The 1,088,800-nt window shown below is 42.0% G+C and overlaps 40 protein-coding genes, 7 long non-coding RNA genes and 5 other non-coding genes across 99 annotated transcripts in view; 14 read left to right on the top strand and 38 right to left on the bottom strand.

Annotated features, from left to right (window-relative positions):
- Nucleotides 1-3,926, bottom strand: part of ptgfr (prostaglandin F receptor (FP)) — a 7,779-nt gene extending 3,853 nt beyond the window's left edge. The window contains exons 1-2 of the mRNA XM_085150836.1: nt 2,073-3,926; nt 941-1,749 (exon numbers count right to left, since the gene is read on the bottom strand). Of these exons, the coding sequence (XP_085006962.1) occupies nt 941-1,735 (795 nt within the window). The 5' untranslated portion in view covers nt 1,736-1,749; nt 2,073-3,926. The remainder of the gene's footprint in view (nt 1-940; nt 1,750-2,072) is intronic.
- A 1,190-nt stretch (nt 3,927-5,116) lies between these two features.
- On the bottom strand, nt 5,117-68,746 carry LOC146490673 (uncharacterized). Of its 2 annotated transcripts, XR_014872351.1 has the most exons (4): nt 68,022-68,746; nt 10,287-17,396; nt 6,679-6,847; nt 5,117-6,289 (listed from the first exon to the last, which is right to left on the bottom strand). It is a non-coding gene; the product is annotated as an uncharacterized LOC146490673 (long non-coding RNA). The 2 variants fall into 2 exon arrangements; XR_014872350.1 differs by having other exon boundaries at nt 5,117-6,847.
- Nucleotides 20,762-36,375, bottom strand: st6galnac5b (ST6 (alpha-N-acetyl-neuraminyl-2,3-beta-galactosyl-1,3)-N-acetylgalactosaminide alpha-2,6-sialyltransferase 5b). Of its 2 annotated transcripts, XM_085151823.1 has the most exons (5): nt 36,096-36,375; nt 35,314-35,535; nt 25,434-25,843; nt 23,839-23,946; nt 20,762-21,253 (listed from the first exon to the last, which is right to left on the bottom strand). In XM_085151823.1, the coding sequence occupies exons 1-5, from the start codon at nt 36,114-36,116 to the stop codon at nt 21,010-21,012; spliced, it is 1,005 nt and encodes a 334-aa protein (XP_085007949.1). In that variant the 5' UTR covers nt 36,117-36,375; the 3' UTR covers nt 20,762-21,009. The 2 variants fall into 2 exon arrangements, with proteins under 2 accessions (XP_085007949.1, XP_085007948.1); XM_085151822.1 differs by lacking the exon at nt 36,096-36,375 and having other exon boundaries at nt 35,314-36,085.
- On the top strand, nt 48,841-106,744 carry slc44a5b (solute carrier family 44 member 5b). 4 transcript variants are annotated; one of them, XM_085151290.1, is made up of 23 exons: nt 48,841-49,244; nt 74,107-74,155; nt 81,288-81,361; nt 85,290-85,374; nt 85,656-85,740; nt 85,876-85,989; nt 88,082-88,142; nt 88,240-88,363; nt 88,536-88,580; nt 90,134-90,217; nt 92,113-92,225; nt 92,527-92,658; nt 94,263-94,362; nt 94,447-94,539; nt 95,776-95,863; nt 96,953-97,215; nt 97,323-97,417; nt 97,506-97,609; nt 97,725-97,798; nt 98,276-98,346; nt 98,767-98,855; nt 100,784-100,868; nt 101,085-102,356. In XM_085151290.1, the coding sequence occupies exons 1-23, from the start codon at nt 49,208-49,210 to the stop codon at nt 101,198-101,200; spliced, it is 2,181 nt and encodes a 726-aa protein (XP_085007416.1). In that variant the 5' UTR covers nt 48,841-49,207; the 3' UTR covers nt 101,201-102,356. The 4 variants fall into 4 exon arrangements, with proteins under 4 accessions (XP_085007416.1, XP_085007414.1, XP_085007415.1 ...); XM_085151288.1 differs by lacking the exons at nt 88,536-88,580; nt 101,085-102,356 and adding an exon at nt 102,451-106,744; XM_085151287.1 differs by lacking the exon at nt 88,536-88,580 and having other exon boundaries at nt 48,844-49,244.
- Nucleotides 104,624-111,960, bottom strand: LOC146490671 (LIM/homeobox protein Lhx8). The gene is made up of 9 exons (XM_085151309.1): nt 111,728-111,960; nt 110,987-111,064; nt 110,233-110,358; nt 109,895-110,016; nt 109,070-109,290; nt 108,822-108,925; nt 108,006-108,101; nt 107,326-107,515; nt 104,624-106,455 (listed from the first exon to the last, which is right to left on the bottom strand). The coding sequence occupies exons 1-9, from the start codon at nt 111,806-111,808 to the stop codon at nt 106,379-106,381; spliced, it is 1,095 nt and encodes a 364-aa protein (XP_085007435.1). The 5' UTR covers nt 111,809-111,960; the 3' UTR covers nt 104,624-106,378.
- Nucleotides 111,961-121,511: 9,551 nt separating this feature from the next.
- erich3 (glutamate-rich 3) lies at nt 121,512-141,857 on the top strand. 3 transcript variants are annotated; one of them, XM_085151271.1, is made up of 15 exons: nt 121,514-121,961; nt 123,877-123,970; nt 124,063-124,188; nt 124,306-124,377; nt 125,352-125,480; nt 128,980-129,138; nt 129,418-129,618; nt 131,813-131,993; nt 132,630-132,816; nt 134,802-135,031; nt 135,117-135,245; nt 135,437-135,781; nt 137,792-137,926; nt 138,008-140,394; nt 140,425-141,857. In XM_085151271.1, exons 1-15 carry the CDS (start codon nt 121,942-121,944, stop codon nt 141,031-141,033), a joined length of 5,004 nt encoding a protein of 1,667 aa, XP_085007397.1. In that variant the 5' UTR covers nt 121,514-121,941; the 3' UTR covers nt 141,034-141,857. The 3 variants fall into 3 exon arrangements, with proteins under 3 accessions (XP_085007395.1, XP_085007397.1, XP_085007394.1); XM_085151269.1 differs by having other exon boundaries at nt 121,512-121,961; nt 135,455-135,781; nt 138,008-141,857; XM_085151268.1 differs by having other exon boundaries at nt 138,008-141,857.
- A 49-nt stretch (nt 141,858-141,906) lies between these two features.
- On the bottom strand, nt 141,907-158,917 carry tnni3k (TNNI3 interacting kinase). Its single transcript, XM_085151284.1, has 25 exons — nt 158,399-158,917; nt 158,069-158,177; nt 157,808-157,893; nt 155,479-155,576; nt 155,098-155,208; nt 154,926-155,024; nt 154,691-154,829; nt 153,507-153,651; nt 153,321-153,425; nt 153,134-153,228; nt 152,898-153,047; nt 152,740-152,823; nt 152,598-152,654; nt 151,193-151,285; nt 151,058-151,115; nt 150,779-150,973; nt 149,970-150,074; nt 149,831-149,883; nt 148,192-148,244; nt 147,577-147,709; nt 146,747-146,856; nt 145,566-145,625; nt 145,319-145,488; nt 144,237-144,316; nt 141,907-142,240 (listed from the first exon to the last, which is right to left on the bottom strand). The coding sequence occupies exons 1-25, from the start codon at nt 158,436-158,438 to the stop codon at nt 142,161-142,163; spliced, it is 2,508 nt and encodes an 835-aa protein (XP_085007410.1). The 5' UTR covers nt 158,439-158,917; the 3' UTR covers nt 141,907-142,160.
- A 110-nt stretch (nt 158,918-159,027) lies between these two features.
- On the bottom strand, nt 159,028-167,930 carry fpgt (fucose-1-phosphate guanylyltransferase). Of its 2 annotated transcripts, none has more exons than XM_085151298.1 (4): nt 167,444-167,930; nt 167,029-167,196; nt 165,029-165,121; nt 159,028-164,643 (listed from the first exon to the last, which is right to left on the bottom strand). In XM_085151298.1, the coding sequence occupies exons 1-4, from the start codon at nt 167,523-167,525 to the stop codon at nt 163,235-163,237; spliced, it is 1,752 nt and encodes a 583-aa protein (XP_085007424.1). In that variant the 5' UTR covers nt 167,526-167,930; the 3' UTR covers nt 159,028-163,234. The 2 variants fall into 2 exon arrangements, with proteins under 2 accessions (XP_085007424.1, XP_085007425.1); XM_085151299.1 differs by lacking the exon at nt 167,444-167,930 and adding an exon at nt 167,285-167,437.
- A 983-nt stretch (nt 167,931-168,913) lies between these two features.
- On the bottom strand, nt 168,914-179,535 carry acot11b (acyl-CoA thioesterase 11b). Of its 3 annotated transcripts, XM_085151296.1 has the most exons (17): nt 179,196-179,535; nt 179,008-179,050; nt 178,318-178,516; nt 177,203-177,272; nt 176,725-176,785; nt 176,529-176,630; nt 176,287-176,443; nt 176,042-176,195; nt 174,210-174,329; nt 173,947-174,085; nt 173,752-173,807; nt 172,733-172,799; nt 172,534-172,617; nt 172,187-172,320; nt 170,183-170,314; nt 169,843-169,969; nt 168,914-169,694 (listed from the first exon to the last, which is right to left on the bottom strand). In XM_085151296.1, exons 3-17 carry the CDS (start codon nt 178,505-178,507, stop codon nt 169,536-169,538), a joined length of 1,752 nt encoding a protein of 583 aa, XP_085007422.1. In that variant the 5' UTR covers nt 178,508-178,516; nt 179,008-179,050; nt 179,196-179,535; the 3' UTR covers nt 168,914-169,535. The 3 variants fall into 3 exon arrangements, with proteins under 3 accessions (XP_085007422.1, XP_085007421.1, XP_085007423.1); XM_085151295.1 differs by lacking the exon at nt 179,008-179,050 and having other exon boundaries at nt 179,196-179,534; XM_085151297.1 differs by lacking the exon at nt 179,008-179,050 and having other exon boundaries at nt 176,287-176,422; nt 179,196-179,526.
- Nucleotides 179,536-180,045: 510 nt separating this feature from the next.
- Nucleotides 180,046-199,997, top strand: ssbp3b (single stranded DNA binding protein 3b). Of its 2 annotated transcripts, XM_085151305.1 has the most exons (18): nt 180,046-180,233; nt 180,955-181,027; nt 181,162-181,223; nt 181,311-181,395; nt 190,329-190,418; nt 191,497-191,571; nt 191,808-191,870; nt 193,115-193,178; nt 193,288-193,361; nt 193,581-193,645; nt 193,729-193,777; nt 194,052-194,087; nt 194,189-194,243; nt 194,333-194,397; nt 196,384-196,462; nt 196,623-196,651; nt 196,739-196,840; nt 197,978-199,997. In XM_085151305.1, exons 1-18 carry the CDS (start codon nt 180,178-180,180, stop codon nt 198,005-198,007), a joined length of 1,152 nt encoding a protein of 383 aa, XP_085007431.1. In that variant the 5' UTR covers nt 180,046-180,177; the 3' UTR covers nt 198,008-199,997. The 2 variants fall into 2 exon arrangements, with proteins under 2 accessions (XP_085007431.1, XP_085007432.1); XM_085151306.1 differs by lacking the exon at nt 191,497-191,571.
- A 2,333-nt stretch (nt 199,998-202,330) lies between these two features.
- On the bottom strand, nt 202,331-208,232 carry dio1 (iodothyronine deiodinase 1). 3 transcript variants are annotated; one of them, XM_085151315.1, is made up of 5 exons: nt 208,125-208,232; nt 204,376-204,459; nt 204,158-204,301; nt 203,672-203,871; nt 202,331-203,304 (listed from the first exon to the last, which is right to left on the bottom strand). In XM_085151315.1, the coding sequence occupies exons 2-5, from the start codon at nt 204,413-204,415 to the stop codon at nt 203,239-203,241; spliced, it is 450 nt and encodes a 149-aa protein (XP_085007441.1). In that variant the 5' UTR covers nt 204,416-204,459; nt 208,125-208,232; the 3' UTR covers nt 202,331-203,238. The 3 variants fall into 3 exon arrangements, with proteins under 3 accessions (XP_085007441.1, XP_085007440.1, XP_085007439.1); XM_085151314.1 differs by lacking the exon at nt 208,125-208,232 and adding an exon at nt 204,673-205,101; XM_085151313.1 differs by lacking the exon at nt 208,125-208,232 and having other exon boundaries at nt 204,376-205,102.
- A 481-nt stretch (nt 208,233-208,713) lies between these two features.
- Nucleotides 208,714-308,151, top strand: glis1b (GLIS family zinc finger 1b). Its single transcript, XM_085151283.1, has 11 exons — nt 208,714-210,971; nt 211,073-211,381; nt 250,772-250,964; nt 252,195-253,701; nt 279,664-279,825; nt 283,855-283,965; nt 290,382-290,523; nt 295,844-296,018; nt 305,504-305,634; nt 306,402-306,557; nt 306,655-308,151. The coding sequence occupies exons 2-11, from the start codon at nt 211,105-211,107 to the stop codon at nt 306,789-306,791; spliced, it is 2,991 nt and encodes a 996-aa protein (XP_085007409.1). The 5' UTR covers nt 208,714-210,971; nt 211,073-211,104; the 3' UTR covers nt 306,792-308,151.
- Nucleotides 218,217-233,240, bottom strand: LOC146490664 (uncharacterized). The gene is made up of 2 exons (XR_014872353.1): nt 231,630-233,240; nt 218,217-218,603 (listed from the first exon to the last, which is right to left on the bottom strand). It is a non-coding gene; the product is annotated as an uncharacterized LOC146490664 (long non-coding RNA).
- elovl8b (ELOVL fatty acid elongase 8b) lies at nt 307,058-315,232 on the bottom strand. 2 transcript variants are annotated; one of them, XM_085151310.1, is made up of 7 exons: nt 314,734-315,231; nt 313,369-313,556; nt 311,412-311,492; nt 311,224-311,280; nt 308,878-308,992; nt 308,528-308,655; nt 307,058-308,433 (listed from the first exon to the last, which is right to left on the bottom strand). In XM_085151310.1, the coding sequence occupies exons 1-7, from the start codon at nt 314,789-314,791 to the stop codon at nt 308,266-308,268; spliced, it is 795 nt and encodes a 264-aa protein (XP_085007436.1). In that variant the 5' UTR covers nt 314,792-315,231; the 3' UTR covers nt 307,058-308,265. The 2 variants fall into 2 exon arrangements, with proteins under 2 accessions (XP_085007436.1, XP_085007438.1); XM_085151312.1 differs by lacking the exon at nt 311,224-311,280 and having other exon boundaries at nt 314,734-315,232.
- A 1,519-nt stretch (nt 315,233-316,751) lies between these two features.
- mutyh (mutY DNA glycosylase) lies at nt 316,752-325,481 on the bottom strand. Its single transcript, XM_085151301.1, has 15 exons — nt 325,255-325,481; nt 324,775-324,905; nt 324,547-324,586; nt 324,398-324,471; nt 324,270-324,311; nt 324,110-324,181; nt 323,902-324,015; nt 323,713-323,810; nt 323,493-323,637; nt 322,836-322,923; nt 320,638-320,820; nt 320,254-320,399; nt 320,025-320,174; nt 317,671-317,721; nt 316,752-317,517 (listed from the first exon to the last, which is right to left on the bottom strand). The coding sequence occupies exons 1-15, from the start codon at nt 325,424-325,426 to the stop codon at nt 317,374-317,376; spliced, it is 1,650 nt and encodes a 549-aa protein (XP_085007427.1). The 5' UTR covers nt 325,427-325,481; the 3' UTR covers nt 316,752-317,373.
- Nucleotides 325,482-329,420: 3,939 nt separating this feature from the next.
- cdkn2c (cyclin-dependent kinase inhibitor 2C (p18, inhibits CDK4)) lies at nt 329,421-343,548 on the top strand. The gene is made up of 5 exons (XM_085151316.1): nt 329,421-330,231; nt 331,236-331,369; nt 334,169-334,349; nt 334,427-334,595; nt 338,281-343,548. The coding sequence occupies exons 2-5, from the start codon at nt 331,247-331,249 to the stop codon at nt 338,282-338,284; spliced, it is 477 nt and encodes a 158-aa protein (XP_085007442.1). The 5' UTR covers nt 329,421-330,231; nt 331,236-331,246; the 3' UTR covers nt 338,285-343,548.
- On the bottom strand, nt 341,829-359,812 carry rnf11b (ring finger protein 11b). The gene is made up of 4 exons (XM_085151317.1): nt 359,231-359,812; nt 347,840-348,009; nt 343,732-343,945; nt 341,829-343,524 (listed from the first exon to the last, which is right to left on the bottom strand). The coding sequence occupies exons 1-3, from the start codon at nt 359,351-359,353 to the stop codon at nt 343,774-343,776; spliced, it is 465 nt and encodes a 154-aa protein (XP_085007443.1). The 5' UTR covers nt 359,354-359,812; the 3' UTR covers nt 341,829-343,524; nt 343,732-343,773.
- A 496-nt stretch (nt 359,813-360,308) lies between these two features.
- On the bottom strand, nt 360,309-395,340 carry ttc39a (tetratricopeptide repeat domain 39A). Of its 3 annotated transcripts, XM_085151291.1 has the most exons (21): nt 395,049-395,339; nt 393,838-393,888; nt 393,636-393,686; nt 393,309-393,362; nt 383,160-383,264; nt 372,889-373,020; nt 372,322-372,362; nt 371,880-371,947; nt 371,725-371,789; nt 370,471-370,570; nt 370,180-370,245; nt 369,435-369,543; nt 369,280-369,347; nt 369,127-369,186; nt 368,513-368,674; nt 366,382-366,473; nt 365,921-366,041; nt 365,116-365,227; nt 364,854-364,968; nt 364,629-364,745; nt 360,309-362,186 (listed from the first exon to the last, which is right to left on the bottom strand). In XM_085151291.1, exons 1-21 carry the CDS (start codon nt 395,099-395,101, stop codon nt 362,072-362,074), a joined length of 1,857 nt encoding a protein of 618 aa, XP_085007417.1. In that variant the 5' UTR covers nt 395,102-395,339; the 3' UTR covers nt 360,309-362,071. The 3 variants fall into 3 exon arrangements, with proteins under 3 accessions (XP_085007417.1, XP_085007418.1, XP_085007420.1); XM_085151292.1 differs by lacking the exon at nt 393,309-393,362 and having other exon boundaries at nt 395,049-395,340; XM_085151294.1 differs by lacking the exons at nt 393,838-393,888; nt 395,049-395,339 and having other exon boundaries at nt 388,887-393,362.
- Nucleotides 395,341-396,284: 944 nt separating this feature from the next.
- On the bottom strand, nt 396,285-425,296 carry eps15 (epidermal growth factor receptor pathway substrate 15). Of its 6 annotated transcripts, none has more exons than XM_085151276.1 (25): nt 425,138-425,296; nt 421,745-421,786; nt 421,154-421,243; nt 421,025-421,072; nt 420,837-420,932; nt 420,552-420,614; nt 417,630-417,755; nt 416,479-416,538; nt 416,017-416,277; nt 415,663-415,808; nt 414,901-415,057; nt 411,688-411,770; nt 408,202-408,274; nt 406,821-406,982; nt 406,531-406,728; nt 405,857-406,219; nt 405,469-405,549; nt 404,201-404,363; nt 404,054-404,110; nt 403,538-403,932; nt 402,281-402,350; nt 402,055-402,125; nt 401,536-401,671; nt 401,181-401,386; nt 396,285-398,467 (listed from the first exon to the last, which is right to left on the bottom strand). In XM_085151276.1, the coding sequence occupies exons 1-25, from the start codon at nt 425,162-425,164 to the stop codon at nt 398,327-398,329; spliced, it is 3,315 nt and encodes a 1,104-aa protein (XP_085007402.1). In that variant the 5' UTR covers nt 425,165-425,296; the 3' UTR covers nt 396,285-398,326. The 6 variants fall into 6 exon arrangements, with proteins under 6 accessions (XP_085007402.1, XP_085007405.1, XP_085007404.1 ...); XM_085151279.1 differs by having other exon boundaries at nt 406,561-406,728; XM_085151278.1 differs by having other exon boundaries at nt 416,041-416,277.
- Nucleotides 425,297-426,284: 988 nt separating this feature from the next.
- calr (calreticulin) lies at nt 426,285-430,497 on the bottom strand. The gene is made up of 9 exons (XM_085151303.1): nt 430,200-430,497; nt 429,570-429,671; nt 429,136-429,339; nt 428,937-429,031; nt 428,578-428,787; nt 428,334-428,447; nt 428,025-428,168; nt 427,697-427,789; nt 426,285-427,568 (listed from the first exon to the last, which is right to left on the bottom strand). The coding sequence occupies exons 1-9, from the start codon at nt 430,291-430,293 to the stop codon at nt 427,338-427,340; spliced, it is 1,287 nt and encodes a 428-aa protein (XP_085007429.1). The 5' UTR covers nt 430,294-430,497; the 3' UTR covers nt 426,285-427,337.
- A 491-nt stretch (nt 430,498-430,988) lies between these two features.
- tor3a (torsin family 3, member A) lies at nt 430,989-437,167 on the bottom strand. Its single transcript, XM_085151308.1, has 6 exons — nt 436,941-437,167; nt 436,647-436,769; nt 436,108-436,373; nt 434,953-435,128; nt 433,391-433,515; nt 430,989-432,884 (listed from the first exon to the last, which is right to left on the bottom strand). The coding sequence occupies exons 1-6, from the start codon at nt 437,104-437,106 to the stop codon at nt 432,637-432,639; spliced, it is 1,104 nt and encodes a 367-aa protein (XP_085007434.1). The 5' UTR covers nt 437,107-437,167; the 3' UTR covers nt 430,989-432,636.
- Nucleotides 437,168-437,680: 513 nt separating this feature from the next.
- osbpl9 (oxysterol binding protein-like 9) lies at nt 437,681-484,465 on the bottom strand. Its single transcript, XM_085151286.1, has 31 exons — nt 484,318-484,465; nt 481,963-482,013; nt 475,468-475,546; nt 466,913-466,989; nt 463,605-463,700; nt 463,188-463,235; nt 462,156-462,185; nt 462,016-462,066; nt 461,489-461,527; nt 456,475-456,565; nt 455,710-455,814; nt 452,114-452,273; nt 451,829-451,938; nt 451,583-451,701; nt 451,384-451,469; nt 451,116-451,296; nt 450,898-450,982; nt 449,621-449,731; nt 449,478-449,541; nt 449,248-449,388; nt 449,075-449,153; nt 448,889-448,980; nt 448,666-448,801; nt 441,589-446,339; nt 441,017-441,113; nt 440,774-440,821; nt 440,160-440,191; nt 439,923-439,969; nt 439,697-439,725; nt 439,473-439,512; nt 437,681-438,696 (listed from the first exon to the last, which is right to left on the bottom strand). Exons 1-24 carry the CDS (start codon nt 484,426-484,428, stop codon nt 446,265-446,267), a joined length of 2,217 nt encoding a protein of 738 aa, XP_085007412.1. The 5' UTR covers nt 484,429-484,465; the 3' UTR covers nt 437,681-438,696; nt 439,473-439,512; nt 439,697-439,725; nt 439,923-439,969; nt 440,160-440,191; nt 440,774-440,821; nt 441,017-441,113; nt 441,589-446,264.
- LOC146490654 (small nucleolar RNA SNORD47) lies at nt 437,979-438,053 on the bottom strand. Its single transcript, XR_014872652.1, has one exon. It is a non-coding gene; the product is annotated as a small nucleolar RNA SNORD47 (small nucleolar RNA).
- LOC146490653 (small nucleolar RNA snR60/Z15/Z230/Z193/J17) lies at nt 439,577-439,659 on the bottom strand. The gene has a single exon (XR_014872640.1). It is a non-coding gene; the product is annotated as a small nucleolar RNA snR60/Z15/Z230/Z193/J17 (small nucleolar RNA).
- Nucleotides 439,796-439,877, bottom strand: LOC146490652 (small nucleolar RNA snR60/Z15/Z230/Z193/J17). The gene has a single exon (XR_014872642.1). It is a non-coding gene; the product is annotated as a small nucleolar RNA snR60/Z15/Z230/Z193/J17 (small nucleolar RNA).
- LOC146490651 (small nucleolar RNA SNORD79) lies at nt 440,038-440,120 on the bottom strand. The gene has a single exon (XR_014872606.1). It is a non-coding gene; the product is annotated as a small nucleolar RNA SNORD79 (small nucleolar RNA).
- On the bottom strand, nt 440,891-440,960 carry LOC146490650 (small nucleolar RNA SNORD75). Its single transcript, XR_014872644.1, has one exon. It is a non-coding gene; the product is annotated as a small nucleolar RNA SNORD75 (small nucleolar RNA).
- Nucleotides 469,286-474,200, bottom strand: LOC146490649 (uncharacterized). The gene is made up of 2 exons (XR_014872354.1): nt 471,449-474,200; nt 469,286-471,406 (listed from the first exon to the last, which is right to left on the bottom strand). It is a non-coding gene; the product is annotated as an uncharacterized LOC146490649 (long non-coding RNA).
- A 1,711-nt stretch (nt 484,466-486,176) lies between the features above and the next one.
- abl2 (c-abl oncogene 2, non-receptor tyrosine kinase) lies at nt 486,177-512,094 on the bottom strand. Of its 4 annotated transcripts, none has more exons than XM_085151272.1 (11): nt 511,367-512,094; nt 499,013-499,144; nt 496,471-496,766; nt 496,092-496,364; nt 495,769-495,853; nt 495,488-495,665; nt 495,216-495,400; nt 494,970-495,122; nt 494,624-494,713; nt 494,134-494,316; nt 486,177-491,109 (listed from the first exon to the last, which is right to left on the bottom strand). In XM_085151272.1, the coding sequence occupies exons 1-11, from the start codon at nt 511,581-511,583 to the stop codon at nt 489,287-489,289; spliced, it is 3,615 nt and encodes a 1,204-aa protein (XP_085007398.1). In that variant the 5' UTR covers nt 511,584-512,094; the 3' UTR covers nt 486,177-489,286. The 4 variants fall into 4 exon arrangements, with proteins under 4 accessions (XP_085007398.1, XP_085007399.1, XP_085007400.1 ...); XM_085151273.1 differs by having other exon boundaries at nt 499,013-499,141; XM_085151274.1 differs by lacking the exon at nt 511,367-512,094 and adding an exon at nt 499,391-503,148.
- A 976-nt stretch (nt 512,095-513,070) lies between these two features.
- Nucleotides 513,071-520,546, bottom strand: soat1 (sterol O-acyltransferase 1). Its single transcript, XM_085151300.1, is given in 17 exon segments — nt 513,071-514,102; nt 514,104-514,147; nt 514,264-514,409; nt 514,560-514,695; nt 515,989-516,087; nt 516,167-516,264; nt 516,388-516,517; nt 516,618-516,663; nt 516,764-516,848; nt 516,973-517,051; nt 517,212-517,497; nt 517,596-517,703; nt 517,803-517,862; nt 517,992-518,140; nt 518,800-518,858; nt 519,763-519,914; nt 520,395-520,546. Coding segments are annotated over 16 exon segments (1,707 nt in total). The 5' UTR covers nt 519,914; nt 520,395-520,546; the 3' UTR covers nt 513,071-514,071.
- Nucleotides 520,547-527,196: 6,650 nt separating this feature from the next.
- On the bottom strand, nt 527,197-667,590 carry cacna1ea (calcium channel, voltage-dependent, R type, alpha 1E subunit a). 5 transcript variants are annotated; one of them, XM_085151266.1, is made up of 52 exons: nt 667,317-667,590; nt 666,902-667,014; nt 653,280-653,830; nt 614,242-614,508; nt 605,074-605,179; nt 604,781-604,920; nt 584,488-584,591; nt 583,152-583,310; nt 582,296-582,486; nt 581,202-581,305; nt 580,558-580,673; nt 580,275-580,328; nt 577,540-577,581; nt 576,298-576,393; nt 575,917-576,126; nt 575,400-575,512; nt 575,081-575,193; nt 573,304-573,435; nt 570,944-571,013; nt 570,671-570,788; nt 569,084-569,151; nt 568,824-568,915; nt 565,507-566,391; nt 563,474-563,718; nt 562,882-562,993; nt 560,382-560,511; nt 559,874-559,933; nt 559,477-559,583; nt 558,987-559,083; nt 556,280-556,440; nt 554,845-554,982; nt 553,296-553,497; nt 552,883-553,047; nt 552,048-552,158; nt 551,879-551,959; nt 551,605-551,790; nt 551,422-551,513; nt 549,496-549,664; nt 549,246-549,373; nt 545,172-545,268; nt 544,071-544,176; nt 543,872-543,979; nt 543,631-543,731; nt 542,482-542,588; nt 542,193-542,358; nt 541,913-542,041; nt 541,499-541,646; nt 539,795-539,976; nt 529,557-539,652; nt 529,257-529,322; nt 528,977-529,186; nt 527,197-528,477 (listed from the first exon to the last, which is right to left on the bottom strand). In XM_085151266.1, exons 3-49 carry the CDS (start codon nt 653,795-653,797, stop codon nt 539,089-539,091), a joined length of 7,590 nt encoding a protein of 2,529 aa, XP_085007392.1. In that variant the 5' UTR covers nt 653,798-653,830; nt 666,902-667,014; nt 667,317-667,590; the 3' UTR covers nt 527,197-528,477; nt 528,977-529,186; nt 529,257-529,322; nt 529,557-539,088. The 5 variants fall into 5 exon arrangements, with proteins under 5 accessions (XP_085007392.1, XP_085007390.1, XP_085007389.1 ...); XM_085151264.1 differs by lacking the exons at nt 545,172-545,268; nt 614,242-614,508; nt 653,280-653,830; nt 666,902-667,014; nt 667,317-667,590 and adding an exon at nt 545,987-546,083 and having other exon boundaries at nt 605,074-606,001; XM_085151263.1 differs by lacking the exons at nt 614,242-614,508; nt 653,280-653,830; nt 666,902-667,014; nt 667,317-667,590 and having other exon boundaries at nt 605,074-606,001.
- LOC146490645 (uncharacterized) lies at nt 579,157-580,268 on the bottom strand. Its single transcript, XR_014872355.1, has 2 exons — nt 580,113-580,268; nt 579,157-580,052 (listed from the first exon to the last, which is right to left on the bottom strand). It is a non-coding gene; the product is annotated as an uncharacterized LOC146490645 (long non-coding RNA).
- Nucleotides 667,591-668,761: 1,171 nt separating the features above from the next.
- On the top strand, nt 668,762-704,551 carry cep350 (centrosomal protein 350). Of its 4 annotated transcripts, XM_085151259.1 has the most exons (39): nt 668,762-669,128; nt 670,695-670,769; nt 671,608-671,696; nt 671,832-671,875; nt 672,012-672,117; nt 672,268-672,433; nt 673,571-674,175; nt 674,286-674,399; nt 674,623-674,751; nt 676,621-676,740; nt 677,713-678,431; nt 678,561-678,679; nt 679,166-680,178; nt 680,301-680,454; nt 680,910-681,079; nt 681,229-681,415; nt 683,684-683,799; nt 683,882-684,045; nt 684,649-684,759; nt 684,902-685,042; nt 685,197-685,336; nt 686,454-686,558; nt 686,673-686,893; nt 687,069-687,286; nt 687,428-687,706; nt 687,814-687,963; nt 688,160-688,320; nt 689,720-689,842; nt 691,494-691,750; nt 692,902-693,077; nt 693,351-693,495; nt 694,018-694,178; nt 695,187-695,311; nt 695,393-695,454; nt 695,583-697,468; nt 697,864-698,388; nt 698,542-698,688; nt 698,896-699,018; nt 701,338-704,551. In XM_085151259.1, exons 3-39 carry the CDS (start codon nt 671,621-671,623, stop codon nt 701,503-701,505), a joined length of 9,426 nt encoding a protein of 3,141 aa, XP_085007385.1. In that variant the 5' UTR covers nt 668,762-669,128; nt 670,695-670,769; nt 671,608-671,620; the 3' UTR covers nt 701,506-704,551. The 4 variants fall into 4 exon arrangements, with proteins under 4 accessions (XP_085007385.1, XP_085007384.1, XP_085007388.1 ...); XM_085151258.1 differs by lacking the exon at nt 670,695-670,769; XM_085151261.1 differs by lacking the exons at nt 668,762-669,128; nt 670,695-670,769 and adding an exon at nt 670,782-671,410.
- LOC146490643 (uncharacterized) lies at nt 691,789-692,751 on the bottom strand. Its single transcript, XR_014872352.1, has 2 exons — nt 692,440-692,751; nt 691,789-692,321 (listed from the first exon to the last, which is right to left on the bottom strand). It is a non-coding gene; the product is annotated as an uncharacterized LOC146490643 (long non-coding RNA).
- A 2,325-nt stretch (nt 704,552-706,876) lies between the features above and the next one.
- qsox1 (quiescin Q6 sulfhydryl oxidase 1) lies at nt 706,877-735,584 on the top strand. The gene is made up of 13 exons (XM_085151285.1): nt 706,877-707,378; nt 708,180-708,280; nt 710,023-710,071; nt 710,380-710,482; nt 711,799-711,889; nt 712,018-712,163; nt 714,327-714,461; nt 714,540-714,669; nt 722,512-722,634; nt 725,273-725,408; nt 726,410-726,586; nt 732,608-732,769; nt 733,188-735,584. The coding sequence occupies exons 1-13, from the start codon at nt 707,093-707,095 to the stop codon at nt 734,021-734,023; spliced, it is 2,475 nt and encodes an 824-aa protein (XP_085007411.1). The 5' UTR covers nt 706,877-707,092; the 3' UTR covers nt 734,024-735,584.
- A 6,863-nt stretch (nt 735,585-742,447) lies between these two features.
- On the top strand, nt 742,448-755,254 carry lhx4 (LIM homeobox 4). The gene is made up of 6 exons (XM_085151304.1): nt 742,448-745,509; nt 748,985-749,156; nt 750,431-750,633; nt 751,090-751,244; nt 751,751-751,922; nt 752,731-755,254. Exons 1-6 carry the CDS (start codon nt 745,431-745,433, stop codon nt 753,111-753,113), a joined length of 1,164 nt encoding a protein of 387 aa, XP_085007430.1. The 5' UTR covers nt 742,448-745,430; the 3' UTR covers nt 753,114-755,254.
- Nucleotides 755,255-763,740: 8,486 nt separating this feature from the next.
- On the bottom strand, nt 763,741-797,182 carry acbd6 (acyl-CoA binding domain containing 6). The gene is made up of 8 exons (XM_085151541.1): nt 796,698-797,182; nt 796,430-796,494; nt 795,908-796,004; nt 789,192-789,265; nt 785,113-785,218; nt 781,778-781,867; nt 766,418-766,448; nt 763,741-764,651 (listed from the first exon to the last, which is right to left on the bottom strand). The coding sequence occupies exons 1-8, from the start codon at nt 796,974-796,976 to the stop codon at nt 764,497-764,499; spliced, it is 897 nt and encodes a 298-aa protein (XP_085007667.1). The 5' UTR covers nt 796,977-797,182; the 3' UTR covers nt 763,741-764,496.
- Nucleotides 797,183-800,182: 3,000 nt separating this feature from the next.
- On the top strand, nt 800,183-900,326 carry xpr1a (xenotropic and polytropic retrovirus receptor 1a). The gene is made up of 15 exons (XM_085150217.1): nt 800,183-800,797; nt 807,448-807,499; nt 860,712-860,813; nt 865,093-865,313; nt 865,420-865,569; nt 865,653-865,736; nt 868,629-868,710; nt 868,787-868,974; nt 869,091-869,270; nt 874,200-874,368; nt 874,883-875,083; nt 882,947-883,113; nt 883,183-883,322; nt 883,412-883,636; nt 885,649-900,326. The coding sequence occupies exons 1-15, from the start codon at nt 800,729-800,731 to the stop codon at nt 885,704-885,706; spliced, it is 2,088 nt and encodes a 695-aa protein (XP_085006343.1). The 5' UTR covers nt 800,183-800,728; the 3' UTR covers nt 885,707-900,326.
- Nucleotides 807,611-860,054, top strand: LOC146490638 (uncharacterized). Its single transcript, XR_014872214.1, has 2 exons — nt 807,611-810,452; nt 859,606-860,054. It is a non-coding gene; the product is annotated as an uncharacterized LOC146490638 (long non-coding RNA).
- On the bottom strand, nt 887,321-913,668 carry sin3b (SIN3 transcription regulator family member B). Of its 2 annotated transcripts, none has more exons than XM_085150215.1 (19): nt 913,545-913,668; nt 912,301-912,407; nt 911,577-911,730; nt 910,261-910,623; nt 909,975-910,130; nt 909,521-909,649; nt 908,789-908,878; nt 908,504-908,622; nt 908,028-908,241; nt 905,067-905,183; nt 904,681-904,919; nt 904,082-904,265; nt 901,608-902,466; nt 899,433-899,602; nt 899,166-899,339; nt 897,262-897,354; nt 897,063-897,157; nt 896,388-896,586; nt 887,321-896,229 (listed from the first exon to the last, which is right to left on the bottom strand). In XM_085150215.1, the coding sequence occupies exons 1-19, from the start codon at nt 913,653-913,655 to the stop codon at nt 895,993-895,995; spliced, it is 3,810 nt and encodes a 1,269-aa protein (XP_085006341.1). In that variant the 5' UTR covers nt 913,656-913,668; the 3' UTR covers nt 887,321-895,992. The 2 variants fall into 2 exon arrangements, with proteins under 2 accessions (XP_085006341.1, XP_085006342.1); XM_085150216.1 differs by lacking the exon at nt 913,545-913,668 and adding an exon at nt 912,992-913,153.
- A 725-nt stretch (nt 913,669-914,393) lies between these two features.
- haus5 (HAUS augmin-like complex, subunit 5) lies at nt 914,394-923,804 on the bottom strand. 3 transcript variants are annotated; one of them, XM_085150218.1, is made up of 21 exons: nt 923,211-923,804; nt 922,201-923,124; nt 921,978-922,113; nt 921,833-921,895; nt 921,604-921,636; nt 921,447-921,471; nt 921,198-921,330; nt 920,474-920,633; nt 920,291-920,384; nt 919,906-919,997; nt 919,768-919,822; nt 919,538-919,665; nt 919,365-919,446; nt 918,330-918,484; nt 917,930-918,092; nt 917,698-917,778; nt 917,420-917,565; nt 917,171-917,267; nt 915,857-915,995; nt 915,557-915,689; nt 914,394-914,668 (listed from the first exon to the last, which is right to left on the bottom strand). In XM_085150218.1, the coding sequence occupies exons 3-21, from the start codon at nt 922,073-922,075 to the stop codon at nt 914,566-914,568; spliced, it is 1,980 nt and encodes a 659-aa protein (XP_085006344.1). In that variant the 5' UTR covers nt 922,076-922,113; nt 922,201-923,124; nt 923,211-923,804; the 3' UTR covers nt 914,394-914,565. The 3 variants fall into 3 exon arrangements, with proteins under 3 accessions (XP_085006344.1, XP_085006345.1, XP_085006346.1); XM_085150219.1 differs by having other exon boundaries at nt 921,978-922,107; nt 922,197-923,804; XM_085150220.1 differs by having other exon boundaries at nt 921,978-922,107; nt 922,201-923,804.
- A 112-nt stretch (nt 923,805-923,916) lies between these two features.
- Nucleotides 923,917-933,694, bottom strand: LOC146490634 (fizzy-related protein homolog). Of its 4 annotated transcripts, none has more exons than XM_085150225.1 (15): nt 933,619-933,694; nt 933,255-933,499; nt 931,279-931,379; nt 930,854-930,973; nt 929,336-929,399; nt 929,113-929,240; nt 928,925-929,007; nt 928,660-928,843; nt 928,521-928,586; nt 928,335-928,437; nt 927,085-927,269; nt 926,774-927,007; nt 924,223-924,327; nt 924,048-924,140; nt 923,917-923,965 (listed from the first exon to the last, which is right to left on the bottom strand). In XM_085150225.1, the coding sequence occupies exons 3-15, from the start codon at nt 931,336-931,338 to the stop codon at nt 923,924-923,926; spliced, it is 1,467 nt and encodes a 488-aa protein (XP_085006351.1). In that variant the 5' UTR covers nt 931,339-931,379; nt 933,255-933,499; nt 933,619-933,694; the 3' UTR covers nt 923,917-923,923. The 4 variants fall into 4 exon arrangements, with proteins under 4 accessions (XP_085006351.1, XP_085006347.1, XP_085006350.1 ...); XM_085150221.1 differs by having other exon boundaries at nt 929,113-929,243; nt 933,619-933,693; XM_085150224.1 differs by lacking the exon at nt 933,255-933,499 and having other exon boundaries at nt 929,113-929,243; nt 933,619-933,691.
- A 4,849-nt stretch (nt 933,695-938,543) lies between these two features.
- rx1 (retinal homeobox gene 1) lies at nt 938,544-953,935 on the bottom strand. Its single transcript, XM_085150929.1, has 4 exons — nt 947,788-953,935; nt 947,056-947,391; nt 942,581-942,834; nt 938,544-942,330 (listed from the first exon to the last, which is right to left on the bottom strand). The coding sequence occupies exons 2-4, from the start codon at nt 947,363-947,365 to the stop codon at nt 941,827-941,829; spliced, it is 1,068 nt and encodes a 355-aa protein (XP_085007055.1). The 5' UTR covers nt 947,366-947,391; nt 947,788-953,935; the 3' UTR covers nt 938,544-941,826.
- Nucleotides 953,936-954,963: 1,028 nt separating this feature from the next.
- matk (megakaryocyte-associated tyrosine kinase) lies at nt 954,964-971,100 on the bottom strand. Its single transcript, XM_085150928.1, has 12 exons — nt 971,004-971,100; nt 967,657-967,770; nt 967,439-967,554; nt 966,873-967,092; nt 965,473-965,566; nt 965,265-965,330; nt 965,062-965,161; nt 964,803-964,887; nt 963,976-964,049; nt 963,632-963,827; nt 963,384-963,470; nt 954,964-957,785 (listed from the first exon to the last, which is right to left on the bottom strand). Exons 1-12 carry the CDS (start codon nt 971,010-971,012, stop codon nt 957,570-957,572), a joined length of 1,377 nt encoding a protein of 458 aa, XP_085007054.1. The 5' UTR covers nt 971,013-971,100; the 3' UTR covers nt 954,964-957,569.
- Nucleotides 969,276-1,001,563, bottom strand: zfr2 (zinc finger RNA binding protein 2). 7 transcript variants are annotated; one of them, XR_014872311.1, is made up of 20 exons: nt 1,001,434-1,001,562; nt 996,549-996,795; nt 996,232-996,349; nt 993,808-994,035; nt 991,928-992,274; nt 990,553-990,741; nt 990,059-990,305; nt 987,071-987,264; nt 986,657-986,776; nt 985,077-985,222; nt 984,539-984,665; nt 984,237-984,439; nt 983,954-984,122; nt 981,299-981,473; nt 976,923-977,011; nt 975,508-975,603; nt 975,153-975,264; nt 974,932-975,029; nt 971,249-972,923; nt 969,276-971,106 (listed from the first exon to the last, which is right to left on the bottom strand). XR_014872311.1 is itself a non-coding variant. In XM_085150922.1 (19 exons), exons 1-19 carry the CDS (start codon nt 1,001,484-1,001,486, stop codon nt 972,750-972,752), a joined length of 3,132 nt encoding a protein of 1,043 aa, XP_085007048.1. In that variant the 5' UTR covers nt 1,001,487-1,001,562; the 3' UTR covers nt 969,276-972,749. The 7 variants fall into 7 exon arrangements, 6 of the variants coding, with proteins under 6 accessions (XP_085007048.1, XP_085007049.1, XP_085007050.1 ...); XM_085150922.1 differs by having other exon boundaries at nt 969,276-972,923; XM_085150923.1 differs by having other exon boundaries at nt 969,276-972,923; nt 993,808-994,032.
- A 1,186-nt stretch (nt 1,001,564-1,002,749) lies between these two features.
- On the top strand, nt 1,002,750-1,017,583 carry atcaya (ATCAY kinesin light chain interacting caytaxin a). 3 transcript variants are annotated; one of them, XR_014872575.1, is made up of 14 exons: nt 1,002,750-1,003,719; nt 1,004,732-1,004,831; nt 1,007,033-1,007,091; nt 1,007,188-1,007,442; nt 1,007,774-1,007,947; nt 1,009,234-1,009,336; nt 1,009,441-1,009,572; nt 1,009,924-1,010,010; nt 1,010,482-1,010,580; nt 1,010,806-1,010,841; nt 1,010,946-1,011,014; nt 1,011,119-1,011,171; nt 1,013,749-1,014,777; nt 1,014,808-1,017,583. XR_014872575.1 is itself a non-coding variant. In XM_085152717.1 (13 exons), the coding sequence occupies exons 2-12, from the start codon at nt 1,004,755-1,004,757 to the stop codon at nt 1,011,150-1,011,152; spliced, it is 1,125 nt and encodes a 374-aa protein (XP_085008843.1). In that variant the 5' UTR covers nt 1,002,750-1,003,719; nt 1,004,732-1,004,754; the 3' UTR covers nt 1,011,153-1,011,171; nt 1,013,749-1,017,583. The 3 variants fall into 3 exon arrangements, 2 of the variants coding, with proteins under 2 accessions (XP_085008843.1, XP_085008844.1); XM_085152717.1 differs by having other exon boundaries at nt 1,013,749-1,017,583; XM_085152718.1 differs by lacking the exons at nt 1,002,750-1,003,719; nt 1,004,732-1,004,831 and adding an exon at nt 1,004,859-1,005,423 and having other exon boundaries at nt 1,013,749-1,017,583.
- On the bottom strand, nt 1,010,479-1,018,202 carry LOC146490629 (uncharacterized). Its single transcript, XR_014872576.1, has 2 exons — nt 1,015,549-1,018,202; nt 1,010,479-1,015,408 (listed from the first exon to the last, which is right to left on the bottom strand). It is a non-coding gene; the product is annotated as an uncharacterized LOC146490629 (long non-coding RNA).
- A 1,933-nt stretch (nt 1,018,203-1,020,135) lies between these two features.
- mibp (muscle-specific beta 1 integrin binding protein) lies at nt 1,020,136-1,023,553 on the top strand. Its single transcript, XM_085152721.1, has 8 exons — nt 1,020,136-1,020,335; nt 1,021,041-1,021,131; nt 1,021,696-1,021,744; nt 1,022,001-1,022,175; nt 1,022,597-1,022,668; nt 1,022,755-1,022,861; nt 1,022,947-1,023,032; nt 1,023,253-1,023,553. Exons 1-7 carry the CDS (start codon nt 1,020,310-1,020,312, stop codon nt 1,023,030-1,023,032), a joined length of 606 nt encoding a protein of 201 aa, XP_085008847.1. The 5' UTR covers nt 1,020,136-1,020,309; the 3' UTR covers nt 1,023,253-1,023,553.
- A 7,823-nt stretch (nt 1,023,554-1,031,376) lies between these two features.
- Nucleotides 1,031,377-1,038,235, top strand: loxl5a (lysyl oxidase-like 5a). The gene is made up of 7 exons (XM_085152715.1): nt 1,031,377-1,032,831; nt 1,033,561-1,033,669; nt 1,034,219-1,034,356; nt 1,034,627-1,034,783; nt 1,034,907-1,035,002; nt 1,035,094-1,035,209; nt 1,035,293-1,038,235. The coding sequence occupies exons 1-7, from the start codon at nt 1,031,847-1,031,849 to the stop codon at nt 1,035,297-1,035,299; spliced, it is 1,608 nt and encodes a 535-aa protein (XP_085008841.1). The 5' UTR covers nt 1,031,377-1,031,846; the 3' UTR covers nt 1,035,300-1,038,235.
- A 4,746-nt stretch (nt 1,038,236-1,042,981) lies between these two features.
- mydgf (myeloid-derived growth factor) lies at nt 1,042,982-1,053,815 on the top strand. The gene is made up of 6 exons (XM_085152723.1): nt 1,042,982-1,043,210; nt 1,045,345-1,045,395; nt 1,045,495-1,045,556; nt 1,045,961-1,046,042; nt 1,050,905-1,050,977; nt 1,052,313-1,053,815. The coding sequence occupies exons 1-6, from the start codon at nt 1,043,049-1,043,051 to the stop codon at nt 1,052,390-1,052,392; spliced, it is 510 nt and encodes a 169-aa protein (XP_085008849.1). The 5' UTR covers nt 1,042,982-1,043,048; the 3' UTR covers nt 1,052,393-1,053,815.
- LOC146490625 (uncharacterized) lies at nt 1,044,840-1,072,892 on the bottom strand. Of its 3 annotated transcripts, none has more exons than XM_085152710.1 (4): nt 1,063,907-1,072,892; nt 1,059,649-1,060,708; nt 1,050,706-1,053,680; nt 1,044,840-1,050,614 (listed from the first exon to the last, which is right to left on the bottom strand). In XM_085152710.1, the coding sequence occupies exons 1-2, from the start codon at nt 1,064,990-1,064,992 to the stop codon at nt 1,059,788-1,059,790; spliced, it is 2,007 nt and encodes a 668-aa protein (XP_085008836.1). In that variant the 5' UTR covers nt 1,064,993-1,072,892; the 3' UTR covers nt 1,044,840-1,050,614; nt 1,050,706-1,053,680; nt 1,059,649-1,059,787. The 3 variants fall into 3 exon arrangements, with proteins under 3 accessions (XP_085008836.1, XP_085008837.1, XP_085008835.1); XM_085152711.1 differs by having other exon boundaries at nt 1,050,735-1,053,680; XM_085152709.1 differs by having other exon boundaries at nt 1,053,522-1,053,680.
- A 1,248-nt stretch (nt 1,072,893-1,074,140) lies between these two features.
- Nucleotides 1,074,141-1,088,800, bottom strand: part of tnfaip8l1 (tumor necrosis factor, alpha-induced protein 8-like 1) — a 19,997-nt gene continuing 5,337 nt past the window's right edge. Inside the window, exons 2-3 of the mRNA XM_085152722.1 lie at nt 1,079,445-1,079,724; nt 1,074,141-1,077,250 (exon numbers count right to left, since the gene is read on the bottom strand). Of these exons, the coding sequence (XP_085008848.1) occupies nt 1,076,962-1,077,250; nt 1,079,445-1,079,716 (561 nt within the window). The 5' untranslated portion in view covers nt 1,079,717-1,079,724 and the 3' untranslated portion in view covers nt 1,074,141-1,076,961. The remainder of the gene's footprint in view (nt 1,077,251-1,079,444; nt 1,079,725-1,088,800) is intronic.

Raw genomic sequence — 1,088,800 nt, 5'->3', positions numbered from 1 at the left:
GTTTAAGCACCGGCACCGTTTCAAAAGTACCGGTTTGGCACCGGTATCGGATAAAACCTAAACGATACCCATCCCTAGTTATAAGTGTATATATATGTCAGAAGCAAGATTTATGGAAATCAATGTAGGTGCTAAAATAAAAACACAGTTTGAAAGCCGCTGACTCACAGTCAGTAAACAAATCTATCAACGTCTCATCAGGGAAGCTGAAATATTTGTATTCTTTTTTCAGTATAAGGCAGTTTTAACAATCTGGTTTTTATTTTTTATTTAACTCACTAAAATGTTTGCTCACATCTGTTTTTGGTTTTAGCATTTAGTTTTAGTTAACTATGACAACACTGTTATTAAACTACTGTGAAAATGCAAACATCACTTAAATTTGTGTGTTTAATCTAATTGACATGAACCTTTTAATCTTACTTAGTTACATTGACTTTAATGTCATTTAATTTATTGTTTTATTTGGGAATTTTTAATTAAATAAATACTAATGCTGCAAAGAATCAGATGACTGGTAATATTTAATCTCAATTTAATTTAATCTCATTCATTTAGTATTGCTGTCATTAATATTTCAGCTATGCTCAGTTAGGCTTTTATTGTTGTGGGAGTGTGATGTGGTTTCTGACCTCCAGTAAGCAGCTGTTAAGTTTGCTAACAATTCTAGTATTTAAAAATAAAAAAAACTCCCATTATTGCTGTCGATACGATGTATTTACTCATCTTCAAAATGCATCATGGACACACTGACCAACAGCAGTAGTTTAATGACCAGAAATGCAACATAACACTGCTTTAACAAAGATATATGGAAAGACTTTAGGTAGCAGGGAACAAATCCAGCTTAGCTTCCTCAGTGTCACTCTACGCTATGTAATTTTTCATTTTTCCCTGTAATTTTTAACTGTCTGTTAAAGATGTGCTGAGGAGGTCTTACCAGTAACGGGCCCCAGCATATGCAGGACACCAGCATGATAGCCAGGAGCTGGCAGATCATCTCTATGTGATAAGGCATGCTTCTGCAGTGATGCTTGTGGCGCAGTTTGGCCTGTATTAGAACACAGCTTGTTAGCGTGTTGCAGACAATGGAGATCAGCAGTGCCAGCAGCCCCAGCAATGAAAACAGCAGCGGCAGGAGCACATCCAGCCAGTCTTTGGTTTGCTCGATAAGGAAAAAGCACCAGCTCCTGGAGCTTTGAACCTTGTAGGGCTTCGACAGCATTACAGGCAGCGCAGCCACCAGTGCAGCAAGCAGCCAGGTGACCCCGAGGAGCCTTTTCATGTGGTGTGAAGCCAACACTGTGGAGTGGAAGATAGGCCTGGTGACTCCAACGCAGCGCTCCACAGCCATAGCACTTCCCAGGAACAAGGGGCTCAAGCCAAAGAACACCATACATGACCCAAAGATGGCGCATATGATTTGATAAGGATCAAAATCCTCCCATTTCTTTTCAGCACTGTACACAAAAAGCACCAGGGATCCGTTAATGAGGTGACCCAGCAGATCTGTGATCACCAGGCTGCTGGCAAACAGCAGGAAGGATGCCCTGGACTTGCTGCGGATGCTGCTGTAGGATTTCAGCAGGATGAACAGAGCAAGGCTGTTGGAGAAGATGCCAACAGTCATAGAGATTACTGATGCAGTGATAGACAGTTCCTTCTGGAAACAGGTGTTATTGGTGGGTCTAACCTCTGACCTGCAGCTGGACTCTGAACTCCCGTTAGCTGACATGGCTGGAATTAAGTCTGAAAGACAAGGTAAATGGAAAATATCTGTGTGATTCAATTAGACCAAAATAATGGTTTGGATGAAATCTACTGATAAAATTGACTTGGAAGCAAGTAAGACACAAGTTTAATATTATTAATATTTTCAAGAATAAAGCTTGTATATACTTTAAACTCCTATTGCGATTGCTTTTGTAGTAATTCCCACTCATCCATTTCTCTTTCCAATAGGAACAATCAGACCACATCAGAGTGCAGTGAACGCTTCTTTCCTCAAATTCATGACCTTTGTCTGACTATTGATTCCTCGGTTTGGTTGATTTCAATAAATAATTCCTTACCTCAGGTTTGGGCTTCGCTGGGATAACTCTCCATAAGTTAAAAGCCTCCTCGTTCTCTGTCTTTAAAAACAGAAGAGACGGCAGTTAATGTTGTTCCAGTCCTTGTTCCGTCTGCGTGCAGCAGGTGCCAAGTCTCGATGAGAGCGCATAGGCGAGCTGTGAGCTCAGACGCGACTCAAGAGGCTGCACACCAAGAAAGAATCTGCTTTCGTCCTCTTCCATGTGCGTCAACACTCTGGTTGGGGATTGCACCGACTGATAAAATGCTGCCAAGCTAACATGATTTAATTATTGTTATTAATGATTGTAATTATCCATGGAACGAAAGAGCCTCCACGTCTTCCTCTTTTCTGTATTGTTCTATGTATTTAGTCGCCCGCACTATTTACGCAGTTACGCGTCTCCTGAATTGAATATTCGATAACAAATGTCAACATAAAGTTGAACCCAAACGGCCTAAGACCACATCAGTATCTCTGGTGGACGTGCCCAGGCGTTAGGCTCGTCAGGGCAGTGTCCTTTTATTTGTTGCACTCCGGATTATTAGTCAACCCCGCCTTTTTTTCTCCACATGGTAAAGTGCAGCCGGACATTAAGTAATTTTTGTTCATCTGCCATCAGGCGTCTCGTTTTCCACGGAGGTCTGCGAAAGAAAGAAGCCATGACCTTAAGAAATGTGAACAAACTAAAGGCTAAAGTCCCATAAAAGGATCAGGAAAGGCCAGCGACCTTCTAAGTAAGTGCACATTTCTGTCAGAAGAACCAATTTTAGATGTTTTTTTTCTCAGAAGTTTTAAAAGTCATTTGAAGGACATGCTGTGCTTAACATTATTATCTATTTTAAAGAAGTACTAAACCAAATCATCGCTGCAGTCTGTGGAGACGATGGAGGGTTTGATCGAAATCGATTCAGTGTTCAGAGCCAAAAAAGCAAATGTCATCTTATCATCACTGGCCTCATTTTTCTTCTTACTGCTCATCATAATTCCACTGGCGACTGCTGGACCGGAGATTTGTTTGTGTTGGGTGACGAGCACCACGTGTAGTTTTGAGCCATCAGCCTCGAGGCATTACTTGATCCAGTGCACGAGATTTCTTTCAGGTACTCCTGAAGTCACAAAATGATTTAAATAATTTTTTCCACTACATTTGCAAAACTAACTTAAACCTATTTTGATATGTAAAATCTGTAGAGTTACTTATTTAAATAACGCTTTAAGCTAAAACTGCAGCTGTTTTATGGCTTAGTGAAAGCTGACATATCTGGAGACAATTAAGAAGTTATACTCTTCCATAGCTACAGCTCACTTCCCCACAGTCTTTCTCACAGACTGACTCTCCTCCTGACTCAGTGTGGTTCAACTCCACACATTACCCACTCCACATCTGTGCTTCTATCATATTTGTACGTTTTTCTTTGTCTACTAAGTCTGATTCTAGAGATTCTCACTTCTGACCAAATACAACAAACCTGTTAGGACCAGTGTTGGTCAACTTACTTGAAAAAAGTAATCAGTAACTAATTACTGATTACTTCCCCAAAAAAGTAATCACATTACTTTACTGATTACTTATTTTCAAAAGTAATTAATTACTTAATTACTTAGTTACTTTTTAAAAACACGATTTACAACCTGAATAGGTGATAAAGTGATAGATCTTTCAGCCCAATTCTACTTTTTCTACATAATCATCATACAAAATGTAATCAAATGGAAAAGTCTCTTTTTAAAACTTGTTTTATTAGTTTTAATCTTTTAACTTTATGCATCAAGCAAAAATTTAATTATATGCACCATTCTCTGACTGGAAGAAATTAGTTTAATATTTAAACCTATTTTCTGCACATTCCAGCACATTATATATATATATATATATATATATAAATATATATATATATATATATATTTATATATATATATAAAATGTGTTTACACTCACTCTTTCAAATAGATTTCCCATTACGTCGTAGCTACTCGGTGCTTGTTTGGAAGTTTAGGGTTTTTTTCGCTGTAAAAAGAAGTTTTCTTCCCACGCACAACGGACACTAATGTTTTTGTCACTTTTTATGGAATCAAACTCAAAGTAAGGTCAGTACTTCCACGCTTTAAACGCTGCACGCTCATACTCTCTCTGCACTCGATATATGATCCATTGTTGATCTGCACACAGCTGTTGTCACGAACGTCGCACTCGCTTACGTCACTGTCATGAGACATTCTCGCAAAAAATCACGGTTTTAGTTACGCAGTAACGCAGCGTTCCTACGGGAAAGTAACGGTAATCTAATTACCGTTTTTGCAATAGTAATCCCTTACTTTACTCGTTACTTGAAAACAGTAATCGGATTACAGTAATGTGTTACAAGTAACGTGTTACTGCCCATCTCTGGTTAGAAGTGCTGTTTATACACACTGCACATGATTCACTGCCTACAAAGCAGATGGAATATGTTGAAGTGCAGTTTTGTCTGCTCCGGGAGCAAAGTTCAATCTTTTTGATCCTTTGTGATTTATCTGATGAGGGAGGACAAATTGCTTCCATACTCCACATGCTCCACACTTACTTACTCACAACAAGGAGCAAAGGTTTCTAAGAGGAAATATTTATTGCAGGGGAATAGTAGAAGAAGAAGAAACTAGTTGCACACATACTGCTGATACTTACATGATTATGATTACTTATGAATCATATGATTATTTGGAAATGAAAAAGAGGTTTGGGTGTTAAATGACTGAAAACAATGAAACCGTAACAATGATGGTGTTTTTACTTAAAAACAAGATTTTTCTCATAATTTTATATATTAGGAACAGTAAAGTTGTATTTTTTTTTAGCATTTTACCAGTCTTAGAAGTGACCTGATCATCTCTGTTACCTCAGCCACACAGAAGTTATAGCTCCAGGATCAAAGACTTTATTGATTTGTATCAGTAGCTTGAAGTATTAATAAGAGCACAATAGTCCCAAGTTCTTTTTCTTCGCTATTGATTTCCATCCTTTGACTAAAATAAGGCAAAAAAAAAAAAAAAAGATAAAAGATCTAAAGACCTTCATTCAGGAATAATAATGATATATTTTGCCAGAACAATCAATTAGTAATAAAAGAAACATACCTACTCTTATCAAACATTTTTCTGAAATTATATTTTCATAAAATAAATTGCCAGTGAAAGCGCAGTCTGAACAATGAAAATGCAGGTGGGAGATGATCCAGCAGCCTCCCTAGCTGCGTGTCATCATACAGCTTTCAATGACCACAAGAAAAGATGAATGAAAAGGAGAAAAGGTGCTTTTCTTTTCCATTCACACGGATTTTATCTCCTGAGTCTGTTCGTTGTCTGTTCTCATTGCGAAAACAGAATGTCTTCTCATCTTGAAGTGGTAATGAAACCTTTCTCTTTGCTGTCTGATGGTGGTCACTAATTATCTGAAAAGGTGACTCCTGACGCAATCATCTGAGGAGACATTACACCTTCTACTGTAGTGTTGACAAGTAGCAGAACCAGCATAAGCACAGGCATGGGAGCACAATCGCGCTCTTTTGTTGGGTGTATCTAATGGGGCTGTTCTAATAGTCAGGCTGACTCAGCAGGGTTCAGATGGAGCTGTGAGCAGATGGGGCAAAATGGGAAAATAACCCATAATGCAGGCTGCAGTGGTACTGTTACTTCTTCTTCACATCTCCCATCATCTCAGAAAACCACTCCAGAGCAAAGATTCACAGGTAACGTACTTTCTGTTCTCACTCGTCTTCTCTCTTCCGTCATTACTTTGCCCCATTTGTCACTCAGTCTCTGCAACCCTGCCCAGCAAATGTCCTTCAGTTTGAAATTGTTAATTCAGCAGAGTTGGTGCAAAGAGGGAGTCACTGGCAAAACTGTTGAAAATCCTCAGCAGTTTGGACGCAGGTTGGACGAAGGCCAAACATCTCACGTTAACCTCGTTTTCAGATACAGCACAAATTTGATCATGCAAGTACTTAACACTTGAGAGAGAAGCGGATTATCTGACAATAACAACAGCTGCCAGTTCCTGGCTCACCTTCCAGATCCACGTTGTAGTTTTGTGTCATAGTCCCTCTTCCCTGAGCTTGGATACAAGCTGCAGCACGACAGAGATCTGTAGGGACATAACTTATATTGTGATAAAGGATTTATGGTCTCATTTTACATCTGCTGTCGTTGCAGTGAAGTTAACATACTAATTAACTAAACCTACTGTAGTGGCGGCACTCCGTCTCTATTTCACTCTTCTGTACCATCTTTAGGAGTCAGTCCGGCAACATGCATTTGAAACACGAGCAAGTCCAGGTACTTTTCTTGCAAAAGATGTTTATTGAAACTTTTAATTTACATGGCAAGACTCGGTCAAAAAACTGTGTTGCTTCCAGCTTATCCGACTCCCCAACTACGTAATTACAGTGTGCCGGAAGCCCAAAATACTAAAAAGCGCATTAGAATGTCGCACTTGTATATTCTATACCTTTAACAAAACAGTATTTTGAAATTAACTAGAAATTATATTCTTAACATCAAACATGTATATTTCTCCTCTAATCATTTTACCAGAACCAATAAAATTAACCTTTAATTGGCTCTTACACCTACTAAAAACACAAGCGTTTGTAAGTCCTTCTCATGTCACTTTGCTGTTTCGCTAACAGTCTCTTCTTTCTTTCTTTTTGTAATTACTTTTCTATTTTTGAAATGCTGTCAGATTCTCATAAATAACTAATAAAGTTTCCACACAAATAAACAAGCACAACTATCTGGCTCTGAGGACCAGTGTTGGGTAAGTTACTTTAAAATAGTAACTTAGTTACATTACTAGTTACTTCTATCAAAAGTAACTCAGTTACTTCAAGTTACTTGTTACTTTCAAAGTAACTAGTTACTAGGGAAAGTAACTTTGGTTTTACTCAGAATTCTCTTGTTAATGTGTTGCTTCCATAACTTTGCCAGTCTTCTAGCTGCTTACTTGCCACAAGTGCACTGTGCCACCTACCAATAGAAAGGAAAAGATAATGTGCATATTTCCACGAGAGAAATCCCACGCCTGGACCATCATTGACCGCTGCCATGATTCTAGCCTACGTCACAGCGTCATGTGCGCCTTTTACATCCAACACAAAAACTGCAGTCGTGATGCTTTGATTGTACTCAACTTACTGTACTGTAACTCGGAAATTCTGCCTTCTGAATAGGAAGATGTAGGTAACACCAGACTGCAGATGAGCTGCATACAGGGCGGGACGGGGACAAAAATCGGCCCGGGCATTTTGACTAGAGACTGGCCTGCCATTATAGGAAAAATCATAAAGCCTTTGAATGAAAACAAACGCTGGTGTGACAGTGATGTTCACTGTTTTGATGGTATATACAGTGGGGCAAAAAAGTATTTAGTCAGCCACCGATTGTGCAAGTTCCCCCACTTAAAATGATGACAGAGGTCAGTAATTTGCACCAGAGGTACACTTCAACTGTGAGAGACAGAATGTGAAAAAAAAATCCATGAATTCACATGGTAGGATTTGTAAAGAATTTATTCGTAAATCAGGGTGGAAAATAAGTATTTGGTCACCTCAAACAAGGAAAATCCCTGGCTCTCACAGACCTGTAACGTCTTCTGTAAGAAGCTTTTCTGTCCCCCACTCGTTACCTGTATGAATGGCACCTGTTTGACCTCATCATCTGTATAAAAGACACCTGTCCACAGCCTCAACCAGTCAGACTCCAAACTCCGCCATGGCCAAGACCAAAGAGCTTTCGAAGGACACCAGGAAAAGAATTGTAGACCTGCACCAGACTGGGAAGAGTGAATCTACAATAGGCAAGCAGCTTGGTGTGAAAAAATCAACTGTGGGAGCAATCATCAGAAAATGGAAGACATACAAGACCACTGATAATCTCCCTCGATCTGGGGCTCCACGCAAGATCTCATCCCGTGGGGTCAAAATGATCATGAGAACGGTGAGCAAAGATCCCAGAACCACACGGGGGGACCTGGTGAATGACCTGCAGAGAGCTGGGACCAAAGTAACAAAGGTCACCATCAGTAACACACTACAACGGCAGGGAATCAAATCCCGCAGTGCCAGACGTGTTCCGCTGCTGAAGCCAGTGCATGTCCAGGCCCGTCTGAAGTTTGCCAGAGAGCACATGGATGATACAGCAGAGGATTGGGAGAATGTCATGTGGTCAGATGAAACCAAAGTAGAACTTTTTGGTATAAACTCAACTCGTCGTGTTTGGAGGAAGAAGAATACTGAGTTGCATCCCAAGAACACCATACCTACTGTGAAGCATGGGGGTGGAAACATCATGCTATGGGGCTGTTTTTCTGCCAAGGGGACAGGACGACTGATCCGTGTTAAGGACAGAATGAATGGGGCCAAGTATGGTGAGATTTTGAGCCAAAACCTCCTTCCATCAGTGAGAACTTTGAAGATGAAACGAGGCTGGGTCTTCCAACATGACAATGATCCAAAACACACCGCCCGGGCAACAAAGGAGTGGCTCCGTAAGAAGCATTTGAAAGTCCTGGAGTGGCCTAGCCAGTCTCCAGACCTCAACCCCATAGAAAATCTGTGGCGGGAGTTGAAAGTCCGTGTTGCTCGGCGACAGCCCCAAAACATCACTGCTCTTGAGAAGATCTGCATGGAGGAATGGGCCAAAATACCAGCTACTGTGTGTGCAAACCTGGTAAAGACCTATAGTAAACGTTTGACCTCTGTTATTGCCAACAAAGGTTATGTTACAAAGTATTGAGTTGTATTTTTGTTATTGACCAAATACTTATTTTCCACCCTGATTTACGAATAAATTCTTTACAAATCCTACCATGTGAATTCATGGATTTTCTTTTCACATTCTGTCTCTCACAGTTGAAGTGTACCTCTGGTGCAAATTACTGACCTCTGTCATCATTTTAAGTGGGGGAACTTGCACAATCGGTGGCTGACTAAATACTTTTTTGCCCCACTGTATGCATCAATCGTTTGTTGTAAGATTGAGATAATTATTTTTTAAAAGCTAGACATTTTAAATGAGAATAAGAAAGAAAAGTATTTCTTTGTGCCCACCTCTCCCTGTTAATGCCCTACCTGGCCCCCCTGGCAAAACTTTGCTAGATCCGCACCTGCACAGTTACCAGCTGTCAACTACCTAAAAAGGATCCTGGTGTTATTTGTCTCTCAGAAACAGTTCATAACTTCCCTTCAACTCATTTATGTCACCTAAAAGGTAAACCTGTTTCTCCATCACCTGTTCAGCTCTGATGATTCAGTAAGGACATCTCCTGGTTTCATCTTCATGTTTCCCTCTCACCAGATAACCAAACCGATATCATGACCAGCAGCTTTTTTGCAGCTGTGGCTCCAGCAAACATCAGCTGATACTAGAAATTAATATTAAATCAATTCTAACAACAGCTGATCAAGCTTAAAAGTGCTGCTGTTGTTTAGCGTGACATCGGCTGGTTTCCTCTTTCTGGTGCAAAGTGGGCGATAAACAAACAAGAGAGCCGATCAGCTGATCATTGATCAGTTTTTATGATTGAAGTAGAAACAGGAGAGGGAGGGGGGAGAATGAAAGAAGAAGAGGCAGCTGTGCAGCGTAAAGACAGAATAACTCCAGCTTTGTGCCTTTTTCATTGTAGCTGAATTACGGGACAAACTGTTCCTTTTCACCTCAGTAAGAAATGCGTAATATTTTCTCTGAATACCAGACGGGACGGTTGGCAACTCTAATAACTTATGAGCAAAATAAAGTTCAACATCAGTAACATCATAGCACCCACCCAGCTGTATAGAAACTCCGTCATGCTAGCTAGTACGCAGTATGGAAAAAGTCAGAATAACGAAAATAAACTCCACCTAAACTTGGTTTATATCTGACCCAGATAGACTGCAGGTCACAACTTCTTACCTGAAGTTCAGTTCACACTTGGACCGGCGGCCGCCTCGGGTCTCTTTTCCTTCTGCGTCCCCTTTCCCTCCTCCACCTGCTGGCCTCCACCACTTGCTAATGTTATTGAATCTGTGGAAGTTCCGCGATAGCCACCACACGAAGTAACGAGTAACGACCCTATCTAAATCCCAGTAACGACTAACGCGTTCCTGATTTTGGCATAATAACTAGTTACCGTGCTCATTACCACAATAATAACGTAGTTACTGTAAGGCGTTACTTAATAACGCGTTAGTCCCAACACTGCTGAGGACTCACAAATGGATGCTGCTGTATGTAGTTTTGTGAAGCTGCAGGTATCAAATAAGCTCAGAGGAAAGACTCCTGCAAACAGCTTGAAGCAACAAACAAGCTCAGCTCCTGTTGGTATTTGCTCAGATCTGGAACACATTCTCTTGAGTCTCATTAAGCTAATGACCTTTGTGCTCCTCCAGCATGTTCAACAAGTACGCCTTTGTCTTTTGTGTTTTTCATGTTAAGACTTTCTTTAACTCTGTAATCAGTGTAATCAGTGTAATCAGTTCTTTTTCATTGGCAGGAGGGTTTTTTTATTATTAATTAGGAATAGTGTAGGAAACGTATTATGATTGCAGGCAGTGTTAGGGCAGCCAGCTCTAATACTCTCCAGGCAGTGCAGATTATTTATGTGTTCTGTCACTTTTTCTCTGCCTTGACTCATTGGAAAAGCTCCCTGTCGGTGTTCCAAGACCTCCTGTTTTATAAATCAAGCACTGCGTAAAAATATGAATAATGAGAATAAAGAAACAGACGAAAAGTAGCTGCTGCTGTTTGTCTTTTAGCAACATGTAGAGTAGCAAGAAAAGAAAAGAGATGCAGCACTGGAGGCTGTTGTTGTTAACAAGGACCCCCAACTGATCCTGTATGGAAAACTCTTTCTTGATGAGTTTAGAATAATGTTCCTCAATATAAAATTGTGAAGAATTGAATATCTGATCATCTACAGTACATAATGTCTTCAAAAGATTCTGAGAATCTGGCAAAATCTCTGTGTGCCCGGGGCCAGGGGCAATCACTACTGGATTTGTGTCATCTTTGAGCCCTCTGGGCGGAAAGTATTTAAAACAGCCATGATACTGTTATGGAAATGACAGTATGGGCTGAGGAACAGCTCCAGAAAGGTGCACACAGTTTAAAATGCCATTGACAAGTGTAGGTTAAAGCTCTATCACCCAAAGAAGAAACCAGTGCTTGTGGAATTGTCAGTTTACACATCTGGAAGGGCGCTATTGGTGCTGCAAGGTTTTACAGCAACAGATGCTCCCATCCAGATGTTTTTTTCAGGCAAAGCCTTGCATATTTGTGTACACTGAGTCTGTTATAATAGCGTGCCTGCAGTACGGACTTTTCACCAACTGAAAACATTTCATGACGCAAAATATGAGCCTGTCCTGAGACTGGTGAGCAGTTAAGATTCTATATCAGGCACAAATGGGACAACCTTCCTCTAACAAAAGTTCAGCAATAACATCCTCAGTTCTCAAGACGTTTGCAGGACTATTCCTAAAAGAAAAGGGAATGCTACTGAGTGCTAAACTTGACCCAACTTTTTTGAGTCATGTTGCTGTCCTCATATTCAAATTGCCCTTTTATTTTTACTTGAAACTACATTTGATGCTTTTTTATGTTCTATTGTGAATAAAATATGGATTTATGAGATTTGCATTGTTTTTATTTACATTTTATACACCGTCTCAGTTTTCTGAGTTTGTACATTCCTCCTAGCTCATGTCTGGTTCACCCTCTGGCTCAGGGGTTCAGTATTCTTCCCACAGTCCTGAAGGACACGTTGGAGAACTCAGGAGTGGACCATCACCTCACTACATGGATTCTGGAGTACCTCACTGACCGACCACAGTATGTGAGGACTCAGGGCTGTGTGTCGGACAGGGTCGTCTGCAGTACGGGGGCCCACAGGGAACAGTTCTGGCTCCGTTCCTCTTCACCATCTACACTGCAGACTTCTCCCACAACTCAACCCAGTGCTTCCTGCAGAAGTTCTCTGACAACTCTGCAATAGTCGGCCTCATCACTGATGGGGACGACAAGGAGTACAGAGGACTGACCCATGGTTTGTGGACTGGTGCCAGCTGAACTACCTCCAGATCAACACCAGTAAAACCAAGGAGCTGGTGGTAGACTTCTGCAGGCACAAACATCCTCCATTGCAAACACTGAACATCCAAGGTATGGACATTGAGACTGTGGACAGCTACAGGTACCTTGGTGTTCATCTGAACAACAAACTGGACTGAACTCGTTACTCAGACGCCCTCGACAGGAAAGGGCAGAGCAGGCTGTACCTGCTGCAGAGACTCAGGTCATTTAGGTCGTTTGGAGTAGAGGGCCCACTCCTTCTATGCCTCAGCCACCTTTTACGGTGTGGTCTGCTGCGGCGGCAGCATCTCAGCCGGGTACAGGAAGAGACTGAACAGGCTGATCCGCAGGGCAAGCTCTGTTCTAGGATTCCCTCTGGACCCAGTGGAGGTGGTGAGTGACAGGAGAATGGTGGCTAAGCTGTCATCCCCGTTGGACAACATCTCCCACCCCATGCAGGAGACTCTGACAGCAGTGGCAGTGGCAGCTGTGGCACCCACGGTGTGGGACGGAGAGATTTTGTAGGTCTTTCCTCCCCACTGCTGTCAGACTCCACAAAAATGACTTCAACTGATCAAACATACACATCCACACATGTGTAATAGCAATAAGACGAAGTGCAATACTCTTTTCTGGCATCAATTGTATATAGCATTTGTATTCTATTTTATTCGATTGTATATAGTATTTTATTTTATTCTATTCTATTGTGTACAGTATCTTATTCTTATCTTATTCCTGTGTTTTTTTCTATGTAACTTTGCACTGTCCACTTTCTGCTGTAACAAAACAAATTTCCCATGTGTTGGACTATTAAAGGTTATCTTATCTTATCTTATCTTATGTTATCTTATCTTCTCTTCTCTTATCTTATGTTTACATTTGCACAGAAATAGATTTTTTTTTTTTTGCAGGATTTAGTTAAATGTGACCTCTCCATAGAATTATAATGACTATTTAGAAAAAAATAAAGATGCTCATTCATGGTCACTTTACACTGTTTGCCTTTGACTAAAGTGAGCGATGGCACATTGAACTAATCTTAACCTACTGATTAACAGAAAATAAGCTTTCTAAAATTTCTGCCGATAGTGCTGGTAGAGACTCATATGGAAAATGGAAAATGACTGAATTTATTTCATTAAGTGCTTTTAAATCTAAACTACGAATCCTTGAGGCCAAGTCCATAACATGCAACTGTTTCAATTAGATTGATTGTCATTTTAACTGATTTATTTATTTATTTTTATTTTATTGAATTTTATTTTATTTTATTTGTATTCTTTCACTTATTGTTGCATGTGTGTTGTTGCTGCCTGTGTTTGAGTAATTTCTGTAACTGTGAGACACCTGCTGCTGCCTATCTTGGCCAGGTCTCCCTTGAAAAAGAGGTTTTTAATCTCAATGGGATTTTCCTGGTTAAATAAAGCTTAATAAATAAATAATATAATGTATCAGATTTATGTTTCATTTGTTTACCACAGCGACCACACACTCCCAAGCTGCGGATTTTACTTAACTTTGCTTCACTGTCTGGGTTGAATCTAGCTTTTGTCTTTTTAAATGTTCATGACTAAACTTACACTTGCTGTAAAAGTTGAGATTGACTCACTGCTTGAGCAAGTTTTCATGCAATTTGTCTCATATAAATTGAAGGACAATATTTACCAGGTTAAAATATAAATCTAAGAACATTTAATAAATGAGGTCCCTGAGCACAGTGTTGCACACATAGCACCTCCTGACACAAGAGTTACAGGAAGAAAACTGTTGTGTCTCCATCTGCTGGGTTTAAGATGAAAAGATGAATTACATCTTAATGTTTTGTACAATGCATTTAAGTTTACAGGGATTTATAACATAAACAAAGATTAATATGTGTTTTTCTCTGATAATATCTGACAGAGCTTTAAAATCCAGAACTATGTAATGATAATCTGAAACAACTGTTTAAGCTATCAGAATTCAATTTTTAATAATATTGTAAAGGTATTTTTGATTTAGACTATCTTTTAGTTAAATGATGCACATTCATATCAAGCATATCAAGGAGTCATTTAAGGTGTGCACAAAATAAGTCCCATCAACATGTAGCGAGTATATTTTCTACCCTTTCCCCAAAAAACAGTAAGATGACCAAACTTTTCTTGGATGAATTCAGATTTCATCATTACAACGTTTACTTTAAAGAAAACATTTGCATGGTAGAAAAAAGGCAACAATGATTTTAGTGTGTTGTAACCAATCAGATTCTCTAATCTTACTTTCATGGAAACTGTAACATTTTATCAAATTGTATCTTACATGTGGGGATGCTTTTGCAGAAAGCTTTCAAATGACACTTAAATTTATTGAGCTATGAAACATTCAAACCATTTTAGTACATTTTGGTTGATTTAAATCTAACGTGTACTTTGCACAGCAGTCTTCGCATCTTTTGTGTAAGCTGTCTGGCTTTTCTCTTCAAACCTCTGGCATTAACCGTTCGTTTTTACCCAGAGAACTGCTGCTCAATGGATATTTTCTCTCTCTTATTTGGACTATAAGACCAGTAAATCAGCCATTTTTGAAATACTCAGATCAGCTAATCTGAAAAAAAAAATTTAAATTTAAAAAAAATCCACATTCAAAGTACTTTAAATCACCGTTTTCCCCATTCTGATGGTCAGTTTGAACTTGTTTACAGGTATAAATACAGCCTGACACATTTCTCATATATAGTACTGAGATGTTATCAGAGGAATTTAATCTGTGAAGCCACCAGGTGTCAGTGTAGACTCAGAACATACAGACCTGAATGGAAATTACCATTACAATATTCAATTTAAGCACTTGTTTCAATATTTCTCTTTAAAGATAATTTAGAGTTTTTTAGGCATTAAGATTGATGATGTGTAGTCTGAGAAAACGAAACGAAACGAAACAAAACGAAACACCATGAATTCTTATCTCTCACGTGTCTTGGCTCCACACAGGATGATGGTATTTTGCAGACTTGCTGATAACACTCAGCTGTCATAAATAGGACATATTTGTCACTAGCCAATTTCTGTGCTTCCACGGAGTATATGTGATATGTGCCATAATGGAAAATACTCCTGGAGAGAGGAAATTGTGACTTTATCCTGCTGCTGTTTCAATTACTCCTACAGAGACCTCACAGCCGAGCACAGAAGGAATATCAAACTCAAATTGGAAAACTGGTGATGGAAATTATAGATTTGGGGATTTGTTGGATGTTTTGCACTGTTTCTGGTAGTGACTCAGAGAAAACAGCTATTAAATTGGATTAAACCGTTACTACCTGGGCAACAAACACTGTGGTACTACTTTATATCTTTGACCATTGTTTATGATGATAATTCTGATATGAATTGAAAAAGGAGACATAAATGTTCTTGCTAATAGGAAATGTACAGAATAACATTATTGTTTGATGTGGCATAAATATATATGTGCGTACATTTTATGATCAGTTTCCTATATAATCAGTTTTGTTTGAAGGGTCTTAATCCAGAAGAGGTTTCAGTGTAATCCAACATATTAGTGCAGACACTCACAGTTTGCCTATTTTTTGTCAGGGAGTCAACAAAAACAGCCCAGCAAAGAAAACAAAGGCATTTTACACACTAGTATTATTAGTGAATGTTATTATTAATGTTATAATGTTTCTATAGTATGTTTGTCACATGAAATGTGCTGTATCGATAAACTCAGCTTGGCTTATTGCTTCTCTCTGTTTCCAGTGATTTTCTTGGAATAAGCTCTGGGTCATTTTCACTTACAGATATAATGATGGTAATGGTCTTTTTATCTAACTCAGAATATTTTAGTCAAACTATTTATCTAATAAAGTATTATTACATTTAAACGATGTTTTAAATGCTATTTGGCATCCAAGATGTATGATCTGATCATTTTTTCAAATTGCCTACATCGCAGCTTTGATGTCATCCTTTTTTTTTCTTTGAACGGTTCCACATTTAATGGAAATGATTATGCGGCCTCAAGGAGGTGTTTAAGACAGCAACAGCTGGCTCATTTGCAGCCAACTTGTCCTTTCAGGTCTTTAAAATTCAACCTTTCTACCTGAAGAGCCAGTAATTGGTGCACAGTGCACACTGTTCAGATCTAAGGAGCAGTGAGTCCACTTAGCATGACAGCACAGCGTGGGATTTTCTCAGGGCACCTGAGAGCCTTACAATATTACGATTCAACCTCACTGCTGGTCCTGCTGGTAAAAAGTGAATGAACACAGAAACAGGCAGCACTCGGCCTTTTTTTTGCAGTCCGCCTCTGGGGGATGAAACAAGTTGAATTCTGCAGTAGTCATGCTGCTCCCCCTAACCCCGGAGATATGGTTGGATAGGTCAACATCAGACCCAGCTAGAATCCAGTTTCCCTCTATTGGTATGCTGAACAGAAGGAAGACAGAAGCCCGTGGGTCAAGACCGAAGCGGCTGCTCAGGACACTTTGATATAATCATTTTTATCTGTGGTAGAGTAGCTGACTTGGCTGGAAGTCAAGGAAAAAGCCTTTGAGGACTTGTTCTGACATTTGGATTTAATCACAGAACAAATCATGGCCTCGAGTATCAGACACATGGGCTGGCAGGGCTTTGTTGAGGGCAATCTGTTACAGAGAGCAAAACGAGACCTAATTATCATGGCTCTATAAACTGGACTGTGTCTAAATATGACTTCCATCGAGGGGAGATTACATTTACACATGATGTACTGTGCTATGTTTGTGACAAGAATTTTATCTCCATCACATTTAATGCCAAATATTGGCAAACTATACATGACGTTCTTACAGGAATGTGGAAACACAGACATTAAGAGCATAAATGATCCAACCCAGTAATGTAAAAATCCAGCCGTGCGTTGGTCCTCCACTTTCATTCAGGCTGCGCCTATCGGATAAATTCCCATGAAAATTTGTCACAGACATTTATATCCCAAGAGGAAACGCTTTTACATCCACCATGAAGCTGACATTTGTGCTTGTGAGTGAAGTGTCTCATGAATTCCAATCACTTCAGTCGAAAATCATAAAGCGAGGTTTATTATTCATGGAAATGATGAATATAGTCCCTTCTTTTTAAAAAGAAAACTGCATAAAAAATAGCAGTTGTAAGCATGGCATTTCACAATTTCAGATGTGTGGTGAATCTGAAGACATGATCATCAGTGAACACCAGCAGTAAAGTGGTCTGTTAGCCCAGCGGTCCCCAACCTTTTTTTGCGCCACGGACCGGTTTATGGCCAGCCCGTTCTCACTCCCGAGGCGTAACATGCCGACGTTTTGTCACGTCCCGGGGCGTTGCTGAGGTACGCAAAAGGAGACCTTCGGCGTTCTTATGGTACGCGGCGGGTTATGGCTGAAATCCAGTGCAATGACGCTCCCGCGGTAATAGACGTTCCAGCCCTGTATTCCAGCCCTAAACCTAACCTTATCCCTAGCCCCAACCATAACCTTTTTCCTGATCTTAACCAGGACTTTAATGATGTTAAATAGCGTGTTTCTAAGCGATTTGAAGAAAAAGAGCTAACATGTGTAGATTGAGTCCATACGGTTCTCATTTTTCCTCATTTTTCCGAAGTCGTCATTTAGGAACGTGGTGGGTAGCCGAAAACGTAATATGTTGACGATTTGTCACCTAGCGTAAAATGTTACGCTTTGGGAGTGAGAACGTACGGAGCCCCGCAGGGGACATGGGAGAAAAAAAAATTAAGACGGACTTTTGCGAGATCTCGCAAAAGTTTTGCGAGATCTCGCAAAAGTTTTGCGAGATCTCGCAAAAGTCCGTCTTAATTTTTTTTTCTCCCATGTCCCCTGCGGGGCTCCGTAAGAACGTGTTGTTATGCCCGACAATATTTTCATCTAGCGTAAAATGTTACGCTTTGGGAGTGAGAACGTACGGAGCCCCTCAGGGGACATGGGAGACATGGGAGAAAAAAAAATTAAGACGGACTTTTGCGAAAGTTTTTTTGCAAAAGTTTTGCGAGATCCCGAGTTAGTTTTGCGAGATCTCGCAAAAGTTTTGCGAGATCTCGCAAAAGTCCGTCTTAATTTTTTTTTCTCCCATGTCCCCTGCGGGGCTCCGTAAGAACGTGTTGTTATGCCCGACAATATTTTCATGGACCGGCCTTTAAGGTGTCGCGGATAAATACAACAAAATAAAACTAGTACCGGTACCGAAAAAAAGAAGATTTATTCATAACACACATGAAAAGACCCAGGAAAACAGAGTTAACGATGAAAACGATAACAAAATAACGCTCAAAACCGATAAAAACCCTGAAAACTATACATTTCACACCTGAGCCTTTACTCTCGCGGCCCGGTACCAAACGACTCACGGACCGGTACCGGTCCGAGGCTCGGGGGTTGGGGACCGCTGTGTTAGCCTACTACTATCCTATGCGTCATCAGCACAGCACTGAAGGCATGACGTTAGCGTCATATGGAGTTTTTATTCCATTTTAATTGATAGAATAGATGAGACATGCAGTGTTTACTGTTTTCCTTTTGCCTGTTTCCTCTCTGACAGCTCAAGTGTTACTAAAGCGGCTCTGTTTTGTGTAAAAAGCACACTTGAGACAACCCTCATGGCTAGGGTTGCCAACCGTCCCTTAAAAAACGGAATCGTCCCGTATTTAGAAACAAAAGTACACGTCCCGTATTGAGCTAATAAGGGACGCACTTTGTCCCGTAATACAGTGAGAATCAAAAGTAGTCTATAAATTTTAATGTAATTAACGCTTTGTTTGAAAACATAATTCCCAGCCCCGCCCCTGCTTTGTGACCAATGAGCTGACAGCACACTTATGACAATTCGAGTATGACAATTCAGATTACCGCCCATCTCATTGGTTGAGGAAAGGTCGCTTGCGGAGACAATACCGGAAGACAACAGATGACCACAACAAAAAGCATGGCCAACAGGGAAACAAACGCCGACACTGCGGTGCAAGTCTCAGACGACAGTACACCTGAAGCTGGGCAAACACTGCGATTTTCAAACTGCACGATTGGCTCGCATGGGTTATAAGTTCGTAGGTCACGATGCAGGTCTCACACTATACCGCCCGATGCTCTGATGCGACCTGAGTCACACTGTGCCTCCATAAAATGAAGGTTATAACAGAAAATCTGTCGCTCGCTCTCCCTCTCTGTCTTTCACTCACACAGACACACACCACCATCAACTTTGCTAAATTACTAATGACAAACATGATCAGGCAGCTGTGATTGAGCAGCAATGTAAATCCAACTATTTTCACGGTTGTTGTGGTCGTGATAATTTGGTGATGCCACATCGAAAAGGCTCGGATGAGCTTTCCAAAGTTCTACAAGTTGTGCCTCCATCGCTTGAGTCCAGATCACACGCTGCACAGCCGTGCTGCTCCGTCTTTTTCACCGACGTTTACGTGTTTGCGCGTGAGCAGTGTGAGCGGCTGCGGTGACACCCTCACGAGCGATTGATGATCGGGAGCTGGTCATGAGGTGTTAATCGCTTCTCGTTACCCCACGTATACTACACGATGCACGATGAAGGCCAAAATCGGGCCGATCACCAAATTGGTCGCACGACTCAAAAATCGGCTCAAAATGGGCCAAAAATCGCACAGTGTGAGCCCAGCATTAGACCAGCAATGTTTGTTCCTCTCAGAGAAAGAAAAAAAGGCTGCAAAAGTACAGGGAAGAATGGGAAAAGGAAAACACCTGGCTGGAAAAGTGCACGATAACACCTATAAAGCGCACTGCACTGTGTGCCGGCGCACTTTTTCCATAGGCGTGCTTCTAATGGTGGGCACATGAAGAACATGAGGGGCGTGAAAGCTCGGGGAACCCTTAACCAATTTTTGTCTACCAGGCCACGGCAGAACCAGATATGGTAAACACTGGTTTGTTTGTTTTTAAACCCTCTGGTTAAGGTTAAAATGGGCATGTGCAGTGAATATCAGCGCTATGTGGCTAGAAGTGTGATAATATAATTTATTTTGTGTAATAAACAACTGCAAGGATAGATGATTACAACAAATAGATGAGTAATACATAAAAGTAATACATAGATGAATAATGATGATGAGTTATGACGCGTAATCATGGGAACAAGTGGGTTTACAAACGGGAGCAAAAGCTGAAATAATGCCTCTGCTGAAGCCAATTGCACTAAATGCACTAAATGTGCACTGTTACAAGAATATTTTTCTTTCTATTGTTTTCTATTAATTTATATAATTTTAAGTTAAGCAGGACAGAGTTCTTTTAAAGAAAGATTTACTTTTATTATCAAAAGTTAAGCATGACAGGCTTCTGTTTAAGAAAGAGACCTGTTTTATTGTGTTAATGTTGTCATTTTGAGCTAAAAATAAATGGCTAACTGATTTTTGTTTCCCATGTGTTGATATCACAAAGAATACGCATCTACTTAAATCAAATTCAAGTCAAATGGTTAAAAAAAATAATTTCACACACAAAAAAAGAGCTAAAAAATTCACCACACTGGGAAGGGTGAAGACAACTGGGTCGCCCGGCCCTGGCCACGAGGTGTCCCTTATTTATTTCTCAGGGAGTTGGCAACCCTACTCATGGCTTTGATTCCAGTATGAAATTCATCCTTTTAGAGTTACACTTCCAAAGCATTGTCGAGGCTTTGTGCTGCTGTTACGCAATGATCCCATTCTGCCAAGCTGCTTAGACAGTCGGCTAACAGCCACAAGCAGCTCGCTATGTCCTGCTGCTGTCTTGTGTATTCATACTGGCCACAAAGGGAATCTGAACGCTGATAACCATCCAAACACATATTTCACATTTCTGGGGTTCGTCTCTGGGGTGCGTTTCAGGATCCGGCTGGATTTGCAGTGTACGAGCCATTCACGGTGGTGACGATGGGAGAGGGCTTCCAGTCTGGCTGGTAAAAGTGGATGTCACGAGTTCGAGCCCAGTTTGCAAATACCGCCTTCTCTGTGATGAAACGGTGGTGGCTTCCTCGCCGATTTCTCTCGTGAGAAAGATACATGGAGCACTCGTTGGGCCCCGAGGGCTCATAGTAATGATACGGTACAGTAGGATGGGAGGAGGATCTACACAGGCGAGAAGAGAGAGGAGGGAGCCATGAAATAGCATGAAAGCCAATGCGCACAGGAGGGATGTCGAAATAGTGTGTAATTATGAGATTCATGGGTGGGGAGGGGGAAAGAAACAAGTGGGAGAGGGGAATAAAGAGAAGAAGGAACAAAGAAAAACAGAAAGATCAGAAGAATCCGCACTCACAGAAATGTTCATTATACACTCTCCTGTTCATCTGACACTCACGCTAACACAAAGCTCAGTGGAGCTTTCTGTGACACGTGAGGGTGCCATGAATTTTTCAAAGTGTTCTTTGTGTTCTTGTCCTTGTGGCCAAATGTCAGAAAATAAAATCAGCAGATTTTCCAGTGTCTCTTAAATGCTAAAAACACACGGTACAAACCTGTACAGTATATTTTCAGCAGCGCTATTTCACTGTAAAATGCGACGATGTTTTCAGTGGTGCTGGCGTCCACTGCAGGGAGTAAATGCTATATTACCAAGTTGGAAGACATCATTAAAGATGCACTAGACACGATTTTATGTGGAAAGATCAGTGGTGTCGGCACACACTAAATCACAGAGTGAGGCTGCAGCACAGAACAGAAGAAGTGTACCATTCGCTTCATGCACTATTTGGCCCACTGGCTCAAACAGGAAGTGACAAACTGAACCTGCCGTGAGGATAAAGCATCTCAATGCATATTTTAACAGACAAAACTCGACGCTAAGGAGAAAATAACATTCACAAACCAGTGAATAAGGGTTAAAAGTTCGTGCACGTGTGACACGCCCTTTCTCAGTAATTCTAATAACATTCGGTGGATTGGTATGTCTTGTTTTCTGCTGCATTGTGCAGCTCCAAACCCACTGCACCCATCAGACAAAGCTAGTTAGTAGATGTTAAATATGGTGGAACATTGATATTTCTTTTGGGAGTTGGTGGAGAGCAAAATGCTGCAAAATGCAAAATGCTCAGATGATTAAGGAGCTTATCTAAATATTTTTAATAAACATTGCTGTAAAGACACAAGAGTTAGCCTTGGGATCATTTAAACATGTGGTCCCTGGCTACATCTTAAAAGGTAAAAGGAGAAGAAGAAAAAGAAAACATACCAAAAGCCCAACAGTGAAGGGAAACAAGTTGGCAATAGGAGAACAACCAACTCACTGCTTTATATCTGCTTATCAATCAACTGATTATTAATTTATTTAACTGGCATTTCAAGTATTACTCTGCTGTCTGACGCTGACGGGTACGGAGCTCCACTCTTACACACCTTCACATTTAATGCAGACTGACCAAAAGAGCTCGTCCTCAAAGAAATAATGCAGCTGTAACGTCAGACTTCTGTCCATTTGTTTTTTGTTTATCCTAATAAACCGACTAAACCATATGGTGTAAAATCTGACAAATATGACAAACATTCATGTATTTAACAAGATTTTCAAGACTAGATAACTGTACGTCTGTAAAATTAAACATTGCCAATAATAATATGTCATTTCATCATAGGTTTTCAATGCTCTATCATACAGTAATTACATAATAGTTTGTAGCTGTCAGGTTTTGTGTGGAGGCGAGGAAGAAGGAGGACCCAAATGCTGGACTCACGGGTAGGTAGGTGAAGGTTGGTGTTTATTGTCGATGGAGTGAAGAAACAGAACAGGAGTAGGAAAGGGCTGGCTGGCTGGACGACTGACTGACTGACTGAATGAATGAATGAATGAATGAATGAAGGACTGACTGACTGAACGAATGAATGAATGAAGGACTGACTGACTGACTGACTGACTGAATGAATAAATGAATGAAGGACTGACTGACTGAAAGACTGAATGGCTAGCTGACTGAATGAATGAATGAATGAATGACTGAATGAATAAATGAATGAAGGACTGACTGACTGACTGAAAGACTGAATGGCTAGCTGACTGAATGAATGAATGAATGAATGAATGAATGAATGAATGAAGGACTGACTGACTGACTGACTGAAAGACTGAATGGCTAGCTGACTGAACGCAGGCGGAAACGACAACATAACATCAATGACACGACAAGGGCTGAAGGGAAGAGAGGGCTTAAATACATGACTAACAATGACAACGATTGGAGACAGGTGAGTGAACAGCTGAACATAATGAACTAATGATAAATGGGAAGAGGACTGAACATAATGCACACAGACCAAGGCTAACACAATAAAACAGGAAGTGGAACAGGCAGTAGATAAACAGTGAACGTGAACTGAAAATACTGGGTCAACGACCCAGAAACCCTGACAGTAGTCTATTCAAATTCCCATCACACGCCTTGGTACTTAAAAACATATCATATTTTAGAATGGTGGGGTCTTTACTTTATAACATCAAATAAAAACCCTGCTGGCCTTTTACCCAATCATAAACTGACACAATATTACTAAAAACCAAAATATTTAAATTGCATGGATCTATGTTTTGGCCATGGTGGTTTATCAATAAATATCCACAAGTCATATTAATCTTCCAACAGTTAAGGAATGCTAAGTTTTTTTAAAAAATGAAGCAAAGCTAATAAATATTTGGAGAAGAAAAAGAAACTGCAGGAATCTACCTGCAGGAATCAGGAGGCACCATGCCATAGACGTTGATTCTATCACACAGCTCCAGGGCTATAGCCATAGTAAACCAGCCGGTGCTCAACCAGGAGTTGGAACTCTTCCTGGAAGAAAAGAGAAGCTGTTCAGAAAAGATTAAAGATGGTAAAACCGTTGTTTTTAGATTTCATCTGATCAGTCGCTGAAGAGGAAACCCTGCAGCCGACTGTGTGACAGTTGATACATGGGCTGTTATAAAAAAGAAATAGAATAGAAAATAAAATAAAGATAAATACATAAAAACATTCATTCTGACACCGGCTATTGCTACATGAGAGCAGAAGTCACTGGGTTGCCATTCAAATGCAACATTTTTCATTCAGTTTTCAATCTGTTGGCTTATTGTTCACATGCAAATGAGTTTAGATGAATAGCTGCATTCACGACAATGAGGTGTCTTTGTCTCCCGTTGTCTTTTTTGCAAGGTCACATTCAGCCATTTTTCACTTTGCCTGTCCCGCGTATGCAAAGAGACAATTACCATGTATTAAAAGTCAGGAAACGTGGCTCCGCTTCATATTCTCTATAAAAGCAAAGAACGTGTAGAAATCTTTGGTAACCCAGCTTGAGATGTTAGATGATAAAATTATTTTCTTTTTTCCAGCCGAGACTTTTGTGAGCTGTTTCTTTAGAACGTTATTACTTTTTAATGCAATATTAAAGATAATTTTATTTCAGATGCAGGATTGGGAATACAGTGCAAGCATTTCACTTCCTGATGCCTACCAGCTGCATACACTTGTTAGGCTTTCCCATAGGAAAATGATACCTTTGCATAAAATGTACACAGGAGGTATCTGTAGATCCCTCTGAAACCTTACACTGATGATGAAATGCTGCTTCCTGGAAATGTAACTACATGTCACATTAACACAGCCTGCAATGGTTGTGATTGGCCAGTTTAGTAGCATGGATTCTTCCCATACATTACTTTTTTTCTCCAGTTTTCAGATCAGTGAGTGAATGATGATCATAGCCTCAAGATAAGGACTCGCAGATGTCCTGAGGGGAGATTGCCAAAACGATCACGAATGCTGGCAAAGGTGTCGGCCACTCATGTAGTTACATCTACAAAGATTGAGTCACATGTATCAAAGGGTTCTGGCATGTCTGGGAGCTGCTGCAGCTCTTCATTAAAGCCTCATCCAAATCGCAGCCTCGCGCTCAGCTCATATATCCATCACATCCTGTTTGCACAGGTTTGGAGTTTGTTCACAAATTGTATTTTACATCTCGAAGGGAATATCAGTGTCTGGTGCATCCTGCTGTTTTTGCATTCTTTAAACTGTGTTTACGTTTATGCATCAAAACAAAAAATAATGAATAATGAATCTCTTACTCCTGCCTTTGCTTATGAAAAACATGCATCTGCTGTGTACTGAATTCTGTACATAAAACAATAGGTAAGAAATTAGCGCTTTCTATCTTTGTAATATATTCCCCTAAAATGTAAACACTAATGACAGTTCTTTTGTGTGTTGTGTGTCTCTTGATTTCTTTGTCTCATTCAAGTCCCAAAAATATAAAACTCACTCATCATGTGAATATTTACCTGTCAATCCCAGTTTCCTTTTTAAATAGTTCATCAAACTTCAGCATCTTGATCCTGGAAATAATGTAGATTTTAAGTTTGGGTAGCAGCTGGTTTAAAAGCTTCAGGTTGTTGTAAACATGGCCTTTTCCATCACGTCTCATGCAACTGCTTGGTCCCCAGAAGATGAACACTGTGTCTTGGCTCATGTTGAGGAGCTCCTGCCTGCTCCGCAGCACCCTCTGCAGGCTGGAGTGAGCTATAACACGCAGGCTTGCGCGCCGACCGACGTCCTGCTGATACCCGAGGCTGGGAGCATCGTTCATACGAATAACACACTCCGAGCGGTCGATTTCTTCGCCCCTCTTGCTCGCTGTCAGTTGCCCAGAGCTGGTCACCAGGGCACAAGTCCTGCAGTGCATTTTCAGCGGCTGTGAAGTTCAAAGTTAAAAAGTCAGACATCGTTGCAGTTTCATTCACATTATGTAATGAGACAAAGTGGTGGGAGAGAAAAATCCAACCACAAGTCACAGATGGTAAATGGCCTGTATTTGTATAGCACTGTACTAGTCCCTAAGGACCCCAAAGCACTTCACATATCCACCCATTCACACACTGGTGATGGCAGCTACATTGTAGCCACAGCCACCCTGGGGCGCACTGACAGAGGCGAGGCTGCCAGACACTGGCGCCACCGGACCCTCTGACCACCACCAGTAGGCAACGGGTGAAGAGTCTTGCCCAAGGACACAACGACGAGACTGTCCAAGCCGGGGCTCGAACCGGCAACCTTCCAATTACAAGGTGAACTTCCAACTCTTGAGCCACGATCGCCCCAGATGGACTTAACAGTTTCAGATAAATAAGTTTAAATCTCTCTGGCACTCCGTAAAACCAGATGTAGAGCGAGGTGTTCAGAGCGAGGTCCTAACTTGATGTGCAAGCTACTGTATTATTTTTACTTACATGATTGAAAATGTATCTTAAACACATGAAGATAAAAAGTGTGTTAAAAAGTGTTTTTTAGCCTTTGAGAACCAGAAACCAACAATATTTGCGTTCAGTAGTTGTTGACATATTTAAATGTGGGGAATGAGATACTAGTCAAGTCAAATCTAATTTTTTCTGAGATGCTCTGCTTGATTTTAAAATGTGGCAACCACGAAAAGCTTAAGCAAGCTTGAAGCATATAAAGCATCTCTTTTCCTTGGGATTACTCCTCACCCCCCACCCAACCCTGTGGCTTGTCACGTGCTCCAATGTTGTAATGTGGACATTTATGTGCTCTCTGTGCAGAGGAGTTTTTTTGTTTCCTGTTCTCATGCCGTCCTCCCATAGGTGCCCAGCACGAGTAGAGGTCTCTTTTTTTCCTCTTGTATTTTCCCATTGTAGTGTACTTTTTCAGTGTTTTCTCTGTAACGCTGCCGATCTCCGACTTGTATTCCCATGTGATGTCTTTGTTGTGTGTGTAAGTCGGGGGGGGGGGGGGGGGGGGGGGGGGGGGGGTCCTATTCCTCTGCAGGGCAACCTGCATATGGCCAATGAAGCATTCATTCATTCATTCATTCATTCATTCATTCATTCATTCATCTCTGAGATTGGGGCGAAAGTGGGGATTTTAACACTGGAGTTTAAAGCAAATTCATGTAGAGACCTTTCAATCATTGATTATGATTCGGCTGCATCCAGACGGCTCTTGAATCAAGCAGTTAGACTTCACACATCTCAACATAACACATTTATTCAGCAGTTTTCACTTAAAATAAAAAAAACATAAAACACGGACGACATGCACTGGTCGAAATCCTGTTCATGCAGCTTTTTTGTGCAGCATTGGAGTGAAGAGTGCTTGTTTGGGCTTGAATTGTATGAACCAGGTATTCATGTTGTGGCATCCAACCAGGTTTTTCAAACTTGAAAACTGAATGATCCGACAGCAAACACCCAGAGACTCTTCACATGAATTATTCCCCACCCTAATAGAGAGCTGCATTGGCATTCTGAACTGTGCTCGGTACTTCACACTCCATCAGGTTCTGAGGTGGGAAGGTGTGTGTGCGTGTGTGTGTGTGTGTGTGTGTGTGTGTGCGCAGACAGGTGATTTTACCAGCGCCAGAGGCTGCACTGCTACCACAGCTATATTTATAATACACCCCCACTATCTGTGACCCCACACTGAATGATTGCCTTGTGTGCATGTGTGTCTCTTTGTAAATGTGTGCATGAGTGCAGTGTCTGGGGATGTCTGTGAATCTGTGTGGCGAGTTCAGTGTAGCCCCAAAATATGTAATGAAATCACGTTTCTCTGGCGAGAATTTGCAACAGTCTGAAAAACATCGAGATCCAAAACTAGTTGGAATTCCTTCAAACGAACACACTCAAAGTCTTTGTTCGGAACGCTCATCACATTTCCATTCTCCAGCAGATTTCCCCCCTGAAAATCATCCCTGTTGGGATGTGCGCGCTCTCTCAATATCAGGTAGGTTGGAGCAAATTACACACTTGGTTGCACAAACACACCCTCCCCGTCTTGGCTGGGAAGAATCACAGTCCTTTTAGGTCTTTCTTTCTCTGCAGACAACAGAGAGACAGAAAGTGCATTTGCCCCTAAGCACTGTCCAAGCAATTACCGCAAAGCATAATCCAAATTATAATAATGTTAAAAGTCAGGAAGGTGTGTTAAACAAGTGAAAGTCAATTGAAGGTTGCCAGGCTGGTGTCATAGTTTAAAGTGCCTGTGAAATAATAAAAGTGTCCTTGACAGCGATGCTGAAGTTCCAGCTTCGGCTCCCAGAGCTTCTGACAGCTTGATGTTGCTGGGAAATAGGCACTTATAAATCCTGTATCACAGCGAGACTGGCTTTCAAAATCACAAGCAGAATATTTCAGAGGCCAGGCAGCTGAAGGTGCAACCCACAGACTAGTGACTGGATAAATACATGAATGGAATTCATTACAAGTAGTTTTCACTCATAATCAGCCTTGAATTACCTTTGATTTGTCCTTTGATTCGTGAAACAACCATCACTTTAACACCTGCTGACTCCTACGCACCCATATTCAGACTTTATTATGCAGACAGAAGGTTGTCTACCTTGATCAATGGGGGTGGGGGAAAAAATGGATACTGTGTAGTATGGTGATATTTTGTTTGCTAATAATGTATCGATACAGGGACAGCAGAAATCGATATTTTGTTACAAAAAGGTTTTTGTGCTCTGACTTCAGAGCATGTTGATCCTTTTTCTGAGCAAGAATCCTGACATTCCTTCACTGTCCAAATGTGTTTAACTTGTTTTTGGCAGCAATAAACATGACAGTTTACTTATTTTAATTTAAGACATGTTTTATTTTAATTAAGTTTAAAACTTTTTTATTTAATGTAAAATTATATTTTGTTTTAATTGACTTTCAAATTCTTCAGTTGCTGAAGGGGCTGCATAGTTTTCATAAACTGCATAGTTCAGAATAGCTATAATTGTACCAGATGGTTGATTCAGTTAAGTTGGACTAGACTGTAATACAAACCGTTCAGTTTGTCAACAATCAAACTGAAATGAGAGAAAGACTGAGTGTGAGACTTTGATATTAGAGAAAATGAGGATTGATAAAGTTTACCTTTATGTACAGAATCTGAATATCGCAAAATATTTTTTAATATTGCAATAATATCGTATCGTGTGTTAAGTATTGTGATAATATCGTATCGTGGGATGTATGGTGATTCCCACCTCTATTGATCAATAGTGGCACAACCTATAAATCAATACGCTTTCCTGAATTAACGTGACCTAAAAAGACGCTAATTTCAACCGAGGCTGTTCACTGAAACATGATGTGAAGCTGACTGGATTAACGAGGTCCATATTGTTAAGAGCAGGACAAGAAGATGCAGTTCGGAGTACGGCTCTGGTTCCAGTCCCGGTCAATTACCGCCCACTCTCTGACTCCAGACTAATCAGTATGATCCTGATTATACACTTCCCAGGGGAACCCAACATCATAATTGCTTTCAGAGCAAACCCCATCAGTCAACCTTTGATATTGAACAAGAGCTTCTTCTATTGTGCCTCCAGTCTCCAAATTCATGTCTGCAAACTTACTCGGTTTAAAAAGGTTACAGCGCACAGACTTGGAGGAAGAAGTCTTGGGATGAGGTATTTAGAGGTCAGACAGACGTGATGAAGAAAACCTGGGAAAAAAAACGTCTCTTGCTGTCGTAATTAACCACAGATTAAACCCCAGATAAGGAACCTGAAGATTTACACCTGCTTGTCTCTCACCACCAGTCTCTGACTTATCTTTTGGACTAAGTTATTTTTTTTAGATTTAGGTAAAGCTGTTAGGTTTATGATCAACATGTAGGGTCAAGGTTGGAAGAAGAGCGTGTTTTAGCCAAAGACATTACAAAACTGAATTACCTTCAATCAGAGATTTTTGTCCACTTGTTCATATGACTGTTAGATATCCAGGTAACTTGCTTTGGTGTCTGTTTAGCACTGGTTATAATGGTATTAGTATAGTGCTTTTCTAGTCCTTAAGGACCCCAAAGCGCTTTACACTACATTCAGTCATTCACACACTGCTGATAGCAGCTACATTGTAGCCACAGCTGCCCTGGGGCGCACTGACAGAGGCGAGGCTGCCGGACACTGGCGCCACCGGGCCGTCTGACCACCACCAGTAGGCAAATATGGGGTTAGTATCTTGCCCAAGGATATTTGGAGGCAGCCTGGGATCAAACCACCGACCTTCTGATTAGTGGCTGACCTGCTCTGCCACCTGAGCTACAGCCACCCCAGTCTACAGCAGGGGTGGGCAATTCCAGGCCCCGAGGGCCGGTGTCCCTGCAGATTTTAGATGTGTCCTTGAACCAACACAGCTGATTTAAACGGCTAAATTAGCTCCTCAACATGTCCTGAAGTTCTCCAGAGGCCTGGTAACGAACTAATCATGTGATTCAGGTGTGTTGACCCAAGGTGAGATCTAAAACCTGCAGGACACCGGCCCTCGGGGCCTGGAATTGCCCACCCCTGGTCTACAGAGACTGCTAGAAGGTAGTGGAGTGGGCACACTCCATATTGTATCTCAGCTGACTCTTAGACTCAAGCCCAGTGGTCTCCACAGAGACATTTTCAGAAACAATTTCAGAACAATAATTGGGGCTTTATTTATTTTATTTTCAGCTGCAGATTTGAAGTTCACTTATGGAAGCTTAACTGTAGAAACACGCTATCTGCAGTGTGCCTCGATAATGAGTTTGTAATCATTTTCAGATAATAACAAAGATCTCTGCATACACAGAAAAATTCACAGACAATACTGTTTGATTTGGTTTTAGACTTTTTTATTGGATTCTGATTATAGTGAGCAATAGAAAGACTTCTGTCACGGTAGCATCCTGTGATAGGAGCAGCAGTGGGGAAAAAAAACAAGATGCGTTTTCTAGAAATGAATTAAAATCATTTAGATGTTGAACAGTGTCACTGAATGCTTTCCAAAGTGCACAGAATTGGGCTAGTGGCTCAGCTGAGAGCAGGAGATGGAAAAAGCGCCTCTGCTGTGGCATGAGGGATTCACGATCAGTGCTGCTTTCTTTTCCCAGAGACCAATTAATTACAACGAAATCCTCCCGACAGTTCCCCTAGACGTCTCATTAAGCTCCTGCCAATGACACACAATCAGGTCGCGATTCCAAACCTGTTCTCAATTTGAGGAAATAGTTAAGACAATAACAGCACCTGTCTTCTTCTTCTGCTCAAGTCAACCAAGAGAGAGAGATGAGACAAAAATCATTTCCTGCTGGTGATGTTTATGATTTCCTCTTGACTATTGCTATTCGCCTAATTTTTCAGTAAAAACTAGACAACAAATTAGGCGTTGTATTATCATTCTGAGCGTTACAGCTGATAACATCCAGGAGTGCTCCCTTACCTTGAGCTGAATTTAAATGTGTATATCCTAAGTCATCCATTAAGAGAGCTCAAAGAGCTGAATTTATTTTGTTCCTGCTTTTTTCCACACGCCGACTGATAATATAAGCTGCCTTTGTACACTACGAGACGGCTTTAAATTGAACGTCAGTCAGGTAAAGACAGCATTATAATGGCGCCCATTCCTCCCAGGCTGGCTGCATTAAAAGCTGTCAGAGCACAAAGAGGCATTGCCCATAATAAGTAGGTACATCATAAAGTCGCGCCGGCACACAGTCCGCACTCGTGCTTTCACACCGGCTTTGTGATTAGAGACTATAAAGGCCAATGTAGATTGGCTCTGCTGACAGTTCTTCAAAGGTCAACATCTCTTTAACTCGAATCGGCAAAACATCAGTGAGGCTGCAAAGATGAGGAGCCAAGCAGAAGAATGCGTTAACCTGCGTGCGTGAAAGAATCTGTTCAAGTCAGCAGCTCGAATCGCTGCAACACGCCACAGAAAAGAAACACATACTAGAGGCAGAAATCTCCCCAAAAGAAAACTTGCAGACGCTGCAGAAGTCGTACAGAGAGAAACACAATGAGAAACTATTCCACACAAATATGCACCTTAACTCCGATGTGTGATCTCACAGTACGGAGATTTGTGGGTTTCTGCTGCTGTTTTCTTTTCACACATTTAAGCAACGAGATGAGAACAGAGGAAAGCCAAATGTTAAGCTTATAACCCTCTGCTACATGAGGCAGCACAGTCTTAGTGATTAATGTGTGCTGGGTGTTTCGCCACCTCTTGGGTGATGCATAAATGAGCAAAGCCGCCACAGACCACCACCCACCTTAGTGAAATCACAGCCCATGTGAACAAGATATGCACACAAGTATTCAGGCAATAATCAGGGTCCAGCAGGCACACCAGATAGAGCTTTTCTCACATTCCCAAGCATCTCTGGCTCTGATGGGGGCATAAAATTTTAACAGCGCGTCTGCGTGATGGTGTGTGTCTCTGTGTCTGCACGCACACTTGTGTCAAAGCCAAGATTCCCTCCACTCGAAGCAGCAGCAGACCTGAGATGACCCTAATAGGAACTATACGCAAGGATCCACCCACTCCACAGATCCTGCAGCAGGTCTGCTCTGGTTAGTCACTCTTGGGCTCTGACAGAGGATGAAGCAGCAGCAGCAGAGCTTGAATATCCCCCAATGGGAAGGAGGTACGGAGTGACACTAAGCAGTATGAAACTGTCGCAGTGTGGATCCATCACAAATCACCTGTCAGCTAGGAGGGGTTGATGAACGGGAGAGACCATGAATAATAAAGTGCCCACGCGCAAAGTCCAAAGTGAAGCAGCTTATGTTCATTTCTCCTAAGATTACCTGCAAAATCTGAGCTAAATGATTCTTTTTCCTTTGCTTTAAAGGGATATGATCTCAGAGGAGCGCTGATCTTAGAATCAAGCTGACTCAAGACAGCACAGAGACGAATCCAACAGGCCTAAGCAGGATCAATCCTCTCTTCAAAGCAGCATGACTCTCACACTCGTTCATTGATCGCTGAGGAGTGTAAGGTGAACACTAAGCAAAACTTTTTCTCTCCAAATCCGTTCCTGTGCTGCCTGAGCATTGCAGCATGCTTTCCACTCTGCTGTATATTGTTGTCAGCGAGGGGACACGTGATGCTGTGCGAATCTATCTCAAAGACGAGCCTGTGATAATGCAGTGGGTCAGAGAATCGGGCCTTTGTACTATATTACTGTTGAAGGTGCCGCTTACACGACCAGAAGATTACAGTGGTCATATCTTGAGTAGACATTATAGTTGAAATGCACCCTGATTTAAGTGCTTTTGTCCCTAAATATTTTATGCCGAAGACATTAATTATGAATTAAGCAACAGAGTGAACTATAAAGAGAACTTTGAGGTCATGCTTAAGAGATGAGATGGTATTATAAAAGCCTTTGAGGGCTAAATAAACCTTTAATAGACTCGTGCTGCTTTCTTAATGAAAATTGTTAAGCAATTTTAATTAACTGGTTTTCAGAACTTTTTTATTGTTGTGAAAAGTTAAAACGAAAAGGCCTCACTGCTGCTGCTGCTGCAGCAAAAAGGAAAACTGTCTGGCACATAAAGTAGTATAAAAATTAAATACACAAATGAGTTTTCAGTCACTGGGGGGGATTTTAAAAAACTCATTTTTAAGTAAGTAAGTAAGTAAAATTTATTTATATAGCACATTTCACAGATAAAAATCACAAAGTGCTTTACAATAAGATCAGACATACAAGTTAAAATTTATTAAAAGCCCGTTTGTATAAAAATGTCTTCAGCTGCTTTTTAAAGGAGTCAGTAGAGTCTAGACAGCGTAAAGACAACGGCAGAGAGTTCCAGCCTCGGTGCCTGAAAAGCTCGATCCCCACGTGTTTTAAACCCAGTATGAGGGACCACCAGTAGCCTCTGACCTGAAGACCTAAGTGCTCGGGATGAAGCATGAGGTTTCAACAGGTCAGAGATATACTGGGGAGCTTCACCGTGCAGAGCTCTAAAAGTTACAACTATAATTTTAAAATGAACCCTAAAATTTACAAGCAACCAATGAAGAGAAGCCAAAACTGGAGTAATGTGTGACCTCTTATTTGTACCAGTTAAAAGTCTCGCCGCTGCATTCTGTACAGACTGAAGGCGATCCAGAGCTGATTTGTTGAGACACGTAAAAAGACCGTTACAATAATCCAAACGAGAAGAAATAATAGCACGAATAATCATCTCAAGTTCTGCCTTTGACACCAGTCTGAGTTTAGAAATGTTTCTTAGATGATAAAAACAGTTCCGGACAAGTTGTTTAGAGAGTTTCTCAAGAGACATTGAACTGTCAAATATAACACCTAAGTTTCTGAGACTCGACTGAAATGAAGGGTCTAAAAAACTGATATGCTGCCTAATTTCTGAGAGCATGTGATCAGGTGCAATAATCAAAGTTTCTGTTTTATCTGCATTTAACTGAAGGAAATTGTCATTTAACCATTGTTTGATTTCTGACAGACAATTATTTAAACAAGACACTTTATACAACTCAGAAGCTTTGAAAGAACAGTACAACTGAATGTCATCAGCATAGAGATGATAAGAAATATTATTGTAACGTCTGATAATGTGGCCTAGAGGGAGGATATACAGCAAAAAGAGAATAGGACCTAAAACAGCTGAACTCTGCATGCTACTCTCTGCTTTACCTGGATGACAGCAGAATACAAATTAGGTACAGCTGCTAAAAAACAACAAAAACAAAGCAATCAGCGCAATCAATGTGCTTTCTGATGGATAGATGTTTATAATATGACCATCCGATTACAAAGATGTCCAAATGCACAGGGTGAATTCACCTTCCTTTGTGTAGTCTGATGGAGATGGTTGGAAAACTGTTAATTTGTCAAAAACGTCATAAAGATGCTGAATTCGAATTTCTTGCTCTTTTCCAAACATTGTCGCTCTGCAGTATGTTATGACCCATGAGTTTCTGCCGTGTCACTGGTTTCTGTGCATCCATGTGCCTAAATCAAAACACATTTAGCCACCAGACACTTCACTTCACCTCCAAACATATATTTTCCAGGACTAAACCTCCTCCTCTCTGTGCAGGCACCTAATGCACTGGCAAGGACCCAAACACTCCAAACAAACACTGCGATTGTGTGTTGTGTGATATCTTTGATATCTTTGAAAATGGAAACAGTTTCATTATTGATTTTCAGATGAGATAACATTACTGCTAAACATCTGAGATGATCCTGCACATTTTCAATTCCTAAGCAGCTTTTATAAAACAAAAAAGACAAAAACAAACGTGGACCATAATATCTCTGTTTGTAATATGCATGCAAGTGCTCTGGAGTTTCAAAGAACCAGGTGCAGCATCATTACCGCCCATAACAGGACTTGACTTGGTTCACAGGGCACAGATGGTCCGTATTTACCTTATGATCCATGACACCTGAGTACCCCTCCAGAGATGTTGTTTGGAGTCTCTGTGATCTGTCCGGTACTTTAGTGGACTGAACTCGCGCATCCAAACGGTAAGAGGACGATGAGGAGGAAGAAGTTGACGAGGAAGCTGATCTGTCACCAGAGCTGCTGTTGTACACCAACAAAAAGCCGGTAACCATGGTAACGACGATGATGCCACTAACCCCTTGGCACTGCAGGGACACGTGAAACACCAGAAACACAAATCTCAACATCACGCCAGAGCACTTGATCTGAGCGGTTCAGTCAGTTCAGGACCGACACAAGCTTGAGGATAAATCTGCACCTTTGCTCAGGATTGTTTTTCGTTCTTTCTTTTTGACTAATTAACTGCCAGCTTTCAAAGCAAACGCAACATAACACATGCAAGGCTGAAAACGCAACGCCAGCTATTCTTCTCAAATGCGCTCAACATGCTCTGTCAACAAGGAAACACGTTTTAAAACGAGGCTGCAAAAATACTGTTAGGTTGCTCAGTTCAGACGTGTCATATTTAACCCCATCCCCACTCACAACCCACGCAGGAAAAACAACTTTAAACGGCCGAGCTGTTGTAGGATTATTCTCTGTGAATATTACGCGTATGTGGCAAAGTGCAACTGGGTCACATTCAGTGAAAGAGCTCAGTCTGCAACTCCACTTCTGAGAGGCACAAATATATATATATATATATAAAAGCTCCCCACAGCGGAATATTACAGTGATACTTCCGACGGCTTTCATTCATAATTACCACTTTTATCTTCATCTTCATTTCCCCTTTTGTCGGTTCTTCATGCTAGGCGTCGGGACTCTTCAGCATGCAACACTTGAGCGGCGGCATTACTGGGATCAGCGCGCAGCTAAAGAAAACGACACTCCACTACTCTTCTCCCGTTCTCTCCTGGAAGCCCTCATTCAACAGCGCGCTCCTCATGGTCCTAAACAACTCATCTTCCCGACTTTCCTCCCCCTCCTTAGAGGGTTTCAGGTGTTACTTGGAGACATACAGCCTTTTCTAAACAGTAACACTCCTGCACCGTTTCTCTGTCAATATAAATTCACATGTATTAATCTCTGGTGTTATAGACATGTGAATTTATTTAAAAAAAATACTTCAAATGATTAAGAAAAAACAGGTAAAAAAAACAAAACAAAAAAACATCTGTCCCCCATGTTTCTCCAAAGCTCTCAGAAATGAGTTTAGTTAGATATATTAAAGCATCAACTGGGCAATAATTGATTCCATGCCGGATGGTCGGCTCTGAGCATTTCTGCTCTCTGGGTGAAAATGTGTTGATGCCAGAGGAGAATGGCTCGATTTCTGTGAGGCGATAACAAGACAACAGCCACTCAAATAACCACTCGTTGCCACCAAGGTATGCAGAAGAACACCTCTGTTCCTTGTTGAACCTTAAATCAGATGAACAGCAACAGAAGGCCACGCTAGGTGTCATTAATGTCAACTAAGAATGGGAAACATGAATCCATCCAGTTTTGGCTCACTGTTTCTGGCATAATGCCATAGGGGGTCTCATTTTGGCACATCATGGGCTCCATGGCACCAACTGAGCATTGTTTAAACACCACCGTATTGCTGCTGACCATGTCATCCCTTTATGACCACAGTGTACCCATCTTCTGATGGCTGCACAATGTCTCAAAACTCAAATACTCTCCTACTGGCTTCTTGAGTTTGACAATGAGTTCACTGCACTCAAATGCCCTCGGCAGTCAATCTCAAACCAACAGAGCATCTTTGGGATATGGTGGAGTGGGAGATTTACATCATGGATGTGTAGATGATGTTTCCAGAACCTTGTTTAATCCATGAACAATTAAAGCCGAAGGAACTGTACTAGCAAGATGTAACTGATGAAGCATCCGGTATCTCCTCAAGAAATAAAAGATGCGTGTTGCACTGTTTCTTCTAGATGTAAGGCATTTGGTAAAATAGAAAAACAAATGAGGCAATATTCTGATTATATTCTAAACGTTTAACTTTACCTGGATTTTTACAGTAAATAAAAATATTCAATACATTTACACATATTTCATTTTGTGTCTCCCTCTACCTGATGGATCCACCACAATGTAAAGACAATGATTTCTGCAGGGGTGAGATAGAGCTTTAGTTAGTAAGCACTGTGCAATGTTTCCAAATGTATCAATTAATATATAAATAACTGAATTCATAATTTTTATGGACAGGATTTCTAGGCGCAGCCAAGTGGCGGAGGGCTTTCACTTTGGTGGCCTCAGGATCTCATCTCTGATCTTTGCGGATGATGTGGTTCTGTTGGCTTCATCGGGTGAGGGCCTCCAGCTCGCACTGGAGCGGTTCGCAGCCGAGTGTGAAGCAGCGGGAATGAGGATCAGCACCTCCAAATCTGAGGCCATGGTTCTCAGCCGGAAAAGGGTGGAGTGCCCACTCCGGGTCGGGGATGAGGTCCTGCCCCAAGTGGAGGAGTTCAAGTATCTCGGGGTCTTGTTCGCGAGTGATGGGAGAAGGGAGCCGGAGATCGACAGACGGATTGGGGCTGCAGCTGCAGTAATGCAGACGCTGCACTGGTCCGTCGTGGTGAAGAGGGAGCTGAGTGTAAAAGCGAAGCTCTCAATTTACCGGTCGATCTACGTCCCTACCCTCACCTATGGCCACGAGCTGTGGGTAGTGACCGAAAGGACGAGATCGCGGATACAAGCGGCGGAAATGAGCTTCCTCCGAAGGGTGGCTGGCATCTCCCTTAGAGATAGGGTGAGAAGTTCGGCCATCCGGGAGGGGCTCAGAGTAGAGCCACTGCTGCTCCACATCGAAAGGAGCCAGTTGAGGTGGTTTGGGCATCTGATAAGGATGCCTCCTGGGCGCCTCCTGGGTGAGGTGTTCCAGGCATGTCCCACCGGGAGGAGGCCCCGGGGCAGACCCAGGACACGCTGGAGAGATTGTATCTCTCGGCTGGCCTGGGAACGCCTTGGTGTTCCCCCGGATAAGCTGGAGGAGGTGGCTGGGGAGAGGGAGGTCTGGGCCTCTTTGCTTAGGCTGCTGCCCCCGCGACCCGGCCCCGGATAAAGCGGATGAAGATGGATGGATGGTATTTCTAATCAATTTAGATTTTTTTCCTTAAAGTTCCAGAGGTCTACCAGCCTTCTTCCGAATGCACAATGTTACAAATAAGTTCCCCTTGTTGGAGAACCTTAGATGGTACCACCCTACTGACGGTGTGTTGAATAAGGTGCTTTTTTCTGAAAGTGTATCTGTTCATACTTAGACAGTCAGAAAAGGAAATGTAATTTTGGCTGTAGTCATGTACTGGCTTTATATCATGAATTAAATATGTCGAGGGAGTGAAAGCCTTTTGTATGTGAAATGAATCTTGTGCTGCACAGTATAAACTGAAGGAACAGAAGGAGTGATTTCAGAAAATGGTTTTTGAGTTATTTGAAGAAACCTAAATGTTTTCTTGCTTATGCCCTTATGTCAGTGGTGCAACACAATTTTTATTAGTAAAGTCGATTTTTTAAAAAAATTCTATTTAAATTAATTTTTTTCACAAATCATGGTCACAATACATAAGGAAAACGTTGCGATTATACACAAAAAAACAAAAAACAAACAACAACAAAAAAACAACAAAAAGAAACCCCTCCCTCCCCACCTGAGGCTCGTGTAAAAAGTACGTCACACATCTGGAAAATACGTTTTTATATAGTCAATAAATGGGTTCCAAGTCGCAGAGAATTTTTGTTGTGATGAGAGAGCTCTGTATCTAAGTTTTTCCAGTGGTAAAAAAAAGCAACTGCTTTAACCATTGTATGTATGAAGGAGCCTTATCAGACTTCCAGAGGAATAGAATGAGTCTACGGGTGAGCAATGTAGCAAATGCTCTGGCATTTTCCTGAGATTTACTAATTTTGTATTGAGATGGCATAACTCCAAAAATGCCAATGCGGAAATCAAGCACTAAGTTCTGCGCACTGATATGAGATAATACTTTAAATATATTTCCCCAGTAATTATCCAGGTTCGGACAAGACCACATCACGTGACCCTCATTTGCTGGATTATGTCCACACCTGGGACAGGCAGGATCGGCTTCTGGGAAAGACTTTGAAAACCTCTCTCTTGTATAATGAAGACGATGAAGAATTTTAAACTGAATGAAACCATGGCGAATGCAAAGGGAGGAGGTATGTATACGATTCAAACAAGATCTCCACTCATCATCAGATAAATCCACCCCAATGTCTTTTTCCCAATTATTTTTAGTTTTTTCCCAAGTAATAGCCTTAAGCTCTGTATCAGTTTGTATATGATGGAGATTCTCCTTTTGCCAAAAGGATCCATTTCCAAAATGGTATCCACTTGATTTTTAGGAGGTAGGTAGGGTAAAGAAGGAAACAATGTTTTTGCAAAACTTCGTATTTGCAGGTATCTAAACATATCAAAAAGTAGATTTTTGAATATCCCATTTAAGGACAGGGATATATATTTTTTATTTCTCATCGCAACATGAGCTACTAAAGCTCTTCACAGGAGATGGATTTGCTAGAAGCTGGGATCAAGTCAGGAGCCATCTTTTTATATGCTTCTTCTAGTATAATCTCTAGTATAAATATAAGAAATGTATGTGAAAAAACAACACAAAGTACAACTATTAGAAGTCGATCTTTAAAAAAAGAGAAAAAAAATCCGAATAGCCTCCTTAAAAGCGATGGGAACAGCATGTGTCCTCTTTTATGTTTTTGGCCCAGATTTACAAACTGCCTTGTTGAACTAATTAGCTCAGACTTTCTCTGCATGAAACAGAGATGCGTTGATTCATATAGAATATAAAAAGATACAAGATGACACAAGATAATGCAATATATTACAACACAGTGCAATGTGTCATATGGTTCAATGTGTTACCACAACATTTGATAGCATAGGACACAAGAAAAAGTCATATTTAAAAAGACAGAGTGATATTGCATAACCACATTATAATTTTATGTTCCAGTTTTATTTTACATCAAACGTTTCCTATAACCTGTCAGTTGCTCGTTTATTCCCGAGCTGGGATTCTGCTTCAAACGTGCAAAAGATGACAAGATTAATCTAAAGGGTCTCAAGATGAAGATTCACAAAAAGATGGTTACTTTTCCTGACTTATTTTGTGTGAAACACTCACTGAGATTTTGTCTGTTGACACCTTCAAAACGAAACAGTGAGAGAAGACACATGCAACGACAAAGGATCCATGTTGAAAGAGTCATGGTTGCTTTGTGTTAGGTATTAAGGTCTCATAGACCAGAAAGGAAAAGGGTCAGTGCTTCAAGACATCCAGATTCAGTTTAGGCCAAGCTTTAGCTCTTGGACAGATGGTCTCACATTTGACTCAAGAATCGTTTGGTACACGGTGGACTTTACGGTCGACTCGATGATTTCAAAGAGACCAGATCCCGTGGCTGCAAAACAAACCCAAATCATTACCCCTCCACTTCTGTGTTTGGCATTCAGTAGATATTCAATTCAATTCAATTCAATTTTATTTATACAAAAGTCGCCTCAAGGCGCTTCATAGATACAGAGAAAAACCCAACAATCATATGACCCCCTATGAGCAGCACTTTGGCGACAGCGGGAAGGAAAACCTCCCTTTTAACAGGAAGAAACCTCCAGCAGAACCAGGCTCAGGGAGGGGCGGGGCCATCTGCTGTGATTGGTTGGGGTGAGAGAAGGAAGACAGGATAAAAGACATGCTGTGGAAGAGAGACAGAGGTTAATAACAGATATGATATAACAGATAACAGATATGATTCAATGCAGAGAAGTCTGTTAACACATAGTGAGTGAGAAAGGTGACTGGAAAGGAAAAACTCAATGCATCATGGGAATCCCCCGGCAGCCTACGTCTATTGCAGCATAACTAAGGGAGGATTCAGGGTCACCTGGTCCAGCTCTAACTATATGCTTTAGCAAAAAGGAAAATTTGAAGCCTAATCTTAAAAGTAGAGATAGAGATAGAGATAGTAGATATGAGCCCTTTGCGCTGAGGTGCTGTTTTTAGTTTTGCTGTGATGCTGTGCGTTGTAGCCAAGCATCTCCACTTCAGTCTCAGAAGCAAGTCCTCTGATCTATTTACATCCAACTTTACAAATCTTTGCCGTTGTGTTCGTTGTAAAGAGATTGTTTTCTCCTGGCAAACCTTCCAAGTGAGCAATACTTGTTCAGACTTCCTGTAATCGTACAGTGTTGAACTGTAACACTTTAAATGCTAATAGAGGCTCATAGTGTCTAAGGGAACCTGATGGAACGTCCACTTCTAGGAAGATTGTGGTCTGAATGATCCAGACCAACATGTTGTCAAAACTTTTATAGATGTGCTCACTTGCTCGAGGTCAGTTAACCAAACGCATTTGATTAGCACCAGGCTGCTACTTATCCTCTTAACTCCTGTGGAAGCAATAAGAGTATATTTAGTTTTGACAGACATTGGTATTTCAACATAAGTGAATACTGTACAACGTAGACAGATACAACTGTTTTTGAAAACCAAAAGGCTTGATTTACTTTGTTATATAGTGTAGTTCAGCCATAGACATTCAAAGCAATCATTTACTAACCTAAGCATCTGAGAACAACACTGTCAGGTCATGTTTGTTGATTTCAGTCAGTATAATATAAATTAAGTCCTACATAGATTTCCAAAGTTAAGATACTGTCATGTGTGAACATTTGTGTTTAACAAAAGATCAGCTTAAAGAAGTGAGTTATATTATAGTGGAGTTAGCCAGTAAGAGATGAAAACCTATGATATCGTATGACCTACCACCAGGCACGTGCAGAGGGGGGGGCTAGAGGGGCTTGAGCACCCGCCCCTTTCCTGATGGGTGCCCAAAGTGCCCTTTTGTTGAGGCAACTTTTTAAAAAAAAATTATTATTATTTTTTATGTGTGTGTGCGTGCGGAGTCCTGTCTGTGCCCCTCAACAATAATATTTAACTATTAATCACAGTTTTGCTAAATAAAAGGATCTGGCTTGCATCAGTCACATGATCACATTTAACCAATGATCGCCCTTGACGGCAGAACGCGCTGGTTACGAGCCGGGAACGAGCTCACAAAGAGCACGCGCATTTTTAGCAGTCCGGAGCTGTAGGAGAAACACAAATTAACTCAGAGACACAGACTGATGCGACAAAACCAGTAAGTAGGTGTACAGCGTACACTGTAGTGTATAGCACACAGGAGTATTAGCTTATTACGTACACGTTGGTAAGTTGTCTTGTGGCAACTGACGAACTGAAACAAACGAGCGTGCTGTGTGTGCAACAGCGCGACAAACATTACCTGTCCTTTTATTAACTGCACAAGTAGTGCTGGTCATAGCTGCTGGCTACCTGTGTAAGGCTGTCATGGGTCTGTATCTCTGTCCACCGTTTTAGGGAACATATTTAGTTTTAAAGTAAGTTTCCGGGCTTTTCCTGCCTTTCTGGAGGGATTATATTTCACTAAAAAACGATCTAATGTACATGTCCACATAATTATGTATTATTATAATTATAATATATATAAACACACGCTGTATTTTAAAGAACATACATTAAGAAGAAGATTATATTAGATTTATATTTTAAATAAGACAAAATTTGGATTTTACAGCAGTAAAATTATTGTATCTCTACAGTTTAAAAATGTAATAAGCTTTGCCCCTGCACAGAGTGGATAGTGAAACAAATGGAATCATCATAAATACATTATTTCATATTTATTACTTCCCCTCCTCATTGCTTTATTATTGTAGCTCTAGTAATAAATAATAATGTAAGGATTCTGGATCAGCACCATGATGCCCATAGTATATACAGTATTCTGAAGAAGGTCTAAAATGTCACTGTGTGTGCGTGCATGTGTGTGTTTTATTTAGATGGATTTTTAAAAAAAATATTACTCATGATATAACATTGTCCAGACATGGCTGGTAAGGACATGAGGAGGAAACAGTAGGAGCTGTGTGAGGCTACTAAAGGCAGTGCTATAACATTTTTCTGTCATCATTTTATTATAGATTAAGTGCAAGAGTTGTTAAGTGTGGATAATTAAATTATAGTTTATTGCAATAGCAAGTTGTGCCTTGTTCTCAGATAGACAGCAAGGGGAGAGTGATATATGAGATGATGGGATGGAAGGAAGAAGAGAAGCAAAGAGTGATTCACAGGCAGAGCCAAGTTTATTTCTCACAGTTTTTTGTTGCCTTATGGTTCCAAGCGCTGTCACCAATCTTTGCATTTTGTTATTATCTCATGACACTTGTTTAATCAGCTACCATCTCTCCTATGGACTTTTTGATGTCTGCAGTCTCAGATCAACACAGCCCTGCCCTTCCCATATTAGAATCTTGATGAATGTGTGTTGTTGTTATTCAGCCTGGTTCAATGTGCCCCTTTTTAACTTTGAGCACCCGCCCCTTTAAACCTCTCTGCACGGCCCTGCCTACCACACTTAGTTTAGAGCAGTGCCAAAGTTGAATTATATAACAGAAACAACCACAGCTTGCAGGTTGAGGCAATAATGATTACCTGCAATGGATATGCATTATAACCAGTGTTGGTCAAGTTACTTGAAAAAAGTAATCAGTAACTAATTACTGATTACTTCCCCCAAAAAGTAATCCCGTTTCTTTACTGATTACTTATTTTCCAAAGTAATTAATTACTTAGTTACTTTTTAAAAACATGATTTACAACCTGAATAGGTGATAAAGTGATAGATCTTTCAGCCCAGTTCTACTTTTTCTACATAATCATCATACAAAATGTAATCAAATGGAAAAGTCTCTTTTTAAAACTTGTTTTATTAGTTTTAATCTTTTAACTTTATGCATCAAGTAAAAATTTAATTAAATGCACCATTCACTGACTGGAAGAAATTAGTTTAATATTTAAACTTATTTTCTGCACATAAAATAAATTTTTTTGTGTGTTTACACTCAGTCTTTCAAATAGATGCAAGTAAAACACAGCAGAAAATAAATAAAGTCAAAGACTAGCGGTCCTGTTGCTCTATTTTCACCTGTAAAGCAGGAGTGGGGTAGGCGGAGGGTTACCCTGGTGCAGGTGTGCCGCGGTCAGTGGAAGAATCCGCGAGTTTCTCTGTGAGTTTCCCATTACGTCGTAGCTACTCGGTGCTTGCTCGGAAGTTTAGGGTTTTTTTTTCGCTGTGTCACTTTTTATGGACTCAAACTCAAAGTAAGGTCAGTACTTCCACGCTTTAAACGCTGCACGCTCATACTCTCTCTGCACTCGATATATGATCCATTGTTGATCTGCACACAGCTGTTGTCACAAACGTCACACTCGTTTACGTCATTGTCAATTCAGTTCAATTCAATTTTATTTATATAGCGCCAAATCACAACAAAAGTCGCCTCAAGGCATTCTTGCAAAAGAATCACGGTTTTAGTAACGCAGTAACGCAGCGTTCCTACGGGAAAGTAACGGTAATCTAATTACCGTTTTTGCAATAGTAATCCCTTACTTTACTCGTTACTTGAAAAAAGTAATCGGATCGCCCATCTCTGATTATAACATTCACACCTTAGTTTTGTAAAGAGTTTTTCTTATTGACTTTTTTTGCTGTGGCACTAGATGATAGAAGCCTACACCACCAGTAGACTATTTGTAATCGCCAAATTATCTGCAACACCAAGGAGCAGTGTCTCATACAGCACCTTGTTATCGTGAATCCAGAGGATTAGGTGGCTAGCAGTCTGTGTGTTTTGATTAGACGAGTCCCCGAGGTCTCAAACGCATCTCGAAACACAGCCTCAGGGAGCACACGGCAAGCAAAGCAAGGCAAATGTCTGCGGAACAAAACCTTTTTTAATTAACTCCAACCTCCTATCCGCTGAGGCGCCAGGCAGCAGTCTGGCTGTGTTGAGCCAAACACAATATGAAGGAAATAATCTGCTCTCTTTGCACCTGTTTGCTGTGCCAATCGCAATTACTCGTTATATTGTCCCCAGTTTGAAGAGTACACGGGTGACATCTAAAAAGCTAAAAGTCGAGACAGTGCTCTTACCTCCCCAGTTAACAAAGTTGTTTATGTTAAAGAGTAAAACGCTGAAAAGTTTGACAACAGTGTAAATGAATCAGAGCTGAGCATCTTTATGTATATTCACCGGCTTAATTAAAAGTGTTATGACATTTTATTTTCTCTCCAGCAGAGCTGCCTATAAGATACTTTATATAACATTATAATTATTGCCTTATTATTGCAAAGTGATGATTAACAGTGAAGAAAGTGAAATACCCAGTAGTATCCTTATAAATGATTTGAAAAACCAATGCACCGGTTTAGCTGTATTACCAAAATAAGTCTGTAATGCACCTGAAGATAAGAATGGTGCAGGTGTTGGTGTGGCAATTAAAATGTTATTGCACTCTCTCTCCCAGACAAACACTGGAGCCTATACTTATCACACAAAAGAGAGAGAATCAAAAGCTGGATACAAGCTCTGGCATTGTGAAACCCAGGAAACACAAAGTGTCCATTCTCTTTGTAAATTGTCTCCCCTTTCACAGAGATCATTGACTCCTCATCCGGCATCCTCACCAATCACAGATGCAATTTCCTGTTACCCATTGTGCAATGTATGCCTCTCAGATTTGTTGTGTTTATCCAACTGATTGAAAAAAACACTATACCAATGACCTGCTGCACTCTGTACTTGTTTTGCTCATCAGTGCGGCGATGCTCGGTCTGTACATCGGCACTAAATTACCCTTTATGAATGAACTCATGGAGGGTTTCAATTTGTAAGTGTCTGTGGAGTTGATTGAAACTGCAGCAATTGTAGCCACTGAAAGAAAAAGACAAAGAGTGATTGTGTTAAAAGCATCGCCTTCTGCCTCTGATTATAAAAGTAAAAACAAACAAACAAACAAAAAACTCACTCTCCGAGCTGCAAGAGGAGAGCTGATGTGGAAAAAGAAATTACCTGTTTTTCATAAGGTGTGAAAAAACAGATAGCAAACAGCGTAAAATGTGACTGCATCTGTGCTGTACCCTCATGATTATGCAATAAGCAAGCTGGTGGCATCCATCTCTTTCACTGAATGACAGTGGAGGAGATGGATGCAAATGGAAACTCTGGATAATACAGTTAGCAGGGAGCCACAGTCGACCTACTGTACGAATCGTGTTATTGTTCTTATTCAGCTCTCACAGGGCTCATGAGCTTTCCCCGTGCTGCCGATAAACTGATTCTTTGCTTGATTCGATAACTTCTTCATAGCTGTATCATTAAACACAGAGCAAGTTAAAGATTCACTTTCGTTATTAAGACCATTTTTCTTTCTTTTTTCAGATTTAGTAATGCACAAATATTGACAACATTCGATTCTATTTGGGGCGAACGTGGTTCAGGGGGTTGGGAAGCTCATTTTGTAACCGGAAGGTTGCCGGTTCGATCACCACCTCTGTCTGTCCTGATCATTGTGTCCTTGGGCAAGACACTTCACTCCCCTGCCTAGTGATGGCCAGAGGGGCCGATGGCGCAATATGGCAGCCTCGCTTCTGTCAGTCTGCCCCAGGGCAGCTGTGGCTACAACTGTAGCTGCCTCCACCAGTGAGTGAATGAATAGAGGAATTGTAAAGCACTTTGAGGGTCTCGAAAAGCGCTATATAAATGCAATCCATTATTATTATTATTATTATTATTATTATTATTATTAACTAGTTAATGTAGAAAAAACATGTTTTTAGCAGTGCTTTAAAAATAGGCTCCATTTGACTTTTTTTCAATCTATTTAAAATCCAAAGGCACATCTTTATCCTGTCTTCCTTCTCTCACCCCAACCGGTCGCAGCAGATGGCCGCCCCTCCCTGAGCCTGGTTCTGCCGGAGGTTTCTTCCTGTTAAAAGGGAGTTTTTCCTTCCCACTGTCGCCAAAGTGCTTGCTCATAGGGGGTCATATGATTGTTGGGCTTTTCTCTGTATCTATGAAGCGCCTTGAGGCGACATTTGTTGTGATTTGGCGCTATATAAATAAAATTGAATTGAATTGAATTGAATCTGGCACTGATAAAAAAGAAGTTCAAAGATATAAAGCACAGAAAAAATCTAAGATTGAAACACCATCCATCCATCTTCATCCGCTTTATCCGAGGCCGGGTCGCGGGGGCAGCAGCCTAAGCAGAGAGGCCCAGACCTCCCTCTCCCCAGCCACCTCCTCCAGCTTATCCGGGGGAACACCAAGGCGTTCCCAGGCCAGCCGAGAGATATAATCTCTCCAGCGTGTCCTGGGTCTGCCCCGGGGCCTCCTTCCGGTGGGACATGCCCGGAACACCTCACCCAGGAGGCGCCCAGGAGGCATCCTTGTCAGATGCCCGAACCACCTCAGCTGGCTCCTTTCGATGTGGAGCAGCAGCGGCTCTACTCTGAGCCCCTCCCGGATGGCCGAACTTCTCACCCTTCTCAAGATTGAAACACAAGCACTTAAATTCTGTTCTTCTGTTGACCAAGCTATGCTGAGAACAGAGGCAATATGTGTATATATATATATTTCACTATCCTTTGTATTAGTCACGCCTGAGGGTCTCGGTTGGATCTCTGTGTTGTTTCATTTAAACTGTTCTCATCCATAAAAAGCTGAGAAACTATTGTCCTACACCAATGTCACAAAGACAAATTGTCCTACATTTACTTTATTGCACTTGGCTATAATGTGATTCTGATTCTCCTGGTGTGCTACTGGCAGTGAATCTGCCACATCAACATGCAATCTGTCCCCGGGAAGTCAAACCCTTCTTAATGACCAGCCTTTGGCAGCCTGAGCTCTCATTACTTTCATCCACAGCGCTCTAAGAAAGACATCACTTTTTAGATGTCAGTTTAATACAAATGCCCGGTCCAGTTTCTCATTAGGTATTAACATTTCAGATATACTGTCATTAAAAGGTGATTATATTCCATTATAATGGAGGTAACATCCAGGGATGATCTCTGAGGTTGCAGCTTTAATAGGTATGGTGACCAATCAGCTCTTCTGCTCATTGATTTCCTGGTTAGTCTCCACATCCTGAGTGGACATACAATACCCACAATCAATGTTTTTCCATGAGTGCAAGACTGAGAAGTGGCCTTCTTTCACCACATTTCTCAAAATATGCAAACACGTTTCGCAGTTTATTATCTCTGCCCGTGCGCTCACAAAGGTATTTGTGCCTCCTCAGCATCATTTATTTTCAAGGCTGGCTGTGATTCCAGTGTCGAACACTAGGTGACTTTTAACATTTCAAACCGATGCCTTGCAAACCTGAACCTCAGATTTTTTTTGGCAGTTTTCTGTCTTTTGGTGACTTCAGGAAGATGTGCAATGTGACGAAAAACCCAGCTGAGGTCAGTGTTTCTCCACTGGACGGCTCAGTGCGGACAGAGTGGCCACTGCCTAAAAATACTAGCTGCAAAAATGACTGTATTATTAATTAACACGAGTAGCGGCTGCTCCTTTTGCAGGCGCAGGAAGCGTGCTAACAGCTAGCAGTTCACCAGCTGCTTAAATCGGCTGCTGCCTGATGCCCAAACTGCACAATATCCTGCGTGTGTGAGAGAGCTTTGAATGTAACAAAGGGGAGCGGGACAGGGGCCCGGGGTGCGCGGCGTCCCCTTTAAGACCGTTTTGGAATAATTAATGACGTCGCGCTGTAAACACGACTGACGCTCAGCTGCGTGGCCGAAGCATCCTCCGACCAAGAGCCCGAGACCTCTGTGTTTATTTCACGACGGGACTACTGGGAGGCATTGAAACAGCTGGGGTTCACCTCGTCTCTCATATGCAGTCTCCAAAACCAAGACGACGGTGCTGCATCTGTCCTGCTAAGTGCCATGGCTAGAAAAACGGACATCCCCACCTCTTACTATGGTGAGTCGGGTTGTCTTTGTTGTAGGAGATTTTTTTTCTGCCTCTGTACCGTGTAACGTTATGACAGCAGGATATAACAATATCTTCTTTGGCCCGAGTCTTTATTATTAACCCTTCGCTGTGCGTTCAGGGACGGTAGCTAGCTTGCACTATCAGCTGCTAACTATTGTAGGGCTATTTAAAGGTTGGCGTGAAATACGCAGTAACGGTGTGACAACATTTCAAACGGATGTTGGCTCAAATAAGTAGAAGGACGTGTTTTCGAGTTTGGTTGCAGGATATGCTTCGAAAAGAACCCGTGCGTCTGGCTTTGATTAACTGCAGTGCTGTGATCTTTTGCCTCGCTTTGTTTACCAGGTGTAAAAGTGCCCACGGTAGGAGAATAGTCCCATCTCCACTTTCTGCTCCACTTATTATGTCGCCTTTGTTGTCAACGCCGATGTGTTTATGCTCTATAACTGCTGTATAACATCATGACAACGGGACAGCTTTAGGGTTTTAGTGGGAGCTGCAGTTAGCCACCATCATCGATTAATCTGCACACAATTCTGTCGATTAATTGATCAATTTTTAGTTAGAAGGGGGAAAAAATGCCCGTCGTTTTTTTTTTTCTGACGCTCCAGATGATGTCATCAAATTGCTTTGTTTTGTCCTACACCAATCCAAAGCCAAAAGATGATCATGTTTTATGATAAAAGACCAACTAAGTAGCTAATTAGAGGATTTTATAACGACCCTTAATGATATTTTAGTTGGAACAGTCAGATGATAATTCCGTCTAAAGCTTTGTATAAAGCTGACAATGCATTCGTGTGACAGTCACCTAATGCATTCGTCATTTGAAGTTAACTAGTCCCCTGCTCACTCTGTGTAATCCTTTCAATCTCGATTAATATTCCCTGCTGTGATTTACAGGGACTTAAGCAAGGTAGGTCACCAGTGTCCACTCCTGAGAACTGTTTAGCCTATTTGACGTCCAACAACATTTGGGGTTTAAAATAAAATGTGCAGGAATAACTGAGGTAGTGTTTTTTCATTGTTTCCTAATTTAGCATTCCAGATAATGTGTCTTACAGTAAAGGTTAACAGCGAATTGTCCTTTTTCCATAACAAAGGATATTTCTTCTCTCCCACTTGCATGTTTTTGCCCCTGCAGGCATATAATGGAATATATAATCCATGTGCAGATCCACTGTCCATTAACCCGCTTGAGTAATCATGTTGTTCATCAAAACAATATAATCCTTTATCAACACCAGATGCTACACAGACAGTAGAGTATTTTTATGAAACAAAGAGTTCCCGAGCTAATACTATTTTTTCTCTCTATTGAATGATTGATTTTTTTCTCCTCTCACAGATTTACTCCTTTTTTCAGCTGGTTCTATCGGGCTACTGAAAGCAAAACTACGGTGTCACTGAAATCCAGACAAAGCTATCTGCCACAGTGATAGGCCAAATCTTCGGCCCTTTTATGTGAGAAATGTGAGAAAGAATCAAAGGTATACCAAAAGATATGTTTCAGTTATTCGGTTCAACCGCTGGGATGATGCAGAACTTAATTTGATAGATGATACGTCATTCTTATCGGTTTTCACGCAGCCTTCTGCATTATTATCAAGTACAAATGCATTTTATCATGAATCGTTGATCAAATTGTACACAGTCGCAATGCCCACTAAATAACTCAGAGTAGCACAGGCATTGTCAGGTCTGCTCCTGACAGCTTCTAATGGGGATAGCTGCTGTGTTTTGTTCTTTCTATTTTTTCCTCCCTATATTCTGCCCCTGTTTGTCCCCCAGACCTCATGACTCCAGCACTCTGCCAGTCAAGACTACAGCCTGTCAGCAGTAGTTGATTCTCAGTGCTCTCCACAGACATACAGCTCACCACTGGGAATGTCAGACTCCAGTCAGGTCCTGTTCACAATTTTAAGCTGGTACTTTGCAGCGCATCATAAACCTGACATGTGTAAAATGCCACGAGTAACAGGCTAACTGAAGCAAACACGTGTACAACTTTGTATACATTATTAATGTACAGAATACGGTTAGCGTTTAGTGTACCTGCACTTATGTTCTATTGCATTGATGGATTAGAAGGCAGCAATTAATTAGGGGATGTAATTTAGCCTTAATAGCATCTAACCACCTCGTTAGTAGAGCTACTTTATGTTGTTGACTCCCTGGTGCTTTTATTCAAACGGCTAGCTTGGCAAAGGAGCAATGTAAAAGTTTTTGGGTTTTTTAAATTTAATACCAGAATACTGTACATCATGATATTGTTGAATTACACTGGAAAGTAAAGTTTCACACACTAAAACATCTGTTTTGTGGATTACAGCCTATCTTATCGAAACAGCATTTTGAGACAGTAATCCATAGAGGTGGGAATCACCATACATCCCACGATACGATATTATTGCAATTTTTTAAAATATTTTGCGATATTCAGATTCTGTACATAAAGGTAAACTTTATCAATATTCATTTTCTCTAATATCAAAGTCTCACACTCAGTCTTTCTCTCATTTCAGTTTGATTGTTGACAAACTGAACGGTTTGTATTACAGTCTAGTCCAACTTAACTGAATCAACCATCTGGTACAATTATAGCTATTCTGAACTATGCAGTTTATGAAAACTATGCAGCCCCTTCAGCAACTGAAGAATTTGAAAGTAAATTAAAACAAAATATAATTTTATATTAAATAAAAAAGTTTTAAACTTAATAAAAATAAAACATGTCTTAAATTAAAATAAGTAAACTGTCATGTTTGTTGCTGCCAAAAACAAGTTAAACACATTTGGACAGTGAAGGAATGTCAGGATTCTTGCTCAGAAAAAGGATCAACATGCTCTGAAGTCAGAGCACAAAAACCTTTTTGTAACAAAATATCGATTTCTGCTGTCCCTGTATCGATACATTATTAGCAAACAAAATATCACCATGCTACACAGTATCCATTTTTTTCCCCAGCCCTAGTAATCCATGCCTTTGTTACTTCTAGGCTGGATTATTGTAACGCACTTTATTCTGGGGTTAGTGATGCGTCCATTAGGCGCCTGCAGGTTGTGCAAAATGCTGCAGCACGTCTTTTAACTGGAACAAAAAAGTCTGAGCACATCACCCCAATTTTAATTTCACTCCACTGGCTACCTGTACATTTTAGGATTGTTTTTAAAATTCTCTTATTTGCTTTTAAATCTCTTAATGCAGTTAGTAGCAGCAGCTCCTTAAGGTACCGAAAACTAAGTATAAATTTAAAGGTGATCGTGCTTTTGCTGTAGTTGCTCCAAAGTTGTGGAATGATCGACCCTTGCATGTTAGGCAGGCCTCTTCTCTTTCTGAGTTTAAAAGTCTTCTTAAAACATATTTATTCGCTGAAGCCTTTGGCATTGATTAGAGGGGTTGACTCAATTTGTTTTAACATGTTTCAATTTATTTTAGTTTTTTAGTTATTTATTTTATCTTATCTCATTTTAATTTTCTTTACTTGTGCTATTAGCATGTACAGCACTTTGTGAACTCTGGTTTTATGTTAAAGTGCTTTATAAATAAAGGTGGTATGGTACAGCACATAATGAGTAACCCTAAAAGTCCAAAAAGACTGATAAGGCTGAAGACCTTCATGATGACTCAATGATGAGCACTTCAGTTTATTTTACTAATGTCACACTGTTACCTACCCTAATGTAAAGTTAAGCTTATTAATGATTATATTTGTAAGAAAAAGAGCAACATAATGCATAGAGCCATAATATCCTTCACATTCAACTGTCCTATATTTGCTTAATAGTCAGATTCAAGTGTTCTCTTGAGGCCAGTTTATTATATAACATTTCTAACTATGTAGCAAGTGTTCACTGTAAATGTTCAGTCAGTCAGAAAAATAGGAGAGTAGCTCATAATCATTCTGTGACAGCTTTGTAAGTAACAGTATAGATATGAGTACCATTCACCACAGAAAGTGTTGAGTCGGGCACACTGTTAATTAACAAATTTCTCGCATGGGCAGCTTCCCTAAACGCTGCATTTTTATACCGAGTCAATGCAGACTCTTGACAGGAAGCTGAGGGCAATGGTTTATAATCGAAACATTCACAGTATCTTCGTGTGAAATTGCAGTTGGAGAAGGTTGCGGCTGAATGGCCCATTTTGCACCCTAGACTAAGTGCTATTAAAAGCTTTTTAAGTGACACTATTCACTCCAAATACCTGTTTCAAATAAAGACTAATGCTCACCCTGCAGAGGATTTTGTTAGTATTTGTGGCATTTCTTCTCGTTATTTTTAACAAGAGCATGTGCTGTTGTGTGCATTTTCTTAAGCAATAGCCATGCCAGTGCCTGACATTTGAACTATATTATTCACACTTATGATAGGGTGTGTCAGTAAATATTTTCTGAGATTCACTTTTGCATAATACTGGATGGCCGTTCATTTGAGTCTGTGAAAAAGACATTTAGCAGAGAGGTTTTCGTGGGCAAAACAAGCAAAATTGAAATCTCCACTTCGCAGAACAAATATAGTCAGTGTTTATTTAGGACTAAAAGGATAAGTGACACTGAAAGTGACTCATGAAACACAACCCAAAGACCCATGCCAGGCACATAGTCTTGAGTTGTTTTGAGTCTTGGGTGATCAGTGGAACTAGAAAAGACTTGTGTGCCCGACAGCATGGCTACCTGTACTCAAACAGTCCATGCATTTTCTGCCATTGATCCAGATTTGGATCACAAGGGCAGCAGTCGCTCAGACCTCCCTATCTCGGGCCACCTCCTCTGGCTCATCGAGGCTTTCCAAGGTCAGCTGAGAGGAATAATCTCTGCAGTGTGGGCCTAGTAGCACGTGGTTAAAATGTCTTACCTAGGAGGTGTCCACAAGGCATCCTAGTCAGTTTACCGAACCACCTCATGTGGTTCCTGCAGGAGTGCAGCTGTGGCACGAATACGTCTGTCAGTAACTAGAGTTAGTACTTCACACATTTCTGAATGAGCATCAGTGTATTAAAGTGGCAGATGCTGATTCTCATCGCAGTTGCTTTAGTCTCAGCTGCAAACCACCTTAATTTATGTAGGTGGTCACAGAAGAATGACATCATCTGCAAAGAGAAGAAATGTGATCCTGAGGCCGCCAATGCAGAAACCCTTTGCCAATAGGCTCCACCTAGAAATTCTATACATAAAAGTTAAGAGCTGATTGTGACCTACACATGTTTTCCCACCTTGGTTCGTGTGATTAGGTAGAGGATCATTAGGGGGCACTCCCACAAGGCTTAAATCTGGGACTCTCCACCATTTGAACCTAGAACTGAAGAAGCTTCTTGAATGAGAGGTGAAACGTCTTCAAGCAACTTAAAGAGGTCCAGATGCTTTTCTTTCCAAGCTCCTTAGACCTCTTGCCCTTCCTGAGTTACCTGATTGTTTGCCAGAATTCCCTCTAGGATGACCGAAAGTCTTGCTCCAAGGCCTGACCAAACTACTCCCACATCCCAGTTTTCTCTTCAGCTGCTTCTATATGCAAATTCCACTTAGCCTGTCGGTAACCGTCAGCTGCCACAAACCACCACAGCTCACTTGGACTCCATCTTCAGCTTGATGGCTCCCTTCACCTCTGCTGCCCACCATTTGGTTAAGGGGCCAACCACCTAGTGGCTGCTGCTCCTTACAGCAGTGTCGACAATGGACGTGTGGACCATGGACCACTCTCTCTCAATGTCCCCAGCCTCCCTTGGAGAAGAGCTTTTGCAATTAGCATGCCTAAAAACAGAGAAGACGAGCAGAAAGTTATGCATTTGAGACAGTGAAGTCAGCAAATGTTTTTAAATGTTTGCATACAAGTGACAAGAGTAATCACCTAATATATTAATGGACTAATTATTCCAGTTCTACAAGCCAGGTGCTTGACATTTAAATAGTAAATTGACAGACCTGGATTTTATTTCTGCGAAGCATTTCGTCCCTTCGAGCTTCAGCAGTTTGCCTTTTACTTAAAAAAATATAGTAGTAGAAAACAGTGCATATGATGACATTTTTAAATAGCAGTGTTACATCCTTCCTACTGTGCTGCTACTCCTAAAAGCGCAATTGCATCATGCTTCACATAAAACTTGTTAAACTTTAATGTGTAAAGTGAGATGAGGCGCATAAACAGGAAAAAAAACTCATCTCAATTAGTCATTCAATGATTACAGAAATCTTAAAATCTAATTTTCCCAAGTCTTGCAAACAAGCCTGCCTAAAGGGTAGGATTATATATGATTATTAGGATTATATATGGTAACTTTTTCTACATATACTAATTATCAGAGCTGATCAGTTCTGTTTTCGTTGTCTTTAAAGGCTAAGGCTGCCTTCATACACCACTACAGAGGCACTGTGAAAGAAAGAGTGGGTAATTGCAGGAGTTTGGCCTTTTTTTCCTGCATGTAGAGTATGACACCCTAAATAGTAGAGGTGGGAATCACCATACATCCCACGATACGATATTATTGCAATTTTTTAAAAATATTTTGCGATATTCAGATTCTGTACATAAAGGTAAACTTTATCAATATTCATTTTCTCTAATATCAAAGTCTCACACTCAGTCTTTCTCTCATTTCAGTTTGATTGTTGACAAACTGAACGGTTTGTATTACAGTCTAGTCCAACTTAACTGAATCAACCATCTGGTACAATTATAGCTATTCTGAACTATGCAGTTTATGAAAACTATGCAGCCCCTTCAGCAACTGAAGAATTTGAAAGTAAATTAAAACAAAATATAATTTTACATTAAATAAAAAAGTTTTAAACTTAATTAAAATAAAACATGTCTTAAATTAAAATAAGTAAACTGTCATGTTTATTAAACACATTTGGACAGTGAAGGAATGTCAGGATTCTTGCTCAGAAAAAGGATCAACATGCTCTGAAGTCAGAGCACAAAAACCTTTTTGTAACAAAGTATCGATTTCTGCTGTCCCTGTATCCATACATTATTAGCAAACAAAATATCACGATGCTACACAGTATCCATTTTTTCCCCACCCCTACTAAATATGTGTTTTCTCACCTTGATTTACTGCGTGTTTGGATATTGAGATCTATCCTCTTAACTCTTAAGTCTTTATAAATCCTGACCTAAGCCAGTTGACCATGTCACTAATCTACAGTAGCAGTTGCGAGTCTCAGGTCACAGAAACCCACGGCTGCCACTGACATGCCTGAAGGCTCCAGCAGAAGTAACCAAGGTCACAAAGATACAATACTGCTACTTTTCTGCTTGGAGCAGCAGGCCAAGCTGTCAGCATCCGACACTCAGATGCTGACACCCCTCTCGGGGGCTGAATCCCATCCCGTGTCCCACTATTCTCACTGCTTGAAAGGATGTCAGTTACCACTATGTGCCCAGTAAATGCTCTTCATTTACTAGTAGGAATTAACCCAGAGGACTAGCAAGTCAGATACTCCAAGTACAGTTCTTGACCATCTGCTAAGATTTAAGAGGATCCTAAGGGACTCCAGGACGTAAACCTAAACCTGAGCTTGAGATGTTGTTGTCTTGTTACAAAGAGGAAACAAGCACTTTAAAGGCTGTACTGTGCTCCAAAGAGAGAAAGTACAAGAAAGGAAGAAATATGATTCTGTACAGAAGAAAGGCAGAGAAACAGCGTGAGATGATGCTACATAGAGATTTTTCTTTCCTTTTTTAAAAAAACAAACAAAACTAAGTCTTCTGATGTAACTGTTTGATTCTTTCAGAACAGATTATTGTGTTTTTTGCAGGAAACTGTAGGAGACACGTTAATGTTTGGCCTCGTGACCCTGTGTGATCCTACGTGTGCATTTCCTGATTCAACTATGAAAACTTGACAATAAACCTGTGCTTTACAGATAATCCTGGTATCTCCTTTTATAGTTAATCCACCCAAGTGTTGCTACTGTGTCATGCAGAAGAAACCTGAATATGCGTAGCTTTTTAAATAAAGACTACAGGAAAACACAAAATCCCAAAGCCATATTACTGATGTTGCTTTCCTCTGTGGATTGGCAAAAGCCGGTGCTTTGATCAAATATGAATGAATATACTGTACACAGCATTCAGACTTACAGACTATGCCTCCCCTGCTGAGCAACATCATTATGCTGCATTTTTAAAATTTCTGTTTCCTCTTTTTCTTTTTAACGACTGCTGGATCTAACACTCTAACCCGACGTAGCTCTGACAGAAGTGAAATCTCTCAGCACTTCACTCTCTCCGGCTCCTGGAAATGTGGATGAATACAGAGAGTGAAAACAACAAAAAAATAGTCCTTTCCAAATGGCTCCTTTGACCCAACCCATGCAGAGCACCTGCAGTGTTCGAGCTGTTTGCCTGACCACTGTATGAAAGAGGCCTGTGTTGGACAGTGGAGCCAGGGGACACTGGTGCCTGTGTCTGCCTGTGCTGATGTTGGATGTGTTTATGGCTACAAGTAACCCTGGGAAGGGTGGAAACGGGTTAAGGGAAGTGAACAAGTTGTAGTCTGGAGGGTGTGTTATGCTGTACTCCGCAGTTAATATTTCCACCCACTTTATGTGTGGTAATCGATATATGATGTAGCGCAATAAATGTGCGTGTATTCTCTGAGCAAGTGACTCAAAGGAGGTAAGTCTGCAGGTTATTCTCCTAAATTTTGAAATGCACTGAAATGAACTGCTTCTCTGACTTTTCTCTGAAGTCCTATCACTCCAGGGCAGCTGTTAGATCTGGTTTGCTTCCAGCACTGTCACTTTGAAGTTGATTTTCTGTAGTCAGTGTTAGCACATCCTGCACTTCAGAATCTGACAGTAAATATGGGCCTTGAAGGTCCCATATCATACCCCTTTTAACACATTAACGCAAGCACAGATCATTCTTTCTTCCATCTCTCTATATGATTTTCTTTGGTTCGCTGTTGCAGTATCTGTAGCTTTAAATAATAATAGATTGCATTTATATAGCGCTTTTCGAGACCCTCAAAGCACTTTGCAATTCCACTATTCATTCACACACTGGTGGAGGCAGCTACAGTTGTAGCCACAGCTGCCCTGGGGCAGACTGACAGAAGCGAGGCTGCCATATCGCGCCATCGGCCCCTCTGGTCATCACCAGTAGGCGGTAGGTGAAGTGTCTTGCCCAAGGACCGGCAACCTTTCAATTACAAGACAAACTGCCAACTCTTGAGCCACGATCGCCCGAAATCCAGCAGGGCTACTGCTGCCTACACCCTTTCAGGAAGACGTATATGCGAGTACCAGAGAACCAATGAGAGCAGCATTCACTTGTAGGGCTGGGCCATATTATACCGTTCATGGTAATACCGGTATAATGTTGGGCAACGATAAGAAAATGAAATATTGCGATAGAATATGGTAGGGCTGCACGATTTTGCATAAAATGAGAATCACGATTTTTTGGCTTAGAATTGAGATCACGATTCTCTCACGATTTTCTTTTCCAGTATAAATATTTATTGCACTTATTAACTGCACATCAACTTCGTAACAGTTGAGACTGAACATAAAAACAATAAATAAACATAAAAACAACAAATGTCTCACATTTTGTCGTTGCTGCAAAATGTTGTACTGCTTGAACTTCCGTCTCCACCGTTGCTCGACACTGCGTGTGTAGAGCAGGTAGTGCAACAATAGAAAAATAGTTGCGGGACGGCACTGTGTAGCGTTTGTCTAGGCTGTTGATCATTTTGCTAAATCCCTCGTTTTGCACAGTGTTGATGGAGCCATATCTTTGGTCAGCTGATAAGTAACAGCCTCCGTAATTTCTTTGTGCCTGCGGGAGTTCGACGGGTATAGGGAAGCGCTGTATAAGGTTCCCGTTATTGATGTTTGGGTGGTTCCTGTCACTTTCTCGTCATCCCTGACGTGCTCTCCGTTGTTTTTTCTCTGCTAACTTTAGCAGCCAGCTTCTGTATCACGTGGTATAAGACTCCGCCCTTGTCATTTGTTGAGCAGGAAGAGTGAGCGCTTGTTTTCGTGCAGATTACGTCCCGGATCAAAATGCGGTACAATCGTTGTCATTTGGAAATGAGATCGCACATAAGTATGAATTGAGATCGCGATTTTCTAACGATTAATCGTGCAGCCCTCGAATATGGGTAAAACACGCATGCGTAGTGCCTTTGTTTTCATACGCACACGGCGGAAAAAGCATGGCGGCGACGGAGAATAAAAAAGGCGCTGGTTTGTAAAAATGCTGCAGCTTCACTGGTGTGGAACTGGTTTAGCTTTCGTCCGTCAGATACACAACAAAGCACTATTTTTGGTCAAGCATGCTAGCGGGCCGTCGTTATTACCGTGTTGTTTGGAAAACACGGCGCACTTAAAATCAATCCTTTGATTTTTCTGAAAGTCGACAGAGCCCCTTATAATCCCGTGTGCCTTATGTATGAACTCTGGTTGTGTTTACTGACCTCGAAACGATTTTATGTGCACGGCGCTCGAACATCTGTCAAATGTTTCAGTACGACTTTGCTAAGCTAAGAAGCCGCACCGCTTGATGGATTGTCGGAGCATTACGGCTATCGTAGGCGGAGCCTCGCGGAGTGATACGTACTGTGCTTCAACATAATATTACCGTATTGTGTGTGTGTATAACCTCTTTAAGTTTTGTGGATATTATACATGGTTATGCTGAGGATATGTCGGCCAATTTCCACAGGAAATGCCTTTTGGTTAAACTGTCAGCAAAGAATTTGCATTTGCACTGTTACATTTTTATATAACTTTAATGCTGATAAAAACAGCTGCTTGTTTAAGTGAAAATACATTGATGGGGTTTTTTTGCACTAATAAAGTTGTGGAGTTGTAAAGTATTTTGTCTGGTGTCAATTATATCGTCAGTTATATTGTTAAAGCAAATTTTCAAATGTATATCGTGATAAACATTTTTGGTCATATCGCTCGGCTCTATTCACTTGACAGCACAGCAGCTGATCAGGAGTTAAGTCTGTTGCTTCTAACATTTTGTTTGAGAAGTTATTTTTAAATGTAAATACAGGATTTCAGCAGTGCAGCGCAGCGGCTTGAAAAAGATGTCTTGTGTCAGTGAACTAATACGTAGTTAATTGGCCACATCCAAGTCATTATTCTATGCTTGTTCCCTCCCAGAAGAAACAGAAAAATGTGCATATGAGAACAGCTTTATTAGAAATGGAGCTGTGTTGAAATGCAGTATATGTGAGCACAGAGAGGAGAAGGGAAGAGGAAAAGAGCTGACGAGTTAATAGCTTATTGGTTTATATTGATCATGAAATTGTCCACAGATGTCCCTTAAAATTATATTTTTAGCATAGATCTGGCTTGTGTGCATTCACTAAACAATAAACATGTTGTTGGGTTCGGAGTTGGCAGTGGTAGTCTGTTCTGCCGCCTTGGTGAGTTTGATCTAGCAGGTAGAAATCCAGTTTTCCACCTCCTGCAGTTTCTGGTTAGAGTAGTGTAGAAACTGGCAGCAGATTTTTACAGCTACCTTCGGTGGCTGCGGTCCAACATCATGGAGCTGGAGGCTCCAAAGTTCCAACAAGAGAATCTCGTAAGAGGTAGCTTAATGATTTCCAGGGCTCCCACAACAGCGTCCTGGGGGGGCTGCTGGGACTAGCTGGTTAATGTGCCGGAGTTTTCCAAACTGCATCAAGGGAATTCTGCTCTATTAAATCAGTCGCGGTTGTGGTGTGGAGGTGAATAAATGTAAAATATGTTCAAATTAGTCACCAGATAGACCTGGTTAGTCCGTTCAAATATACTCTGGGAAACAGAGTGGGACATAAACAATGTTATGGTGGCTTGGGGTCAATAAAAAAGTGTATCAGGCAAGTTGATTGACCATCCACTGGCACTGACCACCAACCAAAGTCACCCGTGATAGAAACTGAGTGAAATAAAACATCAGTTTCCTAAAAAGTGTTTTGTTTCTCTTTTTTCCTGCCGTCACTATTTCATTGTAGCCTAAATAACAAGACTTGCATTAATTATTCAGGCTATGCAGCATCTTTTTGTAATATATATAGAATAGAATAGCCTTTATTGTCATTGTACAAAGTACAACGAAATTGGAGTGCCACTAACTTGGTGCAAAATGCAATAAATAATAAATATAAATGTAAAATATAAAAAGTACAATAAAACAACCGAAGTACTCAGACAATAATAAGTACGATATATACAGGATAGCAGCATAATATAGTGACAATGGCAAGTATGGTATAGTTAAGCAGGTTCAATTGTTTTGTGCTTATTTACTACGGCGATAGCTCTGGGAAAGAAGCTATCCCTGAATCTGTTTGTCCTGGTTTGATGTGACCTGTACCGTCAGCCTGACGGTAATAGTTCAAACAGTTGATTACTGGGGTGAGAGTAGTCCTTAATGATATTGCCAGCTCTGCTGAGGCACCGAGAGTTTGCAATGGCCTCCAGACTGGGCAGAGAGCAGCCAGTGATCTTCTGGGCTGTGTTGATGACCCTCTGCAGTCCTTTCCTGTCTGCAACTGAGCACCCTGCAGACCATGTTGTTATGCCGTACGTTAGGATGCTCTCTATGGTGGCTCTATAGAATGTCACCAGCAGCCTCTCCTCCAGGTTGTTCCTCCTGGGCACTCTCAAAAAATGGAGACGCTGCTGGGCCTTTTTTACCACCGCCGTGGTATTTGCAGTCCAGGAGAGATCATCAGAGATCTGCACGCCCAGAAACCTCATGTCATATGTTGATGACAAAAGAAACAACCATACAATAATCACGGGTGGAATATATGATATACCCACCACCCCTTCTTTCTGATACACATACAACAGGAGAAATCTTGGTAAAGTGAAAGAAAAGGTTTGTCTCAACTTGCAGGCTCATTTCTGTTGTGCAATGAAAATAGCAGCGTGTAAAAGGCCAGTAAGAGTCCTCGTCCCACTGTTCTACAAACCTAAACATGTAGGGGAACTGCATGCAACTGCTGAAACATCTTTTATGAGAGAGCAAAAGTTGCTTGTATGCAGATATCCTGCTAATTTTATGATAATCGAAAGTGTTTAACTATTTTTTATGCATGTTCTCACACCTCCCAATGAATCCATAAATCCTATTGCTGTGGGCGACCAGCCAGGAATACAAGTGGAAATGTGGAGAGATGTTTCTGCCAAAGCCTTTGTCTGATCCTGATGTATTCATCCCATGAAGCCTTATTTTCTCAGAGCTTTCGATTACCACCATGATTGTTGGGCTGTGCATAAATCTTTCCGTCACAGAAGGACACGGTGGCATTATCTAACACTATGTCAATAGAGGAGACCAGCAGTTATGCAGCTAACAGCGACTCTAGCTGTCCCAGTGTAGCATGCCTGCCAGGCTTTTTCCGAATGTTTTTGACTACAGACCCTCATTCAGTCCGACTACGGCCAGCAAACTCCACCAGACTCATCTCCTACACTGGCAGACTGCAGTGCAGGCTAAACAGCCGTTATCTAATGCAGAGTCTGCTGGTGGCCCAGCATCGCTGATGATTTTCAACACTTTCTCTTAACCCTTCGCTGAAATCTGATTTGAGGGTCTTAGAAAGGTACAACAGCCGGGTGGAAATACTCAGGCTCGTGTTGTGAGTCAGGAAAGCAGCTAAAGCTAAATTTAGCTCAGGCACATATTCCTTCTCCTCAGTGCTTCTGTGTTAGAATGAAGAGGTGTGAGATTTTTTTTTAGTGTTGGATATTTTATTCAGATTCTGTTTAGATATCTAGATATTAGGTATTTATTTTAGATATGAGTGAACGGAATTGCTGAATATTCCTGCTGTTGTAGAAATCGGGTTTTAACCAGTGCCAGACCACTTGGTCCCCCTGCTGTGAAAAACCTGGAAAAAACTGCCCCCTGACATTTATTGCACCACAATCTGTCTCCTCACCACCGACTCTCCTTGATCCCAGTGTGATTCAGCTCCACTCACCATATGGACTAACCTGTTTTCACCTCAATAGTTCCAGCACTGTGGAGACGGACACGTATTTGTAATATTAAAATAAAATCTGTATTCTTACTAGAGATGGCACGATACCACTTTTTTATGTCCGATACTGATATCATAAATTTGGATATCTGCCGATACCGATATGAATCCGATACAGTGTGTTTTTTAATCAATAAAACGTTTTTTTTAATATCTTGCTGCATTTTGTATAAGTTTATACTCAAGTTTAAATAACAACACTAAAGCTATTCTGTTATACCTGTATGTAAAAAATACACTGCGCCCAAAATATTTCATAGTTCAGCAACACTGATCAATCTAATAAACTTAAACCTGCTCCATCCTCCCTATTCTGGTATTTTAAAGAGTATTTAGCAGAAATATTAAGCAACCTAACTAATAGGGCTCTAAAACTCCCAGCAAAAAAAAAAAAGGGAACCACCCTCCACCTCATGATGCTTAATCGATGTAATCAAATTTGATTTGATGCAGGGGGAAAATGCACAGAAATCAATTATTTTTCAAGAATAATTAAATAGATTCAACATCTTTCTTCAACAGAATTGCAGACTGCACAGATGGTATCTCCCCAAAGGAAAAAGTACTATAGCTTACTAGGGTATATTAGACTTAACAGTTACTATATACAGTAATGGACTTCTATACATTTTACATCAGATTAAAACTTTGGGTGTAAGAGTCAGATAATTATTTATTAAAAGCTCGACATTTTAAATGAGAATAAGAAAGAAAAGTATGTCTTTGTGCCCCCTTTTCCTTGTTCATGCCCTATCGGCCCCCCTGGCTAAACTTTGCTAGATCCACCCCTGCACAGTTGCGTCAGCTGCGTAGAAAACGATCCTGGTGTAGAAATAATATTAAATAAATTCTAACAACAGATTATCAAGCTTGAGAGAGAGAGAGAGAGAGGCAGCCCCTCCATATATCTGTTGTTAAGCTTAACGCTGGAACGCTTTACAGACATTCAGAGATGAACTTACACACTTGCTTTACTTCTCTCTGGGAAAACTTCCTCGGAGATGAAATGCTGGTTTGCTAGCGATGCTACAAATACACACAGCCGCTCTATCACCTGACGCACACTGCTGCGAGTGCTACGGTTATGAGCCGAGTTACGCCATGTCGCAAGTTTTGTGAGGTGCTTTTTTATATTTAATGGATCGATTACATTTTTCATTTCTCGCTGATATCCGATCCAGTAATTTGGGTCAGTATCGGACCGATACCGATACGTAATATCGGATCGGTCCATCTCTAATTCTTACTAATAGTTGCCTTGTCTAATAGTCTAATTAGTTGAAATATTATGTTAATGAGATGAAATGATGCTGTTATAGGGAAGTGTTTCCCCAAAGATTTTACAGTTATATTAACAACCACCCAAATATATTTGTTGACCTACTTTAGCATTTTTCTTTTATTTCATCACATCCATTTGAAAGAGCAGCATCGTCTGCCTTAGGTTTACACTTGAACGAGCTTTTGAATGTTCATTGGCTGCTAACCAGTTAACTCGGCCCTTACTGTCTACAGTTTCTTAAAGCAGGAACTCCAGCAACACTTGAGGGAAGAAGAACAACTTTAATAATAGACCAACGCGTTTCGGCTTGTGGCCTTCATCAGGGTCATCAGGGTCATGAAGGCCACAAGCCGAAACACGTTGGTCTATTATTAAAGTTGTTCTTCTTCCCTCAAGTGTTGCTGGAATTCCTGCTTTGTGAATTCTTTTATCCTCTCCATGCACCTTGGAAGCAGGTGAAGTTGTGCCAGAAATTTTTTTTGCTGCGATTTGTCTACAGTTTCTTCACAGGCAGACAAACAAGGTCGCCCTTTTTAGTGGTATTCAGTATCCAGAGAATCAGACTGCACACTGCCTTATTCTTATCTGCATCTGTATCTTTGGGCTACAGCAAACAGAACCTGCAGCAGGTGGTGAACGGGTTTATGTGGCTACCGAGAAAAACAAGGACTACAGGTGCACACGGCAGTCCAGTGCAGTCTACCTGACTGTAGGTGCAGATAAAGAGGATTATAATTGCTTCTCTCTTTGTCTGACATAAAGTACTTGGCAGCTAAAATATTTGTGGAGGATCTCATAGTATTGCCCTGTTGTTAGTGTTGATTATTTCAGCTTACCTGTTGTGTATCTGTTACATAATTTTAGCATTTCTGTGCTCTTTTGTCAACCTTACAGACTTCTGAGCAGGGCCGTGCAGAGAGGTTTAAAGGGGCGGGTGCTCAAAGTTAAAAAGGGGCACATTGAACCAGAATAACAACAACACACATTCATCAAGAATCTAATATGGGAAGGGCAGGGCTGTGTTGATCTGAGACTGTAGACATTAAAAAGTCCATAGGAGAGATGGTAGCTGATTAAACAAGTATCATGAGATAATAACAAAATGCAAAGATTGGTGACGGCGCTTGGAACCATAAGGCAACAAAAACTGTGAGAAATAATTTAGCTCTGCCTGTGAATCACTCTTTGCTTCTCTTCTTCCTTCCATCATTTCATATATCACTCTCCCCTTGCTGTCTATCTGAGAACAAGGCACAACTTGCTATTGCAATAAACTATAATCTAATTATCCACACTTAACAACTCTTGCACTTAATCTATAATAAAATGATGACAGAAAAATGTTATAGCCCTGCCTTTAGTAGCCTCACACAGCTCCTACTGTTTCCTCCTCATGTCCTTACCAGGCATGTCTGGACAATGTTATATCATGAGTAATATTTTTTTAAATCCATCTAAATAAAACACACACATGCACGCACACACAGTGACGTTTTAGACCTTCTTCAGAATACTGTATATACTATGGGCATCACTGTGCTGATCCAGAATCCTTACATTATTATTTATTACTAGAGCTACAATAATAAAGCAATGAGGAGGGGAAGTAATAAATATGAAATAATGTATTTATGATGATTCCATTTGTTTCACTATCCACTCTGTGCAGGGGGAAAGCTTATTACATTTTTAAACCGTAGAGATACAATCATTTTACTGCTGTAAAATCCAAATTTTGTCTTATTTAAAATATAAATCTAATATAATCTGCTTCTTAATGTATGTTCTTTAAAATACAGCGTGTGTTTTTTAATATATTATAATTATAATAATGCATAATTATGTGGACATGCATATTAGATCGTTTTTTAGTGAAATATAATCCCTCCAGAAAGGCAGGAAAAGCCCGGAAACTTACTTTAAAACTAAATATGTTCCCTAAAACGGTGACAGGGCTACAGACCCATGACAGCCATACCCAGTGAGCTAGCAGCTATGACCAGCACTACATGTGCAGTTAATAAAAGGACAGGTAATGTTTGTCACGCTATTGCACACACAGCACGCTCCTTTGTTTCAATATACCAACGTGTACATAATAAGTTAATACTCCTGGGTGCTATACACTACAGTGTACGCTGTACACCGACTTACTAGTTTTGTCGCATCAGTCTGTCTCTGAGTTAACTTGTGTTTCTCCTGCAGCTCCGGACTGCAAAAAATGCGCGTGCTCTTTGTGAGCTCGTTCCCGGCTTGTAACCAGCGCGTTCTGCCGTCAAGGGCGATCATTGGTTAAATGTGATCATGTGACTGATGCAAGCCAGATCCTTTTATTTAGCAAAACTGTGATTAATAGTTAAATATTATTGTTGAGGGGCACAGACAGGACTCCGCACGCACACACACACACATTAAAAAAAAAAAAAAATTAAAAATTAAAAAGTTGCCTCAACAAAAGGGCACTTTGGGCACCCATCAGGAAAGGGGCGGGTGCTCAAGCCCCTCTAGCCCCCCCCTCTGCACGTGCCTGCTTCTGAGTTAAAAACAATAAGCTCAGCGTCGTCTTATTCAATAGCAGTGCGACAAAAGCTGCAAAGAGCACCTGGTTTTGTGACTTTGTGTCCTTGGGTGAGGAATTCACACAATTAATCCAGAGCATCTACCATTTTTAGACCTAAAACACCACTCAAGTGGGTGACTTTCACTGATAGCCAAGCAGATGGCTGGAAGCGGAAGTTTTTAACAGCAAGGACAAACGGAAAGGAAACATTTAAATTCTCGTGTCAGATAATGTAGCATGAGGCGGACAGCTCATAGCTTTTATTGCTTCTGTGACAAAGAAGCTGAAATTGTCATCATCACACCTACACACATTTGAAAGCACGTCCTTTAAAACCTTTGATCTTCTTCTTTCCTCTCTAATATAAGTCTTTATCAGAATGGAAAAAAACACAGGACCCCTAAAACAGATCTACCAGAGTTGTTTTTGTGTGCTCACAATACTGCGGTGATATCAGTGTTATATTTCCACTGATCCGTGAACAGTTGATGTGTTTGTTGCCTCATATAACTGAATGTTTCAGATAATATGGTCAAGAAAGACCATATTGTGTGACACTTTCCTGATGCATTTGGTTCTTATTATTTTAAAAAGGCCAGGCTCACACAGTAGCCAGGCTGGTTGGGGTCGTTATACTTCAGATGCTGGTTCCCTGTCTCGTGCTGTGGATGTCTTGCTGTACTGCTATTTGATCTTCACTTGTGGTGCTATAAGCATTAAACATGCGTGTATAGGGCTGCTCAATTAATCGAATTTTAATCACGATTACAATCTGGGCTTTCAACGATCATTAAAAATGACTGAGCCGATTATTAGCCCCTCCCTCGTGCTTTACTCTCGCGCTGCTCCGTGTGGCAAATCGAGCGCACCTCTCTGCGTTTCGAACACGTGTCACAACAATTAAGAGCAGCGGTCTCCAACTTTTTTTGCGCCACGGACCGGTTTATGCCCGACAATATTTTCACGGACCGGCCTTTAAGGTGTCGCGGATAAATACAACAAAATAAAACTAGTACCGGTACCGAAAAAAAGAAGATTTATTCATAACACACGTGAAAAGACCCAGGAAAACCGAGTAAACGATAAAAACAATAACAAAATAACGCTGAAAACCGATAAAAACCCTGAAAACTATACATTTCACACCTGAGCCTCAACTCTCGCGGCCCGGTACCAAACGACTCACAGACCGGTACCGGTCCAAGGCCCGGGGGTTGGGGACTGCTGATTAAGAGGACCCGAGGGAAGCTCGGAAAGCTAAGCAGAAGTTAATTGGAGAGGAGAGTGACTGCTGTTGGTTGAAAAGAGAGGTAAAAAAACTTCAGTGGTGTGGAAACATTATGGGTTCATGAGTCAGACGTGGATCAAGTAGACACAGTGTGTAAACTTTGCTACAGTGTCGTAGCTGCACCACAGAGCAACACTGCAAAGTTCACTAAACATAGATGTTTACATTTTTCATTTATTTTTATATTGCAAACATTTGCACTGTTATCAGTATTTGCACACTATTTTATATTATTTTTTTGACAATCTTTAAAGTCATTATTCAACACATTGTTATTGTTAAATAGATATCGTCAAATAATCGAGATCTCAATTTCAGTGAAAATAATTGTGATGATCATTTTTGCCATAATCGAGCAGCCCTATGCGTGTATCATCCTTAATTGTAGCTCAAAGCCCAGCAGTTGCTATTTCAGTTATTGAGATCTGTGTCATGCCAAGTCTGCTGCCATCACAACTATACAGTCTATTTAAGCAGCAGCTAGTGAAGTCATCCACTTCCTCTGTTTTACTCTCGTAGTCCAGTGGTTCAGACTAGTGCCTGATGTGCTCAGGGTGCATTTATCTCTCCCAACAGATATCTGCATATGAACATGTAGAATATTTTGGCAATTGATAAAATGTTTCATATTTGAAGCTTTCTGGTTTCTATTTGTAGTCTTGAGTAATGACCCACTAATGTTCAGCAGGCGTTGGTTGCATACAGGTATGCAGTCTCTCTGGAAAACAAAAGAGGGAAAACTTTTCTTGTTATTTGTGTTTTTATGCTTCATCTACATGCTAAATGACAAATGGTTCATTATTTGTGTGTAGCTTTTTTTGTTCACTTGCCGCAAGCCCATTTCTTTCCTCTTGGGTGAAGGTTTTGGCATTTCTGTCCTTCAGACTGCAGCACTTTAGTAGAGGAAGTAATGTGTTTTTTAAAGGACTCTGACTCATTTTACTGTCTTTCAGTGTGTTGTCATTATACGGCAATGTTGGCTTTAGAAATCCCTCTTGTCACACCACATAGGAATAACACTACGCCAGACACTTTTTCAAGTAAAACACTCACTTTGGGATCCGTAATGTAATCTGGCAGTTTGTGAGGAGCAGCTTCTGGGCTTTACTGAAAGACGGACGTGATACAGGTTGGTTAAAGATAAACTGAGCATTTCATGAACAGTAGTAAACAGACTGTAGAGGAATATGTATTTCTACAAATGCACAAGTGAACACAGTCCACTGAAAGAAGGTTGAGCCAATGCTGTGTTCATTTCACATTAACCTCTGCAGTAACTCATGCACGATTGCAGAGATGAATTAACTTTGGCCTTCAATATTCAGCTGGGCTCTTTCATTGTGTTAATGTTTTGTTTTTTAATGTTGGGTTTCTGTTAAGTCACTTCCTGTTTTATTTTGTAACTCTTAACCTGCTTATACTTTTGATAATTTTACTTCCTGTTTTGACCCGTTTGTGATTGTTTGCCCCGTCGTCATTACTCTCCTTGTTAAGCTTTTGCTTATCCTCTTGTTTTCTAGTTCATCCTGTTTATTGTTTTATTTGTTATTTGTGTTTTCTTGGATTTTCTCATCTTGTGACTTTTTTTGTTTGTTATTTTGGAACTTTTCTTCAGACTTTATTGGCCAAAGGCAAAAGCTTTACACCATATGTGTCGCGTGCTCGGCCCAATGAGTTGCACCAACACCCTGGACATTTTGCCTATTTGTCTGTCCCTGTATTGTTTACCTTCTTTGACTTCTTCTCTGCAAATAATTAAAGACTTCGATTTCACTCTGTGTCCTGTGTTCTTCAGCCGCGATTGTTCCAGTTTTTCAGGTAAAAAACCACATCAGACGAAAGCGATTATCTTAATGTTATACTTACAGGAAGCACATTTTAGGCCTAAGGTTTGTATTTTCGCCTGATAATAGAACTAGCATTTAATGCAAACATGCATTCCCTTTCCTTTTTTCATTTAAGTGATGAATGCAGGTTTTTTTCAACAGTAATGACAAATAAATAAGAGCCACAGAAAATGCAGTAACTTAACGGTTGAGTTCCCTTGTTCAGGAGAGCAGAAAGCATGCTATACTTTGCAGTTTGATTACTAGAATGCAACATTACTATACAGTAAATGTTTTTAACCAAACAAAATCAAACTGACAATGCTCTTTGTGGAGATGTATTGATTTCTGGTCTTTTTAGTGGAAAAGAATAGGGCTGGGCGATATGGCCTAAAATCCATATCGCGGTATAATTTGAAGCATGTGCGGTAACGATATATATCACGATATATTCTTTTCTTCTGTATAACGTATTTTCCACACTATAAGGCACACTTTAAATCCTTTAATTTTCTCAAAAATCAAGAGTGTGCCTTACGTATGAATTCTGGTTGTGCTTACTGACCTCGAACCGATTTTGGCTGCAGAAATCTGTTAAAAAATGTTTTAGTACAACTTTGGTAAGCCGCGCTGCTTGATGGATCGTCAGAGCATTACGGCTGCCGTAGTGAGGAGCTTCACGGAGTAATCTGGGTCCTAAACTCCGTCAGATTCAGGTCCCAAAGTCAAACGAACACTAAGAGTTAAAAACGGTCTAAATTCTTTCATCTTTAATTAAATCATCAGCGTTGCTGCTTTATCGGCTGTAACAATTAAGTTTTACATCCATGAAAACAGAATTTATTAAATTTAACAGGAAGTTAGAAGTTAGCAGGAAGTTAGCTCGCTAGTTTCCACCTAAACATCTTATGTTCTGACTGAGAGATTTTTGAAACGAATTCAAACATACAGCTCTGCTACCACTTCCAACATAAATGAAGACAGAAAACTAAACAGCAGTGGCGTTTGCAGGGTCACTGAAGTTGGACTACCTGGTATATAATGTTGTGCTACGTGATTGCTAACGACACAGCTATGTTAGCATAACATTAGCACAGTGAAGCTGGAGGATGAACGTTAACTTTTATTCCACTCGATAAAAGTTAACGTGACGGATTCTGGTGGTTTGGGACAAATGCAATTGCATAGCAGGATGCTATACACGGGCCAAACTTCAGTCAGGAGAACAACTGAGATTATTCATCCACAATACGAGGTTAGTTATTAATATACTGCAACAACATGGGAACAGAACAGTTGCGAGAGAATTCAGCATTAATGAATCAATGTTACGGAAGTGGAGGAAGCGCAGTTTTTGTCTTTCCCCTTATTCAAAAAGTGCTTCATCTCTTTGCTATGACTGTCGCCCGCCATAATTTGCAGATGATAATGGTTTTAGCCGCTGATGCTTTCGACCAAAACAGGCGCAGCATCATCAACATGCGCTATCGCGATAGAGCGATATAGTCAAAATCTTTATCGTTGGCTAAATTTATATCGTTTATATTGTATATCGTTTCTATCGTCCACCCCTAGATAGGAACATGATTTTTTATTTATTTTTTTTTTTTTTTTTTTTTTGGGGGGGGGGGGGGGGGTGTTCTAAAATAGTACAGTACATTAAGAACAGGCTGAATAATATGTATTTCCTATGTACAGTGTCAGTGGCGGTCCTAGCCTGTTTGGTGCCCTGGGCGAACACTCCCTCTGCCCCCCCCCCCCCCACACACACACACACACACACACACACACACACACACACAAAACATATTAAGGATTGTACATTAACATAAAACTGTTGTGCACACACATATGAAGAGAGAGAGAGTATGCATAGTATGCAAACAGCTACCTAACAGCCATCATAATTCGTCATACAATGAGAACAGGACAAATCAATAATGACTAATTAATATTAAAAACTGTAACATAATGTATTGTTTGGAGTTTAGTCTGTTACTGTTACTATTTTTACCATTTCTTCTTGGAGCAACTGTAACGCACATTATTTCCTTAGAGATTAATAAAGTATTCTGATTCTGATTGTTTCACGATGACCTGCCATTATCCAATGACACATCTGCTTACCTGTATCTTTTACTCGTTTCTCTTCCTCTTCTTTTCTCTTTTTTCTAAACTGAGGACCTGATGGCTTTGAACTTTTCTTGTCCATCTTCCATTGGTTTTAATTTTGCACTCCAGTATGAACACCCATCCCTCAACACGAGGATCACCACAACATGATCTAACACACCTACACCTTAGTTCACAGATTCACTTTGTCTAAGGTGCATTTCTGAGATTTCACACAACCCAGGATTCAAATCATGAATCCATAATGGACTTGGATTTACAACATTATAAATGAAATGTGCTCTATTTGGAAGCAGCCGGTCTCCCTCCCCTTTCGACGGCTTGTGTGTGAGACTTTAAATCATCAAACTGTAAATTTTACATTTTAAATTGTTATTGATCCCTTTGCCCCGAGTCCTAAAGTGTATATTTATTTTCTTACTCTTCTTATATATATTGTTTGTTTACTTGCACTGCTGTAACTGGAGCCTCGTCGTCTCGTCTCTCTATATACTGGACTGTAGCGGAGATGACAATAAAGTTTACTTTGACTTCAGCAGCGAGCAGGCGTGCCGAGGGCTCTCTCGCTCACTTTTCGTGTATAGAATTTAAAAAACACAGATAAAATTTAAAAAAACATCGGTGAAAATTATAAGTCTGTATTATAATGTCTGGTGTTTTTGTGTTTGTTGGTTTGTTTTTATTTTGTTTTACTTTGCGAGTTGGTTATTAGATGCTGCGGTTAGAAAATCCCCCGCCGCCCCGCCCCCTCTTCCCTGTGTCACAAGCAGCAGGCGCTCCTCGCAAACGAAGGGCGCCCTTACTCCCAGCAAATGGGCGATAGAAAACCAATCGGTGCCTATGCCATTCCCAATATGCGCTGGCTGACGTCGGGGCAGCATGAGTACGAGCATTTTTTTTTTGCCGATGCCGGTGATGGCGCCCCCCACCACGATGCCGCCCTGGGCAACCGCCCGTGTCGCCCGTATCTAAAACCGCTACTGTACAGTGTACTCATTCCTCACACTTTTAGAAGCAAAACTGGCTCATACGTCTGGACAGGATCAGCGAGGGAAAAGGCAGATGGGAAATAGGCCCACTCGTGATGCCCCTAAGTCTGCCCCAGCTGCTTCCAGATATTGCACTGCATGTGTGATGATTAATAGGTCCTCGGCAACACGTCATAATTAGTTTCAGGGTGCAGGCTACTTATAGACCAAAGAAGCAACCGATGATAAATGCAGTTGCATCTGTTACACATACAAGTCAGAGTTAGGCTCTTGGGTGACAAATAGTGCTGCAACTGTGCTTCAGTTTCACGTTGGGTCAAATGGGGAAGCCTCAGTGTGACCCAAATAAGCTGTTAGGATTACGACTCGTTAAGATGATTTATTATACTTCCCTGTTCATATTGTTTTGGCCTTTACTGTAGTGCTGCCTTACTGTACTGCTCCCACTCTGCTAGATTTGCTAGGAAACTTGCACTGTGAAATGACCTAGTTAGTTGGTGCTGACCGTTTGAATGCCACAGCAGGTGAACATTTTCATCGCCTGTGCTGTAATAAAGTGTTTTCACAGATTTTTAGCAAAATGATCCTGCTTTTGTCATGTTTCTTTTTGCTCTACGTTTTTGCTCAAAAGCAGAAGCGTCATAAAAACTGTTTTGTCTGTTTTGCTGTGGCGTTATCTCTGTGCACTGTTTGCTAACTCTGATAGCTGCTTCGTTTGATCGCTCCACAGTGTTGTTACTAATCTGTCTGTACTGTTTTTTGTCTTATAGGTGAACCTCGCAAGTTTGACCCAAACTTCAGAGGGCCTGTTCAGAACAGGTACTCAGCACCCTCAGACTATTGTGTAAAATACATTTACAGACACACTTTGAGACATTATAACATCACCCTCACTCAATAGTTTATAACAAGAAGCTAATTTTTATTCACCTGGATTGTGTAAGACTGGAAACAGAAGACACCAAAACGTTTTAGTGTAATATGCATTTTTTATTTTGATGAACTGACCTTCCAAACATCTGACTTCTTACATGTGTGTTGAATTTGCTCACTGTATCATTTCTTTGGCGCACGCTGCTGTTTGAGGCTGACAGATTGATTATTTGTCATGCTACATTAATAAAGACTGAGGCCTGAGTGCTGGCATATCTCTCCACTCCACCACACAGATCAATGGCCATAAGTCAAGCTGGTGGCTGGAGTTAACCCAATGACACACATTAGCAGCCAGCCAGACACACACGAAACAGATGTACACACAAGAGATTTCATGATAACGAGTGCTCTGTCTCCAGGCTCATGTAACAAAATGTCCACATTACTAAGTTTTAACATTATACGAAAATGCACCGAGGCTCTTATTAACTTTTCAGCTAGTAAAGTGATAGCAAATACTGAGCTTGACACTGCTTATATCTATAGTAGCCACTGTCTGACAAATTACATGTGTGCAGAAAAAATAAGTGTGCCCTATGATTCAGTAGCTTGTACGACCACCTTTAGCAGCAGTAAGTTGGAGTATTTGTTTTGTCAGACTTTCTCACATCATTGTGGATCATTTAGATCTGCTCTTCTTTACAGTTTGAAGGCATTTGTTTATGCACAACTTTCTTAAACATTTCAGTTAGGTTGAGGTCTGGACTTTGACCGGGCCAGTGTGACACCTTGATTCTTTGCTCTTCAGTCATTCTGTTGCAGATTCTCTGTTGTGCTTGAGATGATTGTACGGTGGCCCTGAGAGTCCAAATGGACTGCAACTTAAGAAAACACCAGCAGTAAGAAAAACGCTGAAAAAGCACACGAAACACAAAGGAAATAGAAAAAACAAAACAGAAAAAGGAAAAACAGATTTCCAAAAGCACAAGGGAAGTGTTTCTGGGGAGACAATAACCTGACGGACCAGTTGCAGGAACCAAAACATGCTAGGTAAGTGTGTTTTAATCTCATAGGCTAACACACTTATCTCTCATCTTTTCTTTCCTCACAAAACCAATAGATCCTCCACTTCTTTTAAGTGTTTCCCAGCACATTTCTTAGCATATTTTGGTTCCTGCAACTGGTCCGTCAGGTTATTGTCTCCCCAGAAACACTTCCCTTGTGCTTTTGGAAATCTGTTTCTCCTATTTCCGTTGTGTTTTGTGTGCTTTTGCAGCGTTTTTCTTATTTCTGGTGTTTTCTTAAGTTGCAGTCGGTTTGGCCTCTCAGGGCCACCGTATGATTGTCCTGCTACGCAGTGTTGCCAACTTAGCGACTTTGTCGCTATATTTAGCGAGTTTTCAGACCCCCTTAGCGACTTTTTTTCTAAAAAGCGACTAGCGACAAGTCTGGCGACTTTTTCTGGTGTTATTGGAGACTTATTTATGACGACTTTTTGACGTGAAAATGCGTATCGCTTTTACTCTCAACAAGCAGCGGTGCTGCCTTGGGCACCTCACCCGTGCCAAAGTGCTCCCAGGCGGAGGATAGTCCTCCCCCAGCTGCTATCAGGGCAGGAGACGTTCACATCTACGCGTCCAAACTGCAAATGAACCGCGCATGAGCGAAGCCGCTGCTCCCGCAGTGACTGTAACGCAGTCAGTTCTTCTTTTACTGTTATGCTGTTTTGTGGATCACAAGGTTTAAAACTACTTATAAACACTCTCACACACAAATTAACTCCACCACAGTGCCAGTTTCGGGTCACCTTTTTCCGGTCCAAGCCCGGATAAAGGAGCAGGGTTGGAATTGTGACAAAAAAAAACAATAATTGCTAAAAGAAATTTAATTTGTAGTTTTAAATAAATTCTAACTGCATTTAGGACGTTTTTTACTCACTTTATGTCTCTTCCACGATGTTATTTCTCTCTCCAACAACATAGATTACAATTACATTAGCATGACCAATTATGCAAATTAGGCAATGACGTCATTTGGCGACTTCTAGCGACTTTTCGGACAGCCAATAGCGATTTTCCTTACTGAGGAGTTGGCAACACTGCTGCTACGTGACCCAGTTTCAGCCAAGTGTTAGTCACTGGACAGATGGACAGCTTCACTTTTGACTCTAGAGTACTCTGATATACAGTGAAAGTTGACTCAATCAAAGCAAGCCTGAACCGTCATGCCTCCACCACCATGCTGATAGTTGGTTTAGTGTTGAGATGTTATGTTTGGGTTTTGCCAAATGTCCAAAAGACGTTGTTCCAGAAATCTAACAGGTAATTTAGATGCAACTTAGCAAACCTAAGCTATACTGCCATGTATTTATTAGGGAGAATAGGTTTTCTCCCCGAGCAACTTTCTCTGCTTCGTTTCAGCAGCCTCAAGCTTTGTCCATATGTGGATTCATATTGTTAGAAGACAATTACTTTTTGATCTGCCGCAGCACATTTTCAAGGGTGTTATGTGCTATAAAAGACCAGGCCAGGAAAAACTCCTTTATATTTTTCTGTTTTATCCTCAGTTAGTTTGACACAGGGGCATCTGCTGTGATGCTCACACCTGTTATCAAGTGCTTTATTTTGACACCAAGATATTTTACACAGTTTGTAATTGCAGAGAAAAAGTCGGTTCACGTTGGGCATGCCATTGTAAAGCAAGACGCTTTAAAGTGGGGGGTGGGGGGGCTTTAATATAAGATAAGATAAGATAACTCTTTATTGTCATTGCACAGTCATACATAGTACAGTAGTACAATGAAATTAGGAAAAACTGTCCTACGTCGGCACTACATATAACACAACACGACACGATATGACACATCACAACGCAACACAAACAACACAACACAGTATAATAACTTAGTAATAAAAAAGAAGAAGAAGTGTATTTGTATTGCACATTAATTATTATTGCACCTTGTTATAAATAATAAATATTATTATTGTTATTGTTTTAAACATTGTTACCTCCCCCCTAAAGAAGTCCAGGGAGGTAGCCAGTCAGGTCAGCTATTTGCATTGATCAGGGCTGTTGCCCTGTTGTAAAAGCTGTCCTTGAGTCTATTTGTTCGGGACCTCAGCAGCCTGAACTTCCTGTCGGACAGCAGCAGCTTAAACACCCGGTGTCCTGGGTGCGTACAGTCCCGTAGGATGCTGCGTGCCCTCTTGAGACAGCGAGTGCTGTACAGGTCCTTCAGGGAGGGAAGAGGATGTCCAATGATTTTTTGGGCCATATTGATAACCCTACGGGTTAAGTAAATAAAGATGTAATTTGTTGTTATTCATCAGAGGTTGTACTTAGTTGATTATATAACCTGCAAGAACAAGATTCTTTTTATTATATCCTGATACATAAACATGTAAAAAGGCCATACTTTCTTTTTCACATGGCTGTAAATCTGATGAAAAAGATTTGATATTAGTATTCAATTCAATTCAATTTTATTTATATAGCACCAAATCACAACAAAAGTCGCCTCAAGGCGCTTCATAGATACAGAGAAAAACCCAACAATCATATGACCCCCTATGAGCAGCACTTTGGCGACAGTGGGAAGGAAAAACTCCCTTTTAACAGGAAGAAACCTCCGGCAGAACCAGGCTCAGGGAGGGGCGGGGCCATCTGCTGTGATTGGTTGGGGTGAGAGAAGGAAGACAGGATAAAGACATGCTGTGGAAGAGAGACAGAGGTTAATAACAGATATGATTCAATGCAGAGAGGTCTGTTAATACATAGTGAGTGAGAAAGGTGACTGGAAAGGAAAAACTCAATGCATCATGGGAATCCCCCGGCAGCCTACGTCTATTGCAGCTTAACTAAGGGAGGATTCAGGGTCACCTGGTCCAGCCCTAACTATATGCTTTAGCAAAAAGGAAAGTTTGAAGCCTAATCTTAAAAGTAGAGATAGTGTCTGTCTCCTGAATCCAAACTGGAAGCTGGTTCCACAGAAGAGGGGCCTGAAAAAGTAGTATATCTTTAGCCTTCCTCAACCTGATAAATTAGATTTATACTGTAAGAAAACATTTTTTATTACAGGGACAGGTGGGATTTTGCAATGAAGCAAAACTCCTTGAGGGTGTCGCTGTAGGCTTTTCTTGAATTAGTCCTTTTCAGAGATAATGTAGGTTTTTACCTCTTTTATGTCCAACGTCAGACTGGCACGCTGCTGTGGAGGCATGTTCCAGTTCTCCTGTGCCTCTTTATCCCCCCCTCTCCAGCCCATTTCTCCGCTACTGGTGGGTGAAGGCACCAAGGATACTTTGATGTTTCTGTGGCCCAAAGGCTTTTCTTAATGAGAACTGGAAGAGAACCAACTCTGTGGTCGCCTTGTTTTCATGTAAGCTCAAAGCCTAAATGAAGTAACCATATCTGTTGATTGAGCAGTCCTCTGCAAGCTACACAGGAGGTGGCATGCTGTAGTGCTAATTTTATTTTCCTATAAGAGTCAAAGATCCAGTCATTGTCACATCTCCACCACTCCAATGTAGTCCTTTCTATAATTACCCCTTCAATAAGTGTGGCTTTAAACTTTGCTTCCGATTCTTTCTCTTCGCCCACTACATGTGACAACTTGCCGAACTGGGCCTAATGTTTGTCAGGAAAACTGTTCACTTGGAAATTTGTCCCTAATGGCTCTCATGACCATGTGAAATATCCCTTTTGTGTGAAGATCTGCCCTCCTTCCTGTAAATGTCTGTTACAAAGGAGGGACAGTCTGGCAGATTCACGCCACAATGGCAGCCACACTATTCTGTGGCACTTCTGCCATCTGTGTCACCTTGACTCCTGCAGAGTATCAGCCTTGCAAATATAATACTGACACAAAAGTTTCCCGTAGCACTGACAAAGGTTCCAGTACTGTTTTTTTGTCTTGCTAAGCAGTACTGCGTGCAAACTGCGTGTGAGAGGCATCTGAAGAGAGCTAAAGCTTGGGATTGAGCCCAGAGTGAAAGCCAAATAGATTTTGTTTAATTATGTTTTCCTGAGATAAGGAAGCAGAATTGTTTTCACTCTGCTCACTTTGTCAGCTTCCCTTAAACACTGACCGTAGCTCGTTTCAAAGGTCACTTTCTTTTAGCGCCGAGTCGCTGTGTTTGCACTGTGTCCCTCTTTTTTGTTTAATCGCAGTTGTTTCCATATGAGGGGAATGAAAATCACAACAGACCTACAGTAACAGTCATATTAAAGTGACGATGAAGCGATATCAGCCCTCAGATCTTCCCAGCTCATCAAACAAGATGTGTGACTGAGTGATAGCTAACTTATTTACCAGCTGGAGGATAGAGAGGGATTCAATAATTGCCATAGCAACACTGACAGCTCTTTTTTGAATTAAATGAAACGATACTCTCTTGCCTCCCTTTGTTAATAACATGCACCATCTCAGCAACTGTTTTGCTGGTAGTGTAGCAGGTTGTCTTTGCACACCGCATACCCACCGTCAGTGTAAAACTGCCGCTGTGTTCACTTGGGAGAGCTGTGCCCACTTCAGTTGCCTTTGTTCCTCTCTTATCTCCGAAAAATAATTGCAGTGCTTCCAGAAAATGGTTTACACCTCAAAATATTTCACAAGTGCCAAGTGTCTATTTAAATGATCAGATAAATCTCTCAGTCGAGTCACTCTCTGAATTCATTGTCTCGTCTATAAAATGCCAGAAAATTGTTACAAATTGTAACACAAGTATTTGTAAAAAAATGAATCTCCCAGTTTCCATCACTCCATAATCAAAATATTGATCTTGGATGTAAAACCAGATACGGTAAAGCCATCTCCAGGTTTTGAGTGGCTAAATCACATTTTGTGTTTGCAATTATCTGCAGTCTTAGTGCAGGTCAGATAAAAGAGATGATAATAAAGTCATTTAAAAACCGGAAACAATGAGTACAGGCTGCCTCGCTGGGACAGAAGAGATTTCCTGCCCTCTGTTTTCAGCAACTACCACCGCTGCTAAGACAGATTGCGAGCTTTACCGCAGTTATTAATGCAGGGCTATAAAAATGATCTACTAATTGTACTTGAAAACAGTCCTAAATCCTTTGCAATCCAAGCTTAAATTAAACAGCAGAGTCTAAGCTAAGCAACAGTCTAAATAGTTTTGCTTGTTTCCTTAAAAATGCATTAAACTGACTTCACTCACTGTAAACACATTACTGTCTATTTAAGCTACTCTCCCTGTCTCCATGGGTTCCTCCACATTGTGTATCATGTCTGTACATCAGTGCTTCAGTCCTTACCGCCTGCTTGGTAATTGTGAAGTAGCGTTTGGAGGCTGAAGAACAGTAGCGCCTGTAAACAACTGTGTAACCATGCTGCATACAAAACAAGGACAGTTCACTCGTTCAAAGAAGCACACAGAGGAAACACTGCACTTCTCTGAGTTCAGGCCTCCTTTGACCTTGGCTTTGAAATCCAGAGGAGATGAGGGTCTCAAGTCAATTTCATTACCATATGGTGTAAAGGGGAGGTTATGCGTGTATGGTACTGCTGGGCACAGTAGATTAAACTTGGCTTCATTCATGGCTGAGGCTGGCAGTAAGAGGCTCTGAAAACAGGCTGGATGGACAGCATTTTTAAAAAGGAAGTCGGGGGTGGGGGGAGGAAGCTTGTTATTTGGGAAACACTGAGACGGTGAATAAAGACTCAGAGGGAGAAAGACTCTGAGATGCAGTTTTAAACTAGCAGAGTAAGGCTGCTGAAGTGAGAGTGGAAACTTCAAATAACGGTGAACCCTGAGGGGCAGTCAGAGTCTCATCAGGAAGTCAGCAGAGCTGCAGTTTCTCTGAAAACACAGATGACACTTACTCGTCTCTGGAAGTAAAGTACTGAGCTGAAACTCTGTTACCATACAATAGTAATTACACTGTCAACGTACACTATACATTCTTTTTCTCTGTGAGGTGAAGCTAATTTCATATTCCCCCTGGGGACACTTTACTAAATATATTTGCATATATTACTGATTTACACTGTTTTCCACTCGTAATCTTGGATTCCTGCGTCACTGTTCCCACATCCCTTTTCTGTTTCCAGGAGCTGCACTGATGTGGTTTGCTGTGTTATCTTTGTCATTGTCATCCTTGGATACATCGCTCTGGGTACTGTGGGTGAGTTTGACAGGTTGCCAGTGATTACATCACACAAACTTTCTTAATGACACACAAACATGTACACACGACGATGAGATGTGTGGCTGCGGTGCAGAAAAATGAATTTCTTTGATAGCCTGTCCTTGCAGGTAGTTTAAAGCGCACCATATGGCTGATGGTATAAAAAGGAAAGGTGAATGCAAATTGTGTTTTGTCTGAAGAGGTCAAAACTCCAGCTACACTTGTAGTATATCAAACAACTTTACTGCAAAGCTGTTCAATATACACTCACCGGATGCTTCATTAGTTGCTCCTTAATGCAAATATCTAGTCAGCCAATCATACGACAGCAACTGAATGCATTTAGGGATGCAGACAAAGACGACTTGCTAAAGTTTAAACTGAGCATCAGAAGGGAGAATAAAGGTGATTTAAGTCACTTTGCGTTTGACATGCTGGTCTGAGTATTTCAGGAACTGCTGAATTGCTGGGATTTCGCAACCTGACCATCTCTAAGGTTTAGAGAAAAAGAGAAAATATCCAGAGAGCAGCAGTTCTTTGGCTGAAAGTCCCTTGTTGATATCAGAGGTCAGAGAAAAATGACCAGACTGCTTCAACCAGGATCTTTTTTTGGCACCCATAGCACCAGCGGAGCATTATTTCAAATGCCACAACCAACCTGGGTGCTGCTGCTAACAATGAAGCGACATTGTTGTGTGTCATGCCACAAGGCTTAAATCATCTGAAACTGGTTTCTTGAAAATGAAAATTAGTCCACTGTGTTCAATCCAGCAGAGCATTTAGGATGTGGACCAAAATATCCCAGGATGACTTCAGCACTTAATTAGGATAGTTCTGAAGGTGAACTTGTTACTAACAAGATGTATCTAATGATGTGTTGCTGAAGTGTTGACTTCCTAAAATTTGGCCTTCTTCCACCTTGGAAGTGTTTTAAACTTGTGGTAGCAGCGTCTACGCTCTGAGGTTTTGTTTGACAGTAATATACCTAGGGATGGGTATCGTTTAGGTTTTTTTACTTTTGAAACGGTGCCGGTGCTTAAACGGTGCTCAAACCAGTGCTTAAAGAATGGAGAACACAAAATTGGTCCAAAAACCTCTCACGTTCAGCTGTTTTTTTGTAAAAAGATAACAATGTTAGCCTTTTCTGCAGCTATAGGGGATTTATGGTATCACTCTTGGCTGGAAGCAGTGCTTAAACAATGGAAAAAACACAAACTTTGTCCAAAAACCTCTCATGTTTAACTGTTTTCCACTTTTTCTTTGGTCATTTTAGCCTTTTTGGCCAGGGTGAAGGGAGTATCTGCCATCAAACAAGAAGACAGCTGCATGTAGCTATGACGGTGTTTGCTAGTTCACCTTACATGCATTAATGTAATAACGTGGTTAGCCTACTCAACGTAAATTACACACGAACAACATTAAGCTACTCACGCAGAGAAGAACGGCTGCTGCTGCCATCATCATCCTCATCATTTCTGCTACACTGGCAGGGCTCCGGGTCCGATAACAGGCACCACACCCGCAGTAGATGTGCTCGGTGTGAGGTCGCGCAGCAAGCTATCAAATACGGCGCATTTCTCGGCTTTAAAAAAAACCGCTATGCGTCGCCAGGTGTTTCATCAGATTTGAGGTGTTACCTCCTTTGACAGTATCACAGTATCAGCTTAAAGCACTTGTTGCAGCTGCTGAGTTTGCATCTTTTGCTGTGAAGTACAGCCAGACTTTTGACCGCTTCGCCTTGGGCATTTTTAATCTGTAGCTCTGCTCTAAAAGAACGTACGTACCTGGACCCGCCTACTATCCTCGGAAACGTAAAATGATTGGCTAGAATCTAAAGTGTATCACAGCACAGGAAAAAAAAAAAAGCACCGAAATAAAGCACCGAAATGTGCGCTGCTTTTCGGTCTGGTTACTACCGTTTATGTCAGAACCGGTGCCAGAACCGGTACCCATCCCTAAATATACCACAAAAAAAACTTCAATTGTCAGCAGTTTTGTTTGTTTTTTTTAGTTGACCTGATCAGAATTTCTGATGGCTTTTTACAAAATGTTTGATATCCACAGCTCCATCAAAGAATGGGAGTTTCTCATGATAAGCAGAAGAAGTTGGATATATTTGACCTTTCTTCCTTTACTCGCTGACCAGCACGTTAATGCATCTCTTCTCTCTTTGTAACACATGTAACACACGTAACAAAGTTGGGGACAGTCCCAGTGCTGTCACTAAACTGGGCTTTATCTTGCCAGCTTACTGCCAGTTGATTCATGTTTCAGTAATTGGACTTCCTGTTTCCAAATAATTTTAAACAAGCGACGTGTATGACGCTGCATGCAACATGTCTGCAGTCACCTAAAGAACGTGGCCTTCTGCCTTCATCCTTTGCAGTTTCATCCTCCTTGTTGTGACTTGTAGAGCATCTTAATTGTGCTGCCTCACATTCAGCACAGTCCCTCATTGACTGGCAAGGTGAAAGGCCTTAACACTGTGTTGTTTAGCTTGGCTAAATTAATGAAACACAAGCATTGCTCAGAAAATAGATTCTTAGGGCTGCCACCGTCCTATCTAGAGAAAAGGAGCAGAACAAATTAGATGATTGATTTCTTTGTCTTTTGTTGTGTTTCTTCTTAATTACTATTCATACCCTTGCTTAAATAAATTAGCATTTTTGTATTCTTAATTGTTTTGGTTACTTTTTAACATACACGGCCTTGACATTAGGCACTCAGAAATGTTTGATATAGTGCAGAGGTTTCGTTTTGTTACAGCTGTGTCTGAATGCTAATCTGTGTCTTTTGTTTTTATCAGCAGATCATTTTCTTAGTAACTAATTACCGATTACTTCCCCAAAAAAGTAATCCTGTTACTTTACTAATTACTTATTTTCAAAAGTAATTAATTACTTAGTTACTTAGTTACTTTTTAAAAACACGATTTACAACCTGAATAGGTGATAAAGTGATAGATCTTTCAGCCCAATTCTACTTTTTCTGCATAATCATCATACAAAATTTAATCAAATGGAAAAGTCTCTTTTTAAAACTTGTTTTATTAGTTTTAATCTTTTAACTTTATGCATCAAGCAAAATTTTAATTATCTGCAACATTCTCTGACTGGAAGAAATTAGTTTAACATTTAAACCTATTTTCTGCACATTCCAGCACATAAAATAAAATATTTTTTGTGTGTTTACACTCAGTCTTTCAAATAGATGCAAGTAAAACACAGCAGAAAATAAATAAAGTCAAAGACTAGCGGTCCTGTTGCTCTATTTTCACCTGTAAAGCAGGAGTGGGGTAGGCGGAGGGTTACCCTGGTGCAGGTGTGCAGCGGTCAGTGGAAGAATCCGCGAGTTTCTCTGTGAGTTTCCCATTACGTCGTAGCTACTCGGTGCTTGTTTGGAAGTTTAGGGGTTTTTTCGCTGTAAAAAGAAGTTTTCTTCCCACGCACAACGGACACTAATGTTTTTGTCACTTTTTATGGAATCAAACTCAAATTAAGGTCAGTACTTCCACGCTTTAAACGCTGCACGCTCATACTCTCTCTGCACTCGATATATGATCCATTGTTGATCTGCACACAGCTGTTGTCACGAACGTCGCACTCGCTTACGTCACTGTCATGAGACATTCTCGCAAAAAAATCACGGTTTTAGTAACGCAGTAACGCAGCGTTCCTACGGGAAAGTAACGGTAATCTAATTACCGTTTTTGCAATAGTAATCCCTTACTTTACTCGTTACTTTAAAAACTAATCAGATTACAGTAACGCGCCCATGTCTGTTTAGGAATACAGACAGTCTGAACTGGGGTAACTGGCTGGCCAGTGGCCTCATGTTCTTAAGCAGGTAGACCAGTTTGAGCATGATTTGGGGGATTTTAAAATTCAAGCACCTGAAATAAAAAGCTCTGTTGGTGTCGTTTCAGCCTGGATTCACGGTGACCCCAGGAAGGTCGTCTATCCAACAGACAGCCGCGGTCAGTTCTGTGGCCAGCAGAACACCCCCAATGCGTGAGTGGAAAACTGTCTTCTTCTTAAATTGTTTACAGTGGAATAATTATGTTGTCCAATTCGTCCGTCAGCATTATGTTGTTATCTTTACATGAACAATAGCCATTGTCTACCATTCAGTACACTGAGATGATTCTTGATTAATCCTGGCAAGTTTTATTGCACAGCACGCTGTGAGTGTGAGCACCTCCATGCTGGCTGATAAAACACTGCACAGTAATGGACTTTTGGATCTGTCTAATCTGACTCCCCTTTTTTGTCTTCGTCTTTTGTCTTCACAGAAACAAAGCCATATTATTCTACTTCAACATGCTGAAATGTGCCAATCCTGCAGTTTTAATTAACCTCCAGTGCCCTACAACCCAGGTAGGAGATTGAACGAAGCCCCGTTTTGTAGCTCTGTGTACAGCGCTTGATGTCTCTCTCTCCAACTTTTTCGCCACGCACGATTATGCAAGATTGATGGGCGCTCTCATTAAGACGATGTGTTGCCTTCCTCAGCTCTGCGTCTCGAAGTGCCCTGACAGATTTGCCACTCTCCTGGATGCAATGAATACCAAAAACTGGGAATATTACAAGCAATTCTGCAAGCCAGGCTTCGAGATTGGCAGTAAGGTGAGAGATAGAGGGTAACAGGGCATTTTGTTTTTTTGCAAACTCGGTGGAAGTGTGAGATTGTGTTAAATCAGTGCTGCTTTGAGACCAGCTCATGTACAATACATTGGACACTTAGCTGGGAAATATGTGCAGTTACTTAATGACACGTGCAAAAATAAATATAAAGTATATACGAGTATCTTAGGCTACGTTCACTCTGCAGGTCTTGATGCTCAATTCCATTTTTTTGATCAAATCTGATTTTTTTGTCTGCTCGTTCACACTACAAATAAAATGCGACAGCAAACGCGCTCTAGTGTGAACGCTCAAAGCGCCCGCATGCGCAAAAGAAGACGTCACACACAACGCGCTCTGTTTAGACCCAGACCAACAGTATTGTTTGACTGATGGCTCTTAATATAAAGACTTCAGACTTTACGTTTCCCAATTTTTGCTTTAAGTTATTTTGTTATTTACATAATAATGTAAATAACCTAATAATGATCCTTATTGCTGTTTTAGAGGAGCGCTGCTTCAAAGGATAGTTGCAGATTTCTGTCAGAATCTGCAGATTATACAGTACAAATAAAATGTTCACGTTTCTCCAACGTTGTCTTCCCAACAGTTTCACCTGATGGCCAGGAAGCGTTCACGATGTCTTCTCCGGCGCTGATAATTGGCGTCTGTCTTGTGTCAGTGACGTAAAAGACGGATTTAATGTGACATGACCATCAAACAGCAGCTTTCTAAAACATCAGATATGTATCGGATTCAGTATCACATACGAAAGTGACCCAGATCGGATTTGCGCCATTCACAGTATCATGATGGGATATGGGTCGCACAGGGTCAGAAAAGTCGGATTTGATGCGCTTTCGCCTGCAGTGTGAACGTAGCCTAACAGGCTTGAAAGTCACTATTTGGTATCTGCACCTTTATTCTTAAATACCACCTGATCCCAAGCTTTCTTCAAGTAGTCTTCAGGAACAGTTCTCCAGGATTCTTGAAGGACATTCAAAGCTCTTCTTTGGATGTTGCTGCCTTTTGTTCTGTTCTCTGTCAAGATGATTCCACACGGTGAGGTCCGAGATCTGAGGAGGCCAATCCATGGCTGACAGTGGTCCGTTGTGTTTTTATATCCAGGAATGCTTGCAGTGCACTACTGTTTGGGAAAATTGTCATGCTGAAAATGAAGTCGCCGTCAATCGGACACTTTTCAGATGGCATTACATGAAGGATCACCATCTGATGGTGGTTCAGAATTTGAACGAGACCCTCAACCCCAAACCATGACTGAGCCTCCACCATATTTTACAGACACACTGTGCAATGGTCAGGTGCATCTCTCAGTTCCTTTCAGGACTTTGTTGGATATTTGTTCCTATTTCTTAGATATTTTTTTAGGCCTCACACTTCTTACAAAGAAATGAGAGATGACTCGTGACTTTAACACAGAACTACTCCAAATTTTTCAGAGCTCTTTGGACCTTTTCTTTATTTTCTAGAACATTTTTGAAACGATTTCATCAGTTTTAGTCTTTCTAATAATGAAGAGCACATTTTGAGCTTCGCGAGATGGGCGGAGGTGAGCTAGCAGCCACTCATGCTTATCACAGCCCTGTTGCGTCAGCTGGCAGCGGTTCGGTGGCGGTGACGCCGGCGTTATGGTGCATGAAAGTGAGGTGTTGTGTGGGAGCACTTTACAGCTCAGACTGTCTGAATTGAATCATAGTTTCCGCTTTCCACGTCATCACTAAGTATGACAAACTCTGTTACATCTGTCTGTAAAATCTGTGAGTTGTGTGTTTAGTTTACTTTAGATACGTTTAGATGAATGATAATTATTGTAACTTGCATAAGTGTTTTTAAATTGAATTTATTTATGGTGCATTTTCAGTTGGACATTTCATTGCAGGACTTGTGAATGACAGAGAAACATACAAGATTTTTTTAAATGCTCAAGCAGGCACGACAGATTCAAACAAAACAAGATCACAAAGAGAAGAAGTTCTTTTCTGTCTTTGTAATAAAGGCTGTGAGGAGTGAACGCTCAGGGAAAAGTCACTTGTTTTCAGCTCTTTGAATCATTATCTCTTCTGTTCCCTTTCAGTCAGTCAGAGAAGTCATACGAGATGAAGACTGCCCGTCTATGATTGTGCCAAGCAGACCTTGTAAGTGAATCTGAGCAGCTCTAAATACATTGCCTCAATAACTTACTGTTTGTTCTGCCGAGAGGGTAAATACAACAAATCTACAAATGTGTTTCAGTCCTTCAGCGGTGCTTCCCTGATTTCATTAGAAGAAATGGAATTTTAACTGTAGCCAATCAGACCATCTTCAAAGACGGCGAGAATAACAAGAGAAGTGTCGACGACCTCAAAGATGCTGCCAAGTAAGATCTGCTCCCCTGCAACACCAGCCTTTGCCCTACTTCTTTAACGGGTTCATTTTTAGCAGGAGGAGAATCACAGATTACGATTTGGCAAACAAAACAAACAATGAAACTACATTTTTTTAAATCCCCTCTAGAATAAAGTGTTTTTAAACTGTTATACTGTCTGTAGGGATGCCAACTCTGCACCCAGAGAGATCTGGACAGAAATAACAGGGTAGGACCAGCGGGCATTTTACTGATGCCCATGAATGTGCTCAGTCACATTCAAAGTCATCTGCATGCTTATTGCATGGAAATAAAGCTTACCTACAAACTCAAGAGCCTGAGCCAATGCTATGGGTCTCTACAAGCTTAGCTGCTTTGTATGTATGTATATATATGTTATCAGCATGTAAAAGGGCCGAGGCAGCAAACGTCAAAAATCATGTATTTAGACCAGTGAGCTGATATCATGATCATACATGATTTGTATGGCTGCAGTAATCTACCTTGAATAATATAACTTGATGCTTTTTCTTTAGCCAAGTAACCGCCAACATAAAGTAGAAAGGGCTCAAAAATGATTAATTTCAGCTTTTTAACTTTGCTTCTGCTTTAGCCAGTTGCTTTATATAAACTAACCTGCTCACCTGTGCTGTTTATCAATAAGAATACAGAACTATATTTTTTGTTTGTGGCATTAGATGCAAAATAGGGCAAGTTAATACCTCAAAACATCAAGTCATCGCCTTTACCTTCTGTGTGTGTAAATTAGAGAGTGCTGTGCTGCCCCCTGGTGGTCATTAGTTTTTATTTTTTCCTCTCCTGGCGCAGATTTTGGGAGCGATCCAAACTCTTGTATGTGTGGACACTGAACAGTGACCTTAATTAGACAGTAAGGTTTAGAATTGATGCTGGCGTCCTGTTTGTCCCACAGCAATGTTATCTTACCCTCTATGCCTCACCAATTTCAAGATATACCTGAGTCACTTCTACAGTAAACTTTTCAGTAATCATATTCTGACTTTGCTGCCAGTTCTGTAGTTTAAATACTCCCCAAGTGTTTAATGACGAGTGGAGCTATTTAATGAACCCAGAAGGCGAGCTGTGAAATCAACAGGCACTTCCTTTTGTGCTTATCTGAGTTAGAGTGACGGGGACCTGAGGTCTATCCCAGCTTACACTGGTGTGGTATGCCCTGGACATGCTAACACCGAGAAACAAACTCACATCCACACCTACCGGTGCAAAATTTCTGATTCCTGCTCTGTTTGAATTCTGATATTCAGCAAAAACTCATCTTCAAACATCTTCAGTGGAGATTACTTTAAAAAAAAGATAATACTGAGTCTGTGACGTTTACTATCTGAAGCATTTATGTTATTACTGTGGAAATGAACATGTGACTCCTGGTCTAACACATCCATTACTATTTGCTTTACCACTAAGTGCTCCTCTGAATGATATTCACTTCTATACTATTTCCCCCCCTGCTGTAATAGCTGCCAGTACTGCTTCTGTAACTCTACTTGTTTTCTGGCTCTTTGATATGAAACTTGAGCAGCTCTTACAACTGACATTATCAAAAGCATTTTAGAGCTATAGCTGTCTCTGTTCCACGATGAAAGCAGTAAAGATCAATCGGCTGTCAAAACGTTTTTGAGAAATCCTTGTGAACTAAGAGGCTTTAGCATAAATCCACCAAAGTGCGTCCCTGTGCTGTTTAATCACTTTCTGTCAACTCCTCTTCCTCCTATTTTTTCCATTTCACCTTTTACTGAACCACAGAGGTATCGCCAGTCTGCTGGATGCCAAAGAAGTCGGCATGAAGATCTTCGAAGATTATGCAAACTCCTGGATCTGGATCCTTGTGTAAGAATGGCTTTTGGTCATTTTAGTGATTCAATTCATATGAAGAGAAAAATCTCTGATTCGTTGATGAGATTATGAAAATGTTCACATTATTACTTTGATGAAGATGCTCCTGCTGTTTATGATCTTTTAACCCATCAACTATTATTTGCAGTCATGTTTAAAGAGGAAGTTGTTTGGTTTGTTATTAGAACAACCAAACTTTTGATCCACTAAAAACGGTGGATATACTTTAATAATATAAATCCTTTAACAAATAGAAACTGATAGATCTTATATTCTTTTGTATGATGTACATCCCAGGCCTCAGACATTTGTTGTGTCACCTGAAGCAGAGATTATTTCTCATACGTGTTTTGCACATTTGTTCGCCAGCCTCGCATCAGCTTCCTGACATTTCAGGATCGGTGATATGACAGAGAATTCTTGAAACAGAGCCAGAGGCAGCAAAGCTAAATCATAATGCACCAACATGCTTCATGCTGGTCAGAACACCCAAACAACTCAGGGATGTTTTATTCCTGTCATCAGAGCTTCACGTCGGTCCTGGAGACTCTGATTGTAACAGCAGTTTGACTGTTTTCAGGACTATTGCCTGAGATTAGTTTCTAAACAGCAGCGTCACAAACACATTGCAGTCACAACACTTGACACCAAAGATGAAATCGAGGCTCCACACGTACCCGGGTATTTTTGAAAACGCAGATTTTTCTATGCGTTTGCACCTTTCGTCCACACGTAAACGGCGTTTTACGGTGAAAACGGAAGTTTCTAAAAACGCCTGTCAGGGTGGATATTTTCGAAAGCTCCGTTTTTGCATTTATGTGTGGACGAGAAAAATGGAGAAAAGGTAGTGTCAAAGATGTGCGCCTTTTTTGACGTCACAGTGTGCGCCACGTTATTGTTTCGGTGAAATGAATTTCTACAATACTCTTACTGTTAATTGTTCTCTCTGCAGTGTTTAAATGCTTACATACACACACAGTTACTGTCCCTCCACACATACGACTCCGTTCTGCTTCTATCCCCCAACTTTGTTTACTATTTCCCACCGAGGCTTCTAGACTTCTGATTGGCCAACATTTCTACACGGTTAGGAATATAGCGCCACCTGCTGCTTTGGCATGTTCCTAGCAGCGTTTTCCTTCATTTCTGCCTTTACGTGTGGACGGGATTATTTTTTAAAACGAAAACGGAAAATCTCCGTTTTCAAAAATACCCGTGTACGTGTGGACGTAGCCTCATACTTTTAACTCGGGCAACGTCCACACTAATACGTTTTCGTTTGAAAGTGCATCTTTTCTCCCCGTTCTGTCCTCCCGTCTACACTGAGCCGGCGTTTTCGTTCAAGGCAAACGCAGCGTTTTGAAAACGCCGTTTTCCCGTCGCAGTGTGACAGGAACCAGGAGCCTTTTCGAAAACGATGGCACATTTTAGTCATGTGATGCAGTCATGTGACCAATTAAACTACGATAGCGGAGGGCAGCGGTTGTTTTGTTTGCTCTCAGTTTTGACAGCCCTGTTAAAGATTAATATCAGTCTGTAAATGCTCCAGCTTTAATTCAAATTCTTTAATTCTCACTCGCTTTTGCAACTTTGTACTTTTGTGTTACTCGCAGCAACAACTCCAGGTCATTTCGCCGCGACGTTTCAGAGAGCCGGAAAGTAAATAAGCGGCAGGCCGAATCTTGTTGCGTTTCACGCATGCGCAAAGCGCCTTGAGGCGACTGCTATATAAATAAAATTGAATTGAATGCGCAGGACTGGAGCGTAAGTGTTTTCGGCCGTTTCAATGTGGACGCACAACTCTGTGAAAACGACTGAAAACGCTGGTGTGGACACGGAGCGTTTTCAAAGACTTGATATTGTTTTTTGTTTTGTTTGTGGTGTTGCAGAGGTCTGGTGATAACCATGGTGGTCAGTCTGCTCTTCATCTTGCTGCTGCGCTACACTGCTGGTGTGCTGCTGTGGCTCGTCATCTTTGGTGTCATCGTTGCAGTGGGATACGGTGAGGATGCAGAAACACGTGTAGTCATGTGGCTTGCTGTGTATTTAGTCCAAGTGTAAAAAACAATGAAGTGAATGAACTGAAGAAGCTTCTCGGATGAGAGGTGAAACGTTTTCAAGCAACTTAAAGAAGTCCAGACGCTTTTCTTTCTAAGCTCCTTAGACTACGATGAGCTGGATCACTGAGAACCTTCACAGACGTTAAAATAAATTCTTTTACCTGAGCCTTTCCCACCAGTTGTGCTGTGAGCAGTCATGGCGAGACTAGTAGATCATCTTCACTGTTTCATTCTCTCTCTCAGGCATTTGGCACTGTTACTGGGAATACAGCAACCTGAGCAGGAAGCCAGGCTCCAATGTCACCATCACTGACCTTGGCTTCCACACAGACTTCAGCATTTATCTTCAGCAAAGCCAGACGTGGCTCATCTTCAGTAAGTTGTCATCCACTAGCAAAGCAGCACTTACTGTAACGCTGGTTTGTGCTTTACGTGCACGGCAGTTTCCTGGTTGTATGTATTACTGCTGTTAATTCCTCACAAACCAAACCGAAATTGTGACATTGTTTGTCTTGGTGAGCTTTTCAAAACTGTGATTATAGCAAATATTTTTGATTTAGATGCTTGCACTGGGAATGTTTCGATCTTTTATGCGTGTAATCCCAACCTTTGCTGTCGTGTCAGGTTGGTATGTTGTTCTGTACTTACAGACATCCTGTTCTTGTGGAAAGGAAGCCTCTTGACCCCCTTGTGGGAATTTATTTAAATTTGGCACAGATGTCCATTTGAACTCATTTGAACTGATTAGATTTGGATGATCAAAAGTCAAGGTCACTCACTGTCAGGTCGTCTGAATTATCAGGAGCACCCAGAGGGAACTGCTTTACACCTGGCACAAACTGACTTGGACTCACAGATGACCTGATCAGAAATTAGTATTCAAGGCCGCTGTGATCTAACCAGCACTTTTTAGTAGGGCTGCCACGATTAGTCGACTAGTCACGATTACGTCGACTATCAAAATCGTCGACGACTGATTTAATAGTCGACGTGTCGTTTGAAGCTTTGTAAGATCACAAAAGACGCAGGAATAAGTAGTAGGATTTAAGAGTGTAATAACGGACTGAAACAGAAGATGGCAGCACTGCATGTACAAGGATGCCAGCTGCCGTTAAACCCCGAAGAAGAAGAAGCTGTGTCCCAGTTTTCATAGCGCAGCCCAGCTCAGTTTCCAACAATGGCGGCAGCTAGTTAGTTTTAATATTACTCTTTTTGGGTCACAAAATAAACGTTTAACATATTTTCAGGCGAGAATGTAGCTGTGTAAACCTCAAATATCTGCTCGGTTTATCAAGACACCACATATTTTCAAAAGTGCTCCGATGTTTTCGGAGACGTCTGTTAGCCACTAGCTCGATAGCTAGCCGGGGGCTAGGCTAACTAGAGCCGTGAGAACACCGGACTCCCGGCAAATCGTCTTCAAACCCACCGCCGTCTTTCGCTACTCAGGTTAAATATATATAAGTCACTTAGATAACTTAAAAATGTTATTGTTTGGCTTTTTTTTTTGTATTTTATTTGTTCCTGAGTAAATCGGTTTGGCTGAGATTAAAGTTATAGTTTTTACACAGCTGAATAAACGTCAAGCAGACAGCTGATTATCAGAAGTGTGAGATGCTCGAGAATTTACTCCGGTGTCCTGTTATATTTTAGATAGCAATGAGTTTATTAAACTTCACCAAAACAATCTGCAAATTTCATTTAAATTTAATAAACTATCATCTTGTCTTTATTTTTAGTTAGCACAGACCTTAAACACTTACAGCTGTAAGCTAATGATAGTTATATAAGAGCAGATGCTGCTGATGCAATAAGCTGTACGTTTTATGTCCAATGGATGATGATCTGATTAGTCGACTATCAAAATAATCGTTTGTGGCAGCCCTAGTTTTTAGCCATGACTCATTTTGAGCGAGCACTTTCTAAATATCTAAACGCATATTTGTTACGCTGCTGTTGACTCAACCGTTATTTCGCAGTGATCTTGCTCTCTGTGACTGAAGCCGTCATTGTGATGATGCTGATATTTCTGAGGTCGAGGCTGCGCATCGCTATTGCATTACTGAAGGAGGGAAGCAAGTGAGTATGGATACTGCTTCTGATAATTAAACAGTGCGTTTTGCTCTTTTTCATGAATTTAATGTTTTTCTTGGGGTTTTTCAGGGCAATCGGCTACATCATGTCCACCCTCTTCTACCCTGTCATCACCTTTTTCCTTCTGGCCATCTGCATTGCTTATTGGGCTGTCACAGCAGTGTATCCTTCCAAATACTGACAAACTGAAGCAGAGTTTCATGTAGAGAATTAAAGGAGTTGAGCTGCCTTGAAGCAATCTGTTTTTTACTACAGACGAATTGCAGCATGTTAATTAGGATCATCCACAAGATAATGTGTATTATCAGTAAAGATGTTCAATTAAACAGGTTAAATTCAGGTTTTTTGATGTTGTGCCACAGCATAATTTACATAATTTACATAATACTACAGTATTATAGAGAAAGCTAGTAGTTCCCTTTGAGCGTGCATTCAGCAACAGTGGAGAGGAAAAAGTCTAGAACCAGGCACAGGTAAGTCAGGATCATGGATTGGTTGTTGCATATGCTCACAGGTGACTTTGCTAGGTACACCTTGTTATCACAAGGTTGGACTCTCTGTTACTTTCATAACTGCCTTAGTTCTTAATGGCATCAACAAGGTGCTGAAAATATTCCTTTTGGTCCCTGTTGTCCTGACAGCATTGCACAGTTGTTGCGCATTTGTCGGCTGCACGTCTAGGATGCAAATGTCCCGTTCTACCACGTCCCACGGGTGCTGTGTTGGATAGATCTGGTGACCGTGGAGGCTGTTTGAGTATAGTGAACTCATTGTCATGTTCAGGAAACTAATTTGAGATTATCTTTTGACATGATGATGGAAACGGTTGTTGCTAAACAGCCGAAAGTATCCTCCACACGATTACACCACCATCCCCATCCTGAACCAGTGAATTAAGGCAAGAAGGATCCATGCCATCATTCATATTGTTTATGCTAAATTTTTCCAGCTGAAACTCATCAGACCAGGGAACATTTTTTAATCTTCTGTCGTCCAATTTTGGTGAACTTATGCAGCATCAGTTTTTTAGCTTACAGGAGTAGCATCTGTTTTGGCCGTCTGTTTCAAGTTTCGATATCTTGTGCGTTCAGAGATGCTCATCTGCGTACCTTGATAAGAATGATTGTGGTTGTTTAAGTTACTCTTCCCTTCCTATCAGATCGAAGCAGTCTGGCCTTGCTCCTATGACCTTTGACATCAGCATTTTCACCCAGAGACTTGTTTGTGATTTACTGATTAGATATTTGTGCGAACAATCAGTCAAACAGGTGTACCTAATGAAATGGCCCGTGAGTCTTTGTAACAAGTAAGTGAAGCAGTCAAGGAAGTCCAACGACATGTTCTTTAACTCGCTGATTCTTGAGTGTTGAATTTTTCCTTTAACTAGTTGACCCTCAGCTTCTTAGCATCATCGGGTAACGCAGTCTACAAGGTCACACCTGCTGATGATAAATGCATGTATGCAAACCTCACATGCAATCCACAGGTTAGCCCTATGCTCCCTTACAGTTTATTACTGAAAATGTTTAGTTACCGTGTAATTTCTCCATCACGTGGCATGAAAAATATCTCTTGATTGGATTCGTCCTTAGCAGTAAAGTGTAATTAGTCAAATTAGGTGTAATAGCTGCTTTATGTCTTATTAATAAAATGTCTTAATGTAAATACATTAGATGTTCCGATTTAAATCGAGTTTAATTAGTGGCTGGCAGCAACAAACATTTATCTGACAGATGTTATTTATCAGCCAACAAGTAATTTGAGCATGTAAACAGATGAATATTCACGGATTCCCTTAAAGCTATTCATGTGGAAATAATTTATATTCAAGGTAGAGGCAGGAAAGACAGGAAGAGACAAGTGGCGATTAAGTATCTTGATTATGGTCAAAGGAGCTTGCAAAGAAAAGCGTCTGGACTTCTTTAAGTTACTTGAAGACGTTTCACCTTCATCCGAGAAGCTTCTTCAGTTCTAAGGTCAAATGGTGGAGAGTCCCAGATATAAACCTGGTGGGAGTTTCCCCCCACAGAGGGACAAAAGGACCCCCTGATGATCCTCTAATCGCCTGAGCCAAGGTGTGGAACTGGGTGTGGGTCCCAATCAGCCAGAGTTTCAGGTGAGCTCATTGTGAAACCTGGCCCCACCTTATCATGCGAATTCCTGAGGTCAGATGGCCCAGGATGTGAGTGGGCGTTAAGGCGTCTGGGAGTGAACTCAAAACTGGATTATAGATGGCAGACAGTTGGTGTCGTAAACCACGGCCTCTGTTCAAAGATGGTCGCTCACCTATGTCCTCATCAGGGGGTCCTTTTGTCCCTCTGTGGGGGGACCCTCCCACTAGGTTTATATCTGGGACTCTCCACCATTTGACCTTAGAACTGAAGAAGCTTCTCGGATGAAGGTGAAACGTCTTCAAGCAACTTAAAGAAGTCCAGACGCTTTTCTTTGCAAGCTCCTTTGACTACGATGACCTGGATGACTGAGAACCTTCACAGACATATCTTGATTATGGTGACAAATAGAATCCTGTTATTTCTGACGGCGCATCGAGATCTAATCTGCTGCTTTATTTCAGACCTTCAGTAAGACCAACATTACCAAGGTGTGCCCCGGGTCACAGTGTATGTTCGCCTTCTACGGTGGGGAGAGTCTGTACCATCGCTACATCTTAGTTTTCCATCTGTGTAACCTCTTTGTGTTCCTCTGGCTGGTCAACTTTACCATCGCCCTGGGCCAGTGCACCCTGGCCGGGGCCTTCGCTTCCTACTACTGGGCCCTGAAGAAGCCAAAAGACATCCCTGCCTGCCCCCTCTACTCCTCCTTTAGCAGAGCTATACGGTGAGTACAGTCCCAAAACAAGCGCAAATCCATTAAGACGCTGAAACGTGAAAGTAAGAACGTGAGGAAAATGTTTTCATTTAATATTCTCCGTTCTTGTGGCACAGTTATCACACAGGTTCTCTGGCCTTTGGCTCGCTAATCCTTTCTGTGGTGCAGATGATCCGAATTGTTCTCGAGTACCTGGATCACAAACTGAAAGGCAAGCTTGGAAACCCTTCGAGGCCTCTTACTAATTTATTACTGATTATTTCAAATGATATTTATTTATATTCCTGATTTTTATCCAGTTTCTCAAAATGCCTGCGCTCGATTCTTGCTCTGCTGCCTCAAATGCTGCTTCTGGTGCCTGGAACATTTTATCAAGTTTCTAAACAGAAACGCATTCATTATGGTGAGTCATTCCTAGTAACACTCATTTATTGCAGACATCTGTTAGCAGCTGTTGATTGGTCCAGCTTCGGTGCTTAGCTACCCGCAACCCAGCACTCTCTGCTTCTCACCAACAGATGGCAATATATGGGAAGAACTTCTGCACCTCCTCCAAGGATGCTTTCTTCCTCTTAATGAGGAATGTTGTTCGGTAAGTCCCAGTTAAATGTTTTAGAGCCACATGGCTAAAAAAAACCCCTCAGCAGAGTACAGATGCTGCTGAGGTGGTAAAGCTAAAGCTTCTTCTTTACCATAAAAAATGCCAGAACGTAACAGATACGGGCAAAAAAACAAAGAAGTATATTTACTGTCATCGTGTTTGTGAAATAATGGGGCAGTTTCAGTTGACGTAATGCACGGGAGTTTGTATCTCTGCTGTTTGTGTTTCTCTTCTACCTCAACTTGAGGTTGGCTGTAACTCAGGAGGTAGAGCAGGTCATCTAATTGGCAGGTTGGTAGTTCGATCCCTGGCTGCTCCCGTGTGCATGCCAAATATCCTTGGGCAAGATACAAGTTGCTCTCTGATGTGTCCATTGGAGTATGAATGTAACTGTTGGTGCTCAGCTGGAGGTGAGAGGCACTATAATAGGAACCAGTCCATTTACTCACGTTGTCTTCCTCCCGGCAGGGTGGCCGTCCTGGACAAGGTGACCGACTTTCTGCTGTTCTTGGGAAAACTGCTTATTTCAGGAAGTGTTGGTGAGTTTATCTTTTATTTGGATGCATGCAATAAGCTCTTTATTTACTTATTTAATTTGCATCATTATAAGTTGACACTTACATCCCAGTAGGTGGCTGACATGAATTTGGAGGACCTTGATTTCACTTCAGAGCTCATATATTAAACGTAAACCTTGATTCTAGATGTTACTCTGATTTATACTAACCACTTGTTTAGTATAACTAACCACTTGTTTTGTTTCAGCAGCTTTTTATATCTGCAGATCCTTTATTGTAAGCCTTCAGCATATCATGAGACCCTTGTGTCAAGTTCCACCCACTCGGTGTTTAATCTCCTTTAAAGCCAATGAGGATTTTACAGTTTTTGTTTATTTTAAATGATGTAAGAAAATATATATTTGCTTGTTACTCAATCAGATTTTTATTTATTTTTTTCAGGCATTCTTGCATTTTTCTTCTTCTCGCGTAAAATACCAGTTTTTCAAGAGGAGGTGCCGTCACTAAATTACATTTGGGTTCCTCTATTGGTAAGGAATTAAAAATCTACAAGGAGAATATGATTATACTGTGATGAATATAGTTAGTATTTGGACAATGACAGACTTTTTCTGTCCAAAAATCAAACAATCAATATGTGATTGAAATGTAAAGTTTTACCTTTATTCATGGGGTTTAATAAAAATTTGTTTGTTTGTTTTATCTTTAGGACTTATTTAGGTACATAGTACCCAATTTTCAGAGGCTCAAAAGTAATTGAACTACTTACTAGCAACCAGTTTAATGGCCTCAGTAACCCTGGATCATATACAAATAAATCCATCAGAGTTCACTGGTGGCAGAATTATTTCCATGGTTGGAAAAAACAGCAACAATGTTATTAACTAGGAGTGCAACAATACTCGTATCGATATTGAACCGTTCATACAGCGCTTTCGGTTCAGTACGCATATGTATGAACAATACAAAATTTTTATTTATTTGATCAACTTTTCTTCTGACGATGCTGTCTGTGTTGAGCGCTCAGTGGATCTGCGTTCGACTACTCCGCCTAGGCTGCACTGTCGAGCGCAGATCCACTGAGCGCAGCGCAAGCTAGCAGACAGAAGCTAAGCTCCTTGCAACATGGCAAATTGAACCTCCCCCACCCTCGTTCAGATCTGGCGTTCGGAACTATTTTGGTTTTCATGTGACGTATGACCCTGAAGGTAAGCGCGTCATGGACTAAAGTAAAACAGTATGTTGGATGTGCCACGCAATGCTCAATTACATGGGTGGGAACTACTGTGTTAGCGCAGTTAGCTCGTTAATGTGTTGGCCGTCCAGCCCCACGCACGGGGCGATCCGCGGTAGCTCGTTAACGGAGATTTGCCGTGTTGTGGCGTTAACGTCATTTCAGATTAACGCTGACAGCACTAGTGGGAACACAACGAATATGACTGCACATTTACTCCGACATCATCCTCGTGCAAAGACAAGTGGAAGCAGACAAAAACAACAAGCACGCATGCTACAAACTTTACCCGAGTCATTTAGACAGCCGTTAGCACATGATTCTCCTTATGGGGACCTGATATGTTTAATATGCTGCTGAGAATATAGCCCAGAAGAAGCGTATAGTAGAGCTTTTATTTTGGAAAGAGACATTTCTCTGTAATAAACTCTCTTTTCCAAAGATGAGGGATTCCTCAATCAGATTTTTTTTATTATTTTGTTGTTTCAGCAACATTAAATTTAAAAACTGTACTTTTGAGTTAAAATATATATTTATAATTTTAATAAATGACAAATTAAAAAGGCATGAACATTTTTTTTGTATCGAAAAAATATCGAACCGTGAATTTTGTGTATCGTTGCACCCCTAATATTAACATATAAAGTTATGTTAGTTTGTCTAGTTCAAAGTGAAAATGAGTGACTACTATAAAAATAATGTTAAAGCTGAAAGTCTGGACTTTAGTCACATCATGATTATTTGATTTAAAATTCTCTTTACAGAGGCACAGTCACGAGGAATATATTCATATTCTGACTTGGTCTTTTACACAGTGCACAAAATATGATGTAATATATAATCTTTGTTGTACTTTGTTTCCTTGGTTCGGTGGAAAAATCACTTCTTATGTTCAGACTCAACCAGTGCTTCTAAGCTGCGCTCCTCTACTTGTGTTTTGTTTAAATATAGTCGAACCATTATTTTGGCAAATATTCAATAATAAATATTTAACTCCTGGTAATTACATATTTATTCAGAGTTGTTCTGGAAAGCTTCACAGCTTTCCACAGTTGCAGTTTTTACAGTGCTGCACAAGCTAATTAATTTGCTCCAGGATTTATGACTCAGCAATTTATTTCTTCATAATGTTTTTGCCGTTTGTTGCAATCCAGTGTGCACAATAAAGCAGGAACACAAGACTACAGTTAAAAGTGTACGACTTTCCCCTGTTAACTCTTTCAGACGGTGATATTTGGATCCTACATGATCGCACATGGCTTTTTTAACGTCTATGCTATGTGTGTGGACACATTGTTCCTGTGCTTTTGTAAGTATGCTGTTTCATGTTTAGTTACGGTGCAGAAGCACCCCTGCAGCAGCTTTGTGTAACTCTTTCTTCCTTTTAATAACTTGAAATAATCGCTGTCTTGCATATCTTCTTGTTTATCATCTCTGCTGAGTCTCTGCTTTCCTTTCTCTTTGTGGCTGCCGCTCTGTGTGCTCGTCCTGCTCCTCCTGTTCCTTTGCGGGGACCTGGTCTCAGGTGAAGACCTGGAGAGGAATGATGGTTCTTCCTCCAGGCCCTACTACATGTCTCCTGGCCTGCACAAGATCCTGCGCAAAGGAGAGGAGGGTGCCAAAACGTGCGCTGCTTCCTGAGTGATGCATTTTACTAAACTCTTGGCTCTCTGACTCACTTCTCCATATCTGCCGTGTGCGTTGGGGTCTGGACGCTCGAGAGCGAGTACTGTAGGGCTAACATTGAAACTGGATGCACCCCGCCCAGCCTGTCAGGGATGACCTGTGCATGAAAGGACATGCTGTTACTTCGGGTCCTCGCAGAAAAGGCATAGGGGACTAAGATAACTGTTCACTTCCTCTCTCGAGCCAACTCAGATACTTGCCTTTTTTTCTGCTACACTTTTGTGTTTCTTTCTCTTTGTCATTTTCTCGTCTGCTGACCTCTGCCTTACCGAGAGGGTACACGTCAACTCGCAGGATGGATGCACAGGCTGAAAACTAAAAACGAGCTTTTCTTTCTTTGTTTTAACCCAAACAAACACGAGGACCGTAAACAATGTACAGATGCCACTTTGACATAAGGCATCACCACGAAAATAGTGGTGGACTTATGGGGCACCCTCTTGTCGCACTTTGGTCTTCTGATGTAAAATCATGTTTTGTATGCACTTTCACATACAGGAAACGAACCATGTGATTTCTTTCTTCTGTGTAGCATGATTACTTTGCTGGCTGTTGGTGTTTACCATTGGTTTTATAACCACTATATTTATACTAACACAAGCACACGGATCCAAAAATGGTGTGAACTCTGCACTTAGCAAAACAGGTTTCTCTCATGTTAAATCAGCGTCACATGAAAGTTTTCATTTTGCTCATAGATGTACTGTAAACCAGACAGAGGCTTTGTTGGAGGTCAAGACTTCAAAAGACATTTAATGGTTTATGCTTAAAGAAAAACGAACCCGAGCGTTTTCAGGAAACGTTTGAATGCAGCCACTAGTTTATGTGCCTAGATGTGAAAAAACAAAATAAAAAAAATGTTCCTCTTATTCTGTTTTAGACCTAACACCAGGAACCTTTGCGATACAGTTTATAAAAGGATGTCAAAGCCATTTTTGGTAAATTTTTTTATTGGATGGTTCAGATGTTGTGCTGTTTTAATACTAAGTATAATACACACATCTGTCTGGAGGTTATTCAGTGTTCTTTTTGTATAGGAGAATTTTTTTATCAATGAATCCGATGAAAATGTGAATCTTTGTTTTCGAATAAACATAAATGGTTGAACTACTGACCCGTGCATTTCCGGAGGCGTTAATTTTTTACAATCGAGGTGATCGCAGGTTAAATTTTGATGTAAATAACATGCTGCTGCTGCCTCGTAGTGTGGGACCTGGAGGTGAACGACGGCGCTCCGGCCCGGCCCTACCGCATGAGCAAAACACTGAGGAAGATCCTCCACAAGAAGAACAGAAGGAAGTAGCAGGAAGGAGGAAGAATAAAGGTTAACACCAAAGCATGGTACAAGCCCACGGGGCATATGGGAATAAACACTTTGCCATATTTAAAGGAAGTGTACACAAGTTGAGCCTGTACACTATAAGAGACAACTTGTAGCTAAGCAACATGAATAATTCGATTCACCCACACATAGTAATTTATGGACTCAGTGATGAATATTTTTATACGTGTTTATGTAAAGAAAATGTGTGTATTTGTGTACATTTTACTGCCACACTACACAACAATGCAACAGATTTGTTTTGAGTGTCTCAGCTTTGGGTTCATGTAGTTGCCAATTTCCACCACTTGGTGGTGCCAGTCGTTACCAGATGACCTGAACACTGTGCTGTTGATGCTTTAATGCACTGCTGAGTTGCTCACTTTGCTCACTGTGTTTATGTTTAAATGCCAAGTACATGATGGCACAGCGGTTCAGATTACTTCAGCCTCAAGTGTGTTTTGCTTTGAGTTTCTGAATATTGAAGCATACGTGCTTTGGACATCTTTATCAACATTCTTAAAGGGATATTTAGCAGCAAGAGATGTCTAACAGGTCTGGTTTATTAGCTGTGGGTGAAGCAGGATGACATTATGTGTTTGTGTGCCGCAGAAAATGCAGAACCTCAGAATTCTGCACGTGTTTTGATGAGGGCTTGTGTATCAGTGACAATGCACTGAAACCAGTGACAGGTATAAAAGTGTTAAAGTCTTTGAAAGTTACCTCATCAATGTTAGAGTCCATTCTTACTGGATTTAAAGGCTTCCATCCAGGGCTGCACGATTTTGCATAAAATGAGAATCACGATTCTTTGGCTTAGAATTGAGATCACGATTCTCTCACGATTTTCTTTCCCAGTATAAATATTTATTGGACTTATTAACTGCACATCAACTTCGTAACAGTTGAGACTGAACATAAAAACAATAAATAAACATAAAAACAACAAATGTCTCACATTTTGTCGTTGCTGCAAAATGTTGTACTGCTTGAAATTGCGTCTCCACCGTTGCTCGACACTGCGTGTGTAGAGCAGGTAGTGCAACAATAGAAAAATAGTTGCGGGACGGCACTGTGTAGCGTTTAGGGTGTTGATCATTTTCCTAAATCCCTCGTTTTGCACAGTGTTGATGGAGCCATATCTTTGGTCAGGTGATAAGTAATAGCCTCCGTAATTTCTTTGTGCCTGCGGGAGGTCGACGGGTATAGGGAAGCGCTGTATAAGGTTCCCGTTATTGATGTTTGGGTGGTTCCAGTCACTTTCTCGTCATCCCTGACGTGCTCTCCGTTGTTTTTTCCCTGCCAATTTTAGCAGCCAGCTTCTGTATCACGTGGTATAAGACTCCGCCCTTGTCATTTGTTGAGCAGGAAGAGTGAGCGCTTGTTTTCATGCAGATTACGTCCCGGATCAAAAGGCGGTACAATCGTCGTCTTTTTTTTTTAAAAAATCGTTGTCATTTGGAAACGAGATCGCACATAAGTATGAATCGAGATCGCGATTTTCTAACGATTAATCGTGCAGCCCTACTTCCGTCACAGGACGATGACGGCGGTCACTTTGAATAGACGTCACCGACGGCCTGAAGTGATTGTGGATTTCCAGAATAATCCGACTACCCTTGGACGCTTCCTGTAACCACGCCTACAGTTAGGGCTGTCATGGTATCGTGTTTTCACTGCATGGTTATCGTGGTCAGACTAATCCAAATAAAGATAAAAATCATCATCTCTGTACAGACCATTGAAAAGCAAATAATGCTGTCAGTTTAAGTCATCTTTAATATTGTGGTTTTTGTGTGTTTTGTTCCTATTTTTATGACACTAACCTGAACCCAGAACTGTGCAAATGGAAATATAAATTAATTGATAGTGAAAATACAACCATGTGACCTGATGAACAGCAAATCCAAAAGGCTTAATGTCCGAGTTTTAACTCATTGCTGGATTATTTGTGATATAATCGTGTATTATTGAAACAGTATCGATATGTATTTTTAATATATGATGGCTTTTGTCGGTAATGATGCCTCACACAACCTCTGCTTCTCTACTGACCATTTTTATCTTTGATAAGTTTAAGAAACGTATAATTAGGTCCCATTATGTGGCAAACGTGTGCATGTAACACGTCTGTGGGGCAGAACCAAAGCAACAGAGGAGCTGGTTTAAAGATGCTGGATTGGTTTTAATAAGTCTTTTAAGTACACGCTAAGAATATTTGAGTCTTGTATCAATAACCTTAAACAATAACAAAGTTTGTTATTGGAGTAACAGTGTTAAGTGTTTTTGCTACTATGTGTCCTGTTCTTGCACGGTAACACTAGTGAGTCACTCGTGTCAAAGCTGCTGATGGATTTATTAGGTTGGTGCGCCACAGATGAAGCTGATTCCTGTCTGGGAAGAAAAAGATTTAGAGGATTTTGGGAGATCAGTTTGTGTTTTCAAATTTCCCTCAGGCATCGATGTTAGCGAGAGCGGCCCTGTGATGGACTGGCGAGCTGCCCAGGGTGTACGCCACCTCTCTCACACCTTGTGTTTTATTGCCATCAACCTTTCACTAGGTTGTGCTTTTTTAAGAGTAGATTCTCGCACCGCTTAGAAAGATGTTCTTTAGATCTTTCAGACCTGACTCATGTTTGTGAGTCTCTGCGCCGTGCTTGTCAAACCTGACAACCTGCCCTCATGGTGCCTCTGAGTGACAACACTGCCAGACTGCCTCACACACCTCCCGCCCCTGTTTGAGCTGAGCACGCTGGGACATGTAACATTCAACAAAAAAAAAAAGGAAAAAAGAAAAACAACTTGTGTATCTGAAAGAAAGAAGAGAAATGATGCATGTAGAGCACAGTGGGGCGTATTACGCATGCAGCAGGTTGTTGTTTTTGATCTTTTTCTTCTTCTTTCTTTTGTCCACACAATAACTACCGCACTCCCATCGGAGATCGATGTCTTTTTGTGTAACTCAGGCTCAGTTTCACTCCAGGTAGTGTGACTTTGTAAGATCTGATAAGTGAAGTAAAAGAAGTGTTTTTATATGCCTTCTCCTCCCTCCTGAGTCTGGAAATTGGATTCTTTTGGTCAACCACAGTCAGCAAGTAGACACAAGTTAAACGTCGCTCTCGGTTTAATGCGAGACAGTTTTCTAACCACAAGCTCTTAAAAGTCAAACTCTGAAGATGCTCGAACCTGTCGTAAACAGAAACACTTCAGTTTTATCTGTTTGTCTGCAATTAAAAGTTTCAGGTGTTTGTGTCTTATCAACACATGTGTTGCTGTGTGTAAGTCTGACATACAGATATAGTTGTATTTTAATAAAGTTTGCTTTCATCAATAAATCGTTTTTTCCTCATTTGTAAACATGCCGAGCCGTGAACGCAGCACGGCCTCAGCGCTCGTGTGTAAAAGCTTTTCAATGACTCCTCCCAGGTTTGTGAAATTAGACATTTATTCTCAAAAGAGACGACACATACAATAAATTAAATTGCAACACTGCTATTCAGTTCATCTTCATGTGGAGTCGACTTTTGTGGTGGCTTTCACTAAGAGTAGCACAATCAGACTTTGTCACCAACAAACAGACAACAAACAAATATAAATATATGATGTCGTGTGTGACGTGCACCGAAGCGTTGCCGTGATACATCAGTACATTTAGGGCTGTAAATTATAGCGATCCAGAATTTGCTTAACAAACAATGTTACGGGCAGATTTTATGGTTCACAAAAACTTTAAATGATATTTACCACACGTATCAGATACTGCTGCTAATAATGGAGAAACTTGTGTGAGTGTAAGAGAGAGAGAGGGCAGCTCAGGCGTTGGACACGGGCAGCGAGGTCATGGCGTGGGCCGGCAGCAGCGGTTGAAACAAGGATGGAGGCGAGTGGACTGCAGACAGAGAGCAGAGTGAGAATATTGATCCAGGTCAATTCTCCACAAATTGTATTCAAATATGTAACAGACAACAGCTCAGTTATATATTTGCATTGTGATTTGATTGGATGATTCCTCGTTGCGCTCCTGACGGGGTCAAATATTATCTTATATCTCCACAAGGTTTCGAACAGCTGCTCCCTGATTTTCTCATCACAGCGGACGGACCCTCCCACTTATCCAGATCTGGGACCCTAACCCTACCTCCCCCCCCCCCCCCCCCCCCCCCACACACACACACACACCCCTCCCTGGCTGGGTTTGTGTCTCCTCCTACTATCAAACAGGGTGAAATGCTACACCAGAGGAAGCACAAAAAAATGGCAACAACAACAAAAACATTAGAAGGTTGATTATCTGCTATCTGACGACAAAACTTCCCACTCTCATCGTGTACGACGAGATCATTTTATTACCTGCGTCATTTCATTTTTCATCCTCTAGTCTAGTAACGTCATCGACCGCTCCTCTAACTTTGATGTTATTTTATTGAGACAAAATCTTAAACAAGATAAAGTTTTTCTTTCTTCGTCTGGATTTATTCTAGTCGTTTCTACTGATTGTCTTGTTTTCTGGGTCAAAGTAAAGCAGGAGATGGAATAAAATGCATGTTGTAATATTTAAAGTTCCTGGATTTAAAATCATCTTTATTTCAGAATTATTGTGTTTGGAATTTAAGATATTGGTCCGTTTATCCTAAATGCATGCAAATGTTCAATGGGGGCAATTAAAATAAAATACATTTATATCGTTTAGAAATAAGAGACTAAAAGATTCTATTTAATTTAATTACAGTCATGGAAATGTATATAAAGTCTTGCTCACTGTCTATGAAGGAGTGGAGCGCTGAGAGCATCGACCCCTCTGGACCTCCGTAGGCGGTGTATTGCAGCTCCTCGGGGGTCGGGGTGGGCTGGGACAGGTGGCTGGGCTGCAGTGAGGTCATGGGGGTGCTGGAGGTGTGGTTGGGGCTCACGTGCTTCTTGTGGCGTGCTCGACAGTTCTGGAACCAGACCTGAGTTAACGGGACAAGCGCCTTTAGCAGGACTGCATTTGAAAGTCCAAGATAGAAGCGCGTCACTGTTTTAGCTCGTGAAATCTATCAGCCAAAACAGATGTGATTTTTTACAGAGTTACAGTCAAGGAGTCATCTTTGTCCTGTGAGTAAAGCCACTGTCACTGTCTTGTAGTTTTCGGACAGTCAGAACAGATAAAGGTGTCTCATCTAAAAAGGGTTAAAGCTGCATTACAAATCTGCTTAAAGTATCTCAGGCTTCAGTAAAGTTATGTAAAAGCTTCAGAAAGCATTTTTGTCTTTACAGGTTGAACTGTTTGGTCATTTAGGAGTTTGTTTGGGAACATACGTCGTCCGGATAGTGCAGTAATTACACACAGTATACATTATACACACCACATGATATATATTGAAATCCAATAAGAACAAATGTCACAACAGATGATATCTCCATCATCCGTTTTGTCTTCACGCACCGAGCTTTACTGACCTGGATGACTCTTCGACTGAGGCCTGTCTGCTCTGCTAGTTTCTGCAGTGTTTGGGCGTCTGGGTTGTTGTCCTGAGCAAACTGAGCCTGCATCACCTGCATGTGCACAAAGTAACAAAGTAACACAAAGGTTTCATATGTGGTCCCGTGGGAAGGAAATCCACGATTCATCTGAACACGAGTAACTGTGAGGAGATCTTTAAAGTCTGCCAGAGAGGGTTTAATTCACACAGACAGATCATTCTAATAAAATCATGGAAAATATGAGCATTTTGGGATATTCTGCATAAATCTAAACCATTTATTACATTTTAATTCAATAACAAAACTACAATGGGAATTGCTGAAATAATGTGCATTATAAATATTATTATTGCGAAGAGAAGACAAACTGCACAATTTAAAAAACAGATTTCTGACGTATTTTTTCTTCTTCTCTAGTAATTCTGTGTCATTCAGACTAAATATATTAAATATCGTGTATCATGTCATCTCTGACGTCAGACACAATGACGCATCTTCACCTGTGAAAATAACATCAGGACATTTTTTCCTCTTGAATTCTTTGATATTTTTATTTTTGACACATAGAAGTGAATTTCCACAATTTAACAAGTATATGTATACTAAAAAAAAGGAAAAATAATTTTTGAAAGAATTCCAAAAAAATCATTTAAGGGCCAGAAATTCAGCGTTTGTTTGTTTGTTTTCTTTTTTTTATACATTAATTCATTTTTTACCTAAACACAATCTACTTATTTTGTCTTTGTTTTTTCTTATGTGATGAATGAAGAAGAGGAGGAGGAGGAGTTGAACCTGCAGCTGGTCAGCAGTGAAGCTGGTCCGAGCTCTCTTGGAGGGTTTGGGCTGGTTGATCTCCTGTTCGGTGGGCACAGCTCCTTCCATGTTGACGCTGTTTCCTGCAGCAAAATATATTAATATGTTAAAATGAGACCGTTTCTGGCGGCTTCATTGATGATTCATAAATTTCAAACCGATATTTCAAAAACAGAGAGAACAAATTATTCGCGGTCATTTTGGTGCAGGTGAGACTTCGGCCTCACCTTTTTCCACCGCCCGCTTCAGGTTGTCCAACATGCAGTCGTAGTGAACCCTGCAAAGCACTTTCCCCTCCACCAGGGCGAACTCCTCCCCGGTGGACAGCTGCCTCTTGCAGGAGAAACAGGCGAAGCAGGCCAGATGATAGACGTTGCCCTTCGCCCGGCGGACCCAGTCCGTGGAGTGGATGTTCCGCCCGCAGCACGCGCACCAAGTGCCGTATCTCCTGCAGGTAAAGGTCAAAGGAGACAGCCTGATGGTATTTAAAGGATAATAACAGTTTAAATTCCTATAATGATTCCTGCGATTTATGCGTGTAGTTACACAAAATAATGATCTCACAGTCTAAGCAACAACAGGAACGGTGAAAAAAAAAACACCTGACGTCGGTACATGAAATAAAAGATGCACCTTTGCCCTGGACCTGGCACACAATTTGTTCCAATTATCCAAACTTACGGGAAAAAAATCCTCTAAGTCGTTTTATTAATTTTTATTTATGTCACTATGAAGTTCGTCGACTCACAGAAATTAATGTAAGAAGTAATAATGCATTTATTGGTCATTTATTAATTTTATATACATGATATTAGAATAAAATTGGAAACAAATCTCAGGTCCGACTATTATTGTTACAATGAAAGCACAGTAATAAAAGCTTCATGAAACAGGACTCCGTGTTCGATATATCTCATTTCTCAAATGCATTACTTCAGTATTTTTTTAACAGATCGGATTTCATGGGTATTTCCTTTAACGAAAACAGACCCAAATTTATGTTATCGTTGAATCTGCGCTGATAAGCATCTTTAGCAGAGCGATGAACTCACCGAAAGTAATCCAGTTTGCAGAAAACCTCTTTTTCTTTGATGTAGCAACTTGTGTGGCTGCCAAGTGAAGTCTGGCACACGCTGCAGGAGAGACAGCGCACATGCCAGCACAAGTCGTTAACCTAAAGCAAAAATATGATGATTGGGCAAAAGTCACTCGGTGAATAAAAGAAGAAAGGGGGGGGGGGGGGGGGGGGAGAAAAGCAGTTTAGAGCCAAAGAAAAAAGAAAAAAGAAAAAACGTATTCTAGTGTTAAATACGCAGGAAAAACAATGCGTGCAAAATAAATAAATAAATAAATAAATAAATAAAATAAAATACAAAACGACAGGATTTACCTTCAATAGATATTTATCAACTATTTCCTCGTTGCAGCTCGCACACACAGTTCTGCCCAACAGAGGCGCAGAGGACATCGCCTGCAGGGACGACGCTTCTTCATCCAAAACTTCCACCGGTGCGCCCTGAGGAGATCAGGCCTGCGGTTAGAAAATTACGCACAGGAACGCATCCTAACCTGCAGTACAGCGTGACCTGGTACGCACTGTCACCACCAATAAACAACGTGACTGATAGTCTGAAAAACAACCACAAGAAACTGTCTCTTAAAAATTTACCATTGTTCCCGAATTTATGTATTTATTTGTTTTAACTGTTAAATCTCAGTCCGGTCACGCCTATCCTTGTCTCATGGCCACCTGCTGAGTTAGTAATTAAAGTAAAAGGAAAAAACATAAAGAAAAACACTGAAAGCAAAGTTAAGAAGCTCAAAATAGCTAAATCACACTACAGAATAAAAAAGGTAAAGAGTCACAGTTTGACCAACGCGAGAACAAAAAGCTTTAAAGTCCAAAAAGAAAAAGTCAAAAAGATGGAAAAGTCTGAATAAAGAATAAAGTGCGTTTTTATTCCTTTTAGATGCCAATTAGTGACAAATCCATGAGAAATACGTCATCTTTCACTAAAAGTTGTCATTTTGTCTGTCCACAGACACAAAAAAAACAAAATATAGTAAATAAAACAACTTTAAAAATAAAAACGTGCTCGTTTTTGAGAATAAACCAAACTGTGGCTGCACCGTTTCCTTCCTACCATTATGTCTCTCCTGTCTTCAGTGCATTTGCCCAGCAGCTCTTCGTCTCCTTTGCAATCTTCACACATGACGAGAAGCTGCGGCGAGAAGAGGATGCTGGTTTGTCAGACTGTCGCAGCTGCCTTAAATGCCCCCCGCTCCTTCCCATAAATATCATGCCTTTCACATTTCACCATGACAACGCCGGCGATTAAACCAAAACGACATTTAAAAAAGAGAAGGATAGTCATTACTTACAAAAACAGACAACACTTGAACTAATACTCATCCCGTGTCCATTATGTTCTTGAGCTCTGAATTTGTGATTCAGCCGCTGCACGCGGGCGGGCGCGCGCGCGTGCGCGAGCTGCGGTTAAACCAACCAACACGCCAATTTCACGCGTCAATCAGAAAAGCAGCGCGAGGTCTGAAGGAAAAGGGGATTGATTTATTTAATAACAGCAATTAAAAAGGCTAAGTTCGCCACAAACGTCTACCCGGGGCAACCGAAAGGTGAAGAGGTCTCATTAACTACTTGAGTTTTAATTGCAGAATTCAGAGAGGGATAATTTTCTTTGACATTTCTTCAAATTGTAAAAATACTGAGCCGCAGCGTGTGAAGGCCGGCCTTAATGACAGACCGAAGCCCACTCTCATTTAATTGGCAAAGCAATTTCGACTAATATTTAATCCGTGACACTGACTCACGGCTCAACCTGCTGATCGCGAGTGTACACGCTCCACGCCCGCCCTTCACTCACCTCGTCGTTGGACACCAGAGATCCGTTTTCCTTCTCCTTACCAACGCGACACTCTACTTTTACCTCACTTTTCCAGCGCATGTCTGCGTCCAGCCTGGAAAAGTCGTCCCACTTTCAAAGCGAAGGAACTAAAAAATAAAAAAATCTACCCGCTATCCTTTCCTTCTCCTCCAGGGTTCCTGCGCGTGTGTCAGTCTGTCTGTCCCGAGCTGTTTCCAGAGGGCGTTTCATAACTCCTACTTTCTCCTCGGTGTTGGTCGCGCCTCCCCTTTGGAAATAAGCTTTTGCGGTTTGAATGCAACTTTTGAGAGGCGCAAAAGTCTGGCACAGAGAGACTGTTGTAAATATTTTTCAAATGAGCGCTTGATTGAAAAAATCAGCATGTTTGAGTTTTACTCATGATTTACTTCATGATTTCTTTGAATGATATGCAAGTGGTTCAAAAAAACAAAAAGTTTGAGTGTTTAAATATTGCGTGTAGTTTTTTGACAGCAGGTTCTCCTTCAGAAAGGCTTGCTGAGGCTCCTCTTGCTCCTAAAAATAAAACAGGTGTAATTATGAGGCAAATTATAATAACATGGTTGAATTTACACAAGCTACAAGAAAGTGAAAAGCAAGTGGATGCAAAGATGCTCTATTAAAACAATAAATTGTTTAATAATTTTTTTAAGGCCTTAAGGAAGGACTTAAAGGTAAATTCAGACCACAGATCCTGTGGCTGCAGGCTTTACAAACATGTTTATGGATTTAAGAAAAGGAATCTGATCTCCTCCAGGGTGTACAAAGACCTTCAAATCAGCGAGGTGCAACATGCAACACTGAGGTGCAGCAGCAATAATAATAAACTAAATGGAGATCCAGTAATATAAACGATATACTATTTACTAATGTTCATAGAAAGAACGATGTAATTCCTACATAAAAGGTGCAAGTGGGTGAATTTTACTGCTATTAAGACTCAATCTCTTTATTTTCTAATCTTTACAATATTATTATATTATCCTGTGTGAATATTTATTCTGTCATAACTAATTACTTCTTGAGCTTTGTACCAACCATCTGAGCAGGAGGCCAAAAACACTTCAATCTCATACTTTGTGCTCAGTGAAAGTTCCTGTTAGTTTACAGTTTGACAACCTTTAAATGTCGTCGTTTATCGGAACATTAATTAGAGATCATAAGAAATAAAATCATTCTTTTTAGAGGATTTTTTAAAATCATTGTTACTGCACTGTTGAGTATCTCACTACCCTGTATGGAGGTCTGGAAACTCTGTATTATTTTCCTTTTTCTTTTTTTAATACCTACCATATTCTCTTCTTATTTTCATGCAGAACAGAACAGAACGTGCACCACAGTCTCTCCAAACCGCCGGACCCACATTAGATGATTTTGTTGGTAACCAGTTTACAGCAGAGCAAACAGCACCACAGGCATCCAGAGTGTCTGTTGTTCTGAAGGCTCAGTTATTCAGTTTTGTGCATTTTGTCCATTTGAATTATTAGGAATCTTTTTCTGTCACGTTTGCTTAAATAAAAGCGATTCAGTCTGTAAGAAATCCAACGTCTGTAATGGTTTTAAAATCCTTTTTGTTGTGTGTTTGATTTTTTCTCAGGGTGGAAATATGAGAATCAACTTTCACCGCTCGTCCTTAGGAGAAATAAACTGAGTAAAGAATTTTATTACTACCACTGTATGACCGTAAAAACAGCCTATAATATAAAACAAACTATATCCAGTTATTATCACCCCATCCAGCCATCGACCGCCGGGGTCAGGATTATTAAGCACGAGTACAATATGGGGAAGGAATAATAATCAGCAGACTGCTCTGTGACAGTTTGATGATTCATGAGATATTTCTGCTAAAGCTGCGGCTCCGCCAAAAAAACAAAGAGGAAAATGCAAATTGTTAATTTTTGAATTGAATGATTTTTGGTTTGTTTGTTTATTTTTTAAGTTCAGATCTAAATTAATTATTAATATATAAGTGGCTCAATGAGTGTTGGGTTTTTTTTTGCACATACTGCAACAGAAAGACCCGCCTGCTTTAAGTTGGTATGCAAATCAGTGACTTGAGGACATTATATGTTCTCTTTAGGTGGAAATGTAGAATTCCCACAGGGATCAGAAGGGCTGGAATCTCATCAACAAACAGCTCGAGCTACTTTAGAGAAAACACACAAATTCTTTTATTTTTGTTTTTTTCTTACTCTCACTCATTCACCAACTCAAACCTGTCACTTACACAATCCAACACTCGACAAATCCTTTCACTCCAGCCAACACACACACACACACACACACACACACACATGGATATTTTCTGCCCACAGCTGTTTTGGTGGGAGCTCTGTCTGACCTGCACCAGCATGAGCCTGCATCTGTATCGCACCATCGCAGAGGCATAAAGGAGTTAGCGTGCCTTCAACGAGATGTGTCCTGTTCCACCTGGTGGACGTGAATGCTCCTTATCAGATCACGCAGCTCAAACGTTGCATTCTGCAGATCAGACATTTCAACTAAAACAGACACAGAATCCTTCGTAGCAGAAAGGGCTCTGAACACAGTAGGAAAAAGTCGGAAAACTGATTTATGTTCTCGTCTCGAGTTCAAAGGTGAGAAAAAAGACACGAGCATTTTAACATGAAAGACAATCACATCTCCCTCCAATTGACCGTCTGTGGAAAACCTGATATGAGCAGATGTTGGGAAAGATGTTGATCTGAGTGTGTAACAGTTGCATGTTTTCATTTTCAGCATTGCACAGCTGACTTCGAAAATGTTTTGCGTGATATGGACCAGACAAAAACAATTTCTCATCTGTCAACATACTTACAAACTCGTTCTGCTGCCGCACTGCTTTACATCTGACTGTGGGTGGCGGTTTGGGTATATACAGTCTGTGTGTAGGTACTCGAGCATGTTGTATGAGAGGTTTAAAGTAGGTCAACAATAGTGGTGATGCACAAAAGGGTTTAGGTTAGAAGACACTTTTGGATCATTGTGGAAACAAAGATCAAAAGTTGGTTTTTGTGCTTTTGTTTGACAAATTTGGGGCTATTAATGGATTCATGTAAACTCATATTACATATAAAAGTAGTTTCCACCATAACAACTGTGTTTAAACTCGTTTTAAACTTTGTCGCCGGGCAAAGTTAAAGGTTAAAACTCACTTTAGCTCAGCGGCCACATACAGCCCAGTTTGATCTGTCGTGGGCCGACCCTGTAAAACCGAACACATGTGAGATTATAGTGTAAGATTCCTCTTTCTTTTAGTGAAAATAAGTTTGTATGCATTTCAAATTCAGTAAAACAGATGATGAACAGGCTAAGATTTTTCTTTCTTTTTAAAGTGCAGGTTCAACACCCAAGTTTCTCCACAATCAGTCGGTCTGCTGTCATCACTTTGGTAAATCAAAGAATTGCATCAACACGGCTCCCTGGCTGAACCACCTTACCTTTGGGCTACGGCAGCTTTGTCCGTACCAAACCAGTATAACCAGTGAAGATGATGATGATTCAGGATAAAATGAACAATTCAGACAACCACACGGAGAATGTGATCACTTTCTGTAGGACTTGTAACACAAGGTCGTTCTATGCTTTGTTTCTATTCTGCAAAAACCTTCCAGGTGACCTGATTGGACCATTCAAAAAACCATACAAAGCACAGAAGCCTTTTAAAGTAAAAGACATCAAAATGTGTTTAATATAGTTCTGAACAGATAAGTTAGACTGATCGGTATTTCTTTCATTTCATGCACTTTTTATTTTATGCTCAACCTGAAAAATAAAAGAAATAATTCGGCACAGCCCAGGAAATAAAGAACACTCAGAGCAATAATCCACACTGATAAGTAAGATAAGATAACAGAAGTAGTAATAAGAAATGTGACAGGGTAAAACGTCCATCCTCACTTATATGAAGTATGAAAATAGGAAATGTCTGCTATGAAAATCCGAGCCCTGTGCATAATTGTTTTGTTTTTTTATGCAAAAATTTCTCTACATACAAATTATATTTTATTATTTCGTGAAAGATTAATTTCCGAGGACACACAGCAAACACTAATATAGTAAGAACAAGGAATGTGGACGAGTCTCAACCAGTGAAGCACTGGGCGTTTGACCCTGACCAGTCTCTCTAAGAAACTCTCCTAATTGGCTGCTTCCACATGGACCTCTGCTTTCTTTAGAGCTGCAACTACTCGTTTATTTCATTGAAATCAGTCCAAATTGGGGTGGTTTACAATTGACACAACCAGTTTGCCATGACCTTTTCTCCTTGCTGTAAATGGGTACTCATTGAATCTGAAGGGGGAGATGGGGTGCTGGAGGGTGGGAGGTGGCTTGGGGGGGGGGGTGGAGGAGTGTGGTTGCATTAGGTGGGGGGGAGGCGAAGGAGGGATTGGGTGGAAATCACAGCGGTGAAAATGGCAGTGCGGTGAAAGAGGGGCCTGATTGCACTGGGACAGCATGTGCGAGGGAGCAGCATGCTCAGCCCAATCAGAGCGACACAAGGAAAAAGTGCTCTTATCAACGAGTAATGGCCCACTTCACAATCACACAGGCACAAAACTGTTCTATTTAATGCTGATTGCAAAAACTGCTCCCCCCCCCCCCGCCCCCCCATTTCTGAACCGCATGACTCCCCCAGATCTCCCTGCCACCTCCCAGCTTACAGCCAAGACCCTTTCCTGAATGGAATTTATAATCACCCCTCTTCCATTTCCACGCTAATTGTTATTTTAAGACCTGCGTTGTGTATTAGCTATTTAGTGCTGGTGAAATGTCTGCTGTGATTACTGTGGTTATTGTGAGCGTGAAGGCAGAGCCATCTTAATCCCAGCAGCTCGACAGGTACTGAAAGTTCAAACAGGAAGCTCACCTGCCGGCTCGTTCAGCTTTAGTGTACATCTGTACGTAGAAAGGTTATTGATGAAGTTCCACAAAGGATGCTTCTCAAGCGTCTCTGATGACTGATGACAAATAAGCAGGTCGTTCCTGTCAACTTCAGTCCCTGTTTTTTAATTCTTTTGTATACGAAACTGTATCTTTAACAAGAACAATGATCTATCTAACTGTCTAAATGGTAAATGGTCTGTATTTGTATAGCGCTTTACTAGTCCCTAAGGACCCCAAAGCGCTTTACACTACATTCAGTCATCCACACATTCACACACTGGTGATGGCAGCTACATTGTAGCCACAGCCACCCTGGGGCGCACTGACAGAGGCGAGGCTGCCGGACACTGGCGCCACCGGGCCCTCTGACCACCACCAGTAGGCAACGGGTGAAGTGTCTTGCCCAAGGACACAACGACCGAGACTGTCCAAGCTGGCGAACTCCCAACTCTTGAGCCACGATCGCCCTCTAGAGAAAACGATCGATAGATATGTGCACTACCTGCACAGGTACAGCAAATATCTAATCAGCAGCAACTCAACGCATTTAGGTGCAGACATGGTGCAAACAACTTGCTGAAGTTCAAACCGGCCATGAGGGTGGAGAAGAAAGGACATTAAAGTGACTCTGAATGCGGCATGGTTGTTGGTGCCAGATGAGCTGCTGGTTTAATGGAGTTTTCTCACACAGGCAGCTCCGGGGTTTACAGAGAACAGTCGAAAACAGAAAAAATCACCAGTGAGTGGCAGCTCTCGGGGAGAAAAGGTCGTGTTGATACAAGAGGTCAGAGGAGAAGGGGTAGACTGCCTCAAGCTGAAGGGAACCACTCGCTGCAACCAAGGTATGCAGAAGAGCATCTCTGAGTGAACATCACGTGGAGCTACAGCAGCAGAAGAACAGGAAACTCAGGCCACAGTTTTTTGCAAGAAGACTGTAAAAATGTTGATTAGTCTTGATTTTATTTCAATTTCCTTTGAACGGTAGTTTAAGAATTTGGTGTAAACACCATGAAAGCATGGATGGAGGCAGGATAACACTCCATGTCACAAAGCTTACATCATCTCAAACTGGTTTCCATAACATGACAATGAATTCACAAAGGCCTCCACAGTCACCAGATCTCAAGAACACCTTTGAGATGAGGTGGAAAGGGAGATTCAAATCACCGATGTGCAGCCAACAAATCTGCAGCAATTGTGTGATGCTATCATGTCAATATGGGCCAAAATCTCAGAAATGTTTCCAGTACTTTAGTGAATCTGTGCCAGAAAAGATTGTTTGTTACATGTGCGGTTAACTTTGCTTCAGGATAATATTTGAGAACAGTCATAAACTGCAGTTCTGCTCATTAACCATCAGCTTATCAAGCTGAATTGATCAAATATACGTGAAAATAAATTGGTTTACAAGTCCCCCAATTCTTAACCAGGGAGCATTACAGATGGTGTGCAGGTATGGCATGTTGAAATACTGTTTCTGATGCCTAAACTAATGTGGTTCTTCTCTCAGGCAGGACATTAAAGACCCTGCTGAACGTCTTTACTTGTAGAAGGATGCTGACAAGAAAAGCTCCCAGAAAAAGGGGGATGCTGTTCAGCAACAGCATCAATTCTGACCACTGACCCTCCTGTGCACACAGTGATCTATTTACAGGTTGCATGTCTGTATCTCCTGTTGAATATTTGAACCGTGTAAAGCAGCTGAGTACAAAAGCACAGATTGATCCTCTCTTGTGAGCCAGTAGCATGGCTCCCCTCCCTGGCTAAGCCTGGAACTGACGAGCCATCAAGTGATTGTGAAATTGAGCTTTTTCAGAGGACTCAGAGTGATGTCTGACATTGTGTGTCATACAATAACAAAGTAATTAGACGCTGGAGGATGAGAGGCAACGAGCACTGATGCAACACTTAATTAATCAGTAATACGGAAGATAAACATTTGAGCAAATATACCGTTTATATTTGCTCAAACATTTAATGAAGCGCTGCCTTCAGACCTGAAACTTGCTACATCAATATAAAAATGATGGTGCATTGTGGTAAAATAATAATAATAATATTTTTTAAAAACCCATAATTACAACAGTTGTTCAAATTTCCACAAGAGGGCCACAGAGGACCTACAGACCACACTCCAGTCCCACTGTGAATTTATTGATGGTGGTGGAAAGTAATGGTTTTGCCACTGGACCAGTGATTGTTCAGGTCTGCAGGTTTAGTGCAGCTCACATATTCAGCCATCACTAAGAATCAGTCATGAAGGAGAGCGCACTGATTTTCACGCCACTGTAGCTCCCACTCAGGGAATTTCCACAGCAGCAGGACTGTGCTACACTCACCATTTTAGATTCCCAGGGACACTGACAATGCTCGCTAGCAGCATCACATTGTGAGCATAAATATATTGTGTTTTATTAACTTTTAATATTAACCCCACTACTTAACTCCATTAACTTCACTCCTTTTCTGTTTGTTTGTTGATTTGTTGCAATCTAAACAGATTGTTTTTGAAATGATATAGTGGTGTTTAAAGATTTGCTTGTTTTAGTTCTGAATAGAAACCTAAACCTAAAACACTGTGTGATTTTAACAGTCCCAACAACAGCTAAAGAGGGACCCTTTAAACAAATGACACAAAAATATTACATTTCTTCATGTTTTTATTAAATATAAAGATTCAATTCAATTCAATTTTATTTATATAGCGCCAAATCACAACAAAAGTCGCCTCAAGGCGCTTCATAGATACAGAGAAAAACCCAACAATCATATGACCCCCTATGAGCAAGCAGTTTGGCGACAGTGGGAAGGAAAAACTCCCTTTTAACAGGAAGAAACCTCCAGCATAACCAGGCTCAGGGAGGGGCAGGGCCATCTGCTGTGATTGGTTGGGGTGAGAGAAGGAAGACAGGATAAAGACATGCTGTGGAAGAGAGACAGAGATTAATAACAGATACGATTCAATGCAGAGAGGTCTGTTAACACATAGTGAGTGAGAAAGGAAAAACTCAATGCATCATGGGAATCCCCGGCAGCCTACGTCTGTTGCAGCATAACTAAGGGAGGATTCAGGGTCACCTGGTCCAGCCCTAACTATATGCTTTAGCAAAAAGGAAAGTTTGAAGCCTAATCTTGAAAGTAGAGATAGTGACAATAACCTCAGTTTGATCTGAATTAAGAAGCAGAAAGTTAGCGGCCATCCAGGTCTTTATGTCTTAAGACATTCCTGCAGTTTAACTCATTGGTGTGTGTTATCTGGCTTCATGGACAGATAGAGCCGGGTGTCATCTGCATAGCAGGAAAAAGTATGCTATGTCTTCTAATGATGCTGCCTAAGGGAAGCATGTATAATGTAAACAGAATTGGTCCTAGCACTGAACCCTGTGGAACTCCATAATTAACCTCAGTGTGTGAAGAGGACTCTCCATTTACATGTGGATCCAATATTACAGCTGTGAATTTCAAAAGCAGTTATGCGGAAATATAAGAGAGCCGTGGGCTGTAAAGCAACATTACATAAGATGCTAGAGGTTCTTCAGATTTTAATATTTGATCTTCATTGTAGAGAGAACAACACAGCTGATTCTTTACATTTATTCATCAAGTCATGACAACATGATTGTCGTACAAATAGACAAATGTTATGATAAAGTTTCTTCAACTTTTGTAACATTATGGGCCAAAAGTTGAATCATTATAAATACTTAGTTACTAATGAAAACTTGCAATACAACTTGTATCTTATAATAAAAAGTTACAGTTAATCACGTATGCCCTCACTCAGTAAGGTTTTTGGTATCAGGACAAAAACAGGTCTTAAAATGAGTTAAACAAAACCTCAGATGAACAAAAACACAGAACACTGAGAAGCCCAAGAGTTCTATCTCAGGCTCTGGAGGCCTCAGTAAATGTTAAAGTTCATAACAGGGCTATTTGAAAAGACTGACCAAGTTTGGCTTTTTTCCTCTGCTACCAAAGTATTTTGGAGTCAAATGTGAGGCCGTCTGTCCAACAGCCAAAACTTGGACCAAACCAGATCATTCATCAGGACGATGATCTTAAGAACAACAACAAATCTATAAGGGGCTGACTGAAACAGGAAAGGATCAAGTTGTTGCAATGGCAAAGTTCAGACCTCAGCACGACTTTAATGCTGTGAGGAGACCTTCAGACAGCTGTGCATAAATATACTTGCAAACACAATTATTGCTTCTGAAGGTGCTTCAGGTGTACTTGGTTTTTCACACACTGCTTCTGTGCACATATAAATTCTTCATCTAAAGCTGTATTAAAATAATTTAAAACCTGGCATTCACATGAGAACAGTTTTTTATAGGATACAAGTTGTATTACAAGTTTTTAAAACATAGAGAAATAAGACTTAAACCCTCTGTCTGTACTTTCAGCTTTAAAAAGTGCTTTACAAGTTGAAAAGTACAAAGTACACACACAGATAAAAGGTAGGTAGATATATTAAAGTACATTACTTATTTATTACATAGTCAAACATGGTTCTTAAATCTCAATCTATGCAATAAAAGAGCATATTTATATCAATTTGATAGGTTTGTATATTTCACTTCACTGCATTAGTGATAACTTTGCACAAAAAAGTTAAGCTATGCTTCACATCGAAGCTTTTCCTGCTATTAGAATATCTATCACTTATAATCATATAATATTTTATGTCTCAAAGGGCTTTTGTCCATTTGTTAAAAAATATATTTGCAAATGTGCTTAAACAAGATTTTCAATGTGAAACTTGTAACTATTTTTTTTATTTATTCATTCATTTATAAAGCACATTTAATAACAACAGGGCGTTGACCAAAGTGCTGTACAACATAACAATTAAACAGTGGCATTAATAACAACAACATAACTAACTGCTTCTTATTTTGTTTTCTCATCATTTAAGGTTACAATAAAAAATAAATAAATAAACAAATTAAGGAAGCTAACCGACAGAAGTAGTTGGTGCTCTTAATGAAAAACTGACAGATGTATATAAATCATTCGTTTGGGACGGACGTGCGCGTGTCAGCGGGAATCTGTAAGTGGAAACCAGCCCTGTTGGCAGACTCGTCACGTGATTCGCCATGGCAACCAGGGACTGTCATCAGTTCCGCTGTGGGAGAAGTGCAGCTTCAGTCCGACTCCGCTCCAAATTTACCTTCCTCACTTTATAACAACTCCCGTCTGTTCTGACATCACGTAAACCTGAACGTCTTCAACGAGCACCGAGCCCTGCCTTCATATCTCAGACGCTGGGGGGGGGATTTTAAAGAGAGGGCAGACTGAAAGCCATGAGTCACCTCAACTCAGGGTAAGAGCAATTTATGTGTTTTTTATTCAAAGAGGAGGGTTAAAGCTGCATGAGTTTTGATTCCCCCCCCCCCCCCCTCGGAGCTTTACGCCAGTTAACTTAGCCCATTTCTTTCATGTTTTTCAACCGCTTGAAAAGCTGGAAATTGACTTCATGATAATATTAAAGATCTAGCTGCATAATAGCAAGAAAGCCCATTAAACTCTTAAACTACGCCTGCCCCGAGTCACCCACAGTGTCTGTCAATATAGTCACCAATGAGGCAAATGTTATTAATTGTGTGCTAATGGGTCCACTCAAACCCATAAATGATTCAAAGAAAACTTCATAGGCAGCTTTGCTACTCACTTTATTATGAACAAGAAGTGACGCTAGAACCAGAAAGAAGCTGAAACAGAAGTTTCACCATGAATTCAGATTTGAGGTTTTCCATCTAAGGCTACTTTTAATGCACCACATTTCAGAGGAAAACACTGCCAATGGTTTTAACTAGGGATGCAACGATACCAATTTTTTCAAACTGATACGATACCGATACTTGGATCTGAGTACTTGCCGATACAGAGTACAAAAAATGATACTTCTACCACACACACACACACACACACACAAATGCAATGAATTGGAAGACAGGTTTTATTTTATTCTCTGCCGATAAAAAATAAAATCTTAATAAAAATGACCACAAAAAAATTTCAAGTGAAAAATAAGCACTTCTGTTAAATTATTGCAGAGTCTCCACATTGTAATTTTACAAAATATCACTGAACTATTGGCACTGTCTCGAGCTTTCAGAATAATAAATAAACACTTCTGTTTGGAATAAAATAAATACAAATTAGGTTTGAGAATAAAATAAACTTTTAAATTATTGCAGAGTGTCCATATTGTAAACAAACAAAATAATTATTATTATATAAATAATAAAATATAAAAAATTATAAAATAAATAATAAATAAAATAATAATTGGCCCCCTAGTGGCCAATCTAACAAACTACAACAGAAATGACAAGCCACCCTCTGATTAATGAAATAAGTTAGTATCGGTTAACTTTTACGAGTATGAGTACACACACATTTTACAGTATATCATACCGATACCAGTATCGGTATCAGTGCATCCCTAGTTTTAACGCAATGCACAGCGATGGATGACAGACTTTAAGTTAAGGAAATACAAGTTTAAATAGTGTGTGTATAAATAAGTGTTAAAACAAGGATAAGAGATGTGCACACACAGGTGAGATTCTGCTGCATTTGTCCCCCATACTGGTATATAAGAGAATGCACGCAGTATGATTTTTGTCTACAGGATACCTTCATACTGTAACAAACTATTTTTTTAAAGTGGTTGACTCCTTATTCCCTATTTGTAAAGACAAATAAGAGCTCATCACATTCTGTCATGACAAGTAGGACACCTCTTAACTGCTTTGCAGCCATGCGCCTCCACTTCACCTGCTCATAAAAAACTCATGTCTAGAATGACAGTTTTAAATGCAGCGCTGTGATCCACCAGAAACAAACAAGCCCGGTGCACAAAGAGGAGGCAGCCCGGGCTAAGTGTGCCGTTCCCTCTAAGTCCTGCAGGTAACCAGAGACCTGTAACAGACTCTATAATTGTAAGATCCTGTTGTGTCGTACACAAATGCCGGTGGAAATCAAATCTGTATTGGAAAAAAAATACTGCTTTCACACAGGCCACTCTGGGGACGAGCTGATGTCTCGTTAATGAGGACAAGAGAACAACTGGCAACAAACAAACACGGTGCTGTGCCCCAGTAAAGCATTTGATCAGGGTTCCGGTTTTCCGACAGCTTTAATCAACGCACGGCTCACACGCTCCCCCCTCACCTGAACCGTGGCTGTTTAGTGCTGACTGGGATTAAATACTCGTGTTTTTGTCTCTGCAGACTTCTTTCGACCTACAACAGCCTCACAGACAAACATCTTGCCGGATACTTTAGCAACACTCGAATCAGGAGACACCTGCAGAGAGCAGGACTGGTGCGTTTAGGTTTTTAAAGCAAAATTATGAAATTTCAGTTAAAAATATCGATCGACGGATTGAATTTTGTTGATATTATTGTTGTTATTAGATCACCAGGAGTGGGCGCATTGTCCCGGACAAGGAGTACAGACACAAGCTGATCCAGAGAGCGCACCAGAGACACGTTCGAGAATGTCTGGCACAGGCTATTTTCCACAAGGTGCTAGAGATGGAGGTGGGAAGAACACGGTGTAAATGAGACAAAGTCAAAGGAAAAACACTGTCATGTAATCTGTGTAATTTTCCTTATGCAATAAATCCTGATAATTCGTCCTTTTTCCCACCCACACAGCGTCTCCACCAAATCGAGATCAAAAGAAAACTGGAGGAGTTTGCAAGGAGGGAAAGAGTGCATAAGATCAAGGTGCGTCTTTAACATATAAACACTGCTTTGCTGCCCTATTTTGTAGGATTCCTCATTTATACTGGTAAACTTCTTATATATCACTACATACTAGGGATGCAACGATACCAGTTTTTTCAAACCGATACGATACCGATACTTGGATCTGAGTACTTGCCGATACAGAGTACAAAAACCGATACTTCTACCACACACACACACAAATGCAATGAATTGGAAGACAGGTTTTATTTTATTCTCTGCCGATAAAAAATAAAATCTTAATAAAAATGACCACAAAAAAATTTCAAGTGAAAAATAAGCACTTCTGTTAAATTATTGCAGAGTCTCCACATTGTAATTTAACAAAATATCACTGAACTATTGGCACTGTCTCGAGCTCACTTCTGTTTATTTATTATATTTCATATCGCAGCTCGAGTATGCTGAGAAGACGGTGCAATCCTATGTTTTCCACGACCGGCATTGGCTGGTCATCCAGAGCGATAAAATGAGTCAGAGCCTCTGTTATTTTAACTGCCCGTGGATTTTCTCTTGACATTTTTCATCACTTTTCCAAAACCTGAGTTAAAGTTGGCTGTTCTGGTCCACACTGCTGACATTTTGTTTAGCCTAGCTACAGCATCCTCCAGTTTCTCTTTTTTATCTGGAGCCGCCAGTCTCACTCGCCTAACCCTGTGCCTGTTTAGCGCGGGATGTCCCCCTAGTGGCCAATCTAAAAAACTACAACAGAAATGACAAGCCACCCTCTGATTAATGAAATAAGTTGGTATCGGTTCATGGTATCGGTTAACTTTTACAAGTATGAGTACACACACATTTTACAGTATCGTCCCTGATACCCGATACCAGTATCTGTATCGGAGCCGATACCCGATACCAGTATCGGTATCGGAGCCGATACCCGATACCAGTATCGGTATCGGTGCATCCCTACTACATACTATATAATAATGAATGGTGTTGTTTGGCAGGTGGAGCGCTCTAAAAGGTATGAGGAAGGCATCGTCCACATCCTGTCTCCACACCCTCCCGAGGGTGCCAGGGGCATCCGGAAACAGCACTCTGGGCCCGAGGGGGAGCACTCTGACTCCTCTGAGTCGGTGGGTATTAAATCTACTGCTTCAGTGTTTATTGTTTAAAGTGTGACTGTTTAATTAATCATACAAAGTAGATTAGTGTAAACATGATACAATGATACAAATTACACTGATGGTTTTACGAGAATTTTGTATGAGTTCAAAGCAGCAACCTTTTGTTGAAGAATCAATTTTAAGTATGTCAGTGTGGGAGAGACGATTGGAGATTATTTATGTATTTATTTGTGGAAATAGAGGAAACTGCATTTCCTGTAGTGTCACTGAAACTGGGAACAGAACGGCTCTGATAAATAATACATTAATTTAGTGCAATAAATATATAAGAAATCAGTGTTCCTTTGTATATGCAAGTACTGACTTCATAACAGACGTTAGATAGATATAGATGCAGACATATAGATAAGATAAGAAAGCACACCCTTTCTATTCTATTAAGGTTTTATGCACATAAAACAGAATAAAAAGTCACTTGAAGAACAGCCTCAGATGAAAAGCAGCACATTGTCCTCATATATTTAAATGAAGCCATAAAACAGAATCAGTGTATCCAGTACACTGTTACTGCGTCCATGGGAGGCTAAGTAACAGACAGGTGCTGCCTATCAAATGCAATTAACTCATCATCAGCGAGTGTGAGCATCTGTGAAAAAGCAGAAGTTTTGGCAGTTTGCTGGTGTGAAGCCTTCAGGTGCATGTTAACACAAAGCCAAGGGAGGAGGACGCCAGCAATGAGTATAAGTCGAGTTTCAAATAATTTGAAGTCCATCGTTCTACAGTGAGAAAGATCCTTCACACGTGGAAAACATCCTGTGGACAGATGACACCAAAGTGAAGATGTTTGGCCATAACGCTCAGCACCAAACAAAGAACATCACCACAGATATCTCGTGTTAACAGTCAAGCACGTTTGTGGAGTTGGGTTTGGGCTGCAGCCACGGGCACCTCCAGTCGTTGATCCCTTTATACCAGTACAAATATTCTAGAGTTACAAATGTGAGTCCATCTGTCCAACAACAGAAGCTTGAACCAAACTGTGCCGTGAAACGCGACACTGAGGCCAAGAGCAGCAGCAAACCTACAAAAATCAAGGTGGTGCAACAGCCCAGAGTCCAGACTGCAACCCGACTGAAATACTATAGACGTCACAATGGCCACGGGCCGATAGCTCGATCGGACTCGATTGCAGATAACCACAACAGAGACGGCTCAACGTTTTGCAGTGTTTATTATGTAGTCAACAAGTGAATATGTGGCAGGGCGTCGCTAATGATGTAACCGTGTGACAGTGGGGGGTGAACGGGGGTCTAGCAGGTTGCGTTGGTGACCAACGTGAACCTCGCTTTGAGGGAGAGGCAGCGATAGTCCAGGGGAGTAGTGGAGAGGCTGGCAAACCTGAGTCCCGCTGTGTCCAAGGTGGTGAGTGAGGCTGGAGGGCAGGCAGGTGAGGGTCCTTGTATTTTTCCTGAATATGAAGATGATCCACGGAGAGCTGAGGTTGAGGGTGATAGCAAAGAAGGTCGAGGGAATCTGAAGCACATGAAACCAAAGTTAACAATGAAAAAGTAGCAAGAGCGTAAAAAGCCGTAGAGTCAATACCAACGTGAGGTCGTTGACGAACTGGCGGTGAAGGAGAGTCTGAGTGGCCTTAAATCCTCAACCTGATTGCCCTGAATCAGTCTCAGGTGTGCAGGACTGCAGCAGGGATGATGGCTCCGCCCAGGGGTGGAGACCAAGGAACTCAGGTGCCTGATGGAATTTTCCAGTTGAGTCTCCAGAGTCAACACGTTCTCACTCCCACAGCGTAACATTTTACGCTAGGTGACAAATCGTCAACACATTACGTTTTCGGCTACCCACCACGTTCCTAAATGACGACCTCGGAAAAGTGAGGAAACATGAGAACCGTATGGACTCAATCTACACATGTTCGCTCGTTTTCTTCAAATCGCTTAGAAACACGCAATTTAACATCATTAAAGTCCTGGTTAAAATCAGGGATAAGGTTAGGTTTAGGGCTGGAATACAGGGCTGGAACGTCTATTATTGCGGGAGCATCATTGCACTGGGTTTCGGCCATAACCCGCCGCGTACCATAACAACGCCGAAGGTCTCCTTTTGCGTTCCTCAGGAACGCAGCGGGACATGACAAAACGTCGGCATGTTACGCCTCGGGAGTGAGAACGGGCTGCCAGATCCTGACAATAGAGGGACCTGAAGAGAGCTGCATTTAAACAAATGCCTGCAAAACTCAGTGAACTGAAGCAACGCTGTACAGAAGAGCGGGCCGAAATTACTCCCCAGCGATGTGAGAGATTGAAAACAGTAAACTTCAACTTATTGCTGCTAAAGGTCGTTCTGTTGAATCATGGCGTGTTTCACACACTGCTTCTGCATTTTGGTGTATTTTGTAGGAAATAAAGAAACATACAGGTTAGTATGTCCAGTTGTTCATCTCAGGTCACCTCCTTTTAAGGCTTGGATTATATTTTTATTATGTCCTTAGATTCTAGTCTAACTCTTAAGAAGCAAACATCTCGCATTTTCCAAAATGAATAACTGATTATTTCATTGAAGAACTTGCATTTAGTCAATTAGTTAGTCAGCTGTTTTGTTTTGGTTCTTAATTGTCATCTTATAGAGGGGCAGAAAAAGTTGCATTCTTTGTAACACGAATAATGTTACCTGAGAAAACATGGAAAATCTGACCTGCAGGTAAGGAGATGATGTCCAGGTGAGAAACTGCTATAATGACTGTTATAACCTGTGCATCCTGATAGTTGCCATGTTTACATCGACACTGCCATTTTAGTCTGAAGAGTTCCAGCTTCAGCTGTTTGTTTTGTGCGCAGACGAGAGTGTTCAGAGTGAAGTGCTGGGATTAGCTGTGTGTTATCTTTGAAACATAAAGAGTCACGCACCTCGATGCCAGAATAAATAGAGCCAGTAATCCTGTCTTTGATCGCTGTGATCGCTCCTGTCTTTGACCCCCCCCTTGACTCAACAAAAATCACACACTAATCACAGCTGAGCCTCGCCTGATATGCATCGATGGGGATTTGTTGGGAAATGATAAGAAGACAGCTAATATGCATTTTGAATACGTTTATTCTCATCATGATTTCTTGTGAATTTATTAAGAAGTTTGCAGTTTTTAAAAGTAGTGGGAGGCGTTAAAGATCGCTAACAATAAAAAAAATTTAAAACTATTTAAAAATGTGATTATACTACCAAGAATAAAATATAATTAAAAGATTACGATTAGATTGGAAAATAACTGCTTTTTACATTCAACGAATGACAAGCCCGAGGAAAGAAAAGTTTGAATAGCAAATACGCTTCATTTCCCAAAACACCAACATAATGAGCAGGTTTTTGTGTTAAAGGAAACACAGTATGGCATCGCTGTAAAAGTGCACCATAGTGACGGTTCGGGAGCCGTACAGATTAGAAGAACTGCATAATTAGCAGAATGCACACTGAATGTCTGTAACACGATTTCTAGCCGAGCTCATCTCGACCCAACACGGCCCCGGGGAAGATGCAGAGGCCCGTGCGCTTGAAACCGATCCACAGTAACAGCACCACGGCTTCGGTCAGACACAGCTCCCCTTACAGACTGCTCCAGTCCTCTCATGACAACCACCTGCCATTCAACTGCACTGTGAGTGTGAGACTCAACATACTCACCTGTATATGAGTCACAGCGTTTTCTCTGTAGACAAATTAGATTTTCAAGAGATATGAAGTTGCAATTTCCTTTTTTTTCATACTGTATTTTTGGAAACTACCTATTAGAAGTGTAGAGATATAGATGTAGGCCTTAGCATGAAAAATAATTGATAGAATCACACCTATAGTTGACTGCATGGAGAGAAGCCACAATCACAGAGCATCAGTATGAGCAGAACCAGAGTAAAGACGTCATTAACTTTCCTACCAGATGGAAAAAGAGCCTCGGAGACATTTGACTGCAGTGGAGGCCTCCCATGGCATCTCGCCCTATTGCCTCCCAGTTATCAACAACTTTGTCACTCCGGTGCCTCCAGCTATGAAGAGGAAAGAGAGAGGGTTAAAGGGCACTGCCAGCAGTACTGTCAGAGGCCGCAGACTGCGCCCGACCACCGCCTCCAGTGGAGCTGACGTGAGTTAGCTCTTTATCTGTGCTCGTTATTCCAACTTCCTTTGGATAAATCGGGAACAACAAATAGCATTTCCTGTGGTCGGCAGCATTTTCTGAGACACTTCATGAGAAAGTTGACAAATGAGTAGGAATGCAATGATACCAATTTTTTCAAACCGATACGATACCGATACTTGGATCTGAGTACTTGCCGATACAGAGTACATAAAACGATACTTCTACCACACACACACACACACACACACACACACACACACACACACAAATGCAATGAATTGGAAGACAGGTTTTATTTTATTCTCTGCCGATAAAAAATAAAATCTTAATAAAAATGACCACAAAAAAATTTCAAGTGAAAAATAAGCACTTCTGTTAAATTATTGCAGAGTCTCCACATTGTAATTTTACAAAATATCACTGAACTATTGGCACTGTCTCGAGCTTTCAGAATAATAAATAAACACTTCTGTTTATTTATTATATTTCATATCACAGCTCGAGTATGTTGAGAAGACGGTGCAATCCTATGTTTTCCACAACCGGCATTGGCTGGTCATCCAGAGCAATAAATGAGTCAGAGCCTCTGTTATTTTAACTGCCCGTGGATTTTTCTCTTGACATTTTTCTTTGCTTTTCCAAAACCTGAGTTAAAGTTGGCTGTTCCGGTCCACACTGCTGATTTTGTTTAGCCTAGCTACCGCCAGTCTCACTCGCCTAACCCTGTGCCTGTTTAGCGTGGGATGTCCCCCTAGTGGCCAATCTAAAAAACTACAACAGAAATGACAAGCCACCCTCTGATTAATGAAATAAGTAGGGATGGGTATCGTTTAGGTTTTATCCGATACTGGTGCCAAACCAGTACTTTTGAAACGGTGCCGGTGCTCAAACGGTGCTCAAACCAGTGCTTAAAGAATGGAGAACACAAACTTTGTCCAAAAACCTCTCATGTTCAGCTGTTTTTTTGTAAAAAGATAACAATGTTAGCCTTTTCTGCAGCTATGGGGCATATATGGTATCACTCTTGGCTGGAAGCAGTGCTTAAACAATGGAAAAAACACAAACTTTATCCAAAAACCTCTCATGTTTAGCTGTTTTCCACTTGTTCTTTGGTCATTTTAGCCTTTTTGGCCAGGGTGAAGGGAGTATCTGCCATCAAACAAGAAGACAGCCGCATGTAGCTATGATGGTGTTTGCTAGTTCACCTTACATGCATTAATTTAATAACGTGGTTAGCCTACTCAACGTAAATTACACACGAACAACATGAAGCTACTCACGCAGAGAAGAACGGCTGCTGCTGCATCATCATCATCATTTCTGCTACACTGGCAGGGCTCCAGGTCCGATAACAGGCACCACACCCGCAGTAGATGTGCTCGGTGTGAGGTCTCGCAGCGAGCTATCAAATACGGCGCATTTCTCGGCTTTAAAAAAAAACGCCATGCGTCGCCAGGTGTTTCATCAGATTTGAGGTGTTACCTCCTTTGACAGTATCACAGTATCACCTTAAAGCACTTGTTGCAGGCTGCTGAGTTTGCATATTTTGCTGTGAAGTACAGCCAGACTTTGACCGCTTCGCCTTGGGCATTTTTAATCTGTAGCTCTGCTCTAAAAGAACGTACGTACCTGGACCCGCCTACTATCCTCGGAAACGTAAAATGATTGGCTAGAATCTAAAGTGTATCACAGCACAGAGACTGTTGGCTGTCTCGAGCTTTCAGAATAATAAATAAACACTTCTGTTTGGAATAAAATAAATACAAATTAGGTTTGTGAATAAATTAAACTTTTAAATTATTGCAGAGTGTCCATATTATAGACAAACAAACAAAATAATTATTATAAAATAAATAATAAATAAAATAATAATTGGCCCCCTAGTGGCCAATCTAAAAAACTACAACAGAAATGACAAGCCACCCTCTGACTAATGAAATAAGTTGGTATCGGTTCATGGTATCGGTTAACTTTTACAAGTATGAGTACACACACATTTTACAGTATCGGTATCGGTGCATCCCTACAAATGAGTAGTATTAATGCGTCCTTGATTATATTTATGATGTAGAAACAAATCTCGTCCACCTCTGTGTATCGCTAACATCAGATTTTGGATCAGGAAGTTCAAATATAAATGTAAAATATTTTTATTCAGTAAATAACACACCAAAAACGTGTCACTTCTTCCACCCAGGACGCCCCACTGCTGAGGAGCTCCGTTCACCAAAGCAGAGTGTGTGTCAACATGGTGTACTTTGGCAAAACGGTGCGTCTTTCCAGCGACATGACCGACACGAGGGACGACGTCAAAGTGTTTCAGCAGCACTGTGGAGGAGAGAACCTGTGTGTGTACAAGGGAAAGCTTCATGAAGGGGGTCAGTGTGTGAAATCGGGTTGTGTTTTTTGGATTTGTATATGTAAATATATACTGACAGATACCCCAAACCACAGCAAAAAAATTTTCCGGCACAACTTCACCTGCTTCCAAGTTGCATGGAGAGGATAAAAGAATTCACAACTCCAGCAACACTTGAGGAAGAAGAACAACTTTAATAATAGACCAACACGTTTCGGCTTGTGGCCTTCATCAGGGTCATAGTAAAACATTGTAAAAATTGCTTAAATACAAGACAGGAAACAGAAAAAAAATTCAAATTAACCAGTCAAAACTTCATAGATAGGTCAGCTGACATATAATAGGTAGGTATTGGTTAATTGGCTAAGTCACGCCCAAGTAAATACCGGACTAGATCATTACTGATGAGGAGAAGGGGGGGTGACATAACCCCAATATGTCTGAAAATAACACATGCATGAAATGCATAAGGAGGAAGCTATAAATATACACACAGGTTTAAGGTTTAAAGGTTTTAGGTTTAAAAAAAAGGGGGGGAGGGGGTCTTTAATGGTAAAAGCACGTTTGAATTAGAAAACAAGATTACATCATCACATGGGAACACATCCCCAAACCATTCAGAATGGCTTTCTGTGCCTCATCATTTCTGCTTCAGAAACTTTCCAGTTTATTTCACGTCGGCACAGAGGCTTCCCCTTCAGCTTGACCTTCTTCCTGAACGGGCTGCAGGTGGAGCGGCTGAGCTCCTGCTGCGAGTTCAAACACAGGAAAGGCTCACGACTCGGCGGCAAACACGGGCACTTTGGCTTCACCGGCGTCGAGGGGGCGTCTCCGTGCTACAAGTGAGATCTCACAGAAGCTTTAACCTCCTAGCACCTGCCGTCCACATATGTGGACGTCACATTTTGGGTTATTTAGACCAAAATACTTAATTTTGCTCTTCAAAGGCCTGATATCCACTTACGAGGACATTATACTGCTGCTGTTCTATTTAAATTTTAAACGAATATCCTCATATGTGGCTCTAATTTTTCTCAGAAACAAAAAATAGGTAAAAAAAAAAAAAAAAAATCTGGTAATTCTTTGTTTTTGCATTCATCAGGCCCCAATCAGCCCAAATATCAAAGAGAAATTAAAAATGCATGCTGTGGAAGAGTTCAGGTCTTAGGAGGTTAAAGATGAGCCTTAACTGTAAAAGGTTGAATATAAAACAAAATGAACAACAAAAAGGAGACATGTGAAAGGAGACGTTTAACATTTTTACTCATGAACAGCGTTGGGGAGTAACGGAATACATGTACCGCCGTTACGTATTTAAAATACAAAATATGAGTAACTGTATTCCGTTACAGTTACCGTTTAAAAAGGTGGTATTTAGAATACAGTTACTTTGTTGAAATAAATGGATTACACGGCGGTACTTCCCTGTTTCATATTGTGGCGGGTCAGGACTGTTTGGGTTTTGTTTGACAGCTACGTTCTGTTGTTCCAGGCGGCAGCGTTACGGTTGCCATGGTTACAGGGTGACGCTCTCTCTCTGCGTGTTTCCTGGGTGAGAGAGCGCCTGTTGTTGTTGTGCTAAGCTAACAGGCAGAATGCTACAGGTATAGCTCTAAAGAATGTAGCATCATAGGCAGTGTAGTCCGTGCTGCAGGGAGAATGGACTGCCATACACGTTATGTGTCTGTGAGCGAGGGAGGGAGAAAAAGGAAAAGTACGAGCTGTCATCGAGCAGAAACGGGAGCTGGAAGCATGTAAATATAATAATAACCACTGCAGCCAAGAAGAGAGCCTGACGAGCCCAGTTGTAAGTAAGCTATTAAGACTCGACTGTACACCGTGTTCGTGTTTTCCTCCAAAAACAATAAGTTCTGTTGGAGCAGCCTTTCAACGCCTCTCTCTGACTCTGCTAGCAAAGTGACCCAGACAACAAAGTAAAGCTAGTTTTCAGCTACGAGCCGACACAGAACCCACCGTATTAGCCAGAGGTCCCTTTACTACGGTTCGGAGCCGCGGACCTTCAGTAACAGTAATAAATCACAGCAATAGTACATTCATGTAGTTGTAAACAGCATGATAATATATTAAGTAATCCAAAGTATTCAGAATACGTTACTCTCATTGAGTAACGTAATGGAATACGTTACAGAATACATTTTGGAGCATGTATTCTGTAATCTGTAATGGAATACATTTTAAAAGTAACCTTCCCAACGCTGAACATGAATAAATAATAAGCTTCTTTCAGCCACTTTAGTTTAGCAAATAAACTGCGTGTAGAGAAAGCAGAGAAAGCTGGTTTTGTTCAGAAGTACAACAAACATGACAGTCGTCTGGAAACCAAACCATGCAGTGTGTATTTAGTCTAACAGGACAGTGTTTGAGCTTTAAACGGGCTGGCAGCAAAATTAATTGGCATTTTTCCCCATTTTCAAATGTTATTGCACATTAAACTAATGGTCTGCTAGTTGTAGCTCCATATTTAAGCAGTCCACAGTGGCTAGAGTGTCCCAGGGATGACCTCTTTTTGGACTTAGCCCCGCCTTGGTTATCCTGGAACAAAAGCTGGTGGGATTTTGGATAAATCCACAGAATAAGCTCTGTGGAAAGAAACTTTATGATGCACAGTTTGTTCAACAAGATTATCCCTGCATATTGATGATTTTAAAGTGAAATTAGAATATAAATGAACTACAACATAGGCAGATTACTGTGTTCAGTGTGGTGGTTTGAATGCACCCCACTCGTTCTCTGGGTGGTTTATTGATTTATTTATTTAAACAGGAACAAAATGACTTTTTAAACAGACTTCTCGCTCATTGTTCAGATGCATCATAGCAATGGGACTGGACAAAAAGCCCACTCCTCCACCAAAGAGGATCAAGGAGGATACAAGAGAGGAATCAGTCAACAGCCCAAAAGATGAAGGTGAGATGGAGACGGCGAGGACTGGGGAGGATGCTGGCTCCCACTTGGAGGGTGAAACCAGTGAGCCGCAGAACATGGAGACTCCAGTCAAAGAAGGAAGAGCGCTCGATGAGCAAAAAGGCAGAGATGGTACAAAAACTGGTGCATCTGAGCACAAACTAAAGATGTGTGTGCCGTGCATACCGAAGTCTGTATCTGTAATTCTCTGCTTCAGATTATGAAGAAGACTTTGAAGCAGACGACGAGGGAGCTGCAGAGGAGGCGAAAGAAGAGAAATCTCCAACCAGTGAAACAGAGGTTAAAGAGAGGGATGCCTCTGAGCCTGACGATGATGACAGGGATGGTGGGTGAATCAGCTTAGTTGTACACAAAGCTTAAATCCCTGTACGATGTTTAAATATTTAAAATCTTTTATTTTTTAAAGACACAAAGTATTTTAATTACAGAACAACAAAACCATCTTTTGAAATGTTTAAATGTGCATTTTCCTTCTTGTAGAGTATTTATTGGTGTTCGTGTGTAACTTTCTCGCAGACATGAGATCTCATTCAGGCTCCAGCTCCTCGGGCAGCGAGCACGAGGAGAGTGATGCTGAAGCCACAAGAGACATCAACGAGGACAATAAGGCAAAGCAACAGAAAGAGGAGGAAACCATCGCTCAGCCCGAGGAAAAAGATGAACCAAATCCAGAAGAAGATGTTGGCACGGAAGCTGAGTCTTCTGCGGCCAAAGACTCGCACGTGGACAGTGCCGGGGACAGCACGGAGATAGAAATATCTGACACCAGCGTCCCCTCAGGAAGTGAGACTAGACAGAGGGGTGACAAAGATGCTGAGAAGCCTGTAGAGGAGGGCAACCAGGAGGAGGAACAGGAGAGAGGTGAGTAAAACACAATGAATATACAAAAACACAACATTCAAGACCACCTAGTTAGAGTCTGAGTTAGTCACATGTTTTAAATACGGAGCTGTAATACAATCAGAGCAGAATAGCTTAATGTCGTACTGCTACAATATTGTCAACGTGTAAAATAAAAACTTTAATAGTGGAAAAATACACGTGTGTCATTGCAATGATTCGTTTTCTATCTGATCCACATTTATTGTCAAAGATCAGTTTTATTTTTTGATATACTTTTGTCTCGGTTTGGGTTTCTAAAAATAATGTGTAAATATATAGTTAAGTAAACAAAGGCAACACCAGGGGTGAAACTGCAATCAGCGAAGAAGTAAGCAGCCGTGAAGAAAAACAACCAGTATTTGCATACTGCAGAGCATATCAAAAAGCTCAAAATACGCGTCGGTGAAGAGCTGCTGCATATTCATTCATTTGCATTTATCATAAGAAATCTGCTTTTGCATGACAAAGAAAAGCAGATTTGCTTTGTTTTTCCTTTTCTCTTCCTTCTTTTTACCTTGAATGCAGTTTTTAATGAATGTTTTCAGGGCACAGTGAGTTACTTTTCCACACGTTCTACAGCACAACAAGCAGAAATGGACGAGAATCACTGACTTTGCACTGTTTAGGATTAAAGAGATATTTATCTGTCACTCAAATACATTAAATTCCTCAGTCATTTAACCTCCTGTGACCACATATGTGGACGTCACATTTTGGGTCGTCTGGACCAAAATACTAAATGTTGCTCTACAAGGGCCTGATATCCACTTACGAGGACGTTACACTGCTACTGTTCTGTCCAAATTTAAATGAATGTCCTGATATGTGGATCTCAAAATCAGGTAATTTTTTGTTTTTACATTCATCAGGTTCCAATAAGCCCAAAAAGCAAAGAGAAATTAAAAATGCATGTCGTGAAAGAGTTCAGGTCTTAGGAGGTTAAACTTCTGGACGCAGAGCCCGCGGGCACGCCACTGCAACCCCCTCTGGCCTCTGCTCTGTAGCTGCCTCTCGTTTGGGGCTCTACTCAGCTCTTCCCAGGAGGGTGGCACGGTTCCCCCCCTTTTGGTGGTCCTCCTCGGGTCCTCGTACTCTGGGGCCTCTGGATATCTGGGGCCTGGATCTCCTCCATACCTGCTTCATGCCCTGGGGGACGGGGCTACGGCTCCCCACACTCCCTAGCAGATCGTTACATGGAGAAACCTTTGGAATACAAGCTGATGCACACAGGTGTTCACACAGGTGTTCACACAGGTGTTCACAGATGCGGACTACACCTTTCTTGGCTGCTGCCTCAAAGCACATTGTGCGCTGTCGATCTTGCGTGCTGCACAATAGCGTTTAATATTTAGTATCTACTGCTAGCTAGTTTATTGTGATGGTGCTGTTTTTGTTTGTTTTCTCTTCTGTTTTTTTTTCTCCACACAGGTGATCCAGGTGTTTTGTTTGTTTTTCTTTCTTTCTTCCCCCCTTTCTCACCGTCTCTTCTCCCCTCTGGTTTTCTTTCTCTCCCTCTCTTTCTTTCATTCTTTCTCCCTGTCCTGTCCCCCAGTCATGTCTGTCCCGTTTGTAGCAACCGAAAATAAAATAAATAAATAATTATAATAAAGGTCAATCAAACGGACCAATATGGCCATGATGATCCACTTGGTAACAGAAATCCACTTGGCATCTTTCTTGGCCTTAAGACAACAATTCTGATGCTAAAGATCCAAACGGGACAAAAAAAAAAATCAATTCTGGTCACAATGCAAAACCTGACCGATCCCTCTCTTCTTATTTGCTCCTTGACCTTGACTCAAGGTCCTTGACTGGTTTTTGTCCAGTGCCATTACTATGATGCACTTGAACAAACGACGTTTGCTTAAAAAAGGAGATAAATAAATCAGCACTGGTGTTTATTGTTGTTGTTATCAAAGACAAATTTGTTAAGCTTTAACATGTCCCAGAGAAGGATGATCACGAGTGTCCTGTTCCTTATTTTTCAAGCGAAATCTGTGCAAGAAAAACTGTCCGAAGCCATACTGAAGGAGTCGCAGTGCAGCTCCGAGCCTGAGCTGAGTGACACCAGCACTGAGGAGGAGGACGAGTCCACACATAAAGGCCCTCAACAGGACAACAAAGGTATCAGATCTTTATTAGAATTAATTCATAAACTGCACAAAGACTGTTCTTTATTTTGAAAGTCCATTTTGTATTTTGCAGATGCAGCTCCAGTCGAGCTTGTCACGCCTACAGAACAACAGCAGACCATTGCAGAATGTGAAGAAAGCGACGCTGGTGACGTGGTGGTGGCACAGACACAGGAAGATTTACCCGAAACCAAAGAACAGAGTGGAGACGATGAGCAGGAGCCTCAGGAGAACAGTGACAGTACTGAAGATGAGAAGGCTGCAGAAGAGGAGGATAAATCAGAGGAAACGGGTGAAGCTTTGCATCCTTCGAAAGAAGAAAATGTGACACAAGATGACAAGACAACTGAGCGTCTTGAAGAAACCCCCGCTGAAGCTGCTGATGCTGAGGCTGCAGAGGAAGGAAAGGAGAAAAGCGCTGAGGAGACTGACGCTCAGCATGACGAGACCGGGCAAGGGGCAAAAAGCAGTGAGGAGGATGAGTCATCAGAGCCGGATAAAAAGACTGATGAGACAGCAGCGCCTGATAATGCAGAGGCAGCCAGAGAAACAATAGAGATAAAAGCAGAGTCCTCAAAGGAGCAAGAGGCCCTCAGCTATGAAGAGGCACCTGTAAGTGACGCAGAGAAGGAGGAGCAGGCTGCAGGGTCAGAAACTGAAGTCAATGCAGAGAACTCGAGCAGCTCGCCAAGTGGAAGTGGAGAAACCACAGTGGAAAAAATAGCAGATACGGGTGAGGAAAATGCGATAGAAGAAAGTAAAGATGACATCAAAGAAGAACAAATATTAGAGGATGAGAGTGATGAACAGAGCGAGCTGCGAGAGGAGAGGAGGACTGGAGCATCGGAGGAAACGGGTGAAGAGGAAGACAAAGAGGAAACTGAGGAGGAGGAGAAACAAACTCATGTAACCTCTGATGAAGGAGAAGAGGAAAATACTGAGAAAGGAGATGATGATGAAAAGGTTAAAAATGATGAAGAGGGTAATGAGGAAAGTAAGGAAGATGAAGGGACAGAAAACACAGCAGAAAGTGCTGAAAATGGCTTTAAAACAAAGGAAGACGAAGCTGTGAAACTTTTGAGCGAGGAGGATAAAGTCGCCGATGACGAGAAAGTTGAAGAAAAGACAGAAAATGATGAGAACAGCGAGTGTGTTGAGAACAAACTGGAGGAATCTGAAGTAGGTGATAAAAGTGACAATGAGAGTAAACCAGCTGTTCAAGAAAGTGATGATGAGGCAGAAAAATTAGAAAATCAGAACAAAGCTGAGAAAAGTGAAGACAAAGAGAGCAAAAATGATGAAGAGGATGACAAGGACATAAGTGAAGCACCTGTAGAAGAAGGAGAAGAAATATCTGAGACCACAGAAGAAGCTGAGGAAAGTGCAAATGAAGCAGCAGACGGGACCAAATCAGCTGATGAGACGCCAGAGGCTGAGAGTGTCGAGCAAGATGCTGGAAAAACCAGCAACACGAGTGAAAAAGAAGAAATTAATGCTGGAAACGGGGAGATCTCTACTGAAGCCGAGAGCAATAATCACGAAGACGACGGAGAGTCTCAGTTAAAAGACAAAAATGACTTGAAAGCCGAAGAAGAGGGTGACGAAGAAAGCAAAGCGGACGGGCCTGCTGACGACGAGAGCGCAGACATTAAAGAAGTCGCAGTGGAGTCTGAAGAAGGTGCTAAAAAACACGATGCTGACGAGGTTGATCAGGCTGCCGGGGCTGATGAGGTAGAACGTGATGCTGAGGGTGAAAAAAATGATGAATCAACTCCAAGCAACTCACAGCCTGAGACAGCAGGTACAGAAATGAAAGCGGAGCCTAAATTAGGTGACAGAAAAGACAGCGAGGAAACAGAAGATCAAAACGGCAACAAGTCTGACTGTGATAACGAAAACAAAGAGACAGACTTGGTAAAAAAGGAGAGCAGCACTGAGGAAAACACGGATGAGGTCGCAGCTGTTTCTTCAGGGAATCAGGAACAATCACCGGTTGCTGTTGACTTAGATGTTAAGGCTTCCAAATTAGATGAAGAAAGCAAAGATACAAAGTCTCACATGTGCCCACAGACTGATGAAAATGCAGTTGGTGGTGATCTCTCTGCTGCCGACGGAGAAAACGGAGGAGACGTAGAAGATGCGAGTAAGGCCTCGGAGGAAGGAGCGAGTGTGCTGCTCAAACCTCAAAACAATGAGGCTGATTGTACAGAAGAGACTGTCGCAACTGGGAGAGAAAGTCCACAGGCCTTGGCAACAGAAGACAGCACAGATCTAGTCAGTAACTGGGTCAACAAGCACCAGTCATCAAAGTTTTTCGAGACATTCGTTGAACCACTGGAGGATATGAGGGAGGAGATAACTGACACTCCAGTGCCCAGCTCAAATAAAGAAGAGACTAAATCTACCGAGCTGCCAAGATCAGGCAGTCCACTCAAGATGGCGAGGGTGTCTGAAGATGAGGTGAAAGCCTACAGGGACGCTGAAGATGAGGTGAAAGTGGAGGAGAAGGCTGAAGTGAAAGACTTAATGCTAAAACCTAAAACTGAACAAAGTGAGTCTGCAGCCGTGCAGAAGATGAGGTCAGAAGAGCACAAAGGAAGCACGGGATCTCTTCAAGAGTGTAACGGTCAAGAAAGTGCAGAGAAAGGAATTAATGAGGAAACTGAAGTGGAAAGCACTTCAGGTAGTCGTCATTCAGCCTCTGAAAAACCTGCGAGTGTTTCTAAGAGCGATAACAACTTCGATGTAACAGAGCCGCAAACTGAAGAAGCTAATCAGTCCACGAGTCCACTTGGAACCGAAGATGTCAATGAAACACGGGGAAAAGCAGACGAGCAGAGTCGAGAAGTTACAGAAACAACTGATTTGACAACATCGAAGTCTGACGACGGAAGCCCGGAGGACTCGCGCGACGAGGAGATCGAAGGCAAAGCGTCAGACAGGAGCGTCAGCAGAGGCGGGAAAGACCTGCAGCTGATCGAAGACATCAAACACACGCTCAGTAAAGACCGGCTGAGCGCCTTTTCAGTGGACGACACGTTGTTTGCTCACAGTTCGTATCCTTTACTGACTGCTGCGAGTGCCGAGAGCGGGCATTAGAGCCGCTCCGGTCAGAGTGACAATGAGGGAAAGTTTTAAAGCTTTACTTCTTTTTTAGGTTTTAATTTTACAAAGACGCCTATAAAGTCGTTATACAAATGAAAAGTTTGCAGATTCTCGATGCACAGACAATCAAAATGTGACACGCGCGTCAGTTTTTCACAAAAGCCCGCCGCTGTCTCGTGCTTTCTGCTTTTAAATTACAGCAGCCTCGTAAACCGTCATCGTCTTTAATGAGTTTTGACTGCTGCATGAAATGTTTACAATAGATCATCTCTTCCTTTTGTTGGTAACAAAGAGCTCTTGGTTGATATGAGGTATCATGATGCTATCAGCTGTTACCTGAAAACAGATACTCGCACACACGTGGTTGAATAATTCATAGATGTTGGACTCCCACGTCTTTAGCTTGCCCCGGTACTCTTTACATTTCCATTGACTGGATACAAGTGGTGCAGCTTTAGCAGAGATGTGTAATCGAACACTGTTAATGGCATCATCAGTCAGTCAGCACACTCACATAATTACTGGATCGCAGTAGCTAGGAGAATATACAGTAGAACAACAAGAACGCAAAGCTCGATCTTCATCATTAGGCTGATGATAATTAGTTTGGTGGTGACTAGGAAATGTCAAATATAAGCTCAGTTGTTGTTTGTAATGCTGCTAACTCTACCTCTACTTCCTCTGATGTGCTTAACATGTATTTGCATTTCCCTTTTGTCTTTTTTTACGGCTAGCTTGGGTTTGTGAGGCTTAATCGTTTCATTTGATATCTGTCAGTAACCGAAAGTTTAAATAAAAACAATCAGACAAAAATAAAATGCAAAGTTTTCTGTATTTTTTTTTTTGACAAATAAAATGTCTTTACATTTAAATTTATCATCAAGAACAAGAATAAAGAGAAAACGTTGTTTTACATGTGCGTTTTTAAAAAACAGTGTCACTAAGTTTCAGTTCACAAACAGATCATGCATAGACTGTATGTTATAACCAAATAACAGGTAACCTCAGTTATCATCATATGCAGTTTCTAAAGATTTATTTATTACATCAAAAATGTCACAAAATACACAACTATCTGTATTAATACGATGATAATAACGAGTCTGGAGCTCGGGGAGGGTTCAGTTACTTTCCTCAAAGCTGCCGCTGCTGCTGAGGGAAGAACAGAATCTCATGGTGCTCATGGGATCAGACACATACCCTGAGGATGAGAACAACAAGGATTTTTTCTTTATGTGGTGGTTAAGAAGGACAAATAACAGATCAAGGGCTGATGGGCCAATTCATTAGATACACCTTGCTAGAATTCTTCTTTTTTGCCATCAAAATTGTCTTAAGTCTTCAGGCCACAGATTCAACGAGCTGAGTCCAGGAAACAGTTTCATACTTGTCTTAATGCGACTCTATTGTTATAGGCTCTTTGCTGCAATGGTAAATGGCCTGTATTTGTATAGCGCTTTACTCAGTCCTTAAGGACCAGAGATGGGCAGTAACACGTTGTAACGCTTTACTGTAATCCGATTACTTTTTTCAAGTAACGAGTAAAGTAAGGGATTACTATTGCAAAAACGGTAATTAGATTACCGTTACTTTCCCGTAGGAACGCTGCGTTACTGCGTTACTAAAACCATGATTTTTTTGCGAGAATGTCTCATGACAGTGACGTAAGCGAGTGCGACGTTCGTGACAACAGCTGTGTGCAGATCAACAATGGATCATATATCGAGTGCAGAGAGAGTATGAGCGTGCAGCGTTTAAAGCGTGGAAGTACTGACCTTACTTTGAGTTTGATTCCATAAAAAGTGACAAAAACATTAGTGTCCGTTGTGCGTGGGAAGAAAACTTCTTTTTACAGCAAAAAACCCCTAAACTTCCAAACAAGCACCGAGTAGCTACGACGTAATGGGAAACTCACAGAGAAACTCGCGGATTCTTCCACTGACCGCTGCACACCTGCACCAGGGTAACCCTCCGCCTACCCCACTCCTGCTTTACAGGTGAAAATAGAGCAACAGGACCGCTAGTCTTTGACTTTATTTATTTTCTGCTGTGTTTTACTTGCATCTATTTGAAAAACTAAGTGTAAACACAAAAATATTTTATTTTATGTGCTGGAATGTGCAGAAAATAGGTTTAAATGTTAAACTAATTTCTTCCAGTCAGAGAATGTTGCATATAATTACATTTTTGCTTGATGCATAAAGTTAAAAGATTAAAACTAATAAAACAAGTTTTAAAAAGAGACTTTTCCATTTGATTACATTTTGTATGATGATTATGCAGAAAAAGTAGAATTGGGCTGAAAGATCTATCACTTTATCACCTATTCAGGTTGTAAATCGTGTTTTTAACAAGTAACTAAGTAACTAAGTAATTAATTACTTTTGAAAATAAGTAATCAGTAAAGTTACGGGATTACTGTTTTGGGGAAGTAATCGGTAATTAGTTACTGATTACTTTTTTCAAGTAACTTGACCAACACTGCTAAGGACCCCAAAGCACTTTACACTACATCCAGTCACACACACATTCACACACTGGTGATGGCAGCTACATTGTAGCCACAGTTGAGGCGAGGCTGCCGGTGAAGTGTCTCGCCCAAGGACACAACGACCGAGACTGTCGGAGTCGGGGCTCGAACCGGCAACCTTCCGATTACAAGACGAACTGCCAACTCTTGAGCCACGATCGATAAGTGGTTATCTGTGTTCCTGTTGCCTTCCTATCAGTCACGCCATTCTCCTCTGACGCCTGGCACCAACACAGCATTTTACCCATGAAACTGCCACTCACTGGGTATTTTCTGTTTTTTCCAGGTCATTCTTTATAAATCCCTGAGATGGTTGTGTGAGAAAATCCCAGTAAATCGGCAGCTTTGAAAATAATTAGGCAGTCTGGCACCAACAAACCATGCCACAGTCACCTTTCTTCATTCTTCTAGTGGTCGGTTTGAATTTTAGCAGGTCTGCTTTAAAATGTCTACATGCCTAAATGGATTTGCTTGGTTGATTAGAGGTTTGCATGGCATCAGCAGGTGTACCTAATGCAGTGGCCCGTGACTGTATTGGTATTGGGCCACATTCAAGTTCAGAATGATGACAAGCACTAACACAAAAGTTTTGAAATGCAAGAGATCTACTTAAAAAGTAATTTGTGTAATCATACAGTGTTACTGACTCTGTGTTAAGCACACAAACCATTTCGATCGATGGGAGAGAACTGCATGCTCCTTCTGAGTTCCTCCAGTGAAAGCCCTCCAGATGCTCTGCGCCGCTCACTGAAATTAAAAAGAACATCCTCAGCATTCGTTCGTTAATCTACTGGAAAACAATACTTTGGAATATATACTGCTGCATTTACAGGGAGAAAGACAGATGAGACGAAGGCAGCTCCAAGCAAAGAAACTCAATATGTAATGTCAGACTCAACAGCTGCCTACTTTCGCTTTCTCTGCAGGTGTGCTGCATACAAAATTCATGACAGGTATAAATGTGCAACCCCAGATCATAATAAGGAGACATAATAATAGGAAAAGGTCATTTAGGTTAGGGAATTTGACTTCATTGCTCCGATTTCTGTTTTTTACAATATATTTACGATCTGTGAAACATGAAACTAAATGTGGCTGAAAGTTGCAGAGGAGGTTTCTTTGTAGGACAATATTTACAAAGAGGGCCTTGTCTAATTTCAGTACTCCACATTGACTGTTACCAGGCTCTCACTCTTCTCATGCACACACACAAACAAGCTCAAAGACAAGTGTCTAACTTCCTTCACAGTCAGACTGACAGGACTGTTTTATTACATTTGCTTTCCTTTGTTTCCTGGTTGGTATCCGAGCAACTCTACTCCCCACTGAACGGAGTTGCTCAACTTGCCTGCTTGTTATCAGCACGACAGTTGTTGAAAGTGTTTACAGGATTTGCTTTTACATCACATGTTCTTGTCGAATAAGCCCAGACATGTTTGAGACTTGAAGCCACGTTTTTATTGTACTCACATATACATTGTTGTATATTTTCATCTCAAAACTGGCCTTTTCTAAGTATCGGTTTGGCTCGAGATCCACTTTCTTTATGGCCTTGGCAGGGATGTGCTCTCAAAGGAGCAATCAGAAACTTAGAAAGCCAGCAAACTAAAGAAAACTCGTCCATCTTAGCCAGAAAGAGAATTAAGATATTAACCACAGTGGGCTTTGGCCAGCAGTAGAGGACCAAATGAGTGCAAGTGTGCAGTAAATTATTCCCTCCTGTTTAAGGAGACGCTCGAGTTGTCTTACCTCTGGGTCCAGAAAGCATAGGCGCGAGTGTTGAGAGCATACTCGAGTTCAAAACGAGAGCGCAGGGCGGCCACGTGGCTCCGGCCGGGTCCTCCTCGCCCGAGCAGACAGTCAGACGAGGAGGAGGGAGAGAGGGAGCCGCTACTGTTACTGGAAGCTGGAGACATCAGCTGTGATACATAATAGAGAAAATGTAATTATTACAACATGCATGTAGGCATTTAATCATACGTGGCAGATTATGTACCTCAACATTGCACAGGCATTCCTCCAGGCTGGAAACCACTTCAGAGAATTCAGGCCTGTCCTAAAATTTCAAAAGCGAAAAGAAAGGAAACTATATTTATTTTAGCCTTTTTTTAAACACTCAGAAATGCATCAGGCACATCCCCAAAAAGATGCACAGGTGTATTCTCTCCCAAACTGGTGTGTATATTCTGCTTATTTTAGTCCGCCCACACACGAGGCAAAGGTGACCTGTGCTTTTAAAAGCAGCCCTCAGATCTCTCGCCTCGCTGTAAAAGAACAAACACTGCCACCCTGCAAAGCTGTTCAATTATACATCACATCCAGAGAGAGCGTCTGTCTGCATGTCAATGACTGAAGCCAAGACTAAAACAAATGTAGGATAACATTTAGGAAACACTTAAAGATATATAAAAATGCAATACACGTTTTAAAAAACCTTTTCCCTACATTATGTTTTCAAAAGGTTTTACAGCAATTTATTTATTATTGACTTAAGAAATTTTAAAAAAATGTACATATGTATGTTTCAAAAGCAACAGTTTGCACTTTCAACAGGTTTAAATTACGCAGATGTCACGGCCGTTCATCTGGAAATCTACAGTACAGCATGTCCCAGTTTGAAAGCCACGTGAGAACCAGTTTACTGCACAGGTGAGGCACCAGGAGAGAAGCCTGCATGTAAGATCCTGTGGCAGCCTGCTCTTGTTAAATAAATGCTTTCATGACGTTGAAGTGGGACAAGCGGACCACAAAAGTAAACAGGAAGTTGATGTACCACTGGGAGGAAAATGTGCTCGCATGATCAGCCGTGTGATAACATTAAGGGGAAGAAAAGAAGAGGAATCCCAGCTAGTTATAAACAGCACAGAGGGAGGATCATCAGGGTCCTGAGTACTCCTAAATGTGAACAGCGATGCAATAATCTGTCATCTGGGGATCAGCTTCTCTCATTCATTACTGCTGCTTGTGCACTGAAGGAGCAGCTGACTCAGCATCCTGTGACTCTCAGAGCCTTATTATGTTTATATAGTAATGGCTGATATAATATGGATGACATCATAGTATTTTATATTTCTAATACAATAAAGCTCTTAATAGTTGAGTATATCCTGACGAGCTGTAATTTAAGAACAAGTTGCTATCCGAGTAATTACTTCTCAGCACCATCAGGCCGTTTACCTCTGGGCAGGAGTTCCAGCCCCTCATCAGAAGTGCAGAGATGGGTTTGGGAATGGAGTAACCAATAGGAGGCCGGATGTGATGATAGGCCATGTCTGCTGCTGCAGCAGCTAAGGACAAAACAGATCTTTTAAATTCAGCTGTAAAAAGTGTTATCTGAACTGCTTTTGTGATCTATTTTACTTTTCTTGTGGCGTTTAGTATTTGTTTGTAGTGCAAGTAGAATGCATGCATGCTTTGTTTACTGCTAATTATCAGACATTTCTGCACTGAGGTGATGAGCTAGCTCATGCCTTTGCATTCACTGAATTTTTTCTTGAAAAGTCTGAAACTCTAAAATACCACGTGGACAGTCTTTTGTACGGAGCCCCGCAGGGGACATGGGAGAAAAAAAAACATTAAGACGGACTTCTGCGAGATCTCGCAAAACAAACTCGGGATCTCGCAAAAGTTTTAGCCGTATTCTTCCCATTAGCTCGAAGCTAACGGGAGGAGACCTCCCGTTAGCTTCGAGCTAATGGGAGGTCGAGACCACTACAGCCAGGAGGAACACCGCTTTCCCGGCACATCGTGCCTCGACCGCCCGGTCGGCTTCGAGCCAGCGTCCGAAGAATGCGGCTAAAACGTTTGCGAGATCTCGCAAAAGTTTTGCGAGATCCCGAGTTTGTTTTGCGAGATCTCGCAAAACAAAAGTCCGTCTTAATTTTTTTTTCTCCCATGTCCCCTGCGGGGCTCCGTACTTTTGGCTAATGTATGGATCGGGCACTGATTTTGCAATACAAGATGTCACTGATTTAACTTCTGTTTGAACTCATTTGATGAAAAATGACCAGGCTTCAGGTGAGCAAAGGGAATTTCTCCTGTGAGCAGCTCCCACAGACAGAGGGCGTAGCTGAACATGTCCGCCTTCACTGAGTAGCGAGTGCACTGGGTGAACACCTCAGGAGCCATCCAGCGCAGGTTCTGCCAAAACACACGTGGAGATAAAGGTTGTTGAAAGCTCAAGAGGTGAGGGGGGACGTGTATTTTTAAAATTCGGTCTACTTTAATGGCAGCACACACGTATGCAAACAAAATGAAGCCCAATTAAAACCATAAACGCTGTGTCCCAGCAAGGGCAAGTAGATCATCATAACAGGCAGCTCCCTGGAGATGAAACACACTTAACACCAAACTGCAGGCCAAGCACTGTGCAGCATTGAGTCAGCACATTCATACAAATTCTGCATGAAGGCACTTTTCTTTTTTAGCTGGCAGATAATTGATGGCAGTTGCCAGAGAAAGCACTCACTTGAAGTCCAACAAAACAACAGCTTAGACTTTTTATCTTTAAATTTTGAAAGTCACTCAGTCTTTCATGGATGCTGCAGATGGTGTCAGAGTTATTTGGCTAAAGAGGGGAGAAAACTCATTCAAGTAAATGTGAAAGAGCAAACAGCACTGACCCCTGGCTGCTTGGTCATGTTGTCCTCTTCAACAGACTGTAGAAATCTGGATTCTGCAGAGAGAGGCAACGACATTTATAACATCACGTAATTTACAGGACAGCCTGGAACCAAATCTTTTATTGTTTGTAGGACTTTTTTTCTTTTATTGTTTTGATTTTGAGTTAAATGAGTGCTAGCCCTTCATTTTTTTTTCAAGGCTAAGCTTACTAATTTTAACCAACTTTTTTTTAAAAAAGTTTAAAAAGGTTTAGGCCGGAGCAGGTCAGCCACTAATCAGAAGGTCGGTGGTTCAATCCCAGGCTGCCTCCTGCATGCATGCCATACAAACCCCATGGCATGCCTCTTGCATGCCATGGGGTTAGTATCTTGGGCAAGATACTAACCCCATATTTGCCTACTGGTGGTGGTCAGAGGGCCCGGTGGCGCCAGTGTCCGGCAGCCTCGCCTCTGTCAGTGCGCCCCAGGGCAGCTGTGGCTACAATGTAGCTGCCATCACCAGTGTGTGAATGACTGAATGTAGTGTGAAGTGCTTTGGGGTCCTTAGGGACTAGAAAAGCGCTATACAAATGCAGGCCAAAATTAAAGCGAGAAATTAGCCATCAAGCGTCTGCTAGCTTCTTAGATGAGTTTTTTAAAAATCCCTAATGCAGTCTCGCAAGACAACTTTTATCTAATACATTTTTTAAGAAGGTTTGCTGAGTCTTCCAACACGGTTTCAAGAGTATGGAAGCAACACTGGGAGCCCATTAACCCAGCAGGAGGACCAGTATCTGCTTTGTGAAAAGATAAACAGGAGGAGCACTCCCAGAGCCCCACAAACAGCCTCAACCAGGTTCCTCCTACGCATGTTTCTACTCAAACTGTTGGACATCGACTCCATTAGCGTGAAACAACTTCCTTTACTGGGATCTGTGCTGAACCCCATCACCGTGTAGCTCCACTGGTATTTTCCAGAAAATAACCCAACTGGCAGGTCCACCAGTGGCGCCTATTCGCTTCAGAAATATGCAAGAGCCAGCAGTCCCCAACTCCCGGGCCTCGGACCGGTACCGGTCCGTGAGTCGTTTGGTACCGGGCCGCGAGAGTTGAGGCTCAGGTGTGAAATGTATAGTTTTCAGGGTTTTTATTGGTTTTCAGCGTTATTTTGTTATCGTTTTTATCATTAACTCGGTTTTCCTGGGTCTTTTCACGTGTGATATGAATAAACTTTCTTTTTTCGGCACCGGTACTAGTTTTATTTTGTTGTATTTATCCGCGACACCTTAAAGGCCGGTCCATGAAAATATTGTCGGGCATAAACCGGTCCGTGGCGCAAAAAAGGTTGGAGACCGCTGCAAGAGCAGCCTAGTGGAGGTCATGTTTGCGGAGCTCTGGCAGTTCCTTCTTGCACAAAGGAGTAGCTACCAGTCCTGCTGATGGGTCAATGCTAATTTTACGACCCCGTCCGGCTCTCCTCGTGTTTTTCGCGACTGAAAACCAAGTCGGGAAGGTAGACCTTTTAAATCAGCTTATGATTGGAAAAGTTCTTATAGCATTTACATTTATCACGTTACTGGAAGTTATTTTATTTGTTGCTAATAACATTTGTAACATTTAGTTTAGAAAAGAATAAAGAAAACATCATCTATGGCCTCACCTCCGAAATCAGCCACCACTGCGTGTCCATCCTCATATAGCAGAATATTGTGACTGGAAGGAAGACATGTATTATTTGCAGTGACAACAGTTATTCTCCAATTCCATTCCAGCATATACGTTTCCACTGTGGCGCCTACCTGTTGAGGTCCCTGTGGATAATAGGCTGTGTGAGGTTGTGCAGGTACTCCATGCCCTTGGCCACATCAATGGCAATGATGAGCTTGGACTGCAGGTCGATAAGCCTGTCCATTGACACATCATTAAAGCAGCAACCACTTAGTACTAGATCAATGACCCCTGCCAATCACACACAGCTCTTTACACAGATCAATAGGACAGTCTATAAAGACATCACCTGGCCACACAGTTAGCAGAACACTTCATCTGGATCAATGATGATTCAGGCTGAGGGGAAGAGACTGGTGAGGGGACACTTCCGAGGATGATAATGGGACCCGAAATAGTCAACTGCGCCGTGCACACCCCTCAAAGTAACTACCTAAAGTAGTCTGACCTCTTTTTACAACCTGTTTATAAGGACATATATCCTGATTATTACTTCACTGCACCAGAGTTCTACTAACTTATTTAGGATTCATTTTTTAATTTGGAAGTAGATTACTAGAAATAGATAGTAGAACGTATAATGCTGAGTTTGTATGTAATGGCAAAGATGACTCGGTAATGGTGCATGAAGAAGGGGAGAGCTCTAACTGAACTGTTTGGGTTTGTGTGTGCATACTTTATATATTTATGTTGTTCTGGCACAAATCGATTTACTCAGAATGTTCGAAGGCTAGAGACAAAAAGCAAAGCCCCATATTGGGATTCTTAACTTATGGTAGATGCTCTCCAGGTTAGAGTTAACTAGTAGTGTATGGTTAAGGTTTCAGATAAATTGCTAAGACATGATAATTCCCAAAATAACTCACGAAAACTTCCTCACCTCTTCTGCTCATGCAGCAGGGAGAACAATGAGCCTCCAGACACGTACTGGGTAACGATGGCAAACTGACTGGGGTCGTCCAGACATGCTCCCACAAACTGGATGATGCAGGGATGATTGAGGCAACAGAGGATGGAAACCTCTCTGCAGAACATATCTACGTCTGACTTTGAACAGTACGTGTTCGCTCGATAACTACAGGAGACATTAAAGATTCAAGGGTCAGTTAGTTCTTTCCTCCTTCTAATAGATGAATCCAAAAGCTGTGTGAATAAATACCGCTTTATGGCGACGATTTTATTTCTACATTTGCCTTTGTAGACTCTTCCGAAGGAGCCTGTGTGAGACACACATAATAATGTCAGATGTGTAAGCACATTCGATGGAGGAGGGGACAACAGGAAATAGACTCACCCGATCCAATAATTTCATTAAACTCCAGCTCAGACAGCTGTAGGTGGAAGTGAGATGGAAGACTGGCCCTGAGCACAAGAACTTCTGCTTTCTCTGAAAGGAAAATTTAAATAATCATTAACCCTACAAGCCACAATGTTGCTTATGTTAAATGCCTGCACGTTCTCCTGTTCAACCTGCAATAGACACACTTTATTTTGATGTGTTATTTTAAAAGCATGTCCTGAATAAAAAATCATTATACACACTTAATTGTACTCTGTTGCTTCCATATATGACTTACTGTCTGGAGATGTGGGGTAATGCATATAAAACGAACACTCTTCCTATTTTCAAGTTACAAAGAAGAGCTATAAGAATTATAAACCAATCAAACTATATAGAACCAACTAACGTTTTGTTTATTAATCTGAATACCCTGAAATTTTATGATTTAGTTGAATATAAAATGGCACAGATAATGTATAAAGCACAAAATAACTTGCTTTGCTGCAGTACTCAGAAGCTGTTTAAAGTCAGAGAGAGTCAATATGACTTAAGGGGAACAGATTTCTTTAAAAAAAAACAAGATAAGGACAAATATAAAGCAGAGATGTGTTTCTGTTAGAGGAGTTAACCTGTTATGACAGTGATTTAAAAAGGTGGAGTTCTTTTTCCTTGTTTAAAAATAGAGTATTAGAAAAATATATAAATCAAGAATGAAAAGAGCAAAAATAATAAAACTGAAACTCTTGACTGTTTTGCTTTGATGTAGTTACTTATCTAAGGTGGAAAGTTTTTTGTTTGTTTGTTTTTGCTTTGCTTTGTTTTATTCTTTGCTTCGAGCCCTGTGTACAGGAGCTGTATGCAAAAAGATCTTTTGTTAAAAGGGTTGGCGTAATAAGCAAATGCTTCAGCCAATACCTTTTGATTAGCCTTGTCTCGTGCTTTCTTGCTTTGTGGTAGATCTTTGTTCTGTATTCATTGAGATATTTGAATGCTAATCAATAAAATCAATCAAAATCAAATCAAAAGCATGGCAAAGGTTTAAATCGAATAACATTCTTATAATGGTCACAGGATAGATGGCACATGTAGCATGTATAGCGATTAAAATACATTTAAATCAATTAATTTTGGCTTGAGTAAAACATTTGACACCTTTATATCATTCCCTGAAATGTAGCTTTCCAATTTCAAACGTTGATATTTACACAGTTTCAAGCTGTGTTTTATCAAATTCACATCAATTTATTATGCCGGAGACGCATCTGTAGTTTACACCACCCCCCGATTTCACAGCAAAAGACACCAAGTGTTATTATCAGCAGCTAAACCCCTTCGTTTGGCAGCAGACATGGCGTGCGCTGCCTCGTGAGCTGTCAGCGATGTTGGAAATCAGCTGCGCTTCACTCCACCTCAGTACCTTTAGTCATGCTTTTGATCTTTCCTAGAGGAGACGGAACAGAGACGTAGGAGCCATCTGGAAGAGATGCATATTCAGACACGTTAGCAGGAGATTATGTGGGGATTTTAATCCAGATAATATATTTCAAGTGGTGACTAACCCCCTCCTGGCTGAGAGTACTCATTGCAAGGAGAGTCATCTGGACGTTTGTAGTGTTTTAATAAGGTGACGATGGCATCGTGACCTGGAAAAAATAGTGAGCAGCAACATTTATTTCAGCTTTCCAAGCTTGCCGAGCTCATAATAGTCTAAGCAGACCTTTTTCATAAGCCCACATGAGGCATGTCTGCTCGTCTTTCTCTCCACTGGACCTGCTGGGGTCGCAGGCGACAAGGTTCATGTCTGCACCGCTGTCCAACAAGAATTGTACCAGGCGGATATGACCATGGAAACAGGCGCTGTGCAGAGCTAAACAACAGCACAGGACACACAGATAATAATGGAACTCAGTGCACTGTAAGAAATTAATAAATCAATTAGTAAACGACTCTCACCTGTGTGTCCATCTCTGCCCTGATAGTTGATGCTCATGGCATTCTGGCTCAACAAGAATTTGACCATCTCCAGATCTTTCCCGTAGGTGCATGCACTGTGACATGAGATGTGGATTTAACATCACCTCAGAGCAATACGTCCACTGTGAAATGTGTTTTTGCACACTATAAATTAAGCTAAATATACCTGTGAAGTGCCGTTTCACTGAATATGTTCTCCTTTGAAAGGCTGTCTGTACCAGAGTACTGTATTAACTCCTTCACGGCTGTGAATTTGCCGTTGTAGCAGGCCCTGATGAGACATAGCATTCATTGCAATTCGTGTCATGTACCAAAAACTCAGAGAAGACCTCTAACACTGCAGATGATTTACAAGTGTAACGGCGTATCCCCGTAGATGTTCACAGAGTGAGGCTGTACATCAAAGCTGCCCTGCAGAAGAAAGCGGACGACTTCATGGTGACCGAAACGAGCACAGAAGTGGAGGGGGACGTGATCTTCATTGTCTTGGGCATTCACTGGTGGGGAGAATACAAATGTTAGAGGGAATTCAAATTTAGAATTCAAGTAGCTTCTCTGTGGCTTCTGAAGAAGGGAAAAAGCTTAAATGCTTTTGTATCAATCAGGGATGCAACAATACCAGTTTTTTCAAACCGATACGATACCGATACTTGGATCTGAGTACTTGCCGATACAGAGTACAAAAACCGATACTTCTACCACATACACACAAATGCAATGAATTGGAAGACAGGTTTTATTTTATTCTCTGCCGATAAAAAATAAAATCTTAATAAAAATGACCACAAAAAAATTTCAAGTGAAAAATAAGCACTTCTGTTAAATTATTGCAGTCTCCACATTGTAATTTTACAAAATATCACTGAACTATTGGCACTGTCCCGAGCTTTCAGAATAATAAATAAACACTTCTGTTCATTTATTATATTTCATATCGCAGCTCGAGTATGCTGAGAAGACGGTGCAATCCTATGTTTTCCACGACCGGCATTGGCTGGTCATCCAGAGCGATAAAATGAGTCAGAGCCTCTGTTATTTTAACTGCCCGTGGATTTTCTCTTGACATTTTTCTTCGCTTTTCCAAAACCTGAGTTAAAGTTGGCTGTTCCGGTCCACACTGCTGACATTTTGTTTAGCCTAGCTACATCAGCCTCCTGTTTCTCTTTTTTATCTGGAGCTGCCAGTCTCACTCGCCTAACCCTGAGCCTGTTTAGCGCAGGATGTCCCCCCTAGTGGCCAATCTAAAAAACTACAACAGAAATGACAAGCCACCCTCTGATTAATGAAATAAGTTAGTATCGGTTCATGGTATCGGCTTACTTTTACGAGTATGAGTACACACACATTTTACAGTATCGGCCCCGATACTATGGTATGTATCGGGTATCGGGGCCGATACTGTAAACCGATACCGATACGGTATCGGTTTACAGTATCGGCATCCCTAGTATCAATATATCAACCATCAGGTTTCTCTTACAGACCATCAACCCATGTCAATTTTGATCAGAGCCCTCTCAAAGTCTTGGGTCCTACCGTTAGTTTTGCTTCCCTCACTCATCAGCAGTTTGACAATACCAAGAAAGCCCTTGGCAGCAGCCAGATGCAGCGGGCGATCGCCCACCTCACCACTTGCATTCACATCTGCCCCGAACTTCAGCAGCAGCTTCGTCACCTACAAAACAGGAGAGGACCAGAAGAAGCCCAGAGTACAAATACAGGTGTTTACAAAGATGCTGTCCCCACATGAAGTTTAACATGAGGAGTTTACCTGCTCGTGGTCATTGTAGGAAGCAATGTGCAGTGGGGTGAAAAAGACAGCATCCTGAACGTTAACATAGGCTCCGTGCTGTAGGAGTATGTCTGCAGCCTGGAGGTGGAAATAGCCACAGGTCAAGGTACGAAATCAACACGGTCCATAACGGCTGATCATTTTCTCTCACCTCGTGATGCCCGGCCAGAGTGGCAACATGAAGGGCCGTGAGAGCACCGTATCCCAACTGCTGCACATCTGACCCACCATGGAGAAGCGCAGTCACCAGCTCAGCATTATCCTGCAACATGCAAATAAAACAGTAATACTGCATTTCCACAGATCCTGCAGGGTTAGATATAAGCATATGTCATTTTTAATCTGCAGTATTATCACAATTAATAACTAAAAACATGAAGCTATGTCCATAGTACCTTTGTGTGTACTTGCACTCCACCATGTGGTAAAAATTTAGAAAGCTATCAACCAGATAACATATAGCATAACAAAAGCAAGACATGGACACGGTTCCACCTTGAAGTTTACGTTACTGCCCTTTACTTCTCTGCACCTTGTAAGCAGCCAGGTGGAGAGCAGTGAATCCATTCCTGGTCAGTCTTGAAGGACGCAGGCCTTTGAGTATCAGGGTGCGCATATGGGCCTTGTTCCCTGGACACAAATATGTCACATTATGCACCAGTGAAATATCTCTTACTGCAAATGAAATAACAGGATGGACTGGAATGAAAAACTAGAGAAACCACAGTTCTAGCCTTTAGTTGCATTTCTGTATTTATCGTTTATATTTAACCTTTATGTGCAGTGATGTGATAAAGTATTTGCCCCCATCTTCATTTATTAGTTCTCTGCATATATATTTCAGATCATTAAACTTAAATTTAATATTAGACACAGTTAACTCAAGTGAATACAAATTCAAATACAATTTCACTTGCCACACCCAGACTGGATTACTGCCAGATCCGCTGAATCAGGAAATCACTTAAATAGTTGGAAAAACCTGAAAAAGCAGCACAGTGACCCCAGCACAGCTATGATCTAAAGAGAGGGCTACAAAGTCATTTCTAAGGCTTTGGGATTGCAGCAAACCACAGCGAGAGCCATTGTTCACAAATGAAGAATATTCAACAATAGGGCAAAAATGCCATCGATGGGAAAGTTCCCAGGAGAAAACCACTGCTGACCAAATGAACAAGAAACTCGTCTCATATCCCAATATTTTGGGGACTGACCAGACAAAAGCAAGACTTTTTGGAAGGTTTGAGTCTCCTTATGTGTGCTGGAAAACTAACACAGCATACCAACAGTCAAGCATGGTGGTGGTAGTGTTATAGTCTGGCGTTGCTTTCCTGCTTCAGGGCCTGGACGACTTGATGTAATTGATGGAACCATGAATGCTCTACCATAAAATCCCAAAGGAGAATATCCAGCCCAGAAGCTCAATTGCACCTGGGTTATGCAGATTATTAATCTGAAACACGCCAGCAAACCCACCTCTGAAAGGTTTAGAAGTGGTGTAGTCAAAGGCTGGACAGACTGAGAGGCTTTGGCATAACTTCAAACAGGCTGTTCATGCTTGAACTTCATGCTTGGGGCTGTGGTCAGGTGGTCGAGCAGATCAGCTACTGATCGGAAGGTTGGTGGTTCGATTCTTGGCTTCCCCAGTCTGCATGCCAAATATCCTTGGGCAAGATACTAACCCCAAGTTGCTCTCCGATGCGTTCATCGGAGTATGAATGTGTGTGAATGTAGTTTAGTTTGCACTTGTGTTTAGAAGTGTTTGTATGAGTGGGTGCGAATGGGTGAATGAGGCATGTTGTATAGAGCGCTTTGAGTACTCTCAAGACACTGGGGCGATCGTGGCTCAAGAGTTGGGAGTTCGCCTTGTAATCGGAAGGTTGCTGGTTTGAGCCCCGGCTTGGACAGTCTCGGTCGTTGTGTCCTTGGGAGAGACACTTCACCCGTTGCCTACTGGTGGTGGTCAGAGGGCCCGGTGGCGCCAGTGTCCGGCAGCCTCGCCTCTGTCAGTGCGCCCCAGGGTGGCTGTGGCTACAATGTAGCTGCCATCACCAGTGTGTGAATGTGTGTGTGAATGGGTGGATGACTGGATATGTAAAGCGCTTTGGGGTCCTTAGGGACTAGTAAAGCACTATACAAATACAGGCCATTTACCATTTTACTCCAGGAGAGTAGAAAAGCGCTGTATAAGAATCAGTCCATTTACCATTTAAACCCTCCAGTGTGACTCAATTAAACCAATTCTGGAAAGACGAGTGGGCTAAAATTCCTCCACACTGTTGTGAAAGACTCAGTGGCAGTTATAACAAACACAGTTACTAGACTTAGGGGCAGTTACTTCTTCATGTAGAGCCAGGCAGGTTCTGGTGGCTTCTTTTTCCACTTTACAAATGAAATCTTGTTATTGTTATTGTGCTTTTTATGTACTCAGGTAATCTGTGTCTAATATTTATTTTTGTTTGGTGATCACTCCCAACCAGTCACGGCAGATATCGACCCCTCCCTGAGGCGATTCCCCATCTCACTGCAGCCACGTGCTCATAGTGGGTCGTCTGATTGTTGGAATGATCTCTTTCTTAGTGCAGGGTCTTTACCTTACAGTATAAAGTGACTTGAGGCGACTCTTTGGTGCAATATAAATAAAACTGAATTGAATCTGAAACTTGTGTGACAAGTATGCAAAAAAAAATAAGAAATCAGTAAGGAGGCAAATACTTTTTCACAGTACGTTCATTTCATTTCTGTTTAGTTCTGTGCTGCTTACACCACAAACAATAATGTCCGTCAGGCTACAGTAATCCTTCCCTCCACCGTCACATTTTGTTGAGGAGTTATTAATAGGCTCTAGTAGTCATGCATACCTCCACACACGCAGCAGAGATGCAGCAGCGACAGCCCCTTCTCTGTTCGGTAGCTCACATTCACCTTCTGAAAAGCTTCATCGGAGCTGAGCCACAGAAAAATCAACATCACCTGCTTGTGAACGATATAAAACCACTGACAGGGAATTATTCAAACTAGGTGGAGTTCCAACAGAGGAACAGTGCACGTCAGCTTAAATGTAGTTCGTATAGTGACTCATACAGATTGTGTCGCTCACAGAAATATAAAGAGTTTGTCACCTGAAAGCGAGCTTAAGATCCACCAGCTCGCTGTCTTTCAGCTGGAAGTCGTCGTCCAACTTCTCAATGATCACAGAGTATGACTCACCAACTTTCTTCTTCCATTCATCTTTATAACACCATCATCAAGGTGGAACATTAATAACAATGTAATATTTTATCTTACATTTCTAATTATCTAGCCATATATTCAACAATCTACCGAGTACACACATAGCCTTTTGCAGCTTCAGTGTCTGTAAACTGTAACCTATCCTCTTGGGCGTCCCTCCTTAAATACAAACCTCATTATCAGTCATGTGTATACATGTGGGAAACAAAAGTCATTACCTGTGCATGTCTGAGATGGTCTTGATTTGTAATTTCCCATTGAGGGGATCCTTCTCGTTTTATCTGTGCTGTGTAGTTTGGTGAACTCGAGTAAGACGGGAACACAATCTCTCCCTCGGCCACAATTGCACAGGTCCACATCAAAAGGGGATCATAGCCATGAGCTAAAAATAAACACTACTGAGTGGAATGCCTAACAACTATGACAACTGATCTCTCTCCCCTCTGTGTGGATATATGTACAGTATAAAACAAAGCAGGTGATTGATGTCCTACAGTGTCCCACTGTCCCTTTGTGTGGCTCACGAATCTGAACATGACTTAAATGAGTTTTATTTTGATACATTTCTGTAGCTCCTCTTCACTGATGGAGGAAAAACTGAGTAAATAGAAGCAATGCTGCTGGACTCTGCAGTCTGTGAAAAAAAACTCAAATAAAGAAGAAAATCCAATATCCCCAGTGATGTATGCAGATTTCTCACTTTAAAAAAAGAGAAAAAATACTATTATGGGTCTACAATAAAACAATAAACTTCATAAAAAATGTACAAAAGTATTATAACTATTTAATATTAAGGTGGACTATAATTTTGCTTTGTTTTGTCACCTTTCTATATTATTAATAATAATAATAATGGATTGGATTTATATAGCGCTTTTCAAGGCACCCAAAGCGCTTTACAATGCCACTATTCATTCACTCTCACATTCACACACTGGTGGAGGCAGCTACAGTTGTAGCCACAGCTGCCCTGGGGCAGGCTGACAGAAGCGAGGCTGCCATATCGCACCATCGGCCCCTCTGGCCAACACCGGTAGGGTAAAGTGTCTCTGCCCAAGGACACAATGACCAGGACAGAGAGCCCAGGGATCGAACCGGCGACCTTCCGGTTACAGATACACTTCCCAACCCCCTGAGCCACGGTCGCCCCATTAATTAATTAAAAATATACACTAACCAGCCACTATATTAAATCAACTGCTCATTAATACAAACATCTAAAGCAAAAACATGGCAGCAACTCAATGCATTAAAGACACGGTGAAGACGAGCCGCTGAAGTTCAAACTGAGCATCAAAATGGGGAAGAAAAGTGGTTTAAGTACTGGAAGGTGGCCAAGCAGGTCTGAGTGTTTCAGAAACAGCTGATATGCTGATTGACAGAGGATGGTGTGAAATAAGAAACAGTAAGCTGCAGTTCTCTGGGTGAAAATGCCTCTTTGATGCCAGAGGTCAGAAGAGAATAATCAGACACCTTTGAACTGAGAGAAAAGCAGCAGCACTCTTTCAGGTTTGTTTTTGTCCTTTATTTCACATTTGTCTCATTTTTATCAAGTTTTACAGAAGACTGAAGTTCGCCTTTGGTTTTACTGTCCTGATCGTGTCCTTCTAACCCTTTTCCCCATAAAGACAAGCCTCCCTGTACCTCTAATGAACAGTTTTGACACCTGGTTATATATCAATGTAGATGTGGTTTGACGACTATTAGAAGACATTCTGTCTTTTTCCCAAGGGTAGAGATGACCTTCACGAACTTCTGATGCAAACACAGTTATTTTGTTCTATAGGCCTGAAATATGACAGAAATTGTTCCGTTCAGAAAAGAGCTTCAAGGATCGTTCCTGGTAGGCTCGTAAGGGGTAAAAGTTCAGGTGATATTGGTATTGTCCAGAGGGGGGAAGGAAAAAAAAGTAAAGCTTTACCAAATTAAATTGGATGGAGCCCTCCCCATGTTTATAAAAAGCTTGTATTGACTATGTGCACGTTAGCATATGCTACTTCCGGTGCGGAAACTCCTGTGGGGAGCTTTGTTTCCGGTGTCCTATTCGCGCCCTGTTTACGGTCCAAAACAAGTTAAGCAAATGAATAAATCAAGCGGCGATTTACATTTCTATAGATGTCTCGGGCATTTACCCAATATATCTGTAAATGATGTTCATCGACTTGTCGATATTTTTCTCCCGCGCCTCAGGGGAAAAGAGAAAATGGATTCAAATGTTATATTTCTCAGCGGTCCCTCGTTTATCGCGGGTGTTATGTTCTAAAAATAACCAGCGATAGGTGAAATCAAGTAGCCAATTGTATTTTTTGACGGTGCAAAACGTTTCGTGTACATCGTGGACATCCAGCACTGCACTTCAGAGTCACACTGCTAGCGATAGATGCAGCGATTCTGTACTGTACAGGAGAGACGGAGGAGATCGTCTGCAGCGATCAGGACGCAGGACGTAAAAAAGCATGCAAACTTGCACTAAAAAATCTGCGAAACAGCGAGGTGAAAGGTGAACCGCGTTATAGCGAGGGACCGCTGTAATTTTGAAGGTAAGTCACAACATACCCTTCGTAAATACTAATGTATAGAAACTAGGGGTGCAACGATACACAAAATTCACGGTTCGGTTCGGTTCGATACTTTGGTGTCACGGTTCGATATTTTTTCGATACAAAAAAAATGTTCATGCCTTTTTATTAATTTGTCATTTATTAAATTTTCACGGCACATTCTGCACCACATCTCTGTGCGTTCATCATTTGTTTGAAGCCAGCTCACCTCCTGCAACCACTTTTCAGAGAATACGCGCTTCTTTTGTGGTTCGGACTCCTTCTGACATTTCTTTGGAGGTGGAGGAACATCACAGTAACTGCTTAAAGGAGCTTCTTCGACATCTTTAAGAGTTCTAAACAAATGTCTGTCCTCCTGAAAATCTTATGTACGCAAACACGCGTTGCAACTTCTTATCTTGTGCGGGTTTTTATTTTGACAGCGAATGCGCACCTGCGGACCACTTATGTGCAGCCCTGGTTATTTAGCTCGTCATATTGCAGCCACAGAAATTCTTTTGTCCATGAAACCATAAAGCTGCACTTTCTTTTTTCCTTATAGTCTGATTTGTCATAACCTTTCCGTTTTGTGGTAAGCTTTTCTTTGGCTGTCACTTCTTCACGCTGACCTGTCTTATTTGGCTCAGCAGAACTAAAATATATATCCTGCTGCTTTTACACACGCACTAACATAACGCTCAGCGATTCTCTGCGCGATCAACCTCTCACATGTTTAAGCTGCGGGAGATTTCACTTGTCATGTTTGCATAGTAAGCTAACGATTGATAAGACGATGTCAGAGGAATTGGTGCGCAAATTATCATCACTCACCAATCAGTACTGTCGCTCTCTATACACAGTTCACGCGATTGCAAAGTGAAAGCAAAAAACAAGCGCAAATTCAAACGCGATTTCAGTATGTCACATATTGACAGTGGCCGATGCCAATGACATAATTACCCAGCTACATTTCCAAAAGAATGCAAAAGCATTGACATATATTTTTCCTTCCTAGGATAGGCCGACGGGCAGGGCAGAGATAGATTTTGGTAGCCCGACTGGAAAAAAGCCCCGTCGGGCTAGCGATTTTGCGAGCCCTGTATCTGATTGAGGAATCACTCATCTTTGGAAAAGAGAGTTTATTATGGAGAAATGTCTCTTTCCAAAATAAAAGCTATACTATACGCTTCTTCTGGGCTATATTCTCAGCAGCATATTAAACATATCAGGTCCCCATAAGGAGAATCGTGTGCTAACGGCTGTCTAAATGACTCGGGTAAAGTTTGTAGCATGCTGCTTGTTGTTTTTCTCTGCTTCCACTTGTCTTTGCACTAGGATGATGTCAGAGTAAATGTGCAGTCATATTGGTTGTGTTCCCACTAGTGCTGTCAGCGTAAATCTGAAATGACATTAACGTCACAACACGGCAAATCTCCGTTAACGAGCTACCGCGGATCACCTCATGAGTGGGGCTGGAAGACGTCAACACATTAACGAGCTAACTGCGCTAACACACTAGTTCCCACCAATTGAGCATTGCTGGCACATCCAACATACTGTTTTACTTTTGTCCATGACAGGCTTACCTTCAGGGTCATACATCACATGAAAACCAAAATAGTTCCAAACGCCAGATCTGAATGAGGGTGGGGGAGGTTCAATTTGCCATGTTGCAACTAGCCTAGCTTCTGTCTCGCTAGCTTGCCCTGCGCTCAGTGAATCTGTGTTCGACTACTCCGCCTAGGCTGCACTGTCGAGCGCAGATCCACTGAGCGCTCAACACAGACAGCATCATCAGAAGGAAAGTTGATAAAATAAATTAAAAATGTTGTATCGTTCGATACATATGCGTACCGAACCGAAAGCACTGTATCGAACGGTTCGATATCGATACGAGTATCGTTGCACCCCTAATAGAAACCGTTACCAGCAATCATTAATTTTTTGTGTGGCTTTTTTTCACGGTTTGTTAACATGCTGTGTAGGTGTGTACTTGACGAGCTGATATCGACATAACGGGGAAAACATCTGGTTTGACTATTGTTCACCTGTAGTTTGAATGCTGAACATTTGCCTGTTTAAATCATGAGACCAGTCACTATACAGAGATGTGCTTCTGAATGTGGACGATGTGTTGAGTGATGTAAACAACTGATCGATCTAAACTCTTTAAACGTCAAAATTGATCATTAGATTTTTATGACACAACAGTGGTGAGTGTTCCCACCTTCTGCTCTTTGTAACTTAACGCGATCGTTCCGTTTTCTAGTTTTGGACATGATTTTGGAGGATATCTTCGCAGTAGCGATTGACCACAAAGTAAAGCTACCGGAAATGTACAACCCCACATCCGGTCTCAAACCAGGAAGTTAGCATTTTCTCGTGCACAGGGTCAATTGCAGATTGTTTAAAAAAAAAAAAAAAAAAAACAATTAACCATTGTATCATCATCAGGACTCATACAGACATAATTAAACTTTACATATGAACTAAATATGCATAAACATCGTCATTTTAGCTGCTCACTCTCCCCTTTATGATGTCATTATATAGTCCCTTCCTGAGCTCCAACATCTCCTCCAGGTTCTTAGATTGTAAACACTCCTGCATCGACATTAGCTTTGTGTCTTTGGGTAGGGGGCTTGTAGAAGCACTCTGGATGGCCTGCAGCATGTTGAGAGATGTTAAGAAAGAGCTTTGCTGGTCAGAGCAAACTGGAAACAAACAAGCGTTCCACAAATTACAGTTGGATGCATCACCAGAGAACCTCAGGACTTCCTTCTCCATCCCCCACATGGACAGACACTTTTCCAGGGTGAACCCAAAAAACTTTAGCTTTTCCATATATGCAGGAGTGCCCACAGTGTACTTGAGATTGTCATTAATCCCAAAGAAGACAGTAACAAAGCTGGTTTGGCCGTGGTGGTTCACACAAAGGGAGTGCATGAAGGCTTCATCGGGCACTGACATGCCTGGACTGACCCAGCAGCTGCTGATGATGGAGCCTTTACCCACAGACACTCCTGCTCCCAGTCTGGAGTACTCCACCACTGATCCAGCACCCACAGAGCAACTGGGATTGAGGACACTGTACATAATGCAGCAGCCAGAGGAGCCCTCGGGGTTTTCATTCACGGGCACGCTGAAGGCAGACGACAGGAGACCCAGCTCGTCCCTCAGAGCTGTGTGCTCAGCGAGGTGAAAGAGGTATTCTGAGGTGGTTCCAATGTGATAAAACTTGGAGTTGTTGAGAAGAATGACATTCAGGGGAGTCCCTTTGAGAAGGTGGAAGATCTTCTGGCGGATTTCCACCAGACTGCTCTCCTCTTTGGTGACATTAGCAGTGTTGTTGGTGTATTCTATTGTGGCCTTAGAGCCCAGTGCTTGAAGAAAGTCCCCGTATGCATCTATCTCACAGCTCAACGGCCCCAACTCTGTCAGCACATTAAGAAGAGACTTTGCAGTATCAAAGTCCACATAATAGGTACTGTCTGTGTAGACAAACTCAGAATCAGTAAACAAACCACTCTGCTGCTTACACACAGCTCCACTTCCTCGCATCTTATCAATGCTTGGCTTGTGCAGGAAGTGCAGGCAGGAAGCATTCTCCATTTCTGAGTACGAAGATTTTTCATGTGGATCCAACACAAAAACGCCGTGGGTGGTTCCTACTGAGAGCGGGGAGGGGTGGGCTAAAGCTGTAAAGCCAGGTTTATCAAACTTAACACTCTCCTCCTCTGCTATACTGTAGAGCTCTATGTCATCTGCACAGGTCACTAAAACACCAGGCTTCATTTGTGATGGGAAATCCACATACATGGCTAGTTTGAGCTCCAGCATCTGAAAGATGGGGTCACCCAAAGGCACAGCCATGAAGATCTTTCCCAGAGCGCTGGCACTGGGCAAACGCTGACTGAACCCCCCTGGAAGAAGGAGGCGATTTAAAGGTGAGAATTAATTAAATAAAGTATGTTGCATTTTATAAAATACGTGAGCATTACTGTAATTTACAGTGGAACAATCAGACCAAACACTTTCATTTGAAGGCCCTAACTTCAAACTCATATAATCATAAATATGGGTGGAAATGCATAACAGATATTTTATTAGGTGACTTGGTAACATTTCCATTCTGTGTTTTAGATTTTGTGTAGAAGTGAAATATGCTGACAGTTAAAGCAGCTCATACTGGAGTAAACAAGTAGAAGCCTACTGAAAATGTAAAGTGAGAAGCCAAAAGAAGCCAAAGAAGAAGAAGAAGAAGGACGAGATCATTTTTCACATTTAAGAATGAAAAATAAGAAATACCTGCATGAATCAGGATTACTCTCAGTCTGCCCAGAGACTTTCCATAGATGTCATTTAGTTGCTGCAGTGCGTACAGAGTGGAGCCCCCATTCCCTTAAAAAGACAAGGAGTAATAATAACAACAATAATAATAACTAAAGCTGCAAGCAGTAATAAGAGGGCCCTTGTACCCTAGCGCACGTCCAAGCATCCTGCCTTTGAGCCATGGTAATGGTAATGGCCTGTATTTGTAAAGCGCTTTACACAACCAGTCATCCACCCATCCACACACTGGTGATGGCAGCTACATTGTAGCCACAGCCACCCTGGGGCGCACTGACAGAGGCGAGGCTGCCGGACAGTGGCGCCACCGGACCCTCTGACCACCACCAGTAGGCAACGGGTGAAGTGTCTTGCCCAAGGACACGAGCCGGTGCTCGAATCGGCAACCTTCCAATTACAGGGCAAATTCCCAACTCTTGAGCCACAATCGCCCCGCCATGCTGTGTTCAAGCTGAGTTAAAGCTCTGGTCTGCCGTGACTGAGCAGTGTCACATGGTCATGTGGATGCTAATCGGGTGTTGTGTCATTTAGCTTCTGAACACTTATACCCACTAGGTCGTGATGTAGAACAGCGGTCCCCAATCCCAGGGCCATGGACCGGTCCATGAGTTATTTGGCACCGGGCCGCGAGAGTTGAGGCTCGGGTGCGAAATTTATGGTTTTCAGGGTTTTTATCGTTATTTTGTGTGTTATGAATAAATCTTTTTTTTTTGTACTGGTACCTGTTTTATTTTGTTGCATTTATCAGCACCTTAAAGGCTGGTCCGTGAAAATATTGTAGGACATAAATTGGTGCGTGGCGCAAAAAAGGTTGGGGACCGCTGATATAGAATACCCACTAACTATGTGTCAAGTCATCATGCGCTGAGCCACCAATTAAAATTTCTGGTACATGGGATGATGATTGTCACCTACTGCTGATTTCCAGGTGCCACTGGGAGGCCCCATAAGTGTGACCCAATATTGGCACATATGTGTCTCCAGACTCCAGATTGGACGATGTACATTTAAAAATGTTGTGTTCTGAAAAGCTTCACAATTTCTTCCAAAGCTTTTGGAATCGCTGATGTCCGTCGTTTAGACTGAGCAAACATGAAATTTATCCATTAAATTCCATAAGAGGAGTTTGAAAAAGTATAAATCTTAGAAACCACCAAAATTTCATCTTTAATTCAAAATGTTTGTCTTCCTGTTGGGTAGGTCAAGGTGGACCATAGACTTTTTTGTACATCTTGGGAAGTGTGTGCCAAGTTTTATTAATGTATCTCAAACTGTAGAGCTGTTCCTGATAAACCAGAAGTCGGACTTTCCGAGTTCCCAGTCAGAATTGACTATGTGCACGTTAGCATATGCTACTTCCGGTGCGGAAACTCCTGTGGGGAGCTTTGTTTCCGGTGTCCTATTCGCGCCGTTTACGGTCCAAAACAAGTTAAGCAAATGAATAAATCAAGCGGCGATTTACATTTCTATAGATGTCTCGGGCATTTACCCAATATATCTGTAAATGATGTTCATCGACTTGTCGATATTTCCCCCCGCGCCTCAGAGCAAAAGAGAAAAGGGATTCAAATGTTATATTTCTCAGCGGTCCCTTGTTTATCGCGGGTGTTATGTTCTAAAAATAACCAGTGATAGGTGAAATCAAGTAGCCAATTTTATTTTTTGACGGTGCAAAACGTTTTGTGGACATCGTGGACATACAGTACTGACTCTGGAAAGTCTGCCTGCCCCGAGTTAACAATCCAAGATGGCGGCAGTGAACGTAAACAGTTGTAAAACTGTAAAATGTTTAATCTGTACAGTCACTGATGTGTATATGTGACATCATCATCATTTACAAGGCTCTATCCATGCAGTAAAAAAGGTGATGCATTTCGTTAACTACTACTACTACTAATAATAATAATAATAATAATAATGATGATGATGATGATGACGATAAGGTAGTACTAGCTCACCTATTTTCGGCCCAGGAGGATCTGAGAAGACTTTGTAGTGAACTCCAACAGGAAGCTCTTTTCTGTCAACTTTCTCGCTGATTTGCAGCTCATACGCTTTTCTCTGACTCCCGTCCACAGCAGTCACAACCACTACATCCCAAAACTCACCAGGCTGCACCTCTCGACCTTCAGGTAAACAGGAAAAAAAGCATTCATAGCTACTTTGACTAAACTTCGAGGCACATTGAGTCAGATCATTGACATTTAATCTCACCACGCAGAGAGTTAAATTTTCTGAGTTTTTTTCTTGTAGCAGTTTGAAGCCTCCTTGTACAGTCGTGGCTCATACTTTCGTTTCTGATACAAATTAAATATAGAAACTAGAATGAAGTATTTCTAATATATATTCCACCACGGAATGACAGTCTCTTACTTCCGGGTTTGGTCACATGGCTCGTTGCGCTATCCAATGGGAGGAGGAAGTCGGAGCCCTCGAGTAAGTCCAGTAAGTCCATTCAACGAGCGTGTGTTTTAGTTCATTGTTGTCATCATTACGTCTGTCTTTACTAGATGCTGTCAATATGTGGTACTCGAGTGCCGCGTATGTGTATATAGCACTGCTAATGCTAGCGTGAACAGATACGTCTTGTTAGCTTGGCAGTTGTAGTGGTTTATGCTAATTCTCGTCCCAACTGTTTACATTTGGTTATAGGAGCTGGAGCGGGAGAGTTATTTACTTTCTTTTTACATTTCACTGTCAGACTCAACGCAGGAACACACCGGTTACATTAAGTTGTTTTCAGTTGTTTCTACTCACTCAAAATCACAACAGTACCAGGATCGATACTAAGCACCTATTTCTGGCCTGAGTGATAGCCTGCTGCCCTGAACACTGACCCTACAAGCTGCATTCCTGCTGAGTCGTTTTAACATTAAACAAATGGAGTCCTGTATCTCCAACATATCATAAGTGTAAATTTAGACTGGTTGCCAAAAAGGCCTTGACATTAGGCTAAAGGAAAACTAAAGGACCAATTATCATGGTCTCTTAAAAGATGAACAAAGATTACTGCTACATATTACTCTACAAAATTATAGATTAATTAATAGCAAAAATAATTATAATAAAAAGGAACATATACTATGGATATATCTGTATTTATAATTGTAACAGCAACTCCTCAGTGATCTTAGGAGATGCTTTGGTTGAATACTGTGCACTCAGGAAACATCACATCCTTCATCCAGAAACATGACATGAGATCCAACATGTGTTGTTACGCCAGTCTGTAGAAGAGATTCATCCAGAGGATGCATGCTTGCTCCAAGTGATGTGTGATGGAGACATAAAGGCTCCGGATACAGGTTAGAGCTATGCTGCATTTCTACTGTTACACAGCAACAATGCTGGTATCTCCCCAATCTGAAACAAGGACATCAAATGTCAAGTTTCAGTGCCGTGCAGAGCAGATAGTTTTGAGCTGTAATAAGATAATAATCCAGGAATCTTTGCATCATTTGTTTTACTGAAATCCAGTCTTGTTTGAGTCTGCTACAATTCAAATTTCCTGAAATTCTACAGTTCAGACTACACCGTTTTATATGCAGATTGTCTTTTTTATCCTTGTGTTCACCCCTTTATTTAGCATGAGCATAACTGAATGATTGTGTCAAGCAAAAATACCTGGAAAACAGCATAACCGACTCCTGCCAGATTAGATTGTTCACAGACGGCTTTTTATTCTACTTTGCTGGCCTCGTGCAGCTGTTACAACACTAGAAGCTTCCAGTGGAATACTTTGAGTTATTGTTTCCTCTGATTTTCTTTCTGTTCATTTAAGAATGGTCAAGAAACCAGCAGGAAGTGAGCAACAATAAAATAGTTCAAATAAGCACAATCACATTTTAAGTTTATTGTTTCAGTTCAATCATGATTTAAGATTCTTGACCATCAAGCGTCCACATACGACACAATCAGTTCAATTACATTTGTGCAAAACTATACATTGTGGACTAGAAAAAATATACAGCATCATTACACATGAAATGTACATATTAGCTCCATCATTCGAAGGTTTAATCAACAGTTCAGACTTTATTCGAGGTGATACAAAATACACAAAGAAAACTGAACATTTCAATTTTTCTTTTTTTTCGTAACAACTGGCCGTGCCAATAAAAACATGGCTGTCTAAAGATAAACAATGAGATTCTGTTAAATATTTTAAACTACGTACCAAAAACTGATCCATTCATCTATAAATTAATATTGCACAGAAGGTTTAGGCTCTAAGAGGATTCAAATCCAACATTGAAAGTATAGTGTACCGTTACTGCACCTTTATTACTGGTGCAAACAAGTAGAAGCTTCTACAAACCCAATGCCTTTTATAATCTCAGCATTTCAAAGTTAACGTTGGACTTTACTGGCACCTTTACAAGAAATGGGACGAACAAAGAGGGCTGATCCTGTTCTTTCCTCCCGATGCTCCTTGTTGTCTCAGTAGACTGTGGTAATACTGGTGTCACAGCACAGAGGGCGGCAGAGCAGCCAAGCTATCCTTGTTGGCCAGCAGGAATTGGCTGCAGGCCGAAAAGGCGCTGTAAAAGCTTGAGGAGAGGCCCGCAATGTCTGTGGAAATGTAGGGGAGGACACCTGGTGTGGCCTGGTTGTAGTAGGTGATCTGAAACACAGCAATCACAGCGTGTGACTGATAATTAACCCTTTCCATTTTTTGCTTTCGTTTTGGAGCGCTGACTTGTTTAAAGCTACAGCATAAAGATGCAGCGCAGCAACTACAGGTTAGTTTGTGCCCCTTTCATTTGGCTAACCTTGGTAACAGAACTGGACTCTTCCCAGATTGTGAAGCCAGCACAGAGCACCTCTCCCCTCGTGTACTCGTCCGTGGGCGGGTGAGTGGGCAAAGTGACTGAACGTAGAGCGATCAGATACGGATCTCTGAGATGGACAAAGGCAGCGAGCGTCATGAGAACTCATGAAAATGCAAACATGAAGCAGGGAGTGTAATACCACAACTGGTTAATAAGTGGAATAGAAACTCAAGAAGCACAGAGTGTTTTCCCAAAAAGTTGGTTCTGTTCAATCAGCTTTTTGGGATTTCCTCACCTTCCTCAATTATCACGTGACGCAAGCAAGGTCATATCAACACACCTGGAATCACAGGGCTTCCGTCTGGATGCCAGCAAGATGAAGTCCTTCCCCTTTCCCCCTTTAGTGACAGAGGGTGTAGCTACGCGATAGATGGTGTCCTCCTCATCTGCCTGGTTGATCACCTCACACTCCCTGCAGTTGAAACCCAGTGATGTGGATGTTTAGAGCTTTGAGATTATTGAGCATTATGTCACATTAAACAATCCGCTTATGTCACTGAGTTTATTTTGAATATCCAGTGAATATAAGTGGGTTAGTTTTCATTCTACTGCAATAAAGAGCTGCATGTGTTTTTGCCCCATAATGGAATATTGAAAGATTACATGTAAATGTAACAGTCTGTCAGCCACATTGTTTAGTGTATTTGTTTAAAGGATGAATTAGCAATGCATTAAACAGTCTGTCCAATAAACTAAGATTATCTTCCATATAGCCACACTGCCTATGTGCTGGAAATATATGGGAATAATACTGTATCTAAGGCTACGTTCACACTGCAGGCAAAAGCGCATCAAATCCGATTTTTTTGACCTTATGCGACCCATATCTGATCATGGTGTGACAGTGTGAACGGCACAAATCCGATATTTTCAAATCCGATCTGGGTCACTTTCGTATGTGGTGCTGAATCCGATACATATCCGATGTTTTAGAAAGCTGCTGTTTGATGGTCAAGTCGCATTAAATCCGTCTTTTACGTCACCGACACAAGACAGACGCCAATTATCAGCGCCGGAGAAGACATCGCGAACGCTTCCTGGCCATCCAGTGTAGATGTCAGTGAAACTGTTGGGAAGACAACGTTGGAGAAACGTGAACATTTTATTTGTTCTGTATAATCTGCAGATTCTGACAGAAATCTGCAACTATCCTTTGAAGCAGCGCTCCTCTAAAACAGCAATAAGGATCATTATTAGGTTATTTACATTATTATGTAAATAACAAAATAACTTGAAGCAAAAATTGGGAAACGTGAAGTCTGAAGTCTTTATATTAAGGTCCATCAGTCAAACAATACTGTTGCTCTGGGTCTAAACCAGTGGTTCTTAACATTGTTGGAGGTACCGAACCCCACCAGTTTCATATGCGCATTCACTGAACCCGTCTTTAGTGAAAAATAAAATATGATTTTTTTCAAATTCAAGACATACATATGTTTTTTACTGGTGCACAAAATGAGCCACGCATGTCATGGCGGAGGCTCTGCCGAACGCCTGAGACTGACCCACCGAACCCCTAGGGTTCGATCGAACCCAGGTTAAGAACCACTGCTCTAAACAGAGCGCGTTGTGCGTGACGTCTTCTTTTGCGCATGCAGCCGCTTTGAGCGTTCACACTAGAGCGCGTTTGCTGTCGCATTTTATTTGTAGTGTGAACGAGCAGACAAAAAAATCGGATTTGATCATAAAATTGGAATTGAGCATCAAGACCTGCAGTGTGAACGTAGCCTAACATTACCCTCCTGGTCAGGGGGATTTCCAAGATTTATTTAAATAGCGTGGCAGAGGTGGCAACTGAGTACCTGTCAGCGGAGGATGTGAAATCAGAAAATTCTGTCAGAAATAAATATCAAACCAAACCTGCTGGAAACTAGTTAAATTTGGTGATTTATAATAAATTCCACTTTGCACAGACCTCCTGCCTCCAGAAACACGCATTAGAAGATGTGGCTGTCCCAAAAACCATATCAGCCTTGAGTGGTACAATCACACAAAACGTGTTTTTCTGTCAAGTGGTAGAAGTAAAGAAAAATGTTTCACACATCCTTTGGCTTCAGTTCATTTTTGTGAAATAAATTACTTGGGGAATTGTCAGTGGACTATACCATTATGAGTTATGGGGGGGGGTCGTTTCTCAGAACATTTATTGTTCTGAGCATAAGCTTTCAGTACCTCATTGTGGTATCTACCACTCTATAGTTAAACTGACAGTAACTTTTCTCCTCAGTAAAAGGATCTGAACTCAGATGATGCTGCTAAATACCAAATGTGTCCAAGTACTGACTCATAATGCTGGTCCCACTCCTTTCTCCTCCTCAGGTCTGACAGCAGATGGAACGTCTGCTCTGCCGAGACTCTGACGTTCATCTCCACCTTGAAACACAGCATTTGGTTTTCCTCCAGTGTGTACAATCTGACCTATGAATTAAAGACGTCCACAAAGAGGAGGCAGGTTCAGTGTCTGTAAATAGCATTCATTTCTGGTTATGCTAACATAGTTTTCTTGACCTATTCTGCAATATTAAAAAATCTACATAAAACACTATGACCCATATTTTGAGCACCTCACTAACTGTGCAAAATGCTGGAAAATCCAATGAGCTCTACCCTGAACATGCAAACATTTGTGACCTTATTTTTCTCCGAAGCCAACACCCAGTTGTTCCTGTTGTCCATTAATTTCAGCGCTGAGACATTGTTGTAGCTCAGGTACATCTGAAAATATAAAGCGTTACTTTGTATACAGTAGCATCATCGAGCTCCGAGTGTCTCTGTTAACAAAACAAAAATAAAATTAGATAAAAATTTAAACAAACAAACAAACAAACACCTGGTTACTTGGATCCCAGGGAACAGACAAGGGCACTTCAGTTTGCTTGCAGGAGATGATATATTTCCTGTAAACATGAAGTACAGCAATGATGTACTGTAGCTCAGGGCACTACAGAAAGACCAAAAACACAAGCAATGACCCAACACATCATGTTATCAAACAGAAGAATAAAGATTGCACTGTTTAGAGTTGAACAATGAACTCATTATGCCTGCTCGAGTCTGCAGTAAAGTCTGCTCAGCCGTGATGCATTGGTCTGCCAAGTCATTAGCGCCTGCAAACTCTTGTAAACAATGGATTCGGTCATATGACCAAAAAGTAAATCCAGTGATGAGACTGTTTCAGTTCCACTGCTTCATAATGCATCATGATTAACAACATGATTGCATACAAAAGGTTCAAAATGTAATTTAACTAATTTAGTAAGGGAATAGATTTATTGGTTATTTATTTATTGCAAAGCATTAAATAGCCTAACCTGTACGCTGTCAACAAAACAATCTGCAATAAACAACAATCATTACTCTGACACATAAACAGAAAACAACCCTAATTGTTTTAAAAGGGAGCTGTTCTACTCTACTGTAGAAGGGCAGCTTTGCAGTGTGCAAAAATCATTCGTAGTTATTCTGTGCTGGGCCTTTGTGCAGCCACCTCAGTTGAAAACAACTTCCTGCTAAGCCAACATTCATCTGAGTCGTTGGCCCTCAAAAACTGAAGGTTTCGATCCAATGTGCAGAGCTGTGGACCGGAATGATGATACTGGAGATATCTACTCTCAGAGACATCAAACGGAGCTCAGAGTAAACCTGCCCTCCTTTGCTGACAAAAACTGAAAATATGTGAGTCTTTAAAGTTCTCCAAAGCCTGCGATTTTGGCTCATCGAAATTATCTGCATGTACACCGGCCTCATTTTGGCCTTTTTCAAAATGTGAGGAACCATAACTTTACCAACGTAAATGTGACAGAAGATAAGATGACACAAAAATAGCTCCTCCAGATAGAAGATATTTACCTATCCAGGCGAATCTTCTTTCTGGCAATAGCTTCTTGAAAGCGTCTTTTTCCATCCTGTAAAACAAGAGATGATCTAACACTGAAATTCTTAATATGTATACTGTGTACACTATGTTAAAAAAAGTTTATTTTCAGTTCACCCTTCATCTAAGGGCCTCTAAAAATATAGAAATAAGTCACTCGGATAACTTACCACAGGCTCAGGTCGTATCCGTGGCAGCGTGCATGGTTTCCTGTCACTGTCCAGCACCTCGAAGGTCATAAAGGCACTATTTATGTGGCGCAGAGGTTCTCCACCCTGGTAGGCCTCAGCACAAACTCCCACCTCCATGCTAGTGTGCGCAGGAATGTGGGTTAAAGAAAACATATGCATCCAAACAGCACTCCGAGTGTTATAATCACAAATTAGAAGGTTAAATATTTAATGAATATTTAATGAATAATGTGTCGCTTCACCTGTGCTTGAAGGCATTGTTAACAATAGCTTTCAGTACCAGTCGGTCGCCGATGTGAGACGGGCCACGAAAATGGAACATGTCTATGGACCTCAGGGTTGGATGAGCGTTACACAGGCGACTGCATCGACATATAAGGAAGAAGAAAAACAGAGTTTTGATTGGATTTGTTTGGCCTCATTACAAATAAACTTTTGTCAAACAAAGAACAGTTTATCTTTTGGAAACTCAATCTCCTTTTTTCCAGCAATTAGATGAGAATATCGATACGTGTGGCAGTGCCGCTAGCTTCCACCAAACACACATGACAATAATACACACTCACTGGCCACTTTGTTAGGTACACCTTCATTGTACCAGGTTGGATTGCCTTTTGTCCTGAGAGCTGCCTTCAAACTTTGTAGATTTTGGTTGATATTGACATGATAGCATCTGAACATTCATGATGCAAATCTACCCTTTCACCACATCCCAAAGGTGCTCTGTTGGATTGAGATCTGGTTACTGTGGAGCCCACGTGAGTCCAGTGAACTCACTGTAATGCTCAGTGCCACTTTATCCTGCTGAAAGAAGTAATCAGAAGATGGGCACACAGCATCAATACTCAGAGTAAGTCGTTTAAAGGACGCTTTCATCAACTGTGGATTTTCATCCAGGGAACTAAAGCTCACGTGATATCTTATTGTTTTTGGACCATTCTTACAGTAGGTGTACTCAATAAAGTAGCCAATGAACGCAGCTTTTATCCAGCTCTTAGTAATCTAGCAAATGTTTTTGCTGTTTGAAAAAAAGTACATGTATACAATAGGGCTGCCACGATTAGTCGACTATCAAAATCGTCGACGACTAATTTAATAGTCGACGCGTCGTTTGAAGCTTTGTAAGATCACAAAAGACGCAGGAATAAGTAGCAGGATTTAAGAGTGTAATAACGGACTGAAACAGAAGATGGCAGCACTGCACGTACAAGGATGCCAGCTGCCGTTAAACCCCGAAGAAGAAGAAGAAGCTGTGTCCCAGAATTCATAGCGCAGCCCAGCGCAGTTTCCAACAATGGCGGCAGCTAGTTAGTTTTAATATTACTCTTATTATTCTTTCTGGGTCACAAAATAAACGTTTAACACATTTTCAGGCGAGAATGTAGCTGTGTAAACCTCAAATATCTGCTCAGTTTATCAAGACACCACATATTTTCAAAAGCGCTCCGACGTTTTCGGAGACGTCTGTTAGCCACTAGCTCGATAGCTAGCCGGGGGCTAGGCTAACTAGAGCCGTGAGAACACCGGACTCCCGGCAAATCGTTTTCAAACCCACCGCAGTCTTTCGCTACTCAGGTTAAACATGATATATAAGTCACTTAGATAACTTAAAATGTTATTGTTTGGCTTTTTTTTTGTATTTTATTTGTTCCTGAGTAAATCGGTTTGGCTGAGATTAAAGTTATAGTTTTTACACAGCTGAATAAACGTCAAGCAGACAGCTGATTATCAGAAGTGTGAGATGCTGGAGAATTTACTCCGGTGTCCTGTTATATTTTAGATAGCAAGGAGTTTATTAAACTTCACCGAAACAATCTGCAAATTTCATTAAAATTTAATAAACTATCATCTTGTCTTTATTTTTAGTTTGCACATACCTTAAACACTTCAAGCTGTAAGCTAACGATAGTTATATAAGAGCAGATGCTGCTGGTGCAATAAGCTGTACGTTTTACGTCCAATGGATGATGATCTGATTAGTCAACTAATCGCAAAAATAATCGGTGACTAGTCGACTATCAAAATAATTGTTTGTGGCAGCCCAAGTATACAAATAGAAAAGATTTGTGCATACCTTGCTGCAATTGTAGCCACATTTTCCATCCAGGCCATAATCTGGCCCCCAAAAGTGCTAACTTGGTGGTTGGCATGAGGCGGAAGCACCAGCTCTACACTCTCAACACGTGTCCGCTCAGCTGGCACAGCATCCTGATACTCCTGGCAGTCTCCTGATGAGTGCACAAAAACAAGGACGTTTAATGTTTGATGTTTAATGTCTGTTTTTTAAGTGCCGTGTGCTGTAAAGACTTATGTCTGTACCCAGCTGAGCTGTGCTGCTGCTCAGTAGGTCTGTGATAATCTCAGCGTGGATGAGCCTCATCCTCCTCCGCTCTGCTGCCAGGCTGTACTCCATCTGCTCCATTTGTGTGTGAGGAATCACCTGCTTCAGCTGTACCTGTGAGGACATAACAAAAAACTAATTTAAAAAGAAAAAAGCCAGAGATGTTAAATCAGATTTATTAAAATCCCCCTCTGCCCATATTTTGATCCGCGCTCTTTACCTTCCCAGCTTCTGTCCTTCTGGCAACAAAGGTGGCAAAGGCGTGGCAAACCTTCCACTGCCTGTCGGTGTAAAGGTCCTCACAAGTCACTAAAATGCCCACCTGAGATGAAACGAATCACTGAAGTCATTATATTCCTTCCCTAAAATAATAAAAAGTTTAAATATCCCAAAAGCACAGAGTGCCACCCGCTAACCTCCATACTGGACGTAAAGGCTCTGTTGACCTTTGCGATGATATTAACAACCTTTCCTACCCTGGAGGAGACAGACACAGACGCCATTCTTTACTGTCAACAAGGAGAAGTATTTGTACTGCACATACTCTGAAACCTTTATGCTATGAGACGTAATTTTCAGTCAACATCAAGGCATGTTTGGCCATCACTTGCTATCTGCAATGGGAAAGAATTGCAGATTTTTTAACGATTAAAAAATTAAATTAAGATTTATGGAGAATATCATAACTAATGATTTGTAACCGTAAAACTGTCTTTCTTGTTTAGTAGCATTTGTCCTTCAAACTTTACTAAAAGTTGAGTTCAAGTTGACATTTTATCCCAAAATGACCCTTTTTTCTCTCCTCTCCTGGCACTGCATGCAACGTGTTGTCTCTGCAGTCATTACTCAGTTTGAATTAAACCTTGGCAGTCAGTACTAAGATTAATACCTTACCCTATGGTGTGTTCAAAATGAATGTCATCCACCGATGCAGTGATACAGGAACAACCTGCATGTCTCTCAGCTGGAAGATCAGAGATTACACAAAAAACTTAAGCAGTGCAGCAGAAAGCATATGTGCAAAATACTACATTTTATAGGGAGAGTGGTTTATTGAGTGGCTCCACAGTGTAGTGGTTTACACATTTTCCTAACAAATAAAAGCTCCCTAGTTCAATCCTGGAAAGAGGTGCAGATCCCTTTGGGGTTGCGTCATACGGCATCCGGCATAAACACTTTGCCAGATCAAACATTTGGCACGACTGGAGATTGTTATTCGGGCGTTTATCTCATCACGTCTGGATTATTGTAATTAATTTGTCAATTTTCTTTAACAAAACTTCCTTGGAACATTTGCAGGCTGTTCAGAAAGCTGCTGCAAAGCATCAAAGTCTTCTAAGTACTAACATGTCACACCATTTCTAATTTCAGAGTCCACTTTAACAATCTGGTTTTGACTGTGAAAGCATGGACAAGCAGAGCTTTTACACCCATGCATCACCAGCAGATCCCTGAGGTCACGTGATAAGGGCCTGCAGCACTAAGGGTGACAGAGCGTTTTGCAGCAGTGGCCCTCAGACTTCTATGTAAGAGCAGAATTTGAGTCCCCGAGTTTCAATTTTTCGTGATACACTGAAACCTGTGAGTATTTTTGCAAATATCTCTGCTCCATAAAGTGCAGGAAATCAGCACTGTGATACGAGCATTCACGTAACATGACTGAAGATTATAGTGGGTGTGACAGCGATTACAAAACAAACAACATCAAACACATTTAAAAAATTCAATGATCAGACTCTAACTCATGCCCATTACTTCCACCTACAATACTTCAGCTGAAATGATGGTGGATGGTTAATGGTGCGACCATGGTCTGTGTTCAAGGTTACAGTTGCATTCAAATGTTTGAGTTAATGAGCGAGAGTAGAGTTACAGAAAGCTCATAAGAATTTTAATGCAATCATTTATCCTTTATTTGCAGCTTTAATCTGCATTTGGAATGAGGCACATCGGAGAAGAGAATCTCCGATTAAACTGTACATGTGAGAGTTTTCCTGATCCTTTCCTACCAGATAAACAGGCTGTGGAGTCCATCCACTTGAGCAGCTGTCCAACACTCAGCTCCCCACAGTGATTGGCATGACAGGGCAGCACGATCTGACTCATCTGCACTTCAGTGGGGTTTCTGTACACTTCCCCACTCTCCTGGATGAGCAGGGAGTCCGGCATGGTGTCTGAATCTTTATTTTCTGAAGTCATATCTCACAACTCCACAGAAAGGAAATACAGAAAAAGAAGTTACAGCTGAACATTTGGTGTCAGACGTAATGGATATGATTCAAGTCAGAACAAATGTGATATTCTATAAACATTTGTGAAGTCAACAAGCCCAGAACCAAACCTGAAAACTGCAGGTTGATTTCGTCCAGCACTGCAGCATAAGACTGCGAGCTTTAAATAATCTGCAGCTAGGTTTGTCCTCTGTGTTGCTCAACATTTTTTCACCCCTTACTCAGGGAACAGGAGCAGAAATGCATATTTATGAAATTAAAACTCTGCTGCATTTTAGGAAGTGTTCTAAAACTATGCTAATTTACATGTAGCCTAATTGCAGCTACTCGTCTTTTTTTAAAAGTCGCTATCACGCAAACTATTTCTGGGCATGCCACTACACTAAAGGGGGCATTCGTGGAAAGTATTTGGTGGGATAGAAGTGTTTGCCCACAGCTACTGCTCCAGTGGGGTGAACATTTAGTCACCTGTCTCTCTTTTTTAAGTTATCAATGGCCGGGGTGTAGTGACCTATAAACACATTTGTAGAGAAGTAACACAAGATTTGAAATGAGCGTCTCACTTAATTTAATATTTCAGCATTTAAATGTGTTATCCTGTGACAGCTATCACGCTAATGACGTTGTAAGCAAACGACAGAAAATTGCTTACTCACTTGAAAACTTCCTGCTGAAGCTGAAGTCGACAGAAAGTCCGTTTAGTGCCAAAGAGCGTCTTGTGCAAAACACAAAGTCAACAGAAAAAGTGCACAAAGCGACCCCAAAGCGGTGGCTCTTCTCATTTCACCCATTCCTGAATAACACGACAACTAAATAAACACACACAACACAGGTTTAGTGAAAGGTTTCGCCACTGGAGGGAGAAAGAGGGCGAGAGACCGTCCCCCGTAGTGGGTCTAGTGTTTAAGGTGGAATTAGAGTGAATGTTTTTAAGTTGGGAGATTCAAATCGTTATTCAATAAAAACGTGATACATCTCATTTTATAAGTAGCTGAAAAAAAATAAAGACTAAAACTAACTTTGTATGTGTGTGTATTGCACATTACATAAAATACTAATGGTGTGAACTAATAAAACAAAATCCCGACTACTTGAGAATACTTTTTAAAAAATCGAGCTTTATTCGATTCTATTTTATGGTTGTGTCAAGATTTCATTATTATTTTAACTTGACTGAATTCAAATAAATATAAAGCTTTAAAGAGCTCTGGTAACCTTTAGTAGGTTGATTAAAAATACGTGTAAACATTTTTAGAAAGGTAAAATATACATTTCCTTTAATTACCAGAATGCTTTATTTACACTGTAAGCGTAACAAATTCACGAAACGACGCCTCCACTGTGGATTTGTGCGCTAAATCGCGCACTTTTGTTATCGCAGAACCGACGTTAAAACCAGTAAACGGTAAGCACGAAAAGGCAGACCTTAAGGCGATTGTTGTGTTTCTATTGGCCTATGGGAGCGTCAGTCAGACGTGGCTCCGCCTCTTTCTCCCCCTCCTCCGGAGCAGGCTCGGTTGAGTCGTCGGGTTGAGGAGGAGTGCGGTTGGAGTGCGAGAGGGTCGCGGCCGCGATGATCTGACAGATGAAATAGCAAAAAAAAAAGAAAGAGAAGGCGGGCGTCCTCCAAACAAAACAATGTTTCCCAAAGGCAAAGGGACCCCGGTGCCGTCGGACAGCCAAGCACGAGAAAAGTAAGCCGAGAAGCGTTTATTATTGTGTATTTTTTACCTCGTAAGTTGCTCCCTCTTGCTCTCTGTTGTTTGCTGGACAGGCTAGCAAGAGGCGATTTCCTCTTACCGAGAATGCAATTGAATGAACCGCCTTGTCTGCTCGCCATTCCTCCTTTGAGCCGTGTTCTGCTCCATGTAGATTATTGCTGATTTTGTACACATTTCCAGCCGATTCCGGTTGTAGTTTACTTGTGTTTTTATCGGCAGTTGTTTGAGATTTTTGCGGTTATTCGGACGACGGTGCGGAGAGAGTAAAACAATAACATCGCCGTGCTACAGTACATTGTTTTCTCTGTTGCGCTCTCTGGATAGGCTCCGTTTTAATTTCCCTCAGCCCCGTCACTGCCACCAAGATACTGTACCTAGCTAATACACAACAGGCTGCTGTTGTTTTCTTTAAATGTTTCGCATCACGACGTTAAATTACGCCGTTGCCTCCACACTTTCTTTTAACCTCCTGATTGTTGAGTCTTCACCAGCCTTGGCTTTGCTTACGAGTCCCAATTTAATTTTTTGGCATCTGGTATTTGGCAGCCATTGTTCAGAGGGCCTTACCCGACTCTAATCACTCATTGTTCGCGTACAGGAAGATTCAACCTGATGTTTGGTGATTTTGCTTTGCTACTTGGTCAAGTTTGTTAAATTAAACCTCAATTTGTTATTATTTTTTTCTCCCCCGCAGGTTGGCTCTTTACGTGTATGAGTATTTGTTACACATAGGGGCACAGAAGTCTGCACAGACCTTTTTATCAGAGGTATGTGGCATTTAGGGTAAAAGTTTAACCGCATTAACACGTCCTTTACATTTTTAAACATTTATTTTTATTCTTCGAGGACAGTATTGTTAAAGTGATACCCATAGATAATTATTAAAATTGTGCTGTCCTAGATCCGATGGGAGAAAAACATAACACTCGGTGAACCCCCTGGATTCCTGCATTCATGGTGGTGGTAAGTGTCATCTCTTTGTAATGTAATAAAATGTCCACTTGTGTGTGAGTTGGGGGTTTTTGGCTTCATGAGCTCTCTTGTCCACAGTGTTTTCTGGGACTTGTATTGTGCTGCACCAGAGAGGAGAGAGACATGTGACCACTCCAGCGAAGCAAAAGCTTTCCATGATTATGTGAGTACTGCTTACAAGGAAACTGTTGCAAATTTTTCCTTTTGTTCGCCAGGAGACAATAAGTTTGTGCTTGAGGCTGAGAAGTGATGTAAAGACTTTGTCTTTATATATAACTTTTTTCATTATGTCATAATGTATTCCCTGTAGCACCTTGTAGCTGTATTTAACCATCTAATGCAATTTTAAACACTTTGTGTCTGCTGCTGATTTATGATCAGCTATCATGATCTGTTGGTGGGTTGAATGCTGCGCCCAACCATGAGCTTTATGGGCTTCTGGGAAAATGATGCTGATGTCAGCATGTCCTGAGTCAGACCTGTCAAGTGCTCTCCCCTTAGCCCAAGCTCCCTGCTGCCTCAGTTGTGAAGACGAAGAACCTCCGGTGTGTTCTGCACGGCATCGGATAATTTCATGCACGCAGCTCTATTTCTGTTTAAGACCTCCAGCTGCCTGAATGTGTGGTAGCGCCGATACATGTTGAAACATATTACCTGCAGTGACATAATCCTAATGGATTTGAAACAGAAGAACTGCCGGAGCAGCCTTACATCCCGAATTTATGAGGTATCACTCGGTACATGTGCATGGTTTGGTAGCGCATTGCTTCTCTTACGATAGCAGTTCTATATTTGCATGGTATGGGTGCTTTGCATCTTGATAATTATGCAGTTTTGAGGTGCTGTTGTCATTTCATTTCCTGCTTTGAGTCAGCATTCAAAAAAAGAACATTAAAAAGAACCTTGCATAGATTAAAAGAAACTGAACTGAATGTCTGTGGCCTCTGCCGTTCCCCTCCTAATGTCTCTTTCTGCCTCCAAAGATTAAAACGGTGCTGCTGATGTAAATAAAATAGAAAGACTTTTCAGGTTGTGCTGTATCAGCATAGGAAAGACATTAGAGGTTAAGGAGCCCTCTTAGGATGATTGATGCACAGTGCAGTTTGTAGGCGGGTTAGTGGTGTACCAGACAGGAAGGGGTTAAAACTGAGATGTTGGTCCTGCTCTTGGCAGATAGGGTTGTCAAGGTAACAGGCCTCCTGATCTGGCAGGTGACCTGGGAGCCAAGAGAGAGGCTACGGCGTGGCTCTGCCCTTTCAGTAACCACATTCCTTATTATTGCAGCTCATACAAAGGAAAGACGGCGTTTTTGTTTGACAGTCAGCCTTAATTCAACTAGCCTACTTAATGGTAATTGATTGCTTCTGGCTGCTTGCTTGTGTAGAATATGCTCGTCCTTTTCTGTGATTGCGTCAAAGATCGGAGAGTCTGTTTTGGGAAAATTGTATTTCCATACATGAATTAGAGAATTAATCTCTGGGAAAATGGGAACATCATTTTTAAAGGAAGTAAAAACACAAAATAGGATGTTAAGTTGTATCTTTTGGTTTGACTGAAGCCATTTCCTTTGCATGGAAAACATTAAGCAAATGAAGGACCAGTGAAATGTCAGTCTGGGGAGTGTGCTGCTGTGGCGTGGAGCTTTGAGAGTTTCTGCACGGTTGGTTCTCCCTGACATCTTGTGGTTACCCTTCAGTTTGATGTTGGTTCTCTTTGTGTTTATTGAGGAGGTCAATGAAGTGTGTGTGTGTGTGTGTGGACAGTACGAGTCCTTGGACCCAAGCCTTTGTCTAGGTGTGGGGGAGGTGAGTGCTGTTCTGTTAGCCGGCAGCCCTCGTAAAGCTCCGGCGTATTCACGCTGGGCCTGACGAACGCTCCCCAGGGGCCCTGTCGCCATGGCGTCAGCGGCTGATTGATGGCTGTCATGGAGCTGAGGGGCATATTGGAAAAAGAAAAAGGGGAGTGGCAGCGTGGCATATGCCCAGCATCCACCACCGCAGAGGAGCTGAGGGAATAAAAGAGGAGGGGGCTGGGGAGGGAGACTGGAGGGAGATGTAAAGTGGAGGGGACCTGCGAGGGAAAGAACATCCAGTCAGGATCCAGAGTGGGTTTTATGATGTTGATTGATGGTTAAACATTTACAAGCTAAACATAGAGGCTGGTTTCTTTTGAGAATCGGTTCCAGTGGAAGAAGTGAGGCTGTTAGGAGCACGCTAGCTCATGAGCTGTGCTGGTGGTCTGTGCTGCGGCTCAAACGCCTACATCGTTTCTCTCTCATCCACTTTAAAAAGCTTCATTTCTATTCTTTCTTTTTTGGATTCATTATATTTTAAAAATTACCCCAGTCAAGCTCTTGGTTATCCTCACCCTCCTCTTTGCTTGTTTCTCTTCCCTCGTCCCACCCCCCTCCCTCGTCTTTGTTTTTGTAAAGGGAGCACAAGCACATCCGCCGCCACTCTGGCCTTTTGTAACCTCCTTCAGCGATTCAAGCATTCAAAGAGAATTTGCTTGGCTGGAATTACTTGTTTGCCTTAAAGTACACACATTCACACGTGCTGAATCATGATGGGTGGGGGGGGTGGTCGTCTGTCTGTCTTAAAGGAAAATTCCCCTGGGAAGTTGTAAGAAAGGGCCCAGACAAGAGCCTCATAGCCCGGGGCAGGACTGAGACATCTGCCCTTTTCCGGTACCAGAGAGTCGTTGGGGAGACGTAGCTTATTTAGACCAAAAGCAGCACTGGACTCCTTGGAACAGTCCAACGAGCACAGCTGTGGCTTTAGAGCTGCGTGATAACGATCTAACATAACATGCCTGGGAACTCACCATGCACGTAGCTTTTCAGTCTGGCAAACAGTGTCTGTTCTTCTACAGGGATGTAGATTGTTGACGTCTTTTTATGACTTTGCGGTCAATACCTTAAATACAGCTTTGTTTTACTTCATTATTTCTTTGCAGGCCTCATTCCAGGAATGGGCTACTTAAGGGTAGAGGATCAAAACAAACGCCAGTTTTGCTTTGGAGGGGCCAGACAGAGGGATTGTATGAACACAAACCACTTAACAAGCCATAAATGTAGCTTAGCCTTTTTCTGTGATAAACACAGTAACAGCTGCTTTCAGTTTTTTAATGTAACCAAAAAATACAATCCTCTCTTACACACACACACACACACACACACACGGTAGGACAAAGAAAATCAAGGAAAAGAAATTAATGGTTACATTTTAATTGTTAGGTTAACTGTGGGGCTGTTTTGGCTAATGTGCTAAATGGCTAGAAATCATAAAGCAAAGGTAAATCCTTATATCGTTGTTTTCTTAACAAATGTAAAATTACAGCTTGTTTATGCTATTTGAACTTAGAACCAATGAGCAACTTTACTGGAGCACACATACACATTTTAGATGTAAGTAAATGAATAAAAAACGATGAATCTTTATGACATTACTTTGCATTTCAGGAAGTTACAATAAAAACAAAGTTAAAACTACGAATAACAGTTTTACCTACAGTTCCGTCAGTAGGGTGCAAATAAAATCAAACAAACAAAACTGAAAGTCAGCTCAGACAATTTGTTTTTCTCCTTTGGATAACCTATTAGTGTCGAGTCCATACATTAGATTTGGATACAATATACGTGATGGTTGCTGAGGCCCCTCACTTCCTGTTTTGTGCCTTTGCTGGTGATTGTTCTCAGTTGTTACAGTTTTGAAAATCAGTAATGCGTCTGATAAATTTTGTGAGGCTTTGTCTGAAGATTAGAATTTTTTGTGTCCTGTTGAAGTCCTCCAAGCAGTATTACAGCATCAATGATAATGACAGTATTGTGACCAAAGTTACAAAATTCAGTTTAAAAAAAAAAGTTCACTTTCCCATGTGGACATAATTGCACATCAACATATCAAAGCATCATTTAGATTTGGCCTCACTTCTGTTTTGCAGTGTCACCTCCGAGGTTTGCTCGCTAAGACAGGCAATGCTTTAGAAAACCTGCGCTAAATTTTGTGAGACACTTTTTTGACAATTACAAAACAAAAAAATCTGTCTTGATTTTTTTCGTAAATAAACTCTAATGTGATAGAAAAGCCAGGATGTCATAAAGGATTCTTATGTGTATATGAAAATTGGCCCAAAAATAACTCTAGAGAAGGCAGAAAGGCTTTGGGTATCTGCTCAGCTTCACTGCAATAATTTATCGTTACATCAGATTATTGTTGGGCTGAACACCTGCGCTAATCGTGTGGTTGCTCAAGAGAGAAACCAGAAAGACACTCAGGAGTTAACCTTGATCATTGAGCATAAGGGGATAATATAAAATAATGAACAGGTAAACTAGTGATAAGTCATCACATTTGCCTGTTTTTTGTTTCTAAATTTCCTTTTTTCATTTCCGAGTATTTTTTAAGCCTGTTTTGGGGGAGAATCAGGGAAAGCTTTTGTCTTAACAAAGCCTTAGCCGGATATCAACTCAAGCCTTAATCAAAAGCCAGATTTGAATCTCTATATGTTAAACAACAGTCGCTCCTTTTCTTTTCTTGCAACTTCTTTCACTGGCTTTCAAGTCTGTGGCGTTGTCCCTGACTGATCACAGTGCTGTTAACTTCCTGTCATAAACCTTAAAGCAGCAAGCATAAAACAGTAAAAACGGTAATAGTGATAACAAAGACTGTGTGGGGATGGGAGGCAAACTAAAGAGTAAGGTGTTGGGCCACCACATGCTGCTAGAACAGCGTCACGGAAATTGAGTCTGGACACTCAACTGGAAGGAATTACTCTGTCCTGTTTCCCTCATTTGGCTTTTAATGATGATGATGATGGTGTTGCAGCCCACATTCATCTACAAGAAGGCGTTAAAGTGGTTTAATACCTAATGACTGCGAAGGCCGAATATTATGATTCAGATTATTTTTCATTCATTCAAACATCTATTGACCCCACATGAAAGAAATCCACCCTCACATCAGGATAGAAACCTTTCATTGGAAGCTTTTATTGATTTCTAGTGACCCTTAATTCTAAGCGGACAAACTAAAGCTCACAATCTAACAGAGTCACTGGATCCCTTCACTTTGGGGTCAAGGGTTCAAACCTGTATCATTTTGTTCATCTGTTGGGTGATGCGTTTCTCACTTATTTTTTTTGTGTGTGCATTTTTGTAGATCAGTGGTTATCATTTTTACATCACTAAGCTGTCAAATATGCATCGATCTTTGAAATGTGGGGATTATGCACTGCGAGCCTGCTATAATAACTCTGTGTATGTAATTGCCAATGAAGAGTTTTTGCTGACACAGCTTGATCACTGCTATTGACGTTCTCAGGCAGAGATTATAATGTAATGCTGTTGTGGGCAGCGCACTGAGCCTCGAGCTCACCAGCTGTTGGTGAGATTTACACCCGTTGGATCCAAGCGGACTATGGCATATTCACAGATGCTGAACTATAACATCCACGGCAGTCACCCGAGGAAGAAACGGCCCTCTGTTTCCGTCCATATTGCACTAATACAAGGACATCACAGCTATCAAATATGTGGTATCAAACAATAATCTTCAGTGTCTTTCTCATTGACCAGAGTTTAGATCTTACCTTACCGTACTACAACAACTAACACACCAGACACTTGAGCAGGAGACTGAAGCTCCAGTCACATGTGCTTCCATAGTGAGCCCTCTTTCAGAGTCATAGCTCTTGCTATCTTAATGCAAAATCAGAAGCAACTGGCCTGCTCAGCATTTTTGTACATGCCGCAGTGCATGACTGGATCCTGATTTCTTAATTGTACTCGGCAGTAGGGCTGTCACGATTGCGTCGACTATCAAAATCGTCGACGACTAATTTAATAGTCGACGCGTCGTTTGAAGCTTTGTAAGATCACAAAAGACGCAGGAATAAGTAGTAGGATTTAAGAGTGTAATAACGGACTGAAACAGAAGATGGCAGCACTGCATGTACAAGGATGCCAGCTGCCGTTAAACCCCGAAGAAGAAGAAGTAGCTTTGTCCCAGAATTCATAGCGCAGCCCAGCTCAGTTTCCAACAATGGCGGCAGCTAGTTAGTTTTAATATTACTCTTATTATTCTTTCTGGGTCACAAAATAAACGTTTAACATATTTTCAGGCGAGAATGTAGCTGTGTAAACCTCAAATATCTGCTCAGTTTATCAAGACACCACATATTTTCAAAAGCGCTCCGACGTTTTCGGAGACGTCTGTTAGCCACTAGCTCGATAGCTAGCCGGGGGCTAGGCTCACTAGAGCCGTGAGAACACCGGACTCCCCAAATCGTTTTCAAACCCACCGCTGTCTTTCGCTACTCAGGTTAAACATATATAAGTCACTTAGATAACTTAAAATGTTGTTGTTTGGCTTTTTTTAAGTATTTTATTTGTTCCTGAGTAAATCGGTTTGGCTGAGATTAAAGTTATAGTTTTTACACAGCTGAATAAACGTCAAGCAGACAGCTGATTATCAGAAGTGTGAGATGCTCATGAATATACTCCGGTGTCCTGTTATATTTTAGATAGCAAGGAGTTTATTAAACTTCACCGAAACAATCTGCAAATTTCATTAAAATTTAATAAACTATCATCTTGTCTTTATTTTTAGTTAGCACATACCTTAAACACTTCAAGCTGTAAGCTAATGATAGTTATATAAGAGCAGATGCTGCTGATGCAATAAGCTGTACGTTTTACGTCCAATGGATGATGATCTGATTAGTCGACTAATTGCAAAAATAATCGGTGACTAGTCGACTAATTGCAAAAATAATCATTTGTGGCAGTACACCTGTGTGGAAGTGGGTCTGCATTTGCTTTAACAGGCTACTCATTATTTATTTTTCTTACAGTTAGTCACCTGGTCTGTGCAAGTATCCTTTGGTCAGGATAAACCCAATGCTGCTAAATTTGAAGGGTTTTTGGTTTGTTTATTTCCTGGTGACTCTTCCATGTCAGTAAATGTGTCAGGCAGGATCCTGACATCCTCCTCGTTTAATTTGCATGTGGATGACTTGCCTGGGCAGTTTAAATCTTGCAAAACGGGTTGTGTTCAGGTATGCGATGATTCAGTTATATTTTCTGCTTGTAACATGTCCTTCCCACTAAAGAAGGTGAAAGTCCTGTTTCTAATTTCGCTTTGATAGAAAGGCATGCCCAGAGAATTTAACATGAAATATATGTAATGTAATATATAATGCAAATGTGTTTGATTAAAGCCAAAGTGCATCTGTTTAGTACTCTAAACTGCTCACCTCTGTTTAGAATGAAAAATAGATTAATGTAAAACAGCATCAGCAGAGTTGCATTTGTGAGGATTGTGCACAACTCTGTATAGATTAGATTACACTATGTGATCAGAATCATGATGTTTCCACATGCAAAACAGAGATAAGAACCCCAAAGAACTGATATATGTGCAGATTCATAAGCTAAAGCACGAATCACTGATCAACCCGCAAGTCTTACCAAAAGCTCTGGTGCAGGAGTCGATCTGTGCATTGTGAAAAAATATGATCTGCCAAATTAAATTAACATGGATTCATTTTACTGTTTTGATCCTGGATAAAGGAAAGTGCCACACCTTCCTTCACAGCACTGTTAAAATGCTGCGTTTTTAAGGTTTTACTGTGGACACAGGCTCATACAAAGTGTTGTCTTTGTGAGCGTAAATGACCAAAGACGATGAAGATTTACTGAAGTGAAAGTCTCTACTGTCGACACGGGGGTGAAAATTAACACCAGCCTCACTGCTCCAACTTGTTTGAATGTAGAGTCGTGAGTTTTTATTGGTTTTCGTTTTTTAAAGTAGGTTTCTCTGGCTTTTACCACGTAGAGTATATTAGTGCTTATGTTGAACATCCTCAGTATGGATGTTTACCGTCTCTCAGCATCGTATCATTTAATATGGTACTTATGTCTATTTAATGTTCGTATATTTTTAATAATTGTTACCTAGTGCCCATGAAAGGCTTTAGCAGTTAGGTTGGCTCTAATTCTTAGAAGTTATTTGTACATTTGTAAATTTATATTATTCAGTGATTTCTCACAGTATTATTTTTAATACTGGCCTTTGGTTTTCTATTCAAACTCTGACAGGAAACCCGTCTAATTGAGTGGGCCGAGTAGTGAGTAACTGCTCAAGACGAGGGAAGAAGCATATCAGTAAACTGAAGAGCAACTGATATCGTCACTCATTCGTGCTTGCCTTTATGCAGCAGTAGACTATCTAAGGGAACCCCAGATTCTACGAACGCTTGACGATTTCTCAGTCTCGCACCATGCTGAGTTTTCCACGCCGCTCAGTAGAGAAGTGGAATTTATGCATCCTGGCGGCGAAGGAGCCTGATGAGATGTGACTTTTCACTGTGGCCTCACATCTCTCCCTGCTGAGGTATTTCACAGTGGCCCTGCAGTGGCAGCCTGAGCAGATATAATTAGGCAAGGTGCAGTCGATAAAAGGGAGCGTGTTGGATATTGACCAGCGATGTCTGTAAGGCTCTGGGCATCGAGAGCTATACGCGAGCGTGGATGCTGATGCATCCCTTCTTGTAGTGTCAGTGCCTAGTTGCCTACACTTCACCGAATGAGCTGCACATTAAAAAAATATGACTGAATGTTCTTCTCTCGCTCGGTGTCTGTTCTTCGGAAGCTAAAGCCCATAGCTCTGAAGACATTAGCCCATCTCCGATTGCTTCAGCTACAGGGAAGAAAAACTCAGTCAATTAGGAGCGTGTGACCGAAGCAAATGGCACATTAGTGAATTAGGGCTGCGGTTTGAGCAGGAAATCGGCCCAGCTCGCCCCTGCTGTGCAGCAGCACTTTGGAGCCACTGACTCACTGCATCCCACAGATGCTTATCTGATCCACTGGATTCTGAATCAGCAGGGATCAGACCTCAATAAGGACCCCATTAATATATTATTGAGGGCAGGGGTGTGTGGGTGGGTGACAGTTGGTTGAATTAGGTTTAAAAAGGAAATGCATGAAACTTTATTCGGAGTTGGATAAGATTTTTGTCCATTAACCCATTACAGCTGAGATCAGCTCAGATTCAGCCTCAGATTGACTCGTTCTCCTGTTTTCTTCTTTGTCAGAGTGCAGCAGCAGCTCCCAGCCCCGTGATGGGAGGGATGCCCCCTGGTGATGGCATGCCAGGGGGCCCAATGCCACCTGCCTTTTTCCAGGTCAGTCCATAAACTACGCTCGTATTGTCTGCAACACCCCCCCTTTTTGATATATCAACTGATATATCATGTCAACTATCGTTTCATATAAAAATCTAAAATATTATTTTCCTGTGGGGGGGTCGGAGGGATTATTTTGATGCTTGTCGAGTTTTTCACGCGTTGTGAAGATGTAGGTCTCACACTGGTATCTGTGCCGCTTTTCCCTTTGTTGTGCTCCGTGTACTCGGCGAGCTTGTAGCAAACATCACAGCGGTGCTGTCTGTCTGGACCCCTCTTGTGCTGTAAACAGGAAGGTGTGGCTGGGCCATTTTCTCCTAATGGAGAAATCGAAAGGTGCAGCACCTCCTGTAAATCAATATCTCATGAAGATAAAGTTATCACAGGCAGCTGTGTGGAACTGACTCGTTACGGGTGACATGAAGTTGTAAACCTCTGTCTCACTATTCACAACACATCCAGCAATTTATTATAAAGCAGAAGCCACAAAGCTGTGAGTGATTATGTGATCGTGTTATTCTCAGAATAGACATTTTGAGGTTTATCCATCAGTGCATGCATACACTCGTACTTTCTCTACCAGGAGCAATTTGAGGAGGCTCAATTAGACCCCTCTCTCTGTCAGTTCAGCAACATTAGCGACACAGTGCCGGTGTTTAGTGTTTTTATAAAGCTAATTGCATAGAGCTTAATTGATGCTGTTAATTCAGGAAAATTAGCAGTGATAACATGCTGCATGTAGCACGCTTCTTAATGTCTTGACTGACAGGCAAAAGAGCGCACATCCTCTCCATCTTTCTCTTTCTGTCACTCAAGGCTGTCATCTGCTTGTTCTCTGCTCAGTCTCACACTCGTACTGTTTGGTACATGAACAAGAGTTTTATATTTTGTACATTTTTTATTTTTTTTGCGCCACACTTGCACTCCGACTGTCCTCTGCCCTGCAGTAACCCTGCTTCTCTGTCTGTCCCTCTTTTGTCACTTTGGTTTCTCGCTCCCTCTTTCTCTCTCGTCTCATCCTCCCCACTCTCCCTCCCGTATCGTCCTCTTTGCCTCTTCATTTTATGTGACGCCACAGGGTCCTCCTGGTCCCCAGGGCTCTCCTCACCCTCAGCCTCCTCCCCCTAACAGTATGATGGGACCTCACAGTCAGGTAACGCTGCCTTTCTCTCTCATTCTCTCTTTCTTTTTCACCGGTTTTGCTATGTGCAGTCATGTGGCAAGGCTGGTTCTCAGTGCTGATGCTTCATGCTTTGGCATTTGTTTCAGCTTAAAGCTTTATGCTGCTTTCAGTATTCACACAACATGAAACCTAGAAACTGGTGTGACGTTTAAGATGTTTAAGAGACGTTTGTCAAATCTTTATTTAAATGTATGTTTGTGTTGTAGTCTTTCATGTCGCCTCGCTTCGCTGGAGGCCCAAGAGGTCCACCCATCCGGATGGCCAGCCAGGTAGGGATCCTGCACACCCACCCACTAGCAGTGTTGCCAACTCCTCAGTAAGGAAAATCGCTATTGGCTGTCCTAGAAGTCGCTAAATGACGTCATCACCTAATTTGCATAATTGTTCATGCTAATGTAATTGTAACCTACGTTGTTGGAGAGAGAAATAACATCGTGGACGAGACATAAAGTGAGTAAAAAACGTCCTAAATGCATTTAGAATTTATTTAGAACTACAAATTAAATTCTTTTAGCAATTATTGTTTTTTGTAATGTCACAATTCCAACCCTGCTCCTTTACCCGGGCTTGGACCGGCAAAAGTGACCCAAAATAGGCACTCTGGTGGAGTTACTTTGTGTGTGTGTGTTTATAAGTAGTTTTAAACCTGATCCACAAAACAGCATAACAGTAAAAGAAGAACTGACTGCGTTACAGCACCCGCTGCTTGTTGAGAGTAAAAGCAATATGCGCTTTCACGTCTTTTTTTAGTCGCTAGGGGGTCTGAAAACTCGCTAAATATAGCGACAAAGTTGCTAAGTTGGCAACACTGCCCACTAGAGGTGGGAATCACCATACATCCCACGATACGATATTATCACAATACTTAACACACGATACGATATTATTGCAATTTTTAAAATATTTTGCGATATTCAGATTCTGTACATAAAGGTAAACTTTATCAATATTCATTTTCTCTAATATCAAAGTCTCACACTCAGTCTTTCTCTCATTTCAGTTTGATTGTTGACAAACTGAACGGTTTGTATTACAGTCTAGTCCAACTTAACTGAATCAACCATCTGGTACAATTATAGCTATTCTGAACTATGCAGTTTATGAAAACTATGCAGCCCCTTCAGCAACTGAAGAATTTGAAAGTAAATTAAAACAAAATATAATTTTACATTAAATAAAAAAGTTTTAAACTTCATTAAAATAAAACATGTCTTAAATTAAAATAAGTAAACTGTCATGTTTATTGCTGCCAAAAACAAGTTAAACACATTTGGACAGTGAAGGAATGTCAGGATTCTTGCTCAGAAAAAGGATCAACATGCTCTGAAGTCAGAGCACAAAAACCTTTTTTGTAACAAAATATCAATTTCTGCTGTCCCTGTATCCATACATTATTAGCAAACAAAATATCACCATGCTACACAGTATCCATTTTTCCCCCCACCCCTACCACCCACCACAGAATCGTGTGAATTTCAAACTGCAATTTTCATATTTAAGTTTTTTCTACTAGCCACCCGGCGGAGGACCAGGTCCTCATCCCATGCTGCCCAACATGGACCCCACACGGCCACAAGGTGTGTGTCATTTCACTTTAATGACATGCATCTGCACATCATGCATTAGTGTGGAATTATTTTCATTTATAATAATTATTATTATATCTTGAATGCCTTTACTCTTCAGGTCATCCTAACTTGGGGCCGATGCAGAGAATGAGTGGCCCTCGAGGAATGGGGCCTATGGGGCCTGGCCCTCAGGTTGGCTGCTTACTTATACAGAATCAATCATCACTGCCTTGATGAATCAGTGGTTTTTACCCTATTAGTTCTTGTGATAGGAAGGTATTTGTTTTGCCAACCAAATCCAAACCAAAAGCATTTTGACAGTGTTAACAGATGTGTCCGTTATAGGTTTGCAAGACTTTATTTTGACCCTGTGGTTTCAGATTCAAAGCTGATTTTTGTTTGTTTTCTCAGAACTTTGGTGGTGGGATGAGGCCTCCACACAACACCATGGGCCCTGGCATGCCAGGAGTGAACATGTGAGCCTCCTGTTTATTGTCTGAAATGTATTTTAAATCAAGTGCAACATTTTACCAAGATTTCCATTTGCGTTCTTATGTAGGGGCCCAGGAACGGGTCGGCCATGGCCCAATCCCAACAATGCCAACTCTGTGAGTAGAAATGCAGGCACACAAATTCACACATAAGCCCAGAGAAATGCTCATTCTTTGCAACCAGATCTCCTCTCTGAGCTGCAGAAGTCTGCAAGGTTCTACCGTGGGGTGGGATGTAATTGTAGTATTATGTATCATGGTTTCCACAGACAGTTGGACAGACAGCCATAATGGTATTAGGACGATCAAATGATGAATGATGACAGTTTGGGGTACGGAAAGGGTTTGTGCTCCCATTTCTGGTCTGTAATGTTTATGTCTTTGGTTTCAGATGCCTTACTCATCACCCTCTCCTGGTGCATACGGGGTGAGAACACATCCTGATGTCTTAACCCTCACACACTACAGAAATTACAGCGTAGAAGGATAACATTTAATGCATTTTTTATTTTGTTTCATTCTCCAAAGGGGGCATCTGGAGGTGGAGGGCCTCCTGGCACTCCCATCATGCCCAGCCCTGCAGGTTAGTGCTTCTCTGACTTAAGCTGCTAAACATGAGCCTTTTCTTGTGCTATCCACGAATGTACGTTTACACTTTTTTTCCCCCGTCAGACTCAAACAACTCTGGTGACAATTTATACACCATGATCAACACTGGACCTGGCAACCGAAATAATGTGAGTCTTGTTTTATTTCTTTAACCGAACTGTTGATTTCATCAGAAGTAATAATATATTTAGCATAACGTTAGTGGTCCCTCGCTGTGACGCGGTTTCACGGCCTCGCTGTTTCGCTGATTTTTTTTTCTGTGCAATTTTGCATGTTGTTGTTTTATTTGTTTTTTTACACCGCATTGTCTTCTGCGTCCTGATTGGCTGTAGACCATTGTCAATCAATCTTGTGCCGCGTCTCCTGTACAGTACAGAATGCGTTCGCTTGTCGAATTCACATAAATCTTCGATCGTTAGCAGTGTGACTGTGAAGTGCTGCGCTGTATGTTTGTACGTTTTCTCCCCAACAAACACAATGTTGATGAAACGTTTTGCCCTGTCAAAGGCAAACGCCTCAGGTTTCATTCTGTAATACTGGACTTATTTTTCTACCGAGGTCTGAACTTTGAGAGAAAAATGTAAAAATGTTCCTGCCTGTCTGAGAAAAGTGTATAAAGTGTGTAGTGAAGTTTTACAGCCTTAAACATCTATAATAATTGTTAAAAATAAAGTTGGCTACTTCGTATATTTCACCTATCACGGGTTATTTTTAGAACAACGAGGGACCGCTGCACTGAAAATTTATCTCTTTTCATTACAAATAAATTCTTTACATTATTCTCGTGTCAACCATGTGATAAAGGTACGAACCTGTTGTAACTGTACACCATCAAACTGCCTGTCTGGCTGTGTGAGTGCAGATGGAAAGACCTGTAGACACATAAACCTGAGCTTTGTTATTCTAATTATTTATTTTCTGGTTAGTTTTTAATTTGGTAAGTTTTTACAGCAAAGTTACAAAGTTTTTACTAGTTTTGCTACAGTAATGTTGTCCTGTTTGTGGTGCTGGTAAACTGATGTACTTAATCTCATTGGGAAAAGTAGAAAATGTGGTGGTAGATATAGTTCTGTTGCTAGGCGATTGCTAAACATGTATAGTATTTTTTATCCATGCTTTTTTGGGGGGGGATTAGATGTTATTGTTAAACACAAACTGATATGATGCTTTTATAAGGCATTATGGATGCATAAATGCTAAAAATGGGCGCTTTTTAGCACGTTGCTAGGTAGTTGCCAGGCAACACAAAGACGTCACGATATCTGATATAGATGAGACCCTTCAAGGGGCCAAAGATGCTGGATTGCTCAACCCCTGGTGGTCTGAGAGGAGTTTGAGGACAAAGAAACAAGCACACACACACAGGTTTGTGTATTATAGTCAGATAAGGTGGGTGTTTTCCGTGGGAAAATGAGATTAGGCAAAACAACAACAAATCTGCAACACTATATGAAGGCACTTAAATCATAGCCATGTAGAAACCACCAGAGCTCTCAATAAACAAACGCTCCAAAGAGTCATTAGGAAGGTCGTGTTAATACATTTTCCCAGTTTGTTACAAAGAAAGCTGAAGAATTTCAGTTAGCTACAATGTTTCATTAATTTAGTTAACTATAATAACTTTGCTTCACGCTGCTGATGAAGGGAGTAAAAGTACCACAGAAAATACCAGAAGTATCTTTTTACAGCCTCAGATTGACTCATTGAACGTGTGGGTTTGTGTGGGAAACGCCACTTCCTATTGCATGACATCACGCTTAACGTAAAACACTAGTAATTCTGGTCTTTCTAGAACACGCTGTCACTGTTTACCAAAGAATACACAGCAGAGATGCAAAGCACTTGTTATGTGATATGTGATATTGGAGGCTACAGTTTCACCTCCACTCGTGGTAAAGAATGAAAGACTTGAAGCAGAACGTGAGGCTGATCTTATAATGGCATAAATAAATAAATGCACTGTTATAATCTTTAGTAATTGGGTTTCAGGCAGCTTGCACTTTTATTCACTTTAAGTTTGGTAGTTTAAATTTTGGTAGTTAACTAATCGTACGGCAACTCCGCTACGGAGCTGTGATAAGTGTTCATGCCACTACCCCCCCTCCTTCCCCTAGTTCCCTATGGGCCCAGGCTCTGATGGACCCCTGGGAGCCATGGCTGGGATGGAACCACACCACATGAATGGATCACTAGGTAACACGACTCACCACAGTGCATTAAACCAACACAGCAGTGAAGTGTTTGGATTGCATCCTCACCTGTTAAAGACAGCACATGTTATTATCTGAACTCACTGTATAAAATGGGCTCATGAACATTGTTTTAATAATTTCACACGTGGTTTAATTTTCAGGTTCTGGTGATATGGATGGAATGAACAAGGTAAAAAAACAACCCCAATGCAGCCATGTTGCTTATCTTTTCAACCCAGATAAACTAAACTGGTAACTTTGTCCTCTTCGTTACTAGAATTCCCCAAACAATTTAAGTGGCATTAGCAATCCTCCCGGGACCCCGAGGGATGACGGGGAGCTGAGTGGAAACTTCCTCCACTCCTTTCAGAGCGAGAACGTAAGTCGTCAGAGTGTTTGTAGCTGGAGCTCTACCGTGATGAAGCCGGAGACACAAGTTAGGACTAGGGATGGGTATCGTTTAGGTTTTATCCGATGCCAGTACCAAACCGGGACTTTTGAAACGGTGCCGGTGCTTAAAGAATGGAGAACACAAAATTGGTCCTAAAACCTCTCATGTTCAGCTGTTTTTTTGTAAAAAGATAACAATGTTAGCCTTTTCTGCAGCTATGGGGCATATATGGTATCACTCTTGGCTGGAAGCAGCTTAAACAATGGAAAAAACACAAACTTTGTCCAAAAACCTCTCATGTTTAACTGTTTTCCACTTTTTCTTTGGTCATTTTAGCCTTTTTGTCCAGGGTGAAGGGAGTATCTGCCATCAAACAAGAAGACAGCTGCATGTAGCTATGATGGTGTTTGCTAGTTCACCTTACATGCATTAATGTAATAACGTGGTTAGCCTACTCAACGTAAATTACACACGAACAACATTAAGCTACTCACGCAGAGAAGAACGGCTGCTGCTGCATCATCATCCTCATCATTTCTGCTACACTGGCAGGGCTAGGGGCCAGGACTCTCCTCTTCAGGTTTTTGGGGAATGTTGCTAACTCCGGGTCGATAACAGGCACCACACCCGCAGTAGATGTGCTCGGTGTGAGGTCTCGCAGCAAGCTATCAAATACGGCGCATTTTTCTGCTTTTAAAAAAACGCTATGCGTCGCCAGGTGTTTCATCAGATTTGAGGTGTTACCTCCTTTGACAGTATCACAGTATCAGCTTAAAGCACTTGTTGCAGCTGCTGAGTTTGCATCTTTTGCTGTGAAGTACAGCCAGACTTTGACCGCTTCGCCTTGGGCATTTTTAATCTGTAGCTCTGCTCTAAAAGAACGTACGTACCTGGACCCGCCTACTATCCTCGGAAACGTAAAATGATTGGCTAGAATCTAAAGTGTATCACAGCTTAGGAAAAATAAAGCACCGAAATGTGCGCTGCTTTTCGGTCTGGTTACTACCGTTTATGACAGAACCGGTGCCATGATACCGGTACCCATCCCTAGTTAGGACATAAAGCAAACTATAGTAACACATGAATGTTTTAAAGCTTCCTTTTCTTGCGTGTGTGTTTCCATAGTACTCTCCAACCATGACGATGAGCGTGTGACCCCTCCCCCTCTTCACCCGACCCGATTTGCCATCATTCCGAGGATCTGAAGTCACTGTAGGACACGGCCAAACACATCAGCACCAAATCAGGGACAGGCGCCATTTTGGTTCCACACTAACACCAGAATGCTGATTGGGGGACAAAAACAAAACAAAAAAAATCAAAAGTGCTGGCAAACTACTGCTCCTTGCTCAAAATGAAGGACAATTACACCATTTATCACAACCCCTGTGTGAGAAAACCAGCTACTGAAATGCATAAATGACACGTTTTATGTTCTTTGCAGAACCTCCCGACCCCGCTCAGTCCTCTCAGCCTCTTTAATCCTAGTGCGAAGAGAAAAAGGTTGGAAGTTTACCTCTTGTACTTTTTAATGATTGCTTTGTGGTGCAAGATGTGCAGGAAATATCTGCTTTTGTCACTTAAAACACTGGAGAGTTTGCATACGCATTGTGAGCTTGGAAAGTCTGTCTCGTCATTTTACTCATCGCCATGCATACGGTGTCACAGAAATCTGTTGACACGGGACGGAGGATTTGTCTTTTACTCTGTGGCCACCTTTCTGAATAATGTATTACTCTGCCCAATGCCCACCTTTCTATTTAAAGAGACTTAAAAATGGAAAACGATGTGAAAGAATATGGCTTTTATTGCAACAGCCTTTTGCAGCGGTGTTGTTACAGCGTCACATTGATCCAGATCGATCGGTCTCTCGAGCCCTTTTCAGACATGGGATTTTTAACATTGCCGCCTTCATCAGTCCCTCAAAGCGACGGCATTCTGTTAGGCTTTGGTCACTTTTACGTCGTCGTTCCTCGCAGCTTTATTCAGACGTAACCGCGACAGTTGCAAAGAGTAATTGTCGCATTGGTGGCAGCGAGCATTAGGCATCGAGTGAAGTGTAGCCACACTGTTGGACGTTTAACTCGATGTGACATTTTTACCAAGATCAGGGTCTGTGTGTGTGAGTGTGTGCGTGCATGTGCGTGTGCGTTCTGCCACAGCTGCCCCTGCCCTTTGAACACAGACTCTCTTCTGCATGGGGAATATGCGCTGCGTTACAGAGCGACGTTTTCACCGTACTGAAAATGAAAAATAGCTTCCGATGAGATAAAATGTCACGTCATATTTCATTGCTGTTTGGGGCGATCTCTACATCAAAGATGGACGAGAGATACGGGCAGTCATCCTGTGCATCGGTTAATGCATTCAGACTCGTGCCAAGTTGAAAGCGCTAGGTCGGACCTAGTTCGAGATTTCCGTCGCAATCTTTGCAGAAAAGTGACCGGGGCGCCCGTTCGGGTGCGAAGCCGACGCGTTCGGTGCCGTCAGATTAATGGGAAAGGACTGCATGTCTGAAAGGGGCTTTGTTGTTGACAGTTTGCTACTCTGCCACTCTTGGCTGTTTAGACAGCTGGACCGCTGCCGCGTGCTGTCAAGGGAAGCCAGACTTGTGAGTGCATGAGTGCTGAGAATCTGTGTACAACATACTACCTAGTGCTGCTCTTCTCTATGTGGACACCTGCTTTAAGATGTGGTGTATATCTCTTTACCTGCCTGTGCTTAACACTCTGTGCGCTTCATCGTCGTAGCCTTCTGTGTTACTTCCAATTTGGTTGATGGATATATGGATGAGTTGCCCATTTGAATCTCTCACACATACTGGTTAACACTTCCTTCCTGTATCACTGGTCGTCCTTTTGGTCCTGCCCGTCTCTTGCCCATCCGCGTATTTTTTTATATTTTGATACAAACTTTGACGACATATATTGCCCCAGTTATTCAGTTAGTCAAAGCTTTCTAAACTGATTCTAGTAGGCATCATTATAAACTTAGCCGCAGTCTTGTAAATGTGATGAGAATTTTTGTTTTTCCCTGTGAACATTATGCATTATACACATCTGTCCTATGTTGCCTTTATTTGCTGATATTTTTTTATTTCAAATTGAGGAAAGATTGCTTGTTAATATAATTTTACAATAACTTATCTCACCGTGTGGGCTGTTTTTGTTTTCACCGCACATTAATATTAGAGTAACTCAGGTTTGAAGATACTGCTGAAGCTGTGGACGAATAAACGCTTACATTAGAAAATGAGTTATTCACAAAAAGTGTTGAAGTGTAAGTGCTGTATTTACCACGTGTGTACCTTCTGTTTATCAAAAATGCCAAGATTACGAGCGCAGATTAACGTCCTGTGTCTTTAAAATGGAGTTGTCATCACATCTTGCTTGCAGTCAGTGCAATTCAATTCAATTTAATTTTATTTATATAGCGCCAAATCACAACAAAAGTCGCCTCAAGGCGCTTCATAGATGCAGAGAAAAACCCAACAATCATATGACCCCCTATGAGCAGCACTTTGGCGACAGTGGGAAGGAAAAACTCCCTTTTAACAGGAAGAAACCTCCAGCAGAACCAGGCTCAGGGAGGGGCGGGGCCATCTGCTGTGACCGGTTGGGGTGAGAGTGCACAGACCTCACCAGACCAGTGGTGGCGTCGCTAATCGGTGCTTTCGCTAAAGCTAGAGGGTGCTGTAGTCAACAGGTAGCAGAACAACAAGAGGAAGTCCAGAGGGAGCCTTTGACTCAAAGGAAACTGCAGCTCTGGCTCAACGGCTGTGCATGAAAGATGAGGGACAAATCGTTTCAGCTGTTGACATCAGTGGGTTTGGGACCAGCTCAGTTCTGTTACAGTTTGTTCCATGTGGCAGAAATAACAGTTTAAAAGGTGCATGTAGGAGGAAATATTTTACATTTTCTTTGAACTGTGTAACTGTGGTTCGCAGTGGGATTGCCGTGAGTCTACACTGTATGACAACAAATCTTTACTCTGCATAAAACCATCACAGCCAAAGAAACACTTGAAGAGCAGCTGAGATTGTGGAGGCCTCAAAGATACACCGAGTTATTTGGACGATGTAACCTTAAAGATTATCAGGTGATTTCTAAAGTTATGTCAGTAGCTTTACGTCGCATCATGAATGTTTATCCTTTGGATTAATCCGTGACTGTCAGTACAGTAAGAGCACATTTAAGCTGCAAACAGCCACCTTCACGCCATTTACCACCACATAAGAATTTACCTTCAACAGTTTTCAACCCACCACTTACCCTTTGCTGGGAGATCGTCAAGCTTCGTTTCACGGCGTAATGGTGAGTGGCTCCAAAGGGTCTTTATAGTTTCGTTTTAGACGTCTGTGTTTATTTTAGCCGGGATCTATTTATTGCCACCTGCTGGAGGCGGTCGGAGCCACTGAAAGCTCCGGGAGTTGCCAAGTACAGCTTTTCCCTAAACATGGAGGACGAGCACACTTTGCTTTTGACATCAAACTGCTGTTACAATCACATGGTGACTCCTTTTTGTTGCACTTCAATCTTGTAAGTGTTTTTACTTGCAGCTTAAGAATTTTAAGACAAGTAAAGGCCAGAAGAGCAGCACTTTGAATCTACAAACGCTTGATGAAACGTTTTTATTCTATTGAATGTCCTTCACTTTCCTTGAATGATGCATCTGTTATCTTAATATAAGACTCACTTGAGCATGATTGTTTTTTCCCTCCATGTCTTTATGTTGCCCTCTAGTGGGCTTCATAAAGACATTCATGGCTTTGACACACATGCTGCACATCCATGGTTTGGTTAAACTTTATGATTCAGACCTGGATCCTGACAAAAGTTCATCGTTGGGAGGATCCTACAGTGTTGTGGTTCCTGTCTAACAATGGGAAATGGGGCTAAGCTGCTGCTGGCTAGCCTCCACAGGATGTGGCCTGACTGGGCAGCAGCCAAACCTACCCTCCAACTTCAGTCACACAAGAAGTGTTATGAAAGCTGCAGCCTTTGTTCAAAACATATCTGTGTCATATACTTGTAAAAACAGGATTTTAACTAAAACTTTATTTCATTTCAACAAGTTTTGCTTTTATTATTGACACAAGGCTCGCATTAGCACTTGTGTTTATGAGACAACACAAAAAGTATTCTGGCAAGTAAAAGAAGCACTGATGTACAACAAAAACATAAAAGAAGTCAGTTTAAATGCTTGGATTGAAATTAAAATTAGATTGTTTTCTCCAAATACTTGAAAGCTATTTAATCAACTACACCAAGATAAGAACCCTCATTAGATTAAATTATGTAACATGGACACTGGGTGCCAAAATCATCTGATGTGCAGATAACACAGGAATCTGAAGTTTACAATCCACACACAGTGCAGAAGGTTTATCATTTCCAGACCAGACAGCAAACAGGCAGATTCTCATGTGGAAGAAATCTGCTCTTTGTTGGCATTTTTGTAATAATGGAGAACTCGAGCTTTGCAACAATCATTCTCTTTTAATGGGTCAAGCGTGAGTCACAGTGACAACAAACACAAAGAAGCATACGGTGCTGCTGCATGTCTGTTTTTATGACTTACTTTGACAGAGTACTCTTATGTTGGTGACTTCACATCCAAGAATATTCAAATCAATAAGTGTCCAATAATAAATTAACCTACGTAGTTCAAAGACTTCCAGCTAGAAGAGGTTTTGACTGGCATTGTCATGTAAATAGTAGCCAGCTGTTGAAACTGTGGAGAATTCATAAGTGTGCACTTGATAACTGACACTGAAAATGGGAAAACTTTCAGTGCCTTAAATCTTCTGGGATTTTAACTGAAGAAGCCAGGCAACATAAGTAAAACACATATGGAAGCAAACGACATCTGCTGTCTAGTCTGTGATACAACGAACATGACGTGACTGAGGTCGGCCGTCTCCCTGCGTTTCAGTGCATCTGGCTCCAGAGACCAGAGGTTTAATCTGTCGCCGTCACTAAGAAACACAGAGAGGGGGTCGCAAGCTCACAGGCTGACATTACAGTTACAATGCAGACAAACCTGCGCCATAATAAACCCACCATGCAACCAAAAAGAGAATATGGACAAAAACACATGCATGCTCACACAAATTACATCTCCTGTATGCGCCGTTTTATCACAGCCGCTGAGTGGACTGTCTCCCTGTGTTTGAATGCATCTGGCTCCAGAGTCCAAAGGTTTAATCTGCAGCCGTCATTAATAAACACTGAGAGGAGAGTTCAAGCTCAGAGGCTGATATCTTTAAGACTACATGAGAGCCTGATTGTAAAATCCCTCTACTATATAAGTAATGTATACTGGTTAGAATGTAGATAAAACCCCTTAATAAGAAGAAACCTTTATTCACATAAGCGCAGAGTTTCTTATTTTATCTTCTCCAAGAAGGATCGCACCTCCGCTGGGTTGTAGCCCCAAGGCCCTTTCCCTCCCTGAGGAACATAGTAACAAATGTTAAAAGCATAATTAATTACACTTTATTATAAAGATACTAATTTAATTCAAATGAGAGGACAACAAACAGGTTTTTGTCACCTAAACTACATATCTGGTCCGGCTGCCATGAGCCTGGTTCAGTGCCAAAAATGTGCCCTTGTGTATGCTTCTTTAACTCCTGCACCACACGCGATAGTGTGTGTTGAGATAGCCCTTAATGCTGGTATGGCTTCAAATTGCGTGAGAGAAGCGTTGAGTGGAAAGTGAAAGAATTTGCCCTTGTTGCTCTCTAAAAACAACTCATCAATTAGCAGCTCGGAAAGAAACTATTCGAGAAATTGCCGGTTTTTGCACCTGTCTTACCTTGTAGAGCACTTTCCCAGCCTGCAAAACGTAAAGCCTCTCAGGCAGAGCTCCATACTTTATGGTGGTGACATCAGTCATTTCATCCACAACCACAGGACACAGGGGTTCACTCTGAACCAGGACCTGTGCCGCAGACAGCCTGTCCTCCAGGCTCTGGTGCTGGTTGATGTCATAGTTGTTCTTAAAGGCCCAACCATCTGCAAGTGAAACCGAGAGTGCGTCTTCACATGATTGCACCAGAACAATATAAACAGAAAGCATATAAGTAGTTCGTGTGTTCATAGAGATAATGAATGCTAACTGGGTTACAAACGTCCAATAACCAATCACAGATCTGCATCTCCTGGGTTTAGCTTCAAGCTGATGAAACTAAACATTCATCAGCAGAATTCAGATCTTAAAGAAACAAAAAAACTTCACTTTCTTGCTTGGTGATATTTTGGCCACATGTCTCCAGCCACAAATTTAACAGCTTGTACTCACCTGTTGAATGAGCCTCTGCGATGTAGATCACAAGAAAGTCGGCTACATCGCTGAAGTCCTTGACGAGTTGCTTGAACTCATCAAGTTTATACATAAACGGGGGTCAGGTGCAACTTCCAAAACTCAGCACAAGCGCTCTGTTGCCTGCGGAGAAACGGCAATGTTGGCGCAAAGAAGCATCGCATAAAAACAGACGAGTCTGGGGTCCTTTAACGCACCTTTTAAATACTTGGAGATGCTGGTTTTCTCGCGGTCCATAGTGACCACAGGTGAGTCTGGAGCTTCTCCCCCCACAAACGCCTCTTCTCCGAGAGACAGCCACATGTGAAAAGAAGCAGTTTTAATAAATGCCAAGGACATAAATGTCAGACCCCAATCCTCATAGTTAAACCTGGGATTCTGGGTCATGGTGATCTTTTCACCCATGCGAAGTATGAACTTCTTCGCAAGGCTTGGTGAGAAAAACTGCAATATCGCCAGCATGAGAAACAGTCCCAACATGTAGCAAAACATACATGCTGTCGACAAATAAAGCAGAACTTTTTGCAGAAACATGGCAGCAGCTTGCCGGTGGTACGTCCCGTGTTTCAAGGCGTCTCCAGCGGAACTCTTCGTATCGCTCGTTTAAAAGTGTTGCTCAGGCTCCCTCCCACTGTGCTGCCTTCACGGTCTTTCCTGTAAGATCGTTTATTTTACTAACAGAAGAAAAAAAATTATATATACGCGACGATAACAGTTGTTATTCTGCGCTTTGACACGCTTTCTGTTGATTACATATTAATATCCGCGTTTTCATCTTGCTAAGCATCCCATAGTTTAGCTGGGAGCTAATTTTCTTCAATATTTCCCACTAAGAAGAAACATCAAATCAAAGCCAAATTAAAAAAGGCTGGTAGCTGTCGTTTATACAAATAAGTAGAAGATATAAATGAGTACGACTGTCTTAAAATTAGCCGAGGTCCTGTTTTAGGTCCTGCTAGTAAGTGGTTGCTTGGCAACATGACCGTAGGCGCGTAAGAGGAGTTTTTTCTATAATTAGCTAAGGGGATGTAGTAATATTGTGATTGGAGCAGCATGTAACATATATTTCATTGCAATTATTTAGTTTTCCTTGAAGCACAGACAATCTGAAGAAGTGTTTAGATTATGCATCTGACTTACTTTACGTCAAAAGCATATAGCTCAAAAATAAAACTTATGAAATTTGTCCAGTAAGTTGTTTCCTAAGATTGAAATGATGACCAAAAGTTCATGCAACTAATGGGCATTTTCAAACTCGTGTCTAATTGTTTAAGAGATAGTTTAAGCTATCTGCTGCACTATTACCTCAATAATAAAATGAGCTCATTAAATTTGGTTTTCATTAATTCCTGAGTGTGTTTGGTTTGGTTTGTTTTTAATAAATGTTTAGTTTTGGTTAGGTCTACTGGTTTCAGCATTAAATTATTTTAATTTATTTATTCATTTTAATGTTATACCAACACTTTGTGATGACCTGTCATGTAGACATCCTTGTCTTAGTTATAGCATACACATACACCAAATCTCTTCCTGTATATTAATTTTATATATTATAAAATAAGATTATATTTGTGAGTACAACATAATCCAACCTTTTCAGTCAGTTAAGTTATAAACCTAATGAAAAATTAATTCTCCTGGAAAAACAGCCAAAGTTTTTAGATAAAGTCTAAACCTTTTAGCCATCTCTAATGGGCATGAGTATTATGTAATGGGGTTTTTTTTTCCCCTCTTTCCTTCAGAATAAAATCTATTCCCTTTTTCTGTGGACCTTTGTACAGATACATACAGATTATGTACAGCAACATAATCCTAAAACAGAGAGCATTACTTGTTGACTTTATAACCCTTAAGATTTGTAAGTAGCTTACAAAAAAGCTTGCTGGTTTGACCTGTATTTTTATATTTGTTCTTTTCTTGCTGCCAAGACATTTAATGCCAAGGCCACAGATGAAGGAATAAGACTAAGTATATCTAAAACTGTCTAATATGCAATAAAAAATACACCTTCTAAACACGTGAATTTCATGCAAATTCCAATTGAAACCATATTAAGATCTGTTTGTCCTTTAAAGATGTGGTAGCGCTAGTGATAAGCATATATTAACTTTCACAGTGCGCTTGCAGGAACAGTCTTGTATTATGTTTTTATTCTCGTCATATTTATTTAAAATTATACGTTGTTCTAAGAAAAGTTTGCATTATGTTGCATTAGTTACCTAGTGTCAACGCCACAGTTTTCTGTAAACAGGCCCACAGCTAAATTGTGAAAACCTGGGTTGACAACCCACAATGTAACTTTGTCATGTTAAGGGAAGAGAAGCTGTTAGGTTCAGACAAGCCAGATAGTGGGGAAGATGTCCCAGGACTGTTGAACTTGTTTTACTTGTTTTCTAATTGCAGGCCACCAGAAAGATGTATAAAAGTCATCTTATCTCTGGGGTAAAAGAAAGGGAGATTTCAAAGTCAAAAAGGCAGGCTTAAGCCTAAATCTAGTTTTCAGTGGGACGAAGGAAGTGCAGTTTTTACCTGGCTACATGAACACACTCACAGGTGGTGGTTGTAGTTTGTTTTAAAAGCCAGCTGTCAAAAAGGTTACATGGCAAATTCTTTCTTTGACCAGTTTCTCCATGAATGAGCTCTCAGATGACAGACTACCTTTTATTTACACAAACTTGTGAGCTGTTCTAATTATTCACAATATTTGAATTTCATTTATCTACATGGTATTTATCACAAAGTGAATTTCACTTTTATTTGGCCAAAAAAGAAAAAGTTACATGATGCTTTTATTGTGAAACAGTGTCATCTCCAATGTTCCCTGTAATGTTTCACGTGTCTGAGCCAACACACAAACTCCCTGAGCGGACACTTGGACCACTGTGAGCAACATCAGACATGTGCACTGTGGTCATGCCAGCGTCAAATCCATCTAAGTTACCTGGTTTATTAAAATAATCAAACTACTTTTAATTAACTGCATTAGCCCACCTACAATGAAAATTGTAAGTGGGCTAATGCACCAGTGACACACTTGGCTGCCTTCACCACCCGTATCTGATCTTCTTTTGTTTCTTCTGTGCAGCTGGTGAGCCACATTGTGGAGCAGTAGGTCAGAATACTCTCTACTGTTGACCAGTACAAGTTGGGCACATTGGTAAATAGTTTTTACACTGTTTTTTTAGGTCAATGAGAACCCTGTAATATAAAGTTTTCAGATAAAATATAAAGGCTACCTTCCAGTGTTAAAACTTCTACATTTGCAAACAAAAAATCTGGGATGCTGTGTAAAATGTTGATTCTATTCACAACACACAGAAAACTGAGGAAATGTAACATTTTAAGGAAAAGTAAGGGAGGTAGTTTTGAATTTGAAAAAATAAAAATGGTCTCAAAAAAGACTTGTGTTTATGACTGTGTATTGTGTAACTGAAACATGCACGGTCTTTCTTAAAAAAGAAGCCATCTGGATGGGAGCACATTTTGCTCTAAAGCCTATGTAGCTTTTAGCATTGATGGTGCCTTTCCACGTGTGCAAGCTACTAGCTACATAGGCACTAATGCACCCTCATACCACGAGGGATGTAGGCTTTTGACCTGAGTCTTGATAACAAAATTTGTTGGTGAACTGTGTTGAGAAACAGCAGTTTCTAAAAGTGTTGCTGAACCCGTGAGCTGATTCATTCATGTTAGAAAATCTTTCTTCTACCTTCTTTCTTCTACTTTCTTTTACCTGCAGCCCTGGAAAGACCAAATCGTCTTGGGAGAAAGTAAAAAGTATAAAAAAAATACTTCAACCCATTAAGAAGGCTTACTTATCTTAGCCTAATCTTATAGGCTATAAGGTCTAAAGAACAATAAAATGTCTTGCAGTGAGGTCAGAAAAGTGAAGAATTAAGTTTTCTTGTGTCTCGCACCAATATAAGAAAAACTGGGAGCCTCTTACTATTTGTCCACTTGTTGCAGGATCTTGCATGACCCTCTCAACCTTCTTATCTGTGACACCTCATGGGGAATCCTGTTGAAGGCCGTTTGTAGCATGGGTCAGTGCCTCAGGAGGTCAGCCCTAGAAAAGATTGCGTATGTAAGTAAAGTTTATTTTTGTAGCACTTTTCAGGACAGAGAACAGTTGCAAAGTGCTTTACAGAGGTAAATGGATTAAATCCAGACCCATGCCAAGGGCAGAGGGTGCAAAGAGATATTGGTAAGCTGTTCCATAGTTTTGGAGCTAAGGCAGAACCCCCTTTAGTTGGAATCATAAAAAGGCCCCTATCTGAGGACACCATAACCTGACTATAGGGGCAGAACAGTTCCATAATGTAGGAAGGACCCATAAAACTAAGAACCAGGATTTTAAAATGAATTAAATCAATGAATAATTTTATAATAAATATTATGCTTTGGAATAACCTTCCTCTCCATATTAGACAGGCTACATCAGTGCCAGTTTTTAAGACTTTATTAAAAACCTATTTTTATTATCTGGCTTTTAACTCTGTGGGTAACTGATATATATATATTTTTTTTTTAATTTTATTGCTATGTCTGGTTTTATTAAGTAAGTAAGTAAAATTTTATTTATATAGCACATTTCTAGATAAAAGATCACAAAGTGCTTTACAAGGTAAAAAAACAAAAACAGTCAAAAGTTAACAAAATGCAATTTTAAAAATATGTGTTTTTAGCTGTTTTTTAAAAGTAATCACTGAGTCTGCAGATCTTAAGTTCTGAGGAAGAGAATTCCACAGTCTGGCGGCCATTATTACTATGTGCACATTAGTATTGTACAGAACTTTGGTCTACTAAGTGTGTTTTTAAAGTGCTATATAAATAAATAAATGATGATGATAAATGATGAACTCTAAACATAACAGGAAGCCAGTTTAAAAATGTCAGATGTGGGGTAATTTTCAGAGACTTGTTACAGCAGCATTTCGCACAGACTGGAGGTGTTTAATAAATGTTTTAGTCAGACAAGAAAACAGTGCATCACAATAGTCCAAGTGAGAGGAGATGAAGGCACAGACAGCATCTCCACTTAAATAACAATAGTTATGCTGTGATCTTGATCTATAATAATGGTTCTTGTAAGCTGAGTATGATTTAAGCATACAGTTAATAATTATTAACATTAAAATTACAGATTACTATGCCACATACATGTGCAGTTCAGTGAATCCTTGGTCTATAAAATGGGTGAAAAAAATCTTTTTTAATTATTTTTTAAACGTAGCATCTTCAAACTGCCCCCTCAAACTCCCTTAGAGATAAGTCTTAGAGATAAGTTTTAGAGATAAGTTTTAGAGATAAGTCTTAGAGATAAGTCTTAGAGATAAGTGCCAGGCCCTGAAGTCCTCCAATTCATTTTCTGCCGTTTAGACAAATAGATCAGAGGAAACAGAGGAAACGAAAACTGCCGTTTTAAGTAACACACAGGAAATTATAAACAAACTCAAACCTTTAGTTTAGTAAATTGGAATAACCGGACGAAGAAACAAAGGCAGCACAAGTCGCGCATTTTTACAGCCGATATTTTCCTCACACTTTACTCCCTCCATTTATCTCCTAAGGCATTTATAAACTTTCCTTCACCTCCGTGTATTTACGCAACTGTTTCGATTAGTCTTTACTCAGCATCTTCGTTTCCACGTAAACACCGCAAGATGGCGCTGCAGAATTTTCTAAGAAAATGCAGTTCTTGTTAAGAGAGCGAGAGAAAAGCGATCACTCACAGGGTGAGGCATCCGGTCAGCATCGCAGAAAAGAACCGTTTGATCATAACTGAAATGAAATCTGTGGGTTACTTAGGCAACAGTGGTGGTTTTGATTGGTGGTTTTCTATATGAAGGTTTTGTGTTACCGCTGATATTAAACTTGTTTAGATAATTATTAAGTTTGGCCACAGAGTGGTGGCGCGTGCCTCTCAAATGACTGCCATCAATAACAGGAAAGCTTTAGAATAATTTGTGCTTTTTACATTATTTTTGAGAAATGTTTCCAATTTAAGCGCAACAATAGAGATTAAATCCCATGAATATTACTAGTTATTGAAAACTTTTTTTAAGAACTCGTGATTTTCATGAACAGATAAAATAACTGAAATCATTTTGGCGGCTCAAGCAAACTGACCAATTTAATTGAATGCAAAGGGATTTATTGGTATAAACAGTTCCCCTCACGTTTTTATTTTTCTTTAAATTAAGCCAAGCCTCTGTGGAAAAGCAGCGTGGAAACCACAGACACAAATCCATAACCAAACGGACTGAGATGGAGAGTCCTGATCCGATCTGCTCAATAAAAGCCTCGACATAGCCTTGTGCATATGAAACTATGCTTGTGGGTCATTAAACGCTGAAATTCCGTGTTGTGACATTGTCTCGATCACATCATGATTAGTAACAGCGGGCTTTGAATGATAACAGCGCATCATAAACACGCATGCTGATGCAGGATATTGCACACAAGTTTATGGGAGTTTATTCGAATCTTGATTCGTGCGTAACTGCTGCATCGTCCCGATCCAGATCTTATCCCCCCACGGAAGCACGGACACCGTCCTTATTGGCGCTCCTGCATACCGGTGCAGCTATTGGGTGTCAATCTCACGCAAAAAGAGGGGGGAAGAGAGAGAGTGAGAGAGAGAGAGAGATGTGTGCACAGGATGCTGTGATGTCTGGTCGCCACTGAGAGGATGCTATCGATCAGGCGTGCAAGTCCTTCCTTCTCCGCTTTGATAAGCATGGTCGTGTGCGCGTTTAGACTCTTTCTGCTCCTCGTAAACAAATCGGACAAGGTAGGTGTTGCCAAATCCCTGAAGTTTCCCACTGTGACGATTTCCCCCTGGTTCATATAGACTGCAGCGATTTGTTGACCTTTTTCTTTTCACGCGCACAGGTAATGTGAGCGGGGACCGCACTGGGTCATTAATGCAAAACTCCTCAGCGCTGTTCGGGATGGTGAGCCACTGCCAGACCCCTGCTTTCACCGACTTCACTGGCTTGACGCTCTCCGTGTACGGCAGCAAGGGAGACATCTGTGCGCGGCGAGCAGGGAACGGCTTCGGATCGCAGATTTGCCGGAGCCCTCATGACACCCCGACTCACATGAACTGCGCCAGCCCGAAGCGACTCTCCGCGTCCGAGGAAAAAGCGCATCTGTCAGGCAAAACTGCGCGCTTGTGCTTCTCTCTCCCGCCGGTGCAAGGTAGGCTCTGTCGGCACTCCTGCTGCTGAGCACGGAGGATGTTGCAAAGTCCTTTAACTGAGTGGATTCGCCAGTTGAAGGAAATTGAAATGTTTTTTTCATCTCTTTATTTAAAACAAACGTTGTGGCACATTCAGCCAGACAGTTTGAGCAGTTAGCAGTTCTGGTTATTTGAGAGTGATTTAAAAAGCCATCATCTGAAGGAATATTGCTTCCACATGGCTTCTAAAGAGCGTCCTTTGATATAGCTGCACTTTGGTGTAAAGAGCATTGTTTGCAGTTGTGCGTTAGGCCTTTTAATTAAACTCAGACCTCATGTGGGTGCTGGCCAATTCATAAACGGTCTATCAAAGACTCCTGTGAAGGGATACAGAAAGCTGCCAAGCAAATGTGCGCTTCCTATGTGTGTTAACAAGGAATAGTTTAGTTCAGTGTCACATTGGCTTATCTAACAATAGGAAAACTCTTTCTTGGACAGCTGTAGCTGTCTATTTTGTCTCAATTTGAGACAAATATTAGGGCTTTTAGTTAACTAAGTATGCTTAAATTGCTAAAATATTCTTATATGAGTCATTTGGTGCCTGTTGGTTAAAAAATGAAGAAGCAGGGCTGGAGGTTTATCAGTGAAGGGAAAATCTTTAAAGCAAAACTTAGATGAAAGTGGAATATAAATAGTATACAGAGTGGAAACTGTGTTTTTAGTCTGTGCTATCCTGTTTAGACAGTGCTGCTGTGAGTGGGTGGAGGTAATTACAGCCCCGTCCTAATTCTGATTAGACTGAACAGACTTTTATATTAGCAATCACCCTTGCAGCAAGAAGAGGATCAACGGATTTGATTATTGTTTCTCGGTCCTAAACACAAACCACATGTCTGCTGAATGTGTCTCGGCATTTATGAGTTCTCTCAGAGCACAGTTGTGCCCTCAGCCCTCCATCCCCAGCATCCCGCACCACAATGAATTGTCTCATTGTCTTTTCAGCGCTTTTGAACTCGCTTCCCGTAAATTGTGGGAATGCAAGATGTGTTGTGTGTTTGTAGTTCACGTTATGCAGATTAACACTGAGGCAGATGCCTGAATGTATAAAACAATTGAGTGAAATTTTAATAAGGTCATCCTTTTTATGGCAAGCAAAACTTCATCCAGCAGTTTCCTTAAGCACGCACTGATTCAGCGACGTTATATTTTATTGTAGCTTTCAGGAATACAGAGTTTAATTACGTTTAATGTGAACTCTAATGTTTCTAGCCTGCACAAAGATGTGCTGCATTACAGGCATTTTTACAGTGTTTTATAGTCATGGAGTATGAAAATGATCTCAGTGCTCATCGGTCTTTTGTATAATGCCTCATTTCAGCCCGGTCATATTACGTACTCCCATTTGGGGACAGAGCTGGAATTAAGGCTGCATTCTCCACCATTACTTTAGATTTATTCTGAAAGGGATCTCAGAACAAACAGCGCCTGTAATATTTCTCCTAATGGAAGTGAGACAGCGGAGGAAGAACTTAACTCAGATAGGAGATTCCCGACCTTTAACGTGAACCCTGTAATTGCAAAAAGTGAGGTATTACTCAGTGATAACAGCGATTCAAATGTAGGTGGTGGTGTTTCATCTAATCCTTGGAGGAAAGCTGTCACGCACCGCAAGATGTTTGCATTTGGAACTGCTTTGCTGGTTTTCTAATTGCTCCCAAACTGCAAAAAACAAGCTGTATGCCAGTTTTTCTTCATTGTGTTCGATTGTTTGCACAAGTGTTTACAAGTGCAAAACCACTGACTTGAATGAGAGTTGGTGAATGAGAGAGCATTAAACAATAACAATACATACATATATATAATGTTTAAAGAGCTATGCTTTTCCATTTAAAAATAGTTTCCAGCATAACTATAGAAAAGGACAATTTTCTCTATTTTTCTTCGCACCAAGTCAAATAACACTTAAATCTGTGCATGACTTTAGACAGTGTGCTTATTTTTGCCGTCCTCTTTGTGAGTTTAACGCTGGCTAATCACTCTAACACTGCAGGTCAACTGTGCTATAAATATTAGCGCCCACCAGCAAAGAAAATATTAAGCCTGCAAGGAAACCAGCTGAATATCAGCTTTGAATGAATGTCTACTCTAGCATCATTTGATATCTTACTGAAGTTTCTTCTGGCCAGAACGATGCTGCTGAGTCTGAGCTTATTTAAGGAAATGTTTGAGTCTGAAGAGTTTGCTGGTGTCCCACACTGCTGCTCTCAGATAATGCACAGGATGTCTCTAAAGAGATGAGTAATCAACATTTGAGCTTGTATGTTTTTGTGCCACACCGGTGTACCAGTGTAAGCACATAAACTCACCAACCTCCATAGCATCGATCTTATATATTGTAAACAGACACTGTGTGAGCATACACTGCGTGCACTGATATCCTCAGACACTATTTTTATGGGTATGTGGCGTTGGTATCAATGTGAAATTCCCTCAGACTGACTTGGTTTCCTGTGTTTTCCCCCCAGACGTCAGACTGTGGGGCGATAATCTGACTGTTATGAGAAACAACCAACCATTACAGAGCTGCTTTCAGCCTCTGAAGTGTAATACACTTAATGACAGCTTCCCAGTAGCCCGTGAATAATTTCAGTTGTAAGTGCAAAGTCTTTATTGTGAGAAAAGCAGCGGTTCCAAGCAAACTGTGTGAATTGTTCCCCGTGTGGTGTCGAATGTATCTGAAAAACAGAAGAAAAGCTCGTCAGAGTCGCCTTTTCTTAAAAAGTCAGACAAATCAGAGTAATTAAAGGTCCCAAAATATCCTCATTCATCAAAACCCAGTGTTGAGCCAAGCCTAAGAGGAAACTGGTGATTACATAAAAATATCAGTATTCCAATACTTTCCGTTGGCTAGATTCTGAGTATAGGTTTTCATCTAAATCATTAGATTTGTGTCACATCTAAATGTTTATATATCTATAATTCTGGGAGAATATTTGCTTCAGCTGCTTCAACGGGTTTTAAATTTCTTAAACTACCTGTGACCTGAGGCTTAAAATGCCTTTAAGCGTATTTGATGTATGCCCAGACAATATGATTTATTTTGCTTGGATTTCACTGTTTCTGGGGGAGAGTTCAGTTGTGTTGTTGCTGAACTGTTTTGCTGAAAGGTTAAGAAAATCGACACAAATTAGTGACTTTACATCGTGGTTTGTTAACTTGTTACCGAAAGCAGTAACAAATATTCTCCCCAGTAAGCTTCAGGAATGAAAAAGTGTCATAATGTCATAGTTGGTAATTAATGAAATCTAGTCTAGAATAAAAGTCTAAAATTTAATGAAAGTTCATTTATTTTTATATTTTAGAGGCTGTTAAGCAAGCTAGGAAAATTTGGTGTTATCCTAACTGGGTCACAAAAAAATCAAGGCAATAGTTAAAGAAAACAAATCATCATCTGGGTTAATATTCAGCTGTTGCAGAGTCATTTTTTGTTGTTTGCTTTTTAAACTTTACTTTTTAAATAGTGAATCATTTGCATCTTTTTTTTTCTTAATTAAAAATATAATTTTTTAAGAAAAGAAAGGAAGAAAAAAGTTCCTCTCCTTCTGTGTAAAGGAGAAAACGCTGACACGAGCACTGAAATATCAGTTTATTCAGTGCGGCTGAAGTTTGTACGAAGGCTGTGGGTCTCAGTATCGCTGTAACTCCTTTTGCCAAAAAGTAGTGGCAGTGATGAAAAGCTTATAGGCGCTTTTTCTCGAAGATATTTTGAAAGACTGATCAACCCTCAGAAACGTTTTGCTGCTACCGCTGCTCTGTGACATTTGACCTTTTAATTTCTCTGCTGAAGCTAACCAGATCGTGAAAAACTACACAGCACATTTTTTGGTTATGCTTTTATTTTTTCAGCCAGCTGTACTTTATGTGGAATGCGTCATCGTGAACTGTCTTCTCTTTGTCCGCTTGTTCTCCTTGGAAAAACACACACGGACCTGTTTATATATAAAAAGTAGCACATTGATAGTAACATTCTTTTCCTGGGTTTTCTCACCACTCGGTGCATTCCCACGAGCTAAAGAGCCTCAGCCCACGTCTTTGCATATTGCATGAGCTCAGCAGTGAGTTATGGGCAAATGCGAGGGTGCTGCCTGGGAAGGGTGTTGCAGGGTGTAATATTTGCAGCATGTTCCATTGATTCATAAAGCGAAGGCCCGGTGATGATTCTGCAACGGTATTCCCGTAAACCTCTGTCTGCCTGAGACGCTGGATGCTGGGTAATGGAATAAAAGCGCTTCCTGAGTCACAGCCACTAGAGAGGGAGAACGAGAGAACACCCCTTGTGTGGCATGAATCACCTCAGCCCAACTTGGCCTGAGATCCACGTGGTGTGTATGGAATCAGGAGGTATGGCAAAAGGAAGAGACGAGAGTTGCATCAGCTGCGGTCGGATTCTGATTCGATTTGCTAAATGAGCTTCAAAAAAGCTAAAATGTGATGTTTGCTGTGCTTTTCCTTTTCTGTCGTGAGTGTCAGTAAGGTCAGATGTTCTCATTCTTATGCGACCATTGTGGTATGACTATGGCATCTCACTCTAACCAAAAGCATTCTGACTTGCATTCTGCCAAGGAATCCAAACAGTCACACAGCAAAAATATGATCTGGTTTGAATAAGTGTCGAAATATCTCTGGAATACCAGAAGACATTTGCCCGGGGCCTCAGCTTAATCAAGAAAAAGCTGCAAAGTTGGCTCAGATATGTCATCATAAAGTGTATTTTTAGCACAAACCTTGCCCGAGGCTTTTATGCGCTCTTGGCAGTGAGAGGAATAAGCTGCCAGGTGTCTTTGTTTTGGAGCTCAGCATAGAAAAGATAAAAAAAAAAAGACTTTTCTCTGTTTGCCTGGACAAGCATGCCGCAGCTGACCACACGTCTATACAGTCTGCATTACTCATGCATTTTCAGACAGCAGCGACTCCTCTCGCAGAGCTCTCCGTGTATGACTTAGCACATGGGTGGGTTTCTGATTTACATCTCGGCTGTGCCACTTGCTGTTCTTGGCTCAACGCTGCTGTGTTTCATCAAAGAAAAATCCGCTCCACTCTTGAATGTGGCAGTAAAGACGACCATCCGAGCCTGGAAGCTCATGGGCCACTCACAGCTGTCAGCTAGAGAGAGACAGGAAGAGAGGAAGACATGACGGGGGAAAGAAGAGGAAGTAAACTCAATGAGCTCCCTTAACAAGTGCTCAAGACCCAAATTGTATGAGTATGAAAAGGCACTGTTTGCATCTGAGTTTTAAGAGAGGCTCCTATTTCATCTTTTTCTGCCAGAGAGCATTTCAGCAGTTTATTTATGATACATAAAAGCTTACAAAGTCTGCATCACAGCTCGGTAAACAGATCACCGTTTAAATCTGCAGCAAGCGACAGATTTAAATGCGAGTCAGCCTCAACTTCTCTAAACGGTGTCTGAAATGTCCCTTTTTTACGAGGCCGGGCATGTTGGACGTTAATCAGCTAGCCAATCAAACACTGGCTTCAACCGAGTGGTCAAAAACAAATGGGCAAACATGATGTTTTAATGCCTTCATTAGAGCGGAGGAGAAGGCAGCCAAAAGGCTCGAGTTTTATCCTCTGTCTCTGTCTCTGCCAGGAAGCTGCCACGGGGCAGTGCCCAGTCAGCTCACTGCGCCATTGGCTGGCGCTGCCCCAGTGGACTATGAGAGACATTATAAAGTCTAATAGTGCAGTTTATATGTTTTATTAGTGCTCGTTAATCGAAGCCTAGCATTCTGGATGAATTAGTTATTCTCTGTGCAAAGCGATCCAGCCTGAGCACTGTATTAACTTGCTTATTAATAAGTGCACAAAAGAACGATGGAGCGAAGGCTGCTTAGAGGGAAACTCGTGCACTGTGTCTTGTCTTGGCAGATTTTGTTTAGTTTGCGAATCGTCCTTTACAGACATCAACTTGCCTTGTGGTCGGGATCTACTGATTTTCATTTATTTATTTATTTTTGTATAAAATCTATTTTGAAACACAAATCTTTGGATAGAAATTTACGATGGCTTACGTATCTCTTAAACGCGCAACAACTGATCATTAGTGTCGGCAGGGTGGCGCAGATAGACTGGTGCTTCTTTGTTATTGGTGAGTCTGGACAGGCGCAGTTGTGCATGCTGGGAGGAAGAGGAGGATTTTGGGAAAGCGATGCTGCTGTCTTGTTTAGGTTAAGGCTTTTAAGTCCAAGTTGCAGGGAACTGGGAGACTCGCCAGACCGACTCTGGATGTTAATAAAGTTTAGCGGCTCCATGCCAGCACTGTGATCTGCAACGCTTAGGGTTATTTTTACAGACTTTTTACAGACAATTATATTTGAAAGAGAAGGCTGTTTTTCAGCGGGCTAATATCAGTGCAAGGAGATAATGTGTGTGATAAGAAGATGCAATTTCCCATGATGTGGTGTTGCAGAGGGCTTTTTTTATGCGTGGGAATGTCTTTTGCATGAGAACTTCCCCTGCAGTACTGAAAACACTATATTACACTTTTTGCTTGTAATATTTTAATAGTGGTTTGTTAAAAGCAAACATTTAACCCAGCTGTTCATGCATTTCTCCACTTAGCCTCACACTCTAAAACTTATCAAAGTACAACAAGGATCCAGCATTTTGTGGGGAAGAACGGGGATACAGATCCAACTTCATTTCGGATACCAGTGCAGATGCTTTGGCTTTTTATTGATCTGACACCAGTGTAAAAATTCTCATTCATAATTTAGATTTAGATTTTTTGTGCAAGGGAACTTCATTTTAAACACTGTTTTGTTACTTTTTATAAGAAAAGGTAGCAAATCAATGAATAGATATATAAATATTAGGGGTGCAACGATACTCGTATCGATATTGAACCGTTCATACAGTGCTTTCGGTTCGGTACGCATATGTATGAACAATACAAAATTTTTAATTTATTTTATCAACTTTCCTTCTGACGATGCTGTCTGTGTTGAGCGTTCAGTGGATCTGCGCTCGACAGTGCAGCCTAGGCGGAGTAGTCGAACGCAGATTCACTGAGCGCAGGGCAAGCTAGCAGACAGAAGCTAAGCTCGTTGCAACATGGCAAATTGAACCTCCCCCACCCTCATTCAGATCTGGCGTTTGGAACTATTTTGGTTTTCATGTGACGTATGACCCTGAAGGTAAGCGCGTCATGGACTAAAGTAAAACGGTATGTTGGATGTGCCACTCAATGCTCAATTACATGGGTGGGAACTAGTGCATTAGCGCAGTTAGCTCATTAACGTGTTAGCCGTCCAGCCCCAGGCACGGGGCGATCCGCGGTAGCTCGTTAACGGAGATTTGCCGTGTTGTGGCGTTAACGTCATTTCAGATTAACGCTGACAGCACTAGTGGGAACACAACGAATATGACTGCACATTTACTCCGACATCATCCTAGTGCAAAGACAAGTGGAAGCAGACAAAAACAACAAGCACGCATGCTACAAACTTTAGCCGAGTCATTTAGACAGCCGTTAGCACATGATTCTCCTTATGGGGACCTGATATGTTTAATATGCTGCTGAGAATATAGCCCAGAAGAAGCGTATAGTAGAGCTTTTATTTTGGAAAGAGACATTTCTCTGTAATAAACTCTCTTTTCCAAAGATGAGTGATTTCTCCATCAGATAGATTTATTTTTTTATTACTTTGTTGTTTCAGCAACATTAAATTAAAAAAACTGTACTTTTGAGTTAAAATATATATTTATAATTTTAATAAATGACAAATTAAAAAGGCATGAACATTTTTTTGTATCGAAAAAATATCGAACCGTGACACCAAAGTATCGAACCAAACCAAACCGTGAATTTTGTGTATCATTGCACCCCTGATAAATACAGTGGATTAGTGTTAATAAGTAATATTACAAGTGAAAAACAGTAAAAAGTATTTACATTAGTGCGTTTGAGTGTTTACTGTATGTTTACTGCTGTCTCTGCTCTCACTTTCACCTTCGGTGCACCTCCTCACACACAGCAGATAAGACACAGGTGAGAGTGAAGATAATGTTCAGTGTGTTATGGATTAAATTACCGTAACTGCACTAAAAGCTCCCCAACATAAGCAGACAAATCTGTCTGTGGAGGTTTTCATGGTTTTTTGTGAACTCACATTTAGCTGCAAACAAGTAAAGAAAAGTAAATCTCGGTAGATGAAGTTTTCAAGTTTAAGTCTTCTTTATTTACACGATGACATGGGGAGGACGGAGCGCTTCACAGATATATGACAGCTTGAACAAAGAGGCCGAACAGCGGAGCTTTTCTGCTGTTCTTCACTGCTGAATAAAAATACCATCGTCTGATATTTGTTCTGTTAGCTTGAGTTTAATAGATTGGCTCCGTGCACTAGATCAGCCTTTTGTTACCAATTCCCGATCTGACTTTCTGAGTCATAATTGGACCGATGTCTGATCCACTTATCAGATCAGTGCATCTCTTTGGAAGAGTGAGCACAGCTGATTTATATTCCTCCTGTTTTTTCCCCTTTTTTTTGTTTAGCATAACCAAGCGTTGCTTATTTGCTCTCCTCTTTTTACCTGTCACGTCAAGGTCTGTGTTTGCCTGACTAGTTGCCAAGCCAGGAGTTGAAGACCTTTAAAGCTACTCTGACTTATAGCTGCTGTACTGATGTCGTTGTCTTCTAGACATCTCAGCCTGATTTTACCCTCTAGACACAAAAACCACATCTCACAGATGTGCTGGCTGCTCTGTCCACAAGGTTCCAGTGGAAACAGTAGAGACATCTGCTATCTTCTGGCTCCTGTGTCTTTTAGGTTGTTAGTTTTAAATTCCATTTTAAGGAATACGAGCAATTTTCTTTCTGTTTTTTAATATTATTTGATGAAATTCTGAATAGGAAAAAAAGCTTTCCGCGAGCATCGTCGAAGACATCGAGTTCTGCCTTTTGGTTTATTGCTGCCAAGATTAAGTGTAGGGCTCTTTTTCTCCGTTTGTAGAAAGTGTGTTAAATGAGTCCACATTTCACTGAGTAATACCTTCAGTATGCACTCTTCATTAACATGCTTAACATTCCCCCCAAGACCCAGAAGTCAGCTCCTATAATACACTGCTTAACACAAACATCATGTCGTACACTTATGATCTCTTATGGGGCTCGTTGTTGGCCGTTTCAGGAGCGAGCTGATTTGTGCGTTTGTAAGTGTGTTAATGCCAGAGTCCAAGCGAAGCTGCAAGATGGACAAGTTGAACTCTGAACATGAAAGTTGAACTTGAAAAGTTAATAAAATGAGCACTTTTTTGCCAGCTAACTGGAGCAGAGATCCATTTGAAAACTCTAGTCAAGAGGTTAGTACACTGTGGTCCAAAAAGTGTTCTTTTTGTTTGGCTTGAGGATGAAGTCTGTTGCAACACTGGTCATGTTGAATGTTTCCAAAACAGGACGCACAACTTAGTTTTTAAAAATAAGAAATGTCAATACTTGGCTAAATAAATGCTGAGCCAGTGTTAATTTTTCAGCAAGTGTATCAATCACCAAAAAGATGTTATTATCATGTAATACTTTATGACAGGGGATGGGTTTGTGCATTTCCAAAGACTGGATGTGATTATAAACTTTCCTTTAGGAATCCACATGTTGATGCATTTAAAGAGACTTATTATGCTAAATTACATCCTTGTATTTTTATTTTTGAGTAACTTTGCATGATTTACAGGTATAGTCGTCTACTGTCTGCAACAAGCTATATAAACGAAAAGCATAATAGATAATAATGATGTGCTGGTGGCCAGCTGTGTTTTGAAAAAGAAGGTTAATAGGAACCAGCTCCTAGCCATCCGACTGGCTTGACATGTGCGTCTTTTCTCCTGGTGTTTAGCTTTAAACCTTTACGACGAAGCCAAAGCCCATCAAGAAGAGCTTCATTCACCTTGAAATCGATACGCTGAGATGCTTGGATCCACATAGACAAGACACTTGGAAATTCCCATGGCTACAGTAACCCAAAAAAAGCTTCCCATTGCAGGAAATGTTTCTTATATATCACCAGGGATTTTAGGCAAGAATATTTAGGATGAGTAGCTGGCTTTTTCCCCAGAATGTCCTCACCAAAGCTGAGTCAGAGATTTACTGAACTGATAGAGTGAGTGAAGAAAGGAGAGAAGAGCGAGATTTTTCCAGTCTCTTCTTTCTGTTTATCTAACTTTTGCCCTTAAAAAGTCAGCTCACAGCACATGTTGGCTAATACCGATAAAAAGCCTAATCAGGCACTTTTAGCTCGTATCGGCACTTTATCTAATAGGCTTGTGTTTGAGAGTTGAAATGAATTAGGCAGCGTCAGAGCCATGACAGCCAGGTGCTGAGCACTTGGCCCAGTGTCCTGCAGCCTGAGCCAATTGGAAAATGCTTTGCAGAATTTATCTGCACCCTTCTCCCTTGACAAATTATTTTATTGTTCCTACACAGTTGGTTTTCATTTAGTCTTTTGGCTAATGATCGGCTGAGAGCATGTGCACCATTGTTGTTCGTTTCCCTCAACTTTTCTTCAACATGGATACTCTGACTGGAAGTGTGCACGTCTGATAGCACACGTTCATGACACATAGAAGGTAGAATGCACACAGATTGGGCAACTGTTGCATATACTGTGTGTCCCGAGCGTCTATAAAACTGGGAATTCTTTCTCAAGGAATAACTGTGAGCTCCAAACCTCACTGCAAAACCTTTAATCGCATTATTCAGTGTTTCATGTAGCACGACTAGCAGATATGCTCTGTGAGGGCGGCAGATGTGAGAGATAGGTTGGAGCTCGCCTTGCGTCCGAGCCCTGCACTTTGCATGACCTGAGCTCAGTACATCAGGACTGGGCCGCTAATCTTTTACAAATGCTCCGAGTCTCCATGACCGGGCCCTCGCAGAGACGGCTTAGTCAAAACATCCCCGCTGCTCCCGAGCACAACCTCGGCCTCTAGCTTAATTCAAACACTGATTAACTAACAAATACCTGCTGCTTGTTCCATGGCATTACACAGCCCGGTGCGCTCGGCTCGGCTCCATGGAGTTTGACAGTGTGTTTGCTGTTCTGCAGAGGAACACAGAGACCTACTGTGCAACAGGCTTTTCAGGATTTGTACGTAAAACGATACAGGACTTGAAAAATCGCTAACTAACAATTTACACTGACAACCATAAACGAAACGGCCAAGATTTTAACTGTTTGGCTTGGATTGTGATTAAGGTCGTTGGCGGTTGCGTCATCAGTGTTTCCTGCCAGTAGATGAAAGAAAAAGAGCGTTTTTATCAGATGATACAGGTAGAAGTGATAATCATAAATCATGGCCTTTTGTCGAGAATCAGATTTCATTGTAGTAACCACCAACAACTCCCCAACCCCTCACACTTCCCAAGTTTCTAAGAAAGTCTTAGTTTTCCTGCCAAGCGCACTTCCCATTGAAATAAATAGAACTACTTGTGCTATAACTCGCCATCATTGAGAAACTGTTTTTATGAGTGTTTAAAACGACATTGTTACAGAATGTATTGTGAAATGAAACTAAATATGTGTGGTTTTGTCAGTAATTGTATGTGATAAACGATTCAAGTTTATTGCTCATTCATTTCTATGCAGCTGTGGCCAGGCCGAGGCTATTGCTAACATTGGGGTGGCACTAAAACTGACGTCTCATCAATTCTTTTCAGTTTTTCTGTGTGGGGATTTTTCCGTAAGCCAAATCGTCAAATTTGCAGACATGGCTGCAAAAAAGTGGAACAGTTTTGTAGTCATTTGTATTGTTGATAAAGCTGTGTTTGAATAGGTGGTTGCACTGAAAATGTGGCCATGTGCGATCAGCAACCTTCTGCTAGAAAAATAGTTCTGTGAGTATTTGAGTAGCACTGGTGTTCAGGGAGGGTACCGGACATAAACGGTAGTAACCAGACCGAAGAGCAGCGCACATTTCGGTGCTTTATTTTCCTGAGCTGTGACACACTTTGGATTCTAGCCAATCATTTTACCTTTCCAAGGATAGTAGGCAGGCCAAGATACGTGCGTTCTTTTAGAGCAGACCTACAGGTTAAAAATGTCCAAAGCAAAGCGGTCAAAGTCTGGCTGTACTTCACAGCAAAAGATGCAAACTCAGCAGCTGCAACAAGTGCTTTAAGCTGATACTGTGATACTGTCAAAGGAGGTAACACCTCAAATCTGATGAAACACCTGGCGATGCATAGCGTTTTTTTAAAAGCCGAGAAATGCGCCGTATTTGATAGCTTGCTGCGAGACCTCACACCGAGCACATCTACTGCGGGTGTGGTGCCTGTTATCGACCCGGAGTTAGCAACATCCCCCAAAAACCCGAAGAGGAGAGTCCTGGCCCCTAGCCCTGCCAGTGTAGCAGAAATGATGAGGATGATGATGCAGCAGCAGCCGTTCTTCTCTGCGTGAGTAGCTTAATGTTGTTCGTGTGTAATTTACGTTGAGTAGGCTAACCACGTTATTACATTAATGCATGTAAGGTAGGGCTGTTCATATAACGATATATATCGGATGACGATATAAAAACGTCTATCGTTTCATTTTACGCTATCGTTTGTTTCGTGGTGTCACAAAATAAACAGTTTATGGCAATATTTTTTCATGGTTTTGATGGTCACTGTAGTGGCGATATTAATTTCTTAAAGTTCTCTCTTTCTCTTATATTTTATATAACCACACTACAGACGGACAAGCACCTGTTTTTATGCGTTGTCGTTAGCAACAACGACGGTAACAGCATCGCGTGTCCGCTTGTTTATGTTCCACATAAACCTTTCACAATAAAGCTCAAGATCCTGCTGAGACTTTTCAAAATAAACTGAATCACGTAAAAGCAGATTATTTACGGATGAGAAGTAAAAAAGACGCCAGGTGCTAAAAAATAAACCTTAGACTCAAACGTTAGAACAGGCTTTTCCCCGCAGCACGCCGTGTAATAAACACTCACAAAGAAAACGGCGCCGTTACAACTTATGTCTAAAAATGTATCGTTTCATGCATCGGTTAAAACACTCGACTCCAGCTACATGACGCACAGCTGGAAACACTTCACGCAAGTCGAGCTGCCCGAGATTCACAGAATTTACAGAAAATGTTACATTTTTGTGATTTATATCGTTATCGGGACGATAGATGTCTTATATCCGGATATGAGATTTTGGTCATATCGCACCTAATGTAAGGTGAACTAGCAAACAGCGTCGTAGTTACATGCGGCTGTCTTCTTGTTTGATGGCAGATGCTCCCTTCACCTTGGCCAAAAAAGCTAAAATGACCAAAGAAAAAGTGGGAAACAGTTAAACATGAGAGGTTTTTGGACAAAGTTTGTGTTTTTTCCATTGTTTAAGCTGCTTCCAGCCAAGAGTGATACCATATATGCCCCATAGCTGCAGAAAAGGCTAACATTGTTATCTTTTTACAAAAAAACAGCTAAACATGAGAGGTTTTTGGACAAAGTTTGTGTTCTCCATTCTTTAAGCACCGGTTCAGCACCGGCACCGTTTCAAAAGTACCGGTTTGGTACTGGTATCGGATAAAACCTAAACGATACCCATCCCCACTGGTGTTGTGGGTGGCCCTCCCATGGTTCTGCCCCTGATCTGTGCTGTTTTGATTGCCATGGTACTCCTATGTCCATGCAGTGTGACGGTGCTGCAGAACTTGCATCTGTTGATTTTTATACTTTTAAAATGATAGGATACACTGGGGATAATAAATCTTTTACAATTGTTCATAAGAATGATACTTTTATAGATATAGTTGGAATTTTAACACTATCTATAAACTGAATGATTTTATTGTAAATGAAACTTGTGCAATGATGTGCTTTAGTTTAAGGGCTGCAATTAAAAATGTTTAACGTATAGCCCACCAAACCTCACTTTAACTAAAGTCAACAGTACTTGTTAGCCATACCCTTGATAGCCTTGGCTGTAAATATAAATGCATAGGTTACCGCAGCATCCACTTTTACAGGGCCAGATTGTCATTTGACACGAAAATACGGCCAATCTAGGCCACTGTAAAGATGCCAGTCTCATGCAACCCTCAAGAGCTCGAAGCCTCGAAGGAGCCCGGCGAGACGGGCGAAGCATCGGCATATGTACACTGCAGCCTGCCAAAGTACACTCATTTAACAGCACCGAAAGACTTGAGCTGAGAACCTGCATGTTTATGTTAGGAATGATGTAAAATGGCTAGAATTCATATTTCACATCAAATTTCTGTTTCAAGATGGCTTCTCTCAATTTTTACGTGTAAGGAAACAAACATTTGCATTTCAAAGTTCTTCAAATAAAAATAAATTAAAAGCAAACCAGTTTATGGGTTTGGAGACTCTATTGGAAAACAGGTCAGGGGCGAAATGAATATTTTTTATGGTTCATAAAAGAGCTTCACAATGAATGCCAGGATATGTGAAAGGCTTGACACATGGTACGGGCCAGAGTCCTTCGAGAGTCCCTCTCTATTCAGACGCTTACACTCTGGGCCAAGACCGGCCAAACAAACCACACGGCAGGATCCAAATGAAGAATGATTTCTTTATTTCTGCTCTTCATCATCTAATTAAGCTCCTTCTCACCAAAGATCTGTCCAAGGAAGTCGACAACCTTCACTTTTTACTTATCAGTTCATCTGTTTCAAGTTTATTTACAATTAACTCAACATTCAGGGCCAGCTTGGTATTTTCTGCCTTTTTTAGCAGTTATTTGGGGTCATAGTGTCAAGTGTTTAACTCTCTTTTACATGTTCACTGACTCTATACATAAATATTTGTACATAATAATTTTATTAGGTATTTTTAGTTTAGATTTCTATCTGTCAGGGAGCTGTATCGTCCCAGTTATTCTTCAGAGCAAACCTTAAACATATATCCAGATCTTTAGTGCATAAATGTAATATGTACCAGACTGTGCTGGTGTTTGGAATATTTCTGGAGTACTGAAGCGTTTCCTTATTTTATAGTTTCGTGTAACTCTGTGAATGGATATGCTGTTCATTCAGTATTTATTAAAATAACCCATAAGCCTGCGTACTATATGTAAAAGGACCAAATAAGCCACGTTTCCTTTCTCTGCGCTTTTAACAGAATCAATTTAAAGTCGTAACCTGATAAGATGGAAAAAAGCTGTCTTGTTCTTCTTTGCTGTTCTTCCACAACAAAAAGAAAACGTTCGCGCTACGATATCTGAAATCTGGATATATTTGTTTCTCTAAGCCGCTACAAGCTGTTGTTTTTCTTTGGATTCAGGCCGTCTCAGTTCAGGCTCCTCGTGTAAGTCCAGGCGGCCTTCACGATGTTGAGAGCAGGGCTCTGTGGGATTCATACCATCTGTTGCGGGACTCGTTGTTCTTATTGTCGGTGAAGATACAGCACATGTAGTTCTTCATGACTGTATGCTTGTGGTCAGTACTTGTGAATGAATCTGGGGCAGATCAAATGTCTCTGATGGTTTTAAGGGATGTGAAAGAGCTGGAAAAAGAAAACTGAAATACATGACATAGAAAAATCACATCTCTAAGCTAATATATAAAATCAATACAACGTTAAAACAGAATGTAGAACATATAGTTGGGAATAATCTCAGTTAGAGAATAAAAAAGTGCATTGTTCTGTATTTTAAAGACACTGATTTATTTATTTATTATTATTTATGACGTTTCTGGACTGACCCACATTCAGTTGGAGTTATCGGTCGCAACTCCCAAATAATTTCACAAAAGTCCCGTCTTGCTTTGCTTCTAACCGTCGTCTGCCTCACGCGGCGAAGGGACGCAGCGAGAGCAGTAATCATAACAAAAGGAATCTTATTACAGCCATTAAACAAGAGAAGGAAAAACACTGTAGGCCTTCATGCTTGGACATCTAAAACGCTTACGCAGTGAGAATATATTTGCTCGTAAAGCTCTTTGATGGTGGCCCTGTCCGTTCCAATACGCAGGGCTCCTGTCTGTGTAAATACCTGCGTATTGACCTCACACCGCACAAGATTAAATGTGTTTCCATAGGTGTCACTCGGTGCCATTTTTGGCTTTAACGGGCCCCACCGTGCCTTAGTCCCTGTAACCGCGGGGGGCTCAGGAGTCACGCCATCACTTCTCATGTGGTGGCTAACAGTGGGCTCTTCCTGAGTTTGTAGATGAGGGCTTGATTGAACTGCAGCCCCCTCATCCTCCTCGCAGCGGCATTGTGGAAATTTGTTTGATGTTTCGGTGATATATAATGTCTGGTAGACTGTCCATCTCGAGTTACTTAGAGTGCGTGCTCCTGCCTCTGTGTGCTCTCTGTTTTGCGAGTCTGTGTGTGTGGTTGTGAGGGGGGTGGTCTTCAATGCCAAAGCTATTGGTGAATGAGGACTCCCCACACAATAAAAGAACGGTATTGCTGACTTCCTTAGGTTTGTGTGGTTTGAAATTCAACACAGGTTTGCTCGGTGGAGAACCTGGGCCCCGCTCTTATTTATTCTGTATATTTATGAAAACCCCAGTTCTGTGGTGCCCTCTGGGTCTACGAGGAGGAGGTCCCCAGGCCAGGTTATGGTCATTATTATGGCCCTTTGGTGGGAGACTGCTGTGCAATAGCACATTTCCTTAGTGTTACAGATTATTAGTCATTTTGTATTTGTGTGTGCAAAATAAACACTTTAAGCCAAAGTTAATTCATTAATTAACCACAGCTGGGTGCTCTCATATTATGGAGCACCAAAATGATCTTTTTATTAGTCAGCGTATCAGCTCGCTACAGTAATCAAATCGCAAATAAAGCCCCGGCTCTTAGTTTCTGCTGTCAAAGCAAATTACACACTTTTAAAAAAGCTCCTTTTCCTGCATTTTCAGGCTGACTTGAAGCCCAGTCATCTTGACTATAGCTAATATTCATTCTGGACACTGTGGAGGAGCAGTGACCCCGGCTTTAACCAAAGACTTCAAAAGCCGAAGCAATTACTATGCATGCTTTGAACATATCCTTTTCACAAAGCAACATTCCATTATTCTTCCTGCGCTACAACAACAAAAAGTAAGAAAGAAGTAGGAAGTGAAATCGGATTCCTCTTTTGGTTCCCAAAACATCTGGTTTGGCCCTTGTTTTAAACAACTAGCATCCCCTCTGAGAATAACAGAAGGTTATGTGCACTGTGTGTAGGTAACAGAATAATCATTTTCAAATGTTGCTCCATCCAAATGTGATCTAATTACCAACACTTAAATTCAACCTCTCAGTTGGACCACCGACCATCAAGGGAGTTTTCCTCCAAACCTTTTCCTAACTATTCATTTATTTCTCCCCCACTGCTGGCTCGAAACCATTAAAAGTAGACAATAATTGCTGAAAACTGATTACTTGTTTTACAGACGTCACATAAATCTTTTGTCAAACTGTAACCAACGGCACGGAGCGGTGCCGGGCGAGAAGAAGAGATATTATCTGTCAGAAGGTCCTCGATCCCCCTGCTACATGGAGATACTCTCATGTTGTGTGGTTGAGTTTGGCCACTGTCATTTCCAAGGAATTTCCTGCCATCTGTGTTCAATCGAATTCTCTCACAGATCTGGGCTTGCTTGTAAATATTGGGTGCTGGCTGAAGAGGACTGAAGAAGTACTGTGAGTTTTGTACCAACAGCCTTTCGGCCCATATTGAAGAGGCCACTGGCACAGCAGGGATCACTGAGACTAAAAAGCAGCATATTATGTGGCTGTTCTGGAAAGGGCTGATTACTTACTTAGCTTTAATTGACATTGATTTAATCCACACGGTGAACTATGGCTGAAAGTGTTGAACTGATTGCACTGAAATGAACAGATGCACGTTTCCAGAAAAGAAATAACTTTGGTGATACTCCCCGACTTTCCCTTCACCAGCAACCCAAAGTTTTCCCACATTATCTGTATCCCAGGGATACTCAGTAGGTAAAGCGGTTGCCCCGTGATCGGAAGGTCGAGGGTTTGAATCCACTGAATGGCTACCCTGCTAACCGGCTACCAGGACGGTACCTTGCTCAGGGGTACCTCAACCCCTGAGCAAGGTACCGTCCTCACACACTGCTGCAGCACTGGTGGTGGCTGCCCACTGGGTGAATTCAATTCAATTCAATTTTATTTATATTGCGCCAAATCACAACAAAAGTTGCCTCAAGGCGCTTCATAGATACAGAGAAAAACCCAACAATCATATGACCCCCTATGAGCAAGCACTTTGGCGACAGTGGGAAGGAAAAACTCCCTTTTAACAGGAAGAAACCTCCAGCAGAACCAGGCTCAGGGAGGGGCGGCCATCTGCTGTGATTGGTTGGAGTGAGAGAAGGAAGACAGGATAAAAGACATGCAGTGGAAGAGAGACAGAGGTTAATAACAGATATGATTCAATGCAGAGAGGTCTGTTAATACATAGTGAGTGAGAAAGGTGACTGGAAAGGAAAAACTCAGTGCATCATGGGAATCCCCAGCAGCCTACATCTATTGCAGCATAACTAAGGGAGGATTCAGGGTCACCTGGTCCAGCCCTAACTATATGCTTTAGCAAAAAGGAAAGTTTGAAGCCTAATCTTAAAAGTAGAGATAGTGTCTGTCTCCTGAATCCAAACTGGAAGCTGGTTCCACAGAAGAGGGGCCTGAAAACTGAAGGCTCTCCCTCCCATTCTACTTTTAAATACTCTAGGAACAACAAGTAGGCCTGCAGAGCGAGAGCGAAGTGCTCTAATAGGGTGATATGGTACTACAAGGTCATTAAGATAAGATGGGGCCTGAATGGGTTAAATGCCGAGGAGTAATCCCCCTACGGGCACTAACACACACACACACTCCCTCATTAATTGTCCTGAATATTGTTTGGCAATTTCTTTATTATTTACACTAACCCTAACCTGTTAATCTTCTGACTTTTACTTTAGTGCCACCAAGAGGTTTACTGTAGTTTTCAATAAAATGTCTAGAAAACAGTTAAAGCCATGAAATTTGGACCAGATGTTAATGTTTCCTTTATGATTTCCTGTTGCACCGTTATCACTCAATACAATTAATTTGCTTTATAAAAACGACCAATTACCATTTTGCTCTGCTGTACGGTAGCTTGCCAAGCAAAATGTTGAGTACGGTTCATTATCTGTGTCGTATATCAGCATGTTGCTGTTGATGTTGTGAGCCTGTTGCCATGACGTTTAACTCAAATGTTTGGAAATGCGTAACAGTTGGTTACATTTATTTTTAAAGTAATTTTAAAGTAGTAAGAGGAGATTACCGTTAGGTATCGCTGCCTGTTGACAAAGGTACGGTAACTTATTAGAGCATGCTAATGATATACTCACTGGCCACCTTCATAGTACTGGGTGGGACCCTTTTTCACTTTAAGAACTGCTTTAATTCTTTGTGGTCAGGTCCATATTGACATGGCAGCGTCTCACAGTTTGTCAGCGGCACATCTGTGATGTAAATCTCCTGCTCCACCACATCCAAAGGGTTTTTTATTGGATTGAGACTTGATAACTGTGCAGACCATTTGAGTACTAGTTTGGGATGATTTGAGCTTAGTGGCATATTAGCCTGCTGGAAGCAGCCATCAGCAGACGGGTACAATGGGGCCATAAAGGTAGAGACAGCAACAACACCCAGGTTGTGGTATTTAAACGATGCTCTGTTTCTACTAAGAGAAACAAAGTTACAATACATTACCACCAAACTGCTGATAGGGGAGGACAGATCTGTACTTTCATGTCTTTTTGTTTTATTTCTGCCAAATTCTGACCTGCTACCTAAATGTCACAGGACAAATCTCTCCTCCATCAACCACTTAACCAGTCACAAGCTTATTAATTTTTCTCAGCAGTGACAATTTCAGTCACCATAGTAGTTACTAGAGGTGCAACGATACTCGTATTGATATTGAACCGTTCGATACAGTGCTTTCGGTTCGGTACGCATATGTATCAACAATACAAAATTTTACATTTATTTTATCAACTTTCCTTCTGACGATGCTGTCTGTGTTGAGCGCTCAGTGGATCTGCGCTCGACAGTGCAGCCTAGGCGGAGTAGTCGAACGCAGATTCACTGAGCGCAGGGCAAGCTAGCAGACAGAAGCTAAGCTCGTTGCAACATGGCAAATTGAACCTCCCCCACCCTCATTCAGATCTGGCGTTTGGAACTATTTTGGTCTTCATGTGACGTATGACCCTGAAGGTAAGCGCGTCATGGACAAAAGTAAAACAGTATGTTGGATGTGCCACGCAATGCTCAATTACATGGGTGGGAACTAGTGTGTTAGCGCAGTTAGCTCGTTAACGTGTTGGCCGTCCAGCCCCACGCACGGGGCGATCCGCGGTAGCTCGTTAACGGAGATTTGCCGTGTTGTAGCGTTAACGTCATTTCAGATTAACGCTGACAGCACTAGTGGGAACACAACGAATATGACTGCACATTTACTCCGACATCATCCTAGTGCAAAGACAAGTGGAAGCAGACAAAAACAAGCACGCATGCTACAAACGTTACCCGAGTCATTTAGACAGCCGTTAGCACATGATTCTCCTTATGGGGACCTGATATGTTTAATATGCTGCTGAGAATATAGCCCAGAAGAAGCGTATAGTATAGCTTTTATTTTGGAAAGAGACATTTCTCTGTAATAAACTCTCTTTTCCAAAGATGACTGATTTCTCCATCAGATAGATTTATTTTTTATTACTTTGTTGTTTCAGCAACATTAAATTTAAAAACTGTACATTTGAGTTAAAATATATGTTTATAATTTTAATAAATGACAAATTAAAAAGGCATGAAAAAGATTTTTGTATCGAAAAAATATCGAACCGTGACACCAAAGTATCAAACCGAACCGTGAATTTTGTGTATCGTTGCACCCCTAGTAGTTACAGTAGTTATAAAAAGTAACCAGAGGACTCTAATAGTTTAGTTATATTTTACTTTGTTTCTCATGACTCAGCACATTTTTTCCTCTTTTTGAAGTCAGGAAGTCAACTTTCTAATTACTTAATCATTGTCTGCTTTATAAAACAAGTACATGCCAAGTAACTCACTCTAAAGTAGTTCAACTATTTTACTCTTAACATAGTTTCAGTATCTAAATATGCACAATGTGTTGGTGTTAAAAATCTAAAATAATCAAATATACAAACTTATTGTACAAAATCTGCAAGTAATTACAATGTAACTTTTCTAGTCCCCATAATTTGTAACTTTTTGTAACTTGATATTGTGTCATGATATAAAGAGAAGCTTGATCCTGTAAAGTTCTGTCAAATGTTGTTTTGCTCAGAAAATAGGAAAACGTCTGACATGAATCTGTCTTTTGTTTTCCTGTTGGAATACGTGCAAAACATTTCAACGTTCAAATAAAGCCTTCAAATCAAATGATGTTTGTCTAAAGTTACCTTCTTAAGCCAGACATTCTCAACACCACAGATTTATTGCACTATTACAACAAGTAGAGGTTCATGCTGATGTTTGTCGAAATGGATCTGATTTCAGTGAAGTTTCACAGGGACTTCTGCCGTGTTTTGATACGACTTCAGTGGGCACACAGACAAACTGAGGCCTATTGTTTAAGGAGGGAAACGCAACTTCTGCACTAAATCGAAATGTTTATTTTTAATGGCAGATTTATACACGCCGGTTATTCTCACGAGTGGACTCAAACAAACACGCATACAAAAACACAAGCGCTCAAAAGTAGTCTCTACCTACAGAGGTGTGGGCTCTAAAGCTTTTTAAATAGCCACTGATTTAAAACGTTTTAAGTACTTTGTAAGATTATTTTGTTTAGTTGTTGAAAATAATAAGCTGATTCTATGGAGAAGTATACCAGACGCACATTAAAGGCTTTCTCTGCGGGTGCTCGTCAGTCCCAAACCTCTGGCCTGCCTACATCACTCTGCCAGTATTTACTGCTGCCTCCCCAAACAGAGCCACCTCTTGTCTAGCTTTGAAGCGCCTCCTGATCCCATGCCGAGGCTTCAGCGCTCACGGCCAACCTCCGGAGCCACGTTGTTCACCAGCCTTGTAAAGGTGTCTGTCGCCAAGCCAGGCGTCCCTGTCACGTCTGCCAGCAACGCGCATCACGATTTGTCAGTTCGCTGCTCGATCAGGTCGGTCCACGGTCCCCACTGATGCTTTGTGCGCTGTTTGGCCTTTACGTTTGTGTGGCTTCGCTGTCAAATTATAGGATGTGGTTTGGCTCAGCACTGCTTGTAAAACTCTGTGATTAATCCTGGCAGTGTGTAGATTTGCGGGCAATATCTTGTTATCATAGTGATTGTCAGGAGAAAGTTGTGGCTGCTTGTGGCTTTATTGTGGTTTGTTGACTATGCACATTTTTGCTATATTAACAAACGTTGTAAAAGAGTTTGACTTGAAGACAAAAGATATGCTTATTTTTGCGATGATCAATCATTGCTGTGGTGCTTTGGGCTTTTTTTTAAATTGCCCTTTGCAGAGGTCACTGTGCAAACAATGGAGTACTATAAGGACTTTCCCCATATTTCTGTCTGCATTTGTGTTTGCTGAGTTATTTTCTTTTTTTTTGTTTATGCTGCTCGTGCTAATGTCATCATCCTGCTTTTATGCATCTTAAAACCTCGATGGGTCATTTTCTGAAGTTCAGATAGAAACGATCTGTTTAATAACTGAGAAAAGCTGTGACTTGGATGTTTTTCCATTTATGTAAAGCTTTTAAATGAACATATTTAAAGTAACATCTACATTTTTTAAAATTTAATTGCCTCCAAAACCGATAAAATATGAGCCATTATTTAAAATTTAAACCCACCCCGCTTTCATCCCTGTCCCAGTTTGTTTTTTCAGCCTTAGGGATCGCCTGCTCAAATCTTAAATGATGGCCTGTTAGGGAGCCACCAGTGACAAAATGCTACCACCAGGTGGTGACATGCACAAGTGTAAAGTTTTAATTATGTAAATCAGGGAGGACATCAGGGGTGATCCCAGCCTCTCACTCTCACACATCTAAAAACAATAAAGAGATAAATGCTTGTGTGTATCTGGAGTCACATAATCCTGAAGCTTTCTCTCCTGTTTGGGATTTGAATGACTCTTTTAGTCAAAGCAGTCGGTCTTTGGGACTCGGCTGGTGCGAAGGCTGGCGCTGGAATGGGGTGGGTGGGGTTGGTCATTGGGGATGAAGATGGTGGGTTTTTGGCTGCCAACTATTTGTTTGTGTTCACGACTGCGGTTAGCAGAGCTCCATTTGAAGAGCCTGGCATTATGAGGGCCCCCGCTTCCCACAACATGTTCTCTCTTCTCTAAAAGACAGCAGAGCTAATCATTTACCGACCGCTGCGTTTATCGGCGCGCCTTGAAACTGTGCAGGCGCTTAGTAGGAACAACCAGTCGTATCCACGATATGCTGTTTCTCAGTTTTTATTTACACTTTTCTTAACGCGGCTGATTTTTGTTCTTTTCTCAGACACAGTTACAATTTGCAGCGCTTCTTTTCTTCACTCTGAGGTCGAACCTGTCCGTTTGGCTTTCTTGCATGTAATCTTCGGTTTTTATGTGACCAAGCTGACCATGAGAAAACGGTATCTGGTCTGTGAGGGGCTAAAATCCGCCAGAACCAATTGATTTTTTATCCTCCCGAGGTTCTCATGTCTGCTGCTTCTTGTAATCCTGCTACGAAAACACTGACGTTTCTGTGCTGCACCAGTAATTTAATCGAGTTTTTCTCCTTCCCTTTACTCGGCACCTGCTTTAAGAGAAGCTTCCTCCCTAGACGTTGTTATTTTTCATTTACTTGTGCCCTCAGGTTTTCAATCATACATCCATTACTAAGCAAACAAATAAGTTCCGGGCCTATGCCGCAGACACAAATATAGACATGAGTTATGAGATTCAGAGGAGCCGGGAAAGGCTTTGGATGCTAATACACAACATCTGCACCGGACAACACGCACAACCAGAGCATCCCACCGCAAAGACCCACAGTCTGCTGACACTCACTTATACACGCTGACCTGTCTCCTGTCGAAACAGGAACGATGGGGGGAGAACCGTGGCAGGTGGTGGCGCTGGGGCAGACGGGGATAAAATGATCATTATTAACTGTTTATGTGCTGAATGTTATGATTTATGGTGCCAAAGTGGGGCCAGTCGAGGTGTCACGTTGGATTTCCAGAGGCATCTGTCTTGTGGTTTTGGCAGCTTGTCGTACCTCGGGTTCAGATGTTTGCATCACACTCCTCACATCCCATTTCCTTCTCCGACACCCCCTCAACAGCCTCCCCTCGCTTTAAGTACAGTACACCTCCGATCGCTCCCCTTTCCTCGCCTTAAACCCTCGATCCATCTGCACATCTGCTTTTCATTGAGGCCTGCATGTCTCTAAAGACTTGAACGCATTAAACGCTGGCACAAGCGCAGTCTCACTCTGGCACTTAACACACTGCTTAGGTGACTTAAAAGGGAGAGGCGAGAATTATAGAAAATGAAGTGTCACCAAAATAAAAAATGGCCCCAGATTACCACCAATTACACTTAATAATCCTGTCCAGACCATCTGTTGATCAGATGACCGACTGGTGTTGTCTGTGGAGAAACACGGAGACTAAAGAGAGTCGGAGGGAGAGAGATTCATATAGGGAGACTTGAAACTATGTAATGATGTGGTTTGATCCTTTCAGTACTGTGTAGATTGGAATGCTTTGTATGGTAATGCAGTCATAACGGAGTATCTTGGGATAATAGTCATGTTGTTTCAGTGGGGTTAAGTTCTGTTTGATTGAAGACATATGTCTGCTCTGCTTTATTAGTCATTTATTAGTCACTGAGGTCAGGCGAGAGTTTTTTAGCCAAGGCACAACACTGCTGAATTTGAACATGACTCTGATCATCAGCCCTGCAGGCAGCCTGAATAGGTGTTCAGTTACAGCGCACCCTGACTGGCCCTGATCCGCTACGTGAAATTCGTCCAGTTATGTGAAGCGTGTTTAACAATCAGCGTAATCACAGTGACCACAACCTTCCACTAAAGAGTGAGTCGTGCCCTAATTATAAGAATTATCGAGTCTGCATTCATTCATTGTTCCTGCTTATTGTCTTCATGTTCAGCCTCCATGGCCACAGCGGCTACATTAATCAGCGGGGAAAGGATTAGAAAGCCCTTTCCACTCACGATCACGATGCATCTGATCTTTATAACTTTGTGTGCTGTGTTCCCGAGGGATTTTTTTCAAATGAGGAAGCATGACCAATGGATGACATCAGAGCAGGCGGAGTGTACGGGTGGCTGGAAGCTTATTTCTCGCCACGTAGTCGGCCAAAAAAATAATCAAACGCGTCCCGAAACAAGTTCTCCAATAACCCCGTTTATCCAGATATAATTGCAATCTTATTTGAGGGATTAGTTTATATACTCATGTCCAATGGAGCATATGTGCTGGCTCCTTTAGTCTTATTTCCTCTCTTATACATCTCATTGAGCTCTGCAGTTTACTGCCATCCTTTAGTGATGTGCACTGAAATTATACAGGAGGCAGATTGTGCAATAAAAACCATGTGATGACATTTATGGAACAGAAGATACCACTTTGAATGTAAGAGTATTATTAGACATTGTTACAAAGAGGGCCCGTTTCCTGTCATTCCCAGAAGAGACCTTTTTTTTTGGCGTCTTAAGAGACAGATAACAATAGACTCCTTATTTGTGGCTCTGTCTTTAGTTGGCAATGCTAACATCAGTGGCTCTTTGTTGGGATGAGCCAGCACATCTGTACATGCTCTTCGTACTGAAAACAACACTTGCCCCTGGTGGTTCTGGCACTGCCCTGTCTCTTTCTCTCTGCCCCTGCTTCCCTGATCTCACGGCCTTACAGCATCGCTCCCTAATTGGGCCTGAATGTTTGCAACCGTGTATAACAGAGGACCATCCCACCCTGCTTGTTCTGTAGTGCGTAACGGGATTGGACACAGTACTAGTTCAAGTTCAACTTAAGGTTTGGAGTTTCCTCTTGAAGATTTTGTTTTTACGCCTGTGAAGGTTCTCAGTCATCCAGGTCATCGTAGTCCAAGGAGCTTGGAAAGAAAAGCATCTGGACTTCTTTAAGTTGCTTGAAGATGTTTCACCTCTCATCCGAGAAGCTTCTTCAGTTCTAGGTTCAAATGGTGGAGAGTCCCAGATATAAGCCCTGTGCGAGTGTCCCCCCGAGAGGGAGAATGGACACCCCAATGATCCTCTACCTAATTACACGAGCCAAGGTGTGAAAACGGGTGTAGGTCACAATTAGCCAGGGTTTCGGGTGAGCTCATTGTGAAACCTGGCCCCGACCTAACTTTTCCTGAGGTCAGATGGGCCAGGATGTGAGTGGGCGTTAAGGCGAATTGTTTTTACATTTAGCATTTACTATAAATAAAAATAATGTGTTGGTTAATGAAGTTGGTTGACACCTAAGAGCTTGGCTAGCATGGTGCACCAATAGTTAGCTGCTAAATAGTGCTAACTAATGCCTTAGCCAGACAGACTTAGGGACTAGTCGGCAAACCCCGCCCCACCTCCGGCTGCTGTGTATTCCCCAACCGGTTGTTGAATGATAGTTGGTTGTCACAGGGTGAAATCGGAGACAAAAAAAACTAATCTCTGCTTGTTTTGATTGGTAGTAGAGTTCAACTTCGACTTGTCTGAGCTGTAGTGAAACTTAAACAAATACAAGAAGCTTTTCCGTCTTCACCCCTTGCAGCCAATGCTAGTGACTTTCAACAGCCTCCAGCAATAATTCGCAAACCATTCACAGAATATATTTTTTTCCCCAGCAACCAGTGGTTACTGGATGGTCACTAACCGATTTCTAGCTCAGTATTATGTGTGATATGTGTGATATGTTTTTTATTGATTAGCATTCAAATATCTCAGTGAAGACAGAACAAAGATTTACCACAAAGCAAGAAAGCATGAGACAAGGCTAATCAAAAGGTATTGGCTGAAGCATTTGCTTATTACGCCAACCCTTTTAACAAAAGATCTTTTAGCATGCAGCTCCTGTACACAGGGCTCGAAGCAAATAATAAAATTCAATTCAATTCAATTCAATTTCATTTATATAGCGCCAAATCACAACAAATGTCGCCTCAAGGCGCTTCATAGATACAGAGAAAAGCCCAACAATCATATGACCCCCTATGAGCAGCACTTTGGCGACAGTGGGAAGGAAAAACTCCCTTTTAACAGGAAGAAACCTCCGGCAGAACCAGGCTCAGGGAGGGGCGGCCATCTGCTGCGACCGGTTGGGGTGAGAGAAGGCAAACAAAGCAAAAACAAAACAAACAAACAAACAAACAAGAAAAAAACAAAAAACAAAAAACACCACCACCTTAGTAAGTAACTACATCAAAGCAAAAGAATCAAGAGGTTTTTTTGTTTTTTGTTTTTGTTTTTTTTTGCTCTTTTCATTCTTGATATATATATTTTTCTAATACTCTATTTTTAAACATATTTTTAAACAAGGAAAATGAACTACACCTTTTTAAATCACTGTCATAACTATTCCACAGGTTAACTCCTCTAACAGAAACACATCTCTGCTTTATATTTGTCCTTATCTTGTTTTTTTTAAAGAAATCTGTTCCCCTTAAGTCATATTGACTCTCTCTGACTTTGAACAGCTTCTGAGTACTGGGGCAAAGCAAGTTATTTTGTGCTTTATACATTATCTGTGCCATTTTATATTCAACTAAATCATAAAATTTCAGGGTATTCAGATTAATAAACAAAATGTTAGTTGGTTCTATATAGTTTGATTGGTTTATAATTCTTATAGCTCTTTTTTGCAACTTGAAAATAGGAAGAGTGTTCGTTTTATATGCATTACCCCATATCTCCAGACAGTAAGTCATATATGGAAGCAACAGAGTACAATAGAGTGTGTATAATGATTTTTTGTTCAGGACATGCTTTGTTTTATAGAGAATAGCAATGGTTTTTGACATTTTTGTTTTCACATGGTTTATATGAGACTTCCAACTCAGCTTATCATCAATTATCACTCCAAGAAATTTATTTTCGTACACTCTTTCAATTTCAATTCCATTAACCCTGATTTTAGATACATTTTTCATTTGTCTAGTGCCAAAAATAATCAATTTTGTTTTCTTTATATTTAATGATAACTTATTTACATCAAACCAGTTTTTTAATATATTTAACTCCTTTTCCGCTGTAGTCAGAAGCTGTTCTAGGTTTTTACCTGAGCAATACAGAGTGGTATCATCAGCAAACAATACACATTTTAACAGTTTGGAAATGCTACATATGTCATTTATGTATAATATAAATAATTTAGGGCCCAGCACAGAGCCCTGAGGAACACCACAAGTTACCTTCAACTGCTTAGATTTTACATTATTGAATTCGACATATTGATATCTGTCATCCAGGTAACTTTTCATCCACTTGTATGCTAACCCTCTTATGCCATATCTCTCTAGTTTATTCATTAATATAGAATGATCAATCGTATCAAACGCCTTTTTTAAGTCTATAAAAACACCAACAGTATATTCCTTATTATCTATAGCATTAGATATCCCTTCTACAAGTTCCATCACTGCCATCGAAGTGGACCTTTTCACTCTAAAGCCATATTGGTTATCACTTAGGAGATTATGCTTCTCAATATATTTATCAAGTCTATTAACAAATAACTTTTCTAAAATTTTTGAGAACTGTGGGAGCAGTGATATTGGCCTATAATTGGTAAACTGACTTCTCTCTCCGTTTTTATGGATTGGAATAACTTTTGCTATTTTCATTTGTGAGGGAAATACACCAGTTTGAAAGGACAGATTACAAATGTATGCGAAAGGTTGCACTATATATTCTATAATACTTTTAACTAATATCATGTCAATACCAAAACAGTCAGTGGACTTTTTATTTTTAAATGTCTTCACAATGTTAATTATTTCTCTATGAGTTACAACACCAATAAACATGGAGGACACATTCTGAGTAATATGTTTATTTAGGTCGTTATTATTTCTTGACTCTGGAATTTCTTTTGCTAAATTAAAGCCAACATTTACAAAGAAATCATTAAATTCATTTGCAATGTCTTTAGTTTTATCAAGCACAATATCTTTATCTTTTTTAAAATAATCTGGATAATTCTTATTTTTTGAGCCCTTTTTGATTATACTATTTAATATCCTCCATGTTAGTATGACTCGGACCTAATACACACACACATTTCTGGAATTTAATGTACAGGGTGGGCCATTTATATGGATACACCGTAATAACATGGGAATGGTTGGTGATATTAAAGTCCTGTTTGGGCACATTAGTATATGTGGGGGGACAAACTCCTCAAGATGGGTGGTGACCATGGTGGCCATTTAGAAGTCGGCCATCTTGGATACAACTTTTGTTTTTTCAATAGGAAGAGGGCCATGTGACACATCAAACTTATTGGTAATGTCACAAGAAAAACAATGGTGTGCTTGGTTTCAACGTAACTTTATTCTTTCATGAGTTATTTACAAGTTTCTGACCACTTATAAAATGTGTTCAATGTGCTGCCCATTGTGTTGGATTGTCAATGCAACCCTCTTCTCCCACTCTTCACACACTGATAGCAACACCGCAGGAGAAATGCCAGCACAGGCATCCAGTATCCGTAGTTTCAGGTGCTGCACATCTTGTATCTTCACACCATAGACAATTGCCTTCAGATGACCCCAAAGATGAAAGTCTAAGGGGGTCAGATCAGGAGACCTTGGGGGCCATTCAACTGGCCCACGACGACCAATCCACTTTCCAGGAAACTGTTCATCTAGGAATGCTCGGACCTGGCACCCATAATGTGGTGGTGCACCATCTTGCTGGAAAAACTCAGGGAACGTGCCAGCTTCAGTGCATAAAGAGGGAAACACATCATCATGTAGCAATTTCAAATATCCAGTGGCCTTGAGGTTTCCATTGATGAAGAATGGACCCACTATCGTGTACCCCATATACCACACCAAACCATCACTTTTGTTGTTCCAACAGTCTTGGAGGGATCCATCCAATGTGGGTTAGTGTCAGACCAATAGCGGTGGTTTTGTTTGTTAACTTCAGCATTCACATAAAAGTTTGCCTCATCACTGAACAAAATCTTCTGTGTGAACTGAGGGTCCTATTCCAATTTTTGTTTTGCCCATTCTGCAAATTCTGTGCGCCGATCTGGGTCATTCTCGCTGAGATGCTGCAGTAGCTGGAGTTTGTAAGGTGCCATTTGTGAGTAGCTAATATCCGCCGAAGGGATGTTCGACTAATGCCACTCTCCAGTGACATGCGGCGAGTGCTACGCTGTGGGCTCTTGCTGAATGAAGCTAGGACAGCCACTGATGTTTCCTCATTAGTGACAGTTTTCTTGCGTCCACATTTTGGCAAATCAAACACTGAACCAGTTTCACGAAACTTAGCAAGCAGTTTGCTAACTGTAGCATGGGAGATGGGTGGTCTCGTAGGGTGTCTTGCATTGAAATCTGCAGCAATGACCCGGTTACTGCGTTCACCAGATATCAACACGATTTCGATCCGCTCCTCACGTGTTAACCTCTTCGACATGTCAATGGCTGTGAACAAAGAGAAACTTGTAAATAACTCATGAAAGAATAAAGTTACGTTGAAACCAAGCACAACATTGTTTTTCTTGTGACATTACCAATAAGTTTGATGTGTCACATGGCCCTTTTCCTATTGAAAAAACAAAAGTTGTATCCAAGATGGCCGACTTCTAAATGGCCACCATGGTCACCACCCATCTTGAGGAGTTTGCCCCCTCACATATACTAATGTGCCACAAACAGGACTTTAATATCACCAACCATTCCCATGTTATTACGGTGTATCCATATAAATGGCCCACCCTGTACTCAAGCTACAGTAAGCACATCCTCTATGGGCTTTTAGTGTACTTAACCTCATAATAAGCCATATATTTGTCAGACTTCAGTGCAATAGCACAAATTTGCTGAACTCAAGCTCAGCAAACAGCTGCTGCCTGTGTCAGCATCCATCAGTCAGTCTGGTCATACCTTTAGTAATGCACAACTGCCTCAATATAATTTTAATGGGTCAAACAAAAAATATGAAAGGGGAAGTTAGCTGTAGAGAGCAAAGATGTTTTTGTTCCAGGCTGTAAACCTATTTATGTCTGCTCGTTTGAAATTTAGAGTGTGTGGGGATCAGTTGGCTTTCGTTTTGGAGCCAGCGTCCAGTAGCCATTTTGAGGGACTGCAGGTTTTGATTCTTCGTGTTGGTTTAATGTTTCCAGCTTCGCATATTGCCCTTGTTCCTTGCTGGCTCATTTCTTTGTTCCTCCATTTAACGGCTGTTGCCTGTGAGCTTGTGATGAAGCCGTATAGGCTGCTCAGCCGTGATCCATTCAACTATATTAATGGATTACACAGACGCACATTTCTCTTTCTCAAGTGTTTTTCAGAACATAACAAGAAAAAAAATCCAAACTCAGAGCCAAGGGAATGTAAAGTATGATGCATAGCTGCTTCGCTCAATAGGCGAGCCATAACCTCTGCATAATCCAGAGAATGATCACCTCTGTCTCTTTCTCCCTAAGTCGCTCTTTCATTCGCACACACACTCTTCACCTGTCATTCCTGTTGGATGTCTTACATTTCACCTCAGTCCCTGATGCTCTGTCTGGCTCCCACCTCCTGATCAAACTAGGCTCTAACACACAATGAAATGTTCAACGGTGAATTACCATAGCACATTCAATATAAACTGATTTTACGTTTGGATTCGGTCCAAAGCTCCATATGGCCGAGGAGGCTGCTGCTTCCCCAACCAGAGCATGACTGATTCTGTTAATGTCACAAAGCTCTAAATCACTGGAGCTCCAACTCTCTGCAGTGAAGGGATCAAGAACTTTAACACTCATGAAACACTTTTACTTCAGTGTCCTGGAGAAAATCAGAAGGTGCCTGTTGTTGAAGACAACCCCTGAGTTGCAACACCTGGATACGGGGCTACTTCAGCAATACTTGGATGTGAATATTGGACACAGGAGCATAGTATGTTCATATTTTACATCTAATCGGAAACTGCTGGAAAATTGCGTGTAGAGTCCTAAATAAGATCATAGGAAGTCAATAACACTTTATGTGTAAGTGTAACTTTTACTGAAAGAATACACAAAAAAACACCTGTAGATTACTTTGCATGTGCTCGGTGCTTTTTTGTTTTGCTGCTCTACACAATTTTTGCTCAAACATATTTAATCGATCAGGTTTCAGGTTCAGGTTTATTCATTTATATTGCACTGTGATGGACCGAGCAGTGAAGGAAACTTAGGCACAGGTTAAAGTCCAAAAAAATTTTTTTTTTATTTAACCCAAAAAACATAATTGGTTAAATCATGCAAAAAGAATCAAAATCTTGGGCCCATAAAAGAGGTCAAAATAACAAAACTCAAAGTTGACAACACTACTGATAACTCAAACAAACTGACCTAACTTAACGAGACAAAGGGGAAACTTAAATAGTGGCTGATCAGCCCACAAAAACACGAGAAGGGGTAAAACACACAAAACCTAACAAAACCTAACATAATGAACTCCAATTCCCCCCCATGGTCCCGACTTATGGGATGAACCAATTTGTAGTCTTCCTTTAAAACTCGCTCTGCCCCTTTTCCACCTCTTGGCTCCTTAATCAAGGGACTGGAACAGCTGCAACTAAGGTAACTCAGTAAACAAAAGATTAATCATACATAACAGTGTAAACTAAAATGTGCGCACTTATTTTAGAATGCAGTGTTATGTGGATATGTGAATTAACTCTAAACCAAAACCAGTTATTTATTGTCCTGTAATCTAATTCCTATATTTAAAGAAAGACAAATGGGAATGCGATGTTACTTATAAGCCTCTACACTAACATGGTGGGTGTTATCTAGGGATGGGTATCGTTTAGGTTTTATCTGATACCGGTGCCAAACCGGTACTTTTGAAACGGTGCCGGTGCTTAAACGGTGCTCGAACCGGTGCTTAAAGAATGGAAAACACAAAATTGGTCCAAAAACCTCTCATGTTCAGCTGTTTTTTTGTAAAAAGATAACAATGTTAGCCTTTTCTGCAGCTATGGGGCATATATGGTATCACTCTTGGCTGGAAGCAGCTTAAACAATGGAAAAAACACAAACTTTGTCCAAAAACCTCTCATGTTTAACTGTTTCCCACTTTTTCTTTGGTCATTTTAGCCTTTTTGGCCAGGGTGAAGGGAGTATCTGCCATCAAACAAGAAGACAGCTGCATGTAGCTATGATGGTGTTTGCTAGTTCACCTTACATGCATTAATGTAATAACGTGGTTAGCCTACTCAACGTAAATTACACACGAACAACATTAAGCTACTCACGCAGAGAAGAACGGCTGCTGCTGCTGCCATCATCATCCTCATCATTTCTGCTACACTGGCAGGGCTAGGGGCCAGGACTCTCCTCTTCAGCTTTTTGGGGGATGTTGCTAACTCTGGGTCCGATAACAGGCACCACACCTGCAGTAGATGCGCTCGGTGTGAGGTCTCGCAGCAAGCTATCAAATACGGCGCATTTTTCGGCTTTTAAAAAAAACGCTATGCGTCGCCAGGTGTTTCATCGGATTTCAGGTGTTACCTCCTTTGACAGTATCACAGTATCAGCTTAAAGCACTTGTTGCAGCTGCTGAGTTTGCATCTTTTGCTGTGAAGTACAGCCAGACTTTTGACCGCTCCGCCTTGCGCGTTTTTAATCTGTAGCCCTGCTCTAAAAGAACGTACGTACCTGGACCCGCCTACTATCCCCGGAAACGTAAAATGATTGGCTAGAATCTAAAGTGTATCACAGCTCAGGAAAAAAAAGCACCGAAATAAAGCACCGAAATGTGCGCTGCTTTTTGGTCTGGTTACTACCGTTTATGTCAGAACCGGTGCCATCATGGCACCGGACACCGGTACCCATCCCTAGTGTTATCACTGTGTGGCTGTAAGTGCAGCCATCACATGCACATTTACAAACAGCAGGGTTGATCAAAGTGCTTAACAATCAGCAAAAAAACAGCAAGAGATTAAAAGTTAACAAACAAACACGCCAACAAACATCAAAGGTGACATAAAACAGGCCTGATGATAGTTAAAACTAATTTGATCCAAAAGCCAAAGTAAAAAAATGAGTTTTAAGACGCGATTTAAAAGAATGAATAGACTCAGACTTGTGAATAGAAGCGGGGAGACTATTCCAGAGTCTAGGTGCTGCAACTGCAAAGGCCCGATCACCTCTGGACTTCAGCCAGGATCTAGGTTGTTCTAAGAACATCTGGCAGGATGATCTTAGTGCCCTCCTGGGGTTATACAAGCGGAGGAGTTCAGTCAGGTAACTGGGTGCCAAATTGTTTAAAATGTTAAAAGTAAGCAAAAGAATTTTAAAATCTATACGGTGTTTGACAAGGTCACATCATCATTAATTTTATTCAGTTTGTGGTTTGTAGGTTGGGCAAACAGATGTAATCATAGTTCATATTTCTCTGTTTGGATCACGTGGCTTTGTTTATACCCAAGAAGTTTTATGTCCTGTTGGACAGAGACAGAAGAGTTTTGCTGATAAATTTCTTACATTCATCAGGTGGTGACAAAGGAAAATGTCCAAATGAAGGGCAGTGCTGTGCATATTTCAAATATATAAAGAAACAAACTTTTGAATTTGATGGAAACAGATGAGACAGGACCTCTATGTAACATCTCGTCTTCTTTTAACGAAGTCTGGGACCTGAGGAGACCAGTTGTTGGACTCGTGGGAAACTTGTCTCATTCTTGTCTGATATAGAATCATAGCTGCCCCACAGTCCTGGGTTGTCATAGTTTTGTTTCATTATGTGCCAGATGTTTTCATCTGGTGCAGTCCCCAGGTCAGTCGAGCGCTCTTCTACCACCAAGCCAAGCCACTAGGGCTGCCACGATTAGTCGACTAGTCACGATTACGTCGACTATTAAAATTGTTGACGACTGATTTAATAGTCGACGCGTCGTTTGAAGCTTTGTAAGATCACAAAAGACGCAGGAATAAGTAGTAGGATTTAAGAGTGTAATAACGGACTGAAACAGAAGATGGCAGCACTGCATGTACAAGGATGCCAGCTGCCGTTAAACCCCGAAGAAGAAGAAGCTGTGTCCCAGAATTCATAGCGCAGCCCAGCTCAGTTTCCAACAATGGCGGCAGCTAGTTAGTTTTAATATTACTCTTATTATTCTTTCTGGGTCACAAAATAAACGTTTAACATATTTTCAGGCGAGAATGTAGCTGTGTAAACCTCAAATATCTGCTCAGTTTATCAAGACACCACATATTTTCAAAAGCGCTCCGACATTTTCGGAGACGTCTGTTACCCACTAGCTCGATAGCTAGCCGGGGGCTAGGCTAACTAGAGCCGTGAGAACACCGGACTCCCGGCAAATCGTTTTCAAACCCACCGCCGTCTTTCGCTACTCAGGTTAAATATATATAAGTCACTTAGATAACTTAAAAATGTTATTGTTTGGCTTTTTTTAGTATTTTATTTGTTCCTGAGTAAATCGGTTTGGCTGAGATTAAAGTTATAGTTTTTACACAGCTGAATAAACATCAAGCAGACAGCTGATTATCAGAAGTGTGAGATGCTCGAGAATTTACTCCGGTGTCCTGTTGTATTTTAGATAGCAAGGAGTTTATTAAACTTCACCGAAACAATCTGCAAATTTCATTAAAATTTAATAAACTATCATCTTGTCTTTATTTTTAGTTAGCACATACCTTAAACACTTACAGCTGTAAGCTAATGATAGTTATATAAGAGCAGATGCTGCTGGTGCAATAAGCTGTACGTTTTACGTCCAATGGATGATGATCTGATTAGTCGACTAATCGCAAAAATAATCAGTGACTAGTCGACTATCAAAATAATCGTTTGTGGCAGCCCTACAAGCCACACTGTTGGAATAGCCACAGTTTGGGGTTTAGCATTGTTGCTGTGAAACCTGTACATGCCTTTAAGCATTGATGGTGCCTTTCCAGATGTTCAGGCTGCTAACTCCATACACACCCCTATAGCATCAGAGATACAGGCTTTTGAACATCTCGTATTTTCCAAAAAGAATCTGACCAAATTACAGTTTTCCACGTTTCCTCCGTCCATTTTAAAGAGCTTGGCCCAAAGAAGACAGCAGTGTTCACATGGCTTCTTCTTTGCTTTAACCTGCCTTTGTGGATGGCACAGTGAACTGTGTTTAAGACGGTGTTTTCTGGAAGTCTTCCCAATCTCATGGCGTGATTTCCATGGCAGAATCATGCCTGTTTTTAACGCGGTTCCCTCTGAGGGCCCGAGGATCACGGGCCAGTGTTTAGGAATTGGGTTTGTAGTTAAGAGTTTTTTTCCTGCACATTTTTTTTATTATATTAAAAGAAAATGTGCAGGAAAAATTGTCTAAACACCTTGAGCCACACAAGAACCTTAAGCAAGTAAATATAATGTCAGATGAGCAAAAACACTTCACGTGTTGCTCTGTGACAATTTCTATTTCACAAAAATCAAGCCAAAATGCAGAAACCGTATGTGAAACATTACGTACACCCTTTTGAATTGTGAGCTGCTGGGAGGTTATTTATGAGGCTATTATTCTACAGCGAAAAGATTATTCACAGGAAAACACTTAAGACAGATGCACATCTTCCCAAGAGTGGAGGTCCCAGCAAACTCACACAGGTCAGACTGCAGTGATGAGAGAAATGTAAAAAAGCCAAGAGCTTCATCTCTGACGGTACAAATAGGAAAAGACTGAGCGGGCTGCCAGGAGAAAGCCTCCTCTCTCAGAAAAGTTCGAAAGCAGAGATGTTTGGCCATAATGCACAGCTCCACGTTTGGAGAAAACCTAACACCTCATACAAATTGTCAAGCGAGGTGGTGGAGGGGTGACGACTTGGTGTTGTTCTGCAGCCGCGGGGCCGCCGCGCCTTGCAGTCATTGAGCCAAACGTGAAAGTGTTTTAAAGTCAAATGCGAGACCGTCTATTGGACAGTGTATTAAGTCTTGGGGTGTACTTAGTTCTTCACATAATGCTTCTGCCTTTTGCATTGAATCGACAATGACGAGGTGAACTACGTCATATTATGTTGTTCGTCTCAGGTTTTATGTCCCTAATTTAAAGACGTTCAAAGGACATAAATATTTTTATTATATCCTGATATATAAAAGCTTAGGACTGACAGAGGGTGCACTTTCTTTCTTTTTAGACTGTCCTGCAAAACAGCAAATGAATTCTGCACCTGTTATTGTAAATCAATTTTAAGACAAGTTATCATCGTTTCTCGATATTTATCTTTTTATCTCTGTTTGTAATTTGTTTCTTTTCCTGCAAACATCATTATTGTGAAAGGAAGTAATGAACACTGTCTCGTGTTTCGTATTTTGTTTTTTTATTAGTAATAAAAGCTGGTAACTAGGACATGTGTGCGAGTGCATGTGCATTCAGTCAAAGCCTGATTGATTTCTAACCTCAGGCGGGGAGATGCTCGCTTCACGTCGTCGGGCCTTGAAGATTTCATACAGAAACTCGTTTGTTTACACTAACCGGCGAGATGCTCGGCCAACAAATGGTAAAAATAAATAAATAAATGAAATAAAACAAAGTGGAGCGGTCCAGCTTTTGATAAACAGAGCGATTTGTGTTGCTTGAAAACAGGCGAGAGCTGAAACTCATCTCGCCTTGTGTTAACAGTTTTGAGTGAAAGCAGCGTGGTTCCCTTGGCGATGCTGCACTGTTTGCGTTGCTCGCTTTGCCTTTTCTCTACTTCTTTGTGTTTCTGCCGTGACCCACGGAAAGACAAACGCAGCGGAGACTTGGGGCTCGTCAGCTGTAGGAAGGATATGTGAAAATATGTTTGTTAAACTGAGGATAACATGACCACAAAGTGCCCTTGTTTTCTCTCGTCTTTTGTTCATTCTTATAACCTTTTTCCCATATTCCAAAACATTCCCTCCCTTTCTCTCTTCTGTTCTCTTTCCATCTGTTACTAATGTCGTAACAGCTTTCTTACGCCTTTGTTTTTTCTTTTTCATAAATCCTGATTTTTACACGCTTCACTACATTTAGTAGATTTTCTCCTTTACGTGCTTTTTGTCTTTTTTTTCCTGGAACTTCTTAATGTTTTCTTTCACATACAGAATAGTTGGTTTGTTTTATTAATTGTAGCTTGTAGTGTGTGATAACATTATCAGTAATATTGTTAGCAGAAAATTAAATTTAAGAAATTGAGTTAAGAAAGTTGGAACAGGGGACGCGCAGTCGCCTGCACACGAGTGTGGGGATATCGACTTACCCTTCACAAACATTTCCTCATACACCAAGCCCTCCCTCCTCTCACATTCACCCCTCTCTTTGGTTTTTTATTATATTTATGGCCACAATCTTCATCAAGTAATCGCATTAGACAGTCAAACGTGTTAAAACACACATTTGAATAAAATGACAGGTTATGACAGATTTGAATTTAACACATTTTTCTGTTTTTTTTCTTTAGTCAGAAAAATTAATTTTGCTCCTTTTATTTATTTGTATATTTTTAATTGTTATTTTTTATGAGATGATAAACATCTTTGTGTTTAGTGCAATAGCTCTTGATTTTTATGTTAACTCACCGCCTACTTACATTAGACTTGTTACAAAATATCAATTAGCCAGTGAAACAAATAAATGATAAAATGTGATAATAAATGATAATTAATATCATTTATGCAGTGCAGAGATGGCTAAATACAAAATAGATGATTTGAAAATAAATGTAAACATAAAAAAATATATGTAATCAAATGATACAATTAAAATATATATATATTTTTTTAATTAAAGGTCTTGAAAGATAAAACAGTTTCACTTCATTTGGCTGAGTTAGCTCTTTTTCCAAAATGACATTTGGATTCCTTAGCTACTCCAGCACTAATATGTGCTATGTAATATGTTATTCTTACAGCCACCAGTCAGATATTGCCAAAGAGCTCTCTGTGTATCACTCGACACAGCGATCGTTGAGGCAGCCAACAACTATTCCTCGAGAGAATATCCATAATGTAATAGAGTTTCAACATGTCCGTGATTGCATGGATCCCATTGTAAACTGATTATTTTCAGCTGGCTCTTTTTCCAGGACGGTCAGCAGATCACTGAGCTTCAGCTTCAGCCAACTTTTAATTTGAGAGTAACATCGGGTCAGCGTTCTGCTCGCTAAAACCATACCTTGATATCAGCACGCGCAGCGCATGTGTTAGTCTGCTTTGATAAAAGGTGTGCAGTTTGTGAAGTAGACTGTTTAGTAATATTATCTCTGTCCGTTTCCAGTGAACGGGACCTACTGCTCAGAGAAGGATGCGAATGCTGAGCTGGGCAATGCCGAGGGCCCCCTGATGCGATGTGGGCAGAGCCTGCTGCTTCCAGCGGGGGGTCATTCGGAGGGGCTTTACTCCCAGAGCCTCCAGTGCAGCAGACCTACACCTGACCTCCTTCTGCAGGATGGGCCTCATCAAGACGCCAGGTGAAGTGTCACTGTTATTCCCGTTTGATATCATATTTTTCCACTTCCACTTCTGAATGTTTCCTGTTTGGTGTCGTGTTACTAACAATACGCAGGTACAATATGGTTCTCGTTATGTTTGCTATTGTGAATCAGTTGCAGCATTGCCCAGCGGCCTCATAAAACACACTGAAGTACAACATTTATGCTACACTAATGCAATTCCTCCGTGTGCAACTTGTGACTACTGTTGGTCAAGGCAGAAGTGGATTTGTCCTCCTTCTCCCTCCCCCGACTCCTTTCTCTCTCTCTCGTCTTAACCATCCGGCTGAAAGCGTCTGGACAGACGTTCATTTCTCCCGTATCGTCTCTCAATATTTTCAGTATAGCCGAAGAGGAAATGAGGCTACTGAATAGGAAAAAAAAGAAGAAGAGGGGTCAAGTCTTTATTAACAGCAATGATGACAAGGCCCGCCAGTGGCTTTCTCCTGTCCCAGTTAGCATTAGTGCTGTTTTTTCCTGGGCGTGCTCTGGGGAAGAGACAAAGACGACAGCCAGGGAAAAAGAGAGCTCTTCTCACATCACTCAGGGGCTTTGGACAAAATCCATAATGAGCCAACTGACAGGAATGATTATGTAGGAGATCACAGCAACGCATGGAGAAACATGACCTGGGTTCCCCATTCAGCAAGGCAAAGATTCCCACCATAATACACAGTATTGTAAATGGTGACCCTTCATAGGCTGCAATTATACCACCAAAACAGGTGACTCCCTATTTATCCCCACTGTTGGGTTGGGTTTAACCCCTTTGTGTCATCAAAGCCCGTCAGACGGACACACCAGCCAGTGGCCTCTCGGTCTCAGTCGCCATCCAGCCCTCCCCCTCGCTCTATCATTAGTCTTAAATGCCCATTCATATCCCCTCACTACAAGAAGATCCTGTTTCATTTATTCATTAAAAAAAGCCACTTTGGATTATCAACAATTTTCTGTTGCTGTTCGCTTGTCATGGTCTAGTCCATCCATAACTTCTGATACGGGAGGCTGAGCTGGAATATTTTAGGTTAGTGGGACCTTTTCAGCGTTACGTGATTTTCATTTTAACCTGAAGAAAATTCGAGTATGAAACAACAGTATGAAAAGGCAGAACACTGACAGCGATGTTGGTGGGAAGGATGAAGCAGCCTGTCTGTCAGCAGGCGCTGAGCTAATAGTGCTCACATTCCTTTTGTATTTTTCTCCCCGCAGATCCTCCTCTGCCTTCGGGAGGACCCTGCCAGGGGCCTCGCCCGGCCTGGGCTGTGGGGGCAGCGGCGCACGCTCCTCTCTCCCTTACCCGGTCAAACAGGAGAGCTCGATGGGCTACAAGATCTCCAACGTGGAGTCTTCATCTCAGGCTGGATTTCAGGCCCACGCTGCGGGCCAAGTTTTGGAGGTGGCCAGGGACGAGATGGTTGGATCGCTGCGTGTTAGCAACAACGGTAATGGCGTATGTGCAGTGAGCGGTGTAGGTAGCGCTGTGCCAGGAGACGCAGGACAACCGTTTAATAATGAAGATGGCTCCTCCCCGCTGGCTTTGTCTCCGATTGGCTCCCGTCATTCAGCGCGGCTGCTCAGCGCTGGCAGTCTGAAGAGACGCTGCCTGTCCCTGGCCTCGCAATCCACCGCCGCCGCTGCCGCCGCTTCCCCATCAGCTGTTGGCACCGCTTCTGAGGAGATCAATATCACCGCAATCATCTGCTCCTCCTCCCAGATGTCGATGGTCGCCTGCGTCAACGGGTTCCGTACTAACCTCTCGCCAAGCAACGCCAGCAGCGCCGGCTTCTCTTCCTCCTCCTCCTCCTCTACTGCTTCCCCACCCTCTAACTCCTGCTCACGGGAAGCCCCCCAGAGGCCCCCACCACACAGCAGCCCCCAGCAGGCTGCACTACAGGAGAGCTGTCAGCTGTCCTCACCTGCCACCTGCCTGTTGTCTCTTTCCTCTTCCTCATCCTCGTCTTCAGTGTCATTAGGGGAGCCGGAGCAAGGCCGAGGGCTGAGCCTGGGGCTGTGCGAGGAGCAGGGCTCCATGCTGCAGGGGCGTGGGGCTGGAGGAACAGCTGAGGGAGGAGGAGGAGGCTCAGACGGGTTGGGGCTACTGATGAGCGGGGCCCTGATGTCTGGGACTCTGCATTCGGGGCCTCAGGGTGGGGGTCTCCCAGATGGGGGCCAAAGATCTGGGGCTGTCCTCAAGCAGGAACCGCTCGATGACTTCTCTCCCAGCGAAGACAAACTCTTTCAGCACCACTATCATCATCACCATCACTTAAGTGGGCGCAGTGGGAATCTTCGTCACGCTCACCACCCGCCTCGATCGGCCATGCCTCCGCCTTACCACTTGCACCAATATGTGGGGCCCACTCCCAACGGTCCGCTGCACCATCACAACCAGCAGACAACTCCCGGCTCTTCCCTCGGACTCAAACCAACCTCAGGAGGCCCCGCGGTGGCCCACGCAGCCCCCGAGCCGGAAGAAGTCGGAGGAGGAGGGCTGGTGGATAAACAGGTGTGTCGCTGGATCGACTGCAGTGCTGCTTTTGAGCAGCAGGAGGAGCTTGTGAGACATATTGAAAAGGTCCACATCGACCAACGCAAAGGTGAGGACTTCACCTGTTTCTGGGCTGGCTGTATTCGGCGCTACAAGCCCTTCAATGCACGCTACAAGCTGCTCATTCACATGAGGGTCCATTCTGGAGAGAAACCCAACAAGTGTATGGTGAGTCATCATAAACCACTAAGTTCTTCTCCCACCACAGACCAAAGCCAAAAGATTCAAAACATATACGTAGAATATTGTAAAATCCCCTCGTAGTCAGCCTTCTTATTCTTTCTGAAGGTCTTCGGTTGTATTTATTAGTTTAATATGAGTGTAGTTTATCTCATAATTGCAACCATCTGGGATTTTTTTTTGTTTAAATTAAAACAAGCACATATTTCACAACATAATACAGTAATTCAAGAAGATTTTTTTCTCAGAAAGATACATGTTGCATCCAGAAAAAAGAGGACTGGCCTTGCTTCACTGCTGATTAAATTTCAACAGAAACTCTTATTTTGTTTTGGTTGAGAAACAGTTATGATTGTAATTCCCGTATTTCAAGTAGAACCTGCAAAAAAACAAAAGAGTTTTTCTTCCACTGAAGATGTGAAACGCTGTAAGAGCAGCAGTGCTTCGTCAGCATAAATAGATTTGCGGTTGCATTTGCAGGTAAGGCTTCAGGTTGCACAAATCAACACGCTAATCAGTGTCAAGCTGTCACCTCCCGGCGTCCCTTCGCGAATGGAAAATGCCCTCCAACCTTTAAAACGATGCAGTCCAAATACACAATTAGTGCACGATTTGTGTAGCGAGAAGCCGTGTTTATTTTCACGGGCACTTCGTTTTTTTAAGAAGGGATTCAGATCGTGAAAAGCCAACGCATATGGTTAACATAACCAAACAATGCCCACATTAAATGGGAGCTTTAAAAGTTTAGCTGTCCCACAAGTATTAAGTGAGTTGGATTCATATCCAAGGCAAACATGAGGAGAAATGTAGTCTGGAGAAGTGAGACGGGGAGGCATCGTCGGGAACGTTCGCTTGTCCTGTCCCGGCTTCACCCGAATCTCTCTCCGTCTTCTTCAGGTTGAAGAATTCATCCAAATCCAAATGCTAATTAAAAAATTATTATATTTCTGTAGCGCCTTGTTCTCCAGATCTTGTTTGTTTTCCTAAATAAATCAGTGGCTCGTGAAATGAACTAAAGGGAGAGGCTGGTTTTACTGTCCTTGTGCGCTAATTAAGACATTCATGCTGAATCTACTAATTCTCATGCTTGCTGTTACACATCTGCTGACCGAAGGCAAACAGACACAAACTCAACTGCTGTTCTCCCCGCTTTGCGTCACTCCGGGGTGTTAGTGTCTCGGCTTCCTCGGCTCAGTAAAAACTTGGAAGTAATTTGCTGTTCGTGCCTAAACTGTTAATTCAGCCTCAGCGTTGCGTTTGTATTACAGGCTTTCATTCGTCCCTTTTTTGTTGTTGTTGTTGTTATTGTTGCTCATTAAAGCAACGTGTGTTTGCACAGCGGGCACAGCACGTCTGGGTGACACGCAGCAGATTTACGTGTTTCGTGTAGGTGTGCGTAAATGTTGCGCCGAGGTGTGTTTTTGGAGATGTTTACCACATGTGAGCACGAGAACAATCCGGCTCAGTGTGGACGAGACGCTGGACTTTGTCTGCGGATGTGAGGCGCTGTGAGACTCACCTTAACCTCCTGTTTATGCTCATTGCATGAAAAAACAAAGTCACGGCGATGGCGGTGCATTGAATCACTCTCACAATAGGAAGTATTGATTCCATGTGCAGCACAATGAATTGTAACACTCGTGGTTTCCAGAAAAACCAACATAAATAAGAATTGTTTTAAAGCTTGCATCAACACATCAAATCATCTGGGATTTAATGTATGTTGATCCGGGACTTCGGCAGATAAACTCTGAGGCCCTGGGAAAATAAACACACTCTGTGTGTGTGTGTGTGTAACTCTGTTTGTGTTTTTGTAGTCTATACACGTTTAAGTAAATGCTCTGCCCTCTTTGAAACCTTGTGTCTCTGTGTGCGTCTGAAAAACGTCTCAAGTACCTTCTTATTTTTTCTTTCTTTCTGTTTTCTGGTGCGTGCACTTTTTGCCACTAGCACTGATGCCTCTTGTGCTCCTTGTGCTCACGCAATAGACAAAGGCATTCAAGAATTCGAGCAATTCATATAGAGGAAACAGATGAGACCTTCTGTTTTAGGACCAAATGCTCTAGAAACAACAGGACTAATCCTTTTATTATCTTTCTAGCGGCAGATTCCAGCAGCGAGGCCTGCCTGACATCCAAACATAACACATCTCCCTCCTCCTGCTCCATATATACACTCTTTCTACTTTCTTCATGGAGCTGCACAGAATTCGCTTCATGCTGCATCTTCCAAAAGTCATGATCACAGCGCCGCAGTCGTGCCTCGTCCCCTGCGTGCGTCTGTCACCTGGCTAATATCTTACCAAATGTCCCGTTTGAGAAATAAGTCGACGGCTGAATTTGAGGCTCTTAAAATGTTGCGTTACCTTTTTAGAAAATATTTTTTGTTCCCGTTCGCTCCAATTAAAGCCAGCCCTGGGTTGTTGCACAGGGCAAGCAAATGCCGAGGGACACACGGGCGAAAAGGAAACAACATAATCTCTCTGCAATATCCTGTTGTGTTTCATGCCTAATTCACTTGTTGTTTTAGTTTATTGCATTTTTTCCTGTGTCTGCATAAATATTAAAACTATATCCAGCAAGAGCAGCCCTGTCATGGTCCTAGACTTTGATATTGTTCTTCTTCGTCAGAGGCCGACCTCGTGGATTTGAAGTGTCTGAAGGCTGCACTGGGAGCTACGAACTTCAGAAAACATCTTTCTTAAACCGCTGAAGCTCTGTGTGCAAAGGGCGGCGTGTTTGCATGGCACAGTGACTTCAGGCGAGAGTGCAGTGTTGTGCTCTTTGTTTGGTTGGTTTGGCGAAGCGGTTTAGATCAAATGTTGGAGAAAAATGTGCTCATAAAGTTTTAAAACATTGGTGCGCTTTAAATGGTTTTAAAAGGGGCTTATGTTGCAGCGGGATGCAGGATTCATTCTGCACCAAGGTTATTATCGTTAACGAAAACTAACGAAATAACGAAAACTAGAAGTGAAAAAACATTTTCGTTAACGGAAATAAAAATAAAAACAATAAAGGAAAACTAACTAAAACTATGAGTGTTCACAAAACTAACTAAAATTAACTGAATTTATAGCAAAAATGTGTTTAGTTTTCATTGATGTGTGCGTGTCATAAAAGAGTCAAGGGTGAAAATGAAGTTTAGTTTCCAGATTTTTTTCTTGCTGTGTCTCATTATGCCAGCAGGTGGCAGCACGTTAGTCGAGTCGTCTGTGTCGCTGCTCCGTCCACGCGCAGAATCACGTCAGGAAAAGTCGGGAGAAAGCGCCAGAGTCCAATTTGGGATTACTTTGAATATGACTGTGTTTTGGATAAAGCAAGTGTCTTGTAGTGGAAACAGACAAATTATGAGGGACATTTCTAAAGGGAAAAAATCCCACAAACCTTAAAGTGCACTTGAAAAGCTCACACAAGAAGGCTAACCTAGCTTAGCTTGAGAAGGTAAGGGAGCACACTCAACCCTCATCCCCAGAAAACAGAAGCTAACCCCAGGCAAGGCAGCGTGATGCATCCCGAGACAACAGGACGGGGATATCTACACAACTGTGTGAGTCAATTACCTTCAAAAAGTTTATCAATTCACTTGAACCAAAATTACGAACACCCGGTGCTGCGAGAGTTAATAGTCTCATTGGGGCCAAGATATACATTTTATAGTTGCCTGGTATCAATGGTTGTTCATCTGCCTTTATTTATTTATTTAAAGAACCCATAGGTGGGAATGTGAGTTGTCTTCTCTGCGTGTTAGCCCTGCGACAGACAGGCGACCTGTCCAGGGTGCAGTATGGTAGCTGGAATAGCAACATACCCAAGGATGAGCAGAATGACTGATATGATGAAACTGGGATTTTGTTACACTTAATTATTGCAAACACAACTAAAACTATAACTGAAACTAATCAAAACTAAACTGAAACTAAGGATTTTCAAAAAATAAAAACTAAACTAAACTAGCAAACAATTGGTAAAAACGAATTAAAACTGATATAAAATTGAAAATCTGAAGTCAAAACTAAATAAAAATAAAAACTAATGAAAATTGCAAAACTATTAAAACCCTGTTCTGCACTTTAAACATAAATAAAATGTTGCTTATTCCAAGCTGTTTGTGCTAAACGTCATAGTAATGGTCTTTCAGAAGGACTTTTAGAACAAACGCTGTTGATGCGGTGAATTATGCACAGCACATGGCAAGTGCAATTTTGTTTTCATATGGAAACATTATTAAAGCTTCATATAAATATATGTTTTATGTATTTCAGGTAAAATTATTATTGAGTAGGATCTTGTGAAATAAAGAGAAAACTCTTTAAAAAGGTTTTCGTGCTGCTAAAGGCGAGTCAAAGAGCCGCTCTTCCATTTCACAATGACAAAAGCCAGCCAGCATTAGCTGCTTAATAGCGCTCTTTCTAAACGTATGCACATGTGTGTATACGCAGACAAACACCAACACACACGCTCGCTCTGACTGACACACAGTCAAAGGACTTGTTGAAGGAAAGTTGGATGTTGAGGCCTGCTGGAAAAAAGGCATAGATCATGGAATTTCCTCTTTCTTCACTGGTGTGAAACCAGCTAACATATATATTTAGATTTACTAGACTGTTTTTTGGACGAGAGTGGCTACGTCCCTCTGCAGCAGATGCTGTGTGTTTCCTGGGGTAAATGGAGTCTTTTGTGAGCAATCAGCTCAGGTGCATGAGATAAAACAGGGAGTGCCATTAGCTAATTAAAACTGAGGTTCAGCACATGACCCGACTTTTCCTCTGAATGCTGCGTGAAACTGGAGCTGTGTGAGCAGTGGGTGCGGGTGGCGAGTGACGCAGATATTAATGTGCCCGTATGAGCCTCGCGCACTTCAGAGGCCACAATCTCTGAGCCCGGCTTCTGACTCCATTCGCAGGTATTCGTATTAAACTTTCAAATCTCAAATAAATATATGAACGAGCCAAAAGCTCAGGCTTCAGACTGCTCTAAGCACTCAGCTTCAGAAATTTCTTTTTCTACTCCTGCACCTGTATGATGTCGTTAAGTGCCTCCATCCCCAATATGGCTCTAAGCTCTGAAACCACGTCCACCTGTTGTTTATGAGGTGCACCTTAAGATACATGCGGATTATTTTGAACTGTGAATCCTGCAAAGCTACTCTAATAAAATCCCAAAATAAAAATGTCTGTGCAGGATTACTCTGTGGCACACAAGGAAGCCGAATTACCAAACCAACATGTTGCGTTTCTGTAAGTCCAACAAACGCTGCAAGCTGCACACGCATATTCAGTCCCGCATGGACGGAGAAGATCCGTCTGTGTATGGCTCATTTAAAGTAATCAGTGTCAACAGAAGAGAAAGGCAATGGTTTAGCATGTCAGGAGCGACTCCGTGCTCAGGAAAGAAAGCTCCTCGTCTGTTAAGTTGGCGCAAACGCAAAAACCTAATCAGGACCTAATAAGGACCTGGAAGAGATCAACTTTTAGCACTTCATCTGAAGGTCCCTCTGCTACTCATTAAATAATTTTCAGCATTAGCTTTGTCATTCATTCTCCAGGCAAACGAGTTCATCAGGTAGCTACATACTTTCTCTCTACAAACCCATAATTCCATCCTGTGGCCATCCTCGGTCTTCCTGTCATATCAGCGGTGCTGCTTGGCAGTCCAGTCGTCATGCTATTCGTAACCCAACACTGTCCATATGTGATAGTCATATGATGAAATTGCTGGCGAAGGGGCTCTGCCACTGATGTTTTGGCATATAAATGAAAGCCCTGGATGGATGAATGTTGCTTGTTTTCCTTGTTGAGGAGCCCCGGCCAAATGCTTGTCAGGCCGAAAAAGTTTTCCAGTCAATCTTTCTCAGTAATGTAGTCCAGTCCAGCATCACCCACCTTTCCCTTATTGTTCAGATCTCAACATAAGACTGCTTTGATGTATTCAACACGCGCTCAATCTACACAATGGCAAAATATACCTCTATTTCCCCTCCTTAATCTGTGTGGTTAGTGCTTTATTTAAAGACAACATTTGTAGTTGATTAAATATTAATATAATCACTGGACTTTTAAATATTAAATGGAATTTTATGCTGCCGTTGGGTACATGTACTTTAGTGAAGTTTGCCAGCCCTGAGCTGGATGACATACAGGAACAAATATACATTAGAGTAGATTTATATTTTAAATGAAACGTTTCACAGTGATGAAGAATGAAAACACTGGGCCACAAATTCCTACAATAAAGTTATTCTAATAATAAGCAGTGACTCGGGGTAAAATCTTTTCTTGTCTACGTGATTGTTTATCATTTAAGAAATAATAATAAAAACCAATAAACTGCCTAATGGCAGATTCGTGGGTTAAAGTTTCCATAAATAATCTGTTTATTTTAACGCCAATTTTCATGCTTTAGAATATTTAATATGCTGAAACAGAATCTGATTCAAACAAGTTGAAGATTTTCTCATTTTCATTGTATTTCAACGTTTAATATCTCAAATCATTTAACTCTGTTTCCGTTGTTTCTACACGCGTTAGCATGTCAAAGTGGGATCGCTATGTTTCTCAGCTGTTGCACAACAGCTCTAAAACAAGTTTTCACAGTCGTTTTTCTTCCTCTTTATCAAATGTCGGATGTAAAAATTGCCAGTGGCACACCAAAAATGCAGCTTGGTTGGAATCCAGCTGCACAACTTGTCTCACTGATTGTTTGTACAGAGGAAAATTGCTTGACTTGGGCCCATTCATCGCAAAAAGTGTCACCAGCTTACGTGTCTAAACGGCAGGGTTGGAGCTGCTTTGTGTAGAGGTTTTGTAACTGGAGGAAAATGTGTTAGGACAGAATGTTATGTGAGCTTTTAGCTTGGAGGAAAAAGGTTGTTATTTAGTTACACACACTTGACAGAGCATGTAAATCAGTGCGTGCGTGGGCAGGTCTGATCTGTTTATAGCTAAACAACAACCGTCCACAGTGGCAAAACTCCCTGAACGGTTCATGCTTGATTCTTGCTTTTAGAAATAACCAACAATGTATCACAATATCAGCAATAGAGTATCCAGGTCACCTACAGCCAGTGTTGGTCAAGTTACTTGAAAAAAGTAATCAGTAACTAATTACTGATTACTTCCCCAAAAAGTAATCCTGTTACTTTACTGATTACTTATTTTCAAAAGTAATTAATTACTTAATTACTTAGTTACTTTTTAAAAACACGATTTACAACCTGAATAGGTGATAAAGTGATAGATCTTTCAGCCCAGTTCTACTTTTTCTTCATAATCATCATACAAAATGTAATCAAATGGAAAAGTCTCTTTTTAAAACTCGTTTTATTAGTTTTAATCTTTTAACTTTATGCATCAAGCAAAAATTTAATTATGTGCAACATTCTCTGACTGGAAGAAATTAGTTTAACATTTAAACCTATTTTCTGCACATTCCAGCACATAAAATAAAATATTTTGTGTGTTTACACTCAGTCTTTCAAATAGATGCAAGTAAAACACAGCAGAAAATAAATAAAGTCAAAGACTAGCGGTCCTGTTGCTCTATTTTCACCTGTAAAGCAGGAGTGGGGTAGGCGGAGGGTTACTCTGGTGCAGGTGTGCAGCGGTCAGTGGAAGAATCCGCGAGTTTCTCTGTGAGTTTCCCATTACGTCGTAGCTACTCGGTGCTTGTTTGGAAGTTTAGGGGGTTTTTTCGCTGTAAAAAGAAGTTTTCTTCCCACGCACAACGGACACTAATGTTTTTGTCACTTTTTATGGAATCAAACTCAAAGTAAGGTCAGTACTTCCACGCTTTAAACGCTGCACGCTCATACTCTCTCTGCACTCGATATGTGATCCATTGTTGATCTGCACACAGCTGTTGTCACGAACGTCGCACTCGCTTACGTCACTGTCATGAGACATTCTCGCAAAAAAAAAATCACGGTTTTAGTAACGCAGTAACGCAGCGTTCCTACGGGAAAGTAACGGTAATCTAATTACTGTTTTTGCAATAGTAATCCCTTACTTTACGCGTTACTTGGAAAAAGTAATCGCATTACAGTAACGCGTTACAAGTAACTTACAAGTAAAGTTACAGCCCATCTCTGCCTACGGCCTTCAACCTCATAACCTGATCAAAGCGTGCAGGATTTGCTTCATGTGATCACACTTTAATCGCATTTCTCTGGAATGCCGTATTTTGAGTTTCCCCATTTCCTCAAACTTACCACACTCCGGTATCAGGAGCGGCTGGTCATACATTGCACAGACATTGTGTCATAATTGTGTTCCATCCAAAACCATAATTGGTTTAACCTCTCTACTGAGGCAGATCAGTTTACTAATAAATGAGCAATACGAAGCCGGATTGTGTGTCTGAGGTCTCCACGATGTTCGGACGGCTGTTTCGGGGATACGTGGAGCAGACAGAGGATAGATTGATGGTGAAGATCTGTGAAATCTTTTTAGACTCCCTTCTAGAAAAATGACCCTGGCTGTTAGCGCTCAGTAGCAGTGCTTTCGCGCTGTGTGCAGTCACGGATCGTGTGCATTATGTGTGCATAGCCGTTTCTCTGCAACAGTCAAACAGATAATTATAGCCACAGTTTGTGGTATTTTATAAAGCTAAGGCATAACAGGTTCTTTCTCTTCTGAGGCTGCCATCCTCTCCAACTTCTCGTATTCACACGCCGGCCTTGTTTTGTGCCAGACACATTTGTGCCACAGCAGCCGCTCTGTAAACACCCACCAAACTGGCTGGTTTGTAGCATGTGTGCTCTGTGTCTGTGGAAGAAGTAAATCTCTTAGTGAATCCACGTGTTTGCTTTTTTTAAATGATTTTTTGCTGACTCGTCTGTGCTGCAGAAGTCACTGCAGAGTATTTATTCCAGAGCAACATCTACCCCGAGCCATCCTCGCATCTCCGACCAAAAAACGCAAATAAGAAGGACATTTATACACACCGGGACTACTTTAGTGGCAGGGCCACAGTACAACCCCAAGGCGGCAGTATCCATTCGCCCACCCGGGCACGTACACGGCACCAGACCTGCGAAGACCTGCAGCCAGCGTATATGTGAAACTGAGTTGCTACCGTACAAAACAAACACCAGGAGAAGTACGAGTAAATTATGTAGCGAAAGACATGTTTACGTTTAGGGTGTCAAGTTTAAATTATGCACCGTGGTGTTCTGTGGTTAGTGTGCCGGCTTTAATTTGAATGTTTGTGAGAAAAAGTGAAGGCTGAAAGAAACGGAGCCAGACAGCCAATCCAGCTCCACTGATGTCACCCCAAAAATGACATTTTTGCCCAGAATTCATCACAAGGCATTATGCATGACAAGTGATTTGGTATGCACCGAATGCAGACGTTAAGAGCATTTTTGAAGCATTAGCAAGGCTGCTGCACACAGAACTTGAGCTTTTGATGCAGGTCGATCAACTTTCGAAAGTGAGACGGTGTATATGTGTTTACATCCAAAGATTGAAGAGAGATGCCAATGAAAGGGTCGAGGTAGAGCATTAACTATGCTGGAAAATGGTGCAAAGCATTGATTGAAAGCAGTGGAGCAACGCATTACTCAATAGGACATAAAAGGTCAGGATACACAATATGTTTCAGTTTCCTGTTACCCTATTTTATGATTGTGTGACCCAGCAGAACTGGCACCACAGAGGCTGATATTTAAGCAGGGATTTACCTCTCTCCCATAGAGTTTTATGTCCTTAATGATCTTTGTTGCTGTTTGCTTTTAAAAGCATCTGTTTCATGTTCAATCTGTTCAGCTTCGGATTGAGTTTAACATCAACGTAAAAAGGTTTATTTCGAACCAGATTGCTTTCGTTATTTGGGCAGAACGACAGTAGTGCCGAGAAGCCTTTAAGTTAAATCATATCCATTTTGCGCTGGATTCATACGAGAGGCAAAACAAACAAAGCATCAGTCAGCCGTTCAATTTCTTTTCTTTTTTAACAAAATAAGGCCAAGAACTGTAGATTAGGTCATGCATGAACTGAAGTGCAGTTGGGAAATAAATGTTGTATATTGGGAAGATGTTGTAACCGGCCAGTTCAGTAAGTGCTCGTGTTACACCTAAGATAAATATACGAGTGATGAAAGGTTTGAAGGAAATATTCTATAAATATGAAAACATCTACCACAGAATAGCAGCGAGTAGAAGAATATTGGGTTGTTTTTGTTTTTTGTACTATTGATGGATCGCTGAGTGCACGGTAATTGCACAGGAACGACCGGAGCGGTTTCCCAGTGCAGTAAATGCATCTTCTGATTGAACGGGAGGCACAGACGCGTAAGTGTCGACTGCAATATTGAAAATACGAATTGAGAACTATATACTGAAATGTGGTCGAGTGATTTATTGAAATGCGAATGAATGGCGATGTGCTCGCGGAGAGTGCCCGAGACGTGATTGGACCTGACACGTCGAATGTGCAGCGCGGATTGATGTATTGCAACCAGCCTCATCCACGTAACTGGAAACTGGACCTCGGAGCCCACGGAGAGCAGAAAAGAACACACTTGGCACGGCGAGGAGTGAACAAATCTAGGGGCACCGTGGCATCGCAGTTGCACCACATTTCTTAGGCGGCAGCTTTTTTACCCAGAAGGCTTTGTGGTCTGGTCCCCCTCCAGAGGGTTGCATAAACGCACTCTCTTCCCCTTCACCCTCCTCGAGTCCTTGGGCTGGTGTCGATCACGGTGCCACGTTGACCTATTGTTTAATTTTGCTGGCATGTTTTTTGTTCAGTACTATAGCACTTCTGGCGTGGAAGTGTTTTGATTGGCAACTCTCTGGCCTTCAGCAATGTTTATTTGTTGTCACGTCAGAGTTATAGAGTTGCCAGTGTGTGCCACAGTAGGCGTGATTCTTTAGACAGCTGTGTCAACTCTTGGGTTGTGTGGAGTAGTTTGCCAGAGAGGGAGAAGGGCCTTCGCTTTTTTTACCTAACAAGCCTGTGCGGCACAGAAACGCTTGATTCGTCCTGTTCGTTATGTTAGGTCGTCACACACACGTTTAAATCACTGCGCAAGACGAACTAACATTCGTCTTATCGGCTGAAACAACAAAAAAGGGAGAAGAGAAGTGTGTGCGTGTCTGCATAACAATAAAAATAAAACTTGGCTTGTAGTATGAACTATTCTCTGACCGCAGCAAGAATCCAAATTTTAACAAAATAAACACTTAAGCACTTTTATACTGTTAAAAAACAGCTACTGGCAACGTACTTTGGTTTACTGGGTAGATGCTGTGGTTGACTAGTGGGCGTGTTTTTTTCCTTCTAGGGCAGAAATGGTTAATGTCAGGAACTGTGGTCAGAGCTGGGGCTTCTTTCCAGACCTGTGGCAATGTGCAAAGATGCCAATTTCTCCATTACCAGCAGCCTTAAAGCACTGAAATGAAATCCAGTCCCAAGACATGCAACGTTTTGAGCAAGCAGGGTGGCACGTTTTCTTGGAAGGTTTTCAGTCTGCGAGATTAAGGGCTGTGCATGTAAAGAGGAAGCAGATCAACACAAGGCAGGTTAAAGTATAAAAGAAATCGAGTCACAGAAGAAGGAGAAAATAATGGATGGCTGGTTGGAGCCAGTAAAAACTTGACTAATCGTCACGTTGGACTCGTTTTACAGCATGTGTCAAATAATTAATAAGAGTCATAAATCGGATCGATTAAATGTAATTATTTCTGTCACCACTGGCTCTTGGTGAATTGGCGTCTGTCATCCCCCAATACCAACAGTAAAAAATGGAGACACTAAGGCAGACCTTCCCAAAGTGTGGGGCCCGCCCCCTGGGGGGGGGACGAAATGCTTGGACACTGCTAGCACGGGCGCCCACAGAAACGCAAAGCAGGAGGTGAAGCATCGCTGAATATGTTTCCAAACCAACTTCATTCTGAGCCAAAGACTAGAAAATATGGTGAAGCAAATCTTCCCTTTGGTTTCACCTGCACAAGTGCTGAGGTAGGTCTGCCTGCAGGATTGGGCTGTATCCCAATTCAGGGTCTGCAGCCTCAACGGTCCTCAAGGGCCGCGTACTTAAAGACCGCTAAGGCCGGAAGTGCGAGGCTTGTGAAATGGGACGGTCTAGCCTCCGTTGCGCTGCCCAGGTTGCCTAGCAACCATGACACTAACAGCTGGAAACGTTTCATACAGCTTTGTTTGACAGAAATGAAGGAGAAAATCTTTTGTTCATTTGTTTGTTTCTACATGAGCTTTGATCATTCTCTGATTAAGCTCAGCTATTGAACGGCGTATATTTTAAAGTAAAGGCTTTAAAACCAAGTTAGTACAAACGTCACTAATGTCACATGACTTTGCTGACATGTGGCCAACAGGAATGTTTTAATGTTCTTCGTTATTAAACATTTGCACATAAATAAGTGACATGATATTCAGTACTTAAAGTTTACTCTTCGGGCGCCCCTCATCCGCTGTTTTTTCGGCAAAATTATCCACACCCACCGCCGCGCTATGCATTCTGGGATATGTTGGGCCACGAAGTCTACACCGCCACGTCCTTAAAATTCAGGGAAATGAAGGACGCATTTGAAGGCCGCATTTCGAGCAGCCTTCGAATTGGGACAGCCTTCGTCGCTGTGACGTAATCGGCCTTAAAATGCGGCCTTTAAGGCTGCAGACCCTGAATTGGGACACAGCCTTGGTTTTCCCTTCGTCGGGAGCAGCGCTGGGCTGTTCAAATCACGGACAAACAGGATCCCACATTCTTGATTTTTAGTTCACGAACACTTGTTGTAATAACTAACTACTCCTGACAGATAGACCTGCAGATAGAGACAAAATACTGTTTATCTGCCATTCTGCAGTTCATCTCATGTAAACAATAACGTGGCGCACAGCTGACGTGAAAAAAGGCACATACCTTTGACGTTGCGTGACGAACTCTGTATTCCTCGTCCACACGTAAACGCAAAAACTGAGTTTTAAAAAATCTCCGTTTTCGGTGATTCGAAATGCCGTTTACGTGTGAACAAAACAGCTGCGTGTTCAAAAATACCAATGTAGGTGTGGACGTAGCGTAAAAGAGTTAGTAGTCTAATTGTTTAATTGTTTACTAACTGTTTGAGGTGTGAAATAAGCCGCAACGGAGCAAAATATGGGCGTGTGTGGTTGGAGGATGTGGCGAACATTTTTCTTGTAAAACAAAGGGGGGCCCAGCAAAAAAAGTTTGTGAACCGCTGCACTAAAGGTATAAAACACTCCATTGCAGTGCAAGAGGAGCTTATTGGCTGAAGAGGGTAAAAGAGAGACAGCGAGAGAAAGCGAGAGTGCGAATGGAGGCAAGTGTGAGTGAAAGGTGCTGAATGGATTGAAGGCCGAGTGTTAGAGGATGCCGTAGCTCATGGGCCTGTCAAACAGGATCCTGCATTGACTGCCAGTAACATCAGTCCAGGCGCCGGCTCGGAACACAGATCATGTTTAGGATTTTCATTGCGTAACCCCCAGTCTGTCTTTTTCATGGCGGGTTCGGATTTCGTGAATGGGTTTATAATTAATGTCTTGATGGTTACTAATGGCTGTGGCCCTGCAAGCTTTGTGTTGCTCTCTAATTAGCCATTATAAATGCTTAGGATTGCTGCGACTGTGCTGTCATGATAAAGGGGGATGGCTCTTTCAGGAGCTGAACGGAGGCATAATAGGATCATGTCTCATCACCAAAATAAACACCCAGAATCCTTCTCAAACACAGTGGTCATTGCATCGTTAGGGAACACTGATGCAAGGAGAGCCTGTCCAAATCAATTCTTTAACAATTAACCCTTTAAGACCTACCATAGAACCAAGTCCGCCAGAGCTTATATTATATTTTTACATGCTGTGGAGCCATTTTTGGGAGCATTTCAAGTTGATATACATCAATACAACCATTACAGCCTAGATTTTAATAATATGTATTAATTAAGTGCATAGTGATTACATAAATTGCAAAAAAGTGCAATAAACTACAAAAAAATTGAAAATCGTTTTTGTTTTTTTAACATATATTTCTAGTTAGAGAAATTTAAGAGGCTTATCCCTCAAAACTGTAAATACAAAAAAGTTGCACAAAATAGTTTCCCACCACAGGAAATTTATTTTGAGTGTCTTCATAGTTTTATTTTTGAAATACACCAATTTTTATATACTGCAGGAAAAACGAAAATAAATATTATAATGCAAATTTGCAAAAAAGCAGCATATGCATCAAAATAAACTATTTCCAGCAGTGCAATATGAGTCCTAAGCATCCCAGAAACCACACAGAAAGTCATAAAGTCAAACATAACTTTTAAAAACACCAGTATAGGCTCATTGAGGCCCGGACGGTAAAAAACTACATTTCCGCGAAAATGACGTCACTTCCGGTTTCGGGCAGGTCATGGCGGACATGCGATAGTTCGTGCTGACGTCTAATCCAATGTAGGAAGTGTTACGAACAGCTGATCGGATCGGCAAAGCGTGTTTCTGGAATATTATGTTTTTGTTGCTGCAAGTGCTTTTTATGCAGTTTTTGCAAAACTATATGTGGAAGGAAACTGTGACCGAGGACAAGCTGATGGCATAAGATGTAAGTACAACTCCTCCGGTTTCATATGCAAAAAAAATTTTTTTTTTTGCATTATTACTCACGTGGTTGCAGAGCTACCAGGATTTAAAAATAGTTACGCAAAACAGAGCGTGCCCGCTCCGACCGATTTTAAAGGGTTAAATTAAGCCAGATGTGGAACAGATTTGAAAAGAAATAGTTTTGAGAAAATATGAGACAGTCGTAGGACCAACAGTTCTGCGACTGAGTGCAGTAAACTGTTGATCTTATTGGCTTTGAAAACAGCGACCAGGTCTGCAACTGATCGCAGTGTTTTCTTCAAAGCAGCTTTGATGCAGTAACACAGGGATGGAGTCAGTCTGCAATGAGTTTCCAATTGAATGAGGTCAAATTGACAATTACATGCAATCTGTGCGTGATAATACAGCAAAATTCACAAATCTGTTGCCGTCTTCACACTCAGAAATTCACATTAACTGCTTATATTCAGAGTCCAACCAGAACCACACAGATATTCAGAAATTTCTCCTCAAATAGCGACTGCAGGATGGCGATTATCTGCAAAATGACATTGCTGTTATTTAGCAATGTAACTGGAATACAGCTGGCAATCTCCTATTGCAAAAAGATGCTTTGCAGCTAAGTTGCGCTCACCGCACAGGTTGACTCAAACTGATCAGTGTCTTTGCAGTCGGTCTGCTTTTATAAAGGAGACGGCAAACTTTTGCCACAATCTGAGTTAGACTGAGGTTGTTTGAGGGCCCGTTGCTTCCTACCAGGCGACCTGTGAAATTAGCTTGCAATCAAAAGTCACGGCCCAGAGGTCGAGCACGCAAAGAAAAAAAAATGCAACCACCGATTTTTCCTTTTTGCAAAGAGGCTGCCGATCTATTTTTACTCTGAGGCACGAGCTGTTTGATATGTATGCAATCAATAATACTGCTTTAAAACTGCAGATTTGGCTCGTTTTCATTCAGTCGAGTATAAAATATGTCCACGTGAAAATTATTTCTTAACACCCTGATCCTTTGCCCAGAAGGAAAATTAAATATGCCAGTGCAATTTAGCTGGAATTACGTTCGGTTTTTCAGCTAACTCTCCATGATAGCGCACAGTAAATATCCTTTTCCCTGTCAGCTCACTTCATCTCAATAAGAACGTGACCCTGGATTTTCTTCCCCGCCTCAACCTGATGAACCCGTAAAACCCGGGCTGCCAGGTTTAAGGGGAAATCACATCTTAGCTCCCTAATGTGAAGCAGGGCTGCAGAGCTGGTCGACATTTGAATGAAGGTCTCTGGATCACAGCAGGTTAAGTGCTTCCATGAAAGCTCACCGTGTTGTTGTGCACCCAGGCTTGCACCGTGCCAGGCCTCCACCGCGGGAGCAGGGGTTCAGACCCATCACTACACTTCCTCCTCAATCTTCAGCAAGCAGCGTGCGAGAGAAACAAAGCAGCTGTGCTGGCTCATTATGCGAGCCCCATTTAGTCATCATAGGAATGCTTCCTGTTGTGCCATCCACGTAGTTTTTAATCTGGCCCCAAAACTATTCAGGCATGAGTGCAAAATAGCTGTTAAGAACAATTTCTTTAGTCATTTACATGACTACTTCCTCCCACCAATTTATCGGCTGAGCTCTTGCTCTGTTTTCTTGTTCATTCGCATCTGGACAACACTCCCTCCCTCGCAGTCGTGTGTGTGTGTACTCATATCTTACATTCATAAATCAACAATTAGACAGAGATCAGGAGGCAAAGTAGAAAAGATGCTTCAAAGCAGGCGGGTGTGAATTAATTGTTCATCTTATAAACATAAAAAGCCGCTCGCTATCTTTGATTCTTTTTAATATTCACAGCAGATGAAGCTGGCTGCTAAAAGCATCTCGGTTCACACTGGAAATGATATGTGTAAACTATGTAATGCGAATGTTTTAGCCAAGCTGTGTTTAATTTTGCATCTTGACGAAGCGCATGAGAAACCTGCCTCTCCTTAGCTGTCTCGTTGAATCATATGGATATAATTTCATCCATTTACGTTTTTCTGCTCTTTGCTGTGGTTGCCACAGGGCATTTGGAAGCCGGCAGATTAAATGCACATGTTTCTCTCATCCGCAGCCGGGGCACTCTGCTCCACAGCCTTCCCTCGGAACAGATCCTGAAGTGTTGGTGGTTTTCCTCGTTGGTCAGGGCAGAGAAAGACACCTTGTGATAAACCAACTCATTCCCTCAAACTCCCTTTTTCATACCTATAATGTTAAACAACCTGCTTTTGAGCATTGGCACTTTATACCATGTTTTATTTGGCAGTGTTTTCATTTGCAACCAACACTTCTTGCCCTCATCTTGCCTGCTAAGAAGCTTTAATGTATGTATTGGGTTAAAACCAATTATAGAAAAGAAGTCGTGACTGTTAGGCTCAGAGAATCTTTTAATGGGGAACCCCCAGAACATGAGAAATGGGGGATTTCATGCTAGTTAGCAATTAAACTCGTTAGTGAAAGTGCTGATGTAGAGATATGTGATGTAGGAGGGATTTGTAGCAACTCCATAAAGGTGAGCAGAAAATCCTGGAGCTGTTTTTGGGGGGAGGGGAAATACTTCTGTCAATGATGACCTTGGCTGCAAAGGCCACAGTCAGATATTATTTTTCAGGAGGAAAGAAACCTCTGATTTGCTTCTGATGCTGTTCTGCATCGCTCCTCGTACGCTATTCATCAAGGCTTTTAATCAGATTTCTGTTACACATGTCAGCAGCCATATTTCCCGCAGCACCCGTCCATAACGGCCAGTTTGTTCCCATCATCCGCAGCTCCGGCAGGTTGCTAATGAGCCGCTGCATGCGAGGAGAGCGGTACACTGCTGCCTTTTAGCTCTGAAACTGTTTGGCCTTTTACCTGCCAGTCAGGAGTCATTTCCCATGAAGGCCTCAGGCGCGACGCACCGCCACTCTTCTGCATGCTGGGCCCATAATCTGTCTGTTGTGATCGGCGGCCTGTCCACCCTTTCAACCCGCTCTCGCCCCCTTCAGCCGTGTCAGGACCCCGCTGTCATGGCCAATGTTTACTATGCTACTGAGCACCCCCCAAATCAATGGTGAGATGGTGTCAAATGGGGCTCAAATCCCACCACGCTGCCAGCGCCGCTCCCCTTGTGCGGTCATCTGCTGGTTTCCCTTAGACAGAGGTTTTCAGAGAGGAAAACTAAACATGTTTAAAGCAATTAATGTGATTAGCTCCGCCTAAAGTGTTTGCATAGATAACATCAAAGGTAGAAGCCTCAGCCACCAGAGCTCTCTGTTTATACCACTTCAGTCTGTGTGTTTTAGTCAACTTCTCATGGATGATGCAGGACCCTACTGATGTACAATATATGCTTCTTAACCAGAGATGGGCAGTAACGCGTTACTTGTAACGCTTTACTGTAATCCGATTACTTTTTTCAAGTAACGAGTAAAGTAAGGGATTACTTTGCAAAAACAGTAATTAGATTACCGTTACTTTCCCGTAGGAACGCTGCGTTACTAAAACCGTGATTTTTTCGCGAGAACGTCTCATGACAGTGACGTACGCGAGTGCGACGTTCGTGACAACAGCTGTGTGCAGATCAACAATGGATCATATATCGAGTGCAGAGAGAGTATGAGCGTGCAGCGTTTAAAGCGTGGAAGTACTGACCTTACTTTGAGTTTGATTCCATAAAAAGTGACAAAAACATTAGTGTCCGTTGTGCGTGGGAAGAAAACTTCTTTTTACAGCGAAAAAAGCCCTAAACATCCGAGCAAGCACCGAGTAGCTACGACGTAATGGGAAACTCACAGAGAAACTCGCGGATTCTTCCACTGACCGCTGCACACCTGCACCAGGGTAACCCTCCGCCTACCCCACTCCTGCTTTACAGGTGAAAATAGAGCAACAGGACCGCTAGTCTTTGACTTTATTTATTTTCTGCTGTGTTTTACTTGCATCTATTTGAAAGACTGAGTGTAAACACACAAAATATTTTATTTTATGTGCTGGAATGTGCAGAAAATAGGTTTAAATGTTAAACTAATTTCTTCCAGTCAGAGAATGTTGCAGATAATTAAATGTTTGCTTGATGCATAAAGTTAAAAGATTAAAACTAATAAAACAAGTTTTAAAAAGAGACTTTTCCATTTGATTACATTTTGTATGATGATTATGCAGAAAAAGTAGAATTGGGCTGAAAGATCTATCACTTTATCACCTATTCAGGTTGTAAATCGTGTTTTTAAAAAGTAACTAAGTAACTAAGTAATTAATTACTTTTGAAAATAAGTAATTAGTAAAGTAACGGGATTACTTTTTGGGGAAGTAATCAGTAATTAGTTACTGATTACTTTTTTCAAGTAACTTGACCAACACTGTTCTTAACATGTAAATATTATTGTAAAGGCTTTTTTTTTTTTTTTTACTTCAGTTGGAAATGAAAACACACAGCATGACATATAAAATAGCCACGATAAGACCAAATATGTCCACGTGAACACTTTTAATCCCCTTGGACATCATTCGGCAGAAGCAGTATACACGTATTTCATTTAAACACCAAATGAAATGAAGCTGACAGGGATCATTTGGACCCGTAGATCGGCCACGCTTTAATGTCTCACTTTAGCAAAACATTTTCATGCAGGGTTTCTGCTACAAATTCATGCCTAGAGGTGGCGGTGCCTGTTGGTTTCTCAGCAGGCAGGAAAACCTCATACTCTGGCCGTCTCCATGCAAACTGCAAGTGGTGATCCCGCAGTAATAATATGCTTTACACGATTAACACGGTTTCCCCAGCGGACCCCTAACTATAATTCAACCTCAAATTTATATTGCAGAAAAAAAGGAGTGAAAGAGTGATTATTCCCTTATACATAAATAAACTTTTGGCACGTCAATAATAGCCATTTTTGTTTTCCGAACTTGAACGCCCGGCGCCGTGTTTCAGCAGTAAGCAGAGACCTTGTCTGTCACGAGTGGTACGGCGGCGTGGATGTTCATTCGCACAGATTTTATTAACTTTTCCCACAGTTGCTGCCTCTCTTGTTTTCATCCAAAACATTTGCCTGGTATGACTCGAGAATAATGTTTTCCCGCATTACAGCATTGTATGATGTGAACTCTTTAAGACATTTTTATAGCTAAATGCTGAACCCCAGACAGCATGTGTTTGTGTAGTGTTGAGGAATTGTGAATATTTTTCCTCATCTTTCATTTCAGTCTGGCAAGCAGACGTTTAGCTGTGATCGTGCTGCAAATTTTTTTATGCTTACTTTGATAGCATCTCAGCTTTACAGGCTTATCTTTACCCAATCGAAGCTCAGTAGTCAGGGATAAATTATGAAGAACTTGAAGCAAGTTTATTTATATGCTGGAAATAAAAAATATTGAAGCCTCGATTTTAGCATTATGGCTGTTAGGGGAGAGCATTATAGCCTCAAAGTTGTAGGAAATTTGCAATACTGGTATGTATGAAAATAACAAGTAAAAAATGCTGAAAAATACTCTACTGGCTTGCAGGCAGCAGCATTTATTAGTGCAAAGGGCGTTTTCTATCCTTTTTTCCAATGAACTGCTGATGATAGACGACCTCATTCGAAGTGTGAATCTGTCAAGGTGCCAGCAGCAGCAATACAGCACAATAGTTGTGACACAGGATGAGTCAAAGGTAAACACGAACGTAGCCCAGGTGGTGTTTTTCCCTGGAAATTAAGTAAAAGTGCGGCATAACTGCTTAACACGCTAACAGTCACCACCTCGTTACGCTGCAGAAACCTGTACAATATTCTCACATAATAAAAAATGGAAACTGGAAAAATACCTGGGATGTTGTCTGGGGTCGAACGTTTGATTCAGCTGCTTAAAGCCCTCTTTTAGCTCCGTGTAATTGCATCAATAACCTTCCTGTCATATGGAGTGCAACCAGCGAGTCTCCTGCGAGACCTTTCTTGAGTCATTTGTTTACTTTTGGGTTGCACATCGGCAGCTGCTAGCATCTCCTCCTTTCCAGCCGTCACAGCCCGGCTGTACTCGACGGTGTGTTTTTGCTTCAAGTGGTGAAACAAGTTTGTTGTTTCCACCTTTTTCAGTAACAGTTTTCTTCCATATTTTATTTCTGTGCTTTGTTGCAGATCTCGCCTCTTGTAGCCAAACAACTTCCATACTATTAAAGAAGCTCTCATTTTAAGCACCATATCATCGTCATGACATGCTACCGTGCTGACAGAGATGTTTGGGCTTTTGTTGTTGTCATTTTACGTCCATCCATCCTGAATTCACAAGTCTCAGTCCTCCTTCTTTAGAAAGGTCCGAATTGAATTAAACTTGCACACAATGATCGCCAAATGGGTCTTCACACAAACTGTGTTCAAGTCAAGCACATATGTGCTGTTTTATGGACGTTAACCTGTGAGTTGTGAATGGCACAAGAGCCGGATGAACTACTATGTCATGGATGTTCTAGTTTTAACTCACCAAATGAATGCCAGTATCCTTCCTTCATGTTTGTCAAAGAATCGAACAAACATATAAACTTGTTTACATCTGCTGTAAAGTTGAATCTATGAACTTTGAGTCACATTTGAATTAGGGCTGGGCGATATGGCCTAAAATTCATATCGCGATATAAGTTGAAGCATGTGCGGTAACAATATATCATAATATTTTTTCTTTTCTTCTGTATAACGTATTTTCCACACTATAAGGACTTAAAATCCTTTAATTTCCTCAAAAATCGAGAGTGTGCCTTATGTATGAATTCTGGTTGTGCTTACTGACCTTGAACCGATTTTGGCAGAAATCTGTTAAAAAAATGTTTTAGTACAACTTTGGTAAGCCGCACTGCTTGATGGATTGTCAGAGCATTTCGGCTGCCGTAGTGACGAGCTTCGCAGAGTAATCTGGGTCCAAAACTCCGTCAGATTCAGGTCCCAAAGTCAAACGAACACTGAGAGTTAAAAACGGTCTAAATTCTTTCATCTTTAATTAAATCATCAGCGTTGCTGCTTTATCGGGTGTAACTATTAAGTTTAACATCCATGAAAACAGAATTTATTAAATTTAACGGAGTTAGAAGTTAACAGGAAGTTAGCTCGTTAGCTTCCACCTAAACATGTTGTGCTACATGATTGCTAGCGACACAGCTATGTTAGCATAACATTAGCACAGTGAAGCTGGAGGATGAACGCCAACTTTTTTCCACTCATTAAAAGTTAACGTGAGGGATTCTGGTGGTCAGGGACAAATGCAATCGCATAGCAGGATGCTATACACGGGCCAAACTTCAGTCAGGAGAACCACTGAGATTATTCATCCACAATACGAGGTTAGTTATTAATATACTGTAACAACATGGGAACAGAGCAGCTGCGAGAGAATTCAACATTAATGAATCAATGTTACGGAAGTGGAGGAAGCGCAGTTTTTGTCTTTCCCCTTATTTCAAAAGTGCTTCATCTCTTTGCTATGACTGTCGCCCGGCATTATTTGCAGATGATAATGGTTGTAGCCGCTGGGATGCTTTCGACCGAAAAAAGGCGCAGCTTGATGACATCATCAACATGCGCTAGAGCGATATAGTCAAAATCTCTATCGTTGGCCAAATTTATATCGTTTATATTGCCCACCCCTAATTTGAATCCAGCTGAAGGTGGCCTTACAAGGAAGCGCAGACTTTGACGGTTTATCAGCTGCATTTTTAAACCTCAGTTTGCAGCTCGACTGAATGAATTTGTTTATGGGCCCTTTGGCACGTGTTGTCTTAACTTGAGGGCCTCAGTTTTATCCATTTACAGCACAATGAGACGAGTACAGATTATGCAGACCTTGGCTGGAAATGCTTCATTTCAAACTTCAATACATTTTAATTGCTGAGTGTTGAAAACTGATGAGAAACTGTTTCCCAGGTATCATAGTGCCACCAATATCCAGCTACACTTTGGTGAGAAAATACAATTTTAAGGCATTAATAGTCCCATCTTTTCTTTTCTTTTTTTTTTTTTTACCAACTTTCAGTATTTTTTTGTCAGTCTCATTTTTAGTTTGCAAATTATGATGGAAATCAAATGGAAAAATGCAACTTATTAAGGTGAAAGGAAGCTTTTGTTCCAGAGTCATCCACCCAAAGGTCTTACAAACTTTATGAGGAGCTATGCATTGAGTAGCCATAATTGGGCAGATTAGGACTCTCTTACTGAGCTGCTCAGTCACATGCATAAACCTGCAGATCAGCATGGTCACCCAAAACGGCTCTACCATGTCAGGCTTAGGTTTCGCCTATATTAAATGGAGCCTCGGTGAATAGAAGGTCCTGCCTGCACTGTGCGACTGAATGAAGAAGACCAGGGATGAGTATTGAGTCTAGATGTAGCTGAAGGACCGTTAGAAAAATGGTGTCACTCTCTCCTTAGCTGTAACCTGACCTGTTGTCAGGAGGCTTCGCTAAAGGTCAGGGTACAATGGATACAGTGGAAAGGCCACAACACCCCTATAACAGCCTTGGAGCTGAGATCCATTCAGGCCGCTTCCAGAACTGGTTTTGAGCGGAAAAATAGTTTCCTGTATGAGACTTTGTATAAAATTTATGGTTTAAGAATTTTATAGTCATATTTTGACCAGAGCGGATGCTTTCCTGGCTCACTCTGAGTGTTTTAAATTTTATTTTCTTGACATGGTTTGAATGAAGCCGTCACTGGGTGACAGAAAAATGACTGTACAGAAGAAGAGTCCTGACACAGCTTTTGCTTTTATACCGAGTGATAGTTAAGTGCATAAGGGTACGTACAAGTGATACCTTTGAATTTGAATTTTTATTTATTTAAAAGGGACAGTGCAGTTAAACATAGTTCAGGTGCAAGACATGAGACTGATGTACTGCACATAGGTTTATAGCTACTGCTAATTTTCAACAATTGTCCCTTGTTGGGCTTACAATCTAAATAAATACATATTACAATAAAACATACATTTTCATAAAACCAAATTACATCATAAATACAATTACAATTGATAGACAATCATTTAAAATAAAATAAAAATCATCAGATAAAATGACTACAACTTTGGTTTCCCTTTAACCAAACTTTAACCTTCAATGTAAAAGATCTAATGTCTGTAATCTGTTTGATATCGGTTGGAAGTTCCACAGATGGCCTTTATAGAAAAAGCTGACTGACCGAATGTAGATCTGCGATATAATATCTTGCAGTTGCCGTTCCCCTTACTCCTAGTAACACGATTACTATCTTGTCTCTGAATGTATCTATTGAGACACTCTGGGGCCATCCTATTTATACATTTAAAAACTAATTTAAGATAACACCAATGATTAAAACTCTTAAAACTAAGTAAGTTATACTTCTGTAAAATGTGACAATGATGCCACCGAACTGATTTTTTATCCATTATTTTTAAGGTTTGATTATATAAGGACATCACAGGCTGAATTGTAGATGGTGCTGCTTGGGTCCAAACTGTCGTACAATATGAAAAATGAGAAAATATCATCGAATGCATAAATATCTGAGCTGCTGAAGTGGGTATATAGTAGGGGTGGGGAAAAAATGGATACTGTGTAGTATGGTGATATTTTGTTTGCTAATAATGTATCGATACAGGGACAGCAGAAATCGATATTTTGTTACAAAAAAGTTTTTGTGCTCTGACTTCAGAGCATGTTGATCCTTTTTCTGAGCAAGAATCCTGACATTCCTTCACTGTCCAAATGTGTTTAACTTGTTTATGGCAGCAATAAACATGACAGTTTACTTATTTTAATTTAAGACATGTTTTATTTTAATGAAGTTTAAAACTTTTTTATTTCATGTAAAATTATATTTTGTTTTAATTTACTTTCAAATTCTTCAGTTGCTGAAGGGGCTGCATAGTTTTCATAAACTGCATAGTTCAGAATAGCTATAATTGTACCAGATGGTTGATTCAGTTAAGTTGGACTAGACTGTAATACAAACCGTTCAGTTTGTCAACAATCAAACTGAAATGAGAGAAAGACTGAGTGTGAGACTTTGATATTAGAGAAAATGATGATTGATAAAGTTTACCTTTATGTACAGAATCTGAATATCGCAAAATATTTTTTAAAATTGCAATAATATCGTATCGTGTGTTAAGTATTGTGATAATATCGTATCGTGGGATGTATGGTGATTCCCACCTCTAGTATATAGTGCCGAATTAACTTAAAACAATTCAGATTAGCCTTGACCGTCTTAGAAATCTTCTTTACATGCTTGTCAAAGTTAAGATGTGAATCTAAGATTATTCCTAAGAACTTAAAATCTTTGACCTTGAAACAAATAGAAAAAAGTACCAGTGAACCGTACTTCCTTTTCTACTGTGCACCAGTAGACTTTGTGACTCTTTACACAGCATCCACTGTAGGGGGGCTTTGATGGGGACTGCCCTTTCCACCAGCCTGCTGTGTTTTCTCCTTAAGAGAAGAAGCGGATATGCGAGAAGCTTCATGAATCATTCACATGTTAACAAATCTGTGGTGTTCATTGGCAGAGTGGTCGGGATCAAATGAGCCAAGCTGGGTCGGCTATGAGCTTGTTTACAGTCACTGTCACTTGTCAGTCTAATGATCTATACACAGCAGCGCACTTATCTCATGCTATGCATTACAGCCCATTAACTGCTGCTGCACGGCACACTCCAGTTTCCCGGCGATTTAGATGGCAGCCTCGAGACAAGAGCACCGCCATGAATGCGGCTGTTTTTCAAGTGGATGTGCTTTTCAACAAAGGTCTTTGGATCTGCAACATAATAGCCACGGAAAAAAAATGCTCACACTTATACCACCCACATTATTAAAGTGGACAGTTTCTGCTAATTCCCAGGTCCATCTTTTATTCTCTGCCTTTACTAGAGTGGCTTTGCACGAGTGAGTTCAACACAATCTTTATTTCTCTGGTATTGAGTCGTAGTGCAAAACAAATTGTTTGCAAAATTGCATTTGAGCCAACATTCTTCTGATTGGCTGAGCCTTGTAACCGAAAGCTTTGAAGCCTGAGCTTGTGAATCACAAGTTGCTGTCCTCGTGTTTAATCTGAGCATCTCCCACCGTAACAGCGGAAAAGGTTTTCTTTAAGTATTTAATTTCTTTTCCATATCTAGTTAATATATAGTTTACAGCGAGCTCCATCTGTGCGAGTAATTATGAGACTGAAGGACAGATTGGAACAACTTATCTCTGAGTCACATGCACACACATATACACAACCCACACGGTTCTAACGTTTGCCAGCTTTACACCGATTGATTTAAATTCTTTTGTGTGCATGCATGTGGGCTTTTTGCTTATTTTTCCTGTGTGGTCCCGTGCATACCTGCCAAAGTGCGGTTGCCTTTGTGCTCTAATCTCTGTCTTCCCTCCTCCACAGTTCGAGGGCTGTAACAAAGCGTTTTCTCGTCTGGAGAATCTGAAGATCCACCTGAGGAGCCACACAGGAGAGAAGCCGTACCTGTGCCAGCACCCTGGCTGCCAGAAAGCTTTCAGCAACTCCAGCGATCGGGCCAAGCATCAGCGCACTCACCTGGACACGGTCAGCTCCCTCACCTCCCCCCTCCCGGTGTTTAATCTGAACTACTGATGTTTGCATATGTTGTCTTTCATTGAAACCATTTCGGGATTAGTTTGAGGAACGTATCTGGATACCGTACTGCAATCGCATCACATCAGCCTCAATGTCAGGAGCGTCTCGGATCAGGATGCTTTAAAAAAAGGACAAAAAAATGTAAAAGACTGTTTGGCAGGAGTGTGAAGGTGGGCAGAGGCGACTTCTGTTGCCCTCTACTTAGCGCCCACGCTGATCTTTGAACTTTCAATAATACATCGCTGTATCGTTTCATTCATTTCATTTGTAGCCGTCGCGTTGGTAACTTCTGCCCACGTTCAGACATATAAACACTTGACAGAGTAATCCAAACCACCTTTGTTTTAGTTCCTGCTATAGTAGGCGTCTCCATGATGATACACAACCAAACACAGACTACGGCTGGCAACAATAAACGTGACTTTTTGACGTGACTCGGTGTGTGCGTGAGTGTGCGTATCGTATGGTATCCCTGCTCTGATTTTACAACATTCGAATGCCTATTTCCACATCATGACAGTGTTAGACTTTAACTTGCTGTCAGTCAGTGAGCCGTGTGGCATTCTCACCCACTTTCCTCTCGCAGTGACATGCCACAGATCATTAAACGATCAGTGTCATTTGGCCAAGTTGCAGCTTGTGCCATAACAGGCTTGGATTGGGTCTGCGAGCTCAGACAGAGCTTTGTCTGTTCCTCTGACCCGTGCAACGAGAAGGAAAGGTTGAGTCAGCCGTTGCTGCCACTCGTCATGTCTCAGTAGCCCCGCCAATTTACCACCCACTTTATCACCATCCGTATGCCAGCACAGCTAGGGAGTGAAGAAGTTGTTGGGCTCAAATTATATTCTTAAGTACGTCGGGTTTCCTCTGCAAGGGAGAAATTTTTTACTTTTTCCCCTTTAAGTCAATAAATCGAATCCCAATTAATTTTTTCTGACATCTGAATCTACAGTCTGCGTTTGAGAGATGACTTAAATCTGATTTGAAACAACCAGCTCAATATGTGCCTCCCAATAAAACGCTGGACTAGAGCACTTTTAATCGTACAGTGCCCAACACCATCGGGTGAGAGCAGGACTGTAATTAAGTACTCATTTACTTGAATTTTGTGTAATTTTTTAATGTATTTCTATCTTCTACTTACACTATATCCTATTTTAGATGCAAATATTCTGCTTTGCACCATTAATAATAAGAATAGATTGCATTTATATAGCGCTTTCACAATTCCACTATTCATTCACTCTCACATTCACACACTGGTGGAGGCAGCTACAGTTGTAGCCACAGCTGCCCTGGGGCAGACTGACTGAAGCGAGGCTGCCATATCGCGCCATCGGCCCCTCTGGCCATCACTAGTAGACGGTAGGCCCAAGGACACAATGACCAGGACAGAGAGCTCGAGGATCGAACCGGCGACCTTCCGGTTACAGATACGCTTCCCAACCCCCTGAGCCACGGTAGATTCATCATTACAGATCAATCTACCCTACCACCATTCCCTACCAAGCATACACAATTATGCACCACTGCTTTTCATTCAATTTTTGTTCCTCTAGTCTGTATTTTTATCGGTTTAGCCGATGGCGCGATATGGCAGCCTCGCTTCTGTCAGTCTGCCCCAGGGCAGCTGTGGCTACAACTGTAGCCACCAGTGTGTGAATGTGAGAGTGAATGAATAGTGGAATTGTAAAGCGCTTTGGGTGCCTTGAAAAGCGCTATATAAATCCAATCCATCATCATTATTATTATTATTATTATTATTATTATTATTATTATCATTTTGGAGTAAGAACCAAGAGTTGCCTCCAAAGCATGAAAAAGTACTGCATGAATGTGTCTGACTGACTGAAGACTTATAATCTACGAGTGTTTGATTTGATTATCAGTACGAGTCCATTTATTAAAATTAAATTGTTTAGAAATAAATAGGAAAATAAATTCAGGTGTTGTGCCAAAAAGTGGTCGTCGGGCAGAAAGTGATCTGCGTGAGCGCGCAGCTGCTTAAAGCTGCTGCGCCCAGATTACTGACAGCTACTTCTGTGCAACTGATACAAGGTGCAGTAAACTGAACACAGCTTCAACCGTCTGTTTGTTGAAAAATAGTAACGCGACCGTGCTACATTTTCTTGTTAGTAACAGTAACGGCGTTGTAACAATAGCAATAGTAATTAGTTAGATTACTCGTTACTGAAAAAAGTAACACCATTACTTGTAACGCCATTATTCCCAGCGGTTAGAAAAAGAGTAGCAGTGGTCAGGTAGGGTCACCCTTGATTTTCTTCCCAGAAAACTTAATTTTAGCAGTATTTTTGTAACCAGAATATTTCCTCCTGTTTTCACTGAACTGGCCGTGCACCAATACGTTTCTATATGTAACAGTAAATTATCAAGTAGTAAGAGTAGAAATGTTAATGCAGACTTTGTGTTATTCTGTCAGTGTGGGATTTTCTTCCACTGCACACTCGTCCAAACGAGGCAGCTAATCTGGGACCCCGATGCTTATGGCCTCACATTAACACCCCACGATGGCTTTCGCTGTGCTGCCCAGTCGGCTGCGCTGCCAGAAACACTGAGGAGGAAAATCATCTTAAAGCTTAATTATATTTATCCTACACAGAAGTTTTACTTCACTCTTTTATTTTTCTTTGAAAGTCGGGGCTCTGCGCTGTATCGAGTCGGTTTCTTGGCAAAACAAACAGAGATGAGTGGCATTATAAGCACTTTGGAATGACAACAGGTTACTTAGAGAAAACGTTAAAGCGCAGAGATCATAAAGTCTGTAAAACTTATGTTACTGAATGTAAAAAAATCTCTGTCACCATCCTTCATTTTAATTAGAAAAATGTGAAATGAAAGTGGTGTACTCCATCACGGTGTATCAAGTGTGCTTAATCACATAAATGCTTAATTATTCAGAATACTCCTCAACATGGTTGAATAAGATCATTTATACTCACCAGCTACTTTATTAGCTACGCCTTCTAATACAGGGTTGGACCACCTAATTCTTCATGGCATAAAACTCAAGTACTGGAAACATAATTCAGAGATTTTGGTCCATGAATATTGTTATATACACGATAGCAATAATTAGATCATCCCCACACTTTTACAGCAGCACCGACCAGCTTGAACTGTTGATAAAGGCATGAAGGATTCATGCTTTCAGGTTGCTCACACCAATCCTGACCCTGCCTTCAAAACATTGCAGTGAGGTCGTAGTTTCCTGTTCACCTCGTGTGCTCTTCTACAGCTTCAGCCAGTCTGCTTTAGGGTTTTATGTGATCTGCATTCATAGATGTTCTTCTTTAGTTACTGTTACCTTCTTGCATCAAAAAGGCATTTCTGTTCTTATTGAATGTTTTCTGTTTTTAGGCCATTCTATGTAAACCGTAGAGATGGTTGTGCAGGAAAATGTCAGATCAGCAGTTCCTGAAATACTTGAACACGTCTATATGTTGCTGCCATGTGATTGGCTGATTAGACATTTACATTAACGAGCCGTACCTAATGAAGTGGCCAGTGAGTGTCTTTCTTACGCTGATATATTATAGTGTTTGTCTTTAAGTCTTTATACATTATTAATCATGCAGTATCGGTGCTGTCAGTAGCAAGAGAGATGGGTTTCATTGCTGAGTGAGTGCAACTGCAAGTGAAACACGATGCTTTAAACCCTGAAAAACTAATAACCAAAGAGATGTTGTGGTATTCAAATTTTTGTCAACTGATTGTCTTTTCTTTTCATCCTTTGTCTGGTCTTCCTTTTACCTCACATTGTGTGTCTTTCTCAGCCGAAAGGTAGGACTTTATCTTTGCCTTTACTTACACAAAGTTTCATATTTACTGCATGTTAATTTTTCTCCTTTCCTTTACAATTTTCTTTTTTATATTATTCTGTGTCTCTGTTATTAGAAAAGCTAAATTTATGCATTTTGCTCTGATAACTGAACAGAAATATTTCCTCCCTCCTCCCAGAAACCGTATGCATGTCAGATCTCCGGTTGTACCAAGCGCTACACGGATCCCAGCTCCCTGCGCAAACACGTCAAGATCCACTCAGCCAAAGAGCAACAGGTGCGTAGGAAGGTAAGACACTCTCTGCTAGAGTGAGAAACAGGACAAAACACCTGTGTGTAGCGCAGAGGTCTAAAAAGAAACATCATATAGGAACTAGGGATGCACCGATACCGATACTGGTATCGGGTATCGGGGCCGATACTGTAAAATGTGTGTGTACTCATACTCGTAAAAGTTAACCGATACCATGAACCAATACCAACTTATTTCATTAATCAGAGGGTGGCTTGTCATTTCTGTTGTAGTTTTTTAGATTGGCCACTAGGGGGCCAATAATTATTTTATTTATTCTTTATTTTATAATAATTATTTTGTTTGTTTGTTTACAGTATGGACACTCTGCAATAATTTAAAAGTTTATTTTATTCTCAAACCTAATTTGTATTTATTTTATTCCAAACAGAAGTGTTTATTTATTATTCTGAAAGCTCGAGACAGTGCCAATAGTTCAGTGATATTTTGTAAAATTACAATGTGGAGACTCTGCAATAATTTAACAGAAGTGCTTATTTTTCACTTGAAATTTTTTTGTGGTCATTTTTATTAAGATTTTATTTTTTATCGGCAGGGAATATAATAAAACCTGTCTTCCAATTCATTGCATTTGTGTGTGTGTGTGTGTGGTAGAAGTATCGTTTTTTGTACTCTGTATCGGCAAGTACTCAGATCCAAGTATCGGTATCGTATCGGTTTGAAAAAATTGGTATCGTTGCATCCCTGATAGGAACCAAAAGTATGTCAGCTGTTACCGCTGACATTTGTTGTTTTCTTCATTTTTAAGTAGCAAATTAAAGCCAGTGGACATTAAAACTTAAAAACTGCTGCGTCATGGTTCATTTATTCTTAAATAAATTGTTTATAAAATCGAAACTATTGGAAGTAGAAGGTTTAGTGAAACTACGGACATTATTAATTATGTTTAAGGCTAAAGATAATATATTACCTGTGTTTGGGAGGAAATATCATTTTAAGCATCAGCTCACTGGGACCACAGTTAGGAGTATACGACTGTGGAACTCTCTTCATTATAATCTTAAGAGTTGTACAAATATACATTGTTTTAAAAAGTGTTACATGTTTAAAACGATAAATCAATATGAAGAATACGAAATAAATTCGAGCTAACTCCTTATTTTATTTATTTATTTTCTCCTTGTTATTATGTCCTGAGGTATTTGCTGATTGGTCTGATAAATGCTCGCGTGTTCATTGGTTAATGGTGCCTGTAGTGGCAATTCCTTTTGTTTGACAAACCAAACATCCCACAGTTAAAAGTCCACAAGCCACTGCTGCACTGAGATACTATTTCGTACGCAGGCAAAAGACGTCCACTGTCCAAACTTGAAAGTTGAGTTTTTATGGTTTATTTTATCCAGTTTGGCAATAACAAGATCCAATTTTTGTTACTTCCTGCTGCTTCTCCTGCTCTGGTAAAAAACCATAGGCCCACCCCAGTACATGCTGGTCCTATACCAGTCTCTTTATTTATACAAACAAAAATGGCCCTACAGCTCTTACTGACTAATTTAACAAAGTAACATCAAACAAACATTGAAACAAAATATTAACCGACAAATAACTTGTAAATAAATCCCAAAATATAAGTAAACTAACAACAAACTTTAACTAATTTCAAAATAATAAAAAAATAAGAACAAATGGCTCCAATGGTGCCCACTAGTTGAAATGTAGATGGGGGGGGCGGGGTTTAATAAGAATATTTTCTTCTTCCTTCTCCTTTTCACTCATGGTTGCCGTGTTATATCAAGGGAAAGCCTGGTTTGTGTGCATGAAAGGATGAAACTGTTGAACCAAGTGTGAAATAAATAAAAAATGAAATGAAATTTTGCAGCTCCAGCTGATCTTTTTCTGCAGCTAGTTTCCTGCATGACCTTATCGGGTCATTCGGGTAGAGCTGCAACTTTAACATCATTTGTTCTTTCTTATCTGCAGATCCATCAAGCTGCTCTAACGGAGGGGTTTTGAAGCATTTAGCCGTGTAGTGGAGACTCTTTTGAGAATCATTTCCCCAACAATAGATCAGGTTTGACCACATTTCATCATGCTTGTGGTCAAAAGCCCGTTCTTTCCCTAACTGAAAGTGGGTAAATAAGCGAGAGAAAGGGCCCATTGTTGTGTAAAGGGCTGGATAGTGGCAGGCTGGATGATGTGTTTCTTTGCTTAGTGTCGTAAAGGGAAACACATGTGTGCTTGTAGCATTGTTAATAAGCTGTAGTGCAGAATACCCCAGTGGCCAGATGTTATGGACAAATGTCAAACAAACGCTCTTACTCCACTCTTGGATTTGGCCCAAAGCAGGAAAAAAAAAACCTTTAAGAGTGTCGCTGTGGAGAAAGCAGAGCCCCAATTACTCGCAATGAATGCTTTGCAGGGCTGTCTTAAGAATCCCCACAAGGACACATTTACTGATTTACGGCATCTAAATGTGAAATCAAAACATGGAAAATCCCAGCTGTAAAGCTGTTAGGTTCAGCTTTTTTGGGGAGGGGAGTTAAATCACTTGTGATTTGACTTTTCAGCAAAGCCAGAATCTTAAAAGATACAAGCCACAGATAAAATAATCTGTTCACTTACTGCTCTGAATGAACTCTGAGGGAATAATCTGAGAGTCAAGTAGATGGGATGATACTGCTGCTGAACAATGTTTCCACCCACAAACTGACCACAACATCAGACAAACAGACTGAGAGGGTCGCAGTGATGTTGGAATATAAAAATAAAAATCTTGGATGACTTTGTGCTTGCCTGCAAATTGATTACCGACACTTGACTTCAGTCGTTCAGAGGGCCCACAGCAACACTGCCAGGGTTTTATGCCTCTTGGCATCATGAAGTTATCACTCATTATTATTATTATTAAACACTCCACTGAAAAATATGTATTAGTCAGCATAGATCTCAGCACGATTACAAAAACACAAACTTGATATACATTTAATGATGAAAGAAACTCGCATATTGGATTCAAATATTTAAGAGTTGCACCAGCTGCTTTTTGCTTTAAACTCAGCCTGCTTATAATAGATGTTGGCCAAGTATAAACATCAAATACAAATTTTTCATTTAAAAAGTGTTGCTCTGCACAAACTGTAGAGATTAGTTTTACTATTACAAGTTTCACTGTTAAGTAGCTGAATCAACTAGCAGTGCCGTCGATTCAGCAGATTTTCAAACACAACCATCTAGGGATGCAACGATACCAATTTTTTCAAACCGATACGATACCGATACTTGGATCTGAGTACTTGACGATACAGAGTACAAAAAACGATACTTCTACCACACACACACACAAATGCAATTAATTGGAAGACAGGTTTTATTTTATTCTCTGCCGATAAAAAATAAAATCTTAATAAAAATGACCACAAAAAAATTTCAAGTGAAAAATAAGCACTTCTGTTAAATTATTGCAGAGTCTCCACATTGTAATTTTACAAAATATCACTGAACTATTGGCACTGTCTCGAGCTTTCAGAATAATAAATAAACACTTCTGTTTGGAATAAAATAAATACAAATTAGGTTTGAGAATAAAATAAACTTTTAAATTATTGCAGAGTGTCCATATTGTAAACAAACAAACAAAATAATTATTATAAAATAAAGAATAAATAAAATAATAATTGGCCCCCTAGTGGCCAATCTAAAAAACTACAACAGAAATGACAAGCCACTCTCTGATTAATGAAATAAGTTGGTATCGGTTCATGGTATCGGTTAACTTTTACGAGTATGAGTACACACACATTTTACAGTATCGGCCCCGATACCAGTATCGGTATCGGTGCATCCCTACAACCATCTCTACAGAGAACGCTCTACAAAGAGAGAATATCCACTGAACCGCAGGTCTCTCATTGTTGATGCGAGAGGTCAAATGACAATAACTAGACTGCTTTGAGCTGATAGGAAGGCAAGAGTGACTCAAATAACCACTCATTACAACACAGCTGATGGTCGACAGCAGCAGAAGACCACGTGAGGTACCGCTCCTGTCAGAGAAAAACTTCAGGTTACAAACTGTGCAGGCTCACCAAAGTTGGCCAACAAGAGATTAGAAAAACGTTGCCTAGTCTGATGAGTGTCCCTTTCTGCATTCAGATAAAACATTCATATTTCGGCATTGCTCCTTCCTGCCGTGTACCAGCCATTCAGGCTGATGGTGTTTTAATGATGTGGGGGATGTTTTCTTGTCACACTTTAGTACCAATTGACCAAAATTCAGTCACCACAGCCTGAGTATAGTTTCTGATCATTCCCATCACTTTATGACCAGAGTGTGCCCATCTCCTGGTGGCTGCAGGATAGCACGCCATGTCCCACAGCTCAGATCATCACTGTGCTCACTCGGTCCCCAGATCTTTGGTGAAGTGGGAGATTCACATCACGGATGTGGAACTGACAAAATCTGCAGCTGCAAATCTGCAACATCAAAATACACTAAAGTCATTTTAAAAAAAGCATCCCTTTTATTCTGCAAAGCAGGTCAGAGTGGAGCCTGTACTGTTAGGCTGTGTGGTCATTATGTTCAATAAGAATAATTAGAAGGTCAGTAGGGGTGGGGAAAAATGGATACTGTGTAGTATGGTGATATTTTGTTTGCTAATAATGTATGGATACAGGGACAGCAGAAATCGATACTTTGTTACAAAAAAGGTTTTTGTGCTCTGACTTCAGAGCATGTTGATCCTTTTTCTGAGCAAGAATCCTGACATTCCTTCACTGTCCAAATGTGTTTCACTTGTTTTTGGCAGCAATAAACATGACAGTTTACTTATTTTAATTTAAGACATGTTTTATTTTAATCAAGTTTAAAACTTTTTTATTTAACGTAAAATTATATTTTGTTTTCATTTACTTTCAAATTCTTCAGTTGCTGAAGGGGCTGCATAGTTTTCATAAACTGCATAGTTCAGAATAGCTATAATTGTACCAGATGGTTGATTCAGTTAAGTTGGACTAGACTGTAATACAAACCGTTCAGTTTGTCAACAATAAAACTGAAATGAGAGAAAGACTGAGTGTGAGACTTTGATATGAGATAAAATGAACATTGATAAAGTTTACCTTTATGTACAGAATCTGAATATCGCAAAATATTTTAAAAAAATTGCAATAATATCGTATCGTGGGATGTATGGTGATTCCCACCTCTAAAGGTCAGTGGTTCTAACCTCTGCTCTTCCCCAAACCAAAGATGCTAACCGGGGGGGGGGCTTTTGCCTTTATTGGCAGTGACAGTGGAGATGGACACAAAAGAGAGAGGGGGGGGGGGGGAACACAGCAAAGGGCTGCGGGTTGGACTCGAACCCCGGCCGCTGCTTTCTGGCCTTACAGCATGTGGTTGCCTGCTCAACCAAAACCCCAGGTTGACCCTGATGCAGTCATTTGTGTGTTTGTGTAATACATAAAATGTTGTATGTGCAGAAAAGCGTTTTATATCTCCTGTTGTGTGAAGTGTTTTGGCCCATATAATCTGAAAAGCACTATGTAAACATCAGTTTAGTTTATGAAGCTCCTGCAGCAGTGGATTCTTTGCCATCACTCTCCTTTAACCTGTCAGTAAATGTTGTGTTGAACAGCAGATGAGGTTAACAGTAGCTGGTTTTCATTGATCCTTGTCTCTGTAACGGTGTATAAGCAGTAGGATCGTAGGTCGATTCCACTGTTCTCTACTCAGCGTCTTATTTCTCGGTGGCCATATTTGTTTTATACGCTGGAGTCTGAAGTCTGTTTTTGTGCCTACATCAGACAGTCAGCTATACTATCCTATTCTCTCTTTTTACATCTTGGCATTTTTAAAGTTAAACCTCCTGGTGACAGTAAAGAAGCCCTGTGTGTACCTCAGCAGCTAGAATGTTTTATTACATAGAAATCCAGTAATGTACACAACAGAGTTCAGCTATCCCACTGATCCATAAGGCAGATGTCTCATGTTGTCTGACACAGGTTTCATTTGGTTTGAATTTTATCTCTGTGCCGTGTGATCTCGCTGAAATGTGTCTCCAGTTGCCTCCATTAAAGTTGGCAGGGAAAGAAACAGGAGCGATCTCTCATTGGCTCTGAGTTCATACAGTGATCGCTTACCAATTATGTCTAAGGCCAACGCATGACTCAAAAAAGAACATATGATCTTTCCCCCGGTTCCCCTTGACTGACAATCTATTCTCATTTGCTGATTTACTGTTTCAGATCAACATTACAATCACGTTATTGCAAAAAGATGAAGCGAGCGCTCTCGCACACACGAGGTCCGAGCCACGAACACGCCAAGCTGAAGTCGTCTTGTTCTGCGATTGAGTAATCCTGCAGACCAGATGGAGCTCTCTCCATTTAAATGACTCATCGTCATTTCTTGTAAACATTTGAAGTTTATTCTTATCGTTGCTTATTTTTCCCAGCTTCGGCCCTGCCCTCACCTGGAGCAGGACGTCCTGAGCGACTGTCTGTCCATGCAGCACCTCCAGAGCTCCGCCTCTACGCAGCACCTCTACAACGGCAAAGATGGCCATTCTCCTGCGTTGGGCCAAGACATGTTCACAGGTACACACCTGAGTCTGATTTCTTCCTCTAATAATTGATCTCTTAATTAATCGGTTTCTTTACCAATAAAACATCTCAACTTTCCACTTATTTTTTTCATAAAACGAACAAAAATTGAAGTTCGGTAAGAAAACAGACGAGTACAATTCAATTTCAATTCAATTCAATTTTATTTATATAGCGCCAAATCACAACAAAAGTCGCCTCAAGGTGCTTCATAGATACAGAGAAAAACCCAACAATCATATGACCCCCTATGAGCAGCACTTTGGCGACAGTGGGAAGGAAAAACTCCCTTTTAACAGGAAGAAACCTCCAGCAGAACCAGGCTCAGGGAGGGGCGGGGCCATCTGCTGTGATTGGTTGGGGTGAGAGAAGGAAGACAGGATAAAGACATGCTGTGGAAGAGAGACAGAGGTTAATAACAGATATGATTCAATACAGAGAGGTCTGTTAACACATAGTGAGTGAGAAAGGTGACTGGAAAGGAAAAACTCAATGCATCATGGGAATCCCCCGGCAGCCTACGTCTATTGCAGCATAACTAAGGGAGGATTCAGGGTCACCTGGTCCAGCCCTAACTATATGCTTTAGCAAAAAGGAAAGTTTGAAGCCTAATCTTAAAAGTAGAGATAGTGTCTGTCTCCTGAATCCAAACTGGAAGCTGGTTCCACAGAAGAGGGGCCTGTACATGTGGCATAAATACAAAATATAACGTGTCACCAGTAGCAGCAACATCATTCATGGTTAAACAATTTCAAATATGAGTGAAATCGACTGGCCACATCTCAAAACATCGAAGCCCAGGGAGTATTCGTTCCAAAGCAGAAGAACGCGCCAGCGAGTGAGGTCCAGACCGCCAAAAATCCCAACACCTGGCAAAGCAATCACCGAGTCATTGGTGGTAATCAGCAGCCATGTCAACATTCCTGCAGATGTATTGTGGTAATTCTGCACTCTCAGGCAGCGAAAATCATACTTGGTGGTGCCTTTGGTCAAAAGATAAACAATCCACACCACATAATTGAACTTTAATTGCTCGTGCACGTTTTATATCAACATTTTAGCTGTTAGTCCATACTCGAGTTTATAAGGGAAGTGTTACAGCCTTGTGCTTTTGTTTGTTTGGTTTGGATTTCATAACCATGTCGTGTTAACCTGTCTCCCTGTCATGCAAAGACTGCAAAAACCATTAGCAGCCACTAGAACTGGAAAGTTTTATTCATCACATGTGGCCTTTAAGCGTCTTTTAAACTTCCATTTTTCTAACTGATGAGTTCGACCGTCACTAAAAGTCAGCGCCACACTGAATTGGGAACAAGAGAGAGATAAATGGATTATAAGCATCCTGAAGACAAGAGAGATTCCCTGCAGCTTCCTCCCTTTATGGACACATCTGTCCTTGTTTTCTGCCTCTACCACAGCCAGGCTCCCCGCTGTTGTCTGTTATTGTTGCTGGATCTCGGCGCACCGTTCATGACTACGAAAGCTCAACTTTTCTTTGAATGTGGAACCAGGCCTCTGAGTCTTGGCTCTTTACCTCTGCTCCCCTCTCTTTCTGAGAGATGTTGCTTTCTGTCTTGGTTTAAATCATTTAAAGCCCCAGAGGAGCTAAAGCAGTCAAGGACGCCGTGTTATTCGAGGTCAGAAAAGGTTAGATTCAGGATCTCTATTTACACGACTTTCTCTTTGTTCTACAGCCAATAGGATGCATGCGAGTAGTGGGCCAAAGTGGGCAGCCATCCCATCATTAACACTTGTGGAGCAGAAAATGAGTCATGCTTCCAGTCAGAGCTAAACTTGTTTTCCTGTTCACTGCTTACACGTCTGTTCCTATTCACATGTCTGCAGCTAGAGTTACGAGAACCCCCCCTCTCTGTTTTATAGAGCATAATTAGAGTGTTCCCTGATTAACCAGAGGAAGGACTCATCATCGTTTAGTACAGAGGTTTATGTGCTCCTGCTGCTATGCTCTCAGTTTCTTCTCACACAGATTTCTTCCTGAACTCAACAAGAAGCTTTTCAGATCCGCTCGACAGCGTCTTTATACATAATCCCACTCGAACTCTTAAAGAGCAACATCAGATCCTTTTTGTCTTCCTCCACAAGGAACTGGTGATGAAATTGAGGCAATCACAGCCATTATTTGTCGACTGTTTTGCCGGTGTGCTAGCAGATGTTGGGGCTAAAGGGGAAAACATTTAAGGTCTGTGATTGATGATTTCGGGGTAATGAATCAAGCTTGTAACCATTTCAGAGCGCTGTCAGATCAGGCCTCGGCATGCTTCCACTTGAGAACAGCTGGGCCTGAAAACTGCAAAACCAGGAGCACCCATCTTTCCTCTTCCTTTCATCTCCTCCCGTCTTCTGCTCTCGTTGCCGGTTAACTGCCCCAGACAGTCAATGTGCTTCTCGCCGTTTGGATGCTGGGAAAGAAATCAGCTGCTAAACTTAGCAGAAGATGCAGAGAGGAAAAAAAGGAAAGATCAGGTTGACTCTTGCTTAATAAGACTGTCCAGAGTGGGGCAGGCAGTTCTTGTCCCTGTGGATGATGATTTTTGATTAAATTAAACTGGTTGAAACATGACTTTGAGATAATGTCCATCTGGTGTCGATTTTGGTGTTTTTTTCTTTTTAGGCCTGGCACGTCCTCTGCTTCTTCAGTTTGTTCACGTTCTGTGAGCACACACTGAACACCATGTCAACAAATGCCAAGTTTTATAGCTGTGTGAGAATCGCCTCGTTGGTGCAAAAAATACTATTTCGTGTAAGTCAGATGTTATTTTTTTGGCCTTTTTTTACTAAAGAAATTAGAATAAAATATGTGTTTTTGTGACACGCTCATTTTTTAATTTGGTTGCCGTCTTCCTCTGAAAACAGTTCGGTTCAATGACTTGACTGAAAATGAGTCAAAAATCCCACGGACTAATCTCAAATCCCGTGGTGATAGATCCTTCTCTGTGGCAGGTCCCAGACTTTGGAATAGTCTCCCCTTAACCCTTTAAAACCGGTCAGAGCGGGCACGCTCCGTTTTGCGCAACTATTTTTAAATCCCGGTAGCTCTGATCGACCGTAAGCTAGGGCAATAATGTTTTTTGCATATGAAACCGGAGGAGTTGTACTTACATCTTATGCCATCAGCTTGTCCTCGGTCACAGTTTCCTTCCACATATAACTTTGCAAAAACTGCATAAAAAGCACTTGCAGCAACAAAAACATAATATTCCAGAAACACGCTTTGCCGATCCGATCAGCTGTTCGTAACACTTCCTACGTCCATCAGCGCGAACTATCGCATGTCCGCCATGACCTGCCCGAAACCGGAAGTGACGTCATTTTGCGGAAATGTAGTTTTTTTGCCATCAGGGCCTCATGAGCCTATACTGGTGTTTTTAAAAGTTATGTTTGACTTTATGACTTTCTGTGTGGTTTCTGGGATGCTTAGGACTCATATTGCACTGCTGGAAATAGTTTATTTTGATGCAGATGCTGCTTTTTTGCAAATTTGCATTATAATATTTATTTTCGTTTTTCCTGCAGTGTATAAAAGTTGGTGTATTTCAAAAATAAAACTATGAAGACACTCAAAATAAATTTCCTGTGGTGGGAAACTATTTTGTGCAACTTTTTTGTATTTACAGTTTTGAGGGATAAGCCTCTTAAATTTCTCTAACTAGAAATATATGTTAAAAAAACAAAAATGATTTTACATTTTTTTGTAGTTTATTGCACTTTTTTGCAATTTATGTAATTACTATGCACTTAATGCAGACATATTATTAAAATTTGGGCTGTAATGGTTGTATTGATGTATATCAACTTGAAATGCTCCCAAAAATGGCTCCACAGCATGTAAAAATATAATATAAGCTCTGGCGGACTTGGTTCTATGGTAGGTCTTAAAGGGTTAAATATTAGATCTGCACAAACACAATTTAAATCATTACTAAAGACACATTTCTATGCCCTGGCTTTTAACACACTATGACCCAAGCAGTTTGGTCTTATTTGAATTAGTTTTAGTTATTGTTTTAATTCTTTTATTGTCCTGTTATTGTTTTTTATTGTTATTATTGTATTACATTGTTGCTTTTTAATACCATTTTTATATTGTTAAGCACTTTGTGCAGCATCGGCTGTTTGAAATGTGCTATATAAATAAATTTGACCTTGACCAAAGTCCAAAGAACAACTTTTACAGACCTTCCTGGAGAACTATTGCTCAAGACCTCTTTAACCCTTTATTGACCAAGATTTATGCAGGTCTGAGGGATACATGTATGGTAATGTGAATGTGGCTGATTTTTTCCTGTGTTTGAACAGTGCCTTGTGATACCATAGTACACCAAACACAAAGTTTGTCTTCTCTTCTTTCTGAAACAAGGTGGATTTTGTCTCCAGCACAAACAGCAGTGGAGTTGGGATCATTTAAAAAGTGCTTGTAAAATGGGCCTGTGTTAAATGAAGCATTAGAAAATTACGAGAGCGCCAGTGGAACCAAAATATACAGAAATGAGGGGAGGCTCAAGACTTATGCACAGTCGTGTGGATCTCCAAAGTCTAACTAGCCACATGTTAACAGCAGTAAGAAAGTAACAGTTCCAAGTACTCGTTTTTTTTTTTTATCCTTTTAAAATAAACACCCCTGGGATTCATTTTTGGACAAAACAGCCCGTTTTTGTTGTCAAATTGGTCTTTGGAAGCATCTTCGCTAAAGAAAATAATAGTAAAATCCATTGTGACAGTTATTATTTGCAGTTCCCAGTTTGCAAAGAAGAAAAGGAGTCCGTATTTAATAACAGTTTGCAGCTTGAAACGGTAGAAAAGGTTGGCAACATGCAACCAGTAAAAGAAGATAATAATGCCCCCACAGACCAGTGCATCAACAACATGTAACTGTAATATAATTTGGAAAAACTGAAACGATCAAAAAGTAAAAGACATATTGGAACAGTCAACAAATTATCACATGCTCTTCTGCAGATTTCCTTATATCATATATTTGTAGCTTTATTCCTCTTTTTAAAGGACCTACTGTTCAAAGTCACTGAACACATGTAACGTTTTAGTTTATTATTGTGTAATAAGAAAGAGGACAAACAAGGCCAGTCCCCGTGGCAGCACAAACAATGTACCCTAAATTACACACAGCGCAAACACAGAACTTTTTATTTTACGAAGCACACTGATTGGATGAAAGTTGTCAAAACAAAATCCCGTTGCCATGAAATGGCTTTTAATTTGCTCGAGGGAGAGATGAAGCACGGGGGCCTTGAGTTTATTTGGCACGTTTACCGAATTAGCTTTGTTTGTCTTTCAGGCCTGTACGCTGGCTCCAGTACCCCCCATCACAGCGCCCCAGTGGAGCTGCTCGCCCCCACCCCCAACGCCGGCTCCGCCGCTGACCTGCCGACCCGACAGCACCGACTGGATCGAGACCTCGGCAGCCCTCACCACCTGTCCCCGCTGGCTGCCATGGACGGCACGAGAGACGGGTGAGTAACAAACCCTCGATTTGTGTTTAGACGTTGAGGTCTGTCGCTCCGAAGGGTCGCTGGGAAACTAGAGATGTGTCATGAAGGGCGGGAAATGTAAACATGAATCTGATTAATGAATGAATAATCCTGCAAACAGTCATATCACATCATGTTTTGAAAAGGTCAAAGGACACCGAGTGTTTGTTTTACTGCGTACAAACAACGTGCATGACAAAGTTCAGTGAAAGTGCAAACGCTGTTCTTCTCTGATATTATGATTACACTTTACACCCTCTGCCTCCATTATTTTTCACCTATTTATCATCCCGAGTCCCGGCCGAACCCTCTTAGCTCATGTTAGGTTAAGCCTCGTGGTCCTGCTGACAAACCCATCTTGGCTTTCTTACTTCCCTCGTGGGACGACGGGCAGTGCTGGTCACCACGCGGTCAATGTGACACATCACCGGCTTTATTTCGAGCGGTCACGGTTCACACTTTGATGAGAGTATCAAAGCCGTGTGATAGCATCGTCCTCTTGAGTTTATGTTCTGCGAGCTCTTTCACCATCAAGCGCTTCTCTTTAAAAACGAGATTACATTTTATAGACCTTGATATACTGCTGGTGTTCAGCTATGCAACAAATGCAAGCAACAAAGTGACGTTTAAACGTTTAAACCAGTGATGCATCTTTCAGGTAATTGTGAAAATAAGCACATCTGGAGATACTTTTAAGAAGCAATAAAGCTGAATACGGTTTAGCAAGAATACCAGTGTTGCTACATCTTTAATCAAGACAAATGTGCTTCCATTGAACCAATCCATGATCCGGGGAATTCATTAACCCTTTAAAGCCGGTCGGAGCGGGCACGCTCTGTTTTGCGTAACTATTTTTAAATCCCGGTAGCTCTGCAACCACGTGAGCTAGCGCAATAATTTTTTTTGCATATGAAACCGGAGGAGTTGTACTTACATCTTATGCCATCAGCTTGTCCTCGGTCACAGTTTCCTTCCACATATAGTTTTGCAAAAACTGCATAAAAAGCGCTTGAAGCAACAAAAACATAATATTCCAGAAACACACTTTGCCGATCCGATCAGCTGTTCATAACACTTCCTACGTTGGATTAGACGTCAGCGCGAACTATCGCACGTCCGCCATGACCTGCCCGAAACCGGAAGTGACGTCATTTTCGCGGAAATGTAGTGTTTTTTTACCATATAGCCTCATGAGCCTATACTGGTGTTTTTAAAAGTTATGTTTGACTTTATGACTTTCTGTGTGGTTTCTGGGATGCTTAGGACTCATATTGCACTGCTGGAAATAGTTTATTTTGATGCATTTGCTGCTTTTTTGCAAATTTGCATTATAATATTTATTTTCGTTTTTCCTGCAGTATATAAAAATTGGTGTATTTCAAAAATAAAACTATGAAGACACTCAAAATAAATTTCCTGTGGTGGGAAACTATTTTGTGCAACTTTTTTGTATTTACAGTTTTGAGGGATAAGCCTCTTAAATTTCTCTAACTAGAAATATATGTTAAAAAAACAAAAACGATTTTCAATTTTTTTGTAGTTTATTGCACTTTTTTGCAATTTATGTAATTACTATGCACTTAATTCATACATATTATTAAAATCTAGGCTGTAATGGTTGTATTGATGTATAGCAACTTGAAATGCTCCCAAAAATGGCTCCACAGCATGTAAACATATAATAGAAGCTTTGGCGGACTTGGTTCTATGGTAGGTCTTAAAGGGTTAATTAACTGTATCTTTGCAGAGCTCCCGCTTAAAGTCGACGCACAAAACCCGCAGCTCTCCGAGGTGCGACTGCCTTGCTCGACAACAGCTCGAGCAGCTCTCCTCGTGCATCTCTGAGTGTGTGCATGTGTGTGATTTGCAGGATGTTTCCTATTAGTGCTGATGATTTCCCCAGAGAGCCTGCAGAGCAGAGTTACAGAACCCGGGTGTCGTCAGGAGGCACAGTGTGTGCTGTGCTAAAGCAATGTGTCTAAAAACCAGGGAGGTAGGGAAGGAAAACAGTCCTGTGCAGTTTAATAACATTGAGAAAGAGTGGATGGAATCAAGCATCATAAACTGTGTTACAAAAGTGATTGTGTTACATAAACATGCTTTCTTTTAACTCTGCGCTCCCCTCTTTGGGTGTATATACAACAGCCACATATTCCAGAATGATCTTTGATGGCTTCCTTACTTTAAAGAGCTACACATACATTTGTACTTATGTGTGTGTCTCCGTGTGTGGGGGCGAGTTTACATATCCAGGAAATACACGTGATTGGTTATGATTGGGGTGTGAGGTACAGCAGACCGCTCGCCATCCAGCACAAACAGAGCGGCCGAGCAGAGCGGCGAAACCGCCTGGATGTAAACGTCCGAGCGGCGCTCAAGAGACGGCGGGATGGCCGGGAAGCATCTGGAAGCTGGTGTGTTGTTTCAAGCCTTGAAAGCAGAAGGAGAAGCCTGTCGAAATTACCTCGCGGTTTCTGCGGCTCTTTTCTCAGCAGCACGCACAATTAGCAGCGCGAGCACAGGCAGGGAAAGTGAAAAGGAGTTTGGGAGGGGATACTCGGCTGCACGGGCAGGGCGACGTATTGGAAGTGAGAGTCGGACTGCGTCTGCTCCTGTCCGTGATGAGGAACATGCCGGTGCAGCTTGGTGATAGTCCCCCTTTTTACCTACATGTGGTCCAATGACGTAGCTCCCTTTTCACGCACATCTTTGCGTCCCCAACTTAACTCGAGTAACGTGATGACAGCGTTGCATTAAAACGACAGCAATTCCCAAATTTGCACATTTCAGCAACTCGAGATGACCTAAAAGAGCTCTCACGAAGCTCTATCTGTTGATCACACGGTATGGACGGAGGGCGGGGGCGAGGCGTCAGACCTGCAGCACGCCGCGCATGAAATGTCTGCTTGCATTTGCCTGAAGATGGAGCATTTGATTTACATGTTTAAAGCCTTAAGTATACAGGCTGTTGCCAAAGTCAATATCAGCGCTGCATTTGTTTTTCCCCAAACGGTTTAGCAGGACATTAAACATTTTGACAAAATTATCAAACTAACCTTCCTCCGGTGTGGCAGCCTCTGACCTCACGGCTAAATGTGTTTACCCTGGCTCAAATGGGCCATTTAGACTCCTTTTACTTTGTAAATACCAGTGTCATTTTTCTGAAGCTAATATTAAGATATGCCAGTTAAAATACACCCAGCAATCACTGCGGCACAAGTGTGCGCGCAGGGCCCCTCTCGCAGAAACGGTCGTTCGACCACGGCGGCCTCCGAGCACAGAGAGACGGGCAGTAAATGTTGTCATTCACTGCTTCGCCCGAGTGTGGTTATATAATTGCAGAGGGGGTGGGGAGCTGCAGCCTTTACCTGCGTATTGATATTAGAGCCCCTCTGCAAATATTAGTCTGAGGCGGTTTGATACCTCGGCAGTGATTGACGCGGGCTAATTGGATTAGAGTGGCAGCACAGTCGGCACAGAGCTACATTAAGAGTTCCCACTCTGGAAGGGGGGGCACGTTCACGGCTTGTAACTCTACACGGTCTTTCTTCCAGCCATTATCGCTCTCCAACGAGCCAGAAAACGAGTGTCAGTCTCAAAAGCCAAACAAAAGCATTTTTGAGGTAGTCGCTCATGGCAGTATGTGGTCCGTCACTCATTTTGCGGGCCTCGGTTAATAATGTGTTGCCTTCAATTAACCCGACTACACAAACAGTTAACTGGGAGAAAAGATTCAGATGATTTACAGTAAGAATAAGAGTAGGAGACTATAGTGATTAAAGGTGGATCTGCTCAGTTTGGGGCAGATATCTTTCTGGGACTAACGGAGGCCGGGGCCTTCAGGGCTGGCTTAGCTTTAGCTTAGCTTTAACCAGGATGCTGTTGTCTGTCTCTCAAACACTGTTTTAGTTTGCTAACCAGAAACAGAAGCGTTCCCACCGATCTGTGCCAAAGAAGCCCCTGATCAGAGGGGCTGATCATCCATCAGAGGGGCTTAATGGTCGGCTGCAAAAAAAGCGGGGGGAGACGAGAGGGGAGGCGAAGGGTGTTTTGGGGAGTTTGCAGGGCCTGTGGAGAACAGGGTCTTATTCCCGCTCCCTAGTGGGACAGTTAGCTGCAGGTGAAGGAAGATGAACGAGGAGCAGATCAGCACTGTTCATGAATCTTCAGGTTGCTTTCCATCCCATCATGCCTCCGTGCAGGGAGCCAAGACTTCACGGGTAGCTTATCTTTATTAAGATGAGCTGTAATGTTTCTGACAATAGCTGCAGGCTACTGGAGATGACGTCCATGCCCGCATACCTGAGCACAAGCAATTTCATGACTTCAGGGTGGCTTCAAACAGTCCAGGTTTGAATGTCCCTCTGATCTCCTGGTAGCATTTCAAACGGCAGAGTTTAGTCACCTACATCATTCCTCTGACTCAAACCATCCAGTCAAGTTTAAAAAGCCTCTGATCTGAAATGAGCAACGATTTCCCATCTCTATAAGTAAACCTTTTCCAGCACAGGTCAAAGTTTACGTTATTCATCAGTATGTGAGCATTTTTGAAATCTTCAAATTCCTTCTTTGTAAAAGAAATATCAAAGCCTCAGCTTACTATCCCCTCCTATTCTAGCTTCAGAAATCATAAGGTCAGGGGTCAAATCCCTCTGTCTTTACGTTAGGACAGAGGTGGGGTGACTGGGAAAAGCAGAGAAGTGCAGGATGGTCAGTGAAGGTGAATTTCAGGGAGAGATTAATGTGGCATATGAAAGATTCCCCTCATACCTTGAGCTTGAGTGGCTAGCAAGCTAGAGCAATGCCTGAGGCAGCTGGCAGTGATTAGCTTATGATTCACTTTAGCTACACATAGAGGCAGCTTGTAAAAATATGAACAGTATAACTGTTTCCTGAGTTTGTGCTGACAGCAGCTCCTGGGGGAATGGTGCTCTCTGCAGGAACACATGGCCACGCAGCGGCGCCGTGCCAGCACATGGATTAGCCAGGCTCGCAGCTAGCTTCTCCAGGGCTGGAGTCACACAAGCATCGTCAGGTTTGTGCTGATGGGCTCCAAAGTCAAGGGCAGCAAGGACAAGGCACCTTAAATTCTTAAACAGTAATAATCAGCAATCCTGCCGCCTCGATTTGAACTTGTATTTGTTTGATAGTTTTGCAAACCTTGTATTTCAAGGTTTCAAGGTGAGTTTTTGAGAAAGTTTTTACAACGATAGAGATTTTGACTATACCGCTCTATCGCGGTAGCGCATGTTGATGATGTCATCAAGCTGCGCCTGTTTTGGTCGAAAGCGTCGCAGCGGCTGCAGCCATTATCATCTGCAAATTATGCCGACAGTCATAGCAAAGAGATGAAGCACTTTTGAAATATGGGGAAAGCCAAAAGCTGCGCTTCCTCCACTTCCGTAACATTAAATCATTAATGACTTTTATCAAGTGGAAAAAAGTTAGCGTTCATCCTCTAGCTTCACTGTGCTAATGTTATGCTAACATAGCTGTGTCGCTAGCAATCACGTAGCACAACATTATATACCAGCTAGTCCAACTTCAGTAACCCTGCAAACACCACTGCTGTTTAGTTTTCTGTCTTCATTTATGTTGGAAGTGGTAGCAGAGCTGTACGTTTGAATTAATTTCAAAAATCTCTCAGTCAGAACATGGTATGTCATGTTTAGGTGGAAACTAGCGCGCTAACTTCCTGCTAACTTCTAACTCCGTTAAATTTAATAACTTCTATTTTCATGGATGCCTGGATGTTAAACTTAATTGTTACACCTGGCAAAGCAGCAACGCTGATGATTTTATTAAAGATTAAAGAATTTAGACCGTTTTTAACTCTCAGTGTTCGTTTGACTTTGGTACCTGAAACAGACGGAGTTTTGGACCCAGATTACTCCGCGAAGCTCCTCACTACGGCAGCCGTAATGCTCAGCCCTACTATATAGTATATAGTCCTTTACATTACAAACATCTACCTGAGTGACGCATCAAAGGATATAAAAGCAGTTCAGTTGTTGTGTTATTAGAGTTTAATTAGTGAGCTAAGATGTAAAAAGAATCACTTTCATAGGCTTAATATTCTTTCTGTATAAAACATATCTGCATTGCCATTTTCTGACAAATAAAACAAACGTGCTTTATTCTCCTCGTAAAATAAAGAGGAATCAAGTTAAGTAAAAGTAAGCATGGTTACTTTCATGTTCACTCGCTTCAGGGTCTGTTTTTCGACCAGAATTCGTGGGAACTGTTTTTACATTTATGACACAGGTGAACAGACTAAGCAATAACACGACCTTTCTCACAGAACCGAAGCCAAACCGTATTTTCTGGATCCAGTTTTACGATGAACACCGTGATAAATGTAGAAGCAGCGGAGCCTGAAGCGATGTACGGCTAAATAAAATGTTAAATAATTCAGCAAGAAAGCCTTCCAAGTTTTTGCACTTTCGCTTGACATCGTTTACCGTCTCCTCTTGATCGGTGCTCTCTGCCAAATGCCCCGCACAAAGCCTCTGCCAGCTACTGAGTGCTGGGCAGGACTCCCCTCGTGCATGGAGCAGTAGGTCATATAGCAGGCTCCAGCCAGGCCAGCAATGAGCAGTCATCTCTGGGCTCAGCTGCCTCCAGCAGCTCTCTGTCATCACAGTCATATAGCGCTTAGCACAAACCATATGCCCCTGCAGCACAGCGCACATAGTAACACAGCAGCAGTTTATGTGTTGGCATTCCTGATATGTAGTAATAAGTAGCTGCTGAATATTTGGGGAGGCGATTGGGCAGCTCCGTTTTTTAAAAGCAGGTCTGTTGTCCATCAGTCTGGATTTGGACCAGCTTTCTGTTTCATTAAGTTAATGTCAAGTGTACAACATTAAGTCGTTAAATCGCTCATTTTGAGTTTTGTGTAAACTTTAGCATCCAGGCAAGTGTCTGAATAAATACCAGACCTGGTTCTTACTGCTTCTGGATGCATTTATTACCATGATGTGATGAAGGCATACATTAAATCCACTTTTTTCCTCCTGTTTGTTTAAACCTGGCCTGATGTGGCCTTTACAGTAAAGAAATAATCATTCACTTTTTGCCAGCGTTACTTTGAATATAAAACTAAAGCTGTCTGAAAACAAAGGTGGAGTCTGCCTTCCAACACCTCCAAACATCAATAATGAACAAGTCACATATCGTTTGTTTCACCCTCGGCTTCTTTCATTTGTTTTATATTTAGTTTTATTGATTAAAAAAGTGTTGCAGCCCTTTAAATTTGGGGATGGTGGTCGATGTGTTTTCCATTTTGAGTCAACGAAAGAACGAATAAGCATGTTTTCCTGTCTGCCCTCGCTCCTCAGTTTGTCCTTAACAATAAACAACCAACGCTAACTTTAGTGGAATAAAGGTCCGTGTGGTAACCTCAGCACACTGTTGGTTGTGTTTTTTATGAGGAGACTAAATCGGCATTGTGTTGGAGGCATCTGAGTGTCCACGCCAGCTCATACGATGCTGAAGGTCATTAAGGGTAAACTTGCAGTTATCTCCCAGCATATATTTAGCAAAGTTATATTTGTTATTTTTAGACTTTTTAGACTAGAACCACCAAACCAGCAACTTCCTTTTTATCACGTTTCTTTGATTACTTCTCATTATGCAGCATCAGCATCAGGACTAAATCTGAGGGAATGGAAACTAGGGATGGGTACCGGTATCTGACATAAACGGTAGTAACCAGACTGAAAAGCAGCGCACATTTCGGTGCTTTTTTTTCCTGAGCTGTGACACACTTTAGATTCTAGCCAATCATTTTACGTTTCCGAGGATAGTAGGCGGGTCCAGGTACATACGTTCTTTTAGAGCAGAGCTACAGATTAAAAATGCCCAAGGCGAAGCGGTCAAAGTCTGGCTGTACTTCACAGCAAAAGATGCAAACTCAGCAGCTGCAACAAGTGCTTTAAGCTGATACTGTGATACTGTCAAAGGAGGTAACACCTCAAATCCAATGAAACACCTGGCGATGCATAGCGTTTTTTTTAAAGCCGAAAAATGCGCCGTATTTGATAGCTTGCTGCGAGACCTCACACCAAGTGCATCTACTGCTGGTGTGGTGCCTGTTATCGGACCAAATGACCAAAGAAAAAGTGGAAAACATCTAAACATGAGAGGTTTTTGGACAAAGTTTGTGTTTGCTGCTGTGTTCTCCATTCTTTAAGCACCGTTTAAGCACCGGCACCGTTTCAAAAGTACCGGTTTGGTACTGGTATGGGATAAAACCTAAACGATACCCATCCCTACAGATGGATGGATTTTTCAAGATGTAAATGAGGTATCATCTGATTAAATGTGCTAAATTGCAAAAATGGTGAAGTGACAAGGTTTTGTGAAATGTAATGTAGTAATGAAGTCAGACTGCAGGTGTGATTTAGTTATAAGTTACTTTTCTAGACAAACTAAGCTTGAAACTTAAATTCCATTGAAATACTTCAATCATCGTTGAGATCAGGAGATTGACAGACGGACTGTCAGTAGTAATATGGACTGTAAATGTTTTACTGGATGTAGAGAGAGCTTAGGCTGTGGATTTGTACTGGTCACTTGCACCTTGTTGGCTCCATGGAAGAGCTGGTGGCTCTGGATGTCCCTGCTTAAACTGCTCCCCCCACTACCTGTCACCCTGTCATCAGAAGATGGATGGATAGGTCATAGCCATCATGACAGCAGGAAACTTCACGTTAGACAGTAAGATGTGGTGATGAAGCACATTGCAGTTTTCTGATGTCATACTATAGATTTTGCAAAGTCAATTAGTTCAACTGGCACCGAACAGCGAAAACATTTCATAATTCTGCTTCGATTTCAAGATTTGATGTCATATTTGTGGCTTTTCCAGCACAGAGTGCGCCTCTTAAATGCAGAGATTGAAGAAAAACCAACTCCGTGTAGCCAGGACTGGCACCGTGTGAAGCTTGGAGATTTGCTGCTGTATCGAATGACAAATGGGTCCAATAGCACAGACGGATCTTTACCTAAAATATCAATATCTGCACAGGCCGGAGTCCACAAAGTCTCAAACACGTTAACTTAATATTTCTTCACTTAAATGTCATGAAGGTAAACAAGGGTTGTATTTTTTTTCTTCCCCGGCCACAAAGCCAAGGGTTACTGCTCTGGTGTGTGTTCGCTTCAATGCACACTCGGCTGTTTGTTGACTTAAGATCATAATATGCGGTAGGAGGAAGATTACGTGTGGGGAGCCCAAGTTTCCACACGCCTGGACTGTTTCTTCTTCGATGTGTGTGCAGGATCACTGACTGCTCCGCTGGGTTTGTTGGATCATGCGGTTAGCGGGCCGGCATGCAGCTCCGGCTTTGATTGGGATGTCACAGTGCATGAAGCATTTTATTGAGAAACTACTGAGGCTGTCAAGAAAGGAATGACTTTAAATTGAGAGCTTTTTATTCCTAGTTTCTCCGTGTCTGCTTCAGGGTGTCGGGTTCCCTCCTGTCTCCTGGGATGAAGACAGCGGGGACATCGCCTCCTCCGCTGGAGAAACAGCACGTCCACCCTCACCACAAGCTTTACCCTCACTATCACCAGCATCAGCCTGCCAGCGACGGTAAGGCTAACCCCGACACTCGACGCACAAAGCAGCTTAACTTCTTTCAGGAAATCTGTTTCAGCTTGAATTTGAATCACTTCCTGCATGTTTCAGTTTAATATCCTAAAAGGGTTCCTGTGGCAGGTGATTCAATGATTTCCTACGATAGGAACACATCACCTGAATATAATCTGAACCCAACTCTGCTCCTCTTCCAAAAGCTGCAGCACTCGCTGCCACATAAAAGAGAGAGGAAGTTGTCTCTTAGCGCGCCGATACAGCCCCGCAGCTCTGTCGGACCATTTTTAGGACGGCGAGAGATTCGAGTCGTAGAGACAGAGTGGGGAAAACCACACGCCGGAAGCCTTTTCCTCGAACTAGCCAACAAATGCTGGCTCGTGTATTCGGCCGTCTCTCGGCGTCCTAACGTGGCAGGTTCAGCTGTCACTCCCGAGCATTTTTCCTAATGCCTTAAACACTGTTTTCACTGTAAAGATCTACACATGGACGTCTCTCAAACCACGCTGTGGTCGGCCTGTTGCGTAAATGCGCTCCAGGAAGGGCTGCTTTCCCATTATCATGACTCCTGCGGTTGATCTGGATCACAAACTCAGATGACGGGGACAAATGCTACATACCGTGTAGCTTGGCAGTGTTAGCACAAACACAAAGATAGCATTGTCATAAGCCGGATGGACCGGGCGCTTAGTGACAGTGGAAACAGTCCCGCTGTAATGGCAACTGATGAAGTCCAGCTTCTCTTTTTCTCTCTGCCCATTTCTTAGAATACCAAGGCAGCTTCCAGAGCTGCTTCCATTTCGGAGACTCCTACAGGATGGAGCAGACAGTCGGTGGCGTCCACGTCCCGGGAGATTCTCACACCTACACTTCACATCAGCCCAATGGCTTCCACATGTCGACGAGCAACACCGGCTCTGCGGGTGAGGATGACTGTCCTCTTAGCTTGTGTACAGGCTGAGCTGCAAGTATCACCATTTAATCAGCATATTAAACAAACTGTTCCTGGATCTGTTCCAGGCTTCAGCTTGACCCAGGAGCTGCAGGGAGGCGGCGGCTGCCAGTTCTTATCCAGCCCAGAGGATAGCATTTTCTTCCAGGTGGGCAGCTTTGACCGTAGCTTGAGCCACATGTCCTCCATCTACACAGAGACATGAAGGAACTGGAGCGAGACACGCTTCACCACACTACTCCGCGGTCCTTCCTCGTGCATCCTCACACGCTTAGATCTTTTTTTCTCTTCAGTTCTGGTTTCGTTTTTCCAAAAACAGAACAAAGATCACATTGTAAGTGGGTTATTCTGACTTAAGTGCAAGATAGAAACCAATAAATATGATGTAAATGCAACTGTGACACTGAATGGAAGTGGCTTCAGTGGCAAAAACAATGGTAGTGTTTCCCGACCTTTTTTTTTCCTCATGACTCCTTAAAACATTAAACTGTCTACTTATGATTGCGCCTACTCAGCTGCATCTGCTTTGATCAGTTCAAGCAAACAAAAGCTGACTTCTTTTGTACAACATGAATAACTTCAAAGGCCAATGTACAAGTAATAACACTAAAATAAGCACGAGACTACAAAAAGGTTTGATAATGGGGCACCCCATCATGAAAACAGTCAGATATTTCTATTTCTATTATGGAAACTTCCTGCAGTCTTTAAATTCATTCTAATTCATGCTAATGCTAATTAGCATTCAGACTGAAAAACTAAAATCCTGTTGGATTAAAGGTCCAAGTCACCAGGCTGCAAACTGCTGACACGATCGGCAAATAAATGATGTTGTTGATGGTGCAGGTTTTACTCTGTAATGCGCCTCGAGGCAGCAGTTGTTGGCGCTGTATAAATAAAACTGAATTGAATTAAATGTTATTAAATGACAAAAATGACATTAAAACCTGCACACAGACAATACAATCAGCTTGAGCTTCTACATACAACAGCTCATTTTAACACCACAAACCTCTCCTCTCCTCCTCTTTGTTTTTTTCTCGGTAATCCACACTGACGTGTAGAGGAGAATATAACGTTTTGCAGTGAAGTTTTATCAGTGGGGAAAAAAAGTTTGCGTTTCTCTTGTTAAGTAGTTTTTTTTTTTTTTGCCTTTTGGATTTATCTCGGGAGGAGGGTTTGGGCAGAGAAACCATCCTACTTTATTATAATTATTATTATATGTATAAAATGTACAGTTTGTTTACAGCAATCATTTGAATGTTTGTCATTCCTCAGTTTAAGAAATAAATAACTGAATCATCACGCGGTGTCTCTTTTTTAAAAACAATATGACAGATGCTTCAGATTGCTCACATTTGTTCTGTGTTTATTATATTGTTTGTTTTTATAAAGACAACTATGTAACAAATGCAACACACCAATGCATTTATAGCCTGAAATATTGTGCAATGTCAGTCCCCAGAGCTAGTTGTGTGTTGAGCACCCTGAGAAAAACTCTCACACTGTGGACTTGTTGCGCCCTCCAGTGGTCGCTGTGAAGTACTGCAGATTTTGTTTCAAAACATAAACCTTTAATGTACATCATGTACAATGCCCATATATATATGTGTATATATATGTGTGTGTATTTTTTTAAACCGTTGTGTTTCAGCTGTGTGTTGCCTCATCACGGCGTCTCATTTCTGCTTCTTCGTCTTCCTGAGGTAGCTCTGATAATAAAAGTTACTGAAGAGGATGATGAGGGTGATGCAGTAACCAACCACCACAGCATTCATGGCGTCGGGGTAGTTGCAATCTGCGAACAGGTTGTACGCTGTGTGCACAACGATCAGGAGAAATTGCACCTGGAGAGGCGACATGGTTCACATCGGTTTAATGATTCAAACATGCTGCCGCGCACATTTTTAAATATCTCACTGCAGAGCTGGAGACGCTCACCAGCTGCAGAGATGTCAGGTACCGTTTCCACCACAGGTATTTCTGCATGTGAGGGCCGAGTGCAGCCAGGCCATAGTAAGAGTACATTATAACGTGGACAAAGGTGTTGATCAGGCCGATGAAGAACGCTGCAGGAAACAACAGAAAAAGGTTTTCCACACAGAAAAGCTGGTTTAAATATATATTGGAAAAAGGATTATGGAGATGGAGCTGTTAGGTAAGCGGGAAAGAGAAGACCACTAAGAGGACTGGTGTGACAGAGGAGGATGCCAGAGATCGGGGAGGTGGATGAGCCACTGTGGCGACCCCTAAAGGGAGAAGGGGAAATATTTCAGTATGAGAATACTTACACTGTCCACCTGCCACATACTTTACTCCCGACCACCAGTTGAAGATCATAGTACTGTGATGGTAAACATGAAGGAACGTCAGCTGATTGTTCTTCTTCCGCAGGATGATTAGAAGCTGCACACAGAGAAATGAGCAAAGAGCTACAGCGAGCAGCTAGCAGTGTATATGCAATGCAAGTTTATGCAATTGCCTAACATGAACGATCCCCGTCTGTAGCTACATCAGACTCTACCGCATAAGGAAGGAGAAAAGTGCCTGTACTAAAGGCTAAAAGGAAAGGAACTGAACGTGCAACAGGAAGCATAAATACTGAAACATACTGAGAGGTGATAAGAGTGAAATCAAAAGGAGTAATTTTCAGGGATGAAGAACAAAGAAAATAAGAGCAAATGAGAGAAAGTTAAATCATAGAGTCAGAGCAGCAGTGAGTATTGAAAGAAAACGCAAAGCCGGTTGGTCCAGATAGAATGGAAATGTATAGGAGGAGCAGCGAGGTTTACTTGGAAAGTGAGATGTTGTATGATTACTGGAAAAAAGAGAAGGAAATTCCCAAGAGTACGACTGTGCCTTTGGGGTATTAGGTGCATACAAGGCTGTCGCAAAAGAAGAGCTGTACTGCATGAGGACACTGAGAGTAGCAGAGACGTATGTGATGAAGAGCACAATGTTAATCGTTTTAAGCTTTGGAACATCCAAACAAACAAAAAACTCACAGTCAGCACCAGTGGCAACGTGGAATGATATATTCCTGGAGCTTATGTTAAGATCAATCCATCGCATATGCAAGAAAAGCACTCATTCAAGCAGTGTTGGGAAGGTTACTTTTAAAATGTATTCCACTACAGATTACAGAATACATGCCCCAAAATGTATTCTGTAACGTATTCCGTTACGTTACTCAATGAGAGTAACGTATTCTGAATACTTTGGATTACTTAATATATTATCATGCTGTTTACAACTACATGAATGTACTATTGCTGTGATTTATTACTGTTACTGAAGGTCCGCGGCTCCGAACCGTAGTAAAGGGACCTCTGGCTAATACGGTGGGTTCTGTGTCGGGCTCGTAGCTGAAAACTAGCTTTACTTTGTTGTCTGGGTCACTTTGCTAGCAGAGACAGAGAGAGGCGTTGAAAGGCTGCTCCAACGGAAATTATTGTTTTGGAGGAAAACACGAACACGGTGTACAGTCGAGTCTTAATAGCTTACTTACAACTGGGCTCGTCAGGCTCTCTTCTTGGCTGCAGTGGTTATTATTATATTTACATGCTTCCAGCTCCCGTTTCTACTCGATGACAGCTCGTACTTTTCCTTTTTCTCCCTCCCTCGCTCACAGACACATAACGTGTATGGCAGTCCATTCTCCCTGCAGCACGGACTACACTGCCTATGATGCTACATTCTTTAGAGCTATACCGTTAGCATTCTGCCTGTTAGCTTAGCACAACAGCAACAAAAAGGCCTCTCTCACCCAGGAAACACGCAGAGAGAGAGCGGCACCCTGTAACCATGGCAACCGTAACGCTGCCACCTGGAACAACAGAACGTAGCTGTCAAACAAAACCCAAACAGTCCTGACCCGCCACAATATGAAACAGGGAAGTACCGCCGTGTAATCCATTTATTTCAACAAAGTAACTGTATTCTAAATACCACCTTTTTAAACGGTAACTGTAACGGAATACAGTTACTCATATTTTGTGTTTTAAATACGTAACGGCGGTACATGTATTCCGTTACTCCCCAACACTGCATTCAAGTAAATATTGCTAAAATGCTCCCACCTGCTCGTCTTTAAAAAAAATGGTGACAGTGTGGGCTTGAACCCCGCCCTCTGCTTTAGCCTTACAGCAACGATTGTCTGCTCGACTGCATCCCCACCTGCTGTTCTATTCTTTGAAAATGTCTAAGGGCCAACAAACATTTACAACATTTTTTAAGTACTAACCAATCTCGTTGTTTTTGAACAGCACCTAATGTGGTGGACCCTCCAAAGAGGGTCTCAGCATTGATCCTGAGAGCGACAGATGAAGGTTCAGTTACACTCTGAGCTTTTCCCGTTTCCAGTGGCAGTGGACAGGCTGATAGAGCATATGAAGCAAGCGTGAACTATGACCTGTGCAAACCACATCACTATGGACCAGGCTGACCCGAACAAGTGGGAAGTGAGGATGAAGAAAAGGTGAAGAGGTGGAGAAGAGCAGGGTGGAGCGGATGGAAAACAATCAGGAGATACAAGCAACATTTAAAGGGAAGGTTTAGACGTTGGTACGGAGGCGATGCTGCTGTGACAGGATCAGGAAAGAGTGCATCAGCTCAGGTTGGGCTGTGTGGATACATACCGTGTCACTGAGCTCTATGACCTTAGAGAAGAAAAACCACCAGCACACTCTGGCCATCTGGGGAAAAAGTGTAACTTCTGTATAAACTGTTTGTCAGGTATGTATGAAATGCAGCCTGTGAGGGATCAAACTTCTCAACACACACAACAAACAAACCACAAAATATACTCAATGCATAACTTTCTTACCCTCATTGCCAGCGGACTGGTGCTGTAATCTACAGGCTGACACAGCAAGCTGTAGTTAAGGAGCCAGGATGTAACAAGGAACTGAAAATAATCAGGCAGTTATTCATCTTCACGTCTCATGAAACGAGACTTTCTAAAACACAGTTATTAATCAATTAAATACTGTACAGACGTATTTTAACATGTCTGCTTTGGTTCATACAGTCACGTTTATCTAAGTAACTTTAACTGGTTTAAACTTTAACAGTAAGAAGCCTAAAGCAGGCTCAGGGTGGGGCAGCGCATGGGGAGACGGTACAAACACAGACTGAGGAAGAGAGGACAAAAACTGAATGACACACTGCAGTCGTGTAAAGACACGTGGGCGGTGAAAAGAGGGGAGTGGTGAAGAAGCGCTCAGTGCATCACATGAAGCACTGCAGCCGTCTGAGACAACAGCAGCATAAGATCGTTCAGGGTCACCTGATCTAACCCAAACTACAAGCTTCATCAAACAGTAACGTTTTGAGTCTAATCTTAAAATTACAGCGTCTTTCTCGTGAACCATGTATTTATTACTTCCAGGCTGGACGACTGTAAGTCATTATTATCAGGAAGTCCTAAAAACTCCCTGAAAAGCCTTCAGCTAATCCAAAATGCTGCAGCAAGAGTCCTGACAGGGACTAGAAAGAGAGAGCAGATTTCTCCTGTTTTGGCTTCCTGTTAAATCCAGAATTCAAAATCCTGCTCCTCACATACAAGGTCTTAAATAATCAGGCCCCATCTTATCTTAATGACCTTGTAGTACCATATCACCCTATTAGAGCACTTCGCTCTCGCTCTGCAGGCCTACTTGTTGTTCCTAGAGTATTTAAAAGTAGAATGGGAGGCAGAGCCTTCAGTTTTCAGGCCCCTCTTCTGTGGAACCAGCTTCCAGTTTGGATTCAGGAGACAGACACTATCTCTACTTTTAAGATTAGGCTTCAAACTTTCCTTTTTGCTAAAGCATATAGTTAGGGCTGGACCAGGTGACCCTGAATCCTCCCTTAGTTATGCTGCAATAGACGTAGGCTGCCGGGGGATTCCCATGATGCATTGAGTTTTTCCTTTCCAGTCACCTTTCTCACTCACTATGTGTTAACAGACCTCTCTGCATTGAATCATATCTGTTATTAACCTCTGTCTCTCTTCCACAGCATGTCTTTATCCTGTCTTCCTTCTCTCACCCAACCAATCACAGCAGATGGCCCCGCCCCTCCCTGAGCCTGGTTCTGCTGGAGGTTTCTTCCTGTTAAAAGGGAGTTTTTCCTTCCCGCTGTCGCCAAAGTGCTGCTCATAGGGGGTCATATGATTGTTGGGTTTTTCTCTGTATCTATGAAGCGCCTTGAGGTGACTTTTGTTGTGATTTGGCGCTATATAAATAAAATTGAATTGAATTGAATTGAATCCAACAATAGTAAGGACAGATGAGGCTTTGCTACAAACATCTAGACGGACTAGTTCTGGAACAAGATTCGTTGGACAGACAAAACTAAGACGAACGTTTAGCAGAAAGAGGGGAAGAAAAGAAGGATTCAAGATCCAAAACACACCACATCATCAGCCAAACATGCTGGAGGGGATGTTGTGACAAAAACATGTACGACCGCGAGTTAAACTGGTTCCCTGGTGTTTATTGACGATGTTACTGCTGATAAAAAGAGCATGTAGTAGTCTGATGCCTATAGCGCTATAATCTCTCCCTGACCTGAACCCAACCTGCAAAGCACAGATTGGACACAGGTCTCAGTAGCCTTTGAATCTATAAATCTTCTCTTCAAACACAACTGACCTCTATATTTGAATTCATTAGGTTGGTGCACAGATGCACGTACAGAGACATTGTGCCACTGTTCAAACACATCATTGCTTTGCTCAGAAGCTGGTTGGTTAATTCGTTTTCCTGCTATAACAGAACAAAGAAGGAGCTTAAACACACCTCATGGCACATATACACCGACAGGCCAACCATGGCGAAGTTGTAAACAATGAGGACCACTTTGAGCTCAAAGGGTTCTCTGTGCTTCATCAGACGAGGGCCGGCCCAGATTACAAACAGATAAAGCAGGAAGATGAGCGTCACCGGGACTGGGGAGTAGACCAACAGCCAGGGGTCCGTTCTCTTGTCTGGATAGCAGGAATTGCAGGTTAGGTAGAATTTAAAAATGAACAAATGAGTTAAAGGAAAGATCCAAAGTAAAATAATGATTGGAGCTGCTGTGATCTCACGAAATTCTCACCAATGATTCCTGAGATGTGGTTTTTCTCTCAAGGCTGCTCAGGAAATGCAAAAAAGTTGCTGTAACTTAGTTAATATACCCTCCCCGGCCACTTGATTAGGTACAGTGTTGGACCACCTTTTGCCTCAATTCTTCATAACACAGATTTCATCGAGGTGCTGCAAACATTCTTCAGAGATTTTGGTCCATGTTGACATGAGAGCATCACACAGCCGCTTGCATTCTCCCACCACAAAGGTGCTCTCGTGACATCTGGTGACTGTGAAGGCCGTTTGAGCACAGTGACCTGTTTAAACAATGATCACTTGGTACTAAGGGACCATGAAAATACCCCCACACACCATCACACCACCTTCAACAGTATGAACTGTTGATACAAGGACGGATGGATCCATGGTATTCATGCATGTTTCAGATTCATCAGTACAGGCAGCATTTTTCCAGTCTTCTGTTGTTCAGCGTGCAAACTGTAACTTCAGTTAGTTACAGTTGCCTTCCTAACCTCTGACCTTTGACACCAACCAGGCATTTTTCAGCCAGAGACCTGCTGCTCACTGGATACTTTCTTCTTTGTTTGGTCCATTCTCTATAAAATGTAAATACAGCTGTGTGGCAAATATAACTGTGCAATGTGATTGGCTGATTAAATATTTCTCTAACAAATAAGGTTGAACAGAAGCACCTAATTGGCCAGTGAGTGTACATGTGCTGTTAGCATTTATGAACAAGCAGCTAAGAAACTAGTTTTCTCCATAAACATTTTTGGTAAGTGAGCTCGGATGCCTGCTGCTCCTCTATGCTTATTACAAAGATAACTGTAACAAGACAATAACAAGATAAAAAGTGTCACGCTCATTCAGACAGTCATGTGGCAAAAACCACAGAGCAGTCATTGTGAAGCCGAGCTCTGGAGCACATCTGCATCTTCCCACTCATTCAATAGACTAAGACAAGGTTTCCTTTTACACTGAAAATCTGCCCAACAACCACACGAGACACAGAGATGCAAAAAGAAAAGGCAATAAAAGCATAACACACATGTGGGAAAATAATCAACATCATACCTCCATTGTCGACTATCCTCTGGTGTACAGACAGGACAGTTTGCCATGCGGAATCCATCTGAGAGCTTTCAAGGACTTTAAACAAAAGAAGAAGAAGAAAACCCCTCAAACGTCCTGCAGTTCAAGACAGCAATTTGCCCGCTGATGCTCAGACGCAGTAAACTTCAGTGACAGTGTGGAAGAAACTTTTGGACTGGGCTTAAAGTTCAGTAAATGTGAGCCAAGTGCAGCTGCAGCCCTGCGAGAAAATGAAGACAGACCGGAGCAACCAGTCGTGTCAGAAACAGCCGCAGGATCGGCTGCAGCTCAGGCAAACAAACCAAACACTGCACGGTGACACAAAGTGTCTTTCGCTCGAGTTTTTCGATGTATAGAAACCGTGATTTCAATCACTTCCTGTTTCATTCGGCCCACTAAGGGGCGCTGTTTCCCTACAAAGTTTGGCTGATAAAGGCTGTGTCCCAATTCAGGGGCTGCATCCCAATTCAGGGTCTGCATCCCAATTCAGGGTCTGCATCCCAATTCAGGGTCTGCATCCCAATTCAGGGTCTGCATCCCAATTCAGGGTCTGCTGCCTTAAAGTACGCAGCCTCAACGATCCTCAAAGGCCGCGTACTTAAAGACCGCTAAGGCCGGAAGTGCGAGGCTTGTGAAATGGGACGGTCTAGCCTCCGTCGCGCTGCCCAGGTTGCCTAGCAACCATGATACTAACAGCTGGAAACGTTTCATACAGCTTTGTTTGACAGAAATGAAGGAGAAAATCTTTTGTTCATTTGTTTGTTTGTTTCTACATGAGCTTTGATCATTCTCTGATTAAGCTCAGCTATTGAACAGCGTATATTTTAAAGTAAAGGCTTTAAAACCAAGTTAGTACAAACGTCACTAATGTCACATGACTTTGCCGACATGTGGCCAACAGGAATGTTTTAATGTTCTTCGTTATTAAACATTTGCACATAAATAAGTGACATAATATTCAGTACTTACTTAAAGTTTACTCTTCGGCGCCCCTCATCCGCCGTTTTTTTTTCGGCAAAATTATCCACACCCACCGCCGCGCTATGCATTCTGGGACATGTTGGGCCACGAAGTCTACACCGCCACGTCCTTAAAATTCAGGGAAATGAAACACGCATTTGAGGGCCGCATTTCGAGCAGCCTTCGTCGCGTCGCTGTGACGTATTCGGCCTTAAAATGCGGCCTTTAAGGCTGCAGACCCTGAATTGGGACACAGCCAGGGTCTGCACGCTTGAAGTACACACACTACGCGTACGGTAGAGTAGAGGCTTGTGAAATGGGACGGTCTAGCCTTCGTCGCGCTGTTCAGGTTGCCTAGCAACCATGATACTAACCGCGAGAAACGCGAGATTGTTTGACAGAAATGAAGGAGAAAAATGTTTTGTTGGTCATTCATTTTTGCCATGACATCACTTTGATTAGTTGAGTATCTGAGGCTGAGACCACAGGACTGTAAAACATGATTGTTGGGCTTCAACAGTCATTTCAAGAGTAGTTAGTAAATAACAATTAGTTCATGAGACTAAAGTCATCTCACTGTGGTAATGTAAATATAATATGGCCAATATTATAGTTATTGTCAGATTATATATATATATATATATATATATATATAGGCTGAAAGTACAAACATTATTAATGTCACATAACTTTGCCAACATGTGGCCAACAGCAATGTTTTAATGTTCTTCGTTATTAAACATTCGCACTTAAATAAGTGACGTCATGTTCAGTACTTACTTTTGACAGTTCACTCTTGGTCGCTCCCTTCTGCCGTATTTTGCAGCAAAATTATCCACACCCTCCGCCGCGCTATGAATTGTGGGATATATGGGACCACAAAGCGTGCACCGGACCACGCTTGATATTTGGGGAAATCAACAGCGCATTTGGAGTATGCATTTGAAGTACACTTCGAATTGGGACAGCCGTCGTCGCGTGGCGGTGAGCCAAAGACTCTTTTACCTCCTTACTGCACAGACAGTCAGGCGAGGTCATTTGTATAGAGCATTTGTATTCTATTTTTTTCTTATTGTATATTTTATTCTACCGTATATAGTATTTTATTTATTCTATTCTGTACAGTTGTGTACTGTATTTATTCTTATTGTATTCTAATTTTTGCTTCATAACTTTTGCACTGTCCACTTCCTGCTGTGACAAAACAAATTTCCCACGTGTGGGACTAATAAAGGTTATCTTATTTCAATACAAATAAATCCTTCAGAATGTAAAATGGTCATTATTGTAAAAAGATACTTCCATCATTATCTTGATTTTGCCTTACAGATGTTGAACATTCAACTCACACATGTCACCAGCTCAAGTGAAGACTCGAGCTTATCTTTTATTTACACTTCTCTCCCATGTTACAACTTTATTGTGACAATGAACATGACAATTATGAAACATACTAAGTGTAAAACACGTCGTCGGCTCACATGAAATTACTCCTGCAGTTGGTTTACAACGAGACAGAAATCAGTCGTTAAAAAATAATAACAAAATAAAAATCACACAATACAATTTTAATTAAAAACTGATTGCTATGTTAATAGCTTAAAGTGGAAACAGCAGTGATGGCGATATTTAGGTACATGCATGTGGAACTTTTCAGGGACACTAACAACATTCCTCTTTCACAGTCTTGAAGAAGGAACTGAGGGAGAGCTGTCTGCTGCTGCTCGCTGCACTGACTTTGTTCTTTTTAGAGCTCTGCAGCTTCTTGTTATCCATTATTCCCGAGTCCTTTTGCCTTTTTCCATCCTAAGACGAGCAGAGACAAAGTTACGGTAGGATTTTATGAAGCGCCTTGAGGCGACATTTGTTGTGATTTGGCGCTATATAAATAAAATTGAATTGAATTGAATTGATTGCATAATAAATTATCTGAGCAGTTCTACAAATGTCGAGGCTCACCTTTGTGTTTTTTTCCTTCAGACTGTCCACAGAATCATAAAGCTTCACGATCTGCAGGAGATTTAATGTTGATGTTTCAAACAGACCACACAAACACAATTAGATGCTTTTTTAAATACGTTACAGAAACGTGAGACAATCTTGACGACATTTTACACATTTATGTGGATTTTCTGTGACATTACTGGGGGACTATTTGTTTATGGCTTTACATTCAGTTTTATTCGATCAGCCTTTGACCCGAAACATTTGTGTGTAGTAGCAGAACAAAGCAGGAAACGTTTTTTATCTCACTCCACCAGTAAAAAAAACCTGATTTAAATTTGTCTGACTTCCCCTTTGAACATCTGCACTGAACCATGGAGCTCAAAACTGCAGTAGAATAGAATAGAATTCAACTTTATTGTCATTGCACATGCACAGGTACAGGGCAACGAAATGCAGTTTGCATCCATCCAGAAGTGCTTTAGCCATGATATAGATATATTACAATATATATTAGCAATAATATAGATATGTGAGTATTAGGGATGCACCGATACCGATACTGGTATCGGGTATCGGGGCCGATACTGTAAAATGTGTGTGTACTCATACTCGTAAAAGTTAACCGATACCAACTTATTTCATTAATCAGAGGGTGGCTTGTCATTTCTGTTGTAGTTTTTTAGATTGGCCACTAGGGGGACATCCCACGCTAAACAGGCACAGGGTTAGACGAGTGAGACTGGCGGCTCCAGATAAAACAGAGAAAAAAAAAAAAAGATAATGGTGCCAAAACTTTCTAAAGAGGTAAAGACAAGCAGTGTGTGTGCGATGTCAGTCCTCGGTTTAACGGCACAGTGGACTGATGATCCACGGGCAGATGAGGAGTTTGTTTGTCAATGCCAAATTTTGTTATTTTGTTTGTTTGTTTACAATATGGACACTCTGCAATAATTTAAAAGTTTATTTTATTCTCAAACCTAATTTGTATTTATTTTATTCCAAACAGAAGTGTTTATTTATTATTCTGAAAGCTCGAGACAGTGCCAATAGTTCAGTGATATTTTGTTAAATTACAATGTGGAGACTCTGCAATAATTTAATAGAAGTGCTTATTTTTCACTTGAAATTTTTTTGTGGTCATTTTTATTAAGATTTAATTTTTTATTGGCAGATAATGAAATAAAACCTGTCTTCCAATTCATTGCATGTGTGTGTGGTAGAAGTATCAGTTTTTGTACTCTGTATCGGCAAGTACTCAGATCCAAGTATCGGTATCGTATCGTTTTGAAAAATTGGTATCGTTGCATCCTTAGTGAGTATATTACAGTAAGAACGCTGCGTGTGTCAAACTGACTTTCATGTTGAGGCTTTTCACAGAGATGAGCATCCATCCATCCATTCGCTTCCGCTTCTCCTTTTCAGGGTCGTGGGGGGCGCTGGAGCCTATCCCAGCTGTCATAGGGCGAGAGGCGGGGTACACCCTGGACCGGTCGCCAGTCTGTCGCAGGGCCAACACACAGGGATAGACAACCATTCACACTCACATTCATACCTAGTGGCAATTTGGATTATCCAATGAACCTATCCCCACAAGCTGCATGTCTTTGGACGGTGGGAGCCACGCAAACACATGCAAACTCCACACAGAAAGACTGAAAAGCCTGATGGTGGAATTGAACTCAGGACCTTCTTGCTGTGCGGCAACAGTGCTAACCACCGTGCTGCCCTAGAGATGAGCAAATAAAAGCTTTGTTTGTTTGTTTAATGAAGAGTGCATTTTTGTGGATAATCACAGGATGTGTTTGTGAATGAATCCCGAGTGTCAGACTGTCAGAGCAGAGAGGAGGAACCCACCTGAACCGTGGCTCGTGTCATCACGTACCGGCACACAGCAAATTGAAAACACACCAACACAATCTTCTTCTCCCACCATCTGCTCTACTCAGATTTATCTGCTTGGCTCTTCATTTCTTGTTTTTTTTTTGGGGGGGGGCATTCTTGCTCATTTGTTTGGGGTTTTGTAATCGATGCAGTCACAGAAAGTTTTTGTTCTTGTACCACCAAGCGGTACCTCAGTGTGCGGGTTGCCAGTATTAAGGGAAGCTACACACTGCGACTGTTTAACTACCTTGTTTTTGCCTTTTATGAAAAGGTTTGTGGTCAATGTTAAGGATCAGCAGGTGATGATCTGAACTTTGAACTTTGACTGACAGCACGAGCCACTGCAGCCCCGTTTTAACTATATCCAGTATATATTTGGAAAGGTAAAGGCAGGTTGTCATAGCATGCTTTCTCTAAGTGACAATCAAGTGCACTCTTATTGCTGCATTTTTGATTCACTCGGTGCATAAAAACCAACCACAAACCTTTTTCAGTCCTGTGGACACAGCAGCTCCCTGTAGAGCAGATCGAGTGAGCCACTGTGTGTTTTCAGTCAGTGTGTGTGTGTCCCTCTCCTTTAAACACACACTGTAAACCACATAAGTCTGGTGGATGTGGGAGAAGATGTGGACCACCTGCAAACAGCCAACCAGTGCAGCAGAGTTACACAAACAGCTTATTTCCTATTAAAGGCAGATGACAGCTGCAGCTTACCTCTCCCACATACTGAAACAGGTTTTCAGTTAAATGCGTTCCCAGTATTCTGCTGATTTCCTCGCAGAGCGCCCCCTTCTGTTTCTTCTCAGAGTTTTCAACCTCAAGCAGAAGACTTGGAAACTCCCACAAGCCTGCCAACAAACCTGCAGCCCACCCAGACAGATTTACTGACTTTTACCGTTTTTTATGTGTCTGAATCAATCAAGCTGCACAAAGACTGAGACATCCAACAAAATTATAGCCTGTATCCAAACCAATGCATCACTCCTAACACTAACAGTTTTCTCAGTGATTCGAGCAAGTCTCGTTATCAGGATACAATTGTGCACATTCTGCATCCAACGCTTGACCAGCACGAGCTGATGTTGCATCAGTGCTAACCTTTGCTCGGCCTCTGTATGAGCAGGAACCTTTCTTCCCCGTCATCTCCAGGCCTCTTCACCACACAGGTAAGAGTTCGCTCCACCCGGGGCGGCTTCTTCGACGGCTTTCTGGGGAAGTTCTGAACACCCAGCTCATCATCCCAGGGCTCCGAGGGACACAGGGGACATGTTACACTGTTCGCTTCACATATAGAAAGATACTTTTAATTTCTGGACTATACGTCTGTGAAAGTTCTCAGTCATCCAGGTCATCGTAGTCAAAGGAGCTTGCAAAGAAAAGCGTCTGGACTTCTTTAAGTTGCTTGAAGACGTTTCACCTTCATCCGAGAAGCTTCTTCAGTTCTAAGGTCAAATGGTGGAGAGTCCCAGATTTAAACCTAGTGGGAGTTTCCCCCCACAGAGGGACAAAAGGACCCCCTGATGATCCTCTAATCGCCTGAGCCAAGGTGTGAAACTGGGTGTGGGTCCCAATCAGCCAGAGTTTCGGGTGAGTTCATTGTGAAACCTGGCCCCACCTTATCATGTGATGTCCTGAGGTCAGATGGCCCAGGATGTGAGTGGGCGTTAAGGCGTCTGGGGAGGGATCTCAAAACTGGATTATAGATGGCAGAGAGTTGGTGTCGTAAACCACCGCCTCTGTTCAAAGATGGTCGCTCACAGTGGACATAGATGCTTCTTTCACTCCTCTTTCAAACCATCTGTCCTCTCTGTCCAAAATGTGAACATTGGCATCCTCGAAAGAGTGACCTTTGACCTTTAGATGCAGATGGATGCTGAGTCTTGTCCTGTGGAGGTGGCTCTTCTGTGTTGTGCCATGCGCTTGTGAAGTGGCTGTTTGGTCTCTCCAATGTAGAGGTCTGGGCATTCCTCGCTGCACTGTACGGCATACACCACATTGTTAAGTCTGTGTTTTGGCGTTTTGTCTTTCGGGTGAACCAGTTTTTGTCTGAGTGTGTTGCTGGGTCTGAAGTACACCGGAATGTCATGCTTGGAGAAAACCCTCCTGAGTTTCTCTGATACACCGGCTACATAGGGGATGACAATGTTGTTGCGTCTGTCCTTCTTATCCTCCCTCGCTGGTGTCTGATCTTCTTTTCTGTGCCTCTTTGCTGACTTTAAAAACGCCCATTTAGGATAGCCGCACGTTTTGAGTGCTTCCTTTACATGTGTGTGTTCCTTCTTTTTCCCTTCAGGCTTAGAGGGAACATGTTCTGCCCGGTGGTGTAGGGTCCTAATTACTCCAAGTTTGTGTTCCAGAGGGTGATGGGAGTCAAACAGGAGGTACTGGTCCGTGTGTGTGGGCTTCCGGTAAACTTCGATGTTGAGGTTGCCATTCTCTTCAATGTGCACAGCGCAGTCCAGGAAAGGCAAACAGTCGTCCTTTGTGTCTTCCCTGGTGAACTTGATGTTTTTATCCACAGCGTTGATGTGCGCAGTGAAGGATTCCACTTCTTGTGTCTTGATTTTGACCCAGGTGTCGTCTACATATCTGTACCAGTGGCTGGGTACTCTTCCTTTGAAAGAGCCAAGAGCCTTCCTTTCCACTTCCTCCATGTAAAGGTTGGCTACAATAGGTGACACGGGGGAGCCCATGGCACAGCCATGTTTTTGTCTGTAATAGCCTTCGTTGTATTTGAAATATGTAGTGGTGAGGCAGAGGTCTAACAGTGTGCAAATCTGATCGGGTGTGAAGTTGGTCCTGTCCTCCAAGGAGTTGTCTTCTTGTTGTCGTCTTCTGACAGTCTCCACGGCCTCCGTGGTGGGTATGCACGTGAAGAGAGAGACTACATCAAAGGACACTATGGTTTCATCTGGATCCAGGGTAAGTTTCTGGACCTTGTCAGTGAAGTCGGTGGAGTTCTTGATGTGGTGTGGGGTGTTCCCCACGAGAGGAGCAAGGATGGTAGCAAGGTGTTTTGCAATGTTATAAGTGGCTGAGTTTATGCTACTGACTATGGGTCTGAGTGGGACAGCTTCCTTGTGGATTTTTGGAAGTCCATAAATGCAGGGTATGGCATCCCCTGGGTAAAGGCGGTGATAATGTCACCATTTGACCGTAGAACTGAAGAAGCCTCTCGGATGAGAGGTGAAAACGTCTTCAAGTAACTTAAAGAAGTCCAGACGCTTTTCTTTGCAAGCTCCTTTGACTTCTGGACTACACAGACATCTAAGAGGTCTGAAGGGGAGGAGACTTACTGCAGTCTTCTATGTCAGGCAGCTCTGAAGTCTTTGTACCCAGCTTCCCCAAAAGCTTCTTAGAGTTTTGCTCTTGTTTGACAAGAACCTGTGCAGACACACAACATGCCTCGTGCCATTAACTGGAGAGAATCTTTTCTAATCTGTGTTCGCATAATCCTTAGTGGTACCAGTCGCAATTTGAAATCATCCCAACTAGGGATGCACCGATACCGATGCTGGTATCGGGGCCGATACTGTAAAATGTGTGTGTACTCATACTCGTAAAAGTTAACCGATACCATGAACCGATACTAACTTATTTCATTAATCAGAGGGTGGCTTGTCATTTCTGTTGTAGTTTTTTAGATTGGCCACTAGGGGGACATCTCGCGCTAAACAGGCACAGGGTTAGGCGAGTGAGACTGGCAGCTCCAGATAAAAAAGAGAAACTGGAGGCTGCTGTAGCTAGGCTAAACAAAATCAGCAGTGTGGAACAGCCAACTTTAACTCAGGTTTTCAAAAAGTGATGAAAAATGTTAAGAAAAAAAATCCACGGGCAGTGTGTGTGTGGTAGAAGTATCGGTTTTTGTACTCTGTATCGGCAAGTACTCAGATCCAAGTATCGGTATCGTATCGGTTTGAAAAAATTGGTATCGTTGCATCCCTAATCCCAACCTTGTGATAAGAGTGGCAGTGAGACTGCACGGGGCACTGGCTGCACAGGGGCCCTTTAGGGGTGCAGACTCGTGCTCCCAGCTCCATCATGGCCTGGTTAAAGTCTCCAGGTCTCTCAGGATCCACCAGCAAATTGGCCAGATCCCTTAAACACAAGAGAAATAAAAACATTCAAAAGATTTCCGTTTATATATTATTTTGGTTTGGAGGAGAATCTCACCAAAGTGCCGCTGTCACTGCTGGACCTGTGCTGTCAGCTCCAATCGCCCTCAGGCGACACAGCACCCGAATGACATTACCGTCCACAGCTCCAGTAACCTACACAAGAGAGATCACATCACTATGAGTGATTAATAAGAGAGTACGTAAGACTTTGCTCTGCTGCAGATATCCATGTCTAATGACCCACCAGCCCCTGTGCAATAGAGCCTATAGCTGCAGCAGTGTAGCGTCCCACTCCAGGCAGCTGTTTGAGCAGGCTCTCAACCGTCTGAGGCATCTGTCCCTTTAGCTCTGACACCACCTAAAGGAACATATAATGAACACCCAAACACAGAAGGTGTGAGACGTCTCTGACTGTTTAGAAGTGTTAGATAAAGGGAAGAACACGATCACACCTTCTGCGCTCCTTCATGCAGCCTTCTTCCACGGGAGTAGTAGCCCAGGCCTGCCCACATCTGATTCACCTCCTACCAATCAACACAATCAGTACATTCAAATTAAAAACATCAGCATTTTAAAATCCTTGTATGTGCATTTGCTGCTTTAATGCATCACCTCTAAAGTGGCAGCTGCAAGATCCTGGACTGTGGGCCACCTCTGCAGCATAATAAATAGAAGCTTTAAGTTGCACACAATGAAATCAGTGTCACAAGAAGTGCACAAGAAAGCTACACGATGCACACCTTCATCCACTTGTTGTAATAGTCTTTTACTGTGGCAACCTGAGTCTGCTGCAGCATTATTTCTGAAACCCATACTGGAAAAAGCACATCACTTTAAGCAGCAGTTAAAGATGTGTACGTTTGTCAAGAATGCACCGAACTCTTCTCACCTCCATATGTCCTGATGTTGATGTCTGACTCTGTTATAGCCTGTAGAAAGTAAAGAAAGGCAAAGCTACAAATTTCCTCTGAGAAAAAGACTAAAAATACGACAGAAACCACCAGAACACTGACATGGCTGAACCGTTAACTTTAAAACAAACTTATTTCTATATCACATGTTACATTAATGTATATTAATGATGACAACGAAGTAGTTTAATATAGTTTCTTTTTACCAGAGTCCTCCATGGCAGCTCTCTCTTCTCCTTGTTGTACCAGTTAAGGAGTTGAGAGCGAAAGCGGACGACATCAGCAGGATCAGGGAAAGTGTGGTACGGAGATGGTGAGGAAGCATCTGTGGTTTCCTCTGGAAGACCAAAAACACAATTCTCACTCAGACTAAAGAAACTGAAATCATATCTGTCTATTGTGCCGTTATTAAACGTTTCTATTGTTTACCATAATAATTATGATTATTAGATTGAAACAAGCCCCATCAGACATTAATGCCATTTCTTGCAGCAGTATCAAACTTTACCTAACACGAGCCTGCAGCTCGCATCTACTGCTGTAAACTCTGAAGCTGCTAAAACAGTTTAGCATCATTTTTAGCATCACGGAAAGCGATGTGTTTACTTTCAAGTATGCAATGAAAGCTGAAATGCAGATCTCTCTACGACGAGATATTAAGTAACAGCAGCGTGGTTGGTTGCTACCTTGTTTCACTGCCGTCTTCTTCCGCTTCGGTAATGCGCTTTCTACCACCTCCACTGCGGCTCGCTTGCCTTTCTGCATCGCTGATCGTAACTTGCTCATAATCAGAAATAATATAAAGCAACCGATTGTTTCTGTCCGCACAGCAGCACCAGACACGTTTGCTTCATGCATTCATTTCTGGCTCCCGCCACGTTAAGCAGCGACGGTCCCGGCTCATCCAATTAGCTGTGAGGAAACCCGTTACGTATGCTAACGTCAACTCCGGTGGGCGGGTCAAAATAAGATAGAATAGAATAGAATAGAATAGAATAGAATAGAATAGAATAGAATAGAATAGAATAGAATAATCCTTTAATTGTCCCACAAGGGGAAATTTGGTTGTAACAGCAGCCAAAAAGACAAATATACTACAAACAGGACACAGAACAGAAACATACACAATTTTTCTTACATATTTACATTAAGGACAATGGTTACTATAAACAGAGAGAACTGTACAGTTATTAAATTAAATAAAAATAATTACAGGTAAGAGGCAAACCAGGTTGTAGTGCGAATTGGTTAATTAACTAACTTATTGCAGTTACAGCATTGATGTAAACATCTGTGTTTGTTGGGAGCAGTTCAGATTGTACAGTCTGACAGCTGCAGGGAGGAAGGACCTGCGGAAACGCTCCTTCATGCATCTAGACTTCATTTCTTTATATTTTGCTAGAAAAAATGATAATAGGTGCAACGATTTATTGAAAAATAGGCAAACATACATGGAAATACAGCATATAAGTGAAAAACAGAGTATTTAACAGCCTCCTTGTCATTTATTTAAGAATCCTTCAGGAATAGTTTTCCAGGTTGCTTGAGCGAAATGCAAAGCTCTTCTCTGGATATTGGCTCCCTTTCTGATCTGTGTCGAGATGATCCCACATTGCTTCAATAACCTGCAGCCAATCCATGACTTAGACAACCCTACTGGAGCTGCAGGTGTCCTTCTATACACACTGTGTTGAATCTGTACTGGCATATTGCACACCAGCAGGGGCGATTCTAGGATCAGAGCTTTGGGGGTGCTGAGCACCCAGAGAGCTGCCCAGCCAGCCAGTAGCGGTTTTAGATACGGGCGACACGGGCGGTTGCCCGGGGCGGCATCGTGGTGGGGGGCGGCATCGGCAAAAAAAAAAAAAAATGCTCGTACTCATGCTGCCCCGACGTCAGCCAGGGAATGGCATAGGCACCAATCGGTTTTCTATCGCCCATTTGCTGGGAGTAAGGGCGCCCTCCGTTTGAGAGGTGCGCCTGCTGCTTGTGGCACGGGGAGGAGAGGGCGGGGTGGCGGGGTATTCTCTAACTGCCTGGAGCAGCATCTAATAACCAACTGGCAAAATAAAACAAAATAAAAACAAACCAACAAACACGAAAACACCAGACATTATGATACAGAAATATTGTACACGAAAAGTGAGCGCGAGAGCGCGAGAGTGCTCGGTGTGCCTGCTCGCTGCTGAAGTCAAAGTAAACTTTATTGTCATCTCCGCTGCATACAGTCCAGTATATAGAGAGACGAGACGACGAGGCTCCAGTTACAGCAGTGCAAGTAAACAAACAATATATATAAGAAGAGTAAGAAAATAAATATACACTTTAGGACTCGAGGTAAAGGGATCAATAACAATTTTAAATTTTAAATTTACACTTTGATGATTTAAAGTCTCACACACAACCCGTCAAAAGGGGAGGGGGCTGGCTGCTTCCAAATAGAGCACATTTCATTCATAATGTTGTAAATCCAAGTCCATTATGTATTCATGTTTTGAATCCTGAGTTGTTTGAAATCCCAGAAATACACCTTAGACGAAGTGAATCTGTGAACTAAGGTGTTGGTCTGTTAGATCATGTTGTGGTTGGGGAATGGGTGTTCATACTGGAGTGCAAAATTGGAGTGCTCAGTTTAGAAAAAAGAGAAAAGAAGAGGAAGAGAAACGAGTAAAAGATACAGGTAAGCAGATGTGTCATTGGATAATGGCAGGTCATCCTGAAACAATCAGAGTCAGAATACTTTATTAATCCCTAAGGAAATTAAGTGAGTTACAGTTGCTCCAAGAAGAAATAGTAACAGTAACAGACTAAACTCCAAACAATACATTATGTTACAGATTTTAATATTAATTAGTCATTGTCAGTTGTTGATTTGTCCTGTTCTCATTGTATGAGGAACTATGATGGCTGTTTGGTAGCTGTTTGCATACGTTTGCATACAATGCACTCTCTCTCTCTCTTCACATATGTGTGTGTACAACAGTTTTATGTTAATGTACAATCCTTAATGTGTTTTGTGTGTGTGTGTGGGGGGGGGGGGGGGGGGGGGAGAGCGCCAGAGGGAGTGTTCGCCCAGGGCGCCAAGCAGGCTAGAACCGCCACTGCAGCCAGCCAACATACACTTTACTCGTCACAGTGAGACTTCTTCCCTGTCTCTGTCAGTCCCTGCATCCTCCCTGTCCTCGTCGTCTGTTGTCTTCATCTCCATTATCAGTCATCATAATTTTACCCTCTCTGTGCAAGTCTGCAAATTTCTTTATTAAATCATATGATTCTTAAATTCATCAAGTCTCTCTGTGCCTGGGTCCTCGTCACAAAACATGACATCACTGTTTTGTGCATTTTAATGCAATTTAATCCCACATTTGTGAAAGAAAAGCAAAACACTTTTTTGAAAAGTCTGTAACAAAACCATCAAATCTGATCAAGGTTATTTAAATGCTGCAAAAGAAGAATGGATTGGAATAAAAAAAAAATACATATAGTTCCTTAATTACTGGGCGAGAATAATGAATGATACTCATAGTGAGTAAAAAGTAAACTGAGTGCATTTTTTGGACAGAGATTCACTTTTAATGTGTATGTATAATATAATACAGATGCATAAAAACACTCCCAAAACAGAATAAATTATTACAAATAAATGATTACAAAATATTTAAAAAGAATATATAAAAATGGAGGCAACTTTGCCTGTGGTAGAATGTATACCATGCATGAAAAAATCTTTATCGCAGATACTAATTTTACTAATTTAATAATACTAATTTTGTGTTGTAAGATTTATGACTTTCATGCTTTCATAGTGGTCCTTACGAGAGCTTGACATTTTTTATCAGGTGGTCCACACTGTAAAAAGTTTGAGAAACACTGATAAGTGTATGTGTGCTTTTGGAAAACATTTAAAGCTGCTGTACAGAATCTTTGAAACAAGCTTGAAACATTTTTAGAATATAAACAGAGCATCTGCTTCTCTTTACAGCTCCTCGCTCCACCAGGGCTGTTTGGCTCTTTCTGATAGTGTGCAAATGTGATGTACAGTACGTACATCAGTCATACAGACATACAGACAACTGGACGGTCCAAAAGTTGGCCTACCTATTACAGGCTGAGGTTTTAGTAGAGTTGTGGCTGAACCACATAAAAATATATAATTAATTTTAATCTCTCCAATCAATTATAATTTTATGTTGGAATGTTGTTAAAGAGGGTCAAAAATGTTTCAACCCAGTTTGTTTTGCAGATTCTGTATAGCAGCTTTAATATAGGGAGAACACAACTTCCAGACTGTGAGTAAAATCAGGTTTTTTCTCTTTGTCAGTTTAACAGTTTCTGTTTTGCCTGTCTCTGTTCCCTGTCTGTTTGCTTACCTGGTTCTTCCTGACCGCAGGTTACCTGGGTGTAATGTTTTCATGGTCTGACTCCTACCTAACTATATAAAGAGTAACTGGAGGTTAAATGTAGCTAGTGTGTCCTGTTTTAAGCCAGGCACTTACACCTCCGCTCTGCTGAGCCACCATCGCCCTAGCAGCAACGGCGCTAGAGCCGGAGTAGGGAAGAGGCGAGCTGGAACAAACCATTATGGGAGGGGGGGGGGGGGGGGGGTATCTATACTTTTGTTGTTAAAATGTTACGTCTCAACCAAGTACTGTATGCTTTTTATATTTTTAGTAGTGTTTCACACAAACAGCAAAAATTGTCAAAAAAGTAAGAAATCTTTGGGGGTGCTTCGGCACCCCCAAAATGGGCTAAAATCGCCCCTGCACACCAGTGTGGGATGCCAGCTGTCCAGCACTCCAGAAGGTCATCAACACGACACAGAAGATCTGGTCTGAGTATTTCAAAAGCTGCTGATCCGCTGGGATTCCCCTCAGAAACACCCATCTCTGGAATTTACAGAGACTAGTCCGAAAAAAGGAAATATCCACTGTGCGTGAATTCTCTGCGTGAAAAGTCCGCAATAACTGTCCCACCAAATGAGGTGACCGGAGGGTAGATGCACATCTTGTTACACGAGAGGGCGGCAAAGAAAAAGAAACCAAAAGCACGCAGGCCGTGACGTGACAAAAAAGAAATAGAGCTCTTGCTCCGCATCTGCAATGTTATAATAAAAGGCGCGCATCGTCTGCGCAGCGCGTCGACGCTTCAAAACATTCACACGGACAATGAATGAAGGCACCACCATTATTACCGTGTTATGAAGTTCCGTTAACCGTCCCGCCTATGAGCCGACGAGGAACCGTCCAATCAGGCCGCCTCCTCCTCTTTGTTAAGAACCTCTGTCGTTGATGTTCACGAGCTCTGGATTCATCCGAGAGGCTTTTTTAACCTGAGAGGAGCCTCACCCCACGGTGACTGCGCGATGTTTCTAACGAAAATCATCCCCGTGTCTCGCCCCCTCTTTCATCCTGTAACCGGTTAAAAAACGGAAATACAAACTCGAATTACTTTTGAAAACGAGCGGGAACTGCCAGTAAATGCATCACATGCTTGAAATCACGCGTGGAGGCGACATTTATTTTTTCTTTCTTTTCTTTTCTTTCTTTTCTTTTTTTTTTTTTGGCTGTTTTTCGGGGGATTTTCAGCTCCAGTCGTTTAGAAAATGCGATGCCTCGCACTGAACAGCAGGAGGAAGGTGTGCTACGGTTTTAATCTCATTTAACGTAAGTTTCTATATTTATCTATTTAATTATTTTGTGTCTTTGCTTATTTTTTGTTATTCAGACATCATTGTCACAGTTCTGGCTTTGGTTCCGTTTTTTCACGCTGCAGGTGGCTTACTGTATACCTGACATATAGATATTGTGAAAAGGCTCCATGCAGCTTTTTCCATAAACAGGCCCAAACATCACATCAATAAAATGTCTGCACGCAGGAAAATCAGCAGAGGAGCAGAAAAATAGGCAAAATCTGTAATATTATTTTCTTTGAATATTCTAATTATGACCTACATGGAGTATATCAGTATCTCGGGAAGGGTGGGAGAGGCCTCATATATTTTGCTGCTGGACAAGCATAACCTGCTCAAATAGAAGCTTTAAATATGTAATCAGTGTTGATTGTACTCTACCGGAGTACTCGAAGCGCTCTATACAACACGCCACATTCACCCATTCACACAAGCACTATCCTCTATGCTTTTTAAGTGCTTTCTAACTACCATGCACACACATGGTGTTTTGTATTCTGATCGATACAACTTGGAGTTGATATCTTGCGCAAGGCTATTTGGTATATGCAATGTAAGGGGGTATAAGATAGTTTTAGTTTTATACATAAGGACTGCACCTAATGATATATTTTTAAATTTCAGAATAATTAGTTTAGGGGTAACTTGTCAAAAACCAGATGTGCAATAAATCTCCAGCTCTGCCGTGCGTCAAAATAAACACTGAACCCACGGGGAAGCCACTGAGCTGAATACAGCTCAAAACAAAATCGAGATATAATTACTCACTTCTAATATTTGAATTTGAAGTGACTAATTTTGTCTAATTCTTGTTCAGTAACAGCTCGAGCTGCACAGTCAAGAATGATGTAAGGGTGGGTGGGGCATGTTACAGATTCCTCTGTATTTGGTCAGTCCACCATCCTGGATTATTTCAGTCTTCAACACAACCTGCGGAAACTTTTAGGTGATAAGTTTGCTTTGTATTGTGTTTTAAAGGGACACCTGATATGAGTCTCTCTGACCAACTCTGCAATGCCTGTGCAACTGGAAATCTATTAGAAATCATAACTTTACTGCAAAATGGAGCTGATGTAAATATTAAAAATGTGTTTAATAGGACTGCAATACAGGTAAGTAATAAAAACCTTTTGAACTGGCTTTTTTCCGAAGTGATCTTAAACATATTTGGACGATTTCAGTCTGTTTTGCTTGCTAGCAGCTTGATTTACTTCCTTGTTTTAGTGCTGTGTGTTAGAGGCTGAGGCCTGAGGCCTCCTCACATGTACTCTTCAAATATCCACCAGCTTCGATAAAGTCATCATACTGAATACAATCGTCTCAGATCGATGTAAATATTTTTTGAAGTGCAGAAATCTGTACGTGGCAGTTATAAGTTTGGACTCTCCAAAATAGATTTAAGTGTAGTGAAAAAGATAAACAGTTTACCAAAAGTCTAAAAAGCTGAAATTCATGACTTACTATCAGATTTGAATACATTTATAGATTAATATAAATACATATGTGTGCATGAGTGTGTTTTATGGAGTAATAAGATGTTCTGTTATCACTTCCTTAGTTTCACAATTTATTTTTCAAATGCAGATTTTGTACTTGACTCAGAGAAAGTTGTAGTTTTTTTTTATCACATGAAGTAAAGAATAAACTTGTGTTCATATTATTGTAATTAAGAGAAATCAGCAAATACGAGACAACATTAAAGTCTGAAATTGTCAGTGGAGCTGAGGAGCAGCAAAATGGTGTTGTTAAGGAAATGGTGGTGTTGGGTATTAGCTGTTAAAAAGAACCTGGATTTATTCAGATGTACGTTTTTTGCTTTAGGACAAAATATATAAATTGTTCAAGTCTCTTAATTGTACAAGAAGCAGAAAATAAAGAATAAGTAATTACTGGTTTATGGTTGTGGGCACAGATCTGAGCAGATCCTTTATGTATCTATCCAACAGCATGTTTGGGGTGTATGTAAGTATTAGTCTGAGTTTTGTTTTTGTTTGTTTTAGTGATAACTTTTTAAGTAGCAGCTGCATTTAATCATAAAGTAGGGCACAGAAAAGAGCAGAGTCGTGAAGCATGAGGCACACAGACAAAGGACGCGCCCATTTCTACAGTAAACAAGGAAAAAGGGAAAAACGGCTGCTTCCCACATTCTAACACACATACGGACATGCTCATGTATCAACACTGAACAAATGTATTCATGATTATATTACTTTTCTTGTGTATAAATAACGATAAGTGCACATCACACACTCTCAGAAATAGAGGTACGAGAGAAGAACATTTTGTACCTATAGGTACATTTTTTTTAAATGTTCCCTTAAAAGTACAATACTGGTCTTTAAAAGTGCAGAAATGCCCCTTTAAAGGTTCAATTTGAAATAAAGTGCAAATCTGTACCATTTTGACCTGTACTGCAGTGACAGTGGCAGAATGTGGTAATGGGTCAGCATGGGAAAATCTGATGGGGTTATTGTAAAATTCATATGAGATGTGAGTGTGCTCATAAAAGCTACATGTTATAATCAAATCTGTTGGTCCTCTGTACGTAAATTATCCTATGATGCAAAGAATATCTGTAACCTACCTTTACATTTATGTCTTAGGAAAGTACATGATTGTACTTCAGATGGGACAAATTCATAAGGTACAAAAATGTACCAACCCTAAAGGGTACAGAAATGTCCCTCAAAAAGGAACACCCCCAGCGACAAGCATTTGTACCCTTTTTGGTACACTTTGGTACCCCTATTTCTGAGAGTGCAGGGCCCCCACTTTGTGAGCGCTCTGCCCTGCAAGTAAAAACTGCAGCGTGTGTGTTTCTACTCTCTGACTCTAAGCTGAAGAAGTGTCTTTAGAATAAATCTCTTGACACTACAAAAACAGAATTTTCCATTTTTATGCTCTTGTCAAATATAAGTTACTAGAAAAATATTGAAAATATTGAAAAACAACAACAATTCGATGCTTAGTTAATTTCCTGCTGTTAAAGATGATATCACTGAAAAAGTACATTTGAAAACCAAACAAGATTTTGAAATCCATAAATATCGATTTTAATCGCTTGCTTGCTTGATTAAAATTAATTCTTCCAGGATGGAGTTACCTTTAAGAGCAAACCTGTTCAGAAAGGCAAATAATCATATGCAGCAGTTTGACCAGAAGGCCTGTTTTTAGCGGAGGTAGCGAAGACATTTAAGTGGGAACTCCAGTCTCATGAAAATGAACTAATGGGCTGCTGTCAGCGCTTGTGAGGCCTGTGCGCAGCGAACCAAAACTCCGTCAGCCCAACGTGAAAAATGCCCGGTTTGCCAGATTATCAGCCCGTGCCCTGCTTGGATCTGATTTTAAACGTGCTTTTGTTTTGTTTTTGCTCGTGCACTGTCTGCGTGTCACACGAGGTTTAATATGAACGATCATATTGGGTGCAGGCCTGCAGCTGAACGGTCCACTCAGAGAGGAAGCTCATCCTCCTTGACCGCTCATCCAACATATCGTGTGCTCGAGTTCATAATTATGCATGGTAATTTTTGAAATTCATACATGCACATGTACGAGTCCAGACGAACTGGTGAAGATGTTTTTCACCTATCTGTATGACACAGTCCTTACCTGTCTGCCACCAATAGAAACAGGTCCGCTGATGCTGCTCCAATCAGGCGCAGATTTTCCCTGTGACGATAAGAAACGTCAGGAGGAGAGGCGGGGCCAATGCGGCCGGGCTGAATTAATAGCTATACACTTATTGAGCATTAAATGCATTAAATTGGGATTTAGTGTCATGGGATGAATTTAATATTTAAATATAAAAATAATAACCGCCAGGCGCACCCTGGGCAGCTCCTTAAAGCTTCTTCTTCTCCTAAATTATCTCCCGCATCCATTCTCTCTCCCTCCATGCTGTGTGTGTGCAGGTAGTGAAGTTGGGGGACTCCCGGGTCATCGAGACGCTGCTGCAAGCGGGGGCAAATCCAAATGTGCCAGATCCCTCCTGCGGTCTCACCGTGACCCACGATGCCGCTCGTGAAGGATTCGTGGATTCTGTGCGCGTGCTGCTAAAATATGGGGCCGATGTTAACATGGCAGATGAAAGAGGTAGGGATGATTTGATTTACTTCTGTTTTGTTTTCTTCTCGCACCTGGTTTTTATTGACCTATAACTCCACATGAAGGTAACCTTCCGCTGCACCTGGCCGCCAGTAAGGGTCACCTGGAGGTTGTCAGGCTGCTCATTGGATACACCGAGAATCGCGGCGTACGTAACAATGACGGACTCACCGCCGAGCAGCTCGCGCGCGGCAATGGCCACACGGACACAGCCACGTTCATCCAAAACCATCAGTGAGTGGACCAAACTGCACCTTACACGAGAAGAGTTTCTGCTCCCAAAATAATATGGGAGGGATTTTTCCTGAGCCCAGTTAAGTCAAAAACACAAAATAAAGGAACAAAACAGATGAAGGCTAATTATTTTACATGTCAGTCCAGTGGTTTGTGCTCTGAATATTTTATAGTTTTGTGAGTTTTAAAGCTTCAGGCGTGAGTTTGTTTTTTCTTGTTTTGTTAGTTTTTGTAATTCTGACCTTATTGGTTTAATTATGAATTACTTAAAATGACATTAGTGGACAAATTCCAGCTGCTGGAGCATAACAGTGAGATGTAAAAAATTATGTCACGTCAATAACACTCATAATGGTCTTAATTTTTTTTTCATCTTTTCAACACTAAAAGATACATATTGTCTCTCTGAAAAATAAAAAATAAAATAACGATAAAACTCAAATAAAATTCAGTTAAATTTAATAATAAATAACACAGGGATGAGTGGTCGTGGATAGAGTGAAACTATTGTTTCTATCAGCTTATAGATTTAATAATAATAATAATAATAATAATGATAATAATAATAATGGATTGCATTTATGCTGAAGCACTATAATCTTTCATTTGTTTCTAGAACCTTTGTGAAACTAAATGAGCAGATTACTGTCTGTTGCCACAACATGAGCTGTGTGTTTAAATCTGCTGCATTTGAGTCATCTTACTTTGCTATTTCATTAACAAATGAAATCCAATTTGTATTCTGTTTTTCTTTAATATTTAGGTGACATTTACAGTCACCTAAGTACAGTTGTGCTTTCACGTGTTTACTAAGCAGAAGTTAGGAAGTAAAGCCATAAGATTTACACTACAAAGAGTAGTGCAAGGAGCAATTTTATACTTATTAAACCAGTATGCACCTTTACAGGCTACACAATGAATCTAAGGATAAACAAGCTGCTTTAAATCATAAACATCGTCATAAACTGCTATGCTCATAGATTAATACAGCAAAGATGTCAAAGCTTTCAGACCAGCCTCAGGAGCTGATACAAACAGATGGGGTACTTTCCAAAGTCACACAACTTACCACAACAGCTACAGAAAGCACCGAGTTACTGTCAACCAAACAATCTACGTGAGCTTTAGCTTGGCCTGAATTTACATGTTAATAGTCAAAGCGTTAAAATCTGTCAATAGACTCTGAGGAAACACACGGAGCTTTGTGAGGCCCGTCCATTGTGTGCCAGAAAACAGCGTTTCTGAATGTAAAGGAAACATAATGCTGCTGTCACCTTTTCTATAAAATTAAAATATTATTTTCTAGTTCACAGATTGAACTGGTTTGTTTGTTTCTTGTGTTTCGTCAGCGAGGCTTTGAACTCTAATAAAGTGCTTCTTTTTGATACTCAGCTCGAAACATTTAACCGAAAGTGAAACTTAAAATCTTTCGCGTGCAGTTTGAAATTAAACGACCGTCTTGTTGTTCAGTTTTCAATAGCAAATATTACACCGAGCTTGTAATAACCCAGTGGTGATACTGTTGTTTAACTTATTCATTACCGGAATTAGAATTATTGCAACCTGTATTTGAAGCAAGGGCGTAGATTTGGCATGGACAGAAGGGACATGTCCCCACCAATAATTTGATCTCTTCGAGTAAAGAAAAACTAACCCGGTAGAAAGAAAAAAAACGATCTGCCAGCGTCTCATTCACCCAGCGGTGCAGAAAGCGTTAAACTACATTCTCTACTGGAGTCCTAGTCATGTGACAAATATGGCCAATGTGATTGGCTGAGCCTTTCAGGGTGCTCCGTTTATTTTTAGCAGCGGCAAATCTGCGCTGCGAGGAGGAGAGGAGGACGGCAGCAAAAAGGAAGAACCTGGATATAAGAAAGTAATTTTCAAAGAAACCTGTAAGTCACTTAAAGCCAAGTTCACTCATAAAATGTGTCCGTCATAATAACGTTACAGCTATGCTAAGCTTTGGCCCACATCAGTCTAAAACTGTATGTAACCATGAATAACGTGTTTTGGAAACTAACTGCACAACATGCAGCACTATTAGTTCTCTCAGTCTCAGAGCAGCATTTCTAATTTTGATTGAAACTGTCAGAGAAAACGGCAGCCTCGAGTAAGCCCGGATATTAGTTTACAGAGGTTGTTAAAATTATATGTCTAACGTTAAATGTTGGTGACACAATAATTTCATCCTAATGGTGCTGACATATTTATAGGGTTAATGTTTGAGACAAAATATCATGAGGTAGTCATGATTTCGCAAATAATCCACCTTGTAGTGCAGTTTGCACAAATTGTTTTAAAAATGCACTCAGCCTACAAACATTACTGACGAGTCAAGATCTGCACAAATTGACAGAAACACTGAAGCAGCTGCACATTTTATTCTTATTGTCATGTATGTCCTATTTGTCAGGTGACAGAAGAACCAACACAAAGAGTAATGGTGACACAAGATCACAGGTGGAATTGATAATTTTGTGGTAATCTTAGACGAGTAGTTTTATGGACAAAAACCACCAGGTCATTCAGTGTTCCCTTAGTGCTAATGTATATAAGAGATGTTGGTGTATTATAACTGAAGTAATGTTGTTAAGTCCTTAAAGTCGTATTCTTTTATTGTCATGACTGTATTTGAAGCTATTTTTATTTTTGTACGATACCTGATTTATATGGAATAATGCTGAAGTAAACTAAAGCCTAAAATACTTAGTCAGTCATTTGTTTAATAGTAATTTAACATTATATAATTCACATATAAAATTATGAATTGTAATTTTAAATGGTTTAAAAGCAGGTAGAATATAGCATATGTAGGCAAATATATTTCTCTTTTTTTTTTTTAATCAAGAAGCAAAGGAAAAAAAGGGGGGGGGGGAAGAAACAGGGCAGGGTCGATGGTTGGATCAAGCGTCCCCACCGATGCCAAAACCAAATCTACGCCCTGTATTTGAAGTGTGTCAGCCTGAACTCGCGAGCTTTGTTTTTTATGTCAATTCGTTATTAGAGGAAACCGGAGGTCGCTGTGTTAAAGCTTCTTTCTGAAATCATCTCAAATCAGATTCCAGTCAGACGTCAGCTCGTCGTTAATGAGCATGCGCATACGCCGCATCTTCTTTAGTTTGTTTGTTTTCTCCGACAGGACCGGACAGCTGAACCTGCAACAGAGCGAGCGCGAGTTTAACTTCACCTCGGGCCTCCGCCACCACAAAGTCCTCGATATGCGTGGGGTTTTTGTTTGTTTTGGGGCGCGTAACTTTAGATTGTGTCTGGGTGCAGATGGAAATAAAACGCACCGCAGACAAAGCTTTCCTTTATGGCGCAAAAGCAATAATTAAGAGATTCACCTTAGACGAGCCTAGGCAAGAATCGATCAATCCGAGACAAATGACAGCGCTGTGGAGGATTAAGGCTGAGCTACAGCGCAACGAACAGTTTAAAGGTGACAAACCAGTTTTTCTTTTGCTTTGGAACAAACAGAGGTTTTAATGTCAGTTAAAATTTATCCCAGGGTTAAAATCAAATTTGCGCTCATGCCTCGTGGAGCTGACGACACAGTGAAAATGTTTAACTTTCTGTAAAACACATTGTAGTTCCACTTATTTTATAATTTTGTCAGGTCTAATTTTAGCATGAATGCAGAGGTTAAATATGTGACATGAGCTTTCACATTTTTCTCCCACAGGTAAGAGGAAAGATGTGATTAAGAGAGCAACTTCTTCTTCTGATCTTTTGTTTCCCGGACATTGAACACGTCTGTACGTGAAAAAAAAAAATAAATTAGCGCTACAAAAACTTGAGAACAAAAATCTGGTATTTATATTCACAGTCTGGTGGAAAGAATACTTAGCAACACTTACTAAATGAGAGAATGTGACTCTTTCATATTGTTATTGAAAACGTGTGAAACTGAGTGCATAAAAGTGTTTTTCATTGTTATTTTTATGCATTCACCAAACTAATACCTTACAAACTGTGAAACAATGCTTCACCATTAGGTGCATCTACACACTTCCAACACTGTCACATAAACATTAACTTCTTTTTGATGCTGCATTTTGTTTGGTGGTGTTATGTTCTGGTCATCAATGAAAGCGCTCAGGAAACGCCTGGCACCTTTGTGTCTGGGCTAACATTTATCTAAAGTTAGTACAAAGTTATGTTACCAAACAGCAAGCATCAAAGTGAATCATCTAATTGTAACCTAAGAACGGTCTTCTGTTTTTTGTGCACACTGCAAATAAATCACATGTGAAATTTTCTTCTTCTGTATTGTCTGTTTTACTATTTTCATTTAGCACATCAGTCATATTTATGCTTACCAACAAGAAAAGGTTTTGCAAGTAACCATTAAAACCTTACTGACCTTCTTTAAGTCTGTAGTAGGTTTTTTAAAAATCCAAAGAATTCCCCTAAAATTCCTGTGAGTTTGGTTTTCTTAATTAGAGGCTCACTCTGGGTTGTGACTAAGCAGAACTTTGTGCAGCTTTGTGCTGAGCAGACATGATTCACTTTCCAGTGTCGGGTGTGGGTGTGTTCGGGGATTTCAACACATCCCTTCATAACTGAAAAGCTGAAGCAACACTCACAGATGTACACAGTGTGGTACATTTGTTATTTTTTGAATATTTGTCGCAGTAAAAACGTTTCAGATGAAAAACATTTTATGTTAGAACACCCAATGAATCCAAGGTCCACAACTGATGATGCGTCTTAAAAAATATTTAATACTTTAGAGATGGCACGATACCACTTTTTTATGCCCGATACCGATATCATAAATTTGGATATCTGCCGATACCGATATGAATCCGATACAGTGTGTTTTTTAATCAATAAAACTGTTTTTTTAATATCTTGCTGCATTTTGTATAAGTTTATACTCAAGTTTAAATAACAACACTAAAGCTATTCTGTTATACCTGTATGTAAAAAATACACTGCGCCCAAAATATTTCATAGTTCACCAACACTGATCAATCTAGTAAACTTAAACCTGCTCCATCCTCCCTATTCTGGTATTTTAAAGAGTACTTAGCAGAAATATTAAGCAACCTAACTAATAGGGCTCTAAAACTCCCAGCAAAAAAAAGAAAAAAAAAGGGAACCACCCTCCACCTTATGATGCTTAATCAACGTAATCAACTTTAATTTGATGCAGTGTGAAAAAAATGCACAGAAATCAATTATTTTTCAAGAATAATTAAATAGATTCAACATCTTTCTTCAACAGAATTGCAGACTGCACAGATGGTATCTCCCCAAAGGAAAAAGTACTATAGCTTACTAGGGTATATTAGACTTAACAGTTACTATATACAGTAATGGACTTCTATATATTTTACATCAGATTAAAACTTTGGGTGTAAGATTCAGATAATTATTTAATAAAAGCTCAACATTTTAAATGAGAATAAGAAAGAAAAGTATGTCTTTGTGCCCCCTTTTCCCTGTTCATGCCCTATCGGCCCCCCTGGCTAAACTTTGCTAGATCCGCCCCTGCACAGTTACCAGCCGTCAGCTTCGTAGAAAAAGATCCTGGTGTAGAAAGTAATATTAAATAAATTCTAACAACAGCTTATCAAGTTTAAACGTGCTGCTGTTGTTCAGCCGCTGGTTTCCTCTTTCTGGCGCAAAGTGAGACAAAAACAAAGAAGAGAGACGGACTCGCGACAGAAAAGCCGATCAGCTGATCATTGATCAGTTTCATGATTGAAGTAGCAGCAAGAAGAGGCAGTCGCTCCATATATTGGTTGTTAAGCTTAACTTGGGAACGCTTTACAGACATTCAGAGATGAACTTACACACTTGCTTTACTTCTCTCTGGGAAAACTTCCTCGGAGATGAAATGCTGGTTTGCTAGCGAGGCTACAAATACACACAGCTGCTCTATCACGTGACCACACGGCTCCGACGTGCTACGGTTATGAGCCGAGTTACGCCGTGTCGCAAGTTTTGTGAGGTGCTTTTTTATATTTAATGTATCGGATTACATTTTTTATTTCTCCCCGATATCAATCCAGTAATTTACGTCAGTATCGGACCGATACCGATGGTCCATCTCTACTTTAAATATTATTCTCTAGGTCTGATTTCTAATCCCTAAACCTAACCAAGGAAATAAAAAGAAACTGGAAAATGAAATAGAAACTGGTGGAAAAATTTGTGATAAAAGGCCGAAACACCCTGTGGCATTCGGGCACACAACTGATGATGTGTCCCGCTGTAAAGCTTCCAGGCTGCTTTTCCTCACAGTAGCCATCCCTCAAGACTTTCCATTTGAAGCAACGCATTATCAGGGGTTGTAAGATCTAGTCCTTTTATTGGATTTATTAGGGAAAAAAGGCTTCCCAAACCTGCATGGCCCTGTGAGAAAAGTACTTCCCCACCAAGAACTTTCACATCACTGTGGAGGAATTTTGGTTCACTATTTTTTGCAGAATCGCTTTTTAGCAGTAATGACCTGTTTAAGCGGCACCAGACCTTCACACTACCACCACCGTGTTTGACTGCTGGCATGGTGTTCTTTTTAGGAAAGGCTGTTAGTTTTACGCCAAGTCTAACGGGACAAAAACACCCAAAAAGTTCAACTTTTATCTCCTTAGTCAATAGAATATTTTCCTGAAGGTCTTGGGAATCATCATGGCGGCCATGGATGCCATTTTTGCCCAGCCCATTTCCTATCATTAAATCATAACCTTTAACGGAAAGAAGTGAGCCCCACAGTTCTGTGTTGTTCTGGGGTGTTTTGTGGCCCGTCATTGCATTCTTGGCTCATGTTTGTTACGCCACTCCTGGGAATGTTCGTCACCGTTCTAGGTTTTACCCATTTGTGGATAATGTACTGTGTGTGGCTGGTGAAATTGAACTCAACTTCCAAAAACAAATGCAGTTAATGCAGTTGGATAGCTTTTTTGCCCTAATAAATGCATTTTGTAATCTAATCTGAAGAATTTATGTGTAACACGTGCAAAAAAAAAAAAAAAAAAAAAACTGTGACCAAGGAGGCAGCAAATACTTTTTCATGGCACTGGAGCTGCTGCCAGGGTTGAATCAGGAAACATGAACTATGGTTCCAGACTAGTGTTGGTGGAAAACGGAAGCTGAATGAGTTACGATGGCACATTTATAACCACAGTTATACTGAAACCAGAGGATATGTGTCGTCTGCTTTTCCACTGCAAGGAGCCGCAGATCAAAACGTGCTTAAGAGCCAGGAGGAAACCAAAGAACCACGATACACACACAGTTCATTTATTAGTTGTGACAATGTACTGGGACAGTTTCTGATACACCTCCTGTAGTCTTCATTACATGACATGTACAATGTCTGACAGCTCAGCAGCAGCATTTGCAGTCTGCCTGTTACCGCCTGTGCTCACATTTTAGCAACAGATATCAACCCTTCACTTATGTGTAACCTAAGGCCATGGAGTTCCACCTTAACGATGGACAATTTAGAACAGAAAAAGTTACGTACATGACAGTACTGTGCAAAAACTAAGCCACCGACCTGCCCACCCACCAAATTTCGCAAAACACAAAAGGTCCTTGAAAAGCATTCACAGATCACAGAGATCTGTATGCGAGGGGAGCTTAAATATCAACCATTTTCTGCAGGATTTACATTTACAGACTCGCTCACATGCTAACGTTAGCTGGGGAAGGACACTGTCAAAGAAAATGTTGTACTTCTTTGTGCTTTTATTGTAAACCTGGTGACTTGGGCAATGGGCATTTTATAATGCGGCAAAGAAATCCCGTACAGAGGACTCAACTCAACGCCAAGAAAATGAGAAAACAAATGCATAGAAACCGAACATTTTAAACTGAAACCAAACATAACTGCACACTCCATCATTACGACCACGTCACACTCTTTCGCCGCCTGTTTTGGAGGACAGGAAGTTGATTTTCCAAGCACATTAAAAAAGCCCAACCTTGTCTACGTTTTAATTTTGCCTTCAGCACAAAGAACAGGGACACAATCCTTGGAATTAATTCAGTAGTTTGGTTAATTTCTATAATAAATTAAGTACTCTGCTCCCGCTCCACAGAGACGGTGGCTTTCATTACAAATAACTGCAGTGGTAAAGAGGATGCACATAAAGCAAATCAGATACTTTACATTCACATAATTACAACTGCATGTGGTCCTCCTGTCTCTGGTCTGATGAGGAAGTGCAAATGTCTCGTGTGTATTTACGGTTTGTTAACTGCTCTACTTGTGCTTTGGCCAATAATGTGACATCTCACTGACCTTAACAGCAAAACTCTACCACAGCCCATTACATCAGCACACGCTGCACTTCCTCTCGTCGCGTCTGTGTTGGTGGTAAACACTGGTTAACAGAGCCCTTATGCTGCCTGACAAAACAAACAGATTTCACAAAGTCACCGAGCTACTGATCTCGTCTTTCTCAGGAAACGTCTGTACAGAGACGACTCGAGGCCCGTCTGAGAACAGGCCTCGGGTACGTGTGCGGAATAAATCGTAAGTTAGCAGTCCAAAGTCTGACGTCCATCTCTGGCAGTCTTAAAATCACACATCTGTTCCTGCAGCAGTTCTTCTGCAGCAGTTTTGACAGAGAGGCATATGGCAGCATTTCTGAAGGATTCAAAAGTCCTCTCTCCTCCGTCCTGCAGCGTGGCGTTACGGTAATCAGGCGTGAGCAGTCCTGCAGTCTCTCTCAGGCTCATTCCAATCACCGCGCCCAAAGTTAAGGAAGAAGGTGCGTGTATCGCAAATTTAAAACCAGACCTTGATAAAGTCTGAACCGTAACGATGAATCCATTGCCTTCGATGTCCCGTTACAACGCCCCTGTGCATTCCACCTCTGTCGTCTTTCCTCAGTCCTGCTTGTCCATACCACAAAAACCCTTCATTCTTCCAGTCCTTTCCCAGATGTAATCCTGTCCAGCAGGCCAACTGAGGAAATTGTGCACACACACACACACACACACACAAATAGACAAACACTTACGTACACCCACACAGAATTCATTGTACATCTTTAACATAATCACTGCTTTTATAATCGCCATCTTACTAATCCAGGATACAGCAAAGATGGAAGTGTTGTGTGTATTTTCATTTTTATGCATAATTCATGTCCGTGTTTGTGTGAGCGTATACATGTGTTTGTGCGCGTCCGGTTTAGTCCAGAGGGGTTTTGTGTCAGTTGGTCTCGTAGGAGGAAAGCAGCGCAGCATCCACAGGCTCCATGCACGAGGGGCAGGTGAAGGATCTCATCAGCCAGTCGTCGATACAGTCCATGTGGTAGATGTGCATGCAGGGCAGGAACCGGATCGGGTCTCCGTAGACAAAGTCCATCATGCAGATGACACATCTGCAACGGTGAACAACATTTGTCTTATTAAAAACACACTAGTCATTTGTAACCCATATCAACTACGCACTGTCACAAGACCCACGTCAGCTGATTTGATCCCCTTCTCCTGATTGGCTCCTTCCACGTCGCGGCAAGTATGAAAACCGGCTGTGGAGGGATACTTGCGGGTTCAACTCCTGCTGTGGCTGTAAGCTTCTGGCGTTTAGAACGGCGTTGGAAAAGAAAGCGTTTTCTCCCCTAAATGCGTCTATAAAATTGTATCACCTCAGCGGTAAGTGTCCTTAATATCTACCAATAACAGCCTTTTTAGTAACCAGTCGATCGTTTTTGCGATTAAAAAATGACTTTGTTCGGCGGCGTTCCCACTGCGAGCAGAACTCCGGTTCGAAAGCTTCTTTTTTTGAACACTTTTATTTACTTAAGCACTTTAATGGGCTTACTTTGAAACAAAGTCCAATTGAATGATTATTGGTATGTGTTGCCTTGAATTCGGCTATGCTGTCTGTTAGACAGTTGTTTTTCTTTATTGTTGTTTTTGTATTTGTTTGTAGCGAACGCTACTGGAATATATAGATTAAGCTACGTAGCCAAGATGATTAATAATTTAACTGTTGAACATTTGTGACTGATGATGATGATGATTCATGATTTGCATTGTTGCATAGAACTGCAGAAAAATGTATTTGATTACCGGTAAATTGAATTGAACTTGATGTGCTATTGGACATTTTTCTGGCCTACAGGTCAGGGTTTTTTCCCCCTTTGATTGATCTTCTTCATATTGAAGTGGCGAGCCGGTAGGACCATTCTTTGTTTTCCCCTCTTTTCCCCCACTTTGCCGTCTTTGGATTACGGACATATTTCCCCATTGTATGAAGCTGGACTCTAAGGAGGAATACCTTAAAAGTGAACTTTAAAAAGAAAAGGACCAAAAAGGACTCTTAACAAAAGGACTCTTGCACAGAAAATCACAGCAATTAATTTTTTAATTAATTGTGGCCATTTATTTATGTTGTGTGTTGTATTAATTATTTTGTCCCATTTCCCCTTTCCCCCATTTATTCAATATATTTTTGGTACAAAATTTTGCAGTCTTTGGTCTCGTCATTCACACCATAAAGAACTACTTCTTCTGCGCGTCAGTCAGTAATCTTGCCCATTGCAATAAAACTAGCCCTTAAATAACTTTGCGTTACACATTGGTTGACCAGCACAACTACACAGGAAACAACAAAACAAGTAAAAAACAAAAAATACACAGACAGACCTTCAACTATGATAAATGATTACTTCTCAATTTAAAGGCACATCCCTGGAATTTGGAATAAAATAAAATGCAGAATAAATAATATGACATTTTTGAGATAAAAAAATAATTATTTAATTCAAAACATTTGATCGAAAAGATTCATCTCTCAGTCAGAACATGCTACATCATGTTTAGGTGGAAGCTAGCGAGCTAACTTCCTGCTAACTTCTAACCCCGTTAAATGTAATAAATCCTGTTTTCATGGATGCCTGGATGTTAAACTTCATTGTTACACCTGGTAAAGCAGCAACGCTGATGATTTTATTACAGATGAAAGAATTTACTCAGTTTAAGCTCTCAGTGATGCTGCAGTGTTTCGTTGGGTCTTTGGGACCTGAAGTTGACAGAGCTCCAGATCCAGGTGACCGCAGGTCAAAATGTCAACCTGTCTTTGTCCCGCAGCAGCCTGGATTCAGTTTGAATATTGCTATGAACTGATAATGATCAGTTTATGCCTTTTATTCACTGTAACATTTAACTTTTGGGTGACGGCACAAAGACAGAGGAGGACAGAGAGGAAGAGAGCAGGTAAGAGTGGACATGTGATCAAATTCACCAAAAATTATAAAGCTGCAGCTTCTGTTTCACCCACATTCACTGATTCATTCATTTGAGATAACTAAGCTGTACTGTTGTCGATGCTCTTATAATAATTATTATAAGATTATATCTTTGTCATTTTCTAGTTTCTAGTCAAGTGAGGAGGATGGAGAGAGAGGATCTACTGCAGTGTCTGTTCTTAGACACTACAATAGGTCCTCCAACTGCCGTATTTTTCAGACTAAAGGCACACTTAAAATCCTTTAATTTCCTCAAAATTTGACAGTGCGCCTTATGGTCCGAAAAATAAGGTAATTATGTTGCTTTTGAAGGTAAAACTAATGTTTATCCAACTGAATTGAGGTTTGCAAATGTCAAAAGGGCTGATTACAGTTGCAAACAGCACATTGCATTAACCCTTTAAGACCTACCATAGAACCAAGTCCACCAGCGCTTATATTATATGTTTACATGCTGTGGAGCCATTTTTGGGAGCATTTCAAGTTGATATACATTAATACAACCATTACAGCCTAAATTTTAATAATATGTCTGCATTAAGTGCATAGTAATTACATAAATTGTAAAAAAGTGCAATAAACTACAAAAAAATTGAAATCGTTTTTGTTTTTTTAACATATATTTCTAGTTAGAGAAATTTAAGAGGCTTATCCCTCAAAACTGTAAATACAAAAAAGTTGCACAAAATAGTTTCCCACCACAGGAAATTTATTTTGAGTGTCTTCATAGTTTTAATTTTGAAATACACCAATTTTTATATACTGCAGGAAAAACGAAAATAAATATTATAATGCAAATTTGCAAAAAAGCAGCATATGCATCAAAATAAACTATTTCCAGCAGTGCAATATGAGTCCTAAGCATCCCAGAAACCACACAGAAAGTCATAAAGTCAAACATGACTTATAAAAACACCAGTATAAGCTCATGAGGCCCTGATGGTAAAATAAAAAACTACATTTCCGCAAAATGACGTCACTTCCGGTTTCGGGCAGGACATGGCGGACATGCGAAAGTTCGCGCTGACGTCTATTCCAACATAGGAAGTGTTACAAACAGCTGATCGGATCGGCAAAGCGTGTTTCTAGAATATTCTGTTTTTGTTGCTGCAAGTGCTTTTTATGCAGTTTTTGCAGCTATATGTGGAAGGAAACTGTGACCGAGGACAAGCTGATGTCTAAGATGTAAGTACAACTCCTCCGGTTTCATATGCAAAAAAAATTATTGCGCTAGCTCACGTGGTTGCAGAGCTACCAGGATTTAAAAATAGTTACGCAAAACAGAGCGTGCTGCTCCGACCGGCTTTAAAGGGTTAATATTAATTACAAGGCACTGCTGAGATTATGATTGGCAGCTGAGCCCCCCTAAAAGTTTGAATCTAGAACTGCCCCTGATAATAATTACAGGACAGCCAATGAGATTTTTACATTTTACACATGTATTCTTACAGTTTAAATGCTCGTGCTGACAGACTCATTTAGTTTACTATAGCAGCATTTCTTTATCACATAGAAAAACTGAGACATGCTGTTGAAATTGCAGTTATCATATTCAGATATCTAAATGTGTAGTACGACTTCTTTACACTGGGTGCCACTTTAACTAAGGCGACCACATGCCACACAGCTCGAGTGCAGCGGCCAGATTCAAGTCCAACCCACAACCACTCGCTGCATGACTTCCCCTCGCTCTCTCCCAGCGCTGCTGTAATTTGACTGCTGCACTAACCAATGACAGAAAAAGCTCCTTTGCACAGACAGAAAGGAGAGTTTTACTTATCCAACCCACCGAAAATCAAAGTGGGCGGCTCCCCCCCAAAAATATCACGGTTTGTGCTGTACTGTAACTACACATCTCTGTATCAAAGCAATGTTTTCATGCTAATAACAAGAATTTATTATATTCTAAATTTCACTGGAACAACATGAAGCTGTGTGGAAAACCAAGCAGTAACTCAGTGAATAAACTCCTGTTTGAAACGTATGTAACTCTGTGTTTGCCCAGTCAGAGCTTCTACTCACTCTCTGATCTTCTTCTCGGATCCATCCCTTCCCGGGTCGTACACGCCCTTTGGGAGGTGCTGGATAAGCCCGATGCGTTGAGCGATTCGGATCTGCTCCTCTTCGGTCAGCTGAGTGACCAGTCGGGTTTGGCTGGGCGTCGGATGGTAGACAGGCACATGGATTTGCTCCTGCAGGAAGAAAAGAGACGACATAAAGAGGCTTAACACTGTTGAGTAACATGAAAGCTGTGGCAGGGGAAGAATTGATGAGAAGTGCAAACGTCTGAAAAATACACCTCAAAGTTGGCCTTTAAAAAACAACAACAAAGTATTGTTTGAGAGGATATCGTCACCGAATCTCTCAGCAGGCTATATTTGTGCTGGATTTACTTTAACAAAGGAAGATTTGGGTCTTCTCACTTTCAAAAAGGAAAGAAAAACTCCTGATTATGGCACAAACTTATTATGTGAGCCGGGACATAAAAATAAACTCTGCCAGTGCAACACTGATGAGGCTTATCACATAAAATCCCTCAGCTTAACAAGCAGACGGGTTCATTCACTTTAGTGCTCTACAAAATCAAAGTACTCGAGTGCAACAAACTCTCCTAATATATAACTGTCAGTGTCGAGAAGCCGGCCCAAAATAAGACTCACATCCTCACAATATCCATCGTCAGTATCTAAAGCAGGCCTGGAAGTCTGGACATGCTGTAAGCTAATGATTTCAGGCAGTAGATGGTAGTGTTTCCACACCTATAAGCCACTGCAGCCGATACCAACACGCGATGGGAAATCTTACTGTTGTTCTAGTTCACATCATTAAAAGTAACTTTATTTATTTAACAGTATTTCTAACTGGTGCACAGTTGCCTAACAAATAAGGATCCCAGCAGGAAACAAATCCATTTGGTTTTTGAGCATTAACAGTTTTTTTAATGCCAATTTAAAGCAGCTCATATTTCTAGCTCAATAATTTTCTGACTCAAACATCAAAGCAGCCTCAGTCGAGAGAAGTGTGAAATGAAAAGTCTGGGATGGGTTTCTTTTCTTGTCTTTGGTTTCTTTAAACACTGGCCTGGAAAACCACATAAGTGAAAGATTAATGTGTCATCAAAGTAACAGCAAGTCAAAGTGAACGGGTTTCAGTATTAAAGAGTCAAAGCAAACATGAGAGGCACAATATCGTCACACCAAAGCATGCACTGTATTCTGACTGTCCTTACAGTGTAACGGTGATGTTACTTCATTTCCTGTTCCAGCGTCAGTCACATCAAACTACGTGCTGCACACAATCACGTTTGTGTAGATTGAGAAACCCTCAGCATAAACAGACACAACCACAGAACCATAAATTCACCAGTAGAAGCTCGGAGCAGACCAACATACCCTGAGTTAGCCATCTGAATGTACCAGGTTCAGAGTGAAAACACTCCTGAACTCTGAGGTATCTGAAACGCAGCATAACCGTGCAGCCTTCTTACTCAGCTCTGAGTTTATCCTGACAACACAATATTTCAGGAAATATTTATATAAAGACTTTCAAGCTTTAAACCAAACCAACCAGCCACAAAGCAAATCACGGCCATAACAACATGTGTTCAGGATCAAAAACTAAAACAAAACAAAAATCCTTTTTCTTGCTGCAGTGTTGTTAAAAACTGAACAGAAAGAGATTTTCTAGTTCATGTTGTGTGTGTGTATGTAAATGATAGCTTAGTTATCCTGACCTCGATCACCGCTCTACCAGTTTCTGACATTTGCATGGTAACAGCGATCTCCACCAATCAGGAATATCACTGTTTAAATTCAGGATTGTGGGTAGTGTAGTGTCTTTCTGTCACCATGCGGTTAAACAAACCACGATTGGTATCATACAAAGCTGTGGTTTCTACAGGTTTCACAGTTTTGTTCTTCATGCTAATCCTTTCTTTGTGCAAGACACTGACTTTCTTAATGACATGTCAGTGTGCTGTCCAGTTCTGTGTAAATAATCATTCTGTACATACGATCATTTTTAATCCTACAACTGTTTATAACTTGCATTAGGGATGCAACTATACCAATTTTTTCAAACCGATACGATACCGATACTTGGATCTGAGTACTTGCCGATACAGAGTACAAAAAACGATACTTCTACCACACACACACACACACAGAGAATTGGAAGACAGGTTTTATTTTATTCTCTGCCGATAAAAAATAAAATCTTAATAAAAATGACCACAAAAAAATTTCAAGTGAAAAATAAGCACTTCTGTTAAATTATTGCAGAGTCTCCACATTGTAATTTTACAAAATATCACTGAACTATTGGCACTGTCTCGAGCTTTCAGAATAATAAATAAACACTTCTGTTTGGAATAAAATAAATACAAATTAGGTTTGCGAATAAAAGAAACTTTTAAATTATTGCAGAGTGTCCATATTGTAAACAAACAAACAAAATAATTATTATTAAATAAATAATAAAATATAAACAATTATAAAATAAATAATAAATAAAATAATAATTGGCCCCCTAGTGGCCAATCTAAAAACTACAACAGAAATGACAAGCCACCCTCTGATTAATGAAATAAGTTGGTATCGGTTCATGGTATCGGTTAACTTTTACGAGTATGAGTACACACACATTTTACAGTATCGGCCCCGATACCAGTATCGGTATCGGTATACCAGTATCGGTGCATCCCTAACTTGCATAGTTCACATTTATAACTGTATATCTCAGATTTCTGTATAGTTTTTATTTCATTTTTATATCCTGTTCATAGCTTGTACTCACTACAGCCTGTACATACTTATAGTTATAGAATATTCATAACATACTTCATAGCGTGTGCATTATAACATACCATAATAGACCCATTTCTGTAAATACTTACATATCTATATTATTGCTAATATATATTGTAATATATCTATATCATGGCTAAAGCATTTCTGAATGGATGCAAACTGCATTTCGTTGCCCTGTACCTGTGCAATGATAATAAAGTTGAATTCTATTCTATTCTACCCAATTAAAATCACAGCTGGAAAGTGGACGACAACATATTCGATTAAACAGATAATGCTTGGAAAAGGCCTCTGTAAGAAGTCAAAGAAGTGTCAAAGGTATTGTAAACGACCTTCAGGGGCGAGATTGCTTTTTTGTTTTGTTTTTAAGCATGAGAGGGAACACACAGACACACAACAACAGTCTACTTTTTAATTTGTTTGAAACGCTATCTTTTAAAGCTAAAGAGTTTTAATGGGACAGATGGAGATGCTAGCTAGCCTCTCAGTCTCTCAGCAGCATTTAACCCATGAGTCAGCATAATTTTAGTAGTCGAGGCTGTCTGCTCCTCCTCTCACAGCCATTTTTTTTAGCCAACTAAAAGCCAGGCAGCGATAATAAAAGCTGCAGACGGGGCCTCTTGGGGAGGGGTGGGGCGGCTAGCAGCAGCTGCACTGTGTGTGTTTAGGGTCCTCAACTGTGCAATGGTCAGCAGTGTAATTGTTGTCATATGTCAGCTGGGCTGACAACTGTTTATTAAGTGACCTCAGTGGTACCAAAAGGGTGAAAGGGGAACTAATGAGGGGGGGTGGACCTTGGTTCTCTCTGCCAAGCATGCTGTAGGTTGCTGAGCCAAGCACACAGCAGCTACAGCAGCGACTGTCAGCCTGCCAGGCTCAGGCTGCTAATGGTGAGCGGGAATCAAGGTGATGGTAGCAAGTAGGGGAAGCAGATGCACACAATAAGTGGAAGGTTTCCAAAAGAAATCAGCTTGGGGGGGGGGGGACTATCTGCATCCTGCATCAAGCTGTAAGGGAAGCAACACCTGAAACATGAAGCGTTCGCAGTCTCTGAAATCTTAGCTCTTCTTCTGTGCCCTGCAAAGTAACAAAATCTCTGAACGAGACCTGCAGACACTTGCACACAACGCAGGGCAGCATGCACGCCGGCAGCAAGAACAATAACGGGGGCCGAATGATGCGCGTTAGCATCACAGGATGCGTTTTGTGGTGCGATAACAGGACGAGACTCAAAGTGTGCCGACACCGGTAAATGACCTCATCAAAGCAGGAAGTTGATCCACCGATGCTGGCCAATGACATTATAACTAATATTAAACACATCCACAAAAAAGAAAAAGAAAAACCCAAACATATGAGAAAAAAATGCCAATATGAAGGGGGGGAAACTAAGTAAACTAAAACAAACACCCTTCATTAGAGCAGCATTACCCAATAATAAAAAATAAAAAAAAGCAGAAGTGCCTTAAATCTTTCTAATGGCTAACTGGGGTAATGACCCTGGCTGAATACACGTATCAAAAATTAGTTTCAGGTCTTAATGAATACAACTGGATGTTAATTCTTATAAATGACGTCCCCATTAGTGTAAAAAAGGGACGAAAAAGCAGTTTCTCTGCAAAAACTGCCCCAGTCAGCTCGACACGTCTGGTTTCTAAAGACAAGCACGTTCAAGGCAAAAACACTCAGCTTGAGGCTTTAATAGGTGATGTCATGTTGGCGACACCCATCTTTAAACACATAGTTTGTACCACAATTTAAAGTCCTGCATGAACATTAGTTATGCCTCTGTAATATACTAATCTGATATACCATCTGATCATCATTACTTGTAGCTCGGCTCTCAGTTTTCAGTCCGAGGAAAATGAGAACGAAACTTTTGGATGAAGTTGTGAAGAGAACAAAAGAATGTACTTGTAGCTGAGTCAGGGCTCTGTGATAAGCTCTGTGTTGGAGGCGAAGCCCACGTCTATGTCACTGACCTGCAGTACAATAACACGCTTGTCAGCGCGGTTTTCTCCACGCCCCCAATGTTTCTGTAACCATATTAGGACAAAATGTAGGTAATCAGAGGCTCCTCCAGTGGGGTTTATTGCCGCCTTCCTTACAAGGCTAAAGATCAACATCATGTAAGAATGAAGTAGTGTAACCCTTACCTTTGATTAAGGCCGAGGACCTAAAGTTTAGCTCATTACCATTATCTGGACACAATGAAGAAGTTACACAATTTTTCCCGTTTTCCTCGACTGCGACACGTGCACACTTTTCTTAGCATGTTTGCGAATGTAGTCTGGGACATTACAATATACAATATTCTATTACATGCACCGAAATCATTCAGAAAAATACTTTTCAGTTATCATTTCTTATTTTTTCTCGGCTCCATCACATTTGAAGGCCAATTAGAAACCAAAGCAATCTGGCTGAGCACACTGTGTTTAAAGCAAACTGCCCTCTCATCCCAACAGTAACGCAGCTGGTTGATAGACTGTGAGAGAGCATATTAAAACCTCATCAGGAGAAACTTTATGACTGGTTCTTATTAGGGGTGGGGGAAAAATCAATACTGTGTAGTATGGTGATATTTTGTTTGCTAATAACGTATTGATACAGGGACAGCAGAAATCGATATTTTGTTACAAAAAGGTTTTTGTGCTCTGACTTCAGAGCATGTTGATCCTTTTTCTGAGCAAGAATCCTGACATTCCTTCACTGTCCAAATGTGTTTAACTTGTTTTTGGCAGCAATAAACATGACAGTTTACTTATTTTAATTTAAGACATGTTTTATTTTAATTAAGTTTAAAACTTTTTTATTTAATGTAAAATTATATTTTGTTTTAATTTACTTTCAAATTCTTCAGTTGCTGAAGGGGCTGCATAGTTTTCATAAACTGCATAGTTCAGAATAGCTATAATTGTACCAGATGGTTGATTCAGTTAAGTTGGACTAGACTGTAATACAAACCGTTCAGTTTGTCAACAATCAAACTGAAATGAGAGAAAGACTGAGTGTGAGACTTTGATATTAGAGAAAATGATGATTGATAAAGTTTACCTTTATGTACAGAATCTGAATATCGCAAAATATTTAAAAAAAATTGCAATAATATCGTATCGTGGGATGTATGGTGATTCCCACCTCTAGTTCTTATTTGACATGTTTCCGATCCTCTTTGATCCTCCTGTGCTGACAGACTGAAGGCAGAAATATATCACCTGCATTAGATTTGCAGACAGATGGGTGACAAATTTAAACCTGAGATCGTTGACATAATTTTATACAAAAAACACTAAAATTGATCATGACTCCAACAACAAAGAGTGAAAATTTCAAAGTCTGCAAAGTGTCTCAGCCAATAAGATTTAGCTATGAATCTGAAAGTAGGACATAGGCCAGACTAAATGTGATCAATAAAAACACTTGTCACTGCTTCTATCAGGACACTCTGGTGTTACAGCCGAGAGTGCACACACATATGCACAAACCCCCCCTCTAAAACACACAGGGGTGCCTTATCTCCTGTGGTCCAGACCGAGATGAGTCAGCTCCTGTCTCGCCAGCTGCTGTCCAAATCACCACAGTCGACACACACACGCCGTCTGCAATACGCCCGTCTGCACACAAATACGCAGGCATGAGCTTACAGCTACAGCCCAATATTAAGAACACACACTGAACTGCACCTCCCTCTCCTTTGTTTCACAGTTTATGAAAACAACTGACGCAGACACACAATGACTCGTTTTGTTTTGACGAGAATTTTAATGGTATGCTAGGCCCAAGTGGCCGGCTCACAGGACTCGTGTCACCTACTTAGCTTTCTAAACCCATCCATCGCCCATCTATAGCCAGTGACAGCACAGACTGCACATTCTTACATTTGGCCTTTAAAGTAATATTATACTAGGAGTATTTCCTTATCCTAAACAATCTGAGGAAAATTTAATGGGTGTGGGACAATTTATACTTTAATGTATCCTTTTCCAATACTGCTCCAAACAATTTGACTCAGTAGCGTCACTACTTCATAACTATTTCTGGTGGCATTTGAAAGAATGAGGGAAGTATACAGGAGTTGCAGAGATGAAGAAACTCACAGCGGGAGGAGGGCAAGCAAATGCATCCATCCATTTTCTGCTACTCATCCAGAGTCAGGTCACAGGGGCAGCAGCCTAGACAAAGAAACCCAGACCTCCCTCTCTCCAACCACCAGCTCATCCAGAGGAGCACAGGGACGTTCTTAAGACACCCAAGAGACAATTTCTGTAGCATGTCCTGGGTTCAACCTGGGGCCTCCTCCCAGAAGGAAATGCCTGGAACACCTCACTCAGGAGGCATCCTCGCCAGATGCCAGAAAGACCTCAAATGACTGAACTCTTCAACTTAATTCTAAGGAAGAGGGCAGGCTCTTCCTAGAAAGCTCATTTTCACCGTTTGTATCCTCAACCTCGTTCTTCCGATCACTACCTTGCTTGTGACCATAGGTGAGGATAAGGATGTAGCTCAACTGCTTTGCTTTTATGTCCAGCTCTCTTCATCACAATACCACATCCACATCGCTGCATATGCAACCCCAATCCGTCAATCCCCCCCATTCCTGTCACTCGAGAACAAGACCCGAAAATACTTAAACTCCTCACTTAGGGGACTGACTTGTCCCTGACCCAAAGTGGAGACTCCAGTCTTTTCTATCTGAGAACCATGGACTTGGAGGTGTTAACTCTCATTCCAGCCACACTGGGCAGTGAACCAGCTCCCCTGCTAGCTGGAGGCAACCACCTGATCAAGACAACAAAACCACATCGCCTACGAAAAGCAGAGGCGAGATCCTGATACACCAAAGTGTAAGCCTTCCATCACTTAGCGCTGTTCATAAATATTTTCAGTTGGATGTAACACAGGATAAAAGTTTTTTATTTTTCACCTGTGGCCTGAGTGTCTGTGGAGAAGCAGGGACCGGTGACCCTACACCCTTCTTGCAGCTGTAAATAAACGCTGATTAGTGCATCCAATAGCACTCTTCCTCTCACCTCCCAACCATGGCCCATGTCTGCCCCTCCATGAGCCTGGCTCCTCCATCAGCCTCTTCATGTTAAATTGAAGTTCTTCCTCTCCGCTATTGCCAAATGTTTGCTAACAAGGATCACCGGATCCCTGGATTTCTAACTATAATTTTATACACAAACACTAAATGACTGAGCATGTTTTGGATCAAAACTCACAAACAAAATCTAACCGAGTCACCTGACAAAGGTCAAGTACAAGTGACAATGTTTTTGGAATGTAATTTAAAGGAAATGTGTAACGTCCCACCAAGAGAGCTCGAGGCACTTGTGAAATTTCTAAAATAGAGTGAATTTGTTCTTGTGACATGTGGTGGGTCAACATCTTACTAAAGGTATTTGGGTTTATTTTGTTGTTGTTTTTTTTGTTTTTTTGTTGTTGTTGGTTTTTTTTTTTTTTTGGGGGGGGGGGGGTCCATCTGTATGTGTAATGTAACAATTATAAAAACGAATCCCACATTCCTCTTTACAGGGATTTTGCAAAAATTAGCCACAACATTATACCCCAGAGGTAACTTGAGAGAGGAATTGGAATAAAAATTAACAAAAAAAACAAAATTCCCTGAAAAGGGATTATAATAGTATCTTAACCATTTTATGGTTCTCTATAGCAGCGGTCCCCAACCCCCGGGCATCGGACCGGTACCGGTCTGTGAGTCGTTTGGTACCGGGCCGCGAGAGTTGAGGCTCAGGTGTGAAATGTATAGTTTTCAGGGTTTTTATCGGTTTTCAGCGTTATTTTGTTATCGTTTTTATCGTTTACTCGGTTTTCCTGGGTCTTTTCATGTGTGTTATGAATAACTCTTCTTTTTTTGGTACCAGTACTAGTTTTATTTTGTTGTATTTATCCGCGACACCTTAAAGGCCGGTCCATGAAAATATTGTCGGGCATAAACAGGTCCGTGGTGCAAAAAAGGTTGGAGACCGCTGCTCTATAGCATCTATGTGAAGTGTCCACATATGGAGTTATGAATGTCAGATCTGTGCACTGTCTTCATAAGCCATGAAGTTATTCAACAGCCCCAAATGCAGGCTGCCACCATACAGTCGACAGAGCCAGTTCTTTGGAAATCACTGCTGTCTGTGGATACAGAGCATTCATGATCCAATCAGTTTAACATGCAGACAACCTCAAGAGGTTGTTTAGAATCGATGGGGAAACATCTGAAGAGTAGTTTCTTATAAAATGTTGCATTTGTTACAGATGTGCATGGACACAATTTACAGTTTCCAGGTTGGCTAAAACTCAGGCTAGGTATAACTGAAGCTACAGACAGAAACGAAGTGTTAACGAATCTTAAATTGGAGACAAATCCATTAATCATTTCCTGTTTTTCAATTTAAGCGCTTCAGTGGGCATCCTAACCAAAGTGTGCTGATTAGACTGTTATGTCTCGAGTATGGCCCACATATGAAAATGCCAGAAGGCAACACAATTAAAACATTTAATTACATTAGAGCCATCAACAACAGTTCCAGTGTGACAGATTGCTTTTCATCGATTAAATAAATCCTTGTCAATGCTTATTTGACAACTACACAAAAGCTTCCCTTTCTGATTCATTTTGAAGCAGAAGCACAGCTATAGCTCATATTGTCCTTGTTTTGGATTTCACTGTTGCCACAGCCAGCATCAAGTTTTGCACCATGACTTGCAAATCTCACCCTCTGTATGGAGGACAGACCTCCAGGCACTATCCAGAGTACATATTTGCACTCAGCAGCATGTGAAAGCTTTCACAAATGCAACAAATTAAATTTTAAATGGAGCATTTGGGAGAATTTAATACCCGTTCCACCACAAATTCCCAAAGCGTGTTGATGCCGAACAAAAAATGTGTGGTGAAGGTGCCAATTACTGTGGTCACCAAGGAGAAGCTGGCTGTTCTGAAAGAGTTCTTTATAAGGAGGCTTTAACTAGTTAGTTAACCCTCTTGAGAAACTCTGCCAGTATAAACACACTGAACAACACTGAAAGCTTAGTGAGAGCTCTTCCAGAGGGCCCCTAGCAAAGATTGTGTGGTTTATTACAACATTCATCATCTATGATAACACAGCTGACTGCGCTGACCTAATTACACACTGGTGTATGCTGGACAGAGCTCACACAAGGACATGAACAGGGGAAAAATACTCAACCTGTCCAAATATAATATTGACCGACTCAGACACAGCGTCTAAGAAATGACAAAGCTTATAAATGAGAGGTTGAATGTGTTTGGGCCAAGTTTCCATGTCCCAATTCTGGTTGTCTGATAGGAAGCTACTTGCCATAGCGGGAAACAGATGCTCTTCATGCAACCCCAAACTGAACAGGGTCTTCTCCCAGAAACAAACCAGGGATCTTTAGCTTGTTAGACAAATGTGCTAATAGCTCCTTTGTTGTTTTGTACATTCCCCTCTTTTGTTTTTAACACCAAATGTACAAAATTCATTGTAGTTCTACCAATTCATATGAAGATCTATAAAAAACTAAATTTACCTAAAGATTTCCTGATGAAGCTCAATTAGATTTCCAAATAATGCACCAATAATCAGTGTTCGTGTTTGTATATTCACATAATTTCAAAAACATTACTTTTCAAGATCCAGCTAGAAAGCCCTTGATGTTAATTTTTCTTTTTAAATGTTACGACAACTTGGCAAAGTCTCTCCTTTAGGTTTTCACCCCTAGTGTGATGAAAATAAAACATGCTTGCGTGAATATAATATTACATTATGTAGCGTCCTACAACACAAGCTCTCCTTCTGTACCGACCTGATGTCACCTTTAGTTTACCATGCTTTAGAAAAATCCTTATCTTAAATCTACAGATAAGGCACGGCTTAACCTAGTAACAGCAAACTGTCTGCCAAGGCTTACATAACACATACCAGCCGTCTCTTAACATTGAACTTGCTGGTCTGTGTTATAGAGAAAATACAAAGGAAAGATAAGAAACACCATGCATCATATTTACAGTTACAGTATGTCCTGGTCTGTTTGTGGATGATCTAATTCAAGAAATAAGGTCGTCATACAAAGTTGTTGCCCTGAAGGAGATTAGTCAAAAGAAGCAATAAAGTTATGAAAGTCACCAAGTCATAATTCTCCTACACATGGACAACTGGGCTCTGTTTCAAGTTCACTGTTAATGTGTACCACAGGCCATAACAGATTTATGTGCTGACTTACATGATAAATGATTTGGTTCAGAGTTTCTGAATGAGCAAGCCGTGCTGCTATTGTATCAGTGAAGCCTGAATCAAGATATGACTTCAGGGAATTGACGGACAGAGGCAGGACCATCGGACTGAACAAAGCGGATTAGTGTCAATGCTATGAAGGGACAGGGTCACTGAGTCGTTCTGCCGCCCAAGGGTGATGTTGGATCTGCAAACAGCTGATCTTGCCTTCAGCTGCATAAAGGCAGACGTTTTTGGGCCGAACCCGTCACACATTATCCGACATTGTCCACGCTTCAGGTATTTCATGAATTTTGCTCATGGCAAAACATATCTACGAGCTCATTTTCCCTGAAACTGTTGGTGAAAGTTACCTGATAGGGGGGCGGTGGCTCCTGATCGGGATCAGCACCATCTCCGTAGCTGGCCCGGTCCGACTGAGATTCATGTAGCAAAGAAATGTCATCCGATGTGGGAGATTTCAGACAGTTTCCCATCTCCTCCCTCTTCAATCAAACTCTCCCCTCTGTCGTCTTCGCTTTACTAATTTCAAGGGTCACTTTCACAGACAATGGGAGAGGAGAAAAAGGCGTCGATGGGGCGTTTTTTCCATACACAGCTGACGATTCTCCTTCCCAGACGACAGGAGGGCTGTCCAGTTTAACAACAACAAAACATCGCTCGGCTAGCTGCTAGCCACACAAAGAGCTAGCCTGCTAACACCAGCTAGCATTCGAACGGGAACATCTAATCGCTTAGCTAAAAATAAATAAATAAATTCAGAGCTGAAACAGCCAGCTAGAATTGTATGTTTATTGACGCATCGAAGGGAAGGAAAATTCAATACCCCTCAACGCAAATCACAACGCTAACAGCAGTTTTCCTGACGCGGACCTCTATGTCTGAAGGGGACTTTCCAGTTTGCAGACAGCAGCCGAACAACGAAAGCTGGTGATGTAGCAACACAAAGCACCGCCCCTCTGAAAAAGAACCAATGAGCTGTTACCTACTTTGAGTAGGCTCTTTTAAGCAGCCAATCAGGTTCGTGATCAAATTGCCCTTCGCTAAAAACATAAACACAGCCTTTGTGATAGCTTTGTAAGTGTATTTGTGTTATTCCTCTTGCTAACCACAAAGTAGTACTTGGTCACCAACTTTTTAGTTTTTCTTGCGGCTGGATATTTAAATTTTAATTTTATTTTTTTAATTCTCTTTGTGTGTTTTCGATAAATTATGACGTGTTGTAATAGTCCTTGTTTTCGTATCCCTGACTGCCAGAATCTCACACTTCAACAAAATAAGATGACTTTATCTAACAGATTAGATTTTATATAAGGGCAACAGATGTACAAGCAAGTACTTTGTTCTGTAACTAGCACCACTTCACTCTGTAAACTCTGTTTTGTTATGTTTAAATGGCTAAAAGGAAAAAACAGACAACACAAAATTGGATTTGTAGTTGCTTTTCATCATTTTAAATTACAACGGAAACATTCAGTATGTACAGGAATGTCATTCCGTAATTTTGGTAGCCATGCCCAGTAAAATATGCAGATAATGCCACTACATTAGTTAGAATTTGACTGCAGTTGTAAACCCAAAGAGCAAAAAATGAAAATGATGTTATTTGAAAGTAAAACATGAGTGGTTTTGGGAATATTCTGGAGAGCAGCTGCTGTTAGAACAATAAGAATGCATTTCCTTCACCATTAGAAAAAAAGAACTCCAAGCCATCTTAAATCCTAAACCGAACTCTAATCATGAATAAAACAACAGTGCTCTACTGCTCTAATTCCAACACTTGAGACAACATGTGAGTTCAGGTTTATTTCTTTTTTTAAACTCACTATTGTAAGTACGCAACCTTTCCAATAACCTAAGCACCAACCATGTTAGAGGTGACCCCTATTTATCCATAACCAGATTACTATATACAGGAAGTGATTACAACATCCAAGTGCTTCAATAGATGTTTCTGGGCAAGCATGTAATATACAAGAGCAGCAGAAGATGATCCTGAAGCAGGAAGACTGTGGTGGTTGCGATGCTTCTGAGCTCCTTCACCTACTAAAGATGCAGCAGGCGGACAAGCACGCAGCACTTTGCCGCTCGCCGTGAAAGGCCCATTTGTTCGAGCTCAAGTACTGCTGGAGGCCGTCCCACACACCAGGAGGAGAAAAGAAGGGAGTCTGCCTTTCTAAAAGACACATTCATCTGTCCTCTTAAAACGGGACAATTTGTGTAAAAGGTGCCATTTACAGTATATAAATGTCTTAGAGGAAGTCTTAGAGGCATTTTTTTCTTTTACTCTGGAGAGGTTGCATATCTGGCTGACTTCCAAAGCTCTGTGCAAAAACCCATAAAATGCATCTATAAATAAAACAAGATTTTAAATTTGATCATCTCTTCAAAGGGAAACTCGGAGAGAGCTATCTCACAAAATACATGTGTGTCTACCACTGATGTAATATGTTTCAGAAAAAGGGGGGAAAAGGAAAATGCGCAATAAAACACTCACTCTCTCTGACAAACAGAATAAACCAAAGTTTAGTGTAAAAATTTAAACAACATATAATTTTTGATTATATTGCTGATCAGTAACCAATTACAAGGAATCTCCTAGTTCTCAGGGACTTAACAAAACATCACTGTGTGTCATTTTTATTTTTAAATAATCGCTCATTTATATTCTACACAAAAAATGGGAAACTCTGCAGCAGCCAGATCAAATGACTTGGAGAAGCTAGTGTCAGTCATTTCTGTAAAGGTTGTTTGGTACTCTGGCTCCATCAAATCGCAGACTCAGTACCCTGCACCGGAATGTTCTACCCTCGGGGTATTAGCAGAGGCAACTTAGAATATACACCAAATAAATCTGATTGTGTTTTGTACTCCAGTGCACCACAGTGCTAGACAGACGACCCCGCTAGAAGCAATGTTTCATAAATATAGGCACATTTCATAATTAGTCTCCATTTTAAATCAGAAGGAAGTAAAGTTCATGAGGATATATCTCTGGAAGAGGGCGAATCCACCGAAGCCAGTCAGAGCTGCGGTTGCCTGTAAGGGTGGCACACATGAGGAAAAGCCTCTTCCCCTAGCCTCTCGATGAAAACTAACAAATTATTCCCTAATAATCAGGTCTGTCCTGTGTTGGCATGACGAGACTGTAGGAGACAAATGCCGTCTTTCCTTAGTGTGCCGTCCTCTGTTTGCTATGGGCTGGAGGGCACATGGATACCGTTCTCCCCGCTGCCTTTGGCCTTGTGCAAAGCAGCCTGTATACGAAAGTGTGTCCGTGATTCCATCGAGTAGTTTTTGTAATTTTGCCTGAAACAGAAAAAAAAGAAGATCAAGAAAGTTTAACCTGAACCCAAGAAATCCAAAGTTTATAGCAAAGTCGAGTAAACTTTATCTCGTATTCTAAAACACTCAGATTTGAGTGAAACCATGAAGATGAAGGGAAGACGTATTTCAAAACATCAAAAGTGGAGATTCTTAATGAAAGGTTTCATGTGTACAGTCATGTAAAAATGAACATTTTGGCTGGACTCCACGTAGTCATATAGATGACTAGATGTTCCTAATCAAACAGATTAATTGATCATCAGCAAGTGTGACCTGGAGCATTCAAGTGTCTCATGGAAAAGTCCAGGAAAAGCTTCCCAAAGTCAGACAATGCAATGCTGAGAGAGTCTCAGCATGTTTAGTGACAAAGTTCATCACAGTACAATTAAAGATTGAAGAAGTATGGTTTGTTTGGAAGAATTGCCAGGAGGTAGAGTGTAGCAACACAATTTAGGTTTGTGGTCCGAATAAATTACAAGAATATCCTTTGGACAAAACAAGACCATACACAGCATATCAGCACACCCCATATTAATCAAGCACGGTGGTGGAGGCCAGGGGTGGTGATTTAAGCTTGTTTTGCAATGGGGAGTCATCTTCACACTAGGGCTGCCACAAATGATTATTTTGATAGTTGACTAGTCACCGATTATTTGACTAATCAGATCATCATCCATTGGACGTAAAACATACAGCTTATTGCACCAGCAGCATCTGCTCTTATATAACTATCATTAGCTTACAGCTTTAAGTGTTTAAGTTAAGTGCTAACTAAAAATAAAGACAAGATGATTATTAAAAAAAAAAATAAAATAAATAAATTATTATTAATTAAATTTTTTTATTAAATTTTAATGAAATTTGCAGATTGTTTTGGTGAAGTTTAATAAACTCCTTGCTATCTAAAATATAACAGGACACCGGAGTAATTTCTCGAGCATCTCACACTTCTGATAATCAGCTGTCTGCTTGACATTTATTCAGCTGTGTAAAAACTATAACTTTAATCTCAGCCAAACCGATTTACTCAGGCACAAATAAAATACAAAAAAAAAAAAAGCCAAACAATAACATTTTTAAGTTATCTAAGTGACTTATATATCATGTTTAACCTGAGTAGCGAAAGACAGCGGTGGGTTTGAAAACGATTGGCCGGGAGTCCGGTGTTCTCACGGCTCTAGTTAGCCTAGCCCCCGGCTAGCTATCGAGCTAGTAGGTAACAGACGTCTCTGAAAACGTCGGAGCGCTTTTGAAAATATGTGGTGTCTTGATAAACTGAGCAGATATTTGAGGTTTACACAGCTACATTCTCGCCTGAAAATATGTTAAACGTTTATTTTGTGACCCAGAAAGAATAATAAGAGTAATATTAAAACTAACTAGCTGCCGCCATTGTTGGAAACTGAGCTGGGCTGCGCTATGAATTCTGGGACACAGCTTCTTCTTCTTCGGGGTTTAACGGCAGCTGGCATCCTTGTACATGCAGTGCTGCCATCTTCTGTTTCAGTCCGTTATTACACTCTTAAATCCTACTACTTATTCCTGCGTCTTTTGTGATCTTACAAAGCTTCAAACGACGCGTCGACTATTAAATCAGATTAGTCGACTAGTCACAATTATGTCGACTATCAAAATCGTCGACGTAATCGTGACTAGTCGACTAATCGTGGCAGCCCTACTTCACACAATAAAGGTAATTATGGAGGCTCCACAGGCTTCTGTGCTGGGATCAGTATTAATTCCATTTACATTATACATGCTTCCCTTAGTCCTTATTATTAGAAGATATTACACATTTTCATTGCTATGCAGATGATACCCAGCGTTACCTATGCATGAAGCCAGATGACACACAACAGTTAGTTACAGTGCAGGCATGCCTTAAAAACATAAAGGTTCGGGTGACCTCTAATTGCCCGCTTTCAAATTCAGATAAAACAACGTTTTTTGCACTTGGGCATAAATCTCAGAAATATGGTGTTTAAACTCTGGATGGCATCACCTGGTCCTCCCGTAACACTGCGATGAATGTTGGAGTCGTTTTTGACCAGCCTACGTCCTTCAACATCCATATTAAACAAATAAACAGGAAAGCGTTCAGCTTTCAGGCGTCTTCTGTGAAATCAGCTGCAGTTTGGATTTGGGGAACAGACACCTTCTTTACTTTGAGACCACGCTATTTTTAGGACTGAATCGGGTGACCCTGAACCTTCCCTTAGTTACGCTGCCATTTAATTCAGTTATTGGTGCTACCAGCTAATGAATCATGGAGTATACTGTGAAAAGCGTTCTTTTTCACATGACTGCATAATGTACTGTTAACACTCGATTACACTGCAACAAGAATGTGGGAGAGTATCTGATTTATACATATTCTATTAAGTACAGATGACTTAAATATGCTTTGCTGGTTCAAAGACTTACTTTGCTGTTTCTAGCAGTTTGATAGCGTCATCTCTTCTGCCTTGCTGCAGACACAGCAGACCGTGTTCCAGCAGGGCATTGGGGACCAGGTAGTGGTCATACTTGATCTGACTTTCACTGAAGACGAGAACAAAAATCAAATGTCGACCTGTTTTCACCAGAACACAACTGAAAGACTGAATCAGACGACTCTGTAACTGAAGCACTTTGAGGAAAGGGTCTTACTTGCAGAGGACGAGGGTAAAGTAGTGCTCTGCCTCCTCATTGTGACCCAAGTGTTTGAGACACAGTCCCTTCAGGAGGCTCAGCAAACACTGATCATCTATGGAGAACTCCGTTCCTAAAAGTCGGCACCAAACAGAAGACAGACAATCTCAATTATATCGACATCACCACCCGTCTCTAATATGTTTGGATTAATTTCTGTAATATAGCATTTATTTCAATCAGAATTATCTTTGGAAATGTGCTTAATGGATTTACATACTTGGTAGACTTTCAAGTTGAGCCTGTGCCTCATCCAGTGTTTTCAGCATGCCTTCAGTTAAGTCTTTGTGTTTGCCAATGACTGTATAACCGTTCCAGATGTACATCATCTCCTAGAAGACAGACAAACATGTGCACGAATCATGCACGGCTAACAACCAATAATAATAATAACAAGCATTTCCTCTGCAGTGAAACTCGGGATAATCACCTTTAGCACTATGGGCACAGATGTGCAAACTGCTGTGGCATTTGACAGGTTCAGCCATTCAAAACAGATCCCTGCTACCTTAACTGTGCAATGTGCCCCACTGGTGAAATAACAACCCTCAATTACCTCTTTGCTAATGCTGCTGTGGTCAGTCACTAGTTTCAGTGCTTATTTGACACGGCGTAATGTTTATGTAGTAAATTATGATCCTATTTAGGGTCGAATAGATGACACAGCAGGTTGATTTAGGGAGCGACTCACTTCTGATTCATACGTCACTACTTGTATGAATGTGCAGTCTCAGTCAGGTCAAGCAAATATGAAAACAACCAAAATTACAAAGTTGAGGTTTCAAAATTATAGTTCACAAGTTCACCTATTATATAAAGTCTGTGGATAGAATAGCACAGCTGTCTGAGCTATGAGTCACACATATGAACTGTCCATTCTGATTGGCTGAACCAGTACATTCACGTTTTACAGCGCTGCACCGCAGGGTAAATAGAAGGCAAATGTCAAGTAAAGTCTTTGGCTTTACTTTAATTTAATTTATGTTTACTGGGCAACATGCAAGATGGCGTCATCCAGTGCTCACCAGCGGAGGAGCAGGAAGAGGTACGGGATTTTCTGCCAGGTAGCGGCGGGCTTTCCTGATAGCAAACTTCTCCGTTGGTAAAGACTTTCCTGCTATTTTCTGCTTAAGCCCTGGGACCTGCCTGAAATATGAGATGCATTTAGTAATTACATATCCTCCAGACAGTTTTAAAAGCCCAACAGTCTAATCAAATGTTTTATCATGGAGCACCGTTAATGGTGTGTTTTACCATAAAGAATTAGAATATCTGTGTCACAAAAAGAGTTTAATGTCAAAAACACCAGTTTAATTTCTGTCATATTACTCCTCTGATACACCTTATAGAGTATTCTTAAATATTAGCTCATATTATTTACCAAGGGCAGGCTCTTTGGGGAAGATACGATTATGACATTATTGATACTTTCACAGTGAGTCATCTCTGCTTTGCTGAGTAATTTCAGCAACGTCTTAATTCCTACCTGAACAGACCAAGTGCTGTCTCCCCAAAGGTTAGGCAATCATCCTTAGTCAGCATACTGAGGTAGGCTGCTTTCATATATGCATAGGTAGCCTGAGGGAAGGAAAAACGTGGTTACTAATGAAATCTCATCCTTCCTTTGAAAATGAGATAAGGAGGGAAAAAAAGACAAAAATCAAAAGTTGGACGTCCACATTTGTGGTGCTTTTATATGTTGGAAGGATTTTGGTTCTTGTGACCTGAGAACAGTTCATGTCTGTTTCTGCTAAAATAACTGCACAGTTTAATTTGAACAGCCCCTGTGATGCATTTGCAGGCTGTCCGTGGTACATCCCATCTCTCAGCCAATGAGGGCTGGGATAGGTTGAAGCCCCCCACACGACCCTGAACTGGATAAGCCGAAGAAAATGGATGGATGGATGGATGGAGGGATGGGCGGACGGGTGGATGAATGGATGGATGAATGGATGGATGGATGGATGGATGGATGGATGGATGGGCGGACGGGTGGATGAATGTATGGATGGATGGATGGATGGATGGGTGGATGAATGGATGGATGGGTGGATGGATGGATGGGCGGACGGGTGGATGAATGGATGGATGGATGGGCGGACGGGTGGATGAATGGATGGATGGATGAATGGATGGATGGGTGGATGAATGGATGAATGGATGGATGGATGGGCGGACGGGTGGATGAATGTATGGATGGATGGATGGATGGATGGGTGGATGAATGGATGGATGGGTGGATGGATGGATGGGCGGACGGGTGGATGAATGGATGGATGGATGGGCGGACGGGTGGATGAATGGATGGATGGATGAATGGATGGATGGGCGGACGGGTGGATGAATGGATGGATGGATGGGCGGATGAATGGATGGATGAATGGGTGGATGAATGGGTGGATGGATGGATGGATGGATGGATGAATGGATGGATGGATGGATGGATGAATGGATGGATGGATGGGCGGACGGGTGGATGAATGGATGGATGGATGGATGGATGGATGGATGGATGGATGGGCGGACGGGTGGATGAATGGATGGATGGATGGATGGACGGGTGGATGAATGGACGGGTGGATGGATGGATGGGTGGATGGTCGGTCTAATGATGGACCTGCAGCTTGTCTAGGGTATATCCCACCTCTCATCCTGTGGCAGCTGAGATACACTCCAGCCCCCCACGTGACCCTGAACTGGATAAGTAGTTAAGAAAATGGATAGATGGCTTTATTGACTCTTTGCAGTCACTCAACAGCCAAAGTCTCCTGTGGCCCTTAATCATCTCTGCTTTCCTGAACCTTTGAAATGGAATTTGTAAAGAGTTTAATTAGAAGAGGAGACACAAAGTCAACCTCATTGGGTAATAAGACTGAACTCCTGGTGCCTTTGCCAGATCTGAGTATATGGGAGGGTTGAGTCAAAAAGTAAAATCTGTGCCAAGATTGAAAAATAAATGGGAACCAAAGGTATATGAAATCAAAAAGTGTAGCAGTACAGCTAAAGCCTCGGAAAAAATGTAAATGTTTTGTTATGTTAAAATTGAGTGTATAGAGGAGCACCTTCAAAGCTCTGGGATAGCTCCCCTCTCACATTAAATATTCCTTTTTTAGTAAAACCTTTATGAAAAATCTTAATATTTATTTGCTTGAAAGTGTACTTAAGATTTAATGTATTATTTACTGTATTTAATCATATTTACAGCTCAGACTGAATAGTTAAAGCGGGAACATGCAGAGGAGGGACAGCGGATAATCTGGTTGAATATGGAGCTGCCAGGCAGGAGGAAAAGAGGAAGACCACAGAGGAGGAAGCTGGAGACAGGGAGAGATGGAGGCAGGTGATTCTCTATAGCGACCCCTACAGGCAGCAGCCGAAAGAAAAGAAAGTATTTAACTGTATTTAACTGTATTTAATTTTACTAAGAACAAGTCTGATCCGTATTCTATCCTGGTAATGTTGTTTTTAAGCATATCGCGTTTGTTTTATTTACAATGATTTTTGTTTTTTGCACCACGGTTGTTGTTTATTTATTTTTTATCTTGACTTCACTAACTTTTACATTTCTTTTATTACTTTGCCCGCTCAGATTCGCATCCCACATTATGGTGGCCCACCTTGGACCATGAGTTCTCCTTGCTGAGCAGCTCAGCGTAGAAGTAGGCCATCTTCCAGTGCCGTTTGTATGTGAAGCACCACATCAGCTCCCAGTAGCACATGTGATGGAACTGCTTCCACTGCTGCTGAGCCTCGCAGCACTCCTCAAAACGCTCGATAGCCTGGAAGAAAGGTTGAGAATCGCTGTTTGTCAAACATATGCCACTAAATTATGATACCGATGTGATATGTTTGCAGAAGAGATGATTTGACTTTATCAGTATTTTAGTGAAGGACACAAAACTGGATCAATATTTAGAAAAATGAGCAAAATACAGAAAAATAATAGTTATGACCTTTATTCCACATGAGGTGATTTGGTAAGTATTTGAAAGAGCTTTTCATCCTGGTACTTCACATTTTCAACATTCAGGATTCAAGACTTTATTGTCATTATGTAAGGATTAAAAGATTAAGGCAATACTCTCTCACATGCTGCAAAAAACATAAATATACTGACATAAACAGAACTACAAAATACAAGATTTAAATACATTACTGATATGCATTAAAAACACACACACACACACACACACACACACACACTTTCTCCAAGGGAAAATAAATCACTCACAGCATCCAGGTTGCCTTTGATCTCTTCTATCCGACCAGCAAAGAACAAAAAGATGGATCCCTGGATGAAGACAAACACAGCATGTTTGTGAGAACGACACAAACAATCACAGCAACATTTGAAAAGCACACACAATCATTCATTCAGACATACCTTGGGGTATTTTTTAAGATATGGCTCCAGCAGTTTTTCTGCATCCTCCACGTCTCCTTCTCCAGTGCCTTTGCGAGACAGTCAGAAGGAACCCGGCTCAGATCGCATCTTTTAGTGTTAATTTGCAGATGCGCGTGTGTGGGTGTGTTGCTCACCTAGTATGAAGCTCATGAACGTGTGATAACAGAGGAGAAGCATGTTGCACAGGAAGGACCTGAATGTACTTTCTACTGAGCCCTCTTGAAGCTGCTGGAGACCAAACTCCTATATAAACACACACAGTTGTACACATTTTCTGAGTTTGCATTAAGTCTTCATTTGTGGAACATCTATCAGCTAATTAGCAGTAAAACCAGCACACAGAGAATACACTAAAGTAGTTATGGGAAAATCTTCTGTGTTTAGTCAGCGTGTTCTGGGGATAAAACAGCGTCTGCTTGTCTACAACTTCTCTGACTCACAAACTGGCCTGTGTGCAAAACACGCAAGTACAAAATACAAGAAATGCAGTATTTGCATGTTCATAACCGGAAGATAAATCAGTCATGATGGTAATATTCAAACTGAGGTGCTGATGTGATGGCTTGATGTAGTTACAACTGGCGATCACAATTTAGAGAAACAGTCATTGCTCATTATTATCAAAGCAGCCATCACTTCATTGATGGTTGCAAGTTTCATTTCACATTTCCATGAAAAATAACACGACAAACTCATCTTAGTAGTAGCGTGATGAGCTCTACCACAGATGCACTTACAGTTCTCGAAACAATTCTCAGTCTCTGATTCATAAAGAGGCATTTCAAATAGAGCGGACGGGTGTATCGGCTCTCAAAATATCTCCAACCAAAGCTGTTAGAGAGCGCCATGTCAGAAGTCTGACTTCTCAGAAACGCTTACCTTATTACCAGAGAAACCGACAAACTCCAGCAGCTTGAGTGTCCGAGTAGGCAGCATGGAAATCATCTGCAGGAAGCAAACAAGCAGTGGAAATGAAAAGGTCAGAAACACAATTACAGAACGTTTCATTGTTATTACAGATGCTGAACAAATTATGTTGGATTTCTTGCAGCTATCGCCATGTTAGGCTGGAGCAGCTCTTAAGTTATGCAGATCTTCTGCTCTTTTTTGTTAACCAATCATCCCAAAATTAAGTCAATCAATGAGGCACAAGTGCAAACTATTACTTACTAGATTAAAAGCTCCCACTCCCAGTTTCACGCCACCCTCAAAATGCCCATGGTTGTCACCATGAGTGTATCCGGAGGACTGCAGGACTGTGTGAAGCTCTCTGAGGGGGTTAAGATATAAGAAAATTAAGGGAAACTAGAAAAATTTGCATTTCCTGCGAAAATGCTGTGTGGATGCCTTAACGCTGAAGATGTCTGCTGAAAAAAGCTGAAAAAGTTGAAAAGTTGCAAAAAGTTGTATGGCAGTGAAGAAACTGAAAATTCTGCTGAAAACAGGTGAAGAAGCAGAATTTTTTGCTGAAAAGTGGTGAAAAGCAAAAAATTCTACTGAAAGGGGTAAAGACGGAGAAATTTTTGCTGAAAAGTGGTGAAAAAAAAAGTTGCCCTGAGCAGGATTCAAACCTGGCCCTCCTGGTCTCAAGGCGGCTACTCATCTGAGAGACTGACAATTCTGCTGAAATGAGCAGAAGTGGCTGAGAATTGTGCTAATAAGAGGTGAAAAGGCTGAAAACTTTGCAGAAAAGAGGTGAATCAGCAGAATTTCTGCTGAAAAGAGTTTTTTCTGAAAGCAGCTGAGATTTGTGCTAATAAGAGGTGATAAGGCTGAAAATTTTGCAGAAGAGGTGAATAAGCAGAATTTGTGCTGAAAAGAGGTGAAAATTCTGCTGAAAATAGGTTTTTGCTGAAAACAGCTGAAAAAGCTGGGATTTGTGCTGAAAAGTGGTGAAAAAACTAAAAATTCTGCTGAAAAGGGGTGAAAAAGCTGAAATTTGTGTTGAAAAGAGTTAAAAAAAAAAGTTGAAAGACTGAAAAAAATGTTGCCATAAGCGGGATTTGAACCCGGGCCTCCCAGTCTGAGAACGGATGCTCATCTCACTGAGCTAAAACACAGCTCAACCCGGCGAGGAAAATCAGTGACGCCACTGATAATATGGCAGAAATGGGCAAAAAATATTGCAAAAGAAATTCAATATCTCAAAAAGTATAGAAGTTATGAGCACCAAAAGTCATAGCAATAATTAGCAGAAAGAGCAGAATTTTTTAAAGTTTTAATGGCGAAAATCGGATAAAAACTGAGGGAGTAGTTAAGTGCCAAAAAACGTATGGAAGCAACTAGAATATAGTGGAATAAAGAATAAAGAGAAACAGGAACTCAATAGCATCCACACAATAAGCTGCGATGAAGTCCTGATGGAAGAATCAAAGGTCTTCCAGGAAACAGGGATGGAAACATGGATATCCTGGAGATACTCACTTGTAAGTCTGGTAGCTGTTCCTCACTTTGATTCCTCCTTTGATGAAACTGATCATGTTTTCATCCTGAGCACGAATGAGTTTAAAAACACAAAACAGAAAATGAGTGACGGTGGCAAACACATCAGTAGCACTCGCTGCTGTAAGCCTGCTGACCTGAAGGAAGGTGAGCGCTGCCCTCTGGAGGAGACACTCGGCGTAACAAACTTCAGCATGGAGCTCCTCTGAAGTGAAATCGATTGTACCAGTTATCGCCAAACAAACACTCCCGAGGACACACGGGCTCCAGCATAATGACCACACACACATGCACATGCAGAGGTACATGCAGAGGCACATGCAGAGGCACTACTTTAACGTGGAGCAAACACTGAAACATTTAAACACTTACAAAGTCTAAACATTTTAATTATTTAGAATAATTTAATGATCATCTAATAACTTTATGCTAAAGTTATTAAAACCTCAACGATTAAACTGGACTAAAAAAAATACAAGCAGGTTTCTGACTCGAGCATATTGTCAGACTAACATCTGTTTCCTTGGTTTGTTTTTGGGAATGACACACAGACTCATTTGTAAGCATGACTGTACCGACCTTCTGTGAAGTTTTTTGAAAAGGAAGACTTCTTGCGTTGCCTGATGGAGAAACACAAAACGACATCACCCAATATTCTAATCAGTTTAAAACACACACACAATCGTACCTTATGTCGCATTTCCCGTCCTATCATGTTTCCTTTCAGATACATGACTCAGCCTTATTCATCTAAACACAGCACGCTGAGACGCTGCACGATGAGGTTGCTAAAAGAAAAAGGGCTGCGTGTGCGGTAAGTTTCCTGTGAGCAGAGAAACTGCAGCTCTGACATCAGATTGGCCGAAATAAACGTGTGTTTATAAGATGACTAATCATATGTGGTGCCCTAAGAAAAGCCTCTGCGATGGATTCTCACAGAGGCTTCAGTAATATTGTTTTTACTGAGCGGGAAGAGTCTCAGGATGTTAGTACCGAAACTAGAGCTCATTAAGTTGTTAAATTTTGGGTTGAGACAAAATAAACTTCCGCAGCTGACCTGGCTAAAGAGGAACTAACAAAATAAAGAGACCCTGTCATTGTTAGTCAGCTGGTTATTATTTTATCAGCTAACTGACAAAGTCTCACCTCTGGCAGATAGCCTGTGCCTCCTTCATGGTGTTCCCTGCAACTAGGATGTGTTGAGGATCGAAGGTCATCATGGCCTGCATTTCTAGAATGGTGGCGTAGGTCAGAGCGTGGTACATGCTGTCTTTGTTTCTGTAAAACAAGCAAACAGAAAAATATTAAATATTGTTTTACAATCTTTTACAGAACAACACATTAACATTTAGTTGCTTTAGATTTAGAATAATAAAACTTGACATCCTGGTTACATAAAGATTAAATCAAAAATATTTCTCATTCTGCAAAAACATTTTTTAAATGATTGAGGACATAAAAAATTAATAAGCAGTCATCTGACAAAACAACAGTGTCGCCACTAAATGATGAATAACTGCTGACAAGAGACGGGAGACACTGAACACAGCGTCTGTGACGAGGACACCGAAGTACTTGGAGTGTGTACCACGTGCACTTTCCCCACATAAATACCGAAATACTTGTTCAACTTGTTAACAAAGCTTCCTGGTCCTGATCTAAACAGTTAAACAGCTACTAATTAATCAAAACAAGTTAAAGATATACAACATATGTTTGTGCTATTAATAAGGAGTCCTACTGAAGTTATAGCGGACGGTTTAAACAGCCGTATGTTTCCTGTGATTAACACATTTTCAAGCATGTCTGTTTGTTGGATCATATATTACATGACATAAAGTCAGAGGTGTGCAGGCAGGAATGCTGTCAGGCCGCATGGCCAACATCTCGCCAGATTAACTCATGTGACCAGCCTCGGGGATGTTACTCTGACCTCAGACCAGCTCACAATAAACAGATTTTTCACCCCATGAAAACCAGGCCAGCAAATATTAATCATGCTATAAATATATATGTGCACACAAACTGGAAATAAAAAGAGTTGTGAGGCAAACGGAGATAAATGTGACATCATCCATGTGACTTTTTGCCTGTCATGAAAGAAAACTGCAGAATTAAGTAGAGACTTTTGTAAATTAACTAACTACAAACCTTCAACTGTTTGCTGAAATGAATTCAATCAGCTTTAACTCAGTAAACAAACACCAAACAAGCTCTGTAGCAACCTGGAAACAGAGAAGGCGGAGGCGCAGACTGAGAAGCAGGGAGATTTGCCTGGGTTACGTTTCCATGGCGTCGGGCTCGTTTATGTGAGACAGCAAGTGAAACTCGGGCTGGGAAAACTTTTAAGATGGAATGTGATTTAAATTTAGTCACATGGCTGCAAAATATCTGTCAGATCTCAGTGACGAAAAGGTCGTAGCACCTCTGATAGCGGTAAAGCTGGGTCTCCAACATATTTTCACCACGTAGTTCCATAATGAAAGGGAGGAGCTGCTTTGAGGTTCGCAAAAACACGTGTGCACCGACACACAGCTTGCATTCAGTTGAAGGCGATGGAAGCAGCAATGGTAGTTCTGATGAAATCCAAACATTTTCAGTGATTTCTGTGCAGAAATTTGTGGACATTTGCCACAGATCCTAAAATAACTCCTTGTCTGAATTAACCCTGATAGTTTAACTCAAAGAAGACAACAGTACAGGCTACAGAGAAACAGCAGCGCAGGTGTATCGAACACCATCCATGTAAACATCTGCCTGCGCCCTCTCAAAATAAAAAAAACACTTGACTGGTTACCGTGTGGAGCCATTACTCACGTTTCTATATTTTGCAAGGAAAATAGAAAAATATTTCTCTGTTCTTTTCAAGGACACGCCACAGGCCACCTGAGCTATTCATTTCCATATATGGAAATACAGTATATAGGACAAAAACAGAGCTTGAGCAATTCTAACCAGTTTGAAAGTCAGTATTTGGTATGACCGACATCCTTCACCACATGCTGAACTCTCTTAGGTAGCTGTAATTTCTTAAAGTAATATTCAGGAATAGTTCTTCAGCTCTTCTTTGGATGTTGGCTGTTTTTGTGTTGTTCTCTGTCAAGATGATCCCAGACTGTGATGTTGAAGTCCGGGCTCTGAGGAGTGTGGTTGGGCCACTGGACGAATATATCGACGATAGGCTGAGCCCATCGTCGATGGTTTTTACAAGAACGATTTATTTATTTATTTGCCCATGAGTACGTTTGCTAATAATGATGGAGCTAATAGAAGCAGCCAACATTAAAAAAATAAATAATAGCGCTGTTTTAACAGCACCCTCTTTCATCTGCAAGCAAATGCCCCCTCCTCAGAGAGCGCCCAAATGCTTGTTGATGCAGCTGCAGACGCTGGTGATAGCCTAGCATACTCAGCCGGATGGTGGACACGTGCATGCTCATGCAAGTTAGTGGTGTTTGAGTACTTTGCTCGCACTACACGTCTGCACAAGCGTTTACATCAGGTTTACCTCTTTTATCTGGTTTGAAGATAAAATTGGTGACTTGGTGCATTAACGCGCCGTCATCACGACTAATGCGATTAACAATAAACCCATCTGGAGCGCAGACGGAGTCAAAATCCCTGAAATGTGTGTGTCAACGCATTTCAGGTAGTTTGTCCAAAGTTTGTTCATTCTGTGCTGCAGGTGGGCGTCAAAAATCGCGTTAATCATGATGACCGCGTTAACGCCGCATTAACGCCGCATTAACGCGTTAACGCTGACAGCCCTGATTTTGGGGGGAAATTAGTTCGTCCGTGCTTTGACTTCTTTTTTTTCTTTTTTTTGCTTGTCCTGTTTGGCTCTTTTGCATCAGAATTATTGTCTAAAGGCGAAGAAAGATGCCCAACGGATTTACTTTACCAAATGGACCATCCCAGCCTTGCCGTAATGGTCTATTTGATTCACCTTTTATTGTTTATTTTATTTTTTATTTTCACTTGCTAGATACGGGACAGACTTGAATGAGGAAAAGAAAAAAGAAAGGAAGAGGGGAAAAAAACAGCGGAGAAGAGGGACGGGGATAAAGGGCAAAAAAAACAAAAACCAACTAAATAAGCAGACAAAAAAATACATCTATCAATCACCTGGATCACCTGTTGAGAAAGAAAAAAGAGAAAACAAGCAGAAGAAAAAAAGAGCAATATAATAAACAACATCACGATGATCTATGGGACTATCACAGTAAATACTAAATATTAAACATTATTGTGCAGCACGTAAGATCGACAGCACAGTGTGCTTTGAGGTAGGAGCCAAAAAGGGTGTAGTTTGTGTGTGAGCACCCGTGTGTACACCTGTGAGCATGAACGCGCTTGTTTTTAAAAGGTTCCTACATGTTAGAGTTCCTATCTGCTAGAGGGTGTGGGGGGGGGGGCACTGCCCCGTCCTCCAGGGCATGAAGCAGGTATGGAGGAGATCAAGACTCCAGACATCCAGAGGCCCCAGAACACGAGAGACCAAGGAAGACCAACAGAGGGGCAGCCGTGCCACTGTCCCAGAAAGAGCTGAGGAGAGTCCCAGATGGGGGTCACTCAGCAGCCGTGGAGCAGAAGCCAGGGGGGTTGCAGTGACGTGCCCGTGAGCTCCGCCGGCAGCCAGGTGTGCCAGAGTGACCGAGCCCCAGGCCGAGAGGCCGAGGGCACCCCACCCCCGAAGTGCTTGGACTTCTTTATTGTAAACGTGCTAATCAGGCCATGCATGATTACATTGCTCCGCCCATCAAAAAGCCTGCGCATGCGTGAATATGTTGCCCATCGTCGATTATTGGACATGATAATTGCCGGTTGGAAAATTTTTGCATGTCGCCCAATCCTACTGGAGAGGCCAATCCATGACTGTGTTTTCCTATCCAGGTATGCTCCTTCTGCACTTGCAGTGTGTTTGGGATCCCTGTCATGCTGAGCAATGAAGCAGTTGTCAATCAGATGCTTTGGTGGCTCAAAATCCGATGGCAGTAATTCTCTGAGTGGTGAGATACCCAACATGAGTGGCTGAAATGTTGCCCCAAATCATGAAAGAGCCTCCACCAAGTTTTACAGGTAGGTGTAGACACTCAGTACTGCCCCTCTCTCCTGATCTCCTCTGTACATATTGAACCAAACCAAAAACTTCACACTTTGATTCATCGGTCTGTATGACCTGTTGCCATTAATTTTCACTCCAGTTTTTAAAAAAAGATTTTCTCCTTGTTTCCTTCCTCAAGGTTGGCTTCTTGAAGGCCATCATTGCACTGAGACCATTCGTATTGATGTTGAAGGGCCAGATGGATCTGAAAGTCACGTCCTTTTTCATCTGCAGTAGAGTGTTTATGCCTGCCACTTCTTTTATCATCCTCCACTTGTCCACTTTCCTCAAATTTTAGCTAATAGCCATTTGGTAATCCCCCTTTTGTTCCAAAAATATTATTTTCTGCCTGTCAAACTGTGTTATCTTTGGCATTTTTAATAGATTTGACTAAACAAATGGGAATAAATTATGTAATTTTTATGAGAAGCTTCTAGCAACAAAGTGCCTGAAGATATAATTCAAAGTTAGTTCTTTGCTAAGTTGTCTGACATGTGTAGACACAACACTGGTTCATTGGTTGCCTTGAATGATTCATAGGTCTGAAACAAAAAAGAAAACATTTCTCTGAAAGGGCCTCGGTGTAAGGATTGGACTGAAAAGGAGTGAAAACGCTGCCAAGTCCTTCGTAATACCCCGAGAACTATTGCTCAAGACCACAAAATGAAAAGAAAGGCTGGCTCATTGGAAACGAATGCAAAGAAATGAGGCTTGACTCAATGATTCTGACTTCTAATCATAAACTACAAAACATGAGGAGGTCCTGTGACCTGAATCCCAGCTAAACCACAACACAGCATCTAAAATTGAAGGAATAAACAAATCAGTGATCCAGTAAGATTTTCAGGACAATCGGACGCTTGAATATCTCCATAGACCTGCAATAAGTTAACCAGCTACACGATGTACTTCTGCTACTCCTCAGCTGCTGTGGTTTGTTTGGCTTGGTGTCTAGCCTCTTCCTCTTCTGCTTCATCTCGCCCTCCAGCTGTCAGTCCACTTATGGTTTTATGTTTTTATCTGGATCCACTGCTTTTATACCAGTTTATTTATCACTGCTTTCATTGACTGTTCCACTGCCTCCTGATATGACGCACATTTTCAGTAATTTGACATGTAGTTTGCGGTTTTTCTATCACCTTTAATGGCCATTGCATTTCTCGTAAAGTAAATCGAGTTTCCAGTTTTACAACGGCTTTCAGTTAATGAGTGAAGCATAAATCTACTGTCTCCTGTGTTGAGCTGTCCACCTGCACAAACAGTGCTTAAACAGAGTATTGGTCCATGCTTGCTAACAGCGCAGTAATTCCATTTGTCCGTAATAACCGACCCCGTCATAAATAACTGCGGCGGAGGAGGACTTTAATGCACGAGTCTCGCTCAAGACCAAAGTTATCCAAAAGATTCAGGGTGATTGACGATATCCGGTCGTTCAGTCTGACGTCACTAGCCGTGTCTGGGCCTAAACTCCGCCGCAGGTCCATATATCAAACGATCACTATGGCATTACTGAGAGTTGAAAAACTGTCTAAAGTCTTTCATCTTTAATAAAATGATCAGCGTTCTGCTCTACCAGGAGTAAATATTGAGTTTAACATCCAGGCATCCATGAAAACGGAATTTATGACATTTAACAGAGTTAGAAGTTAGCAGGAAGATACAATACAATATAGCATGTCCTGACTGCGGGGTTTTGGAAACAAATTCAAACGTACAGCTCTATTATCACTTCCAGCATAAATGAAGACAGAAAACTAAACAGCAGTGACGTTTGTAGGGTCACTGAAGTTTGGCTAGCTGGTATATAATGATGTGCTACGTGACCGCTAGCGACACAGCTATGTTAGCATAATATAAACAAGCTAACTTTTTTTCCACTCGATAAAGGTTAACGTGAGTGTTCTCGGTGGTCAGGAACAAATGTAGTCGCATGGCAGGATGCTGTAAAAGGACCAAACTTCAGCCAGGAGAACAACTGAGATAATCCATCCACAATACGAGGTTAGTCATTCATATACTGCTGCATGGGCTGGGCTGTAGTTACATCCTAAGGTTTTAAAAACTGAGCTTAAATAAATGATTAGCGGTAATAAAAGCCGAGGGAGGTCAACAGTGATCACTGACTGTTTTAGGAGCTTTTTGAGATTAAATAGAAGAAAATACAAAACATTAAACATGTTAACAACACAAAAGCCATATTAAACGCAGACTACTTTAGGCCCGGTAGTAGGATTCGTCACGTCATCACTTAACGACCGGATTGTGACAGTGACTGTAAGCCACTGACTAAAGTCTCTACAAACACAATATTGTTCCACAGTCAGATTTCCAATTAATATGCACTTTGTATAAATGAGGTCTTGCTCCCAATGCATCCTGGGACAACCTCCAACTACCTGTGACCATAAACACAAACGTAGGGGTAAATGTAGCAGACACAAGATTGACTAAATAGAAACTGTGTCCACATATGTGTGTGTCCTTGCCCCACATGGCCGCGTCAGACTACAGCTAACAGGTGGAGGAAAACAAAGCAAATCCTGCCTGCAAGCAAAGGTGCGAGATCTAAAAGTCTGAAACTAATGCTAACGTCAGACACAGAGCTGCTCTCTGAGGCCTCCAAGTTCAAGGCCGAGCAAGTGGAAGATTCCCAGGCTCTACAACACATGATAACTCCAGAAAACATCCCCGCTGATGTGTCCAGATGCATTAAAATGATATACAGCATGCTGAAAGCCCAACAGCTGTCATTTCCTCTCATAAAAGCTTTTTCTGAGGAGAAAATGAGGTTGTGGGTGTTATTGGGTTGTGTACAAAGCAAACAAAATATTTAAAAAATCAGTTTAATTGCAGTTCTGCATGTAAATGGAGTAGAGCCGGCTGCACAGGGAGAAACCTTTGAGGCAGAAATCAGGACACCAACAGGAGTGTGAGGTTTTAGATTTATCCACATCGTCAGCACGGTTAGAATATTTCCCAAATCCAAGTTTAAATAACAAACACCAGGAAAGACAGATAAAAAATAATAATGTAAAAAACAAAGAGTGTGAGTTCATTCACTCTTAATCAGAGATGGGCAGATGGGCTTAATCAGAGATGGGCAGTAACGCGTTACTTTTAACGCGTTACTGCCCATCTCTGACGCGTTACTTTTAACGCGTTACTGTAATCCGATTACTTTTTTCAAGTAACGAGTAAAGTAAGGGATTACTATTGCAAAATTAGATTACCGTTACTTTCCCGTAGGAACGCTGCGTTACTGCGTTACTAAAACCGTGATTTTTTGCGAGAATGTCTCATGACAGTGACGTAAGCGAGTGCGACGTTCGTGACAACAGCTGTGTGCAGATCAACAATGGATCATATATCGAGTGCAGAGAGAGTATGAGCGTGCAGCGTTTAAAGCGTGGAAGTACTGACCTTACTTTGAGTTTGATTCCATAAAAAGTGACAAAAACATTAGTGTCCGTTGTGCGTGGGAAGAAAACTTCTTTTTACAGCGAAAAAACCCCTAAACTTCCAAACAAGCACCGAGTAGCTACGACGTAATGGGAAACTCACAGAGAAACTCACGGATTCTTCCACTGACCGCTGCACACCTGCACCAGGGTAACCCTCCGCCTACCCCACTCCTGCTTTACAGGTGAAAATAGAGCAACAGGACCGCTAGTCTTTGACTTTATTTATGTTCTGCTGTGTTTTACTTGCATCTATTTGAAAGACTGAGTGTAAACACAAAAAATATTTTATTTTATGTGCTGGAATGTGCAGAAAATAGGTTTAAATGTTAAACTAATTTCTTCCAGTCAGAGAATGTTGCATATAATTAAATTTTTGCTTGATGCATAAAGTTAAAAGATTAAAACTAATAAAACAAGTTTTAAAAAGAGACTTTTCCATTTGATTACATTTTGTATGATGATTATGTAGAAAAAGTAGAATTGGGCTGAAAGATCTATCACTTTATCACCTATTCAGGTTGTAAATCGTGTTTTTAAAAAGTAACTAAGTAACTAAGTAATTAATTACTTTTGAAAATAATTAGTAAAGTAACAGGATTACTTTTTGGGGGAAGTAAGCAGTAATTAGTTACTGATTACGTTTTTCAAGTAACTTGACCAACACTGCTCTTAATGTCGTCACACACTGAAAAAACATGTCTCTCAGCAACAACACCACACACCGGTTTACTGTTTCAAAACTACAAACGCAAAGTCAGGGCTAATAGGAAGCTATTGTTTGATGCTGGGCAGCACTGGAAAGAAGAAACTGGGCTGAGGAGCGGCCCACAGTCCCAGAGGACAGATACAAGCAGCGGCACGATAAAGGTGCTGATAACACGCCGTGGACACAGAGTAACACGATGACTCGGTGTTGGACTACAAACCTGGAGGTAGCGTTTCTACGTGCTGTGTTATGTTAATGTAACTTAAAGCAGCACATGGTTCATATAACCTGTTCATGTAAACACAACAGAAACAGCAATTAAAGTTTATTGGCTTTAATGTATCTTGTCTATTAAGACTTTGACACCTTATTTCTTACATCTATTATAGTTTTAATTCTCTATTTTATCTTATTTAACTTTAGATTCGATTTACTTGCCCACTGTGGGTCATTGTGCCCACTGTGGGTCATTGCAATGCGGTGTTTGTCCTGCACTTAACGAAGAACCGACAAGAAGCTTGACTTTAACTGCAGTACGATGGTTCCAGCTGTCATTGATTCAGGACTCAAAAACATCATCTTACACACTTTATTTTCCAAGCATGTTATGGCTCTGGCAGAGCCTGCTGTGATTTGTCCCAGTTGCTGTGTCATGTTGTCTCTCCAGCTTCAGGTGCCGCACTTTTGTACAGCCAACTCTTCTCAGCAACCGGGTCAGAGCACAGAGGACAGCTCCAGACTCAGGCAGCATGTCTGGTTTTATATGCTGTGGCTGCTGAATGTGGGACCTCTGTGGTGCTTTGGGTGATTCGGCCTTTTTAACTTATTATTTTTACCTGATCAACTTCAGAGTTTTATTATGTTTCTCTTTTGATGGTGATTGTGGTCTGTCCGTCTCTTTTAGTTAAACTGTTCGAAGAAACCTTCGCTTTAGTTGCCTCCTTGTCAGTCTGCCCCAGGACAGCTGTGGCTACAACTGTAGCTGCCTCCACCAGTGTGTGAATGGGTGGATGACTGGGTGTGTAAAGCGCTTTGGGGTCCTTAGGGAGGACTAGTAAAAGCGCTATACAAATACAGGCCATTTACCATTTATAGGCCATTTGTCTCCTTTTTCAAACCCGACACTTTTTGTTGTTTCCCCACATAATTGGACCTTCATGGAAACATAAAAACACATTAAAAAGCTCCTTCTAATTGTGCAGCCATCTTCAAAGGCTGAATAGTGAATTTATCTTCAATATCTAAGTGTCCTCTTAATTAGAGAAACTGCACTGATCCTGCCACTGGGAAGAATTTAAAGCAGTGAGTGCTCTGAATGCTCAAAACAAATAAAGCGCAGCTTCTTAATTCTTAAACTTTTATTGGACATTTAATTAAATCTAATTCATTTAAAGACGGCTTTAGATTTTATTGTAAAAAACCTAACAGCAATCATGGCATGTAATTCAATTAAAAAGTGATTATCATGGGAACATTTTCAGAAAACTGTGAGAAGGGTGACAAAGCTAAAAGCTCCAGGTCGTGACACGTCCACAGTGAGAGACACAAACTACTAACAGACACCTGCAACATTAGGGGACGACTGTCTAAAAGTCCTCCAAGTCACCAAAGATCCAAGAAGATCCAAGAAAAACATCCAAGGAACTGCAGCAGGGTTAAAATAGAAGAGCGGCGAGGTGAAATCACCGCAGAGCTAAAAAACTATTAGGAATCCTCTGAATGATGCCTTAACTCACATTTATGGCCTTCATATCTTTTGAAAAACTATTAGGAATTCTGAGTTCTCATGAGTAAGAAGCGTAAATGTTTGGGAGAGGGTCATCATCATCCAAAAAGACGGACGCTCATAAAAAAACATGGTCAAGGTTTCAAATAATGAGGCAAAAGCTCAGATTTTGGACTGCTGTCAGTCTGAACAGAAGCTCCGCCCACCTGCTGTTCAAACCCTCTGTTTGAGGAGGGAGCCAATCAGCAGACAGTTGTCTTAAGGGAAAAGGAACTAAAACATAACTTGTTTCAGATAAAGGCCCAATATCAGATAAATAAGAATTATTTTGAACCGTGAAAGTTACTGAGAACACTCGAAAGGTCAAAGCCCGGCGAGAACAGCACCCGTAGCAGGTCGTTACGCAGGTGGTGCTCCTACCTGCATCTGAGCCGTGCCTGCGCCTCCTCAAAGTCGTTTCTGAGGAACAGATCCAGGGCGGCCATACAGTCCTCGAGAGCCAGCGTCAGGTCTGACCGCGAGCAGCTGCAGAAACAAAACAAACATGCTGAAAATACGTCATCGTCAAGTCCAAACACAAGGATGTAGCTGTGATCAAAGTGTACACAAAACAAGCCTGTGTCATATAAGGCAACCCTAAAAAGTGTTTGTGTCTTTAACTGGGCCCCGAGTATAAAAACACAATCTAAAAAACTCATTTTGTCCTGACTCTTAACATATTCATACGTTATTAAATTCTCTGCACTCCTGCGAGACACAAACCAGAAGATGAACACAGAGTGAGCCAGACGAGCAAACCAGCTGGAGGGAGCGCTTGTGGCGGGGCGTGAGGAGGCGGACGCACCTGCACGGCACCGCAGGCCACGCCCCGCCACAGTGCTCTTTGCTGTTACTGCTGCTGCTATTTGCATTGCAGACATAATCGTACATTTAGACAAGGACAAGCTCCGGGAGCAGTTTCTGAATCTTTTATTAAAGATAAAGAACAGATGCGCTTCGTGGCTTAAAAAAGATCACGTCACCTTGTATTCATCACACGACCCACATGAGGGTCACGTGACGGGCGTGTGTACGACCTGGAGTCGTCCATCTTTGATTTGACCCGCTGTAGCCATGAAACTTTAAATGTATGTTCAGTTTTGGGAAGGTTACTTTTAAAATGTATTCCACTACAGATTACAGATTACATGCCCCAAAATGTATTCTGTAACGTATTCCGTTACGTTACTCAATGAGAGTAACGTATTCTGAATACTTTGGATTACTTAATATATTATCATGCTGTTTACAACTACATGAATGTACTATTGCTGTGATTTATTACTGTTACTGAAGGTCCGCGGCTCCGAACCGTAGTAAAGGGACCTCTGGCTAATATGTCGGGTTCGTGTTGGGCTCGTAGCCAAAAACTAGCTTTACTTTGTTGTCTGGGTCACTTTGCTAGCAGAGACAGAGAGAGGCGTTGAAAGGCTGCTCCAACAGAACTTATTGTTTCAGAGGAAAACACGAACACGGTGTACAGTCGAGTCTTAATAGCTTACTTACAACTGGGCTCGTCAGGCTCTCTCCTTGGCTGCAGTGGTTATTATTATATTTACATGCTTCCAGCTCCCGTTTCTGCTCGATGACAGCTCGTACTTTTCCTTTTTCTCCCTCCCTCGCTCACAGACACATAACGGGTATGGCAGTCCATTCTCCCTGCAGCACGGACTACACTGCCCATGATGCTACATTCTTTAGAGGTATACCTGTAGCATTCTGCCTATTAGCTTAGCACAACAACAACAGGCGCTCTCTCACCCAGGAAACACGCAGAGAGAGAGCGTCACCCTGTAACCATGGCAACCGTAACGCTGCTGCCTGGAACAACAGAACGTAGCTGTCAAACAAAACCCAAACAGTCCTGACCCGCCACAATATGAAACAGGGAAGTACCGCCGTGTAATCCATTTATTTCAACAAAGTAACTGTATTCTAAATACCACCTTTTTAAACGGTAACTGTAACGGAATACAGTTACTCATATTTTGTGTTTTAAATACGTCGGTACATGTATTCCGTTACTCCCCAACACTGCGTATGTTTCACTTGTTAAACTCGGGGAGAAAACAGCAGCCAGAATGTGAAAAACTCATCAACGACGGGCAGATTAAACAGAGAGAAGCTAAGCTGATGGAAATTCTAGAATAGGAGTTACGTTACAGTAATGCCAAAACGCTGATTCATTAACTTTGGATTGTTGCTTGTTTGCTGTGTAATTACTTTTTATTACATTTACTGGATTTTGGACTAAAGGACGTCAATCTCTGCCATGAAATACACACTATTGACTATTGATATTATTATTATTATTATTATTATTATTATTACTATTAACTATTGATTTTTTTTACATTAAGTATTAGCTAATTAGCTTAATGTAATGAACCTTAAGGCCACTTTATGCCGATCACACATACACACAAGTATAACAGATTTTATTTCTCTTACATCTCTTCATCGGCTTGCTATGAAATATTTAATTTCATTTAAAATCCTTTTCCATACATACGCTTCTACGCGTACAACAGGATGTAAAACATTCAGCCATCAGGTTTGTCTCAGGAAACCATCCCGACTTTTTAATATTAGCCTTAAAACGTTCTTTTGTGATAGAGCTTACAGTTAAAGATGGATCAGGTGAGCCTTAGTTATGCTTCTATAACCTGTACCAGGACCCCCCCCCCCCCTTACTATGTATCTACAAAGGGTTACATGGTTGTTTCCAAAGAATTTAAAGTCCATCATTCTGCAGTGAGAAAAATCATCCCGAGAGGAAACCCCCCCGAGCAAATTCACCCCCAAGGTCAAAGAAACTGCAAAGACACCCAAGAGCTATATTAGCATGTTAAATGTCATGACAGTATGATTAGAAAACGACTCAACAAGTGTGACTTGTTTGGAAGGGTTTCCAGGAGAAAGCATCTTCTGTCTAAAAACAAATTATGACAGAACTTGTGGAACGATGCTCTCAGATTCGACCAAAATGCAGATGTTTTACCAAAACGCACCCACAGCACATGGGTGGAGGGGAGAGGATTGGGGCTTGTTTTGCAGCCACGGGACCCCGGCACCTTGAGTAAAATCTAAAAACGCTTGAATAAAAAATTATTCAAGAGTCAAATGTGAAGTCAAGCTTGGTCAAAACAGAGTCAAACAGACAGCGATCCCGAGCAGAGCAGCAAATCTGCAACAGAATAACTGGGGGGAAATCAAGGTGCTGCACTGGGCCAAAGTCCAGACCCCACCCTCATTAAAATGCTGTGGTGGGAGTTTAGGAGAGCTGGGTGAAAATGAATGCATGAGAGAGGCTGATACATTTAGACAGGACACGATGCTATAAGCATTTCTACAAGTTGGGATGTTCTTAGATAAATAAATAAATCACAACCTGGTCTGAACAAGTTTTTTTATTATATCCTGATACGTACAAACTTCAAATTGAAAGAGTGTGTACTCCATTTTTATTGCGTGACATGACCTCGCTGTCTGCTCTCCCGTATTTTGTGCTTTGTCTTGATTGTGGTTTCTTGTGTCTTTCTGTGGTCTTGATTCCCCCCCTCGGCCCCACCCAGTCTGGACAGATGGCTGCCCTCCCAGCGGGTTTTTATGTAGGAAAAGGCGAGTTTCTTTCTTGGATTACTGGCTTTTTCTCTATAACACCGTTAGCTCTTTACCTTACAACATAACGTCCCTGAGGGCAACTATCATTCCCATTTAAGTGCAGGAACACTCTGCCAGTATTACCCGTTCAGCCCATGTCAGCATTAGACAGCTGCAGAGGAATAAAAGAGTCCAACTGAGCACTGAGGAAACGCAGCTACAGCTAACGTGTCTAACACATTCCTGCCCATTAGAAACACAAAGAAGCCATAAACGCACTTCATACATACCACCAGCAGCATGATAGAAAGAAGCACACATACTGCTGCAGCTCTGCTAATGACATGCGGGTGACTGCTGTGTTCACCATATGACCGGCAGGCAGCTGAGCCCTGCTAACAGAAACAGCTCCTCTCACTGCTGCACATACTGGTCCGTCTGTGTAAAACTCAGGCGACTTTAAGAAATGCTCTTTGTTGTCAGCAACAATACACACACACAGACACACACACACACTGACGAAATAATGCAACCGAAGCTATAAACAGCATTATATAAACATTAGCAATTAGCATACAATGATTAACTTATTTTACCATTGGCTATTTTCTAATTGAGTGTCCACAGATGATACTTTAATATGAAGATCAATAATAAAATCCAAGAGCAGCACATTGTGCGCACATTTATGTTGTTAATCCTGCAGAGTCACATGTCTTCCACCAGTGGCCACTGAGTGAATCCAACCAGTCCAACCAGAGCTGTTGGTACAGTCCATACCGGTTTTCTGTGCGAGTAAAGGTGCAGCGACTACAGAGTATCCAACCCCGTAAGCCACAGACTCAATATTCTCACCTGCAAAAATCCCCAGATGTAGGCAGGAACAGATGAAAACACTGAAATACAATAAACCTGCAGCTCACTAATCCAGAGTGAAGACTGAAAACTCAAATACTGACAGATGCTTCAGTGCTTCTGCATTAAAGAGAGAATAACACACATATTACACTGAAACAGTGACGCTGACTGTACTTAACCTGCAAGAAGTGCAACATTAATTTTAGTCACAGTAATACCCTGTAACCTCTCGGTCAAAGTCCCACCTTTAAAATATAACTAGGGCCCAGATCAGAGTTTAAACGACAGAATTAAGAGATGCTAATACTTACACCAAATGTACAGCTTAGCCAAACATTTATTGTAACCTTACCCTAAATCTTTACTCGAGGCATGTTTAGTTATTATTTTAGATTTTAGAAAGTTGCTTTATATTGACAGTCCCCTATGAGCAAGCACTTGGTGACGGTAGGATGGAAAAAACTCCAGCACTTCCAGGTTGAGGGAGGAGGGGGCATCTGCCACGACCGGTCAGGAGGGTGAGGGGGAAGAGAGGAGAAAAAGGGAGAGCATAGGGAGACGGGACAAAACACTGACTATAGAAAATTTAATAGCATCCAGAAATGGAAAGATACAAGCATCACGGGATGCAGCCTGAGCCGATTGCAGCATAACTACAGGGATGGTTCAGAGTCACCTGATCCAGCTCCAACTATAAGCCACAGTAACAAAGGAAGTTTTAAACTTAAACTTAAACTAGTGGAGTCAAATTACCTGTTAGACTCAGACCACAATGATACTGAGGTAGATAAGGAATCATTAAAAACTGCAGTGTGTCAGCAGTGTGTCAGCAGTATTAAACAGACGCCTTACGCAGCAGGTTTGTGTGCATGTTACATAAAAGAGGGCTGATTTTAATAATAAACCACATTTTTTGTGTTACTGGATTCTTGTTGTTCAGATTTTTTAGATAAAGGCTGAAACCTGTGTCTGCAAAGCTGAGGACAGCAAAGCATCAGTGGATATATCGTTTCCTTATAGGTGGAAACCGACTCAACTGGTACCGGCTGACTGGAAAACGAGATTTTGGCACCTTAAACGCAATCTGAGAAGAAGAAAAATAAAGGAAATGGACTGTGTGAAGGAAAGAAAAGGCAGAAAGAGGAGAGTGTGCGAGGTTCAGGCTGTGCATGCCACGCATCGTCCAAATAATTTAATTAGGTTCAAGTCAGCAAGTCTCAAATTCTGCGTTGATTTCTCCAGAGAGCAAATTACACAATGATGATCATTATCAGGCAAAGACACGCACACACACACACACACACCACTGCATGTGCTGATGCAAACCAATAAGTGCACACAACCACGCACACACCCTTTCCTGGAGTGACAAAGCATTAGTTTTATCAACTGTGTGTCAGAGAGCTTTCAGCACATCGGACAGGCTGGTATAACATGTTCAAAGGCCTTGTTACGGCAGCCGGGAAACAAAAGAAGCGAGCAGCTCCGACAATAAATCGAGCGAGTTTGTCCACATGCCTGAGAGACAGGAGTGGAAAACACAAACAACACATGAGAATGGAAACACGGCAGGAAAAGTGACATTTGCAGAGCGTCTCGCACTCTCACGACTGAACGAGAAACACACGTCACATGAGCGCATCTTACCCGTTCGACAGAGTCTCTTCCTCCTCTGACATTTTCATCTGGCAAAGTGTGTGTGTGTGTCCGGAAGAGACGCAGAGAAAGCGACTAAAGTAGGAGAAAGAAAATAGCAGAAGTGGCTGTGAGCCCGGGGCCTTTCCAGCAGTGCAGTGCGATGTTGTGCGTCTCTTTCTGTAGCAGCAGGAACAGCAGAAGGTTAGGCAGAGAGCGAGCGTGAGAGAGAGAGGTAGGGATGAATGAATGAGAGAGAAAACGAAGGAGGAACGAGAGGCAGGACGCAACAGCAGCCCTTAATAAGACTGGGATGACTATCACACACGGAGAGAAAGCCTGGCCCACCTCGTCCGATCATCACCCTCATGCTCCACACTGCAGTCTCCGCTCTGATTGGTTAATGCAAAATCAGGAGCGTGGCTGAAATGCCCACTTTCACAGTCAGGGGATTTTTCTGTGCAGTGAGGACACTTCCACAAACTAAACCCTGGAGGAGCAATGTGCTAAAAGCAGAAGTGTTCATAGTCACGAAGCCATTTTTCATCATAAAAAGACACAAACGCTTTCCACCACTGTAGGTGGGAAAGAAATGTGGCGTTCTGAGGCGCAGCTGGTCAGGGCTGCTGCAGAGGCTGCTCACTGCAGCGGGCGCACAGTCCAGAAATAGACGTCGATGCAGCGCAGCGGCTCCAAAATGTAGACGCACGAGAAATAATGTGAAATCGTGAATGGAGAACGGGAGCAGTGCCAGGACTTGCAGCTGTATATCACTGCGAACAGCCCATTGCCTGTCATCCATTAGATGTGAGTGAGTGTGAATGGGCGAGAGAGGGCCATAAACACGTCGGCTGTGGCGTCTCGACCCGCATCTTTAATAAGCAGTTAAAACTACTAAACAAGCAGCAGTAATCAGAGCTGTCAGGCTTTTGTTTACATTAAAGTCGAGGAGTTTAATCCCAGTTAGCTGTGCAGATTTACTTTCTTTTGTCTTAATTACTGAAACTACAAACAAGTCTGTGTCATAACATGATACCTCACCACTGCATACTCTCTTTGGACCACTTTTGTTAAGCACCGCCTCCTTTTTCTTTCATCCCACTGGCTGTGAAGCCGTGCCCAGATGATGCATTCACCAGTCAGCCACCGTGACCTTTGTGTAGTGTTTCCTGCATAATCGTGGGTGTTGTTCCCAGAGGAATCATGGGTAAACGGTGGGTTCGCCGTGACCACGCTTGAGCAAATATGCTTGATGAGTTTTCACCTGTGGCGCTGCACGCGAAGCCGAGGCTGACAGTCTTTGTCTTTGTTTCACGCATGACCCCAGCGTGTGCTCGGGTGTCTGTCAGTTTTTAATCTGCAACAGTGTGTTTGCTCTGAAACATCAAGATGCTAAATACATCATGTTTACTGTCACATTAGAAATGATGCAAAAGCAGCAAAATCTCACATCTGACTGGCTAAACCAAGGAGCAGTACTTCTACACTCAAGGTTTATTAAAGCAAATGTATTTTTAGTGAAACCGTTTTATTAGACAGCTAAGCGTTCATGCCACACGATCATATAACATATGCTAATTTGCTGTTTTTGCTTCCCTTCAAAGGTCTTACCGCGCAATCACAGCATGTTTATGAAGCCACATCTTTGCCCATTAATAAAGCACCACTCAGCCTGCTGTTATTTATAAGTTGCTTCCTTCCCAGAGGTGGAATGTAAAATACCCATAGCACCTATGTTTACGTACATGATTATCATTTTTATATTTAAATACTTTTTTTCCTGGTCCCAGGTTTTTAATGAGATTACTATGAGATGTAATAGAAATAGTCCTGATTCCTGGTTATTACTACAAACATTTCTACTACTGACTGGTTTTGCCTCAAAGGCGTAACTGTTCCCACATATTTAGCCCAGTTTCTGGCCCGTTATTATCCAGTTACATACACTTCAGTGTGTTTAGTCATAGCGCTTTTCTAGTCCCTAAGGACCCCAAAGCGCTTTACACAACCAGTCATCCACCCATTCACACACACATTCACACACTGGTGATGGCAGCTACATTGTAGCCACAGCCAGGGTGGCTGTGGCTACAATGTAGCTACTTTATCTGCTACCAGTATAACCACTGGTAGCAGATAATGTATTAATTAGTTCAGTAATTAAGTGTTACTAACTTGCTATTGCCATGCTCATGTTTCCACTAAAATACCCCACTATTACCATGTTATTACCGAGTTTAATAGAAAGGGCTACCAGGTTAAATAAAGTATTCTTCTGAAAGATTTTCCACTGATGATTTACTGAATTACTGACAAAACAAATGTGATATAAAAATTCATCTGATACATCTGCATCAGTTTGTTCCTGAACGCTGAAGGAAAATACTGACCGTTCAGATACTATAACAGCCACACATATTATTCCTCTCTTCAAAGTTTAACTGTGAACTTTAAAGCAACCGAGCTCCACAAAGATCAAGAGACAGCATAAAGCTTACACTCATGTGACCACGCTAAGGGCTTCGTACATATTACTGTTTTTGCTCCCATGAAAGCACAATCGCGAGGACAAAGCTCTCTCAGTGTCCGGCGCAGAAACAAGAGGAGAAAAAACATCTATCTTTATAGAGAGTAGTAAAAAGAAAAGCTTAATTGTTGCTTTCATCTCTCGTGTTTGCTGTGAGGAGATCAGAGGGTCATGGGTTTAAATTGAAGATAATTAGATTCTCATTGGCCTCCTCATGGTGCAAAAACACTCCTGCTCACTGCAAAAACACATTCGTTTACAAAGTTTTGGTTTTTCACTTTGATCAGCCAAACAGGTCATGACATTTAGCAGGTAGTGGGTTCCTATTGGCAGTGTTGGGAAGGTTGCTTTTAAAATGTATTCCATTACAGATTACATGCCCCAAAATGTATTCTGTAACGTATTCCGTTACGTTACTCAATGAGAGTAACGTATTCTGAATACTTTGGATTACTTAATATATTATCATGCTGTTTACAACTACATGAATGTACTATTGCTGTGATTTATTACTGTTACTGAAGGTCCGCGGCTCCGAACCGTAGTAAAGGGACCTCTGACTAATACGGTGGGTTCTGTGTCGGCTCGTAGCTGAAAACTAGCTTTACTTTGTTGTCTGGGTCACTTTGCTAGCAGAGACAGAGAGAGGCGTTGAAAGGCTGCTCCAACAGAACTTATTGTTTTTGGAGGAAAACACGAACACGGTGTACAGTCGAGTCTTAATAGCTTACTTACAACTGGGCTCGTCAGGCTCTCTTCTTGGCTGCAGTGGTTATTATTATATTTACATGCTTCCAGCTCCCGTTTTTGCTCGATGACAGCTCGTACTTTTCCTTTTTCTCCCTCCCTCGCTCACAGACACATAACGGGTATGGCAGTCCATTCTCCCTGCAGCACGGACTACACTGCCCATGATGCTACATTCTTTAGAGCTATACCGTTAGCATTCTGCCTATTAGCTTAGCACAACAGCAACAAAAAGGCCTCTCTCACCCAGGAAACACGCAGAGAGAGAGCGGCACCGTGTAACCATGGCAACCGTAGAACGTAGCTGTCAAACAAAACCCAAACAGTCCTGACCCGCCACAATATGAAACAGGGAAGTACCGCCGTGTAATCCATTTATTTCAACAAAGTAACTGTATTCTAAATGCCACCTTTTTAAACGGTAACTGTAACGGAATACAGTTACTCATATTTTGTATTTTAAATACGTAACGGCGGTACATGTATTCCGTTACTCCCCAACGCTGCCTATTGGCCACATCTATGCACCTGTCACATGACTGAGGAGTCCAGGCTGTCGCACACGGATGTGAATTTCGATGTGTGATGTCTCCGGGGTTTTTGAGGATCCGGTTTGCCAAAATCTAAGATTTCAGAGCCCACGGACATGTGATATAAAACAAATTAGAAGCAAATCAAATGTTTAAAGCTTTTACATACAAACAAATGTTGATTTATCAGCACATCTTAACACGTCTTCAATTAAAAACAGCAGATGTTCACTGAAATAAAACCTTTTAAAAAATATTTAGAAAACTAAAACTAGCTGCCAGTATTTTATAAATATCTAAAAACGTCCTCTCACTTATTTACGTGCTTCTGATCTTATCAGACAGACACACATTTCTTCTCCAGGCTCTGAACGCTCATCATAGTTTGAATAAGCAATGATTTCACGGTCACACTCAGGCATAACTAAAGTGCAGAGAGATGATGTTATTCTCAGGTTCCCTGTGTCTGAATTATTGATATCACAAGCAGCAGGAGAAGCTGCCCGTGAACTCCTGACGACTTTGTCACCTCAACACGTGCATCTTTGTGTCTCGATGGAACCAAACATTTCTGTAATCTAAGCCTCGGTTTTCGTGTATGATCTGAGAGAGCTCACAGGCCAGTCTTACCCATTCGATGGATCTGTTGACTCCAGACCATCTTTGTCGTCCGGTATCTGTAACCTGAAACACGGGAACAGAATCGGGGCTGTTTTAGAGAAAGGAGAGCAATCTCCAGGGATGAAAACCAGCTGAAAGACAAGCTGTTGTTTGAGGAACACGATCGTGAGAGAGAGAAATATGGACACCGATATACGAGGACACTCCCAGGCCACAATGACTCGCTGATTTCTACAGATATGAACTTGATGACTTTCAGGGAAACCTGTGTGAGACTGGGCTGATGTGGGAGCAAATAGTTTGTTAAATTACATTTGTGAACTTAAAGAAACTTACTTGAAGTCTGTGATGATGGAGTCCAGCTCGGGACTGTTTACATCTGACAACCTGAGATGAGAAATGCAGATGAGTCTGAGCGTAACCGCCTGCCAGAGTTGAACTTATTGTTATGCTGTAATCAGAGCCACGATTAGCAGCGGCTTTATGTTTTCTTTGTTCCTCACAGTACGAAAACATGACGTGCGCAGTGTCACCGTACCGGCTCGGGGAGTCCGGGCTGTCAGGTACGTCTTGTGGATTCATTCCATCCCTGTGAACAGGTCAAAGGTCAGCTTGGAAAAACCCCCACAAGACTGAATCTCAATAAGGTAAGAGGAGGATGTTAGCTGGGAACATCTGAGGAAAGAAGGGCTGCAGCGAGAACGTGAATTCTAACTTTTGAAATCCTCGATACTATTCCAGCACATGACCGAGTATTTTCTTCTTGTCAGCGTCCCAGCACGTTTCAAATTCATAATGAGAATTGTTAAATAAAACTGACACCATCAATATTCAAATATATATAAAATATATGTAAATAATGTGGAATGCATTCTGATTTACCTACACTTTACATACAGCCTGAAGTAGGCTGCTAATCAATATAAACATCATACAATCAACAGATGTCCTGTAAAAACTAAAGTTGTTTGTTTTGGAGTGAAATCGCTAAAATTGTCTGTTCTAGTTAGAACTTTATTTACACATGAATGTGTAACAAAACACAAGAGAGACCCAAGATAGGTGTTGGGCCCCTTCAGAACATCACAAACTACATGGATCATGATGATGGATCATATCAGTGGCTAAACACACGAAAGTGTTACATTATTAGACTTTTCGAAACAAAAAAGTATCAGATCCACTTCCCTCTTTGAGCCTTAAACAGCTGTAAAGTACCTGCAATGATCAGGTAGCTTGAAACCTTGCAAGTATTATAATGGGACACTGGATAATAAACATTTAGTAGGAGTTAAAATAGTTAACATAAAACTGAACCGTTTACATCAGCCTGTTAAATCTGACTTTCACTAACAGTAAAAAGCTCGCGTGGTCCTGACTGACACATCATGGTTGACTAACAGGACAAAGACTGACACACTTATAATAATAACAGAGAAGGAACACGACACCAAACATCTGCGGAGGTTTCTTCCGCCTCTTTATTAACTACAGAGACTCAAACACACCGGTGGTTTGCGTGGTTTATTAAAGGGTCCTGGAAATCTCGTGTTCACAGGCTCCAGTGTGCGCTAAACAATCTCAGCGCGATGACACGATAACCTCAGGCCAGCGCAGTCACGTGATGCCTTAGGTTTAAAAAAAGTGCGATTAAATCCCAGCAGCCGGCCTGACTTTGGAGACAGACAAGCACGGACACGGCCAACCAAGACGCGCCGTGATCTCCGGGAGCTTTTTTCTTCCACTCACCTTTTGCTGTCCTGTTTCTTCACGCTTCGCTTCCAGCTGTTCATAAAACTCATTCCACAGCGCGGGAGGACCAGCAGCGACCGGAGAGGTTTACACAGCGGCTCACACTCACGTCACACGGGAGCAAGTGGGAAGGGAAAGCGGCGGCTGCTGCGGCTGCTGCTGCGCGTCTTCCTCCTTCCTGACGTGGAAAGGTGCGCTGCTCATCAACGCAATAATGACTTTTATTTAAATGCAGAGGAATGCAGCCGCTCGCCCCGCGGTCCTAAAGCCGTCCGCGTTACGACGACGCTACAAACAAGGAAGTAAACACAGGCGAAAATAATATTCATAAATATGATCTTAAATGCCCAAAATACTAAAAGATATATATTTTTACAAAAAAATATATTTAAGCAAATAATGTTTATTATTTTTTATTAAAATAACTTTGTTTAAAAATAGATAAACGTTACATAGATTTTCTATAAAATTACAGAATTGCTTTGTATATTTTTTTAATTACCTAATTAATAAATTTTTATTTATTTGCCCAGCGTGTTTACAGAAATACTTGAAAGGTGTCAAAAACGTAAACACAGGTTTTTCATGAATACTAAAGGTGCTTATGACACTATAATTGTCTTTATAATATATTTACATCTAAATAAAAAAGAAATATCGTGATACTATAGTTAAATACTATAAACGAAATATATGCCCTTGTATTCAGAAATGAGGACATCAGAGGGACATCAGGTTGGGCAGTCTGGAGACTAAATCAATGAGGCTGAGATTATTTTGGATATGAGTAGAGGATGAATTGTGGATATATTGGGAAAGGAAGGTGATTATGGAACTGGCAAGCAGGAGGGAAAGAGGGAGATCCCAGAGAAGATTTGTGGATGTAGAAGGATGGCATGCAGAAAGATGATGTGACAGAGGATGCTAGGGATAGGATGAGATGGAGACTGATGATCTGCTGTGGTCAGAAGTAGCAGCCAAAAGCACGAGACACTGAGGTGCACAGGAGGCAACAACAAGGCAACTTCCAAAAAGGGAATGGTGACCACAGACAATTACTCTCTCATTATTCCTCCTGACTGACTTCTCTCCAGTTTTTAAGCTCCTCCCGGAGGTTTGCTGTGTTTCCTGGGATCTGGTGCGTCGTACGAGGAGAAACAGGAGCGGCACTATCACGTGTGGATGACAATATATTAAGAAAATGCTCTGGAAAAAAATAAAAAATGCACCAACTGCAAAACTACACATTTTTAATATTTATTCTGTTTCAATTAAATGCATTACATGGCCAAAGCCTTCCAATAATGATTTTTCTTACAAGTTAGGAAGTAGAAAATAAAATACAATTAGCCTGAAGCTTAAAAAGCTTTATGGATAAGCCTAGAAACGTACAGTAAGTGGTTCTGGTTTTGAGAAATGTGCAGAATTGTTAAGAATGACAGTAACCTGTTTGAATACATGACAATGAAGCAATGGAACTAGTACAACAAGAGACCTGGAGAGCAGACATGCAGCTGCGCTCTCCTGTATTTACAATAAACTTCATTGTAAGAGAGCGAGGGCTCTCAGTAGGAAGTACTGCATCAACCACAGACAGTACACTGGTTAGACACGAGAAGAGGAAACTATCTTCTTGCTAAACATTAAAGAAGTAAGAACAGGAAGAGCTGTCCAAAACATTGTGCATTATTTGATAAGAAATGAGCTAAGGTAATGAGAGAGCAGAGGCCTCTCGCACTTCATCGTAGCCTCAGCAGAAAACCTTCTGTCACGTTTAGTAAAGCTTTCCTGTGCCGCCGTGTGGCTGTCAACAGGCCCGATAACACAGTGCAACGTGAGCGTGCATCCTCAGCACATCTGAGGTCTTTTGCAAGTTAAATCCCTGCAGATGTCGAGGTGCACGGCCAGAAAATACACCGCTCTAACGAAAAAGGAGAAACACTTAACTTTCACCGTGTTTGTGTAAGACTCTGAAATCCAGGGAGTCTCTCAGAGCGGGAAAGACGCCTGGATTCAAAAAAAGAAAAGAAAAATCGTACAAATGGTAACGAGTGAAGCACCGACTCTGGCACACAGTGAAATGGGACCAAATGTTCACGTGGTAACACAACAACCGCACAGTTGTAGTTATCCATGCAGCATTCAAGCTGCTGAGGAGCCCTTGAGAGTTTCCCTAAAGGAGATCAATCAGGATTAATGATACAGTTAATGATCAGTTAAGGATCCACGCTTACATTCATCTATGACAACCTTGCGTTTTGTTACATTCTTTCATGTCGGGCCCTAAAGAATTTAAATTTTTAGACCGATTTAAAGATCCTAAAGTACTTGAGAGAAACGTAGTTCGTATGTTAGAAAAACAGATCGTGTGCTTTCTGTTCTGCATCCTGCTGTAGTGTGGCCTAGTTGTTAATGCAAACCACGTAATGGCTGTAGTTTCATTCCTTATTACCTCCCCCGACACACACACACACACACACACAAATCAATGCTGTAATGCTCACGACACAGGTGCTACGGTGAGCAAGGTAGGACTGAAATCTCAAAGGAAAAGGTAGCTGTGGCAGATTTGTTCCATTTTAGTATAAATCTACACATTGTACACATTTCACATCTTACAGGAGCCGCAACTTCCAGTTAAACACGAAGAGATGTTGAAATATCCTCACCTACTCTAAACGAAGACAAAAAATCATCTTCCCTGCACGAGCGGGACACGGTCACTCTGTTAGAAAGGGCCTACAGAGTTATAGGAACAGAATCTCCCCAGTTCACTGTGGTTGTTTCAGAAGTTGAATCGAGAGCCAAAAAAGAAAATTAGGGGAATTCTTGAGTTCTAGAAAATGAGCACGTCTATTAAAATCTCATCGGAAAGAGAGCTGAGATTTAATGAAATGTAGCGAGTTTGTTTAGTGGTTTCGAGTGCGCGCTACAATAAATTACATCCTGGGGACTTAATGCAGCGCTTGCTGCCTAGATTTTAAATGAAGGGAGAACGACGTTAACACTAGAACAAGTTTTCTTTTGCGCCTTCGTTCTAAAAAGGGGGAAAGAAAAAGAAAAAACGTTACGCTCCTCTATCAAAACCACGGAGACCAACGGAGGATGGACAGTCGGGGGGTTGAACGAGTTAGAGATGAGTTTTGAGTCTCTTCATGGGGTCAGCAGGTGATGCTGAATCAGTCCTGTACAATCCCCACTTTGCTTTGGTGCTTTCTGGGCCGGGCCAAGCTGTGCCGTGCCGAGCCAGACCAGTAGAGGGGAACGGGGCCTCCTCAGGAGAGTTCAGACTTGCTGAGAGCGATGGCCAGCTCCAGGTCTTCTTGCTCCTGCTGGGTGAGCCTGGCGAGTCGCTCCTTTTCCTCTCGCTCGCTCTCGCGCTTTGCCCACTCTATCATGTCTTCCTCGGTCGGATACTGCTCCATGAAAACAGAGGAAACAAAGAAACATACGCACACAATGGATGCAGTTTTGAAACTTTGAAAACCCACCAGCAGCAGATCTTTTTCCTTCAAAGTGGACACTTTGATTTGTAATCACCATTTATGTGCCAGAAACCAAAGACAGTGAGTCAGGACGCACAATTGTAGGGTGCTAAAAAAATAAAAATAAAAAATCATGTATTGGCGTCTAAATTTGTAGTTCTGTGCCCATTCTGAGAAAGGTGCATCGCAATGAGGTCTAAAAGAAATCCAGACTTTTGCAGACTTCTCAAACAAATTAGGAAAAAAGAAAAAAAGAACAGGAAAGGCGATTGAAATTGATTTCCCTTTATCCAAACGAAAACAGTCCTCCCTCCAACATATATACCCTTGCAAAGTTCCTGCAGCCACATGATCAGGGCAAAAGCAGGGACTGCGATGCTGGAAAAGCCTGAAGACAAACAGGCGCAGCTGTAGGAGCACAATCACATGCACTGAAAGCTCCACGGTCACAAAAAGAGTAGGAAGGAAACACAGTCCACTGGTTTAATTGGTTAATTATTGCAGACTGTGTAAATATGTTCATTATTCTTAACCAATGACAGACAGAAGCAACAGAGGTCATCCCACGTGCATCCAGCCATGCAAAGGAGTCTCCTAGCAACTGTTTTAGAGCCGATAATAAGAGGTCACGTATGCAGAACATGCACGAGAAGACGTGTACAGAATGTGATGATCTGACAGAGAACATGCACTTTGTTGCAGACAACATCCCGCCAATTCTCTTAAATATGAATGAAATCAAACATAAATAAGATACATGGAAAGACAAACGGTGCTTTTTATTCCACAGCTTTAAGAAAAAAACTTCATAGTCTTCTTATCTTGTTGTTAGGATACTTTAAAGGATCATTACAGAGTTTTACATGTTTTAGTTCATTTACCTGACAGCACACCACACTGTAGCTTCTCAGAAATGTCATTTCCTGGTTACTTTGTATCAGTTTGTCTCGCCGGGTAACAAATATACACACAGAGCAACCTGTGGCCAAATGAGCCTTCCTTCATATGAATCTATAATGATTAATAATGCACCTAACTTTATTACTGTTGTGCCCATGTGGTCATTTATGTAATTGGCTGAATTACAGTCTCTGTTTGCAGCGGCACTGCAATGCAGAAGTTACAGTTTATGGGCTGGGAAATCATCCTAAATGCAACACATGGTGTGGGAAGTTATCAACAGTAAGCTGAAGTCCAAACCTCTGATAAATGAACTGAACATGTAAAACACTTGATCCTTTAAACTCAGGGGTTTACAGGTGGTGATGTCATGGATGCACATAGAAGCCGGAGATGGTGGCCTTGATTCAACACTTTATTAAACAGAGGTGTAAAGAAACACAGAGAGAATACAGTCAATCTGCTTCTCCACAACACACTGCTGACCACACGAGGACACAAACTGATGAATGAACAGAGGAAAGCTGTATAAATAAACAGCAGCAGAGTAAAGGGGAAAGGAAATGTTGATGATTCGAGAAACGGTGGAGGCGCTGGGGTAAGTCAACGAGAGTCAAAGACACAGTTAGTGCATGCAGGTGGGCGACTGACAGGTACATGCGAGGGTGCTCACGTGACAGGAGGATCAACAGTGTTCTGGTGTGATGCAACTTCACAGGTCATTTCCATGCAGCATTAAAAAGGGTTGAACTAATAGAACTACTTAACCCGAAGATGAACCCACACAATCATCTTCCTCTTGGTTCCTTTTATTTATATTATTATAGATATATTAATTTTGGAAGCACATGAATGAATGAGAGGAAAAGAAAGCCCTCCACCATTCTTTGGGTTCAAGTTTTCACAGCAGCCTGCACTTATTGAATGTTTCGAGGCGAGGTTAGGTGTTTATCCCAAATCAGTGATGTTATAAAACAGCAACTTACTGAAAAACGTTTGGAGGTATAAAAAGTATGAATGCAGCTCATGAGTCAACTGATGCCACTATGCCCCATGGGTGGGGAAAATGTCCCTGAGACAAATTTAGTGTTAAAAGAAGAATAAAAACTCAGATAATTACATCGGTAATTATAGAGACTCTAAACTTGCACAGGAAGTAATGTCAATGTGACAAAGTTGGGATGGCTAATAAAAAGCCAAATACAAGCAGCCTGTCATCTCTCCATTCACTGCCAAACATTCTGGACTTATATAGAAGATATAATAAGAATATATATAATTTATAATATGCATTTCCTCACAAAGTAAGAGTGCATCTTCAGTCATAGAGTTAAATGAGGTGAAATCTCATTATGAACCCATAATAAAGCGGGTGAAAAGAAATGTTTACAGGGTTAGACAGCATTGTATTATTAACAATAGTCTGACATATACACAAGCAGCAGAAATGCAAAAGAAACCAAAAAAACCCAAAACAAAAATACAAGATTTACAAGATTTTATTGTTTTAACTGGGAGAAGCGTATGAATCACGTAACGTGTGACGCTTTAATAAGCTGGTTAGTTCACTTTAAGGCTCGTCAGTGGCAGTGGATGGAGTGATTTCATAAGCTGGCCTGATTTGATGGAGGATGCATCCTTATTGAGTAACTACATGTTGGTTTACAAGGAGGAAAAAGAGAAGAGGGTGTGACTATTGACATTCAGGTGGAGGTGAGGGAGATGGGGAGAGGGAGTTGCTCACTTTGTCAAAGCTGGCAAATCCGTCAGCTTCCCGTGCGTTGCGGCGAGGAGGGGAGGAGGGGGCGAAGGGGTCGGCTAAAGGATCCTTTGCAGGCAGGGAGGAGGAGGAGGAAGAGGAGGAGAAGTCTCCTGAAGTCTGTGGCATGAAGTTTCCTCGTCGATGGAAGGAGTCGGAGGACTCCGTTCGATTGATGGATGATTTCTTACCTGACGGGGCACAGACGGGCAGACTCAGCAAAGGCAGCTTTTATTTCATGAACACTGCTGGCACATCCCCAGACGTGTGACAGCTACACTGTTCCAACCGAGCAGAGTTACAGGCGCTTTTTGTTTTCTGGATAACAGGATCAACTGACCTGGAGGTGGAGGAGGAGGTCTGGTAGGCGTACCCGTTTTTGGCGGCAGGGCTGGGGGCACATCAGAGCCGGCGGGTTGGCTCTCTTCCTGGAAGAGGTTCCTGCTGTCGACTCCAAACTGCTCAGCACCATTTGACTGGAATGAAAAGGTCCAACCAAGTCAAATATATCGATTACATAAGCAGGAAGGTGCATGAATTTACAGAGGCTGTGTCATCACTCGCACGCGCTGTTGCACATCAGTAAAACCCCGATAAATAAAGGTACAGGTACTGTGGTGTAAACAGCAAGTGTGAAATTAGTGTTTCCACACCGAGTTCACAAGAGCTCTCTGCACAGCAGCTCAGCAAATACCCGCAGAGGCATTTTTGTGCACATAGATTCCTTTCCATGCATGCACTGGGCTTTTTATAGTTGCAAATATAAACCAAAACTAACATAAGACTGGATAATTATTTATTATATATGATGTATATACGATGCACGTGATAGAAGATATATTAAAAATGTGGAAATTACCTTTGCCAAAGCACTGAAATCTGCAAAGCCTCCTCCAAATGACTCATTACCAAACACAGCAGCAAACGGATCTGAAACATCAATGAAAAACGACCGAGTGCATGAAATCAGCAGCACTTCAATGCCTCATCCAGCATCTTATTTTACTTTATTTATTTTTCATTATTTTCTTATTTGCTGCTATGAGTTCTGTCCCCAGTGGGTGGTGCCATGCCACAAACTGTACCTGCGTCTGAGGAGGCGCTGACTGCGGTACCACCGGGAGCAAAAGGGTCGTTGGATGCTGCGGTGTCCTTCTAAACACAAACAAACACATCAGACGTTTTTATAATCCAGCCTGAGTGGACAAACACGTTAACCTGTAACATGACTTACTACAACTAGAGCATGTACATCAAACAAAAACATAGCACTTCCTCTTTTGGTCACCAGTATTTTAACTCTTTCTGAGCCAACAAGGGAAGAAAACTAACGTATTCTATAAGCAGAGGTAGGGATGCACCGATACTGGTATCGGGTATCGGGGCCGATACTGTAAAATGTGTGTGTACTCATACTCGTAAAAGTTAACCGATACCATGAACCGATACCAACTTATTTCATTAATCAGAGGGTGGCTTGTCATTTCTGTTGTAGTTTTTTAGATTGGCCACTAGGGGGACATCCCGCGCTAAACAGGCACAGGGTTAGACGAGTGAGACTGGCAGCTCCAGATAAAAAAGAGAAACTGGAGGCTGCTGTAGCTAGGCTAAACAAAATGTCAGCAGTGTGGAACAGCCAACTTTTACTCAGGTTTTGGAAAAGCGACTCTGCAATAATTTAAAAGTTTATTTTATTCTCAAACCTAATTTGTATTTATTTGATTCCAAACAGAAGTGTTTATTTATTATTCTGAAAGCTCGAGACAGTGCCAATAGTTAGTGCCAAAAGTGCTTATTTTTCACTTGAAATTTTTTTGTGGTCATTTTTATTAAGATTTTATTTTTTATCAGCAGAGAATAAAATAAAACCTGTCGTCCAATTCATTGCATTTGTGTGTGTGTGTGTGTGTGTGTGTGTGTGTGTGTATGTGGTAGAAGTATCGGTTTTTGTACTCTGTATCGGCAAGTACTCAGATCCAAGTATCGGTATCGTATCGGTTTGAAAAAATTGGTATCGTTGCATCCCTAACCAGAGGGCTAAGATCCAAACTTTGGGACTCATTGCTATAAATTAGCTTCTGCTTCCTCTTAACAATTTACATGTCAGCGATTTTAACACATTTCTATGCATTTAAACTATTATACAGAATATTTTATATAAAGTATATATAATAAAGTGGATGATAAGCGTTCAGGTCTTTACGCTTGGTGCTTCTAAAATTACTGCAAACCTTTAGAACGGTAATAAAACATCTGGGACACATAATTATATTCCTTAAAATACTGTCACAAAAATCTTACTCAACACGCTGTAAACAGGTTTTATTAGCAGGTCTACTCACCACGGCCAGATCAGAGCTCGGCGGGGAGCTGCTAAAAGGATCCTTGTCCACATCTTGAGAACCAAACGGGTCCGCCTCCTTTGTGCTGGTCATTTTGCCTCCAAACGGGTCTGAATCGGCTGTGTTGTTCCCTTTAGAGCTGAACGGATCGTTGGATGCTGCCGCTGGATTGGTGGATTTGGAGGCGAAAGGATCCGGACCCGCTGGTGCGGCTGCTGTATCGTTCACCTTGGCTGCAAAGAGGTCTGGCTCAGGCACGCCAGAAGTGGTACCAAAGGGGTCGGCTGAAGCAGAGAAAGGGTCCTCTGAGGAAAACGGGGCGCTGGAGGTTTGTGTGAAGAAAGTGTCTGCAGCAAAGGGGTCTGAGCCTTTGAATGGATCGCCTCCAAAAGGATCTGATTTAACATAAACAGCAGGAGAAACATAATGAATAATATGACCCACTCGTCAGATGGGACATATATATATATAAATAAAACAATGCTGTGCTTGTGTGATTTATTGCTCATTAAATACTTTGAGCTGCACCTCCAACATCTGCTTTTCCAAAAGGATCTTCTTTGAAAGGATCGTCTACAGAGGAAAAACACACCATCAGTCTGCCAGCGTTCAAGCATTAAAAACACGTTTTTTCCATCTTGATTTTTCACGATGAGGTCTTACGGTCAGTAAAAGGGTCTGAATGGAAGAAATCCATGTCAGGCAGGGAGGGAGGGCTGCCCTGTGGTGGCAAGGAGCGAGGGCCAGGCTGAGGTGGCGAGGGGGAGGTGGTTGTTTCTGTCGGCTCTGCAGGCTCCTGTTTGCTCTCCGGCTCTGGTGATGCAACCTGTCGCAGAGAGGCGCTCTGAGCATTACAGTGAATCATGCATCATGGTTATGGAGGGGGAGGGGTTTTAACACCCGTCTGATGATTTAACACAACTATCAGGTTACATTTATCTGCTGTCTGCTGTCAGTCTATGCACTTGTCTGGCACGCTGCATGTCCAACATCTCACATCTGTTTCTGGTATAAACAGCTTTTCACAGACAACATTTCAAAGAGATGTGGGGAAAACAAACGTCCCAAATGTCACACTTGATGACAATGAAAACAAATACTAATGATAAAAATCAAGAAGAAGAACAAGAATACAAGGAGTCACAAAGATGCTGTTTATTGGTTTTCATGGGTATACTTTATCCGAGGTTCGACTCGGAAAAAGCACCTCCAAATCTGAGGCCATGGTTCTCAGCCGGAAAAGGGTGCAGAGCCCACTCCGGGTCGGGGATGAGGTCCTGCCCCAAGTGGAGGAGTTCAAGTATCTCGGGGTCTTGTTCGCGAGTGATGGGAGAAGGGAGCCGGAGATCGACAGACGGATTGGGGCTGCAGCTGCAGTAATGCAGACGCTGCACCGGTCCGTCGTGGTGAACAGGGAGCTGAGTGTAAAAGCGAAGCTCTCAGTTTACCGGTCGATCTACGTCCCTACCCTCACCTATGACCACGAGCTGTGGGTAGTGACCGAAAGAACGAGATCGCGGATACAAGCGGCAGAAATGAGCTTCCTCCGAAGGGTGGCTGGCCTCTCCCTTAGAGATAGGGTGAGAAGTTCGGCCATCCGGGAGGGGCTCAGAGTAGAGCCGCTGCTGCTCCACATCGAAAGGAGCCAGCTGAGGTGGTTCGGGCATCTGACAAGGATGCCTCCTGGGCGCCTCCTGGGTGAGGTGTTCCAGGCATGTCCCACCGGGAGGAGGCCCCGGGGCAGACCCAGGACACGCTGGAGAGATTATATCTCTCGGCTGGCCTGGGAACGCCTTGGTGTTCCCCCGGATAAGCTGGAGGAGGTGGCTGGGGAGAGGGAGGTCTGGGCCTCTCTGCTTAGGCTGCTGCCCCCGCGACCCGGCCTCGGATAAAGCGGATGAAGATGGATGGGTATACTTGAATGACTTTACCTTCGGTGGGGTCTCCTTAGGTGACTCCTTTGCATCTTCTGTAACCTCCGAGGAGACGTCAGGCGCAGGGCTGCTGTGTTCCTGGTTAGAGAACAGACGCACAACTTAAAAGGACAGCATCTGATGTTTTTTTGATAAAAGCTTTGAGTTAAAGCGACGGAGTAGCTCATCTGGTTATTGTAATGTGTAGGTTACATGTTTTTGTTGTCGCCAACTTAGACCTGGTTCTCTGTGAGACTCAGTTTGATTTTTTTGAGCTTATCTGTGATGTTTTCCATGTCACAAGAACACGGCACAGTTGTAGCATGCATTAGGCTTTACAGCCGTGTCTGTCCACATTTAAAACTACTGTAAGAGTGCTTCTTATTATTATTCGTGTAGTTTTTACCCTAACATTGCTCTCCCAGGGCTTGGCGAGGCTCGACAGACTGTACATATCCGTGTAGAGATCATCCAAGGCATCGTGTTTCTGCTTTTCATCTTCCGGACTCTCTTCGTCCTTCTCGTCTTCCTTTTCTTTCTCATTCACGCCACCTCTCTCCTCTGAATCTGAATGCTCTTCCACTCTCAGTTCTTTAAGGTCCTCCTGGAAGAGGTCCCTCTGGAAGAGGTCCCCGTGGTGGAGCTCTGCAGCGGGGCCTGCTGATCCATTGACCATGACGGGAGAGCTGTCCTCTAGCGCTCTCTTCCAGCTGAGCTGAGCAGTCACCGATCGCTCCTCCACCTGAAGGTCGTTCAGTTTCTGTTGGACCTACGTGCCAGAAGAATATTTTTAAAAATGACACGATTAAAGAGCAGAGACAACACTCAAACACAGATATGATGAATTATGTAGCCAGTGTACACAGAAAGTACAGCATTAGGAACACACTGGTGGAGCCACAGCAGTGTTGCTCCATCAGTATAATCACTGCAGCTATTATTCATGCGTTTGGGTAACAGTCGTGCAGCCTGCTGATTACAGTCGGAAAATAACATTTCCATCAGCTGCGTAGGTGCCAAAAAATGACAAAATGTTTTCTCTGCAGACATGCTGCACGAAACCAGGGAAGAGCTTTTAACCTGTGCAACTTGTGTGAAAGAGTCACGCACAGACTCCTGAAGAGGAGTGAGCTGCTCCTGGGCAGCCTGGACCTTCTCCTGAAGTTTCCGGCTCTCCTCCTGCAGAGCCAAAAGCTCCTCTCGGGCCTGGACCAGCTCCTCCTCATACTGACATATCCTTTGTTCCTGCTCCTCGTGCTCTGACTGCAGAGATGAGATCTGAAAGGAAAGGAACCAGAATTCTAGGTGATTACACGGCTCCTCAAACGGTTACCAAAAAAAAGAAGAAGAAGAAGAAGGAGGCAACTTACAAGTTGGGTCTCCTGGTTGGTCTGCTGTCGAATGTGAGTGAGCTGCTCCTCCAGGGAGGCCTTCTGTTGGTCCAGCTCATCTAAAGCATCTTGAACCTTCTGACGCTGAGCCTGAAGTTGCTGCAATACTTCGGTTTCCTTTGCCACCTCATCTTGAAGGTCCTGTGGACATAAAGTCAAAGGGGGGAGGGAAGGGGGGAGGGAGGGAGATTCAATAACAGAGAGGAAGTGAGCAACAAAGAGACTTTGGAAAACGACCTTAAAGTTACTGATTTTTGGAAAGATAATAGTAATAATAATAAGATAATAAACTTTATTAATCAGGGAAATGTAACTGTTACATCAGCTCAGCAGAATAAAACAAGAGAAATGTGGTAAAATAAAAGATTAAAAAGATACATTCACATAAACGTGTTTGTAAGTAGATGGTTTTATGAAGAAGGTGAGAAAAAGAAAAGAATAGAGAAGAAAAACTGGTGAAACCAAGTTAAAATAATGTGCACTAATGCTGTTACAGTGTTACAAAGTAACCACGTTTCTAGTCTAAATACTAACTTTTAATACAATTCCTGAAAAAGCTCAATCGGCTGTTATATGTCAGCTTGCCGGAGGGAGAAAGGCTGACGTCACAGTGTGGAAGTATTTTTGTTTACAGGCTGCAGATCGTTTTGCAGCTCAGTGAGTCAGTGAGATGTTAACATCCTTTCAGCAACGGCAGCTTTTAATCTCTATACTAATATCAGAAACAACACAAAGTGCTTTAACAACAACATGTTAAGGCAGATAGATTATGGAAATAAAAGCTTGTGCTTTGCATGTATTTCTCTTTATTAAAATTCCCATGTTAGAAAATTTGTATTTCCTTGATTCTTAGAAAATCACTTCCTGTTTTGAGGCTTTCCAGGGTTTGATTTCAAAGGTGGTACGACTGCCACAAAACCCATTCTTAACCTCTGGTTGGGTATGTGCAGTATAGCACGTCCAGGAATAAACTCAGACAATATAAATAACCAGAAGCACTCGCACATAAGTACAATCGAGTGCAGCTACAAAATTCAGCTACATCCGCTCCTTCGATGCCACCCTCGCACTCGGACTCATTCCTAAAGAACTCTGCAGCCTCGCCCCTTTAAGCCAAACAGCTCCCAAAATAGAGCCCAGACGAGGCAGATCAGCCTCTTCCTCTCCGAGTATCATTGACTGCATTTCTGAACAAGCGTCTCAGACTGCAAATCAAATGTGTTATTGATCTTCTGCTCCAGAACATTCAGCACCATAAAGGTGAGCTCACCAACCTGCATTTGTTTTGCTTGTTTGTTGGTTTTTAAAGGGAAAACAGACAGAAATGCACACGTGGTAAAATCTCACAAAGAGACCTTACCTGCACTTCGGTGCTGCGCTGTCGGATGGCCTCCTCCTTCTCCTTGATCTCCTCCTCCACAGAGCTCTTCTCCCTGGGGTTGCAGCAAAGGAGACAGGCGTATTTAACCACCAAGGGGAGCACCAGCCCACCAAGCCCAAGCCAGCTCTCTAATGAGCATGCTTTACCCGGCCCCTGAACCTCCACCAGCTCCTCTCCCTCAGCCACCATGATGTTCTCCTCGACTCCCAACTTTACAGAAGAGAAAGCAGCATCAAGTCCTGCAGCGAGAGCAGGTGTGTGTGAGCGCTGCGCTGTGGGCGACTGCATTGCTCAGTCAAACGCGTGGGAGAAAGAGCGAGAAGCAGATGGCTGCTTCGGGGATGGAAGAGAGGAGGAGGGACGAGTGATGATCTGCCAACCTCCAACATCTATCATCTGAGCCGTCCGTGTGCTCATCCTCTCTACACTTTTTCAAGCATGCAGCAAGAGGGAAAGAAGAGACGGGTGGGGTAGAAAGGAAGCGCCATAACTTGTGCACAAAAGATACTTCAACTACCTTTAAAGGAATCCTGTGCTTGTGTTGAGTGCTGTGGTGAGGTGTTATATAAACCATTAGACACAAAAAAAGGGTCTCGCTGACATTTCATTCTGTTATTGAATATAAACGATTACTCTAAGGGATTTTATGCAAGTATTTTCAGCTCCAAGGAAAACTGAGAACAATTACCAGAAACAGGAAATAAAGAGGAAGCACATACAGAGGTAAAGAAAAGATCCTGATTGGTAGGGCTGTGCGATATGACCAAAATCTCATATCCGGATATAAGACATCTATCGTCCCGATAACGATATAAATCACAAAAATGTAACATTTTCTGTAAATTCTGTGAATCTCGGGCAGCTCGACTTGCGTGAAGTGTTTCCAGCTGCGCGTCATGTAGCTGGAGTCGAGTGTTTTAACCGATGCATGAAACGATACATTTTTAGACATGAGTTGTAACGGCGCCGTTTTCTTTGTGAGTGTTTATTACACGGCGTGCTGCGGGGAAAAGCTGTTCTAACGTTTGAGTCTAAGGTTTATTTTTTAGCACCTGGCGTCTTTTTTACTTCTCATCCGTAAATAATCTGCTTTTACGTGATTCAGTTTATTTTGAAAAGTCTCAACAGGATCTTGAGCTTTATTGTGAAAGGTTTATGTGGAACATAAACAAGCGGACATGTTGTTGCTAACGACAACGCATAAAAACAGGCGCTTGTCCGTCCGTAGTGTGGTTATATTAAATATAAGAGAAAGAGAGAACTTTAAGAAATTAATAATAACTACAGTGACATCAGAACCATGAAAAATATTGCTGTAAACAGTTTATTTTGCGACACCACGAAACAAACGATAGCGTAAAATGAAACGATAGACGTTTTTATATCGTCATCAGATATATATCGTCATATCGAACAGCCCTACTGATTGGTGTTTTTACTTAAACATGTTTTTCAGTAAGTATTTCTGCTCACTTGTTCTCTTACATTTGTTTTTGGTTCAGTATTTTTCACACAACCTTAACAAAACTTTTAATATTGTTGTGTGAAGACACAAAAGAAATTATGCCTCAGTTTAACTTCTATCGCTCGCCGCACAACAAACACACAACTCCCCTGATAATCTACGAGCTGCAAAAGCAAAGGGAACCGTTCCCAACTTCTACTCACCCATCAGCATCATCGTCATCATCACTGACAACCTCCTTATCCTGAACAGAAGGCTGCTGCCCTATTCTGAAGCAGCAAAGACGCTTCATCTTTCCAAGCTCTTATTAAATAAAATCTGTCCGCAGGTGATTTCTAACTCAGTTTCCATCCTTCTTACTTCAAACAGCTGTCGTCTAGTGTGTGTCTAAGTGTGTTTATTGAAGGCAGAGGTAGGAGAAAAGGCCACTTTCTCACTTCTCCCTCTCGGTTTTCACGAAAAGGGAAGCTACGTTCTGTGAAGTATGGAAATGAAATCCATTACTATGACAACTGCTCAAACCAAGACTCCATGTGCAAAGCATGCATGCAAATGTGCAGCTGCTGCAGCTTTTACTTAAAGGTACATCTGGCATTTAAGATCGTGGGAAGTAAAAAGGCAAAAGAAGGTAAAAACATAAAGTCTGGATCAGGTCGTGTCTCAGGATCTCTACTAAGTCGAGGTTATGACTTTCAGAAAAATGAATCATCTTGTTTTTGAACCGTTCTTTTTGCTTTGATCACAAAGGCAAACCTCAGGTTATGCACTGCTGCCCTCACATGGCCCTGTGTTGTTATCATTTTAAATCTATTGTTTTCTGAAATGTTGCAAGGCCTGCAGACCCTGATGTACCAAAGCAGTAACAAACCATGTTCCCGCCAACATGCTTCACTGTGCAAAGGTTTCGGGGGTTTTTTATTTACAATTTTTCCATTTTTGCCAAAGAGTTCAACTACTGTTGTCACATCTACACAGAAATCTGTCGTCTTCTCAGTGATCTCTGGGTTTTATTTGTGTCTTTCCATTCACACCATTTTAACTTCTCACTGTGGAGACAAAGACTTGAACAGGTGACTGGTGCAGATGTTATGTTGCTCCCCTGGGTTTTTTATTTTTAACCTCCGTCATGACTCAAGGTTTTGCTCTCGGTGCACTCGCCTTACCACGCCCACTCCACGGTTGACTGACAACACTCCCATCACATTTTTCTCCACACTGCTTATTGTAAAGTGATTGCCTACAAGGTCTTTGGAAATTATTTTGTAGCCTTTATAGGCTTCGTGGGTCTCTTTGAAGCTTCTTTTAAGATCCCATAAAAGTTGTTATAATGAGGTGTTCACATCAACCAACCTTTAAAGATGTGATTTAACCATTTGAATCAGGTGTGTTGGATCAAGGACACATCTAACACCTGCAGGACACCGATCCCGAGGCCTGAAGTTCCCCCACTTCATCGGACTTAAAGTGGCTTTGGGAGTTAGTAGCGCTGAGGTGTACTTCAGCCAAGTACTATTATTGTGTGTCGTTTGATTCTGATTACTACTTAGATGACATTCAGGCAATGCAGATAATCAGTGCAGAAATCCCAAACAGTTTACACCCTCTCCAGGGGCGGATCTAGAGACATTTTCTTAGGGTGGTATGGGAATCAAATCGAGTGGCCATCTCTTTACACGTGCAGGTGTTACATTCTGTTATATATATAGTTAAAATACATCAAATGGAGTAAGTTCTTACTGGCTTTCAGTTCAGACCCTTTCCACCTCTCGTCTTTTTAACCATCTGCTGCTGCAGCAACACTTTGGCTGTGCTCAAAGAAGTGCGAGTGTGTCCCTCCTGCATACCTGAACCAGCAGAGGCTCACAAACACTCAGCTTGAACCCTTCATCTTTAGGCCAACAACATAAACCACCAATGAAATCATCTCCACCGCCATCACTCTGTTAATAACATGTAGGTGTTTTTCTTTTTTCTTTGTAAATGTGAGGAGAAATGATTACCTTTGTAGTTCAACAATCTCGTTACTCAGTGAGTCCAGCTCCTTGATGGCAGAGAAGTCGGCTGCTAGGTTAGCTGCGTTGTTCTGGTGAGGACAGGAAAACTCAAAATCACCAGTAAAGAGCAGAAACACCCACATTACTGATATGCAGATGAAAGTACTGGAGACCAGCGACTCATTACAACTCTTAGCGCAAAAGACAGTCACAGCATGAATAAACAAATAGCAGAACTACACTAACGGCTTTACAGAGGTTACACATCAAGTCATCTACTGTTAGAGGCTCAGCAGGCAGGGCAGGGGGGACAGTGGTTTTAAAAGCAGCCTAGCTGATACCACTTACTTAAACTATACTACTGAGAATTTAAAAAATCTAAAACGTCATCAAAGCCTTGATAAAAACACACGACCACAGAAACAGATACAGCGATAAGAGTGCATCTCAAAAACTAAAAACAGTAACCTTTGTTTCTCGTCAGCTTCCCTCAAAAGCACGAGGGAAACTAAACTAAATATCAAATTCAAATATTTAGGATAAAACTACGTCAGATCAGAAAAGAGGCGACCTGTTGAGAGTTATGAGATGCACTAGACTGTTTCTGATGAATCGCACTCACTCAGGATTGTGTCAGTGCACGTGAAATGGATGAAATGCAAAAAGACAAGGTAAAGAAACAAACTGCTGCAGAGAGAGGAAATAAGAAACACACACAGCTGCAAGCTTAACAGGAAAAATACACAACACACACGCACATGCACGCACAAACACACCAAGAGAAAAATACGTCACTGAAAGCCACAATTAAGACAAGCAACATAATTTATATCTAACAGTGCTGATGCAATGGAAAACTATAATAAGTCACTGCTGTAAACAGATGGTGAAAACTGCAACCAGAGTCTGTTTGAAGCTATAAAAAGGACAGCTGCTCCAATTCACTATCTATCAATCTCATTATTAAGGATCTTTCAGTGTCCATGAGATCAGTTTGTGTGTTTTTAATTCTTGAATTGCAAGCGATTGCTGGGTTCTTAAAATCAAACCAAACACTAATATTTGATGATTTACAAATCTGATATATCGGCTGATTTAGAAACTTGTTTTATCATCACAGACAGCTGTAGATAGCTCGTTTATGCTCAGATCAGCAAGTTGTTGTTTGTGGTGTTGCCAAACAACTACCGCATTCTTCTTCCTGAGCTCTAAGGTCATCAGATCAGAGGCTGCTGGTGGCCCCACGCGCTCAATTTAAAACTTGTGGCGATCGGGCCTTTCAAGCAGCGGCAGCACGGTTGTGGAATTCTCTCCCACTGGTTTCACGCCGTACAGAGTCCACTGACTCTTTTAAAAAGCAGCTGAAGACATTTTTATATAGGCAAGCTTTTAATTAATTTGTTGTATTTTACTGTTTTACATTGTTATTTGTTGTATTTCCATTCTTTTCATTTTCTTTGTTGTAAAGCACTTTGTGATTTTTATCTGCGTAGTGACCTCCTGACCCAGTATGAACCTTCCAGATCCCTCAGGTCATCTGGATCCGGTCTTTTATCAGTTCCCAGAGTCAGAACCAGACACGGAGAAGCTGCATTCAGCTTTTATGCTCCTTATATCTGGAACAAACTCCCAGAAAGCCTCAGATCAGCTGAAACACTCAGTTTATTTAAATCCAGGTTGAAGACTCACCTGTTCTCAGCTGCATTTGAATAAAACACCAAATCCACACTTTTAAGCTTAAATTTCAAAACTTACACTTTAACTACTGATTTTATCTGTTTTGATTTTCTATACTGTTTTGTTTGTTTGCTTGTTTTAATCAATTTTAAATCATGCTTTTTATTTGTTTTTGTTTCTAATGTCTCTGTAAAGCACTTTGAATCACCTTGTTGTTGAATTGTGCTATACAAATAAACTTGCCTTGCTTAAAGCGCTACATACATAAATTCTACTTACTTACAAAAGGGAAATTACAGAGTGCCCTCTGGTGGACAAACTATGAAACATCAACAGTCATAACACAGTTGAAGGGTGTTGCTCATCTTTAGCTTACTTACTACTAGGGCTGCACGATTTTGCATAAAATGAGAATCACGATTCTTTTGCTTAGAATTGAGATCACGATTCTCTCACGATTTTCTTTCCCAGTATAAATATTTATTGCACTTATTAACTGCACATCAACTTCGTAACAGTTGAGACTGAACATAAAAACAATAAATAAACATAAAAACAACAAATGTCTCACATTTTGTCGTTGCCGCAAAATGTTGTACTGCTTGAAATTGCGTCTCCACCGTTGCTCGACACTGCGTGTATAGAGCAGGTAGTGCAACAATAGAAAAATAGTTGCGGGACGGCACTGTGTAGCGTTTAGGGTGTTGATCATTTTCCTAAATCCCTCGTTTTGCACAGTGTTGATGGAGCCATATCTTTGGTCAGGTGATAAGTAATAGCCTCCGTAATTTCTTTGTGCCTGCGGGAGTTCGACGGGTATAGGGAAGCGCTGTATAAGGTTCCCGTTATTGATGTTTGGGTGGTTCCTGTCACTTTCTCGTCATCCCTGACGTGCTCTCCGTTGTTTTTTCCCTGCTAATTTTAGCATCACGCGGCACAGCTTCTGTATCACGTGGTATAAGACTCCGCCCGTGTCCTTGTTGAGCAGGAAGAGTGAGCGCTTGTTTTCATGCAGATTACGTCCTGGATCAAAAGGCGGTACAATCGTCGTCTTTTTTTTTTTAAATCGTTGTCATTTGGAAATGAGATCGCACATAAGTATGAATCGAGATCGCGATTTTCTAACGATTAATCGTGCAGCCCTACTTACTACATTTTCATTAATTGTCTGTTTTATCCAGAAACCGATATATGAGGAAAATGGCTAGTATCAGGCAGTTATTAATATAACAACAAATAAAATAGTGACGGCCTGGAAGCATTTATTTGTAAATCCTAGGTGACTTCCTTCTCGAGTTACTGCATTCACAAGATTTTCAGGAAACTTGACCTCTGGCCTTCGTTTTTAATAGTAGCCTTACAGTATCAATAAGAAAATCCTACATCATCTCGTTCTCAAGTTATTGTGTTCATTAACTGGATGTTCGTGCCGATTACCCGTCTGGCCCGTGTGGTGATGAACCTTTTACTGCTGAGGGGTAAAAAGGACCCAAACATCACTAATAATTATTCACAACTTGGATCGTGTTGAGAGTGACTCACCTGTTTGATGTTTTGTCTGTCAGACGGAGGAATCATCTCTGGGGACAGATTCTGTGGAGGGTCTAAGCCTTTGGTCAGTTTCAGATTAATTAGATAAAGCGCCAATGCGAACTGCTCTCGCGTCAGTTTCCCTATGTCTCCAATGTCACAGAGCTCCCTGAGGGGGAGGAAAAAACCAAAAGCACACGTTACATAAGACAGTAACGATTTATACTTCAGGCAGTGCCTATTTTTGATGGCCAGGCTAATCATTATGTGAGGGAAACCAATACACGCAGGAGCTAATCAGCCACATGAAGATAAAAATCCATAATGAGATCATCTGCTGGTCGTGTGCATGAACACATGCAACATTCAATTATAGTGAAACTAGAATATGTTTTTACATTTCACTTATTATAAACGAGATTGATAATAAAGTGTAAAAATGAATGTTTCACAGATGTTTTATGAAGATTGTATCTATTCTAACCATCTATGCTATTGTTAAAACACATAAGCACCTTATTTTCCAACACTATTATTTCTCTCTAGTGTAAAATAACTATTTATCTACTGCAAATCATCCTTTGTAGCACTTCATGAAGTTTCTTCCTCTTTTTTCCTTCATTTGTGTGAACAGAAGGGCAAAGTGCACAGGATGCCTTATGTTGCACAAATTGCAAAGCTCTCTGAGGTAAACACATAAAATAAAGTAACTGATTCTTTGAGTAGAAGCTGGACAGAGAAGTCAAAGGAGGAGATTTTCGTGACAGTACTTACCAAATCCGTGCGAGTGTAGCGGAGGGCAGCCCGGTCTTGAGGAATATATCTCTGACTTCAGGACCAGACACCAAGCCGTCCATGTCGCCGTCCGTCTTGTTGAACAGCTCGTCGAATTTCGCCTTCTCTGCTGGCGATACTACCCACTGTACAGAGAGAGAAAGACTTAACCACACTCCTCGCCACCGCAGGAACACTCAGAACAACTTACAGCAACGAGAGATTCACAAACCTTTGCGCTTCCTCTAGTCTTTTTCTTTTGAAAAACACACTGAACTAGCCAGTTTGAAATCATTGTAACTGTTGATGTACCAGTGTAGTAGTAAAATAATACTTCTCAGGCACTGCACTCACAGGAGAGGTGGAGCCTGTACTCACAGGGGCAGCTGCTGGTGCTGGGACAGGGGCAGGAGCTGGGGTGGGTTTAGGAGGGTGGGGCATAGTCTTAGAGCCAGCGTGGGAGGAGCGACTGTCTTTGACAGAGGGGGGCGAGGGTAACAGGGGCACCACGGGAGGCACCGAAGGTTTTTTCCTCTTGGAGGGTGGCACCAGGGGAGGCGGTAGGGACATGGGAACAGGCTCCCCCTCTAGAGCTCTGTACACCAGATACATAGCCTGGGAAAGGGCAACAAAGTAATGAGAAATGATTACCCAGCATCCTGCAGTTCAGTCTTCACACTTCCTCCTCATGTCTCGGATCTTTTCGATTCAGAACTATAGAAATAATTTAAGATCCTATGACTCAGAACAACCTAAAGTGAAACCAGTTGTGAACAAATACTAAAACCTTATTTGTGATATTAACTCGAGTCTTACCACAGAAAACTCATCTCTGTCCAACATGCCGTCTCTGTCTATGTCACTGAGCTCCCACACCTTCAACACACAGAGATATTATTGATGAGCATCAGTCATCACAAAACTGCAAAATAACAAGTGCCACACCGCCAACTCGCTACAGACTCTCGCTTTCTTTTGACGCTTTAAATCTTCCATATTAACCCTTTAAGACCTACCATAGAACCAAGTCCGCCAGAGCTTATATTATATGTTTACATGCTGTGGAGCCATTTTTGGGAGCATTTCAAGTTGCTATACATCAATACAACCATTACAGCCTAAATTTTAATAATATGTCTGCATTAAGTGCATAGTAATTACATAAATTGCAAAAAAGTGCAATAAACTACAAAAAAATTGAAAATCGTTTTTGTTTTTTTTAACATATTTCTAGTTAGAGAAATTTAAGAGGCTTATCCCTCAAAACTGTAAATACAAAAAAGTTGCACAAAATAGTTTCCCACCACAGGAAATTTATTTTGAGTGTCTTCATAGTTTTATTTTTGAAATACACCAATTTTTATACACTGCAGGAAAAACGAAAATAAATATTATAATGCAAATTTGCAAAAAAGCAGCATATGCATCAAAATAAACTATTTCCAGCAGCAATATGAGTCCTAAGCATCCCAGAAACCACACAGAAAGTCATAAAGTCAAACATAACTTTTAAAAACACCAGAAGTGACGTCACTTCCGGTTTCGGGCAGGTCATGGCGGACATGCGATAGTTTGCGCTGACGTCTATTCCAACGTAGGAAGTGTTGCAAACAGCTGATCGGATCGGCAAAGCGTGTTTCTGGAATATTATGTTTTTGTTGCTTCAAGCGCTTTTTATGCAGTTTTTGCAAATATATGTGGAAGGAAACTGTGACCGAGGACAAGCTGATGGCATAAGATGTAAGTACAACTCCTCCGGTTTCATATGCAAAAAAAATTATTGCGCTAGCTCACGTGGTTGCAGAGCTACCGGGATTTAAAAATAGTTACGCAAAACAGAGCGTGCCCGCTCTGACCGGTTTTAAAGGGTTAAGCTCCAGTGTTACTGTATGGTGTGGTTTCTATTCATTTGTCACTAAAGCAAAAACTTGAACCTAACATCAAAGAGTCCTGTGTGAGAATCATACCCTGCCCAGGATGTCCACCGGCAATTTGGAGTTAAGCAGGACGGGCTTGACCTTCTCTCCCGACAGCATCCCTCCTACTGGGCCGAGACTGTCAAAGATGGAATCGAACTTCATCTTCTCCTCAGGCTGGAAGAAAAATAAAACAGCTGTGCAATGAAAATCACTCTAATGGAGACATCGACTGATGTGCAGTCAGACTCTTGCTTGCTTAGGCTGGTCAGATAAGGTCAGTCTTATACACCTGTCCAAGTTAAACATTCAAAGCCACCACGTCTGTACATGGGAACGTTCTGCAAACACAGCTTTGCTTTGATGAAAAACATCCCGTAATTCTTAGTCTTTCATTTCCTTTTAAACTTCAGTGGCTTTTTCTTCCCCATTTTCATTGCTTGTAAATCTAATTTTGCAAGCTGCATACTGGCTTCATTAAAGCATGTTGTGAATCTTGTATGTAAAAAGAGCTCTTTTCCTCCTCTTTTCTCAGCTGCTCCCTTTAGGGGTCGCCACAGAGGCCCGACATCTCAGCCTGTCCCTAACATCCTCCTGTGTCACACCAACCAGTCTGCACATCTTTGTGGTCTGCCTCATTTCCTCCTGCCTGGCAGCTCCATATTTAACATCCTTTGTCCAATATTTCCACTATCTGCACATGTCTACATCGTCTCAGCCTTGCTTCTCTTAACCACTCTTAAAGCCCGAACCATGGAATAATCCCCCAAAATTCAGATGTTTCTTTTTTAAACTTGAGTTTTTATTTAACCTTCTGAGATTGTTTTAAACTAAATATCAATGTGAGGTTTTGTTTTTTTTATTAGTGTCATTTATTTTACATCCAACATTTTGGTGCAATTTATTGGCCACAGTTTTTTGTTTTTAAACAAAACCATTTTGGGGGGTTAGGCTTAAAAAAACCATCACACTGTTGATGAAAAGGGTTTTACAAACTCGTGTATCAAATATGATAAACTTGGTGTTACAAAGTTACATTGTCTCCGAACCCTTTGACCCGATCTGTCCGTTTGACAAACAATATAAACAGACTCAAGACGCTAACCAGCATCTCAGCAGCAGAGAAATGTTGGCCTTCAGCTGCACATAGAGAAAAAATAAGATCATTTTGGCACTTCTGATTCATGTTTAGTAACAAGTAGCACTGGGACTGCAGAGCTACAGTGGGGCAAAAAAGTATTTAGTCAGCCACCGATTGTGCAAGTTCCCCCACTTAAAATGATGACAGAGGTCAGTAATTTGCACCAGAGGTACACTTCAACTGTGAGAGACAGAATGTGAAAAAAAAATCCATGAATTCACATGGTAGGATTTGTAAAGAATTTATTTGTAAATCAGGGTGGAAAATAAGTATTTGGTCAATAACAAAAATACAACTCAATACTTTGTAACATAACCTTTGTTGGCAATAACAGAGGTCAAACGTTTACTATAGGTCTTTACCAGGTTTGCACACACAGTAGCTGGTATTTTGGCCCATTCCTCCATGCAGATCTTCTCAAGAGCAGTGATGTTTTGGGGCTGTCGCCGAGCAACACGGACTTTCAACTCCCGCCACAGATTTTCTATGGGGTTGAGGTCTGGAGACTGGCTAGGCCACTCCAGGACTTTCAAATGCTTCTTACGGAGCCACTCCTTTGTTGCCCGGGCGGTGTGTTTTGGATCATTGTCATGTTGGAAGACCCAGCCTCGTTTCATCTTCAAAGTTCTCACTGATGGAAGGAGGTTTTGGCTCAAAATCTCACCATACTTGGCCCCATTCATTCTGTCCTTAACACGGATCAGTCGTCCTGTCCCCTTGGCAGAAAAACAGCCCCATAGCATGATGTTTCCACCCCCATGCTTCACAGTAGGTATGGTGTTCTTGGGATGCAACTCAGTATTCTTCTTCCTCCAAACACGACGAGTTGAGTTTATACCAAAAAGTTCTACTTTGGTTTCATCTGACCACATGACATTCTCCCAATCCTCTGCTGTATCATCCATGTGCTCTCTGGCAAACTTCAGACGGGCCTGGACATGCACTGGCTTCAGCAGCGGAACACGTCTGGCACTGCGGGATTTGATTCCCTGCCGTTGTAGTGTGTTACTGATGGTGACCTTTGTTACTTTGGTCCCAGCTCTCTGCAGGTCATTCACCAGGTCCCCCCGTGTGGTTCTGGGATCTTTGCTCACCGTTCTCATGATCATTTTGACCCCACGGGATGAGATCTTGCGTGGAGCCCCAGATTGAGGGAGATTATCAGTGGTCTTGTATGTCTTCCATTTTCTGATGATTGCTCCCACAGTTGATTTTTTCACACCAAGCTGCTTGCCTATTGTAGATTCACTCTTCCCAGTCTGGTGCAGGTCTACAATTCTTTTCCTGGTGTCCTTCGAAAGCTCTTTGGTCTTGGCCATGGCGGAGTTTGGAGTCTGACTGGTTGAGGCTGTGGACAGGTGTCTTTTATACAGATGATGAGGTCAAACAGGTGCCATTCATACAGGTAACGAGTGGGGGACAGAAAAGCTTCTTACAGAAGACGTTACAGGTCTGTGAGAGCCAGGGATTTTCCTTGTTTGAGGTGACCAAATACTTATTTTCCACCCTGATTTACGAATAAATTCTTTACAAATCCTACCATGTGAATTCATGGATTTTTTTTTCACATTCTGTCTCTCACAGTTGAAGTGTACCTCTGGTGCAAATTACTGACCTCTGTCATCATTTTAAGTGGGGGAACTTGCACAATCGGTGGCTGACTAAATACTTTTTTGCCCCACTGTATACATACTGCTTAAATGATCACAACAGAAAAAAATGATGCTTCTCTTAAGGTAACAAAAAAGGAGATAAAACTAGGAAAACAGGAGAATTAAAAAAACAATCACAACTATATTTAGACAAAAAGAGCACGTTGGAGCGCGCCTCACCTTGACAACCCAGGGAAGGTCAGCAGCCCCTCCTCCTGCTAACAGTGGGCTGCTGCTGTCATGCTGGAGATGAGCACAAATATTTTTCTATTTCAGTGTTTGCATTAAAAATACATTAAAGAATATTTTTAAAAGCCAAGACCAAATACTAAAAGTTAAAGTTGTTTGTAGTGAAACAAACACCTGTGAATATACCACAGATCTACTGTATTGCACTTCAAATAACCAGCAGTGACTTTAATAGCAGGCACAGTGTGAATTTATAGCACACAGGAGCAGACTTACAAATTTCGGGGGAGGAACAGCTACATTAAGACTCTTGAGCGCCACCTCCAGGCCATTCTGAGCACAAGCCACCAGCCGCAGGGCTATGAAGAATTGCTGAGGGCAGAAGAAGAGTGACGTAAGCCTGGTGATGATGAACACATTTCTGAAGGAGTTCACTTTGGAGCTACTGGACAGTGTGCTGGTACCTGCTTGTTGAGTGCTCCCTTTCGTTCAGAGTCTGCCAAATCCCAGATCTAAGGAGACATTTACAGATAAAACATCTGTCAGCGTCGATGAGAACATCAAAGCTAACAGAGAGCTGCGTCTCCACTCACCTTCCCAAGGACCAGGTCAGCCAGACCTGACCTCTTTAGGAACAGAGCTGCATCAGCTGCTGCCACTCGCCCGCTGCCAGTCGGATCAACCTACACACACATTAAAGCTTATATCATCTTAAAAACTATCAGTATAACAAGCTAAAATGCTAACAAAGAGAAAACTCTTAGCTTCGAAAAAACATGGGGAACAACTGAAAACCATGAAAATCGGCCCTGGAGCCTCTGAGTCATTTAAATCAATGCTGGTAATAAAGCCATTTTCTCAGCAGTCTATTGGCTTAGTCGTCTTTCATGAGGCTCAAAGGGAGTGCTGCTGACATGTTGGGCAAAGGGAAACATTATTAATTCATTGAGGTACTTCCTTTATTGGACACAGGCACTGAAACTGATAGAGAGAAGTGAGACCACTGCTCGCTGCAAGACAGCAGTATAAATGCAGGTTTAGTTTGTGTGCTGAAACTACAAAAATCCTCTCATTGGAAGATTTTATTTTTTTGGATTATCTCCATCCAGAGCCATGTAAAGCCAAACTATGCAGGAGTTATATGCACACACATTGTAACCCATGGGAAAGATACAATGGCATACCTGACGATAGTATTTGTCATAGATGGGGTTTCCACTGGAGAGCTGTTTAAGGAGAAAGAGAAGAATAAAAACAGTTGAGAGATTTTTACCTAAATTCAAAAATGTTCCTTATAACAATCTAACACTAATCGTTCAAATGATTTTTCAAAGTTAGCTCTGAAATAACCAACAAGAGTTTGACGGCTACAGAAGGTTTGTCATCCACTGAGCCAGTTAAAGAGCTGCTTGTTATAAGTATAGCCACTGGCTAAATGTGTTAAAAACAACTAAAAATGACTTCAATGACTCATTCAGTAGAACTTTTACCATTAAAGAAGCCACAGTGTGACTGCAAAACCAAAAAGTTTATAATGGCTGTGTTACAGGTAGGATAACAAATAAACACAAAAACAATGCAGCATCCATGACAATGAGTAGCAACAAGGTGCAGCAGTGTTCATCATTAATAAGTCAACTGCTTATAATTACAATAAATCCAACTTTTACTCTTAACAAATGCCTGAAAAAAGCGATTTCTTAAACTTTCCTACTTCCTGCCATATAAGCACATCAAATATTGTGTAATTTTGCTTAGAAAAATACATATTTATGCAGCATTGTTAATAATTACTAGAGGTGGGAATCACCATACATCCCACGATACGATATTATTGCAATTTTTTAAAATATTTTGCGATATTCAGATTCTGTACATAAAGGTAAACTTTATCAATATTCATTTTATCTAATATCAAAGTCTCACACTCAGTCTTTCTCTCATTTCAGTTTTATTGTTGACAAACTGAGCGGTTTGTATTACAGTCTAGTCCAACTTAACTGAACCATCTGGTACAATTATAGCTATTCTGAACTATGCAGTTTATGAAAACTATGCAGCCCCTTCAGCAACTGAAGAATTTGAAAGTAAATTAAAACAAAATATAATTTTACATTAAATAAAAAAGTTTTAAACTTCATTAAAATAAAACATGTCTTAAATTAAAATAAGTAAACTGTCATGTTTATTGCTGCCAAAAACAAGTTAAACACATTTGGACAGTGAAGAAATGTCAGGATTCTTGCTCAGAAAAAGGATCAACATGCTCTGAAGTCAGAGCACAAAAACCTTTTTGTAACAAAATATCGATTTCTGCTGTCCCTGTATCCATACATTATTAGCAAACAAAATATCACGATGCTACACAGTATCGATTTTTTCCCCCACCCCTAATAATTACCACAATCTCCCCCTACTAAAATGAGGCAGCTATTTTGTCTTTTTGAGTTGAAATGCTGACGTACCTGAGCTGTATATCTGATCAAAAACAAGCCACAACCTAAATATATTCAATTAATACAAAGAGAAACTGTTTAAATGTCACTGAGGCTGAGAAAATATCGCTTTTCCAAACAACTGAATCCTTTTGCGATTTATCAGCTGATTGTTTCATTGAAAAGCTACTCTGCATTTCCTCGTAAAGATCTACACAAATACTCTGGAGAATGGATGGATGACTCAGAATACACCAGAAGGTTTATGCTGAGTTGCATGCAAAGAGACTGATAACTTTTGTGATAACTTCAGGATGCAGGCTACATTTCCTGGGGCCCCCTGGTCAGCTTTAGGCATTTACAACAAGGCGTCACTCCAAAGGCAACAGTTAGTCTGGCCTTCTGTCATGTCCTCCCTAAACACCCCTCTTTCCTCTGTTAAGAAAAACGTCTACCGTTGGACTAAAGAGGAAATAAAGCAGTCCTTCCTTATTTGTGTAGCTGAAACTGACAACTGGTTGTTTGGATTCAAATTGGCAGGTGCAAGAAAGGGAGGAAAGGGATGGACAGTAATTGTTTCAAGTGTGAATCAACCAGGGAGTGGCTGGTCAATGGAGGTTAAGGCTTTCAGACACATGTGAGATTACTCTCTACTGTAAAACACTTAGATCTGACACAGAAAACCACTCAATCACACAAAAAGCAAAGTTATCAGTCAGCTTTTTCACCCACCAGTTTACAGTGAAATAACTGTTGACACACATATCTTTCTCTAGTCAATGCAACTTTTTTCTTTTCCCCTATGACACACAATAGTGTGCCTGGGACTGTTGGCGTCTGTAACACTGTGGTCTTTGTACTGGTGACTTTAATTGAGCACTGAAAAAACACCCCTCAATCATCCCCCAGCTAGCCCATACAAAACTGCAACAGATAGCCAGAAACATCAGGGCGCAGGAGCTGGCGGGACAGGCTAGACTGTTCTAGAGATTATAACCACCCATGGTAATAAAGCACACTGATGTCACTATCAACACCAAACATGAGGCGAGTTTGGGGATTATCGGGCATCTGACAGGAACACTTGCAACAAGCACTGGTGCCTGACAGGCCAATGAACTCCCACAGCTCACAGATAAACACAGGTTTTAAGCCATTTGAGAGACAAGGATCTCAAAGCTGCTCCTGGCAGGCAACTCTTGTCTGTTGCTGGAGGTAACGGCAGCTCAGGTAACAAGTCCACGACTGAAAGCTGCTAATTTAACCTGCCCGTAGCCTCCTAAACAACACAAACACATTCTGACGCTCCATTATTTAGAACTTAATTTAGCTAGCAGCAACTGTGCAACCGTTTACGACAGTAGAGGTGGCTAGTTGCTTGTACAATTCACTTCCTCTTGCTAGTTACAACTAACAGCTAACGATATGAGGAGTTTTCTCTATTAACTAATTGTTAACAGCAGCAGCTAACAGGGTAACTGTTAACGCTGTCCACTTTTAAAAGGTCACAGGGGGGAAAGACACCAAGCCAATCACCAAACATGTTTACTTCTAATAATAGCAATAACAAGGCAGCCTATTCAGTCTAACCATGTAACAAAGCTGCATACGCGGCAAGGAAATCCAACACATAGGCTACAAGCTTTACTGTATATAGCTTGGGTGCTTTATCAGAGGAAAAACAATGTTAGCAGAGGCTGAAGTAGCAGAAATGTGACAGTAGAGCCACAGCAGAGCCACACATGGGCAGCCCAACACCCAAATAGCCTGCAGCAAACCGGGGCAGCACTAAATACGATTAGAAAACACCCGAAAGGAAACGAAGACGAGTAGCGCTAGCTTACACGGTTTATCTCAACTTTGATAAAGCGACTCTAAAACAGCCCAACACTGGTCACAAACTAGCTGTTAGCTAGCAGGCTAGCTAGCTAGCTACGCCCTTACGCAGTCCCCAAAGAGATTAGGAAGAAACTTTTCCCAGTCACAGCAGGGCTAAACTTCCAAAAGAGGAACCAGAATCAAAGAAAGCCCGCGATTCTTTCAGCCAGGCTTAACCGACGCTGCCGAAACATCTCCGAGCGTAACAGGCAGAGGGCAGAAAGCGTTTGCTGTCGTTATATTTGAGTTGTAAGACAGTGTTACCTGAGTAAGAGACAGACTGGAAGCCATAGTGTTTCTGTTTCCCACCGCTTTCAAGCTGCGCTGACAACAGGCAGCGGTAGAGGCCGCTGAAAACCCTGAAGCCAGACCTCAGGGACCGACCTCCCCTCGGAGCTTCACCATCCCTCCATCGCTGCGAGGAGGTGCACAAATAACAAAAGCCAATGGATGCAGAGATAAATAACAAATAAAGACTTGAAACACCCACTCTATGAATTTCTTTACTTTTAGTTGCGTCATTTTGCTATCGGCAATTCATTTTTCTATGGGTCGTTTTAAAATATATAAGGCATTTAAAAATATATAGATAAATAGAATATCCACTACGACCAAACACATTTTTATTTAAGTTCGAACACTAGTGAAACACAGCAAATTTTGCAAGTCTGACTTTACGTTTTTGTTTCAAAGTAGAATAAAATTTAAAAATAAATAAATAAATAAATGAAAATGAAAAAATGAACTGTTAACATCTGTCAATCTATTGAGTTTAATGACAGGAAGCAGAACTGCCCAAGCTGATAAAGTCGGTCAAAGTACAGGAAAATGACAATGAGGACAGAGAACTACGACATTTAAATAATAATTTCATTATTCGACTAAAATTCCTGCAAAAATTTCAAAAAAAAGCCTCATAAGACAAGTGTTGTTCACCTAGTCTTAGTTTTTAGTCAAGTTTTATTTAACTCTGATAACCTTTGTGAGTAGAAAATAAAATACAGACGAAAGGAGAAGATTCAAATGTAAATGAAGCTGAAGTATACCCAGGTACTGCAAACTGTAGTTTACCTTAAACCCTGAGTTTAAACTGTAGTGCAACCTTTGATGAGCCCGGTGAGCAGTAAAATTCAAATGATTGCCAAATTTGAACAGATATCTAAATCAAATGAGGGAACCAAATTAACATTCATCCATCCGTGTTCTTCTGCTGTGGCCTGTCCCAGTTGTCATGGGTCAAGATTAAGGGGTCTACCCTAACCAGGCCATCACCTACACAATAACAAATTAATTCAGTCTTTGGACTCTGGGAGGAAGCTGGAGAAAACCCACCCGGGGGAAAAGGGAGAACAGATAAATAAAACATGATGACACACACGCACAAAAAAAGACACAAAATTTCACAAGGATCTTTTCATTGTTTTCTTCTGGCTGTTTTATTGGACAGATCACCTGCCTTTGTTTTTATTTTACACAGCAACACAAAAATCGCCCCACTTCATTTACTACCATTAGTACAAAATGTCTTTTACAAAAGGAGCCTCTGTCAGACTGTTGGGACAGTGTGTTGGGGTACAGCAGTGCAGAAAACTTGGAATCAAAAATCAGGAAACGAGACGTATACACAAACGGCGAGGAAACCTAAAGTGTGTGCGTACCACACGACCAAATGTTCTGCTACTGGAGTGGTCTTAATGTACATCCTAAGTTTGAGTAGAGCTTATTTAGACACACGAGACTATAGTATGTGCACTGAAGTGGAAAAAGTGTTACCTATACAGTACAAAACTACGCAAGGGACTTCATCTTAAAGCACCTCATGTTACCATCCCACTGCAGACTGATTTGTTTTCTTTTTTCACTTTTGATCAGGTTGTCAAATATAGCGTTAGTCCTACTGCACTCTGGTTGCCGTGCCAACAATCCTCGTTTGAATCAGATAGTGGAAACAGAAGAAGGCAAAATAACCTGGATGACAACATCAAATCCTATCTAATCCTCCCAGCCCGACAGGAATGAAAGAAAAATGTACAAAAATAAAAAATTAAAGGCAAACAAAACACGTGAGGTAAACCAAACGTTTTCCTGGTACCAAAACCTCCATACCAAATAAAACTTCTCATCTCATCACAATATCACACGTCATAACAACCCAGATTTTGTAAAATGTAAATGACAATTCACACGTTTGTGTTAAAATTTCTGGTTTCGACATTCATTTGACATTAATTATGCTTATCACTAGTCCTCGTTTAATAATCATCATTATAGTAGTAGTAGTAGCACATGGAAACAAGAAACAGAACATTTAATTGCCCTTTTCTGACCGATCACCTTGCTTTGTAAACAAAGAAATGGAAAAAGCCCTTCCCACCCAGCCCCCGCCCCGGGGTGTCAGTCGTCAGGGTCTCAGTCTCAGCCTTATTCCAACGGCCCACTGACACAGTCTGAGCAGTTCTTGAGTTTATAACTCATCCTTGAGGTTAGAGTCTGTGCCTTCCTCCTCCTCTTCTTCCTCCTCCTCTTCCTCGTGCTCTTCCCCTTCCTCCTCCTCCTCTTCGTCGTCCTCCTCCTCCTCCTTCTCCTCTTCCTCCTCGTCCTCCTCCTTTGCCTCTTCTCTCCTCTTCTTGTTCTCCTCCTCGCGCTTCTTTCTCTCGTCTTCCTCTTGGCTTTCCTTCATCTTCTTCTCAGCATCCTGGAGGAAATGCGAACAATGCAAATAAATATATCAAACTATATGAAAAGCTCATCCTTTTTATTCGTGTTGACACTGACGTGAAATTAGAATGAGGATTACAGGATACAGGGCTACAACGAGCATACCTTAGTTTTGCCCCATGTGTCGTTGCCAACTTCCTCTGCCAGGTTTGGATCGTTTGTGATTAGAAAGTTGTCAAAGATAGTCCCAGACTTGACCTGCAGCCAGACACAAGGGCAACGCATATTTTGTTATCAAATCTTTAAAGAAAACAAGCACAATCCACAAACTCAAAGAGTTTCAAGCATTTCTTCCTGGGAAAACATGCATAGTTTTCCCAGCAGCTCACACAATACAGAGCAAGTAACCAAATTGCTGGATCAATGTAAATAGTTTTAAAATATTTCAATAAATTTCATTATGCATTAAGATGTAAATACACATCCATCTTACCTGCCACAAGTCGAGCCCAATCACCCCGACGCTGCCGTATTTATAGATCTCAGAATCGGCCGTGTACTCGGGGTTGTCAATCTCAGGGTGGATCCACTTGCCCTTGTAGGCAGGGTTGTCAATCTCTCTGGGCTTCCACTCACCCTGCGGACAGCAAACACACACAGAGAAGCTGGGGTTAAAACACAAAGCGGCTGACAGTGGAAACAGAGTAAATATTTTTGGAGAGCTCGCTGATGTGCAAAGCTCAGAAAAATAGCACAGAATTAAATCTGACTGCATGAAGAGTTAGAATCACTGGATATGCACCTTGTATTCAGGGTTCGTGACCATCGGTGGCTCCCACTCGCCATCCATCTCATCATCCCAGTCATCGGGCTTCTTGGCATCAGGATCTGGGATGTTCTCTGGTTTGTCCCAGTCCTGCAATGAAAACAAAAACAAAACATTTGAAACATGATCAACCTATCGAAACTTTTTAAAAATTAAAACAGTCTTGCACACATGAGACAAGTACAAGTGATGCCCTGAAAGAATGCCAGGGCACACTGACCTCAGGTTTCTTATCGTCAGGGTCAGGAATCTTCTCCCTGTCATCCCAGTCCTCTGGCTTTTTGGCCTCGGGGTCCTTGATTTTTTTGGGAGGCAGGAAGTCCCAGTCATCCTCCAGATTGCCAGATTCCACCTTCTTATTGTCTATCTTAACCTCATAAGTGTTGTCAGGGTTGACGACCAGTGTGTACAAGTGGGTGTACTCATCATCCTGCAGGGCAGAAAAAAAAGGTTTGAAAAAGGTGCCGTCAATACATGCAACTAACAGCATATCACCATGTAGTTTATTTTTAATTGTTTAAGCTCATGTGTCCTTATATTGTGGTGCTTTTTATTAGAACTAGCTTTCCCATGCGTCACCTTGCACCGGATGTCCTTGTTGATCAGGTGGTTCTTGCCTTTGTAGTTGAAGATCACGTGAACTTTCTTTGTGCCGGGGCCGCAAATATCAGGACCTGAACGAGCCCACAAACACAAAGTGACAGTGAATGTCTGCGTATAACAAACACTGCCCGACAAAAGCAATACCATTTAACACACCATCCTTTGGTCCACTTACCAAACATGATGTTGTAGACAGAGTCTCCATGCATGTCCTCCTGGTTGAGCTCGGAGGGAAACAGTTTAATGTAGCCTCCGCCACAGTCGATGCTCTGCTCGTGTTTCACGGAGAACTGTATGACTAAAGGCTGGCCCTTGTTGCTGAAGTCATCGAAACGGGCTGACAGTGCATAAAAACGGGCATCCTGGCTTGTCTGCAGACCTGCAGAAACAATGGTGTTACTGCAGGGAAGATCAAGCTAAACCAGCGAGTAACAGTACGGGTTAATTCGATGCTTTTGCTCTGTTCTCAAGTCGAAGAACAGAGAGGAAGACAGCCGTGTTGATACTGGCAGAGCTCCACGAGGAAGCAAACACGCGCCTCTGACAGCAGGTGTCTGACAGGGTAGTATAGTGTAATTATGCAACACATATCAGCGCCTTCCTGCTTACCTTTGTCTTTCTCTTCATCACCGTAGAATTTCCCGGAAGTCAGGACAAACTTCCCATAATCGGACTTGTGCTTGGATTCCACCCAGCGACTCATCCAGGCATCTGCACAAACAGGTTCAGAGTCAGCTGCCCAGCAATCACCAAGACAAGACTCACAAAACTCTCTGTTAATCCAGCCTTCGATACAGAGTGTGTGTGTGCGTGTGTGTGGGTGGGGGGCATACTGCGGGATTTTGTGACCGCCTTCACAGATGAAAGAACAGGACAGCTGGGAGAAGGAGGGTAGCAGTGAATGACCAGGGGAGAGATGTGCAGCAGTGGGGGGAGGGGGAGGCAGACGGGGTGTGATAATAGCTTAGAGGGCTGGGAAACATAAAGCAGGGAATGTGAATAAATCAATGAATGGATGAGTGATCGGTTGGTCTTCTAGACCAATCAGCTGACGATGTAATCCACAAATTGCGGTAAAATCGTGAGAAATAACCGTAACAATCCGCGCCGATATGCGGACATGAAAAATAGCCATCATTCATCTCAGTCAGCACCACAGCATCTCAAGGATGTACAGCAGCAACAAAGAAAAGCAAGCACTCCAATCCTATCTGTGTAATGTTGTGTGAAAGCGCTCACCGCCGTCTTCAAATTGCTCGCGGAAATAAACTGTGGACTCGGCCAGCGCAGATGCAGCCGACACGGCCATCAAAAGCAGGCACAGCGCTGTCATGGCGACGAGCTGAAGCAGCCAGTCGAAAACGAACCAATTACAAATAAAAATGCCCGCGTAGAAAGATTTTCTCTAAATAAGGTGAAGCGGCGTTGTCTGTCAGTGCGGTATCCCCATACAGTGATGTTACAGTGAGAGCCACCGAGACGCTGCCGCTTCTCTCCTCTCGCCTCGGAACAGATGTCTGAATCTGATTGGACGACGGTTGCTAACCTCAATAAGGAAGCGCTACCGCTTAAAGCCAATCAGAGGACAGAGAATCCGGACGAATACTTTCTGCAGCCAATGGGAGCAGACCACGCGTTTGCCTGATACACGCCCAAAGGAAGGATGATGCGCCGTGGGTGAATCACATGCAAGGGGAAAATGCAATATCAGTAACAACACGAGTATAACTAAAGCGAAACAACGTGAACTACATATACATACTTACAGCAAATAAAAAAATTAATGAAATAATTCGAATCGGTAGGAAAAAAATAATGTTCTATAAAAATAAATAATTTTTCACATTCTCAACAAATGTTTTCACGCCTGATCTCGTGCAGCAGATCTATATAATCTCAGGCGTGATTTTCTTGCCTTATGTAAACTAAACTAAACACAGGAGATTCCACAGAAATATACATCACAGGCGTAACAACTCTGTAATAGGTCCCAGGGCAGATCTTTTTTTTTTTTTTTTTTGTTGGGGGGGGAGGGGGATCCTTACCTCCACATTGTACCAGAACAAACACAGCATAGCATATAGCAATAATAAGACATATCAATGGCATCAGTCAAGCTTGTAACCAGCACCATGGATAACAACCGCAGTCGGGGGTTGGCTCGGCGGACAAATTTACCTAAAGCCTACAAACACACACACAAGCCCAAAATAGATTCAGCCTTGCTAACGTAACATAAACACACCTGTAATATGTGCAAGCTACAAAAAGCCACAGGTCCTCACAGACTTCCTCGATGGGCAAGCTTATAACAAGCACACTGATTTATATTATTCCTCATTCAACAATTTGTTTTCTACTAGTTTTCTACATATATCACACACTCACATACTGACGAGTGCTTATTCTGAACATATGACTGGTACCATAGTTTCAAACCTTTAAACAAACTCCATCGCTCGGGCCTTGCATTCAGCAAAGTCAACACGTTCATAGGGAGCAAGAACAAGTAATTTAGTTCCCAGCATCTATCAAAACATTGTAGAGTGTAAAATTACTGGGTCAATATTTGTACAACTGAAAATGTAATAAAAATGTATAAAGCATAAAAATACTCTAGTCCACTTTACTGTAATCCTGTCAATATAAGTACCCAGTGTAACATAGAGGAGGGCCCTCTAAGGTAGTTTTCTCGACTGGGTCCCAGGCGCTGCCCTGCCTGCCATATTCAAATTCGAACATTAATGTGGAGTCAAATCACTGAAATCGATGATGATTGTTGTTTACCAGGTTTTTATTTCTTTAAACCGTGTCTGACAGGTTCTCTCTGTGTTCTTATTGTGATGTGACCCTCAGCTTTGAAGCAGACTGTGTTGATGATCGATGAATTATACCAACAAAAGAGTAAAGCACACCACTGAGTAACAACTGTATATTAAGTAACAGTACAGAAAAACCTATCAAATGTTTTTATAAAACACAAGTATGTAAAAGGGTGAGTTTCCACAGGTCCAATGCTTTAGAGACACAGTCCTTCACAGTAAGAGCTTCAAGTAACATTCCCATCACCACTGGTCCTTGTATGTTCATTTTAAAAGGAATAAAAAAAATCTAACAAAATAAAATAAGTGCACATTTAGAGTACTCCACAAAACTAATCTGGTGCAGTAAAATGTTCAAATATGGCACAAATGATATTAATAAATAATCTGTGCTGATATAAGCACAATGTTTGACATGCTAGTAACACATGAATTACAAACTCATATGAACACAAACAACAGTGCGAGTCAGACGTTGGCCGAGGGGATTAGATATAAATAGTGAAAAGGAAAATAAATGTCTCCCTCTGCGCCACACTCTGCACAGACACCATCTTCTTCACCCCTTCGTCTTGACAGGATTCAAACCGGGCAGGTGAAGAAGAGCAGCAACGCTTCCTGTGACGCTGCCCATCTCTGCAGGCTGGGTCACGCTGCTCTGCCCTCTAATCCTGGATCTGCCCTGATGTCTGGCCTTCTGTGACGGGACCTGGACAGACACATGTTGCATCTGTGGGGGGAGGGGGAAGTGTGCAGTGCAGAGCAAAGATGACACATCTCTGTGGCTCTGTATGCAGATGGGCCGGTAAAGCAATCTTACACCTCCAGGTCCGTCTCTCTGTTTCCTCCTCGCTCTAGGGAAGAAAGAAGTTGATCCTCTGAGGTATGGACTTGCATCCTTGGGCTGAGAACAGTCTCTCCTCTTTGGGAACATACAGCATTGCCTTGGCCACCTCATCCAGCGTGGCTTCATCTGTTTCCAGACCTCGTGCTGCGTAGGCGTCCCGTGCACAGAGCTTAATGTGACGGTACTCCAGGGGCAGAAAGGGCACAAAGAAGTCAATCAGGTGACCAGACATCAGCTCACTCTGAGCAAAGCCACCTGGGATATTAAAACAAAACAGGAAATAGAAACATATTTAAAGTTTTAACAATGTGTTTTGGTTCTTTTTTATCATACGCTGTATATAAAAGATGGCATGGCCAGTGTACTGATTCTTTGGTCAGCAGGGGGCGATTCCTGAGGTGGTCTGTGACCTCGGTGATCACTTTCCTGCTAATTTTGTAACCACAAACAAGGATAAAACATGGTATGTTTTACCATGTGATTAACCACGTGAGTGATGAAGTTGTTAACCAGTAAGTGTACAAAATCCACCCCTCAATCAGGAGTACCAGATTCAAAGATGAGGCTTCACAATAGGGCCTCACTAACCCATGGGTAACACTATGCTGGTCTAAGCTGTTTTGATGTTACTTTAGCGGCTTTCAGCAAATAATTTCAAGCCACTGAGCAACCAGAACACCTGAGTAACTTAGTGGCTTAAAAAAAGGCTCAAAGCTTAAGAAAACCCACCAGGCAACCTTTACAAAAACTTTACTGCTCACCTTGAGACTCCATAGTCTCAGCTCGCAGCCGATGCTCCAGGTCTTCCATACCGATGTCCTCTCGATTCTGGCCAGAGTGCCAGAAGTCCAGCGCTACGTCGTTGATTGTTGCACCACCAATGTTACTGCAGTGACAACAGCAAAAACACATTATATGTCTACTAGGGGTGCAACGATACTTGTATCGATATTGAACCGTTCGATACAGTGCTTTCGGTTCGGTACGCATATGTATCTAACAATACAAAATGTTTAATTTATTTTATCAACTTTCCTTCTGACGATGCTGTCTGTGTTGAGCGCTCAGTGGATCTGCGCTCGACTACTCCGCCTAGGCTGCACTGTCGAGCGCAGATCCACTGAGCGCAGCGCAAGCTAGCAAGACAGAAGCTAAGCTCCTTGCAACATGGCAAATTGAACCTCCCCCACCCTCATTCAGATCTGGCGTTTGGAACTATTTTGGTTTTCATGTGACGTATGACCCTGAAGGTAAGCGCGTCATGGACTAAAGTAAAACAGTATGTTGGATGTGCCACGCAATGCTCAATTACATGGGTGGGAACTAGTGTGTTAGCGCAGTTAGCTCGTTAACGTGTTGGCCGTCCAGCCCCACGCACGGGGCGATCCGCGGTAGCTCGTTAACAGAGATTTGCCGTGTTGTGGCGTTAACGTCATTTCAGATTAACGCTGACAGCACTAGTGGGAACACAACGAATATGACTGCACATTTACTCCGACATCATCCTCGTGCAAAGACAAGTGGAAGCAGACAAAAACAACAAGCACGCATGCTACAAACTTTAGCCGAGTCATTTAGACAGCCGTTAGCACATGATTCTCCTTATGGGGACCTGATATGTTTAATATGCTGCTGAGAATATAGCCCAGAAGAAGCGTATAGTATAGCTTTTATTTTGGAAAGAGACATTTCTCTGTAATAAACTCTCTTTTCCAAAGATGAGGGATTTCTCCATCAGATAGATTAATTTTTTTATTACTTTGTTGTTTCAGCAACATTGAATTTAAAAACTGTACTTTTGAGTTAAAATATATATTTATAATTTTAATAAATGACAAATTAAAAAGGCATGAACATTTTTTTTGTATCGAAAAAATATCGAACCGTGACACCAAAGTATCGAACCGAACCGTGAATTTTGTGTATCGTTGCACCCCTAATAAATACAGCTGCTGAGCTTCTCAGGGAGACTCGATTCTTTCTGGCAAAGCAGTTTGTCACAAAGTTTCTTTAATACAAGTTGCTCTTAGATAAATGATCACAGTTCAAAGATGGCCAGTAATTCACTCACATCTCTGGACCATAACTGTTGAGTGAAAAACGGCTTTTTCTATTTTTGACTGAACAGACTGTTAGTCAGGACAAATCTGACTTGAGGAATTGAAAACATGAAAAATCCATACAGAAGGCTAATGGAGACAGAAGGAGCTCCATCCTTCACCGCTGATGAGCTGCCAGGCTATCTGGACAGGAAGTGCAACGCATTCTGATTGGCAGAGAGCTTTACAGCTTCATCAAACTGCGCCTGAAACAGTCAACTAACCTGAGGAAGAGGAAGATGGCCCTGCGGTAGCTGACCCCATCTACGTTGTCATAGTGATCCATGAAGGGCTTGATTGCATCGATGAGGCCCGGATGAAGCTTTTCAGCCTCATCGAAGATGAACAGAGTCTGAGGGCAGCGCAGCACTATGTCTCGGATTGCTTCTCTCAGCTGACCCTGGATTTCAGGCAAAAAACAAACAAACAAGAAAACAAAAGTCAAACATTATTAACATTTTATAACATTTCAGATCTGACAAAAGCTGATTATTATTTCCTTTCAAGCTTTATATATAGAGATATTAAACTGTGCATAAAATATTACAAATATAAGATAAGATAAGATAAGATAAGATGACCTTTATTAGTCCCACAGGTGGGAAATTTGTTTTGTTACAGCAAAAGTGCAAAGTTATGTAGCAGAAATTAGAAAACACTGGAATGCAATAAAATACAATAGAATAAAATAGAAATACAAATACAAGAATACAACTTTGTCAGAAGAAGAATTGCACAAGAATTGCACATATAGCAGTCTTATTGCACATGTGTGGGTTTGTGTGTTTGATCAGCTGCAAAAGTCTTTATTGTGGAGTCTGACTTAAACCAACAGCCAACATTTATCAAGAATGTTTTAATCTTTTTAAACGAATATATAAATGAATATATAATATAAATAAACAGTTCTTTAAAAGAATTAGCCCTGTTATATGCCACAGAGGTTCAGTGGGAGGCTGTACGACAACACGTAGACACGTTAAAGTCCACATTTGCACACTCTGCAGACTTTGAGGGCATGAGGGGAAAGGTTATCCCGTGAACTGCATATACCGATTTATATTTGGATAGCTCTGTACTATGCACCATGTATTAATACTATGTAAACACAATTTTGAAATCAGCTGCAGTGATTGTGAAAAAATGTGCACAAATGAGACTGAGCTGGCACCTCTGACCTGGATGGACAAACGCCAGGTTCCAAACATCCATTTCTCTGAGTATTTGTGTCGCAGCATCAGTGTTGACTTAAAGCATCTGTCCAAACCATGACTGCTATCACTCATGATGAATTACAACACAGAATAAATATCTATGTAAGCAAAGCAGCGTCCAGAGAACGCAGGTGCATGTTCCATCGCCGTGCCAAGTGGGCTCACCTTGTACGTGTCCACCAGCCTGGCGTGCGGGAAGTGGAACGGGGCGATGAACAAACGGACACACTCGCTCTTCACCCCGTCCCGGTACAAGTTATCAGCAATGATCCGGGCCACAAAGTTCTTGCCTGTGCCGGACCAGCCGTGGAAGGAGAGCGTCAGGGGCTTGTTGGACTCGGGGTTGTTGATGAAACCCTGGATGGCTTTCAGAACCACAGACTGAGCCAGATGTTGCCCGTGGAGCTTCGTCTGAAGGTCTCTTGCTAGACCTGCACATGAGACCATAGATTTTTGATTTGCACCGGCAAATATGAATAAAGTGCTCTGTGTTAAAATGTCTACTTTTAAAATATGTGATATAGCCAATAAAACGTAAAGCTGTTAAAGGGCTGCATGAGGCAGTGAAGCTAAAGCCCTTATCAGATGATGAGTAACTGTGTGCAGTGTTGGGTGAATTCACAAACAGACGATTACAAACAATAATGAGGGGAAACGACCAACAGGCGACCAAAGCGGGCAGCCACAGAGCAGCAGTGTGATACCTGTGATGTTGTTGGTTATCCTGCAGTCTCCGGACTCACAGCACTGACCCAGGCTACAGTACCACTGATGCAGCAGGCTCATGTAGTCCTGGGGAAACCCTGCCCAGATATCCCTGGTAGGAACTGCTCGCATCACAAGAGCAGGGCGAGAGACGTCCGTGTTTATAACAGTGTAATAACGAATCGTAAAATTAAAAATATTGCAAAATGCGCACGAGGCACGATGTAGCTTGCGAAATGAGCGCTTTATAGCGTTATACTAAAATGGTTTTAATTTCTTTTACCATCTCTTACCTTGCTGTGTGGCATCATCCTGATTGGGCTGACACTCCCCCTCCCAGATATTGCAATAAATATAATTAAAATAGTAAGTAGAGACGTTGCTAATGCTATCGAAATGGAAGAAGTCGGCCTGTGCCGAGACAGCCCAGAGCAGCAGGAGGAAGCACCGCGCAGACATCGCGAACAGGCTGACGTGAAGCGGTCCAAACGACACTGAACACGAAGTCCCGTTTCTGCTCTCCCATTTATCTGAACGCGGTGGTCCACCGGCGGCCTGCTGTGACTGGGATACCCCTCCCCGCCCCCGACAACCTCTCCCTGAACTGAAGCCAAAGAGGGGCGCTTGTTGTGTCGTTCGCTACGGGCGGACGGAGGGGCGGTTACTACCCCATTCCTACTGCTCACGTCCAATTTGATTGGAGCGAAGCCGGTACTGCAACGCCATACGGCAAATGTCACGCTACAGAGGTAAGAGGTTTGCGTGTCCACGGTCAGCAACGCTAGCTAGATATTCCCGCCCTTGGGAGGTCAGCAAGTGACCGAATCGAACTCCTTTCGATTACACAACGTCACTTCCGGCGAGAAGTCGTACAACTTGCTCTCAATCTTATTTACTTTTCATAGTTGTATCATTAGATTGTACTACGCGACTGTTTGCACAACTGGTTTAGTAACATAAGATCAGTTTATTTGGCGCTCATACCCATCGCCCATTGAGAAAGGGAGGAGAAACACAGATGCACACAAATGAGTCAATAACAAATATTTTATTGTTACAAATTGACGTTAACAGGATCAGGTCACAATCCAGACGTAATAGCATGAGCAGGGTTTGAACACCGATTCCTGCAGGTGAAAATCTGTCAACATCACTTTCCAGCTTTTGAGGAAACGGCACCAGACTGTACCATTTAGATTTATTATGAAGTGACAGACTTGTGCTTGATTGTGCTTCAGTGCCTGAGGCTTCACACCTGTGTAGAGAAGAAATCATTCAAATACAAGTACAGACTACTAACAGAAGAGCTAACTAGCAATTAATGACCGCATGACCTCAGAAAAAAGTGGAACGGTAAGGGTTATAATCAGCTTAAGTCATCTGGCAAAATCAGATCATCACTAGTCTTGTGGCCACCTTGAAATAATCGTGATTCAGGACTGGACAAAGACACTCACCAGGTAAAGAACTTTACCTTTTCTCCTTCTGAAAAAGAAGAATGAAAAACCTTATTACAAGTCAGCGATTGGCTGATTCATATTTTGTTCACTGGGTTGCTCAGTGACAGACTGTCCACATGAGTGTTCAGGTCAGACATTTGTTGTAACATCACTGAACCCCTTATGACCATCGTGCACTTTTAAGTCAGTTTTCTCACCTCAGTCACTCTGGTTTGGTCCACACTGGGTCTCCATCCCTCACACAGAGAATAACCTGAAGATATGAGCTCATCAGTCAAACATGCACATCAAGTTTAAAGATGAAGGAGTCTACGCTGACCTGGTCAGCTAGAGCTAATAAACAGACTCCATGGTTTAAAGTCAGTCTGTACTTTGTCATCACACAGGCCAGACTACAAGGATCAAATGATCTTTACTGCAAGAAAGCGATCCCAGAAAATACAGAAGTGGCTCCTTCAGACCCAGCTCTATAAACCTCAACAGCACGGGGCCCATTCTGGGTCTGAGGAGCTAAAAATGACGCGATTTCATCCTCACCATGAGTGTTTAATCATCTTCTGAATGGTGATGAGTCGCGAGCCCACTCGTTCTGTAAAAACAAATTAAGATTCAGGTAAATTTACAAAACCATGCTCACTTATTTTCTCCAACATTAAAAATCCAGATCAGAGTGTTACAAAGTATCCTCAACTGGATCAGCGACCTGATTCAAACTCATCACATCTGAAAGCTGTTAGCTGCTGTGCAGGGATGTCACCAGAAATGATACGTAACGCTAACATTTGATACCAAAAATCTGAGATCACTTGATTTTCTTTGGTACTATGTACTAAGCTGCCATATTTCTAGATACATTCTTACATATTAGAGGAAATCCAACAGCACAGGAAACACTACCTGTGGAAAAGGACCATTTCTGCAGCCGCCATAATAGCTGCTTAAACTCATATGGCAGAGTTCTTATTTTGCTATGAATGACGGTACTTTACACTTTTTAGGTGGAGTAAGCGATCAAAGAATGATGCATTTTCATACAGTCCAAGCACCACAAATTAACAAAAGCACTTAAACGTCAAAGACTTAAAGCTGAGCAAGTTTTAATTCAAGGCATCATCCTGATGTCACCATTGAGACGGCTGTTATTACATAGGTTAAATGGTTTGCTGTGGTAATTCTAGTCATGCTTATCCTTTTGTATAACAGGTCTATAACTGTGTAATTACCACACTATGCACTTTAGTCTGTGCCTTGTTAAAAGTGTTATTTGAGATAAATTATCTGCCACTGTGTAGTTCTATTGGTGCAGAGCATCAGGTTTGTGGTTCTGTGACATCCCCACTGCAGTGTTTAAGATTTAATGCTTACCAGCAGAGCAGCAACGAGTCAGACAGCAAGGAGTTCACATCTGAAGAGAAAGAACTTAATTATCACTTTGCTTTAAACACGTCAGTGTTTGTGGGAATACATAAGTTGATGCTCAGCTAGGAGCGAAAGACGATAGTCATTCTTCATAGTTTAATCTGCTGAACTATGCACTCATCACTGCATCGAGCTGCATTAAAAGAAATGTAGAGCAGGATTTAACTCACCTCCACTTTGCACTTTTGGGGGACTCCTTCTGAAAAAAAAATAAATATAAATAAGTTTAGAAAGACCTCAATCCCAGTGACCCTCAAAGGTTGCAGAAGCCGACACATCAGCTAGGAGCGAAAGACAACAGTGATTCTTCATAGTTTAATCTGCTGAACTATGCACTCATCATTGCATCGAACCAGTTTTATCTTTACAGGCCGGCTCCTCAAAGAAAAAACCTACCTGCAGCTGATCCAAGAATGCACATCTGGATCCAACATCAGGACCGTCTGCAAAGCACGAGAGACGCATCGTTGAAAAGTCCAAATTTTAACATGCATGCAAGTAATATAGTTTTAACTGCATCAGAAAAAAGTCCTCTTTCACTCTTTTTCAGAGAGATTCCCATTGTTTTAAAAACAAAAGTCATCATTAACAGTTTCTTATGGTAACACATGATCAAGAATTTACATGCATTACCTGTTAGCGATAGGACTCGGACCTGAGGACACCTGTGGGTAAAAATAAAGTGATTAAAATGATATCAACTTTTAAGCTCACAGGTTGGGAGTAAGTAGTGCCTCAGATAATACAACTTGGTGGTTGGAGTATCATCACATCTTCTCAAGAGTAGCAAATAAGTGTCATCACAGGAGCACAAATTTATGGCAAAGACTGATGCTTCCCTGAGGTGTTAGCAGAGAGAAAACTACACGTGTAGATCAGGACTCCAGGAACAGCGTTACAAGTCAGTGTTTTGGCCCAATATTGAACATTTTCATTTAAAATAGATTTCCTGTTCATTTGTTGTACATTGTGTACAAATCACACTTTGCCAGTCAAATGAAAGCAGTAATATCCCCATTAGTTTTACATGCAAATATTAGTTTATCTATGCAAAGGCACACTGGGGTTATTGATACTTAGGTTTGAAATATTTGTGTCAATATGCACCCAAGCAATTAAAAAGATATCATCTTCAATTTCAGCCATAGGAATTTTATCATTATAGTTTGATTTAAGAGAAGGTGTAGTCTCTCCACAGCGAACACCTTAGAGAAGCACAAGTTTCCTCTGCAAACACTCATCCTCACCTCCTCAGTCCCCTACAGACAAGTCACATCTCTGGGCTTTCACGGCACCTGTAGAAACAGTCTTGTTAGGACTATTACAATGAAAGCAAGAAACTCAAAAGAAAAACTATATATGGAAGTCTCAGTGTAGAAAATGCTCAGAAATCACTTCTGTCCACTACTCTTATACTTTAAATCATCACTGACGTCCATTTAGGGGAAAAAAATAAATAAAAGTTCAGGGTTTAAAGAAGAACTCCTTACCATCGAGCATCTGCTGATTTCGAGAAGTCAGGATGAGCATCGTGATCCTTCATCTTTGAAGATCCGTCTGTATTTTTGAGTGTTTTAAGTTGTTAATCTGTCAGATTTAACCCAAACACAACAGGAAGGTTAAACATTTTTTTAATTAAAATCCTCATAAAGTTTTATACACCCACTAAACACGCTGCATGGCCAGCAGCAGGAGCCGTGCAGCTAAGCTAACCGGCCCAGTTTCTCACAGCCTTTGCCCCGTCTTGTCAGGAATGTTGCCTTTACTTCACATCGACTCAGATGTCCCTAGCAACATTATGTCATCATATGTAAGCGGGACTAAACTGCACTGAGGCTGCTTTTAAAACAGCATCTAACGATCCGCAGGCCAACACGCGATCTGTTGCACGTGCATGAGGCCTGCTAGGCTAACGCTTATTAGCTCTAAAGAGCTTCCACTTAAAAATGCCATCGAGTACAACGTTACCTACATGATAGGTTAACAGTTATTACTGCGAGCGTACAATGAAGTCAAAAACCACGAGACAAACACTAAAGCTGAAAAACTCCAACCAACTCACCTGCAAGTCGTCCGAGGAATGAGGCAGAGAAGCGGGCGCGAGGCGCTTTTATAGAAGCTACCGCACAGCCTGATGGGAAAAACATGTCTGGCTGAGCAGCGCCCCTGCTGGACGAGTCGGTCTGTGAACACGCAACGTGTGCGACATGTTTTTGTGTTTTAACTGAATACTTGTGCCCTGAAAAAACTCTGCTTTGATTAATTTGTAATTATTCAGCTGCTCCCTTTAGGACTTCGCTCCTCTTCTGTCACACCAACCACCTGCATCTGCATTTCCACCTTCACTGGGAATGGATGGAGCTAGCTCCACATTCAGTTTTCATTTTTTTTTGTCATATGCAAGTTAGCACAGGGTCAACTTTGCAATGAAATGTGTTTGACGAGCAGCAGTCACTCAGCAGCATGGTACAGTAGGAGAAAATATAATAAAATATAATAAAATAATAGAAAAATAGTAAGGAGCAAAACATTAGAGAGACGTGGTAAAAGAGAAAAGATGACTAAATATATATGTATCTATAAATATAAATATATGTACACTAGTGATTAAATAAGAAAATCTTGAAAAGAAATATGACAGGAGGGCAGATGGGATATTGCACAGGAATAAGCAGCAGAAAATTACAGTATTGCACTTTAAATATAAATATCAATAACAATAAAGTGAAGTGACCAGTGCAGATTTAAACAGAGTACTTGTGAAGCTGCAGGGTCGCTTCTGAGTGCTGTGTTGTGTGTGTTTAAGTGTTGTGGTTGAGGTGTCGTACGGCTTGGTGGTAAAAACTGTTTTTAAGTCTTGTAGTCGAGCAGACAGACTCCTGTAACGTCTGCCAGATGGTAACAAGGAGAACAGCTGGCGTGCTGGGTGGCTGTGGTCCTTGATGATGCTGTGTGCTTTACGGAGGCATCGCTGGAGATAAATGTCCTGAATGGCAGGAAGCCTCGTGCCAGTGATGTGCTCTGCTGCCTTCACCACCCTCTGTAGGGTGGTGATCAGCATCTTTTGTGTATCAACGGTTCCTCCTCTGCACAGGTCCAAACCAGCTCAGGTTCAACTGTTCAACCTCAACACTACCTTCCACTCCACCTTCTGTGCTGCCGTCTCCATCATCACACTAGTAGCTTGTAAACCTTCCCTTTCTGTCACAAATCACCCCTGATACTCGCCTCCACCCACTCCACCCTGAATGCACTCTCTTCTTCACCTCTGTTGTGCGCCGTTTGTTGCTTTGGATGGTTGACCCCAGGTATTTAAACTCATCCATGCCTCTACTTCTCCAGGCTCACCTCCACCTGCTGCCTACTCTCACTACAGATCACAGTGTCTGTGAACATGAGAGTCCTCGGAGACTCCTGCCTGGCCTCATCTGTCAACCTGTCCACCACCACCGTAAACAAGAAGGGGCTCAGAGCAGCATCACCCCCTGCCTTGAACCCATCTCACTCCTATCTGATAATGAATACTGAGAGAGACTCCCTTCTCTGAATGTTTAGCATTTAACATTCTGTTGTTTCTGCATACCATACCTGTAACCAAGGCAGTTACCTACCCCCTGATGTTTTTGACATAATCACCTCTGTATTATTTGTCTTACTGTTTCATCTTCTCACCCTACAGGCTGTTGGTGCCGTATGTTTAGTCTGTTTTTAGCAACCACATGTAAATCATACCCTGCACTGATTGCTGTCTCCTCCTGTTCTCTCGTGTACCATCATAGATGGCAGATTTCTTCAGTGGTTCAGGGTCAGCTTACCTTTCCAGACACTCTCTGGGCTTGCAAGCCTGTTTACCAGGATACTTAATGAAGAGAAACAGGACTTGGATTAATTTCTTCATACTGCATCACCCTCTTCATACAGAACCACAGCTCCTCTTTATCACATGCTTGCTCTACCTTTGAGGCACAAACAAGCACACAGGTACAAAAACTGTGTTACACAGTGTAATCAATACGTAAAAAACTGCATTATCTGAGGTGAAATTTTAGATCCCAATGTTAATTTTCACTATTATGGATTGAAAAACGTATTTTTACATAATGTAGGAGTCAAAGTACCCAAACTGATCCAAAAACTCCTCACATTAGTCTGTTTGCATCTTAAATTGATGCAACTTTCTTGAACAACCTCCTCCTGCTTGAGCCTGCAGGCACACTGTGTCCTGCATTATTATTTAATCTGCAGGTCCCGCCTCGTGTCAGGTCCTATTTTTAAAGTCCCTCCACACCTACACAAGTGTTTTTGAATTCCCTGCCGATAAAGAGCGCAGTGAGGTGGAAGAAGCGCCGAGCTCTTCTGAGAATAGAAAGATGTCAACAAACCGAGTGTGCAAATATAGACTGGAGCGCTGTAAGCATTTCCACCACGCTAAGTTCACCAAAGGGGCAATTTAAAAGAAATTGTTTAATCAAACAGAGCTCAGATATTTTTGATAGCTGGGTGTTTAATAAATAGTTATACGTTTGATCCTGGAGGTGACAGGATACGTACGCTAGGCTCAAAAGCAGTCCCCTGATAACCTACGAGGCTGAATAAACAGACTTTGTGTCAAACATCTCTGGGGTTTAGAGTCCGACTGAAAAATAGAAAACACACAGTGAGCAGCAGGTGTTTAGCTGGAAATGCCTCGTTAATGCCACACGTCAACTGTGTGATACCATCATGTCCACATGGACCAAAATCCCTCGAGGAATACTTCCCACACCTCGGTGAATCTACCCACAAATCATGAACAGGCGGTCCAACACGGCACCGGCGTGATCTGAGGGGAAGCATGACAAAAAGCTCACAGGAGTAAACTCATGGAGATTTAATATTTTGCATCAATAAACAGGAGAATTGGATACAATCAATGGTTATGATGAGAAGGAAATAAAAAATACATTTGTTTTGATTGCTCTCTATCAGGCAACACTGAGCAGAACTGAAATGAATGGCAAGGCCTCCACTCGGACTTTACAAACACAAAACATGGAAAAAAAAAAATACAAAGAAATTTCTTAGAATCCTTCATGTTGATTATTTTCAAAAGGCATTTTTGTCCGATTCTGATGAATTCAATTCAACAAGCGTGTCGCTGGATTTGCACCAACTACATGCTCGTCTCTGCAGATCCCATGAATATATGGCTTAAAGGGTCTCACTGAACACAATGGCCAAATATTTAGGAGATACAATAATCAAATCACAAAGATTTAAAAAAAAAAAAAGAAGGGGGTCAACAGGGGGGCTGTTTTGAGCTTGCTACCGCATTTTCAGGCGAAGATAAATATATATATTTTTATTTCTTCATCTCATCCAACTACCATTGCATTCAGATCCAACCGATGCAGCTGTAAATAAGAGAAAGAACGATGGTTCAACAAAGCTGGGGGTGTGCAGCAGGAGAAATATGTGGTTCTGAAACGTGGAAAACAACCAGCAGAACAACGTCTGGACTGTAGCAGCACTGTGAAAGTGCACCAGTGTTTTTAAAGGCCGTCTCACGTTTTCGCTCTTCACACTCCGACAGCGTGCGAGCGAATAACGAGGCGCCCCACTCTGATCTGAAGGGGAAACGAGGATGTGTGATGTGCAGAACAAAACCAAACTTTACGTCCTCTTCGTGGACCTGCTGTCCAGACAGACAAAAGTATGTAAACAATCATTTGTTCATAAATGCCTTCAAAACCTTCTCAGAAGACTGTTTTGGTCTCTGTCCAGACAAAAGTCCCCTTCAGCCTTTTCTCTAAACCTTTTTTTGGCATAATGGACAGAATTTGTCCTCCCACAGGCAAACTTTGTTATTTCTATCAGTATTGCATATTTAAATCAGCCACGACTCCCGAAATCAGCGTTTAGATGCTATGGCTTTCTGCAGGGCTTCGTTTCTGGATAATACTCGAGACACAGAACAGCGAGTGATCCAAACGGGTGGCAAAGGTAACTCTGAAATGGGAACGAAAGATTAAAAGGCTAAATGGAATGACTCCTAAGGATGTAAAGGTTCAGGTTCAGATCCTCAAATATGTTTTTACACTATTGCTGCAAAGAAAAATAAACAATAAGAGCATTAGAAATAAAAAAGAATATATATTTATATATCCATCATATGTATATCTATATATAAACAGTTCTAACTAGTTGCAGGCAAGCAGAGATTTTCCTCTCCCGCCCCTTTAAGATTCATCCGTTCCACCGTTATAAGGCTGTCAGACTCTGGGTGGGGGCACCAGCTTTCTTTCCTCAGTCACCAGATTCCCTGAGATGTAGAGTGCCGTTTTATTTCTCGTGCTATTACTTGAGCCGACCACAGACCCCCACCCCCCCTGCAAAAAACTATAGATGTAGGGAAGGAGTGTTGCTCTGGCTCATCCCGTGGAGCTGCTGAAGGGTGTGGACGAACGGGAGGCGCGTGACCTCTCCACTCTGTGCTGCAGAGTCTCATGTTGGCAGGTGGCGGGTATCGGTGGATGAGAGACTGACCAAATAAGGAGAGGAGCTTTACTAATATTCATGTTACATCTTTGATGCTTTTCATTCATTTCCATATTGTTTTACAGTCAAATGCAAAGCAGTGTAGAGATTCAATCGTCAGTCATTCCAAGGCTTGAATAACAAGTGGTTTCTGCAAAAGAGTTCTTATGAAGACTCTGTTGTGTGTGCATTCTTGATGCATCCGAGCGTGGCGCCGTCTTCTCAGTGCCTCTGGGAGGCTAATCTCTTTAATAGCGGCTCGTCGTAGACCCAGCACTCGCCGTCCTCATGGAATAGCTACAGAAACACAGAGCGATGAGAATTATTAGACTCGATATCTGAAGTATTTCTGAAAGTAAAATTACAGTGTTGTCACTGATCTCTCTGAGATGTGTGGAATTTAAAGTTTGCAGTATGGAGAAGGCTTCGTTTCCATTGCCACGACAGTTATGGCTGTGATATGTCAAATACACCGTTTACTTTCCTTAGTGTCCATGACGACGACACAAGCTCAGAGAGACACGCGTGTTAGCCTCTGATGGCTATTTGGTTCCGGGAAAGTGCAGGATTGATGCACAGTATTGATGCACAGTATTGATGCACAATATTGATGCACAATATTTTGCAAATGATGCAAGAAAACTGTTTCCACTAAACTAGTAACAACCTCGTTTCACCACTTCAGACAAAAAGCAGACTGCTGAATATAACCAGGCTACAAAACAGGAGACACTAGCAGATAGTGACGCCTGACCCAAACACATCCGCTAACTAGCTGCACTCCACAAGTCAGGAGGATCAAACGGTCAATAGAAATTCCTGATGCCTGGTCAAAAAGCTTGACCTAATATCCGGTTGTTGCTACTTTTCCTTAAAAGTTCCACGGAAAACATAACCTGGGTGTGTTTTGTGCAATGAACTGGTTCTTCTATAATGATTTTCTACTCTACATTAGGGCTGCCACGATTAGTCGACTAGTCACGATTAAGTCGACTATCAAAATCGTCGACGACTGATTTAATAGTCGACGCCTCGTTTGAAGCTTTGTAAGATCACAAAAGACGCAGGAATAAGTAGTAGGATTTAAGAGTGTAATAACGGACTGAAACAGAAGATGGCAGCACTGCACGTACAAGGATGCCAGCTGCCGTTAAACCCCGAAGAAGAAGAAGCTGTGTCCCAGAATTCATAGCGCAGCCCAGCTCAGTTTCCAACAATGGCGGCAGCTAGTTAGTTTTAATATTACTCTTATTATTCTTTCTGGGTCACAAAATAAACGTTTAACATATTTTCAGGCGAGAATGTAGCTGTGTAAACCTCAAATATCTGCTCAGTTTATCAAGACACCACATATTTTCAAAAGCGCTCCGACGTTTTCGGAGACGTCTGTTACCCACTAGCTCGATAGCTAGCCGGGGGCTAGGCTAACTAGAGCGGGTGAACTGTCTTTCGCTACTCAGGTTAAACATATATAAGTCACTTAGATAACTTAAAAATGTTATTGTTTGGCTTTTTTTCAGTATTTTATTTGTTCCTGAGTAAATCGGTTTGGCTGAGATTAAAGTTATAGTTTTTACACAGCTGAATAAACGTCAAGCAGACAGCTGACTATCAGAAGTGTGAGATGCTCGAGAATTTACTCCGGTGTCCTGTTATATTTTAGATAGCAAGGAGTTTATTAAACTTCACCGAAACAATCTGCAAATTTCATTAAAATTTAATAAACTATCATCTTGTCTTTATTTTTAGTTAGCACATACCTGAAACACTTACAGCTGTAAGCTAATGATAGTTATATAAGAGCAGATGCTGCTGGTGCAATAAGCTGTACGTTTTATGTCCAATGGATGATGATCTGATTAGTTGACTAATCGCAAAAATAATCAGTGACTATTCGACTATCAAAATAATCATTTGTGGCAGCTCTACTCTACATACAACATGCCTCATTCACCCAGTCACACCCGTCATACAAGCACTTTGTTCCATGCTTAACACTCGCAGTCCAATGGCTGCATCAGAGAAACCTGGGGTTAGCATCTTGCCCGAGGATGTTTGGCATGAAATCAAACCACCAACCTTCCGATAAGTAGATGGCCTGCTCCACCTCCTGAGCTACAGCCACCCCCACCTCACTGGATATATTGCTGTGTCACTACTGCTGCGCTATAACGTTTTGTGGTGATAGATTCCACGTTAAGTGGGTGGTGTGTCATGGATGACAGCAGCTCGTTGGAAAAGAAGGATAGAAAGCGTCCTTCGTGTTGTTTGCACTAATAAATGCTGCTCCTGCCTGAAAGCTGCACTCACCGATAAAATGTTGCTCAGCATTTTTCCTTTTATTGTCATAAATATGATTATTGTACATTTCCTTGAAACGAAGCTAATTTCAGCTGCTCCCTGGTCACTGCAGCGGGTCGCTCTGCATCTTTCTGATGCAACGTACAAGTGATTTGTGTCTCAAGCTGGAATCAAACCAGCAACCTTTCATGCATATTTGTGTAAAACACAAATACGCAGTGTGGCACGCACTTTGGAGCCACACTGCAAATATCCTGACAGAATTTTAAAGCTATATTGCCTATAATACTCAAATCCCATGGTAAGCTAAGGAAATCCTCACCCTGGTCTCCCACTGCTGCTCCTTCTCCTTCCTCTCTCTGGCTTCAGCTCTCTGTTTCTCCTCCAACCGGTGCTTGGCTTCTGTCGCTGCATCGATGTCTTTTATCTTCAGGTTCAGAGTCACATCCTTCCACAGTCTACGGGGAGTAAAAGTTTGAAAGTCAAACATTTAGAGTTAAAGGACCCGTGAGACGGCTGAGGTCCGACACCGATCCTCTCCTCACCTTCGAGACTCGTACTCGAGCTGGTCTTCCAGCTTCCTCACTCTCTTCTTAACGATGCCCATCTTCTTAGTGTCTATGAACACCGTGTTCTCCTAGAAACATATGAAAACACGTTCACGCATGTATTTATTCATTTAAGGTGGTGATTTCCTACATTTTGTGATGTAAATAAAACAAAGGACTCACTCCAGTCGCCCATTTAGCATACATGACTCCGTTCCACTCTCCCTCAATGGAGCAGAAAGACTTCTTGTCGTTTGGTGAGCTGCAGGGACAAAACACCCAGATGTCATCTTGTGCATTAGAGAGCGGACTCTCAGTAATCCTTAAATAATGTGACATAACCACATGGCTCTTACAAAATCTCTGCAGTGATTCTGTGCTTCTTTCCACCATAGAAGGGTTTGGTGTGGAACACGATGTTCGCGCTGTAGCCCGACTTGGAGCAGGAGATGTTGCACTCTCCGCCAAGCTCCACCCACGGCACAGTGAGGATCGACCTGCACAGACAGGCGTAGGTCAGCAAAACAAAGTAACGACCGACTGAGCGATGATGCAGGCGAGCACAGGATGCATTAATGGCACCTACCTGCCATATCCGTTAGGAAAGGTGAGAATGTAATGCTCATCGTGCTCCAAACATGACACGCAGCCTGGAGAGTGGTCAGAGGTCACTTAACACAAAGATTCACTGAATCACACTTAGAGAATATAAGGCAGAGCTTAGTGTACCTTGGCCGATGTTGTGGACACCTATGGACATGCCCAGAAACTTAGATTTAGTCCAGATGTGAGCGTTGAACTGGATCTTCCTACTTAAGCACTCGGCGTAGAACGCAGAAACTACAGGCGAGAAACGCAGGAAATAATGAGGAGAAACCAGCAACACATCAGCGACCGTGCAGAAAATAAAACCAAAACATTTTTGCACAAATAAGACTGATTATGACATCCATACCTAACATGTCATCTGGTTAACGTTTTTAACATCAAATAAAAAAAACATAATTTTACAGTAGGGCTGCTCAATTAATCTAATTTTAATCACGATTACGATCTGGGCTTTCAACGATCATTAAAAATGACTGAGCCGATTATTAGCCCCTCCCTCGTGCTTTACTGTCGCGCTGCTCCGTGTGGCAAATCGAGCGCACCTCTCTGCGTTTCGAACACGCGTCACAACAATTAAGAGCAGCGGTCTCCAACTTTTTTGTGCCACGGACCGGTTTACGCCCGACAATATTTTCATGGACCGGCCTTTAAGGTGTCGCGGATAAATACAACAAAATAAAACTAGTACCGGTACCGAAAAAAAGAAGATTTATTCATAACACACGTGAAAAGACCCAGGAAAACCGAGTAAACGATAAAAACGATAACAAAATAACGCTGAAAACTGATAAAAACCCTGAAAACTATACATTTCACACCTGAGCCTCAACTCTCGCGGCCCGGTACCAAACGACTCACGGACCGGTACCAGTCCGAGGCCCGGGGGTTGGGGACGCTGATTAAGAGGACCCGAGGGAAGCTCGGAAAGCTAAGCAGAAGTTATTTGGAGAGGAGAGTGACTGCTGTTGGTTGAAAAGAGGTAAAAAAAAACTTGAGTGGTGTGGAAACATTGTGGGTTCGTGGAGTCAGACGTGGATCAAGTAGACACAGTGTGTAAACTTTGCTACAGTGTCGTAGCTGCACCACAGAGCAACACTGCAAAGTTCACTAAACATAGATGTTTACATTTTTCATTTATTTCTTATATTGCAAACATTTGCACTGTTATCAGTATTTGCACATTTAAAGTCATTATTCAACACATTGTTATTGTTAAATAAATATCATCAAATAATCGAGATCTCAATTTCAGTGAAAATAATCGTGATGATCATTTTTGCCATAATCGAGCAGCCCTACTTACAGCGGTTACTTTTCTAAAGCCTCCGCCACACCCTCTGGATCTACATGTAATGAGCAATTCTGCGTTTACACTCAAAAGAAGGTTAGACACTTACTGGGCGGGTGGTGAGAGACCTGCTCTGCCACAAAAGACACGCTGTTGGATGAAGCCCAGGGAACCGGGCCTTCTGCTACCGTCTCCTGAAACGTGCGAGAACGAAGCACATTGAGAGCAGGATCGTGATTCTTGGTTAGAACTGCAGATCGACGATTCAGGAACTTGTAAAAGTAATCATTGAAATTATTACTGGACCGCAGTGACAAACGGTCTCACCGTAGGTGGCGAAGGCTCCTCTGTCTCGCTGGGAAGATCCCAGTGGCAGTAGAAGACTTCTCCTAGGATTGGGTTGTACGGTTTCTTGGCCACTGAGCCTTTCCTTCCGGCATGGAAAGCCGACAGGTACCACCTCACCACCTGCACCATCCGCTCCCTGGCCTCTGGCTGCTCAGCGATACTAACAAGTAAAAGAAACAAGTGCTGAATGACGGCCGACCCTCACGCCAGAGCGTGCATGCTGATAAACAGCTGAAATGGTACGTACCTTACAAATAAGTCGGGGTGTGCAAAGAAATCTGCATACATTTCTAACAAAGACCTTCTTTCTAGGATGAAGGTCGGCAGGACCACCTGGGAAATACAGAGAAGTGTTGTTAAAAAAGAAAACCTCACGCCGACGGCGCTGGAGAGCGAAACGCCGCGATGGAACAATTAGGGCGGCTAAGACGCTACGAGGTCCTGACCTTTGTGAGGTCCATGCCCAGTCGAACTTGAGACAGCAAATGCATGATGACGCTCTTGTGCTCTTCCACAGACTCCCCTTCGCCGTCGTCGTCGCGGTCATCGTGACAGTCAAACTGGTCTGAGGACAAGCAGAGCAAAAGTTTCACCATCATGCAGTAAAATATGATTTAAATAACGCCTCACGCTTAGTGAGGGACAATCAGCTGCGATGTGATCATGTGACTCGCGAGCATTTCCCTTTTTACCCGTGTCTGTGGTGCCGTTGGACATCGAAGAGTTGAGGGACTCTGTAGTGTTGGGTCGTTTCAGAGCCGTTTCTTCATTAGTGGGCGAGGCAGCTGGAGGCCCTGAGGGACTGGGTGCAGGAGGCGGAGCAAGGAAGCAGGAAGCAATAGAGATAAAGGGGATAAAGAAGAAATATAAAACAAGAGGCAAACTTCTCAGATTGCAAATTCTCATGCTGTTGGATTTTTATTCGATCCAAGCAGAATTTCTCTTGCTATAAACAAGGCGGGTGCTGCTGTACTCACTCTATGCAGTGTTTGGGGGAAGTGTTGCTCTGGTAAAACTCATCAGCGTCATAGAATTCGTCCTCACTGGAGGAGTAGGAGAAGTCCGGCACCGAGTGTGAGGGGAGGGGGATGTGAGCCGGGGAGGCGACGCCGCTGCTGGGGCCTGACGGGCCACTCCCTAAAAAACATACATAAAAAAATGTAATCGAACAGTGTGCCTCGTGCCATCAGCCCACTCATACATACATCTGTCATCCGCCTGTCTGTTTGGTAGGAGGAGCCAAAATGTCTCAGTTGATGCAGAAGCTCGCCGGCGCCTGCCCTCATGATGCCATGGTGATGAAATCAACATTATATTGTTCGACCGGAGCCCCCGTTTCCCAGCTCTGCTGTTCAGCAGGATGTGCTCGGCACCATTAAGCCGCCTTAACACAGTGATGACTTTCTCTGCAGAGCGTATCGACAGCGCTCTCAAGCATGCAGCCCGTCTCCTTATTGCACGGCGCAGCATTTTAATACTGCAGCCTCAGCAGCGAAGGCAAACAGGCTGCAACCTCTGCTTTCTGCTCATTTTAACTCGCGTTCAGTGGCACGCTTTCACGCTTTTAACAAAACAAATGAGCCTCAAAATGCTCCTAAAAATAGCATTTTTGTTAACGACCTGTAACCTGTAAAACTGCAGTAAAACAAATTAATGCCACGATTACGTCGATGACAGATTTAATAGACGGGTCGACTGTGTGAGATCCTAAAGATGCAGGAATAAGTAGGAGGATTTAAGAGTCTTCTCTTTACCGGCTTCAGTTAATTCAAAATGCAGCTGCGCGACTTTTAACAGCTACGAGAATCTATGAATGCATCACTCCAATTTTAGCCAAATTACATTGGCTCCCTGTTAAATATCGCATAGATTTTAAAAGTCTTTTGTTCACTTTTAAAATTCTGAATAATTTAGCACCCGGCTATATTTCTGAGCACTTAGATCGTCCAATCACAGGCTCCTAGCACAACCTAGACCGGGCCTTTGCATCCATGGCACCTCTGGAATAACCTCCCTGTTCATGTTTGCACAGCCGAGTCGATCCAGTCGTTTAAATCACGTCTTAAAACTTATCTTTTTACTTTGGCTTTTGATTCTAACAGGTTGGCTGTTCTAGCTTGTTGTGTTGTTACCTATTGTTTGTTGTCCTGTTTTATTGTTTGTTTTAATTGTCTCCTGCTTTTACTGACTGAAGCACTATGGTCAACACTCTTGTTTTAATATGTGCTCTATAAATAAATTTTGATTTGATTGAGTGTAATAACGGACTGAAACAGAAGGTGGCAGCACTGCATCTACAAGGATGCCAGCTGCCGTTAAACCCCGAAGAAGAAGAAGCTGCGTCCAACAGTAATGTGCGATGCCACCGATCGGGGTGGTATCGACGATACTGATCCGATACTTTGTACAAAACCTTTTTTATTTATTGTATCTCAAATTACAGCGTCATAATGATTACAGGACATCAGATTACTTGTTCTTATCAGTTAATGATGCAGAATTCATCATATAGAAATAAAAAACTGAAGTTGTGCGATAGTTGAACACGTTGCCTGCAGCACTAAAGGACTCTGTGAGAGACGTCTGTCTCGCCCTAGCAGCACCTGCCCCTCTCCTCCTCTTCAGTTCGCCTCAACATAAGCTCGTCATATTCTGTGAGATGATTTACTCTGAGGTGTTCGACGAGGTCAGTGATGTTGCCACAACACCTCACTGTCTTGCCACGTTTATCGCAAACCGCGTCTCGGCTGTTTGTGGAGGTAAAACATGACGCCGTTTACACTCAGCCGCTGTTGTGAGTGCGCACGCCAGCGGCTGCCACACATTTATACAGCCGTATTTCACACATGACTATAAAAGGCGGAAGAGGAAGTAGTTCCTTCCAATGCAGACGATCTGAATGATGTAGTTTCTTTCCACTGTGTTCCTGTTAATGATAAACTACAAATTTACCCTAAATTACTAAAATATCGATATTTTAATATGAGAATTGATTCTAGAACATAAATGACTGATATCTGAGGAATCGATATTTCAGGATCGATCCGCACATCACTAGTGTCCAAATTCAGGGGCCGCATCCTTTGGACGCCACATTAAGAGGCCGATCACGTTACAGTGACGTGACGAAGGCTTCGCAAATTCGAAGACTCCTCCAAATAAGGCCGACAAATATGTCCTCCTTTTCCCCAGAGTTGAAGGATGGGTCGGGCGTGTCCTTCGTGGCCCAACCGATCCCAGAATTCATAGCTCAGCCAATTCCAGTTTCCAACAATGGCGGCAGCTCCTAAGTTTTAATATTACTCTTATTATTCTTTCTGGGTCACAAAATAAACTTAACATATTTTCAGGTAAGAATGTAGCTGTGTAAACTTCTAATATCTGCTCAGTTTATCAAGACATCACATATTTGTAAAAGTGCTCCGTCGTCTGTTACCCACGAGCTCGATAGCTAACCCGGGTTCAAGGCTCATTAGAGCCGCGAAAAACACCAGACTCCCGGCACATAATTTTTAGATCCCCGCGGTCTTTTGCTACTCAGGTTAAACATGATATATAAGTCACTTAGATAACTTTAAAATGTTATTGTTTGGCTTTTTTCAGTGTTTTATTTGTTCCTGAGTAAATTGGTTTGGCTGAGATTAAAGTTATAGTTTTTACACAGCTGAATAAACGTCAAGCAGACAGCTGATTATCAGAAGTGTGAGATGCTGGAGAATTTACTCCGGTGTCCTGTTATATTTTAGATAGCAAGGAGTTTATTAAACTTCACCGAAACAATCTGCAAATTTCATTAAAATTTAATAAACATCTTGTCTTTATTTTTAGTTAGCACATACCTTAAACACTTCAAGCTGTAAGCTAATGATAGTTATATAAGAGCAGATGCTGCTGGTGCAATAAGCTGTATGTTTTATGTCCAATGGATGATGATCTGACTAGTCGACTATCAACAAAATCGTTTGTGGCAGCTCTGCTACAAATAGACAAAGTGTCTAAATGTCATTTAAAGTAATTGTTTGAAGGTCAAGAATGAAATGAAAAAAAAAGGATCTTTTTTGGCCACTGGGGGGCAGTGGCATCAAATTATGTAAACACATTTCACCCAAATCACCTTCTTAAATCTACTATTACATGTCCATGCTACTGTACTGTTCGCTATGTGATTGTAGTCCATCGTTTGGTGGCTCCTGAACAACATCATAACAAGCGATTTAAATAAAACCCATCAGGGTCAAGTTTGGCTGCTTAACTCCCGATAGTGTACAAAGAGTCTGAGTATGAAATCTTGAACTTTTCATCAACAGATCGTCAGCATCATACCTGGTTTCCCTGAGGTTACCATGTCCTCAGGGAAACATCCGACTAATCAGCTGTTCCACTTTCCTCTGTCCACTGTTTACCATTAAAAAAGGTTGTGTGCAGTTTACAGATCACACGGCTACAACAACAACAGAATAACTAAACAGACTCTAACCTGCTGAGCTGATCGGCAGTATGAGGAACCCGTTTCAATAACATATAGCCATTTCAGCAAAAATTAGTCCAGTTCATGACATTGAATTGAATTCACCTGTGCTGTTGGGAGTCGGGGTCTGCAGACTGCCCATCACTGTGACGACGGGACCAACAGGTAACGTGGAGGGTCGTTGGTCTGATTTGCACACCTGAGACGCGTCTTCATCAAACGGAGAGAAAGCAGAGTTAGCGCCGAAGCCTCGAAACGAAGCCAGACCCCATTAAAAGCAGCGTCTCATGCCACGTGGCAGGACGCTGCAGACAGAAGCTTCATCTGTGAGCGGGGATTACACCGTCTATTATAAGAGACCAAAATTAGAACGGCCTACTTTGCACTGCTGATTTTCATAGCCTTTTTTTTTTAGTCTAGTCATAGTCATCTGACTAAAATACCCAAAGATTTAGTCAGAGTTTAGTCAAGACATGTGAGTATTTTTATTGACTGGATAAACGATATTACCCCACAAAACAGGAATCTGCTTCAACACAGATCCTTAATTTAAAAGAAGGAGAAGAAGAAGAGAGGAAATAATGCTGCTAAACCCTGTGTGAAGGTGTACCTTCAAATACTGAGAGAATATTAAGAATATTTATCAATACTGGTGATGTCACACTAGAACATGTTTCCAGTTGCAGCTGAAACATAATTTCAAATGTCATCTATGGACAGAACATCAACAACGGTTCTGCGATTCCAATCCCAACCACAGGGGGCGCTGCTGTCACCTTTATATAACACCAACAACCTCTCAGCATGATGTCTCAACACAGTAAGTGACAACTTTTAAATGTCTGGCACATGTTGAGGAGGCAGATGTACCTGGGGGTAGTGTTGTCTGTGTTGGCATTGTGTTCACCGCTGGAGTGTCCAGAGGGGGCTGGTAGATCCCATCCACTGGGTTGATGGTGCTCTGGAGGAAAACAAACAAACACAACAATGCCCTTTACAACAAAAAACGACATCAGAGCTTTGCTGCAACAATCACAAACACAGACCCACTGCCTGCTTACTGGTTTAGAAAAAACTAAATGGAAAGCAGTTTGGCTTTTAGTTTGGAAACAGTCCTACTCTGCAAGGATCCTCCTGTTCCTTTATCCTCTCAAACCCAGAAGGGGACCAGTATGACCTGATCACAACTCTGTGTACCTACGTGAAGAGCCAACTAAACAATGCATCATCCAGCCGGCGCAGATCGATTTCCTCGCACTCGATTTCCTGGAAAGAGCGGCGTTGCCAAGCTTAATTAATGCAATCAATATGAAACCAACAACACAGCTTGAAACGCAAACGCTAGGAGTAGCTCTACACAACTGCTAACGTTGACTCTTGAACTCTGAGCAGCCTGTTTCTTCTTTAAAAGGGCCTGGGGGGGGGGGGGGGGGGGGGATTAATAAACACTACAGTAGGTAATCATTTGTAGAGGCCGTGACAAACGCTGCATGCATACAAACAGCGGCCTGTCAACACGATGTCATGTGGTCACAGCCCCAACGACCCATCTGACAGGAACACCGGCAACCACACGAGATAAACCAAAAATATCTCGCCCCTCATTCCCCAACAGCTCACCGCCAGGAAACATTTAGTGACATCATAACTCAAACCTGACCTGCAGTTTCTGACTTTTACACCGTTTCTCTATTTTGAGATAATCTGAGCTCAACAGGAACGCAGCGACTTCGTGTGACGGCTGTGAGATTAGGCAGAGGTGTGACGTGAGGTTTTTACTGAACTGAGTTATAGGAATTACTCTGACCTTGTTTTTCTCCGTTTATAGGTCAAGATAACTGACGATAAACCTTTATCTAAACGCTAAACAAAAAAGATACAGTCAGAGGTCAAGGATTTCCCCTCCTATCTCTAAACTTCCTGCGTCTGTTCTTTCTACTTCTAATGGTTCCAGCGTCCACATGCCTTCATAAAAGTAACTCGACGGCTTCTAATTAGATCCAATTAGAGATATATACTGACCAACCTATGGCTATGCAAGCACGACATGAGAGGAAAAAAGCACGTGGAGAGCAAGGTCATCAAAAAAAGCTAAAAAGGGTTTTAAACTAATGATCAATAACCTCTCTACCCCCCCAAGTGAATGCAATATTAATGCAATGAGCAGCTCTCGCAGCAGTGCAACCCCTGAGTCACCCACAGCACATAAATTATTTTGACATAACTACTGAACATGCTTCTCGTGAGCTTGGTTTAAATGATTCTTGCACTTTGCAGATATTCCCCAGGCAGTGCAGTTTGACAGGGTCAAACGTGCTGCTGACGCCTTGAGCATCTTAAAGGCCTACGGTGCATGCATCACTGCTGTGCAGGCATCACTGCTGTGCAGGCATCACTGCTGTGCAGGCAGTGACAGACATTCAGCAGAGGCACGATTAGTGGAAAGCCTATGGCATACAAAGGTGGCACGTGCAGGTATGTGCATAGGCAGAGCTTTCGCTGTAAGATCAATGCAGTCCTGTGAGCTAGCCGGCTTACGCGGAGGTCTTGCTTAAAGTGGGAGGTTGTGTTGTATTAAACGATCTACAAACACTTCTCGATCCTTTGCTTTTTCCAAAGATGGATTGGCTTCTTTTCATTTAGCTGCAGGTTTCTGTTTATCCCTGAGTCAATGTTTTCTTTTGCTCTTTAGGCCTCACTTTTCTGCCTCTTCCACCTTCTGCTGTCCCATCTCCTCCGGGTGCAAGTGTGATACTGCAGAATCCCAAATATATGCACCATTTCATGATACAGTCAGACTGATCGATAAAACCCCCCCACAGAAATAAGAACAACATGGACATGTGTCTGTAGGTTGTCAGTCATCCAGGTCATAGTCGTCTAAAGAAAGCGATTTGGACTCGGAGAGTTCCACGGTTCCCTCTCTGGCACCTCAACCCACACTCACATCTGAAAATCTGAAGCTCACATGACAGGACGAGGCGAAGTCTCAGAGTGGTTTAACCCCAAACTTCTGGTGGTAATGGCTTTTTTCAGTTGTCTCAGACACACAGTGGATCAAAACTCTCTTAACCGTTGACATGTGTTTAAAAAAGGGCAATGTGACCCTTCTGTTGCTCTTAATGTAGTGATATCCACCTTTAGTTTATTCATTTTATTTATTTCTTTTATTTCTTTTGCAGGTCAATAATTAGTAGTCATTAGTATACATGAGACACAATCTGGTTTTAGGTCATAACAACTGCGTCATGTTTTATCGCCTTTTTAGGTCTGGTAATTTTTAGAGCAGTTTTATTTTGAAAAACTGTTAACAGGAAGCCTTACTGCTGAAAGCTTTAGTGGTTCAAAACGTGCGTAAATCCTGTCGTGGCCTTCAATAGGAATATCTGCAGAAGCCTAGGAGTGCTTTCTGCACGGCTTTCCAGCTATTAGTGCTCAGCGGTTCAATAAGCAGGCAGTGTGAGAATGACCGATCAATGGTGATCAATGGTGACTTCGATTCCTCTAATTAGTAAGTGAAGTGATGGGCAACGCTCGTATACGCAGGCATGCGATCACACGTGTCCCATGTGCACTTACACTAGTGCATCTCAGAACACCGAGTATTGTGTAAAGGTTTATTTTTCATAATTTAAAGAGATAAACTTTCATATATTACGTAAAGTGAGATATTTCAGCCTTTATAAGCTATAAACAGCCAAAAATTCCAGTATGTCAAATTATTAGAAGGCTTCCTCAGATCAAACAAAAAGGATCTCCATGTGCCAACTTCTACACTACACTGAACATCATCCGTACTTTTGGGTTTTTCTCCTATTCCTCTTGAACAATGGCAGACGCACTCTTGTCCACAGTGTGGATAAAACACAGTGGATCAACCAACACCAGCAGACGACACGGCACCCTAAAATCACCCTAAAAATGTGACCACAGCAAAGAAACGAAAAGGGAAATAAACTGACTTTGTTCATTAATAAAACTCACAGTCTGGGCAATAGGGCTGCCACAAACGATTATTTTGATAGTCGACTAGTCACCGATTATTTTTGCGATTAGTCGACTAATCAGATCATCATCCATTGAACGTAAAAGGTACAGCTTATTGCACCAGCATCTGCTGCTCTTATATAACTATCATTAGCTTACAGCTGTAAGTGTTTAAGGTATGTGCTAACTAAAAATAAAGAGAAGATGATAGTTTGTTAAATTTAAATGAAATTTGCAGATTGTTTCGGTGAAGTTTAATAAACTCCTTGCTATCTAAAATATAACAGGACACCGGAGTAAATTCTGAGCATCTCACACTTCTGATAATCAGCTGTCTGCTCAGCTGTGTAAAAACTATAACTTTAATCTCAGCCAAACCGATTTACTCAGGAACAAATAAAATACTGAAAAAAGCCAAACAATTTTTTTTTAAGTTATCTAAGTGACTTATATATCATGTTTAACCTGAGTAGCGAAAGACAGCTCACCCGCTCTAGTGAGCCTAGCCACCGGCTAGCTATCGAGCTAGTGGGTAACAGACGTCTCCGAAAACGTCGGAGCGCTTTTGAAAGTATGTGGTGTCTTGATAAACTGAGCAGATATTTGAGGTTTACACAGCTACATTCTCGCCTGAAAATATGTTAAACGTTTATTTTGTGACCAGAAAGAATAATAAGAGTAATATTAAAACTAACTAGCTGCCGCCATTGTTGGAAACTGAGCTGGGCTGCGCTATGAATTCTGGGACACAGCTTCTTCTTCTTCTTCGGGGTTTAACGGCAGCTGGCATCCTTGTACATGTAGTGCTGCCATCTTCTGTTTCAGTCCGTTATTACACGCTTAAATCCTACTACTTATTCCTGCGTCTTTTGTGATCTTACAAAGCTTCAAACGACGCGTCGACTATTAAATCAGTCGTCGACGATTTTGATAGTCGACGTAATCGTGACTAGTCAACTAATCGTGGCAGCCCTAGTGGGCAATGAGCTAAATTTACATTTTACAATATGAGCCCACACAGTTGTGCTAATCAATTTCTTTCAGCAGCATTTCTCTATCGTGTGGAAAAATGACCCACTGTTACCACAGCACTTCTTTTCCTTATATTGTGATATCTCTGGGATTAACTGTGCAGCGGCAGAAAGGGGAATTTTCCTGGTGTGGTCCACTTAAGATTAAAGCAGCTGTATGCGGTCCATCAGATATACGGCTTGAGATTAGAGACGCTCTTACCTAAAGAGTGGACGCTGTCCGCTTTTCCTGACAATCCACTCACACCTCAGGTAATTGCTTCGGCTTGTGCAACTTTTCCTACCACACTTTCCATTAACATGCTTCAAAACAGCTTTGCTGTGGCATAAACTCGATCTTCATCTGGACAGCTGTCGAGTCAGCGTTCTTCCCAACGACTGTGGTTACTAAACTAAGAGTGACGAGTAATTTACTCACACTGAAAATGAAATACTTCAATAATTTGAGGAACTGAATAACTGAGTTATAGGCCATCATCAACAAAATAATAACATTTACATGAATGTTTACCTTTTTGAATAAAATGATAAACTTTTCACAATACTTGACATTTTTGAGATGCACTAATATACACTCAATGTGCATTTTGTGTAGCACCATTTGCACATATACATTTCATGTCTTCATGAAGGAAAAAATCGTTACAAAATAAATAAATATTAGATTTTAGAGGAAAATCTTGATTTAATTAAGAAGAAGGCAGCAGGAGACATGAAGGAAAGCTTAGATCCAAATTAGACTGCATGCACTAAACAGATCTGGTACATCTGCTGGTCTAACAGGAGAGAGTCTATTAAGCGAGAAAAGAAAGTTAGCAGTTTGTTTGATTTCGACTTTTGTCGTGGACAGAAAGGGTCAAACTTACTATAGGTCCGTTTGCGTGTTGCTGTTCGTTACTTTGGTCCTTAAAATTTTAAGAAGACAGTGTTAGACTCATTGTATGTGAAGGTTCAAGAGTCATTTCATAAAAGCATCGCGAGCATCTGCGGTGCAAACGAGGCCCGGGCCTCTCACGCTAAGCTCCAAAACTTTCCCCAAGTTGCCACATACAGCGATCCTTTCATCACACGGTCAAATCCAGACTTGCCACTTCTTTCAGTAGTAAAAACGACAGGATTGCACTACGGCATGAGATCATCCACGTGTGTTTTTTGTTTTCCTTATCAAACGGCTAACAAAGCAGAAACGATTGCTCCACTTCCTGCTGAACAGAACATGTGATGAAACGAACACTGGGCAACACCCTCACCAACCACCGACCCAGATAGCAAGTGTAAGCAGGGAACTACCCCAGGGATGCGAGGTAACACAGTGCACACTCATGTGGTTTCACAAGAACAATGGTTATGAAGAAATGGCAGACTGCAGAGAGCGGACTCGTGCTGTGCTTACCTTGGCAATCTGCAGCAGTACAATACAGTGCTTGATGGACTCTACCATACTCTGAAAGGGAAAAATTACAGAGCAATTAATTAGGAAGGAAGTGACTTTAAACCCAACAGGAAGGAAAATGTGCTCATTCTCTGACTTACACAAGTAGTCTCCTTCAAATGTTCAATTTTCTGTCGAAAGAACAGAAAGAAGTAAAAATGAGGTTAAAGAGCAGAAATACTGACGCCTGACTGGCTTCAGCTCGGGCTGTGAAAGGTTTGATGCAATCGGCACAAGCAACAAGGTAAAGTGACCAAAAGCTGGTGTTAAACTCAAAGAGGAAGTGGACATATAACCTCAGAGGCTAGTGAGACGCACTGAAGGTTAAACGTTTCCACCTCTAATCTTCAAACATTAGCAGATCTGCTCGGAGAACTGAGCGGGCCTGAGAGGAGCTACAGAAAAAGGAAGATTGTAGTTTGAACAATACTCCCTTTTTTACATCATGTACTTCTTAAATTGTCCATTAGCCCGTTAAGTGACTGAGAAAATAAACCACAAACTAAAAAACTGAATCGATTAGCCTCGCAGTCGCCAGCAGCTCGGTCCAAGCTGAGGGCAACGTATGGCGTGAGTAGAGGTGGTGGTAAGTTTTGGTTAAGCTTAAAGCAACGCTGGAGAACAGACGGGTCCTTTGTCAGGACTACTGATCTTCTTCAAGCATCTTTCCCCCATAAAGACGACGTCTGATGACGTCCCCTGAACCATTAAGGAGTTCTGACACCTCAGCATTCATAAATAAAGATGTGGTTTGATGACTATTAGAGTTTCTGGGGTTTTCCAACAGATAGGCAGAGACTTCTAATGCACATCCAGTCGTTTTGGACTCTAACAGGCCTGAAATAAAGCTGAAACCACTCAGTTAAGGAAAGCGCTTCAACGGTTACTCCTTGAAGGATTAATTTTTATTCTTCATGGCTGATAAATAAATATCGAGGGGACTGAACTTTAGCTTTTGAAATAAGAGCATCACTTCTGAAATCACTGCTGCTTTAGGCCAGTTTGGAACAGAAATATCTGCGACACACCGACAGCTATCGGTTTCCATTCGCCCCCTGCTCCTTTGTTAGCAGCGGCTCTAATGATGCTGGACCGGAGAGGCGAGACGCGAGGACAGAGCTGCTGATACTCACTCTGCGTGATTCATCCTCTTTGCAGTCCTTGATCTTCTCATCAAACAGCTGTGTGGACAAGAGATGAAAGAAAGGTTAAAAAACAGAAACATGGAATAAAAGCTATTCCACTGTCAGATGACTGTACAGATGACACCGTGGAAAACTACTGAGAGCTTGTCTAAGGAAGGACATGTTACGTGGTTTCCTTAAGACGCTGGAGACGGTGTCTACTTTCTTTAAATACAGTATCTGGTTTGTCACCACAAATCTAACTCACAAGAACTTCTGCTTTACTGAAAAGTCGACTCAGACGAGCAAGCAAATGCTCGCTGACACAGATTCAATCTATGAATAAAGGATGAGAAGCCACTGAACTCTACAACATCTATATCTACCTCACGCTGTGGTGTGCACCACACTGGATTTCCGTCCTACCTTTAACTGATCAATCAGAATCTGTAGGTAGGCGTCAGCTTCAGCTAGCTTCTTGTCAAAGTCTTGAACACTAGGAACGAATCCCGTCTCAGCCTCCTAAAGACGAGGGAAGAAACACAGCTGAGCATCAGTGCAGTCCTCCACGCAGGTGTTGCCAAAGGTATTTGCATATTCAAAGTAAAGCACAAAACCACAGTCCATAAATCCAAGCTGTGTATTCACATATTTATCTGTTCATTTACCAAAAAACAAACAAATAAAGGGGAAAAAGCCTCTCGTATCATCACCTCCTGCTCAGGTAGGCTTTATAAACTGTTACACAAAACGGTGGAGAGAAACATCAACAGTTCAGGAGAATTTTCCAGCAAGGTAGCGTAGTGAGGGAGACATGAGTACTATTGTTTGAAGGCTCGTCTACATGAAAGGCCAGCAGGTCTGTCTGCTTGCCTGATGGAGGCCAACTCGTTTCAGGCCCCGAAACAAAACTGAAATCAGGACTCATGACCGGAGAGCATTCGGTTCCAGACAGAACGTAACACGCTGAGGTGCACTCAAATTCATTGTTTGTCAGTTAGCTTCCCCCAGACTTCACACACACACACAAACATTTTGTTACATAATAGCCATTAAAAGGTAATTACTAGACTATTGGCAGAACAGACGTGACCAGGCATCTGTCTGCCTGTCTGTGCTCACCCACCAAAGCACCCAGAACAATCCAGTAAGCTGTGACACAAAACCACAAGACAGGAAAACAGGAAAAAAATAATTCACCCTCATTTAATCACCGAGGCTGTCAGCAGCAAGGACACAGAGTGCTCGCGAACACACAACACCCGCCCTACGTCAAGCCAGCGGACTCAGGAGATGACTAACAGTGTGTGTGTCAACACACTTTACCAGTTTACAGCAGTTACGTGGAAAACAACACCTGAAAAGGCGCTCTGTCAAAACGAAACAACTGTCAAAAGTCAAACTCTTATCAAACCGTGGTGGACGTCACTGCTGCTTTGGAGCTGCCGTGTTGCAGAGTCCAGCTGCGTCGCGGGTTTGAGGTGTGTTTTCTTGCGAACGAATGAGCGCTCATAGGAAAGTGAAGAAAAGCCATCAACACAAAGCTGGTCGCCGATCGCAGACGAGTTTAAGCTTCAGAAAAACATATATACTCAGCAGCCATGAAGCTACGAGGGCAAACTTCCTCAAAAGGATCAAAGGTGCTTGTTCAGCTTAAAAGGGGAAAATGTAGCTGTCTGCATGAAGGCCTGAGCGAAAAGAAGAGAAAACAAAGAAGAAAAAAAGACTGTTACTGTGCGTCTCTGGGGGGGTTTCACCCAGACTGGCACAAATCCTGAAGAAACTTGCCGGATAACTCGCTACACTGGAAACATATAAGTGGGGTATTATTCCAGTAAGGCATTGCATCATGATACCAGCGACACAAGTCAGAGTGAAAATGTCGACAGGAAACTAATTTCACAGTAAAGTAGAGATGAACCACCTGAGCCTCGACGTTTACTTTGCACTGTATGAAAACTCAAACAACAGTGACTTTACTTTCCTCCACGTGTATTTAAAGCCGACCCCACCTGCAGAACAGCCCGCTGCCCCGTTACCACTGAGCAAATGATGCGTCCTGTTTTGACAACACACATGACACAGGGGAAGTGTTTTTCTTTCTTTTTTAGAAGCAGAAAGTCAGAGGCAGGTGGTTGGTTTATAAACAGCCACTGTAGTGCTCACTTCTGCCCTGTTCTGGAAATATTCCCAGACTTCCACTCCCACTCGTTTGCAGCGCACAGACTGTCCATCCCTGTGACACAGCAGCAGGCACATTTTAGCCTCCAGAGTTAAATTAAGGCAAAAAAGAAAGAAAAAAAACAACCACCCCGCCCCCCACACCCACAGAGCAGACTTTACAAACAACACTCCCCCCTCCCTCCCCTGTCTATTTGTCTTTCCACGCAGCGTGACCCACTTTAAAAACGCTGCTGTCCCAGTGGCGCTGCAGCCGCGCTTCGTCCCTCGCTCTGGTGCAGCGTCTGTGTGCTGTTACTTACTGGGTGCTGTGCTCCAATAGACATGCTGCAATAAGCCAGTACATCTCTCAGTCCATTTAGCAGAGTGCAAACTCGCTTTCTCTGCCTCCGTCACTCTGTTTTCCCCACAGCTACAAACCGCCAGCTCAGCTGAAGTTACATTCCTCCTCCTCCTCCTTCAGCACCGCAGACAAACAAAACAATTTCCTCCCTTTTCTCCCCACTGCGGTGTGCCAACGTAAACCCCAGCAGCCTCCAGACTGTTAGCGGGGCTTCAGCAGCAGTTATCAGCTAAGCGTTGGGTCTGAGCCGAGTTAATCCAGGACCCTCCCCTGACAGGAAAGCCACACTTCCTCTCGCACAGGCCGACGACAAAACACACAAACCAACAGCGAGCGCTGAGAGGCGCGAGCATTAACAGCCACGACGATTGGCTGAGACAGCCGAGGCAGATGTTTGGCCGATTGAGCAACCGCGTCTCGGATTGGGTAGCTGGGTCATGTGACGCTTCGACAGCAGTGTGCGCGTGCATGCGTGTGTCCGCACCGAGCACGCAGGCACACGCGTCGCACATCAAACGGATTTGCCACCAAAGGGAGAGAGGGAGGGCGAGCGGAACGAGAAAGGTGGGAGGGGAGAGCAAAGCTTGGTTATGAGGACGAAGAGAGGCGATAAGGAGGAAGAAGCGTATCTGGATGAGGATGGGAGGGAGCGTAGCGGAAGGTTTGTTTTGAGAGAGGAGAGCAGGAAAAGCGGTCGAGCAGAGAAACAACTGCAGGGCAGGAGGAGCAATTTCTACACTCATAAAAACAGATATAAACGCCGGTGGGACAAAAATGGCAGCAAGCAGGTCAGCAGCTGAGCGGACTTTCCATTAAACTTAAAAGCCTGCTCCTAAAACCTGTCCAGACTGGCCACTATTTCCAAACACCCTCGGCCTACGATGACGCAAATGTCAGCATTTTTCCCTTTAATACAGACGTGAATTATCTTTCAGCTCGTAAAGCTTAAAGTGCTGATAAAATCCATCACGAGTGTTCGGGTAGAGTTTATGCAAACACAGACTGCAGTGAAAGCTCTGATATTATTTTCAAACTCGTTTACCTCTTCATCTAAACCAGGATCATCTTCAGGTGAAATATGAACTGTGCGACGGGAATTTGTATAAATGGCAGGCAAACACCAGAGGACCCACAAAGCAAACAACTCCTCTGTTAACTGCAGCGGATTAGACACAAAGACACACGTCCAAAGAAGCGCTTGGTTTCATACCCGGAGTTGGAGGGTGTGCCGGAGGATAGTTCCCTCTAAGGCGTGGATCCACTTCTCCCGCTCGTCTGCATCTCGGGCTGAGGACAGAAACAGAAACACACCCAGTGAGCCACGTTTTCCATCTGTAGCCCATTTCAAGAAAAGAGTAATGACAGCACTAAAATGACATGAGTACTGGTGACGCAGTGAAGGACACTGAATATTCACCTAGAAAGTTTCAGTGAAAACATGTTTACAGGTTTATTTCTCTCATTCTGGTAATTGTTCCCTGTGGCATACATGAGAGCTGTACCGATGCCGACAAAATGTCAAACCTTTCCTTCTAATCAGAGTATTCATCAGAGCCTGTAGGTCTGTGTCTAAATTGCATTAACATAAATGTCAATAAAGCCTCTTTGAATTTGAATGAATCTTTATGCATGTTTGAGCCTTCCACTGAATATAATGGAACTAAAATGGGTCTTTGTGCTCACAGTACCAAAAAAACAAATAACAACAAAACTCCGTCTCTCTGGAAATCGTGACCCGGTTTGCCCGAACCTACTAACCTCGTGGTGCGCGGTTTCATAGAGGAACTACACCCACTAAAGGTTTTACAGTTTAGAAGGAAGTGTGCAACTACATGAAACTGCTCAACAACAAAAGGTGCACAGTTTCTTTCTCCTTTGTGTTTTTAAAAGGTGTTTTATTGGCGTTTGAGACCTAGAAAGTGAATTCAGTTCAATTTTATTTATACAGCGCCAAATCACAACGACAGATGCTGAGCGAGAGCTTTAGTGACAGCGGGAACGAAAAACTCCCTTTTAACAGGAAAGAACCAGGCTCAGGGAGAGGCGGGGCCTCCTGCCATGCCACCTTCATTATGCCCAATGAGGCAGGAGTCTGACAGACAGACATTAAAACTATATTTAACTCATACAGACTTAAAATCTTTGTCTGCATGACAGTAATGGCTGAATCAAAACCATAAAAGTGACCAACTTTTATGGCAATTGTAAAAATGAGGACTTACAGCTTTCCTGTGCTGTCACAGTACTGATTCTCATCTTTGTGTGAAGCAGAGCAGAGTGAGGCTGCACCCTCAGACCAAAGACAGCGACATTAACCAGTGACCCACAACAGGCTCTGGCACATGCAGCACACACTGCAAAAGGCTCCTGGATGCTTTTTCCTGCCACTGGCATACGTAATATTGCATTTTCCTGCCAAGACATGGAATGAACTGAAGTGGATGTGTGCTAAAGCTGTACAGCACTGTGCCAAAGTCTGAGCCAATCTGTTTACTTTTTGCTAAGAAAATGGGAAATAGGTTCAGAAATCTATTGAAATGTGTAAACATATATGGAACTACAGGATATAAGGCAAAAAAACTACACAGAGTTTATACAATAGGAATATTTCTGCAGGACATTCAAGCTTTTGGGTGAGGGCTGCCTTTTGTGGATTTCTCTGTCAATGTGACCCCACACGGCTCTGAGGAGACCAGTCTATGTTTTTCTATCCAGGTGAGCTTTTACTGCACTGGGCGAGTGTTTGGGATCATTGTCATGCTGAAAAATAGAGCTGCAGCCAAACAGATGCTTTCCAGCTGTTACTGCATCCAAATCTGACAGATCCATTAATTTTGGCAGCCCTCGATACCTTTACCATTACAGATCGCTATAGACACAAATTTGGATTCACGACTCCAGAAGACCTGTCGCCAACAATTTTTAGTCCAGTTTCTGTGCCATCTTCAGATTGTCTTCTTGACACCCACAGAGAGACAGTTTTTACCACCAAGCCATACGACACCTCAACCACAACACTTAAACACACACAACACAGCACTCAGAAGCGACCCTGTAGCTTCACAAGTACTCTGTTTAATCTGCACTGGTCACTTCACTTTATTGTTATTGATATTTATATTTAAAAGTGCAATACTGTAATTTTCTGCTGCTCATTCCTGTGCAATATCCCATCTGCCCTCCCGTCATATTTCTTTTCAAGATTTTCTTATTTAATCACTAGTGTACATATATTTATATTTATAGATACATATATATTTAGTCATCTTTTCTCTTTTACCACGTCTCTCTAATATTTTGCTCCTTACTATTTTTATATTTTTATATTTTATTTTATTATATTTTATTATATTTTCTGTACTGTATCATGCTGCTGAGTGACTGCTGCTCGTCAAACACATTTCATTGCAATGTTGACCCTGTGCTAACTTGCATATGACAATAAAACTTGAAAAAAAAAAAACTTCAGCAAACAGTAGATGTGTCAGATGCATGTCTCAGGTCCTGTGTTTGCTGGAGTTTGTCTGTTTCTAAAGGACAGCACTTTCTGTTCGTCTGCTGCAGACACATTTTTAGTCCTGCACTTCATTTATTTTTAAGGACACACTGCACACCATGCTGAGATATGCCAAGTTTCCACACAAACCTCTTTGGGAATCCCCTTGTTGGTGGAAAAATACAGTTTTTCGTGCCTGTCAAAATGTCTCATCTTTAGCATTGTTTCTAGACTCTGCTAAAGATCCATCCTTTATAAATAAAGATGCAAAATAAAATTAGATCTTGCTAAGTTGTTTATTATATGCAGACAAAACACTGACCTATGAATCATTTGAACCATTAAAAACAACAAAAAGAAAACACCAGTGTTAACTGGCTTAAAACACAAAAGCAGAAATTTGCTGAAAAAGGTCAGGTGCAAAGACCGGACAGAAAAAGCAGCTAATGTTCCAGGTGAGGACAGTAATCAATACAGTCTCCAATCAATCTCCAAAAGCTGTTAACAAAGAACTAAATATGTCCTTGAATTAGCTCCTAAACTCCATCCTGTGTAAGAGTCATCTTTCATTGAGCTGGAAACAAGACAGAGCAGCAGATGAGCAGGCTAAGGAGCGCTACAACAGAAAAGCTTTTAAAGACATTAAACGGCAGCCGAGGCTCAGGCCAATCCACTCAGACAGCACCTCCTGCCCTCTCGCTTTCCAACTCTCCGGGGGAACAGATCTGCTGTAGCTAATGTTGTTCAGCTCTACTCACGAGCAAACACAGGAACTGTGTCACAAGTCCAATCTTTGTCCTAGTTAGTGATTCACATCTGGAGCTGTGATTTGCTTTGCCAAGGAGGTGTGAGCACATTATTCATCCACCTGACAGGAACCTATTTTGTTAATACTCCACCAACAATCACGTTTTGTAGAATTTAAACACGTGACACAGAAAAGGGAGCACGCAAAAGCCCGCATCGTTAAACAATCTTTAACCTGCAAGCTCCCCAGTACAATATCTGCGTTATTCCCATTTGTGTCCACTAGGGCTGCCACGATTAGTCGACTAGTCACGATTACGTCGACTATCAAAATCGTCGACGACTGATTTAATAGTCGACGCCTCGTTTGAAGCTTTGTAAGATCACAAAAGACGCAGGAATAAGTAGTAGGATTTAAGAGTGTAATAACGGACTGAAACAGAAGATGGCAGCACTGCATGTACAAGGATGCCAGCTGCCGTTAAACCCCGAAGAAGAAGAAGCTGTGTCCCAGAATTCATAGCGCGGCCCAGCTCAGTTTCCAACAATGGCGGCAGCTAGTTAGTTTTAATATTACTCTTATTATTCTTTCTGGGTCACAAAATAAACGTTTAACATATTTTCAGGCGAGAATGTAGCTGTGTAAACCTCAAATATCTGCTCAGTTTATCAAGACACCACATATTTTCAAAAGCGCTCCGACGTTTTCGGAGGCGTCTGTTAGCCACTAGCTCGATAGCTAGCCGGGGGCTAGGCTCACTAGAGCCGTGAGAACACCGGACTCCCGGCTAATCGTTTTCAAACCCACCGCCGTCTTTCGCTACTCAGGTTAAACATGATATATAAGTCACTTAGATAACTTAAAAATGTTATTGTTTGGCTTTTTTTAGTATTTTATTTGTTCCTGAGTAAATCTGTTTGGCTGAGATTAAAGTTATAGTTTTTACACAGCTGAATAAACATCAAGCAGACAGCTGATTATCAGAAGTGTGAGATGCTCGAGAATATACTCTGGTGTCCTGTTATATTTTAGATAGCAAGGAGTTTATTAAACTTCACTGAAACAATCTGCAAATTTCATTAAAATTTAATAAACTATCATCTTGTCTTTATTTTTAGTTAGCACATACCTTAAACACTTAAAGCTGTAAGCTAATGATAGTTATATAAGAGCAGATGCTGCTGGTGCAATAAGCTGTACGTTTTACGTTCAATAGATGATGATCTGATTAGTCGACTAATCGCAAAAATAATCGGTGACTAGTCGACTATCAAAATAATCGTTTGTGGCAGCCCTAGTGTCCACGTGAGAAAAGAGCAGGTAATCGTGCAGTGAATTTACAATGAGCGAGCGAGCGCCATGTGTCATTTCTCCTGCAGCTCTACTCAGGAGCAGCTGATGCAAGCAGCCTCCTGCTGTGAGACGCATGTGAGGGGAGGACGTTCAGACAATGACTCGACCTCCTTCTCAACAATTTCCAGAAATTTTGGAAAAAACAAAACAAAAAGACAAAATTGAATATGCAAATGTTTTCAGTGAATGTTAGCAGCATCTATAGTGTTTGAATTCATATCCTTAAATAAAATAAAGATAATTAAGAATATTTGGGGATTCCAGTCGTGCCGTTTTGCAGTATCGTCAAATTTAACCGAACAAAAAGGATAAAAGTCTGAAAGTTAAATGCTTTGTCCACAATTCTGCCATTAAACCCACTCTTAAAGTTTTACGATGCCGTTTCCACCCTGTATAAACGAAACAGTCTGACAGCTCAGCTGCTACTGTCACAGCACAGCAAAGTGTGCAGACCAAACCCGTTACTGAAAGCTGGGCAATGGCAGCGAGGCCCAAACAGGAGGGACCGCACCTCACACCAGCGAGCTTCAGGTCAGCCACTCACAAGCGCTGCAAATATAGATGAAAACCCACAAACTTACCCACACAGAACAGAAATAACTGCAAAATCTAACGGCTAAAAATAAGATCCCCAAACGCTGCTGCCAAATAAAGACGAGTTTCCACACATGTAGCAGCGGTGCACAGTTCCACACTCACAGCGGAGATCACCTCACATCCAGCAAAAGGAACTGATACTGATACTAGAAAAACATATTTACAAAGGAGGGGACGTGTTGGTAGAGTTTTCCACAGGATACAGCTCGTCTCACGAACGCTAAAGTACCTGCTACGGATCGACCGACGTGCACAGGAGAGACTAAGTGAAAAGTTGGGAAAACAGGAAAATAGATGAATTAAATAATCTGATTAATTTGACGTCACACATTATTTTTCCCTCCTGTTATCCTTTCAAAATGCAGGAAAATCTTTGCAAGCTTATTTACAGTATCCTGCTGATTGCACAACATCATTATATCACTGTAACTGTGTTTTTCAACGAATCCCTCCCCACGTGCACCGAGCAGCTGCTGAATGGTTGTGTATGACTCTCCGGGGATGTGGCCAACTTTAAGTTAAGTCATGTGAAGTCAGAACTCTCACAGCGTGGTTTCCACACTCTTTTTAAGCTCGATTCTTGTGGTTTTAACCTTTTTTCCTTATCTAACAATTAGGAAAACGAAAGAACTGGATGTGCAAGGATTTTGTGCCGAACCCAAAATAACGACGCTTACGTTGTCCCTTAAGGAGACCAGGATACTCTCCACATGAACAACTATACAAAAGAAATGACTTGACGAGTCCGGTCCCGCACACCGGAAAAGCGCTCCAGCTGAGTATATAAACAAAGTTACGGTCACCTAAACTGTAAACAATGCCATTCACAGACACGTAAACTCACGACAGATGGTGCAGTTACGACCAACACGCTCAGACAAATATCACGTCCAGACAGTTTTGTACTTTTAACCCGAGGATTTCACGTTAAACCGTCAGTGACGTCTGTTTATGACGCTCAGCACTTCTTCGTTATGCTGCTGCTCCTTTCCTGTGTTAATTATTCACTTCTTTCAGAAGTCAGACATGCTATGAGACGTCTGGTCACATGTTTGAGCAAGAAGGCTGATGCTAGACTACGAGCTGCCAACGCTCTGACCCTGTAGCTCCCCCGGCGTGGTGCAGAAATCTTCTGAATGGTTTCTTAATCGAAGGTGGATTGGTGGGAAAGCACTTTGTACTTTGCTCATTTGATGAAGATTAGAAGAAGATAAGTGTTGGCGACTTTTCAACCTGACAAACACCGGTTTCATTCCTGAAATAACAGAGAGGTCGAAATGAAGATAAAGCTGTGAACAAACAAAAGGACAGAGCTGACAGTGCAGGTGATGCTGAGGTGAGGGCGGGTCCAGGAGAGACAGAACAACACGGAGAACACACAGAGGTCTCTCATCCCGGACTTGCTGCCCGACTGGGAGAGAGAAGACGACGGATAGCTTTAGCAGATAACAGAAGGCCAGCAAAGAGCAAAGAGGGGAAATGAGGAAAAGGGCTCTCAGGCAGCTATGATGCACCGCCGGGGGAGAGAGGCTGATGAATAATGGATGTTTCTCTAAATAGAAGGAGCGCAGAGCCGCACTCCAGGCGAGCACAGTGGACTGTGAGCTCAGAACTATAATTTAACCTGTAATGTGGACTGTGCAGCAGCAGAAAGCAGCGTGCAGCTCAGAAAGGAGCAGTTTTTACTGCAGGGATAAAAGGAAAAGCATCACTCTAAATACAAGTTCTCAGTTTCTCGCTTGTTTCTTTACACCTGTGCACCATCCATGAGCAGGAAACGCACACGCCGGCCCATTCAGAGGATGCTGCCAGTCCTGTGAGACCGACTGCATAACACTCTTACTCCAGGATCGTTTTACAGCAACACAGAAACGAGTCCTGCCCGACATCCTCTTGATATCTCAGCTAACAGCTGATGCAGAATCTCACGTTCAGAGTCCTGCCAGCGGAGACACATGAGACACTTCAGTCCTCCGCTGGGTATTTGGAAAGCAGATGTGTCTTACGTCAACTTTTCATTGCTTTCACTCAAACAAAAAGACGACCGTGGGAGGATTCGCTGCTTTCAAATCGACGGGTTTAATAACTTGAACAGCAGAAACCTTCGTGTATCTCGCTGAAATTTCCCTCTTTGACTGATGATTGATTTGCTCTCATTAGAATAGAATTTGCATCTCCTGCTCACACTCAGTGAACTCAGATAAAAATAAATGCAATGTAAATATAAATAAATGCATCTTAACTGACAAACATCAGCTGCAGAAAAGCACCAGATTAAATAAAGACAATGATATTTGAACCATTACTCACTGATGAATACATCCGTGTGCGAGTTTCTGTCCCGAGGGAGACAAAACGACGTCTCCACAGCGAACCAGCAACACCAGCAACACAAACATCCCTTTCTAAAACAACACAGCGAGTTTGTGCAAACATCTGAGGACTGTGCAAACGAACGTCTCCTTAATGTTGCCTCATCGCGGACAGTGACTAAACAGTCGTAGTCTGAACTGTCCTTGAACCTCGACTGCAAACCCTTTCTACCACGCACCGCGGAGCGCGCTGCTCCACCCTGACCGCACATCCCAGAAGACAAACGGACGACGCCTCCTTGCGATCCTATCGCCCCGGGCTGGCATGCATGCTGACGTCGTGGTTTTCTCCTTACCCTTGCGTTTGTAGAACCACAGCATACAGCTTCGGAACACAGACATAGGAGAGGGCATGGAGGAGGTGAGAAGGGCGGGGGGCCCATGGACTGTGGCTGGTGACCCTCAAGGAAGGAGGTGAAAGGGGAATGCTGGTGGTGAAGTGTGCGGGGTTTTGGTGGTGGCGAAACAGACACAAATGGACAAATGGAAGGGCGGAAATGAACCAAAGTTAGAGGAGGTTAGTTAAAGACCTGGCGGAGTGACAGGGGAAAAAAGGTGTCTGCGGTGTAGTGAACAGGATGGGTCGCTGTCAAAAGGAGGAAGGGGCTGACAGGACGAGGGAGGGGGGCGATGCTGTAGGTGGGAGCCAATCCTGTCCCTACGGAGCGACCGGCTGTTAGAAAGCGAGCGACGGCAGCAGCGGTGCAGCGAAAGGCGAACAGCAGCAAGAAGAGACCTGAGCTCAGCAGTATTCCCTTATTATTCCCAGTGGCTCAACTGCAGAGACACATAAACAGCAATCTTCCTCTTCAGCTGCAGTGGAGAGGGCTGAAGGGAAAAAAGAAGTCTTAATTGCTTCTTCTGTTCCAAAGGAATCTGTTTAGCTCACAGTGGAACAAATCTTGTTTACCGAAATATGCCAGTCCAACTTCAGAGCTCGAAGAGGAAGAGAGAAGCAGCTCAGACGCTTGCAGCATGCTTTGAGATTGTGTCGATGCCAGTGTGTGCGTGTCTGCTGGCAGCAGAGCAAACCAATCCAAGACGTTAAAAGGCAGGAAGGGGAGAGAGAGGGAGCGAGAGAGCAAATGGACAGCATGGCTGAATGCAAAGCATTCACAGAGGACGATTGGCTGCGATGACTACATAGAGGAGAAGAGGGGGGCTGTAAGAGAGCAGAATGAACCGGGGGGACGCCTCACCTTGGAAATGGAAAGTCTTCTGGTCCACAGTGATGGTGAATGTGCTGTCGTCCTCGTCATCGATGCCGATCACAGCTCCCTGGGCAAACAGAAAGAGAGGAGGGGGGAGAGAGAATGGGAAAAGCAGGCAGTCAGACAGGGACACGTCATACTCCACTTTCCATTTCGATCTTCATGCCCTCAACATGTCCCCAACTGGCTCTCATTTATTAATTAACCCCAGTCATTCTCAGCAGCTCACCCTCTTCTCTAGAAAAGCTCAATTTCCTGTTGCCTCGACATCTTTTTCCTCAAAAAATAAAGTAAATCACCGTCTCTCTCTCTCTCTCTCTCTCTCTCGCAGACACACAAAAATGAGTGCAGTCTTTTGGAACATGGTAGAGAAGAAGGGAGGGGAGGAGGTGGGATTTGGGAGAGTGAAGGAGGAGAAAGGCAGGGAAGGGTGGAGAGAGAGAAAAAGTACACCAGGGAGCAGCAGCCAAAAAGGGAAAAAAAAAGGAACTGCAGAGGAACGGCCTGCTGGCTGGCTGGGGCATTAGCTCCTAGCAACAGAAACAGGGCGTGTGACTCAGAGGTTACTTACACAGCAAATCTCTGTAAGGGGAGAAAACAGCTGTAAAATCTGTTTGTTGACCCCTGAAAAACTCTGTTTTTGACATTTTTAGTCTGTGCCACTGCTTTGAACTGACTTTCAGGGACACGTCTCTGTTCTGAGGGCTTCTGGATTGTACAGTATCTTGTGATGTGGTGTAAACCTGTAATATTACAGGTAAATTAATAATAATTTGTCTTATATTAAAAACTAAATAGTTAAAAAACAGGTCACTGACAAGAGATTCATATTTGTATGCACGTGTCTGGAAATAATGAAATGGATACAGACAGCCAGCCCTTATCAAATGTGACAGATCATACCTGCAACCCTAAGTGCAGCAAAAGTGCATTGCATGCACCAGCCACTTTATTAGGTACACCTGTAATTGCCAAGAGCAGCTCAAAGCATTTGATCGTTTAGATATGATGAAGACAGCCTGCTGAAGTTCAAACCGAGCATCAAAATGAAAGAGGATTTAAACGACTTTGAATGTGTCACAATTGTTGTTGCCAGATGTTGTCTGAGTATTTCAGAAGCTGAAATAGCTGAATCTGCTGGGACTTTCCCACACATCCATCTACAGAGTTTACCGAGAATGGTCTGAAAAATAGAAAATGGGTAAAAAGTATTTAGGAGAGTGTCTCTGATCGTCAAACTGTGAAAGAGATGGGCTGCAGCAGAGACCACACCAGGCGCTCCACACCTCCTCTTTTTTTTGATTTCTCAGTTAAAATAAGATCATTAAAATGGGTGAACATTCATGTAGATTTAGGGGTGATGAACTCCAGGCCTCACGGCCGGTGTCCTGCAGGTTTTAGATCTCAACCTGGGTCAGCACACCTGACACAAATGATTAGTTCATTACCAGGAAGACATGTTGAGGAGGTCATTTAGCCATTTAAATCAGCTGTGTTGGATCAAGGACACATCTAAAACCTGCAGGACACCGGCCCTCGAGGCCTGGAGTCGCCCACCCCTGATGTAGGTGCTAAAGGTTGCAGCCTCAACACTGCATTTAATTCACCGTTAGACTTGAGTATCTTCACTCAAAGTGTACATAAGCCCACTCACAGTTTTCCCTCTGTAATATTACACTTCTACACTAGGGCTGCCACGATTAGTCGACTAGTCACGATTACGTCGACTATCAAAATCGTCGACGACTGATTTAATAGTCGACGCGTCGTTTGAAGCTTTGTAAGATCACAAAAGACGCAGGAATAAGTAGTAGGATTTAAGAGTGTAATAACGGACTGAAACAGAAGATGGCAGCACTGCATGTACAAGGATGCCAGCTGCTGTTAAACCCCGAAGAAGAAGAAGCTGTGTCCCAGAATTCATAGCGCAGCCCAGCTCAGTTTCCAACAATGGCGGCAGCTAGTTAGTTTTAATATTACTCTTATTATTCTTTCTGGGTCACAAAATAAACGTTTAACATATTTTCAGGCGAGAATGTAGCTGTGTAAACCTCAAATATCTGCTCAGTTTATCAAGCCACCACATATTTTCAAAAGCGCTCTGACGTTTTCGGAGACGTCTGTTAGCCACTAGCTCGATAGCTAGCCGGGGGCTAGGCTCACTAGAGCCGTGAGAACACCGGACTCCCGGCAAATCGTTTTCAAACCCACCGCCGTCTTTCGCTACTCAGGTTAAACATGATATATAAGTCACTTAGATAACTTAAAAATGTTATTGTTTGGCTTTTTTAGTATTTTATTTGTTCCTGAGTAAATCGGTTTGGCTGAGATTAAAGTTATAGTTTTTACACAGCTGAATAAATGTCAAGCAGACAGCTGATTATCAGAAGTGTGAGATGCTCGAGAATTTACTCCGGTGTCCTGTTATATTTTAGATAGCAAGGAGTTTATTAAACTTCACCGAAACAATCTGCAAATTTCATTAAAATTTAACAAACTATCATCTTGTCTTTATTTTTAGTTACCACATACCTTAAACACTTAAAGCTGTAAGCTAATGATAGTTATATAAGAGCAGATGCTGCTGGTGCAATAAGCTGTATGTTTTAGTCCAATGGATGATGATCTGATTAGTCAACTAATCACAAAAATAATCAGTGACTAGTCGACTATCAAAATAATCGTTTGTGGCAGCCCTATTCTACACATTTATTATTAAACATTTAATATTCTAATAATGGACTACACAGCACTAGGAAAACAATTTCAGTAGACAAGATGTTTTTCTGAAAGTGGTCTAAATAATTTAGAGAAGTGCTCTCTTCATACAGCAACTCAGTGCAGAACAGCTACCAAAACCTGATTTCCATAGAGGTCGATTATCTCTTAATACAGTTCCAGCCTCACTGTGGACGACCTTAGACGCTGATGTTCCTCTAAAAAACGAAGGCAACAACTTCTCTGGCATAACTCAAATGTGCTGCTCGAAGTAGTTGGAAGTTTGCGAGCAAATCTTCATTTGGCCTGGAAACCAATCATTTGTTGGTCTATAAAAAAAGCTCTTCATGAACTAGGTGATCTCAACATTTATCACCGATTAAAGAAAATAAGAACAGGTTTCTTGGCATTAATGTGGGCAGGCTAACAAACAGTCAGAGCTCTGCTGAGCTGAATATTCCTTCAACTTAAACGAGTAATTAATTAATATATTTACAAATAATTTTTTTTAACCATTAAAGAAAGAAACGTTTACATCCATAGCACAGACATACGCATTAAATACAGCGACTTTAGTAACTGCTGATATTAAAACCAACCTCTCCAAACCGACTTCAATAATTTCTTACACAACATGTTCGTTAGAATCCCTGCAAGCCAATCAACAGAGGTTTTATCACACATTAATGCTACTACGTCAAAGACGATCGATTTACTAACAGGCTAACGTCCCACACACTTTTAATGCAGCTGTATTTACACCACTAAGCCACTAAAAGAGAGCAGTAGAGTTATTCAGACTATATTTGGCTGTAAAAATCATAAAAACATGTTGCCTAATGAGATACTTATCCTCCAGTAACAGTGTATAAAATCATGGAGTCATTTGTGATCAGATCCTTGAACGTGTATATTAAACAAACATGTAGCATTGCTTTCTTCAACAGTAAAATATCTCTGAAATTAAAAAAGCCATCTCAGTGATGCTGAAAAACTAGTTGGTGCATTCATTTCTTCAGCAGTAGCTGCTATAATTCATTTTTATCAGGTTGTTCTAAAATATCCTACAGAAGCCTTTGGTGAGTCCAAAGTGCTGTAGCCAGAGTGCTGACAGGCACAAGAAACAGAGACCATATTTCTCCCACACTCACTTTTCTTTATTGGTTCTCAGTTAAATTTAAGTTTCCTCCCATACAAAGATAAGACCCTATTATATCTTACAGTGTCATATTAGCTTCACTCTCAGAATGAATGCTGACTTGTTGTTCTTTAGACTTGAACAGGATTTCCACTAATGCATCGACAGATGTTCATATACCACTGCAGCATATCCTGAACATGTGTCTTCTATCTTGTCTCCCATGTTGTCCTTTTTCTTTTCTTCTGACTGTTGGGCTTTTCTCCCAAATACTGCAAACTCTTTACCCCGCTGTATAAAGAGCCTTTAGGTAACCATTGTTGTGATTTGGCGCTATATAAATAAACCTGTATTGAATTAAAATCTCTGAGCACTGTTACCTGCACCCTGCTGAATCAGCAAGGTGTAACTAATGAAGTGGCCAGTGAATTATGTAGACATGGAAAACTCCACCTTCATATAGTTACTAGGGACGCACTGATACTGGTATCGGGGCCGATACTGTAAAATGTGTGTGTACTCATACTCGTAAAAGTTAACCGATACCATGAACCGATACCAACTTATTTCATTAATCAGAGGGTGGCTTGTCATTTCTGTTGTAGTTTTTTATTTTGGCCACTAGGGGGCCAATTATTATTTTATTTATTATTTATTTTATAATTTTTTATATTTTATTATTTATATAATAATAATTATTTTGTTTATTTACAATATGGACACTCTGCAATTATTTAAACGTTTAATTTATTCGCAAACCTAATTTGTATTTATTTTATTCCAAACAGAAGTGTTTATTTATTATTCTGAAAGCTCGAGACAGTGCCAGTAGTTCAGTGACATTTTGTTAAATTACAATGTGGAGACTCTGCAATAATTTAATAGAAGTGCTTATTTTTCACTTGAAATTTTTTTATGGTCATTTTTATTAAGATTTTATTTTTTATCGGCAGAGAATAAAATAAAACCTGTCTTCCAATTAATTGTATTTGTGTGTGTGTGTGTGTGTGTTAGAAGTATCGGTTTTTGTACTCTGTATCGGCAAGTACTCAGATCCAAGTATCGGTATCGTATCGGTTTGAAAAAATTGGTATCGTTGCATCCCTAATAGTTAGTGTTAAACCAAATATATAAACGTACTGTATGAAAGTGTAGTAAACATCAGTAAACACAAAACTGGACACAACATCCAGCCGAGTCAGAGAGGCTGTCTGACAGTTTTTAGATTTAATAACATGTTGGTTGTGTTGCTCAAGGGTTAATAACACGCAGCCACAACAATGACTTTGTTGACAAGGGTTTAATTAATTTAATGACGTAAATGTACTAAACTGCAGTCACCACTGGGCTTGGACCGGGCGTTTTTTCAGAGGTAGTGAACTACTGACGTGGTGCTTCTCTTTATAAAAATAGCACCGGCGATTGAGTGAGAGGGTATTGACCAAATAATCAATCAGGATAATGCAACCCAGTCATGTGTTGATAGCATTAGCACAGTTCAGGATGGGGACGCACTCTCCGACATCCTGTCTGATTAAAATGTTTAAAACAAACGACATCATGTATGTTGACTGCTCTTTCATTATCATAGAATAATGTTGACTTTCATTGCAAAACCACTGAATATTCAATTGAAGGAAAATGCACTGGAACCAGTATAACGCTACATTGGAGGATATGACTTTGCTGTTATTTAAGACAGGTCAAAGCAGAGCGACTCATTAAGAGTTTGTAGAAAACTATCAGATTAAACCCTGAACAATCTCATTTGCCATTACTGCGTGAATACATACGAGTGCATGAAACTGGATCCTCTGTACAGATAGTTTCAGAAGATACTTCCTCTTTTCGGTCCTACCTGGCTAAAATAGCGAGTGCTTATTTTTAAAATAATCAACTTTTTTTTTAAGTCAACCAGCCAACTGAAAACACAAGAAACTTAATATGTTGATGTGCAGCTTCCAGGAAGTCTAAAGGTTAAACGTGTATAAAATGGCTACGTAGATAAGGATAACAAGGCCAGACATCAACAATCTCCTCCCTCGTCTCTAGTGTGCAAAGTTTACTTCAACTCAACCTTTGATCCCACTCCTGTTAGAACATACAGTGAATTCACAAACCAAGAACAAACAGGTTTACTTTCAACTAGCACAATGAGCAAACAGCAACTAGACACTTTCTTTTAACCCCGGGAGCTGAAAGCATCAACATAATAATTAACCTCTCAGAGAAGGAAGAACAAATCCTGTCAATATTGGTCAACAGATATAGTTCTGCTTTTTATCCTTCATGTCTTTAGACATTCACAATTATAAAAAGAAAGCTCATTCTTTCAAGGCTCTCTTGTTATGAAGAAGAAACAAACACAAGTATGACAACTGCTGCTATCTAGTGGACAGCAGCCAAAACTGAAAGTACTCAGAGAAGGAGGAATGCTTTACTGGAACGTAGCAGCAGATTTATGTGAAACTCGTCAAACTACGTCAACAAACAGAGACCGCCGTTAAACCAAATCATGTCAGATAACCACACGCACGTCCAGAAACAAAGGTAAAGCAGGTAAGCAAGGATGCACAGGATACATTTAAGGAAAACTATCATGAAGAGGAAGGGTTTGAGGCTCTCACCCTGAGTCGTACGCAGCCTCTTCTGGATCCTCGCATCATCTTGTCTTTTGACTGTGAATCAATAAAACAGAGTCAGGGATCAAAACATTTAAAGTATGAGAACATGACGTGCATTTAAATGCAAGCACATTTTTACATGTTTATGTTCGGAAATTTCAATAATTCCAACAACTTTCAAAAGTCCAGAAGTTCCAAAAGTCTTATTATAAGAAAATAGAGACGATTTCTCCTAAAATGTGACTGATGTCGTGGCTTAATAATTCATGTTAACCATATTTTTACTTTAAAAAAGTTTCTTACTTTTTGTTGAAATGAATAACGCTCAGAATAAATTTGGACATGTGCATAACAGGGATGCAAATACAGGCAGAAGTAGAGGTGTCTGTAGCTCAGGAGGGAGTGCAGGTCATTTGCTAATTGATCTGACTGCTCCAGTCTGCGTGCCAAACACCCTCGGGCAAGACACTAACCCCGAGTTGCTCTCCGATATATCCATCAGAGCATAAATCTGTGTGAATGTTAGACAGAAAGCACTGCAGTAGAAAAAGCAGAGAAAAAAATCGTGTGCTTGTGAATGAGGCATGTTGCAAAAAGTGCTCAGAGTATAAAAGCGCTAAATCAAAGCCAGTACAAACACTCATCCTGCGCATGAATGTCAAATACACACACACTCTGATCTTGGAATAAGTTGGGCTGAAGGTTCTACAGTGTGTGTCTGATAAATCCTGTTAACTTCTCCTGCGTGATCACGATACACTAAACTGGAGATTTGTCTTTGCCAGGATAAAAAAAAAATTTTTTTGACACTAACTGGATGAACCGACATTCAGAACAATGGCAAAGTCTGAGAAACTCAATGAAGACCTAAGAAGAAAGCTCTGAAAATCACTTGAGCCATTTGTAGACAACTGCAGATTCCAAGATCATCATTTTAAAAAACTATATAAATACAAATTATTCGGCTCTGTCAGCACTTCACTAACGTACGGAAGAAGACCCTGTCACCCTCAGATGAGTGACGCTTGCTCAGGATGTTCAAGAACCATGAAGATTCAAGCCATGAAGTGTAAAAGCGCTGACCAAGAAGTCGACACCTTCAAGCTCAACTGAAATTGTCAGTGGCCCACATGGACAAATCAAATGGCTTCTTGAGAAACGTTTTATGATCGAATGAAGAAAAAGAATTGAGCTGTTTGGATGCAATGGTCATTATTTTTGCCACTATTACAGATTTATTTTTGTAGGACTAAAGGTCAAGCTTTCAAACCTAAGAACACTGTACCAACTGAACAGAAGCTTATTGATGGTTACCAAAAGTGTCTGGTCAAGGTGCAACTCACCAAGAAACATCTAACCAAATAATAGTCGGGTTGTATGTATATATTCAAGCCACTATGTGTGGTTTTGGCCCAGTGTGGATTAGAAAATCCTAGATATATTCAAAGTTCTTGTATTTTAAAGTTCTTAAAGAAATGAGTTGTGTGTAGACTCCTGATAACAACTGTAGCGGATATATTGGACAGAGAATCAACAAACTGATAAAAGACCTACAAGACATAACACACATGCCATCAATACAATGTTGGACCGCCAATCAGGATTATTTGAGATCCTGTTGGCAGATTTCTTCTCACACCTCATCCTACCACGGTGACGACTATAATTCAGCACACTAACTGCAGTCACGGTTAACTGACAGCTCAGGTTACTGTGTTCATCCCTTCAGAATAACAGTGTCAATCGCTCTCCATGGAAACAAGTACATTGATTTCTTTTTTACTTTGTCAGAGGAATGGACGCCACTTGCTCTTCCCTACAGCTTGTTTCCCCGATTGTAACTTTTGCCTGGTTTACAGTCCACATTATATACTGCTCACACACCCGGTGAGGTTAACTAACCAGCAGCCACTCTCTACCTTTGCGGTGTAGCTTTATGGCTTTAAGGAAACTAGTGAACGCTGTTCGCTTGGTTAACTATCAGAACAAAGGTCGCCTCTCACGTATGCACACACATTTCTCTTTCTTCATTTCCCCTGACAGTTTAAACGACCCATAACTATCTCTACATGAATACTGTAGGGTTTTAGCGTGTAGCTGTGCTAGCTAGCCGCAATTGCGGAAGCATGGGCAAAAAATGCTATCACCCGATTGGTCAATTAGCATTCGAAAGCCTCTGCTATTGGTCAACGTACGCATCCGTCACCAACAGAGACTCGCCTCGCTTTGCCAGCTGAGACTCCCAACTCCTGACAAACACAAGGCCCTTCTCGCACTTCTGCTGACGACCAGCCACAACTTCCACAGTCTAACCTCCTGAGCAAGACATGCTGACAATCACAGCCGAGATGAACGTACCGTGTAGTACGACAGCAGGCCGGCATTGTAGTCCAGAACAAACCAGCGATACTGCCAGCCTTTCATGACGTTGGTCCACTTGCTGAGCGGCCCCTCCATGATGGACGCCATCTTTACAACAGGCTCCGGGCGGGGAGGAGTCGGATATGGTGTGGGTAGGCGTCATGGTATGAGGAAGATTATCGTTCTGATGATGATGATGACGATGATGACGCTCATCATATTCAGCATTCAGTAAAATATAGTAAGAATGCTCTGACACAAAACGACTAAAACTATAAATAAATAAATAATAATCCAAGTAAAAGTAGTTTCCAGTGATTTTGATAAGGATGTTGTTATTATATTATTGACTCTTACCTTTTTTTTAATTTCCACAAACGTGTGAATTACCGGAGTTAATTTTAAGTGTCTGCTATGCTGTCGTAGTTTCATCTATAATTTATTTTTTAAAGAAAAAGTCAAATACACAACAGATGCTATGTTTGCTTTGACGGTGCTGACGGAGAAGAGTAGAGAGAGTTGCAGGACATATATGATGGTTGTATTACAACAGGGATTGGATCTGAGTCCCTTCTTGGTTACCATGGTGATGGACAGGCCAGACCAGGGGCGTATCCAGAATTTTTTCATAGGGGTGGCCATATGGGGGCCACTTAAAATTAGGGGTGGGGGAAAAAATGGATACTGTGTAGTATGGTGATATTTTGTTTGCTAATAATGTATGGATACAGGGACAGCAGAAATCGATATTTTGTTACAAAAAGGTTTTTGTGCTCTGACTTCAGAGCATGTTGATCCTTTTTCTGAGCAAGAATCCTGACATTCCTTCACTGTCCAAATGTGTTTAACTTTTTTTTGTCAGCAATAAACATGACAGTTTACTTATTTTAATTTAAGACATGTTTTATTTTAATTAAGTGTAAAACTTTTTTATTTAATGCAAAATTATATTTTGTTTTAATTTAATTTCAAATTCCTCAGTTGCTGAAGGGGCTGCATAGTTTTCATAAACTGCATAGTTCAGAATAGCTATAATTGTACCAGATGGTTGCGTTCAGTTAAGTTGGACTAGACTGTAATACAGAGAGAAAGACTGAGTGTGAGACTTTGATATTAGAGAAAATGAATATTGATAAAGTTTACCTTTATGTACAGAATCGGAATATCGCAAAATATTTTAAAAAATTGCAATAATATCGTATCGTGGGATGTATGGTGATTCCCACCTCTACTTAAAATATTGGGGTGGCACACCAAAAACAGAACAGTGCATGGGTGCTGCAGAAGGGTGGGGGTGACAATGGAAATCGTGAGGGACATACAAAATGCCCCTGGGTCAGACAGGAGTCTCTGTGGACTATGATGTGTGCAGACGTTAGTAAGGGTAGGGAGTAGGTGGCAGCGAGCCTAGAGAGGTGGAGGCAAGCTCTGGAGAGAAGAGAGAATAAAGTCAGTGTGAGTGAGATAGAAGATGTGTGTGAATGAGAGGGAGAAAGGCTGAACGATAAACATGAAAAGAGTAGAGGTAGTGAAGCTCGATGAGTTTATATACCTGGAGTCAACCATCCAAACCAAAGGACGGTGTACAAGAGAGTTGATAGAGACAGGACCTGCTGCTTGACAGTAAAGATTTTCAACTTGAATATTTTATTGATCTGTATCCAATGTGTCATTTTAAGTGTTCCTTTAACCTTTTGAGCATATTTATCACAGAATTATTTAATTCAAATCAAGTCAGTCCCCTAAGATAAAAAAGAGAAAACCCCAAATAACAAACGGCCCTCATATTAGCAACACTTGGCTAACATCGTCTGCTCCACTTGAAATTTACTGCAAATAAACCACAAACCAAACAATATTCATCAATATCTTTATTATTTACAATAGGCTTAACACTGATAAGCAAAACTTCACAGTAATATAATGTGAGCTTTAAATAAAAAACAAAAAACAAAACACAAAATATATATTTTGTACAATAAAAAAGTTAATGTTAACATCTGCCATTTTTCATCCCTGTTCAGTTTCACATATTTCATTACGGTGTGTCTGTGTGTTGATTTTACATTGCACTCATACAACTGAAGACGCGGCCTTTGGTATATTGATACGTACGCACGTTCTTCAGAGCTGTACTCCACAACAGGGAGACACGAGAAGACAAAATAAACATCTACAGGATCAATGCAGTCAAAAAACATAAATAAAGTCAATGTAAAGGACTGAGAATGAGCGAAAATGTTGTGGTCAGGCTTAAATATTAAACAGCATTGGTCTTGAGATCAGGCTTGTGAGTTGGTACGAAATCAGTTCGCTGACAATCAACGATTAAATCCTTAAAAAATAAAAATAAATAAAACTGTTTGGAAAAGAAATGCGTGATTTCAGGATTTTTTTCTTTCACCATCTAAAAAGGCGTATCACACAAAGTAAAGAGAAACTAAGGCCAATCTGGTGCTAGTCAGTTCTAAAGGTTTTAGACTGAAGTGTGATCAGATCAGGCAGATTTGTGTGACCGGACTAACAGCGCTAATAGCACTAACAGCGCTAACAGCACTGACAGCGCTAACAGCCACAAATAAAGCCCATTAGTTACAGATTTTCCAAATAGAGTCCGACTGATACAATTGTTGATCCAATATTTTTCTTTCAGTCACACAGAACTAAAAATATTTCCCTAGCATTTATTGGGGTAATCTGTTTATGTATTTATTTATGCTGTGTTGCCAACATGAAATTCGCAGAGCTCCCTCTAGTGGACAAGATATAGAATATCAACATTCATAACGTGGTTGAAGGGTGTTTCTCCCATCTCTTCTAGATTTTAATGCATTTATTACAAATGTTGACACCAACTGGCAAATATCTAATATGGCCAAAAAGCACATGTTGGCATCGGGCTGTTAACCTCCAAATGACAGAAACCGACAGTGCAGTGACAGGATTATAACAATGTCGTTGAAACTGAAACATACGCATGAGTTTTAATGAGGGACTTGAACATTCTGTGAGTCCTCGCAGTGGACAAGTTGTTTCACAAAAAGGCACCAAGAATGTGAAGAAAGGTGACATTTTTTCATTTCATGTTATTTTAAATGCACAAAAATCAGCTCGTCTAAAAGCATCCTGTTTGGCAAAAAAGGGCAATTTTACTGACGCACAATAAGAAGAAAAATTAAAGGATGAAATGCACCACAAAAAAAAAAAATGACATGCCATCGAAAGGCATTAAAAGTGTTACGGACTTGCAGCAGTGTTTACAATTTTACATGTACAGAGCATGTGTCAATGAACCAATGAGATCGAGACCGTATCCAGTGTACATAAATATGAGAACCGAAGCAAGTAAACAAACAAAAAGGAAAATAATAGTTGTGTATGTGCTGTACACAATTCTGCTTGTGCTCAAAAAACAGAGCAGATATCTCTGGACTTATTATTTAGTGCGATCAAAATAAAGTATGGGCCAGTAAGTTAAATGGAAAAAAGAATATGGCACCTTAAGAGATTAAAGAGACACGCAGTTGAACATTCAACCAGGTTGAGAACAGAAGAATACATTCATAAAGCAGATAATCAGATCTGGGTGGATGGGCCTTGAAATACATCTCTTCAGTCAGAAACATTGTTTTTTATGCTGTGACCACAGATAAATCTTTTGATTCCTGGATATGAAATACGTCAAATATTTACATAGCTTTTCTTTTAAAATAGGTCTGTGCTTTAAAAAAAACCCCAAACAACAATAATTTAAAATTCAAGTTCATACATAGACATTCTAAAAAGCATTTTTCTGTGAACCAAATAATGTACAAATTGCTCATGTGCTGAAGACATACTGCAGTTAGTTGAGAGATCAGTACTGTGTGATTAGTGTAAAGTAGGTCTCTGCATTTCGCAGCGTTCTTACACTGAAGAATGAGGCACTGAGGCCATGACAAGGCTACAGGGACTCCAGCACTGTCCACACTCGCAAGGACACTTATAAAAACACTGTCCCAGTTCACCTGCTCGTGTGCTACCCTGTGCTCTCTTTCCTCACTCCACGTGTTTCAGCTCCATCGTACAAAACAACGAAGCAGCGTGCGAGGATAACTGGACACGAATAATGAAATGTTTAAGGGGCTGGGGAGATTCCCCACTTTTGTGGCACTACGTTAAGGTGTGAACATCAGTCACTGAAGCAAAGACAAATTCTGTGTTCGTTCGTTATGTGTCAGTGCTGTGGGGAACATCTGTGAAATGCACACGTTTACTTTTGTAGGCAATCGCTAAAACTTTTATTAGAATCAGGTGGACATGTGGAAATTTCACGGTTACTATTGAAAAAACAAAACAAAACAGAAAAGCAACCAGACTTTAACCCCACACGAGGGGAAAAGCAGGTGTGGGTGTTATTTATAACCTTTTTACACTTGTCCAACTGGCCTATGAGAACACCCCCCCCCCACCACCCCTCGTACCTCGAAGGAGTTCACATGAATGTAGTTTCCAAAAATGGCTCACGATCACTTGTTTCTCCAGACACAGAGGACAACGGTACACTTACATATTTGTAAAACAATTCTTGAGTTTAAATTGAGCGGAAGCAGAGTGAGCTTTACCTACTCCGTTGGCTGGCTACACACAGCTGATACACTCGACATTCAGGCAGCAAAGACGCCTTTACGTCAAGGCCACGTAACAAGTTGTGGTGAAACGTTTCATGGTGCGACTTGAATTTAGTTTGGTAGATTTCTCAATATGTACAGGTTAGAGGAAAATTAGTGTCCACACTGGCATTTTATCAAACTGATTTGTAAACAATTAAAAAAAAAAAAAGTTATTTCTTGTAGTGATGGTGAGGTACTGCAGAGGTGCGTCTCGATCTGTCCCCAGAAAGCTGTCAACAGAACCTGAAACATAAAAAAGGAATCAAAGCGATCTGTTGGGTAGTTAGAGGTGAAGATTTGTGGTGTCACGGTGGCTACCTCTGCACTACGTCACTAATCTCTTTAATACAGCTGTGCAGGTTATCCAGTACAGTGTTGGACCCCACGCCACCCAACCCCCCACTTCCTGACGACGAGGCTCTCAGTTCCTGCAGGCTGAGCTCCAGCTTCCCCACTGCCTCTCGAAAGGCAAATTTGTTCCTCATCTGAGGGATGCAGTCCACGTAACCTGAGCAGTAGTCTAGCAGCTGATGGCCAGCGTCCAGAACCTGGCTGCTGGAGGGGCTTTCGGAGCTGGCGTGGAGCGCGCTGCTCAGGCATTCCGCGCAGTCCAGCAAGGCCTCGCGGCTAACCCGCTCCAAGGGCGCCCTCTCCGCTTGCTGCCTAGTTCGCCGCAGTGCCACTTTGGAACCAGCAGACGGCGCTGTGTGCGAGGGGGCAGTGGTGGTCGCCCCATTGGCCATTTTAGTGGGCGTTGTGTTTGTGGTGGCAGAGCAAGAAGAAGAAAAGGAAGAAGCTGGAGGCACTTGCGGTGGTGGCACTGATGGTCTGCCTGTCATCATTCCTCCTGACATTCGCCCTGACCTTTGACCTTTTAATGTGTCCCCATTTACTTCCACGGGCATTCCTCCGACTTGCTCTTCTCCGTCGCCGCTGTAGGAGTGTTGCAGGCTGCGCAGAGTAGGGGGAGGCGGCGGCGCACACTTGGGTTTGACGAGGCGTGGCTTGTCTCGGTCTGCTTGGTGCTCAGACAGCAGTTTAAAGCGGTTCCCCTGAGAGTCTAGCCCGACCAGGTGCACATCACCTGGGCTGTGCTTCAGTGTGGGAGAGATCAGCACTGGGACTTTGTGGTTGTGAGTCGGCCCACCTGCTGCAGCTGATGACATGCTCAAGCCAGAGGACTTGGAGGGAGATGTCCAACTCTGCTGCCTGTCCAGTCCTCCGCTCTCCTCTCTACCCTCCCTGACTCGGGACAGGCTGTCCGAATCCCCAACTTCCCCCCCAACCCCCGGTGCCCTCACCCCTACAGCAGTGCCCCGGGGAAGTAGCTTGGCTTTGGGCCTTTCCCTGATCTGTGCAGTCCCCTCATCCATCCTCCTCAGCAGAGTTTCTGACGCTCGTGCAGCCCCGTTCTCCGGCTGAGAGGTTGTCGAGGCAGTCCTCTCCAGAGGCGGTTTAGCACTGCGGTTCCTGGGTAACGTCAGAGCCATGCGCTCCAAATCAGGCAGCCCAGCTGACATTGAGGAGGTAGAATTGGACCTAGGGAAAGGTTTAGGCCCACCAACTATATTTGCACCCTCGTCTGCGGAGCATGTCTTTCCTGTCCGTAGCCCCAGGGTCTTTTTAATGAGTCTAGGGGTAAAAAAGCCAGCCAGCCCACTCCAACTGCTACCACTTGTCACCTGTGAACCAAAGCCTCCCCCAGAGGGTTTCTGTCCAAAAGCTGCCCCGCAGCAGCGAGACTGTGCCTGGATAGGTTCCCCATGTGAGTGGGAAGGAGACGCTGAAAAGCCCCCTAAACTGTCTGACTGGGGCAGGGGAGGAGGAGCGCTGAAATCGGGTGTAGGCTCGTACTTTTTGTGAGGTTGCGTCTCCATCTCCCGGAAGGAACTGCTTCTCTTGGGTGGCATCGGAAGGTTCTGTTGGTGCTGAGAAGACTGTGACGAGGAAGAGGAGGAAGATTTCTTTTTGATAAAGGAGCTAAAGAAGCCAGTCTTGCGGTCTCGTGTAAATGTGCCCACATCCTGTGCATCCTCTAAAAGGCTGCTGGGGGATTTATCTCTTGACTGTTGCTTTCTGGGGAGGGCTGGGGAGCTGCCTGATCGGCCGTCCCCTCCGAGCAAAGATGACGCCCAACCTGGAAAGAAAAGAGGAGGAATCACAATCATACAACAGACCGACTGAACTCAGGAGCACAAATATCTGTTAAAAGCTTGCTTAATAGCTTAAAAGAGACATAATGAATAACTGCTTTTTGGCTTGCTCATCTATACATCAATGTCACTCATGTCAGGCAGCTGATGCTGCTGTAATAAGATCTGTTCCCTCATCCTGTATCTCCTCCTTTGGGATTCACAATCTGAGTTGAAGCATACGAAGAAGGTGAACAGACTTGTTTTTGAGCCCCTGCCAGTCAGGGAAAAGCACACAGTAATTCAACGATTCACAAGCTGCTGTTTTAAAAGACAATGAACACACTCAGGGACTGAACAACAGAAACTGCACAACTTCTCTAACACGGAAAGCTGCTGTGTCACTACGCTCAAAGAGGAAGCTGCAATTGTGTTACACTTCTGCTGACCTTTAAATCGGCACAGAACGCCAGGCAGTTTCACCAAACTAGCAGATGAAGTGAAACGAATGAAAGAGGAAGCTGCAAACGCTTTTTCATTACATTTAGAAAACCTGTGATGTGAAGCAGCAGATAGGAAAGCAATAAACTTCAGACACACAGTTCCTTATCTTTAGGAATATCATATACATTTAAAAATAAAACAGAAAGAGGAAATGCTGAGATTCGAGATGTTCATTCAATGTTTGTGCACCGATTATTTCCTTATGGGCACTTTCACGATACCAGTGATGACCCAAAATGGGGTTTAAGTGGATTTTAGTTTTGCTGTTTATTGTGCAACAAAAACTCATTGACACTTCTTTCTTTATTGGTCAATACACAAGTTCATGGACCAAAGCCCTAAAGACTTATTATAGAAGCATATTTGGTTTTCTTTCAGTTCATTTACACTTAACTTCCTGTGGTTGCTCCACTTAGTTCCTGTATTAGTTAACAGACACAGGTAAACAGTAGGGGTGCAACGATACTCTTATTGATATTGAACCATTCGATACAGTGCTTTCGGTTCGGTACGCATATGTATCGAACAATACAAAATTTTAAATTTATTTTATCAACTTTCCTTCTGACGATGCTGTCTGTGTTGAGCGCTCAGTGGATCTGCGCTCGACAGTGCAGCCTAGGCGGAGTAGTCGAACGCAGATTCACTGAGCGCAGCGCAAGCTAGCAGACAGAAGCTAAGCTCGTTGCAACATGGCAAATTGAACCTCCCCCACCCTCATTCAGATCTGGCGTTTGGAACTATTTTGGTCTTCATGTGACGTATGACCCTGAAGGTAAGTGCGTCATGGACTAAAGTAAAACAGTATGTTGGATGTGCCAGCAATGCTCAATTACATTGGTGGGAACTAGTGCGTTAGCGCAGTTAGCTCGTTAACGTGTTGACGCCGTCCAGCCCCACGCACGGGGCGATCCGTGGTAGCTCGTTAACGGAGATTTGCCGTGTTGTGGCGTTAACGTCATTTCAGATTAACGCTGACAGCACTAGTGGGAACACAACGAATATGACTGCACATTTACTCCGACATCATCCTAGTGCAAAGACAAGTGGAAGCAGACAAAAACAACAAGCACGCATGCTACAAACTTTAGCCGAGTCATTTAGATAGCCGTTAGCACATGATTCTCCTTATGGGGACCTGATATGTTTAATATGCTGCTGAGAATATAGCCCAGAAGAAGCGTATAGTATAGCTTTTATTTTGGAAAGAGACATTTCTCTGTAATAAACTCTCTTTTCCAAAGATGAGTGATTTCTCCATCAGATAGATTTATTTTATTACTTTGTTGTTTCAGCAACATTAAATTTAAAAACTGTACTTTTGAGTTAAAATATATATTTATAATTTTAATAAATGACAAATTAAAAAGGCATGAACATTTTTTTGTATCGAAAAAATATTGAACTGTGACACCAAGGTATCGAACCGAACCGTGAATTTTGTGTATCGTTGCACCCCTAGTAAACAGAGGCATCAACGCTCTCCCCCCAGCACATGGAAATGATTTTTATTTCAGTGAACCAAAATATTTATTCACACCTTGTTTTAGTGAAGTACGACCACGTCAGGACAAAACTGTCAGTCACATAAGGAGGTGAAGAAAGGTACACGCAGGCGAAGGGTTAACAAACCATTTTACACACGAGACAAACACACAAAAACCCAACATAAAGCAAATAAATAAGTAATAACTTAAAATAAGATACAATGTTATGTACATTTAATATTAGTGAGTGAACAGTTAAGTATTGATGTATCATCAAGTATTAATTGGAGGAATAATATTAATCGCACAAATAGACCAAGAGAGAAAATAAACAAAAGCTTATGTTAATCAGATGATGACTGTGTCACAGTGAAGATGCAATTATTTATTTGAACATAAAGACAGGTTATTGTATTAGAGGAGTTTGAGTGCTGGTGTCTTTTTACTTGAGGATGCTGAAAACATTCGATTTTAATGCAATTAAAAAATACAGCTGTACAGGAAACTTGCAGAGTGAGGCTGTAATGCTGGTAAATCTCAGGCAGGACAAAAGCGCTCACAACAGTCTGAGGATAACAGACTAAAAACGAGACGTTGTCTGTGATCGTGAGAGACGAGAACGTCATTTTAACCCCCGTGTACAGAGCGCACTCATTCTGGATTCCTTTTATTATTTCATTGTTGAATATTTATTGGTTTGTGGGGGTTTTATGCCTATTTAGTGTGTGCAAGCTTCATGGGTGATTAAAAAAAACATACTTAAAAAGTAAGTGCTTATGAAAAATTGATGAGGCAGTTAGACATAAATATGCTGACCAATGAATGCATGCATGCTTTTGCTGCTGGTCGGCCAAATGAATGACAGATGTCAGATGGTGATCGATCAGCTGTCGAGGAAAATGACAGCCATTCTTTTGAGGCGGCGGGCCCGACGTCGCTGCAGCTGACTCTCTGAATCTGCGTCCTCCGACGTACCTGCAGAATCATAAAGTGAGGCACCCGACTGGTTGGTAGTGACACGGGCACGGCTGGCTGTACCTGAGTGACCGTGCGTGCAGTGGTCGGTGCGGCCGTCCAGTCCACCCTCGATGTTTTCCTTGTTTTCTGTGTGCTTGTGGAGTGGGCGAGATTTGGAAGGCAACAGGGGCATGTCATGACTGAAAGACTGCAGCGGTCCGCTGTGATCAGAGGATGCTGTCTTGCAGAGCTCCTCTGCCACCTCTGCAATGTGCAAAGAAGAAAAAAAGCATTCAGCTGAGAGGCATTTACTACTCTAACCCAACAGAGTACACGCTGCTCGTTTACTGACCAATTAAACCTGAATATAGGAGAGTGACAAAAAGATCCCACAGTTTGTTAAACTCCTGTTTGTACATGTTCACTTGTTCTTTCTCTACTCTCACATATTTAACTGTATTACCTAAAGCTGTGTTACTAAAGGCTAAATAAGACCCAGTTTGCATGTATTTCAGAGTCACAGTGAAGGCAGGTTTAGAGGCTACATGTCATAAGCTGCACGTTCCTGTACCTTCAGAAATGCTCGAGCCGTGAAACATCGTTTCGAAGGCTTGGTGGATCTCTGCAAACGAAGGTCGATCCAACGGGCTCCACTGCCAGCCTAACAGCATGACACAAACACAAAGACGAGAAAGGTTTTATACATGAAAGCAATGAGACAATAGCATGCGACTTTAAATCGCCGTCAATCTTTGTTTACTTTGGTTTATTTATACTCTTTTGTATTTCTTGAAAGACGCTATGCAAATTTACACATAATTACTGTTTCACTTCATTCAAACATGTACAGACAAGCACTTCCTGCGTGTCTCTGAAATGTGGTGCAGCAACAGGCAGGTAAAAAAACGTGCACTCACATGCCCTCATCAGTTCATAAACTTTGGGCGGGCATCCCTCAGGTTGCTCCATGCGATAGCCTTTCTCCAAGAGATCGTAGACCTGAGACAAATCGATACCCGGGTAGGGAGACATGCCATAAGTGGCAATTTCCCAAAGTAGCACTCCAAAAGCTGTCGGAGAAACGAGTTCAGAGGATCAAAGATGAGCACGCTGAAAATTAATTCGAGACGGCAAAACGATGCTGGAAAAGCTGCACTGCTCACCCCAGACATCAGACTTGATGGAGAAGGTGTTGTAGGCGAGGCTCTCCGGTGCGGTCCATTTGATGGGGAACTTGGCCCCAGCGTGGGCGGTGTAGGTGTCACCGGTCATCAACCGGCTCAGGCCGAAATCGGCAACCTTCACGACGTGATTTTCACCGACCAGGCAGTTCCTTGCTGCGAGATCCCTGAGAGGTAAAGAAAACAACGAAATTGGACGTTTAGAAAAAGACAAGTGAAATATTATACACGTAAAAGAAGCAGCATAAACACACCTGTGTATAAAGTTCTTTTTCTCCAGATACTCCATGGCAGAGGAGATCTGCGTTGCCATGTATAGCAGCGCAACAGCATTCACCTCATCGCGTTCACACTCTCTCAAGTAGTCCAGTAGGTTGCCATGTGGCATATACTCGGTCACAATGTAGAATGGAGGCTCTAACGTACACACACCTGTGGGGGACAGACTGGTTTAAAATAAATACTGAAGGAAACGTGAACAAGTATGTTTTAAAAAGGCACGGAAAAAAGGTTTAGCAGCATTCATAATACTGACCCAGCAGCTGGACGAGGTTTGGGTGTTTGACCTCTTTCATAACTGCTGCCTCTTTCAAAAACTCCTCTACTTCCATGGTGTCTTCCTGTCATTGCACAAATAGAAACAAAAGAAAACATTTTTGTTAAAATCAGTGGGTTGGACAGAAATGGTGCAGCAACAATAGGCTTAATCACGTGTAATACCACTGTCCACCTGCAGGTGGTGATCTGTGATCATTTTTTGGGCCCTATAATTCACAGCTGCAAATATGAAAATGTGACACTTTACAGCTGCAATCTCAGATAAACAAATAATCAACATGTAGAAATAACTCCACGCACCTTTAGTGTTTTGACAGCCACAGTGAGGTTGTACTTTTTCCACACTCCGACATACACCTCCCCATACTGGCCTCCTCCCAGCTTGTGCTTCATGGTGATGTCTGTGCGCTCCATCTCCCACTTATCATGGATGGGTGACACACCGTACACTGTAGGCTTGTTACATTTGGGTGCAGGGTAGTGCAGCGTGGTGACCAGACCATCAGGTACAGTGGAGTGGTGATGGACCAGCTCGGCCAGAGTGGCGAATCGGCTTTCGGATGTTACGTACACCTGATGGGGAGGAAGCATGAAGTCAAAAAGTCAAGATTATGAACAGTCTGTCCAGAAAACATCACTCTAGTGAGCCCGTTTAATCATTTAAACCCAATCCTTCTACCTTTCCATCCGTGGCCGTGTTGATCCGGTAGTGGTACACTCTGCCCTCATAGCGCAGAGATATGGACAGCTGTCCGGGGCTGCTCTCGCTTTCTCGCACCAGAAAACTGCCATTGATAAGTGATGAGAGCAGATACTCTGCAGCGCTGCGGGAAACGGGCCCGTGGTACCAGCTATGCTTCTCCAGGCTGTTGACCGGCGTGATGTAGTTGGAGGGAACCCATCCCTGACCATTTTTAGACCTCACTTCACTCCACTCTCCATTCTGGTTGTAGCCCAGCACACGCAGCTTCTCACCTGAACACAGAACGAGTGGGTTCAATTCAATTCAATTCAATTTTATTTATATAGCGCCAAATCACAACAAATGTCGCCTCAAGGCGCTTAAGGGTTGTGCAAACATATTAAAAGGTGCCGATCGGTATGTAGACAATCCTGTTTTAATTGATTTGTTGTCTGTTTTGTTACACAACATGAAAGACAACTAGTTCAAATAGTCACTACATTGCTGTAAGACTTGGATAACAGGTCAAACAGAAAAAAGAGGTTTCATGGGCATGACTCGCCCCTCAGTGAAATTACATCAAAAGCGATGGAACAATAAAAGGGTTGGGTGCACATCATATCTGTCACGGAGGGCCGGGCAAAACAAGGCCTGTACTGACTTGGTGTGTTGTCTCTATCTGTCTGCCTCTGACGTCAGCGCGAGAGAGGGAGCGGAGATGTGCTGGATACTTTAACAGGGAGGCAAAACAAAACACTGAAAGGAGCGGTGATCAGACTTGCCAGTGGGAACGAGGTTTAGGAAAAGAAAATAGCTTAGTGTGGAAAAAAAGAGGGTAGATGTAGGTTAGGTGTGATTGTAGAAGAAAATAAAAGGAAGAAGATATTAAGGCTATCCATCTTTTACACTCACCCTCCACTAAAACGCCAAGTTTACTCACTAATCCTTTAACCTTTCAGCATCTTTCATCATGACGGACTGTGTTGGTCTGTAGGGGGCATTAAAATAAAGCGAGGGGCTTTGCTGGTGCAAAATTGGAAGCAGGAGGTCGAATGGAGAAGCAGATGAAAGTGGACAGAAGTTTATAAAACGCACAAACAAGATTTTGCAAAGCTTATCTTCTATCACAGCGTGCAGGATAGAAATACACAGACTCTTCTGACTCTGCTTTGGCAAAACAGGAACATCACTGCAAGACGACCCTGCTGCCTCCTGCACTGCTGCTGTCACTTTTAAACACAGTTGATTGAACATAGTGTTGGGCTATCATTAGTTAGATATAATGATTCTGTAATAGGCTGTTCATATTAAGCACTACAGTCCAATAAACACTTAACTAAAATAGCTGCAGTGAGTGCTGTTAGAGCCATATAACGTTCAACTAACCAGTGCTGCAGGGCTAGCTCGTAAAACTAAACAGTGTACTAGCAAACAGGAGAACTACATTAAACAAAGATGGTTATCCATATCCAGTCCACCAATCCACTGGTCTCCTCTGTGTCTGCCTTGTGTGCCCCTAGGTTTTGTGGGAGTGGAAACACTGACTGTCTTGCTGCCTCACACTGGGAGCCACATGTGCCTGAAGCAGGGCTTTGGTCTGGCCTAGCCGAGTCAGGTCTGGCGCAGAGAAGAGACAATGATTAGCCCCAGACATGGCCTGTTAAGACCCCTTCTGTGACCGGCGTCCGCCTGCTGTGCTCGTCCACCTGTTATTATTACAGTCAAGCCGATTTCATATTAACGCAACATTAAAGGCCCGCTGGGTGTTTTGCATGCAACAGAGCAAAGAGTGGGACAGATAGCAAGAGAGAAGTGGAGCCTGGGAGCGCACATGTGCATGCATGTGGGCAGGAATCTCAGATTTACTCCATGAGTCAGGGTCTAAACATCATTTCCATCCCAGGCAGCTGCCATGGAAGTCTTAAAACGATGGATAATTAACGCGCTGCCACATTAAACACATTAGACTGGATGGTGACAGAAGCCTGGATGTCTGAGAAATATTACGAGGATATTTTAAGCTTATTGCCCAGGGGAGAACTGGATGAGTGGTTAAGTGCTGCTGAATGAGAGAAAAGAGGTCTGGACTAAAAGAGTGTGTGCATTAAGAGGCAGAGCGAATAAGATATTTGTAATTATGGCAAAGCATGAGCATCACTGGTGTTTCAGGTATTATTCAGTGTGGAAACTATAGCCCATAAAACCTCAGCTGGTCATGTGTCTGAGGATCAGGCTATTGATGATGTCATGAGATAAGCTCTGTTGACACAGAACATTCCTTTGGAATAACTGGACGACACCTTTCCAGGTGGTGCTAACTTGATCCCTGCACTCTGTTGCAACATGTGCTGTTTAGAAAGGTGTGGGTATAATGATCAATGTGGAAAAACATCTCAAGCGCTCAGTTGTAACCAGACAACAATGTTTAGCGATGATGCACAGAAAGAATGAAGTTTTTGTGAGAGAGTTTGTAAGAAAGTATGAACCATCTAAAGAGGTTATTCAATTTTTCCCCCTCCAAATTCAGACTTGGGTTTACCTTTGGTGATGCTGAGTGTGTTGTCTCCACTAGCAACAAAGTCATAAAGTGCAACAAAGAGGTTAGGGTCGCTCTCGGTCGCGCCCAGAAGGTTCTCCTTGGAGCTCCAGCGCACCGCCTCTGTCAGAGCTTCTGGTAAGAAAGGACAAGCAAAAGAAAAGACATCACATTACTATGATTATCAGAGAGATTTGATTCACACAGGTGAACAACAAGATCACAACTCCACTGCTGGCTGACACCTTCAACGAATTTTGCCAGCTTACAATCGTCTTTGACAGAAACTGGACACAAAAAGCAGCACAGCAGCATTTATTGCGACCCATAAATCCTAAGGTTTTTCCATAATCCTAAGACCCCATCCTGCTGCCCGTCTACCTGTCTTTCGAGGTCGAGTCCCCAGTCTGAAACCTGTGCGGAGTTTATGGCCACTCAAAGCAGCCCACTCATCTTCAAAACTGCTGCTTGCTTGCAGGCACCTCAGAAGCATCACTTCACTCGGCCAACTCTCCTTAACTCACTTATCTCTACACAAACAGGCCTGCTGTGGGCCAGGTACAATCTGAGATGGGAGTGTCTTTGCATTTGTATTTAGGGGGAAAAAAAGAGGAGGAGCTATTAAACTAAAGGGAGGGGAAAGCACATAAAGAAGGGCTGAATGACACACACACACACACACGCACAGAATACATGCGTAGCTAACACGTACACGCTCCACAGCTGCTCCCAACATTGCTGCATGTCTGGACAGCTGGTTAAAGAGTGGGAGAGGATTGGGAATGAAGGGAAGCGGGATAAAGAAAAGTCACATCAGTACAAGAAACTGAAAACAAACAGAAGCTGCTACATGCATGTTTTTGCCATAAAGAGAAAGTCGTGTGGCAAAAGTGATCGAGTAATCCCCGACTGTATATTTCATCTTTAAACATATACAATGTGCTTGTTAAATAAGAACAACGCCTAATCCATGTAATATGCTTGCAGAATGTTATTTTACATTTTAATCAGTGAGAAAAGCAACCAATTTGGTTTTCACATTGCTTTCTCAAACATGCACAGATTGTAACTGAAAGCAATAAGCCTAACATCTCAGTCATATTCAGAGTCAGATGAGTTTATTCTGGAGGCTGTAGTTTCCAAACGTATAGGATTTCACTACTGATTTATGTTTATAAACAAAACAGTACAAACCCCCAAAATGATGGCAGCAGAATAAATGGAAGTGATACAACACATGATGTCACCTCTCGCTACCACATACATGTACAGGCAAATGTTTAACAAAGGAACTAGCTGATTCATAGCAGATTTCCTCCTCTGGGATCAGCGTCACTAAAGTCTCTCACTGTCCTGTCATCGTTTGAACCGACTCAGTGTTGGTACTTAAAGGTTGTTTTGAACTACTTACTGAAACAGACCATCCTGCCATGCAACAGCACTGCCGCTGAGACCACAGACATGCAGGTTATGTTCAAGATGACACAACACGCACCGTCTACTGTCCAATCATCACCATAGCATCATGATTCTTGGAAGATCCCAGTCAACCTCATTAGACAGGAAGTACTAAAAGGGACTCAAGTTTCTAAGAGACCATCTAAATTCTTGCTTGATGCGTCTGATGCAACAATTATAAATTCCTACGAGTAGCAGATTTGCTCTTTATTTCTAATATCAGCAGTCTGCAAAGCTAACAAAAACACAACTGCTGTCATGCTACAAACACAAAACTTAGAATAAAAAACATGATATTGGCTGTAAAACTGAACTCTAACACCAGCAAATGGGAGAACAATCACAGACGGCCCAGACGTTCACAATTCTTTTGGTAGACTAGGTTCTGATGAAAAACTAAAACACTGAGTGGCAATTATGTTTTAATCAGACACACAAAGCTGGCAGAAATTCATCAAGAAATGATCTTTTCCCCATTCTCAGCCTTCATAATTTGGCAGGTACTCAGTCTACATGGGAAAAGCTCTCTGCTTTCATAGCAAAGGCTGTAAACAACCGAAATCTTGCCTCAAACAATGCAGCTGTATATTGTCTATTCTTTCCAGTATCTATATTCAACACTTGCCCACCTTTGTTCCGGACCAGCATGCACTGCAACGCAGCACTAGCTGTGACCTGACTCAGCCACAGTTCCCAGTACATCTTCTGCTTTGTGTTGGATGGCAAAAAGCCTCAGTATCCACAAAAACGCAGTTTCCCTTCGTTCACTGTGACTCCAAACTGTTTTTAAAAAAAACATCCAACTGTGTCTCAGACAATGGAGACTGAGGAGCTCAGGCCAGTTCTCCAAGTCATCGCCTTCACTGTGGAGTACGAAGATTGTACACACAGCAATCGGAGAGCGAGAGAGAGACACAAAGGCATCTCCAGCCAAATTATTTACCGATGTAGTCTTTGACTTAAGCCACCCCGACTTCTGTTATTACCGTAGTGAATACCAGCCTCCTGCTGAAATCTACCCACTAGCTTTGATGTGGCCATGAGTCCATCTGGAGAACACAGACACCCATGACTGATGTTTGGAGCCTGAACCCACTCTGAAAGACGGCAAAAAGCGGCAGAGAGAGAGAGCGCAAAAAAGACATGTGGTTGGGGGCCATGCATATACAGAGGTTTGGGGGTAGGGCAGGGTATATGGCAGTGAGGAAGGACGTGTCCATGTGTGCTTGGGGAGTGTGTGAGAGCTGTGGCCAACAGCAGATGGCCGGTCTTGTTCCTCTAGGGGGGAGAGGTCCTATTGACCCACACTTTTCTTCTGATGCATGTGCATAAACGATCATGGCTGCAACTGCTGTAGTCAGGCTAAGCCAACTGTCAGAGCTGCTCCTCTTACATATCTATGTATCAGATTGCGCTTCCCAGGAATGTCTGAATGAAAAGGGGAAACAATGCCATTTGTCAAAAGGTCTCAATCTGAGAAATCTCAAATCTAGTTACAAGAGAAAGAAACTCCATCACTAATTATTCCAAGGCCTCAACCCGATCACATTAAATGATGAAATGCTTCAGTCGGGCAAAATGCTCTTGGCCTCGTATGCTGAAATGTTTGACTGAGCGAGCAGTTGGCCAGCGCGGGGTACGTCGTGTGCCCGTCCGGGTGCCTCAGCGAGCGCGTCTGCTGTGATGTCCAACACATGTGCGCACTGAAGAAACTATGGCTTTGTGCTGAATGCTGGAGAGCGGGTGTTTGTGTCTGTGGGGTATACCAAGCCTGCACGCCCAAGACAGCTGCGACAGAGGTGACCCTTGTACCAGGAGCACACATACTCACATATCAGCGATGACACCCTTCCCCTGGATGTCTCAACAGCTGTTTGAATGTTTGCGCCTACAAGTGTCTATAGAGGTCACTTTACCAGCCAAGCACCTTGTGGGGAGTAGTAAACAACACAGTAATATCTTCTGCACACCCTAATCAAAAACAATGCTGATTGTATCTTAAGCCTGTGACCAGTGAGGTCAGGTGGTATTTTCAGCTGCTGCAAAACAAAACATGGCAGCATGACATCCAGGAATAACTCTGCAAAGCACAGAGTGACGACGGTGTGAAGATAAACGGCTGGCTGAATGCCGGAAGTGCGAACAAAACCCTCATACAATACTGCGGATGAGACCCGCTTACACAAGAAGTTATGTGAGCCTGACAAGCCTGATCAGATCCTTCACTGTATTCACTCCATAATCCTGGAAATGACAGACCTGGGGGCTGAAATGCATGCTATAACCTGGCACCACCAATTATCCTTTCATATTCAATGACGATTATCCAGTTCTTCATAATTCTACCTCATAAATCTCTCAAGAATTTATGATGTTTTTCAGAATTAGAGGAGACCATCTAAGACATTCATGGAGAGTTTGAAGTCAAGAAAAAGCCTTTCACAAATGTCCTGGACATGTGGCTTTACAGTCTGTACAGCACATTACGATGTCTACCTTGAAACATCTGGATCAAATAGGAAATCCACAACATGTCTGATGCTGTTTAATTGTACGAGTTTTAAGCAAAATTTAGAACACTCGAATTGTCTCAGATGTGCACTGCTAAGCTGAATTTTTCTTGACATTACCATTCAGGTGAGAAACTCAGATAATAAACATGTCAGCTCCCTAGTACAGTGTGACTAAAGCGAGATGGATCATTCAGGAATGGAGCCTTAATTGATGTCTCGACCAGTCTCTCCTGCTTTTGAACCCCCCCCCCCCCCCCCAAAAAAAAAAAAAAAAAAATCTAAAAGAAAAGAAAAGGCAAACATTGTAAGTAAATTAATCTGTTTTTGAGACATCAACAACACTATGAGAAATCCATCTGTACTTTGTGGAACAGTCAACAGAATCCACAGAAATGGGAGAGAATCAGTTGCTGTTCATGCGGACAAGACAAAGGACAATAGCCTCATTAATGACTTATCACGTGTGTGTGTGTGTGTGTGTGTGTGTGTGTTGGCTCAGGAATGAATTCCCTGAAATGCCCTTGCACTTGAAATTGATAAAATGGAAACATGGAGCTTCTGCTTGCTGAAACAGTTGCTCAGTCCATCAGCTATGACTCCATTGCTGACATATATACCTAACAATCACATACATGATGCATCTATGCTCTTATGCATACAGCTAATTCTTGGGATTACCGGAAGAGTTACATCACCCTCAACGGTGTTGCAAACCCCTCTGAGTAAACACTAACACATGCACTTACAGGCCCCTGTTGGAAGCGCCTCTCGTCTATTCATCCATTACATGCCCATGTAGAGCGCCATGGCTACATCAAACACACCAATAAGGGAGTGGAACATCAGGACAGGCCTAAGTTGGATCATTCAGGAATGGAGCCTTAATTGATGTCTCGACCAGTCTCTCGCGTTATGGGTTAATAATGAGTTGTAAATGGTAAATGGACCGGTTCTTATATAGCGCTTTTCTAGTCTTCTGAGCACTCAAAGCGCTTTATGCAACTTGTGCATTCACCCATTCGCACAAGCACATTTTTCTAAGTGCTTTCTAGCTAACATTCACACATCGGGGAGCAATTTGGGGTCAGTATCTTGCCCAAGGAGGATTGGCACACAGACTAGGGGAAGCCAGGAATCGAACCACCAACCTTCTGATCAGTAGATGCTCTCACGCCTGAGCTACAGTCACCCCAGTATGAGCGCTAATTGCTACTGTAATGTGACAGCAGGGAAGAAGAGGTCCATATGATGCTAAACTGACCAGTCGTCACCAATCGATGCTCATTACACTAAAATAAATACATATTATTACACACAAAATAATCCCTCAGACTGCAGGGATTAAAATATAAATTTCTTACATATGCAGATGAACAAAACAACAAAACTTCAGACCAAGGTGTTTATTTTGACAGCGTCCTACAGGTAAAGAGGTGTGACCACCAGGACAGAACTGTCCAGAGCCTAAGGGTACACTCTCCTCGCTACCGTCGCTGTGTTTGTCTTCAGTTTTTGCAGCGAGTGTTTACAAAAGGACCCGGTGACTAATCTTCATGTCTGAACGGCTAATCGGTGTATGGTGTGGTTAAGCTGTGCTAGGGTGTGGGTTTAATCTGCTTTACCCTGAGTCATTTTAAAGAAGCAACTGGAGCCAAAAAAAGGGGGAGGGGGGGATATCACATTATATGCATATTCACAATATAGTGGAAATGCCCCTGGCTGCAAAACTGACCCACTAGAGCGTTTAAATTGAATGTATATGCCCTGTCAGCTTACTGCTTGATTAGACTGTTTCTCTACTTGGTTTAAACATAATCTAATTATGTATTTAATATTATTTACTGCAGTATAATTATATAAAATTAAGCCTACAATCCTTAACAGATCAAACCTCTGAAAGCAATGTTTACAAAACCTCTTGCACTTCTGAACTCTTAGAGTAATCAAATGTATCACACAGGATGTTGGAGTACAGCAGTGCCATGAGGCACACAGACTGGTCAGCTGGTGGGCAACGATGCTTAAAGAGCAGGACGCACCTCATAATCCACAGTAAGAGCTTCACCACATTACACCTTCACTAGCAAGGATGGAAAGGACGAAAGAGTGTACGAGCACATAAATACAAGAGTGCAACTGCCTACAGTAAGCATGTGCAAGTGTGTATTTCTAGCCAAGTCTCCAGCCTGCAGCTGAGAAGATAAGCAGCAACGATAATGCCAGCAGTAGGGGGCTCATTCTAAGAAGCGATGATAATGCCAGCAGCAGAGGACTAAGCGAATCAGCGCTTAAGGGGTTTGGCTCGTAACCCATATCCAGTGCTACACCATTGCAGTTTAACAGTGAAAACTGATTTCACTGGGAGCCACTTCAACAATTTGGTTAGATCGTCCTACAAAGTTTAAAACATTTGGTGTTTTTAAGCTGACAGATGAGGGAGATGACTTTACCATCTGCACAGCCAATCACTCGCTGTTCTGATTAATCCTCACCCTTTAATGATAAAAGCCACAGAGAGTTGAGGCCAAGGAATAAAAACTAGGATTGCGGTTTTGGGAACTACAACACCAACTGGTAGCAGATGCAAAGGCTTAAGGCTGCAACTGGGAGTTGAAGAGAAAGCAAACCAAAAACTTTGGGGGAAAAGGCAGCTCTTTCTTAATCTCTACTTTGTTATTTCTTCTGTTTTATCAAATGCCATAGCTGACACTCAGTTAACTGAATTCTTTCCTGCATGGTAACATTTGCTCATCGTAAAGCACTAACATTTAACAGACATTTTACTCTTCTTAGACCGATTTGGGATCGAGACCTGTCTCCACATCCAGGATTCAGCACAAGTTTGGGCTAGGAGCAAATTATCGGTCTGCTTGACCGAGAGGTTTCAGTCGTTTGCAGTACAGAGCAGCTTTGGCATGAGGAAAGCACAGACCAACATAAATTATTTAACAAACAACCATTATGAGAGTGCACAACGGTGCATGTAATCTTCAGGCATAAGTCATATTTATCAGTGTTAAAATTATCTGCACAGAAAGACTTTGCTTCTGTGCAGCAGCCACTGTATTGCACTTAATACAATCAGACTCATCGGTTTTACCCAAATTTCTCACCCAGAGGAGGTGTGGTCATGGCTCCTCCTAGTGGTTAATGGGAGTCATTAGGACTTCTTCTATCAACATATTATCTTTACTCCAAGATATTATCTCAGAAAGGGAATTCAAATCCTCCCCATAGCCACTGAGGATACTTCACTGGCTGCTGCAAGACTTATCCTGGTTGTTGTGAGTTTTAGCACATAGGGTCCACAGAAAAGCAGATCTGCCTCTAATCTAATTTCACCCGTGATGCAAATCAGCTTACGTCCTTGAATCCTGGATCCAGAAATCTCACATCTCCTCTGGGCAGATTTACCAGTACTGTATTGTAGATAGAGCTGGCTCCATGTGCATCATCAGTACTACAGTTTAAGAGAAAAAAAATCCAATCTACTGATCTGTCCCAGTTTCTCTGATCTGTTTAGAGTAAAAATAGATCAGACTGTTATTTTGTTGAATTTATAAACCTTTCAGAAGGACTGTGGGTTTCTTTACACCTTTAAATGTAGGTTATCTTATATAAAGGTGTTGTGAAGGGTGACAAACTGCAGCACAACCTTGAATCAGAAATTCCATTCACAGTTTATCAGCACATTCGCTCTTCTACAAGAGCACAGGACACTCCCCTCACTGCAGTGTATCAGATGAACCCACTGCAGACGTGACATCTCTGAACTCCTGACAGTGCTGAAGAGGGAGACCATCAATATGTTGCAGCCACTGATTCACCAATACTGCAACTGAACCAATAACCCTGAGAGGCGACTGTTTGACCAGCTTTCTTTGCATCAGCACAGAGGCAGTCTGCTCCTCGTTTGTCCTCGTTCAGCTTAGCGTTTTTAAAGCCGGCTTGTCTTTCTCCCAGGGTTTTATTTGTAGACAATGATGCCACATTAGAATTGAACTGAGGAAACCTTCAGCAGGGGGCAGAGTCACCTTTTTTTAAATTCACTAAAGAGAAAGCCTGCCCAAAGCTGCAATTTACAGATGTCTCAGAGCGAAAACAGAGTCCTTGAGCCAAGCATATCGACAGCCAATTTACACCAACAGCCCCGGCAGCATTTGTCACCCTAAAACGACAAATGTGGCATACTGATAAAAACTCTAGAAAGCGTGTGCTCGTGTAATACCCTCTGACACGAGAAAGACAGGCAGCAACACAGAAGCATGAGTTCAGCAGACAAACATGCATTCCTCATAGACTGGCACCTTTCAATTACATCTCAAGAAGGCATCATTAAACCCAAGAAGTATGCTAGTCTGTTATAAAGTATAACGTTTGTTATGTAGAAGCAGGATTAATGCAACTTGTAGCTTTCAGTGGTGTCAACAGCCATAATCCCACAGATGTGTAACCAGTATGAATACATTTAAAAAACTTTTTTCAATTAGTTAAAAAAATAAAAATCTGTATTTTAGGATTTTTAAACGGTTGTGTTTAAGATGTTTTGGGCTGCATACTCTCACTAGTGCTGTGATGGAAATACATATTAAAGCTGATAATTGGGGTTAATGTCAGTGGATACACGGTCACTGCCTGGTCAAACTTTGTGATGCTGAATTGCCGCCCTGGCACCGTTGGAGTTTTTGTTTTTGTCCTTTTTGTGCGTTAGCAAGCAAATAAGCAGCTGAGAAATCACCAAACGTGTCATTTTAGACATTTTTGAATACTGAAAACATCCTAAAGATTTAAGACTTTTTGAGAATCTGCATAAGTTAGTACTGCTAACATTATGCTGTAGACCTTGAACTATGGAGGCCTACGTTTATGACATCTGCCCATATCCACTAACAGTGCTAAGCGCTCCTTCAGCTGTTCGACACTTAAATACATATCTCAGGAGTGCAATGACTGCTGACACTCTTAGTCGACGTGCACCGACTGGAACTGATGCTGAGGCTGTTGTGTTGGAGTACAACAACAAAGCGATGGAGAACAAACTTCCAATCTGGGAACTGAGGGTAAACACACATTCCTCTGGAGTATATCCTGTATAGATGTTGGCTGTTTGGCTAATGTGTCTGCTGCTAGGCTAATCAGACTTCTATAGGGGTGTGTAGGTCAGTCAGTAAACTTTCAGATGCCCTCTCTTGTGGTCTCCACGCTGTAGGAGATAGCACACCATGTTACTACCCACCATGAGTCCTGCTGGTGTGACTGGCAAGCCATACATAAACATTACAGTACTGTGCAAAAAATCTTACACCTGCCATTTTTACATTATCCTATGAAAATGGCAAAGCGGATACACTGGTTTATTGAAACCTACAAATATACATGGAAATGTGATATATGCCAAAAAACAGATTTTATACAGTTCCAACAACCTTAAGAGTCAGTATTTCATAGGACTACATTTATTCTTCAACACAACTTGAAGTCTGTTATGCAAGCGTTCCTGTAATTACTTTAAGCAGCTTTCAGGAATAGTTTTGCTGGCTTCTTGAAGGATATTCAAACCTATTCTTTGAATGCTGGCTCACTTTTGTTCAGTTCTTTGTAAAATCCCACAATGCTTCAGTAATGTTGTGGTCTGCGCTCTGAGGAGGCCAATCCATGACTGATAGTGTTTCCTGATAGTGTGTTTTTCTAACCAGGTGTGCTTTTATTGCACTGGCAGTGTGTTTGAGTACAATGTTATGCTAAATAATGAAGGTCTTACCAGCCAGATGCTTTCTAGATGGGTTTTGATACACCCTGCAGTACTGACTGTAACCCCCACCCCCCACCACCACACCATGTTAAGATATCCCAACAGTTCTTTAGGAATCACCTTGTCGGTGCAAAAATGCAATTTTATGTCTGTCAAACTGTTTTATCATTGGCATTTTTCATAGACTCAACTACAGAAACGGGGTTGTTTTTACAACAGGCTGCCAAAACATGCAATTTAAAATTGGTTCTTTATTAAAGAACAAGTTATTTCTTATGTGTACCTATGAGTTAGGCACCTCGTATTCCTGAATGACACATAGGACAGTGTTAAGCAGCTTTACAAACAAAAACCTCTCTCTCTAAATTCTTAGGACTGTACTGAATATGAGTGACAAGGCAGCCAACTTCCAAAGAAAAGTTCTGAAGGAAAAAACCTTCAGAAGGCCCGGAGCACTATTGCTCAACAACACTTAAAACAAAAACAAAAAAACCCATAAATGACAAGAACATCTGGCTGCTTGGAAACGAAATATAAATAAATTAAGCCTGACTCAAGTTTTTTGCACATTACTGTACATCAAAGAGCAATTTTGCAAAAAAGCAAAACCTCACCTACTTGGTTGACTCACACAATATATTAACATTTAATTTTGTTGCAATGGAACCGGAATTTTCCCACATAGGATCAATCAAACGCATCTCAACTTTGACATCCAAGTGGACAGATAAGCAATCTCAAACTATATAATTGACTTAAAATGTATTTGTTTTCTCACAAAATAATGATAAACAATATGAACTGAAGGAGCTTCCATACCTCACAAAACATTATGCAAAAACAACAAGTTGCTTTTGGTCATACTAAAACTGCAACAGTGACACAAATTTCAGCTTTTAAAGTGCAAATATATTGGATTTGCTAATGCTATTAACAAACTAGCAACCACTTGTGTTTTAGCCTAAACAATGAGATATTACTTCCTAATAATCAAAAGAGCTTCCTTTAAAATGTAAGATAATGCTGTATCATTATCGCATGAATAGACTACCAGCAAAGAGGCAGTTTTATATTCAGTGAAAGACTGAGAGCACAGTTCCAAGCTTCCTCACTTAAGAGTCTTTGTTCTATTATTGTGTGCTTTGAAGAGTAGCAGTCTCTCTGCAGAGTGGCTGTGTGACTGCATCCTGGATGCTATAAAAAGGCTACTCCTGGCCCGACACTGGAGAAAACAGAACAGTGCCGACAGTGAGCGGTGTTGCACTTAGTGGGTCCGCCTGTCTGTGTATGCACTTCAAGCTGAGGACTGTTACTTTTAAGATGTGAGAGCCAGGAACTAAAAATGCTTTCCATTCCCAAAAGGTTGCACCTTCCATGTGTCCTTGCTCACTGCAGTGATGGGAGGGTGTTTGGTCTGAGACATCAGTGGAAAAAACTAGGCGAGTTATGCCAGCAGTTTTACATATATGCAGCATGTGTGACGTAAACATTCATTCAAGGGCACAAACGAATGAGAAACCAAGACAGCAGCATGTACACATCAAACTTTTGACCGAGTTTACGCTCAGAGTGTTCAATCAAGATGTGTGAGCAAACGATTAGGAGAAACTCTTTGCGAATAAAATACATTATAATAAATATGACATCATGCAAGCCTAATGGATATGCTATAGCCTCCATTACTTATAACCCCAGAAGTCTCATTAAGCAACCAGCTGAGAGGGCTTTGAGGAAGAAGGCACGCCAACTCTCTGTGACTCAAAAGAGGAAGATACTAAAGATCTGCAAGCAGATATCAACTTGAATACACTGCTTTGAAGCTGAAACACGGGTAGCACCTCCTCTGTTTTTTGTGGGGCCCAAACCCACATCTTCTTTTTTTTTTTTTAAATCATGAGTTACCTTATGTATTATCTGATCTTGAGGACAGACATGACAAAAACAGTATAACAAGAAAGGAATAGCCTTAAACCTTGATGTTTCCTCGGTGTCAACATATAATCACAGAAGGTCACTTAAATAATTGACACGTTTCCCATTAGATCAATCTGAGCAGTCATCTTGCTGAGCGTGTGGTAACAGTAGACAGAGGATAGAAGCGAGCATGTGAAACCCACTAGGTGCTGTAATGTGAGCCTGAGGTGGTTTCTATTGTGAGTTAATGGAGTGGAATTGTTAGTCAACCACTGGAGGCAAGAATCAGTGTTTCCAAACCGGGTATCACATAGAGGGGCCTTGGAGGAAACAAGTTAACCTCTGGGTATGACCCCTTGAAGCGAGCACAGAAGACTCTTCCTCTCTTTAGGAACAGTACACCTCTTTTCGGATCATTTGGTGACATGCATCACATTCATACGCCCCAACAAAGTGATGACTTGGTGTGAAATCACGGCAATCTTGTTACCACTATTCAGTAAATAACTGGCTTCTGTGTGCATACACAAACAATAGCGAAATTAACACACAGTAAAATGGATGAGGCATGGAAAGCTAATGTTGGATGGCATGGCTATTTCCGCTAACGCGTCGTTGTCAGATAGCATGGAGTCGATTAGCGAATCAGCAGAAAAGAAAAAAAATCCAAATTAAATTTTATCTCCGCTTGTAGGTTGACAAGTACTGATTTCTCTTTACCTGAATGCTGCGTGAATATATTGATGCCTGGATCGGGCACATTGACTGGAGCTGTCCTGCCTGGCGGTGTCCCGGTGCTACTGCCGGGTTCCCGGGGTCTCCTCCCGACGCCGCTCCCCCGGTTCCCCTTCCCTTGGTGTGGTTGGGGCGCGTGGGGCTGTGGTGGCTGGAGCCCGGTCGATGTACCCTCACCGACTCGGCCAACCTGCTGTCCCATCCCGGTAGTTTGGCGTGAGGACGAAGCAAGCAAACCCCCCTGCGCGCGTCTGGTTCACATTCCCCCAAAGCTGGAGCGGCCTGGCCCGAATACTCTTCCTCAATCCCTTCCCCGCCGTTCTTTCAGTGGGCTAAAGTAAAACTAGCCCGCGTTAGCTCGCCTAGCTAGCCCGTTAGCTAACGTTAGCTGCTATCAGTGAAACCCACCCACCCTGCCTTTAACAATAAAATCCCAACCCCGGCGTGTGACAGCGACTGCCTCTAATTCCTTGCTCCGGGTGGCATCCGAGTAGTAATAAAAGACACCCGGTTGGCTATATTCGGTCAAATTGAAGCTAGTTAGAATCGTTTTGCCGTTGTGCGGCCGCTGCGCGCCCCCTCTGACGCCGCCATCTTTACCGCAGAATAGAAGATGTGTGTTGCACAAGGCGGGGGGTTCGCCTGGATCCACTATCCACTGTCAGCGTGATCCTCCACCTCCCCACCTCCAACCTGGTCCCAACAGTTCCCCTGCACCCGCACCTACACCGCCGGAGGGGACATGTAGAAAAACTAAAAAGTTTAGCAGTTTTTCCCCACTTTTAAAAGAATGTGATTACCAAGTTTAATTAACATATGACTAAGATGATATAGTCGATGTACTCATCAATATTAAACGGATATATTTCCTTTATTAAAAAAAATACGGCTCAAACATCTGAAGTCAATACACGTATAACAGTATACCTTTTCATATATTCTTCAGATTTCAAGAGGTTATTTAAACGTAGACACCTGTATTTGAAATTTAAACATGTAAATCAACACAATAAAGACATTATTTATTTTCCACGCGGGCTATTACATACACTTGAATAAAAGGTGTAAATAAAATACTTTCATTTTATTTAAATTCTTCAGTTTGTACATGATGCGCAAAGAATGAATAAAAACTTTGTCTACAATCCAAAGATAGACATGATTCATAAAAATGTCACGTGACACGATACCTATGTCGATTCAATGCCAGAAGACATAACAATGAACACAAACACCACAGTAAGTAGGAAAAGCTCTGGTCCCCGAAAATAAACCTCTTATGCAAATAAACAGGATTTATGCAATTTGGCCTTTCACTGTAATAAATATTCTATTTATTCATAAAATCGTAAAGAAATGAAGCTGGGTGAAAGCTTCCTTAAAATGTCTGCGTTATCTGTACATATTAACAACAGTTTGCTTGTGATTATATTTGATTATTTTGGAAAAAAAAATCTGGAAATCTCTCAATAAAATGTGCAGAGATTGAAAATAAACGCTTTAAAACAGTGCCACCTTGTGGTCACTTTTAGAAGAGCACATCATTCTATTGCTGGTTTAACTTTGTATGGCAGGCCTCATTCATACAAATAAACACAGTCATCATGCATTTAAATGTGTGACGACCGCTGATTCAAAATAATGCAAATAGTGCCTGAAACCCATTCAAAATTAAAAGCAGAAACCAAGTCTGACTAAACTGAAATGGCTTGAACAAAATGCATAATAGTGCACTTTAAATGACAATGTTTTAGCCCTTAGTGCTGATCAAGTGTCCTTCCAACCTCAGTGTTAAAACATTTTAGCAGCCAACTGCAAGTTTTACAGAAGTAGACATTTCTGAAATCGCTGTGCAACACGGAACAAAACACATCACTTAACTATCCTCAGTGACTGTTATTGTATGTTCAAACCTGTTTAACTTAATCATTAATACATCCACCAGTCACACAATATTAGTAGATCCATAAAGCTCTGCTTTCACACTTTACATTCGATGCATGTTCAGAATTTTTAGATTATAAATACAATTTTATGCATAAATACAATTATTGCATGAGCTGATACATGGAAATCAACAGAAAAACGGGAAATGTGGAGCTTAGGTGCGTTTAACTCAGCACCGTGAGTGAAATGTCCCCACTGTTTTCCTCTTTAACTGACTGAAACATCAAGATTTATACAAAACAGCAAACAGTGGCAGTCTTTGTCAAACTGAATCTTATTGGCACTGAAATAGATCTCATTGATCCTGTGATACCGACCGTCCTTCAGTAGAGTAGCAACTGTAAACACTTGTTAAATATTAGACTTTACTGCATATGTGAATAATGTTTGTATTCAGCTGCCACGTCACTATTGCCACATTCATAATGGCACAAGGAGTGACTTCACAGTTGATCGAGGCAAAGGGGAATATGGAAACGTCAGAAAATTAAGGAACGAATAAAAATAAGAGTCCACGTGTCCTGTTGTGTGAACGATGATTTTGTTTTGGAGTTGATAACTTAAAACAAATAAGGCATCATTATAACTTTGCTGGCTTTTTTTGGCAGAGACTTTTTCCATACATTCAAATAAACTATGAACCTTAAATAAAACAAAAGTCCAGAAGTTGTGACAGTAGCAGACAGGCTGGTCTCATTTATACTGATCAGCAATAATCGTCGTCCCAGCAGCTCAGCTGTAGCTCACAGCCCATCAGAGTCTGTCATCAGGCCTCTCACAGCTCCAAGAGCGAGGCTTCAGTAGCTCAAAAAAGGAAGGCTGGAACAAAAATAACACAATTAAAAGCTGAATTTGTGTCGACTCTCACTCTGAATAACTGAATTTCGCTGCATCTTTGGAAAGAATATACATCATGTGATTTTTATAAGCAGTACCTCCTTCAGGGGACAGTAGCGCTGGGCATACCACTCCTGAGAGTACAGACAGATAATGACTCCCTGACCCAGGAACAGGGACGTCCACATGATTATGTTCCAGATGGGGCCTTTCCTTTTGTCATGCAAAATGAAGTTGAACATCACTGTGAGAGGACAAAGAGATAAGAGTGGAAGGATAATGAAAAACTGACATACAGATTTAACTTGACGGGGTTTACGTGACCAAGACATGATACCACAATCATCTGATGCAGTACGACTCAAGTAATATCATTTTTATTAAAGTCTCTTACTTCCAAAGCACATGAAGAGGCAGAAGAGCACAGGATAGAAGAAACCAAAGCAAATTGCAAGAATGTACTCATGAACCACTGCAGACACTGTAAACACGAACAGCATGGCGGCTGGTCGGCAGCGCTTCTGAGACATCTGGAAACAGAGAGAGCAGACACATGAACACAAATGTTAAAAAACAAAACGCACAATCCACATTAAGATTTAAAGTCTTTTAAAGTACAGCGTGTAAAGTTCTCACTGCTGGATGCCACTGGATTACAGACTGCAGTCTGCGTTTTATATAAGCTCTGACGACTGCTGTTCGACAAACATGTTTTAGTCACTGGACTTTGTTAGTGAATAAACTCATAAAAGGCAAGAATGCAATCCAACTGTTTAACAGAGGGAAAGTCTGATTTTTAGGACACTTTAGCTCAAGATTACCTGGCATAATGTCAACCTATAAATAGGGACGGGTATCGTTTAGGTTTTATCCGATAATGGTGCCAAATTTCATCAGATTCGAGGTGTTACCTCCTTTGCACAGCATCACCTTAAAGCACTTGTTGCAGCTGCTGAGTTTGCATCTTTTGCTGTGAAGTACAGCCAGACTTTGACCGCTTCACCTTTTAATCTGTAGCTCTGCTCTAAAAGAACGTACGTACCTGGGCCCGCCTACTATCCTTGGAAAGGTAAAATGATTGGCTAGAATCTAAAGTGTATCACAGCTCAGGAAAAAAAAAGCACCGAAATGTGCGCTGCTTTTCGGTCTGGTTACTACAGTTCATGTCGGTACCCATCCCAACCTATAAACAGCTGCTCGTGGTTTAGCCAGGATGAATATATGTGTAATCTGCTGACAATAAGAAATTTCACCAATAAACAAGCATGTTTATTCCCCGTTGTTTGACAATTTAAAAATATGCGGGTGGGTGGCGTCTCTTTCCTTCACGCTTTTGTTTCTTTGGTGAAGGGAACTCCACAGATATGATGCTTCATCGCTCGAGTCTGAAGGTGCGTACATGAATTTACATCCATGGCACACAAACGCCGGAGACTTTTATGCATGTGGCCATCCTCTAACCACATATGGAAAACACGATTATTCAGAAGGGAGACGTCTTTCCCAACCATTGTATTCAAATACTGTGAGGGAACATGGCAGCTTCCGCAAACCACGAATCCACCATTATGCATTTTTAATACATTAATTGACAGTTTATGAGAATGCATCAGTTTATTGGAAGACATAATTACACACTAATCCATGTGTATTTATGAGTACAGTGTCCTTTCTATCTCTGATAAATAAACTCAGTAAATTACCGACTGCACTTTTAAAACACTAGCATTCATTTATTTCAGACATATTTGAACAAGCTGCAAACTTATGAAGACTTTGTGTGCTTTTACAGTCTCTGCTGCATCAACAGAAGAGCCACTTACCCACAGGAAGTCCCGGTACACGTAGTAGTACAGCCAGTCATGGACAACTACATTCCAAGTGCGATAGTAATTGGCAAAAGAGGTCGAATTCCACCAATCCTGTAACGAGTAGTCAAAATCAAACACTGAGCACAAAGAACGTTTAGTCCAGATTTTAAAATGAGGGTAAAACAAGTACCTTGTAAAACATTCTGTCGGCAAATCGAAGCATCTCAGCAAAAGCATTGAGCCAACAGTGGAGGAAGGCAAAGAATCCCAGGAAGAGGACCAGCACCCCTGCCAAAAACACACGACTGGTCAACAAACAGCAGTAATACATCTCTCGCCTTCAAATATGAGAAAAAAATCAAATAAAAAATAAAACATGAGGTTTTCACAAAAGTTTGTTTCTAATCTTACCTGGTAAGATGGAGTTAAAGACACAGAGAACCATGGCTCGCAGATCAAACAGCTGCAGACTGATGCTGCGAAACTGAGGTATGCATAGCCGCACAAACACGTAATACGCATAAAACAGACAGCCAAGTACCTGTGGAGTGGGAGTGGGAGTGGTCAAGAAAGTAAATGTAATTTAAAAGTAATGAGCTGCTTGGACATTTAAGTTGCTATAAATTGGTACAGGTTGGTACCTGAAGTAATTTTGAGGCCACGTAGCCCCACCGAATCACCGGATTCCTGTAGAGGGCAAGAAAGGAAAGAGGCTGTTACAGCTCTACTGTAAAACAAAACATAAAAGTGCTCTATATATGCTCCATGAGAGAGAACAAAACAGTACCTGGGGTACTTGTCTCTGTAGATGAGTGTGGGTGCAAACAGGAAGTAGAGATACTGAGAAACCTGAGGGACCACTGGACCAGGGCCTGCAGATGACAGTGAAAATATATGAACACAAACAATGAGAAATAAATAAGCCATCAGGGGGAAAAGTGAGCACACTGTCTGATAATAAATGTAAATGGAAACCTGGTTGTATTCAAAAAGTACCATTTTTTTCTCTACACCATGCGAGGACTCTTGGTACATTCTCCCTGACAAATGAGTGAGCTTTCATCATTAGACGTACCTGAAATAGATACAAATAAAATAGATACAAATCAAATAGATACAAATCAAAGAAGCTACATTTCAAAGGGCAGCCTTATGCATGTCAAGATATATGCAAAGACTCTTCACAAATGTAAACTAAGCCATTCTGATCAGAAGAGAACAGACTCTTCATCTACCTGTTCCAGGATGATGATGAAGCAGGACGCAGGCGGGAAACTGTTGGTCACCACCGTATAGGTGGGCAGGAATCCTAGACCCAGAGCTTGGTAGAGCAGGAATAAAGTGCCAAACAGCAAAGAATACAACCTGAGATGGCTGTGGGAGCCGGAGTGGCTCTGTGCCCACAGGTAGAACAGGGTGTAGGGAATAAACAGCACAGACAAAAACATGCATATCCACGTGCACACCACCAGAGGGAACTGCCCAAAGGCATAGACCAGCAGATCAAACTCCAGCACCAGTCTGAGGCCGAAGGAGAGAAAGCAATCATCAGTAGTCTATCAACAAAAGCAACAGAAATAAACAGTCAACACAGAATCAAAAGAGCAGGTTTATATTACCTGCCTTCATCAATGAAATCTACCACAAGTGTACTGAGGATAAAAAGAATGAGCAGGGCGATGAACATGTGGTAGATGGTCCTGATGTGGTTCACCTCAAACAGCTCACTGTGAGGAAAAACAAAAGACTAAGTGAGTCAACAGACCATCTTTCAACAGCAGCATAGCAAACACGAGTGATAAAGCATCCAGACTGCATCAACTTACTCTAGGAGGGATCTGCGGCTTACAAACAGCTTTCCCTCACCGTGAGGAGGACGAAAGTGCCTGCAGAGAAACACAGTGATGAGCTGTCGTCTTTTTAACACGAGAGTGGGAAGTAGAAGGGCATGAGCATCTGCTGTAACCAAACGCCAGATGCAGCTTTTCATTTGGTAGCATAGTAAGCTGCAGTACCTGAGTTTGCTCCGCTCCTTTTCTGACATTGGAGGTGAAAATACAGCAGGTACCGGTGCAGGCTCCAGGCTGGTCGACTCCTCAATAAGACTGTCCATAAAATCATTGACCTGCGTGTCAAACTGACGCAGCAGGTCACTCTTCAAGTACTGGGCAACAGAAAAGGATGCGGAAATTGTTATTAAGTTACAAAATATAGAAAGTCTGTGCCAATAATTATTTTCTTTCTGTATATGCAAAATTAGTTTCTTACCTTACAGCTACTTTTAACGACTGATTTTACATATTATAAATATGTCCTCGCCAAGAGTGGATTTACTGCACCGCTGACTGCATCTTAAATTCAAACCCAAGTTTGTGCACAAAAGCAACAGCTCTGCGTGATCATTATGACACATTCAGTGTCTTTTATCGCTGCATTTTAAACACACAGCAAGTGTGAAAAACAGAGACATAGCTCGCAGTGTTGTCCAACGTCTAAGTGTGCGATGTTCTTATTCAACCTTTAAGAGGTCTGAATTGATCAGAATACTTGCTCAAGCATTTCAGGAGGGGATCAGATGATGTTGATCATTCTAGCAAGGATTCACATTCACATGGTTTAAATGATGAATGTAACAGAAGACGTCAAATAAATAACCGCAGGGACGTCCTGGCCCAGACTAATGACCAGAAATACATCAGCTGCAAGAAATCCACGATTGCTCACATTTCCTTAGTACACTTTTAAGTAAGCAATTTTAAAAAAGAAGCCCCGCCCCCCAAAAAAAGACATGATGTTGAGTCATTTCTTAAAGAAACTACTAACCTCTGCTTTCTTTTTCAGTTGTAGTTTTTTGCTGATGACGTGTTCCACTTCAATCCTCCCTGAAATTGAATGAGACGCACATATGTTAAAAAAAACAAAACATATGTATGTGTAATCTTCTTATATTGAAATGTACTTCTGTTTTTTGGGCACAGCAATTAGCAATAGTGTCAATTAAATCAATCATGTCATCTGTACAAAACTTTCCTATCAGACATCAGTAATAACATCTGGATTTTGACACTGAAAATGGCAGTAAAATAAATAAAATGGTATAATGTGGGTTTGGTTACTGTGTTGTAAAACGCTACAGTCTGTGACACAGCAGAAGTTACATTATACAAGTCTTCAGTCTCCAATCCAAAGTTGCAAAATCCAAAGGGAGACACACCTATGACAACATGCAACAAGTACAATCACATGTCCTGTGGCCGGAAAGCTAAGCAAATGCAATTAAATGTGGTCAAGGTTACTGTAGGTCATTAGGCTTTACAGCTGTCTGATGATGAATAGGCTTGTTTACTTTAACTGAGGTCAGGCACACAAATGACTTTAAGCACAGTAACTTTCCACCCATCACGCAAGAAAAAGTCAACAATATAGCTGACGTTGTCACAAAGACGTGCATTGTATTATCATGCTTTGTGTTCAGCTCTTTCATAGAAGCATACAAAGAACTAATATAGTCCCGAGGTAAGGTGTCAGACCAGTATTTCATTTCTCACCTTTACTGGATCATCATGACTAACTTGGGCGTCATTTGCCCGGGTTAACCAGAGATCACGATGATTGCTTAAGAGGAACTAATCACACATGAAACTTTCAGTTAGTCATACTTTTGACCCAAGAGGGGAAATTTACTGAAACGGTGATTTCTGAGCTGTTGAGTCAACAGATTCACTGTATCAGAGGTCACTGGCCTCTCGGCTGGCCCCACTAATGAGGGAGTTGAGATTTTCTCACCATTGCTGGTGATGTGGTTGTCTTCACTGTTTTGCTGTCCTTTCCCCGGACTGAGCTCCCCATCCAAAGAGCTTTTCAAGTCAGGGAAGGTAGGCATCGTGGGGATGGCTCTGCTGCGGAGCCGGAGAATAGCGTCATCCTCGCTGTCCATCCTACGGAAGCAAATAGGTTAATCATTAAAACAAGGGAAACGAGACATGCCCCGAGAACACACAAGGAAGACAAGCTAGCACATCACTGCTGTGCCACCTAACATCGATGGGAATGCTGATTGACTGACAATACAAACCCAGTGGGCAAACACATCACTCTCACATGACACGGACACGCAGCTAACACACGAGTTAGCTCCCGTCCAGCTGGCATCAAGCCTCAATGAGACAGGCAGCGGCTAATTCGTGGAGCTCGCTGAACTAAATCGCTACCTGGGTTAATATCATATCCCGCTAGCATAAACTCTGATACTAAATCTGCCTGTTGACGCTCGCGGATATTGTTAGCATACAATACAAGCTTTACTAAAGCTAGTCAAACTAGCCAACTTGATGTTTTATCGTCCGCTATTGCGGGACGGGTTGACCGACACTGACAGAAATGTAAAAATGCGGCAGCACAATTTCCTGAATACCTACTCGTTTCAACCGCCAGGTCGTCTCTTCTCAAGCCTCTCTCTCCGACGTTAATGAGACCGAACCCAGATGTGAAACTCCTTTAATCACCACAGTCCGAGCCGCTGCTCACCTTCCCCATTCTATAAACACTACAGAAGATGAGCAGCACCCACGATTCTGATTGGTCGAAAGTCTCTCCTCCTTTTGACGTCACCGACGCTAAACTGCTGACCGGCGCGGTCAGACTCTCAAACGTCACCTGCTTCGTAAGAAATGTTATTAAAAAACAAACAAACAAACAAAACGGTTATTTTTTTTAATGATTAACAAATACATAAAACATAAATGGAGCGATGTATTCCTGCCGCAAGCTGAAATAATTTGTCTCGCAGTTTAATTAGATTCAAAATAAAAATCTTATTATAATAGATGATAATGTATGTCTTTTCCCTAACTCCTCTTACACGCGTTAATCATTCTGTAACCGGTGACTCGGGTGTGAAATGTATGGTTTTCCGGGTTTTTAGCGTTATTTTGTTATCGTTTTTTTCGTTAACTCGGTTTTCCTGGGTCTTTTCACGTGTGTTATGAATAAATCTTCTTTTTTTCGGTACCGGTACTAGTTTTATTTTTGTTGTATTTATCCGCGACACCTTAAAGGCCGGTCCATGAAAATATCGTCGGTCAACAAACCGGTCCGTGGTGCAAAAAAGGTTGGAGACCGCTGCTGTAAAGTACATAAATACATAGCAAGTATTACCGATACCGATACTTTTAGCCCAGGGGCGATTCTAGGATCAGAGCTTTGGGGGTGCTGAGCACCCAGAGAGCTGCCCATCCAGGCAAGGTAAACTTTACTCATCACAATGAGACTTCTTCCCCGTCTCTGTCAGTCCCTGCATCCCTAAATGCCTCCAGTTGTCCCGAGTTCTCTCTGACTGTCTCCTTGGTGCATTTAAACCCCTCTTCCTCCCTGTCCTCATCGTCTGTTGTCTTCATCTCCATTATCAGTCATCATAATTTTACCCTCTCTGTGCAAGTCTGCAAATTTCTTTATTAAATCATAAGTTTCTTAAATTCATCAAGTCTCTCTGTGCCTGGGTCCTCGTCACAAAACATGACATCACTGTTTTGTACATTTTAACACAATTTAATCCCCACATTTTTGAAAGAATAGCAAAACACTTTTTTGAAAAGTCTGTAACAAAACCATCAAATCTGATCAAGGTTATTAAAATGCTGCCAAAGAAGAATGGATTGGAATTTAAAAAAAAAATACATATCCTAACCTTAATTACTGGGGAAAATGATAAATGATGCTCATAGTGAGTAAAAAGTAAACTGTGTGCATTTTTTGGACAGAGATTCACTTTTAAAGTGTATGTATAATACAATACAGATACATAAAAAATATACTCCAAAAATATAAGAGTCCTTGAAATATACAAAATATTATTAGAAAATGGAGACACTTGGCCTTTGGTACAATGTATACAATGTATGAAAATATCTTTACTGCAGATACTACTATGGCTCTGCAGATTTTTTCTTTTCTTTTAACCTATGTCGCCTCACCTTGAGGTTGGTAAATCTGTCTGTCACATTTTGGTGGTCAAGTCTCTCAAGCATCTCTTTCTCAACTGACATCACAGCCAGGTGCTGGAGTCTGCTTTGACCCATGGTCCTTCTCAGCCAGGTATGGAGCTGACTCAAGACACTAAAAGACCTTTCACAGCTACAGCTGCTAACTCGGTTTGTTAGGGCAACCTGAATAACAGTTTTCAGTTTGGGGAAGATCTGATTATCCAGAAGATTGTACAATGTTAACATATCTGGAATGGCACCAGCCTCACTCTTGAGCTTTATAAAGTCTTTGGCAACCGTGACTTCCTCTGACTGAAGCTCAATATGGTAATGCAGTGCCAGGGCTGACAACCCAGTTTGTTTTGCAGATTCTGTATAGCAGCTTTAATATAGGGGGAACACAACTTCCAGATTGTATGAGTTGTTTGTATTAGTTGTTTGTCTTTCTTTTTCTTTGCCAGTTAAACAGTTCCTGTTTTGCCTGTTAGTACTCCCTGTCTGTTTTCTTACCTGGTACTTCCTGATCTTGTACTTTGTCCTCATGTTCCCCTTTTTTCTTCTCTCACTCTTTGGACTGACAATCTGTACACACACACACACACACACACACACACACACACACACACACACACACACACAACAGGAGTTATAAGGTTAATGGGCATCCAGTCAGTTAGCTAGTTAGTACCTTGGGTTCAATATCGGCACATGCACATATGGCAAAATAACCAGTTTCTCTCATTACATTTCAAACAGGACAGTGGTAACAACAGCAGGCTACGGACAATGTTAAGTTTTAGATTTTAAATAGGCTGTATACATTTCAATGAGATCAACAGGGCAGTCAAATATCGCTAAATTTACTACAGAGCAAACATCGTCGGAAAACACGTTTTCAACTAGGGCTGCCACAAATGATTATTTTGATAGTCGACTAGTCACCGATTATTTTTGCAATTAGTCGACTAATCAGATCATCATCCATTGGATGTACAGCGTACAGCTTATTGCACCAGCAGCATCTGCTCTCATATAACTATCATTAGCTTACAGCTCTAAGTGTTTAAGGTATGTGCTAACTAAAAATAAAGACAAGATGATAGTTTATTAAATTGTAATGAAATTTGCAGATTGTTTCGGTGAAGTTTAATAAACTCCTTGCTATCTAAAATATAACAGGACACCGGAGTAAATTCTCGAGCATCTCACACTTCTGATAATCAGCTGTCTGCTTGACGTTTATTCAGCTGTGTGAAAACTATAACTTTAATCTCAGCCAAACCAATTTACTCAGGAACAAATAAAATACTAAAAAAAGCCAAACAATAACATTTTAAGTTATCTAAGTGACTTATATATGTTTAACCTGAGTAGCAAAAGACCGCAGTGGGTTTGAAAACGATTTGCCCGAGTCCGGTGTTCTCACGGCTCTAGTGATCCTAGCCCCCGGCTAGCTATCAAGCTAGTGGGTAACAGACGTCTCCGAAAACGTCGGAGCGCTTTTGAAAATATGTGGTGTCTTGATAAACTGAGCAGATATTTGAGGTTTACACAGCTACATTCTCGCCTGAAAATATGCTAAACGTTTATTTTGTGACCCAGAAAGAATAATAAGAGTAATATTAAAACTAACTAGATGCCGCCATTGTTGAAAACTGAGCTGGGCTGTGCTATGAATTCTGGGACACAGTTTCTTCTTTTTCTTCGGGGTTTAACGGCAGCTGGCATCCTTGTACATGCAGTGCTGCCATCTTCTGTTTCAGTCCGTTATTACACTCTTAAATTCTACTACTTGTTCCTGCGTCTTTTGCGATCTTACAAAGCTTCAAACGACACATCGACTATTAAATCAGTCGTCGATGATTTTGATCGTCGACGTAATCGTGACTAGTCGACTAATCGTGGCAGCCCTATTTTCAACACAGCAGGTTACCTGGTGTAATGTTTTTCAGTTAAAAAGAAACATGGTCTGACTCCTACCAAACTATATAAAGAGTAACTGAAAGTTAAATGCAGCTAATATGTCCTGTTTTAAGCCAGGCACTTCCACCTCTGCTCCGCTGCATCTCAGCCACCATCGCTCTGGTAGCAACGGTGCTAAAGCAAGTAGGAGAGAGCCGAGCTGGAAGAAACCATTTTGGGAGGGGGGAGGGGTTATCTATACTTTTGTTGTTAAAATGTTCCATCTCAATTAAGTACTGTATGCTTTTTATACTTTTAGTAGTGTGTCCCACAAACAGCAAATATTTTCAAAAAAAGTAAGACATCTTTGGGGGTGCTTTGATTCATTTTGGGGGTGCTGAAGCACCTCCAAAACTGGGCTAAAATCGCCCCTGTTTTAGCCTATAAAGACAGTTTATGTAGGGGAGAACATGTCATGAATTATGAGATGAATGTCATTAATATGGGGAATGTTTGAGGTATATTTATATATATATATATATATATATATATATATATATATATATATATATATAAAAACCAAACCCCTATTCATTTACCACAATTTAGTGTGCTACATCCTAAACTTAAAGGATAGAAACAAAGTATTGGTCCTAATGCACTAGTATCGGTATGCCAGCGCTGGTATCGTGGTAAATTAACTGATTCTTATTTAGCGTTTTTCTGTTCTCGTGGAGCACTCAGAGGGCTTTATATAACATACCGCATTCACCCATTCATATCTTCGGTGCTTCAAAGCTAACATTCACACACATTTAGTATCTTGCCCAAGGATACTAAATGTGTGGCATGCTGGGGGAGCCAGGGATTGAACCACTAACCTTCCAATCATAATATTTGGATCCACCCACCTGTAGACAAAACTCATTATATGTATCATAAATATAAACTGCCCAGGGTAGCAGGATTATAAAATTAATTTCTTTTTCTAACACTCAAATCCTTAAAAAAATTATGTGTGGTGGCTGATCTCAAAACAAACGGCGACATTACCTGCACGTTGTTGTCTGTAAATACATTTAGCAGCTACTTTTAGTGCAGTGACATTCCCGGGGTCACTGGGGTGTGCTGTCAATCATAGCTGTAAATAAGTGTTCATCAAACAGTGACGATAATTGTAGGTCTAACTGATTGTATTGTCTTAAACAACGAATATGTAGCTTGCAAAGAAGAAGAAGAAGAAGAAATCTATGTATTTGTTATTTATTTCTTTGGTGTTTCTGAACAGCTGTTCTTGCTGCCTGCTGTATAGATCTGCGGTGGTTTAATGAACATGAAAATAACTTAACTTAATAGACATGTTATTGTTTTTGTTTTTTACATTTTAAAGTCAGCAAGTACAACAAGCCTTCAATGATGCCATCCATAAAATGACTTAAAAAATATACTTCAGCCTTTGAAGGTGACCATATCCTTACACACTAGAGGTGTGGCAGTCTTTGTGTGGGACAATGCAGGTTAAAGCTCTGGCATTGATCATTTGAAAGTCAAATATACTGTATTGTATTTCAGTGCAGTTTTCCTAACTTATAAATACACTAACAAATGAAGAGAAATTGTAAGCTAAAGTTTGTTTTTATTGTAATCTGTACACTAATCTGTTCCCTTTGTCCTTCCCTTTGCCAACAAGCCAAACCTGTAGCTGTCTGGTAATCACCAGGTTTCAATAGCGAAAAAACAATTCTGTGAACTAAAATAAAATATGAATACAGAGGAAACAACTCTAGTTTTAGTATTTATCAATTTGGTAAGTATTGCCTGATGAGGTTTTTGATGGATGTGTTAATTGAGACTTTGGATGTCTACAGGACTGTGAATCACCTGCTTTCAAAAAGTTCTGTTTTTATTTTAATAGCAACTGATTTTCCTAAATCTGGCCTCTAATATTTGCTCTAAATACCGTAATACAAAAAACCATTATTAGTAATTCTAAAAGTCTTAAAACGTAAACGTAAACTAAACATTTTCAAACAATAAACAATACAATGAAACAAGAAAACCTATGTTTGTTGAATTAAAAAGAAATTGTCAAAACAAAATAAAAATAAAAACTAATCAAAAAACAAAAACTATACAAATTCAGTGGATAAGGATGCTGAGCACTCTAACATAAAGTGGGACATCTGGTCACTCATCCACCTTTTCAAGTCATGTTTGTTGGTATTTTTGCTTTAATGGTTCTTACTTCTCTCCAGAAATACATTACAAAATATCCACACAGTAAATCCACCACACCTTTCGTTATGTACCATGAATCAAAACATATTTCTAGGAAGAATATGTTTCCAATCAGACAGAAGCATGGTTTATCAGTATGTTATTTTTTACTATTTTTATGTCATATGTTTTTCTTTTTATCTCACTCCGCATCTTTACACTAAGTTCACAAGCCTAAACAAGCAAAGATATGCTAAGTTAAAACGACATTTCATGGGAAATATTCACAAGATTTTGTTTTGTAAATTACTGCCCCATTCATTTAAAAGACCGTTTTGGAGCCTGTGTGCAAGTTAAACGCGTTTTTGATGGAGCGCCTCTAAGTAGAGCGTGACATGCTGTCAAACCTTCATGGTCTCATGAGCCTACTGTGGCAAAACGGTTCATTTCAAAGAGACAAGACATTCACTGTATCAGACATCATACGGATGGTGCATATAACCATGGATCTTCCTGTGGTCTGTGATTAAGTCAGTCCAAAGGCTCAAGAGTGAATTAGGACACTGAGAACGGAAGAATTTCCCAACAGGCTTATTATAAAAGAGATGTTGTGTCTCTCTATGGTGAACCCAGCCAGAGTCAGCTGCCATACTCCAGCCACTCTTTCTTCTCCCAAGAATATTAAAGTTTGTTGACATCACTGCACTCGGATGGTTGAGAAGATGCAAACCTGTTCACAAACCAGTGCTTCCACAATACTGGGAACGTAGGAATGTGGCACTAGGCCTAGCAAACATCAACACAATTACTTAGTTTTTACTTTGTAACTATTTGAAGATTACCCCGTACTGTGTGATGTGCGCAGGCTCAGTACAAACAAAACACAGGGCTCTGTTTCATTCAGAGCCATCGTTTTATTTTGATAGTGCGGGACGACATCCTGAGTTGAGGACAAAGTAAAAAACGAAGACTTTTAGTGTAAATACAAAGTTATAAGTCAAACTGAACTGAACATTTGATGCTACTGTCATGAAATCAATATCCTTAGTATCCTTATTTTCCTATTATATTGTTTTATGTACTTTAATAAAGGCTTGTAGAGCAAGGCCACTTTTAACTCACAAACTAAGTGCTCAGCCAGACTGAAAAACAGGAAGTTTTAGTGCACAGCCATATTAATAGATAAGACACTGAAATGAGGAACTTGCCATATAAGCAATGTTTGAGAATGTGTGACGTGTAAAGTACCAAAATAAAACCTATATGAGGCACAGTTTATGATTCTAATGTTAGAGAGCTCTTGCAACTGGCGTTTGAGCTGTGCAGAGGTCTCTCTCTTCCGGAAGATGAATGAATAAAAGAAATATCAATATTTTAACACACTATGAGTTGGTTTTCTCTGTTCTGTCATGGGGACAAAAGAATCGGGGTTTAATATTTGGTGTTTCCGCCCGGTTCGTCATGCAACAGAGAGAACAAATGTGGCCGAAGGTTGGATCTGATATGAGGCGAACAGACCGGTCTAAAAAGATTTAAAGGTAGGCACAAACCTGTTCAAAAAGCAAATTTGTGCAAATTGGCTGAATTCTAAATTATCTGTTCGCTGAGTAGATGATCTTAACTATTAAATTGGCTCAGTAGTGGTAAAACTGAATTGTTGAGAATAAAGTAAAACTTTGAAGTAATGAGAAGCTTTGAAGTAAGGATAATGAAACTGTGAGAAAAGACAGTACTGAGATAAAAGTAACATGAGATGTTATGATAAAAGAGAAAAGAGACCAATGTGTGTTTAGGAAAACACAGGATCATAGTTTATGAGTCAGTTTATGGTTTAATAAGTGTCAAGTTCAGAAGTGCAGAATCGGGGTTTAATACTACATTTTCATAACAAAAATGTTTCATATGTCAAAAATCTAACAATTTTACAACTGAATAAATATACAGCAAAATACAAACTGAGCAGTATTATTTTATTATTCATTTAAAATATACATATTTTATATTATTCCAGCTTTCTGGATGATAGGAAGCTGGAATAATAGCCTTTTTTTTACACCTTGGCTCATGTGGTGACTCATATGATCAGCATTGGACTTACTCCACACAGGACACCCACCACTGGGGTTTATTTCCTGGGAGTCTCCACCAGTTGCTTTAAAAACCGAAGAAGCGTATTGGATGTGATGTGAAACGTCTTCACAATCCTAAAGACGTCCAGCTGCCTTCTTTCTTGAGCTCTTGAGACTTTCATCGCACGCAGACACACCGGTCACAAGAAGCAGACGGGTCCCAATGCCACAGAGATCTCGGAGACAAGCTTGGAGACACTGCTCGTCTCTACACCCAGATGTCTGACAGGAAGTAATTCCGTATCTCCTTGAACCTTGACAAACAGCTCCAGCTGGAGAAGCAGCAGACAAAAAGCAAACACAAGGAGATGTGTTCAGTTTGTTCTTCCTGGATTCATACCTAATTCCAGAGACTAGACCCTTGTGCATGCATGTGCATGTGCTGTATGGTATCTCTGAGCAATCTCAAGTCTAATATTGTTTTATTAAATCTCCTTTATTCACATAACTATAAAACATGTGCAATTTAGCTTGTAAGGCTATCGTACAAAAGCTGAAATTAAAAAGTTCAGACAGTGTTTGATTTATTTGTACCGACACATGACTCATTTATCTTTTGGAGACTCGTGTTTTCTTTCATAACTTTCCATCACAATAAAAGGACTCTGATCTGACACAAATGTGATGCATGGTTCCTGAAAATAATCGATTCCACTTCTTTTTCTCTTATGTACAACAATGTAAAACGAATGTGTTGTTTGTATTACAGTCACAGTTATAGAAAGCTGCTGGCAACGCCCCCAAAAACTGTCACAAATCTTTTAGTCTTACCTCAGAGTGTTTCCTGGACACTGTGACAAAGTGTGAATCGATTTCTTTGCCAGAGTCTCCCAGTAAGTGGATAATCTGACTGTCTGAATCATCTGTGGCAGCAGCACTCGTCTGGTTTTCTGTACAGCTGAGAGTGATGTGCTGGAAAGATGAGTGGCTGTGTAACCGCAGAAACTTCAGCTGGACAGCATCCACACCAGGGTAATCAAACTATCAGAAAGAGCATTAATGTTAGAAATAATAGTTTCCTTAATCCAGCCACATATTATTTAATACTTACTTTTTGGTGGTGAGTAAACCTCTCCACATATGTCCTCATCATTTCTGGGTCCCTCCATATTTTAATCTAAACATATTTTTGAAGCCATTCATAAAAACACAAGATTTTTGTAGTAGCATTAATCAGAGAAGTAAAAGAAACACACACAGGTTACTTTTTCCTTCAATAATCTGACATAAACGCAGCACAAACTATCTACAAACATTCTCAAGTTCCATGTTTTGTAGCTGATATTGTGTGATAAAGACGACAAGTTAGTTCTTCGATGACGTTAAGCTTCACAGGTGAAAATGACTGAACCTGTGAGTAAAGAGGTTCTATGCAGGTTGCTCCACCTCCTGTGAAGTTACAGAAGACCTTCAAGGCATCACAGGGGCAGCCTTGGTTCGGGTCCATGTAAAAGTAACCTGAAAAAAAGTTGAATGGAACAAACTGAAGTATATAAGGGAAAACGTAATAAAACATCAGATACTCACCATCAGAGATTACTTTTTTAAAGTAACGAGTAAAGTAAGGGATTACTATTGCAAAAACGGTAATTAGATTACCGTTACTTTCCCGTAGGAACGCTGCGTTACTGCGTTACCAAAACCGTGATTTTTTTGCGAGAATGTCTCATGACAGTGACGTAAGCGCGTGCGACGTTCGTGACAACAGCTGTGTGCAGATCAACAATGGATCATATATCGAGTGCAGAGAGAGTATGAGCGTGCAGCGTTTAAAGCGTGGAAGTACTGACCTTACTTTGAGTTTGATTCCATAAAAAGTGACAAAAACATTAGTGTCCGTTGTGCGTGGGAAGAAAACTTCTTTTTACAGCAAAAAAACCCCTAAACTTCCAAACAAGCACCGAGTAGCTACGACGTAATGGGAAACTCACAGAGAAACTCGCGGATTCTTCCACTGACCGCTGCACACCTGCACCAGGGTAACCCTCCGCCTACCCCACTCCTGCTTTACAGGTGAAAATAGAGCAACAGGACCGCTAGTCTTTGACTTTATTTATTTTCTGCTGTGTTTTACTTGCATCTATTTGAAAGACTGAGTGTAAACACACAAAAAAAATTTATTTTATGTGCTGGAATGTGCAGAAAATAGGTTTAAATGTTAAACTAATTTCTTCCAGTCAGAGAATGTTGCATATAATTTAATTTTTACTTGATGCATAAAGTTAAAAGATTAAAACTAATAAAACAAGTTTTAAAAAGAGACTTTTCCATTTGATTACATTTTGTATGATGATTATGCAGAAAAAGTAGAATTGGGCTGAAAGATCTATCACTTTATCACCTATTCAGGTTGTAAATCATGTTTTTAAAAAGTAACTAAGTAACTAAGTAATTAATTACTTTTGAAAATAAGTAATCAGTAAAGTAACGGGATTACTTTTGAGGGGAAGTAATCAGTAATTAGTTACTGATTACTTTTTTCAAGTAACTTGACCAACACTGGTCACAGCGTTGTGTGTCTGTTAGACACGAGCACATGATGCTCTCATCTCCACGGCGATGCTCAGCTGCTGAAGGCCGAGGTTTGCCCAACTATAACTACTACTCGCTTAATCCTGACCCCAGATTCAACCTTAAAACAAGACTTTGCCATAAAATGTTATGATTCACACCCGGTGACTTGTTTTGCTTCCCAGAAGTCGATGCATGTTCAACACATATAAATACCAGAGGAAAAACCTCACTTATACTTTAAAAAGGGGAATTCTGTTTTTATTATGGTGGACATCGACATCTGCATACCTCACTTGTCTTCACTTATTTATCTTCCATTATTTTTTATCCTTATTTATCTTTATTTATCTTGTTCTTTTAGACTAACTTAGTATTTGTGTACGGACAGCAAAGGAAGAATTTCATTGCACAGAGAAATGTTATTTCTTCTGTACATATGACAATAAACGCTGCTCATCATGCTACCTGGTCTCAGCTGTGGCCACACGGGGATGCCAGAATCAGCAACATTAATATCTCACACAAACAGACTTCATTTATATACATTACCATTCAGTGGTGCCTTAGTTTTTACTGTATTTAGCATGTTATGACATAATAATATATTATTATTATGTCATCTGACTGTCCTGCAGATGACATAATGCTTTTATTTTGTTGTTGCTCTTAATGTATAGAAAAAGCAGACAAAGTTTAAATCTCTCATAACCAAAGAAAAACTAGACAAAACCAAAAAATGATCTACGTGAACAATAAATATGTCAGGTAAAAATGACCAATAATTTATTCCTTTGTGAAAACATGCATCTGTGCTTCAGGCAGGTTTAGTACACAGACCTCCGGCTCTTCTGTCTGTGACTAATATGAAGGTCAAAACATTTTAAGGGGTGAAATTATTCTTTTGCAGAGAGAATATTTTATTTGCTATGTTGCTACAGCTGAAGTAAAAGTCCTCCACCATGGATGATTGTTTCATTTGCACATATAACAAGAGCCAATTACTTGAAACGTGTAAATAAAACAAAATGATTTAATTGCTACAGTTACTGAGAGAAACAGAAAAGGAGCAAAGACAGTTGAAAACAGTATAATGTTCTTAGTGTAGATCAATGACTATAAAAATCTACAGTGATCTGCTTTTTCCTTTAAATCTCAGAGCTTTGTACCTTTACTCTTAACCTAAAGAGAAATAATTACACTGTCTGCTTCTACTACTAGTTTACAGTCCAGTGGAAAAATTAAACAGAAGTATATCAGCAGTATTTTCAGAGATAAAAGTACTTCAGTGCAGTCAGACTTACGTAGCTCAGCAGCAGCAGCAGCACAGAAGAGCCCTGCATGGCTTCTGGTAACATCCGGACTCCTCAGCCTGAACTGTGAGCAAGCGCTCCGGTCTGCCTGATAAACACCAGAGGATGCACTTGAACCCCCCCCCCTCCTGGAGGCCCGAGCCAAGCACTGGCCCGGCTGTCCGTTTGTTTGAGGCTGTGTTCATTTGTTTGATAAAATCGAGGAACCGAACGAGACAGCTGAAGGCTCAGCATGAGAGAGATGTCTCATTTAAACATTGTGGCAGCACAAAATCACATGAACACATCCATCTGCTGGTGGACGCCAGTGTCTTTGATCTTCAGCAGGCTAGCAAGTGCCTCAGATCTCACAGCGTGAACAGTGACAGACACTCGGGGGTGTTTTCGTCTAAGCTTGCTGCTGCACAGAAGGTGTAAGTCCTTTGTTTCTCATGTGGCAGAGACTGTCTGAGGTGAGACAGACAACACCACTGCACTGAGTTGGGCTTGGGATGAAGAATAAGATTCACAAGCATAAGTGAGACCAGTGTTAAAGATTTACATTTTCTCTGCCATAAAGTTTATTTTTGGACACAAAAAGTAACAAAGACGACTTTTCTGTCATGCAATCGACCTATATGACCCCAGTCTGCCTAATTCACCATTGAACTTCACACTGATCCAACACCCCCATTCCCCCCACCTCAGTCTTCTTTGTCCAGGGTCAGAGGGGGAGGGCTGTGGCCCAGGTGAGGAATGTGACATAAGGATAAAAAAGTGAGGGGCTGCTGCCTCAGAAGGGGATTTGTGACCACGGTTTGGGATTACAGTAAAGAGTATGTGGTGACGGAAAGCTCCTCCCAGCAGGATCAAGTTCAATGTTGATCTGAGGTAACAGTCCAAGTACAGGATGAATTTGGGGAGGGACTGGAGCCTATCCAAGCTACCATAGGACGAGAGGTGGGGTAGATCACCAATCTGAGGGCCAGCACAGACAGAAAGACGTCCCTCACACTTGCATTCACGCCTACAGCAATTTATAATCACCAGTCATCGAACCCGTCTAACGTCTGTGGGAGAAAGCTGGAGCGCCCGGAGAGAACGAGTGTGAAACGTGACGTGCTGCATGCACGCAGTCAATGCACACGCACAGTTTCCATGGTTGTGACATCATAGTTAAACTAAACAGTGTCCTCACAGAGAGCTGCTTCACGTGTTGATGTCAAGTATATCACAAAGCTGTCAGATTCACAGGGCATTAGTACTCTGGACACATTCAAGGTCAAGTTAAAGACCTTTGAGCTAAATCCTTTCAAGCTGCACATCATGGAAAATGAATCCATCCTAGATAAACAAGCCCACTGCAGTCAGGTATGACCTTGCGAAGTCTCTTCCGAGAACATGCATAATCTGTTTATCTGCTGAAGACGACAGTCTCTGCTTAGTTTGCATGTTAATTTGTGAGCAGTTTTGTTCCATTAATGGGTTTCTGCCTCAGAGAAAACAAACAGTAGCTTATTGCAGCTAAGCCAATTACTTTTCAGACTGACTGATGCAGTGATGCAAACAAAGATTTTGCAAAGGTAGTCCCAGTTAGATGTCTGGTTTATTTTTTAAAAACACCACAAAACTTTGAAAAAGAAAATGTGTTTAACAAGTGTCTGTGTTGCATTTCACTGGTGATATTTACAGAAGGCTGAATGCAGCATCTAATATCCTGTAATAAGAGCTGACTGCTGGTCCAGGAGCAGCAGCATGTTCACCTTGGCAGACGAACGATGGATTATTGATAAGGTGTCTGAATATCCAGCTCCCAGAAATGTGATATTATAGCAGCAAATATGTTTGATACAACTAATAAACAGCGAATGACTCACAAACCCACTGTGAACATAAACATCAACCTTGATGAGGCTATAAAGGCTGATTTTAGTGAAACTTTTTTTTTTTTTGCTTCCTGTTGGTAATTGCGACGATGCGACGATCAGTTGACCAAGCTGGCATCGGTGTGCCCTGGCACAAAGCGCGTAATCTCACTGACTTGGACTTCGCAGATGACATCGATGCTGGGCTCGACTCTGGAAGACCTCCAAAAGTTGACCGCGGCCCTGCAGAGGGAGGCGACGAAAGTTGGTTTAAGAATCAGCGCCAAAAAAACTAAGGTACTCCGAGTTGGCTACGCACGTGCCCGCACTCCTGTCATGATCAACCAACAACGTGCTGAAGAGGTGGAGAATTTTACATATCTCGGCAGCATCATCTCGAATGACGGGGTCTCTGATCGGGATGTCGACGCCAGAGTAGGGAAAGCGGTTGGCATAGCTGGACTGGCCATCGGGCATACCGAGCATTTGCCCAGTGGGCCGCTGGCGATTTTTTATTTTTTTTGGAAGGGTATAAATAATGAAAGGTGTTGGATTGGCCAATTGGTCATGATCGACTCTGGGCTGGACCAATTACAGCCGAGGAGGTCGGATGCACCCGCCCCCTTGTTTAGCAATCTTATAGACGAACTAAAGAAAATGGAGAACAAAAAAAAGGAAAGGAGGTGCAGAAAAAATTAGGGCCAAAAAGAAACAAGTCCTTCAGGCAGACGCTGCCAAATGTGTAAAAATAACTGAATTGTTTGGTGGTAGCTATGGCATAGCTTCCACAGATTTAGCAACATCAGCAAGTGGTGGAGGCCAGCAGGTGGATACGGGAAAGGGGAGGCAAGAGGAGGAGAGACCCGAGGCGGCCGCCGGCTATTGCAGTTAATAATACAACAGCTTCTTGCCATTTTTTGTGTTTCTTTTTATCGCTGTGTAACTGAGTTCAATTGAAAGCCTGCGTGCGCTAGTACCTCTTGCCACAAGTTCCCAGAATTCTTTGCGGTTTTACCCCTGAATGACGTCACATTTTTGGTGGGCCGGTCTCTAGTCAAAATGCCCGGGCCGATTTTTTGTCCCAGTCCGGCCCTGGCGGTTGGTGTCCTGCGACGTCTCCAACCTATTTGGAACTCGACCTCCCTGAATGTTAGGGTCAAGATCAGACTATTGAACTATCTTCCCTACTGCGCTTTATGCTAGTGAAACCTGGCGCTCAACAAGTGCAATTATTCAACACCTGAACGTGCTTCAACAACGCGGCGAATCCTGAGAATTTCCTACCGGACCGAATAACAAATGAGGAGGTCCTATGAAGAGCAGGCACCCGCCCGTTAGCCGATGTTGTTGCAGAAAGGCGCTTCCGCTTTGCGGGCCATATTTTACACCTACCCCCTCATCGCCCAGCTAAGATTGCCATGACATGGCGTCCACGCACTGGCAAGCGAAAGCAAGGCCAACCAAAGACCACATGGCGTCGAACATTCATGGACGACATTGCCTGGGACGAAGCTGAAGCAGTCGCTGCTGACCGACATCGATGGAGATCACTAGCTGCCCGATGCGCCGCCCGGCGTCGGAGGAACTAAGTCTAAGTTTACCCGTTAAAACTGGATGTGATGACTGTGTGAGGAGACGGACTGATGGCTGCTGAGTTGTGGGTCCGAGTCCGCTCACAAAACAAACTCGACCTCTCACCTACGTCACTTAAAAGCCCCAGCCTGCTTAATCCTTCACACGTATTTATTTTGGGAATATATGTGAACAACAAAATAGAAACACAAAAAACACGTTTCTCTGGAATTTGAGTAAAAACTAAAAATAGTTAAATGCTTTGCAAATGAAGCACTGACTTGTTCTGGTTTCCTGTTTTATCGACTTCAGGCCAAATCTGGACTTTATGTGTTACTTGTGTAGATGATTCCCAACAAGACGGCTCAGTCGAGCTTCCAACTCGTGTATTTTCTTCATTGCACTTTCATGCTCTCTTGCAAGAATTGCAGGTATTTCACCTCCGTTTAATAACAGTGATGGAAAAAAGGCATAACGAGAAAGTCGTGCAACAAAGGGTCGTACATCCAAACTAGGGATGGGTACCGGTATCCGGTGCCATGATGGCACCGGTTCTGACATAAACGGTAGTAACCAGACCGAAAAGCAGCGCACATTTCGGTGCTTTATTTCCTGAGCTGTGATACACTTTAGATTCTAGCCAATCATTTTACGTTTCCGAGGATAGTAGGCGGGTCCAGGTACGTACGTTCTTTTAGAGCAGAGCTACAGATTAAAAATGCCCAAGGCGAAGCGGTCAAAGTCTGGCTGTACTTCACAGCAAAAGATGCAAACTCAGCAGCTGCAACAAGTGCTTTAAGCTGATACTGTGATACTGTCAAAGGAGGTAACACCTCAAATCTGATGAAACACCTGGCGACGCATAGCGTTTTTTTAAAAGACGAGAAATGCGCCGTATTTGATAACTTGCTGCGAGACCTCACACCGAGCACATCTACTGCGGGTGTGGTGCCTGTTATCGACCCGGAGTTAGCAACATCCCCCAAAAACCCGAAGAGGAGAGTCCTGGCCCCTAGCCCTGCCAGTGTAGCAGAAATGATGAGGATGATGATGCAGCAGCAGCCGTTCTTCTCTGCGTGAGTAGCTTAATGTTGTTCGTGTGTAATTTACGTTGAGTAGGCTAACCACGTTATTACATTAATGCATGTAAGGTGAACTAGCAAACACCATCATAGCTACATGCGGCTGTCTTCTTGTTTGATGGCAGATACTCCCTTCACCCTGGCCAAAAAGGCTAAAATGACCAAAGAAAAAGTGGGAAACAGTTAAACATGAGAGGTTTTTGGACAAAGTTTGTGTTTTTTCCATTGTTTAAGCTGCTTCCAGCCAAGAGTGATACCATATATGCCCCATAGCTGCAGAAAAGGCTAACATTGTTATCTTTTTACAAAAAAACAGCTGAACATGAGAGGTTTTTGGACAAAGTTTGTGTTCTCCATTCTTTAAGCACCAGTTTAAGTACCGGCACCGTTTCAAAAGTACCGGTTTGGTACCGGTATCGGATAAAACCTAAACGATACCCATCCCTAATCCAAACCCAGTGGCCCCAGCTGTCTACTGGATTTAAACCAGCACCTTCTTGCTGCTCGATTTGGTTGCATGCAGCCAAATTCTCGGAAGTGACGTCACTCAGTGCAGAAAAGTCAGGTGATCTCTTTTTAATTGTCCTTTGTGAAGCTTGTAGACAGGCATCATGAATAAAATAAAAATGTAAAGATTGCAATAAATTAAACATGGATTTATTTTGTACAGTTTATACTACATATTTACCAGAAAGCTTCTCTAAGAAATCCAGGCTTGACAGGGAACTCTTCGGCTGAGTTTTCCCCAGGCACAGATTAGGCTCTTCTGTACAGACAGTAAGGTGAAAGCTGCACTGTACATGCTAAGCATGGCCCTATATACTGCAGGTAATCTAACTGCTACACTGTATAACTCAAGTCTTGCAGTCAGCACACGTCAAAGGTGGAATTGTTGCTAAATGACGCCGTCTCTTCATCGCGGGACTTGACGTTGAGGTCGTGAGCAGGTGACTTTGACCCCTCAGATATACCCCGTTTTCACATTTCAAACTCAACATATTATAACAACACAACAACACGTGATATAAATATACATCTCATTTAGAGGGAATGACAAATCATCTATAATTTTGGGATGTTGCAGAGGGAATGCCGGGAATAAACATTTCTCTGCTTTGCTCTGTTTCATGATCACATTGTTGGCAAAATGAATCTCAGTTAACATCGTGGGCACGCTAAAACAAAAAATAATCAGGCGTCTTTAAGACACGGCTCTCTCACCCATCTCTCGCTGTCGCCGTGATCATGCATGTGTAAATTACTAGAACTCTGAAGCCTGGAAAATGCTCGGAAAATACTGAAATGCCTGCTTTTTGTTTGTTTTTGTGATGCGGTGGGAGCGATGTGGCAGTTAACACAGAGACTAACCAAACAGTAGCTTCAATTGCTCTTTTGTTGAAGCATCCATGTTGCATCACATGTATGAAAGACATCAAATTCCCATCACGCCCCGAAGAGGACACATCCCCGGCTCTATGTACAGGAGGAACATGGCTTTTGTCACATCTCTAACACATCATGTGGAAACTGAACATCCATTTGGCTTCGTGTAGTAACAACACCCAGGCTGTCTGTCCTACGGATGGCTGTCCTCATGCCGAGGATTTTGTGGTCCACAAACGGAGCAGATGGACACGATAGGATCTGTTCAGTTCTTCTGTTAGTCATGATCGTACTATGTTGACTGACCCGTAGGGTAAAGAGTCACTTAAGGTCCTTATGAGTGTTTTTCTGCGGAGGATTTCAGAATTCAATGGTCTGGTATCCTGAGACAAAACCTCTCTTACTGTGTGATCTGCTCATCTTTGCACACACACAGCCCTGGACTTTACTCCACCTTCATATACTGTTGCTTTGACATTGTGGCAAAAAAATAGTTCAGTTCACTAAACATCTGGTGCTTGATTTTCTGTATTGATGGATTAATGCCCATGAATCTTGTGGATAATCTGCTGTAAACAGGAAGTGTTGGGAACGGCCGGCTGCCCGTTATAAACTTAAAACATCTTTATGTTTCAATGCACAAAATGCACAGACTAACAGCAACCTCCCCGAATGACCTGAACATGAAACTAAAATACATTCATCTGTTTACATGTTTACATGCTACCTCAAGCTTCACTTACAGAAAATGCACTGAAATCAGTGTCTTGGATTCAGCTAGAAGATTTCCACATCTCACCATATTTTGTTCAAATAACACTCAAAACACAAAGTTGCGTGGGAAGGCTTGGCAACATGTGGGTTTGCCCACAGTGAGCTACTAATGGTATTTTCAGTCTCTGCTGTTTTTGTGATTTGGCGAAAAAATCTCTATTAAGAGCGCAAACGCAGAAATTCACATCCGTGTCCACAGGTGTAGTCTCCTCCAGCTACAACAAACGGACACGAGGACACATACAGACAGACACCAGCATCCAGATAAACAGCAGTGGGACTGAGTCCTGCTCGTAATGCTACTGGCGCTGAGAACATCGGGTTCTCGGGGCCACTGTGGAGCTAAAGCGTTGTGGTGCCCCGTGCATCCTCTTCATCGTTCTCTCTGTTTTTCTTTGTTGTTTTTAGCAGCGATCGTCCTCGTCTGTGTCACTTAAAAGCTCGCTGGCGCCAGCTGGACTCGTTTGGCCCAAGTGCTTTCGGAAATGCCCATTAGGGACCTGCCAGGAGTGTCTGAGCTGAGGAGCCGAGCTTATGGCATTGGCCCGACCCAGGCTGGTGGCCACGGCGGTCTCAAAGGTAAGCGTCTCCTGCTTCTCACTCGCTTCGCCACTGCTTAGGTCCTCGTGGAATGGGAGGTAGGGCTCCGATATGTAACGATGAGGAGAGGGGTGGCTCGGTCCTGAAACGTGAACTCCGGATGACCCCTGGACTGCAGATAAAGGCCTGCTCTCCTTGTCAACCCTCAGTGAGGCCTCTGTGGGGCCAGCGGGAGTGTCCTGAGGCTGGCTCTGTCCCTCATTTGAGGCTGCGGCTGCTGCTGTTGAGGAAGAGGTTTGGGTTCGGCAGACGAGAGGAGAGTAGGAGATGTAAGGCCGTGGGCGAGAGGGAGTCTGGGGCAACTGGCGGCGATTACGAGGAGTACCAGACTCTGAGGCTGAGTGGGCAGGGCTGTCTGATGTGTTCACCTGCAGATAAATCAAACACAATATTGAGTAAAAGACTTTGCCAGAGAAGGACTGTTGCTTCTCATCCAGCAGTAGAAAACAGATCCTGATCCTATTATATGACAGATCTGCACAGTGGCCGGGTCAGGAAAGACTGAAGCACCTGTTTCTGTAAGGTCTGTGTGCGTGCTTCGCTAGGTGAGCGGGACCTTCTCCTTTCGCACGAAGGGTCTCGACTCCGCTCCTCAGAGTTGCAGCGCGACACATCAGGGGACAGCAGGTGGCGGCGCTCCTTGGATCGCCCTCTCTCGTGACTAATCGTTTCTTTGTGGTTGATTCTAGGACCTGAGAGCACAAGATCAAAGTGCCTTTGAGTCTGTGGCACCAAGACTTTGCAACAGTCTCCCCCTGCATTCAGCCTACGTACATCTATCATGCATGCCCCCTCCCCCCCACTGTCACTCAGCACCGGATGCCTGCAGGGCTGCGTTCTCAGCCCCCTGCTGTAGACCCTGTACACACATTACTGTACACCAACACACCCCACCAACGTCTCATCTCTGATGGAGATGATGAGACAGGGTACAGGGCCGAGGTAGTGCTGAAGCTTAACATCCTTAAAACAAAAGAACTCATAATGGACTTCAGGAGGCACAGACAGGAATCTGTCTCCACCTTCAGGTATCTGGGCACCCACATCTCCGCTGATCTCACCTGGACCCAGAACACCAACGCCCTGGTAAAGAAGGCCCAGCAGCAGCTGCACTTTCTTCACCCAGACCGGGAGCTGCTGCTTCCCTTCTACTACTCCTCAGTGTAGAGCAAGCTCTCCGACTGCCTGGGTGTTGGCAGTGAATATGGTAAATATAGAGATTATATAAATTAGGCATCAGGATTTTTTTCACTGAGTAACTTATTGAAACAAAGATGTAAACAGAAGAAGAAATGTCAGAAATTCTTTCAGCCTCTAACGAGATGTGGCTGTCGTTTAAGAAGAATTATTTACATATGCATTTTATTGCTTTTGTGCTGTATTGCAGTACAAATATTTGCTCAAAATCACTCAGCGAAATATAAAGAATTAGAGGTGGCTCAAGACCTTTGCACAATAGTCTTTTTTTGACCAGTTTCCCCCCCAAAACTTTACTCTGAATTAGAATCAAACCACAGCAGCTGCTTCACGGTTGTTAGTGACTGTTATGCCTTTTGGTCAAAAATGAGTAGTTAGTGCATAGTCTGATTAAGTTACATAAGCAAAGTGATAAATAAGTTCAAAGTTAAGAAATATTATAAGTAATTCATGCTAAAAACAGTTAAAATGTCTGGGTTCGAAATTTGCTCAGAGTGAGACATCGTTATCACATGCAATCTTTGTATTGTATCTGCGGAAATGGGAGCGAGGGAGCGCTCTGATCATTAACCTATCTTTGACGTGTTTTCTTCGTTAATGCCGGGAAAAGTGCTTCGGCAGTATTAAAAGAGTGAACGAGTTCATGTACACGCTAAGAGAGCCCTACAGGCTTATACCTTGGGAAACGTTCGTCTTTGTGAGTATTAATGTGTTCAGAAATAACTTTTATATGCGTTTACCTGGAGTTAGCTGCGATGCTAATGTAACGCACGTGTTAAGCTAGGCTAATCAGTAAGTTTGCCATTAAGATGTGTATTAGCTAGCAATTTATTTTCACTTTCTGTATGTTTCAGTTACAAATAAGAAATAGCAAGGAGAAGCCTTGAGAGAGGATAAGGCTTTAAAGGATCTTCATTAAAAGCAAGAAAAGCAAGCCTTGTGTGGAAGATCTCGTCTATTTTGTTCGCTAGCTGTCTAGCTTCACATGGTCACGTGTCGTGAGGGCAGCATAGTGACCTCTGTAGCTCCTCTGTCGGGGCCTGTATGTGGCATCAGGGCTGATCCTCTCCAGAGAGTGCTGTTCCTGCCAGAGACCGTTCACACACTGGTCTCCGATGGTAGAGAAGGAGCGCTTCATCAGCCTACTGTCTGCAGACATCCCAGGCTATATACATGCAAAACAATCAGAAGATGCATTATTTAAGTAACCAGGAACGACACCAACGAGCACACGAACTCTCTCTGGTGTCTGTAATAGTCATTTAAAATGTGCAGGCAAATTGTTTCTATTCACTGCTGTCGAGGAGCAAATACGAGCATATTAAATGCGCCCTGTGTGGATTTTAATAGTTTATTGATTTTTAAAGCACCTACTAATATAAGATTTGTTACTGAATATAGGTTTAAATAAAGGTTATTACTCTTTATTACCTGAGGATCAGCAGCCAGCCTGGGCATGGACGACGCTCTGATAGATGCCGTACGCTGAGGTGATTTCATTAGCGTTGGGTCCTGCCGGGCCTGCTGCAGCACTTGGTTATACGCTACTACCTCTGGGACCTGCACAAATACCACAGAGGAGCAGGCTGAGCAAACCTCGAATCAACCGCACTGTTATTCTGCTACGAGACGGTGCTGAAAGCTGAAAATCAACATTTTCTCAACCTTTATTGGAACAGATGATTTCGATTTCATAACAGCAAGTTGTTACCAGTGTGTGTAAATGATGATGGTGGTGGTGAATGCGGTAGGGGTGGTAGGGTGAATGGTAATCATCTTCATCGTCTTCCTCTTTCTCCTCTCTGGGGCGGGACAGCGGTTGCAGGAACATCTCTTGGGGAGAGATCGGGCTGAGTGCCACAAAACCTCCTCTGGTACTAAGTGGATGCAGAAAAATATCACGGGGCCGTTTGCTTCAACAACCAGAATTTTCAGTCTCTGCCATCATAAATAACTGAAAGCTTGTAACTTTTGGAAGAGATTAAAAGTTTAATATTTACAGAGCAGATCCAGCACTATGCCTTAGGAATGACAGGGATTTGGCATTGCATAGGATTTCTTGTGGAAGAGAGGAAGCATCCATACGCTGGAACATAGGAGCGTGTTTCTACGAGGAGACAAAGAAACAGGAACAGGTCACTAGGATAAACATACTAGGGTAAGAAACATGAAAATCAAAGGACCTCCTAACAACACTGCTTATGATACACATGTAAACTATTTAAACAGCTGTTTTATGTGTTTTTATGTGGCTCAGTGCTGCTTTTAAAACATTTTTTGAATGTCTGTGTAGGTTCTCGGTCATTCGGGTCATGATAGGTCGTGATAGTCTTAAGAGCTTGAGTTGAGCTTCTTCAAGACATTTCACCTCTGATCCAAGAAGCTTCTTCACTTATAAAAACTGATGGCATTTAACCTCTGTAGGGTCGTCCTCATTTACCGTGAGAAGGTGAAAATTGTAAAAGGTCCTCGACAGCTGTGAAGCTGTGGGTGTAAGTGTGGTTCGTCGTGGTTACTGTTGGAAGGACTGATCTTGTGGCCATGTTGGCATGGTCCCTGCGAGCGGTTGTGTTTTATGGTTCAGATTTTTGTGAAGCTGCATGCAGAGTGCTGTGATAGCACTGGAGTCTTGACCTATAATCTCAAACTAGTTTCTCAAACAGGATAAATTCCTTGTACTCAAACGGTCTCTATAATCACTAGATGTCAATCCAGTAGAGCACCTTTACAGGAACAAGAGATTCACACCAACTGTGCAAGTCCATCATGTCAACATGGACCAAAATCTCTGAGGAATGTTTGCAGCATCTGGAGCTGAAGTGCAACACACTGTGGAAAAGATGCACCTAATAATAAAGAGACCAGTGAGTGTGTAATGTCTTTGTTGTAACGTGTTTGCTCTCTTCCTTTACTGGTTTCCTGCGAGCGTGTGGATGTCTGCCTTTTACTCTGCAAACCACAGCACATGCAATTATATTTCGTCTCGCCCAAGTCTGATTAAGTTTTACTTTAATACTGGGCTTGGAAATGATGAACATTTTAATTTAAAAAATAATAACCCTAAGAGCCTAATTTAATATGTAACTATGACACATTAACATCAGTGGGTGACGGGGGTTCAGCAAGATGATCATTTAAAAAAAAAGCACCTGTTCCTCCAGTTGCTGTCGAAGCTTCTTGGCTTTGCTCTGCTTGTAATAGTCCATGATCATCATGGCAGCATAGATCTTACCGATGGTCATGTCACTGGCTGTAAAGGAGAAAGCAGAAAGCAGTGAGACGTTATCCACCTCTATCAAACTGAAACTATTTTACTGAAATAACACCGGTGATGGCTCGTAGTGTAATGCAATATATTCTTTTACTGGTAAGTCATGATGTTGATTTTACCTTTGTGAATTGGAACCAGTAGGTCCAGCGTCTTCTGAGAGAGATGAGGCCAGATCACACTAATCTCCTTCTGCAGATCCAAGTCCATCTGATTCCTATCTTCCCCTCCTTCAGATAAAAAAATGCCCAAAACACAAAATTAGACACAGAAACTGACCCACGTTTAAATAAATGCACCGTGTGTCTGTTTCTGTCTAACCTCTGGCTATCTTGACTTCAAGGGCAGTGCGGATGAGGGCCATCAGGGTGGAGGTGAAGTGGACCGTCATGTCATCGTCCACAGGCATGTTCATCAGAACGAGTCTCTGGTGACATCAGCAAAGGTTTCATAGTCAGTCATGAGTCACAATCCCAGCCGGCAACAGCACAACACGGCACAGTGCAACCTGAGTAACGACCAACGGCGTGACTGCTTATCGCTACATGAATTCTGATGCAGGGCTACGTGTACTCAAGCTAATTTTCCAAATGCTAATTTAGCAAATGTTAAAATCAAAACATTGCAGAGATGAACAGTTATGAAAGCCAAAACATCACATTCATTATAAAAAACAACTTTATATCAGTGTTCCTCATTTAGATATCTAACATGGGGATAATTAACGGGAAACGGTTTCCCTGTAGCTTAGCTTTAAATTAGTTTTAGTTAAATCCACTTTGAATAAGATTCCTGTGATCAATACAGGAGGAGAGAAAAGGCAAGCAGATCATTATTTCTTTAAATGAAGACAACATTTGTATTTAATGTCAAAATAAGACAGAAATAAGACAGATTTTACTTGCCCTCTCTTGTCCTTCTATACTCAACGGTTAAAAAACAAACACATGCGATGGAGCATACTTGCAGCTTCACTCAAACAGCATGCATAAAGCGTGCAAAACAACGAGGCTGTGGCAGGAGGCACATGCAGACGGGTAGATGGAAGAAACAAAAGTATGAACGCCGTGAGATCATCTGACAACAGACGCCGGCAGATCCAGCATGTCGATGTTTAACAACTTTACGTCTCCTCTCTGGCTAAATAATCAACAGCAGTAACAATCTGTCTTTCATCCGTCCGAGTTCTCTGCCAGGATGCAAAGCAAACAGGCAAATCATTACTGTAGCACCAACCATGCCCCAGTGGACACATACACAAACTTAAAACTGCTTCAACAAGCAATACTGCATCATATGATCGACACACACAAAAATGTTTGCCTTTTTCAGTGTGGGACACACAAAACGATGTTTTACAGAGCTGATCTCTGCTGATTGAAATATGAAGGTGGTGCCTGTTAGTCTTGGTGTTCAGTCTACCTTATATGCCACCTTGGAGGGGCATTTCTTGCCCAGGCCTAGAGGTGGTGACATGTTGGTCAACATCTCATACATGTCAGTGTAATGGATACGACCACTGGGGGCGCCAGGTAGCCATGAAGAATGAGGGAATGACGAAAAGAGAGGAAAGGGAAGGGAAATGGACAATGTTGGAGGTGGAGGAGAAATTGAAAGACGATGGAGGTGTAGGGGAAGTGCAGTCCCGAGGGATGGTGGAGGAAAAAGAGGAACAAGAATAGAGGAGATACAAGAGAAAGGATTATTCCAAGGCAATCACACACGAGGAGACTAAAGCAGGTTGTTTTCTTTCTATGCTGCCAACGGGGCATAGAAATCTGGGAAAGGAGAAAACCTTGGACAGGATGAGAAAAGGAATGACAGCCTTGCTGGATCTGGTGTAAATACTAAATACTTACATTGGGCTGTGTGGGAGTGGGGAAGAATGACAAACATCTTTAAACCAGATCCAAAAGGTAGAAAGACACCGGACTCCCTCAAACTGGTCAATTATTGTATCAAAATGAGACTCGAAGCCTCACAGAGGAGTTTTAGTGTAATTAAAGTGTATCTACTGATTTACAGCTGTGTGGAAATTGAGGGACGTCATGTGTCTTAGTACCCTAAGACTGAATTATTGCCATTCTTTGACCCGATTAACACGCCCCTAACGATCAAGCGGCGGGGAGGGGGGGTCACAGTTGGTGAAGGGAAGGGAAGGCAGGAAAAGAGGAAGTCAGGAAGGATCCAACATCAAAGAGGCAGAGGGGAGGTTTGTTGATATGGGGGAACCAAACCTTGCAAGCCACCCTGTGGGGGCAGTTCTTTCCAAAGCCCAGGGGAGGTGAGATAGTGCGTACAACTTTGTACATCTCCTTATAGTGGATCCTACCACTGGGAAAAACATACAAGTCTTTAGTCATGGTGTAATTACAGACTCATACTATAGTGCACAATAAGGGCCAATGAGGCGCTGTCCTCGAACCCAGCAGGTTTAGGAATTGCAACAATAAATTGGTGGTGAATAAATCACATTAATCGATTCTTAATCGTCTGATTTCTAAACAAAGCAGTAATACTTCCAGCAGACACAGGTCACTCTCACATTCCCCAAGTCCTGAAAAAAGAGAGTTAGTTATTGTTTGCTTTGCTAAACCCACTGTGGTCGCTGCAGATCTAACATGTAACAGATATCAGATGATTATAACAGATATACCAGGATCGATAGGTGGATATTTTGAAAATGTTCCACATTTGTAGATGCAGTTTATTGGAGGTTGAACTTTTGTATAATTCTGCCTCTCTGAGATGCTTGTGAAGTCCTCGCAGTCTAAGGAGCTTGGAAAGAAAAGCATCTGGACTTCTTTAGGTTGCTTGAAGATGTTTCACCTCTCATCCGAGAAGACAATGGACCCCCTAAATGATCCTCTACCTAATCACACGAGCCGAGGTGTGAAGACGGGTGTAGGTCACAATCAGCCGAAGTTTCTGCTCTTGTGATAAAGAAGAAGTAAAGAAGTCCAAACGCTTTTCTTCCAAACTCCTCAGACTCTCTGAGATCCCTTTTTAGACCCAATAATGTATTTGACCTGTTACTAACTGGGGCTCAAGAGTTGGGAGTTCGCCTTGTAATCGGAAGGTAGGCGGTTCGAGCCCCGGCTTGGTCGTTGTGTCCTTGGGCAAGACACTTCACCCGTTACCTACTGGTGGTGGTCAGAGGGCCCGGTGGCGCCAGTGTCTGGCAGCCTTGCCTCTGTCAGTGCGCCCCAGGGTGGCTGTGGCTACAATGTAGCTGCCATCACCAGTGTGTGAATGTGTGGATGACTGGATGTGTAAAGCACTATACAAATACAGGCCATTTACCATTTACTAACTAACCCAGCAATTAGTTGCTAAACATTCCAGCTGTTTCTTTTTAGTAACAGCTGTTTTGGCTCAACATGCTGCTGTCATAAAATCCAAAATGAGCTCATCATTTTCATTAAATAATCACATTTTATGTGTTTTATTGTAAATAAAATATGTGTATATGAGACTGACAAACCGTTGGATTTTGTTATTATTTACATTTCACGCAGCATTTCAGGTTCTGGAATTGGGTTGTGTAATCATAACGTGGATCCTATTAAGACATGTTTGAAAAAAAATCTGGTTTGAATCTTAGAAATGAGACGTATCAGATATTCAATCCATTAATATCCAAATATGTTTATTGTTCACATGTTTAAGGTGTCTCCTATGTATACGGCCATTCTCTAAGTCAGTGCGTTTCATGCTTCACATTTCTGCATCATACTTGTGGAGGTTGTAAGCTGCTGCTAATTTGGTGGAGAATTTTTCACCATTTTTTCACGACTGCAGAGAAACTTTCTTCTCCTCTTGTCTAATTAACAGGCATTACCAGTGATAACAGCGTTACAAGTAACAGCATTACTAACGGCGTTACTTTTTTCAGTAACTAGTAATCGAACTAATTACTATTTCTATCGTTACAACGCCGTTACCTTTACCAACAAGAAAATGTGGAGCGGTCGCATTACTATTTTTCAACAAACAGACGGTTGAAGCTGTGCTCAGCTTACTGCATGTAAGTAATCTGGGCGCTACAGCTTTTTGGCAAAACACCTGGAGCTCAGGAGGCAAAACAACCACATCAGTGCTGCTGTTTGACTGAGGAAGAGTAAAGTAGTCGTGGTAAGCCAATCACATGACCACTTAAAGACAAAGCAACAAGGTGATTTATACCAGTTTATAAATTGTGTTGATGGGCCAGTAAAACCAGAGTCATTATAAACAATATATACGCAGTTTTTCCTCAATAGTTTCATCATGTTTACTGTCTAAGGACAGCGCAGCGAGACCTCTGCTTATGAGCAAAACATAAAAAAACAAAACAAAAACAGCCCATTTGTGTTGGTGGAAGAATGCACCATGTCGATCAATCAAAAAATTATATGGCAACATGACATTTGGTTGTTTAGGAAGAGGCGGAAGATTTAGGAATGACGGTGAGGGGGAGAGAGAGAGAGAGAGAGAGTTTTGAGATGTGAGAGATTTGTGATGTTTAGCGTGTTTGGTGTAGTTAATGTGTTGTCGTGTGTAGTTAGTGTGTAGTGTTGTGGATAGTTTTGTGTTGTGTGTCAGAACAATGAGGCGACTGCTGTCTCCAGGTAGAAACAGGAGTGATACACCTGCTGCTGTCAGACCTGCAGGTATCAGGCTGTGATGTTCTCTTTTATAGTGGACAGAAAGATTTGGAGTGGCACAAATAATTTGTGGCATCTTATTGAAGAACAGCTGATTGTTCTGTTGTTTGCAAAACTTGTACATAGGATTTTAAAATTTTTCTATTTGCATTTAAAATTATGAAATATGATTCATTAAACATGTTTGTGGTTGTTACAGTAAAAAATATAACTTTTATGTTTTTTGTCTGATTTTAGATCAATTGTGTTAATACAGTCTGTCAAAATGAAAACATGACTATAAATTCAGACATGTGAGGTTGTGCTGAAAACAATGATACCAAACAAGACAAAGTAAGTAACTAAGTACTACTGAGTACAGTAGTTTTTAAAGGTGAAATGTGGAGGGAAAATCAAAAGTAGTTAAAATGGCCAATTATACCCTGAACCCCAGAGTAACGCAATAGTTACTTTTCAAGTAATTAATTACTTTTAGAATCTTGTAACTCAGTTACTTTTCTGAAGAAGTAACTAGTAACAATAATTAATTACTTTTTCAAAGTAACTTGCCCAAAGCTGGGCATTACTCTTCACAGGGAATATTCATGAGCATTACCAGAGAGCACTTGAAATGAAATCTCATTATTCCCTTAAAGTAAAAATACATGAACGTGCTCTTTTCAGAGACCAGTTCATGTATTTTCACAAGTTGGTCTTTAAAGGTTCGGGGGGTGTAGTGGTGTACCAAAGTCGATGACAAGGTCGAGGAAGCTGTATTATATCACAGGGTTTCACATCATATCATAATCATAACACCACCAGTAGATCAACTTTTGTGTGTAAACTGGAGTAAAGACTCAAGGATACTGACCAGGCAGCTCGATCGTACTCCCCCCAGATTCGAACAAACTCATCTAGGTGGTGGGGACCCAGGATGGACGAGTCTCGGGTGAGATATTCAAAATTATCCATGATTACAGCCACGAACAGATTCAGCATCTGAATGGAGAAAGCACAAGCTACATATACATGTGCCAAATGTGCTGTGGGAAAATTTATGATTATTTTTGTTGCAAATAAATAAAGGGGTGAGCGATCGCCAAGATTTTTTTTTCTCTTACCAGGAAGGAGCTAAAAAAGATGAATGAAACAAAGTAGAAATAGGCAAAGTCGGAACCACAGCCCCCTTCCGGGTCTGTCGACTCTGATTGGAGCAATGGGTCCGTTTCACACTTCTGTCCTCCCAGACAAGACAACATGATCTCCTGCCACGACTCCCCAGTAGCACTCCTGGATACAAACATTAAACGACACCAGGGGGAGGAGTAGATGTCAGGACACAGTCATGCCATCTGGAGGGTGCAACCACAGTAAGACTTGCAGCTCCATTTCAGAAACAGCTTTTAGATGCGAGATTTAGTTGTTTAGTGGATAATACTGAATACTGCAGCCACACGATGGAAAACACTGGTTAGAGAAAATTACTGCGACCCTGTCCAATGAACGTGCACGGTAAACTTCTGACCAGCTGATCACCACAACTATCTGCGGATAAAAGCTGAGTGCAGTTAGTGGGCAAGCACAGATTTGTCCTTACTGTAAAGAGGATGCCGTCCTATTTTTACTGTAATGTGACGGAAATAATGCTAATTTACACAGTTGTTTCTTTTGCACTGTTTCTAAATGTTGCACTAAATACTTAATAGACTAAAACCTTGACATGTCCTGAACGTATGAGTCAACAACCCAGTTTGCCCATTTTTCATTGATGTTTTTTTGTTTGCTCATGTTTCCTTTGGTGTCCTAGTTTCCTGTCCCCAGCTCTCCTGAGACATTTTTGTGTTCTACTGTAAATAACATATAGATGAGATTTTCATTTGTTCTTATTTACCTCTCTGTCCCCCCAGCTCTGTTAGCTCTGTGAAGCTGGCATGTCTTAGTCCTGGACTCCTGGTGTTTTTACTTCCGGTTTTATTTTGACAGACATTCTCCTGTGTGTTATGTTTTGCTTTCCCTTTAGTCTCTCATTAGTATCAGCTGTGTTCCCACCTGTTGCCTGTCCCTTCATTCACATGTGTGTCTATTGTCTCAGTTTCCTGTATGCGCCGTGGTTCTTAGTTTCTGCTTATCCAGAATTATTTTGTCTACTTCGGTAGTTCTGCTGCCTCGGAGTTTCTTTCTGAGTTTCTCCTGCATTTGGGTCCTTACTACGGTGGCCCTGAGAGGCCAAATGGACTGCAACTTCAGAAAACACTTGCAACATTTTTCTTCTTGCAGCATTTTTCTTTTTTTCAAGTGTTTTTCTTTTTGCAGCGTTTTGCTTTTTGCAGCGTTTTTCTTTTTGCAAGCGTTTTTCTTTTTGCAGCGTTTTTCTTTTTGCAGCTGTTTTTCTTTTTGCAGCTGTTTTTCTTTTTGCAGCTATTTTTCTTTTTGCAGCATTTTTCTTTTTGCAGGTGTTTTTCTTTTTGCAGCATTTTTCTTTTTGCAAGTGTTTTTCTTTTTGCAGCGTTTTTCTTTTTGCAGCTGTTTTTCTTTTTGCAGCATTTTTCTTTTTGCAGCATTTTTCTTTTTGCAGGTGTTTTTCTTTTTGCAGCATTTTTCTTTTTGCAGCATTTTTCTTTTTGCAAGTGTTTTCTGAAGTTGCAGTCCGTTTGGCCTCTCAGGGCCACCGTACCTTCCTTACCTGCCACACAGTTATCCTTGAAATTTATGACACATGAGAACAATGTTGAACATCAACACAACTCAATCACTCAACGCTTTCTTCCAGACATCTGTTTACACTAATCTGTCAAAACTCTCAAAGTGTCTGCCAAGCAATTTGATAACGAGGTAAGAAGTTCAGTGCACTTGACTCAGGGTAACCGGGGACACTGGGACAGTAAAGCTCTTCGCTACTGTAACCTCGCGACATAATTCAAACTACAATTCAGAAACTTATTTAGCAGCTGAACTGGAGCGCTGTTAACTGAACCCACATTTTTAGATTACATAGCTTCCAATAGTGCATCTATTTTAATCAGGTTGCAGGCACTGAAGTGTCCTACCTGAACAGCAGCATCAGAGCGCCAGAGAAGGATTTAAAGTTGTTGTGCTGGTTAATGTGCTTCTCCTCGTCCAACTTAATGTTCCCAAACACCTGATTGACACGAACGAGGACAACCTTACTGTCACTCTGAATGATTTATTTCACCATAAAAATACACCTAGGATGCAGGGGAACTTCTTACCTGCATGCCAATGATGGCATAGATGAAGAAGAGCATGGCAATGAGCAGGCAGACGTAGGGCAAAGCCTTAAAGGACTGAACAAAGGTCCACAACAGAATACGGATGGTGTAGCCTTGTCTTAGCAGTTTAATCAGACGGGCTGCTCGGAACAGCTTCAAGAAACTCATGTTGATCGTATCAACAAACTGGCAGAGAGACACAAGACGGGAGAAGTTGAATACTGTGACAGCATATTGAAACAGAGGAACATTTTTATAGTGCTTTTTTATTTACCTGCAGGTCTACCACGATCTCAGTGATGCTGCCCAAAACGGTGATGAAGTCAAAAATGTTCCACGTGTCTCGAAAGTAGTTCTGTTGAAACAGGAAAAGCTGTTCTGAGTCATTTCCAAACACTTGTTGAATTCACTCTAAGGCTTTGCGTGTTTTTGTCTCCTCTCACCAGAAAGCCAAAGGCCAAGATCTTAAGGATGCACTCGACAGAGAAGAGAACAGTGAAAGCCGTGTTCAGGTGCTTCAGCACAGCCTCGTACGCCGGCGGGGCGGAGTAATACTGAAAACACATGTAAATATAAAGTGATCTTTATTATGAGGAAGCTAAAGAAGTGGATTGTTTTCCAGCCTGTTCACTGCGCTGATGGGTGTGAACCCTGCACTCTGTAGATCTGCAGGTTGATGGAAGATTCCTCCAGACCCATAAATAGTGCCTCTGTCTCTGCACCTCTCATCTGTCGCACTATAAAAGGAGTCATTCCTCTAGGGGCGGCGGCCACAGTTAATGAGGTCATGCTAAATAGCAGCGCACGGACATTATAGATCAATATTTAATACAGGCTGAGTCACTGAGCGCCTGTCTGTCTGAACAAGCAGCACAACCCCAGAAGAGGCCAGATCAGAAAATAAATACTGCAAAAACATCAGCAGACCCAAACGCAAACATCACAGCGCGTTCAGGCGGCGCCGAGAGACGAGCACATCCTTTATTTTACCGCAGAGTGACGCACCTCGGCTTATTTTAAACCCAAAGTGTTAACAGTCGCACTTTCATCACAGAATATGTTGCTGAGAAGTGATGCAAGGTGTGCTCTCCTATCAAACGGATGTGTGGAAAATAACACACCAGAGTAAGTCGTCACTGAAGAGAAAGGAAAGACGTGAGGCAGATAATAGCGCTTCTGCTTTCATTTATCACTAATCTAATGCTCTGCTCTCATTAAAAAATGCAAAATTTAATAAGTTCTCTGATTTCTTTCCTGTCGTTACCTCCTTTTCCTCACCTTCATCATCAGCACGATAGTGTTGAGCGCGATCATGGCCAGGACGGTGTACTCGAACGAAGGCGACACGACGAAATGCCACAAACGGTACTGGAACGTGTGTCGGTTCTGCGGCATGTATCGGGTCAGGGGCTTGGCGCTGATGGCAAAGTCTATGCATGCCCTCTGAAATGCAGAGAGAACGACAGTTAAAACACGGCAGTGAGCACAAAGAATCAGCTGTGCCGGAAAATAAATGTGAGGAAATTCTGATTAGACAAAAGCAAAGAGAATGAATTGTGTGCTGTATTTTTGATTGATGGGGCTTTTCCATGTCTGATCTTTAACATGCCAAGAAGAGCTGCGAGCAGCATCCTAACTACCATATTTAATTTCACTAGATTGCACCAGTACTGATTCCTGCATGTCATCACCTCATTCTTCTCCAGGCTGCACTCCTCCATCATCTTATCTCCCTGCTCCTGGAAGGTGATGATGATGAGAGCCACAAAAATGTTGACGAAAAAGAACGGGAAGACGACAAAGTAGATGACGTAGAAGATCGACATCTCCATCCTGTTGCCGTGGCTCGGACCTCTGTCCTCTTCTGTCACATCCACAGAGTGCTGCAGAACCCTGGAAAATCATATCGTGTCGTGTCATGTCGTGAATGTCATATCGTGTCGTGTTGTGTTATATGTAGTGCCGACGTAGGACAGTTTTCCAATTTCATTGTACTACTGTACTATGTATGACTGTGCAGTGACAATAAAGAGTTATCTTATCTTATCTTAAAAGCAGCGGTGCAACGCTAAACCAATGCTGATATAGATGCTAATCAAACCATGACCAACAAGAACCAAACAGCCTTCATATCGGTCCCCCAAAACCTAAGACGGTGTGTGGAGGAAATTTTGAAGAAGCTCCAGCAACGCCTGTGGTGTAAAGAGCGACACGTAGGGATGGGTATCGAAACCCGGTTCTTGTTGAGAACCGGTTCCCACTGTTTTAATTCCTTGGAATTGTTTGCCATTTTTGCAAATGATTCCCTTATCGATTCCAGTCGCCCCGAATGACGTCACCACATTGCGGAGCGCCATTTACCTGGCAGGAAACAAGGCAGCTCAAATAATTTATGTTATACTTTGTTATTGCTACAGACGAATATTTATTTTATTATTTTTCCCTGGGGACCCTGTGACACCCCATTGAAGAGCCATAGGCTGGATCTCCTAAGATCTCACGGTTGGGTTTGTAAGGCCATGTTACTCCTAAATTTCTATTTTGTTCAAAGAGAAGATATAAAACAAAGTTCTAAGCTAATCGACCTTAGTGTTCTCCTTTTTAAAAAGAATCGATAAAGAATCAAATCGTTAAACAGAATCGAAAATGGAATCGGAATCGTGAAAATCTTATCAAACCCATCCCTAGCGACACGTTTAGTCATCGGTGACGCCCCTGATGAAGGCTGCAGACCAAAATGCTGCTCAAGCCAAAACAACAAAGTCTAGAAGCGCTGCTGGAGCTTCAGCCTTCTTCTCCGTACCTCCTGGAAGTAGTGAAGTTCCAGAAAGCTTTACTCTGTGCAGGAAATTTTCTCTCTCTGAACATTATTAGATCATGTGTTACAGCAGCTTTTTCTTCTGAAATTGTTTTTAAGAATTAGTTTGCCAGGATGGAGAGCAAATACCAATTTCTCAAGTGGCTGAGGAAATCATTTCCAGAGGTTTATTTCCTGGCAACTGCCAATTAAGAAGGGCTGGGTCAGTGCAAACCCACGAGCCCCGTTTAATCTGTAGCCTGAGATTAAAAAATTGCAATATAGTTCTTGAATGAATCACATCTAATAAATTTCCTTCATGAAAGGTCACATTGGAACCAGAGGACAAGCCAGATGTTAAATTGTTATAAAAGCACATAAAATTAAACAAGGCTCCAACGAAAGAAAGTTGAAATTGGCACGAATATCTAAAGTGAACTCACTGAGGCCATCCCTCTCCAGTGGAAACCGTGAAGAGAGTAAGGAGCCCCCAGATGACGTTGTCGTAGTGAAACTCATGCCTCTTCCACTCTCTTCTCTTCACCTCTTTCTTGTCTTTCCCGTAGTCAATATAGTAACCCCTGAAGGAAAATACAACCATCATGGTGAGGTTGTTTTTGTCATTGTCGTCTCTGGTCTTGGTTTCCCTTTACCCCCTGTTTCAGCTCCCACCCTCAACTTCAACCACACCCAACTCAACACACAGACGTTCATACCATCACGCTTACATATTTTTTAGGGGTGCAACGATACACAAAATTCATGGTTCGGTTCGATACTTTGGTGTCACGGTTCGATATTTTTTCGATACAAAAAAATGTTCATGCCTTTTTAATTTGTCATTTATTAAAATTATAAATATATATTTTAACTCAAAAGTACAGTTTTTAAATTTAATGTTGCTGAAACAACAAAGTAATAAAATAAATCTATCTGATGGAGAAATCACTCATCTTTGGAAAAGAGAGTTTATTACAGAGAAATGTCTCTTTCCAAAATAAAAGCTCTACTATACGCTTCTTCTGGGCTATATTCTCAGCAGCATATTAAACATATCAGGTCCCCATAAGGAGAATCATGTGCTAACGGCTGTCTAAATGACTCGGCTAAAGTTTGTAGCATGCGTGCTTGTTGTTTTTGTCTGCTTCCACTTGTCTTTGCACTAGGATGATGTCGGAGTAAATGTGCAGTCATATTCGTTGTGTTCCCACTAGTGCTGTCAGCGTTAATCTGAAATGACGTTAACGCCACAACACGGCAAATCTCCGTTAACGAGCTACGCGGATCGCCCCGTGCGTGGGGCTGGACGGCCAACACGTTAACGAGCTAACTGCGCTAACGCACTAGTTCCCACCCATGTAATTGAGCATTGTGTGGCACATCCGACACACTGTTTTACTTTAGTCCATGACTCGCTTACCTTCAGGGTCATACGTCACATGAAAACCAAAATAGTTCCAAACGCCAGATCTGAATGAGGGTGGGGGAGGTTCAATTTGCCATGTTGCAACGAGCTTAGCTTCTGTCTTGCTAGCTTGCCCTGCGCTCAGTGGATCTGCGCTCGACAGTGCAGCCTAGGCGGAGTAGTCGAACGCAGATCCACTGAGCGCTCAACACAGACAGCATCGTCAGAAGAAAAGTTGATAAAATAAATGAAAAATTTTGTATTGTTCGATACATATGCGTACCGAACCGAAAGCACTGTATGAACGGTTCAATATCGATACGAGTATCGTTGCACCCCCAATATTTAGGTTTATTAACCTAAATATTAGGTTAATAAACCTAAATATTAGGTTAATAAACCTATTTATTCTCCTCAAATATTTTCAAGTTAAAATTAAATTTATAAAATGTAGAGATATAAGAGAGCATTACTGGCAGTCTTTCTCTGTGTCCTTCGAACTATCGGTGCAGTAGAAAAACTTCCCCTTGAAGAGTTGAACAGCGATGACGGCAAAGATGAACATAAAAAGCTTGTAGACGATTAAGATGTTGAAGACGTTCTTCAGAGACGTCACTACGCAGTCAAACACCGCCTGGAAGAGAGGAACACATGTAGAAAACCTTACATTCAGATTCTGATCAACCATGGCCAGTGCCCGCTTCTTTATATTTTGCTTCCAGGAAGTCAGACCACCTCGCTATTTTTACAGCGGTCCTGAGCAAAACTTCTCCAGGCTTTCTGACGGTATCAACAGCAGATTTGGAGATCTGATCCCTTAGAACGGGTCTCCATGCTTCAGTGCTCACAGTTTGCTGCTCATGGTTTATTACTCTTGTCTGTCTGTTCATTTTGTTTCTGTTCTCTCTGGTTTGCAACAAACAGTTATAAGAAAAACACAGAACAGACACTCATGTGCAAGGTTCCCTCTAATTCCTCATGTGTCAGAGCAAAAACTCCCTGAGCGTCCCTTGGACCACTGTGAGCAACAGCAGACGTGTGCACTGTGGTCACACCAGCATCAAATCCATCCAAGTTACATGGTTTACTAAAATCATCAAATTACAGCTTTTACATTTCTGTTATAATACTTTTAATTAAGTGCTATAACTCACTTAACAATGAAAAAAAATCTTGTTCGTGACCCGTGTAGCATGTTGGCTACTGGAAGTAAAATAAGTTGAATTGCAATTTTGAAAACACAACTTAACATGTTTTTTTATAAAGCTCTGCGTGAAGTTCCTGCTGTGCACTGGAGGAGAGTCCTGTAACGCCTTGTCTGCAAAATACAGTATATAATGACCAATGTTGGGCAAGCCATTTTGAACAAGTAATTAATTATAGTTACTAGTTACTTTTTCAAAAAATTGAATTTTGCAAACAAAGTTATTTGCAGCTATTTATCTAAAAATGCAGTCAATGCGTTTTTTAAAATAACTATTTACACAACAATCAGCTGTTCTGCATCAAATAGGATGCCACACCAATTAATTGTGCCACTTGGAGGAGCCTGATACCTGCAGACAGCAGCAGGTGTATCACTCCACCTGTTTTTAACCTGGAGACAGTATTTACATTGTAATCTGCCTTCAGCAGCTTTTTGGCAGCACATTCAGCAGCCACTCATTGTCTGACACACACAGCAAAACTGTCCACTACACAACACACTAACTGTAGACTCCAAACATCACAAATGAATAATAATAAATAAATATAATAATAATAAAAATAAATAATAAACGTCACAAATCTCTAACATCTCAAAACTCTTTCTCTCTTTCGCTCTTCCTAAACAACCAAATGCCGCGTTGCCATGTCAATTTTTGATTGGTTGACATGGGATATTTTTCCACCAATAGGAAAGGGTGTTTTTTTAAACTCACAGGCAGAGTGCTTTCGATTGCTTTCCTTAGAAAACGCAGTTATTACCATGTCTTCCCGTGGCAAAAAAAACAACGACACTATTCAGGAAAAAAACACAATAAAAAACATAATGAATAATAACTCTCGTTTTATAAAAACTGGTATGTAGTTTGAAGTCCACACTTTTCCCGTCAATTGTTCCGTCTGTCCTGCTCACATCTCCACTGGCTGTACACGTTGTCATTAGTGTGTCTTCACTCCACATCAGCCACGCCGCTAAAACACTGGTGGCGGCACATAAGGACGCTGTCACAGCCTGTCAGCGACGTTGATTAGCTGCATAATACTAATGTGAATCGCATTATAAGGCTGGAGCAGCCAGTCGCCGGTCACTCACTGACTCACACTGCAAAACAACACAGAATGTTACGTATTTACTTTAATTTCAATTCTGGTTGAGCTTTTTTGTGCGCAGCGCAGTTTCTGTGCGCAGTGACCGTGTCGCGCGCAGGTTTGAAGGAACATTGCATATGTAACCTGTTGTAGTACACAGCTGACGCAGGCATAAAAGTTCTCCGTGTTATTGTCGGGTCTAATACGACGTAACTGTTGTTGGGATTTAGTGCTACATAAATAAAAGTGAACTGACATAACAGGAAACAAAGGAAACTCTAAACCTGAAGCAACGTGTAAGTTCATGCTTGAGCTCTGACATACAAATGTATGTGACTGTCAACATTTTTACCAAATTTAAATTCTGTCTTTTAAATTTTAATTTAATTTGATTTCTCTTTGGTATAACTTCCATCCATCCATTCGCTTCCGCTTCTCCTTTTCAGGGTCGCGGGGGGTGCTGGAGCCTATCCCAGCTGTCATAGGGCGAGAGGCGGGGTACACCCTGGACAGGTCGCCAGTCTGTCGCAGGGCCAACACATAGGGACAGACAACCATTCCCACTCACATTCACACCTAGTGGCAATTTGGATTATCCAATTAACCTATCCCACCTACCCACAAGCTGCATGTCTTTGGACGGTGGGAGGAAGCCGGAGTACCCGGAGGGAACCCAGGCAAACACGGGGAGAACATGCAAACTCCACACAGAAAGACTGAAAGACCTGATGGTGGAATTGAACTCAGGACCTTCTTTCTGTGCAGCAACAGTGCTAACCACCGTGCTGGTATAACTTTAAACTCTTAAAATCTTTTTTTTAATGAACTGCCTCATCAAAACCAAAACAGACAAATAAGCCAACTACAGTCAAAAGCATTTCACACCTTTAGTTTAGGAAGCCTCTTGATGGTCTTCAGCGGTCTGAGGACGCGCAACACCCTCAGAGATTTGATGGTTTTGATATCCCGTCCTTTGTTATTTCTGTACAGAAACAGCGTGAACATTGTTAATGTCCCATTTTTGCCTCTTCTTCTTCTTCTTTTTCACCTTTGACCCACTGTCACAACATGTATTTTACAAATTTGGCATTCTGCAGAAATTTAAATGACTACATTTAAAGTGAGTATTTTTCATAAGAGAGGACTTTTCTTAGTCTTTTACCCCATCACATTGCTGCTGGTCAATCCCACAGAGGCATCATCCACAGACAGTTAAAGCAGGAGAGAGGGACATTTATAACAACAGTTACAAACCCATAAAGGAAATGGAACAGACTGCGATGCAAAAGATAACTTACGGTTGATTTAGAGACACTTTTGTGTTAAGACATATGATTAGCTCATGAGAGTAATAAAAATAAATCACGTGACTGACGTGAGGGCGAAGGCCACCAGCGCTCCCACCACTACGACGAAGTCGAGCATGTTCCACAGGTCTCTGAAGTAGGAGCCATCGTGGAGGATCAGACCCTGATCAATCATCTGGAGACAGCACAGCCAGGCGGCGAGTTAGAGGCAATAATGTGATTACAGCCCTCAACTTGCTGCAATAAATTCATGTTTGTTACTTCAAGGCTAAAACACAGCAAAGGGTCCTAATTCTAACATAAAACCGGTTACGTCAACTCCTTTGGTAGTCGTTTTTCTGTGTTTGTTCTGTCTGTTACTGAACTCATCCAGCTAAACCACAAGATGTCTTTGAATTTAAACCCATGAGATACATTTACATGATTCAGCACCATTTCTTCTGACATTTTTACATAATAACTCACCTTTATTATCATTTCAAATGTGAAGACTCCAGTGAACACGTAGTCAAAATAGCGCAGAACCTGTAAAGTCACAGCCAGAGACGCTTTAGAAATATCAGAGACGACACACAAAGGGCGCAGAAAACAATGAGCGAAAACGATTTGCTTCCTGATAGTCGCTTAGCGGGAAAAAGTCAAATTACATTAATGCAGCGCAGGATTAGCCCCGCTCCTCCAGCGAATAACCAGGCTCAGTGTGTTTCAGACCTCATTTGCCACACTCATCAGATATAATTGCCCCCCCATCGAGCGGCCTTTTGCAAAACAGTTTAAGGATTTTTCCCCTTCTGTTCTTAATGATATTTAATCTGCTCACCTGAGGGGAGCTGAGAAACCCACAGTGCTCATAAAGCGCGATTGAACTCAGGATGAGAGTGATTAAAAAAGCAGAAAGACTGGATCCTCCACTGAGACAATCGTGTAACACCTGCCTCACACAGGTGATTCGTACATTAGTGTGAACACAAACCTTATTCCAGTGCGACGAGGTGGCTACAGGGTCCTCAGCAGCCAGCGCGATACTACTAGCAGCAATGACCAGAAGGATGGACATCTCAAAGTACCTGAGGTTCACCACGTAATGACACGCTCGACGCACACTGGAGAGGGCAGAGTGGAGACCACGTAAGGCACAGACTGGTACGCTATTTACAAAGAAGAAGACTAAACGTTTAGCCACAGTTTATACACTAATATGCAAGGATTACAAATTCATATGAAAATGGAGAATTTAAAAAAATATCGGTTCCAACTTCTCCTTATGTCACCAAGCTGTGCTGTTTCAGACTGAAAAGCAACGAAATAAAAGATAAATTAAGAGGATTTAGAGTCATGACAAATCCTAGAAACATTTCTGTTGAGCAGAGATGGGCAGTAACGCGTTACTGTAATCCGATTACTTTTTTAAAGTAACGAGTAAAGTAAGGGATTACTATCGCAAAAACGGTAATTAGATTACCGTTACTTTCCCGTAGGAACGCTGCGTTACTGCGTTACTAAAACCGTGATTTTTTTTTTTGCGAGAATGTCTCATGACAGTGACGTAAGCGAGTGCGACGTTCGTGACAACAGCTGTGTGCAGATCAACAATGGATCATATATCGAGTGCAGAGAGAGTATGAGCGTGCAGCGTTTAAAGCGTGGAAGTACTGACCTTACTTTGAGTTTGATTCCATAAAAAGTGACAAAAACATTAGTGTCCGTTGTGCGTGGGAAGAAAACTTCTTTTTACAGCGAAAAAAACCCTAAACTTCCAAACAAGCACCGAGTAGCTACGACGTAATGGGAAACTCACAGAGAAACTCGCGGATTCTTCCACTGACCGCTGCACACCTGCACCAGGGTAACCCTCCGCCTACCCCACTCCTGCTTTACAGGTGAAAATAGAGCAACGGGACCGCTAGTCTTTGACTTTATTTATTTTCTGCTGTGTTTTACTTGCATCTATTTGAAAGACTGAGTGTAAACACACACAAAATATTTTATTTTATGTGCTGGAATGTGCAGAAAATAGGTTTAAATGTTAAACTAATTTCTTCCAGTCAGAGAATGTTGCAGATAATTAAATGTTTGCTTGATGCATAAAGTTAAAAGATTAAAACTAATAAAACAAGTTTTAAAAAGAGACTTTTCCATTTGATTACAGTTTGTATGATGATTATGTAGAAAAAGTAGAATTGGGCTGAAAGATCTATCACTTTATCACCTATTCAGGTTGTAAATCGTGTTTTTAAAAAGTAACTAAGTAACTAAGTAATTAATTACTTTTGACAATAGTAATCAGTAAAGTAATGGGATTACTTTTTTGGGGAAGTAATCAGTAATTAGTAACTGATTACTTTTTCAAGTAACTTGACCAACACTGCTGTTGAGTGCCTGATCATCTTTATAGATGAGTGAGAGCTGCAGCTTCTTCCTCAATTTGCTGTCTGCGACATCTCACAGGTAGAAAACTTCGCTCTGAAGAAATGTTTCTGACTGTCATTTCATGACGATGCATAACACGTCGCAGAGCCTCGTAATTGATGAACTCTGTAAATGCCACAGGTTTGCTTCCTTCAGTGTTTGGAGATGACACACTGCTGCGCGTTGTGTTAGCAACAGTTGCACAGGAATATTTACTGACAGCATTTTGTGTTGTTGCATTTTAAGATGATTTCATATTAAATATTGAAGTTAAGTGGCACAGGTAACGAAACAAACAGCTAAGTGGATTTAACCCTTTAAAGCCTGAACCATGAAATAATTTAGAGAAAATGTTAATTTGCATATATGATTTTAAATGTTTATCATATTGTTGGCAGTTTTGCAATTTTTAGTTTTGCTTATTTTGCTTTTTGTCCGAAAAAACAAAACATAATACAGAAATCTCCAAAATGTACTAAAACTCATGAATCAAATACTTTGGTTTTAAAGGGTTAAATCCAAGTGCATCGCTACATTTGACTGGACCAGTTTTTGCATAATGTCATGAATTATTCTACTCATGCTACGCTGACAGCAATCATGTGTTTTTCACATTCACAGCCTGAATGCATGAATATTCTGCAGCTGTTAGCTGTTTAATTTAATGAATTGTTTGCTTTTAAAGACTGAAACCTCTAAAAACAAACCCCTTGGTCTTCATTTAAGACTGAGAAAATGCCAGATGCATAAAACCACTGCCACTTAAAGCCAAATTAAACTACTTATTCCTCCATTTAATTATTGGCTTTTGGGTTTACAAGGTGCGCTTGAATGCACCGTTAATTTAACAGAGTATTTTGAGAATTGGCTGCTTGAAATCCAATGAGCTCAAGCCCAGATAATCCAGGCATTACTTACTGTGAGGTTGTCTGGCAACTAGAGGAGACTCTGAAACACGAGAGTGCAATTGACCTTCTAATCAAACTCTCTGCAGTCGTGCTGCACTATTATTCCCCCGTCACACAGACATGATACAATAGTCCACGTAAGAGACAGCAACTTACGGGTTGTCAGGTTTGAAGATGAACATACTGTCTGGGATCACAGAGTTGGCCGGCTGCGTCTCTTCTGATTCCTCCTTCTCTGACTTGCACTGTTCGGGGTCCTTACTGTTGACTGCAGGAGGTCAAGAGAAGGAGATTCTGTTTTTATCACAGTCTGCCCACTAGGACAGCATTAGCCTCAGAAAGCCAACCTAAAAACTGAAAGCTCAGTTTTCTGTGGGGACTTTTAACCAGAAAAATCCAGCGAGAGGTGATGAAGTCTAGCAGCGGTAAGCTGTGAACTGTGGGGCCTGGCTTAGGTGATGACATGACTCACTGTTTCCTAGAATGCTTTATCTCTGTAATAGATATGAGATCAAGCACGTCCCTATAACTGCATCCTTACTCAGAGCTTTACTAGAACATTTCAAAAATGCTTTTTTGAGTTTATAATAGCTGCAGATCATCCACCTGTGAGAATGGAAACCAGTCCCACGTAAACGATCACTGATGAGCTTTCAGACGAGGCTGCAAATACCAGCAGCCTCGTCACAAGTCATTAGAGAAAACAAGAAATTACCTGAAAATCACAAATCTACATTTGGTCCATTACCTTTGATTGTGGAGAGCTCGAGCGATGACTGCACATTGGGCACTTCGATGATCACACTGGAGCTCAGCTGAGATTTATCCCGTTCCTGCTGCAGCTCTGTTTCTTCTTTGTTGTCCTCTGGGACGGCAGGCGCAGGCGGCTCTGAAGGCTGAGGAGGTTCTTCTTGCTTCTGGGGACACTGATCACCAGCGTGGCTCTGGTTATCTGCTGGAGCGCTGTCCCCTTCTGCACTCTTATCACTCAGTCTGGAGATGGAGAGAGGAACACGTTACCGGACAGATGTGAGCAGCAGCTGTCCTGCTGTGACACGCTCGCAGCAGGACAGCTGCTGCTGGGTGGCGAATCTATCGACTCCAAAGCTGGAGAAGAAATAAAAGTTTGAGTATAAAAGACATAAGAAGAGATTAGAGTAGTACAGTTCAGTCACTGGTCACTAGGGCTGCCACGATTAGTCGACTAGTCACGATTACGTCGACTATCAAAATCGTCGACGACTGATTTAATAGTCGACGTGTCGTTTGAAGCTTTGTAAGATCCCAAAAGACGCAGGAATAAGTAGTAGGATTTAAGAGTGTAATAACGGACTGAAACAGAAGATGGCAGCACTGCATGTACAAGGATGCCAGCTGCCGTTAAACCCCGAAGAAGAAGAAGAAGAAGAAACTGTGTCCCAGAATTCATAGCGCAGCCCAGCTCAGTTTCCAACAATGGCGGCAGCTAGTTAGTTTTAATATTACTCTTATTATTCTTTCTGGGTCACAAAATAAACGTTTAGCATATTTTCAGGCGAGAATGTAGCTGTGTAAACCTCAAATATCTGCTCAGTTTATCAAGACACCACATATTTTCAAAAGCGCTCCGACATTTTCGGAGACATCTGTTAAACACTAGCTCGATAGCTAGCCGGGGGCTAGGCTCACCGGACTCCCGGCAAATCGTTTTCAAACCCACCGCTGTCTTTTGCTACTCAGGTTAAACATGATATATAAGTCACTTAGATAACTTAAAATGTTATTGTTTGGCTTTTTTTTTTTTGTATTTTATTTGTTCCTGAGTAAATCGGTTTGGCTGAGATTAAAGTTATAGTTTTTACACAGCTGAATAAACGTCAAGCAGACAGCTGATGATCAGAAGTGTGAGATGCTGGAGAATTTACTCCGGTGTCCTGTTATATTTTAGATAGCAAGGAGTTTATTAAACTTCACCAAAACAATCTGCAAACTTCATTAAAATTTAATAAACTATCATCTTGTCTTTATTTTTAGTTGGCACATACTTTAAACACTTACAGCTGTAAGCTAATGATAGTTATATAAGAGCAGATGCTGCTGGTGCAATAAGCTTGTATGTTTTACGTCCAATGGATGATGATCTGATTAGTCGACTAATCGCAAAAATAATCGGTGACTAGTCGACTATCAAAATAATCGTCTGTGGCAGCCCTACTGGTCACACAAATAAGAGTTTTACAAATGAAGACTTAAAGGAAACATACTGAGCTCAATTAAAACAGCAGTTTAAAGCCAAGTGTGAAATGTTGACCTCGGTCCTTTCAACATCTCTGACGTGGCATGAAATGACCAAAAACCATGACAGATTAGATCGTCTCTTGCATCTTGTTTGCCAGATCGTTTGTCAGCTTTGCTGACATGGATGGAGAATAGGGAGATAATTTTATGTACAGGTGCCAATGAATGGTTGATGAAAGGACCTTAAGCTGTGGCATGCTAGTTCAAACAACTGCAAATCCACACTTTGGTCAATGATTCCTCGCAGAAACGTTAGATTTATCTTTTGGAAACTAATATTAGATTAAATTAGGTTTGAATTTCATTAAAATGGTCAAAGGTGCATGAAAGAAAAAAGCTATTAATTTGTTATCTTATTAGAAGTTTTTTCTCCATTGGGTATTGGGATTAAAATGTGATCTCCTGTTGGGATGGCATCCTTCCTTTCCATTTGATCACTCCATCGCCCTCAAACTTTATCTGCCAAACAACCTCAGCTACTAAAAAGACATGTTTGTGTCTCACCTGCTCTCCTCATGCTTGGAGACGTCTCCCTCTTTGTTTTTAGCGTCTTCTGCTTTCCCAGGGTTACTCTTCTTGTCCCCGACGACAGAGCAGCTCGCCACCTGGCCTCCGTTTGCAGGAGAAGACCCCTGACTTCTGGTCCTGGTCTGATGGTCATAGTGATACAAGTCCTTACCGCCCCTGTTTCCACCACGACCTCCCATGTCTGGAGTCAGTGCCTCCCCGTTATCTGGCGGTCTGAACTTCTTTACTGCCCTGTGTTGACGCTCACCGTTCAATCTGGGGCTGAGACCATCACTGACGTGTTTGTGACTCTGATTAACATCCAGGTTTTTGCTCTGAGGCATGGGCACTGAATCAGGCGGCTCTGGTATGATCCTGAACACAGAATCAGTGGGATCCGCTGATTCTGGCTCCACTGATTCGGGTATGTCACCAGACGGAGCTGCATCCAGTGGCGCATCCACAGATATGGAGGAGCCTGAAGGCTGGGTCTTGGCTGGGGAGGCTAGGGGATCTGTCAGATGCTTTATACTCCCTGACGGTGTTTGCACGGCCTTGCGGTGCAGCGAAAGCGGACGTACGTGAGCCTGGCTCGAGGCAGGAGGACCGTCTTTGTCTTCGGCGGGGCTACTGAACAGGATCTCTCGGCTGGACATCTGGCGGTGTCTCCGCAGCTGGCTGGTCCTCTGCTCCCACACTGACATGGTCATCCTCTTTCCTCTCTCTCTCCTGGACATGAAAGAGTTAGAGGGGTTGAGTGGTGGGGGTGGGCGGCCCTCCCTGACACTGCCATGGGCCTCCTCCAGGGAGCAGGCATAGGTAGGCCTGCTGCGGTGAATGGCTCGTTTCCTGTACAGATAGGGCCGCCTCCTGCGGCTTCCCCTGGAAAAAGGAAAATGAGGTATGATGTCAGCATATGTAGACAGAAAGCATTAAGCAGATTTAAAATAAAGTTTCTTTAAGCATTTGTGCTGAAATGGTTTTATTTTAGCGTCTTAATGTATAGATCTATGTCTGTCATGGGTGATTTGATTTGATTGAAACTTCATTTTTTAATTTTTGATTTATGAAATGTATGTTTGCAGTCAAAACATGTACATCACATTAACATCACAGCACAGTGCGAGTGCTTGGGGTTGATGTTCGAGTGATTTACCAGCTACAAAGAGAAACTTCATCCAACATGAAGCAACTTTTTGGTTTTTCGATGAAGATGTTGGGTGAAAAAATAAGCCAGGAATTGTTGTGCGACTTGAAAAACAAAAATGCTAAGATGCAAAACGATGTCAGTGGAATAAGTCTTAGAAAGAAATGTAGCTTCAAATGATGCTGGAGAGTCGGAAGGTACAGGACAGAGCACGGACAGAACAGCACACAGGATGAGTCTACGAGTGAGAGATTCAGAGAGTTGAACAGACAGCGTTACTTACTGGAGCGTGGACTCTTGTGTGATCCGTGTTATCAATGAGCGATTGGTTGAAAACAAGACATTAGTGCTTTGTAAGCAGAGACAAAACAGGCCAGGAGACACACAACAAACTGGCGCTTCGCACAAAGACGCGGCCGTGAAAACAACTATCCAGACTGTTCGTGCCATTTACCAGCTGCTGTGAATTTATTATTCATAGCTGGAGGGAAGAAACTATTTTCTGAATTCTGCACACATAAATAAAATGAAATATTAATGCCGCATTTATTCCCACGTTGCTTTGAAAAAAATATTCTGAATGAGATTAAATGGATGCTTTGGTGTGTGTCTCCGCTGGAGCCGAGCAGCACATCGACAAACAAGATGGTAACAGTATCAGAAACAATTAAACAACATTAATAAACATTAACAGTAAGCACAACATAGATAAAAAAGACATCTTGAAATGTTACACAGTCTGAGCTACGGTATGAGGACAGGTAGAAAACACAGAGATGGCTCCGTCAGCAGACAAAGAGTACATTTCCAGACACCCTTTGAACAAAACCAGCACATTGGGATGCAGCTCTGAACACGACTGCCACTTCAGAGCACTCACAGATTAGCATTCATGCTAGTGGAGCTAACGGGGGAATTCGAGTGCCGAGCTTCTAAATATTAGCTTGAAAACACTGAGGAGTGTTTGAGAGTGGGATTAAAGACTTCCCGGTGAAAGAAAAACTGAGCACGCACCAAAATGTTCCATTCTGGGTGAGTGTGCGTGCATATCTTTCTGTTTTTCTTCCTTTGATCATGCTGACCAGAAGCATGCGTTTCCCAAGATGACACAATAATCAACCTCCAGCGTCTTGCACTCTTTTAACTTAGGAAATGCTGCCATGCAAAAACTTTCTTCGGGGCTAGCAGGGGCAGGCACGCTACAGTTTCACTGCTGACATCAGAGATGAGACCCGAAACCCTTAAAGTTCAAAGTGTCCTCTGTCAAGTTGACCCTACGGGCTCTGATAAGAACCCGGACCCTCGTCTGGTTCAAGTGAAGTTAATACTCAGCAATTTTCTTCTGTTTTGTTTTAATCTTTGTTTTCTTCATCAAGAACCTTTAACAAAAAGGGCAAGGTCTCAAGAATGAAAGACAGAGACAGAATAAATAAAGTCATTTATGTTAATGTTCTGTGTTCCCATAGAATCGTCTTCATGCCCATGCAACAAACCGCTTGGTTCTCGATACATAGCGTGCATACAGAGCAGGACGCCCCCACCTGTGTTCATGCACATGCACTTCCACCAACTATGTCAAAGCAATGTTCAATCACTTCCCAAGGACAAACAACAAAAGCATCTATTCTGAAAGCTGGAGACCTGGACACTGAGAAAATAAGGTCACATCATTTTATTAATAACATTTTCCAGTGAAAACATCTGCTTTGCAGAGGCACAGGCGTGTATTACTGTAATGGACACACCACCCTTAATTTGGATCCTAAGTACTCCTGTTTCCATAACAACTATGTCAGCACCTCCCACCCCGGAGTGGAGCCAGTAACCATGGAGACATAGACTTCAATTAGGAGCAAATTACAGAGCAGGGGTCAGGCAGAGGATAGATAGTAGACCTTTCTGCACCTAAAACCGATTCACTCGACAACCTCTAAGTGATGTTTAACTTTTACGAGCCAGCACTGAGAGACACTCGATTTAGTCATCGCTTGTACTGATGGCACATCTAACTGTTCTACATTCTGTAGTTTTATTAGTAAGCCAAAATCTATTGCACCACATGGAAGACTCGACACACTTCTTGTCTGAAGAAGGGAACAAGAGGGAGGACGAGATAGAGCGAGGGAGGAGAGAAGGTCAGGCAGGAGAGGCTGCATACAGCACTTACTCTGAGGACATGAAGGAGGACAATGGTCCAACCTCCTTCGCCTTCTGCAGAGCATGCTTCTGGTTGAACGCTGCCTCTGCTTCCTCTTCATCCTGATCAAAAGAAGAGAAGATGAAATGAACAGCTGTAACATCTGTAATTTTAAATAATGGAATTAAATCAGACAGCGAAAAAGAAAGGGGGGAGATTTTTAAAACTACTCAGCATTAATAAAGGGAGCTGGATTAAATTAAGCTTTTTTGTTTTTCATGTTTTATTACCTTTGTTAGCTCTTGTGCATTGGCAAGGTTATCCACAGCAATGGCCAAGAAGACATTAAGCAAAGTGTCTGGTTTCACCTGTGTTAAGGACTAACAGATTAACTTTTTGTTAAGAGACAGATGCGCCACAGTACTGCAGACTGACATCATTAGAACCACGTTGCACCTGTGCAACAGCACAAAAATGTTCAAGGTCTGACAACAATGACCATCAATGAGGGATGACTGTTGGCGCCAGATGGGTTGTTGGATGATTTTACAATTTGCTGATCTACTGAGATTTTCCTCCACAAACATCTCTGAGGGTTTACAGAGAATGGTCCCAAAAAATAAAAGACCTGAAAATATGCAGCGAGCAGCAGCTATCTGGGGAAAATGCCTTCTGACAGTAATACCAGTGGTCAGAGGACAATGGCCAGATTGCTTTGTGCAGTTACTCAAATAAGCACTTGCTCCAATCAAGGTAAATGCATCTGTGAACACACGGCATTGAACGCTGAAACAGATGGGCTACAACAGCAAAGACCACGCCTGTCAGTTAAAAGCAGGAAATTGAGGCTACGATTTTGCATGGGCTCCCAAAACTGGACAACAGAAAATTGGAAAAACATTTCCTGGTTTGACGAGTCTTGATTTCTGCTGAGACATTTGGATGGTGAGGACAAAACACAAACAACATTAAAGCATGGATGGATCCTTCCTTCTGTTAGTGGCTCAGGAAGGTGATGCAATGGTATGGTGGATATTTTCTTTATTAGTACCAACTGAGCATCATTTAACACCTAACTTAGTATTGCTGCTAACCACCTCTTTACAGTGTACCCATCTACTCGAGGCTGATTCCAGTAGGTTAATGCACCAAGTCACAAAGCTCAAATCATCTCAAACTGGTTTCTTGAACATTAAAATGAGTCCAAATGACCTCCACAGTACTAAGATCTCGATCCTTTTGGGGTATGGTGGGACAGTTTTGCATTATGGATGTGCTACCAAGAAATCTGCAACAACTGTGTGGCGCTATCATGTCAATAAGGGGCAAAATCTCATGAGAAATGTTTCTATCACCTTGTTGAATCCATGTCACCAATAAGACAAATAAGTTTTGAAGGCAAAAGGGCCAAACCAGCACTTGAAAGGAGTACCTAATGAAAGATCCAGTGAGTGTAGGTTTGGTTGAGACCAAATGATGTATATAGTTCGTTATATATATAATAGTTCTTTACTTTTAATCACTTTCTAGTTAGCTGCAGGTAGCTTTTGTCCATTTGGTAAAAGAGAAATTTCCAAAAATGTAAAAAGCTTCCTCCTCCTATAGACAAAGGACAACTAGAAGGAGTCCATGAAGGACATCGAGCAGACGGTCAATGTTATTGATCTGTCTGCTTCACATGTCTGTTTGTATACAGTGTCTTCCACTCTCTTAATTAGAATTCAAGAATCTAACACAAATCGATATGTTAAGCTTTACAAATGAGATCAAACGGGAGAGTGAACAATGGAAACAATGGCTACAATTAAGAAACATTAGAATAAACCTGCGTTACATAATAACAGCAGGCTGTCTGTTATTTTTAGCATGAAGGATACAGTTTCCAAAAAGGGTGAGAACTATAAAGTAGACAGAAGACCACATGCCAGACTTTACTCCACCTTGGGAGCGAATACCGTTGTACATCACCTCGTTCCAGTCCTCTCCGGTAAGGATCTGTGAAAACACACCCACAGCAGCATGCAGCCATGCAGAGCTTTGCTGATGAATCACCTCTAGGTCCACATTTATCAAAATGTATACTTAAAAGTAATTTTCCTATATATTTTGATTAATAGTAATAAAGAAATGTGTCAGGATCATTTGCAGACCTGAAAGACGGTCATGATAGCTGCAGGGAAAGTGTCAAAGTTTGTCGGAGTGTAGTCTTCAAAGATGAACCTGTAAAAAATAAGTGACATTTATAATCAAGTACTCTGATACTGATACATTTATCCCCATGTCTGCCCAAATTTTAATTTGGACCTTTGGGATGTTACATTACTTTTAGACCATTGTGTGAAACTGTGTGACAATCAGTGAATAATTCTCCCACTAAACCTTCCCTCACCTCGCCCCGAACTGAGCCTGGTCTGCTGGAGGTTTCTTCCTGTTAAAAGGGAGTTCTTCCCTCCCGCTGTCGCCAAGTGCTTGCTCACAGGGGGTTGTGTCCCTATTGGGGTTTTCTCAGAATTATTGTTTACCTTACAATATAAAACGACTCTGGGTGGCTGGTATTATGATTTGGTGCAAAAACAAAACAAAACAAAAACCGTATGTGGCGGGGCGTGGCCTGCGGTGCCGTGCAGAGGAGGCGGACGCACCTGCGGCATCTGCAATCAAGCCCCGCCGAATTAAATATTGTACTGGGTCCTGTGGTTGGCGTTGTTGTTGTGGTCGTTATGTTGAGCTGTCAGTGGGAGAGCTGCAGCCCTGGGTGCGGATGTACAGCAACCGTGAAAGTGTTAATATAGTATGCTGCAAAGCATGAACGTGCACCACGGTCTGCCGTGGTCGTTTACATTGGTGCCGAAACCCAGGTGGCGCTCTTCCTGCTGGCAACGCACCTCCGCCGCCTGCTCCCGCTGGGCGGCCGCCATTTCGGCCACCCTGTGGGCCAGCTCCTCCATTCCCTGGCTCCGATAAGGACCCGCCATGCCGCCTCCTGCGTTTAATTCGGCGGGGCGTGATTGCAGATGCCGTGCAGGTGCGTCCGCCTCTTCTGCACGGCACCGCAGGCCACGCCACGCCACACCGGAATTAAACTGTCCTTAATTTTGACAGGATGTTTGAGCCAAATTGAAAGAAATTTCCACCAGGCACTCCTAAGACATTGCAATCACAATCATAGTGAAGTCAGATGAATAACTCGAAAACGTGAATGAATCTAGCCATAACAGCTGCCTGTGCAGAAGCATAAAAATCAGTCTACAAATGACAATTCAACGTATGACAGTCTGGCTAACAGACTTTTATGTTTCATCACAAGGACATGCTCGTCTACCTCAGCCAGCTTTTCATGAGGAAAAAGCTTGTGGCAAAGGGCCTTTGACTCAGGGGGACACCAGAAACAATAGCTGTGTGTGTGTGTGTGTGTCAAATGTAGAGTCTAAAATCTCTACTGAGCTCACACAGTGTCTTGGTATAATAAAAACACCTGTGAACAGGAGCATCTATTGCATTTATTGTCTTCTCAGTTCAGTAAATACGAATCTACTACACCCTGAAGTCTGCTTCATCCTTATTATTATGTTTGTGAACGTGAATTTACTTGAACTGAATTACTACAAAATGTGAATTTTACTTAAAGAGGTTCTATTATTCTCATTTTCAACTCCATATCTTTGTTCTTGAGCTCGGCCACAGCTGCTTTGCATGGGATGATCTGATATCGTCGTGTTGGTGTTGTTCCCAGATCATCATGAAAATGTTGTTCCAGGTTCAACATTGCAAGTGACCAATCACATTATTGTGACGTTATTCTTTTGCGCACCAACCCATTCGTGCATTTATGAAATTCCAATGTTGCAAGGACAATATCAATTCTGCTTAGCGTTTATTAAAGGGTCAGGGTCAGGATTAGGGTCCGTTGATCGGCGGACAAAGGCGGTTTCTCGCAGCTTAAGTACAGTTTTTTGTTTTACGCCGGTTTTTCCCGAAGTCGCAAAAGTATGACATCACAACATTCTGATTGGTCACTTGCAATGTTGATCCTGGAACAACCTTTAGTATGATGATCTGGGAACAACACCAACACGAGGATATCAGATCGTGCGCTTTGCATGATTCACTGCTCAAAAATGATCCTCGTTATCTTCTGATGGGACATGACGCAGCCGGTCTGCTGATCCACAGCCTGAAGCAAGCTATTCTAGTTCCTCTCCCTTAAGCCATCTTTCGTCTCATTGGCCGCCCCTCACAAACAAGGTTCAACAGCAGATGATTGAAATGGCTATGACGTCAGAAAGCTCCATGATTGGTAAAAAACAACGGTCCGAAACAGACTGTTTATAGCAGTCTGAAGGCTTATCTCTGGTCTCAGAGGGATCACTGTAAAATAAGCTTCATTTTAGAAACTCCTGCCATGTTTAATATGAGCTTCTATCCTTTAAAAGTATATAAATGACAGATCACGAGAAGAAGTTTTATAGGACAGCTTTAAACAAATCTATGAATCTATGTGGAGTCTTACCTTCCACCGAAGAGCTGCATGCCAAGGAGGGCAAAGACAACGATGAAGAGAAAGAGAAGGAAGATGAGGGAGATGATGGACTTCATGGAGTTCATCAGAGAGATGACCAGGTTCCTCAAAGACGCCCAGTACCTTGAAAGCAATCAAACACCACATCAGTGTAAAGGAGATAAAAAAGCACAGGTTTTGGATTCAGGTTTGTGCCGTCTATCAGCCCATTAACGAGAACTTAAAGGGAAACATTTAAATCTAAAGAATATGTTTACAGCTGTTGTTGGAGAATGAAAAATAATGTGAAATAAATTATAAGCATATGAGAACAAAGCCTCTCTGTTTCTCCAGAGGAAACTGCAAAACTAAATTTCATAAATAACCACAAGTGTCGTCTCTTTTGTCAGTGTTGTTTGGGTTTGAAAAATACCAGTTTGAATGAAAAAAGAAAAAGCATCACACAGTTTAAGAGGCTCCTCGTCCATGCTAGAGGCTCAAAGTGCAAAAGAAACCCTGAAACAAAACTTGCTCGAGAGGGGTTGAGTTTATATAGAGTAAGATCGATTAGGAAAGCGCACAGAGATGCATCGTGGGTAATACAGGTGTATCATTTTAACAAGGATGATGATGGAGTGGAGTAAAGAAACTAAACTCGGATTATAAACTGTCTACTGTTAGCTCAGTGTTATTATAGAAACGATGACATCACACTATCAAACATATGGGTACCAGGTGGTTTGCTCTGTAGTTTAACATACAAGGGACTAGGGCTGGGCCATATCATACCGTTCACTGTAACACCGGTATAATGTTGGGCAACGATAAGAAAATGAAATATCGCGACAGAATATGGGTAAAACGCGCATGCGCAGTGCCTTTGTTTTCATACCACACGGCGGAAAAAGCATCGCAGCGACGGAGAATGAGAAGGGCGAAAGCGGATCGTTGAATGAAACAGATGAACCAGAACTGGTTTGTAAAAATGCTGCAACTTCAGTGGTGTAACTGGTTTAGCTTTCGTCAGATACACAACAAAGCACTATTTTTGGTAGCGCATGCTAGCGGCCCGTCGTTATTACCGTGTTGTTTGGAAAACACGGTGCACTTAAAATCAATCCTTTGATTTTTCTGAAAGTCGACAGAGCCCCTTATAATCCCGTGTGCCTTATGTTTGAACTCTGGTTGTGTTTACTGACCTCGAAACGATTTTATGTGCACGGGGCTCGAAAATCTGTCAAATGTTTTAGTACGACTTTGCTAAGCTACGAAGCCGCACCGCTTGATGGATTGTCGGAGCATTACGGCTATCGTAGGCGGAGCCTCGCGGAGTGATACGTACTGTGCTTCAACATAATATTACCGTATTGTGTGTGTATAACCTCGTTTTAAGTTTTGTGGATATTATACATGGTTATGCTGAGGATATGTTTCCACTGGAAATGCCTTTTGGTTAAACTGTCAGCAAGGAATTTGCACTGTTAATTTTTATATAACTTTAATGCACATAAAAAAAACAGCTGCTTGTTTAAGTGAAAATACATTGATGGGTTGTTTTTTTTTTTTGCATTAATAAAGTTGAGGAGTTGTAAAGTATTTTGTCTAGTGTCAATTATATTGTTATCGCAAATTTTCAAATGTATATTGTGATAAATATTTTTGGTCATATCGCCCTGCTCTACAAGGGACCCACATGTTACTAATACTGCTAGTCTTTGGTCAACAGGGAAATGCAAATAATATAAAATCTCAACAGATGGCGACGAGTGAGGAAAGCTGCAGGACTAACTTGGTGATCTTGAAGATCCTCAGCAGACGCAGTGCACGCAGGACGCTGATGCCAAAGGAAGTGCCAGGCCTGAAGAAACCCCACAGCACTTCAAAGATGCTGCCAACAATGACCTAAAGAGACATGCAGGCAAGTTACAGCGAGTTTACAAAGAGCAGCGTATTGATCAAAAAAAGGACAAGTGGACAGATGTTACGGTCATGAAGAGGAGAAGAGGAGAGGCAAACACGGTGCAGAGACAGACGTGGAGAGAGGACAGTTTAAAAACGCAAGCATCTGAATTTTCTTAGACACAAATAGAGGGAGGCGGAGTACTGACGCTGCAATCGAAGCAGTTGAAGGAGGAGTGGAAATAAAGACGTGGGCCCAAGCTGTACATCTTAAGGAGCATCTCAGTCAGGAACAGAGCGAGGAACAGAAACTCTGCATAGTCTGGAAACGTAAATAACAAAGTTCTGTCAATCAGCGATCTCCACCACCGAATGCAATGACTGAGAAGATTTAATTAACGCCCAGGTTGAATGATTAGGTTGTATTTAACTTACACTGACGGCTTCTTTTCTTGTAAATAAAACAAAGAATCCTCGTTTTGTGTTTTCTATAACTGTCACTGGCTGTGAGTGAAAGTTTGTAGTGAAGAGCTGTCGTTTTTATTAGCTACAGTCTGTTATTTTCCTCTGTTTTCTTAGTTGTAGATTTGTACGTTTTCATTATTTGGAGCAAAGTCAACCTTTGCTTTTAAAACTGGACAGTGAAAGATTTCAAGCCGGACAAATGACTGACTTCTTGAGCACGTCTCATGTTGCACAATGCTACCACAACGAGCTGTGACTCACAGAGGAAGTTGGAGAGCCATAAGGGTTGGTTATGGTGAACAATGGCTACACACAGTGTGTTGAGAGCCACGAGGCCGAGCACAGTCCAGTAGAACGTCTGTGTCTTCACCATGCGGCGGATGGAGATGCGTAGGAGACGTTCCTTACGGCGGAAATATGCCGTCGGACCTCGCTTAGTGCTCCGGATACTCGTTCTGGTCATGGGGATGCCTTTGGGGGGGACAGGGAGACAAACTGTGGTCGAATACATCCAGTGTAGCATGTTCCCACTCTGAGTCTTAGAAAAATCTGTATTTAAAACTGCAGCAGGGCTCAGCGTGCACCTGCTGGTGTTTGACTTTCTGTGCCCATATGTCGGAGCTTTTGCACACTCCCACTCACCCACAGAGGAGATGTCACCATATTGTTCCTCCCCTGGTTGCCCTTGACGCACCACATCCATGCCTCTCCTCTTGATGGTGGTGGCTCGCTTCAACACTGCAGACAGAGCAGAAATGTAAAACAGTCCCAGAACAACCTGTTCAAGCTGCACGTGTCAAATTTGAGAAATGACACTGAGGGCAGCGACACAAGGCTGATTTTGGGTGAACGTGGCCAGAAAACAGAATTAACTTTTGCTATTGTACTGAATATTTTGAGTGGAGGAATTCTTAACAACACCCCAAAACTGCCTTGTGCATAACCACCCTCATATTTAAAAAAACAACGTCCATAGTTGGACCAAGGCGTTATGCAAGTATGCAATGAAAAGAATGAAAATAAATGATGAGAAGAAGTCAAAGTGAGAGTAAAATGCATGTCAAGCTACAGTCTGTGAAGTTTCAGCTAAAAGGGCAAATTCAGCTAAATGAGACAAAAATGATCATTTAATGTTGGTGCAATGATCCAAAAAGCTGAATGCAAATCTTCGGATGCTTCTTCATCATGGCAAACCATGCTCCGAGGCTGCTTAACAGTCCATGCATTCCTCTTTTTTGAGCCGTTACCGAGTGCTCCCGTACAGCACAAGCACATACACACACACGCCGTGCAGCGCACGCATGCTGGAAGTGGACGTGATGAGCCTGTTTTGACCTTTTTCACTGATGGATGTGTTTATGATTACCTTTTCATCTCATCCTACCCCTTCACACACCTTTCCTCTGTGTTGTGATTTCTGAATCTACTTGCAGGCAATATTTGCTCGGGGACGTTTTAATAAACCACTGATCAAACGTGCACGCGCGCACGCAGACGCACACACAGCAGTGTTTTCTAATGGCAGACCAGACTCCTGCCAAAACACACACGCTCAGTCACACATGCACACAAACACATCCATACGGCTGCATTTTGAGACTGGTGGTTGCTAAGGCAACTGCTGTGCACCACCTTTCTTTTTAATCAAAGCTATAAGTGCATCTGCATTTATTGTTATCACAGCAGCTGCAGCCAGTGTGTGTTTCTGCTACAGGTTAGTGTTGCACAATTAAATGTAACCACTGTGTCTTTGCAGAAGGATTTTCTTTACTTTCTCTAAGAGTTTGTTTCTCTGCTTATTAGTGGCCGCACATGTGTGTGTTTGTGCTTGTGTGTGGTAAAGAAGTGGGTTACGCAAAGTGCAGAAGAGAGAACGGTTCTCACCATAGACACCACCTGTGCTCCACTCTGGGAGCCTCCTGAGAGCTGCCAATCAATCAACATTTAATAAAACGCTAGTGCAGCGAGTAAAGGTCACAGTAGTGTTGAGAGGGTCAGAGCAGAGCAGCACTAAGCTATCCGTTGGGCACTGTATCTAATGACGAGTTTCACACTATCAGTGCTCTCTGTGTGGCAATTGTTGAGACAGATGATATGATACGAGTAATTTCTACAAATGCACGACAGCAGCAACACATCCTGAACTTCTACACTGTGCTGCGTACTTAGAAGTAGATATAAAGATGGGTTCCCACCTATTTAATGTGAGCCTAAAGCTAAAGTCAGCTCGGTACATTTTCATAATGACATAATGGCATAAAAAGATGTTTTATGGTACATCCTGATCCCCTGATGTTCTTCAGGATCTAATAACACATCACAGCATCATTTAAGGCTTTGACAAGAAAGCTCAGCCAACCTTTTCCTCATTTTACTTTGTGCATGCAAACTTACCTATTGATCTTAACAAAGCATTGTGTTTACCATGAGCACTAACTTAATTTATTAGTATTATTATTTTCACAGGTATTTGGTAACCAGCTATTAACTGCAGCAATTTGCATTTTCAGATGCTGATGGTGCTCAAGTCAGGTGATCATCAAAACTGGTGAGCTACATTTGAGCACAGACTGCATGTATATAAAAGACGGACACACGCTGATTCTTGGAGTCCTGTTTTAGGCCATCTTTGTCTCTTTAAATCAGACGTGGCGAGCAAATGGAGCGCTGCACGCTAATACAGCAGTGCCTCGTCAGGCAAAAGTTTTTAAACTTGCAGTTAAGTCCATTTATAACAGGAGGTCATACAGCAAGAATGTAGAGTCTGTCTTAAGGATAAAGGATTTACGGCACTGCGTTTGTGTTCGTATTTGCCTACGTTCAACTTTGTCGACTACTGATTGCTGTCACCAGCCTGGAGTGTCACAAACAGTGTTGGGGAGTAACGGAATACATGTACCGCCGTTACGTATTTAAAATACAAAATATGAGTAACTGTATTCCGTTACAGTTACAGTTTAAAAAGGTGGTATTTAGAATACAGTTACTTTGTTGAAATAAATGGATTACACGGCGGTACTTCCCTGTTTCATATTGTGGCGGGTCAGGACTGTTTGGGTTTTGTTTGACAGCTACGTTCTGTTGTTCCAGGCGGCAGCGTTACGGTTGCCATGGTTACAGGGTGACGCTCTCGCTCTGCGTGTTTCCTGGGTGAGAGAGCGCCTGTTGTTGTTGTTGTGCTAAGCTAACAGGCAGAATGCTACAGGTATAGCTCTAAAGAATGTAGCATCATGGGCAGTGTAGTCCGTGCTGCAGGGAGAATGGACTGCCATACACGTTATGTGTCTGTGAGCGAGGGAGGGAGAAAAAGGAAAAGTACGAGCTGTCATCGAGCAAAAACGGGAGCTGGAAGCATGTAAATATAATAATAACCACTGCAGCCAAGAAGAGAGCCTGACGAGCCCAGTTGTAAGTAAGCTATTAAGACTCGACTGTCTTCGACTTCGTGTTTTCCTCCAAAAACAATAAGTTCTGTTGGAGCAGCCTTTCAACACCTCTCTCTGTCTCTGCTAGCAAAGTTGACCCAGACAACAAAGTAAAGCTAGTTTTCAGCTACGAGCCGACACAGAACCCACCGTATTAGCCAGAGGTCCCTTTACTACGGTTCGGAGCCGCGGACCTTCAGTAACAGTAATAAATCACAGCAATAGTACATTCATGTAGTTGTAAACAGCATGATAATATATTAAGTAATCCAAAGTATTCAGAATACATTACTCTCATTGAGTAATGTAACGGAATACGTTACAGAATACATTGTAATGTATTCTGTAATGGAATACATTTTAAAAGTAACCTTCCCAACACTGGTCACAAACAACCGGTCTGTGAGCGGCTGCTGCCTGTGCTGTCATTGGTTCTTCAGCCAGCTGCAGCGTGGAGCAAAATGACAACAAACGAAAAGCTTCAATGAAATGAGTGTAACGAACAATCACCACAGCAGTTTTTTAATCCCTGATGTTGTCAGCCAATCAGCATCGTCCTTGGTGAGCTGCATGCTGTTTTCTTTCTGTCTTTTGTTTTTTGAGGACTGCACACAAACAACTCTGTGCAGGTAAATACCTACACAAACGCACACAAATGCAGTATCGTAAATCCTGCATCGTATAATCGGACTACTTTTTGCAATCAGATGAGTTTAGAAAGAATGCAGGTCAAAGGTCATCGGTTTGCAGATCAAGAGGCCATGTCCATCTTTTATATTTATGCTTTTGAGATATTTCTGAGTAAATGCTAACTCAGCATAGTAACAGTTAAGAAGCATGTCATTAGTTTATTCATAAACTGAAACAAACTGAAACTTTGACTGGATGCTGGCAATGAAGAATCAGAGGATTACTAAAGATATTAGGAGTTCTTCTATAAGCAAGAATAAAGTCATTATCACAGTGAACAGTCTGGATCAGCTTGAGACACAATAGAAGCCAAAAATGAACAAACACAATGAAAAGAAATACATTTCACTGGAAAGACTTCTTATTCCTATGTCTGAATCTTAAACAGTGTGTGCCGATCTAAAGCCGATCCGCAGTGCAAAAGATAACAGCTTACGTTTTTTAAAGCATATCTGCCAGCATGAACTAAGATAGCAGGGAAAACAAAGATCCCTGTTGACTTACCATCAAGGGCAGAAGGTCCTGGATTTTTATTCTCCTCTGCAAGCATAACTTCCTCTATAAAAAAAACAGTAAGGTCAGAACTGAGCAGCTGATGGTTCACATGAAGCTCTACCGCCATCTGTTGTGATGTATTTACAGCGTTTTTGTTGCAAAACGTAATGCTTATGTGTTGCATCGAATACCTCCCATGGTTCACAACTGACAGGATTATAGAAGATGAAAGAAATGATTATTTTTATTTCTCATTGAGGAAAAGTTCATCTGTGACTGGGACTAAAGCCACCTGCTCTGTCGATCCAGGCCCGATAGCCGTTGAGCTCCCTCTCAATCTGCTGCTGGCGTCTCAGCTTCATGAAGGCTCTGCGATTTTCAACTCTCTCTCTCTCCTTGGCAAATTCTCTGCAGAAGCAAACGGATGAGGCGCACTTTTAAAGGCCAGGGATACAGTATTCCTCTGGAAGAAAAAGCTATTGTTGTCTTGAACTTAATCTCTTCTCTCTCCATGTGGAGATAATGACAATGGATCCTGAACTGACCTTTCTGTAAAACTAATCAACTTGCATAGACAGCGCCTAGTTTGTCAGTAATTCTATTTATCGGTGAACAAAGCAAGTCTAACTCATCTTAAATCACCAAACAAACCGAGCTGGCTGTATGGCTGCAGCCCATCTCAGGGAACGACGAGGCCAAACCTGCGTCTGTTAGCAAACTACACAGTAACTCTAATGTAGTGTGTAGACTGACTAAACGCTTACTTGAACCAGGAAGATGTCATTTTAATTTCATTTTCTATTCTAAACTATTTGAGGACGAGAAGTGAAAAAGCCAGTGCATTAAAAAAAGAAAAGAAAAGAAAAATCCCCTTAAATTTACATCAGTGTTGGAACAGGCTGAACCCACGACAGATTAAAATGTCAGTGGACTTACCCAGAGAGGACTCCCAACACCAGGTTCAGGACAAAAAAGGAGCCGATGATGATTAGAGGGATGAAGTAAAGCCAGTTCCATCTGGGGCCCAAGGCATCGTCGGTCTGAAATATATATATATATATAAATCTTAGATAGTTCAAGACAGCTTGGAGCATGACCCATGCTGCCACAGGGAAAGACGCAGGTGTAAGGTTCAGGTCTGCAGGCAAGGAACCGATACAGATACTGTGTCCATAGATCTGTGGGGGTTATTCTCTTGGACATCATTAGATAACACGTTGTTTCTTTATTTTACAGCACCAGGACCAGCGTGACAACACAACTGCTGTTTATTCAAGCGGCTTTAGTTTTTGTGTACACAGCGCAGGTGCATATTTCTCTTAAACCCCAGGACGTCTTCACTGTCCGCAGATCATTTTCAGCAGCACAGTAGCGCTGATGTCATCCTTTTCTGTCCTCACTCATCGGTGAAGCTCATTCACCATCACTTTAGACGACATAATGCAATCAGTCTGGCAAATCGTACGCCTCCATCCATCTCAATAAAAACTGAAAGAGCAGGCAGCTGACCGCAAATTGCACCCTGGCACAGCAGCGTGCGTTTCGCTTTACTGAGATAAAAGCATACAAGCAAAAATGAACAATTAAAGCCTGTGCATGTCATGCATCCTTTCTTTTAGTGTTCTTCATATTGAAGAAAAACACAAACTGTCCTGCTCACTATTGTCTTTATTCAATTACTAACTGAATAAAAATAATGGTAAGCGGGACACATAACAGAGGTTAGAGTCGTTATTTCTAGATTAAACTTTTGAGACAGCTCACAACACTCACAGGAGGTCCAGAGGTCTTAAAATGCCAGGATGAGAACTAAAGAAAACCAAAGTAGCTCTTTGCAATCATCTCCTACAAACATTTTCCCCCATATTCTCCATCCGCAGCTAAACTACATCAGAGGTTGCAAACATCCACTTAGCAGTCGTTAACATCCTGCAGCTAAAGCTGCTTTCTGTTCATTGAGGTTAATGGAGTCTGAATTGTAACAAACTACTGCTATGCTTTAATAATTTGCAGCATGTTAGCTGTCTTACATTGTAGAGTACAGTGGTCCATCCTTCCATGGTGATACACTGGAAGACGGTGAGTACAGCAAACAGGATGTTGTCAAACTGCGTGATGCCGTCATTGGGCCCGATCCAGGTATCGTTGCAGGTGTATTTGGCGGGACATTTACGCACGCCACACGGAAACTCGACCTCAGATGAGTCCATAGTCTCATTTTCTGAAGAGAGAGATGAAAAGTGAGAAAAACAGACCCACAGTAAGACAAGTGAAAAACCTGATCTGGTCCACTTTATTTAGCATGAAATGCTTAAACCAATCAATGTCCACTTTCCAGTAATCTGACCATCTATCGACACAAAATACTCGAGTATGTCTGTGTTATCAAACTGTCCATTCAGCTCGTGTGTGACAGGAGCTGCTCGGAGGTTAATGATACCTATGAATGTACAATGAGCCACTGTGCCAGCCTGCATTGTTGGGTTTAATTATACAGAGGAGGGTTTGGTTTGATCACATCTCCAGGTGCAGCCTAGCATGGTGTGTGTCTGCATTTGTGATTATGAGTACAGAGCTACAACCTAAAGAAGTGCATAAACATGCATGAGACTGCTGTACACAAACATAACTTATCCATGTCGTCTCTTTGACATTCAAAGATATATAAATAACATATCTTAATACTTTCAGAAATGAGGTAAAAAACCAACCCTGTGTATGCGCATGAATATCCCTGTGTTCATGTGTGTACAACTGAGTAACAGACCTATTAGTTACTTGGATAGAAAATGCAATGCCAAGCCAAATAAGCAAACAGTGAAAGAGATAAGTCACTGGACCATAACTAACATATGTGAGACAAAGATGGACTCTGAGCGTCTGTACCCAGGATCCCAGGCTTCGGGATGCAGCTGTAGTGGAGTTTGCCGCTGTAGAACTCTAAACCGATGATGGCGAACATGAGGATCGCAAAAAAGAGTAGCAGACCAATCTGTAGCAGAGGGACCATGGCCTTCATGATAGACTTCAAGACTATCTGCAGACCTGGAGGGAGAGCACGCACACGCACACGCGCGCGCACACACACACACACACACACACACACACACACACAACAATTTAAATGCATCAGCTGAAGCTTCTCATAAAATCCTTTAGAACTTTAGAACTTTTAGAACTGTTTTTTAGTGAAAAATCGCTACAAAGTTGCAAATCTGTTGAGATCAAATATGTTTGAAAGAAGGAGGTTACGCTTCTGCTGTTGTTTGTGTGTGTGCATGTAGCTCTTTGTATTTGTAAACATAATAAAACTAATAAAACTGTGTACGGGTGTTGAGTGGGCCGATGTTAATAATAATTCAAATTTTAGCTAATCAAGCTCAACTAAATGATTTATTGGTGGAAAATAAAGAGAAGTTAAACTATGATTTTTACAAGTGTGTGTTGGCAACATGTAAAAAGTATTGTATAGAGATTTAAAATATTATGTCACATTTGACCTTTGACCTCTTCTGCATGGTCAATCGATTGATCTTAAAGTCAAGGTGATGATAATGCTAACAGTGATTTAAAATGACAACATGGATACAGGGACAGCGATAATGTGGTGATTTTAAGTATCGTGTTACTTTTGACCTTTGACCTCTTCTTTAAGGTCAAAATTTCCAGAAAATGTCTTTTAATTTTTAAACTTTCCCTAAAGTGCTGCTGCTGTTTTATTGGCTATATTAGGAAATGATACTGGTATGTGGAGATTCTAAATATCACATTTGACCTTTGACCTCACCTTTGACATTTTACATCTGCCTTTCTTTCAAATTGATCTCAAAATGTGTCAAATCTTTAAAGAACGTTCTGTGAAGAGAACGAATGAGCTGCCTAATATTATAAAATAAGCTCAAGTCATTCACGTCAGTTATAGCTGTTATCTCTTACCTACTCCTACATAATGCTTACTTGCTCTCTGACTGCTTCTTGTTTGACTGTTACAATGTTATTGATTAGTTTTCCAGAAGGTTCTGAGGAAATACCTTAAATAAAAACAACAGCTGTCCTTATGCTGATACCAAATATCAGTATTTGCCAATAACAGGGTTGCTTTTATTTTGCCACTTGCTTAAGCTTACCCATTAATCCTCTTTATCACACGCAGCCTGCACATACATAGATCCAGATGAAAAGGACAACAACAGCACATTGATTTAGTATAAGTGAGACTCACTGGGGATGCCCGAGACCAGCTTGAGAGGTCGAAGTACTCGCACAGCTCTCAACGTCCTCAAGTCCACTGAGATGTTCATATGTGCCCCTGCTGCAGCCAGGATCCTTAACGAGCAAACGCGTGTGCATGTGCAAACCCACACAAACAGAGGACAAAGAGAAAGAACAGGACTGTCACTGTTTCGCAGATGCACATTAATACCACAATTTCATGCTCTGTGGGCTTCGCGGAGCCGTGTCGAAAAATAAAAACACAAGGCCAGTGTTGGAGGACGGCTGCAGCGCTTAGATAGCGTCTGTGATGACGAGAGGGTCTCCGGCAGGCGAAGAACACAGAGAAACAACAACAATGATTATTTGGGGGACTTTTGGCTCTTTCCCTCTGTGTGGGAGGACGGCCGTGACAACTGCTATTTAGGGGGGGAACAAAGAAAGCAGAGCCATCAGGAGAAGGCAGGACACCCTCAGGCTGCAGGGACGCGAAGCTCGCGGACAAACACATGTGGACACGCACACGTTACAAACACGCCAGCCTTTTATGCTCCACACAAAGCCCTTCACACGTCTCATTTTCACTTTGTTTGTCTTGTTTTCTCTCTAAATAAACACCTCTGTGGCCTTCAGTCCTCAAAATGACAAGAAAGAAAAAAAGTCGTGTGTGGTGATCTCACCCCTGGTCTCTCATTAGTCTGCCCTCCTGCTTCCCCTTTCTCTCTATCCTCATATCTCGCCCTTCATCCCTAAACCTCTCCCTCCCTTCTCTCCCTCCCTCCTCTCTCCCTCTACCTGCCATTCAACCACCTTCCCAATTATACTCCACCTCTGATTCATTCTGTTTTTACGTTGTCCACCGACATGAGCACTTATTTATTCCCCTTTCACCTTGATGCCTGCTGAGTGGGAGGCAGAGAAGGATGAAGAAGTGAGGTATAAACAAAAGAAAAGCAGTGCAGGGGGATTAGACGATAGGATTGCTAAGGGAAGAGTGATGCAGCATTTTATTTCAGGACCGTACTTATGATCAAAAAGTAAAACATAGACGAGCTAAGCAAACTGACAGGTGGATTATCACAGATGATTTATGGTATCATCTTTATGTGCAGTCATTTGCTCAACAGTAATTGCATACTTGATTATCACACAGCATCACAGACCCAATTACATTTCTGTGATAGAGTGGTGAGAATTAGAATTAGAAAAAGATAAAGAGATGGGGGACGAGGAGACGAGAGAAGGATTAAAATAGCTCCCCGTCATCCACGCAGATATAGAAATAGAACTGCATTCACACCTGAAGCCACTCCCTCCTCATCCCAGTCTAAACAGCTCACTAACGCGCTGATTGTTCCTGTTTTCTCTCGTCTCCTTCCCTCCTTTTAATCCAATCACTCGCTCCCTCCTGACACCCCGCCGTCATTTTCATCCTCGACCTCCCTCATCTTTCCATCTTTCTTCAGACCATCAGTCCTGACTGCTCTTTAACTGTTATGGCGACGAAGGCTCTAAAAATGGCTTTCTCATTCAGTCCGCTGATATTCAGAGGACGTCCCAGGCTGCGTTTTGCAGCAACAACCATTTGCAGAAGTTAGATTTTGGTCCAAAACCATTTTTGGGGCAGTGTTGGTCAAGTTACTTGAAAAAAGTAATCAGTAACTAATTACTGATTACTTCCCCAAAAAAGTAATCCCGTTACTTTACTGATTACTTATTTTCAAAAGTAATTAATTACTTAGTTACTTTTTAAAAACACGATTTACAACCTGAATAGGTGATAAAGTGATAGATCTTTCAGCCCAATTCTACTTTTTCTACATAATCCATCATACAAAATGTAATCAAATGGAAAAGTCTCTTTTTAAAACTTGTTTTATTAGTTTTAATCTTTTAACTTTATGCATCAAGCAAAAATTTAATTATCTGCAACATTCTCTGACTGGAAGAAATTAGTTTAACATTTAAACCTATTTTCTGCACATTCCAGCACATAAAATAAAATATTTTGTGTGTTTACACTCAGTCTTTCAAATAGATGCAAGTAAAACACAGCAGAAAATAAATAAAGTCAAAGACTAGCGGTCCTGTTGCTCTATTTTCACCTGTAAAGCAGGAGTGGGGTAGGCGGAGGGTTACCCTGGTGCAGGTGTGCAGCGGTCAGTGGAAGAATCCGCGAGTTTCTCTGTGAGTTTCCCATTACGTCGTAGCTACTCGGTGCTTGCTCGGAAGTTTAGGGTTTTTTCGCTGTAAAAAGAAGTTTTCTTCCCACGCACAACGGACACTAATGTTTTTGTCACTTTTTATGGAATCAAACTCAAAGTAAGGTCAGTACTTCCACGCTTTAAACGCTGCACGCTCATACTCTCTCTGCACTCGATATATGATCCATTGTTGATCTGCACACAGCTGTTGTCACGAACGTCGCACTCGCTTACGTCACTGTCATGAGACATTCTCGCAAAAAAAAAATCACGGTTTTAGTAACGCAGTAACGCAGCGTTCCTACGGGAAAGTAACGGTAATCTAATTACCGTTTTTGCAATAGTAATCCCTTACTTTACTCGTTACTTTAAAAAACAAGTTACAAGTAACGCGTCACTGCCCATCTCTGATTTGGGGTAGAAGTTTTTGCTTGTTTGTTAGATTTTGAGACAACATTTCTAAATAACATGTTATAGCCATACTAAGCATACTGGTAGTTACTGCTAAACCAATGCAAAAATAAATGACTCATAGTATGAAAATGGATTGAGGCCATTCGAGCTAAGATTCAGATGTATAGAAGCTTCCTCTGCTAAAATTTTTTTGAAAAATGCCATCTGTAAGTCAATATTTTGGGTAATAAATAGACAAATCAGCACCAAATTAACCTATATGTTATTAGATTTATTAGGAAAAAAATATACACATATATATATCTAATGAAATGTTGCAGAAACATGCTTTCACTAACAATTCCCTCTGTCCCACAGCCTGCTATACTCATTACTGTTACAGACATATTGCACATTACAGCCGTCTGGCCATTGGCACCACCTACGTGATGGACATGAGGAAGGTGAAGGTTGGCCTCAGAAAGTGGCAGATTTAAATCAGCCAAGGGAAGCACAACACATGGCCGATTTGGCTCAAAGGAGGAGTTTGGCACCTCCCGGTTGACTTCCTTCTCGGTAATGCAGGAATATTCATTTTTAGTGGTATTAGTCACCATTTTATTCATGAACACCATGAAGTGGTCCAGAGTTAAAGGAGGAAATCAAACAAACACAAATAAGTGTTGGTTATTCTGCAGTTTCTTTTATTTTTTCAATAGATTTCCAAATAAAATTAATTCGGGAGCCTTTTACAGGGCTACCCACACCCACAACTGAAGGGGGGCTATGGCAACAAGCGGGTTTGGGTTACCCTTGTAATAAATTTTTAGACAACCTAACCGATCTCGGGGACAGCTCGAAGCTCAAAGGTGACTGGTGTTTCTGAAAATGAATAAAGTCACTTTTAGTCACTGGGATCCGTCAGACAGAGAAACGTGTCCGTTCACTCTGAGCACGTCTGCAAGCGTTATACGAGACGCACTGTAGTGAACTCAGCCGATGGCCTGGTCAGAGTTGTCAGCCGTGATAAGTGAGTAACAATGACATACCCTGCAGAGGTGACAGCTCCCTGCTGCGTGACAAATCTGGCGTGACAGCTGTCGTGGCGTGATACTGATAACGTTGCGGCTTATGCTCCGTGTCACTGTTGAGCTGTTCACGGATGTGATGTGAGCGCACCTGGATATTGTAACGACATTAATTAGCGGTCTGCAGCTTTTGAGTCACAGGATCAGTTTTGTGTGTTAAAATAAGAATTCAAATTATATTCCAGCAGAAGAAAATCCTCTTTTATTTTTCTTCAATGATGGATTATGTGTTGTGGAATAACTTTAAACGTGTACAGCACATTGTAGCAGGGCGTGGTCTGCGGTGCTGCTGCAGGGAAGGTGGACGCACCTGCACGGCGTCCGCAATCACGCCTCTGTGCGGACTGATGTCATGTTGTTGGAGTGTCGGCTGAGCTGGAAAGCTGCAAGCGTGTGATTGTCTACGGCAACCGTGAGCATGTCATCAGGTCTGCCGTGGACTCTGTTACACACACAGTAATCCATATTGTATTTCGCTCATTGTAACGTGTCATTATTTGACGCTGCGACACCTCTAACACTATTCAGAGAGCCATCCCTCACTTACAGCGTTTCCATTTCTCCAAAATGAACCTTTGCAACAGCATGAAAATCAAAGGTGTTACAAGGAACATTAATATGATTTTAATGATTTCCTTCCATTAAAACCCCACAGCGCATCCACGCAGGTGTTTTCACTTGACTGATGAAAGCTCTTTTGAGGACTGTGTGGGCGTCTACCAGTTGGGCTTGATGGACATGTGAGTTTTGTTGCACCTGTTAGGATAGATACACTGTTATCATTTTATTAGTGCGTGACGGTTTTGTTACATTTGTAACACTGTTATAGTAAAAAAAGCAAAACAATACAGGTGTAATTAGCATGTTAACTAAAAACACCTGTGTGGGTCTGCGGGGGCCTTAAGTGCCTCAAGCATGCACAGTATGGCACCACAGAGCCCGGTTACTCTGTCATTTGCACTGTTATTTACATCTGTATTTATCCTTCTGACTGAAAGTTTCTGCCATTTAAAAGAAGAACGATGGGTCTATGGTTTTATTTGAAATCATTTACTCATAGCTGGCACATTTTTAGAATTTTTGTTTTGTAAGTTAACTATAAATATCACTCTGCTCTGATAAAACGAGTGCTTGAAGAACACAAATTTAAACCTTCTCTAAATCAGATTTTTAGATTAACTGATTATTTCAGGTAAACTACAGTTCATTTTGCATTATTTTCTATACATTGCCAGGATTCAAGATTATCATCAGTTTTTACTTCAAGTCATAAAAATCCTAAACGAGGAGAATGAATGATGGTGCCATATAAGGTCTCTGGGAGAAAAGACAAAGAAAATACAGTTTATTTCTTTTCATTATTTTTAGGCAATACCTCTCATTTCCCCTAAACATCCTTTATAATCAAAGTGTATTTTTCAGTAGTAGTTCTCCGTTACATGCCAACAATTTGCTGAGAACACATGGGGCTGAAGTAAGATATGCATTCGTAATCATTACAGAAAGAAAGAACAAAAACCTTTAGAGCCAAGTGCCACAAACTAGCTATGCCCACAAAGGAAGACAGAGATAGTCTGACAAAGACGACCGGACTATTTATACACATGAAGGTAATCAGGGAATTGGCTCCAGGAAGGTAATGACACAGGTCTGAATAATAACCACAAAACTGCTGAGGAAGTAAAACTGAAAACAAGACACCAGAGAGACGTGCTGACCAGAGCGAAGCAGGAAGAAAGAAGAATAAGTGGATAACTACTAACTAAGAATAACAGAAACACAGAAACACGATCTAACTGCACAGTGGGAATGTTTTCTTTTTTTAATGTTTTATTTTGAAGGTTAGATCTTTATGTGGCTTTCGTGTTGGTACTTCCTACTCCTGTTAGTGTTTGATGTAGTTCACGTGTTCCTTATGACCTTTTCCTCTTTGCACTTCTTGTTTGGCTTTTTGTGCACGTCTGACTCAGTGCAAGTGCAAACTGGATTTTCTGTTTGGGTCAAAATGTTGATTTATCATCATGGTTAATAAGGAGGAAATTACTCTTCATGCCAGTGTAGGATGCTCCGTGTCCACTATTCTCCCTATTTGGACAACACTAATAATAATAATAATAATAATAATAATGATAATGGATTGCATTTATATAGCACTTTTCGAGACCCTCAAAGTGCTTTACAATTCCACTATTCATTCACTCTCACATTCACTCACTGGTGGAGGCAGCTACAGTTGTAGCCACAGCTGCCCTGGGGCAGACTGACAGAAGCGAGGCTGCCATATCGCACCATCGGCCCCTCTGGCCAAAACCAGTAGGCGGGAGGTGAAGTGCCTTGCCCAAGGACACAACGACCAAGACAGACAGATCGAACCGATCGAACCGGCAACCTTCCGGTTACAAGATGAGCTTCCCAACCCCCTGAACCACAGTCGCCCCACTACATAGTGGCAACCTCTAAACAGTCCACTCCATAGTGAGGAGCGACTGATTCTGGACACATCCTAAAGTCAACTGAAGGACCTCTGTAATGTTGAGGGATACAGAATAGCCGTGATTGCCTTTACTTCCACGACAGAGACAAATAGTGCGTACGGCACACAGTCATCAATGTTTCATGTGTACAAATTCCAGTAGATTGCATCAGGCGGAGAGACTCCAGCAGCACCACACAGGAAAACACAGCATGAGGTGAAGCGAAGAAAACTGGATATTAAACAATAAAAATTAATCAAAGATTAAGATACTGAAGGTGTTTTGTTGCCATTTTGCTCTTTGTAGGGGTTTAAACATTACTCAAGAACAAATAGTTAATAAGGCAAACTGGCTACTGGAAATGTGCAGATTTATTGCAACAGATGCTGTGATTTTATTTTATTGTCACAGTTAATTATTGAATTATTTTGTCACTGCTGGTTATGCAGTTGCTATTTTCTAGCGCTTCAAGCTGTATAATCACTTCTTTTTTTTATCTCTCCCTCTTTCGTCTCCTGGAATGAACTTGAGAATTTGTCAGAAGAGGCTTCAACTAAGTCCACGCAGTACAACACAGCGTACACATGAGAACTCCTGCACCGAGATTGAACGTTTTGTCTCAGCAGGAAGACTAAAACCATATTTTGTGCATTACACTAAATGTTGAAAGAATAGCTTAATTAAAGCTAGCATCTTAAAGTAAGACCCAACTGCCTTCCCAGCAAATATCCTCCCAGCTGATGTGTCCATGAGCACGAGTCTTAATCTTTGTGAAAACTCTAACAATAGAGAAACAGTTCCTCAAAAATTTTCACTTACAGTACAGCAGTCCTATAAATGCAATCCATTATTATTATTATTATTATTATTATTATTATTATTATTATTATTATTATTATTACTACCTGTGGAAGGAAGGAACAGCTGAGCGTGATTTTTTAAAAACATACATCACAGGGTTCCTGTTTAGGGAGATGTAAGATTCTGCAGGACAATCAATTAAAACCGCTGCTCTAGAGGCTCACAGTGTGGTGGGTGGTGTGTGCAGAAGAAGGAATTGCATGAAAAAACTCCTACAGTGCTGGTCTGGTTTGTTTAGTTGATATAAGCCTCTGTGCCTCCCACAGTGTACTCACTCATTTTTAACTCCCCCCCTCATTTGTCCTTTTTATTCTCTTTCCTCCTCACCGAAAAACAGCAGGAACCCCAAACGCACACACATAAGAAACACAATTTGTTGTGCAAGATAGAAGGATGGAAGGATAGAAGGATAGAAGGATGGAAGGATGGAAGGATAGAAGGATGGAAGGATGGAAGGATAGAAGGATGGAAGGAAGGAAGGAAGGATAGAAGAAAGGAAGGATGGAAGGAAGGATGGAAGGATAGAAGGATAGAAGGAAGGAAGGATGGAAGGAAGGAAGGATAGAAGGAAGGAAGGATAGAAGGATGGAAGGAAGGAAGAAAGGAAGAATAGAAGGATGGAAGGATGGAAGGAAGGATAGAAGGAAGGAAGGATAGAAGGATGGAAGGAAGGAAGGAAGAATAGAAGGAAGGAAGGAAGGATAGAAGGAAAGAAGGATAGAAGGATGGAAGGAAGGAAGGATAGAAGGAAGGAAGGAAGGAAGGAAGGATGGATGGATGGAAGGAAGGAAGGAAGGAAGGAAGGATGGAAGGAAGGAAGGAAGGAAGGATGGAAGGAAGGAAGGATAGAAGAAAGGAAGGATGGAAGGATGGAAGGATGGAAGGATAGAAGGAAGGAAGGATGGAAGGATGGAAGGATAGAAGGAAGGAAGGATAGAAGGATGGAAGGAAGGAAGGATGGAATGATAGAAGGATAGAAGGAAGGAAGGATAGAAGGATGGAAGGAAGGAAGGATGGAATGATAGAAGGATAGAAGGAAGGAAGGATGGAAGGAAGGAAGGATAGAAGGAAGGAAGGATAGAAGGATGGAAGGAAGGAAGGAAGGAAGAATAGAAGGATGGAAGGATGGAAGGATGGAAGGAAGGATGGAAGGATAGAAGGAAGGATAGAAGGATGGAAGGAAGGAAGGAAGGAAGGAAGGAAGGAAGGTTTGTTTAGTTGATATAAGCCTCTGTGCCTCCCACAGTGTACTCACTCATTTTTAACTCCCCCCCTCATTTGTCCTTTTTATTCTCTTTCCTCCTCACCGAAAAACAGCAGGAACCCCAAACGCACACACATAAGAAACACAATTTGTTGTGCAAGATAGAAGGATGGAAGGATAGAAGGATGGAAGGATGGAAGGATAGAAGGATGGAAGGATAGAAGGATGGAAGGAAGGATAGAAGAAAGGAAGGATGGAAGGAAGGAAGGATGGAAGGATAGAAGGATAGAAGGAAGGAAGGATAGAAGGAAGGAAGGATAGAAGGATGGAAGGAAGGAAGGAAGGAAGAATAGAAGGATGGAAGGATGGAAGGATGGAAGGATAGAAGGAAGGAAGGATAGAAGGATGGAAGGAAGGAAGGAAGGAAGAATAGAAGGATGGAAGGATGGAAGGAAGGATGGAAGGATAGAAGGAAGGAAGGAAGGAAGGATGGATGGATGGATGGATGGATGGATGGATGGATGGAAGGAAGGAAGGAAGGATGGAAGGATGGAAGGAAGGATGGAAGGAAGGAAGGATGGAAGGAAGGAAGGATAGAAGAAAGGAAGGATGGAAGGATGGAAGGAAGGAAGGAAGGATGGAATGATAGAAGGATGGAAGGATGGAAGGAAGGAAGGATAGAAGGAAGGAAGGATAGAAGGATGGAAGGAAGGAAGGAAGGAAGAATAGAAGGATGGAAGGATGGAAGGAAGGAAGGAAGGAAGGAAGGAAGGAAGGATGGATGGATGGATGGATGGATGGATGGATGGATGGAAGGAAGGAAGGATGGAAGGAAGGAAGGAAGGAAGGAAGGATGGAAGGAAGGAAGGATAGAAGAAAGGAAGGATGGAAGGATGGAAGGATAGAAGGATGGAAGGAAGGATAGAAGAAAGGAAGGATGGAAGGAAGGAAGGATGGAAGGATAGAAGGATAGAAGGAAGGAAGGATAGAAGGAAGGAAGGATAGAAGGATGGAAGGAAGGAAGGAAGGAAGAATAGAAGGATGGAAGGATGGATGGATGGAAGGAAGGAAGGATGGAAGGATGGAAGGATGGAAGAATGGAAGGATGGATGGAAGGTAGGAAGGAAGGTCAAATGTAACTATTCCTGAAATCAACAGCCTGAGATGCTGGCCTGGGTTTATCAGCCTGCATATTGGTTTATATGTCAGTTAGCTAAATGTTTGCTCTTTGGCCAGAATGAATAGTAAATATGGTAAATGATTCATTCATCCATCTGTTAGAAGTCAGAGAAAGTGAGAGAGAGTCAATGAAGGAGAGATGTTAATTTAGCTCATTGCAGACATGAGTCACCAACACTTTTTACATCACACACAGATCTGGTGCTCGTGGAGGTCATCTGAGTTCAGCGAATAAAATAAACTGTGAACACGAGCCTCTGTTTCCTGTTCCTAACTGAGAGGAGTGGCACCCAGTGGGGTCTTCTGCTGCTGTAGCACATCTGCGTCAAGCTTTGACATGTTGTGCGTTCAGAGATGCTCTTCTGCGTACTTTGGTTGTAACAGTTTGTTATTGGAGTTACTGTTGCTGTCAAAGGTGCTTTTATCCAGGGAGCTGCACATGTGTGTGCATCTCAGTAAATGATAATATAGGATGTTTTATAAATTATTAATTTTATAATGTATTTATCATAATATTGTAATATTATAATAATCAGAATTACTGTATTATCATATTACAATTATATATAGTATAAAAATATAGTCCCTGTGTCAACAATAGCAAACTTACAATGACTTTTCAAGTGTTCCTTTTGAGATGGACACAAATATAAAGAAGTAAATTCTGTGTTTGGGCTGAAGGTTGCCTTTTGACTCAAAGCCAGTGCTACATGCTGCTTCCTGGCAGTGACACAAGTGTGACAGCAACATGGCTTAAGGAGCTCCACTGACACTCACGTCGTTTTGACAGTGACAAACCAGAGTGCCCTTAAGAAACACCGAGCAGCATCTAAGGTTGAAGTTCATAGCTTTTTACAAACCACAGCGCCACAGTAATCTTCTAATGCATATTCACGGTCAATTGTTAGTCAGGTACTTTGCTTAGACTCCAGCAGAGATCAAACGCCGGTTTTCTACAAGTGAAAAGAGGTGAGCGAAGTGTCTGTATTCAGGCTCAGGTTAATCTCCGTAGCCTCTCTTGGCAACATGTTGATTCTGACTCCTCTTAGAAGATGTGGTCAAAACAAGAACACAGGTTGTATTTGGACTGTTACAAATCTTCTCTTCAGCCTCTTTTTTCACCTTGAAATATGAAAGAAAATAACAAATCACTAACGGCATATATGTCAGAAGCTAACGGACCTCTAGTGTTCCTGTGAGTATGCTGCTTAGGTGGGGAGGAAGCATAGAAGCTAAAACTAAATGGCATGCTGTGTGTTTCATGTTGTAAAAGGAGTTATAATAAGCCCCAAACCACAAAGCACCAAAATTACTTTGGATTTAAGACAACAACTCTATGTTGAGTGGATAAATCCTCCATTTTTAATAATGTTTTCCTATATTCAGCCATTAAATTCAGCCATATTTGCTGGTGTGATGTAAATACAGCATCTCTCAAATCTAACTGGACACAGAAACCCAGCAAAGATGTGCCCAATAACAATGAACTTTTCTTAAAACATCTTTATTGATGTATTAATACATTTATAATGTTCTGCTTTATGACTCATGCACTCAAAATATAAATTAGTGTCCAGTGTCTACGTTGGTAGCATGTGTGTTTCAGCCTCTCTCACTGTATCCTAAGGTCGGTCCTCGGCGCTGCCACCGGCTGCACGTGCATTTCTGTTTGCCTCTGAAAAATGCAATTTCATTCTGAACATCATGTGAGGAGACTTCAGTTGTGACTGTGCTCTTTGTAGTTTGTCAATTTACCAGATCTCGTTCAGAGACAAATGTAAGACTGAAAAGGATTTACTGCAAGCAAAAATTTAATTCTTGTAAAAGGCTCGTCTGAGTAAAATTGAGTTTGTGAAGACAAATTGCCAGGTCACAACTGACCCTCCCTCGGTTTGTGTAACTTTAAGTTGCAAATTGAATTTCATTTGACTTCAGTTCCTTCAAAAAGAGGAACCCCTTTGATCTTAGTGTAGCACCTCATCGTCTCTAATCAGATACGAGACTGGACTGCATAAAGACCCCGACACGGGCTTTGTTTCGCAGCCCATTCATCGTCTTTATAGTATCTAGAAGGATGAAGGAGGGAGAGCACACAGGGGCAGAGAGAGAACCTGTTAGGCTGTCACCTTCCTCGGCATCATGATCATCATTCACTGCCTCGGGATGAGATCACAGGTAAAACACCACGTCTGCGCCAGGATTCAAATGTCACTAACTGCTCTCTCTTTCTTCATCTCAATCATGTTTCACTTTGTTTATCTTAAAACAAAGGCCAAATGAAACGTGAGAGAAGAGTGTTGCCATCACTCACGCACACAAACATACAAAGAAACAGGTGTATCTGCACTTTTCTGTCCTTTTCTGACTGACTGTAGCAGCGGGACTGGAGCCAGTGACAGCCTGACCTGGGGCGGGGTTCTCAGTCACCACGGTAACAGCTCAGGGGGACATATCCACCCCTGCTATGTCTGAACTCATCAATCGATCAGACAACAGATGGAAAATAAGACTGGAGAGGACACGTCTGTGTGAATATGTGTGTGTGAGAGAGACAGTTTGATATAGTCACGTCTAACATGAGCATGAATGCCAAGCAGACATACGGCGCTGCTGGCTAAAAGACATGCAGTAGTGGCACATTTGGTTCATACGCATGAGTAACAGTAACACACACCAGACAGATTGTGCTCGCAGCCTTCAGTGAGTCAGGTACAGGGATGGATGTTCACAACTTATCTGTGATATTAATATCATTTAAAGAGCGAAGCTTAAGAAATGTATTAAAAACTGAAGAAAACTGAACTGAAGCCAAGAAACAAAAGCAAATGAAAGAGAGCCGAGATGTGAAATACAGTGAAGAGATGGAGAGAAACAAATAGCACATCTCATGCTGGCTGATATTAAGGGTGTTGGCTTCACTGATGTAAATCAATTTGAAGCTCTCGCGTTAGCTCTCCCTTCTGGTCGGCAGAAATAACAGAGCAGGAAACAGAATAAAGTCTGATGTGGCTTTCTCATCTCTCCTGGCACGCAGGCTAATTCTTCTTAAATGGAAGGATTCAGGTCCGCCAGTGTTTGTTCAGTGGGTGAGAGAGGTGATGAGGTGTTTGCAGATAGAGCATTTGAGATACAGTTTGAGAGGCTCTCAAAGTAAATACTACAAAACCTGGTCATCCTTTGTTGAATATGTGGAGAAGTTGTTATTTACTGAAGTATGATGTAATACTGCTTTTATCTGTGTTTGGGTTTTTTTTCTCTTTCTTTCTTTAAAGCCACCTACTATCTGTAGCAAGCCAAAAAGAACTGCGCACAATGCAGCCCCCCCGTTTATTTATGTATTTATTTTATTCTATTTTTGTTTGTTTTGTTTTTTTGGTGGGTTTTATTTTTTGTTTTTTGTTTTTTTCTGTTTGTTTGTTTGTTTGTTTTTTGCCTTGTTCACGTGATAGTACTTTTTTTTGTATGTGCCCATAGATTACACATTTTTCTGCATCCAACTGTGGCGTAACCAGTTTCACAAAGGCAGTGTTTGTTATCGCAATTCGTGTTATATTTTTCTGCACTTTTGTCATATTGGAAAATTATAAAAAAAAAAGAATAAAGTCTGATGCCTGCAGTATAAACTGATCTCACAGCAAAAGGAACTGTCTCTGTCAGTTTAAGGTATAAATCTGTCATTTTCTGTTTTCTCCCAAGCTAATGTACAAAACGACGAGATAACATTGAAGCATAATTCAACAAGTTTATACAGTTCTTGTCCTGGTTTGGATCTCTTGGTTTAGGCTTTCTGTTCATTGTTACATTGTTACTCTTCTAGCGCTTGAAGTTTTTATTATTTTGAGGTATTTTGATTTTGATTGGGTAGTGACCGAAAGAACGAGATCGCGGATACAAGCGGCAGAAATGAGCTTCCTCTGAAGGGTGGCTGGCCTCTCCCTTAGAGATAGGGTGAGAAGTTCGGCCATCTGGGAGGGGCTCAGAGTAGAGCCGCTGCTGCTCCACATCGAAAGGAGCCAGCTGAGGTGGTTCGGGCATCTGACAAGGATGCCTCCTGGGCGCCTCCTGGGTGAGGTGTTCCGGGCATGTCCCACCGGGAGGAGGCCCCGGGGCAGACCCAGGACACACTGGAGAGATTATATCTCTCGGCTGGCCTGGGAACGCCTTGGTGTTCCCCCGGATAAGCTGGAGGAGGTGGCTGGGGAGAGGGAGGTCTGGGCCTCTCTGCTTAGGCTGCTGCCCCCGCGACCCGGCCTCGGATAAAGCGGATGAAGATGGATGGGTGTTTTGATTCCTATTTCACTTTAATTATCATCTTGGTAGATGCTGAATGTTAGTTCTTAGCATTTGATTTCTAGTTATGTTTTAGTATTTATGAAGTTTTGGACTCATGGTTTGATTAATTACTCTGGAAGTGAGTTTGGTTTCTTGTGTCACTTTGTCCTTTTGGATTTTGATTCTCTCTCCACCATCTGGACATTTGATGCTTAAAGTTTATTACTCTTTCCCCGTCGTGTCCAACAGTGCAGCAATCAGAATTGTTAGTACAAGTGGCATTTATTATAACTGTCCACTTGATAGTCATATTTTATTAGAACTTTATTAGGATTTTTTATTTTGGATTATTACAACCATAACGGACAGAAAAGAAAAAGAAAGAAAGCCATATTATTTTCCCGAGTATCTTTTCCCTTCCTCTGTGCTTCAGATATTTTCCTGTTACAGGCTTTCTAAACAGCCCTCTCCTCTTTCTACTTGTTGCTGTTCTAAAATTACATTTCAGGTACTCAGCTGCAGTATCTCTATAGACTGGCTGAGCTTGAGGGCACAGTTAATGGGGATCCAAATGAATAAAATCAAGATGTGTTTTCTGAAGTAAAGAAGAAAAGACTGAAAAAATCTTCATAACAAACTCACAATGTCTATAAAAACATTATCTTATATATAAGAGCCACAGAGAAATGCTCATCTCCCAGGTTCATCTTTACACTCATCAGCTGCCTCTGAGGAAAACCCTCTATTCCAATTTCCACCACAACAGCCCTCCGCTACACGATAACAGCTTTTGAGGAAACAGTGAGTGCCATCTGGTTTTTCATACCTCCCTCCCACTCGCTCTCTGCGTAACACAGGCCATCTTGAAACACCAAGGAAGCTTGCTGAGGTAATCACAGCCTCCAGCGTTGACACTTTTAGCAAATGCTTCCATAATTACACGTTCACACAAAATGTTGAGGGAGTCAGGGGTACTCACTGAGGAAAGGTTTAGTAGTCTGAGCTAACACTCGTGTGTTGTGTTTCCACGGGCAAAGTTTTAAATGAGGGCTCCCGCCTGTGTGATTGAAAGCGTAGAGGATTTACTGCAGGCTTGTTGTAATTGCACTATAAGAACTCATAATCTTGTATGTTAAGTCCACTTGAAGTTGCCGTTTCTGAGCGTTTTGGTGACTGCAGACTTCAACACACATAAACAGAATCTCTCAGAGTCCCACAAGGTAAATAAAAACCAATAATCATGATCATTTTTTCAAAAATGGAGGTCAAACTGTTTATTTAGCATGTGAGTAAAACAAAATATGTAATCGTCTTTTCCCCACTTAATATCTTTGGGGCTCACAAAGAGCACAGAGCACACTCTTACTTCACTGTTAACTATCTGTTAAGCATCTAATATTGCTTAATGTCTTCTTTGACGCACAGTTTTTGAATATGTAATGCTGTATTTGCCTTAAATGTTCATTCTTTTTGTTTCTCCATATGTTAATTTGATTATTGGTACTTTGATTATTTGATTATTGGTATCAACAGTTATTCTGCCTGTTTATCTTTCTTGAAGTTTCTGGATGGCATATTTTGAGGACAGAGGGTGTCAGGCCAGCGCTGCCCCTCAGCCTCCTCACACCTCTAACCTTGAAGTAAAGGTCACCAGGATTTGAACTTGTCCAAGATTTTTAGTGAGTACACCCACAGTATCAACTTTAAAATCTTACGTCACCTCGTTCTCGAGTTATTATATTCATAAACTTGTGTGTCCACCAGAGATGGGCAGTAATCCCATTACTTTTTTCAAGTAACAAGTAAAGTAAGGGATTACTATTGCAAAAACGGTAATTAGATTACTGTTACTTTCCCGTAGGAACGCTGCGTTACTGCGTTACTAAAACCGTGATTTTTTGCGAGAATGTCTCATGACAGTGACGTAAGCGAGTGCGACGTTCGTGACAACAGCTGTGTGCAGATCAACAATGGATCATATATCGAGTGCAGAGAGAGTATGAGCGTGCAGCGTTTAAAGCGTGGAAGTACTGACCTTACTTTGAGTTTGATTCCATAAAAAGTGACAAAAACATTAGTGTCCGTTGTGCGTGGGAAGAAAACTTCTTTTTACAGCGAAAAAAACCCCTAAACTTCCGAGCAAGCACAGAGTAGCTACGACGTAATGGGAAACTCACAGAGAAACTGCCGTATCCTTCCACTGACCGCTGCACACCTGCACCAGGGTAACCCTCCGCCTACCCCACTCCTGCTTTACAGGTGAAAATAGAGCAACAGGACCGCTAGTCTTTGACTTTATTTATTTTCTGCTGTGTTTTACTTGCATCTATTTGAAAGACTGAGTGTAAACACACAAAATATTTTATTTTATGTGCTGGAATGTGCAGAAAATAGCTTTAAATGTTAAACTAATTTCTTCCAGTCAGAGAATGTTGCAGATAATTTAATTTTTGCTTGATGCATAAAGTTAAAAGATTAAAACGAATAAAACAAGTTTTAAAAAGAGACTTTTCCATTTGATTACATTTTGTATGATGATTATGTAGAAAAAGTAGAATTGGGCTGAAAGATCTATCACTTTATCACCTATTCAGGTTGTAAATCGTGTTTTTAACAAGTAACTAAGTAACGAAGTATTAATTACTTTTGAAAATAAGTAATCAGTAAAGTAACTGGATTACTTTTTTGGGGAAGTAATCAGTAATTAGTTACTGATTACTTTTTTCAAGTAACTTGCCCGCTGACCTGCCGGGGTGATGCCAACACCCCATCAACCTTTTTGCAGCCAAGGGATAAAAATCGCTTGACTGGTCACCGCTTCAGTCTTTCTTGCTCCTACTTTAGCTCAGCTGTCGCCGTCTCATTGCACAGAAACTTTCTTTGCAGTGCTACATGAATGAAAGTGTTGCTTTACAACCACAATGAAAATAGAGGGACGCTGCCAAGTGACTGTAATGGAACAACAGTTCAGTGTTTGTATCTGAAAGCATCTATATGCAGAATATTTGCAACACACTCAGACTCTTCCTGTCTGTAGAGACCTCCTAATTACTGACTGATAGACAAAACTGGTGTTACATCTCATAATACCAACCAGATCTCATAACATTTATCTGCTTTCCAATAAAGTTGCAAACCTAGAGTGATAGCCTAGAAGTGCTGACGTGCGCTGGAAGTGTTGAACGGGCTCTGAGTGGAAGGAAAAAGGGAAACGGAGAGAGACACGGTGAGAACATTTCCATTAATTTATCTTTGCACGGGCTAAAATGATCATTTAGAGAGGGAACTATCTGCACGAATCTGATGAATATTAATACAATGAAACCTTAGAGGCTATTTCAGCCAGATCGAGCATGTTTCCGCCCTCAGTCACAACTGTAGTTCAAATTCAACCCACAGCATGCGAGAGTGGAACAAATGCAGCTGCTGTTGTTCACGTTTATAAAAGTTCCTTTATTGTTTTTCCCCCAAATATCTGTTCGGTAAAGATGGAATTCATCTGAAACATCATCACGTGAAACATTCATTTACAAATACATGACTGGAGCCCAGCACACTCAGAAGATACAAGCACATCAGAGCAGTCTGTCTGCACAGCGCGCAGAGAAAGATAGAAAAAAATACGCTTCTAATCTTGGTCACAGCGAATATGGCTTCAGGGTTGAGTGTCCTCACAAGAGTATGTGACAGCGGCGTCAGCCGATCAACAGGCTCGAGATGGGAACAAAACTCATTTCTCCACGCCGCCCCTCTCCCGTGCCCTCCTCTCCTCCATCTTTCTCCTCAAACTTCACGTCCTTCCTCTTTCCAGCAGCGAGCGGAGTATCACGAGAAGCCCGAGCTCATCAATAATTGATCAGCCAGAATCATGTAGAATTCTCTAAGAACCGTGTCTGCCACCCTTTGTACTTCTATCCTGTGACTTGATTAATATTTCATCTGTTTGTGTGACAGTGAGCGAGAGACAGGTGTCGAGGTTAATCTGCTGTCTCATCACGCTCTTCCTTTGAACCACGAGCATTTCCCTCTCTGCTCTGACAATGAGGCGCTCGTGTCTCCCGAGAATTTAACTGCTGTAAAATGCTCTATAATGCAACACCTCTCCCCCCACAGAGCAGGCAGAGCATCCCCAGAGTCTTTAACTCCCATTCAACTGATGTACTGTAAGTACACTGAGTGAGATGCTTTTCAGCAGCTTAGTCAGCTTCCAGCAGTGTTCTGGTCATAGCACACTGACGCACACTGAGGTCCACACACGTGTACTTTCTCCTCATTAAACATTTACAAATCTGTTGCTTTAAGTATTTAAAATTCAGGCTTATTCACATCCATGTTTAGCTTCTCTGCCTGTGCTGGCAGAGCGCAGCATCTCACTGCGTTATCACAACCTGTTGATCAGACAAGTTCTTTGTGTGCTTCATTTCAGACACTTGAGGATCAGCTCTGCTACAGCAGACCAAAACTTGAGAGAGGGAGGTCCTCTTTAGCCAAAATGTTAACATTCATTAGATATTTTTTCTGGTGGGTTTCACAACAACAGATATAGTTAAATGTTTTGTGGTTTGTGTTTTGGAGTTTTGATTGCACTGAAACACCTTTCTGAAAGCATTAGAGTTGATAAAGCACCACAAGCAAATTTGTGTGTGTATATATATATATTTACATATATCTAACCTCGACTGTGGGGGAGACTTAATTTATTCATTTATTAAATTAAATTAAATTATTTAATTTATTTTGAAGTTAGCAGCCTGATGTGCCCAGCTCTGCTCTATTAGTGTCAGATTATTTATAACCAGTGTTGGTCAAGTTACTTGAAAAAAGTAATCAGTAATTAATTACTGATTACTTCCCCAAAAAAGTAATCCAGTTACTTTACTGATTACTTATTTTCAAAAGTAATTACTTAGTTACTTAGTTACTTTTTAAAAACACGATTTACAACCTGAATAGGTGATAAAGTGATAGATCTTTCAGCCCAATTCTACTTTTTCTGCATAATCATCATACAAAATGTAATCAAATGGAAAAGTCTCTTTTTAAAACTTGTTTTGTTAGTTTTAATCTTTTAACTTTATGCATCAAGCAAACATTTAATTATGTGCAACATTCTCTGACTGGAAGAAATTAGTTTAACATTTAAACCTATTTTCTGCACATTCCAGCACATAAAATAAAATATTTTTTGTGTTTACACTCAGTCTTTCAAATAGATGCAAGTAAAACACAGCAGAAAATAAATAAAGTCAAAGACTAGCGGTCCTGTTGCTCTATTTTCACCTGTAAAGCAGGAGTGGGGTAGGCGGAGGGTTACCCTGGTGCAGGTGTGCCGCGGTCAGTGGAAGAATCCGCGAGTTTCTCTGTGAGTTTCCCATTACGTCGTAGCTACTCGGTGCTTGTTTGGAAGTTTAGGGGTTTTTTCGCTGTAAAAAGAAGTTTTCTTCCCACGCACAACGGACACTAATGTTTTTGTCACTTTTTATGGAATCAAACTCAAAGTAAGGTCAGTACTTCCACGCTTTAAACGCTGCACGCTCAATACTCTCTCTGCACTCGATATATGATCCATTGTTGATCTGCACACAGCTGTTGTCACGAACGTCGCACTCGCTTACGTCACTGTCATGAGACATTCTCGCAAAAAAATCACGGTTTTAGTAACGCAGTAACGCAGCGTTCCTACGGGAAAGTAACGGTAATCTAATTACAGTTTTTGCAAAGTAATCCCTTACTTCACTCGTTACTTGAAAAAAGTAATCGGATTACAGTAACGCGTTCGCGTTACTGCCCATCTCTGTTTATAACATAATGGTGATGAATGCTGATTGGAGCCCCCCCTGGAGTTTTCGCCTAGGAGACTACATACAGTAGCTGCCACTGAGTGTTTGGCTCGCCACAGTTTAGCTCTGGACTCTCCACATCTGTCCCTCTGTGCGTTTCCTGGAAATTAAAATTTTGGGATACTTTTTCCTAATGTTAATTTAATCAGCTACATAAAAACAGAAGAGTACTCAGCACTGCACAACTTATTCAAGCAAATAGAAACTGTTACTCTGAACATACTAATGGAATAAAAAGCACGATGTAAATGTTCTTTACTCTGTTCTGTTTGGATAAAGGTCACTGTTGGCTGTATGCACAGGTACATGTCCTATATTATGAATATGAAATATGATATGGCACACTCATCCTCACCTGGTTCTTTCCCCAGCAAGGCACCAGTAGCATTATTCATAGTATAACGTGTTTAAGTTTAGACAAATAGAGCAAATAACAGTTGGTTTAGAAGACGTTTACTTTCCCACCGTCCCACTTTCATTATAAGGTACACAAAAGACTTCCGATGTGACTTTTATATGGTTCACTGATCAGCTTTAGCAACATAAATTCCACAATAAAAGAAAGATTTTCAGGTTTCAAAAATTACCAATGAATAAGCAACAAGTAGGCAAAGCATTTGAAGCCAATGGTGCTAGAAATAACTGCGAGCTCCTGCAAGGCTAAGAACACTGCGCACTGTATTTTCTCACCATAAATCTCACAGAGTCGCCAGCCTTTTCAATTCAAGATGCTAATCCTGTTTCACAGATCTGTAAATGCACACACATGCACACACTGTTGGACTCACCCACTGAGGACCACGATGAAGTCCATGACGTTCCACCCATTCCTGAGGTAAGAGCCTTTATGAAACACAAAGCCCAGGGCGATGATTTTTATGCCTGCCTCAAAACAGAACATCCCTATGAAGTAGGGCTCCGTCTTCTCCTGTGAGTACAAAGCAAGAGAGAAATTATCAGTTCACACTGAGCTGACAAAGAGCCGCTGCAAATGAAAGTGTCGTGCGTTTTCAAACAGTCTTATATTTTGATTTGAGAGATTATGAGGTGTGACTGTGTTTGTGAATCATGTGCAGCTCACCAGTCTTTTGGACATGGGTGTTTTGTCCTCTCCGGGAAGGTGCTGCTCCAAAGCCAACACGATACAGTTGGCGATGATGGTGGCGAGGATCATGTACTCAAATGGAGTGGAAGGCTAAAGTTAAGGAGCAACTGGCTCGGATAATGTCAACAGTTTGTTTTTCATTATGCAACATAAAGTTGTGAGATGAAATTGCACATGTAGTCCCGTCGTGATGCTCCAAAAACAGAAAGATGGATTAATAATAAAAAAAGCTATTGACTGGGAGTTTGGCAGTGGATGCATAGGTTACGTCTACAGTAGCTATATTTTGGTATCCTTTTTCTGGATTTATGCTAATTTAAAGACTAATACCATCAATTCTATGCTTTTCTTACTGTCAGCAATTGCCAGTACTGTGCAAGCATCTTGAACAACTCCTCGTTTCTTTACATTTTGCTTTGAAAATGAGAAATAGGTGCAATGATTTTATAAAACACATTTAAACACACACTGAAATACAGTCTGTGAGCTAAAAACAGAGTTTGTGCCATTGTAACAACCTTAATATCCAATGTTTGGCATGACCACCTTGATTCTTCAACACCGCCTGAACTTTCTTGGACGAGACTTCTTGTGATGTCCTTAATTAGTCTCGAGGAATAGTTCTCCAGGTTCCACGAAGAACGTTCAGAGCTCGTCTTTGGATGTTGGCTGCCTTTTTGTTCTGTTCTCTTTTTAGATGATCAATGCTTCAGGATGGCTTCTTGAATGCCATTCCTGCACTGAGACCATTTCTGCTTAAACTTCAGCAAACGGCCCATGAATCAGCTGATGCGTCTCTCAGTTCCTGTGTCAGGTCTTTGTTTATTTCTTAAGAACATAACTTCCAGATCCTGTTCATGTTGTTTTAGGCCTATCACTTCTTCCTTTGTCCTCCAAATGCCCAGTTTCTTAAAGGACATTTGATATAAAATGATTTTGTTGGTACAGAAACCTGTGCTACCTTTGGTATTTTTCATAGATTCAACTAAAGAAATGGGAACAAGCTGTGTTTTTGTTATAAGCTGCTGTTAACAAAGTGCCCAAAGATGTTTCTTTGTTAAATTGTCTATTTTGTGTAAATACAACACAGATTTATCCCTTGAGTGTTAGGATGCCTGTGTCGTTGACCCAGAGGTTTGAGTTTATTGTATGCATGTGAGTCTGTGTCTTTAGTTCAGTCTGTGTTATGTTTCCTGTTTTATTTTGAAGGTCCATGTCTGATGTTAATGTATCTGGTTTTGCTTCCTTTGTCTCGTTAGGCCTGATTTGCCCCAGCTGTGTTTCCCTCCTGTTACCCAGTCCCTGATTGCTCCCTCTGTGTATTTAAGCCCAGGTTATTGTTGTCTTCAGTTTATTATTTGTATTCCCAGTTTTGCTAGTTCTGTTTGCCTCCTAGCAATAAATCTGAGTTTGAGTTTACTTTCTGCCTCCGAGTGTCTGCACATTGGGTCCTCCTTACCACCACTCCTGCCTGCACACAGCCCTCACAGGACATTGAGTTAGGTACAGTTTTTATGCTTGAATGATTTGAAGTTAGTTTTTCAAGATATGCCAAGATATGTATATCTTGGCAACAAAGTACCACATATGTCATCAGGTTACGGGCACTAATTATACAGCAATAAAAGGGAATATAAGAACAAAGTTACTAAGAACAGATAAAGTACATAAATAAGAAATTGAACAAAATATAAAATAGGGACACTAACTAGATGGAAAAGCTATGTTGAATAAATGAGTTTTTAAATGGGATTTAAAAGATAAAATTTTAAGATTTTTGCCCATCAACCTGTGTTACCTTTGGTATTTTTCATAGATTCAACTAAAGAAATGGGAACAAGCTGTGTTTTTGTTATAAGCTGCTATTAACAAAGTGCCTAAAGATACATTTACAAATTGTTTCTTTGCTAAATTGTCTATTTTGTGTAAATACAACACAGATTTATCCCTTCAAGTACAGATGTACAAAAAAAAGTTTGGAGAACTGTTTGAACCACTTTTAAAAATTACAAGAGTCTTTGGAAGCAAAATATAAAGAAATGAGTGCAGCTCAAGTACAGTACTGGATACTTTCCTTTAGAATAGTTGTCTATAATCTTAAAGCTTTCTAAATGCATCACCATCACTCCACAGAAACAAAGCGCGTTGCTCTTGTGCAGTGCAGAGTGAATTTGCTGCATAAGGATCCGACTACACAGACAAGACTTTTCAGTATGAACGATTCATTGTTGGCTTTGTTCATTTCGTGATATTTGCTGACAAAAACTCTTAATTATTTAAGTATTTTAATTAAGTGACACCTGAATTTCCCAGCAAACACAAATGGATGCAGTTAAGTTGATTACAGGGAATCGAACCCAACAGCAGGGTAACACGTGCCGGAAGCTCTTTAGCTTTGCTCTCTGAGGTCAGCCTCAGCCGACAGGGATACACAGACATGCAGACACACAAAAAAAATGCCAGAGTAGCAGAAGGCTTATCAGGTAAGACCTGGGTTGTGATCTTATAAACAGGGTCGCTGCCTGTACTGTGAGACCTATATTGGTTGTTGGTTCAACTCCAGCCCCTCTTTGGTTGAACTAAGCCGGCAATGTGCTTTTTATCTAAAGCTCTGCGTGGGCATTCCCCTCTATCCTAGTTATGTGCAGCAGAGGGAGGAAGAAAGGAAGGAAGGGAGCTTAAATCTGCAGAGAGGAGAGGGAGAGTTGAGGAAAGGAGGAGGCAGAGACAACAGGGAAGAATCCAACAGGAGAAAGTGACAATTTAAATGAAGGGGGACGAGCGGTGGAGGAGAAGATGATGGTTATATAAAGAGTTAGAAGCTTCCAAAACAGGTTGATGAGGAGGAGTGAATGAGGCTAAATAAGAAACTGGACAGATCGATGTTGTGCTGGCAGCTGTAGCTAGCAGGGTTACTCTGGGACATGCGAGTGATGAGAAGTTAAATAAACAGAGCAAATGCAATCGTACTCCCACTAGCCTGCAGGGGTGCCAGCTTAAACCTAGGCTGAACCACAGATTGACCCAGAAGATTCTGGATAAACAAATCCATAAATGAGCTGGGAAACTCAGCCCAAAAGAACATCTCAAGCACTCGTCTGCATTTGTATTTTAAGTGTGTCTTTTGCTTCACTTCCCTGCAATAACTAGCATCACCTTAGGCTCTCTGAAAGCTCCGAGCAGCAGCCGCCACACCCCACATTCCCTGAAACACTCGCAGCAAACTGGAGGAGGGGTGAGACAGGATGAAGAGAGAGACTGAGGGGGAGAGAGAGGGGGAGAAAATGAAGATAGAAAGAGAAAGAAGAGAGGTATCCACGGCAACAGGCTCCTCTCGCAGACAAGAGTCGATGCTATGAGACGGTTACTGGGCAGCTCAACTATCTGTGATGATGCGGTATCACTGCAAACACACAAATAAATGAAAGTCTTCACAAAACTTTTGTCGTGATTTTACGTCAGCGCGATCTTTGTGTGTGATGAAACACTGTTGGCCTGTGTGTGGCCTAATGTAAGTACTATAAACTTTCATTTTATTATAAATATCTAATAAAGACCCAGCTGCAGACCTGGATGCTGCAATAAGCTGCTGGGGGCATAACGCGAGTTTTCTTCTTCAATCACCTTTTTTCATATTGAAATATTGAAAGCACCTCCAACGAAAAGGACAAATGGAAGAAGTGGCCTTGTTAGATATTAATAATCAGATATTATTAATCTCTGGTTCTCACAGCGTATCCTTGTCCCGATTTCCTTCCCTCGCCCTCTACTGGTCATGGCAAGACGGCCGCCCCTCCCTGGTTCTACCTAATGTTTCTTCCTGTTAAAAGGAAGCTTTTCCTTCCCACTGTCGCCCAAGAACTTGGTCCTTGGGAGTCATATGATTGTTGGGGTTTTCTCTGTTTTCTCTATATTATCGTAGGGTCTTTACCTCACAATGTAAAGCGATTTGAGGCAACCGCTGTTGTGATTTGGTGCTATAGAACTGAACACAGTGGAGAGATGATGTATCTCAACTGGTCTATGAATGCTTTGGGATCCCACAGGAGGTACTAGAAAGTGTTTCTAGGGAGGACACTACCCTGCTTAGCCTGCTACCACCCAACTTCAGATATGTGGACAACAGTGAATGAATTGAATATTATGTCAAACCAGGTAACATTTTGAACATAATATACTCTGGGCTTGAAAACAATTTGGTATTGCATGACCATGAGTTTACATCAACAGGGTCATTGATGAGTGAGTGAAGGCTGCTCTTTGAAAATGTAAATGTTTTAGTTTTATAGGTATTTTAACATTTCATATGTGAAACATTTACTATAGAAGGTAATTTCACCACAACTCTCAAGGAGACGGACGGATGATAGTAAACTCTTATCAGTGTTATATTGCACAGCCGTGGTTTCTCTCTCGTCTTGTTTCTACTTGTGAATAATTCTGAAAACCTTAATACTGGTTCAAATGTTGCACATATGGGGCTGCATCACATCAGACTGCCCACATTGACCCCCATCCACCATGGAAACCACCTCCTATGAATGGAAGAAGGTTGCCTTGTCTGATAAATGACGTATAATTTTACCTCATGTGTGAGGAAGCGCTGGCACGAGGATGCACTACAGGAAGAAGGCTAAGCTAGCAATGCTCTGCTGGGAAACGTTGGATCCATATGGGATTGATTTGCATTCTCCGAGGAATAGTGAAAAGCTGAATCTCTGGTTCACTTGTAGGGACAAATTTAACACTTCTGTTAAATTAAACCAAACCCATTTCCCCCTCCTTGGTGCTTCTCTGGGTGTCAGCTGATGTGTGACGTCGATCGTGATTCGTCTACCAGTTTTAGCAGCAAGATATCTTGTGAGCAATCCCAAGTCACAGTGACACTGGCGCGGTGCCGTGACTCCTCAAACATGCGTGTAAAAATAGAAATGGAGACAGAGTGTGGTGCCCGGTGCAACTGAGAATACGTTCATGCCCAGATTGGATCCAAGCCGCTGTGATTATCATTACATGGAGGTGAAAATCAAAACTAATTACAGGCTTTATTAGAACTCGGCAAATTATTTGTGGCATACGTGTATAGGTCTGTGTGTTTGTGGCAGAGGCCAGTATTAAATACGTAAACACATAAGAAAGTTACTGGTGTGATCTCCATTTGGAGCTCTCTTTAAGAGAAATCATCTTTATGGAGAACTTAATTTATATTTATTAAACTTGAATTATTGTCATAAGGATGGATGTAATGGCATCGTAGTCAAATCTCCGTTCAATTTCACATTGCCTCTATACTTCAGTGGCTTGCAGAGCTCGCCAGTCAATCTTGAGAATAAATGCAGACATAATTCATTCAGTTATGTTTATATGCAGCAGCTTAGCCCTCAAACTGTGAACTCGCAGCTGCAGCCCTTCCTTATATACACTATACCACTCTCTTAGGCTATAAAGACGCACGTTTACTATAAATGATGATAAAGCACGTTGTAGCAGGGTGAGACATATGTCATATTTGCTTTGTATACTGGTTATGTGAACAGCTAGAGAAATCTTCTCTCATTCACTTAAAAAGTCTGGATATGAAAAAATCTGACTTTTGAATTGGACAAAAAAATAGACTAACCGCGCAGCATGTAAGTGTAAATAAAGGTTATTAGGATGCAGTTAGATCAGTTCAACAGAAGCCGACTCTAGAAGCATTTGTAGCCGAATGCCCCCTTGGTTAAATTAGCGATTGTATTTTAAATCTTAGATTTCGTAGCAAAAACTACAGAATGTCTCTGATACGGCAGGATATATGCACCGTTTTATACTTAGAAGCTCAAAGTGTGCTAACCAGCTCTCACAGGATTATTTCTGTGTGCATCACTGATGAAACAAACCATTAAAACCATCAATCAATTATTTAGAAGTGTACCTTCTCAATGGGAAACTTCCCACTGTGGGGTATCCCAGTGGGGATCAGACAGGAGAAGCAGCTGCAAGTCCTCACCAGGCCTGCCACGCTAAACTCTGGACCCGGGCAAATTCATCATAACTGCCTTATCAGACCAGGCCTCCATCGGCGTCTATCGACTGCACATTGAACCACACCTTCCATATAAGAAATAACCATTAAAACACAATCTGATGTGCTCTAATAAGCCCACACACCATTCTCGCTGCATCCTTACACACCCAGCCATGGAAGCTTCGGGATAATTCCTTAATTGATCATCTGCTGTTAATTGAGCACTCAGAAGAAGAAAAAGAAGCTCTTACGGTGAGGTGACAGCAGCAAGTTTTGCTCCAACCACGAGGCTGACCTTTACCTGATGCACTGCAGAGACTGTGCATATATGTGTTCACGTCTATCTCTGAGAGGACCAGCACAAGTTGTAAACCACTGCACCAAGTACATTTGTGAGGTGCTTTGCTTGGTCTATTTAAAGTTTGCAACTTTTGGAATAACAACAAAAATGATTTCTGGAAAAGCTGCAGGTTTCCTGCCAATTGCACAGAGATGACTAACTCGCAGGAAGTCAGTGTTCTTGGCTAACAAGTAGTTAAGTACATGATAATGTAAAAGCATGACTTGAGTGGATTAGAAAAGAGACATATAACACATTAATTGTTGACCTTTTGAGGTGCTGATACTTGTCCCTGTACAGGACGAGGCAGTTCTCCAACTTTTCTGTCTAATAGGCTACTCCACTGGTTGACAACCATTTTCTGGCAAATGCCCAGAAACAATGTTTTCATCATTAATTATTATTATAAGTATGAAAGTATCTGATCTAGGGATGCAACGATACCAATTTTTTCAAACCGATACGATACCGATACTTGGATCTGAGTACTTGCCGATACAGAGTACAAAAAACGATACTTCTACCAAACACACACACACACAAATGCAAGGAATTGGAAGACAGGTTTTATTATATTCCCTGCCGATAAAAAATAAAATCTTAATAAAAATGACCACAAAAAAATTTCAAGTGAAAAATAAGCACTTCTGTTAAATTATTGCAGAGTCTCCACATTGTAATTTTACAAAATATCACTGAACTATTGGCACTGTCTCGAGCTTTCAGAATAATAAATAAACACTTCTGTTTGGAATAAAATAAATACAAATTAGGTTTGAGAATAAATTAAACTTTTAAATTATTGCAGAGTGTCCATATTGTAGACAAACAAACAAACAAAATAATTATTATAAAATAAATAATAAATAAAATAATAATTGGCCCCCTAGTGGCCAATCTAAAAAACTACAACAGAAATGACAAGCCACCCTCTGATTAATGAAATAAGTTGGTATCGGTTAACTTTTATGAGTATGAGTACACACACATTTTACAGTATCGGCCCGATACCCGATACCAGTATCGGTATCGGTGCATCCTTAATCTGATTCAAATTTTAGTTTAGTCAGCAAGAAAATCAAATTCTATTATTTGTTGCCAGGTTACCCCACAGTTTGAGAATCAACGGCCTATTAGGCTCCTCTTTAATACAAGAGCAGTCTAATCTCATGTCTTTGGAAGAAAGAAAATAAGCATCAATATTTCCCAAAATGTAAAATCTTTCCTTTGAAAACACTTTGTTCATACATTTCACTGCATGATCTGTGCTTTCTCGCTGTGCCTGAACCTTCATACTCAGAACAGTGATCATAACAGGCACACGCGATGTTGACCAGAACACAGCATCAGTCAGCTCAGTGTCACTCTCTTCAAAACAATATGAGTAAACAGTGTAATATAGTATGAGTCAGTGACTAATGACTGGTTGTAATGCACATGACACAACGATCAGACATCATTACATATAATTCCTGTTAATGTCTGTTAATCGGATACAGTAGAGCTCATTATATGTAAGCAGACACTCCCTCCACCGCGACACATTAACCTGGAGGTTATTCTGGATCATTGCTTTTTTCTTTTTGCTCACTGCAGCACACGCTTTATTTTTATTTAAAGACAATTCAGAACATAAAATGTGTCTCATTGGTGCAGTTATGGTATCAATATTGGTAATAACCCAGCCGCTGCAGGTTCGGAAGCTGTAATATAATAAACGCACACGCTATAGTGCTTTTCCTCCCCGAGTGTTGATTGAAATCTCCTTCTGTATTTAATCAACTCAATAAAGAGGCAAACCCGGAGAAAACAACAATAGACACAATACTCCACAATAGACGCGGACTCGTTCTATTTGCTGGGTGTTTTTAAATCAGCAGTTAGTCAGTCAGGAAGCTGTTGAATGGAGCAGAACAATAGTGAGTAAAGAGGCCACACCTGGCCAGGACACCTGGTGAGCTGTGCTGCAGCAGCAGAAGCACAAACATGTCACCAATGGACAGTTTGTGTGTGTGTGTGTGTGTGTGTGTGTGTGTGTTGTTGCCAGCAGCAACAAGCTGATAACAGTGTTTCTTTCAGAAACAGAGAGGCGTAATAATCAGGTCCTGGGCATCATTGTGCTGTAAAAAGTGACCAAATGAGTTATGGAAGCAGCTCTGAATCGATTTTGTGGGTTAACTGAACAGTCAGCTTGAGTTTGAGTTGAGGCTACGTGGATACGATGGAAAAAGCCGGCCGTCACGGCTTATTGTTGACAGAGAAGATTTACAGACATGAACTTTCATGTTCCTCTAATGCACTTTCCATTGACACCCACTATACACCCTCTAGAAGCTGCTTTAGCCATAATCTTTGTCAATCCAACCGAGAACTTCAGTCATTTTGTATTTTTGTTTTATAGAACAGCAAAATTAAGCCTACGAGTCTGAAAAAGTCTGATTCTAACTTGTTGTTTTGCCTCTTTTTTCCTTACTGCACACTAAGAACCAGGTGAGCCTGTTTATGTGGTGAAGACTGAATTTCTTACATATTGTCCCGTGTGTGCTGTCCATGGTGCTGAAATTTACTCTGTTGCACTGAAAAGCTGAGGGCAACATACTGAAGCACTTCTGCCCTCTGTGAAATTGGGCACAACTCGTGGAAATATGAGGAGAAAGTATTGAGACTGTAGAACCACAAATAAACTTAATTTGTTTTAACCAATTGGATAACAGTTTACTCACCGCTGCACTTTATTTACACGAGTCTATGCAGATACTGGATGAGTGTGCTTTCACCGTGAAGCTGAAAAGGATATGGCCACTCAGTGATTTTCTTGGCGTACTTCCTGACCACGTTGTCCTCGCCGAAGATGAAGAGCGACCTGTTGACGGTGAAGCAGTTCTCCCTGACCGGAATGGGGTTGTACAAGGCCATGGTGCGGGCACGCTGCGCTTTGGTCTGCTTGAAGGCTGGAGATATACCACCTGTAGACACGGCAGCGCCATCGCGGTTCCGGATGCGCTCTGACCCTCCATCCCCTGAACTCAACAAGCCCGGGACGTCGTCTCCGAAACGGGCCATTCTGTTAAAAGCAAACCACACGGGAGGTGGGATGAGAAAGGGGAGAAAATGAGGTTATACTCTCCTGGAAAGCAGGGCGCGGTACCGCGCTCGGCGTGACAGCGGCGGGGTGGCGAGATCCCGATCAGTTTTAGACCATCGTCAGGTTTTTTTTTTTGGTAACAACACCGCGTCCGGTGCTTTTAAAGTTAGAAAAGAAAAATCACAAAATCGCTCCAGTAAGCAGCCCAGACAAAACCCCGAGTCAATTCCCCCAAATAAGTCGCTTTGCGCAAAAACACACAAGTCCCAAAAAGTAATTCAACTCGTCTTCGTTTAACAATCCGCGACACCGAGAAAACTGATTCATTTTGCTCCGTTTTACATCCAAGCACTAAAATCCGAAAGAAAAGCTGCAACAGGTCACGTCTTCAGCCATCCTCAGTCCCCTGCGCGAAAAGCAGAAGCGCAGGTTGATCCATGGATTTTTAAATAAACCAGCAACAGTCCGCTGACTAATTCAGAGCACATCTCCTGTCTCCTCTTCTCTGCTGACCACCCACCAGCAGAGCGACCAAGAGCGCGCGTTAAGAGCACGAAGGGGAAAGAACTTTGACATTTTCCATGCCAACAAAATAAGCTGACTGTCTCTGAGACGGGAAAGAAAAACCCGCCTCGTCTGCAGCAGGATAGTAAAGGAAGCGTCTCCTCTTTCCCCCGCAGTGTGAGAGCAGGAGGAGTGAACTGTGTCTCCTAATGCGACAGGATCAACACTAATAACCTCTGTCCAACCTATGCAGCTCGCAAGGTGTGAATATAGTTAACAAATCGGATGCTGACAGGAAAGAAAGACAGAAAAACACGAGTCACGGGTGGAATAAATAACGTCAGCATATAATGGAAACAGTTATTCGGCAGCATTGCCTCAATCTCCAAGAGATTATGTCTAACCACACATCAAGCATCAGGTCAACGCCTGCAAACGACCTTTTCCAAAGGTAAATATTTGAAATAGCCATAAATCATAACACACAGGGATTAATGGCTTCAGTAAAAATGTGCGCAACAGCCTTTTAAAAACACGAATGTTCACTGGATCACTTATACAGGTCGGCTGGTCAGCTTCTATCTGAAGAGGCCACGCTGTCATGTTTGTTTTGACTTTTGTTGTTCACCCTGCTCCGTTCACACCTCAGGGAGAGCGACCCGGATGTAAGTAAACACCTGTTGTTAAATACACTCAGGAGGACAGCAGCGAGCTTCTTCGGCTAATTACGGGGTTCAAAACCCACTATTGCGAGTCACGCAGTGAGGGCGAGTCACGCTGCTGTGTGATGATGATGACACGTTTTCAGAATGAAGGAATAAAATCTTTATATAGTCGCACGGAAACCTTAATGTGGAACAAGGAATAATGAGGTTACAGGTTACAAAGTTAATCCTTGTTAAAAACAAACAAACAAACAAACAAATAATGAGCGACTGCACTGGATGACATTTCCATCATCATAAAAAAGCTGGACACTTCTACTTTGCAAATCCCGCATGTATCAGTCTCACACACATCAGCGGGCTTTAAATAGGCTGCTCATTATCACACGAAATGTTAATTAATTTACAGCTGAAAATAGCCCCCAACCACTGCCTTCGACTACAGTATGCACTGGGTTTAGGAAATTACTGAAAATGTATATTTGTTAACTGCTTTTTACAGCTTTAAAATAGGCACAGACAGGCAAGAATGTCAAAGAAGAGGACATATTAGTGATTTGGAGATTTGTAACCATAGGGACAAATGTTCAAATAAACACAGCCTCGTCTTTGATTGGTTGGTAATGAGACTCTAAACAGTCCCTGCCCAAAAATATATGAACTCATATGTATAACTTCAGCCTTAAAAGGTGTTATCTAATGGCACAATTGAGGGAGTTAATGCAAAAATAAAATCCAGCGGCTTTCATCAGATAATCTTTCTAACTGACAGAGTAAACGGATGATGATGGAAACAGAAGACAAAGAAAAGAGGAACCACAGGGGAGAGTTAAGCACGACACCGGCACTGATGGGCCTTTTGTAATGGTGCTATGACGAAGGCAGTGATCAATGGTGTGTGGCTTCCAACTCATTAGTGCTCCAACACATTATAGGCGTTAAAAATAGAAAGCACAAGAGGCAAAAATATCTGACATTTAAGCTGAAGAGACGCCTCGGATTTCCCCGTAACGGTCCGTTGGAGTGATGAGCCAAAACTATTTGGGGAGGAAAAGAAATAAAAAAACAGCTACACTCCATTTTTTATTTCTCTCTAACAACTAATTGTCTGATAAAAATGCTACTTCTGCCACTTCCTCTGTGCACCGCTAAGCGAGTGATACCATTACATCGTTCCTGCCGGAGTGTGCAGCAGCAGCAGCAGCAGCAGTCACAGATTTCTGAGCTGAGAGGTGAGGGGTGAATTATGGTAATTAGGTGTTAGCGGCAGGGATGATTAGAGGGAAGGGTGACGGCTCCTTCCTGGAAAAGACAGCAAGCAAAAGGTTACAGTTTCTTTGTTTAACATGTTGCTTTCAGTTCAGTTTCTCTCTAATGAACAAACAACAACAACAACAAACTTTTAGCTGTAAACTTACTTTGTTGACTCAAGTCAGATGAAACAGTCCCTTCAGCTCTGATGAGGCAAAACTACAAGAACTACAGTGAGGTCTGGGTGGGTTCATTTTCTGTTCTTTGGTGGGTGGTGCACGGTGCTGACCTGGGAACAGTAAATATTCTTCTCTGGACAAAAAACGAACGAGGGTCTCGATTGATTTCATTGATTTTGAGCTGCTGGAGAGCATTCTGACTGGATTTGGAAAAATCCATCTAGCTGGTGTTTATCTTTTCTGTTCAGAAGGAAATGTTAGCAATCATTTGTAACTGGATTTCTAATCAGCTATCAAGTTGGCGGTTGGGGTTGCTGTAAATCAAAAGGTATATATTTAACTGGTACAAACAAGAGGTCACACATTGCTCCAGTTTTGGCTTCTCTTCATTGGTTGCCAGTAAATTTTAGGGTTCATTTTAAAATTTTAGTTGTAACTTTTAGAGCTCTGCACGGTTGAAACGTCATGCTTCATCCTGAGCACTTAGGTCTTCAGGTCAGAGGTTATTGGTGGTCCCTCGTACCAGGTTTAAAACACGTGGGGATCGGGCTTTTCAGGCACCGAGGCTGTGGGACTCTCTGCCGTTGTCTTTACGCTGTCTGGACTCTACTGACTCCTTTAAAAAGCAGCTGAAGACATTTTTACGGGCTTTTGAGTAATTTTAACTTGTATGTCTGATCTTATTGTGAAGCACTTTGTGATTTTTATCTGTGAAAATGTGCTATATCAATAAATTATACTTACTTACTTACTTATAATCGGACCTTTGGTGGTTCGATGCCCGGATGCTCCAGTCCCCACACCAGAGTATCCTTAGGCAAGATACTGAACCCCAAGTAATCTCTGATGCATCCCCTGGTGTGTGAATGTTAATTAATGTGTGTGAATGTTAAGTAGGAAGCACTATATAAGAACCAGTCCACTTCCCATCTGCAGTCATGAATGTACATTTTATGTAATAAAGGCTGTTTTGATGGTTCTTCGAGTACACAGTTGTCAATTTACATAAATTAACTGTTGGATCATCCAAGTTTTTCCAGACTGTGGATAAACAGTCGTAGGAGGGATTTTCTGATCATTATTATTTTGATATTGGAGAAGTTAAAAGAGAAATAAACATCATATTGGAGGACGTGGTAATTCCATCTATCAGTAAAAGGTTTGGGAATAAAATGTCATCACTAAATATTATTTGAAATGCAGCTTAATATAAAGTGTGTGTGGCTCTGATCAGATGTGCCAGCTCAAAACGAACTCGTGTCAATGTGTCCAAGCGTACAAAGATTTTCTAATGTTTTCATGATTTTCATTAACTGCTTTGTCCCACACGCCATCAGACTGTTTAACTCCTCTCTGGAGGGGAGAGGGAGGACAAAGGAGGGTGAACAACTAAGCTGTAGTGCCTCTTCACTTCACTGTGCAATACTTTTTGTTAATAGTCAACGGTGCAATAGACTTCAATACTTGAAATGTGCAATTCACTTGTATTCTTATTTTTATTTCTATTTATTCTATTTATCCCCTTCGTACATTTTATTTATATATGTCTCTGTATTTATATATGTGTGTCAATGGAAAATTGTACTTAGTAGTCAGTATAATCTTTTAATGATATAAGTTTACATATGGTAGAATACTGCATGTAATCACTTGTGTTTAGAAGTATATAGTTGGTGGCATATTGAAGGAATGTCTCATCCTAGGAAGTCTGTAACATTCCAGGGTGTTCTGGCGTTCACCCCCACACCTAGGAGCATGGGAAAGGTCGTACCTTGTTTTATTGTTTTACGGTAGGATTAACGTAGTTATATCTGTTTCCAGTCTAAGTGCTTTTTGTTTAGATGAACTGCTGGACTTTGAGTGTATAAATAAAAGACCAGGGCAGTCCTCAGGGCCACTCTCTGAGACTCACTCTTGGGGTGTGAGTTCTGAGAGCTGCCCTTGCTAGCAAGTAAATCTGTGTGTTTCTCTTCTCTGATTCTCTACTGAAGAAGTGTTTTAGAATATATCTCTTAACAATGTGTGTATATATATAATATTCTGCTCACGCTCTGTAACTTCTGTCGGTGCTTTTGGAAACCGAATTTCCCAGAGGAACCCACCCGAGGGATTAATAAAGTTTTATCTTATCTTCTTATCTCGTATCTTATCTTAAATATCTTTTGCAGCTACGAATGAGCCTCCTAAAAGCTACTTTTGGCCGCTCCCTTATTCACAAGGCGTCGCCACAGCAGGCAGCGCCGCATGTTTGACGCTGGACGCCCTTCCAGACGCAACCCCAAAGGGATTCGTGTCTCCTCCTGGGATCAAACCGGGGCTGTTTCACTCATTGGGCAAATGTGAACCACTTCACAGTCTTCAAGTCGATTTTGGCTTCCCAAATAATTACATAAACCAGTTAATGATCTTTCTTACAGGGATGCCAGAGGCTCATTTAGAAGTTTATGGGAGACCTTAACTAATAATCTGTAAAAGCCAAACTTCCTGCTTCCTGTATTAACAAAAGCAGATTCAAACCTGCCCCCCTACGCTTCACCATGATGACAGTATTACTGAAAGGAAATATTCTAGACAACAGGCACCGACTTTGGCATTTTAGACGTGTTGTTAATGTTGGAAAGTCTATAGGAGTGTAGTTTGCAGAGAATCTACACCAGGAACATGGACATGGCAGCAGGTTGACAGTCTCTGCTCCCGTAATTGGTGCCACAGAACGAGATGTGAACAAAGATTTTGGTTCAAAAATAGAAGTGTGAACGGAGATACCTGGCAGGCATCTGTCTGAAGCCTGGACATGATTGTTTCTCTTCTCCTATCACACGTATGAACAAACATGTATGCATGCACGTGCGTTCATTCGACACTTTTAGTCCGTCATTGCTCAGCAACGTATTCCCACAAAGCTCCCATGTGTTGAATTCAGGTTGCTTAACCCACTTTCTGTCATGAACGTGAACTAATTTCATGATGCTCCAGTTAAGCCAGACAGTATCCAGCCGTACAAACGCAGAAATAAACTGAATCTAAAAAAGGAAAAATTCCTCGAGGATTAACTTCCTACCGTACAACTTTTCCTCAACAAATAATGACAAAGATTGTGGTTTTGATAGACTGATTTTTTAAAACTCAGTCCCACGGTGACTTGGAGCAAAGAAGTAAGAAGATGACACATTTATGAGGCAGTACTGTCTGTGCTCTGCAAAAATATCTGGGAAGGCTGGGAGAGCCTCAGTGTCATGGTGTGCTGCCTCAGCAAGGACATCAAGCTCACACGCGCTCTTTAAAACAGAATCATGAGACAGAAATGAGACAGAAATGAAGATAACATAACGTGTAACAAGAGAAAAGGTCTCCAGTGCAGCACAAAGACGACTTTGGGGCATAAAATATTCCCGATTCTCAACTCAAAGTTAAAACTTTAACACTAAATAGAACATAGTAGCCACTTTATTAGATACATCTGTTCAACTGGTCATTAACACAAATGTCCAATCAGCCAGTCACATGGCAGCAATCAGTGCATTTAGACATCTGGACACGTTTCAGACGACCCGCTGAAGATCAAACCGAATGAGAAGAAGATCTCACTGAGGAAGAAAGGTGAAAAAGAAAAGTGACTCTGAATGTGGCACAGTTGTTGTTGGTTGGGCGAAATATTCAAAACCATCTCGAGGGTTTACAGATCTGAAAGGAAAGATCCAGTTCTCTGGGTGCCTTGTTGATGTTGGAGGTCAGAGGAGAAGGCAACAGTAACCACTCCAAGATATGCAGAAGAGCATCTCTGCACGCATTTCTCGATTTCTGCTGCAACATCCAGAGGTCAGAATTTATCGCAGATAACATGACAGCCTGGCTGGACCACCAACAGTCAGCTACGTTCACTTGAGCACGTCTACAGAACATCATCAAGGACTCTTCTCATGCTGGCCACCAGCTGCCGTCTGGAAGGTGCTACAGATCAATAAGGGTCCATCCCTGCACACTACAGAAAACTTCCATCCATTAAAACAATGAACTATATCTCATAATTGTATCTCTATTCTACTCTAATGCTGTGAGCAATGCTTTCTTAGCATACTTTGAGCCTCTCAGTACCAACCGAGCGTAATTAAAAAGGCACGGCCTGTCTGTGTGTCGACGCTGAGCATTTATGACCGCGGCTTATCAATCTTTGATGACACGCCACATCAAAGCTCAGATCATCTAAAACTGTTTCTTGAATAGTTACCAGATTTCAGTCCATTAGAACTCCCCCGTGGGATGTTGTGGAACAAGATTTGCATCACGGATGTGCAGCTCACAAATCTGAATTGTCAATATGGACCAAAATCCCTGAGGAATGTCTCCAGCACCTTGTTGAAGAATTAAGACTCTGTACCAGCATGGTGTGAATAAAAAGTTGCTGCTGGATGCAGGATAGTAGAGTACAATCATAGAGAAAACATGTTTAAATAGAGGATTACTTAACCCTTTAAGACCTACCATAGAACCAAGTCCACCAGAGCTTATATTATATGTTTACATGCTGTGGAGCCATTTTTGGGAGCATTTCAAGTTGCTATACATCAATACAACCATTATAGCCCAGATTTTAATAATATGTCTGCATTAAGTGCATAGTAATTACATAAATTGCAAAAAAGTGCAATAAACTACAAAAAAATTGAAAATCGTTTTTGTTTTTTTAACATATATTTCTAGTTAGAGAAATTTAAGAGGCTTATCCCTCAAAACTGTAAATACAAAAAAGTTGCACAAAATAGTTTCCCACCACAGGAAATTTATTTTGAGTGTCTTCATAGTTTTATTTTTGAAATACACCAATTTTTATACACTGCAGGAAAAACGAAAATAAATATTATAGTGCAAATTTGCAAAAAAGCAGCATCTGCATCAAAATAAACTATTTCCAGCAGTGCAATATGAGTCCTAAGCATCCCAGAAACCACACAGAAAGTCATAAAGTCAAAGATAACTTTTAAAAACACCAGTATAGGCTCATGAGGCCCTGATGGTAAAAAACTACATTTCCACAAAATGACGTCACTTCCGGTTTCGGGCAGGTCATGGCGGACATGCGAAAGTTCACACTGACATTTGTTTCAATGTGGGAAGTGTTATGAACAGCTGATCGGATCGGCAAAGCGTGTTTCTGGAATATTATGTTTTTGTTGCTGCAAGTGCTTTTTATGCAGTTTTTGCAAAGCTATATGTGGAAGGAAACTGTGACCGAGGACAAGCTGATGGCATAAGATGTAAGTACAACTCCTCCGGTTTCATATGCAAAAAAAATTATTGCGCTAGCTCACGTGGTTGCAGAGCTACCGGGATCCAAAACTAGTTACGCAAAACAGAGCGTGCCCTCTCCCACCGGTTTTAAAGGGTTAACAAAGCTTTGAGATGCTCCATAGAATAAAAAAATCCATAAAGACATTTTAAAACAAAAACAAACAAACATATAAACAACAACAGATCAGAAAAGAAATAAACAGGCTAAGGCTACATTTAATAGACAGTCAATAAGAGGCTGATTTTAACAAACCTCCAAAGTTGAGGAGTCTAATGTGAAAGGCCTGGTCCCATTTGTTTACTAGGAGTCAGCAGAGGTGCATCCTTTGTAAATTAGACTCCTATAAATGAGTTGTATGCACTAGGTTATTATTTAGGTGTCTACTTTTTCATCTTTAGTTACACTTTATTGCAAAACACAGCCCAGTATGTGAACTCTGAGGAAAAAAAGAAACGAAGAATTAATCACTGCCTAAATGAGAAGTATTTTAACTGGAGCGGTGTAAGTGCTGGAAGCTAATGCAGTAGATAACACACATTATTTACTGTGTGTGTGTGTGTGTGTGTGTGTGTGTGTGTGTGTGTGTGTGTGCGTGCGTGACAGAGAGAGACAGAAACGTAATATAAGGAATCTGAGTGTGAGAGTTGTCAACACAGTTTCATCAGTGTGGAGAGCACAGCTGATGACAGCCGGGGGCGGAGCTTTAATTGTGCAGGTATTACAGAGCAAAACACACCCAGGCAATCCCATTGTAACACGTCACTAGAGTTTCATAATTGTTTTTCTTGTCTCCTCCATTATCACACTGCTGGAAGTAGACACTTCCCTTTATAAACCTCAGAACCTTCAGTCCACAGCACACAGCTAAGTATTTTCAACGGCTATGACTGAACATAACAGCCTTGGGCGGTTTCGCCGCTCTAGGCGAACCCCTGCATGATGATGTCACATGCAGCATCATACGTCCTGGGATGCAAACAAAAGTGGCCTTATTCATATCGGCTGGGCCTAATTTGAGAAACAAGACACCACAATAGCACAGCTGTTCCTCCTGCAGTCACACGTTAAGGCATCAGCGCCGTGACACCTCACACATCATCAGCTCGTTTCAGTGCTTTAAATCTTTATAGTAGTCCTGCTGTTTGTTACAGAGCATGAAAATGTCACGGGGGCGTGCCAGCAACACACACACATGCACACGCACGCACACACACTACAAAAGATAGAAGATATATCGCTGTAGCTGCTTGCAATTTGCTTGAAAATGAAATTTGCAAACTGCCTAACATTATGTGAACTTTTAAATGGATCTGTTCCAGCTTTTGCTGTAATTAATAATTCAAACTATACACAGAAATACCTTCTGCTGAGCCTGATGAGCCTGCAGTCATGTCACTGGGCTTAAGGTAGTCCTGCACAAACTAAGCACACCCTACGATTCTTGTAGACTTTTGAAGGATCAACAAAGTAATTATTTACGATACGACTTTATCACTTAGATTGTTGTGGAGGAATTTTGGCTGTTAGTTTATGTATTTAACGTCCTGCCACCGGCTTAGAGGGAGTGTATATCTGGACTTATGACCGTTCACCTGTTCCCCAACTTTGCCCAAGCGTTACCTGTTGCACAAATACGTTTGTATTCAGAGGAGTTTATGGTCAACTCAGTGCATGTAAGTGTCCCAGTCCTGTGAGTCCTGTCATCACCCCTCCACCACGTGCTTGACAGGTGGTATGAAGTGTTTGGTTGCTGCACATTATGGCCAAACCTCTTTTGTGGTGTTTTTCAAGAACAGATTTGCAAAGTTAAGCCATGCTGTCCTGCAAGAAGACGTTTTCAACTTCTTAAGTCTTTTTCTAATCGTACTGTCATGAATTTTAACATTTATCATGTTCATTGAGGGCTGAGTCTGACATGGAGCTCTTTTTTTATTTCTTTGAGTATTGAACAGTCTGACCTTGGATAGAGATGCTGGGACCTCCTGTGAAGATTGCATCAACATACACCTGAATGCTCCGGACCAGCAAACTGCAAAATCCTCAGCTTTTATAGAGGTGCTCACACCTGCAGGAACTCCAACTTATTTTAACAGTTGGGTGCACAGAACATGGAGAAGGAGCTGCGCCCAAAAAAAAGCAACAATCTGTCGCTGTTTGATCAAACAACGGTCGTTTTCTGCATTGTGGTCACAGAATAATGGATTGGATTTATAAAGCGCTTTTCTAGGCACCCAAAGCGCTTTCTCACATTCACACACTGGTGCAGGCACAGCTGCCCTGGGACAGAAGTGAGGCTGCCATATTGCGCCATCGGCCCCTCTGGCCAACACCAGTAGGCGGTAGGGTAAAGTGCCTTGCCCAAGGACACGACGACCAGGACAGAGAGAAATGGGGGATTGAACCGGCAACCTTCCAGTTACAGATGAGCTTCCCAACCCCCTGAACCACGGTCGCGCAAGTAAAACTTGGGCGCCTGAAGTAAAACTTGGGCGCCTCCACACAGTGGACAGCAGCCTCCTTGTAAAAATACCACAGTCAACATTAGCTGAGTGAAGCAGCACAACATCACATTTAATTTCAAATTAATGACCACAGAGCCACAAATCCCTGTTTACTCTTTGGCGCTCTAACACAGTCAGATATTGTCTTCATTTATTCATATACTCTCTCTCCCTCTCAGCGTCTCCAAAGAATACCGGCTGATTAAAAGTTCCCCCTTTTCCCCACCACAGCCTCCTGTTGTACTGGTGTAAACGTGTTTCTGCACTTTAGAGTGAGAAAACAAACAGAAGCAATAATTATAAACCTTCGCGTTCCCTTCTTCTAATCACACGAGCCCGAGTAAAACTAACAAACTGGGGGTGCACGCAAGATTTAAGTAGATTAGACGCAACATATTCTGATTAAACTAACGCAAAAAATAGTGAAGTGAGGACATCTGCAGTATCAGCAATGCAAGCAGTGAGTGGATGCGTTTCATCTGTGCTGTGGAAGCATGGACCAGCTTTTAGTCTCAGGTGAGCCGAGTTACACGATGAATCTGCCCTTACAGCCAGTTGGCCTCCAAGAGGAGCAACGGTGATACAGTAGAAAACCTACAAAGTACTTTACATTATGTACACAGCAGTGTGTTTGCATGCACCAATAAATGATATTAAATATGCGAAAACACTGAGAAAGCTGAAGTTTATTGTGTTATCACCAGTTGCTTAAACATGCAGTCCCGGACACGATGGACCATCACGTATATGAGACCAAAATTTCATCTTGAGAATTGATGACAGTGTCATAAATTGTAGGGACAAGGTTAAAAAACTTGGGCGTGTGGTTCGACATGGTGCTCTCTTTCGAGTCTCATGTAAAAGAGATAACAAAGACCGCCTTTTATCATTTGAGGAACATCAGCCAGACACTGCAGAGGTTCTCGTCCATGCATTTGTGTCCTCACGTATTGATTATTGTAACGCTCTTCTTTCTGGGCTTCCAAAGAAAAGTTTCAGAGGTCTACAGATGGTGCAAAATGCAGCTGCTCGCATTTTAACAAGAACTGGGAAATTTGAGCACATTAGCCTGTACTGAGATCTCTGCATTGGCTACCTTGTCAGGTTCGAGCAGATTTTAAGGTCCTGCTGCTCACCTACACGTCTTTAAACGGACTGGCACCTTCATACCTCTCCGACTTTTTACATCTTTACGTTCCACCCCGTGCTCTCCGATCTCAGGACTCTGGCCTTTTAAAGGTTCCTAGAGCCAGAAAAAAGACAATTGGAGAGCTTTTTCTTTTCGTTCCCCGTTTCTGTGGAACACCCTCCCTCAAGATGTTCGGCAGGCTGCTCTGTGGAGGTTTTTAAAACTAAGCTGAAGACACATTTGTTCACCTTATCTTACAGGTCTTAATTCTGTGGCTTTTAGTTTTTAAATTTTTACCGTTTTTAACTTGTATTGTGTCTTTTACCTGTATTGCTATGTATCGCTTTTATTATTATTATTATTATTTTTTAATCTTTTTAGTTTCAAATAGTACAGCACTTTGTTTGAAAGCGCTTTATAAATAAAGTTATTATTATTATTATTATAACAAAATGATAACACACAGTTTTGGAATTAACTGCAGAAAACACAAAACATTTCATTCACACAGTCTAACAAGCTAATTGATATAAATATGACTGTACTGCCAAGTATGATTTCTGAGAGTTTTCAGTTTCACAAACAGCACAGCAGCTGTGTGGGGTTAATGATATTATATGTCTGAGTACAAGACTTCAATGCTAAAAGTGTCAAAAGTGTTCTCGTTCAGCAGCTTAAATATCAAACACTCAAATCTCCAAAAACCACACGTGAAGTTTCCCAAAAATAACAGCTGTGCTGGGTCAGCGTGTTATCGCCCAGAGCGCAGATTTCAACGCGACAAAGAAAAGACGACAAAGCCCAACCTATTGATGTGTTGAGATGAAGGGACCAGGGGACTGGACTATATTTAGCTTCATTGAGATGGTAATGGCTGAAACATGAGAGGACCTGTGTGTGTAGCTGGCTGTGTGTGAATCATGAGCAGTAGAGGAACCATCATTTGAACGTCTGTGCTTTACATTGGGAAGAGTTTGTTTTTAATGATGGAAACAGGAATAAAGATCAGGAGTCATCCATCTGTAATAACACACAACGGAAACAGCAGCACTGCTGCTTTCTTCCCGGGCCTCGTTCAGCGCCCAGAGGAAAGATGATGAAACACATTTACCCCGTGGCACATTCTTCTTTCTTTCTCTCTTACCCACCTCTATCTCTGCAGCTGTCTTAACCTCTCCCCCTCTTTCTCCAGCCAAGATTTCTGCCTTCCACTGTTGTATTCCTCCACTTGTTTCCTAGCAACTGAACTGACATGCCCCCTATTCTCAGCCCAGCAAATCTGTTGTTGCAACCCTAGATTTTATGGAACAGCCCACATAAATCATCGTTCCCCACGGGGAGCAGAGTTATGTTCGATGTGTCTCGGGGAACGGCTGCCTAGGCGTGCTGTTAACCTGGTTTCCACATGTACTGCGAGTTTCGAGTGGTAGAAGGAACAGTTGGGAGGCATGTTTTAGGTGTTTTTAGACACTAGTTGAAAGCTGCTGTTTCCAGTAGATGTCTGCTGTCACATGCACTGAATCTCTTATGGTGATTGATTCGTTCAGAAAAGCTTTATGCACATTTTAAAAACCAAAGAAAGTTCAAATAAAAGCATAAAAGCAATGCAGTTTGACACCAGCACTGCCTGAGTCATAAATGTAATATTCACATCATACAATATACATTTTTGAAGCCCGTGTGGGATTAATTCTTGCACATGTCAACACATTTTATAGCAAATTTGAACACAACTATGAGTAGTTTTTAGCATTTCCACTAATATGAAGCAATGTCGTACAATGTTTGCTGTGATGACAAGGAAAAGGTGTAAAACTGTACAATCTACATGAATAATGCATTTCGTGGAGGGCGTCATTATGCTGCAAACTGGAGAACAAATTGTCACTGTAGGTTCATCAAACTGTTTCCATCAATAAGTGAAGCCCTCAAATGAAATGCAGGTGACATTTTAGGCTCATGTCTAACATATCTAATAAAAGACAATATTAAAATCCCCATGCATATGTGTCCTAATATTACCAAGCTGCTCCATGAATACTAAAAGCTGTTGCATGTTGCGTAACTTTTCCTTTGGATAAAGTCAAAAGCTCTGTTGGAAAACAACATAGCTGGGCCGCAAGCGCCATCTAGTGGCCAACACGGGAACTACATTATTTAATAGAACAGATAATGTTTTAGCCCCGTAAGACCCAACCTTTAAAACAATCATAGCTAGAAAATATATCATGTTGTGAATGATATATTTTTATTATGCATTTCTTATTTATTTTTGTATCCCATTTGATAACAAAAAGTTTCGTTTTGTCAATAACATTTTGAAATTATGGCAAGTATTGATTATGTTGATGAGATAGAGGTTTCAGAAACTCATGTATCAAATATGATACAATATGACACAAAGGGCATTATAGGGTTAAATTGAATTCCAGTCTGTTTGGGTAATTAAAAAAAAGGGGGGGGAGGGGGGGGTTTGCACCACACAGTAAAAATGGACAGAGAAAGTGAGCAGGACAGGGTGACATTTAGGAATAAATGTGCTGCACGGCTGTGTGGATAACCTGGATAATCTTTAACCAAATTTAAGGAGGTTTACTTTGCTGACGAGGCTTTTAGAGTTTAACATTTCTATTTAAATCATCCCCGGTGCCTTGTCCAATATCCAATAAACCAAAAAATGACCTTATATAATTCCTTATAAGCAGAACTTTCCCCCACATCCCCATTTTTTTGTTATTTGAATGGAGTTGCAGCCAATAGTTGGCAAGAGGGCTTTTTTAATCCAATAAAAATCTTGTCCTACCCTCCCAAGGGACATTAAAGAAAGAAATAAAGAAAAACACATTATGATCGGCAATGTCTAAAGAATTTATTTAATCTAAAATAAGCTGATCGATTTAATTAATATTTTATTGTATTTAGTCATTATTAATTTACATGTAATTAACTAAACTATCTAAAACTGCTGTTGGTTATAAAAATGTAAATGCGATTTACTTTAATCATGCACCGTTAGCAATATGAGCTGAAAGCAAAATTATCCAAATGGATACAGAAGCCATGTTTCTTTAGAGGAATCGCAGAGCAAGAACTATAAAATGTCATTTATTCAGAACACATTCGTCTGTTTGTGTTACACAACAAGGCTTTAGAGATATTTCTTGGTGTAAATAAATAAAAACCCTAAATAAAAAAAAAAACAAATCCTGCTGGAATTTAGTGAAAAAGAAGCAGGTGCTGAACTAATAAAGAAAATCTATAAATAACAAATTAGCAGCGACTGTTCAGCTCTGCGACCATTTACTTTTTAAATTAAACCGTGTGCTTATCCATATATCCACCAAACATAAAATTAGAGTGAATGAAAAGAGTGTTTATTATCAAAGCGGCAGCTCCACAGATCAATACTGTCAACAGGCAGCTGGAAATTTACCACAGAGGTGCGCAAGAGCAGGCTGGTTGTCAGCAGATGGCCTGTAGGCTGGTGGAAGGTGGCGCACCGCTGAGGCCTAAGTATAGGTTTTCATGCAACGTGCACGAGTGATGGAGGAAAAGGAAAAGCTGCAGTGAAAATTAGGCCGTGTGATAACTGTGTTTAAATCACTCTGATTAGACAAACTGGGGGAGCAGCTGCAGATCTCGTAGTCTTGATTTTTTACTCCACATGAAAGTACATCCCCACATCATTACCTAATCCCTTCTTAAGTGGCAGCTGCTCTGGTCTGGAAAACATACTGTGCAGACAAGCTTGACTGAGGCTGCAGTGAATCACGAAGACCGTGGATCATGAAGGCTCTCTGGTGGGATGCACGACGCTAATTTAACACACAGGATAAATTGAAACTTTGGCTTGAGATGAAAAATATGGAACGATGATTCATCAGTTCTGTGTGTTTGCAGACTCCATCACTGCTCGTCTTCATCAGTGGTTAACTGCAGAGGGGTTTCAAGGTGTCATATTAAACCTGACAAGAGCTCCAAACGTGTGATCTCTCAGCTTCTTGTTTGCATTTTATCTCCGTGTGAAAAATCTATTTTAATTATCGCTCCTCTTGTGAATGCCTACAGAATGATTCAGAAACCCCTTTAATGACAAATGTTCACTTCACAGGCAGCACACCATCCATTTGTCTCATGAATGCATGCATGAGTCTGACTGTACAGCGAGCCGTTCTCCAGTTCTCTAGAGCTCCAGTAGGGGTCACAGTCATGACGCTGAAATCACAGTTTGCACCTCAGGTGGATATTGATGATGATTCAGTTTGCTTACCCAGCATCCTTCACCCCATTTGTTAGAACTAGTCCCTCCTGGAGCAACATAAGTCATGTTGCTGCAACAACTGAGCACTCTCTAGTTTTGTGAGGAACTGGATGTGATAAATATCTCTCATATACACACACAGGTTTGGCCTGATTCTGCTGTATACTTGCCTCAAACAAAAGCTAATGCGTGAATATTGATGCTGACCACATACTAGCCAGCCCGACACTGAAATGTAATCTCAAAACATGGGCCAAGGCTCCTACTAAGTCTATTTGGTTTGAAAGCACCAGCGGCTGAAAGAAATCCCACAGCACTACAAAGGCGTTATTTGCTCCAATAAGCTAACAGCATTGAACTCAGAGCACATCACAATCATCTTTGATATTTAAATCTAAAGCTTTGAATGAATGAGCAGGGAGCGAATTCGAGGTCTGTGACAGGGCTCACATTCATCCCCCCTCAGGGTCACTTTAATGTTCAAAGACACGTGTGACAGCTGCAGCGTCAAACACACTGGCGTTCCAATGGCGACGACACATTTTTAGTCCTCCGTTTGCAAAGACTCAAAAGTAATCGGACAATTGACTGACAAGCAATTTAATAGCCGGACGAGGCCTGCTCCCTGATAAAGCAGATAAAAGAGCTGGACCTGATTCCAGGCATCTCAGTGCAAGTGAGGAAGACCAACATTAGGCTGAAAAAGAAATCCATCAGAGGCACAGCCAAAGGTTTACAAGAGTTAATGCAGCGATCAAAAGGTCTGAAAGAGCAGATGAGACAACTAAAGTGGATGATCACAGAATCCTTCCTTAACCTTTTAAAAGCTGAACAATAAAATAATCTTTAATTTTGTGATACTGGAGTGTTTGTTGAACCTTTAGACAATATATATCAAATTTTAATCTGCATAGGGTTTTAATTTGTATCACATTTGTTACATAAGCCATATTTTTGCAATTTAGTCATTTAAAATGTGTCATGCAATTTATATCATTGAGGGTAAAGCAAAGTCACAAAAACACATCAAATACGATACACTGGGCTTTAAAGGGTTAATCAAGAAAAAACCCTTGAAAGTATCCAATCAAGTCAAGAAAATGTACATTGGAAATCTGAAAATTCTCCAACACTGAGACACTGGATTAATGAGCTAGTGTCCTACTGCACACCTGAGAAGATATCGCATAGTGTAAAAGGGAAATATGGAACCTTTGAAAAATTTGGGGCCCCTTCCTGTCAGTACTACCGTCTTTGGACCTAATAGATCATAGAGATGACGCAGGATGTGAGTGGGCGTTAAGGCATCTGGGAAGGGATCTCAAAACTGGATTGAAGTGAAAGAAGCATCTATGTCCACTGTGAGCGACCATCTTTGAACAGAGGCGGTGGTTTACGACACCAACTCTCTGCCATCTATAATCCAGTTTTGAGATCCTTTCCCAGACGCCTTAACGCCCACTCACATCCTGGGCCATCTGACCTCAGGAATTCGCACGATAAGGTGGGGCCAGGTTTCACAATGAGCTCACCTGAAACTCTGGCTGATTGGGACCCACACCCAGTTCCACACCTTGGCTCAGGCGATTAGAGGATCATCAGGGGGTCCTTTTGTCCCTCTGTGGGGGGAAACTCCCACTAGGTTTATATCTGGGACTCCCCACCATTTGACCTTAGAACTGAAGAAGCTTCTCGGATGAAGGTGAAACGTCTTCAAGCAACTTAAAGAAGTCCAGACGCTTTTCTTTGCAAGCTCCTTTGACTGTTTTCTGTTTTGCTCAATTTTTTTTTGAGTCCTTTGTTTTTTGTTTGTGTGTGTGTTTGTTTTAAATTTCTGTAATTATCAATATTATTATTATTATTATTATTATTATTATTATTATTATTATTATTATACCCATAGTTGTGAGTTTTCTGCGTGTTTGTTTGTTTTTGTTTGTTTTCCAATTTAAAAATGAAAATAAAGCCTAGAAAAAAAAGAGAGACGCCTTCATGAACGGACATACAGAGGGTTTACGACAAGGTGCCACTTTGACAGAAAACGTCTAAAAACAGATGAAACAAAGATGAATTAGTATCAGAAGGATGAGAAGAAACTATGGAGACCTTGATGGAGGTAATGTTATGGCATGGAAATGTACAGCAGCCAGTGGAACGGGGCCGCTGGTATTTACTGGTATTTACTGATGATTCAGCCAAATGCTGCAAAACCGATCAGACAGCGTTTCATTCTGCAAATAGAAAATGAACCAAAGGATACTGCAGGAGTTTCTCAAGCCAAATGAGTTGGATTTTCTTCAACTGTCATGTCAGTCGTCTGATTTAACCCAGAAGAGCAGCGTTTCAGTTACTGAGGACAAAAAGAAACTTAGTCTTTGGTGATGTCCATAACTTCTAGACGTCATGCAGTCATTGGCTGCCAAATATTTTAAAAAAATCCTTATATTTAATTTTATGGTAGCCTCTGAAAATGTGTTAAACCCCTTAAATTAAAGTGAAACGTCTACACTTAAATTCCACATTGACTGACTGATTCAAAATCCACTGTAGAGGGACAAAAACGTAAAAATAAAATTGCCTTTGTCCAAAAAGTTATGGATCTAATTGTACACATAGATAAAATTGAGAAACATGAAGCATCATTATACCTTATTACAACAATAAAAACGTTGGAAAACACGAGTTAAAATCTATATTTTGCTGTTTTCTAAACGTGGAGTTCTTACAGTTGTGTCTGGAATAAATTATTTAATAAGATTTTTTTGCAACCTGACAGTCAACAGGGACGCTCACTCCAACCAAACTTAATTACATGAGCGTGTTTTATTTGTCTCTGTGCAAGCTCATACCCGTTGATAGGTTGATGGAACTGGTTGACAGGTTGCATTGCTTCCTGCACTAAAGGGTTTCAATATCACAGAGCAGTAATACAAGCCCACCAGCCGCTATGAAAAATAAATCCATTCAGGAAATAGGTTTTTAAACAACACAAAGAGACAGTAAATCCACTTAAAATGATAACCTCACATCATTTCATGTAAAGATATTAACAATTCATGGGAGGCACTTTATTTTGACAGAAGCTGATAGCAGTTTATTCTGGATCAATACATCATGCATTCCTTCAATCAATGCTCAGACACTTCTGAGTAACTCGGGATTTAGCTTCATGCTGCTCTGGCAGATTTCTGCTTTATTTTCTGGAAAAGCCGTCGTGACAGACAGAGTGCACTCACGTAACCAGTGAAACTGTGAACTGACAGTAAAACTCCAGCAGCAAAAAGCCTTAAACATCAATTTAAGATATTGCTTCTGGTAAGATAGTTATCTGCACGCTGTAGATCATTAATTATTAAACAGATAATAAATGTTGAATTTTGAAGGTGCTGGCAAGCCATCTGTATCTGGACTCCAGCATGAAGTTGTTCACTGTGCTGAATCTGAATCAACAGCACATGGGCAAGCATGCTGATTAGGGCTGGGTATCGTCACTCACTTCTAGAATCGATTCAATTTGAATCAGGGAAATTTTGCCTCAGACAGTCAGAAATATTATAATTCAGATCATTCATCAGTATATTTCTATATTTCTATATCTACAAAAAGAAATCTGACACTTGCGAGACATAATCAAAGGTGTGAGCATCACAGCAGATGCCTTTGTGTCAAAGTAGCTGTAAGAACAGTAGACTTGTGCGTAACAAGCAAGTGAATAATGCAGAAAAAAGATTTTTAGACGGGAAACTGTTCTTGAAGTACAGAGAGAGCATGTAGTGTGATTTTATCGTGGTGGCAGCAAAACAATCAGAGGGAATTCACGATGATGTTTATGTGAAGCGTAGTTTGCTGCTTCTTTTGCTGCTGGTTTACTCAATATTGTTTGGAGAGAGAAAAACCTGCAGCTTCAAAATCAGCGCAAAAAAGGCGTAAACACAAAGCGCGGACCCGCCGAAACACCAGAATCAGCGAGCTGTTGGCTTTCAGCTCATGTCCGTGTCGTCAGGTGAGAAAGGCGACATCTCACTGGTTCTGATCCGTAGGCGAGTCTGCGTTTTGTGTTTACGTCTTTGTGCAGAATCCGTGTTCCTGCTCTCATTTACTGTTTTAGCTGTTTGGTGGTTGTTGAAATTTTGTGAGGTTTAAGCTGAGATTCTGCCGTTTTGGGCAAAATAAATTTATATTCAATTCAATTCAATTCAATTTTATTTATATAGCGCCAAATCACAACAAAAGTCGCCTCAAGGCGCTTCATAGATACAGAGAAAAACCCAACAATCATATGACCCCCTATGAGCAGCACTTTGGCGACAGTGGGAAGGAAAAACTCCCTTTTAACAGGAAGAAACCTCCAGCAGGACCAGGCTCAGGGAGGGGCGGGGCCATCTGCTGCGACCGGTTGGGGTGAGATATTAAAAAATCGATTCAGGATTTTAATGAATCGATATCACGTTATCCAAGCCAGAATCGATTTTAATCGGTAAATCGATAATCAAAACCCAGCCCTAATGCTGATGTCATGTGGCATTGGACAGGAGTACCGGCGGCCATATTTCAGCTGCAGCAAAGCAGGGCATCAAACATCTATTGCAGCAACTGCAGCACTGAAAAAAAAATGGGAGCACAGAGTGCAGGCAGATTTCTGTGGCAACACCTTCATTTTGGTATTTAATCACAAAACAGGAATATTGTTTTGTTTATGCCCTTCTTTGACTTTTACCCAAACTGAAATATTTGCTAAATATAGACCGATCAAAAGTTCAAGACCACTTAAAAAATGGTAAAAAAAAAAAAAATCATATTTTGTTTGGATCTTAACAAGGTTCCAAGTAGAGCTTCAACATTAAGCAAGAAGAAATGGGAGTGAGACGAAGCATTTGTTTGAACATCCTATACTGAAACAGGCTGTTTTATAGCCTATCAAACGTTTAGGACCACATGCCTTGAAAAGCAATGTGCAGAAATCTGTGCAAAAATGTGGATTTATTGTCATTTTCTGTCAGGCGGTCTGACGCTCTGATGGCAAAAATCCTTTCCTTTTTGAACGTGGTCAGCTGCCTAAGCAGTCTCTCGCAGCACGCCGTCTCTGCTGAGGCGGGCGCAGTAAGACGGTCATTTGGAATTTCTTAAAGGATCCTGAGGGTTATGGAACAAAAAAGTAAATCGGAAGATCCCCCAAAATTTCACCAGCACTGAGCTGGTGGATCCAATACGCTGTCTGTCGAGACACTGGACGATCCTCGACCCAAATTAAAGCCGTTACTGGTGCCGACTGCAGCCCCGTAACCATCAGACGGCATCTGAGACTGAAGGGCTTCAAAAACAAAACTCGTCCTCAAAGGCCTCGTCTCTTTGAGTGCCACAGAACCGACCGTCTGGACTTTGAGCACCAGGTTTTATTCTCTGATGAGAAAAAATGTAACTTTGATGGTCCTGATGGTTTCCAACGTTACTGGGATGACAGGCAGATCCCACCTGAGATGTTTTCTACGCTCCACAGTGGAGGGGGCGCCATAATGGTCTGGGGTGCTTTTTCCTTCAGTGGAACAATGGAGCTTCAGGAGGTGCAGGGGTGTCACACGGCTGCTGGCTATGTCCAGATGTTGCAGAGAGCATCCGTCCTGACTGAGGGCCCTCGTCTGTGGGGTAACGACTGGGCTTTTCAACAGGGCGATGCTAAAGTACACGATGCCCGCAGGACAAGGGACTTCTTCCAGGATAATAACATCACTCTGTCGGACCATCCTGTGTGTTCCCCTGATCTAAATCCAACTGAGAACCTTTGGGGATGATTGTCGAGGGAAGTTTACAAAAATGGACAACAGTTCCAGACAGTAGATGCCCTTCGTGCGACTGTCTTCACCACTCGGAGAAATGTTCCCACTCACCTCGTGGAAGCTCTTGCATCAAGCACGCTGCAACAAATTGTTGAAGTGATCAACAATAACGGTGGAGCTGCTCATTACTGATTTCATGTTTGGAACTTATTGGTTATTGGGATTTTTGGAGGTGTGGTCGTAAACTTCTGATCAGCTGTAGAACAGCCTGTTTCAGTTTAAGCGTTGTTTTCAATCATTTGCACGCTCAAAAACTGATTTGTCTCACTCCTATTTCTTCTTGTTGCATGTTGAAGCTCCACTTGGAACCTTGTTAAGATCCAAACATGCAAAATATGATTTTTTGCCATTTTTCAAGTGGTCTTAAACTTTGGATGGAGACTGTATTTGAGGCTTGTGGACAAATTTGGTACAAGTACCAACGGCGTCCATATTCATTGATTTTGCTTTATCAGCAGGTCAGGTCATCTACAGTACTGACTGTCACCCATTTGTATAGATATTGGTGATGCCCATCCTATCACTTCTCCCAGTATTTTGCATAAGCAAGTTTAAACAGATGTTACCATGAAACTTACCCTGCTGAGGACTTCACCCCTATTTATCGATCGACTTTACTGAAGGTGAACAATCCCTTTTTCTTTCAGCGTTGAGCTCGTTTGTGATTGTTTTTGTTTGTTTTTTGTGTGTTGAAGATGTTTTCCATTCCTGTTTTGATTTCATTACCATTGTGGTGATATTGGGTTTTGTCTCTTGACTTATTTGAGTATCTGAGTTTTGGTTTTTATTGAGCTTCGGTTTCTGTTTTGAGCTCATTATTTCTTCTTGTGCTTTTAATTCTTTCAGTGTTTCCCTCGACTCCTGTCTTAAAGGTGCCTGTTCCTCTGTCTCTGTTATTATATCTGGTGTAATGTATTCTGTGTGTGTATTTTCTATGGACCCGTGTGTGTCTTTAATAAAGTTAAGCTAAATTAAACTTGTCTGTGTTTTTGTCTTTGGGTATTCTCTTGTTTTACTTTGCAGATTAATGTTGTAAGCATCATTTTTCCAGTCGTCCATGTTCCAATCCTGGTGAGCACATGTGAACTGCAACAGCAGTTTCCTGGCATCTGGTGTTGTTTTGCTGCTGCTGCTCATTTGCTACAAAGTTTGACGTGTTGTGCATTAAGAAAGGCTTGTCTGCATACTTTGACTAATGTGTGGTTATTTGAGTTATTATTGCCTTCCTATGAGTTCAGAGCAGTCTGGAAATTCTCTTATGACCTGTTGGAACCCTACAGATGTTTGTGAGGGAAAATCCCAGTGGATCAAGAAGCCAAACAACAACTGAAATTATTTTGTTCAATACTGAAATCACATTATTCACTGATTTAAGTGACAAAAATTGGGCTCAGCCTTAGAAATAGTTTGAGGAGCTCAGTCATACAGGAGGAGCATGCTGCTGCTCCTTCACATCAAAAGGACCTAGTTGAACTGGTTCAGTCATCCATACAGGATGCCTCCTGGGGACCTCCCAGGAGATGTGTTTTGGGCATGTCCCACCGGCAGCAGGCCTCAGGGCAAGCTTAGGACACACTGGCTGGCTTGGTAATGCTTAAGATAGATAAGACAGATGGATAGGGATGGGTACCGGTATCTGGGTTCTGACATAAACAGTAGTAACCAGACCGAAAAGCAGCGCACATTTCAGTGCTTTTTTTCCTGAGCTGTGATACACTTTAGATTCTAGCCAATCATTTTACGTTTCCGAGGATAGTAGGCGGGTCCAGGTACGTACGTTCTTTTAGAGCAGAGCTACAGATTAAAAATGCCCAAGGCGAAGCGGTCAAAGTCTGGCTGTACTTCACAGCAAAAGATGCAAACTCAGCAGCTGCAACAAGTGCTTTAAGCTGATACTGTGATGCTGTCAAAGGAGGTAACACCTCAAATCTGATGAAACACCTGGCGACGCATAGCGTTTTTTTAAAAGCTGAGAAATGCGCCGTATTTGATAGCTTGCTGCGAGACCTCACACCGAGCACATCTACTGCAGGTGTGTTGCCTGTTATCGGACCCGGAGTTAGCAACATCCCCCAAAAACCTGAAGAGAAGAGTCCTGGCCCCTAGCCCTGCCAGTGTAGCAGAAATGATGAGGATGATGATGCAGCAGCAGCCGTTCTTCTCTGCGTGAGTAGCTTAATGTTGTTCGTGTGTAATTTACGTTGAGTAGGCTAACCACATTATTAAATTAATGCATGTAAGGTGAACTAGCAAACACCATCATAGCTACATGCAGCTGTCTTCTTGTTTGATGGCAGATACTCCCTTCACCCTGGCTAAAAAGGCTAAAATGACCAAAGAAAAAGTGGAAAACAGTTAAACATGAGAGGTTTTTGGACAAAGTTTGTGTTTTTTCCATTGTTTAAGCTGCTTCCAGCCAAGAGTGATACCATATATGCCCCATAGCTGCAGAAAAGGCTAACATTGTTATCTTTTTACAAAAAAACAGCTGAACATGAGAGGTTTTTGGACCAATTTTGTGTTCTCCATTCTTTAAGCACCGTTTAAGCACCGTTTAAGCACCGGCACCGTTTCAAAAGTATCGGTTTGGCACCAGTATCGGATAAAACCTAAACGATACCCATCCCTACAGATGGATGGATTTTTCAAGATGTAAATGAGGTATCATCTGATTAAATGTGCTAAATTGCAAAAATGGTGACGTGACATGGTTTTGTGAAATACACAACTAAATGTGACATTTTCTGCGAGTCTAAAAGAAGTTTGCTTGTAGTCTCTTAACTTTTGATCGTGGGTCTTATCAGGACCATCATACCTGGTAAACGTCACCATGTTTAAACTGTAACTATGAGCATTTATGACATCAGAACACCAAATGTGTAAGGGTGTTTTTGCTTTTGTAGATTATTTTGAAATGTTTTATAGTGATATTAGAGACTGAAAATGGGAATAGGTGGGTGGTAAAACATTCTTCACCAGAATGAATCCAGGCTAGAGCAGGGCGATATAAGATTTTTTCATATCACGATATTTTTCTTCATTTCAGGCGATAACGATATATATCACGATATAAGCCAAATAATAATATATTTGTAAGATTTAAATGTGCCGTTGCTCACAAGTAAAATGTGAAATAATCAGCAGCTTGTTTTGATTTAAATATTTATTTCCCATAATAAGTTCAACAGGGTAGATGTACTTAAGGAACATGAGACTAAATATTGCAAACTACACAAAAGGCAGCCGCTAAAGCGTTTAAGTTTCAAAACAGAACAAACGAAACAGACTAAACTGTCAATTCCACTCAAAAACAAAATATTAATTCTAAAAATAAATCTTAGTTTGTTTTACAGAAGAACAGACAAAATGGACTAACTTCTGTCAATATCAAATAAACTGAGAACTAAAAGGAAATTCTCGATCTCTCCTTGTTGTATAGCTGAGCTTTTCAAACAGTTTAACAGTTACTTTAGTCTGACAAAAGCCGAATGACGAATTAGCGCTTCCAGTCAGAGATTGAGCATGCACCGCTTTATTGTATTTCCAGACTTGCTTTCGGCACATTTACAGTGCGCGCTACTCTGTTTCTGTCAGACTTGAAATAGCAGAAATACCTTCACACTACAGAACTTCTGTGGCTCTTCCGTTCGACAATCTCTCCGGCATTGGAACCATCATCTGTTTTCTCTTCGGTAACCTTCGGTCACGCTCTCGGTTGATTTTTCTCTAGTCGGCACACTCATTTCCTCCATTACCCAGGCGGCACGGCGGCTGGCTGCTTCCCAAACAAATACACATGTGCGGCTTGGCACTTGTGCTGTACGTAACAAGTCACGTGACGATGATCGTGGCTCAAGAGTTGGGAGTTCGCCTTGTAATCAGAAGGTTGCCGGTTCGATCCCCGGCTCCGACAGTCTCGGTCGTTGTGTCCTTGGGCAAGACACTTCACCCGTTGCCTACTGGTGGTGGTCAGAGGGCCCGGTGGCGCCAGTGTCCGGCAGCCTCACCTCTGTCAGTGCGCCCCAGGGTGGCTGTGGCTACGATGTAGCTGCCATCACCAGTGTGTGAATGTGTGGATGTGTAAAGCGCTTTGGGGTCCTTAGGGACTAGAAAAGCACTATACAAATACAGGCCATTACGTGACGCTGCGGCTGTGATTGGTTCGGCTCTGCACTACTTAATTTGGATTGGCTGTTCTTCTTCTTCTTTTTTTTTTTTTTTTAAGAGGACAAGAGAGACGAGGCCTATCGCAATAGTTTAACTTATTTAAGTTATTTCGCAATACATATTGTTATCGTTCTATCGCCCAGCTCTAATCCAGGCTTATAAAAGCAAAGGACTGTTGTAAGATTGCCTTTTCTGAAGAAAGGAAAATGATTACCACAGTAGTCAGAGAAATAGATTTCTGTTATGTAAGGTAACAGTGTTATTGTGTATATGCAGACCATTCAGCTGTACTCGTCCCTCTGACACTCATTTTGAGCAGGGAACAGCTTTCGAGACAATAGTGCATCAAATTTAATCAGAAAAGTTCAAACCACTTTTGTACCTTCCTGTCCTTGATTCACTGTTTCCTTGTTTTGCACCCGAGAGCAACATTTCGTCAAACTCCTAAACCATCATCCACTGACAGGTCACACGTCGCTCAAACTCAAGTTCCCTTTCCATCTCTCTGATGGTCATCATCAATGTCAGCTTTCAGTATTTTACAAACCAAACAGACAGAGCGAACTGAGAGAGAGAGAATTAATGAAACACTTCATCATTTTCTCACTAAATGAGAAGCTCTCCATCCTAAACGCAGCACAGACAGCAAAGCATCAAGCCAGCCTGAATGAAAACAGCCGTGTGAAACAGAAGCCGTTTGTATGGATTTCCCAGGAACCACGTTCTATTTTAATAACGCTGCCTTCTCCATTCTCAATATGGTTTGACAGCGCATGGTTTTGTGGTAAAGAAAATAGCTTTTCAGCATGTCATCATCAATAATTCACTTATGACAAACAGCTCTGACATTTAAACTGCACTGGGTGTCTGCCTGACACTGACAGGGAGACAATTATGAAGGAAAAGGAGTCCAACACAGGGAGAGACCGATTCTCTCTCAGCTGTGTGCTGATGCAATTAGAAAGGTTCAGGCCTAATATAGTGTCGAACCTTTACTCGCAAAACACTGATGGAAGAAGCTGTGATGACCTTTACACAACTCAACCGCTGACCTAAAATTGAGCCAAAGAAGATTTTCAGTCACTCGAAGGACAAAAACAGGAAGCTAAACAGGAAGTGTTTAACGTGGCGGTGGAATCACCAAAACAAGCAGCGCTTCATGACTTTTTTGAGTTGTATTCACACATCTCCTGTGCTTATGAGAGACAAATGTGGGATAAAAATGTGTAAATGAGCTGCAGAACAACTTATTTCCTCCCAGGCTGCAAATGCACTGATGTGTGAGAGCCTCTGAGGGCACCACAGTGCAGAGTGCTCTTCCTGTGGTATTGCTTTGTGTGCAAACATGAGGAGAAAGTCTAATGATTCAACTTTGAATTCATGGATGAATTTACTGTCATGAAGAGTCTAATTACTGTCAAACCTTTTTCTGCACCTTTTGCCCTTTTCTGCACTTTGCTTTGCATCTATTAATCTCGTCTTTTTAGAAGCTACGATTCCTCCCTTGTGTGTTTCCCTCTGCTCCGATTACCTGCTGTGCCCCGATTTGTATCACCTGCGTTTTATGATCTCTCCCTCTCTTGTGTATTCGTCCTCCCTTCTGTGCCACTTTGTCACAATGTAGCCTTTTCCTTGTGTATTTTCTCTCGGTAAAATCTAAACTTGTTTTTTTAAATTCTTAAAATTAAATGACAACAATGCTGACTAACTGGCCAACTAATAGGTTATTATTAGTACAGGGCAGCTGTGGCTACAACTGTAGTTTGCCTCCACCAGTGTGTGAATGCAACAACTGTGGGTGACTGACGTTTTTTTTAATTAATTTTATTCCTATGTCTGGTTTTTGCTATTGTATTACTATATTTATATTGTACAGCACTTTGGTCTACCAGGTGTGTCTTGAAGTGCAATAGATGACGACGACAAATGAATGAATAAATAAATGACTGGTGGAATTGTGAAGCACTTTGAGGGTCTTGAAAAGCACTATGTAAATGCAATCCATTATTAAAAATATAAAGTTGCAGCTTATTTATGTAAAGTCTAATAAATGCTCAATAAATACCTTGCAGGGTGGACACTGGTCTGGGACTCCTTTCACACAGTTTACTTCTGTTATTACTTGTTTTGATTTTGCTAGCTGGTTGTGTTTATTTTAAGGAACATAGCTGCTTTTTGTCTTAAAAAACATTACAATCCAGGTTAAAATTGAGGTATGTTAAATTACACAAAAACTGGACTGAAAATCAGTCGAATCAGGTTTTATTCAGTGAACAAAATTTGTAATTTTTGATTCATAGAGTGTCTACAACCATCTGTAAGAAGTCAGTACAGGCTCTGTCATGGTCTGGCACTGCTGAACCTAAATTGATGGAGTTATGAATGCAGAAAAGTACCTTTAGAATTTGATGCACCATGCAGCAACATCTGGCAAGTGTCTAAAATGCATTGGACATCTGGATAGAACACACTACAGGGTGGGCCATTTATATGGATACACCGTAATAACATGGGAATGGTTGGTGATATTAAAGTCCTGTTTGTGGCACATTAGTATATGTGAGGGGGAAAACTCCTCAAGATGGGTGGTGACCATGGTGGCCATTTAGAAGTCGGCCATCTTGGATACAACTTTTGTTTTTTCAATAGGAAGAGGGTCATGTGACACATCAAACTTATTGGTAATGTCACAAGAAAAACAATGGTGTGCTTGGTTTCCCTTTTACTCTGCATCACAACAGCTCTCTCCTGCCTTCAGTATTGCACTTGGTCCACCTCTCTGTGGCGTAGTTTTCAAGGACCAAGCAACCGTCGAAGACCTTCCAGTATTCTTCTGCCTCCAATACTCCTTCTTGTGACCTCAACTTCCTGCAGCATCCAATGGATTTATCGACATGTTGGACCTGTGTCTTGACAGGAGCAGTGTACTGACTACTTTTATCATTTATTAATAACGTTTACAGCTTCATTCTTGACTCTAACATGGCTGATAAAAGTCATGCTATACTTGTTCTTTGCACAGTGGTGCATTAAGATTAAAAGGAAATTCAACTAGAGCTGCTGATTTCATTCGTTTTGTTGATCTGGGTTACAGACCAATTTATTATATTGCATTGCAATTTTTTACCTGATGATGACTGGATGAAAATGAAAGATCCACCAAAGCAATTACAGTTCATCCTGAGGATCACATAAATGTCTGAGCCAAATTTCACGGCAATCTATCAAAGATTTACTGAGGCATTTAACTCCAGCCCAGAAATGTGAACCTTCTGTTAATGCAAGAGGCAAACACACTAAGAAATCAGGCAGCCTTTGCAGTGATGAATGGCAGAAAATCTTATGCATATCCATGTCAATAGACATGGATATGCATAAGAAGTGATACCAGAAGTGAGATATTTCACTTCTAACAAATCAACACTGTTACACCACGAGCTATTCCAACTAGCATGGCTAAAATTTATGAAATATGGGTCTTACACTCTACAATTAAAAAACTCAACCACAAGACCTAATAAGCTCTTTCTTCTTAAAGTGGCTGTACGAATAAATAAGTTGTGCCCAGTGTGTGAAGAACCAGACACTTCTGTAAACAGGCAATTTTTCCCCTTCATCTGTGGGGGATGGAATTACATGCTCGCTTAATGGCAGAGTGTAATCATGGGAAATAAATATCACACAATTTATCCAATCTTGTAAACATTTCTGCAGGAATACTAACAACAGGTACAAGAAACACAGGCCTGTGCAGGAAACCACATGCGGTCACACACAAATGCAAAGCGACATTGATGCACTCGTGTCCTCGTCTGCTACCACCACGGCTGGATGCGAAGCACCGTGAAGTATTGCATGAACTCTTGAATTGACGTCCCTCGATAAGTCTTCGGGGTGCTGATCTTTTAATGCGTGTGGTCAGCAGAATAACAAAGAATCATATTACAGAGACAATAACTCGTGTCATGAAATCATTTGTGAGAAGTCTGCAAGTGTTTTCTCGCTACTAAATATTCCAGTCAACGCTTAGTGGTGTTATAATAATAAAGTGGAAGCGACTGGGAATGACTCAGCCACAAAGTGGTAGGCCACGTAAAATCTCAGCAGGCTCGGTGGGGCGTATAGACATCCAAACTTCATGTGGCCTTCAGATTAGCTCCAGAACAGGCCATAGAGAGCTTAATGAAATGGGTTTCTGCAGCTACATCCAAGCCTTACATCACCAAGAGCAACGCAAAGCTTCAGTGCATTGCAGTGGTGAAGCCATGCTGGACTCTAGAGCTGCGGTGTGTTCTCTGGAGTGACGAGTCACGCTTCTCCGTCTGGAAATCTGAAGGACGAGTCTGAGTTTGACAGTTGCCAGGAGAGCGTTACATGTCTGACTGCATTGTGTCAAGTGTAGTTCGGTGGGTGGGATTATGGTGGGGGGCTGTTTCTTAAGATCTGCACTTGGCCTCTTAAGTCCGGTAAAAGGAACTCTTAATGCTTCAGCAGATCACGATATTTTGGATGATTTCATACTCCCAAATTTGTGGGAACAGTTTCAGGATGATTCCTTTCTGCTCCAACATGACTGACTGGACAAGTGTGGTGTAGAAAAACTCAGAACACCACCCGGATGAATTCAAGTGGAGACTGCGAGCCGCCTTTTCATCCAACATCAGTGTCTGACCTCACAAATTCACTTGTGGAAGGACAGTGAAACATCCCCCTAAATCTCCAAAAGTTGATTCTGTTCATGTGGACGTAGCGTTTTCTGGGAGAAACATTTCGTCATCATCCAGGTGACGTCTTCAGTCTCAGCTGCAGGTTTCAATCTTATAAACAGTACATTTGCATAATGACTGAAACCAGCCCACTGAAGGAACAATGGGCTGGGAGGTCACCTTCATCATAATTATGTAAATTCTCATGACCATTGATCAACAACCACTGACCAAAACCCACTGATCAAAGACCACTGATCAATAGCCATGAGTACCAATCACAGAGAGTTGGGGAATGGCTGCAATCACAGCCCATTGTTCCTTCAGTGGGCTGGTTTCAGTCATTATGCAAATGTACTGTTTATAAGATTGAAACCTGCAGTCAGCTGAGACTGAAGAAGTCACCTGGATGAGTGACGAAACGTTTCTCCCACAAAACGCTATGTCCAGATGAACAGAATCAACTTTTGGAGATTTATTTTCCTGGATGATTGAGAATTCATCAAGACATCCCCCTAAACACACTCTGTTATAGCTACAACCGTGGGCTGATATAAAATTAAACCTAATGGGTTAAGAATAAGATGCCACTCAGGTTCATATGTGTGTGAAGGCAGATCAGTAAATAGTTTGGGCGGTATGACTGATTCAGCTCAGTAACTGTTGCAGTATATTCTCTGAAAAGCAAAAGTGAAACCGAGCTGAGCAACCAGAGGAGTGTGCTGTACCTTCTGCTTTCTCTGGACTCAATGTTTTTGTGAGTTTTACTGCTAATGATTTTTTTGGAAAGCTTCCATTTTGAAAATGTTTTAATGAATACTCTGTGGCTTGTTCCAACTCACAACATGAACTCTGTGCCAAGTCAATAAATAAAACAGTGCAATTTCTCAACACGCCTTCTTTAACCAGTGGTTTCTATGAAAACAGTGACACAAGAACACAAGTGACACAAGAACACAAGCGATCGTGGCTCAAGAGTTGGGAGTTCGCCTTGTAATCGGAAGGTTGCCGGTTCGAGCCCCGGCTTGAACAGTCTCGGTCATTGTGTCCTTGGGCAAGACACTTCACCCGTTGCCTACTGGTGGTGGTCAGAGGGCCCGGTGGCGCCAGTGTCTGGCAGCCTCGCCTCTGTCAGTGCGCCCCAGGGTGGCTGTGGCTACAATGTAGCTGCCATCACCAGTGTGTGAATGTGTGGATGACTGGATATGTAAAGCGCTTTGGGGTCCTTAGGGACTAGTAAAGCGCTATATAAATACAGGCCATTTACCATTTATATTGCTCTGAAGGGGAGAAAATAAACACGCAATTAACCCGTTTTTGAAATCTCCAGCACCGTGATGAAGCTTCGGTATTTACTGGTGTACTGAACACTCCTCTTGTATCCTGCCTGCACTCAGACACTTAATTCTCATTAATCCTGCATCCATTTACCATAAATATGGGCTGGCAGAACTCTTAGACAGAAGAGTTCAGAGCAGAAGAAACAGAGCAAACCCAGATGCAGGTGTGATACCAGAACCAGAAAAATTCAAATCAAAGCAATTCAAGAAACAGTTTTTAGGGTTACACCTGGAATCCGCATACAATAAACATTTCAAAGATAATTACGCAGACTTTCAAGAATATGCTAAAGGCAGTGTTGTCACTTGTATACTGAGTTTGTGCTTACGGTAGCTCGTCATGCCATTCTTTCAGAAGTCTGTTCAGCTTCCATTTCCAAGTTCAGCTTAATGAGTCATGGATTCAACATATGCTGCCATTAGTTTAACAGCTCTAACTGCCTCGAATCTGTGGCTTGCAGCATTTAAATTAACCACCATTCCCACTCAGCCAGCAGCTCTTCTTTTACTGTTTCTCTCTTCACTTCGATAAGATTGCTCCGGAAATTAGGATTTTGTCTGCAGCACCTAATGCCGCTGCTGTCTGCTAATGAGCTTTTGTCTTGATCAGTGCTGGAAAACAACGAAGAACATTTTTCCCACACTTGCTGGATTTCATAGTATAATTTTGTACTTTTATTCAAATACAGCAAATGTGCAATTTTACATCCATGGAAAGTATATATTTAAGAATAGAGGCGCTGAATATTCAAACAAGTGCTTCCCAATTTTATGCCGTAATCCTCCCAGTTTTTAGGCCTATAAACTTCTCTTCTTCTAGAAAGAATTGCCTAATGTTGAAAGGAATATAATCACAAGCCCTTTTTAAAAAAGCCATGAGTATATCCTGGGACCTCGGCAGAGGGCATCTAAATGCCATCGTCAAAACATGGCCTACTGTGCAATGACACTGAATACTGTAATAGTGCACTCGAGCTTTTGTATAATGTGTGAAAAATAGACAAAAATTAAAACAGCCAGTTAATGCTCGGCCACAGGAATAAACATCATAATATCCTAAAAAACAAAGCCAACATGGCAGCGCCAGAAGTGTTGCTCCTCTAATGGCCACTTGAGGATTGGAAGTTAATTCTCATGGGATAAAAATGTAGCTGTTCACTGACCTTTTTGGTAGGCCTGTAGGAAAAAAAACAAAAATAAAAAACTAGTCAAGCAGTAGAAAAAGTTAAGAGTGTAACACTGACTGTCACAGGCCCAATTTAACGTCCACGTGGTAACATGTATGCAAAACCTCAACAGACACTATAAAACTTGGACAGATGTGAAAAGTGACACCAATGTGGAAGTACCTTAAACCTGCAATATATCTGAAGGCCACCAGATGGCGATAGCTGTAATTGCAAAAACACTCCTGGTCATATAGTAAACACTATTTTATAAGTCCTGGTCGTTCTATGGGTCAAAGTAGAGGTTTATTGGCTGTATGTACTTATTGGCTAATGAACTGAGACTGAAAAGTCATTCACCACTTAACAAACAGTTTTACAGTCTGAACCGCTCCTCTCGTCGCTTCCAGTTTTTTGAAGCCTTAAGATGGCGATGGTGAAAACGCTGACTTCAGAACCCAACTTAACAGTGCATCCACCTTTTATACTGTTTGTGAGTTGCTAATGTAACAGTGTTTCTGTGGTATTATTTCACTTGCCACAAATGTCAGCGTAATGGAGAAACCCGCCCCCTATCGGTGTGGCCGGTTAGGTGAGGCTGACTGCAGTAATTGCTAGTGATGGGATTTCCGGCTCTTTTTTTTCGGCTCCGAACCAGCTCTTCAGGTTGTTTTGTTGCTTTAATTAATTTATTATTAACAACAATATAAAATTATGCAGAAAATGAATTACTAATGTAAAAAAGTGGTTTTATTTATATATGTTTATATATAAATATTTATGGGGGCCCCTAGAGACAAAGCACGTACAAACTCCAAAACACATTTCTAGCATGAACTGAACTTCCAAAACAGAGCTACCTAGATCACTTAAATTACACAATTGAAAGCACGAAAGCATATGTGTATTGTTTGTGTATTTATACACAAGCATTCTTATATATTTAAATAATTTAAAAAACAAATGTTCATTTACCTGTTACTACCACACACCAAATCCAGTCGTTGGTACTTGCTGGCTTGTGTAGCCACTAGGTAACAAAAGCTCAACACTGCCCCCTAGCATCCTGGAGCACTTCTGTTGTGTTTTGTACGTGTTTTGAGTTTTTATGTGCTTCTGAGTTTTTACGTGTTTTGAAGTTTGTACGTGCTTTGTCTCTAGGGGCCACCGTAAAGATACTTTTATTTATTCACTCCACATAAAATGTAATAAATAAATCATATAATACAAAAATCAACTATTCACATTTCAATTTTTAACTATTTAAATTTTCAGCTTTTTCCTTTTACAAATTTAAAGTGAAACAATAAAAAACACTGCAAACCACAACACAATTAAATATAAATTAAAATATGAAAACAAAAAGAAGATGCACATTCTCTGTCATATAACCTGCATGAATAAACTTTCTGAATCCTTTATCATCTGCAACTGAAAATAGTTGTGGATGATTACTATACCTTTCTAATGTGGGATGTTCTGCCGTAGTGTGCTGTGCGGAGTGGTGTGTGGCGAGCCCTTTGCACTGATACAACACCGTTGTTTCCATTCAAGAAATAAAGTGGCGACAATCAATCAGAGACTCCTTGTCTTCTTAAAAACACAACACATAGTCGATGAGTCTGTTTGGGCCGGCCTGTTGCAGCGGGTGAAGCAGAAACCGGAAATATGGAAACGCGTGCATATTTTGTATAGAGTCACTGATTTTACAATTTCACCCATTACTCATTTCATTCACACGTACTCAGACACAAATCAACACGAAAGTCAAGCAGGACCAGAAACATATTTGGTGCTTTCCTCTGTTGGTGACCAGCCTCCTACCGCCAGACTGATTCCAGCTGATCACTGTCATCAGCATCAAGTTAATGCCGACTCCAAACACTGCTATTTCATTAAGCGCTTCCGAACGGATGTTAATATCCTGACCGCTATGCTTGAAATGCAACACACACACGCACCTGCAAAGACACACACAAACACACAAACACAGTCCACTCCTGATTAAAAGACACGTTATTAGTCTTGGATGCTTAATTGCTTCCTGTACAAAGCATGGTATCAAGTGTTTGTTGTTTCAACCTGTCTTTCAACTAAGCTGTGTGTGACAAGCTAATATTTCATAGGTTTCCCACAGGAATTACATAAAAATGCCAAAAGACAAAATCAGTAGCTCATTATTTTTCACAGAACAAAGCGTTCAGAGGAAACAGTCCAGTGACTGCTGGTCTACACTATAGAGTTTCTTTCCCCCTGTGGAGCATAAACATGCCCATCAAATGAATCACAATGAGACTACAATACTGTATATTGTTCTATTGTTAAGGGCCAAATCTGATACAGATTGTGAGAATGAATGTATTTGTGAAAGTCCACAGCAGACTTATTGGCATTGTTTTTCCTTTTTGAAATGTTAACTGAACGTATGGATTCAAGTTGACACCACAGAGATGTTTCAGCGTGTCCATCCTACATTACATAGTTTACAGAAGCTTGTTTAGGCCATTAAAAAAATCGATGTCTCAGATTTTCTAGGTATTAATGGTTATTAAAGGAAAAACTGTTTTTTCCAGTGGGGAAATAAGATTCCATATAAACTAATTTGAAATAAAAGTAGAAAGTAAAACAAAACAAATGCATGGCCTCATTAACTATAATGACTTAAAGATACTGTAGAGTTTATACAGCATGGCACTAATGATGAATTTAGCTTTTTTCATGAGATGCGGCTGCAGCTTGGTCTGAAATCAGACTAATTTGCTTTGAAAAACAAAAGCAGGTGTGCAGGTGGGCTCAGGTGCATCATCTCATTTTCCATCCTCCATGTCAGGTAACTGAGGGTTTGCTGCTAAGTGGCTCTGAGAGGTGGATGTTTATGGTTGTAATGATTCCTGACTCACTCTGGTCATTGTCCCCTCAGCAGCACAACTATAGATCTGTTATGTAGTGTTGTAATAATTATACTAGGCAGGGCGGTGAATAGTAATCTAGTCCATGGCCGAGCACCTCCACAGGCCTGGTTTGAATGGGTATCACCCACTTCCACACTACTGTCACATGGATTTAAATATCAAATGCAAATTAAAGCAGGAAAAGTTCTCAATGAAAACTGCTCCTCTAACTGATTCACGTTAGTCTCTTTCCCACTCACACTTATCCTGCATTCAGTGTACGTCATCTCTGTTCCATCTGTCCTCCCACTATGTGCTGTCACTCTCCACAGTCCTTCATCTCTTTAGCTAAAGATATACAGTAGCTCAGGTTAAGACGTGGCATCCTGTACCTGCGGTGAAGAGGATATGAGGGGAGGCACAGAGGGTGCCAACGCCACTAGAGGTGAAGCCTCAGCTTCAGCAGAGAAACCGAGGGGGGCATCACTGATATAATCAGCTACAAATTCCACAGCGCTGCAGGGCAGGAAACCATTAAATATATGCACACACGTGCACGTGGTACGAACATGTGAATGAGTACACACATACTCGCAGACATCATGCAGTCAAAAATATAGTTTGTATGAAAAGTATTTACTTGACCTTCGCATATGAAAGACTCGCTTTAACTCAAACAGGAAACAATCGCAAGATGTGCAAAAGTGACATAAAAATGATTTGCTAGATGAGGCTGAATCTATTCTTACGATACATTTACACAGACATGGGCATTTTTATATACAAAAATATTTCTGTCACCAAGAAAATGTGACAAAGAAAAAGAAAAAAAATATGTCAAGAACATGCCAAAGCAACCCTAAATGTGTGAAACTGTTGGTCAATCAAAAGTCTACAAAAGAACACGGAGCACAATCTAGGGTAAAAAAAAAAAAAAAAAAAGGCCCTGAACCCATGTAAACAAGGAAACTATTCACCCTCAAAGAAGATTTTCTAGTTTCAGTGGCCAAAAAACAAAAAGCATTTATGTTTGGACAAAAGGCCAAAGTGTGACTTATAACAAAATACTCATGCATATGTGGGCAGGGCCTGGGTTGTGTTTGCTCAATACAAAGTCATTGCCATTAGCTAGCTAGCTTAGCAATTAGCTAAGCTAGCAAAACTAGCTAATTGCTAAGCTAGCAAAACTAGCTAGCTTAGCTAATTGCTAAGCTAGCTAGCTTAGCAAAATGTTAACTGCTGAGTGGTCCAAGTGATGTCAATTTCACCATCAGACAGTCAGCTCGACGATCTGTGCGGATGCAGCATGTCTGCCTGTTTAGGTTTTTTTCTTTAACCACAAGAGAATTTACGTTACAGTAATGGCAGTACAGACTTCAAAGAAGTACAACAGGAACTCGACCATCTCCAGCTGTCCATGTCTGGGACCACAGCGGAGAACAATCGAGCTGTAAATGTGGCACTAAGTGAATTTTGTTGCTTTATGCAGATTGGTTTCCAGTCCTAATATTAAGCTAAGTGACTGTTGTCTGTATAAAAACATGAAACTCTCGTATAAGTGCAAGAGTATTTTTTTTCTAAAATATTTCTTGACTGATTTGCAAGTGTGTGTTTGATGCTATGAATGGAAAAAAAAGTTTTTCAGTGAGTGTTCCCTTTAGAGAAAAACATGACAGAGTCACTAGTTGTGAATATACTTTTGCTGAGACTGATGTGAGCTTTGATCTTGTGAACTTCTCAAATCACAGACTCCTGCTAGAACACTCAGATCCGCCACTCAACTACTTCTGACCCAACCCAGATCTCGGCTGAAGTCCCGGGGTGACCGTGCGTTTGCTCTGGCTGCCCCGGTACTGTGGAATAACCTTCCTCTCGACCTCCGCGCATCTGATTCCATTGCACTGTTAAAATCACGACTAAAAACCCACTTATTCAATCTTGCCTTTCCCTCTAGTTAATATTTCTTTTATGATTTTATATCATGCACTTTTATGCTCATTTAAATTCTTGTTTGCTCTGTACCTGTTGCTTTCCTAGGTATCAGTGACAGCTGCTTGCATACTTAGTACTTGTTTTGGTCCTATTTCTATTATCCTCCTCCTATTCTCTATCTTACTTGTTAAGCACCTTGGCATACCCTTGGTTTTTAAGTGTGCTTTATAAATAAAGTTTATTATTATTATTATTATTATTATTATTATTAATCCTCAGGCTACTGGCTCTGTAACATTTACTGTATATTTGTTTTATACATTTAAATAAGAGATGTGGTTTCACACTCCTGACCTGAGCTGAATACTCTTTCTAATGACAAACAAAAATAAATAGCGGCCCCGACAAAGCTGAACACTGAATTGGTTTTGCTAGTATTGCAGCAGATTTGCCCGCTCTGTCAAAATAAAATTTGGTCCCCGGAGGACTGACATGTCTGTTTACAGAATGATAAATAAACACCTGCTGTGCCACAGTCTACAAAGCAAAGAAGAGAAACTGCAATTTACAGTACACTAAATCTGTTTCTGCTTTATAGCTTCTCTGACTTTTGAAACCCAGCCACTAATCTTCTGGGGATTGGATTTTGTCCCAACAAAGGTAAGTAAACCAGCTGGAACACCACAACATAGTAATGGTACTAGAACATATCAAAACATGTGTGTAGCTATTTTTAATGGTGTTTTTAAAAAGGGTTGTGGTCTTTTATAGGAACTGCAGGCAGATGCGAGTTCTGGATTTTAGAGCACTGGATTTCTGAAGAACAGTATTGGGAGAAAATAAGTTTAATAAGTTTATGTTCAACTTCATGGTAATTTAGCAGGTAAGATAAAGGGATCTAAGAGCGTGTACTTATCATCAGCCTTATACTTACTCCCACTCCTTGCGTCGCGCCTGAGGTGTGCTCTGAATCTTATGAGCTTGGTGGGCTTTAACAATGTCTCTCTGCTCAATCAGTCCACCCCGACGTCTCTTGATCACATTAGGACTGACTGCCATATCTCCATCCACCCCGAGCATCCCGACTCCAACATCAAAAGTGGAAACCACATCAAGGGTGAGACCGAGACGGTTCGGGTGTAAAGGAGGAGCGTGGCCCGACACGTGTGAGAGGTGGAGGGTGTCATAGCTGGTTGAGAGGCTTTCGGGCTCCAGGAGGGAGTGCGATTCAGGATACAGCTTTGACCCTCCACCCAGTCCTGCGCGATGCTTCTGCCAGCTCTCGCAGTCCGCTGGGGATGGGCGGATGATGTGGTGCCGGGGGGTGCTGCTACCACACATTGCCCCCACAGCCAAACCACCCACTGGATAGTCAGGCCCTCCTGGGCTTCTAGCATTGTGGTTCCCTGTCAGAGACTGAGAGCTAACCGAACAGGAGCCCATTTCCAGCATGGTGGGGAAGCGCCTCGGGATCTCAGCATAGTGCTGCAACAGAGAGGAGAAGGAATGCAGGAAAGGAGATGTTAGAGACGTAGAAAAGGAACACAGTCATCACTGATATCAAAGACACCATCAAACAGATGTCTGCATCTCATATTCAGCTGAAATGGCAATGGAAACACTAATTACAGATGAAAGCAAATACAAATGTGATTAAAAAGTTTCATTTTTGAATATCTATCCTTATTAGGCTTCTCGTGATATATGAGGACATGACTTGAATGTAGATAGGAAACCTGTAAGCTGAGGTTTGGGAGCTCTTTCCAGTATCAGTAGTCTATCCCAGTGGTCCCTGGGCCTCGGACCGGTACCGGTCCGTGAGTCGTTTGGTGCCGGGCCGCGAGAGTTGAGGCTCAGGTGTGAAATGTGTGGTTTTCAGGGTTTTTATCATTTTTCAGCGTTATTTTGTTATCGTTTTTATAGTTTACTCGGTTTTCCTGGGTCTTTTCACGTGTGTTAGGAATAATTTTTCTTTTTTTCGGTACCGGTACTAGTTTAATTTTGTTGTATTTATCCGCGACACCTTAAAGGCCGGTCCGTGAAAATATTGTCGGGCATAAACCGGTCCGTGGGGCAAAAAAGGTTGGAGACCGCTGCTCTATCGTTTGGCTGCTCAGTATCCTCATACTGTTAACGTCGTCTACTTCCAATATTCATCCACAGTTAGATCATAAACAGTATAATGTGTTCTGAATAAAACTGTATTTTTAAAGCTGAATCTATCACACAATATGAACATTTTTTGTCAAACAAAGACACAAAGGGAGGCTTTGTTTATGCTCTTGAAACAGACTTTGTGCGTCTACCCTCTATCCACTGGAAACACAGGCACTCGCTGTTTGGGTGGCAATACAAGTAAAAAAGCCTGAAGACATCCGGCTACTGTAGAACTACGCATTTGTTCAGCTAACCTCCTGAGGTAAATAGCTCTCAGTGTCCTTAGCTGACTTAAAATATCAGCAATCCTCCAAGTGTCAGAAGCAATTAGAGAAGCTGTAATAATACAGACTTTGAAACAAATGGTAATCTAATGCTGCCAGGGCTGTGTTTAATTGTGCAATTAAGAAGAAAAAACTGAGGGAGAGAAGTTTTATCAACCCATCCTCTCCTGTCATGCACTTGCACATCTCACTTGTACATCACGCAGCCTCTGTGTTACTGCAGCTCACGCTGGAGCCCTCACCACCTCAGTTTGGCAAATGATCGATCGCTGGTTTTACAGCCCCGCTGAGAGGAAAGCTTCTAAATAACTGTGTGGTGAAGCTGCTGCTCAGTAAAACGAGCATAGTGTAGCTGATAAGAGGGAAGAGGAACTATGCTGTGTTCAGCCTGCCTCAGTATTCTTACTCATTCATTAGCCTGAGGTCAACACCTGAACATTGCTAGGCCGGCTTGATTTGATGACGACTTCCGCTACGAATCTACACCTCCTTAAGAGGTCCCCACTAACGCCTCCACATATGAAAAGTTGTCACAAACTGAATGAAAATATAGTTACATGAAGTGAAATGTGTCAAAACATACAACAAACTAAGCATTGAACTTTTATCTTTTCCTGAGGCAAAGATGACTGTCTCCACTCAGCAAGAGATAATGGAAGTGGGTCAGCAAATGCTGTTTAGCTGCACTGTTACAAAGTCTAACAATATACTCTCTCTCTTACAGTCTTTTAGCTAAATTTATTTTATTTTAAATCCCACTTTACTGCTCTCCTTTGTGTCCCCTTTGGGAAATTGTAGTAAGAGCCAGATGTTTCCCTTTGGAGGAAATTTGTCAGATATTGTTTGTCATTATTCCACTTTTAGCTTATATATTAATCAACTTTAAAAGGGAATAAAGTACTGATGTTTACAACTCTATTTGCTGTCCCAAAATTGGTAAATATTAAATTAATCAACCAAAGTGAATGAATCATTAAAAGAAAAACTTGGTTTACATCTTTCTTTTCCAGGTATGGAGTCTTTGGGACCATGTGTTACCCAAACATTATATATTATAATGATAGATAGATTTTCTTTATTTTGGGGACACTTTCTAACAGAGAGGGGGGAAGAAAGCATCAATTTCATGTGTAGTGTGAACCACAAGTAACCAGCACTGCAAAACACCCAGTAGAGAAATGAGAAACTCTGGTAAAAACAACGTGGGCTTAATCTATAGTTGTGCTGTGTGCATCTAAATATAACGAGCTATGCTTGACATGAGTGATGGCAGGTGCTGTGTGTACCAAATGTAAATCAAATGCATGACACACCTGACTTCTGGCTTATATTATACTGTGCAAAAGTGTTAAGTAAGCAGTTAAGGAGCAGCGATTTATATTAATGTGCAAACATACATGGAAATACAGTAAATAAGGAAAATAAAAAACAGAGTTTAAAATATTCTAAGGAGCCTGAAAGTCAGTGTTTGGTATGACCACCTTTCTTCTTCAGCATTGCATGAACTCTATGAAAGCAGCTTTCTTGTCTTCAGCAACAGTTCCCCGGGCTTCCTGAAGGACATTCAAAGCTCTTTGAACATTGGCTACCTTTTAAAAATGCTGCTTCAGTAATGTTGAGATCCACGTGCTCTGGGGAGGCCAATCCATGACAGTGTGTTTGGGATCACTGTCATCCTAAAAAAAACCCACTGCCATCAGATACTTTCCAGGTGAGTCAAGACTTTTACACAGCACCGTATTTTGGTGTGGCAGCAGACCACAAGTCAACACTGTCTGCTGAGGTCAAATGTGTTGTGGCTTCAGCCAGACCAGGGGTGCCCAAGCAATCTGTGGCAGGGAGTTTGTTAATGTTGCCAAGCAAACTGAAGAGGCACTTAAGCTCTTCTGTGGAAAACTTGGGCTTCAACAGAGCTGTGGATCTGAACCGAGACTATTTGTTGAACAGGATGAAATCTAGTGCAACTTATTGCAACGCAAAACGCAACGACTCCCGATGATCAAAAGTGCTTTGATCTGGCAACATAATCAAAAGAAGAGCTGATGACATGTCACATTAAATGTCACGTTACAGTTATAACAGTTACAATGTTGCTGCTCATCCTCCTCTCTCAGTCTCTCTGTAAAAACACACAACAGAAAGGAAGTGCTGTTTCAGAATCAAATCAAATTTCTGCAGGTCTTTATTGATTGGCAAGACCTATCAATTATCAATCAATGCCTTTAGCACACATTAACAGCTTTTCTTTTTAAAGCACACAGTCAGGCTTTTTTATAGTTTCTGACTCACGGTGCTTGTAACATCTAACATCTTCAATTTTCTGCTCCTTGTGGAGTTAATGATGTATAATAGCAAAGCTGGAGCTCTGAAACGGTGAAACTGATGGGAACGAAGGTAAAGTGCTTAATAAATATAAACGGAGCCTTTGATGCAGAAAGAAAGAAAACAGAAAGAAAGCAGTTAGTGCAAAGTCATCCCATCTTAGCCAAATTACATGATGTATATACACAAATATATGAAGTTGCTTATGCAGACTATTGTCCATTGTGTAGTTCCAGGTAGGGAGAGGTCTTAGATATGGCAGGAGAACTGTCATTGATCTGCTGGTTACAGAATCCATTTAGCAAATTATGTTTTCACACTGGTTGAACAGGATTGCCCACACAGCAAGATCATTTATGCAGATGCTCGCACTGAGACAATTAGAACTGAGCATGATACTCTGTGACGTTTCACAGCAACATTAATAAGAAAATGCAACAAAACAAAAACTTGCACTGTTTTTGTGGTCGCTCATAATCAAATAAAATCTAAAAACACTTACAAGACATCAAAAAAGGTTTTTTTAAATATAAATTTACTTTATACTAGAGTGCAAAACAGCAGCTCCCAAAAGGTGAGAGCTATAACTTCACACAGAAATGATGATGGCAAGAAATATATGACAATAAACATTGACTTTACATTTCCAAAGCACAAAAATACCTTAAGTCAATCCAGGTCTTATCAGCAAACAGTGAGTGCTTATCTACTGCTCAGTGAGGGAAAGGCCATTTACACCATATGTGTCTATCTGTGACTTTTTTATGGGCGCCAACCATCTGCTTTTACAAGATACAACACAGATACAATGAGATTTTAAAACATCAATAAAAAATACAGATATGAGTAGGACACCCTAAATAATCCCCTTAGTGACTTTGCACTCCTCTAAAATAGTTTGAGTTGGATTTAAATGTATTGAACAAAAACTGGAGAAATAAGTCTTATACTGTGAAGAGTCACATGAACAGGCTGATACCACGTTGTTTTATTTCAGGGGTGTCGAACTCCAGGCCTCGAGGCCGGTGTCCTGCAGGTTTTAGAGCTCACACTGGGTCAACACACCTGAATCAAATGATCAGGTCATTACCAGGCTTCTGGAGAACTTCAAGACATGTTGAGGAGGTTATTTAGCCATTTGAATCAGCTGTGTTGGATCAAGGACACGTTTAAAACCTGCAGGACACCGGCCCTCGACGCCTGCAGTTCAACACATGTGATCTATTTTAAAGGTATATTTTGATATTGATATACGTTTAATCAATACCCATCAGTGTCTTATTAGGATGTTAATGGTCTTTTTTTTCTTTTTTCTTTTTTAAAGAAACAAGTACACTTCCAAGTATCCGCACAGCAGTCATTCACAAATTCAGGAATTCTGAAGACTCGGAGTAGATCCCACGTAAAAAAAAATAATTAAAAATCCCACGGGGCCCACACGATCTGAAATGTTTACTCTAATCAAAAAAGAGAATAAAAAATCTAAATGTTTGTTTAAAAAACCCAAACATCAACAACACAGGCTGTTGGCTGTAAATTGTTAATACTACTTATGTAAAGTGATACAGGAAATGTGACCCACGCGTCACTATGACACAAACTTCAAAACAAGAGCAGTAATCACAAATTAACCACCTCCTATTACTAGTTTGAACTGATTGTTTATATGAATAAATGCATTAATATGTAGCTGCACAGTTATGAATTTAAACTGAATTTCTGTTATTACTGAGTGTCTGCAGTACCTCCACAGCCCACCAGGGGGTAATGGCTACCCTGGGCTTTCTAAGGTACACAAGTTATTCCACTTTGATTAATTAATTGATTATTAATTCATGTTTTCCCATTGTTGCTTACAGATATTCATAGGAAGAGGCTTTGTGATGTTTGGATAGTTAGCTTAGCTGCTTGAATCCAGTTTTATGTTAATCTAAGCTAATCGGCTGCTCGAGGTCGAGCCAAATGGCTCCTAAAAGGTCACCCTGCCATTTAAAGCTGTCATAAAAAGTCAGAATGAAGATTGATGACAGAAATAAAATTAAGAGGGATTCATTTGTTTCCACCCATCAAATTTTCCCTGCTTTTATATCATCAGGGGGAAAAACAAAAAACAGGCTGGACTTGTAAGAAACGTTTATGTAAGCCAGCTCTGTAATGTAACCATTATTAGGACCATTGTTACAGAAAAATGCCACCAACCCAAAGACAGGCAAAGACCACAAAGCTTTAGAAAACACCTACACTGCAATTCATACTTAAACATCAAGGCTCCGCTGCACTGTGGCTCCCCCTCACAATTATCAAAACCTTACAGCCAGGAAAGTTGATTGTGTTCATATAATTCTTCAAATTAGCTTTTAAAAGGTGGCCGTCGACCGGCTGTACTCTGAGCTTTCACTCCCATAATCAGATTTTTTTTCATGAACAGCTAATGTGTTGTTCACAGCCTTTCATGACTTCTTGGTCACTTAGCGTCAGATTAAAAAAAATAAAAAAATGTTAGTTTTCATGTGATGGCTGCACTTACAGCCACACAGTGATAACACCCACCATGTTAGTGTAGAGGCTTATAAGTAACATTGCATTCACATGTCTGTCTTTAAATATAGGAATTAGATTACAGGACAATAAATAACTGGTTTTGGTTTAGAGTTAATTCACATATCCACATAACACTGCATTCTAAAATAAGTGCGCACATTTTAGTTTACACTGTTATGTGTGATTAATCTTTTGTTTTCTGAGTTACCTCAGTTGCAGCTGTTCCAGTCCCTTGATTAAGGAGCCAAGAGGTGGAAAAGGGGCGGAGCCAGCTTTAAAGGAAGACTGCAAATTGGTTCATACCATAAGTCGGGACCATGGGGGGGAATTGGAGTTCATTATGTTAGGTTTAGTTAGGTTTTGTGTGTTTTACCCCTTCTCCTGTTTTTGTGGGCTGATCAGCCACTATTTAAGTTTCCCCTTTGTCTCGTTAAGTTAGGTCAGTTTGAGTTATCAGTAGTGTTGTCAACTTTGAGTTTTGTTATTTTGACCTCTTTTATGGGCCCAAGATTTTGATTCTTTTTGCATGATTTAACCAATTATGTTTTTTGGGTTAAATAAAAACTTTAACCTGTGCCTAAGTTTCCTTCACTGCTCGGTCCATCACATTTCACTAAAACTGAATGAACTTGTTACAGGGGCCAAACAGTTTTTACGGTCTTTGCTGGAAAGCCAGGTGTTTCCAGGTTCATAATGAGGAGTGAAGGAGAGGCTGAGGCAGGCGAGAAGCCCTCTCACACCTGCTGCCCCCATTAGCCGACACAACTGCCTCATTGCACCTCATATTTCACCATATCCTTCCACCCAGCCGGAGTGTCAGCCTGTTAAGCGGCCAAACCAAACATGCTTCAGGAAGCGTTATGTCATCCGAAACTAATGGGCAGCATGTTTGAGGGAAAAATCAGTGGCAACACTTCAGCCAGCTGAAAATAACCATCTTGTTGGTAGTTAAGGTTCAGGATATTCAGCGTCAGTGTTGAGAAAGCTTAAGGGAAGTGTAGTGGCAATTCCTTTTGTTTGACAAACCAAACATCCCACAATTAAAAGTCCACAAGCCACTGCTGCACTGAGATACTATTTCGTACGCAGGCAAAAGACGTCCACTGTCCAAACTTGAAAGTTGTGTTTTTATGGTTTATTTTATCCAGTTTGGCAATAACAAGATCCAATTTTTGTTACTTCCTGCTGCTTCTCCTGCTCTGGTAAAAAACCATAGGCCCACCCCAGTGCATGCTGGTCCTATACCAGTCTCTTTATTTATAGAAACAAAATGGCCCTACAGCTCTTACTGACTAATTTAACAAAGTAACATCAAACAAACATTGAAACAAAATATTAACCGACAAATAACTTGTAAATAAATCCCAAAATATAAGTAAACTAACAACAAACTTTAACTAATTTCAAAATAAGAAAAAATAAGAACAACTTCCAACAGGAAGCGTTGAGAGTACAAAAGGGGAATGAGATTAAATAAAACTACAACGCCTGAGGAAAAGTCCACAAGGAGATGAAAGCCACCAGCAGTGGGCCCAGTTGGCAATAATATTTCACGTGCAAACAAAACATTTTATTGGATTTACACAAGAAGAACAAAAACCAGCTGAAATTTGCCAAGACGGACAAATTCTGACACTTAAATCCTGTATGAGCTGCAGAAAAGTGCACACTGTGAAAGTACTGCGTCAGAAGTCTAATTTCCTCAGTCTCAGCTAGACTTTGAACAGCTGCTCTATCTGAAATACAGTCACTGCATATTATTGCACTAAATTATACTGAGTGCATTCGGCAGTGCCAACATTTACATATTAGATTTACAGCTTTCGCTAACACGCTGTGGTACAGTTTAGCGAGCAAAATGTGCAAACGTTCAGTGTGACGGGCAGAATATTGTCCGCCTTTAAAACTTATGAAACTAATGCACAGTTTCCAGCTGAGGCCACAATAACAGAGGAGGCCAGATAATATGTAAACGAGATAAACTTTTTCCACTGTGCTTTGCCAACTCAACTCACACCCACAGAAACGTCCCTCTGCCTCTGTTGTTGTCTCTGCATCATTAATTCAGCTCCTCTGTATTTGGGGAAAAAATGAAAGGTATGTAATGATGTTTTTTCTTTTTCTTTTTGTCATGCAGCGCCTTCTGTGGACTTATTGGAAATAAAATCCATTACTTTCTGGTCCTTTCTGATCTTTTTTGCTCTCGTGTTGACCAAGTCCTGCACGTATTCCCTTTTGTTTCATGTGCTGTCTGCGCCGTTATGTTTGTCCTTCAGCTGCCTCCATTTAATATTTACTACTCCGAGTCTGCACGGTGCTCTACTTGCCATTTATTTCATGCATCCATTGAGTTTAATTGTATTTTTATTCCACGTTTCTTTGCTTCATTCTACCAATATGATGTGTTATTCTACTATAGTAACGGCCCGGTTTTCCTGCAGGGTTCATTAAAGTTTCATGCTTTCATTCTGTAAGTATTGGGCCATAAACACCGAATGACCTCGGTTAGAATAGATCAAATTATGGGAAACCAGAGTCAGGGACATTTGACAGCACCCAGGGTAACTGTATTTGTGGATCCGTTTCGGTATTATTCTTTAGATTAGACTTTTGATATGCACGCAGACTCTAAAAGTAAATCATATTCTTTTAGATCATGTTTTATGTCTTTTACCGAAGCCACATATTCCACAGCACAGAGCCATTAGAAGATGAAAAGATGCTTCTCAGAGGGATCCTATTGCTATCATGACCTTCTAGCAAAGACCATTATGCAATAGTGACCCTTTAGATCAGTAATGATCACTAATAGGAACACTTCACACTTGTGCTCTAATCACTGGAAGGTTCAGAGGCTTCAGGGAGCAGAGCAAAGGCTGGAATATTAGAATCTAAAAAAACTGCCAACTTTATTTAATAATGCATTTATGAACTAATGAAGCAACAAACGATCACAAGAGGAAATATCCATCTTTCATGATGTTTCCATGCAGAGAGGTGGAGAAAGATTACACTTCTTCGTCATCTATGTCTGTGCGGGACCACCGTGAGAAAACCCAGAGCCCCAGGCCTTATAAAATCACAGAAAGCTATAAACATAGCGCCTCACCGTTACAGGTAAATCATATTTTGCAGCAGGCAGCGTATGGAGCGAAAGAAGTCGCTGCTTTTGGTATAAACAAAGGAATCTGCAGCGTCGCTGGTTTACAGTTGCACACTAGATAAAAAGCTTTGATGGAATTTACTCTGAAATGTTTTGCAAATCATTTTAAAGGTTTGCATCCCATAATCTGCCCTTTTATTAGGAACAGTCTGCTGCACAATATCGCTGTGCGCACAATTGTCTACAAAGAGCACACGGCGCTAACACTGCTGACATTTAGCCTCTGCAAAATGGATCCACAAGAAGAAGATGTGCAGCCATTCGAAACAAAAATATAAATTAAACATGGAAAAATCTGCGTCCCTCGGATTCATAAACAAGCTGCAACACTCTGAACTTTGGGATGAAATTAAATCAATACAGTTTATGGATTTATTGCCAGAAACACTTGTTTGTCTCTGTTGGAGAAAATGGGACTCACTACTGGAAACTGGTCACATTTGGGCATATCTGAATGAAAAGTACATCGGCTTTATGTTGGTGTTTATCAGAGTGAAGAACCACATTGGTGTACAGTGGGGCAAAAAAGTATTTAGTCAGCCACCGATTGTGCAAGTTCCCCCACTTAAAATGATGACAGAGGTCAGTAATTTGCACCAGAGGTACACTTCAACTGTGAGAGACAGAATGTGAAAAAAAAATCCATGAATTCACATGGTAGGATTTGTAAAGAATTTATTCGTAAATCAGGGTGGAAAATAAGTATTTGGTCACCTCAAACAAGGAAAATCCCTGGCTCTCACAGACCTGTAACGTCTTCTGTAAGAAGCTTTTCTGTCCCCCACTCGTTACCTGTATGAATGGCACCTGTTTGACCTCATCATCTGTATAAAAGACACCTGTCCACAGCCTCAACCAGTCAGACTCCAAACTCCGCCATGGCCAAGACCAAAGAGCTTTCGAAGGACACCAGGAAAAGAATTGTAGACCTGCACCAGACTGGGAAGAGTGAATCTACAATAGGCAAGCAGCTTGGTGTGAAAAAATCAACTGTGGGAGCAATCATCAGAAAATGGAAGACATACAAGACCACTGATAATCTCCCTCGATCTGGGGCTCCACGCAAGATCTCATCCCGTGGGGTCAAAATGATCATGAGAACGGTGAGCAAAGATCCCAGAACCACACGGGGGGACCTGGTGAATGACCTGCAGAGAGCTGGGACCAAAGTAACAAAGGTCACCATCAGTAACACACTACAACGGCAGGGAATCAAATCCCGCAGTGCCAGACGTGTTCCGCTGCTGAAGCCAGTGCATGTCCAGGCCCGTCTGAAGTTTGCCAGAGAGCACATGAATGATACAGCAGAGGATTGGGAGAATGTCATGTGGTCAGATGAAACCAAAGTAGAACTTTTTGGTATAAACTCAACTCGTCGTGTTTGGAGGAAGAAGAATACTGAGTTGCATCCCAAGAACACCATACCTACTGTGAAGCATGGGGGTGGAAACATCATGCTATGGGGCTGTTTTTCTGCCAAGGGGACAGGACGACTGATCCGTGTTAAGGACAGAATGAATGGGGCCAAGTATCGTGAGATTTTGAGCCAAAACCTCCTTCCATCAGTGAGAACTTTGAAGATGAAACGAGGCTGGGTCTTCCAACATGACAATGATCCAAAACACACCGCCCGGGCAACAAAGGAGTGGCTCCGTAAGAAGCATTTGAAAGTCCTGGAGTGGCCTAACCAGTCTCCAGACCTCAACCCCATAGAAAATCTGTGGCGGGAGTTGAAAGTCCGTGTTGCTCGGCGACAGCCCCAAAACATCACTGCTCTTGAGAAGATCTGCATGGAGGAATGGGCCAAAATACCAGCTACTGTGTGTGCAAACCTGGTAAAGACCTATAGTAAACGTTTGACCTCTGTTATTGCCAACAAAGGTTATGTTACAAAGTATTGAGTTGTATTTTTGTTATTGACCAAATACTTATTTTCCACCCTGATTTACGAATAAATTCTTTACAAATCCTACCATGTGAATTCATGGATTTTTTTTTCACATTCTGTCTCTCACAGTTGAAGTGTACCTCTGGTGCAAATTACTGACCTCTGTCATCATTTTAAGTGGGGGAACTTGCACAATCGGTGGCTGACTAAATACTTTTTTGCCCCACTGTATGTACTACAAACAGGACCCAAAGACGGTGCACGAGTGGTTCAAGTACAAACACAAAGCGAGCAGTGTCTGAAAAAACGAACCAATTCTGAGTCGCCGGCCTCTGGAGCAGGGACAGTCTGAAGAGAGAGCCTCAAATCATAGTTTTATTTTTCCTGTTTCAAGCTGTTCTTTTGTCCAAGGTGAACGGATGTTTTATCGGCAGTATCTCAGATTTAATTCCAACCAATCATTCCTCGCTCAGAATTTTATAGCCGACTAAGAGTCTCATTCTTTTTTTTCAGTACACTTGATCAGAGACATTCTTCACTTGAGTGTCTTTGCCATTCGTTTTCATTTCGCTGTATTTAAAGAGGTAAAATCCTAGTCTAGAGATTAAACATTCATTACCGTTAGAGACCCGCCTACGAGGGCAGCATTAACAGCAACCTTCTCTGGTTACGCTGTTCTTTAAAATAATAATATAAAAAATACTTAAGATGAATCACAGGAAATGTGAAGCAGGTGGTAAAATACACACACAGCTCGTCTTGCAAAATGGGTTCAAGAGGTTTCATTAGGTTCAGTTTCGTGCTGATCACAGGCACTAATTTATACACCAAGAAAACCAATTTACACCCCGTAGTAGAGCGGTGTTATTCAATCAGGACAACCAGAGCTGTTGACAAGAAAGGATTAACGTCGTCCAGTTAAAGGAAATTGACAAGCGTCATGATGAAACTATTTAGGAAGACAGTTGAGAGAATTGATTTAAGCACTGGCTTGTCTGAATAAAATAATTTGATCAGTTCTAATTAAAGGTTGTGACCTTGCCTGCTGTACTGGGCAGCAATGGGAGAAATAACTGGCACTGGCTCACGACAAAGACATCTTTCAAGAAGATGGCACGGTGTTAGGCAGCAGCTTGTCATTTAAAATGCACACTGATTATCCAGGTTGCCTCTTCCTCCGCTGTGAAACTCCAGTTACATTAGAAAACAGACTGATGGGATTAGTTTATCTGACTGTTCTGCAACAGGTCTCAACACGGGTTCTTCTTTCAAGAAGATGATGACAAACATCCCCAAAGTCTCAAGTCAAAGAAACACATGGCAGCGAAAGGAGTGATTGATGAAAGTAAATTACATGAAGGTAAAACCTGAGGAACAACATGCCAGACACACTTTCTTCCTTCACTGCAGCAAATGTGTTCTCGATTTTCTCTACTTTAATTAATTCCTCCTCCTTGAGGTAATGATGGCTGTTTTCCCACAGCTTCTGAGACTGAGCGAGAGAGAGTCTCTTTCCTAGATTTTTTTTTTTTATCATTATCTGGTGTAAGTCCACTAAATTATTAGCAGGACCTGGCTAAAGCCTGCTTCCACATGGTCCTAATACTGACAACTACGCTGGCACTCTGAATTGAATCTTGTTGCATCCCTGTGACTCTAATGACTCACTCCACTGTCCTGTCAATCTGTTACACTGGTAAAAGCCACAGTGAAGAGTGATTGGGGCTCAGTAATGGTCTTAGCGCGCTGCTAATTGGATAATGTCGTTGAATGATATGTATGCAAACATGGCAAAGGGAGTGGACTTGAAAAACAGCTTCCTGCCAAAAAAGAAATATAGAAAAGAAAAAGACATACGGCATATCACGTTCATACAATATATAACACACAAAAATATTTTTAAAGTTAATTTATGTTGAATTGTAGTATATACTTTAATTAGCCGAGATACAATCAGCAAATGAAATCTACTTTCAAGTCACATCACAGAACACCTTCACAATCCACGATTTATCTGCTATTAATCAGCATCAGTGAATGCTGATAAGATATTCCTCATTTGGGATTTCTGCTCCCTTTCTTTTTGGTTTTCACAAACATCTGCCAACAAAAGGTCTAGGTTACAAGCTGAATGCAGTCGCGAAACTGCTTTCCCCTTCACCTAACACCTGTTTGACGAGGAAAAATGCCGGGTTCCTTACCTACAAAGAAACAACTCCTTTCCATTTCGTTCACCTTTCAAGACAAAATGAAAATGTAGCAGCAGACACGACCACGTCCGACGTCCTATCCTGCCTGCCCGGAGAAAGAGAGACTGAGAGGGAAAGAGAGAGAGAAAGAGAGAGAGACTGTGTCGGGTTATTTGCCGAGAGGGTATCCGGGGAAATGGAGCAGCTGCCAGCTGCAAATCTTTACTGAAAATACTAAATATTCCATATGTTAATTAAATCCTTTAGACAATTTGTTTACTTCAATAAGAAAATGTTCTCGTGTTATTAAGCACGGCTGCTTACTTGTTGCTTTCTGTTTTGTCTAACGAGCAGCCATAACCTGGAAACCCGAATCTCTACCTTCATGGCAATCTCTGCTGCACAGTTTTTTATATTTATGACTCACCTGTTAACACCGGGAACAGATCATCAAACTATTCTGTCCAGTTTTCTCTGCGCACTTCATTTGTTGTCATAGAGACCAATCGCCAAGTCTGAGTGGCTTACAATAAAAATCAATCGAGGGGGGAAAGGGGGGAAAGTGAATTAAATGATCTGAACGTAAGGTAAGTGGGCTGAGGTAACTTCTTGAATAAGTGGAGCATCCACGGTGACGCCATGCAACCAGCAGTTTATATCTGTGTGCAATACACAATCGAGCCGCAAGGGGGCAGTAATCGCACATATGTTGAGCGTTATCCTTCATGCCGTGCTGTGCGGCTTGACTAGCTGCTCAGGAAGCTTTGAAATATTCATGGGTGTAGCCTATATGCCAAGATTGAAGCCTCAGGGAGTACCTGGTCTTTTCAATACATCTATTGTCACACTTGTGCAAACAGGCGAATCAACATAATAAAACTGAGTGCTTGAGGTTAGTTTCGCAGGATGTAATCCGACGTAAGATAAGATAAGATAAGATAAGATAACCTTTATTAGTCCCACGCGTGGGAAATTTGTTACAAATTACAAAAACTTTCAAAGACTTTTTCTCTTATTTTGTCTGGCAGTGAGTAAAAAGTGGTTAACCCGACTTCACTGTAAAGATTTCTGCCCATCCTGCTACAGTAATGCACAATATTTTACTGCGTTTCAACAAATAGCTATTTTAAATTTAATCTGAATAAATAAATAAATAAAATCTTTATTTGGCTTGTTGATGTAATGTACACATTAAAAGCAGAAATAAAGAAAATACACACATATACCCTCGAAATGTGTTGCCAGCATGCTTTGACTGTGATTAAATTATTAGGTACACATCTTACCATTTTGAGTACACCTTTGGATACTTCATGTAGAGCTGTGTACCTGAAACAGTCGCTGGCCCTTTTATTGTGTGTGCAGTCTGTCTGATCTGTACACACACATTTAGCCTCAGCTGCCTCCCACAGTCTGTCTCCATTCTCTCCGGCTGCTCATTTTGACCACATAATTCTGGAACAAGTAAAAAACAATGTTTTCTTTGATATGTTGGTGAAGATCATTGAACTCTTGACGCAGTGTCGTCCAGCTTCACGTAGTCAAAAATAACTTGAGTTAAGAAGTCTTTTCTGGTTTTAATGCCCTTCGATTCTCAGATATGTTTTAAAGCATTTTTAGAAAATACATTTCAGATTTCAGTTTTTCTTCGTTATTCTGTGAATTAATCTGGGTTTTTTGTACAGCTGCTTTTTAGACTTTATGATTTAATATAATCAAACTGGTTCATTAAATTACGTTTCAGACACTTCAAGTATATCAGGTATGTTTCTAATCATTATTATTATAATTATTATTATTACTGCTGCCATGGGAGCGGAGGTGGGCTTTTACCGGTGTTTCTCGTGTTTGAATTCTCGCGAGATTTCGGTGTCTCAGTTACCTACACGTCCTGGATACTCCAGTTTCACTGTTGAGAAACATCATCATAGTAACCCGGGAAAGGCGACCTCGGAGGCGGGTGGCGACATTTCTTTGAAGGAATCTCACAGCGAAACACGGGAGACGTTGTTCTCTGGACTAACTCTGAGGCGATGGGTGAATGTAGAAAAAAGTTGCTGGCTTAGTTGGCAAAACTGCTAACTGACACTGGTTTTCCACATCGTTAGCTGATGCTAACGTTAGCAAACATACAGCTGAACGAAACTGAAGAAGTCGCCCGGAGAACTTTGGATTTTCTTATCATGAGGATATCGACATAAATGCGGACATCTAGACACACCGGATTGTTTCACTTAAGGTACATATTATTACTCTCCTAAAGCTGAAATAGCCAAGTACAGTCATGATTTTCTAGTCAGCTAGCGTTATTATTCACTCTTTCGAGTTGGGGCTCCGACTATTCACTGGACCGAAGACATTACGCGGTACCTCATCTTTAAGTCAGACGGAGTTACAAACGTGATTTTTGAGCGCACGCAGAGTATATTGGACAACTTAACATAGTTATTATGAAAAACAATATATATGAAAAATCCGTAATACCCTGGGTTCTAAGTTAACACCCAATACGAGATATAAATTAGTTTTGTTGCCCCGTTGCTTGAGCGAATAATTCCTGGATACTGTTAGCTATATTCTTTGACAGAACAGTTTAAAGGTTTTTAACATTACTATCACTTCCTGTTTCGCATAGTTATTGTTTAACAGAATCGATAATAATAGGGGTGCTGTTAATACTGACTACAGATAGCGTTTGGATATCTCCGGATGCGCTCAGTCTGAATTCGTCTATTTTGGGCACTCGGCGTTTTACAACTAGATGATATTTTTATTTGAAGCTAAGGTAAACTTATCGGCGCCGTATTCGGCGGCATTAATACAACTCCGGGTGGCTCTAAAGAAACCAAAAACACAACTAAGATCGAGTCCTGATGATTTACGGTTAAGTCAATAGAGCTCATGTAAAGTCGAAGATGGCCAATTATTTCCTCCTTGCTGAACGACTGAGGTGCTGTTAAGTAACCTTTTGCACACTAGTGACACTTGTGGTGTGAAGCTGCATTGCAGCAGTCAAGTCGGTGTTAGTGTTTTTGTAATACAGTTTCTTCCCGTTTGCGGCAGCACCGAGCCGCTGCTGCTGAAAGCCGCGTCAATCGGTTAACGAGAAGAAGTTATGCGCCATCTTGGATTTTACACGGCTTTAGTGGTGGAAACACCTCCACTCTATCGGTGAAAGTGTTTTTGTCATTAAATTCTCACAGAATATCCTCCTTTACTCCATTAATATGTTGCTAAAGAGTTTGATTTCTCTGTTGGAAGTTTGGGGTCTCAATATATTATCGTTTTCAAACTTTAGAAGTCACAAATGTCTAAAAGCAGTGTGTTCTCTTATACAGGAATACAGGATCATTCCGGTATACAGTGATATTTTAAACTCTCTGGGTTTTACATTTAAGGTAATCGGCAGAATAAGTTCACTTTGGTTGTAATGCCCCTGTTATTTGGGTTAAACTTGTAAAAGAAAAAGAATTTCACAAATGCTGGGGTGTGCAGTTTTTCTAAACTCAGCCAACGTCAGCATATTTCCGTAGTGAATGTGACAGCCCAGAAAAACGACATTTCCTTGTGAATTTACTAACTTTACAAAAAGTTTAATGTTTCAGAGTTTAGCTGCTCTTTGTGTGGCGTTTTGGATTCGCACAACAACAAACACAGCGGTCTGTGGTAGAAAACAGTCTTTTAATAGGTTTGTAGAGTCTAGTGTATCCTATCAGTAATTTGTTTATGGCTCTGATAACAGAACAAGGAGGGCCACTGAAGAAGAGTGGATTCAGTCTTCTTCTTTTTTCCTATCTTGCCCCAGGGCTGTGTCACGTGATTGTTATGAGGCAAAGGCATGACTTCTCAAGAATTCCTCATGACTCAACAAGTGTTAAATGTTAGTGCAAAACACCCTTAAGTGTCTCACTGACTAGACTTGACTTTCACAGATCGGTGCTGTAATTATCTGAATACATTGGCAACCATTAATGCTGTAGAGCATAGGTGTCAAACTCTGGCCCGCGAAGCCATACCAAATTACTATTAGAGCTGGCCTACTGGTATTATACAGCTAATATATATATTGTTTAGTATTAAACTTTGCTTGTTCCATATTCAGTTTTTCAGCAAAACCTGTTTGAGTCCATAAGAAAAGATTCATTCTTAAATCTGGAGGAAGTTTTTTTTTTTCAATAAATATTAATGTTAGCCCGCGACTTTGTTCCAGTTTTGAATTTTGGCCCACTGTGTATTTGAGTTTGACACCCCTGCTGTAGAGGAAGACTTTTTCCTAATCAGGACAAAACAGCTAACAGACTTGATATATGCAGCGCCTACCATTAAAGCAGACATGTGACTAGCATTACAGGTGTTTTGAGTAAACATCACATATCTGAGTTGTGCTTACATTTTAGGAATGTGAGGCTGTAGAACCTGTTTTAAATGGCGGGGTAGCAGAGTTATGCTGTTGTTGTGTGACAAATTGCATACCTCTGCCGAGCCATGACTACTTTGCATTTTAACTTGTTAATATGTTGGGTACGAACTGTAGTGCTTCATGTTTTTGAATTATTATTTGTCTGTCACTGACTTGTTCCAGTGTTGTTTTTAGTACTTTGTTCCTTGTTTTGGTTTCAGTTAACATTTTTGGTTTGGTTTTTGTGTGGATCTCACTTACAGTTTGTCACGTTTTTTGGTTCTTTCAGTAATATGTTTGGTAATTTGTTTAACTGCAGGTGAGTGGGAGAGATGAGGAGCAGCAGGAGGACTGAGGCATCTCTTAAAAGTTCTGCTCAGCACCTTTCTGATCATAATGTTGGCACAGGTGTGTAGAAGAATTTCCTTTTTAACTTTGGTGTTTTTGTTTTTTGAAATACGAATTAATTTGACTTTTTGTAACCTAAATGGGTGTTATGGGTTTTGGAATTTACATTTTATCTTCACTGTTACACTTTAACAGAGCTGACAGCTGCATGGAAAAGTTTGGCTCAGTCCAAAGTTGCTGTAAGTACAACTGAAATGGTTTTCTGTTGAAACTGTGCTTTTTGTAAGCTCTTCCTAAATCACTGTCTTTTTTTGTAGAAGCAGAATTGAATTTGCAGTATGTGCGCAGACTGATAATGGTATTTCCTCTTTGTAGTTGCGGCACATAGAAAATCGTATACAAGCAGCTCCAGGAACAGGAGTTATCCTGGACTCCGTCATTGACTCTAACAAGAAGAAATCCTCTAGGGCCCACCACAGAGGTGGGTTATTCTAAGATATAAAACTTGTTCTTTGTAAATTGTAGCATGGCTAATTGGGTTTTCCTTTTTTATTTTGGTATACTACAGTCTGAATACAAGGTCACTTGTGAGTTCTGTAATGATTTTTAATAAGATTGCTCTCTATGATAGATGGACGACAAGTTGATGACATCAGAGGGTCTTCGAAGCCCAGAGGTCGAAGTCAGCAGAGCCCAGAAAAGAGCAGCTCACGTAGCCCCTTGAGAAATACCACCCAGGACAGAAATGTCAGAAGAAACAACAGCGTGGAATTCAGGGAACCGCTGGCCTCATACAGGTACTAATAATGAACTAAAATGCATTCATGAAACATCGATTAGCCTTTACGAAGCCGCCTGGCTGCTTTTGGCTATAAAATTATAACATAATTCTCATCTTTCTGGAGCCATTTGAATTTTCTCTGTAGCCCAAAATGGTTGAGGAGTTATGACATATTGTGAGATGCACATGGTATCTTGTTAATGCTTTCTGCTACTCTGTGTGTGTGTGTGTGTGTGTGTTTACTATACAGTGCATAAGTTACTCATATGTTACTAGTGTGAGAAACAGCATAGAATAGAAGATGCTAACAGCAAAGACTGAACTGCGGGACCAGCAGCTTTTTCTTTGTATGTTTTTAATAATTTTCTGCGTCACTGCAGAGTGGGGTCAGGTGACTTAACACTTCCCACGAAGATGTTTTCCTACTCACCTTTTCTGTTTATGTACAGTGTAACTGTTACTGGGAATCTTCTGTTGCACTTACGGTAACATAACCTGTCGTCAACTCAGTTAATGTTCACTTTGTCAGCCTGACTCGAAATGCTGTGTTTGTGCGTGTGTGTGTGTGGTGTGTACGTGTGTGGTGTACATATGTACTCTCAGTGCAAGCAGAAAAAGGAGAAATGTAGTATGCAGTCTGATGTTACTCTAACACTGAGCTGAGGTCAGAGCAGTGTCTTTATTATTATCTTTTACATTTTATTTTACAGTGTTAGGAAAGCATTGACTAAGTCAAGCCTGATGCTGGTCCTTCAACATCTATAATGATTAATTCATTAACTCATTAAGTATTAACACTGACTGGTAGGTATCAATATTGTATGGGAAGTGGAAGGCGATGGATCAGACTTGTTTTTGTTTTGGTTTGTACTTAATGGTCCACGATACGTAGAAAGCATCACATACGATCTCATTTTGCACTGCGGGTCGTGTTAAAATTTATTACTAAAAATTAATATATCCAAATCACTATTTTCGTGTTGTCAAAGGTTTTCACTTTTTCATCATTAAACATTTTGGTAGAGTCCATTTTTCCAGCCTTCTATAACCCCTGGTCGCCAGTAAGTATGTTCTTCTGTAAACTCGGTGAGCAATGAATTAAAAGTAAATCTTGATCCTCTTCTTGATCCCATGTAATCTGATTTGTGTCCAGAGAGGCCACCCCACCACCCCATCCTTCCTCTCAGCCAGAGGCCTACAGTCAGAAGTCGGTGCCAGCGTCTTTGTCCCCATCCTCTCCCCCCCGCTCAGATTCTCTGCCCAGCCAGCTGGTCTACCAGAAACACACCACAGACAAGGAGGCTGACAAGGACCTAGACATCACACGCTCCTCAGGTCAGGAGAGCACTGAGGTGCGCTACCTCAATGACCAGCCAGCCCTGGATAACATAAGGACTAAGGAAAGCAGCCCCAAAGCACAAGTTGGCATGGATAGCCAACAGTCAAGCCCATGTATTGCTTCCACCCCGGGCTCTTTTCGACAAGAGGACAGCACGCCATCCACCAGCCCTGGTTCAGCTTCCCAGCGGTTGGAAAACCTAAGACGACATCAACCCGACAACAAGCTGGAGAAACTCAAAGAGCGTATTCGAAGGCAGAGACAACATCTGGAGGAGGCTGCAGAGAGGGAGAAGCTGATGGGCAATCTGGAACAGCCTTTAGCCACATTTGTTGAGACTAATGATGCCGGTACAAGCAACAAGCCGACAGCCAAAATACGCAAAGTAGCAGCTGCACCACCTGCTCCTATATACAAAGGTATCTCCACTGGAGGATTGGTTCATCATGTTCAACCTTTGTGACAGATTTGAGTTGTATGGCAGGGAACATGATGCTGTGTTTTATTTAAACCATCATTTTATTCACAGGTTTCAACAGTACAGAGACAAAGATCCGGACTCCTGATGGGAAAGTTTGGAAGGAAGAGGACTTCCATAACCTCAGCAGAGAACTTTACAGAGACCTGTCAAAGCAGTTTGCTGGTAAACACAAAACACACTCTTCATGTCATGATGTTTTTATCTGAGCTTTGAAACACAACAGATTTATTGAAAACGGTAGTTAATTTAAATGTTTTTGGATTCTGCATAAATCTAGATTCATGCACAGCCTTTGATTTACAATATCCCAGATGTTGAAATATTAGAATTGTCCCCGTCTGTTTGGCTTTATAGCTTATACTCTGTGTGTGTTTTATGTCTTCAGAAAGCACCAGACACAGGCACCAACAGCAGAGGGAACAGAGAGCAGACAGGTCCAAAGAGAGGAGGCCTCCCAAAACCGTTAGGAAGGTCCACAGAGCTGCCGCTGCCTCTGACCTAAATCCAAAACCAGGTATAATAATCCTCTTTTATGTGTGGGCAAACCCACCCCCTGATCTATTTTTAATTAGTGACAGTGGGAAAGCTAAGCAAGTGGAACAGTCTGGCAGGATTTTGTCACGGGTCAGTGAACATGCTGCCAACCAAGAGCCTCAAATGTTGAACCATCTCTGTGGTACTTTCTTCTCCCCTAGCTTTGCTCATTTCCTGTCTGCACTCTAGGTATACACAGCGTTCCTTATGTACCTTTATTCCCTTCTATATGTATTCATAGATGTTCTTGTTGTTGCTTTAGCCAGCACACTTGAGTTTCAGTTGAGTAGTGATTTCGCTGCTTTCAAATATTAAACTTTTGGCTAGCATGTACACAACCAGAGTAATGTTACGTGTTTTTTTTAAATTGGTGTTGTTTACATGCAAGCAGCCTGCCCAAACATCCTGTGTGTGTGTGTGTGTGTGTGTGTATTGCTGGCTGCTGGTTAAGTGTTAAGACTCAAACCTCTCAAGAAATGTCCAGCATGTGTGACATGCAGTTTGTGGCCAGCTAGTAGCGTATAGACACCAGCATAGTAGAATTGTGCCCACACACACTGGTGAAACCTGATCATAGCAGAGCTTCACCCCCTCAACAAGTTGCCATCAAAAGTACACATTTAATGTGTCTGATTGTTATTCATCTCCAATAATTAGAATGTAATGTTAAGGTCTGCCTGACCAAAGTGTCCTATTACTACTCAAAGAGTGCTAAATGATCATTTTTCTAGTGACAACGGATGTGCCACTTTGTTTTTTTAATTTACAGTTATCATGTTAAAATCTTATCCTCTGCTGCTGTAATGAATCAAGAATGTAAAGGCAGCAACGTTTTCAGAGAACTGGTTTCTTTCGTCAGCGTGAAACTGAAAGGGTGGGACAGACAAGTTTGTCTCAGCTGTCACAGACCTGTCTGTCTGCTGTTCATTATGTCTCTCTGTGTACATGTTTGGTTTTTGTGTGATTTCTTGTTTTAAGAGATCTGATTGGTCACCGTTTGAGCTTAATCTATCCTCATTAAAAGTGTTCTACATTATGGTATGGATAACCCACTAATCTTGCTTTGAGCTATAGGCCCTTTGATTTGTCAGCTATTGGTGCCGAATTAGCTTACTAAAGGTTAAGACACCAACTTCAGCTTTTTGACTCTAACTGGCATCCTGTTTCATGTAGTTCCTCTTTTTTCCACGGCAAAAATGAAAACGATGTTTAAAAAAAACAGAGCCAAGCTACCCTAAAAGCCGTAAAAGATCTTTATCTTGTGTTCTAGCTCGCTTTGGTCTCGTGGTTTCTTCTCTTTCCTTCACGACTCTATAAATAGCCCTCTTAGATCTGTGGCCAGGTTCAGTGTGCTCCTTCACCCTGCACAAACAGCTGCTGGGTGAGCAGAAGTGCAGCTTCGTTACCGGGAACTGCTCTTCACGAGAATTCAGAGTGGAGGGTGCTCTAGAGATTTCAGATAGAGGGACATTGCTTTTGTGCTGAGAGTGTTGTACCTGCTGCGTCACTGAAGCCAAGGAGGACAATATCCATTTGGGGATTTGGTTGTACTGCAAAATCAGTATTCAGCACTCATTGTTCCTTTGGTGCAGCGACTCTTCCACACAGCAACTTAAGTGACTTGAAAAATAGACTTAGAGCAACTTTTATTGTAATAGTATTTGATTGAATAATCATTTAAATCCCACTAAAGCAAAGTCAGATTGCTGCTTGTCTTTCATTCTCTTAGCTGTGTGTCTATTCTGGTGGTGGATATATAGATGCTTATGTTTCATGAGGCCAAGAGCAACTATACTCAGTTGCTCTTCAGCAGCACACAGTCTCACGTGTGAACTTTGCTACTTTGCAGCGATCAGCCCTGCATCATGGCGAGAGGGCCAGAAGCTGGTGAAGATGGTACTAGGTCCAGTTCCTCAGCTGCCCAGAGAGGAGGACAGTCCACATGCGGCTGACTTATTGAGCCGAACAGGTGAGAACAGCAAGCTCTTACCTAACAGTAAAGAAGTTCAATTGAATAGCATAGAGACAGAAAAGATCATTAGAAGTCTATTAAGCATTAAAGACTCACCTACAGCGTGTCAGTGGGACTCTACTCAGTTGCTTGTAGAATAAGTGAAGCGTAAAATAGGTTGTACCCCAGATTTTTAACCCTCTCGCACCTCCTCATTAAAAAAAGAAATCTATTGTTTTCAGTTGACTTAAATCTGCCTGTGTTAACTATGTGTTTAAGCCTTGTAACTCCTGAAATACATCGATGCTATTATCTGTGATAAAGTAGTTTGAAAATATTATAAGAAAATTCAAAGACATATAGTTTCATTTGTCTGGAACGTCTGACAGCAATGCAGAAAACCGAGCCTGCCAAAGGAATAGCATTAAATAAAGTCCATAGCTTCTGCTGCACACACGCAGTACACTTACATAAAGCCACAGCTCACTCTGTCTTTGCTCGCTGTGTCTGTACTGGCCACCACTGACCAGAAGGAATAGAAATTGACTGGTTTTTCTGGTTGGATGCACAACACATGACCTGAATTCCAGAGGCTGACCCGAGTGCATGCAGCATGTACCGTGGGGATGGCAGGGGAGTGTTAACAAAAAAAAGTCTGGATTATATACGACATGGGAATCTTCGATTTGGCCCAGATTAGAGTTGCCATAGCATGCCTTCCCCTAAGCCTCATTTATTATGCATATGTATGTCTGATGCTTCAGCTTAGGAATTTTTTAATCAGCTGTAGTCACATGTTGGAGGATCTCTCATTTTTCAAGCTGGGATGAACCTGTTTTTATTGATATTTATCATGAAATATTTCATTTTATTAGCATAGAAGGGCAAGTTGATATTACACTTATTAAACAGGAGTCTTTCTTGGTTGAAGTCATTTAACAACACACATCGTTTTACTGATATATCTGCTTTTCTGGAAATATTCACCAGATTCCCGCCACCGCTCAGATCTACGCTCAGAATCAAAGCGACGATCGCGTCCAAACAGCACAGAGCGGCCGTGCAGTGGATTTCAGGGACAATCACAAAGCCACCTCACACCAACATCTATCCCTCAGGACAAGGTTCCAGGAGGGTTAAGCTCAGACTTGTTGTCAGCAGACATCCAGGGAATACTGGATGACCTTCAGCTGGAGTGCAAAGCAGCCGAACAGGACGAGAGGGCCCGAAAAAGGTCCTGGGGTAGCAGCAGTGGTAGGAGAGGGGGCTCAGGGTCACGAACAAGGACGCCCGTCTCTACTTGGGGAACTACTGCGGCAGCAAACAGCTCATCGAGAGCTTGTCGCAGTGCCAGCCCCACTACATATCGTCCAGAAACGACCAACATAACTGACGCAAAGCACAAGAAAAGGCACTATGATGCAGATACAGTACGCCAGTACATCGCCCGGCAACAAGAAGAGAGAAAAAGGCGTCAGGCGGACGAGAAGAAGGCGATGAGGGAGGAATCGGAGAGGAGACACCAGAGACTGCAGGAGCTCTACAGGAAGCAAAGAGAGGTTGCTAGAACTGTGGCAATCCCCACTGAGACTCCTGTGGCCCCTGTACAAAAGCGACTACAAGAGACCTACAACAAACTGCTGATGGAGGAGGCCCAGCTGGGCGAAGGGGCCATGCAGACACTCCCTGCAGTTCCTTCTACTCAGCTGGTAAGTATGCTCACAAAAACATGGTAATGTCATTTATACAAACATGGAAACTGCAAAAACAAAGACATGATCACTTATGTAGTGGAAAAACAAAACGAAAATAAGTGTTGTTGTTGTATTCTTTTACAGAGACCGATGTACCAGCCCTCGGGAGAGTCGGACAAAGAGAACAAACGACTAGAGGCTCCCCAGAGCCCATCAAGCAGCGATAGGTCTTTGAATGATCATCCACCACCTCCTTTAACTAGGTACAAAACTGTGTTTACCTGTCACAAGTAACAAGCTCACTACATTCAACACAAATAGACAACAACAACCTGCCGGTACACGCAGTCCTCTGTCTTCTTGAAATGATCTTTGTTTGATATCTAGAAAATCATCTGGCTTTTGAAAAAAATCCAGATGTTTGGTTTTATGAGCATCGCAATAACCCACGAGTGTTTTATTACAGGAACAAACAAAAATAGTGCACGATAAAGAACATCTGCGATAAGTGACTGGAAATAAATAGCCTCATAGCCTGCTGTCAGTTTTTTACATCTCTTACCACCAAAGTACAGGATGATTGTTTGGGATGCTGCATTAAAACAGGAAGTGGAGCACTCGTTGAAACCATAACTACTGTCTGTGGAAGTTTTGCCGTTTGCTTACCTTACCTACCATAGGTGTTGCACTTAGATATGTTTAGTCTTCTTTTGTCTTCTTACATTTTAAATAAAGTTTTTTTGTCACAGGGTTGATCTTGATCTTGGAGTTGCCCCTTTGCCTCATCAAGAACGTTTGTACCCACCTGCTAGACCTTTGACTGGACCCAGCAGCACTGCTCAAGGATCGGACGACGACCGTCTCTTCTCTCAGCTCTTAAGAATAGAGGCAGAAGTGGCTGCTAGTAACAGCATGAAAACCCCGCGACCAGCCACAGCCCCTTCCGGCAGGTCCCGGTCCAAAATGTCCCGCATTGAAGCCATCAAGGCCACGGCTGCATCCCTCTCTAACCGCATAGAAAGTGAGGCACGGAAGCTTGCTGGGGAAGGCATCAACTACGGTAATGCAACATCAGTGGATATGGATACTGTTTCAGTGCCGAGGCCGTCTGTTCTTGTCGATGGATGGGCAGGAACGGCAGCACGTGACACAGAGAAAGATAACATGGCTCTGAGGATCCAGAAGATTTTGACTACCACAAATTATAGTTCATACAATGGCACAGCTCTTCCAGGAGCAGGCAGTCTGCATTCCTTCAGGGAGCAGAAGCTGAAGAATGGTAAACAGACTTCTGTTGATGTAATCGATCCCATCTTTAACAGTTACACACAAGAGAGGGGGAAGCTAGTCAATGGCTTGGAGAAGGAATCAAGAATGAATAAAATATCAGAAAGGAAACAAATCATGGACGAGGGGGAGAACAGGACAGATCTCCATGATTCGAGTGGAGGATCTATTAGTGAGGGGCCTCTTCTGAGTGAAGGGAGTTTTTCTGAGGATGAGCAAAGTCCTCCTCGCCCCTCTAGATATAATTATGTACCTAGACCAGCAGATCGCCTGGAAGCGGCGGACTACTGTGCACGTCAAAGAAAGGATTACCAGCGACTGATGGAGTTCCAGCGGGAAGCAGAGAAATGCTCAGGCCTCGGCTTATCCTTTGCACAGCAGGACCGGGACAACGCAGTTTGGGAAGAGCTGAACAAAGGAAGCCCTCTGAGTGTAATCAACATCTTCACTAAAAACCATCACAGCCACGTTAAAGGTGAGTTCATATAATAGCTTCCCATGATGCATTTAATATGAAATGGTCATATAAATGTATGCAAAACACTAGCGGTCAGTTTAGATAAGGTCGTGGTGTTCTGTCTCCAACTCGTTCTTTAGTGAGTGATAGAAATGTGGAGAGGAATTCTCCCTCCGCCCATTCTGCGGCCTCTGGAAATGGACCTGGAGACGCAGCAGTCTATGAAGATGACTTTGTATCGTCACACAGCAGCAAAGCCAGCGGGCAAATAAAGAGAAGCTCCAATTCCCCCAGGTAACTGAAGGCGTCTTCAAAGTCACCACTGGGTGGCATTCATGTCACACAGATGGTTTCTCCGGCCCTCTCAGATACAAACATTTGTCCTTTTTAGAGTAAAGACCAACTTTCAGGATCACTTTTGTTTCCTCGCTTTGTTTTTGTACGTGTCGTATCAAAGACCCTGAAACTGATTTAAAACTGGTCGTCCGTGTGTCCTCACAAAGCTTTGACTTGATGAATAGAATCCTTATTATTGAAGTCATGTTATCCATATTTCCATGTATTATAGTAGAAGACGGCATATTACTGTTGTCATGTGTCAGGAAGTGGGGTGTTGTGTCTGATTGTGTTGGGGGGGGGGGGGTTCAACCAATGTATTTCTGTAAATGTTGAGTTAACAGAACTCAGAATGGAGATATGCTCTTGATATTAGTCCAATGCTCACGATTTCTTTCTGCACTCTTTGTTAGTGTGAATAATCACTTTGAAGAACTGATGAGGAGGTCGCCTTATGAAAAAAGCACAGATTGCAGTCACTCCCACCATTCATCCTTTCAGTCATCCAATCACTCACAGCATCTTTCCTCTGGTTCAACACCTGCTTCCTCGCCCCTCTCCAGGCACTCTGCCAGAAAAAGAGGTGAGTTTTTTGTTTTTTAATTTTTGTTATGATTATTTTCTCACATGACCAGGTTGTAAACGTTTTTTTAATTAATACATTTAAGCTTATTAGCTGAATTTCAGTTAAAGTCGTAAGTTGCAACAGAACAAAGCTTTGTCTCTTTGCAGGAACAGTCTCAGATCAGAGTGACAACACTCTTGTAGAGGAGCAGAGGAGCTCTTGCTCTCCACCCTCGGAAGCACTATCGTCTGAATCCAGAAAGGGAGGCTCGGACAAAAACTCTTCCCACACCCAGGCCAAGAGTGTCCACTCTAATGACACACTAGGGGAAGCTTCAGGCCATTCTCACCAACAGTAAGCTTATTTCAGTGCTATAAAGGCTGCAAATATGTCACCGGATATGTTGATCAGCTGATTTTTCTGCTAAGATCATTTCTAAGATATCCAACTGAAGTGTGTACAGATCTGTTTGAGAGCAGGATGAATGGTGTGTACTGTTCATACAAATCTACGTTGCCCTCGCGTTCAGTTGTCTCTGGTATTTCCTTCCTGGTTTTTAGTAAGCTTTAATGCCACACTGCTTTTGTGTCGTGGTTCTTCTGGCTTACAGTGACGTATCTATTTGCTGTGTGAATGTGGTAGGTTATAGGTGTACTTATATATATATTTCATTTAGGATCACAGCATGAATATATTTCTTTATTTCTGGATGCAGTCTGGCTTCATAAATTAAAACATTTAATTATTTATTTTTTTCCTGGATGCAGGGCAAGTATGAAGTAAAATTGACATTAAGCTGGGAAGCCACACACCAGCTACACTGTTTGCTTCCCAGAGTATTTCCAAACTAACCTAAACTTCTCTTAAAAATGTGCACTCAGGAATAATTTGGATATTTTCTGAACTACGCAACCTCAGTTGTTGCTGTTCCAACCACTCTGAAGTTTCCACTTGGCATATACTGTTATTTATTAACCAAAAGTAAATGTATTTAAGCATGACTAATTACTAAACTACACTTAGAGGAGCCTCGGTTGAGGCTGCCAGTCTAAGCAGTCTTGTGGTTTGCTGTTCTCTTGAGGGCCTGAGGGTTTAAGCAGCCGCGTAGTGCCCAGCAACAGGACCGCACTGTAGTTCAACCCAAGACAGAAAACACTGCTTATTTTGTTTTGGAGGCCCACGGGGTTGTTGATCGGGTCATTCAGCTTCACCACCGCTTGGGCCTGCTCCCAGAGAGAAGGAAAGAGACTTTTTTTCCTTCTAATCCCACTGTGCAGTGTGATATTTGAGCCCCCTAATGGTGCTCCAAAGCCCAGGTGGCAGATTCTTGGGATTCTGCACGGTCTGTGTGTCTTCAACAATAAAGGAAGAAACTTGTGAGAGAATTATAAACTTTTTTTTATAATTAGTAATGCACTTTTCTTTTTTTTTTTTCTTTAACTCTGTAAGACAAAAACAGTTAAAAATGTTCTTAAGGGAAGTCACCCTCTGTAGTATTTTGACTTTTGACAAGATGCTTTGTGCAGATTTTGATCAAAGAAAAAAAGTGCCACTGTCTGCTTTTTTTTGTACAGATTTAGAAAGTATTATTATTTTTTAGACGCTCCTTCTTTCTGAAAAAAATATTCATAATTGATAACTCTGACCTCTCACAGCAGCGCCTTTTCTTTCTCACTTTCTCACGGGCTGCCTCGCTCTTTATCATTTTGCCATTCTGCTCCTGTTCTTCAGAATAGGCAATAGAGGTGGGAATCACCATACATCCCACGATACGATATTATCACAATACTTAACACACGATACGATATTATTGCAATTTTTTAAAATATTTTGTGATATTCAGATTCTGTACATAAAGGTAAACTTTATCAATATTCATTTTCTCTAATATCAAAGTCTCACACTCAGTCTTTCTCTCATTTCAGTTTGATTGTTGACAAACTGAACGGTTTGTATTACAGTCTAGTCCAACTTAACTGAATCAACCATCTGGTACAATTATAGCTATTCTGAACTATGCAGTTTATGAAAACTATGCAGCCCCTTCAGCAACTGAAGAATTTGAAAGTAAATTAAAACAAAATATAATTTTACATTAAATAAAAAGTTTTAAACTTAATTAAAATAAAACATGTCTTAAATTAAAATAAGTAAACTGTCATGTTTATTGTTGCCAAAAACAAGTTAAACACATTTGGACAGTGAAGGAATGTCAGGATTCTTGCTCAGAAAAAGGATCAACATGCTCTGAAGTCAGAGCACAAAAACCTTTTTGTAACAAAATATCGATTTCTGCTGTCCCTGTATCCATACATTATTAGCAAACAAAATATCCCCATACTACACAGTATCCATTTTTTTCCCCACCCCTGATAGGCAAACATTTCTGTAAAACATGCTCTAGTGAATATTTGAAACTCTTATTTAGATATTTATACAATCTTGTACATGTCATGCCAGTTTCATAATGTCAATTTTGCAACAATTTGTGAAATATCACATGCCTGCTTTTCCCACTTCCCCTTCTGTTCTCTGTATCAAATAATGTATTAAAACATGTTGCTAACTATTACATTGACAAACCCCATATACTGATGATGTTTCATCGCTTTGTTATTGCAGGTCCAGATTGGTTTCCTCTACTAGTTCTCCAATCCCCCGGTCTCCTCCAACAGTAGAATCTCCCAATGAGCTTTTGAGAAATGCGTCCAATCAGAACACAGGCACCAAGTCCACTGGTAAAAATAAAGTTCTTTTGCTTATTTATTTCATCTATTTTTATTTATGTCTAACTCCCTTCGTCTCATTCCTTTCTCCCAGGTGAACTACAGTATTCACCTGGTGTCCTGCAGCAGCGTATGGCAGCAGAACTCCACTATTTGGACTCAATTGAGGAGTCATTCAGACAGTTGGGGGATGTGGAAAGGTTAATGGGTGTGTCCATGGCACAGCAGGAGAGTGCATCGTTGGCCCAAATGCTCAAGGTAAAGCAGGAGATGTTTCCTATGAAATACTAATGTGATCATATATATTCAGATCAATTCAAATTTATTTATACAGCACCAAATCACAACAACAGTCGCCTCAAGGTGCTTTCAATTGTAAGGTAGACCCTACAATAATACATACAGAAAAAAACAACAATCATATGACCCCCTATGAGCAGCACTTTGGCGACAGTGGGAAGGAAAAACTCCCTTTTAACAGGAAGAAACCTCCAGCAGAACCAGGCTCAGGGAGGGGCGGGGCCATCTGCTGTGATTGGTTGGGGTGAGAGAAGGAAGACAGGATAAAGACATGCTGTGGAAGAGAGACAGAGATATATATTAGCTGTAGCATTAATCTTTACTTATCAGACGTTTCAAAGGATTACAAGTTACTTAGCTTCTATAATCTTTCTGGCTCATGAAATATGATTTGATGTTTTGAACACAAGTCAGTATTTAAATATCTTTTTCTTTAAGTTTTCTTTTTATCTCTAAATGTTGTTTTAGTTGCAGCACCAGCTGTGGTGAAAACAAGAATATGACCTGCTGTTTTACTGTATTACACTTTATTGACCTACTCTGTGAACCTTGACCCTGCAGGCCAAGCAGCAGCGCCATGAACGTGAGCTCTATGAGCTGAAGATCAAGGCCGAACGAGAAGCTCTTGAGACAAAACTACAGCTGGAAGAAAACAGGCAGAGAGTGGCCAGGGTACTGCACTGAACCAACAAAATGTTTATGTATTTGTGGATAATAGATTCAACGTTTGCTTTATAACCTTTTAATTTCCAACGTATGAGCGCTTTGATTTTCTGTCTGTGTAATGTATATGTATGTATATGGTTTTGTCCAGGCTCATATAGAACTGCAGGAAACCTTGGCAGCATCTCAAAAAAAGACTTTGGGAGGCCTCCAGGAATCAACTACTAAGATGATGACTCAACAGGCCGAGGCAGCGCAGTACACAGCCGACGCTGCCCGACACATCAAAGAGGTTAGCAATCAGTTCCCTCCTCCCTGCCTGGAAAAAGTGTCTGTGTCTGTGTCCTAATTGTACAGCAAAAGCTGATTGATTGTTGAAGAAGAGAAAAAGCATAACATCCAGCCTAAGAGTGACGAGGTCGCCTTATTGTGTTTTACTTCATCAGATGACAGAACTAGTCCGGTCGCAGATGTCAGGATCTGTGGTTGTCCCTCCTGTTGCCACTGATTCCTCCACAGTGGAGCAAAGAAAAGAAAATGACACTTACTCGATGGAGCACCGACAGGATAACGTAGACTCTGACAGGTACACTCCAAACGATCACACTCACTTCCCTGTCAGTTTCTGATTTTTATATCCTTCGTAACAGCGATGGGCACGCAAAGCAAAAATGCTTTTGCAGGGAGCCGCTTGACGAATTGAAGATTACCCTTCACCTCGTGTTATCACATGAGGTGCTGAGCCGTGATGCAGGCGATCGTGGCTCAAGAGTTGGCAGTTCGTCTTGTAATCGGAAGGTTGCCGGTTCGAGCCCCGGCTCCGACAGTCTCGGTCGTTGTGTCCTCGGGCAAGACACTTCACCCGTTGCCTACTGGTGGTGGTCAGAGGGCCCGGTGGTGCCAGTGTCCGGCAGCCTCGCCTCTGTCAGTGCGCCCCAGGGTGGCTGTGGCTACAATGTAGCTGCCATCAGCAGTGTGTGAATGTGTGGATGACAGGATGTGTAAAGTGCTTTGGGTTCCTTAGGGACTAGTAAAGCGCTATACAAATACAGGTCATTTACCATTTGATCTATTTTACAGATCAAGTCCAGAGGACCCCAAGCTTAAGTGTTCATTAAGGTGTTTGTCACATAGATATGAAATAAGCTCAGAGATTAAGCAGGTGTCAAACACAAGGTGCTTAGTTTATGTAAAAATGTAGTTTGTTGTTGTTTTGGTTACGTGATGAAAATGGTTTTATTTGTGTATGTTCATGTGTTAGACTTGTACATAGTTAAACATGTATGGATCAAATAATGTTGAATTCTGGGTATGGATTTGTAAGCAATGAAATTTAAAATAAGGGGGTAGAACAGGAAAAGTCTAAACTTCATCCTACTCCTTATCGAGCACACACATTCTGTAGACATGGATACATACATGAAAACTTGACGATTTATCTTTTTTCTCTTGTTATTTCAGTTATATTTGCTTTGATAATTCTATCTATCTACATGACTCTGCAAAGCTGTGGCAGACTTTTGACATGCTAGCTGTAACTGGTTTCACTATTGGACCCACCTTTGAACTGTTCAGATATTCACAGCCAAGCCTATCTCTAATAATATTAAACAACTAGTCGGACATGCATTAAGGTTAACAACCCAAGTGTTGTCAACGCTTTTACCTCAAAGGCCTAAATTTAAAATCTTGTCCTCTTACAGCTTTCAGAGCGAACCATCAAACAGAAGGACCAGGTCAGAGGAGCCGCTGTCTTCACTGAGCGCGAGTCATTCTGACTCACTATCATTCAGGAAACCGAATCTCAGGTACCAGTCAGTCTCTACGCAGTGCCATGTCTGCAGGTTTTTCTTTTTCATTATGTTTGAGGAACACGAATTGAAACAAACCTGCAAAAATATGCCTTTTGTCCCTCCGCTCAGTGGATCTGCCTTAAGCAGCCAACACAGCCCATCACATCACTTATCAAACCATGAGAAGCAGATGAAAAAAGAGGCCATAGAGGGGAAATGGAGGAATAGTGGACTCGAGAAAAGGCCAAAACAGGAAGCAGCCAGCAGCTCCATAGAAGAGGAAGTTCTAGCAGCTGCAGCAAATGACTCCATCTGCAGCGACAGTATTCCATCTGTAATGGATGAAAAAGGTAAAAGTTAAAAACTCGACATGCATTTAAATTTTTTCTTTTCCCCGTGTCAACAGTCAGATGTTGATATCATCACTGTTAGAGGAAAATATAAAAACATGATGCCCACCTTTGATCTTTATCTAAAAAAACCCAAAACTTCACCCCGAGTTTCTTTTGGTCTCTGCCCCGTCAGGAGACAGTACATCAGTGGCCACAGAGTACTCGCTCAAGTTTGACGAGTCCATGACAGAAGACGAGATAGAAGAGCGTTCCTTCCGCTCTCTTCTGCCATCGGAGGCACATCGCCGGGGAACCATGGAGAAAAAATCCCGACACCACGAGGAGTCAGAGGATGATGGAGCCAATCACAGCACGTTGGTTTCAGGACCAGGGCTGCACAATTCTTTTAAGGTGAGAGTCCAAACACTGGCCAGCACAATCAGCTGATGCAGCTATGTAATTGAAATAATTTTTTACTTGTTCTTTACTGAACTTTCTGTTTCTCTTCCTTCTTAAACCTCACTGTCTTCTCATTTTCATGTTCTCCTGCAGTCACAGGAATCAAACATAGCCTTCTCTGGTGGACAGGACAGCTTTTCCCAGTTCACCATGGACATGGTTCGCCAGTACATGAAAGATGAGGAGGTGAGACTGCAGCACCAGAGCTCTCTGCTGCGTCTTCGCCAGAAAGCGCTCAAGGAGAAGACCAGAACAGAGCTGGCCTGGCTGGAGCACCTGAAGAAGAAGCTGAGAGATAAGGGAGAGGATGACAAAATGCCACCAATCAGGAAGAAGCAGAGAGGCCTTCTCTTAAAGCTACAGCAGGAGCAGGTACTGTGGATGGAAAAAGCACGGTTACACTGAGGGAGCTTCACCGAATGCTACTAAGTAATGCTACTACTAAGCAGTGTTCTCTCTCACTGTGCTCATGTTCTCAGGCTGAGATCAGGCGGCTTCAGGAGGCCAACAAAGCTGCGCGGAAGGAAAGGCAGCTGTTGCTGAAACAGCAGGAGGAGATTGAACGGATGAGAAGCTCAACACTCAGGCTGAAGGAACGTCTCAAATGTGCTGGGATTGAAGCGCCTCCTGTAAGTAGCTCAGTCATTTATCAGCTGCTGTAGAAGAACCAGCGAATTAAGGCGATTTCAGTTCAGTTCATGCTTTGTTCATGACAGGTAGTCTTGAATAAACACAGGAAAAAAGCGTACATTTAACCAGACATGTTGGTGTGCTCGTTTCACTTATTAATTCTCAATCTTTCTGCGTGTGTCGATCATCCTCTAGGAGACCCCGGTGTCAGAAACCCCAGGGTCTGAGCCAGCTTCCCCAGATATGAGGCATGCCGATGATAACCGCAGCCCCTCTCCCTCACTCTCCGTCTCTGGAAGTGAGACCAGCAGCATCATGCAGAAGCTCAAGAAGATGCGCTCTCACATGGATGAAAAGTAAGGACTTTAATTGAATCTTCATGGATTAACTGGGCTCGGCTGTCTCCTTATTGACAAGCCTCCCACTGAATGATAAGAATTCATGTATTCGTTTATTTTTCAACTTAACTTTAGTTTTACTTTGATTAAAATCTGCATTGCTTTTAGTACGTGGCTGCAAAGACATCCCTCCATTAGTGCTATGTTCTTGGATAGCATAGCTTCATTAAAAAGAAAAGGTATCGTAGTTTAGAAATGTCTTCTTTTTAATTCTAGTTTGACAGGATACAAAGCAGAGATGTACATTTACTGTGGGAGACCTTATCTAGCACTAATTGAAACAGTGTGGCGTCTTTCTCTTGCTGCTCGCCGTGCTTCTCTTGCTGTTTTAAAGTGCTCGTCTCTTTAGCTTAGACGAGCAGCCACACACTCCCTCAGTACATCTTTGAGTTTCGATTTATATAAGCTACTTTGTAAAAAGCTCTCCTACTGATATGTTTGAAAGAAAGAAAGAACATCAGACGATAATCAAACACCCTAAATATTTACAGTACCATTTAACCTTAGCACTGCAACATTCAGTTATATGTATGCCGTGTATTCCATAAAGTTTATTACACCCAGTGACTCTCATACTGGCCATGGGCTTGCAGTAGCTGTAGGTCACCTAAAGCTTTAAACTTGGTCACCAGCTTTGGTCAGCTGACTGCAGAGCCTCTCAAATCTAGTTGGGACAAACAAGTGTGAATTGTTCTGGGATTTATAATTTGCGTAGTGACAGACCAGCCTTCCATTACCCCTTTTTCAGCAATTTTTAGGGCTTCGATTCTTCAAATAAATGCTTACAACATTTTACAACATGAGCAGTTTTACTGTGGTTTTGTTGTATAATGTTATAGGCTTCAGGCAGGTAATATAGAATAATATAATCGGATCATTTAGACGATCTTTTCCCTGTTGTTCTCCAAATCTGCTGTTTTGTTAACAATGGCAAAAGCAATTGCACCTTTACAGCCCAAAAATACCCAGTAACAACTTCACCTGACGGTGTTAACCACCACTGATTTGTTTGACTGTCATAGTTACAGATTAGTTTGTCTGCCTCAGTAAGCAGGTTAGCCTGTAATGACATCCTGACAAACCCCCGAGGTTACCTTAACACACACACGGAGTCAAATGTTGATAAAAGGATTGTTACATGAGAAGAAGTGCTTTAAACGTAACAGCTTTGACACCTCGGGTGCGATAAAACGACATTTTCTCATCTCACTCTCTCCCTTTCTCTCTGCTTGTCTCTTTCCTCTGCGTCTTGTTCTGTTTTCTTTACATTGCGTACGTGTGTCTGCGTGTGCGCTGTAAACGTATCCTCGTTTGTGTGGCTCTTTTGACTTTGTCTCTGCGTGCTTGTGTGTTGTAGACACTGTTCTCCTGTCCACTGCTTCTTCTCTGTGTTCACGGCCCATCACTGGGCCTCCCTCAGTGTCTGTCTTCCCAACCTTCACCCTAAATTCAGGCTCTTTATCTACAACCAGTTGGTCAGGTACTGTACAGTGTTCTCTACCTATGCACCTAGCCCTGCCCTGCCCTGCCTCGACTCCACCCCCACCCCATGGAACATGCTTGTGTTTGTCCACTGGCACTGGGACCTTGGTGGGGTGGGATGGTGAATGATGTGTGCTGATATGTCTGAGGTTCTTTGTTGGCATATTTCAAGGTTTGTAACTTTCAGGGACAGAGTTTGGATGAAAGCTTAAAGTGCCCAAGGAAAGCTGCTTTACTGAAATAAGCTAACCTTAAACAAGTCCTTGATATTTGTGGCATCAGCGAGACAAAAAAATCCAGTGTTACCAGAGAAGGCATTAAAGCACACTGGTCGAGTGTAAAACAATAAACACGAGGGAAAATTGGGAAATAGAAACCTTTTGATTTGCGATGGTCAAAGGTTATGTTATTTAGTAGGAGCCTTCCTTGCTGGATGGGAATCTCAGACTTAAAACTGGGATTTCACTAATTTGCGTCATGTTTAATTTCCAACTCTTTCCATCCTTCTTGCCTCTTGGAATGAATTAGCGAAATTTGCAGTGGAAATAATTCTTTACATTGCGGCTTCTAGCTGAGAGCTGCAGCCTAGTTATCAAAATAAAATGTTTAGAAATGAAACCGCACAGTGACATTGAAGTAAAGGAGTTTTCAGAGAAAAGACCAGAGATGGAGTGGTTTATCTCTTTAATGAGCCCAGTAAATCTTAACTAGCGCTTTTATTATGTAACTGTTGCATAGGATGGGATAATAAGTACAGATGGTCATTGGCTCTAATAGAGTTTGGGAAGGCACTAAAGAATCTCCTGGTCTCGGTCTTTAGTATCTGGGCTGTCATCAGTATAAATTAGGTCAAGAGAAAGGCTTCTAAATTAGATCAAGGCTAAATAATACTGCGCTGTAATGGCACCCATAGCTGTGGGAGACCATATTACAAAACAGCTATACCTGACTGCACTTTATTTTGACAGATATTTGTATGTGTTAGTGTCCCTGATATACACTGAATTGAAGAATTAAACAGTCTTCTTGCTTTGCGAGACAACAAAACTATTCTTTGACTTGTTATTCTGATAAATAAGGAGGTGGAGGAACGTAAAGGAACACTCGGAGACTGGAGAATCTGTTCTTAGGACTTAAAAAATCATATTTAAACTGCTTTGTGTGTGTGTGTGTGTGTGTGTGTGTGTGTGTGTGTGTGTGTGTGTGTGTGTGTGTGTGACTATGCTTATTGCTCCCTGGGTTTGAATCTGATGCATGAATCTGACATCTTTACTGTTATTTTCCTTCTCCTCTTTTCTCCTAAGTGACATTTCATCACTTATTGTATATAATGGGTACTTGTACATATCTGTATTTGGATGATTATTCTGGGCATGTGTGGGATGTGTGTTTTAATTCTGTGTGCGCTGGACAAAAGTTTGAGTTGAGTTTGCAGTAATAACTGAATGTCAAGGTGATTCTGGGTTTGCTTGCTTCTGCAGGTCATATTTAACCTTTTCTAATGCTCGGTGTATTTGTACTGCTTCTCTTCAACTCTCTTCCTTCATCTTCCTCCTCTCTGCCATTCTCATCTCTTTTTTAACTGTTCTTCCACTTCCTCTTCATCACTTTATTCTTTCCCATTTCTTCCTTTCCATCCACCTCTGTAGGTTCCTGACCAAACGAGAACAACAGCTGATGCAAAGACGTCACCACGCTGAAGAGCTGCTACAATGGAAGCAGCAACTGGACAAGGAGGAGGCAGAGGTCCGTAGGATGGAGAAAGAGGCCCTGGCTGCATGGGACCAGAAAACACTCGGGGACAATCATGTTGACGTGTCAGAGGGACAGGAAAAGGACATCTCCGATATAAGCTCCCACCTCAGTCACCGCCGCAGCTCAGAGCCCAGAACTGACAGTGAGAAAGGTGAAGCTGCCGAATATTCTTATTTTCAAGTGTAGAACATGGTTTAACCGGAAAATAACAACGTAATGGGATTTAAAAAATACACAGTGTGGTGTGGGAGTAGGGATGGATATTGATAAGATTTTCACGATTCCGATTCGATTCTGTTTAACGATTCGATTCTTTATCGCTTCTTTTTAAAAAAGGAGAACACTAAGGTCGATTAGCTTAGAACTTTGTTTTATATCTTCTCTTTGAACAAGAAATTTAGGAGTAACATGGCCTTACAAACCCAACAGTGAGATCTTAAGAGATCCACAGCCTGCGGCTCTTCAATGGGGCGTCACAGGGTCCCCAGGAAAAAAAATTGTAAATGTAAAATAATAAAATAAATATTCTTCTGTAGCGATAACAAAGTATAACATCAATTATTCTGTAGCAATTACACAAGAATATCCAGTAATGTCCCTGCCTACAATTAAACACATTCACTTACTGAAAATCATCTGCTGTGGTAAATGGGTGCAAACCTTTGACCACAAACTGAGTCACTGCTCGCTGACATTCGTCTATCCTGGCCTGAAAGGAGACGCTACGGTAGACTGCAGCGAGACTCTGTCTGTCTCATCATGGTCACCTAAATGCACAGTAATGGTTTTGTAATAAGGCAGATCGCGCTAACATAATATGCACTGTTGTTAATTATTTACCTGCCGCATTAACGGGGACGTGCAAACGTTACCGCTGCTGCTGGGTTGAGATTCACGAGTCCGGAATTAAAAACACGACATTCATTTAAGGTCATCGTGAGTTTTGTGAGCAAATGCTTTTGCATATTCGTAGTATTTACTCCCTTAAATGAAATATCTACTTTGCAAGTATTGCAAGTTGCCCTGTTGTCATCCGTTCTCGTAAAGTAGAACCAAACTTTTGAGCGTTTGAGCCGCTTAGGCGCCGTGTTTCCTGCCAGGTGAATGACGCTCCGCAATGTGGTGACGTCATTCAGGGCGACTGGAATCGATAAGGGAATCGTGGCAAACAAAAATGGCAAACAATTCCAAGGAATTGAAACAGTGGGAACCGGTTCTCAACAAGAACCGGTTTTCGATACCCATCCCTATGTGGGAGTAAGAGTAAAATACATAACAATGTTGATTTGTTTCATTTTTCAGAGGATGTTAGCGAGGGCGACTGTTCGTCAGTGACACCTGAGTCCAGTATACACACGGAGGGACCGGCTCCGCCTGCCTCAGTCTCTGAAATAACTTTGGCCTCTGTCCAGGGCGGCCCTGCAAATTACACCCAGAACTTCACTTCAGCATCACAGTCACCTACAAGTCAACTGCATGTAATGGGTTTTGTATTTTTAGCTTTTTGTATTTTATTGTTTCAACTAGTTGCTTTGATACTCAGTGTAGTTTTTTGGGTTTCAAAATGAACACACATCTGTGTGCAGGAGAAAGAATCTTATAGCTGCGCTTTTTCCTTGAGGATTAGGAAAAGGGTTCACTAAGCCTTACTTAATTTACTGTGACTGTAAAATATTAATGTAAGCATACCATCTGTTGACTGTGATGTCATGTGACATGTCCTGAAGTAGTGTTCCTGTCTTCCCATCTAGTCTAATGCTCCTGAAGGCAGCCACAGCCCTGCTGCATCTCCTTCAGAGGGCAGCAGTAAAACAAAGATGCAGCTCCGCTCCACCTCCCGGACACTTATCCGCCCCTGCACTCAGCCCACCGACCCTCCAATGGCCACACAGTCTGGTGAGTTACTAGTGTGCAAACCCCACGCTGAGATTATAACGCTTTTGGAGTGTGAAATTCTTCCCGACAGTTTTTAGAGACGAAAGGATGGGTAAAGCAGACAGCTGACATAATGCAGCTATATTGCTGGCGCTGTGTAGGCAGGAAGAATGTGATGATGCCAGAAATGCATTATGCAACCACTTCCCTGCTCCCTAACAAGCTTAACTGTGCGATAGGAGACGGGAACTCTTTGCATTGCACTTTATCGTACCAGTGCAAACTGTTGTGCTGGCCTTGTGTTGTAGCTGAGTGTGCTTTATTCATTTCCAGGTCACTTTTTTAAATTTTTTCAATACTCTTTTTGTTCAGTGTGTTATGGAAATGAACTTTACACATTCCCGGTAAAGAAAATGTACAGTAATCCCCGAAGAAATGTGTCAGTGTTTGAGTGGGCTAAAGGTTGGATTACCCATTGCTAATCAGAGGTCTGGCACCATTTTCACATTGTAGTTGTGATTTGTCGTGTACATTTTTCTTTAGAAGCCATTTCAGACCAGAGTGACATAGAGAGCCGTATCAAGGCGCTCAAGGAAGAACTCAAAAAACGTAAGTTAATGGCCTCCGAGCTCAAGAAGGAGCAGAAGAAGCGACATAAGGAGCGGCTGAAGGCAGAGGAGGCGAGTCTATTGAAACAGCTGGAGGTAAACGTGATGTGTAAACTACATTTAACCCTTTAAAGCCGGTCGGCGCGGGCACGCTCTGTTTTGCGTAACTATTTTTAAATCCCGGTAGCTCTGCAACCACGTGAGCTAGCACAATAATTTTTTTTGCATATGAAACCGGAGGAGTTGTACTTACATCTTATGCCATCAGCTTGTCCTCGGTCAGTTTCCTTCCACATATAGTTTTGCAAAAACTGCATAAAAAGCACTTGCAGCAACACAAACATAATATTCCAGAAACACGCTTTGCCGATCCGATCAGCTGTTCATAACACTTCCTACATTGGAATAGACGTCAGTGCGAACTTTTGCATGTCCGCCATGACCTGGCCTATCAGGGCTTCATGAGCCTATACTGTTGTTTTTAAAAGTTATCTTTGACTTTATGACTTTCTGTGTGGTTTCTGGGATGCTTAGGACTCATATTGCACTGCTGGAAATAGTTTATTTTGATGCAGATGCTGCTTTTTTGCAAATTTGCATTATAATATTTATTTTCGTTTTTCCTGCAGTGTATAAAAATTGGTGTACTTCAAAAATAAAACTATGAAGACACTCAAAATAAATTTCCTGTGGTGGGAAACTATTTTGTGCAACTTTTTTGTATTTACAGTTTTGAGGGATAAGCCTCTTAAATTTCTCTAACTAGAAATATATGTTAAAAAAAACAAAAACGATTTTACATTTTTTTGTAGTTTATTGCACTTTTTTGCAATTTATGTAATTACTATGCACTTAATGCAGACATATTATTAAAATTTGAGCTATAATGGTTGTATTGATGTATATCAACTTGAAATGCTCCCAAAAATGGCTCCACAGCATGTAAAAATATAATATAAGCTCTGGCGGACTTGGTTCTATGGCAGGTCTTAAAGGGTTAAACATCCAGTTAGATTTGAATCATTTCTTTTCTTCTATGGACGTTTACTCGTGCGTGTATTCTTATCTCTGCTATCATTCTGTGTTTTTATTTTGATTTTACAGAACTATAACAACTTCATTGAGAAAACTAAGGCAGACCTTAACAAAGAGCCAGACTTAACACTTGATACCAACTCCCAGATCAACGAGTCCAACTCTGTTTTAGAGCATCTTCCATCTTCACACAGGTACAGAGAATAAAAATGATATTTTTCTACATAATTTTCAAATGAATGGTGTGCAGTTAAAAAGAAATGCTTGTTTCTCAGGTCTGAACTCGTCAAAATCTCAGAGTCTGAACGGACACAAATTGATGCATCAGTAGATCATCGTGAGTGTTTTAAAGTCATCATGATAAATACTTTATTATAATAAATAGATTACGTGGAGCGTTGATTCAAAATGCGTTTTCACAAATATTTTCCAGTAATAATGCGGCTCTCCCCACTCTTATGACAGATGCCTTTCCTAAGCCACATCTAAGTAGATCCACTTCAGTGCCTGGAGACGTGTCCGCTGAGGCGCCTCAAAGAGTCACTCCGGGTGTGGTGATATCCGGCAGCCCAGAGAGTCCAACCTCAGGACAGAGCAATCATCAGTCTACAGAAGATCTTATTAGGCAGCACTCCACAGAAGACAAGTCAGAATATGCAGATGAGAATATTGTGTCTGGTTATAGATCTGATATTCAGGAAGAGCTGGAGGTGGAAATAAGCTCCAGAGTGGAGGATGAACAAACTCAGCATCTTCTAAAACTGGAAAATGAAGACGGACTTGACTCTCAGGAGAGGTTGCCTACATCTAAATGTGTTTCCTCTTCTGCGGATGAAGAACAACATTCATCAGCTGTTGGCCTTGAACAGGAAAATCAGATGAAGCAGAGTGAAGTATCTGATGTAGAGGAACCTTTACAGCCATACGTTATTGCCTCTAGTCAGCCGCATTCAGCGGTAGCGGACCTCAAAACCTCAGCGCATCAAAACTACAGCTCTGCATCTGTTGACCAGTCCCCATCCCCAAACTCAGATGCTTTTGGTTCAATGAAGGAGGCTTCCATAAAAGACACCGAGGCTTCTCCGGTAGCAGATGGTTATCACGATGACTTTGAGTCATCAGTGGATTCTTCATCCAAGGAAGAACATCATAGTTCCAAGGCTGAGTCTCAAACCTCCCACGAAATCAAGGGTTCAAGAAAAGACGCATCTAGCGGGGGCCTGGCATTTGACAGCCCGGATGAAGTTGTAGAGGAAGAAATAGCTGAAGATCTGAGTCACCGTTCTGGCATCAGTGTGCCTAGCCATAAATCTGGAAGACTGCTGGATCTCAATAAGCAGGCAGTAGATTTTAAACGGGACAATGAGAGCTTTGATTCCAGACACTCACCAACCATCTATTCTCTGCAGGTCCCCCTCTCCCCTGTTATAGATGAAATGCCGGATTTTTACATCGGAGACCGAGTTCTTGTCGGTGGTGTTCAGCCCGGCACGTTGCGATTCAAAGGTCCAACCAGCTTCGCCAATGGTTTCTGGGCCGGTGTCGAGCTGGACAAGTCTGAAGGGAGCAACAACGGCACTTACGATGGAGTAGTATACTTTGAGTGTGACGAGCGCCATGGTATATTCGCTCCACCAGACAAAATCACACACCTCCCGGACAAGTTTGAGCTCTACACCGATACCACAGAAGATGAGGACTCGTTCTTTGACGACTTGTCAGATAAAGATAGAAATGAACCTAAAACAAAGGAAGACAATTTCCAAATGCAAGAAAATCTCAACAGGGAGAATGAACAGACCTCTCAGAAGGAGACTGGGTCAAATGATAAGAAGGAAACTGATGGCTCTGTTCTCAACAGCCAGGATCCACATTGGGACAGGCCCCAGCTCAATTCACAACATCACAAAGAATCTAAACATCGATTTTCTGATGAGAACATTAAGGACATGATGTTGAATTCTGAAGATGCATCGCACACTCTCATCATCTCTGACTTGGATAAAACAGGTCGGGTGACGGAGAGTAGAAAGGAGATTACAGCCCTCGTTGAAAAAGAAGACATGGAGTCACATGATGATAAGAGGAAAGAAAAGGATTTGCTGGACACAGTTGCAGACAGGCTTGTCAACAACTTTGTGGAAGACGCTCTTAAACAGTGTGCTGAAATTAAAAGGGCGAAAGAGCAGAAGATTGAAGCTGCCAAGCAGATGAATGGAGACCTGTTTGGTGAAAATGCCGAAGAAGAAGAAGAAAAATGGAAATCTACAGTGGATCAAAAAGATGATCTCCCCTTCTTTCTCCCAGTTGAAAAGGAGGAACTGTCCTCTCCAGAGCTGTGTAACCGACCGGTGAGTCTAACAGTTTAATAGCAGATTATTTCATTTCTGCTTCTTTGTTTTGTGATGAGTTCTGGATAAAAATAATAATAAGATCAAAGCAGTCGGCTAAACTGCAATAAGAAGCCGCTGGCAGTGATGACATCAAGATAGTGACTTGTTTATTTGAGCCTGTTCTCTGGATTTGTTCAGCCAAAGTCCAACTTTATATTGACAGACTTCATTGAATTTGGTGGTCGGTGCTGAAAACCTCTGTGTCTGAAACATTTGTAAGGACACTGACACTAAAATGCAAAACCGAAACTTATTGCAGGCCTCGTGGTGTGATGTTGCAATCAGATGTTAATATTTATGCAAATCTAGAATTGAATGTAAGCATGATGTTGATGTTTACTTTTTCATCACAGGAGAGTCCAGTGTTAGGAGCCATTGGTCAAGAAGAGCTCGCCAAGCGTCTAGCAGAGCTGGAACTGAGCCGCGAACTGCTCGATGACCTCGGTGATGATCAGGACTGGTTTGATGAAGACTTTGGCCTTAGCTCCCGCAGGAAACAGCAGAAACTCAAAGAGGAAGAGGCGCGACTGGGAGCGGGATTTGGGAGATCTAGCTCATCAGCTGGCCCAGCTGTGGGGGAAATGGGTTCGTCATCAGGTGGAGAACCCCAGGTAAAGACGCCACCTAGACCGGAGCTGCCTCTCCCCTTGCCTCCTAAACTACCTGAGCAGCCTGCCATGGTGGTACCCCACTCAGCTGTAGAGGTGGAGAAGATGGTCCATGCTGCCACACGGGAGCTCTGGGACAGCTTTGACCTCGGGAACAAGGGAACGCTCACTCATGGGCAGCTGCCAAGTCCACAACCTTCACTAGAATACCTTGGTAAAGAGGACAGCACCCAGAACCAGGAGTCGCTGTCCATTCGCAGCTATAGAAAGGTATAAATACGAAGTGTGGACCCATGAAAATGTCAGTCATGTGTGACTTTTTACTCACACAAACCACCTAAACTGAGCTTATTCTACTTGAGAAGCTTTATTTATGTAGATTTCATACAGTACTTCATATTTTTACCTGTGCTCTTTTCTCAGGCTGTGTATGACTTAACGTGGGAGATCCTTCAGGAGATCTATGCTGAAGACCCCAATACTAATCAGCCTCAGTGGGTCAAACCGCGTCGAGTCAAGTCCTCTTCATTTCACAAAGTCAGGACACCGGGAGACGTCAAGAAGATCCAGGTAAAAGAACGATGGCAGCAACACTGAGAGAAACTGTTGAACAGTGACAATAACGATGCTGTCGTGATGTTGTTTCATAGTTGACTTATGTTCTATAATCATTTTCATTCGACCACCAAATCAAAAATTCTTAATAAGGATTTTACAGTCACTCAAATCCAGCATCGTGCCTAACATGTTATTTTTCCCCCTTATGCTGTTTCTCAGGAATTCATCACAGAAGAAGTACTGAAGCTTTACGGTCTGACAAAAGACCAGAACCAGAAGAACGACTGGCAGAAGATGCTCAAGTTTGGAAGAAAGAAGCGGGACAGAGTCGATCACATACTGGTAGGCCCCACGAATCCCATTTGCATTTCTCTGTGGCCCAAACGGAGCATCTTGTAAATGTTGCCTTTATCATTTTTTTAAAAATTGCAAATTGCAAATTTTGAACCACGAGAAATGATTTTATTTCCACTAAATAACAGCAACAGCTTTAAAGCGGTAATAGGATTACTTAGAGTTAAGAAAACATGCATTGCAGATTAGAGTCTTTAATGATTTATTAAAATTACAGGAAGTTGAACATAATCTGCCTGAAAAGCTTCATACTGTGATGGTTTATTTCAGGTGGCGCAGGTTCATGTCTTTAGAGAAGAGGAGCAATTTTAACCCTTTTAAACCGGTCAGAGCAGCACGCTCCGTTTTGCGTAACTATTTTTAAATCCCGGTAGCTCTGCAACCACGTGAGCTAGCGCAATAATTCTTTTTGCATATGAAACCGGAGGAGTTGTACTTACATCTTATGCCATCAGCTTGTCCTCGGTCACAGTTTCCTTCCACATATAACTTTGCAAAAACTGCATAAAAAACACTTGTAGCAACAAAAACATAATATTCCAGAAACACGCTTTGCTGATCCGATCAGCTGTTCATAACACTTCCTACGTCCATCAGCGCGAACTATCGCATGTCCGCCATGACCTGCCCGAAACCGGAAGTGACGTCATTTTCGCGGAAATGTAGTTTTTTACCATCAGGGCCTCATGAGCCTATACTGGTGTTTTTAAAAGTTATGTTTGACTTTATGACTTTCTGTGTGGTTTCTGGGATGCTTAGGACTCATATTGCACTGCTGGAAATAGTTTATTTTGATGCATATGCTGCTTTTTTGCAAATTTGCATCATAATATTTATTTTCGTTTTTCCTGCAGTATATAAAAATTGGTGTATTTCAAAAATAAAACTAGGAAGACACTAGGGAAACTATTTTGTGCAACTTTTTTGTATTTACAGTTTTGAGGGATAAGCCTCTTAAATTTCTCTAACTAGAAATATATGTTAAAAAACAAAAACAATTTTCAATTTTTTTGCAGTTTATTGCGCTTTTTTGCAATTTATGTAATTACTATGCACTTAATGCATATATATTATTAAAATTTAGGCTATAATGTTTGTATTGATGTATAGCAACTTGAAATGCTCCCAAAAATGGCTCCACAGCATGTAAACATATAATATAAGCTCTGGCGGACTTTGTTCTATGGTAGGTCTTAAAGGGTTAAGCAGGAGAAGTGCTCCACACAGGCCATTTTCCCACCAGGTTAATTCCCTCATTTACAACTGCAAAATGAAAATGTGAGAAAGTTCTACTTTTAGGGGTCTTAATTTTCATTTTGCAATCAAATGAGGGGATTAACCTGGTGGGAACATACAAAAATGTGGTTATCCTCTGAGAGGAAAGTATGTGAAACCAGATAGAATAAATAGAAAAGAGATGTTAAGATGTGAAAATGGATTGATGAGGAATTTTTGCTTTAAAAAGTCGAGTCAAACAATGGTGTTAATAAAGACGCTGTGACTCTCTGATTGTTTTACAGTAGCTATGGTCCAGTTCTCTGTGAGGAGGTGCAGCTTGTTAGCACAGGGCAGGTTAAGGGCAGCGAGTCCACTGTTGCTGCTTTGTGTTTGTTTCTTTACGGGCCGTCACACAGACGTGTGTTTGAAGAGATTGGGGGGGAAGTAGTAAGACTGATTGCTAAGTTTTTATAAGGAGAGAACGTGAACGAGAGTTTGCTGTGCAACAGCTGTGTCAGCAGGCTGACGTGATAATAATCTTTATGAGCCTTCACCAAAGTGGAAACACAAACAGTGGAAGCTTTTAGCTCCATGGAAATGACTCCTGAGAGGAAAAGTCCAGATGGATAGATGTGCTCGGACGAAGGCAGATATTTAAAACAAACAGTTGTTTTATTTGTTTTTAATTTGTTTATTCCCTTTTGTGCCAAGAAAGCAAATAAATTATTAAGTCTTTCAGCTCTTTATCATGCTGTGTTTTAATGTTTAGGATAACAGATAAACCAAATGCTGCCATCTATAAATCTCTTGTATGTAAGGAGGAGCCGAGAAGGTCAGTAACTACATTCAGTCAGTGTAGTAGCAGCACACGGGCGATTTTTACATAAACACAGAACATTAACTTTTTATCTTCGCTCCGTGAAATGTCTCCGATGTTATTTGTGTGGTGCCAACCACAGCGTTTGTCACCTCAGACTACTTTACATAGTAGTAAGATTACTGCGTTACTATATACCCTTAATTCTTTGTCATAGGGACAGCTGTCAGTCACTGTGCTTCTGTAGTAAAACCAGTTTCTCTCTCTCTCAGGTTCAGGAACTGCACGAGGAGGAGGCCCAGTGGGTCAACTATGACGAGGACGAGCTGTTTGTCAAAATGCAGCTAGCAGACAGCATCTTCGATTCGTTACTTAAGGACACCGTGAATGTGCTCACACTCATTTCTGACAGGAGAGCCAACAGAGACACGCTCTCCTGATGACTTTCTGCTTGGGTTTGAACTCCAACTTCGAGCTCAACCCCGCTCTTTCCCCACCACGGTGAACTCCAGCCAACCTGTCGCTGCTCGGGCTTCCACCAGCTGATGTGCCAACAGCAACCCTCTGATGCCTTCAGTCTCAGTATTACCTCGCAGCTAAACAAATCGTCCTTAGTTCTCCAACATTCATTCGCTGAATCGCGTCAGCTGACTGTAATAGCGACAACGGTCACGCTCAAAACGCCTCTCGAGCAATCCCGCCCTCTAAAACCTTAACACGAGTCTGAGCTCCCGCCTGGACCGGCCGTTTTGCAGACTGTCGATGATGATGATGATGATGATGATGAGATGGACTGTGCCATTTGCAAGCATGTGAAGGTCCACGAATGCTGCTAAGTGATCGTTCTGTCGTGGACTTTGGAATAACATCCACTCAGAACAGTAGTAGAGAATTCTTTTGAATTGTTCAATCTTTAGGTAAATGTGTATATATGTGGATTCAAAAATTGTAATAGAACAACAAATGAGCAATATAACGTGCAGTCTGATTTGACAGTGATACATTATAGCCTTGGCTTTGTAATGCAGCACATGTACCAACTCTAAGCTTTAATTTGAAGGTTTCACATCCATACCCAGTGATCTGGGGGGTAATCGTAGCTCTTTTTATTCACAGTCCTCTGTAAGTTTGCCTTAACCGCTGTAGCTCTTGCTTGTTTACGGGGACTTTTAGGTCACTTTCTGGTCTTTGGCAAATACAGCACCTCCTTAGTTGGCTTTGGGTCAAGTGATTTGCCTACCAGTAATGATAAAATTCAACTCTTTGGCTCACAAAGCTCACGGTTTGCTTTGACCGCAAGTTTACTTAAGGCTCGCTCCACGTTCTGTCTATGAAAAAGTATTTCAGCCAATCAAACTTTAAAGCAGAGAGTTGGGACTTTAAATAGTCGGTGCTGTATTACAAATCTAGAGTTGCAACACTTGGTCTCTGATCAGATCTGGACAGACTTTGCTGTGTCAGACCGCTGAGTTCAAAGAGTCGATGAAACATGTTTGCTTCCTTAGTTATTTATTGCGTGAAAATGTTTAATTAGAGGCACAACGAACATTCAGAATTGTAAATGATCTTGTAAGTAAACGTACAGAGAAGAGCTCCTTTAAACTTTGTGTAAAGAAAGTCTAACATTGTTGTAAAAGCACAAATAAAAAATGTGAATATGGCAATACATTAGGAAGGAGAATCCAGGCAAAGAAGATGGAGAAATGTGTTTTAAATGTTTAAAGTCGTTCTCTTAATAATCGATTGAAACTGTTTGACTTTTTATTGTGGCCACAGCTGTCCAGTTGGTCGACAGTGCGTTCCTCTTCTGTGCTGTATGCTAACCTTAGGAAGCATGTTGACATTGAGAAACCTTATCAGCTGGTTTCTCTGTGTGGTTGGTGTGAACGCACCCGACACTTTAGTGTGTAGCACGAAAACAGAAGAGAAACAGCTGCATAGGCTGATGTTTTTACACTTACGTTACAGGACAGTACCGAATGCTGGATTTGAGCCTCAGCTATCCTACATTTACTTCGTCTTATCTGAGAAAACACCCGCCGTTCTCGTTTCTTTATTATTTACTCTCTGAAAGGTTTGTTTGCGTAACATTTGCCCTAAAATAAACACCCCGTCACGTAAAACCACGGCCGCTGCGAGTCATCGACCAGTTCAAACGAGGCGTCGCAAAGTAGCCAAAAGTAGTCGAACTCCATATTCAGTTCAAGTGCCTTTTTCAAGTTGAGTTGTTTGTTTCAAACTGACTTTCCTGATGTCTCAGCATCATTTGGACCTATTTTCTTCGAATGTCTCCCTTAAACTGCTGTATACTACCGTTTTATAAAGGATCCTACAAAGGCTGCTCTTCTTCTGACCAGTTAACCAGCGCTTCAGTTTCTGCCTTATAGATATTTCTGTGTCGTTTTTTTTTTTTTTTTTGGGCAGTTTTTTAAATCTCCTCTTGCTTCTGTGCCTCAGCCTGAGGAAATGTTTGCGTCTAACCTGCTTCTTATCAGGCCAGCCCGCGTGTCCGTGCATACAGACACTGTTGAGTCATGTTATTGATGTACTGTATCAGGAACAAGTGGCTCGAGCTGACAGGCTGCACAGTGCGAGTCATTGAGCTGATGTGGTTCAGCACGTAGGACTGTAGCTAAGGGCTTTTTTTTAGTGCCACTGTCAGCGTGGCTTTGATCCAACAAACTGTAGAAACTCATTGTGGCATGTATGAGAGAGCTTGTTAATTCTCACTGACTGCTTGGAGCTAAAGTGACCTTAAACTGAGTCTTTTTCTTTCCCCTTCCTGATGCTGTTTTAATACGTGTTTGTTCAAACTGTACATAATGTAGGAAAAGACCAAAAACGTTTGATACCAGTCTCCGTGCTATATGACATTAAAGTCTGGTCTGTAACGGTGACACGATTAGTATCTTAGAAACGGCTTTATTGCGACTCCTCCGTCTTTGTCCTCTTCGATTGATTGTATGTTGGTGGAAGCTAAGTTCCCCTCTGTAACTATGCAGTACTCGGTTGTACTTATTGTTTTGTGTGTCTGGACCAAACAGCTTAAGACCTCAGCTGTAGTCTGTAGATTAACTCGGCCTTCAAGTAGCTTGAAGCTGTTTGGTGTAGCGGCGTCGTTCCTATCGTCTGGTCCGAGGTCTTCACAGGAGACGCAGCACCTGCCGTTCGATCTCCGTAACTACATGAAAAAGTAGGCACAAGATGTTTGAGTGTCACATTAACAAGTCGAATTAGATTTCCCTGAATATTTATAATAATGTGCTGTGAGTGCGCTGCAAGTGCACTTGAAGATTAGTACAAATGTTTTATGGGTGTAAATGTACTGTTTGTCCAATCTGACCCACGCTTACGGTAACTTTAACGATTGTTGTATAAAAAGGAAGAAAAAAAACACTGTTTACTTTGCAAATATGTACATAGTATATATTTGTTTACTAAATGAAATTTGAAACTGTAAATAAAGCTTTCATTGTTTCTAAAGGACTGTGTTGTGATGTGAAATGTTTTCCATTTTAATTTAGGGTGTGCAGAAGTAGCTCCCACATGTTACAGTGCTGACGGCAGGATGACAAATCTCTGTAATGTTCGACTGCGACCAAACAGAGGTGTTGATGTTTGTTTGTCACGTTGTTTTAGGGCGCAGTCGTGAGGCTGTTGTTGCAAAGCTATCTGCAAATTAGCAGAAGAGCTGGAGATCCATCTGACTGCATCAGTGAATCGTTTTCATTTAAAAGGAAAAAAACACTCATTCAACATAAAATCAACCAAGTTTGGGAAAATGAAGATTGTGTTTTTAATAAGTCCCGTGCATAAAGTTACAGGCCTTGAAAATACGCAGGGCTGTGTTGAAGATCGTGGCCTTTGCTTTTCCAGCATAATGAGTCTCCTAACTTTAGTTTCAGGGCTGAAAAACACATTTAGGCTTCGTCTAAAAACTGCAAACTAATCAACTTTATATCAACCCAAGTGACACCAGCACCAGAGTTTGCTTTTTTCCTAATTGCTGAGAATCAGTTTTATTGGATTTATCACAGTTTCAATAAAACTGCACTTTTCCCCCTAAATTAGAGTCACCTCAAAACAAAACAAAACACGGATACCATCCATGTTTTATCTGTTTTCTTAAACTCACTGAAAACAACTCAGTGTGTCCTGGGTAACTTTTAAAGGCTCTTTTCAGAATCAGAATCAGAATACTTTATTAATCCCGAAGGAAATTAGGGAAGGGAATTTTCACCTTGTAGGATACAAGTCTGGTCAAAACAAGCATACAATACAAGGTCTCCTTTTTTTAACATACAGTTTGATTCTTAGCTGTGTTTCCTTCTGTGTCAAAGTTTCTAATAAAGTCATACCTGAACAGTCAAATGCAGCTTATTCTGTGAAGTGGTCTTCACTTTCATTTCTCCAGATAATCAGTTGTTTTGCACAGACCTGTAAATTGTCTCCAGCTCCCCCTGCATGGAAGCATGTGTCTGCTTTCAGTTGTGGGTGAGTTTTGCACAGGTTTACTTCTGTTTCTGCTCCCATTCAGTGTTGATTTCATAACTTTGTAGTCTTTGTCATTTCATCAATCTTTATATTACAAAAAAGGGCCATAAGGATAATCCATAAAACTGGTTACAGAGATCATACAAATCCACTATTCTTAAAATCAAAAATTCTAAAATTCACAGATCTGGTTCATTTTCTCACTGCACAAATTATATATAAAGCAATAAATAACCTGCTTCCTGACAATATTCTAAAAATGTTTTCTAAAAGGGAACGGGGACACAATTTGAGGGGGGAATTAAATTTAAAACATCCTCATATCCGTACAACATTAAAAAGTTTCTGCATCTCTGTGTGTGGAGTGAAGCTGTGGAACAGACTAAGTAAAGATATAAAGCCGAGCATGGCGCAGTTTAAAAAGCGGTTTAAGGAGATGGTTTTTACAGGGTACAGGGAAGAGGTAGAGATTTGATCGGGTGTTCTTGTCCAATATTTTCATGTGTGTGCGGGTGCACGGGTATGTTGGTGTGGGTATATATATATTTGTAGGTTGTGTATCCTTTGAGGTGTTAATGGGGTTATTGAAAATGTGCGTATGTGTATATACGTATGTATGGATAGATAGAAACATATATGTATATATATATTAAAAAAATGAATAATAAAAAAAATGGAGGTATTTCTGTAGTCTATTGATTACTAGATAGTGGAAAAGGGGCGGGATTAAATAAGCTTATGCTTCTTCCTGCTCCTTTTTGAACATGAAAGTTATTTGTAGTTGTTTTTGCTCGTTTTCTTTTTGTTTTGCTTTGTTTATTTGTCTTTTAATTCTATGTTGTTGTATTTTTTCAACATGTTCAAAATAAAGATTCAATCAATCAATCAATCAATTTGTGAGTCTATGAAGGCCGCCCCTCCCTGAGCCTGGCTCTGCCGGAGGTTTCTTCCTGTTAAAAGGGAGTTTTTCCTTCCCACCGTCGCCAAATGCTTCCTCAAAGACTGTTTTTTTATTGTTCTTTCTTCATTAGTGTAGTGTGTTTACGTTATGCATAAAAAGCTGGAAATAAACTGAATATTGTGTCTCTGTGGCTGTTCTGTTGAAGGACACCTGCCCTCAAAGTGCAAAACTCTGTCTCGTCACAAAATCGTATCTTCTGCAGAAAACCACAAACTAAACACGTGAATCTAAACGTGTGCTGGACGCGTGTTACTTCGCAGTTAAAGTCTGTACAGCCATTAGATATTTCCTGTGTGGAGTCCAGCACGTGACTTTAAATCGTCATGAATTAATAGTTTCATCTTATTCCAGCGTGCGTTTAACGCGACGACAGACGGGCGATCGTGCGGAGTTGCGCTGTTTGGATGCACTTTGGGTTTGCACGGCAGGGGGAGGACCCACGAAGCCCGGTGGGCATAAAAAGGCAGAGGCAGAAAAAGTTGTGACAAGTTTTGTGACAGCGGAGTGAGTGTGTGCGCTCAGAGAGACGACTCGGAGCTCCAGCAGCAGCAGCAGCAGCTCGGAGGGGGAAGATGGCGCGGCGCTTCGGCCGTGCCACGTCTCGGTGTGAAGAAACACAAACACGTCCCAGAAAGATGGCAACATCCGCGGTTTGGTTGTGCTTGTGCCTCCTTTTTCCGTCCGCGGAGGCCGGACTGTACACGGCTTCGGACCAGATCGTGTTGTTAACTCAGGAGAATGTGGAGTCTGTTTTGATCAACTCCACAGCTGCTATGGTCGTGGAGTTTTACGCTTCGTGGTGCGGACACTGCGTCGCCTTCTCTCCGACGTACAAAGCGCTGGCCAGAGACATTAAAGGTGTGTACAGAGCAGCAGCATTTGAAAGCTTTCAGTCATTCCGACTTTCGTTGTGTCCACTTCCAGCTCCGCACAGCTGGCTTAAAAAGAAGCTTCTGCTAAACATTTTAAGGATAAAAAAAATCTATAATTTAATCGTTTTAAATATTTCCCGAGCTTCATCTCTGCGCGGAAACGATGAGAACACCAAGCTGCACTTTCCATCTGTTAATTAGAGCATGTGATCTAATGGAAGTGCTGTTATTTTGCTCGCTGCTCTCACATCCTCTCCAACTCACAGTCGCTCCTGCAGCCGCTGCCAACGAGAATCTCACAGAAGCATCCGAGCAAATATAATTAGGATGATGGTTAAGGACGAAGTTTCTGATGATGGCTGGGGCCCAACAGTCACAGGGTATTTCAGTCCAGTGCGCTCACTCGCAGTCCACAGTGGCATCCACGGCTTGGCATGCTATCAAACGGCAAAGTAATTTCACAGTAGGATTTGTGGAGGGATTAGGAATGCTCGCAATGTAATGATTTTACACTGGGAGCAGCACCGGAGGAGCCTTGGACCTCTGTCGGGTGTGTGGACGGCCACAATCCTGCTCCTGAAGCAAAGTTTCTAAAATGAACATCAAAGGAAAACACTGCTCACCTGTAGCAGCTGACAGTTTGCTCATAGCTAGAAGTTTTTATCCTAAAAAGCCAGTACCTTCTAATTCGGGGCCCCATCCAGTGCTGATGGACTCTACACAGCAAAGTAGACTGTAAATAAATATTTACTGTGGGTCTGTCTCCCTCTGTTTGATGTCTGTTCAGAGTGGAAGCCGGCTGTGGACCTGGCAGCTATAGACTGCGCTGACCAGGAGAACAGGGAGCTCTGCAAAACCTACAAAGTCCGAGGCTACCCCACAATAAAGGTCGTATGCTCTATATGAACTGTCTGCACGGCTGTTTCTTCCTTTACGATGGCTGTTGTGTGGAAATTCACTCTTTCCACTAAAGCTGCTGATTATGTGAATTGTATGAAAAAGAGGCTGAATTATGCATCCAAAGACAGTGGATCGCTGTCTTGTCACAGCTGGAAAGTGTCATGTTCGAACCCCCTGAGTGGCAGGATGTTTCTGTGGTTCGCTTGGTTTTACCCCCCTTTGCTCCTGCAGGTTTTCTCAGGAGAAACTGACTAACATAGTTCCCTCGACTGAGCTTAGAGCTGTAGTTGGTCTCCAGGTGCTGCACCACAGCACGCTGACGATGAGTTAGAGTTAGGATCCTTACAGTGATCCACACAGGAGAACAGAAAGTAAACAACTTTGTTCTCTGAATAAATCAAATCACAATTATTCAGACAGATTTTTTTATTTTTTAAATAAGAAAGTTGAAAAGAAAGTTTGTTAACTCCTGAGTTTCACATGGTTGAGCATTGATATGGCTTTTATGTAACAGTTTGCATGTAGGGTGACCAAAGTCCCCCCTTTACATTTGAGCACACAGCATTTCTACCCCTCGTTCCCACCCCCTGTCCCACATACTGACACGATGTCCCACATTTAGATTTTGTTCTAGTTTTCAAAAGTAAACACTGTCAAACAGACTCTTTATCAAGTCTGGCTTTTATTCAGTAGCTACAGCGAAAGCACGAGAGACCATCATCATCAGCCTGTCACTGTTTCACTGCTCGTGCTGAAGTCACAGGTGTGCAGATTTCACTAGAAGAGGAAACTTTCACAGTGGAAAAAGACTTGCTATTAAAATAAAGTCTGACACAACCTACAACTGTTACTCAGTGTTTTTGTCTTTCCCATCTCTATTCTATTTTCAGTCTTGCACTGGGGAAATGATGACGTGTCAGTGAACGAGCGTACAAAAGCAGATGATTATCAGACAGAAGTAGCACACGACTGTTAGAAAACTGTCACAGAAACTGCAAATTGTGTTAAACAAACATACTCGTTGTCCTACATTCAGCTTGTTGGGATCTGCTCGCCCTGTTTGCATTAATGAATCCTGTTTAGAAATCCAGCACATTCCCTCATGCAGGGGTGGCACATGGACATGGATCCCATGAAGGTTCATGCTTTTCCAACAGTGATGCAAAGATTTGATCATATTCTGCAGATGGTGGTTAAACCTTTGCATGAGTAACGGTCCCATTGTTTACTCTTTGAATCAAACACTGTTATATTCACGCTGTTCTAGATTTTAATCCTGTTGTAATTACGCATATGTTTTAAGGCAGTATGAAAACCGTGTGTATATAAAAACAAACAATACTTTGTGTAGTTTGTCTTTTAGTCGTCTCAACATCAAGGAGTCATTTTGAAAACGTTATTCTCGTATTAGCTGCAGCGTCTCGTCAGCCTGACACATGCTTTGCATGATCAGCAGCCACATCGCAGAAATTCAAACATCTGCATTCATACTTGATGAGTCAGCAGAGAGAGTTCAAGCTCGCGCATCAAACGCCAATAAAACAAAGAGCTCCTTCTGTTTTGAACTTGCACTGGAGCTTTAACATCTGCTACTCATTTTAACCAGGAAGAGGTCAAGAGGAGGGCTGCCCCCCCCCCCTCAGATATTACAGAACATGAGTTTGCTTCACTCGTAGCTGCGAGGCCGTCTGATCACATCTCACTTCTCCCTCTTTGTTTTCTCTTCTCAGTTCTTCCATGCCTACTCCAAGCCTGATTATGAAGGACTGTCTTTTAGAGGTATCACACACAGAGGACACTCACCGAGCCTTCAGCTGGTTTTCTTGCAAACACCATAAGTTGTCTTGTGTAGTCACGGTGTTATTTCAATATGTTTAACCCTCAAACTTCTTTGTTTTCTAATTATTTTGTCTTGGTTCAGCTCAAACATGCAACTATATCCACTGTGCATCATTTATCTCACCAACCTGAGAGTACAGTTCCCTGTTTTGGACTCATTTGTATTGATGTTTTGGTAAATATGGATTTGTGTCAGTTTATGATCATCTGTAATAAAATGTTTGCATTTTTGATTTATTTATTTTTAGACTTTAGCCGTAATATTCAAGACCTCCGTCACAAGATCTTAGACAAACTGGAAACCCACGGTGAAGCCTGGCCCCCTGCCTGCCCCCCACTGGAGCCCACCAGGTGAACACACAAGCAGAAACACTCGTTTCTATAAACGTATTTTTATCAGCGGTCTTATCGTCTGTTTAATCATCACTCACGACTGAAGCCAGCTGATGTATCTGCAGTAACTCCCTCACAGTTAGGGGTTCAGCAGCCCAACCTGGCACACCGAGGGTTCTCATCTAATATGATATTATGTCTCTGTGTTGCCTAGCAACCACCTACCAAGGGGCTTAAATGACCAGCTGAAGGAATTAATGCGCATATAGCAACTTAAAAAGATTCTTATAACTTTAATTTTACAACAATAACATCCACAAAACATATTTCCACACGTCCCATACTTTTACAAGCATACAAAACATGTTTCCACAAAATAAGTTCTATTTCAATATTTTTCGCTCTTCTTTTGCAGTTCCTGTTACGCTGCCTTCTTAAAATAACTTGTGTTGAATTTGTTTCTGTCCTCTTACTCGATTGTGTATCTTTGTTTATCTGTAGTCAGTAAAATTGAGCCTTTCCAGTATCTGTCATGTTCCCAGTGTATTTTTTTTGTTGTTGAACTTATTTCATATCTTCAACTTTCTGTGGATTTTGTAGTTTATTAGTGGCAGAATTGTTCCTATAAGCAAAAAAAAAAAAAAAAAAAGAAGTGTTCACTTTAAATTTAAATAAGAGGTTTAAAAAGTTTCTAAAGTTTATGACAAATTCAGTTTGACTCAGACTCCCCGTCAGCTCATTATTACTGCATGGCCGCCCTGGTGCCTACGCATGGCCCACACGCATACAGACATGTGAACTAAAGCACACATAGTTCAGCAGGAAGTCTTTCTCTTCAGGTTTAAAGTGAAAGCGTCGTGTTAGAGCAGAAATTCAGAAATGCAGTGGGGTTTTTTGGGGGTTTTTTTTGTTTTGTTTTTTTTAAGCAAAAAAATAATTTCAAGCAGATTTTTTTTTTTTTTAAATTTCTTTTTTCACAGGTGGAGAAGATTTTGTCGTAAAGTTTTAGTATTTTAGGTGGAGGCAGAGAAATGCCAGAAAGGTGGTGTTTTTGTTTGTGTTTTCATTTAGTTTATTTTTTATCATACATTCTTGAAAAGCATGTAACACATTAAACACACGCACACCATTCTGCACCCTAAATACTGTTATTATGACCTTTAGACACATAATGATTCACTTTTATTTATTTATCTTTGCTGATTTTTAAAAAGTCTGTGGCTCTCTCTCTCTCTCTCTCTCTCTCTCTCTCTCTCTCTCTCTCTCTCTCTCTCTCTCTCTCTCTCTCTCTCTCTCTCTCTCTCTCTCTCTCTTCCCCCCCCCCCCCCTTCCAGCCAAATGGAGGTCGACGTCTTCTTCGAGACAAACGATGTCAAACACCTGGCTCTCATCTTTGAAGATGCCGCGTCGTACGTTGGCCGAGAGGTAACGCGTCGGAGATGCGACTGAAACGCGTGCTGTGTTTGTTGTCAAACGGCGGCGTATTCACATTAAATAGGTCCGTGTTATGAAACATGGCGAGGTAAAGTGTGTGTGTGTGTGTTGTACGTTAGGTGACCCTGGACCTGCTACAGTTTGACAGCATTGCGGTGCGCAGGGTCCTGAACACCGAGGAAAACCTGGTGACCAAACTGGGCGTCACCGAGTTTCCATCCTGTTACCTTTATTATCCTGGAGGCAACTTCAGCAGACTCAGAGTGTGAGAAGCTTTACTGCATATCCAACTGCTTTTCCTTTTAGAAAAAGTGACAAAATCAAGTTTATAAAACACATTTTTCTGCTCTATAATAATACTGATGATCTTATGGAAAAAATCCAAATATTTGAAACAACCCACACACTCCTTATCTAATGTTTTTACTGAGTTTGTCTAATCAAACTTGTTATTCAGGGATTTCCTTGATTTTTCTGACTGATATTTGTTATTGTTCATTATTTGGTGACCTTGTTGTTTCCGTATAAACTCTTGGACATCGTGAGAATCGGTCTAATCGGTGAGAAAGTGCAAACATCTCTGTGGGCGGGCAGAACTTTGGACTGTGCAGCACAAACATAAAAGGGCAGTTACAGGTCTTTGTACGACGTGTCCTTCATGCGCTTTGGCCTCGCTGTGCAGTTACTAGAGGAGAATACAGGTGAGAAAAGAGAGTAGCAGTGAGCACCAGTGCAGACTCGCGGGCGCAGTTTCCATTAGCACTCCACCAGTTTAGCACCAGTATAAAACCGACCACATTATGTAAACACATAAGTAACCCTGGCTAAGCACTAACAAGAGCGTAAGAAAGCCTGAGGCTCCAGTACAAATGTCTGTTTCTCAGTCCAACACAGTTGTTTCTTGCCCAAACCAATCAAACGTGAAGCGCACAAAACTTAAAAATCAGATTTTCTGCATTATTATAATGAGCTCATTCTTTTTGTCTGGCTGAGCTGAGGCAGTGAGCCTGAGAGAAGCACATGCATCGCTCACACCGGCTGCAGAAACATCTGCCACCTCGTGAATATTGTGCAACTAGAAGGTCGGTGCCTTGCATTTCTTTCCTTTCAAACTGGGTCATAGTTGCACAAACACCAAGTTTATTCTCCTTTGGTTGTCATTGTTCGACACGCGGCAGCACCGCTCTCTTCCGAAAAGCTCGGCAGTGTTCTCATTATCCGAACGCTATTCATGAGAATATTTTTAAACATCTGGCCTCTTAATGGGATCAGAGCATCAAAATCGCTCCATTATTCACCATCATAAAGCGGCGCTGATCATTCCTCACCCTGCAAATTCATCTGCTGTTTATGCCTCTTTGTTTGGCTGTTTCAATAACTTGGCATGCAAAGAGGACTCTTTTTAGTTGACAAATGCAAAGAGGAAATGATTTATTGCTGTTTTATTTATTCACCCTCCATCTCTCCCCTTTCCAGCCCCCCTCATCTCCATCACTGTACAGAAGGGAGGTTTTTTAATTTCTTGCATGAAAACAATGCCATTGCTTTTCTGGCTTCACCTGCCAAACAAGCCCCAGCCACACACGGCGACAGATGGCCTCCCATCATCGCTGAATGTCTGATTGATCCTGGGAGAGCACGGCGGCGTGCGCCTGTGTTTGCGTGTCTGCGCGCGAGCGTGCGGGTGGCGTCTCACATCCTTCATGCATGTAATGTGTGCCGGTCCCAGGTGAATGCATTCCCCCTCCGTTCACCCTGATGCCTGCCCGCCTGCCTGCCTGCTGGCCCTGGGGATCGCTGGATGAATGGCTTCCCCTCCACATCTGTACACTCCCACACACACGCAGGTGTAATTGAGTCCCAGGCTGGCGTGAGTAAGCGTTGGCCCCGAGTATCCATCCTCCTTATTACCATCCTGTTCAAGTTTTACGATGCCCTCGCTCGCTCTTCCTCCCTCTCTCTCCGCCCGTGACAAGGAGAGAAGGAAAATGAGGGGAGGATGTGAGGGATGGAGGGTGGCGAGCGCTTTAATGGTTGTGGTTGTGGTTGCAGGGTTATCACATGCCTAAATGATCAGCCGTACCTCTCTCTCCTACTTACCCTGGCACCGTCTGCCTAGTATTTAAAACGCATTCCCGTAAGTGTGTAAAATATATGGCCGTGAAAAATACAGGTCGTAAAAAGGGTTTTATGGCGTTGGACTGCTGAGACAAAAGATTGAAACTGAAATAAAAAAACGAAACAGAAAACGGCTTTTTGAGGTTCGCTGCAGATTTGGACGCGTTAATGTTACTCAGGTGTGAATGTTGCATTTCTCTGCACGTCTCTGTGCACAGATGCACTTTCACGCTGAAAACTCCACTAAGAGTCTAAACATCCTGTATGAACCCGTGTAAGTGATGGCCTCACTTCTCCCTTTCTCCCATAGTGACATTGAGGCTCGTGCCTTCTACTCTTATGCCCTCCAGAGGCTTCCAGGGGTGGTGCGGTCAGGGAAGCCTCCACCAGTCTCCACCGAACTCCTTAAAAACAACACAGAGGATCCCTGGAGACCGTTCGACAAGTATGAACGAGACGCAACATCCACAAACATCTTTACTGACTCATATTTCGCCTTGATGTGATTGTTTGCTTCTTGCAGGTTCAGGGTGTATATGGCAGACCTGGAGTCAGCGCTGCACTACTCCCTGCGCGTTGAGCTGGGCGCTCAGTCTGTTTTCCAAGGGCGGGCACTGACTTCTCTCAAGGCTTACATCTCTGTCTTGGCCAAGGTACAGTTAGCAGAACTTTCAGACACAGCAAGCACAAAAACCAGCAGATTTGTATTTTTTAAAGCAGTTTGCTCCTCGTTGTCTGACTGGATTTGTTATCTTGATGTTTACTGACTACTGAAAACTGTTGTGGTCAGAAAAGCATTAAAAACTGTTTGTTTTTAGATATTAATAAAAATGAACTAAAAATTTAAATTTTAGCAAATCTGCTGAACATGAACTTCATCAGGCGATGTTGTAGCTCAAGTCCTGCAGTTGCAGCAGGTCACCACTAGGTGGAGATTGAGACAGCAGAATGTGGGTTAAAGCTGCAGATTTGAGTTTTCCTGTTGCAGCGTTTGGCTTTTGTTTCCCTTCACATACGTTATTAACTTTGGTCTCCGTTACTTTGTTACAGTTCTATCCTGTTGTGCGTGCTGGTGTTTGTATGCGCACTCATAGACACACAAACATGTCAGAAAGCTGGAGTGAAAGTCCAAAGACTCTCATGGGCATTGATGGGGCCTCTCAGGGGAATTGAAGCGTGGCTGCTTGCTGCCCACAGGCTCATGCTGTCTTCCTGCTTGTGGTTTCACACAAGCATTGCTGTAAATATCTGTGACAATGCCAGTCTTGTGGGTGCGTGCGAGTGATGTTTGTCTCTCACTGTCATTTGTTACCCTTTCCTCCTTATTTTTATTTATTTATTATTTATTTTCCCAAAGATTTCCCAGTGTCTCCACTCTTTTTACCGCCCTGCCTTTGGCTGCATTCTTACACCTCTATTTGCTAAATCCTTTCTGTGTGAAGTGTGCCAGCCAGGCAAACATGTTGTGATGATGAGGCCTGACCTGCTATCCTGCTCCTGTTGGCTCCAGACCAGCCTGTTTCACTGCCCTAGTCCGCCACCAATCTCTCTGATTATATCTCGCTCTCTAGGGAGGCATCGTAGAGAGCCATCTCTGTCAGTGTGTGTGTGGCAGAGCACTGTGGCCTCCTATTAGCTCCAGTTTGTTTAGTGAATAGCAGCAGGTCCCAGTGGTATTTTTAGCATGCCCCCCCCCACCCCCCCACCCCTTACCAGAATGGAGCAGCAGCCCAGCGGGGCTTTGTGTTGCTGAGGAGGGCGTCATTGTTACAGCCGACCGCCACTCGACGGCCCTTATTGACATTTGACTGAGAGGTCTCGCTGCACGGCGAGAATGCTTTAAGCCAGACTCGCTGTTAGTTGTGGTTTGTGAGACCAGGTTGGACACGAGAGCAGGAAATGCCTGCAGGTCGTGTTTACAGCAGCCAGCTGGATAATCTTTGACTCACTTTTTGGTTCGTCTAAAATCGCTCACCTTCAAACTGTTCTCTGCACCTGATCGCTAAAGCGCTACGTTTAAAACAACCACAAAAACACCTGAGCGCCACGTGTGAGTCATGTGATTAGATTAGAGTGAAAGTGACTCACAATGGCCTGACCTTTGATGTCAGTGTTATTTCACTCTGCTGTCATGCTCCTTAATCATGACTCTTTAATGTGAGCTGAACCACACAGCGAGTGGAAAGCTCCACGCACAGGCTCACGTATGCCTACAAGTGATGCTTTCATATTAATTTAATCAGCATATTCATTTGTCATTCTTCTGCGTATCCAGTTAATTGTCTAAAAAGTCTGAAAATTATAGTTTTAAGGGATTCTAATGATTGTTTTTCATCAACTAAGGCTACGTCCACACGTACCCGGGTATTTTTGAAAACGCAGATTTTTCTATGCGTTTGCACCTTTCGTCCACACGTAAACGGCGTTTTTGGTCACTGAAAACGGAGATTTTTTAAAAACTCCGGCCAGGGTAGATATTTTCTAAAACTCAGTTTTTGCATTTAGGTGTGGACGAGAAAAACGGAGAAAACGCAGCGTCAAAGATGTGCGCCTTTTTTGACGTCACACTGTGCGCCACGTTAATGTTTTGGTGAAATGAATTTCTACAATACTGTTAATTGTACTCTCTGCAGTGTTTAACTGTCTTTACTGTCCCTCCACACATATGCCCCAGCCAGTGTTGCCAACTCCTCAGTAAGGAAAATCGCTATTGGTTGTCCTAAAAGTCGCTAAATGACGTCATCACCTAATTTGCATAATTGGTCATGCTAATGTAATTGTAACCTACGCTGCTGGAGAGAGAAATAACATCGTGGACGAGACATAAAGTGAGCAAAAAACGTCCTAAATGCATTTAGAATTTATTTAGAACTACAAATTAAATTTCTTTTAGCAATTATTGTTTTTTGTAATGTCACAATTCCAACCCTGCTCCTTTACCCGGGCTTGGACCGGCAAAAGTGACCCGAAATAGGCACTCTGGTGGAGTTACTTTGTGTGTGTGTGTTTATAAGTAGTTTTAAACCTGATCCACAAAACAGCATAAGAGTAAAAGAAGAACTGACTGCGTTACAGCACCCGCTGCTTGTTGAGAGTAAAAGTGATATGCGCTTTCACGTCTTTTTTTAGCTGAAATTCGCTAAATATAGCGACAAAGTTGCTAAGTTGGCAACACTGGCCCCAGCTTTGTTTACGATTTCCCACCGAGGCTTCTAGACTTCTGATTGGCCAACATTTCTACACGGTTAGGAATATAGCGCCACCTGCTGCTGTGGCATGTTCCTAGCAGCGTTTTCCTTCATTTCTGCCTTTACATGTGGACGGGATTATTTTTTTAAAACGGAAAATCTCCGTTTTCAAAAATACCCGTGTACGTGTGGACGTAGCCTCAGACAAGAAAACCAATAAATATATAAAATTGACTCTTATTATACAAATAACTGTGTCCTGTGCCTCCTGAGCTTCTTTTTCCATGGATTCATTTTTAAAATTAGTCTGCTTTGTCAAAGACTTCCATGAATTCTTTCTTCTCCATAATCATACAATCATCACATCTCTGTGCCACATGTCGTAGATGACATCTTCTCGTTTTTGCACCCAGTCGTAATATTACTAGATTTACTATCTTGTCAGGCTGGAGCCGGATTTATGAATCCTCTACATGTATATGAGGATTAAAAAAGTGGATCTTGGGAAGCATGAGAGCATTACAGCGAGGTTTTTAAGGATTACACCTCTATCCTGCTTTTCTCGAAAGAAGCCCTTCAGCCCAGAGGGGACAAAGGGGCTGAGGAATAAAACAAAGAATTAAGAGGAGGGGTTTAGTTTAAAGAAACACAGACTTCTGCCTTCTCACGCCACGGCCCAGGACATAATGTAGAAAAGTGCCTCTGCTGCCAAGATTGCCTTGGCTTTTCTTAAAATTAGCTGTCCAGATAATTATGAATCATATTACAGATTTAATGAGCATTCCCTCAGAATTTGTCAATTCGCTTTGATGTATTTTGCGTGTGTGTGAGGATGAGGCTGCTGTTTTCTGGTTTCCACTCGGGCACGTGTCTGCAGTAGATTATCGAGGGCCTTCACCCCTGGCTTCCACCCCCGGCCCGGCCTGGTCTCCCCTGTTAGAGCCAACAGATGCCTCCCTCTCAGGACCCTCGCCACAAGGAGCTTGCGGTTTCTCAAGTGCTGCTGATACTAATCGGATCAGGAATGACATATTGCCGGGGTGAATGGGATTGTCATGGTCCAACTGGGATGGGTGCAGGAGGGGGTGCAGGGTGGAAGGAGGTTGTGCACATTGTGCAGATACAGCGACAGATACAGATGAAGATCTCTGGAGCAGAGAGATTCAGAGATCATAAAAGTAGTAGCAAAAGAAAATCAATAATCAGCAGGCGTCCCTCATTCAGAATTTCATCCGTAAATGAATCATTTTAATCGTCCTGTCAGCTCAATGGTTTTATTTTGGTAATATATTGCCAGGATAATTCCTCCTGATGCCAGCCTACTGTTGCTGATAATATTTATAAAGAGAAAAAGAAAAAGCACACAATGACATTTTAGTTTAATAATTAACACATTTTTTTTTAAACAAGGAAACTTGTGCCTGCATTACTTTAAGCAGCTGTTGGTGAAAACTGACTGATTGTGAACCATCCAGGCAGGAAGGATGAAGCTTTATTTAGATCAATGTGAGCAAACTGAACCCGTCTGAGTCTTTTTTCTTTTTTTTTTCCTTTTTAAATTTTCTTTTCACACGATTACCGAACCTGCACAGCTCATGAATAGGGCTGCTTGGTGATGCTGACCTAAACGCATTAGTGGAAAACATCTGCGTTTTCTCCTCTGGTTAAATTCATATGGCTGTTTAATGAGCTTTTCCAACCAGTTGGCATTCAGACCTGATAAACCTATTATCACTGTGCCTCCGGAGCTGCAAACGTCAGCCTTTGTGCTGCTCTTCACAGCCCAACTTTCCAACTTTGTGTACGTGTGCATGGAGGCGGGGCTTAGTGAGTCAGCCGGTCCACTCAAAGCTGTCAGGCTACAGGATTCATCTGGTTTCTTTATTTGTAATTATTTATTTATAATAGGGATGCAACGATACCAACTTTTTTCAAACCGATACGATACCGATACTTGGATCTGAGTACTTGCCGATACAGAGTACAAAAACCGATACTTCTACCACACACACACACACACACACACACACACACACACACACATACAAATGCAAGGAATTGGAAGACAGGTTTTATTTTATTCTCTGCCGATAAAAAATAAAATCTTAATAAAAATGACCACAAAAATATTTCAAGTGAAAAATAAGCACTTCTGTTAAATTATTGCAGAGTCTCCACATTGTAATTTAACAAAATATCACTGAACTATTGGCACTGTCTCGAGCTTTCAGAATAATAAATAAACACTTCTGTTTGGAATAAAATAAATACAAATTAGGTTTGAGAATAAAATAAACTGTTAAATTGTTGCAGAGTGTCCATATTGTAAACAAACAAACAAAATAACGAAAGTATTTGGCATTGACGAACAAACTCCTCATCAGTCCACTGTGTTGTTCAACCGAGGACTGACGTCGCGCACACACTGCTTGTCTTTACCTCTTCAGAAAGTTTTGGCACCATTATCTCCCTGATGTGTGGGCGGTTGGGAATTTCATATCGCGGCTCGAGTATGCTGAGAAGACGGTGCAGTTATTTTAACTGCCCGTGGATTTTCTCTTGACATTTTTCTTCGCTTTTCCAAAACCTGAGTTAAAGTTGGCTGTTCCACACTGCTGACATTTTGTTTAGCCTAGCTACAGCAGCCTCCAGTCTCACTCGCCTAACCCTGTGCCTGTTTAGCGCGGCATGTCCCCCTAGTGGCCAATCTAAAAAACTACAACAGAAATCACAAGCCACCCTCTGATTAATGAAATAAGTTGGTATCGGTTAACTTTTACGAGTATGAGTACACACACATTTTACAGTATCGGCCCCGATACCCAGTATCGGTGCATCCCTAATTTATAAGGCAGTCAAACCTGCGCATGATGTCAGCTTTTTATTTGAGCTGGACATCTGAGTTTCATGAACACCAATGAATTACTTAACAAGTAACTCTGAAGCTGCAGAAAACCCTCCGTTTACCCTCCAGCAGGTCTGATGAAGTGGGACTAACGCACAGATCAGTGTGTGGTGAGTTGCAGGCCCAGCCTTATACTGCGCGCTGCATCGTGTGTTTATATGCAGGCGTGTTCCCATGAACAGACATCCTCCCCTGCTTTGTTGTTCCTGCCTCGTGTTGCTTCCAGAGGCCCAGTGCGTTCGTAGAAACGTGATAAGTTGTGGAAAAAAGCTTTACTTGCTGTGTCTGTTTCTGAGAAACGAGACGTTATCGTAACCTATTCCAGAGAGAGGCTTAATGTAAGAATAGGAAGCACATTAAGCCAACGTTTATTAAAGCGGTCTTGTCTCTCTGACAGTCAGAACGCCCTGGGCCTCAGCTGTTTCTATTGTCAGTATCGCTTGTGTGAAGACGTGTTTTCTGTGCGTGTCTTAAGGCTGTCATCACTGGTCTCAGACACCCATCAGCTGGATTTCCTCTCCCGCTTCGTTTACCCACTTTGCTAGTTACAGTGTCACGTTTCTTTACAGCTGTGCCTGTTGCCAAGGTGACGTGAGGAGTGAATGTACAACAGGAGAAAGCCCGAGTGAGGAACACCTAAGTGGTTGTTAGTGGATTAGGAAATGGATCTTAATGAATGAAGAGGCTCAAGCTTGGCTTTTGTCACATTTACTGAAATGCTTTAAAGGTGCTGAGCAGGAACAAACCTTAAACCAAATCTTTTGTAAAGCTTGTGAAATATTAGGAAACAAATGTTCTGCCCAGGTGAAGACGTGCGTTTCGAAGAAGCCTCAAGACCCGTGTCGTCACATCTTCATCACGATATTATTCTTTCTTTCTGTAGCTTCTTCCTAAACCAGAGCTACAGGGTGTTTTAATAAGTAGACATGTAGATTAAAGATGGTGTAAAAATGTTATCTTTAAAAACTTCTTTTATTCTTTTTAAACAGAGATATAAGTGGTTTGCTCTAAAAGTCAATCTAATCACTGAGGCTAAAGCACGACTGCGTGCTCCCCCTTTGTTTTAAGCCTGGACACGTAGCAGTTCTCTGGGGGGTCTGGGGGCCGTACAGGGTGATGGGAGATTTCAAGGTAATCAGCCAAAAACTAAATTTGACTAAATGGGAAGCCCGTAGTGTTTTCCATCAAACTGCATTTAGGCATGCATGCAATGACTTCCAATAATCCTAATGATCTGGAGGTATTATTCAGAAGCAGAGATGGAAGTAACGCGTTACTGTAATCTGATTACTTTTTTCAAGTAACGAGTAAAGTAAGGGATTACTATTGCAAAAACGGTAATTAGATTACCGTTACTTTCCCGTAGGAACGCTGCGTTACTGCGTTACTAAAACCGTGATTTTTTTGCGAGAATGTCTCATGACAGTGACGTAAGCGAGTGCGACGTTCGTGACAACAGCTGTGTGCAGATCAACAATGGATCATATATCGAGTGCAGAGAGAGTATGAGCGTGCAGCGTTTAAAGCGTGGAAGTACTGACCTTACTTTGAGTTTGATTCCATAAAAAGTGACAAAAACATTAGTGTCCGTTGTGCGTGGGAGGAAAACTTCTTTTTACAGCGAAAAAACCCTAAACTTCCAAGCAAGCACCGAGTAGCTACGACGTAATGGGAAACTCACAGAGAAACTCGCGGATTCTTCCACTGACCGCTGCACACCTGCACCAGGGTAACCCTCCGCCTACCCCACTCCTGCTTTACAGGTGAAAATAGAGCAACAGGACCGCTAGTCTTTGACTTTATTTATTTTCTGCTGTGTTTTACTTGCATCTATTTGAAAGACTGAGTGTAAACACACAAAATATTTTATTTTATGTGCTGGAATGTGCAGAAAATAGGTTTAAATGTTAAACTAATTTCTTCCAGTCAGAGAATGTTGCAGATAATTAAATTTTTGCTTGATGCATAAAGTTAAAAGATTAAAACTAATAAAACAAGTTTTAAAAAGAGACTTTTCCATTTGATTACATTTTGTATGATGATGCAGAAAAAGTAGAATTGGGCTGAAAGATCTATCACTTTATCACCTATTCAGGTTGTAAATGGTGTTTTTAAAAAGTAACTAAGTAACTAATTACTTTTGAAAATAAGTAATCAGTAAAGTAACGGGATTACTTTTTTGGGGAAGTAATCAGTAATTAGTTACTGATTACTTTTTCAAGTAACTTGACCAACACTGGTGATAAGTCTCTTATTCCAGTAATGAATCGATGGATTCAAACCTGCAACTCTTCCCAAAACGCCCTTCATTTTCTAGTCTGTTTACTGGAACTCATGAGAGATGTTTTCCTTGTCTGTATTGTGAACCATGAATATGTTGTGCTTTGTTCTTCCTCATGCAGTACTTCCCAGGCCGTCCTATAGTGACGAACCTGCTGAAGGATTTAAACTCCTGGCTACAGAAGCAGACTGCAGATCGCATTTCATACGAAGCATTTAAAGAAAAACTGGAAAATGATGCACAGGTAAGCTCTGACAGGGACAAATTACACATCATTATTATTAAAATGAATTTGGTGCATCCGAATTATTTGTAGTAACGTTGTTTATGTCTGTGGCGTTCACTGGTTTCAAAAATAGTTTGTAGTTTGCAGACTACATTTAAGAAAGTACATAAATGCAAACAGAGAACAGGTTTTTTTTAGCCAAAGCAGCCAATGGAAGGAAGGGAGAGGAGAGAGTAGCAGACAGATGAGCAGCTGCAGGGAGAACAGAGGGCAGGTCATCACAAAATACACCCAGACTGATGTCTGAGCGTCTGGCTCGTTCTGCTTAGCCACAAGGTCACTTGTCAGTCTGGACACTTAATCAGTTCAGAGGCAGCACAATAATTTGTCAAAGAAATGCCAAAATGGGCATAAAAATACATCTTAAAAAAAAAACCTTCTGTACAAGTTTAAGGGTAGAAAAATACTCTTAAAGATGAGCATCCAGATGTTGCCGTATCTGCTTTGCGCTTGTCTCTGTGCCAGCGCACGCAGCTGGAAATCTATGTGCTGTTGTCTTTGGAACGACGCCCGCGTGCCTCCGGTGTACAGCCGCTCACAAATCGAAAGACTCACTTACTTACATCATTAGCTTTTAGCAGGCAAATCAATGGATCAATGAATCAATGGGAAGGTATGAATAGACTCCGCCTCGGAGGAAATGGACTCTGCACCGAATCTTTACTATTGACATCTGAGTAACCCTGTCAATCACGCCGGCGACGGCAGCGCGGTGCAACGAGTGCAACGACTTTATGTCAGAGAAAATATGTTGTTGAATTCAACTGTGGCTCGTGGTTAGAGATGCGGATAGCTTCTGTTCATTAGTGGAGGGCTGAGCCATTAACCTGAGATCGACTTCTCATTGATCAGGAAACTCCACGCAGCTGCTTTCATTAAGTTGAACGGATCTCGAGATGCTGGAGACTCTTTACTTTTAGAGTTTTGTCTCAGCCTGGTGCTACTTTCCAGCTTCTCTGAACACTAAGACACTTTCTTTCCTTTGAAGAATCATAAAACGGGTCTCCCATTTGTTGAAACCCCCCCACATTTCCTAAAAAGCTGAATAGCGTTTGCCAAGAAGCTCTAGTGACCACACGAGGTTAAGTAATCCATTTGTTCAGGTCCGTTTTCATCTGCAGAGTCGGGCCTGTCCAGAGGTGTTTGTGCAGAGATCTCATGTTCACTGGAATCAGAGATCAGCAGGTTTATAATAAATTAGGCGAGAAATAAAATGCGATTTCCTTTATTTAGCTTGTTTGTTTCCTGTCCTTACTTCACATTTTTTCCAACAATATATTTATTATTTTTTACATTTTAATGACTTACAAACAGTCCAACATTCTAAACACTACATGAACATACTCTCCTCTCAGACAACAAAAAGAAAACAAAAAAGTCGTCAGATTTATCACTTCATTAAAGGCCTAAATTTGTCATTATCCCAAATCAAATGTCATTGTCCTCGTCCTCCTCAGATAATACAAATCCTTCTGCAAAATTCACGAATGGTCTCCACACCTTCTCAAAAACATCCAATTTCCTTTTCAGGATACATGTTATCCACTCCAATGGCAAAGCCACCATCATTTGTTTTATCCACTGTGTGATAAAATGTTTTTTTTCCATTTTAGTGCAATTAATCTTTTTGCTTGTAACAAACCCATATCAATAAACATTCTGTCACTTTTTGTGTACCTCATGTTTTCTGGGTACAATCCCAGAATAAGGAAGCCAGGATCCAAAACAACCTCTTTGGATAATATTTGTTTCATAATTCAATTCAATTCAATTTTATTTCTATAGCGCCAAATCACAACAAAAGTCACCTCAAGGCGCTTCATGGATACAGAGAAAAACCCAACAATCATATGACCCCCTATGAGCAGCACTTTGGCGACAGTGGGAAGGAAAAACTCCCTTTTAACAGGAAGAAACCTCCAGCAGAACCAGGCTCAGGGAGGGGCGGGACCATCTGCTGTGATTGGTTGGGGTGAGAGAAGGAGTTTCATAGTTTGTGTTACTGCAACCCAAAAGGAGCCAATCTTCCTGCGATCCCAAATACAACGCCAAAAGTTACCTTTATCTTCATTACATTTATTAAAAGTGTCTGGAATATTAGAGTTGTACTTATTAAATTTTTCCGGAGTAACATATATTCACATTAACCATTTGTATTGCAACAACCTTAGTCTAGAATTAATAGTTTGTTTATGAGCTTTTACGCAAACCAATGCCCATTGTTCCATGGATATGTCCTTCTTTAAATCATTTTTCCAGGCGTTCAACCTTCCCAACGAATTGTCAGATGTTTTGGACCTAATCAATTTATATATTTCTGATATTGCCCCTTTTTTTTTTTTTTTTTTTTTTTTTTTGAACTGCTTTTGCTAATTATGTCTTCCAATTCTGATTTTGGTGGTTTGGTGCAGGTATTATTTTGATTTGCTCGAATGTAACTTCTAATTTGGAGATATTTGAAAAATTGCTTTCTATCTATATTATATTTATGTCTAAGCATATCAAAGGACATCATATCTTGAGAATCTGTTGCATACAAATCTTGGATTTTTTGTCCTTACTTCACATTTACCTGTAATTTGATTGTTTCTCTCAGTCTCCAAACTTGACGCTGCCAGACGGCGTGAGGTGGGTGGGCTGCCAGGGTTCACAGCCCCACTTCAGACGTTATCCCTGCGGGGTGTGGACTCTCTTCCATGTTCTTACCGTTCAAGCTAACGACAAAGGCTCAGGTACAAACAGTTTGTGTTGCGATGAATTAAAAGGTCATTGAGAGGTCAAAAATGCAGAAAAGACTGAGGATGAGAGAGCTTTGTAAACACATGAGCTCTGCTTTGGCCTTTTTCCTTCCCAACAGTGACCTGATCTGACAGAGATGAGTTTATATTTTTATTTTTAACAGTTCAAATTGAGCCTAATTGTTTGTGTGAAACGGGATTATTGTAGATTAGTGGAATGTGAGCGGTTAATAAAAATAGGAGGCAGATGACCAGAGGCTCCGCTCCTGGCAGCGACGTTAATCTCCCTTCAGTGCACACAGAGACAGGCCCACTCATATACATCCACACCGAGGTTAATCCCCAGGTTTACAGACCATTATGTGACCTGCAGATGGACTGGCCAAAAATGGTGTCCATCTGGCCCACCGCGGACCACCACGGCTTAAAGGGCGCATGCATACACACTAACACACACTTCTGACTATCAGAGAAAACATCATTCATCCATATCTGCACACACCCGCACAGTATCAAAGGTCTTCCACAGACCTGTCGTTATTTTCATAAAGGGCTCAAAGCTCCTGTCCGTGCTCGCACCAGCTGATTGGTGAACATCTAAAGGATCTGCTAAGCTGAGGACAAAAGCAAACGGCTAAAGGGAAATATGTTAGCGGGCTGCTGGAGTCCTGAGACGACAGCCGGGCCACCATTCACATAGAGCGTTAACGGCCTTTAATCTCCAGATTGTATTATCCCATTCATCTCAATATGGGGGTTAACCCAGCTCTGGGTGACTCCCACGTAATCGTGGGAATCCAGTGGGTGGTGGGTCCTCGCTACCACTGGCAAACCTTCAGGAGGTGCATGCTCAGGTGCGTTTCTGCAGCTGCGACCTCATTTAGATGTGATTGTGAGTGACTTTGGAGGGAATGACAGATTTAATAAATGCTACAGTAAAGTTGAATTTAAACATATTGTAATGTATTTTAAAGTATTGTGCACTGTCTTTAAAGATCCTCAGGAGGTGCTGGATGCGATGAGAAGCTACGTCCACAACTTCTTTGGCTGCAGGGAGTGTGCGGCACACTTTGAGAACATGGCAGCAGAGACTCTGGAGCAGGTGACATCACTGTCCACGGCAGTCTTGTGGTTGTGGTCCAGACACAACGTGGTCAACAACAGACTGGCGGGTAGGAGTCGGCTCGGTCTGTCGCTTCTTTGTAGAATCTTCTTTTCCCTCTTTCAGCTCTCAAACTTTAATGATGTTAAAACGTCTCTGATCTTCTATTAGGGATGCAACGATACCAATTTTTTCAAACCGATACGATACAGATACTTGGATCTGAGTACTTGCCGATACAGAGTACAAAAAACGATACTTCTACCACACACACACACACACACACAAATACAATGAATTGGAAGACAGGTTTTATTTTATTTCCTGCCGATAAAAAATAAAATCTTAATAAAAATGACCACAAAAAAATTTCAAGTGAAAAATAAGCACTTCTGTTAAATTATTGCAGAGTCTCCACATTGTAATTTTACAAAATATCACTGAACTATTGGCACTGTCTCGAGCTTTCAGAATAATAAATAAACACTTCTGTTTGGAATAAAATAAATACAAATTAGGTTTGAGAATAAAATAAACTTTTAAATTATTGCAGAGTGTCCATATTGTAAACAAACAAACAAAATAATTATTATTAAATAAATAATAAAATATAAAAAAATTATAAAATAAATAAAATAATAATTGTCCCCCTAGTGGCCAATCTAAAAAACTACAACAGAAATGACAAGCCACCCTCTGATTAATGAAATAAGTTAGTATCGGTTAACTTTTACGAGTATGAGTACACACATATTTTACAGTATCGGCCCCGATACCTGATACCAGTATCGGTGCATCCCTATCTTCTATCGTGGGACTAATTTCTGACTTAAACTAACATACAGTAACACGGCTTTAAATAAAAGTGTGAGTCACCCCAAAGCGAGCGTGGTTTCACAAATATTAGACAAACTAACAGAAAGCCAAGTCGTATGAAACCCACAATTTAAAAAAAGATGAGAAACGCAGTCCAAGGCTCTAGTGTTTAAACTGGTGACGTAATGTTTCATCGACTGAGTGATGCTGAAGAGATCTGTTGGAAAAACTGAAAAACCCAAAACCAGTTTATTTGTTTAAATATGGAGATGATGAAATGAAATGTTCAGGTGGTTTATCTGACAAACAAGCACATTTAAGACGTTGCACTTGTTGCATTATATTTCTGTGAAGCTTCTCAGTCATCCAGGTCACTGTAGTCTAAGGAGCTGCAAAGAAAAGCGTCTGGACTTCTTTAAGCTGCTTGAAGACGTTTCACCTTCATCCGAGAAGCTTCTTCAGGTCTAAGGTCAAATGGTGGAGAGTCCCAGATATAAACGTTGCATTATATTTGCATTTTTCATTACTGGACCACATGGATTAATCAGTGATTAAAAATAAATTGATAGTTTGTTGCAGCTTCTGCAATAATGTACGTTAGATCAAAGTAAGTCTTTTTTAAACTTTACTCCCTCCCACTTTTCCCATCGTGTGTGTGTGTGTGTGTGTGTGTCCAGCTTCCCCTCGTGGTCACTTAGTCTTCGTAATATGACTAAAAGAGGCTGAGGAGGAAGGATGGATCCTCAGATCAGACACCAGCTGTCACCACGTCTTAGCCCTCCAAGTATCATCTGCCTCCACCTCGCCCATTTTCTCCTGACCCCCCTGGCTCCCGACCCGCCCATTTATATTCTGCTTATAAGTAAGCAGAATATAAATAATATCTACTTAATAATAAGTAATATCTTTTACTGCTGCCTACAAATAAAATCCACGTCTAATGTTGAGCATAACTTTCTCTGTATTTCCAGGTTTCTCCGTCTCGGTTCAGGTTTCTAAATACAATCTTTTAGTTTTCGCTCTGTCAGGAAATTCCTCTTTTCACTTCCGGCACGAGTGCTGAACAGCTCCAGAGTGTCTCTCCTCCCTTTTCTGTGTTCCTGATTTTATTAGGCGTGGTCATTAACAGCCCACTTTGTTAAATCACTGCCTTTTGTTTGTGTTTCTGTGACTGCCCCCTCCTCTATCTGAGGGACAGCTTGTGTCCTCAGCAGCAGAGGCCAGCAGTACACCGTCCCCGCGGCTCCTCAGACAGTTAAACACCATCTAACCTCCCCCTTCATGCATCCATCTTTCCTCCTGTAGCTTCCACTCTTTCCACTCACCATCCCCTGGGACTCGTATCCTCTGCTTGACAAGTAATAGTGCAGCTTCCTCACAGGATGCGTCCCCCAGGAGCCGCCGCGCTTTGCGTACAATTCCCAGGGTAATGTGTGACAGCAGGTGGCAAACACCATGACACAAGCCACACACACTTCCTTTTTTTTCCTCCCCTTTTTTCCTCTGTGTGGGTCAAGTTGTCGCCGGGGGGGGGGGGGGGGGGGGCACTGAGGTTAAATCGGGCGAATCAGAAGGGGCGAGCGAGGGAGGAGCCGAGGGTTTGGCAGCGTTTGCTGCAGTGAGTGGCGGCGTCTCCCCGAGGAAAGCGCGCTCCATCCACTCAACCCCTCCCCTCCTCTTTGCCTAAAGTGGAGCTCTTTAGCAGGCCTCCCCGCCCCTCCTTTCACAAGCAGCCATGCATGAAAGAGCAGCTATTTGTAAAGCAGCCCAACAATTAATTTAGCTGGCAACAAAGAGGCCCCAGGGCCCTCGGCCTTCTTGCACGGGCAGAATTAAGACTGGTGGCAGCTCGGTCCTGTTGCTGCTTGTCAACAGCTGAGACTGATTCACATTTCTACAGATGGAATAGCTGCTGCTGCTGCAGCGGCTCCAGCTGCCTCCTGGGAGGTTTTTGTTGGTTGTGCATGGTTCCCCTAAAATTATATCACACTTGTGTATTTTTTTTTTTAACAGTAAGATCAAATGGAGAAAAAAACAAACAACGAATGATGCATAAAAATGTTCCTTATTTATTAAAATCATCACTATTGCTTCTGTGTAGTTTCTGTTTTTGTTAAAGCGTCATCGTGCGAGCACAGCTACGTCCTTTATCTGAAACGTTGGCGTTTTCTTGTTTGCTTTTTCTTTACCCACACAGTCTATTCAAGATGCATCAATACTACTGAGGTTTGCTGTAAATCTTTAAACAAAATCACAAGTGCATGTCAGATCAGAATTGGCTTGTTGTGCTCGTCCCAGTAAATGTAAACATAACGCACACACAGGACGACAGCTTGGTTAAATAGCATAAACTAACTCAAACATGCAGCTATTGCAAACAAATAAGCAGTGTTGGTCAAGTTACTTGAAAAAAGTAATCAGTAAGTAACTACTGATTACTTCCCCAAAAATGTAATCCAGTTACTTTACTGATTACTTATTTTCAAAAGTAATTAATTACTTAGTTACTTTTTAAAAACACGATTTACAACCTGAATAGGTGATAAAGTGATAGATCTTTCAGCCCAATTCTACTTTTTCTACATAATCATCATACAAAATGTAATCAAATGGAAAAGTCTCTTTTTAAAACTTGTTTTATTAGTTTTAATCTTTTAACTTTATGCATCAAGCAAAATTTAATTATCTGCAACATTCTCTGACTGGAAGAAATTAGTTTAATATTTAAACCTATTTTCTGCACATTCCAGCACATAAAATAAAATATTTTGTGTGTTTACACTCAGTCTTTCAAATAGATGCAAGTAAAACACAGCAGAAAATAAATAAAGTCAAAGACTAGCGGTCCTGTTGCTCTATTTTCACCTGTAAAGCAGGAGTGGGGTAGGCGGAGGGTTACCCTGGTGCAGGTGTGCAGCGGTCAGTGGAAGAATCCGCGAGTTTCTCTGTGAGTTTCCCATTACGTCGTAGCTACTCGGTGCTTGTTTGGAAGTTTAGGGTTTTTTTCGCTGTAAAAAGAAGTTTTCTTCCCACGCACAACGGACACTAATGTTTTTGTCACTTTTTATGGAATCAAACTCAAAGTAAGGTCAGTACTTCCACGCTTTAAACGCTGCACGCTCATACTCTCTCTGCACTCGATATATGATCCATTGTTGATCTGCACACAGCTGTTGTCACGAACGTCGCACTCGCTTACGTCACTGTCATGAGACATTCTCGCAAAAAATCACAGTTTTAGTAACGCAGTAACGCAGCGTTCCTACGGGAAAGTAACGGTAATCTAATTACCGCTTTTTGCAATAGTAATCCCTTACTTTACTCGTTACTTGAAAAAAGTAATCGAATTACAGTAACGCGTTAATCTCTGCAAATAAGTAAATGATAAATAAAAATGTCAAGTTAAACTTTTTAAGCAACATTTTCTTTTCCAAAAAATATTTGTCCAATAAAATCTTTCCAGGTAATGAGAGAATTTCAAAATAAAAGTATAGATTGCATAACAACTTTGCTGAAATGATCTAAAATGAGCAAAAGTCAGAAAGTAGTTCCATAACGATCTCGTGTAACCTGAATGAATCGGCTACATGTTCACACTTTTCAATTAAAACAAGAAATATTGATATTTATTACCCAACCCCAGCAGAAACTCGATAAACAATAAACAATCCCTAAATGAGTTTTTCCTCTCCAATAATTTAAATAAGCATGAAATCTGGACTATTAGCCCCCTGCACTCACACCCCTGCACCTGAAGCTATGCTGCTGGCGTACACTGTTTGGTGTGTTTGCAGGATTATTGCTGAAGAAGCTAGTTTGACGTGCTGAACAATACATATTTATACCTGATGAATATGTATGCCTGGCAGTGATGACATCTGTGACGGGCTATTGTGGCAATCTGGCTACTGTGGCTAAAGTCACCCTGGCTGCAAACGTAGCGAGCTGATTAGACTAAGGAAGGAGATGCGAGGCATGCTGGATGTATGTGCACGTGTACCCTCACCTGCTGAAATGTTTAAAAGCCCCCCCTCACTCTCTCACACACACACACAGACACATTCAGCACAGTAAAATTGATGCATCCTTTATGTAAAGTACTGTATGCAGAGTACAAACACACATGCATATGACTGAGATTAATCTTGAGCAGAGAAGGGGGAGTAGAGGTGGTGGTGGTGGAGGAGGATGTAAATTGACAGTCCTGTAAAGTGACAGACCTGCTGCTCTGCACCCCCCCCCCCCCCCCTTCTTTTCTCCAACACACACACTCAGACGCACAATGGCCCGCTGGTGACAACAAGCAATTCATTACGAGATGCTGCCCTGTGTGTGGGTGTACGTGTCTCCTGCCAGTGTGTTTGCGAGCATACAAAGGCCGAGTGATGTGTGAGCGATGAGCGGCGTCGGTGGGCAGCGGCTACATAAAAGAAAACATGTTAAAGGAGAAAGTTTCTAATTCATTAGAAGGGCAGCTCCCCGCTGAGGCTTCTCTTGGTCTCATGTTCAATTTGGAGATTGGACTCTGCTTTCAAAGGGGTGTAAAGGGACGAGACAGGTGGTTCAGAGCACCGAGGTGCCTGAAAACAGGGTGGGTGGGTGCGCGTATGAGTGGGGAAGCTGTCCACTTTGGCCACATCTATTATCTCACCATCCCTCCCACTGGGACATCCCAGAAGCCCATTGATCATTGTTAGACGCTGTCATACGAGCGCGCACACACAAAAATATCAATCCATAGATTACACGCACACACACCCAGACAGATGATTTACATATACACTCTTAAATACATACATACATATGCATATAGGCACTTAGTTTTTACGAGCGCTGTGACAAGATCAAATGGGTTCAGCGCAGATTGCATCCAGTCCTCAAAGCACTTACATCCTGTCAGTGTGCACCAACAATGGAAGAAGCATCTGACTGCAAGTCGCTTCATCTGCTACAGTTTGTTAGTGTGACTCTGAGGCTGTGAAAGAAGCCGTTGAATTGAGTGTGAATACAGAAAGTCTGTTTTTATGTTAAAATTGTAGCGATAATTGTAAGATTTCTCTCTTTGTTGTAAGTGTTGGACATCTTTCTGAATGAAATGATCATAAATGTAGAAGGAAGATGTGAAGTTTACTTCTGAGGCCTCTGACAGTGCAGTGCATGTAACTTGCAGTGATAGTTGATCCTCATTTCCTGTCTGTTGCATGTTTGATATTCTCCCAGTAACAAAGTGCTTAAGGCTCCACTGTGCGATCTGCTCACCCCGTTTCTTTTGCAGGTGCTTTGAGTGAAGATCCTCAATTTCCAAAGATGCAGTGGCCTCCACCCGACGTGTGTTCAGCCTGCCATGCAGTAAAGGACAACGGGGAGCACACGTGGAACCTGACGGAGGTTCTCAAGTTCCTGTTGACCTACTTCTCCTCCGACAGAATCCTCACAGGTTTGACTGAAAACGTTTTATGCTGAGAACTTCAAGAACTTTACCAAACTGGGAGGTCAAAATTAGACTGATCCAAAAAAGTAAAAAAAAAATTTAAAAAATTATGAAATTAAAAAAATAAAAAATATATAAAATTAAAAAAAATTAAAAATAAATTTGTACCTGTCGTACCTGGATGCCTGTTACACATATATAAGCAGTGTTGTTTACTAATTGACTTTTTAATGCATTTAATGACTGACTGCTACATTTCTAAGTGTAAACTAGTAACTGTGTATCTTAAGTTCAAATGGGATCAAATGTTCCTTCATAGTCTGAGAAGATTTGGTCCTAGATTCATAGAGTGTGATTTTTGGAAAGTTGGTGAAGGGAGAACCACACATTATTTGTTTTGGATTTTTCCCCCTTTTCCCATCAGACTATCTGGAGAGTGAAAGGCAGATTTTGGAAAAACAGAGGGAGAAACATGGCAGCCAGCAGGTCGTCCACATAGCTGAGAGACACGCAGAGAGAAGAGCCAGGGAGGCCTTGGACTTCAGAAAACATCCTCTGGAAACGGAACCCACTGAGCAGGAGGAAGAGGAAGAAAAAGGCGGGGAGGTGGAGGAAGAGGAAGAGGAAGAAGGCCCACAGGATGAAACAGCAGCAGAGGAAGATGAAGAGGAAGGTGAAGAGGATGGACTAGCAGGTGACATGGTAGGAAGATCGTCTGAGCCAACGCCTTGGGCCAAGCCTGAAATGGAGCTGGGTCGTGGCCGGCAGCAGGTTCAGAAGAGGCCGAGCTTCGTGAGAATGAGGAGAGACCCGCAGGAGGACATTGTGGATCTCGACTCGTTCGTCAACCAGCACTACAAGGCCAAGGCGCTGCAGATGGCCACCTCCACCCGAGTCAAACGACGCAGCCTGCAGAGAAAGGAAGAGCAGGAGCCCGGGCCTGTGTTTGGGCTCGGCATGGAGCTGGGCGCAGGGTTGGGGATGGTGGGTCTGGAACCAATGGATGCAGGCTTTGATCTGGATTTTGCGCGGCCAAGGAAGCGGCTGCAGAAGCGAGACGTGGCGGGCCGGTACTTTGGTCAGGAGGCTGAGCTGAGGCACAAGGGACGCTTGATGTCCGTGTTGAGCATTGGCTTCTCGAAGGTGGACATCAGCTTGTGTGTCTTCCTTTATTTCCTGTCCTCCCTGTGTCTCCTGCTCATGTACCTTTTCTTCAAAAACCGCCTCAGACGACGGCGGCCGAAAATCTCCGTCCCCTGAGCCAACACGTGTGCTAATTTCACCCGAGTCATAACAAAGATTAATGTCTCCTAAGTTTGAGCGCACTGCACACAAATAAAAAATGCTGCCCTCCATAACTGTCCAGTCAAATGTTACCTGCAGTGACACATTTTACTGTGAATTTCACTGTTTTCTGTCCAACTAGAGACGAGGAGAAGGGAAAATTAGCAAGTTTCTTTAAGAAAATCAGGACAGTCATGATTTTATTTTCCGTGCAGCCTGAAGGGAATTTTATTCTTTCCACACTGACTGTGGAAAGAATGTGTTTAGATGTATATTTACTTTAAATAAAGGAAAATCAGTTTGTGTCACCACTTTAAAGCCCAGTATGAGCTGAAATGTTTTCTGTAATCTGTGTGATATCGATGCAGCGCTTCAAAATGTATTAGATCACCTGTCATCAAAAACAAGAAAACACAAATATTTTAGAAATGTGTCAAAAAGCTTGTTTATAGCTAACAGCTGTTATTTATTAGGCAAAATAAACTAAATTCACATTTTTAATCCCGGCACAGTGGACTTCAGAGAGGAGTCAGAAATGAATCGGGTAAAGCATTAAAAACCACCAAAACATTTTTTTTTCTGCAGGAATTCAAGCAAATAGCTTTAATTTGGCGTCTTGATTGGAAAATGTGCTTTATTATCTTATTATTGTATTTTTATTTGTAAAATGGTAAATCTTTAAATTCCCATGACAATGATTTTATTTTCAGTTCATTTTTATTTATATAGCACCAAATCACAAGTCACTTCAAGGTGCTACTACTACAATAGTACAGAGAAAAGCCCACCAATCAGATAAAGCCCCTCTGAGCAGGCACCTGGGTGACAGTGGGAAGGAAAAACTCCCCTTTAACAGGAAGAAACCTCCAGCAGAGCCGGGCAGAGAGAAGGGCTGTCGCGACTGACTGGGGGTGATGGGAGGAAGACTGGACCAATATCATTTTGATTTAAGAGCTTGCACAAATTGGTGGATTAACAGAAACACAGATGACTTTCAATACTGTTAGTTATGGCATAAAGCTGTGCTGGGGGGTCTAATAAGTTTCAGCTGTGTTTGGTTTTCTTTCACTTTTGGTGGATTTTTAATTTGACTGTTTTCTGTCAGATCTCCTCCTTAACGTTGTCGTGTGGCTGCGAATTTAGTCACATTACGTTTGTTTTGGTTGATTTTTCATTTCAGTCTCAATTTTGTGAATTTAAACGGTTAAATGAACTTTGAGTGATTCAGAGCAGTCGTGTTGAATCTTAAATTATTGCTGAAAACTGTGACTCGACCAGAGAGAAGCAGATGAGCTGCATTGGTCCAAATTACACTTGAGCTGACATAATGTCTGAATATTACATCACACTGAGTCTGCGTGATAGCCACTCTGGTTCTTGAAGTGGAGTGAGGAATATGTTCACACTGGACGAGGATTTGGATTAATCGGGATTTGTTTTGTTTTTGTTTTCTTGGTCCATGAACGATGAAGCGCTGCTCTTCTTCGATGTTTCCATTTGCTTTGGTCTGAATCAATAAAATTATTTTTGATAAGGATTTCCGTCTTTTGTTTCCTTGTTCTGAAGCGCCGGTCACGTTAAACACGTAAATGCCGCCTGTGTTGTCTTTAATGTCGAAATATGTTTTTGTTCCAGGTTTGAAAGTGACTTCCTGTTGTTCTAGGTCAAAACAAAAAACAATCAGGAGAAGGAGAAGGGTGTTACATGTAGAAATGGGGGTTAAACCATGCAAGGTTGAAGGAAAAAGCCTGTTGCCATCTGCTGTGCAGCGCAAGCTAAATCCTAACAATTTCATTGGGATTATAGCAAGTGAGTAATCCAGCTTTCCTTTAGGACTAGAGAGGAGAGATTACCCTTGAGGATTAGCTCCCAGCAGATAATAAACTTTATTAAAATGCAATCGGCTTTCATGAGGCTTCTTCCATCCTCACACACACACACTTGGAGGTGGGCTCTGCTGAGGAAGGGCAACGGCAGACCCTCAGGGGCGGTAACATGATGGGATAAGGGGTGGATGAAAGGAGTACTGTGGGGGTGGGGGGGGATAAATGGATGTATGGATGGTGGATGAGGGTTTGATGTTGAGATCACAACGAGCACAGCTGAAGGACAACCACAGCTTGATCTTGAGCTTTGTGTTTCCTGGAACGCCGGCTTGAATTCCCTCGACTGCTGCCCCTTACCTCCACCTTCCAACCCGTCACCAAAGCATACGTGGATAAACCCTCTGATCTCATCCTATAGCCCGATCTATCCCTTCATCCAAACCATGTGTTCAGCCTGTGCAGTTTTGATGATGACATAGGTGAGTTGAGGCAGTCAATTTCTCTCTCTCACACACACACACACACACACACACAAACGCACAATAGGGTGATTAATAGCCCCACATTAAAGCAGAGGAGCATCACAGCTGAGCAGCTGTGGTTGTGTGACTTAATCAAACTCTCAGGTACTTTCAATTAGATCCTCAATGACACATTATGATTGCCAGAATGGATCGAGAAAAGCAGTTCATCACAAGAAACCTTAACTTATTTATTTATGCCTCTTATCAGTGCATCGTGACACTTTTTAAAATCTCAGCTGGGATGGAAGACCATCAGAGTGAAGCAGGAATTATGTATCCTTAAACTTTTTGCACATCATGAAACATCATCATTGTTTATCTCGAGCGATTTTCCCGCACGTCCGATCAGTTAATCTGTTTAAACGTTTACCTGTGTTTGTTAGAGGATTGGCGTCAGCAATGCTGTGTGCCGCTCGCGCTACACAAGCCCTTTATCAGGTGTCTTGAGCTTCAGTGAGCTGCGAGTGTTATGCTGGTTCAGACTAATGATGGTTAATGAGGAAGTTGGCAGCAGTGTAATATCTGTGTGCAGCTTTGCCAAGGCTGAGGTGAGCAGTTCACAGCGAGGACACAGGCTTCAAATCTAAATCAGGACACATCCGGAGCTGTTTGTGCTTTTTACACCGTTTAATCGGATTCACACAAACCACAAAATGTCAGTTATGTGACAGTATGAATATAGTTGAAATGAAAGCATTTATTGTCATTATACATAGTATAACGAAATTGGAAACAGCTCTATAAAAGTGCACACGTGCTTATAGCACATTATAGAAACTATACAATCATATAACTATACACTACTATAAATAGAAATACACAGTACAGTGCTGACACAGTGTACTTTTATTTCAGTGCAGATTACTTTTGTACAAGTTTGAGTTGAGTATGGTGATAACTTTGGGGAAGAATTTGTCCCCGAGTCTGTTCTGGCCCGTATGGATCTGTCGCGCCTGCCAGAGGGCATTAGGTTGAAAAGCTGGGGTGGGTAGTGTCCTTTAAAATGTTTCTGGCCCTACTAAGACAACGGGAGTTGTAGACGGCAGACAAGAAGGATGATTTTTTTGTGCTGTGTTTACCACCCTCTGCAGTCTCTTCTTGTCTGCCTCGGTGCAGCTGGCGTGCCACACTGTCACTGCACAGGTCGGCAGGCTCTCGATGGTGGATCTGTAGAAGGTCATCAGCAGCGAGGTGTTTAGTTGCTCCTTCCTGAGCAAACCTTAGGAAGTGTAGCCGCTGCTGGGCTTTCTTGACTAGGGCCGTGGTGTTAGCTGCCCAGGAGACGCCTGCAGAGATGTGGGCCAAGGAATTTGAAGGACTCCACTCGCTCTACACATTCTCTGTTGATGTGCAGGGGGGCTCAGCCTGAAGTCCAGGATGAGTTCCTTGGACTTGGTGATGTTAAGTACCAGGTTGTTTGATGCACATCAGTCTCAGGACCTCATCTCTGTAAGAATCAGAATCAGAATACTTTATTGAGCCGTAGGGGAAATTATTTATAAGCTGCCTCATTTCTCCCTGTGATCAGCCCCATCACTGTTGTGTCATCAGCAAATTTGACAATGATGTTCTCTGGGTGGGCGGGACTGCAGTCATATGTGTAGAGGGAGTATAGTGGGCTTAGTACACAGCCCCGGGCAGAGCCGGTGCTGAGAGTGCGAGGGGACGAAAGGCGAGGACCCAGTTTCACCCGCTGGGGTCTGTTGACCAGGAAGTCCTTTATCCAAGAGCAGGTGGATGGCGGGAGCCCCGGGTTGGCTAACTTGGTGATCAAAATGTCTGGTATGTGTGTTAGTGTGTGTAGAGTGTGTGTTGGGCCAGTGCTCTGCCCTCGCGACCTGTGTAGGTGCTTATGCATAAAGGTAAACACAGTCCACACTGCTGCTGCAATGGAGTCAACTAAGCCACAAATTAACAACCAACAAGCAGCTTCAATAAAAAGTCTTTTTATTGAAGCTGGACACAAATGTTGCAAAATAAGGGCGAGTTTGTCTTATCTGTGTCTTATTTTATCACTTTGTGGAAATAAAACAAGACATAACTAATTAGTGAGTGTTAGTTATGGTTATTGAAAACCATCCATATAGTAGCTGCAGTTTAATATAAAGCTGTACACAGGTAGATTCATATGTGATGGACAGACATGATAGTAGTTTGGCCTCATCAGTGAACAGAGATGGGCGTTACTGTAATCCGATTACTTTTTTCAAGTAATGAGTAAAGTAAGGGATTACTATTGCAAAAATGGTAATTAGATTATCGTTACTTTCCCGTAGGAACGCTGCGTTACTGCGTTACTAAAACCGTGATTTTTTTGCGAGAATGTCTCATGACAGTGACGTAAGCGAGTGCGACGTTCGTGACAACAGCTGTGTGCAGATCAACAATGGATCATATATCGAGTGCAGAGAGAGTATGAGCGTGCAGCGTTTAAAGCGTGGAAGTACTGACCTTACTTTGAGTTTGATTCCATAAAAAGTGACAAAAACATTAGTGTCCGTTGTGCGTGGGAAGAAAACTTCTTTTTACAGCAAAAAAAACCCTAAACTTCCGAGCAAGCACCGAGTAGCTACGCCGTAATGGGAAACTCACAGAGAAACTCGCGGATTCTTCCACTGACCGCTGCACACCTGCACCAGGGTAACCCTCCGCCTACCCCGCTCCTGCTTTACAGGTGAAAATAGAGCAACAGGACCGCTAGTCTTTGACTTTATTTATTTTCTGCTGTGTTTTACTTGCATCTATTTGAAAGACTGAGTGTAAACACACAAAATATTTTATTTTATGTGCTGGAATGTGCAGAAAATAGGTTTAAATGTTAAACTAATTTCTTCCAGTCAGAGAATGTTGCAGATAATTAAATTTTTGCTTGATGCATAAAGTTAAAAGATTAAAACTAATAAAACAAGTTTTAAAAAGAGACTTTTCCATTTGATTACATTTTGTATGATGATTATGCAGAAAAAGTAGAATTGGGCTGAAAGATCTATCACTTTATCACCTATTCAGGTTGTAAATCGTGTTTTTAAAAAGTAACTAAGTAACTAAGTAATTAATTACTTTTGAAAATAAGTAATCAGTAAAGTAACGGGATTACTTTTTGGGGGAAGTAATCAGTAATTAGTTACTGATTACTTTTTTCAAGTAACTTGACCAACACTGTCAGTGGATTACTCCAGCTGTTAGTGTTTGTCCATGTTGTCTATCCTCGAGTTTCATATTTAACACTGAAAAGAATAAATCACATTAAACGAAAGCTCAGAAATAATCACTTCTTTCGCACGCAGACTGGACGGAAACATAAATCCCTACAGATTAAGCTGCAGTTGTTGTGTTTTCACTCATCTACATGTTTTTCTTTGACTTCTGTTACAGGAAGGTTTCCACAGTCCAACATCTGAAAACATCCGTTTGTTCAGTTTACAATGTTGTTACAAATCTGTTTGTGTTTCCAAGGTCAAAGACGACAAATGCTCATAAAAGCAACCACACAATTGAGCTTAAGGTGACACCGTCATGGCGTAGCTTTGCCTGCACACCTTGTCACCGTATATCTTCTTGGAGTAACACGAGCTGATTACTTTCTTCTAAACTTTTTTGTGTGTTTTGTCTGAAACTGATGCTTTGAACTGAGACAAAGTTGTGTTATGAAACCACTGACTGAAGGGTAAAAACCTCACCTTCCTGCCCTGTTGCTGTCTTCCATAAATTAGACAATGCAGAGTTTTATAGTCACTCGTCTCCTGTGCGCTCTCTGCCTCGATGTTTATTACCCCGCCGGTATTGATATTAAAATGCAGGAGGGGCTTGATGCATTTTTCTGTCATCTCTCTTTCTGACTTTAATAATACTATAAAGCTTCCTGCTGTGGGTAGAGGGAGAATGCGGGTGTGGGGGTGGAGTGGGGTGAATAAATTATGAAAAAGAGGTTAATATATGGTATTGGTATACATTGCATCCTAACTAAGCCAGATCCCCTTTCGGGTTTTAAACATGCAGCCTTTTAAACGCAGGAGTCACGCAGGGTCAGACCCATCTCATTTGTCTGCTGCAGCCCCTCCCCCTTTCATGTGGACGCTCATCTGCCCAGATCTGCAAACATCTCAGTGAGTGTTCATGCAGCCTGTACCAAGGTTTGCAGTTCATGCAATAACTTCTACTTCTGTCAGTTCACTCAAATTAATGGCTGATGAATGAGCACAGATTATACGCTTTTGTTTCGCTCCCAAAGACCCCGAACCAGCATAACCAGCACACCCAGCATAACCAGCACACCCAGCCAACCACAGTTACACCAGATGAAACTGTGGAATACACCCAGGTTGATGTGTTTGTCTTATTTGAATTCATTTGTTGGGATTTTTGGGTTTTATATCATTTTAAGTAACTATTTTAAACTCCTCCAATATAATCACTTTGACTGCTTCGTGCTTGTTTAATCCCATAATTTAACTTTCAGGACTTAAAATTGTGAGTTCACGTCACCGCATCAGTTCATCACAACACAACCCCGACCTTCACTTCTGCTGATCTGGGCTCAGTTTCCCAAAAACATTGTTAAGCCGGGATCATCTTGTTCCCATTGTACTTCTTTACAATGACACCTTATAGATGATTTTGGGAAACGAGGCTCTGCTCCTGTTTCACCCCCACCCCTTCCCCTCCACAGTTAGCATATAGCTTACAGGAAGTGCTTGGATAATGAAGTTGGAGAAGAGCCAACACTTGTCAGTCACACTGCTTTCACTCACTCAGCCAACACTGCTCCTTTCAGCGAGCATCAAAGATGCAACACTGGCTTTCTGTGGAAATCTGTAGGTTGTGGATGCCTTCACACGCTTTTATTGAGTAGTTTGTTATGATCGGTCATCTGCAGTAAAATAATCTGATTTTAATAGTTATCTTAAATAGAAATATCAAAACACAACACTGGAGTAAATGATTTTATTTTGTTTTGGGTTTTATTTGCTGAAATTAAAAAAAAAATGGTTTCATTCAATAATGTTGGTCAAAATCAGTATTTTAAATGCTGTGCGTGAGCTGTGTGTGGCCCATGAACGGTGAAAATGCCAAACCACAGGAGCTGCAGAGGAACTGCGATCTTATAGGAGCTGTTAATGTGTTTCTGCAGCTCTGGACTTCTGTTAATCACACATTAACATCATTTTTGCATCAGGAGGTTTCACCTGAATCCAGATTATTTTTTTGCACGCTGGTTTGCGAGAACAGCTTAAGCTCCAGGTCTCAGCTTTCATTCATCCTTATATCCATTTGCTTTCCACGCTTATCTAATGAAGTTCGTGAGGGTCGGGAGTCTATTCCAGCACGACGGGCAGCATTCAGACAGGCCAGCACCTTGGGCAGGTGCCAGTGCATCACAGGACTTTGAAACTGGATAATTTAACTAAATTTCAGTTAAAGGGAGATCCTCCTGAATCCTCCTGTTTGTGTGTCTTTATCTTGTCATAAATAAATAATATTAATAGTGTTTCAATTAAATCTTATCAGTGTGTCGTGAAAATAAAGCAACATCCAAATGAAATCCTTCGTGCAGGCTTAAACTGTTGTAGTTATTCGAGTCAAACGAGCCTATTACCGCCTCGTCTTAGCGCGACAGGGTCAGGTTCAATCAGGGAATTGGAAAATATCATTTCTGACGGGAATAGATTTCGTTTGTTCAACCAATCTCTTCTACTAATTACCCAAATGGACAGGAGCTGTCAGGAGACAATAACTATTCCCTAATAGAATTTGCCCCCCAAGTGCAATTTAATTTTCTCCTCCGAGCTCTCTCCTAAGGTTTCCCCCTCGCTTTCTGCCTCTCTCCCTCTCTCTGTTCCTTTCCTGCTTTCGGACCAAATGCGCGGGGACACGGTGCCACTGCTACCTGATGTTGTTTTGCGGGTGGACGGCGGAGAAAGTGTGGACTGACTACTGCAGTTTCCCTGCGAGCTCTGGCTGAAACGAGCCTCGGCGGTATGGAGGAGGAGAAGAAGAAGGCGAGGAGGAGGAGGGAGAGCAGAGAGGAGACAGACTGCCAGGTAGGTCTGCGCGATGCGCTGGGCTGTAATTCGTCTTGGAAGTCGAGAATCCATTTACGCACTTGTAAAGTGTTGCATGAAGGGAAACATAACGCATTTGTTCTGCTCGCAGACTCTGCATGAATTTGATCGTACCCAGGCTGAATTTGTGCTCTGAACCGTGTTATCACCATTGCAGGGCAAATTTGCTAATGTGCTCAGCTGACGTCCACTTTGGTTTGTGTGACTAACATTCAAATAATACATTTAAACGCGCAAAAACAATAAACGCTCAGATGAAGCTTTTTCTGTTGTGGCTCGTTATGAACCAGGCCTGCTGCAGCGTTTCATCCCGCTCCATGAAAGCCTGATCACATAAGATATTGTGACTCTCTGCTCTCACTAAGATGGATCTGTGAATCGCAGATTTGCGCTTTGGTGACAATGAACTCATCCACTGAAATATTAGATCTAATTAGAGGTGCTTGGGTCAACGGCGGTGGCAAAGGAGTCGCCCTCTGTTTGAGTTATTGTCCGAGAGCTGCCTCCTCTCAAGATTACATTCATTTAGATAAATAACCTCCTTCGAAATATGTATCATAAAAATAGAAAAACATCTTTACTGATTTGTGTTAAAAATGTTTAAGAATTAAACTTCATTTAACAGCCCGGGCAAATTTAACAGAGCGGTTTGAGTCCCCTTGGATAATAACATTAAATATATCTTCTCTGTAATTTCACACTTTAATTACTATTATTTTTAACTGTTGTGTGCAGCATACATATATTTGTAAAATCAAAACGATTCCCCCCCAAATGCGGATTGTTTTGCACATCCTTCAGTCACTAATAGCCACGTTGCTTTGCCATCTCATTTAAAGATGAAAAACGCGCCTCATCATTTACTGTCCCACTAAACCAGATGTGCGCGCTCGTATCTTCTCTCTCGCTGCATTTGCATCCGTCAATTATTCTAATTGTGTTGCCCTTTGCTGACAGTTTAAGAGCATTTTATCTGCATTGTTTTCTAGGACAGCTAAAGGGCCTCGATTCCAACAATCAGAGTAATTGAATAGTCGAATAAATTGAATGATCTTGAGGGGAAAAGTGTATAATGAAAATAAAGTGAGACCATATGATCCCCTCGCCACACGTGCACGTTACTGATGGATGGACGGATAAAATTCCTGTAATATCCCAGCCTGCCTTTTAATCATCCTGATGTCCGTTTTCATTTTACTAAATTATATCTGGAAACGCCACACATACAGGCGAAGGGGATTGTGGGTCCAAACACCATAGGGTGGCTATAAAAAATAAATAATAAATAAATAATAAACAGAGATAGAAGCAGTTTATGGGCAAAAAGGGGGAAAATACGCATAATATGACAACTTAAATTGACTTTACCAGAGCTTGTTCTCCCCCTTTTCTGATATTTGTAAAGCCAAATAAAATAGTCCGCTAGTTTTGATCTATTACTGGTGCAAAATATTGAGTCACATCACAGAAGATCTCAAATATGTGTTGGATATTAAAGGGTATAAATGCGTTGAATTGATACACTTGAACTAAAACCTCACCTAAAATAGCCAAGTGGTAAATAAACTAAAAAGAAATGCTTTCACTTATTGTTTGTTTTTTTTAAATAAAGAAAAATTACTGGTTTTGTTTTAGTTGAACATGTGATGTGTGTGTGTGTGTGTGAGAGAGAGAGGTGCAAACAATCACCTGGGACCCTCAGACGGACTCGGAGTTGATGGAAACAACCTGCACTGGTTTGGAGGCGGACCGCGGCGGCAAAGCGCCACTGTGTGCTTTTCTTTCCACGCTTGAAGTAAATTGGAAGCGAAGATTGAGTTCATCTAGCCTGAACTAGCGGCCCTCCGGAGGGAATATCTTATCCGGGAGAGCAGTCTCAGACGATGGGGTTTGAAATGAGCAGTGTCAGGAGGACTGCGCCCAGACTCCTAATCCTACCTGTCACTGAGAGAGCAGCTGCACGGAGCTGCCACTGCCGGGGAAAGGGCTACAGGTGACGGTGCTGTGAATGTGACTCAGACGTGTCCAATAATATTCCTTCTGTGGTGTGGCTTCATTTATTATTCTTTCCTTTTTTTGCACCCTTAGCTGTAGTAAGACCTCAGATTACATCTCAGATTACAGGGATACTTCTCAGGTGTGACGGTGCCCACACGCACGTTTTATAGGGCCAATCAATCACCAAATAATAAAAATGAAGAAAAATGCGTTTACTTGCATTGAATTGACTGATGCCGCCATCCCACCTGCTGATATTCTATAAAAGTACATTTTTGCATCGCATTTGGTCACAGACGTGGGTGCTGAAGAAACAACATAGTCTGGACGATCCGCAGGGAAATCTGCGTGGACGCTTTCTTTTTTATTGCTTCGTGGATCATTTCTAAAGTAAAATGACATGTAGCTGAACTCTAATTTTCCTGGCAACACAGGTCCCTTCTCCTCCTTTCCTAAAGGAGCCCTGCTTGCCCGGGGACCCTCCGGAAGCCACTGCAGTGAGCTATTTATGGTCTCCACGGGAGCGAGGCCCCGCCTCTCCAGAGACTTTCTCATATAGCATGTAAGACTCCCCTGCTCCTCTCCTTTCTCCTTCTTCCTTGTACACCTATTGAGGATGCTTTCCGCCTTCGGGGGGCCTCCTCTTCCTGCTCTCCTATTGGCTCCCGGTCAGCCTCTGCCGTGGTGACGTCAGGCCCCGCCGCCCCTGCAGCGCTGAATGGACCAAGCAGCCTGTCTGATCCACTCCAAAACAGCTCAACACGGCACGGCACAGCACGGACACCGTCCCGGGAATAGGAAAATAACAGGAATAGAGGCTTGACGGGACAGCGACAGAGATCAGCCTCCAAATCGCACGAAGGCCCAACAACATCAGCATCATTGTTTGTTTTCTTCACGAGACAGGACGGGGGAGTGCGCCCACCGTTTTGCGGGTGTATGTGCGTGCGCTTGTCTCCCGGTTTGGATCACGATGATGCAAAGTGCGGCGGTCCTACCGACAGAGAGTCCTGTGAAGAGTTTACCGGAGATTCTCGGAGTGCCACTGCAGCGTAAGACATTTTTTTCTCCTGTTCTTCAGTCTGGAAACTGGTTGGCGAGCGCAACCGGTGCTGCGGGGATTTGACTGTAGGGAGAGGGGCTTAGTTCCAGCAACCCGAGCGAGATTGGGGAGTCTTAGTGTGTCACGTACACCACTAATGTGCCACGCTTAGTCTTTATTTCACGGTGCAAAAGCGCCTCATAGACGATTCTGCTTCTCGGCCTCACAGCCACCCGCATGTCCAATTAATCTTCAGCCTCACACAGCGAAGACGTGTTCTGCGTTAGGCTGAAGCGCAAACTGGGATATTTTTCACTCATCCTGGGTGAAAAATAATTTCTGGTGAAAGGCAACATTTATGATTCCCTAGTTTGGCCTCTAACTTCCCGCGTCAGGTTGCTGGGCTCACACGGAGCCTCCCAGCTGTTAATTTGTAAAAGAGTCTGCATGGTCAAGAGATCAGGCGCAGTTGTCATCAGCCATCAGACAAACACACTGACTTTGACTGACACTCATCACTGGGTCGAATTAAATAGCTCGAAACACTTTTATTTATTACAATTTAAGCACTAATAAAAGTGAAAATATTATTATTATTATTATTATTATTATTGAGGATAAGGGCAGATATTTAGTAGTTAATTATCGATGTATCGATGTATTTTCTACCTTCCAGCATCAAAGGCGAGAAATGCCTTACATCTGTTCTCCTGTTAATCTGTGCCAAACCTTTTCTTTCTTTTTTCTTTTTTTTTACAATCAAGGTCCAAGTGCAACTGGATACATTTCTGTTCTGACCTAATTATTTAATATGCCAGTTAGTAACAATGTACAGATGGAGCGGGTCTAATAGGGTAACGTCAAAAATAATCCACAACAGGACGGGATAACGTCGAGCGAAATTACTGGACTGCTCTGTTTTCAAAATACTCATGATGCACATTTAAAGACGCACATTCAAGGTTTGAAATCTGTTAACAAATGGCTAAAACTATATAACAAAACTGAGGGTAATCTTTTACATTTCTCCTATCCAACTAAAAAAAACATAAACAACGGTGAAATATGACACGAGTCATCTAAGACTTCCAGCCTGTTCAGTGAAGTATTTAAACCTCACCAATTGGGGGGGAAGCCTCTATATGGTGGGCTTATGCTCTTTAATTTTATAAATCGAGACAGATTAAAAGATTGGATAAAGATCCTGCCACTCAGCCCCCTGCAGAGCCAGCAGGCATCCTGGATTTAAACCTGGATTATTTCAGGAATAAAAGCAAAGCAGAATATATGTGAGCATTTTATATCACACACACAGTCCTCTGCTGACTCAGGGCAATTACACCCACACCTTAACCTGCAGGCTATTAGTCGTTGATATAGAGTGTTTACTTCACGTTTAATTAACACAAATCGCTTGACAACCGACGGCTGCCAGAGTGCACTTCTTCTTCTTCTTCTTCCTCCTCCTCCTTTCGTTTCTTCTTCTAAACAACACTCCTGCTAAAAGAGTCTGAAAGTGTGTTTCACCCGCTGTGTGAAATGAGCAAAGCGATGAGACTGCACGTGGTGAAGAGTGGTGGCAACAGATAATAAGATATGAAGAAGACCTCCTGAATACACGAGGGTTACTCTCTCTCTCACACACACACACACACACACACACACACACACTGAAGCTGGATGGCGAACGCCCTGTCGTTGCCAAGAATCGTGCTGCTTTCCTTTCAGCACCACTTCTCTCTCCAAAGCCATCCCGCTCGGCTTCACCCACCACTTATCTCTGGATATTTAAAATGCTCGTCCGAGACACAGGCCACCCTTTCATAATCATTTCACTGCCTTCTTCTATCCTTTCTATGAGAATTACCTCGCCGAGGAGACACAAAGCCAGTCCAAGCTGCGTCTGTGCCGGAATGTTCCTCTGTGTGTAACAGTGTGCGCACTGGGTTTTTAAGCTTCTGTAATAAGGACCGAATATTTCGATGAGGTTATCTGTTCTTACTCTTCGCAAAATAAAACGTTTAAAAAAAAAAAAAAGAAGCTAATTTTCACTGAGTTACAATTATTTCTCCTCCTTGAAATTAAAATTAAAATCACAGAAATGCCAAAGGTACTAAGAGTAGTGCATTAAAAAAAAAAAACCCTCTAAAATGTGCGTGTCCTCGCCTCCACGCTGCAGAGTCAGTGAGCTTGGTTTTGCACGCAGTATTGTGTGTGGGGATTACGCATGAGGCACCCGGCGCTTACACGGTTATTGTAAGATGATTTCACGGCCGATATGTTTTCTCTCCACAGCAAAAAGGTTGTGATGTGTGTCTTAGCTTCATGGTGGTTTCCGGCCCCGGTCACTTGTTTTTTCTCTGTATGTTTTTTTTTTTTTTTTTTTTACAGTTTTTTCTCGTCGTTAACATCATGCAGATGTGTGACAAAGACAGGCCGAGAATAAAAACAGTCTAAAGGTCTTTAAAGACAAATGCTGACGTGATGTTGGTTTATGGAGCATTGCTTTAATTTAATAGAAGGAGTGGGAGTTACTGTAATAATAAAAATGTTACAAATACAAATATTAAAATATAAAAAATATGCTGTTTGATCTCTATAAATGTGCTACTTTGACAGAAAATCGTTTTTTGTTTTGAAATAAATCATGTTTTGATTTTATTTTTAAGATGTCTTGAAATGTGCAGCTTACCTGTAGTTTATCATCGATGCCAAATTTAATTGCTAATATCTGCCTCTGAATGAGCACGTGTGGTGTGCCAAGACACCTTTTTTCCCCTTTCTTTTTTTTTACATTCACAAAAATTAAATTTAATCTCCCCTTGACCCTGATTTACATCCAGAAACCGCCTCACCTTCTCACACTGGTTGCCACCATGCTTCCCATAAAATCATTAGGAGATTAATTAGGGTCAAACTAGATCTGGCTAACGAAATTAAGAGAAACAAAAATCAATATTTCGTCAGAAAATTATTTTCGCCCTACAAGCGAACAGCTCCGAGTTCAGCACCTTGGACAGAGACGGACAATACAAATACGCGCGATTTATATATTTTTTGTGCTGTTTAGCTGCGATAGCAACATCAAAATAAGTCGTAATAAAATAAAATAAATATATAAACAGAAGCAAAATAAATAACATAAAAAAAAATGAAACCGATATGATACATCACGGTGTTTGTTACAATGACGGGCCTTTAGAAAATAAACATCCAACAGATTTCATTGTTATTATATCTACACGGAAATATGAGTGAAACCCGAGTTTATTGTCTGATTGGGGTTTTAAAACTAAACTACAGGCTTGCAGATTTAGGGGAAACTTTAATGTGCGAAACAATTCTCCGTCACCATGAATGTAATTTCATTTGTTGTTGTTTTTGTAAAGGTAAAACTAAACGAACGCCCCTTTGGTTCGCGTAAAGCGCTTATTTCTCTTTGCTTCTCTGTTAACTCTGCGGGACCGCTCTTGTCTCCGTCACAGAGATCCCTCAGTGTGCAGGCTGTAGTCAGCACATCCTGGACAAGTTCATCCTGAAGGTGCTGGACAGACACTGGCACTCCAAGTGCCTCAAGTGCGCCGACTGCCAGACACCGCTGGCGGACAAATGTTTCTCCCGGGCAGGAAGCGTCTACTGCAAGGAGGATTTCTTCAAGTAAGTGCGCTTCTCCCCTCACCATCCGCGTGGATTGTTTCCTGCAGAGTGAGCACTGTCAGCCTTTCTCCAGAGCAGCACTAACAAATTTACAATTTTCCTTGACAAAAATCCGACTGTGACCTGTAATAGTTCCGGTGTATTTAGTATTGCAACCGACTGGTTTCCGTTTGCTAACACGGTTAAAATGCTAGCAATATAACATTGTACCATACATGTATATTAGGCTAACCTTTGTCTTTTTACCTTTAATTATTTAATAATACAAATTCACCACTTTCCCCTAATTTATGAAGAACAGAAACCTCCCAGCTTGCAGGTGTGTTTGTTTGGGTTGATGCTCGCTGCTGTTCTCCTCTTTGTTCTGACTGAACATGTGTGATGTTGGTCGCCCTCATAATGAGCACAGTTTGCCTGATTCCCTGTGTAGTGGCAGCTCTACAGATTAAAAACCCCTTTATTTCACAGTCTAGTTGCCATTTATTCTTTCAACAATTGGATGTTTGAGGCATTGCAGGAGAAAATTGAGTTTGACTTTTATCCAGAACACGATCGGCATATTGGGGCTTTTTACCAAATCATGTTTGAAAGGTTTTAATGCTCAAAGCTAGAAAGAGACCTAAAGAGCTCCGGAGTCTCACTGGGAGCTAACTGTGTTAGGTGACCCAGGGGGCAGCGCTGGTGGGGGCTGTAGCATGTTCAAACGCACACACAGACACACACACTAAATAATACATACACATAGCTTTGCTGGTGTTTGCTTCCCAGAGGTGATTTGGAGGCCTCACCTTGCTCTTTTTATTTTTGTGTGTCTGTGCTGTGATTTAAAGCCTCTCCTGAGTCGGTGTTTTATTGGTTCTCCTCAGGGTGTCTTTACTGTGACGACCCCTCCTCCTCCTCTTCTTGTTCTCTTTTTACTCTTCCTCCTCCTCATCTAGAGCTGTCAGTAGTTCATCTGCAATCACATAAACATGCAAACATGCAGATGCACGCTCAAACGCACACAGTGCACTGATCCCGTCCATCTATCAGTCTGCTGGCAGATCTACCGTTAACAGAAACACATTCCAGGGATGATTTTTCCCTCCTCAGCAGCTGGAGTTCCTATTAATACAGACACCGTGCCATCATTCTTGGCTGCAGATGAAGAAATAGTCATGTAGTGTGTGAAATTTTAATCTCAGCTGCTCGCACTCTTTCCATCAATCCACCCCGCCGGCGCTTTACAAATTTTTTTAATGGCGTCTCTCGCTCTCCTTCATGTTTTCCTGCAGACGTTTCGGTACAAAATGTGCATCGTGTCAGCAGGGCATCCCGCCGACGCAGGTCGTGCGGAAGGCGCAGGACTTTGTTTATCACCTGCACTGCTTCGCCTGCATCATGTGCAGCAGACAGCTGGCCACCGGGGACGAGTTTTACCTCATGGAAGACGGGAGGCTGGTGTGCAAGGTGGATTACGAGGCCGCCAAACAAAATGGTAGGTGTGCAGGAGTGTTCACTGTTAGGCTACGACGAGCGTTTACTGGAAATATACGTTTCAATAACTCTTAGCAGTTTTTATCCACCTGGTTTAGTGCTGATGACTTCACTTAACTACACAGAATCACAACACTATGAATCATGGATAAAGTTGTATTCACGGTAATACGACTCCTGCCGGTGGATCTGTTGTTTGTGCTGCTTCTCTCTCTCCTCAGATGTCCATGCATCTCTGATTGATTATGCAAAGTGAAGCAATGCTCTTATATGGTGCTGTTCCAATCACTCCAGCAGTGAATAGATTTATGTCCTCTGCTGTGGGAGTGGGACAGATGCACAAGGACAATAATACACTTCTATACATGACCGTTCACTCCACCGAGCACAGACACGCTCAGTGTGAAGGCCTGAGGGCAGTGAAGAAGTCACTCACGCTCGCGTGTGGTGTTTTCAGATGATTCAGAGGCGGGGACCAAGAGACCAAGGACCACCATCACCGCCAAACAGCTGGAGACCCTCAAAAGTGCCTACAAAAACTCGCCGAAGCCCGCACGCCACGTCAGAGAGCAGCTGTCATCGGAGACGGGGTTAGACATGAGAGTGGTGCAGGTAGAGTATTTTGGCTATATCCTGCAGGTCCCTGAGAAAGCCGACTCGCTGAATCCAGGCCTCTCAAGTGCTGATATAAATGTTAAAAAGCAAATGCATATTTGGAAACAACATAATTCACATGATTTTACTTGAATTTTAAATTTAAATGAGCATATTTAGTATTTTAGAGTGTTTCAGAGCTAAAAAGATCACGTTTTACATTTTTTTCACATATTCACTTTGGTGTTTTTCGTTCACTTTTTTCGTTTGTTTTCCTACCTAAAATTTCTGGTATCGACTGTTGTGAGATAATTAAAATTTGATGAGTTTATTTGTTCATTTAAAAGCTCAGGTTGCAAATAAACACATTTATAAAGAGTGACGCTGTATTGCGTCAAACAAAGGCCGAGGCTGAAGTCAGACTGAGAGCGTATCCTTCCTGTTGTCCTTTATTATTCGTTGCAGATAATGTTTCAGAAAGTGTTTCATAATTTCATTTGCACTTAACGATAAATGTTCCACAGGTTTGGTTTCAGAACCGGCGAGCGAAGGAAAAGCGTCTGAAGAAAGACGCCGGGCGCCATCGCTGGACTCAGTTTTATAAAAGTGTCAAACGCAGCCGAGGAGGAACTAAAGTGGAGAAGGAGAGCTCAGCCGACGACGCAGGACTCAGCGACAGCGAGCTGAGCTTCAGAGGTACGCGGCTTTTATCGCTTAAAAGTGAGATCCCTGCAGGGAACTGTCCGTCACGCTGCCGCGCTAATGGGATCGAGGGAGCCTAGAAGCCGCTAAATGACACGAGCGCCGCGGCGATTGGAAGTGTCTTTGTGGCGTTTCATTTGTTTTCCAGCATTCATCAACGCGTGGCGTCGCAGTCGGGCAAATCCAGAATGGCATTCTCATTTCACATTCCCGTCACACGTCCCTGTGGCTGCTGACGCATCCTCCTGCCTCTGTTTGTCACCGTGATGGAGCTTATTGGAAAAGAGAGAGGGTCCTTAGTGGGATGCGAACGGCGTTTTAGACACGCCATGTTATTTAATGTTCGCACACCCCGTTTTTGGTAGTCATAAAAGTCCTCAAGCCAAAGAAGGCTCTTTTTATGAGAAATGAAAACATGGTGACAGAAACTCTATAAAGCATGTGAGGCTTTTAGTCAATTAGAGAGAAAGCGCTCTGGGGCGTTGTTGTTATTGAAGCCACTCAGGGGAGGGACGAGATGGAAACAAATATTTGGTGCTGCAGTAATCGCTCGGTTAGAGACGAAGCAGAGAGAGCATCCTTTCTCACTTTCTCGCTAACAGAACCGAAAAGCGTTTCAAAGACTTCCGTGACTCGTCCATTTACCGTACCGCCGTGAAATCCGCCGCGATAAATCTGACTCGTAAAAGCACTTAACCGTATTGAAATATAACAACTGTATAATGCTCGCGCAGGTGACGGCGCCGCTGATGTCTCAAAGTTTTTACACTCCTCGCGCTAAGTGACGGTTTCTCCTCCACAGACGACCAGGTCCTGTCCGATCTCGGCCACGCCAACGGGCTTTACGGGAGCGTCGGCGATGTGACCAACACGCTGAATGGCGGCTTCTCCGTCGACGCGGCGGGACAGCCCTACCACGACATCCGAGCGGGAAGCCCTTACGGTCTCCCCCAGTCGCCCTCCTCCATCGCCTCTCTGCCCGGCCACACTCCTCTCCTCAACAACCTGAGCTTCAACATGGACAGCCTGGTGGCGCAGGGGGGGCCGGGCGGCGTGGGACAGGCTCTGAGGGCCATGGCGGGAGGCCCGACCTCAGACCTCTCCACAGGGAGCAGTACGGGATACCCTGACTTCCCCACCAGCCCCGCCTCATGGCTGGACGAGATGGACCATTCCCAGTTTTGAGTCTCAGACATGGTAAAAAAAAGTACTGTGGGGAAACATCAAAGTGGACTCCGAAGGCTTTTTACATTTCTTTCTATCGCTCGCCACGGTCCATGTTTCGGGTGCGATGTTGGGCGAAGAGGAGAAGGGAGTCGTAGTTGGTGAGGTAGCCATCGGGTCGAGATAGTCTGAGCAGAAGCAGCGAGAACGCCTCCACACAGAATGAGTCAACTCTGCATCACACGATCTTTTTTACACTTTATTTTGTTCGTTCACTCTCTGACAGTGAGACCGGATCTCAAATATATCGGTGGAGTAATGCTCACAGGGGAGAAACGTCTCACACAACATTAGGGCGACACAATCCAGATCAAAGTCCCTACGAAACCCAGGAGTCACCTGCATGCTTCTCATCCACACCGAGCAGGACTGCCGTACAGCCACGTCCAAGCCTTTACATTGGCAATGCACTTTACTCTCCTCGCCTCTCTACAGGTGTGGACAGGAACAGGAGCAGAGGACAGGAGAGACGTATGCACAAGGCAAAAAACAGTGTTTCATCGGGAGAGAAATTTACAAAAAAAGAGTGGCACAAGTGTTGATTTCGAACCACGCTGATGCTTTTTTTGTTTTGAACATAGATGCTCAAACTTACAGCTTATTAGCAAATAGATGACCGTTGGTCTGCCCGTCCTTTCCTCTGTCCGTCCGTCTGTTCATTAGAAGTTTACGTCTCCCCTCTGTGAATGAGGGCGATCACTGTTTGCTACAAAGCAGATCTCTCGTCTATATTTATAGGTGCTTGACTTGTTGTCATCTGTGTAAAAGCTGGTCTGGAAGCAGACGTCCGTCAGTATTAAATGATCTCAGACACAGACTCGCCAGGAATAAAAAGATTATATGTTCAAGGCAAAGTCAAGACATGTGTACGGTTTGGAAATATTCAGTTCTAACTGCTAACACGCCCCGCATCTTATCCTTTTGTATGCACATTGAAAAGCAAACATAAATTTGACACTTGAAATGCTAACAAGCAGGAACGCAGATAAAAACTCTCTTGAGTTTCTTCGGTCTGATCCAGGCGCCTCTTGGTAATCTACTCAGTGCAGCTTCGCCTGCTATCAACCTACTTACTCACCCCAGATGTGTCGTCAGCCTGTTCTCCCACCGCCCGGCCTGCATGTCAGAGGGATTACCGATAGTCCCCCACATTCAGGGCTGATGCTTTAGCGTCAGCGCTGGCACGACTGCCGGGCCGATGCATTTCCCACAGCTGCGTCTTTAAAGACCCACAACAACTGAAACGGTGGAACGATTCGGTGTTTCTGATTGTTGACCTGCTGAGCATGCAGGAACCATCATTCAGATTCGATCTCTGCTTCAAAAGAGAAACAAAGTCATGTGGGTACATCTTTTGTTTAAAAAAAACAAGGAAAAGAGGGAAAAACAAGTGTTTTCAAAACCAGAAAGCAAATAAAGAAATACAAAGTGACACTATTCAGAGAAACTCGAGATTACAGCGTAATTATTTGGTTGATAAATTAAAACGATATAAAGTGTAACACGGGGGTAACATTTAGATGTATTAGAGTTGGTTAAATTCCAATACAACGAAGAATAAATGTATTACAGAAAAAACAAATTTAGGAAGCTCTCATATTTGATTATTTCATTTATCACTTATAAATGACAGTTGGAAGCAACGTGGACAAAGTTTTGAAAGAAGAATATTAAATCATTAGTTTTAAATTACTGAGCTACTGTAAAACAATTGTTCATTATGTGACAGTTAAAAACGGGATGCAGTCTATAACTCACATCAACCATGAGTAAACATCTGTTACCCCCAGGACGAGTGCACCTTAACTACAGTGTAATGTTTGACTTTTACAGTAAAGTGAAATAACAAACATGTGACCACGACAGCTTCATTCAGTCTGCGTTGCCTCCAAACTTTGCATCTTAATCGCTGTAAATTTTGTACAGTTTGAAAACGTGTTGATCGTCTTGTTTCATGAGCGCTATTTATTATTGCCATGTGTCTTTGAAAAAGATGTAAAAGAGAGCACTGAATTTATTCATTTATGCCTTCTGTGTAACGGTCTGAACTGTGTACAGTCAAATCTATATGAGGAAAATAAAGCTGGATTGTGTTTGGGTTACGCTCGGCTGCTTTCTTTCCGTTCTCCGGGCCGACGGTGATGAATGTGAGACTTAAGATTTTCAGCTGGACTTTGTTTTTAATATATCAAAAGAAAAATACGTGCTGTAGGTGTTTTTATTATTTTGCCTTATTGAAACGCTCTTAGAGCGAGTTAACCCGCAAATTCATTTACCCATTGAGAGCATTTACCACACACTTAGGCCTCTATTCAATTGTGGGGATCCATTTATACCACCAACAGACAGTGGTCATTCAGTTAACAGTGATTGATACTGCTTTCCGCTCTCGCTCTCTGGGTGGGGGGTGGGGGGGTGGGGGGTGACAAGAAAGATGCATGAAGGGAGATTAAGGAAAGAAAGCCAGAGAGAGAAATAAAACAAGTGCAGAAACAGATGCTCGCTGGCTATTTCTCTGATCCTCTCAGTGCTAAAGAGACACAACAGCAGATTGCAGCACCGCACTGTCAAATCTACCCTTAATCCCCGAGCTGTTAACTAATTGTGAAATATAGGCAAATGTGCTTTGTAGTCAGGCAAATATGATCCATATGCAGGCAGCGTGCTCGCACAAGTCGAGCTGGTAAATAAACAATTTGCTGAGAGGCCAGTAAAAAAATAAGATGACTGTAATCCTACAAAAAATTATTTAGTTATTAAATGAAATTTTACTTGCAGTAATTATTACCTAAAAGGCGTCTTCTGCACATTTTCATCTGTACTTAATGTGAAAACAGAAAATGACAGTGAGTCCCAGCAGGCGTCTGCAATGGAAACGTGAGGGTGTGACAGAGGCCTTCTTAGTTTAGCATGTAAGCTAATAATGCACGCACAACATGGAGTAGCGCTGAAGCTGCTTCATAGACTCTGATTTTAAAATTGTTAAAATTCACATTTTGAACACATTTCAACCAAAACAGCAGACAGAACGATCGGCGCCGTCACCTGAGACGCTACCAGGAAATAACACAAAACAGTCACGTGTCGGCTGCGTCGTTAGGTGTAACTGGCACTCACACACATGCAGTTTCTGCTGCATGGATAAAAGCTCACGAGTTACAATGCATCTACTCCCTGTGACTATGGTGTTGGCTAAGCGCAGCATGTATAGAATTATAATGAAATTACAGCACAGTGTACATCCGTATGAAAGTCATTTCTATGCAGCAACGTGCAGCATTTGTTTGAGAGCAGGCCAACGCAACCCAAACGTAAGTGATATCGATTCCTCTGTGTTTTAGCTATTCCTGTAGCATTATAAAAACAAAAAGCAAAGAGTCAGCCTGCTTGGAGTTTGCACGTTTGCATAAAATGCTACAAATTGAGCTGATTTTTATTTAAGCATTGATTGGCTGGGTTATGGGCATTAATGGATAGGGTCTAATAGTACTGGCTTACAAAGATAAAGAGCCACACAGACAGTTAGGATAATTTACACGCCACTTACAGCACTAGTATACAAATAAATCTGTGGAAACTCCACCACTGTTGCTTTTGCGAAGATGACAAACACAAGCACAAATGCCATTATCATCGATCGCGAGGCTTTTATTACAAACTTCCTCAAGGAAACGGTTTTTTTTTTTCCTTCTCAAGCAAAAGGGAATAAATTAACATGCAAAATAGACAGGATTTGTTTTCGGACCGAAAGTCAATCTTGCAGCGTCGAGACAGGACATTTTTCTCCCCGAACAACTTCATCCAGCCTGCAGTGAACAATGATCCGCAGCATGACGGAGTGAGTCTTAAAGAGGAGCTGGAGTCAAACGGAGGCCTCTCAATGACACCCTCAAGGTTGTGAGCTCAATGCTGTTTTAATGTGAAACTGGGACTTTTCCACTCCACAGTCGCTGTTACAGAAATCCGATCGGTTACGGGTAGCCAAATCATGTGTAGCTGTGCTGAAGAAAATCTCGAATGTAACACAGAACCAAGCCTCCGTTTGCCGCCTTAAGTCTTAAACATCAACTTTTTGGTTTCGGTAGTTAATGGTAACGCTTCTTCATCAACGCAAACTACACATCAGAGTGGAGGACACACAAACCTGCACAAACTCGCACGAGCGCAGTCCAAGCCACCACTAAACCAATCTGGTGTTAGTGGAGAGTGTTTCAGCAGCAGGGGGATTTTTGCTTACTGCTGGGTTCCTAACCACGCTGCTGCTGAGAGTGGGTGTGGGGGGGCGTGCTGCAGCATAAAGAAAAGATGGAGGAAGGGCTGTGGCGAGGTAAAGGCTCGCATTAAGAGCGGGCCAAAGCAAGAACATGGTATGGCTTTTACGGGAGAGAGAATGTAAAGGAGAGGCGGTGTGCAGAAGGACGCTATAATTCCTCAACATCCCAGCGACGCTCTTCTGTACTGACGAATAAATAAATACTAAATAAATTGTGCACACTTATCAGCCAAAGAACAAGAAGTTTGGGTTTCTGTTTATAGTCGGGATTAAGGAGGCTTTGGTTGCATGCATGTGTAACAGAGTCATAAATCACATTGTTATAATTACACAAAATGTGTTCAAACCCCCAAACTGCTCCTTTTATACCTGACTTTTAGGACCTCCAAGCCTGTAGTTATGTCCATTATCAGTTAGAGCCCCTCCTCATTCTCTTCTTCTTCTTCTTTGGTGCAACCCTATAAATACAGTGTACCCCTTTTGCCTCTCCCCTTTTCTACAATTCCCCTGTGGGAGAGGTGGGTGTCATTTCTTTCCAACACTGTAAAACACACATATAATGCATATTTAGCCACCCTGATGTTTCTGATTGTGATTTTAGTTCAATTATTGTCATTATTAAGCCTGTTTTTTGTTAGATGTTACAAGTGTGTAGTATGTGTGTATCATAAATGGGTTTTAGGCGCCATAAATGCTAGCATGAACATATACTTCTTGCTAGCTTGGAAGTTGTGGTGGGTTGAGCTAACCCTCTTCCCCACTGTTTGTATTTGGTCGTAGGAGCTGGAGTAAAATTATTTACTTGGAGGCCTTTCTATCTTTTACCTTTTTTATCAGGTATATCGGATTTTGTGTTGTTGTTTTTGTTTTAAATGGTAAATGGCCTGTATTTGTATAGCGCTTTTATTAGTCCCGCCTAGGGACCCCAAAGCGCTTTACACGTCCAGTCATCCACCCATTCCTCTCACATTCACACACTGGTGGAGGCAGCTACAGTTGTAGCCACAGCTGCCCTGGGGCAGACTGACAGAAGCGAGGCTGCCATATCGCGCCATCGGCCCTTCTGGCCAACACCAGTAGGCGGTAGGTGAAGTGTCTTGCCCAAGGACACAACGACCGAGACTGTCCGAGCCGGGGCTCGAACTGGCGACCTTCCGATTACAAGGCGAACTCCCAACTCTTGAGCCACGATCGATGTTTTATCTTATGTCAAATATATTACGTGTAATTATTACATGTAATTAAACTTGGAAGTTGTGGTGGGTTGAGCTAACCCTCTTCCACTGTTTGTATTTGGTCGTAGGAGCTGGAGTAAAATTATTTACTTGGAGGCCTTTCTTTCTTTTACCTTTTTTATCAGGTATGTCGGATTTCGTGTTGTTGTTTTTGTTTTATCTTATGTTAAATATGTTACGTGTAAATGCATACTTTATGTTTAATGTAAAAATAAATGCCAGCCTTTTCTACAATTCCCCTGTGGGAGAGGAGCTGGAGTGGGCAAATTATTTACTTGGAGGCCTTTCTTTCTTTTACCTTTTTTATCAGACACAATGCAGAATCACACCGGTTACACATGCTTGTTATAAATACCTGCTGGCTCACCCTGAAACTACAAAAATCACCCCAGAATCTGCCTCTGAAGACTGTGCAGTAGTTCCCCACAGTTAGGAACAGAGATGGGCAGTAACGCGTTACTTGTAACTTGTTACTTGTAACGTGTTACTGTAATCCGATTACTTTTTTCAAGTAACGAGTAAAGTAAGGGATTACTATTGCAAAAACGGTAATTAGATTACCGTTACTTTCCCGTAGGAACGCTGCGTTACTGCGTTACTAAAACCGTGATTTTTTTGCGAGAATGTCTCATGACAGTGACGTAAGCGCGTGCGACGTTCGTGACAACAGCTGTGTGCAGATCAACAATGGATCATATATCGAGTGCAGAGAGAGTATGAGCGTGCAGCGTTTAAAGCGTGGAAGTACTGACCTTACTTTGAGTTTGATTCCATAAAAAGTGACAAAAACATTAGTGTCCGTTGTGCGTGGGAAGAAAACCCTAAACTTCCAAACAAGCACCGAGTAGCTACGACGTAATGGGAAACTCACAGAGAAACTCGCGGATTCTTCCACTGACCGCTGCACACCTGCACCAGGGTAACCCTCCGCCTACCCCACTCCTGCTTTACAGGTGAAAATAGAGCAACAGGACCGCTAGTCTTTGACTTTATTTATTTTCTGCTGTGTTTTACTTGCATCTATTTGAAAGACTGAGTGTAAACACACAAAAAATATTTTATTTTATTTTATGTGCTGGAATGTGCAGAAAATAGGTTTAAATGTTAACTAATTTCTTCCAGTCAGAGAATGTTGCAGATAATTAAATGTTTGCTTGATGCATAAAGTTAAAAGATTAAAACTAATAAAACAAGTTTTAAAAAGAGACTTTTCCATTTGATTACATTTTGTATGATGATTATGTAGAAAAAGTAGAATTGGGCTGAAAGATCTATCACTTTATCACCTATTCAGGTTGTAAATCGTGTTTTTAACAAGTAACTAAGTAACTAAGTAATTAATTACTTTTGAAAATAAGTAATCAGTAATGTAACGGGATTACTTTTTGGGGGAAGTAATCAGTTATAATAACTATAATCAGTTATGTAATTAGTTACTGATTACTTTTTTCAAGTAACTTGACCAACACTGGTTAGGAATAGCAAGGTTTTGTTTTCCCTGTGAGAATCCATTTGGAGTTTATTTTTCCACATGATCGCCAAATTAGTTAAGGATGGGTCTGGGCCGGCGTGACAGGTGGGTGCAACTCGGCCACTAACTGTATGCTAGGCCTCACCTCAGGTACATGCAAGGCTACACTGCTGTCATGTATGTGGTGTTAGTGTCTTTTTTAATAACATTTGACAAATGACATGGTTTGCTGTGTTGCTATGTGGCTAATTGTACTCACTCACTAGTTTTGCAGCCGTCTCCACACGTCAGCTTCTTGAGAAAGACGCTGAATCTCACAAGTGTTAATTACTTTGCTGTCAAATTAAAGTTGCCCTAAAACATTACTGCAGTATAAATGTGCAAAGTTAGTTTTGTCTCGTATGTTTTGTTGTTGACGCCTGCTTGCATGTAACGTTGTTATATTGTGCATCTTAGTGCAATTTTAAATAACTGCCATTGAATAAGAATCAGGGCAAAGTACTGGTGCTTTAAAGATGTACTGAAGTTCCTAACTGAACGGCCGTGCAGCACTGGGCCTCGGGGGGTATGAGTCTGCGGTTTGAGGAGGGAGGGAGCTGCCGTGTCAGAAGTGAAAAGCTCAGAGGAAAATTGAAGCCCCATAATGGAAGCATAATGGGCTTAGTGTCAGAGTCTCGCAGACGAGCCGGGAGGGAAGCACGACTGCCGTCATTCTCTCTTACCTCAAGCAAGTATAACGGGGTTTAGGAAGCAACGGGGAGACAACGCCGAGACCCAAACAGGCTTTAGAGATACACCAACAGCCTAATGGCTGGATGTGGACAGAATTCATAACGACGAGATGGTCAGCGGTTGTCTCTTTGTGGGATTGTAGAGCATCGTGTCTCGGACTCATGTTGAATACTCAAAAGGCGCTGTCTTAGCTTATGCAGGGTTGCTCCTCAAAATTCATGAGCTGACATGGACACAATTTCATCGAGGAAGATTCTTTGGCCGGAGTCTACAAAAGTGGAAGAGGAAATAAAAACTCTGAGGCCTCTGAGAAAAGCAGGGCTGAACGAGACACGGATGCAGATTTCGAAATCATGTGGAGGGATCTTAATTCGACTCGTGTACAGCACACCTCACTTGCATCAGCACAACAACACCTGTCAAGACGAAAAATCGAATTTGAACCGCGTCCCCTCTAAGCGATGACTACTGATCCTCAGCAGACCATGTAAAGCTGTCACAGATCTGCGAGTGGCTGACATGTTGAGACAGTTATCTAACGCCTTGTGTGTTAGAGCAGATTTCCAGTGCAGCACAGTGGGGCTTTAAGTGCAGGAGGGAGGGGGGAGCTGTGTGTTTGAGAGTAAAGGATTAAGCTTTGTCCCCAAAACGTGCACGACGTCTTCATGAATCTGTAGTTAAGAAGCAGGATCCAGATTTAGTGCATTCTCATCTGCTGCACTGTGTCTGTGTGTGTGTGTCATAGAGCTGAGGACCAGCAAAGCTGATTTGGACTCCGACCATGTGTTGGTTATTTTTGGAGAACGTCCAGATTCCTCCTTATATGACATAATCATGCACAGGCTGCTCTCTATATGCAATATGTTGTGTTTGTGCTCTGTGGACTACGTTTCTGCTGGTCACGTGGGGGGCGTGGTTTAAATGTTTGAATTAAAACAATTGTGTCCATCAGGCCACCGAAACCTAAGGAACCGAACATGTTGTTGGAGGTTAGAAAAGAACAAATACTTTGTGCATGTGTTGAAGTTTAAGCTCCAGTAAATGTCGTCTTAGTAATTATGAATATATAAAACTTTTCCCCCAGATTTGTTTTTGATTATTGATCAGGTTTATTGTAATGAGGCCTGCTTCTACCTTAAACGATGTTACTTTTAAAATGTATTTCACTACAGATTAAAGTCCCAAAATGTATTTTGTAACGTATTCTGAATACTTTGGATTACTTAATATATTATCATGCTTTTTACAACTACATGAATGAACTATTGCTGTGTGATTTATTACTATTACTGAAGGTTACTCTCCATACCAATACCAACTAGATCAGCGGTCTCCAACCTTTTTTGCGTCACGGACCGGTTTATGCCCGACAATATTTTCACGGACCGGCCTTTAAGGTGTCGCGGATAAATACAACAAAATAAAACTAGTACCGGTACCGAAAAAAAGAAAATTTATTCATAACACACGTGAAAAGACCCAGGAAAACCGAGCTAACGATAAAAACGATAACAAAATAACTCTGAAAACCGATAAAAACCCTGAAAACTATACATTTCACACCTGAGCCTCAACTCTCGCGGCCCGGTACCGGTCCAAGGCCCGGGGATTGGGGACCGCTGAACTAGATGTTTAAATCTTAATATAAATGAGTAACAGTAGGTGGACATTAGGTAAGGCTGCACTTTTTGCAGTGATCTCGTATAGAAAACTATTCCGCGCGTATATAAAACAGGTCCGCGGCTCCGAACCGTAGTAAAGGGACCTCTGACTAATACGGTGGGTTCGTGTCGGCTCGTAGCCGAAAACTAGCTTTACTTTGTTGTCTGGGTCAACTTTGCTAGCAGAGACAGAGAGAGTGCAGTGGTTATTATTATATTTACATGCTTCCAGCTCCCGTTTCTGCTCGATGACAGCTCGTACTTTTCCTTTTTCTCCCTCCCTCGCTCACAGACACATAACGGGTATGGCAGTCCATTCTCCCTGCAGCACGGACTACACTGCCCATGATGCTACATTCTTTAGAGCTATACCTGTAGCATTCTGCCTGTTAGCTTAGCACAACAACAACAGGCGCTCTCTCACCCAGGAAACACGCAGAGCGAGAGAGTCACCCTGTAACCATGGCAACCGTAACGCTGCCGCCTGGAACAACAGAACGTAGCTGTCAAACAAAACCCAAACAGTCCTGACCCGCCACAATATGAAACAGGGAAGTACCGCCGTGTAATCCATTTATTTCAACAAAGTAACTGTATTCTAAATACCACCTTTTTAAACGGTAACTGTAACGGAATACAGTTACTCATATTTTGTATTTTAAATACCTAACGGCGGTACATGTATTCCGTTACTCCCCAACACTGCCTATTCTGAACCTTCTTAAACGGTAACTAACGGAAGACAGTTATGTATTTAAAATACAAAATATGAGTAACGCCGGTACATGTATTCCATTACTCCCCATCACTGACCATAGCAATGCGTCCTCCTTGGATTCAAGCAGATCAATGATGTATTTACATAAATAGATTTATCCAAAAATATGAATCTAGGAGTGTAAAAGACAAACATGACCGTGAGACCAATCTGGATCAGGTGATCATCATGTGCAGGTTTCACCAAAATCCGAAAGCTCCGACACCTGTGAAGCAGGCGCAGGCAGACGGCTCACCATTGCACAAGCTCATTGGCAAGACGACAAGACGAGCAGCTCTGCGGACGTCGCTCGTCAGCAGTGTGGGCCACGGCCTCACACATTTATTCAAACATGTACGTGGAGAAAGACTCCCGAGTGGAATCGGGTTACATCGCTCACACGGGGAACTCTACAGTGCTTGTGCTTCTTTTTAAACAGATAACAGGAAGTCAAGGACGCAGATTTGCAGAACACTTTAATGAAACATGTGGAAAGCATTCATTGGTACCTAACAGAATCATGAACAAACCACTAGAACAGACTAAACTGATTAAAAGGCCTGGCTGGTTGCAGTAGGAGTGGGTGATATGTGTGGGGTTCTCTGATGATTTGGACGTTACACCATGAAGATTATAAATATTGTGATATCTTATAGCGTTTATAGATAAGTGAATGGGAATGTCTCTTTTTGCTTGATCTGGTGATGCCGGATAAATACAGATGCTTTAACACACAGATGCACACAATGTCATTTATATATTGCCAATATGCTGTCCAGCTCATTTAATCGCACCATTTCCAGTCAAAGTCTTGTAGCTATACCTTATCAGTTCATAAATCTGTCTTACAGTAACCGTCATATCACCCAACCCTACTGTGCAGATAGTCAATACAGCATATAGAAGACTGAAAATACATGCAGTGCCCTTGTGTATTAAATTGAATGACTAATGTTTACAACCGCAGCTCAAAAAGAGCTAAACCAATGAAATCAAAGTCACCTCAACAATATGGGTGGGGGAGAGGAAAAAAAAAAAAAAAGACAAAATGGAAAACAAACCCTTCTGCAGTCCAGGTCTACAGACTGTTAGGGCTGAAAAGGGGAAAGAAGTCTCTGCAGGGATGAATGAGGGATTATGGGAAGGCCGGGCAAAAGAGGAGCAGGAAGGCGACTAGGAGATTGGAATAACAGGGTGGTGGGATGCAAGGCCGATTCAGCCTTTCGAAGTAGTGTACCCACGCAGGAGAAGGGAGATCGCACGGGAATCAGTGACCTCCTCAGGAAGACAACCTTCCTGGTCTGTGATAGTCGGGTCAGCTCCAGATTTCAGCAGCAGATCCACAATTTCAACAAATTCACACGCCGAAGCTACAAAAACAAAACAAAGTCACATCAGAAACCGAAAGAACATGAAATGTACGATGTTTTAAATAAATATTCCGTCTCCTGAGAACAAATGCATAGAAAACCAATTATCTATCACGTCAGTGTGAGCATCCTTGAGTTTTTACCCCCATGAGGTTCACATGTGTTTAGTGAAAGCTGTTGGATGGATTGCCAAGACGGGCGTTACGGAAACTCGAGTCCTCGTATGAATAAACGAAACACTTTGACAACATGGAGGTAAACAGTTTCATTTGTATCAACTGGTTTTAACCAAGCAGAGTTGATGTGGTTGCGTTTCATTTAGTTTTAAACGGTTAATGAAATAATGAACCACTGTTACGATGTGGCAGGTTAGAGTGAATCCACACTGTGGGGTAATACAGTATGTAAAGTGCTGCAGTTAATGAAAAGCTAATCTGCAGGCCCAGCACTGACACTGGCTTGGACCTGAGCTTCCTTCAAACACTTCATTTCTGCCCCATTGACAATTTGTACCCCACTAAAAGGGTCTTTCCCCTCCCAGCGTAGAGTGGAGAGGGGCGGGGGCGGCGTGCACTTTCTTAACCCAGTTAGAGGGTTCCTTCATTCCCGATCTACCTCTCGCCCCTCTGACACTCCCTCCCGGCGTCTATCGCTCGCTTTTAAAGAGCAGACTCTGCTGTGCCATGTTCGCTGATGTCAGCAGCCGCAGTGATTGACAGCGAGGCCTTTTAACCTCCAGCTCAGAGGTGGCCGGTGGGAGTGTGCACGCACGGGATGCGATGTTACATCGGAATGCATGCGAGTGTGAGAGTGAGCCGGTGTGCATGCTCAAGCTGCAGCTATGAATGAATGTATGAGGTGTGCAAAGCCACAAGAATCACTAATCTTTCCGCTAAAAACGAGTAACAAAGCTTGACTGTTTCCCCCCCCAGCCACACTTGCAGCCCTCCTCTTGTTACTCTAAACAGTATTTTATTTAGCCAGCCTTGTGTGTGCGCGTGCGGCGCGTCTCTCGCCTGGGCCTTGAGCTGTAAAAAGTGGCTGGCCCTCGGGGGAGCCGTAGAGGAGGAGAACAATTTATGGTGAGCAGTAAACCCTCAATTAATCACTTGCCAGCCAGTGTGGCCCTGTGCAAAGAGAGGTGGGAATGAATTTTCATTCTCTGCTATTTGTCTCTTGGAGTTCATCGCTTATGTTTATTAGTCATCTTTTTATGCCCCATCCTCAGGGCTTCTTCTGGTGAGTGCGGGTGTGTGTGTGGATCTCCAGTGGGTAATCCAGCATGCCCACTCCAACGCCACCAAGCACAGGGACAGATGGTGCAGCCACATGCACACAGAGGCTCAGAGGACATGGGAAACGCCCCTCAGGGACATGTGTGTTGGGGCACGAGGGGGTCAGGGGAGTCTAAGGACCACTGCTGATTTCCTCTGGGAGGTCTAGTGATTATTACACACAGACCCACACACACAAACACACACATGCAGGAGCAAAAAGGAAGGAATGACAAACTTTGTGGAAAAACAGCAGAAAATAAGTGAGGAATAGAAAGGATAGAGCGGGAGGAGCAGGACTCAAAGATGATCAATGTGAAACAAAATATAGTCAAAGGAGGCGTGCGCACAAAAAACAAGCTGCTGTAAATAAAGTGAGAGTGTGCACGCAGACAACATGATGTCTGTGCAGAATAAATGTGGAACGAGCCAATTTGAAAAACGGGCACAAAAAGCTTTACAGCAAGGAAAGTGTTCACGATGCTTTCTCACCATAATGCAACGCCGTCTGTCCTTCATCGTCCTGTAAAAAGACAAAAACAAGTGTTTAATTCAAAGCACCTGTGACACAGCAAAAACAAAAGGCTTCATTGAGTGCACATTCAAACAACGGCCACTTAACACAGAAATACTGCCAACATTCGCTGTGAGTAAGTTGTGAGCTGTCACTTTGTCCAAACTTCAGGAGGGAAACTCACCTGATAGAATACAAATTAAATATTTTTGTGGACAAACGGTGCTGTGTTTGTTTGCCTGCACCGAAGGGGAATTATAAGACTATGAGATATTGATTTGAGAAACATGTGACCTGAAAAATCTAAACTTTCAGCTTGCAGGTCGTTTCCAGCTCTGGTTAACCTGAGACCTAAAACTCGGATTAAAGGGGGCCATCACCCCCTTCATCACAGCTGCCCGTCCAGCATCAACCCAAATCCAAACCGATTACTGAAAGGTTGATTCTGGTCATCTGGATGTTTTCAGTGGGCGTCTCAGCTGACAGCAGGTTTCCAAGCTTAGCTGTAATGTTTATGTGACCATTACGAAAACGATGCATCGATACTGGATTTATGGAGTTTGAGTGGAAGAAAGGGAACATTTCTCACGTTTATTTTTATAATTCGCAGACTATTGTGTGGCTTGTTTGAAGTGTTAATTAATAAGTCAAAGCTCATTAAATCAAACTATATGGACAAGAAGCAGGCCGGATCCGTTAACACTGGAGTTTAGGTGTTCTGTCATTTTGCCACAGGTGTATTTAAACAAAAAGCACCTCACCGTGCAGCCTTTAAACATTTGGTTTATTCTAAAGAGCTCGCTGAATTGAAGTGTAGCACCTCCCCTAGCTAGCCGGGGGCTAGGCTCACTAGAGCCGTGAGAACACCGGACTCCCGGCAAATCGTTTTCAAACCCACCGCTGTCTTTCGCTACTCAGGTTAAACATATATAAGTCACTTAGATAACTTAAAAATGTTATTGTTTGGATTTTTTTAGTATTTTATTTGTTCCTGAGTAAATCGGTTTGGCTGAGATTAAAGTTATAGTTTTTACACAGCTGAATAAACGTCAAGCAGACAGCTGATTATCAGAAGTGTGAGATGCTGGAGAATTTACTCCGGTGTCCTGTTATATTTTAGATAGCAAGGAGTTTATTAAACTTCACCGAAACAATCTGCAAATTTCATTAAAATTTAATAAACTATCATCTTGTCTTTATTTTTAGTTAGCACATACCTTAAACACTTAAAGCTGTAAGCTAATGATAGTTATATAAGAGCAGATGCTGCTGGTGCAATAAGCTGCACGTTTTACGTCCAATGGATGATGATCTGATTAGTCGACTAATCGCAAAAATAATCGGTGACTAGTCGACTATCAAAATAATTGTTTGTTGCAGCCCTAAACCACAGCAGCTCAGACACAAAGTGCACAAACAAAAACTATTAGCTAGGAGCTCCGTGACACGTTTCCACACCAAAGCAGCTCCTGCAGGTATAAGTGTAGATGTCCCAGCACCTTTATCCATATTATGGATTTTAACAGGTCAAGTTCTGTTAACACTGGACTTTGGCTACATTTACATACATTTCACCCTTTCATGGCTACTTTGTTACTCAGCCCAAACCAAATAAACCTTTAAAAGATGAGCCAGAAACATGCATTAAATAAATAAATTATATCCATCTCATCTGTAAGCAACTGTGTTTAACCTTTAACATCAAGTGCATCATATCTGATACACGAGTTTGTGACCTGAACATCTGTGTGATGCGAGTGTACGCTCTTTGAACAGATGATCCTTGTGGTCAAAGGGTCAGCGGCAGCGATAGGACATCTCGTATGAAGTGTTAGCCTGAGGACAGCGACGGGGAAAATGCGTCCTTGTGTGTCTGTAGATATAAAAGACAATTCTGACAGGCACCATCACCAGGAGATTCAGTTTTTAAAGTCACTGCTCCAGCCTGCATTTGCACCTCAGTGGTAACAAATGATCAAACTGTTGCCTTAGAACAAGAGCAGCAGTTGAACCAAGTGGAATCATTTCAAATAAGATTCAAATTAAGGCTCTTGTAGCTCACATGTCACTGCAGTCACAAAAGTTCCAAACTATTGGAAAATTATTCATTAGTCTTTCCTGTTTTGTTACCTCCTGTTACACCAAGCCACACCTCCCTCATTTCCTTACTTCACCCATCATCCTCGCCCCCGTTCGTTCCTCTCGTCTCTTCTTCAGACTTAATCCCTCTCCTCTACAATCCCTCATTCCCCTTCCATCCCTTTCCTGTCTGCCTTCTCCTGCTGAAACCAGTGCAGAGTGATCCTATTGTTGTGTTTCTCTCCATCTCTCAGGGGCAGCACTTCAGGGACCTGCTGATTGGATTAGAGCTTTCTATTCCCTCTGGGTGGATCACAGAGAACAGATGCAAATCGCCACCAGCGTGGAAAGCGTGCAGCGGTTAACCCAAGACAACAATGCTGTCTGACTGCGAGTCAAATCACAACCTGTGATGTACTGCAGAAAACGTGTCAGCCTGGAGAAGAGCAGGCAGACCTGTAGCAAAATAGCTGCGTTTATATATGCGCACATGCATCTGACAGCAAGAGGGTCACGTTTTCATCTTAAATAAGAAAATGCTGCAACCAATTTTCCCCTTTAGTTCACAACACAGACAAACAAAGACCGAGCACAGTGGGAGAGCGGCAGATGTTTACAGCCAGGGCCGAGTGAAAGACCACGACGCACAGAAATACAGTTATAATTAAAGTGTAACGGCTTTAAGCTCTAATCTGCCTCCAGCGCTAATCTGCAGTTTGTTGTTCAGCAGCATAAAAGGACGCGTGTGCGCTCGCAAGTGAGAATATGTGACTGATAAAACAGACCAACAAACCTAAGGATACACAGATGAGCACGCCGGCGCACGTGTGCAGCCTACATGCCTCTTGCATGTTCGTGTGAGGGGGTCAGCGGCCTGTCCTCTCAGCGTTCCCTAATGCTCCCGGATTCAGGACGGAGGCTTGATGGAATCACAGGAAATTGGATTGTCTTCCATTTGCTTTGGAAGCAGCCAGGAAGAGACACTCCTTCCCCCCCACAATACCTGCAGCTAGCACGCCCCCCCTCCCACCTCACTCGTGCACCCGAGTTCCCATCCCATTATGAAGGCATGTTGCACGAAACCTCTGCTTTTACATGTCATCCAAAGTTTCCCCTTGCGATGCAGAAACGCTGGGCTGTATGTCAGCAGAGTGCTCAATAAAGCAGCTGCTTGCACAATGGCAGCAGGAGAGATCCAGCGCTGTAGTGCATCACCCTAATGGGGTGGAGCAATACGTTTAGGAGCCGCATGGATAGGGATTGATCTATCAGTACACTTGCAATTTTGGTGAATTTAAGTCACACCAATCTATCATTTCTATCACACAAATGATGTGAAGCAAGATTGATGAGAGGAGGAGTGAATTAAGGAAACAGATGCAGCATGTAGTCATACTTTTAAAAACTATTCCAAAAGTGCTCAAAAGTGGGGAAAGAAGAAGATGTAGATATATTTTATTCTTTCATGTCTATCATAAAGTACCAGCCACTCCTAAAAATATCAGCACACGATTGTCAAAACAACTCAAAGTCAAAAAGGGAACAAATAAAAGTCTGTAGCTCCGTTTATCTGCAGAGGAGACGGTCAAAGAGGTTGAGTTCATTTCTGTAAAACAGTTTAACTCGTTTTCTTCAACGGATGCTGCAAAACATTCAACCAAAGCTAAACTTCACTCCAGGATTAAGAGGAGGGGATCTAGGACATGTCCGAGGTGGAACTGCCGAGTCCCTGCGCCATTTATCTTATATGTAAAAAACACCACAAATAAAACAGCATCTCTAAAATCCTGATGCATATTATTAGCACACAATGCCTTTGGTCACTTGCATAAACCCTCATTAATGTGAGCAGAGTTGGTTTTAAAAGGGAAAACATCTCTGAAGTGGAAACAGCTTAAATTCTTGAGCCAATGCGGACACGTCAGGCTGCTGCTCTTTTAAAGGCCAGAGGACTCGATCTGCCAGCGGAGAGATTGGAGACCATTTCTCCTTCAGCTCTCTCTTCTAATCTCATTTTTCTGCGTCTCAGTAAACTTTCTTTGGGCTTTTCTTCCTCCGTTTCTCCGCCTCCTCCTTTTCTCCCCCTACTGTCCCTGACAGCAACATTAAACAAGTGGGGAAAAATGAAGAAGCAATTATGATTTATGATCAATGCATGCAGCAGCAGCTGCTGACTTTTATAATGACAGTGGTTGGGGAGGGAGATGGAGTGGATGAATGTGTGCGCGTGGGTGTGTGTGTGTGTATTGGTCTCCAGGGTGTGTGTGGGGTAGATGAGGGGTGAATCGATAGGCGGCTGGGATCATTGGTATGCAGATTCCAGCAGATAGCATTATGATGAGCAGGTGCCATCAATCAGAAGAAGAAGCTGATCCTCCTTCAGTGGGTCCATCTAAGACTAGAGCAGCTACTGTGCCACCTAAACCTTGGACTTGTTGGACAACTTAAATGCACAATATATAAATCATATCAACCAGCAGAAAGCCATTTACCAAAACACATAAGCAATCAGCACTCAGTGGGCACTGCGTATCGCTTCTACGCTTCAAGCCAAATCTATTCAAAGACACCGATTCTTTACACAATAAAGGGATTGATGTGCAAAACCTCTGATAAGTAGTCTGCTCCAAAAGCCAAAATGCCATGCAGTACAAAGTTACGCAGATTAACAGCTGAATATATGTATGCTGATATTTATTAGAGGTGGGAATCACCATACATCCCACGATACGATATTATTGCAATTTTTAAAAATATTTTGCGATATTCAGATTCTGTACATAAAGGTAAACTTTATCAATATTCATTTTCTCTAATATCAAAGTCTCACACTCAGTCTTTCTCTCATTTCAGTTTGATTGTTGACAAACTGAACGGTTTGTATTACAGTCTAGTCCAACTTAACTGAATCAACCATCTGGTACAATTATAGCTATTCTGAACTATGCAGTTTATGAAAACTATGCAGCCCCTTCAGCAACTGAAGAATTTGAAAGTAAATTAAAACAAAATATAATTTTACATTAAATAAAAAAGTTTTAAACTTCATTAAAATAAAACATGTCTTAAATTAAAATAAGTAAACTGTCATGTTTATTAAACACATTTGGACAGTGAAGGAATGTCAGGATTCTTGCTCAGAAAAAGGATCAACATGCTCTGAAGTCAGAGCACAAAAACCTTTTTGTAACAAAGTATCGATTTCTGCTGTCCCTGTATCCATACATTATTAGCAAACAAAATATCCCCATGTTACACAGTATCCATTTTCCCCCCCACCCCTAATATTTATACTTTGATTTATCACCAGTTTGTGTTCTATTCACATGAAATTTAACAGATTTGTGACGAATAATGAGCAACAAAAACAGACGAACAGCAGAAACTAGAAGCTAAAACTAGCAATACAAAGATGAGCATCATTGGATCCCTTAAATGTTTTGGTGTCTTCACCTCACATTAAAATATCCATAAATTAAGTGAAACTGAAGACTGTGTGGCTGCTTTTGTTTGCTGCTGATGCTTCTGTGGACGTTTTTCCTGACATGTGCACTGGGAAGGCCCCCAGTTAAAAGGATCTGCAGACCAGGCCCAGCCTTAATTGAATCTGGGTCTCCTCTCTGAGCTGGGAGAGGTAACCTTGCCATTCAGTGTGTGAGCACCGCCGCCCACGGTCAAATTAGCCCCAACACCAAACTCCCTGCCCTTCACACCTTCTGCGAGTGTCCTTCAGCTTCCTGGGTTTCCCCATCTCTACATGTGCTATCACACCAAGCAGCTAAACCTAAAGACATAAAGGGGCCGTAGATATTAAAAGAGTTAGAGGGTTACAGTGTCTGTAGATCTATGTGCAGCTTCAGCATTAAAGAACTTAGTCATTTTCCTTCCTCTCTGCTACAGAGAAAGGCAGTTTCACCAAATCTCCATCTCTTCCACGTCTTCCCCTCCACACTCTCGCCCCTCTTATGTCGCAAAGCTTGCTTGTTCCCATGGGACACCTTAGCCTCCATTAAAGCCATCAGAGAAGGAAGATGGGGTTGAGGCTGAGAATTAACATCGCCAGAGGCCCTCCTGCGGCTCATCGATGATGTTTAAAAAGAAATATATGAAATAAATAAATACATAAAAGAGTGTAATATGAAAATCAATGGGCAAGCAGTGGGGGCTCTGGCCTGGCGTTTGGAGTGAGGGACTCATAAAGCTGAGTACTGCAGGAGACTGATGGAAGGCAAAACACTTACTTTGTTTATTCTCTCTCCTCACCCCATCCCCTCCCCTCGCTGTCTGTATCCAGCTCTCACTCCCTCACTCTCCTCTCCCCCTCTGTCTGCAACAGTCGAGGACAGCTTTAATGCTCCTGACAATTTATGTGGACGGTTAAGAACGATGGAAATCAAATAGTTGAGTGTAGGCAAGGCCCAGTGAGTGGCCAATAAGAAAGAAACAACAGCTGATGATGGCAAAGAGGACCGTTACCTGCTGGAATGGCTCTTTAGGCTCGACCATTACTGTCAAGCAGCTGGCTCTTTTCTGAGTGCTCGTATTATAGATTCATAACGGTGTCGGTGTCTGATAGGCTCTTTTTATCAGCGCACTGCAACAGCTTTGATTTCATCGAGTCCGGCTAATGTGCAGCAAGGACCAAATATGTATCCTATAACACCAGGTTACTGCGTGACTGCTAAGATGACAAGTGCTGTGTGACGGGGAACGATGCCCTGCGTCCTTTACAGAGCCGTGCTGCAACTCAGGCTGGCTTAAAAATGGCTAACATGCTAACAAGTTTAGTTATTTATGGTAAAAGGACATCGTGGATTTAAATGACTTTATGCAAGAAAAGACAACACTTGAGTAACATCCCAGAGTCATATTTATCTCTTCATAATCAGGTCTATAGGGAAGCAGTAATGCATCCACTCATCCAGGGTCAGGCTGTGGGGGCAGCAGCCTAAGCAGCCCAGACCTTCCTTTCCCCAGCCACCTCCCCCAGCTCATTCGGGGAGGGGAAACTGCAGAGGCGTTCCCAGGACAGAGTGTGTCCCGGGTTTACCTCGAGTCCTCCCTGTGTTATGAGCCTGGAACACCTCGCCAACTAGTCCTACTCAGACTCTCCGCCCTCGCTCTAAGACAGAGGCCACAGGCGAGTGTAGGGATGTAGACAGACCAGTAAAGTCTGCTCTGCTTTTACACTCAGCTTTCTTCACTACACCTGACCAGTATGACGCCCATATTGCAGATGCAGCCCCAGTCTGCCCCATCAGATTTTTGGGAAAAAAGATCCCGAGATATTTTAACTCCTCCACTTGGGGCAACAACTTGTCCCCGACCCGGAGTTGGCAATCCAATTCAATTTTATTTATTTATTTATTTATATAGCGCCAAATCACAACAAAAGTCACCTCAAGGCGCTTCATAGATACAGAGAAAAACCCAACAATCATATGACCCCCTATGAGCAGCACTTTGGCGACAGTGGGAAGGAAAAACTCCCTTTTAACAGGAAGAAACCTCCAGCAGAACCAGGCTCAGGGAGGGGCGGGGCCATCTGCTGTGATTGGTTGGGGACCACCCTTTTCCAGCCGAGAACCACGGCAAAAGTGGAAGTCTTTAGCAGATCTGATAAACCTGGGTGCTGGTGTCCCGTTAAGGTCAAGTTCAGTGCATCCAGTCTAAACACACCATCATTGTGCTGCAACCCAAACAGATTTACTCTCATTCTGTCTTAAATCTACCTTCTTGCTTTTTCCTTATTACTCTTCATTGGCTCTTGTATAGTAATAAAAAACTAAGCATTTCCATTTTGTCTTATCCAGCAACTCAAACACTTGGAAGTTCTGCTACACTGGAAATACTTTATAGTCGTGCCCTCGAGCAATCGTGCTGACTGAACTGCGACTTCGCCAAAAACACTCAGTAATGTAAAGACAAATATCGGCAGTATGGCGAACCCTCCAACAGGTCAGTGTTGCATCACATCATCAGACCTCACTAGTGTCCATCTCACATCTTTGTTTACTCTGCCTTCACCTGATTGTGTTATCCATTTTCATTCGATTGATTTTCCCTCCTTGGTGCATTTTCTTAATTATCCTATACATTCTGGAGGAGAGGTTGCACAATTATATGCACAGAAACGCATGCACACGCGCGCACACAATTATGACAAATATTGCTGGATATTTGTTATGACTGGGCTGACTGAGCCATTAGTTATAGGAGGCAGTGCTGGGAAAGGGGAGGGACGCCAACGTGTAATAATACCTCCGCCGTAGAATTTCAATCAGCCCGCCGTGGTGTGTGCGAGCGCATTTGCCGCTTTGATCACACGAGCGGCCGACACCACAGCAGAGGACTCCAGATCCATAAGGAGGTTTATGTTTTTGCTAATTCAGTGGGAGATTTAATATTGATGCAGGTTTAATGTGCTTTAGTGAAAAATGTGCACAGATTGTTCGGTTTGATTCAAATTAATTTTTCAGATGTGCCGCTTGATTTGTGCAGCAGGGAATTGGCACAAACCAAAAATCTCTCTATTGTGAAGAAAAGGCAGTCATGCACTTCTCAGTAAGCTCTGTAATTTTTATTTATGCTCCATTTTAACCTTTTATATTTTTAAATTAATTAAACATGCAGCACATCCACGGCAAGTCGGGATTATTAAACCAAGAAGCAAAACGACTGTTTCCTGGATTTTGCAGATCTTTGTCACCTATAAACTTATTAGAATAAAGTGTAAAAGGCCGATGTTCTGGGGTCCACCTCCTCAAAAGTAAGACTTTGCAGGTTACGTAAAATGCATTCGCTCTTTAAATTCAAAGCGTTTAGATCAGGGACCAAATCCAGGCAACTGGACGGCTTCGGAAAATTATGTTACAGAATTTATGAAGGAAAAATTATTACCTGTAGCTCAGGTGGCAGAGCGGATCAGCCACTAACCAGAAGGTCGGTGGTTCAATCCCAGGCTGCTCCCGTCTGCATGCCAAATATCCTTGGGCAAGATACTAACCCCATGTTGCTCTCCGATGCATCCATCGGAGTGTGAATGCGTATGAATGTTAGATACTTAGCACTTAAGCTTAGAAGTGCTTGTGTGAATGGGTGTGATTGGGTGAATGAATTAGCTGTATAAAGCGCTTTGAGTGCTCGGACAGAGTAGAAAAGCGCTATATAAGAACCAGTCCATTTACCATGAACACTAAAAGATGAGTGATAAATGCAGGAGGTTTTGGGAGGTACAAGGGAGAAAACTAACTGGAATAATCTCGTAACGAACACATCAGTTGCAACTAGTTTTGAAGCCTTCGACCTGTGGATTTACTCCAACGCAGCGCCAACATTTGGCATCGTGTGTGGGTGTGTATAAATAAATAACTGACACATTTTTCTTGCATTATCATTTTCACTTTGACAAAGCTTTAGGTTACTGTCATAACTGAGGATCTCCGAAGCATGAGTGAATATTTGACTACAGGCTATAATGGACCCGAATATCATCTGCATCAGGGCCCTTCACCTGTATGTTAAGACAGGCTTATTAAAGCTGGGTGTGTGGATTAGTTAAGATTACACTGGCTTAAAGATGCACGACATAACTAAACATTTGGTTTTTCCAGTTGGGGCATTTATGAACTGACAGATGAGCAGCGTAGTGTGGCGTGCACCTCTTGAATAAATAGCTTAAGCTAATGTCTACATGCTAATAGCTTTAGATTAGAACAAATGCACAAAGTGCTAATGTGGAAAATCTTCAAAGATTATTTGCAGCTCTTTCCTGATCTACGCAGACATTCGGCAAAGTCGAGGTGTCTCATGGAGACAAATTCACTGTTTGGCCTCAATAAATAAATCAACATCCACCTCAGTTTAAGTCCACCCACTCCACTCACTACAATATCAAATCAATGCATCCTTGGAGAGACCGTGTCATTACAAATCAGCTATACAGACTTGAAGCCACAGCGTGCCCTTTCCAGTTTTTCACGAGCGGCGTGCTCTGCCCAGTTCTTGGAATAAAAAAAAAAAAAAAAAAAGGTAAATAAAATAAAACGTCTCAAAGGCCAAACTTCTCTCACACGAGACGTCTGCAGGGCCCACGTGCAGGCTGCGTGCATGCGACTTGTGTGCACTCCAGCCACCAATTGTAGGCCACCCAGTCAGATATTTATTACTATTGATCTCGCTGGTCCTGGCTGAAGACTTTTGTTCTGCTGGCTCAAGGCTCTGACCTCAATTAAGTTATGAATTTCTATCTGATAGACTGGGAGTGCTTGGGCCCTGCCGTGGCCACGCTACCACGCTGGTTTAATTAGAATTAGCGGTGCTGCGAGTCGCCCTCGCTGCCTCATGGATCATGTTGTTTTAATATAAAGTAGAGGCGGAGGCAGAGAGGGATGGAGTGAAGGGAATGGTGGCATTGGCTGGGTGGGAGGGGAGAGTGATGAGGCGAGGGGGAAAGAGAGGCAGAGGGGCAGGCAAAAAGCAAGTGAAAGAATGCGAGATGCAGTCATGGTGCTTAAAACTTTGGCTGCATTTTTCCTCCCATCACCTAAACTTAATGCTCACTTCCTGTTGTGCATTGAGGGCCTGTTGGGTTCACCTGCATGTCACCTGTCTGTCCTCTTTGTTAAACTAATCCTCCCTGTGTCACCTACGCTCTTAGTAATCCCAGTCTAAGGCCGACATTGTGAAAGTCTACCCCAACCATTCCTGCCAGTCTGAACCTAAGCCGTACCTTAACTCCTCCTCCACGACTGAGTACACCCTTTTTATAAAGGTGTTTCCGTAGCAACCTAAAGGGTTGCTGGGAAGATTAAAGTGTTTGGGATTTCCACCTGAAAAGCAGAAGTTGTCTGTGTGTGGGCGATGAGGCTTAGCCATGGGTTTGAGATTACAGCATCTGGACAGCGAATGACCACGTGGGGCCGTGTGGGACAAATTCCTAAACTTCAAGGTGAACAAAAAAAAATTACCAAAGTCTTGATTGGGAACAATGTAACCGAATATCTGAAACTTGTTTGTCTTGCTTTGATTTATTTTTTCCAGATTAAAACTGAATCAGAGGTAATATTATTGAGTGTTATTATCAGTGTTGTGGTAAAACACTGAATGGTTACTGATGATTTCTGTTAACTTTTTAAAATACAAACAAGTCGGGCTGACTGAAATGTTAGAGCAGCCTGTGCTCAGACTTTCCCTCTGAAGATTTATTTTGACAACGTTTGTGTTTAAACGTGTATTTATACGCAGCAGCTGTAGAAGAACTTTGCTGTCTTTTATTTAGCAAAGTGCGTTATGAACAGTGTTGGTCAAGTTACTTGAAAAAAGTAATCAGTAACTAATTACTGACTACTTCCCCAAAAAAGTAATCACATTACTTTACTGATTACTTATTTTCAAAATTAATTACTTAGTTACTTTTTAAAAAACATGATTTACAATCTGAATAGGTGATAAAGTGATAGATCTTTCAGCCCAATTCTACTTTTTCTGCATAATCATCATACAAAATGTAATCAAATGGAAAAGTCTCTTTTTAAAACTTGTTTTATTAGTTTTAATCTTAACTTTATGCATCAAGCAAACATTTAATTATATGCAACATTCTCTGACTGGAAGAAATTAGTTTAATATTTAAACCTATTTTCTGCACATTCCAGCTCATAAAATAAAATATTTTGTGTGTTTAAACTCAGTCTTTCAAATAGATGCAAGTAAAACACAGCAGAAAATAAATAAAGTCAAAGACTAGCGGTCCTGTTGCTCTATTTTCACCTGTAAAGCAGGAGTGGGGTAGGCGGAGGGTTACCCTGGTGCAGGTGTGCAGCGGTCAGTGGAAGAATCCGCGAGTTTCTCTGTGAGTTTCCCATTACGTCGTAGCTACTCGGTGCTTGCTCGGAAGTTTAGGGGTTTTTTTCGCTGTAAAAAGAAGTTTTCTTCCCACGCACAACGGACACTAATGTTTTTGTCACTTTTTATGGAATCAAACTCAAAGTAAGGTCAGTACTTCCACGCTTTAAACGCTGCACGCTCATACTCTCTCTGCACTCGATATATGATCCATTGTTGATCTGCACACAGCTGTTGTCACGAACGTCGCACTCGCTTACGTCACTGTCATGAGACATTCTCGCAAAAAAAAAAATCACGGTTTTAGTAACGCAGTAACGCAGCGTTCCTACGGGAAAGTAACGGTAATCTAATTACCGTTTTTGCAATAGTAATCCCTTACTTTACTCGTTACTTGAAAAAAGTAATCTGATTACAGTAACGCGTTACTGAATTTTGTCAAAAGAGACTATTTTAACACCTACAACTGGCAAGTATCAATTTTAGAACCAAGATCACGTAGGACTATTTTCCCTTTCCCCCCCATGGAGTAAGAAAGTCAAATCCGTTGGCATACAATCAAATCTGCAAATGAAATAAAATATTTTATTAAGGGACAAGACTGTTGACTATGGAGACTTTCTGGTGTTGACGAGTTCTTTGACTAATCTTTGAGCAGACTTTGGTTGACCAAAAGAGGGAACTGCAATCGACGAACTCATGGCTACGTTTGCTTTTTATTTATTTATTTTACATTTAGAGACCAATGCACCGGGCGGGACATCTCTGAACCACTAATCCACAAAGGGTTAAGTCGGCAGACTCGCCACTAGCTTCCCAGATTGGTAATATGTTCTTTAATTGCCAAAAAATGATTGATTCCAGTTTTTATCAAAGCATAATTCAGGCATTTGTAATACTAATATATTTAACCTCCTAGGACCTGGCGTCCACATATGTGGACCTCACATTTTGGGTTGTCTAGAACAAAATACTAAATTTTGCTCTACAAGGGCCTGATATCCACTTAGGACATCATACTGCCACTGTTCTGTCGAAATTTAAAGCGAATGTCCTCATATGTGATCTCATTTTCCTCCGAAACAAAAATCAAACACACAGATTTACTCTGATTCTTTGTGGTTGTTTTTACATCCATCAGGTCCCAAACAGTCCAAATACAAAGAGAAATTAAAAATGCTGCCATGAAAGACTTCTGAGGTTAAACAAATTTACAATGAATTTTCTCCTGTTTGGCTCAATTTATCCCACTGTTGGGATGTAATGAAAGTCCTAAACTGCGATTTGCTAAATACTTAATTACCACCTTAGTATTTATATTAAAGTCTTAATTTCTCCTATTAAAATGCATTTGTCTCACTTGCTCTGGGTGTATTAGTCGAGGGATGCTGTGGAGGAGGAGCAGGTTTACTGCACCATAACCAGAGCCTGATCTACAGCTAGCAGGTGGCACATCTGTGTATTCAAACACACACAGCTACCTATTGTGGTGCCTCCCTGCCTTGATCCTGGATTAACTATCAAACGAGCCCTTAATGCAGGTTACCAGGGTTTGGGAACAATTCACTAAAACAATCAGTTGATTAATTTCAAACGATTTTCCCTCTTCTGCCAAGCAAATGATAATACTTTTGTTTTTAACTCCGAGCCCCCCTCCCCTTTTTTAATCAACAAATTAAGCATAAATCATGTTTGATCTTTATTTACTGGTTGCTCGGCAGTTGGTAGAGGTTGAGAAAGATTACTGGGCGCACTAATAGGCTACAAACAACCCAAACATGCCTCCGTTGGCCCTCGTGAACAACCTCACATTTTTGTATTTAAAAACACCCAAAACAAAAAAAAGTAACCATTAAAACTACTTGTTACATTTTTCATATCACCTCAGTGCAACAAAAATAATTCCCTCACTTTCTCCCCTCCTGAGTAAACCCCACAAACGACTAACAAAAGCATGTTCCAGCATGTTCTAATGGGAGGCATATTATTCTGTAAGCTTCACAAAGTGAGATAATTTGGCATTGCAACACAGTGGCATGATTTAGCCGACTATATTTTTCTCCGAGCCACCTCTTTGCCACCTCGTAAATTTGCTTCCAGCAGCTCTGACACTGAGGTCCAGTTTCTTAATATTCAGCCTCCTGCACAGACTGTCGGACGTGCTGCAGCACCTGAGAGACGAACAGGTGGAACAATCCCGGTGGCCTGAATACATGAATTCAGGAGAGTTTGTGATTGTGCCGAGATACAACATCCCGCCTCTGAAATATGTTTGTTTCTATACCCATGTTTCCACAAAGTCGATTTTAAAGACTGAATGTGATCACTTTGAGTGATTCTGTTTGATTCAGGAGGAAGAAAGAAACAAATAAAACATGAAATAAATTCAGTGTACTCAAATTTAGCCGATCCATTAGGACGACCTGGGCAGAGATTGAGGTTTCCCCATTTTGACAGCTGAAGCGTCTTATTTTAAAGATGGATGCATGACTGTTTTATTTACAAAAAACAAAAGACAAGCTTCCATCTATGCATCAATCCTCTTCTGCTGTCATTATCCTGATATGCAGTAAATCATCAGTGAAGTGTTTTGCAGTTATCCTGCTGTTAAGTCTTTTATGAGCCATTTGACACAAATCTACCGCCTCCCCGCGAGCATTCGAAACAAAAGAGCCACGCATGACCACAAAAGAGAAAGTCATTTGTGAAATGTCCTGATTATGTGGGTTGTGCAACGTAAAACAATTTGCCTGATTACTTCCAATTGATTCGTCCTTACAGTTAAAACCTCAGCGCGGGCTGTTGCGCTGCACTGTGTCATGCCGCCGTGCAGGGAACGGGAGTAATTTCTCCGATGTGCAGCTGAGCCAGCTTACCGAAGCTAAAGCCTCCTGGATGCTACTAAACCTCAGGGAGCCTAAACACTAGGCTAGCTACCAGCTAACTCAGTCTGCTAAAACCCTGAGGGATTTGTCTGTGGCACAAAGTGAATTAAAGGTGACCTTCTGAAAAGGATGGAGGGAAAAAGAAAGCGGGGAGTGGGGATGCAGGAGATGTCACCGTTTTCTTTTAGTTTACTTGTCCATGTACAAACGAGTAGCCACATAATGTCAAATTCTCTACATGATGACCACATGTTGTGTACAAGTCGACATAGAAATGCATTCGATCTGAGGTCATCCTGCAGTTTCTGCAGAGCTGTTTGCTTACCAAGCTTTATTATTGTTAATAACTCAGAGGTTTCATTTCTAATGTTAAAACGACTCCTGTGATGATGATGATGGCGGCATGAAGACTATAGTCACATCACATAGTAACTGTGGTGATGTTTAGGCAGCTTTTGACTTTGAAGGAGATTTTTACTATCAAAACACTTTCTTTAGAATATATAAAGAAGGAAAAGTGTTGCTCACCTGAATGTTGATTTCTGCTTTGAGCTGTAGTAATAAAGACACCATCTCCTTGTGGCCTCTGTCACAGGCCCAGTGCAGGAGAGCCCGGCCCTGCAAAAACAAGAAATAATTGGTGTACGATGACATCAAAGACATGCAGGGATGACCAAACTTCCAAAGCCAAGATAGAATAGAATAGCCTTTATTGTCATTGTACAAAGTACAACGAAATTGGAGTGCCACTCCCTTGGTGCAAAAAGCAAAATAAATATAAATGTAAAATATAAAAAGTACAATAAAACAACTGTAGTGCTCAGACAATAAATAAGTACAATATATACAGGATAGCAGCATAATATAATGATAGTATGAATAGCAGCATAGTATAGTGACAATGGCAAGTATGGTTAAGCAGGTTTAATTGTTTTGTGCTTATTTACTACGGTGATAGCTCTGGGAAAGAAGCTATCCCTGAATCTGTTTGTCCTGGTTTTATGTGACCTGTACCGTCGGCCTGACGGTAACAGTTCAAACAGTTGATTACTGGGGTGAGAGTAGTCCTTAATGATATTGCCAGCTCTGCTGAGGTATCGGGAGTTTGCAATGGCCTCCAGGTTGGGCAGAGGGCAGCCAGTGATCTTCTGGGCTGTGTTGATGACCCTCTGCAGTCCTTTCCTGTCTGCAACTGAGCACCCTGCATACCATGTTGTTATGCCGTACGTTAGGATGCTCTCTATGGTGGATAGAGATGTGTTTAAATGTGACGCTCTGTGTCATGTCTGGTTTAGACCAAACCAAGCAGGCTTGATACAAAGACACCTCGTCACCTCTTCTTCTCTACCTCAAAGAAAAAATAAGCCAATCAAGCTTTACAGCAGGTTATGAATGCCCATTCAGAAATCAGAGCCTTTGGATTGGTCCATAATGAGCCGACTATAAAGTGATGAGCATACAAGTGTTTGTATGAGGCCAAACTTGTACGCGGTTGAAGCAAAGTCCAAAGACTTCAAGGCAAACTGCAGAATGCTGCAAAGGTTGATTGATGCGACGCTGTGCACAAAACATGAGTGGCCTCCCTTCTCTCCCTCCCTTTCTCACACTCCTGCTCCATCCTCTCCTTAGGTCCAACATCCTGCTCTAATAAAAACACACAACCTCATTTTTCAGTGAGGCCAATTAGGTAAAGCTAACTCTCCAAGTCCAATTCTGCTGCTTAAATTATATTGATCACCACGGCTGCATGTTAAAATGGAAACTTGTAAGCTGGGCTGGAATACCAATAAGGTGGCCTCTCTCTCCCTCTCTCAGGTGTGCTTCTGCTGACTGTTGCCCACATTTTCACTGAAGACCAAAGTGTGCAGGCTCCAGTGGGACATCACAAACTCTGCAACTCCAAAGTTCAGACGCAGTTTGTCACTTATTCTAATCAAGAACTGTGCTGTGAAGACTGAAGGACTTTAAATGCACACAATATTTGTTCCAAACTGGAAGTGAAATCGCCACAAGAGTATTTGTGCAGATCATCATGGCAGCACTGGATATATTTAAGTTCTGTCATAATCACAATATGAATATTTGAGTTAAATTGTGTACTTTTTCCCCAGAAACCTCAAAGCGAGACCTTTGATCATGGCTAATATCTCACTATTGAAGAAGGTAACCCGCATTTGTGCTGGCGCTCTGCTCTGATAGGTCAAAGTGAAAACTTTTGTGGAGACTGTAAGTGCACCTCTGCAAAAACTTAAAAGACATTAGCAAAGGAAGCAGAGAGACAAAAAAACATGCATATAATTGCTTAAGTCCTCCATCTCATCCTCTTTTATACACTTAGTCCCAATAAACACCTATTGCATATTTGAGTACACAAACCACAGTATCCAAACATTTACCCCAGCAGCTAACACAACAGAGCTACACCAGATATTGAGATTCAGCTGCAGAGATTGTGAAGGAGCCTTTAGTGTTTCCTAGAAGACAAATATGCTGTACGCTGGTTATTTGTTGAGCTTTTGTCCACCCAAACATGCTCTGACGCATGCTCACACTACAAGTATCTCCAAATTTAACACGACCTCTTAATGTGGTGAAAATCTAACTATAAATTACATTCTCAGCTCACCGTTGCCACATAAAAAGTTCCCGACACGCTGACTCAGACTCAACTGTAATTTAGATAAATACTGCTGGATGAAAAAACGTCCTATTTTCTATAAACACGACTATAATACGTTCACAGACGCAGCTTTTAAATATGGAGCTTTTTATTATATTCAAAGCCATTCTTAATGCAGTCTGCTCTACATCTACAGATATTCTGGATCAGAACTGAAGCACAAACACATGTGATCTGTTTGGGTAATCGCCATTTATTCATCCAAACCCTAAATAGTTGTCAGTTGGTTTGGTTCAACTATGATCTGAACGTGTTACATAAATAAAAACTAGGGGGGCATTTTTCTATCTAGTAATAAATTTTCACTGAATTTGATCAGAAAGGGAGAACATTCATGTCCCAACAGCTGCGAGGGGAAAAAAATCTGACAGGATGAGCTCGCCTCACACGTTCGAATGCATTTTTAAATTTCTCTGCCTTAGAGTCTGAGCTCTAACGCAGAGCTTTTGTTTGTTGGTTGCTACTAGAAATGTGTAACACAGGTGGGTATTTGATCACTGTCCCAAGCAGTGAGTGCTGGGAAGACAGCCTTTCTGTCTGAGCCACAGATGCAAATGAAAACTTCACTACTGCCCTCTGCTGTCCAGCAAGCTGAATTACAGCTAAGAGGCCAACAGTGGCTGGGGACACAAAGCATTCTCACTGAGGTCCTTCAGCCATCTGGCCTTTGACTGTGAACTCACCAGCCGACTGTTTATCTGAATAGCGGCTGTGATGAAAGAGGCTGGGAGTGAGCCATTTGGCCTGGATGCGAACCAATCAAGGACAGATGAATGGAGTTCAGGGTCAATCCAGAAAACACCTCCTGATGCTAATAGCCGCTCATACAATTTAGGCATTTCAGTCAGAGCAGCGATTCCCGCGTGTGGCCACAGATCACTGAAACCATTATGTAACGACGGCTGCGTGTACTGCATGAGCTGTTCCCCCAGTGACCTGTATTTTTCATGATACGGGTCTGATCGCCTTTACCTTCCCCTCCCACACAAGAGGTCAGACCATGCAGCTGTTACAGATTCAACAGACATGTTAGCCATACAATGAAGTTCTTCCTGACTCTGATTTTAATTTGCTACTATAGGTCTGTCCTGCTGCATTATGTATGAAAACTACAGTTCTGTCAAGTAACACTTTGTCAAGTCAATCATGCAACCAGTGGAGTGTGACTGAGCTGTGCAGATACCTCGTCATCCCGTATATTGACGTCCACGTTCTGGCAGGTGATGGCGTTGGTGATGTGTTCGATGTTATTGTCTCTGCAGTAGTCAAAGATGTCTTTATCCTCTTCCCTGAGAACATGGGGAGGAAATGAACAACTATCAGTTACCATAATATTTATAATTATTAATATGGTTTTACTTTAACTGAGATTTCGGCAGGTTGGGGTTTGTGCGCCCTTTAGCACCACAAACCAAAATCCATTCAATTCTTTGGGACGATGGAACTGAGACTATGTCCATGGGCAAAAATCTTTTCATTAGCAGTTTGTGTAGCTCATCATGTCCTTCAAAATGGAAAGTGCAGGTACACCACACAAGCAACACGTTGTCACATTAGTGGTAATGGTAGCAGCTAGCATAGTGAAGCAAACCACAGATAACATCTCTCATAGAAAAGCAGCAGCCACGCGTCCCAGATCCCTCGGGAGCACCGGCGTATGACACATGCACACAGAGAGCCATCCCACCTCTAATTATCTCTCTGTCTCTAATCACCTCTTGGCATTGGGGACAGGAGTGCATGCTGGGAGAAGAGGGTGCAGCGGTGGAGGAGGGATGTTGGGTGAGGGGGAGAGAAGGGGCAAAATCTCATTTAGAGCTTCACGCCTTCCCTTTCCTCTGCCCACACCGGCCATTCAGATTAATTCAATTTAGTGCTCTATTGTTCGACAGGAAACCCTGCAAACCTGCCGTGTTACCGCTCCCACACAGTCAGTCATCCCCAAGGCAAATCCCCCAGTTCCTGTTTCCGACGCCAGCGTGCTCTGCTGCACTGGGCCGCAAAAGTCCCAGAGCGCGAGCACACACTGTATTTTGGGACATTTCCCCCCCATGAAGAATAAGGGTGGCTTTTACCTCAGAATGTGGCTGCAGTGCGATTACATGGATGGGTACATGTAGTGCTTTTTGTAAAAATAAATAAAAACCATATTGATCACACAAATACAGCTTGAGGATTTTGCATTTGGACAAAACACATGTGGACCAAGGGAACGAGTCGGCCCACTTTCCAAATCAGTTGAACACCTGCTGCACCTCCTGAGCTACAGCTGCTAGAGGTGGGAATCACCACACATCCCACGATACGATATTATTGCAATTTTTTAAAATATTTTGCGATATTCAGATTCTGCACATAAAGGTAAACTTTATCAATCATCATTTTCTCTAATATCAAAGTCTCACACTCAGTCTTTCTCTCATTTCAGTTTGATTGTTGACAAACTGAACGGTTTGTATTACAGTCTAGTCCAACTTAACTGAATCAACCATCTGGTACAATTATAGCTATTCTGAACTATGCAGTTTATGAAAACTATGCAGCCCCTTCAGCAACTGAAGAATTTGAAAGTCAATTAAAACCAAATATAATTTTACATGAAATAAAAAAGTTTTAAACTTAATTAAAATAAAACATGTCTTAAATTAAAATAAGTAAACTGTCATGTTTATTAAACACATTTGGACAGTGAAGGAATGTCAGGATTCTTGCTCAGAAAAAGGATCAACATGCTCTGAAGTCAGAGCACAAAAACCTTTTTGTAACAAAGTATCGATTTCTGCTGTCCCTGTATCCATACATTATTAGCAAACAAAATATCACCATGCTACACAGTATCCATTTTTCCCCACCCCTAACAGCTGCCTCTGAGTTAGACCCAGTCAGGTATCATCTTATACAACCAAAGCAGTCTGTTAGAAATGTGAACAGATTTGGTTGAATTCAAGCACAAAAGCAACTTTTACGTTCAAAGTTGTCCTCTTTCACATTTGGCACAGAGGAGACGACGACAAGCTCAGCGCTTTAAAGAATGAGGCAGGAAACAGGACCTCCTCCTCCTCTCCGAGTATCCTCACTATCGGACAGGTTTCACACGTTTTACCATGAAATCGGGCAGCTAAAGACCGTTTACCATCCAATCAGACCGATTCTGACATTTCTCCTCTGTGTGGCGTCCTAAAACTTCAGACTGCAGCTGTGGTTGTTTTGATGTATGAAAACAGCCACAGTATCACAATCTTGATACCAGAGATCCAGCACACACTAAAGATCCTGCACAGCAAACATCAGGCAGATCAATCTGACTTGCCATCAACACAATCTATGCTTCGAGTTCGACACAGCAAAACACAAAGGAAGTTGTATCTGCAGTTTGCTCTTTAATGCTCCTCTGCACTTCCTTTTCTTCCTCCCTTTCTCGTGCCCTTGCCTCCCATCGCCTCCCTCTTCTCATCAGCCTTTGGTGAATTATGAATAACTCATTACACTTTTATCGCAGACAGGTTATGTATGAGCACGTTCATTTGCATAGTCCTGATTACCGCTGCTATGTTTATTCATGAGCCACCGAGCTGGGCTCCACCTACTTCCTTGTCTGATGGCCACGCTGACCCCAAATGTCCCTGATGTGTGGCCGCCATCCGTCTCCCCCGGCAACTAATCAATAGGGCGACTCATCAGTCTTTCGTCGATGGTCGACGGGGCTTGCTTGACATATATAAAGCACGAGCGAACCCTGCGTGTGCGTGCAGATCGCTAAAGGGTTAGATTGAGGTTATTAAAAATGTAAATAAAAAAGCTCCCGAAGGAAGGAACACACAAAATGTTTCGTTTTGATCCTTCCCATTAACACTGAACACACACACACACACACACACACTATAAACAAACTAATGATTAATGTGGGTCCTATAAACGACATGACATCAACAGCGCCGCAAAGCATGCTGGGAAGGTCACAGGCTACTCTGTCATCACTGGGGTACCAATGGTTTTGTGTTTGTGTGTAAGAGCACTACGTGCTCACATGTGTGTGTCCAGTCCGGTGTACTGGCAGATATGTCCTTCATCCATCAGGCTAAACTGGTCACAGTGGTGGAGAACACTCATCTACCTGGCCTGAGCTTCGCTGATCAACACCACGGCCACGCCATTCATCAAACAAACACACACATGCACCTACACAATCTGTCATCGCATTCCCTGCAGGGCCCCGGTCGATCCTCTCGACGAGGCCGAGTTCCACGGAAGTATGAGAAACTCGAATAACTCAGCTCCGGCTTCCAGCGGAGCGTTCGGACAACAAAGCCTCCATTGTTTATCCCGATCCTTTCTCAGGGTGGGGGCGAGAATTACAAGTGTAGCATTCAAAGGCTCCTCAATCACACAGTGATCAGCTCAGTAGTCCGGGGATATCGCTAATCAATCCCGCTTTTGTCGATGCGCGCTCCACACGCGTCCACAAACGCACACGCGCTCCGAAGTCGAGATGAGCAGCGAGCAATGCAATTAACTGTCTGGTTAACAGGTGCGTAGCTGTTTAATATGGAGAGGATCCGCGTGCGTTTCCGTGCGAGCGCGAGGAAATTGAAACGCAGCAGAGCAGTGAGTGTGACAGCTCTGGCAGGTTGTGCAACGACCTGGATGAAAACCTGCAGCGACGTATAGTGAAGACTGTATGTTTAGGCGTGCACGAGAGTGCACATTTTTGCCTTCCCGGTTCCCACGGGAAGCATCGTTGCTATTGGATATCACCAAGAGGAGCGCCGTTCTGGGAAACCTGCTTCACCCTCCTCGCTCTGCTGTACCCGGGTCGTCTTCGTCGCCCCCACCCCGGCGCAAAAAATGAAAAAAATAAATCCATAATTAAAAAGGGGGAGCCCGCCTCTTCCCAAGACTGTGCATACTAATCACACGCAGCCATTTATGCTGAAAACCTGCAGGAATCACACATCTCATTTTCATCTCCAATAGAGCTCTTTTTCATTGAAATGAGGACGAGGGTTTAAGCTCGAGCGGCTCTGCCAGGCAGGAGTAAATGGAGAATGTGTTTCATTAACATAAATCATAACTGGATGACGTCTCTGGGCCTGAACTGCAGTTATGGTCTGTTGAATATAATCAAATGCTGCATCAACAATGCCAGACTTGGACCGACCTGAGCATTAAATAAGCGCCGATTCACAACTGGAGGAAAAAGATGAGTCTGTTCGAGCTTGTGTTAAGATGTCAGTAGGTTTCATTTCTGATATATGCAGATACCTGATCATCTCTTCTTGGTATAGGGAACTGACTGCTGCTCCGAAGCCCGTTCTCCTTTCTGCTCCTCGTCTTTCCTGTAACAACAATGAGAAATGAAACATCAGCGGTGAAGGCCACACGTAACCCCAAAGCATGCATATTTGCTTTTGGTGCACATACACAAACACATATGTAACCACCTACATCACACTCATTTGTTTGGTATTGTTGAAGCACATTTAGTTATCATTGGTGTGTTTACATATTTACAACAACTCTTAATTTACTTCTTTTCCGCTTGTTTACCGGTGATGGTGGTCTGCTCAGGCAGGATCTGCTGGTACCAAACAGCTGCTGTGAAAAGTAGCCAATTAAATACAGGTGTTTTGGAGCATGTTGATTGGGACATACCAAGTGTTGCCACATCGGGGGGGGGATGTGATTTCTGTTAATTTAAACTATTAAACTAACTATTTGTTGAGCTTTTTGATATTAGCTAGTGTGTCAGAGTTTGTTCTCCTCACGTGTCTAAATCGTGCTGATGAGCTGCTGTTTCTCAGCTCAGTGTTTGGTTTGTTTGGTGTCTCTAGAGCAGGGGTGTCAAACTCCAGGCCTCGAGGGCCGGTGTCCTGCAGGTTTTAGATCTCACCCTGGGTCAACACACCTGAAACAAATGATTAGTTCATTACCAGGCCTCTGGAGAACTTCAAGACATGTTGAGGAGGTCATTTAGCCTTTAAATCAGCTGTGTTGGATCAAGGACACATCTAAAACCTGCAGGGACACCGGCCCCCAAGGCCTGGAGTTCGACACTTGTGCTCTAGACTCTGATTATTAAAGCCCAACACTTAACCAGCTCAGTTCCTCACGTATGGCAGCAGCGCTGGGATCAGTCACCTCAGGCCTTTTTCAACAAACCAGTTTTTCTTTCTAATTTTGACTCCCTTCCTGTTCTTCTTCTGAGACATGCACTGTGGAGATAAGAGGTGAGGATCACACAGCTAGTGAGAAGCATGTGGAGACCTGAGCTTCTAATATGGCTGATGATGATGAGGGAGAAGATATCAAAGAGATCAAACTGAAGGAACTGGCTGGGAGCTTGCAAACCTTCATGGGACAGCGTGTAGCAGTAACACTGAAACGCAGACCTGCACGTCGACCGATCCAGACCCACTGAAGCTCCTGATGACCGAGATCACCGTCACAGGTCCAGCTACAGAAGTTAACTTCAGAGTCAGGTCAGTAACTCTTCTGAGCCAATATTACAAACATAAACTGAAGATGGTCTTGAGCATTTCCTTGTTACCTTTGGGAGAATTGCAGCTGCCTGGTTCTTCTGCCTCATTCGTCTACCTATAACGTTAATGTGCCTCTGTTCATATGAATGTTTATTAACTGTCAGTTTCCTTCATATTTATCCTGATTAGCACCTCCAGGAGCTTTCTGGGAGGGTAAAGGAGTTGTGTGGGGAAATGGATTCAGCCTAAAAGTGAAACACTGCAGGAAACTGGTGAAGTAATTAAGGAACAATAATCAGGAATGTTCTAATAAAACAGCCGCTGAAGCTGCCATGCTTGCTGACGTTTTTGTGGAAACCCAAAGGAAGGGGCAGCCACCGAGTAAGACCTTTGATAAGTATGTCTGCAGTATCATCACACCATCACATTGGATGCATCGGAGACTTGGGGCAACTTGGGGTTCAGTATCTTTCCCAAGGATACTTCGGCATGCACACTGGAGCATCCGGGAATCTCACCATCAACCTTCCAATTGATAGATGAGCTCCTCTGCCTCCTGAGCTACAGACACCCTGATAGGAATACCAATAAGTATTCACTAAGTCCAACAAAACTGACCCAAATGTGTTTTTAAAACAACAGAAATGTTGTTCGGGGGGCAATAAAGCTCCAAAAAAACCTGTTGTGCAGTCAGAGCTTTTGCCAAGCACCCAGCCTTCTCTAGCTTAGTTTACCAGCCTTGGGTTTCTTCTCCACTGACAGCGGGATGCATCGATTCTCTATAAAGCAGGCTCCTACCTCTAATCTTTGAGAATCTAAAGCTGGCAAACAGTTCAGATGGTGTAAATCTGAAACGGCTCTTTGGGGGCTTCAGACATGACCTCACTGGTAATAAATGGCCAAAAAAACGTGCAACAGTTTTAAATGCATCACGTCTTAATGTTGTGACTATTGTTAATCTTCTGTTTTCATGTGATCCCACATTACATTCAGCTCAGCCAAGACTTTATTAGCCAGACTATTCTTCGTGGGCCAACCTTGACTCACAAAAGAGCCCACACAAATCTGATTTCAGAAAATAGGCAGAGTGGGGAGAACATGACAAGCGAAGCAAAACAGTGCGCACTTTTGGGACAACCTAATTCACTTCAGAAACTCGGAATATTCGCTGATGCACCGGCCCTGCTCCTCTGCAGCATAATGCAATATAAAGGCAGTGTCTGCTCAACAATTGAGACAGGAACAGAGGTCAAACTGTGGCTATTATTCTCTCCCCTGCTTCTCTGTCTATGCACTTCTACTTACACCATTTAACTGTGCTTCCCAAAGAATAGCTGCTGCCGTGCTGTGGCGCTTTGTTAACACTAATAGAATCAGGTTCTTTACAGGCAGGGTAGCGCTGCTTTTGCTGGGCCCGCCCCTGCTATTGTGTGGCTTAGGGCAGAGTCAGCGAGTATTGCCCCACAGCTTGGTGGAAGAGAAACGTGTCAGGATGGGATACGTGGTTGACAGTGATGCTATTTGGGAGACACAAATGAATGGATGGGGGTGGGGGGGAGCAGCAAAGTGAATGGAAGACTGGGAGGGGAAATGGGGAAAAGAGCAAGAAGCACAAACTGCCTTTAAAGATGAATGTTTCAGTGTTGCTTTGCTTTGCAGCCAAGTTGTAGCTGTGCATATGTGACTGTGTGCCCATCCCTCTGTGGAAAGAGTGCACGCTCTCATGTGCACATGTGCTGTGTATCACGAACACGGCAAACCATTTATCTCAAAGAAAGACAGTAAAACCAGTTCCACCAGAGTCATGATGCGGTGTAAATGAGAACAGAATCAACGATCTGCAAGTCTCAAACATATATTTTAGTCACAATCCAAATATAGAAAACATTGACATTTTTAAACATTCTTCTATTTTGTGTAAAATAAGAGCTCGTTTTGAATCTGACGGCAGTAACATGTCTCAGAGTTCGACGAGTGCAACATACGACTGGAAAAGTGAGCAGTATTTAAAAGAAACAGCTGGAGGAACATTTTATTGCATGCCTGTGACCTTCAGGTGCACGAGTCTGCCATTAAAGTCACTGCATGGGCTCGGGAACAGTTACAGAAATAAAATGTTCACCATGTCATCCACAAACGCAGGTCAGAGCTCTATCATACGAAGAACATGTGAACATGATCCAGCCATCTTCTCCGGGCCAAAGGTCGTTTAAAATTGTCAGAAACAAAGTGTAAAACTGTTTTGTGGTGAGATGGATCAAAACATGAACACGCTGTCCTCTGGACTAAAGAGGAACAGGACCAAAATCCTGCATCTGTGATTGTAACGAGTGCATTTGTGCCTCTGGAACATGATCGTTTCAGGATTTCAGTACTGATGATGCTTTGAACATCTGGAAAGGCCGAAAGGTGTGCATGCAGGTTTTATAGAAACACGTGCTCCCATCCAGATGAGCTTCTTTCAGGGACGGCCGTGCATATTTCTGGAAGACGATGCTGATCTAAGAAGAGTCCAGGTGCTGAAGAGGCCTGCCTGTAGTCAAGATGTTTCCCAAACTGAAAACATTTGGAGCTTCATGAGATGAAGAATATGACAAAGACCCAGGACCGCTGAGCAGCTAGAATCTTATATCAGAAACGAGTGAGACAAAGTGCACCAGCTGAGCAGACGCCTTTCAACCACAGCCCGGGACCCTTTGCTGAGAGTCTTCCCCTGCTCGCTCTCCCCCTTTTTCTAGTCTACTCTTCACTGCTGAGCTGTTTAAAAAAAAAAAAAGCCAAAAAACAAACAAACAGAACGAAAGAATGGGACAACATCCTCTCCCTAAAGTCCAGCAGCCGGTCTCCTCAGTTTGCAGATGTTTACACACTGTTGTTAAAAGAAGATATGTAATATATCTGTAGATATCAATTAGGGCTGCCACGATTAGTCGACTAGTCACGATCACATCGACTATCAAAATCGTCGACGACTAATTTAATAGTCGAAGCTTTGTAAGATCCCAAAAGACGCAGGAATAAGTAGTAGGATTTAAGAGTGTAATAACGGACTGAAACAGAAGATGGCAGCACTGCATGTACAAGGATGCCAGCTGCCGTTAAACCCCGAAGAAGAAGAAGTAGCTCTGTTCCAGAATTCATAGCGCAGCCCAGCTCAGTTTCCAACAATGGCGGCAGCTAGTTAGTTTTAATATTACTCTTATTATTCTTTCTGGGTCACAAAATAAACGTTTAACATATTTTCAGGCGAGAATGTAGCTGTGTAAACCTCAAATATCTGCTCAGTTTATCAAGACACCACATATTTTCAAAAGCGCTCCGACGTTTTCGGAGACGTCTGTTACCCACTAGCTCGATAGCTAGCCGGGGGCTAGGCTCACTAGAGCCGTGAGGACACCGGACTCCGGCAAATCGTCTTCAAACCCACCGCCGTCTTTCGCTACTCAGGTTAAACATGATATATAAGTCACTTAGATAACTTAAAGATGTTATTGTTTGGCTTTTTTTCAGTGTTTTATTTGTTCCTGAGTAAATCGGTTTGGCTGAGATTAAAGTTATAGTTTTTACACAGCTGAATAAACGTCAAGCAGACAGCTGATTATCAGAAGTGTGAGATGCTCAAGAATTTACTCCGGTGTCCTGTTATATTTTAGATAGCAAGGAGTTTATTAAACTTCACCGAAACAATCTGCAAATTTCATTAAAATTTAATAAACTATCATCTTGTCTTTATTTTTAGTTAGCACAGACCTTAAACATTTAAAGCTGTAAGCTAATGATAGTTATATAAGAGCAGATGCTGCTGGTGCAATAAGCTGTAGGTTTTACGTCCAATGGATGATGATCTGATTAGTCGACTAATCGCAAAAATAATCGGTGACTAGTCGACTATCAAAATAATCGTTTGTGGCAGCCCTAATATCAATATCTAACACTGACTTCAGTAGATTATCAGAGAGTGTAAACACTTCCCTTTGTAACTAAACTGTGACACTGGTGCTCACTCACTGCTGCTACAAACTTTATCATTCCAAGTTTTAGATTATCTATAAAACAAAGTATAAAAATAAGTGTTTTATCAGTATGAAGATTATACTCCATTACTGCAAACCATCCAGGGTTGGTGTTGAAACCTAATGTTGTCCCAAAGAGCAACCTGTTTATGGCACAGCTAAGAAAAGAGTGTGTAGAGATATAAACAGTCACTATACAAATTAGCACATCCCAACAGCCTTAATATGAACATTTAAATAATTACTATTCCAAAATATCAGCCACTGAGGAAACCTGCGCAAAATTTTCATTTTTCTTTCTAAATGTGCAGAAAATGAGCAGCAACACTGTTTCAACAAAATGACAATGTGACAGTGACACCTCCTGGTAAACACCGGGTACTTCACACCAATGACACGGATGGTTCTGTTCTATATCTGTCATCCTTTTTGTCCTAATTTCAGACATCTTACCTTTAAAGGTCTGTTTTAGTTCATGTACATTTCCACAATTTGTTATCAGGTGTATAAGGTCAGAAATTGACAAGAACCAGGAAGAAACAGAATGACACTGTCGTTCCTTATGTGGTAACTCGGAATTTTCTCTATGCGTAAACATCACAGTGCACTTCTGATCCAGCAACACCCTCAGACAAAAACTGGTTCACCCCCGAACTCAAGCTAAACAGCGTAGTGTACCATGTGAGGAGTGCTCGGACCATAAGAGAAGCAACACTCCACAGACGCATGGCACAACAAGAAAGCCACCTCATAAGGACAAGACGCAGCTGTCCACCTTCTCTTAAAGGGGAAAGGACACTCTTCAATGATGCCAATGTTCAGATTTTTCACAAATTATTTGAGAAAGGAGTACAGGAGCCCATCTATGTCCACTGTGACTGACCCCTGGTGACAATGACCCACGCCTTTTTTTCCACACCTGGGCTCTCGGATCACTACCACCTCCAAGAGGGCAGCCTCTTCTAGAGGTCAGACACCTGAAACTCTCAAACCTCTTGTTTCAGAACAGAAGAAGCCTCTTGGATGGGAGGGGAAACATCTTCAAGAAGCAAAGAGATCAGTTACCTTCTTTTCAAACACTTCAGACTACCATGACCTGGATGACTGAGAAATTACAGACATTAGTCTATAACCAGAAAATGTGTAAAGTGACGAGAACCAGAAACTCTTTCTGCATATATTCAAAAACAAGACCATAAAAGTCATAAGGAGCATGATGAATGGCAACACTAACACTGACATTCAACATTCTCTACAAAAGGACCATCTTCCATAAAATCGAATTATTACTACGAAGAAAACTGTTGCAGTAAAGGCTGAGCTGAAAGCAAACGAACTGTTATAAATGTATAATTAATGTTTTATAATCTATGTTATCATAAGATCCATTGTAATAAAAATGTTAATTTGATCTCTTTATAAACTTACTGGATCTGCATCAGTTTAGAATCAAAATGTGGATTAAAAATTAATTCTCAGGGATTACCTTCGTGCTGCCTTCAGGGTCTAAGATGTTGACACAGGAAATATACTCTTGCATTGCTTGTTCCTGATCCATGTCTCCAAGCTGCTTCCAGGCTTGCCTGTTATGATATCACAATTACCAAAGTAATCACTGTTAAAGATTTTCACACCCCGTGAACTAAAACATGAAATAGAAATATTAGATTCACTGACTTTGGGGGAATCATTTTAATACTTAGCAAGAGGACGGGCTGTTTGTGAATAGTGGTTTATTTTAAGTAGCAGAAACATTTTTCTTCATCAAGCATCTGAACGTGGATCCCTGAGCCTGGTTCTGCCAGAGGTTCCTGTTTAAAAGGGAGTTTCTCCTTTCCAGTGTTGCCAAGTGCTCGTTCGTAGGGGGTCGTCTGATTGTTGGAGTTTGTTGAAGGTTCTTTACCTTACAATGAGGCGACTGAAGCCATTTAAGTAAAAGTGAATTGAATTGACTTACTTGACCTATAAGGCTTTAAAATATGTGCAAAGTGAAATCTGGGCTACTTACCATTTTCTTTGTCCTTCAAAGTCAAAGAAACCAGGTTTTGGTGTATTGCACTTCCCCACTTTGACCTATAGATACAAAATCACATTACATATCTGATTTAATGTCGCCTGCAGCAGTGAGCCTGACTCGATTAAATACCAGAGGAGTCACATAAATGCTGAGATTCATGGCGTGTGGGGGGGTGTCCCGTCTAAAGCAGCGTGGTGCAACTACTTGAAAGCTCGAGTGTGGCCGACACACGCACAGTGACATTTAATCGTACAATCACCTGTTTGTAGCGAGCGTACAGGTACAGCAGCTGGTCCCTGCTGGCCGTCTGTATCAAGTCTTTTACGCGGTCAGCGGCAGACTCGAACTCGCGCTCCAGCTCTTCTCCCTCCAGCCGGTCCCCCACCTCCATGGCGCTGCAGTCAAATTTACTCAAACCCAAGTCCGAATCCGAGTCTGAGCCTGCTCCACCGAGGGGCTCTCCTGTGTCGGGCCGGGCTGGATCCGTACCTGAGCCCGTCGCGGTGTCCGGAGAGGACGACGGCGAACCAGAAGCCATTGTTATTATTGTTTATAGCGTCTCAAACGACGGGAGCCGCGAATCTCCGTGAGAAACGCGGAGAAGCGTACGGAGAGCAGCTGCCTGTTATTTGTATTATGTCTGCAAAGTGTTTCAGCAAAGACTTGGATTTTAATCCGTTAACGTAGCAAATCCGCGACAGTCGGATCTATTTCTGCCGTTGGTCCGTGTCTGGTACTGTCAATTTAAAAGCGCCGGTAAAAAATGGCTGTTAGTAAGAAAGGTTCCGGCTCTGGTGCGAGTAAACACGCGAACACGCGCTTTTCTGTATATTTGTTATGAATGATTAAACAAAAACTAAATATTTTCTAAATGAAAATAAAATGTTTGAGTTTTTTCTGGTTGCTGTGTACATGTCACGTTATCGAAGGTCAGCTGACACCGAATAAGCTGGCTAACTTAAGCGCTAAAGTAGCTTGCAGTGGGTTTGTTGATACTTTGGGTGGAAAAATGTTTCTTGAAATCACCTCAAATTAGAAAAACAAACTACGTAAAGTACAGCCATTAACACATTTCTTTATATTTTTCTGGAAAATTGGAAATGGATACAACAACTGATTAAACAAATTTACAAAGATAAATCAAAATAAAGCCTATAAGGCAAAAACAAAGTCTGTTCCTGTCATGGTCCGGGTGTGTGCCAGTGTGTCTCCCTCCGAGCCGGCATCTCCACCCCTGGGAGGGGCCTCAGTGTTCTGCTGATTGCTCACACCTGTGGGTAATTTAGCCGGGGACTCATAAGGCCAGCGCACTCAACCGCTCTTCGCCAGATTCTCAGCTAACCCTAGTTAGTGCAGGCCACCACCGTGAGTTCACCCTCGCTTTGTGAATTACCTTGTCTCATCGTGTGTTTCTCTCATAGCCACACCAAGCTGCCAAACACTAATCTCTGCCGAAGAGCTCCAACCCGGACGCTGGACCACCTGACAGTCCCACGGGCTGTTCACCCGAACCACCTGCCTGCCTCCACGCCAGGAATTTCGGACCACACACCCGGACCACTCACCCCTCCACATCACCACCGACCACCCGCGGCAAGTACGCAGTACGAAGGAAGATTCAGGACGAACAGCTTATCCATATTTCCCCTGAACCATACCTGAACGTCTGTACTCTATTTACAGTGACTCTGACCCTTTCCCTGGACCCAGAGTGACTCTCCCTCCAGCCCAATCCCCGGAACTGCTGTTTCCACTGACCAAGACCAGATTGCTTACTTAGCCCAGGCTATTAAGACCCCTTTGATTCAGTTGTGGCACTTCGCACTTGTTAACCTCACTTTCCAGTCTATGAACACTTACTGAGTAAATAAACGTCGTCTCTAAAACTACTTACGTGCTGTTCGGCGTCCAGCATTTGAGTCCTTTCACTTTTGAGGCGGCCTCGGCCGTGACAGTTTCATTCTAATGATTTTGAAAGTCAATATTTGTTTTGAACAGTTATTCCTCATAGCCCGAAATCTCAAGCTTTCTCGTCATTTCTGTAAGGAGTCTTCAGCAGTAGTTCTCAGGGCTTCTTGAAGGACATTCAAAGCTCTTCGTTGGATGTTGGCTGCCTGTTGATCTCTTCTCTGTCACGCTGCTTCAATAATGTTGAAGGCCGGTCCATGTTTTTCTGTCCAGATATGCTTTTACTGCATTAGCAGTGAGGTTGGGGTCATTGTCACGCTAACAAATGAAGCCAGTTGCTCAGATGCTTTCCAGGTGGTATGGCAAGGTGGATCAAAATGGGATGGTACTTTTTGTTTTCGCAGTTTCATTTGACAAGATGTCGAGTTTATTTCCTAGTTCTTAAGTAATAATAAGGCACACCTCAGCCTTTCCTCGGTGTCTTTTTGGCAGCCACTATTATACAGAGATCATTTCTAATGTCCTTAAGCTGCAGGGCCACATGTTTCTATCAGGTACCGTGTCAGGTCTTTCCTGGACTTCTCCCTCCTTCTTGCCACTTATTGTCCTATATCTGTCCAGTTTCCTCCGTTTTTCTTCCTCAAAAAAAATGCTGCTCACCATGCTGAGATATGCAACGTTTTTAGGAATCGCCTTGTTAACCTAGTCCAGTCTGAGTCCAAATATCTGTCAAACTGTGTTTGTTTAGACATTTTTCACAAGTTCCCCTAAAGAAACAAATAGAACAAATTGTGTTTTGTGGCAGACTGTTAGTAACAAAGTGCCTAAAAATGAGGGTCTGGAAACTTGGAAGAAAAATACAAGGATTGGACAACCCGTCCATTCCTTATCCATTCTCAAGACTTTTGCGCAGCACTGTACTCCATCACAGACATTTCCTGGTAGAACATTTTAGTGTGTGATGTGTGCATGCGATGGGTTCTGTTCTATAAGGGACTTTCATTATCCTAAAATGAGGATAACTACAGACAAGAAGGTAATAGCTTAATTTTAAGACTCAAGTGTATTGACATTTGCTCTGGTGTTACTCAGTCTTTTTAAACTGTATTGCTTATTGCACTGTAGAGGCTGGTGAGAAACCATATTTCGTTTCAGGCTAAGTTTAAAAAAGAGCAGTAATGAATTGCAACAATAGTTATGGATAAATAAAAAGCATAAAATCAAAGTTCTAAAACCAACTCATTCACATTCGTTCGGGTAGAAAAACCCTTAAAGGGCCTCAATTTAAAACTTTTTAACGATGTTTTTCTGTCCACCACGTTTTTTTTATAAACGTTTAAATTCTACTTGGATTCTACTGCAGCACATATTAATCAACCTGAATGTTTGCGACACCTGCCACAACACTCAGCTTTGTGAAAACAATGCATTAACATATCGTGTCCAGCAGATGGTGCTATTAACACAAAGATGTTTTATTTTGGCGTTTGGCACTTTTTTATCCCGAGTACATGATGTCGCTCATCACGTTCACCTGGACGAAAATGGATTCAGCTGAGGAATAATCGAGTAGCCTGAGCTTAAACCAATAACGTTTCTATTACATTAAACGTTTTTTCTCTTTGAGGAAAAAGCTCAAAGCTACAAGCAGCTTACATTAAGCATCAAAGTGCGTCTAATTTGTTGTCCACGTGACTTTCTGCCATATTATCTGCAGAGAGATAAACCTCACAGACACGTATTAGTTTTAAATGAGTTATTACTGTTGGTCGGTCAGTTTAAATATATATTTATATATCTTTAAAAAAGTATCACATTGACTTCCAGGAGTGTAACTTTATTCCTCCTTCTTTTTGTAGAAACGCACGCAGACAGTTGTCTCTCTAACTACTGTACAAAACCCAGAAGGAAATAAAGTGAAGCGAAGACTGAGGGGTCCCGGGGTGCACCACTAACAGTTTTCACGAGGTCCCAACAGTGTCCGAGTTACACTGCGCGCTCTGCTGACGCAACCACGTCACAGTGGCTCATAGCGATGGCGGACCGCAGTGTCCCCAGACTTGCCCAGGGAGGGACCGAGCAAAGTCACTGAGCCACTTTCACCGGCTCCAGTAACCTGTCGCCCGACCACCTGTTAAAGGGAGGCCACTGTTGTTGTTCTCGTTGTCCCTCCCATGAAATAGTATGTGGGACGGGATCTGCAGGGAGTGCGCAGACCGGGACGAGCCAGAAGTGGAGTGAGCAGGAGCGCAGTGTGCCGGGCTGACGCGCCGCACGTTGAGCCAGCAAGTTGACTGATATAATAAAAGTCGCGTCGACGGGGAAGCGGACAGCCGCGCTCGGATTTAACAGAGCTTTGAGGGGGACACTTGTTCCGGCAAAATGAAATTCGCGGAGCATCTTTCGTCCCATATCACTCCCGAGTGGAGGAAACAGTATCTTCAGTATGAGGTAAAGCAGAATTTATGTTTTTTAAAAATGAATTTAAGGTGGAAACGGACGTTGAGCAAAACGAACCTGCTTTCATGGAGCTTTAGGGAACTGGAAGAAAAGAGTCGCGATTAACTAAAGAAAAAACACTTTACATTTAAAACACTTTACATTTAAAGAAAATGTAAAGTGTTTTAAGTTTGATTTATTTTTCCAGTTTCAGTAAAGCCTGCTCCTGAGGGCAATAAACGACGGGAAAGATAAGGGATGCCTTTGTTTATGGAGGGGGAATTGACTGCGGTTGTTAAGAGCCATGGGGAGCATTCAGCGTTTATTGCTGTTTGTTGATTTTAACACGTATGAAAATAAAAACTCTGTTTGATTAAAAAAAAAAAAAAAATTTCATACTGTGGAAAAAATTAAAGTTATTATTATTTTCTTTATTTTAACAATTATGGAAAACTGAAGATTGTCTTTGTGTTTATTTTTCACATTTCTTTGCAAAACAACCCGATTTTCACATTTCTTTTTGTTCGGTCACATCATCTTTATCATCATGTTAACTGATGTTGCCTTGTTAAAAAATAATAATAAAAGACGCTCTTTGTCCAAAGACACCCCCCCTCCCCCCAAAAAAACCACCACCTTAAATTATTAACATTTATTTTCATGACTCTAACTAAACACAAAGGTTATATCTCTTCCACCAATTGAGTGCAATGTGTTCCAAAAATTAATTTCACATTTCTAATGATTCTTTGTTTTTGCTAGCATCAAAAATATAAAAAGCTTTTTTTTTTTTTTTTTTGCAATACTTTGAGACTAAAATGATGTTTATTATCATCTTTCTCAGTCACCCAGGAATAGCTGTCTGTGAATCCGCCTGCAGGGCTTCGTCTAACCTGTCTGCTTTTGATATCTGTTGATTTAGAGCAACATCTTTGTGTGCACACATGCTTTTTTTGTTGTTGAGTGTCGTACACTACTTGAGGAGTATTTTAATTTCACACCCCACTTCTTGCTGGCTCTACAGTGAGAGCTTTAGTGCAGACATGCATTGACAGGACAGACTGCTCACTTCCATTTGACTCTATGAATTATAGACAAAGACCCCGTTCTCTTCACCCTCAGCAGCCCAGACTCAACACAAGCTCAGTGCGCCGGTTTTATTTTGGTATCCTGCCCTGAATGATGATGTTAAGCTGGTCTGTTGGTACAGCAGACATTTGGATCTCTTGCTCTTGACAACATGATATGCTGTCATTGTTGTGTAATGAAAACATCTTTGGACACTATAATTAAAAGGGACGAAAAATGAACAGGCATACCTGGGAAACCTGGGAAAATTAATTAAAAAATTAAAAAATGGTGATTAACATGCATGCAAGTGCAGTATGTTGTCTTTGTATGTACAGACTGAAGCCCAGGGACAGATGCATGGCCATACCAGCCATTTTACACCTCCAGTATTCAGTGCAGCACTCGCTGACCTGAGATGGATGATATATTTTCTGTGTGATTAGTGTTGCTTTTATGGTTGCTCTTTTCTGGGACATAATCTTGAATTTGACATTTAAGTTGATAATATTAATGCACTTAAGGAAGAAATATTATTAAAGCCAGCTGAGTTCTATAATATGTCCTTTTTTCTTTATTGTATTCAGACTCTTATCGTCTCTGCATGTGATCCAGAAATCAGACACGAGAACTGAAAGGCGAACGATGAATCCTTTAAAACTCAGCTGTGATTGATCACTGATGACTGACTCGTGTAGCCGGGAGTTAGTGTTTACATTTTTTAACCATTTAAAAAAAAAACAGTCTTTACAAACATGTTCTCGTCACATATGTAAGCTCATATTTTTAAATGATGTAGGAGAGTTGCTCTCCCGTGTCTGCACTTTCTACTCTTGCTCCGATCTGAATTATATATAGTTTGTTGACCGAGAATGTGTTCGTGTATTTATGTCATCGTGGGAGTCTTCAGTCTTTGTGCGACCTCTGTGAACACACACTGAGTGGGCGGGGTGGGAGAGGACTCACACCTATAGATGACGGACACTTCATTAGAAGAATTGGATTTTCAGCAGATCAGGCCAAACGTGAAGCTAAACTGAACTCGGTCGACTTCAGAGAAGCGAGTCACTTAGATGAAGCAGAAATGAATTTTTTATTCTGGGAGATGCAAAAGCTTTGATATGCTGCTGTGATGCAACCCAAGCTGCATCACTTCGTGGGTTGTTTTGGTGAAGCTGTCGCACACACATGCAACTGTTGCATTGTAATAATGACACGCTGACATATTTCCTGCAGCACGGGTCATTTTCATCGTTTTCATGTAGAAGCTGCGACACTTCTGCTGCATTCGAGTCAGTCTCATCCAAACTGACTGTGGTTTGAAGTTATGTCCTTGGCTTTGTGTGCTGGTTGAACTCATTGACCTGCTGCACAGTTTTCACACTTTATTCATTTTATTATTTTTTTAAAGAGCTGCTTTTGTGTGGGAAACTGTGGCGCCCATTTAGATTGGTCAGATTCATTCTATGCAGATGAAAAGGATGCAGCAAAGTGGCCGTTCCAGCATAGAGGCTCTGGTTAGTAACGCACCTCATTCAAATGTGGAAGCATTGACAAGCCAATTGAGTGATTGGGCAATTAGGTGTTTGCTTTATCCTGTAGGACTGCAGTTATAAACCTATATGCTAAACAGCTGTTTGATATGGAGACGTGCATGTCCTGCAGATTTATGCCAAACTGCAGCCTGATGAGATTTTTCCCTTTAAATGCAACAAATCTGGAAATCTTACAACAACAGGTACAATTTAGTGAGTTTTTCAAACGTGAATATATTAGCGCAGGTAAGATGTAGACAGTAAGTAACAATTGTGTTTGGCAGCTGTATTGAGCAGCACAGTTATAAGAACAAATGAAGGACAGTGATTCAGGTGTGTGCGTGCATGTGTGTGGGCGAGAGAACAAGGACACTTTTGCATTTAGCTCTGCAGCCTAATCACTCATGTAAGCTCAGATGAGGAGGAGGAGGAGAGTGCATGCAGAGACTCACATTTACAATTCAAACGAGCAAAGTGTTGCAGAATAACAGGGATGTGTGTGATTTCAGTGACTGTTCAAAGGTCAAGTCTTGTCTTTCTGTAATTAATCTGAGCGATTTAAAGGTCTAAACAAGCGCAGCGAGCTGCGTGTCGTTGTAGCCGTTACAGAAACGGAACTGTTCCCTGTTCAGTGAAAGTACGATTTATCAGCACTGCGCAACAATTTGAACATTATGTGTACAACAGGCATGGCATGGCAACTGCTGAGAGGCCCCATCTCTATACCTCCCTCCTTCCTTGCATCCTCACCTCATCGTTCCTCCCCCACTGGGAGGACATCTGGTCCCCGACCAGACCTGCCCTCTGCTCCCCTCCTCCCCTCTCTTTATCCTCTCCTCCCATGTTCGCTTTACATGCAGGCATCCACTCAGATGCTGAGCTGCAGATTGAAGTGATCCATAGATCCCTTCAGACTAATAATGTACGCTTCGCACTTCCTCAAGCACGATCTCAAGCATCATAGAGCAACGATTTGGCCAAATATTTTGGCTAGTGTCCTCTCAACATGATTCAGCATTTAAAGGATTAAAGTCCACACACAGTATTGACTAACATGGATACTCTGCTATAGAGGTCTAGTTTCAATAGTGACATAAAGCTGGTGTGGGCCATCCATCCATGCATCCATCCATGCATCCATCCATGTATCCATGCATCCATCCATCCATCCATCCATCCATGCATCCACCCATCCATTCATCCATCCATGCATCCACCCATCCATTCATCCATCCATGCATCCATCCATCCATGCATCCATCCACGCATCCACCCCTCCATTCATCCATCCATGCATCCATCCATCCATGCATTCATCTATCCATCCATGCATCCACCCATCCATTCATCCATCCATGCATCCACCCCTCCATTCATCCATCCATGCATCCATCCATCCATGCATCCATCCACGCATCCACCCCTCCATTCATCCATCCATGCATCCATCCATCCATGCATTCATCTATCCATCCATGCATCCACCCATCCATCCATGCATCCACCCATCCATCCATGCATCCATTCATGCATCCACCCATCCATTCATCCATCCATGCATCCATCCATCCATGCATCCATCCACGCATCCACCCCTCCATTCATCCATCCATGCATCCATCCATGCATCCATGTATCCATGCATTCATCTATCCATCCATGCATCCACCCATCCATTCATCCATCCATGCATCCATCCATCCATGCATCCATCCACGCATCCACCCCTCCATTCATCCATCCATGCATCCATCCATCCATGCATTCATCTATCCATCCATGCATCCACCCATCCATTCATGCATCCACCCATCCATCCATGCATCCATTCATGCATCCACCCATCCATCCATGCATCCACCCATCCATACATGCATCCATCCATTCATCCATCCATCCTCTTCCATCCATTCATGAATCCATTGATCCTCTTCCACTTATCCAGTGCAGGGTCATGGGGGGTGGGCGGCTGGAGCCCATCTCAGATGTGAGTATGCCACATCGTCATGTTAATGTTTAGTAATTCTAACTGATGGCCCTGAAAGCTTTGGCTTAGTTATTGTCTACAGGTTTCACCAATGATTACTGCAAATTTATCTCCGTTCCCCAAAGAGACACCCTGCCCCCCTTTCCTGTCACAGCCATCGCCATGGCAATGCCTCCACCTTAATGAACCCCCCCACTTGACTATATCAGCAGCTAACTGTTAGTTATTAACTGGACATCAGTGAGCTGTGTGTGTGTCCACAGTTGGTCCCTTTGTGATTTTAATCCGACAAAATGGGACGAATGCTGCATAAAGAAATGTTTAGCTCCAGGATCAGGCTCCAGAGCTGCAGTCTCACTGCATATAATTCACAGAGGAACTTAGTATCAAGTATCAACAGTCCAGGCTTCGGCTAATGCACTGGATTTCTGAGTGGTTTCCACACACACACACACACACACACACACACACACACACACACACACACACACACACACAGTCCTCTCTGTCTCTCCCATGTTGACCCCAGACAGAGATGATAATGACAGCACATATATTGGCACCTATGTTTTACCTGAAACATGAAATTTGGTGCAAAGCTTAGATTTTACTTCACAATTAATTAAAAGTCCAAAATCATAATTTCCTGGAGCAGTTTGCTTACAAAGATTTTCTTATTGTGAAAAAAGTTATGAGGAAATGTTCAAACGAGCCAGCAGTCGTCTGTTTCCATTATCTTCAAGGTCAGTCTCGCTGAAAAGGAGCGACCCCGTTTAACCACAGCTGCTATCTCTGCTTTGTATCTGCCAGTTTGTCAATCTGCTATTCCTTTAATTATTTATTTCATAAATTGTAACATTATAATATAGTCACAGGGCAATCATGTTTTATACTACCACTGTCTCTCTGTGAATTGCCTCTTTGTTGTGTATGAGGTTTGCTTGATGATCCCAGTATCTGTATAGTCGGGGCTAATTTGCTCCAAATTGGGTTTTGGGCCCAGCTTCTGCCCTCCGGTGGGCTCAATACCTGCAGAAGGGGCCATAGCTTTTAGTGCTGTGTGGATCAGGTGGCAGTCGGGAGCAGAGGTCCAATTCCCAGTTGACAAGTTTGGCCACAGGGATGTGGAATGTCACCTCTCCGGTTGGGAATGAGCCCAAGTTAGTGGGTGAGGCTCAGATATACTGACTAGATCTAGTTAGGCTCACTGCTTTTGTTCTGTCATGAGTCTCTTTGATGGGCTAAAGGGAGATCAATATATGTGCTAGTGACAATAAGCATCAGTAAGTCTTGCTGAGTGCAGCGAGGGCTTCAGAAAGGGTAAATGTGAAAGGCTACGAATGATTTGAACGTTTTTGTGCAGTTTTTGCATGTTCAGAAGAGAGCATGGTGGTCACAGGACGCACAGACCGCTGTGATAGTGCGTGGGTTTCTTCTGAACCCTTGGATAAAAGGTGCTAGCTGTGCTCTGTCCACTGAGTCATTCTTTTGTTCGTCTTTCAAGAAAACTTTTCCTGCAGCGGGGCTGGACTGTGTGAGAGGTAGTGGGCGGGGTTGGGCGTGCTCATAGCCCTTTGGTTCAGGGTTTGTATGTGTTTATGTTTTCATGTATAATCACATGATTTCACAGTGCTCAGTGTAACAAACACAACAATGTAGTAACAAGCGGGGCGTTTTAAAATGAAGCTTATGCTGTGCAGACTTTGTCTATAATGTGAACAGCTGCCTGGTCTTTACTGTAATTTAGTTAATAGCTCTTGAGGTCCTTTTTAAGGTCCTTCTCCTCTGCATGCAGATGTTTCTAACAATTCTGTGGCACCTTATGGTTTATTCTAATCACCCCATTTATCTACTGTAAACCTTTACAACTGATGGGATTTTAGATAATGAGGTAATTCAAGCAATTAGCTGTTTATCATCCCGTCTAAATGAAACCACAGTCGCTTTGCACATGTGCAGCCCTCTCTGTGAAATCACAGGCTCTGTGAAATCGTGAATGTCTTTTGCTCAAAGCCGCTTTTTGTTTTTGTTGTTTGCAGACACTCATATTTGTTTCTCCTCTTCCTCATCAGGCATTCAAGGATATGCTATATGCTGCCCAGGACCAAGCTCCATCTATAGAAGGTAAGGAAGCTCCTCATGTGGATAAAGAAATCCAGACACACAGACAGAGGAAAACACACTCCCAGACACACACTTATGTGCCCCCTTTTTGGGCATCACCAGAATAACAGCCCTGCTAAAAATAGGTGTAAATCACAGCTAACACGTTGCCACTCACTTCAGTCTGTGACTTCACTTTAAGCTAACCTGCTTAAAGTAATAAACACATGCAAGGAGAAGAGGGCTGAGGAGTAAATGAAGCATTTTTACTGCTTGTTTTATGTTCATATAATGTAAACAGAGCGTTCGAACACCCTAAAAATGCTCAGCAACGATGGTTAACAAGGAAGACCAGAACTGAGAAGCCAGCAGCACTCAGTGCACCAACTAGCAGGAAGGCTGCCAGCTATAATTACTCTTTGGCCTCAGAGTGTGTGTGTGTAGTGTGGGAAAGAATGTAAACCATTTGTTTTTATTTTAGACACCAGTTTGTGGCGTAAACAACTTTCTTCAGTTGCAGGGTTTGGGTGTACCTAATGATGTGACATGAAACACTTGTGGTTATTAAACTGTGGGGCGAGCCCCGCTGGTGGATCGCTGAGCCAATTCAGGTGGGACAACGAGGTGAAAAACATGGAAGGAAAACTCTGATCTTCATTTGGGGAACATCCGAGTTTTACGATGCGGCTGAAGTAGATTCAGGGGGAGGAGTTCAAGTATCTCGGGGTCTTGTTCGCGAGTGACGGGAGAAGGGAGCCGGAGATCGACAGACGGATTGGGGCTGCAGCTGCAGTGATGCGGACGCTGCACCGGTCCGTCGTGGTGAAGAGGGAGCTGAGTGTGAAAGCGAAGCTCTCAATTTACCGGTCGATCTACGTCCCTACCCTCACCTATGGCCACGAGCTGTGGGTAGTGACCGAAAGAACGAGATCGCGGATACAAGCGGCAGAAATGAGCTTCCTCCGAAGGGTGGCTGGCCTCTCCCTTAGAGATAGGGTGAGAAGTTCGGCCATCCGGGAGGGGCTCAGAGTAGAGCCGCTGCTGCTCCACATCGAAAGGAGCCAGCTGAGGTGGTTCGGGCATCTGACAAGGATGCCTCCTGGGCGCCTCCTGGGTGAGGTGTTCCAGGCATGTCCCACCGGGAGGAGGCCCCGGGGCAGACCCAGGACACGCTGGAGAGATTATATCTCTCGGCTGGCCTGGGAACGCCTTGGTGTTCCCCCGGATAAGCTGGAGGAGGTGGCTGGGGAGAGGGAGGTCTGGGCCTCTCTGCTTAGGCTGCTGCCCCCGCGACCCGGCCTCGGATAAAGCGGATGAAGACGGATGGATGAAGTAGATTCAGCATTTGGGTGCAGCTCACGCGCTCGGGATAAAACACAAGCCCGTGTAGGGATTTTTTCTTTTTCAGTGTTTTGCTGTGTTCCTGCTGAGTGGGTTTGGTGTGGATGTGAGTTTGACTATCTGTGAATGATAAAGATGTAACAGGCGCTGAAACTGCAGTGATGAGAGCGCTCCATCAGCTTCAGACTCAAAAATCAATCTGAGATATTTGTTGACTTTATTTTTGACTCATCTCTGGACATTTATTATTTATAACACTAATAAGAATTCTATTTAAAACTACATAAAGTAGTTCCTGTGTTTGTGTGAATATTCTTCAATTTAGTGATATTCCCTGCTTGTTAGCAGTCGAGCTCAGACTCTCCCTTTAAGAGCGTCTCCTGAGGCAACCTCGATGTGGATGATGAATTATTTCCTGTCTCAGGTCTGAGCTGTACTCATGGGTCACTGCGCTCTGCCTCTGTCAACTTGACGCAAGATAGGTGAGCATGTCTTATGAAAAGCGACGGGCTCGATCGATCAGCTCAAAGTCGTATTCTGCCATCGATGTGACAGAGTTCCTGCTCGATCAGAGTGATTTGTCTTCTCCTCATTTTTGCAGCAAGCACGTGCAGAGAAAGGCGTGTGATGTGTGCAGAGTTGTGTTTGCTGGGAAAGCCAGAGAGCCCATAATGAAAATGGCGGCGGAGACAAATGGCATTATTGAGCCCTGAAAAGCACGCTCTCCTGTGGCTGTTGACTTTTCATAACAGAAACAATATTAGGATGTGTGATCAAATAAAAGCTTATCGTAGCACTTTTTCATCACATGTCCTGTACTGAAAACTTTCAGATGTGATTTAGTTCAGACTGCGGCCTAAAGACATCAGAAAAATAGACCGACTGGACTTTTATAGCTTTTTGTTTTAACGATTTAATATAAAAGCATTTTAAGGCTGTGGTGGCTTCAACACCAGGACCAGATTTCAGTCTTTCCACGCGCACACGAGGAGCGAGAAGTCAACCCACCATCTGCTTTCTTACTGTCACGTCCATGATGGCAGCGTCACATGTGTGCAGCACACAGACCAGCTGATAGAGATCGTTTGGTTGCTATCACATGATCAGTGATCAGAATACTGAAAATGAGCAGAATATATTTAGCATGTATTCGTTGCATTTTTAGCATCTGAAATAAAGTCTAAATGTGCATGAACCTCATTAAAGTTAAAGTGTGGTGTCACGTGCTGATGTAGTGCAAGAAAAGTTCTGTAATTTGACTTTATGTTGTATATATTGGAAATATTTTAAGATTCTCTTCAGTGGTGCAAAAAATAAGAGACAGTATTTTTAGATTGAAGCTGATGTTGTGCTTCTGGTGACTTATTTTAAATGCTGATTAAATAGCCTCGGTAAACTTTGCTACATAGATAACACAGTAATGTTACTCATGAGCACTAGCTGCTACCATAATAATAATAGAAGGCTAATATTACTGCCTGGTAGTTGCTAAGTGTTAAACTCCAAACATTAACTTGTGTGGGGTTAATATTTATAGTAAGTAACTTGACTGTCGTTGACACCGGAGCTCTACTGACCTCCAGAAATTCCTCAAAGACTTCATCAGTGTTTCTAGACTTTAGCTGATACTAGGGTTGCCACGATTACGTCGACTATCAAAATCGTCGACGACTGATTTAATAGTCGACGCGTCGTTTGAAGCTTTGTAAGATCACAAAAGACGCAGGAATAAGTAGTAGGATTTAAGAGTGTAATAACGGACTGAAACAGAAGATGGCAGCACTGCATGTACAAGGATGCCAGCTGCCGTTAAACCCCGAAGAAGAAGAAGCTGTGTCCCAGAATTCATAGCGCAGCCCAGCTCAGTTTACAACAATGGCGGCAGCTAGTTAGCTTTAATATTACTCTTATTATTCTTTCTGGGTCACAAAATAAACGTTTAACATATTTTCAGGCGAGAATGTAGCTGTGTAAACCTCAAATATCTGCTCAGTTTATCAAGACACCACATATTTTCAAAAGCGCTCCGACGTTTTCGGAGACGTCTGTTAGCCACTAGCTCGATAGCTAGCCGGGGGCTAGGCTAACTAGAGCCGTGAGAACACCGGACTCCCGGCAAATTGTTTTCAAACCCACCACCGTCTTTCGCTACTCAGGTTAAACATGATATATAAGTCACTTAGATAACTTAAAAACGTTATTGTTTGGCTTTTTTTTAGTATTTTATTTGTTCCTGAGTAAATCGGTTTGGCTGAGATTAAAGTTATAGTTTTTACACAGCTGAATAAACATCAAGCAGACAGCTGATTATCAGAAGTGTGAGATGCTCGAGAATTTACTCCGGTGTCCTGTTATATTTTAGATAGCAAGGAGTTTATTAAACTTCACCGAAACAATCTGCAAATTTCATTAAAATTTAATAAACTATCATCTTGTCTTTATTTTTAGTTAGCACAGACCTTAAACACTTAAAGCTGTAAGCTAATGATAGTTATATAAGAGCAGATGCTGCTGGTGCAATAAGCTGTACGTTTTATGTCCAATGGATGATGATCTGATTAGTCGAGTAATTGCAAAAATAATCGGTGACTAGTCGACTATCAAAATAATCGTTTGTGGCAGCCCTAGCTGATACTAATATTTACTGTTGCTTAGTATCTGAGCAGCACATTTGTTGACATTCCTTGTGTAGAGTAGCTAATGTCAAGCCCAACATTAAACCTTCATCATTTTAATGTTGGAGGAGGCTTTTCCCTGACAGCAGAAACGTTGCTTTTAATTTGTGGCTTATAACTCATCTATAAAGGCCTAGTTAATTAATAATGTTAAATGTAATTACAGCATATAAACTATTTTCGATGGAGCCTCATCAGAAAGTGTTATAAATGAAGATTTCCAATAAGTTGAAAGGGAAATATGAGGATTTGGTTTCCTGATGTGCTTCGCTCTGCTTTTCTCTCGCTGTCTCGCTCCTGCCTCCGTCTTTATAAAAAGCAGCTTTTTGGTATTCGGCAGGTGAATCCTCGCCTGAGGGAACCAGTTTACTGGGTTATGACTACTTGCTCACCCGCTCTGCTTTCTCACTAGACGCTGTACCTGATAGAGCTGTGTAACATACACATTGCACCGAACAGACATTTTGAAGCTTCTGTCACGGCCTTTGCATCACTTATCTGCGACAGCACATGACCAGCAAATACGCGGCGTGCTACAGTTTGATGCAGGATTTCGTCGGCTGTGTCACGTGTGGTTAATTTTATTTATTTATCAAAAAGAATTCCCTCACTCAGCGCTCCTGCTGCAGAGATCCACCAAAGGAATGTGCCACAGAATTATGCACTTTCATTTTCACTCGGTTATCATTCAGCTCAGCCGGACGGATGCACGCTAATTAAAGGATCTTGTTGCAAAATGGCATGCACCAACACATGCGCATTAATGCGTCTCTGATACTGTGACCCTTCACCCCTCGTTAGGGCCTTTGTTCTCGTTCCTTTCATCTCTCATTGGTCCTGGAATAATTGTAATTAAAACAAGTCTGCTCCTGCACGGGGAGACAGAAAAGGGGAACAGCTGTCTGGCTCTCTGGTCCTCCCTGTTGCAGCCATCGCAGTGAGTTGTGCCACGATCTAATTCAATTAGGCTGCTGCTTCTTACAGAGATCTGAGAACAATGGGCCCAGACACTAAACACACAGCTTTATTTCTGCATCATCATCATCATCATATTCCTGGCCATGATCACATGCCATGGTTGCCTGTAATTTATAACGTGTTACGTTTTCTGCTCCTTACAGTCATTCACTTGTTTCATTCACTCACTCATTCATTCACTTACTCCTCCTTTGTGTCCTTCCTCCTGCACTCTCTTAATGGGCAGTCTATTAGTGTGATGGTATCTGTGCAGGGCTCGACTGCAGGGGGGGGCTGGATAAACACTGAGAATCTGGCGGGCACCCTTTTACCATCACGAGCACACGTGGGGTCTGATAAAAGCAATGATGTTGCACATTATTGACTTCATAACTCAGGGGAGCAGATTTTTCCTGAACTACAATTTCTGAATGAACAAGTCGGCTGATTGTTTCTTGTGTTGCACTGCGTCCACAACCATCAACCGCCTTCTGCACCAGTGTTGGTCAAGTTACTTGAAAAAAGTAATCAGTAGCTAATTACTGATTACTTCCCCCAAAAAGTAATCCCGTTACTTTACTGATTACTTATTTTCAAAAGTAATTAGTTACTTAGTTACTTAGTTACTTTTTAAAAACACGATTTACAACCTGAATAGGTGATAAAGTGATAGATCTTTCAGCCCAATTCTACTTTTTCTGCATAATCATCATACAAAATGTAATCAAATGGAAAAGTCTCTTTTTAAAACTTGTTTTATTAGTTTTAATCTTTTAACTTTATGCATCAAGCAAACATTTAATTATCTGCAACATTCTCTGACTGGAAGAAATTTGTTTAATATTTAAACCTATTTTCTGCACATTCCAGCACATAAAATAAAATATTTTTTGTGTTTACACTCAGTCTTTCAAATAGATGCAAGTAAAACACAGCAGAAAATAAATAAAGTCAAAGACTAGCGGTCCTGTTGCTCTATTTTCACCTGTAAAGCAGGAGTGGGGTAGGCGGAGGGTTACCCTGGTGCAGGTGTGCAGCGGTCAGTGGAAGAATCCGCGAGTTTCTCTGTGAGTTTCCCATTACGTCGTAGCTACTCGGTGCTTGCTCGGAAGTTTAGGGGTTTTTTTGTTGTAAAAAGAAGTTTTCTTCCCACGCACAACGGACACTAATGTTTTTGTCACTTTTTATGGAATCAAACTCAAAGTAAGGTCAGTACTTCCACGCTTTAAACGCTGCACGCTCATACTCTCTCTGCACTCGATATATGATCCATTGTTGATCTGCACACAGCTGTTGTCACGAACGTCGCACTCGCTTACGTCACTGTCATGAGACATTCTCGCAAAAAAATCACGGTTTTAGTAACGCAGTAACGCAGCGTTCCTACGGGAAAGTAACGGTAATCTAATTACCGTTTTTGCAATAGTAATCCCTTACTTTACTCGTTACTTGAAAAAAGTAATCTGATTACATCTCTGTTCTGCACTTAAGGTTTCACTTCAGATTTGTTGCTCCGCTGTGATATTCAAACTTCAGGACTTTCCATGTTTTATCCAATGAAATAAAGCGCGTCGTGTCGCAGCCTTGTGAAACGGCCTGCACTGTGTCCTTGTGGTGAAATAAACTGCTTTACCTTTATAATGAAAAAAGAAGCCTTTATGTAACCTCTTACTTCTAGCCTGCTGTGCTGAAAAGTGCTTATTTCTGCTGAAATTGTGGGAATACCTTTAATTAAACATCCCTAACATACCACGAGTGAACACTAAAACTTCTCATGTTGTATATATGATATTCAAATGATAGTCAGTCGTGGATCGCTGATGAGGAAATGTGATACTTCTGCAGCCATGGCTCATTCAGCTGAAAGGAAGACAGTCAGAGCTTCTTTATGATGACTCTTGCTGAGATGCTATCATGCTGCTCGTCATTTCCTCAAAGAGCTGCATGAAACTACTCTCAGACCTCATTTCATACTTTCATAGCTTCGCTGCAAAGACAAAGACACAACACCACAGATACAGATATATGAATCACATTTAATCGTCACTCATTAGCTTGACTCTTATTCTTCTCTACCACAGCGTCACAGCTTCCCTCTCACCTCTCCAGTGTGTCAGTCTGTTGTTGCCATGCTTCCCTTGGACGATCATTTTCTTCATTTCTTTTAAGTTTCATATACTGATGAAAACTCTTCACATCAGCAGCCTCGTGGCTCCAACACTTGCTAATCATCACTTTTGTGTAGTTGGTGTTTCGTGCTTCATCTGTGTAATAAAAGCAGCTCCACTAATCACAGCTACACTATACCTTTGTTGCCTAAGCTGTTTGCTTGTGCGCCATTTTGCCTGCTGTTGTCGACGACCGTGATGAGAGGTTAGTCGCTGCTAGCCTGCGCTGATTGTTATTCTGCTTGCGTACGCGATGGAGCAGCAGCTGTTATTACTGTCGTTGTTCCCCGCTCAAGTCTTTTCCCGCCCCCTGCGTCGAATGACTTTCTAATTTGTGCAATTTTCTCGCCTTAGCGTGTAGTTGTAACTTTTGTTTCCGAACATGTTTCTGTGCTTTAAAAATGATGTTTTGCCTTTTGTTCTTTCCCCCTCAGCAGTGGTGCGTTACTTCTGCAAGACACTGGACCGAAACCTGACCCACTCTGGTCCAGTTTGTCATGCAAATCCTTTTTGTGATTTAACTGTAAAATATGAAAGTAATAACACGGCCCAGCACTAAAGTTTTGCCTGTTTCAACCAGCGTTAGTCTGGGATTACACGAGGAGTCTGTGACGCACCCACTCACACGGCATGTTTGGCAAGTACCTTAGTATCTTTGAAAGAGCACTCAAGGATGCCCAAAAGACAGAACAGACAATACTGTGCTTTGTGAAAAAGGCAAAACAGGTGCTGGCAGGACGGCGGGAGGTGATAGAAGCAGTCGAAAGGAAGAGAGCCAGATGGACATGCAGACAGACAGGTAGACGGGCAGAAGGGTTCATCAGGACAGTGGCCGCCCAGCCAGGGGCTCCCACCCACCTGCATTATTGATGGGCTCTTTGACAAGCTGCAGCTTGTGCTCGCTTCCAAGCACTAATTGCTGGGATTTTGTGGGGGTTGGGGTTTTATTTATTTATTTAGGTCCTTAATCTGGGCGCCACCTGAGCAGATATGTGAAGTCAAATAAAAGTAAATGAGGCAACGCTGAGATATGCAACTGTGGATAAACTGAGCAAACCCTGGGAGATCTTTGCAGACAGATTTTACTGCCTGCAACGTGTCGATGTCGGTCCTCCTGCTACATCCAATTGGAATTTATAGGAAATGACTTTTTCGTGACTGTTAGTCCACATACAGTACGCTGCATTGTTATCAAGATGTTTCGAGCAGTTGTTCGAGCACCCGTGCGAGGTTTGGCTTCCATGGTGTTCAAAGCATCACTGAACTTACAAAGCAATGAAATGTGGACATAGCTGTGAATTCATTGGTCCTTTGATGGGGTTTCTGAGGGTATTAGAGGGGAGGCAGGAGGAGGATCAGGGTCAATATGAAGCTGGGATTGCTATACCAAGGTCAGGGACGAATCGAACGGAGGTAAAGAATGATTAAAAAAGCTGAATGACTGAATGAAGAAAGGATGATCAGCGCTCCACATTTATGTTTGCTGTCATTATTACGAAACAATAATGAAAATTATAGATCGGGATTGTCACTGACCAGACTGGAAGAGTATAATATTGAGAAATCGTGTGTGAGAGATCCTTCAGGCAGCAGACAGACAAACAGACTGAGTGGGAGGTCCCTGGGCTCATCTCCAATGCATGTTGCCCTGCATTAGCACTATAGCCTTCCCACAAGATAAAGACAGCGAGAGAAAGAGAAGCATGGTGGATGAAAGTCTCCTATCCATCCATCCATTATTCATCAGTGAATTAGATCTCGCCTGAATAAAGTGGAGGCGAAGAGGAGAAGAGAAGGTATGGGCTGATTTAGAGGACCGAGTGCTGTGATGTTCGAAAAGGGTGAGGAGTTCAGAGGCAGCAGCTCCAGCTGAGATAGTATTTTTAGGTTTTAGGTGTTTGAGGGGAGTCTGGGAGGTTTTTTCAAATGGTGCAGAGGCAGTGTGCCGGAGAAAAACTGGCAGAGAGAGGCAGAAATAGCAGGAAGAGGATTGCAGTAGGAAAAATGCACGTTTTGGGGAGGGGATTGATCAGGGACAGGGGTGAAGGAGAGGTGAGCAGCACTCAGAGGAGACAAGGTCATCCTGGAAACCCTCTCGCCTCTTAAATGCAGTTAGGAGGCTTCTACTAATCCCTATAATGGCTTCATGCAGCATACATGTCTATCCTCACACATACATGTGTGTTTACACGTAAACGAGGACGAGCGTGATGTGAACCTTTCAGAAACACCAACCTGGACGAATGAGATGCAGCTTCTTTCCCCAATGAGAATGCAATCATGTAAAGGTTAAATAAGCATAACATCCATCATATGATTTGGCTGCTTGCCATGTGAACAACTGCACATCACATACAACGAGCTGCAAGAGCGATCGCAACAATCTGAAGCATGCAAGCATGTCATTGTAATGAGATCTGTCTCTCTTGATTAGAAAAGATGCTCGGCGTCTCCGGGGTTCACTCTCTGTCGGGCATTAGCAGGGGCTTCCACGCTATAATCTGACCTTTGTTATAAGGCGAGTTATTTTTTAAATCAGTGATGAAATGCTTCATTGACAGCTTTGGCCGGCAGCCAGCAGATCAGCCAGGCTTTGCTGAGCGTAGCAAATCAGGAATAGCTGACTGCGTATCATTTATCTATCCCAGATTCACACAAATGTTTTAAAAGGATTAAAAGGAATCATTTTTTTAATCAATCGCATTGCTCGGCAGAATTTCTCGATTTCAATTTGCATATTTGCCCAAACAGCATCTGTCCTGTATTCAACGATAGAAACGCAACAAGAACACAAAGCTGGCTGCTGATGACGGACAGAAGAATAGAGACGCACGACCTTGTGTTTGCTGTGCGCCTTGATGTTTTTATCTTCTCAGGCCGTCTCTGCTGCGCTCACATACAACTGTTTGCAGAGGGTTTCACACTTGTGCACATTTGCATGCAGAGATGCGCGCGCACACACACACACACATGCGCGCATAAGGAGCTGCATGCTACAAGCATGTGGGTGTGATTGTGAGCTATAGGCGACGACAGCAGGGCCATATGCTGCTGTATTTCTGTGTTTTAGTCCTTAATTAGAATACAGCCAATCAAATCATTACAGTGTCCACTCTCATCTGCTTTTGTTTATTTATAATTTTATGAATATATTTGCCCATATGTGAGGTTTTTTCTTTTCTTTTTCCTCGGAGATACATTTTGCAAACATGCTCCGTCTCAGTTTATTAAGTTTTTATTTCAACAGTTGCTTAAACCTGGTCTGTGTGGTTTCTAAATCACAGCAGTAATTTGACATCGTGGGCCACGTCCAGCCCACTTTGATCTTAAGTGGCCTGGACCAGTGAAACTACGAGTTTAATAGGTATTTAATTTGATATTTCATTGTCCAGACTTATGTAATATAAATTATCTATATTATATAATTTTTGTCAATTCACAGAAAATATCCTTTTCAATTGTGAATCAGTATAAATCAAAAACAGACGTTTCTGTGGTAGATGCTGAAAAAACTGGCCTCATTAATTATCTGTTACTTAATTATTTTGGTGTTCACTACAAATTTCCATGGCAGAGAGTAGGGGTGGGGGGGAAAATGGATACTGTGTAGTATGGTGATATTTTGTTTGCTAATAATGTATCGATACAGGAACAGCAGAAATCGATATTTTGTTACAAAAAGGTTTTTGTGCTCTGACTTCAGAGCATGTTGATCCTTTTTCTGAGCAAGAATCCTGACATTCCTTCACTGTCCAAATGTGTTTAACTTGTTTTTGGCAGCAATAAACATGACAGTTTACTTATTTTAATTTAAGACATGTTTTATTTTAATTAAGTTTAAAACTTTTTTATTTAATGTAAAATTATATTTTGTTTTAATTTACTTTCAAATTCTTCAGTTGCTGAAGGGGCTGCATAGTTTTCATAAACTGCATAGTTCAGAATAGCTATAATTGTACCAGATGGTTGATTCAGTTAAGTTGGACTAGACTGTAATACAAACCGTTCAGTTTGTCAACAATCAAACTGAAATGAGAGAAAGACTGAGTGTGAGACTTTGATATTAGAGAAAATGATGATTGATAAAGTTTACCTTTATGTACAGAATCTGAATATCGCAAAATATTTTAAAAAATTGCAATAATATCGTATCGAGCGTTAAGTATTGTGATAATATCGTATCGTGGGATGTATGGTGATTCCCACCTCTAGCAGAGAGGGTTTTTTATTAACGAGGAAAAGCATCTTTTCAGGGACAGTTCTTGTTTGACACCCGCACTCTTTTAATTTAGCTTTTTGATTTGGCTTTTAAAGAATCTTTCTCCACATTATAGAGGTTTTAGTGGTACTACAACCAGCTTGATGGGAGGTGTGGGTGGGTTCGTACAGTATGTGGGCCTTGCAGAGGACACAGTGTCCTTTACTAGACGAGTATATTGCATCGTTTCTCTGGAGAGATAACTGGAACCTGGCACAGATTAGCTTAGAGCACAAATTCACGATGATGTTATACCGGTCAGTCTCCTTTTCTTAGCTCTTACTGCGATGACTTTTGGCTGATTGTCAGTACATTTACTAACCCTAAACATGGAAACGGAGACACCAATTTGAAAACTAGATCATGATGGAAAAGTGTGAAGAGTGAGGAAAGGATTCTGTGCAAAGTCAGTCCTTGAATTATGAAGTAGACTCTTATTGCTTCCATGGGAATTAACGGGGTCGGTGTTAAAATGATCACCTGTCAAATGTAGTGTGGTGGGATGCCTGTTTTGGAACCGGGGCACCTTTCAGTCAATGACTAGACCATGAACTCCTCTGCATACCAACATATTTTAGGTTCATTTGTCCAACAGCTACAGCTTGTCCCAAACTGGGTCACGCAGCAGGACAGCGACAACAGAATGGACGAAAAAGAAACGAATCAACGTGGAGTTAAAGTCCAGACCGACTGAAACGTTACAGCAGGACCTGAGCTGTGCATGAACCAGTTTCCATGAATCTCAATGTACTGAAGCAACCATGTAAGAGATATAAGAGGCCAATAAAGTCATACATATTTATTTTGTTCCCGGGAATCCATACAGCCCCATAGAAATGTTCCAAAAGTGGCCCCGTGGGCGTCAGCACTCCTGTGCCTGATTGCATTTTTGTGTAGAGGTTACAAAGGTGGCATATATGTACTTCCTGTGGTCCTGATAGATTTATTTTCGGGCTTCCCACGAGCAGAGCGACATACAGAAGGAAGTCGCGGCCACGATTGAATGACAGATAAAAAGAGTGAAAAAAGAAAGGGAGGTGACATTGGTGGTAATTGGAGGGAAGGAAGCGAAAGCCTCGGGGAGCCTCGTCTCCCAAACGTTACAATTACTCCAACGAAAGATGTGTGAAAATCAAAGAACACGAGAGCTCAAACTCTTTCATTTGCTTGTTCAGTGATTTTAACTACGTCCCAAAAATGGCAGCAATAACTCGCAATTTAAGTTTCAAAGGGCAACAAATATTGCTCCAGATATAATTTATCCCCTTATTTACACTATATCCTCTTATAATCTGGAGACAAAAGCAGAGAGATCAATAATTCACAGCTATTGTTCCCTCCCGGACAGCCCGTCTGTTTTTATATTAAATGCTGAATTATTAAGTCTGTGAGAGATTGGAAATGTGGGGAAGCTTTCCCCTGATGCCCGTGTGTAGGGATGGGTATCGTTTAGGTTTTATCCGATACCGGTGCCAAACCGGTACTTTTGAAACGGTGCCGGTGCTTAAACGGTGCTTAAACCGGTGCTTAAAGAATGGAGAATACATAATTGGTCCAAAAACCTCTCACGTTCAGCTGTTTTTTTTGTAAAAAGATAACAATGTTAGCCTTTTCTGCAGCTATGGGGCATATATGGTATCACTCTTGGCTGGAAGCAGCTTAAACAATGGAAAAAAACACAAACTTTGTCCAAAAACCTCTCATGTTTAACTGTTTCCCACTTTTTCTTTGGTCATTTTAGCCTTTTTGGCCAGGGTGAAGGGAGTATCTGCCATCAAACAAGAAGACAGCCGCATGTAGCTATGATGATGTTTGCTAGTTCACCTTACATGCATTAATGTAATAACGTGGTTAGCCTACTCAACGTAAATTACACACGAACAACATTAAGCTACTCACGCAGAGAAGAACGGCTGCTGCTGCATCATCATCCTCATCATTTCTGCTACACTGGCAGGGCTAGGGGCCAGGACTCTCCTCGGGTTTTTGGGGGATGTTGCTAACTCCGGGTCGATAACAGGCACCACACCCTCAGTAGATGTGCTCGGTGTGAGGTCTCGCAGCAAGCTATCAAATACGGCGCATTTCTCGTCTTTTAAAAAAACGCTATGCGTCGCCAGGTGTTTCATCAGATTTGAGGTGTTACCTCCTTTGACAGCATCACAGTATCAGCTTAAAGCACTTGTTGCAGCTGCTGAGTTTGCATCTTTTGCTGTGAAGTACAGCCAGACTTTGACCGCTTCACCTTGGACATTTTTAATCTGTAGCTCTGCTCTAAAAGAACGTACGTACCTGGACCCGCCTACTATCCTCGGAAACGTAAAATGATTGGCTAGAATCTAAAGTGCATCACAGCTCAGGAAAATAAAGCACCGAAATGTGCGCTGCTTTTCGGTCTGGTTACTACCGTTTATGTCAGAACCGGTGCCATCATGGCACCAGATACCGGTACCCATCCCGACCCGTGTGTCTTCACAATCTGCCCCGTCCCTCACTGGCAGACACAAGGGCACCAGAGCAACTTCATTAGCACAAAAGTGCTTCAGACATTTAGGGTATGTCAGAGACGGAGAGAGCAGACGATGCAAAGCAGCATACTGTGTGCACACACTCATGTGCTCATTCACGGTCTCAGGCTTTCCTGTCAGGGTTGTTGATGTTCACCCTCCCTGCTACCACTGGCCTGAGGCAATATGCATATTTCATATCCTCTTCGACGTGTGATTGATGCTTCGTGTCAATATTATCCAACGCGTAAGGTTGACCGACTGCGAGGGTCGTGGCCTGTCAGTGTGTCACATTTCTGACTACACGTCTCAGTGTTGCACCATGATCGTGTTTGATTTGAAAACGTGTCCTCTTGACTCCTAACTAGCTGTAAAAGGAAGACGCGCCCGCATGCCGTTCAGTAGAAACAACAGTTTGCGTCTGTTTTGCATTTCATCCTCAGGCAAACTGCAAACTGGCTTCTCTTCCTGACAAGTGCCATCTGATAATTAGGTCTCATAATCACTCTATTAGTATGCAGCTCAATTGAGCAGAGAGCAGCTTATTGTTCCCCTGGCATGTGCAGTAGCCTTTGTAAGAGGATTATTGCAGATTTCATGTTGGGGTTTTTATGAGACTGAATCACACGTGTAATGAGTTAAACTGTTGCACAGCTATTCTCAGAAGTGCTTGTTATGTTTTTTAAATTGTCGCGCAGCAGAACTGCATCATTGAGACGAATCTTCTGCTATGATTCTAGTTAAAGCATGAAGACGCCGGGGCGGAGGCAGAGCCACTGTTATAGCTTCGGTTTCATTGCAGCGTTGCACATAAAGCCGTGTTGAACTTTCTCCATCACGGTTACCATGACGCCAAAGAAAGAGGCCAGAATCATTCAGGCCTTTTTTGTTCCTGTGACATTCAGGACCGAAACACAATAAACCTCGAGCAAGCAGAACTAAGGGTGCGAGCATTCTCTTGAATTATAATGTTTTCTTCTGATACTCGTTAACAGCACAAACACATACAGAGGTACCAAAACGGGCAGAGGGTGGCACGGCGGCAGCAAGAAGGTCCTGAGTTCAATTCCAATCTGTTCAATTCAGGGATCTGAGTTTGCATCTTCTCTTTGTGTTTGTGTGGGTTCTCTCCTGATACTCCGGCTTCCTCCCACTGTTCAAAGACAGTTAGTGGGGACAGGTTAGCTGGATACTCTAAGGCTACGTTCACACTGCAGGCGAAAGCGCATCAAATCCGACTTTTTTGACCCTCTGCGACCCATATCCGATCATGGTGCGACAGTGTGAACGGCACAAATCCGATATTTTCAAATCCGATCTGTGGTTCTGAATCCGATACATATCTGATGTTTTAGAAAGCTGCTGTTTGATGGTCATGTCGCATTAAATCCGTCTTTTACGTCACCGACACAAGACAGACGCCAATTATCAGCGCCAGAGAAGACATCGCGAACGCTTCCTGGACATCCGGTGAAACTGCTGGGAAGACAACGTTGGAGAAACGTGAACATTTTATTTGTTCTGTATAATCTGCAGATTCTGACAGAAATCTGCAACTATCCTTTGAAGCAGCGCTCCTCTAAAACAGCAATAAGGATCATTATTAGGTTATTTACATTATTATGTAAATAACAAAATAACTTAAAGCAAAAATTGGGAAACGTGAAGTCCGAAGTCTTTATATTAAGGTCCATCAGACAAACAATACTGTTGGTCTGGGTCTAAACAGAACGCGTTGTGTGTGACGTCTTCTTTTGCGCATGCGGGCACTTTGAGCGTTCACACTAGAGCGCGTTTGCTGTCGCATTTTATTTGTAGTGTGAACGAGCAGACAAAAAAAATCGGATTTGATCAAAAAATCTGAATTGAGCATCAAGACCTGCAGAGTGAACGTAGCCTAAATGGTCCATAGATGGGTTGTTTGTGTCTGTGGTAGCCCTGCGACAGATTGGTATATCCTGGCTCTCACCCTCAGACAGCTGGGATAGCCTGATAAGGTTGGAAGGAAAACAGGCATAAGTGATGAGGATGAGATAGATGACACTAGTTTTAAAGGGATTTGAGTGTAGTGTTTGTGTTCGTTATTTTTAATAGTTTCTTCAAATACACTTTGTCTTTTTGTGTCTTTGTTGCTGATTTCCAGCAGTGGACTCTATTTGAGTAGCTTTGCAGGATTTATTGAGATTTTGTGCAGCTGCTCAATTTGTCCTAAAATAAGACTTTTGTCTCTCTCTCCTCCCTTTGTGCTGATTAGCTGGTGCAGCAGGTGGGTGGAGACAGTGGAGATGACCACATGATGAATATCTTTTCTCACTGACATCATACAGATCCAAGAGTAGAAAAAAACGGTGTAAAGCCATGCACAGAGCACTCTGGGGTTTTGCAGTCACATGACTTTCACCACGTGACAAAATAGATTACTTGTTAGATTACTAGTAATCCTTAGATTACTCCAAAGGAATATAATATCCAGAATGCTTTCTGTTCATGTACTGTAGGCATGCTTGCATTAGCATGTTGTTGCTTTAATACCTCCAGTCTGTTTAATGTGATGATGATTTTCATTTTCAGCTGCTGTTGCTCCTCAGCCTGAAAGGCTTAGTGTTGTTACCCCGCCAGCGAGGGGGGCAGGTGTCAGGTGACGTGGAAATCCAATTTTGTGAACATGATAACTTGAGAACGAGGCAACGTAGGATTTTCACATTGGTAAATGGACTGATTCTTATATAGTGCTTTTCTACTCTCTATATAACAGGCCTCATCACACCCATTCTCACTTTATCTACACTTAGTGTTTTCTAACGACATTCATACTCCGATGGATTCATCGGAGAGCAAGTTGGGGTTAGTATCTTGCCCAAGGATACTTGACATGCAGACTGGAGGAGCCAGGGATCGAACCACCGACCTTCCGATCAGTAGGTGACCTGCTCTACCTCCTCACCCATAGTTGTCTGCTAAGGTTAAGGTCAGAAGTCAAGTTTACAGGAAATCTTGTGAACGCAGTAGCTTGAGCGGGAGGTCCCTTTAAAAACCATGACACAGGTGTATTTTCTGAGGAAGGATATCATACAGGAAATATATCATTCATGCATTTTTTAAATCTGCTGGTTTTTCAATAGAGGTGGGAATCACCATACATCCCACGATACGATATTATTGCAATTTTTTATTATTATTATTTTTTGAACGGTTTGTATTACAGTCTAGTCCAACTTAACTGAATCAACCATCTGGTACAATTATAGCTATTCTGAACTATGCAGTTTATGAAAACTATGCAGCCCCTTCAGCAACTGAAGAATTTGAAAGTAAATTAAAACAAAATATAATTTTACATTAAATAAAAAAGTTTTAAACTTAATTAAAATAAAACATGTCTTAAATTAAAATAAGTAAACTGTCATGTTTATTGCTGCCATAAACAAGTTAAACACATTTGGACAGTGAAGGAATGTCAGGATTCTTGCTCAGAAAAAGGATCAACATGCTCTGAAGTCAGAGCACAAAAACCTTTTTGTAACAAAATATCGATTTCTGCTGTCCCTGTATCCATACATTATTAGCAAACAAAATATCACCATGCTACACAGTATCCATTTTTCCCCCACCCCTATTTTTCAGTGGCACAGTCTAAATGTAGCTATAGCAGCATCACTGTTTCAGTCTTTTGACAAAATGACATTTAGAGCTTTTTCACAGTTTGCTTTTAGGGAATTTTCCTCTTATAAAACTCTTCTGCTGTCAGATTGCTGTCACCGTGCGGATATTCAGACCGCGGCACGATGATAGAATGATATGATTGATGGAAATGTTAAAGATGTTCCACAATTGTTGAGTGTGGAGCATCTTTTAACCTGGTGAAATATGACCTGGTGTGTTCCCGAACTTGTACTTCCAGGGGATTTGTGCCACCAACAGGATGCTCAGGCATGGTGCTGGTGGCTGCCACTGTCTTTAATCTCTGCTCATCTATAATTTAAATATGCACTGTGTGGAAATATAGAGTGCCATTGGATCAACTCGACATTTTCACCTAGACAAATCTTTTGTTGTTGTTCGTTTAAAAAATTCAGCATAGTAAAAATGCTAAAATACAACAGATTTCTATGATGGTTCTGAATTTTCTGACCTGGTTAAACTCACATCCAGACTGTTTATGGTTCATCAGCTCGAGCCGATCTCAGGTTAACAAGGAGCAAGTCAGATCTTCAAGGGTCACTTTATCTGCACTGAAAAATATCAGCCAGATGCTGTTTGCTGCAGGGCTCAGTCAGTAACACACACACACACACACACACACACACACACACACACACACACACACACACACACACACACACAGAGTGAGAGAAACCTTAGACTCTTATTTAGGGTTCTGTTTGTACTGAGGACACATGAAGGGGATGACTGAGAGTTCAGAGGCTCTGTGTTTGTGTGTTTGCTGGTGGTTGAGTCACTTCCTGTCTCTCCTCTGCTCGCTGCTCTTTAAACTCTGCTGCTCAAATGCACACAGACCCCCTTGCACGCCACAAATACTCCTCAAAACGTTCACCCTTCATTCAGTTTCTGTGCCATCCTTGCATATTTTACACAGAACGCTCACAAACACCCCTGTGTACCATATGACCCCCCCACCCCGACCCCAATGTCTCCTAAAACAGCACAATCAGCATGCACGTGTTTGCATGTCTGTTCTTGTGAGTAATCTCACTTTCAGATTATAAACTAATATAACTGTCATCATCTGTCAGAGGGATGGGAGTTTCAGATGCACACAGCTGAGGAAAAGTGAAGCATTAGGAAACTCTGAGCTGTTCTCACTTCAAAATGTCCCGTTTTAAAGAAGGAAGATAAAAAAAAGACCTGAACATCGAGGCAAAAACTGTAGCCTGGATGGCCAGATGTTGGCAGATGTTATCTGCAAGTCACAATGTCTCTACATTAAGAAATGTTTTTGGTGTGTAAAAGTGACCAATTTCTGCAACACGTCGTGTGTGTATATAAAGCTTAACAGTCCAACTGTACACAAAGAGTTTGTGTATTTTCTGATGATTGTTGAGATTTTCAAACATTAACCTTAATAAATACTAGGGGTGGGAAAAAATGGATACTGTGTAGCATGGTGATATTTTGTTTGCTAATAATGTATGGATACAGGGACAGCAGAAATCGATATTTTGTTACAAAAAGGTTTTTGTGCTCTGACTTCAGAGCATGTTGATCCTTTTTCTGAGCAAGAATCCTGACATTCCTTCACTGTCCAAATGTGTTTAACTTGTTTTTGGCAGCAATAAACATGACAGTTTACTTATTTTAATTTAAGACATGTTTTATTTACATACTTGAGGGTGCATGGGAGTTTGCCCAACCAGTCTACATGTGTTTTGTGGGCTTGGAGAAGGCATTCGACCGTGTCCCTCGGGGTGTCCTGTGGGAGGTGTTGCGGGAGTATGGGGTGTCTGGCCCATTGCTACGGGCCATTCGATCCCTATACAACCGTTGCAAGAGCTTGGTTCGCATTGCCGGCAATAAGTCGGACTCGTTCCCGGTGGGTGATGGGCTCCGCCAGGGCTGCCCTTTGTCACCGGTTCTGTTCATAATTTTTATGGACAGGACTTCTAGGCGCAGCCAAGTGGCGGAGGGCTTTCGCTTTGGTGGCCTCAGGATCTCATCTCTGATCTTTGCGGATGATGTGGTTCTGTTGGCTTCATCGGGTGAGGGCCTCCAGCTCGCACTGGAGCGGTTCGCAGCCGAGTGTGAAGCAGCGGGAATGAGGATCAGCACCTCCAAATCTGAGGCCATGGTTCTCAGCCGGAAAAGGGTGGAGTGCCCACTCCGGGTCGGGGATGAGGTCCTGCCCCAAGTGGAGGAGTTCAAGTATCTCGGAGTCTTGTTCACGAGTGATGGGAGAAGGGAGCCGGAGATCGACAGACGGATTGGGGCTGCAGCTGCAGTGATGCGGACGCTGCACCGGTCCGTCGTGGTGAAGAGGGAGCTGAGTGTAAAAGCGAAGCTCTCAGTTTACCGGTCGATCTACGTCCCAACCCTCACCTATGACCACGAGCTGTGGGTAGAAACCGAAAGAACGAGATCGCGGATACAAGCGGCAGAAATGAGCTTCCTCCGAAGGGTGGCTGGCATCTCCCTTAGAGATAGGGTGAGAAGTTCGGCCATCCGGGAGGAGCTCAGAGTAGAGCCGCTGCTGCTCCACATCGAAAGGAGCCAGCTGAGGTGGTTCGGGCATCTGACAAGGATGCCTCCTGGGCGCCTCCTGGGTGAGGTGTTCCAGGCATGTCCCACCGGGAGGAGGCCCCGGGGCAGAGCCAGGACACGCTGGAGAGATTATATCTCTCGGCTGGCCTGGGAACGCCTTGGTGTTCCCCCGGATAAGCTGGAGGAGGTGGCTGGGGAGAGGGAGGTCTGGGCCTCTCTGCTTAGGGTGCTGCCCCCGCGACCCGGCCTCGGATAAAGTGGATGAAGATGGATGGATGTTTTATTTTAATTAAGTTTAAAACTTTTTTATTTAATGTAAAATTATATTTTGTTTTAATTTACTTTCAAATTCTTCAGTTGCTGAAGGGGCTGCATAGTTTTCATAAACTGCATAGTTCAGAATAGCTATAATTGTACCAGATGGTTGATTCAGTTAAGTTGGACTAGACTGTAATACAAACCGTTCAGTTTGTCAACAATCAAACTGAAATGAGAGAAAGACTGAGTGTGAGACTTTGATATTAGAGAAAATGAATATTGATAAAGTTTACCTTTATGTACAGAATCTGAATATCGCAAAATATTTTAAAATATTGCAATAATATCGTATCGTGGGATGTATGGTGATTCCCACCTCTAATAAATACCTGCCATTTAAAAAAAAAAAAGAAAAGGTCATCCATCCACCTTCCTCCACGTATCCAATTCAGGGTTGCTGGGGGGGCGGAGCCTACCCCAGCTGCCATAGGACAAGAGGCCCGGCAGGGGCACCACTCTGTCACAAGACTAACACAGAGAGATACACGACCATTTACCTTCACAGCTATGGCTAATTTAGAACCACCGATTAATCAAACCCCACTCACTGTCTTTGGACTGTGGGAGGAAGCCCGAGTACCCGGAGAGAAGCCACGCAGACATGGGGAGAACATACAAACTCAGCGAGGGGTGAAAAAGTGTGTGCAGGCGCATGAAGAATGATCTTGTTTGACAGGATTTTGTATGAAACTGCAGGAACTTTAATCTCTGCTTTTAAGCCGTTTGTGTATCTCAAGGTGTGAATTTGATCTAACGTGATGACCTTGCATGTCTGCACTGATGCAAACGTCACATTTCTGCCTGTCTCACATCAACAATATAAACCATCGTGGCTCAGATAAAAAATGAATTTCAGTGGCCAGGGTCGAGCGACTGAGTCACCTCCGACGGGGATATTTTCTCAACCTCCTGACTCTTTTCTGATGTTGTAATGTTTTGCTCGTTTTATTTTGCGAGCATCACAAAGACAACATTATCAAATAGACTCTGTACATAAATTTCCGCTTTCTGGAAAATCCAACGAAAGTAGTCGATCCCCCGGCGAGGCTGCACCTCCAACATCGGCACATTGATTTTATTTATAGATTTAATTTCAACTGAGATCAGGCATAAAGAAAACAGTCATTTGGTTGTATTTTAATAGAAAACCACAAATAGGACATTAAGCAGGAGAAAATGAATCCCCTTCTCTTTGGTGACAGATGTGGTGTTTTGTGTTGTTTTAATGTAGGTGAACGAAAATAAAAACAGGGTCCTTCCTGTGCATGTAAATCATGTTAATGATACAACACTGAAGCACCCCAAGGTCAGCGCGCTCATAATCAGATTGAGTCAGGAAATTGCTCCTAATTTAATAACATTAAGTGTTGGATTCCTTCCTCCCTGCCAGGATGGCAAAGGTGGAACGAGCAGGACGATCGCTCATTCATAAGTTAGAGTTACAGCACTGCCAGGAGAAAATGGAAACAGATTTTTGCAGTGGGAAAGCTGACCTCCAGAACTGCATCATCATGATCAGGCTGAGTAAACAAACTGGTAATAATGACAACTGCACAGTGTGCCACATGAGTGAACAGGCTACACTCACATTTGTGTGGGTTTGCATTGCTCTGGTGAGACATGTTTAGACTTGTAATCTGTTTTTCATACTCACTTTTCTCCTTTGTTGTGCCGTGTTTTGATTCTGTGTTTCATCTTTAATCTCCAAGACTCTTTGAAGCCCAAACACTTTTCCTTTCTCTCCTTTTGTGGTTGCTTTTTCCCCTCTTCATGCTTCCCTCTCGCTTTTTATTCCCTCTGGGATCCACCTGATCCTCCCTCTGCCTTCGCTTGTTTACCTTCTCCTCTTTTTGACCCGGGGTTAACCTGAAGCAGCGGCTCTGGAGCTGGCACTGCTGCCAGCTCCAGAGCCGCTGCCTGACTAAGGACTTTTCAGGAACGGTGCACAACATGTTCCTGTTCTCAGAGGGGAAAATGTCTTGTTTCATGCTCGCTAATCTGCGAGCTTCCATGTTACCGACATAAATGTGTGTGTGTTGGTGTGTGTTGGTGTGTGTTGGTGTGCTTTTCTAAATGTTTTTCTTCTAACATTTCAGTTCTCAAAGTGAAGCCGTTTAGTGTGAGTCTTATTGAGAGGCTGCAGCTGGTGTTGTGAGAATGCCACGGCAGCCTGGAGGGACATCTTCACACACACACACACACACACACACACACACACACACACACACACACACACACACACACACACACACACACACCTTGGCTCACTGTCCTTGAGCTGACTAGGCGTACAGCCCTAAACAAGTATGAATAATAGCATGTTGTTATATTTACCTGCAACATGATAGACCTGCGAGACTCTTTCAGAATAAAAGCTCATTTAGTTCTCCACTAATTAAGCTGCAGACGGATAAAAGAGTACACTGTGAACACAGAGTATCCAAACAATTTCCCCACTAATCACGTCAGTTTGAGTTTGTCCTTCTTGCATATATGTACACATGTGCAGCAGTTCCGATCAACAGTGTTTATGCAGGACTTTACACGGTGCACCACCGCCATTACTGTCGCTGCCTATTTTTGATGCTGCCTCTGAAATTGAGAAGAGGAGCCGCGGTATGCTGCAAAACAAATAGCATGCAAAGTAGCCATACTGCACCGCTCTGAGGATATAATGGCCCGTCACATTTAGTCTTATGGGTGATTTAAATCTACAGCAGCATCCTTGCTGTTTGTGTGCTGCCTATAACGTTAGCTCTCTGGCCCTTCTGTTAATGACATCGCCATCGCGCAGTTTAATGGATACTGAATTTCATCCACCTCTGCAGAGCCGGCCTGCTTCTGCCGTGGTTACAGTGCTGGAGCCTGAGCTCTTGTTCTGTTAGATTAATGGCTTCAGTTTGGACTATTGACACAACACTTATCTTGTTTTTATGAGTCCAGTGGCTTCTATCTATAAACCCGAGGCACACGTGTGCAGCCGCACTCACACACGAACACACACGCCTACAGCGGTGTACGGCGTTGACTCTTTATAACTCAGTTGATGTTTCCTGTCTGACCCAAATGGCTTTAGGCTCAAGATTAAGAGAATTGCTGAGCTGGCGTTTTACACAGTTCACCCGCCCAACTTATCCAGCTCCCCGTGACCTGACTGCACGTTTCTTTGGTTGTAATTCTTTACGAATCTAATAGGATGAAACCATGAAGTAATCAGGTGAATCTAAAATATGTTTTTCTGGTTTCATCAGATCTTTTTTTTAATTTATTTAATAAATCAATTTTTTTTTTTTTTTTTTTTTCGCCTGTCCCATTTGGTTCTTTAGCCGTCAGAATTGTTGTCTGAAGACCAACAAGGATACCCAATGGATTTATTTTGCCAAATGGATCATCATGGCATTGCCGTGTTGGTCCATTTGATCGACCTTTGTTTTTATTATTTATTTTATTTTATTTTCAGTTGTTACAGACGGGACAGACATGAGTGAGGGATAGGAAAGGGAGAAAGAAAGAGGAAGGAAAAGAAAAACAGAAGGGGAGAGGGACAGTGAGGAAGGGGGGAAAAATATCTCCTGGATCACCTGTTGAGAGAAAAAATAGAAAACAAGCAAAAAAAAACAAAGCAACATACTAAACACAACACCATCGCATTAATCTAGCTAAGTGTAAACAGCAGTAAATACTAAATATTGAATGTTGTTGTGCAGCACGCAGGACAGACAGCGCACAATGTGCTTTGAAGTAGCAGCCAAGAAAGGTGTGATTTAAGTCTACGAACAGTGAACACCCATGTGGATATAGCCCCGTCCCCCAGGGCATGAAGCAGGCATGGAGGAGATCCAGGCCCCAGACATCCAGAGGCCCCAGAGTGCAAGAGCCCAAGGAGGACCACCGGAGGGGCATCCGTGCCACCCTCATGGGAAGGGCTGAGGATCCCCAGACGAGGGGTCACCCAGTAGCCACCGGGCAGAAGCTAGAGGGGGCTGCACCGGCGTGCCCGCCGGCTCCGCCAGCAGCCAGCTGTGCCAGAGTGAACCGAGCCGCAGGCACAGAGGCCGGAGGCCCGAGGGCCCCCCGCGCCCGGAAGAGGCAAGAGTTTCATCAGATCTTTGCATCATGCAGAAGAGTTTATTGTGAGTCCAGACAGATCGATGTCACCTCGAGCTGGCCGTTTGAGTCCGTCTCTGTGGCCGCTCCTGGACCGTGTACGTGTCCAGTTTTAGTTCTCACTTTTGTAAATGATTTAAAAACACTACATGTTTGCTGCTAAACGTTTGCAAGCTGTTGTCTCAGCTACATTTTTCAGTTGCATCTCATCTCAGGTCACACCTGTTCTTGGAGACAGAGGCGGGTGCGGTGAAGGTGAATCCTTTTGGCTTCCGTTTCCAGTTGCACCACCGCTTTACTGTAAACTAAACTTTGTTTTATAAACTTAGTTGTTAGTGTTATGTGGTGGTAGTGTGGCTCAAGGTGCAACGCCAGAAGGGAAAGCAGCGTGTGGCGACTATAATGCTCTCTCCCTGATGGTAGTGGCAGGGCTAGGTGAGTGGCTGCTTGTAGTGGACATCTGAGACCAGTGGAAGAAGCTGCCAAGTGTCACAGCTGCTTTTAGTGTAAATAAAGTGCAGTGTGTTATCTGCCATCAATAAGGAGAACCGACTGTACAAGTTCTCAGAGCGGCTGTAGAACTGAAAACCTCGATGAACAATCCTTTCAAATACCAGAATGAAACATATGTAGAGAAAGACGGCAGCTTGTTGATTACAGTTACACAGAAGGTACGCCTACCTCTGTGTTTTGGCGCCGTTTGCATTGTTATGCAGCATCACAGCAGATCAGAGAGAAAGCCAATGAGCCTGAGCAGACGAGGCGTCCCTGTAGGCGCCGCTTCCTCTGTACCTGCGAGATCAAACAAAGAGGGCGAACCAGACATCACAGAAACCGTCAGCCACGTTTAGCTTAACAGATTGCTTTGCCCGAACTTACATCTGTCAGAGCGAGTTAGCTGATGTGTGAGAGAGGCGAGGACGGGAATCTGTGAGATAAACGCTATTTCACCTACACCGCACGAAAACATCGTCGGGCTTTGCAGAGGTGCTTCTGTCAGCAGGTGTGCTGACATGCACCAATCATCAGTAACAAACAGTCTGAGAGGATTGTGTTGTGTTTGTTGTCATCTCCCGTGCAGGTTTGTGATCGTCAGAGCTCCACCAACCCGAGTGCAAATCTCTGTGTTATATATGTGAACATATTCAGCGCTGAGACCACACTCTGTAACCGTGGGGTCGTTTTAAAGCTTTCTGTATACTGAAGCAGAAATAATTGACCTGCAGAGAAGCTGTGTGTGTTTTTTAATGGAGTTTGTACTGGTGGTAAAAACAAAAGGCACAGATTAGCGGTCAGATTGGCGCAGAGCTGTAACTGCAGTATTCATTTCTATTAATATAATCTTCAACAGCCCCTCAGCTCGTCTGGATTGATGCAGCGTGCTGGTTGTGTAGCTGCCTATACATTTGGGCTATACTGAGCAGGTCGGCCATGATAATGGCTCTTTCACAGCAGCCGCTTGACATCAGTCATGATTGGCTAAGGTGGAAATTGATGCTCGTGATTGGTTGATGGTGGTTAGATACAGACTGCTGATGCTTGCCGCCCAGTTGCCTGGATACAGCCATCCCTCGGTGTGTTAGTGGCCTTGGCAAAGTGACGGACAGCATAAATGTTCTGCAGAGGAATTTGTCAGTCTGTTGATTCTGCCGGGATTTCTTTATCTGCCCGTGTAATGGATCTCTATCATTATTTGTATCATGACATCTCTGCTTGTTCTCAGCCTTTTATTCATTGCATGCATTTGTCATGTCACCGACCCTACTGAATAGAATTTACAATGAAGCAGCGATCGAGTTTCTTAAGGTCTTGTAACAATAATGATTTTTCTGATCCATCATTTTAGTTTAGAAGACACTCGTGTGCTCCGGGACATGATTCCTGGGACAGTTGAAGTTTGGGATGACTTTGCTGTGGGAAGAGCTGCAAGCTTGGTGAGGAGCTGACTGGAAGGTGTAGTGAACTGAGTAGTTGGGCAACCTGGGTAAAGTGAGTGTGGATGGGAAGAAGATGATTAGGGTGGTGCTGGGCTGGAGCGTGCTTCCAGTCAGAGATGGGAAGCGATTCTAACATATGTGGGGGAACAGACGTGGATCCGAGCAAAGAGTTCCAATACACACGAGACACAAGTCTGAATATAACTAATGAACTGGCAAAGAATTGGTGAGTGTAACGCAGAAATATAGGAATCAGACACACACAGGCAAAGACAGGGTGCAAGTTTATTGTAAATCCACGATGTATAAAATCTCCTACGTTGCCATTTTGTTTGCATGTTACGACCAGAAGCAGAAAACGAGGCACAGAGCTCCAATCGGCTCTGAGGCCTCTGGCTGAAGCGTTCCTCCTTTAGTGCTGCTCGCTCTGGCTCCAGCCTCCGAGTCCAGCAGACCACCTACTAATGTGTTTCTCCTGCTGGACAGACAGAGCACTGCACCTGCTCCTGCACACTTGTGGTCTGTTTGTGTAGTTCTCTGTAGTCAGGGGCTGTATCCCAATTCAGGGTCTGCAGCCTCAACGATCCTCAAGGGCCGCGTACTTAAAGACCGCTAAGGCCGGAAGTGCGAGGCTTGTGAAATGGGACGGTCTAGCCTCCGTCGCGCTGCCCAGGTTGCCTAGCAACCATGATACTAACAGCTGGAAACGTTTCATACAGCTTTGTTTGACAGAAATGAAGGAGAAAATCTTTTGTTCATTTGTTTGTTTGTTTCTACATGAGCTTTGATCATTCTCTGATTAAGCTCAGCTATTGAACGGCGTATATTTTAAAGTAAAGGCTTTAAAACCAAGTTAGTACAAACGTCACTAATGTCACATGACTTTGCCGACATGTGGCCAACAGGAATGTTTTAATGTTCTTCGTTATTAAACATTTGCACATAAATAAGTGACATAATATTCAGTACTTACTTAAAGTTTACTCTTCGGGCGCCCCTCATCCGCCGTTTTTTTTCGGCAAAATTATCCACACCCACCGCCGCGCTATGCATTCTGGGATATGTTGGGCCACGAAGTCTACACCGCCACGTCCTTAAAATTCAGGGAAATGAAGGACGCATTTGAGGGCCGCATTTCGAGCAGCCTTCGTCGCGTCGCTGTGACGTATTCGGCCTTAAAATGCGGCCTTTAAGGCTGCAGACCCTGAGTTGGGATACAGCCGGTGTTTATTTGTGTGAGGCCTATGCGGTAGTCAGAGTGGCTTTTTTGTGTTTCTCTGGGAACTCGGCCGCACATCGCTGCCTTTCTGATTCTGATTCATATTAAAGTCATGAATAAGAAGTGGATATTTATAAAAAGACACACATGCAAACCTTAAATAACCTATTGTATGCAGACACGTCCTTCGCTGGGAGAAAGGTCGAGGGCGAGAGGAAAGAGCAGAGAGAGGCAGACAGATTTATGCGAGTGCTCTGCAGCTATTTATGTGTGAACACACAAAGTAAATTAACTCATTAAACTTAATGTGCTCAGTGGTCAGTTGAGTGGTCAGTGGAGCGTTAGCAGGCCTACAGATGCTTCTCCACAGCTGGACTGTAGTTAAATGGCCCCATTGCAGCGTTTTAACCTGCTTCATCGCCTGCTGTGACTTGGAGGTGAGCACCTCACAGCAGCTCAAGGACTGACAACCATATTGTTTTATTTTCACCTGGAAACGACCGAGCAAACATACCTGGACTGCAGTGTTGAGCTCAGAGAAAGAAACTCGATGACTTCTCTCGCCAGCTTTGACATCGCCTCAGCTACCTCAGCCACTCCCTCCCCGATTGTCTCTCAAGGCCGGTGACACGCTCTCGTTGAACCCTCGCCTCAGTTGCCTTGACAACTGTTCTTTCACTGGGCGGGGTACCGCTTACTTTCTCGGTGATGGCGTGATAAGTGCTACAATTATGTAAATTCTGTCCAACCAAAGTGTTTTTGTAGATTAAACATAGCTGGCTGAAAAGCTCCCAGCCTGGCGCTCGTGCAGCAGTCCCTCCTTCATCGTTCTGCATGCATCCTCTCATTCGTGTCCATTACATGTGATTTTTGTAGAACTGAGTTCAACAGAGAGATAAGCAAGGATACAGGGATATGTGTGAAATATTTAAATAAAGGTCAGTGCAATACCTAAAATCACTTCACTGTTTATTCATGTAGGTTGTGCCTATTTTTACATTTGCATCACATTTAGTAGAAAATAGAAAAAAGAATTTATTCTTCTTCCTGCTCCTTTTCATGCATGGAAACAGTGTTACTTTAATTGAAAGGAAGGTTGTGTTACTGCTGTACCATGTGTGAAACAAAAAAATAAAAAAAAAATAAAAAAAATAAAATTGGGTTATTTCCTTATTCATTTTTTGATAATTGGTTTATATCACTTGTAATAAAAACCTTGCACTATATTAATTTTTCTGTATTGTCATTGTGCAGATTTGGAGTAGTATACTCGTCTGTTTTTAGATGCTTGCAGTAAGCAATATGATATCTAATAGAGGTGGGAATCACCAAACATCCCACGATACGATATTATCACAATACTTAACGCTCGATACGATATTATTGCAATTTTTTAAAATATTTTGCGATATTCAGATTCTGTACATAAAGGTAAACTTTATCAATCATCATTTTCTCTAATATCAAAGTCTCACACTCAGTCTTTCTCTCATTTCAGTTTGATTGTTGACAAACTGAACGGTTTGTATTACAGTCTAGTCCAACTTAACTGAATCAACCATCTGGTACAATTATAGCTATTCTGAACTATGCAGTTTATGAAAACTATGCAGCCCCTTCAGCAACTGAAGAATTTGAAAGTAAATTAAAACAAAATATAATTTTACATTAAATAAAAAAGTTTTAAACTTAATTAAAATAAAACATGTCTTAAATTAAAATAAGTAAACTGTCATGTTTATTGCTGCCAAAAACAAGTTAAACACATTTGGACAGTGAAGGAATGTCAGGATTCTTGCTCAGAAAAAGGATCAACATGCTCTGAAGTCAGAGCACAAAAACCTTTTTGTAACAAAATATCGATTTCTGCTGTCCCTGTATCCATACATTATTAGAAACAAAATATCCCCATACTACACAGTATCCATTTTTCCCCCCACCCATAATATCTAATAGTTTGAATCACATTTAGAAGCTTCAGATTGCAAAAACCTCAGTATTTGATTTTATTTGGCTGATGATGTGAAAGTTGTTTTGCTGTTATGTGTCTTACATCTCTTTGCAACTTGCTGCTAAAAGAAATTTGTGTTTGTGATATTTGTCGATTCTCTCGAGTCGCACCAAAATGATTTTAATATATTATTCAAGAAACAAATTCCTGGATCTCCTCCATGCCTGCTTCATGCCCTGGGGGACGGGGCTATGGCTCTCTACATCCTCTAGCAGACCATTACATGGGGAAACCATTTGAATACAAGCGCGCCGATCCACACAGGTGTGCACATGGGTGTTCACTATTCGTAGACTTAAATCACACCTTTCTTGGCTGCTACTTCAAAGCACATTGTGCGCTGTCTGTCCTGCGTGCTGCACAACAACATTCAATATTTAGTATTTACTGCTGTTTACACTTAGCTAGATTAATGCGATGGTGTTGTGTATAGTATGTTGCATTGTTTTGTTTTTTTTTTTTGCTTGTTTTCTATTCTTTTTCTCTCAACAGGTGATCCCGGAGATATTTTTTCTTCCCCCCTTTCTCACTGTCCCTCTCCCCTTCTGTTTTTCTTTTCCTTCCTCTTTCTTTCTCCCTTTCCTATCCCTCACTCATGTCTGTCCCGTCTGTAACAACTGAAAATAAAATAAATAATAAAAACAAAGGTCGATCAAATGGACCAATACGGCAATGCCATGATGATCCATTTGGCAAAATAAATCCATTGGGTATCCTTGTTGGTCTTCAGACAACAATTCTGACGGCTAAAGAACCAAATGGGACAGGCGAAAAAAAAAAAAAAAAAAAAAAGAAACAAATTCCCTCTAATTTATTAAGTATTTTCTTAATGCTCAGTCGTGCTTTGCTCTTTAATATCAGCTGCACTTTTATTTCTCCATAATCCTGTTAGCGTCGCTTTGGTTAAAGCTGCCTGATCGTGCACATCTGTGCATTTTCTGAGAACTTGTTTTCGCTCCGTCTCTAAGAGACGGCCTCTCAGGAGCCGACACCATTACACCAGCAGAGCGCCGCAGCTGAGTTTGGCTGAGGCTTTTCATTATTAGTGCTCACAGGTCCTAAAACGTTTCCTTGGAGAGCTAAACTTGGATCCTGGACTGAGATCCTGACCTTCTCCTCTTTGTGCAGCACTGCCGCCTTCTGAATCAAAAACAAATTGAACTGTAACGTGTTTCTAACAGAGGACAACTGAATATTATGCTGTGTTTAAAACTCTGATCTTTGAAGAGAAAAGAGAAAATGCATCAGCACACGTCAGGCGTGTGTGACGGTCCCTGCGTACGAGTCGACCCACAGAAGCAAATGTTGCTCGTGCAGATTAAATGAACTGGGAAATGTTCACTGGAGATGGTTGTTGTCCACAGGGAGCTGGTTGTGTACCTAAGACCACAAAGCTGATGCCACCTGCAGAGCTCACAGTGTTTCTGAGGAAGGTATTTATTAACAAATGTGTCCGAAGGTCCGTTACTAGTTTTATCTGGTTGTTGTTGTTGCTGTGTCAGTGGATATCTTATCATATATGTCATATATAATTAATCAGTGACAGCATTTACATAAAATAGTTCAAAGGCCCAAAACAGCTGGTTTATTTAATCTCAAAAAGTCTTTTTTCTGCTCAGTCTCGAATTTTCTTAAAAATTTTATGGTGAAAATTTATTATATAACGATTGCTGTGAAACTGTAGCTTCACATATCAAACATTTTTATAAATGAATTATTATTATTATCATTATTTCATGGCAACATGTAGAAGATGTTTCATCCAAAAATGACAGAAAGTCTGTTTTTATGCAGATTTCATTTGTGCCACAGAAACGCGCACGTTAGTCGATCGTCCGCCAGAAACAGAACAAAATGTTTCCACTTTATTTTGTTCTGTTAAATATATGAATGTTTGTCTTATTTAGGACCCACTTTGTTCACATTCACAAGTTTTTTTTCTATATTTATATTTAAGCGACTCACAGGTTTTAAAATACGGGAAACAAAAACAAACATGCTGGAAATGAGTAGACGGATTTTTAAAAATCATATATATATAAAAAACAAGTATTTGATATATAAAGCTATAAATTCACGGTAATTATTATATTTATCCAGACTTTGGGCCCTAAAGCAAATCAGAAGAATTGACCCAATTATCTGTTGAAAGAATACTTTGAAGTCCTCTCCTCGGACAAGTTCAAATTTTATTTGTCACACACACACAACCATACACAGTATGACATGGGGGTGAAATGCTTGTAGCTGTACGATGCCCGACCATTAAATGACAGAATTTTTTTTTACAGTATTTACAATTTACAGGTTACAAAATTTACAAATTAACTTAGAAATTTACAGTAAAAAATGTGCAAATAGCAGAAAGATTATAAAGATTATAAATTATAGGATTATAGGAAATGTGTGGTGATGTGTGTGAGAGTCCAGTCCTACACCTGGTTCAGGGCCCGAATAGCCTGGGGGAAGAAGCTCCTCCTCATTCTCGCTGTTTTGGCCTTAAGGGAGCAGAAGCGCTTCCCAGACCTCAACAGTGAGAAGAGTCCATTGTTGGGATGGGAGAGGTCCATCATAATCGTCCTGGCTTTGGACTTGCACCGCTTGGTGTAGATGGACAGCAGGTCAGGGAGCTCTGATTGAATGATGCGTTCGGCTGAGCGCGCCACTCTTTGCAGATCTCGTCTGTCCTGCTTGGTGCTGTTCCCAAACCAGGTGCAGATGTTTGCTGTCAGGACGCTCTCGATGGTGCAGCAGTAGAAGTTCTTGAGCACCTTCAGTGGCAGATGGAAGTCTCTAAGTCTTCTGAGGAAGAAGAGACGCTGACGGGCTTTCTTAACCTGGGTGTTGATGTGGCAGGACCATGACAGGTCCTGAGTGATGTGGACACAGGTATCGGAAACTGTCCACTCTCTCCTCTGGCGTGATGATGATGATGTTTGTAATTCCTCGCCTGCTTTGTGGTGAAGTCCACGATCAGCTCCTTAGTTTTGCTGATGTTGTGAGGATGTTTGTCTCTCGGTGTGTGTTGTTGAGTAAAATCAGAGCCTGTGTGAGTGCGGCCACTGGCTCTGATTATCCATCAGAGAAAAATACATTTACAGCAGCTGTTCCTAAATCTACACACTCGGAGGAGGCTGCAGGGCTCAGTGTGAAACCGTCTCGGCGACTTGATGTTTGTTTGTGTGCACGCTGTCTGCACGCTGGTAGACGCTCTGTTGAAAGGGCTCTTTTGAACTTTGGGGCAGTGCTGGTCTTTTGTTGTCTGTCTCTCGCCCACGCGCTCTCACTCTCCCAGCATCCACCCATCCCCGTCCTCCAACCGCAGCTACAGGCTCTTTCATCTACCCTCTGCTGGGTGATGGATGGAGTATGTGTGTGTTTGTGCTTTTGACCTTTGACCTTGTGTGTTGTTGTCATTCATTGGTCTCTCTTGTTCACATCAGGGAGTGCTGCTTCTGCTGCTTGTAAATGGGAGATGTGTATATACATGAACTCATCCTTGCTGTGACATGTGTACACGGAGTAAAGCGAGATGAGTCTGGGCCCTGGAGTCCTTCTAAATGGCATCAGAATGATATTACGATACTAATGACTCGTGGATCATTTGTTCTGGTCCCAGATGAGAGACGCAGGAGCTCGAACAGCATCACACAAAGCTGGAAAACATCTGATGACTTCCTGCAACTTTCTAGCTTAAATACATGTATATACGATGTGTGCTGGGACATCATGTTTGGATGTTTTAGTTACAGTCTTCAGATCTGGTAAATGAGTGAAGGGAATGCCCTTTCCCCCCATTATGTTGTCATGTGTGTAATGGCACGTGAAATAGGCCCAAAGATTTCCTCGTTAAGGGTTTTTCAAAAGGACAGAGAATTCCTGAGATTGACATCCAGCTGTATCCACGGCAGTAAAACGAGGCGCGCGATGCTGGACCGTTCAGCATGTACACACAAACAAAACAAAACACACACAGCACCGCATCAGGAATCGCAGAAAGGAGGAAGAGCAGCTAAGCTCTCCTCTTTCATGAGCTGCACAGTAAAATTAGACGAGGTGGATGTAAACAGAAGGAGAGCCTGTATCTTCAAAACAACACGCTGCATTTACACATGAAAGTGATGATTTTACTGGTGAATAATAATTCATTCTTTTATAGACGTTAATAGAAGCTCATTTTTTAGGTTGTCTTGAGGCTCCAGCTGCTTTTTGCCTCTCTCAGCAGAAGCCTTGTTTGTCACTATTTTCTGGCCCTCGTCCATCTCCTGCTCGCCCTGAGGCCAAAGTCCACTCAGCTGTAATCACTCCTCTTTAGCCTGCCAGCCCACACAGGACCTTTGCACTGTCACTGCTACTTTTTATACCGAGGGAAGAGCTGAAGCAGTTTGACTCCCTCGCAGGAGCAGCGGCAGACTAAACAGACAGCCAGAGGAAGCGTTACTGTGTAAGAAATGTCTGGTAAGGACACTAATATAATTCAGGCTGAAGCTTCTCTCAGATACAGTTACAAATGCTTGAAGTCTGCTGTTGCCTGAAGCACCATACAGGCAAATCCATGGATGCCTGTTTCCCTGAAAGCTTTCTGACTGTGTCAGCTGAGTGTGAACTTCTTATAGGGAATAATCCTGGTGCATGTGTGCACCTTTGTTCTTCACAGCAGGTGTTTACATGTCTACAGAGAAGCAGAAAAATGTTTGTGAATTTATGACGATCACTTGAAACGTGTCTGTGCTTCATCTAAGCAGACAAACACTATTTAACTAAACCGGTAACACACAGAAGCTGCGTTTTTCATGTCTCTGAACACAGTGAACACAATGATTTATAGTACAGGCTGGAAAAAGTAAGCGAGCACTTCCATCAGACATGTCCTGTAGCTGCTGATGGATTTCAGGGCTGATGACTCTGCAGCTGCAGGGTGCACAGACACTGATGAAGCACCCAAAGTATAATGGTTTCTCCACAGTGGGTCCCAAACCCCCTCCCCACAGCTACAGACAGATCAGTTGTTTCATTTGTGGTGATTTCTGCTCGCACACTTCAGGATTACACATCACGCAGAGAGCGGCTAACACTCCTCGTTTTCCTTCCTGTGTAGACGATGGCTGATTGATGAGCAGTCAGGTCCTAAGAAATGCTTTAATGTTTGTGGATCTCTTTACTTCTTCCTGTGTGAAAGTCGTGACATCAACCAGCCTCAGAGCGTTTATGGGATGGATTCTTCTACAACAACATCATTTACTTGTTGTCTTACTTTTACTTTTACAAACCGAGTCATCGCCCCGAGTGCAGACCTGAACTCAGAAACAAACACGCTCGTTTGAAACTGTGCAAAGCTTTGAAAGAGCTGCGATGCGAGCAGCGTGTGCACACCGGTCACCTCCGTGCAGCAAGCTTGTCTTTGTAAAATATTTACTGGTGTTTTCCTCAGTTTTAACAACCTCCGCCACTCATCCATCTCCCCAAGAAAAAAGATTCAAGTACAAGCTGCTCGCTACGGCGCACCAGTCACTCTGAACTCGTACAAATTAATTTTATTTTGTTGCTGAATTTCAGTTTTTTCAGCAAATCTAAACATGAAATAAAAATATATGATACATTTAATGACTTCATAATGAAATCCACTATCAGACTACAGCAATGTGCACATTAATAGACGGGAAAACATTCAAATCCTTCGAGAATCTACAGAGACAATTTGGACTGGATCAGATTTATTTAGGTATTTTCAATTAAGACATTTTTACAATGCAGAAATTAGGAAGAAGTTCTTGAGAGAAGGAAGCCATGTAATAGAAATAATAACAAGTGCATATAAAAATCCTCCATCAAGAATTTTATCGAAATTATATGATGGTCTGCAAAATTTGAATAGGAATGAAACATTATATATCAAACAAAAGTGGGAATCTGAATGACATCTTGAGCTGTCAGAGGATGACTGGCGCTGTCTCACACAGCATAATCCCACCAGCTCTAGACGATGGAGAGAATATGGCTGGAAAAATGTGATTAGGTTCTTTATTACTCCTTATATCAAAAGCAAGCAGCTGAAAACACCCCAACGATGCTGGAGATTATGTGGAGACCGGGACGCCAATCATTCTCATGTGTTTTGGAAGTGTAAAAACATCAAACCTTACTGGGAAAGCATTGGTAACAATGAAGAAAGTGAAAGGGTATGACGTGCCGTGTGAGGCACGAGTAATGTATTTTGGAATATGGGAAAATGTAAGAAAGGAGGACCATTACTTTAAAATCATGTTGTTGTCAAGCAAAAAGGTAATAACAAAAAACTGGCTGAAAAGTGACCCTTTAAAATTGGAAGAATGGACTGATGTAATCGAGGACACATATATATAATGGAGAAAATGACTTTGAGACTGAAATCTGACAAACACCGAAAACATTGGACAAAATGGATATCCTATAAGACTCACTCAGCCCCATAAGGCAGGGACCGCTCCTCGTTGTTTTTTTTCCCTCTTCCACAGATTAGGTGTCCTTTATTCCTTTTAGTTTGTTTCTTTTGTGTTCCTTTTTCATATTTTTGTTTGCATGTACTATAAAATTGGAAAAAGTACAAAATAAAAAGTTTAAAAAAAAAGAAATCCACTATCAGACATGGTATTGTGAGATATGTTTGCTGAAGCTTAAAAAGAATATTAAAGATTTGCTCTTTAACCCTTTAAAGCCGGTCAGAGCGGCACGCTCTGTTTTGCGTAACTATTTTTAAATCCCTGTAGCTCTGCAACCACGTGAGCTAGCGCAATAATGTTTTTTGCATATGAAACCGGAGGAGTTGTACTTACATCTTATGCCATCAGCTTGTCCTCGGTCACAGTTTCCTTCCACATATAGTTTTGCAAAAACTGCATAAAAAGCACTTGCAGCAACAAAAACATAATATTCCAGAAACACGCTTTGCCGATCCGATCAGCTGTTCATAACACTTCCTACGTCCATCAGCGCGAACTATCGCATGTCCGCCATGACCTGCCCGAAACCAGAAGTGACGTCATTTTTTGTGGAAATGTAGTTTTTTACCATCAGGGCCTCATGAGCCTATACTGGTGTTTTTAAAAGTTATGTTTGACTTTATGACTTTCTGTGTGGTTTCTGGGATGCTTAGGACTCATATTGCACTGCTGGAAATAGTTTATTTTGATGCATATGCTGCTTTTTTTGCAAATTTGCATTATAATATTTATTTTCGTTTTTCCTGCAGTGTATAAAAATTGGTGTATTTCAAAAATAAAACTATGAAGACACTCAAAATAAATTTCCTGTGGTGGGAAACTATTTTGTGCAACTTTTTTGTATTTACAGTTTTGAGGGATAAGCCTCTTAAATTTCTCTAACTAGAAATATATGTTAAAAAAACAAAAATGATTTTACATTTTTTTGTAGTTTATTGCACTTTTTTGCAATTTATGTAATTACTATGCACTTAATGCAGACATATTATTAATATTTAGGCTATAATGGTTGTATTGATGTATATCAACTTGAAATGCTCCCAAAAATGGCTCCACAGCATGTAAACATATAATATAAGCTCTGGCGGACTTGGTTCTATGGTAGGCCTTAAAGGGTTAAACTAAATCACAAACTGTAAGAGGGCCTTCAGTTTGTGATTTAGTCAAATGTCACTGTAACATTATATTGTTAGAGTAATAGTACTGACGCTGACTTAAATACGCAGCTATCTGTGTCATTTAAATATATTACCTCCACCTTTCTATAAGAGACTCAGGTAAACTGTGATGCTGTTGCACAGCCAGCAGCAGGGCGGATACCTGTAGGTCGTCGCAGGCTCACGCCGTCACATCCATCACAATAAAGGTTGTTTGTGTTGAGCACAGCTTTGCTCTGTGGCATTTAAGGGTCCTTAAAGGACAGTTGAATCCCGCTGTAATGAATAACCCATCAGCTACGCCGGGGCTCCCAGCCGCTGTCGGGGCCCGATCTGTCACATCGATCATCTGCCGCGGGGGCCGCACAGCACAAAGGGAGTGGCGCCCGGCCAGAGGAGGGGGACGTATAGGAGTGTGTCCAAAAAAGGGGGAGTGGTTTGATTGTCTTAGGTCATGTTTGCGTGGTTAGTGGCACTAAGAGATGTGTAACGAATGGGGGGGAGTTTTGGACTCTATGTTCTTAAAAGCTGCTCAGGAGCAACTACTGATGGGAATGGGAGGTGGGGGAGAAGAGGAAAGATGGCAATATAGGGGTGAGAGGAGGAGGATGTCCTGGTCCAGAGGGATTTGAGAGACACAAAGAGCTGCAGCTCCCAGAGGACCCTCCTCCATCAGCCCGCTCTGCTTACATTAGCGGCCTGATTAAACTCGCGGTAATGTAGCTCTAATATACGATCGCTCTCCCACACACACGCTTCTCACTGGTATTCTTAGTTCCCTATAGGCACACCCCAGTGATCTGTCACACGAGTGGCTTCCATGGTAACAGGGAAAAGACTTATTAGCATAATTTATAAGCACTTTATATTTGTCTCCATTTATCCATTTCTGCGGTGAACAAATGTGTTTTAAACTGGGGGATTTTTAACTGTCTAATCTGATACAAAAACAGTTCATATGATCAAAAACACAAAAGAAATTAGTATTTGTTGACATCGTGTACTCTAGCCCAGAAACACAACAGTCCACCTGAACGCAGATTTTCTTGGGTGGACACACGGCCTTCAGTGTAAAAGCATTTTCATGTCACTGCCAAAAAGTGCTCGGGTATTGAACCTGTTTTGTAAAGTGTCAGCCTGGAGCTTGCAGAGGAAAGAAATTGCTCCAAAGCAAAGAGCTATAAAACATATTGAACATACGTTATTGTACTCATGAACAAAAACAGCAGCTATCGTGCATTTGCTGACTTTCCTTATTAGAAGCTGGGCTTTGAGCCGGAAATCTGCAGCTGAATCGCTCTCCTCTTATGCCTTTTAGGAACATACATTCAGCTTAATTTGTGTTCTGGGAAACGAGGCCTGCAGTATGGTTTGAGTTTGCCATCTATCATGCACTGGTGCTTTTTCAGTCTAATTTCACAGTCGGTTGGTGCATGCTGCTCTTTTCCCTCTGCTCAGTGAGATGTGCATCGCGGCCTAATCAGAGATCACAGTATTGATCTCCGGGCACACACAGAAAGGGCTGTTGCTTGCCACGCAATACAAAGGTACTGAGTAGGACTAATCAGGGCTTATTGATTATCTTATGCTGACTGCTTTCTTCTGCTGTGCAGTTTTCTGCGTGCACGACTGGTTTGAATATATGTGCATGTTTTGTTTGTTTCTGTTCTCTCGCTGCGGAGCTAAAGCGGCTGGAACATTTGTCTGGACACAAAATAAATTGGGAATAAATGAGTAAGAGTGAGACTGCATTTTATCAAATAATCTAGCCAGACACATCCAATCATGGTGCTATCATAGAGCCACGTCCAACATGCGTGCACACACATGGATGCACACACACACACACATGAATAAGGAACACCTGCTCATTCGCATTCATGCACACAGCTACACGGTGATGTGAAAGCAATTGGCTGCAACAGAGGAGAGGCCAACTCCCGGAGTCGGTTGCTAATGGCTACAGGATCCAGGGGAGCAGGCAGAGATGTCGATAATGACAATGTCACTCCCAACCAACCAGTGCTCAAAAATGGGGCAGGACACACACACGCACACACACACACACACGCTAAAACTCATGAAAGTCTGTTGGAGCATTTGTAGTTCACACACACACCCATAGATGCTGAAATGGAAGAGCAATTTTCCTCCTTCCAGGTGTTATTATAGTTGTCAAAAGCAGCTCTGCTGTCGAGGGTCTAATGTTTGAATAAAGGATTTCTCTTTCCCATCTTACTTTACGTCTACTGTAATCAACATATGATATTTTTTAAGCATCCGTTGAGCAGCTAGCACTGAATGTCCTGATTATTCTTTGGTTTTTGCCACTAAATGTTTTTGTCTTTTATTTAACTGTATTAAATAAGAAAATCGGCCTTTTCATCAAGCCTGCTCTGGTTCTCCAGTGAATAATAAGTGCTTGAAACATGGCAGCTCATTTCCTCTTTCCATCCATCAAAGGTGTTTCCCATGTGCACAATTTCCACAGCAATTTTATTTTGTTTCTTTCTTCGTGATCTCGCCTCGTTTCTGATCTTCAGCTGCGTCACTTTCCACCTGTTGTTGCGGTGATGTATTTCGCTTATTTCATCAGTCGGCTTGGCCGGAGAAGTCCTCTGTCTTACGACACTGCGCACGTTTCCGATGTAAGAAAGGACGGAGCAGGCTACAGTGGAGCTCGTGCAGATGATGTAAGGTTATGCAAAATCTCCAGGACAGCTGCTCTGTTCCCCTGTCGTGTGGTTTTTCACACAGGCTGTAATATTGATTAAAAAGTGCAAAGATGGACAAAGTGCAATAATGAGACATTAATTTTGAAGCGTGTTTGAAAGCTTCTGTTGTGTGTTTACTTTGGCTGTGCTGTTGCTCCTTTGTCTTTGTCAGGTGCTGAAAAGTAAATCAGTGCACATGCACAGAAAAATGACACTCTCAGTGTTGTTTCTCTCCTTTGAATAACCGATCATCGTCTTACTGCTACTATACTTTAGTACAGCTGCAAACTGGACCCTGATGACTTCCTCCTCGGCTCCTGTGTGCTCCTCATTTTCCGTATGAATGCAGTGAGTCTAGGATGCCACGCTCAGTCCTTCCACTTGGCTGCGTGTAGATCAGAAGAATAAGTTCAGTGGTGAGGAAAGACGGGGACAGGAAATAAATAGAGAGGAAATAAACATCTATTTTTCCTCAAGCTGAAGAAAAACTGATGAAGAGACAACCAAGGAGGCAAAAATGAAAAGAGAGCCACTGAAGCGACACGTTCCTCTCCAGCAGAGCGGCAAAATGAGACATTAGCAGCACAATCGAGCATTTCCGACGCAGATGATTAATATCAGTCACGTTTGTGTGATGCTCCACGTAAACCTCATTGTTATCTTAATGAGCCGTGACCATGTAGACCAGCCCTGACTAATGGTGTTAGGCTGTCAGCTGGTGAGATTTTTGTACTGAGTCTAGTCATCATTCAGGAGATAAGTGTTTAGTGAAAAAGCTTTGGAGCAGGACAAAAGGTTTTATAGTGTTACTGGGTCAGTTCTCACAAACATTTGTGTTTGCTCAACATCTTTGCTTCCAGATAGCAGCTCAGAAATGTGTTTTGGTTCAGTGGAAACACTTAAACACATGAAGGAATCCCCCTCCAGCTGTGGAGCTGTGCAGTTAGTTCATGATACCTACTGCCCTGCACCCTGCTGTCCCCCACACTCTCCCCCCTCCTCCCTCTTGCACATCTCTTCTAATTTTTTAATTAGGTGTTACTCAAAATATACTTCATTTTTCCAGCTCGGTGAATCAGGGAGCAGTTTTCCAAGAGCAGCCTTGTATTTTGTATCCTGAAGCTCTGTGCTGCCATATTTCCTGCTCACAGTCACTGCCGGCTCATGCATAAGTGTGGTGTAATCCTGCTTTAGTGCTTCAAGATTTACACAGATGAGAAGTGCAATCTTCACTCACTTCTGAAGACTGTGGGAAAGGTTTTTGCTGATGTTTTATAATGTTGAGTTGAAAGAGATCAGTTTATCCAGTGCAAGTGCAAAACTATAAAACTGTGATATAATATGAAGCAAAAACAAACGACTGTAACTGTGAAATACCGGATTTACATAACAGACATGTGTGTCATGTTTCATTCATGCTAAATGCTATTGGCAAATATTAGCATGCAGAGACCAGATGTTGCAAGTGAGATGGAGATCAGTGCGACAACATCCTTTAATCCACAGAACAACAGATGTGCAGTGAACTAATTAGATGCTGGTTCCCAAATGGTTGATAATGGAGAAAGTCCCAGTAAAAACCTGGGACCAGTAAAAAAAATTTTTATTTTCCAAATAATCTGCATCGTATTAACTGGTACATATTCATCGTATGCACCAGTTAAATGGACAGAAGTTTAGTACCAGTGTTCTGGATCATTTGTCATTAAAAGAAAATTGTGTTAAAGTAATACAAATTCAGCACATTTGCACTGGGAACAAGTTCATTCAGATAAATGAAATATTTGCACTTATTGTAAACAGCAGCAAAGACTTCAGTCCTGCAGAAACTTTAGTTTTTTGCATGCTGTGTGTGTAACGTGGTCTTCCCAACAATGGAGAGAAAACTACAGAGTGATAATGGTGCCTACAAAATCATGATTCTAGTGAAATCATAATGCATTTCAATTCAGTTCAATTTTATTTATTTATTTATATAGCGCCAAATCACAACAAAAGTCACCTCAAGGCGCTTCATAGATACAGAGAAAAACCCAACAATCATATGACCCCCTATGAGCAGCACTTTGGCGACAGTGGGAAGGAAAAACTCCCTTTTAACAGGAAGAAACCTCCAGCAGAACCAGGCTCAGGGAGGGGCGGGGCCATCTGCTGTGATTGGTTGGGGTGAGAGAAGGAAGACAGGATAAAGACATGCTGTGGAAGAGAGACAGAGGTTAATAACAGATATGATTCAATACAGAGAGGTCTGTTAATACATAGTGAGTGAGAAAGGTGACTGGAAAGGAAAAACTCAATGCAAGAGGAAATCTTTAGTAAAAACTATAACAAAAACTCTGACACTCTCAGGGAAGTCGTCCTTACCGTAGAGACCGACTCTGCAGCGACTCGTTCCATGAAATCAGATCTGATGTGAGATTAGATTTGCTTCAGTTTTGTGTGACTGATCTGCTGCGTGACTTTGCATACTAAGATACTAATTCCTTTATTAAACTACGAACTGCTGCCAGGAATACAATCTGCATTTTCCGAGCTGTGGGAGACTGTGTAAAGAAATATGATATTAATAATTACTATTGCATTAAAAAGCAAGCACAGGCTTAAGAAACGACTCTGACAGCAGAATGATATTACTGATCTAACAAAGCTTCCTTTTAGTCTACAGTATCCTGAGAGCAGATTTTACACACAGGCGGTTTTTTCTTATATTATTCTGGATCTCAAAGGCTGTCTGAGTGCGACTGAAGCTGAAAAGTCCAGCCGAGCATTTCGCCCAATGAGATAAATCAGACAGCTTCATTTGTGCTGCTATCAGTTTGCCTTCTCTATCTACCTGTAGGTAGATGCAGGCAGTCGGTGAAACTCTCAGAGAAACTATCCTGATCTTCAAGGAGGTGAGAGGGAGGGGTCTGAGCCAAACTTTGTCACTCTGACTGTCAGAGATAACACTTCACAGCAGCGGCTCAGTGAAATAAGAAGGAGAGGAGAAGAAAGGCAAGAGATAAAGACGTTTGCTCAGACTGACGCACACACGCTGACTTTTCCTTTGCTTTGCTTTTTTAGTTTATTTACTGCCCTCTAACAAAGTAGGACAGGCATTAATTAACTTTCCCATCAGCCCCCTGCTCTCACACTGCTTCTGTGTGGACTGTAATTGTTCCTATTTCTTCTCTCTCTGTCCCGTCATGCCTCATGTTGCTTCCTTATTCCCAGTTAACCTCCTGCATGCTTTCAGCCATGTTTCCTCCTTTACTGACCTACAGCGACATGTAAGAAGGACTTTAGCAAATGTAGTGAAAAAACAAGGGTTTATGTCATGCATTAGGAGTTTAGTTACATTGTTTCTTGTTAGTTCTCTTTTTTATATACGAAGGACAAATTATGGACAAAACTCAGCCTGTAAAACAAACGTGACCCAGTTCGTGTTGTTCTCAGAAACTTTGCCTGTTAGCGTGCGTCCATCAGCCTGTCGTAGCATTTTGTCTTGTTTAGGGACTCGCTGGGGTAATTGCTACACAGCCAAACTTCTCTGCATCTTTTGTACTCTCCTAATTACACAGTTTGATTGACAAGTAAAAGTTTCTCTGTCTTGAACCTTCCACTCTGTCTGTTCTGTTTCTACGACGGGCTTGTTTGTTTGTTTTGAGGCATTTTGAGCTCATTTCTTCTCCAGCATCAGTACCTTGGACAGATCCAACACACCACTAGCTCTACAAGCTACAGCACTAAAAGTCTCGAGTCACATTATTTCTTTGCCTCCAAAACTTTTAGAGATTTACTTACCTGGATGATTGAGAATCCATCAAGACTTGTTTCTTTGTATTTTGGCCCCAAGACGCCAGACTTGGTCTTGAGCATGAGTTTATGAGGGTTAATTCTTTTGCTCACTTTTTCAGTCTGTTTCCTTGACCATTTTCAATCAAATGCTTTTGTTGTTTGTTAAGATGCTTAACAATGAACCAGTGATGTATCTACACATAGATAATTACAAAAGAACACATTTTAAAATTGTTTATTTGGGCATTTTACTGCTGTCCTTCTTTTCTTTAGCTGAATCTAAAGAAAACTGGTAAGAGAAAAACATTTGACAGGCATAAAACTGTTGTGGAGATACAGAAATTCTTTTATTGCTGCCATATAATCTGCATCATTATCAATATCAATTTCTGCTGTCCCTGTATCGATACATTATTAGCAAACAAAATATCACGATGCTACACAGTATCCATTTTTTCCCACCCCTAGTACATAGTAACAAAAGTAAAAAGTAGAACAAACACACACAGTGAATAAAACAAACTCAGTCACAATTAAAAGCTGCAGAGTAAAAATGTGTTTTCAGACGGGATTTATAAACGTCGAGTGTTGGAGAGATCCTAGTATGAAGAGGCAGACCGGTCTCCCCTGGATCCTGCTGACAGGGACAACCAGAAGCAACTTATCAGCTGACCAGAGAGATCTGTTTGCAGTATTTTAGTTAAAAGATCAGAGAGGTATGACGGAGCTAATCCATTTAGAGACTTAAAATCAATTCTACAACGTACTGGAAACCAGTGTAAACGAGCCAAGACTGGAGAAATATGGCCGTGCTTACGAGCGCCTGTCAAGAGTCGGGCTGCCTCATTCTGAACTAGCTGAAGACGAGCGAGCAGAGCCCGGCTGATGCCAAAATAGAGACGATTACAGTCGTCAGGCCTATGAAGTAAAGCGCCAATGATCATGAACATGAATAAAAACAATCCTGGCTAGAAAAACACACACAGGGGAACGCCACAGTCATAGATCGGCCTCACCAGACCTCAACATCACCGAAGCAGCGTGGGATCATCCTGATAGATATCAGAACAAAAGCCAGCAAACATGCACGCTTGTTGGAATCATACAAAACTCTGTTTTTGGTTCATTTTCTGTTTCCATGTCCGTTTGAATAAATCGCTGCAGGTATTTCCCATTTTCCTGGCTCAAGACAAAGAAATGAGAATCGCTGCATGTTTACAAAATGCAACAGTGAGTTTGACTGCAGACGTACTTAAACTTACACTTTAATGGCAGTTTTAAATTTGCTTTCCTCAACTCTAATAATTCAAATTATTGCTGCTGCTTTCCTCATAAAGTGGTTATAGTTGATATTTGATTCAAGCCTGTGTAATCTGATTAAATGCAGATGTGTGTGTCTCTCTTCCAGCTTCAGAGCCGTAAGATGCTCCAGCTTCCACCCTGAAGATATCAAACTCTTCATAAACACTTAGAAGAACCTTAAAGATAGATTCAAACTTTAAACCTACCTTCTTTAAAATCCTGCCTTTAGAGTTCATTCACACCCGTGTCCCCCCCCCCTCTCTTGGCCTGTCTCTGCTCGTCTGCCCAGTATAGTTTTCTCATCATTTTCCATCATTTTTTGGATGTTTTGTCTTCTCTCTCAGGTCCAAAGATCACCTCACACCCCATCTGGCCTCTTGCTTGCACTCTTTCCCTCTTGTCACTTGGCTGTTGGTAATTTACTCGTCACATGTGCCTCATTTGTTTCTCTCGCACACCAAGACAAAGATATTAACACTTTGCAGAATGTGTCGAGTGTGTTTGTCTCTGTCACATCGTACTCACTACTCTACATGGGTCTATTTCATTTTTTAGCGAGCTGCTTAGCTTGCAGTCTGCCAGTATAAATAGTACACAATAAACTCGGAGCTGCTGCGGTTCCTCACCCTTCCTCCGGTCCTCCCTCGCTGGCAGTCTCGCCCGGTGAGTGTGCATTCTTAATGCTCCCCTGGCCTCGATGAGAGAGATGATTGGTAGAATTAATTGTGGCTGCAGGGCTGAATGGGAATAAGTGAGAAAAAAAGGCGCGATGGGGGAAGGGAGGTGGAGGGGTGGGGGTGTCGGGCTGGTTTTACTGTTGTGTTTCCTCCTTACAGCCTGGCACTAGAGGATGCTGAAGTTGTTTATGTGAACCCAGTCTTTTTGTCTCCCTAGATTAATATCTGATCTGAGTTAAGTCGAGTCTCTTTGCTTTTATAGCTCAGTTTGTCTTTCTCTTTGTTCAGGATTTACACCTGTGCGCTTGCAGGGAAGAGATAAGTGGAGCTAATACAGCAGCAATCATAATGTAATGGCCTTTTCAGCTCCCCTGGCAGCAATGCTATCAGAATATAGTGGATATTGCAGAGCGAGGTGTCGTTAAATGAGATAAATGGACCTTAAAAAGAAGGACATAGAATCGGCGTGTGGAGAGGTTCATGTGTTTGTTTTGGGGGAGTTATGAGAGATGAGAGACGATGTCCTCCTGACATGAACACCGGTCAGTCGTCTACATGAAGCGTGCGACAGCGTAAAGGAAAATAAAAATTGTCTGAACTGAAAAATAAATCAACAAATATATAAAGAGTTGATGTGTGGGTGTATTCCTGTTCTTGTCTCCAAATCTTGCTCATGGGCGGCGAGTTAGAGGCTCCATGAAGGATTTATATGCTGGTACGGAGTCGCGTCACAGAACGCCTCTATGGGAATATAAGAGGTTGGGGGTGGGGAGTGTGTGTGTGTGTGTGTGCATGTGTGAAGTGTTTCAGGGGTGAGTGTGGTAGGGTTGTGGGGAAGCTGTCTCATCATTTATTTATACAGTCTACAGAAGAAGGGGTTAGCGGCGAGGGGGGGGGGGGGGCTGCCTTCTGTACACCGCCCGGGGAATACTGCAGGTCAAGAGTTGTTTTTCTAGCTACCAGCACAATTCTTTGTCTGAAAGCGTGAAGCCGGTGAATCAACACAACATGCTGGACTGGATCTGCTGTTCTAACGGCGTGTTGTATCAACGTCTGTCGAACACACACAAACTCAGTCGTTCCTCTGTGGCTGAGACAGCAACACAAAATGAGTTGGGTTGCTTCATTTTCTCTGATTAGAAATTGATTATATACACATATGATTGTTTTTTATTTTAAACTACAAACTGGGAAAATATTTAAAATCAAGACCTTTGGTCCTGAAAACCTGGGAACAGTTTATACAAATTGCCTGTTTTTTCGGCTTTCCTGTGTGTTTTCTTTAAAGAAGTTGATCAAGTCCAAAATAAGGACAAACAAAGTCAACTTCCTTCTTACATTGTGTGATCAATAGAGGTGGGAATCACCATACATCCCACGATACGATATTATTGCAATTTTTTAAAATATTTTGCGATATTCAGATTCTGTACATAAAGGTAAACTTTATCAATATTCATTTTCTCTAATATCAAAGTCTCACACTCAGTCTTTCTCTCATTTCAGTTTGATTGTTGACAAACTGAACGGTTTGTATTACAGTCTAGTCCAACTTAACTGAATCAACCATCTGGTACAATTATAGCTATTCTGAACTATGCAGTTTATGAAAACTATGCAGCCCCTTCAGCAACTGAAGAATTTGAAAGTCAATTAAAACAAAATATAATTTTACATTAAATAAAAAAGTTTTAAACTTAATTAAAATAAAACATGTCTTAAATTAAAATAAGTAAACTGTCATGTTTATTAAACACATTTGGACAGTGAAGGAATGTCAGGATTCTTGCTCAGAAAAAGGATCAACATGCTCTGAAGTCAGAGCACAAAAACCTTTTTGTAACAAAGTATCGATTTCTGCTGTCCCTGTATCCATACATTATTAGCAAACAAAATATCACCATACTACACAGTATCCATTTTTCCCCACCCCTAGTGATCAACAGACTTTAATCTCTTGAAAATGGGAAGTATGTGCAGCGATTTATTACAATGTGCAAACATTCGTGGAGATACAGTGTGCAGGCCAAAAACAGGTCCACCTTTATTCTTCAACACAGCCTGAGCTCTGTTAGGGAAGCTTTCTTCTTGAAGGACATTCAAAGCTCTTCTTTGGATGTTTGCTGCCTTTTGTTCCATCCTATGATCACACACCGCTTCAGTGTTGTTGTGGTTTGGGTTCTGTGGAGACCAATCCATGACTGAGTGTTTAATTTTGTGTTTCCTGTGCAGGTTTGCTTTTACTGCCTCACTGTGTTTGGGATCGTTGTCATGGTGATGGTCGTGCATAATTCCATCAGTTTGGGAAAAAGATCCCCAAAGCGTGACACAGGCTGTGGTTTACACTCAGTGTTGGACCCTTCTCCTGACGTCCTCCGTACACAGTGATCTGAACCAAAAACATTTGCCTTCATCACTCCATAAAACTTGTTACCACTGATTTTTAAATTCATTTTTTTGACACATTGTTACTTTAAAAAGTCTCAAAAGATACAATTTAAAATTGGTTCTTTGCTAAGTTGTCTGTCAGCTGCTACATAGGTTTGTATCTTAAAGAAATAAATATTCCAGGTACAGGACTGAAGACTATCAGTGCTCGGCTGAAACAAAAACTTCTGACCCTTTGGAAGCAAAATATAGTAAAAAACATGGTGGTTGGCTCAAGACTTTTGCACAGCACTGTCTGTTGTTGAGGTTTATTGTTTGTTTTCTGTGCATTTTCACTCAAGGCTGAGAAAAATAAATTTGGGCCTCGTTGCTGCTGAGAGCACCGAGTCAGCGCTCGTGTTTTACAGCTGTTAAATGTTCGTAAATCTAATCAAACCATATATTGATTTTTCTCCAGCTTTGGATAAATTACAGCCTAGAAAAATAGTCGTCATGTAGCCGCGAGCGAAACGAGAAGCACGGCTGCTGTAAATTTTCTGTGGTGATTGGTCGGGTATATAAACGTCTTAATTACTGACTCAATGTCCTCACAAATCCTCTGAAGGTCCCGTTCAGTTCTACAAAAACAGAAGACAGTTGTGTTTATTGCTGAGACCTGAGGTGTGTGGACAGAAGTAATGCACACAGTGCTCAGCGGGACACAAACACAGCCAGGATTACAGTGGACATTGTGGCGCCCGCTGGAAGACGGGTGGAGAGGGGTGCACCTGTCCTGCAGGTGTCACAGAGGGCCAATGCTCCACAAAAACAGGAAATTATAAAACAGGCAGAATGATGCTTAACTGATGAATACATGCATATGATTGGAGCACAACTTACCTAAAGTTTGATAACACTTTTTATTTCTTACTTTAAACTTTCGTGAAGCTTCTTATTCGTGTAGTGAAAGCTTGTGAAGCCATCTCAGCTACGAGATAATGAGAGCACCCACACTGTGTCGCTGACAGAGACATTAACATGAACACTGACAGCACTGATTAAATCAAAGATGCGCAACGCGCCGCAGTCGTTGTATGACTTTCAAATGTTCCCATAATTAGGTTTCATTGCGTTTCTTCAGCAGTGACACGTGAAGCACGTGAAATGTAACCGTGAGGTGTAAACGGTGCTCATGTATGCTAATAAAGATGGAGTGTGGGTTTGAGAGGAGCTAGGTGCCAGGATCCCTGCAGCAGCAGCAGCAGCAGCCTGTTAGTGAAGCACAGCTGTGAGGACGCAATCAAAGATGAACCCTGCTCCTGCTGTTGCCTTTGTTCCTACACATCACAACACCTCAAATGCATCAGCATAAAGAGAGTCTGTGTGTGCTAGCTTAGCAGAAAGCAAAGGTCATTTCATAGCCCATCTCCTACCTGAGAGCTGCCCTCACATCTACACTTTCATGCAGCACAGCTCCTCTCCCACTACCACGCTCGCTCTGTTAGTCAGAATCCAGGGTGGAGAACATTTCACAGTATATGTGGGCTTCACCCAAAATGTGTCTGAACATGTGATTTAGTGCTCGACACGCTGATTAAAGAAACAAATGTTCTTCTTTCATTCATCAGAATCACAGGTAACGTTCCTGACATTCACCTGCCCTTTACTGAGCACCACGGGAAGGTCGACATCAAACGTATTCGTATTTTTATAAAAACACGGCAAAATATTTTGTCTCTTAAGTCAGCGGTCCCCAACCCCCGGGCCTCAGACCGGTACTGGTCCGTGAGTCGTTTGGTACCGGGCCGCGAGAGTTGAGGCTCAGGTGTGAAATGTATAGTTTTCAGGGTTTTTATCGGTTTTATCGTTTACTCGGTTTTCCTGGGTCTTTTCACGTGTGTTATGAATAAATCTTCTTTTTTTCGGTACCGGTACTAGTTTTATTTTGTTGTATTTATCCGCGACACCTTAAAGGCCGGTCCGTGAAAATATTGTCGGGCATAAACCGGTCCGTGGCGCAAAAAAGGTTGGAGACCGCTGCTCTTAGGTGACGCCAGTTTGGAGTTTTGCAGATTCTTAAGTCTTCTGTACAAACTGGTTCACATAAAAAGGTCTTGTTGGAGTTTATTTTTAAGAAAAGGTTTTGAATTTTTCATGATTGAATGGTTTTATATATATTTGGTTATATTTGGTAATCATGCTGAATGATTCACAGGTCACTAACTGCTTTACTGTGTCTCCCTCCTTTAGTGCTCTTCCATGCAAAGTGTTCATTAGCAGGCCAACCTTTTACTTTGAATTACATTACAGCTCAGTTCGCTGCTCGCCTGCAGCTCTAAGTGAAGGAGTGAGTTGGATCATTAGTCATTGTGCCATAGCACGCTGGCAAGGTACTCAGTCGCTCAGCTAAGCTGCTAATACCAGCCAGCCGATTGGTCAGCATCCATCCATCTACTCAGTGACCCCATCAGCCTGCAGGTGCTGAGCTACCTGAGCTGCAACTGGACCTGAGTGATGAGACAGACTGGAAACCATCTGCTTCTTTTTAAGTCACTCTTCTTCTGTCCACCTTTCATTTGTTCTTTAGTAGATTTAGTCGATGTTTTCTATTCTTCTGGTCTCCACTGTTCATACTTAACTTCCTCTGTAACATAAATATTGTCTTATTTTGCAATTATACTTCCTGTACCTCAGTCTGTACCATAATCTGGTCACTTTCTCCTCCCCTGCAAACTACAGTGCATGAAATCTGCATATTCGTTCATAAATAAACCGGATGCAGTTATGATGTCATGATGATCTGGTTTGGAGGTTTTTAGTTAGAACTTCTTTTACACGCGACGTTTTTGCTAACATGGACGCTATTTTGTCAGCAGATGTTCCTCTCTGGTGCTTCAGAGGATTTGTAATTTTACAGATATTCATATTCTCACCTGTCGAATAACCTTTTAATTAACCATTGATTATCTTTGTGTGTGGGGCAGTTTTTCCATTTATTTTTCTTGTAAAACGGACTTTAAAACTTCTGTCGAAGATTGTTTCACCTTCACAGTTTCATACACTGCTGTGTGTGTGTGTGTGTGTGGTGATATCGACAGGCTGCTGCCTGCGGCTTTCTTTGTTATTACTGCAGCCAATAGAAAGCCTGTCCACATGCCACCTGCAGCCTAGCTTACTCTATATATTAGCTTGTGTTTACAGAGTTGTGTAACCGGTGGATCTGACAGAAAAGCTGCTTTATCCAGCAAACCTACATTTCTCTTTGTTCCACTTAAAATGACCTTTTTCATTTTGCTGTTTTGAACATGACAGACAGAGTTGAGCTCAGTCAAATATTTATGGAACAAGTCCGACTCTCTGAATGTATCCGAAACCTGTTTATTATTATTATTGTCACACTGAGGAGCTCCATAGTTTCCTGCTTCATTCCTGGGAGAGATAATAATTCCTTTGGGGTCATGTCAGGAAGGGCATCCAGCATAAAAACAGCTGTCAAATCAAACATGCAGTGCTACCCGCTGATGAATAAAGGCTGTCTGAGGGTTTGAACATCATTTCAGTAACGACCTGATGATGAATTTAAAGCAGTGTTTAGGACATGCGCTGCAGATGTAAGCGCACGTGTGTGCGTGTGCAGTAACTGGCCTTCGGCTGCATTTAAGCTCTGTCAGGTGTTGGGTAGCCTGCTGTGAATGAGGCAGAGGATCATTTGAGACGGAGCATCAATGCTGATTGAATTGGCTGGTCCTGAAAAAGACATGCAGGGTTTTGTCAGACAGTGGAGAGACAGGAGGAAGCTGTTGATCTAATTGTAGCTCTGAATGGACGTCTGTTTGCCTCGTCGCTGATGAACCCTTAAAGGATACGTGGTGTTTTTGGAGGATTAGCCAGTTGGCTAAATCACCCAGTCACTGATAAACATAGATGGCAGCTATTTAAGGCTGCCACAAACGATTATTTTGATAGTCGACTAGTCACCAATTATCTTTGCAATTAGTCGACTAATCAGATCATCATCCATTGGACGTAAAACGTACAGATTATTGCACCAGCAGCATCTGCTCTTATATAACTATCATTAGCTTACAGCTTTAAGTGTTTAAGGTATGTGCTAACTAAAAATAAAGACAAGATGATAGTTTATTAAATTTTAATGACATTTGCAGATTGTTTCAGTGAAGTTTAATAAACTCCTTGCTATCTAAAATATAACAGGACACCGGAGTAAATTCTCGAGCATCTCACACTTCTGATAATCAGCTGTCTGCTTGACGTTTATTCAGCTGTGTAAAAACTATAACTTTAATCTCAGCCAAACCGATTTACTCAGGAACAAATAAAATACTAAAAAAAAAAAAGCCAAACAATAACATTTTTAAGTTATCTAAGTGACTTATATATCATGTTTAACCTGAGTAGCGAAAGACGGCGGTGGGTTTTAAGACGATTTACCGGGAGTCCGGTGTTCTCACGGCTCTAGTGAGCCTAGCCCCCGGCTAGCTATCGAGCTAGTGGGTAACAGACGTCTCCGAAAACGTCGGAGCGCTTTTGAAAATATGTGGTGTCTTGATAAACTGAGCAGATATTTGAGGTTTACACAGCTACATTCTCGCCTGAAAATATGTTAAACGTTTATTTTGTGACCCAGAAAGAATAATAAGAGTAATATTAAAACTAACTAGCTGCCGCCATTGTTGGAAACTGAGCTGGGCTGCGCTATGAATTCTGGGACACAGCTTCTTCTTCTTCGGGGTTTAACGGCAGCTGGCATCCTTGTACATGCAGTGCTGCCATCTTCTGTTTCAGTCCGTCATTACACTCTTAAATCCTGCTACTTATTCCTGCGTCTTTTGTGATCTTACAAAGCTTCAAACGACGCGTCGACTATTAAATTAGTCTCAATTGCTCTGATTGCTTTGGCAGCTGTGGATTTGTGTACGAGTGGAGTGGGAGTCCCACAAATGATAACCTGCTAATTTAGCTGAATGCTGCAGTAAACACACTCCCCACTGTTAATAACCATCGTTTCTTTCTTTCTTTTAACAGTCACAGATGAAGACACGGTGAAGAGATACTACGCTAAGTTTGAGGAGAGGTTTTTCCAGACCTGTGAGAAGGAGCTTCTGAAAATCAATACTTTCTATTCAGGTATTTATTTACTTCACTTACTCTCGAGACAATAATTGACGGAGATTATATTAAATCAAGTCAATTACAAGAGGCCGTCTCAGAAGAATAACTGAAGAAATTTCATGGTGGCAAATTTAGAAAAATCAATGTTAAGCAATATCGCCTTAACTTCATTTAAAAACAATACTTCCATCTTTGAACGAGCTCTGGAACTGATCACAAATCAATGCTTTAACCTGTCTTCTATAATCACATATTGCATGTAATTATGTAAAGAGTCCTATCAGCTGTATCCTCATTTACTTCTTAGCATTTTTGCATAATTCACACTGTTTATTTACTCTGTGCTGAGTTCAGACATGGCCAGCGGTAGTCGCGTTTCAGAGCCGGCCTGCCTGTGTGTATTTCAGGAAGTGAAGCGGGGAATGTGTGCACTGTGTAACATGAGATGGAAGCCATAATATATTCTGGTATTCTGGTACCAGAAGGTCCTGAGCTCCACTCTGAGTGAAGTGATGTTATCTAACAGCAGACCGTGCTTCCCCTGGAGGCCGTTAATGAAACTGCAGACTTGCTGAGTCAACGGCCGGCCAAGGCTGACCGGGAAGATTGTCCCAGCTCGTGATGATGGGGTGTTTCTGGCAGACTGATGGCGAGAGCAGCAAACAGACGTGGTATAAATCACTTTGGACCTCGTTACCATGAAGCTGAACCAACTTTGAATGTCTTGATTTTTCTCAGAGCGTTGCTGTTACCAAAGGCAGCTTATAGAGGACGCCGCGGTGTCACGGTTTGATGAGAGAAATCATCATCAACATATTTAAATGACCACCAACCATCGTGATTTTCACTTTCTACAATAATGAGAGAAAACGCTACAAATTTTGAAACTTAAACTGCCGTTTGGGTTCAGTTCTGTTGTTTAAATGTGATGTCACCTATAAACAGAGATGGGTAACGCGTTACTGTAATCTGATTACTTTTTTCAAGTAACAAGTAAAGTAAGGGATTACTATTGCAAAAACAGTAATTAGATTACCGTTACTTTCCCGTAGGAACGCTGCATTACTGCGTTACTAAAACCGTGATTTTTTGCGAGAATGTCTCATGACAGTGACGTAAGCGAGTGCGACGTTCGTGACAACAGCTGTGTGCAGATCAACAATGGATCATATATCGAGTGCAGAGAGAGTATGAGCGTGCAGCGTTTAAAGCGTGGAAGTACTGACCTTACTTTGAGTTTGATTCCATAAAAAGTGACAAAAACATTAGTGTCCGTTGTGCGTGGGAAGAAAACTTCTTTTTACAGCGAAAAAACCCTAAACTTCCGAGCAAGCACCGAGTAGCTACGACGTAATGGGAAACTCACAGAGAAACTCGCGGATTCTTCCACTGACCGCTGCACACCTGCACCAGGGTAACCCTCCGCCTACCCCACTCCTGCTTTACAGGTGAAAATAGAGCAACAGGACCGCTAGTCTTTGACTTTATTTATTTTCTGCTGTGTTTTACTTGCATCTATTTGAAAGACTGAGTGTAAACACAAAAAATATTTTATTTTATGAGCTGGAATGTGCAGAAAATAGGTTTAAATGTTAAACTAATTTCTTCCAGTCAGAGAATGTTGCAGATAATTTAATTTTTGCTTGATGCATAAAGTTAAAAGATTAAAACTAATAAAACAAGTTTTAAAAAGAGACTTTTCCATTTGATTACATTTTGTATGATGATTATGCAGAAAAAGTAGAATTGGGCTGAAAGATCTATCACTTTATCACCTATTCAGGTTGTAAATTGTGTTTTAAAAAGTAACTAAGTAACTAAGTAATTAATTACTTTTAAAAATAAGTAATCAGTAAAGTAACGGTATTACTTTTTGGGGGAAATAATCAGTAATTAGTTACTGATTACTTTTTTCAAGTAACTTGACCAACACTGCCTATAAATAAAACACACATTTTTCATAGTGCAAGTCTGAGGTCTTTTTTCTCATTAAACAAGAAAAAAAGAATCATTTAATAAAACTGGGCTGCGAACGAAACTTAGAGGATAGAAAGTATCGATCGATCACGCTAGTATACCCATATACTAATACCAGCGTTGGTATTGATACTATCAATATGTAGATCAATCTGCCTACCTCTACTTTATAATTAGCAGGTTGGTGCCTGTTGATAGAGCTCAGTAATGCCTTTTAAAAAAAACAAAAATTGCATGTTATTGTCTGTCAGTGAAGGACTGAATAACAGAAGAAAACAGTCATTTCGGTGTCATCGTCTCAGTGTGACATGAGTCACATCACGGTTACAATAGTGAGTCAGTGAGTCCTCAGCAGCTCCGAGGTTGGTTAATGCTGTGCATGAAAACATCAACATGTCCTGTTTATCTTCCACACACAGGAGGAGATAAATTGTGTGCTGACTTTACATAAGACACTTGCCTCGACTGAGGGTCCCTGACCTCTCACAGCCATCCTGCAAAGCGCTAGAGTCCAGTCTGTTGGACAACAACACTTTCATCATCGTGGATTAAATACACAACAAAAAGAAATGAAGAAATGCTGTTTGCGGCTGATAGGATTTCACCCTGTCACTTTCTGGAAGCTGAGAAAGAACAAAAGGTGTTTGAAAACACCGCCACAGTAAAGCCAACGCCGCTGAAACCTAAACCAACCAACACCTGTCTCCTTCAGCTTCATTAGCCCCACACAGATGAGCTGTCCAGCCACATCTTCTGACGTGACGCTGCACTCTTGACCTCAAGGCAGTCTGACTTTCTCACGAGCATTAAACGGAGCGTTGGTTCGTATGCTTCTGTGCCTGCTGAGGGATTACTGCGAGTTTGGATGTCGAAGCAAAGTTTTTGCTTCCCCACGAGGCACCGATGTGACATCGACTAGCATAAAGAGGAAAAATCTTTATCGGGCGGGTTCCACTCTTGTGTAGAAAAAGAAATACTCAGGGTTGTAGTAATATACCCTGAAAACATTGTTTATGTCAACAAAGAAATTGTGTCATTCTACTTTTGGAATGACGAGCATGAGGATGTGATGGAAACCAGGCCACTAAGCTGCCATCTACATGCAAACAACGATAAACAGATGTTAGCTTTACTTCTATTTTCAGTTTGAAACAGAGTTTTATTCAAATACATTGAAGAAAATAAAGAAAACAGGAAGTTAAATGAGAAGAAACTGGCTTCATTTATAAATGATTAGTTGAAACAGGTTGTTCCACAAACCAGCCGGATGCAGGAAAATGTATGTTTGCACACAAACAAGAAATACTACCATGTGAACGGAGCAGGAAACAGCAAAAAAGAGGGGGAAAAGAGGGGGCTGCAGGTCTTGTTGGCCTGCCACAGAAAGTAGGTGGCTTTGAAAAGAAGCTTGTAGGTTTGGGAGGACACCAAACACCGCTTCACATCAGAGCAGCACAAATGATTAGTTATTCTGATCTGTTTCGGGTGGCTGTGCTTCAGCATATAGAGCAGGTCATCTGCTAATCAGAAGGCTGGTGGATCCCTGGGTACTCCGGTCTGCATCCCAAGTGTCCTTGAGCAAGTTGCTGAACCCCGAGTTGCTCACGATGCATTCGACGTGCTGTGTACGCGAGACAGAAAGCAGACAAAGCGCCGCATAAGAACCAGTCATTCAACATTTAAACGAAGAGCAGGAGGAAAATGAGAGCTGCTTGTTGGAAAAGTGAGTTAACTGCAGGAGAAGTTAATGAAATGCAGGTTGCTGTCCAAGCAGCGTGTGATTACCCCTCCTCTCATTCTGTCTCTCTGGCTGTATTAACCTGTCTCTGACCCACATAATGGTTCCTCAGTCTGCAGCATTCACAGGTCAGCCTGAGAGTCTCCATGCTTCTGCTTCCTGGAACAAGCAGAAATAAAGAATGCATAATCATTTTTATTGTTATTTGCTGCAGCAGTTTTTTGCATTTTAACAATATCGAGGTTAAGCAGCAAATGACCAAAGTAAATGTTTATGCAAATGCAGGAAGAATATTAAGATTTCCAAAATAAAAGTCCAAGCAAACCAACAACCTGTTGTTTAACAGCTCCGCTGGGCTTATTAGTGCTTTTATTATTTTTGTATTACTCTAAACATCCTCTAAAATGTATAATATTCATTATAATATGTGCAAATACACAGTGGCTATAATAACAATCAACACGCTTAACAGTAGATAAACTGGAAGTTGTGCTGTGCAAGTGTAAACGTGTAAACGTGTGTGTGTCCACAGCACAGTGTGTGAGATGTATGTGACATCCTTTCCTTGTCCGTCTGCAGAAAAGCTTGCGGAGGCCCAGAGACGATTTGCGACGCTGCAGAACGAGCTGCAGTCTTCACTGGACGCTCAGCGAGAGAGCAATGCTTCGCCCGGTCTGCGGAAACGCAAGACCAGGTTCCACCTGTCGCAGGAGGAGCGCTGCAAACACCACAACATCAAAGACCTGAAGCTAGCCTTCAGCGAGTTCTACCTCAGCCTCATCCTGCTTCAGAACTACCAGGTTTTTAGTGCATCTGCACACTCAGATCACGAGAGGTTGATCACACTACATCTCCTTTCCAGTCTGGTGTCGTCTGTAGCTGCTGGTTTCTTCTTGTCTCCCACAGAACCTGAACTTCACTGGTTTCCGTAAGATCCTGAAGAAACATGACAAGATCCTGGATACGTCCCGCGGGGCGGACTGGCGCGTGGCTCATGTGGAGGTGGCACCTTTCTACACCTGCAAGAAGATCACACAGCTCATTACTGAGACGGAGGTGCCTGCCTGCCACACGTGGACTTTACTACATGTGTAGAAAAAACGAACATGTCTGACACGAATGGTTGTTTTTGTGTCCAGACCCTGGTGACCACAGAGCTGGAGGGAGGCGACCGTCAAAGGGCCATGAAGAGGCTGAGAGTTCCTCCTCTGGGGGCAGCTCAGGTCAGAATCACAGCTGATTACACTGGAAACACACCTGTTCATACACAATCAGCTGTATGAACAGGTGAAGGAAGTCACTCTGATGGCGTAGTTGTTTGTACCACACAGGCTAGGCTGAGTATTTCCAAAATTGCTGCTCTGCTGGGATTTTCCTGCACAGCCATGTGTAGAGTTTACTGATCTGGTACTACAGATAATATCTGGGCTAAAATGCCTTGTTGATGTTAGAAATCGGAGGAGAATAAACAGACTGCTTTGAGCTGACAGGCTGAAGGCAACAATAACACAACCAAGTTGTGCAGAAGAGCATCTCTGAGCACACATGCCAAACCTCGAAGCAGATGGCTACAGCGTAAGACCAGAACAGCTGCTGAGGTTAAAGTTCACACAATCTCACCACAACCAGACAAGACTGGGACTGCTGGACAGGATGCAAGGAGACGTGAAAGGATGCAGCCATGCTTGTATCCTCAGTTCAGGCTGGTGCTGGTGGTGTAATAGTGTGGGGGTTACTATGGTAGCTCCAGCCTACCTGAGTATTCTTGCTGGCCATGTCCATCCCTCTATGACCGCAGTGTCCTCATCTTCATGGCCTCCACAGTCACTGGATCTCAGTCCATCAGAACACCTTTGGAATGTGATTTAACTGGATATAGACGGCAAATATGCATCAACTGTCAATATAGACCAAGATCTCTGAGGAATGTTTCCAGACCCTGTTGAGTCGAGTCTTAAATAATTAAGGCAGTTCAATAAGGAGAGATCATTTAGAAAAACTGAACATTATTTATTGACTTAAGGGATTTGATTTTCTGAGCTCTCCAATGAACCATCATAGCAGAGTCGCAGCAACAACAGTGATTAGAACAGGATCCCCCGAGTGTCGATGCTGAAGGTGAAGTTGGAGGTTAGGACAGGTGGGAGAGGATAGCACGAACGAGAGTCCAGATGGCAGAAGATCAGTGATGTTTGCAGAACAGAGACTGAAGATGGGGCAAGAAAATAATCAAACCAGAGTAATAATGTCAGTGTTGAGTTTGTGGACGTGAAGAATAGACTAACAGCCTGAATTTCAAGGAAAGCAGGTCAATCAGTGATTATTTATTATTATTAGGGATGCAACGATACCAATTTTTTCAAACCGATACGATACCGATACTTGGATCTGAGTACTTGCCGATACAGAGTACAAAAACCGATACTTCTACCACACACACACACACACACACACAAACGCAATGAATTGGAAGACAGGTTTTATTTTATTCTCTGCCGATAAAAAATAAAATCTTAATAAAAATGACCACAAAAAAATTTCAAGTGAAAAATAAGCACTTCTGTTAAATTATTGCAGAGTCTCCACATTGTAATTTTACAAAATGTCACTGAACTATTGGCACTGTCTCGAGCTTTCAGAATAATAAATAAACACTTCTGTTTGGAATAAAATAAATACAAATTAGGTTTGCGAATAAAATAAACTTTTAAATTATTGCAGAGTGTCCATATTGTAAACAAACAAACAAAATAATAATTATAAAATAAATAATAAAATATAAAAAATTATAAAATAAATAATAAATAAAATAATAATTGGCCCCCTAGTGGCCGATCTAAAAAACTACAACAGAAATGACAAGCCACCCTCTGATTAATGAAATAAGTTGGTATCGGTTCATGGTATCGGTTAACTTTTACGAGTATGAGTACACACACATTTTACAGTATCGGCCCCGATACCAGTATCGGTATCGGTGCATCCCTAATTATTACTATTATTAACCTTTATTTAACCAGGAAGATCCCATTGAGGTTAAAAACCTCTTTTTCAAGGGAGACCTGGCCAAGATAGGCAGCAGCAGGTGTGTCACAGTTACAGAAATGACTCAAACACAGGCAGCAGCAACACACATGCAACAATAAGTGAAAGAATACAAATAAAATTCAATAAAATTCAAATAAAAACAAATAAATAAATAAATAAAAATCAGTTAAAATGACAATCAATCTAATTGAAACAGTTGCATGTTATGGACTTGGCCTCAAGGATTCATAGTTTCGATTTAAAAGCACTTAATGAAATGAATTCAGTCATTTTCCTTCTGCAGTTTGTTCCAAGCCGACGGTGCTGAATGGACAAAAGCTCTTTTACCAGGTTCAGTTCGGGCAAAAGCAACAAGTAACCATGCAGACGAAGAGAATACCGACCAGCATGTTTCATTACAAGCAGGCGAACATAGATAAGAAGGCAGCAACCCAAGTATCGCCTTGTATATAAAACTGTATAAATGAGAGATCATCATCAATTATAGATCATCTTTATTGAACTTGGACAGAAGCTTCATTACTTAAGTCAAAAGCTGCTGCTAAATGTGCTTCTCACACTTAAACCTCCTGTTCTGTAACTGTACTGTTGCAGATGAAGAACAAATGTTGAAATGCTTGCTGAAGAATATCCCAGCATGCAACATTTTTGCATTTAAACTATAAAAAAATACAATTAAAAGCAAAGAATTCCAGTTTTTAAAAGCAAGAGAAATAAAGCCAGCGGGGTGAAAAAGACAAAGGAAACCATCCGAGCCTTCAGTATTGATTTTATAAGTGCCTCGACTCTGTTGAACAGACGGGATATCATTCAGGGGGAAAACAAGCTCTCCAATGCATCTTTTGCTCCGGCATTAATTACTGTCACGTCTGGTTTAAAGTGTGTAACATGTGAGCTCTGTATGCATGTGTGTGATGTATTTATGCTTACAAGCAGGTAAAAGGCAGGAAATTGGTTTTGCTGCATGACGTTTTGTCTGAATGACACCACATGAATGCTCGGCGTCTTTGGACGTGTTAGTGCGAGTCGTCACATTAATCCAGTTTATTCCCGTCTGCCTGGTTCAGCCCGCTTTGGCCTGGACGACCTTTCGCGTGGGTCTCTACTGCGGCTTCTTCATCATTCTCGCCATCTGCTTCGTCATCACTGGTAAGTCTAAGTTGTTGTTTTCCCCGGCGTCATAGTTCATCTTTATGAAGCAGTAAACATGCTGTGGTTTGTTTAGGTGCCGTGTTCTTCCGCTCGGAGAACGTCTGGCCTATGGTGCGCATCTATCGGGGCGGTTTCCTGTTGATCCAGTTCCTCTTCCTGTTGGGCATCAACACCTATGGATGGAGACAGGCTGGAGTCAACCACGTGCTCATCTTTGAGATCAATCCACGAAACAACCTCTCACACCAACACCTGTTTGAGGTGAGAAAAAAGATGTTTCGTCTTATAGAAGGTCCTGGAAAATTGAATTTATTCAGATTTTTGGGTTAATGCTGATCATGTGTCTTTTAATGCTATTTTTCCTTCCTGTGCTGCAGATTGCTGGTTTCCTGGGCGTGTTGTGGTGTCTCAGCATCCTCTCCTGTCTCTACTCGCAGTACACTTACATCCCCATGCAGGCCAACCCTCTCATCCTTTACGGCTTCATGGTGCTCTTCCTCATCAACCCCTTCAAGACCTGCTACTACAAATCACGTTTCTGGCTCCTCAAATTGCTGGTCGGTTAACTCGTTTACTGGAAATGCTCCTTTAATGTAACTAGTCCATGCCCATGCTAGAGTATTGCACACTGATATGCTTAATCACAATGAGAAAAGTAAACAAATAGGGGTGAGAGATGATGTTTATATGCCTGAAAGGGTCATTTTAGCCTGTTGCTAGGTGGTTTGTGGGCAGGTATGATTCAAATTTTGTGGAAATAAATGAGATGCAATTGTTAGGAAACTAAAATGATAGACTGCATAAGGTGTTGTAGGTTCAGAAAGGCAAAAAACAGCTCCAGGTTGCTAAGTGGTTGCCAGGGTCTGTGATGACATCACTATATACAGCTCAAAAAAAAGCTAAAGTATAAATCAGAGTCAAATAAACCCGTGGGCATCGATCTAGTCACTTAAGTAGCAGAGGTTGTTAATAAGGCTACGTTCACTCTGCAGGTCTTAATGCTCAATTCAGATTTTTTGATCAAATCCGATTTTTTTGTCTGCTCGTTCACACTACAAATAAAATGTGACAGCAAACGCGCTCTAGTGTGAACGCTCAAAGCGGCCGCATGCGCAAAAGAAGACGTCACACACAACGCGCTCTGTTTAGACCCAGAGCAACAGTATTGTTTGACTGTTGGCCTTAATGTAAAGACTTCGGACTTCACGTTTCCCAATTTTTGCTTTAAGTTATTTTGTTATTTACATAATAATGTAAATAACAAAATAATGATCCTTATTGCTGTTTTAGAGGAGCGCTGCTTCAAAGGATAGTTGCAGATTTCTGTCAGAATCTGCAGATTATACAGCACAAATAAAATGTTCACGTTTCTCCAACGTTGTCTTCCCAACAGTTTCACCGGATGGCCAGGAAGCGTTCACGATGTCTTCTCCGGCGCTGATAAATTGGCGTCTGTCTTGTGTCGGTGACGTAAAAGACGGATTTAATGCGACGTGACCATCAAACAGCAGTCGCTTTCTAAAACATCAGATATGTATCGGATTCAGAACCACATACGAAAGTGACCCAGATCGGATTTGAAAATATCGGATTTGTGCCGTTCACACTGTCACACCATGATGGGATATGGGTCGCAGAGGGTCAGAAAAATCAGATTTGATGCGCTTTCGCCTGCAGTGTGAACGTAGCCTAAGAGGGGCACCAATGAGACAGGAACGATTGTACAGGTGGGCGCCTCAGACAGTTTTTCCTGTTTTGCTGTAGTTTTGCCTTTAGCTGGGGTGAATGTCACTGCTGCCAGCATCAGGCACATGGACGGCTGTCAGGTATCGGGATGAAATCCTTGGAGCCATCGTCAGACCCTGCGCTGGTGCAGTGGCTCCTGGGTTCCTCCTGGGGCACAACATCCAGGCAGTTCCTGGAGAACGAAGGAACTGATAGCATTGACTGGCCCCGCGCTCTCTCGACTTAAATCCAATAGATCGCCTCAGGGACATTGTGTTTCCATCCATCCGATGCTCCCAGCTCAAACTGTCCAGGATCTCAGTGATCAGGACACCATCATGTCCTGACATTGTCAGACATGCATAAAAGCACACGGGGGCTGAAATTTGACCAAACTCGACAAACCTGCCTCGTCAGTTTTCACTTAGATTTTTGGGTTGTCTTGAATTCAGCCCACAGTAGATTTCCTTTCATTGCCACACATTTTTCTGAGCGGTGTTCTCTCAGTGTTTGGTTGCTTAACTCCTGACTGCGTGGGAGGAGTTTGCAGACAAAGAAACAAATGCACAGGCAGACAGAGATTTGGTGTATTATAGTAAGATACCACCTACCATACTTACTAAAGGGAGTTGTGTGTTGAGTCACTGAGTATTTTGCTGAAAAGTCTGTAATTCAAACTGGATGCATGCTCCCAACAGTCAGGGTTCCTGCAAGTCCAGTAACAGATATTTACAGCTGTGACACAGCAGCTGATACGGACTGCTTTAACAACACGAACCCAGTGCACACACGACGAGATGGTGTAAGACCCCTGCTCTGTGTGTGTGCTGAGGAATGAAGGCTGTCAGTGTCGGAGAGAAAGACACAACCGTGGCAAACAGACGGTTTATTACGCAGACGTTTGAAGTCCTGAAGAGAAAAAATATTCTCATACTTTCAATAAACCCCATAAACACCAGTGAGGACATGTAGAGAGCATACAGTAGCAAGCACGAAGTGTAATTAATTTTGTTCCTGTGTTATTTTGGCATTATTATCCAAACGCAACAAAGATAAAAATAAAAACAAAGAAAAATCTATTAGAAATTAGTTTCTGAGCTGTGTCTGCTTTTCTAGCATTTTCTATTTTATTAACCTGCGATCAGTGTTGGGGAGTAACGGAATACATGTACCGCCGTTACGTATTTAAAATACAAAATATGAGTAACTGTATTCCGTTACAGTTACCGTTTAAAAAGGTGGTATTTAGAATACAGTTGCTTTGTTGAAATAAATGGATTACACGGCGGTACTTCCCTGTTTCATATTGTGGCGGGTCAGGACTGTTTGGGTTTTGTTTGACAGCTACGTTCTGTTGTTCCAGGCGGCAGCGTTACGGTTGCCATGGTTACAGGGTGATGTGTTTCCTGGGTGAGAGAGGCCTTTTTGTTGTTGTTGTGCTAAGCTAATAGGCAGAATGCTACAGGTATAGCTCTAAAGAATGTAGCATCAACTAAGCTAATAGGCAGAATGCTACAGGTATAGCTCTAAAGAATGTAGCATCAGCTAAGCTAATAGGCAGAATGCTACAGGTATAGCTCTAAAGAATGTAGCATCAGCTAAGCTAATAGGCAGAATGCTACAGGTATAGCTCTAAAGAATGTAGCATCAGCTAAGCTAACAGGCAGAATGCTACAGGTATAGCTCTAAAGAATGTAGCATCAGCTAAGCTAACAGGCAGAATGCTACAGGTATAGCTCTAAAGAATGTAGCATCATAGGCAGTGTAGTCCGTGCTGCAGGGAGAATGGACTGCCATACACGTTATGTGTCTGTGAGCGAGGGAGGGAGAAAAAGGAAAAGTACGAGCTGTCATCGAGCAAAAACGGGAGCTGGAAGCATGTAAATATAATAATAACCACTGCAGCCAAGAAGAGAGCCTGACGAGCCCAGTTGTAAGTAAGCTATTAAGACTCGACTGTACACCGTGTTCGTGTTTTCCTCCAAAAACAATAAGTCCCGTTGGAGCAGCCTTTCAACGCCTCTCTCTGTCTCTGCTAGCAAAGTTGACCCAGACAACAAAGTAAAGCTAGTTTTCAGCTACGAGCCCGACACAGAACCCACCGTATTAGCCAGAGGTCCCTTTACTACGGTTCGGAGCCGCGGACCTTCAGTAACAGTAATAAATCACAGCAATAGTACATTCATGTAGTTGTAAACAGCATGATAATATATTAAGTAATCCAAAGTATTCAGAATACGTTACTCTCATTGAGTAACGTAACGGAATACGTTACAGAATACATTTTGGGGCATGTAATCTGTAATCTGTAATGGAATACATTTTAAAAGTAACCTTCCCAACACTGCCTGCGATTTAAATGTGTCTGCGCACATGTGTGCACGCGTCTCTATCTCACACAATGAAGCAGGTACAATTCAGATATCCATCTCAAACCTCGTCTTTACAAAGCCCTCCTGTGTTACTCTGTCCTTTGTCTAAGCTGTGATAGGGGCCTGTGTGTGTGTGTGTGTGTGTGTGTAGGGCAGGGGGTGAGGGATAATAGAATGCAGCTTGTCTCTGGGGAGGTGGAGGCTGTGACTGTGCAATCATTACAGGCATAGATCTATCAGTATGTTGATGCCCAGAGCTCCTCCTTTCCCTCCTCCTCTTCTTCCACTTCTCCTTCAGCCCCTCATCCTCCCTCCTTCTCCCCACCTGTCCCCCAGCATCAGCAGAAGACCCCCTGCTCGTATCCGTGTCCCTTCTTTCGCAGCTCCCCGCAGTCCTCAGCCCTCCTCCTCCTCTGATTCGGCTTCACAGTCAGTCTCGCTCTTGATTGGTCCTGCACACTCGTAATGGCAGCATAGGATTAGAATAGATATGAAGTGTCGGATTATTGTTTCATTGGAGTAAACTGTGTGTTTTCTTACTAGTAATGAGATCACATGTATCCGTGTCAGGTGTGCGTGTGGCCTCTGATGACAAACAGGATAAGATTTCATTGCAGGACAAATTGCAGAGCTAGCAGCTGAATTACAAGTGTTTGCTCAAGAAATGAAGACGCAACCATGAGTGCAGCAGGCTCAGCCTTTAGACAACAACACATGGAGTGGCTATGAGTGAGATGGCCACTCGATCGATACTGACTTTGACTGACGGGTTAAAAGAAATCAGCTAATATGTGCAAAAACAAAAATATCAATACTGTTTGACATTTGTAGTGAATAAAGAGCATGTGGGGTTTGGGAGGGTGTGTGCAGTCGCTCCTGAATGTCAGATGTAGCCGCGGGTGGGGTGAAATGGAAAAAGTCGAGCAGGGTTGTATCATTTTACAAAGCGTGGTCAATAACTGAACCCCCGCCAAAGTCATATCCCAAATAACACGGCCGTAGAAGCAGGCTGCAGAGCACAGCAAGCTCCTTTCATGTGTTTGTGTTCACTAAGAATTAGTGGCACGCAAATACACAAATTCACGTGCACGGGCACAAAAGCATGACTCATTAGAGCGTCCTGTGGCGTGCTGATAAGGTAGACCGGAGGCTTTATCCCATTGCGTTGCGGCTTTGCACTTCCCTCGTAAAGTACTGCAGGATTTGCACACAAATAATTTGTTGGCTAATTCAGTCTCAGCGATGAAGCGCAGACTCGGGGTAATTCCAGCGTGACGTCCCAGGTAAAGGTTGTTGCAGGGAGGTCAGCTGGGGAGTTTTCTGAAATGCAAGAAGCATTTTTCAGGTTTTTGTTCCACATTTTCTGTTTTCCGTCTTTTCATTCTTCAGTTTCGTGTTTTCACTGCGCCGTTTCATCGGGTGGAGTTTGCAGACTTCTGGCTGGCCGATCAGCTCAACTCTCTGGTGTTTACTCTCATGGACCTGGAATATCTCTTCTGCTTCTACATCTTCGAGCTGCAGTGGAGCAACAGCAAGGGCCTGTTACCCGACTTTGGAGGTGAGGCGTTATGCTCTGCTTTTGCATGCACAGCAGAAACATAAAAACACTGTCTGTATGTTTAAGCCCTTTGGTTGCACAGGGACGAGCCTGGTGTAGCTACTGGATGGACAGATCAGGGTTATCATGCTATTTGTTCTGCATCTAATGTGACACACTGTTGAGATTTCCTGTGAGACAATATGACATTTTAATCGCCGTCTACTCGAGTGATATCTTGGCCTCCGTGTGCCAATTAACATGGAGCTAATGGAAAGTAAGTGTTGGGTCACACAGAGGGCATCATGTGACTCTCATAATGATGAGTGCGTAGTGCAAAGGGTAACATGGAGAGGAAATTGTTGTAGAGTGAAAGAAGAGGCGATCTTCACAAGTTCACGCCCTTGGAGAGTTTTGTGACTGCATTTTGCACGACTGTGACATCATCACGCTGGCAGAATGTGTCCACAGGACTTCATTTCTCCCTGATCTCCACACACCGGAGTGAACAGTACTCTGTTTTATATCGTTGCAGGTTCCCGAGAGTTCGTGTGCCACAGCTACTCCTACGGTCTCCGTGCCATCATCCAGTGTCTGCCCGCTTGGCTGCGTTTCATCCAGTGCTTGAGGCGTTACCGTGACACAAAGAGGGCCTTCCCGCACCTGGTGAACGCCGGGAAATATTCTACCACCTTCTTTGTTGTCACCTTTGCCGCCCTCTACGCCACACACGAAGGTAGGAGACGGGACTGATAAGCATGTGTACGCTGAGCTATCAGCTGGGCAGACGTTATATAACAGCTTATGTCATTTGCAGTGGTTTGAATCAAAGAGGAACCAACGCGAGCTGAAGAGTCGACAGTTTCCGTGTGTTTCGTGTATTACAGGAACATTTCAGCTCCACACAGAAGGCTAAAATGTGTGTACTCAAAGAGCAGAGGTGACCTTGAGCGCAAATGCTAGAAGCTGGCCTTGGTTTCCATGCCTGGAGCTTTACAAAGAGAGGTCTGTCAAACACAGCTGTGTATAAGCAAGGCTCTGCTCTCGGTTCAGGAGGTCAGACAGAGGAGAGGCAGCAGACTGGTGAAAGTCGTGGATTTAAAAAGAAAAAGCAGAGATTTGAAATTACCAGCAGGTTGGATGTAAAAAGCGAGCGGTTAGCATTAACAGTCGAGTCACTCTCTCCGTAACAGCTTCATAATTACCCTGAAATTATTAAAATGATTCTGATTCAGAAGCCAAATCACAAAGGAATTCGTGTTCAGAGACGCTCGGGCAGTGAAAGCATCTCTTTAGCACGCAGCTTTGCATTTCCCGTCTCCATCGCAGATATTTGTTCACACGTCTCCTTTCAAAGCTTTTCTATTTAAACCCTTGCTGGCATTTTGCTTGCCGATATATTTATTTTCCAGCAAAATGCCAGCGAGGAAACTTCATCTGCAACCTTTTAAATCATTAAATGCTATTTCTCGGCTTTTTTCTCTTTCGATTTAAATTTAAATCAGTGCGTTTGCTTCCTAAGCTGACCGTCAGTGATACTGAATGAACCAGAAGACAGACAGACCTTTTATTTTTCTTCCGTCTCAGTAGGAAAGGCGTCCATTAAACCATATCCTCCTTCCTCCTCTGTCTGAAGCCTGTGTACCCTTAGACTAATGGCCTCCCTTCATGTGTTATTCTGTATGAAGCCGTCTTTCATCCAGCATGATAATGGAGGCCAAGGCTGATCGCTGGTTAAGTGAAGGAGGAGGGTGGGAAGACGGCTCCACAGACACGGACGTTGAATAAATGGTTGAGGAAACTGCCTGTTGAGCAGATCTTTTGAGTATTTCCTACATAAATAGGCTTTGATGACTGAATGCGGCTGCCAATATCAGAATAACCTGAATCCAAATCTGGTAAAGAAGCAATAAGAGCCTCAGACTCACTACGAAGGAGCCTTTAGCGCCGATATTCACTGGAGCCTTGCTGCGGACAGGACGGAGCCAAGTCTGCCTGCATTGCCCAGCAGACCTGACAGAAAAGACAGCAGGTCGGTATCATGTTCACACCACTCGGTCCAGCTGTAAAAGCTGTGTGGAGCGTCAGCCGGTATCTGGCAAAGGTCCCGGCGCCTGCGAGTGGATGTGTCACCTTCATCGCTAACGCTTCCACTGCCACATCACCTCGCCGATTCCTGGAACGGCCCACACAGACCTCCGGGAAGCAAAATGAAGGAAATAAATCACAGGATTCTCCATAGAGGACTGAGTGGTGTTGATTGGCTCGTGCTTCCATTTACTGATCAAAATCTGTAAAATTAAGAGGCACGGTCTCCTCTGTGGTCTGTATGGGCCAAAGTGGAATGTGGCGTTGGAAATGAAGGAATCTGTGTGTGTTGAATCGTATTTTTTAACGTGATTCAGCAAAACTGAGCAGATTTCTCCCCTCAGAGGAAACGCTCAGCTCACCGCTGTGAGCAGCTGATTGGACATTGTCATGAAACTGTAATCTCAGCAGAGGCTGTGAGGCCTGTAACCTGAGAGATGCTGGAGGATTTCCTGGTGTGGGCAGAGTTCCCAAACTGTAGCTGCACTGAGGCCTGACAGTAAAGCAGCTGCTTTTCTCGGGATCGATACGGGATCTGCTTTATGTACAGCAGCCTGAGACTTATCACTGTTTGAGATGCAGAGGAGGCCTAATGCTCATTTAAATTCTTGGGATTTATCCGAAGGCAGAAGAAAACGATGTTTGACGGGCAGAAAGAGAAACGCAGCCCTGTGCTAGCAGGGCGACGGGAAAATGTGATGTTAAAGGTAAACCACAAAGTGCAGTGTAGAGTCACTGCAGGCATGGTTTTAAAGAGATCCCTCCATCTGTAACACCAAATCCTGTAAAACATCTAAAATAACCTCGAGGAACACGACTCCTGCTGGTCTGTGAGAGGTTAACTGTGGTGTGACGGTGGGAACGGACTGAGGCGGCTGTAGAGAAGAATCCCTAAATTTAGAAGAGATAGCCACTGAGAGGAAAGTAAAATGGGTTTAATGCGAAGAGGTTGGAGAGGAAGCAAGGGTGCAGCGGGGGGAGGAGAGGAGAGGAGGGGAGAGGAGAGGAGAGGAGAGGAGAGGAGAGGAGAGAGGAGAGGAGAGGAGAGGAGGAGAGAGGAGAGGAGAGGAGAGGAGAGGAGAGGAGAGGAGAGAGGAGAGGAGAGGAGAGGAGAGGAGAGGAGAGGAGGAGAGAGGAGAGGAGAGGAGGGGAGAGGAGAGGAGAGGAGGAGAGAGGAGGAGAGAGGAGTGTAATTTCCAGCCCCGGGCTGAACGCCTGCCTGTGGACTCTGCTGGAATAGAGATGAACTGACAGCTTTTACAACTTAATTTCATGTTCTGACCCCTCGTTCATTATCAGGAAGTACAGCACACACACCGACACACCGACACAGCTGTAGTCAAACACGTTCTCACGTTTACCGAAAACAGATAAAAGCTCTGCTTTGAGTCTCTCTCTCGCCGTGTGTTTGAACTCTGATTCACCCCTGCAAACCCCAAAAGCAGACTCTTGTTATTATCAGTAAAGCACATCTCGATTCAGATACGAGGTGGAAATCTGATAAAGTGCACATGTTGACATGGAGCTAACAGGTAAAATAATTCAAATAAAGCTGTAAGTATCATGTTAGGTTGGGAGGAAGTCTGAGCTGGAGTTGAATAAACACTCAGATCCTTGATTTATCTGAAAGCACCGAGACAACAGGGTAAAAATAGCGTTTTAAAGCCTGCTTTGAACACAAAGGTATCATCAGAAAATGTCTATAAAATATTCAAACTAAAAGCACCTAAAACTTACGCTGGGACTGTATTTGTTATCATGTAATACTATAATACTACAGAAGTATTAGGTTGTTTGTACTTATGCATTAATACTTTATTGTGCTGTTGTAGCTGATCGAATGACATTTACATGGTTTATTCATAAAGTGAGGCTGTAAGTCAGATAAATCAGATCATTAATGAGGTATTAAAGAAAACAAATATCATTGTTGGACTTTTCTCTAAATTTAAATATCATGTTATCTCTTTGCACCAGTACTTTTGGGTCTCTATTCGTCTTTTGAAGCTTCTTCCTGGTGATGCTGGACAAGTGAGGGCTACAATAAATGACAGTGGGTTTAATAGTAAAACCAAAGGGGAAATCGGCCCTGCTGAAAACACGTGTAAGGTGATAACCAGCTAATGTAGTTAAGTGTTTCAGGTGGAACAATATCCAACCATTTAAACGCTGATGATACTCTGTTTGCAAAGTTATTTGCTTTCACCTTTATTATGAAATAAATGTATTACCTGGGAGAAGGGAGCCGGAGATCGACAGACGGATTGGGGCTGCGGCTGCAGTAATGCGGACGCTGCACCGGTCCGTCGTGGTGAAGAGGGAGCTGAGTGTGAAAGCGAGGCTCTCAGTTTACCGGTCGATCTACGTCCCTACCCTCACCTATGGCCACGAGCTGTGGGTAGAGACCGAAAGAACGAGATCGCGGATACAAGCGGCAGAAATGAGCTTCCTCTGAAGGGTGGCTGGCCTCTCCCTTAGAGATAGGGTGAGAAGTTCGGCCATCCGGGAGGGCCTCAGAGTAGAGCCGCTGCTGCTCCACATCGAAAGGAGCCAGCTGAGGTGGTTCAGGCATCTGACAAGGATGCCTCCTGGGCGCCTCCTGGGTGAGGTGTTCCAGGCATGTCCCACCGGGAGGAGGCCCCGGGGCAGACCCAGGACACGCTGGAGAGATTATATCTCTCGGCTGGCCTGGGAACGCCTTGGTGTTCCCCCGGATAAGCTGGAGGAGGTGGCTGGGGAGAGGGAGGTCTGGGCCTCTCTGCTTAGGCTGCTGCCCCCGCGACCCGGCCTCGGATAAAGCGGATGAAGATGGATGGATGTATTACCTGTATAATTATGATGCTGTGGACTTTTAGATCAGCTGTGCAGTCCCGTCAGACACCAGACGTTACTCTGGGTGTCGGAAGAACAGCAGGTAGCACGAAAGTAAGGACACCAGAGGGAGGCGAGGACACGACAGAGAAATATGATTCTAAGATTTAAATGATTTAAATGTTGAAACGCTTTTATCAGAGAAAAAGAAATCGTTGAACAAGCTGAGTGACACATGAGGACAGTGGGATAGGACTGAGGAGGAGAGCTCTGGAGAAAGTTCAAAAGATCTAATCGCCCCAATACAGTCGAAGGGACGGTGGATGCATCCGGCAGGAGGAAAAGAGGAGGGTTGGTGTGCATCCTCGCAACGGATGGGAATAACTGAAAGATGAAGAATTAGATGGTGTTTCAGTATCTAAGGTTATCTGGCCTTTGTGACAGCGCCGTGGGAGGGGAAGTGTGGGGGGAGCTGTCTACTTCCACGTTAACCTTCTGCCTACCTTCATGTTTCACGCCCTCACAGTTCACTCAGTGTGGAATTCTTGGCCTGCATCAAAAGTTCCCTCGTACGTGTCTGTGTTTGTAGCTGCTAACTAAGCCAAAACATGTGCCACGAGGTGAAAATGAACTAAAACGCTCAGATGGAAGTAAGAGAATCCAAAACAAACCGCGCTGTGAGGGCGAGTGCTGGATTCAGTGAAAAGGAAAAGCTGAAAAATAATTCAACAGCAGCCATTCTTGTTGACCTGTTGCAAAAGATGTGCTCTCTCTTTATCAGCACGACTGGCCAAGACAACAACAGTGTGTGTGTTTGAAAAGAAAATAGAGATCGAGTGTGTGTGACAGGAGCCAGTAAGCACCGTTAGCCCATCCTGACCAATTCAATCAATGCCCATCCCACCATGGTTGACCTCCTAATGACCCAACAGTGACCCATCCTTGTGGAAAGACAGCCTCAGTGGAGGATTAAATACCTCAGCACGTTAAAGCTAAAGGAAATCACATCGGTGGATATTCTCCAGTGAAAGGAGTCTATTGTCTGGGACTAAGTTTAATCTACAGCTGGGAGACCTCGGTGTGGCCGTGGGGACCGGTTCCATCCCGTCGCTCAGCTGATGCAGCAAACAGCACAATGGAGGCAGCGGCTAACAGAACAGCAGTAATTCTCTGTTGTCCCGGCTCTGATCCCTGGCGTCTCGTAGGCCGGAGGCACGTAGAACAGTGACCATGACAAATGAGGGCGAGCCCGATCTGCCTGGTGGCTGCCGTCTGTGTCTGTGCCAGTCGATGTGAAAGGCCATCGGGTGCTGATTTATACATCGGCGCCCACTGAGGAACAAGAAAATCACAGCCGCACGGCTCCCGCAGAGACACGCGGGCGCTGCTGAGCACAGCTATAAAAACACTGTGACATTACGCAGTACATCAAACAGCTGTAAACTAACAGATTGTTGTACAGCTGAGAGCACTTTAACTAATAATAATTATCACGATTAATCCTTCATTCATGTCTCAGAAGGCAGAGTGAGGCGGGGGGGGGGAGAAATAAAATCTACTGTCATAACATCAGGTCCTGTTTTATTTAGCATTATCACCTTACAGCAAGAAGGTTTGGCTTCCTTTAGTCACTGGTTCAACCCTCCAGCCTACATGGGGAAGCATCCTTGGGTAGGATACTGCATCCCATAAGTGCTCTTTGCTGTATCCATCCGAGTGTGTGAAGGTTAAAAGTGCCACGTGTCTGCATGAGTTCTCTCCAGGCACAGCCCAAAGACCTCTATGGCTCTGTCTCTGACAGACTGGAGACCTGTGTACCATATATAACCACTCCTATGCTGTTTTGCTGTTTGAAGATTCCCCCTTGATCCTGCAAAGACCAGTAGGTGCCCGTCTCTGCAGGAACCTGGGCAAATGTTGGTCCTTTATTCATCCAGGTAAAAAATCTCATTGAGATTAAACATTTGAGTTCCTGTTTCTCTTTATTCTTTATTATTCTGGTTGCTTCCGTACGTTTTTTGCCGCTTAACTACTCCCTCAGTTTTCATGCTATTTGCACCGTTCAAACTTTGAAAAATTCTGCTCTTTCTGCTAATTATTGCTATGACTTTTGGTGCTCATAACTTCTATACTTTTTGAGATATTGAATTTTTTATGCAATATTTTTTGCCCATTTCTGCCACATTATCAGTCTGGTCACTAGTTTTCCACGCCCGGTTGAGCTGTGTTTTAGCTCAGTGAGATGAGCAGCCGTTCTCAGACTGGGAGGCCCGGGTTCAAATCCCGCTTATGGCAACATTTCTTTCAGTTACCAATTCAACTTATTTAACTTTTTTTCAACACAAATTTCAGCTTTTTCACCCCTTTTCAGCAAAATTTTCAGTTTTTTCTTCTGTTTTCAGAAAAAACTGAAAATTTTCAGCCTTTTCACCTCTTATCAGCACAATTCTCAGCAGCTTCTGCTCATTTCAGCAGAATTGTCAGTCTCTCCACCTCTTCTCTGTGAGAATGAGTTTGGCTTAGTGAGATGAGTAGCCGCTTTGCGACCCGGAGGGCCACGTTCGAATCCTGCTCACGGCAACATTTCATTTCACCACTTTTCAGCAAAAATTTCTCCGTCTTTACCCCTTTTTTTGCTTTTCACCACTTTTCAGCAGAATTTTCAGTTTCTTCACCACCATACAACTTTCTGCAACTTTTCAACTTTTTCAGCTTTTTTCAGCAGGCAACTTCAGCGTTAAGGCATCCACACAGCATTTTCGCAGGAAATGCAATTTTTTCTAGTTTCCAATAGAGACCTGGCCTCATGGCAGCGAAAGTCAAAACTACATGTACCACATAAGTACATTTAAAGTTTTCCTGACACTGTCACGGCTCCCCTTGACCTCTGACACAATTGACCCATAAAAAGTGCCAACAGACATGCTATGTACATTTTCAAGAGTCCCTAAAACCACTATTTAAACCACATTTACATTTTGCAGGTGGCGCTATAGAGCCATTTTCCCACAGCCAGGGAAAAAACCAATAAAACATGACAGCCGTCATCGCGTTCAAGGCGTGAATTTTGAAGCTTTCCCAGCTCCTCATCTGCAGCTTACCCGTTCATGGTGAATCGCCATGCCAACAGGGCGTGGTCTTAAATAAAAACTCACAATTTTCACAGTGAGGCATCACCAGGGCCTGAAGTTAATGCAGACGACCTTTGAGGTGCATGCAATGAACCTGTGAAGAGGACAAAACTTGATCGTTCCTGTTCCCACTAGGTGGCGCTCTAACTGGCGCTGATTATTTGCATATGAAACTGTTCAGATTAAAGACAATGAAAAACAAACTGTTTGTTTTAGATGTCCAGTTAGTTTTGGTGATTCCCCCCAAACAGTCTGGTTACTTTACCAAGCCTCAACGCCTTTTCACTCTCTGTTTTTATGCTGTGGGCTGCAAGTGTGTAGATTTTAGTGCCGGCATAATGAAAAGTGAACATTGAAGTGTTATAGCTCTCTAAGGGTATCTGTTCAATCAATCAATGCAGGTCTACTCGTGGCAGCAGGGCTCCCTCTAGTGGTAAAAGTGATAATGGAAAAGTTGCGACCCTGCTGAGGGTGCTGATGCTGTTTCATTTCTCTTTACTGCAGCTAAAACCAGAGGATTCTTCAGTGCAAGCCTCTGACACAAGTTGTGTTCGTGTGTTTTCTTTCAGAGCAAAGTCACGCAGACGCCAACACCTTCTTCTACCTTCTGATTGTGTCTTCAATCATCAGCTCCCTGTACACACTGATCTGGGATCTGCGTATGGACTGGGGTCTGTTTGATCGTGGAGCTGGCGAAAACATCTTCCTCAGAGAAGAAATCGTTTATCCACATAAGGTACGTCTGGTTTAATCGCCGTGCCCGTCCCACCCAAACAGACACTAACCCCGTCTGCTCTGTGTCCAGGCCTACTACTACTGCGCGATTGTGGAAGATGTGATCCTGCGTTTTGCTTGGACGATCCAGATTTCTCTGATCACAATGACCAAGATCAACTCTGTGGGCGACATCTTGGCCACCATGCTGGCTCCTCTCGAGGTCTTCAGGTGGGTCTGAACAAAGTTTGTTCCTTACGACGAGCTTCGCAGAGCACCCACGGTGACTCGTGTCGTCCTCCTCACCTTCCTCGCTGCAGGCGCTTTGTGTGGAACTTCTTCCGTCTGGAGAACGAGCACCTGAACAACTGCGGTGAGTTTCGTGCGGTCCGGGATATCTCTGTGGCGCCGCTCAACGCTGACGACCAGACGCTGCTGGAACAGATGATGGACCAGGAGGACGGAGTCCGGAACCGCTCGGGCAAGAAGACCTGGAAGAGGTCGCACAGCCTGTCGCTGCGACGCCCCCTGCTGTCCACCTCACAGTAAGAAACCACACGTGTGCCTGACATCGTGCACTTTTAGTTCACTTTGAAGACGAGTGCAGAGCTCGTATCACTGTAGATGAAAGAAGTTATACTTCTATTAAACATCAGACATGTAAGGATTACACATTCCTCCTCGTTGCTCCTGGAGATTCTAAAACTGTCACACTGAACATTTTTTCATTAATTAAATGTGTTCAAAGATACTACACGTATTTGAAATTTAAAAAAACAGCTGTTCCTTCAGTAGAGGAAGTATCCAGATGTTGCATTACCAGGCTGTACAGCTGAGGTCACTTATGTTGAGCAATCAAGGAAACCCAGGATCTGAACTTAACTTTTCCCACATTCTGGTGTTTGAGCTATGAAGAGATACCAAAAATCCAACCGTATGTGCAGAAATTATACATTTTAATGCTAAAATATAATTATTGCTGTTTTACAAAAAACTTTTTTTATGAATATGTAAAATTACACTGATTTACTTTCATTCCTAAACACAAAAGTAGTTTTAGCGTCATTCTGAGTGTCATTCCTGATTAATTTCCAACTTCTCAGAGAAGTAAAATTGGCAATAAACGTATGATTTAAAAAATATTACTGTGACGTGTGTTTTCTTGTTTTTATGACAGGTGGTCTGATACATTTGTTAAATGCTGTATATGCCTTTGTCTGAATTAAAGTCACAAAGTGTTACACAGTTACTGCAGCGCTCCATTAACATCAGCACAGTAACTGTGCACCGGGAGCTTCATGGCATGGGTTTGCATGGCTCCTGCAGGTGGCCCGGTGCTGCTGCCCATATAGTGTATGCACTTGTGTGAAGACAATACTGACAACTGAGTGCATGAAAAAGCAGTCCATGCAAATGTTTTAAATAGTTAGTAATTAGCGGTGGGTTTTGATCATCGATTTATCGATTAAAATCGATTCTGGCTTGGATAACGTAAAATCGATTCATTAAAATCCTGAATCGATTTTTTAATATAAATTTATTTTGCCCGAAACGCCAGAATCTCAGGTGCAATCTCACAAAATGTCAACAACCACCAAACAGCTAAAACAGTAAATGAGAGCAGGAACACGGATTCTGCACAAAGACTTAAACACACAGCGCGACCCGCGGATCAGAGTCAGTGAGATGTCGCCTTTCTCACGGTCGGGGCTGAACGCCGACAGCTCGCTGATTCTGATCTGTCGGCGGGTCCGAGCTTTGTGTTCACGCCCTTTATGCGCTGATTCTAAAGCTGTTAGTTTGATGTCTCTCCAAACAATATCGACCGAACCAGCAGCAAAAGAAGATCCAAACTAGCTTCACATAAACATCGTCATGAATTCACTCTGACTTTTACTGTTTTGCTTCCACCACGATGCACAGCTCTCTCTCTCTCTCTCTCTGTACTGTTTTCTGCATTATTCGCTTGCTTGTTACGCACAAGTCTACTGTTGTTTACAGCGCTGTAAGCCGACGTTTTTTTTTCTTCGTTTTATATACTTCCAAAAAAAACCCCTAATTTCTGCCGTTCAACAGGCTTCTGAACAAATTTAAACTTTTTAAAATTATACAAAATGCAAAACGCCGTGTCTCTAATCAAACCTCTGTAACTTCAGAGGTAATGTTCATAAGTTGATTAATGGTTTTCTTTCGTTTTTGTTGTCCTGCAGAATATTTTTATAAAATCCAGAACAGGAAAATCACCTTCATGTGTTTCTGTTTTATCTTCAGCTACTTTGACACAAAGGCCTCTGCTGTGACGCTCACACCTTTGATAAAGTCTTGTGTGTGTCAGCTTCCTTTTTATAGATACAAAAATATGTAAATGTACTAATCTGAATTATAATATTTCTGACTGTCAAAATTTCCCAGATTCAAATCGAATTAAATCGAATCGATTCTAGAAATCAGTGACGACACCCAGCCCTATTAGTAATGTATAAGTAACGCAACGTGAAATGAAGTCTCGGTTTTGTCAGATAACGTCTGATTTTCTTTTTAATCGTCTTTATTTCAGATCGAAGAAGGACACCAAGGTGCTAATTGAAGATACTGACGATGAGGCCTTCAGCTGAGTCCACAGCATCGGCACACGCACGCACACAAACACACACTTTACGACACTGTACTTATAAAGACCTCGTTCGCTAACGCCTGACCTCAAAGCTCCTCCCTCGCAGGCCCACCCTTCAGTCTAGAAACCTTTAAAGCAGTGAGGACCATCGGTCACCGTCCTCACCTCTGGGAAACTTACCTCATCTTTACGTCCTTGTAAGTACAGTTGGTCTTTATAAGTATGGAAACAACACACACACACCTATAATGTAGAAACACACACAGAGATAGACCCGCTGAAGCACAAGTATAATATCGCTGCAGGTGAGGAGAGAGCTAATGCCACCCAGACAAACAGCCACACAGTCAGACACATGGACAGACATCAAGGGAAACCTTCTGCACATAACCGGCGAGATACGACCGCACTGCCCGGGGATTATCCTCTTCTGTTTTTTAAACGGACTTTTTTTAATATCTGTTGTTTACTTTTCTGTAGATTCTTCTTTCATTTCCTGAATCTGTTTAGAAGACGCTGCATAAAATAGGCTACCGACGACTGTTTGCACACCTACACTAGGATCAACAGGGAGAAGACAAAGCCAATCAAAAGACTAACAAACACAAACCGGAGGAAGGACTCTACACGCACATCACAGCATATCAGAACAAATCAACTGGTTTCAGCTTGTTGATTCTTTTTATACACCATCTCTCTCTCCTTGTTTTCTTTTTAATTTTTAATATTTTTTAGTTGTAATAACATCAGTGTGCAATCACAACCCTGGAGGCACTTGCAGGAAAAGTGCATTTATTACACAAAATCTTGTACTTGTACACAAAAAGGGAAATTTTGATTCAAACATTTCTAAGTCTGTGAAGTTCCTTTGTAATATTTGATGTGCGTTATTACTCTGTTGTAGTTGTTAAGTCCTTTTACATTGTTTATACTAGTCAGACTAGTTGGAGCATCTGATTGTTGATGTGTTTTATAATGTTTGGAATGTTTTTCATGGTTGAACTTGTGCCACATTTTTAACGAGCTCACAGTTAGGACCCTCGGTTATCCCCGACCTCTAATTAGTGCGTGAACGTGCCCTGTTAACTGCAGCGAGTACACGCGCTGCTTTTCTTTACATTAATTACCAAAGTTTTATTTTTTATGAATGTGACTGTGGCTATGGTAGCTTCCTTTAACAAGCCTGCTAACTGATATGAAAACCAAACGTTTAAAAGCAGATTGAAGTTTGCAGGCTGGAGATCACAGTAACATAAGCAGAGGTGCAGCTGATCAGCTCGGTCCTGTTCCAGAAAGCAGGTTCAATAAATTCGAGGTTTTCGGCTCCAGAACAAGCTGATCGGAGTTGCTTCAAATCAACTCTGAGTGTGAGGAAACTGAGCCGTGATCAGTGCAGCGCTCATCAGCCAATCATGGGTTTGACTGTGGGCTACGACATTTAGCAGAAAAGTAAATGAAAAACAAATAGGGGGTCAAAGTCAGCATTGTCCACTCAGTCATTCTTTACTTTACTGAATCCAAACAAAATATATTTGAGTTTGGCACAATTACAGTGGAAAATAAATGATTTGTAGACATCTATTGAATTCAATTTGATTAAAAACAGTCTATTTAACAAAAGGTGAATCCATTTCAGAATGAAATGAAACCAGGACACATCCAGATACTCCGGATGTGTCCTGGTTCTCGAACTTATTCTAAAATGCTTTCAGACCCTGAAAGTCGCTGAAGATGCTGAAATCTTCCTGTCATCTCCAACGTGAAAGCGAATGAAAGTGATTACTGCACTAGTGCACACTGTCAGGCATCAGTGCAGGCCATCTCGTGGACAACCTGACAGATTCCTGACTGCCCACAGAGCTAGAAGGATGCATCCTATAGAGCAGAGCCGGTAATAAATCCGTGGTATCCCGTGGTCGCTGACTCTGCTGTTACACTGATGACAGATTTATTATGAAAGTTAACCATCATAAACAACAAGCTAACATATAAATGGGATTGGACTGTTTGTAAGGACCAGCTTCTGTCCCCTTGGTGCTTTAAGACTGACTGCACGTTTGAGAAAACCTTAAAAGTTGTTTAAAGAAAATCTGTCAGTGAGCAGTTTAATTATAGAGTCTGTTGCCCCGGTAACTGACCCGATGTTTAGATTAATCCGTCTCTAAAACATCAAATCCAGAGTTTTCACCAGGCACGTGCAGGGGGGGGGGGGGGGGCTAGAGGGGCTTGAGCACCCGCCCCTTTAAACCTCTCTGCACGGCCCTGGTTTTCACTCAAGTTGTCACTAACCCTGCTCTCTGGAACGTGGCCCACGTAAACCGTGGAGCACTTTTAGATTTCACTGAGCTCAGCGAGTCCCGTCAGTTTTAAAACCGATGTGCCGGATCATGTTTGTGCATCTTGTCTTAATATGAACTCGTTTGGTTCTCCGGACCATGTTAGTCTTGAGTAATGGTTGAAAATTAGGCGACTGGGATTCTTTACGTTGATGAGGATGCTTCGCCTTCCATCCAAAATAACAGAATTCCCGTGATTACTGACGCCGGTGTTGCCAGATTTGGTGGTTTTCCATCCAGCTGCAGGTAAACGGTCGTTTCGTTCGGGCAATAAAATCCATAATGATTAATAACAAAAACAAAACTGGGCTACGTGTAAGACCATCCGGGGACTTGGCAGTGGTCAAACACTTAATAAGCTCGTTCTCAGCTCTTTAACAACAAAGCTCTCGGCTGTGGCTTATTTCCCGAGGGACGCCGCAGCGGATGGATCTGCATGCTTGATTTGGTGCAGATTTTCACCGGATGCTCTTTCTGCTGCCATCGCTCTTGCTTGGGATGATGCTAGAAGCCCTCTGTGATCCCGAGCTTAAACCCTTCACATCTAAGGCTGTAACAACAGTAACCATGGTTACAGATCATGTCAGAGCCACAGATCGTGGATAATGCGCATTATCCACGATCTGTGACAATCAGGTGTCTTTGCTTCTGTAACGCACACTTGAGCTTAAGCGTTGCTTCACTTACTTCAAAGTGTCGTCAGTAACAGCTGAGATAAGTGCGCTGCGTGTCTGGCCAACGCTATTACCGGCTACTGGTTTAAGTTTCAAGCGTCTCCTGTGAAAGGCCCGCTGGCTGTCCGAGAAACGGCGACGCTTTAACGCTGCGTCCACGTGTGCGTGTTTGACCCTCTCGCCCTGCTGTTCCTGCCCGTGGCTACACGGTGTCACCACCCACTAGTCATGAGACAAAGCCCAGGGAGCTACAAGACCGACTTATTACAGAAACGTCTCCTGTTTCTGATTCTTTTCTTTTTCTCTCCTCATAGCGGCTGAAAGGCTGAAAAGCCTCCGAGTGCAATGAGCTTAACGTGAACTTGAAAAAGCTGGAAAGTCAAACTGTGTCGTATCTGTTTAAAGTTGAGAAGGTGGATCTGTCCGTTTAAACACACAGCATGACTTTATACACACATTAAACATGACACACACGCACGCATCGCCTCTCTCGTGTCAGAGAGCACAAACACTACAGCAGATAGTTTTGTAAAAAGGCTCCGTTGTCTTGCCTGCATGCTGCTTTTTCTTTTACATTGTACATAGATGTTAATTTATTTGACATAATGTGTATATTAGTAATCATTGTAGCCACTGACAATGATTGATTTCATACGTTGCCATTTCTGCTCCAGAGCGAACAGTATTTTGGAGGCGACGAGGAGATTTTTGATCGTTCACAGTCCCGCACTTTTCCCCCTCCGTGTGTAAATCTGTTGAAACGTGTTTGTATAAAAATAGAAGAAGAAAAAAAATCCACAAAGATGGAGAACGTGATCAGTCGTTGTTGGTGATTCCTTCGTGTTTAGATATAAACGGGGCTCGAGGAGAAGGACGAGGTGGGGGGGACTCCGCGTCCTGCGCTGTTCGTACATTTGTGAATGTGCATGAAAATATTGTGGACATCATATCGTTGTTAGTCGCCCTGCAGAGTACTGTGGGAGGGCACAGGACGAGATCCCAGTCCGGGGACGACCCACACCACAACATGATAGCGCTAAACTGATCCACCGCGTACTTCTTGAATATCTGATCAAACTAATGAAGGATCTTTATCTGCTCACTGGAAGCGTTTCAAGGCGCTTCGATGTGAGAAAAAGATGTTTTAGTGATTTAGTGTCTGTCTGAAATGTTCAGTGTGTGTAACCCGCTGACAAAAACAAAAACAGGGTGATTTTGTACAGATGTTACACGACGATAAGCCCTGACACCCCTCTTTTTCCCCTCACGAGTGAAGGTTTTGTTTTCACTGCCTGCTGAAACCTTCACGATGTTAAAGTGCTCGATATCTGTGCATCCCCCCCCCCTCCCTCGATGTTGTTTGTACCCTTTTCTCTAAACTAGCTGAACGTGATAGTAACTGTAGTTTGGTAGATGGATGTTCTACTTTGATACTTTAAAATTTAAAAAGATGACAGAATAATTACATTGTGGCTAAATGTGACTTAAAGAGACATGAAGGGAAAATGTCTTACATGCTGAACCATCCTCCCCGAGTCCCTTTTACAAAGTAGTTTGTACATGTCGAGTGTATAACGCTGTTCTATGATGGTTTTTCTGATGGTATTTGTATTTCTGTATACACTTTGGTGATCCTGTCATATCTGGGTTTTATAAACCACGATTATTTTTAAAGCTCACTCGGCCTCTCGACTCTTCTTTTAACCGCCGCTGCACACAGTAAACCTTTATCTGCGATCTGCGTCTCCACCCTGCAGCGGGGCCCCGATGCAGCTCTGTGAATATAGAAATAAACCTCAGCACACATGCGTTATGGTTCGTTTCTGCACTTTAACAGTGTTCTTTGGTTTCTTTTGCATGTTGTGATTCGTGCTCGTTTCATGTCTGCACCGTATTGTGCGGTTTTGAAGTCGATTCTTCACCCGCTCTTGCGCTTAAGTAGGTCTGTCCAACAGCGCTGGCAGCCGTTGGGGATTTGAGGTCTTTCTCTCTTCTCTTTCTTTTAATTCCCAGTGGGCAGACAGACAACGTCACATTCAGCGTGCCAACCAGGAGAAATGAATCATTGAGAAGCATGAAGATCACGCTTGTTGGCAGAGAGAAAGCCCCCACAAAAATCAAAGGAGAACACGGTGAACTTTGTTGAATCATCATGTAAAAAGCTCTCATAATCCAGCTGAAGCATCACAGCAGTTTTTCTCTGTTTATTTCTAACTTTGGACGCCACCGCGGCACTGCGTCAGTGTTTAGCGTGTCATGTGACCAGTTTACCCGGATACATCTGAGGAACATTTAAGGATTTAATTTGTAACAAAACTACCGACTACCGGTGTTGTGCCAAAGCAGGTATCCCCGACAGAATGTGTTTCCCCTGTGCTGGGAGCAGGAAGTACTGATGTTTTCATTTTGTGAAAAAGTGAAAAATTAGTATCGTTACATTAGGGGAGACCGGGGATAGTTGTAACATTTTTCACATTTCTGTCTGTAGCTTGGAGCTCTTTTAAGGTAGTGGATTCAAAATGTAATGCAAAGTATTTACATGTCTCTGCTATTAAATAGTGCAGCTATTTTCTCTGCAGCACAATTACCCATTGCATGGTATGGCCTCAAACACAAAGAGTGAAATGTTACAATTAACCCCATAGTCTGGGTTAGTTGTAACACATCCTGGGGTGAAATGTAACACAATGAAATAAGGGTACTAACAAAACATTAACATGTAATCTGTATGTAGCTATGTGTGTGTGTGACAGAATGCAGAAATCTAGCTTTTGAACATATTCCAACCCCCCAAAAAAGACAAATTATGGAATTTTCTGCAACTGAATATTTCATTAATTTTGGTTGGTCTTCCTTGAGTTTGGCCTCATTGGCTCAGTGGGCATTATAACCTACAACTCTTGCACCAACATTTGAACATAACAATGAAGCTGAAAAAATATTTTTTCAGTAGTTGTTCACCAGCATCGCAATTCCATTACTTTTTATCATGGCTTACCTTGGTGTGGTTTACAAAGTGCTTCAGAAAGATGAGGAAATCTGTTTCTTGCACCCATCCTGATTTATTTCCACTACCAGTACTTCCTACTGGTCCATCTCTGACACAGTGGTCTGCATAATGTATGTGTGGGAACACAAACAGTGGAGGAATTGTGTTGCCAATGGCATTAACCGCATATACAAAAGCGACCAGTGAACCTCTCTCTGCTGATGTCGTTGCCCCAACTTGTTTAATATAAGTTAAAGTAATAGTGTGGTAAGTAGTAACATCTGCATTATTGTTACAACTGACCCAGACTGTTGCTGTTACAACTGACCCAGACTCCTATAGCCATGAACTAGCTAACATTACAGCCAACGGCTAAAACATTAGCACTAAAGACCTACACAGAATATATCCCCACAGACATACAAATAACATAATTTAAGTTTGATGAGTTTAACTGCAAAGCAGATAATGCTATTAGAAATTGAAATAAAGTAGAAAAACGTACTTTTTGGTATACAAATTACTTTTTTTCGTGTTAAATTGTCTGTGTTTGACAAAATGTGCTGATTTTTCACATGTGATAGCAGAACTGAGTTGGGCATGCACAGGATGAGTCACATCATTTGAAACTTAGCCCTGATTGGAGAAATTGGAAGTGTTACAACTGACCCACGTTACAACTATCCCCGGTCTCCCCTACCATTCAGTTTGAGGGTTACAACAGAAAATTATATATTTATTGCTCACGGGGTATCAGATGAGATTATTTTAATAAACCATTAACATTTTGGCTGATAACTATTTTTATTCTCCTGTAACTTTACTATATAAAGAGCTAAATCCCCCAAAGTTTCAGGAGTAATGTGTCATAATAAGAAGTGTTTGTGAACAAAAAATCAAGAATGTGGGAGACTGTTTGTCCGTGATTTACACAGGGGGAACAAATTGTGGCAGGATTAGGGATGGGTATCGTTTAGGTTTTATCCGATACCGGTGCCAAACCGGTACTTTTGAAACGGTGCCGGTGCTTAAACGGTGCCCAAACCGGTGCTTAAAGAATGGAAAACACAAAATTGGTCCAAAAACCTCTCATGTTCAGCTGTTTTTTTGTAAAAAGATAACAATGTTAGTCTTTTCTGCAGGTATAGGGCATATATGGTATCACTCTGGGCTGGAAGCAGTGCTTAAACAATGGAAAAAACACAAACTTTGTCCAAAAACCTCTCATGTTTAGCTGTTTTCCACTTTTTCTTCGGTCATTTTAGCCTTTTTGGCCAGGGTGAAGGGAGTATCTGCCATCAAACAAGAAGACAGCCGCATGTAGCTATGATGGTGTTTGCTAGTTCACGTTACATGCATTAATTTAATAACGCGGTTAGCTTACTCAACGTAAATTACACACGAACAACATTAAGCTACTCACGCAGAGAAGAACGGCTGCTGCTGCATCATCATTTCTGCTACACTGGCAGGGCTAGGTTCATCGGATTTAAAGTGTGACCTCCTTTGACAGTATCAGCTTAAAGCACTTGTTGCAGGCTGCTGAGTTTGCATCTTTTGCTGTGAAGTACAGCCAGACTTTTGACCGCTTTGCCTTGGGCATTTTTAATCTGTAGCTCTGCTCTAAAAGAACGTACGTACCTGGACCCGCCTACTATCCTCGAAACGTAAAATGATTGGCTAGAATCTAAAGTGTATCATTCCATACCAGTTGGTGGCGGTAATGCACCTTTCAGTTGTTTGCCAACCGCCAATAGAAATGTAAGGAAGAAGAAAGTGTATCACAGCTCAGGAAAAAAAAGCACCGAAATAAAGCACCGAAATGCGCGCTGCTTTTCGGTCTGGTTACTACCGTTTATGTCAGAACCGGTGCCATGATGGCACCGGATACCGGTACCCATCCCTAGGCAGGATCAGCCTGATATTATTTGTATCCCACTATAACTTCGTTGTATAACGAGCTAACATCTCAAAAATGTCAGGAGTAGTTAGTCAGTCATAATAAGAAGTGTTTGTAAACTAAAAATCAACAATGTGGGATCCTGTTTGTCTGTGATTTGGACAGTCCAGCGTGCGCTCCCGATGCAGGGGAAACAAATTCTGTCGGGGATACCTAGTTTGGCACGACACCGGACACATTATACTTTGTTTTGTTGGAAAAGCGGACAATGATTATTCTTATTTAAATACAGAATTGTGCAAAAGTCTCATTTCTTTTCATTTTGCTCCGAAAATGGGAAATCGGTCCAGTCATTTATTGAAGCTTGTACAAACAGTGCAAAAGGCAAACGCAGAGTTTGTGCATTTCTAATGAGCCTAAAGTCAATATTTGGCAGCGCAGTCCGAACTCTTAATTCTGTAAGTGTTCAGGAAGAGTTCTCCAGGACATTCAGAGCTCTTCTTTGTTCTGTTGAGCTATGCTCTTACTGCACTGTCAGTATGTTTGGGGTCACTGTCATGCTGATAAATGAAGCCATTAATAATCAGATGCCTTCCAGATGGTTTTACATGATTAAAATCTGCTGGCACTTTTATTTGTTCATCAATCCATCAAGCTTGACAAAATCCCCAACACCACTGGCTTCAGTCTGCCTCAGATCATCACACAGCATAGCCATATTTGGGCATAAAGACGAGGATTTTTAACCAAAAAAGTCAAATGCAGCCTCAGCTGTTGATTTTTGCTCCACTACTTATGTAATTTGGCATACCTCAGCCCTGTTCCCGTCCTTAATAATTGCTTTTTTATATCCCTATTTTCTCTGAAGCCATTTCTAACCAAGCTTTGGTGAACAGTAGATGGATCAACTGAAGGGCCAGATGTTCTCTCAGGTCATCAGTCATCTACTGTTTGCGGTTTTTTGTAGACAACTTCTCTTTTTTTACTCATCTAGTTTCCTCAATTTTCTAAATGACACAGATATTTTTTGCTAATCAGTTAGTTTGTTACTATTCCATGCATTCCAACTGTTTCATCTTTGGCATTTTTCATAGATTTCCACTAAGAAATGACAACAGATTCTGTTTTGTGACTGTCAAAACTTTTGCACATACCTTTAAAAATAAATGCCTCTTTAGTTATCGAAGCAGCTGCAGGTTTCTATTGTCGTTTGAGCTCCAGGTTTTTTGGTCTGTCAAATTATCTCCTCTTCACAGGCTCCATCTGCGCACACAGACACTCCTCGACAGTGACTGCGAGCTGCGTCGGCGAGGCTGTGTTGGTTAAACTCAACGACAAACAAGCTGCTAAGTCAACATCTAAGAAGTTCACAACTAGGTTGTTTATTTTATGATAACTGATACAGGATAAATGTTATACATTCTATTTTAACACTGATATTTCGATTTTATTTTCAATGTCAGTATGCAAAAAAAAGAACAATGCAAAATTAAACATTTGGTGATGAATATGATACATAATTTGATCTTCATTAATATTAAACCAATTAATCTTAAGGACTCATCGTTGCCCCAGTGATAACTTGTTTAGCTACAACACAAAAAAGGGGGAAATACAAAAAAAATAAACAACAAACATCAAGAGTTGGCTGACAGCAAACACTGTAGAGAACCACATGATCTTTAGATGTGTAGATGCATATATAAAAATACAGGATCCCTGTTGTGTGTATATATATGCACATACAGTAATAACGCATTTACTATAGTTGCAGAGCCTGCAGTGGGCCTACAATGAGACAAAAATGAAGAGAGCAGGATACACATACATACACACGTTTACCATAATCTCCCCATAGAAACACACAGAAACCAACCGACCGACCCACAGGCAGGCTCTCCGGCTTTAGAGGCTAAAAACTACATTTGACTTAAAAAAAAGGAAAAGAAAAAGAAAAAAAACAGACATTCACATTTCTCAAACAAATCCCATGATCTCATGAGTCCTCACCTGATCAGCTGACTCAGCCGTCAGCCTTATTAACGTTACTGCCACCACAGAAGCTCGAATGATGAAGACGCCGAGGATGATGAACTCCGTTCGTCCACTCGTGCCGCCGATCAGGGCCGAGCTGGCTCTCGTTGATTACTTCACTGTCTGTTGGCCCTCGTCCCCGCATCGTCACTCCTCTCGCTCACTCACTGACTCACTGCGTTTCTGCCAGTTTCTTCATCCGTGAGTCAGAGTGACTGAGCGAGCGCGTCGTGGAGACACGACTGCAGCTGTTTATGTCTGTGTTTAGTGTACGTATGTCCTTTGCATTCATGCATTTACCTGTGTGTGTGTCTGTGTGTGTGTGCGCGCATTACTGTCCATCTGTGCAGGCCTCTACGGTGAAGAAGGGGCTTTGCTACCGCTGTAATGAACCTGGTATCTGTTGACCATCTGCCCCTTCACTTCAGTCGAGAGGCAGGTAGTCTTGCAGGGGATGAGATCCTCCTCGTCTTCGCCCATTAGCCAGTTCTGTACGGAGCGTTCAGCCGAGGCTGCAACATGATTGGTCAGCCAGCTCTGGTGCCACTTGTCGAAGCGTTCGTGCTGGCTCGCTGCCACTCTGTGCTGCGACTGTGAAGGAAGAAGACAAACTGTCAGAGACTTGTCACCGAGAGACAAAACCGGATTTAACAAGCAGAAAACTAGCAGGATTTGTTTTCTCCAGCAGAGCTCTGACGAGACCCACGCGGAGGACGGGTGTCTAAATTTAAACTTAGATGCCAGCCTACCTTCCTGGCCTTGACGAGGGCCCCTCTGCGGTACATGTAGTCCTCAGAGTTCATGACAAACACCATCTTGTGAGTGTTGAGTTTAAAACGACAGTCGAGACTGCCGGCGTTTTCCACGCCCAGCTGGCGGTGCCACTCTCTCCTGCAGCGCATCGCCTCCACCTGTCGCACTTGCCAGCGGCGAAAACGGCGCAGGTTCCTGAAAAAAACGGAGACACGGTGTGGATTACAAAAAAACTGGCTTGACATATTCTCAGGGTGCCTGAAAGACATCCGTTATACCCTGTTGATCTTTACAAATGTTATCTGAGAGGACAGCAGATCTGTCATCAGATACCTTTAACAGAGCGTTCCCATAATGCTGAGCTGAGGCACAACGAGCCAAACATAAAACATGAAATCAATCAAAATCTATTTGTAAGTTTTACTTGATTGTTAGTTGAACAAATTCTGTCTAGTCTAATACACATAAAAGAAATGCACATCACAGCACAACGTTTATTAAAAATAAGACTCGTAATGCTGAAGGTGTGCAGGAATTCAAATGCACTTTGGTTTCTCTTTCCAAGTATAATGAAATATAATATATTACAGATTCATTTCCACTGTCACACCTTTATTCTGCTGTTATTGATACTGCCACATAAGTAGAAACAGTAGAAACATCTGTCATACCTGGGCAGAAATACGGGCTTGAAGAAGTAGCCCTCTGCTTGAGAGCACAGACTGGACTCTGTTCCTACAAACTGCTCCATGTAGCTCGACAGGCACTAACACAGGAAAGTTCCAGCGAGTTTAATCAAAGTCCAGTTATTCATTTCCAAGTTTCTGGCGTGTAAACAAGTTTAGAAATTGTTAATAAATAAGTGTTTACCTGAACATCTAGCGGGTCATCAGCCTGGGCCTCCTCAGTGTCCAGCAGCTCGATGGTCATTGTCACTTGACCCTTGTTTTGAATAAACATCACCTGATGACAAAAACAAAACACCCATGTTTGAATGACCTCACTACACCTGAGTCAAAACTATGACCCAAACATGTGACATGTGCTTTATTCAAACAATTACTTAATAATAATAATAATAATGCATTAATAAGCATTTATATAGCGCTTTTCAACGCTTTACAATTCCACTATTCATTCACTCTCACATTCACACACTGGTGGAGGCAGCTACAGTTGTAGCCACAGCTGTCCTGGGGCAGACTGACAGAAGCGAGGCTGCCATATCGCACCATCAGCCCCTCTGGCCATCACCAGTAGGTGAAGTGTCTTGCCCAAGGACACAACGACCAGGACAGAGAACCCAGGGATCGAACCGGCGACCTTCCGGTTACAGATGAGCTTCCCCTGAACCACAGTCGCCCCGACTTGACTGTAATTTCCCAAACTAAAGGCCCCACATGGCTGCGTGGAGCTCGGCAGACCACAGTCTGAATGTTATAGCTGTGTACAGTCACTGAGGGGCAGTGCCAAACATATTTGGAGCAACTAGTCTATTGAAGGCCTTTATGGGGGTTTTTGGCTGCTGTTGGTTCACCTTCATTGAACGTCTTTGTAGTGAAGCAAACAATATTAGAAACAATCAAAACTGTCTGTGATTCTCATTCTGCTCTTCGGATCGAGCTCTGGCTCATTTCCCATCAGTCTACCTACAACATCATCATCAGGTTTGTGTTGTTTTGGTAGAAATGCACACAAGCACATCTGCATTGTTTCACACACAAAATCTTTCGCTCTGTGTAGTAAAGTTCCTGCACGAATGGACATAAACGCAATGAATTCCTCTTGAGTCAAAGATGGACAGCAGCAAAACAGTCGGTACCCAACCAAAGAGAAGCCGAGAGGGAGAAGTGGCCTCATGTTGTAGCGTTCTCAGTAGAACTGTGCCATATTATACACATCATTTAAGAAAGCATACTTTATTGATCCCTGAGGGGAAATTCCTCTTTGCAGTTAACTCGTTCACCCAGTGAAGCAGTGGGCAGCCATCGGGCGCCCGGGGAGCAGTTCAGTGGATTCGAACCACCAACCTTCCGATCATGGGGCCACCTCTCCACCTACTGAGCTATCCCTGCCCCAATAACAATAATACACTACATCTCTCCCCCCGCCCTCCTCATACTCAGTAGTATAGCGTTTCTCATCCCTAGCATGCAGATAAAATTAAAATGTTAAAAGATAAAATTACTGAACACTGTGCTGTTTTCTCATTTGAACAATACCATCTTTTTAAAAAAACAAAGCAAGCAAACAAACCGTTTGGATCCCAGAAAAGCATTTCCATTCTTCTACAACCGGTAATCAAGTATTCAACACCTGTTATCAAAGCGTTAGTAGCAGAGAAAGGAAGCATCTGATTACATCGAAGTGTAAACGTGTTTATCACGCTGTGGTACAGCTGGCTGTCATTAAATAACTTCAGGTCCACAAAAACGTTAAATCTCAGTCATTAGTTGGAAGGTGAAATTTCAATCGACTGCACCAAAGACTCGAACAGCACGAGAAAAATGTAAAGAATGAATCCTTGGGGGAAAACTCCAATACTTGGACTGGATGAGTGAGCTGGCTTTTGTTTTCCTACAATCACGTCCGTAAAACATTCCTTTACAAAAACAGCTCAAGTGATGCACTTTCCTTTTATGGGTACATTTAGTCCTCTGGAAGTTTAACTGTCCTGTGAAATCGCAGAGCAGCATATTTTTACTGCAGAGAAGGATCATCTGAAATAGTTTCAGCTGTGTGTCAGGGCCAAGCGTTTAATCCACTGTGCTCACCTTGAAGCAGTTCTCTTCGGCCATCACTCGCTCAGCTTTCCACTGGTAGCTGGTCTCCCAGGCTGCTCTGACACACTGTGAGGACAGGTTTCCCCCGGCTGCCCCTCGTTTCCGCTCAGCCAGGTAAAGCTCAACCACTTGCAGACACACCTCGTCGCTCACCAGGTGCTGCAACTTTAGTCAAAGAGGTAAATATTAGAATATGCCAGTGTTCACACTACAGAGTCACGGGACTCACAGAATTAACCTGCGTGTGAAACTGCTTACCTGTCGGATGATGTTGTGGATGACTTTGTCGATGGTGAAGCCGATATAGGCGTGGATGGTGAACATCTCCCTCAGCGTGTCCTCGTATTGTGTCGAGTCCAGGTTGCCATCAAGCAAACTGCGCACCATATCGAGGAAAGCTGGGTAATACTCCTCTAACTCCACCTCGCCTGTGGAAGGAAAGGACAGCACTTTTGTTAGAGCAGCTTCTCATTAAATCCTCCGTGTGGGTGTGCAGTGGAGACTAGGGCTGCACGACACTAGGAAAACCTGCGATGTGCGATAACTGATCAATATTGCGATAGCGATATGACTTGCGATAAAATAAATAGCAAAACAAAAAAACTAATACATAATTTCTGTTTTACTGCAACAGTTTTATTTAAAGAAAGCTGCTGGATTAGCAGAGTAACACCAAAGTGCACTTTAACATTGAAACATTGCCCCCATAAAAATCGTCTGAGGCTTGAATTCTCAAAGACATCCTTCCCGGTCGCTATAATTAGTTTTGAATAAACAGAACACACTTGTCGGTCTTCTTTAAGATCCCAGCTGGCCAGCACCTCACGTAATACACGGGAAATATTTTCACTCGTGTGAGAGTCTGGAAAACACAGTCAGACACCGTGTTTTCAGTTCAGTCTTCGGTGAGGAAGTGCACTGTGAAACTCATATGGCTCCGTTGTACGACTTGATCATAGGTCTGTAGTTGTTGCGTAGTTTTCAGCTTGGCTCAGTTCAAACCTGACGGTCTTGCGGCGTGTTTCGTACATTTGTGGAATGGCGACGTGGGAAAAGTAGTTTCGTGAGGGGATGCGGTTTCTCCGGTCCACTTTATGACTGGTGAAGCCGTCTCTGCTAACTATATTTATAGGCATCATGTCTTTGTCAAAACATGTGTAATGGCCTCTGTTATTTCTTTGTAGCGCTTCGACGTTTTCTCATAAGTTGTTCCACTTGAAAAACTCGGATACAGAGACGACTGCGGCGCTCTTTGTCTTAACGTTAGCAACATTAGCTAGCCCTGTCTTTGTGGAACTCTTCAAACTGTTCTCTCTGGTTGTTGAAGATGATGGTGGAGTCGTGTTTCCTCTGGTGGTTGCCACGAGTGTTCGACAAGTGTTGCAGAGCACCGGTGTTTGGAGAACGTCGTCTTTATCAAATCCAAAGTACCTCCAAATAAGCGAGGTACTATTTTTTTTAGCCACGAGTTCATAGTCAGTAGCGTTCTCGTCATGCGTCTCGCTCTCAGCCATTACAGCTCCGACTCGTTGCTGCAGCGTTGTTCGCTCCCCACCTGAGTAGGAGGCGGGCTTCTAATCCATTTGATTGGTTAATGCCGTGAAAGGCTCTATTCGACTGATCAAATGTGTAAAGGGGTTTCTTTGATTAGTTCGATTTATTGCGCAGGCCTAGTGGAGACCCTGTCCCAGCAACCAAAAGCAGTTATTTACAAAAGGCCTGATGTGTGTTTGATCAGATTCTTCTGATCTGAAGAAGGGTTGCAGCAACAAGTCAGTTATCAGAAACTATCGGTTAAAATGACGAAATATTAGAAAGTTTCTCCAACAAGAGGCTTTTCTGTGTCTTATATTACAAGGAATGTAATATTGTGGCCTAAGACACTCTACATGCACAGCTTGCAATATGCTGAACAAGAATTTAGTTTGTTTTTGATAACCAGTAAACCAGTAAAGTGCCTTTAACTGGTCCATACAGGTCCTGCGAATCTGTTCAGAGCATCAAAAAGTCTTTCACCACAGATTTCTTCCCTAAAAACACAACGATGCCACTACAACACTCAACAAAGTCAACTAAATAAAGGTTGACAGTACACGTAGCATTAGTAGAACAATCATTTTTCAAACGTTATTTTATTGGCGTGCTGTTTTAAACAAATGTTTCAACATGATTCCCTTTAGCAAACATTAATCTTATTTAATAGAGTGACTGACACCAATTTAAAAGCACATTCTGATTGAGTGCACATTTATTGAAACTAATTATCTAATCATAACTTGTATATTACAGCGTGTGATTATTGCTCAGTGATCTGGAATAAAGCCACCCACACTGAGCTCACCTGTCTACATCACAGCTGACCAACCCCACTTAAAAATCAAACACCTGACGACTGTAAAGATGTGAGTAACTGTAAACATAGACTGGACTTACTGGGCTGCTTGAGGCGGAGCTCCATAGCGAGGTCGCACGCCTTTTCCCTCCGTCCCTCGGCCATCAGCAGCCTCTCTCTGCTCTGCTCAGCTCGATGCTCCAGCAGCTGCCGTTCTGCTTGTCGGTAAACCCGCAGCAGCCGCGAACACAGAGTCTGGTGCAGCCGCAAAAAGAAATACCAGTTGTTGTTGACGAAAAACAGGTTGTAGACACCATCCAGCTCCTTTTGGTGCTCTGCTTCGGGGTCACGAAGGTCCACCTTCTCCCCGGCTGCACCCGAGCTCATCTCCATAGGCGTAGAGCCCGGGGTCGGTGTGGATCCAGCAGGCTGGCTTATGCTGCTTGAGGTGGTCGAGGCTTCGTTTTCTGCAGGTTGGGATGGGCTGCAGCGCCTCCTCCTGGAATCGCCGTTGAGCTGCTGCTGCGGTTGGGACTGGGTCTGGGACTGTGATTGGACAGGTTGGGGTTGAGGCTGACAACTGCTGGCTGCTGCTCCTGATGCATTATTACCATTTCCTCCTCCGCCTGCTGCGGTGGTGGCGGCGGTTCCACCTCCTCCTTTATCGCCTCCCTCTTCCGGCTCAGCCTCCTCATCCGTCCATTCTTCAGTGTCACTGAGCTCGCCGCGGCGTGAGAAGAACAAGTCGGGGACAAAGTGCTGGATGATGCGTTTGATGTGGTCCTTGTCGTCTTTGTGAATGGTTGGTTGTCGTTTAACGTGGTAGATGATGAGCGAGGCAGCATCCTCCAGGATTTGTTTGTCCTCATAAGTAAACACCATGTGAGGTTCGCTGGATGAGGCTGAACCGTTACGGCTTTGTTGGCCAACGCCACCTTCTTCTGTGCTCTGCTCCTGACGCTGAGGTAAAGAGAAGAAAATCAGACAGCAGAAGGAAACTCCTACATGCCAAGCAGAAATACGGAAACCTTTGACACCAAGAGGTTTCACTGACCTCTGACAAATCCCTCAACAAAAACCCCACCTGCACTCAGTTGCTCTAAAGCTTTTGACTGAAACACACCATCTTCATTATGAGCCATGGGGTTAGAGCAAATTATATAGCTCTGTTCTTACAAATGCTACTAAAGTAGCTTTGCATACTCACAATTCATAATAATGTTCATTTATTTCAGTTCAGACCCTCAACTCATCTCCTGTCTGGAAAAACTGTTTTAGCTCCTCCCCCTTTAAGCCCACCCTCCTCATAGGTTAGCTGTCCTCTAATTGGCTGTCCATGACAAACAAAAGGTTTGAACAGCAGGAGGCGGGGCTGGTGGTCAGAGCTTTGCCCAGGGATTTTGGCTCATAGGGATTGTCACTACCCGATCCGTACCGGAAACCCGATCGGTACCCCGCATGCGCAAATCTTACGTCACTTCCTCTCTTTGCCAACATTGCGACACTCAATATATTTGAATGACACGGTTAGCGCCCAGTTAGCTCCTAGCATTTCTCAACAGCTCTGCCTCCTTTTCAACTGCCCGGGACATTTAAACAATGGATAATCCGTATACAAACAAATCATGCTTTTCTCCTCACCAGAGAGCGTTCCCCGATTAAACAACAGCGCCGTAAAATAAGAAGAATGGCGCCTAATTACAGACTTAATAATATTGATTTAGTAATGTGTCACGTGAAGATTCATCAGCCAGATTAAGTGTTTACTGACAATTGACAGTGATAGCGGACATCATCATCACTATTCCAACAATCCTCTCCACACAGACAAGCATAAACACACTCGACTATCACTAAATCAAATTTAACACACGTTTGTAATGACGCCAATTCAGTTTACAATAGGGTTCATTCGCTCGGTCAGCAGGTGGCAGTATCCTCATACACTGGGGCGTAAACTGCCATTAAACGAACAGAAGAAGAAGAAAACATCTGCACATGCGCGATCCGTACCGATCTTTTTATTTTTCGTTTTTGTCTACATTGTACTGAAATGCTTCATTATTGCAAACATTTTAAGAGATACTTATTATTCTTAACATCTTAACAGATACTCTGACCCGTAACTATCGTAAAACGCTACGACCGGAAGTAGACACCTTTCGCGCATGCGGGGTACCGATCGGGTTTCCGGTACGGATCAGGTAGTGACAGGGATCACCCATCACGTATACAGACCTCAACAGGTCCACTTTAGTAACGTCAATGTGGACGCGAAATCCTAAAGAAGCATCAGAAGTTTGAACAGGTTAAAATGTCAAATATGCAACTTCAGTCAGGTGACGCATGTTGTGCACCTGACTGATGAACTGAAAGCACCAGAATAATCGTTTTAAATTTTAGAAAATGTGAGAGGATAATAGTCAGGTTACACTATAATGAACGCTTTTATACCCTCTCACTGAGTCTGACTCTTCTTATTATACAAAAGCGATTATGCAGGACTGCTACATCAGGCTTCACACCTCGTTATCTTTTCATCACCATTCAAGGTCGTGAATAGAGGAGCGTTTACCTCGTCGTAGATGCTTTCAATCTCATTAAGAAGACTTTTCGACCGCAGGGCCTTCATATCGTTCTGTTTGAAGTTGACTCCTTGGTGGTCGAGGGACTTCAGGTAGGCCTTCTCGTACTGCTCCCTCCAAATCTTATTGAAACCCTGCTGGGCCTCTCTCCACTCTTCCTCCTTAGCTTTCAACCTGGAGAGGAAAGAAAAGCTTTAAAGTTGATGCCTACAAAAACATTCATGTAGTTGAATCTATTTTGTCGCCACAGTGCGTTTGTTTTTTCACATGTTAGACTGGAAGGAAAAAGGCAGTTCTTCAGAAAGCACTATTCGTGTAGCCGGGTGCACAAAGACCTCCATGTTGATACAAGGATCTTGCTCACGCTGTCAGCAGCTGAATATTCCCATCATATTGTCACTTGCTTAAATCTCTCAGCTGGTCATGTAAACAGAAGTATAATCAACAGTTTTCCTTCTATAGCCACAGTGATGTAAACATTAGATGCTATTTCACATGCATATGAAAGAATATTGTAGCTATAATGCTTAAAGTGTCTGCACATGTCAGACGTCACTGGGGAATTCTGACATAAAGAGATTGTCCTGACCTCTTCAGCACCACAGGCACAGCAGTAGCAGGACTCCTCTTCAGTCCCTCGATGATCTCAGGGGCTTTGTCGCCATAGATACGATACACCGCACGACGCTGGATGACCTCAGAGGTGCCGCCCAGGCAGTCGTCTAATCTGAATCGGTCCTGGTCCTCTGGTGAGAGGCGGGAAAGCTTCTTCTGGACACTCTCTAGGACTCTGATGGTGGCCAAGTTTGTCTCCAGAACAACATCCAACTAAAGAACAAGTGTTAGAGACGGCTTTTAGAGGGCATCTTCTAAAGCTTAGCACCACGCGATATATACGTTTAAGAATAAAACATCCTCGGGGTCACAAAATATATTTACCGCTTGTTAAAAACGCTAACATTAAGATGCACATACCTCAAATCTTTCATCCTCACAGCGATGCAGCTGCTCCTCATAAGGAGTCTTCTTGGAGCTAACAAAGGTTGAATCTTCTGACCAGGAGGGGAAAGACACCCAGGTGTCATTCAGTACCTGCACACATACAGATAAAAACACAAGTTTTCATGCCGGCACACTTTTCTGTGGTAACACTTTAAAGATTGCTTTTTATGCACCTTGATATTTTTACTCTGGACTTCAGAAAGTATAATGAAGTTAGAATATCCTCGCCTTTAAGGCATCTTTCTACTGATTGGGTGCCCCTCACACACAACATATTTGAAGAGAGGGAACGTGAGGCTGCCGTGCTGACAGAACGCCTTATCAAGAAGGCATATTTTAGGGGTATGCAGGAAAGATTTAAAGCAGCCTGGAGGCTGAGCCTCAGCGATTACTTGTACACATGCTGCCTTTGTTATTTGAAACTTTTCTATGAGAGAAGGAAAAACATCTTTAAGCTGCATACTGCCTCCCTGTCCTTACAATCCTAATACGGCAGTAGGGTCAAGGTTTCTATTAGGTGGTCACACGATGTGCATACTACTGAGCAAACAGCACATCTGTGTATACATGTGCTCCTAACCTTTTGCCCTGGTTCAACATTTTCAAAACTGAGTTCCTGTTTTTGTGTACTTTGCACTCGAGACAGAAACACATGCACAAGCAATACACTTTCCCCCCGTTGGTTTCCCACCATTTCACTAAAATACAGGTGGCAATAAAGTGTGAGAAAATGTGGGAAGACTGACTCGCAGCTTCATTCAGACACGCGCACAACAATCAGAAAGAAAGCAATGATGGTTCTCTGGAGCACAAGATATTCACCATATCTGCAAAACGTTACGTCAGTGATGCATAAAGTGACTTATGAGGTCAGAGTCTTGTACATCACTGTGGTTATTCAGAGGTTTGAAAAGGGAATTATTTATAGTGTTGTTTCCTGTTAGATACTGATCAGGGATAGGGTTAGATGATCAACTGAAAGGTTCCATGTCAGGTCTTTGCTGGATTTTATTTTCCCCATTTCTTAAGGACATGACTTTCAGATATTGTTCGTCTACTGTAGAGAGTTTTTTAGGTTTGACACTCATTTTGTCTGCAACTTGTCTGGTTTTCCACTTCCCTCAAACTTTTTTGAGGACACACTGCACACCATACTGAGAAGTGACAAGTTTCTGCTAATAGCTTTTTAGGAATTGACTTGCTGGCCTAGAAATACTATTTTGTGCCTGTCAAGCTGTTACCATTGGCATTATACAGATTCAAAATGGCATGGATTCAAAACATAGTGATAGTAAAATGTTTCTAAAAAACAGCTGATTAGAAAACTAAATTGATTAGTTGCGTGCAGAGATGGACAGTAACACGTTACTGTAATCCGATTACTTTTTTCAAGTAACGAGTAAAGTAAGGGGAACGCTGCATTACTGCGTTACTAAAACCGTGATTTTTTTGCGAGAATGTCTCATGACAGTGACGTAAGCGAGTGCGACGTTCGTGACAACAGCTGTGTGCAGATCAACAATGGATCATATATCGAGTGCAGAGAGAGTATGAGCGTGCAGCGTTTAAAGCGTGGAAGTACTGACCTTACTTTGAGTTTGATTCCATAAAAAGTGACAAAAACATTAGTGTCCGTTGTGCGTGGGAAGAAAACTTCTTTTTACAGCGAAAAAACCCCTAAACTTCCAAACAAGCACCGAGTAGCTACGACGTAATGGGAAACTCACAGAGAAACTCGCGGATTCTTCCACTGACCGCTGCACACCTGCACCAGGGTAACCCTCCGCCTACCCCGCTCCTGCTTTACAGGTGAAAATAGAGCAACAGGACCGCTAGTCTTTGACTTTATTTATTTTCTGCTGTGTTTTACTTGCATCTATTTGAAAGACTGAGTGTAAACACACAAAATATTTTATTTTATGTGCTGGAATGTGCAGAAAATAGGTTTAAATATTAAACTAATTTCTTCCAGTCAGAGAATGTTGCAGATAATTAAATTTTTGCTTGATGCATAAAGTTAAAAGATTAAAACGAATAAAACAAGTTTTAAAAAGAGACTTTTCCATTTGATTACATTTTGTATGATGATGCAGAAAAAGTAGAATTGGGCTGAAAGATCTATCACTTTATCACCTATTCAGGTTGTAAATCGTGTTTTAAAAAGTAACTAAGTAACTAATTACTTTTGAAAATAAGTAATCAGTAAAGTAACGGGATTACTTTTTTGGGGAAGTAATCAGTAATTAGTTACCGATTACTTTTTTCAAGTAACTTGACCAACACTGGCTGCGTGTTACTTGTAGACAACACCGATTCATCACTTGTGAACTTGAACAATTCAATGTTAAGTTGATCAAATTTGTAATTTACCTTTTACCGTTTACCTCAAACAGCTAAAAGCATGCAAGCTGTAACTTATGGACTGATGTTTATCAACCAGGGTTGATGATGAAATAAATGTGGGGAAAGAAAAATACTTGTCAGCAAGATTCAGCCCTGTGTGCGTAAGAGCTTACTAACAGCAGCTGTTTTCATAAAGGAAGAGCTTTGAGACATCCTCATATTTGGCAGCCTGAAGGTGTGAGACAGAAACTTAAGTTGACGCTCACCCCGTCATGTTATGTGAGGTTTAGGGAGTCCTCAAAAACAATGACATTCTTAGGTGAGCTGAATGAGGGACAAAGGCACAAAAGAGGCATGCAAAAATAACACAAATCATAATATTGTGCGTATCTAGACATCAGTTTCTATGCATGCAGTTCAAACTTGTGCTACGTTGAAAAAAAATAAACATTTAAATTCAGACATCAAACCAACATGTTAAGATGCTGTCAAAGAAATATAAAGGAACAGATGAAAGGGGCTCAAATGCACACAGATAACTTTAAGAAATGAATGATGCAGTGATCTTTGGTAAACTCTAAGTAGATATACCTCCTTGCATAAGGCCGTGCGCCCACTGCATTTAGGCTGCTGGTAGGTCTTGGGCAGTGCTCTATAGCTGGACCCCAGGCGCTTGCAGGAGGCATAATCCACCTCCCTGCCCCCTCCTCCCTCCATGTAACGATCCGACAGCCCTGACACAGCATGAGAGAGCTCTTTGTCCCCGAGAAATGACTTGAACTGTGTGTACAGTTCAGGAAACTTCCTGCAAGGATATGGACAAAATTATTAATGACAGATAATTGAAGTACATCTGGTATTTTCAGCTGGTATAAAAAGCCCTGTGATGACCATTTAGAGATAACTTTCAAATTTGTAAAGTTGACCTGAATGTCAGATCTGAAAACAAACAATGTCTTAATATTTGTTGCCATTTGCTTCACTAACACTGGATATTAGCATCAGAAACCATTTCCACTTTAGTTTGTCTCTTTCTATCCATCTCAAAATTCTTTCCATCCACTCACCCCAAGAAAGGAGTAACAAGCTGTAGCAGCTCAGCTCCTGAAACCACTTCTTGGTTAAACAAGGCGATGCAGCGCAGGAAGTTCTCATATACTTCCTGGCTTTTAAACAGGCGACGAACCTAAACGACAGTTGGGTTGACAATAAAATTCACTCAATCACTTTAAAAAATAAAAACAAAGTTTCAGTTAAAAACAAAAAGAGCAAACATTATGGGATTAAAAATTTAGTATAAAAAATTAAATAAATAAAATCCAGAATTACAGCCCAGAAGAATAATCCCTCACCTTATCAAAGAAGGAAAATTCTCTTAAGACTCCATGTTTGCCAACCGAAGCAAAGGACTGATCTTTGGTACAGGAATACTTCATTTTTTTCTAAATAAAGAAAAGAATAAAATCTGAACATCACAAACTTGACTGCTTTTGGAAAATCCCAAACAGCTGTTGAAACTTTTAAAGAAAAGTTCGTGTTTATGCAACACAAAATTATTTTCTAGCAAATGAGTTGGTGCTGATGAAATGAAGTAAAGGAATGCAAATACTCTGTAACTATGTTACAAGCTTCTGAGACACATTGTGTCCAGTATGTTGCCTGCTGTAATGTCCATAATAGTAAACGACATACATCATGGGGCTTACATGCAACACATTAACTTATAGAAATGACTCAATGTAACAGATTAAAAATAAACTGATACTTAGTAAGTTCTCTTCAATTAAACTGTTACTGTGTTACTCAACATTTATCTGTACATGAAAATAAAGAAATTTACCAAAGTAAAAGCAAATAAAAAGTCCATAAGGGTCGTTCTGTAGTGTCTGTAACAAGAATGGTGTCTTTCAAAGCTCCATCTCTCTCTCTTTCTTTTTAATTAATCGTGAATACGTCAAAATTTTAGACCCTATTTCACAAAATGATGAAGTTGCAGAAACAATCATAAAACGTAGCATTTTAGCTCATAACGCACAGCTTTTGTCTCTTTCTCTGACTGACCCGCTGAAGAGAGAAGAACTTACCTTGAGCAGTGGGGACATGTGCTGGAGAAGTATGGGCCTCGGTCTCTTTTTGTTCTGTTTGGTTATCGTGTCCTCTTCCTCTGTTCTTTTCAGCTGCTCTTTCCCCCCGGTGAGCGAACTGCCTGTGAACTACAGAAGAGGAGCCACATGGGCAGAAAATGCTCAGTAGTACTTCTTGGGACTTTGGGAACTTCTTAGAGAACTGACTGACAGAAATACAACATTTTTGACAAGTTATACATTCAGCTGTTCAAAAGTGGCACATCACTGTGACTATAATATTATCATGATGGCATTTCAGAGCAGTAAATGTACAAAATGTCACTGTTATAAACTGTGTTAAAATAACTGGAAATGAGAAATGTTGCTTTTGTGCCCGACTGCAAATTGTTTCTGTTTTCATCTCCTTCACAAGTGGAACATCAGAAATCTGCGTCTATGCTGCTCAACTCACCAGTGATCTCTTGGCATCGGGCAAGAATTGTCCAAACTCAGCCAGCAGGTCTTCTTGTCCCTTGAAGAGACTGGCAACTTTAGAAAACACCTCATCTTCTGTCATCCCACTGCTGCCTCGACTGCCTCGACTCTCCTTCACCTCCAGCTGTTCCTTCTAAAATGTTATAGAGATATAGGGAGACACACACACACAAAATAAAAACAAAACTCAGAAACTGCAAATAAAAACCCTACACCTTTTATGCTATGAATATGCAGTATTCATGGCCTTACTTCTACAGTACCTGATATGTGTGAAGAATTTCTAGGAAGGCTCTATAGATCTCTGGATGGTCCAGGAAACGGTTTTTAATCTTGTTGACATAGCTGATGGCGCTATCAAATTCTACGGGGCTCGTCTCTGAGGCAGGCGGGGACACAGATGAGGTGGCTGCTGGATTTTGGCTCTCTCTGCTGGTCAGGGGAAGAGAAAGTCTGCTGGGAGGCTCTGGAGGTCCTGCTGCTAATGAAGACAGGGGCTCTGTTGTGGCCACCTTGACTTCACTGGTCTGGGCAGGTCCCACTTCAGAGTGAGAGGAAGAGGCGCTACCCGAGGTTGCAGCAACAGCAGGAGCGACAGGACTCTTCCCCTGCGGGCTTGGGGATACCTGCACAGAGATGCATTAAGAAAAAGACTGTTTATTTACGAAATATGTGTTTGTATATGCCGGTGCAGGTGCAGCTAAAATGATGACGTAAACCAACTTTAATGTGCTTGTGTTGCTGCAGAAATATTAAACACTCAAACATAAGTTGGCTCTGTGGGTTCGTTTTAAATCCCTCCCTTAGCAGTGCATAAACTCTATATAACACAATAACAATTGTAGACATAAGGTACACAGTAAACATAAAGCACTAAATTTTAAAAATTATTTAACAGAAAAAGTTTACCTAAACTTTCATAGGTTTTAGAAAAGAAACGCTCAGAAAGCAAAGTGACTGGATGTTTATATGAATGTATTTGTAATCTAAATTCAGTATTAAAGGAAAGTAGTTCTGATGCAAATCCCAAGTCACACTAACATTACACCTAAGACTGCCCAAATCCCATTATCTTGCCATCCATTACCTAAGCACGATCCATCTCTCAGAACAAAACATCCCTGGAAGTTAGTTCCCAGCTTTTACTTTACAATAATAAAATTGTACACAGAAACTGAAAGAGCTGACACACATAAAAGTTTAACTCAATCTGACACGGACCAAATGCCACAGAGTGAAATCATTACAAATTCCTCAGTGTTGTCATTTTTGTATCACATCGTAAAATTCTTTTAAAGCCTAACATAGATTCCTAATCTCTGAAATTCTTTTTATATACAACTTGTATATATTTGGCTCTTTGTGATGGGATTTAAGTGCTTGTTTCAGCCAAAAATGCACAGGAAGAAGCAGAACTCCAGCTGAAATTTTGTAGTGAAATCTTCGTGAGGGCTTTTTCAGGCAGATCATTCAGCTGAAGTTCAGGGCAGTAGAGCCGCACCTGTTTCCTCCTAAGATGTTCTGTGCATACACTGCTGTACATTGCTTTACTGATATCTCTTTAAAAAGAGTATCTTACCTGTGCAGAGAAAGGAGACTGAAGGAAAGCCATCCCATTCTTAGGGACCTCTATCCGATACCCCGGTGGCAAGAAGGCATTGAAGCCCAAGACGAGGTCTGGGTGTCCATGAAACAGTTGTGATACACGGTTTATCACTCCCGGTGTGTCGATGCTATTTCAGAAGACAAACAGATAGTTTAGAAGTTTGGTTGAGAAAGATTGATTAACTACTTCTCTCAAACACCACAAAGCAAAAACAGAAAACAAGTTATTAATAAGCGCTACTCATGTTAGCTTTAAAGAAAAAGGAGCAAAGGGGAATTGCTTTTAGTCCTCGTTTCATTTCAGCTATGTGCAGTTTCATATGCACTGATAAACTCCAGATTGTGAAACAGAACTAGTCAAGGATTAAACTGCACAGCGTAATGAAACTCCATAAACAAGCAGCACAATCACCATCTAAAGAATATGTATGGGAATGTATGTCATTAAGAATGCATTACTAGAAGTCCCATTACTTCTGGTTTGCACCCTGGCAGAAGTGCAGCTGCCAGTTGGTCACAAGATTATACAAAAACCATCAAGCTGAATTTCATAAGACTTGGTGGTGTATGGGTAAATGAAGATCCCACTGTATTTTAAAGTGATCTGGACCACCTCCCTTAAAAGCTGCACAACAGAAATCAGTGTGCCCCTGTGTAGTAGTTACTAGTGGTTTGTTTGCATAAATGCCCAATGATACCTCTGCGACTTGAACTCCTTCATGATGTCGAGAAACTTGTTATATATCCCAGGGTCATTCGCAAAACGAATTTTGACTTGGTCCAGATATGACAAGGCATCTTCAACCTAAACATGGAGAGAGGAAGAAAAATCAGTACAGAACAAAGCACAGGCAGTCTCAGCTGGACGTATGGAGCAGCATTTTCCCCTGAATCCAGTCACGGTGCTCACGGTGGATAATTTTACAGCTACAAAGCTTGTTTATAGATTTCAAATGCTACGTTTTGCATTATTGATAAATGCATTTATTTCCGATTTGTACTATAAAATTACAGGTAGCCCCATCGTACAGATTTGTTTCAGTGCTGCATACGTGAAGTTACGTGAATGCTGACTGATTTCTTCACTATCAGCCAAAGTGCAACATCAACAAATCCTCTGGTTAGCAGTACAAGCTGTACAACTAACGCTAAAATAAATAAATAACTGGGCATACACAAGAGACACCAGGCAGCTTTTGTTCATTACTCCACTGCTTTCTTTCGCTACCACAGCTAGGCTAGTTTAGGTTGCGCTAAAGGGGGAAAAATGTCTTCACACAAGCCATTGTCACAAATAGTCCACATCTTAAAGAGGGTTGTTGTAGCTAACGTTTAGCCAGGAGCCAGTCGACTCACGATAATAACTCCACCAACACTTGCAACACCTACCCGCATACAAATTTATACAATATGTTTAGTCACAGCTGGTCCCCGGCCAACAGTGTCGCGTTGGCAAAAACAGTACGACATATTAAAACACTACTATAACAAAGAAACGTGTACTGGAGCTGCTAATGAAGTGAAATAGCCGTTCTTGGCTAGCCTGGCTGACGTCCTCCACTTTGTTCGGGTGGCTGAAAAAACGAACAAGGAGGAACTTCCCACAAACGAGGTCTGAGTTAACGTTTGCTCACAGAAGCACTTATTGATATGGCAAATGAGAAAGTACCACTAACTGTGCCACTCCACTGTCACTCGCACATCCACTAAACGAAACACAGCTTCTAAATCCAACATTAAATGTTAACGTTAGGCTGTTTAGCAATGAATTACTTTTAATAGGCCAGCGAGCTAACTAACGTTAGCCAGCCGTTCCTTTCACTACTCTCGACGACAGAAGAGAGAAAGAGAAAAAAGCCTCAAATCCAATGCAATGATCCGACGAACAAAATGGTTCTGACTCTCAGCCACTTTTCCCTTGTCATGTCCGTTGTCTCCTTACCTTCAGCTTCTGGAAGTGCTGCTGCTGCACTTGCTTTTGTGTTATAACGTAAGGCTTGTCTTGAATTTGGTTTATTTGCTTCGCGGTGCTGTGCGCCTGAATCTTCGCCATTATCCCGGCGACAGGAGGCTCGAGAGCCGCTACCACAACTTAAGAGGGAAGCTTCGGCGTTACCTCCAGTTGTTGGCTAGCCGACAAACCTTGCTCTCGGTCGGGAAGCCAGCCTGCCAGCAAGCAACCCTACTCTGCCTAGCTGGACAGTCTAGGTACAGAGGCAAAAAAAAAAAAAAGGACGGGAAATCCAGCAGAATGAAGGTTGATGACAGACAACCTGCTACTCTCGGTGACTTTGATGAAACATCACCATCGAATTAAACGAGCCCAGGCAAGAAGTATCGGAAAATAAGCCCAGAGACAATGGTTACCGTTTTTCGTATTTAAAAAAAACTAAAGCCTGTCTCTTTAAATTCGGCGGCAGCGCTCTGTCTTGGCGTCCGGAAGCCAGAGTAGGAGTGAAAAAAAAAGTGAAAAATTGAACTGCGCAGTCGCAGCGATGGGAGGAGCTGAGTTCACAAGAATCAGATTGCTCCACTCCCCCTTCACTGCTACAAAGGAGCAGCGCTACTCCATGCAAAGGATGGCTGCACACTCCACAACGGTGCCCACGGAGCTCGACGGTGGACCGAATGCCGACTGTGAGAAAGATCGATACAGGGCTATTGATAGACACCTACGGCTCATTCAGAGGGCATTCACAATGGATTCAGCTTGGTTTTCCAATGCAGGAGCCAGAGGCTGTTTCAAACAACTTCAATGGATATGAGGAAGCAAAGAAGAAAGGAACAACTATTTTGCTTCGAAAGGGTTTATTAGTGACTGATTTACACATGGTAAGACATTAGGAGTAATGATGACAAATGAGAGAAAAAACAAACAAACACAATTTGTGCATTAAATATCTACAACACGGTGTTCATTCTACCACTGAAAGGTGCTGACAGGAATCCATCACAGTGTTAATTTATGGGGACTTGGCTGCTAGTTTCCACCTTTGTAACCACTGCTGAAAAGTCAGTCCTCCTTTACTGACCTCGGGAAGGACATGCTGGGCTGACCTTTCCCACCTACAACACACAAAACAGGGAAGTTAACTAGAGAATGAGACGCTGCACTACTGAGCAAGGGCATGAATGGAAATAATTAGAGCCAATAAATTCAGTTAGATATTGGCCTCAGATAGATGTGCTGGCATGAATGTTTTATTTTGTTTTTTTAATTCAAGCCATGAAGTCATTTAGAAATGGTGTAATCACCTGTCTGTAGATAGGCACGTTAACAGTAAGGTTTAAGACTTCGTTTACTACCAAAGAATTAAGAAAGCTGGTCTTTTTTAAATAGTTTGAGCTGCAAAACTATAATTAGATTAATTAAACCACTATCAGCCAGTTTCCGTACCTGGATTAAGCTTCTACATTTAAAAAAAAGAAAATCTAGAAGATCACAAGTTTAAAAAAAAAAAAAAAAAGCTTTAGTCCAAGACTGTATATTCACTCTGGAATAATGATGTTAGTCAGTCAATAATAATCAGAATCACTGACCAGGTGTAATTTATCCATTGCATTACAGAGACCAGTTAAAAATGGCAAGTACATTTATCTCTCCATAATGGACTCCAGCAACAAAAGCCTAGTCAGACAATCAATGAAAGATCATTAAAACTGCTTAAATCGCTTAAATTTGGAAAGAAAAACACATACAAAAGTGTGCACGAATAATCTTAGTATTGTCTAAAGGTTAAACCAGGAAGTAGTTCTAATGAGTGTTTAAAACATGCTCTTTTAGTGATAACTCGTCCATTCACTTGCAGATGTTGTTCAGGTAACCGTGTCACTCTAGGCAATTCCCAGATCTCGATTTGTAAAAATACACCCAGATTAGAACGGAGAAATCTCGATTAAGCAGCAATTAAAATAATAATGATAACAAGTTATCGGTTTAAAGATGCGTCTCACCAATAAGAGATGGCGGCTTTGACTTGATCCCCATAAGAAAGGCCCTGTGCACAGCGGTGAGTGAGCCCTCTGACTTTTGGTACCAAAGACTTAAGAAGCTTTTGGTCCTCCTCCATGACTCTGGACAGGAGAGCTAAGAGCGCAGACAGACAGCAGCATGTTACTAAAAATCCACTGAGCATTTTATTTTTTGAGGAAATTTCTCAACATATTAAGTACGTGTACACCAAACACTGCCCTCATTTGTGTTTAAAGCAAATGCTTTAAATCGCTTATCTCCCGATAAGTTCTCCTGGTTACCTTTTTGATCAGATGCCTCCAGCTGATCCGCTTCCTTCTTTATCTTCTGCAGAGTGGCAGAGTGAAGCTGAAGTAACTGACGAAGAAAACGCAGCTCAAGCTGTTGTGAGCGAGATCGGGAACACAACTCCTCCGGAGCCTGAAGTCGGGTGTGAAAGTCAGAGAAAGTCAAAAAAGTTACTAGTATGAAATATGAGGAAAAATAAAACAGTGAAAAAGGAAACCTCCCAGCAGCTTTGGTACCTGTAACTCGATTTTCCTTCTGCTCTGACTTTCAAAGATGCAATTTTACATCATCCCTGGTTGTGAGAGTTCAGCATCGATCAATGACCGTCCATTACTATCACTTAGGGCACTTTTAAGAATTGGCTGCAAACACTGATTTTGTAGAAAATGATTTGAGAAAGATCCACAGGAAAACATAAGTGATGTTAGGATAGTGAGACGGTCACAAAGTCCCTTTAGAAGATTTCTTTGGAGGCCATTACCCAGGCAGCACGACTGAATAAACTGTTTGTTTTAGTGATTGAAATTACAATTTGAATATTTTAAAATAATACAACACAAAAATCATGATGTCACCAGTTCAGAACAATGCTCCACTGACTGACATCTACTTCTACTGAAGCAAATGACTCAGTCACACTAAAGTAAGATCATCATAGCAACCTCCTTTCAGCAAAGGAAGGAAGGAAGGAAGAATGAAGTGGTTGCCCGGTGACTGCATTGAATTTTTTTAGCGTTCAGCAACCAACTCCAACTGGACGCCCTGAGTTTGAGCGTGCAACACTCCCAAACTCTGGCAACCACCTTCAATCACAAGGCGCCTGCAAATAATCGGTGTCTAATTTACGAACACGGACAGTCTGCCTGAACGACGCAATCATTCGGAGTCAGCTGAACAGAAGAGCTCGTCTGCAGAGCGTTCAGATCAGGTCAAATTTCACTGCGTGTTATACCTGTATAACCATGCACATGACAAATAAAGAATCTTGAATCTTCATTTGTAAGAGAGGACTCCAGCTGCCTGTCGATTTGCAATAAACAGCTGACCTGCAGTAACTACGTCGCAATTTGTGAAAGAATTTGTTTTAAACCTACGAGTTTCTGGCTGGGCTCTTAATGCAAGTAATTAAATGAATTTCTGTGGTATTTAGATGGTAAGGGAGGGACACAGATTTGCAATTTTCACAAATTAATCACCATATCATCACAAACTGATTGCAACCGTAGCAAAACATGAGCGTGAGAGCGAGCCGAATCAAAGAAAACAGTAAAACTGCAATACTTTACATGTTATATGCCAAAAGTCACCTTGTACAGAGGGAACGCCAGACTCTGACACACGCTGCTGAAGGTCGGGGACTGCAAGCGATGGATGGACAACCACGATGCAGGAATTCGTTGCATACTAAACAAAACAGAATTATATTTCTGGTCAGCGAATGTCACCGCTGGACAAGGACAACAATTAAATATGTTTTTGTTTTGATTCACTGCAGCTGGGCCACAGATGTACCACCAACGAGGCAAATATAGGGATACCAGGCAACATGCTCATACCCTTCGATGGTTCTGCGGTCCAGTGAAAGAAGTGAAACTGTTCCTATCTGTCTGGCCTCCTTAGACACAGCGTTCCTTAGACTGTTGGCTGCAGAGGTCACATCTTCAAACTGTGGCACTAGTTTTGCCTGGATGAATTCCTCTAACTGAGACAAAACACAAAGAGTAAAATCCTCAGAGTGCTACAAAAAAAACAAGAATTAAATTTTAGTCACTCTCGTTTTTCACCCCAGACTGAAGCCTCTCATCAAACATATTTCACCGTCATTGATCCTGACCTCTCTGTGAAGATGAATCAGCTGCGTCTTGGCTGTCGAGTTCCCCTTAATCAGACCTCTGATCTGCTCTTGTCTGAGAAGCTATAAAAACAAGAAAGCAGAACATGATTATTTTTAAGATGTGACAAAAAGTCAGTCTCCTCACACCTAGCAACCATCTAGACCACAGATCGACAATATATATATGCATGTAAAAAATATTTATCCAAAAATATTGTCTGTCCACTCTCACCACTAGTTGTCTGAAGTCCAGTATGCTCTGCCACTGGCTGCGAAGGCTTCTTAGCGCCTCCTGTCGACTTTGGGCATGTTGGTCCAGTTGGAGGCAGCGGTCTCTGATATGATCCCTGGCGGCTGCCTGCATCACACACTGCAGTTCCACCTCGAGAGCCGATCTAACAGTTCAGAGCGCAAGGAAAATAAAAAGCATGTAGAAGACGAGACAAAATTATTGCCTCTAAAGATATTACCACTAATTAAAATGAACTCACATAGCTGTTTTCAAACAGGATGTAAATGCAAAGTTTAAAAACACTGTATCGTTCAGATAAAAACAACAATAACAGTGGCTGTTTGTACTGCAAAAAAACAAATGTATGGCAAAGGCAGAGAGTGAATTGGAATGAACTCACAGTGCCAAGGAATCATCCTGGAGCTCATCTCTAATACTGGACACCTCGAGCTCAGCGTCCTTCTTACGGGTTTGCAGCTGGTTTTTGAGCTGCTGGACTCTGGAGCGAGTCTGGGCCAGTTCCACCAAGCTCTGCTCCACTTCTTCCCAAGCAGCCTGCAGCAACAATCACATGCATAAACTTACCAATCGCAGATTCCAGGAAAAAGAAAGATGATCATGGTTCGATCAAGATTTTATGTATCAGGACATAATGTGTGAAAAATGTATGAAAACATAAGTCCACTCTTACTGCTTCTGTTTATTTCATTAACTGATCATCAGCAAATGTGAGCACCACTATAGAAGCAGAACTTTTGGCACTTTGCGGTTCAGCTATGTGCCACCCATGAGGGTTTATACGTCCCTTCCCAAACAATTTAAAGTCAATTATCCTACAGTGAGAACGATTATTCATGATACCCTTCACAGGAGTGGACATCCCACTAATTCACCACAAGATCAAAAATACAAAACAGCTACTTCAAGTTATTGTTGTTAAAGCTCGTTCTACAAGCTACTGAATCATATGGTGTGTTTAACCTTTGACGGCGTTTCTGCATTTTGGATTCGTTTGTTAAATCAACAATGATATGGTTTAATATGACATGTGCTATTGTTTGTATTTACCTCATTTTAAGACCAGATTATCTTTATTATGTCCTGATATGTAAACTGTTAATTAACAGGGTGTGTGCTATTTTTCATCATGATGGTATGAACATGGTCTGCGTTACTATTGGTATACTGCAGGGGTGGGCAACTCCAGGCCTCGAGTGCCGGTGTCCTGCAGGTTTTAGATGTGTCCATGATCCATCACAGCTGATTTAAAGGGATAAATGACTCCTCGGCATGTCTTGAAGTTCTCCAGAGGCCTGGTAATGAACTAATCATTTGATTCAGGTGTGTTAACCCAGGGTGAGATCTAAAACCTGCAGGGCACCGGCACTCGAGGCCTGGAGTTGCCCACCCCTGGTATACTGCAATGTGACCGCACCTCTAAGAGGGTTCTAACTGGTGGTAACTCATTTTCCTCTTCTGCTGACATATCCAGAAGGTGATCGCTTTCATAGCGGAACCTGCATGTCAAAAAATAAATAAATACATTTTTAAAATGCATTACAATCTGGAAGCATAACGTGAAATGAGAGATCCCGATCACTGCCTTACTGCAGAGCTGTTACATCCCGTGTCACGTCCAGAGACGACAGTTTCTCCTCCAACACCTTCTGCTCTCTTGAAGCCAAATACTGCAGCGCTGATAGAACGTGGTTTGGAGGGTAAGCACCCAACACGTTCTGGTGACACAACAAGCAACAGCGTGTTAATGCAAAGTCAAAATTAAAGACAAAAACACAAATACAAAAATATTTTGTAAAATCAGACACAAACACACCAACCTCAACAGCACTCAGCCAGTACTGGAATACAGCAGCCCTCTGCTCACGGGTCATACTACAGGGAAAACAAACAAACAGGAAACTAGATACATTTTAAAAGCTGAATAACTTAACTCGAGTACAGTCTGCGGTCCTTACTGTGTGGCTGCAGAGTGCTGTGTTTTCGATTCGCACTCTTGTAAAGACTGATAGAAGTGGACCCTGTCGTCACACAGCTCTCTCACATCGCGCTAAAGAAAGAAAACAAAAGTAATGGATGATTTCATAAATAAACAGCTGATGCTACAGTTGCCTCGGGAAGCAACTGATTCCAGATTTGTGCGAATGTTAACATTTCTCCCAGCATACATTAGGTAAGGTTAGGTGAAGTAATGTTGGGTTAACTGGTAACTATAAATTGGCCCCAAGTCTGAATGATAGAAAACACACAGAGTCCCTCCAAAGCAGCTATATTTGCTATTTCTGTCTGATAAACATTCTAGATTTTAAACTTGAGTAAAATACAGATTCAGGCATGTTTTACCAGAACTTGTGCCTCTGTTGCCACTTTGACATTGAGGCTGTCATTGTCTCTGTTGCAAGAAGATTTATCAAACAGCACTTCAATTTCTGCTTTTCTGCAATAAACACACACAAAAAGAAAAACGTGTAAAAGGCATCGCGGCTCGTTTTCACTTAAAATGTATTAGTAAATGTTTTGTCTTACCTGGCCATCTGTTCCAGAGCCTGGCAGTGCACACTGATCTGTTGCACATCATCAGAAAGATCCTTGCGGCTCGAGATGCAGCGTTGCCTGAAAGCCTGAAGCAGCAGCTCTCTGCGTTGGCCGTCTTCCACCTGAGCCCAGGTTCGACTGATAGCGCTCTCTGTGTAATCACAGCAGAAAATGCAGCTATTAAACACAAACGGCAAAATAGTAGAGAAAAACCATTTCTGCCGTTCACCCTCGACAAAAGTTAAAGAAGAAAGCTCTTTTCACAGCCATGTAAATAAGTTGAGAAAACTGATATCACCGATTCAACCTTTTCAGTCCTTTGTGGTATAACTAATATATTTGAGCTGAACCTGTCACCGTGTGAAATGTGTGAAAAAGATATTTTTTCAGAACTTCTCTCATTTTAACTTTAATTATTTTATCTTTATATAAGAAAACAATCACAAGGTGTAACTCAGTACCTTTTGAAACAAACATACACAACATCAGACATGTTTGCATCTAATCAAAGTAGTGACAACACATCAACTGATGTGATGAATTGAGCAAAGGTGTGAATGTGAGAATGATCGGTTGCTGTCTCTTTGTGTTAGTGTCCAATGTGCACTGCGTCTCACTCAGCAGGACAGGCTCCAGTCCCCTCACAACCCTGACTGGAGGAAAATTAGGGCGGAATGGCTGGAAGTCCAGCCCACAGTGTATATGATGGACTAACCTTGTGTGGCCATCTGCTCCTCTGTAACACTCATCTGAGAGTCCAGGTGACTAATCTCTTCTTTCAGCTGCTCTATCTTCTTCTGGAGATCTTTACGCCTTGCAGCCTCACTCTGGCCCTCAGCCTGACAAGACTGCACACCAGTAAACACAAACATAGCTTTTACAGAATCTCCACTTTGTGAAGTGCAATCACTAACAATTAAACTAAATTATAACTGCCGGGGAAAAGAAATAAGTTGCAGCCTACCTCTTTGTCTTGAAGCGATTTATACCTAATAACAATGTCAAGGATAACAGAGCAAATAAATAACAAAGAAAGGTAACATTCAGTTCCTGGAGAAATTTAAAGTCTGTTGGAAAGAAGCTGGAAGCTTTGCAAATCAAGTCAAGACCAAAAAGGATACCACTGAAGATTGCCACGCATGATCCTCACATTCCTAAAAAGACAGAAATCAGTCAGAGATTGCAGTTTATTTTAGAAAACAGGCCATTCATACAAATGTTTTTTCTTTTGTAATGAACCAGAGTCCTGAGTAAATGTTTGAGGACAGGAAATGAGCCGTGCTCTCGTTATAATTTAGTGATCAAAAGGTTTAAAAACAGAACAAAAAGCAAGCGAGAACAAAGTCTCACCTTTGCTGGAAAACATGCTGGGTGACATATTTCCATATCGACTTCCCCGTCCCAACACAGAGTCTGGAAAACAATCAACATTAGTTCAAGGCTAAAAAGTTAGGTAATAACATTGATGACAGTTCATATAAGTGTAGATACCTACGTTTTAAAATAGCTGTCATTAGGCAGCCTGTCCGGGGACAGCCCAAACTCCTCTGTCGCCCAACGTTTCAAGTCCTGAACAAGATTTCGGTCTGCCATCCTGACAGATAACAGCTGGTAACGAGCTAAAGCTAAAGCTAGAAACAACAACAGGAGACTATTAGCATCAGCCAGCGTAGTTAGCTTAATGAGTGCACGTAATTCACAATGTCCCTCCAACTTACCGTGCTCCCACGAAAGATGCCTCTTTAATTCAATAAAAACAGTTTACGGCGCTAAAACGGGAATATTGTCAAACCTAAACCTACTCAAACTTTCAAGTTCCCGCCTGTCAACAGCATTTCCGATCAACGACCACAGAGGAAGAGGAAAAGGAGAAGTACCGCCACCTGCTGGATTGGAGAGCAATTACAACTACAGCCATTTGCTGTCATCAGCACAGACTGTGCCTTAGCTTTGATTTTACACAAACATCTCACATAATGAAAATCATGTAATGATCCAGAAGCCAATATTCTTTTTTTTTTTTTTTAACGTGGAGATAATTTAAAAGATGTTGTTTGTCATGTTATTTATTGCACTGTTCAACCCCAAAATCTAATCTGCTACTCACATGACATCTAATCAGGGACATTTGGTATACATACATGCTCATGACAACCTGCTGAAGTTCAAACCAAGCATCAGAATGAAGGCGAAAGGTGATTTAAGTGACTTTGAATTTGCTGTGTTGATGTCAGAGGTCAAGGGAATACAACTCGTTTCAGCCAAGGGATGCAGAAGACCACACTTTGTGCCTATCAGCCAGGAACAGGAAATTGAGGCTTTAATTCATACTGGCTCATCAAACGTGAACAACAAAAGCTCGGTAAAACTTTGTCCGGTCTGATCAGGCTCAATTTTTGCTTTCACATTCACACAGTAAAGTCAGAGTTTGGTGCAAACAACATGAAAGCATGGCATCGCCCTGCCCTGTGCGAGTGGTTCAGGCTGCTTGATGGTGGTGTGATTGTGTGAGGAATATCATCTCGGCACACCGTGCCCAGAAGTATCAGCTGTGCATCACTTAAATGCGACAGCCTACCCGAGTTCTGCTGCTGACCATATTTCCTTATGACCACGGTGTACTCATCTTCTGATGGTTGCATCTGGGGAGGATAACGCACCACATCACAAAACTCGAATGATCTAAAACTGTTTGGTTGTTTTTTCTTAAACACTGCAACAAGTTTACCAGAATCTCTGAGGAATGTTTCCAGTAGTTTGTTCAATTTATGCTGCAAATAAATTATAACAATTCTGAATGCACTGGCGGGTTTTCCATCCACGCTGTAATAAATAAATATACACAAAGTCAGAAAGTGGCTCCTGAGTATCTTTTATTTGTTTTACTGCAAATAATCAGCAATTCAGTAGACGTCTAAATGCACAGCATTAGACTTTTTGTACTCAGTCACCTCCTCTCAACCACAGTCCAAAGGTCACAATAATCATGGTGCTTGTTTTTTTATTCATAGTATAATATGTCATTAAATCACTCCAAACCTCCATCCTGTGAACAATGGTGTAAAAATAAGTCTCTGAATGTCTGTTGTATAATAAGTGTGTTAAATAAATTAAATCTGAGGTAAACAAAACACATTTCAGATGATATCAATATTCTTAAGGCTTGTGATTTCTAGTTTTGTATACTGACAAAAAAGAAAAAAAAAGAAAAAACCCACTTTTACATTTTTAAGCATATAATAAAAATAATAAACTCACAGCAGGTGCAAAAGAATTTTTCACACAATTTTAAAAAATAAAACTAAGTGTTGCTGTCATTCCCTTTGTGAAAAGAAAACTCACAATAAGCCTCTGATTATACTTCATGTCTTTAGCACCAGGCGGCTGAGCTGTCCGCCGATGATGGCAGGATTTTATTTCTTTTAAAAAAGGTGCTTAAAGTCACCGTATCCTCTTGAAGAGATTTAAAACTGATACAGATTCCTGAAACAAAAAATGAAGAAACTTGGTTAATGTTTTCAGCAGGTGTTAAAATGGGCGGGGCTTGTTGTCGATGCTTTCTCACCTTTGTCGAGCGCGTTTTATTGAAAACGTTCCAGAAGCGTAAAGTCTCGTCTCCAGCTCCCGTCACAATCGCCTCGCCGTCTGGAGACATGGCCTAAAGAGTACAACAAGTCATTCGGATTTTATCTCAATAATGTTCTTATTTATATTATCAGTGGAGAAAAAACCAGACTGACCAGGTAGAGCACTCGGTAGGAGTGTCCTGTCAGCTTGGCCACCTGAGTGAGAGCTGGATATTTCCACACCAAGATTTGATTCTGAGAGTATCCGTGGGTGCTCACCTGAAAAAGAAAAGTTTGTGTATGTGTGATGGACCGAGCTGAAAAAGCAGGAGTCACAGGAATGATCCGAAAATGGGTTTTCATTTATTTACAAACAGTAAATGTTGAGCTCATGAAGTCAAAGAAACAGTGAACTGTGACCTCAGCAAACATGAGTGACCTAAACAGGAAATGACACACATATAATGGCTGATCAGACAGGAGAAAGTAAACAAACCACAAAACGATGCAGCACAGTCCAGTTTGTTAACAAACTAAACACCAAAGAAGAAAATCAAAACTAAACCCTAAACTCAAACATTTAACTAAAGAAAACACACGTTCTCCCCCTTCAGCAGGAAGTGGCGGTGCGGTCCAATCATCCCCTCTACGCATTTCACTGCTTTAAACGCCACCTTTTGTTTCCTTTACCTGTTTCTTACCTGCCACGGTCGGTGAGAGAGGCCAGACAAAAATCAAACCAAGAATCAGAAATAAATTGGTGTAAATACATAAGCAAACTAAATGTGCGCTTACAAACAAATGTATCCAAACCAAACAATAAACTTACTGCAAACTGAAGTGTGTTATTATTAATGAAGAAATAAAGAATACATCAGAGTTACTGACTTTTAGAGTGCAGTCATGGGTTTGTCCATCACAGTATGTAAAGGTGATACAGCTGAATTAACAGCGAGATTAATCTTTGAAAACCTCGTCTTTCTTCGCCACAGCAGATCATCTGCCTCCATCTCAGCCCATCCCCAGCATCCTCCTCTGTCGCACCAACCCTCTGCATTTCCTCCTTCACTGCATCCACGAACCTTCTCTGTAGTCTTCCACTATCCTTCCCTCTGCACATGTCCGAACCATTATGTTACCGTTTTATGGCGTAACTGTTGAACCCATAACGGATAACCTTTGTGTCAAGCTCGGATCACAAATTCAAAATGTCATTAAAAGGGCTGAAAGATGATTAGCATGCTCCATCCATCTTCCCCCCAGAAGATATCTGAAGAGTCAGTGATGGTGGGGGGGGGGGGGGGGGGGGGGTCACTAAAGATATGAATCACGTCCTTAATAAAGAGCATGACTGATGAAGAATAAAGTACGAGACTCCTGCCTGACAGAATCTGTCATCCTGCTCATCACTAATACAAAACGATTAATCTCTTTATCTGTGTATTTAAAGTTCACACATGCAATGAAACAGAGTTTTGAGTTTTAATCTCCCTCACTCATGATTATAGAGCTGAGGTCGATCCATGCAGAAGCCGCTGGAGCTGGCCAATCAGAACAGCTCTGTACATGTATCCAATCGACTTCAAAAAATGCTCTTAACTAGGGATGGGTACCGGTATCCGGTGCCATGATGACATAAACGGTAGTAACCAGACCGAAAAGCAGCGCACATTTCGGTGCTTTTTTTTTCCTGAGCTGTGACACACTTTAGATTCTAGCCAATCATTTTACGTTTCCGAGGATAGTAGGCGGGTCCAGGTACGTACGTTCTTTTAGAGCAGAGCTACAGATTAAAAACGCCCAAGGCGAAGCGGTCAAAGTCTGGCTGTACTTCACAGCAACAGATGCAAACTCAGCAGCTGCAACAAGTGCTTTAAGCTGATACTGTGATACTGTCAAAGGAGGTAACACCTCAAATCTGATGAAACACCTGGCGACGCATAGCGTTTTTTTAAAAGCCGAGAAATGCACCGTATTTGATATCTTGCTGCGAGACCTCACACCGAGCACATCTACTGCGGGTGTGGTGCCTGTTATCGACCCGGAGTTAGCAACATCCCCCAAAAACCCGAAGAGGAGAGTCCTGGCCCCTAGCCCTGCCAGTGTAGCAGAAATGATGAGGATGATGATGCAGCAGCAGCCGTTCTTCTCTGCGTGAGTAGCTTAATGTTGTTCGTGTGTAATTTACGTTGAGTAGGCTAACCACGTTATTACATTAATGCATGTAAGGTGAACTAGCAAACACCATCATAGCTACATGCGGCTGTCTTCTTGTTTGATGGCAGATACTCCCTTCACCCTGGACAAAAAGGCTAAAATGACCAAAGAAAAAGTGGGAAACAGTTAAACATGAGAGGTTTTTGGACAAAGTTTGTGTTTTTTCCATTGTTTAAGCTGCTTCCAGCCAAGAGTGATACCATATATGCCCCATAGCTGCAGAAAAGGCTAACATTGTTATCTTTTTACAAAAAAACAGCTGAACATGAGAAGTTTTTGGACCAATTTTGTGTTCTCCATTCTTTAAGCACCGGTTTGGGCACCGTTTAAGCACCGGCACCGTTTCAAAAGTACCGGTTTGGCACCGGTATCGGATAAAACCTAAACGATACCCATCCCTACTCTTAACGCATCACTGCTGACCTACATTTTTAATCAGTGTCTTCACAACTAAAAATGGTAATAAATCCGCGGACAGCAAATCCACTGTGCATGTGGGGTCTCTTACCAGCTCATTAGCATGTTTGGACCAGGCCAGGTTGCAGACCTGGGAACCGGTGTCCATGCACTGCAGCGGCTGCGATGTCAGGGTATTCCAAAATCTAATGCAGCGGTCGGCGGTGCCGCCGCCCGAGGCCAGCAGGCCGTGCTGATGGGGGGACCAGGCGATGGCTTTAACTGCAGCCAGGTGATCGGTGTACGTCTGCACGGGACTGAGTGACGAGTGGTTCCACACCAACAGCTAAGACCACAAATCGAACACTCATCATCAGTGAGCAAAGCAAATCCATACAGTCTTTGCGGTTGATTAAACTCTACCTTGTTGTCATTTCCGCCAGAGGCGAGCAGCTGGTGGTCAGTGCTCCACTTCAAACCGCACACTTCCTGTCTGTGTCCCTGCAGGCGCCTCTCTGACTGCAGCGGAGGCGTCCGCGCGTCTCGCTGGAGGATCATACGATCTCGGCTTCCCGAAGACAACTGGTCGGCGTTCCAAGCCAGAGCTCCTGTAATCAGAGTAACTTTAACTTAAGCCTCAGCTTAGACACAGTCTTAGCTGCTCCACTTTAACCCTTTAAGACCTACCATAGAACCAAGTCCGCCAGAGCTTATATTATATGTTTACATGCTGTGGAGCCATTTTTGGGAGCATTTCAAGTTGCTATACATCAATACAACCATTACAGCCCAAATTTTAATAATATGTCTGCATTAAGTGCATAGTAATTACATAAATTGCAAAAAAGTGCAATAAACTACAAAAAAATGTAAAATTGTTTTTGTTTTTTTAACATATATTTCTAGTTAGAGAAATTTAAGAGGCTTATCCCTCAAAACTGTAAATACAAAAAAGTTGCACAAAATAGTTTCCCACCACAGGAAATTTATTTTGAGTGTCTTCATAGTTTTATTTTTGAAATACACCAATTTTTATACACTGCAGGAAAAACGAAAATAAATATTATAATGCAAATTTGCAAAAAAGCAGCATATGCATCAAAATAAACTATTTCCAGCAGTGCAATATGAGTCCTAAGCATCCCAGAAACCACACAGAAAGTCATAAAGTCAAAGATAACTTTTAAAAACACCAGTATAGGCTCATGAGGCCCTGATGGTAAAAAACTACATTTCCGCAAAATGACGTCACTTCCGGTTTCGGGCAGGTCATGGCAGACATGCGATAGTTCGCGCTGATGGACGTAGGAAGTGTTACGAACAGCTGATCGGATCGGCAAAGCGTGTTTCTGGAATATTATGTTTTTGTTGCTGCAAGTGCTTTTTATGCAGTTTTTGCAAAGCTATATGTGGAAGGAAACTGTGACCGAGGACAAGCTGATGGCATAAGATGTAAGTACAACTCCTCCGGTTTCATATGCAAAAAACATTATTGCGCTAGCTCACGTGGTTGCAGAGCTACCGGGATTTAAAAATAGTTACGCAAAACAGAGCGTGCTGCTCTGACCGGCTTTAAAGGGTTAATGACCTCCAGGATGTCTCAACTTTATCCTGGCTGATTTTTCAAGTATTCCTTTAGGATAATTTCTGAAGCCACGATCACACTAACTCACCGACTCTGGCTGTGTGGCCCTCCAAGGCAAAAAGCTTTTTGCCAGCAGCAGCATCCCAGATCTGAACATAGCCTTTGTGAGTTCCCACGGCTACAAGGTTCCCCTAAAACAAAGTTCAAAGCATCTTCTTAATAACAAAAAACAACTAACAGGTTTCTTTGACAGCAGTCTGCTCCGTGTACTCACCCTTTCAGACCATCCGACCGATGTGACAGAGTCGCCCTCTACTGACAAATCGCACAGTCTGGTCACCTGAGGACACTCAGCTAGTGAGTCACTGTTGCACAGCAACAACAAACAGAAATTTACACTCCAGTATCGGTACCTGGCTGGTGCATGCGCTCCACAGGTAAACACACGTGCCCAGCCCCACACTGAGCATATTGAGAGCCGACCAGTCCACCAGGTTGAGATAAAAGTCATCCTGCAGCTCTGGAGCATCCAGGACTTTAAAGGGAATCTTGGAGATCTTGCGAGTTGGCTTCCTTGGTGAACGCAACAACTTCTGACTGCAACAGGAAGTTCAGGTATAACGTGACTCCAAAGTGCAGGGATGATCTCAAACTTTAGAGCTCAAACAGCGCTCTTACCTTTTATTGCTGACGGGTGACAACGAGTAGGGAGAGATGTTGGTGCCGTCTTCTGATGACAAGCTTTTGGTGTTGAGCGAGTACTGAAAAGCAAACGTGCATCATTAGAGCAAACAGAGGTCTGATCAGAGCACGAACATGGTGCGCTAACAGTGCAAGATGACCGAGAGAATCTGAGACTTCCGTACAGAGAAGAGACTCCTCTTCTCGGGCGGGGACGATTGCAGACGTCTGTCCTCCGTCTGGGGATCTTGGATCTTCTCTATTCCTGCTCCCAGCAGCTCATTCTTCAGCAAAGCAGAGTAGGCCAGCCCGTCTGCTACAGCGACAGCAGTGACATTTGATTCATGTGCAGGTATAAAAGAATAACAAGGAAACAGCAAAATTTAGACAATTTCAAAACATATTCACCTTTGATATTGTCAGACGAGGCATCCTTTGTTTTTTTGTTCACAGTCGGTGACTTCTCATTTTCCTGCACATAAATCATGAAGATTATTGATCAATTTATAACATTTACACTGTAAATTATTTCATACAACAAACCAAGCAATCATCATTCAAGGGTTCGTCTTCATTTTTACCATTTTAAACATTTGGAAAACAAACATCACAACTTTAGAAAATATGAAACAGGAAATCTGAGTCTTCCCTCCATAACCAGAACCAGCCGACTTACACGACTATTTAATTTCCACTAATTCATGAAGTTGCTGTCAAAGCTCAGAGAGGAGCGACCTCAGCAGCTGTGGACACTGAGACAGTTTTCCTACTATCGGCTATTTTCGCTGCTTAAATAAAACACAGTAGGGCTGCCACGATTAGTCGACTAGTCACGATTATGTCGACTATCAAAATCGTCGACGACTGATTTAATAGTCGACACTTCGTTTGAACCTTTGTAAGATCACAAAAGACGCAGGAATAAGTAGTAGGATTTAAGAGTGTAATAACGGACTGAAACAGAAGATGGCAGCACTGCATGTACAAGGATGCCAGCTGCCGTTAAACCCCGAAGAAGAAGAAGTAGCAGCCCAGCTCAGTTTCCAACAATGGCGGCAGCTAGTTAGTTTTAATATTACTCGTATTAATCTTTCTGGGTCACAAAATAAACGTTTAACATACTTTCAGGCGAGAATGTAGCTGTGTAAACCTCAAATATCTGCTCAGTTTATCAAGACACCACATATTTTCAAAAGCGCTCCGACGTTTTCGGAGACGTCTGTTAGCCACTAGCTCGATAGCTAGCCGGGGGCTAGGCTAACTAGAGCCGTGAGAACACCGGACTCCCAGCTAATCGTTTTCAAACCCACCGCCGTCTTTTGCTACTCAGGTTAAACATGATATATAAGTCACTTAGATAACTTAAAAATGTTATTGTTTGGATTTTTTAGTATTTTATTTGTTCCTGAGTAAATCGGTTTGGCTGAGATTAAAGAGATGCTCGAGAATATCTTCCGGTGTCCTGTTATATTTTAGATAGCAAGGAGCAGACGGCTGAGTTTATTAAACTTCACCGAAACAATCTGCAAATTTCATTAAAATTTAATAAACTATCATCTTGTCTTTATTTTTAGTTAGCACATACCTGAAACACTTAAAGCTGTAAGCTAATGATAGTTATATAAGAGCAGATGCTGCTGGTGCAATAAGCTGTACGTTTTACGTCCAATGGATGATGATCTGATTAGTCGACTAATCGCAAAAATAATCGGTGACTAGTCGACTATCAAAATAATCGTTTGTGGCAGCCCTAAAACACAGAAGTGCTCTTTGATGTTCTTTCAAGAATTTTTGAAAAACTTAAAGTGACAAAACAAAAAAAAAAAAAAAAGTGTTTTTCCACAACGTCAAAATTAAAACATGAACCACTGGGTGTGTCCACACAGCTCTCTTACAAAAACCCAAAAACGTAAAACACAGTCTCACGTTGATCCTGTGAAAGTTGATATTCCAGTTTGCTCCCGCTCTGGTAGGTATGAATCGGTCTCCAAGCTTAGTGGGCGAGGACAGTGGTGAGCCGGCGGGTGTCCGACTGTTCTGCAGTTTCTGCAACACAAACATTTATCATTAAGTATGTTAGTTTATGAAAACATAGAGGTTTGGTTAGTGATTACGTCATCTAAGAGCTAACTTAATAATGTCACACATTCAGCACTGATGCACATCTTTATTAAGTTCCCATATTACAGCCAATGTGGTTACAATATCTGAGTAGATAAAAGAATAATTCTCTACATGGAATAAATTAATAAAGCAAATTTCAAATCAGATGAAGGGATGGAAAAAAAATGATATCATATTATTAAGGATGAAAACTAGGAAGAGGAGGAGAAACTAAGCGAACGACTCACAAAGATGTCATTCTCGATGTTAATTTGGCGTAGGAGGCGATGTTCATAGTCGGGATCCATCCTGGACCCTGAACCCTCAACCGCAGAGTGGGAGGACACAGCTGTGCAGTACAAACAAGGCAGTTAATAAATAAACAAGCAGTTTAATCGAGATTGGGGCAACAATGTAAAAATCATCCCATTGTGATAACACTTTCTTTGCAACCACAATCTTTGCCTAAAAGTTTTTATGGACCAAGTTTTGGATATATAAAACAAACGCTGTGAATTTTTTGTGTTTTAAGATATTTAGATTTTACAATAGTCCACCCCCATCATAAAAATAAATCAAGATATGTAATTTGGAACCAACACATGAAAAAAATCTAGAGTTGAACAAAAAACAGGCAGTCCTACAGAGTACCATCTGAAAACTCTAGGGTGGCGTTTTATTTGTATCACACTATGTGCTGACATTTTTGTTTTTGTCATATTTACTCAACCAGCATCACAGCTGAGTAAAATATGGAGATTTTGATGAAGAATTTCAAGTTTAAAGTGTTTTACATGTTTTATTTTGCATTACTGTGACGTATGACTTTATACTGTTTGGAAATGATCACTCTTTTGCAACATGAATGTATTAGTTTGTGCTCAAACATGGGACTTCACAGGACTGCTTTGACACTTTTAAAGCAGCGGTCTCCAACCTTTTTTGCGCCACGGACCGGTTTATGCCCGACAATATTTTCATGGACCGGCCTTTAAGGTGTCGCGGATAAATGCAACAAAATAAAACTAGTACCGGTACCGAAAAAAAGAAAATTTATTCATAACACACGTGAAAAGACCCAGGAAAACCGAGTAAACGATAAAAACGATAACAAAATAACGCTGAAAACCGATGAAAACTATACATTTCACACCTGAGCCTCAACTCTCGCGGCCCGGTACCAAATGACTCACGGACCGGTACCGGTCCGAGGCCCGGGGGTTGGAGACCGCTGTTTTAAAGTACCCGTTCCTAACTAGTGGTTCATTTTTATGGTAAGAAAGCCCAAAGGATACATCAGACTTTTATCTTTAATACTTTTTGAGCTGTCCAAGTTCAAACATTGCCTCAGATTTCAAAGTGTGAACAAACCTGCTGGAAATCCCATTTTTCTAATAAAATTATCTAGAAAAGCATCTTATAAAAGCTTTAAACTTCACAGAAATCTGTATATATTAATACAATTTGGAGCATAAAACTTTTAGGTAAATCTGGGATGGTCGAGCAGGAGGACCACGATGGCTTGAGAATTATATTGTGCCCACTTTTTCTTTTGTTGCTTTATGTCTGTGAAGGTTCAGTCATCCAGGTCATTGTAGTCAAAGGAGCTTGCAAAGAAAAGCGTCTGGACTTCTTTAAGTTTCTTGGAGTTTAGAACTGAAGAAGCTTCTCGGATGAGAGGTGAAACGTCTTCAAGCAACTTAAAGAAGTCCAGACGCTTTTCTTTGCAAGCTCCTTTGACCTTTTGTTGCTTTGTTTTGTTTTTGTGGTCACATTTTAGGTGGACGCAGTCAGAAAATTAGAGTAAAGACTGGCTGTTTTTCTGATTTAAGTTTTAAAATTATAAAAGCAAGAAGTTATTTTTTAAAAAAAAGTTGTTAAATCGCCATGTTGATGTTGTAGCAGGCTATCTAAAAGCAGCAGTTTTAGTGCTCACCTGCTAACTGTGCACTGCAAAACAAATCGATTACTCAACTTTAAATAACCAGAACATTTAGCCCCAACTACACCAAATCAGTGCTGGTTTCAAAAGCACTAATTACCTCAGGGTAACAGCACAACCCATTATTAACCAGTTACGAGAATCTAACAAGCTTTAGAGATTCATTTGTAGCTAAATGTCTTCAAAGACGCTTATTTGTGCTAAATTAGAAGCAGGCGATGATAACTACCGTTAGCTTACTTAGCTAAGGGCTATCCGCTCATATTTGTCGGGACAGCATACCTAAAACGAGCCAGCTCCGGCAGACCACCTCCGGACAGAAACAGCGGGGACAGCCCGGCGAGCAGACGATCCGGACCGGCTATTTAAAACCATTCAGGCTCAGGTGCGGCTTGTTGTTTAGCTGAGGTCTACGTGACATTGCATTGTGGGAGTTTTGTGTCACTCCGGTGACGTACATCATAACACGGAAGTGTCCATATTTATTGCTGCAAGCAGGATGCTGTAAGGTGGGATACTGGAACCAACTACCGGGAAAAAGAAGTGTTTTAAAAGCACTGATCGTGGATAAAGACCGACACGGTTAGGATGTTATTTATCCCAATATCTGTGCTACAGTTAAAGTGATGTCATAAATAAGTCTCACCAAATGGTCCAAAATATTAAAGAGGAAGCAGTTTAACATCAACATGAGTCGTGCTGGGAACTTCTGATGCAGCAGCTCAAACTTAAATAAAAACATTAAAAGCGAATACCTCCTGCCATTGTTTCAGTTACCTGTAATACCCACGTTTCAAGCATAGAGGGAGCACTAGAGCCATAGCTAGATAGATGCTCACGGCATACATCTTTAGAAGAACAGAATAAATAACCACTTTATTGTCATTCAGCACATACACCAGTTAGTGCACATCAGAATATCATTTTGGTGCTTTTATTCACCATTGATTGTACAATATAAATAACAAATAAATCTAAATCTAGGGTATGAAAAGAATCTATGTACACTTAAGAATATAAGAGAAATTTATATACATTATTTAAAAAAGAAAAGAAGAAAACTTGCACAGAATACTGGGAAAATAAAACTAAAAAAATACGTTGCACAGCAATAATAACAGCATTTAATAACTTAATAACTTCTGGCATAATCCTGGCTGGACGTTTGACCACTCTTCCTGTATGGACCAAGCGTAGTCCCCTTTCAGTAGGGTTGAGGTCGGGTCTTTGAGAAGGCCATTCCAGATGTTAATGTCAACCTACAACCAGTTTTGATGTGTGCTTTAGATCACTGCTGTGTTTAAATACCCACTCGTGTCCCAGTTTCAACTGTCTGGATGTGGACTGGAGGTGAAGATTCCTCCTCTTCATTATTCCATCCACTCTTTGCAGTGTAGCAGTCCCACCCAGGGCACGGTAAATGGTAAATGGCCTGTATTTGTATCGCGCTTTTACTAGTCCCTAAGGACCCCAAAGCGCTTTTACACATCCAGTCATTCACCCATTCACACACACATTCACACACTGGTGATAGCAGCTACATTGTAGCCACACTGTTTGAATTTGTAATTCTTGGAATCTGCAGTTGTTTGGAGACGGCTCCAAGAGATTTTTTTCCAACTTGTGTAAATGTACATTTCTTCTTTATAGATATTGACGGAGTTTTTTGGATTTTCACATTGTTCTGAGTATCAGTGAATCTACTGAGTGCTCTCAAGCAAATCCTTCTCATGCAGGCAACAAAAAACTACCAGTTGTAGTCGATCACGACCACCACAAAGAAGTTAATAGAAGTTCACAGTCTCTGGATTTTTTTGTATCCACATATCACAGTAAGCAAATGAAAGTATTTTATGCATTTTTAATGAAAGACGATCACAAACTTCAGTAAAGTCAGTGGTTTCAGCTTCTGAAGATCTACTCTTTAGAGGAGGGATATTGGCTTTATTGGACAAAGAACGATGAATAAGGAGGAAAAGAGGAAGACCACAGAGAAGATCCATGGATGCAGCAAAGGTGGACATGCAGAGGGTTGGTGTGACAGAAGAGAATACCAGGGATCGAGTGAGCTGGAGGCAGATGATGCGCTGTGGTGATCCCTAAAGGGAGCAGCTGACAGAAGAAAGACAGGGCTCAGTGAGAAATCAGGTACGAGTACTCTGCTGATCCTGCGCTGGGAAATTCAGCTGTAGAAATAAAAGCTTCAGCTATGATGATCTAACATCATGTTAAGAAGAAATATCCTCTCTGCCTTCATTTTTCCAGCACAAACCTGTAGTGTAAGATCTTACTGAACAACAGTCCGTAAATTTCGATGCTTAATATAAGGTGGTATTGTGTCTTCACTTTCTATTTGGAGCTCATTGTCTGCTACAAACTCTGCTGAAACAAAGTGAGATCGCAGCTCTTCTGAGAAAGAAAATGCAGATGGAGTGACTCACGATGAAATATTTGATCATCTAATCAAATCTGAAGCCCGGTCTTGTTTTAAGAGAGTCTGGGTGTATTTTTAGACCCGACAGCTTGCGTGTCCCACTGTCCTGCTCTAGATGATATTGTAACAGGATTATAGAGTCATAAAGTGAGTGTGTGTGTGTGTGTTTGAATGTTGCATGCTCATCCAAACAGACTGCTGAAAGTACTTTTCTGCCACCGCCTCCCTCCATAAAGTGGCCTTTGAAATGCACAGCTAATGACCATGCAGCAGTAACAAAAGCCTGAGCACTGGGCCTTTAATGCTGCCAATTGTAGTGATGATAATCACACACTGAGCGCAGAGAGGGCTCCCCCCCCCCGTGAACTTCACTCTGTGTTTTCTGGTGAGTGGGCCTAAAGAAATTCACCACATCAGACACACAACGTAGTCCTGCAAGTGTGAACGAAGCATCACCCCACACACACACACACACACACTCTCTCTCTCGATCTATTTGTCCCCCTCAGACACACCCACACAGCACTGGCGCCAACAACTAAATCCCCCACCCCTTTTCCTCCCTCCCCCCGTTAGCTGACCTCTAATTATGTCATGCGAAAAAGCTGTGTCCCATTGAAAAGCTCCCTTAATCAAACCCAATTAATTCCGCTTTTTTCCCTTATTATCCTTTGCAAGGAACGCGTCTTTCCAATAAGACTGTTAACTCCAACCGTGGCGCTTTCAGATCTACTCGGGTGCAGGAGCAAAATAATAGACTGCACAATTAATCAATTAGTCATCAGGGATTCAGTTGTTCCTAATGAACACAGTTGCTGTGCAGAAGAGATGCCTCAAAGTTCCTCGTCTTTCTGTTTGTTTGTGTCTACAAGTTGAATTCTTTGACTTTCACCGCTGTACTGCACAAGAAAACACAACTGAAAGAACTTTTTTATTGTTACACTAGTGATCACGTTGGGATGTTTCTGATTCCTGTTTCTTTTAGAATCAGGGAGTCTGGACATGACGGACATATTATCAAAAAGAGTTTCTTTGGTGTATTTTGGTAGCTGACGTGATCAAAAGATTGGCTTCAGTCATTTAATCGACTTCCTAATGTGTCACCTGTGTTCCTGGCAGTGTTGGTCAAGTTACTTGAAAAAGTAATCAGTAACTAATTACTGATTACTTCCCCAAAAAAGTAATCCCGTTACTTTACTGATTACTTATTTTCAAAAGTAATTAATTACTTAGTTAGTTTTTAAAAACACAATTTACAACCTGAATAGGTGATAAAGTGATAGATCTTTCAGCCCAATTCTACTTTTTCTGCATAATCATCATACAAAATGTAATCAAATGGAAAAGTCTCTTTTTAAAACTTGTTTTATTAGTTTTAATCTTTTAACTTTATGCATCAAGCAAAAATTTAATTATCTGCAACATTCTCTGATTGGAAGAAATTAGTTTAACATTTAAACCTATTTTCTGCACATTCCAGCACATAAAATAAAATATTTTTTGTGTTTACACTCAGTCTTTCAAATAGATGCAAGTAAAACACAGCAGAAAATAAATAAAGTCAAAGACTAGCGGTCCTGTTGCTCTATTTTCACCTGTAAAGCAGGAGTGGGGTAGGCGGAGGGTTACCCTGGTGCAGGTGTGCAGCGGTCAGTGGAAGAATCCGCGAGTTTCTCTGTGAGTTTCCCATTACGTCGTAGCTACTCGGTGCTTGTTCGGAAGTTTAGGGGTTTTTTTCGCTGTAAAAAGAAGTTTTCTTCCCACGCACAACGGACACTAATGTTTTTGTCACTTTTTATGGAATCAAACTCAAAGTAAGGTCAGTACTTCCACGCTTTAAACGCTGCACGCTCATACTCTCTCTGCACTCGATATATGATCCATTGTTGATCTGCACACAGCTGTTGTCACGAACGTCGCACTCGCTTACGTCACTGTCATGAGACATTCTCGCAAAAAAATCACAGTTTTAGTAACGCAGTAACGCAGCGTTCCTACGGGGAAGTAACAGTAATCTAATTACCGTTTTTGCAATAGCAATCCCTTACTTTACTCGTTACTTGAAAAAAGTAATCGGATTACGCGTTACTGCCCACCTTTGGTTCCTGGTAATCAGTGGTAATCAGAGGTTTGCATGTTTAGGTCCCGAGACGTCAACTGGGGCACAGAAGAGGACAGTAGGCTTTATTTCACATTCTCTCAGTATGCAGAGGTGCAGCTTATACATATGGTAAAGCCTTTGTTAGCACAAAGCAGAGACTTCATTTGCTTTGTATTTATTTATTTTATTATTAATAAATGCCACCTTTTTTTGCACCACTCGTGCCTCAAGACTTCTTCAAACATCCCTTAAATCTTTTTGGTAGCTGATATTAACAGCTGCCCCCTCTTTGGGGTCTCAGTGCGACACACACCCCCATCACCACCTCCTTGGAATACCAGGTGCTGTAAGTTCAGGGGTGGGTGTGGCTCAGGTTGGTGGAGCCATCCTTGACTCCTCCAGTCCGCATGCCAAAGCATCCTTGGGTAAAGTGCAGTTGTCCCTGATGGGTTTGTGACATTTGCATTTTACATCTCTTGCTTTTAGGTAACTATGACAAAAGATGTCATTGTTTATGTTTAATCAGCTTCCTTGTTGTGTAATGATCCAGAAGGATTTATTGTTCCAGGTATCAGGGAGAATTAAAGGTTGTGTTCCTGCTTCTTAATGCAACGCCACATTTGGTGATTTATTGTCCGACATCGAGCAATATGTGGACAAGACTGATTTTTCCGTATTAATCACGTTATCACAGATTGTCAAAGGAGCTTGCAAAGAAAAGCGTCTGGACTTCTTTAAGTTACTTGAAGACGTTTCACCTCTCATCCGAGAAGCTTCTTCAGTTCTGTTATCACTGATAATGTTTTGGGTGAGCACATTCTTGTATGTAATGCTGTGATATATTTTTAAAAAGTTAATATTTTTATCAAATAAGACCAGAAGTAGTGGTTGAGTAACTGTTAGTAGCATTGGGACAGGAAAACGACCCTCTGTCAGAGCCTTTTCCCATGCTTTCCTTTGTGCCACTCACTGTGGCTCAACGCATGCCTACCCCAGCCCCCGGCTGTGACTGTAGCCCCGACCCGGCCCCAGCTGAGCAGTGCCAGCAGTCCAGCAGTTAGTTAGTGTCCGCTCAGGCCCAGCTCGGCCTCGCCCGGCCCGGGTACTAATCCCTGGTCTGTCAGAGGACCCCACTCTGAACTCATCCTGCAACACAGGAAAACGCTCTAATTGGGGGATTTTCTACATCATTAACTCTGATGATCACCCACCCCACCCCCTGTCTCCCCCTCTCCACTCTCCCTCTCTCTGCATGTCTCTCACACCCACACTTTTCTCCAACTTAATCTGGCTTCTTCACATTCTCGCCCTCTTTCATCCTTTCGGCAAAAGCTTGACTTTTTTTTTCCCTTTTTCATTCAGGATGTGTTGTTTGCTTAATTATTCACATATGAGACCCTAACAGTAAAGTTAAAAGTGTGTAAATAGTGAAAGTCTTACCTGTGCACTTGTTATATTCTATAAAAGCTAAAAGCCATTTCCACAGTTTGAGGTCCTGTATTACTTTTCTTGGGTAATCCTTTAAAGTAAAAGTACTTCCTGACTTTTCAATACAAACGTTGTTCTGCACAAATTTTCCCTTTTATGTAAAGTGCAAAACATCGTGTCACCACATTTTTTTCTTATAAGGAGAATATGCTGGGATGAAATATCATGATATAAATATGCATATTAAAATGTTGTATCTGTGTATTGCACAGAAAAAAAATGTATGCAACTTATTTTTAAAATCAGGATATTTTGCTGAGCTCTGTAACTTGGATCTAATTGCAACACATCTATTTTGATGTTAAGAATTTAAAAAGATCCTGCAAAACCGTCCATGTTTCATCCACTGGCTCATCCATATGGTCCTTGAAGTACGGTCTGCTCAGCCCTCCATCTGTCCAGGACAGTGTCTCACATGCTGAGGAGCCCAGCGAGCACGGCGGCACCGGCCCTCTGTGAACATGTGTTGCAGCGGCTGAACCTTGCAGCCAGCCTGCCTGCCTGCCTGCCTGGGGGCAATTAGGGAGCCGAGCCCTGTGGTCAGAGGCCCCCCTGGGAAGTCCTGATTGATTGGAGTCTCATCTTCCTAACAGGCTGGCATCCTGCCACAAACCCATGGAAAAGCAGAGCGGATTGAGAGGGTAAAAAGAAAGAAAACCATGACAGAGAGAGAGACAAGGCGCACAAGTGTTTGCAGCAAAAAAAAAAATGTCTCTGCTCATGTATGTCAGATGACAACGATTATACTGTAGTAATCTTGGATTGCTCTAGTAGTCTTAGGGAGGTTAAAAACCCCCACAGTGACTGTGGGAATGAGTGCATAGGTCAACATGAAAGCACTGCAGTGAGAACGCAGAGATACAATTTCTATCAAACTATATTTATTTTCAGTAGATCTCCATTTGTTCCAGAATATCAACATCAACAATCCGGACAAAATCCAAAAGAAATAAAACAACAATATCACTAAGACAGACGTAACTAGGGCATGTAAGACAATCTTCTGTACATTTTCACAGACAACAATAAAAATAACTAAAACTAGTGCAATGTTGTCTGTTATCTAACCTTTGGCTTATTCTTGGCCCAAAACGTTTATGCTGCAAACTAAATGTCCTGTTAACACATAAGATCATTCTGGTTTCCTGTGCTGTGTGAGGTCACCATCGTGTAAAACTACATGAAGACAGATGATGAACAGCGGCTGTAACATTACTTAAAAGTATCCAAAAATAAGGGGAAAAAAGTGGAGTGTGACTTTGTAACAATCTGGGCAGAAATGAGTCTCCTTTTTTATTTTTAACAAAAGAAAAAACACATTTGATATAGAAACATAAAAAATGGGTTTCTGAAATTGCACTTTAAGATGACAGAGTTTTCTATCCCTCTTGTTCTGTTAAAAAGTCAAAAAAATATATAAATTTCAACCTCCAATGATTTGTTTGAGATGGTACCTGCACATGCAAAAACATTTCAGTGTCACAGTCTTATTTATTTACCTCTACTGTCCATGTGAAGCATATTGTGCTCCAACTTTAAGATGATTGGGGCTTAACCCTGTAACAGATGGCATAAGACTAATATTGTGCCACTAATGACCAAAGCAGTAACAATCCATGTTTCCTCTTGTTTGAAAAAGAAAAAAAAAACCTACAACAAAATGGTTACAAGGGCCTATTTAGTGCAGCCTGAGACCGTTTCTCCCCCTTCTGTTTGGGACAAAGAGGATACACTTGGATCAATTGTGTCGAACAAAGACCGAACTATGTGGGGTGACGCATCACACAGGGCTCTTTCTGCTGCCCTGCACGTACACGCAGCCGCCCAACACTGAGCTGCCAACAGGTTTTCTCCTCCAACAGTCACTCAAGCAAAAAGAGGGCGACTCCGCTGACTAGCCTGCGTTTTTTTGTCTACTTCCTCTGCCTTTCTTCTGCTTCCTCCCTTCTTTAAAGCACACGTCAGAAAAAACGTATCCGTGCAGAAATATTTTTGGTATATTCCCGGTCCCAGTTGAGGTGACCCTTTTCCCACCAGATGAAGATCTCCTCACTGATCATCTTCTTCCAGTCACACCAAGATATCTAAAACATGGACTCGCGTATCTAAACTGCGTAGCAAGTAGAAACATAAAGCATAGTACAGGTGGACATAAAACGAAAACCAGCTACACGGCTTTTATAACTAAACAGATTAGTGACACTGTAGTGTGTCTTCATGCCTCGATTTCACATTAAACAGAGACCAAAGGTCCATTCACAAAGTCCTCTAAGACTCGGATTTGCAGACCCATGAAAATTCAACAGCTGGACTAAATAGTAAAAACACAAATGTGGTGTAAAAAAAAAGCATGAGAATGATATTTTGCTCGACTCAAACGATTTGGATAAATGAAAAGTGATGAATAATTATTCCTGCATTTTGGCAGTTTTTAATGATATAGCGTGTCTTCACTGTTGGTGCGCCCAAAGAGCTGCAGCAAAGGCTCAGGCATGAAACGTGCGTTCAGAGCCTGTTTGTGACTCGTAAATGCTTCTGGGTGTCATAAACCGTTTGTTTCACCAAGAGACGTTTGTTTTTATCGAACCCAAGGCAACAACAGACACCTAGAGATTGGACGAGCAAAAATATCAGAAACTTTTAACCCGCTGAAGGTTTCAGCTGTTTTTAAGGGGGAAGAAGTAAAAAAGAAAATAAAGTCTCCCCCCCCCCTGAACAAAAATTCTTACGTCTTCAGCTTTCACAGTTCAGAATCCGCTTCTTTCACTTAGTGGCGTCGCACGTGACGTGTCACTTCCAGCATTGCTCACGTCGACCGCCGAGCTCGTTAGTCACATGGGTTGCCAGGTCTTGTCCATAGACTGGATGTGTTCCTTGGCTTTCATCCTCAGCGCAGCAATACTGGAGCTGCGCTGGTCCACATCCTCCAAAGGGTACTTTTCAGGGTATGGTGCTGGACACTGATAAGGAGGAGGAGCCATGCTCTGCATCCCCTGACCCATGGACGGATGGGGATGAGTGTGAGGGTGTGGATGAGGACCGTGAGGAGCGTGAGGAGCGTGGGGGGTGGAGTTGAGGAAATGGTGGCCTGGGTAGCTGGGCTGGAGGCCTTGAGCTGGACCCATGAAGCCTGGGATACTGTGCACAGGTGTAGCACTGGACAGGGGAGAGGTCAGCCAGGGTTCCAAGGGGAGGGAGTTGGTCATTGGACCCATGCTGGTGTGAACCGGCGCCGGACGGTTGAAAGAGAGCATGGGTGAATCGTGGAGCTTCATGGTGCTGGCGTCCATTTTTTCCTGCCGGCGCCATTTAGCTCTGCGGTTCTGAAACCAGACCTGGAAGAAAATGACAGAAAAATAAGGTACGTGTAAATATGATGGAGTTTTTCATTCTGGGTACGGAAATATACTCGAATATACTCGACAACACTGGGGGAGTTTTTTGAATGAAGCAGCCTTTCACGTAGTGTCAATGTGAGATTTTATTCCAGAATAATGAGAATATCTCTAAAAAAAAACCCAAAAGCACGACAGAAATGTTTGAAGTGCTTCTTAGCAATCTCTGAAATGCCTTTAATGCAGTTACCTGAACTCGGACTTCGGGGAGGTTCACCTTCATGGCGAGCTCCTCGCGGCTGTACACGTCTGGGTAATGGGACTTTTCAAAGGCACGCTCCAGCTCGTGCAGCTGGTAGGTGGTGAAGGTGGTGCGGTTGCGCCTGTGTTTCTTCTTGGGCTGCTCATCCTTGCTTGGGTCCGGAGACTTGCCTTCATCGCTCTCTATACTCTTCCTCAGCTCGCTCAGTTCCTGATCACATTTGTTTGCAAATAAGCCGGAGTCTGTGGAAGAGCCCGGGAAAAAATATTGTGAGTTTTTATTTCCTCCACATGCTTTTTGACTGGACTAAGTGAATGAGAGCTACAGTTTAGAGAGAAATACAAATGGAGAATGCAGTTTCCCACTTTCCAGTAGAGCAAACATTAGTTTGACACCTGCAACAATAGGCCACTGTAGGTCAGTGAAGCAAGCAATTCCCTGTACCTCAATGAAGCTCCAAAACATTCCTAATCGGATTTAGGAAGCTTTTTCCAGTGTTTCCTTTTCTTCAAAGTTAAAAGGTCTTTAAAAAGAAATTTGAAAACCACTGTTTTTATCACCACGCTCAACAGCCACTCTTAGTTTGTTACCATTTTTGGCTAAGCTCACAGCAGATCTGAAAGAATCTATTTCCCCCGTGCAGGAGAGCCAAAGCACGGAAACGTCCCGAGTTCTGTCCGTCTTTAGGATCACAGGTTACTGACAAGCTGGTGTTTACAGACACTACAAAGCTTTCACTGGCACTGTCCCGTCAAACGATTCCTCTCTCAATTCTTCTTCCTCAGCTCTATTTCTAATCGAATCAATGTGCATATTCATCGACAGTATACAGAAACATGGGAGAGGCCACAGGGGAAAACAGGGAGGTGTATCCAGACCAGCCAGCAAACTGATTTAGCTAAACAAAGTACAGAGATGATGATCCGGGAATAAAATAATCTACTCGAGTTAAGAGTTAATAAGTGCCAAGCTTGGATCTGACTCAAAGACTTAATTTCATTCAGGATGTTAGATAAGTTGCAAATCACAGAAAGTGGGTTAAGCTGATTTTAATTAAGGGCTAATTTTGTATTAAGGTAAACCATAGAAACATCAGTATCATCAGCATCTCTTACACCAACTAACATATAGTGAGACGAGCAAAAATCTCGTTTTTTTATGAGCTTTCAAAGCATTTCTGTTATATTCAGCAGTTACTCTACAGAGCAGCACAGGCGTTTATCTAAAAGTGTAAAGGTGATGGCTGACATTCGCCATATTTTCGCTCTGGTTTTGGTCTCTATCAGCCCTCTAAGGAAGTATTCAGCTCTTTGCTTTAACAAATGGAACTGTAATAAATGTAACTGTAACAAATGGAACTGTAACAAATGGAACTGTAATAAATGGAACTGTAACAAATGTAACTGTAACAGATGGAACTGTAACAAATGTAACTGTAACAGATGGAACTGTAATAAATGTAACTGTAACAAATGTAACTGTAATAAATGTAGCTGTAACAAATGTAACTGTAACAAATGTAACTGTAACAAATGTAACTGTAAAAGATGTAACTGTAATAGATGTAACTGTAACAGATGTAACTGTAACAGATGTAACTGTAACAAATGTAACTGTAATAAATGTAGCTGTAACAAATGTAACTGTAACAAATGTAACTGTAACAGATGTAACTGTAACAGATGTAACTGTAACAGATGTAACTGTAATAAATGTAACTGTAACAAATGTAACTGTAACAAATGTAACTGTAACAAATGTAACTGTAATAAATGTAACTGTAACAAATGTAGCTGTAACAGATGGAACTGTAACAGATGGAACTGTAACAGATGGAACTGTAACAAATGGAACTGTAACAAATGGAACTGTAACAGATGGAACTGTAACAAATGGAACTGTAACAAATGTAACTGTAACAAATGGAACTGTAACAAATGGAACTGTAACAGATGGAACTGTAACAAATGTAGCTGTAACAAATGGAACTGTAACAGATGGAACTGTAACAAATGGAACTGTAACAAATGGAACTGTAACAGATGGAACTGTAACAAATGGAACTGTAATAAATGTAACTGTAACAAATGTAGCTGTAACAGATGGAACTGTAACAGATGGAACTGTAACAAACGTAACTGTAACAGATGGAACTGTAACAGATGGAACTGTAACAGATGGAACTGTAACAAACGTAACTGTAACAGATGGAACTGTAACAGATGGAACTGTAACAGATGGAACTGTAACAAATGTAGCTGTAACAAATGGAACTGTAACAGATGGAACTGTAACAAATGGAACTGTAACAAATGGAACTGTAACAGATGGAACTGTAACAAATGGAACTGTAATAAATGTAACTGTAACAAATGTAGCTGTAACAGATGGAACTGTAACAGATGGAACTGTAACAAACGTAACTGTAACAGATGGAACTGTATTCTGACTGCCGATATTTTTCAGGTTTCTCAGGCTGAGAGATGTGAGGGGTTGAGCCAAATCTGATTTAATAACGACAGTTCAAGACTTTAAAGAGCAGGAAAAGGTCATTTCAAATCTCGGGGTCATTTAAAAACGCCGTCATCACACGACCAGCTCAGACCGCGTGGTTTACAATAGTCTCGGCTGTGTTAGCAGCAGAGAGTGCATCACAGGTGAGGCAGTCTTCACGTTTGGGTAAAACAGCTCTTGCTATCGGTATGTTTGTGAAGAATTGATTTATAGTCCCAATTTTTTGACTTCCTAAAAGCTGATATTGGTACGAGTCCTCATCGCTCATCAGCGCAGCTCTAAACCAAAACAGTCATGTTTAAAGGCAGGAAGTGAAATAAGGGACTGAAGCTACAGGTCATAACATGTTCAGGAATACACTTTTATGTTGAATGACATTTCAGAGCTTCAGCAGACTGTGTATGAATCTGAATGCTAGCTTGTTTCTGTTAATAGGATGCGGTGATGAAGGAGGGGGTCGACTGTGGTCTTTCTGCTGGAGAAACGGGAGCCGAGGCTAAAGCAAAGCAGGGTTTTGGGGTTCATTTATCCACCTCTCATTAAGCAGCCATGACAAAGACCAGGCTCCGACAAAGGCAGAGGTCAGGCCTGGTTCAGTGACCAGCTCTTGGCCTGTCAGCCCATCACAGCCACTGGTCTGAAGCCTCCCGACTGTTTATCAGCCAGCAGAACATCTCAGCACGGAGAGGAGAGGGGGGTGGCCCGACTGACACCGAACACAGACAAGCTGCTCGGTCAGGAGGAACTGGGCTGACTTCACACAGGATGGAGTGATGTCATTGGTGTTGATGGATGTTAATGCACTGAAACCAAACTGCATCTGAGTCACTTAAAAGCACTGTTTCTGCTTCGTCTCCGCTTCACAGGAACAACTTTTTCTCTTGTTCCTGCCACAAAATCACCAACCACCTGCCTGATCCTGTGTGTGAAAATAGCTTCAGATTAAACATGATTCAATTTGATTCTAGGAGCGAACGATAACAATAAAGAGCGATTGGACTACGGTACAATCTAATCTGCACAGAAGAGAAGATTAGGGGAATTCCACAAGGGGATGGGATTGGTCTTGGGGACATAAACCCCTACACCATCTTGTCCTGTGATTTATCTCTCAATCTCAGTCCACACGGTGGAGTTAATGCAGCTTTACATGGCAACGGTGTTTAATGCACTGATTTCGAATCGGTGCGTCAGAGGTTTTCATGCAAAGGTGGAATAATCTCATTTAAAGTGATCAGACTTTTGATGATAGGCTGTTGAAATAATACGAGCTGTAATTATAACTGATTTGAAGCTGCTTCTGTTACTCATTTTGTATATTTTGTGTGTGTGAGAGTTGAAAATCAGATTTTGGTTTATTAGATTCTTACACCAGATTCTAAAGGCCTGCGAGTCTATTCTGGGTGTTTGTGTGACGTCCTTTAAGTGGCTGTTTTTATCTAATTGTGTTTTAAAATGTTTGCTTCACTTGTTATTTATGTCATTCGATCTGTTTCCTGCTTTTTACCACAACTGCCGACAAAACAGTCACGTCACGAAGCTTGACTGGTTTATTCTGGTTCCTGAGCGAGATTTGGACTATAAAAGGCTCGAACTGTGTTTGTGGTCAGATAATATCCTGTTCAGCTATCTGGTAGTATAAAAACATATTATGTTTGCCCACCAGCATCAATAACTTCAGTCTACCGTTGTTCTGCATTACATCATTCAAATCCTTAAAGTTAGAAAAAGCAAAGATCACTTCAGTCCAGCAGTGCTGCTGCTGTATAATCAATATCTCTGACCGTCTCTATGCTTTGAGGCTTTGATGATTCACCCTTAGTAACAAACTGTGCAGCAGCTGATCCATACTGCTCAAAGAGCTCACAAAATGTAACAAAATTGTCTTAAAAGGTGCTACTCTTACAAAAATCAGCTTTGCCAGGATGGAGCGCAACAGCCGGACTCACCGTGGTACTGCTGCTGCTCCGTGCCGCCGCTGCTTCTCAGAGAGGAAAGGTGCCCGCTGTAGGACGGGTGCGACGAGGGCTCCAGCTGCTTCCCGGTCTCCGCCAGGCTGTCTATGTTCACTTTGTGGGGTCCGGGGGCCGTGGCGGGACTTAGCAAGGGGTCCTGCTCTTTGCTGAAACCCAGGATGACATCGATGCTGTGGACGCGGCCTCCCACTGCAACGCCCCCACCTTTACCCAGTTCGTGGAAATTGCTGGGCGAGAGGCAGCTGTCGTCCACCATGCTCATGGTATCCAGCGATAAATGCATTCGAGCGTCTGGGCAATCACCTGGGCCTGGGGTCGAGGGAAGATGTTTGGGTGAGGCTACGCAGACGCAGATCACTGGGTCACCTAGGATGACTGTTATCCATCTAAACCTGATTATCTTCTTCGGAGGCCCAGGGGTCAGGACCCCGTAAACTCTGAGTGTTCCAACAAACCTCTAATAAGATTGTGACTATGGGTCAACTTCATACACGAAGAGGCTTTCTTATAAAACGTTTTACTGCTGGACTTAATATTATGGAAACTCAGGCTAACATTTTCAAACATTTTGGGTGAATCTTTGGACTAACGTGCACTTTTCCTGACAAAGAAGTCATGAAGTTGTTGGATTTCCAGCAAATGATTCTGTGTTTGTTACATAAGAAGTAAATAATTCGAGGCGAATGAGACCGTGGCAGTGCTTACCTCTTGGAAGTAAAGATGCTGAAGTGCTGAAGTTCCTGATGCCAGTGCTCCACCTGTTCCTCTCAGCAGCTCTCCCTCCAACTTCACTCTTCCCAGATCCGCTATGTGCACCGCCTGCAGTCGCTCAGCTGGCGTTGATTGCCTAGCATTTCTCTAAATATGTTCTCTTTGTGTGACAAACAGCCCCAAACAGATGCACTCCGATGGTAAAGAGCATTTAGTAGCTGAGTTCAGACGCTATCCACTCCAGCTCAGAGAGGAGAGTGGGAGAGGAGTGAGCCGGAGAGAGAGAGGCGGACAAAGCTGAGGCGGCGTAGGAGGTGAAACGAGGGGATTAGGAGAGGGCTGTTAATTGCAATCCTTCCCCTTTAAGAGTGATTGGCGGCTGTTTTCTGCTTAAGTAACTGTTTTAAATGTCATTTTCATTTACCCCCGACGGGGAAGGCCCGGCTAATGAAGCCCGGACGAGACTTTCTTTCATAAATTTATTGTTTTAAAGACAAAAGAATCGCTCAAAGTTTTCACTAATCACTGCCGGGACCCCTTTGTGTGAAAATACTGCAAGAAAGGAAAAGGTGAAATTGTAAAGCACACAATAGAACAAAAAGAAAACAGGTTTATTTTGTGTAATAAAAATGTAAAATACCACATGTATGTTCTGTGTCTCTGATTTGCAGGGAAGTTGTGCTGCTACTAGTTTTATTAACTGCAAACTAAAAAGCAAAGTGCAACAACGTAACCACTGTACTCAAAAGATATCATTTTAAACAGATCAGGCTTGATGCATGTAATTATTTACCATCTTAATTTCTGATTTTTCTACTTTATACGCACTGTTTTTATTCCGTTATTAGACATAAACGTTTATTATCGGCAGCCTGCGATATTTAAACTTTTAATTCTCCTTTTATTGTTGTCATTTCAGTTTTTGTTTTATTTGCATATAAAGCAAGTTTGCATGAACCAGCCACTAAAAGAGATGAATGGAAGCCAGTCGGTTGTTTAAAGGATTAGAAATAGAGCTAATGTTTTAGAGTGTGGTTTAAATTAATGGTAAAATTTGTATATTTATTTATTTTTGTTTGTCTGATAACATTTATTTAAAAAATAAATCGGACATTTCAAACAGTTACTCGCTACTTGAGTAGTCTTTTCGCTTTTTTACTCTTACTTGAGTAACTTTTTTGACGACTACTTTTCACTTTTACTTGAGTAATAATATTTTAAAGTAATGTTACTCTTACTTGAGTACAATTTTTGGATACTCGACCCACCTCTGGGTTTAATGGCTCCACAGTTCATCAAATCAGTCAAAATAAGCCTGTTTTGTGGAACTTGAAGCTTTTACTCTCCTGCAGTGTAAAACTGTAACAAAGACAAGAACTGCCTCGGCTTTGGAAAACCCACTAAATAGATTTAAAATATGCTTAAACAGTGGAATAGGTGACAGAAAATACCTGTGGTGACACAGAACGTCGACACAATCTCTGATTAAAAATGCCACGTCCATTTAAGACCATAGATTCAAACATTTCATAGAAGCAGAAAAAGAAAAGTGTGGTAAGCGAAGTCATAAAGGGATGTTATCACCTCAGGGTTATTTCATTTGACTGAGTGGTGTTTTTCAAGAGACTGCAGCGCAAAAGGCTGAGAGGTAGGGCACAGAGTTTGAGGGCCACAGACCTCAAAGTTGACCCTGGCTTAGTGTCACAGAAATTAGCACCAACTCTAAAGACGCTAAAGAGATTTCCTGTGACCTCAGACATATCTCAAAATAAAGACAGATACAGATAAACGCACGATTGAATCTAAAACTCTGACCTTCCTCAGATTCGTGTCGACACAGCTCTGACGGGAGATCAAAATGCAAATTTGTTTTTTGAGAAGAAACTGTCCCGTGATCATTTCAAATTCCTCGTCAGTCTTTTTGTTTTTATGTAACACTTCTGTGCTACAAAGGACTGTGTTTTTTCTGCCCCGCAGGAAAACATCTATTTACATGTCAGTGGAGACAGCAAATGCTTCACCTGCAGATCACCCTGCTAAATTTGGAGCTTTCTCATCCGCCATCTACGGCGGCAACGAGCGAGTCCTGTCCATGTGATCGTGTGTCACTTGAGCAGAGTTGGCAACCTACGCGCATTCTTCACTTAAGCAGAAGTACAGACACTTGTGTTGGAAAAAAAGGCTCCGGGAGAAGATGAAGCACTGAAACAAATTCTTTATTAAAAGTTCAAATGTGCTCAAAGCATCAAAGTCTAAAGCTAACCGAGTGACTTTGCCTTCACACCTAAACAGACTGTAGACGATGCTGCCTAACATCTCCAACTCTTCATCTGTCATGCATGATAAGCACTGGTGTTGGATGCACTGTGTTTTTACGTGAACTGGTACTTTTATAGCATCTTTTCATTCACCCATTCACGCACTCACTCAAATGCATCAGGGGAAACGTAGGGTTCAGCATTTTGCCCGAGGATGCAGATTGGAGGAGCCGGGAATCAAACCTTCCAATTATAATTAGACGACCTCCTCCACCTCCTGAGCTACAGCTCCGATTTAGGATGTTAAACACTCAATAACTCCCCTCAAATGATTTAAAACTAAAGTAACCAGCGAAAGAAAATGTAAGGAGTACAAAGTAAAGATGTACGGCTTAAAATGAAGGAGTGAAGAGTAAAAATAAACACTCAAGTAAATCATGTGTACTGGAAACTCTACCTAACAGTTACAGTGTGTTTACACTTCATTATTTCGCACCTCTGGACATCAGGGAAGTTAATGTGGGGCTGAAGACAGCAAGAAGTAAGAGACAAGTGAGCTGATCAACATTTTTTACTCTCCCACTAGCAGGATACCAAAGAGGTGTAGATGCATTGTGGGTAATCTAGTTTTTGTCAAGGAAGAATGAGTAGAATAAAAAAAATCTGTAATTTTAAAGCTGATTTTGATCGACACCAACACCACTGACAGGGTAACCTCACCACTGCAGTGCACAGTGTGAAGTACTGCTGTAGTACTGCTGTAGTACTGCTGTAGCCAATGCATTAATAAAATGAAAAGGTATGTTTTCAGCCCATAATTCACTGATGTCTAAACAAGGCCAAAGAGTGCAGGGTCCATGGCAGAGATTCAGTTTCGGTGTAATAACAGAATATTAGAGCCGCCTTTAAACAACACAAATACTCATATAGATTTAAACCCATAAATTAAGTGCTGAAGCACAAAAAGGAAATGTGTTTTCTCTGAACTATTCCTCTTAGTTCAGAGTCCAGACTGCATCTCACTGCGTACAAGCGTATAAAGCAATGATGGACTAAGGTGCTAACTTATCCTGAGATGACGTTGATACATTTTTGACCTCACGTAGTTTCTCTGTTATCCCGACTGAGCAGAAATTGGTTAAGAAGGGGCAGTGTAGTTATCAAGCTGCTTAGTTTTATCAGATGACAGTGTAAGTCCCCGTGATCCTATTAGAAGTAAAAACAGCGGACTTGTAAATGAACAGTGTCAGCTTGTTTGGGGGGGGGGGGGGGGGGGGGGGGGCAGAGAGAGGACGGGGAGTACAGGAGGTAAAAAGAGGGAAGGGGACCAGAAAGGGAGTGGAAGTGGGACAAATGTGGAAGTATCACAAGGAAGGCAAAGTCATGTGTCTGTGAAGATGTCTACGTCTGAGACACACACACACACACACACACACACACAGCGTCCTTTCGTGATTGGCTCTCGTTGGTTACAATTCCACTATCTGCAAGACTACTGAGTGTTTCCATGGTTACGTCAGCTCCATTGCTATTTGCAGTCAGTGTTTACATGGATACGTTCATTCACACACACACACACACACACACACACACACACGTATAAACATTTAAAAACTTTTCCTTCCTGGATCTTGAATGAAAGAACTTGAAAATCTTTGTTGACACTCACATGACATCAAAATCTGAAATCCGATCAGAATCACACCAAAAAAATAAGTAAAAAATTTAGTGTTGACTTAATTTGTATTATATTTATTTACTTTTTAAATGTATTTTGAAGAGTATCTGTGTATCTATCAGGCTAGCTATGCAGCCAACCTCGCTTCACACAATCATTTTAAGACGGCAGCTGTCTGCAACAGTTAATAGTTACTGTAACTCCTGTACTCAGCCAATTGATTCAGTTACGTTCAGTGAACGGCTGAAATCTCTGTCGGAGTCTCGCGTGTTTCCAGCTCATTTCTTTCCAAATTTTTAAAAAATAAAAACACTTTCAGAAGGAAGACGCGCTTTCAGAGCTCTGGAAGTCGATTGCAAACTAAATTAATTACAAAGCTTTAAGCTAATGTTAAACAGTTAGTGATTAGCTCCTTTGCTATGCTCAGTTTCTACAGCTAGCTAGCTGGAAATGCTAACAATCGTAGCCCTAAACACATTGTTTAAGCTACTACTTACACTTTGAAGGAACAGGCAGGTAATGTTACAGAGGACACAGCCTCTGGCTTTTGCTTCTTCCAAAACACCCCTGAATGTACTAGCTTACGCCATAAAAAATGCACCTTTTTTTGGACCCTTCCTGCTTAATAAGCATCTGTTTTAAAAAGGGCCCAAGAGCCCGCTCCATGAAACCACACAATCATCCACCTTTAGCCAAATTTTAACCCCTACAAAAACCTGTTTTAATCACTCACTCTGTCAACATCCTTGTCACGCAAGCACCTCTACTGTGAGACTCTACCCAAGAGACAGACGCTGCTCTTAACCTTATTTTCATAATTGAATTACAGCTGCCCTCTGTCACAGGATAAGCGCGGGCTTATCCCGATTTCTCATGTTAAGTGATATAATGATTTACATCAGCAAGCCATCAATGCGTTACAGCATGTTATAATTGAAGTATGTGTAGGAAAACCTAACAGATAAAACTTTGCATCTGTTGGACGGAAGACAAAAGTTTACTGTCAAGCTGGAGAAGCTCTCCTCTGAGCATTCGTGATGCACAAACAGTGTCTATGAGGAAGGAAGAAGAAACAAATCTTGTCTGAAAAGTCAACGTTTGTGTGGATTTTAGAAAAGGAAGTGATGCGCTTTGCCATCTCTGAAGCATGAGGTGAGAATAGTCCTCATTGGAGAAATAATTAAACGATGAGTAAGAACATCATGAAGACAAATATGACAAAAGCTCATCTACTTTTTCGAGAGCAATCAAGTGTTCAGAAGCAAACTTGACTTCATGACACATAAAGACTGTGCTAAGCTTGAGCTTCTTAGATGCTGTACTTGACTGTTCGCGCTGACCTAAAGAAAACGTAGTGGGGACGACAAACTCCCATAGGGCTTAAATCTGGGACTCTCCATCAGTCGCTCTTAGAAGCAAAGATTTACTTACCTGGATGATTGAAAATGCATCAAGACAATCACAGTTTGACTCAGTCTGTCAACGGTCACTCTCAGGGAGATTGAAATTATTGCTGACTTTGATCACAACACCCATGGCATGTTTTAGTGACAGTGTTGTTGTGTTTGACAATATAAGTTTGTACCAGATAAAATAAATGAAGTGAGATATCTTTATCATACTGGATAAACAGATATGCACGGACACCGAGGACGTAATTTGCAAGTAAAAAAGGCGATAAATGTTATTGGAGCATATTGGAAAATGTCACAATAACAACATCACAATAATATTGTATCATGTTTTGCTGTTTCCCACCTCTAATTAATAACAGCTCCACTTAAATGGATCTTAGGTTTGTGCTTGATGATCTACTTCAGGGTTTTCTTGAAGTACTGAAATAGTTCCCCTGGAGGAAAAGAATCATCTAACTTCCTAAAACACACCAAGACCTATCAGACCTATGGATGTCTATCCCAAACATCACAGCTCTCAGAGTCTGGCACTCCTGATGGACAGACTAACACAGAAGCTCGTATCCATGCTGCGGTTGAATATTTCTGAAAATATGAAGCAAAACTCTACAGAGATGGTAAATGGCCTGTATTTATATAGTGCTTTACACATCCAGTCATCCACACATTCACACACTGGTGATGGCAGCTACATTGTAGCCACAGCCGCCCTGGGGCGCACTGACAGAGGCGAGGCTGCCGGACACTGGCGCCACCGGGCCCTCTGATCACCACCAGCAGGCAACGGGTGAAGTGTCTTGCCCAAGGACACAATGACCGAGGCTGAGCCGGGGCAACCGGCAACCGGCAACCTTCTGATTACAAGACAAACTGCCAACTCTTGAGCCACGATCGCCCCCAGTTTAAATGTTAATGATCTAACACACAGATTTATAAGCATATCAGCCCGATGGCACACGGTTGGATGGGGTTACAGTTAATTGCAGAGAAAAGTGGTTTTCCTGGAATTTGTAGCTGCGAGGACGATAGCGTTTTCTATGAAGAGCATCTTATGTCTAATACATCAATTGGCTCAAGGAGCTTGGTTGGTGCTTCGATTCTGACCTTAGACCATCTGAACTGACCACAATCCACTTAAATCACTCCAAGATAAACCCTCTTAGGTCAGTCCCCATGATCCCTTTTCACACTGCTGCACCTATACAGATTGTTGGGTGGGGCAGAAACCGGGGATTGTTCACTAACACATGCACGGCGAATTAAAGTCCACATGGAAAAGTACCAGTGGATTCACCAAACGTCCATATAAGTTATTAGTGTATTAGGAGCCGTAGGGACGCCGGCAACCAAAGCAGTGAATGTTGCCTCTGGTTGATGCAAAGTAATAATAACAATAATCATTATTAATATTATTCAATAATAATAACATTCACACAGTTTTGGGGACAACAGCAAGACATTAAACTGTTACTAATAACAATGTAACTATGTGTTGTATGTTTCATTCATTTATCATCTGCATGACTTTGAGCTCTATGTGTATGTTAGAAAGCAGATATGGCTTCAGCTCCCTTTGATGTTAACGCATCACACATGACAAAACATCATGTATACGCAACAAATCTGATGCCCGCAGAGTGTTTTGTTTGTAGCGTGACTGTTAATACAGTGACACGTGTCTCGTTTTTGATGTGCATTCCAGCAAATTATATTCTGAAAGGAAGCCGTGATGACACCAGAGCTTTAATCTTTGTGTTGAGGGTTCAGGAAAAAGTTGATTCAGTGGGAGAAACTTCGTCATTTATCCAGCTTTTTTGTGATTTGGATGATTCGTCATGTGTCAAGACATTTAATTTGACGGTTGTTACAGCCATATTTAACACACTAGCTTAAATACTGTTTTTTTGTTTTGTTTTAGAAAGTCTTAATGAAGCTGGAAAATTCAAATACAATACTTTCCACAAACGAAATTTAGACTACAGACAAAAAGGCTCTGCAAACAGAAATATGAGGGCGTTACAGCTAATTTGCCCAATATGAGATGGTTATGTTTTAATTGGAGGACTGCAGCCGGTCAATGCTTCAAGCTCTCATGTGAGGTCAGAGAGTTCGGAACAAAAACGTGGGACTGCATCGTATTGTTCACCTAACTTTCCCTATCCTGGAACAGCTGAAGCCAACAGCTGAGTCCCTATCAATTCTGCTTCAGCAGATTAGCTGTTGGCTAAGTGTTACCAGAACGTGCACCTTAGAAAGCTTTAGGTTCTCTGAGAAAAACGTATCAGCTCACCCAGCGACATATGGCTACCTGGATGAAAGCTCGGTCACACCTAAACACACACGAGCAGAAAAACATGTGATGCTCGTGAAAAAACAATTATGTTTAAATCATTCTCAGCAGAGGAAGCACATTTCAACATTTGCTTCTTTTATAAATCCTTTCACTAAAAATTGCTGCTCATCCTGTTACACAGAGCAGATTGAACAAATCGCGGCGGATAACAAGGATAACAAGAGACCGAGGATCAAGCCTCAATTTGCGATTCGTCTCTTGGGACAGTACCAGGCTTACCAAGACTTAAATCAAATGACATCTTCAATTTGGTCGTGTGACACAACAACAATCCAAAAAGAGGCTTCATTTTGCTCCAAGATTTGCTTCTAGTAATACCAAGAAATCTCTAAACTAAAAAAATCACAGCTGACAATCACGTGGTGAAAAACAGGTCATATGTGCACTTTAATAAATAGAACATGAAAGAAACACATGCAGTTGTTCCATACATTTAAAAATATGATTTTTCTGAATTTAGGGTCTGATTTCCGTTTGCTGATTTAAATTCTTGAGTCCCTTTGAAAAGAAATGTAATGAGTTCCTCGTGTTTAGATGTTTCCTGTTGTTTCTCTGTAATCACACGTTATTTTGGGGATTTCTCTTTAATATGCTTGAGTTGTGTTTACAGTTTGGCATGCACTCCCGGATGATCTGATATCGTCGTGTTGGTGTTGTTCCCAGATCATCATGAAAATGTTGTTCCAGGTTCAACATTGCAAGTGACCAATCACATTATTGTGACGTTATTCTTTTGCGCACCAACCCATTCGTGCATTTATGAAATTCCAATGTTGCAAGGACAATATCAATTCTGCTTAGCGTTTATTAAAGGGTCAGGGTCAGGGTCAGGGTCCGTTGATCGGCGGACAAAGGCGGTTTCTCACAGCTTAAGTACAGTTTTTTGTTTTACGCCGGTTTTTCCCGAAGTCGCAAAAGTATGACATCACAACATTCTGATTGGTCACTTGCAATGTTGATCCTGGAACAACCTTTAGTATGATGATCTGGGAACAACACCAACATGAGGATATCAGATCGTGCTGCACTTCCAGTTAGAAGAGATGCTTCAGACCTGAAATGGCTGATGAGTTGTGCATGAAGGCCTAAAAGACAAAAATCAACAAGAATGAAAGAAAAAAATTACTCTGACCAATTAAGTGGTGTTTCCGGAGTTATCTTAAAACATAAGATAGATACGATTATATTATTAGATTACAGGATTATAAATAAGAGAGCAGGCCAAAGCTGCTTTTGAAAGCTAGCTTAGCCTGTAACAATAATTGACTATAACAGCATTTGTCCTTTGCTCTCTGACCGCCAAAGATGTCATTTGGTCCCTAAGTAGAATTTCTTAAATATCTCTAAAGGCACCCATTAAAAAGATCTTAAAGTTGTTATTTTCTTTTTCTACTGGAAGTAAATACTCGTGTATTTCAAATACTGAAAATTTGACCCTAATTTCAGAAATTGCACCATAAATCAGTGCCTGTATAATGAAGAGCAACCAAACGGATCGAGCTCCTTACAGGTACATCAGAGTCACAGTCTCGTCCCTGCACAGATATTTTGTTCTCTGTTCGTGTCCTCTTAGACATGTGACCTGAAAGCTCCTGTCCTCTTTCTGTGGACAGTGAAAGCTGCTTAATCTGGACTCGCACATATTCTTTCAAAACCCCTAAAACTGACAACCGGCTATAAAAGAAGCAGAAACTCCGACAGGCCGAATCCTGTAAACACCACTCTGTTGTTACTGCTCTGCAAAATGTACATAGTGTTGCTTTAAGGGTTTACCAAAATTATTACAATCCATCCTGAGAGGAACATAAATATCTGCACTAAATATTATTGCAATCCATCCAACAGCTGACAAAAAAGCGTTTCACGGTTTATTCCGTAGTTTATCAGGTTAGGTAGGCCATCGAGACCCAACGGGTGAAGTTTGGTGTAGTCGTGGCTCCAACCATCTTGCATCACATACATTCATGATCAGAGTTCACCGTCTTTTCTCTCAGGAAAACTCTTGTGGCTCTAAAACTCAACGGTCCAACAGCTTGTATTTGTATCCCAGACTGCAGGGCAATAATTCAGGATCAGGATCCGGTCTGATCTTGAGACTTTGACCCAGAGCCTGGGCTGAGTTTTTCCATCTCTCGGTCAAGTTTCTCCCTCAGCTTGTGAAATCCGGGTCTTTTCCGAGGTTCCTGCTCCCAGCAAACCCTCATCAGGGAGTAAACACTTGGAGGACAGTCTTCTGGAGCTTCCATGCGATAGCCTTGTTCCACTTTGTCTTTCACCTCCTGCAGAGACTAAAGCAGAGGAGCAACGGGAAAATGTTTGACATAGAAACTGATTATCTCAGAAGATTAAAACATTAAATGTGTTAAACAGGTTTTCATGGTGACTAAAATCAATTGCAGAATATTAAGAAACTATCCAAACTTGAACAATGATAGCTGCACTTTATGCAGAACTGCAATCATTGTCTGTTGTATTTAAAGCACTGTGGGGGTGGAGTGCAGGTTTAGACCAGGCTGCCAGGGAAGAGGTGAGGCAGAAGGATTTAGGGAGTAGGGTCGGCTGAGGTAAGTGCATCACCTCAAGTGCATCAGGCAATTAACCACATCTTGATATAGTGCAGGTCAGAGAGGACTCACAACCACATGCTTGCCCTTCCTCCAAGGAGAAGCCAAAAGCTGAAAGAAGCTTGAGTTTCTGTTTACTTTGCATGTCAGGAACCCGCAAAGGCGACACTGTAAATCAGTGGTTCCCAAACTTTTTTTTGCTGGGCCCCCCTTTGTTTTACAGAAAAATGTTCGCGCGCGCACACACACATCCTCCAACCACACACACCCATGTTTGCTCAATTGCGGTTTATTTCACACCTCAAACATTTAGTAAACAATTATGCAAATACAAGTAATCTGCAGGTAGTAAGAAAATAAACTACTAACTCTTTTACGCTGCGTCCACACCTACACATGTGAGTGAAGTTGGCCATTTGTGCTGCAAAAATTTTCGTTTGTGCTGCTATCATTTTAAAGATATTAATGAAAAGGTAAAGGTCAAAAGGTCAACCAGCCCCCCCACATTACCCAAATCAAAGAAAATTGATGTTAAACGTTTGTGCTGCTATCATCTTAAAGATATTAACAAAAATTTCTAGAGGTCAACAGAGGTCAACCAGCCCCCCCCCCCCCCCCCCCCCCCCCCCCACATTAATGGAATCAAACAAAATTGATGTTATCATTGATTTTATCATTAATCACAAACTGAAAACAGAATGTTTTTCTAAATTTATTGTAAAAATCCTGAAATAACAGATTTACGTAACTAATCAGACCCGTTACTTAGTATTCGGTCGAAGCACCTTTGGCAACAACAACAGCCGTGAGTCTTTTTGGGTGTGATGCAACGAGCTTTGTACCCGTGGACTGGAGGAGTTTCTGACATTCTTCTCAAGCTCAGCTGGGTTGCACGTAGACTGTCTGTGGAAAGACCCTTTCTGGTCTCTCCGGAGATGTTTGATAGGGGTCGAATAAGGACTGTGAGCCACTCTGTTTTGTCTTTGCTGTGTGCCTCAGGTCATTGACCAAGTTTGAAGCCATGAGCGCTGAGGAGCAGGTTTTCGGGTTTTGACCGCTCGGCTTTCCCCTTCAGATGTTCCTCAGCCCATGGGGCTTCTCCTTCTACCTGTTTCTGTTCACTGGGATTCTCAACAACCACGATGTCTGCTTGGCTGACCAGCAGCTGCTTGTTTGTCTGGAACATTAGGTCCCAATACCTTAACCCCGTTGTTCTCATCAGGACTTTGGGACTTCTAATCCGTATGTGACACAGACGTTCCTGTACACTGTCCCAGCTTGTATCTTAAATTCCACTATTATACGTTCAATATCTCCAAAGCACCTTTGCACAGCCTGTAACTTGGGTCCTGTCAGTTGTGGTAGACTCCTGCCTCCGTGGAGCTGGTGTCTTGGGCCCGTCCTTGCACCTGTGTTGTCCATTAGGCCAGCTTTTTCTAGCCACTGGTAGATTTCTTGAGCTACCTCGATCTGTCACTGCCTTTTTTCAGCTGCCCGAGGTACTCTTGGAGCAGCCGATCTCTTGGGGACAGATTCCTGATGTTCTCATGGATGTTTCCTCCTGGATTGTGGTTCTGGTTTCTGTGGCAGTGGTAAATATTAGTTTGACTGAATCTGGTGTTGATGATAGTGAGTTGAGCTGTGCTCATGTCTGCAAGCGTCTGTGAGTTCATCTGTAAGCTGGGGCAGTGGTGCCCTTGGTTGTGTGGATGCTTTGAGTCGGGCCACAATGTCCATCCTGTAGTTCAGCTGCATCTTCTACCAGAGTCGACTCATTACTCATTATTATTATTCCCATTGTGGCGTAGCCTCTGGATCTCCAGATGTTACTGCGCGAGGCAACCAAGTACTTCATGGTCAGTGTAAATGTGGGTCTTCTGCTTATCCATAGTTCCCATATGCACTGGCTATAACAGCTCTTACTGGGTCAGCTGGTATTACATCAATTCCCTGTCTTGTTACAGACACATACATGGAAAATGAGATGTTCTCGGTTGGGGAACAATGACGTACTTCTCATCAGTATGTCCTGACATCGAGCTTGTTAAGCCAGAAGATGTCCGAGCCAGTATGGCAATAGTTAACAACTTCAACAACTACTGGACTAAAAAGAGGGAATATATGTAGGGCTGTGCGATATGACCAGAATCTCATATCCCGATATAAGACATCTATCGTCCTGATAACGATATAAATCACAAAAATGTAACATTTTCTGTAAATTCTGTGAATCTCGAGCAGCTCGACTTGCGTGAAGTGTTTCCAGCTGCGCGTCATGTAGCTGGAGTCGAGTGTTTTAACCGATGCATGAAACGATACATTTTTAGACATAAGTTGTAACGGCGCCGTTTTCTTTGTGAGTATTTATTACACGGCGTGCTGCGGGGAAAAGCCTGTTCTAACGTTTGAGGCTAAGGTTTATTTTTTAGCACCTGGCGGCTCTTTTTTACTTCTCATCCGTAAATAATCTGCTTTTACGTGATTCAGTTTATTTTGAAAAGTCTCAACAGGATCTTGAGTTTTATTGTGAAAGGTTTATGTGGAACATAAACAAGCGGACACGTGATGCTGTTACCGTCGTTGTTGCTAACGACAACGCATAAAAACAAACGCTTGTCTGTCTGTAGTGTGGTTATATTAAATATAAGAGAAAGAGAGAACTTTAAGAAATTAATAATAACTACAGTCACCATCAAAACCATGAAAACAGCTGTAAACAGTTTATTTTGCGACACCACGAAACAAACGATAGCGTAAAATGAAACAATAGACGTTTTTACATCGTCATCCGATATATATCGTTATATCGAACAGCTCTAAATATATGAACAATCTTCAGCTTTCTTCTCTGCTTTTATCCTCGAATTCAACTGGAGGAGCTAGAAAAGAGCCACACAGATAACACAGCATAGCCAAAACACCAAACCTGTAACCTCAATAGACACATGCTCCTCCCAGCAGGGCCAATGTGCTACACATCAACTGTGAAGGAAGCTGCTCACCCTGCATGCTAAATGGTGTTTACTAATTTAGCAACAACCATTTAATGCACGTAAGTAAACGCAGCCTTTGTGTCAGAGCTCATGTATTTCTACTCTATAAATACAGATACAGTTATCACAACAAACAAAGTTCTGGTTCACCATGAACATGACCACTGCTGATATCAATCTGACCCTAACCAACCCGTGGGTAAACCAGCCTTAAATATAACAATTTACAACGTGCAATGAAGACTTCTCATTCTCTCAGTGGAGGCTGTCTTCAAGATAACGTGAGCAGAGTTTGAGTCTGTACTGCATAGTGGAGTTCACACAGACACAATTACACTCTTGTTGTTACTCTTTGCCAAGTGTTAACTAATTACATGTAGTGTTTAATTGAAGCGAAAACCAACGTACTTAAATAATCAACCCGTGTATTTGTTAAACAAGCTGTAATTGGTAGGTAATCATGTTCGTTTAAAAAGACACCACCTGAAGTACGATGGAAAAGAGATGGAGGACTCGGTGTTCCGTTTAATTCTGTCTGATCCTACTGATCCCGTCTTCCTCACTAAACTGCTAAGATGCAAATCACCTTGGAGGTCGGGGATCAAATATTACCTGACGGGGATTAGAGTGATAAACAAGGCTGTGTTTAAGCAGCGTGGTTCCTCCCTTTCACAATCTGTTTGCTCTTTGCAGCTTCCTGTACTGCACAAGTTCAGAGAGTTCAGAGAGCAGGTTTTTCTCTACATGCTGTAAAGTTAGAGCAATCAAATTCAATTTTTTTTTGTAACACAGTAACACAACAATCAGCTGATTGATGAGGAACTGGTGGACTGACCTACAGCTTTTGTGGCACAGCAACATAGACATTACACTTTTACTGCACAAAAAGACAAGAGCACGAAATACAAACTGTCCGTAACCAAACCAGTTCCATTATGCTGCTAACACAGCTTTGACTATTGGCTAGCATCTGCACAGACAGCATGCTAACGCTAAGGCAAGCAGTTTCTACATATTCACGTTTCTAAAGTGTTTTTAAAGTGTCTTTGTGGGCTGGATTTCATCTTTGCTTTGTGTTTACATGTAAAACTGGTACATCCTGATTAGGGCTACCATGATTAGTCGACTAGTCACGATTACGTCGACTATCAAAATCGTCGACGACTAATTTAATAGTCGACGCGTCGTTTGAAGCTTTGTAAGATCACAAAAGACGCAGGAATAAGTAGTAGGATTTAAGAGTGTAATAACGGACTGAAACAGAAGATGGCAGCACTGCATGTACAAGGATGCCAGCTGCCGTTAAACCCCGAAGAAGAAGAAGCTGTCCCAGAATTCATAGCGCAGCCCAGCTCAGTTTCCAACAATGGCGGCAGCTAGTTAGTTTTAATATTACTCTTATTATTCTTTCTGGGTCACAAAATAAACGTTTAACATATTTTCAGGCGAGAATGTAGCTGTGTAAACCTCAAATATCTGCTCAGTTTATCAAGACACCACATATTTTCAAAAGCGCTCCGACGTTTTCGGAGACGTCTGTTAGCCACTAGCTCGATAGCTAGCCGGGGGCTAGGCTCACTAGAGCCATGAGAACACCGGACTCCCGGCAAATCGTTTTCAAACCCACCGCCGTCTTTCGCTACTCAGGTTAAACATATATAAGTCACTTAGATAACTTAAAAATGTTATTGTTTGGCTTTTTTTAGTATTTTATTTGTTCCTGAGTAAATCGGTTTGGCTGAGATTAAAGTTATAGTTTTTACACAGCTGAATAAATGTCAAGCAGACAGCTGATTATCAGAAGTGTGAGATGCTCGAGAATTTACTCCGGTGTCCTGTTATATTTTAGATAGCAAGGAGTTTATTAAACTTCACCGAAACAATCTGCAAATTTCATTAAAATTTAATAAACTATCATCTTGTCTTTATTTTTAGTTAAAAACACTTAAAGCTGTAAGCTAATGATAGTTATATAAGAGCAGATGCTGCTGGTGCAATAAGCTGTATGCTGTACAGCCAATGGATGATGATCTGATTAGTCGACTAATCGCAAAAATAATCGGTGACTAGTCGACTATCAAAATAATCGTTTGTGGCAGCCCTAATCCTGATTCTGACAGGGATTTGTGTTGGTGTGTAAAACTGTAGTCTCAGGTTTATCATGTTCGTTGGTAATTACGGTGAAAGTAAAGTAATGCATTTAAGAAAATTAACAAGTAATGTGTAACACTTTTGTTTTTTGAGTAATGACCACAACTAACATGCGTGTAAAGCACCACTGTAAACACACACATGTACACTGATAGCAGACTGCACTGGTGCTACTCACCATCTTGGGGTAAGGCTGACGACCGTATGAGAAGATCTCCCACAGAAGAATGCCGTAACTCCAAACATCTGACTTTGTGCTGAATTTCTGCCGGATGAGGACAAAAATGTGCAAAATGTAAAACAGCTTTCTATTAGGACATACTTTTTAAATCAGTTTAGTCCTTCCTGTCTTTAATTTGATTGATTCTTTAATTTGATAAGCAATATTTTAGAAGACGAGCATAGTGCATTCCTTCTTAAACTGACCTCTTTCTTTAGCGCTTCAGGTGCCGTCCACTTCACCGGCAGTTTGGCTTTATCTGACACCTTGGAATCCACTTTAGTTAGGCCGAAGTCGCTCACCTTGGCTACATTGTCATCAGAAATTAGGACATTACGAGCGGCCAGATCTCTGTGAACCAGCTTCTTTGACTCCAGGTAATCCATCCCTTCACACACATCACTAACAACAGACACACACATATAAAACAAATATTAAAAACACACTATTAAACACACACACTGTACAGCAGACTGATAAACAATCTGTGCACTGATGCACACACTATAGATTTCGCTAATAAAAGGCCATTTTTGATGTTCACACTCACAGAGAAAAGCGAAGCAGCTGAACAGAGTTTACAACTGAACGCCCCCGTGTCCTGAGAAAGTTAACGAGGTTTCCCTGCAACAGACAAACACGCAAAAAACGTCAAATCAAACAAAGTGTGTAATGTTCAAATATACATATTAAATATGGGAGAAAGGCTGAGGCTGTCAAAGTAGAGCCAACGTTGCAAACAAGGACGTTTTCATGTTTCCTCACCACCTGCTGCAGAAAAGCTTTTTGCACCACATTTATCTTTAGTTGCTTATTTACACCAGCACAGCCTGAAAATGAAGTTTCAGCGTAACAATCAATGAAACGATCTGTGAGAAAACTGAAGCTCCTCACCTGTGACTCATATACTAGGGAAATAGAGTTTTACTTCCTCTATGTTTCACAGTTATGCTGACTGCAGCTTTATCATTGCCTAATATTTATTTACACGTTATTCATGCCTTTGGTTCATCTACGCTTGACTTTTGTAATTCACTGTTTTTCACACTCTAGTTCAAAATGCCGGAGCTAGACTTTTAACTGGTGCTACAACCAAGATTGTATCACTGATACTGGTTTCCTGTTCATTTTAGAATTCAGTTTAAGATTTCTATTATTGGTTTTTGAAGCTCTCAGTGGTCAGACGCCACCGATACCATCTCTCTTATTCACTTTCTCAAACGCAGCTGCAAAACTGAACCAGCTCTACGTGTCAAATATCGCTGTTTATAAATCTCGCTTGGTAATCTATTGACTAAAACTGCGACCGGTGGTTGTTGTCTTCCTTCATATATGGGGCCAATGATAAGCTACTAATTGTAAACGTGTTGGCTGTACCTTCGTCATGAGCTCTGTGACAATGTGAAGCCCTTTGTGAAGGATGACTCCCAACAGCCGCACCAGATTTTTATGCTGCAGCTTCCTGGAAGAAGTGAGTCCACGTTAAAAATAAGAATTTAGCAGCATAACGGGAAGTGTAAGTGCAGGCTTACAGATGCATTACATTTAAAACAAGATCACAATGCATTTATTCACTCGTGTAACTACTTGTGTCGTTTTCAGTATTGTCAGAATTTGCAGGAATCTTGGGACTCACGTCATAACTGTGGTCTCCTGCAGGAACGCTTGAGCTGTGACATCACATTTAATGGTCTTCACTGCCACCCTCTGGCCCATGTACACCCCTTCATAAACAGCTGGAGGTTGAATCACACACATGCCGTTCAATCAACCTATTGCATCTTTAACTATCTGCTGTTCCTGATGCTTTTTAAAGGGAAATGAAAACCGAAAACTCACCACCAAACTCCCCTTCGCCGATATTCTCTCCCAGAGTGAGCTTCTCAATGTCCAACAGCCATCCATCTAAAATGAGCACATACGTAAACCAGATAACCTCTCACGCATGTTTCCATCATCATTGCTATAAATACTTCACATACATGACTCATCCCCACAAAGCAGCTCACCTCTTTTCTTAGGAAGCACATACTGACGTTGAACTTACTTTTAGACAGCTCCAGCTCAGCTGACTTGGTTCCCTGTTTCTGTTTGGGTTTCAGAAGAGTCGTCGCGATCGAGCCTTTGTTCTTTGAATAGAACTGCAAAGACACAATTTCAGCTTTTTATCTTATTTTCCACCCCGTGTGATCATGCTTGGTTTACCTGTGAATTACTGACTCATTAAGATCAAGTACATTTTTGGGGGGTTAAGATGGAAAAATCTCACTTAAACTTTAACAGAGAGCTGTGAAAAAATAACACATCTTAGTAATTCAGGAAACCTAAATGTGGTCACAGCTGTAGGTTTAAGTGCAAACACATAAAGGGTAGTCCTATGAATAGACGGCGCTCCACAAAGAGCAATACTGAATTAAATCCTAGCACTGAACTCAACGTATACAAATATAATAGATCATGTGACATACTGCTCTACCGGACAAACAATCCAGCTCAAATATTTGGCCGTCCTTCCTTTTCCTGCAGGAGTAAGTCAGCTGGTCTGACTCAGGCCTGGAGCCATCTGTAGCTCTCTGATAAGCTGCTGAACGAGCGCTGCCATCTCTGTGGAGTCTCCAAACTCTGACGGCACCCTCACACAAAGACCGGCTCAATGCTGATAAACCATAAAAGGGCTGAATTTGATTATCTCATCCTCATTTTGACACGAGAACTAAATATATTTTTCCTCTGCTGTCACTGATGATACACTGATGAGGCTTCAGGCTGACAAACAGCTTGAATACAGCAGGCCTGCAGCGTCTATTAAACGGAGACTGAGGCAATAATACTGCAATGAATTTTGGTGCACACGTTCTTCTTATCTTAGGGGATTTTGATAGCACTCCTCTTTCTCTTCCTTTCTTGCCAGCATTCCCATCGCCCTTATTTTATGGTCAAAGCTAATGAGCTGGTGCTAACTAGGAACACTGGCAGCGCCACGTTACTGTTTCCCTCAAGTGCAGGCTCTTTATTTTGGAAAGTAAAGGCTGGAGTGAGGAAATCATCCAATTTTTTATTTTTAAAAAAGCTGAACAAAAAGCCAGTCAGGTGACTTTCCCCTGAGGAGAAGGAGGATATGCATGAATTGAATTATGAGTGGACGGTTAAGCTTGTGTCCTCCTTCCAGATAATTTCATAAGCATTACTAGCTGAACCTCCAAGGCAATTTTAATTCTGCATGCACTTTAGGGCGGCTGGATCTGCACCTCCAGCTGTGCAACCTTGCGTTGCATGATGATAATTAAATGATCTTGAATGTTGTAAATCGATAAACGGTGCAGAGAGTGGATCTGTCAGAAGGTGGACTTAATAAACTACATGTAGCTCTTTCACATATAAAGAGTTGTGTCCACGTTAAACAGAATCTCTAACAGAAACGTGTCCAGTGAGCTCATTTCCTCCTACCTCTATCATATCGATGAGGTTGTAGAAATACTGGGTTTTATCGATGGTCAGCTTGTTGTCCTGATAAATCACCCTGTAGTGAATGACCTCTCCGGAGACGCTCACGCACAGGACGTAGTCTCCAGGATGACGGATGCTCTCTCGCACCAGGAACAGGCCATCCTCGGCTGGCTGTAGCTTAGACACAGCTTCTGGACCGGAGATCTTTCCGTGAAACCAGCTGAGGAAAGACAACGCTCGCTGAGCCGCATAAACTAATCGTTCCTCGTGAACGTAACGCCAAATATGACATTTTTTAAATCACTCAACAGGCAGGAAGTGGTTACATACATTTATCAAGCATTCAGGTATTAACATCTCTGAAAAAGGAACTTGGGGTGAATACTCCAGAGACTGTGTTTGTTTGCATGTCTAAGATGTGTGATCACGAGTTAAGGGCTGACCACAATGGAAACTAAATAAAGAGACGAGCATCACACTGCATGTGATCGCTGTGAAAACAAGGGGGAAACACACCCACGTGAGCCCTCAGTACCTTCATGTGAGAGAAAAACAAGGTGACTTACGGCATGAGACTGAGGCTGGGGTCGACTCGCAGAGCCTCTCTTTCACGCACATTGGTGGCGTTGATGATTCCTTCTTCTCCTGTGGTGTTGTGTCTGGCTCTGTAGCATCCCTTCTTCTAGAAAAGAGCAAAGTTCGCTTTATCAGTTTCAGTTTCTTCCAAATAAAAATCCTCTAAAGCTCTGCAGCATCTGCAAAACATGACGGTGAGTGACGGTACCGTGGTTGTGTCAACAATAGTGAGGATGTCTCCTTTGCGGTACAGCAGTTCTCCAGGTTTGGGTTTTTTGTGATCCCCCTTGGCTACACACTGAGTACCGGCAGCCCAACTCATCTACGGAGGCAAAGGGAAATTATGAGAAGGGCACTGACCCATGACTGTGAGTCACACGTTGAGTTTGCTTTGCTAAACTTGCTGTTTTAGGACTCACACGTGTTATTTTACGTTTTTACTTGTCGTGTATCGTAGTGATGATTTGTGAGACCACTGAACCACCAGCATAAAACCAAAGCATTTGAACGCATCTCTTTTGGACACCCACAGCCCGTCTTGGTTTGGTGGTTGGTTGTCGACTTTATTCTGGTCGACGTAAAAAATACACCAACAAAATGAGAATTTCATTTTTTTAGAGGTCGGATCTTTTGGCCAAGAATTTTAGTAAATATATCTACCGGCGACAAATATTGGACCTCCATGAAATGATCAACTGATTTCCTTTTATTGACAGGGCTCGCAAAATTTCAAAATCCCTGGTAGCCCTTTGGGCAGGGACTCTTCAGTTTTTGGTAGCCCAAAATAAATTTAAGTAGCCCGAATAAAAAAGAGCAATTTTTTGATTGATGTTTTGTTTCCTGTTTTGTTTCCGTTACAATATTATACATTAATGTATAATATTGTAACGGAAACAAAACATTAATCAAAAAATTGTTGAAACACAAATTACAACAGTGTATAAAAATTACAGTCATCAACTCAAACACTTGGTTCTAATTGAACAGAAATTTCTATGAACTTGTAAGAACTGTGTAGAACATGAATCTGAAATTTCCACTGAAGTCACAGGTAAGAGGCAAGTGGAACCAAGATCGAGGCCATTTGCTTTGTGAAGTTTGCAAAGACTGCTACATTGTGCCTGTGGTAGTTCACTCTTTGCAACATAGTAGCTGTTCTAAACAGATTTTCAGGTTTATTTTTAGTTTGTTATTTGCAATTGCTGTTTGTTCTGGGAAAGATATTACAGACTGAGCAATAATGCATTTCTTGCATTTCTCATGGGTTCTAATGGGGGCCTTTCTTAAAATGACTGGTCCCAGTAACAAAGGCGCTTGTCGACTCAGAAATCGAGGGAAAACCAACAACACACCCGGCAGAACATTATGTTATTTACACGGGTGCACATAAGTGGTCCGCATGTGCGCATTCGCTGTCAAAATAAAAGACGCGCACCAGATAAGAAGTTGCAGCGCGCGTTTGCGTCCATATAAAAAGGCTGTTTTTGTCTGCTACAGTGGGATCACATATTGACAGTGGCTCACCGATGCCAATGACATAATTACTCAGCTACATTTCCGAAAGAATGCAAAAGCATTGACATATAATTTTCCTTCCTATGATAGCCCGACAGGCAGGGCAGAGATCGATTTTGGTAGCCCGACTGGAAAAATAGCTAGCCCCGGGACGTCAGGCTAGCAATTTTGTGAGCCCTGATTGACCTATGACCTTTGCCCAATTTCTATCAGAATTAAATGTTATTATCTGCTGCTGGTATCTGCAAAATCTGAGAATGATATCTTGAAAACTGTGGACAGACTGCGAACAAACAGACAGAGAAACAAATGGAAACGATGACAGACTCGCTCCGTTTGGGGGAGAATGATAGCCAGTTTGTGACATATGAGCATCATTTTTGAAACATTGCATGGTAAGGTAGCAAAAACATGAGTTAATGTATTAAACAGCTTTGATCGATGTAAAACCTTTGCAAATATCAGGAACTTGCATGAAGGAACAGAGAATCACATGTGCCCTTTTGCATTAACAATACTGCCATTAAAGCACTTCAATAGTCATGATTTTAAACTTATTTGAACAAATGAACAAAGGCAAGATGGAAACACTGGCAGAGTTCATATTTATTCAGGGTGGGGACAGAAATGATACATCATAATGTGGCAATATTGTATCAATACAGGGACACTATATATTAATATTTTATTAGACAAAATTAAATATTCTGGGAATGCCACGAACAAGACTTCTCATCTCATCCTGAGATGACGTCAACCGAGAAAACCTAAATCTCTTAAAGCCAAAAGATTCCTGGACACATTTGGCTTGACAAAGTCAACGTCCTAATTCAAAGCAAACTAACGGCTCAGTCATACAAGCAAAAACAGGACAACACCTTGCATAAACAATTAAACAGATTCATTAATTAAAAAAAATAGATATCTGTGGCTGTGTGCTGATTGTACTTAAATTTGTCACATTCATCCAGTCGATCGCAAGATAACTGCACAGGTCGCCTGACAGGAGGAAACCTTTCTGCAAACAGTCGCAGTCTGACTTGGACTCATTCTCTGGGAGACTGTTGAATAACTGCTGTCTAAATTATAAATGCAAACAGATTTTCAACATGTTGCGGTCAGTTTGAATGAGTCAGCGACTGAGTGCCAGCTGGTTGTATTCAGGTTGTATCCCTACAGAACAGGAAGGATGCTGAGAAACTTTTCTGTGTAAGTAGACAGTAACAGATATGTGAGTTTATGGCTGTATTACCAGGAACGCATTGCGTGTGATTGCCAACTTGACCTCATTCAAACGGAGATTGATATCAGACTGACTCGATGTTATGAGCGGTGAGCTGGTGCCAGCTCTGATATTTATCATCTATTTCTGTGAAACACAATAAAGTCCATAATAACATTATTTGTAACGGAACTGCATGTTACCATTTTTAAAAATATATATCAAAAATAGAAAAATCTCATATTGAACTCGCTCTGAGAAAATTGGCCGTGCAGCAATACCGGAGAACTCTGTATCTGCAGCAGCATCAGAATCATCAGGACAACTTCAGCTCGTCCTGAATCCTTACACGCACATAGAGAATTCAAAATAGTGCTGAAGTCACTTTATTGGGAAAAAAACCAACCTTTTATTAATTCATAACGCACTCAAAGGGTTTGGCCACCAGTGCATCTCTGAGCAGGTTGAGACCTTTTAACTGTCCCGAGAATCAGATCTCAGCTGAGGGCGCTTTCGGTAATTTGGCGCAAGCTGGTCAGTTCCATCTGTGTTTACGGTTCAAAAGATTTAAATTCTGACAGGCTTATAGTTCATAACTGTGTGTTTGTGTTGACTTGTATCCTACTTGTTTGGTTTTCTTGCCTGACTACACGGTTTGTGGTTTTATGGTTTACGTGCAATTAAATGTGCCGACACTCGGGTGTAAATTTGGATTAAGACATGAGTACTTAGAAGTATGTACTTAGTACATACTTTATCAATCACATTAGCGTTAGCCTATAATCTGAAATACAGCTGCACACATCTGCAGTACGTACCTTTGCCATCAGCAGGGCTGGCTGGATAATTCTTTGAACACCTGGCCGAGAGCAAACAAGGTCTCCGAACAGCCAGGAAAGATAAAAAAAAGCGCCGTTTGTCCTGTAATAAAACGCAAACAGATGCGGTACAAATCAAAGCTGCTGTTCGATAAATCCGCCTGTCGAACGAAGCCAAAGCCAGAAGATGAACGCCCAGACAGCGCCGTCCGTCCGAGTCCTCGTCGGCATAAATGTTTCAGTACCTGCGGCTCTTTGGGGAGATGCGGAGGAGCCTCTCAGCAGGAGAAACCACCGGACTTCAGGCCTCCTCAGCGGGCACTCTCCGTCAAACTTATTTTCTGCCGAATTCCTTCATCGTCTCCAGCCCGTCCGCAGCCGCTGCTCGTCTTCATTCACAGCTCAGAGCCGTGTGAGCGCTCGCGGCGGCGCGCGCTCAATGTCCGCGTGAACCACTTCCTCAATATTTAGGAAAGCGCAGTTTGAGACACAGTGACGCTTTTTATTACATCACAAGACAGAAAAAGCACACAGTGTTTTTTTCCTCTTTATTTTTAATATCTCCCCTCAACTTTAGGCAACACTACAAAGACATTCAAATAATAGGACAGAGAGGTTCACGCTTCCCGTTTCAACAATACAAAAAACAGACCGCAGCATCCCTCGGAAATAAAATAAGCAAGTAGTTATACGGTGATGCTGTTGGTAAATGAAGATAAAACTAAAAATGCGCATCAACTCTGAGCCAGAGGTGCGTAAAACGTCGGCTCCTTTGTCTCTGTGACATACCGCTCATCAGGATTCAAAGCAGACAAAACCCATAATTGTTCCTCTTCATCAGTAATACATAACATGAGGCAGGCACAAGGAAGAAAGTCAAAAGGACTATAACGATTTAGTCATTTCAGTAAGTATTCAGTCTTATTTTCTCTCTTCTTCTAACCATACTCTGGAAGAAAAAAGATTACTAGGTAATATTATTTAAATTATACAATTATGGCTGCATACATTATTTCTCAAGTGCTTCAGTCCCTCAGCATGCTACTGAACGGCACCAAGGAAGATTTCTCCCTTCAGAGGCAGATTAACTATCACCAGAGAAAGTCACCTTTGGTGGGCCGGTTATTTTAGACTTATTTGGAAACAGTGGGGATTTTTTTGTGTGTTACCTTTAAGCAAAGATCACTTCATGTACTGTGCTCGCTCACCCTTATCTGACCTCCCTCACAGTTTCAAAGCTTCCTGCCCACTTTTCACAATCTGAGAAACCAGTTTCAGCAGCAAATATTCTGCACCAGTGTTAATTCAAGAGTCGGGATGATAAAACTGAACTCGCCCGAAGAGCAGCAGCGTCCAGCTTTTTCTTCACGGAGAAAAGCTGCAAATAAAGTTTAAGGTGCTGATGTTTAAGCTGCACTGGAGGCTTTAACATCATAGCAAACAACACAACGGCACACAAATTAGTGGTGGTTCGTATACTGTGTGTAAAAAAAGGAGTTTACTCCCTTTATTCACGCCGCACACAGAAATCAGAAGGAATCGTAACCTATCGTCAGTCCCTTCCCTCCTCCCGAAGCTTCATCCCCCACAGTTTAAGGGTAGATGTGTAACATGTAGAGTCAAAGTTATATTTGTACGTGTATAGCTGCGTGTTAAGATTGTTTTTCGAGAAAAGAAAGAACGTTTAATGTTGTGACATTCTACCAGTCTCTAAACTAGTAAATGCCTCTGCTCCGGAGGCAGAGGTCAAGCACTCGCCGCCTCTTCCTTCTTGTCTTTTTTGCCTTCCCCCTCGCCTTCGCCCGTCTCGCTGACATCCCGTCGACGCTTGCGGTTACGTGCGCTGGCCTTGGATGCTGGCAGGGACTCCATGCCCAGGACCTTGTGGATCTGACGGAAAGCAAGCAGCCGCAGAGCATGCTGGGAACAGAGGATACAATCGATAGATAGACAAAGTTAAAGTGCTTACTAAGAGCCTCATACTATGAGAGACGCTTATACATATTTAACAGAGATAAAACAGAAAATAGAGTAAAAATTAAGTTTAAAAAGTGAGACTGATTCTGTGTGAGAGTCGTGCAAATTGCATTAATATAAAATATGCACAATAAGAAAGCATGAAGGTATAATAGAGAAACACAGGTGTGTTCACCTGTCACAGAACGAGAAGCTATTACAGTTTTATAGAGGATGTTATGAACAACTTCCTGAATGTTCTTTATGGCAGTGGGGTTGAACATGAGAAGTCTGAGCAGGAATGGGAATCCAGTACTCTACTTCCTTGGAATTTTTAGCCTGCCTGTGAATCCTGCTCACTGGTTCCAGTTGTGCTACAATCAGTCGATTTCAGACGTATCAGAGGAGAAAAATATGGACATTACTTTTATTTTTACTGCACAAAGGGATGACAGCACAAAGGCAAACTGAACCCAGGACAGAAACAACTGCATCACGTGGGTGGGCGATATGGCCTAAAATTCATATCACGATATAATTTGAAGCATGTGCGGTAACGATATATATCACAATATATTCTTTTCTTCTGTATAACGTATTTTCCACACTATAAGGACTTAAAATCCTTAAATTTCCTCAAAAATCGAGAGTGTGCCTTATGTATGAATTCTGGTTGTGCTTACTGACCTCGAACCGATTTTGGCTGCAGAAATCTGTTAAAAAATGTTTTAGTACAACTTTGGTAAGCTCACTGCTTGATGGATTATCAGAGCATTACGGCTTCAGGTCCCAAAGTCAAACGAATACTAAGAGTTAAAAACGGTCTAAATTCTTTCATCTTTAATTAAATCATCAGCGTTGCTGCTTTACCAGGTGTATCAATTAAGTTTAACATCCATGGAAACAGAATTTATTAAATTTAACGGAGTTAGAAGTTAACAGGAAGTTAGCTCGCTAGCTTCCACCTAAACATGTGGTGCTACGTGATTGCTAGCGACACAGCTATGTTAGCATAACATTAGCACAGTGAAGCTGGAGGATGAACGCCAACTTTTTTCCACTCATTAAAAGTTAACGTGACGGATTCTGGTGGTCAGGGACAAATGCAATCGCATAGCAGGATGCTATACACGGGCCAAACTTCAGTCAGGAGAACAACTGAGATTATTCATCCATAATTAGAGGTTAGTTATTAATATACTGCAACAACATGGGAACAGAACAGCTGCGAGAGAATTCAACATTAATGAATCAATGTTACGGAAGTGGAGGAAGCGCAGTTTTTGGCTTTCCCCATATTTCAAAAGTGCTTCATCTCTTTGCTGTGACTGTCGGCATAATTTGCAGATGATAATGGTTGTAGCCGCTGCGACGCTTTCGACCAAAACAGGCGCAGCTTGATGACATCATCAACATGCGCTATCGCGATAGAGCGGTATAGTCAAAATCTCTATCGTTGGCCAAATTTATATCGTTTCTATCGTATATCGTTTATATCGCCCACCCCTACTGCATCATTCTGCTAACACACACAACTTTGGCTCTTTGCAAGCATCTGCACAGACGGCATGCTAACGCTAAGCTAGCCAAGCACCCAGAGTAAAAGCGGAGCGAACTCCAACCCCGGGCCGCAGCTCAGCTTCTACCTGTTGGTGTTTCTAAGGTAGAATCGCCATGGCGATCGCATTAAAGCATCTTCGTGCTGGTTCTTATTTTTGCTTTGTGTTTTCCCACCTAAATGCTAAGACAAAGGTCACACGTGTGTCCTCATTAGGACAGGGATTTGTGTTAATCTGCATGAATGATGAACGTAATGTCTTTTTGATATGTTGCTTAGCAACGGTGACTCTCAAAGCGGAGCGATAAGACAACGAGAAGCGACTGAATCGATATTGGAACCGGGTTCGCTAAATTCCCATCCCTACTTGTTAGTGCCTATGATGGTCTCAGGTGTACGGCTGTGTGTGGGCACCTGTGCACTGGCAGTGATGTCCTCTCTCGCTTGAAGTTCCATGCTTTCCAAAGCATCTGTTGGCTCCTTCTCACAGGGGTCCATCAGACCTGGTCCATCTGAGTGACAGGAGGAGAAAGAGAGTTAATCGCTATTTTGTAGCAGCTCAAAGGGAAGCAAATGCGACTAAGCTCTGCACGTGGCATTCATCGACTGCTTTTCTTAGCGTCTGTGTGTAAGACCTGGCAGCAGGATGCCGGTGGAGATGCACTCCAGGACTCTGCGCATTGCCTCCCCTGGGCTAAGTGGGCCCGTGGCACTGCTGATAACCTTCTCCACCAGCAGCTCCATCGCCTGGAAGAAGAAACACAGTCAAATGGAAGAAGACATCACGTGTATACTGTCGTACTGCCTGTCCATTAAACACCAGCTTAGGACATTTGAAACTATCGCCTCCCACACAGTCCAATCGAGTCTGACCGAGTTATGAATGCTCATCATGCTTTTCATAAAGTTCCTTCGTAGATCGACCAAGCAGACAAACGAAAGAGAGAAAACCTCATCAATAAGCAAAACAGGATAAATGAAGCCACTTACCCAGCAGGGGATCTTCCCCCAGGTGGGAACCCGCTGACATAGATCTCTCAACACCCGAATGATGATCACACAGGACTGCAGACCGTTGGCACGAGCCTCCAGAAACAAAGCAGACAAAAAAGCCTATGCAGTCATGTTCAAAAGGATGTCTGAGGATATAATAAAAATATCAGCTTCTAAATTATTTAAATGCAACAACAACGCGACATATTGCACAGTCATCACTTATTTAACAAAACTCAGACTCAGTAGATTGTAGAAACATATTTAGCTTCAATAAATAGAAGTGGTGGCTTTCTGTATGACTTTGTAAGTCTGTTGCGTGGGAATTTTTGGTGCAACGTATCTCGATGTTCGCCGGTCTGCAACGCTGCAAAGCTAAGCTCGTGTTCTCTCTGCAGAGAAGAAATGTTCTTGAAACAAGCCGTACTAGACTTTTTCTAACTGTACGTTCATGAACGTTAACATCTCACATGCTGAGTGAGGCCTGCAGAGTCTGAGGTGTGGCTTATGGGTTTTCTGCAATTTCTGAGCATTTTTACGTCTGAATGTTTCCATTACAGTTCAGTTATATCGGTATAGCTCTGAATCACAGCAGCCTCTTGCAGCTGTTTGTAGAGAATCACCTTCCCTTCTTATACTGGACCAAGTGTACCTCTTTATCCGTCGCAGACACTGAGCGTGCTCAGACGCTGCACCCTGCATTTCTTTCTTTCTGCAACTGCAGCTGCTGTGATAAAGGAAGGATGGCACTTTTGCCCAAAGACACAGTCTGTCAAAGCAAGAAAATGTCTCATCATGGTAAAGTTATCTGGTTAAACAGAATTACTCCTGTGATGAAACAGAAACTAGAACACTTATCACTGCAGAGGATCAACACAGAGCGATGTGAAGCACCTGAGAAGTAACGAAACAGCAGCACAAACCACAGAGAGAGCAGCCAGTGGGCTGGCAGCATCTTCCTCTTACCAGAAACCACCGGTGAAACGAAATCTCACGATCTTTATCAACATAGCTCAGAGATAACGACATGTCATGGGAAAAGCCCGGGTGGGCCGTGGCAGCCTCGCGATTCAATCCCGGCTCACAGCTCCGCTCATGACCTCAGCAGCTTACAAACAGCGTGGGGCAACGTCTCACACACCTTGACCACCGCAACCGGAAATGACCCAGATTTTGTTTCATGCACCGGCTCATGATGTGACTCACACGATCAACTGTGGACGACTCTCAGAGGGGACTGCTCGGGAGCCGCTCGGATGACACGTGAAAATCTCTTCGCGAATCAAAAAATAAGTCCAACTGCCTTAATTTCAAACACTCACCACGGCCACAATCACTAAAAGCTGCTTTAAGTGTCTTTCATTTAACTGCAGCTTATCAGAACAGTTAAAGGGAAGCGTGTACACACATACCTGAAACCATTTGGCGTGGCGCAGAGCAGCTAGGTATTCCAGACATTTCTTCTTATTCAGGAGATCAGGAGGATCCTTCTCAGCCACATCTGTAGGAGATAACGTACTGACTTCATGACTTACAGCCACACTGGCGCAAAGCCCACATACTGACTGCACTACCTAAGTGTAGGTGTTGTATCTCTTGACGTACAGTCACTGATCAGAGATGTAAGAGTGAGAGTACCTCACGTTTCCATCAGTCCTTAAATTCTCTGGTTTGAAGTTGATGGATGAGAAAATGAACGAGGGGGAAAGATGAATGAGGAGGGAGGCATCGGATAAGAATACAGGCACGTGTGAACCAGGAGGAAATCCAAAGGATGTTTTTTACACGATGACTAATTCCCGCTCAGTTTAATGCCAACTTGTGTACGTTCACAGTCTGAGTGCTGCTGTCTTTGGTGAAACTCTGGTGGACTTCGAGGCATGGAGAATTAAAAAAACTGCATGCTACAAAGCCCACCGAAGCTGGTTTTCCTCCCCCTGCACATACACTCATGCCACTTTATTAGGTATACCTCAGCAGTACTGCGTTGGACCCCTTTTGCTCAGCCTCAACTCTTCAGAGCATAGATTGACTAACGTGCTGGAAACTAGAGATGGCACGATACCACTTTTTTATGTCCGATACCGATACCGATATCATAAATTTGGATATCTGCCGATACCGATATGAATCCGATATAGTGTGTTTTTTAATCAATAAAACTGTTTTTTTTTTAATATCTTGCTGCATTTTGTATAAGTTCATACTCAAGTTTAAATAAATAACAACACTAAAGCTATTCTGTTATACCTGTATGTAAAAAATACACTGCGCCCAAAATATTTCATAGTTCAGCAATACCAATCTAATAAACTTAAACCTGCTCCATCCTTCCTATTCTGGTATTTTAAAGAGTACTTAGCAGAAATATTAAGCAACCTAACTAATAGGGTTGCAAACTCCCAGCAAAAAAAAATAGGGAACCACCCACACCTCCCACCTCACGATGCTTAATCGATGTAATCAAATTTAATTTGATGCAGGGGAAAAATGCACAGAAATAAAATTATTTTTCAAGAATAATTAAATAGATTCAACATCTTTCTTCAACAAAATTGCAGACTGCACAGATGGTACCTTCCCAAAGGAAAACGTACTATAGCTTACTAGGGTATATTAGAATTAACAGTTACTATATACAGTAATGGACTTATATATATTTTTTACATCAGATTAAAACTTTGGGTGTAAGATTCAGATAATTATTTATTAAAAGCTCGACATTTTAAATAAGAATAAGAAAGAAAAGTATGTCTTTGTGCCCCCTTTTCCCTGTTCATGCCCTATCGGCCCCCCTGGCTAAACTTTGCTAGATCCGCCCCTGCACAGTTACCAGCCGTCAGCTTCGTAGAAAAAGATCCTGGTGTAGAAATAATATTAAATAAATTCTAACAACAGCTTATCAAGGTTAAACGTGCTGCTGTTGTTCAGCCGCTGGTTTCCTCTTTCTGGTGCAAAGTGGGCCAAAAACTAAGAAGAGAGACGAACTCGCGACAGAAAAGCCGATCAGCTGATCATTGATCAGTTTCACGTTTGAAGTAGCAGCAGGAGAGAGAGAGAGAGAGAGAGGCAGTAGCTCCATATATTGGTTGTTAATCTTAACCGGGAATGCTTTACAAACATTCAGAGATGAACTTACACACTTGCTTTACTTCTCTCTGGGAAAACTTCCTCGGAGATGAAATGCTGGTTTGGTAGCACACAGCCGCTCTATCACGTGATGCACACTGCTGCTACGTGCTACGGTTATGAGCCGGGTTACGCCTTGTAGCAAGTTTTGTGAGGTGCTTTTTTGATATTTAATGGATCGGATTACATTTTTTATTTCTCGCCGATATCCGATCCAGGAATTTGGGTCAGTATCGGACCGATACCGATACCTAATATCGGATCGGTCCATCTCTACTGGAAACATTGCTACAGTTGCTGCAGATTATCAGGTGCACATTTACGAGGTGACTGCCTTTGCACCACATCCTCAAGGTGCCCTACTTCAACTGAAATCTGATGGTTAAGGAGGTTATTTGAGTACCATGCACTCGCTGTCATGTTCTGCTGAAAGCAGCAATCAAAGCGCGCCCACAAAATACCCCCCACCCCATTACGTCACCAGCCTAATGGGGTGGGGGCGTAATGTGCACTCAGAGGTGCTCTTCTGCACACCGTGTTTTAGTTTTCTTTAGTTTTTTTTAATTTACCGTTGGCTTCCTGTTAGCTCGAGGCAGTCTGGCCATTTCTCTGAGAACCCAGAGAACTGCTGAATCCCAGCAGATAAAGTAAAACCATTCCCTGTTCAAAAGTCACTTAAGTCACCTGTCTTCCCCGTTCTTGAGTTTCTAATATGATCGGCTAATTAGATATTTGTATTGTTGAGCAGCAGAAAAGGTGTACCTAATGAAGTGGCCAGTCAGTGTAATTCTGTCTCGCTACAGTTACAAGAAAAAGAAAATATTTAAACACAAATCTGTGTCTTTCTTCAGGTCCTGATCAGACAGCGGTCTTATTACTCAGTAATATTAATACGTATTAATAATCTTCCAAACTGAGGAAGTGAGAGAAACTGGCACAAAGTGAAAAACAGCAAAATCCAGTCAAAGTGCAGCACACTCCCACCAGTGATCACCAGACTTTTATAGGTTTTCCATGATGGACTCGGAGCTGCTGGATTTCCCCTGTTTGCCTTTGACGTTGGATGACTAACAAAAGGTTACTAAAAAAAGTGTCTGATTATATCTTTTTGAACTTTTTAACTCAAACTTTAGTTTGGAAAGTTTATCATTCTGTAACAAATGTCTCAACTTTGGTTCCGCACTGCTTGGTTTCCTTTAATCTGTCCTAATTGTCTTTATAGCTAATTAATCAAGCAGCCAAGTAAGGACTGTCACTTCATATTTTAGGACAATATCAACGTCAATAAGCAAACAACAACAACAAAAACAAGAAGATGAACTTAATTAGTCGTGGAGTGACGGAGCCTGTGTCTGTGGTGGGTTTAGATCATGAAGAAAGAAAAAGGACAAAAAAGGTGGAGAAATTTTGAGGACATTTTTAAGACTAGCCATCTAAAAATGACACATGGTGGTCTTCTCCAGAGCACTCCAGATGAGGTTAAGATGACTGTAATGAAGTAATATTGGGGCTTTCCACACTTCCATGTTCACTAGAACTGTAGCAACAACAAAGGAGATTAGCTTTCTCACAGGGCAAATGCAGAACATAAACAAAGCAACTTTTATTTTGAAGTCTACACTCGCATACCACCTCGAAAGACCCACATTTATCACAGCTCTCAGAGTGGGAGCTCAGTGTCAGTGAACAGGGCGATCCTCCTCTGAGAAGCTTCATAAAAGTGGGTGAACTTCTCAGTGGTATGTGCACTCCAGTGTGGCTTCAGACGAGCCTTCGGCTTGCCCAGGTCTGCTGATACAGAATCGGATGCACTGATCAACAAACCCAAACAAAACTTTTGGAAAAAAACAAAAGACAGCGGCCACAGAAAACATCTCTAACATGTTTTCCAAATGTGAAAAAACACATTGCAATGCTGACATTTACTGGAGCGGGTGGAGGAGTGTTTGCAACACAATGATCTTAGACAACTTTGTTGTTTTGTGGGGGGAAATAAATGCAACGCTAATGTCAGCTTAAAATTCCTCGATCATTGTGAGGCGGCAAAAGGACACTCCAGCACCGTATCATCGATAATGCCACACGATGATGCAAGGATGAGACGCGAGGGAACGGGAAGTCGCTGGACCTCAAAATGCCCTCAGTGGTATCGTCGCAAAGACGGCGAGAGAAGCAGAACTGCATCGGTGTGCATACACGAGGCTTTTATTTGAACCGTTTTCATCCTTGGGCATTATCTGGACAGCTCCCTGAAGGTTTGATCTGAGCATGTGTTCACAGGATAAACACACGGCTCAGTGGCACAGAAAGGTCGGAGAGCCCGGCTTTTGGTTCCCATGTTGTGGAAAAGAAATAAAGAAGTTGGGGACTATTGCAGCTGCAAAAATAAAAGATAAAAAAATGGGGAAATGAAAGGCGTGGGACAAATGAATGCGTGATTTAATTCTTATTTCAGGGGCTGAGAAAAGACAGAAAAAAGGAGAAATCTCGACTGTGGGCTTCGTTAAAAGTCCCACGTGGATTCTTGTGTAATTTTTAAGCCTAAAAATTCAGGCTGCTATTGGGTGGAAAGGGAGGGGGCGGGGTCTCTATATATAAGTGTATTACACACATAGCCAACATTTGGTCGTCTGGTACTGAAAGCTTTGGCTTCTCTAACCTTTCTCAGCCGCTTTTCCTCCTGCCTGCTTGTCCTTCTCAGCAGCAGGGTCCTCCCTCATCAGCGGCGAGGTGAGAGATATGGTCACCTGCATTTTGGGCTCCTTGCTTGAAAATATCACGATGTTCGCCTCCTCGGGGTGAGCCTGCACCTCATACTGATCTTCAGAAAAAGTCTGCCGGTTAAAAGGACACTCGGGATTACTCACTACAGAGGAGAAGTGGCGTCGGGACAATGAATAGCCTTGTTTGGCAGTAATACAGGGACGGACTGAGATATTTTTAACTCGACTTCTTTCTTTCTTTTTTGTCCCCTTCAAGACAATTTAGTTCCCTTATTTAAAAAGCTCAAAAGCTGTTCATCGACAGTAACTTTGTAGCCATAATACTTATTAAAAGAAAGGGGCTGCTAAGGCAGAAAAGTCCCATCTCACTCTGTAGGGTTCAGGTGTCGTAACCAGGCAGTAAGTCTAAAGATCAGTGAAAAGCACCTTCGGTCAAACACTCGTGGCAGCTACAGCAGGAGGAAGAAATGGTGAATAATTACAACACAACCTCGTTTCCTCTGTCTTGCGAACGTTAATCTGAAAGCAGCAACAATTTAAAAATGCACATCGGTCTTCCCGCTCGGCCGTGATCATGACAGGATCTCACCCAAAGCCACAAATCACACAGTATCCCCACAAAGTCGTGTCTCTGAAACAACAACGAATTCAATTCATTCGTAGCTTCACTGTTTAATGCGTTTTTAATTTCGTACAGTCACGTTAGAAATAAAAGCACACTTTCTTTAGCTTCACAGCTTCACTTATCAGGACTTAATCTGCTCATTAGGTCTTAATTTAAACACAATCTCAGAATTACATCACATATTACTCAGTGTCAGTATTTATTTAACAAAACATTTATAAAATGCAGAAGCCGTGCGTGGAAATCTTACTCCACCCTCTTGTTTTCACAATAATTAGCCAAGTATGAAGCGTTCGTACGTGTGTCATCACAGTCCTCCCAGGAGCTCGAGTACGTTCATACGTCAACACTCTACAGGTTTGAGTCAGCTTGTTAACGTTTGTGTCAGTATAATTATAAAAAGACTGAACGAGTGCAGGTTGCCAGGAGACTCTTATCTCTAAAATCGACACAGCAGCAAGACGTCTGAGGAAACCACATGACTTGGAACGAATTATCTCAGAGGCGTTTGACCACAATGCACATGAAGACCAAACACATCGAGGTATCAGCAAAAGCCCCTCAAACCAGCTGTTAAACGCAGCCGATGATTTGGGCTTGTTTCACAGCCACAGGAAACCATGAGGGCAGATATACGTCCCCACAAAGGTTTCTCAGATCAGCTGTCCTGTCCCTCCTTGCTGTCCCCAAACTGAGAGTGTGAGGTGTTAATATTGTTTACATTTTTCTGTACTGTTACTTTTCCTTTTTGGTTAAGGTGTCTTTTTGTATTTTATTACAGTCTTTTAACTCAGCGGTCCCCAACCCCCGGGCCTCGGACCGGTACCGGTCCGTGAGTCGTTTGGTACCGGGCCGCGAGAGTTGAGGCTCAGGTGTGAAATGTTTAGTTTTCAGGGTTTTTATCGGTTTTCAGCGTTATTTTGTTATCGTTTTTATCGTTAACTCGGTTAACTCGGTTATCGTTAACTCCTGGGTCTTTTCACGTGTGTTATGAATAAATCTTCTCGGTACCGGTACTAGTTTTATTTTGTTGTATTTATCCGCGACACCTTAAAGGCCGGTCCAGGAAAATATTGTCGGGCATAAACCGGTCCGTGGCGCAAAAAAGGTTGGAGACCGCTGCTTTAACTGAACCGCACCTCGGTCGGCTGTGTTGGATTGGCGCCGTCTGCCTGACAGCCAAAGCTTGCCCAAATATTGGAGTCGTGCAACAGGACAGTGACTCAAAGAGCAGAATGACCGAAAAGAGAAGGCGCACAGATGTTAACCTTAAGAGAGCTGTGCACAAACCTCAGTGAGGTGAAGCGATGCTGGAAAGACGAGTGAACCAAAATGCCTCTACGATGACGTAAAGGACTGACAGTCATACAGAAAGGATTGAATCATAGGGTGTCCTACGTGTTTCCACACTCTGCTTCTGCATTTTAATTTTGTTTTGTTAAACAGACGAACACACAACGCACTACGTCACGCTTTGTTGCTCATCCCTCTACGGAGTATTTTTATTACGTCCTGACAAGTATGGACCGGGTGTACTTTCCTCTTATCACGACTGTACGTGTGGATGACAAACTGCTTTTTTCTGGCTCTGGGGGACACATGCATACAGTCACCTGCTCTGTACCTGATGAACTGCAGTGGGATTTTTCTGTATTCGAGTTGCTAAAACCTCGTTTCCTCTTGTATAACAAACAGTATTACAAGTGAAAACTTCCGGTTTTCTGTCTTTTTCTTGCACAACTGTGAAACCTCAGGGTCCAGGCCTTATGACTGAAGCCATAAGTCAGTGATGACAAACTTTAAAATATCTACAGCGCCTCATAACTCGACTGCATATCGAAATATTTCTGTTCTGCTTTTTAATCCCACATACAGTAACTGTCACAATAACTCAGGATCAAAGCCCCACACATCACAGAAAGATGAAACCGTCGCCTAAAGTGTGTCTTCTGTGAGATTTGCTTACCGCCAGCTCCTTTGGCAGCTGCTTGGCGATGCTCTTCAGTAACGAGATGGTGGGTTTCTTTGCAGTCAGCAGGATGAGCTCCACATTTCTGTCTCCGCGAAGCAGCAAGCCTTTGGCCAGGATTCCCACCCTCATCACGCCTTTCAGCAGCCGGGCCGGACTCTCGGTCCTGTCGGGCAGACACACACAGGCTTGACAGGTTGCTTTGATTTGTTTCTATTCTTCTGCACGTAAAATAAATAAATAAAAATCACATGCTGGGAATTATCTGCCAGGTTTTTACCCTTTTTCATCTCCTCCTTCAGCAGCACCGTCATCAGTCAGTGTTTCCTTCTCCAGCAGAGAGTCTGACACCAGTTTCAGCGCTCTCTCCGAGTGGGAGACGATCCTCTGAACAGCCTGCAGCTCCTCTTCCACCGGGTAAATAGTGGAGTGCTTGGCCATGATGTGGCGGTCGTCAAGCGAGTCAGGACGCCGCACACAAGACTGAAGCGAGACGGGAGGAGAAAGTGGAATCAGATCTTGTTTTTCTTGTTGTTTTTCCAGGTAACAGATGAACAACAAAGATGCTGTTGCAATGCTCACCAGTAGAGGGGGCACTGGCATCCCGGGGCGGCTCATCAGAGGTGGAGGTGCCATCCTGCGTCTCTGCTCCCCCCAGTACATCTGCTCCTCCTCCACTCTCCTCCAGTACAAGTCCTCCTCATATCGCCTGCAGGAGGAGGAAAGGATTCGAATGCCATTCGTCAAGATTTATTTTTTCCAGCGGCGAGAGGCGCGCGCTCTGTCTGCCATTAATAATACATCAGACTTATAAAAAGTCCTGCACCAAAATCTAGAGCATCGCCTAAGATTCAGCTGAAGTGAACCTGAGCATGTGAACAGGGAACTTTTTAATCTGGTGAAACGATGAAATCTGAAAAATGTGACGTCTGATTTCATTGTAACGTTTCTCTGGGGGTCAGTGATATCAGAAACATAACATGAGTGTAAAAATAAGATGAAAAATGACATTTTTCCACGCATTCATTAAAATCTGCCAGTCAGCTGCTCAAATTTGGCACATCCTCTTTGGTTTTACCTGTACGCATGCCCCGCCCCCAGGTCAACGTCTGACTCTGACCTCATCTCCATGTGCCAGCGCTGCTCGTCATCTCTCTGCCGCTTCAGCACCGCCTTCTGCTTCTGCTTCTTCAGCTTGCTCTCCTGCAGCTTCCTGGCCCGGTTACTAGGTTTGATCTCCACGGGAAGCTCCGGGTTCACTTTCTTCTACAGAGGGACACAACACATGTGATGAACATGCTCTCTTCTACTCTGTCTCTTCGCAGATTACCCGACAGCGTTTTTCTTTCCATTTCAAGTTTCCATAACGGACTTAACCCTTTTAAACCGGTCAGAGCAGCACGCTTCGTTTTGCGTAACTATTTTTAAATCCCGGTAGCTCTGCAACCACGTAAGCTAGCACAATAATGTTTTTTGCATATGAAACTGGAGGAGTTGTACTTACATCTTATGCCATCAGCTTGTCCTCGGTCACAGTTTCCTTCCACATATAACTTTGCAAAAACTGCATAAAAAGCGCTTGCAGCAACAAAAACATAATATTCCAGAAATACGCTTTGCCGATCCGATCAGCTGTTCCTAACACTTCCTACGTCCATCAGCGCGAACTTTCGCATGTCCGCCATGACCTGCCCGAAACCGGAAGTGACGTCATTTTGCAGAAATGTAGTTTTTTACCATCAGGGCTTCATGAGCCTATACTGGTGTTTTTAAAAGTTATGTTTGACTTTATGACTTTCTGTGTGGTTTCTGGGATGCTTAGGACTCATATTGCACTGCTGGAAATAGTTTATTTTGATGCATATGCTGCTTTTTTGCAAATTTGCATTATAATATTTATTTTCGTTTTTCCTGCAGTGTATAAAAATTGGTGTATTTCAAAAATAAAACTATGAAGACACGCAAAATAAATTTCCTGTGGTGGGAAACTATTTTGTGCAACTTTTTTGTATTTACAGTTTTGAGGGATAAGCCTCTTAAATTTCTCTAATTAGAAATATATGTTAAAAAAACAAAAACGATTTTCAATTTTTTTGTAGTTTATTGCACTTTTTTGCAATTTATGTAATTACTATGCACTTAATGCAGACATATTATTAAATTTGGGCTGTAATGGTTGTATTGATGTATATCAACTTGAAATGCTCCCAAAAATGGCTCCACAGCAGGTAAAAATATAATATAAGCTCTGGCGGACTTGGTTCTATGGTAGGTCTTAAAGGGTTAAACCTCCGTTTGGTTCTGGACAGCTGAGATGGAACGACTCCGCTTAGAACCAGATTCTACACAAATCCATTTGAAAATGATCCTCATTTGATTTCATACCTCAGCGCTCTCTCTTTAGCACCACCCGATGTCCACTTTGTAAACGACGAGCAGGGTGTGCTACTTTGTGGCTGACAAGATCAGGTTACGGTCTTGCTCAGTCGGAATCCATCACATCATATTTGGTGCTCAAAAACATCCATAAAGAAAATTCCCTGGCATATCTCAGCGGAGCTGTTTGGGAATCACAGCTAAACTGTCATTTAAGCGCGTGCTATTACTTCACAACAGACACATGGTTTCAGTGAGGATTGTCAAACTCTGCAAAAGTTCCAGAATATGCAGCTTTGGCTCAGCAATGCTCTTTATTTCTACCTTGTATTGCAGCCGGTGCCTTCTTCCCTTCAGGTGCATGTCTTTCGCGTTGGGGTCATTGAAGCTGCACTCGCACAGTTTACAGTGGAATCGAATCACTTTTCCATCATCATTACGAACCTGAAAACGAAGAGAAGTGGCATGAGTTTGAAACAGTAATGAAACCTTTATAAATGCAGCTCATAATGACGGGAAATGACGTGTAATGTTGTCACAATTAGGCTCCATGTCAGTCCTGATAACTGCTACAACAATCACCTTCACTAATATCAGAGATATCTCTTGGTTAACCAGAATGCTGCTGCGTCCCATGATGACTGGAAACTGCCGGCAGGATAAAGCAGGTAAATATAACCTCACAGCATTTCGCTGCCGTCCGTCACTGGACTGCCATCAAACCCTTCTCCTACCTACCTCTTCTACATAGTCGTGTCCCACTGGCTGGATGTCTCCCTGGCCTCCAGCTCTGTCTCCATCCTCATCCTCGCTCTGCGGGTCCATCTTCTGGACTGACGGCTGCGCAGGCTCTTCGACCTTGGCTGCTGCCACCATCACCGGCGCCGCTGATGTCGCTGCAGCTGCAGTGGGAGTGCTGGCTGGCTTATTGGCTGTGAAGCAGGGCAAATGTTAACACTTTCAGGAGGTCGCTGAAGGCATAGTCGAGGCTCGTTTATTGGAAGACGCAGCTCTTCTACTTCCAGTTTGATCCCCGAGTTTAACAAGTTTCACAACTACAGGGATTACTAAGAAAGAATATCCAGTAAGCGTTAAATGAAACGGCTATGGAGAGATACACGACTGACTAATAAACACTAAACATCATTCGATGTGAACTAATTTAACGCAACCACAAAGAGAACACAGAATATTCCTTTTCTGTCCTTGCAGGTGACAATTCTCCGCAAACCGTTAAAGAGCTGTTAAATCTTCCTCATCTTATCGTTTTTAATCAAACAAAACAGCATTTCTTCATTTTTACAGGTTCTAGTCATCGTATTGTTTGCATAGCGTGCCTTTGTCTTGTGCTCAGCGCTGTGCGCCGTCTAAGTCAAGTTGCTTAAAACAAATAGTCCCCATAGGTGCATTAATAGACTGCAATTCATTTTACTGATTTATAGAAACTAAACACTACAGTTGCAGCTGCACTGCAAACGTGTTTCGTGTGAAATTGCATTTCAGTTTATTTTGTTTACGCTGGTACGATCTGCCTCCAGAGAGGAGACCACCCTGACCTCTGACCTCTGTGATGTTGGTTTTTAGTTCTAGTTTTATTTTAGTTGTTTTAGTTGATTCTGTGCTGTTTTAATTTTTATGTATTATGTGTTTTATTTAGTGCCGTCAGCGTTAATCTCGTTAAAATGACGTCAACGCCATAACTGCATTAATGCAGCAAATCTCGGTTAGCGAGTTAGCGCGGATCGCCCCATGCGCGGGGCTGCACAGCGTCAACGCGTTAGCGCTAGTGATGTGCGGATCGATCCTGAAATATCGATTCCTCCGATATCAGTCATTTATGTTCTAGAATCGATTCTCATATTAAAATATCGATATTTTAGTAATTTAGAGTAAATTTGTAGTTTATCATTAACAGGAACACAGTGGAAAGAAACTATAACATTCGGATTGTCTACATTCAAAGGAACTACTTCCTCTTCCACCTTTCATAGTCATGTGCAAAATACGGCTGTGTAAATGTCTTGCAGCCCCTTGGCGCACTCACAACAATGGCTGAGCGTAATTGTGCGGACGTACTTTACCTCCACAAACAGCTGAGACGTGGTTTGCATACATGTGGCAAAAAAGAGTTGTTGTTGTACTAGGGAGACATTCAAAAGGGCTGTTGGGGGGGGGGGGTGATAAATACATTTTACAGGGTTTATTTATCGGATAAAATACGTTAAATGTCACCGTTATTATTGGCCGGCCCGGAAACAGCGGGGATGTACAAATTCAGAGGCTGCTTCCATCTGAGGACCCGGCCTCCGCGGTCTAAAGCCGGGTAGTAGGTCACGAGCTCCCTCAGTGTAGTGAAACTATACTGAAAATATAACCGGGCGCTGACGTAAACTCTTCTGTTTAATCATTTTCTGTTTGACAATTATTCAGCTGTGTGAAAACCCCGGAGGAACCCTCCCGAGGGATTAATAAAGTTAAATTTAATTTAATCTAATAACTCTTAGCCAAACCGATTTACTCACGAACAAATAAAACACTGAAAAAGCCAAACAATAACATTTTTAAGTTATCAAAGTGACTTATATATCATGTTTAACCTGAGTAGCGAAAGACCGCGGGGGTTTGAAGACAATGTGTCGATGGGCTCAGATATTTGAAGTTTACACAGCTACATTCTCACCTGAAAATATGTTAAAAGTTATTTTGCGACCCAGAAAGAGAAATAAGAGTAATATTAAAACTAAGTAGCTGCAGTAGTAGTAGCCATAGTTGGAAACTGGAATTGGCTGGGCCGCGCTATGAATTCTGCGATATGGTTTTTCAATTTTGTTGTCCGGGTGGAAAATCGGGGAAAATTCGGGAGAATGGTGGCTCCGGGAGATTTTCGGGAGGGGCACTGAAATTCGGTATTCTCCCGAAAAAAATCAGGAGGGTTGGCATGTATGGTTGTGGCAACATCACTAACCTTGTCAAACACCTCAGAGTAAATCATATCACAGAATATGACGAGCTTATGTTGAGACGAACTAAAGAGGAGGAGAGGGACAGGTGCTGCTAGGGTGAGACAGACGTCTCTCACGGAGTCCTTTAGTGCTGCAGGCAACGTGTTCAAATGTTCAAACTTCAGGTTTTTTATTTCTATATGATGAACTCTGCATTATTAAGTGATAAGAACAAGGAATCTGATGTCCTGTAATCATTATGAAGCTATAATTTGAGATACAATAAATAAGTTTTTGTACAAAGTATCGGATCAGTATCGTCGATACCACCCTGAATATTACTCGGTATCAGATCGGAAAGGAAATCAGTGGTATCGCACATCACTAGTTAGCGCTGTTAGCTCATTAGCGCTGTTAGCTCGTTAGCGCGGTTAGCTCGTTAGCGCGTTGACGCGGTGCAGCACTAGTTTTATTTTTTACTGTTTTGTTTTATTCTATTGGTCTTAACGTATTTCCTGTAGAGCTCGTTGGTCCTGTGCTGGGGTGTTAAAGTAATAAAGATGGATATAGATGATGAAGAGGCGCAACTTAGATCATCTGTGAAATCACCCAAAACATAAATATAGACATAAACCATACAAACCTGCTAAATGTTTTTCCTTTGAATTATTTTTATTATGGTTGTTATTATTACCATTCTTAAGGTAAGTGTGCACTGTTCATCTGAATTAGTGAACACTGAATATTAAAGATCCAACATTTTATAACAGCTGAACAAACTTACAAATGACAGTTATTCTGGAAGGTGGGGGCTTCTTGACTGGTGTTGTTGTTTTAGCCGAGCTGTTTGCAGCCACCGGTTTGGGAGCTGCAGCAGGAGTTGCAGTGGTCGATGCAGAAGTGGAGGAGGACGAGGAGGAGGGGGCTGAAGGCTTCCCGGCTGTCGTGGTTGTGACAACTGGAGTAGAATTCACTAACACTGGCTCAGTGGAAGGTATAGGTTTCCCCAGCTTGGTGTGAAGTTTCACCACCTTTCCGAGGTCGACAAAGACAGACACAGGGAGACAGACCCATTTAAGGCTGCTGATACTTAATCCCACCCCAAATCCCTCTGGGAGGTTTTGTTCCAGGACTTGGCAGGTCAAGTGGAACATCACATGCTTACGCCACAGTCACAATCACTCCTGAAAACATGTCAGCTGCTTATTTTATTCCTTTAATAACAACAAATATGGACAGACAGAGAAATGGGGAGAAAAGCCCCACAGGTATGCGTACCTTCTGATGTTTGGACCCACGGATATGAGCAGCATAAGCATCCACTCCTGTGCAGGAGACGTCACATAACTCACAGCGTAACTGCGTCTGGACCCCTCTGGGGCCATTGCTGGTCCCCGTCTGCCCTCCAGACTTTAGGGCTGCTTCCTTTTTCTTATGCTTCTGGCCCTCCAGATGCTCCCGGTACGTCTAATGCAGTAAATAAAGATAAAGCCAGTCAACAATACGAAGCATCTAAAACAGTCGTGGCAGCAAACGCTAATATTCTAACATCTTTTTTAACCCTTTAAGACCTACTATAGAACCAAGTCCGCCAGAGCTTATATTATATGTTTACATGCTGTGGAGCCGTTTTTGGGACCATTTCAAGTTGCTATACATCAATACAACCATTATAACCCAAATTTTAATAATATGCATGCATTAAGTGCATAGTAATTACATAAATTGTAAAAAAAAAAGTGCAATAAACTACAAAAATTTTTTTTGTTTTTTAACATATATTTCTAGTTAGAGAAATTTAAGAGGCTTATCCCTCAAAACTGTAAATACAAAAAAGTTGCACAAACTAGTTTCCTACCACAGGAAATTTATTTTGAGTGTCTTCATAGTTTTATTTTTGAAATACACCAATTTTTATACACTGCAGGAAAAACGAAAATAAATATTATAATGCAAATTTGCAAAAAAGCAGCATATGCATCAAAATAAACTATTTCCAGCAGTGCAATATGAGTCCTAAGCATCCCAGAAACCACACAGAAAGTCATAAAGTCAAACAGAACTTTTAAAAACACCAGTATAGGCTCATGAGGCCCTGATAGGCCAGGTCATGGCGGACATGCGATAGTTCGCGCTGATGTCTATTCCAACGTAGGAAGTGTTATGAACAGCTGATCGGATCGGCAAAGCATGTTTCTGGAATATTATGCTTTTGTTGCTGCAAGTGCTTTTTATGCAGTTTTTGCAAAGCTATATGTGGAAGGAAACTGTGACCGAGGACAAGCTGATTTAATACAAGGCATTATATAAATTAGAATTAATAAGGTGCTCCTATTTGGTGCTGTGTTACAGAAGCATCTGTTGTGCTCAGCAGCCTCGGTTAGCTTGAATACTGGGACAGGAACATATTCTCTACTGGCCCTACTGGCGCTCCAGCTCACTGCAGACTTCCAGAGTAGCAGGAGGACATCTGTTACTAGCTTCAAGGTCCTTTATAAGAAGGCAGCAAAATAGTCACAACAACAGCAGTAAATGACTCGTCTGATAGAGCCGTGCGGCCGCCGCAGATAACGTGCCGAAAATATTGAAAACACATCAGCGAAGCTCCAGAAACACAAAATTAAAAATGTTTTCCTCATTTCTGATCGCCTACCTGAGGGCCTGCACAGCTGATCTTGCAAATGTCACAGTAATGAAGCTGCGGCTGCTTGGGAGGCCCTTTGGGCTTCTGCAGCTTGCTCTGGTGAAACGTGGGCTTTTTGTAGGCGTTTCCAGTCGGAGCGGTCACCATGTTGCTGCCCGAGTTGCTCCAGGACGAGCTGGTCAGCTGCTTGGGCGGCGGCTGAACGGGGGCCTGCGGCTGCTGCGGCTGCTGCGGCTGCTGAGGTTGCTGTGACGGCTGCGGCTGCGGCTGGGACAGAGTCTGCTGGGGCGGCTGATAATAGGTGGGGGTGGATGCCGAGGTGTAGCCGACTGAATCATAACCAGAGTAGCTAATGCCTGAGGGGAGAGAGAGCAGAGAGAGGGACACTAAAGCAAGCAGGATGTGGGTCAAACAGTCAGCAGGAAATAAGCTGCATTCAGTTTCATCCACATCTGAGCTTCAGCTTTACAGATGTCAGTGATGTAACACATCATCCACCAATGAAAGGCAAACATTTATTCACTGTAAAATCATTTAGTCTGAGTTTGCTTTCATTTGAATAATCTGTGTAACATTTACCGTGTTTACCTGTCAGCTACATTAGTTTCTACCTTGCTTCTTGTTTTCCACATCCAACATGTCTGAGCTTCAGCTTTGATGAGTAATATCAGATTGTATGTAACTCAGCACGAATTAGCACGAGCCTGTGTGCAGTTAGTTAAATGTGCAGCTAATTAAACAGGTTTTCCAGCTTTAGCCGATGACTTATCAGTGTTCAGTTCTACCTGAAACAAAAATATTAGGGGTGCAACTCGTATCGATATTGAACCGTTCATACAGTGCTTTCGGTTCGATACGCATATGTATCAAACAATACAAAATTTTTCATTTATTTTATCAATTTTTCTTCTGACAATGCTGTCTGTGTTGAGCGCTCAGTGAATCTGCGTTCGACTACTCCGCCTAGGCTGCACTGTCGAGCGCAGATCCACTGAGCGCAGCGCAAGCTAGCGAGACGGAAGCTAAGCTCGTTGCAACATGGCAAATTGAACCTCCCCCACCCTCATTCAGATCTGGCGTTTGGAACTATTTTGGTTTTCATGTGACGTATGACCCTGAAGGTAAGCGCGTCATGGACTAAAGTAAAAGAGTATGTTGGATGTGCCACGCAATGCTCAATTACATGGGTGGGAACTAGTGCGTTAGCGCAGTTAGCTCGTTAACGTGTTGGCCGTCCAGCCCCACGCAGCGATCCGCGGTAGCTCGTTAACGGAGATTTGCCGTGTTGTGGCGTTAACGTCATTTCAGATTAACGCTGACAGCACTAGTGGGAACACAACGAATATGACTGCACATTTACTCCGACATCATCCTCGTGCAAAGACAAGTGGAAGCAGACAAAAACAACAAGCACGCATGCTACAAACTTTACCCGAGTCATTTAGACAGCCGTTAGCACATGATTCTCCTTATGGGGACCTGATATGTTTAATATGCTGCTGAGAATATAGCCCAGAAGAAGCGTATAGTAGAGCTTTTATTTTGGAAAGAGACATTTCTCTGTAATAAACTCTCTTTTCCAAAGATGAGGGATTTCTCCATCAGATAGATTTATTTTTTTATTACTTTGTTGTTTCAGCAACATTAAATTAAAAAAACTGTACTTTTGAGTTTAAATATATATTTATAATTTTAATAAATGACAAATTAAAAAGGCATGAACATTTTTTGTATCGAAAAAATATCGAACTGTGACACCAAAGTATCGAACCGAACCGTGAATTTTGTGTATCGTTGCACCCCTAAAAAATACATAAAAAGAAATAACAACAAGTTGGCTGACATGTTAGCAGCTTTAAAGTGTGTCTATAAACCGATGTTGACGTCACCTGAGTAGGAGGTGGCTGCGACGCTGGAGCTGAACGAGGAGCCGAGCGTGTACGACGAAACTGGCGTTAGAGGCTGCTGGACGCTCGTGGACACTGGGTAGATGTTGTAGCTGGTAGACACAGAGCTGGAGGGGGCGAGGGGTTTCAGTGCTGTCACCTGCCTCTGGGGGGGAGGCGGCTGGTTGTACACAGTGGAGGTGGCTGGACTGTAAGCACTCTTCACTCCTACTGATACACAGAAATGCGACAGAATTGAGGGGTGAAGAAAAACAGAGGAGCAGCAGCACAGGTGGAGAGGAAGGACAGAGAGAGCTGAAGGATATGAGTCATAGAGTTCGTGTTCAAGAGAGTTTCTGGCAGAGCAGGCAGGATCTTCATTTCACTAACAAATGAGTGGCAGAGATGTGCACACAGAGAACAGTGCAGACGTTTTAGGCACTTGTGCGTTATCGGGCATGAGGCATTGTTCTGCATCACATCTGGCGTTTCGTCTCTGTGCCACGCTCACAAAGAGTCAATCAATACATTTCTGCTTCAATGATTTCCAGGGACAAGGAACAAAATAAAGACAATAAAGCTGCTGAGGTTATCGGCAACTCGAAGGAGCTCAGGGGACGTATGTGAGCCATCAAAAGCTGCTGTCTGGTTTCGAAGGACATTTATAGAAGGAAAAACAGCTTGTAGGGATCCGAAGATGCTCATGTGTTCATACAATCAATAACAGCTGCACTGACTTTAAAAGTAGGGCTGCCACAAACGATTATTTTGATAGTCGACTAGTCACCGATTATTTTTGCGATTAGTCGACTAATCAGATCATCATCCATTGGACGTAAAACGTACAGCTTATTGCACCAGCAGCATCTGCTCTTATATAACTATCATTAGCTTACAGCTTTAAGTGTTTAAGGTCTGTGCTAACTAAAAATAAACACAAGATGATAGTTTATTAAATTTTAATGAAATTTGCAGATTGTTTCGGTGAAGTTTAATAAACTCCTTGCTACCTAAAATATAACAGGACACCGGAGTAAATTCTCCAGCATCTCACACTTCTGATAATCAGCTGTCTGCTTGATGTTTATTCAGCTGTGTAAAAACTATAACTTTAATCTCAGCCAAACCGATTTACTCAGGAACAAATAAAATACTATAAAAAATACTAAAAAAAAAAAAGCCAAACAATAACATTTTGAAGTTATCTAAGTGACTTGTATATGTTTAACCTGAGTAGCGAAAGACGGCGGTGGGTTTGAAAATGATTTCCCGGGAGTCCGGTGTTCTCACGGCTCTAGTTAGCCTAGCCCCCGGCTAACTATCGAGCTAGTGGGTAACAGACGTCTCCGAAAACGTCGGCGCGCTTTTGAAAATATGTGGTGTCTTGATAAACTGAGCAGATATTTGAGGTTTACACAGCTACATTCTCGCCTGAAAATATGTTAAACGTTTATTTTGTGACCCAGAAAGAATAATAAGAGTAATATTAAAACTAACTAGCTGCCGCCATTGTTGGAAACTGAGCTGGGCTGCGCTATGAATTCTGGGACACAGCTTCTTCTTCTTCTTCGGGGTTTAACGGCAGCTGGCATCCTTGTACATGCAGTGCTGCCATCTTCTGTTTCAGTCCGTTATTACACTCTTAAATCCTACTACTTATTCCTGCGTCTTTTGTGATCTTACAAAGCTTCAAACGACGCGTCGACTATTAAATCAGTCGTCGACGATTTTGATAGTCGACGTAATCGTGACTAGTCGACTAATCGTGGCAGCCCTATTTAAAAGGCCATATGTCGGACATCACAGCAGCATCCAGCAGCTCGTGACATTTCTAGAATAAAGTATCACTGATGAGTCACAGGACGCTGCTCCCAATCGAGCCGCTGCAGGACGAGTTAGGCACCGACAATCTAACCAAAGAAGAAGCAGAACGGTTTGCTCAGCTGCTGGACTTTATTCCTCCAAACTGAGAAACTGTGACTGATATCGATGTCTTATTTAAAAGGAAAACTGTAACAAGGGTATCAAGAGCTACGTTAGATCACAGGCTAACTCGTGTTTCTTGGACACAACATGCTATATTAAAAAAATGACCACTCTGGTCAACTTCCTGTACCAGTCAGTGTTTTCTTTTATTCACAGATCTTTGTTTCTTTATTCACTGAAACCAAATGAGGTTAAACTTCCACGCTGAACCTTTTTAATCGTGGAGAATGTAACAGGCTGTATGTGTCATGAAAAGTTCTCCCAGACGATGAATCGAGTTGAAAAAGTGAGAAATCCTAGCAAAGAAAAATAATCACAGGTTCCCTGCAGGGAAGGCAAAGATGGTTTACATGCACCAACCCAATATTATTGTCCATAAAAAGCAGAAATCAACTCATTTTACACTGTTTGGACACTGGGAATGAAACTACAAAGACTCACCAGTCTGGTAGTAACTCTCTGTAGGCGTCCTTTGAGCCGTTGCTATACTCGTCTGGTAGTACTGTTTATTGTCATAGGTAGTCACTGCAGCAGGACGCCCGTAATTGTAGTTGTCCTGCTGGTGTTCACAAGAGATCATCCAACCCACACATATTAAAACTTGAGCAATGCAGACAATTTAATCGTGCACAGATTCTCTCTCAGATTAAATCATCTGAATTCTAAAATTCCTCAAAACAAAACCTGCTTTGCAAAAATATGGCATGCAAAATGAAACAGAAGAGCAGAAATCATAAGAGAAGCGCAAAGAAACTGACCGTGTCTGAGTATACCTGGTACGTCTGTGGGGTAGTGGTTGGCTGCGGGGGATCGGGCTGTCTGTAGGTGTAGTCCGGGGGCGCCTGGTGGCTTTGATAGGCCGGGTAAGGGGCCGAGACCACAGGCCGGGCGGCCTGGACCGGAGCTGGAGAGTATGAGGCGGTCACAGCGTGAGCCACAGCCGGAGCCTGCTGGACGCTGTAACTCGCTGTGGATGGATGGGAGTAAGCCGGGGGAGGCTGGGTACTGCAGGACAGGAGAGGGAGGAAAGGAAGACGCGACATTTAAATGACTCAAAACATTTTGACATATCTTGTCACACCCACGCTGTCAGGTATTTACCACAGGAATGTGACAAACCAAGCATTCAGTCCAAAATATCCTTGTTAGCTGACGCACAGACCACAGTGGTGAGTCACTAACATCAGCATCAGGTGCAAAAAGGAAACTGCTATCACTTATCTTAGTTATTTAAACTGCAACCAAGAAACAGCACGGACACGAACACAGTGGTGATCATTTTACTCAGTTTACATCCCTTTACATGCATGCATAAGCATGCACCTCACTGCGTTTGGCACCGCTTAAATGCTAAACTGCATTTTTGTTTTTGGAGTCAGCACGCTGTGCAGCACCAACAACGCTGAGACTAATTTAAACTGAAACGTTAATTACAGCAGAAATGAAAGATGATAATCAAACACAGTTAAGAAGTAACTACAGAATACTTCTCATTGATGATTACAGTGAACAAACTAATCCGAGAAAGCAAAGAATAATGATACACTCCCTCACTGAAACCACAGTGCGGTGAATAAATATGTAATTCATGATTTATTTATTCATTTTTTCTCTTGCAGTAACACAGATATTGTGATGCATCACTGTAGACCGAGCTGCAATGTCTGTATCGTGTTTTAGAACATGAGAAAAGACGAGACGGGGAAACACCCTTCAACCTTGTTATGAGTGCTGACATTGCAGAGCTGGTCCACCAGAGGGCACTGTGCAGCTGTTCTGCTGAATTTGGAGAGGCCACAAACAAGAAGCTAACTGAGAAGCGTCAGAGAGAGTAAACAAGTGCTTGTTAATGAAAATCTGTTTATTTTTTGTGCACCTCAAAAAAAAGAAAGAAAAAAAAGACGCCAATAAAATGAAATTTTAGCTTTTTAAATCAAATATTAGTAACTAAAAATCCAATATTGGTCAGATTCTAGTATTATGACATCATATTGATATGGAGTCGCGGTGAAGAGGGAGCTGAGTGTAAAAGCGAAGCTCTCAGTTTACCGGTCGATCTACGTCCCTACCCTCACCTATGGCCACGAGCTGTGGGTAGTGACCGAAAGAACGAGATCGCGGATACAAGCGGCAGAAATGAGCTTCCTCTGAAGGATGGCTGGCCTCTCCCTTAGAGATAGGGTGAGAAGTTCGGCCATCCGGGAGGGGCTCAGAGTAGAGCCGCTGCTGCTCCACATCAAAAGGAGCCAGCTGAGGTGGTTCGGGCATCTGACAAGGATGCCTCCTGGGCGCCTCCTGGGTGAGGTGTTCCGGGCATGTCCCACCGGGAGGAGGCCCCGGGGCAGACCCAGGACACGCTGGAGAGATTATATCTCTCGGCTGGCCTGGGAACGCCTTGGTGTTCCCCCGGATAAGCTGGAGGAGGTGGCTGGGGAGAGGGAGGTCTGGGCCTCTCTGCTTAGGCTGCTGCCCCCGCGACCCGGCCTCGGATAAAGCAGATGAAGATGGATGGATATTGATTCTTAGCTCTCATCTCATCAGGTCCAGTCCAAAAAGGCTCGGCAGCGCCTGTACCACCTCCGACAACTGAGGAAGTTCAGGATCTCTCCAGTGATCCTCAGAACCATCTATGCAGGCGCTGTAGAGAGCATCCTCACACAGAGCATCGCATCCTGGTTTGGGAACAGCTGTGTTAAGGACCAAAAAGCTCTTCAGAGAGTGACCCGTACGGCACAACGCTGCTGCAGGACTGCTCCCCCCTCCCTTCAGGACACCTACACCAGGAGATGCTGAACTACAGCAGCTCAGATATTGAAGGACCCGTCCCATCCCGGGAACACGCAGAAGGTTCTGCACCATCCGGAGGAGCTTCCATCCAGGACCTGCCATCCAGGTCCTAAACCAGAACATGCCCCCCACCCCCCCTCAGCATCCATAAGTGACTGAGACAGGACTTACTCCTCTAACACACCCCACCCCGACTCTTCTAGACACTTTAACACCCATTTGCACAATGTACATCTTTCAGATTTTTCTGATTTTTTTTTAATTATTTATTTAATTCATTTAATGTACATAATTCACTTACTGCACATAATGTCCTCCTGTATATATTCACTAAATGTATATAATGTTCTTCTCCCCTTTTGCACAGTCGAGGAGCATCAGGATACACTTCACTGCATGTTGCACTTCTACAACTATGAACGTGACAAATAAAGAATCTTGAATCTGTATCATCACCAATCACTTTATAATACATGCATGGCTGCTCAGCATGTTTGCATGTTTCTGAAGGCACAGTAATTATAGGCAATGACATCAGTGACTCCAGCTGACAGCCTTCAGTGTCAGTCTGGCTTAAATTAAATGATGCCTTAAAGGCAGAGGTGTCACATTCATCGTCACTAACGGTCACACAGAGGACCTGAGCAACAATGACATATTTATACAGCTCACTGATATTTTTATGTTATAAATAAATCCAAGCAAAGTGATGAATTTTTAATGCTGTTCTGCAGATTTGTCTGCAAGTCTTCTGTAGCCTGTGGAGAAGGTTTCATATAACACAAAAACATTAATGAGGCGGATTGACTGTGCAGTGCAGAAACTGGATGTACACTAAAGCACAGCCAGCCTTTCCTGCTCCAAACGATGCGACTAGTTTAAAAGACTTACAGTGCTGCAGCTGCACGCATCCGTCTGTTACGCCTCATCTTTGTTTGCTTGGGGTTCAAACTTTAAACCAGCCATGTGAATTATATTCTTTGACAATACAGCAAACAGATACACAGCACTCTCTGTGCAAACATCTCCCACGTCAGTGGAAACTTTCCTTTCGCTGCAGTTAAAGCTCCACTCAAACCCGACCTGCTCTTCCCTGGAAATGTAGCTACATGCTGTGCCAACAATGGCCAATTCTTTGATTTCTCCTGTGCATTTCCAGCTACGTTTCACTGCAGTTTGTTGTATTTATCAGTGAGAGAATATCAATTAACACCTTAGTATAAGGAATAGTAATCATAGTCTCAACATAGGGACTCAACATAGGGACATAGGGATGTCAACAAATGTCAACGATGCAGAAACTACCGGAATGACTGTGAGGGAACGTACAAAGAAGTGTAAGAAACTTCCCAGGACTTGGGAAGTAAGAAAGTCCCAGCCTTTCATTTGTTTGTTTCGGGGCTGGCACTGCATGTACCAGGACACGACTGCAAGGTGATTAACACAGAAAAACCACGCACAAGCACAAATGTGTGGAGGGTCACGCCGTGGGCTCTACAATGATTCAGCTGTTAGTCAGCTTGTTAGATTGCACAAGCTGTGGAAGCACGCCTGTCTATTTAGTCTCGCATGGGTGCAAGGGGCACGCCACACAGCTACGACCTGAATTATGAAGCAGCTAAAGTAACAGGTGGGCCAGATTAAAATCTGTGAAGAGCAGGATTTGGTCCAGCTCGTAAGGTCACGAAAGAGCACGATTTTAATTAAAAGTACAAAACAAAAGCTCTGTGTGTTTCTTGACAGAGGAATTCCTGACAGCCCTTCAAACAGGTTTCAACACAGCCAAAAGAAAACTGCCAGCGAGCTCAGTTTATTTAGTGAAACTTTGAAAAATGTCTGCACGACAAATGGTCTGAATCAACAGAACGTGACAGACTTCTGCCAGAAATTTAGAGAAAACTTTAAAGAGCATCACACCATGTGCTCCCACAGATTTCCCCAAAAATGATTGGGAAATATTCAGAGACTCTGTTATTATGTTTAAACCTCTCGGCCTGTGAGTGTGCTGTAGATGTTTGGATCACTGCCCTGACATGATGAAGTGCAGAGTGAACTGGTAACTCCTGTCTATAACCAGTTTATCAGCACAGATGTGGTGTGCAGCACAAGGTTAAATACTGCATATTTTATCAGTGCTGCTGGCAGAGAATGACAGGGGTGAATTTTAATACAGGTATAGAAGACAAAAGCACAAAGAGGCCGCGGAGGAAAGCAGTCCACTCCGGTTTGTCAGGTTTGTTGGCTTAATGCAGCACAAACAGACAAAGCATGAAAACCGGATGATGGCTCCATCACATCACTAATTGATTACCTGTCAAATTGAAAGGCTAAATTAAGCAGGCAAACTTAGCCTAACCATGCAAATGCTGCTGCTGCTGCTTTTCCGAGGGCCTCTTTGCTCTGCATGGCTGCGTGTCAGATAAGTCAGAAAATGCGGTTTGGGGATACAAGACCGTCAGTGATGTCAGATCAGAGTTGGCCCTCTTTAATCCTAAACGCCGGCCAAAATCTAACCCGTCACAGCTGCAGCCAGCTCGGTTTAGTTACCCGGTTAAAACACTTCTTTCTACTGATCCCGTTTAATTATGTTACAGCACAGAAAGTGTCGAAGCATCGAACCAACTGGTGCAGCTGTATAGCGCTGTGGTTCACCTAATGTCAAGCTGCAAGCGCTGGCCTGCGATCTCGGCCAGCTAATGTTAGCTAACCGAACCAAGCGGGTCAAGCTAGCCGTGTATCCCTGCGCTGCCACGCAGCGAAACCCGACGGGTGACCGTGTCTCCGCCGATACACCTCGGCAACTGACACCTGCGGCTCAACGCGCTCGCTGACACCAACCCACGTCACATGAATTACCTGTACTGCGGACCGGCACCATGTGTGAAGCCGAAATAGTTGCTTGCAGCCATCTTGGCATCTCCGGTACAGTGTGCTGACAAACAGCAGCGGAGCGGTGACACCGAAACTCAAGATAGTTCCCCCCCTCGACTGCTGCTAACGGTCACATACCGGAACTGGATCGGAAAGACACGAAACGGTTACAAACAGGGAGCTTTCAGCGAGGAACTCCGTGTGCGCCATGTAAAGTCTGCGGTCAGTGTATAATTTCTATATATATATATGATATCCTTGTTAATATATATAGATTTTCATAACTTCTCCACGTAATCGCTACACGCATGCGCACTAAAAAAATGTAAAAAACAAAACAAAACGCTGAGATTAAAAATAATTCTTCTTCTCATTATTATTATTATTATTATTATTATTATTATCATCATCATCATTATTATTATTATTATTATTATTATTATTATTATTATTATTATTATTATTATTATAGAGCTAAATGACACCGTATATCTGTGTCTTAAACACTATTCAGGTATGGCTCAAAACTGTATGCCAGTGTAATGATAAACCCAACCTGAAACTGCTGAGATAATAGTGACATAACAGAGAGTGCGTGAGCTGTGGCATGAGAACACGCAAACCTTAGCAATAGTGCTAGAAATATAATATATTTAACCTTTACATGCTAAATGAAAATCTAGTGACATCCACAACTTACTATTTTTTAATTTATGTTCTCCTTTGCCCCACACAAACTTAATGCCCTAAATATATTTTTTTGGATCTGGTCTTATTTTACATTTCAACAAACAGATCATATTTTTTTAAAAACTGTAATTAAAAAAAGTCAATTTAACTAATTAACTCCAGTTTTATGCTTTAGTAAAGGCATTGCTTTAATTTGTTTCTCTCTCTCTTTTCTGCTTTTTATCTCTTTTACATTTTGTACTGATTTGTATAATTATTATTTGTTATACCAATTTTATGAACCATTAATTGATATATACGTAAATAAATACATTTTAGCGGAAACGGAAGTACGTTGGAGTGAATGCTCTCGCTTTGCTTAATACTCTGGGTGTGAATGGCTGGGTGATTGGACGGGTGTTGCGTGCCTCTGATAATTGAGGTACAGTCTAATGTTAACCCAGCTGCCCGGGGTGAGTCATACCAAGCACCATCACATTCAGCTCTTCTGCACGTTTCGTATAAAAGTGCACGCATGTCCACGATGCTAAAAAACATCGTTTGACCTTGGGGATTTAAAGGCATCAGCTCAGGATCCGTACAAAAAAAAGAAAAAAAAAGAGGAAAACCCTTATTATGCATAAGAGGGACACAAATATTTGTTAAAAGCTTTTTCTCCCGGGGAAATACTCACGAGGCCTTATGGACAGAATAAAAGAGACCTTTTAGGAATGTGCAGAACAAGTATTTTCAGCCATAGTATGCGGTGAAGCTGTAGAGATGATATGATTGGCTGGCAGAAAGTGAAGTAAGGGTCTGAATAATTCATGTTGTGGGGTAGCAGGTATGAAAGAGGCATGAGCAAGGAGGCATAGAGGCTGAAGAGAGGCTATGGATGGAGAGAGATGCTGTTGCCAGGGAACAGCAGCCACACAGACCACCACTGAAAACAACAGCAGGATTATCTGATGGGACTAAAAGGAGACAGAGGCTGGTGCTTATTTTTCCCAAGTTGCTGCAGGGATAAATAAGCTACTTCCATGGAGGAATGTAAATACAGTGGAAGCCCAAAGAAGCTTTTCAATTGATACTGTGGTGAGAAGAAAAAGCTTCTCCAAAGGTATTTGAGTCCACATGAAGGGAGAAGAGAGGGGGGGTCGATATATATAGAGAGAGAGATCACGATGCCAGAGCAGATGCGTTCCCATTAAAGGAATTTTGTGTCTCGGTGGTGTGGAAGTAGGAGCTGAGAGGCAAGGCTGTCAGCTCGCTCTTCACGGCCAGTCTTTCCCTAACAAAGGTGACCAGAGGCGGAGGAGAGGAGAGGGGGGTCCAGAACAGAGGTGCCCCCTGTCCTCAGACACCTGCTGCTGGCGAGCCGCGGACATCGAGGACAGTGTGTGACTGTGTCCGTGCACAAGTGCGCGTGCGTGAATCCGAACGAATGAATGAGAGACGGCGAGAGAAAGAGGAGGAGGAATTTTCGACTGACCCACGCTTTTCTGTTGATGTGGAGCAGCGGGGCGGTCTCCCCTCAAATCTTTGCATCTGTGACTGAGGACGAAGAAGACGCTCCACATCGGGAGATCTCACGCCGCTCGTGTGAGTTTAACATCCTTGCATTTATTTTATGCACGGTCACACAGCTCGCACACGCATGCACGATTGTCCGTTAATGTGAGAAATCTTTTCTGTTGGACGTTCCACTCGGGGTGACCTAGAAAGGCTGTGGAGCCATTTTGCTGCACCTTTTGGTGCTGATTGGCTTTGCAGAAATCATTGATGTTCTCATTTGAAGACCAGGAAGGTGCATGGTGTTTATTTATTTTTTTATAAACATGATTTTGCGATTCACACCTGCTGGCATTTCATACACAGCCACAAGTGCTGCTGCCAAAACCACACCACTCCCAGCGATTATATCAGTGTTGCTATTATTTCGGTATGCACTGCTGAATGTCATCATCGCACTGGGGCTGGTTGTACTACAGCACATGTTTTGTGGCTAAACACACCTTTTCATTCTGTTTCTAAGTGCAACCTGCAACCCAAGAGTGGAAATGCTTCCATCGCTCTGTGGAACAGGCTCGGAAAAGCATGAGGAAAGCAGAACTTCAGGTCTTCTTATTAAGCATCCACTGAGAATTCTGTCTAAGCTCTTAAGCACAAATTAATTCATGCTTTTCAGGTTTTCTATTTAATGGTGTTAGTGCCCGGAAGCCTGAGAAAGCAGAGGTGTGGTAGCCTTAAAGAGGAGTCCGTTTTGTCCTCCACGTCTGCCTGTGGAATTCCAGGCGAGGCCAAAGTCAATTTTCATATTTGACTTTTGAAGGATTTCTGAGCGCAGAAAAGCGAGCTCAGTCCGATCCAGTCACATGCCTCTCACATGTGCTCCGGTTGGCCGGGGGGATAAAAACCACGTGAGCTGCAGTGACTTAAGCCCCCTAATTATAATGAAAGAGAGTCAATTATTTGGGAGAAATCTCACCACAGAGCTGACGTTTCCCTCAGCATACAGGCCAACACACACGTTCCTGCAGCGCAGCAATGTGTGACACCTTGGGTCTGTGACTGCGAGTGCTATTGCTCATAAAAACTCTCTGCACACCTCCAGGCCCCTGCTCTCCTCTCTGAGGGATGGGCACCACAGAGGCGACTCTACGAATGGAGAACATGGAAGTAAAAGACGAGTGGCAGGATGAAGACTTCCCCAGGTATGATCCTTCCACTTTTTAAAGGCATCTAATGCGCGGTCGTGTTGATGTGATGATGAAAAGTGATTGTAAGATTTAAAAAAAATCCACTTATTCTCCTTTAAATTCTCAGCTGATTGGTAATTTTCCACAACAGATCTGCGATATTGTTTATAATTATGGGAATTTGATGAGCAGTGGCTGAAATTCAGAGCTTAATGAGCAGAAAATAAGTGGCAGGAAAGTGTGATGAAAATCAGCATCCTCCTCCTGCTCCTGCTCCTCCCTCTTCCCTCCTCCTTTGTTGGATGGGGGAGGCAGGAAGCCAGGGAGCAGGTGCAGCGCTGTCTTGGAAGCGGTGTCGGGCAACGTCATGTGACGCAACGGCAGTCGCTGATCAACAACACCAGTTCAGGAATATGGTGGCAGGTTTTGGTTAAAGACGGAGGGTCAGTCAGTTACTAAAGAAGAATCAGAGTGATGCTCTGCTCCGGTTCGGCTCACACCAGCTGAGAGGACAGGGAATGAGCCCAAACACAGAGGTGTGTGAGGTAAAAGATAAAGATCATTAAGGATCGGCTTGGACAAAAGCAGCCCCGCGCTGTCTGCTAAGGTAAGCATCAGTGGTTCGCGCTGATCTTAAGAGATAACGCAGACATAAACAGATGAGCTTGAGCTCGCCCCCCTCGTCAGTTTGCATTTCTATAAAAAAGAGCTTCATTTGTGACAAAGGAAGCGGCGGATCAGTAGTCACAGCAGGGGTCCTCGGGGCATAGAGGCACAGTGTCTGTTTCTGTGGGCTGAAGCCTGATTGTTGGCTCAGGAGGAGCCCGCACTGTCACACAACTGTCCTCCCGCTAATGGGAGGATGAGACGGTTGGCTTTCACGGGAATGCAGCTAAGACCCTCTCTGCTGAACAACACTGCGCTAGAGCTCCCCACTCCTCCCAGTTTTTTAACCAGTGAGAGCACAGCTGCGCACTCAGTTGTTCCTCGGGTTTTATTGCCGACAGCCCAAAACAACACACGCAGGTGCAAGCACGCTTTTTCTGCTTTAGACACATTTGACAAGGAGGGAAGAAGAGGAAGATGTTGATGTCCTCCCATCCTCTCCTCCTTCTGTGCAGAGTGTAAACAGAAGCAGAAATGCAGACACTTTGTTTGTATGCAGACACACTTTTTTTCCTCCTCTGTTTCTCCGCCCCTCCATCATCCGCTCTGACTCACACCCTGCCCGGCGGCGCTGTAATCTTCGTCTCTCCCCGGAGACAAGTTAATAACCATCTCTATCCTCTTCTGCGTGCTCTTCTTTTCAGCGCTTAGCCAGATTAGTGACAACACCCACGCCTAGCTTCGACCTTTTAACGCGGTCCTAATCACATGGATCCGTTTTATTATGAGGTAGGGCTGCCACAATTAGTCGACTAGTCACGATTATTTCGACTATCAAAATCGTCGACGACTGATTTAATAGTCGATGCGTCGTTTGAAGCTTTGTAAGATCCCAAAAGACGCAGGAATAAGTAGTAGGATTTAAGAGTGTAATAACGGACTGAAACAGAAGATGGCAGCACTGCATGTACAAGGATGCCAGCTGCCGTTAAACCCCGAAGAAGAAGAAGGAGCTGTGTCCCAGAATTCATAGCGCAGCCCAGCTCAGTTTCCAACAATGGCGGCAGCTAGTTAGTTTTAATATTACTCTTATTATTCTTTCTGGGTCACAAAATAAACGTTTAACATATTTTTAGGCGAGAATGTAGCTGTGTAAACCTCAAATATCTGCTCAGTTTATCAAGACACCACATATTTACAAAAGCGCGCCGACGTTTTACCCACTAGCTCGATAGCTAGCCGGGGGCTAGGCTCACTAGAGCCGCTGAGAACACCGGACTCCCCGCAAATCGTTTTCAAACCCACCGCTGTCTTTCGCTACTCAGGTTAAATATATATAAGTCACTTAGATAGTCGACTAATCGCAAAAATAATCGGTGACTAGTCGACTATCAAAATAATCGTTTGTGGCAGACCTATTATGAGGTCATAGTTACAAAGTGGGGCGTGCTTTAGGATGCATTTATCTCAGCTGAGGAAAAATGATGTGTTTTTGTACTGTGTGACTGAACCTTTACTCTCTGCAGCATCATAAATTCCTCTCTGTCATGTAATAGATTGGACAAACACAGCACTAGATGCTTACATAGTGTATGCATGTTTCCAACCAGACCACTACCAGAGTACGGAGACATGGACCCCTCCTGTGGTCTCACAGATGACAGAACCTGTAAGTAACACCAACAAGTCGGGGGTCACCGAATGATCATTATTGATGACAAACCCCTCACAGTCTCTCTCCTCCTGCCCTCTTTCCTCACTGTAGCTCATCCTACCTCTCTGAACGTGAGCTCACCGGGAGGAGGAGGCGGCGGCGGCGTGTCCTCATCCCACCGGAAGAGGCGTACGTTGATCGCCCCGGAGATGAACCTCTCCCTGGATCAAAGTGAAGGCTCTTTGTTGTCAGATGACTTCCTGGACACGCCGGATGACCTGGACATAAACGTTGACGACATCGACACTCCAGATGAAACCGACTCACTCGAGTTCATCACGAATGGCAATGACCTGGAGTGGGAAGGTTAGCAGATCCAGAACAGGTCGCTGTTTTTACTCCTGATATTAATGCATCAGCTTCAAAAAGCTGAGGCTGAACTTTAGGCAAAAAGGTGTTTTTGTTGCTATTTAAGCTGAAAATTCACTACATGTATCCATGCACGTACCATAAAATGTCAGCTGAGAAGTTACACTGTGCTCTTTGACCTAAACATACTAATATATGTCGATTTTTACAGAGTCTATGCAAAAGGAAAGGATCTGTAACACAACCTAACTTAAACGGAGCGTACACATATTATGATTAATGTTTCCCTTCGACTAAAACGATTCAGCATAACTCTGTTCGTGCCCAGATGACACACCGGTGGCATCAGCGAAAGCAAATCCTGTTGACAGATCCGGAGAGGTGGGCGAGGACGGGAATGCCAACAACGGACGCCTCTGGAGAACAGTGATCATCGGAGAACAGGAACATCGCATCGACATGCAGGTCATCAGACCTTACCTTCGGGTCATCACACACGGAGGTGAGAGTCAGAAAAAGATTTCAATTAGCAATAAAATAATCCTTAAAAAAAGAAAACAGTTGGGACGTTGTGTAAATGTTGATAAAGACAGAATAGTGCTTCACAAAACTCATAAAGTCTTATTTTATGCACAGTAGAATATAGAAAACAGATCAAATGTTTAAACAGAGAAAAACCTGGATATAGTACATATATATATACACAGGCAGTGATTTGTGGATGCAGTGATTTCCATGACAGACTGACGCCTGAACACCTGAAGATCATGTGCGCTCATCATGAACTTTTCCCTTGTTTCCTGCATGCAGAGATTTTTCTGGGTTTTCTGAATTGTTGGTGATATAATGTTCTGTAGAGGATGAGATATTCAAAGTCTTCACACTTTTATGTTTTGTAGATGCATTTTTTGCAAACTGGTGAAACTAAGGCTACGTTCACACTGCAGGTGAAAGCGCATCAAATCCGATTTTTTTGACCCTATGTGACCCATATCCGATCATGGTGTGACAGTGTGAACGGCACAAATCCGATATTTTCAAATCCGATCTGGGTCACTTTTGTATGTGGTGCTGAATCCGATACATATCTGATGTTTCAGAAAGCTGCTGTTTGATGGTCATGTCGCATTAAATCCGTCTTTTACATCACTGACACAAGACAGACGCCAATTATCAGCGCCGGAGAAGACATCGCGAACGCTTCCTGACCATCCGGTGAAACTGTTGGGAACAACGTTGGAGAAACGTGAACATTTTATTTGTTCTGTATAATCTGCAGATTCTGACAGAAATCTGCAGCTATCCTTTGAAGCAGCGCTCCTCTAAAACAGCAATAAGGATCATTATTAGGTTATTTACATTATTATGTAAATAACAAAATAACTTAAAGCAAAAATTGGGAAACGTGAAGTCCGAAGTCTTTATATTAAGGCCATCAGACAAACATACTGTTGCTCTGGGTCTAAACAGAGCGCGTTGTGTGTGACGTCTTCTTTTGCGCATGCGGCCGCTTTGAGCGTTCACACTAGAGCGCGTTTGCTGTCGCATTTTATCTGTAGTGTGAACGAGCAGACAAAAAAATCAGATTTGATCAAAAAATCGGAATTTATCATTAAGACCTGCAGTGTGATCGTAGCCTAAGATGCTCTCTTTGTAACCAGTCATGTGTAAAAATGACTTAATGTGTTTCAGGAAGTAGTAAAATGTCTCAGTTTAAACATTCAACATGTTTCCTCTGGTTTGTTGTGAAGGTTTCCATGACAGTAATGTTAAACTCTCTCTCCTCAGGTTATTATGGCGAAGGCCTGAATGCCATCATTGTGTTTTCTGCTTGTTACCTGCCTGACAGCAGCTGTGCAGATTACCACTACATCATGGAAAACCTCTTCCTGTGCGTCTCTCAGTCAGAGCCAGCTTACTCGCACTTTTAAGCCTTGTATGTCAACACATTTTGAACTGCACCCAACATGAAATCCTAACTCTCGTGCCCTCCAGGTATGTGGTGAGCAGTCTGGAGATGCTCGTTGCCGAGGATTACCTGATCATTTACATGAATGGAGCAACTCCTCGGAACAAGATGCCTGGCATCAGCTGGCTGAAGAAATGCTACCAGATGATCGACAGAAGGTCAGAAAAAAGTTCAATACATTGATTGATATCTAGCGTATTGAGAATTTCTTTATATAGATCTTTTTGGAGATGTCCACATGGACATACCTGCTATTTTCAGCGCTGAACTCTGGCTCATCATCCCACATACATGATGCTGATATTGACAGATATGAAAGGGAGAGAAATAAAAGTTTTCTCAAGCTGTCAGTCAGCGAAAGCTTGTCCGAGCGAGTCCTGTTTGGCAGTTGGGAATAAACTTTTAGCACACACACACACACAAAGCAGCTAAACTGTATTTCCCATAAACGTGTGAACAACGATGCAGCTCTGTTAACAAACTTGAGTTTTCTTTCTGTTTTCTGGCAGATTGAGGAAGAACCTGAAGTCTCTAGTCATTGCTCATCCCACGTGGTTTATACGCACCGTCCTGGCTATATCGAGGCCTTTTATCAGGTGATATGAACAAGCTGAATATCAAACACTGAACGGTTTCCATTAAGACCTGAAGGTTAATCGATACAGGCGACACGATGTCTTTTAACCTCCTGAGAACTGAGTCCTTGTTTGTTTTTCTGATAGCTATTTGAGATCAGACAGTCCTGTCACGTCTATAAACTAAGCTCACTTGTTACTTTGTTACATAGTTGCTACAAACTACAATGTCCCCATGTGGGTAAATGGGTTAATTTTACAGAATAATACAATAAAATCAAGATTTCATAGTAAGTATAAAGCCGGGTTGAGCAGAATGAAGTGTAATGTGCAGGAAAGGAAACATCCCTGACACAGAGCGACTATAATAACTTTAATCTGTTTCTCATTTAAAATATCAGTTTGACAGCATTGATGTGTTTGCTGCAGATTTTTTTATTGTTTGTCTTTTTATGTGTAACTGTTGTGTTGCTTTTCTCTCGTCCTCTGCAGCGTGAAGTTCATGAATAAGATCCAGTACGTCCACAGCCTGGACGAACTGGCAGAAATGGTGCCCATGGAGCACGTCCACGTCCCCGAGTGTGTGGTGCAGTAAGTGTCTGTGACCACTAGATGGCGAACATGAGCTTTACCTGCAGGCGGTGGTTAATCCTTTTTTCTTTTTTTAAAGTTATTACTCATTTAAATCAAACCAAGAACAAGACTGCTGTTTGAATAAATGTACAATAAGATTATTACCTCAGTTCTTAAAAAGAGGACTTAGATGGCAGGATTCACTGTGTGATGTGAGGATATAACAGCGCCTCTCATTTTCAGATTTGACGAGGAGAGGATTAAAGCCCGGAGGGAAAGGTAAGATGTAGCTTTGTGCAGTTTTAAATAGCATTACGCACCAACCTCGTGCATATTATTATAGACATGTAACTGTGTGTGTGTGTGTGTGTGTGTGTGTGTAGGATTGAGCAGGAGCAGAGACAGCAGGAGCAGCATCCAGCCCCGCAGGAGCCCGTGAAAAAGTCTGAGAGGTAGAGTTCCTCTTAAACCACATTTTAATGTGTGACAACAAACTCAGAAGCTCGTCAGGTTTCAGGTCATTTTCACAGCTCTTACCTTTACTTTTCTTTTTCAGGCCAAAATCAATGATTGTAGGTCAAGGGTTGTGAGAAGGACGGAGATTTGAAGGTAACGTTGCACTTCTTATTTCAGCCACAAGATGGTGCTCTGCTCTCACACGAGTTTACCGCATCGCCCGTTAAGCCTCTGCAGATTCCAGTTTATGTTTACAGAAGTACATCCACTCTGTCCTAATTTTGGATTCATGTTCTATGATGGTTGGACAGGTTTGTCTGTCAGGGTCACAAACTGAAGAAATATTCATCTGATTGCTTTGGTGCTAAAACTGAGCAGTTTCTCAGTTTGCACGGTGTGAGTTGGTACTTGTGTGCTTCTTCGCTGCCTTTAAATACTGAGGTTCTGTCCTTAGCTGAGCTTTTCTCCTTCAGTGTTTCTTTCTCTACATTTGCTTGATTCTGTTTGGTGCAGCTTCTTTTCCGCTTTCTAAAGTTACAGCTGTGAAACAACATTTCTCAGTTTCTCGTGTACTTCCGAGATGAACTTAACCCAGCTGATGGTCACGTACATATTCTGTATCTTCCACGTCATTTAAGTGATGATGAGGGAAGAAACTTTGCTTTGTTTTTAGATTTTTGGGGTATTTTACATATTTCACCAAACTTTAGCCTCACACAGTTTGTGCTGTATCTCTGGATGAAGTTTCCTGGATTTCAAACAATTTTGGTGTTTTTATCATCAACATAAGGCTGACTGAAGAGGCTAATACTGTTCATTTTAAGCCATATTGTCAGTCCTTGAGGTAGATAACTCCTGTACAGAATCTGATTCAGGCTAAAATTTCAGTGGATAGTTTGTTTGTTTTTTTAATCGATAATATCCTTACAGGCTAAAGATGGCGGCACGTTCGGGGTAAGGCTGCTAATGTGGCGGCACATGCTGGTAGAAACCAGGTGGCTGCAGGTTGTGTAGAGTAGTGACCTGTGACAGTCCGGCTGATACGCTCAGAGCGACTGTGTGCTAATGCTACACATCACTGAGGTGCAGAAGCGAGATTCTTGTCAATTTTTTAAACTACTTGAAGAGAGATCATCGTTATACACTCATACAGGCCACTTCATTAGGCACACTCCTTCAACTGCCTTAATGCAAATTTCTAATCGACCAATCACGTGGCAGTAGATCGATACACTGTGGCATGTTGACGTAGTCGAGTCAAACTGCTGAAGTTTAAACCCATTCAAGCGGGTAAAATGCCTTGTTGATGCCAGAGGTCAAAGGTCATGACCAGACATCTTTGAGCTGATAGGAAGGCAGCAGTAAGTGAAATAACCACTGGAGGTAAGCAGGTGACACGGCAGCAGAAGACCCCACTGCTGCTCCTGTGAGCTGTGAGCAGGAAACTGAGGCTACAGTTCTCACAGGCTCGCCAACAGTGGACCACAGCAGATTGTCTGTGTGCGTTCTCTGTTATCTGGGTCAGGAAACTGGACCTCGTATTCGAGAACCTTTTTCAGTCCAAAAACAACTGGTGGAAACTCCTTGGTATTCAATTTCTAGTGGGATTCTCCCTTTGGACATAATCCTGGGAATTATTGGCCCACTGTTAATGCAGAAAGTCGTTAAGAGTCATTTCCACCAAGTTGTTAATTGTTTGTGAGACTTTGCTCCATCGCGCTCTTCATTATGTGAGCGTGGGTTGGATCGGCTTGCAAAGAGACTCCAAAACTGCATTGTGGGTGGCTGATTCCTGATGCTGTAAGTTAAACGATGATCATTTATACTTAATGAAAACATTAAGGAACATTAGCATAATCAAACACGTCCTCCCTCTTTGATAAGTGCAGATGTCCAGCTGAATCTCGTCCTACTGAGGTGGTTCTCCTGTGCTGTGCATATGTGGAGTAGGTCTGTGTAACGGTCCAAGCATTCCTCACTGCATAGACTACACTGTGTATGCTGTGCAATGTGCAGTGCTTGTGTTTTGTCCTGGGCGAGCGTTTTGTCCTGATTTCTGCAGTGACACTCAGCTGGTGGGGTCAGAATGTGGCAAAAACATCACGAGAGCATCGATCCATCCTGCCTCATATTAGTGGTTCAGACTGGTAGTGACGGAGGTGTGGGGCATGGCCCAGCATGAATGGACCCATCTTCATTATGGTGCTTACAACAGGATAATGTGCCGTGCAACAAAACTCCAAACTGGTTTCTTGAACATGACAAGTTTGCTGGATTGAGATCTGCTGACTGCGGAGACCATTTGAGCACCTTTGGGTTGTGGTTGAACGGGAGATTGACATCATGGATGTTCAGCCAACAAATCTACTGAAGCTGTCTGATGTTATTGTGTCAGTATAGACCCACATCTCTAAGAAATGCTTCCAGCACCTTGAACCGAGGCTGCTCGGAAAGCAAAAAGCAGATCCAACTCGTTCTACCTAATAAATTGACCACTAAGTATAATCTTGTCAGTTTAACCACAAAAAGTGACTGATAGTAAAAGATTTTAGAAGCATAAGTGCCGTCTTTGTTTCCTTCGTTCCAAAATAATTGGCTGTTTACTCCTTAGACAAACACAGAGTGGGCCTTTTCTGTCCCTCACAGACAGCTGCACATGTCTAAAACAACACTTACATGTTTTTATTGTGCAGACATGACAGTTCTTTGTGCTCTTTTCTGTTTGTGCAGGGCTCACCTGAAGTGCAGCGTGAACGACCAGCGAGTCTACACAAGCTTCGTGTCATCATCCCGCTGACGATTTGTGCCGTCGTTGTCCGATCAAATCAAAATAAATGCTCCGTCCCATAATTAATAACCCCACATGCCACTGGGAAGTCACCCTCCTCCATCCCAGAGGGGTTTAATGGCCACACTAAATGAAGTCACTACTCTGTTACCAGATTTGATTTAAAACCTGAAACCGCTGCTCGATTCATTCATTCTTTAATCTGCTGTTAGGGAGCTCGTGCTGGATTATAATGAGCCTCCTTGTTTCTCGTTGTTCGAGTCAGAGATAACAGGCTTGAAGTTAATGAGGGCAAATCACCCGGATGACCTGAAAATCGTGACAGTTTAAAAACACGAGCGAATCTTGAAGCTCCTTTAACTGAGATCTGGGTCAGTACGAGACCACTGGAACAAACTCACATTTATATTCATGTGAATGTCGTGTGCGTCAGATGTAGATAACGAGGCTTTTCCAGTGTATCAGATGCTTTATTTTATTTTTTTACCTCATACCTGCTGCATCATGAGGCCCTTTGAAGCGCTCTCATATGCTGTTCTGACATGTCAACATGTGCTAACGTTTGCTGGTGCGGGGATCCTTTAGCTCTGTGAAGTTTCCTTTGATCGCCTCCACCTGCACTGTACCCGGTGTCATTATGTGCCTCAGTCATCCTGAGTGTTTAAGACAAAAGGCAGGAACATGAGCGCTTACTGCAGTTTGTGACCCATGTTGGAAAATCTACAGGAGTCCCTGTGGACTGTAAGATGTATTTAGGTAAGTTCAAGCAATATATTGTTTATTTTGTGTAACATAGTCACATAAACAGCCTTCATACAACACTGAATGCTTTGTATTTAGATAATATTTTGGCTAAACTCCATATTACAGGTTCCCATAAATGTAATACTAACACGTGTGCAAAGTATCTACAACAAATGTGTTTAGATTCTGTAAAGATGTGATGAAAGTCAAGACATGAAGCAGACAAAGTTTGACAAACTGCACATGAAGCAGCGAAGCTTTCTCTCGGAGGGGGTCGCGATTAATATGTTTGAATTGAATTCTAGATTAATGAGTAAATGTTTTGGTCATTCAGCGCTTCAGAAACGTCCTCAGAGATGAACGGTGTCAGCACCACTGCTGGACGTTTAACTCTGGCTCTTTGTGTCTTCCATTTTTTCAAATTATTGTAGCAGGAAGACTGACGCGTAGGATCACTGCTGTGTGGACTTCATGACTTGATTGTCTGTAAACTGCTCATATGTTTTGCACTATTGAATTTGGGTAGTTTAAGACTATGATAGATTTATGCATTTTGAGCTGTCGTTAGCATGACTTGTGTTTTTGTAGGTTTTGGGCATTCTTATACATTTTTGGTACAGAAAATCTGACCAATGACAAGTCTGTTTATAAAGTGCCGACTTACTTTACTGCTCTTCTGTTGCCTTTCCAGAGTGGCAAAGTTGGACAAAAAGCTTGAACTTTTCCTTTAAGAGTGTTTTTCACTGGCAAACCCGACCTGGCGGCGTCCCGTCTTCATTCCGTGAGGGGGACGCCTCTCGTTGGTCGTTTGTTGGTTGAACTGAGTGCCTATTGTCGAACCAAATGCTTCGAGGAAATCTGGAAAATGAAGGAATGTACAGTGTAGCATTTTACTTTTTTGTTATGTTTTTTATTTGAGTCACACTCGTGCATAAACTGTTCATTCTGACTATAAAAGCACAAAATCTGTAATGTTTCAACCCATAAACCGACCATACCTGCTGTAAGATGTTTGCTCACATATGAACTGTTTCACTCTCCTGAAGCTTCCATGATTGTTTCTGCCTGTAAATATGACTGAATAAATTGTTCCTCATCATATGTTCTCTGTTTGTTGCTTAGAGCGCTGCCTGGGCTTAGATTGGTTACATGCGTGTTAAACTACTCTATGTGAGCTGTTTGCAAATATTGGCTTGGCTTCCTGGGTGTCACATGGAGGTGGGTGTGTGGCAGCTTTTTCACAGAACGTGTAACAGGGCGAGTCTTTCTCAGCACCAAAACAGTAGTGTGTGACGTGATGCAACGACAGTACACGTACAATATACACTCACTGGCCACATCATTAGGTATATCTGCTCCTTGAGACGTACGTGGCACCAACTCAGTGCACGTGCAAAGCAGATGTGTTACAGCAGCAGAAGAGCACATGGTGTGCCAGTCCTGTCAGCAAAGAACAGGAAACAGAGGCTACAGTCACCACGGCTTACCAAAATTAGACAACAGAAGATGTTTGTGTAGGTTTCTCAGTCACACAGGTCATTTTTTGAGCAAGTGGACTTTTTTCTGTCTCTCTCTCTCAATCTAAGAGACCTTTTCAGTTCCAAAACAACTAGAGTTCCAGATATCATTTATATCCGTGGTGGGATTCTCCCCTTCGAGGTGCTTCTGAGAATCTTTGACCCTCTGTTAATCATTTAACAAGCTAACGGTCGTTACCGCCAAGGTATGAACTGTTTGTGAGACACCGTCCCACCCTGCAATCATAGGATCTATTCAGATGTGCCGAGGTGTCATTATAGGTGGCTGATAGCTGGTGGTGTAGGCCATTAACTTCCTTTACTCCTCTCACGCTGCCTCGTTTTAATGATTCATGCTGGTGGTGATGGTGGTGTGGGGTACGTTTTCTTGGCATGCTTTTGGCTCCAAAGGTTTGAGCAGTGTTTAAATAAAACAGCTTACCTGTCTGTTGTTCCTGCCCATGTATGACCACCAGTGTTGGGACTAACGCGTTATTAAGTAACGCGTTACAATTATTGTGGTAACGAGCACGGTAACTAGTTATTTTACCAAAACCAGGAACGCGTTACTCGTTACTGGGATTTAAATAGGCTCGTTATTCGTTACTTCGTGTGGTGGCTATCGCGGAGCTTCCACAGATTCAATAACATTAGCAAGTGGTGGAAGCCAGCAGGTGGATGAAGGAAAAGGGAGGCAAGAGGAGAGACCCGAAGCGGCCGCTGGTCCGAGAGTGTCAGGTGAACTGAACTTCAGGTAAGAAGTTATGACCTGCAGTCCATCTGGGTCAGATATGAACCAAGTTTAGGTGGAGTTTATTTTCGTTATGCTGACTTTTTCGTACTGCGTGCTAGCTAGCATGACGGAGTTTCTATACAGCTGGGCGGGTGCTATGTTACTGATGTTGAACTTTATTTTTGTTCATAAGGTTAGTTAGTAAAGTTGCCAACCGTCCTGTAAAAAACGGAATCGTCTCGTATTCAGAGAAAATAACACGCGTTTCGTATTGAGGTGAAAAGGAACAGTTTGTTCCGGACTTCAGCTACAATGAAAAAGTTTACGCTGCACAGCTGCCTCTTCTCTCATCCTCTCACCCTCCCTCTCCTGTTTCTACTTCAATCATGAAACTGATCAATGATCAGCTGATCGGCTTTTCTCTCGTTTATTTATCGCCCACTTTGAGCCAGAAAGAGGAAACCAGCGGATGTCGCGATAAACAACAGCAGCACTTTTAAGCTTGATCAGCTGTTGTTAGAATTTATTTAATATTAATTAAGTATCAGCTGATGTTTGCTGGAGCCACAGCTGCAAAAAAGCTGCTGGTCATGATATCGGTTTGAATATGTGGTGAGAGGGAAACATGAAGATGAAACCAGGAGATGACAGCTGGTAACTGTGCAGGGGCGGGTCTAGCAAAGTGTTGCCAGGGTTCCATGTAGGGCATTAAAAGGGAAAGGGGGGCACAAGGAAATACTTTTCTTATTCTCATTTAAAATGTCTCGCTTTTAAAAAAATAATTATCTGAGTCTTACAACAAACGATTGATAGATTGATACATATATACCATCAGAACAGTGTACATCACTGTCACAACAGTGTTTATTTTCATTCAAAGGCTTTATGATTTTTCCTATAATGGCGGCCGGTCTCTAGTCAAAATGCCCGGGACGATTTTTTTTGTCCCAGTCCAGCCCTGTATGCAGCTCATCTGCAGTCTGGTGTTACCTACATCTTCCTATTCAGAAGGCAGAATTTCCGAGTTCTGAGTACAATCAAAAACACCACGACTGCAGTTTTTGTGTTGGATGTAAAAAGCAGGCTAGGATAGAATCAGGCGTGGGATTTCTCTCGTGGAAATGTGCACATTATTTTTTCCTTTCTATTGGTAGGTGGCACAGTGCACTTGTGGCAAGTAAGCAAGCTAGAAGACTGCAATCTTGCTGGGTATCCAGTTACGGAAGCAACACATTAACAAGAGAATTCTGAGTAAAACCAAAGTTACTTTCCCTAGTAACTAGTTACTCTGAAAGTAACGAGTAACTTGAAGTAAAGGAGTTACTTTTGATAGAAGTAACTAGTAATGTAACTAAGTTACTAATTTAAAGTAACTTACCCAACACTGATGACCACACTGTGTCACGAAGCTCAAACTGGTTCCTTGAACATCACAGTGAGTTCACTGGGATCATGTGGCCTTTAAAGTCACCGCATCTCAATCCAGTAGAGCACATTTGGGATGTGTGCGCTACTATCAATAAATATGGACCCAATTCTCTGAAAAATGTTTCCTGCACCCTGTTGAATCAACGCCATGATGAATCAAAGCAGACCATACTAATATATCTTAATCTATGGCCTCACCTCTGCAGTGATACAGACATTTAAAAAATGTTTATTCTAAGATGCTGTACGCTGAAAAGCTAACTTACCTCGTATTTACTGAAATATTGACTTTAATGAAACCATTGCCAATGTTATTAATTCATCTCCTGCCCTTATTCTCTATTATATGTCAAAATATATGGAAAAAATACATTGATTTGGCCTTAAATTCAGAGGTAATAAAACAGTAGTTTCACAGTAGCATATTAAGAGTACAAACTGTCCTAACTATCTGGAGTCTACAGTGTACCATAACTATGTTCATGGATGGCTCTTTGGTGTGAGCTTTAGGATTTACTGTGTGACCCTCCCACTTGCAGGGATGACCTGTAGCTGCTGAAGACTGCAGACACTCATGTGAAGGTTTCCTCGTTTTCTTGGATCTAGGAAGACTTGTAATTGCAACACAGCTAGAAGACTCGCCCATCACACCTTTATGATGTTCACTGTCGACTGTTGAGCCTCGACGTGCACGTGGACACAAACACACGTACTGGGAAACAGATCAAGGCCATAAACAACACTTTATGGAGGCTGTAATTCACATCTACTAGAACCTCCACGTGTTCTCTCGAAATATTCCCTCATTTGTCTCTTACCTCATTTATGACACAACCTAGCAAGAACATTTGTGGCAGAAAGTAAACATCAGGCATGCTCCACTTCACAGCTGAACCTGTGACTTCTCCTTCGTCCTAATTAAGTTTTTTTTAAATGTAGGTGCTGCTCGCTGGCTCACAATGGAGCTGACGCTGCCCTCACATCCTGACTAAAGCGCTGTACAAATACATGCCATTTACCATTTTTACCATCTGACACACTTCACACATGAACGCTCACTGGGATGATATATTATCAACAACCTCAGTTTGAAAATTAGTCAGAGACAAGAAGCATATTGCTCCTCATGCCAAAGAGTCAGATGATCTACTGTGGCTGCTTTTAATTTAATGAACATTAGTAGCAGACAAACTATGGTCCCAGCATTTTGTTCTTAAAATTTCACTGAATGTATGATAAAATAAAGGAAAAACTGAAATACTTATAGGGAGCAGAACCCCAGACTCCAGTTTTCAGAGGGTGGGGATTTTGCCATGGCTTAGTATTAATATAATTATGGTTTTATTATCTTAAATCAGGTAAATGAAACAGTACTTGCTTTCTACAACTATCGTCAAAAGATCAAATTAAAGAAAATCATATGTTGGACTAACTGTTTCACGTTTTTCTTTTAATTTGTCACCCCTAACTAGGTTCAATGACGTTCTAATTATTATTATTGCTCCTAATTTGTCTTTCACCCGAGCACATGACCATACTGTAAAATATTAGTGTTATTTTTATGCATCCATTTGACACCATCAATGGTAGTTTTCCACAGGCCGCTGACTCTGCAGGTGGATTAGATGCTGAATGGAATAGTACGAGCGCCTCACCATCTGGCTCTCATATAGACATCAGCAAGCACGGAAACAATAAGGAAATGGGTGAAAGTTACCGGCTTCTGATTGGCCGGCGAGGGGTTTGGGCGCTCTGCCCGCTGCTGATTGGCTGCTAAAAAGGTACACACAGAACGGCTCTGACGGCACGTAGCACGCGGTGGAAAAAGAGCACGAGCACGCCTGACCACGAGAACACACCACGCCCACGTTCGATGTGACGTTGTAGAGCTCGGGCTGGATATAAATTAGCGCGCCTCCCGCTCGCAGTACTACAGAGAAAGACGCTGAGAACGAAACGGGAGATTTCTGGAAGTATTTTTGGATCGTTTAAAGTTCTTATTTTTAAAATTTGGGACTTTCGTTCTTGGTGAAAGTTGTTCGTGACTGTTTGAACGAGACCTGTCCGGAAGAAGCGAGACGATGAAGTGCATTATAGGAATTGGCGGGTAAGTTTGACTAGCTTATCGTATTTATTTAACTACCAAGTCAACGGTTTTAACGTTTCCTTTTATCCGTTAACGTGAAAAATGGCTGATGTAAGTCGACTAAATACAGTGACAGTGGAGCAGGGTCACGCTGCGGAGATGCTCTGACTGCGCTGTGTGGCGCAGTTCATTGTCGTTATTGCTCGTACAGGTTTGTTTTTGCCAAACTGGTGCTTCAGGGTTTTTGTTTTCTCGTAATGGTGATTATTTGTCTCAGATTCATAGCTGTTATCATTTTTGGCCGCGTGTTTATCAGCTGCCCGCCACAAACCTGTTCAAAGTCACATCCGGTCCGGTCGGTTTGTTGTTATAAATCGAGCGGGACTTTTGAAAATTCACCGCCAGGTCAGCTCAAAAGTGGAGGGAGATCTGAGTTTAGTGTTGCCATAACACTTATTATTATTATTATTATTGTTATTATTGTTATTATTATTATACTTGTGCAACATTTAATATTTAAATGTAACACATTTAAACTTAACTTGCTCCCAGAGTTTTTGTTTTCATTTGTTTCCTTTTAATAATGTGCACAAATTTACTATGTTGAATATTAACAAAGCTCAATATAATACATAAATACTGGCTGCCATAAAGCTAACGGAAGGTCATTAATTTTGCTGTGGTGATAGCGGGCATTTTTATCACCCTGTGCCTTTCTGTTTACAGGGTGACTAATGGTGGTAAAACCACTCTGACAAATAACTTGATCAAGACTTTGCCCAACTGCTGTGTCGTGCATCAAGATGACTTTTTCAAGGTGAGTGTAAGCTAGTGGAGTGTTTTGTTTTTTTTCTTGTTTTTTTTGTTTTGTTTTTTCCCCCCATGCTGCTTTCTCCTCTTTGGACACTGCATGATATTTGCATTTCAACAAAATAGGAGGGCTTCCCTGAGTGGTACCCCACCCCATCCCCCCACTTTTTGTTCTCCAGATTAGATCCAGAGTTGTGTCTTTCCCTTGTTGTCTCGCCTCACTGCTTCGGTCTTGTTTTCCCTTCCCCACATCCTTGAATTTCTCCATTTATTCTCCTCATCTACATTTTCTTAAGATAGCTGTTAACATCAACTTCTCTTGTTATTGAGTCTTTTCTTATTTCTCTTCGTATAAGCACTACTACATTAGATGATTTGTTTTGCTTCCCCCCCTAGTTTAGTCACAGCTGCATACTTGTGTGAACGGCTTGCTTTGTTTTGTGCATGCCCCCTGCTGTGTACCCTCTGTACTCACTTGTTTGGCCTTAATAACTCTGGCATGTGAGTGGGATCTGCAAGTGTTCAGAGCTGTGAGGTTGCAGCAGTGTTTTATTGGTCACTGTTATTTCAGAAACCCGATCAGATAGAAGTCGGGGAGGACGGCTTTAAACAGTGGGATGGTAAGACTTCACCCGAAGACTGCCAGTGACTCATTAATCTTATATCCACATAGCTGCCCATTTTAACATAGTTTACCTCCACAATCCATGATTGCACACAGCCGTAATCACGCACATCAAAAGTTTATTGTAGCCTTCAGTAGCTCGCAAACAACAAACACATCCAATAAATTACATTGTTTGCTTGGGTTTGTTTTAACCTTTTTCTCTCTTCTTTCCATCATTTTTTTTCTTGCCTCTTAATCTTTCTTTATAGTTATCACGGCGTTGGATATGGAGGCCATGACCAACACGATAAAAGGCTGGATTGAGAACCCGGTGAAGTTTGCCAGATCTCACGGTGTCCCTTTGTCTTCTTCCTCCGATTTGGCCAACACCGACGAGCAGATCCACATCCTGATTGTGGAGGGCTTCCTGCTCTACAACTACCCGTAGGTTTAAAGCAGACTTTCATATCTTTTAATAAATGAAGTATTGTTCACACTGAGCACATTTGTTTGAAGTCAGTCAGTTAATTATCTTCAAACCACTGATTTATCTGGTTATGATGGCGACACATTAGGCAGTATGATTTCTGCCGTGTCACGTGTTGGTTTAGCGTGCTTACCACTCAGTCGTGTTCAGTGACGCCCACGTGGCCAGCTCAGGCAGGTCCTGCAGTTAGAGATAAGGCCTTCAGCAGAAAGATGCTGTCAAGGTGCAACTCTGACGTCGCTGCTGCTGCGTGTTCAGTGCGCTAGTGATGCCTGTCAGAGGTGTAGATAAGGCGCCATCTGAACAGTTGCATAACTGAACTCCTTTGACTCTGAAGATGTTGTACATCATTGCGTCACGTTTCTGTCTGCCTTCTAGGCCCCTGCTGGACGTCTTCGACAAGTGCTACTACATCTCGATACCCTACGAGGAGTGCAAGAGGAGAAGAAGGTGAATAATGAAAGATTTCACTCACACTTTTAGGAGTTTTTCATCTTTTCAAGTGGAAGTTCTCACTGTATTTTTGTCACTTTCAGTACGAGACAGTACACTGTCCCTGACCCTCCCGGCCTGTTCGATGGCCACGTGTGGCCCATGTACCTGAAACACAGGAAACAGATGGAGGACAGTGGCTTGAATATTGGTATGTAGCAGCTGGATTATGTTTGCCATCCATGTATGTTGGCAGTAAGAGCATTAAACATATGACTAAATCCTTTTCTTTGCAGTGTCCCTCGATGGCTTGAAATCCAAACAGGAAATCTACAGCCAGGTGTATGAAGACATTCAGAACAACCTGCTCAATCGTTTATAGGTAAGGAGGTGGAGGGAGTGTGCCACTGTGTCATTAATGTCATAAACTGTACACAAGTTTAGACATTTGTCTCCTACTGGGAACAGTTCAGTTGTTTGTACAGCTAAAACACTCAGATTTTGAAGTAGATGCGTCATACAACCTGTACACATGTTGATGAAAATATTAACGTGTGGCGTTTGCAGACTTGTTTAACAGTTTTGTTTTCTGTGTCTTGCAGCAGGAGGACTCGTCTCCACACCTGTACAGAATCTGTAAATAGACCCAGTGATTTTTTTTGTTATGAAGGTTTTTTGTAATATTCAATTTTTTTTTTTTGTAAATGGATGAATGAATGTTAACTTATCATTGTCTTTTTATCATTTTTCTGATGAGCAATGTTTTAGTTATTTCTGTGAAGGTGATTGTTGAACTGCTCGTTACTTTGTTACCATTACATTAAACAGCTTGTATTGGACCATTTGTGTGCCAGCCACATTCACCTGTCAATAAAAGCATTATTTGCTGTTGAAGGGAACAAACGTGTTGTTGTTTCTGTCACCGTGACATAAAACGTCTGCAGATGACGTTGGTGTTGGATCACATACTGAATGTTATCAATGCCGCTTGTTGCCTTTCATTTAAATCCTGACAGCTGTGACTCACTGAGCTCTTCATAAGCCTGCCAGGGTCTATTAAAGCAGGCCTGCAGTGTAAAACTGATGACCGTGTAAAATCAGCAGGCTTACGTGTTGTGTAGCATTCTGTAAGGAGGATGCAAATGAATCTTTCTGTGTCTAAAGAAGCGGCTCAGTGACACAGATTACCCGCCTTATTTAGACGAGATTAAGTATATAATGTAAATTTATAAGGATTTGGGGGCTTTTTTAAAAAGAGAAAATGTGAACAGGAAACACGGATGTATCTGTGGTCGTGGTGGATGTTTGTTGCTCAGCACCCAGTTTGTACTGGTTACTTTTTTTTTTTCTACATTTCTAATTATGCTTTTATTTAATTTTAACATTTTTATAAAACTAATTTTCTCAGTTATACAGATTACATTATGTGAAGGGTTTCTACTATCATCCAGCCCATTACAGCAGGGGTGGCCAGCTCCAGGCCTCGAGGGCTGGTGCCCTGCAGGTTTTAGATCTCACCCTGGGTCAACACGCCTGACTCATGATGAGTTCATCACCAGGCCTCTGGAGAACTTCAAGATATGTTGAGGAGGTCATTTAGCCATTTCAATCAGCTGTGTTGGATCAAGGACACATCTAAAACCTGCAGGACCCTCGAGGCCTGGGTTTGGACACCGCTGCTCTATAGAGTACAGATGTGGTCAGTTTCCATAAATTGCATGCAGGTTTAAATATACACTTACAGCCCCACTAATATTAATGAATTACAACTTGACTAGATGATCGACAAGCTTCTGGCATATTCTCTTCTGGATACTGGACCATTCTTCGTGGCGGGCTTTCAGAAGGCCGTTCCAGAAGTTAATGTCAGCCTGCTTCATCCATTCCAAAATCAGTTTTGATTTGAGTTTTAATAATCTATAATCAATAATCAGTTGATTTGAGATGACACTGAAGACTTTGGAGGTTGTACCGTCTGGGAGCACCCAGAGCATGCTGCTACCATCATGCATGACCACTGGCATAGTGTTGTTTTTATACATACATGCAAATCTTTTAATAAGTTGAGCTGAAGGTTCTAAAAATGGCTTTTAACCTGATGAGGTCAGAGCCCGTTGAATTCTTGTTAGTGATCATGATGGTATACAGCTGGTGGTTTCTCTTTATCAGCGTAAGAAGGATTCGTTTCACAGCATTCGCCAGTGACTGTCCAAGAAGGAGAATTGGACACAAGTTGGGAAAGTCTCTCTGAGTCATTTTTAAACAACTGCAGACTCCAAGAAGACGCACGAATCATTCACACGTGCCACTACTTTGCCAAGGAAAACCCAAACTGTCACCCTGAGATGAAGGAATTTGGTTGTTTGATGGAAACTTTTCTTTATGGCTACCAAAAGGGGTTGAGGTGAAACTTGCTAAGGGGGATTTAACCAAATATTAGTGGGGTGTATGCATGCTTTTGACAAGGAAAATCAAAGTTGTGCACTAGGGCTGTCACAAACGATTATTTTGATAGTCGACTAGTCACCAATTATTTTTGCGATTAGTCGACTAATCAGATCATGCAAATGTACAGATTATTGCACCAGCAGCATCTGCTCTTATATAACTATCATTAGCTTACAGCTTTAAGTGTTTAAGGTGTGTGCTAACTAAAAATAAAGACAAGATGATAGTTTATTAAATTTTAATGAAATTTGCAGATTGTTTCGGTGAAGTTTAATAAACTCCTTGTTATCTAAAATATAACAGGACACCGGAGGATATTCTCGAGCATCTCTTTAATCTCAGCCAAACCGATTTACTCAGGAACAAATAAAATACTAAAAAAAAAAGCCAAACAATAACATTTTTAAGTTATCTAAGTGACTTATATATCATGTTTAACCTGAGTAGCGAAAGACCGTGGTGGGTTTGAAAACGATTTGCCGGGAGTCCGGTGTTCTCACGGCTCTAGTTAGCCTAGCCCCCGGCTAGCTATCGAGCTAGTGGGTAACAGACGTCTCCGAAAACGTCGGAGCGCTTTTGAAAGTATGTGGTGTCTTGATAAACTGAGCAGATATTTGAGGTTTACACAGCTACATTCTCGCCTGAAAATATGTTAAACGCTTATTTTGTGACCCAGAAAGAATAATAAGAGTAATATTAAAGCTAACTAGCTGCCGCCATTGTTGTAAACTGAGCTGGGCTGCGCTATGAATTCTGGGACACAGCTTCTTCTTCTTCGGGGTTTAACGGCAGCTGGCATCCTTGTACATGCAGTGCTGCCATCTTCTGTTTCAGTCCGTTATTACACTCTTAAATCCTACTACTTATTCCTGCGTCTTTTGGGATCTTACAAAGCTTCAAACGACGCGTCAACTATTAAATTAGTCGTCGACGATTTTAATAGTCGACGTAATCGTGACTAGTCGACTAATCGTGGCAGCCCTATTGTGCACCCAGTTCCTGATTTTAACATGATTAAAGATGTATGCTGTAGCATCATTCCACTCATTAAAGGCTCAAACTCATGATGAGTGCATGTAAACTTCTGATCGCAACTGTAAATATGGGACATGCCACTTTGTGTAGCTGAGGTTGTTCAGATAGCTGAAGGGGAAGCAAGTGGTAGCTGAATTTATCTGTTTGCATAGCTATAATTCTTTGGTGACTCAGTGTAGCAGACACTGCACAACCTCTCTGAAGGAGATGTTGAAGTTTTGGGATCATAGCCGACTAACACGGATAACCAGCTCTTTGTTTTGTCACTGAGTAAATGCTGGATTTCATGTAGCTCATTCCCAGCTAGACCCACAACAGCAGCTCACAGTCATTTTTGGAAACCTTAATTAGAGTACACAAACCAAGGTGAGCCATTTTTGCCTGCATCTAATTTCTAAACAGGAAATGCCCTTTCAGACCCATATATCTGCCCTCCTGCATGTTTGCACAACACTGCACCTCTGAAATAGCTCAAGAGGATGCCTGAGTGGGTCACGGACGAGCCACAAGATCGAGACTATTAGCACGAGATTTACAGTGCATGAGGCCCGGGACACGTGCTGACATCACATACGCTTTCATATTTATAAATAGGGCGGAATAATTTCCCATTTCCCCCGAGGAAATACTTTCTCCAGACACAGAATGTGGTGGGAACTTCAGCTTATACTGCAGCTAAATATAGCACAGGTCAGACAGGTGACTGTATTTTAAGTGTCCTCTTTTACAAACTGGAAAGCAGCCCAGTGATACTTACAGCCTGGGTTTTATCACAAGTGCTCCTCTGGGTTTGTAGTGTGGCATATCCAGAAATAACACCCTTATATTCTGCCCTCATGCAGGTCTGCACTCAGATTTAACCCTCTCAGGTTCAAATTAAACTTTTTGTTGCTAATGCACAACCAAGTCCTGCAGTGGTACTTCTGAGTAAAAAAAACTCATAAAATATGTATGTGGGGTAATCAGGTTGTTAGTTTTTAACTGTTGCAAATCGGCAACGCCTGCCTGGAGAGGGTTAAAAGGCAAGGCAAGTTTATTTGTATAGCACAATTCAACAACAAGGTGATTCAAAGTGCTTTACAGATATATTAGAAACAAAAACAATGATTTAAAATTGATTAAAACAAACAAACCAACAAAACAGTATATAAAATCAAAAATCAAAACAGATAAAATCAGAACAGTCGATAAAATCAGTCGTTAAAATGTAAGTTTTGAAATTTAAGCCTAAGTGTGGATTTGGTGCTTTATTCAAATGCAGCTGAGAACAGGTGAGTCTTCAAGCTGGATTTAAATAAACTGAGTGTTTCAGCTGATCTGAGGCTTTCTGGGAGTTTGTTCCAGATATAAGGAGCATAAAAGCTGAATGCAGCTTCTCCGTGTCTGGTTCTGACTCTGGGAACTGATAAAAGACCGGATCCAGATGACCTGAGGGATCTGGAAGGTTCATACTGGGTCAGGAGGTCACTGATGTATTTTGGTCCTAAACCATTCAGAGCTTTATAGACCAGAAAAAACAAAAATCTGCAGTGACTCAAACAGATCCACCTTCTCCTGTCACCATTTACAGTAATAATTCTTTCCCCAACTGCTCGTCATGACTTCAGCTGCAGGTACATGTAACCCATCATGTGAGTGGTGTGTGGAAATTGAGGGACAAAATAATTGTGACGCTCTGACAGGTGGTCGTGGCCTGAACCACACTGACCTTGACTCCCGGTGGCTAAATATGACAGCAGTATGTGTGACAGCTGCAAATCAAAGAAAACACGCCTTTATTTACAAAATGACGCTGCGCTGTAGGTGTAGTCACTCACACGTGAACCCGTGCACGATTCGCCACAGATAAACAGGGCCAGTGTGGCGCCGTGGCAACGTTATCCCGAGCTGCTTTATAGTGCAAACAAATCCGGTCTAGACGTTTTCCTGCACCCACCTGACTTCATTGCTCCACAGCATGATTGGATCATGTGACTGGAACGCATCCATCAGCAGCATGAGGTCACACGTGATTCTAATCTATAGCTGCCCCCACACAAAATAATAATAACACTACTGTGTTGCTGGATGTATGGATCCCACGGTTACAAACGTGCGCGAGGTGCTGTGTGTTTCATACATGAACACTCTTTTTGCTAACACGTGACCTGAAATGTATCTCAAATTAAACTTTGAAGGCTCTGAAAATGACTTTTTTCTTTGTTTTAGGGTGAAAATGATCCTTTAACTCACGATAAGCTTTGTTAGATATATTAAGATTCTAAAGTTGGGTGATGTATTGAGTAACTGTGACCTTTGTGTTGGAATCACACACCTGCTCTCACTGTGAATCAAATGACAACAAAGTTTATTACCTATGGAAATAAACTCTCTCCCTCCGTGTTGTAACATCCAGTGCACTTTACTGACAGTTGTTTACACAGAGATCAAATTACAGTTATAAAATTCTTTGTAATTCACATTTTACACATAATCCAGTTTCTCGTTTTGTGAAATATAACGCATGCTTCTGAATAAACTGGAAAGTTATGTGACAGGAGTAACACTGAGTTTGGTCTCTGCTGCTGAACTCATCTGCTTCAGGGTTTAACATCTGGACGTCTGCACACCTTTGTTGTAACAAGTGTTGAGTTACTCTTTTCTTCCTATTTTCCATCAGCTTCTGAAATACGTCCTCATCCTGATGCTTGGTTTGAACTTCAGCGTACCATCTTAACCGTGCCTAAACGCACAGACCTGCGTCTCTGTGATTAGCTGATTAGATATTTGTGTTCGTGTGCAGGTGAACAGGTGTGTACAGGAACACGGCTGTTTTTCAAAGGGAATTTACTCGTTTATTTTAAGTTATCTAAGTGACTTATATATGTTTAACCTGAGTAGCGAAAGACAGCGGTGGGTTTGAAAACGATTTGCTGGGAGTCCGGTGTTGTCACGGCTCTAGTGAGCCTAGCCCCCGGCTAGCTATCAAGCTAGTGGCTAACAGACGTCTCCGAAAACGTCGGAGTGCTTTTGAAAATATGTGGTGTCTTGATAAACTGAGCAGATATTTGAGGTTTACACAGCTACATTCTCGCCTGAAAATATGTTAAACGTTTATTTTGTGACCCAGAAAGAATAATAAGAGTAATATTAAAACTAACTAGCTGCCGCCATTGTTGGAAACTGAGCTGGGCTGCGCTATGAATTCTGGGACAGAGCTTCTTCTTCTTCTTCGGGGTTTAACGGCAGCTGGCATCCTTGTACATGCAGTGCTGCCATCTTCTGTTTCAGTCCGTTATTACACTCTTAAATCCTACTACTTATTCCTGCGTCTTTTGTGATCTTACAAAGCTTCAAACGACGCGTCGACTATTAAATCAGTCGTCGATGATTTTGATAGTCGACGTAATCGTGACTAGTCGACTAATCGTGGCAGCCCTACTTCATTGCCACATTTTGTCAATATTTTCAGTTTGATTGTTTTTTTTCTTGCTTAAAAACGATGGACGTAATAATCTGTTACATGTGCTTTTTTATGTGATGATTACTGTCACTTGAATACTTGCATTATTGCATTGCAAGCTTGCTTACATAAGAATTGAGTATTTTTATTTTCAGCTTTAAAAAGAAAAATCTCTGAATTGCTGCTTTTGCTCATGTAAAGGTTCAGAACGCCTCTGCAGGACTGAAATAATAGCACAGACATATTTGCAGCACGGGGCACCTACAAGAAAGTGAAAGAATGTAACTAGATGATATAATCTGGAAAGTTGTAGATTATAACTACAAGAAAATACTCAGCGTGCTGGGATTTAATGAGTTGCACTGAGCAGAAGTTTCCTAACTGTTATATGTAACACATATTTTTGCCGTCAGTGGGTGACTTCCCCTCTTGGCTGGTTACTCTGAAATAAACATCCCTCTAGTGGGAGCCTCGCTCTTTAACCTCTAAACAAACTAAAGACAGACTTCATCATGGTGTCACATTCCAAGTGTAGGACTCAAAGTTGGGAAAGATTTGTTTTTAAGCACACGTGTCTGAATTAAAAACAGGCACAGTGTGCTGCACAGGCTGGGACCTCCTGCTGAAAGAATCACACCAGGCTGTCTGAGCAGACGAAGCCTGTACGTGTGTTTATAGTCGCATCCCACAAATTACATATGAAAACATTTGATTTTACAGTGTTATTTGGGCTCCAGGCTACCACACGATCTGCACGTCTGAGCAGTCAGACTGCGCTGGCATTAGGGCATAAGGTGGCAGCTGGATTTTCAAATCTAATGCAAACCATGAAGGATATTGGCTCACATATTATGGCAGAGCTTATAATGATAGCTGATGATTATTACTGTAGTTCTCAACATCCTTACATCTTCTCTGCTCTCCCAGAACAGTCCAGACCATTTACATGTTGCCTGCTTCAACATTAGACATAAATCCAGTGTCCATACATCCACCTGTATACACAAAGTACCAGATTACACTGGTATGAATCCCGTGCGCCACACCTCGCAGTTTAAAATAAGAGGAACAGGTTAACTGTTAATTGGCTCTTGGGGATAAATAAAGTCTTTCTGATTGCACTGAACGTCTCTACATGCGCATTAAATCAGTGAGTTCTCAGTGTAACTTGAAATGTGTGTGATTACCAGTTTGAGCAGAACAACAGGAACATCAACGATGCTGGCCAAAACTTTCGAGTCACTTCCTCTTTGTAAGATTTGTACAAATGCGGTGCGCGCGTGCCGTGACAGCACACGTAGAACTCACGAGACTTAAGACGGTTGAGTCGTGGCAGTGATGAGTCAGACTTTTAAAAAAATGAAGCTTTACCCTACAGGCCTCTTTCTCCTTCTGCTGGCGTTCGTGTATTTAAATATTTTTTTTGTATTTAAATATGTTTTTTTTAATAATGTTGCAAGATGGACAGTTAAATAAAGGTTTCATTGAATAAAAAAAGATTTAAAGATGACTGGTGGCGGAAGCAGAGCACAGACTGTCTGTGAGAATCTACCGCCATCGTGTGGTGCAGAGATGTATTGCCACTGAATTTAGACAACGAAAGCTTGGCTCACAGAGCAGCTGCAACAAGAACAAGAAACATTAAATAGCAACATAATAAGATAAATATTATATTATATTATATTATATTATATTATATTATATTATATTATATTATATTATATTATATTATATTATAGTGCAAACAGTGCAGGCTTCAGCTCTGGGGAAAAGCTGTTCCTCAGTCTGCACAGTCTGTGACCTGGTGAATTGATGGTGCCACTTATTTCGGTCTTTGTTTGACATGAAAGGGCATATTTGTCACTTTATTGCAACTATATTTGCACTCTTGAGCTCCTTCATTCACTGACTGATCATAAAGTTATTACTTGCGTTATGTATTCATGTAATCACTAAAATGTGTATTTTGGGTACAATAAGAGAATTTCAGATGTAATGCAGTTTTGTTTTGTTTAAATTTCACCAACTTGCTGATGCCCACGGTTGTGAGTGCGGCTTCTTACTGTACATGGGTGGATGGTTGTAAATCACATCACAGATGCCAAAAACCTCTCAAACCAAGCCCTCTTGCCGGTGATGCTGTGCGCAACCTCGTGACAGAGTCAAGCATATTCAAAACACCCCCTCACCTCCCGTGTCAAACTCAAATGTCAGCCTAGTTCATGTGTCACTTTTGGAGCTCCTCCGATACAGTTGCCATCCCGACGAGCCATGGAGAAGTTCGTGTTTGTGTTATTTTACTTATTTGGTGTTCTGGTGTGTTTGGGCACCGGTCAGCACCGTCTGCGTGCACGTGTTGGACCGTGGACACACCGGATTCAGTGGGAGAATAACGGTCAGGTGTACAGTTTACTGAGCACTGGGACTCAGTATCGTTTACCAGCACAGACGCGGAGACGCGATCAGCTTCTATTGAGAGCAAACAACCAAGTGAACCCTCCGGCTGCGTCCAGTAGACCCACCAGAACCGGATCTTGGGAATTCAACGAACTCAACGGCCATTTTCAACAAAACGAGATCCTTGGTGCTGATGCGGATCAGTATATACTCGCCTTGGGACGACCTGGCACGCGCAGTCAGTCCCCACCCCGCAGCCAAACCACCACAGAGGCTGTGGGATACTCCGGGTCCCTCCGGTCACAGTCCAGCAGCTCTTCAGCTCTTACCTCCGTCCAAGAGTTCTCCGGCAGCGGAGTCCCACGAGGAGGCCGTAGTACACTTGGAGATGATACAGGTGCACAACGGGCCAGCGCGCCACAGGCAAGATCGGATTTTACCCACAGCCGAAGCGGCAGAAGCAGGTCCCAGAGCACGGATTCAGCTGTTCGATCACCTGCCACATCAATATGGGTGACCACGGCAGAGGACGCTGTGAATGCACGTCGCATAACCCAGGAGACCGCGCTGGGAGACGCTCCCAGTGCGCGCGGTGTGCACAGAGCGCACACTCTGACCAGAGTCACGCCGGAGTTAATTGTTTCTCCCACAGCGCTGTACAGCAACGCTGTAGAATTACAATTTCCACGTAGCGGGCCCGATGCCTCACGCACTACAGACGCGAGTGACCCACGAGACCCGCACAGTATTCATCACAGGAACTCGGTTTTCTATAACGTTTACCCACCAGACCGCAGGAACAGGCTGAGTGCGCGCCCTCCACCAGGAACCGGCTACGGGACCAGATTCTTCCACAACGGTGAGACAGAAGCACCGAGACCAACGTGTATTAAAAAGTAGTTATGGAGAGGCACGCATCTTGAAGCGTTAGACATTATCACGGCCAATCAATCAAATTGGTTTGGCGCCGAAAGGAGTGCCGAGCCCCACATTTAAACCCCATCTAATGCAGATTTTAATGCATTTTAATGAGAACCGGAATTAATGCCCCGTTATGACAAAACTAATGTCTCCCGTGTCAGAGCCTCTGAGCAAAGTTAAAATTAAATGCTTGATTGATAGACTTTGAGAGTCATTAGTGATTAGCCAGCAGTGATGGAGAAATTACTCCTGCAGCTTATGACAGTATAAGTATCTAAAGTTGTCCATTCATTATTCTCCCCAAGCAGATTCTTATGATGCTGATCTGTGTAGATACGTCTGCATAGTCAAATCAACACATGCAGCACTTTTCAACACTAGCAGATGCAGTTTAAAACAGAGCTGTCAAACAGAGAACACAGACTCCAACAAAGCTTTATGTTTCATAAGTACAGTTTAGTCAGTGATCTAAGAGAACTTTTTCTTTTATTTTACACTTTTATCATGTAGAAAAATTGAGATATTCTGTTGAAATTGCCCTTTGTTATCTTATATTCAGATATCTGAGGGATTAAATGTGGACATTTATGTGACTGAAAGTTGATGCCTCAGTTTTTGCCTTTAGGTTGTTTTAATCGTTTAAGTTTCTGATTTTGTTCCTCTGCAGGTCTTCCAGACTTGGTTCCTGACCCTTACTACATCCAAGCAGCCTCGTACGTTCAGAGAGCACAGATGTATGCACTTCGCTGTGCAGCTGAGGAGAACTGTCTTTCCAGGTGCTTTATATGAATCTGTCTGTGAAGTCAAAAATAATTTAAGTTGTTCTTCACTGACATTTTACAATACAGGTTATTTCTGCTGTGCAGCAGAAATGTGTGACGTCAGGCAGGACAAACACATTTACATCGAGATAATAAAAGACAGGACTTCTTTGAGCCTGCCTCACTGTGTTGGCTCACATCCCATTTGGATGCTGGACACAAACCTGGCTGCTGCCTGATTCTCCTCTGATCTGAGCAGCCGCTCTGCCAAATAAAATAAACTCTGAAATGAAAGGCGAAGGATTTCTGAGGTGAATGCAAAAACTGCTGAGGCAAAACCAGGAGCCACCTCTGCAGTAAATCATTGCGTCTGCCACTCGGTGAGCAGGAAATAGAGTAAACTGTGCAGTGAGGCATGTATGTGTGGAGGACGAAGACTTAAAAAGGTGGCGCAAGTCGATTCCGGCTGCGCACTGAGTGCTTAAAACCGTCCGAGTGTCATCTCGGCACACGGTGAAGGTGCTCCGGGTATCTCGGCTCATTTCCTGTTTCCTTTTCCTTCAGCTCTGCATATCACCCGAGTGTGAGTGACCTTGACTATCGAGTTCTGCTGCGCTTCCCACAGCGAGTGAAGAACCAGGGAACAGCAGACTTCCTCCCGGTGAGACCCAGGCATGAGTGGGAGTGGCACAGCTGTCACCAGTGAGTTGGAAACACCATATATGTCCTCAAAGTCACACCCCAGTTCCTGCAGAGTGATGTGTGGACGCAGGATTTATAACTAACAGATAAAACATTAAAACATGTCCGAGGGAGAAGTTAATTTTAGGAAAGTGTAGTTTCTCAGCTAAAGATGGCTGAGGCGAGCGTTTTAGGAACATCCACTCTGACGTCACACAGAGCCAACAGTTCAGGAACAGCTGAGACCAAATCTCTTCATCTGTTTTAAGAAGATTTCTCTCTCCTCTTCAGGCATTACCACAGCATGGAAGCGTTTAGTAACTACGACCTGCTGGATGTCTCCACTGGACTGAAGGTTGCTGAGGGACACAAAGCCAGTTTCTGTCTCGAGGACACGTCGTGTGATGCAGGAGTACGGCGACGCTTTGCCTGCACTACTCACACACAAGTCAGTTTGCATTTTTTTATCTGTGCAGGATTTTCACAGGTTACGTCTTTCTCATAAAAATGTAAAGATTTCCACTTTTAAAGCATCGCAGAAGCAGGTTGTGTAAGTTTGGCGTCTTCTTAGGGTCTCAGTCCTGGATGCTATGACACGTACCACGCCAACATCGACTGCCAGTGGATCGACATCACTGATGTGCCGCCGGGGAACTACATACTCAAGGTGGGTTTGCAGGACGGATTTATATTATCGGATCGTCTGAATCAGAACTCACATTTCATCTCTAAATGATTGTTGTTTACTTGATTTTCAGGTAACGGTGAACCCCTCTCACCTGGTCGAGGAGTCCGACTTCTCCAACAACGAGGCTCAGTGTGACGTCAGGTACACGGGAAGCTACGTCCAGGCGAGAAACTGCAGGATTGTTGTGTAAGTCGGGTCAAGTATTCCCGATTTTCACGAGTGACTCAGGAGGTAAAAATGTTTAAAGTGTTTTTTTCTTTGCTTCACAGGAGCTGACCTGACAGAAGACTGAACATCTCACAGGCTTCATCTCTTCTTACTGCTCCTAATGAGCAGCTGCTGATACCATGAATCTGTATTTATATGATTTACTGTATCCAAAGCCAGGATGGCTCAATTTGACCTTTTACTTATTTATATGAATATTCATTTTAAGTGGATTTTTAAGCAATGCGGGACTGTGCTGTTACTTGGTGCTTACTGTGGGGAAGCAGTGGTGCTCCAGCTTTCCTCCATCACATCTATTAGGATTTTGTCAGAGACCAGCAAATATACCCTGAAGTATACAGCGTGCCGCTGCTCTTATTTAAAAAGTTCAAATGCTGTCACGTGTGGATTATTTGCAATGCTTTGCTCAAGCAGCAGTTTATTACGGAGCCCCGCAGGGGACATGGGAGAAAAAAAAATTAAGACGGACTTTTGCGAGATCTCGCAAAACAAACTCGCAAAAGTTTTAGCCGCATTCTTCGGCCTTCGACCTCCCGTTAGCTCGAAGCTAACCCGTTAGCTCGAAGCTAACCCGTTAGCTCGAAGCTAACCCGTTAGCTCGAAGCTAACCCGTTAGCTCGAAGCTAACCCGTTAGCTCGAAGCTAACCCGTTAGCTCGAAGCTAACCCGTTAGCTCGAAGCTAACCCGTTAGCTCGAAGCTAACCCGTTAGCTCGAAGCTAACCCGTTAGCTCGAAGCTAACGGGAGGTCGAGACCTACTACAGCCGGGAGGAACACCGCTTTCCCGGCACATCGTGCCTCGACCTCCCGGTCGGCTTCGAGCTGGCATCCGAAGAATGCGGCTAAAACCTTTGCGAGATCTCGCAAAAGTTTTGCGAGATCCTGAGTTTGTTTTGCGAGATCCCGAGTTTGTTTTGCGAGATCCCGAGTTTGTTTTGCGAGATCTCGCAAAAGTCCGTCTTAATTTTTTTTCTCTCACATGTCCCCTGCGGGGCTCCATAGTTTATAGTTTTATGTATTCTACTGAAACAAGGCTTGACTTTTAAAAGCTTTTTACTTCATGGTAAAACTTATTTAGATTTCTGAAAACAAAGGCAACCCCGACATCTAATTATTGAATTAGTCTAATTACAATTGGGAGCAAATATTTGTCAACCTGAACTCATCTGGCTGCCCATTAACACCAGTTAACACGAGCTGAGAGCCGGTTCAGTGTCGAGCGGAACATTTAATAATAACATTAATAACACACCTCAGAGAAATACCTGAAATGATCCCACTTTGCTCATTAACGTCATCAAAATAGCAGCGAGAGAATGAGAGCGCTGTGACACTCGTGTGTTTTTGTGTGCTTGTTGTGTTGTGTTATTGCTGGTGAGTGATTGGGGAAACATTTAGTCACCTGGCAGTGGCTCCATGTGAGACGCCTGCGAGTGTCTCGCTCTGTTTACACTTTGTCACCGAATTTAGTCGGGACCAACTGGGACGCTGTCTGGAGGAAATAACCAGCGCAAAACACAATTCTTCCTCTTTGCTCCGTGTTTTTATTATTTTTTTAATGTTTGCCTCACAGAAGATTGGCAGAAAAACAAGCAGGAGGTATGTCCTGCATTGTACGGGCTTTTTCTTTGGCACTCGTCATTAGGCACAGCAGGACTGTCGTGGGAACCATTCCAAACCAAACATGCCCACTGCAGTAATTTGAACCTCAGCAGAAAACTTCTTGTAGTAAGATGGAAGCTGTTAGCAGCAGTAAGCCTAAATGAAAGAGGATTTGAATGAGATGCATATGCTAACAGGTGCAGAGCGGGGTCACGGGAGTTTGTTCTCACATTCACTGAATCATTTGCAGAGTTTGTCTGTGGCAGCATCAAGTCACAGCCTGTCGCCAACTTCTCCAGTTCCTCGCACAATAATAGTAAGAGTCTGTCGGTCCTGATGAGGTCACCTCTATTTGTTATGTTTTAAGGACACAGAGGAAATCAAATACACACACTGATGTAAGAGAAAAACTACCAGAGATGACATGGAAAGCATGCTGCCTGCACCGCATCATTCTGTGCTCGAAACCCATTTCACTCATCCTCTCATCCAAACATGGACTCTGTGCTGAACCTACACGTCTCTGGCCAGCGAACCATCTGAGTGTGAAAGAGGGTCAGGGCAGAGCTCCCAGCTGCTGTGTGCTAAGGGTGGGCCGGTGCACTAAGCCTGCAGGGTGTGGGCAGAGCTGCCGGTCGCTCCGGCTGGAGATGACAAGGAGGAGAGAAATTCCACAGATCCACTGACGGGCAGGAAAACCCGACTGCAAACTGCTGACATCAGCGACGGAGTCATTCTTACTGTGGGCTGAGTGTCTGTGAGGCCGTGCCCAGACTGTCTGAGACGCCCAGTCAACAAGTGTCCCAGCCAAGAGCCCAGACCCCAGCGACACATGATGGACGTCAATGTTCCTGCGTACAGACTTAGACTGGAATAGTGTCGATAAGCACTCACAGACTAAAAATATGCACGCGTGTTTAGAGTTTCACACCCATATTGTTACGCTTGTCTTGTGTCTTCACTAAAGCATCACACTTGTATTAAAGATGCATTATCAGATTTTTACAGCCACTTAGTGGCAGCATAACCGCCTATGTGAGCACAACACTGATCATCCCCTGCACACAAACTCAGACATTTATGTGCAATTTAACTCTAATTGTTCTTAATTCATGTAATCGGCTGTTTTTCCTGCCACAGACTGTAAGAAAACACTCAAAGACACTAAAACACATCACATTTTAAAATGCAATCAGATCACAAATGGACGGCACTAAAAGCTTGTGTGAAGTACCACAGCGGGCAGCTTGGAGGCGTGTGACAATAACAGGTGTGGACGATGACGCGCTCCACTTTTGTCCAGATCACTGAAACACATTTTAAAAGGATGCATTAACAGGTCACAGACTCACTTAATCACAGCTGCGCCACGATGTCAAGTGTTCACTGCACATTATCACAGCGCTGACCAGCCACTTCATTAGGTACACCTATTCATCTGCATGTTAACACTGTGCAGAAAATGATGTTAATACGTATCACTAGAAAGAAGAGATGCCTGTTAATCTGTTAAACTAAACTTTTTGAAAAGAGATCATTTTGATTTTGGGACTGACTCAAACATACGTTCACTGGCCACTTCATTAGGTATACCTGGTGTAGTCCATCTTATTGCAAATGTCTAATTGGCTCATCACAGTGCATATAGTCATGTAGATATCGTTCAGATAACCTTCTGAAGTTCGAACTGAGCATCAGAATGAGGCTACCTGAGTAATGTTGCTGACCATGTCTGTCCACTGTGTCACAAATCATCTCAAACTAGTATCTTGTACATGACGGTAAGTTCACTGTCTTCAAATGGCCTCCGCAGTCAAAGGAACGAGTAAAGTAAGGGATTACTATTGCAAAAACGGTAATTACATTACCGTTACTTTCCCGTAGGAACGCGGCGTTACTGCGTTACTAAAACCGTGATTTTTTTTTGCGAGAATGTCTCATGACAGTGACGTAAGCGAGTGCGACGTTCGTGACAACAGCTGTGTGCAGATCAACAATGGATCATATATCGAGTGCAGAGAGAGTATGAGCGTGCAGCGTTTAAAGCGTGGAAGTACTGACCTTACTTTGAGTTTGATTCCATAAAAAGTGACAAAAACATTAGTGTCCGTTGTGCGTGGGAAGAAAACTTCTTTTTACAGAGAAAAAACCCCTAAACTTCCAAACAAGCACCGAGTAGCTACGACGTAATGGGAAACTCACAGAGAAACTCGCGGATTCTTCCACTGACCGCTGCACACCTGCACCAGGGTAACCCTCCGCCTACCCCACTCCTGCTTTACAGGTGAAAATAGAGCAACAGGACCGCTAGTCTTTGACTTTATTTATTTTCTGCTGTGTTTTACTTGCATCTATTTGAAAGACTGAGTGTAAACACACAAAATATTTTATTTTATGTGCTGGAATGTGCAGAAAATAGGTTTAAATGTTAAACTAATTTCTTCCAGTCAGAGAATGTTGCAGATAATTACATTTTTGCTTGATGCATAAAGTTAAAAGATTAAAACTAATAAATAATAAAAGTTTTAAAAGGAGACTTTTCCATTTGATTACATTTTGTTTGATGATTATGCAGAAAAAGTAGAATTGGGCTGAAAGATCTATCACTTTATCACCTATTCAGGTTGTAAATCGTGTCTTTAAAAAGTAACTAAGTAACTAAGTAATTAATTACTTTTGAAAATAAGTAATCAGTAAAGTAACGGGATTACTTTTGGGGGAAGTAATCAGTAATTAGTTACTGATTACTTTTTTCAAGTAACTTGACCAACACTGGACCAGAATATAACAGGAATGTTTCCAGTGGAAATCAGAGCCACGAAGAAATACGGCAGATCTGACAAGGTGTACCTAATAAAGTGTCAGATGAATGTAGTCACGACATCTGCCGTTAACACCAAACATCAGCGGCCGCATCACGACGTGCACAGTGTGATCTCTTCCTGTATTCAGCCCACTGTGGGTCCAGATGTTCATAACAGCGTAAAACCATCACACATGACTCTGTTTCAGATCGATACGATCGCAGACATCAGCACCATGAATACATAAATACCAAAACATTGCAGTTGTAGCCACAGTGATCAATCACACAGATGTAAGAAACAAATGAGACAGTTTTCCTGTGTTGGTTGTTTGTTTTTTAACTAAGAGGAAGAAATTGGAAAGTTTTCTCGCCACAGGGCGACTCAGCTCCACAGCAGCTGCTCAGAACTAATAAAAGCACCAAATTAACCCTGACGCCTGTAGAGTCACACACACACACACACATACATATAAAAGCACCGACGTGCTGCTGTGTTGTTTTCCTCCCACTGTGTGAGTGTGTGTGTAAAGTCGGGAATACGAGCTTCCATCACGAGTGAAATTATTCGACGTCGACTTAATGTTCCCTTCCTCCATCCGTGCTGTGTTTGCTGTGAGTGAACTGTTTGTCTAAAGCAAAGAGTCGAAGCTATTTGTGCGAGCGGGGGGAATGACTGAATAATTTCTCGGCTCTCCCGCCAGCGGCGTCTGATGTCCCAAAAGTGGAAACAATGTTTACCCGGACTCTCTAAACTGGGCCGTTTACACACCGCTGTAGATTCAACAGCTTCCCCTGTTTGAAAGAGAAGAACCCTGTGTGTGATTTCCCTCCTGAAGCAAACACTCGACAGCCCTGTGCAAATGCATGCTGGTTTATTTATCCTGTTATTGTATTATTTTGGGGCCGGGAGGAGGTCTGGATGAGGAGGTGCAGGGGGGGGGGGGGCGGGGGTCGTCCAGCTGAAGCCTTCCATTTATTTCTGTTCTTAAATATTGTTTTATGGGTTTTACACTTGGCTGTCAGACGACGTTAGCGTGTCTCCTGCCGTGCCTAACATCTGTTCACGCTACACCGGGAGGACGCGTGTTGGCTCCGGAGACATAGAAAACACGTCCACGGAGACGTGAGCAGACGTGAGACTGTGCTGCTGCCTCGTGTAAAACAAAATGTTACTGCAGTGTGAAAAAGACAGTTGTCGACATGTTTGCTATCATGCTTTCGTGTAAGAGCACAAAACGAGTGCAAAGTTTAATCGGGGGGTTGCCTCATGAATCACAGCCTGCTGAGGCAGAGCGGGCCTCAAACAGCGCCTAGAGAAATTCAGTTTACACACGCCTAATTATTGTAGTCTGGATTTAATATGTCTGGATTACAAAACAAATAATCTTACTGGATTTATGACAAAGTTTTGAAAATGAACAGCTCGTTTATTATTATGTTAATTTGTCCAAGCAGAGATTCTTCATTTGCATCTTAACTGACTCATTTCATCTGCTGCGGTTCTGTAAAGAAGCGTGACAGCAACAGTTTCTAACTGTAACAGCAAGAGCCGTGTTTAAGTACTTATTCTTACTTCTACACTGGAGGATATATACAATCAGCGGCCACTTTGTTAGGTACACCTGCTCAACTCCTCATTAACGCAAATTTCTAATCAGCCAACCGCGTGGCAGCACGTTAGTGCATTTAGACATAGAGGCGTGGCCAAGACGACCTGCTGAAGTTCAAACTGAACATCAAAATCAGGAAAAAGGTTCATTTAAAAGTCTCGTGGTCGTTGGTGCCAGACGGGCTGATCTAAGTATTTCATTCATCCCGCTTTCTATATGCTTGTGAGCATTGCCACAGTGTGTAATATACTATATAAAATATACTATACATAAAACTCTATAACAAAAGTTATAACTACAGCAGTATAGACAGTTTTAAAAGGGCTGTGGTACATATGTAGGCTGCCAGTGTGTTATTAGATCCCAGACAGGAAATACAAACATTGCTGTGGAGAAAATGTGGACACACTGGGGAAGTAACTGCAGTGTGTTTTATAGGAAACGTGTCCGTTTATCAGCTTTCATCTTAATGAAGGATGTTATCACGTTCAGTATCTGTGCAGCGAAAGAATAAGAATAATGAGCCAGCAGCTAATGCTCCTCTTAAACTGCTGCATGTGTTTGGAAAGACAAAATGTGCCCTTTGACCTCACCCCTTCACACCTGAATGTGACATCCTTGGCCAAACATTCAGGGCTACAGCCAGGTGGTTAAAAAATAATAAATACAGATGTCAGCCTCGTTCTGATTGTTGGGCTTTTCTGTAGGATCTTTACCTTCCAGTACAAAGCGCCTTGTAATTTGCTGCTATATAAATTCAATTTAATTAAAGTTCTGGACGCATCTGATTAATTTGGCCTCCACATATTAATATTTCTGCACATGAAATACTTCAAAGTAACTCAGCAGCAGAAACAGCAACATGTTGCTTAAACACTAATTGTTCTGCATAAGTAATCTAAGTTATATAAAATAACCCAGCATCAGATCGTCAGACATTTTACCAATGATTGCACCAACTAATGACCCCTTTTTAAAAATTATAGATGACATACTGCAGGCTTAACTATTTTGCCTTCCAGGATTTCAATCACTTTGCACAAAGAATTTGTAAACTGGCAGATAAATGCAGCAGAGTGTAGAATTAAAAAGGTTGTAGTGGTGTAATGCTACAAATTAGCATATAAATAAGAACAGGCTTAAATGGAAGAGCAGCACACCGGCTGCATGATGGGGGATGAGCAGCCTCTATTATCTGAGGAGGCTGAGATCATTCAGTGATCATTTTCTGCCACTCGGTTTGTGGTGATCACGGCATACTTTGCTGTGGTCTGCCGGGGGGGCTTCATCTGAGCTTTAGACACACACAAGCACCAATAAGCTGATGAAGGCCGACTCTGTGATGGGCTATAATAACAATAAGTAAAATAAAATGCTAAAATTAAATTATTTTTTCATGTTTAAATAATAATAATAATAATAATAATAATAATAATAATAATACCCTTAGTATCCCTTAAACATAAAGTACTGTGTAAAATTGGTTAAACTACAGCGACACCGTGTGGCCAACACGGTCAGCGTCTCCATTAAACTAACTTTATTCAGTCAACATTTAACACAGTTATTATTATTATTATTATTATTATTATTATTATTATTATTATTATTATTATTATTATTATTATTATTATTATTATTATCTGTCAGTCACGCGCGGTGATGTGACTCGTAGCCCTTTTGTTTTACAGCGTTCGTGACGTGGAGTGTGACGACACTCACAGTGGACGGGACACCGGAGGCGCTGCTCGCACCAGCTGCAGGTCAGAGGAGGAAAACATGGCTCGTCAAAGTAACACCTGCGCCGGTAATCTGGCGTTTCTGTTTGCGCTCGCGCTGATTGCAGCGCGTGTCCCGGCGGAGGCGTCCGAGGAGCAGGCGAAGACGGTGGAGTTCAACGTGAAACCGGGAGGAGTCGTGCACACCTTCTCCGAGGGCATTGTAAGTGCCTCCGCCGAGCGGTGTCTTTATTTCTCGCTGTAAAACTCCCGCTTTAAAACGAGCCCTCGTGCAGGGAAACACGGAGCTACCGATAAATCCTGAATCGTAAAATTAAATTTTACGTGGATTAAATTTGAATTCAAGTAAATTCACCGCGCAGCTCACTGTAACCCACTCCAATGTGATCTATCAGTCAGTTATTAACACATTAATAACTAAATTAATTATTATTGAGCAGCTGAGGTCTGCTTCTCTTATTACAGTCGGACATAATCGATGTTATAAACAACAAAAGAGGAAAACTACAATCTGCTCGGCAGCTATAGTCGCTGTCTGATGACGACACAGCCTGTGAGGGGCTGACACGTCGCTGTCACAATGGCGCTTTTGATTGGTTGAGAGTTTCTTTTCTTTTAACTTAAAGACTGCTCACTTTAAATTGTAAAAACAACTTTTGTGTGATTGTTAAACTAACGATTGAACTAATTATTTAATGAATTAATGTTTTTCTTTTTTGATTAATCAAAGAAAAGCTGACTTGTCGTTGGTCACAGCACGTAAAGCTCAGGTGTCCCTGATAGCTTCAGCGGTGACAAAGAAAACCATTACGTGTCTCTAATATTCTGACGTGGGAGGTGTTTGCAAAGTCGCAGTTTAAAAAAGTCAAAGTCATCTTACAAGCTGTTACATTACATTATTATTTTAAATAAAAGAAATTATTTTAAATTAAAGAAACACGCTGACTCGTCCAGCTGCAGCTTGACTTATTATTTGTTATTTCCTCATTGTCGATGGCAGAGGTGTGACTCTGACTCACTTTCATGCTCTAAACCAGGAATATCAGACTCTGCGTCGTTGGCCACAAACAGCCCACTTTAATCTCAAGTGGACCAGAGTCCAGAGCAGTGGAATTCCCCTTCTCTGTCAGTGGACCGAAGATTAACTGCACATTTATTCCCACAGATATCTGAATATAAGAAGTGCAAATACAACCTTACCTCTCATTTCTTTCTACGTAATAGACAAATGCTGCTGTAGTAAATGAGAGGAATCTGTCAGCGAGATTTAAGAAATAAAGGTGTAAACTAATTCTGTACTACAAAGTGAAAAAACTGGAATTTTTCTTTCATTTCATTTTTTCAATCTGTTACTCAATTACTTTAGTATAGTATGAATGGTCCAGAGGAAGGCCTTCATCAGTAGGAAATGTTGCAGTTAGATGTCCAAAACATTGCCCTCATTCACATTTTCCAAAGCTTCATGCACATCTTATCTCCACATCAGGAAGCCCTGTTTAGCTCATTTAGGTCATTTCAGGACCAATTAAATATATTTAAAACTACTTTCAGTTTGGCTCAGTACACATTGGATTTCCCAGATTCCTGACCCAACGCCAGACAGTTTGTGATTCCTCCTGGTATCAAACCAAGGGCCTTTTTCTACGTTAGGTGAATATGTTAACCACTACGTTACGGAGCCATTCAGTCTATGTGATGCTGGAAAGCTTAATATGAATGAACTATTCAAGCTGAAACTGGTGAAAGCTGGTACTAATATGGCAGAAAATAACCACAGGCGTGTCTGTCGTGCTACGCTGAAATCTGAATAGAGAGAAATTGTTTTTTTAGCAGTACCCAGTTTAATTCTAAACATCTGTACCAGGTCACGTAGACCAGACTTTAAACGGCGTTCGTTTAAATGATGATCAACAAGCAAAAGAAACATCCAAAATAAAAAAGACCAGCGGTAATTTCTTATGGCTCAACTCTTTCCCCCATAAACAACATCTGACACGCTCTAGCATTAAGAAACGTTTTGAGACCTCAGTACAAAATAAAGAAATAGTTTCTGGGCTTTTCTAAGGGGAGCTGTTTGGCAGAGACCACCCTCGCTGACCTCCACAGACAGAACAGAGCTTCTTGGGTTCCTCCTAAAGAGTAAAGTGTTAGTGTTCAGGGTATTACTGGAAAGGATGTGAGTGTATATGCAACCATATTCTGTCTTTATTTCTATGTAAGGTTAAACTGAAACGTGAGTGAGATCAGTGGAACAAAGAGTTTCTTGTTTTACAGGAAAGCTTTGTAGGTAAATCCAAAACACGGCACTAACACCTGGTTTCATTCTCCTTCTGCAGGGGGAGTATGAATGCTCTTTCACGTACGCCTCCCAAGGAGGAACCAACGAGGTGAGCGCCTCCCTGTCTCTCACTGTGCGTCTCCAGCCTCACATCACTGATTACTGCGGTCTTTATGCTAAAATATTGTCCCTGTTTTCTGTAACGCAGCAATGGCTGATGAGTGTGGGCCTGACTGATGACAACAGACTGTTCTCCTGCTCTGTGTGGAGGTGAGACACAGATTTTAGAGGACGCTGCACTGACGTGCATTGGCTTAATGGAGGCTGCACAACTACTGCTTACCTCACCTTAACCTTAAAGCCTGCCTTCACCCTAAAATGTCCCCATAAGGAAGTCGGGCCCCATGTTGTGATTGTGTAACCAGATTTAGGTCAACACTCACAGGCCAATGAGCAGCCCGCGGAGGTACTCTTCTTCAGTTTGGTGACCCCGACGTTAAGAGCACCGCTAATGTGTGCGTCCGCTGAGTCACCTTATTGATTTTGCTTAATCGTGACAGTGGCGGTAGAGACTAGAAGGGGAAACAACACAGCAAACTTCTAACCTCTGATTGAAATGAATTTATGCAAACGCGTAACACTGACAGCAAATATTTCCTTTTCATTCCCGCCAGGCCTCAGGGGAAGTCGTACCTGTTTTTCACTCAGTTCAAAGCTGAACTGACGGGAACCAAAATCGAGTATGCCAACGCGTATGTAAGTACAAAGAAACTGTTAGTTGAGCTGTTAGTGGGCCTGTGTTCATTCATTTGTTTTTGAGTTGTCAAATTATCCCAGTGCTCAACATGGACAAAGCTGAAAAACTTTGTGATTGCTGGATTTTTTTTTCTTTGTGCTGCTGAGTTTGTTATTTATTACTGTCAGTGGGCTGATCCATTTCCAGAGGAGGGCTGTCCTTCAGTGATGCTTTTAAAACCAGGATCAATATTCATTCCACATGATTCTTTTAAAAGCTGGCTGGAGTTCGCCTGCAGGTCTGTGGTTGCTTCACTGTTTTTCGGGCTGGTCCTTGAAGATGCAAACTATTGAAGGATGTCCACAAGGAGTCTCGCGTCCATCCTCTCATGGCCCAAAGCAGAACAACACTGTGTTAGCTGATTCCAGAACAGCGCTCCACTGACTTTCTGTCAGAATTACTACTAATAAATAAACTCTTTCACTAATCTAGCCCAGCCTGCATAGATGGTAACTAGGGCTGCCACGATTAGTCGACTATCAAAATCGTCGACGACTGATTTAATAGTCGACGCGTCGTTTGAAGCTTTGTAAGATCACAAAAGACGCAGGAATAAGTAGTAGGATTTAAGAGTGTAATAACGGACTGAAACAGAAGATGGCAGCACTGCATGTACAAGGATGCCAGCTGCCTTTAAACCGCGAAGAAGAAGAAACTGTGTCCCAGAATTCATAGCGCAGCCCAGCTCAGTTTCCAACAATGGTGGCAGCTAGTTAGTTTTAATATTACTCTTATTATTCTTTCTGGGTCACAAAACAAACGTTTAACATATTTTCAGGCGAGAATGTAGCTGTGTAAACCTCAAATATCTGCTCAGTTTATCAAGACACCACATATTTTCAAAAGCACTCCGACGTTTTCGGAGACGTCTGTTAGCCACTAGCTCGATAGCTAGCCGGGGGCTAGGCTAACTAGAGCCGTGAGAACACCGGACTCCCGCAAATCGTTTTTAAACCCACCACCGTCTTTCGCTACTCATGTTAAATATATATAAGTCACTTAGATAACTTCAAAATGTTATTGTTTGGTTTTTTTTTAGTATTTTATTTGTTCCTGAGTAAATCGGTTTGGCTGAGATTAAAGTTATAGTTTTTACACAGCTGAATAAACATCAAGCAGACAGCTGATTATCAGAAGTGTGAGATGCTCGAGAATTTACTCAGGTGTCCTGTTATATTTTAGATAGCAAGGAGTTTATTAAACTTCAACGAAACAATCTGCAGATTTCATTAAAATTTAATAAACTGTAGTCTTTATTTTTAGTTAGCACATACCTTAAACACTTAAAGTTGTAAGCTAATGATAGTTATATAAGAGCAGATGCTGCTGGTGCAAAAAGCTGCATGTTTTACGTCCAATGGATGATGATCTGATTAGTCGACTAATCGCAAAAATAATCGGTGACTAGTCGACTATCAAAATAATCATTTGTGGCAGCCCTAATGGTAACTAATGGTTACAGGCTAACAGCATATTAGAGGGCTATCCTCACTGTTGGACATGCCCAAAACACTTCACCTAGGAGGCGTCCTAATCAAATGGCCGAACCACCTCAGCTGGCTCCTTACGACGTCAGCTTGATTCTGAGCTCCTTGCAAATGACCGAGCTCCTCATCCCCTCTCCGAGCCGGAGCCCAGGCACCATCCGCAGTAATGCAGACGCTGCACCAAATCTCCTGCCAATCATGAATTTGCACCAAGAGTTTCTGCCGTCATGTTCACTGTGTTTCTGTCTAAAGAGCCTGAGGTTTCTCAGACACGTGAATATCTCCAGTCAGGGATTCATTTTCCTGACATCACATGAAAGCGCTGTAAGCTCATTCAGCCTGGATTCATCTGGTTTCTTTTTCAAATTCAAGATGAGTCACGCTTAAAGCCAGTGGTTCAGTGCAGGTCTTTCTTCCTTGCACTGAAGTAGGGATGGGCGATATGGCCTAAAATCCATATTGCGATTTAATTTGAAGCACGTGGGGTAACGATATATATCGCGATATATTATTTTCTTCTGTATAACATATTTTCCACACTATAAGGCGCACTTAAAATCCTTTAATTTTCTCAAAAATCGACTGTGCCTTATGTATGAATTCTGGTTGTGCTTACTGACCTCGAACCGATTTTGGCAGAAATCTGTTAAAAAAGGTTTTGATGGATTGTCAGAGCATTTCGGCTGCCGTAGTGAGGAGCTTCGGAGTAATCTGGGTCCAAAACTCCGTCCGTTTCAGGTCCAAAAGTCAAACGAACACTGAGAGTTAAAAACGGTCTAAATTCTTTCATATTTAATAAAACCATCAGCGTTGCTGCTTTACCAGGTGTAACAATTACGTTTTACACCCATGCATCCATGAAAACAGAATTTATTAAATTTAACGGAGTTACAAGTTAGCTCGCTAGTTTCCGCCTAAACATTTCATACCATGTTCTGACTGAGAGATTTCTGAAACAAATTCAAACGTACAGCTCTGCTGTTACTTCCAACATAAATGAAGACAGAAAACTAAACAGCAGTGGCGTTTGTAGGGTTACTGAAGTTGGACTAGCTGGTATATAATGTTGTGCTACGTGATTGCTAGCGACACAGCTATGTTAGCATAACATTAGCACAGTGAAGCTGGAGGATGAACGCCAACTTTTTTTCCACTCGATAAAAGTTAATGTGAGGGATTCTGGTGGTCAGGGACAAATGCAATCGCATAGCAGGATGCTGTACACGGGCCAAACTTCAGTCAGGAGAACAACTGAGATTATTCATCCACAATACGAGGTTAGTTATTAATATACTGCAACAACATGGGAATAGAGCAGCTGCGAGAGAATTCAGCATTAATGAATCAATGTTACGGAAGTGGAGGAAGCGCAGTTTTTGGCTTTCCCCATATTTCAACAGTGCTTCATCTCTTTGCTATGACTGTCGCCCGGCATAATTTGCAGATGATAATGGTTTTAGCCGCTGCTATGCTTTTGACCAAAACAGGCACAGCTCGATGACCTCATCAACATGCGCTATCGCGATAGAGCGATATAGTCAAAATCTCTATCGTTGGCCAAATTTATATCGTTTCTATCGTATATCGTTTCTATCGCCCACCCCTACACTGAAGTTTGCCTGTTGGTAGTCAAACTGCACCACAACCTGTGCAGCGTAGTTGCGATACTGTCGGTGCAACACATCATAACCCCTCACAGACTTTTCCCCTTTCTGCGGTTGGTTTGACAGGACAAACAAAAACTTTCTGCTTTGTATTGCCTCACTGTTCCAGGCGCCCCTTCAGTGCAGAGATTAAAGCTTCATCAGCACAGTTGTCAGGAAAAACAAGGCGAAACTCTGTTGACGAGCATTTCTGCATAGCCTGCAAATAATAAAACATCCACCTTTATACCAGCAACACATTCATCAGCCTCTGGGACCAAATCTGAGGCAGACGTTTGTGTGCAGCAGCTTCTTATATACTTTTTCTCCAGCACGTAGGGGCTGTAAGATCGTAACAGCTGTCGCCATTTGCACTTTTATCTCGTGTCGTGTGACAAATGGAGAAAAAATCTCAGAGCTGTATTTAATTAAACAGTTTGATAATGACGCTTGCGCCTCATTCCTGGATATGTAAATGTCAGAGCGTGTGCCACGTCTCCGCACGAACGAGGATTATTGTAAGTCTGACATTTAATGATTTGTGAACAGGATGAGCTGCCTTCAGACTTTTGTCTCAAAGAGAAAGAAGCAGCAGCTTACCTTTTAATATTCATTTAGTTCATAATATCTGAAAAGTATTTAAAAAACTTCCATCTCGCAGCCCAAGAGTACGTCTTCAAGTTTCTCGGTGTGATCGAATGGCTGTCCAAAGCATTTCACGGTTAATTTTTCAGTGATTATAAAATACAGCAAAGCTGCCAGTTCCCACATTTGAAAAGCTGGAAGCAGATAATGTTTTGCAGTGTTCTGTGATTTATCACCTATCGAATATGTTTGATTAACTGCTCAACTTTAAATGTTGGCACACGAGCCTTCTGCAAAAAGGGGCGGCACTGGGTCCCTCTACTTAGAAATCAATGAAAAGCGAATGCATAATATGTTGCTTTACTACAACGATGGCGCCCGTTACATAAGGTGTGCCCCCAGACACAAAGTCGATAAAGATGCAGCTGCGGGATTTTGTAGCTTGAGGACTTGTACCCGACCATAAGCTAGACATGGGGGGGTTGGACATTTCATCTTCCCTCCACTTGTATACAACAAACCCATAATGTGCCCTTGACAAACTAACACAAGTCGAGTAAGTCGAAGTAGCACGAAAACTTTATTTCTTCTTGACGTCACACTCGGAGTCGAGTCTGTGCACTTCAATGTCTCGTGGAAGGTTAATGTCCGCGCCCGGTCTGAGCTCAGCCACTTTACGGCGGTCTGCCTGTCTGATGTGGTCGTCTGTGAAGTGGAGCGCACCTCGACACGCCTCCTTCCCACAGCAAGGACAGTCCTGACACTTTCTGTCATTAGTGCGAGCGCATGTTTCCTCCTCCCGCTCAGGCTCCGTGCCCTGCAAGCCAAAGACGAACACACAGGGAAAAAAAACTCAACTTCCCTAAATGATGAGACCAAAATAACTTTGCACACACAAACAAACACACCTGCCACCCCCGCACAGCATTTCCTTGACCTTGCCGTCACGTCCTCCTACTGTCCCGGCCCGTCTGTTCCAAACAAAACTGTTGTCATCTGTGCCGCCTCTCATCCTGTTTCCCTCTCTGTTTCATTGTTTCTTTTTTGTCTCTCTTCCCCTGCTCTCCTCCTCCTCGTCTTCATCGTGGCTGCTGTTTGCGTTTCCAGTCTCAGTCGGCAGCAGGAGGACAGAGCGACGTGCCTTTGAAGCCAGAAGAATTCACCATCGGAGAATCAACAGGTGAGAAATTTATTGTGTTTCCAAGTGTTCAATCAACTCCCTCTGCTTGTCACATCAATCCCTTGCTCCTTCTCTCCGTCTGCCTCCCTCCCTCTCCATCACGCTGCAAGTACCCTGCTGATTTCCCTCTGAAGCATATGCTCCAGCTGTGAGTGGGTTGTCATTTGTCCCTGTAGCATTATTTCTTGTTATTCTGTTTCCGCGCAAACTGATGCTCCAGACTGTGATTAGCAGGATTTGACGAGTCGAGCTGACCAGCAATTTCCTGTGTCTTTTTCAGCAGATTAAACGCTACAGTTACAGATGCTGGAAAACACCTGCAGTCTGGATTTGTTTTGATAGACTGTTTAACAGTGGAGAGTGTATTAATTACAAACCTACGACCTTTAGCATCTATAGAGCAACTGAAGCTCGGACGTGCAGATAAAGACACGCTGGCATGTCCACCTACAGAAAAAGTCGTTTTTTTGCTTATGTTTGTGCCACATGGAGGCAGTGAGTGTTACAGCTGGTGATTTATTATAAGTGCTGTTTTATTTTAGGCTAGGACGTGTTTTAAGGTTATGGTTAGGCTCTTAATTTGTAAGGCTTTAATTAAATTGCTTGAAGTCCACTTATTACACATTTTCCTTTACATTTGTTTACAAGCTAACAGCTGCAACATGCATCAACTATTCAGGCCCTGAATCCAAAAATGTATTTTAATGTACGACTCCATCAAATTACAAAATAACTGATCATATTTAAGCTTTTAGAGTAAAGGTGGGCAATTAATTTTCCCAAGGGGCCACATGATACACTGGGACTGTTGTGTAGGGCCGCACCAATAAGCTGTGGCCCCCGGGGGAAATGAATTGCCCACCCCTGCTTTATGGGAACTGCTTGCCTGGAATAAAAATATGTTTAAATATCTCCCCAGTGTAATAAAGGTTCAATTATCATTTGCATTCATAAGCTAAGCTCACCACGCTGTTGTTTCTAGCTCTGCGTACAATAAACAGACAATGTGTTTTTTTTCTTTCCACTCTTCGAAAAAGCAAATAAGCATTTTTTTAGTGCATGTCTGAAAAATGCTGAAATAGAATTTTTCAAATACATAAAAGATAAAGATGCTGTTTGTGTTTAACAGGATCAGCAACGTTGCTGTTGGGCTCACTGCCTGCAGGTAGCAGGAATCTCATTTACACCAGCTCACCTGTAGGTGGAGCTCATCAAACCTACAGCTGTGATGTCCTGTTATTCTCCCTGTGCTTTGTTTGCAGCTGAATGATTGTTTTTGCTCTGTCGTCATCTGTGGCAGCATTTCATGCATTTCCTCTCTTTTTTAACCTCAAGTGACCCACAAGGATGGAAAGTTCAGCGCTCAACTCTCCAAACTGACCGTGATTGGACGGACACGAAAAGACGAGCTGTAGCCGGTCAGAAGTGAAGCGCTTCGACCAATCAGAGCATCCCGACGAGCTCCGACTCGAGCCTCTGCTTTTCCCTCAGTGATCGATGAAGGATGGATTTCTTCCTGAGTTACAACTAAAAATTGAAGAAGGATAAACTGGATTCTGCCCTGACAGCACTTTGTGTCGCTACAAAAGTTACCTGATACTTTGTTGCTACAGTGGATCGGAGCTACACGGGACAAATGGGATCAGCTGAATAAAAAACAACAACAACAACAAAATGCTTGCTCTGAGATAAAGTGCTTCCATAGTTGTTATTTTTCTTATGCTACAAGATTTACAAAGAATCGTTCTGATACACTGGGGATGTCTGTGACTGTATAGAGGATGTCTGGGGGCTTTGTGGAGTATAGATAACATATTTTGACTAGGGAAGGATTTATCCGTCTTATGTAATCCCGAGAGAAAAGTGAGTATTCCCCAATATCGTCACTGCACATAAACAATTTCCCCCGTCTGGCTCTGCTCTGAGCCGCTGCTGAGCGAACTGCCTCATTCTGTCTTCATCTCTCTCTGTTTATCCGTTCCAGATGATTGTAAGCACCACATTTGATTTGTTTTGTGCTCTCTCCCCCCCCCCCCCCCAGCCATAATGCAGCAGCTTTTAAACATGTTAAGAGGACACATGCATTCCCGCTTAAACACCGTCTCTGTAAATGTCTTCAAATCTTCATCATTCTGCAGCAGAAGATGCAAATCGTTCTAAAACAAATTCCCATTAAAAAATGGATCTAATTTGAGTTTATTGCAACAAGTTTTCCGTTACATTGTTAACCACAGAATACTAAAATGTAGGGCATGCACAGTTTGGATGATGCGAGGCAAAAGAGATGCCAGCAGGAGTCCTTCTCGAACCTTTACTTTCATCTTTCGGTGCCACATGTGTGGATCAGCGAGGATAATGTGCAGGTTTCACAAGGACTTCATTATTTCGTCCCCCACCCCTTCGTGACTCTCCCTGTTCTCTTATGTTGCAAGAACCTTTATCCCCCCGTCATTGAATCAGCCCTCTCAGATCCACGCCAGTCTGCAGAGGACGATTGATTTCAGATTTGAGGATTTTGCTGATTTGATTGTGTGGTTGTGTTACCTGTTATCTCTCTGCCTTGTTTGGCCCGGGATCGGTTTCCCTCGTCCGTCCCGAGGTGATCCTAAGGAACTGAGGAAATGCTTAGCAGGAGCGTTTCCCCTTTTCCTCGTTGTCACCGCTGATGTCGATGCGTCGTCTGGAAATAATCACCTCCAGATCCTGGCGTGACGGATTTGAAAACAAACAAACCCAATGTTACTTATTTTGTACATCTTTTCTTTTTCTACTTGTTGATTCTTCTGATTCGTGATGAAATGTGATGGGCGTCTCAATAAAGACATTATCTGGAGATAACTCGATGTTTGTGTCTTGTTAATGTCAGTCATGATCTCACTGGAGCTCCCACAGCTTGTTAGAGGGTAAACATAAAAAGAGGAAAGATTTGAGCGCCAGCATTGAGACAATAAATATTCGGAGCACTGTCAAAGCTGGGCAACAGTAAACATGGTGGAAAGCATTTTTATACCCCATCATATCCAGAGCAACAGTAATTTTAGTAGCAGCACTAATGCATTCCTAATTTAGACTCAGTTTATAAGCAGCATAAATACAGTGTACAGGACATCTGAGGCCCCGAGCAAAACTTGCAATTAAAATAAGCATTATAAGAAATTCTGCTTTAAAATGTATTCTGCTGGTGCAGTAAATTAACATATATTGTCCTCAGATAAATGTTGCCGTGAGATAAAGAGCTTCTATTGTTTCTTCTTTATTTCTGGGGAGAAAAGCTTTGGAGCGAGGCTCTTCTAAATCCACAGCCACATATGGGAATCTATAGAGCTCTGATCTTTATGGGTTTATAGAGATAGAAAGTCGGTGGGGATTTATTCATTTTATGTTAAGCCAAAGAGAAAAATCTGTAATCTAGATTGTCGGCATATCGGCGCAAGTTTGTTTGAAGCGTAGTGTCAGAACTGTAACCAGCACGTTTAGCGCTGCTTTTACAGCCGTGACTATGAAACAGCTGAAAATCTCAAGTGTGGCAGAGCTAAGATCACAACAAGCTGTGCGATGAAACTCCCACAGAGGCTCTTATTTGTAATTAAAGCATCTTATAGCAAAGCAGGGACATTTTCAGACTCTCGTTTCTAGTTTTGTGGCCTTGCAGGGGGAAAAAATGAGACACTTTGTTCTCGAGTCGGTTGTTCCATCGAGTAATAGGTCTCTGTAGCACAGTAGCTCTTTGATTGTCATCATTTCACTCCGTCTATGGGACTCGGAGCTGCCTCGATGCTGTCATGCAAACCCTGAACACATATCGCTGCTGTTTACCATCTGGCAGCGGTAGAGATGTTTACTTTCAACTTCTCCCTTTACAGTACAACCATCACAAAGAATTAATACACTCTCATGCAAAGAATTGGCCCAGATTATGATGACGTCAATTAAAGAGCTTTGATCAGAACCCCCCACCCTGCCACCTCGCTGCTGTCCAGACTGAAACACCTCTAACTGTTCAAATGTGGTGCAGACTCACTGTAATGGTTCACAAAGCCACTGCAAGAGGCTCGCCTGTTTGTTCGGGCTGACAGGAGAGAAACATGGAGCAAAATTAAATTCATGTGATTTAATTACTAATTGACAGAAAGTTGTGGGTTGAGGGGAACAACTTTCTAGGCTTCAGGGGGATCTTTGCCATCTTCTTGTGACCCCTTAAAACAAAGCTTGTACACTCGTTGCCTTAATCTCCTAGGACCTGGCTCCACATATGTGGACATCACATTTTGGGTTATTTAGACCAGCGGTCTCCAACCTTTTTTGCGCCACGGACCGGTTTATGCCCGACAATATTTTCACGGACCGGCCTTTAAGGCGTCGCGGATAAATACAACAAAATAAAACTAGTACCGGTACCGAAAAAAGAAGATTTATTCATAACACACGTGAAAAGACCCAGGAAAACTGAGTAAACGATCAAAACGATAACAAAATAACGCTGAAAACCAATAAAAACCCTGAAAACTATACATTTCACACCTGAGCCTCAACTCTCGCGGCCCGGTACCAAACGACTCACGGACCGGTACCGGTCCGAGGCCCGGGGGTTGGGGACCGCTGGTCTAGACCAAAATAATACATTTTGCTCCACAAGGGCCTGATATCCAGTTACGAGGACGTTATGCTGCCACTGTTCTACTGAAATTTAAAACGAATGTCCTCCTATGTGGATCTCATTTCTCTCAGAAACAAAAATCTGGAAATTCTTTGTTTTTACATTCATCAGGTCCCAACGTGCCCAAATATCAAAGAGAAACTAAAAATGCTGCCATGAAAGAGCAGCAATAAGTTGAGTTGTTGTCTGTACGACTTTATCGGTCTTCCACATCGTTGCGCAGGAATCTTGGCCCGCTGGTCTTTACAGCGTTGCAGGAACAAGGTCCCGGTGAGGTCTGGAGAACACTCGGTCACTGCAGCACCTTTGCAGCTATTCTGTTGTAGATTTACTGCTGTGCTTTTTCTGTTGCATGAACATATTTCAGCCAAGCCGCTGCTGTGTCCAGTTTCTGTGGCTGCAAAACGAAGCCAAATCATCACGCCTCCACCACTGTGCTCGACAGCTGCCGTGCTGCGTTTGGTTTCCTGCGAACGTGGAGCTGTGCATTATTGTCGAGCATTTCCTTTTTGGTCTTGTATGTTCAAAGACACTGGCACCACATAAGGTCTACTGTAGTAAAACTTGCTGGTGGAGATGAGATCACTCGCCTGTCTGTGTGTGCAGATGTTTCCCCGGGGGTCCAGTAGAGGCCATGGGTCAAATGAGTGTGGGGAATTCCTGCACGTGGGGTTTGGAGTGTTTTCATAATGGCGCTAATTAAGATTAAAATATATGATATTTAATTAGAAATAGAATATTAGAAAGTGTGATTTGTGTTGCAGTTGGAAGGCTTGACTTGCCTTTAATTGTCCAGTTCTTTTGCTTCCACCGTACTCTGCCTCAGCCTTCATCACCACTCATAGTCCAGTGGCAAAGGCCAACCTTGTGGTCTGTGGTTTGTGCAACTTTGCTTTCTAAATGTATTGTCATGAACTTTAAGGTGCTAATGGAGGCCCGTAGGGATTGACATGTAGTCTTTGGGGTTGTTTCAATTTCCCTGACCACTGCACAGTATGACATTGGGGTGGATTTGCTGGGATGTTCACTTCTGGTACGACTGGCAGCTGTCTTGAATGTTTCCCACTTGTGAATAATCTTTCTCACGGCAGAATGATGGACCAGATTGATTGAAAATGGACTTATGACCTTTTTCAGATTGATCGGCAGCTTTTCTTAGATCACTGCTGGTGTATTTCCTCCTTGGCATCGAGTAAACACACACCTGAATGCTTCAGACCTGCAAACTGCTAAAACTTCTGCTTATGATCAGTTGATCAAATGCATTTAATTAGCAGCGCCTGGCTGCATCGTAGCTTCTCAGTTCCTATGGAAGCAGTAAGGATGTATGTAGTTTTTCCACAGGACTGCACTGTTTTGTTTTTGCACAGCTATAGTGTGGCATTTTTAGTGTGGACTGCTCATTATTAGGAAAACCATTCAGTTTACCTGCAGCACTAACAAGATCTCCACTGACCTCAGCTGCACATAAGGTTTTAGTCCTTAAAATTAACAGGTTAGCAGATTACACTGAGGATGTGATTCTTTCTGAGCATCATGTTGGCGCTCCAGCTTTAAGCATGTTAGCATTGCACTTGTAGCATGATGGTAGACACCTCTGAGAGATAGATCTGCACAAAAATGACTAATTACTAATAAAACTATCTCAAAATCTGCCTAAAAATGCTTGAATGAGTCACAGAGTATCACTGTGTGATATTCATTATGAACATAATCCCACATATACCCAGTGTTGGGAAGGTTACTTTTAAAATGTATTCCATTACAGATTACAGATTACATGCCCCAAAATGTATTCTGTAACGTATTCCGTTACGTTACTCAATGAGAGTAACGTATTCTGAATACTTTGGATTACTTAATATATTATCATGCTGTTTACAACTACATGAATGTACTATTGCTGTGATTTATTACTGTTACTGAAGGTCCGCGGCTCCGAACCGTAGTAAAGGGACCTCTGGCTAATACGGTGGGTTCTGTGTCGGCTCGTAGCTGAAAACTAGCTTTACTTTGTTGTCTGGGTCACTTTGCTAGCAGAGACAGAGAGAGGCGTTGAAAGGCTGCTCCAACAGAACTTATTGTTTCAGAGGAAAACACGAACACGGTGTACAGTCGAGTCTTAATAGCTTACTTACAACTGGGCTCGTCAGGCTCTCTTCTTGGCTGCAGTGGTTATTATTATATTTACATGCTTCCAGCTCCCGTTTCTGCTCGATGACAGCTCGTACTTTTCCTTTTTCTCCCTCCCTCGCTCACAGACACATAACGTGTATGGCAGTCCATTCTCCCTGCAGCACGGACTACACTGCCCATGATGCTACATTCTTTAGAGCTATACCTGTAGCATTCTGCCTGTTAGCTTAGCACAACAACAACAGGCGCTCTCTCACCCAGGAAACACGCAGAGAGAGAGCGTCACCCTGTAACCATGGCAACCGTAACGCTGCCTGGAACAACAGAACGTAGCTGTCAAACAAAACCCAAACAGTCCTGACCCGCCACAATATGAAACAGGGAAGTACCGCCGTGTAATCCATTTATTTCAACAAAGTAACTGTATTCTAAATACCACCTTTTTAAACGGTAACTGTAACGGAATACAGTTACTCATATTTTGTAATTTAAATACGTAACGGCGGTACATGTATTCCGTTACTCCCCAACACTGCATATACCATGCTGGTGATGGAAGCGCTCTCTGGAGCACCAACGGTTATTCATTGCTAGCTGTTTGTGAGGCTGAGGAACCGTTAGCGCCGTCCAGCCCCAAGCACGGGGCATTCGCGTTAACTCGCTATCGGAGATTTGCCGCGTTAATCCGGTTATGGCGTTAACGTCATTTTAACAAGATTAACGCTGACAGCACTAATATATACACACACACACACACACACATATATATATATATATATATATATATATAAATAAAATGCACTCCTGTTGTCCTAAGGAACTTTTACCTATTTGGGGTAAATAGCTGAGTCTTTGTACAAAGACTGAAACTAGACGTCTGTTGATGATGTGTACCTCTGTGCTGAGTGGCACAGGCAGTAACCATTAGGTCGCTCTGTTGAGAAACAGGCTCTTTTTGTCGGGCCTGTTGGTCATGAGAGAGAATATAAAATAACCTCAGCTTTATTCTTTGAGAAAAATAAAGAGCCAGCTGAAATAACCCAAAGCAACATTTCAGAGAGGACAACATAAGCTGACCTAAATGAATGAGCCATCGATTTGCTGTGTTTATGTAGTTAATCCGGCTGGCGTTCCCGTGTCTGCTTTTCTCTCTTTGCTCTCTCGCACCTGCCCCCTATTTCTCTCTCTCTGCATCTCCTGACATTTGGAGGGGAACAGATGGAGATTGTGGCTGGGTCGGTCAAGCCAGAGGCAGCAAAGGAGATGGGATTTTTGTATCACCGGGGGCCCGGTGAAGGGTACAACGAATGGCCAGCTGCCCCCTGTCTCCCCTGACGCGCACCCCAGTGCTAGGCTGGTGACCCAGTCGGAGCAGGGACACTGGGCTCGGGCACTTTCTTGCAAAGTTTTTCATATTACGACACGTTTTCTTGTCTCTAGCTCTGTCACAGATCTCTGACCTCACTTCCCCCGCATGTGCTCTTTAACACTGCGAGCCAAGGTAGCCTGAGCTGCAGTGAGACAGCAATTATCCACCTCAGACGATGCTGATACATGCGAGTGGACCTCTTTGGCTGCATGGGCTGAAGTGCACTAAGGTAATCACTTCTTGCTTTGCCTTGTCATTTTGCAATAATTGCGATTTCTCTCTAATTAGGCCTTTTCAGTCCCTTGCCCTTTAACTGTGCAGTCGGTGGGAGTCTGAGATCTGTAGTGCAAAGTGAACATCTGTATAGAGGCTCTTGTTACCAGAGCAGTTAACCAGACAGATGTTACGATGCCCTGTGTATGTTCAGTGTGTGAACCCGAGAGGTTTGTATAGAAGGGGAGAGTAAGAGGACATTAGCAGAAGCAAGCTGTTCCTCCTGACATACTCACCCAAAGTTGCGTCTGCGCCTTGTCACCTTGGAAACTTGGTCTCAGCTCAGCAAGCCTTAAACCGCTCTCCACTCTTGCAGACTTGTGGTGCTGTGAATATGGCTCCATTCGATCAGCCGCCCTCTCCTGCTGCATTGTCTCACACTGTGGTCGAGAGCAGCCTTCTTTTCTCAGGGTACGGAGGAGCTTTGCGGGGCTCCTTCACTTTCTTCGTGTTTTCAGAGAGTCTGTGATGCGGGTAAGGTGGAGGCTTGCGACCTCTGTGGCCTTGTGCTGCGGCGCATACGTGTGACGGTCCCGCTGAGGACGCTCGCCTCTCCGTGTTAGCGGCGAACCCGGTTTCAGTCTCTGAGTCGGTGGGTGGGCAGCTGGCAGACGGCAGCAGGTTGGACGATGGAGAGAGGGGCCCAGCAGATGGGAGGTCGCTTTGTGTGGTCTGATAAGACCCCACTTTGGTCTGGATGATGACAGACGGGCTAAGAGCAGGGGGTGGGTTAGCCTTTGAAGACAGGGGAGAGGGAGGTGAGATGGGGCTGATCCTGATGGAGGAGGTAGCCCCAGGGGAGTGAGGCTGAGAACCAGAGCTACTGGGCAGATGGAAGTTTACCGTTAGAGGGGAAAGACCAGGAGTTGGAGGCCGAGCAGGGAGGCTTCTTTGGGGGGAGTGAGTCGTGAGGTTACTGGGGTATGGCAGCTTCCCACCGTGTTTGGGTGAGGCCCCAACACTACCGGTGAGGTGAAGAGTCCGACTCCTCTCCGATAAAAGTCCAGAGGTTAGCGGGCGCAGCTGCACATTGGGTGGAGACTGGCTCCTGCTGTGATGCTCTCCCCTCAGGGTGCCAGATAAATACACAGTTTCTGGCTGGTTTGCAGGCTCTGACAGCCTCTGATGTGTGAAGCCCACAGTTGTTTCACTGGAGCTCGAGCCTGAACTGTAGCTGCTGTTGCTGGGAGGTTTGGTGCTTTCTCTTCCAGTTCCCTCCCCCTCCTCCTCCTCCTCCTCCTCCTCATCCTCATTCAGATCAATGGTTGATGTTAGATGGTCAATCTGCTGCACCACCTAGAAAATACACGATTGACAGATAAAGATAGAGTCAGTAAGGGAAGTTTTCCTCGCTCTTCCAGTTTCTGTGATTGAAAAATATCTTCTATAGTTTTTGTTTGCTTTGGGTTTTGGTGCCACTGCTCCAAGAAAGAGGACGCAGGACCTGATGCGAGGTTAGAGAAACACATATTAGCAGACTGATCAAATGTTGCACATACAGAGTAAAGTAAAACACTGAGCTTTTAGGGAGTTGCCCACTCTGCTTGGCTGCCGGTCCAGCTGTGTGTGCTGAATGAAAAGAGAGGTGATAGATTGAGAACAGAGCTCTCCATTGTTTCCTTATACAGATCGCTTCACCTCTGGCAGTGAGTAACAGCCTGTGAAAACAGATGATGTCATGGTGATGTCATCAGAGTAATCTTAGACTAAACTCAAAGAGTTTTTGAGCTTTGTCAGAAAGCCTCTGTTACCGGGCAGAGAGGGTTTAATCAAAGACAGCACGAGCTGCATTTTCACTTTAACGCTATCAGTGTAGCACCAGCCTCTGTTTAACCTGTCTCTTGTGAGTCACTCCTTTTATAAAAGTGCTGCGATACATAATTTATTACAGAGATAATAACACGCTAGAAAAATAACACTTCCATCTGCAAATTGCTGCTTTTTCTTTCTCCATAAATTCTGCATAATTGATCACCAAGAGTCAAACTCCTGAAGCAAATCTCTCAAAAGCAGCACAAATTTGAGTGCAGCTGGAAACAGTTAATATTTGGCATTATGTATGGTAGATATTTTAACAAATCACACTTAACAACTATTGGCTTAAATTTGATCGTTTCCTCAGTTAGCTGACAGGAGGACAGCAGCGCTGAAGCAGAGGGAAGAAGGGGAAAGATTCATAAATCCACAAAGATCTGCAGCTGAATTTCAGCTGGGAAACTGTGTTTAAATGCTTATCAGCTTGATCCCCTAATCCACCAGGATGTGCAGTGAAACGCTAACTCCGCCGTTTCTGCTTCCTCAGGAATTAAGAGGTAAATAGCAGCCAGCGCGTCTCATATATACGTCATTATTTTATCATCGGCAAGTTTGAGCACCTCTATATGTGTCGAACACAATGCTCCAATCTTTGCGGAAGCAGACGTCCCAGAAAATTCCCCCTAAGGTCAGACTGTGCAGTGCTTCTCAGCGCCTACAGGCCTCAGCTAGCATGTTACCACAAAACTCCTGGAACAAATTTCTTTGGGCACCAAAGTGGAGATGTTTGACCATAGAGCGCCAACCCCTCTCATACATCTGTCAGCACGGTGGTGGCAGGGTGAGGATTTTGGTTTTGCAGATCTGGGCACCTTGCAGTCACTGAGTCCACTGTGAACTCCTCCGTACACCAAAGTATTCTTGAGTAAATGCGAGGCCATCTGTCCGACAGCTACAGCTCGGCTGAAATTGAATCACGCGAGGGGCCAGTGATCCCAAGCGCAGCGTCAAATCTGCCACAGACCTCAGATCTCATCCAAAATTGAGACACTGTCAGGAGCTTAACGGAGCTGCACAAAGATGAATCCCTGCAAAGCTCAAATAAATGTTTCATAACATACAGAACAAAGTTAAAGCAGTGCAGCTCAGTCTGGTAAAACAAATCAGATTTGTCCTGCCAGTTTAGTGAAAATCAGACGAGGCCCACATGCATGTATCCACACACACAACAAGACTAGAGGAAACAGCCACACACAGCCATGCATAGATGGACGAGATTGGAGGAAATTACTCTGGGGGAAATGCTTGACCCATCACGCCACCTGCTCAGTGTGCACAGATAAATCCTCGGTCCGTGCTGGATTGTTTTGTTCGCTGTGTTCAATATCCTCGCTGATGTCAGTGGATGACCTGATTTGTCTCTGTCTTTTTTTAATGCTGGAGCTGTTTGAGCGAGGCGTTTCATATCGCTTTGAAGTACAGCGTGTATGTGCACATCCAGTGACTCTGGGCAGGTGCTGCTCGTTAATGTCAGAAATCAGATGAGATAAAAGTGCAGAGGACTCTGGTTTTCATGTGCTTCCCCCAAGGGAGAAGCAGTGTGGGGGGGTTGACCCTGCAGGTCCTCCTGATGAGGACCGAGAGACGTTTGTTGTCGAGCGCCGTTATTTAAGTTGCGTTTAGCTCTTTAAGTTCAGTTCTGTTGTTGTTTCTCTTGAAGTTCTGAGTCATAGTTCAGTTTTTTGATGTGTCGCCTCAGCAGAGCATCGCTGTCATATTCAAGTGCAAGCCCACTTTTGAGATGTCTTTTCCTCCTCCAGCGTGTGAGACGGATCTTTAGTGTAATATTTGTTTAGTTCAGACAAAGGCCTCCACTCATTTCTTTTCGTAGCCGTGACGAATATTAAACAAAGCTGAGGTTTGCTGCTCATGCAGCGCAATAAAAAACACGGCTTTGGAATAAATATGCGACCAGTCTTCTCTGGTACCTTATCTCCCTTTTCATCTGTTGTCTCTGTTGTGAAAATGTGGGACTTTTCTATTTCAGCGTCGGCTTACTCACCCCCCCTCTTTCCCTTCTTTGTGTGCGGTCGTTGGGGTTTTATTAATAAAGCTCACAGCCAGGATGATGAGGTTACTACCTCGGGTTTAGCTGTGACCCCACAGACGCAGATCAAATGGCAAGAGGCAAGATTTATGTGTCACTTTTACTGTGCGAGGCAGAGAAACTCAGACGTAAATGGATTATAAAAAGCGTCGGACGCAATCCAGCTGTGCCTGGAGCAGCATCTGTCCGTAAGAAGAGCGAGTGGAGGGAGAGATCCTTCATCTCAACAACCTCCGAACGCATCAGGCAAATGGGGCATGACTAGTGTCTCATTCACCTTTATGAAAATGTGCACACGACTCGAGCTGAAGCGTGCAGACAGACGAAAGAGGAAATTTGGGAGATTTTGGTGCTGCATTCATGCTGCTGACTGTTTAATGCATGGCAAATTCTTGCTGAGGACGTGCATTTGGAGGCCTGTTATTCGTCAGTGCACAGGCCCTCGAGCATGAACACTTTCAGAAAATGAATGTGAAAGGACGCGGTAACTTTTCTGTCCTGTTTTGTTTGTATTTCTCACTTCTCAGCCGCTCGAATGAAATGTGATGATTGAGAGGCTGACGTGGCTGAATCACTGAAAAAGCTTTCATCTCATTTTTTTAGTCATAGTGGAGAAAAACATGTCACGTTACCTCTTTCATTTCCTGGTGAACATCCCTCAGGGCTTTGAGAACCTGCTCCAGGTTGACCACCACCCGTTTAATTTGGTTTCGCACCACCTTCCTCCTGCAGCTGGCCTCTTTCCTCTGCGACTCCCCTTCGCTCTTTGGTCTGTTCGTCTGGTTCTGAGCCAGCAAAGCGGTGCGCTCCGAGCTCGGTCTGGCTTTCTCGGGGCCTTGTAGAGTTGTCGTACAGCTCGGCCCCCTGTGAGGAACCTCGGTGGAGAAGATAACTCCGTTTAGATCCTCCACAGGTGGCTCCCGCAGCGCCGTCAGGTCTCTTTGGCTCTGGGAGCTCCTGCTGTGTTTACTGGTGCAGCTGAAGTTGGAGCTGAATCCACGCTGCCTCTCTATTAGTCCCTGAGTGTCATAGTTCAGCCGGCTGGATGAACGGTGGTCTCTCTGACGGTGGCTGGCGTAGTCCCACACCTTCCCCTCTTTGCCCTCCATGCACATGACAACAGGCACGTTAAAGTTTGGCTCCTCAGAGAGCAGCGCAGCAACAGGAGCAGCAGGAGGGCCAAGCAGTGGCCCGTGTTTCTTGACTGAGTTGCTGCTGCTGTCACTCTGATGGGGGCTCAGGTGGCTGCTGTGCTTCCTAACAAAGGTGTGGTTGCCCTGAGCAGCGGAGGAGCTGTTGGCCGGTCCCCGCGGCCCCTCCCCTGGGCTGATCTGTGCGTTGCGGTCTGTGCCAAGCTCTTTAGTCCGGTTCCACCTGGCAGGACTGTCCTCCCTCTGCTTCCCCAGGCTCCCTGGCAGGATGTGGTGCCCCCTCAGCGCAACTGGCAGCATCCTCGCCTTCCCCACCCCATTGCACCGAAGTTCAGCCTTTTTTCCGCGGTCCTTCCCCTGGATGGAGAAAAAGCCGATCCCTTTGGCTCTCTCCAGCGGGGTCAGGTTGTTTCGGGTGTCCGAGTTGGATTTGTACGGTCCGTTGAGCCCCAGGTCACCGCTCTGGTGAGGCTTCAAGCTATTGCGCAGCCACGGGATGAAGTGAGGGGTGTGGGACTTGAAGCCTTTCTGCTCCCCAGGCGCCGGCGCCCTGCTGTCAGAGAACATGGTGATGGATGACGTCCGGCAGCCTGGCAGAATGAAGACGAAGTAAAAGGGGAACGGGAGGACTCCTGAGACGCCGCGAGCTTCCTCCTCTTCTTCCACGAATCTCCTCCTACCTTTGCCATTAACGGGCTTTATCCGCTCTGATGTTCAGTCTCGTCCCCCCCTCCCCTCTCCCCTCTCTTACTCTGTCTCCAAAACTTTTATCTGCTTTTTCCCTCCTCAGCTCGAGTCCCACTCACCCCACTCCCCTTTTTCCTGGCGAAGCCTGCTTCTGATCGTATCGCCCTCCTTCTTTTCCCTCAGTTTCAGCTCCCCCTCCCACTCTTCTCTCCGCTGTAGTGCTCTTGAGCCCCTCGCCCCCTCGCTGGGCCAGCCGTGGAGATGCCGAGGGCCCCTCGCTCCCTCTGTCGTCTCTCTCCGCCTGCCTGCATCTCACTGGCTCGGTGGCAGTGGAGGCTTCCTGTCTCTACATCTCTCTCTCTCCCTTCCTGTCTCTCTCCCCCCCGCACTGCGCTGCACTGCCTCCTCTCCTCGCTCTTTCTTCCTCCCACTCCCTCTCACTGCTCTAACTCCCTTTCTCTGTTTCCCTCTTCTCTCCTCATCTGTGTCTCCTCTCATCTGAGAACCTCCGATCGTCCTCGCCTTTACAACTCTCGTCTCTTTCCCTCCTCTTTCTCCCCTCGCCCCACCTCTAATTTGCCAGGCAGAGCAGCCGAAGTTCAATCAAGACGCCAGCATTATTAATCCCCCTTTAGTGAATGTGTGCCCACGTGATTCCCCCTGCCTCCGTTCTCATCTGATTACTCCTTCCTCGGCTCAGCCCTTCACAATTAAATGCTGCTTAGGACACCAGAGGGGGTTTAAAGGAAAAGAGGAGGATAACAGCAGAAAGGGATGAAGCAGGAATAGTAGGAGGCGGGGAGGGTAGGGGGGGCACATAATTGCGACCTTCAAGATCTGAGATCAGCAGCGGTTTGACAGAAACTATAAGCTGCCTGGCTACAAACAACCGCCTGCCTGTGGCTCGGCTCTCCCCGGCTTATTGTAACTGTCAGCAAATAGTGTCACGTTACATCCCAGTTGTTTTCTTGTTTTTATTTTCCACCACACATCCAACTTCCATTTGTTCCAATTACGCAGAGACAGCTGCTATTTTCGGGTTTCTCATTTACATTCCGATTCTTGGCTGTCTGGATTAGATTTCTTGTGTCTGACAAGCTCAGAAAAATGCCTCCTAGGTGCCTTTTCACTCAGCTGTGGCTGCATAGATGCGTCCCTCCCTCACCGGCAGCAGCCAAAATGAAAAGATGGCAGCAGAGCCGCACAAAAGCCCTGACAAGTCTGCTGTCACTCAACAGCGAAACACTCAAAGCATCTGTCATTCTGTTAGTCAGCATTGCAATATACTCCTCCGGTAGTGCCCTGCTGAAACATGACTTCATTCGCTGACACATTTTACTACACAGGTACATGATGGGAGTGAAAATAGAGTCACGGGCTCGGCTGAGATGATTCCTGCCTGCGTGTCGACAGACGGCTGTCAGCCTCTAATGGCCATTAGCCGGGATAAAAAAACCAAAACAAAGCGTGCGAGCGATAGAGCCGCCGTTATTGACCCTTTAGAGCTTCTTACTGCTCACGACATCCTGCTGCACGCAACCAAGTCCTGCTCCGCTTAACAGCTGGAGATTGCATTTTTATTGCACTGGATTTCACAAATGGTTAATCAGTCAGCTTTATTTGCGAACAAAAAGTCATTTAAAGTGCTGTAAAGATTGATTAGAAGCACAGAGACAGTTTATTAGGTACGTTGGACCCTTCGGAGGTGCCTTAACTCTTCAAAGCAAAGGTTGCTGCAGAGTTGTAGGCTCTGCATTCACCACATCCCAAAGGTGCTATATTGCTCTATTGGGTGTCACACAAAAGGCCCGGGGGCCTGAATCGTCCCAGAAAAGACTCCAGTCTGGCCCACTGGGTGGCATTGGAAAATATGAAGGGGAGCGTACATTTGTGGACCTTTAACTGTATTTTTATGTGTTTTACAGCTTTTCCCACAGCCATTCATACTACACCAAAGCAGTTAATTTAAAACTGTTTTATTAATACAGTCAGGAAACGGCAAATGAAAGAACTTTTTTCTGTAATTATGCACATTTCTCATGTAGAAAAACTGAGAAATGTGCTGTTGAAATTGCACTTCTTTATCTTATATTAATGTGTCGTTGACCATCTTTACACTGACAGAAAGTGGAGTTTCACTCGCCCACTGGAGATTAGAGTGGGCTTTATGTGTCCCTCGATGAGTGAAATGACTTTGACATCCCTGCTCTGTTCGACTGAGATCTGGTAGCTGTGGAGCGCCATGAAATTCACTATCGCATTATCCTGCTGGAAGCGCCCATCAGAAGACGGGTACGCTGCGATCATGAAGGGTTGGATAACAACCCTACCCAACAACTCTACTCTGATACCAAGTGGCCCAAAGTGTGTCAAGAAAGTATCCCCAACACTATCACACCACCTCTGGCAGCCTGAACCGCTGATACAAGGCAGGATGGATCCCTGCTTTCATGTTGTTTACACCACATTTTTCCATCCAAATCCAAGGATTGCAGCGGAAACTGAGCCTCATCTTGTTCTGTCGTGTGCGAATGCAGCCTCAGCTTCGTGCTGCATTCAGAGCTGCTTCTCTGCATAACTTGGCTGTAACAAGTGTTTTTTTTTAGCCATCCTATCAGCTCGAATCAGTCCGGCCCGTCTCTTTTGACCTCTGACATCAACGAGGCATCTTCACCCAGAGAACTGCCGCTCACGGGAAATTTTCTCTTTTTCAGATCTGTGACCTCTACAGATGGTCGTGTAGGAAAATCCCAGCAGATCAACAGTTTCTGAAATACTCAGTCTGGCACCAACAACCAGTCGCTTAAAACACTAAATTCTTGACCACGTCTACATGTCTAAACGCGCCGTGTTATTAACTGATTAACGAGCAGTTGAGGAGGTGATGTGACTGGTTCACCAAATGAATTCGTCAGCGCCACTCGCACTCAGATAATATTTCAGTTTATTGTGCGACGATTTAAACCTATGAAAACGAGCGTGACATTTCTGGGGTTTCAGGTTTCTTTTGCACAGGAAGTTTGCACCAGACAGTGAAGTGCAGAGCAGTCAGACTAAGAGAAGTCTGCACATTCATTCCACTAAACTCTCTAAGTGGGTTTCTGTGTGTGTTAAACACCTTGAACTCAGGCTCTTCAAGGTCTCAGCTTTCCTCCAATCAACCACCACTTTGTGAGGTCCATAAATAAGCCAAACACACAATCATCGCTCATTTTAAAGTCAGTGCAGAATAAGCAGCTGTCACAGTTGCTGTCCACATCAGGCTGGCTGGACGCGGTTGCCTTTATTCTCTCCATTATATTAATCCGCTGAATATGTGTCTGAGTGATTGAAGGACAAAAACAAAAAGGGAACGTTGTCCTTTTTTAAACAGGAGGCCTTTTTGTCACCATCGTACAGGCAGTCAGAGCATATGGTCTCCTTGTAACCTTGTCTACTACCTCCTGCAGCGCTCCCTCGCTTGTTTTGAGTCCTGCAGCAGTCCGACTGCCCATCGAGAAGCAGCAGAGCGTGTGCGCACGGATACTTCAGCCTCCTGCATGTGCGTTAAACTTTACTGCCCCTGCACATACACCAGTGTCCTGGATGATTATTTTTTATACACACACACACTCACAGAGAGCACCAAGAAAACCTTACATAACTTGGTGGAAAAGATGGATGTAAAAGCAGTTCTTTGAAAGTCAAAGGCCCCCATGTCTGTCAAAATTTCCTGTGCAAAATGGCTTTTAGTCACAGTGTGAATGCCTCGGGGCACTCGGGAACTTTCTATAGCCACCTGGACAGCGGAAACGTGAAGTCTGGGGAGGATTAAACCTGTTTGCATGACTGTATTTGGTTCTGCATTCACACAAAGTGAAAATGAAAAGTTTCTCGAGAACACAATGTTCTTCTTTTTTTGCAGTATTAAATATGGAAGTGAGCAGATGCTGTCTTCCCTGAAGTGTCCAGTGTCGCGCTGGTGATAATCCTAAGGGGTTCCTCATAGACTGTGTGTGTGCGTGCGTGTGTGTTTAACAGTGTCTTTCCCGTCCTCTCATGTATATTTTTGTGTTGTTTGCTTTTGGATTCCCCTCCACTGTGCTTTTCATCCTTGAACAACACGTCAGTCAGGTGCTCTCGGAGGACTAGAGCGAGAAAGGAAGAGATAGACGTGGGGACACCAAGAGAGGCAGAGAAAAGAGGCGGCAGACACGAGGAGAGGGAGGGAAAAAAGGCGAGTTTTGAAAGACTTCGAACTTCCAAGCTGACTGTCATAGTTGTGCTTGCCAGAGGGGAGAGCACCTTTAAGCATACTGGATGAGTAACGATGTGGAGGGACTACAAAAGCAAAGTAATACATAATAAGCAGCAGCCGCTCGGCTCGGCTCTGCCAGCTAACCTACATGAGATTGGTGGCGAGAAAAAAATTGCAAGTGCTCAAAAGGTCAGCAAAGGCCTCGCGTAAAAGAGGCTTCCCTTTCACGAGCGTGCGCACGCCGTAATAAGATTAAGAAAGCGTGAAAGCAGTTGTTGCAGCGGGATGTTGGCCTTGAGACGAAAAAGCCCCGCAGATAATGTTGTGTCCAAATCAAAACACGACAAACTATCTTATCTGCCGTCCGTAAGCTCGGTTACGTCAACACAACAATTCAGGCGTCTTCGTGCATCTGCTGCGGGGACAACAAACCTGCAGCAAACGCGTTTCCTTTAAAATGACACAATAAATGCTATCATCATAGAAATAGGCCGTTGATTCATTTTGCAGCTTTTTCTTCAGTGCCACTAATCCTTTGACTCCAGGCCCAGTCCCTTTCTCACCCATTAGGCCTGAAAGGCATTTTATTCTGGCATGGATGATAAAAGAAAATCTAAAAATACGGCTGTGTTGTTGTACGAGGGCAGAGCGTTGCCTGTTGTTTGAACACAATGCCCTTTGGTTTGTTTTGTTGCACCACCCACAACTCAAACATTAGGGTGTTTGTGCCCGCATTGACATGCGGCCAGGTTTTCGCAGTCTTGTGCCAAAACTAACTGCCTGTATCCTTGCAGGGATGGACCGTGAAAACGCTGCTCGGTTCGTCCTTCCTCGCGTTTGTACGTGCAGGGAAATCATCCCTTTTGTCATTTTTGATCGCGGAGAGAAGTGCGACGCCACAGCATCTCAGCTCACCTGCGTTTAGTTCGGGTGCGAGTCTACAGCGCAAATCATAACTCGGTAATCTGGGCTCGAACACGAGCGGGAAGAGTAATGGTTCCTCTGTATGCCTCGTCGTTTCAGCTCCCTTCTTAGGATGCAGGCCGGCTCCTTTGTAGTCACGTCATTATGTAAAAATGATAATTATGCCCCAATGGAAGCCAGCTTCACCAAAATGTATCAGAGCCCTCATTCACATCCGCTGATAATCACATCGTGACTGTCGTTTGGAAATTTTCATTTTCAGAAAGTGTTTAAGCGAGACAGCCACACTGCAAATGAGAAAATAAGCAAACTTAAGTTCCCTCACACCTCCTTCCCCCCTGGAGATACTTTTACCTCTCAGGCAGCAACAGAAATTAATAATTTAAAGGGGCCGCACACCTCAAAATCACATTTACATATTTTCATCCTGGCCTGCAGCCTCACACGTGCATCGACATCATTTGGTGTGAGTTTCCCAGTTTTTGAGACATCAGAAATAGAGACAGCTGCAGTTTCCTTTAATACAGCTGCGCTACATGGCACTTTGTTGTCAGGCTTAAAGCAACGAAAACCTCAAAGGGCTCTTTCTACAGAAACATTTTGGCAAAAGGTCTTAAAATGTGTTTCTTTTTCTAACATTGAAGCTTAAACCAAGTTACAGATTTGTTTTTGCACATTTACTCCACATTGGGCTGCCACGATTAGTCGACTAGTCACGATTACGTCGACTATGAAAATCGTCGACGACTGATTTAATAGTTGAGGCGTCGTTTGAAGCTTTGTAAGATCCCAAAAGACGCAGGAATAAGTAGTAGGATTTAAGAGTGTAATAACGGACTGAAACAGAAGATGGCAGCACTGCATGTACAAACCGTTAAACCCCGAAGAAGAAGAAGAAGTAGCTGTGTCCCAGAATTCATAGCGCAGCCCAGCTCAGTTTCCAACAATGGCGGCAGCTAGTTAGTTTTAATATTACTCTTATTATTCTTTCTGGGTCACAAAATAAACGTTTAACATATTTTCAGGCGAGAATGTAGCTGTGTAAACCTCAAATATCTGCTCAGTTTATCAAGACACCACATATTTTCAAAAGCGCTCCGACGTTTTCAGAGACGTCTGTTAGCCACTAGCTCGATAGCTAGCCGGGGGCTAGGCTCACTAGAGCCGTGAGAACACCGGACTCCTGCAAATCGTTTCCAAACCCACCGCCATCTTTCGCTACTCAGGTTAAACATGATATATAAGTCACTTAGATAACTTAAAAATGTTATTGTTTGGCTTTTTTAGTATTTTATTTGTTCCTGAGTTGGCTGAGATTAAAGTTATAGTTTTTACACAGCTGAATAAACGTCAAGCAGACAGCTGATTATCAGAAGTGTGAGATGCTCGAGAATTTACTCCGGTGTCCTGTTATATTTTAGATAGCAAGGAGTTTATTAAACTTCACTGAAACAATCTGCAGATTTCATTAAAATTTAATAAACTATCATCTTGTCTTTATTTTTAGTTAGCACATACCTGAAACACTTAAAGCTGTAAGCTAATGATAGTTATATAAGAGCAGATGCTGCTGGTGCAATAAGCTGTACGTTTTACGTTCAATGGAGGATGATCTGATTAGTCGACTAATCACAAAATTAATCAGTGACTAGTCGACTATCAAAATAATTGTTTGTGGCAGCCCTACTCCACATGTGCTGCCTCTGCTGCTCCTTTCACAGGCCTCTGGAGTCACATAATAACAAATGAGTAAATTATCCTTCACTTTCAGTTTTGGTGACTTTATGATATTTGAAATGAAAATATCTGAAGAACAGTTAAAATGAGTAACGCGGCAGTCCATTATATCTTACACCTCACCATATCAGCCCAGCAGACGCTGTGCAGTCAGACTGCTGGCTTCCTTGTGGTTGTCAGACTGGGAGGCAGAACCTTCAGCTTTCAGGCCTCACTCCTGTGCAACCAGCTGCCAGTTTGGATTCAGAAGGCGGACTCTCTCTACTTTTAATTCAAAGCTTAAAATTTTCAAACATTTTAGTTTTGGGCTCGATCGGGTGACCCTTAGTTATCAGATATCTTCAGTGTTCACTAAACGGTCTCTCTAAACCACATTATGCCTTTTGCCCTTTCCTTCCACTCATCCTCTTGTGGTTGCAGCAGATGGTCGCCTCTCCTCGAGCCTGCTTCTGCTGGACGTTTCTTCCTGTTGGGTTTTTACTTCCCACTGGCTGTATCCCAATTCAGGGTCTGCAGACTCAACGGTCCTCAAGGGCCGCGTACTCAAAGGCCGGAAGTGCGAGGCTTGTGAAATGGGACGGTCTAGCCTCCTCGCGCTGCCCAGGTTGCCTAGCAACCATGATACTAACAGCTGGAAACGTTTCATACAGTTTTGTTTGACAGAAATGAAGGAGAAAATCCTTTGTTCATTTGTTTCTACATGAGCTTTGATCATTCTCTGTAAGATTAAAATATAAGCCGTTCAATAGCTGAGCTTAAAGTAAAGGCTTTAAAACCAAGTTAGTACAAACGTCACTAATGTCACATGACTTTGCCGACATGTGGCCAACTGTAATGTTTTAATGTTCTTCGTTATTAAACATGTGCACATAAATAAGTGACATAATATTCAGTTCTTAAAGTTTACTCTTCGGGCGCCCCTCATCAGCTGTTTTCTTTCGGCAAAATTATCCACACCCACCGCCGCGCTATGCATTCTGGGATATGTTGGGCCACGAAGTCTACACCGCCACGTCCTTAAAATTCAGGGAAATGAAGGACGCATTTGAGGGCCGCATTTCGAGCAGCCTTTGTCGCGTCGCTGTGACGTAATTGGCCTTAAAATGCGGCCTTTAAGGCTGCAGACCCTGAATTGACCCTGTGCACGAGAAAATGCAAACTTCCTGGTTTGAGACAGGATGTGGGGTTGTACATTTCCGGTAACTTTACTTTGCGGTCAATCGCTACTGCGAAGATATTCTCCAAAATCATGTCCAAAACTCGAAAACGGAAAGATCGCGTTAAGTTACAAAGAGGAGAAGGTGGGAACACTCACCACAGCCTTCAAATTGGGACAGCCTTCGTCGCGTCGATGTGACGTAATCGGCCTTAAAATGCGGCCTTTAAGGCTGCAGACCCTGAATTTGGATACAGCCGCTGTCACCAAGTGGTTGCTCACAGGGGTTCACATAATTCTTGGGGTATTCAAATCTTGCTTTTGCTTTGGTGTGAGGATACAACAGTGTTTCAGCCACCCCATGTTTATTTTCTGAGGCAGAAGTTGTATGTTAGTGATAATAAAAACTGAATTTCACTCACCAAAGCTGAAGCCCTGATGTCTTGGATAGTTTATACCACACAGAGTAATAATGTTGGTCAGATGGTCCATTAAAAGTGGTCCAACAGTGCAAACACAGTTTAATGATTCAAATTATTGGATGAAGTCTAGCAGATGCTGAACTTTGACCAACTCAATTAAACCCTAAAATTTCGACTTACCCCCAGCAGCAGAGCCAAAACTACTGATAGAGGCCAAACTGTATTTAGTACCAGGCTCTCTCTGCTGTAACGTTTAGGATCAGAGTTGGTGGGGGGTCGACGCCCTTAATTGACAGCTAACAGTCTGCAAACCTTGTTGTGAGAGGTTTATGTAGGAACTACTGTCTTTCCACTCAACTCCATCCATCAAGCACAGAAAGCACACAGCCGACTGATATTACAGCTCAGCTGATGGGTGAATCATCAGTGTTTACATCCCGTCAATCCCAAGGCTCTCCATCTCAAGCTGTCTGCACAGCGATACGGTTGGCGGGTGTATCCGAGTGGAAACTGTTTCTACAACAAACTGCTCACATGATGGTTTGTTGTGTGTGTTTTTTTTTGAGTCATCAGCCATGATTTCTGCTGCTACATTTTTCAGATGCATTTCTGGCGCTCTGAGCACCGCAGGGCGAGTTCCATCGAGATTCATTATGTTCAAGAGAGGCAGGCATCTCCAGAACCGGGCGCCTCGCACCAAAACAATGTGCATGGGTAAACAGCACTCGAGGCTGAATTTTACTGAGAACTGTCCCTTTAACTTTAAAGATGGTTTTGTTTACTCAATATCAAAGTTACGGCTTTTAGGAACGGGAAGGAAAATAAGACGTGACTGAGTTGGTCACACATCTCTTTAGTCACATCGTGGTGCTTTGAACTCGAGGGTGAATCCACACACACACGTTTAGATAATGACCGTATTAGAGGATAAATGGGCACTTGGTACTGCAGTAGCCTTTCAAGTGTGCTACAGGGAGGATCAGTAGACGTGCTACTGGCCAAATTATCATTCCAAAGTCTGAGAAGTAGCAAAGTCAATGACAGATTAAACTCAAACTGAGTCCACAGAGTGCTCCTCGTTGTACACTTGAAATTAAGCAGCAGCTGAGACGAATGTTTAAACGTCCAAAAACAGAAGCATTTACTCATTTCCTGTTCTACCTTCGACTGTGGCGAGGCCTTATAGGAAGTGGAAAGAAATGACCCCAAGTTGAATTGTTTGTCAGTCAGATGGGTTTGTTTTCATAGTTTCCTAACAATGCTGGGAGGGTGAGGCGTGGGCGTGGGGGGAAGGGGAGGCTGACTAAATCCAGGTCAGCCACAGTCAGATGACCCTCCTGATTGGGTCAGAAACATCCACCATCCAGATCAGATGATGCGTGAGTAAGACAAAATAAAAAGACAGGACATGTATCATTTTTTAAAAAAAAGCATTTTGTATTAAATTTGTTGTGTCTGGATACAGAGAACGCACAAACACAATCCTATGTACACGAGTGAAAATAAAAACACCACAGTCACAAGAGTGAAAACGCAACAAGAAAAGCACGTTTGAGTAAAATAAGCGCGACCGTTTCGAGGGCTCGTGCTGCTTTTTGGTGGATTTCAGAATGAGTGAGATTGAAACTCGCCCTGAGATGAGGAGGATTTGGAGAAAATTGCATTTAAAGACAATTAAAGGATTTACTTCAAAGCCTTCCCAAAATGATGACGCTGGGCTGAAATGAATCTAACAAATGAGAATCATCAAACAATTAAACGATAGCCACCACCTCGGTCTTCATTTTCACCAGTAATGGGTTCGATCACGTTCACACCATTTTCTGAAGTGTTGTCCTGGAAAAAAAGAGCTTTTTAAGTAACAGCAGTCCCTTCTCTCCTCTGCTGCTGCTGCAGAAGAAGTTAAAGTTTCAGCAATCCTATCTGGGAATGCACAGCGCTTATTACACGGCTCAATTTCCAATTCTCTCACAGGTACACACACACACACACACACACACACACAGAATACAAAATGAGGCCGCAGCACAAAACAATCTCCCAGACAGGCTCAGTGATACAAAAACACACAGACAAAAAAAGGAAAGATGCCCATTATGCAAGGGTGGAGAGGGCTGGTAGTAACTACTCATACGCTGCTTTGTAAGGGAGAAACACAACATCATCTTTCACTCCATTAGAAGGACCGGCATCGCACAAACAGAGATGTTATCTCCATCTCATCACACGAGGCTGAAATGGGGTGGCTGCTCGACGGAGGCCGGCTCCCGGCCATCACGCCGCCCCGGAGCGGGGAGCTATAATTGCAGTGGGAGAACACAATCAGGTGCTGTGTTTGTCTCTGCTCTAATCTCCGCGCTCTGCCCGCCGCTCTTCACAGACACGGCGCTGCAGCCTTTCATCTGCCTGCTCACTTTTTAGTTGGGATCAGTCAGAATTTGAGCTGGAGTTTTAGTGCTTTTAAGGATAAACGCGAGGCTCCCTAACCTGAAACGCAGCTGACCCCGGACTAACGGCGTCCATTATGGCGAGCGGTTCGACCGAGTTGGCGCTTAATTCCCTTCTGACAAAATGCCAGAGCAATCTTTGCACCTGGTGCCACATTGTGCACCGCCCTCGCCGCCCGGCCGTGATTTTTCAGGCTAGATGAGCGTCCAGGCGGTGAGACATTCGAGTCGGCGCGGAGACGATCAACAACACGCAGCACGCTCAAATTCCTTCGAGTTTATATTCCCCCCGTGACCCAAATACTTTGCCTTTGTTGTGGTGGCTATAAAGCAGGCTATTGGAAGCAAATGTGGGTTTATAAGTGGCTCCGAAACAAAAAGCTACGCTCCTCTGCAAAGCAGAGTTCAGTGCATGATGGCGAGAAAATGCTGGCTGAGCAGGATTACTGCTGTCGTTCACATGGTTTCACTACAGTACAGCGCTTGTTTGGGATCGAGTGCAACACTACTTTCAGGAAAAAGCAAACAGACAGTAAAACGTCTTTTTGTCCTTGGAAATTCGCTCTCTTCTTCTCCTCGTTTTGCTCCCAGATGCAGCTGGAGGCCTGTGCCTGGTTTCTTGCCTTTTTGAAGCGACGGAGAGAAAGCGAGCCCTTGGAACGAAGATAAAATATGCTATTTAAGGCACAGTTGTCAAGACTATGGAGATAAGAGCATGAAGTCTTACATTCATTAAAAAGAAGGCTGGAAAAAGAAATATACTTTGGACAAAGTTGCCAAGCGAATTTCGATGTTACAGTAAATGCAAACACAAACAAACAAAGGAAAAATAAAAACGTTCACGATCGTTGTCTCAAAAAAAGAAGAAATGCTTCGTGGGGGGCGGGGATGAGTCGAGGTAAACGAGCCTAACGCCGAGGCAGAGGTCAGAGGTTGCCTTCGTCGAGCATCTTATTGATCCCGTTACAGATCCTCTGCAGGTGGCTGCGATAAACCTCCGAGGGCCCGTACAGAGTCGCCAGGAAGTCGCAGTCGGCAAAGTGATTGAAGACGTGGTTGACTCGCGAGTGGCTCTTGGCTGTCAGGTGGCGCTTGATGGCCTGGTGCAGCAGGTCGCGGCAATCGTTCAAAATGGCGCTCATGACGCGCCGGTCAAAGGTGAACTCGATCTGGTGGAAACTGACCGCCGTCATGGCCAGAGTGTGGACCTTCTTCCTGCAAGGAGACAAGAGAGAGGAGACGCTGTCACTTTCTAATTCTGACCAGAGCAGCAGAAGTAAAAATAGAAAGTGCTGCCGCAGGAATTTCTCAGGAAAACTTTCACAACCCCCATATATTAGTTATAGTATTGTCCTGTGCAAAGCTCACATCTCCATGCTAATATAATAACCCATCTATGCACCGAGCGCTTGTGTCAGCTTTGCGTCCCTCCGAGCTCAGTTTTACTGGAAACACATATAAACTAATGGAAATGTCCATTCCCTCAATTTGCTTCCATCAGCACACAGAAACATCCTTTAACTGCACTTCACCCCAGAATCACATCTTTAATGGTTCACAAGGCTTCCAACCTCCTGACCAACAGTATAACACGACTTATACTTCGCTCAGACACAGTCGAGTAACCGATCGTTTATTGCCATAATTTGAACCTCGGCAGCGACGAGGAGTCTGCTGTAAGAGCCGCATCGCTTCATAAGAAAGAAAAAGGAATCAAAGGTAAAATGTAGCCATCACTGTTAAAGAACCAGCAGGAGGGATAAACTTCTGATTTAGTACAGATATTATTCCAGCAGGTTCGTCTCTGACAAAACAAAGTGGTGATAAAATGACCTTCAAATACTGTCTGTGTCCACAACAGAGGATGAGCCCCATTCATGTCCTTATATAACTGGTGCTCATCTGTAGCGTACGTAGTTGGTGCATCAACAAACATGGACCCCTAACATACATATGTATTTTCCGCACTATAAGTGCACTTAAAATGCTTTAATTTTCTCAAAAATTGACAGTGCGCCTTATTTATGAATTCTGTTGTGCTTACTGACCTCGAACAGATTTTATGTGCTACATGGCGCTCAAACACCTGTCAAAAATGTTTTAGTGTGACTTTGCTAAGCTACGAAGCCGCACCGCTTGATGGTTAGCTCGCTAGCTTCCTGCTCATCATGATATAGCATGTTGTGACTGAGAGATTTCTGAAACTAATTCAAACGTACAGCTCTGCTGTCACTTCCAACATAAATGAAGACAGAAAACTAAACAGCAGTGACGTTTGTAGGGTTACTGAAGTTGGGCTAGCTGGTATATAATGATGTGCTACGTGATTGCTAGCGACACAGCTATGTTAGCATAGCATAAACACAGTGAAGCTGGAGGATGAACGCTAACTTTTTCCACTCGATAAAAGTTAACATGAGGGTTCCTGATGGTTAAAGACAAATGCAATCGCATGGCAGGATAATGTAAACGGACCAAACTTCAGCAGGAGAACAACTGAGATAATCCATCCACAATACGAGGTTAGTCATTAATATACTGCAACAACATGGGAATAGAGCAGCTGGAGAGAAACATTAATGAGTCAATGGTACAGAAGTGGAGGAAGCGCAGTTTTTGGCTTTCCCCATATTCAAAAACATTCCTCGTCTCTTTGCCATTACTGTCGGCCGCCATAATTTGCAAATGATTTTGCAGCCGCTGCAATGCTTTTGCAGTGTTGCCAACTCCTCAGTAAGGAAAATCGCTATTGGTTGTCCTAAAAGTCGCTAGAAGTCGCTAAATGACGTCATCACCTAATTTGCATAATTGGTCATGCTAATGTAATTGTAACCTACGCTGCTGGAGAGAGAAATAACATCGTGGACGAGACATAAAGTGAGCAAAAACGTCCTAAATGCATTTAGAATTTATTTAGAACTACAAATTAAATTTCTTTGAGCAATTATTGTTTTTTGTAATGTCTTTCACGTCTTTTTTTAGCAACTTTTTTTTAGAAAAAAAGTCGCTAGGGGGTCTGAAAACTCGCTAAATATAGCGACAAAGTCGCTAAGTTGGCAACACTGTGCTTTTGACGAAAACAGGCGCAGCTTGATGACATCATCAACATGCGCTATCGCGATAGAGCGGTACAGTCAAAATCTCTACCGTTGGCCAAATTCATAGTTTCTACCATATACTGTTTATACCACCCACCCCTACAACAGAGGATGATCCCCATTCATTTCCTTTAAATACATATAGCTGGTGCTCATCTGTAGCATACGTAGTTGGTGCATCAGCCAACATGGACCCCAACATGCTCACACACCAGGAAACTATAACATGGCTTTGAAGGCGAAGCAGCAAAGTTGGGCTTCGGTCTAAACTGCCTCGTGTAGACACGAGAGCGATAAATGACGATCGTCACCTGAAGTTCTCCACCAGGATCAGCTCCTCACTGTTGAACTGGTTGTTTCTGTAGAGCACGCCCAGCTTCACCACCATCTTGATCAAGTTCTTGATGATCTTCTGGGACTCTTTGCGGTTGCGGGTGTACTCCTTGGTGACGCGGTACAGCTCGTCCAGCACTTCGCTGCTGGTGTCGTCGATGAAGAGGCTGGCCACGCTCTTGGTAGCCATCTTGCTCATCAGCTTCTTCTGCGCCTGCAGGGCCAGGCTCTTGGTGCTGAAGGAGTCCATGGTCAAGTCTGGGTCGAGAAGAGACAGAGAGAACATCCTATCAAGCCACAGTCTTATCGATAAACCTCATCAACGTGAAAACATCTTCAAAGTTTTCTAAAATTGGCACAAATTGAGAGATAAAACAAGAACCGTCTCTTAGATGTCCTCGTTGACCTTCTCATATCAAAAGCAAAGTGAGCCAAGAACACCACACTACCAACACACGATGTGTGAAGATGTAGCATCGACGAATTCTGTTTAAACTGCGGGGCTGAGAACCGTCCGCTTTATCAGATAATGAGCCGTGGCAGCTGTCAAATTAGTCCCAGCAACCCTCTGGCTCAGTGCCTGCAAGGTAGTTAGAGAAGAATGTGTCATTACGCGTGTGGGAGTCAAGTCGGTTACATCCCGACCACGCAAAGCAGGCAAAGTAATCCAAACGTCTCATCAGCCGAACGCGCCGACGAAACAACGTGAGCGTGTGTTAAAGTGAGCAGGAGGCAGACGGAGCCCACTCTGCACATGTGTGGATTTGTTTATGTCGTTTCTGAGTGTGTGTTTGTGTGGCAAGTGGGGTGACTCAGTGAAAGGCTGCGCCCGTGATAGAGGCTCATAAGGAGGGGGGGGGGGGTCATCGGGTCTGCCGGCTTTCAGAGCCTCGCTGAGGGGAGGGAGCGAGAGCGCAGCACGCCGTATCGTTTCAGCAGCCTTCTGCAGGTCACTTCTTCAGGTTGAACAGTCTCCTTTTAAAGAAATAAAGCAACAAAAATCCATTTCCCTGAGCACTCCCTCTCTAACTTCAGCAGATCTCCAAGGATAACCTCAGAGCGCACGAGCGTAAACAGGCGCCGCAGTCGTTTTCCAAGCCTGCCTTATAATACAGGGGGGAGAATGAGGGTGAAGGAAGGGGCATCTGTGCTACAAGTTTCATTTCGTTCGGACATGTTCAACATTTAGAGGTTCGCGCTCTCAGAAATATATAGAAAAGAGCTGAATACTGCGTTTGGCTTTACTAAAACAGTAAACAGACATAATCGTTGCAATCTGAGCTCCTCTCTATACTTTAGGTCTCATCCTTCCTGCATGCTGAGTGCGTTTGAGCCTCTCTCTGTGAAACCGTTGGCCCTCATTGTGTTTATAAAGTGAGTATAAGTGACGGTGAGATGGTACGAGCGCAGTGCAGAGAGTCCACTCAGTGCCTCAAAAACCCAAAGAAGCGTTTTATTCAAGTTACTGACCTATTTTATGGACGCTAATTTAATTTCAGCACAGTGTGAGAGTCTGCTGCAGTCTCTCTCCTCTGCTCGCTGTTTCACTGCGACTCGTGATGGAGGGGTCGGGCGGACGCCGCATCATGTAACATATTAACGAATCCACAGGGAAGAAGTGGGCCAATGGCAGGAATTTATTTCTAAGTCTAAACCTTCATGTAATAAAGATCCAGATCAGGGTTTGATATTGTTTTCAGGTGGTTTTGGTGTTTAGATAGCAGACATGACACGTGCTGGGCTCAGCTGCATCATGTCAGTGGTCTCTGCAGTTTAATAGATCGTTAGGGCTACTGGGAAGAAACCGCAGCAAACCACAGCCGTATTCACACACAGAGCCAACATACAAAGAGCTACAGACTGATTAATGCACACCTGACGTGAATTTGAAGGGAAACCTGCCAAGGAAGAGTTTTCCTCCTGTGGACTTGATCCAAACTCCAGTGTACAGTATGCTGTGTAGCAGAGATGCACGTGTCATTGTTTTCTCCGCAGGAAGTGGTCACAGCGTGCAGTTAAAACGTGTCAGTCTTTGCACGCTCAGATCAGGAGTTCTTGCAGGCGCTGTGGTCACAGTGGCATCGTAATGTGTTTGCACCTTTGGACTGAAATCCCTCACCTACCGTTTAAATTTCATAGAAATCCATCAAACTAAATACTCAAAATTCCTAGAGGTTCTTTAAAAATGTGTCTTTTTGGGAATATTCATGAAAATATGGTACAAATATTCCTGGTCCCTAAAAGATGACTGCACAGCATTTCACGATCTAATACAGCACCGCCATCCGGTCAAATCTGTACTCACGACGTCGCGTTTTTACATCATTATGAACATATAGTCAAACTATTAGTCTTTTGATTTTCTGCCTCATAAATGTTTAATATTACTTAAATCTAAAAGGCAGATTTATTTTCAGTGTTTACTGCCGTGAAAACATGTAAAGAGTCTCCTTTGCTGCAGTTTGGCTGCAATTTATTTCCCAATAATTATGTAAAATTATTCTGCCGTAAACACAGCTCTGTAAACAAACACACAGGCGCCTCGGTTTTACATAAATAAATATTCTGATACACAGACAGGTGACAAACTAAACCAATAATGTGAACCGTCACCTACGCGGGGCCTGGAAACGGATATGAAATTGTTCTGAGCGATCACCTTCATTCTGCTGATGAGTCACGGTGCAGCACGAGGGGAGTCGGTGAACAGCTTGATGAGTATGAAGACGATGTTGGTCATATGCTTGGCCTTTGCAGTTGCTAGATGTCAACAAAATTGAACACCACTGGAAGATTTTGGCCCGACGTGTTACACGGCGGTCGGCGACCCCGTCGTCAAAACACCAAATGACAGAATATGTTTCAGAAAAGAACGGAGCCTTTGAGAGCCGAGCTGTAAATGAAGCTGCAGCAGTGTCCTGACACGTTAATGGCACACTTTCAATTTAACATAAATCACCCAACAAAGATTTCTCCTATACCGTCATCTAAGCTGTAGACATGCCATAACTAGGGCTGCCACGATTAGTCGACTAGTCACGATTACGTCGACTATCAAAATCGTAGACGACTGATTTAATAGTCGACGCGTCGTTTGAAGCTTTGTAAGATCACAAAAGACGCAGGAATAAGTAGTAGGATTTAAGAGTGTAATAACGGACTGAAACAGAAGATGGCAGCACTGCATGTACAAGGATGCCAGCTGCCGTTAAACCCCGAAGAAGAAGAAGCTGTGTCCCAGAATTCATAGCGCAGCCCAGCTCAGTTTCCAACAATGGCGGCAGCTAGTTAGTTTTAATATTACTCTTATTATTCTTTCTGGGTCACAAAATAAACGTTTAACATATTTTCAGGCGAGAATGTAGCTGTGTAAACCTCAAATATCTGCTCAGTTTATCAAGACACCACATATTTTCAAAAGCGCTCCAACGTTTTCGGAGATGTCTGTTACCCACTAGCTCGATAGCTAGCCGGGGGCTAGGCTAACTAGAGCCGTGAGAACACCGGACTCCCGCAAATCGTCTTCAAACCCACCGCCATCTTTCGCTACTCAGGTTAAACATGATATATAAGTCACTTAGATAACTTAAAAATGTTATTGTTTGGCTTTTTTCCAGTGTTTTATTTGTTCCTGAGTAAATCGGTTTGGCTGAGATTAAAGTTATAGTTTTTACACAGCTGAATAAACGTCAAGCAGACAGCTGATTATCAGAAGTGGGAGATGCTCGAGAATTTACTCCGGTGTCCTGTTATATTTTAGATAGCAAGGAGTTTATTAAACTCCACCGAAACAATCTACAAATTTCATTAAAATTTAATAAACTATCATCTTGTCTTTATTTTTAGTTAGCACATAGCTTAAACACTTTAAGCTGTAAGCTAATGATAGTTATATAAGAGCAGATGCTGCTGGTGCAATAAGCTGTACGTTTTACGTCCAATGGATGATGATCTGATTAGTCGACTAATCGCAAAAATAATCGGTGACTAGTCGACTATCAAAATAATCGTTTGTGGCTGCCCTAGCCATAACCCAACCACAAACCCTCACATAACTACACCCGAGCGACTGACTGGGTTTCTCCTGCTGACGTTTTTTTGAATGGTCAGGAGAGGATGGAGCGACGGGTGGAAATCCCGTCTTCACGAACGAGAATAAACGGTGCCAACAGCGTTTGCCACTGACGTAGGATCAGCCTGAGGCAACGTTTCAGTGCAGATGTACGAATCAAGCTCAGCTTGTAGGGATGAGACTGAAACCTCAGCACATTCTGCTACTGAAAAGTGTCCAAAACAAAAAGCACCAAACGTTGGGACTCCACTTTTGGCTCCTTTTTACTTTTAGTTTAAACTTTAATACTTTAAATCTAAAATACGACAAATCATTTTGTCTCAAGAAAAACTGAAGCTGAAATCTTTTTGGAATATAATAATATCTTGGATTGTAAGACTGCTATAGTCTGATAAAGGTCAAGGTCAAGTGTCAAACTTTGACTTTTCTGGGACGTAAAACAAACAAAAACAGCTAAATTTAGCTCCCATCAAACCACCTGAGAAACAGCTGATTAAACATGCATCATAACCTTTGACCCCTGTGCTTGTAAAGCGTGAAGGTAAAAATTCTGCATGACTTCATTAAATATACTGAAAGTGAGCCGAATCTGAAAGACTGGTGCAGGAGGCAGCGGCTGCTTTGTGTTCAGCTAAAACAAATCCAGGTTTTTGTTGGCTCACTAATCGGCTAATAAACTTATTTTCGTCTGATTGTGTAAACTGATCGCACAGCAAACAAAAAAAATGACAATGACTCGGCCAAATGTGAGGATTAGTGGAAAACAATGCGCATAAAAATGAGGCAAACATTTTCCACCTCCAGGATTCAACAGTCACACCCTGCATAAATCCTCTGACGAGCCACACGTCGCCGAACGCGTGGCTGCACTGAAACAAATGTCCCGTTCGCATCATAAGTGATTACTCTTCACGCCATACGTCTCCACGTTAAAGAGGATTAACTGTAAACAAATACATGAATGGCAAATTGCCTCTCAGTAATAATCCGGATAATGTGCACACAAAGCGTGAGAGGTGCAATTAGCACAGCCGACGCAGAGCGCTGACACATCCCTGCTGGGTGACTGGTGACGTTTGCCGTCGTTGGTACTGGAAGGCAGCGCATCTGCTGCCTGCTACAGTGTGTGACTTTCATTCCTCCCTTCCTCTCTCTCTGCAATGCCTCTCGAAGAATATCAATAAGACTCCTTGGAGAGAGTGTCAGCAGGATGCTTCCCAGAGAGGAGCCACACGAGGAGAGGCAGAGACGGGGGGGGAGGTTTGTTGTACATCAACCCTGAAACATGCAGGAAACAACTGTGGGCGTTAGAACTGTGGGTCATTTATATACCGTCTCACGCCAAATCTAGTTTTCACAGCGTCTTGTTGCAGGTGCTGGACATTTAATCGGGCCTCTCGCCGCGCTGATCAAGGATCACTGGCAGATCCCTATCGACCGCTTCGCCGCGGTCGTAACTCTAAACTTGCCGTGCTGCTCGTTACAGAAAATCCTGCTCTGATGCAACGCGTGTGAAATGGATAAGATGAGAAAGACACTAATGATCAGAGTGAGAGAAAAAAACCCAAACAAACAAAAAACCTGAACTTGGAATCTTTATTTCTATGCAAGTGACAACTGGAAGAAAAGAAACGTCACTTTGTCCTGTTGACACGAGTTAATCACAGAGGACGACCTCCACAGGAGATGCACTTATCCGAGCACGCGTCTGCGTCAGCCTCCGTCCTCTCTCTGCCTCCGCTGATAGATGTACGCGAGTTTCGAAAAGTGCAAATGGATAATGGGCAGACGCCATTTTCAGGCTCAAGGGTGATTTCATGGCTCTCATTAAATTATACTTTTGCTGCAGATCTGAGGCGTCGTAGCTGTCGACTCTCCGAGGCCTGCCAACGAGAGGAAGAGGAGGAAGGCAAGAAGTGGGAAAGGGTGGAGGGTTCGCCTGTCGTACCCGCACACACAAACAATTCAAATGTCTGGCTCTGGTTTCACTCGAGGCTTAAGAGTGACAAACAGACTCCTGACGCTCTTATCTCGAGGACGGGAGGATATCCTCACTCCGGCTCTTAGTCCCCGCCCAAAGCTAAAGGTTTCACGAAAACATGCTCTCAAGGGACAAGCGATGAAAAGGTTTTCGATTCAAATCCTATTTTTCTTCTGTGACTCTGCTGCACCAAAGCGCTTAGTGCCAAATCTAAATGGCCTGTGAAGCGCAGCGGTGTCCTGGGACAGCCCGCCAACCCCAACACGGCGTCTCCGTAGTGTTTAGAGGCAACATTTTAACGGATTTAAGGCAAAACAAGACATGACAGCGGCAAATCCTGCTGAGCATTGTGGCAAAGTGTACGAGCCACAGTGATCAGTGCACGCAGACATCAGAGGAACAAACATCTGTCGGCTCACACACGTTACTGATCGGCCGACTTACCGAGCAGCTGAACATGAAATGAAAACAAAGACAGATTGCAGCAGCCGAGAGCTCTGCACACATAATTGCAGCAGTACGACAAGTCACAAACTCATATACTCACTCAAAATGAGCTGCACTCGCTCATATAGACACTGAGCAAAAATCTCAAAGCAAAGATGACTCATGGGAAATGAAACCAGACCCCACAGAGTGTCGGATTGACGTCTCAAGACAATAAGGGAGCCTGGGTAATGAACCCGGGGACGCGCTCCCGCCTGCAGGTGCAGACAGGCCTGTCAAGCCTGCGTGGCAGCCTGGCTGAAGGATCGCGGTGAAGAGAAGCTGTGATGACTTTAAAAAAATGACCTTCCCGTCCCTCCCCTACTCCTCAGAGGACTATTAAAGCCGGACAGCCACCTTTATTATCTACATTTAATTTCCTTTGTTTGAGTTTTAGGGCAGGTGAAGCCGCTGTCTGCAGCGGAGACACGGCAGCTAAAAGCTTCTCCAGGTCATACGGGAAATGAGGAATAAGTGGGATGACAACTCCTACTGGCTGTCACTTTCAGTTAGTGTTTCTGTAACGTGGCCACTGTGACCTTTTACACTGATACAGAGAAGACGAGCTGTAAAGACAGCAACGAGATCGTGATGTAGTGGCTACAGCCTCGACGCTCCAAGTTACCAAACAAACGCCACAATTTAAAATACACTTTTTTATCACTATAGTTGGATTTCATTGTATGATGAAACAATAACTCATCGAGCCGAATGAATGTGTGCACACTAAAGCTCCAAGTTTTTTTCCTTAAAGGAGGCCAAAGGTCACAAGGACAAACCCCCAAAAACATATGTAAGATGCTAGTAATCATATTAGCATCGGCTCATATCAGAGCCAATGCAAACATCTCACACGCGCTCTGTCATAGTCGCCATGCTGTCGCCCACTCGCGGACTCGCAGCACAAATTTGGCTTCCGGAAGTGAAGGACTATGGGGATGCAACCGAAGAAGGCTTGTGTGCAGCACACCAAACAAAAAGAAGACCCAAGATAACAAAACACAAGCATGCGTTGCATAGGCCAAATGCTAACTGGCTCGAAAAACAGCATTAAAACAATATTGGTATAACTGGCTGAAGAACAGGAAAAACTAAAGTACGTTTGTTTGTGATGCTGCCCCCTGGTGGCAGTAAACAGCTATAACAGTGCTGGACTGAAGCATAACCACGTCACTGCTTGACCGTGAAACCGCTCATTAGCATTTGTGAGCTGTCAATGGCTGTATCCCAATTCAGGGTCTGCAGCCTTAAAGGCCGCATTTTAAGGCCGATTATGTCACCGCGACGCGACGAAGGCTGCTCGAAATGCGTCCTTCATTTCCCTGAATTTTAAGGACGTGGCGGTGTAGACTTCGTGGCCCAACATATCCCAGAATGCATAGCTCGGCGGTGGGTGTGGATAATTTTGCCGGAAAAAAAAAAAACTGTGGATGAGGGGCGGCCGAAGAGTAAACTTTAAGAACTGAATATTATGTCACTTATTTATGTGCAAATGTTTAATAACGAAGAACATTAAAACATTACTGTTGGCCACATGTCGGCAAAGTCATGTGACATTAGTGACGTTTGTACCCACTTGGTTTTAAAGCCTTTACTTTAAAATATACGCCGTTCAATAGCTGAGCTTAATCAGAGAATGATCAAAGCTCATGTAGAAACAAACAAATGAACAAAAGATTTTCTCCTTCATTTCTGTCAAACAAAGCTGTATGAAACGTTTCCAGCTGTTAGTATCATGGTTGCTAGGCAACCTGGGCAGCGCAACGGAGGCTAGACCGTCCCATTTCACAAGCCTCGCACTTCCGGCCTTAGCGATCTTTGAGTACGCGGCCCTCGAGGATCGTTGAGGCTGCATACTTTAAGGCTGCAGACCCTGAATTGGGATACAGCCAAAGAGAAGTCGTTTACCGAGGTCGTGTAGTTGTTGGCTATTCGCAAACACGGATATTGCCCCCTGGTGGCCATCAAAATGTATTAATTAATTTAAACTTAATTGTTCCCTTCACTTTTCAGACCTGTGTCTATATTTTATTCCATCTATGGTTTCAGTGGCACTTTTAAAAAGAAGATCCTGAACCTTATCAGAAAGCGATTCTTGTAGCTGAAAAATAATGTAAAAATAATTTGTCCCAAAAATCTAATATCTGTCAGGCTCTGATTTCAATGAGCCTAACGAAACAACAACAACAACAAACAGTTTAAAGTGTAAATATGCAACTTCCAAATTTATAAAACAAAGAAAATTTACAAAATATTCACAGTAGAAAAAAAAAATAAAAAAAAAAAAAAAAAAAATTACTGTTTAACTGGTCTGATGCATTAGTGATGGCACCCCAACCCTCAAACTATCACAATATACAAACAAGTTCTAAAGAAATTTCCATAAAGGCCCAAAAACTGAAATCTAACCAAAACTATTTACATTTTCCCAACAAAGGGGATAATTATTGACATTATTTCAGCATTATTTGATTTGCACGTGTTGTTTTATGGCCAACACGTGCTACTTGACACATGTTTTTGGCTTCTGGCTGCTCACATGTAGGATGAAACCAACATGATACCAGCATTGCTTTTCCAAAGGGGAGCGTTGTTCAGCATCCAGGCTGCAGCCTCAGCATCCGCTATACTCACCTGTCAATCAAACTAAAGCTGAGGTGTGACAGGTGAGAAAGAGGGGGAAATTGGATACACCTGTAGCTACCGCCCCCTCTAACCCGTGGCGTTGTGCCTCATGAGGAAGAGGAGGTCACAGCTACCAAAATACCACCACTTTAATACCTGCTGCCAATCTA

This window comes from Neolamprologus multifasciatus, chromosome 23 (assembly GCF_963576455.1).
Source record: "Neolamprologus multifasciatus chromosome 23, fNeoMul1.2, whole genome shotgun sequence".
NCBI classification, from domain to species: Eukaryota; Metazoa; Chordata; class Actinopteri; order Cichliformes; family Cichlidae; genus Neolamprologus; species Neolamprologus multifasciatus.
The sequence above is the reverse complement of the archived record's forward strand: the minus strand, read 5'-3'. Positions and strand labels throughout refer to the sequence as shown.

What these genes read in the sequence shown, in the direction of transcription:
- st6galnac5b (XM_085151822.1), bottom strand. Translation starts at nt 35,577, where the DNA reads ATGTTGAGATTTGTGTTTCTGGTGTTTCACGTGTCCCTGCAGTGCCAA. An exon ending in CAGGTGTCATGGATCATAAG is followed by an intron (nt 25,844 to 35,313) that starts GTAAATACGGAC and finishes TGAACTTCACAG; the next exon opens with CCGCTGAAAATGCACTGCAG. An exon ending in GTGCCTCCTGATTCCTGCAG is followed by an intron (nt 21,254 to 23,838) that starts GTAGATTCCTGC and finishes TCGCCTGTGTAG; the next exon opens with ATCCTCCTCCCATCCTACTG.
- slc44a5b (XM_085151290.1), top strand. Translation starts at nt 49,208, where the DNA reads ATGGCTAGAAAAACGGACATCCCCACCTCTTACTATG. An exon ending in TCCTGGATCTGGATCCTTGT is followed by an intron (nt 90,218 to 92,112) that starts GTAAGAATGGCT and finishes GTGGTGTTGCAG; the next exon opens with AGGTCTGGTGATAACCATGG. An exon ending in GCTTATTTCAGGAAGTGTTG is followed by an intron (nt 98,347 to 98,766) that starts GTGAGTTTATCT and finishes TATTTTTTTCAG; the next exon opens with GCATTCTTGCATTTTTCTTC.
- LOC146490671 (XM_085151309.1), bottom strand. Translation starts at nt 111,808, where the DNA reads ATGCGCTGGAAAAGTGAGGTAAAAGTAGAGTGTCGCGTTGGTAAGGAG. An exon ending in AAGACAGGAGAGACATAATG is followed by an intron (nt 110,359 to 110,986) that starts GTAGGAAGGAAA and finishes TGATCTCCTCAG; the next exon opens with GGCGCACCGGTGGAAGTTTT. An exon ending in GCTCCACTCCTTCATAGACA is followed by an intron (nt 106,456 to 107,325) that starts GTGAGCAAGACT and finishes CTCTGTCTGCAG; the next exon opens with TCCACTCGCCTCCATCCTTG.
- erich3 (XM_085151268.1), top strand. Translation starts at nt 121,942, where the DNA reads ATGAGTCACCTCAACTCAGG. An exon ending in ACCTGCCATTCAACTGCACT is followed by an intron (nt 129,139 to 129,417) that starts GTGAGTGTGAGA and finishes CTTTCCTACCAG; the next exon opens with ATGGAAAAAGAGCCTCGGAG. An exon ending in TGACGATGATGACAGGGATG is followed by an intron (nt 135,246 to 135,436) that starts GTGGGTGAATCA and finishes ACTTTCTCGCAG; the next exon opens with ACATGAGATCTCATTCAGGC.
- tnni3k (XM_085151284.1), bottom strand. Translation starts at nt 158,438, where the DNA reads ATGGGAAATTACAAATCAAGACCATCTCAGACATGCACAG. An exon ending in TCCACCTGGCTGCTTACAAG is followed by an intron (nt 155,209 to 155,478) that starts GTGCAGAGAAGT and finishes TGCATGTTGCAG; the next exon opens with GATAATGCTGAGCTGGTGAC. An exon ending in TATGCTTTCTGGACCCAGAG is followed by an intron (nt 144,317 to 145,318) that starts GTAAGACAACTC and finishes TTTTAATTTCAG; the next exon opens with TGAGCGGCGCAGAGCATCTG.
- fpgt (XM_085151298.1), bottom strand. Translation starts at nt 167,525, where the DNA reads ATGGACTTACTGGACTTACTCGAGGGCTCCGACTTCCTCCTCCCATTG. An exon ending in TCCTCCTGGGCCGAAAATAG is followed by an intron (nt 165,122 to 167,028) that starts GTGAGCTAGTAC and finishes TGTCTTTTTAAG; the next exon opens with GGAATGGGGGCTCCACTCTG. An exon ending in AGTAATCCTGATTCATGCAG is followed by an intron (nt 164,644 to 165,028) that starts GTATTTCTTATT and finishes TCCTTCTTCCAG; the next exon opens with GGGGGTTCAGTCAGCGTTTG.
- acot11b (XM_085151296.1), bottom strand. Translation starts at nt 178,507, where the DNA reads ATGACTTCAGAAAATAAAGATTCAGACACCATGCCGGACTCCCTGCTC. An exon ending in GAAGGACAGAAGCTGGGAAG is followed by an intron (nt 176,444 to 176,528) that starts GTAAAGAGCGCG and finishes TTTTTAAATTAG; the next exon opens with TTTTTTGTTATGTCCTCACA. An exon ending in CCTGGGATCCAAGTAACCAG is followed by an intron (nt 172,618 to 172,732) that starts GTGTTTGTTTGT and finishes TTATATTTTCAG; the next exon opens with ATGTACCTGAGCTACAACAA.
- ssbp3b (XM_085151305.1), top strand. Translation starts at nt 180,178, where the DNA reads ATGTTTCCCAAAGGCAAAGGGACCCCGGTGCCGTCGGACAGCCAAGCA. An exon ending in CACAGACCTTTTTATCAGAG is followed by an intron (nt 181,028 to 181,161) that starts GTATGTGGCATT and finishes GTGCTGTCCTAG; the next exon opens with ATCCGATGGGAGAAAAACAT. An exon ending in ATCCCAACAATGCCAACTCT is followed by an intron (nt 193,778 to 194,051) that starts GTGAGTAGAAAT and finishes CTTTGGTTTCAG; the next exon opens with ATGCCTTACTCATCACCCTC.
- glis1b (XM_085151283.1), top strand. Translation starts at nt 211,105, where the DNA reads ATGCAAAACTCCTCAGCGCTGTTCGGGATGGTGAGCCACTGCCAGACC. An exon ending in AGCGCACTCACCTGGACACG is followed by an intron (nt 279,826 to 283,854) that starts GTCAGCTCCCTC and finishes CCCTCCTCCCAG; the next exon opens with AAACCGTATGCATGTCAGAT. An exon ending in ATGGACGGCACGAGAGACGG is followed by an intron (nt 296,019 to 305,503) that starts GTGAGTAACAAA and finishes TGTCTGCTTCAG; the next exon opens with GGTGTCGGGTTCCCTCCTGT.
- elovl8b (XM_085151310.1), bottom strand. Translation starts at nt 314,791, where the DNA reads ATGGATTCCGCATGGCAAACTGTCCTGTCTGTACACCAGAGGATAGTC. An exon ending in TCATAGAGCTCAGTGACACG is followed by an intron (nt 308,993 to 311,223) that starts GTATGTATCCAC and finishes CTCTGTGTGCAG; the next exon opens with CTTCTAATCATCCTGCGGAA. An exon ending in GTATGTGGCAGGTGGACAGT is followed by an intron (nt 308,656 to 308,877) that starts GTAAGTATTCTC and finishes TGTTTCCTGCAG; the next exon opens with CGTTCTTCATCGGCCTGATC.
- mutyh (XM_085151301.1), bottom strand. Translation starts at nt 325,426, where the DNA reads ATGCATGAAGCAAACGTGTCTGGTGCTGCTGTGCGGACAGAAACAATC. An exon ending in GCAGTGACAGCGGCACTTTG is followed by an intron (nt 323,638 to 323,712) that starts GTGAGATTCTCC and finishes CTTGTGTTTAAG; the next exon opens with GGATCTGGCCAATTTGCTGG. An exon ending in TGTCCACAGGACTGAAAAAG is followed by an intron (nt 317,722 to 320,024) that starts GTTTGTGGTTGG and finishes AATCTCCTGCAG; the next exon opens with ATCGTGAAGCTTTATGATTC.
- cdkn2c (XM_085151316.1), top strand. Translation starts at nt 331,247, where the DNA reads ATGAGTCTCTCTGACCAACTCTGCAATGCCTGTGCAACTGGAAATCTA. An exon ending in TTAATAGGACTGCAATACAG is followed by an intron (nt 331,370 to 334,168) that starts GTAAGTAATAAA and finishes GTGTGTGTGCAG; the next exon opens with GTAGTGAAGTTGGGGGACTC. An exon ending in TAACATGGCAGATGAAAGAG is followed by an intron (nt 334,350 to 334,426) that starts GTAGGGATGATT and finishes CTCCACATGAAG; the next exon opens with GTAACCTTCCGCTGCACCTG.
- rnf11b (XM_085151317.1), bottom strand. Translation starts at nt 359,353, where the DNA reads ATGGGAAACTGTCTGAAATCTCCCACATCGGATGACATTTCTTTGCTA. An exon ending in AGCCACCGCCCCCCTATCAG is followed by an intron (nt 348,010 to 359,230) that starts GTAACTTTCACC and finishes TTCTTCCTGCAG; the next exon opens with GAGCAAATCCATGTGCCTGT. An exon ending in TCCGAGAAGAAGATCAGAGA is followed by an intron (nt 343,946 to 347,839) that starts GTGAGTAGAAGC and finishes TCACCGTTGCAG; the next exon opens with ATGTGTCATCTGCATGATGG.
- ttc39a (XM_085151291.1), bottom strand. Translation starts at nt 395,101, where the DNA reads ATGAGTTTTATGAACAGCTGGAAGCGAAGCGTGAAGAAACAGGACAGC. An exon ending in GAGTGGGAGCTTTTAATCTA is followed by an intron (nt 370,246 to 370,470) that starts GTAAGTAATAGT and finishes TGCTTCCTGCAG; the next exon opens with ATGATTTCCATGCTGCCTAC. An exon ending in CTCTTCCTGCTCCTCCGCTG is followed by an intron (nt 365,228 to 365,920) that starts GTGAGCACTGGA and finishes TCTGTCTTCTAG; the next exon opens with GAGATGATGTACATCTGGAA.
- eps15 (XM_085151276.1), bottom strand. Translation starts at nt 425,164, where the DNA reads ATGGCTTCCAGTCTGTCTCTTACTCAG. An exon ending in ATGACAAATACTATCGTCAG is followed by an intron (nt 421,244 to 421,744) that starts GTATGCCATTGT and finishes ATGTGTGTGTAG; the next exon opens with GTTGATCCGACTGGCAGCGG. An exon ending in ACAGAGATGAGTTTTCTGTG is followed by an intron (nt 416,278 to 416,478) that starts GTAAGACTCGAG and finishes GCCCTTTCCCAG; the next exon opens with GCTATGTATCTGGTGTACAG.
- calr (XM_085151303.1), bottom strand. Translation starts at nt 430,293, where the DNA reads ATGACAGCGCTGTGCCTGCTTTTGATGGCCGTGTCGGCTGCATCTGCG. An exon ending in CGAGCAATTTGAAGACGGCG is followed by an intron (nt 429,672 to 430,199) that starts GTGAGCGCTTTC and finishes CTGTTTGTGCAG; the next exon opens with ATGCCTGGATGAGTCGCTGG. An exon ending in TCACGAACCCTGAATACAAG is followed by an intron (nt 428,169 to 428,333) that starts GTGCATATCCAG and finishes TGCTGTCCGCAG; the next exon opens with GGTGAGTGGAAGCCCAGAGA.
- tor3a (XM_085151308.1), bottom strand. Translation starts at nt 437,106, where the DNA reads ATGTCTGCGCGGTGCTTCCTCCTGCTGCTCTGGGCTGTCTCGGCACAG. An exon ending in GGCTGGTGGACACGTACAAG is followed by an intron (nt 435,129 to 436,107) that starts GTGAGCCCACTT and finishes CCTGAAATCCAG; the next exon opens with GGTCAGCTGAGAGAAGCAAT. An exon ending in GCCATCTTCCTCTTCCTCAG is followed by an intron (nt 433,516 to 434,952) that starts GTTAGTTGACTG and finishes TTGTCACTGCAG; the next exon opens with TAACATTGGTGGTGCAACAA.
- osbpl9 (XM_085151286.1), bottom strand. Translation starts at nt 484,428, where the DNA reads ATGGCGTCCATCATGGAGGGGCCGCTCAGCAAGTGGACCAACGTCATG. An exon ending in GCCTGCTGTCGTACTACACG is followed by an intron (nt 482,014 to 484,317) that starts GTACGTTCATCT and finishes ATTGATTCACAG; the next exon opens with TCAAAAGACAAGATGATGCG. An exon ending in AAGAGGATGAATCACGCAGA is followed by an intron (nt 462,186 to 463,187) that starts GTGAGTATCAGC and finishes TTCTTTCGACAG; the next exon opens with AAAATTGAACATTTGAAGGA.
- abl2 (XM_085151272.1), bottom strand. Translation starts at nt 511,583, where the DNA reads ATGGGACAGCAGGTTGGCCGAGTCGGTGAGGGTACATCGACCGGGCTC. An exon ending in CACACTCAGCATCACCAAAG is followed by an intron (nt 496,767 to 499,012) that starts GTAAACCCAAGT and finishes TTCTGTGTTCAG; the next exon opens with GTGAGAAGCTGCGTGTGCTG. An exon ending in AAACCTCGTCCAGCTGCTGG is followed by an intron (nt 495,666 to 495,768) that starts GTCAGTATTATG and finishes TGTCCCCCACAG; the next exon opens with GTGTGTGTACGTTAGAGCCT.
- cacna1ea (XM_085151266.1), bottom strand. Translation starts at nt 653,797, where the DNA reads ATGCTGGAAATGGGCTCCTGTTCGGTTAGCTCTCAGTCTCTGACAGGG. An exon ending in GCTCTGATGCTGCTGTTCAG is followed by an intron (nt 549,665 to 551,421) that starts GTAGGACACTTC and finishes GTTTGTATCCAG; the next exon opens with GAGTGCTACTGGGGAGTCGT. An exon ending in ATCATCATTTACACACACTG is followed by an intron (nt 542,042 to 542,192) that starts GTAACAACTTGC and finishes GTATTTGTGCAG; the next exon opens with GTCCCAGAGGTAGTAGCGTA.
- cep350 (XM_085151258.1), top strand. Translation starts at nt 671,621, where the DNA reads ATGAGGAGCAGCAGGAGGACTGAGGCATCTCTTAAAAGTTCTGCTCAG. An exon ending in CACCTACAAGTCAACTGCAT is followed by an intron (nt 693,078 to 693,350) that starts GTAATGGGTTTT and finishes CTTCCCATCTAG; the next exon opens with TCTAATGCTCCTGAAGGCAG. An exon ending in TGATGCATCAGTAGATCATC is followed by an intron (nt 695,455 to 695,582) that starts GTGAGTGTTTTA and finishes CTCTTATGACAG; the next exon opens with ATGCCTTTCCTAAGCCACAT.
- qsox1 (XM_085151285.1), top strand. Translation starts at nt 707,093, where the DNA reads ATGGCGCGGCGCTTCGGCCGTGCCACGTCTCGGTGTGAAGAAACACAA. An exon ending in TGAAGGACTGTCTTTTAGAG is followed by an intron (nt 710,072 to 710,379) that starts GTATCACACACA and finishes ATTTATTTTTAG; the next exon opens with ACTTTAGCCGTAATATTCAA. An exon ending in GGTCAACAACAGACTGGCGG is followed by an intron (nt 726,587 to 732,607) that starts GTAGGAGTCGGC and finishes TTTCTTTTGCAG; the next exon opens with GTGCTTTGAGTGAAGATCCT.
- lhx4 (XM_085151304.1), top strand. Translation starts at nt 745,431, where the DNA reads ATGATGCAAAGTGCGGCGGTCCTACCGACAGAGAGTCCTGTGAAGAGT. An exon ending in CGAGGCCGCCAAACAAAATG is followed by an intron (nt 750,634 to 751,089) that starts GTAGGTGTGCAG and finishes TGGTGTTTTCAG; the next exon opens with ATGATTCAGAGGCGGGGACC. An exon ending in CAGCGAGCTGAGCTTCAGAG is followed by an intron (nt 751,923 to 752,730) that starts GTACGCGGCTTT and finishes TCTCCTCCACAG; the next exon opens with ACGACCAGGTCCTGTCCGAT.
- acbd6 (XM_085151541.1), bottom strand. Translation starts at nt 796,976, where the DNA reads ATGGCTTCTGGTTCGCCGTCGTCCTCTCCGGACACCGCGACGGGCTCA. An exon ending in TCAATATACGGGATGACGAG is followed by an intron (nt 781,868 to 785,112) that starts GTATCTGCACAG and finishes TTGTTTTTGCAG; the next exon opens with GGCCGGGCTCTCCTGCACTG. An exon ending in ACAGACGGCGTTGCATTATG is followed by an intron (nt 764,652 to 766,417) that starts GTGAGAAAGCAT and finishes TTGTTTTTGTAG; the next exon opens with CTTCGGCGTGTGAATTTGTT.
- xpr1a (XM_085150217.1), top strand. Translation starts at nt 800,729, where the DNA reads ATGAAATTCGCGGAGCATCTTTCGTCCCATATCACTCCCGAGTGGAGG. An exon ending in TCTGGCTCCTCAAATTGCTG is followed by an intron (nt 869,271 to 874,199) that starts GTCGGTTAACTC and finishes TTCATTCTTCAG; the next exon opens with TTTCGTGTTTTCACTGCGCC. An exon ending in CCTCTACGCCACACACGAAG is followed by an intron (nt 875,084 to 882,946) that starts GTAGGAGACGGG and finishes GTTTTCTTTCAG; the next exon opens with AGCAAAGTCACGCAGACGCC.
- sin3b (XM_085150215.1), bottom strand. Translation starts at nt 913,655, where the DNA reads ATGGCGAAGATTCAGGCGCACAGCACCGCGAAGCAAATAAACCAAATT. An exon ending in TTGAAAGCATCTACGACGAG is followed by an intron (nt 902,467 to 904,081) that starts GTAAACGCTCCT and finishes TCTTTACCTCAG; the next exon opens with CGTCAGGAGCAGAGCACAGA. An exon ending in CCGAAGAGAACTGCTTCAAG is followed by an intron (nt 897,355 to 899,165) that starts GTGAGCACAGTG and finishes TTTTGTCATCAG; the next exon opens with GTGATGTTTATTCAAAACAA.
- haus5 (XM_085150219.1), bottom strand. Translation starts at nt 922,075, where the DNA reads ATGGCAGACCGAAATCTTGTTCAGGACTTGAAACGTTGGGCGACAGAG. An exon ending in TGGACTTCAGACAACTAGTG is followed by an intron (nt 917,779 to 917,929) that starts GTGAGAGTGGAC and finishes TTGTTTTTATAG; the next exon opens with CTTCTCAGACAAGAGCAGAT. An exon ending in AAAGCCGCCATCTCTTATTG is followed by an intron (nt 914,669 to 915,556) that starts GTGAGACGCATC and finishes TGTGTGTTGTAG; the next exon opens with GTGGGAAAGGTCAGCCCAGC.
- LOC146490634 (XM_085150221.1), bottom strand. Translation starts at nt 931,338, where the DNA reads ATGGATCCCGACTATGAACATCGCCTCCTACGCCAAATTAACATCGAG. An exon ending in CTCGTCTGACAATATCAAAG is followed by an intron (nt 929,244 to 929,335) that starts GTGAATATGTTT and finishes CTGTCGCTGTAG; the next exon opens with CAGACGGGCTGGCCTACTCT. An exon ending in CCTACCGAGTGCTCTACCTG is followed by an intron (nt 924,141 to 924,222) that starts GTCAGTCTGGTT and finishes TGTACTCTTTAG; the next exon opens with GCCATGTCTCCAGACGGCGA.
- rx1 (XM_085150929.1), bottom strand. Translation starts at nt 947,365, where the DNA reads ATGCATTTATCGCTGGATACCATGAGCATGGTGGACGACAGCTGCCTC. An exon ending in GGAGCAGCAGCAGTACCACG is followed by an intron (nt 942,835 to 947,055) that starts GTGAGTCCGGCT and finishes GCTCTTCCACAG; the next exon opens with ACTCCGGCTTATTTGCAAAC. An exon ending in TCCCCGAAGTCCGAGTTCAG is followed by an intron (nt 942,331 to 942,580) that starts GTAACTGCATTA and finishes ATTTTCTTCCAG; the next exon opens with GTCTGGTTTCAGAACCGCAG.
- matk (XM_085150928.1), bottom strand. An exon ending in CCCAGCCTCAGTCTCATGCC is followed by an intron (nt 967,093 to 967,438) that starts GTAAGTCACCTT and finishes GTCTTTCCTCAG; the next exon opens with CTGGTTTCACGGAAAGATCT. An exon ending in CAGCTGCTTCGCTTTTCTCT is followed by an intron (nt 963,828 to 963,975) that starts GTGAGTGTGAAC and finishes GTCTGTTGTTAG; the next exon opens with TGATGTGTGTGAAGGGATGG.
- zfr2 (XM_085150922.1), bottom strand. Translation starts at nt 1,001,486, where the DNA reads ATGGCTGCAAGCAACTATTTCGGCTTCACACATGGTGCCGGTCCGCAG. An exon ending in TTCCAGAATAACTGTCATTT is followed by an intron (nt 987,265 to 990,058) that starts GTAAGTTTGTTC and finishes CCTGCTTCACAG; the next exon opens with CCAATAAGCCAGCCAGCACT. An exon ending in GGGGGAAGATCCCCTGCTGG is followed by an intron (nt 975,265 to 975,507) that starts GTAAGTGGCTTC and finishes TTCTTCTTCCAG; the next exon opens with GCGATGGAGCTGCTGGTGGA.
- atcaya (XM_085152717.1), top strand. Translation starts at nt 1,004,755, where the DNA reads ATGGGCACCACAGAGGCGACTCTACGAATGGAGAACATGGAAGTAAAA. An exon ending in TCGGGTCATCACACACGGAG is followed by an intron (nt 1,007,948 to 1,009,233) that starts GTGAGAGTCAGA and finishes CTCTCTCCTCAG; the next exon opens with GTTATTATGGCGAAGGCCTG. An exon ending in GTCCCCGAGTGTGTGGTGCA is followed by an intron (nt 1,010,581 to 1,010,805) that starts GTAAGTGTCTGT and finishes TCTCATTTTCAG; the next exon opens with ATTTGACGAGGAGAGGATTA.
- mibp (XM_085152721.1), top strand. Translation starts at nt 1,020,310, where the DNA reads ATGAAGTGCATTATAGGAATTGGCGG. An exon ending in TGCATTATAGGAATTGGCGG is followed by an intron (nt 1,020,336 to 1,021,040) that starts GTAAGTTTGACT and finishes TTCTGTTTACAG; the next exon opens with GGTGACTAATGGTGGTAAAA. An exon ending in CGGCTTTAAACAGTGGGATG is followed by an intron (nt 1,021,745 to 1,022,000) that starts GTAAGACTTCAC and finishes CTTTCTTTATAG; the next exon opens with TTATCACGGCGTTGGATATG.
- loxl5a (XM_085152715.1), top strand. Translation starts at nt 1,031,847, where the DNA reads ATGGAGAAGTTCGTGTTTGTGTTATTTTACTTATTTGGTGTTCTGGTG. An exon ending in GAGGAGAACTGTCTTTCCAG is followed by an intron (nt 1,033,670 to 1,034,218) that starts GTGCTTTATATG and finishes CTTTTCCTTCAG; the next exon opens with CTCTGCATATCACCCGAGTG. An exon ending in CCTGCACTACTCACACACAA is followed by an intron (nt 1,034,784 to 1,034,906) that starts GTCAGTTTGCAT and finishes GCGTCTTCTTAG; the next exon opens with GGTCTCAGTCCTGGATGCTA.
- mydgf (XM_085152723.1), top strand. Translation starts at nt 1,043,049, where the DNA reads ATGGCTCGTCAAAGTAACACCTGCGCCGGTAATCTGGCGTTTCTGTTT. An exon ending in CCCAAGGAGGAACCAACGAG is followed by an intron (nt 1,045,396 to 1,045,494) that starts GTGAGCGCCTCC and finishes TCTGTAACGCAG; the next exon opens with CAATGGCTGATGAGTGTGGG. An exon ending in CACCATCGGAGAATCAACAG is followed by an intron (nt 1,050,978 to 1,052,312) that starts GTGAGAAATTTA and finishes TTTAACCTCAAG; the next exon opens with TGACCCACAAGGATGGAAAG.
- LOC146490625 (XM_085152710.1), bottom strand. Translation starts at nt 1,064,992, where the DNA reads ATGTTCTCTGACAGCAGGGCGCCGGCGCCTGGGGAGCAGAAAGGCTTC. An exon ending in TTCACCAGGAAATGAAAGAG is followed by an intron (nt 1,060,709 to 1,063,906) that starts GTAACGTGACAT and finishes TGTATTTTCTAG; the next exon opens with GTGGTGCAGCAGATTGACCA.